Consider the following 1,153,433-nt stretch of genomic DNA (forward strand, 5'->3'; position numbering starts at 1 on the left):
GCATGGAACTACCTTTAAGACATACAGTTCCTTTTCAGTTCCTTCTCTGCATGGGCCAGGATATTGGAAAAAATCAGCAGATTTCCACAGGTTAATGTTCAACCAGGTACAGTAATGGGTATAAAGCACAGAGGGCAAGACAGATCCGTTTGACACGTCCACCACTCCTGCCTATTGAAGAAGGCATGTACTTGCTTTGTACAGTGCCTTGTCTAATTAGCTGCTGAGCTGTTCCCTGGCTCCCTGCTCCTGACTGAGACTTAGCGGGAAAACTGTCACCAGGCATGATGAAGTGGTGCTTGATTGTGCTACAAGATGTCCTATGGATGCAGTCCAGACTGTTTCGACTAATCATCAACTTTGCAGATTCCAACACCAGGGCTTGTCTGCCAGGGCAAGGGCTTTGCAAAAGTCAGAGTAAATGATCTGTGGCTGCAGAAAGAATATAAGGAATTGCTTTGTTTATATATTTTTTAAAGGACTGACTTCAATAGGCAGCACCATGAGCGTGCCTGAGAAAAGGGGACCATTTCAAGTCACATGTCCTCACAGCACCATCCTAGGAAGGAGAAGCACTGGCATTTACTATTTGCACATGAACAGACCTGTCACCATGTTAAGTATTGGTTAAATTTTCAGCCATAACTATGTAACTATTCAGTTAACTCCTCCCTTCTATCCCAGTCTTATCACTTACTCTGTGCCTTTGGACAAGTTACTGTCTTCTCTGAGTCTTGGTGTCCTCATTTGTAAATTATTTTATATTGTTGTTGCAATGACTTTTATTTTATTTTATTTTGTTTTTTCAATAGAGACAGGGTTTCACAAGGTTGCCCAGGTTGGTCTCAAACTCCTCAGCTCAAACAATCTGCCTGTCTCGGCCTCCCAAAGTGCTGGGATTACAGGCGTGAGCCACCGCGCCTGGCTGTGAGTGACTTTCAAAGGGCTTCGAACACAGTAAGTGCTTATTCGTGTTACCTACAGGTATCATTACTACTATGGTGCTTGAATTCATCATTCTAAAAGTGAATGTGATTAAAAAAAAAAAACACCAGTTGATAAGCATCATCTGCACAGTGTAGATTCAAAAGTTAACTACAGGTTACAAGTGATAGTTGAGAGTGTATCTAGAATCATCTTCAGAGGGTTGTAATAATAAGGAAGTCTTCGAATGCAGCTTTGTGAAGTGAAACAAGAAGAGCAGGCTCTTCCTCCCCCTCTTGGTTAGCACTACCATAACTTGGTGACAAAGGCCGTTCCAACCAGTATTTTTAAAGACAAACGCATATGCCTACCACTGGAAAAAAAAAATAGACCTGAGTCTATCTATACTTTAAATTTTGGCTGCCTTTCACTAGCATACGATTATTACTAATCCCAGAAGAATTACCCCGAGTCAAAACACAGCATTTAGTTCTGAAAACAGAAATAGAGAATGTAAGATCTCAACAGAAACAAAAGCAAATGTAGTCTGCCCCATCCCGGCTCCCATTTTCGAGTGGAGACTCTGAAGCCCAGAGAGGTGACCTGCTCTTCTGTGTCAGAACTGAATACAGAACCAAATCTCCCACCTGCACTGTCTCCCAATCAGGGGCTCACATCCTCTCTAACCACGGGATGAGTTTCATCTTTGCATTGGGTCAGTGATTGACCCAAGTCAACCACTTCACTAGCTGGAGCTCAAACTGAGATTTTCCTCTAGTTTACCTACAGGGGACTTCCTAAAATAAAGAATGAGGATGACATAAAAGAGCAAATCTTACTTCATAGAACCATTTAATGACTAAAAATAGACGTGATCAGTTTTCAAAAAGGAGAGCTATATATATGTACTTGAAAAGATATTCAAAACATATTTTTAAGTGAAAAGAAGTGCAGAAGAACAGTCTATAGAATATCCATAAAACAGGCCAGGGTGAGGTGGCTCATGCCTATAATCCCAGTACTTTTGGAGGCTGAGGCAGATGGATTATTTGAGGTCAGGAGTTTGAGACCAGCCTGCCAACATAGTGAAACCCCATCTCTACTAAAAACACAAAAATCAGCTGGCTGCGGTGGCTCACGCCTGTAGTCCCAGCTACTCGGGAGGCTGAGGCAGGATAATTGCTTGAACCCAGGAGGCAGAGGTCGCAGTGAGCCCAGACTGTGCCACTGCACTCCAGTCTGGGTGACAGGACAATACTCCATCTCAAAAAAAAAAAAAAAAAAAAAAATCCATAGACCGGCATGTGTTTGTGTGTGAGAGAGACAGAGAAAGAGAGAGAGAGAGAGAGAGTGAGTGTGTGTACATGTACATATGTACATGAAAAAAAGAAAGGGAAGATTTGCATCAAATTGTTAGCAACCCTCTTAGGAAAGGAATGGGATCAAGAAAACAAGGTAAGTAGAAAGCAAAAAGACACTTTCTTTTTTTTCTATTTACTTCAGTTGGTTTTAATTTTTTTACAGCAAGAACTTTTTTTCACAGTGGATGTTACTTGTGCAATTATAAGCTTATTTAATATATTTCAATATATTATCCATGATCAATTATTACCTAAAGCATCCCCAAAACTTTTGCAAAACCTATCATAATAAAGGGAAACATTCGGCATGTGAAGTTAACTTGCTTCTGTTCTCAGACTAAGACACAGTGAAGCTGTATCTCTACTGTAGCCCAGTAATAACACACAAATCTTGACTTGGTTATTAGTAGTGTCAGTAATACAAATATGATCTTAGAATATTAATTAAGCTTCTAAAACATTTTAGAAATGGTATATAAAAATCTAAATACATCAGTATTCTAAGGTTTTTAATGAAGTATGCATATAAATATACATAAAACTTTCCCATCTATGCAGATAAGTTGTACTTTTAAAATTAATCTACATGAAATATATTTTAACTCATGGTGACTTTATTTTCCAAACCTCCTGGTGATTTTATGCTGGTAATCCAGCAGCAAAATAAAAATCAAGCTATATTAACCCCAACTAACAAAATTATCTTCTAATTATACTTTTGCTTTAAGAAGTGGTAAATTATTTCACATTCAGAAATTTTTATTGGATAGCCCTTGTATCTGAATGTCAATTGAAATTTTAAACTTCTTGAATTTTAGTTCAGTTTTTCTGTGAAGCAGCAATAAAAAGTCCCAGCTGTAGTGTTGCTTATGTAGGGAAATCATCAGAGAACACGACTGAACCTCAGCTTGCACTAATAATGACTAGGTAGCCGTCATTTTTAAAAACAATGTCACAAAAGCTATTTCGATGCTGTCATGCTTAAGAATAATTAGTTTCCATCAAAGCAACAGATTATCTGTTCATGTTGTCCACTGGGTCATTACAATGAACAACCAATACAGATAAATGATATCTAATCTTTTCTGCTCTTCTATTGGGCTGATTGATGGTTATAACATCTCCAATATTATAAGGCAGAAAAATTATGCTGACATTTAGAAGCAAAATCACAGCAAGATAAAACTAAAGTACAAAGCATGCCCAACACTATTGGTGGCGGGGGGGGGGGGGGCGGGCGGGACAGAAATATCTAAAGACAAATAGAACTGAAAAACGAATGGCAATTAGACCAAAGGAGAGTTATGGGAGGCAACGATTATACCTTGTGGGTGGCAGGCAGCTCAATTAATTATATAACAAGAAGGGGGACCCGGGCATTTCCGTAAGACACATTATTAAAAGGAATATTGACTTAAGCATCTTTTAAATTTTATGCCCTAAAAGAAGACAAAAGGGTTTCCCTAGTATTGATCTGCTCCTGAATCAGGTTGACTTTAAAGGATCACATAATGAGAAATGGTTGAGCAGCAAATGAGACTAAGAAGAAACTGCAATTACTTACAACTCATCGCATTTAACAGGTTCAATAGATTCTATCTTTTCCATGTTGCTTTGTGTTCATGCTGTATTTGTCAGCCAGAAGTGGAAAAGAACCGTTCAGCTTGCCCTAAATATGAAACAGCAATTTAAGACTGTACCTTTGGTTCAGTCTATTAGCATTGATCATTTGTAGAAAAATTATGTAATGAGGATAGCTTAGGCTGAGAGTCAAGACAAAATCTGCCTTCAGTTTATTTTAACACATATAAAAAAGAAAAATATACCAGTATAGTTGTTTTTGCCCCAGAGAGTGTCGATTCCAGCTGAAGATTTTTACTTAAGCAGAAATAGGGGAAATTTTTAGCTCAGCAAATGCTAATGGGAATAGGCCCCTACCTAGAAAAGTCCACTCACTGTCATTCATCCTACCTACGTCAGTGTGGCTCACATTTTTTTTTTACACCAAATGTTTTTTAGATTTTCTCTGAGAATCAGCAGTTTTCCAGGAATACATTCTATATTCTTTCCATTAAAAAAACTATGCTCCTTCTAAATGCAATGAGGCATCCTAGGTCGAATCTTGGAACAGAAAAAGAACATTTTTTGAAAACCTGAGGAAATCCAAATAAAGACTATAGTTTAGCTAATAGTATTATATCAATCAATGCTAAGATCTTAGTTTTGATAAATGGGCCACAGTTATTATGCAAGATGCCAATATTAGAGGAAACTGGGAGAAAGGTATGCGGGAACGTTCTGTACCATCTTTGCAACTCTTCTGCAAATCTAAAATTATTCAAAATAAGAAGTTTTAAAAAATATGCTCCCTGGGCACAATCCCTCTACCCCCATCACACTTAAGAATTAATGGTAAGCTGGCAAATGAGCGGGTGCTTGTTAGACTTACACACAATGGCGTCATTGTGGTCCACTGGCAAGACTTCAATATCAAGATTGAAGAGTTGTAAAAAAAAAAAAAAAAAAAAAATCTAGATTTTTCTTCCTTAACACAGAGAGCAAGAATGAGAGCAAAAGAGAGAGGGGAAGAAAAAAGTGACAGGTGTGCTGTTTTCTTTAAGCCAGTGGTTCTCAACCGGGTACAATTTTGCAGCCCCACCCCCTGCCCCAGGGAACATTTGGCAATGTCTGGAGACTTTCTGTTGTCACAGCTGGGAGGTGCTACTAGCATCCAGTAAGTAGAGACCAGGGAGGGGGCTACGTATCCCACGATGCCAGCAAAGTCCACTACAACAAAGAACTATCCAACCCAAAAAGTCAAAAGTGCCTACATTTAACAAACAAAACAATAACAACAAAAAAACTTGCCTAAAGCAATTAAAATTCAAAAGCAAAATAGGCTGGGTGCAGTGGCTCATGCCTGTAATCCCAACACTTTGGGAAGCTCAGGTGGGTGGATCAGTTGAGGTCAGGATTTCAAGACCAGCCTGGCCAACATGGCAAAGCCCATCTCTACCAAAAAACACAAAAATTAGCCGGATGTGATGGTCTGTACCTGTAGTAGCCTGATTCTCCCAACTCACCTACTTGGGAGGCTGAGTTGGGAGAATCGATTGAGCCCAGGAAGTGAAGGTGAGCTGAGATCTGGCTACTGCACTGCAGAGTAAGACTCTGTCTCAAAAAAATAAATAAATAAAAAGCAAAATAGATGAGAGAAGAAATCAGACCAAAGAAAAGCTGTGCCAAGTCCTCCCTTTAAAAGGAATTCAATAAGGGTGGGAGAGATTCTACTAAGGAATGAATAACCCAAGCACAACTCACTGGCAGCAACTGTTCCTGGAATCCCTACCCTTCTTCTTTCAGCTTATCCAAATTGGCTCTCCTTACTGAGCAGCTTAGCTCAAGTCAGACCTTTGGACTCTTTTACAATCTCACTGCCTTAAAGTTCATTGATAATTTTTCCCATGGTTTTCCCATTTCCTAAATTCACAGAACTTCTTCTGAGGATTATTTTCGATAATGCTTATAACTCATTTCACCCTTTACCTGGTCCTTGATAAATGCTTTTTTAATGTTACATATGTACTAACTACCACATTTCACTGAATCTGAGACATCATCAGTTTAAAATGTACCATTATTTTATATACCAATAAAAATGAAAAGATGCTGCCATTTAGGCTACCAAATAGTTAATTATTATCAATTATTAGATGCATCCCAATAATATAGGCCTAAAGTGTGAAAAAATACTACCTTAGAAGCAATGACATATAATTTTATCACTCCTTTAGCATTTACTATGTTATTTTCACAATTATTGCATGGAAATATATCTTATTTCCTTAAGCAGTCAAAAGCCTAAATACCTTATATTTTTCTGCTCATTCCCAGCACCAAGATCAACACTACAGCCTTAAAATCAGTGGTGGGAAAGTAGTAATGATAATAGCACTTTACATGCCACGTAGCATGAGTAGCATTATTATCCCCTTTAGTAGATGAGGAAAGCAAAGTGATAGACTACGCCCAAGGTCACCAAACAGGTTGGTGTGCGGCAGAACCTCAGTTCAAGTAGCCAGTTCCTTTCATTGCAGAAGCCAGGTTCCCCATGTCTACGCTCCTCTGCCCTCAAAATGTGGACAAAAAAGCTACAGTGGGCAGGTTTAGGATAGGAGGCCCTGACTACATGGTGCTTTTTTGACATACACTGTGTGAGCTTTCATTTTACAGTAAGTTTTTATATTAGTTTGTTCTCGAATTGCTAGGAAGAAATACATAGGCCAGTCGCAGTGGCTCACACCTGTAATCCCAGCACTTTGGGAGGCCGAGGTTGGTAGATCACCTGAGGTCAGGAGTTCCAGACCAGCCTGGCCAAGATGCTGAAACCCCATCTCTACTGAAAATACAAAAATCAGCCTGATGTGGTGCAGCTGCCTGTAATCCCAGCTACTCAGGAGGCTGAGACAGGAAAATCACTTGAACTCAGGAGGCGGAGGTTGCAGTGAGCCGAGATCATGCCTCTGCACTCCAGCCTGAGTGACAGAGCTAGACTCAGTCTCAAAAAAAAAAAGAAAAAAAGAAAAGAAAAAGAAATACCTGAGACTATGTAGTTTATAAAGAAAAGGTGTTTCATTGGCTCACAGTTCTGCAGGTTGTACAGGAAGTATGATGTTGGCATCTGCTCAGCTTCTGGGGAAGCTTCAGGAAACTTACAATCATGGTGAAAGGCCAGAGGGGAGCAGACAGGGCTGGAGTAACAAGAGAAAGGAGGGGGAGGTGCCACACAGACTTTTAAATTACCAGATCTCCTGAGAACTCACTCACTACTGAAAACAGTACCAAAGGATGTTGCTAAGATATTCATAAGAATCATCATCCTAGTAGATCTGCTTAAAATACCCAATCCTGCCAAAAGTTGGAAGAATCTAAGATCCAATCACCTCCCACCAGGTCCTACCTCCAGCACTGGGGACTACAGTTCTAGATGAGATTTGGTGGGGACACAGATCCAAACCATATCAACTTTATCTTCACAAACAGCGCCATTAGCAACAGCAACCAAAACCTAAACTGAAATTATTTGTTTACAACTTTAAGCCACTAGAGGGCAAGTATTAATAATCCTCCCCAACAAACCAAGGATATCTAACAAATATGCTCTGAATGTGATGATCCCTTCGGTCACCCCATAGCAAATGCTTTCTTTTAAACGTTGCCACAGTATGAAATCATTTAAAACCATTAACAAGATATCACAACAATATTAAGAAACATTTCAGTAAAAGAACAGTAAAATAAACTCCATCTTCCAATTCCCTTCTCCCATATTCTAATGTCATAATTTTTTCCATAGGTTTATCCATTCTATATGATTGTGCAGTGGGCTCAATTCATATTCTGCTCTTTCATACAATCTATCATAAGCTTCTTTCCAACTTTCAAAGCCATCTTATTACAGGCTAGCATAATATTTTCTTCTACGTTTTGTTATTAAAGCATTTCTATCACGTTAAATGTTTGGATAGTTTCCACTTTGTTAGCTTACAAGTTGAGTTGAGTTTCCCCCTATTGTAAATAACACCATTATGACCAAGCAGTGAAGGACAGAGAGAATTTTTATTTCTATGGATTTATTTATTTAGTAACTATCCTTAGGTGTGGGATTATTGAGTCAAATCATATGAACATCTGTATGAGATAATTTCTTAATTGTTCAATAGTATAAAACAGAGATCCCCATATTGAATTATTTTATTGTCCTGAAAAAAAGTGGGGAGAAGGACCATAAAATTATAGAATAATAATAGTTGGCATTTATATCTCACCTTATACTTTTCTTTTTTTTTTTTTTCTTTTTAACTTAATTGGATTTGGACCTGAAGAAAGACACACCTTATACTTTTCAAAGTGCCTTTGCAAATGGAAAAACAATTTTACTTCGCCCAGCTGTAAACACCTGACTTTCTCAGGGACACAGTTACTGAAGGAGCTCATAAATAACTCAAGTATGTTTAAGAGAGAATATCACAAGATCAAGCAATGTTTGTTACATTAAGAGATGAAATAGGAGAAAAAAGGATAAAAAGGAATGAGCAAAGTCTCCAGGAAATATGGGACTATGTGAAAAGACCTAATCTACGTTTGATAGGTGTACCTGAATGTGATAAAGAGAATGAATCCAAGTTGGAAAATACTCTTCAGGATATCATTCAGGAAAACTTTCCCAACCTAGCAAGGCAAGGTAATATTCAACTCCAGGTAATACAGAGAACACCACAAAGATATTCTTCAAGAAGACCAACCCCAAGGCACATAATTGCCAGATTTATTAGGGTTGAAATGAAGGAGAAAATACTAAGGGCAGCCAGAGAGAGAGGTCAGGTTACCCATAAGGGGAAATCTATCAGACTTACAGCAGATCTCTCAGCAGAAACCCTACAAGCCAGAAAAGAGTGGGGACCAATATTTAACATCCTTAAAGAAAAGAACTTTCAACCCAGAATTTCCTATCCAGCCAAACTAAGCTTTATAATCGAAGGAAAAATTAAATCCTTTGCGAACAAACAAGTACTTAGAGAGTTCACCACCACCAGGCCTGCTTTACAAGAGCTTCTGAAAGAAGCACTATACATATAAAGGAACAACCAATATCAGCCTTTCCAAAAATATATCAAAAAGCAAAGAACATTAATACAGTGAAAAATTTACATCAACTAATGGGCAAAACAGCCAGCTAGCATCAAACGCCAGTATTAAAGTTATATATATTTTAATTGAATAAAAAGCCAAAACCCATCGGTATGCTGCATCCAGACCCATCTTACATGCAGCGATACACAAAGACTCAAAGAGAAGGAGGAAGATTTACCAACCAGAGAGTAAAAATAAACAAATAAACAAAAAGCAGGAGATGCAATTCTCGCCTCTGATAAAGTAGACTTTAAAGCAACAAGGATCAAAGGGGGCAAGGAAGGACATTGCATAATGGTAAAAGGATCAATGTAACAAGAATAGCTAAAGATTCTGTAGATCAACGAGATAGAAAATTAACAAGGATATTCAGGATTTGAACTCAGACCCGGAACAAGTAAACTTAATAAACATTTATAGAACTCTCCACTTCAAATACACAAAACATACATTACCACCTCACACCTATTCCAAAAGTGACTATATAATTGGAAGTAAATCACTCCTCAGTAATCGCATAGCATTTCATAGGTTTAAATGAAATATTGGTTGACTGTTTGTTTGTTATCTTCTTCCCTTATTCCTTCCTGACTACATCATTAAGTATAATTATCAGTATAAAGGAGGTTTTCAATACCCATTACTAAATTGCATTCTAGCCTGGGCAAGAAAGCAATACTCCCATTCTCTCTCCCTCTTTCTTTTCCTTTTTCCTCCTCCCCATTCTCTCTCTTTCTTTCTCTTCCTTTTTCCTCCTCCCCATTCTCTCTGTCTCTCAAAAAAGAGTTAGACAGGTAATGAGCAAGAAGGGCTTCCAGGCATATGGGAGGAACAAAGGCACCTAGGAAAAAAAAAAAAAAAAAAAAAAAAAATTTACTGAAAAGGAAATCCTTAGGAGAGGTATCAAACTAAGACTAAGTAAGACTGAGGGAAGCCTTCCTAGAGATGACATCTAGTTTGAGACCTGAAGGTTGAATACAAGTTAGCTGGAATGAGAGTTAGGGAAAGAGGACACTGGGCAAGGGAACATCATATGCAAAGGCTCAGAAAAAGAGGGGAAAGTATGCCCTGGTGTGAGAAAGATCAGCTGGGGCAAAGCTGGGGGATGGGAAGAGTGGAATGGAAAGAGAAAAAAAAAAAAAAAGAAAAAAAAAAGATGAAATAAAGTCTGTCAAGGAAAAATAAATAAGGTACCTTTAGATTCTTTAAGTGAAATATTGATCAGATTGATCACAAGCATGCTAAAGGCATAATTACATCTGTCATGCAAACTCCACTTAGTTCATAGAGTATTGAACAGGAACAGTAATTGTTTTCCTGTTAATGAGGCTGTAGACTATGTTCTCAGAGTGACTCACTTATTATTTAGTTTATTTTGAAATGGAGTGTGGCTCACCAGCACTCACCTAAATTGGATAGATTACTACCACCATCACCACCACCACCCCGCTCCAAAGTTGGCCTTCTGTCCAAAATATGCAATGAAGCTCTCACCAAAAACCAAAACCACACAATTTTTTGAGTTATAAGAAGGCCAAACTGTGCTCAAACCCACAAGTTACTGTTTCCCTTGACTTAATTTTTGTAACATAACCCATAACTTAAAATCATCCTAATGGAAGCTTTTTGTTTTTAAGTAAGGTTAAAAATTAACCAATAAACTTGTGAATTATATGAAATAAGATTTTCCTATATCTGTTTCTAGGCAAGCTCTACAAGATGACACATTATAATGGCAGAAGAGTGACAGGATCCACATCATAGTTTTGGATTGACACCCCCCAGATGATGGCTGAGGCTTCTCTGTTACTATGTATAAAACCTCCCCCTACTCTGTATACTCAGTGCAAGTTTCCAAAAGGACCTTATTCTCATCACCTTTATATGTCCTAGTATATCTATTTAAAATACCCAATCCTGCCAAAAGTTGGAAGAATCTAAGACGTCCTTCAGTAGGTGAATGGTTAACAAACTGTGGTACATCCAGACAGTGGGATGTGATTTAGTGCTGAAGAGAAATGAGCTATCAAGCCATGAGAAAACATGAAATAACCTCAGATGCATATCACTAAGTAAAAGAAGCCAATCTGAAAAGGCTATATGCTGTATGGTCCCAACTATACAACATTCTGGAAAAGACAAACCTACAGAGACAGTCAAAAGACCAGTGGCTTCTGGGGTTTACAAAGGAGGAAGGAATGAGTAGGCAGAACACAGAGGATTTTTAGCACAGTGAAACTACTCTGTATGATACTATAATGGGGGATACATGTCATTATACATTTGTCCAAACCCACAGAATGTACAACACCAGGAGTGAATCCTAATGTAAACTATGGACTCTTGATGATAAAGGTGTGTCATTGTAGATTCATCAGTTGTAACAATTGTACTTAATGGGGGAGTCTACACCTTGGTGGGGTCAGAGGGTATATGAAAACTCTGTACCTTATGCTCAATTTTTGCCATAAACCTAAAATTGCTCTAAAAAGTAAAGTCTATTTTTTAAAAAAGACTTATCCCCACCTTCTTCACCTAGCTAAAGCTACCTGACCTTCAAAATGCAGCTCATGGGTCACCTCCTAACTAATGTATTGTGTTTGTCCCCTTTCTCATGTCTCCCTCACCTTGACCTTCAGCCAGTTGAGGGCAAGGACCTTGTTTTATCTGTCTTTGGATCTCTGGATCTAAGCACAAGCACATAGCAGAGGCTCAGTAAATGTTAGCTGCATGAATATGTGAGAGGAGAAGTCTTTTCCAGCCAGCTCTAGTTTGGTGAAGAAAATATCTAGTTGGCCTTTGTAATTAGCCACATACAGAGATGCATCAGAAAAGGACAGAAAACTTCCCTAAACTAAAAAAAAAAAAAAAAAAGTCCAGCATTCTTCCATATTCCAGAAGTCTGTGGGATCCTTTTATCAATAATCTAAGTGTTAAAATCCAAGCATCCTATAGCCCAAAACAGAGTTTTCAAAACACAAAAACAAAAAAACTCTGTGAATCCTACTTTCACTTCAAGCCCCATAATGATTAAGAACAGGAAAAAAAAATCAAAGCTCTTGTTTAAACCAGGTGAAAAGTGCATTCAAGAGCTCCCTCTGCCTCGCTTTCTGCCCACGCAGTGCAGAAGTGTATAAAGTGCTGGATTGTGGAGAAAGTCTCACCGTGGTTCCAACCATGGAGAAAAAAGAAACTCCCTTGGCTCCGATTTACATAGTCTCAAAACAAAACCTGACGTGACAGACATAAAAGGCATAAACATGGAGGAGAATAAGAACCAGAGAACCCCGTCGGCAAAGCGGATTCCGCCTAATGCAGGGTTTGAAGTGAGTAATTTGTAGCTAGGAGGTAGCGCTGTCATGCGAGGCATGGGCTATAGCTTTCCTCCCACCCCACCAGAAAATAGTTTTGAAAATACCTCCAATTTGGGGCAGTCTAGCATACACAAAAGCGAACAATCAGTTCCTGAGAAAGTGCTTTTTGGGCGAGTCTCCATGAGACACAGGTGAGAAGGCAAGGTTAACTGTAGGTAGACGGGCAATAGGGGATTTATTTCATGTCACTCTCTGCCTTTGTTATGCATTATCCTTTCTGCCTGAAACTTCTGATAGCCCTAACCCCTTCAGGGACATCATTACTGAAAGGAGTTTGGGGAAGAATTAGCAGTCATCTTTTCACCCTCCAACAATGACATCTTTCTCACAGGTTGTTGCAAGGCTTCCAAGTAATTTAACTTGTACACAGAGACCCTGGCACATAAAAGGTACAAGCAGCAGATGTAAAAGATCAAAAGCAGGGCTTGTCACTACTGGGTGGGGTGGGGTGCGGGCATGTGGACCACTGGGCTCAGCCCTCAGTTTCAAAAATGGCCTCTAATTTAGACTTCTGAAATCATCTCTGAATAAGGTTATACATACAATTTACAGATATAAACCAAGAGATAGAAAGAAGTCTTTTTGCCAACTTTCAAATTATGTTCCACAACTGAACCATATCACCTGTATTGTTCCCTTTAAATTCTAAAATTGTCTTAAGGCTGGCACAATATACTACATTGCAATGTATTTTTATATTAAAAGTGGTGATTTGCTAGATATAAATGTTTGCAATACGAAAATATGGAGCAATTTATGTAATGCTGCTTTTGGCATTTTCCATTTTAAAAAATTTACTATGAAGCTTTTTTTTTTTTTTTTTTGGAGACGGAGTTTCACTCTTGTTACCCAGGCTGGAGTGCAATGGCATGATCTCGGTTTTTTTTTTAGAGACAGAGTTTCACTCTTGTTACCCAGGCTGGAGTGCAATGACATGATCTCGGCTCACCTCAACCTCCACCTCCTGGGTTCAGGCAATTCTCCTGCCTCAGCCTCCTGAGTAGCTGGGATTACAGGCACGCGCCACCATGCCCAGCTAATTTTTTGTATTTTTAGTAGAGACGGGGTTTCACCATGTTGACCAGGATGGTCTCGATCTCTTGACCTGGTTGATCCACCCGTCTCAGCCTCCCAAAGTGCTGGGATTACAGGCGTGAGCCACCGCGCCCGGCCCCACTGTGAAGCTTTAAAAAAAAAAAAACGTGAAAGTGGCCTGATTCTCTCATAATATGTGAGATCCATGTTATAGTGAACTCCAAGTTTCTCTTCAAAGGCTCAGTATGTCAGTATGTCCAGCTCTCTATTCTTTAATTCTCTATTTTAAAGTTTAACCTCCTTGTAATTCCAGTAAACAAACTTCTCCACCAGTTCTAATCAGTAGTTCACATCTGTTCCCCCTCCCGCCAGCTCCATCCTGACTCATCTCAGTCACCTAGGTCTCCCCTGGCTACCTGCTCTGACCCGCCCATAATTGTCCTTCCTGCCAAAACACCCACCCTGCCGCTCCAGCTCAGACCCCTGGTCTTTTTAAAATAGCCAGTTGGGATTAGTCTAGCTTGTGCGGTCTAACCTTAGCCAACAGGGGAACAACACAGCAGTAGGGATGACCCCGGTCAGGCATAAGTACCCCTTCCCTGCTTGTCCAAGCATACAGCGGTCATCATTGCTCCATCTGTGCACCACACCCTTCTATAGAAGTAAACTGCCTTGCTGGGAGGATTTCTCTTCGAGTGCTATTTCTTTTGTGGCATCGAAATTTTACTTATAACATCCAGATTGGAGAACTGTAGTTTCTGGGTCCTTTTTGGAAGAGATTAGCAAATGCACAACCAGCAATCTGTCTAGATCAGTACTATCTCCTAGAAATATAATGCAAGCCACAAATATTAGCTACATATGTGATTTTAAATTTCCTTGTAATCACATTTTAAGAAATAAAATGATAATACATTTTGTTAACAAAATATATTTAAAATATCATTTTAAGTGCTATCAGTAAAAACTTATTAATGTAATATTCTTACTTTTTTTTGTACAAAGTCTACAATCTGGTGTGTGCTTTATACCCACAGCATACCTCAATTTGAACTCGCCACGTTTCAAATGCTCAGTAGTCATGTGTAGCTAATGACTACCATCTTGGACAGCACAGGTCAAGAAACCATAATCTGCAGAATTTTCCCTTCAGGTTTATTTGCATGAGTGATATCTGGGCACTTGCCATTTTAATGGTTAACAGTGGCATTTAAAAGAAGGCAGTGAAAAAAAGATGTAAGAGATGGCAACTGACACCTAGTGGACCTGAAATGAACATTTTTAGCAAGAAAATCAACTAAGCATCCATAATTTAACAAAAATGTAAGAACAAGAAATCTTTTCTCATTTCTGATAGTTTTCCCAGGTCATGACTCCCTCCATGGAAAATGTTCTGTGAACATTTTTGCAACAAGAAATCAACTTTGAAAATGCTCAGAGATTCTGAACTGACTGATTCTGGAATACACAAAATAAATTAAATTCCATGAGCAAATGATAAGGTGCTTTATTAGAAGGACCTCTGGACTTGGGCTCCTCACCTTGGTTTCATGAAAGCAATCCATTTCTACCTGTCTCAAATATTAGGTTGCTGCATAAAAGTTTGAATATGGCCAAGCATGATGGTTCTTGCCTGTAATCCCAGCACTTTGGGAGGCTGAGGCGAGTGGATCATTTGAGCTCAGGGGTTCGAGACCAGCCTGGCCAACATGGTGAAACCCTGTCGCTACTAAAAATTTAAAAATTAGGTAGGCATGGTGGTGTGCTTGTAATCCTAGCACTCGGGAGGCTGAGGCAGAAGAATCACTTAAACCCAGGAGGTGGAGGTTGTAGTGAGCCGAGATCACACCACTGCATTCCAGCCTGGGCGACAGAGCAAGACTCCATCTCAAACAAAACAAAACAAGTTGTTTGAATAAAAACAATTCCTCGTGCAGTAGAAAAGAAATCAAAAACCACTGGACAAAATGATCTCCTAGCTATTTGAAATAAGTCAAACTTACGTTTTCACTTATATGACGTTCTGGAAAAGGAAAAACTGCAGGGATAGAAGTCAAATTGGTGGCTGGCAGGGACTGAAGGAGGAAATAGGGATGAGGGAAAGAACTGATTACAAAGAGAAACAGGGAGCTTTTTGGAGTAATGGAAATATTCCATATGTTTATGGTGGTGCTCTACACCTAAAAAGTGTATCTTTCTTATATATAAACGGTATCACAATATAGGTGATCCCGTAAAATGACCTATCTAAGTCCCCTTTGTCCCTAACTGCTAGAAATCTCGGGGACGTCAGCTCTCAGGCAGAATGCATGAAATGCAATTTGAACATTTAGACTATCATTGCTTATTTTTTAAACTTTGTTACTGGGCATTCATGGGCTTTTATCCTTAAGTTCATAACCCTTTTTTTGTCAGTAACATCCCATTTCTTTTTGAGGAGTTAATTCTCCATCAAATGCTATCTTGGTGAGACTGTCAGTCCAATCCTCTCCTACCCAAGAAATGGCATGTCACCCTAGCTTTGCCAACTACACTCTCTTTTCCAAGACTTCAAATCTTCATAATAAAGGGAAGAATGATGTCCTCTCAAGAAGTGTGAGTTGATTGCTGTTGCCTAGACCTCTAAAGCAGCCCTTGCTCTTATCTCTTTTTGATTTTGTTTTCTAGCCAACTCCAAGTCTTCCACTTCTGTATCAGAATAAGGCATAACAGCTCATCCAGTATCATCGCTAACCCCTCTGGCATCTCTTCTTGTACTGTAGAGGCTAGACATTAAAACTACATTTCCCAGAGTCCCTTGCAGCTAGAGTTCATATGTGACTTGTACCTGCAGGAGATTGGGAAGACAGTTGCGAGTTACATGAGATGGTCGCTTCACACAGGAGATAAGGTCATCTTGGGCAACTTGGGTAGAAGTTCTGTTGTTTGTAACCCGAGAATCCTACTAATACATCAAGTCATCTAGTCATTCAGTAAATTATTGCTGGACATCTGCTATGTGCCAAGTATTATATTAGAACCTGAGGATATAAAGATGATAGAAATGGTATCCATGCCTTACACTCAACCACATGGATGAGTTGTAAAGATACCATGTTGAGAGAAGAAAGACAGACACAAAAGGGTATATCCAATATGATTCTATCTATATGAAGTTCAAGAAGAAGCCAAATAAGTCACAAATCATGACAGAAGTCAGAAGAGTGGTCACCTCTGAGGATGTGATATTTGACTAAGAAGAGGCCCAGAGAAGCTTTCTGGAGTTTTGGAAATGCTCTGTAGCTTGATCTGGAAATGTAAAATATCGTCAGGCTGTACACTAAATATTAGTGCATTTTAGGAATATTATATGTAAATTAAAAGAATGTTAAGAAGCCCATAACCTAGCTGGAGAGCCAAGCATCATTTAGAAAACTCAAATGTAGGTGATGAGTGTTGAGAGACCGGGATTAGGTCCTATCGAGTTACAGAGAAGCAAAATATGAACTCTCCCTAAAGCAGGCATGTCGGTGGCAATCAAGGAAGGTAACGTGTGGGCAGACTTAAATGCCAAGATAATAAAAATATTTTTAACAAAATTATCATCCATTTTTCTTTTGGAACAGGAAGCTACATTTTTATTGAGATAGGGTCTTGCTCTGTCGTTCAGGCTAGAGTGCAGTGGTACAATCATAGCTCACCAAACCTTCGAACTCCTGGGCTCAAGTGATACTCTCCTGAGGCTCCTGGGCAGCTAGCTAGGACCACAGGCATGTACTACCACACCTGGCTCATTTTTTAAAATTTTTTTGTAAACAGGAGTCTCACTATGTTGCCGAAGCTGGTCTCAAACTCTTGGCTTCAAGAAATCATTCTGCCTTGGCCTCCCAAAGCATTGGGATTAAGGCATGAGCCACCATGTCTGGCCAAAATGCTAAATTTTTTAAAGAAAGAAAAATTAATTTTATTCTCATCATTGATCTTTCTCAGGCTTTTATGGAATATAATATCCTTCTATGAATTATTTGAAGTATCCTACATTCAAACTGCTAGTCAAAAAATAAAAATTTTAATTTTTAATTTAAAAAATACAAAATTAATTTAAAAAATACAAAAACAACTATATAAAACCTTTGTGCTCACCAGAGCATATAATTCTTCTACTCTATAATTTGTAACAGCCAGACACACTGGCTTACCCTTGCAATCCCAGCTACTCAGGGAGCTGAAGCAGGAGGATCACTTACTTGAGCCCAGGAGTTTGAGTCCAACCTGGGTAACAAAGCTAGAGCATGTCTCTTAAAAAAATAAAAAGTAATATGACGCTAAAACTAGTTTTGCTTTTGATTTTCCAGTTTAAGATTTCCTTAAGGCAATCCTGAAGGTTTAGAACCCAAAGAAAGTAAGAATTTTATTTACTATTATTGGAAGCCTCCCATCCTTTCAGCTTAGCTCTTAAATGATTACTATATAACCCCTAAACTCAGATGAATGTCAGGTGGCCCTAGATATTGACCTTTAAAGAGGTTTCAGTGTAATCATAAACAAAATTATAGTGCTGCTTGATGAATAAAAAGTAACTTTTAGGCATCTTTTCTTGTTTGTCCTATATTTTTAACGAACTACTCCTAATTTCAGGGCGTTTGTCCTTTTACTTCAGTAAGAGCAATACTGTATTTAAAGGCTATGAACTGTTTAAATCTGTTTTAAACATAACAAGATATAAGTACATACACAGATTTTAGTGGTACTTCCTTTCCACTTACAGAAACACCTGCAACATTTTGATTGTCCGTATATATCTAAAGTTGCCTCACATCCTAGGAGTGATGGAAGGATGCTTACCAACCAGATTTTGCAGAAATGAAAGAATTGTTGGAAAACCCTGTACAGAAGGCATCTCAACAACATATACAAAGAAACATGTATATGGTGTTTACAGAAGAGGCAGGGCTGGGAGGGAAAAGAAAATACAATATTGCAACAAAATTTCTTTAAAATGATTAAAATTGCAAGTAGAGTGTGTTTGTGCTACAGCTGTAGGTTTCTGGATTGCAGTCTAATTTTGGCTTTTTTTTTAACCATGGAATTGTGAAATACAAATCAAATGCCATTTCAACAAATATAATTACAATACATGACAAATTCCAGTTAATGCTTCACAGAAACAACAATAAGACACCCAGCAAAAGAAAATAATTTAAACAGCCCCTTGGAGCTTATTCAATCATTCAACTCTTCATTTAATAACTATTCATTACATAACTATTTTGTAGGAAGCATTGCACTAGGAACTAAGGAATCAATGAATAGAATACAGTACTTCCTCTTGAAGATCTTACAGCTCAATGACAGAGAAAGACATAAATGAATGATTACAGTAATTAGTAAATAATATCTTAGAGTCACATACAGGGTATGAATGTACAGTGGAGAGTGTGTGTCTTAGTCTGTTTTCTGCTGCTGTAACAGAATACCACAAATGGTAATTTATATAGAAAAGAGATTTGGTTCACCATTCTGGAGGCTGGGAAGTCCAATGGGCTGCATCTGGTGAGGGCCTTCTTGTTGTGTTATAACATGGCTGAAGACCAAGTGAACATGCAAGACAGACAAAATGGGCTGAACTCACTCTTTTTATCAGAAACCCACTCCCATGGTAACCAACCCACTCCTGCGATAACTGCATTAATCCCTTCATGAGAGTCAACCCTTTGAGGCCTAGTCATCTCTTAAAGGCCCACCTCTTGGTATTATTACAATGGCAATTAAGTTTCCAACACATAAACTTTGAGAGATACATTCAAACCATAGCACCATAGCTACCTCTGCTGGGTTATCATCAAAGGAGACATGATTGACTACTCTTTGAAGATAGAGGGGAGTTTCAGGTAGGAGGGGAGGCAAGGGAGTAGAGCCACAAGAGATGAGGTTGGAGAGCTAGGTTGAAATCAGGTCCTAAAGGGCTTGTTGTCTTGCTGAGGAGTGTGGACTTGCTACAGTAGGCCAGAGGAAGCCAATGAAGAATATTCAGGGACTTGGCCTGGCGCAGTGGCTCAAGCCTATAATCCCAGCACTTTGGGAGGCGGAGGCAGGTGGATTACCTGAGATCAGGAGTTTGAGACCAGCCTGGCCAATGTGGTGAAACCCCATCTCTACTGAAAACACAAAAATTAGCCAGGCGTGGTGGCAGTAATCCCTACTACCTGGGAGGCTGATGCAGGAAAATCTGCTTGAACCCAGGAGACAGATGTTGCAGTGAGCTGAGACTGCTTCACTGCACTCCAGCCTGGGCGATAGAGTGAGACTCTGTCAAAAAGGATAGGAGAAAGGGGAAAGGGGAAAGGCGAAAGGCGAAAGGGGAAAGGGGAAAGGCGAAAGGGGAAAGGCAAAAGGGGAAAGGGGAAAGGGGAAGAGGGAAAGGGGAAAAGAAAAGAAAGAGAATATTCAGGGACTGAGTCAGGTAAGTATTTCCATAAAAATCACTACTGCCCCAGCATGGATGATGAGCAGTATGGTTATCCAAACAAGAACCATGAAGACCTGCCAGGTGCAGTGGCTGACGCCTGTAATCCCAACACTTTGGGAGGCTGAGGCGGGTGGATCATGAGGTCAAGAGATCGAGACCAGCCTGGCTAGCACGGTGAAACCCCAATCTACAAAAAATTAGCCGGGCGTGGGGGCATGCGCTACTCGGGAGGCTGAGGCAGGAGAATCACTTGAACCTCGGAGGCAGAGGTTGCAGTGAGCCGAGAACGTGCCACTGCACTCCAGCCTGGGTGACAGAGCAAGACTCCATCTCAACAAAAAAGAAAAAAAAATCATGAGGACCAGAAAATATAGAGAAGTAGGCACAGTTTAGAGAACTATTCGGAAGTTTCAGGAGTCAAGACGTTTTAACAAATTGACTATTTTTAGGAGACAGAGATCTCCAAAATGTCTGAAGTTTTCTGCTTGACTGACTGAGTAGATGGTGATTTTATTAAAATTAAAATAAAAACGAAGAGGAGCCATTTTGGAGAAGAAAAGGCAAGTTTGGTTTTGTAACCAAATAATGAGCAGGAATTGACTATGAGACATCCAGACAGAGGTCAAGTAGGCAGCTGAAAATACAGAACTGGTATCAGGTTAGCCTGATTATTTTGGGCCTCATTTTTTGTAAAGAAAACAAGAGCCCCTGAAAGTATAATCCTTGATATCTCTTAGAATAAATTATTAATAAACTAATGTTCTCCTCTTCTTAGGACTCTGTTATCAAACTGTATAATTTGTTTAAAAGGGTGGAGATATTCACTGTTTCTCAAAGCTGTCAGCTTAAGGCCAAGTTTTCATAATTCCATAAGAAATTATTCTTTTTTTTTTTTTTTTCAAAAAGAAAGGCGATGAGAAATGAGATAATATATTAAAGGAAATCAAATAAATTTACAATAAAAGATCATTAGGAAATGAAATCTTGTCAGCCTGGATAAATGGGCCCGATTATTATATTTAAGTCAAACTAAATTACTGTCCATGTATCTATTAAAGCATTTGTAAGTGTCGAAAATCGAAATGTTAGGATTCTGACTGTAGGTGTAAAATCAAAGTGATTTTGATAAGTTTAAACCATCTTTTATTGTGAAGAAAAGGCAATTTAAAATCAGAAAATAATATAAATATCACAGGAAGGTATACAGATTCCTTTTCTGAAACATTACCAATGATTTGGGAGGTTAAAAAAAAAAGGTTAGAAACATTATTTCCACAATTAAGCATGGCAATCAGATGATCTTAGCTCCAAATAACCAATTACAAAATTTTTTTAAGTTGACAAAGTCTTATATTCTCTTCTTAAAAAACTAAGAGGAAGCTGCTGAGATAAATTCAACTTGTATAGAGAAAAGCAATCTGCTACGTGCGTGTGGCGGGGGGGTGTCCATCTCTTTCTCTCGCTCTGTCCGACAGAAAACTTAAGTCACTATTGCTCTTTTTTAATGAGATTCTGTCTAACCAGACCCTTAATTAAGCAATTAAGCAGATATTATTTACTCTTATTTGTAAGAGAAAGAGACCAAAGATAAGAAAAGCATGCACATGTGTATGTTGCTGCTGTTGTTGTTCTTGAATTGCATTGAATCCATTATTGAGTTTCCCAAGGATGACTCTCAGATCCCAGAGAAAATTTCAGCTCTGGAAGCTGGATGGTATGTTCACGTGTACCTGCTTACCAAACCTGGAAGGGTGGGAAAAGCACCTATGTCACTTAAGCCATTCATGTTTTGGGTTCTCTCATATGCAAAAAGATCACTGGACTAGATGATCTCCAGAGAAGTTATTGCCAAACCTTAAGATGTGTTTTCCAAACACAGATCCCCAGACCCTACCACAAATCTATAAATCAGAAATTTTGGTGGGGAAAAGAAGTTTGTTCTGTTTTTTTAAGCTCTTTGGGTGAATCCAACGAACATACAGTCACATTGCAAAACCATAGCACTAAGCTACCAGTTTTAAAGCCTATGAAATTATGAATCCAAATTTTTTTTCTTTTTTTTGAGTTTCGCTTTTGTTGCCCAGGCTGGAGTGCAATGGTGCAATCTTGGCTCACTGCAACCTCCACCTCCTGGGTTCAAGCCATTCTCCTGACTCAGCCTCCTGAGTAGCTGGGATCACAGGCACCCGCCACCATGCCCAGCTAATTTTTTTGGATTTTTAGTAGAGACGGGGTTTTTCACCACGTTGGCCAGGCTGGTCTCAAACTCCTTACCTCGGGTGATCCACCCGCCTTGGCCTCCCATAGTGCTAAGATTACAGGCATGAGCCACCGCACCCAGTCGGATATTTTAAGATTCTTAAAAACAAGAATTCAACAAAACAAGATACGTGACTGTCCACTAAATTCAATACAAAATGTGGAAGCCTCTGTAGTTGATACCCTGGCACCACTGTAATGATGATCATACTGTTCCTCCTACCCATGACCCAGTCCTAGCCACAGGGGCTTCAAAGAGAAGTTTCCTCACTAGAACTAGTCTGATGTTTCCATCTTTTCTCTTATTCTTCTGTCAATTTCATTGCCCACTGTAGAACCAATAGGATATTTTTATACATAGGAGGAGATTTACTATAAGGAATTGGCTCACGTGATTATGGAAGCTAGCAAGTCCAAAACCTGCACTGTGGTCGAGCAGGCTGGAGACCCAGAAGAGCCAGTGGTGGAGATGAGATGAAGTCCAAAGACAGTCTACTGAAAAACTCCCTCTTGCTAGGAGAGGCTGGTCTTTTTATTCTATTTAGGCCTTCAACTGATTGCGTAAGGCTCAGCTATGATATGGAGGGCAATCTGCTTTACCTAAAGTTCGCTGATTTAAATGTTAATTTCATTCAAAAGTACCCTCCAAGTTAACACATAAAATCAACCATCACACCCACCAAGCCTTGAGTTGATCAACAACTGCACTTAAATCAGACTGGGATCCTGCTGAGGAAGGCTCTCTCCCTCCAATCTCTGCTCATCCAAAGTAGATTCACTATAAAGGATGTTCATTTTCTCCAAATTATGTTATATGTTGAATGTAGTTCTGTTCAATATTCCCCAAGAGCTTTTTTTTTTTAACCCTATTTACCAGATGGGTGATGGGAATAAAAGAGATTAGATCCATGGCTGGTTGGTTCATATGAGGTTGAAGATTCACTGGAGCTGTGGTACTGGGGGAATAGAACTCAAAAGCTAGACGATGGTGTCCCAGGGTGGGATAATTTAAATTGAAATTATGCAGGCACTGATAATTATAAGGTCTTGGGTATTACCATGTATTTTTGTTGGAGATTCCTCAGATGCTGACCTTCAGAAAATGATTCAGGTGCAAAGAGTTTATTTGGAAAATTATCCCAAAAAATATTATCAGGATAGTGGGGAAGTAAGACAAGGAAGGAAAATAAATGAATAGAGGATGTGAAGTCAACTAGAGCTTAATAGCTTAATACCACTGGGAGCTGTAGGAAGGAGTGTAGAACATGTTCCCCAGTTATTCCACTCACAGTCCTGTCATCTTTGGTTGTGGGTTGTTCTGCAGTTTAGCTGTTAATTCTCCTGGAAACTGCTACCTGCTGTGTGAATGGGGAGGGTGAGTTCCCACAATTATGTGAGGTCAAATCCACATAATATATCCTGTATCATTACCAGTGAAGGGGAAAAAAAGGATTACTTACACATGGACTATTGTATGCCTATTTCAAATGATACAGAATTATATCTATTAGAAAAATATTCAGAGCTGACAGGCTAGTGAGGTAAGAAAAGAAATTTTTAAAAATAAATAAATAAAAGAAAAATATACTTAAATTTTCTGATTTCAGTAAAGAAGTCTATAAAATAGAATATCCCATTTTCTTTACATCCCTACCCACAAATAATCACAGGAAAACATTTAGAAAAACACACATAAAAGCATTAACAGTGGTTGTCTCTGACCAGGTAGTTTATGGCTTCGATACATTCTGTATAAAAGAGTGAAATCGATGAAGGAAGTGTCCAGTTTGATCCCCTGGGTCATAGACCTTCAATTCTTGAAGATTTCAGGCTCTGAAATGTGTTTTGCTCATCCATTTTTTTTGCTATACTGAGGATATGTTTATGGAAAAAAACTTAGATGCTTTCCATAAAGAGGGTTGGGGGTAGAAAGCAGGGATTTTAATAGATTTAACTCTTGTGCTGGTGAGACAGTCTTATTGCATTGTTAGTGGCAATGCTGTGACTTCTTTGCTAACTCTTCATCAAGTTGCCATTCAACAATGTCAACTGTACAGGCTTTGTTAGTCTCTTGGCTATTGTAGGTGTCTTTCCAGGCAATGTGATGTGATAACTTATCCTGCAAAATATTTCAATGGATTTTTCATTTCTAATTTGAATAGCTATTAGCAATATTTGGGGGGCTTTGAAAGAGCTCATGACTATGTCCTAATTTAAAATATTCCATTTCTTTTTCTTTACCTCTGAATGATTGATTTTAAAATGATGTCACAACTTAAATGGCACCATAATCTTATTTGAAACTATTCTGTTGCATAGACACAAAAATGTAAATCATTTTCACCTCTAATGCCAAAGGGAAGATAGATGTTATCGTATTTTTACTTCTTATTTAGAGTTTCCCTCAGGTTTTTTTTTTAAAGCAAATTCCTCCTTTGCATGAATCAGAAAATTCTCTAACATATCAGTTTTATCTTGTGCAGCATCTTCAGATATACATGGAGCATCTGTGGGTTGAGAAAGTGAGTCTTCTAATTCTCTTTTTAAAGCCAACAATCTGTCCTGAAATATGAGAAAAATATATTACAAAGAAAATGTATTTTCATTTAGGATGTACTATTGTTGAATTCTAAACAATATAGTTATAAATAAAATGTAATTATTTAGAAAATATTTTTGGAAAATTTTTTTGGAAAAAATTTTACAGACTATCAAAACAAGACAAGAGCATGTATGTACTACTTACTGTGTTTCTATTAAGCTCAAGGAGAACTTTGGGGTTTCAAATAATGATTTATTGGATAAGAACAATGCTACAGAGATTTTTGCAGGCATAATTAAAACAAGTTAGTAAAAACACAGTAGAAGTACTGAGAACAGATTGAGTTATTATTTAAATATGCACATATTTAACCTTAGAAAATTCTAAGACTAAAATTTTATGATATATTCTTATAGCCAAAAATAATAACAAATAGAAGAAAATCTAAACCAGTGAACTTTTTTGTTTGGTTGGTTTTGTTTTTGTTTTTTGAGACAGTGTCTCTCTCATTCTGTCACCCAGGTTGGAGTGCAGTGGTACAACCTCAGCTCGCTGCAACCTCTACCTCCTGGGCTCAAGACTTCCTTCCACCTCAGCCGCCCAAGTAGCTGGGATTACAGGCGTGCACCCCCACCCTTAGCTACAAAAAATATAGAGCTGGGGTTTGCCATGTCACCCAGGCTTTTCTTGAACTCCTGAGCTCAAATGATCCATCCACCTAGGGCTCCCAAAGTGCTGGGATTCCAGGAGTGAGCCACCACACCCGGCCACTAGTGGTTTTCGAAGTACTGTTTGGGGACACCTGGAGTCTCAAAAACTCTTTTAGAGTTCCTGGAGGTCAAAACTATTTTTGAGCCCATTGGCCCCTGAGTCATATTTTCATGCCTTATCTTCAAGGAAGCTGGAATTTTCCACCTGCCCTTTGGGCAGGGTAAAGTAGGAAATAGACCCACCAAGATTGCAAGCCATAAAAGAAAATGGAAGTTTTATTGGAATATAAGGAAATTACTTCAAGGCAAGGAAAAAAAATCTTTATTTCACAGGTAATTGAAAATTAAAAATAACAAGACTTTTAAAGATTGAGTTAGTTGTACAGGTGTCAGGCTGGAAGAGCACAGAGCCAGGACCAATCATCAGTCCTCTGACTCCCAGACCTGGGTTATTTGACCCACACTTAGACCTTTTCTGGTGCAAATATATGTGACAAAATAACCAAAACCACATATTTCTCAAATAAACTATTACTACCAGGAGAAAATGAGGGAATATTGAAATTATTTCTTCATGGAATAAGGTATATAATTTTGCCTTTTAGAGAAAATAGGTCTCCTTTTAGAAAAGTTATTGACATGTGAATGAACTGACTCCACCACCTTATAACCTAGAACCTAGAACTTTATAGGAAGCCTTCCAATCACCTATTTTGCAACTGTAACTCTGCTGCGCCTTATTGGGGACTTGCTGCTCTTGCATAGTAGTTTTAAGGGCACTATGTTGGCATTGCTTTGCAGACCACATGTGCCCAGCACTTTGTAGGATTGTATTAGCATGCAACAGAAATAAGTACCTTTATTTAATCATAAGTACTTCTTCTGATGCCAATGGTTGCCAACTAATTGTCATTCCCAACCTACATCTTCCTTAGGCAAAGCCTTTTTCCCAAGATAAATTTTTAAAAACCTGATACTTTTCTAACCTTCCTTGCAGACAAGGCACGAAAAGGTGACTCAAATTTGGCCAAGGGACTCTGGTAAGGAATTTGCTGAGGATGGCTATAAATGGTTTTCTTCTCCAAGAAGACACAAGAGAAAAAATTCTCCCTCTCTTTTCCTATGGATGCTGCAATACAGAACCTGGGTCTACACCAGTCATCATACGAATATGAGAGTCAAAGCTAAGGACAAGTCAAAACACTGACCATAGATAGCACAGTGGAAAGACAGAAAGAGCCTGGATCTTTGATGATATCATAGAACCAGTGAATTAACCTGAACCACTCCACCTTTGGACTTCTCGTATGCAAGATAACAAATGTATTTTTTATTTTAAACCAGTTTTGGGGTACTGAAAGTATCCTAACTGATGCAATGGCTTTCCAGGGATCCAGACACCTAGAGAAAATTTAGCAAATTTCTTAGACTACTGCGTACTTTATACAATAGGCCTTACCGAGTACACATACACTTATAACTCAAATATATGTGACAAAATAAACAAAAACACATCTCTCTCAAACTGGGGAGAAATGGCGGGGGGGGACATTGAAATGACTTCTTCATGGAAAAAGTTGTATAATTTTTGTCTTCTAGGGATAATAGTTCTCCTATCGGAAAAGTTATTGATATGTGAATTAACTAACTCCACCACCATTCCTAGAACTTTGTAAGAAGCTTCCCAATATCTGTTTTGTAATTGTAACCCAGATGAGCCCTCCCTATGTTTTTGCCCCAAGTCCTCTGGAAAAAAATACCTGTATGAAATCAAATGATGAGTAACCAAGTTCTCATTGTAGTCTACTGGTTATTTTTGAGTGTTTTCCAAAATTTCTATAATGACAAAAAACTTGTAAGTGTCCAACCATTCCATCACAGACCACGGGAAGATTAGTGCCTCCCAAGACTCAGCTCTTGGATTCAGTTCTCACTATAACTTCCTACACCCACTGGACTCTTAGGCTCACTAGGAAGGCTTACTTCCTTCATTTAATGTCATCCCAAACACTGCACATGGCTCTTTTTTGCTTTAACTTCCCAAAGCCACCACTAACACAAGGTTACTGTCTATACACCACTTTTAATGAAAGATTCAACCGTAAATGTTAGGCATCCTTGTTTTTAAATTTCCCTGACCATCCCTGTCATTAATCATCCTTTATCCTTGGGCCCTGACCTCCCAATAGGCTTCTGGGCCCTGCCTCTTTGCCAAATGGCTTTATAGCTCCCCCACTGTGTCCCCCTTCCAGTCCCCTTACACCCCTATTTCCTGGGAAACTCAAGAATTCCTCTCACCTATTTAGCGCAACAAATCAGCACTCTCTTTGTTTCACCCTCTCCTGGCAGAACTGCTAGAATCACCTTTTCAAATCAAAGATATCCACTAGGTTATTTTAGTAAATAAAAATCCATCTTCCCTGAAATGAACTATGACATTCCTCTTGTACGATACAAGAAGCAGCAGATGCAGTTAGTTTTTGGTTTTCAATAGCAATGTTTTTCTTCTCACTGTGCCAGAATGCAATTACTTTGCAGTCAATGCAACAGGATGTTAAAAATGAAACAACTTCTGCCTCCATTTTAGATGAGGCCTAATGGCCAACAAGTGCCAAGGCTCATGCCATTCTAATTTTTGTGCTAGGCCATATAGGCAGGACTTGCCAAAAGGATAGCTAAAAAATACTTGTTGGCACTTAACCCACCACCCCATCTAAGAATATAAATGGGGTAATAAAACAAGGATATAAAAGGTTTGAAGTTGTAAAAGAACATAGAGAAAATGTATTTGGAGTTGCTGATGTTTTGTGCATTCCTTCCTCCCCCAATGAGGGGGAAAGGATGGAGGAACTTGTGAGAGAGGGAATTGGAAGAGAATCATTCAAAAAGCCCAACATGTCTCCTGGAGTAGAAGTGTCAGAGGCGTTTGAACCAGAACAACTCCATCTTGAATAGTGGCTGGGCAAAATAAGGCTGAGACCTACTGGCTGCATTTTCAGATGGTTAAGGCATTCTAAATCACAGGATGAGATCAGAGGTCAGCACAAACTACAGGTCATAAATGCCTTCCTGATAAAACACCTTGCAGTAAAGAAGGCAGCTAAAACCCACCAAAACCAAGATGGCCATGAGAATGACTTCTGGTCGTCCTCATGGCTACACTCCCACCGGGGCCATGACAGTTTAGAAGTACCATGGCAACGACAAGAAGTTAACCTATATGGTCTAAGAAGGGAAGACATGAATAATCCACCTCTTGTTTAGCATATCGTCAAGAAATAACCGTAAAAATGGGCAAACAGCAGCCCTCAGGCCTGCTCTGTCTATGGAGTAACCATTCTTTTATTCCTTTACTTTCCTAATAAACTTGCTTTCATTTAACTTTATGGACTCGCCCTGAACTCTTTCTTGTGCGCTGAATTCTTTCTTGTGTGAGATCCAAGAACCTTCTCTTGGGGTCTAGATCGAGACCCCTTCCCTGTAAAAAAAGGAGTAGAAAGACTGTATGGATGCATTGGTAGAAAATTGCATCTTTGGCCAGGCACAGTGGCTCATGCCTGTAATTCCAGCACTTTGGGAGGGCAGGATCACCTGAGGTCGGGAGTTCAAGATCAGCCTGACCAACATGGAGAAACCCCGTCTCTACTAAAAATACAAAATTAGCTGGGCGTGGTAGCACATGTCTGTAATCCCAGCTACTCAGGAGGCTGAGGCAGGAGAATCACTTGAACCTGAAAGGCAGAGGTTGCAGTGGGCCGAGATGGCACCATTGCACTCCAGTCTCCAGCCTAGGCAACAAGAGTGAAACTCATCTCAAAAAAAATAAAATTAAAATAAAATAAAATAAAATTGCATCTTTACCAATGACAGTGCAAAAATGCATGTGTGTTTCTTGTTGATCAGTGGGGATCAAATAGGAAGGATTTGTCTTGAGACAGCTGAATCTTGCCCAAGAGAGTTTCTCAAGGAGCAAAATGACCCAAATGAGGGAGGGACCATTGGAAGTCCAGGGGCAAGAAGGAATTCTCAGTGACCGGCCAGAGACTGGACTTTCTTATGCCATGAAAACTACAGTTAAGGGTTCCCAGCATGGATATTTTTGTAAGGAACCCACTAAAACATCAACTGAGAGAGAGAAAAAAAAAAAATCCAAAATGAGAATACTACATACTCAGCAGGCACCGTCACCAAATGTGATTTGTGCCAGTCATCGAAAACCTTTCCTGAGACTTACCTCTCTTCCCTCTCTCCATTCAATCCTGAGGGAGCCAGAGACAATTAGGTAAAGAACAGAAGAACCAGGTGAAGAGCAAGAGAAGAACAACATAGACAAGTGAAAGAACCCAATCACATTTCACATCCCCAGCTGCAGGCTTGCTGACCTGAAGCAGGCTCATGCTGGAAGGAAGGAGAGCACACAACTCTGAAGGAGACTCTGGGTGTCAATTATTACACTGGCTGGATAAATCAGTCACTGAAATGAGCCTCTTTTTAGGACTTAATGTTACTGGAAACTTTTTTTCTTCAAGACTGATGATAAGCCGGGCGCAGTGGCTCACGCCTGTAATCCCAGCACTTTGGGAGGCCGAGGCGGGTGGATCACGAGGTCAAGAGATCGAGACCATCCTGGTCAACATGGTGAAACCCCGTCTCTACTAAAAATACAAAAAAATTAGCTGGGCATGGTGGTGCGTGCCTGTAATCCCAGCTACTCAGGAGGCTGAAACAGGAGAATTGCCTGAACCTAGGAGGCAGAGGTTGCAGTGAGCCGAGATCGCGCCATTGCACTCCAGCCTGGGTAACAAGAGTGAAACTCCATCTCAAAAAAAAAAAAAAAAAAAGACTGATGATAAAACTATTACCAGAAAGGGGTCCCAATCCAAACCCCAAGAGAAGGTTTTTGGATCTCACGCAAGAAAGAATTCAGGGCCAGTTTATAAAGTGAAAGCAAGTTTTTTAAGAAAGTAAAGGAATAAAGAATTGCTACTCCATAGACAGAGCAGCCCCGAGGGCTGCCGGTTACCCATTTTTATGGTTAGTTCTTGAGATATGTTAAACAAGGGGTGAATTATTCAGGCCTCCTCTTTTTAGACCACTTAGGGTAGTAACTTCCTGTTGTCGTGGCATTCGTAAACTGTCATGGCGCTGGTGGGAGTGTAGCAGTGAGGACGACCAGAGGTCACTCTCATCACCATCTTGGTTTTGGTGGGTTTTAGCCAGCTTCTTTACTGCAACCTGTTTTATCAGGAAGGTCTTTATAACCTGTATCCTGTGCTAACCTCCGATCTCATCCTGTGACTTAGAATGCCTTAACCATCTGGGAATGCAGCCCAGTGGATTTCAGCCTCATTCTACCCAGCCCCAATTCAAGATGGAGTTGCCCTGATTCACATGCCTCTGACAAAACTTATGGAACGTATTCAAAAGTTTATTCAGGGTAAGAGAAAAAAAAAGTAGTCCACACGGAGTATTTGATAGAGCTGTGCAAAGTAATCTGCGTATCTAAGATCAGGTAGGAGCTTGTAGGATATGACAAGCACACAAAGGAAAACAAAGTTCAGCAGTCAGGAAGAATGATAAGGATCACTGAATGTGGCCTAAAGGAAAAGTTCTATTTTGCACATATTCTTGGATTTGTCTTGGTTTTTGGTTGTTGATGCTGGTTTTTGTTGTGGTTGGTATTCTGTTTTATTCAGTGTTGTAGGTCCATTGTTCGGAACGCTGCCTGGCACATAGTAGGTGCTCATTAGTTTATTAAATGTATTGTTGGATTTGAAACCAGAAAACAATGAAGAGATACCATTGTCTTGAAAAGAAAATAAAATGCCAATATAAAATTCTAGAATTGCTAGGAGCTGTGGTTCACGCCTGTAATCCTAGCACTTTGGGAGGCTGAGGTGGGCGGATCACAAGGTCAGGAGTTCAAGACCAGCCTGGCCAATATGGTGAAACCCCATCTCTACTAAAAATACAAAAATTAGCTAGGTGTGGCAGCATGCACCTGTAGTCCCAGCTACTTGGGAGACTAAGGCAGGAAAATCGTTTGAACCTGAGAGGCAGAGGTTGCGGTGAGCCAAGATCGTGCCACTGCACTCCAGCCTGGGTGACAGAGCAAGACTCTGTCTCAAAAAATAATAAAATAAAATAAAATTTTAGAATTCTAAAATATTGAAAAATAGTTGCAAGAATAAAGACAAGCCAGGAGCAGTGGCTTAACACCTGTCATCCCAGAACTCTGGGAGGCTGAGGCAGGAGGATGCTTGAGGCCAAGAATTCAAGGCTGCAGTGAGCTATAATTGAGCCATTGTACATCAGCCTGAGCAACACAGTGAGACCTGTCTCTTAAAAATAAAAACAAAACAAAACCTGAGGAAATTCATTCCTTTTTTGGGGGGTGAGGAGACAGAGTCTTGTTCTGTCGCCCAGGCTGTAGTGCAATGGCACCCTCTCAGCTCACTGCAACCTCCACCTCCTGGGTTCAACTGATTCTCCTGCCTCAGCATCCCAAGTAGCTGGGATTACAGGCACAAGCCACCATGCCCGGCTAATTTTTGCATTTTTAGTAAAGACGGGATTTCACTGTGTTGGTCAGGCTGGTCTTGAACTCCTGACCTCAAAGTGATCATCCACCTCGGCCTCCCAAAGTGCTGGGATTACAGGCATGAGCCACTGTGCCAGCCTTTTAAAAATTTTTTATAGAGACAAGGTTTCTCTGTGTTGCCAAGGCTTGTCTAAAACTCCTGGACTCAAAGCAATCCACCCACCTCAGCTTTGCAAAGTGCTGGAATTATAGGAATGAGCCACGTTACTCAGCCGAATTCATTCCTAAAGGAAATAGTAAGAGTGGTTTATAATTCTGCATGAAAGTTTGGAGATGCAGAAAGAAATGAAGAGCAATTCAAGAACCAATATTTAAAGACACATAAACGAATGCTAGCCACAGAAAATACAACTACTATTAATAATGCCCCTTAGCAGAATAAAATATACAACACTTGCATGTAAGTCAAACGCGAATTGATGGAATTAAGTGTTATAAGATTCTTGTACATTCTGGGAAGAAAATAAGTGCCAATTAACATTTTTCTTTATAAATTAAGGAAGCCTATAGTCATCTTTAAGGTAACCACTTTAAGTCTAATTTTTACAATGTGATAATAAAAATTATTCATTCCAGGCCGGGCGCAGTGGCTCACGCCTGTAATCCCAGCACTTTGGGAGGCCGAGGCGGGTGGATCACGAGGTCAAGAGATCGAGACCATCCTGGTCAACACGGTGAAACCCCATCTCTACTAAAAATACAAAAAATTAGCTAGGCATGGTGGCGCGTGCCTGTAATCCCAGCTACTCAGGAGGCTGAGGCAGGAGAATTGCCTGAACCCAGGAGGCGGAGATTGCGGTGAGCCAAGATCGCGCCATTGCACTCCAGCCTGGGTAACAAGAGCGAAACTCCGTCTCAAAAAAAAAAAAAAAAATTATTCATTCCAAAACATAAAAGAAAAAAGAGGAAAAGAAAATGTAGTACAGAATAGCAGAGATAAGGGTCAGGGTATAAAAGTAATTACATTAAATGCAAATGTTAAATGCCAGTGTACCCGAAAGCCTAAGTTTAAAAATAAGGACAATCAACTCAAATTCTGAAAAGCTCTGCTCTTTATAAGAGACACATCTAAAACAAAAAGATTCACAAAGATTGAAAGTAATCATAGTGAAATAAGATATACCATGTAAAAATTAACATTACTATCAGAGCAATTGTCTTTGGAGAAATAAGCACTACCAAAGATAAATAGGAACACTTCAAATTAAAGAAGATATTAGGAATAAATAACAACCCTAAATTTGTGTGTACCTAATTATGTTACTTCAATATATATCAAACCAAAATTGGGAAAAGTAGATAATAGGAAAAATACACAATTATAATGAAAGAATGTAGCATATCTCCCTCAGTAACTTATAGAAAAAGCAGTTAAAAATCAGTATGTAGAGAGAGATCCAAGATGGCTGATCACTAGCAGCTCGGGATTGTAGCTCTCAGTGAAAGTGCAGAGAACGAGAGGATGCCACACTTTCAGACTAATTTTTGTTACTCATGGACCAGAAGATTCCCAGCGGAGGAGCCCCATGGGTCACCAGCGTGACTCTTGCAGCCGGCGTGGTGGTTCTTGGTGCAGAGTGAGCGGGACTGGGTCCCCTTTTGGCCAATGTTGTTTGGAGCTCTGGGAAGCTAGACTGGAGATTCCCAGGCAGAAAATCTTAACACTGCTGCTTTGACCAGCGCAGTGGATTGCTCAGATTTCGGCGCTGGGAATCAACAAGTTGGACGTCCACTCAGAGACCTAATTTGAAAGTCGGTAATCACAAAGACGACAGGTGGATAAATTTACAATGATGGGAAGAAACCAGCATAAAAAGGCTGAGAATACCCAAAATCAGAATGCCTCTCCCTCTATAGGGGATCACAGTTCCTCATCAGCAATGAAACAAGGCCTGATGGAGAACGAGTGCGTTCCATTAACAGAAGTAGGCTTCAGAAGGTGGATGATAAGAAACTTCTGTGAATTAAAAGAACTTGTTCTAACCCAATGCTAAGAAACTAAGAACTTTGAAAAAAGGTTTGAAGAAATCTTAACGAGAATAGACAATTTAGAGAGGAATATAAGTGAATTAATAGAGCTGAAAAACACAACACGAGAACTTCGTGAAGTATGCACAACTTTCAATAGTCCAATTGATCAAGCAGAAGAAAGGATATCAGAGGTCGAAGACCAACTTAATGAAATAAAATGAGAAGTCAAAGTTAGAGAAAAAAGGATAAAAAGGAATGAGCAAAGTCTCCAAGAAATATGGGACTATATGAAAAGACCTAATCTACGTTTGATAGGTGTACCTGAATGTGATGAAGAGAATGAATCCAAGTTGGAAAATACTCTTCAGGATGTTATTCAGGAAAACTTTCCCAACCTAGTAAGGCAGGACAATATTCAACTCCAGGTAATACAGAGAACACCACAAAGCTATTCCTCAAGAAGACCAACCCCAAGGCACATAATCGTCAGATTCATTAGGGTTGAAATTAAGGAGAAAATACTAAGAGCAGCCAGAGAGAAAGGTTAGGTTACCCACATAGGGAAGCCTATCAGACTTACAGCAGATTTCTCAGCAGAAACCCTACAAGCCAGAAAAGAGTGGGGGCCAATATTCAACATCCTTAAAGAAGAGAACTTTCAACCCAGAATTTCATATCCAGCCAAACTAAGCTTCACAAGCGAAGGAAAAATAAAATCTTTTGCGAACGAGCAAGTACTTAGAGATTTCACCATCACCAGGTCTGCTTTACAAGAGCTTCTGAAAGAAGCACTACACATATAAAGGAACAACTGGTATCAGCCTTTCCAAAAATATATCAAAAAGTAAACAGCATTAACATAATGAAGAACATACATCAACTAATGGGCAAAACAGCCAGCTAGCATCAAATGGCAGTATTAAACTCATATATGTTATTTACTGGATAAAAAGCCAAAACCCATCGGTATGCTGTATCCAGACCCATCTCACATGTAAAGATACACAAAGACTCAAAACAAAGGACAGAGGAAGATTTACCAACCAAACGGAGAGCTAAAATAAATAAATAAATAAAAAGCAGGAGTTGCAATTCTCACCTCTGATAAAATAGACTTTAAAGCAACAAAGATCACAAGAGGCAAAGAAGGACATTAAAAGGATCAATGCAACAAGAAGTGCTAACGATCCTAAATATACACACATTGTCAATATTAGACTGATCAACGAGATAGAAAATTAACAAGGACATCCAGGACTTGAACTCAGACCTGGAACAAGTAAACTTAATAAACATTTATAGAACTCTCCACTTCAAATACACAAAACACATTCTTATCAGTACCATATCACACGTATTCCAAAAGTGGCTACATAATTGGAAGTAAATCACTCCTCAGTAATTGCATAGCATTTCATAGGTTTAAATGAAATATTGGTTGGCTGCTTGTTTGTTATTTTCTTCCCTTATTCCTTCCTGTCTCCATTGTTAAGCACAATTATTGGCATAAAAGAGGTTTTCAATTCCCATTTTTAGACTGCATTCTAGCCTGGGCAATAAAGCAATACTCCCATTCTCTCTCCCTCTTTCTCTTCCTTTTTCTTTCTCTTCTTCATTCTTTTTTTTCTTTCTCTTTTTCTTTCTTCCTTTTTTTCTTCAAAATAAATAAATAAATAAAGTGTTATCTGTAAAAAAAAAAAAAAAAAAAAAAAAATCAGTATGTATTTGGAGGCCAAGGCAGTTGGATCACCTGAGGTCGGAAGTTCCAGACCAGTCTGACCAACATGGTGAAACCCCGTCTTAAAAAAAAAAATCAGTATATAGTTGTGTTCTCTGCTTGAAAAAAAAATTATGTTTTATTATGTATATACAAAATGTGCACAATACAATTAAAGGACTTAATCTATTGGACTAAGAAGAGTGCTACCTCACAATTTCAGACCTCATATTAATTAAATATAAGTTAGGCTGCAGAGCAAGTCTCAACAACTTCAAAAGCTTGAAATCATACAGAGTGTTTTCTATAACAATAATACAATTAAAATAAAAGTACAAAATAATTTTAATCACACATCCCCACATCTTTGAAAGTTAAGAAATATAACTTTTAAGATAAATTATTGAAGGGGAAAAAAAGAAATACAACTTTAGCATGTAAATTCATGAAGAAATAAAAATAGAAATCAGGAAACAGTGTGGACTGGCTGCACAGTGATAAAAACACTACAAATCAAAACTCATGAGACAAAATTTCTTCTCTTGAATGCATAGATTAGAAAAGAAAAAATGCTGAAAGTAACAAACTAACAATCCACTTCAAGAAATTAGAAAAGGCAGACAACACAGACTCCAAGAAAGTAGAAAATAGAAATAATAAAGAGCAGAAATTAGTAAAATATAAAACAAACATATACAAATTAATGAATCTGAAAGTTAGCTACATGAAAAACTAATAAAATTAATAAAGCCATGGGGAGAATTGTAAAGATAAAAATAGAGATGGAAAATTAAACAATGGAAAGAGTCAAGAGGGAAATATACTCTCATACTTTGTCCTACATAAAAAAATTAACTTTCTTCTGATACAATTGGAAATTTTAAAAATGATATAAACAAATCTCTAGAGAATTAAACTTTCCACAAGTTATGTGAGAAATACAAATATGAATAGTTCTGTAACAATTAAGAAATTGAATCTGTCATTAAAAATCTCCTCATAAGGCAGGGCTCAGTGGCTCACTCCTGTAATCCCAGCACTTTGGGAGGCCGAGGTGGGTGGATCACGAGGTCAGGAGATCGAGACCATCCTGGCCAACATGGTGAAACCCCGTCTCTAAAAATAAAATAAAATAAAATATAAATATATAAATAAATAAATAATAAAAAGAAATTTAAACTCTCCTCATAAGGAAACTCAGGTCTAGATTCATTTATCAGCTAATATTGCCAACTATTTAAGGAAAAAAAGGCCAATCTTACATAAAATTTTCTAAATAATAAAGAGGGATATCCTTCAACTCCTTTTATTAAAAAAAAGAGTAATCTGGATGCTAAAACTTGACAAGGTCTTTGTAAGAAAGAAAAAGATTGCAGACCAGCCTAATTATGAAAATCAATGCAAATTCCAAATAAACTATTAACCAGCTGAATTTATGCAGCAATATGTAGAAAGGATAATACAATATGACCAAGTAGCATCTATTTCACAAGACTATCAGCAGGAGGTCTCACTTCCTCATCCCGTAGACCTCCATGCAGGACCATTTGAGAGAACTCACGACATGGCAGCTAGCTTCCCCCAAAGAAAGTAAACCAAGAAAGAGCGCAAAAAGGAAACCACGAATGCCTTTTATAACCTAGTCTTGAAATCACACACCATTGCTTCCACTACATTCTGCTCCTTAGAAGCAAGCCACTAATTCCAATCTGTACTCAAGAGGAGAATAATTAAGCTCTATCTTGTAAAGAAAGAGTATCAGGGAATTGTGGATGTGTTTTTTTTTTAACGTCACAACAGATAACCAAACAGAAAAAGAGATACAAATGAGAAAAAAGAAAAAAGTTCAACTTCATGCAAATTAAAACAAAAATTACCATTTTGATCTACAAATTGGGAATTTTTTAATTATAATACTCAGTGCTGGAAATGATGGTGCAGTAGCCACCACAATAAAATGCTAGAGAAGGTGTAAACTTTTACAGCCATTCTAAAGAATAATCTAGCACTATGCATTATGTGATTTGACCCAAGGTGCAGACTTCTAGTTGTCCTCCCAAATTTATTCTTCCCTGTATAGTAACAGTATGTTCACTAACCGTATGGTGCCCAGTTAGAGACTATATTATCCAGACTCCTTTAAAGCTAGGCGTGACCATCTGACAAAGTTGTAAACAATAGAAGATGAGCTGAAGTGATTTTTGCAAACTTGATGTCACTTATTTTAAAGGAAATGCTCTTCTGCTTCTATTCTTTCCATTTTCCTATAGACTGGAATGTGATAAGCTAGTGGCCCAGAATTGATCAGATAAAGACAACCGCAGAAAATAGAACAAGATGGAAGGAATTGAGTCCTTGGCTTTCTAGTAAACCAGAGCCACCCAACTTTCTGGACCACTCAACTCTGGATTACGTTTTGGGGTCTCTTTCTTATAGCAGTTTAGCCCACTCCCTAACTATAGTTTTGCAGACTACAAGTTTAGAAAAACAACAGGAGAGATCCAAGATGGCTGATCACTAGCAGCTCGGGCTTGTAGTTCCCAGTGAAAGTACAGAGAACGAGAGGACGCCACACTTTCAGACAAATATTTGTTGCTCACGGACCAGGAGATTCCCAGCAGAGGAGCCCCACGTGTCGCCAGGGCGACTCTTGTGGCCGGCGCGGCGGTTTTGCTGGTGATTTAGCGTGCCAGCTTTTGGTGCAGAGTTCGGAGATTCCCAGGCAGAAAAGCACCATCAATCTTAACACCGCTGTTTTGGCTGGTGCAGTGGACTGCTCAGATTTCGGCGCTGGGAATCAACAAGTTGGACGTCTGCTCAGAGACCTAGTTAGAAAGTCGGTAATTACAAAGACAACAGATGGATAAATATATAATGAAGGGAAGAAATCAGCGTAAAAAGGCAGAGAATACTCAAAATCAGAATGCCTCTCCCTCTACAGGGGATCACAATTCCTCATCAGTAACGGAACAAGGCTTAATAGATTACGAGTGTGTTCCAATAACAGAAGCAGGTTTCAAAACGTGGGTGATAAGAAACTTCTGTGAATTAAAAGAACTTGTTCTAACCCAATGCAAAGAAACTAAGAACCTTGAAAAAAGGTTTGATGAAATGTTAACAAGAATGGACAATTTAGAGAGGAATATAAGTGAATTGATGGAGCTGAAAAACACAACACGAGAACTTCATGAAGCATGCACAAGTTTAAACAGTCAAATTGATCAAGTAGAAGAAAGGATATCAGAAGTCGAGAACCAGCTCAGTGAAATGAAACGAGAAGACAAGATTGGAGAAAAAAGGATGAAAAGGAATGAGCAAAGCCTCCAGGAAATATGGGACTATGTGAAAAGACCTAATTTACGTTTGATAGGTGTACCTGAATGTGATGAAGAGAATGAATCCAAGTTGGAAAATACTCTTCAGGATATCATTCAGGAAAACTTTCCCAACCTGGCAAGGCAGGGTAATATTCAACTCCAGGTAATACAGAGAACACCACAAAGACATTCTTCAAGAAGACCAACTCCAAGGCACATAATTGCCAGATTTATTAGGGTTGAAATGAAGGAGAAAATACTAAGGGCAGCCAGAGAGAAAGGTCAGGTTACCCATAAAGGGAAACCTGTCAGACTTACAGCAGATCTCTCAGCAGAAACCCTACAAGCCAGAAAAGAGTGGGGACCAATATTTAACATCCTTAAAGAAAAGAACTTTCAACCCAGAATTTCCTATCCAGCCAAACTAAGCTTTATAATCGAAGGAAAAATTAAATCTTTTGCGAACAAACAAGTTCTTAGAGAGTTCACCACCACCAGGCCTGCTTTACAAGAGCTTCTGAAAGAAGCACTATACATATAAAGGAACAACCAATATCAGCCTTTCCAAAAATATATCAAAAAGAAAAGAACATTAACACAACGAAAAATTTACACTAACTAATGGACAAAACAGCCAGCTAGCATCAAATGCCAGTATTAAACTTATATATATTCTAATCAGATAAAAAGCCAAAACCCATTGGTATGCTGCATCCAGACCCATCTCACATGCAACGATACACAAAGACTCAAAACAAAGAGAAGGAGGAAGATTTATCAACCAATCAGAGAGTAAAAATAAACAAATAAACAAAAAGCAGGAGATGCAATTCTCGCCTCTGATAAAGTAGACTTTAAAGCAACAAAGAGCAAAAGAGGCAAAGAAGGACATTACATAATGGCAAAAGGTTCAATGTAACAAGAGCTAACGATTTTATAGATCAACGAGACAGAAAATTAACAAGGACATCCAGGACTTGAACTCAGACCCGGAACAAGTAAATTTAATAAACACTTATAGAACTCTCCACTTCAAATACATAAAACACACATTACCACCTTACACCTATTCCATAAGTGACTACATAATTGGAAGTAAATCACTCCTCAGTAATCGCATAGCATTTCATAGGTTTAAATGAAATATTGGTTGGCTGCTCGTTTGTTATTTTCTTCCCTTATTCCTTCCTGTTTACATCAAGTATAATTATTGGTATAAAAGAGGTTTTCAATACCCATTACTAAACTGCATTCTAGCCTGGGCAAGAAAGCAATACTTCCATTCTCTCTCTTTCTCTTCCTTTTTCTTTCTTTCTTTCAAAAAAAAAAAAAAAAAAAAAAACAGAAAAACAACAAGTAAAAAAATGAAAACGACGGCCGGGTACGGTGGTTCATGCCTGTAATCCCAGCACTTTGGGAAGCACAGGCAGACAGATCACAAGGTCAGGAGTTTGAGACCAGCCTGGCCAATATGGTGAAACCCTGTCTCTACTAAAAAATACAAAAATTAGTCAGGCGTGGTCGTGCATGCCTGTAGTCCCAGCTACTTGGGAGGCTGAGGCAGGAGAATCGCTTAAGCCTGGGAGGTGGAGGTTGCAGTGAGCCAAGAACGAGCCACTGCACTCCATCCTGGGTGACAGAGCAAGACTCGTCTCAAAAAAAAAAAAATGAAAATGGCGTTAATTAATCAAATAGCTAATAAAGATGTCTAGAGGTGAGATAAATATGTAATACTCAAGCACATTCAAGTAAAATACTCAAAATTGTACTAAAACTATAGTCTGATAGTACAGTAAACGTACCAAAAATAGTAGGTTAAAATGTACAAAATGCACAAATTAGTATTTTATCAGTTTTATTCAGATCATTTTTCATAATTATAAAACCATATGCTTCTGTTAAAGAAAACATGATAAAAATTATAAATACATTTTTTAAATTTGTTCTTAAATTTAATCTTACTCAAATTTAGATTTTTTCAAGTTTTTATATGAATATAAATTTATTTGATTTGGTTTTACATAGTACAAGTAATTTTAAATATTTTATTTTGCATCTTCCTTTTTCTTTCACTAAACAGTATCATGAGCAGTTTTCCACGGCTACATAATCTCCTATCATTTGGTCATATCATAATCTAACAATTTAATAAACATTTGGTCTCTTCTAATTTTTTCTATAATATATACTGTTTCATTTTCCATAATTGTGGAGTGCCTCCTTAATTATTATAGCAGGTTAAATTCTTAAAAGTTAAATGACTGAGTTGAAGGGCATGAAAACTATAAATCTGCTAAGTTATGAAAATTTCCTGCAGAAGGATAACATTAATTTAAAATGCTAGCAGCATTTTCTGAGAGTGCCTCTTTTATTGTAGTTTTGCCAACACTGAGTGTTAACTTTGTTTCATCATCCCAATTAATTACAAAATTATAATGTTCATTAAATGATTAGACCAATATTTATCAAGTGTCTATCTAGGAATACAACGGCAAGCAAAAACAGACCTAATCTCTAATCTCTTGGTGTGTGTGATTTGGTATAAGTAGTAGATATTGAACAAATTATATAAACTAAAATATTACAAACTGAGATCAATGCACTGAAAGAAATGAGTAGACTATTATGAGAGTGGTTTAAGATAATGGTCAAGAGACAGCTAGAGAGTTTTGAATAGGGGTGACGTGATTGGATCTGAATTTTGAAACATGCCTTCTTAGCTGTAATATAAAGAAGGAGCCTGGACACTTTGGGAGACAAAGACAGGTGGATTACCTGAGGTCAGGAGTTCAAGACCAGCATGGCCAACGTGGTGAAACCCCATCTCTACAAAATATACAAAAAATTAGTCTGGCATCGTGGTGGATGCCTGCAATCCCAGCTACTTGGGAGGCTGAGGCAGGAGAATCGCCTGAACCCAGGAGGCAGAGGTTGCAGTGAGCCGAGATCATGCCATTTCACTCCAGCCTGAGCAACAAGAGCAAAGCTCTGTCTAGAAAAAAAAAAGAGTAAATATGAATTAGTGAACAATCAGAGTAGATTAGGAGAGACCACTTCATCAGTTATTGTAAAAAAAAAAAAAAAGAGAGAGAGAGAAAATGATAATTTCTTTCTTTTATTTTTTGAAAATGGTAGTTTCAACTCCAGTTGCAATATTCTAGTTGAAACTACCATTGCAGTAAGTTGAGAAGTTCAGAAATATATCAGTGGTATTTGAATCTGAATATGTTTGATAATTAGATTGAACACTGTTCTGAGTGTTTGTTGGCATTTTACATTTTGTGCCTACATATGTGTGAGAGTGAGACAGTGATTGACTGAGAGGGAAAAAGATGGAGACGGATATTAGGCTAGTCTTGCTTTTTGGAGTTTTGTTTGTTTGTTTGTTTTTCTTACTTTCAATTGAAGTTTTCAGCACTTCCTTGATTAATTGTGAAAGTCCTTTATCCGTGACTGTATTTCCATCACAATTCTCCAAACAACTGAAGAGATGCTAGTGGCTTACAATTGCAAGTGTCATTTCTTCTTTGTAGACCTGCAGAATGGCAGGAGACCTCTGCTTTGAGCTTACATGGAGACAGGTCTGCTCCACATCTCTCAATCTGGGACCAATGTCTTCTCAGGACATGCTCATCCCAAGACAGATGGCAGAAGCATAAGAGACCAAAGCAAACCATGCAAGCATATGTAATGCCTCTGTTTTTATCATATCTGCTAAATTTCCATTGGCTAAAGCAAGTCCTGAGGCCAATTATAACATCAAAAGAGTCTATATGTTTATTCCACATATTTTACTTGGAGGCTTTGCCAAGTCACATGATAAACTAGGCAATTTGTAATTTTCTTGCAGTGAGAATGTAAGGAGTTAGGAACAATGATATAATCTACCAAAGGACATTTATCTTTTTTTTTTTCTTTCTCTTTTTTGAGACAGGATCTTGCTCTGCTGCCCAGGCTGGAGTACAGTGACATGATCATGGCTCACTGTAGCCTCAACCTCCCAGGCTGAAGTGACCCTCCTACCTCAGCCTCCCAAGTAGCTGGGACTATAGGCACATGCCACCACACCTGGCTCCTTTTTTTTTTTTTTTTTTTTTTTTGATCTATTTTTTATACAGACAAGATTTTGCCATGTTATCCAGGCTGGTAACAAACCCCTGTGCTCAAGCAATCCTCTCACCTAGGATAAGAGGATTGGGTGCATGAGCCATGGCACCCAGACTATCATTTGTTCTTTATATATGTATCAATATTTTTTCCCAGGATTTTGCCACCAACTTTTTTATTCTATTCAAAAGTTTCATGCAATCAAAGTTATAGATGCTTCCTTTGCATTTTTTTGCACTACTTACAGGTTTAGGAAATCCTTGCCTATTTTAAGTTCTGATAAATATTTACTTAAATTTTTGAGTAGTTTTTATCATTTCTTTTTCTATACATAACTATTTAACTCACCTGAAATTTATTTGGAGTATGTGATATAAAGGTCTGATTCCTATTTTCCCAAATAATTAATTACCTAAATTTTTTTTTTTTAAGAGATGGGGTCTTTCTGTCACCCAGCCTGGAGTGCAGTGGTGCAATTATAGCTCACTTCAGCCTCAAACTACAGGGCTCAAGTGATCTCAGCCTCCCGAGTTGCTGGAATTGCAGGCATGAGCCACTGTGCCTTGCTAATTGCCCAAAAATATGTTAACATAACTTTCTGTGTACAATATGAAGAAAACTACTTTGTTAAAGGTGGTTAATGAAGCAAAATTTCAATAAATGAATAAATGTGGCATATATCTAGACAAGAAAATTAAATGTTATGGAGTTTTCCATTCATAAATAATTGTTATGTATTATAGACTGAGGACAACTTAAGAAAGATAAAAGAAGTCTACAGCCATACCACCCTGAACACGCCCGATCTCATCTGATCTCGGAAGCTAAGCAGCGTTGGGCCTGGTTAGTACTTGGGTGGGAGACTGCCTGGGAATACCGGGTGCTGTAGGCATTTTAAGATTAAAAAAAATTTTAAAAAAGAAAAAAGAAAAAAAAATGCTATGTAAAAGCAATGAAATATCAACAGAATATTTTTTTATCTGACAGCAAACAATAGAATATGTCTGGAAAAATAAACAATGAAGGATAAGTTATGAAAAGTGCTAAGCTAAATATTATTAATTACAATTATTAAACATTATGGTTTTGGTGCCAAGAATCGAAAGACCAGTAGAATAAAATAGTCTAAAATATATAAAAATTAAATATATGACAAAGAAAACAAACCAAATCAGTAGCAGAAAAGAAGATTAATTTTTGAAATGAGAGGCAAGTTTCTTTAGGGAAAAGATTTGCTTAATACATTTTGCTAATTATCCTTCTGGGATCAATAACAATAGTAAAATTACAGCCATATATCCTTTGTATACCAACATAAATTCCAGACAAACTGAAGTTTTAAATGCATACTCAGAAATTAAACAATGAAAATAGAAAATGTTAGGAGAATGTTTGCATAAGTTCAGACCTGGGAGTTATTCTTAAGGAAAAGTGAAATCTACATAACAAACCACTAAGAAATGTAATTACATAAAAATTTAAACTGTCTGTGTGGCAAGTGAGACTATACCCGGCTAATTTTTGTATTTTTTGTAGAGACAGGGTCTCTCCATGTTGCCCAGGCTTGTCTCAAACTCCTGAGCTCAAACCATCAACCTACCTCAGCCTCCCAAAGTGCCAGGATTACAGGCATGAGCCACCACACTCAGCCAAAATGGATTTTTTTTTTTTAACGCAAAACACTACAAGTCATTCAGTATGAAATAGATAATATGAATAGCCATATAACTATTAAGAAAGTTTAATTCATAATTTTAAAACTCCCAAAAAAGAAATATCCAGACACAGATGGTTTCACTGGAAATTGCAATCTTGTGCATCCTCAAGAGAAATGAAAATTTCTTCTCACACAAAAACCTGTACATGAATGTTTATAGCAGATTTATCCATAATAGCCAAAACTGGAAACAACTCAGCTGTCTTTAAATGAGTAAATGCTTAAACAAACTGCAGTATATTCATACCCTGGAAAACTTCTCAGCAATTTGAAGAAATCAACTATGGTTACACACAATATTTGAACAAATATCCAGAGAATTATATTTGATGAAAAAGAAGCCAAACGAAGAGGTTACATACTATATTATTTCATTTATGTAGTATTCCTGAAATGACATTATAGAAATAGAGAAAAAATAGTAATTGCCAGGGATTAATGATATGGAGGGGGTAGGAGGGAAGTGGGTGTGTCTATAAAATAACAAGATGAGGGATTCCTGTGGTAATAGAAATGTTCTGTATCTTGACTGTATTAATGTCAGTATCCTTGTTGCGATATTGTACTATGGTTTTGCAAGACATTACTATTGGGGAAAACTGGGTAAATTTTATACAGAATCTCTCTATTATTGTTTATAATTGCCTGTGAATCCATCTAAAATTGTCTCAAAATAAAAAGGTTAATTTGTTTAAACGTACATAATTTATGATTCCACTTATATGAAGTTTCAGAATATGTAAAATTAGCCTATGGCGATATAAATCACATCAATATTGCTTCTGGTTGGATGGGAGAGATGAATGGATTGGGAAGAGGCACAAGGGAACTTTCTGTTTTTCAAGAAAAACAAATGAATATTGGTAATAACAGTGAGTTTTGTGACATTTTATCTTTCCCTAGACCCATCTCTTACTCCCCAGTTAAGCAATATCCTTAAAAATAGTAGCCCACATTCTTGGTAACGTAAGAACAGACAGACCTCACTTGAAAAAAATTGTCTTTATATGATCTGTCTGATGGCTTCCCAAAAGCCCCACTCAAAAGGCTTATCTTTATTTTGCCTAACTGAGTAACTAAATGCTAAATCCACTACCCACGGGTCATTTGTCAAAAATATTTCCAGGCAAACGTTTAAGTTGCTGCCTGAGACAATGGATAACATTTGTAGCAAACAATACACGAACCAAAATCTTAAGAAGAAAGCCAGGAGAATGAGATTTACATACGGGCTTTGATTACTTCTGGAAATCTAGATGTCCACATGCATACCCAAGGCAATGTACAGACTCAGAAAAGACCAGAGAAAGCCCTAAGACCTTATCTCTGACTGACCTCATGGCTCTGCGCAAGCAGGAAGTGAAGGCAAATGCAGAGTCATCAATTGCCTGGCTAAGTGTTGGAAGGCATGCCCCCAAACATACACATGGTCCTTGAACAAAGTCTGGAAGGTTTTTAAATTCCATACATCTAAGGCAACTGTTCAATCATTAGCTGACCACTAAGCTAATAGAACAGAGACAGCATTGGCCACACATAACAAAAAATGCAGACTTGGTTCAGTAAAGTCACTAAACAAACAACTACAACTACAACAAGCAGCAGCAAAAATAAACCTTAAGAAGGAGGTAGAATCTGATTTCCAGAGTTGCCACATAAAATATTATTCAAAATATCCTGTTTTCAACAAAGAAAAACAATGATGAGGCATTCAAAGGAACAAGAAGGTATGGTCCACAAACAGGAAAAAAAAAAAAAAAAGAAATCAGTAAAAATTATGGAACAAGAAAGTATAGTCCATCTACAGAAAAAAAAAAAAGAAATCAGTAAAAGTTTTATCTGAGAAAACCCAAATGCTGAATTTACTAGCCAAGGAACTTAAACCACCTGTTTTAAATATGTTCAAAGAGCTCAAGGAAACCATGGATAAAAAACTAAAAGAAGGTTTAATGATGCCTGATCGAATAGAGAATATCACTAAAGAGATACAAACTTTTAAAAAATGGAAATGTGGGGTTGAAAATACAATAACTGAAGTGAAAATTTCATTAGAAAGACTCATCAGCATATTCAGTCAGGAAGAAGGAAGATTCCATGAACTTTAAGGTAGATCAGTTAATATTATCCAGTTTGAGGAACAAAAAGAGTGAAGAAAATTGAACAGAGCCTAAGAGATCTGTGGTACCCCATCAGGCATCCCAATACATGTAAAATACAAGTTCCAGGAAAGAGGAAAGAAAGATAGAGACCGAGAGAATGTTTAAATAAATAATAGTTGAAAACTTCCCAGATTTGATGTAAGACGAAAATCTACACATCCAAGCAACAAACTCCAAATAGGATAAACTCAAATTCACACCAAGACACATCATAAACTGTCAAAAGACAAAGAAAGGATCTTGAAAGCAGCAACAGAGAAAGTGATTCAACATATAACAAAGGGTCCTCGATAGGGTTAATGGCTGATTTGTCATCAGAAATCATTTAAGTCAGAAAGCAAGGGATAATATTGAAAGGGCTGAAAGAAAAAAAAACTGTCAACCAGGCATGGTGGCTCACACCTGTAATCCCAGCAATTTGGGAGGCTGAGGTGAGTGGATCACTTAAGGCCAGGAGTTGAGGAGTTAAAACCAGCCTGGCTAACATGGTAAAACCCCAAGTCTACTAAAAAAAAAAAAAAAAAAAAAAAAAAAAATCAAAATTTACCTGGGCGTGGTGGCTCACACCCGTATCCTAGCTACTAGGGAGGCTGAGGCATGAGAATTGCTTGAACCTGGGAGGTGGAGGTTGTAGTGAGCCAAGATCCTGTCACTGCACTTCAGCCTGGGGCGACAGAGCAAGACTCTTTTTTTTATTTTGAGACAGAGTCTTGCTCTGTTGCCCAGGCTGGAGTGCAGTGGCACTATCTCAGCTCACTGCAACCTCTGCCTCCCAGATTTAAGCAATTCTCCTGCCTCAGCCTCCAGAGTAGCTGGGACTACAGGCACACACTGCCACATCCAGCCAATTTTTTGTATTTTAGTAGAGACAGAGTTTCACCATGTTGCCCAGGCTGTTCTCTAACTCCTGAGCTCAGGCAATCTGCCCACCTCAGCCTCCCAAAGTGCTAGGATTACAGGCATGAGCCACTGCATCCAGCCAGACTCTGTCTTTAAAAAAAAAAAAAAAAAAAAAAAGTTTCCAGAATCTGTTACATCTGTTATATAACATTTCCACTTACATTCTATTGGCCAGAATGTAGCCACATAGCCACACCTAGAATAAGAAAGGGTGGAAAATGTAGAGTTATTTATAACATCAGCAACCACGTTACCAGATAAAAATTCTATTCGTTATACTATTGTGAAAGAGGGGGTGAATGGATAATTAAGGTCAATTAATGGTCTCCACTGCACCAGGTAACCTGTGTACAAAGGGATGAAGATGAGCCCTAAAATGACAGCTGTAGAGTAGGCCTGGGTAGCTCATTCCTGATTAGAGCAAATGACAGAAGGGGACCAGGGAGATATTTTTAACGGAAAAAGTAAAGTAGAACTAAGAGATTAGGTGATGCATGTGGTCCCACTGAGAGGCATTTTGTGGTTCTAGTGGAGAGTTTGGAGAAGAATTAGTGATCAATACTTAGAAAATAAAATATATTTTAAAGGCAATCATTAATTTCAGTAATAATAAAATAAAGTTGTATTTAAGGCCAGGCACAGTGGTTCTTGCCTGTAGTCTCAGCACTTTGGAAGGCCGAGGTGAGCAGATCACCTGGTCAGGAGTTCGAGACCATCCTGGCCAACATTGTAAAACCCCATCTCCACTAAAAATACAAAAATTAGCTAGGTGTGGTAGCGAGCACCTGTAACCCCAGCTACTAGGGAAGCTGAGACAGGAGAATCGGCTTGAAGCTAGGAGGTGGAGGTTGCAGTGAGCCGAGATCGTGCCATTGCACTCCAGCCTGGGCAACAGAGCAAGACTCCGTATCAAAAAAAAAGTTGTATTTAAAAAGAAAATGCAATGTTAGCATGTGTCATGTATTATTTACTTAGTCATAAAAATCAAACACTAAATATGAATTTAACAAAAAACACTGATGCATGTGTATTAGAAGGAGGCATGTGGGGGTGGCAGGAAATGTCAAAGAATGCTGCTTTCTAATCTTGCGTAGTTCAAAGTCAGTAGACAATTTCTAAAGCTGAAAATTAAAAAATAAGCTGACTGGGCATGGTGGCTCATACCTGTAATATCAGCACTTCGGGAGGCTGGGGCAGACGGATCACCTGAGGTCAGGAGTTCGAAATCAGCCTGGTCAACATGGTGAAACCCTGTCTCTACTAAAAATAAAAAAATTAGCCAGGCATGGTGATGTGCACCTGTAATCCAAGTTGCTAAGGAGGCTTAGGCAGGAGAATCACTTGAAACCGGGAGGCAGAGGTTGCAATGAGCTGAGATCATGCCATTACACTCCAGCCTGGGCAACAAGAGCGAAACTCCATCTCAAAATATATATATATTAAATTAATATTTAGAAATATGGAGGAAAATGGTGAACAAAACAGCTAACAAATTGAAAAGCATTATATTGGATGGGAAGGGATAGGCAACAGTTGTTTTATATTAACTGCCTTCAACTTGTAAAGCAATATGTATATGAACAGTATTCGATAAAAATAAAAAACCACATTTTTAAAAAGGACTAATAGTTTTTATTTATAAATCTGCTTCCCAGTCAAAACTTTGTCAGCTTCAATAGAGAATAATAGTAATCATATTACATGGCTTAGACACCAAACCTGGATTTACTTTTAAAATTTTTCTTCCTCCAATTGTTAAAACCTTTCAAGATCCCAAAAAATAACCTTAGATGCAGAAGAAACTTTATTGACTGTATTTCTTTGAATGTCTTCAAGTTACCAGTCTATCTTTTTTAGATGTCTTTCTTAATTATTATCTCAACATCAAACTTTCCATTGAATCAAACTCTATGAATAATTCATGGTGGCAAAATAAATGGGATTAGTGCTTCTAGCTTTCGGAGTCTATAGATCTCTTGATCAGGGAGAATGTCGTTTTCCAATGTCAATTCCCCCCAGGAATAACAATCCAGCTTGCAGACGGCAGATTTTCAGAGTCCATGATCTAGTAGTTCTAATTCATGTAGGTCAAGTCATCAAACAGAAAGTCACCTCTCTCATCGACGGCAGCTGGCTTATTTTTGCAGGTTCCAGAGCTTGCCCTATCATCTCCTAACCTATAGCTTTATTTTCAGCAGCCACAGCCCTAGTCTCAGATGCTTTGTAGAAACAGCCTCATTATCTGTAGTGTTGTAACAGCAGCTAAAAACCGAATGACATTCAATTAAAATGATATTAGCAGCTCAGGAGTGATTTTGTTTAATTTACTCCTACTCAGATGTAAAAACATTAGCGACTTTTAAAATTGGACCTCATAATGTCTAACTCCTACTCGAATGCAATGAAATTAAAGACTTTGGTGCCTAAATACCGCTTAATTTACTCCTACCCATCTATAATGACATTAAAGATGCTTTAGGGTAGATATTGTTTCCAATCAATTTTATTCAAAAGAAATCTGAGCTCACAGGTACTATTATTAAGCATATAATAAAATCACACAAGAAACATATCTTTACAATTGGGGATATGATGGTTTCCAGCAATATTAAAAAGTAATCATTTTTATTTAATGCAAGGATATTAAAAAGTAATATCTTAAATACAAGATTTTGTAAAGTTTCCAATTGTTTAAACAAATATGTGATTTCCAGCCTGTTAAAGAAATGTGCATTGTTCCATGTGAGTTTGAAGTGAATTGTATACAATTATGGCATGTGATTGGTTTATGCTTGATAAGAAATTTTAGCTTAAACATGACTTAGAGAAAAGCAATTTTTGTAAATCTAATGTTAATAATATTTTTAAATTCCTACATTAGTTTAAAGGATGAAAATTTGTTAACCTTTATTTTCCTGAAAAAGTTATTTTTAAACCCAGCAGGGTTTTGAGTCCATGTATGCTTGGAATAGAGTAGGTATTCAATAAATAGTTATTGAAAATTGGAATTAAAACTATCATTCATAATCGTAGCCAATATTTACAAAGTTCCGACTATGTGCCAGATATGATTCTGAGTATTTTAAATGTATTAACTCATTTAATCATTTGAATTCAGTAATATTCCTAGTATACAGATAAAAACAATACAAAGAGGGGTGGATGGATGCTGCTGTTACAATTATTTGGGTTGCCTTTAGTTTGGGAAGACTTTTAAGCACTTAAAATTTTATACTCTATAATAGGAATTTTCTGTCATAAAATTAATTTTAAAAATGTGATGGCAAAATTTGAAGTATTCAATGAGCACACAAACACTCATATGTATACATAATCATACATGAGATATTGCAGCCCAGAAATACAGCTTTCTTTACTTTGATATTTAGAAATATTTTATTTGAAAAAACTTGATAAACTTTTTATTTTTGAGATGGAGTCTCACTCTATCACCCAGCCTGGTGTGCAGTGGCGAAATCTCAGCTCACTGCAACCTCCACCTGCCAGATTCAAGCAATTCTCCTGCCTCCATCTCCCAGGTAGCTGGGATCACAGATGCCCACCATTACGCCCAGCTAATTTTTGTATTTTTAGTAGAGATGGGGTTTCACCGTGTTGGCCAGGTTGGTCTCAAACTCTTGACCTCAGGTGATCCACCCACCTCGGCCTCCCAAAGTGTTGGGATTATAACCGTGAGTCACTGTGCCCAGCTAAAAATTTGATGATGTTTTAAAAGACCTAACATTAATATTAATATACCTAGATGCTCTCAGCAGTTAAAACATCCTGGTCACAGCTCCTGGCTGTGCTCACAGATGCTTGCAGAAATAGAGGAGTAGACATTTTAGTCTCTCCAGTAGTATTGCTGTGGCTGAGATGTATGGCTCCTCTCAGGCAGGAGCTAAGGTTAAGTATATCTTCATAATAGATATCAAGGCAAGTTGCATAGCTGCCTGAATTTGAATTCTTGCTCTGCCACTTGTTGGTGATTTGATCTTAGGCAAGATAGTGAATCCTCTCAACCACAGTTTTCTTATCTGTCTATACAGCAATAAACCCCATTGTCTTCTCAAACATACTGCTCATTTTATATTTCCTATTTTGGCAACTATCATTCAATTCATTTATAATAGCTTGATCCAGACTCTTAGAAGTCATCTTTAATCTCTCCCCTTCTTTCTCTCTCTTTTTTGCCACATCCAATGAATCACCAAATCTCTTAAATATGACTCAGAGTGTCTAAGCTTGCAATTAGACAGTATAGAATATGTAAATGATAAAAGGCTGCTATTCACCACATTAATTCTCCTAACATTTATAAAGTGCTAGCTTTTTGCCAGGAGGTGCTAGAATACCGGGAATGCAGAGATGATAATTTCTGAACTCAAGGACCTTGTGTTCAATAGGAGAGACACACAGTAAAATTTCAGGTTTCAATATGATGTGATAACTTCCTTAACAGCAGTATGGGAATAAGACCATGCCTTACTGCAGAAAATGTCCATTTGGAGTGCATCTGCCTGCAAGTACAGTGATTGCACCAAATATGGGTTTATTTTTCTCAAATAAGAAAATGTTCAGAGGTGGGCAGTCCAAGACTGCTGCATTAACTCAAAGAATTCAAGTCCCTAAGATCATTCTAACTTCCTGCTTCACTAGCATAATGGTTAATATTAGATGTCAGCTTGACTGGATGGAGGGCTGCTAGATGACTGGTAGAGTATGGTTTCTGGGTGTGTCTGTGAGGATGTTTCCAGAAGAGATTAACATGTGAGTCAGTGGACTCTCCCTCATTGTGGGTGAGCACCATCCAAATGGCTGCCAGCACGGCTGAAACAATGCAAGCAGAAGAAGGCCAATATCCACCTTGCTGAGTTTCCTTACTCCTCCTTCCCGAGAGGGAGGCTTCTTCTCCTCCTGCCCTGGAACATCAGACTCCAAGGTCTTTGGCCTTGGAACTCGGAGACTGGCAGCAGCCTCCCAGGTGCTCTCAGGTCTCCACCCTCAGACTAAGGGCTGCACTATAGGCTTCTCTGGTTTTGAGGATTTTGGACTTGCACTGAGCTATGCTACCAGCTTTTCTCATTCCCCAGTTTGCATACAGCATATTGCGGGACTTTACCTTGTAACCATGTGAGCCAATTATCTCTAATATACTCACATATATGTGGGTAAATTTTTAAAATATATGTATTTATAAAATATATATAAATGCACTATGTATATTACATACTTCTATTGGTTCTGCCCCTCAGGAGAACCCTAACTAATACAACTAGGGCATGACTTTTGTCTTCACAGTCACAAAATGGTTACACCACCTCCAAGTATTGCATTGCTGACCCAGGTGGGAAAAAGTTGGAAAAAATCTCCAAACCTCTTTCTCCACATCTTGTAGAAATTCTACAAGTGACCAATATCCTTTCTAATAAACCAATGTGCTGCCTGTAGTAACAATAGTCAGTTTCAGAAGCTTGTGGCTAAAACATCACTGATTTATACCTTTACCAAATTTGATCTAATACTAAACTACCTGATGTGCCTTTGGTACATAAATCACTATTTAAAAGTGAAAACAGTCACAGTGTGGTAGCTCACACCTGTAATTCCAGCACTTTGGGAGGCCGAGGCAGGTGGATCACTTGAGGTCAAGAGTTCCAAGACCAGCCTGGCCAACATGGTGAAACCCCGTCTCTGCCAAAAATACAAAATCAGCCTGGCATGGTGGTGGATGCCTGTAGTCCCAGCTACTCGGGAGGCTGAGACATGAGAATCACTTGAACCCAAGAGTCAGAGGTTGCAGTGAGCCAAGATTGTGCCACTGGACTCCAGCCTGGGTGACACAGTGAGACTCTGTCTCAAAAAAAAATAAAGTGAATAGAAATAATTTTAAAATAACTCTAAAGTTGTAATAGTTTTAGGTAATTATCATATTTACTACAAAGCTATAACCATTTCTTTTTATTTTATACAAAATTTCTCTGCATACCAAGCTTGTCTTCAAACTATCTGGATCACTTTTGAATAAACAGCTGCTTAATTTTAACATGCAACACTCTACATAGAGTTGCTTAAGTAAGAAGGAACTGAATAGCAAATTAAAGTTTAAAAATGGAAGTGTCAGATACAATTGTGACGTATCTTCATGGCAAAGTAGGTGCTCATTAGGAACCACAAACATTTAAAATTGAAGAGGAGCAAAGCACAGTGACTAATGCCTGTAATCTCAGCATTTTGGGAGGCCAAGGCAGGAAGATCACTGGAGCCCAGAGGTTGAGAGCAGCCTGGGCAACATAGGGAGATGCTGTCTCTACAGATAATTTAAAAGTTAGCCAGGCATGGTGGTGCATACTTATAGACCCAGCTACTCGGGAGGCTGAGGTGGGAGGATCTTGTGAGCCCAAGAGGTCGAGGCTGCAGTGAGCTGTGATCATGCCACTGCACTGCAGTATGGGTGACAGAGTGAGGCCCTGCCACAAAAAAATAAAATAAAATTGAAGGGGCAGTTTTGGGGGAATGGGTGGAAGCTGGGTAATAAACACCGATTGCTTTTGTTTTGTTTCGTTGTTGTTGTTTTTGGTCTGAATTCTAGGCATCTGTCTGTTAAGAAAGACTTTCACACTTGGTATGGGTGGTCATGATCGGCTCCTACAGGACTTCACCTCTGAACCACATATCCCTTCCTCAGTCTACAGAGGCATGAGTTCTAATTACCCCTCAAATCCACTCCTCCAAGAGGATTTCACGGTCAGATCATATCAGTCATATACACAAATTTTATGGAAATCCAGTCATTTTCACACAAACCAAAAAATAAACTGAAACAATGTCTTTTGTAGAGATGAAATGTATGCTGTGGTCAAGATACAACAGAAAGATATCCACAAAAAGGAAGGATAATTAGAAAAGAAATCAAGAACTAGTTTTGGCTCTTTTAAGAGTAATGATTCATTAGTTCTAGAATAACCATGATTAAGAATGTCAACCAGGCTAGGCACAGTGGCTTACACCTGTAATCCCAGCCAGGATGGGTGGATCACTTGATTCCAGGAATTTGAGACCAGCCTGGCTAACATGGTGAAACCCCCATTTTGTGTTTTTATATCAAAAATACAAAAAATTAGTCAGGTATGGTGGCACTTGTCTGTGGTCCCAGCTACTTAGGAGGCTGAGCCTGGGAGGTGAAGTTTGCAGTGAGCTGTGATCATGCCATTGCACTCCAACCTGGGTGGCAGAGTGAGACCCTGTCTCAAAAAAAAAAAAGAAAAAAAAATGTCAGCCATGAAAGTATGAAAATACTAGCTGAGGCCAGGCGCGGTGGCTCACGCCTGTAATCCCAGCACTTTGGGAGGCCGAGGCAGGTGGATCACGAGGTCAAGAGATCGAGACCATCCTGGTCAACATGGTGAAACCCCGTCTCTACTAAAAATACAAAAAATTAGCTGGGCATGGTGGCGCGTGCCTGTAATCCCAGCTACTCAGGAGGCTGAGGCAGGAGAATTGCCTGAACCCAGAAGGCGGAGGTTGCGGTGAGCCGAGATCGCGCCATTGCACTCCAGTCTGGGTAACAAGAGCGAAACTCCGTCTCAAAAAAAAAAAAAAAGAAAAAAAAAAAGAAAATACTAGCTGAGCCTGAACCACAGCTGTGAAAAGAAGAAAGACAAAAAAGTCAAAGTAACGTGCAAGAAATTGACTTATAGGATTATATTAGCTATGTCACGGAAAATGACATAAGTAATCTGTGTTTCCCCATGCCCAAGGAGACAACATTTTAAAAATAATAGTAGTAGAGGTGGTGGTAGCAGTTGCAGCAGTGGTAGCAGTGAGAGTTTCAGCAGTTGTAGTACGATCAGCAGCAGTGGCAGTAGCGGTAGTAATCCATCATGACAATAAGAACCCTATTCCCCCAGCTCTTTGTTCAATCAGTATGTTGGTACCACCAGCCCTCCCTGGAAAGTTCACCCACAATGATTTCTGGGCATTCCCCAGAGGATCTTCCTAAGCTCTTAGCTCTGCAGGTTACCTGCCATTTCCTTCCTGTTATGAAGTGAATGTTTATGCCGTGCCTCCATCAAATTCATATATTGAAGCCCTAACCCCCATTGTGATGGTATTTGGATAAGAGACCTTTGGGAGGTAATTAAATTTAGATGAAGTCATAAGGGTACCATCCCCTTAATGGAATTAGTGTCTTTACAAAAAGGGAAAGAGAGACCAGAATGTGCTCCCTCTCTCGTGCTCACTCGTGCTCTCTTTCTCTCTCTCTGTCTTTCTATGTGAGGACACAGCGAGAAAGCAAGAAGACAGCCTTCTGCAAGCCATGAAGACATCCTTACCAGGAAATGAATTTGCCAGCACCTCAATCTTGAACTTTCCACCTCCAGACAGTGAGAATTAAGTGTCTGAGTATAAGCCACCCTGTCTGTGGTATTTGGTTACAGCAGCTGGAGCTAACTAGGATACCTCCTCTCTTGCTCCAGCTCCCCATGACCATAGTGAGACCCAGGCTCCCGAAAGCCACAAAAGCCCAGTTGAGAGCTGCTGTCCCTGCTGCAGGTGTGCGGACCAGAGCCCCTGGAGTCAGGGTCTTATTCTGTCACAGGAATCCTACCGCAGTGCTTCCAAGTGCTCCCTGAAGAGCATGGGGATATTTTTCAGACAATAGCAGTGACTTTCGAACCACATCCCCTCTCCCTAGGAAGCAGGCTCAAGTCCATAGAACCAGGCCAGAGGACAGTCTGCCCTTCCTCATCTTTGCTCAGCTATGATTTCATGCATCTTTTCACTGTTGTGTCCTGAAACTGTCCAAGCACCCGACATATAAAGGTCCTCAATACGAGAAGTGGGTGTTGAATGAATGGACATACAGGCATTCATTTTGGGAGGGCGCTCCTTTCTCTCCTAGGGGATTTCTTGCTCCCTCATATAAATAAGTTCCTAGTAGGGAGTTTCTTGGGAGGTAATGCTCTTTAAGGAGGTAGGGGAATGTGTGTTGTTATCCTCATCTCATCGACGGAGAAACTGAGATGCAGAAGGGTTTTAGTAACTTGTCTGGGAACTCCACTGCCTCATTATGTTGACTGAGTGCCTTGCAGTTTTTATGAGTAAAGCATCCCATGCTATTTGCCTTAAACAGCTTTTTTAACTTGGTATGTATTCAGGGTAATGGGGAAAAGTGACAGTCTAGAAGAGATTAACAAACAAGTTCATAGGAAAAAAAAGCTTAGTTTTTGGAAGTCCATGACCAGGCTTCCCCCAAAGAGTGCCCAAGGGCACTCCAGCCATTTACTTGTCCTTACAATGAGATGAGAGTATGAGCCTAGTAAAATTTCCCACACTGCCTGACTGGGTGAGCTTTTTCAAGGAGAAAGGAACTCTCTATTAGCCTCTAGTCTGATTTCTATGCTTGGACTCTGAATGCTCAATTGTCAGGCAGGATTCTGGGGTGTATAAATATATAATTATACTGCATAGCAAGAACCATTTAAATACGTCGGGTTTTGGGTGAGATCCTCAGTTATGATCTTCAATTTCTAGTCAAGTGGTCTAGATTTTGGATTTCTAATGCTTTGTGGAAATACAAATTTTACATCACAAGTCTGTTTTCTTTTAAAGGGCTTAAAAATTCGATAATTTAAGTATTTTATTTTATGGTTTTATAAATTTATTTTCATGTGACACACAAACAACTACATGTTAGGCTTCACCTCACCAAATAATGTAATGGGTCTATTTTCCTATGAATAATAAAAAAACACAACACTTGCATGATACTAGTCATTCAAGAATTCCCTCCTACAAGAAAAGCAGCCTTTTACAGGGTGAGGAGCTCTGTCTCCCTTGTATTCACAGAATGTTAAATCCAGCATCCCATATTGCGCTGGATTTAAGAAGAATGCTCTAGCCAGAGAACTCAGAAACCTTCTTCATACATTATCCTCAGGAGTTATCACCTGCATGTAAACATCATAAACGGCAGAGATGTGCAGGGAGGTTAATGTCAGTCTGGCAATGGCAGACATCAAGCTAAAGTTTTCTGACTCCTTGACCCATGTTATGGTGATCAACGTAGTTACTATTCTGCTAAGCAAAGACACTGTGTTGGTCTACATAATAAACGTAATATATATCATAAGTCTGCAGCAACTGGGAACGGCTATGAAAAGTCTTATTTTCATAGCTGCCCCATTTGAAGTCATTGTAGGTCGGTGGCCTTTGGCCTCCCGCTGTGGGTCTTCAGAGTCCTCCCACGCCCCAGCTTCCTTTCTTTTCATCTCTTTCCTTCTTGAAAGTCTAAACCCCCATCTTTGAAGACCAACCCTGGCACTATGCTACAGGGAACCCTTGGCTTCCAAATGCATCAGAGACACCAGGAGGGAGCAGCCAGATGACAGAAGACTGTGTCTGTGTGGTGCCCAAACTGCTCAGGCAATCACGCAGATCAGATGCTCGGAGGCTTTGGAGTCAGGAGATAAAGCAACCAGCAAGCAGTTGTTTTGTGCTTTCTTTGTTGTTTTTCTTTTTCCAGTGCTCATCTTGGAAATGGGAGCGGCATAAAGTAAGAGGCCAAAAAAGAAAAAATTGCAACTATCTAGGCAGGGATGGATTTTTTCTATTTTTTTTGACACGGAGTCTCTCTGTTGCCCAGGCTAGAGTACAGAGGCATGATCTCGGCTCACTGCTACCTTCGCCTCCCAGGTTCAAACAATTCTTGTGCCTCAGCCTCCCGAGTAGCTGGGATTACAGGTGCTCACCACCATGCTGGCTAATTTTTGTTTTTTTGTGTAGAGACGGGGTTTCACCATGTTGGCCAGGATGGTCTTGATCTCTTGACCTTGTGATCCACCCTCCCCAGCCTCCCAAAGTGCTGGGATTACAGGTGTGAGCCACCACACCCAACCAGGGTTGGATTTTTAAAAATCATAACTAAGAGTTTTGGTAGTAAAGTTCCTACTGAGCGGACACTTCCCGAATGTATCTGTCCCCAACCAGATGTTTTCTCTGCTTTCTCCAAAGTCCCCTGGTGCCATGTTTATGCTTTTATCGCAATTTTTACATTCTTTTTATAAAAGTCATTTCAGTATATGTTGTAGGTCCCTTGTTAGGCTGTCAGTTTCCTGGGGAAGGAACCAGAGCCCGCATGTCTGTGCTGCCCACCAAGCCCAGGACCATATCCATAAATCGTAATGAATAGTCGCTGAATTGAGGTTTGCTAGTTTTCTTCGGAATATTTTATTTTGTAAGCAAGGGTGGTTATTTGTGCCACTTGAGCACCACTGTGATTTAGCAAGAGTCGGTAGTAAGTACGGGGGAAAATCTATTGATTTGGGGCTTTAAAACTAACTCATTTGGGGAAAATATACTGATTATTTTATGATAAGCGTTAAGAATTGCTTTGTATCTCAGGGAAAGTGTCAATTTTCAATAATAAGTTATTATTTTAAATATTCCTTATGACTACTTCTGGGCAAACTGTAATTAAAAAGTAGGGCAAAGCCAGGCATGATGGTTCATGCCTGTAATCCCAGCACTTTGGGAGGCCAAAGAGAGTGGATCACTTGAGCTCAGAAGTTTGAGACTAGACTGACCAACATGGTGAAACACCATCTCTACTAAAAATACAAAAATTAGCTGGGCGTGGTGGCACGTGCTTATATTCCCAGCTGCTCAGGAGGCTGAAGAAGGAGAACTGCTTGAATCTGGGAGGCAAAGGTTGAAGTGAGCTGAAATTGCGCCATTGCACTCCAGCCTGGGCCACAGAGGGAGACTTCATCTCCCAAAAAGAAAAGGCGGGGTAGAGGGGCAAAAGGCCAGGTGTGGTGGCTCATGCCTATAATCCCAGCACTTTGGGAGGCCAAGGCTAGAGGATTGGGAGGTAACAATATATGCCTCTTTAAATCATTTTTAGGAACAGGGAGGACTTTCAATGTAAAATAAAAGTTTTGGCCGGGCACAGTGGCTCAAGCCTGTAATCCCAGCACTTTGGGAGGCCGAGGCAGGTGGATCACGAGGTCAAGAGATCGAGACCATCCTGGTCAACATGGTGAAACCCTGTCTCTACTAAAAATACAAAAAATTAGCTGGGCATGGTGGTGCGTGCCTGTAATCCCAGCTACTCAGGAGGCTGAGGCAGGAGAATTGCCTGAACGCAGGAAGCGCAGGTTGCGGTGAGCCGAGATCGCACCATTGCACTCCAGCCTGGGTAACAAGAGCGAAACTCCGTCTCAAAAAAATAATAATAATAAAAGTTTTGGAAGATTGGCTATTAAAAAGTAAAAACTAATTTTTGATCCTCATCAAATTCCACAATCTGTGTGATACCTTGAGAAGTAGAATTCTGCTCAAAAATGAGCACAAGAGTGGTTTCTGTTGAAAACAGGACTCTCAGAAGAAAAAAAGCATTACGTTGAAAGCCTTACTTGCCTGATGATTCTGAGATAAAGGGAATAAGACAGAATTTTGCATCAAAATAAATTGCTATCGAAATTTATTTTACTTTAAGCTGCTGAGTTCAAATGTTTATTACCTTCTCAGTGGAAATTAACTTCCACTGGGAGCAGCCTAGCATGCTGCTAGGCGTAGTAAGGACCCTGGCCCAGAGCAGGTCTTCCTGGATTTCAGTGCTCATGCACATCACCTGGGATTTTACTGAAATGCAGACTCTAGTTCAGAAGGCTTGGGGTGGGGCCTGAGACCTTGCACACCTCACCAGCACCCAGGTGAAGCCAACCCTAGTTCAGGGACCACAGCTTACGTCGTGACTGGTGGTCTTCAGGGACTAACTGTAGGGCAGGCAGCTCCCAGTGAGGGTCGCTTCCTAATTCAGCCCTTTGGGATTAGAGGCTCACAATTCTTCCAAAGCCTATGTTGTTAGGAAGTTGTTAATCCAGGCAGATCAGTGCCACAGGGAAGACAGAATCCAGAAATAAGCTGAAGTTTAGAAGGTGAAAAAAAAACTGTGAATTGTGGTCAGGTACAGTGGCTCACACCTGTAATCCTAGCACTTTGGATGGCCGAGGTAGGCGGATCACTTGAGGTCAGGAGTTCGAGACCAGCCTGGCCAACATGGTGAAACCCCATCTCTACTAAAAATACAAAAAAAAAAAAAAAATTAGCCAGTGTGGTGGTGTGCACCTGTAATCCCAGCTACTTGGGGTGGCTGAGGCAGGATAATTACTTGAACCCAGGAGGTGAAGGTTGTAGTGAGCTGAGATCATACCACTGCACTCCAGCCTGGGCAACAGAGTGAGGCTCCATCTCAAAATAAAAGAAGAAAAAAAAACCTGTGAATTAGAACACACAGGCAATAGAGAAACCAGAAGTCCAAGACTGTCTAATTAAAGACCAAAAGAAATACACAGATATGAGAAGGGAACATGGGGGCAATTCTGAAGCTAATGCTTTGTTCTTTGTTGTTGTTGTTGTTGAGATGGAGCCTTCCTTGGTAGCCCAGGCTGGAGTGCAGGGGTGTGATCTCTGCTCACTGCGACCTCTGCCTCCCAGGTTCAAGCAATTCTCCTGCCTCAGCCTCCTGAGTAGCTGGGGCTACAGGCATGTGCCACCACACCCAGCTAATTTTTGTAATTCTAATGGAGATAGGGTTTTGCCGTGTTGGCCAGGCTGATCTTGAATTCCTAACGTCGGGTAATCTGTCTGCCTTGGCCTCCCAAATTGCTGGGATTACAGGTGTGAGCCACCGTGCCTGGCCACAATTCAGTTTTAGATCTACAGAGTTCATTCATTTTATGTGCAGTCTGGCTTGTTTCTCTTGGTCATAGGCTAGCTTTTAAAGGGGCTCATCTGGGTGAGACAAAAATAATACGGAGGTAATCTGGGCAATGCAAAGCATCTATATGGGTTCAACAAAATCACTGGGGCCGGGTGTTTTTCTGAATGTAAAGATTTTCAGACTTAGCACTTTACACTACATAACATCCCCAGCACAGCCTGGGGAAAAAACAGCCTATAATCATAATCAAAGGCATTAATATTTTGCAGCAAAGCCTGTGAATATACAGTCACACTGAGTGGGGAAAATAAGGAATCTAAATAGCCTCGCATCCATTCAGGGCAGATTTTGTGGCCAAAGGAGTTCAAGTCAAGTCAGGTTTTGTCACCAAATGAGTTACAAAACTATCCTTTGACTTTCAGTGCTTTGGGAATTTCAGTATTATAGTTTAAGGTAATGTACACATCTTTTCCAACTCCTCAGTCTCCTATTAGGGGTGTTCAATCTTCTTCAACCAGGCAGTGCTCACACAATTCTTCCTCTCTTTTTAAAATAAACCTCTTAGGCGGGGCGCAGTGGCTCAAGCCTGTAATCCCAGCACTTTGGGAGGCCGAGGCCGGTGGATCACGAGGTCAAGAGATCGAGACCATCCTGGTCAACATGGTGAAAACCCATCTATACTAAAAATACAAAACATTAGCTGGGCATGGTGGCGCGTGCCTGTAAGGTTTATTTTAAAGGTTTATTTTAAAAAGAGAGGAAGAATTGTGTGAGCACTGCCTGGTTGAAGAAGATTGAACACCCCTAATAGGAGACTGAGGAGTTGGAAAAGATGTGTACATTACCTTAAACTATAATACTGAAATTCCCAAAGCACTGAAAGTCAACCCATCTATATGGGTTCAACAAAATCACTGGGGCCGGGTGTTTTTCTGAATGTAAAGAGGCTGAGGCAGGAGAATTGCCTGAACCCAGGAGGAGGAGGTTGCAGTGAGCCAAGATTGCGCCATTGCACTCCAGCCTGGGTAACAAGAGCAAAACTCCGTCTTAAAAAAATAAGATAAAATAAAAATAAACCTCATCTTTTTTCAGTTATACTAAAGTGTAAATGACTAACAGCCAGCTCAGGTATACTTGCATATTTAACAGAGATAACAACTCCATCCTGAGATGGAATTTGGGGCATTAACCAATAATTAATTTGATCTAGGAATTTACCATCCAGCTAGATGCTAATTAAGAAAGAAAAGATTAAGTGGTTCAATTCAATTAACTAAATTGTAGCTAATCAAAAGTTGTTCCTTGCCTTTGACTTAATTTACTTCGAAGTAGCCTACAGTTTTAAAAGTCCTTTTGCAATCATTATCTCATTCCATGTACTTGAGCCTCTAGTGTTTTTTTGGGGGGCGGGGGGAAGGGGATGTTGTTGTCTTTTCTTTGAGGAAAATCAGGTTCAAAGGAGTGACTCAACCAAGGTCATGGAGTTGAAAAGAGGCAGAACCACAAATTAGACCTAAAACTTTGCTCAAATTAAATCCTTTCTATAAACATTGGTTAGAAAATAAGGCGACAGTGTTTGTTTCCTCCCAGTTGGTGAAATGCAAATGTGAACTGAGATGATGATGATTCACTGTGGAAGCAGTAAAAGATGTAGGAGAAAAATGTATGTGTTCTTTTTCAGGGTGATCCCACTTTGATGATAGATAATAGATCAACTTTGAAGCAAACGTTCCTTGAGGTATTGTTACTGTCTCCACAACTTCTGGTGGTGACAATAAAGTCTTGGACTCTGAACCCCCAAACAAAATTTGCTTGGGTCATATTTATTTTAACCATCTGACATAGGAAGCTTAAAGTGTGGAGGTGGCCAGAGATCAGTTCCACAAACATGCGCTTATTGCAGACACTGCCAAGCTAACAGTAGGTGCTCAATAAACATTAACTGAATGAACACATCCCCTGTGATGACCACATTCCCTCCTGTCATTTTGACTAAGACAGTGGCTCCCCTCCCTCTATTGCTTGAGTAGATACAACATTCCCTAAAACAAATGCCTGATTCAAAGCTCGGGAGTAAGGTTAATTTGCTTCAAGGAATGAAGCTGGGAGTTGCTTCCAAAAATAATACCGTCTTTATAGGAAAAGCTTCAAGATAAATATAGAGTGTACACAAGCAAAATAGAAGCTAAAGCATATCATCTGTTTCTCTTCTTTAGGAAGTTCCTTATCACTCATATTTCACTTTCTCCAAGAGGAAGTCTCCCTTGATTATACCCGTTGTATTCTTGTTCTACGCCTAGTGGGGTGTACTGTAGTAAAATTTTGCTGGGACGCATACCTCCCTCTTGGCAATGATACTCCTTTTTATGTTTTACTTAACAAAAGGTGTTCATGAATCAGCTCGAAATCTCGGTTCATATTTAGATGACGCATTTTCTTCAACTGAACAACAGTCCACAGTTACAAATGCCAAACAGGAAGGGCACATCTGTGAAAAAAACAAGCCTCTTAAGCTGGAAGAATGAATAATGATGATGTGTGGGCTGTGCTTTCTATACAGCAAACTCTGAGAAGACCTTTCTGTGAACAGCTATCTGATAACAATTGAAGAGGCTTTGTGCTCCCACCCACCTCCCACTCTCTTTTGTCTAAGTAACTCTACAGGGGAAAGGAGATTGGTGGTAAAGATTCCTTGGTCATTAGAAACTCAGGTATCGATTCAGAATCTCAGAATCTCCAAGTAGTCTTTTTTTCATCACTTACAGTTTTGAGTATAGAGTAAATCCTTGAGTGTTTTCTTTGGGGATATGAAAGTTGTTTCTACTTTGAGTCTTAAATCCCCAATAGAAGCTTCTAGATAATGAACCAGATACTTAAATAAAATACTGGTTCAGTTAGGATTTAATTAAAGTTTATGGTTATAAAACAATTCCATTTTCATTATAGAAATTATATGTGTGGTTTCCCATTCTTCTTTTGCATAAATTTCTGTCATTTTAGAAAATGTATAAATTTGCTTCTAATTTAAATCATCTGTGTGTGTGCCTTTGTGTGTGCCTGTGCATGTGCATTTAACAAAATGAGCTTACTGTTCAGTAAAATAATAAAATTTGAGTGTGGCTAGGCAGTCAGCAAATCAGCATGCTTCGTTGCCGAATTTGATTCATGGTAACATTTATAACTAACTTTCTTTAGTTTATAGATCCTTCTCCGTTACTGTCATACAATTGCCATAATAATAAAACCCCTCCTTCCCGTATGGAATTCCATTAACAGTTTGGCTACTCTGATTATTGCTGCTGTTTCATCCATCATGAGAAGAGTTTGCTACTGAGGAAGATGCTAACAGTATTAACCCTGGAACCTCCCACCTCCTCCCCCCATCCCCAAACTCAATTAAACCAGCATCACACCAAGACACACACAAAAAAGATGCTGCCTATTTACATAACACAATGATCAAGTAATAAATCAACATTAATCATGAATGTTGCAACAAGTCACTGAAAATGATGTTTGACCTCACCATGGACTGGGCTCATCCATCCATGAACAGCATTTATTTCCAACTGGGAGCAACTTCACACACCCAAGAACAGGGTCAGGCATTTCGGATATATATGACAGGCAGGTTTGATCTTTCCTTCCGGGTTTCACTTTCCTTTTTTCCTAACTTCATTACCTCCTAATCCTGCAACAGTCTTATCACAGAAATTATTCCATTTCCAACGCCCTGAGTCCAATTGTCCATTTTCTTCCAATCCCTTCTTGATGTCTACTTTCTTATGATGCCACTAATATAAATATAGCTTCAAAGTACTGTATAGTCCTAGGCTTCCTGATTCACTCTACAATATTATGTTTGGACATTTCAGAGAAAAATTGAAGTTAATTATTTTTGGTTAGTTCTGGGGAGTGTTTGATGAGAGCTAATTCTCCAGGGCATGGTTCAAGTATTTGTTACAGTAGGAGCTGCCTGTGTGTCACCCCCACCCGTTCTCCCCATCCTTGTCTTCTCCTATAGGCCCCCAGTTGGAAAACCACTCCTGTCCACAGCAGGCCGAACAGCAACAGCCTCGCCTTTGGGCTTGGAATGAAGTCATAGTTCAGCTTGCAGCACCCTGAGGCAATCTTGACATCTCTATCACACCATACGTTTTAGTACGTATCCACCAGAGAGAGACAGGAGTTAATTTCTCTTCTTCTGGAACTTGCTCTGTGCCTTATCAAGCCTCTGAGCCTTTGCATATGCTGTTGGTTCTTTCTAGAATACCATCCTCCCCTGTCACCAATACTCCCACCTCCATCGTTGTCTGTCTGGGAAACTGTTATTCACACTTCCAGTCTCCACTCAAGTGAGCGTCAGCCTCTGCGAAGTCATTCCAGTCACCCTCAGGCTGACTTTGACACTCCTCTCTGTGCCCCACTGTGTTTTGCCCAGACTCCATTTCGGAGCTGATCTCTGCTTGCATTTGTGTAAGTGTCTACTCATCACTAGATTGTGAGCTAAGAGAAACCAGGGGCCATGTCATTTCATTTCTGTATCCCAGAACCTAGCACAATGCCTGTCATGGAAGTGTTCAATGAAAAATGTAATGAATGAAAGAGTGAATGAATCACAATTCAACTGAAGCTAAAAGAGCAAACAACTAGGAGGATAATTGGGCTTAAATAATCAATATTCCTCTATCAAGTCAAAATTAAACTGTCTTGCAGTTGACTTAACTTTTTATTCTGTTCAATTATTCCTCCAAATGTACCTCTCCTTAACCATTTTGATGAACAGAGCAGATAGGTGTTTAATACCAGTTGGTCCCTCATTAGTTAACTGATTAAAATGACAGTATTCAAAGAAACAAGGTATAACTAATTCAGTGTTTTAATAGGAAAAAAGTATATTTGCATACAAAAATCAGCCTATGTCAGACATAAATTATGCACCGTCATACTGATTATCTGCTATGGTCAATGACATGGAAGTTGAAATTGATAGAAATATGATGTGATATTTAAATTAGTAACTTACACAACCGTATGTTAAATATATGCTATTTCCCCCATGACAAACTGATTAAATAACTTAGATAATGTTTTAACACACATCATTATACAAAAAAATTAGAATAAACTGTGAATCATTCTGTCAACTTGCGATTCAACAGAATAATGTATATTTTTCATGGTTATTAATATTTAGTGTCTTTTAGTAAATTAAAAATCAAGCTTAACAAAGGTTAAAAATATCTGATGATACATAGAGGATTGTAAAAGTAATATATATTAATGAATCTTTGTATGGCTGACTTTTTTTTTGGTTAATCACTCACAGAATTATGTCAAACATATATCAAGACTGGCTGCTTTTTCAGCCAACCTTCCGGCATTTCATTACTATAGTTACCTGATTAATGGATGCAATAATATATATGGCATGATATGATATGTTCGCATTAAATTTTAATCAAATATTACTAAATTCAGAAAACATTAAGTAAATCATGACTGATGAGGCAATATTGCTGTACTGTCATATTGATGACTCTGAAACTTCACTACTGAGAGTAACAGATTAAGCACAAGAAGTGAATTTTATGAGGAAACATAAGTATCTCAACTTCCACAGTTGTGTTTTTTAATTGCTTTACGGCCACCAGAGGAGATGTGAGATCCATCAAGTCTATTGGTGTCACAGATCTCATAATTCCCTTTCTTGGTTTCAAAAATCTTATTTGCAGTGTTAGAGGGGCCCATTCATTATCTATGGGGGTTTGTTTTTCCTATCATAGTTTTAAAGTAAAAGCTATTGTTATTCCATTTATATGAGACATCTAAAATAGTCAAATTTCTAGAAACAGAAGAAAATAGAATGGTGGTTGCCAGGCACTGAGGGAGGAGAAAATGGGGAGGTGTTGTTCAACGGGCATAGAGTTTCCGTTTTGCATGATGAAAAAGTTCTGGAGGTCTGTTGCACAACAATGTGAATATACTTCCCACTGCTGAACTGCACAGTTTAAAAATGATTATGATAGTAAATGTTACGTTATGTGGTTTGTTTTTTGTTTTTGTTTTGAGACAGTCTTGCTCTGTCGCCCAGGCTGGAGCATGTGACGCAATCTCAGCTCACTGCAGCCTCTGTCTCCCAGGTTCAAGAGATTCTCCTCCCCCAGCCTCCTGAGTACCTGGAATTACAGGCACACGCCACCACACCTGGCTAATTTTTGTATTTTTAGTAGAGATGGGGTTTCACCATGTTGGCCAGCCTGGTCTCAAACTCCTGACCTCATATGATCCACCCACCTCAGCCTCCCAAAGTGCTGGGATTACAGCCATGAGCTACTGTGCCCAGTCATGTTATGTGTTTTTTAATCACAATTTATTTTAAGTTGTTGTTTTATATATATATAAAATATATAAAATGTAACACATATATTATATATATACATATATTTATATATATATATATATTTTTTTTTTTTGAGACAGGGTCTCATTCTGTCACACAGGCTCGAGTGCAGTGGCACTGTCTTGGCTCACTGCAGACTCCGCCTCCCAGGATCAAGCAGTTCTCTTGCCTCAGTCTCCTGAGTAGCTGGGACTACAGGCACTCACCACCACACCCAGCTAATTTTTGTATTTTTTGTAGAGATGTGAGTTTCACCATGTTGGCCAGGCTGGTCTCGAACTCCTGACCTCAGATAATCTGCCTGCCTCAGTCTCCCAAAGTGCTGGGATTACAGGCGTGAGCCGCTGTGCCTGTCCAAGATGTTGCTGTATTTTAAATAGAACTTAGAACCTAACACTGACTCCTTAGTCTTGCCAAGAGGGAAAGAAACAAGAACTATCACTTGCTAGTGACAGATACACTGCTTTTGTAGAAGGCAGGTCAAACAGCAGCAGCCTCACCCTAGGGCTTGAAATGAGGTTGTAGTTGACTGTACAGAACCCAATCTTGACATTTCCATCACACCACAGTCTTTTTGTCTTTTTGTTAATTAGATAGAGGCAGGAAAGCATGAGGCATTTATGTGCATTATCTTATCTAATCTCACGACAAAGTCACAAAGTAGGCATCTGTATGCCAGTGTCATAGATGAGAAAAAACGTAACTGGTGAGTGGAAATACAAACTGTTGGCTTCCAGAAGTTGTGTCGTTCTTACTGAGACTACCAATGCTCTTCCATACCCCTTTCTCCTCATTCATTTTCCTGAACTCCCTGAGGAAAACACAACCCAGCCACTCTTGCTGCCAGGCAGGGACATGTAACCCACGTGGGTCCTCTGGGTCTTGGGCACTGAGAAGCCCCCATGCAACTCTCTGGGTGCTGAGCAACATGGAGAAACCCCATCTCTACCAAAAATACAAAATTAGCCAGGTGTGGTGGCACATGCCTATAATCCCAGCAACTCTGGAGGCTGAGGCAGGAGAATAGCTTGAACCCGGGAGGCAGAGATTGTGGTGAGCCAAGATCATGCCATTGCAGTCCAGCCTAGGCAACAAGAATGAAATTCTGCCTCAAAAAAAAAATAAGAAGAAGGCCGGGCGCGGTGGCTCAAGCCTGTAATCCCAGCACTTTGGAAGGCCGAGGCGGGTGGATCACGAGGTCAAGAGATCGAGACCATCCTGGTCAACATGGTGAAACCCCGTCTCTACTAATACAAAAAATTAGCTGGGCACAGTGGCACGTGTCTGTAATCCCAGCTACTCAGGAGGCTGAGGCAGGAGAATTGCCTGAACCCAGGAGGCGGAGGTTGCGGTGAGCCGCGATCGCGCCATTGCACTCCAGCCTGGGTATCAAGAGCGAAACTACGTCTCAAAAAAATAAAAATAAAAAATAAAAAAAAATAAGAAGAAAAGAAAACTATTGTGTGTGAAGCCACAAGGACTTCAAGGATTTGTGTTACGTCAGGATTGCATATCCTGGTTTGCCTAATACACTGCTGTAGACTTGGAAAATGGTTGGTTAGAATTGGTGCCATGGCTGAAAGTATTTGTCCATGTAATAATCAAAAATGCTTTTTACCAGCTGGGCCCAGTGGCTCACGCCTGTAATTCTAGTACTTTGGGAGGCAGTGGCGGGTGGATCATTTGAGGTCCAGAGTTGGAGACCAGCCTGGCCGATATGATGAAACCCCTTCTTTACTGAAAACACAAAACATTAGCTGGGCATGGTGGCTGGTGCCTATAATCCCAGCCTTGGGAGACTGAGGTAGGAGAATCGCTTGAACCCAGGAGGCAGAGGTTGCAGTGAGCCAAGATTGCACCATTGCACTCCCTCCAAGAGTGAGACTGCACCTCAAAAAAAAAAGAATGCTTTTTACCTGAGCCTTATCACTCAAGTCCATGTCTATCTTTTAAAATCACCTTGCATCCTAATGATGAAACTTCTCCCCACCTCCTCCTTCTCCTTCTCCCTTTCCTTCTGCTTTTTCATTAAGATGAATGGAATCTTGAGTCTCATGTTAGTACAACCTAGAATCAACAGGTTGTACTTTACCCTCCTCACACTGACATGGGATGGTGTTCTTGACCAAGCATGTCATGTCCTCCAAAGGCCAACCTTATTGCAGTTTTCCTAAAATGGGGAACTCAAAAGAATTTTAGGTAACTCACAAATGATTTTTTAGTAGTTACATGTTTATTTGAAAGTGTATTAGAAAAATATGCATAAGTATATAACATATGCATGTGATTCCATGCTTACTGCTGCTTACGACAATGAGATATTTGTGTTTTTAAAGTAGATGTATGTTTTTAGAAAGTAAAAAACAGCAGGGCAGCCTGTGCACTGGTATGGCAAAAATCCTGGAGCCAAGAAAAAGCGGCTGAATGTGGTCCTGAGCCAGGGTGAGATCCCTCTAAGCAGAGTCAGTTCTGGTCATGCCAGGTGGTCAGGTCTCCCTCCTCCCCTCTAGCCTTTGGAGAGTGCAATAAAAGGAACGTGCCCTTGTCTGTGTTTCCTCCCACCACTGGGGCAGATAGGCAAATCCTCCCTTCCCAGGCTTTTCTTCCTAGCACCAAACAGCTGTCCATGAAAGCCCACAGGTCAGCAGACAGACCTATGAAAGCATCTAAGAGCTGAATTCAATATCCGTCTTTTCTTAGTAGAGCTTAAGATCTCTTTATCAGGCATGGAGCTGATTGTTCAGCTGATCCCATAAGGGACCCTGCTGCATTCTGCTGGCAGAGGGAGGAGGTGCAGGGGCGGAACCCTGGGCTGAGGCTGAGCCTCTGTTGCTCAAACATTGTTGTAATGTTTAGCCTGGGTCCCTGCCAGGTTCTCTGGAAGGGGCAAGTCGTCCAACTGGGTGCAGTCTGAGCACCTGGGTTCTCTGGCAAAAGATGGTATAAAAATGCAAAGATAGGCCAGGCACGGTGGCTGACGCCTGTAATCCCAGCAAGTGGGGAGGCCAAGGAAGGTGAATCACTTGAGATCAGGAGTTTGAGAACAGCCTGTTCAATGTGGTGAAACCCCCTCTCTACTAAAAATACAAATATATATATATATATTAGCCAGGGGTAGTGGTGCGTGCCTGTAATCCCAGATACTCGGGAGGCTGAGGAAAGAGAATCGCTTGAACCCAGGTGGCAGAGGTTGCAGTGAGCCGAGATCACACCACTGCATGCCAGCCTGGGCAACGGAGTGAAACTCAGTCACCCAGAAAAAAAAATGCAGAGATAGGTAAATTGATCCCACTTCCCATGTGTTTAGGCGTTTAGCACAAACTGAAATACTTGAATAGCTTGCTCTAGTCAGAATTCCAAAGGCTGCTTTAACTTTAGCACCACTACCTCTGCTCTATACTGTATTTACATAAAGTACCATCTTGCTTTTTGCACGATTCTCCCCTTCCTTCTGCCTTTAGTTTGACCCAGGGGAATCCACAGTACATTCTGGGTTCTTATCTTCAGTAGAACAAGTTGCAGTTTCCTCGCCACCACGGCCATGTTACCTCCTCCCTCAGCCCTCGGTAATTTGTCACATGACACTGGCTGGGTCTTGGCTCTGTCTCCCTTCCTCTGGTCTTCCAATAACAATCCATAACTATTCTCTTCCATGGACCTAAATCAAAAAGAATTCAGGCCCAAAATGAAAAAGGAGAAACAGGGTCATGGGAATAGAGCATTGATTTCCTCCCATCGGACAGCAGCCTCGTCCACAGCCAATCACGTGGGCCCCCAGGGTGGGATGAAGGGGAAGAGAGGAAGCTGTCCTCCCCAACCTAGCTAGTATGGCCCACTGAATTTCTGCCATCATTCATAAAAGTCATCTATAGGCCAGAGGAGTCCCTCTGGAATAAGAAGAGGAAAAAAAAAGGCAAGGGAAGCAGCAGGAACGAGAGATGTTTTGTTTGATTGTTTGTTTGGACAGGATCTCACTCTGGCCCAGCCTGGAGAGCAGTAATAGGATCATAGCTCACTGCAGCCTTGAATTTCTGGGCTAAAGACATCCTCCCACCTCAGCCTCCTGAGTAGCTGGGACTACAGGCACAAGACACTACATCCAGCTAATGTTTTTGTGTGTATTTATTTGTTGAGTTGAGTCTCACTGTGGTGTCCAGGCTGGTCTCAAACTCCTGGCCTCAGGCCATCCTCTTGCCTTGGCCTTCCAAAGTCCTGGAATTGTAGGTGTGAGCCACCCCACCCAACCTAGAGAAGCTTTCCCAAAGGAATTTTCCCGAAATGGAAAAGGGTAGACTGCTAATTTGTTACTCCACTTGGGAGCCTGGAGCGATTGTGAAAGGAGCTGTGTGAGCAAGGACAGTTTGAATTTGTAGGTGAGTTGGGTATCAAGGTGGAGAATATGTGGCCCGAAGTGGGAAAACAGGAGTAAGATAAAGAGCGAGAGAGAAACTGATGGAAAACCTCTGGAATTGGTGTGACTTCTGAGCTAGCTTAGGACCCGCTGGGGCAGCATGAATTTCTGCCCAGGCCCTCAGGGACTCTCATGGAGCACCTCGCGTGGTTAGTGGGAGCTGCCGTGGGCATGTGGGCTGGGCCTCCTGTTGTCTCAGCCTGTGCAGCAGAGCTTCCAACAGGAGAGGAAGCCAGCCGAGCGTGGGTGGGCAGACACACCAGGAACGCCCCAGAGCCACGGCTTCCCTTTGCATCACAACCTCCTGCGACAACCAATTTAGTTCCCACCTGAACTTGGGGTAACACGCCAATTGGTGGATTATGTGGGACCAGAGGTCTGGACTAGATGTGGGTTCTTCCACTCCACGAGGCCCTCGGAAAATGAGTTTATTTTGACACTGATCTGGTACTTCAGGTTCCTTTTTAGTTGGAAGACATCAGCAGTACCATTCCCTGTTGGTGTGGATCTGCTGAGCGTTACCTAAGATACTCAGTGTATGTGAAGCAGGCATCTGGGCATCCTACCAGCTGTTTCCTGCTCTGATATGCACGCAGTTCTATTATGTCTCAGATAACAGATTTTGATCTGTGGCATACCTGAATGAACTACTAATAATCCATGAAATAACCAGAGCTATCATATCAGGTGTGGGTCTATTTTATTTCTGACACATATTTAATCTGCTTATAAACTTGCAATTACATCCTTGTGCCTGAACTTTAAAATGAGTAGAAACCAGAGCCTAGACTTCCAAGAATTTATTTATTTATTTAGCAACATATGGTCTGAGAGGTACAAATAGACATTTGTCTGCAAGTCCTATATGAAGTGGTGGAAAAGAAAGAATTGCTAGGCACACCAGCATACAGGGGAATCCCTTTTGTTTAAAAAATGCATCTTCAAAAGAATTGGCATCCAAGACTCCCTTTGAGGCCGTGGTTGCGTGGGAAGCTCTGTGGGTCCCCCTACAATGACAAAACGGAGGAGCTTGCTTGGATTGGTGCTTCCCTCAAAATGCACAGACGGGGCAAAAACTGCAGACACAAAGCATGCACAGAAGAGAAGTCAGTGTTGGGCAGAGTGTGGGCTGAAGAATCCTGCCTCCTAAGGAGGTGACAGTCAAACGACGCTGGCTCATCAAGTGTGTCAAAGGCAGCCTTCGGCAGGTAAATAGCAATTAAGCATTTCCCACCCACTCACAAATTCCACGCTGGAAACGCTGGTATTGCAGGCGCCTCTTCCACTACTGGGTCCATTCATAGCCAAGCTCTTTTTAAGAATGAAACAAACTTCTAAGACATCAGACACTATTTCAGGGTGTTTTCAATCATAACTCCAGAAAAACTGTAACTTTCCCTCTTATGCCCTGGCATTTAATCACTGACACTGGCCTTACTTTGCTTTCAGTAAAATGAGATGAAAAGTCAAACTGCAACTATTGGATCAATGTGCAATGTAAGAAAACCTAATCAAGCAGGACCTCATTTGAGCAGGACGTGGGTTCCCCTAAGCTTTGCACTATTATCTAACACAGAACCAAAGTTTTCTCATTTGGACAAAGTAGGAAACTCTGAAAAGCAGATACAAGAAGATTTTCATATAGGTATTGCTTTCTAAATTATCTTTAAAATATAGTGCAAATCTTACTTCCATTGAAGTAACATTTGATTTGATAAGTAGTGTATCTACCCATGCCACTTAAAATGTTATCTTTCAAATAGTTGATGTCAGAGTCAGTCAATGACATCTATATTAACCAAAAGTTATACTCTATAAGAAAATATAACTTTGCCTGTGCAGGCTTCTACTTTAGTTAATGTTGCTTCTTACTGAAGTAAAACAAAAATAGGAAACAGTCTTCTCTTTTTCTCTTGAAACTTCCCAGGGAGATATAATTGCATAATATAACCCATTATGCACTAGAGATCTGGGATTTATTTATTTATTTATTTATTTATTTATTTAGAGATGGGGTCTCGCTCTGTCACCCAGGCTGGAGTGCAGTGGCGCGATCTCGGCTCACTGCAACCTCTGCCTCCCGGGTTCAAGCGATTCTTCTGCCTCAGCCTCCCGAATAGCTGGGATTACAGGCACGTACCACCACGACTGGCTAATTTTTTGTGTTTTTAGTAGAGATGGGGATTCACCGTGGTAGCCAGGATGGTCTCGATCTCCTGACCTCATGATCTGCCCTCCTTGGCCTCCCAAAGTGCTGGGATTACAGGTGTGAGCCACCGAACCCAGCCGAGATCTGGGTTATTTTTAATGGAAGGAGGAAAGGTGGAAAGGAGAAATTGTGAACACTAGTGATAAAATTAAATAAAACAAACTGTGCACTTTGGGAGGCCGAGGCGGGTGGATCACGAGGTCAAGAGATCGAGACCATCCTGGTCAACATGGTGAAACTCCGTCTCTACTAATACAAAAAATTAGCTGGGCATGGTGGCGCGTGCCTGTAATCCCAGCTACTCAGGAGGCTGAGGCAGGAGAATTGCCTGAACCCAGGAGGCGGAGGTTGCAGTGAGCCAAGATCGCGCCATTGCACTCCTGCCTGGGTAACAAGAGCGAAACTCAGCCTCAAAAAAAAAAAAAAAAAAAAAAAAAAAAAACTGTGGTTTTGGGGTTTTGGTCTACAACCAGCCAGACAGTGAGGGAAAGAGAAATCACTGGCAGGTGCTGCACTTTGGATGAAGGTTTTTGCTGCCTGGGTAAGTCAGCCCAGTGCCAGCCTTATGTATAGGAAGAAGGGCAACCTCCCATGTGGCATAATTTGAGGTGTACAACAAGGCCCTGCTGGCCATAAAATAGCTCTTGCATAAACCTGCAATGGCCCAGCATTCTCCTCAAGTGTAAATCAAACAGTTACTCTATGCCCAATGGTGGCTGAACACAAAAGCAAATATGAGATATTATCCCTGCCTTCAATACCTAACAATTTTATCAGAGAGAGACAAAAATAAAATCAATGAGGTAATATCAAATATATTAAGACAATGTATAGTTAAAATTGTATGATAAAACTTTCAGCTGCTATAGACTTCAGAAAAGGAAGGAAAAAGTGGAGTGATCATGGAAGGCTTTGTCCATGGATGAGTGAGTGGAGGAATAGATCTTGAAGGATTGCAAAGATCAGAAGAAAGGAAGAAAGATCAGAAAATGCAACAACCCAGAGACACAGGTAAAGGGGGCTTTCTTATGAAAATGAGACACATCTGCTTAAAAGAGTGCATTCCAGGCAGTGTCAAGGGATACCTGAATCGACAGAACAGGATCAGACAATGGGAGACCCTCATTTGTTGTCAAAAACCACTTTCACAGCTTGTCTTTGGTAAAGACTAAGAAATGAATCCTCCTCCCCAGTTACACTTTATATCACCACCCTATTTATTCTTTCATAAGGATTTGTTATTATATTTTATTATCTTATTTTTAATTCATTTATTTCTAATACTTCTGGACTTACTCGTTATTGTACATCTCCTGCCTGATACATGTGGACCAATGGAAACCATTCCAGAAAACACTTGGTGGAATTGGGTGGGGTGGTCTTTAGCTTTTTTTTTTTTTTTTTTTTTGGCGAGGGGCGGACAAAGTCTTGCTCTGTCACCCAGGCTGGAGAGCAGTGGTGCAATTTTGGCTCACTGCAACCTCTGCCTCCTGAGTTCAAGTGATTCTCCCATCTCAGTCTCCCAAGTAGCTAGGATTACAGGCATGCATCACCACACCTGGCTAATTTTTGTAATTTTTTTAGTAGAGACTGGGTTTCACCATGTTGGCCAGGCTGGTCTCAAACTCCTGAAGTCAAGTGATCTGCCCGCCTTTGCCTCCCAAAGTGCTGGATTACAGGCGTGAGCCACGGCACCTGGCCAGCTCTCTTTCATTATCTCAAACTCACTGAGTACTTTATGTTCCTCTTAACAACAGAAGGAACCCAGTCCTGAAGAATCCAGAAGAAAATATTCTTTCTGAGGAGTATGGGATGGGGATCTTTAGGATTAAGACAAGTCATGTGATATTTAAGATTGAAAGAGTGCCACAAGGGAGAATGCCATTCATTCGTCACAGATTGGCTGAAACAGGGATCCCTTGAGCTCAGAATTGCAAGTCCAGGCTGGGCAACATAATGAAATCCTCTCTCTAAAAATTAACTTAATGTTAAAAGTTAAAAAAAAAAAAAAAGGCAAGCAAGCATAGAATTAAGAAGCAATAAAGACCGCTTATAGTCCCAGCACTTTGGGAGGCTGAACCAGGAGAATCACTTGAGCTCAGGAGTTCGAGACCAGCTTCGGTAATATAGTGAGATACCGTCTTTTAAAAAAAATATTAATTAAAAAAAAAAGAAGATAGGATCTTAGAGAAGATCTATTAAAAATTAAAAAATTTTGGCCAGGCACGGGGGCTCACACCTATAATCCCACCACTTTGTAAAGCTGAGGCGGGCAGATCACCTGGACATCAGGAGCTTAAGTCCAACCTGACCAACATGATGAAACCCAGTCTCTATCAAAAATACAAAAATTAGCCCGGCATGGTGGCACATGCCTATAATCCCAGCTATTTGAGAGGCTGAGGCAGGAGAATTGCTTGAATCTAAGAGGCAGAGGTTGCAGTGAGCCAAGACTGTACCATTGCACTCCAGCCTGGATGACAAGAGCAAAACTCCTTCCAAATAAATAAATATTTTTAAAATTTAAAAAGTTGTTTGAAGAAGAAAGAGAAAAAATGGGTGAATGCATAGAAAGGCAATGAGCATGAAAAGATGGATAAATAGATTGGGGGTTTTCTCTTTGTTCAAATCTCCCCTCCCTCTGTCTCTGTACAGGAGAGCTGTTTTCTTTTTCTTTCCTTCTTTCTTGCCTATTTAACTTTTTGCTCCTTAAAACCACATACACACATACAAGATATATAGATACATAGATAGATAGATTGATTGATTGTTAGAGATAAATAGATGAAAAGAGAGATCTCTTCCTTGTAGTAGAATGCAGAGGGCTAAATAGTAAATATGAAAGAAATGCTAAAGTTAGAAAATTATCATTTTGCAGCTACCATGGTTAAAATCAAATGAGGGCCGGGCGCTGTGGCTCACGCCTGTAATCCCAGCTCTTAGGGAGGCAGAGGCGGGAGGATAGCTTGAGCCCAGGAGTTCGAGACCTGCCTGGGCAATATATCAAGACCCCATTCTCCATAAAAAGGAAAAAAACAAAAAGACCAAAAAAAAAAAAAAAAAATCAAATGAGGAAAAAAATATCAATGAAAGTTAAATATTGGAGGAAATTTTTTTTTCTTTTATTTTTTGTGATAGAGTCTCGCTCGTGTTGCCCAGACTGGAGTGCAATGGCACAATCTCAGCTCACGGCAACCTCTGCCTCCCAGGTTTAAGTGATTCTCCTGCCTCAGCCTCCTGAAAAGCTGGGATTACAGGCATGCACCACCATGCTCGGCTAATTTTGTATTTTTAATAGAGATGGGGTTTCTCCACGTTGGTCAGGCTGGTCTTGAACTCCCGACCTCAGGAGATCCACCAGCCTCGGCCTCCCAAAGTGCTGAGATTACAGGCGTGAGCCACTGCGCCTGGCCATGGAGGAAATTTTTTTTTTTTCTTTTTTTTTCTTTTTTAAAGATGGGGTTTCTCCATGATGGCCAGGCTGGTCTTGAACTCTTGACCTCAGGTGATCCACCAACCTTGGCCTCCCACAGTGCTAGGATTACAGGCGCGAGCCACCGCGCCCGGCTGGAGGAAAATTATATAAGATGTAAGATATTTGCATAGTCTATTACTTACAAAAGAGAGAGGAAAAAGTCATCAGATAGTGGGGAAATCGGGCAATGCCTTGACCAGAGTATCAAAGTTAGCATTGAGGATGAGAGAGAGAGACGGACATCGCAGGCCTCCCAATGAGAGGACACATCACTGATGCAGTAATCTGCTGAGGAATGTAGTACCTCTAGCTAGCACCAGGAAACACCGCACAAATAGAAAATTAGAAATGTTATTTTTATAAAAGGGGGACAAACTATGTTCTTTTTAAATTGTCATTAAAAAAAAAAAAGGGGGAAGTTATAGGATTTGTTCCAGACTGAAGGAGGCTAAAGAATTCTGACAACTAAAGCAATGCCTATCCAGACTGGATCCCCTAGAGAGAAAAATATACTATGAAGGACATTACTACATTACTAATAAAAAGGAATATGGATGATAAATAAGATAAAAGCATTTTATCAATGTAAATGTATATACATTTACATTGGTGGGAATGTAAATTAGTACAACCACTATGGAAAGCACTGTGGAGATTCCTTAAAGAAATAAAAGTAGAACTACACTTAATCCAGCAAGCTTACTACTGGGTATCTACCAAAAGGAAAAGAAGTAATTATACGAAAAAGATACTTGTATACGCATATTTATGGCAACACAATTCGCAATTGCAAAAATATGGAACCAGTCCAAATGCCCATCAATCAACATGTGGATAAAGAAAATATTGTATGTATGTATGGGCCGGGCGCGGTGGCTCACGCCTGTAATCCCAGCCCTTTGGGAGGCCGAGGCGGGTGGATCACAAGGTCAAGAGATCGAGACCATCCTGGTCAACATGGTGAAACCCCGTCTCTACTAAAAATACAAAAAATTAGCTGGGCATAGTGGCGCGTGCCTGTAATCCCAGCTACTCAGGAGGCTGAGGCAGGAGAATTGCCTGAACCCAGGAGGCAGAGGTTGCGGTGAGCCGAGATCGCGCCATTGCACGCCAGCCTGGGTAACGAGCGAAACTCTGTCTCAAAAAAAAAAAAAAAAAAATTGTATGTATATATACCATGGAATACTACTCATCCATAAAAAGGAATGAAATAATAGCAATTGCAGCAACCTGGATGGAATCGGAGACCATTATTCTAAGTGAAGTAACTCAGGAATAGAAAACCAAACATCATATGTTCTCACTCACAAATGGAAGCTAAGCTCTGAGGACACAAAGGAGTAAGAATGATACAATGGACTTTGGGGACTTGCGGGAAAGGGTGGGAGTGGGGTGAGGGATAAAAGACTACACATTGGTTCATCAGGATATTCCCAGAAAAAAAAAAGAAGAAAAAAAAAAGACTACACATTGGGTGTAGTGTACACTGTTCGGGTGATGGGTACACCAAAATCTCAGGAATCACCACTAAAGAACTTACTCATGTAATTAAACACCACCTATTCCCCAAAAACCTATTGAAATTTTTTTTTAATTAAAAAAAAAAATAGGCTGGGCATGGTGGCTCACACCTGTAATCCCAGCACTTTGGGAGGCCGAGGCCAGTGGATTACCTGAGGTCAGGAGTTCGAGACCACCCTGGCCAACATGGTGAAACCCTGTCTCTACTAAAAATACAAAAAGGTCGTCAGGCATGGTGGCTGGCACCTGTAATCCCAGCTACTCAGGAGACTGAGGCAGGAAAATTGCTTGAACCCAAGAAGCAGAGGTTGCAGTGAGCCAGGATATCATGCCATTGCAATCCAGCCTGGGCAGCAAGAGCAAAACTCCATCTCAAAATAATAATAATAATAATAGAACAATGGGGAAAAAATGTGCTTTCTTTAGGCCCAGAGGGATTTTAAAAAATAATTTAACCTAAACCATTTGCATTAGGAGAAAGTTTCCTAAGTAGTCAACATTGTAGAAATATAAAATCAGTATTTTACCTAAAATGAAGTGAAAAGTTTATTAAATACTTAGAAGTACTTGTTACCCACAATACTTCATTCTAGATTATCAAAACGCTCTAACTTGTTCTTACCAACTGAGCTCACACCGGTCAGCTGGCAGAAGTACTCAAAAATCTCCACGAATGCTGGTCACTGAAGACACCTAGAGGACATATTTAGAAATGACAAAAAACAGGACAGCAAATGTTCAACAGTTCCTGTCTTTGTGTTTTAAGGAGCATATTTGTTCAGGATGGCTGGTGGGAGAGGATAGCAGAGTGGGGAATCAGGCCTCTAGTGCCAAAAAACTGAGAAATCAGATTATTGGCATATGCCAGAGTAATTTTCAGAATGTGCTACATTAGTTCCATAAGAGCATGTTCTGTGATAGTCGTGTTGCGATAGATGAGAATGTGTATCTCATTGGCTAAAAAAGAACATCATTGAAAACCTATATTGTGATTGACAGTGGTCAAAGAAGCCAGGAAAATCTTTCCTTTGCCCTCATTTCTAATTTGCTTTCTTGTTGCTCAGTCCTATTTGCACCCATGAATTGTGGAAATTTTTTAAAGCTATGTTTAAGTCATTAAAAACTCTCCTTTGGGACGAGGGCAGTGGCTCATGCCTGTAATCCCAGCACTTTGGGAGGCCAAGGCGGGTGGATCACCCAAGGTCAGGAGTTTGAGACCAGCCTGGCCAACACTGTCTCTACTAAAAATACAAAAATTAGCCAGGTGTGGTGCACATGCCTGTTGACCCAGCTACTTGGGAGGCTGAGGCAGGAGAGTTGCTTGAGCCTGGGAGGCGGAAGTTGCAGTGAGCTGAGACCACACCACTGCACTCCAGCCTGGACAACAGAACAAGACTCCATCTCCAAAAAAAAAAACTCTCCTTTGACTGACCAAAAGCCTCCGCTCTGGTCTACCCTTTGGTAGAAAGGAGAGATGGCCCATCTTGTCCCCTTTGGCCCATCAACCTCCCAGTCCTCTTCCCAGTTAATAGCAGGCTGGTAAGAAGCAGTGTTTTGTTCCTGCTTTAGGAACTAAACTTTTACAATCTGGGTGAGCAGCAATGTGCCATCATAGCAAATATAACAATCATTTAAAATGCAGCTACAGCTATCACAAGAATGACTATTTTTAACACAAAATTCCATGACCCAGAAAGAAGTTTAAATATTTTAAGCAATATTTATTACAACAAGAATGCAGGCTGTGTCTAGCAGTCCTTGATAATGGAATTTAACCAGGGCCCTCCTGTGGAGTATCACACTACTTTATGAGAAAATTCTCTTTTCCTATGTTACAGAGGGATCAGACCATGTATGTATAAAGGGTATTAATTCAGGAACATCTGCTTTAGTGATCAATTATTGATTTAAAAGATATGAGCTTTCCTTATAAGAACTATTTGAAAACTTTAGCTTAAAAGTTTTCATCTCTTTTGTTGGGGTGAGGATCAGGGGACAGAAAGAAGTTTCTTTCCATGTCTGGAAGTACTTACCAATGACAGACTCGAATCTGAGGTTACATTTTTATGTCCAGACAGGGTGTGGTCGGACATAGACTTGGAACTGGGGAAAATGTGCATTTGGCAATTTTTAACTTCTTTTTCAAGGAGGAAAACAATGAATAAGACTGGTTAGTTTCTGGCTGGGTGTGGTGGCTCACGTCTGTAATTCCAGCACTTTAGGAGACCAAGGTGGGAAGATCACTTGAAGCCAGGAGTTCGGAACCAGCCTGGGCAACAGAGCGAGACCCCATCTCTCCAAAAGAATTAACTGGGTGTGGTGGTGTGTGCCTGTAGTTTTAGCTACTAGAGAGGCTGAGGTGGGAGGATTGCTTGGGTTTAGGAGGTTGAGTCTGCAGTGAACCATGATTATGCCACTGCCCTCCAGTCTAGGCAACAGAAAGAGACCTTCTCTCCAAAAAAAAAAAAAAAAAAGAATTGTTAGGTTTATCATGGTTAAAAGGAATATTTGCTAATACACATGGGGATGGCATTATTGCTCAAGCTTTACTGAACACCTACATGAAATAGGCAGAATTAAATGATATGAATAATTATGATTTCCATACATAATATGTTTCAGTCTGGGGCTTAAGTAGCACAATTCATTTAAATCCATGTAAAAATAAGCACAATGGAATCTTTTTAGATGGTTAAAGTTCATATGATGTTAAAAGATTTTGAATTAAACTTGAAGCAAGTAACTATGAATGTGATATTTAATAAGATAGCAGAAATCGCTGGGAGTGGTGGCTCACGCCTGTAATCTCAGCACTTTGAGAGGCTGAGGCCAGTGGATCATGAGGTCAGGCATTCAAGACCAGCCTGGCCAACATAGTGAAACCCAGTCTCTACTAAAAATATAAAAAATTAGCCAGGCATGGTGATGGGCATCTGTATCCCAGCTACTTGGAAGGCTGAGGCAGGAGAATCGCTTGAACCTGGGAGGCGGAGGTTACAGTGAGCCGAGATCACGCCACTGCACTCCAGCCCGGGTGACAGTGTGAGACTCCACCTCAAAAAAAAAAAAAAAAAAAAAAAAAACAAAAAAAAACAGAAAGCAGAAATACAGGAGACTCATAAAAAGTGGAAAAAACAAAGGCCTAGTTCAAAAGATATAAGCTGGTGTAATTTTTTTCCTCTCTTAAGAAGTAGGGTCGGGTGTGGTGGTTCATGCCTGTAAATCCAGATCTTTGGGAGGCCTAGCTAGGTGAATCACCAGAGGTCAGGAGTTCAAGACCAGCCTCACCAGCATGGTGAAGCCCCATCTCTACTAAGAATACAAAATTAGCCAGGTGTGGTGGCACATGCCTGTAATTCCAGCTACTCCAGAGGCTGAGGCAGGAGAATCACTTGAACCCGGGAGGGGGAGGTTGCAGTAAGTTGAGCTCATGCCACTGCGCTACAGCCTGGGCGACACAGCAAGACTCCATCTCCAAAAAAAAAAAAAAAAGTATTTTGTACATCTAAGGCATCCGAGATAACAAATGCTATTTTATTTTATTTTTAGTAGTCCAAGGGATTTTCTCTAATTGTTTTAATTTTTAAATACATAATAGACCCACATCAGTTCAAATTTTTGGAAGAAGAAGATATGCTATAAAAAATTTTCTTCCCACTTCTGTCCCTTAGCAACCAGTTTCCTGACTCAGAAACAACCAATCTTATCCACTTTTATGTATTCTTTATTTTATACATAAACAAACACACACACATACACACACACCATCTTTCTCTTGCTTTTTGTGCCCTTGTGAGCATTCTAAACATTGTATTCTATCTCTTGCTTTTTCCACTTAACATATGTGCAAACATGAAGTACATACACCTCTCTCACTCTTTCATTCTTTCCTTTTTCTTCTTTTAGAAACGACGTCTCACTCTTTTACCTTGACTGGATTCAGACTCCTAGGCTTAAGTGATCCTCCTGCTTCAGCCTCAAAAGTAGCTGGATTATAGATGCATGTCCCAGCTCTTATTATTTTTGTATAGCCACACAGTATTCCATTATATGGATGTGCCATACTTCATTTAATGAGCCCTCTATTAGTGGATATTCAAAAGTTGTTTTTAAATTTTATTTCCAATCTTTATTACAAGATTGGCATCGTAAATAATTTTGTACGCATTTATATCTATACGTTCCTTGCAGTAGAATTCTGAGTCAAAGGACATGTGCATTTGTCATTTTGCTAGATACTGCCAAATTTTCTCCAAAGAGGTTATGCCATTTAAACTGCACCAGTATTGTACAGAGGTACCTATTTCCTCATTCTCCCCTTTAAAAAAATATTCACCACTTTCTTCCCTGAACCTGAACGTTCTAGTTTTCTAGGCTTTCTCTATTCTAGGTCTTGGCTGCATAAATCCCACAACATTTTAACATCAACTCTCTGTTGCCATTTGTCACTGTTCCCACCCTCCCCTGAACCACAAAGACCTTGCATTCACCCCAGTTACCCTGGCTTGGGTCATGCCATTTTCTCCACTGGAATGTCTTTTCCTGACAATACCCTCCCTCCAACCGACCCAGCTATCAAATTTCTCCTTTTACCCGCATGAAACTTTTCTCAATTATCTGGCTCTTATTGAGCTCTTCTGAGAACTTAACAACAAATTTATTGTGCCATAAAAGGGTTACAGGCAGCCAGGCGCAATGGCTCACACCTGTAATCCCAGCACTTTGGGAGGCCAAGGCGAGCAGATCACCTGAGGTCAGGAATTCAAGACCAGCCTGATCAACATGGACAAACCCCATCTCTACTAAAAATACAAAATTAACTGGGTATGGTGGCACATGCCTGTAATCCCAGCTGCTCAGGAGGCTGAGGCAGGAGTATCGAGTGAACCCAGGAGGCAGGGGTTGCAGTGAGCCGAGATCATGCCATTGCCCTCTAGCCTGGGCAACAAGAGCGAAACTCAATCACAAAAAAAAAGGGTTACAGGCAGATGGAGCTACTGATTGTAAGGCCAGTTGCCTCGCCGGGAGCTCAGACGTACACCACCCCACTTTTTTCCGAAAGCTCGGACATGATCTGGTTGTTCCCTTTTCCCCTTCTCGCACAGCCTGGCTTTCCCTTAAAGAACCCAGTATGCAAGCAGGGGCTTGTGAATAGCAGTCAAGTCTTTCTAGCCAATAGCAGCTGAGTCTTTCTAGCCAATAGCAGCCGAGTAATTCTAACCAATAGCAGCCAAGTCCTGTATGCAAACAAAGGCTTGTAACCTTACCCAATAGTAGTCCTGCTCTCCCACAACCAATCAAGCTCCTTCACTCCCTATAAAACCCCATGTCTGAGAGGAGTCTGTGCGACTTCTCCGGCCCCTCCTGTCGGACCGCAGAACCTCACCCGGGAGCCTGAATAAATCCTTCATATTGGATCTTCTTGTGTTGGCCTCAGTTTCTTCTTTTTAAACTCGGCAAGAACCCAAGAACAAACCTTACATTGATCCCCCTCAGATCTCAGGATAGGCAGGCAGGGCCTGCGTGAGAGCCACTAGTTCGGCGTTTCTGGCCAGGTCTGCTTTATCAGTTTACCCAAGAGTTCATACATTATCATTTTCTATGCATGCCATGACATGAAAAATGAAGATGAGCTTACCAAGAACACCATGCTGGCACAAAGCCAATGCACAGTGAATACTGTCCAATTGATTGACATGGTTTGCTTTAGATTCGTTGTTGTCTTCCATAATCATTTCTGCTTTTAGCCATAACAGCCACTAGTAAATACTATTATTGTTTTTTTCCTCCTTTCCACTATGTAAAAATAAAACCTACACTCTACTTCACCTGGATCATTTCCTACTTCCTGAACATCCTGAAGCTTTGTAACCAACATCTCCACCTTCAGCTCTCCTCAAGGATGATCAGGAAGATTCACAAGCACCTCCATGGAGCACTGAGGGAGAGGTGAGGCTCTCACAGAATCGATACACACAGCTTTGAAAGAAATGGGAGCCTCCGATGAGTGCTGATGAAGCAACTAGAGGTAGAGCCCTTGTCACGGGCTTCACCTGTGTCTCCACCTTTGGCTGTGCTGGCATCAGCAGTGCTGGCATCAACAGTGCTGGCAGTCACACTGTGGTCAGCAGGGACACTGCGCATCATAGCCCGATACCTGCGCTCAGCTGTTGTGATGGTGACCATAGCAGGCAGGCAGCACCACTTTTTAGTAAATATCTCAAAAGTCAGGCTGTATGTGAAAAGGATACCCCAACAGCTAACCTTTATATGAAGTTTCTTTTTTTTTTTCTGAATGGCCCACTGCAGTTGCACCTATGGGCTTTCTATAAGTGAGCTATTATACTTTACATATGTTAATTCATTTCAAATCTCACAATCGTAATAAAGAAGTATTATTCTTATCATCCCTATTTTTTTTTTTTTTTTGAGACAGTCTCACTCTGTCACAGGCACCATCGTCAGCTCACTGCAACCTCTGCCTCCCAGGCTTAAGTGATTCTTCTACCCCAGCCTCCCAAGTAGCTGGGATTACAGGTGTGTGCCACCATTTTTGTATTTCCAGTAGAGACAGGGTTTTGCCATGTTGGCCAGGCTGGTCTTGAACTTCTGGCCTCAAGTGATCTGCCTGCCTCAGCCTCCCAAAGTACTGGCATTAAAGAAGTGGGCCACCACACCCAGCCTTGTCCCTATTTTCAAGTAGGGAAGCTAAGGCACAGAAAGATTAAATTCTTTGCCCAAAGTCACTTAGCTGGTAAATGGCAGAGCTAGAATTCATACCCAGATACTGCAGGCTCTGAAGTCCATGCAGGGAGCACTGTATTATGCTAGCTCTCTTTACCATGTGCTGGTGGCAGAGTTGCCACTTGAGCTTTAGCTATACAAAGAGATATCATCATCATCATCATAGAAGCTCAAAGGTATACAGGAGGCCGGGCATGGTGGCTCACACCTGTAATCCCAGCACTTTGGGAGGCTGAGGCAGGTGGATCACCTGAGGTCAGGAGTTCGAGACCAGTCTGACCAACATGGCGAAACCATGTCTCTACTAAAAATACAAAATTAGCCAAGCGTGGTGGTGCATGTCTGTAATCCCGGCTACTTTGGAGGCTGAGGCAGAAGAATCACTTGAATCCGGGAGGTGGAAGTTGCAGTGAGCCAAGATTGTGCCATTGCACTCCAGCCTGGACAACAAGAGTGAAACTCTGTCTCAAAAAAAAAAAAAAAAGAAAGAAAGGTGCACAGGAGAATTAAGGTGAGGATTAAGAAGAATTAAGATGAGGATCCCACTCACTCATGCAAATATTTCATGCCAATAAAAAAAATGTTTCTTCTAGGTAGTCACAGTCCCAAGGCTTGGTGAGCAAATGGTATTTGCATGTCAATTAAGAAAAAGTATTTTTCCAGGCAGTAGCAGCCCATGAGGTTTTGTGAGTGAAGCAAGGGCTGGATTTCAGCTCCCACAGGATCTCCCAACTGAGAGGTCTTGACATTCACAACTGTGATGGGTTCAAATTAAGTACAGATGAGAGAGACAACACAATTATCATGTAGCTCAATACTCTCTCTTATACAACGATATCTACAGATTATGTCAAAGATCTGGATGACTTTAAATGAGGTCATGTTTATGTAATCTGTACCTTGCTTGCCCCAACAGCCTAAGCAGTCAAAAAGATGTCAAAGTTAATGTCAGTGCCCAAATGTCCATGACTCAAGATGTACCGTTCAGTCCCTACCTGCTGCTCAAGCAGAACTCATCTGTGCCTGACACGAGTTTCTGGAAGGCCCCTTAGGGGAGCCTCACATGTGCCTACAGCCAAGACAGTACTTCTGGGCTCTGGCTTTCCCACATCATGAGCTTCTCCTAACCAGGGAAGAAGCTCTGCCAAGGTTTTCTGGAAGCCACTAAAGCTACCAGTCCTCAGAGTGCCAGGGGAACCCTGGGAGCAGTACAGAGGGAAGGACACTGGTCCCCTCCCCAATTTTGTGCCACATCTTTTCACCTGAGCCCCAAAACCAGATCTGTCTACATCTAGAATCTTTCAAAATCTCCAAAAAAAAGTTTTTACCTCATACAAAGAATTCTACCACACCTTCCTGTCAGTTTCTGATCTTTGCCTTTTCAACAAGAAGAGGTCAAATTCAATCCAAGGGGCAGAACAGGAAAACAGACATCACCATTGTCCCCATTCATTTATCAATTTACTGATGCACTCATCAATTTGATCAACATTGATTGAGGCCAACTTCTGTGCATGACAGTGTTATAGGCATTGAGGATAAAACATTAAATAAGAAGAGACAGAGAACATTAGGAAAAATAGCTAATGCATGCTGGGCTTAATACCTAGGTGATGGGTTGACAGGTGCAGCAAACCACCATGGCACACATTTACCTATGTAACAAACCTGAACATCCCGCACATTTACCCTGGAACTTAAAATAAAAATAGAAATTAAAAAAAAAAAAAAACACTAAATAAGACAGATAGGCCAGGTGCAGTGGCTCATGCCTGTAATCCCAGCACTTTGGGAGGCTAAGGCAGGTGGATCACCTGAGGTCAGGAGTTCCAGACCAGCCTGACCAATATGGTGAAACGCCATCTCTACTAAAATTACAAAAATTAGCCAGGCATGGTGGCATGTGCCTGTAGTCCCAGCTACTTGAGAGGCTGAGGCAGGATAATCGCTTGAACCCAGGAGGCGGAGGTTGCAGTGAGCTGAGATCGCTCCACTGCACTCCAGCCTGGGTGACAGAGCAAGACTCTTTCTCAAAAAGAAAGAAAGATCAGATCACAGAGCTTACATTATAGTGTGGGGAAGCAGAAAGCAATTAAACCAAAAAGTTAATCAACAAGAAGCTATTAGCTAGTTATCATTGCTATAACAAAATAAGATTTCAAACAAAGATTGAAAAAATCAAAATTTTTTAAAAAAATTAATAAAATAAGGTGAAGTGATAGGGACGGCATTTTTCAATACTACAAGACCCAACAGCCTCTATTCAGAACACATATTTTATTTTGTAATTAATTAATTATTGATTTTTAAAAGTATATACTTATCTTACATATTGTTTTGAAATATGTACACATTGGGGAGTGGCTAAGTTGAGCTAAATTAACATTCACATTACCTCACATAATTATTATTGTTTTGTGGTAAGAACACTTAAAATCTACTCTCCTAGCAATTTTTTAAAATACACCACATTGGGCCAGGCATGGTGGCTCATGCCTATGATCCCAGCACTTTCAGAGGCCAAGGCAGGAGGACACTTGAGCCCCAGGAGTTCAAGACCAACCTGAGGAACATAGGGAGACCCCCCCCAACCTCAGTAAAAAATTTAAAAATTAGCTAGGCATGGTGGTGTGTGCCTGTAGTCCTAACTACTCAGGAGGCTGAGGTGGGAGGATCACTTGAGCCCAGGCGGTTGAGGCTGTAGTGAGCCATAATTGTGCCACTGCACTCCAGCCTAGGCAACAGAGCAAGGCTTTGTCTCAAAAAAAAAAAAAGTAATAAGGCCGGGCACGGTGGCTCAAGCCTGTAATTCCAGCACTTTAGGAGGCCAAGGCAGGTGGATCACGAGGTCAAGAGATCGAGACCATCCTGGTCAACATGGTGAAACCCCGTCTCTACTAAAATACAAAAAATTAGCTGGGCATGGTGGCGCGTGCCTGTAATCCCAGCTACTCGGGAGGCTGAGGCAGGAGAATTCCTGAACCCAGGAGGCGGAGGTTGCGGTGAGCCGAGATCGCGCCATTGCACTCCAGCCTGGGTAACAAGAGCGAAACTCCATCTCAAAAAAAAAAAAAAAGGAATAAATACATTTCTAGTCACCATGCTGTATAACAGAGTTTTTTTTTTTCTCCTTTAATTTCAAAGAGCAATGGTACCCAATAATAGAGCTCTTGAACTTATTCTTCTACCTAGGTGAAATTTTGTATCCTTCAACATCTCCCCAGCCACTCCCACACACACCCACCCACATTCCTGGTAACCACCATTCTACTCTCAACTCAGCATTTCTCAACTCTATAAGACACAATAGCCTTTATTAATAACAAACAGGGTTTATGATTCTAACATGAAATTCATAGATGATACAATCTACATACGCACATTGTTTAAATATATATGTATACATATATTGGGAATACTGTATATATATTCCTATGATAAAGAGAAATAAGAGGACATATCTATAATAAAGGATGCATTTTAGTATGTAGATGATTGGGCACGACTGTACTTGAAGACATAATGAGGTTGTCAGATATTTGCTTCCAAACGGTGAGTTACTATGAATGTAATAGCCTCACATGTCCACTGATTATAGGAGTGTTATGAAGGACTCAAATATTATCAGCAGCATTGCCCTTGATGACATGATTTTTTTTTTTTTTTTTTTTTTTTTTTTTTGAGACGGAGTTTTGCTGTTGTTACCCAGACTGGAGTGCAATGGCGCGATCTCGGCTCACCGCAACCTCCGCCTCCTGGGTTCAGGCAATTCTCCTGCCTCAGCCTCCCGAGTAGCTGGGACTACAGATTCACACCAGCATGCCCGGCTAATTTTTGTATTTTAGTAGAGACGGGGTTTCACCATGTTGACCAGGATGGTCTCGATCTCTTGACCTCGTGATCCACCCACCTCGGCCTCCCAAAGTGTTGGGATTATAGGCGTGAGCCACCACGCCCTGCCTGATGACATGATTTACCTAAATAAGGAACAATTCTAGGTAATACTTCAAACAAAACAAAGGATAGGCCGGGCGCGGTGGCTCGTGCCTGTAATCCCAGCACTTTGGGAGGCAGAAGTGGGTAGATCACCTGAGGTCAGGAGTTCAAAACCAGCCTGAACAACATGGTGAAACCAACCCCGTCTCTTTAAAAAACAAAAACAGGCCTGGGCACGGCGGCTCACGCCTATAATCCCAGCACTTTGGGAGGCCGAGGTGGGTGGATCACGAGGTCAAGAGATCGAGACCATCCTGGTCAACATGGTGAAATCCCGTCTCTACTAAAAATACAAAAAATTAGCTGGGCATGGTGGTTCGTGCCTGTAATCCCAGCTACTCAGGTGGCTGAAGCAGGAGAATTGCCTGAACCCAGGAGGCAGAGGTTGCGATGAGCCGAGATCGCACCATTGCACTCCAGCCTGGGTAACAAGAGCGAAACTCCGTCTCAAAAAAAGAAAATAATAATAATAATAATAATTAAAAATAAAAAATAAAAACAAACAAAAAAAACCCACAAAGGATTATCTTCATCAATTTACACGATAATTGCATCTCCAAAAATTTCATTGGCTGTTACAGCGAAGCAAAAATACTTAGCTGTAGGATTTCTATGGCTCTATAGAGTGAGTTCTTGATACAGGTTTTTCCCTACACAGCTGTCCAGTGAAACAATCAAAGTCATGTAGTACTGTGGGTATGGTGGCATGTACCTGTAATCATAGCTAGTAGGGAGGCTGAGGGGCAAGGATCACTTGAGCTCAGAAGTTTGAGGCTACGGTGCACTATAATCATGCCTGTGAATATCCACTGCACTTCAGTCTGGGCAACATGGTGAGGCCCAGTCTGTTTTAAAAAGAGAGAGAGAGAGTAGGGTAGCTGCACTGTTACCAAAAAAAAAAAAGGTATGTAAAGCAGTCCTTCATTGGGAGGATTCTATTATATATTGTGTGACATCCAGCATCCCTTACCTCCCCTCCCACTCTGTCACTAAATGCCAGTAGCAACCCCAATTATTGTGACCAACAAAAATGTCCCCAAACATTTCCTAAATGCCTGCTAGGGAGTGGTGCCACCCCCATAGAGAACCACTCAAATAAGTGATTCAGGAAGGGCTCGCTAAGGAGTTACCCTTTGAGCCAAGAACTGAATGACCAAAAGGAATGAGCTATGGGGAAAGAGCATTCCAGGCAAAAGAAGCACCTGGTTCAGAGTCACTATAGTGACACTGCAAGCCTGGAGGGTTCTAGGAGCAGGAAGAGTGCTGGGACTAGAATGAGTTTAGTAAGGAGTGTGATGGAGGATTGCTTTAAAAAGGTGAGCTGAGGTCAAACCACATAGGGCCTTACAGGCCAAAGTAAAGATTTGGACTTTATTATTAGTGTGATGAGAAAGCAGGGTTGTTGAGGGGGGTTGTTAAGCAAGGAAAGGTCATTGTTTAACTTTGGTTTGTCACTGTGACTGTGGAGAATGGACTGCCCTGTGAGAGGAGAGGCAGGGAGACCAGCCGGGAGGCGGTTTGCAGGTGTTTGGGAAAAATTATGGTGGCTTGGCCTAGGTTTATTAGCAGCAAGATTGGAGAGAGATGGATTGCTACATGAATCAGTTTGGGAGAAGAGCCAATGGGACTTAGTAATGAATTGGAATTAGAGGGAGAGGAGAGCAATTAGTCAGGGGTGACCACTGGTGGTTCTGACATGAGCAACTGAGTAGTTTTGGCACCATTTACTATGTTGGTAAATCTGAGGAAAGAATAGTTGTTCATTTATTTGCTTTAGTGGGTGCCAAGAGTTCTATTTTGGACACATTCCATTTGAGATGTCCATTAGGGATCCAGTACTCAAACAGGTAAATAGCCTGTTTGGAGTTCAAATGTAAAGAAAAGGCTGGCTGAAAAGGCTGGCTGTAAAGCCTGATACTTAAAGCCAGCCTGTACATACAGTTGACCCTTGAACAAACACAGGTTTGAACTGCATGGGTCCACTTATAATGGATTTTATTCCAATTCTGCCACTTTGAGACAGCAAGACCAACCCCTCCTCTTTCTAGATGATGAGGAGGAAGATTTTATGATGATCTTCTTAATAAATAGTAAATAGAGCCAGGCACTGTGGCTCACGCCTGTAATCCCAACACTTAGGGAAGCTGAGGCAGGTAGATCACCTGAGGTCAGGAGTTCGAGACCAGCCTGACCAATATGGTGAAACCCCATCTTAAAAAAAAAAAAAGAGACCAGGCACACTGGCTCATGCCTGTAATCCCAGCATTTTGGGAGGCCGAGGCGGGTGGATCATGAGGTCAAGTGATCGAGACTATCCTGGTCAACATGGTGAAACCCTGTCTCTACTAAAAATACAAAAAATTAGCTGGGCATGGTGGCACATGCCTGTAATCCCAGCTACTCAGGAGGCTGAGGAAGGAGAATTGCCTGAACCCAGGAGGCGGAGGCCCGGTGAGCCGAGATCGTGCCATTGCATTCCAGCCTGGGTAACAAGAGCGAAACTCTATCTCAAAAAAAAAAGAAAAAGAAAAAGAAAAAAATAAAATAAATAGTAAATATATTTTCACTGTCTTCTGATTTTCTTAATAACATTTTGTTTTCTTTAGCTAACTTTATTGTAAAAATACAGTTGGCCAGGCCCGGTAGCTCACACCTGTAATCCCAGCATTTTGGGAGGCCCAGGCAGGTGGATTACCTGTCATCAGGAGTTCGAGACCAGGCTGACTGACATGGAAAAACCCTGTCTCTACTAAAAATATAAAATTAGCTGGGCATGGTGGTGCATGCCTGTAATCCCAGCTACTCGGGAGGCTGAAGTAAGAGAATCACTTGAACCAGGAGGTGGAGGTTGCGGTGAACTGAGATTGCACCGTTGTGCTCCAGCCTGGGCAACAAGAGCAAAACTCCAACTCAAAAAAACCAGTTATATAGCACACATAACATACAAAATATGTATTTATCAAGTTATTTTATTAGTAAGGCTTCTGATTAACAGTAGGCTATTAGTAGCTAAGTTTTGGAAGAGTCAAAAGTTACATGTGGTTGAGTACAGTGGGTTGGGCCTATAATCCTAGCCACTGCAAAGGCCGAGGTGGGAGGATTCCTTGGGCCCATGAGTTAGAGGCTGCAGTAAGCTATGATTTCACCACTGTACTCTATCCTGAGAGACAGAGCAAGACCCCATCAATAAAGAAAAAAAGTTCTTTGCAAGTCTTCAACTGAGTGAATTTGGCACCCCAAGTCCCTACCCCCTACTCCCGACCACCTGTTGTTCAAGAGTAAACTACAGCTGGGATTTCAAGCCACGGGCTGAGGAATGAGCATTTGGCTGGGTGCGGTGGCTTACGCCTGTAATCCCAGCACTGTGGGAGCCCGAGGCAGGAGAATCATTTGAGCTCAGGAGTTCAAGATCAGCCTGGGCAACATAGCGAAACCCCCATCTCTTTTAAAAAATAATAATGAATTAATTAAAGCCACGGAACACTACTTTTTTACTATGACCTCTGAAGCAAATTTTATTTAAAAATTTAATAACTACAGCTACACTTTTAGCCTTTCAACATACTTCAGAATTTTTTTCTTGTTTTATTTTTTTCAAGAAATTAGTCTAGTGCATTTTTATTTGATTTACATGTATTCCAAGTAAACATGGCCTCCTAATTGCTCTGTGGAATGTACTTGACTTTTGAAACTTCTTTTTTTTTTTTTTTTTTTTTTTTTTTTTTTTTTGAGATGGAGTTTCGCTCTTGTTACCCAGGCTGGAGTGCAATGGCGCAATCTCGGCTCACCGCAACCTCCGCCTCCCGGGTTCAGGCAATTCTCCTGCCTCAGCCTCCTGAGTAGCTGGGATTACAGGCACGCGCCACCGTGCCCAGCTAATTTTCTGTATTTTAGTAGAGACGGGGTTTCACAATGTTGACCAGGATGGTCTCGATCTCTTGACCTCGTGATCCACCCGCCTCGGCCTCCCAAAGTGCTGGGATTACAGGCTTGAGCCACCGCGCCCGGCCTTGAAACTTCTTAATATATTTATCCAGCCCCAAAACCCATCTGTTGTAATGTCTGCCCTGTTGAAAACAGTTTACAAAAAAAATGATAAATGCAAACTTCAGTCTTACAATAGGTTAAGCAGATTCTCATACCAGTTTGACCATCTTTTTTTCTTTTTTTTAAATATGTTATTATTTTTTTATGGAACGCTTCACGAATTTGCGTGTCATCCTTGCACAGGGGCCATAGCTAATCTTCTCTGTATCATTCCAATTTTAGTATATGTGCTGCCGAAACGAGCAAGTATTTTAAATATATCTCTTTGAGAAACATGTTTTTTCATGAGCTGTTCTGTTTGCTCCTCTGTAAATATTAATAGACCAAATATATCAAAAAGTAAACTTTTCTGTTATTCAGTGCTAAATGAAATGATTGCTCATCATAACGGACTACAATGAAAAATCACTGCAATTATCAAAATCAATGAATTCTCAGATAAGAACACATCAAAAGAAAATCAATGAATTCACCAAGCTGAAGCACTTGCTGACCTTCTTATATGTTCTGTTGACTATACAAAATTTGTTTTTTCTCATTATTACTTTCATCTTCCTTATTCTATTTTCTATTTCCTGTTTGGGTATCTTGATTATCATAGTCATTCTTATTTTCTATGTTGGCTATCAAAAATATTTTTCTAATCCCAGTAAGGCATGGTGGCACCCCTTCGTAGTCCTAGCTTCTCAAGAGGCCAGGCGGGAGGATCACTTGAGCCCAGGAGTTTGAGGCTGCAGTGAGCTATGACTTCACCACTGCACCCAAGCCTGGGTGATGGAGAGAGACGCTGCCATAAAAAATTTTTTTTTCTAATCTTGATTGCAACTAACAGAGCTTTTAGTTTCTGTTGTATATACTAAGATTTTTTAAAAAGTATTTTAAAGCTTCTGTCTTCTTTCTTGATTTCCACAAGGATGCCTTCTTGTCATAGTTGAATAGTGAAATGATCATCAGAACAAAAAAAACTAAAACTAAGACATATACAAGAGCAATTCAAATGTGTTTCAAATTGTTACTACATTGCATAGAGCAATATAATTGTACAGTCAAATTCCTTATATATTGCATGCAAAAGTGCAGGAGCTCTGTCTGGATTCTTCTTCAGACCATTTCACTCTCTGATGCCAGTTTTTGTGCCATTTCATCTAGAACCAGGAGATTTTGAAGAACAAGGTGACAAGTACATTAAAATGCAATCCAGCCAGGCATGGCAGCTCACACCTGCAATCCCAACACTGGGAGACCAAGGCTGGAGGATTGCTTGAGTCCAGGAGTTCAAGACCAGCCTAGGCATATTGTGAAAACCCATCTTTGTTAAGGAAAAAAGTAATATTGGATGAAGGCACAACACTAAAAAAAAAGAAAAGAAAAGAAAAAAGTAATAATAAATAAAAAATAAATTTTAAAAAATGCAATCCCATATGTTGGAATGTATAAAACCCATGACTTCAGGCCGGGTGCGGTGGCTCATGCCTGTAATCCCAGCACTATGGGAGGCCAAGGCAGGTGGATCACTTGAGCTCAGGAAATTGAGACCAGCCTGGCCAACATAACAAAACCCCATCTCTACAAAAAATACAACAAATTAGCCAGGTGTGGTGGTGCTCACCTATAATCCTAGCTACTCAGGAGGCTGAAGCAGAAGAATCACTTGAACCCAGAAGGCGGACATTTCAGTGAGCTGAGATTGTGCCTCTGCACTCCAGCCTGGATGACAGAGCGAAACTCTGTCTCAAATAAATAAATAAAACCCATGACTTCATACATGTGTGTACTCATTGTAGAACTGTTCAGGTTTATGCCCTAGAAACAGGAATTCTGACAAATTTTATTTTGCCTGATGCTCATTTTTTTAAAAACAGTGCATTTTTAGATATATATGCTGCATAATCAAGTATATTCCTAACAGAAGAGGATTTCTAATTTGATATGCTGTCAATGAGAATCTAATTCCTCTGCTTACAAGTTTGTATGCTTCAAATTGGAAGAATTTTTAACAGATTAGCTTCTGGTTCTACATGTTTCAAACACTGTTTTTCCCCAATTTTTTTTTTTTTATTTGAGACAGAGCCTTGCTCTGTCACCCAGGCTGGAGTTCAGTGGTGTGACTGAGCTCACTGCAACCTCTGCCTCCAGGGTTTAAGTGATTCTCTCTCATGCCTCAGCCTCCTGAGTAACTGGGACTTACAGATGTGCGCCACCATGACCAGCTCATTTTTTTGTATTTTTTGTAGAGACAGGGTTTCACCATGTTGGCCAGGCTGGTCTCAACTCCTGGGCTCAAGTGATCCGCCCATCTCAGCCTCCCAAAGTGCTAGGATTACAGTTGTGAGCCTCCATGCCAGGCCCCCAATTTTATATACTCACAGAGCAGAAAGCCATAGACATGTTAATGTTATGATACGACCCTGCGCCTTCATGTCACAACCCTGGGTGAGATGGTGCAGAGACAGAAGTAATATTCTTGAAACTCCTTCTATACTGGTATGACCATACTGGTACCACCAAATCCAAACTAAATGTTTGTAACTCAACTTTCATGAGCTGGATTCCAAAATGCAAAAAGATATGTGATGGGGCTGGGCATAGTAGCTCACACCTACAATCCCAGCTCTTTGGGAGGCGGATCACAAGATCAGGAGATTGAGACTATCCTGGCTAATACGGTGAAACTCCATTTCCACTAAAAATACAAAAAATTAGTCAGGCATAGTGGTGCATGCCTGTAGTCCCAGCTACTCAGGAGACTGAAGCAGGAGAATCTCTTGAACCCGGGAGGTGGAGGCTGCAGTGAGCCCAAATTGCGCCGCTGCACTCCAGCCTGGGTGCAGAGTGAGATTCTATCTGAAAGAAAGAGAGAGAGAAAAGAAAGAAAGAGAGAGAGAGAAAGAAAGAGAAAGAAAGAAAGAGAAAGAAAGGGAAATGTGATGAAAAGGAGGTTAGAGTGAAAAGACACAGTGGTCTCAAGTGACTGAAGTAAAAAATAGTTTGCATGCAGAGGTAGTATCAGAATGGAAAATTAAAAAAAAAATAGTTTGCAAATTATACAGAATTACATGACCCTGAGAACTCATGGCTAGAATTCCTTGTAGGTTGTTGGAAGGAGCAGGTGCCAGTGAAAAGCCTTGTGTCCTATGCTTCATTCTCTTCACAGGAAATTCTTCTCCACAAGGCAATAAAGTGTTTTAAGAGGAAGATAGGGTTTGCTGTATCAAATGCTGCCAAGAAGTATAATAGGATAAAGACTGGCACAAAACTATTGGATATGGCAATGGAAGGTCTTTAGTGACCTTGAAAATCGTGATTCCATTAGAAGATACAGAAGCCATCTTCAAATAGATTAAGAATGGGAGATTAGGAAGATAAAACAATGACAACATGCAAAAACTTCCATTTGGCTATGGTCTTTCTGTACTTATAGAGAAAGATCTCTAAGATTCATTGTTTCATGAAAGGTAGAGAATAGTGTGTACACTATACTACTCTTGCTGTACGGATTGATATGTGTATCTCTCAATGTCCACAGAAGATGCCTCCAGCGAGGGAAATTGACCTTTGGAATTTTGAAGCATGTGAATGTATTATCTATTCAAAACATAATTTTTAGCCAGGTGCAGTGGCTTGTAACTGCCCAATGTGTTCACCTTGCGTGCTGCCTAGACAGAGCCAATTTATCAGGGGAATTGCAATAGAGAAAGAGTAATTCCTGGTTTTATTATTATTCAAATCAGTCTCCCCCAGCAATGGCGACTGGAGTTTTTAAGTACAACTTGGTGAGTTGGGGGGGAAGCCAGTGGGCTGGGAGTGCTGATTGGTTGGGTTGGAGATGAAGTCATAGGGAGTTGAAGCTGTCTTCTTGTGCTGAGTCAGTTCCTGGGGGTGGGAGTGTCACAAGATCAGACGAGCCAGTTTATCAGTCTGGGTGGTACCAGCGGATCCATCAAGTACAGGGTCTGCAAAATATCTCAAGCACTGATTTTAGGCTTTACAATAGTGATGTTATCCCCAGGAACAACTTGGGAGGGTCAGAATTTGTAGCCTCCAGCTGCAGGACCCCTAAACCATAATTTTTAATCGTTTGGCTAATTTGTTAGTCCTACAAAAGCAGACTAGTCCCCAGGCAAGAAAGGAGTTTGTTTTCAGAAAGGGCCTTTATTTTAAATGGTATTGGCCGGGCAATGTAGCCCACACCTATAATCCCAGCACTTTGGGAGGTGGAGGTGAGGTTTGAGATCCACCTAGCCAACATGGTGAAACCCCATCTCTACTAAAAATACAAAATTAGCCAGGTGTGGTGGTGCATGCCTGTAATCCCAGCTACTTAGGAGGCTGAGGCAGGAGAATCGCTTGAACCTGTGAAGCGGATGTTGCAGTGAGCCGAGATTGTGCCATTGCACTCCAACCTGGGCAACAAGAGCAAAACTCCATCTCAAAAAATGATAATAATAAACTGTAAACTATAAACTAAGTTCCTCCCAAAGTTAGTTCAGCCTACACTCAGGAAGGAACAAAGACAGCTTGGAAGTTAGAAGCAAGGTGGAGTTGGGGGCCGGGCACGGTACTTCATCCCTGTAATCCCAGAACTTTGGGAGGATGAGGTGGGAGGATTACTTGAGGTCAGGAGTTCAAGAGAAGCCTGTCCAATATGGTGAAACCCCATCTCTACTGAAAATATAAAAATTAGCCAGGCATGGTACCGGGTCCCTATAATTCCAGCCACTCGGGAAGCTTAAGCAGGAGAATTACTTGAACCCAGGAGGTGGAGATTGCAGTGAGCTGAGATGGCGCCACTGCACCCAACCTGGGCAACACAGCAAGATCAAGCTGCAACTATATTTACTGGGTCAGAGAGGGAACTGTGAGAAAATTATTTTTTTTTGAGATGGAGTCTTGCTCTGTCGCCCAGGCTAGAGTACAGTGTCGTGATCTCAGCTCACTGCAACCTATCCTCTCAGGTTCAAGCGATTCTCCTGCTTCAGCCTCCCCTGTAGCTGGGATTACAGGTGTGTGCCACCATGCTCAGCTAATTTTTCTATTTCTAGTAGAGATGGGCTTTCACCATGTTTGCCAGGCTGGTCTCGAACTCTTGACCTTGTGATCCACCTGCCTCGGCCTCCCAAAGTGCTGGGATTACAGGCGTAAGCCACCTCATCTGGCATTAAATGTTTGTTCTTTAAGCCTCCTGAGTAGCTAGGACTACAGGCACCTGCCACTGCGCCTGGCTGATTTTTGTATTTTTAGTAGAGACAGGGTTTCACCATGTTGGCCAGACTGGTCTTGAACTCTGGGAGAAACTCAGTTTATTGTTTATAGTTTAAACAAAGACAATAACAGTACTTCCCCAGTATTTTGTTATGGTTACCCTCTCACACTGACGCACGACCCTGCCTCTGTCTTCTCATAGTGTGCCTTAGAACCTTGACCACGTGATATTGCAGTTTTCTGTTTTGGCCTTTATGTCTTCCTTTAGACTGGAAGCCGTCCAAGAGCAAGGATTTGTCTAGCCTCTTCACCACCATAACCCTAGCACCTGCATAGCAGTTAGCACATTGTAAAGAAAACAAAAAAAAAAGGCCGGCGTGGTGGCTCACGCCTGTAATCCAAGCACTTTGGAGGCCAAGGCGCATGGATCACCTGAGGTCAGGAGTTCAAGACCAGCCTGACCAACATGGTGAAACCCCGTCTTCATATAAAATTTTTAAGAACTAAATAATTTTAAAAGAAATTAAAAAAAAAAAAGTTTTCCTTTCTACTCACACCCAACACAAAACACTTCTATGAAGAGATGTGTGGGTTTTTTCACCACACACCAAGCAGTTCTCCAGCACATGCCAGCTGGGTGTCCTATAATTCAGTTCCATCCTGACACTGCCTACCTGGAGATTGGGTCAAATCCCACAGGTTAAGGATTCGGTCCCAAAAGACTGCCCTGCTTTAGACACCAGTCCCCAGTCCTAGGTTTTGACCTGTGTATCTGGCTGACTGATTACAAATTGCGGTTTCCACAATCCTCCTTCCCCAGGATTTGGCTTAATGGTTTATATAATAAAGCGTACAGGGCTGGGTGCAGTGACTCATGCTTGTATTCCCAGCACTTTGGGAGGCCGAGGCATTAGGAGCTCTTGAGGCCAGGAGTTCGAGACCAGCCCGGACAAGGTAGGGAAACCCTGTCTTTACTAAAAAAACAAAAATTAGCTAGACGTCATGACACACACCTGTAATCCCGGCTACTTAGCAGACTGAGGCAGGAGAATTATTTGAATCTGGGAGACAGAGGCTGCAGTGAACCGAGGTAACACCACTGCACTCCAGCCTAGGCAAACAGAGTGAAACTATGTCTCAAAAAAAAGAGAAAAAACACATGAAGGATGCAGATGAACAGCAAGATGAAAAGATGCGTAGGGTATGAGATGGGGAGGGATGCAGAGAAACCTTCCTAGTGTAACTGCACAAGGGGTTTGCTCACCTTACCCTCTGCTCAGGCAGATCAATTCATAAAGACAAGGGAATTGCAACAGACAGAGTAATTCATGCAGAGTTGGTTGTGCGGGAGACCAGAGTTTTATTATTACTTAAATCAGTCTCTCCGAGCATTTGGGGATCAGAGTTTTTAAGGACAACTTGGTGGGTGCAGGGATGCCACTGAGCCAGGCGTGTTAATGGTCAGGGATGAAATCATAGGGAGTCAAAGCTGTCTTCTTGCACGCAGTCAGTTCCTGGGTGGGAACCACAAGATCAGATGAGCCAGTTTATTCATCTGGGTGGTGCCAGCTGATCCATCAAGTGGAGGGGTCTGCAAAATATCTCAAGCACTGATCTTAGGAGAAGTTTAGGGAGGGTCAGAATCTTATAGCCTCCAGCTTCATGACTCTAAACCATAATTTCTAATCTTGTGGCTAATGTTAGTCCTACAAAGGCAAGAAGGAGGTCTGCTTTGAGAAAGTGCTGTTATTGTCTTTGTTTTAAACTGTAAACAATAAACTGAGTTTCTCCCAGAGTTCAGCCTATGCCCAGAAATGAACAAGGACAGCTTGGAGGGTAGAAGCAAGTTGAAGTCAATCAGTTAGATCTCTTTCACTCTCTCATAGTTTTGCAAAGGCAGTTTCACTATTACTCAGGAAATTCCAAGGGTTTTAGGAACCTGAGACAAAGACCAAATGTATTTCTTATACCACATACATTATAGGCACTCAAATATTTTTGAATAATAAATAAAGTAGCGCATGTGAATGTCCTATCATAGTTCTCAGTACATATCAACAGTAACTGTAGCCAGGCTCAGTGGCTCACACTTGTAATCCTAATCCCAGCACTTTGGGAGGCTGTGGTGGGCAGATCACTTGAGGTCAGGAGTTCAAGACCAGCCTGGCCAACATGGTAAAAACCTGTCTCTACTAAAAATACAAAAATTAGCCAGGCGTGATAGTGGGCACCTGTAATCCCAGCTACTTGAGAGGCTGAGGCAGAAGAATCGCTTTAACCTGGGAGGCAGAGGTTGCAGTGAGCTAAGATCATACCATTACACTCCAGCCTGGGAAACAATACCAAAACTCTGTCTCAAAAAAAAAAAAAAAAAAAAGAAAGAAAAGAAAAAAAGAAACGGGAAGTGTGAGATCACTTTTCTGGTTTTTGAGAGACACTGTCTCACTCTGTTGTCCAGGCTGTAGTGCAATGGCATGACCACCACACCCAGCCATTTTTTTAAGTTTTGTGTAGGGATGTGGTCTTTCTCCTGTTTCTGATTGATTTTTCCTGTCACCAGCTCTAAAGGCTGAAAGGCAGAGACCAGGTACCAGCAAGGCTGGTTTATCCTGAGGTCTTTCTTTTTGGCTTGCAGACAGCGGCTTTCTGGCTGTCTCCTCACATGGCCTTCTCTGTGAAACCACCTTTGCAAAATTACGACAATAAGAGAAATCTGACAAAGTTGCCTCCATCTTGCTTCTGACCTCCAAGCTATCCTCGGTCATTCCTGGGCACAGGCCAAGCTGTATTTCGGAGCAATTTAGTTTAACTTTGAAGTAAGGATGACCATAGTCTCTCCCTAAAATGAATCCAATCCCTCTTCAGGGTCTGAAACCAACTTTGTAAGACTAATTAAAGGCCACAAGATTAGGATTGAGGGAATGATGTGAATTTAGCTAAAATGTCAGTGTAGTTCCTATAATCCCTTATGGCTCAGGGGTACCACCATGTGGTACAAGGTCACAAGACTTATGACTTCCCCAGTTGCTCCTACAGATAACATCACTATTGTAGAACCTAAGATTGTTTTGATTTTTTTGAGACAGTGTTTTACTCTTGTTGTCCAGGCTGGAGGGCAATGGCGTGATCTCAGCTCACCGCAACCTCTGCCTACCAGGTTCAAGCTATTCTGCCTCAGCCTCCCAAATAGCTGGGATTACAGGTGTGCGCCACCATACCCAGCTAATTTTTTATATTTTTAGTAGAGACGGGGTTTCTCCATGTTGGTCAGGCTGGTCTTGAACTCCCGACTTCAGGTGATTCTCCCACTTCGGCCTCCCAGAGTGCTGAGATTACAGGCGTGAGCCACCACGCCCGGGGTAAGATTGATTTTTTGAGGTATTTTCCAGACTGACCTCACCCAGGCCCATGACTGACGACTCAACTGGTCCTGTGGCCTCACTGACAGATTCGGCATATAAAGACCATTTTCCACACCCCTGTGATTTCATCCCCAACCAGTTAGCAGTATCTATTCCCTAGGTCCCTCTCCCCCTCACCCCCGCCAACTTGTCCATAAAAATCCTAACCTCTGAGCCTTTGGGGAGACTGATTTGAGTAATACTGTTATGTCCTGCATGGCCAGCCTCATGTTGATTAAACTCTTTCTCTACTGCAATAGCATGGTCTCACAGAACTAGTTTTCTCTTTGCAATGGGCAAGAAGAACCCATAGGGTAACTACATCTGTGTGTCTGTACCCCTGGTGTCTCTACCTCTTCTTTTTTTTCTTTTTTGAGACAGGGTCTTACTCTGTCACCCAGGCTGGAGTGCAGTGGTGTGATCTTGGCTCACTACAACCTCCGCCTCCCAGGTTCAAGCAATTCTCCTGCCTCAGTCTCCTGAGTAGCTAGGACTACAGGCACCTGCCATTGCACCTGGCTAATTTTTGTATTTTCAGTAGAGACAGGATTTCCCCATGTTAGCCACATTGGTCTTGAACTCCTGACCTCAGGCGATCCACTGAGGCAGGAAATGCTGGGATTACAAGCTTGAGCCACCTCTCGGAGCCTCTCTACATCTTTTTTTTTTTTCTTTTTTTTGAGACGGAGTCTTGCTCTGTTGCCAGTCTGGAGTGCAGTGGCGCAATCTTGGCCCTCCGCCTCCTGGGTTCAAACAATTCTTCCGCTTCATCCTCCCGGGTAGCTGGGACCACAGGCGCGTGCCACCATGCCTGGCTAATTTTTTTGTATTTTTTTAGTAGAGATGGGGTTTCACCATGTTGGCCAGGATGGTCTTGATCTATTGACCTCGTGATCTGCCCCCCTCAGCCTCCCAAAGTGCTGGGATTACAGGCATAAACCACCACACCCAGCCCTCTCTACATCTTCTTACACCACCTTTATTGGATTAGGGCCCCACCCTTATGACCTCATTTAAACTTAATTATCTCCTTAAAAGCCCTATCTCCAAATATAGTCATATTAGTGGTTAAGACTAATATGAATTTATTATCTCCCAACCTATGAATTTTGGGAGAACATAATTCAATCCATTAACAGGTTAGGTTTCCAGAAAGAAATCTCATCCAAGGTAAGGCTTGAAATTTGCATGAAATTAGCCAGGTAAAGAGTGGGGAATGATGGGTATGGTGGCTCATGCCTGTAATCCCAGCACTTTGGGAGGCTGAGATGAGAGGATCGATTGAGGCCAGGAGTTCAAGACCAGCCTGATCAACATGGTGAGACCTACCCGCTATCTCTAAATTAAAATTAAAAAAGAGTGGGGGAGCTGGGCACGGTGGCTCACGCCTGTAATCCTAGCACTTTGGGAGGCTGAAGTGGGTGGATCACCTGAGGTCAGGAGTTCAAGACCAGCCTGGCCATCATGGTGAAACCCCATCTTTAAAAAAAAAAAAAAAAAAGAGTGGGGGAAAGGTGCTCACTTTGGCAGCATATATACTAAAAACTGGAACGATACAGAGCAGATTAGCATGGCCCCTGTGCAAGGATGACATGCAAATTTTTGTGAAGCAATTAAATTTAAAGACAAAAATAAAGCGTGGGGAAAAGAGTGCTTCAGACCACAGGTAAAGGCTGGTCAAAGGCCAGGGGACAAGAAAGTATGGCATATCAGAAAACCAAAAGTATTTTCTAGATGATTCCAGAGAGGTCCACAGAGAACCTTGGAAGGCCTTGGAAGTCTTGATAGAATTGGGGCTTTGTCTCAGGGCAATAGTAAGCCAGTGAAACTCTGTAAGCAGGAAACTGATAGAACCATATCTGCATTGATCACTTTAGCATTTTTTTTTTTTTTTTTTTTGAGACGGAGTTTCGCTCTTGTTACCCAGGCTGGAGTGCAGTGGCGTGATCTCGGCTCACCGCAACCTCCGTCTCCTGGGTTCAAGCAATTCTCCTGCCTCAGTCTCCCGAGTAGCTGGGACTACAGGCGTGCGCCACCATGCCCAGCTAATTTTTGTATTTTTAGTGGAGACGAGGTTTCACCATGTTGACCAGGATGGTCTCGATCTCTTGACCTCGTGATCCACCCGTCTCGGCCTCCCAAAGTGCTGGGATTATAGGCGTGAGCCACCGCCCTCGGCCTGATCACTTTAGCTTTAACATGGAGAGTGAAGTGAAAAATAGTAACACTGGAAACAGAATGATAAGTTGGGAGGTTTATATAATAAAATAGGGAGGATGGGAATAGAGAGAAGTATACAGAATTGAGAAATCTTCAGAACCTAGAATTGGCAGGACTTGCTAATGGGCTAGAAAGTAAGGAATAAACTGAGGATGATGCTTAGGTTTCTGAGTTTTAAGCCAGTGGTTGGGCAGTTAGTGACATGCCCTGAGATAGGAAACAAAAAAGCAGATGATCGGAGCGGTGAATGGTAAACTCAGTGTTCAATACAGTACATTGAGTTGTAGTTATGTGAGTCATACAATTAAAGATGTTCACAGTCTTATTAGCTATTTTCATGCCTGTTTTAGAAATAAAAAGCAACAGGCCAGGTGCAGTGGCTCGCACCTGTAATTCCAGAACTTTAGGAGGCCGAGGCAGGTGGATCATCTAAGGTCAGGAGTTTGAGACCAGCCTGACCAACTTCATCTCTATTAAAAGTATAAAAATTAGCTAGGCATAAGGCCCAGCGCAATGGCTCATGCCTATAATCCCAGCACTTTGGGATGCCAACGCGGGCAGATCACCTGAGGTCAGGAGTTCGAGACCAGCCTGGCCAACAGGGAGAAACCCTGTCTCTACTAAAACTATAAAAAATTAGCCAGGCTTCGTGGTGGGCATCTGTAATCCCAGCTACTTGGGAGGCTGAGGCAGGAGAATCACTTGAATCTGGGAGGCGGAGGTTACAGTGAGCGGAAATTGTGCTATTGCACTCCAGTCTGGGCAACGAGAGTGAAACTCCGTCTCAAAAATAAAATAAAACAAAATAAAAAGCAACAATAACTGACATTTCGAGACATTAGTGAAATGGGATCCATGCCCAGGTTCATCAAACTCTGAGGGCTATGCTTTTTCAACTACAGTCCACGAAATTTTTCCCAAAACTCCATCAGTCAGATATATTTCAGAATTCGGAATTTACTGATTTTAGAAACATAATATAGTGCCTATATTCTGTACTACAGAACAGGGACTGGGAAAGTATCTCACAATCAAACAAATTGATAAATCTCTAATGAATCATGTGAATATTCATAAGTGGGGTAAAAGAGGATCAAAAATAGTCTTGTGATAGTTCAGGATGAGTTTGCCATTAAATGAGTATATAAAAATTTCACCAGCCTGGGCAATATAGTGAGACCCCATTGCTACAAAAAATTTAAAAATTAGCTGGGAGTGGTGGTGCATGCCTGTAGTCCCCGCTACTCAGGAGGCTGAGGTGGGGGATCACTTGAGCCTGGGAGGTAAACGATGCAATGAGCTGTGATTGTGCCACTGCACACCAGCCTGGGAGACAGAGCAAGACCCTATCTCAAAAAAAAAATTTAGGCCAGGTGTGGTGGGAATCCCAACACTTTGGGAGTTCAAGGGAGTGATCAGGAGTTTGAGACGAACCTGGCCAACATGGTGAAACCCCATCTCTACTACAAATACAAAAGTTAGCCGGAAGTGGTGTTGCAACACCTCTAGTCCCAGCTACTGGGGTGGCTAAGCACGAGAATTGAACCTGGGAGGCAAAGACTGCAGTGAGCCGAGATCGTGCCACTGCACTCCAGCTTGGGTAACAGAGCAAGGTGCTGTCTCAAAAAAAAAAAAAAAAAATTTAGTTTTCAGAATATTTTGGATTTGGGAATTGTGGATAAATGATAAACGCACACTTTCTTGGATAATGCTGTATGATAGAGGTCAAAAAAATAGAGTTTCAAGAAGAAAGTGGTGGTTTTTGTTTTGTTTGGTTTTGTTTTTCAGGATAAGTACAAGATTATTATTATTTTTTGAAAGTGGTGTTAAATATTACTGAGAGAGGAAGGACAAGAATTGAAGAAAGGTCGGCTGGTCGTGGTTTCTCACACCTGTAATCCAAGCACTTTAGAGGCCAAGGTGGGCGGATCACCTGAGGTCGAGAGTTCAAGACCAGCCTGACCAACATAGTGAAATCCCGTCTTCATTTAAAAAAAAAAAAAAAAAGAATTGAAGAAAGGTTATCAAACTTGGTGATCAGGAGCTTAATAGAAATATTGTCAGAAGCACACTCCTTAACTACATAAAGTAATGAGAGCAGAAGTCAGCCTTTTTTTCTTTTTTTTTTTTTTTGAGGCAGTCTTGTTCTGTCGCCAGGCGCCAGGCTGGAATGCAGTGGTGCGAGCTCGGCTCACTGCAACCTCCAGCTCCTGGGTTCAAGCAATTCTCCTACCTCAGCCACCCGAGTAGCTGGGACTACAGATGCATGCCACCACGCCCAGCTAATTTTTGTATTTTTAAGTAGAGACAGGATTTCACCATGTTCGCCAAGATGGTCTCGATCTCTTGACCTTGTGATCCGCCTGCCTCAGCCTCCCAAATTGCTGGGATTACAAGTGTGAGCCACCATGCCCGGCAGAAGTCAGTTTTTAAGGGGTTAAAGAGTAAGACAATATTCATGTCCAGAAAATGGTTAAAATTAAAAAAACAAAGAATACAAAGTATTGCCAACCATTTAAAGCAAGTGGCATTTTTATTCACTGCTGGTGGTAGTGTGTTTTGGAAAATTGTTTGGCAGTTTCTGCTATATGCATAACCCCTGATGCACCAATTCTAGCCTATGTAAGTGCTCAGCAAAATGCATGCATATGAACTCAAGAAAACATCTACAGGAATGTTCACATCAGCTTTGTTTTGGAATAGTGGTGGGTATTCATTACATTGTTTTTTTTCTTTCTTTCTTTCTTTTTTTTTTAACTCAAACACAGCAGCTTAGTTCTCCTAGATCGTTACATTGTAAATCAAATTAACTGCAAATAAATAAAATGTACCATGCATGAACCACTGACGACCACTGGTCATGAACCAAGGATTTTAATTTATTCCAAACTGTGTAGTGAGGTTCATAAGAAAAGGTGAAGAATGTTAAGTCGTTAATGAGAATGCACCTATACAAAAAGGGATTAGGCCAGGTGCAGTGGCTCACAAACTGTAATCCCAGCACTTTGGGAGGTCAAGGCAGGCAGATCACTTGAGGCCAGGAGTTTGAGACTAGCCTGGCCAACATGGTGAAACCCTGCCTCTACTAAAAATACAAAAATTAGCCAGGCATGGTGGCACGCACCCGTAATCCCAGCTACTAGGGAGGCTGTGGCAAGAAAATCGCTTGAACCCGGGAGGCGGAGGTTGAAGTGAACTGAGATGGCGCCACTGCATTCCAGCCTGGGTGACAGAGTGAGATTCTGTCCCAAAAAAAGGGGGGAGGGAGTTAATAATGTATACATTTATAAAGTAAACATCCTGTTAAAGCCAGCCAAGAATATTTGCTCCATGATGCTGGAAAACGTCTAAAGAGTTTTGCAAATCATTTCAATATTGTGACCAAAACTTTTCCAATCGGTCCATTTCTCCAATTACTTTGCTGCCTTCCCCAAAACCCTGGACTGGGGGAAAAAAAAAAAAAAGAGTGTGATATATATGACAATCATGCTGGGAAAGTCAGAACCCTGCAGATTTTAGACCTGGCAAAGGAGAACTCAGTGTAGAATAACCTGTGTCTGGCCAAAGCTGAAGCCTGGCCAGCCTCCATGTATGCTGTGAAAATTCTTTGGCCACAGTTCTGATGTCCTAACATCTGAGGTTGCATCATTCTTCCCGTAGTTGCTTCTGGTCTGAATATCAACAGCATATGATGAAAACATGTCAGGGTAGAGGTAAAAGGTATTTGTCATATTTTCTTTTTCTTGCTTTCTCTTCCTTCCTTTTTTCCACAGAAGAGTGGAGAAAATATTTTTAAAAACCACCTCAGAAATAAAGAATACAGTGAAAATGAAAGGTAGAAAGTTCAATTCATGGTAAAATTCTTATTTTTCCTGTGCTGTTTGGCTTGATCCTTCCCTTTCCTGAAGCCCTCATATGGCTTCCCAGGATCATCAAACAGATATTTCCTGTGCTAGTATCGCTTAGAAGGGACAGCAGCAGGCAGCATGGAACACAGGAGAAACAGAATAGATTAACAGTGGATTGAAGAATCTTGGCAACTGTGGAAAATACTTTTAAAAGGAGGCTGAAGGCAAATTTCTCTTAGAAAAGTTAAGAACAGAGGCCGGGCACAGTGGCTCACATCTGTAATCCCAGCACTTTGGGAGGCTGAGGCAGGCAGATCACTTGAAGTCAGGAGTTTGAGACCAGCCTGGCCAACATGGTGAAACCCCATCTCTTCTAAAAATCCAAAAATTAGCCAGACGTGGTGGCAGGTGCCTGTAATTCCAGCAACTCAGGAGGCTGAAGCAGGAGAATTGCTTGAACCTGGGAGGCAGAGGTTGCAGTGAGCCCAGATCACACCACTGCACTCTGGCCTGGGGGACAGAGAGAGGCTCTGTTTCAAAAAAGAGAAAGAAAAGAAAACTTAAGAGCAGTTGTTGAATTTATGCCTTATGATTTCAATCATTTCTAAGTGTCCTCTCACTGACATTTACTTAAGGTCATCATGCTCTACCATCTTTTAATGTCTCATGATTCTCTTGATCCCTTCCCAGTATATGACCACTCTTTTTGAAATAAAGTCCAGATTGGCTAGCATTTTGCATTAAAGGATCAGAGGAAGAGATAGAGCTGGAAATTTGAGGTCTGTATAATTGGGGGCAGTGAATATAATGGGTGGAAAGCATTTGATCAGGATGTCTCAGCGTTCTGAAGTACCTAGAAAGAAAGTGTAGGTGAAACGGATTTCCTTTGTGCCCAACCGAGCATAGATCAACAGGTGAGTTATATTTTATAGATAGAAAAAAGGCAGGCCTACTGGTGCACCAGAAGCTGCACGGTCCAAGGACATTAGGATTCTGGACTGCTTGCTTCAGCTTCCTTATTTGAGAAACACTAACCTAGTACAAAGTTGATTGAACCATTGCCTTTCTGCATTTATTTGATTGCCTTTTCTCAAGTGTCAGCTTACTGAATAAAAAACCTACCCTGAAATACTGCTTTCCTTGGCCTCTCCTCTGTTGAACTTGGTTGAATAGAATGCCTGACTCCTGCCTAACTTGGCTTTGTTCACCTTGGCTTAGGCTGAAGCAACTGGACAAGTTGGCTCAGAGTCTGAGGAGTTAGAGGCTGCTGACCTCACAGCTACCCTCCCCCTTTTCACATGGGGGGAGGGTATTCACAAACCTGCCCAGACTGGTTTGTGAATAGTTCTTGGCAAATACCCTGGAGGAGAATAGCGCCACTAACAATAGCAACTCTCTTTTTAGCCTGAACCTCTTAGTACTCAGGACTGTGAACCTAGGAAAACCAAAAATAACATGTAATTGCAGTGGGTTACCCTAAACGTCTATTTCTATTCTTACCAACATCCAGTTATTCCAGTAGATATTTAGCTGCTTGTCGTGGAAAAATAACTGGGCTTATAGCCAGACAGAGACCTAGCTCAGCCATTTACTAATTTTGTGACATTGGCCAAGTCCCTAATTTGAGCCCGTTAGAATTGAAAGAGGGAATGTACATGTAAGTGCTTGGAAACGTTCAAAGTATTATACAGCACAAAGTTAAACCATTAGTACTGGGAAATAGGGATAATTTGAATGTTTCAGGAAACAGAGTAATTTAAATGTTCAAAAAGCACTTGAATCAGCCTAAAGCAAGATAGAGCTTACTAGTCAACACCAGTCTTAAAAATAAACAACTAAACTATACTGTAGTTAGTTTCCGTTTAAAGTTAAAGGCACTCTTCCCTTTTGTTCATGATGAAGTTGGAAATGAGGAAGGACTTATCAGATTCTTTCATATCAAGGAATGACACAGAAGGAAGATGGGCCCTCACACCTAGTAAGTAGAGGAAAGGTGGTCATTGCTTACATGCCACCTATGCTGGCAAACTGGTTTTCTCTGAAGTTAAGCCCTTGTTTTTGTCATTTAGAATTTTATTTTATATATAATAAAAGGGTTTGGTTCTTCAGACTTAGGCATATTTTTATCCTATATCACTCTTGTGCATATATAAAAAGGGAAACAGGCCAGTCACAGTGGCTCATACCTGTAATCCCAGCACATTAGGAGGCCCAGACAGGCGGATTGCTTGAGCTCAGGAGTTCAAGACCAGCCTAGGCAGCATAGCAAAAACCCATCTTTACCCAAAAAAATACAAAAATTGGCCTGGAGTGATAGCACAAGCCTGTAGTCCCAGCTACTCAGAGGCTGAGGTGGGAGGATCACTTGAGCCCAGATGGTCGCATCATCAGTGAGCCAAGATTGTGCAATAGCATTCCAGCCTGGGTGACAGAGCAAGACCTGTTTAAAAAAAAAAAAAAAGATACTCCCCAAGTCCAGATCCCTATGGCAGCTTCCTGCTTTAGTTCTTCTTTAACAGGCTCAGCTTCAAAGATTACCATGTACCTCATTGGTCTGTCTCATATCCCAATACAATGATCTCTGGTCCCTGGCTACCCTCTGCTGTCTCCAGAGAGCCCCCAGGTTGCTGCCCTCTGTAGTCTTAGACATGATGTCCACCTCTCTATGGGGTAGTGGGGCCACTGTTCTTGTAGTAGCACTGGCTATGCAGTAGCTTAAGAGCCTATCCTGCTGTGGTATCTTACTTGCAGAATCTGTACTAGTTTGTAGAGCAGCTTTCCAATCCCAATGGTGAAATGTCCTAGAATCTTTTACGGTGGGATTGTGCCTGAAGCTCTTGTGAGTGGAGAAGCTGTGGATGCTGCCTCCTGGGCTGCTTCTACCCTTGTTCTTTTTTAAATTTATTTATTCATTTTTTAAAGACCGTGTCTGGCTCTGTCACCCAGGCTGGAGTGCAGTGGCCCAATTATAGCTCACGGCAGCCTCAAACTCCTGGGTTCAAGCAATCTTCCCACCTTGGCCTCCCACAGTGCTGGAATTACAGGTGTAACCTACCATGCTTATCCCTTTTAATAATTTCTTTTTTTTTTTTTTGAGACGGAGTTTCACTCTTGTTACCCAGGCTGGAGTGCAATGGCGCGATCTGGGCTCATCGCAACCTCCACCTCCTGGGTTCAGACAGTTCTCCTGCCTCAGCCTCCTAGGTAGCTGGGATTACAGGCACGCGCCACCATGCCCAGCTAATTTTTTGTATTTTTAGTAGAGACGGGGTTTCACCGTGTTGACTAGGATGGTCTCGATCTCTTGACCTCGTGATCCACCCACCTCGGCCTCCCAAAGTGCTGGGATTAGAGGCATGAGCCACCGCGCCTGGCCCCCTTTTAATAATTTCTAATGGTCTTCTGGCTAAGGACTGGCAGGAAGATAATTTTTTTATATATATATAAAGACGGGGTTTCACCATGTTGGTCAGGCTGGTCTTGAACCCCCGACCTCAGGTGATCCACCCGCCTTGGCCTCCAAAGTGCTTGGATTACAGGCATGAACCACCGCGCCCGGCCAGGAAGATAATTTTCAGATTTACTTATCTTCATTTGTCCTGCCGCTACCTTCACACATCCTCCTGTAATGGAGGATTCTCCAGTTTAGAGTTCTGTGTTCTGTACCTTCCCATTCTTCCTATCTTTCCATCTGGGTGTCAGCACTGACCTGGGAAACTCTCTATCATTCCATTCATTTATGTAGCCTTTACTCTATTATTATTATTATTATTATTATTATTTTCAGATCCAGACCTACAGATGCAGCCTTTACTCTGTAAGGTTGAAAGGAGAGATCTTTTGCTGTTTTCACAACATGCCTGCAAGTGGTCTCTACTGTAGTCACCATACTCATTCTGCCTTCTGGGGAGCCCTTGGCAGCCCCTGCCCACATGCTAGACATACTCTCCAAGGATATGCATGAAGCACCTGCACAGCTACTTTAACACCCACTGAGGATGTGCTGGTGGTCCTGCTGTGACCATACTGGCTCCTTTTCCTCCTAGGCCCTTGCTGCTCCTGACATTGCTGTGCTATCTGTCCTGGGCCTGGGGACTTGGTTGCTGCCAAGCAACCTGCTGTTGTTCCTATTACTGTCCATGCAGCAGACCCTATAGGTTTTGTGATTACAGAAGAGTGTTCTTGGGTGACTTCACTGGGCAGTCTGCAGACATCATATGTGTGGCAGGTGCACTGGACTCCCTCTCCTACTGCATAATGGAGGTTCATTCTTTTTCTCCTGCTCAGCAGAGAAGCTCAGAAGGCAGAAAGTGGGACCAGGATGGTCTGCTCCAGTTTCTTCCCATAAATGAGCAAACCAAGGGCTTATAACAAGACAAACTTTTGAGGTCATCAACCCAAGCTTCCATTTGATGCTGGAATCCCCCTCCCTAGCAGGCCTGTCAAATGGTCTGGCTAGTTTTATTTGAACTATTCCAAAACTAGGGAGAGCACTACTATGGTACCCCAACGAACATCCTCACATACATTTATTTTCTATACCTGTGCTAGAATTTCTGTAGAGAAGGTTCCTGTAATGGGGATTGCTGAGTCAAGAATATGTACATTTTGCATTTTGATACAGGGAACAGATTGTGCCTGGTTGCGCACACATGTTATAGTAATTTATTTTTAAAAACTCAGAGCATAGCAGTCATGGGAAGACAGATTACAATTCATGCAAATGAAAGACTTTCTAATAGTAAAAAAAATCCAACATATATAAATGTTAGAATTTTAAAATATATCCTACCACAGATCAGTCTGCCTTGATTTGAGTAGTTAAAAGAGAGACTGGATTATCATGATGGTAAAGAGATAATTACAATATAATTACAATAATTACAATACTGAGTATGAGATTAGAGCAGCTAATAGCCAAGGAATGTCTGAAATTTAGCCTTATGGCACACTCTGGAGAAGCATTGAGAACCTGTCCAATGTGGCAGATCCCTCAGTACTGGCCCATTTAGGCTTAGGCTCTTCGACATGAAATGCATGTTCCTGGGGATCCTTGGAGAGCTCCAAAGTCTTTGCAGACTCAGCTTTTAGATGCTCTCTCAAAGTACCCTGGCCCCATCTTTCTGAGTTGCAGAAGTCTTACTGCTCAGCTATTCTTGTCTCTCGTTTATTTTATTTTATTTTATTTTATTTTTGAGACGGAGTTTCGCTCTTGTTACCCAGGCTGGAGTGCAATGACGTGATCTCAGCTCACCGCAACCTCCTCCTCCTGGGTTCAGGCAATTCTCCTGCCTCAGCCTTCTGAGTAGCTGGGATTATAGGCACACACCACCATGCCCAGCTAATTTTTTGTATTTTTAGTAGAGACAGGGTTTCACCATGTTGACCAGGATGGTCTCGATCTCTTGACCTCGTGATCCACCCGCCTCGGCCTCCCAAAATGCTGGGATTACAGGCGTGAGCCACCGCGCCCTGCTTGTCTCTCATTTAATAACAGGCATTTCCATTGTATCTCTAGTTGGGATTGCCTGGGGATTAGTGCAACCCTTCACTGGTGGTGTCAGAAAATAAATGGCTTTTTCTGATAAGTAAAGAAGTCTTCCTTGTATCTGAAAGGATACAAAAATGCAAAAAAAGGAACAGCCAGTGGCAAGTTCAGGCATAGCTACTGTTTCCCAAATTTCAAGGGAAGAAACCTGGATAGTGTTTGTTTGTTTTTTCTGAGAGTCTTGCTCCGTCACCCAGGCTGGAGTGCAGTGGTGTGATCTCAGTTCACTCAAACCTTCACCTCCTGAGCTCAAGCAATTCTCCTGCCTCAGCCTCCCGAGTAGTTGGAATTACAGGCACCTGCCACCACACCTGGCTAATGTTTGTATTTTTAGTAGAGACGGGGTTTCACCATGTTGGCCAGGATGGTCTCGAACTCCTGACCTTGTGATCTGCCCACCTCAGTCTCCCAAAGTGCTGGGATTACAAGCATGAGCTACTGTGCTTGGCAGAAACCTGGATAGTTTTAAAGTCTTTGTAGGTGCTATGGATTGAATGTGTCCCCCAAAAAGCATATATTAGAAACTTAATCCCCAATGCAACAGTGTTAATAGGTGGCACTTTTGAGAGGTAATTAGGTCATAAAGGCTCCACCCTTATGAACGGACTTATGCCAATTATAAAAGGACTTGAGGCGGCCAGGCATGGTGGCTCACGCCTGTAATCCAAGCACTTTGGTGGTCAAGGCAGGCAGATCACCTGAGGTCAGGAGTTCAAGACCAGCCTGACCAACATGGTGAAACCCCGTCTTAGAAAGAAAGAAAGAAAGAAAGAAAAAAAAAGGACTTGAGGCAAGTTTGATCTCTTGCTTTCTTGCACACATGCTCTCTTGCCCTTCTACCTTCCCCTATGGGATGATGTAGCAATGTTTTAGAACCAACAGGTTTGTATGCTGGATGCGCAGTTACAGAATGAGGCAGCAGAGTTTGCAGCAGAGAGACTTTAATGATCACAGTGCACCAAGCAAAGAGATGGAAGGAGACCCTCAAATCCATCTCCCCAAGGACTTCTGAGCTGGTGTTTTAAGGGAATCATGGGGAATGAGGGGCTTGAAAATGGAAGTTATTGGTTGTGGTAAAAGAAATGAAATAATCAAGACATGGAAACTGCATTATTTGGTGAGTCAGCTTCTTGTGGGGTTCTTCAGACCAGCTGGGGTCAGTGGTTTCACTGGTATGCAGGACTTAACAGAATATCTCAGAGAGGAAAACTTAATGTTTTATAATGTTCAAGTTGTTATCTATAGAGCAGGGGTCTCCAACCCCCCGGCTGCCAAGTGGTACTGGTCTGTTAGAAACCAGGATGCACAGCAGGAGGTGAGCAGAGGGCAAGCAAGCATTACCACCTGAGCCCTGTCAGAGTGGCAGCATTAGATTCTCATAGGAACACGAACCCTGTTGTGAACTGCACATGATCTATGTTGCTGAGGGGTCGAGGTTGCTGGCTCCTTATGAAAATCTAATGCCTGATGATCTGAAGTGGGGCAGTGTGATCCCAAAACCACCCCCCAACCCTGGTCTATGGAGAAATTGTCTTCCACAAAACTAGTCCCTGATGTCAGAAAGGTTGGGAACCACTGCTACAGAGCATTTAAGGGGAACTATAATCTTATAACAGGATCTATGTAATTCTGAGGCAATAGGCAGCAAATAACTATGAGGCAGCAGGTTAGGGAGAGCAAGCTGACCTAATAATTCATGCTGAATGTGCTACAAACCTGGTTTATTTTTGTTTTTTCCCCTTTCTTCTTCCCTGATTAATTTGTAAAGTTTATAGGCATAATTTCAGTAAGAAGGCCCTCACCAGATATGAGCCCCACAACCTTTGACTACCCAGCCTCTAGGACTGCAAGAAATAAATCCCTGTTCTTTATAAATTACCTAGTCTCGAGTATTCTGTTACAGCAGCACAAAATAGGCTAATACAGTAAGTTTATAATCTCTTCCCTTAATAACCTGGCCAGGTCCAGCATGCTCTTCACAGCCTGTTACTGATTGGCCAACAGCATGACATCAAATGGCCGAGGATGGCACTGATGGGTGCTATGCCCATCTTCACCATTTGGACATGGTTGTAAAATTCCATCCTTTCTCCTCTTTTGCTGATCCTGATGAAGTGGTTCTCAAATATCAGTGTGTTTGGTGTGTACCTGAATATATTGCACTTTCCTTCCTTGCTGAGTAGTTGCTGAAGTTGCCCTTAGAGGTATTAAACAAGCCCACTGTGCAGCAGCCACTGTGGACTGAGTAGTGCAATCACATGGATTCACTGCTCATGGTTATTGTTTCTCCCCTCCCTTTCCCTCCCCTCCCCTCTTCTTTTCTCTTTGAGATGGAGTTTTACTCTTGTTGCCCAGGCTGGAGTGCAATGGTGCGATCTCAGCTCACCAGAACCTCCGCCTCCAGGTTTAAGCGATTCTCCTGCCTCAGCCTCCTGAGTAGCTGGGATTACAGGCATGAACCACCACACTCGGCTAATTTTGTATTTTTAATAGAGACAGGTTTCTCTATGTTGGTCAGGTTGGTCTTGAACTCCCAACCTCAGAGGATCTGCCAGCCTTGGCTTCCCAAAGGTGCTGGGAGTATAGGCATAAGCCACCACACCTGCCCATGGTTATTGTTTTTCAAGAAAGTTCTGCCTCTGAATTCTATCCTCTTGAGGAGTCTGCAATGGTTTTTCATGCCACATAACAAAGCCACAAACTTAGCAACTTAAGACAACACACATGTATTACCTCATAATTGTCATGGGTCAGGAGTCTGGGCATGGTTTTGACAGGTCTTCTGCTCAAGATCTCACACTGCAGTCAAGGCATAGGCCAGGGCTGGATCTCACCTGAAGCCTGGGGTGAAGACTGGGGACCCCTGCTCTACAGATAACTTGAACATTGCAAAACATTAAATTTTCCTCTTTGAGATATTCTGTCAAGTACTGCAAATACCAGTGAAACTACTGATACCAGCTAGTCTGAAGGACCCCACAAGGTCACATGGCTTTTGAGAGAATTCATTTCTTTGAAGTTGTAGAATTTGCAGTGGCTTCCTTTCTCAAAGCTGGTAACAGAGCATCCTCTCTTCAGGAAGGTTCTAGCCCCTCTTTTTTTTTTTTAATTTTTATTTATTTATTTTTTTTAAGACGGGATTTCACCATGTTGGTCAGGCTGGTCTTGAACTCCTGACCTCAGGTGATCCGCCCACCTTGGCCTCCAAAGTGCTTGGGTTACAGGCGTGAGCCACCATGCCCGGCCTAATTTTTAATTTATTATTATTATTTTTTCTTGTGACACAGCCCTCAGGAGGTCCTGAGAACATATGCCCCCCCCCCCCCCGCTTTTTTTTTTTTTTTTTTTTTAATGAGACGGGGTTTCACCATGTTGGCCAGGCTGGTCTCAAACTCCTGACCTCAGGTGATCTGCCCATCTCGGCCTCCCAAAGTGCTGGGATTACAGGCGGAAGCTGCCATGCCAGCTCTAGCCCCTCTTTTAAGAGATTTTACCTGATTAAGTTAGGCCCACTCAAAAGAATCTCTCTTTTGATTAACTTAATCAAGAAGCCATTTGCTTATCTATTTGCAAATAGGACATTGTGTATTATCAAGCTAACTGCTGTCAGCTAAAGAATAATGAGGTTCATAAGACTGGAAAGGAGAGATTTCTTTCTTTTTTCTTTTGAGTTGGAGCTTGTTCTGTTGCTTAGGTTGGAGTGCAGTGGCGTGATCTCGTCTCACTGCAACCTCCGCCTCCTGGGTTCAAGCGATTCTCCTATATCAGCCTCCCTAGTAGCTGGAATTATAAGCATGTACCACCACGCCCAGCTAATTTTGTATTTTCAGTAGAGACAGAGTTTCTCCATGTTGGCCAGGCTGGTCTCAAACTCTTGACCTCAGGTGATCCAGCCACCTTGGCCTCCTAAAATGCGGGGATTACAGGGGTGAGCCTCTGCGCCTGGCTGGAAAGATTCATTTCTCATAAATGGTTGCAGCCTGCAGAGTGGCCATTCCGACAGGCTGGGAAATGTAGTCTCTGAATAGAAGTCAGAAAGAGGCACTTCAAAGGAAGGGCAAAAGGAGTAAGAATTTATGCTGAACCGAGTGGCCAAATATACATATTTAATAGCTACAGGAGGAGTCATAAATATTTATGAAAAGAGAAACATGTGCAAGGGCAACTGAGCTTCATGCCTCTTCATGGAGGGATGGAGGCATAGGTGGAGTTTTCAGCCCTCTGATGTCAAAAGGTGAAGCATCGGACGCTAAAGGTATTCAGTGTGCATCCTCTCTAGACTGGCCAGAACCATTCTGTGGTCAGTGGTCTATTATCAAGAAGGAATGCTGGTCAGTTGTTGTGTCTGATTGTTGTGTTGAAAACACAAGAAGGAGTGGAGTGAGTTTTTCTGTTTAACCCTTAGGGAAGAAAGCTTAATGGTGATTAGCAAGGGAGAGGGTATAATGAGGTGTGTCCAACCTCCCAACCCAACATGGCCAGGAACTCTGTTTTTAAGGTTTCTCTGGGGTCTCCTTGGCCAAGAGGGAGTCGAATCAGTTGGTTGAGGGCCTCGGGATTTTATTTTTCTCACCTTTTTTCTCATCACACCTCAGGTCTGCTGTCTCTGAGAGGTAGGTGGTAGTGTCAATGCTTACCGTGGGATGGGGCCAAACTGCAGGTCAAGGATAATGGTTGCCTCATACTACTGCTCAGGGTCTGGTTTTTAGGTCTCCACAGAAAGAATTAGGAGAAGATGTAGTCAGTGAATTCTGGACATATAAGTCTCCCACAAACTGTCATTCACTCTCCCCGAGTCTCCTCTGTACTAACCCTACCTCCACCAGACCTGAGGCCCAGCTCAAATGGCACAAACTCCATGGTCTTCTCTGGCTCAACATCTAAAAGAAACCTCTGCTCCCTTGGCACTACCTTTACTTCTCTTGGACATTCCTTTTTGCCCTTTTTATAATTCTATACCTCAAATGGGCACTCAACATTACCCACAAAATAAAGTTTCTCTGGCTGACTTTCTCACTCTGAGTGGAAAAATTTAGTGTAAAGTGTTAAGTTTAGGGTAAAGCTGCTTCTTACATATTTTAAGTGTAGCCTAAGGTTTCTCCATACCTAATGAACTGTAACCTCACTGGATGTGTAAACAAACCGTAACACACTCTTGTAACGAGTAGTTGAGTCTCAGCCAATCACAGTAGCCATACTTCAACCATTCACAGGTGGCCAACTGTTCAAATTTGAATTGTGTTCAAGCTTTAACCAATCCACCTGTTTCTGTACCTCCCTCCTATTTTCTGTATATCACTTTCCTTTTATTGTCCATAAATTTTCTCCCACCACACAGCAGTAGTAGAGTCTCTCTGTATTTATTCTGGATCATGGGGTCTACCTGATTCAAGAATCTTTCTTTGCTCAATTAAATTGTTTTAACTTTTCTTAAGTTTTCTGTTAATGTTTTTAGATAAACTCTATCCCTTCTGTTCTCCGTTAATAATTTTATTTTATGCTTTATTTTTTAAAAACCACTAATAGGGCCAGGAGCAGAATGACTTAAACCCAGGAGGCAGAGGAAGAGGAAATAAGGTGATTTCCCTGGGTCCTCCCTGCAAGCAAGGTCATCTCAGGATAAAGTGTCCTTGATTGACATCAGTGCTTCTTCAGAGTATACATTTTTTTCTTTTTTTTTTTTTTTGAGACGGAGTTTCGCTCTTGTTACCCAGGCTGGAGTGCAATGGCGGGATCTCGGCTCACTGCAACCTCCGCCTCCTGGATTCAGGCAATTCTCCTGCCTCAGCCTCCTGAGTAGCTGGGATTATAGGCACACGCCACCATGCCCAGCTAATTTTTCTTTTTTTTGTATTTTTAGTAGAGACGGGGTTTCACCATGTTGACCAGGATGGTCTCGATCTCTTGACCTCGTGATCCACCTGCCTCGGCCTCCCGAAGTGCTGGGATTAGAGGCGTGAGCCACCGCGCCCGGCCCCCAGAGTATACATTTTTCTCCTCATTTCAGGTTTCCCTCTTATTCATTTCTCTCTTTTTTTTTTTTTTTTTTTGAGACAGAGTGTTGCTCTATCTCCCAGGATGGAGTGCAGTGACGTGATTTGGCTCACTGCAACCTCCGCCTCCCAGATTCAAGTGATTCTCGTGTCTCAACCTCCAGAGTAGCTGGGAATATAGGCATGTGCCACCATGCCTGGCTAATTTTTGTATTTTTGGTAGAGATGAGGTTTCACCATGTTGGCCAGGCTGATCTTGAACTCCCAGCCTCATGTGATCTGCCCGCATCAGCCTCCCAAGGTGCTGGGATTAAAGGTGTGAGACACTGAGCACAGCCCTTCCTATTTCTTTATAGCCTAGGAGTTACTGCTTTTTCTCATGTAAATACCTAAACTCGGGCCACACCTTTGTAAGTAGTCCCTTTGTCAAACTCTTCTGGGATTATTTTGAGTATGTCGTTGATTTGCCTTAGATACAATGCCTCTGGTAGTCTGAATAATGGTCCCAAAAATATCCAGGTCCTAATCTGTGGAAGCTGAGAATGTTACCTTGTCTGGCAAAGGGACTTTGTAGATATGATCAAGTTAACCTTGAGATAGGAAGACTATCCTTAATTATTTGGTGGGCCCAATGTATTCACAGGGTCCTCACTAGAGGGAGGCAGAAGGATTTTAAGAGGAAATGACATGACAAAACCAGAAAGAGCTTTGAAGATGCTGTGCTGCTGGCTTCGAAAATGGAAGAAGGGACTGTGAGTCAAGGAATGCAAAGAATGTAGCTCCAGAGGGGGCGAGGCGCTATGAAATTATTTTGGACTTCTAGCCTTCACATTTCTGCTGTTTTAATCCACTAAATGTGTAGTAACTTCTTACAGCAGCCATAGGAAATTAATACAGTGCCCAAAATAGAACTTTCGATACCCTGTGCAAATTGGCTCCTACCTATCTTGTCCACTTGGTTAATTTTTTTTATTTTTGGAGACAGAGCTTCTCTCTGTCACCCAGGCTGGAGTGCAATGGTGTGATTGATCTCAGCTCACTGCAACCTCCGCCTCCCAGGTTCAAGCAATTCTGCTGCCTCAGCCTCCCCAGTAGCTGGGATTACAGGTGCGTACCACCACACTCGGCTAAGTTTTTGTGCTTTTAGTAGAGATGAGGTTTCACCATGTTGGCGAGGCTGGTCTTGAACTCCTGACCTCAAGTGATTTGCCCTCCTCAGCATCCCAAAGTGTTGGGATTACAGGTGTGAGCCACTGCGCCAGGCCACTTGGTTGTTTAAACAAGAGATTTTATTCTTCCATTTTCTGTATGCTTTACTTCCAATCCATCACCAAGTTCTTTCAATTCCATGCCCCAAAATATATCTTGAATACTTCTCTTCTAAATTTTCTGGCACATGGCAGAAACACAATAACCATGTAAACAGTGGATGCATGACTGAATCTTCCTTACTTCCATTCCAGTCTAAGCTTCAATAATTAGTCAAACGACTGGCTTGTCTTGGTTCTTTTCCCTTAGGCCTCCTACAATCTGTTCTTCGCATTACAGGGAAATTAATCTTTCCAAAACTGTAAATTAAATCAGATGATTCTGTAGCTTAAAATCCTTTTACTTCTTTCCCAATATACTTTGAGTCAAATTCAAATGCTTCATTGTGCACTACAAAGGCCACCTATGTTTTGGAAGTTGCCTATCTCTCTATCTTCTTTTGCCTCTCTCTGGCATCCTAACAATGCTGCAGCTTTCCCCCCGCCCCCTACCGCCTTTAGAGTTGAGACAAAAGACATTTCCTTTGTTGAGAAAGAGTTGTTTAACTGGCATTTTAAGGTTTCATCTTAAAGATCACGCCCTTAGCCAGGTGCGGTAGCTTACGCCCATAATCCTATTAGTTTGGGAGGTCCAGGAAGGCGAATCATTTGAACTCACTTGAGCTCAGGAGTTCAAGACCAGCATAGGCAACATGGTGAAACCCCATCTCTACAAAAACAAAAATTAGCCTGGCCTGGGCACCTGTAGTTCCTAGCTTCTTAGGAAGCTGAGGTGGGAGGATCCCCTGGGGGAGGGGTGGGCAGAGGGAGGATGCAGTGAGCGGATCTCATCAGCAAGACCCCTTCTCCAAAAAAAATCACGCCCCCCTGAAAGGCTTTCCTTTACCACCCAACTCCACCTTGATTACTCATTCTGTCACAGCTCTCTATGTATTCCCTTTCCAGCGTAAATCGCAACTGTTTGTCAGTGAATTCCATGACAGTAAGAACCTAGCTTTTGGTTTGGCACATAATTGTTAAATGAATCGAGTACTATATTTGGCTAGGCCGAAATTATTTTCCTTATCAGTTTGTGAGGAAGTTGAAGGCAGAGTCCTGAATTATTCGAGTTTGTTGACCTCTAGGGAGGTTATTCCAGTACATGGTCTAGAATTGCTCATATCTGCCTTTTCAAAAATGAATCAAGTACAAGGATAAAGATGTGAACAGGAGCGCAAGAAAAGGAGTAACGAAGATGAGTAGTTTCAAGGAAAAGTCAATCTAGAAGGAAACGTGAGAAACCAATTGCAGAAGACAGCCATTTCAAGTCATCAACAAGGATGTACCTCTTCACGAGACGTCAGAGTAGACATCAAAAAACTGAACTAACGCTTCTGGCGAGAGGAAAGATTGACCGCTCGCAAGCGTACGTCAGCTGATGCCCCGCCTTCCCTGGGCCCCACCCACTCCCTGTCTTCACTCCCACCTCAAACCAGCCATTTGGGCGTGTGACGTCATGGCGCTGTGCGTGGCCGTGGCGGCGGCGCAGGGGGCGGGCCCGCGGCGCAGCGCCGGAGGAGGAAGTGGTAAGGTTGTTGCTCCTTCTGCGCCCACCACTGGCTCTTGGGGCGCAGAGAGGGGCCGCGGTCTCCGTGGCTGCATCGCGCTCCCTTGCAGTCCCCTCCATGTTCCCCGGCGCTACCGCTTCCCTTCCTAAGGCCACCGCTTGCCTCGGGGTCTATGGAAGTAATGGAAGGACCCCTCAACCTGGTGAGTGTCCCACAGCGTCTGTCTTGGGTGCCTTCTCCTCAGGAGCCCGGCCCCGTCCCTGGCGCATCGGCTAACCTTTGAGGCCGCGGCGGGGGTTTGGTTTGGTAGGGGTGGGCGGTTTGGCAGGGGTGGTCGCAGAGGCTCTGAGTGGGTGCTAGGCAGGCCCTGGCCGAACTGCGGCTCCAGGCCAGCCACTTCAGACTTTGCCCTCCTGGGGGATCCCCGGGAAGCTCCTGGCGCCCCCTGCTGCGGGGCCCTGGGCGAGGGTATGCCACCAACTGGGGCTGCCACCTCCTCTCTGGCTGCGGGAAGTCCTCCTAACGCCACGTAGCCACCCTCCCTACAGCCTGGAGAGGCACTGAAGCCGGCCAAGGCAGAAATGGTGTGTGTTACTGATTTTAAATTGAAGCAGGATGGTCTAAGACGCCCCGCTTTGGAGAGAGAGGAATGAATAGCCTCTTCACCCCTCACTTCTCTCTCATTTCTCACATACATTCACATGCATAAACTGAGTCTTCTCCCAACTATATTAGAGACAGCTGGGGAAAAACACAGCCATTGTTGTTGATTGATGCCTAAATTGATAAATCTGAGCTTAAAAAAGTCCTGTTTTTAGTTCAGATTTATCAATTTAGGCATCATTAAAGTGTAATAGGTGTTTGCTGTTCTCAGGAAAGTGGCTGATAACCTGTTTACTTATGTTTTAAGGCGTTTCAGGTGTTGCAATTAGAAAAAAGCAGAACCCCATTAACACCAGGAAAGACGAATTCTTTCCAGACTGGCCACATCATCTTTTAGTTTCTCAGAGAGGTTACCCATTTTGGATTCAAAAGTTAGATTACTAAGGTTGCACACAGGTAGAACTTTTAAGTCGCAGGTTTGCAATTCGTTTGCGATAGTGGGATTGAAAAAAAGCACTATAGAGGATTCTTTTCTCTCAGAACTCTGAGCCCTAGTAAAGCAGTAGGGCCTATAAGACTATAGGTTCTGAAGCTATGCTGTTTGGATTTGAATTCTAACCTTGTCACTTGATAGCTTTGTTTCCTTGGGCGAACTACTTGACCTCACTCTGCTTCAGATTTGTTGTCCGGATTAAAGGAGTAAATAGGTGTAAAGCACTTAGAACTGTAATAAGTACATAGTACAGTGTAAGAGTTAGCGATTATAACCAGACCATAAGCCCTTAATTTAAAATCTATTTGTAGAATAAAGGTTTGGACTTGAGCTTTAAAAGTGTAAGATTATTGGACCAAATCACTGGTGCCAGGTTAGCTGCTGTGAGGAGCCCCTCCCAGTTTTAAGTTGGGCCCTGCCCCAGGTAGTAAGAGTTGTTTACACTTAATAACTTTTACCTGTAGAATTGGACTACATTTGTGAGGGTTTTTTTTTTTTAATTTTTATTTATTTATTTATTTTTGAGACGGAGTTTCGCTCTTGTTACCCAGGCGAGAGTGCAATGGCGCGATCTCGGCTCACCGCAACCTCCGCCTCCTGGGTTCAAGCCATTCTCCTGCCTCAGCCTCCTGAGCAGCTGGGATTACAGGCACGCGCCACCATGCCCAGCTAATTTTTTGTATTTTTAGTAGAGACGGGGTTTCACCATGTTGACCAGGATGGTCTCGATCTCTTGACCTCGTGATCCACCCGCCTCCGCCTCCCAAAGTGCTGGGATTACAGGCGTGAGCCACCGCGCCCGGCTATTTTTATTTTTAAGACTAGTCAAGTGCAGTAGTGAGAAGCGGGGAAAGAGTAGAACAAGGAGTTCGATCTGTAACTGACTGAACAATCAATTGAGATAACTCACTACCTTCAGACCAGCCATTTGTGAGTTTTTTTTAAACCAGGCCAGGCACTGCGGCACGGCTAATGCCTGTAATCCCAGCACTTTGGGACGCCCAGACGGGTGGATCAGGAGCTCAGGAGTTTTAGACCAGCCTGGGCAACATGGTGAAACCTGGTCTCTACAAAAAAGTACAAAAATAACCTGGCGTGGTGGCGCCTGCCTGCCGTCCCAGCTACTCGGGAAGCTGAGGTGGGAGGATCACTTGAGTCCGAAGGCGGAGGTTGCAGTAAGCCGAGATCGTGCCACCACACTCCAACCTGGGCGACAGAGCGACTCTGACTCTAAATAACCAGGGAACTGTCTTGCACTTCTCTTGTTTTTAAGGCGACATGTACTTTGCAATGAAATATGATGGATGGCTCAATACTGAAACTTCATAGGAGTGTTACTAGAAATAATCAGCTGTTTACAAAGTGCTTCAGAGTTCAGGTGTCCTTGCAAAATGACCGTTGGTTCAGTTCCAGTAGCTTCACTTTATTTGGCTGCAGCATAACCCCAGCCAACTGCCCCACGAGTGTGTGGTGTTTTATGAGAAGACTGGAACTGGGTGACAGTTGCAGATGGAACTGCAGAATCACTACCAGTTTAGGAAAAATTAGTTAAATGGTGGCAAGACTGTTTAAATTCTCCTTTTCTTTTTTTTTTTTTTTTTTTTTTTTTTGAGATGGAGTTTCGCTCGTTACCCAGGCTGGAGTGCAATGGCGCGATCTCGGCTCACCGCAACCTCCGCCTCCCGGGTTCAGGCAATTCTCCTGCCTCAGCCTCCTGAGTAGCTGGGATTACAGGCACGCGCCACCATGCCCAGCTAATTTTTTTTTGTATTAGTAGAGACGGGGTTTCACCATGTTGACCAGGATGGTCTCGATCTCTTGACCTCGTGATCCACCCGCCTCGGCCTCCCAAAGTGCTGGGATTACAGGCTTGAGCCACCGCGCCCGGCCTGTCTTTTTTTTTTTTTGAAACGGAGTTTCGCTCTCGTTACCCAGGCTGGAATACAATGGCGCGATCTCGGCTCACCGCAACCTCCGCCTCCTGGGTTCAGGCAATTCTCCTGCCTCAGCCTCCGGAGTAGCTGGGACTACAGGCACGCGGCACCACGCCCAGCTAATTTTTGTATTTTTAGTAGAGACAGGGTTTCACTTTGTTGACCAGGATGGTCTCGATCTCTTGACCTCGTGATCCACCCGCCTCGGCCTCCCAAAGTGCTGGGATTATAGGCGTGAGCCACCGCGCCCGGCTTTTTTTTTTTTTTTTTTTTTTTTCTTAAAAAAGATGGGGCTTCACCATGTTGGTCAGCCTGGTCTTGAACTCCAGACCTCAGGTGATCCGCCTGCGTTGGCCTCCAAAGTGCTTGGATTACAGGTGTGAGCCACCACACCCAGCCTAAATTCTTCTTTTTATAAAACTGAGTGAATGTCGACAGAGAGTCTTTTAAGCAGCCTAGTATAACTACGAATTCCAGCCATAAAATTTATGTGGGCAAGTATCAGAAATTTGGCACCTTGAATTCTTAAACCATTTGAGGCTTGAAAGATCTGATTTCCAGCATAATCGTTTATTGGAAGATAACAATAGAACAGACATTGACAGTTACTTGAATGAGGACCAGTTACAGGCCTCTGGCATTCAGAATTGTCACTCAGTTTTATAATATGGGGTTTTTTGGAAAATTCTGACATTCTTTTATGTCAGTGAACACCTAATATCTAGTTGACTCAAGATGAGAGTTCTCAATGCTATAATTTGAATGCCTTTGAAAATTCCATTAGTATTATACAAGCTTTTTTAATACTCAGAGTTGCTAATGCATTAAGCTTTGTCTAATGACATCATAGTGTATTTCAAATTCATTGTATATAAGGACTCATGGTATATGAATTTGTAATCATGTGTCCTCAGAGCATCCTCGGAACTTAGTAAGATGTGTTTTCCAGTTTTACAGATAAATAAGCCTAAACTGAGAGAATCAGGTAATTACTTAGGTCAGTGACTTAAATACATTATGAATCACAAACCTATTTTGATATCAGGAACTCTTGATAGTAATGCTGCCATATTGTACTCATGTTCATTTCAATGTGGTTCTCATCTATTATTGAATTGTAGATTCTGTGTTAGCATTTAGTACCTCTGCTCCAGTATTGATCCTCAGAAATTCCTCACAGTGAATTTTTAATATCTGGAAGAGACTAGTTTGAAATATTCATTTTAATATGTACCACAGATAATGCATTCTAATTCTCTGGTTGAAGTTTGTCAAAAGAAAAATTATACTTCTACTGAAGAAAAGAATAGCTAGTCTTTGCACTCTGAATAAGTTTGTTTCATTAAGGTTTTTTGGTCAATTTTTCTTTTTTTTTTTTTTTTTTTTAAGACTGTGTTTTACCATGTTGGCCAGGAGGGTCTTGATTTCTTGACTTCATGATCTGCCCTTCTCGGCCTCCCAAAGTGCTGGGATTACAGGCATGAGCCACCATGCCTGGTCTTGTCTATTTTTCTTTAAGAGGCAGAGTCTTACTCTGTTGCCCACACTCAGGGGATCCTCCTGCCTTAGCCCTCCCCAGTAGCTGGGACTACAGGTTTGCACCACCATGCCCAGCTAATTTTTTTAAAAAGCTTTTTGTAGAGATGGAGTCTTGCTGTGTTGCCCACACTGATCTTGAACTCCTGGCTTCAAGCAGTCTTCCTGCCTCAACCTCCCAAAGTGTTGGGATTACGGGGTGTGCCACTCTGCCCAGCCTGTCAATTTTAAATAGGAAAAAATTATGACTTATAATTACTTAGTGTATATTTAGGTATTTATTTCCACATACTTTGTCGGTGTCACTGTTGGTAACAAATGTCAAAACTCGTGTGAAATAATTTCTAGTTCTTTGGTTTGCTGCTGATTTGGAAAGTGACGTTAGACCTTAATTTGTACGTGACTATTGCTCGTGTTTTGCTTGCCTCTGCTGCAAAAGACAGGGTCCGTGTGGCTGCCTGGCCACAAACATTTTCTGTGTTTAGCCCTTAAGAGTGCTGAGAGTGTTTGAGTAACAGCTTCCCTCCAGAGTGGTCAGTTCTTAAATCACATGAGGGAGTTAATGAAGCAAGCCTCTTGCTGTCCAGCTTCTGTAAGAAAAGTAATCAGATATCATGGTCCAAGGAATGACCATGTACATGCCTGGAGCCCTTGTAACTATCCCTCGTTAATTATATTGGCTTTAAAATCTTAAAGGTAAAAAGAGGCAATTCGAACCCTTTCTTTGTTGCCCTGAAAAATCCAAGGAAAATTTATTCTTTGTCACAAGCTGGGCATAATGGAAGCACTCTGGAAAAAGGAGGTAGAGAGCACTAAGAAATATCCAGCAATTATTGCTAAGTGATGGGATTGGCATTGGACATGTATATTTTTTATTTTTTCCTCTTATAGCTAAATATGAGATATTCCCCCCATTTTACAGCTGAATACTTTGAAGTGCCGGGTAAGTGGTGATAGTGGGATTTGAAAGGAAGATTAGGCTGGGTATGGTGGCTCACACCTGTACTTTAAGTACTTTGGGAGGCCAAGGCAGGTGGATCACATGAGGTCAGGAGTTTGAGACCAACCTGGGCAACATGGTAAAACCTCGTCTTTACTAAAAATACAGTTAGCCAGGCATGATGTCGCGTGCCTGTAATCCCAGCTACTCGGGAGGCTGAGGCAGGAGAATCACTTGAACCCGGGAGGCAGAGGTTGCAGTGAGCACAGATGACACCATTGCACTCCAGCCTGGGCAAAAAGGGTGAAATGACGTCTCAAAAAAAAGAAAGATTCAAAGTAGAATATTGAGCTTTCTATAAATCAGTGTGTTTATGTGTTTTGATTGTGGTCCACAGAGAGAAATTTTTGCAGAATGACAACACATACAGAGAGTATTACTGTAGGGCTGCTCCATTGTAGAAAATGGCTCCTGGAATTGTGCAAAACTGCGGGGCTCTCATAAATTTCACCAAAAACAAATTAAAACTTTTTGCTGTATGAGATGAACTCTAATATTTACAATTAGATATATATTTTTTTTTGAGACAGAGTTTTGCTCTTGTTGCCCAGGCTGGAGTGCAACCTCCGCCTCCCAGGTTCAAGGGATTCTCCTGCCTCAGCCTCCTGAGTAGCTGGGATTACAAGCATGCACCACCACACCCAACTAATTTTTGTATTTTTAGTAGAGATGGGGTTTCTCCATCTTGATCTGGCTGGTCTCAAACTCCCGACCTCAGGTAATCCGCCTGCCTCAGTCTCCCAAAGTGCTGGGATTACAGGCTTGAGCCACTGCGCCTGGTTTACAGTTAGATACTTTTCTTTCTTTTTTTTTTTTTTTTTTTTTGGTAGAAAGTGATTTATTTAAAGGGAGAGAGAAACAGCTAACTCTCACACTGAGTGAGAGAATCCAGAAAGATGGAATCCAGGAGAGGAAAGCAGCTTCCACACTGAGTGGAAGGGAACACAGAGAGAGATGGAATTTAGGAGGGAAGACAGGCTTCCACGAGGGAGTTCGGAAGGGGACTCCAGAGGGGAAATCCAGGATAGAGAGAAATGGCTTCCACAGGAGTGTTTGTGGAAGGAGATCCAAACATGGAGTCCAGAGGGGTGTGGAAGAAAGGGACTTTTAACCTGGGAGGAACCCCCACCTTCTCTAAGACCCCGGGCCAATGAAAGGAGTTCCTTAGAACTTCCACTGGAGTGACTGACTTTTTGTTTCTTCTCATGCCCATGAAATTTAAACATTAACTTTTTTTTTTTTAAACTTTAATTTTTTAATTTTTTTTAAAGATGAGGTTTCACCATGATGGCTAGGCTGGTCTTGAACTCCTGACTTCAGGTGATCCACCCATCTCGGCCTCCCAAAGTGCTGGGATTACAGGTGTGAGCCACTATGCCCAGCAACATTAACTGTTAAATCTCCCAATGGAGAGAGATGGGAGGTGGTCATGTCACTGGGAAGTCCTTGCCCTTAAAACTGCACCCCCTTGTGGACCCAGAAAGAGAACACATTCCCTCATTCCCCGCATCGAACAGGAAAGCCCAATTTCTGTTGGAACACGGGCGTCAATCCTCTACTTCCTGCTGAGCTGGGGCCTAGAAGGGGCCCTGCAGTTGAGGTTTCCTCCAGAGGGGAGCTTTTCAAGGGTGCAGGTTGATCTAAAGGTCCACGATAGAGCCCACAAGCCAAGGACATCTGGGGTTCCAGTGGCAGGATTATTTGTGACCTTATGGTTATAGAAGAAATGAATGTGACAAAGTGGTTAAAGGTGAGAGGCCCAGAGGCCAACAAATATAGAATGGTTATAAATGAGCCTAGGAGAGAATAGAGCCAGGACAGCCAGTTGTTAAACCTCACAATACTGTTTCTGGAAGATTTTTAGCCCTGTGTTTGATTGATTCCTGAGTTCTGTGTTCAAAACAACACTTACCTGGTTTATAAAATAGCAGCATTTTTCCTAGAAAGAGGCAGGTTCCTTTCCCACTATGAAAAGGATGATCAGAGTTTGAGAGAGCAAAGTTGAGGGTTGTAGTCCTATTAATGCCAGGATATAAATTAGACTTTTGAGTGGTTGCTTCTCTGAAGATCTTGTTAGAAAAGCATGTAGATTTTCTAATGGCTCACAGGTGGATGAAGGGTAATCTCCGGGAACTTCAGGCTGCGTAGTGGAGGGTCTGTGACTTTTCCAGGAGGTATCCAAGGCTTCAGCTGAGTGTGATGAATCTATGAGTCTATTTCCACTACCTTAACAGGGTTTTGAAGTCGTCGTCTTCAGCTGTACCCCTTCCCTGGCTTTACCCCTTTTCTGGCTGTACCCCTCTTCTGGCTGGCTCTCCAAAATGTAATATTGGGGTTCAGGGTGCCCTCAGCTCCCCTGAGAGGATGTTTCTCCAGGTTCTTGGTCTCCTGCCCTCTCAAGAAAGAGGGGACCTTGATGCAGCATGCAGTAAATACCTGATTCAAAAGTGTAGAAAGTGATTTATTTAAAGAGAAACAGGAGAAGGAGAGAGAAAGAAACAGCTAACTCTCACACTGAGTGAGAGAATCCAGAAAGATGGAATCCAGGAGAGGAAAGCAGCTTCCACACTGAGTGGAAGGAAATAGAGAGAGAGATGGAGTTTAGGAGGGGAAGACAGGATTCCATGAGAGAGTGTTGAAGGGGATTCCAGAGGGGAAATCCAGGATAGAGAAAAAATGGCTTCCGTGAGAGTGTTCATGGAAGGGGATCCAAACATGGAGTCCCTACAGTTACATATTTTAAAAATACTAGTTGTGGCTGAGCACAGTCGCCCAGCCGTTGGGGGCTGAGGTGGGCGGATCACGAGGTCAAGAGATTGAGACAATCCTGGCCAACATGGCGAAATAAGGTCTCTACTAAAAATACAAAAATTAGCTGGGCATGGTTTCGCTCGCCTGTAGTCACCGCTACTCAGGAGGCTGAGGCAGGAGAATCCCTTGAACCTGGGAGCTGGAGGTTACGGTGAGCCGAGATCCTGCCACTGCACTCCAGGCTGGCGACAGAGTGAGACTCCATCTCATAAATAAATAAATATCCAGTTTCAGCTTTCTGCATTAAAAAAGAAAGAAAGAACAAAAAAATAAAAATAAAAATGCTAGTCGTGACCTGCTAAATGGACTTCACAACCAACTAGTGGGTTGCATCATGTAATTTGAAAGATACTGCACTAGATTCTCACTGTCTTCATAGCAAATGGTGACAGTTCTGGAAAAAAAAAAGCTAAACTAAAAGTTAAAGGAAGAAAAAAGATGCAAGCTGACCTGCATATGGGAGAAGTTGATCTTTAGACTTAAAAAGCAGTCTTCCTGGGGCGGGGTGCAGTGGCTCACGCCTGTAATCCCAGCACTTGGGAGGCCAAGGCAGGCGGATCACAAGATCAGGAGTTTGAGACCAGCCTGGCCAACATGGCAAAACCCCATATCTACTAAAAATATAAAAATTAGCCTGGGTGTGGTGGCTCATGCCTGTAATCCCAGCACTTTGGGAGGCTGACGCAGGTGAATCACCTGAGGTCAGGAGTTTGAGACCAGCCTGGCCAATGTGGTGAAACCCATCTTTACTAAAAACAAAAATTAACCAGGTGTGGTGGCAGGCGCTTGTAATCCCACCTACATGGGAGGATGAGGCAGGAGAATTGCTTGAACCTGCCAAGATCGCGCCATTGCACTCCAGCCAGGTTACAGAGTGAAACTTCCTATCAAAAAACAAAACAAGAATTAGCCAGGCATAGTGGCGCATGCCTGTAGTTACAGCTGCTTGGGAGGTTAAGGCAGGAGAATCACTTGAACCCCAGAGGCGGAGTTTGCAGTGAGTCAAGCACACACCATTGCACTGTAGCTCTGAGCGACAGAGCAAGACTTCATCTCAAAAAAAAAAAGGATTATTTCCTGGAATTCTCTAAGAGTTATCTTGGGCAGTTAATCTTAATTGCATTGTATTAGACAGTCAATTCAGTGCTATTGAGATACTGTTTGCTACTTGTTTGTAGGAGACTCACATTGATTGGGAAAGGGAGAGTGAGTGAGGTTTCTCTTTCAACTGAAGACTCTACAATAAAGTCAGATATATATTAGATTTTCCTTTGGGGCCTTTTCAGTACTGTGTTCATATGGTGTTCTTTGTCTTTTCCTCTTTACGAAACAGCTTTCCCCAAGGACACAGAAATAAATCGAGAGTTATAGAAAGTAATACGTTTTCCTTTGGGAAAGAAGGTAGTATTGAACATGTATTTTTTTTTCTGTTTTTTTTTTTTTTTTTTTAAATCAGTCTGTAGAGACTGTCAAATTGTCAATGCCGACTGTATTTCACGTCATCATGGGCGGGGTATTGGGAAAAGTTTTCAATTAGCAATAATCGTGCCTCAGATAAACCTCATTGGCTATGATACTGCCACTGCGCAAAGCTGAACGTGTATTTTTTTCTCTCCATTTATTTATTTTTTAGATGGGGTTTCACCATGTTGGCCAGGCTGGTCTCAAACTCCTGACCTCAGGTGATCCGCCCACCTTGGCCTCCCAAAGTGCTAGGATTACAGGCTTGAGCCACCACACCCAGCCTGAACATGTATCTTTAAAGCAGTTAGCATATGGAAGTTAAAGGTTACTTGTCAGTGAGAGCAGTAACTTAGTAACCTAGTTGTTGTAGTTAAGGTTTTTGTTGGCTGTAGTTGATGAAAACCCACTTAAAATTAGCTTAAGCCAAAAGAAAGAATTTATTGGACTCCAAAGAGAGGTGCAGGAAGAGCAGGGGTATAATGTAGTTTGGTTTATGAACATATGGAGCCTATCAGCCAGATTTAATCAAACTCTCCCTCTTTTTTCTCCCTTTTCAGACTTGTCTGGTTCACTCCTCTCCTGCCGACCTTTGTTTCCTCTGAGTGTCACATTAATTAGACTTTATTGATATTCTCTGATCCTCAGTTTGAAATCTGGAGAAGGGATTCTTTAGGTATCCAGAGGACAAGGTAATTCAAGAATGTGGGGCCGGGCATGGTGGCTCACACCTGTAATCCCAGTACTTTGGGAGGCCAAGGCAGGTGGATCACTTGAGTGCAGGAGTTTAAGACCAACCTGGGCAACATAGTAAAACCTGGTCTCTCCAAAAGAAAAAAAAAATTAGCTGAGTATAGTGGCACATGCCTGTGGTCCCAGCTACTTGAGAAGGCTGAGCTAGGAGGATTGCTTGAGCCCAGGAGGTTGAGGCTGCAGCGAACCATTATCGTGCCACTATACTCCAGCCTCTGTGTGACAGAATGAGACTCCATCTCAAAAAAAACCAGAAAGAAAGTCATAAGAAAAAATATAGTTCCATACTATATTTACCAATACCATAAGTTTATGTCAACTGTTTACAAAATGAATCATCTGTCAGAAATGATGGGCAACCACAGCTGTAGACCTCAATCTAAAATAACCTATCAAGCAATTAAAAAGAATATAACTCCCACAGAGAATCATATGGATTGCCTAGGAAGTACAGAGGTGAGACTGTTTTATTGTGAATATCATAACTTATTTTGAATTACTAAAGAAACATTTATGATTTATTACTCTTTTCTTTTTGAGACAGTATCTTGCTCTGTCCCACAGAGTAGAGTGCAGTGGTGTAATCACAGCTCACTGTGCCTCAACCTGAGCTCCTTATCCTCCCGGTCCTTCCTGTAGCTGGAACTACAGGTGTGCACCACCACATTCAGCTAATTTTTCTGTTTTTTGTAGAGGTGGGGCGTCTCACTATGTTGCCTATGCTGGTCTCAAGCAACCCTCCCACCTTGGCCTCTCAGAGTGCTAAGATTACTAGCATTAGCCACCATGCCCAGCCTATTACTTTTTTTTTTTTTTTTTGAGACGGAGTTTTCACTGTTGTTACCCAGACTGGAGTGCAATGGCACGATCTCGGCTCACGGCAACCTCCGCCTCCTGGGTTCAAGCAGTTCTCCTGCCTCAGCCTCCTAAGTAGCTGGGACTACAGGCACGCGCCACCATGCCCAGCTAATTTTTGTATTTTTAGTAGAGACAGGGTTTCACCTTGTTGACCAGGATGGTCTCGATCTCTTGACCTCGTGATCCACCTGCCTCAGCCTCCCAAAGTGCTGGGATTATAGGTGTGAGCCACCGCACCCAGCCTCAGCCTATTACTTTTAATGGCTGTGATTCTACCAAGAACTGTATTTAAAGAGAGATCAGTTTTAATATGTGTAATCTGTAAAGGTTGTTTTAAAAATAAGAACCACCACCAAGACAGGTTTTTGGTAAAATCTTCAGTTTTTAAAAAATGCAGTTTAACTGGTAGCGGTGGCTCACACCTGTAATCCCAACACTTTGGGAGGCTGAGGCGGGCGGATCACGAGGTCAAGAGATCCAGACCATCCTGACCAACATGGTGAAACCTTGTCTCTACTAAAAATACCAAAAAATTAGCTGGGTGTGGTGGCATGTGCCTGTGGTCCCAGCTACTTGGAAGGCTGAGGCGGAAGAATCGCTTGAATCCAGGTGGTGGAGGTTGCAGTGAGCTGAGATTGCACCACCGGACTCCAGAGCAAGACTCGGTCTCAAAAAAAAAAAAAAATGCAGTTTAGCTGAGCATGTTGGCTCATGCCTATAATTCCAGCACTTTGGGTGAGTGAGGGAGGAAGATTGCTTGAGCCCGGGAGTTTGAGACCAGCCTGGGCAATATATTGAGACCCCACCTCTACAAAAACTAAGTTAGCTGGGTGTGGTCCCATGTTGACTGTATTTCTAGCTACTTGGAGGCTGAGGTGGCAGGGTTGCTGGAGCCCAGGATATTGAGGCTGTGTTGAGCTGTGATTGCACCACTCCACTCCAGCCTGGGCAACAGAGCAAGACCCTGTCCCAAATAATTAAGATGAAAAATTTTTTTAATGCGTGTAGTCTAGACCCAACTATATTGTCAACTTCTTGATAGCATGTACTTCCATTACTTCTATTGTCTTTCATAGTACTTAATGAGGGATATATCAAGTATGTACCAGTACCAGGCACTATTCTAAGCGCTGTGATGTTTCAACTAGTTTAATTTTAACTCTTTTGTTTTTGGTGCCATTAAATTTACAGAAGCAGACAACAACTCTCATTTTAGAGATGAGACAACTGAGGCAGATAGTTGGGAAAGCCGGGTTCATGTGTCTCATATAGTCAAACTGAGATTTGAACATTGGCAGTTGAGCTCTATCAAGAAGCTGCATTTGCTGTGTGTCTAATAAGAATGTAGTAGGAACTGTCCTTTTAAAAAAATACGGAATTTGATTGCTGTGGTGCCAAATAACCTAGAGGAGATGTGTGGTTTTTTTTTTTCCTTTTTCTTTTTTCTTTTTTAGGAAAGATACTGTAAGCGATCTAAGAGGAGATGTTTTTATTGAGCTCAGTAATAATCTGAAACTAAGCTGGGCGCGGTGGCTCACGCCTGTAATCCCAGCACTGTGGGAGGCCGAGGCGGGTGGATCACGAGGTCAAGAGATCGAGACCATCCTGGTCAACATGGTGAAACCCCGTCTCTACTAAAAATACAAAAAATTAGCTGGGCATGGTGGCGCGTGCCTGTAGTCCCAGCTACTTGGGAGGCTGAGGCAGGAGAATTGCCTGAACCCAGGAGGCGGAGGTTGCGGTGAGCTGAGATCGCGCCATTGCACTCCAGCCTGGGTAACAAGAGTGAAACTCCGTCTCAAAAAAAAAAAATTAACAATAATCTGAAACTGTAGTGAGATCTAACTCCTAAATTGGCAGACTGATTAGAGATTGGACTCTACATTTTAAGGGAGTTGGGAGAGCCATGAGGACCTGCTCTCACTGTGTGAGAACTTTTTATTCTTTTGGTATTCAGTTAACAATTCTGTCATCACAGAGTTTGAAGTTTAATTATGGAGCTACATAAATATCCATAGCATAGGGTAGAAAGTGATTGAACTCATCAGGGGTACACACAGATAGAAAACAGTGTTAGAATGAAGTAACCTCATAGTATCTCATCCCTGCTTCTTAGAGGGTATCCATGAGCCAGCCAGCAATGTTGGCTTTACCTGGGTTGAATCTCAAGCTCTATTTTTCTTTTTCTTTCTTTCTTTCTTTTTTTTTTTTTTTTTTTTTTGAGAAGGAATTTCGCTCTCGTTGTCCAGGCTGGAGTGCATTGGTGCTGTCTCAGCTCACTGCAACCTCTGCCTCTTGGGTTCAAGCGATTCTCCTGCCTCGGCCTCTGAAAGTGCTGGGATTATAGGCGTGAGCCACCACATCCGGCCTTTTAGAGTCTGTATTTTAACCAGGTGATTTGTATTTTCATTAAAACCTAGAGTCTTACTGATTTAATACCACTTGTTTTAACAGTATCAAAACATGTTTATTAGAGAAATTAGATTAATCATAACTGCTTGTACATACTAGCTTTCTTCTTCATGTACATTCTCTTCCCAAAAGATCTGTGTAATTTGTGGGTACTAGAAAATGCTCATGTGTTCAGAATGTATTTTTTTGCTCAGTCCAAGGCTAAAATGTGTCCATTATTTTAAGCCCCCAGCCATTTCTTTATTATTCTTTGAGGCAGAGTCTCGCTCTGTTGCCCAGGTTGGAGTTCAGTGGCAGAATCTCAGCTCATTGCAACCTCCACCTCCCAGGCCCAAGCAATTCTTGTGCCTCAGCCACCTGAGTAGCTGGGATTACAGGCATGTGCCACCACGTCTGGCTAATTTTTGTACTTTTAGTTGAGATGGGGTTTCACCATGTTGACCAGGCTGGTCTTGAACTCCTGGCCTTGAGTGATCTGCCCCTTGGCCTCCCAAAATGCTGGGATTACAGGCATGAGCCACTGTGCTCAGCCTACCCAGTCATTTCTTGTAAGCTATTATTGTTCCCAGGAATATGTTAAGACTTAGAGAAAAATTTAATTACTATTTGAAGAATAAAAAGTCTCTGAAATCCTCTAACTGAAAGGGACGAATCTTATCTTGAAGATTGTTGCTTGTTTCTTACAGAAATAGAAGTGGCTCACAGCAGTGCATTGCTGGAAGTGCTGTTTTCTACTTTAGTCTTCACCTGTGTTTTATACTGATATGATTTGCAAACATACCCAGAATATTTATAATCTGAATTGCAAAAGTGATTCTGTGAAGTATTTTTATGCAGCATAAAAGGAACATGTGTTTAAAAAGCATCCAAGACAAATCATTTTTCAGCTGAGAGAACAGATAAGCTTTTCAATTTTTTTTTTTTTTTTGAAATGAAGCCTCACTCTGTTGCCCAGGCTGCTGGAGTATAATGCGATCTCGACTCACTGCAACCTCTTCCTGCCTCCTGGGTTCAAGCGATTCTCCCACTGCAGCCTCCTGAGTATCTGGGATTACAGGCACCCACCATCATTCCTGGCTAATTTTTGTATTTTTCTTTCTTTCTTTCTTTTTTTTTTTAAAAAGACAGGGTTTCACCATGTTGGTCAGGCTGGTCTTGAATTCCCCACCTCAGGTGACCCGCCTGCCTTGGCCTCCAAAGTGCTTGGATTACAGGCGTGAGCCACCACACCTGGCCAATATTTGTATTTTTATAGAGACAGGGTTTCACCATGTTAGCCAGGCTGGTTGCAAACTCCTGACCTCGGGTGATCCACCCCCACCTGCCTTGGCCTCCCCAGGTGCTGGGATTTACAGGCATAAGCTGCTGCACCCACCTTTTTTTTTTTTTTGAGATGACCTCTGTTACCCAGGCTGGAGTGCAGTGGTGCGATCACAGCTCAGTGCAGCCTCCATTTCCCAGGCTCAAGTGATCCTGACCTCAGTCTCCTGAGTAGCTGGAACTACAGGCACCAGCACCACACCCGGCTAATTTTTGTCTTTTTTGTAGAAATGGGTTTTCACTCTATTTACCAGGCTGGTCTCGAACTCCTGACCTCAGGTGATCCGCCTGCCTCAGCCTCCCAAAGTGCTGGGATTACAGGCATGAGCCACCATGCCCGGCCCACTTTTCACCTTTTTTAAGTAATATTAAAAATATATATATGTATGTAAAGTTTACCCTCTTAACTATTTTTAAGTGAACAGTTTAGTAGCGTTAAGTATATTGACATTGTTGTACAACAAATCTCCAGAATTTTTTCATCTTGAAAATCTGAAACTATACCATTTGAATACCTGCTCCCCATTTCTCCCACCCCCCATTCAATGATGAGTTGTTCCACCATTCAATCTTCCTGTTTTTATGAGTTTGACTACTTTAGATACCCCAGTAAATCGATTTGTACAGTATTTGTCCTTTTATCATTGTGTTAGTTTATTCAGTCTAATGTCCTCACAGTTCATCCATGTTGTAGTATCATAATTACCTTCCTTTTAAAGACAGTAATATTCCTGTGTGTATATACTGACTGCATTTATCCATCCATGTGTTGATGGACATGTGGATTGCTTCCACCTTTTGGCTGTTATGAATAATGCTGTTAAGAACATGGGTCTACAGTGCTTTTCAGTTTTTTGTGAAGCTGTGAAGCTTTGCTAAATCATATGTGAGTTTGTTATTGAAGAAAACATTACATGAGGTAGAAAACTTAAGCTAATCTCTGCTTTTTTCCTTCCTGGTTAAAAGTATAAGCTTAATGGAAGTTATGTGATCCCCACCAGTCTTGGGCCTCCTTATGTAAGAGAGGAAAAAGCATTCACAAAGTCATAGTTAAAGCAACTGAAATAATGTATATTAAAGCTCTCTTTTTTTTTTTGAGATGGAATTTTGCTCTTGTCACCCAAGCTGGAGAGCAATGGAGCAATCTCGCCTCACTGCAACCTCTGCCTCCCGGGTTCAAGCAGTTCTGCTGCCTCAGCCTCCTGAGTAGCTGGGATTACAGGCGCCCGCCATCATGCCTGGCTAATTTTTGTATTTTTAGTAGAGATGGGGTTTCACACCATGTTGGCTCATCTTGTCTTAAACTTCTGACCTCAGGTAATCTGCCCGCCTCAGCCTCCCAAAGTGCTGGGATTACAGGCTTGAGCCACTGGGCCTGGCTTTAAAGCTCTTTTGAAATTTTTTTTTTTTTTTTTTTTTGGAGACAGAGTCTCGCTCCATCACCAGACGCCAGACTGGAGTGCAGTGGCCCAATCTCGGCTCATTGCAACCTCCGCTTCCTGGGTTCAGACAATTCTCCTGCCTCAGCCTCCCGAGTAGCTGGGACTACAGGCGTGCACCACCATGCCCAGCTAATTTTTGTATGTTTAGTAGAGACAGGGTTTCACCTTGTTGACCAGGATGGTCTCGATCTCTTGACCTCGTGATCCACCTGCCTCAGCCTCCCAAAGTGCTGGGATTATAGGCGTGAGCCACCGTGCCCGGCCTTGAAATTCTTAAAGTGTAAGGAGGCCAATGACTGCTTATTTAATCAATTTTCCTTTGCAATTCAAGAGCAGTTACATTATTTACTGTTAGAACTTCTGATTTTTTTGCCTTTGTTCTTTTGATGAGTTATATCTTTAAAAAAATCTTTGTAATATTAGATGTTGGTATTGTGAATTCATTGACTATACAATGTCCAAATTTTTTATTTTAAAAACAATTAGTAACTTTAATGTTGGAAGAATGAGATGTTACAAGAGAAGCTTGGATTTACTGCGTGATGAGTGATTTCCTGATTATAGTTTTTTAAACTATACAGACTACTGAAAGTATCTACAAAATAGCTCTTCTTTTGAAAAGAGCTTGTTAAAAATCAAGAAAGTAGACATTTTGAATAACAATCTATGTAACTTTTGGTTAATCTCCAAAGAGTGGAAGAATGTGAGTCACTGAAGGAGTTAAGTGCCTGGTGTTAACCTTGAGAGGGCTTATTGGTAGAACTCAAAGAAGTTGCCAGTTCCTTTCAGATGCTGCAGTTCTAGGCTCTACCCATTATATTTATCCAACTACAGATAGAGCTATAATAATGGTTTGATACGTGGCAACAAACAGTATTTTTATCTTCTTAAAAAGTAGTTGCTTTTGACAAGAAATCATGTTTTATGATCCAGAGGAACTAAGGGATGTTTGTCTTCTAGGCTCATCAACAGAGCAGACGAGCAGACCGTTTATTAGCTGCAGGCAAATACGAAGAGGCTATTTCTTGTCACAAAAAGGCTGCTGGTGAGTATTCTTGTTAAGTGCTCAGTGTAAAACTGAAGAACAAAAACAAAAAAAACCACACAAAAAAAAACTGAAGAGCAGACAGTCACAATAGTAATGTGTGTGTTGCTCTTCAGACGCAAGACTGATATTGCTGACCCACCAGAATATTAGCCTTGGTTATTTTTCAAGTGAGTACATTGGATTTCCCAGCTCCTCCTAATCCAATCTTCTTTCTAAACCATGAAGATGGCATAAATGTGGTAAGTGGTAAACAATTCCTGGACACAGCTTTCTGATCCCAAAGATCCCTAAAACGGGAGCTGATTCTAACAGGTCTGCCATTTTATCTTAGTTGTTATAAAAAAGGAGTTTGGGTTTCAAATAGTTGGCCATTTTAGGTTCTAAAAATAAGAAGTAATTCAATACCAACCAATTCATTTTCACTGCGTTTCTGTTTTCTGACATGCTGATAATGCAAAACTTACTAAAGACTTTTGTTACCTAAAATGTGGGAAGATTTTTCCTGTGGTCTTTTTTTAGCTTCCCTTCTGAATATATCATCTCTTTTTTTTTTTTTTCCATGAGGACTCTCAGGAACTGAATATATCATCTCTACATGCGTGCTTATAGTAACATGCTGCTGATAGCTTTCATTTTGGTATGAATTTTAGAATTGTTGGCTTCTTATCAAAGACCTAATTTTACCCTAGTCAGTCAAGCAACCTAGCATATGTTGAACTCAGAAATAGATCTTGGGGGGCTGTTTTGCTTAGACCAGTTTCTGTTGGCTGAGTAACCAAAAAGCTTTGGGTCCTTGTTAGTGTAGTGGTAAGTATAAAAATAAAAATTTAAAAATCTTTGGGGAAAGGATGTTTTACTCATGCTGCATCTAAAATTAATGCAGGTCACCTTTCTTTTTTCTTTTTCTTTTTTTTTTTTGCATGCACTTAGGGCATATGTGCAGGTCACCTTTCTTAGGGCAAACACTGAAGTCTGCTGACAGGCAGAGCCATATTTTGTGACAGAGGCTGCCCCAGTGTATTTACTGCTGAAATACAGACTGCAAGGTGGGCAGTAGTTTGGATAAGTCTTCTTACTACAGTGACTTTTGCCTAGAAGTTGGTAATCTTCAAAGAACACTTTAAGTATGGGGGTTTTTGATTTTGTTTTTTTGAGATAGAATCTTGCTTTGTCGCCCAGGCTGGAGTGCAGTGGCACAGTCTGGCTTCACTGCAGCCTCCACCTCCCGGGTTTGAGTGGTTCTCCTGCCTCAACTCCCCGAGTAGCTGGGACTGCAGGTGCCCACCACCACACCTGGCTAATTTTTGTATTTTTAGTAGAAATGGGGTTTCACTATCTTGGCCAGGCTGATCTTGAATTCTTGACCTTGTGATCCACCCGCCTTGGCCTCCCAAAGTGCTGGGATTATAGGCTTGAGACACTGCACCAGGCCCCCACCCCCCTTTTTTTTTTTTTTAAATAGAAATAGTTTTGCCACTGAAGTGTACTGGAGGTATCTGCTCCAGGGCCAAGCACATAGCAGATATCCCATAAATCTTTGGGTGTTTTTTTGTTTTTTTGTTTTTTTTCTTTTCTTTTCTTTTTTTTCAGACAGAGTTTCACTCTTGTTACCCAGGCTGGAGTGCAATGGCGCGATCTCGGCTCACCGCAACCTCCACCTCCTGGGTTCAAGCAATTCTCCTGCCTCAGCCTCCCGAGTAGCTGGGACTACAGGCGCATGCCACCATGCCCAGCTAATTTTTGTATTTTTTTAGTAGAGACGGGGTTTCACCTTGTTGACCAGGATGGTCTCGATCTCTTGACCTCGTGATCCACCCACCTTGGCCTCCCAAAGTGCTGGGATTATAGGCGTGAGCCACCGCTCCTGGCCTTGGATGTTTTTATGGTGAGCTTTATGAGAGCTTTGAACAGCATTAAATATGTCAACTAGTGCTCTTTAAATCTTCCCTAAAACATATTTTGTTATGAGTCAGATGATTAAATCTGTAATCACTACAAAGACGATGTACCATGTTTATTTAAGAAAGTCATGTTGTATATGAATGCCCCAGTGAAACAATACCTTATGTAACCCAAAATGGTCATGGTTACATATATATAACTATGTTAAGTGGAGTAAATCAGCATATTTTATGGACTGAGCTATGGGATGTTATGAGTATATAAAGAGAAGAAAGTTTTAGTCCTAACCTAATCCTTGTCTTTGAAGACTTAAAACTAATGTTGGCCTTCAGGTACCTCTCCCACCCCTAGTCTAAATTATGTGACATTCTCAGGAATAGAAAAATAAGGCAATCTGTTAGATCGTATTAGCTTCAATTATGGAGGTAGAACTTAATGTGATTAGTAAATCCCACTGAGTTGATTGCGGGTTTCAACATGTGTTATGTTTTAGAATGTCTGAGTTGAAAATTGATGTGGTTGAAATGAGCTCACTTTTTGAAACTGACTGACATCTAGGGCTTATAACTGGTCTTAGAAGGTACGGATGTAGGTGTATTCTGAAAGGAAGCAACTTATTTGGGCATCATTTCAGAGATGTGACAAGGAAAGATCAACATCTGAGAAAGACTAGTAGGATGGAAAGGCTGAAGTGAGAGAATTTAAGGGCAAACAGAGGGGGCCTGTATGTCCAGCTGTCAAAGATCAGAGGAGATTCTGAGACTAAAAACTTACCCTAAGATTACATAGCTAAGGACTTTATGGCCTCCTTGTAGTGTTTGTATTATAAATGTGTTGAAATAAGTTGCTTGATGTCTCTTTCCTTTTGAGGAAAGGCAGGATTTACTCTTGAGGTGGACAGTGGCTGAATTAATTGAAACTGGGCATGTGAGCATTCATGCCACATAAGCACATCAGGAAGGGAAAAAACTGTCTAAATCTGGCAGGAGGTGGGGAAGGGAAGGTGTCTACATTTTCCTATTCCATGTTTAAAGAGGTAAGTTTAAGAAGCCACAGACTCCCAGAGATTCAACATTGCTGGAAAAATGTATTGCTTTAAATCCTTGATTAGTGGCTATAACTTGATTGGTGTAATTTTTCAGTCCAGTTCCATAAGTGAATTTCTCTTCGTTCATACACAATAAAAGAGCAAAAGCTTAAACAAGTAAGTTAATAGCCATTGACAGTGCTTAGAACTCAAAATGAACATTTCAGAAGATGAGCAGGCCCCAGAGTCACAGTATTTATATGGAATTGATCAATACTTTGGTTGAAAACAAATGTTAAGCCTTTTGAAACTGCGGTAACATGAAAATGATTCTAGATCTGATCAATCCTTATCATTCAGAGGCAGTGTATTGCTGCACCTTGTGTGCTTTGGTACTGGTTTAACAGATTCCTGATAGAAGAGCAATAGATGTTATTTTTGTTTGTTTGTTTTTTGGGTTTTTTTGAGATGGAGTCTTTTTTTTTCTTTTCTTTTTTTGCCCACCACTGATGAGATGGAGTCTTGCTTTGTTGCCCAGGCTGCAGTCCAGTAGCATGATCTCAGCTCACTGCAACCTCCGCCTCCAGGCCCAGGCGATTCTCCTGCCTCAGTCTGCCGAGTAGCTGGGAACTACAGGCATGCACCACCATACCCAGCTAATTTTTGTGTTTTTTAGTAGAGATGGTGTTTCACTATGTTGGCCAGGCTGGTCTCAAACTCTAACCTCAAGTGATCTGCCCACCTCGGCCTCCCAAAGTGTTGGGATTACAGGCGTGAGCCACTGTGCCTGGCCAGATGTTACTATTTTAAGACATTCTTGATATTTCCTTAGTTCCTTTATTCTATCACTTGCTTAATATCTACTTTAAATTTTAGCCTCATATCATAATAAAAGGAAGTAGTTTAACCAGAATTGTTAGCAGTTTTTGAGATAGATACTCTTTCTAAATTTCTGTGTTGCTATACTTTTGTTTCTATTGTAAATCTGTGGAGGAAATCCATGAACATGGAATCAGATTTAAAATAATTTTTTTCTTTAAAAATAACTTTAAAATGCGCCATTTGTAAGATTTAAATGTGGGGAGTACTTTAAATGACAGTTGGATTCTTGTTGAATTCTTTGTGCTTTGGAATATCCTTTGGTAACTTTGTCATATACAATTTTTTTTTTTTTTTTTTTTGAGACAAGAGTCTCGCACTGTCACCCAGGCTGGAGTGCAGTGGTGTGATCTCCCTGGCTCACTGCAGCCTCCATCTCCCAGGTTCAAGTGATTCTCCTGCCTCAGCCTCCTGATTAGCTGGGATTACAGGCACATGCCACCACACCCAAATAATTTGTTTCTATTTTTTTTAGTGGAGACGGGATTTCAGGCTGGTCTCAAATCCCTGACCTCATGATCCACTCGACTCGACCTCCCAGAGTGCTGGGATTACAGGCATGAGCCACCGTACCCAGCCTGTCATATATTCAAGGTTCTACAAAGGGAGGAACTTCAGTTGGCTTAAGCTTGGTTTCGTGAAATCTATTCCCTTTGTTAAGAAAGTGGATTTAAAGCAAACAGGGAGACAAATGCAGGCAAGTTGGAAGGGGTGTCTGAGAACATTTGTCAACAAGGTATTGGAACATGAGCAGAGCAGTTAGGATTCTCCACAGATTTAAACATGAACAAAAGGAAAAGAAATAAGTTTGCAGCTATACAGACTTACTATAGGAATGAAAGACAAGAAAGGGATGAGGAGCGAATGTAATTATTTATGGTAAGCATGACTGGAGCAAAGACTATATAACCAACTCTTTTTTTATCTTTTTAACTTGATACAGGGTCTCGCTATGTTACCTAGGCTAGTCTCGAACTCCTGGGCTCAAGCAGTCCTTCAGCCTCAGCCTCCCAAAGTGCTAGCCACCACGCCTGGCCCCACCTCTCTTTTTTCTTGGAGAGGGAGCATGTATTCTAGCAGTCCTAACCTTTTTGCCACCAGGGACCAATTTTGTGGAAGACAATTTTCCGCAGACCTGGGGTGAGGAACTCACCATAATGTATAATCAGTAGGAGCCCTGAGCTTGTTTTCCTGCAGCTAGACAGTCCCATCTGGGCATGATGGGAGACTAACAGATCATCAGGCATTACATTATCATAAAGAAAACGCAACCTAGATCCCTTGCATGTGCAGTTCATAGTAGGGTCTGCGCTGCTATGAGACTCTAATGCTGCCGCTGATCTGATGGGAGGTGGAGCTCAGGCGGTAATGCAAGCAATGGGAGCAACTGTAAATACAGATGAAGCTTCACTCGTTTGCCTGCTGCACACTTGCTGTGTGTGTGGCCCAGTTCCTAACAAGCCACAGACCAGTACCAGCCTGGGGGTTTGGTACCCCTGATCTAATTAATCTCTACCTCAAGGACTACGGTAGAACCTAGCGGGCAAGAACTCTTAAATTATTTATTTTTTATTTTTTATTTTTTGAGACGGAGTTTCGCTCTTGTTACCCAGGCTGGAGTGCAATGGCGCGATCTAGGCTCACCGCAACCTCCGCCTCCTTGGTTCAAGCAATTCTTCTGCCTCAGCCTCCCGAGTAGCTGGGACTACAGGTGCGTGCCACCATGCCCAGCTAATTTTTGTATTTTTAGTAGAGATGGGGTTTCACCATGTTGACCAGGATGGTCTCGATCTCTTGACCTCATGATCCACCCACCTCGGCCTCCCAAAGTGCTGGGATTATAGGCGTGAGCCACCGCGCCCGGCAAGAACTCTTAAATTATGACATTAAAATTACTAAATTATTTGGATCAAGACTGGACAGAAAGCAGTGCCTTGTAGTATCTGCAGAAAGGCAAAAGAGGAACTTAATGTAGGGATAAGAGATGCCAAAAATGTTTATAGCAAGCAAGATAAACATGGAGATTCATTTTGGACAATTCTTTATTAGTGATGCAGAACTTGTTATTTATACCTAACCTTGTTCCAGAAAGGTTACAAATGTCTTAAAGAGGAATGTATAACAAAATATCAAATGTAATGAGAGATACATAGATAAGGAAATCCATAGAGAAAATGAGAAAGGACTAGTAATATAGTTCACAAAATGTACCATTATTTCTGGCATTTTTCTTTTTAAGAACTTGCCTTATGTTTTCTAGCAGTCATCCTAAAGAGGGAAAATAAGAATTTTTACATTGGCTATTAAAATTCAAACAAATAGTCACCGAGGATCTGATTCTAAGATCAGAGAGAGAAGTTTATTGAAGGTCTTCATAAGTGACATTATACTGTCCTCAATAACTTCCTTACAGTAAATATGTCAACAAGTTCTTAGGGATTTTAACCCTAAGGCTGATGGCCTAGCTCAGAGACAGTATTTATTAAAAGTGATTCTATAGGAGTCCAAGATGATAGGTTCCAGGTATTCAGATGGATACGAAGTCATTGATAATCTCATGATATTTTTGTGAGTATAATGAGTAATAGGGTTTTGATAGGTTCTTGTTTGATTTTAATCTTCCGTAAACCTGTTTTTCTCATTAGGCCATCTTCAGTTTCTGAATTATAAAATCTACAGTTTTAAATAACAAAACCTTCAAGAATGGGTAGGGAATATTTTCATTTTATTGCCACTGACATCCTTTGGGGAAAGAATGCTTTTTAAAAAAAAAAATCCACGATTATAGCAGAATTATTTATCAGACTGGTTTTCTTTGTCATATGAGGACTATTAAAACTCTTCCTTTTACCCATTAATTACAAAATGATGACACATATTAACATGCCTATTTTTTTTAACAGCATATCTTTCTGAAGCCATGAAGCTGACACAATCTGAGCAGGTGAGATATCTTCCTAATATTTGCAACAAGGGTTAGAAAGGTTTTCTTGTAGAGACTTGAATTGTGTGTAAAGCAAAGCATTGTGTCCCTCTCAAAATGCGATAGTCACAAATATATAAAATGAACAAGGGAAGAGTACTTCAGAAAGGAAATTAAAACTAAATGAATTGCAATCGATGTCCCAGACACAGAATGCAGAAACTTCTTTTTTTCTAGTGGTTACTCACAGATTGCCTAGATGTATCTTTTAGAGAGCCCTCTTAGGACCCCTGATCATTAGCTCTTACATGATCATTAGCTCACAGTCAGTAAACAGGACTGGCCAAGAGGAAACCAGTTGGACTACCCTTTGCTTGTCAAAGATAATTTAAATCTGACCAGCCCCTCACTTGTCTTTGCTTGAATTCTTTATTTATTTATTTATTTTTTATTATTTTTAATATTTATTTTTTAATCTTTGCTTGAATTCTTAAGCAGTTCAGGTACTTTTAAATTTGTTTCATCAATTTTTTTTTTTTTTTTTTTTAAAAGACGGGGTTTCACCATGTTGGTCAGGCTAGTCTTGAACGCCCGACCTCAGGTGATCCGCCCACCTTGGCCTCCAAAGTGCTTGGATTACAGGTGTGAGCCACCACGCCCGGCCTATCAATTGTTTTAAGTTGTCTTCTGTGTTTGAGGAAGACCTGCCAAGTATTTCAAGATACATTTATTCATAAGACTGGGCATGGTGGCCCATGCCTGTAATCTCAGTACTTTTGGAGGCCAAGACAGGGGGATCACTTGAGCCCAGGAGTTCGAGACCAGCCTGGGCAACATAGTGAGGCCCTCATCTCTACAAAAATTTTAAAAATTAGCTGGGTATGGTGGCACATGCTTGTAGTTCTAGCTACTTGGGAGGATGAGGTGGGAGGATCACTTGAACACCTAAGTTCAAGGCTCGAGTGAGCTATGACTGTGCCATTGCACTTCAGCCTCAGCAGGGACTTTGTCTCTAAAATAAATACATACAAAATATCTTCTTAAAAACTTTATTATAAAAGTATCAGTTTAAAGAGACCATTTCTGTGAGGTGTATCAGTGGCAGGGAAAGCCATTAGTTTCTCAGACTGAACCAAGGGGACTTTAAAGTTGTGTTCTATCCCTTTTACTGCCTTTGAAAGTATAGAATCTGCTCATGATGTAGGTTTGTATTGAGCTATCCAAACAGCCTGTTGATAGGAAGACTTTCTTTCTAGCTGTTGGTAGAATTAATATGTCTACAGAGGAAAGATTTCTAATTTTAAGTTGAGTACAAATGACATTACACATGGGGTCAGGCACATTGAGGAAAATGTTAAGTTTTATTCAATTGCAAACATATGTAAGTTGTAAGTGTTGGTTTATTCAGAAAGGAGGAATTTGGAGTAGTATATGTTGGGCATTACTAAGACACTTAAAATGTTAAATTCTTCAAATTTTACCTTTCCTTCTGTGTAATAGGCTCATCTTTCACTGGAATTGCAAAGGGATAGCCACATGAAACAGCTCCTCCTCATTCAAGAGAGATGGAAAAGGGCCCAGCGTGAAGAAAGATTGAAAGCCCAGCAGAACACAGACAAGGATGTAGCTGCCCATCTTCAGGCATCTCACAAACCCTCTGCAGAGGATGCAGAGGGCCAGAGCCCCCTTTCTCAGAAGTACAGCCCTTCCACAGAGAAACGCCTGCCTGAGATTCAGGGGATCTTTGACAGGGATCCAGACACACTACTGTATTTACTTCAGCAAAAGAGTGAGCCAGTGGAGCCATGTATTGGAAGCAAAGCCCCAAAAGATGATAAAACAATTATAGAGGAGCAGGCAACCAAAATTGCAGATTTGAAGAGGCATGTGGAATTCCTTGTGGCTGAGAATGAAAGATTAAGGAAAGAAAATAAACAACTAAAGGCTGAAATGGCCAGACTTCTTAAAGGTCCAGTAGAAAAGGAGCTGGATGTAGATGCTGATTTTGTAGAAACGTCAGAGTTATGGAGCTTGCCACCACATTCAGAAACTGCTACAGCCTCCTCAACCTGGCAGAAGTTTGCAGCAAATACCGGGAAAGCCAAGGACATTCCAATCCCCAATCTTCCTCCCTTGGATTTTCCATCTCCAGAACTTCCCCTTATGGAGCTCTCTGAGGATATTCTGAAAGGATTTATGAATAATTGAAATGGAAGGCCACAGAAGAGGAGGGGAGAAGAGGAAATAATACAGTAATAGTTAATCCAGCAAAAAAAATGAAAAGGGAAAAACCACATAGAAGGGTCATCCCGGAAATGCTTCGTCATCTGGCGGACTGTGAGAGAAGAGGCATTGCCAGGACTTGGGAAACAGTCACTGTGAAATGTGTCTCGTATCTGATTCACTGACTTGTGCTAATGATTCTGACTTGGCAGACACTAAACTCATGGAGGGTTCACTTGCTCCTGATACAAACCAAATGGCTACCTGGAATAATTTTTTTCAAGCAACAATTATTTTTCTTATCTTCAGGGTTAAAATGTTTAAAAGTATATTATGCGTAATTAATCTATAATGCCATAAATGATAATGCAAAACCTAAATAATATGGTGTCCCGAGGGACTGCCTTCTATTTGAAACAAGCTCTCTATCATGCATTGACTGTGTGCATTTTGTTAATGCACATTTTGTTTGTTTAAATAAGGTGTGTAAGATACACACCCTTCTAGATGAAACTATATGTGCCACACTTTGCACTACTCATAATGACAACCTCAAGACTGTCAGGAGAAATATTTAAATCCATTTAATGAAGAAAGGAACCAAATTATGCTTTTTTAAACAAATTACCAGTTTACATAATTAATCAGGGTGCGTTTTAAGTTCTAACTTTGTTTATTGTATAATGCATCATTTGAAAATACCAAGGAGAAAATACCCTTTGTTTTTAATGATGCAAGAGTGGGAGTAATGCTAGTTGGCAGTATTTGATTGTAAGAAATCAATAAAGTAATTACGTTTTATACCTTTGTTGAATGTGGTTGATAGTTAAAAAGCAAGGCACTGATTGGCTTCTCTCTGCGTTGTAAACTTTGAACAGATGCGGTTAGATGATTACTTTTTTGTGTCATGGATTTTTTTTTTTTTCCAGTATGGTGGTGTCCATTTTCCCTTCTGTCACTAGGGTGATGGAGAGTCCAGAAGTTCCTGAGGTTTAAATGTGTTGTTTCCAACCTTCTTCCTGACCGCCACATGGAAGATGCTTAGGGCTGCTCTAGGCTGGAGGCAGCTGTCCCTTGGGCACCTGCCACCCTGGCAGAGCATAGTGTGGGGAAGCACTGCTTTGGATTCTCTCTACCAAGCTGGATGATGTTCCATGAGAAGGAAGGGGAAGAGGAGAATACAAGCAAAACATTTAGGTGCAAGCTACTGAGTGTGTTTAGAGCTTGGAATTGTTGTGTGGAATTACGGAAATGAGATAAATATATTGCCTCCTCTGAGGACAGTTGGGTTAGGCTCACACATCTAGTGATGAAACTAGTAGAAATAGGGCCAGGCGTGGTGGCTCCTACTTGTAATCCCAGCACTTTGGGAGGCTGAGGTGGGAGGGTCGTTTGAGCCCAGCCTGGACAACACAGTCAGACCCTGTTTCTACCCAAAAAAATTTGAGCTAGGTGAGTGGTGCGCACCTGTAGCTGTGGTTACTCCAGAGGCAGAGATGGGAGGATGACTCCATCCTGGGATGTTGAGGCTGCAGTGAGCTGTCATCACGCCACTGCATTCCAGCCCGGACAGCAGAGTGAGATTCTGTCTCAAAACAGTAGAAGTGACCATGCAGAAATCATATTTTTTTCTTGTCTGATCTTGCTGCAGATGAAACAAAAACTAGCCTGTTTTGTTATGCTTTTGTTTTTTTCTTTTTTTGAGATGGAGTTTCGCTCTTGTTACCCAGGCTGGAGTGCAATGGCGCGATCTCGGCTCACCGCAACCTCCGCCTCCTGGGTTCAAGCAATTCTCCTGCCTTAGCCTCCTCAGTAGCTGGGACTACAGGCATGCGCCACCATGCCCAGCTAATTTTTGTATTTTTAGTAGAGACGGGGTTTCCCCATGTTGACCAGGATGGTCTCGATCTCTTGACCTCATGATCCACCTGCCTCGGCCTCCCAAAGTGCTGGGATTAGAGGCGTGAGCCACCGCGCCCGGCCTGTTACACTTTCTTAAAAGTTACGTTAATTTGCTGGGCATGGTGGCTCACTCCTGTAATCCTAGCACTTCATGAGGCCAAGGCAGGTGGATCACCTGAAGTCTGGAGTTGCAGACCAGCCTGGCCAATATGGCAAAACCTCATCTCTACCCCATACAAAAATTAGCAGGGTATGGTGGCATATGCCTGTAATCCCAGCTACTCGGGAGGCTGAGGCAGGACAATCACTTGAACCCAGGAGGTGCAGGTTGCAGTGAGCAGACATTGAGCCGTTGCACTCCAGCCTGGGCAACAGACCTGGACTCTGTCTCAAAAAAAAAGTTAATTTGTTTATCCCAGTGGTTTCCCCCCTGCCCACCCCCTGTTTGGTTGACTAGAATTTCTGTTCTGCTGAAAATCTCAGTGTTTTAATATCCCAGACTCTGAGGACATTTTACTTGCCTACCCTTGCTCATAAAACTAGACATTTAAAAGCTTGTGCCAAAAATAGTCATGTGTTACTTAAGGATGTGTTCTGAGGAATGTGTCATTAGGTGATTTTCTCATGTGAACATCCTAGAGTGGATTTACACAAACCTGGAAGGCATAGCCTACTCCACACCTAGTCTGTGAGTCTTGCTCCTGGGACACAAACCTGTGCAGCATGGGACTGGACTGACTAGGCAGTTGTAACATAAAGGAATGGACTTATAATCTGTCATGTGGCCCGTCATTGACTGAAATGTTACGTGGCACATGACTGAATTTTTGTTAGCCTACCCATTTCTCTCTGAAAGATGAGCTCTGTTACATTTGACAAGAAATCACTTTGGTTTTTTTTTTGAGATGGAGTCTTACTCTGTCACCCAGGCTGGAGTGCGATGGTGCTGTCTCGGCTCACTGCAGCCTCTTCCTCCTGGGTTCACGCGATTCTCTTGCCTCAGCCTCCCGAGTAGCTGGGACTACAAGCATGTGCCACTATGCCTGGCTAATTTTTGTACTTTTACCCTTTTCTGTGCATTTCTTTAACATCATTTGCACTAATTTTACTGTTCTGTTGTCTTTGAAGCTCCTGTTCATGGTATTTAATAGGCTCATCTAATTTGGTTCTTAAGTTTTGTGTTAGAATCTGTTTTTAGGCTTTATGTGCCTTTTGACCAGGACTATATGGTACTTTTGCAGCATCCTAGCATCATGTCTTCTATAGAGTAGATACTAACTCAGATCCAAATAAACCCAAAACCCCACTTGTTTCATTCATTCTTAAGACCTAGCCTCTAGACTCACTGCCCCTCTCCTGGTTGGGGTTGTTAGGTGTTGTCATGTCTTTGTCTAGCATAAAGTACTGAAAGGGATGTGAGAATAGCTTGCTTCCTCTAAATAGTGCATTCTGCATGTGTAGGAAGTTCAGCAGGCTCTTGTCCTTTATTCTTGCTGTCGAATCCAGAGAACTAGCTGGGCACTAAAAAGTCCAGAAAGACCAGGTGTGGTGGTTTGTGCCTGTAATCCTAGCAATTTGGGAGGCTGAGATGGGAGTACAGGAGTTCAAGACCAGGCTGGGCAACATGGTGAGACCTTGTTTCCACATTAAAAAAAAAAAAAAAATGGTATATGGTGCATGCTAGTAGTCCTAGCTACTTGGGATGCTGTGGTGGGAGGATCATTTGAACCCATGAGTTCAAGGCGACAGTGAGCTCTTATGCCACTGCACTCCAGCCTGAGCAACAAGCAAGACCCTGTCTCAATCAGCCCAGAAAGCCTAGCTCTGAGTTCTCATTGTCAGCTCTTCACAGACTAACAACAAAAGAAATACATATTTTTTGAGACAAAGTCTTGCTCTGTCGCTAGGCTGGAGTGCAGTGGTGCCATCTCGGCTCACTGCAACCTCCACCTCCCAGGTTCAAGTGATTCTGCTGCATCAGCCTCCTGAGTAGCTGGGATTACAGGCACATACCATCTCGCCCGGCTAATTTTTGTATTTTTAGTAGAGATGGGGATTTTCCATGTTGGTCAGGCCCCTCTTGAATTCCTGACTTCGTGGTTTGCTCACCTCAGCCTCCCAAAGTGCTGGGGTTACAGGCATGAGCCACTGTGCCCGGCCCAAAAGAAACATTTCTTTCATAGTGTGTAGTAACAATTTTAGCTTTACCACAGGTAATCCATACTGCCCTGGAAACCATGTTTAAGAGAAAGGGGGATGGGTGGAATAATGTTTTCAAAATCATGTCTATTCCAGGTGTTTTATCAAGGTTATTGGAATAATGAAAATGTTTTGTCTATAGGCAAGTCAATTCAAAATGTTAAGTACATTATCTTTCTGCTTTTAGAACTCTGGGGACCTTTTTGTTTGAATATATTTTGGATGTTACCATCATTAGAGTCTTTAAGCAATGTTATATATAAACCACCTGAGGCCCAGAAGGTTATGAGTTCCATGAAGCGATGTACCAGACTGGGAGCAGAGCCAGGAGCAAGGTATGGCCTGACTACCGTTGAGACTGGACTGCATTTACTGGGCCACACTGGGGCTGGGTTGTCTGGCTTTCCTACTGTGCTGAGGGACCTGGTCTTCATGTACACGATATACCACCGTACCTCCGCTACTCTCTGCTTCCCAAGGAGGCACTGGAGACTGTGATATTGTGATCTATAAGAAGTAACTGTTGCTGTTTGTGTCTGGTTCCTGGCACAGAGCTTTAAGTCTCCTGTAATTTCCTGGCTGGTAGGAGCTTTTGTTTTAATGCAATGACTTAGTGGGCCCCTGGACAGGGACTGGTCACTAGAAAAATCAACCCAGGATTAGAAGCTTAGAACTTACAGCCCCGCACCCCATCCTTTGGAATTGGGGTAGAGGCTGCAGATTGAGTTACAATTGATGCCCATAGGATGAAGCCTCCATAAAAATCCATGAACTACAGGATTCTGAGCGTCCATGCTATTGATCATGTGGAGCTGGTGTGCCCTGAGAGGACACAGAAGCCCATGCCCCTGCCCCAAGTCTGTCTCCCATCTAGCTGTTCTGAGAAGTACTTTTATAATAAATGGTTAAACGTAAGTAAGGTGTTTCCCAAAGCCATTCTAACAAATGATTGAATCCAAAGGTGTAGGGCGGTGGGGAGTGTTGTGGGAACCTCCAGTTTACAACTGGTTGGTCAGAATAACAGGTCAAACCTGGGACTTGTGATTGGGTCTGAATGAAGGGCAGTCTTATGGGCTGAGCCTTTAACCTCCAGGTAGGTAAAGTCAAGAGCTGAGATTCACCTACCAGAGAGTTGATGTGTGGGGGAAAAAACGCACATCGAGTGTTGGATGTGAAGTACTGAGAGTGAGTTGAGAGAGAATAAAAGTGTTGGTTGTTCTTTCTTTTTTAAAAAAGACCATTTTATTTTTTGAGACAGTCTCACTGTCACCCAGGCTGAAGTGCAGTGGGTCAGTCATGGTTCACTGCAGCCTTGAACTCCTGGGCTCAAGGGATCCTCCCAATTCAGCCTCCTGAGTAGAGAGGACTACAGGTGTGCTATCACACCTAATTTTTAAATTTTTTGTAGAGATGAGATTTCACTATGTTGCCCAGGCTGGTCTTTTTTTTTTCTGGCCTATCGTATTCCAGTTTTTTTGTTTATTCTTTTGAGGTGGAGTTTTTAGCTCTTGTCGCCCAGGCTGGAGTGCAGTGGCATTATCTTGGCTCACCACAACCTCCACCTCCCAGGTTTAAGTGATTCTCCTGTCTCAGCCTCCCAAGTAGCTGAGATTACAGGCATGCACCACTATGCCCAGCTAATTTTGTATTTTTAGTAGAGACGGGGTTTCTCCATGTTGGTCAGGCTGGTCACGAACTCCCGACCTCAGGTGATCCACCTGCCTCGGCCTCCCAAAGTGCTGGGATTACAGGCGTGAGCCACCGCGCTTGCTGTGGTTTTTCTTTATTCACAGACCATCTCGTGAGAGTTGAGTTTGTCCTTTACACTCAATAGAAAAAAGCTTCATGCCCATTTTTAATGGTAACCCTTCATTTGTGAGCAGTTGTGGTTAGACTCTTGTTTGAAAATGACTAAGATGAATACATGTGTGAGGCAGTCTGCCACAGGGTGTTTATAACCTATTTGAAGAGTCAGGATGTAAACTAATAGTAGCTATTATTTATTGATTCATTCCAGATCATAGGTTACGTAAAGATCAAAGTGTTTAATTTTAACATCATTATATTGTGTCATAATCCCAGTGTAGCCTAATCAAAGATCTCTGGGAGTGTATGGTGTGGCTGTTTAAAAAAGTAAAAGGCGTCCTCAGATTGTTGTATCCCGGGTGCAATCTTGTCCTTTTAAGAGCTACTGCTAGCCAACACTGCCATCTGGTGGACTGTAAGAAACTGTTCTGGTTCTTGTTGGGTCCATTAGCCAGGAAGGGTATTATGGTGTCCAGACTCAAAGCTAGGCCATGCCAGTCACTGACATGGAAGAATGAATCTGTTGAGGCCTTACTTGACTTCCTGTCTAGAACAGATATGCAAAACAAATTCAAAAAGAAAGTGTCTTTAAGAAGCTCGGGCGAGGTTAGTGCAGGCAGGAACTGTAGTCTTGCACACTAGTTTCCTGTGTAATACGCCCTTTCAGGTTTTGCTGCTTGAAGAAGCGGAGAACCTGCTCAAGAATGTTGACCCTCAGTGGTCCTGGAAGTCCCTGGAGGCTAGGTTGAAAGCTATCATTAGCAAGGCCTTGCTCTAGCTGGGGAGAAGGGTTTGCTGATCTGGAGAATTTGGCAGCCAAAGCAGGCCTGACCAATCCCAACCAATTTCTTTTTTTTTTTTTTTTGACAAAGTCTCATTCCATTACCCAGGCTGGAGGGCAGTGGTGTGATCTCAGCTAACTGCAACCTCCGCCTCCTGGGTTCAAGTGATTCTCCTGCCTCAGCCTCCCAAGTTGCTGTGCTCACCACCACACTCTGCTAACTTTTGTATTTATTAGTAGAGATGAGGTTTCACCATGTTGGCCAGGCTGGTCTCGAACTCCTGACTCAAGTGATCCACCCACCTCAGCCTCCCAAAGTGCTGGGATTACAAGCATGAGCCACCACGCCTGACCTCCCAATTTCTTTAGAAAATAATTAACTTGATCCTGAAATACCACAGGGGGATAAATTAGTAAAAATAATAATAATAATAATTGATGTTTGCTCAGGACCTGGGAAGGAGGTGTGATGGGCCACAAAGAGTTAACCAAAAAACCTAAGGACACCAGTCCTTAGGCTGGGTGCAGTGGCTCATGCTTGTGATTTCAGCACTTTGGGAGGCTGACGCAGGTGGATCATTTAAGGTCAGGAGTTCAAGACCATCCTGGCCAACATGGTGAAACCCTATCTCTACTAGAAATACAAAAATTAGCTGGGTGGTAGTGGTGCCCACCTGTAGTCCCAGCTACTTGAGAGACTGAGGCAGGAGAATTGCTTGAACCCAGGAGGCAGAGGCTGCGGTGAGCCGAGATCATGCCACTGCACTCCAGCCTGGGTGACAGAGTGAGACACTAGCTCACAAAAAAAAAAAAAAAAAAGTTGGATGCTGGTAAATATCTCATAGTAAGAGTGGTTTATAAACATCTTGCCTTATGCCACTACAAATACAAAGTGGCTGGCATACTTCTCACTTTCATGGAAGTTATCAGGGATCAAAGGATGGGGAAATGGCTTTCTAGGTATTTCTAGAACAGCAGGAACAAAGGCATGGAATTATAAATAGGGAGATGAGTAAGCTTGGTCAGAATTGTATCATTGTAGGACAATATAGATGAAATTTGAGAGAGGCTTAAGTGGATTAGCTTTTTACTTCCTACAGGTGAAGGGGCCAGGATCAGGTTCTGGTCTTGAGGAATGGAAAATACTTGGAATAGGCCCTCAAAGTTAGAGCCAACAGAATCCAAGTGAAAGCAAGTTGAGTGTTGGCAGTCTTAGCCTGTTTCTCTGTTGTGGGCACATGACATTAGAAAAAAAGTGGGAGGGGCAATCCAGATATGACAAAAGGATAAAGGGTGAAGGAATCAAGAATACAAATGAGAATGTTTTTAAATTTGCCAAACACAGATTTCAGGATGTACAGGAAGACAAAGGAGACAGGTTAATTAGGGAGTGGAATAAGGTCGAGGGAACCAATGCCTCCTAAGGGATGCCCAAAGGTAGTTTCCAGAAAGAGGGAGGAAAGGGAGTTTGTCATCTGAGAAAGTTTGTCATTTTTCACTTGGTTGATTTGAAGAACCAAACAACAATTTTAGGCTTCCTCCAAGTAAATTCCCTAAAGAAAAGTCTTGCAATTCAGAGTGTTATTAAATCCCAGGTTCTCTGTGCCACTAATAGATCTTTTTGTAGGGCCTGAGATCAGATATTTCCCTATTCTTAGAAGGAAATGGCTGTTTAGGGAGGGCCAGATGTTAACAGATGAAACAGAAGGATATTAAACATGCCATTAAGCTGGTGACTGCAAAAGAAAAAAAGTTCAACATTGCCACGATTCTTTGGTTTCAATGTTTAAACTAAAACTCTATGGAGGCAGCAAGATGTTAAGTGGGGCAAGGGGGTCATAGACTAGTTTTGATCCTTAGGTAAGTTTCATTTATTTGGAATACCCACACTTTGGGCACTGTGGTAAATTCCAGAAGGGCACTTGTAGTTGGTTGAATACAGTACTTGAGGTATTGGTTGGATTTTTGAAATGTAGGCTCATTTATTGTAAGGCTGGCAACAAACAATAGGCTCACAATTCAAAATGGAGGGAGACAGACTTGCATTGCTTGTCCATGGTTCTGTGATGGAACACACAGAAAAGATTTGTGAGAAGTAAGCCAGTAACTGTGATCACCTCTGGGTGGGAAAATTAGAGGTGTCCCCACTCCAGGTACCCTCCCTTCCCCCCGTTCCTTACACTTGTTAGTCCTCACATGATCTTGGTACATCTGGGGAAAAAATAGATAAAACCCTTGAGGTTTTTAAGAATCAGAAACAATTTGAGCTCAAATCAATTAGTGGTGACGTCACCCCTGTATACCTTTGAAATAAATCCCTCTCCTATTTAGTTCCCAGTAGTGGCTTCTGGCTCACTGGGCATCACAGAAAACTTCAGCTTAACTTAGTTTAAACATTAGGAACACAAGATTAGGTGACTGAGAATTTTTCAGCTGACCAAAATTTCTTCAACTGACTTGAAAAATCCAACCACCTGCTAAAAAGGTTAGAAAGACATGACTGGAATACTTAGGTGGACTCCTAACTTGGGTGGCATACAGGAAGGCAGACGACAGTGGCCCAGGAACGAGCAGCAATTTTCCAGGACTATATCATTTCTGGAGCTTGTACATTTAGAACACATTTACAACAATTTGTCGTGGGATTCAATCTAAAGGGGCTAAATTGCTACTTTTACTTATCCTCTGGGAAGGAATATGAGAAATAATGGATCAAGTCACATTATACCAATTCAACAGATATGCCAAATTCTTAATGTTCTAGAATTGGTTTCTGAAATCCTATGATTTCATTGGTTTTAGAAAGCTTTAATTTGAAGAATCTTTGGTGTACAAGTCAGCTCAGCTGTTAGTTTTGAACATGCAAATTTGTTCCTACATGATATATTGTTTGCTTAGGGGGCAATTTATTCTGCAAGAAAATGAATGCAGAAAATGGCACCTCTTGAACCAAGCTGCAGGGAAACACATAAAGCACAGGCACACGCCTCCAACAGACACCAGCTAAACTTCTTTCACAGTGGTATTGAACTACACCCATCCACATTTCCTTTCCCTCTGAGTCCAGATAGCTCACCTTCCAGATAACCCACCTTTCCTTTCCCTCTATTCCAGATAGCCCTACTTGCACAGGAATTCCAAATCACAAACTGCAACCCTTCTGAGGCCCACTTCCACAAGCACATTTTGAGTCTTCTTCAAGGTAAAGTGCCATATTGATTTGTGGTGTTTATATATTTTTTAAACGTTTAACATGTGTAAACCCATTGTTTTTAAATGTGTCACTGGTGAAGTTTTAAAGGGCTATGCCTTAAAATAGTTTTTCATATAAGCCCCATGGTGTGTATTTGTGGGACTTTTCATAGTGCAGTGATTTTTAGAAAGTAAAATGGAATTCAGTTTCCTGAAAGGTTGTATAGGCTGCTCTTTTTCCTTTCTATATGTAATGTTTGCTTAACAAAATATTAATTTTCTTGTTCAACATAATTTGATTCTACAAAACAGGAGTAAATTCTAGTTATTCAAAAATTTTGGGAATGAGTCCCCACATATGGATTACCCAATCCCAAATAAATTAGGAGATAAATGTATTAGATTGGCTATAAATCCAGTTCACTGATTTTTTTTTTTTTTTTTTTGAGACAGTGTCTGGCTCTGTCACCCATGCTGGAGGGCAGTGGTGTGATTTTTGGCTCACTGCAACCTCTGTCTCTGGGGTTCAAGTGATTTTCCTGCCTCCCAAGTACCTGGGATTACAGGCGCATGCCACCACAACCAGCTAACTTTTGGATTTTTAGTAGAGATGTTTCACCATGTTGGCCAGGATGGTCTCGAACTCCTGGCCTCAAGTAATCTGCCTGCTCAGCCTCTCAAAGTGCTGGGATTACAGGCATGAGCTACCACGCCTGGCCTCAATTCACTGATTAAGAAAAATGCCTCAGGCTACCACAGTATCTTCTAGATGTTTAATGTGAAAATAGTGTGATTATATTTTATCTATAGAATGGGGGAGATGAGACTACACTGACTTGCCTATGACATCCTGGTAGTTGTTTACTGGACAACTTCGTTAGGAATTTGTCTATTTGATATTCACTTCTTATAAAGGCCATTCCAAGAAGCAGCTCCTTCCCTGCTACCCTTCTAGAACTAGAACTGAAGAGTGAATGACTTTGTAAATCACTCTTGAAAAGTGTATGGAAGTCTCTAATGGTGAATGTGTTTATGCAAAAAGGCTGAAAGGAGAACTAGGTATGTACACATTTGCTCTGGCCTTTTTGTTACTTGAAGCGTTGTGCAAATATTACCTTTCTGAAAACTTCCTTACCTCAGGCAAAATTTATTACACCTTTTCCAAATACTTTGTATATACCTGTGATATAATATTTAGCAGAGATGGGCCAATCCTCAGCATCTTTTTATACCATCATATCACCAATGCCTAACACTTTTGAATAAGTTGTAAATACGAGATAGTTGTGGGGTATTTTTTTTTTTTTTTTTTTTTTTTTTGGAGACAGTCTTGTTCTGTCTGCCAGGCTGGAGGGCAGTGGTACAATCTTGGCTCTCTGCAACGTCTGCCTCCTGGGTTCAAGTGAGTCTCCTGCCTCAGGCTCCCGAGTAGCTGGGATTATAGGCCGCACTTCCACGCCTGGCTAATTTTTGTATTTTTAGTAGAGATAGGGTTTCACCATGTTGGTAAGACTGGTTTCAAACTCCTGACCTCAGGTTATCCACCGCACTCAGCCCAAGATAGTTCTATCTTACATTTATGTAGGGCATGGCATGTGCAGCTGGGAATAGCGATCCCTAAGTCCGCTTTATCGTGAATGTCTTCCACTTACTAAAGCAAACCTGTATCACCTACCTTAAACTGTTGTTTCCATATTCCACAGGAGCCCCACCTGTCAGTGAACATCCTTAATATGCTGCCAGAGGACCACACTGGCTCTCCTTTGAGAAGCAGTCAGTGCACATCTGATCTTATACTTCCTTCCCATTTTTTTGTTTTTTTTTAAATATAATTCTTTTTTTTTAAAGACGGGGTTTCACCGTGTTAGTCAGGCTGGTCTTGAACTCCCGACCTCAGGTGATCCGCCCGCCTTGGCTTCTAAAGTGCTTGGATTACAGGCATGAGCCACCGTGCCTGGCCTTTTTTTCTGTTTTTTTTTTTTTGAGACAGAGTCTCGCTCTGTCACCCAGGCTGGAGTGCAGTGGCACAATCTCGGCTCACTGCAACCTCTGCCTCCAAGGTTCAAGCAGTTCTCATCCCTCAGTCTACAGAGTAGCCAGGACTACAGGCCTGTGCCACCAGGCCCAGCTAATTTCTATGTTTTTAGTAGAGAAGGGGTTTCACCATGTTGGCCAGGCTAGTCTCAAACTTCTGGTCTCAAGTAATCTGCCCACCTTGGTCTCCCAAAGTGCTGGGATTATAAGCATGAGCTACCATGCCCAGCCTCCCATTTGTGTTTGTTTACTCATCCAGCTCTCCACATCTTTCATCATCTGTAAAATTTGGGTCAAAGACTGTGAGGTAGTGTTGGCCTCTGTCCTCATAATGCCCTTCCTCTCAAAGTGGAGTCCCGTTGACCCACCCATACAACACATGTCCTTGATATACCCCCAGCTGGCCCCAGGGCTGAGGTCCTTCTCACAGACAAGATACAGAAAGGACAATCCTGTTTCACCTGCAGCCAGTTGTGAACACCTCCCCAGCCAAGAAAGGGAACTAACTTACAAGGCATGCAGCCAGTGACCTGGAACCTGCCAACAATTTATTTTTATTTAAAAGTCAATTTTCATTAAAAGAACCAGACTGATAACTGTGGAAGCCAAAGTACTTTGTATACTACTCACATTTGCTATATTTTTATATGGTTTCAAAGCATATCTATCTAGATTTACATAATAATTGCATAACCAGGCCATGTCATAACTTTTGCAGTTGGTAAGATCTGAGTCTGCATCCTGGTGACAGGCCGGACAGCATATATAACCTTGTGTCTTGGCCAACTTGCTATCCTAATTCATACTGAATACTATATTGAATACAGAGTAACTAGCTGGGCGCCGTGGCTCATGCTTGTAATCCCAGCACTTCGAGTGGCAAAGGTGGGCAGATCACCTGAAGTCAAGAGTTTGAGACCAGCCTGGCCAACATGGTGAAACCCTGTCCCTACTAAATATACAAAAATTAGCTGGGCGCGATGGCGTGGGCCTGTAACTGCAGCTACTTGGGAGGCTGAGGCAGGAGAATCACTTGAACCTGGGAGATGGAGGTTGCAGTGAGCTGAGATTGTGCCAATGCACTCCAGCCTGGGTGACAAGAGCAAACTACATCTCAAAAAAACACGTACAATAACAAAACAACAAAATGAATACAAAATAACTAAATCACTTTTTTCCTCTCCCAAGGCTGACTGCTGGTCTCATTTGTGAAAGCATCTTTGATAGGCTGGCATCTAGAAATAGAACATGTTGAATCCATCAATCGATCTACAGTATCTACGCACAGAGCAAAGTAAAGGTATGATAGCACTTTCCTGAAGCTTATTAATTTTACCAAGATGTTATTAAACCCATATCCCATCTACCAAAAAGGGAAGTGACAGGAAACCAGACAGATTTGTCTGAGTATTACAGTCCCCAGATGCATGGCAGAAGATAAATGGATTTGAATCCATGTAATTGATTATTCATGAAAAGAAATCCATATTCCAGTAAAAACTATCAGTTGTTAGGGCCAGGTGTGGTGACTTACACTTGTATTCTCAGCACTTTGGGAGGCTGAGGTAGGAGGATCGCTTGAGCTCAGGAGATAGAGACCAGCCTTGGCAACACAGACCTCATCTCTACTAAAAAATAAGTAAACATTTTAAAAATCATGCCTGTAATCCCAGCACTTTGGGAGGCCAAGACAGGCGGATCACAAGGTCAGGAGTTTGAGACCAGCCTGGCCAACATAGTGAAACCCCATCTCTACTAAAGATACAAAAAATTAGCCAGGTGAGGTGGCATGTGCCTGTAGTCCCAGCTACTCAGGAGGCTGAGGCAAGACAATCACTTGAACCCAGGAGGTGGAGGCTGCAGTGAGCCAAGATTGTGCCATTGCACTCCAACCTGGGTGACGGAGTAAGACTCCACCTAAAAAAAAAAAGTAGCTGAGCACAGTGATGCATGCCTGTAGTCCCAGCTACTTGGGAGGCTGAGGGAGGAGGATCACTTGAGCTCAGGAGTTCAAAGCTACAGTGAGTTATGATTACACCACTGCACTCCAGCCTGAGCAACAGAGTGAGACTGTCTCAAAAAACATTATAGACTAGAATGGGAACGAACTAAAGTATTTACCACAATTTTCCCTTTAAAGTTTCTTTGATGTTTCTCAAGTTATTGTACACATTTAAGATATCACCACCATACCACTGTCTGGAGAAAGCTGACATTCAGACATACTCATAAGTGAGGAGTATCAGAGCCAACCAAAATGATGGAGAGAAAGGTCAGAGGAATTGCTCCAGTAATTAGGGAGCAATCAGTAATCAACTCCCCAGCCTTCCAAAAAGCCTACAAATGTCTTTAAGGATATAAGCATTATGGTCGTCTCTCTTCACCCCAGACTTACAAAGAATTAGGTTAGTAGAGTGGAATTCAGACTATGGATAGAATACTCTCATTAGGTGTGTTTGTACTGAAAGAAGCACATTGCCTGGCTTTATCTTCGTTAGCTTCAGCTACTCTGAAAAGTTGTAAATATGGTTTAAAAAGGTGGCTCATGCAAAAGCAAGAGAAGCAAAAGCTTTTGAAGGAAAACCACCACCACAGACTTTGGGATCCTGGCAGGCTTTAGGGGACCAGCAGGTTGTACTCTACTAACATCTTGGCTTTAACTTAATTTTGAATTAAATTAAATTGGATGGAACACATGAAAGCATTAGGCAAAAGAAACCACTTCATCAGCTGAGGCACATTTGGTAAAATGGTATTAAAAAAAATCAAAACCTCACAAAAGAAGGTTCACAAAATCATTTGAAATATTCCTCAGGCTAATTTTTCTTTCCAGCCAAGTAGTCATTATCCATTCTATGATAAGTGTAGGTAATTAATGTGAAATGTAATTGTTCACATTCCTGGCTGAACCTTTCCTGAAATGGAAGGTGGAGTAACAGATTACATGGAGCTAAACGATGGTGACACATAAGGAGAAAAAACCAAGCAACTTGCAAGGTGTTAAAACTTCGGTTCCCACTTTTTTCTTTTAAACTAAATGCTTTCAGATGAGAAGGAAAGGCTATCTCAATATCCTGCAGGTGTCAGTGGAGGCCTACATCTTTCCAGTAACTTAAAGGGTTAGGAATATGTAAGCCTGAAGCAACCAACTGCCAATAGCAGCCAGCTATTAAAACCAAGACTTCAAACTAAAACGACTTGCTAGGGTCATACGTATACCCAGGATGACTGACTTCAGGCCCTTCTCTGCCCCCAGTGGTATGCTTGTCAAAAGAGGGAGAACTCTGGAAAAAGTCAATTTTTGATAAAGTCCTTTTAATGGAAAATGTAAAACCCCTTTCAACTTTAATGTACAAAGCCATATGTAACACTTGCACTTTAACAAAAGCAAGCCAATGTTTTAAAAAAATACATCATTAAATGTATATATGTATATATTTACATAGCATATTAAGTTTAATATTTAGCTTTAAAAGTTCACATAAATTTTACCAAAATGAGACAATTTTAAATAAATTACACCTTTTGAAAATGTTTAATTGTACAGTCAATAGCTTCAACAAAATATTGAAGTGTCTGTATTTAGTATCTACTTTATATACTTTATACTTTACAAATTTTACAATTATTTGGCAGTAATTTTCTGATTATGACATGACTGCTGTGCGATTCAGCAATTTCCCAGATGCAGGCAATAGCTGGTGTTTGTGTCCTATTCTCACAGTAACTGTCTCAATGTAGTGAAAAATATCAGTAATTTTAGTAAACTGTACAAGGTCACATTTACACTTGATCAACAATATAGCATATAATTTTTTTTATTATTTTTTACCAAAAATAAATACATCATTTTAAATCTGGCATTTTCACAAACATCATATACATTATAATACAAAACAGCTATATAGTGCTGCTTTTAAAATTCTGCTTGTTTTATAACATTGAATCACAGGAGCTGTGACATATGCTATACTGCTGCGGTGTCAGTAACAAGTAATTACTACAAAGAGAATTTCTTGGCACTGATGGTTTTATGAAGCTTAAGTCAGTGTGCATACATATCATCATTCAAGGTTAAGTAATCCCAGTTCAATGACCTAAAAATATCAAACTGGATCACACTTAATTTTCTTCCATATCCTCTACTTCATCCTCATGTATCTTCAAGGATCTCACCATTTCTTTGACTGCATGATACAAAATATTTTTAACCTGAAAAAGATGTTGATATTTCTAATCACTTCAGTTGGACCAAAATTAATAAATGACAACTTCCAGATTAAAAAAAAAAAAAATTTTAATCAGGACCTAGGATAGTCAAATATAAGAAAAATGTTTAAAAGCGTTAAGGCAAAAGTTAAAATAAGGGACAATATAATTCATACAATTAAATACGTGTTGGTGTTAATCTTTGGTTGTTACCCTAATGTGACCAACTAGGCAATGACTGCCTGTTATACATGTATCATATTTCTAAACAAAAGCCTGCAGAACAGGACCTAGTTAGAACACCCATCTCTTACCTGTAGTTTATCATCATAATTGATTTCTTCCTTCAAAAGTCTCAGTTCCTGTGTTAAATGAAATGACTCTACAAGATGTTCTGGAGACACAAAGTCTTCAGTTACCTGAATACAGCTGTGAAAATTCTGAACCTATCCCCAAAAGAAAAACAGTGAAATATAAATTTTAAAAGGTGTGGAGCAAAGAAAAGCCAAGTTATTTAAAATCAATTAACATGAGACAGTTCTGCTGGAGAATTTACTTTCTCCAAAACATCGAATGGATTTTAAAGCAGAAGACCACATTTTATGAGAAAGTTATGTCACTGAAAAGCTTCATGTAAAGTGACTTTGTAAATGGAATATTTTTAAATGATAAAAAGAAAATAACTTTTCCAGGAATCCTTTGGAGAGGCTGATAATCAGATATTAAATTATCAATTTTGTCAAGGTGGACTTTTAAAAAATGTGTTACTTTTAAAAACTAACTTGAAAGAATTTACGAGGCAGTCTATCTGAGTGTGTTTATTGTTGCTCCATTGGCTTTCAGGATTTTGGTCATTTCACTGTTAACTCTTACATCAGAGAACAAAGAGAAGGAAATGAAACTTAGGAACTGGGATGGAAAATGTAGTTCCAGATAGGTCTACTGACCTCAAATGAGTTTCAGACATATCCCAGGATTTTGGTTATCCGTGCCTTTCTTTTGTGACTTTCTTTCAAATTAGCCAATTAGAGATACTCTTTCAATCACTGGTGACATCAGTACAACAGTTTTTCCACAGTTTTCTCTCTCCTGACTAGACAGTTTTCCCAAAAGGCCAGTCAGTAGTCTTATCTGTTACTTGTTCAGCATTTACAAACTGACTTTGGACTTGACTATTTCTTAGAACTGCTTTCTATTAATGCTCAGTAAAACAACAGAGGAAGGCCCAAGCTGATCCAATCTGGAATTTTCGGTGTTTCTAGATTGTCTTCTAGTGATATTAAAAAATGTCACAAAAATTCCTGGGAAAGGAGAAATAATTGAAAAACTAAGCATTTAAAGTTACTCTAATTTTAAGTATGCAAAATAAATTTTTGGGAGGAGTGAGATGGAGATAGTAAGTGGGAAATGGAGACTGTGGGAAAAAAAATCTAATTGATGATAGGGTGATGGAATTCCAGAGGGGCTAGAATTCCTCCTCCGGGCATAATGACCACCTGAACAGCTGCTGAAGTCTGCAGAGTTCTTTAACTCAAGCACTGTGCCTCTATTGATAACTTGGTAGCATAGTAAAGTAAACATTCTCTTTCTTTAATCATTAGGCTGTTGGTTCCTCTGGAGGATGAACATAGTGGATGCCTCATATTTTCAGCATTTCTGTACAGTCTCACTGGCTCTTCATAATGTGTCTGTAGAACAGATGCTCTATTTCACAGAGCAGGAAACTATGGATGAGATGTTCAGCGCCTGTCCCAAGACAAATCAGCCAATAAATGGCAAGTCAACAGGAGCCCAACTCCTGTGATGTCTTGTCTAATAGATGCTTTACAGTCCTACTTATTAACTCTCATACAGCATACACAGTCTTCAAATGCCCTCTCTCCTTATGTCTTTCATTAATCTGAACTTAAGGAGAGTTAAGTCTTTCTAAAGTTTTAGCATGAAAAAATCTCTTGGTTATATCTACCTCTAGCATGTCCTAAAATTACTTGTAGCTCCAAAATTTATACTTGGTTTTTTTTTAAAAAAAAAAATTTCTCTTTACTGATATTCTCACTTTGTTCATCCATCATTTTCCTGGTTTCCATTAGCTTTGAGCATATTTAAGACAGTTGTCTAAGTTCAATGTCTGGGCTTCCTGGGGAAGGTTTTTTGCCAATTTATTTTCTCCCTTTGAATAGGCCGTACTTTCCTCTTTCTGTGTATGCCTTGTACTTTTTTGTTGGAAACCAGGCATCTGAACATAACAATGTGTTAATTCCGGTAATCATATTCTTTCCCTGCCTCGGGGGGTGTGCTGTTGTTGATTCCTGAGAGCTGCATTCATCCATTTGTTTAGTGACTTTTCCAAACTGTTTTTGCAAAGGCAGTATTTCTTGTTCGGTGTGGTCACTGAAGTCTCTGCTCCAATATCTCATTAGTCAGCCAGTGACCTAACAGAGATTTCCTTAAGTGTCAAATATCAGCTGCCCTTTTCTTCATTAAGCAGTCTCTTGGATGCTGTATAAGTTTTGGATTAGATTCTAGAGTTATGAAAAAATTCATTCTGTCATGTCTTTGCCAGCTTATGGTTGTTGTTTTTTTTTTTTTTTTTTTTTTTTTGAGACGGAGTTTCGCTCTTGTTACCCAGGCTGGAGTGCAATGGCGCGATCTCGGCTCACTGCAACCTCCGCCTCCTGGGTTCAGGTAATTCTCCTGCCTCAGCCTCCTGAGTAGCTGGGATTACAGGCACGTGCCACCATGCCCAGCTAATTTTTTGTATTTTTAGCAGAGACGGGGGTTTCACCATGTTGACCAGGATGGTCTCGATCTCTTGACCTCGTGATCCACCCGCCTCGGCCTCCCAAAGTGCTGGGATTACAGGCTTGAGCCACCGCGCCCGGCCCAGCTTATGGTTGTTTTAAAATGACTTTCACAACAGTGACCTTTATTAATTAGTTCTTTCAAGATGCTGTTAGGTTTCCTAATGACCCCTACCTGATATATTTTACATAAAGGCTTGAGGGTTAGTTTGAAGGGCCAAGGTTCAGTTTTAAAGCAGAATACAACTAAACTTCTCATTTTGATTATTCCTTTTCTTTGCCACATTTGAGTCATTTATATTTCACTTCCTTGACATTGTCTTATTCATACTTGCCTTAAAGCATCAGTTATAAATCATAAGTAATGTTAAGAAAATATAATTTGTATTCCTAGTAGGAAGGTTATTCTCGTGACACTGTGATTGCTATTTATTCAGTTCTTCATGAGAACTTAGTGTGGAAAGATTTTGTCAAGAAGTCCTTTTGGTCGTATGAATACAAAGAATTACAACTTTAAAATTTTATAAACTCATGGTAAATGACCAAACGCAATAAATTAAACTTCTTAGTATTTTGGGGCAAATTTTGCTAAATATTTTGTGTTAACTTAAAAAAAAAAATCTGTTGCTGTTTTTAAGTAAAGGCCACTCTAAACCTCAGAATACTACAGCTAAGACAAAATAAACCCTGGAGGTCAGGGTCATTGCTCTGTGGAGGGATATACAGGAGTTTCACTGACTGAGTCCCAGTTACCAAGAAAAGATTTCTAAGTCTCCAATTCTAGAATAGTTCGTAGCATATAAAGAGGGATGTGGCTATGCTGCTTTCTCTCAGCTTGCTAAGATTATACATCTGAGTTTCCTTGAACAGACAGCCCACTCTTCTCTCAGTTTGGCTCTGGCAATGGTCATTGTTGACAGGCCAAAGAACAGAATGTTGTTTCTTCTCTAGCACTGCTGGCCTTTGTCATGTGGTATCACTTGGTTGAAAATATTTTGATAGGTGCCTTGGGTTTGCAAGAGATTCCTATTTGTGTGGTTTCTAAAGTGTAGTTCCTGGACAGTAAAATCAACATTTCCTGGAAACTTGTTAGAAATCTATAGTTTCAGGTCCCTCCCCAGACCCACTGAAATCAGAAACTCTGGTGGTAGAATATAGCAATCTGTTTTATCAATCCCTCCATGAAATTCTAACATATGCTAAAGTGTTCTTTATATTCTCACTTTGTCAGAACACTTTAGCATATGTTAGAATTTAGAGTCTGGAATTATTTTGAGGGCCACCTGTAATCTACTGGAAGTGTTGAAGCCATGAACAGTTTTCAGAACTTTTAAGACCTGTATTACTACAGGTTGTAAGTAATAATGCATCTCAAACCCAAGTTGTTAATATTGTAAACACTTATTACTTCCCTTGAATTTTCTCTTAAAACTGCGTTACCACCAGTTATGAATTGTGGACAACATCCTCTCAACAGAGTATAGAGAGCTCTGCTGTTGTCATCACACCACACAGGGGAGGGAAAGTAGAAATTCCCTTTTGTATAGCTGGCAATTTCTGTGCCAAAATATGTAGCAAAGAAGTTAGATCTTGTTTTGGATCACTCAGCAATTTAGTGGCAGATCTCAGAATAATTTGTCAGTCTAGGTCGTATATGCTGCCTTAGTGTATTCAGATACATTTTTTTTCATAAATGAAATCTTTCTATAATCTATGTAAATTTTCTAACTATATCAAAGAAAATCTGTATAGTCATAAAGTGGGTTCCAACCTAAGTAAACTTTTAGAAGTAGCCAGAGAAAATACATATAGGAAAAAGTAAAAATTTACATGTTTTACAAAAAGCTCAATACCTATAAATTATAGAAAGCCATAAATTTGTTTTCATTTACCCTTGTGTAAAAACATGTTGTTATTGAGAATGTATTAATAATACAAACATTAAATGCATTATTCTAGGCATGGGAAGAGAGCAATGAAAATATGAATCTCTTACTTCATTATGCTTACATACTAGTTGGGGGTTAAGACAATGAGCAAAGTGAGTAAATTATAAAGCATATTTGAAAGTGATAACTGAAATGAAGAAAAATAAAACAGGAAAGAGGAAAGTTGGGGGACACAATTTGCAGCTTTAAACTAGGGTGTCAGGGAAGATCTCACCAAGAAGGTGAAATTTAAGCAAAGCCTAAAAAATTGTGAAGAAGCAAGTCTTACAGATATCTGAGAGCAAAAGGATTCCAAGCCAAAAAGATGAATAAGCACAAAAGCCCTGGGGAGGAAACATACTTGGTGTGTGTGAAAGCAGCAAAGAGGGCAGGATGGCTAGAGAGGAACTAGGAGAAGAGTACGAGATGAAGGCAATGAGACAGAGGGGGAAGTGTGGGTATGTGTAGAGAGATGTAAATAACCTAACTTTTTATCAAGGTCACTTTGAGCCTACTGAAAGACCACTCTTCCCAAAAAAGTAGCAGGGAGACAAGTATAAGCATGGAATCTCTTTGGGGTGACTGACAATGATTGCATCTGGGAGAAAAATGTGAGATACTGAATTTTAACTGTGAACTTTTTACACTTTTGAATTTTTCTGTTTATGTATTACATTTTAAAAATAAAAATATTAAAAAGTAGTCTTTCAACAAATCGTACTGAAACAGCCAAATGTCCATATGCAAAAGATTAAACCTCAATCCATACTTAGCACTACATACAAAGATGAACTAAATTACATACCCAAATGTAAGTCCTCAAACTATAATGGTTCCAGAAGAAAATCCTAGTGATCATGGGCTAGGCAACAATCTTGTAGCTACTATGAAAATATGATCCATAAAAGAGAAACTGATCAACTGGACCTCATCAAAATGAAAAAAACCAACCAGGTAGGTTGGCTCATGCCTACATAATCCCACAGTTTGGGAGGCCAAGGCAGGAGGATTGCCTGAGCCCAGGGGTTTGAGACCAGCCTGAGCAACATAGCAAGACCCCATCTCCACAAGAAATGTAAAAATCAGCTGGGCATGGTGGTGCACATCTACAGTACTAGCTACTCAGGAGGCTGTGGTGGGAGGATCACTTGAACCCAGGAGTTTGAGATTACAGTGAGCTATAACTGTGCCACTGCACTCTAATCTGGGCAATAGCAAGACCTTGTCTTTTAAAAAATGGAAAAATGAAAAAAAACTTCTACTCTTTGAAAAGAGAAGCTACAGGAAAGGAAAATATATTTGTAAAATACATAGCAGATAAAAGACTTGTATCTGAAATCTGCAAGAAACACTCAAAACTCAGTAAGAAAAAAAGCAGCTAAATAGACAAAATATTTGAACACATATTTAACCAAAGTAGATATACAGATGGCAAATTAAGATATAAAAAGATGCTCAATGTTTAGTCATTAAGAAAGTACAGAGTAAAACCACCATGAGACACCACTGTACACTTATTAGAATGGTCTAAAAACAAAACTGGCAGTAACAAGCAGTACTGAGGAAGCAGAGGAAATGAAACTCACAGAACCCTGCATTGGGAAATGAAAATGGAACAACCAATTTAGAGAACACTCTGGCAGCTTCTTAAATTTAATAATACAATATAATATCACCAGGCAATCCCACCATTCAGTATTTACTTAACAGAAATAAAAATCTGTGTTCACATAAAACCATATATATGAATGTTTATGACAGCTTTATCTATTATTGCCCCAAAGAGGAAACAACCCAAATGTACTTCAGCTGGCGAATGCATAGATTTAAAAAATGAAAAAAAATATTCATATGACAACTACCCAGCAATAAAAAAAGAATCAACTGATAAACACAACAATAGGGATGAATCTCAAACGCATTATGAAAAGCCAGACTTAAAGGGTACATACTGTGTGGTTCCAAATTTATGGCATACTCATAAAAGAGGAACTATAGGGACAAAAAAGCAGGTTAGTTGCAGGGAATTTGCATGGGAAGAGAGGCTGACTATAGAAGTGCAAGAGGGAATTTTTTTTTTAGGAGTGATGACATTGTTCTATATTTTGTTTGTGTTGTTACCTAACTATGCATTTGTTGAAACTCACAGAACTGTACATTAAATAAGGTAAATTTTACTATATGCAAATTATATCTCAATTTATAAAAAATGACTGCATTACGTAGCTTAACTTTATGCATTTACATTTGAATACAGATTAGCTGTTTTCTGATAAGACGCTAGAGGTCAAAGAAATGGTGTATAGGGTGAATCCCAGTTGAACATGAATCATAAATAATATGACATCTCGAATAATCATAAGTCCATGGGAAAATATAAGCATTTAATCTAAATATATTTTTTTCTCTATCACAGAGAAAAAGGTACATTTATTATGACATTTGTATTTTACTACTGTATCATAATGCCATTTGAGATCTAATAATGATAAATCTGACCCTGAATCTGACATATCCTAAAACCTAAGCAACTATTACCAACTAAGTAGTATTTGTATGGAATCGGTCATAAATGCTGAACAGTCAATGACTATACTTATATAAAATGTGAGAAACTTATCTTGATAAACTAATATACATCAGCTACATCTCAATTACTGAGCAGTGGAAAAGGTGGAGAACCAACTCTTGAGGCAAGTCAGCTTTTTGAGTTTTTTTCTGGTTTCTCTGGTCACCTTGTTAATACAAGGGCTAACCTGGGTTGTGATAGCCCCATTCCACTGATAGGAATCCACTTGTGTACTTTTAATAACCATAATAATCCCATAACCCACCCCACCTATTCTATGCCATTTTTCCAGGTGCTGGAAAAATTAGGTATTTTATGATTTTTTAAAAACATTTTTAAGATTCCACTTTTGTAGAATTAGGTATTTTAAATTAGGTATTTATTTTTGTTTTTCTGTTTTGTGGACAGTTATATAAATTACATACCGTCTTTCTTTAGACAGGTCCTTGCTGTACTAGCATGCTACAGAGATAGGAGATATGCTTAAAGCTTGATAAAAAGTCTGTATACTGTGCTCCCCCTGCTGAATGCTTTTAAACCTCCCTATTCAGAGGTATATGTCACTAAGAGGGCTTAAAAATCAGATTTCAATCTACGAAATCGGAGACAGTATACAAACAGAAATCTGGCTCATGTTATTAAAAGAACTTAAAATCTTAAGGTAATTATGTCAGATTGCTTCAAGCACTGGGATGTCATTTTAATAAGGCAGACTGGTGCAGGTAATTCTCTTGTGTCTTCTTTCATTTATATCTATACTAAGAGCAATTTCTTTTTCAAAACTAGTTCTTTCAGTCAGTAAAAGATATGTTAGAAATAAGTTTGTATATACCTGATGAAGGGCTCCTGCTGGCAAAACAATAGCATCACCAAGGAACTGAATAAGAGTACAGGTTCTGACTCCATATTCTTCAAGCAGCCTTTGGCGGAGCTTTTTGTTCACATACCAACTTTGGTCACGTATTGGATCATGTTCTGGTAGAACTTCAAGGCCTTGTTCTTTTGAAATCTGAAATATAAATTTAAACACCCCAATTTAAGTAAGGAAATGGTAAATCCTGTTCAGTTAAATTTCAATTTTATTTGCAATAACAACAGTCTTTCATTTTCAGAATCAATGGAACAACTGAATGAGCTTCTTCAGTTAAAAAATAACATTCTGCAATAATTTGGAAAGCCCAAGAATAACAATACAGCAGTACCGAAATGCTGTTAATAGAATGTCTACTACTTCCTTCTCACTACCTCCTTCCATCATGAAGTTTCCATCTATCTGGTTTCCTTCCTTACATTTGTTTCAAAAGTCTAGCACATGGACAAAGAACAAGGTGGTTGTTTCTTTACCAAAAGCCAAACCATTTATATGTATGGACTTCATAAACATTTACTGATCTTTTTTTAAGGTAAGTATAAACACAAATACTTTTACATGGCTACCCTTCTAACCCTTGAAAAATCAATTTCAAAGGACTCTTTAATCAGTGAAATAATTTCAAAGGACTCTTTAATCAGTGAAATAATCTGCTTTAGAAAGCACAAATTATCATATTTCAGATTAAAATACAGGTAGGTAGTCAGGGTAACATAAAAGGCTAAACTCCTTTACTTCATATTAATTACAGAGACAGAACTTATATCCTTTCAGAAAGATGATGTATCAGCACTGAAGATTTCTTAAAAGAAATCTCCGGCCAGGCGTAATGGCTCACGCCTGTAATCCAAGCACTTTGGAGGCCAAGGTGGGCGGATCACCTGAGGTCGGGAGTTCAAGACCAGCCTGACCAACATGGTGAAACCTGTCTTTATTTTAAAAAAAAAAAAAAAAAAAAAAAACCTCCATAATTACTAAGTTTAAAAAATATCTGAGCAAAGGGTCTGAACCAATTATTTCAGGTCGATATGTATATTTCTTTCAGAGTATATGACAACTACAGTTAAGGTATGATTACTCAAAATTTGAGTCTACTCAAATAAGTATCATAGTATCAGATGTGATACAGTAGCATCATTCCCTAGGTCAGCAGCCACAAATATCAATCAGATTCAAAGAAAATAAAGATCCTACCTTCTTTAGGTGTTTCTATGAAACATTAGTTTATATATCCTGCAACTCCAGATAGCTACTTTTTGTCACCTATCTGGCTCATCAACAGATTAGTCCTTTATTATCAGGGAATGGAGGAGCACTACTGACTGAGAACAAATCGCCATTCAAAACCCTCAACATGAAAGAGACTTTCAAAGAGGAGAGCAAGAGAAAGAGGCTTTTGACTTTCAGCAAAAACCCCCATCTACCTAGAAGTAAAAATTATGCAATGATCTTATATTGCTGAATGCCAGGCGAAGTTATGCTAATAAGTCCTTGTACGAGGTGAAGAGATGTTATTTACCAACAAAATTATACCTTTTGGAGAAATTCTCTTATCTTGTCAACATCTTTCCCAGCATAAATATGCCACAGAGCACCAGGTATTTCACTTGAGTCCTTCAGTCTTTTCCTTAAAATGTCATCCAAATCTTCTTCCTCAAATTTCTTGAGTATTCCTGAAACAAAAGAGCACATTTTCAAATTGTCAGTGAAGACTACCAGAAAGCTAAGTCTCTAAAGTTGATCTATCAGAGCAGCAGGGTGCCTGACTAGGATCAGTACTTTTGTTGTTGTTGTTGTTCCCCCAGGGTGAAGTGTAGTGGTGTGATCTTGGCTCACTGCAACCTCCGCCTTCCAGGTTCAAGCAACTCTCCTGCCTCAGCCTCTCCAGTAGCAGGGACTAAGGTACAGGCTGCTACACTTGACTGTTTTTTTGTATTTTAGTAGAGGTGGGGTTTCATCATGTTGCCCAGGCTGGTCTTGAACTCCTGAGCTCAGGCAGTCCACCCACCTCGGCCTCCCAAAGTCCTAGGATTACAGGCATGTGCCACCGCGCCAGGCCAGATCAGTACTCTTAAAAAGGAGTCAAACCCAGTTACATGTTCATAACTTTTAGGACTATAAGAATAGTTAAGTGGGTACAAAGCAATAGGGATTTTCCCAGTTTGTTTTCTGCAAACCAAGATGTAGGAAACAGAAAACTTGACAGCTACTATGTAAATTTAACTACCTTCTTCCCCTGTCCCAAGGGAGTGGTCCTAACAATGACTTGTACTCATAGCATTTCCCAACTTACAAAGGTCTTTTATGGTCACTGTTTATTAGTTGGCCCCTATACCTACGGAAGAGTAAGGGATAACCTCTATTTTATGCCTGAGTAAAAAGGTTCCATGGTGAAAGGTTTTACTCATTACCATGACTAATGAATGGCAGGGCAAAATGTATTCTGATTGATTTCTAGGGTATCTCATATTTGATAATGGTTAATCCGTAATCAAATGCAAATGTTTCTTGTCTCTAAGTGTAGGACCACAGGAAGGTCCTTTCTTAAAAACTGAGTTTATGACAGTGAACATTTTTTTTTTTTTTTTTTTTTGAGACTGAGTTTCGCTCTTGTTACCCAGGCTGGAGTGCAATGGCGCGATCTCGGCTCACCGCAACCTCCGCCTCCTGGGTTTAGGCAATTCTCCTGCCTCAGCCTCCCGAGTAGCTGGGATTACAGGCACGCGCCACCGTGCCCAGCTAATTTTTTGTATTTTTAGTAGAGACGGGGTTTCACCATGTTGACCAGGATGGTCTCAATCTCTTGACCTCGTGATCCACCCGCCTCGGCCTCCCAAAGTGCTGGGATTACAGGCGTGAGCCACCGCACCCAGCGACAGTGAACATTTAAATAAATGTTCTTTTAAAAAATTTTGTATACATTTAAGGGGTACGATGGCAATTTTGTTACATGGATATATTACCTACTAGTGGTGATGTCTTGGCTTGTAGTTATCATCACCTAAACAATGTACATTGTATCTACTAAGTAATTTCTCATCACCCACCCCTCTCTTAACCACCCTCCTCTGAGTCTCCAATATCTATCAGGGATAAGGAATCAACCTAAGTTTCCATCAATAAAGACTGTATAAAGAAAATGTGATGTATATACACAGTAGAATATTATTTAGCCATAAAAATGAAATCATTACTGGGTAAGGTGGCTCACACCTGTAACCCCAGCAGTTTGGGAGGCCGAGGCAGGGGGATCACTTGAGCCCAGGAGTTTGAGAACAGCCTCAGCAATATAATAAAACCCCATCTTTACAAAAAAATTTAAAAAAATTAGCCAGGCATGGTGGCATCTGCCTGTAGTCCCAGTTACTCCAGTGTCTGAAGTGGGAGGACTGTTTGAGCCCAGGAGGTCGAGGCTGTAGTGAGCCGAGATTGTGCCACTGCACTCCAGCCTGGACAACAGAGCAAGGAGACCTTGTCTTTAAAAAAAAAACAAAAAACAGGAAAACAAACAAAAAAAAACCAAAAAAACCATATCTTTTGCAGCAACATGGATGGAACTAGAAGCCATTATCTTGAGCAAAACAACTCAGAAACAGAAAGTCAAGTACCACATGTTCTCACTTGTAGGAAATAATTTTTTTAAAGAAAGCTGTTACCTGCTACGAAGTACACATTAAGCAGATGTTTCCTAACTTATGACAGTAATCTCATTTTTATATTTAACCTTAGCTGCAAGCATTTTTTTTTTTTTTTGAGACAGAGTCTGGTTCTGTCGCCCAGCTGCAAGCATTTCTTATTGAAACATTTAGTAAGTGTTTACTATGTGCCAGCTACTGTCCTAGGAAGTTGGGGATTAGGGTTAAGAAAGATCCATTCGGCCGGGCGTGGTGGCTCACGCCTATAATCCCAGCACTTCGGGAGGCCGAGGCAGGTGGATCACGAGGTCAAGAGATCGAGACCATCCTGGTCAACACGGTGAAACCCCGTCTCTACTAAAAATACAAAAATTAGCTGGGCATGGTGGTGCATGCCTGTACTCCCAGCTACTCAGGAGGCTGAGGCAGGAGAATTGCCTGAACCCAGGAAACGGAGGTTGCGGTGAGCCGAGATCGCGCCACTGCACTCCAGCCTGGGTAACAAGAGCGAAACTCCATCTCAAAAAAAAAAAAAATCATCCTTTACTCTGACTGATATCTTTCTCTTTTTAGTTTTTTGAGATGGAGTTTTGCTCTGACACCCAGGTTGGAGTAGAGTGGCATGATCTCGGCTCACTGCAACTTCTGCCTCTCAGGTTCAAGCAGTTCTTCTGCCTCAGCCTCCCAAGTAGCTGGGACTACAGGCACCTGCCACCACACCTGGCTAATTTTTGTATTTTTAGTAGAGACGGGGTTTTACCATGTTGGCCAGCTGGTCTTGAACTTCTGACCTCCAGTTATCCACCAGCTTTGACCTTCCAAAGTGCTGGGATTACAGGCATGAGCCACCGTGCCCAGTGTATCTTTCTTATAGAGTTTAAAATGTTCTCTTTAAAAATGACAGTTGATGTTTTTAAAATATGTTTTCTTAACAATTAAAAGCTGGAAACCTTGGATTCGTTTTCTGATTTTTTTCCTTTAAATTTTATTGCTCTGCAAATTAAAAGTACATGGGGTAGGGGAGGCATCCTAAGAGAATGACTGGCTAGAGCAGAGTAAGTTTACTTTCTTTAATGAAGACTTCTAAGGTGAATGATAATCTGAGTTACATTTGGAAGAATGAATACAGGAGTTTGCCAGGAAGACATGGAGGTAAGAGACGCATTGCAAGTGAAGAAAAAAAAGCCTGTTAAACTTTAAGTATTTCTCAGTGTGTTTTAAACATTGTAACTCTAAAATGTTGCTTTGTGACCACCTATAAAAAGTGACAAAAACTTTTTAGATAAAGAGAGCCAAAGGATTATTTAAAATACTGAAATTCGGCCGGGCACAGTGGCTCATGCCTGTAATCCCAACACTTTGGGAGGCCGAGTGGGCAGATCACAAGGTCAAGAGATTGAGACCATCCTGGCCAACATGGTGAAACCCTGTCTCTAATAAAAATACAAAAATTAGCTGAGCGTGGTAGCATGTGCCTGTGGTCCCAGCTACTCGGAAGGCTGAGGCAGAAGAATTGCTTGAACCCAGGAGGCGGAGGTTGCAGTGAGCCGAGATTGCGCCACTGCACTCCAGCCTGGCGACAGAGCAAGACTCTGTCTCAAAAATAAATAAATAAAATAAAATAAAATATTGAAATTCTCCTGAAATTTTTGCAAAAGAAATATGCTAGGAACAGAAGCTGGGGGATACGCATAAACAAAGGAAGAAAGTTCTAGCTTTTAAGGACATGAATGAATAGTAATGGAGCAAAGCAGGTTAACTTCTGTATTGTACTTCCATATTGTAATTTCTAAGTGGTACAGGGAAAGATCTGAGCAAAATATGATGAGACACAAAGGCTATAACTCCATGGCATCACAGGATTAGAAAGGATAAATAATCTAAACCACACAAGTCACACTTCTGTGGCAGCGCTCAGACTATAACTCAAGTGTGCTCACTGACTCTTAAATCTCTGGGGGATGGGGGTGGTTACCTATTATAGTCAATAGTGTTAGTTAAGAAAGCTGAGTAGCAAAATGTAAAAATGAGTTTCTATAGTTTTGAAGGATTTTAGGTTGTGTATTATAAAATTGTCAAATGTACACAAAAGTAGAGTGAATACTACAATGAATCCCATGTCTCCAGCACCTAACCATCAAGCTATAGATCCATTCTGGGATCCAGATATACAACTGATGATCTATTTCATGGCTGATGTCATGCACAAAATTTCACAGAAAGTTCATGTGAAGTAGAAAAGGTACAGAACATCTGAAACTCCAAAAAAAGTCTCTAACTCCATAATGTGCCAGAATCAGAAGTGGTATCACAGAAGCAAAGGACTATATTCAAAGAGGTAGTGATCAATGGTGCCATTTATTACAGACAGGGGTGAGTAATAAATGAACCAGAAAGATACGCTGAATTATCCAAATGTGTGTGAGTGACAGCAGTAGCAATAGTAATTTCAGACCGGTATAGAACAAGACTGCAATGAGTTGAAATATCAAAGGTAAGTGACAGAGATGGTAAAATATTTCTTAGAGGGTAGGAGCAAGGAGCAATAGCATGGAAAGGTTTAAAGGATGTTTACTTTCAAGAAAGCAAAGATACTCTTAGACTCTACTTCTACTGTAAACAGGAAAAGCCAATGGAGAAGAAAAGGTTAAAGACCTATGATTGTATCTATGTCTTTTATAAAGAACGGAGTAACTGACAGGGCATGGTTTCAGAAAGAAATTCAGGAGACAGAAATGAAAACCTATGTATTGGATAGAAAAAGGTTACTTCCACTTAAAAGACCCCCTTCTTCCTCTTTTTAGTAGAGGGGAAAAAAGAATGCTTGAGGCACAAACCATGTTTTAATCATCTTTAGAGCCCTAGGACTTAGTTTCTATTCTTCAATAAATGTTTAAAAGAAAACTTAACAGTGTATTTTCAGCAACACAATACTTAATGATAGAAAAGAAGTTAAAATATTCACTTTAAAATTAAAATTTCACTTACATAAAAAAATAGTAAAATTATTCAGTCTTAAAGTAATAATGGCTAAAATACCCCTATATCCATTGCAATTATTTTTGAAATCTTTGCTGTTAACTCAGAAGCTGATATTCTGGACAATATCAGTGAATGTGATTATTCAACTGTTATTCCAAAGACTATTATTCTTTAAGTTTCTTTACCTGCTTTTGAGAGAATGCCATTTCCTTTTGCTATGCCAACATAGACTAGAATATTTACAACATCAGAAACTTCAATATGGAGATTTGTCGTTCCTATATCATGATCTTTAGCAGCAACTACACCTGTGTATAAAACAAAATTTTACTTGACCAAATACTTTATATATAATAGTAATTAATCAGATATTCCCCCAAATGAACTCTATCCGCATAATTTGTTAATTATAATTTGAGTTTTAGTTTCCTTATTACACAACCTGTTCCAAAAGCCACAATCTATAAAACACCCTATCATTTCAATAATTATGTTTGTATTATAATAAAATGTCCTATGGTTAAAAATCAGATAATAAAAAAATTAGCAGGTACTTAACTATATATTGGCTGTTAATTCCTAACATGTTGCTTAATATAAAAAAGGGTTTCAATGGATTATTAAAAGAACAGATTTAGTAGAAACCAAAAATCATTAGACAATTTACAAGAACTGAATTTTTTTTTTTTTTTTTTTGGAGACGGAGTCTTGCTCTATCACCAGGCTGGAGTGCAGCAGCACGATCTCGGCTCACTGCAACCTCCAACTCCTGGGTTCAAGCAATTTTCCTGCCTAGAGCTGGGACTACAGGCAAGTACTACCAGGCCCGGCTAATTTTTTTTTTTTTTGGCAGCCCCAGCGGTTGCAGTTTTTGTATTTTTAGTAGAGACAGGATTTATGTTGGCCAGGATGGTCTCAATCTCTTGATCTTGTGATCTGCCCCGCCTCAGCCTCCCTAAGTGCTGGGATTACAGGCATGAGTCACCACTCCCAGCCTTGAACAGAAATGCTTAAAAATCCAATATAATTCCTACTTGGGAGAAATGTGAATATATATACCTACCATAGGCACTGCACAACCTGGGTCCTAGATCAGGACGTACAAAAAATCCTGGCAAATGAGAGGCCAAATTGAATTTTCCTTCTGGATTACAATATTCTGGCAATGGTAGACTTTTTAAAAGATCTTCGTATCTGAAGAATAACAACATTGCCTTCTTATAAATAAAAGATTTGCATTGGTAAGTATTTTCACATACATAATTTTCAAGTTGTTCAAAACACCAGACTGCCTTTCCATAAGACAGGTAACAATTTTCCTTGACTCAAGTGATATTATAATAGCAATTCTGCTTTTCTAATCATTAAAATTAAAAGCGCCAACAGAAGGGAGGTCCTAAACAGGGTCCTGTGTTCTTTAACATGAACATTCTTTCCTTCACTGTCCTAACACAAAGACATCCCCTATGCTGAGGCTACCGACTGAGTTTTGTTATCAATCGATCAGTCAGTCAGTCAGAGAGGGTCTCACTCTGTCCCCCACGCTGGAGTGCAGTGGCACGACCTCAGCTCCCTGCAGCCTCTACCACCCCGGCTCCAGCAATCTTTTCACCTCAGCCATGTGAGTAGCCGGGACTACAGGTGCCTGCCACCATGCTCAGCTAATTTTTGTATTTTTTGTAGAGATGAGGTTTTGTCATGTTGGCTAGACTGGTCTCCAACTCTTGGACTCAAGGGATCTGCTCACCTTGGCCTCCCAAAGTGCTGGGATTACAGGCGTGAGCCACTATGACTGCTCAGCCTCAAGTTTTTTATTTTTAACTGAGGAAGAAAAGGCCTACAGGTCACATTTACAGTTACTTATCCTATCTCTGGGATAATCTCAGCTCAATCTCACGAAGTCAAGAGTCAAAATGAAAAGTTTCAAACCTTGTTGGCATCATAGTCTTGAAGTCTTCTCCTGAAGGCCAATCTTTCAATTTTAAAACAACTGTTTCTCCACTTTTGTTTTTCTGCCGTTCTATAAGGAATGCAGTTAATTACTAAAAGGGTAATTTCTGTCTTTTTACTAACATTTGGAGAGAAAGAAATGTAAATGAATGAATGATTTGATTGTTGCACATTACATGCTTAATGAATGCTTGCTTACTGACTTATTACTTATGTAGTATTAAAACCTTTGTTCCTTTTATACATCAACAGAATTCATTCAATTACCCACTTGTAATATCTCAAAAATTGTTTTTAAAAATCTTGGTAACATCACAATCGTACATTTACACTTTTAATTTTCAAAGTATTTTACATAAATAATTCAATTTTCACAAGCTTATGGAACTGCCAAACATTTCTCCATAAATAAGATAAAACAGTATAAATGGCATCTTTAAGGTCAAAGGAAATTAGTGTTAGAGACAGGGATTAGGACCCAGTATTTTGTTTCCAATTACTTGCTTCTTTTTATTAGACAACAACGTAAAACAGATCTTTCAAAGACTAAAAATCTGTTAAGTTACATTTCGAATTTATCATTTTGAAGGAGTACAACAGAGAAAATAGTAAAATAAAAACCAACATACTTGAAACTTCTTCAAAACCATCCCAGAATTCCTTAACATTGGCATTTGAAATGATGCTATCTTTGCAGTTCAGGAGATCAGCTTGATGGTCTCCAAAATCAAGACTAATTGATTCCGCCTTCCATAGGCTAATGTTCATTTTCTTATGCACACCAGAAACCACTGCAGGCTTATAAATAAATAGATAAATAAATAACAGTTAAAAGATATATAGACTTTCTTTCTTTCTTTTTTTTTGAGATAGTTTCCCTCTCTTACCCAGGCTGGAGGGCAGTGGCCTGATCATACCTTAGTGTAACCCTTTGGGCTCAAGCAATCCTTTCGCCTCAGCCTCTTCAGTAGCTTCAACTATTAAATTTCAAGCCTAATGAGTGATTCTCTGAAAGTTAAATTACATGAATTCAAATTCCCTCAAAGCTTTCTTACACTTGGTGGTGGGGTAGGGGAGGAGGGGGATAGAGATGTCCTCTCCACCCAAATTCCCTAAAAGCTTTCTAATAACCCGGGAACCAGTAATGGAAGATTTATAACTTCTAAAACTACAGTAAATGGTATAAAAATATATCTAAGATCATCTGATGTATTATTCTCAGGTTTAAAAAAAAATTCTTTATTCTAATGAACCAGAATTCTGGAATAGAGAACACAGTAAGCTAAGCTATGACTTAAAAGGCTGAGTGTGGCAGTGCATTCCTATAGTCCCAGCTACTACAAGGCTGAGGTGGGAGGACTGCTTGAGCCCAAGAGTTTGTGTCCTGCCTAGATGACATAGGAAACGCCTGCCTCCAGGGGGAAAAAAAATTAAGTGATTATTAGTATTCTTTTTTTTTTTTTTTTTTCAGTTACTGTGCCATCTGGATAGCCTTGCTGTAGATTATTAGTATTCTTAAACTTGTAAGATAATCAAAATTTAGGAACCACAAAAGCAGAATTACATCTAGAGATTTTTTTATAAATCACAAAAGACATCTCAAAAAAGAAAAAAAACCCTAAATTCTGGTTTACTACATGGTTCAATGTTCCATTAAACATTTTTTCAATGAGCTAATAATATATACAATTTTAAAAATAGGTCCAGGTATTAGTTAACTCTTGCTGGCAATTCACATATTAATTCCTAGTGCCTAGTACCTATCCAATAATATTCCTGCTATTCAGTCTTATGCTACCATTTCTTATGGTAATCAACAACTTGCTAAAAGCAATTTTTTTTTTTCAGACAGAGTCTCGCTCTGTCACCAGGAGCCAGGCTGGAGTGCAGTGGCGTGATCTCAGCTCACTGCAACCTCTGCCTCCTGGGTTCAAGCAATTCTCCTGCCTCAGCCTCCCGAGTAGCTGGGAATACAGGCACATGCTACCACACCCAGCTAATTTTTAGATTTTAGTAGAGACAGGGTTTCATCATGTTGGCCAGGATGGTCTCGATCTCTTGACCTCATGATCCACCCACTTCGGCCTCCCAAAGTGCTGGGATTACAGGCGTGAGCCACTGCGCCCCGTCCAAAAGTTAAGTAATTTTCTTTTTAAAAAGATAAGGGTTAAGCTAATTAGTATATTAAAATAATTCAAAGCAGAATTCTCAGGCTATCACAATGATCTTCTTTTTTCTGGAGACGGGTTTTCACTTTGTTGCCTAGGCTGAAGCATAGTGGCACAATCACAGCTCACCACAGCCTGGACCTCCTGAGCTAAAGCAATCTTCCTGCCTCAGCCTCCCAAGTGGCTGGGACTACAGGCGTGAACCACCACGTCTGGCTAATTTTTGGTAGAAACGGAGGTCTCACTATGTTGCCCAGGCTGCAATCAATCTTCCTGCCTTGGCCCCCAAAATGTTGGGATTATAGGCGTGAGCCACAGCACCAGGCCTGTAAGGATTAGACTTCTTGGCACTGGTTTTATTCTCTTCTAACTCAACTTCTAATCCACCTTGCTGTCAGTTATTATAAAATGTCAATTTAATTATACAGATTCCATAATTAAAACTATCACCTACAGTGTAAGATTAAAACTCTTTAGTACGATATATAAGGGCATCTCATGATCACTCCTCTAGCCATCTCCTTATACCACTCTCTCCCATGAGCCCTCATCTATGTTGCAGATAATCACACCTACTCAGAGAGTTCCCTAAACACCTGATGTTTTTGTATGTCAAGCCTCTTGTCCATCTAGCAAAAACTTCACTTAACTTGTAAAGAATCAATTTAGACTAGCCTTTTTGAACTAGTAATTTCCTAGCTTTGAGATTTCCTTTTCTGGGTTCTCATAGGACCCTGAACAAAGTTCTTAGAACAACATAATTATGAAAACAATTATTTATTTGATTCTTTTGTACCTCAAAAGCCCACACAAATTAAATAAAATTTCAGCCCAGTAATGTCACCAGGGCTTCAAGAAGACCCAGGTAAAAAAGACATGCTACAACTTGTGTATGTGCAATGCACAGTATGTATGTCTTTTCTGGGGACACAGATTCAGCTTTCATCAGATTTTGAAAGGGGTTAGTTATCTAAAAAGATCAAGAAGCATTGCACTAAAACGGTTCTTACTCATTTATACATAGCTTACTCATTTTTATATTCTTAATGCCTATAACACAGACTGGATCTTATTAGATGCTCAATAACAGTTGAATGAACAAAGTAAACATTTTCCAGAAAACAAGAAATTTAACAAAATGATATGCTGTCATACAAATACTTAAATTTGTTGATAATTTTTGCATTAATGTAAATTGCCATCTGAAATGTGTATCAAACATTATCAAAACTTCTGTCCAACAGAAAATCATTTATATTAGAGGAGAATGAAATAATGTAGTTTGTCATTCAAGATATGATGAACTAATTTGTAAGTAAATGGTCTATATATAAATATTAAAGACAAAAACACCAAATAGGTTCATGAAAAAACGCTATTATTGATTAACATTTTAATAGTAGAAATGGATCTACTAACTGGACTAAGATACTAATCTAAAAAAGAGGAGAAAGGAACTACATTTTGTAAATAGAAGGTGTTACTACATGTCTGTTCTCTGATAGATCAAAAAATAACATAAAACAATCAATGCTCCCCTGTTAATTCATATTAAATCTGGCCAAAAACAGGAATTGAGAAACAATCATTCTAACAATCTTTTTGGTACTTCTGATATCTTATTGCCCCCTAAATGTGTTAAGTACTATTTCTTCTCCCTTCTATTTCTATCCCTAAGGAGGGAACCATTCTATTTAATAAGCTTCAGTTCCACCAAGAGTGTTCTTAATCAGCCTAAAATACACACCTGTCCTTGTTTCCAACATTCTTTGAAAAGTTTCCAATTATTGCTATTCTTATAATCCTTAAGCCATAAAATATGCTTCTCACAGATCCAAGAATGTGGTATATCACTGTACAATTTATTATTTTCATCCACTGCAGATATTCTGCTTTCTTCAGGCTCTTCTTTAAGCTCTGGTTTTACATTTATCTTGGACGTTTTACTTGGTGGAATTTTGTTTTCAACAACTGAAGCAATTATGTCATCAAGAATGTTAGGCATAGTCCGTCCACTTTTGCTACTCTATTAAGGAAAAACAAACAAAAATCTGTTTTTGACAGAAAACACATACATTTTCCTCCCACAGACTTATTTTTTTCAACAATACCCCTACACTCCAGAATACGCAGTTATCTTAGTAGATATTACTTCCTATATTCCTGACAAAATGCAAACCAGAAGTTTGATTGTGTGAAAACTGCCAGGTCTGCAGAACTTAGAAGTACAGCCTTCCTGCCTTTTACATTATTATAGGCCTGGGACAGAGAATACAGGTAGGTGGCACCCCCCCGATATAGATATATATATAGTGTGTGTGTGTGTGTGTGTGTGTGTGTGTAAGTATTTGGGGTGGGGGGGCAATCATGCCTGTAATCCTAGGGAGACAGAGTCTTACTCTGTCACCCTTGCTAGAGTACAGTGGCACAATCTCGGATCACTACAACCTCTGCCTCCCAGGTTCACGTGATTCTCCTGCCTCAGCCTCAGGAGTAGTTGGTATTATAAGCACACGCCACCACGCCTGGCTAACTTTTGTATTTTTAGTAGAAACAGTGTTTCACCATGTTGGCCAGGCTGGTCCCGAACCCCTGACTTCAGGTGACCTGCCCACCTCAGCCTTCCAAAGTGCTAGGATTACTGGCATAAGCCACCGCGCCCAGTTCCCATATACTTTTGAAAGCAATTATACTGCTCTTCTTTTTCCCTGGTAAATAATTAAAGCAAAATTTAACTTCTAATTATTTTAAGTAACATATAACATTCACTTTCATGTAGGTTTTTCCCTTCACTACACAAATAGTTTCCAAATTCTAAAGGGGTATCTTAGGATTCTTCTGGTATCAAAGAGCCCTCTCCTCCACCTTAATGCCAGCTATCAAGGTAAAGAGAATTATCATGCAAATAGAAACATGCCTAGCAATTTGGTACACTTGATTTCATCTGCATATTGGTAGTTCAGAGCCAAAAACCAAGTCTCCAAATCATATCTATTTAAAATTTTTGCCGATATTAAAAGCAAAAATTTGGCATCACACTCACTGGAGCTCCCATTGAATATACTGGGGCAAAGGCAATGCCAGCATCTGTAGAGCCCACACGTAGCTTTCCAGCTGTTGTAGTCAGCAAATCCCGTAAGGTTGAGCCTTGTTCATTATTCTGGGACACAAGGGGTGATGTTCTGCCATTTGGAGATTCAGAGTTGTCTTGTTCTCTCTCTTCTTTAATTTGTTTTTCAAGGGTAAGTTCTTTGTTTTCTGAAATAAAAAATTTCACAGATTTTTGTTTTTTGTTTGAGATGAAGTCTTGCTCTTTCACCGAGGCTGGAGTGCAGTGGCGTGACCTCGGCTCACTGAATCCTCTGCCTCCCAGGTTCAAACGATTCACCTGTTTCAGCTTCCCAAGTAGCTGGGACTACAGGCATGCGTCCCCACACTCGGCTAATTTTTCTGTATTTTTAGTAGAGATGAGGTTTCACCATGTTGGTCAGGCTGGTCTTGAACACCTGACCTCAAATGATCTGCCCACCTTGGCCTCCCAAAATGCTGGGATTACAGGTATGAACCACCGTGCCCCATCGTTACAAATTTTAATTCTATTAAGCATGGCGCTAAAGTAGAGACACAACCGGCCCCCTTCATTGTACAGTGGAAGATAAAAACTGAAGGCGGTATTGTGATTTATTCAGCTAAACACAAACTTGAGGATGAGTTAGACCCTTCAAAATGGATTGAAACAATTTGAATATAAAAGAGCCTTCCTCGACATTTAAGATAAGTTTACACCTGTTGCAAATGAAAAACACTATAGCAAAGACAGGTAGAAAATACAGGTAAGTTGGCTGGGCATGGTGGCTCACAGCTGTAATCCCACACTTTGGGAGGCCAAGGTGGGCAGATCACTTGAGGTCAGGAGTTCGAGACCAGGCTGGCCAACACGCTGAAACTCCATCTCTACTAAAAATTTAAAAATTAGCTGGGTATTGTGGCACATGCCTGTAATCCCAGCTACTCGGGAGGCCCAGGCACGAGAATTGCTGGAACCCAGGAGGTGGAGGCAGAGGCTGCAGTGAGCTGAGATCGTGCCACTGTACTCCAGCCTGGGCATAGAGTGAGACTCTGTCTCAAAAAAAAAAAAAAAAAAAAAAAAAATACAGGTAAGTTACACATCTAGTGCTCTGGTGGCTTTATCAATATGCTCATCCACAAACAATTTTGTAACTAACTTCCATATATGTAGTCACAGGAAGGCTAAGGCTGGGTGTGGTGGCTCACATCTGTAATCCCAGCACTCTGGGAAGACGAGGTAGGTAGATTGCTTGAGCCCAGCAGTTCAAGAACAGTCTGGGCAATATGGCAAAACTTCATGTCCACAAAAAAAAAAAAAAAAAAAATTTGGCCAGGCATGGTGGTTCACGCCTGTAATCCCAGCACTTTGGGAGGCCGAGGCAGATGGATTACCTGAGGTCAGGAGTTTGAGACCAGCCTGGGCAACATGGTGAAGCACTGTCTCTTCTAAAAACAAAAAATGGGGCTGGGAGCAGTGGCTCACGCCTGTAATCCCAGCACTTTGGGAGGCCGAGGCGGGTGGATCACGAGGTCAAGAGATCGAGACCATCCTGGTCAACATGGTGAAACCCCGTCTCTACTAAATATACAAAAAAAAATTAGCTGGGCATGGTGGCACGTGCCTGTAATCCCAGCTACTCAGGAGGCTGAGGCAGGAGAATTGCCTAAATCCAGGAGGCGGAGGTTGTGGTGAGCCGAGATCGCGCCATTGCACTCCAGCCTGGGTAACAAGAGCGAAACTCCGTCTCAAAAAAAAAAAAAAAAAAAAAAATTAGCTGGGTATGGTGGTGCATGCCTTTAGTCTAGGCCACTTGGGAGGCTGAGGCAGGAGAATCGCTTAAACCTGGGAAGCGGAAGTTGTAGTGAGCTGAGATCATGCCATTGCACTCCAGACTGGGCAACAAGAGCGAAACTCCTTCCCCCAACCCCCCAAAAAGAAAAAATTAGGCATGGTGGTACATGCCTGTAGTTCCTGCTATTTGGGAGGCCAAACTGGGAGGATCACCTGAGCCTGAGAGGTCAAGGCTGCAGTGAGCCATGATTGTGCCACTGCACTCCAGCCTGGGTAATAGTCTCAAAACAAAGAAAACAACAACAACGAAAAGGCTAGTTCCTAATAAGACAAAATGTTTACATTGAACCTAAGCCATAATTGAAGCAAAAGACCAAAGTAAATTATTTACCTTAATATTAATAGTACCTGAACAATAGTACATTGTTGGTTAGAAATACTATACTCCTTGGAAACCTGGATAGTATCAATAAAAAAAAAAAAAGAATTACTATACTCCTCTCACACATACCTAGATAATCAATTATGTTTACCTTTTTTTTCCTCTCTGGCTTTTTGCTCTGCAAGATCTGCTAACCAGTGCAGTGGTGACTGGGATTCTGGAGGAGTTAACTTGTTATCTGTGCCTACATCACTCTCTGGGCTGCTGCTGCCATTTTTCTCAGACTTCTGAGGAGTATTTTGCTGCTGAGACTCAGGCATGCACAGAGAAATTTTATTACCATGATTAAGAACATTCTGTAAAACCTACAAAGGTAGAACAATTACATTTTTAAACACTTTCTTCAATTATTCAATTAGTAGCATAGATATAAGAAATTTACACACAAACACAGAAAACATAAGTCATATAAGTCCTATATCAAATTTCAAATACGTATCTTTAGCCATAGATTTTATTTGAATAATCAGATTCTTTACTCACTTGAGATACACCATTCATTGCAGGAAAATTTCCAGCTTGTAAATTCTGTTTGTTAGTACAATGACAATGAGATTTAATACCATATTTTTCCCTAAGAGTGTGCATGGCATCTAGAAGATCTGTCAAAACTACAAAATAAAATGGTAGTTAATAAAAAGATTACCACTAGTTGTTAATGCTGTAAAATTTTTTTCTTACAATACTTTATATTATAATACAGAACAATGGAAGTTTTCTTGTGCCCTTTAAATTTCTTCCATTTTTCTCCATTCTCTTCCATCTATTACAGATTTGATTATTCAACCAAATTTATGTTCTCTATTCTTTTCTCTCTTACGTCTATTAAAAATTAGATATGCTCAAAATCTGTAAAAAGCTTTCATTGGAAATCTAATAGGCCTTTTCATTACACTCTAGCTTTCCCCTTCTAATGGTGAACTTTCTTCGTAACTGAGGCTTGGACTTATCTTCTGAGCTTTATTACACAGAGGATTTCCAATAACTGAGCAAGATAATTAATCAATACTAGTTAAACCCTCTCTCTCTCCATCCGGTTATACTTCTAGATACTCCCTTTAGTGTTCCTTTAATCTGGAGCAACCAAGAGCAGTTATATTACATGAAGAAGGTATATTTATACTTACTAGAACCAGGTATAATTTGGGTTGGCATTAAATGTTTGTGATCATGAGGCTGTCCCTTCACACACTTCATCCAAGCATATAGTTCTTTATCTGTAAGATAATACGCCTTGTTGTATATCACACTCATGGTTTCATAATTATAAATTGATGGTGTAAAGAACTTAACAATTATATAAAATGTCTCACTGGCTAGAGTTACAGCCAATGAGGAAAAAAAAAATTAAAAAAAGAAAATGTCAATGATATGCTTTAGAAGTTTGGTTCTGAAACAAGTCAGGAAAAACAGTTCCACCATTCCCTGAATTTTGTAAAATCAGTGATGCAAAATGGATATAATAGCCTTTTCTAAAATTACCAGTTATTATTATTAGTCACCTCTATCTTCTCTGTAGCTAATCTCCTTTTATCTCATAGCTGTTTTCTGTGCCAAACAGAATTTTTGCCTGATCCTAGTACATCAGACTGACATAGTTTGAGATGACTATTAATTCATTTTCCTCTTATGCTTCAAAGACATGTAGAGGAAAATGAGACATGTGAAAAAGCTGGTACCATATAGTTATTAATTGCTATTGCTGACTTCAAGTAAGGTTTCATCCCTAAAGTTGTAAACAATTAAGGCATAGCATAGGGCATAACGTAAAGATTAAACGTGTTTGATACCTTGATCTCAAGAACTTTCTCTATAAATTTAGTGACACAGACAGCTACTTTATGAGGTAGTTATAACAGCTTCAGTGTCACAACACCCAATAAATTCAGCATTAAAAAATCTAGAACTAGGCCAGGCACGCTGGTTCACACCCGTAATCCCAGCATTTTGGGAGGTCAAGGAAGGTGGATCACTTGAGGCCAACATGGTGAAACCCCATCTCAACTAATAATATAAAAATTAGCCGGCTGCTGGGCGTGGTGGCTCACGCCTGTAATCCCAGCGCTTTGGGAGGCTGAGGCGGGTGGATCACGAGGTCAAGAGATCGAGACCATCCTGGTCAACATGGTGAAACCCCATCTCTACTAAAAATACAAAAAATTAGCTGGGCGTGGTGGCGCGTGCCTGTAATCCCAGCTACTCAGGAGGCTGAGGCAGGAGAATTGCCTGAACCCAGGAGGCGGAGGTTGTGGTGAGCCGAGATCACGCCACTGCACTCTAGCCTGGGTAACAAGAGCGAAACTCCTTCTCAAAAAAAAAAAAAAAGAATAATAAAAAAAAATTAGCCGGGCATGGTAGCACATGCCTGTAATCCCAGTTACTTGGGAGGCTGAAGCAAGAGAATCCCTTAAACGGGGAGGGGCTGGAGGCCAAGGCTGCAGTGAGCCGAGATTGCACCATTGCACTCCAGCCTGGGTGACACAACAAGACTCCATCTCAAAAAAAAAAAAAAAAAAAAAACTAGAACTATTATTTCATAAAAATATACATTAAATAAAATTCATATCCAGTCTTAAACTAGTTACCTTTAAAAACTTTGACTTTCCTCTGCAAAACCTATGTAACTTGCAAACATTTTATCTATTGCTTATATTTTTGAAATTTATGTTGATTACCACTATATGAAGCTACATATTAAACCTACTCAGCTAAGTGCAGTGGCTAACGCCTGTAATCCCAGCACTTTAGGAGGCTGAGGCAGGTGGATCACGAGGTCAAGAGATCGAGAGCATCCTGGGCAACATGGTGAAACCCTGTCTCTACTAAAAATAGAAAAATCAGCTGGGCATGGTGGTCGGTGCCTGTAGGCCCAGCTACTTGGGAGGCTGAGGCAGGAGAATCGCTTGAACCCAGGAGGCAGAGGTTGCAGTGAGCTGAGATTGTGCCACTGCACTCCAGCCTGGTGACAGAGCAAGACTCAGTCTCAAAAAACAAAAATTCTACTAAATCTGAGTTTTACTACAATATTTAACAGTAAAATAGATATATAGATAGCACAGATAATAACCCAAGATATAAGTTACACTTGAAAGAATGATATGGTAACTAATAGACTATACTTTCAAAATTAATATTACTATGCAAATAGCATGCTGGGCATGGTGGCTCATGCTTGTAATCCCAGCACTTTGGGAAGCCAAGGTGGGCGGATCAACTGAGGTCAGGAGTTTGGGACCAGCATGGCCAACATGGTAAAACCCTTTTCTACTAAAAATACAAAATTAACCAGGCATGGTGGCCCATGCCTGTAATCCCAGTTACTGAGGAGGCTGAGGCAGGAGAGTTACTTGAACCCAGGAGGCTGAGATCACGCCCCTGCATTCTAACCTGGGCAACAAGAGTGAAACTCCGTTTCAACAACATAAAAAGAAAAAAAGAAAAAGAAAATCAGCAACAATATAACAATTTAGTATTAATATAAATACTCTTTATCTTACTCACAAAAACAATTTATAGTAGCTCATGTATATATACATACATACAACACAGCAAAAGAGTAAATTAAAATTAACTTTTTTAATTTGGCAAAGGAAAACCAAAAGTAATATGAAACCAGGAAAAAGGAATTTGAAATGCATGTCATGTTGTCAAGTTTTATAACAACTGAAAATGTCAAAATACATTTATTATTGTTTCATATTTTACTCATATTAACATATTTATTGCATATCCCAGAAACACTTAGCTATAGATGTTCAGCTATGTTTCCACATTTGCTCAGGTTTCTTTGGTAATAAAAGGTAAGAGACTTTGGTAATTCTATCAGTAGAACATAATGATTGTTAATCATGGTTCATCTACCTGATATACTACTCTGAAAAAAGAGCTGCCTGAAATGAAAATGACATTCACTACTTTGAGACAATCTATGCTAAGTACTTTAAATGCTTCCACAATTCTAATCTTATTTCATCAGAAGTCTACACCTAACAAAAAACTCAATACCAGTTTTAGGTAGTCACTTCCAAAATTGCCTTGGATAATCTTTCTAAAACACTTTTGACTCATGTAATTACTTCCTTTTTGAGACAGGGTCTCACTGTGTTGCCCAGGGTGGAGTGCAATGATGTAATCACATCTCACTGCAGCCTCCATCTCCTGGGCTCAGGTGATTCTCCCACCTCAGCCTCCCAGGAAGCTAGGACTATAGGCACACACCAGCATGCCTAGCTGATTTTTTTGTATTATTATTATTTTTTTTGGTAGAAATAGGTTTTTGCTATGTTGTCCAAGCTGGTCTTGAACACCTGGGCTTAAGCAATCTTTGGAGGCCTGCCCTGGCATCTCAAAGTGCTGGGATTACAGGTGTGAGCCACCATATCTGGCCCACTTCCCTTTTTAAAACTTTATATTACTTCTAGCTGTATTAACAAAGAGAACACTGTTTTTGTGACATTTATTTACCTAGAAATTAGAAGTAATTGAAAAGCTGTTTCCAAATTATAAAGATTTCTAAAAACTGGAGTTGGCCTGGGCGACATGATGAAACCCTCTCTCTATGAAAAATACAAAAAAATTAGCCAGGTATGCTGGTATGTGCCTGTAGTCCCAGCTACTCAGGAGGCTGAGGTGGGAGGATCACTTGAGCCCAGGAGTTCAAAGCTGCAGTGAGCTGAGACTGTACCACAGTAGTCCAGCCTGGATGACAAGGTGAGACCCTGTCTCCAAACAAACAGAAAAATGGGGATAAATGGGGAGGGTGGCAGCATATTCTTCCAACATTTTTATTTGTACACTACAGACTAATATTTACAAAACTCAATTTACATTTACAATAATAAGTATTCAATTGTGACTTAATACAGTGTGACACTGTAATTCACAGGTCCTAGAAGGACTTCAGGCTTCTACACACTGCAGTCTTTTAAAAAAAATTTAAAAGAGAGACAGGGTCTTGCTCTGCCCCCTACACTGGAATGCAGTGGTACAATCAAAGCTCAGTGTAACCTTGAATCCCTGGGCTCAAGTGATCCTCCTGCCCATGCCTCCCAAAGCACTGGGATTATAAGCATGAGCCACAGTGCCCGGCCCACACATTGAAATCAACGCAACAAGGCCTAACCTAAATTTGGGCTACATTAAGGAACTGACTGAAATGAGAAGATGGATACCCTCCAGAGGCTGATGGGTATTGATGCAATTTAATTCTAGAAAATATAACCATTAATAAACTGTGATTACTTCTCCTCTTAAAAACAAACTAAAAAAAATTCCTTACTACACTAATAATTAAGGAGGGCAGGAATAAAAAAATCATCTCATGTTCTAGATTAGTGATCCTAAAAATAATTATTAAAAAACTTCTATTTATATAAACTTATATACCAACCTCTAGAACTCTTTCTTTCCTTTGCCTTGTAACAATCTAAGCAGACCACAAATCCACATTTTTGGCAGACCCAGTGAATGTTAAACAATGTTGCTTCACATGCATCACACATCTCCCGGACTCCTCTCACTGCTCTTTTCCAGGCAATTTTGGCTGAAATACAGAAAAAACAAAAATTTAAAAGGCAAACATGCTCTTTTCCAAGACAATTTTGGCTGAAATACAGAAGAAATAAAAATGTAAAGGCAAACCAAGAACTTTCTAGGCTATATTAACTGAAGACCAATAGATTTCTTGAAGTAATTAGTAATTCTCTTCAGAAGACTCACAAATGATCATAAGTGAATAATAAAAATGGCTTATATCTAAGGCAGGGTTTCTCAACTCTGACACTTTTGACATTTTCGGTTGAATAATTCTTTGTTTTGAGGGATTATTCTGTGCACTGCAGGGTGTTCAGTGGCATGTGTACCCTCTACCTACTAGATGCTTGGCAGCATATCCTTAACTCCTTCAGTTATGCATCCAAAAATGTCTCCAGTCATTACTAAGTGTTCCCTGAGGGGCAAACCAGTAATTTTAAAGAAGGGAAGGAAAAGAAGCTAATATTTAGGGCATCTACTATGTTAGGTCCTATTAAATACTTTACATAAGTTAACATAATTAACATAACTATTTTCTAAATCAATTAATAAAATAGTTATCCTTCCAATTTTATAGACCTGCCTGATATCCAGAGAGGTTATTTGCCAAAGGTGTAACAGTTAAACAGGAAGTAAAGCTGAGATTCCAAAACAAATAATTGGGGTAGATTATGTCTTTAAAGGCCAAAGGTTGAAATTTTACAACATGCATCCAAAGTGGGTTTAACACATTAACTTATGTTGCAATGGCAGAAATAGCAAAATACTATTGTGATTTCATAAATGGTTAACTGACTCAATTCACCTTCTACAGGAAAATACATGTAACCTTAAATACATATTGGTGGCCGGGTGTGGTGGCTCAAGTCTGTTAATCCCAGCACTTTGGGAGGCCGAGGCAGGCGGATCATGAGGTCAAGAGATTGAGACCATCCTGGCCAACATGGTGAAACTCCACCTCTACTAAAAATACAAAAAATAATTAGCTGGGCATGGTGGCGCAAGCCTGTAGTCCCAGCTACCCGGGAGGCTGAGGCAGGAGAATTGCCTGAACCTGGGAGGCAGAGGTTGCAGTGAGCCGAGATCGCCACTGCACTCCAGCCTGGTGCCTGGTGACAGAGCAAGACACTGTCTCAAAAAAAAAAAAAAAAAAAAACATATTGGTACATTCATTTGTAAAAAGGTATCATTATCATAATTAAAAACACAATAAGATTAGGGATTTCTTTCATAGATCAAACATTATTCAAAGAGAAATTCTTAAAATAAAATTTGTACAGTTCATATATTTAACTTCCTTACCATCCTTTTTCACCCACGACAAAGCTGTTTTTTCAGATGTTACTAATTGACAGAACTTATCACCTATTATATCCAAGATATATTTAGAAGTTTCTATATCTAGTTCATCATCTTCATAATTTTCATGTGTCCACAAACTCATAGCTTCATCATCATATTGGTCAGGAGAAGAGAAACCATCTATTCTAACTACTCCGTTTTTACTAAATGACAACCTGAAATATTAAAACATAAAAGCATTAGGTACCAACATATTAAGAAAACGTAAGCCCAGTTTTTAAAGTTGTAAATTTATAATTGTTTATACTGCATTATAAAGTATGAATTACACTGAAAACAGGAATACAGGTTAATTCTTCACACATTAATTACTGAATTAATTTAAATAACTAATAGGTGTTATGCAGATGGCAGTAAGTAGTGCCAGTCTTTGGTTATTTCAAGAAATAAAATCATGTATACTTAATTACTTAACTCCAATGAAATAAAACTGTTTAAGTGTTTGATGAGTAACAAGAGTAAAAATGGGGGCCCAATGTTGCCCAGAGCAATGCTATTATTTTATACATAACCTAAATCAGGAATCACTAAAGCTGAAATGGCCTAAATCACCTTAAGACTTTGACCAGGAGGACTTTAAAAATGCCAACTACAGATACATTTTCATTCATTGACACATTATTAAAGTGACTTAGGAGAACAAGAACGAAATTCTTAATATCTTTTTATAGGAACTGCATTAATGTGCTTACTTGCTCTGAGCTTCTGATGTACAAATAACTACTCTATTCAGAGAAGTTTATGGTAAATGGAAGGCAAAACTACCATTTTCTTACTGGCTGGTGGTTATTCCTCAATTATCTTGTACTTAACTCTCTTTACTCTCAAATAGGTGATGTCTAAAATACAAGTCATACTGTATTTTTCATATGAACAGCAACACTTCTTTTATTCCTATTTTTTGTCTTTATTATCAAAGTTTCTTTCTTTTTAAATGAAATTTCTCCTTTTGTCATACCCCAGTATCTTATTTTGACTTTATATTACAATCTTTGCTAGAACATTTCTTTCCTTCAGACCTAGATTTTTTTATCACCTCAGACCGACTTTCCTTTTGATTCCTTTTTTCATCTTTTCTGCACTTCCATATGTACTACCTCCTATAATTATTCCCTGAAGTTGTCTGTCCTTTGGGGACTGCTGGCTACAAAGGAAGAAAGATAACTTGGTCCATTCTTATCAATACGTATTTTTGGATGTCTACACTTGGCTACCAGCATACTGTACTAAGCAGAATAAAGTATCTCAACTTCTTAGGAAGGTAATTACAGCTAACAATAGAGCATTTCATATGTGCATGGGGCTTCATTAAGAACCTGGGATACTTTATCTCATTTAACCTTCATTAACTCTCTCTTAGGTAGGTACTAACATTTACATTTTGCAGATGAGACAGGCTTAGTTGTAGTCCTACCATAGTTAATAAACTCATATAGGAACTAAGGGACAGAGATGGAATTTACAACTAGAAAAGACTGATTCTGGAGTGTGACATGTTAATTAGTCTTTACTGTCTGGGTTATCCAACTATTCTTCCCCCCCTCCAACTATTCTTTAGTTGAACTCTCACAAGTCCATCTTTAAGTTTTTAACTTTAAAATATTACTTGGTAATATCTACATTAAATTACTATATAGGTTAACAACTGTTAAGTGGTCTTCATATTTTACTACAATAGTGTTAAAATATGACAGGGTACTAACAAATCCTCCTTGTCATTTTGTAACTTTTTTTTTTGAGATGGAACTTCACTTTTGTTGCAGCAATGGCGCAATCTCGGCTCACTGCAATCACCGCCTCCTAGGTTGAAGCTATTCTCCTTCCTCAGCCTCCCGAGTAGCTGGGATTACACTCATGTGCCACCATGTCTGGCTAATTTTGTATTTTTAGTAGTGACAGAGTTTCTCCATGTTGGTCAGGCTGGTCTCAAACTTCCGACCCCAGGTGATTCATCTGCCTTGGCCTCCCAAAGTGCTGGGACTACAGGTGTGAGCCACTGCACCTGGCCATTTTATAACTTATCTTTACAGCCACAAATGTTTCATGTATGTTTGACAAAAGTATGGGTACCACAATGTAATGTAATGGCTTCAGTTTAACTGCCTAGATTGCTTACCTAGATTTAAAGTCTGTGATTATTAGCTAAAGTACAGAGAGAAATACTAAATTATTTTGGCCAAAGTATAAAACATTTTTTAAAATGCTTAAATAAAAAACTGTTATTTTCTATCATGTTCTTAAAAAAAATCATTTTCTCATTAAGAATAAATCTCAGAATAGAAAGGTCATATGAAACATGAGTAATAATGTATTTAGTGTAATAGTTAGAAATTGTTAAAATTTAGTACAAAAATGTTTAATGCTCTTTTATAGTGTTTCAGAAACATGGAGACTCAAAGACTCATCCTCCCATCCAAAAGGGACACTCAGAATAACACTATCATTTCCAATATAAAATCAATAAACTATTTTTTTCATAATTTCATATTTTCACTTACCGTCTAAAGTAGTAAAATCTACAAAATACCGGTGAGTGAGCTGGTTCTTCTCCTTTTTTACTGCGAATAAGTCTGCATTCTCGGCACTTTTGTAAATTAGGCCCTATCTCACAGCAGGAGTCATCCTGTAAAAAGGATTCCCCAGTTTGCTTCAGCTTCTTGACTTTACGCCAATCTTTTAATACTGAACGAGGAATGCCAGCTGCAAAATCAGTAGGAAAGTTTTAGCAAGATTATGCTTTGTAGAAAGTTAAACTCCTTGAGATGAAATTCAAGTCAGTTATACAACTGTGATAATACAGTAAGACTGTAGTGAAGAAGCAAAGACATTAAGAGCTCTAGGTACCAACTAATGACTAAAAAGTCTGCAGCAGCATTTCTATTTACGTACTATCCAGTTCTACTAACCAAATGAACCACTCTTATGTCAGTGTACTGAAAATGCAGAACTAAGTTTTCCAGCTGCCTGCACTCTTTAAATATTAAATATTCATATAATAGCAAACATGAAAATTATTTGTATACTGTGTATATCAATAATTGAAAATACAGTCCTTCTATACCAAAAGTTGGTTTATGTAGAAGAAAGCTCTTTCAAGATCCACACCAAGAACGTAAAGATCAAAGGTTTATATACTTAGAAACTACAGGCTGGTTTCAACATATTTCTATTGAAATATATAATCTGATTTTCCAGGGTAGTGTGGCTCATTAAGACAAGTGGTAATTGTATAAAACCTGTATTTGGGAGAAGAGGTGCTAAAATATTTCTCCTAACATCTTTCCTTTATTATAATACCCTGCATTTGATATCAGCATACTGATGGTGGCAGTATCTTTTAGAAAAAGAGTTTGAAGAAAGTAAAGGAAAAATAAATTAACTTGGCTACCTCTATTGATGAAGGAAAAAAAGGCATCAAAAATGTGAAAAGGACAAAACTCTAATGAACTATTCAGTCTCATATATGAAAAAAAAAAAACACTTATTTACATACTCTACATCATTGCTCCACCATGCTTACTGACTTATGCTTAATAAGTATAACACTAGCTGAAGTAATTGTCATCTAAAGAGTAGGAAGAATTTCTAGACTGAGAGGATCTTCAAAAATTAAATGTTTATTAAAATTTTTAAAAACCTATTCACTTCAAAGCAACCTATGTTGGGGTCCAGGCGCAGTGGCTCACGCCTGTAATCCCAAAACTTTGGGAGGCAGAGGCAGGCAGATCACTTGAGGCCAGGAGTTCAAGATCAGTCTGGCCAACATAGAGAAACCCTGTCTCTACTAAAAATACAAAAATTAACCAGGTGTGGTATCACACGACTGTAATTCCAGCTACTGGGAGACCAAGGCACAAGAATTGCTTGAACCCAGGGGAGGAAGGTGCAGTGGGGCAAGATTACGCCACTGCATTCCAGCCTGGGTGATGGAGTAATTTTTTTATTTAAAAAAATATGTAACAAAATAAACAAGCTATGTTGGGATCAGCAGTTATCTGTTGGCTCTAACTTGTAAGTGTACTTACTGCACCCATATAATGTATCTATATGTCAGACATTAGATTTACATAGTTTGCTATTTCTGTCATGCTGAAAGAATAAACTGTATTTCTGACCCTTGTGTTTTCTAATCATGCCCAATGTGTAGGTCAGAGGTACAGCAATTCTCCTGAGACTACATACTTCTTGCAGAAACTTAGAAAGTACTGTGTTTAAATAAACTATATGGAGTGGCCCATTTGAAATCAGGTCCAATTATCAAGCACCTCTAGAACTGCTGCCTCGTTCTTTACAATTACGTGCTTTCCCCTCTTCTGTCTCTAACTTAGGGCAAGGAACCATTTGGCTTAATCCACTAGAGAAACACCCATGTGTATAACCACATACCACATCTCCCATTTATGGTATAAACCCATTTCCAGAAGACTTATGTAAAAGGTCTCTTATTTCCTCCATTGTGCAAAAGAGAGATTTTTCCTATGAACTGTGTAAAATATTCAGAGCTTTTACAAGTCAGAATGAATGACAGAATTGTTATAATGCTGATAAATTTTTATTTGGTATACTTGCTTCTAGTCATCTATTTACTTTCAATTTATTACATAGAATAAACTAAATACAGTCGATTTCTATTTTTATTTTATGCCTTTAATTCCAGATAATGGAACAGTTCAGAGTATGGATCACCATACCACTGTGAACAACTTAGATAATACTATAGTAAAGAATCAGACATTTAAAAGCAAATCTCAATTATGTGACACAAAATAGGCACTTAGAGCTTTTTTGCAATAAAAGAATAAATAAGTACAAAGACATTAAGGCCACATTCATATGGAGAGTTTTCGATGTTATAATTTTTGCTTCTAGACGAGGCCACACATGACTGCAGCTATCTGTACAACAGCTGTAGTATTTGTACAATAAATTTTTATTGTACAAATACAATAATTTTATTATGCAAATACAATAACTGTATTGTTCAAATACTATGTAGTATTTTTCAAATACTACGTACAAACACTATGTAGTATTTGTACAACAGCTGTAGTATTTGTACAATAAATAAAACTTCATCCTTCAATTCCATATATGTAATTTACTGACAATATATAAAATGTAAGTTTGAGATCAAGACACTTAGTCAACAAAAAATACCTAACTCAATGGATAATTCTTCATTTATAATAAGAACCTTAGTTCTCTATTAGCAAATCCACAAATAGCTGCTCTAACAGAAAACTGGGGAGGAAGAAAATAAGAGCAAAAATACATGCCAAACATTAATCTCTGATATGCCAACCCCTTGAAAAAATATTTTTTTGGAGATACGGAAATTACTGTGATCATAAACCACTGGTTTTGTGTATCACAGAATTTATATATTTAAATATAGTGGCAATTTCAGATCATAAAATTAAACATAAAAATTAGATAAAACGTAAGATAAAAGTAAATAAAACAAACATTAGTGGAAGAAAAGCAGTAGACTTTTAATTCAGAAACAGGTAGCAGATAGGAAGACATTCTGAAATAGCAGGTACAACAAAATCTATATCTCACTTTATAATGTACTAAGAAACACACTATTATACATGTATATATGTATAAAATATATAATTATACATGTATAATGGTGTATGTAATCATATTACATAGTTGAGGTGTAAGCCTAACTCATTCTTTTTGATTGACCGTGACTGATGACAATTCTACTAAACATTAGAAGGAAAATGGACATATTTAATCCATGAAGTAGATGATTCACTCATACTTAGAAGTTCCGTGACTTATGAAAACTCCCAACTTAAAGAACTTTCCTATGCTCAGGAGGCTGAGGCAAGAGGACTGCCTGAGCCCAATAGGTTGCTGTGCACTATGGCTGCACCTGTGAATAGCCACTGCACTCCAGCCTGGGCAATATAGGGAGATTCTGTCTCTAAAAAATATTTAAGAAAAAAAACTTTTCTAGGTAACCTAGAACAAAAGCAAGTCAACTCTGCCCACAATTAAATATGGCATCTAATGTTGACTTAATATTACTTTGGAATTGGTGAACAAATGGGTCATAAAATAGTCTCTCTAAAGCTACATGCTAATTACCAAGCAGGCAGGATTTGACTAAACATTACAACCTGGCGGGGGGTGGGGGGAAGGCACTCATTCTGGCCCTTGTCTTAGAACTCTTACTTGTGAATATGTATATTCATCTCAAGATGAAAAGAGAATGTGTATTTCACTAAGACTTAATTTTATAAATATAACTTCACAAGAGTTTTCCTAGGTGTTAAAACCTGGAAAGTTTTAATAATAGACAGGAATCTGTTATTAATTTAAGTTTTCTCAAGTATTTGAACACCCAACACCAAAGGAAATGTCATATAAGACAGAAGAGAAATAATTAAACTGCTCACACTAAGCCTATTATGAATTCGTTGGGGCAGTGAGAGAATAAGGGGAACACAAAAGAAAAAGCAACACTGTATATAATCCAATATTCAAGTAAATGGCAGGTTTCCTTCGATGTTAATCCCCCTCTCTGTCTTCTGACTATGCTTGCATTTCAGTCTGTCAGTCTCTGGCTCTAGTTGAGTTTGTCCTTTGTTCTTTCACTTTCTGACTGTCCTTTTCTATGATTCCATCCTCCTGTTTTCCTCTCCTTCACTTTGCCTCTGGTTTCCACACAGGCATGTGGGAAAACCTCATTCAGTTAAAAGGCACAAATGAGAGCCTTCAAGCATCCAAGTGCTTGTGAAAGTACTTCTTGAGTGTCCACATTGTCACAGATATTTCATATATTGTATGTGGATGAACACACGGATATAGTGAAACTAAGTGCTTTCTGCATTGTGCAACGTACCTAAAAAGAAATAAGCAAACTGAGAAAAACTACTACTAGAGTAAAATTATATAGAAACACTTTATAGTGAATATTACTGTTAAGTATCCCTTATTTTTTCCAGCTGTAGCCACAAAGGAAATATAATCAGTTTTGAAGCTATTACTTAATATGGCAATTCTTTAACATCGAAATAAAAACACAAAACCACAAGCCACCCCTTATATTTAACTTTTACCCATTGTTAAGGACTATTTGAATGAGAAGCATTAAATAGATGGTAGTTTCCGTAAGCTTCCAATTTTTGTCACCAGATGATATAAAAGTGAAATATAGGCCACATTCATATTACTCTGAAGTACAACTGACCCTCTGTAACTGTGGTTTCTAAACCCATGGGTTCAACCTACCATGGATCAAAATACTCAGGGAAAAAAAACATCCTACAAAGTTCCAAAAAAACCAAACTTTAATTTGCCATGTGCAGAGTACTATGCTCAATCATGCATGAATGAAGTGATGTGTAGGCACTGTGTTAGGCATTACAAGTAATCTAGAGATGATTTAAAGTATATGGGAGGATGTGTGTAGGCTACATGCAAATATAGTCATACATTGTTAGGCAATTTCCACATTGTGGGAACTTCATAGAATGTACTTACACAAACCTAGCATACAAACCTGTACGGTATGTTACTGTATACTGTAGATAATTGTAACACAGAGTATTTATGTATCTAAACATAGAAAAAGTATAGTAAAAATACAGTCTTATAATCTTATATGAGACCACTGTCATATATACATTCCATCTTTTTTTTTCGGGGGTGGGGTGGGGGGGAGACAGGGTCTTGCTCTGTTGCCCAGGCTGGAGTGCACTGGTGCAATCATGGCTAATTGCAGCCTCAACCACCCCAGCTTAAGTGATCCTCCCACCTCAGCTTCCCAAAGTAATGGGATTACAGGAGTGAGCCACTGTGCCCAGCTGTGCATTTTGTCACTGATCGAGAAGTAGTTATGTAGCATATGACTGTACTATGCTATTTTATATAAGGGAGGTGCACATCTGTAAATTTTGGTATCCATGGAAGGGTCCTGGAACCAATCCCTGACAGGTATACCTAGGGACAATTGTTAATTCTCTTCTAGAAATTTGCAATTATGTATATGTGAGTAGAATTTCTTTCCCAACTACATCTTGTAGGTAAATATCTTAGCTGATTATTACGAATCCACTTTTGGTGTGACAGCCATAACTGCATTTTGACAATTCTTAGAAATGGCCAAAATTACAAGTAACTACTAAATTACATATTAGGTTACACAAATTATCTGCAATGACTGTCACATAAAACATATATTTCTGCAAGTCTTTTAAAAATGGAGGAATACGTGTTCTCTCATTTCCTCTTAAAGGGTACTCACTTGTGAAATGTACAAATGAGATCAATAAGCATATACATAAAGCTAAGGCATGCAGTGAGGACAAAGGATGCATTTAAGCTCACTAATCTTTTTTTTTTTTTTTTTTGAGACAGAGTCTCGCTCCATCGCCAGACGCCAGACTGGAGTGCAGTGGCCCAATCTCAGCTCACTGCAACCTCCGCCTCCTGGGTTCAAGCAAGTCTCCTGCCTCAGCCTCCCAAGTAGCTGGGACTACAGGCGCGCACCACCACGCCCACCTAATTTTTGTATTTTTAGTAGAGACGGGGTTTCACCATGTTGGCCAGGATGGTCTCGATCCCTTGACCTAGTGATCTGCCTGCCTCGGCCTCCCAAAGTGCTGGGATTACAGGCGTGAGCCACTGGGCCCAGCCTAAATTCACTAATCTTTAAAGAAGTACACTAATACAGCTAAAACATTCAGCCCATTTTACCTGAGACAAAAGAAAGTAAATGACTTACTATTACTGTTGCTTTGCAACTTCAATTTACTTTTTTCTTTGGCACTCCTGCTGAGAACTCCATTGGGTTTCAAATCTTCTTCTATTTCACCTTTTCTCTTCTGCAAATCATTTTGCTTCTTTTTGTAAGTTGGCTTAGGTTGCCTTTTAGTCCTTTGCTCTGACTTGCTTTCACTTTCATCTGAGTCTCCACTTTCAGAGCCAGATTCATAAGTTCTTTTGGCTTTTCTCCTATTGACTTTATCATCTTTTATATATTTATCAACTATGATCTTACTATCTACACTATTTTGTATATCACTAGATGTAGAGGCTATTAAGTTGACAGAACATGGCTTAATAATTTCTGATACAGAATTCCCTGAATTTTCCATTTTATTAGTATTTTTATCTTCTTCTGAATGTCTGGTGAGCCAGGCCTTTTTCAGTTTAGTATGGTAGTTTGGTTGACTTGTCTGGGAAGCTTGCCCATTTCCTACAGAGTTTGCTTTGTTAATTGTACTACAGATTACAGTGCTATCCAGAGGAAGGGAGGCTGAAGATGTCTGATTTTTTACAGCATGAGATTCAGTCTCACTAACATTACTACTTTTATACTGAGCTGCAGCCAATGCTGCCTTGTGCTTTTTCAAATGGATAAAATCAGTTGTGCCTGAGAACCCAGAACTGGGTTGAACAACACTTCCTGTCTTACTACTGGCTAATATAACTGGAGCTGTGGTGCTGACCTTGCATTCTTGTGTTTGAGCCACTGGCTGACTGACATTTTTTGAAGATGTACATTCTGATGATGTAGAGGCCAAAATGGTATTTGATAAAGATGAAGTTACTTCTGAACCACCCCAGCTGGAAACACTGGTAGTAGCGGCAACAGATGTGATTACATCCGTTTTGGTATTACACATTGTATTTACAGCAGACGTGACTGAACTGGGAACACTGCCCTGTGAGACAGCCTGAAAGTTTTTTTCAGATTTTGTGTGAACACTGTCTGAATTCACATTTGGCAAAATGATTCTTCCAGTTTCTCCAGCTTCTGCTGGTTTGAGGCAATCTGTTTTACGTGCCCCAGCTGAAGATCTTTCACTAACTCGATCTTTAGAAGCTAACTGCATTGCTGGCATGCTATCAGTTTTTGTACTAGAAGATGGACGCACAATGACAGATGCCATAGCAGCCTGTAACTTTCCACTACTTTTCTCCACATGCCATTCGGTTTTCTCTTTGCTGAGGTTATTATTAGGTCTCCACATCTCTGTCAAACTCTGTTCTGAAGAACTCTTAAAATTTGCCTGAGAGTCTTTTGGCTCGGGTATTAGAGTTGGAGGCTTCTGTGATTCTTGAATTTTCCCACCAGCATTTACTGGCATCACTGGAGTTAAAGTTGGAGGGGAAAGGCTACTATAGCTGCCTTCCTTTCTTTCCAGGCTGTGATGGATTGGTGGGTGAAATACTGGTGCTCTATGTAATGCAGGCATACTGCGGAGTGTATTTGTAGAAGAAACTGTCAAATGGGTAGGACTCCTACAATCATTTCTGAAGGCTGTTACTGAGTGAGATGCAATCTGATGCGGAAGATGCTCTGGTATCTTGCCTACTAAACCTTCACTTTCTGGTTGGTGTTTAATCAAAGGTGGAGGCTTTGAAAGAGATGTTATAAATGAAGTCAGAGTTTGAGGATTAGCTGATGCCACTGCAAGGGCATTACTCTGTTTATCACTGTAAATATTTGAAACTTCTTTGGATGGGTATGATCTTGGTGGTTCATTGACCACACTATTAGACAATGTAGTGAAATAGTTACTTTGGGGTAAACTCTGAGGCACTGAGTGCTTCATTTTATAAAGATCTGATACTGAGCGTTCTACATCTGTATCTTGTTTCATGACATGGCTTTTAGGACTGGAAGATGATGCCACTCTGGAATAATTCTCTCTTTCACCCTCGAGTCCCTTGATTTTAGTTGTAAAGGGAGCAACATCAATACTTTCTTGAAGAATTCGACGGTGTTCCTCTTTGTATTTGTTTAATCTCTCTCCAGTCTCCTGGGGTGGCCTCTGTAATTGATTTAATACTGGATCCACAAAATGCCTATGTAAGTGACAATCTTTTCCAGTCTGTGACCGATTTAGATCCAGGTCATTTTTTGTTGATGTGGATGCAACAGACCGTAGTGGTTCCATAAAAGCTTTCCTTTCTAATTCTCTGTAAAGAAAATACACAAAGATTTCTGTAACCACTTTTTCTTGAAAAATAAAAAGATAGCTTCTATGCAGTATCATTCTATTATGAAAGTAAAAGACAACTTTGCATGTACTCTAATATTATAATACATTCGAAGAAATATCAAAACAGAACAAAGCCTAATTTTAAGATATGTGTTAACTTAAAATTAACTGTTTAAAATGTGAATTAAGAAAAATTATGAAAAACAAGGTATTCATAATTTTTAAGCATTAGTGAACTTACTCCTTATGATGATCTGCTAAAGTTTTTGTCAATGGTGGACTGGAATGGGCTGTAATTTTAAGTGGCCGATGAGGCTCTGCACTGGAAGGTCTGACAGGAATGTGACTAAGTAATCCAATACCATCTGCTGAGGTCACAGGGGTGGGCTGATGTAGCCAAGGACTGGGAGAATTCTATTAAAAAAAACAACAACAACCTAAACTTCAGTTACTAGAAAAAGCTAAACATTGTGTCACAGTAGAACTGGGTATGATCTTGGTGGTTTATTAGTTCATTCAAATAGCAGTTTATCTGGGAAACTTGTAACTTTTTCTAAATACATCTTATGAGAAATATTCAGATAAATAACATAATTATATAGATTTTTCCATATCCTATAGAGAAGTAATCAGTATTAGAGAATAATTTATTGTCATCTTACTAAAAACAGATCTTAAAATCAGTGCCTTTAACTTACTATAAATGCCATATACAGAACCTAGCTTATATGATTTCCTAAGATTCTAACAGCAAAAGAATATGTTGCTAATAGCAAAAAACAATTATTACTAAAATACATTTCACCATAAATAGAAATTATAATCAAATTCATTTGTCAGTTTTTGTCATAAAAAATAATTAACTTTTCCAATGTAAAACGCATTGACAATTGGCAGATAATTACATTTAAAAACCCAAAAGCACTCCTCATTTCACTCTAAGCTATAAACATGGTTGGACCATTAAACTTGGAGGTACAGAGGTCTAACAAAGATAATTTTATACATCAATATGCTGCCTGTCTCATAACTGAATATAAGGTGACAGCAACCTCTACACTGAGACATACAGTTATCTGATTACATGCTTATGGATTGTTTTTATACTGTGACTCACTGACATTCTTCCAGAACATGTTTTATGAGTTTGTTAACAGGATGACAGTCAAATAGCAGGAAAATACAACCTCTTTTGTATTTTGTATTTTCTCTAATTTATTCCCTAACAAGGGAATACATTTTACTTCTCAAACTAATGCAAAAGTAATGTATCACACAAAAAATATACTGCTGTGAAATTAAAATTATACACTATAGCCATAAACCCCACACAAGAGAAAAATACATAAATATACACATACAGATCAAATATGTGTCTCAAACAGCCTCAGTTCTACAGGATCCAGAAATCTTAAACAGCAATTACAGCAGTGACAGCAAAGTTTTGCTCTATAAAATACCATTCAAAATTATTTCTTAATAATAGTGTCTTATGCTTGTATTGTTTCTTCACTTTTGGTCACAATAGTAGAGGGTAAGAGATTTTCATTTTTTACTCAAAATGTTAAATTTACTCCTTTATGTTATGATTTTATATAACAAATAGAAATCTATACACTTGTTTTTAGGTGAACACATTTATGACCAGTTAATAAAATATTTTATTTACTTATAAACACAGAGGTTAGACAGTCACGGTCTAAGTCCATATACATGTGACACATACTGAGTAATGCTCCCTTCCAAGCCATTTTTAAATTACTTACATCTGTTTTCCAGAGTTTGGATGTTAAGGAAAAAGACACAAATCTGTTAGCCAGCTCTTGGCTCCCCTGTGTTCCTCTAGCTAGCCTATCTTTGTGCAGTTGCAGCTACATTAATGTCATGAGAGTGAAGGGTCAGAATAAAAACGTGAGTGCAATAATAAAAATAGAAACCTTGAATGAAAAATGTGAGCACACTTGAGCCACCAGGCCTGCTTTCTATTCTGGTAAAGAGGATAATATAGTGATTAGTGATTCTTCACTGAGTTTGACTATGTAATGTACAGGTTCTAGTATGATTCCCATCTACCAAAAGAACAATGGAACCCTCTAAAAGGGTAATGGGAAGCTTGTGATCAATGCAAGCACAATTCTGGAACTGAGATCTTGTCAACCTCAAATGTGGTGATGCTGGTGCAGAATAAACTGTGGGGATCATTGGTAAGACCTCATTTAAGGCCAAAGGTCATATGAAAGTGGAGCCAAAAGGAGTCCATATTGCAAAGGAGTAAACCACAGGAAACATTTTTCAAAATTGTTAGACATGTGTCTTGCATCATCAATCACTTGGTGCCACTTATCATCAAAGTTCATCCATCACATACATGGTTGGGCATGGTGGCTCATGCCTGTAATTCCAGCATTTTGGGAGGCCAAAGCGGGTGGACCACTTGAGGTCAGGAGTTCGAGACAAGCCTGGCCAACATGGTCAAACCCTGTCTGTACTAAAAACACAAAAAAACCAGCTGGGTGTGGTGGTACACACCAGTAGTCCCAGCTACTCGGGAGGCTGAGGCAGGAGAATCACTTGAACCCGGGAGGTGGAGGTTGTAGTGAACTGATATCACACCACTGTACTCCAGCCTGGGCAACAGAGCAAGACTTCATCTCAAAAAAGAAACAAAAAAAAAAGTTCATCCATCACAACATGGTAATGATAGACTCACGGCCACAGTCTACCCAAAACATAATGGTTCCTCTGACAAACTTTTGGCATGATGAACACCATGCTTTTACCTATTGGCATTGCTAATGTTATATGTAAAAAATATCCCTGAGTAAAAGAGAAAGTCACTAGAATTGTCTTCTAAATCACTACCCCCAACTGTGATCTCACTTAACTTCAGAAAGCCTGAGAAGATTATATTAAAGTGCTAAAAAACACCCATGTGAGGCGGAGGTTGCAGAGAGCTGAGATCATGCCAATGCACTCCAGCCTGCGCAACAGAACAAGACACTTTCTCAAAAAAAAAACAACACCAATGTTCACTGTAGCATTATTCACCACAGCCAAGAAGTGAAAGCAAGTGTCCACTGAAAGATGAATGGATAAAGAAAATAGGGCACATACATACAGTGGAATATTATACAGCCTTAAATAAGAAGAAAATCCTGTCACATGTTGCAACATGGATGAACCTCAGGAATATTGTACTAAGTTACATAAGCCAGTAACAAAAGGATAGATATTCTATGATTCTACTCTGAGAAAGTATCAAAGTCATGAAAACCACAGAAACAGAAGAAAAGTGGTTGCCAAGGGCTAGTGGGGAAGGGGAATTAGTGTTTAATATCTATAGTTTCAGTTTTACCAAATGAAAAAGTTCTAGAGACCTGCTGCACAACGTGAACATACTTAACACTACTGAACTGTACACTTAAAAATGATTAAAATGGTACATTTAATGTTATGTATGTGTGTATGTTTTAACCACAAAAACAAACAAGATGTTAAAAAGAGATTCTGGGAGATACCTGAAGAGCATCCTAGGAAGTACAAAGGATAAGGTTGTCTCCTGGGAGTTCAAAAGTGATATCCATTTTTCCATTTTTTTTTCTTTTTCTGAGACAGAGTCTCGCCCCGTCACCCAGGCTGGAGTGCAATGGTGCAGTCTTGGCTCACTGCAACCTCCACTTCCCAGATTCATGCATTTCTCCTGCCTCAGCCTCCCAAGTAGCCGGGACTACAGGCACATGCCACCACGCCTGGTTAATTTCTTGTACCTTTAATAGAGATGGGGTTTCGCCATGGCTGGTCTCTAACTCCTGACCTCGTGATCTGCCTGCCTCGGCCTCCCAAAGTGCTGGGATTACAGGCGTGAGAGCCACTGCACCCGGCCCCATTTTTCCATTTTTTATATTGGGGCTGGTATTCCACTCAACGACCATTTTTTGTATAAAAATGAATTTGCTATAGAAACCACATAGCTCATGAAGGAGTAAGAGCCTTATACCACTACCTTTAGGAATACTGTGTTAGGCAGACAAAATCTCAGCTGCAGCTTTACCCCCAAATACTGGGAATCTGCAACCTTGAGCACCCTTAAGGGAACAAGGGAGTTAAAGAGTCAAACATTGTACTATGCCATTAATATACGAATATAGATCTGGAGATATAACAATTTGTTTTTAAGAATAATCTGGCTGGGTGCAGTGGCTCACGCCTGTAATCCCAGCATTTTGGAGGCCAAGGTGGAACATCTGAGGTCGGGAGTTTGGGACCAGCCTGACCAATGTGCAGAAACCCCATCTCTACTTAAAAACAACAACAACAACAACAACAAAACAGTATTACTAGCCAGATCATCTAGTCAAACTCCATTTGACTAGATGGTGCATGCCTGTAATTCCAGCTACTCTGGAGGCTGAGGCAAGGAGAATTGCTTGAACTTGGGAGGTGGAGGTTGCGGTGAGTTGAGATCACGCCACTGCCCTCCAGCCTGGGCAACAAGAGCAAAACTCCAACTCAACATAAAGAATAATTTGTAATATATACCAAAAACCTTACAATTTTATATAAATTTTAGAAATTTCACTTCTGGGAATTTGGCTGAGCAAATAACTATGAAAATATACCAAAAATTTAAATCTAAAATAAATACCACAATTCAAAAAATTTTACTTCTTTAAACTAACACTTTTTCTTCTTTTTTTGAGACAGAGTTTCGCTCTTATTGCCCAAGCTGGAGTGCAATAGCACAAGCTCAGCTCACTGCAACCTCTGCCTCCCAGGTTCAAGCAATTCTCCTGCCTCAGCCTCCCAAGTTGCTGGGATTACAGGTATGTGCTACCACACCCAGCTAGTTTTTTGTATTTTTAGTAGAAACGGTGTTTCACGATATTAGCCAAGCTGATCTTGAAATCTTGACCTCAGGTGCTGGGATTACAGGCGTGAGCCACCATTCCCAGCCTAAACTAACTATACAAATAAATAGGCTCTTCTGAGGTTTCGGCTACCCCTCTGAGGTTACAAAGCATATGGAAAAACAACTGTTTGAAAAATTCTAACATATTTTATAATAGGAAATGACCTAAAAAATAGATGGAATATTGAAAAAGCACTTGTACATGCTCATTAATAAATATATATTGATATGTGGCAAACCACAGTATAACTTACCCTCCTTAATGAAGCCTCAGCATTGACTGCATTTTCTGGATGAACCCACTTAGAAGAAGGCAAACCAAGTCCTGAGTATGTATGTGTTCCATTTGGATACTGCCAAATAATTGGATAAAGTCCAAGCTGATTATATGAAGCAGAAGGATGAGCTTGTCCAAGAAGATGAGGTGACTGGTGCTGTAACAACTGTTGTTGTTGCTGGTGTGCTAGTGCTAAGTGGCTCAAGCTGCTGGCATGAGCACTCTCTAGTCGTGGGTGGCCACCAAGTAAGGAGGCAGTAGGCACTCCAGGTAACACAGTGGGAAGTAAATGAGGGTGATGAACAGCATGGTGTGGACCACTAGTCAGAGGGTGAGTGTTAATGGTAGGTAATGGAGTTTGACTAGATGATCCGGCTAGTAAGTGGGGTGCAGGAGTTAAGGCAGGATGATGGGTACCTGGATTTAAACAGGTTCTATGAGATGAGGAGTGAAGAGGAAAAGGATGCTGGCTTAGGAAAGGTGAAATATGATTAGCTCCTGTTTCTGACCCAATAAGTGCAGGATCTCTGTAAACTGTAAAATGCTCATTTTTATCAATGATAAGAGGACTCTTTGTAGTTTCTAACGTACTGCTTCGAGTAGGAATTGGATGAAAACTGCATCTTGATAGTTCATGTTCTATCTTATTTGCCAGTCTTCTTTCACCAGTAGCTTGGTTGTTCATATAAGTGGCCTTAGACTTTACAGAATCAGGAGAATGAGTTATTTTGGGTTTAACAACTTCAGGTGAGGGACTGGATTTTATCTTGTGAGCATCTACTGAAGTATTAAGTTTAGATTTTATAGTCTCTGGAGGTGGACTTCGCTTATGCAGCTTATCTTCCATGACAGAAACTGCACTTAAAGGAGAAATATAAGAGACATACTTCTCTTTTTCCATGTTCAAGTTATCATTTCCTGAAGAAGCATTTATAACACTTGATTGGGTTAAATCCACTTTAACTACATCACTGACCCAGCTCTGATCAGAATCTTGTTTTGTTATTTCCAAGAATTTTGCATTTGCAATAGAGTGTTTTGAATCACTAACATTAGGATCCATTTTCTGAAGTGTCTGAAGGCCAAAGGTACTTGAGTTTTCCTGAGCCACCTTTTCTAAATTAGTGTCATTTGTAATATCAATAATACATTTTGGTGTGGGTGGTCTGGATACAAACTTCTCCTTTGGTAGTAATTCCACTGTACGTGTTTTTTCCATATTGCATTCCTGAGGAAGTAAATTATTAGGATTATGATCAGAAGGTGTGGACTGTTCTGATGAATGGATAATCATATCTTCTTGAAGCTGAGTGTCAACAGGCTTCTGCTTCTCTGCTTCTTCATGTTTTTTATCTTCCTGTATTTGATCCCAGGGAGGCTGGTTATCTTTTAGGACCTCTTCTCCTGACTTCTCATTATTATGGGGTTTTCCTTCTTCTCCATTTATTTTTGAAGTATTTTTATTTTTCAATTCATTCTCTGGCTTCTGTTCTGAGGAATTATCTATTACTTTCTTATTTGAATTTTCTGAGTCACTGCTCTCAGAAAAGTCTGAAACATTGTCAGTTCGAAGTCTTTTCATATTTAGTTTCTTTTCATCTTCCTCAGGTTTCCTTCTTTTATTCATCAAGTGTTTGTTTTTACCTTTAGGATTTTCTGTAGGATTAAAAAAAGAACAGTCTTATTTTTCATACTAAATAAGCATATTTTAAAATGTATTTTTGTTTTATTCATTCCCTTAAAAAAAAAACAAGTGGGTCCTACCTCCTCGTGATATGTAATCATATTTTTCCTCCTTCATCTTCTCTTCATCTGGTATACTGCTATCTGAGCCCTTCCTCTTATTTGGACGGATACTTCTTTGTTGCTGTTGCTGGTGCGTATTCTGTTTTGGTACAGCAGCTTGTGAGTTCATTGCTGGTCTGGGACTATTTGCTTGGGCACGTGTGTAATGACTCTAAAAGTAACCAATTAACAGTAATTGTTTACTACCTGGTTTCTACTAGCCTAAGGAAAAATATTTTACAGAAATTCATCCCTAATAACATACATACGTGAACAGCGTTGACGTTTTGATTGGCACGAGACCTGCGCCGTGATGTAATGCCAATATTTTCACCTTTTAACAAAGAGTGAACAACATCATCTAGAAAGGTCATTTGAACCATAGAAGGATCGACATTCTGTGGTTCTAGTACCTAATCCACAATACAAAACAAAAACAAAAATTAAATTGAATGAGCTTATCAAATATTTGGTATAATTTTTTTTACTCAGTAGAAATGTTTAGAAATCAGCTTGGTATCCCTAATTAATAAGATTGTTATAATAATTTACTGTAATCACTTAAGACAAAATTACCTTTTTAACCTTCTGAAACTCACTAACCAAGAATTAAAAAGCAAATATATACACTGCAAGATGCATCTTGAAAAACAAGGATAAGAATTAATCAAGAATACAGATGCCAACAGACAATATTACTACAAAACAAAGACATAGATGCCAAGATATGAAATGTATTTTAAAAACAGAAAGTAATTTTAAAAAAGCAGTTGTAAAATAAAAATCGGAGGTAGACTTTAAGGAGAAGAAAAAGACAAAAACTGTGCAAGTGAATAATTTTTCAAATGTGATTAAAGAAAACTATTTTAACAATCCAAGGCACTTTTGTACTTTTTTGAGAGGTAAAAGTTTGTCACTGTTTTTACTGAAAAAAATCAAACGCAATTAAATAATAATACTTATTTAGCATTTTAACTACATTTTAATCAAAGTATTTGAATTATTTATAAAGGAACTCTAGAGACATCCTCCATAATTCAATCAGACAGGAAGGTATAAATATCTATTTTTTTCTATATAAACAGCAGCTTTAAAAGTGAACATTTTTTGCATTAAGTAAAAAAGAAAAAAATATGAAATCTCAAGGCTTTCAGACTGGTAGTTAAAACTCCATAGGAAAGCCAGGCCCAGTGGCTCATGCCTGCATTCTGGAGGCTGAGGAGGGTGAGTCACGAGGTCAGGAGTTTAAGACCAGCCTCGCCAAGATGGTGAAACCCTATCTCTACTAAAAATACAAATATTCACAGGACGTGGTGGCGGGTGCCTGTAATCCCAGCTACTTGGGAAGTGGAGGTTGCAGTAAGCCGAGACAGTGCCACTGCACTCCAGCCTGTCGACAGAGCAAGACTACATAAAAAAAACTCCATATGAAACTTGTAATACTTAAGATTAACCATAAAACTTAATTGAGCATACCAACACTGACATCTGATGTGAGAAGAACTGTAATGTGTATTTAAGGTTTCACTGATGAAAATAAACCATTTGGGAAGTATTTTTAATACTGTAGGGACAGAAAAGTTAAAACCCTGAGAAAGAAAATTACAGCTCATCTAAGGATTTAAAAAAGACTAATTGGCTGGGCGCGGTGGCTCACGCCTGTAATCCCAGCACTTTGGGAGGCCGAGGCAGGTGGATCACGAGGTCAAGAGATCGAGACCATCCTGGTCAACATGGTGAAACCCCGTCTCTACTAAAAATACAAAAAATTAGCTGGGCATGGTGGCGCATGCCTGTAATCCCAGCTACTCAGGAGGCTGAGGCAGGAGAATTGCCTGAACCCAGGAGGCGGAGGTTGCGGTGAGCCGAGATCGCGCCATCGCACTCCAGCCTGGGTAACAAGAGCGAAACTCCGTCTCCAAAAAAAAAAAAGACTAATCAATTAAAAGAGTCTGACGCCTCTATTTTAGGAACTGATTTTATCAGTGTTGAAATAAATTTAGCATCATTGTCTCCCTATGACCTGAAATGACCTCTATGTAATATCAGATACATTTAAACTTACTAGAATTACATGACTAAAAACCCTAGAGATCAAACTTATTCAGTATCAAACTGTTGATTTATTTTGGGAGACATGGACTATCTGAACTTTTTAAATCTCTACAAAAATATTCGTTGAACTATTTACCTGATCATTCATAACGATCATGGTGCGGGTGAAGAGATCATGATGAGTAATTATGCCAGTAAACCACTGGGTGGCAGAGTCTTGTCTATATACTCTCACTCTGTATCCATTTAAGGAATAAGGACCTTTAAAGAAACACAAGAAATAGAAATATCTTAAATGGAGACATTTTCATTTAATAACTGCCTTTTAGAAGAAACATGAAGTGTATAATAATTAATATATCCAACTGTCAGTTTTCAAACAAAAGTTTTAGAAGTAAATAAATATCCTTTCAAATGAATCATTCTGAAGTTACTGTATATACTGCACTAGACTTACATACTTCCTCATTCAATAGAAATAAAATACTTCAAGAGGGAATGAAGGTTTTTAGGATCATGAGTTAATAAGAGAACAGTTCAAAATGCAAAGTTACAGTGGTGTAGAATGTAGTAAGGTTACAAAGCTACTTAGTTACCACTGCAGTAGATGACTACATGGTTGAAATAGAAAAGTTAACTTGCAACTTGATGTTTGAGTCTTCTAGTTGTCAAAACTTTACCATAAACAACTACAAACTACAAATTTTGATTTGTCTGTAACAGCTAGGGAAAGCTGCTAAAAGTCTTTAAAAAAGAGATTGGCTACGAAAACAGACTAACAGAAAAAATACATAAATAAAAAAGATACTGGCTAAGTGAATTTATACACATAGCACTAAAAATTTTTAAAGAAATATGGTACCCTTTTGTGTTAAACTCACTTTTTTCTTCTTTTTTTGAGACGGAGTTTCACTCTTATTGCCCAGGCTGGAGTGCAATGGTGTGATCTTGGCTCACCACAACCTCCACCTCCCAGGTCAAATGATTCTCCTGCCTCAGCGTCCTGAGTAGCTGGGATTACAGGCATGTGCCACCACGCCCAGCTAATTCTTTTTTTGTATTTTTAGTAGAGACAAGGTTTCACCATGTTGGCCAGGATGGTCGTGAACTCCTGATCTTGGGATCCATCCACCTGCCTCAGCCTTCCAAAGTGCTGGGATTACAGGCATGAGCCACCACGTCTGGCTAAACTCACTTTTTCAAAGAATATTCTTGTATAGAGATCCATTATAAAATAAGGTAAAAAGTATTAAAGATTTAATCTGCAGATATTTCTATATGCCTAAAACAAGTCACTTGGCTGGGCGCAGGGGCTCACACCTATAATCCCAGCACTTTGGGAGGCGAGGCGGGCGGATCATGAGGTTAGGAGATTGAGACCATCCTGGCCAACATGGCGAAACCCCATCTCTACTAAAATACAAAAAATTTGCTGGGCATGGTGGTGCGTGCCTGTAGTCCCAGCTACTCGGGAGGCTGAGGCAGGGGAATTGCTAGCACCGGAGAGGCGGAGACTGCAGTGAGCTGAGATCACACCACTGCACTCCCACCTAGCAACAGACCAAGACTCTGTCTCAAAAAAAAAAAGGCACTCTACAGAAGAGGATACTGTGATAAAAATAATCTTTAATTCACAGGTATTAAAATAGTATCAAATACTTTAAAGTTTAACAAAGAACTGTAAGGTAAAAAACTGCTGTACCTTAATAATTTACAAAGAAAGTGCTTTCAAAATTTTCAAGTGCTTATTTAATTCTCTCTCTTAAGTATTGTTAGCCCTTTTATAAAAATTGAAAAAGTGAGAGGTTGACTTCAAATTACGCAAAATTTTAAGTCAAAGATCTGGGACTGAATTTATTTTTCTGATGTTCTTTCTTCTAGAGTTATAACAGATTCAACAATTAATACTTTGCCATTTTAAATATATATGTATATATAAATCAATGAACTGTAGAAAGTATTCCATATGACCTGTAAATTAAATATATTCATCTAGAGAAAAGTCAAGATGTTGACTGGCTATAATTTAAGGGAGGTTGGGGGGTAAACATTATTTTGTAGCCATATCAATTGTGTAAACTCTAGTCTTTTTCAACTGTGGAAGAATAAGACTCCATATTATTTTTTCTAAATAATATAGAACATGCTTATAGAGTAACTCCAAATATGATCAATTTTCAATTCCCATTAACAAACAGTTTACACTGGTTTGTTCTCACTACTTAACATAGTTTATAGAGTCAGCCACACACAATTCTGCATAGGATGAATAGGGACTATACTGCCCCTTAATCTTTTCTCCTCTAAGGATACAATGCAGAAACAAAATATTTTTTAAAAACTCACCTGGTTTCTTCAACAAATAAATTGCAAGGAAAAGGAACAAAAAGAGCAACAATGGGGATGTACCAAATAATCACAATGTATGGACCTTTTCTGAATCCCTTAATTTTTAAAAATAAATAAAACCTGTTAAAATCTTTGACATTTATGAGACAAACGAAAACCTGAACTACCAAGTATTTTTAATTTAAAAACTTTTTTTTTTTTTTTTTCAGAATAATGTTCCAGCATTGTTTTGTTTTAAAAAATGGATAGAATAGGGTGATGTCTGAAATTTGATAGAAGGGGGTAATGGATGGCGCAGGATCAGCCACGACTAGATAGTTGTTGGGGCTGGGAGATAGGTGAATGCAAATTCACTGAAATATTCTATTTTTGTGTGTGTTTGAAATTCTCCATAGAAAAGTTTAAAGAATATTTAGCCTAGGAAGAATTAAATATGTAGATGATCCACTACCGTACATACTGATATAAAGCAAACAGCTTTGAGATTATCTGTTGATGCTTAATGGCATGGAAATTGAAGGTTGAGATAAATATGGGAATTTAACCAAAAAAATCCATTCACAAAAACATTTGACAACATATCAACAATTCATGCCATATTGCCTCACTTTGCATTCAATTTCACAAAAGGCTTGTATTTACAATATGTGATTTTACTGTCAGAAATGGAAATTGCTAAAAATTATCAAACCCCTGGTTTGAAGGTCACATGTTGTAACATACTAAACATAGAAAACAGGAAGTAAGAGTAGTAAATTTCTGAAACAGGTGCACTGAAATAGGTCACTTTTATCAGACACGAAGAACATTCTTCAAAGGAAATCAGTTGCGGCTATGGGCAACCCTCTACTGCAAACAATGCTTTCTTCTTCAGGAAAGACACACCTAAAGCATTCCATAGTATGCAGTTTTCTGTCAACAAAACACCCATGTGGCTATAATTACATGACAGGCATTTAGCTCAAATAAGTTATAAACCCATGAAATTATCGACCTTCTATCAAAATTATTATGACTCTGTTATTATTTTCCTGGATGTATATAACTCAAAATATTGGACTGAGCCTTCTATTTATATTGAGTACAATTGAACAACCAAAGACAAATATGGTAAGTTGCCTAGATCCAAAAAAATTTAATGCATAACTTCAAAATAATTACCTTGCATAAAAATCTCCTGAACCTTTTGTTCCTTTACCCAGACTTTCACTTCCTCGTGAAGTTGCGGGTTGTCCCTGAGAACTGGGTTTAGGCTGTCTATGTCGTCCTAGAATTATAGATTAAAAGAAAGGTCCATGTTACGCTCTCCTACTATTAATGTTACCAACTTTCCCTCCTGTATGTTCTAAGGACTGAAGAAAATTCCTCTGATCTAAATGTATGCAAAAACACAAATTCCTAAATTATAGTTCATTGGCAACTGTGTAACAAAAGAGGGTAAGAAATTAATCTGTGATAAGATTTGACCCCTGACAACAATGTCCTAAAGTCAAAGTCTGAAATTAATGTGTTTTCTAACTTTTAAAGTATAGCCTTCTTCAAGTCATCTTTTTAAGGAATCACTATTAGAAGCAATATACAAATCAAATAACATCAGGTCATTTAAGGGTGATGACAAAAGAACTGCAGTGAACATTTTAATGACAATGATATATACACAGATGACTTACTGGCCTTCCTGTAATAACTAACCACTAGAGTTTGAAACTACTTTTATTCTGTCCTGATTTAAATGTCATCAAATTCAGTTCTACTCAGAGTCATCTGACCAGTAACTTCACTGCTAAAAATTTTATTTTTTGAAACTAGTGCCAAAACATCCAGACAATTAAAATTACATTATTAATGGTATTACCCTCATTATCACGGTGGATCTAGACATAGAAACAACTGATTCTCTCTCATTGGAGATGTGAATCACACAGTTACAGGATTTCCCACAATTTGCTGGTCTCCCACTGGACTCTCACATTCTGTTCTCTCAGTCTCTCCCTCTCTCTCTCTCTCAAAGTACCTCTGCTGCTCCTGCACTTGAGATTAGCTGCAGGAACACTAGAGTAGCTGGAAAGAACAAAGCAGCACTGTCAAATGGCAGCTATTTTAAAAGTGGACAGGCAGATCATGGAAACCAGTAAATAGAAAGGAGCTAAATGAAGGGAACTGTATCTGACAAATAATAACATTTTGTCAAGTTTGAAAAGCAAAAAGGTGGCTGAAGTATTAAAAATAAAAATAAAAATAAAAATAAAAAACCATAATCAAGTATGTCACACTTCACTCTTCTCCAATGTCTATCTGGGTAAAGTGTTTCCTTCTCATACTGCTTTTAAGGCACTACTCTGAATTTTTAGAATATAAATTTTTAAAAGAATATTGTGGTAAATATTCTATCTCATATGCATTTACACATAGTGAAAACCAACAGACCAAAATAAGGGCCTTTAAATTTATTAACTATGTTCCTTGGAAAATATACAAATAAAAGTATTGCTTTATAGCAGAAGAAAATACTAGAATGAAAAAATGTCATACCAATAAGTAGGCAAAATCTGTCATTTGGGAGAAAAAAATGGGCATTAACATGTCTGTCTTTACTTCGCAAAGAAACTTTCTGGCAATCTTTCTCTGCCCCCTCCACCCCCCAGTAATATATCGCACACTTAATCTCATGTTTTTAAGAATTTTTTAAAAATCATAAGAAGTCCTATCAGATTCTAACCCTCTTACTGAACACCAGCTGACAGTCTAGTCTATAACAAATAGAACATAGGAAACTCTTTTTTTTAAACGGAGTTTTGGTCTTGTTGCCCAGGCTGGACTGCAATGGCATGATCTCAGCTCACTGCAACCTCCCTCTCTTAGGTTCAACCAATTCTCCTGTCTCAGCCTCCCGAGTAGCTGGGATTATAGGCGCATACCACCACGACCAGCTAATTTTTGTATTTTTATGGGTCAGGCTGGTCTCAAACTCCTCACCTCAGGTGATCTGCCTGGCTTGGCCTCCCAAAGTGCTAGGATTACAGACATGAGTCACCACGCTTGGCCCATAGAAAACTGTTTTATAAGGAACACCATTACTATTTTCAGATATCTCTGACAGCATGTTCCTTTAAAATTTCCATCCATACCCACCCATATACTTTTCCCATAATATAGGGAGTTATAAACTGTTTTTTTTTTTGAGACGCAGTCTCACACTCGCCCAGCCCAGAGTGTACTGGCATGATCTTGGCTCACTGCAACCTTCGCCTCCCAGGTTCAAGCGATTCTCTTGCCTCAGCCTCCCGAGTAGCTGGAATTACAGGTGCACACCACCACACCCAGCTAATTTTTGTATTTTTAGTAGAGACAGGGTTTCACCATGTTGACTAGGCTGGTCTCAAACTCCTCAACTCAAGCAATCTGCCCGCATGAGCCAGTGCACCCAGCTATAAACTGTTTTAAAGAAGCATTGCCAACACCTTGCAGACAAGTACAGTTTATAAAACCAGTTGCCTAAGCTGAAATTTTGTAACTTATAACAAATGAGATATAATATTTATTTATATTTTATTTATTTAATAGGTTTAAATAATAGGCTATAAAAACCAGTTGCCTATCTTGAAATTTTACAACTTATAACTACTAGGATATCTAATCTAGTTCTTCGACATTTATTTTTAAATATTTTTTCAACAGGTTAAAATAATGGGCTGTGTTTCCAAGATCATTAAACAATATACAAATATTTTCCCAACAATAAACCATTAATTTTCTAGTGGAAATAGTACACCATTAAAAACTGTTAATTTGAGTCCCTTTACTGACATGACGCTATATAAGTTCAAATTCTGGTCTCTCAATCTCCTCATCTATAAAGCAAAGTTACTAGTATTTGCCTTTTTTTCTATCTTAATAAATGTTTTAATAAGAATTTTTCTTATGTACAAAAATTAGCTTTGTTAAAACATCTAATTCTGAAATTAACCCAATGTACTGCCTGATTTATGACAGGCATTGTTGTTGCTGAAGTCCTTCCTCCCTGTCCTCTACATATAGTACTTTGTAAGTTACAGGCATTTCTGTTACATCATCATTCCCATTTTAAAGAGAACTGTTAGCTAGGTGTGGTGGCTCACGCCTGTAATCCCAGCACTTTGGGAGGCTAAGGTGGGCAATTCACCTGAGGTCAGGAGTTTGAGACCAGCCTGACCAACATGGAGAAACCCTGTCTCTATTAAAAATACAAAATTAGCCGGGTGTGGCTGTGGGCTCCAGGCGTTTGGTCTCTCGCTCTCTTAAGAATGGGAGAGGGGACCATGGCGGGTGCGCTCGTAAAGTAAATGCCGGACCCAAAAAGTTTTTGTAGAAAAGTGATTTATTTAGGTACAGAAAGAGAAAAAGGAGAAGAGAAAGCCTCCACGAAGAGTGTGTGGTAGGGGACTCCAGAGGGAAAATACGCCTGGATGAGGGAGACAGGGACTTTTAACCTGGGAGGAATTCCCACCTTCTCCAAGCCCCCTGACCAATGAAAAGAGTGCTTTTAAACTTCTACTGGAGTGATTGACTTTTGATCTTTTCCCGTGCCGGTGAAAATTAAAACAGACTGTTAAGCCTCCTGGACAGAGGAGAGGGGAGGGGGGCATTGGGAAGTTCTTGCCCTTGAATCTACGCCCCCTTGTGGACCCGGAAAGAAAACACATTCCGTCATGGTGGCACATGCCTGTAATCTCAGTTACTCAGGAGGCTGAGGCAGAAGAATCTCTTGAACCCAGGAGGCAGAGGTTGTGGTGAGCAGAGACTGCGCCACTGCACTCCAGACTGGGCATTTGAATAACCTCCAGCAAATGACAAATGAAAAAAATCGGTTCACTAAGATCTGCTTTATTAGTAACATAAAGAACACATATAAAGTTTAAAAACAACTTAAATGAGGTTTGAGACTATACTGTTCACTTGTGTGTTGTTCCTACTTTTGCAAAGACATTAGTGGGACACTTCAATGTACTGATAAACAAAAATAGCTAACATAAGGCTGGGCACAGTGGCTCACACCTGTAATCCAGCAGTTTGTTTGGGAGGCCAAGGCAGGTGGAACCTGAGGGCTCAAGACCAGCCTGGCCAACATGGGGAAACCTCATCTCTACTACTACTAGAAGTACAAAAATTAGCCGGGCGGAGTGGTACACGCTGAGGCAGGAGAATCGCTTGAACCCAGAAGGTGGAGGATGCAGTGAGTAGAGATAGCGCCACTGCACTCCAGCCTGGGCAACAAGAGTGAGACTCCATTTCAAAAATAAATAAATAAGCCGGGCGCGGTGGCTCAAGCCTGTAATCCCAGCACTTTGGGAGGCCGAGGCGGGTGGATCCCAAGGTCAAGAGATCGAGACCATCCTGGTCAACATGGTGAAACCCCGTCTCTACTAAAACACAAAAAATTAGCTGGGCACGGTGGCGCGTGCCTGTAATCCCAGCTACTCAGGAGGCTGAGACAGGAGAATTGCCTGAACCCAGGAGGCGGAGGTTGCGGTGAGCCGAGATCGCGCCATTGCACTCCAGCCTGGGTAACAAGAGCGAAACTCTGTCTCAAAAAAAAAAAATAAATAAATAAATAAATAATAATAATAATAATAATAATAATAATAATAAAAGCTAAGGTAATTGTCCATTTACTATGGCAGACACTGTGCTGGGTGCTTTCCAAACAGTATTAATTTTTCTAACAACTTTGTGAGCTGAAATACATTGTATGCTCAGAGAGGCCATAGTTACTAACAGGAAGTGATAGAGCTGGTATCTGAATCTAGTTCTGTGACTCCAGAGCTCATGTTCTTCTCCACCCCGCACACACACACATTCAGGCTCTCTCATTAGCACAATCAAAAAAAATGAAAGTTTATTATCTTTGCCTTTTAAAATTTGACACATTTCTTTATATGTAAGGGGTAAAAGGCAACATTACCTTGAGTGAGGCTGACTCAAGAGCAAAGAACTGAAAGACCATGGGTGGAAGATACCTTTCTATAAATTTCTAACACTGGTTATGTGACACTTGATATGTAGAAATAGTCAAATACTCACCAAAGAAAGGAGACTTAGGGTGGCAAACTTAATGCAATCTTATAATCAGAAATTGTAAGAGAAGAAACATCACTTTGGTAATATACCTTAGTCATGATCTACAAATATCCAAATGCTGTTTGTTTTAGGTTAACACTGTGCTGAATGACTATATGGATGATCAAAATACAGGTATTTTTTCATGTGTACAGAAGGGGATAATGAGGCTGGGTTTGGTGGCTCACATCTATAACCCCACCACTTCAGGAGGCCAAGGTGGGAGGATTCCTTGAGTCCAGGAGTTCAAGACCAGCCTGGGCAACATGGTGAGGCGCCATTGCTACAAAAAATTTAAATATCAGCCAGGCATGGTGGGGTGCACCTGTAGTCCCAACTACTTGGAAGGCTGAGATGGGATGATCACTTGAGACCAAGAATTTAAGGCAGCAGTGAGCTATAATCATGCCACTGTACGTCAGCACTTTGGGAGGCCAAGGTGGGTGGATCACCTCAGTTCAAGAGTTTGAGAGCAGCATAATCAACATAGTAAAACCCCATCTCTACTAAAAAATACAAAAAAATTAGTCGGGTGTGGTGGCACACGCCTGTAATCCTAGCTACTTGTGAGGCTGAGGCAGGAGAATCCCTTGTAATTTCTGGGAGCGGAAATTGCAGTGAGCCCAGATTGCACCACTGCACTCCAGCCTGGGTGACAGAGTGAGACTCAAAGAAAGGATTAAAATCAGGCTGGAATGTGTATTTTGACAGTATGACTACTGTACTAATGTAATTTTAAGTGATTATGTACTTAAAAAAATTAAAAAAAATTTTTTTTTTAGAGACAGGGTTTCTCCATGTTGGTTAGGCTGTTCTCAAACTCCAGACCTCAGGTGATCCACCTGCCTCGGCCTCCCAAAGTGCTGGGATTACAGGTGTGAGCCACCGCGCCCAGCCTGATTATGCCTGATTATGTACTTTCTACTTAATTTCAAAGAAAAAAAAAATAACCATCTAGGTAGTATAAAATATAAGCTCAGAACACTAAAATATTCAGATATGCCTGGCTAGGTTTAACAACACCAGTATTATGAAAGTGTTAAAAATAAATATAACTCATTTCCTAAGATAATAACGTAGAGTGCTCCTTGCCAGTTCAAGAAATATATTATTTATGTCACAGGTAGTCTCATTTGACTGACAAAAAGCTAACAAAGGGTGGTTACTTTCTAACTGACGGAGAGGATTGGCTTAATAATGTAACAGATTTGCTCTAAAGTCTCAACTGATGTCCAGAGTAGCACTTTCATTTTAAGATGTGAGAAATATCACAAAACGGGAGCAGTTTCTCCTCCTTTGGACCATTTCTGATAGATAATGACTGAATTCTCACTTTCAAATTGTTACCGATATGTAACTTATTAATTAAATGATTTTCCCCTCTGCTATAAAACCCTTGACCTTTGTGGTGACATCCAATGTGCTTTCTTAAATTCCATTACATAAATTCCCCCATAAAAACCATCTTTGATGGTTTTATAAGAGTTATCATGAAAGCAATTATTTTGTATGCTGAACATCACATGAAGTGATTGAACACATTTTGCCATACCAGTTTCACCAGACTCATAAATTCATGGTTTAGCAAAACTACAAATAATTGCTTGTTCTTTGATCTCTGAGATGGCTGGCCAACAGTTTTAAAACATGAATGTTAAGTCCACAAGAGTGACATTAATTTTTAACATACCACGTCTTGCATAACTTATAAAACAATCCATTTTGTTAATAAGGATTTGCTGGGACAGGAAATCTATAAAGTTTGAAAGTTGCTACAGGGGTGCTCAAAAAGCTGTCTATACCACTTGGAGTTTAACTAAATGAAGGTATCACTGAAGGCTTCCATGTATTTTCATGATGAATAGTAAGGGCTGGCAAACATGCTTTTGTAAATGGCCAGAAAGTAAATATATTAGTTAGGCTTTGTGGGCCATACCATTTGTCACAACTACTCAACTCTACTGTTATAGCAGAAAAGCAGCTACCAAATAACATAAAAATACATAAATGAACAAGCATGGCTATGTTCCAATAAATGTTTCTATATTAACATTCTATGAAATATGAATTTCACAGAATGTTTAGGTGTCATGACATATTCTTTTGAATTTTTTTCAACTGTTTAAAATGTAAAAGTAACTAGACACAGTGGTTTGTACCTCTAATCCTACCTACTCATGAGGCTGAGGTAGGAGGATCCCTTGAGCCCAGAAGTTTAAGGCCACAGTGACCTATGATCGGTAGTGACTGTATTCTACTCTGGGTGGCAGAGGGAGATCCTATCTCCAAAAAAGGAAAAGACAAAAACAAGACGCAGGCTAGATTTAGCCTGCAGGTATAGTTTGCCTTTGCCTGATTAAAAACAACAAAATAAAACAACCAGTATGAAGCAAGATTTAAAAACTTCTACATCAATGTATCAAATACACTTTTAAATATACTAGTGCAGCTGGGTGTAGTGGCTCATGCCTGAATTTCCAGCACTTTGGGAGGCCAACGCTGGTAGATCATCTGAGGTCAGGAGTTCAAGACCAGCCTGCCCAAGATGGAGAAATCACGTCTCTACTAAAAATACAAAATTAGCCGGGCATGGTGGTGCACGCCTGTAATCCCAACTACTTGGGAGGCTGAGGCAGGAGAATCGCTTGAACCCAGGAGGCGGAGGCTGTGAGCTGAGATTTCGCCATTGCACTCCAGCTTAGGCAACAAGAGTGAAACTCCGTCTTAAAAAAAAAAAAAAAAAAAATTATGCAATTTGATCTAATTGACTGCAAACTCTTATTTCCACAAATGCCTGAATTATATACAATCATGAGCACAGGAAATTAAATCAATGCAAAATCCTTTTCATAAGTAATTAAAGATAAAAATATCTTAAAGTAAACGTAGGTTTTTAACTTTCACAAGTAAATGAGTTTCCCTGATGTATTTCTGACAATGCTTACCCTTCCAAATGTAACAGTATACTTGATTTAAATGTACGTAATTTAGGAAAAATTATCTACTTTGTAAAATGAAAGATTTCCTCCTTTAGATCTCAATGACTATTATATTCAGAGGTTGGTACCATCTTCTCCTCTGGTCTCACAAGTACAATAAAAATGAATATATACATTGAAAAATAAGAGATATTATAAAGATAGTCTTTCAACATTTATTTGTCATATACCTGATTTATTAGGAACACGAGAGATTAATCTCTTAAACTGTCTGTCTGTATGTATGTGTGTGTATATATGTAAATAATTTTACAAAAACAAACATATTAAAAGACTTCACATAATTAAAAGCAAAGAATAATTAAGTATATGTATACAAAATTCCATCATTTGATTAGTTGTGGTTAATTCCGAAGTCTAGAATCCAGACTATAATTTCAACTAAAGCAATAAAATGTCTACGTTACCGAAACATAATTATATATGAAAATTCAGATGGGGCTACTCTGGGCACAGTGCCTATGGGAGCCCTGCTTCACATGAAGCAGTTAAAAAAATTAAAAACACTGAGATGGTAGGAGGAAATAGGACAACAATTTATATTATCCGTATAATTCTTTTATCATTCATACAATCAAGAATATATAATAAGCTTATTATTCCTTCTAAATTATTTATATTCTGAAACAACACGACGAGATAAATTTAGTTTCTGAATAGAACTGATGCAAATAGTAGTCAATACAATAAAATTCTACTTTCATTTATTTTAACTGGAAATAGTCTAGAAATGGAAGTGACACTCAGAAAATGTGAATGATGTTTAAATTAATTTATTTGCTAAAAAAGGATGGTTGTACCATGGGAAAACCGCAAACACCAACATTTTGATCTGTTATACTTATTAAATTTTTGCTTTCAAATAATATTCTTTGCATTAGAGTGTTATTTTTATTTAGAAACAAAGTTATGAATGACTTTGATCCTATACTGATCTAAAGAAAGCAATTTCAGTGAAAGGCTATTTTAAAAAATTAGAAATAGGTTTAGGTTTTTCCTTCCCTAAAAAGTAACACGCTGGTAAGCATATTCATCAGATATTGAGGCCTAAGTGGAACTGGTACCTTGAAGTGAAGCTTAAGACAACGTCCAGCATGGCCGGGCATGGTGGCTCATGCCTGTAATCCCAGCACTTTGGTAGGCAGAGGCCAGTGGATCACCTGAAGTCAGGAATTCGAGACCAACCTGGCCAACAGGGTGAAACCCTGTTTCTACTAAAAATACAAAAATTAGCCGAGTATATAATCCCAGCTACTTAGGAGGCTGAGGCAGGAAAATCACTTGAAAACAGGAGGTGGAGGTTGCAGTGAGCCAAGACTGTGCTACTGAACTCCAGCCTGGGCAACAGAGCAAGATTCCGTCTCAAAAAGAAAAGAAAAGAAAAGAAAAATAGCCATGGTGGCACACCCCTGTGGTCTCAGCTATTTGGGAGGCTGAGACTGAGGGATTATTTGAGCCTGGTAGGTCAAGGCTGTAAGACTCTCCATATATATATATATATATATATATATTTGTCCATGGGCAAATCATTGTTTGTCTACACATAAAATGAAAATAGGCCAGGCGTAGTCTCACGCCTATAATCCAGGCACTTTGGGAGGCCAAGGCAGGTGGATGACCTGAGGTCAGGAGTTCAAGACCCACCTGGCCAACATGGTGAAACCCCGTCTCTATAAAAAATACAAGAATTAGGCCGGGCACGGGAAGCCAAGGCAGGCAGATCATCTGAGGTCAGGAGTTTGAGACCAGCCTGACCAACATGGAGAAACCCTGTCTCTACTTAAAATACAAAATTAGCTGGGCATGGTGGCACATGCCTGTACTCTCAGCTACTAGGAAGGCTGAGGCAGGAGAATTGCTTGAACCTGGGAGGCAGAGGTTGCAGTAAGCCATGATCATGCCATTGCAATCCAGCTTGGGCAACAACAGCGAAATTCTGTCTCAAAAGCAACCACCACTACCACCACCACCACTACTCACCACCTCTTTACCCTGTGCTTTTTACCAGTTTTCAATACCATTCATTTTCACAGCATCAATGTTTAATCATAAGAATTTAATAAACATATTAACTTATATAATATGCAGAAGGCTCCACAAACATTACAGGATCCAAGAGCTAAATTTTTTGTCCGTTTCATAAAATGACAACTGTAAATACAATTGGAGCTTTCACTGCATTCACAATGGTAATTACTTAAGCTCTGTCTCTATTGAGATTATAAAAACTTAGCTGGGCATGATGGCACACATTTGTAATCCCAGCTACTTGAGAGCCTGAGGCATGAGAATCACTTGAACCCAGGAAGTGGAAATTATAGTGAGACAAGATCATGTTACTGCACTCCAGCCTAGGTGACAGAATGCGACTCTGTCAAAAATAAATAAATAAATAAAAATGTGACCACTACAGACTGCCACAAAATTGTCTCCAAATGCTAGTGGGAAAAAGGTTTTTTACCATATAAGGTTAATGGAATGTTGTTTCTAACTATTTCTAAAGTAATTCTGAATCTGTATTGTCAATTTTGGTGACATGATTCTGTATAACACATAATATAATAAAACCTAAAAGTTACCACATTTATCATCATTGTTAAATTTTGAAGTTTTAGGCAAAATTCTAAATTACTGTAACTTTTAAGGAACTACTTGATTCCCTGTATATACACACCAAACAAGAATAGTTTAGAGCCAAGCACTTTGGACACCATCTACACACCAAAATCCCCACACCCAAAATACCCTTAAACTATGCAAGCAAGACCTTAATGTACACATCAGAATTAAGTTGGTAGTACAGGATTCACTCAAGTGTGATCCTAAATTTCTGATTACTTTGATTTTCTAAATAAGATGGGTAAACAGTTCAGAGAACAAAACTGACTTCAATGGCAATTAAGCCTAGCTTTTTACAAAGCAAGCTTTAAAAGCAACGACATACTGCAATTAGCCTGGTGGCCTTAAGAATTTGTTGCCAAACACAATCCAAAGCACTGACTAGTTGTAGAAATCAATGAGCGAGCCTAAGGTCTGCGTGGAATCAAAAGGTGGCAGGGCCTATACAGAAACTGCAAGTATATAAAACAAGGAAGCAGGCTGGGCATGGTGGCTTATGCCTGTAATTCCAGCACTTTGGGTGGCCGCAGCAGGCGGATCACTTAAAGTCAGGAGTTCAAAACCAGCCTGGGCAACATGGTGAAACCCCGTCTCTACTAATACAAAAAATTAGCTGGGCATGGTGGCACGTGCCTGTAATCCCAGCTACTCAGGAGGCTGAGGCAGGAGAATTGCCTGAACCCAGGAGGCAGAGGTTGCGGTGAGCCGAGATCGTGCCATTGCACTCCAGCCTGGGTAACAAGAGCAAAATTCAGTCACAAAAAAACAAAACAAAAAAACACAAATTAGCCGGACATGGTGGCACACACACCTGTATTTTGAGTATTTTATACTCAAAAAGTATAAAAATAAGACAAAACAAGAAAACAGGCTATCTCCTTTACTCTGACAGAGTCTTGCTCTTGTCACCCAGGCTGGAGTGCAATGGCTCGATCTAGGTTCACTGCAACCTCCGCCTCCTGGGTTTAAACGATTTTCCCACCTCAGCCTCCTCAATAGCTGGGATTACAGACACCTGCCAACATACTCGGCTAATGTTTTGTATTTTTAGTAGAGACAAGGTTTCACCATGCTGGGCAAGCTGGTCTCAAACTCCTAGCCTCAGGTGATCCATCCACCTCGGCCTCCCAAAGTTCTGGAATTACAGGCATGAGCCACTGCGCCCGACCTCCTTTACTCTTAAGGGCTTATTTTTACACTGCTTCTTCTAAATTTTTTTTTATCATAGTCTTAACAATCATCTTCTCAATACATTACTATAATATGAAGTCATCCCCTTTCTAGAACAAGTTCATCTTTCCAAAGCTGTCCTGATTAAAATAACCATTGATCTTTTAAAATTGTTTTAAAAGTTTCAGAAAAGCAATTTTATTAGGCACATGAATGCTAAAAAATTTATATAACTGTATCTGGTCCTTTATAATGACAACATAATTTACCTTCATGAAAAGAAATGAAAAATGCAAAACTGGTATTGGTTAATAATTCATTTCAGAGAACGAGTATAAAACCTGCAGCTTGTTCCCAGATTATTAACTATTATGAATGAAAAAAATTTCATAGTCCTTTAAAAAAAAAATTTTTTTTTTCCTTGCAGATTCATCAGGAAAAAAATTTCATAGTCATAAGAAATCTACCTACAAGTTTGCTGTCACTTTAAGCAACTGACCATTATATATCCAGCTTTTCAGGGATCTCTCCTGGGACCATCCATTTGGCATTGCTTTCAACTATTTACATCATTAGTAAGGAGGAAATAATAAAGTTTAAAAGAAGTATATGTCATGAGAAATGATAAAAATGGTGAAAAAGTTCTGAATTTTAAAGTTTCAATATTTTAATATGTTATGTACAAAGTTATATGATGTTTCTATGGACTCATGATTTTTCAAATTGAAATGATTGCATGAAATAATATTCCCATATTTTCATTACTTGGTATATAAATTCACCATTGAATTAATTTCAAAGTTCACTTTCTGCTTACTTTTAAGTTTTTCCTCTGTTCAAATTTTTGGCAAACTACAATTCTTGGGAACTCATTGCAAATTTTATTTAAAGTGAAAAGGAAAACTACAATGCTGTCTACTTCCACTGAATGTTTTAATTTATTCTCTCTCTCAGCTAATTTTGACATTATGATCTAGAAAAGTGACTCTGACCTGAAGGCTTTCACAAAAATTATCAATACAAAAACAAGCAAGCACACATACTACAATTTAATGGAATCTCAATGCTGAAAAGGTTGCCACAGTTTTAGTTAAACCTTCATAGTTAAAAAAATGTGTCCAATTAACCTGTATAGACTAAAATATGCACCACTGTTTCCAAACTCTTCATAGCATGCTAATAACTTGATTTACTTATTAAGCATGTTTTCCTCAGGATAAGAGTATAGTCATTTTAACTCTTAGAAAAGCACTGTCTGTAACATTAGCACTGATAAAATTAAACTTAAAAAAAAAATTTAAACTTCACATGTACTACCACCGAAAAAAACAAATTTTTTGGGGGGGAGGAGATACACATATGTGTATATATACATATGCATATTAATAACATATTAATAACTTGATTACATACACACACCAAGATATATACCAGATATTAACAGTAATTTATTTAGCTGAGTTATGAATAATCTACTTCGCTATGCTTTCATGTATTTTTCTGGAAGTTTATTTTGCAATGACCATGTGTGGCTTTTATAACGAGAAACATAAATTACTTTTAAGATGAAAAAGACTGATGCCACCAATTTATTCATACTAATTTCCTTTGTTACCAACTTTCAACAAAAAATGCAACATAATCTGATTGTTAAATATGATAAGCATAATCCACAGAAACTTAGCTAATTTAGAAATTTTGTTGGTAATGATACAGAGTAAGTGAAATTATTCTTTGCATTCTCTTAAATACTCACATTATAGTATGGACTTAATCACTTGAGATCCAGAGTTATGAGAAATCTAACTCTGTGGGTAACATCATAGAGTCTTGTTTAGAGTCTCTTGAACACAAACGTACTACCATCACTTTGGGAGGCCCAGGCAGGCGAATCGCTGAGCCCAGGGCTTTGAGACCAGCCTGGGCAACATGGCGAGACCCGTCTCTACAAAATACAAAAATTAGCCATGTGTGATGATGCATGCCTGTAGTCCCAGCTACTTGAGAAGCTGAAGGTGGGAGGATCACTTGAGCCTGGGAGGTGGAGGCTACAGTAAGCCAAGATTATACTACTGCACTTCAGGCTAAACAACAGAGAGAAACCCTGTCTAAAAAAAAAAAACCCAAAACAAATAAACAAAAAAACCCTCCCTATCCTATAAAAAGAAAAAAATCTTTTAACATGTTAATACTTACATTTTTAGATTTGCTAAAAATAGAGGCCTATAAAAAGAAGGAGTTATTTAATGCAATTTTAAGCTGGGTGTGGCGGTTCATGCCTGTAATCCTAGCACTTTGGGAGGCTGAGGCGAGAGAATCACTTGAGGTCAGGAGTTCAAGACAACCTAGGAAACATAGTGAGACCCTGTCTCTACTTGAAATGATAAAAAAATAAAAAAAATAAAAAAAATGTTATTCTGTTAGTATGACATTGATTGTACCAGGTATTACTCAAATGAAATTCTTATAAAACCTTTGCTAGTCATAACAATAAAAATTTCAATTCTGTAATACATTTTGATAGTTTAAGTCATAAAATTAAAATTTAACTGCGTTAGAGGGCATATATTTTCTTTACTTATTAACAAATTTGGTATGAAGAAACATATCACATAGTATGTATTTGATGATGAACGTTCTAGGAAAAAAAAAAGTAATACAACAAACACATTTAAGAAACAGACTTTAACTCAGAAAGCACCAGATAAAATAAATCACATTTTATATTTATTTTAAAAACTTGATGCAGCATTTCAGATATTGTGCTAGAGGACTAAATGCCTTATTTTGTAAGTATTCTGCCAATCTAAATAAATTGTAGAAAATCATTTGGGCGCAGTGGCTCACATCTGCAATCCCAGAACTTTGGGAGGCTGAGGTGGGTGGCTTGCCTGAGGTCAGGAGTTTGAGACCAGCCTGGTCAACACAGTCTCTACTAAAAAATACAAAAAATTAGCTGGGTGTGGTGGCGGGTGCCTACAATCTCAGCTACTAGGGAGGCTGAGGCAGGAGAATTGCATGAACCCAGGAGGCAGAAGTTGCAATGAGCCAAGATCACGCATGACATTGTACTCCAGCCTGGGCAATAAGAGCAAAACTCCATCTCAAAGAAAAAAAAAAGAAGAAAGAAAGAAAAAGAAAATCAACATGATCAACATGAACACAAAACCAAAATTCAGTCAATTCTCTATTATTCACAGAAAGATTACTTCTCTATTTAAGAGTTAAGCATATTTACTTGCCACTGTAAATTAAAAGTCTTTTAAAAATTGTCACGAGAAGCACTTTCACAAAGAATAACCTCATTTAATCCTAACAATACTTCTGCTATTTTGATATTATTTTTCCATTTTATAGATGAAGAAGTTTAGATAATTTCGCCAAACTCACACAGGTAGAAGGCAAATCAGCAAGGGTCTGTCTAATGTCAAGGCACTTCCCAAATATCCTTTTCCCCATTCATGTATCTGCATAATCAAAATTTTGAATGCTCTCTGCTAGCTTTTCAATAACTTACCTACATTATTAGTAATATGGTCATATAAAGAGAAAGAAGACCCAATTTATCCAATTATTTTATTGTTATTTTTAAAAATAGAAAATGACGTAGCTAAATTAAAACCAGGTTAGAAGAGTATGGTATTCCAGGACTGGAAATAGAGAGCATAAACAGACTATATAATTTATCAAAATCCTTAAGAATAATTTCAAAATTGGATATACTACCTTAATATACAAGTCCTATTACATTAAATCACAACAAACAACTACATATCTTGCTTTATCTGTTCTGTTACAGTAACATTACATTGGCTATTAACTAGCTTTTTTATTAATTAAAAATAACCACTAATAGGGTTTCTTGGCTGATCATCCAACTGAAACCTATCTTTCCCAACAATATTCCCTTGAATAAACTTGATCCAGACCTGTGATATTCCTGCATTTTAACTACAATTTGCTAAGTGTCATTGGAGTAAGGTCCTCTCTCTCAGAATAACCAGAGTAAAAAAATCAGATAAATTAAGAAAACATTTTACCACTTGAAGAAAAATATGTTTCCTTCTAAATCCACATGTTAATATTCTTTGTGATACTTTTAATAATAGTTTTGAACTTTTTATGGCAGTTCAAAAGTCTGGAAGGCAATTTTTCTTTCAAGCTATTTATTGGCATGACTTTTACACAGCTGAGTCATCAGAGTTTAACCTACTGAGTCACCTGCTTACAGCATCTGCCAACCACAATTTACTAACTGCAGCTTCCTCAAACTTACAACTGAAACAAACTCAGGAAGGCCTGGGAACTGTTTAATATTTTCCAAAGTAGTAACTGAAAATATTCCTCCAGCACAACCCAAGCTTTAAGAAGTAAAAAATTCCTGGGAAGCAGGAGGGTGAATTCAACAACAAAAAAAGAAGTAAAATTATAAACTTGTATAAAGTATTCTACTAAAAATTCCTATGCACACACTAATACTGAGGCTAGGCATGGTGGCTCATGCCTGTTATATCAGCACTTTGAGAAGGTGAGGCAGGAGGACCACTTGAGGCCAGGAGTTCAAGAGCAGCCTGGGCAACACAGAGAGACCCTGTCTCTAAAATGTATATATATAACTAATGTTGAGATTATATATATATATATATATATAAAATCATGTCAATGATAATTCATATAGAATGAACACTTGTTTTTAAAAAAGTTATTTAAAATATAAAGTGCAATTAATCTAACTTCCAAATTAATACCACATCAAAGCTTTTGGGGCTGACTTTTCACTTTTAGCATATAGTGCTATGGAAATGATAAATCTATAAATGAACTACAGCACCATACTTCTCTTTTCTCAGAAAGAACTAAAATAATCCAGTACAAATTGGAATGATCAGCAGGACTTGCTAGATTTGCCAAGTGATTTAGTCTTTTATGACACCTATTTGAGTTCATCTGTTTCTTTCACTGTGGTCTACGTAGAGCAATTACAAATACAGGTTATATACAAAATGCTTGAAGCCAGAAGTGTTTCAGATTTCAGATTTTTGAAAATTTTTTAACATTTGCATTATGCTTACTAGTTGAGCATATCTAATTAGAAAATCTGAATTCTTCTGAGTGTTTCAGATTTGGGTTTTTTTCAGATTTCATATTTGTGGATTAGGGATACTTAACCTGTACATTAGAAATGTATTAAATTATACAAAAAGAAAAAAAGGTGGCTGGGTACAGTGGTTCATGCCTGAAATCCCAGCACTTTGGGAGATTGAGGCGCATAGATCACAAGGTCAGGAGCTAGAGACCACCCTGGCCAACAGAGGGAAACCCTGTCATTACTTAAAAAAAAAAAAAAATTAGCCGGGTGTGGTGGTAGGCACCTGTAATCCCAGCTACTTGGGAGGCTGAGGCCCAAGAATCACTTGGACCTGAAAGGTGGAGGTTGCAGTGATTTGAGATTGTGCCACTGCACCCTAGCCTGTACACAACGCAAGACTCTGTCTCAAAAAACAACAACAAAAAAGGCAGGTAGCTACAACTACAGTTCTAACGTATCATAATTAAAAAGCACATTAATCACCTAGAATTGTTAAGGAAGGTATTATCCATATGCTCTTTACAATGACTTCCAGCATTTTTTTTCATTGCTCCTAGAAGGGTAAGTTTAATGTAGTCAGAAAATTTAATTTGAAAAGGGGAAGAGAACATAAACTGAATGAAGCATATTAAATGCTTATTGTGTTTAAAAAAGGAGTTTATATTAATTTGCTGAAATTCTATTAATTCAGAATAAAAATATTTCGAGTTCATTAAATAACATACTAAACATACGGTTTTTAAATTAATACTCATGGTTATCTTTATATTATGATGCAGTTATAACTGATGTAAACTGTTACCACTCTAACAAATTGTTCCAGAAAGACAAAATTTTAGTTGTAACTGCTTTTTAGTTTCTTCTGTAACCTCATGCTGTCAAGCTGCCAATCTGCCATCATCACTTTTTAAAGTGTTGGCTTTTCATATGCTATGGCAAAAAAACTAGATTTGACAGCTTGTTGGAATTAAGTTTGAAATAGTCTAAGTGTGGGACTAAGAGGCTCTCATTACTAAAATTTATTAGGAATACATTTCATTCAACAATATTTTGAACACCTGGTATCAATTACTGTGCCAAGGGGCTGGCAATATATATAAGACAAAGTTTCTGACCTCAAGGCTCTTACAGTCCAGTGGAATAGAGACAGACACACAAATATGATACAGATTAAAGCATCTTTGTATCCCCTATATAGGATACAAAGGTGAGATAAAATGGGTAGGGGTGATCTAGTTAGGTGTATCAGGAAAATATTTTACAGAAAAGGAAGTATTTGAGACTTAAGAAAAGCAGTAGGTTTTTGAGTTGGAACTTTAAAAATGCAAGGGCATCTGCCAAATAATGAGAGATCAGGAAAGAAGGGCTTTCTAGACAGAAGAAAATTCATATGCAAGGATAGATGGGTGAATCAGTATGGAATACAAGGACGACTGTAAGTATACTGGTATGGATCAAATGAGGACAGCGAAGTAGATGAGGAAGAAAACTAAAAAGACTCTAGTTTGGAGTGTTCTGCAATAGTCTAGGCAGCTAAGGATGGGAGCCTTACTATAGAGAAGAAGGGACAGATTAAGCAAAGTTAAAGAGGCAGAATCAGTAATTCTGGGAGACTAAAAGGGCAAGAGAGGGACCGAAAATATCCCTACTTGGTTTTTTTATTTGTTTGTTTTGTTTTTTTTGAGACTGACTCTCGCTGTCATACAGGCTGGAGTGCTGTAGCACAATTTCAGCTCACTGCAATCTGTGCTTCCCAGGTTCAAGTGGTTCTCCTGCCTCAGCCTCCCAAGTAGCTAGGACTACAGGAATGCACCACCATGCACAGCTAATTTTTGTATTTTTATTAGAGACGGGGTTTCTCCATGTTGGCCAAGCTGGTCTTGTACTCTTGACCTCAGGTGATTCACCCTACTCGGCCTCCCAAAGTGCTGGAATTACAGGCGAGAGCTACTGTGCCCGGCCCTACATGTTGATTTGAGTGACAAACTGGGATAGATGTGATTATCTCTCTATGGGATACAAAATAATCAGGAAGAAAAACAAAAATAAGGTCTGATGGTTGAATGTGAATACAGTAAATAGATAATAGAATACATGGGTTTTGCCTTTTCAATGATATCTACTCTGAACATCCTATATACCTGCTTCTCCCTTCCCCAATCCCTAGTGATCTTGCACTGCTTTATGTTTTCATTCTGTCATAGCATTTTATTACTTGTAAATCACACTTCATAATTTACTTAATACTCCTGTTATCTACATGGCCTCCTCCAGACTTTTAACTCCTCGGGGGCAGGAATTTTTGTATGAATACTGCCTGGCACATAGAAGATGCTTAGTAAACAGTTATTAAAGCAGTACAGCAGAGAGGTCTAGAGTTTAGGATTCAGAAGATGGGGTTTTAAAAGACCGTGGAAATGTGACACAGCTTAGGGTGAGTAGTGAAACAGAAAAATACCAAAAAGGAGCCGGGCGCGGTGGCTCACGCCTGTAATCCCAGCACTTTGGGAGGCCGAGGCGGGCGGATCACGAGGTCAAGAGATCGAGACCATCCTGGTCAACATGGTGAAACCCGGTCTCTATTAAAAATACAAAAAATAAGGTGGGCACAGTGGTGCGTGCCTGTAATCCCAGCTACTCAGGAGGCTGAGGCAGGAGAATTGCCTGAACCCGGGAGGCGGAGGTTGAGGTGAGCGGAGATCGCACCACTGCACTCGTCTGGGTAATAAGAGTGAAACTCCATCTCAAAAAGAAAGAAAGAAAAATACCAAAAAGGAAAACTACAGAAAATAAGGAGCACTACAGAAAACTGCATAAACGGCCGGGCGCATGGTTCAGGCCGTAATCCCAACACTTTGGGAGGCTGAGGCGGGTGGATCACTTGAGGTCAAGAGTTCAAGACCAGCCAGGTCAACAAAGTGAAACCCCATCTCTACTAAAAATATAAAAAAATTAGATGGATGTGGTGGCAGGCGCTGTAATCCCTGCTACCCGGGAAGGTGAGGCAGGAGAATCGCTTGAACCTGAAAAGCAGAGGTTGCAGTGAGCCAAGATCGAGCCATTGCACTCCAGTCTAGGTGACAAGAGCAAAATTCTGTCGCAAAAACAAACAAATTCACATAAACATTAAGTGTTCTACAGAGAGAACAAACATACAGCAAAGAATGATAAAGAATAGGAAAACCTGAAGAGAAGTATCAGAGAAGCAACAGGAACAAAGAATTTCCAAAAGGAGAGTGATCCAGTGTTTTTTTTGGTTTCTTTTCTGACATGGAGTCTTGCTTTGTCACCCAGGCTGGAGTGCAGTGGTGCGATCTCGGCTTACTGGAATCTGTCTCCTGGGTTCAAGCAATTCTCCTCCCTCAGCCTCCGGAGTATCTGGGACTACAGGCACCCACCACCAGGCCTGGCTAATTTTTTTTTTTTTGTATTTTTAGTAGAAATGAAGTTTCACCGTGATAGCCAGGATGGTCTCAAACTCCTGACCACAGGTGATCCACCTGCCTTGGTCTCCCAAAGTGCTGGGATTACAGGTGTGAGCCACCTTGCCTGGCCTGATCCAGTATTAAACGCAAAGGTTCAGTAGGACCGTGATGCACACTTGAATATTCAATGCAGTAACTAAGAGATTATTAACCATCTTAGCAACATCAGTTTTGTGAAGTGGAGGCAGAAGCCGGGCTGCAATAATTGAAGGTATTATTGAGAAGTAAGAAAGTATAGATATAATGGTTCACATTATAAGAAGTCCAGCTATGAAGGAATGGAGTTAAGATAACAAGGCCATAACTAGAATGGGTGTGATAACTTTTATTTTTTATATTAGAGGGTTGAGTTTATATAATGAAGAAAAAAGCAATAAATAAAAATAGGCTTAAGATTTGATAAACTGAGTAAAATATCTGTGAAGACAGGTTCTAGAATACAAAGGTATTATTAACTTTTTAAAATATAACGCAAAGAGAGGAACAATTTCAAAGGACTACAAAACACAATGAATTGAGTATATCATCAGTGGGATATACTCAATTTATATCCTAAGGATAAAAACAACTGGACCAAAAAAAAACTGTTTTCAGCAATTATACCACGGGCTGTAACCTTAATGTTATTCTAAGTCTAGTGGTTACATAACATAAGACAAAGCAAATGAGTAAGCTTATGATATTCTAATTCTATCATTCCTGGTATTGCTGAGAAGTGGCAATATTATAAAACTAACTACTGTGAATAATGAGACTCAACTATGACTGTTTTAATTTATGCACAAACACACACACTTAGAAATTTAGGGACAAAATAATACAGTATGTGGGATCTGCTTTGAAATATGGATGCTTGACTTATGAAGGGATTACATCCTGATAAACCCATCCTAAACTGAAAATATTAAGTTAAAAGCTCAGGAACATACTGAATCCTCCTTCTTCACCCTTGTGAAGTCAAAAAGTCCTAGATTAAACCATCATATGCAAGGCAACACCTATAATAGAAGAGTAAAATGCATCTATAATAGACTCAGTACGATGAAACAATACTGGTCACAAACTGGTAACTGTTAAAGCTCCATGCTACATGGAAGCACATTTTACCATTCTATGGCTACATAGGTTTAAAATTACTTATATACGGGGAAAAGTTTTATCACATCACTTTTCTGCTCAAAATGCATCAAAGGCTTCCACACAAGCTTAATGAGAATAAAACATAAAGCCTACAAAGCCCAATTTAATCTACCCTTATACCCTTTCTGACATCATTTTCTACTAATCTTCACATACATTTTTTCAGTTTTCTTGCTTTAGGGCCTATCATTTTCTGTTCCAACTGACACTTCCTATCCCTTTACACGCTTAATAGGTGTAATAGCTAAAAAAGGTGTGTGAGACGTAGCAGGTATCTAATATATATTTGTAAACTTGAAGTAGTAAAAGTAAAAACAGACACATCTCTAAGACAAGAAGAGAGCAGGTAAGGAGAGGTATAAAAATAGGTATGAGAACAGGAAGTTAATGGGGTTCCTGCTTATAACCTCAATTTCCTTTGTTTAACAGGAGAAAGATCATCTATTAAGAGAAAAGGAGGAAGCTGAGTAGAGTAGTGATAATTTGGAATAATTAGGAAACAGAAGCTCACGGGGGCATGCAAAAGAATGCCAAATGATATACTAAGGGCTTGGGTGATATCGGAGACAATACAATTTGCAACAAAATACATAGATGTCATTTTCTGTGCAGTATTCAACACTTAGGGGCAAAGCTGTTGAAAAGAATTTTCTACAACGCAAATCGTATATATATTCACTGTCCCACCTATGATAATTTGGGCATTTGAAATGTTACCTGAGTGACTGAAGAACTTATTTTTTTAAATATAATTTTATTTTACATTTATTTTTATTTTTTGGAGATGGAGTTTTTTGCTCTTGTTGCCCAGTCTGAATAGCTCACCGCTACCTCCGTCTCCTGGATGCAAGTGATTCTTCTGCCTCAGCCTCCTGAGTAGCTGGGATTACAGGCATGTGCCACCACACCTGGCTAATTTTGTATTTTTAGTAGAGACAAGGCTTCTCCATGTTGGTCAGGCTGGTCTCAAACTCCTGACCTCAGGTGATCTGCCTGCCTCAGCCTCCCAAAGTGTTGGGATTACAGGCATGAGTCACCATGCCCAGCCTTTAATTTGCATTTAAATAGCCACATATGACTAGTGGCTACCAATAATGGACAGGGCAGGTTTAGGATACATGAAAAAAGCAGGATGAGCGCAGTGGCTCATGCCTGCAATCCCAGCACCTCCGAAGGCTAAGGTGGATGGATCATCTGAGGTCAGGAGTTTGAGAAAAAATTAGCTAGGCATGGTGGCACATGCCTGCAGTCCCAGCAACCTGAAAGGCTGTGGCAGGAAAATCACTTAAACTCGGGAGGCGGAGGTTGCAGTGAGCCGAGATCACACCACTGCACTGCAGCCTGGGCAACAGAGTGAGACTTTGCCTCAAAAACAAAAACAAAATTACTTCTAATGAGTCTCTTGAAAGCACACTATCAGAAACCGAGATTTACCCAAACAGACCTATTTATTTTCTTAACTCTGATGATATATGTTCTCCTTATTACAAAAAATTTAGAGTAAAAAGTACTTTCATATATATTACCACAGACAATGACAATGATATCATACCTAATTTACAGATAAAAAAGATTTAAGTGGTTAAATGGTTATATGCCTTGCATAGCATTTCAGATAGTAAGCAACAAAACTGGGAATAGAGTCCAAGATGGACTATTGTTCTACTATCAGTTTCTGAGACTTTAATAGATGTAAACTGTGACTTCCCTCAAAGAGCCAAAACACACAAAGATAAATTTTATATACGTATATATATATGGCTAGATATATATCTTACATACAATAAGAAAAGGACAGCCTCCTTAATAAATGGAGTTAGGGAAACTGGGTAACCATATTCAGAAGAACCAAACTAGATCCTTACCTCTCACCATATACAAAATCTGAATCAAAAGCAATTAAGGACAGACCTAAGACCTCAAACTATGAAACTACTAGATGACAACATTGGGAAAGTGCTCCAAGACATTGGTCTGGGAAAAGATTTTTTCCCTGTAGGACTTCAAAGGCACAGGCAACCAAAGCAAAAAAAAGACAAATGGGATTACATCAAGTTAACCCATACACTGTTGGTGGGAGTATAAATTAGTTATTATGAAAAACAGTATGGAAACTTCTCAAAAAAGTAAAAATATAACTAGTATATGATCCAGTGGTTCCACTACTGGGTATATATCCAAAAGAAAGAAAATCAATATATCAAAGAGACAACTGCACTTCTGTGTTTACTGCAGCACTATTTACAATAGCTAAAATATGGACTCCAGCTAAGTGCCCATCCATTGATGATTGGATGAATGATATAGAAAATGTGGTTACACACATAATGAATATTGCTCTGCCATAAAAAGAATGAAACCTTGTTATGTGCCACAACATGGATGAAAGTGGAGGTCATTATGTTAAATGAAATAAAGGATAGGAAGATAAATATCACATGTTGGCACTCATATGTGGGAGGTTAACTAGTGGATTCTTGGCTGGGCGTGGTGGCTCATGCCTGTAACACCAGCACTTTGGGAGGCTGAGGTGGGTGAATCAGCTGAGGTCAGAAGACCAGACTGACCAACATGGTGAAACCCCAACTCTACTAAAAAGACAAAAACTAGCTCAGTATGGTGGTGGCCACCTGTAATTCCACAAGGCTGAGGCAGGAGAATTGCTTCAACTTGGGAGACGGACGTTACAGTCAGCTGAGATAAAACCATTGCACTTCAGCTTGGGTGACACAGCAAAACTCTGTCTCATCTCAAGAAAAAACAACAACAAAAAAAGCAGATGCTTGAAGATAGAGAGTAGACTGGTAGTTACCAGAGACCTGTTAGGGTTGGGGGAGGGAAGATGAAGAGAGTTTGATTAACGGACACAAATATACAATTAGATAGAAGAAATAAAACCTATGGTTTATAGATCAGTAGGGTGACTATACACCACAAAAATCTATTGTATATTTCCAAATACGCAGAAGAGAATAACTTGTTTATGGCATAAAGACAAATATTTAAGGTGATGGACATCCCAATTACAATGATTTGATCTTTAGAAATTATATAAATGTATTACATTATCACATGTATCCCCCAATACATGTACATCTATTATGTGTTGCCAATTTTTATTTTTAAGAAACAGGGTTGGCCGAGCACAGTGGCTCATGTCTGTAACCCCAGCATTTTGGGAGGCCAAGTGGGGTGGGGATCACCTGAGGTCAAGAGTTGGAGACCAGACTGATCAACATGGAGAAACCCCATCTCTATTAAAATTACAAAATTAGCGGGTGTGGTGGTGTGTGCCTGTAATCCCAGCTACTCTGGAGGCTGAGGCAGGAGAATCGCTTGAACAAGGGAAGCAGAGGTTGCAGTGAGCCAAGATCGTGCCACTGCACTCCAGCCTGGGCAACAAGAGCAAAACTCTGTCTCAAAAAAAAGAAAAAAGAAAAGAAACAAGGTTTCCCTCTGTCACCCAGCCTGGCATGTAATGGCATGTTCACAGCTCACTATGGCCTCCAACTCCTGGAGCTCAAGTGATCCTCCCGCCTCAGTTTTCCAAGTAGCTGAGACTACAGGCACACACCAAAATTAGCCATGCCTGGCAGATTTTAATTTTTGTAGAAACGAGGTCTTGCTATGTTGCCCAGGCTGGTCTTGAATTCTTGGCCTCAAGCAATCTTTGTCCTTTGGCTCCTAAAGTGGTAAGATTATAGGCTTGAGCCACTGCACCAAGCCCCAAAATTTTTTAAATATAAATACAGATAAGTACACAGATAAGACAAAATGAGGAAAAGATACCTTAGAAGTGATCAAGACTAATAAAAACAAATCAACAGTTCAACACTCATTTATAGTGCTGGTAGTGGATATCACTAATAAACTGCACACTCTTTTTTTTTTTTTTCTCTTTTTTTGAGATGGAGTTTCTCTCTTGTTACCCAGGCTGGAGTGCAATGGTGCAATCTCGGCTCACCGCAACCTCCGCCTCCTGGGTTCAGGCAATTCTCCTGCCTCAGCCTCCTGAGTAGCTGGGATTACAGGCACGCGCCACCGTGCCCAGCTAATTTTTTGTATTTTTAGTAGAGACAGGGTTTCACCATGTTGACCGGGATGGTCTCGATCTCTTGACCTCGTGATCCACCCGCCTCGGCCTCCCAAAGTGCTGGGATTACAGGCGTGAGCCACTGCGCCCGGCCCCTGCACACTCTTTCTTAGCCAGGGTAGAGCCTCACAATGCTTCCCAACACTAACAATATGCCAAGCATACGCTACCAATAATGTAAATTTTCCTGACTGATATATATGCAATAAATATTAAGAAAAATTCTTAATAATGGGTTTTGTTAAGCACTGAGAGGAACTGTTAATATATGATGAAACTTAATGACCTTGAAAAATGATATGGATGTGAGAGAAACAGGTTAGAAATTCATCCTTCTGAGGTGGGTTAGGTATGGCGTTTTGGCTTTTATTTTTGTTTTTAAGAGACAGGATCTTACTCCGTTACTCTGGCTTAAGTGCAGTGGCACAATCATAGCTCACTGCAGCCTCAATCTCCTGGGCTCAAGCAATCCTCCCACCTGAGCCTCCTGAGTAGCTGGGACTACAGGTGTGTGCCACCACACCCGGCTAAATTTTTATTTTTATTTTTAGAGACAGGGTCTTGCTATGTTGCCCAGACTAATATCAAACTCCTAGCCTCAAGTAATCCTCCTACCTCAGCCTCCCAAAGTACTGGGATTACAAGTATACTGGGATTACAAGCATAAGTCAACACAACCAGCCTAGGTGTGACCCATGACAACAAGCCTAGGAATTGTGTGGGGTTTTTTTCTTATTTATTTTATTTTTTTAGAGACAAAGTTTCACTATGTTGGCCAGGCAGGTCTTAAACTCCTTACCTCGTGATCCACCCGCCTTGGCCTCCCAAAGTGCTGGGATTACAGGCATGAGCCACCACGCCTGGCCTGGAATTGTATTTTTGAAGTCCACACATTGGATAATGTTTTTGGGCCTTTAAGCTTGAAGACTTTATATATACAAAGAGATCTCATACATACATCTAGTTGTTGATTCATTCTTGTTATACAGAATTCAACATTTACAAAAATGGCTATTCCATAAATAGCAAAGGGGAAAAGAGCTGTCAATTGGGAATTAGTTCCATATATAGTACTGAACTCTCAAGCAAAGAGCATCTGAAAAAGCACCGGATATTTTGTTATTGTGGTTTTTGCTTTTTACTGTGCCATGCATTTATTTTAAAAATCCCTTATCACTTTACACAATTGACAGATACACTGGAATATATCAGTATTCCTATTTAAGTGCAAATGTGACAAAGATTCCTCATTTATAATTAACTGTTTATTAAATAACTAGGTCTAGACATATCTGAGAATGCTTGAGTGAAGCAATTTGAAGAAGCAATTAGAAGAATTTCATCTGGAATTAGACTGGATTGAAATGAGATTTTGAACAGCCAGGAGAAAACACCATAGTATCTAAAGACTCAGGAGGAAGCAGATTATAACGATTCAGAAACGAAAGTCAAATACTATACTTTCTCATATTTAGGATGCTGAAAGTACCTGGTATGCCACATACATACTTTGCTGTATATTGCCCACTTCTCAGTCAACTTGGCAAGACTGTTTTAAAGGCTTCCACTTGGGTGGCCAAGGCGGGTGGGATCACAAGGTCAGGAGTTAGAGACCAGCCTGGCCAACATGGTGAAACCCTGCCTCTACTAAAAATATAAAAATTAGCCAGGCGTGGTGGTGCACACCTGTAATCCCAGCTACTCAGGAGGCTGAAGCAGAAAAATTGTTTGAACAAAGGAGGTGGAAATTGCAGTGAGCCAAGATCATGCCACTGCAGTCCAGCCTGGGTGATAAAGCAAGTCTTTGTCTTGAATAAAATAAATAAATAAAGGCTTCCACTTTCCCAGTTGTCTTAATGTCTATATATTCCAATGGCTCTAAATAAAGGCTGAAAGGGGGTTGGAAATGGGGCAGGGATTCCATTAATGACTGGGAGAAAGTGCTAAGATAGAGGTACAGATTCTCACCACGCTGCAATGCATGACAAAACTAAGAATCAAATATGAATAGCAATATAAAAATATATTTAAAAAAACATGAATAGCAGTCATGACTGTTAATTTTAAGTGTCAACCTGGCTAGGATATGCTGCCCAGTGGTCTGGTCAAACATCATTCTAGATGTTGCTCTGGAAGTTTTTTTAGAGGTGATTACCATTTAATCAGTAGACTCTTGAGTAAAGTAGATTACCCCTAACACTATGGATAGGTTTAATCCAATCAGTTGAAGGCCTTAAAAAAAAAGACTGAGGTCTCCCAAGAAAAAACAGATTCTGCCTTCATACTACCACCTTAGGACAGAAGACTGCAGCATTAAGTCTTGTCTGAACTATTAGCCTGCTGGTCTACCATGTGGAATTTGGACTTGCTAGCCCCTACAATTCCAAGAGCCAATTCAATAAAAATCTCTCCTTTCTCAATTTCTATACACAAACATACATACAACCCCACTTGCCACACCCCATACTGGTTCTGTATGAAGAGAACCCTAATACAGCACTCTACTAAGAAACACTACTATAGAATCCTAGACTTCTGAGAAATAAAGAAACAGGCAACCATATGATATTCCTGTATCAGCTGATTCTGTATTGCAGAATACTATGCATCTAGCTCTATTTCAGAACTTCTGGCATGTTACTGTAATTATATTTATGACCCGAAAGAGATTCAAGTATTTTATCTGTCTTTGAATTCACAGTTAGAGCAAAGTGACTGGTACATAGCAATAAATGAATGAGTATATGCTATAGCTCAGCAATCACAGGGATCTTCTTTTTCCTTGAATCTTAAAAACATATGTTCCCAGCTGGGCATGGTGGCTCATACTTGCAATCCCAGCACTTTGGGAAGCTGAGGTGGGCAGATCACAAGGTAAGGAGTTCAAGACCAGCCAGTCCAATATGGTGAAACTCCATTTCCACTAAAAAATACAAAATAATTGCTGGGTATGGTGGTGCACGCCTGTAGTCCCAGCTACTCAGGATGCTGAGGCAGGAGAACGGCTTGAACCCAGGAGGTGGAGGCTGCAGTGAGCTGAAATCGCGCCTCTGCACTCCAGCCTGGGCGACGGAGACTCTGTCTCAAAAAACAAAACAAACAAAAAAAGCCCCACACGTTCCCTACAAGGCAGGTGTTGTGCCTAATAATTTACAAGGCAGGAGTTATACTCAAGACATTGATACCCAAGACTTCAAAAAATTTCAACAAAACAAAATAGTAAACTTTAATGATCTTAGGGTGAGCAATTATTTGAACAAATTATTCAGTAGAAACGTTAAAAAAAAAAAAGTACCCCAAGTAATCAAACCAGTGTGATACTTGCATAAGAACAGATATACAGACCAAGGGAACAGAATAGAGAGCACAGAAATAAAGTGTTACACAAATGGTCAACTGATTTCAAGGGTAGGAAGAGCACTCAATGTGGTAAAAACAACTTTTCAAGAAGTGGTGCTAGGGAAACTGGATATTCACATGCAGAACAAAGAAACTGAACCCTTAGATTACACCATATTTTAAAAAATGAGGTCGGGCGTGGTGGCTCACGCCTGTAATCCCAACACTTTGGGAGGCTGAGGTGGATGGATCACTTGAGGTCAGGAGTTTGAGACCAGCCTGGCCAACATGGTTGAAACCCCATCTGTATTAAAAATACAAAAAAGTTAGCCGAGCATGGTGGCAGGCACCTGTAATCCAGCTACTCAGGAGTCTGAGGCAGAATTGCTTGAACCCGGGAGGCACAGGCTGCAGTGAGCCGAGATCGCACCACTGCACTGCAGCCTGGGCGACAGAGCAACACTTTGTCAAAAAAACAAACAAACAAACAAAAAACCCTAAAAATGGATCAAAGACCTAAAAGAAAAAACAAAAACTATAAAACTCTTTGAGAAAAACACAAGGAAAAAAAATCTTTGTGACACTGGATTTGGCAATAATTTCTTGGATATAACCCAAAAGCACAGACAACCAAAGTAGATAAATTAGACTTCACATAAAAAAAAAAAATTTGTACGTTAAAGAACACTATGAAAAGAGAGACAAGGACAACCCACAGAATGGGAGAAAATACTTCCAAAGCATATTCCTGATAAAGGATTGAAATCCAGAATATATAAAGAACTCCAACTCACCAACAAAAAAACCCAATCAAATGATAAAATGGGAAAAGGACTTGAATGGACATTTCTTCAAAGATATACTTATAACCAAAAGGCACAGGAAAAGATGCTCAACATTACTAATCAGTAGGGAAAAGCAAATCAAAACCACAATGAGATACCACTTCACAACCATTAGCATGGCTATTATCAAGAAAATGAAAAACAACAATTACTGGTGCAGCCGTGGAAGAAACTGGAACCCGTGTGTCGTTAGTGAGAATAAAAAATGGTTTTCCACTGTGGAAAAGTTTGGCTGTTCCTCAAAAAACTAAACATGGAATTACCGTATGACCCAGCAATCTACTCCTTGGTATGTAACCAAAACGATGGAAAGGAAGAACTCAGATATTTGTACACCACTGTTTATAGCAGCATTATTCACACAATAGTCAAAGGTTGGAATACATCAATAGAGGAATGAATTTTAAAATGTGGCTTACACATACAAAGGAATATTATTCACTCATAAAAAAATAAATTCTAACACATGCTACAACATGGATGAAACCTGAAAACATTATGGTAAGACAAGCCAGTTGCAAAAGACTGAATATTACATGATTCCACTTATGTCTGGTACCTAAAATAGGTAAATTCATATACAAAGGAAAACAGAAGGTTTACCAGGGGTTAAGGGAGGGTAGGATTGGGAAATGAGAAGTTACTGTTTGATGAATACAGAGTTTCTATTTGGGATGATGACAAAGTTCTGGAAATGGACAGTGGTAGTTGTTGCACAATATTGTGAATGCACATAATGCCACTGAATTGTAAACTTAAACGGTTTTCTTTTTTTTTTTTGAGATGGAGTTTCACTCTTGTTGCCCAGGCTGAAGAGGAATGGCACCATCTTGGCTCACCCCAACCTCCACCTCCCGGGTTCAAGCTATTCTCCTGCCTCAGCCTCTCGAGTAGCTGGGATTACAGGCATGCACCACCATGCCCAGCTAATTCTGTATTTTTAATAGAGGCAGGGTTTCTCCATGTTGCTCAGACTGCTCTCGAACTCCCTCCTGGCCTCCCCTCCCCCCGCCTCAGCCTCCCGAAGTGTTGGGATTACAGGTGTGAGCCATCATGCCCGACAAATGGTTAAAATTTTAAGTTTCACTGTTGGCTTCTTTTTAACAAATGCTTACTATTCCTCTACTCAATGAGGGTGAGACCAGTCAATGGCTGACCCAATTAAATATGGTTAAAAAGGTTCTCCATCTAGTCACCAATCCAACTTTCCAGGAAGATGGTATGGTTAGAGTTTATGGAAATGACCCATTCAACAGGCATTCCGCTTATTCCCTGGACTTACTGTAAATTTTTTTTTTTTTTTTTTGAGACAGAATTTCACTCTTGTTGCCCAGGCTGGTGTGCAATGGCACGATCTCAGCTCACTGCAACCTCTGCCTCACAGGTTCAAGTGATTCTCTTGCCACAGCCTCCCAAGTAACTGGGATTACAGGCATGTGCCCAGCTAATTTTGTATTTTTAGTAGAGGAGGGGTTTCTCCATGTTGGTCAGGCTGGTCTTGAACTCCCAACCTCAGGTGATCCACCCGCCTCAGCTTCCCAAAATGTTGGGATTACAGGCGTGAGCCACAGCACCCAGTCTAGAAAACATCTTAATACGGATTCTCTGCTGAGTAAACAAATTAATCTGAAAATAATGCACAGATCTGGGGTGTAGCTTGATGCCAGTGTGTAAAGTCTAGGGCAATAAAATTCAGGAAAACTTAAGTCTTTTACTTAGAAAACATATTAACTATAAGAAAAATAAAGTCTCGCACAAAAGAGAATGACATGTAAGTAGGAGACACTTCCCACTGGATGGCTCACAAAGGCAGGCAGTGTGTTGGCTGGCACGACGGCTCACGCCTGTAATACCAGCACTTTGGGAGGCCAAGGCAAGCGGATCACCTGAGGTCGAGTTCGAGACTAGCCTGACCAACATGGAGAGACCCCATCTCTACTACAAATACAGAAAATAGCCGGACGTGGCGGCACATGCCTGTAATCCCAGCTACTTGGAAACTGAGGCAGGACAATCGCTTGAACCTGGGAGGTGGAGGGTGCAGTGAGCTGAGATCACGCCACTGTACTCTGGCCTGGGCAGTAAGAGTGAACTTCTGTCTCAAACAAACAAACAAACAAAAGGCAGGCAATATGAAAGAAGTAATATCTTAGAATCTAAAATTTGGGGTTCAGGTTCTCTGTGTGTGTGTGTTTTTTGAGACAGGGTCTCACTCTGTCACCCAGGCTAAACTGCAATGGCAGACCTCAGCTCATTGCAGCCTTAACCTCCCAGGCATAAGCAATCCTTCCATTCCCTGCCTCCCAAGAAGCTGGGACTACAGGTACCCAGCAAAAGTTTTCTGTTTGTTTGTTTGTTTGTTTGTTTTGGTACTGGTTGAGACAGTTTTGCCATGCTGCCCAGGCTGGTCTTGAGCTCCTGAGCTCATGTGATCCGCCCACCTGAGCCTCCCTAAGTGCTGGGATTACAAGTTTGTGTTACTATGCCTCACAAGCTCTTTTTTTTTTCACAAGATAGGGTTTCCCTCTGTCACCCAAGCCCAAATGCAGTGAGATGAGATCATGGCTCACTGCAGCTTCAACCTCCTGGGCTCAAGCAATCCTCCTGCCTTAGCCTCTCAAGTAGCAACACCATGCCCAGCTAATTTCATTTTTTTGTAGAGAGGGGTTCTCCCATGTTACACAGTCTCAAATTCCTGGGCTCAAGCAATCTTCCCTCCTTGTACTCCCAAAGTGCTAGGATTACAGGTGTGAGCCACCACACCCAACCCAGGTTCTTTTGTGACTATCACAAGCTGTGTAAACCTAGATGCCAAGTCACAACTGAGCTAAACCTCACTTTCTTTGCCTTCCATAGAAAATTACTACCATATATTCTCTTCCTTACTTGTATTTCTTTTTTTCCTTTCAACTTTTCATTCCCTTATGCCATCTATCTGTAAAATTATAGAAAGCTAAAAGGTCTTGTAAAGGACCAGGGACAGGTAGGTGAATTGATACTGATACACATAAGTCACATGGAAACTTGTTATGAGAAGCAATACCTATGAGTTAGCAGAATAAACCTGTTAAAGAAAGGAGATTCTGGGGAAGGGAGAAAAGGGAATATGTGACTTGAGTATCTGACTTTCTAGTTCCCAATTCCAGTCTGAGTAAAGTTTAGCTGTACTTTCTTGCTATGGATGTACCATGACATTGCCTGCTGTATCATCCAATACCCACGCCCTTTTAAAATTTAATCTAGTTTACATAGTTTCTATGTTTGCTTCCTTCTCATTTTTAATTTAGACTTCTCAAAGAGCTGTGTGGATTAATAAATGAATATGTATCCTGAAAGTACTACGCAAATTAAGAAAACAATACATTTTCCTCATAAAGCTACCATAAGAACTAAAATAATGCACATGAACATATATTAAGAATTATTAAATTCCCAAAATTAAATTCTAATTCCAATAAAATATTACTGTTATACTGAGGAACAAAATTCTAATTCTGGGGCCGGGCACGGTGGCTCAGTAATCCCAGCACTTTGGGAGGCCGAGGCGGGCGGACCACGAGGTCAAGAGATCAAGACCATCCTGGTCAACATGGTGAAACCCCGTCTCTACTAAAAATACAAAAAATTAGCTGGGCATGGTGGTGCGTGCCTGTAATCCCAGCTACTCAGGAGGCTGAGGCAAGAGAATTGCCTGAACCCGGGAGACGGAGGTTGCGGTGAGCCGAGATCGCGCCATTGCACTCCAGCCTGGGTAATAAGAGTGAAACTCCGTCTCAAAAAAAAAAAACAAAACTCTAATTCTGATATTTTAAATAATATGACCGTGCTTTAGTAAGATTATGCAATTAAGAAAAAGAATAAATCAATCCTATTATCTTACTTTGATTAGAAAAAGGAAACCAGAAAATCTTTCTCAATGGTAACTAGTGATAGCTTAGAGTCTACAAGCATAATTTCATATACTTTAAATTCATGGCAGCAGCCACAAGAAATTTAAAAGGAGACTGGCAGATTTTTCAGCATATGATCATAGCAGATTTGGGACCAGGAAAGAACTACTGCAGTGACTTATGAATGTTTTTAATCTGAATATTGCAGAATAGCTCATACTTGGGCCAAATTTCAGTCAAAATAACATGTTCCCAAACTCCAGGGATGTATTTTCAACACATCAAGTTTTGCAACCAATTTTTACAAATCAAGAGCGTTTTTTTTTTAATAGCAGATACGCACTGGGATAATTTATGGGACCTTAATAGGCATGCTTCATTACTATTTTTTGAAATTATAGCTACATAAAATCATAGAGGTAGGTAATGGAATATTTAAATAGAATACAGAGCAAAATTACTGAATATTAAAACATGATATACCAACTTTAAATTAAAAATAATTTTTAAAAAACAAGGAAGTATATTGACTCTGCTTTAGCTGCTGGTTCCCCTTTTCTTGTTGTCCATCCTACTATCGAGGCTTCAGCTTCGCTCTACTATTGCAAGCTGTCACTTTTGACTTGAAATGGAATAAAGCCAAATATTACAAAATAGCTATTTCCTGTTCTGGCCTCATCTCCTAGACCACCTCCAGGCTATGCCTGCCCATGGATGCTCATCCTACCAAGCCAATAATCTCCCAGCCCAGTAGTCAAGTTAATAATTATGTCTTTTTAACACTCTTGGCACAGTATATATGCTATAATTGTTCTCATTTTACTGATTTTATGTCAACAAGGCACCTCTAAATTTCAATCAAATGTTAAAATGAAGGCAAAGTGAAATGGAAAAGGGAGATGTACATGAAAACTCAGGGAGTAACTGGGAATGTGTTAGACGCCAGCCAAAACATAATCCAGAAGCAGATATAGAAAAAGAGAATAATAGCCAGATGCAGTGGCTCACACCTGTAATCCCAACACTTTGGGAGGCTGAAGTGGGAAGATTACTTGAGGTTAGGTATTCAACACCATCCTGGCCAACACTGGTGAAACCATGTCTCCACTCAAAATACAAAATTTAGCTGGGTGTGGTGGCTCAAGCCTGTACTCCCAACTACTGAGGAGACTGAGGTGGGAGAATTACTTGAACCAGGGAGGCAGAGGTTTGCAGTGAGCCAAGATTGTGCCACTGTACTCCAGCCTGGGTGACAGACCAAGACTTCACTTCAAAAAAGAAATTGGAAAGTGCTGAGTAAGTACTATTAATCCAAATGATCCTGGTTTTCCAATTCTGCAGAACATTTGATTTGCATCTGGCACTCTAAATGAAAAGTTCTTGTAAGACAAATCTAGCTTTAGGTTGAATGCCTCTTACCCTAAAGACTAAAATAATTTAGGGCTTGATTAATGTTGACGAGAAAAGGTTGTTTTTTTCCCCCTTTAATAAGTTCATAGAGCTAGTGTATTCACTGCTACAAAGGTCATTTAGTCTAACTCTTTTACTTAATGCTTAGAGGACTTCCAGACCTTAGTATTACAGCTACAGCGTCTTCCCAGAGACAAAGAAAAGTTTTGTACCTTACTGAATATCACTTCTACTTTCTGAGAGAAAAATAACTATCAGCAACAAGTAGAGTACATGACTTTCCCTGTGGAAAAAAGGTAAGGGTGTACTCTAAAGGATAACACCATAATACAGTTTTATAGTCATATTTTCTAATATCATTTTCTTAAAATAATAGTTTAAGAAGTCATAATGAAATCTTACCTACTTATTCTTCAAAAAAGGAAAAGAAAAAAACACTACTACAAAAACATGTTCTATTATACACTGACAATGGGTTATACTGAGAGCTGAAAAAGTTTGTTTAGCACCAGCTGGAGAAAAAATGCTAAGAGTTCTAGGGAAGACTAGTAAAAAAGACTGTTAAAAGTAAGCAGCAGATGGTGGCAGAGAAATAGCCAATGAGTATGTGAATGGTAGGAAGAGAAAGAAGTTTCAAATATCTACCAAAAAGGTTTAAGATACTGTCTATGAAAAGGGAAATTTGGCCGGACACGGTGGCTCAGGCCTATGATCCCAGCACTTTGGAAGGCCGAGGTGGGCAGATCACCTGAGGTCGGGAGTTCAAGACCAGCCTGACCAATATGGAGAAATCTCGTCTGTGATAAAAATACAAAATTAGCAGGGCGTGCTGGTGTGTGCCTGTAATCCCAGCTACTCGGGAGGCTGAGGCAGGAGAATCACTTGAACCCAGGAGGCGGAGGTTGCAGTGAGCTGAGAAGGCGCCACTGTACTCCAGCCTGGGCAACAAGAGCAAAACTCCGTCTGAAAAAAAAAAAGGGGGGACAGTGGGGAGACAGACTTACAACATGTCTTTTATTGAGCAGTTTCTGTATTATAAACTCTTTAAATGTATCATTTCATTTAATTTTCCTAACAACCTTGAGGTGGATAGTTTATATTTATAAATGAGGAAACCACTTATTCAAGAACAGTTGAGACTTTCCCAATGTCAAATTGCTAGCAAATAGTAAAGCTAAGGTTTGAAATTAAGTTTGCTTGAACTGATGTCAAAATTCATGCTCTCAACCATTATGCTACAATGAATCTGTAAGACAAAAGGCTCTAGTGAAGACCCAATCAATTAGCTGCTTCTGATATTTATAATAACCAAAATGCCATTGTTACACAGGTAATTTTGTTACTGTCCTGAGAACTGTGCTTAGTGACCTTTTTCTTCTTTTATCTGACTCCACACCATGTGTATCCAGCATTAATTCTATTCATAAACTCTCTTCTTTTGCTAGGCTGACATTCTACTGTCCCCCCATCTACCTTGTCATCACTTTTTAAACTAAGCTGTCCCTCCTGGCAAATGTCTGAATTACCATTACCACCACCAACACAACCCACTCCACCAACCCCACCTCATCTTTTCACTTCCAACTCCATTCAAGTGAAACTCATTAAGTTTTTAGTCTCTACTGACTTCTCCTATCTTTGTATTTCTGATGTTTTTACTTTAGGCTCCTTAAATCCAGCCTACTTCAAGGAAATTTTTTTTTTAAGGGCCAGCAGCCTATCGAGCTGAGAGCCTCAGGGGCTAACAGCTTTCCAGGCTGAAGGCCAGGAAATCATTTTTTATGTTAGGTCTTATCATAGATTATAAACTCCTTGAAAATAAAAAAAAGATCATTACTTACACAACTTTTATTAACTTTATTTTTAAGACGGAGTTTCACTCTTGTGGCCCAGGTTGGAGTGCAATGGTGCAATCTTTGCTTACTGCAACCTCCGCCTCCCGGGTTCAAGCAATTCTCCTGCCTCAGCCTCCTGAGAAGCTGGGATTATAGGCAATTGCCACCACACCCGGCTAATTTTTAAAAAAATTTTTATTGGTAGAGATGGGGTTTCTCCAGGTTGGTCAGGCTGGTCTTGAACTCCCGACCTCGGGTGATCTGCCCTCCTCAGTCTCCCAAAGTGCTGGGATTATAGGTGTGAGCCACCTCGCCCAGAGACTTTTATCAACTTCTAAAAATCATTAAGCAACCAGCAGGGAGCTGTGAAATTGGTAAGAAGTAATGCTAGAGCAGTGACATGATACCAGGAAAAGAACAAATCTGAAAGGAATTGTAGGACAAAAATAATTACATAAGTACACTAATAAGTACCGTACCAGGTCAAATTCCCATTCATATTATAGAAATGTTACAGTTTTAAAATAATCTAAAGTGATATGTCTGTACTATAAGCTGAAGTGAAGGTAAAGAAAAGTTTGAAAAAGCCAAGTCCCTTCCCCACCATACAAAGTAACTGTAACAGGACTTTATGTTTACTTATTTCTGCCAAATATTAGTGATATCATATTACCCTGAGAAATAAATCTGCTTATAAACAAACTTCTATCAACAAGATTTCAAACTTTGAGAATGAACTACTTATGTCAAATATTTAATTCAACAGAGTATAACATTTCTCCAGTAACAACCAAATAACTAGTTAAATTGTACACCTTGGCTGACTGAGGGCTAAAATTTCACCTTACTTCCATTATTCCCATCCTGGTTGTGATGCAATTCCAAAAGCCACAGGACAATAACACAAATTTAGGAGAAAAAAAAATACTTGTCTCTGGTACACTCTACTTCCTAAACTACTAACTTATCCCAGGCAACTGTTTGAACTATTTTTAGTAAACCAGATGTGTTGAGCAAACAATTACCTTAGGAATTTTCAGAAACCACAGCCAATAAATTTATATGATCAATTGGGAAAGAATTATGAGTTCCAGTGAACTCAAACTGGAAAAACAACTTTATCACTGAAACACTATAGAAATAGATAAACAATCTGGCACAGTCCAGACACATTCATTTACTAGATAATGTATGACTCTTCTCTGGTTAAGTCTTTAAGCAATCTTTAGTCCAAGTACTAAGAAAATACTCAGGTTTGTTCTACCCAATTCCCTTCAACTGGCAATTCACAGCACAATAGTATTGTATCTAGTAGTTAGTAAAGTACTGTAGTTCAATGTCTATACTCTACAATGAAAGAACTGTAGTATTAACAGTCTTATCTCTAAATTTTTATCAGCTCATTATGATACAGAACTTTTTTTTTTTTTTTGAGATGGAGTTTCGCTCTTGTTGCCTAGCCTGGAGTGCAATGGCGCAATCTCGGCTCCACAACCTACCCTCCTGGGTTCAAGTGATTCTTCTGCCTCAATCTCCCAAGTAGCTGGGATACAGAACTTCTTCTAATGGAATCATTCCTTTAGGTCTAGGATTTATGATTCTACCCTATTTTAGGGAAAACATCTCATTACTACAATAAATTTTAATATAGGAGAAATACGGGGTATAATTTTGAACAAGCACGTTCAGCATCAAATCTTTAACGGTTTTAAGTAGTGACCTTTGTTTCATTTATTACATTTAAAAGCAAAGAGGATTGTGATGCCCAAAAAATACTGGACTAACAAGCCATACCAAACCAGATTAATTGATATGAATCATGTACAACTTTCAGGTAAGAAATAATCTCTTCCACATCCTCTATGAAGCAATCCAAACCTGAAAACTTCAGGTGTGTGCATAGCCAGTAGCCAAAATTCAGGATAAAATGATTTCAAAATCATGCTAAAAGTTAAATATTCCATTTCATTATCAAAATTTGTATATGAATGTGATCAAAACTGTAATCAAAATTTTATGGGCAGTTTTTTTGAACATCTATAATCATACTCCAAAGTAAAGCAACAATACCACAGAATTACAGTAACAACAACAAAAAAACTATTAAAAGTATCTTTAAAAAGCAATAATTTATTTTCTCCTCCTTCTTCCCAGCCAACTAAAAGACACAGTACAATCTGCAGATTTCCTCACTACTTCCTCTCTCTTTTTCCTTCCCCCTCTACTTCAAAGAAAGTTAACTGTAGCCAGGCATGATCAGGAAACCTAAAAGGAGGAAGTAGAAACTTGTTTGTGTGCACAGGGAAGGAAAAAGACACGTAACAATACCACAGCATGCTGCTTCAGTAACCTAATTAATATATATCCATTATACTGTCTGAAAATGTTGGTTCAATTTGTCTTTTTAGTCATGTTTCTTTCCAAAATACTACAAACTATAATCTATAATGATTGCACCCTGGAATACTCAACTAAATGTCACCTACAAAGCTGACCAGGGCCGGTGTGGTGGCTCACACCTGTAATCCCAGCACTTTGGGAGGCCAAGGCGGGTGGATCACCTGAGGTCAGGAGTTCTAGACCAGCCTGGTCAATATGGTGAAACCCTGTCTCTTCTGAAAATACAAAAATAGGCCAGGCGTGGTGGCACACACCTGTAATCCCAGCTACTTGGGGGGCTGAAGCAGGGAGAATCGCTTGAACCTGGGAAGGGGAGGTTGCAGTGAGCTAAGATCTTGCCACAGCACTCCAGCCTGGGCGACAGAGCAAGACCCTGTCTCAAATTAAAAAAAAGAAAGCTGACCGGGTTAACTAACTTAATACTTGCTACCTCATATTCAATACATTGAAATCATTCAGAGAAAAGAGTAGGATTCAAACCAATGACTTAGAAGTCAAAGGACCTGTATTAATCCGGACTCATCTGTTTCTTAACCATTACTTTATCTTTCTGATTTAATGAAAACTAAGGCTGTGCAACTGTAAAGGAAACTAAAGAAAAACATACTGCTACTGAATAAAATGCTGAGAAATCAAGGAGAAAGGTGGTGGATTGAGAATTCCCAATGAAAACATTTAATTAGATTCAGCAAATCGTCATTTGTGGAAATTTTTAAAACTTGCACGTACCTACCACTCTAGACTAAAAAACAATATACAAAAAGGCCATTTCCAAAGAAGAGAATTTTCCCCCACCTACTTAAAAAGTTTATAAAGGATAATTAGCATCCATATTCAAAAGAAACTGCCTCATGAAATTTTAAAAAATGAAAAAGAAACAAGCTCAATTAAAAAGCTTATTCAAGTGTATCCAAACTCCCTTTGACTTACAGAGTAACGGTTACCTAAGGTTGACATGGGTCAAGGCACTATTTACAAAATCTATGGCAGTAACAGCTGCCATTTTAAGAAGCCAAGGAATTTAATGTACTGCTTGGACAACTGGTTAAAAATAATCAATCTGTTATAAAGCCACTCTAATTATATGAACTCTAATTGTTTTTCTTCTTTCTAAAACATTTCTGTATTTCACAAATTTATTTAGATAAATAAATTTAACCATCTTAGGTATCTGTAGTAAATTTTCATTCAAAATGATAAAATAAGCATTTATCAGTTGGGCATGGTGGCTCACGCCTGTAATCCTAGCACTTTGGGAGGCCGAGGCAGGCAGATCATGAGGTCAAGAGACGTAGACTATCCTAGTTAACACGGTGAAACCTTGTCTCTACTAAAAATACAAAAAATTAGGTGGGCGTGGTGGCACGCACCCGTAGTCCTAAACTACTCAGGAGGCTGAGGTAGAAGAATCACTTGAACCTGGGACGTAGAGATCGTAGTGAGCAGAGATCGCACCACTGCACTCCAGTCCAGCCTGGATGACAGAGCAAGACTCCATCTCAAAAAAAAAAATAAAATAAAATAAAAATAAATAAATAAATGTCTATCATTTACACATGGGAGAAAATATATTTATAACCTGATCTTATTAAAAAACTCTAACTATAAAAAATGCACAGCCAGGCGCAGTGGCTCACACCTGTAATCCCAGCACTTTGGGAGACCAAGGCAGGTGGATCACCTGAGGTCGGGAGTTCAAGACTAGCCTGGCCAACATGGTGAAACCCAGTCCCTATTAAAAAAAAAAAAAAAAAAAAAAAAAAGAAAGAAAAGAGAAAAAAGAAAAAAAATACGCATAGAAAACTACTATAAACCAGTAGTTAGTCTAACGTTTGTAGGAAATTCTAAAACTAAGGTATGCTAGATCCTAAATCAAATGCTCTCATGTTAATTCCTTCTGATTTCTTTGAACTCAGAATTCACATTTTTAGAAATACAATGGTTAAAATGTCAAGTCAATCACTTTACCGCTGGAAGATATGGTATCCTTTCAGGCAAGAAGGGTGACTTAGTATGTATACTAGCAGAATAGATTAAATAGCTTACTAACAGAGACAATTCACCAAACATCGTAAGACTTTGGCTCTTATGCCTCTGAAATTGTTTTACAAAGTTAGAGTACCTCCCCCATGCTCCCCCTAGCACATTCTTTCAATCATTGTAATTTTCAAAAACATGCTGAGTTTTAGGCCACCTGGCAAGAGTTTATTTTCAAAAGTAATTTCTACATAACGATTTTTACTTCTCTAAACCAAATCCAAGCTGAAACTTCCAAAAGTGCTAATAATACAATCACAGAATTAAAACATTAAGACTTGGGAGGTTCCTTTGATTTCACCTAGATTCACCTACTCTAAATCCCTCTGACTGGGAGAAATGAAAAGGTCTATAGTAAACTAAATGGTATTCACAATTAAAAACAAAATAAAACCCCAGGGGAAAGCTCTAACACCTTCACTATTAAACTGAGATTTGCTATGAAATAAATATTATAAACAAAGAACAAAAGATAACAATACGAAAAAACTAGGCCCTTTAAAGAAATAAGAAAAATCAAATGGAAAGACAAAAGCACTTCTATATAGACTTCAGAACAGGAAATAATGTTTACACTAAATGAACTATCATCTCATTTTGGTGGACCTAATAGAACTATTCTAATTCCCTAAGTATTAGAATTCCATGTACAACAAATCACTGCTCATTAACACAAGCTCTTCTTCTCTCCATGGAAATAATAGCTCTACATTTAATTTTTGAAAAAGAGTAACAAGTCTGAAATAGTATTAACTTTTTACTCCATTAGGAAAAATTAAAACTAGTTCACGTGTCCCTTCTTTCAATGCAATTACTGTATTATTTTAAAACATCTGAATAAAAAGAAACCTATAATACATACATTTAATTCAACCTAAGATCTAAACATACAAATGAAGGCTGGGCGTGGTGGCTCACGCCTGTAATCTCAACACTTTGGGAGGCCAAGGCGGGCAGATCACTTGAGGTCAGGAGTTGGAGACCAGTCTGGCCAACGTGGTGAAACCCTATCTCTATTAAAAATACAAAAATTAGCTGCGCGGTGGTACACGCCTGACATCCCAGCTGCTCAAGAGGCTGAGGCATGAGAATCACTTGAACCCAGGAGTGGAGGTTGCAGCAAGCCAAGATTGTGACACTGCACTCCAGCCTTGGTGAAAAAGTGAGACTCCATCTTGGGGAGAAAAAAAGAAAAAAAAAATACACACACACACACACACACACACACACACACACACAACAAACTTCTGTGAGTTTTACTTATACCTGAAAAAATTAACTGATACTTTCAATAGAAAATCCTAAAAAAATATTTAGCTTAATACTTTTGATGAGTTTCTTCACATAATTAAAATCTAGTAGTCAACTGGAAAATGTTTTCCTAATTAAATGTATTTGTTGGGGGTGGGCAGGTCTTTAAAAAAATAAATAAATGTATTTGTAGTTAAATTACAATAATGGAGAACTAAATTTATAAATAAAATATTTCTTTTTTTTTTTTTGAGACGGAGTTTCGCTCTTGTTACCCAGGCTGGAGTGCAATGGCGCGATCTCGGCTCACCGCAATCTCCGTCTCCTGGGTTCAGGCAATTCTCCTGCCTCAGCCTCCGGAGTAGCTGGGACTACAGGTGTGCGCCACCATGCCCAGCTAATTTTTGTATTTTTAGTAGAGACGGGGTTTCACCATGTTGACCAGGATGGTCTCGACCTCTTGACCTCGTGATCCACCCGTCTTGACCTCCCAAAGTGCTGGGATTATAAGCGTGAGCCACCACGCCCGGCAAATAAAGTATTTCAATTAATGACACCCTAAAAAAAATTCCCCTTTAAAAAAATGAACTGCTATTATGCTAAACTGATAGGTACACATAAACACTCATCTCATTTAATTATATTAATGACCCAATTCTTAACCTTTAGAGTTGAAGACAATTTATACTAATATTTAACCAATTATTTTCTAATAATGACTATTATTTAGAATGTCATACTTTATTTTGCTTATTTCTGTATTCCCAGCAACATAACACTGCCTGGCTCATAGTAGGTTCTCAGTATATATTGTTAATTGAATAAATAAATCGTTTATCCCATAAGCAAAATCGACTGCATTCATTGGGTTTTTCCCACTAGAAGTTACATGAAATGATACTTAAAGAATACTGTTTAAAGAATGTCTGAATATCAACAAAGTTTAATTAAGTTAAAAATTTTAAAAGTAATCTAAAATTTCTTACCTGGTAGGGCTGAAAGGCACTATCTTCAGTTAAAAAATCCAGTTGCTTATCTACAAGGAATTCTACTGCAGTGACTGAACTGGGTATACTTCTTTCAACCAGAGGTTTGAAAGTCTGCCAAGACAAAAAAATTTCTAATGATAATTTTCTGGGTGGTATCCTGAAAACATGAAGGAATACATATCAAGTATCAACGTCATTATCACTACAGACTTAGGATGCCAATTAATATTAATTCTCATATCATAAACTAAAGCTTTTATCTACACCATAGGATATTTGTGTTTATTTTAAAGGAACAAATTAGATCTACATGTGATATGAACATATTTGAGTATACTAAGTCCCAACTATTTACTTTTTAAAAGGGATGTAATAAAATATGCACGTGTGTAAAAATGTCTGCTTAAAAAGAGAAATTGCTTTTGAAACAGGAAACTAGGTTGGATAGCATATTTACCCCTGCCTATTTTTTAAACTGTATTATTTCTTATTAGAGAGTAGTTATTATTTCAATGTACAATTTTTGTCTAGCTCATTCACATTAAGTAGATTTTAAAGGATCAGGAAGCATCTGGTCTTTTAACTCCACCCCTTTTACTCCCACCCCCACCCCTGCACCAAGCACAAATAAAAATCCTGCAGCTTTGGTGAGAGCAGCATGGAGGAAGGGAGAAGAGAAAGAGGTCAGTAGGAAGTACTACACAAAACTCTTATTTGCAGTCAGGTACAAATCTCCATTACTTCTTTTAAAAAAAAGTCAATCCAAGGTCATTTGATTCCTTTAAGAAGACACCTTTAACATATGGGACTTTACTCATATCTTGGTTGGGGGTGACAGGGGAGAAAGAGGGAGGAAGGAAATAGGGATGCCTTGTATACATTTCTTTATGACTATCACACTCACTTTCAAAGTAGATCAATATTAAATAAAAAACAAGTGTCTTATATTCATGTACTATTGTAAAAACTTGAAAATGAAAACAAAATTCCGCCATTTTAAAAAGAGTGGCTTTACTATTAAAAAAATTTTTTTTAGACAATTGGGAAAAAAAGTTCAGAAAATGGTATCAATAGCCAACTCAGTTTCTAAGTCACTTCTATCTCATGAAGAAATCTTTCTAGCTACAGGGTAATTTTTGTTACCATTTCCACACAAAACAAAGCTTTTGATATAGACAGCACAAATTCCCAGGCGTTTCAAAATCACTGTGTTTCCCCTTTCTCTTATTCTGTCTTTAAAGATACATAACATCTTAATAACAATAAACATACTCCAGGGAGAAACTCAAGATCTTCGGTTTGGAGTGGCTTTTAGGGAATTAATTTCTATATTTAAGAAATTCCTAAGAAGAATTTCAGGTTGACTCACTGCAATCTGTAACAATGTTTCAAAGTTAAAAATTTAATAGAAAATTTAAGCAAGACTTATTTCCACACTGTCTACATCATAAAGTTACAAATAATATTTTCTTTTCTTAAAATAACATGAAAAAAGTTATCTTACATTCTCACTTATTTTCAATATTTAAGATTAGAAACACAGTAACATCCTCTCTCCTATATCCTAGGCTCACCTTTTAAGCACCATATTATCATCAAAAGTATCTGTATTTGGGTGAGAAATCACATTTTCAAAATAGAAAATCCTCAAATAATTTATCTATTTCCTTTTAGGGTTCTCATTTAACACTTCTATTTACATAAAATCCTATAGGATTTCATAAAATGGTATTTACTATTTTACTTAACAAGTGACAAAAAGTTTATAATAAATTCAAGAGCATTCATTGTATTTAGGCTTTAAAAGTGTCCACCACTATGTGATCGATTGACATGAAATATGCAACATGAACAGAAATATTATTCGGCTGATCTCTACTGTAAAAAAAGTTTTTTCATATTATATCTCTGTCAGTTTAGTTTTTAAGTAAACTAGAAAACACTGTCATCTTCTCAAGAGGACTTTTAATCGTTGAACATTATCAAATGATCTATTTCTTTTCAAACAATACCATGTCAGGTCAACCCATGAAGGTTAACAAAAAGGTCCACAAAAGGTATTATCTAAGTGGCTAAAGATACAATTCAATTAAGTAGGATTTGAAAAAGAAGTAAAGTTCTCCTTTTGGAGTGCCTCTTTCTTACGCAAATAATACAGGTGGCTTGCATTTCCTATGAGTCCTAGTCATTTTATAATATGAAAAACATTCTTCTGAAGAGAGCTCTGCTTTTCAAGGTAGAGTTCTAAGGGTAAATTTCAACAAGCCAACCTATAATTTAAATTATTCTAAGTTAATTAGAAAAAAAGATTTCTAAGTTAAAAAAAAGTTGCCACATTTTAAAATACCTCATTGAAAGCCAAGTAAAATTTGGCTACCAGAAATGTAAGAAAACTAGTTGACAATGATCAAAATTGAAAACTCTTAAAAGGACATGAGTACTTATAATCATTTACAAATGGAGGTCCAAAGTATATCACACTTCTTAAATAGCAAATAAAAAAAGTACTGATAAATACTTTCATAGTATTTGTTAAAGAAATGTTTCAATATTTATTAAATGAGCAACAGTGAATATGTGTGACTGCTCTACTTTAAGGAAAAATGAAAGGCAAACAACATATGAAGTGATATTAAAATACACCCTGGTTTTTTTAACTGACAAACCAATCATTCAAAGAAATATTGTAAGTTTTAAAATAATAAACATATTTAAATAAAAACAAACGGATCCTACGGCTGGCATGATGAATTTGTAGTAAATAGTTCATGGGTCTAGATACACTGGAATGTAAAGACACTAGAACTCATGCATAACTAATTCAACACTCTAAAGATGATCATTCTATGGGAAGCAATGAGCTAACATCTGATGAAAGTCACAGCAGAATATGGCCCTAATCACAAAAGACTATTATTTAAATACTGTAAAAACACTAAATGTTCAGTTGAAACAAAACACTTTTTCAATTTTATTAATGGATTGAGGGTGTTTTCTAAGGTCATTTATCAGTGTTAAACATACTTTAAAAATAGTCTACCGCGCAATATAGTTGAGAGTCTGCATTTCTAGTAGGGCCTACCAAACTATAGGAAGAATGCTTAGAACAACTGTATCCTGTTTGGGGCTCCATGCTGCACCACATTCCATTCACATGAGGAAGAGGCGAACAGATGAGCCCTCCCCGAAAAACATTTTTAAAATAAATCAGCTACAGCTCTTAAACAGAACTCAGCTGCTCAAACAAACGATGTTAAAGCTCACCGTTTCACATTTAACAGGAAATTCAAGGAGCTTATGTCTGCAGTCTTAGTTTCTAACAATCTCTGGTGAACAGTTAATGATTCCAAGTTTTTAAAAATCAGGCTTATTAACTGCAAAAATACTAATATAAATCTCACCAAAGGTAAATACTAAAGCAGAAAACAACCTGAGCAACACTTCAGAAGTTTTCGAAGATTTAGTCTACCCGCCCCCCAAAAAAAAAAAGAGAGACTGCAGTGACTTGAAAGAACAAAGTCCAAATTCCCACCCAAGCAGGTCTATTGAAAAACACGATACTGTTAGAAAACAAGTTGGGGGTGGGGAAGGGAATAACCAAAAGAAAAAAAAAAACCTCACAAAATAAATACCACACTTCTCTTGAAACACTAGTCTGAAAACCCTAATTTGAAGCACTTCTGCCATAATACTCTAAGTTTTTAAATTAACGTTTATAATTATTAAATTACTACAAACACAATAAACCTTTTTAAACAAATAAAAGTTTAAAATTCTTAAAACTAAAAACATTGAGGCCAGATCTATAAAAGGCAGTGACCTTAATTCCTCAGGCTGAGAAGAAAAACCAAATGTAAATTAAGACAAAAGAAAAAGGAAGCAGAAAAATACAAACCGTACTTTGTTCTTGAGAATTTTAAAGTATCTTTAAATCTCAGAAATCCACAACAAGGCTTTAAAGGTTAATAAGTATTGCTGAAATTTCCATTTTGTTCTTGAAGAGTATTTATCTAGTGTAAATACTTCTTTAGTCTTCAAAAATCACAGGCAAATGGCTCTCAAACCAAGCATTTCTGAGCTCACTTGCAGCGGCGTCATTGTATAGGAAGAAAAGCCAAGACCACAGAACGAAGCAGGAGCTGTAACCTAACAAGTCTCCGACGAGCAAATGACGATTTTCTGTCCGCTCTGGCTCAGCCCTGGCAGTGATGAGGATTACAACTCGCTCTTTGTCATCAGTGCGCTGTGGTGTTAACGACTAAGAAATCCTGCAGCTGAAGCACTACTGCATCCTCCGATCTGGGTCAGGATAATTTCTCCCGAGGTCGCTTACATAACCAGTAAGATACTCCAAATAAAGAGAACAGCCATCCATCAGCTGGAGAAAGCCTTTCCCACTGTACTCTGTCTGCGTGGAAACACAGTGCTGTAGCTTCCAACAGTGCAGACACCCAAATGAGAACGAGTACTTGGCTTAGGGCACACTGAGAGAAGGGAAGAGGCGGTGCTCTGTAAACTGTAACTAATCCCCCGTCACAGGTGCTGATGGAGTCACTTCCAGCACGAGTCACATTACTGGTGATTACTCATTTGGCTGCGGCCATAGAGACTGGCTCATAATTTTAACAACAGACAAAGACAGACTAGTGGCGAGACTGAAAGCTCAAGTTTACTGTCTCCTTCATAAAGCAAATGCAAATAGTAAGTTTTTGCTTTCCAGATTTACCAAGGTGAGAAAGTGCAAAAAAGAAATAACATGTGACTATCTCTCAAGTTGGCAAAAATAAAGCATCGAATGTACTTCGTATATTTTTAGGCACGGATTTATTTTTTTAATATAACCATTTTGCCTTGAAAATACTTAAAACTTCAAAATAAATCAATTTAAAATGTTTTTAGACAATAATCACAACGACCTCAGAGGCATTTTACTCAAAAGAAAAACTGGTAATATTTATTTTGGTAGATTTGAAAATACTCCTCAACCATTTTCACTCATTAGAAAAAACAATTTAACCTAGACAGTTCTAAGATGAACAATTTGAAAGCATAAAATATATTTATCAAGTGTGTTATACAATATAGCCTCTTTTTTTAATGAATTTTTTTTTTACGAGTAGTATAGTCTCTTAATCCGACGTTGTCCAATATGGTAGTGACTGACCATATGTGGCAAATGAGCACCTGAAACATGGTTAATCTGAATTGAGATGTGTGCTGTATGTATAAAATACACATTGAATATTAAAAAAAAAGTAAGCTGTATCTCATGAAAAAATTATTTTGATTTGTTAAAATAATATTTTGATATGCTAGGTTAAATATAATACTGTAAAATTAATCTATCTGTGTTAAAATTTTGATGGAAAGATTTAATTTAAAATCACACATGAGGCTGGCTTATGCCTATAATCCCAGCACTTTGGGAGGCCGAGGTGGGTGGATCTGAGGTCAGGAGATCAAGATCATCCTGGCCAACATGATGAAACCCCGTTCTCTACTAAAATACAAAAACTTTAGCTGGGCATGGTGTCACATGCTTGTAGTCCCAGCTACTTGGGAGGTTGAGGAAGGAGAATTGCTTGAACCTGGGAGGTGGAGGTTGCATGAGGTGAAATCACGTCATTGCACTCCAGCCTGGGCAACAAGAGAAAAACTCCATCTCAAAAAAAAAAAAAAAAAAAAAACCACACACACGTAAGCTCACAGTTTATTTCTACTGGACAAGAATGCTTTAATAGTAAGTTCTCTATTTTATTTTTTGGGGGGACGCAGTCTTGCCCTGTCACCCAGGTTGGAGTGCAGTGGTATGATCTCAACTCACTGTAACCTCCACCTCCTGGGTTCAAGTGATTTTCCTGCCTCAGCCTCCTGAGAAGCTGGTATTACAGGGGTGTGCCACCAAGCGCAGCTAATTTTTGTATTGTTAGTAGACACAGGGTTTCACCATGTTGACCAGGCGGGTCTCTGAACTCCTGACCTCAGGTGATCAACCACCTTGGCTTCCCAAAGTGCTGGGATTACAGGTATGAGCCACTGTGCCTGGCCTTTTTTTTTTTTTTTTTTAAAGATAGAATTTAGCTCTGTTGCCCAGGCTGTAGTAGAGTGGCATGATCTTGGCTCACTGCAATCTCTGGCTCCTGGGCTCAAGCGATCCTCCCACCTCAGCCTCCCGTGTAGATGGGACTACAGGTGGGCACCACCATGCCTAGCTGTTTGTATTTTTTGTAGACACAGGGTTTCACCAGGTTACCCAGGATAGTCTTGAACTCCTGAACTCAAGGGATCCATCTGCCTCAGTTTACCAAAGTGCTGGGATTTCAAGCATGAGTCATCTTACCAGGCCTTATAGTAATTCCTGATTTCATAGCAAAGACATATGTGATAATGTGAGACTAACTTTGGCAAACTACTCGACAAATCAAGGAGCAGAGATGGAATGGAATATAAATTCGTGGCTCTATGTAAAACATCAGGTAATATCTGTTAATTTGTCAGTATAATTAAATTTTAACCTTTAGCACATCCAGTGAAAATCTGCAAGTTTCTGACTTACAGAAGGAAAGGTGGTCATATACTCAGTCAACCATGCTTCTGTATTAAAATTTAATTGAAATGGTTTGTTTTAGTGCAGAAACTACATGATGAAATAGAGGAATTACATATGGTAACATGCACTGAAACTTTAAAAATATACTCTTAAGTGCAAGAAAATATTTAATCTATTTTTAAAGGATGTATGTAAATAGTCTCCTCTTTTTCTCTCTCTCGGGAGACAGAATCTCACAGTTGCCCAGGCTGGAGTGCAGTCTCGTCATCTCGGCTCACTGCAACCTCTGCCTCCAGGTAGATTCAAGCATTTCTCCTCCTCCAGAGTAGCTGGGACTACAGGCACGTACCACCACACCCAGCTAATTTTTGTATTTTTCATAGAGATAGGGTGTCATCATGTTGACCAGGCTGGTCTTGAACTCCTGGCCTTAAGTGACCCACTGGTCTCGGCCTCCCAAAGTGCTGGGATTACAGGCGTTAAGCCGCCATGCCCGATGTAATAGTCTTTTATTATAAATGTATCCCCATGGAGAAATCTCAATTTCAGTAAATTTAACAATTCATACTGATTTATTTTTTAATTATTTTTGAGACAGATTTTTACTCTTCTTCCTCAGGTGGGAGTGCAATGGTGCAATCTCAGCTCAATGCAATGTCTGCCTCCCGGATACAAGCAATTTTCCTGCCTCAGCCTCCTGAGTAGCTGGGATTACAAGCATGTGCCACCATGCTCTGCTAACTTTGTCTTCATACTGATTTTTTTATTCATACCACATACATAATCCCTTTATACCTACTCCAGAAGTATTACTTTCATTTCACAGAAATTATCAGGTTAACTACTGAAAAGAGGCTGGGAGCAGTGGTGGGTAGATCACTTGAGGTCAAGAATTTGAAAACAGCCTGGCCAACATGGCAAACCCTGTTTCTACTAAAAATACAAAAACTAGCCAGGGCATGATGTCGCATCTGTAGTCTTAGCTACTCTGGAGGCTGAGGCAGGAGAATTGTTCGAACTCAGGAGGTTCGAGGCTGCAGTAAGTGGGTGACAGAGGGAGACTCAGTCTCAAAAAGAAAAGGAAAAAAAGAAAGAAAAACTACTAAAAACAAGTTTATGATGGACTTGCACTTATAAAAAAGAATGAAAAGAGGCTGGTCCGAAGGTAGTGAGTTATCTTAACTGATTGTTCACAGTCAGTTACAAATCGAACTCCTTGTTCTACTCTTTCGCCCCCTCTCACTACTGCACTTGACTAGTCCAAAAAAGAAAAAAAAAGAATGAAAAGAGATGGGCAATGATTAGTCTAAGACTGTGATTAAAATATGGCTTGATTTTACAGAATATGGGTGGTGTTAAAATTACTGTATTTTCTGTGTAGAAAATGGATGACACGAAAAGGTAACTTTATTTTATTTTATTTTTTGAGATGGAGTTTCCCTCTTTCTTGCTCAGGCTGGAGCTCAATGGCGCAACCTGAGCTCACTGCACCTTTCACCTCCCAGGTTCAAGCAATTCTCCTGCTCCAGCCTCCTAAGTAGCTGGGATTACAGGTGCACACCACCACGCCCAGCTAATTTTGGATTTTTAGTAGAAAGGAGGTTTCACCATGTTGGCCAAGCTGGTCTCAAACTCCTGACCTCAGGTGATCTGCACACCTTGGTCTCTCAAAGTGCTGGGATTATAGGCGTGAGCCACCGCACCTGGCCAAGGTAACTTTACAAACAAGTGTTTTTAATGTTGTCAAGTGGGTATTAAATCACATATAACATCCTAATAATTCATTCATAATTAATCACTGAGACATAAAATAAAAATATATGGAAATAAAATAACTCACAATGTCATGTTACCAAACACTGCTTCTCAAGTACTGTCAGTCCCTTACACAATCATGTAGCACATAGAAGTAAGCTTAGCTAAACCATACAATTGCCTCAATAATTATACATTCTTAGTAACACATATGTACTAATCTTTAGTAAAATAAAATTAACACAGGGCACGGTGGCTCACGCCTGTAATCCCAACACTTTGGAAGGCTGAGGTGGATGGATCAACTGAGGTCGGGAGTTCAAGACCAGCCTGACCAACATGGAGAAAACCTGTCTCTACTAAAAATACAAAATTAGCCAGGTGTGGTGGTGTATGCCTGTAATCCCAGCTACTTGGGAGGCTGAGACAGGCGACTCGCTTGAACTTGGGAGGTGGAGGCTGCAGTGAGCCAAGATCATGCCATTGTACTCCAGCCTGGGCAACAAGAGCGAAACTCCGTCTCAAAAAAAAAGTAATTAACAATACTGAAGTCAGGCGCAGTGGCTCATGCCTATAATCTCAGCACTTTAGGAGGCCGAGGCAGGTGGATCACCTGAGGTCAGGAGTTCGAGACCAGCCTGACAAACATGGAGAAAACCCATCTCTACTAAAAATAAAAAATTAGCTGGGCATGGTGGCGCATGCCTGTTATCCCAGCTACTGGGGAGGCTGAAGAAGGAGAATCACTTGAACCTGGGAGGCGAAGGTTGTGGCAAGCCGAGATTGTGCCTTTGCACTCTAGCCTGGGCAATAAGAGCGAAACTCTGTCTCAACAAAAAACAACTGAAAAACCAAACATTCATTTTTAAAAAGCATTTCATACTACATCATGGTTGAATTAAAATAAGACTAAGTTCTCCACTATTATAAATAGTACAGAGAGAGAGAGAGAGACAGAGAGAGAGAGAGAGAGAGAGAGAGAGAGAGAGAGAGAGAGAGAGAGAGACTGTCTCACTCTGTTATCCAAGCCAGAATGCAGTGGAGCTATCAGCTCATTGCAGCCTCAAACTCCTGGACTCAAGCCATCCGCCTGCCTCAGTCTCCTGAGCAGCTGGGACTACAAGTACATGCCACTACATCTGGCTAGTATAAATATATTAATGTGACTGTTGTGGCATTAATTGGTCTGGTACTCTGGCAAATTTTTAACAAAAACAAAAATAATGAAGTAATGACATAGAGAACCCACTTGGTATCAAGCATAAATTGCTAGTTTTACATCAAGTCTCCTTAATGCACTCCTGTTCTTACAACGCATTAAGAATGGTAAATCCCACCTTTCACACATTTTAGTCCTTTAAATTGGTTGTTCTTACGGCTTATACCTTCCTTACTGGTCTGAGGTAAAAAGGTTAAAGTGACTGTTAATTTTTCTTTTTGTTGGGAGGTGAGGAGGAGAGTAAAAGCCCTTTTCTGGCTGCTAAACCAGGCTAGGGGAAGAGGAAACTACTCCAGTTACTGCCCAGAAATACACATCTCTAACTTCCTTCCTTTTTAGCTGGTTTCTAGGTTACAAACTGAATTAATCAACAGAGGTCAGAAAGTAAACAGAGGCTAAAAGGAAGGCAACACTGTCTGCCTATCCAAAGAAAATCTATTCTTTTCAATAATGTGAAAATCTTCTATGTACAATTTTGAGCTAAAATAAACAAACATTTTGGTTCCATTTATCTTGGGCCATGAAAAGAAAAATCTCTCATCTTTATACATGTAGAAGCCTAAACAAACCACTGGATTTTAAAAAAATTATACAGACTTAAAAAAGCAAAAACTCCTGCAAGTTCAATGATCTAGCAATATAAGTATTTTTTAAGACATATGGATAGGAAAAGAAGACAAACAACAGTAGAAGAGAAATTCAACTTGATATGGACTTACAAGAAAGGTGACTAAATTCATGAAAGTATTTTTCAATATGCCATGTTGTAAAATCTATGAAAATACACAAAAATATAACTCCTACATAACCATAATGTCCAAAGGATCAAATTTTTAACATTAGGTCTCACGCATTGGCTCACACCTATAATCCCAGCACTTTGGGAGGTGGTAGCAGGTGGATCACTTAACACCACGAGTTCGAGATCAGCCTGGGCAACATGGTGAAACCCTGTCTCTACAAAAAATAAATAAAAATAGCCAGGTGTGGCCAGATGCAGTGACTCACACCTGTAATCCCAGCACTTTGGGAGGCCAAAGCGGGTGGATCATGAGGTCAAGAGATCAAGACGATCCTGGCCAACATGGTGAAACCCTGTCTCTACTAAAAAAAATACAAAAATTAGCCGGGTGTGGTGGCACGCGCCTGTAGTCCCAGCTACTCAGGAGGCTGAGGCGGAAGAATCTCTTGAACCCAGGAGGTGGAGATTGCAGTGAGCCGAGATCACGCCATTGCACTCCTGCCTGGCGACAGAGCAAGACTCCATCTCAAAAAAAAAAAAAAAAATACAAAAATTAGCTGAGCACGGTGGCACACCTGCTGTAGTCCCAGCTATTTGGGAGGCTGAGGCAGGAGAATTGCTTGAACCCGGGAGGCAGAGGTTGCAGTGAGCCAAGATTGCGCCACTGCACTCCAGTCCGGCAACAGAGTGAGACGCCATCTCGAAAAAAAAAAAAAAAAAAAAAAAGCCAGGTGTGGTGGCACACACCTGTAGTCCCAGATATTCAGGAGGCTAAGGTAGGAGGATGGCTTGAGCCTGGGAGCCTGAGGTTGCAGGGAGCTGAGACTGTACCACTGCACTCCAGTCTGGGTGACACAGCGAGACTCTGTCTCAAAAAAAAAAAGAAAAATAAAGTTTTTAGCATTAATAATGCCATGCAGATCTTCCATGTAATGCAAAACTTGTGTATCACAGTTTCAAACCTTCAATAGTCTATAAGTTCTACAAGGATTTCTAGGAGATATGGAACTTTATGACTTTTTAAACTCTCTTTCCTCCAGCAAACATTGTAGCACATTCATTCAATCAGTATAGAATGGCTTCTATGTGCAAGGCACCATGCTCTGGCCCAGGGTATGCAATAGTGAGGAAAAGACAACCAAATTCTTACCCTAGCAGTTTACAGTCTTTCAGAAGGAAACAGCAATTAATACAGTAATTAAAAAAAATCAAGCAGCAATCATACAAGCAGACATGGTGGTATGCCCCTGGAATCCCAGCTACTTAGGAGGTGAGCTGAGAGGATGCTCTGAGTCCAGGGAGTGGGAGACCACACTGGGCTACACAGCAAGACCCTGTCTCTAAAAATATATATATATTTAAAAAGGAAATACAAAATTTATTCCTACTTCAATGTTAGAAATTAATACTCTCATTTCTACAGATTAAAAAAATGGACATTCAGAGTTTAAGTGACTTTGCTTGTCAAAAATCTTGTTTATAGAAGTGCTGAGACCAGAACTTGGATTTCCTAATTCACAGCTGAATGATTTTTACATTGTAAGATGGTGTGAAAGCACTGTATTTGTTTTCATGCTTGTTGGCATGGGTGGCAGAGAGCAAAGTGTTTTGCTATCTGCTAAATTAAACTTTAAACTTTGAACTTCGAATGGAGAAAAATGAAGCCTGTCTAGAAGAAACTGCAAAGTCATAAAGTACAAGGGAAAAGAAGTATGACATAATAAATTATATATTTTTAATTTGCTTTACTGACACTTATGTCACCTTTCACAAAGGAGAAATAAGCAGGATTAGGAGGAAAAAAAATCAATTCAACATAAGGGTTTTTTTTTTTTTTAATCAGAGTCCTGCTCACATAAACGTTTTTTAAAGCTATGGTCAGAAAAAGAAGACTGGGAAAGATGATAAAACACTAATATTTAGAAGAAAACAAAAGCTTATTTAATTACTTTTCTTTCTGTCAAGAAAAAGTGATTTTTACTACGGAAAATATAAACTAGAGATTTAAAAAAATAACCTAAAGATTAAATGATATGTAGAAGATCCTTTTTGTTTCCAAAAATATAGTTTTCTTTACAAGTAACATAATTATATTTGAGAAAATTTGTAAAAGAAATGCATGAAAAAGATCCCATATTCTTTAGTGAACTCAGGTAATTAACTATTTAAATGCATTTTCGGTCCTTTTTTTTCCCTACAAGCATATCAACATTCAGGATACATGCAAAATTTAAGTTGCTCATGTTCTTACACTGCCATCATTTTAAGTAACTAATTAATGAGTTTATTAAAGCATTAGTATTATTATTCATTCTCTTAATGTTGAATGCTTAAGATGCTTTTAATTTTGTATTATAAACAATACTATGAATATCTTCACGTTTTTATGCTCGGATTACAGGCGTGAGCCACCTTGCCTAGCCGATCGTTTACCTCTTAAGGAGAAAAATATAAATATAATTTTGCGGGAATGAGAAATAACATACTATTAAATCAACCCAACTGTAAATGCAATGCATGTACTAAAATGGTAATAATAAAAATCACAGGATAAAATGAAGTTAAGTGAAAATAAATGTCTTCAGTCTCGAATGCTGTCAAGCTCACCATCCTCAAGGAGTAGGACATATGACATTACGTTTGTATATGACTGATTTCCTGGCCTTTTTTGGTCAAAAGCTAATAAAATGTATCTTCCAATTTTTCCTTCATTTCCTTGTTTTTACTCTTAGAAACTTGAATAAGACATCATTTTTTTACTGTTTTTTTTTTTTCATTTCCATATGGCAATCATCTGTTTCTTGTGCAGTATAAGTCAACAAGGCTCCACAGTTATTTTCCCATTACCTCCTTGTTTGTTAAAAACTGATGATGTCAGCAACAATCTGGAAGCTAAATTTTTCAATGGGCAAATGAGAGTCACCATTACCATTAAGTACATAATATAATACAGTAGCTATGTTTGCATATTTAAAAGATTAACACATTTAGGTGACAATGATCACCTATATGAAGTAATATTGAGACTCAAAATCTAGTAAGGTAATAAAGTAATCCAAGTTTCTACCGTATTTCTTTAAGTATTGGTAATTTACGCCAATATTTTGACAGGAGTAAAATATCAAAATACTGATATACAACACAGAAAGACTACATTGAAAGAGATAACTTTATTTTCTTTTAATTACAAATTATGATTCATTTAAAATTAATTTCTTTCCCTTCTAGAATGCTGTGGGATAACAAAGTTATATCCTAAAAAAGTACAGGGAAAACAAATGGACTAATCTCCTCTCAGGTCAGTAACTACTACTAAAATTTTGATACACTTCTTCCTTATGAAGACCCTCCCCACTAAAGTTCTAGGTTTTCTTAATCCAGGTCAGTTTCATTAAAGACCTGTCCCTCTAAAGGGATGAGACAAGAGTCCCAGATCTAACTGGGAAAGAAAAAAAGTTAAGGCCCACTAATGATGCCAAATAGCCTTACAAGGTCATCCCCGTAGAGACAGGAAAATGTCATAGACTCTTCATGGATAATAAAGATTTATTCCAGAGTTGTAGTTTCCTACAAAGTTTCAAATAGTCTGTAAGTACTGAGCAAATAAACTTCTTTGTAGGACTCATGTGAATTTAGTAGTGTTTTATAGCTTTGGTAACAGTTGCTTTTTCTTTGGGGATCTGAAAGCTTCCTGTATTAGCAACTTGACCACCTGCTTTCTGAGGCTGGTTTTTTTTTTTGAGACAGTCTCGTCCTGTCATCCAGGCTGGAGTGCAACAGTGCAATCTCAGCTCACTGCAACCTCCACCTCCTGGGTTCAAAGGATTCTCCTGCCTTAGCCTCCTGAGTAGTTGGGATTACAGGCACCCGCCACCATGCCTAGGTAATTTTTGTATTTTTAGTAGAGACAGAGGTTTCACCATGTTAGCGAGGCTGGTCTTAAACTCCTGACCTCATGATCTGCCCGCCTCAGCCTCCTAAAGTGCTGGGATTACAGGCGTAAGCCACTGCACCAGGTCTTTCTGAGCTTCTTAACAGAACTAGTCTTCTTCATTTGAGGAATTGTCAGAATCATTCTTCCTGCTTCCTGTCACATTTAGGTTAAACAATATTTTAACTATGTGCTGTATTCTACTTGGCATTGGAGAATGTACTTAAAAAGTTACATAATTCAGTGTAAAAAACAAAATTACACTGAATTTGGTCATCGAAATATGCATGTTTCTACTCTGACAAGAAGAAAAGCAAAATGCTACATAGAGAAGTAATTGTTCATGAACTAGGTTTGTCAACAGAGCCAACTTAAAATGTCTGTATACTTTTCTTTGCCAGGAAAAAGCTAATGTTTTTTTCCTTTTTTTTTTTTGAGACAGAGTCTTGCTCTGTCACCCAGGCTGGAGTGCAGTGGTGCAATCCTGGCTCACTGCAACTTCTACCTCTGGGTTCAAGCTATTCTCATGCCTCAAGCTCCTGGGATTACAGGTACATGTCACCACGCCCAGCTAATTTTTTGTATTTTTAGTAGAGACAGGGTTTCACCATGTTGGGCAGGCTGGTCTTTAACTTCTGACCTCAAGTGAACTATATGCCTTGGCCTACCAAAGTGCTGGGATTATAGGCGTGAGCCACCCACACCTGGCCTGGAATTTTCTTTATCCTTCTCTTACAGTGGTGAATTAGACTGAGTATTGTTATAGTTCATTATGTTTATTACTGTCATTCATTCATAAAGAATCCTAATATAATTCTTCCAGAGCTTGATGCTGAAGACTTAGAGTGGCGTTAGCCAAGGCCTAGAAACAATGGTTCTCAAAGGGTAACCCTTGACAAGCAGCATCTGCAGAAACACCAATGAACTACAGTAATTCTTAACTTTGTCCACAGATTATTGTGAATAACGTATAATGAAGCCAATTTTACTACAGGCTGATATGAACAAGCATTAAGTCCTATGGCATATTTCTTTCTGGTGACAAAAACATCACTAAACTTCCAAATGAAGACTCAAAGTATTCAATATTTAACACAAATAAATGTGAGCTATACATACATTTAAGAAAGATAAATAAAAACAAAGTAATTATTTACCCAATTATTACAGTTCAGAAGTTGCAAGTGGCCAGAACTTATCCTAGAAGCTCACTGTTCACAAGGCCAGAACCAATCTCTCTCTCTCTCTCTCTCTCTCTCTCTCACACACACACACACACACACACACACACACACACACACACAATGGGACAAATTAGACAAGTCAACTGAATTAGCTTGCATATCTTTGGGATTCTGGATGAAACCAGAGTATCCTGAGCAAACCCACGCAGACATGGAAATAAAGTGCAAATTCCTCTCGGACACTGGAGTGCCACTGACATAACCAGTTTGTAACCAAACTGGGCCTACACTGTTAACAAAATGTCGAGTTATCTTGTAGGTATAATGGAGCCCCAAACTGCAAGCCACGTAGCATGCACGATAGAAAAGGCTTTAATGCCTTAACAACACCTGGAACTAATAATTCCTCTCCTCAGAACCAAGAAGACTGGGATAGGAGCAGAACTTGAATGTCAGAACTCTTCTAGAAGTGAGGGGTCAATTGGCCTAAAAGATCCAGGGCTAGAACTGGCCTCAACATAACTTACAAATGGCAAAATTTGAAGCCCTCCAATCAGATCCTGCTAATTCAACATTTCTTTCCTTTTTTTTTTTTTTTTTTTGAGATGGAGTCTTGCTCTGTAGCCCAGGCTGGAGTGTAGTGGGGCAGTCTCGGCTCACTGCAACCTCCACATCCCGGGTCCCTATTCAAGCAATTCTCCTACCCCAGCCTCCTAAGTAGCTGGGATTACAGGGATGAGCCACCATGCCCAGCTAATTTTTGTATTTTTTAGTAGAGACGGGGTTTCACCATGTTGGCCAGTCTGGTCTTCAACTCCTGACCTAGTGATTCGCCTGCCTCAGCCTCCCAAAGTGCTGGGATTACAGGCGTGAGCCACCGTGCCCGGCCTAATCCAACATTTCTAAATCCTTTTCCTTTCCCTCTGAATCCATAAACTTGCCCCAGATCCCAAATCAGGAAGAAGATTTGAGTCTGACTCTTGTCTCCTTCCTAGCCAGTTTTGCAATAAGCCTTTCTCTACTGGCAGGGCAGAGTGGCTCAAGTCTCTAATCCCAGCACTTCGGGAAGCAGCAGAGGCAGGTGAACTGCTTGAGTCCAGGAGTTGAACGCCAGCCTGGGCAACATGGGGAGATCCCCATTTCTACAAAAAAATATGAAAACTAGCTGAGTGTGGTGGTGTGTACCTCTAGTCCAAGCTACTCAGATCACCTGCCCAGAAGTTTGAGGCTGCAGTGAGCTATGATCATATCACTGCACTCCAAACTGGGCAACACCATGGGACCCTGTCTCAGAAACAAAAAAAAAAACCAAAAACACCCTTTCTTTTCTCCAAAGCCAGTGCCATAGTTATTGGCTTCTGTGCACACTGGACAGCAAGCCCATTTGCTTGAGAGCAGCCCCAGCTAGGAATTTGTATTTTTTATAATCAATGAAATAATAAAATGACATCATTCAAGGACCTGTTGTAATTAACAACAGGTTAACAATTTCCTACCACACTAATTGTACCCTCCAACAACCTAATCAACAACCAACTCTCTTCTCTTCAACAATGACTAATTCAACTCACACTAAAACAAATAATAATACTTCATACCTATTCCTTGCTCTAAACCAGATTTATTGAATCAGAAATTCTAGAAGTGGGGTCCAGCCATCTGTGCTTTAACAAATTCTTAGGTCATTCTGATACACTATCGAGTTTGAGAATCAGTGGCTTATAGCAACTGTTAAACATTCTGGAATCAAAGACCCTTTTGAGAATCTGATGAAAGCCGTAGCTACATGAGACACGCACTATTTTGCTCCACAATTTCAGAAGTTTCAAGATCATCTGGAGAACATTCTAAGAATATACATTTCTGAGCCTTACTCTGTAACTTACACTGAGGGTGGAGCCCAGGAATCTTTAGTTTTAAAAAGCTCTCTGGGTTAGTTCTGAGGTTCAATCACCTTTAGGAACCAGTGCTTCAACTATTGCAACCACGAATATGGTTAAGAACATGGGACTAGAATGAATATATCTCAGAGCAGAGCACCTTGGTCCAGAACTTACACATTCTCTTAACAGATCAGTTTCCTGGTCACTTTCCTCACTCAATATCCTACTTTCTCAGGAACACAGGACCTTTAAATAATTTACCAAGAGCTTACACTGGAAAGCTGCCCATTCTCAGCATGCAGCTCTTTGAACCACAGAGAGGTCCTTTAAACTTTACCCAATTACACACACCAGGTTTTCAAATACAAAAAAACCTAGGGCCAGTAAGAGAATAAGCTCTTTGGTATTCTGCAGAAAGATATTTATTTAAAGGTATCCTGGATTTCTAAAAAAATCAAGCAGCTAAATCAGCACCCTGGGAAAGTGGCAACGCTGCCTCCCCAGACTACATGGAAAGAGAATGTACGTAAAAATAGTAAACAGTATAACCTCCAAGGTAGTTCATTCTTGATGCTTAAAAAAGATGAAGACTCAATCATTGTTGATCCCAACTTTCTATGCATACTAAGGGGAACAAAGAGAAAGTGCCTCAAAAGACGACATGAGGAACCAGAAGTATAGTTTATCATTCAACAAAAAAATTTCTCAGCCTTGGCAACACACGGAGACCCCTTCTTTACCAAAAAAAATAAATAAATAAATAAAATAAATTAGCTGGGCATGCTGGTGCACGCCTGTGGTCACATCTACTTAGGAGGCTAAGGTGGGAGGATTGCTTGGGCACAGAAGTTAGAGGCTGTAGTGAATTGTGATCATGCCACTGCATTACAGCCTCAGTGACAGAGTGAGACCCTGTCTCAAAAACAAAACAAAAAATTTCAAAACTGATTTAAACTGCCTGTGAAGCAGCAACATAAATTTAATGAGTCACAGGAATTAAGAAACCCTGAATGAGTTGTCATAAGATTGTGGCCCACGGAGGTGAAGCCCTAAAATTATGCCATAGGCTTTTCTTTCTTTTCTTTTTTTTTTTTTTTTGAGATGGGAGTCTCTCTATTGCCAGGTTGGAGTGCAGTGGTGTGATATCAGCTCACTGCAACCTCCACCTCCTGGGTTCAAGAGATTCTCCTGTCTCAGCCTCCTGAGTAACTGGGATTACAGGGCAGGCCACCATACCCAGCTAATTTTTGTATTTTTAGTAGAGACGGGGTTTCACCATGTTGGCCAGGCTCGTCTTGAACTCCTGATCTCAGGTGATCTGCCCGCCTCGGCCTCCCAAAGTGCTGGGATTACAGGCGTGAGCCACTGCGTGCCACAGGCTTTTCTATCACATATTATCAACTACAACAAATAGTTTTCATTTAATTGTTTCAGCTTTATTGAGGTATAATTGACAAAACTGTCTCAATTTAAAATGTACAATATGATGATCTGATATATCTATATACCGTCAAATGATTAACCCACTCAAGTTAGTTAATACCTCTGTCATATATCACTTAGTTTTTTGGGGGCAGGCTGAGCATACAAGTGTAAAATATAGTATTGTGAACTACTGTTACCATGCTGTACATTACATCCCAAGAACTTATTCCTCTTTTTTTTTTTTTTTGAGAGAATCTCGCTCTGTTGCCCGGGCTGGAGTACAGTGTTGTGCCATCTCAGCTCACCACAACTTCTACCTCCCGAGTACAAGCGATTCTCCTGCCTCATCCTCCCGAGTAGAGGACTACAGGGGCGCGCCACCATGCCCAGCTAATTTTTGCATGTTTAGTAGAGACGGGGTTTCACTATGTTGGCCAGGATGGTCTCAAAATCCTGACCTTGTGATCCACCCACCTCGGCCTCCCAAAGTGCTGGGATTACAGGCATGAGCCACCATACCGGGCCAAACTTATTCATCTTAACTGAAAGTTTGTACCCTTTGACCAACATCTACCCATTTCCATCACCCCCCTGCAATGACCACCCCACTTTGTTTCTATCCTAAGTTTGACCTTTTTAGATTTCACATATAAGTGAGATTATACAGTATTTGCCTTTCTCTGTCAGGCTTATTTCTCTTAACACAATGCCTTAAGTATTTTTTTTTTTTTTTGAGAGTAAGGTTAGGTGTCCTATTTTGAGATCTAAAAAGTATATATAAGGGCAGCCATAGTGGCCTGTTATCTCACACCTATTACTACATCACTTTGGGAGGCCAAGGTGGGTGGGTCACATGAGCCCAGGAGTCCCAGACCAGCCTGGGCAATACAGGGAGGCCTTGTCTCTAAAAAAATTAAAATGTTAGTCTAAGTGAGGTGGCACACACCTGTGGTCCCAGCTACTCTGGAGGCTGAGGTGGGAGAACTGCTTGAGCCCAGGAGATCGAGGCTGCAGTGAGCCATGATCATAACACTGTACTCCAACCATACATACAGAAAGAAGGATGGAAAGATGGAGGGAAGGAGGGAAGGAGGGAGGGAGGGAGGGAGGGAGGGAAGGAAGGAAGGAAGTCAGTTTTTCAGTTGTAGTGAACCAAGCTCTCAAAGTACACAGAAAAAAACAACAAAGAAAGTATACAAAGAGTTATAACTTAAGGTGCTCATCTTTGGAAGAATATATTCAATTTACTAGTTTTAAAAGATAATGTATAAAATTCAGGCTGGGCACAGTGGCTCATGCCTATAACCCCAGCACTTTGGAAGGCCAAAGCAGGAGGATCACTTGATACCAGGAATTTGAGACCAGTCTGGGCAACAAAGTGAGACCTCGTCTCTACAAAAAAATTAAAAAAAAATTAGCAGGGTGTGGTGGCACTTGCCTGTGATCCCAGCTAATCAGGAGGCTGAGGCAGGATAATTGCTTGTGCTCATGAGGTTGAGGCTGCAGTGAGCCATGATCATGCTACTGCACTCCTGAATGACAGAGTAATAACCTGTCTCCATAAATTAATGAAAGAATGAATAAATAAATTAATTAATTAAAAAATGCTTTCAGTAGTAGCAAACCAAGCTCTCAAAGTACATACAAGTTCATGGCCATTAATTAGTCATTTAGTTAACAAACATTTATAAAGCTTGTGCTAGCCAATGTTTTGGATGTTACATACCAGAAAGTAAAAATCATCAACATTTTGTTTTGCCCAACAACTATCTTGAACAACAAAAAAATTAACTTCTCTTGTACAATGAAATTTATCAAGAGTGAAAGTTATATCTCCTAGTTAGGGTCTAAAATGCTACCATTTAAGTATGTTGTAATACATACTCCCAACCCTACCTCCACAGGCACATATTAGTATAATATGTGGTAAAACCAGCTTGTCAGCTTTTGATGCAAAAAAGGATTAGGAAGTTTTATTCATTAAACAAATATTCACTTAAATATTTAAACATTGTCTCAGAGATTTTAGGTGATGCAAAGATGAAGCTAAACAGGAACTCAGTAAGAAACAACACTGTTCTGTGGTATAAAAGTTAAAGCTGTTGTTCCAAGTATGTGAAGTACCAGTCTCAATATATTAAGATAATTTCAAATGAAAATTAAAGACATACCATTCAGAAAGACATAAACATTAGAAAATAAAGCAAAGTGATCTGGATAGTGAAGGTCCATTTATAATTGTTATGCTATGAATGGCTAAAACACATAGAAATGTTTGGTTTAAAACCTTCATTATACTTTAATATACTGGAAAAATTTCATACATCTTATTCTAGAGCAGAAGATCTTATCCTGAGTTTTCTTAAAAAGCATTCAAGGGAAAAAAAGAAAAAGCATTCAAGGAGTCTAAGAATACTCTGTAATTATTTGCAAAAATTTATAAATATGTGTTCTTTTACCCCTCAAAAAAAAGGTTAGATTTTCATAGGAGTTCCTCAACCAAAAGATTTAGTTAATAGTCTCTGAAAAATAAACTATGGCCAATATCCGTAAGTTACGAATTTTGGCTCAACGTTAGGAAATGTCTTGTAACAATTTTAGCTGCCGAGTAACGGGATGTCTTATAAAGCAGCAGTTTCTCAGAAAAAGCATTCATGCAGAGGGTATTTACTTACATAGGACATTGTGGTTTGAGAGATTAGGGGAGCACTTTCAAAACTGTCAGGGCTTTGATTTAGAAAGGTATTTGTTTAGAAATTTTAACTCATATTTGAAAACAAGTGTTCTGGCTGTTCTTGGTAGCTCAAGCCTGTAATCCTACCATTTTGGGAGGCAGAGGCAGGCAGATGACTTGAGGCCAGGAGTTTGAGACCAGCCTGGCCAACATAGTGAAACCCTGTCTCTATTAAAAATACAAAATAGCCAGGCATGGTGGCACATGCCTGTAATCCCAGCTACCTAGGAGGCAGAGACACGAGAATCATTTGAACCCAGGAGGCAGAGGTTTCAGTGAGCCAAGATCATGCCACTGCACTCCAGCATAGGTGACAGAGCAACACTGTCTCAAACCCCCATACCCCCCTAAAAAAAGAAATAAAATGTTCTAATGAAAAGTATCAGTGGCTAAAATAATTGTTAAAGAAGAATTATTGGATAATACCCAATTCTATTCTACAGTACGAGGAAAACAAATGGGATATCGTAAGATATGGTTAGAACAGACAGCAAGCAACCTGTCGATGATACCCATTATGGCTTCATATGTCCACTGCCAAAGAAACAAAGATAAAAGGCATGGCTGCTCAGCAACCCTCTGATGAGTTAAATTTGTTACCACACTTTTTTACTCCTGCAAAAGTAAGCACTGATTGATTTTAGGGCCCTTCTTTGAGCCCCTTCCTATATCCAACTCTGGTTCTTACAGTCATAGTATCAGCAGGGAAGACTATCACATATCGGCATCCCTTGGTATACATGGGGGATTGGCTCAGGATCACCTGCATATATTACCAAAATCCACACACACTGAAGTCTGGTAGTCAGCGCTGTGGAACCTGCATACAAAAAGACGGTCAAACATAAACACGAGTGTTGCATCCTATAAATTCTGTGTTTTCTTTCTTTTTTTTTTTTTCTTTGAGGCAGGGTCTTGCTTTGTCACCCACGCTGGAATGTAGTGGCATAATCATAGCTCATTGCAAACTCAGATCCTGGACTCAAGGGATCCTCCCACCTCAGCTTCCTAAGCAGCTGGGACCACAGCCATGTACCACCATGCCTGACTTACTTACTTACTTCCTTAATTAATTAATTTATTTATTTATGGAGACAGTCTCACTCTGTCACCCAGGCTGGAGTGCAGTGGCGCGATCTCAGCTCACTGCAACCTCCGCCCCCTATGTTCAAGTGATTCTCCTGTCTCAGTCTCCTAAGTAGCTGAGACCACAGGCATGCGTCACTACACCTGGCTAATTTTTGGTAGAGATGGGGTTTCACCATTTTGGCCAGGGTGGTCTCAAACTCCTGACCTCAAGTGATCCACCCACCTCGGCCTCCCAAAGTGCTGGGATTACAGGCTTAAGCCACCATACCCAGCCTAATTATTAAATTTTTTGTAGAGACAGGTTCTCACTTTGTTGCCCAGGCTAATACTGGATTTTCTATCCATGTTTTGTTGCAGATGTGGAACCCACAGACACAGAGGGCCAACTGTATGTACTTAAAAAACACCCCTGTATGAGTAGATCTATGCAGTTCAAACCTGTATTGTTCAAGAGTCAACTGCAGTTGGAATTATATACTACGTAGCCTTTTCAGATTGGCTTCTCTCACCTAGTAAAATGCATTTAAGTTTTCTCCTTGTCTTTTCATAGCTTGATAGTACATTTATTTTTAGGAATGAGTAATATTTCAATGTCTGAATGTACCACAGCTTCTTTATTCACATACTGAAGGACATCTTGGATGCTTCCAAGTCTTAGCAATTATGAATAAAGCTGCTATAAAAAATCCATGTTCAGGTTTTGGGGTGGACGTGTTTTCAACTCATTTGGGTAAATATCAAATAACTGCTGTATCTTGTGGTAGGAACATGTTTAGTTTGGGATGAAACTTACCACTCTCTTCCAAAGTGGTTGTATCATTTTGCATTCTCACCAGCAAAGAATGAGAGTTCCTGTTGCTCCACATCTTTGTCAATATTTACACATCTTAGTCAACATTTAATGTTGTTGGTGTTTTCCATTTTGGCCATTCTAGTAGATATCTAGTGGCATCTCATTGTTTTAATTTGCAATTTGTTAATGACATATAATGCACAGTTTCTTTTCATATATTTGTGATCTGTATACCTTCCTCGGTAAAGTGTTGTCTGTTCAGGTCTATTGCCCATTTTTATGTCAAGTTGTTCATGTTTTTAATGTTGAGTTTTAAGAATCTGTTTATTTCAAGGCTAAGTACAGTGGCTCACACCTGTAATCCCAGCACTTTGGGAAGCCAAGCGGGGTGGATCACTCGAGGCCAGGAGTTTGAGACCAGCCTGGCCAACATGGCAAAACCCCATCTCTACCAAAAATACAAAAATTAGCCAGGTGTAACGGCGCATGCCTGTGGTCTCAGCTACTTAGGAGACTGAGGCAAGAGAATCACTTGAACATAGGAGGCGGAGGTTGCAGTGAGCCAAGATCTCACACTAGGGCACTCCAGCCTGGGTGACAAAGTGAGACTCTTGTCTTTAAAAAACAAGAACAAAAACAAAAAAACCTGCATATTTTAATAGTCGTTTTTAAAATCTGACATGTCTTTTGCAAAGATTTTCTTCAAGCTTGCTTTCTCATTCTTTCAATATCCTTAGTTCTTGCTATATATTTTAAATTGATTTAATAATTCTATAATCCAGGTATTCTTTCTTTTTTTGAAATGGGGTTTCGCTCTTGTTGCCCAGGCTGGAGTGTAATGGCATGATCTTGGCTCACTGCAACCTCTGCCTTCTGGTTTCAAGTGATACTCCTGCTTTAGCCTCCCGAGTAGCTGGGATTACAGGCATGCACCACCACATCCAGCTAATTTATTTTTATTTTTATTTTTAGTAGAGACGGGGTTTCACCATGTTGGTCAGGCTGGTCTCCAACTCCTGACCTCAGGTGATCCAACTGCTTAGCCTCCCAAAGTGTTGGGATTACAGGCGTGAGCCACGGTACGCAGCTAGAATCCCAGTATTTTAATATGGGTTATGGGCGAATCATCTGAGTTCAGGAGTTCTAGACCAGCCTGGTCAACATGATGAAACCCCATCTCTACAAAAAATATAAAGATTAGCCAGGTGTGGTGGCGCTTGCTTGTAATCCCAGCTACTTGGGGGGCTGAGGCAGGAGAATCACTTTAACTCAGGAGGCTGAGGTTGCAGTGAGACGAGATCACGCCACTGCACTCTAGCCTGGGTGACAGAGTGAGACTTTTTCTCCAAAAACAAAAAAAAAATTGCCTACAACCAACCTAGCCAAGTATTTTCCCCAGGATGATCACACATTCCAATTCCCATTACCAGAGATAATCACTTCTATTATCGTTATTCTAGAATCAGTCTCAAAGAATAAATGACTTCCTCAACTTTTTCTTGGTTTGGTGGTCTCAATGCCACCAATACCTTGACTGAAATAAACCATGGCCACTCCATTTTATATTCATCCTTTCAGCCGTCAAATGAACCAACAAATACCTAGAGATAAGTAGTGTGCAGAACCAAACAAACCCCTCTGCTCTCATAGAGCTTTTATTCCAGTGGGGTGGATAAAGAATGTATCACTACCTTCCTGGCCATATTCTGATGATGAGACCTCTCCTATTTCTTCTACTTACCACTTATATTCATTGCTACCACTCTCTCAGGTACATCAAGTAAGATAGAAATATGTAATATTTGTTTTTCCTTCATCAAAAATACACAATCAACACACTCATTGTCATAAAATAGGGCCTCAAGATAAAATCTTCAGGTCATCCTACTTTTATAATCACCCATGATCTAGCTTTCTAATTCTGCATTCCTTTGAAACTCCTCTCTCAAAGTAATGGCCCACTTATTGCTAAAATTCAGTCCTCCACCCTCCTTAAGACAGAGGCATTCACATTAATGATAGCCTATGTTATAAAACACTTATTCGTCCCTCGACTTTGAAAATACCATATTCTGTTGCTTTCCTTTCTATTTCTCTAATATTTTTTTAATCTTCCCAGCTGGCTCCACTTCTTCACAATCCTTAAATGTGCCTGTGGCTCAAGATTAAGCCAATCACTTTGAAGTCTAACTGATCATCTCATGGCTTTAAATAATACCTGTCACATCTAGGTCCTTTTTCTGACCTTTCTCATGTACTAATTCAGTTATTTTGATTTCTTAATTGGCCTTCTGGCATTTAATCTGACTCTTCCAACTGATCCTAAAAGACAAATTTAACTGAATCATTCCCTTATTCAAAGTGCTTTACTACTACATTTTGAAAGATATCCTAATCATCTAAACCTTGCAGATGAACTCTTCAGCAACTCAACCCTTTCCTTTTTCCAGATTCATATTTCACTATGGCCATTTTTGTAATTATGCATATCTCACATCCTTAAATGTCTTCGGTTCTTTCATATTTATTCTCCTCTGATTTAGCTTAAGATGTTTCCCTTTTTCTGTTACAATTCAATCAATTTTTTTTTTTTTTTGAGATGCAGTCTCGCTCTGTTGCCAGGCTGGAGTGCAGTGGCACGATCTCGGCTCAATGCAACCTCTGCCTCCTGGGTTCAAGCACTTCTCCAGCCTCAGACTCTCAAGTAGCTGGGATTACAGGCATGTGTCACAACACCCAGCTAATTTTTATATTTTTAGTAGAGACGGGGTTTCACCATGTTGGCCAGAATGGTCTCAATCTCCTGACTTTGATCCGCCTGCCTTGGCCTCCCAAAGTGCTGGGATTAAAGGCACGAGTCACTATGCTCGGCTCAATCTTTCCAAGGCCTAGTTGAAACACAGCTTTGTATATGAATTTCTGTATCTCACCACTCAAAATTAATCCTTTTCTGCTTTATATACCCGCTGCTGTTTGTTTGGACTTGTAGTACAACACAGTAAAAATAGTTTTAACTTATTATTTATGCATTTATCTGTCTCCACAAAACTTTGAGCTCTAGGAAGACATAGATTTCTTCAATTTTGTCTTTGTATTTTCTATAGTATCTAAAATCAAAGCCTATCATTAAATATTTCTAAAGAAGTTCTAAAATTGAGGGTCATTAGGGAAAACACCTTCCATCAGCTCCTAGGAAATTAATTTTAAAAGGCAGTATTGAAAATGTAGAACTAAATTGTTGCAGCCACTCTACAGTTTTTTATGAGGAAATTATGTAAGAAGTGCCACAACCATCTTAGGTCATCAAATTTAAAAACAGGAATTAGCCATTAAAGATTCTTTCTGAAGTAGTTTGAAAAAAAAAAGGTTAGCATTTAGGTTTCTTTTTTTGTTTGGTTTTTTTTTTTTTGAGTATCTCTCTGTGTCATTTGGGCTAAAGTACAGTGGCTCAATCATGGCTCACTGCCTCACTGCAGCCTTGAACTCCTGAGCTCAAGTGATCCTCCCACCTTAGCCTCCCTGAATATACTGGAATACAGACATGTGCCATTGTGCCCAGCTAATTTTTTATTTTTTGTAGAGACAAGGTCTTACCCAGGTTGGTCCTGAACTACTGGCCTGAGGTGATACTCCTGCCTCAGCCTCCCGAAGTCACAGGTGGGAGCCACCACACCTGGCCTGCATTTAGAATTCTGACAGCAACCACAAATATTAGCTGCAAATGTTAAGAAATTACAATTACTGTTTTAAGCCTATGAGTTCTGCCTTCATGGGCTGCTTTGTTGCTATGATTCTACATAGGCTCACCAGAGAACCTGTTGATCAAGTAAGAGGTCTCTCTCAAGAAGTATTAACTAGATTTTGAATTGTTTTATAAGCAAGTTTCCTTTCAAAAAGAAAAAGGTAAAATTTACTTCCAGATTGTCAGAGACAATGTTCTTTTAACATTTTAGTCAAGAAAAATTTGGTAGGTACAATTGATTCTTGTTATTTATCCTAGTTCTGTTGTGTAAAGTCAATTCAAACTTTGAATTAGTAAATACTGAGCTACTGCTCTTAAGGGAAATGTAAGATAGGCTCCGATGAGCCTCTGGTCACGTTTTTTGTTAGTATTTATCCGTAAACATGTTTTATGTGTAATTTCTCTTTAAACACACCAAATATGTATTTTTTTTTTTTTTTTTGGAGACGGAGTTTCACTTTTGTTGCCCAGACTGGTGTGCAATGGTGAAATCTTGGCTCACTGCAACCTCCACCTGTCAGGTTCAAGCAATTCTCCTGCCTCAGCCTCCCGATTAGCTGGAATTACATGCGCTTGCCACCACACCTAGTTAATTTTTTGTATTTTTAGTAGAGAGAGGGTTTCACCATGTTGGCCAGGCTGGTCTGGAACTCCTGACCCGAGTTAATTCACCCACCTTAGCCTCCCAACGTACTGGGATTAAAGGCATGAGCCACCATGCCCAGGCATTGATTCAGTAACACTGACATCACGGACAACAGCACTATTAACTGATGCCTAAATAAAACTTATCTAACACACGTATTTTCCACAAAAGGCTTATCATCACAGCCTTCTTGCAGTTAAAAAACATTAGGCAGTACTCGGCACTACATTTAGGGAGCATTTTAAACAGCAAAATCACTAACCCAAACCAGAAAAACACAAAAATACAAAAAAACGTGACATTAAATAGACCATTAGAAGGACATTTGTTTGCAGTATGAGATCTGAAACAAGAAGGCAGAACATCACCTGTTCCATTTCAGTTGGAGATGTGTGTATGTGTGACTCAAATTTTTCTCCACTCTGCATAAGTCTATGAATGGCCAAGAAAGTGCTATTTTGGGTTACAAATAATTTTTAGTGAGTACGCAAATTTGCAATTACAGAATCTGCACCATAATGAGGATCAGCTATATTTTCTACATTCTAGTAAGACTAGTTATCTAGTGGTAAAAGATAAAATAGTCTCTTCTGTTTGACAGTATGAAGTTTTTAAAAGAAAAGCAGGTGGAAGAGGACAATTTTTTAATTTAAAGCCAAAATCTCTATTTTACTAGTAAGTTCTCATTTTAAGATTTTCATAAATCAGATTATACATTTCTTCGAAGTACCTGTTACTATATAATTATTCCCTTCCTGAACCATATGTGTTTATTTCACCACTTAGAGAGTTTCTCAAAATTAGGAACCAGTCATCTCCTTTGTCATCTTTTCTCATCATCATCCCTAGGATCCTGAAAAGCATATGCAGTTACTAGTGTTGACAGTGAAGTGTTTATTTAAAAACATTACCAGGGTTCATAAACCAGAAAAAGTATAGAAAAAAAGAGAAAGAGTTATGTTGTTGGAAAACTAAGTGAAAGTAAGAAAGGCTATGCATTTTTCTCTCCACTTTTTCTTTTTTCTTTAACACCCCACTGTCAATATTAGATCATCCACTTTTCTCTTTATTCTTTTCACTGAGACTTAGAATTGTCACAAAATGCACAAGGCTGGAGGCCCACAATGAAATGGACTATCTTGCTACTTGGTGAGGAATTTACCAGGAATCCTTGTGATCTGATAAAACCCTGCTGATCCCAGAAGTAAGCAATGTGTGATCATAAAGAGAGGTAGGAAAGGCCAGGCACGGTGGCTCACACCTGTAATCCTAGCACTTTGGGAGGCTGAGGCAGGCAAATGACCTGAGGTTGACAGTCCGAGACCAGCATGACCAACATGGAGAAACCCTATCTCTACTAAAAATACAAAATTAGCCGGGAGTGGTGGCGCATGCCTATAATCCCAGCTATTCGGGAGGCTGAGGCAGGATAATCACTTTCCCGGGAGGCGGAAGTTGCAGTGAGCCAGGATCACCCCACTGCACTCCAGCGTGGGCAACAAGAGCAAAACTCCGTCTCAAAAAAAAAAAATTAGCCGGGCATGGTGGTACATGGCTGTAGTCCTTGTAGGTATCCTACTCCCTACTCAGGAGGCTGAGGTACGAGAATTGCTTGAACCCAGGAGGTGGAGGTTGCAGTGAGCAGAGATGGCTACACAGGTGACAGGGTGAGACTCTATCTCAAAAATAAATAAATAAAAATAGAATCGGTTAATACATATTAATCATTTACATGAAAATAAGTTTAAAAATTGTACTAAAGTGTAAATTAAAGTGGTATCAATTAAATTGTCAATTTTTAAAATAAAACATATTGAAGGACTGTAACAACAGAAAATTCAGACAGAAGACAGCAAACATAATTTAGATGTAAATATATGTATTTTATAGATTTAGTATATAAGATGAATAAAAATTATTACATATAAAAACCACATTGTATGCTCTGGTTTCTCTCATAACAAATAAATCTTTCACCTTTTACTAAGGATTTCCATGGAGAGGAACAATTATGAGTTTATAATTGAATTTTTTGATGTCCTGCTTAGGCAGGGCTCATAAAAAAAAGAAAAAGAAAAAAAACCACATTGTGCATAAACATAGAGCAAGCATCAGTCACTCAATTATTCATTTGTTACTCATTCAATTAAGGTCTTATTTTAATCAACAATTTAATCTGGAAACTTCTTTGGCCTTCAACTTTCTCATCTATAAAATTATCTGCCTCTGATATAAACATTTAACTCTGATTGGCTTAAGTACTACCTGAATTTAGTGGGAAACATAGTTTACTCTGGAAAGTATTTCAGCTATGAATATGGTACAATATCCTATCATAAAAGTGAAAACCATATTAATTTAGAAAAAAACTAAACAGGCATAGATGATTTTCATGTATGCCTGTTTATTCTATTTTCATATTTAAGAGCCCAGCAGAATGATGTCGGCAAGTCCATTTCAGAAAATGAGAGCATTCTTTTTTCTCTTTTTTGAGACAGAGTCTGGCTCTGTCGCTCAGGCTGAATTACGGTAGCCTGATCTCAGCTCACTGCAACCTCTGCCTCCTGGGTTCAAGCAATTTTCCTGCCTCAATCTCCTGAGCAGCTGAGATTACAGTCATGTGCCACCACACACAGCTCATTTTTTTTTTTTTTTTTTTTTTGAAACAGATTTTCACTCTTGTTGCCCAGGCTGGAGTGCAATGGTACGATCTCAGCTCACTGCAACCTCCACCTCCTGGGTTCAAGCAATTCTCGTGCCTCAGCGTCCCAAGTAGCTGAGATTACAGGTGCCTGCCACCAGGCCCGGCTATCGTCTTTTGTTATTTTTAGTAGAAATGGGGTTTCTCCATGTTTGGGTCAGGCTGGTCTCAAACTCCCAACCTCAGGTGATCCGCCCACCTTGGCCTCCCACCACTGCACTCAGCCAATTTTTTTTTTTTTTAAACAGAGACTGGCTCTCCAGGCTGGTCTGGAACCCCTAAGCTCAAGTGATCTTCCTGCCTGGGCATCTCAAATGCTAGGATTACAGGCATGAACGATAATACCTGGCCAAAAGAACTTAAACTATAACATCTGCTAGAGAGGAGATTGAGACTGTAGGGAAAACAAAATAAATAAGGAAAAAGGAAAAGGTGAGAAAACAAGGGAAAAAGTAAAACGCTGAAAAGAAGACATTAAATTGGAATATTATAAAAATGTGAAATATTTTCATTTATGTCCTAGGGTTGCTGTAATGAAGTACTTACTACAAACAACATTCGTGGGTGGCTTAAACAACAAATTGATTGCCTCATAATTCTGGAGGCTAGAAGTCCAAAATCAAGATGTCAATGATAGTGGAGGTGGCCCATCTGTAATGGACACTGAGAGGACACCAGTTGCAGCGGGGGGCTGTGTGCTCCGCAGAGGCAGGGAGTGGGGTGCCAGGAACAGGTGATTCCAGTGGGAGCCCCATTCCCTACTGAGTTGGTGCGGCAGAAACTCATGCTCCCAGGTGCAGCTGCAGCTGTCCAGCTGTGGCTCCAGACCCAGGCATCCCTGTGCTGTCGGGGGCCTGAGAAGCCCACTGCCCACAGGCTTGGAAGTGCATGCTCCTACTCTCTGGCCTCTCTCCACTCCCAGCACCCGTTCTGTGGCATAGCAAAGTTGTGAACATGCCCTGACAGCTGAGCCCAGGTGCTGTTGCAACCAGGGTGGGTGTGCATGCGCTTAGAGCATCACTGACATGCCAGCCCCTGCTGCTTTGGCCCCCTCCAGACTTTAGGTGCCAAGGAGCATAGGAGGGAGGCCAATGGTATAAGGGTGGCTTGGCATGGGCCTGTGGGCGTCTCTCAGCACGGAAAACCTGGACATCTTGGACGGCATGTATGAACCACGGACGGTGGCGGGACCAGACAAGTTCTTAGAAGGGAAGGGCAGGTCCCTGGTGAAACCCCACCTACAAGCCAGGGACAACCTGAAGCCTGGGGGTCAGGCTGCCAGTTCCAGGTAGAGTCTCCAGCCCAGAGTGAGAACTTCCTTAATGCCTTTTAGCCAGTCAGATAGTGCTTTTCCAGGCCCAACCATGCTCCCTTCTGAGCCCATAAAAACCCTGGACTCAGGCCGGGCGCGGTGGCTCAAGCCTGTAATCCCAGCACTTTGGGAGGCCGAGGCGGGTGGATCACGAGGTCAAGAGATCGAGACCATCCTGGTCAACATGGTGAAACCCCGTCTCTACTAATACAAAAAATTAGCTGGGCACGGTGGCGCGTGCCTGTAATCCCAGCTACTCAGGAGGCTGAGGCAGGAGAATTGCCTGAACCCAGGAGGCGGAGATTGCGGTGAGCCGAGATCGCGCCATTGCACTCCAGCCTGGGTATCAAGAGCGAAACTCCGTCTCAAAAAAAAAAAAAAAAAAAAAAAACCCTGGACTCAGCCAGACTTAGATACTCATCAGGACTACTTGTCTGCAGATAGGAGCTACCCACTTTGGGTCTCCTCTCTGCTGAGAGCTGTTCTGTCACTCCTCTCCACCTTGCTTCACCACCTTCCAGGTGTCCACATAACCTCATTCTTCCTGGATGCAGGACAAGAATTCCAGACTCACCAAATGGCAGGAGCAAAATAAGCTGTAATAGATTCCTGGCTGGCTTACCAAGGTGTGAGTGGTGACATGCTCTCGGACTGTGGGAGTGAAGAGTGGCAAACTTTCTGGAGGCCCAGACCTCAGGATTCCTCAAGCCAGAGCTGCTGTAACACTATATTCCTCCTGCTGTCCACCAGGTAGCCACCCCATGGGATGAGAAGCAGCAGCAGGGCCAGGCCAGCCCAGGAGTTGTGCCAGCTGGAGTGGGATGGCAAGACTGAAAGAGCTGTAATACAAATGGTCTGAAACAGCCACCCCACCCCCATCTCAAGAAGCTAATCCTCCCCCTCCATTCACTGCACTGCAGGCAACAAGAAAGAGAGAAGAGCTGTAGCCCTACTGAGAGCCCAGACTTCAGGACCCCCCAAGTCAGGGCTATGACACTGGTGCCCCCTTTGGGGCTCTGCAATTCCTGGCATCTCTGAGCTTTCAGGTGAAACCACATTCCCTCCATCCAGACATGCGTGCTTGCAGTGACAGCCACTTGTGGTACATTTGATCCAACTATAGCCTCACAGTAGGGCTGGCACCTGTACCAGTGTCTGGAGCTGCCTGACCCACCACAGCAGCCAGTATGCCTGGCTGCGCACAGTGGCCAGACCTTGAGCTTGCTCATTCACACTCCCCTCACTGCTCTGCTCCTGGCTTGTCAAGTGTGAGATCCAGGCCAGTGGTGTGAGCCAAGTTCAGCCTGCCAGGCTAAGGGGGCAGAAAGGGCCCAGCAGGAATGAGCAAAATTCAAGCATTGGTGTCACTGGCCACAGAGTTTCCAGCTGACAAAGTGACACCAATAGGACCATGTCTCCTCTGAAACCTGTACCAGAGCCCTTCCTTGCCTCTCCTAGTTTCCGGTGGTCTGCTGGCAACCTTTTGTAATCCTTAGCTTGCAGGAGCATCATGTTGATCTCTGCCACTGTTGTCACATGGTTTCTACACTGTGTATCTCCGTATCTATATTCTGTCTTATAAGAAACCCTGGGCTGGGCACTGTGGCTCATGCCTGTAATCCCAGCACTTTGGGAGGCTGAGGTGGGTGGATCACAAGGTCAGGAGATTGAGACCATTCTGGCCAACATGGTGAAACCCCATCTAAAAAAAAAAAAGAAAAAAAACAAAACAAAACAAAACCCTGGATTAAGGGCAACTCTGATGACCTCATCTTAATTTGATTTTTATCTTCAAAAACACTACTTCTTATTGAGGTTACATTCACAAGTACTATATACCACAAGTATTAGATTTTTAACGTTATCTTTTTAGGGAGAACATTTCAACCCGTAACATATCTTTTCTAAATATCTGCATATTTAAGATGTCCTCCCTACATGAGTAAAAGACAGAATGCCACATATATCCTAATCTTTTTTTAAAAATTTAGTCATTAATTTACATATTTAATAAACATTATTACTAAGTCTACATTAAGCATCATGCTAGAAACTATATGATATGAGCCAGGAGTGGTGGCTGATGCCTGTAATCCCAGCACTTTGGGAGGCTGAGGTGGCAGATGACCTGATATCAGGAGTTCCAGACCAGCTTAGCCAATGTGGCGAAACCCCATCTCTACTTAAAATACAAAAAATTAGCTGGGTGTGGTGGTGGGTGCATATAATCTCAGCTACGCAGGAGGTTGAGGCAGGAGGATGGCTTGAACCCAGGAGGCGAAGGTTGCAGTGAGCCAAGGTCATGCCACTGCACTCCAGCTTGGGCAACAAGAGCAAGACTCTATCTCAAAAAAAAAAAAAAGAAAGAAACTATACGATATGAAAAGAGTTTAGAAATAAAGATGATATATGAGTTATTATATCCTTAAACATTATAACTGAATTTTTTTTTTTTTTTTTTTTTGAGATGGAGTCTTGCTCTATTGCCTAAGCTGAAGTATAGTGGCATGATCTTGGCTCACTGCAACCTCTACCTCCTGGGTTCAAGCAATTCTCATCCCTCAGACTCTGAAGCATCTGGGATTACAGGCCTGTGCCACCACACCCAGATAATTTTTGTATTTTTTGTGGAGATGGGGTTTCACCACGTTGGCAAGGCTGGTCTCAAATACCTGGCCTCCAGTGATCTGCCCACCTCGGCCTTCCAAAGTGCTCAGATTACAGGCGTGATCCACCACACCTGGCCTAGATTTTTTATTACAGTTTATCAGCAAGACCATTTTAAAATGGTTAATTCACAACAAAACAGAGTTTACCTAGGTCACAAACAATAGAGCAAAACAAATACTGCAAATGCCCCACAAATAATGTCAACCTTGTTACTCCTGCCCATAATTTTTGTATAAAAACTATTACTCTTAATTTATAATCTCTTGGCAAAAACATAAAAATAATTTGAAGATAAACAAACTGGGTTAATTCCTATGAATTCCAAGAAAATCTAGAAGAATGCCCTTATCCTTGTGTTCAAATTTCAACACTCTGAGGCAAAATCATCTCTGCAAGAAACAGTAAAAGCCTTTCAAGGAATCCAGTCTTCATGAATTTTTGGTTTTTTAATGGATGATCAGGTCTTTAAAGTATGCCCCTTATAATGAAGATGATCATCCTATGCTTATTTCCAACAAATAAGACTGTAGGATAAATTCCTTAGAAGTAGAATGCATGAGTTGATGAGTATGTACAATTAGAATTGTTGATGATCTGTATTTTCTAGAAAAACAGTAAACAACCACACTACTTGAATACTGACTCCACTAGGCAGTTATCACACTAAAGTGAATATAACGTTCAACCAAATATTTAAGGGAATACACTCAGGCGGTCTGGTAAGGAAGCTTGGTCACAGTACTAGTAAGGCGAAGGTCAAGGGCACTATCTCACATAGAGCTTTGTATATTGGGTTCAGAGCCACAAACTATCCTCTCATAGGAAGTTAGCCTGGTTATGAAAAGCACAATAAAATTAGAGATGAAATATTTGTACCAAAGGAAAGGGAGGCTATCCTTGTTTGTGCAGATACAAATAAAAAATATTTACACATTTTCTAAGTTTGCTACTTTAGTTTGAAAAAAAATGTTCCATCGCAGAAAGATTTTTTTAATCGAACCATCCCTACTATATGAACAAAATCTTTGCTATTTTTTTTTTCTTTGAATCTTCATATCATGTAAACAGCAGAAAATTACTTTTAGGGTTAAAGTTGAAACCTAACAGAAATTCATTGAGAGGCCGGGCATGATGGCTGACACCTGTAATCCCAGCACTTTAGGAGGCCGAGGCAGGTGGATCTCATGAGGCCAAGAGTTCTAGACCAGCCTAGCCAAATTCGTGAAACCCCGTCTCTACTAAAAGTACAAAAATTATCCGGGCATGGTGGCATGCACCTGTAGTCCCAGCTACTTGGGAAGCTGAGGCACAAGAATCACTTGAACCTGAGAGGTGGAGGTTGCAGTGAGCTGAGATCCCACCACTGCACTCCAGCTTGGGTGACAGAGTGAGACTCTGTCTCAAAAAAAAGAAAAATAAATAAATTCATTAAGAGAGAACCATCTATAGATGTTGCATATTCCATGTAAAGGCTTTGGCATATTTTCTCAGGATTCTGAATCACATATCCCAGGAAGAGCAATAAAGGAAAACGTACGAGAATCTTTTTTTGAGACAGTGTCTACTCTGTCACCCAGGCTGCAGTGCAATGGCATGACCTTGGCTCACTGCAACCTCTGCCTCCTGGGCTCAAGTGATCCTCCTGCTTCAGCTTCCCAAATAGCCGGAACTATAGGCATGCATCACCATGGCTGGCTAATTTCTGTATTTCTTTGTAGAGATGGGGTTTTGCCATACTGCCCAGGCTGGTCTTGAACTCCTGGCCTCAAGCAATCCTTCCACCTCGGCCTGCCAAAGTGCTGGGATTACAGGCATGAGCCGCACCCAGCCTCTAAGAATCTCTCTCACATGAACAGGGTACAAAATTCAAAAATATGAAGAAAAATCCCAGTTACCCTTTTACTCTACGACATACACCTAGTTTATCACACAGGCAACAAGTTTTAACAAGTTTTCCTCCACAGATATGGTATGCATATTCAAGCACACATACATGCACACTTAAGCTATAGATCACAAATAAAATAAATGGCTAATCATTCTAAGCAAACTCACACAGGAACAGAAAACCAAACACCGTATGTTCTAACTCATAAATGGGAGTTGAACAATGAGAACACATGGACTGGGGCCTGTCAGGGAGTGGGGGACAAGGGGAAGGATGACATTAAGATAAATACCTAATGCATGCAGGGAATAATACCTAGATGATGGACTGACAGGTTCAGCAAACCATCATGACACATGTATACCTATGTAACAAACCTGCACGTTCTGCACATGTATCCCAGAAAGTAAAATTTAAAATAAAACATTTTCACAATTAAAAAAAAAAGAAACCAAATGGCTAAAGCAATTCTGTTTATTCCTACACTTAAAAAAACTTACTATAAGGCCAGGCACACTGGCTCATGCCTGTAATCCCAGCACTTTGGGAGGCCGAGGCGGGTGAATCATGAGGTCAGGAGTTCAAGACCAGCCTGACCAACAGGACGAAACTCTGTCTCTACTAAAAACACAAAAATTAGCCGAGCATGGTGGCACACACCTGTAATCCCAGCTATTCAGGAGGCTGAGGCAGGAGAATCACTTGAACCAGGGAGGCAAAGGTTGCAGTGAGCCGAGACTGCACCACTGCACTCCAGCCTGGGTGACAGAGCAAGGCTCAGTTTAAAAAAAAAAAAAATTAAATAATTAATAAATAAAATAAAAATAAACAAACAAAAAAGAACTTACTATAACTTGGAAACCAAACCATTCCCTGTGAGTACATATAGAGCTACTTCATTCTTTTAAATGGCTGGCTGCATTCTAGTTCACTGGATGCATGTAACATAATTTATTAAACTTTTTATTTCCTTGAGACAGGTTCTTGCACTGTTGCCCAGGCTGGAGTGCAGTGGTGGGATCATGGCTCACTGCAGCCTCGACCTCCTGGGTTCAAGCAATTCCTCCCACCTAAGCCTCCCGAGTAGCTGGGACTACTGGTATGAGCCACTGCACTCAGTTTATTTAACAGATACTTAGGTTGTTTCCCATTTTCTAATACATACAAGAAGAAGCCCTGTACTCAAGTCATTTCCCACAAAAAAACATAAAAGCACGTAGACTGGACAATAAGTTACTAGAAGAAAAATGTGCCTGAGTAATGAATATATATAATTAGAAATGCATTCCACAAGCTTTCTATTATCTGTATATACTCACAACCAGCAATGAATGAGAGTGGTAGTCTTTCCACACTCTTCAAAAACATGTGTTCAAAACATATGATCTTTGCTAATCTGATATTTGAAAAATAGAAAAAAAGTACCCCATTATAGCTTTATCATGCACGAGAGCCGTTTATAAAAGGCAAGTTGTATGTTTATCTTCACAGACAGCTAAGATTAAAGAAAAAGTGAAAGAAACCTTTACAACATCTTGGAACTACATTTTTACTTCAACTATGAATCATATATGAATATCAAAATCTTAAGTCAATATTCAAAATGTTTACCAAGTTGTGACTGCTGCAGTCTGACCACTAGTCCTAGACCCAGAAAGTAATTAGTGAAAGCTCTAGCAAGAGCTGGACTTAGTAATGAGGCCATTGCTAGATCAGGTCTTACTTGGAATTAGCCAAAATTCTGGAACCTTAAAAAGTAGATTCAAGTCATAATCAAATAATAATTACACTTTAGAAACAAACCAAGAGCGATAAATATCCACATCTTCCTAGAGTTTACATACACATATAGAAACTATTTTTCTGAGACAGAGTCTTACTCTGTGGCCTATCACAGCTCACTGTAACCTCGAACTCTTGGGCTCAAGCAATCTTCCCACTACAGCCTCTCGAGTAGCTGAGACTACAGGCATGCACCACTACACTCAGTTAGAAACTTTCTTGAAACTCAAAGAAAGTAATAGGGAAAAAAAATGTGTTATAATAGTCACTAGCATGTTTTAATACATTTTATTCAATCTCTCATTGACTAGTTCTTGAACTAATGATTTAAAAATCTTTGGCTCTAAGATCCTTCAATAATTAATCTGACTTTAAAATGCTTGTATGCATTGTAAGTCATTCAGGGAAGAGAGGTATTCTTCTAACTGACTGAAAAAGACTTAGCTTGTGTTTTTTTTTTCTTTTTTTTTTTTTGAGACGCATCTCATTCTGTCATTCAGGCTGGAGTACAGTGGTACGAACGTGGCTCACTGCAGCCTTTGCCTCCCCGGTTCCAGTGTTCCTCCTGCCTCGGCCTCCTGGGTAGCTGGAATTACAGATACACGCCACCATGCCCAGTTAAGTTTTGTATTTTCAGTAGAGACAGGGTTTCACCATGTTGGCCAGGCTGGTCTCAAACTCCTGACCTCAGGTGATCTACCCGCCTCAAGTCTCCCAAAGTGCTAGGATTACAGGCGTGAGCCACCACACCCTGCCTCGTTGTGCTTTTAATCAATACCAATGCTAAATGACAATCTCATGTATAATGTGCATATTTGATTCACATCATGTTATTTCTCGTACTGCTATGCCGCTCTGTAAGCACACAGACATTTCATGCATCTCAGATCAATAACATACAAACTATCTGGATGTAGGTTTTAAAAATTATTTCTTCTTTCTGTCTTGTCACAGTAATAAAACGGCTCATTACCCCAGAAAGCTATCAATAACAGCTTGTTATCTTTGCCAAGCAAAAAATTACCAAGATTCATGTTTATCATTAATATATCCAGATACTCTAAATTCTTACTAAGAGTTTTTCTGGTAACAATGTAATAGTTTCAGAGGGAACAGTAAGAAGATCCCTGAGAAGCCAGAGTCTGTTACATACTTGATGTCAGACACAAATACTCTTATGACACTTATCTTACTCTACCTTGAATTACAGTAATTAATGGACAAAGTCTGAGCAAGGACTCTGCCTTACTCATCTTTGTATTCGTGGCAGTATCTTCCTATCAGAGTATTCTTCTTATAGTTGGTACTATATATACTATCTTGTTATGACCCCAAAATGGGACAAAAGACACAAATTTTGAACTTTTGAAAATCATTAAATATGAATAATAGTTGGTTACTGCCTTTGCCATTATCAGAAATGCAATCAAGATAACTCATTGGATATCAGAAGGCATTGGTAACAGAAGTTTGGGCATAAGGCTATCTCTACTTTTCAGACACAGGCATGCCCAGATTGCTGGCTACATCTGAGAGAATGAGGACTTAGGATTCACAGCCAGGAATTTTAAAAAACAAAGCAAAATAAAAAAACACCAAAAAATCCCAGCTGCCTGTTAAAATTCAAAATGGAAAAGGACTCGAGAAGAAACAAAAGTCACAATATTTAAATATTCATTTTTTTTTTTTTTTAAGACGGGGTTTCACCATGTTGGTCAGGCTGGTCTTGAACTCCCAATCTCAGGTGATCCGCCCGCCTTGGCCTCCAAAGTGCTTGGATTACAGGCATGAGCCACCACACCTGGCCTAAACATTCATATTAATAAACTCTTGTTTTTTGGGTTGTCAGGAACAATTCAAAATATAAGATTACTTTGCCTAAAATGCAAATCAACTTTTAATGTTGGTAGAATTTGCCACAGCAAGAATAGTAATTATGACGATAGTCTGTATAGTAAAAACACTGGGAACTACGTTGAGGTGGAAAAACTCAAATAAAGCCACAGAAAAGATCAGATGGCAACTGCTTTTACTCTTTTAATCTGTATGCAAAGTCTAGGATTTGAAAGTATAGTCCATTGTGAAACTTATATATATATATGTATATGTACATGTGTGTGTTTACACACACAGCAAACTAGTATATAGTAAAAAAGGAAAGTGCTTCTATTCCTTTTTTTTGGGACGGAGTCTTGCTCTGTCTCCCAGGCTGAGGTGCAGTAGTACAATCTTGCCTCACTGCAACCTCTGCCTCCCAGGTTCAAACAATTCTCCTGCCTCAGCCTCCTGAGTAGCTGGGATTACAGGTGTGCACTAGCACGCTTGGCTAATTTTTGTATTTTTAGTAGAGACGGGGTTTCACCACGTTGGCCAGGCTGGTCTAGAACTCCTGACTTTGTGACCCTCCCACCTCGGCCTCCCACAGTGCAGGGTTATAGGGGCAAGCCACTACGCTTGGCCTTCCATTCCATTTTTAAATAAATGTCTTTTAATTAAGACATCTTTTGTAGTGACCAAGCTGTTAAGCCAAATAGGCTTAAATATTTTTTTTTTTTTGAGACAAAGTCTCACTCTGTTTCCCACGATGGATGGAGTGCAGTGGCACCATCTCGGCTCACTGCAACCTGTGCCTCCCAGGTTCAAGCAATTCTCCTGCCTCTCAGCCTCCTGAGTAGCTGGGATTACAGGTGAATACCACCATGCCTGGCTAAGGTTTGTATTTTTAGGGCTTCACTATGTTGGTTAGGCTGGTCTCAAACTCGTGATCTCATAATCTGCCCACCGCTGGGATTACAGGCATGAGTCATCACACCCAGCCAAAATGTTTTTATGTATAATAAATCAGCCGGGTGTGGTGGCTCATGCCTGTAATCCCAGCACTTTGGGAAGCTGCAGTGGGTGGATCACCTGAAGTCAGGAGTTTGAGATCAGCCTGGCCAACATGGCAAAACCCCATCTCTACTAAAAATACAAAATTAGCCAGGCATTGTGGCAGATGCCTATAATTCCAGCTATTCGGGAGGCTGAGGCAGGAGAATTGCCTGAAGCCGGGAGGTGGAGGTTGCAGTGAGCTGAGATGGCACCACTGCACTCCAGTCTGGGCGACAGAGCAAGACTCCGTCTCAAAATAAAATAAAATAAATCAAACCACAGCCAAAGTTAAGATTCAAATCATGACAAGAAATCTCTATCCAAATTCACAAATGAAAGTGTATAGTGGCTCATACCTATAATCCCACCACTTTGGGAGGCCAGAAGGTATAGACTGCTTGAGCCCAGAAGCTCGAGACCAGCCTAAGCAATACAGCAAAACACAAAAATTAGCCAGGTGTGGCTGTGTGCACCTGCAGCCTCAGCTTGGGAGGCTGAGGTGGGAGAATCATCTGAGCCTGGGAAGGTCAAGGCTGGAGTGAGCTGTGATCACACCATTGTACTTTAGGCTGGGTGATCTTTTCTTAAAAAAACAAAAAACAAAAAACCAATACACACACGTGACAGTTTTTCTACTTCAATTATCAAATTAACAAGAAAATAGCTATTAGCTGCTTGACACATCCAATTAAAGAATGACTAGGAGGTCAGGTGCAGTGACTCACAACTGTAATCCCAGCACTTGGGGAGGCTGACGCAGGAGGATCACTTGAAGCCAGGAATTCAAGAACAGCCTGGACAAAGGTGCAAGACCCCATCTCTACCAAAAAAGTATTTTAAAATATTAGCCAGGCATGGTGGCATGGGCCTGTAGTCCCAGCTACTTGGGAGGCTGAAGTGGGAGGCCATCTTGAGCCCAGGAGTTAAAAGTTGCAGTGAGCAGTCGGGCGTGGTGGCTCATGCCTGTAATTCCAGCACTTTGGGAGGCCACGGCGGTACGATCACCAGGTTAGGAGATTAAGACCATTCTGGCCAACACGGTGAAACCCTGTCTCTACTAAAAATACAAAAAAAAATAGCTGGGTGTGGTGGTGTGCACCTATAGTCTCTGCTACTTGGGAGGGTGAGGCAGGAGAACTGCTTGAGCCCAGGAGGCAGAGGTTGCAGTGATCCAAGATCACACCACTGCACAACAGCCTAGGAATAGAGCAAGACTCTATCTCAAAAAAAAAAAAAGTTGCAGTGAGCTCTAATTGGACCACTGCACTACAGCCTGGAGGACATGGTAAGACTCTCTGACTCTCTCTTTGGAGGCAGGGTCTTGCAGTCTCAACTTCCCAGGCTCCAGAGATCCTCCTACATCAATCCTCAAGTAGCTGAGACTACAGGCAAGCGCCACCATGCCGGCTAATTTGTGAGTGTGTATGTATGTATACATGAGACAGAGTCTTACTCTGTTGCCCAGGCTGGAGTGCAGTGGCACAATCTCGCTCACTGCAGCCTTTAACTCTGGGCTCAAGTGATCCTCCCTCCTCAGCCTTCTGAGTAGCTGGGACTATAGGCATGCACCAACTAATTTTTGTATTTTTTATAGAGTTGGAGTTTTACATTGTTGCCCAGGCTAAACTCAAAGTCCTGGGCACAAGCAATCTGCCCACTTTGGCCTCCTAAAATACTGGGATTAGAGGTGTGAGCTACCATGCTGGCAGAGACTACATCTCTTAAAAAAAGAAAAGAAAAACACTTTGATATTAATTTATCATGTTTCCTTCCTTCCTTTCCTTCCTTCCTTCCTCCCTCCCTCCCTCCCTTCTATCTTTCTTTTTTGAGATGTAGTCTTGCTCTGTCACCTAAGCTGGAGTGCAGTGGTGTGATAACAGCTCACTGCAACCTCTGCCTCCCGGGCTCAAGCAGTTCTGCCTCAGCCTCCAGAGTAGCTGGAATTATAGGTGTGTGCTACTAAGCCGGGCTAAATTTTGTATTTTTTGTAGAGATGGAGTTTCACCATGTTGGCCAGACTGGTCTCAAACTATTGGCCTCAAATGATCTGCCCACCTTGGCCTCCCAAAGTACTAGGATTACAGGTGTGAACCACCATGCCCAACCAACAAAGTCTTGACATGTCAAGACTTTGTTATTAGTTTTGACAAAGTCTTGACATGTCAAGACTTTTAGATTAATTTTTGGATCCTATGGTCTCATCAATATAGATCCTCAAACTCCAGAAACTCACAATTCTGAAGGCTAGAAGTCTAAGATTAAGGTGGTTATCAGATGAAACTAGATTTATCAAAGAAGAAATATATGACTGTGACATCACTTAAAAAATTTTAATAAATATATATACCTGGGCTTATCCCACATTTTAGCTTGAGAGTCGAAATATTTTGAAAATAAAAATATACAAGTACAATGACCTTATTTTTAAGAGTTCCCACTAGTAAGTCTGTAAGAAAAGTATAAAAATGTTAAATATCAATAACCTATTAGTAACACCAGATGTATTACTGAGATAATAGAAAGACGTTTTCAAAATTTTCCAAATATTCAAGTAAATACAATGATATATAAACTTTACAGGTAGTTTTACTGCCATATAAAACAAAAGTATCTATAACATATTTATTAGGATTAATATTAAGTCTGGTCAATCATATTCCTCTTCATTTTACTAAGGTTAGACATCCTGGAGTTAACTTCATTTACTTTACTGAAAGATCTTTCTCAAAGGGATATTGCTATGCTCGTATATGTGAACTGTGCTGTAACATACATAATTTAATTAAAAATAATGTTCCTGATATTTCTTCTTAAGCATCTATCTGAAAAGAGGGTATTTAAATACAAAATTTCTTCATTTAGATACTTTTATAGTGGTTGGTGTTTCAACAAATAATTCTGCAGATTCATCCAAAATTTCCTAATAGATCTCTTAAAAAAAAAAAAAAACAACTTTGCTCCTATTCTAAAAAGAAAGCATGAATGCTGAGATTTACAAAAATAGTTAATAGAATCACTGAATAATTTATTTTAAAAACATATATGGAACACCTAGATACTATGCATTTCAGGATATTTCAATGCTTCATCATAAATATCACACATATTAAAAATAAGTAGGACAATTTAAAAGTAGGTTTAGGTTTCCGGGTTAAGATGGCGAATGACACGTGCCTATCCAATTTCAGTCCCTCCTGAAACCCTACTAAAAACTACATCAGGAGAAATCTTTAAGAAAGAAAAGTACCTCACAAGGATAGGGGCAAAGTGGGTAGAAACAGAAAAAGCAATGGCAATTTGATAGAAAGCTGAATTCCAGCCTGACAGAGAAGCTGAGAACCAACCCACTGTATACCACAGAATCTTACAAAGCCATAATAAATGGTAGCACCAGGTAAGATTGGAACTGGGGGCTAAGGAAGCAGGACTAAAAAGCAAGGAGGATTTCAGTGACAGCCATTCAAGAAAAAAATTAGATCCTTCAATCTCTTCCATAACTATGTGTACCAGAGAGATTCACTGTTTCAGAAGTTTATTCTCTGCAGAATTTAAAACAAAAGGTCTCAATACAGAGAAAACCCAAACTCATTTCTATGCTTCTTCATCATATCCAAAACAAAATTGGGAAATTAAGCTGGATGTGGTGGCTCACACTTGTAATCCTAGCACTTTGGGAACCTGAGGCAGGCAGATCACTTGAGGTCAGGAGTTTGAGACCAACCTGGCCAACATGGTGTAACTCTGTCTCTACTAAAAATACAAAAAAATCAGCTGGATGTGGTGGCAGATGCCTGTAATACCAGCTACTCAGGAGGCTGAGGCAGAATCACTTTAACCCAATAGGCAGAGGTTACAGTGAGCCAAGATCCTGCCATTGCACTCCAGCCTGGGCGATAGAACAAGACTCTGTCTTAAAAGAAAAAAAAAAAAAAAAGAAATTAAATGACTGTATGCATACTAATATCTAAAGAACTTCAGCTATCTTTCCCCACTCTGTACCCAGAATTCTTGCAGACAGATCCTTACCATCTATGTAGGAGATGGATTCTTCCCCGCGGAAAGTAACCAGTCTGAGACATGATATCTTAAGTCTAGTATACTGGAGTTTGACACACAAAATAAGCTTCCCAGATCACCATCCACTAAAGTTCAAAACAGACAAACCCTATCCATCCTAGCCAGTGATTATTTGGTATCTGTGTAAAGCCTCTAAATTTAAAGGGTCCATGAACACAGAGAGAGACAAAAGAATAAGAGGAAAATGTAGGAAACAGAGACTCGCATAGACTCTAAGACATTAACAAAACCAAGATTTATATTATCAGAAAAAAGTTATTTCATCTAAGAAACAAAAATAAGCTGCTATAGAAAAAAAAGTTGGGAGCTTAAAAGGAAATTTAAGGAAATATTCCAGAAAGAAGAACAAAAAGAGAGAAACAGAAATAGGAGAGAAAATTAGAAAGCAAAAAAAAAAACTGAACAGAGATACCATTTAAAGAGAAAATAGAAAAAAAAAAGGAGGGAAAACTGTCATCAAAAAGAAACAGAAACAACTAAAGAAAATTTTCCTGGACTGAAGAAGTTGCCAGATTAAAAGGGCCTAAGACAACAGATAAAAATAGACATACATAAAGAAATATCACAGCAACATTTCAGAATCTTGGGGAAAAAAGAGAAGATTCTACACGCTTCTAGAAAGAAAAAGTGATAAAGGATCAGAAAACAGAATGGCCTCAGGCTTCTCAAAAGCAGGCTTGTAAGCTTTTACAATGGTCCATCTTCAAAATAGTAACTTCCAAACTAAACTAAAATTCCACAGCCAGGCAAACTATTCAAGATAGACCAAAAAAAAAAAAAAAACGAAAAAAACTCAAGCACCGTGTATCAAAAAGCTACTCAGGATGTGCTCCACCAAAATGACAGAGTAAACTAAGAGATGTAAATATCAACACAGTATAAAGAATAAAGCAGCTGGGCACAGTGGCTCACACCTGTAATCCCAGCAGTTTGGGAGGCTGAGGGAGGTGGATTACCCAAGGTCTGGAGTTCAAGATGAGCCTGGCCAACATGGTGAAACTCCAACTCTACTAAAAATGCAAAAATATAGCCAGCCGTGGTGGCAAGTGCCTGTAATTGCAGCTACTCAGGAGGCTGAGGCAGGAGAATCACTTTAAACGGCGGTGGCAGGGGGCAAACGGAAGTTGCAGTGAGCCAAGACTGCACCATTGTACTCCAGCCTGGGCAACAAGAGTGAAATTCCGTCTCAAAAAAAAAAAAAAAAGAAAGAAAGAAAAGAAAGAAAGGTAGACACTGAGGCCTATTATCGGTAAGATCTCTGCCTCTGTATCTTCTTTGTAACTGGATGGTATTACTAGTTTTAATTTCTTATACATACTTGGCTTGTCCTGATCATGTGGTAATGAAGCTTATGTCCTCTCCTCTATGCTGTGCTACCTGTATCAAATGAGGGAATACAGTTGACTCCACAGAACTGTTCTGCTTTGACTTACTTCGGAGAGGCAGAGAGAGAGAATTAGGAAATAAAGAGTACTACATTCTATTTTTTTTTTTTTTTTTTGAGATGGAGTCTTGCTGTCACCAGGCTAGAGTGCAGTGGCGCGATCTCAGCTCACTGCAACCTCCACCTCCTGAGTTCAAGTGATTCTCCTGCCTCAGCCTCAAGAGTAGCTGGGACTACAGGCACATGCCATCACTCCCAGCTAATTTTTTGTACTTTTAGTAGAGACGAGGTTTCACCATGTTGCCAGGATGGTCTCGATCTTCTGATCTCGTGACTCACCCGCCTCGGCCTCCCAAAGTGCTGGGATTACAAACATGAGCCACCATGCCTGGCCAACTCTGTCTCAAAAATAAAAATAAAACATAAAATACAATGATGCCTGCTATGACTGATTATAGCTAACAGAGACTTGTAGGCTAAAGTCAACACCTTACACACACAAAAAGAAATTTTTAAGTACTGGAAAAGAAGAAAAAAACAGTCATTAGGCAAAAGGTCAAAGATAATTTCTGATCAAATCATAACAACATTTACAAGAATTCAGCAAGCCGACTGGACAAAAGATCACTTCACAAAAATTAACTGCATTTCTATCAATATTTATCACAAAATGCACATTTTACTTATAATAGCAATAATCACTATCAGATCAAAGGCATTAATCAATAAAAGATTTGCAAATTTTGTGGAAAAAAGTGTAAACTCTAACTAATAGCATAATACAAGACTCCAAACAAATGGAGACATAAATACTATATTCATGGATGAAAAGAATACAGTAAGCAGACATTTTCCCTGAAATAATATATACATTCAATATCATTACATTGAAAAATTCTCAAAGGGGTTCCTTCTTTTATATATTAAGCTTATCTTGAAAACTGCCAAGAATAGCTAAGATAGAACTTCAAGACAACAAAATGGGAACAACCGCCTTGTCGGACAGCAAGACTTATAAAGTTACAATATTTAAGATATTGTTCGGCCCTGGATCCAACATGGCAGATTAGAAGCAGCTCAAGATTGCAGCTCCAAGTAAAAGCGCGAAGGGTGACTGGACGCTGCATTTCCAGACAGATTTTTATTGCCCACAGACCAAGAGATTCCCAGGCGGAGGAGCCCCATGGGTCACCAGCATGGCTGCTTTCACCGGTGCGGCTATTTTGCTGGCGCTACGGCACGTTAGGTCTCCATACAAAATACATGGGTCTGGGCACCATTTTAGCTGGCAATTGGAGCTCCAGGAAGGCAGAGTCGCCCATTCATCTGATTAAAAAGGGGACTGAAACAGGGAGCCAGGCCAGGAGATTCCTGGGCAAAAAAGCACCACGAAACTCAGCGCTGCTGTTTCAGCCAGCGCAGTGGAGTGCCACATGGGAAATCACACAGATCCTGGCGTCTTTTCAACAGGCGACTGGAACGCCTGGGAGACAGTCAACTGTTCAACTTAAAAAAAAAAAAAAAGGCTCTGAGGCAGGGAGCCAGGTGATCAGGTTCGGCTGGTCCCACCCCCACAAAAAAACAGCAATCGGAAATGCTCTGGATTGAGAAATTCACAGCAAACACAGCTGAACCCGGGACAGTCCAACTCTGTGGGGGAGGGGTGTCTGCGATTACTGAGGCAGTCCACCACTACGGAGGTAGTTTGCCATTGCCGAGTCACCCCGCCATTACAGAGAGAGTCCGCCATTATAGAGGTGAGACGCCATTGCCGAGGCAGATCTAACTACACCCGAACAAACAGGACTGCAGGGAAGTTCACGCGGCAGCTGGGCAGAGCCCAAAGCAGCTCAGCAAAGCCTCTGCAGGCAGACAGTGACAAGGCTGCCTACTCGCTGAGCATGGCAGCCCTGAAAAAAGGCAGCAGTACAACAGAAACTCATAAATAAAGCCCTAACTCCCTGCGACAGAGCACCTGGGAAAAAAAAAAAGCGGGGCGGGGGGGTTACGAGTTCTGCTGCAGCAGACTTAAATGTACCTGCCCAGCAGCTCTGAATGAACAACGGAGCTCACAGCTCAGCACTTGACCTCCGATAAAGGACAGACTGTCTCCTCAAGCAGCTCCCTGACCCCCGTATATCCAAACACTCACCTCATAAAGGAGAGCTCAGACTGACATCTGGTGGGTAATCTTCTGGGACAAAGATAGCAGAAGAAGAAACTGGCAGAAACCTTTACTATTCTGCAGCCGCTGCAGGTGATCCCCAGGCAAGCAGGGCCTGGAGTGGACCTCAGCAGTCCTACAGCAGAGGGGCCAGACTGTTAGAAGGAAAACTAAGAAAAAGAAAGAAATAACTTCATCATCAACAAACTGGACGTCCACTCAAGAGATCCAACCTGAATGTCAACAACTACAAAGACGACAAGTGGATAAATACACAAAGATGGGAAGAAACCAGTGCAAAAAGGATGAAAACACCTGAAATCAGAACACCTCTCCTCCTACAAGGGATCACAACTCCTCACCATCAAGGGAACAAGGCTGCATGGAGAATGAGTGTGATGAATTGACAGAATCAGGCTTCAGAAGGTGGGTAAGAAGAAACTTCTGTGAGCTAAAAGAACATGTTCTAACCCAATGCAAAGAAACTAAGAACCTTGAAAAAAGATTTGACGAAATGCTAATGAGAATAAACTTAGAGAGGAATATAAGTGAATTGATGGAGCTGAAAAACACAACACGAGAACTTCACGAAGCATACACAAGTTTCAACAGCCAAACTGACCAAGCAGAAGAAATGATATCAGAGGTCGAAGATCAACTCAATGAAATAAAACGAGAAGGCAAGATTAGAGAAAACAGGGTAAAAAGGAATGAAGAAAGTCTCCAAGGAATATGGGACTATGTGAAAAGACATAATCTACGTTTGATAGGTGTACCTGAATGTGACGGAGAGAATCAATCCAAGCTGAAAAATATTTTTCAGGATACTATCCAGGAAAACTTCCCCAACCTAGCAAGGCAAGCCATTATTCAAGTCCAGGAAATACAGAGACCACCACAAAGATATTCCTCAAGAAGAGCAACCCCAAGGCACATAATCGTCAGATTCACCAGGGTTGAAATAAAGGAGAAAATGCTAAGGGCAGCCAGAGAGAAAGGTCGGGTTACCCACAAAGGGAAGCCCATCAGACTCACAGCAGATCTCTCAGCAGAAACCCTACAAGCCAGAAGAGAGTGGGGGCCGATATTCAACATACTTAAAGAAAAGAACTTTCAACCCAGAATTTCATATCCAGCCAAACTAAGCTTCATAAGTGAAGGAAAAATAAAATCCTTTGTGAACAAGCAAGTACTCAGAGATTTCATCACCACCAGGCCTGCTTTACAAGAGCTCCTGAAAGAGGCACTACACATAGAAAGGAACAACCAGTACCAACCACTCCAAAAACATACCAAATGGTAAAGAGAATCGACACAATGAAGAAACTGCATCACCTAATGGGCAAAACAGCCAGCTAGAATCAAAATGACAGGATCAAATTCACACATAACAGTATTAACCCTAAATGTAAATGGGCTAAATGCCCCAATCAAAAGACACAGACTGGCAAATTGGATAAAAAGCCAAAACCCATTGGTGTGCTGTATCCAGGAAACCCACCTCACATGCAAGGATACACAAAGGCTCAAAATAAAGGAATGGAGGAAGATTTACCAAGCAAATGGAGAGAAAAAAAAGCAGGAGTTGCAATTTTCATCTCTGATAAAATAGACTTTAAAGCAACAAAGATCAAAAGAGACAAAGAAGGACATTACATAATGGTAAAAGGATCAATGCAACAAGAAGAGCTAATGATCCTAAATATATACACACCCGATACAGGAGCACCCAGATACATAAGGCAAGTTCTTAATGACTTACAAAGAGACTTAGACTCTCACACAGTAATAGTGTGGGAGACTTTAACACCCCATTGCCAATATTAGACAGATCAACAAGACAGAAAATTAACAAGGATATCCAGGACTTGAACTCAGACCTTGACCAAGCAAACCTAATAGACCCTTACAGAACTTTCCACCCCAAATCTACAGAATATACATTCTTCTCAGCAACACATCGTACCTACTCTAAAATTGACCACATAATTGGAAGTAAATCACTCCTCAGCAAATGCAAAACAACAGAAATCATAACAAACTGTCTATCAGACCACAGTGCAATCAAGTTAGAACTCAAAATTCAGAAACTAACTCAGAACCGCACAGCTTCATGGAAACTGAACAACTGGCTATTGAATGTTGACTGGATAAACAATGAAATGAAGGCAGAAATAAAGATGTTATTCGAAACCAACGAGAACGAAGACACAACATACCAGACAGAATCTCTGGGACACATTTAAAGCAGTCTGTAGAGGAAAATACACAGCAATAAATGCCCACATGAGAAGCAAGGAGAGATCTAAAATCGACACCCTATTGTCAAAATTGAAAGAGCTAGAGGAGCAAGATCAAAAAAACTCAAAACCTAGCAGAAGACAAGAAATAACTAAGATCACAGCAGAACTAAAGTAGATAGAGACACAAAAAAACCCTTCAAAAAAACCAATAAATCCAGGAGCTGGCTTTTCAAAAAGATCAACAAAATAGACCACTACCCAGATTAATGAAAAAGAAAAGAGAGAATAATCAAATAGATGCAATAAAAAATGATAAAAGGATATCACCACAGATTCCACAAAAATACAAACCATCATCAGAGATTATTACAAACAACTCTATGAACATAAACTAGTAAACCTGGAAGAAATGGATACATTCCTGGACACTTGCATCCTCCCAAGCCTAAACCAGGAAGAAGTCGAAACCCTGAACAGACCAATAACAAGGTCTGAAGTTGAGGCAGCAATTAAGAGCCTACCACGTAACAAAAGCCCAGGTCCAGATGGGTTCACAGCCGAATTCTACCAGACATACATAGAGGAGCTGGTACCATTCCTTCTGAAACTATTCCAAATAATCCAAAAAGAGGGAATCCTTCCCAAATCATTTTACGAGACCAACATCATCCTGATACCAAAACCCGGCAGAGACTCAACAAGAAAAGAAAACTACAGGCCAATATCCATGATGAACATAGATGCAAAAATCTTCAGTAAAATACTGGCAAGCTGACTGCAACAGCACATCAAAAAGCTTATCCACCATGATCAAGTAGGCTTCATCCTGGGGATGCAAGGCTGGTTCAACATACGCAAGTCTATAAATGTAATTCACCACATAAACAGAACCAAAGACAAAAAAATACATGATTATCTCAACTGATGCAGAGAAAGCCTTTGACAAAATTCAACAGCCCTTTATGCTAAACACCCTCCATAAACTAGGTATTGACAGAATGTATCTCAAAATAATAAAAGCTATTTACGACAAACCAACAGCCAATATCATGCTGAATGGGCAAAAACTGGAAGCATTCCCTTTGAAATCTGGCACTAGACAAGGATGCCCTCTCTCACCACTCCTATTCAATATAGTACTGGAAGTTCTAGCCAGAGCAATCAGGCAAGAAAAAGAAATAAAAGGTATTCAAATAGGAAAGGAGGAAGTCAAACTGTCTCTATTTGCAGACGACATGATTGTATATCTAGAAGACCCCATTGTCTCAGCCCAAAATCTCCTGAAACTGATAAGCAACTTCAGCAAAGTCTCAAGATACAAAATCAATGTGCAAAAATCACAAGCATTCCTATACACCAATAACAGACTTAAAGAGAGCCAAATCAAGAACAAACTACCATTCACAATTGCTACAAAGAGAATAAAATACCTAGGAATACAACTAACAAGGAACGTAAAGGACCTCTTCAAGGAGAACTACAAACCACTATTCAATGAAATAAGAGAGGACACAAACAGATGGAGAAACATTCCACGTTCATGATTAGGAAGAATCAATATCGTCAAAATGGCCATACTGCCCAAAGTAATTTAAAGATTCAAAACTATCCCGATCAAGCTACCAATGACCTTCTTCACAGAACTGGAAAAAACCACCTTAAACTTCATATGGAACCTAAAGAGAGCCCGCATAGCCAAGTCAATTCTAAGCAAAAAGAACAAAGTGGGAGGCATCACACTACTGGACTTCAAACTATACTACAAGGCTACAGTAATCAAAACAGCATGGTACTGGTACCAAAACAGAGATATAGACCAATGGAACAGAACAGAGGCCTCGGAGGCAACACAACATATCTACAACCATCCGATCTTTGACAAACCTGACAAAAACAAGCAATGGGGAAAGGATTCCCTGTTTAATAAATGGTGTTGGGAAAACTGGCTAGCTATGTGCAGAAAGCAGAAACTGGACCCCTTCCTGATACCTTACACTAAAATTAACTCCAGATGGATTAGACTTAAACGTAAGACCTAACACCATAAAAACCCTAGAAGAAAATCTAGGCAAAACCATTCAGGACATAGGCATAGGCATAGGCAAGAACTTCATGACCAAAACACCAAAAGCATTGGCAACAAAAGCCAAAATAGACAAATGGGACCTAATCAAATTCCACAGCTTCTGCATGGCAAAAGAAACAGTCATTAGAGTGAATCGGCAGCCAGCAGAATGGGAAAAAATTTTTGCAGTCTACTCATGTGACAAAGGGCTGATATCCAGAATCTACAAAGAACTAAAACAGATTTACAAGAAAAAAACAAACAAGCCCATTCAAAAGTGGGTGGAGGATATCAACAGACACTTTTCAAAACAAGACATATATGAGGCCAACAAACATAGGAAAAAATGCTTATCATCACTGGTCATTAGAGAAATGCAAATCAAAACTACATTGAGATACCATCTCATGTCAGTTAGAATGGCGATCATTAAAAAATCTAGAGACAACAGATGCTGAAGAGGATGGGGAGAAACAGGAACACTTTTACACTGTTGGTGGGAGTATAAATTAGTTCAACTATTGTGGAAGACAGTGTGGCGATTCCTCAAGGACCTAGAAATAGAAATTCCATTTGACCCAGCAATGTCATTACTGGGCATGTATCCAAAGGATTATAAATCGTTCTACTATAAAGACACATGCACATGAATGTTCACTGCAGCCCTGCGTACAATAGCAAAGACCTGGAACCAACCCAAATGCCCATCGATGATAGAATTGACAGGGAAAATGTGGCACATATACACCATGGAATATTATGCAGCCATCAAAAACGATGAGTTCGTGTCCTTTGTAGGGACACAGATGAACCTGGAAACCATCAATCTCAGCAAACTGACACAAAAACAGAAAATCAGATGTCGCATGTTCTCACTCATAGGCGGGTATTGAACAATGAGAACACATGGACACAGGGAGGGGAGCATCACACACTGGGGTCTGTCGAGGGGAAATAGGGGAGGGACAGTGGGGGGTAGGGAGTTGGGGAGAGATAGCATGGGGAGAAAAAATGCCAGATATAGGTGATGAGGAGGAAGGCAGCAAATTACACTGCCATGTGTGTACCTATGCAACAATCTTGCATGTTCTTCACATGTACCCCAAAACCTAAAATGCAATAAAAAAATAAAATAAAATATAAATAAATAAATAAATAAATAAATAAAAGTTTACCATTAAAAAAAAAGATATTGTACTACTGGTTCAAGAAACGCAATTGGAACAGTAGTATAGATTAAATGAATCCAACAGTCCCATTCTTTAAGAGAAGATACTACTTAAAGAGGCTGCATTAGATTACTGTTAAGAATGGGCAGATTACTTAGAAACTTACACTACATGGGAAAAAATTTGATTCTTCAAAAGATACAAAAAATTCACTTGATAAATTGACTATTCTAAATTTTAAAACTTTTATTCACTAAAACTTGCTAACATGGAGAAATGGGCTGCTGGGAAATGATAAATGCAATATAGAACCAATGAAGAATTACTATTTAACTATAAAAACAAATCCTACATATCATTTTTTTAAATGCAACGTTCTATTTAACAGTGGGAGAAAATAATGAACAGTCGCTGAAAATAGAATAAGCCTAAATGGTCAACAAATGTAGAAAAAGATGTTCAACTTTACTGGTCATTAAAGAAGGACAAATAAACATGACATTAAGATACTACTTTATATTTATGCGACTAACAGCAATTACAAAGATTGAAAATACTAAATGTTGATAAAGATGTTAAAAAATACAAACTTTCAAAAAGAGGTGATGGGAAAATATGCGAAGAAAAATACACAGGAGAGATGTATGGGAATGTCTAGTAAATGCGTAAGTATGATCTAAACTCAGTAATTTCAGCTGGGCGCAGTGGCTCAGCACCTTGGAAGACTCAGGCGGGTGAATAACCTGAGGTCAGTAGCTCGAGACCAGCCTGGCCAACATGGTGAAATCCTGTCTCTACCAAAAATACAAAAATTAGCTAAGTGTGGTGGTGGACACCTATAATCCCAGCTACTCAGGAAGCTGAAGCAGGAGAATCGCTTGAATCCAAGAGGTGGCGGTTGCAGTGAGCCCAGATGGCACCACTGCACTCCAACCCGGGCAACAGAGTGAGACTCTGTCTCAATCCATCAATCAATCAATCAACAGAATATAAACTCAGTAACTCCACTTTCAAAAATATACTCTCCATCTTCTCTTAATAGTGAGTTCTAATGAGATAAAGGAAAAAGAGAATATATATATTTACACACACACACAGACACACACACTCTCTCTCTCTCTCTCTCTCTCCCTCCCTCCCTCCCCCCCCCGCCTCCCTCCCTCCAATAATCTTCACATGTCCATGATGAAGAAAAGTAAAAAAACAATTACTCCAGGCCGGGTCCGGTGGCTCAAGCCTGTAATCCCAGCACTTTGGGAGGCCGAGGTGGGCAGATCACGAGGTCAAGAGATGGAGACCATCCTGGCCAACATGGTGAAACCCCGTCTCCACTAAAAACACAAAAAAATTAGCTGGGCGTGGTGGTGCGTGCCTGTAGTCCCAGCTACTCAGGAGGCTGAAGCAGGAGAATTGCCTGAACCAGGGAGGCAGAGGTTGCGCCACTGCACTCCAGCCTGGCGCCTGGTGACGGAGTGAGACTCTGTTCTCTGTTTCCAAAAAAAACAAAAACAAAAACAAAAACAAAAACAATTACTCCAACAATGTGTCTAAAAAGAAAAACCAAGAAACCTACAAGTTATTACAAAGAAGTATGGATAAATGTATTCTGACAGAATCATATAATTGAAAACTATACATAAGTTAAAATACAGGAACCCGGGAGGCGGAGGATGCAGTGGGCAGAGATCGCACCACTGCACTCCAGCCTTGGTGACAGAGCGAGACACCGTCTCAAAAAAACAAACAAAAAAACACAAAAATCAAATTTCTGGTTAATTCTTCTTATTTCTGGCTTTTAAAATAACTATAAGAAAATATTAAATGTTACTTTATTTTTAATACAATAAACACAATAACCAAATTCAAAAATGAAAGATATGTGAATGGCCACTTTCAGAAGATATAAATTTTATAAAAGTGTTAATACCACCTTACACTCTCACCAGAAAGGTATAAGAGATCTCATGGATTTGCACTGTCTTTAACACACAGTATTATCACATTTTTTTCAAAAATGTTTTTGTGTAATATTTTTTTATGACTAAAAATTTTACTTAGTACAAATATATATATATATTTAAATATTATATATACATGTACAAAAAACAGATGGGGTCTTATTACATTGCCTAGATTGGAGTACAATGACTACTGAAAAGGTGTGATTCTACAGCCTCGAATTCCTGGCCTCAGGCAATCCTCCTGCCTCACTCTGCAGAAGCTGGGATTACAGGCATGTGTCACTGCTCTCAGCAATATAACAGTATTTCATAATGTGCATTTTCCTGACCACTAATGATTTTGAATACCTTTTAATATGTTTATTAGCCACACAGTATTTCCCTTTTTGTGAAATGTCTTTTCACACATCCCCTCCTTTATTCTCTTTATCCTGTTGTGCTGTTTGTGCATTACTCACTATAGAAATCATTTAATATCCTCTTAAAGCATATTTAGATTAAGAAAAAATAATCAGGAGTCTGAGGTAGGAGAACTGCTTGAACCTGGGAGGTGGAGGTTGCAGTGAGCTGAGAGCGGGCTCCTAGGTGACAGAGTAAGACGGCCTCAAAAAAAAAAAAAAAAAAAAAGGAAAAAGAAAGAAGAGAAAAAAAAATAACCATAGAAGTTAGCCTTACCAATTTCTTTTAAACTAATATTTATTAAGACATTTTGAGGCTGGGCACAGTGACTCATGTCTTTAGTCTTAGCACTTTGGGAGGCTGAGGCAGGCAGACAGCTTAAGCCTAGGAGTTCGAGATCAGTCTGGACTACATGGTGAAACCTTATCTCTACAAATAATACAAAAATTATCCAAGACGGATGGTACATGTGTAGTCCCAGCTCCTCAGGAGTCTCAGGAGGATTGCTTGAGCATGGGAGGCAGAGGTTTGCAGTGAACCATGATCATACCACTGCACTCTAGCCTGGGTGACAGAGCCAGTCTCGAAACAAAAAGACATTTTGAGTCTTGTTTTAAAAAGAAATTACCTACTTCATAGCCTAAATGTTCACATCTATTTTTGAAAAGTCTTAAAGTTCTCTTTTTGAAATTGAGATGTGTATCCATCAGTTTGTTACAAATTTATCTAATTATTGAATATGTTTGGGAGGATCTAATTTCATCTTCCATAAGCATACTGTTTTCTTCCCACCTAAATTTATTCAACAGTCCCTCCTTTACGAATTGATTCCTTGTTTCACCTCTTACATAAATCAAAATTCTACAGCAGGCTGGGCACAGTGGCTCACGCTTGCAATCCAGCACTTCAGGAGGCTGAGGCAGACAGATTACCTGAGGTCAGGAGTTTGGGACCAGCCTGGCCAACATTGTGAAACCCCGTCTCTACGAAAAACACAAAAAAATTAGCTGGGTATGGTGGTGTGTGCCTGCAATCCAAGCTACAAAGGAGGCTGTGGCAAGAAAATCGCTTGAACCTGGGAGGCAGAGTTTGCAGTAAGCTGAGATCGTGCCACTGCACTTTGGCCTGGGCAACAGAGCAGGACTCTTTCTCAAAATAATAATAATAATAATCTACAGCATATGATGTTCTATTAAGTGGAATATTCTATGAACAACTTATCTATTCCTGTGACAATGCCACAGGGTTTTAATTATTCAAGCTTCACAGTAGTCCTGATATTTGGTAAATGAACATCAACACCTGGATTTTCTCCCCAAGAGTACCTTTGTCCTTCTGAGTAAAATTGAGTAAACTTTCAAAAAAATCTCCATTAGGATTTTGACTGAAATTATATTATATATACAAATGAATCTGAGAAAGAACTGCTGTTATAGTAAATGTTCCTGTAACATAGTATGAATGTTTTATAATTGCTTCTATACCAGTCTTGAAAATTTTTTTGCTAAATACGTTGCAAAGTATTTGTCTCTGATTACCTAATAAAATTATAAATTGTATTTGTTATTTATAAAATTATAAATTGTATTTGTTATTTAATTATACTTAGAATTGATTTGTCCTGTGCCTTTGGATGAGCCACCGTGCCCAGCCTAATTTCAGATGTTATTAAATTAGCAGCACACTTTTACCTTAAACAATTACTTTGTCAAAATTTTTTTGTTATTTCCACAGGTTTACGGGGAACAGGTGGCATGCGGTTACATGAGTAAGTTATTTAGTGGTGATCTGAGGGGGTTGAGTGATAAAAGACAACAAATTGGGTTCAATGTATACTGCTTCTGTAGTGAGTGCAACAAAATCTACTAATGGCATCTGTAATCCAGTATATTATTGGTCATGAAATCTTTGCCTAAGCCAATTGTTAGTATTATATATATTACACACAATATAATAATATATACCACTCACACACACACACAAAACTATATTTTCCAATCAATCATTTATGGTAGGCTTCATTATTTTGTAAGGATTCAAAGTTTTGTTCTTTTCAAGTGATTCTCCTGCCTCAGTCTACCAAGTAGCTGGGACTATGGGTATGCCCCACCATGCCCGGCTAATTTTCAACTTTTATTTTAGATTCATGGAGGTACATGTGCAAGTTTGCTACTTGGGTATAATTATGTGTTGCTGAAGTTTGGGGTACAAATGATCTCGTCACCCAGGTACTGAGCATAGTACCCAACAGTTTTCAACAGTTGTCCCTCTCCCTACCTCCCCCATCTAGCAGTCCCCAGTGTGTACTGCTGCCATCTTCATGTCCATGAGTACCAGATATTTAGCTCTTACTTATGAGTGAGAACACGCAGTATTCAGTTCTGTGTTCTAGTGTTAATTTGCTTAGTGTAAGTCTTCATCTTAAATTATAACATTCCTTGTGCCAAAAGAACCTTAACATTTCTTTCCTTTTTTGAGATGGAGTTTCGCTCCTGTTATCCAGGCTGGAGTGCAATGGTGCGATCTTGGCTCACCGCAACCTCCGCCTCCTGGGTTCAGGCAATTCTCCTGCCTCAGCCTCCTGAGTAGCTGGGATTACAGGCGTGCGCCACCATGCCCAGCTAATGTTTTATATTTTTAGTAGAGACGGGGTTTCACCATGTTGACCAGGATGGTCTCGATCTCTTGACCTCGTGATCCACCCGCCTCGGCCTCCCAAAGTGCTGGGATTACAGGCGTGAGCCACCGCGCCCGGCCACCTTAACATTTCTTATAGTTCATGTCTGCTAACGATGAATCCACTCAGCTTTTATTTGCCTAGAAAAGTTTATTTCTCTTCACTTCTGAAGGTTATACTTGCTGTGTAAGAAATTCTAATGGCGCCGGGCACAGTGGCTCAAGCCTGTAATCCCAGTACTTTGGGAGGCCAAGGCAGGGGGATCACGAGGTCAGGAGAGCGAGACCATCCTGGTCAACATGGTGAAACCCCATCTCTACTAAAAATACAAAAAAATTAGCTGGGCATGGTGGTGTGCGCCTATAGTCTCAGCTACCCGGGAGGCTGAGGCAGGAGAATTACTTGAACAAGGGAGGCAGAGATTGTAGTGAGCCGAGATTGCGCCACTGCACTCCAGCCTGATGCCTAGCAACAGAATGAGACTCTCTCAAAAAAAAAAAAAAAGAAAAGAAAAGAAATTCTAATGGCTAGGTATGATGGCTCATGCCTGTAATACGAGCACTTTGGGAGGTTGAGATGGGCAGAGTGCATGAGCCCAGAAGTACAAGACCAGCCCTGGCAAAATAGTGAGATCCTGTCTCCTTAAAAAATAAACAAATTAGCCAGGCATGATGGTGCACACCTGTAGTTCCATCTGCTTAGGAGGCTAATGTGGGAGGATCGCTTGAGCCTGAGTGTGTGAAGCTGCGATGAGACATGGTTGCACCACTACACTCCAGCCTGGGCTACAGAACAAGATCCTATCTCAAAAGCAAACACACAAACAAAAATTTGTTGAGTTGTTTTCATGTAACACTTCAAACTTGTCATTCCACTGCATTTGGCCTGAATTCTTTTTTTTTTTTAAGACGAAGTCTAGCTCTGTCGCCCAGGCTGGAGTGCAGAGGGGTGATCTTGGCTCACTGCAACCTCTGCCTCCCGGGTTCAAGTGATTCTCTTGCCTCAGCCTCCTGAGTAGCTGAGACTACAGGCACCCACCACCATGCCTGGCTAATTTTTTTTATTTTAGTAAAGACAGGGTTTCATCATGTTGGCCAGGATGGTCTCAATATCCTGACCTAGTGATCCACCCACCTTGGTCTCCCAAAATGCTGGGATTACAGGTGTGAACCACTGTGCCCAGACGAAAATTTTTTGATTAGTTAGAAGTACACAGTAATTCTCATATTTGTTTCTCTGAAAGTAATGTGTCTTAAGTCATTTGCTCCTTTTTGCATTTTATACTTGTCACTCACTGCTTTTCAGGTTTTTGGTTATGATGTGACTTGATGTGTTTTTTGGTTTGTTTTGTTTGTATTTCTCTTGCTTGTGATTCTTTTTTCTTATTCTGTATACAATATACTTTTTTTTTGTTTTTTTGAAATGGAGTTTTGCTTTTGTCTCCAAGGCTGGAGTGCAATGGCATACTCCCTGCTCACAGCAACCTCTGCCTCCCAGATTCAAGCAATTCTCTTGACTCAGCCTCCCAAGTAGCTGGGATTACAAATGCTCATCACCACACCTGGCTAATTTTTGTATTTTTAGTGGAGATGGGGTTTCAACATATTGGCTGGTCTTGAACTCTGGACCTCAGGTGATCTGCCCCCCTCAGCCTCCCGAAGTGCTGGGATTACAGGTGTGAGCCACCATGCCCAGCTAATATTCATATATTTTTATGCAGTAATGTGGTATTCTGCTACATGCATAGAATTGTATCGAGCAAGTGAAGGTATATAGAGTATCCACCACCACCTTGAGTACTTATCATTTCTTTTTCTTTTTTTTTTTTTTTTTTTTTTTGAGATGGAGTCTCACTTTGTTGCCCAGGCTGGAGCCCAGTGGCGGGATCTCAGCTCACTGCAAAATCTGCCCTCTGGGTTCAAGCAATTCTTTTGTCTCAGCCTCTCAAACAGGTGGGATTACAGGTGCATGCCATCAGTCTGGCTGATTTTTCTATTTTTAGTAGAGATGGGATTTTGTCATGTTGGCCAGGCTGGTTTTGAACTCCTGACCTCAAGTGATCCACCTGCCTTGGCCTCTCAAAGTGCTGAGATTACAGGCATAAACCACCGTGCCCAGCCAGTATTTATCATTTCTATGTGCTGGGAACATTTAAGTCCTCTCTTATAGCTATTTTGAAATATAAAATGCATTGTTATTAACTATAGCCATCCTGCTCTGCTATACAACACTTTAACTTATTTCTTCTATTTGAATGTATGTCTCCACTGATTAATCAACATATCTCATCCTCCCAACCTAACCCCCCACACACACAGATCATTCCCCCTATTTGCGATTCTTTAAGCTTCTTGAATCTGCGTGTTTATAATGTCCTTCCAAATCTGAAAACATTTTATACATTACTTAATCAAATATTTTCACTGGCTGCCTCCTTGTCCTTGTACCCTCTCCCTACACCAGAACACCAATGGTGCATACATACATATTTGATATCATTCCACAGGCCACTGAAATTCTATTCAGTGTTCCCCTTGCCACCCCCATCCTATCTATTATATCTGTGTTTCATTTTGCATTGTTTCTATTGCTACATTAAAGGTCACTGATCTTTTTTCTTTTGAGACAGGGTCTTGCTCTGTCACCCAGATTAGAGAGTAGAGATGAGATCACGGCTCATTGCAGCCCCAACCTCCAAGGTTAAAGTGATCCTCCCGCCTCAGTCTCCCAAATAGCTGAGAGTGTAGGCATGCACCACCACGCTCAGCTAATTTTTAAATTTTTGGTAGAGATGGTATTTCCTTATGTTGCCCAGGCTGGTCTTGAACTACTAGTTACAAGGAATCCTCCCACCATGGTCTCCGAAAAATGTTGGGATTACATGCGCCAGCCACCATGCCCAGCCTGATGTTTTCCTTTTCTCTCTCTTCTTTTTTTTAAATATATATATATATATATATATATATATATATTTTTTTATTTTTATTTTTTTTTTTTTTGAGACGGAGTTTCGCTCGTTACCCAGGCTGGAGTGCAATGGCGTGATCTCGGTTCACCACAACCTCCGCCTCCTGGGTTCAGGCAATTCTCCTGCCTCAGCCTCCTGAGTAGCTGGGATTACAGGCACACGCCACCACGCCCAGCTAATTTTTTGTGTTAGTAGAGACGGGGTTTCACCATGTTGACAGGGATGGTCTCAATCTCTTGACCTCGTGATCCACCCGCCTCAGCCTCCCAAAGTGCTGGGATTACAGGCTTGAGCCACCGCGCCCGGCCTAAATACATATTTTATTGCACTTTAGGTTCTGGGGTACATGTGCAGAACATGCAGGACTGTTGCATAGGTACATACATGGCAATGTGGTTTGCTGCCTCCATTCCCCCGTCACCTATATCTGGCATTTCTTCCCATGTTATCCTTCTCCCAGCTTTATCTTTCCTTTTGCCATGTTCAATATCTTAAAATCACCATCCAGGGGGTGGTGGCTCATGCCTGTAATCCTCCCACTTTAGGAGGTCAAGGTGGGTGGATCATGAGGTCAGGAGTTCAAGACCAAACTGGACAACATGGTGAAACCCCGGCTCTACTAAAAATACAAAAATTAGCCAGTTATGGTGGTGGGCACCTGTAATCCCAGCTACTTGGAAGGCTGAGGCAGTAGAATTGCTTCAACCCAGGAGATGGAGGCTGCTGTGAGTTGAGATCATACCATTGCACTCCAGCCTGGGTGACAGAGCAAGACTCCATCTCGGGGGCGGGGGAAAGAGGGGAAGAAATCACCATCCAGTGATTTCATTTCAGTTGTGCTGTTCATCTGTATATGTTCAAGTCTTTTTTATATTTTATATTTCTGTTATGTTAATGTTTTCCTTTAAATTCTTGAGCATACTGAGTATAATTATGCCCTTTTCTGCCATTTCCTTCATTCTGTCATTATTGCATTTGTTTCTGTTTGCTTCTTTGAAGATTCTGTTACTGGTTCAGAAGTATAGGAACTGATAATACATGTCCAGAACTCAACATGGCTGGGACATCAATGCTTGTGATTTGTCTCAACAAACTGGAATTTTAAAAAAATGTTTCATCAGCACAGATAATTTAAAAAGTACTTACCTAGACTTTTAGGTTTAGGGTTAATATGGACATATTTTCTCCATTCTTTGGTTAGAATTCTTCACCTTGTTTTTTAAAGAAACCAAAATTTCACCAAGGCATTTCACCACCTTTACTTATCTCTTTCAACGTTTCCTTAAATTGTCTGCTCGTCTCAGTACTTCATCAAAACTTATTTTTAATATTAAGGTTTGAAAAACCTTCTGATAGCAGTATTTTTGATAACAATTTTTGTTATGGCTTTAATTATAAATGACAGTTCAGTGATATTTAAAATCTAAGTTCTCTTCAAACCTTAAAAAATGCTAATACAATTTCTGCTTAAAGATTTACTGCTGAAAAAGTGTAACGCCAATCTAATTCTTCTTTATTTGTGACTTTTTTTTTGTCATCTCTGCAAGTCTTCAGCATTTTATCTCTGGCAGGCTTATATTTAACTTTCATGTATGTTGTGTTTTTTTCTTCTCTCTTGACTCTTTGTGAGCCTCTTTTAATCTGAGATTTCTCACCTCTCTCTTTTCTCTCTCAATTAAATTCTACAAACCCATCCCTTTTATCTCTTTTAGTATTTTATTCTCCATTAAAAAAAAAAAAATCCTTCCCTTCTTAGATTCCTGTCTTCTAGGTGTCAATAACTTTGTTTCTGTATTCAATAGCTGTCAATTTTTCTTTTATATTTTCTGTTTCCTTGTCCTTTTATCCCCGTGAGATATTCTCTTCGATCTTCCAATTAATTTTGTTCTTCAAATAGATCAATTCTGTTACTCATCCTTTTTTTCTTTCTTTGTTTTTTTGTGACAGTCTCGCTTTGTTGCCCAGGGTGGAGTGCAGTGGTGCTATCTTGGCTCACTGCAACCTCTGCCTCCTGGGTTCAATAATTCTCATGCCTCAGCCTCTTGAGTAGCTGGGACTACAGGCGTGCACTACCACACCCAACTAATTTTTTCTTCTTTTCTTGAGATGGAGTCTTGCTCTGTCCCCCAGGCTAGAGTAGAGCGATCTCAGCTCACTACAACCTCTGTGTCCCAGGTTCAAACAATTCTCCTGCCTCAGCCTCCTGGGTAGCTAGGATTACAGGCACGCACCACCACATCCAGCTAATTTTTTTGTATTTTTAGTAGAGATGGGGTTTTACCATGTTGGCCAGGCTGGTTTCGAACTTCTGACCTCAGGTGATTCACCTGCCTCAGCCTCCCAAAGTGCTGGGATTGCAGGCCGTGAGACACCATGCCTGGCTCAACTAATTTTTATATTTTTAGCAGAGATGGTGTTTCACCATGTTGGCCAGGATGGTCTCGAACTCCTGGCCTCAAGTGATCTGCCCACCTCAGCTTCCCAAAGTGCTGGGATTACAGGAGTAAACCACTATGCCCAGCCTCTCTTACGTTTTTTATTATGTTTTTGATATTAATTTTTTTCTTTTATATTTTGTTTCATATTGTATCTTCCTCTAATATTTTTAATACACTTATGAGGATTTTATATTAATCATTTGTCTAATCTACTAATGGCATCTGTAATCCAGTATATTATTTTTCTTTCCTTTTGAATGTTTTATTTGGTCTGTGTACTCATTTTCTTCTAGGAAAATACATTCAAGCAACGTATATAGAGCATGCCAGCCCACAATCACTGTCAGCCCCACTGAGCTCAAGATATACAGGTGGGAAATACCTAAGGTGGAATATTCCAGGTAGTGGAAAACTACAATCTCTCATCTTTTCTCAAAAAAATTTCTTGGGAAAATAGCTTTACTATTTTTTTTTACATGTTAAAGCATCTAAATGGAGACTCTCCTTAGGCTATTGTGATAATATGAAATATGTATTTAGTTTTTCTCTCCATTTCCTGACATACACCTTCTAAAATCATTGTAGACAGAGGCACCAGAAGAATCTTTTGTTCTAATACTTGTCCTTTGACTCCTGGTTCCTGATACAGAGCTCCTAAATCCCTTGGAATTTCCTGAGCGACAGAAGACTCTTCTGTTCTAATGATGCAACCTTGGTGGGCTCCTAGATAGCCCCAGGATGGTGCTTATTACCAATGGAACTAACGAAGTGTTTAGAAAGCTGGAAAGTTCATAGACCTCCAGGGAGAGGAGAGGGGCTGAATTGAGTTGATCAACAATGGCCAATGATGTAATCAATGATGCCTATGTAATGAAGTCTCCACAAAACCCCCACAAAACAGGGTTTGAATGACCTTCCAGAATAGTGTACAAGAAGACATCTACATGCCAGGAGGGTGGCACAGACAAACTCCACAGAGATGAAAGTCCCTGTTCTCTGGACCCTTCCAGATCCCATCCCATGTTATCTTCTTCATCTGACTATTCATTTGTATCCTTTAAAATATTCTTTTTAATAAATTGGTAAACGTTAAGTGGTAACTGACCTCTGTGAATTGCTCTAGCAAATTAATTGAACCTGAGAAGGAGCTGGTTTATAGCTGATCAGCGAATTTTACAGCTGGTCAGTCAGAATTATAGGTGACAACCTACTACTTGTGATTGTCATCTCAAGTGGGAGACAGTCTTATGAGACTGAGCCCTCCATCAGTGGGATCTGATGCTAGCTGTAGGTAGATAGTATGAAAAAATAATTCAATTAGAGGACATCTAGCTCATGTTTGCTGGAGAACTTCTAGATGTGTAAAGAAATACCCCCACACGTCTGGCGTCAGAAGTGCTGTGTTGAGTAGGTGTCAGAAGTGCTTTGTTGAGCAGACAGTGGGAAAAACAATTTGGTTTGGTTTTTCCTGTATCTCTTACCAACTAAAGTATATTAGCACTGAGAATCTGCTGGGTAAGAAGTAGGGAAGCAAAAGTTGATTTTTTTTTAATCCACTCAGAAGCAAAGGGCTTCTGCACTATCCTGAATTGACTCCTAAGAATACCAAAGGTCTGAAACTTTCCAAGTCTACGGGGGTTAGGCACCTTTGCTTCAAAGGAGTGAAGAACTTCAATAGTTCCTTTCCTATTTTTTCTTCTGAGAGCCAAGAGAATGCCTTCTGACCTGGGACAAAGTTTCTATTCAAACGCATCAGTTCAAAACAGCCTTTCTTCCACCAACCTAGGGGATTTCTCACCATTTGCTCAGAACATTTAGTTTTCCCTTATAACTCTGCTGAAGCTGATCTTGGATGAGGAAGCCTAGTCATACTTCTTGAAAGTCTTTTAAGGAATCTGAACCAGTTCATTCATTGTAATGATGAAATATTTTCTTATTTGAGTATATTAAGTGGATTCTCCCCCAAAGCTTTCAAAACAGTTCCTTGTATTTTCCTGGCTATTCTTTTTTTATTACATGTTTATTCTCTCTCATATTAAGAAAGCTCTTTTCAAATGTTGAGCACGCCTTGGTTATCAATTTACATAAAAGAGAAAAGAACAATATGATTAAAATGAGTGAGTGTTGCCGGGCACAGTGGCTGACACTTGTAATCCCAGCATTTTGGGAGGCCGAGGTGGGTGGATCAAGAGGTCCCGAGTTCGAGACCAGTCTGGCAAGCATGGCAAAACCCCATCTCTACTAAAAATACAAAAAATTAGTCAGGCATGGTGGTGTATGCCTGTAATCCGTGCTACTTGGGAGGCTGGGTCAGGAGAATCACTTGAACCCAGGAGGTGGAGGCTGCAGTGAGCCAAGTTCAAAACACTGCATTCCAGCCTGGGCAATAAAGCAAGACTCTGTCTCAAAATAAAGAAATAAAAATAAAATGAGTGGGTGTCAGTTCACTGAGGATTTTGTTAGTGTCTCACATAAGGACTCTAAATTTTCAGAATTTTTTTTCTCTGAAAAATTCAAATTTCTACAAAGAAGAACTCCCCCTCCAAACTCTTACTTAGAAGGTACATGTCAACCTGCAATACATTATGAGCATGAGAAAGAAAGTGACTTAGGTGGAGGCGACTCAGTATGATGATTTTTAAAGCTGCTAAGTTTGAAAATACAAAACGTAAGAAATTAAAACAGAGTAGGATTTCTTAACTTTTTACATTTACTTGAAGTGTTTAAAATTTTCTAAGCCTTTTTTTTTTTGAGACGGAGTTTCGCTCCTGTTGCCCAGACTGGAGTGCAATGGCTTGATCTCAGCTCACCGCAACCTCTGCCTCCTGGGTTCAAGCAATTCTCCTGTCTCAGCCTCCCAAGTAGTTGGGATTACAGGCATGTGCCACCATGTCCACCTAATTTTTTTGTACTTTATAGTAGAGACGGGGTTTCTCCATGTTGGTCAAGCTGGTCTCAAACTCCTGACCGCAGGTGATCTGCCTGCCTCGGTCTCCCAAAGTGCTGGGATTACAGGCGTGAGCCACCATGCCAGCCTTTATTTATTTATCTATTTTTTGAGACAAGAGTTTCACTCTGTTGCCCAGGCTGGAGTGCAATGGCCCAATCTCTGCTCACTGCAACCTCTGCCTCCCAGGTAGTTGGGATTACTGGCACCCACCACCATGCCCAGGTAATTTTTGTATTTTTAGTAGACACTGGGTTTCACCATATTGGCTAGGCTGGTTTTGAACTGCTGACCTTGTGATCTGCCCGCCTTGGCATCCCAAAGTGTTGAGATTACAGGTGTGAGCCACCAAAAATTTTCTAAGTTTGTTAAGGCACAGTTGAGAGAAGAATAGAATCTATATCAAATGTTAATATTAATGTAATTAATATATTTTGATGTATGTTAAATATAATTGTTTACATATCTAGTCATAAACACAGAGGCAGAGTTTTGAAAAATATTTAATAGATATAAAAATTAAACATACATACATAGATATATATGAAAATTAGATAATGTTGAACAAAAACAGAGAAGAGAGAATAGGACAGAATTGCCTCCTTGGGCAAGACCCAAGAAGCACTGGGCAAGAGTGTGTGGGAGAGTAAAGTCAACAAAGCTATACTGATAGCTATGAAGGACAGGTGGTGCCAAACCTGAAACACAAGAAAAAGTTTGTTGGCTATAACAAACTAATTAAGCCTAGAAAGAGCACTGGTGCCAGGTGCAGTGGTCAAAGCTTGTAATCCCAGCACTTCTGGGAGGCCAAGGTGCATAAATCACTTGTGACATCAGGAGTTCAAGTCCAACCTGGCCAACATGGTGAAATCGTCTCTACAAAAAATACAAAATTAGCCGGGTATGGTAGCGCACACCTGTAATCCCAGGTACTTGGGAGGCTGAGGCAGAAGAATCACTTAGACCCAGGAGGCAGAGGTTGCAGTGAATCGAGGCACAGTGACGTGCCTGTAATCCCACCTATTTGGGAAGCTGAGACAGGAGAATTGCTTGAACCCAGGAGGAGGAGGCTGCAGTGAGCTGAGATCGCATCACTGCACTCTAGCCTGGGTGACAGAGCAAGACTCTGTCTCAAAAAAAATAAATAAATAGGCTAATTATCTCATATGATTATGAAGGCCAAAATCACATGGTCTGCAAGCTGGAGAAATAGGAAAGCCAGTGGTGTAAGTCTTGGTCCAAGTCTGAAGAATGAAGAACCAGGGGCACCCACCACATCTGAGGGCAGAAGAAGGTTGTTCCAGCTCAGAAAGAGCCAATTCATCCCTCGTCTGCCTTTTGTGTTGTTATTGTTCTATTTGGGCCATCAAAGGATAGACAATATCTGCCCACATTGATAAGGGTGGTCTTCTCTACTCAGTCTACTAGCTCAAATGCTAATCTTTTATGGAAACACCCTCGCAGACACAATCAGAAATAGTATCTTACCAGTATCTGGGCATCCAGTGGCCCAGTCATTCTTATGCATAAAATTAACCATTACAGTCCTCAAACAACACTATCTCATATATCCTCAAAACAGAGAAACCAAGGTTCAGAAAAGTTACCTACTGTCACAAAAGTAAGTAAATGGCTGAACCCAAAACCAAACTCGTGTCTGTCTAAATCAAGAGCTCAAACCCAACTACCAACTAAGATTCTGTGGAGAAGATAATAGTACAAAATTGGGCCCCTGCTCCAAGAAAGTTCTTGCAGACAGAGATCAGATTGACAGACATCAAACAATACAACACTGTATTATTCTATATTGACCACAACTAATAAAGAACCCTAGAGGAAAGAAGGATTTAGAATTAAACAGATTCCCTCATTCAGTGAATGCTTCCTAAGAACCTGACATGTGACAAACACTGGTAACCACAAAGACAAAGCAGTGTGTTAACAAAATTCCTACTTATAGAGATCACAATCCTATGTGAGTGTAGAAATGATAATAAACAAGTAAACACATATGCCAGATGGTGACAGGTGAGTTAGAGAAAAATAGGCATTTTCGGAAGAAAAGAGGTTTCCAGGGTGGTGTTTTACATTGAGTAGTCACTGTATGCAAGTCTAATCAGAGAATGTTTAATAGAAAAGATAAGACTTAAACTGGGCTTTGAGCTAGACTCTGAGTTAAATTGTAAACTGGAGTCATGAAATCCTTGGCTTGCTTCATACAAACCACAGATTTTGACTGTCAGCTGGCTATCTACCTAAAGCCATCATAGGTGACCTTTATCCTCATAAAATGACAAAGATATATAGTCTAATTCTTAATATTACAAACTCAAGACACCTAATTTTGTAAGCTTACTGACAGTAGATCTCCTCTTAGGGACAAACTTAGTAATCAAGCTCATAAATACTGATATATAAACCAGAATATAAATTTATTACTTTAAAGTGATAATTATTAGCCATTAATTAGTATAGAAAGTATGGGGATTAACAAATAATACAAACTTTTCCTTAGGAAAGCTAAATCAAAGTATTACTTGATAAAACACAAATGATGTAAAATAGGGGAATAATATGCCCAAGAATAGAATAGGGTTTCCTCTACCTCAGTGTTTGTTTTTGTTTTGCTTTGTTTTGAGACAGATTTTTGTATTCCATCCTGTCACCCAGGATGGAATACAGTGGGGAGATCACAGCTCACTGCAGCCTCAACCTCCATGCTGAAGCAATATATTCATTTCAGTTTCCTGAGTAGCTGAGACGACAGGCACATACCACCCCACCCTGCTAATTCCTATGACAGTGTTTAAAAGAGCAATATCAACTTCTGGCTCTTTGGACCTCATTTTTCCATATCTATAGCCTAAAATGAACTTCTTTTTTCTTTCCTTCTAAACCCCCAAAAGGAGTAAATACAACTGATTAGATATCTACTTACTAAATTCAATTATATTTTAGTGCCATCTCTCAAATCCCTTATGTACTTGATATCCAGTTAATTTATACTATAACTGATAACACTTAATTTACCCAAAAATGTTTCATTTACTCTGGAGACAGTTAAACAGAATGCTTGTAAGAATAAACTATTCATTTAAGTCTCAGTGAACTATCTTATTTCCCACTTTTTAGGGGTCATATAGTTGTTTCTATATCTCTCCAATATCTTAACGCATATATTCTGTGTAGATCAACATACTTATATTTAATCCATGTATATATTAACTGCTAAATCGATCATAGCACAGTTTATTGAATTATAAAAAATTATCTTAAATGACAACAGCAATATAATGAAGACAAAGATGCACATACGAGCATAATATGTTTTAGAACAACTAAGAACACATTTCATGTAGTCAAGTATCCATATAGAGGAACAATGGGCAACGTGAACAGGTGACAAATAAGAAATGACATTTGTAATTGACAGGAAAGTATAATAATTTTTGAGAAATTTAACAACACAGTGAAAGCCATGTTTAAAGATGATAAAATGGCCAGGCGCTGTGGCTCATGCCTGTAATCCCAGCACTCTGGGAGGCTGAGGTGGATCATTTGAGGTCATGAGTTCAAGATCAGCCTGGCCAACATGGTGAAACTCAATCTCTACTAAAAATACAAAAAAATTAGCCGGGCATGGTGGCACATGCCTGTAGTCCCAGCTACTCAGGACAGGAGAATTGCTTGAACCCAGGAGACAGAGGCTACAGTGAGCTGAGATCGCGCCACTACACTCCAGTTGCAAAACAGAGTAAGACTCCGTCTCAAAACAATAAAGATGATAAAATATGGTAGCAATTTATTACAATGGCTAGGAATCAGTAATGTTATGAGATAATGACCATGAAGCCTGTAATCGCACTTTGGAAGACTGAGGCAGGAAGATTGCTTGAGCCCACGAGTTCGAGATTAGCCTAGGCAACATAGTAAGACACTAGCTGTACAAAAAAATACAAAAATCAGCCCGGTGTGGTAGCACACATCTGTAGTCCCAGCCATTGAGGAGGCTGATGCAGGAGAATCACTTGAGCCCAGGAGGTTGAGGCTACAGTGAGCTGTGATCACATCACTGCACTCCAGCATGAGCCACAGATTGAGACCCTGCCTCAAAAAAGGCAAAACAAACAACAAAAAAAAGAAACTATGATCTGAAAAGGGATCACTGTTATGAGAACATAGTAATAATATTTGAAGATAAAGATATGTTTCTATGTAAATATGCTTCACCTTCATTCTAATGCTTTACTTCATTAATTTAAATAAGCCTACACAACTGGTTTTATGTGCTGAAATTCAGTTTCTTTTTTTTTTTTTTTTTGAGACTGAATTTCACTCTTACCACCCAGGCTGGAGTGCAGTGGTGCGATCTCAGCTCACTGCAACCTCTGCCTCCTGGGTTCAAGCAATTCTCCTGCCTCAGCCTCTCGAGTACCTGGGATTACAGGCGCCCACCACCACAGCTAATTTTTTTTTGTATTTTTTAGCAGAGACAGAGTTTCTTCATGTTGGCCAGTGTGGTCTCGAACTCCTGACCTCAGGCAATCCACCCACCTCAGCCTCCCAAAGTGCTGGGATTACAGGCATGAGCCACCACGCCTGGCCAACTCTAGCCCTCTTAACTTCCAAGTTAAGAAATGCTTCGTAAAATCATAGAAAATCCACCATTGAGCCAGACATGGTAGCTTACACCTTTAATCCCAGAACTTTGGGAGGCCAAGGCAGGTGGATTGCTTGAGGTCACTAGTTTGAGACCAGCAGGGTCAATATAGTGAAACCCCATCTCTACTAAAAATACAAACATTAGCCAGGCATGGTGGTATATGCCTGTAATCCTAGCTACTCAAGGGGCTGAGGGAGGACAACTGCTTGAACCTGGGAGGCAGATGCTGCAGTGAGGTGAGATCGTCCCATTGCACTCCAACCTGGATGACAGAGTAAGACGGATGGATGGATGGACAGACGGAAGGAAGGAAGGAAGAAAGGAAGGAAGGGAGGGAGGGAGGGAGAGAGGGAGGGAGGGAAGGAAAATCCACCATTGTTCCTCACAATAATCTACTAACAGTGGCAATCTTGTTCCTTGAGGAATCCTCATATAGATTACAGATTCCCTCATTCTTCCTACCCACATAAGAGAGCAAGTTGATGAGCCAAAAAATGTGTGAACATGCTCATACCTTTTTCTCCCAGAGAGAAGGTATATTTAGTCACATTCTGTTGTTATTACTCATAAGAAAGTAAGAAAACTCTTCACATTCACAAAGTATTTGATAATCTAAAATTGTAAACTAAAACCACTTCATATTCATTATCTTAATAATCATAAAAACCTCAAGATGAAGATGTGGAAAGTAAAACCATAGGAGGTTAAATAACATATAAGCTCATAAACTTCATAAAGAAAGCTGGGACTAAAATCCATGTCAGCCGACGACAAACCCAAGTGTTCCTTTTACAGAGGTAAAAATTAAAGACCAACATAAATAAACAGAAATACTATTTCTAAAGAGTTTATCTGAAGCTCTTTAGAGCAGATCTGAATATCATCAGTTTTAACAGACAGAGTCTCACTTTCTCACTCAGGCTGGAGTGCACTGGTGCGATCAGACCCGTGCTTATGGTAAACAAACAAAAACTGTATTTCCATTACCATTCTATGAGCTAATACATATATCACTTTACTACCTGCCTCGCAGATCTAGCCAGCACAATAGGGAGAGGATGGTACTGTATACACCAAAGTAAAGGAGCAAAACGAGAGATTCACTAAGGAGACTTGTTGTACTAAGGCAAATACAGACATTTTACAAAACAGTGCTGTGAGCAATTATATACTAGCTATATGCTGTATTTTTCTTTAAACTATTTCTCATTCTTAGATATAAGATCAAGGAAAGTGAGAGAGATAAAAAAAAATAGACCCAAACCTAAACCTTGAAAAAAGTAACACTTGCATATTCACAGTATGAGAAGATGGTGGAGGAATAAACAAAACACACTGTAGGCTGAGATAATGACCAGAGTAGATGTAAAAACAAGAAATATATTAAATAGATAGGTTTAGGCCAGGTGGGCTGGCTCACACCTATAATCCCAGCACTTTCAGAGGCAGAGATGGAAGGATCGCTTGAGTCTAGGAGTTCAAGACCAGCCTGGGCAACATAGTGACACCACCATCTCTGATATTTTAAAAAATATTCCATATAGGCCAAGTGTGGTGGCTCACACCTGTAATCCCAGAACTTTGAGAGGTCAAGGCAGGCGGATCACTTGAGGTCAGGAGTTGGGGATCAGCCTGGCCAACATAGTGAAACCCCATCTTTACTAAAAATACAAAAATTAGCTGGATGTGGTGGCACACACCTGTAGTCCCAGCTACTTGAGAGGCTGAGGCAGGAGAATCATTTGAACCTAGGAGGCAGAAGCTGCAGTGAGCTGAGATCATGCCAGTGCACTCCAGCCTGGGTGACAGAGCAAGACTTCATCTCAAAAAATAAATAGGCTGAGTGTGGTGGCTCACACCTGAGGCTAGGAGTTCAAGACCAGCCTGGCCAACACGGTGAAACCCTGTCTCTACTAAACATATAAAAATTAGCTGGATGTGGTGGCGCATGCCTGTAATCCCAGCTACTTGGGAGGCTGAGGCAGGAGAATCACTTGAATCTGGCAGGTGGAGATTACAGTGAGCCAAGATTGCGCCACTGCACTCCAGCTTGAGCAGTAAGAGCGAAACTCGGTCTCCAAAAAAATAATTAAAATAAGTAAATTATATATATAGATTGAGCATCCCTGATCTGAAAATCTGATGTCTGAGCACTAATATGACACTCTAAGTAGAAATTTCCACAACTGACCTCATGTGACAGGTCACAGATAAAATGCAGGCATACAACACACAGTTTATTCAGCAACCCTGAGGGAAAAAAGACCCTCTTAGCCCCACTGAGAGCTGCAATATATTATTTCTGAATATGCCCAGATTATCCCACACACATAGGCACATAAGGCTGCCCAAAATGGCACATATGAAGGCAGGACATGACAATGACAGGCCCCACATGGAGCCAAGAGGTATGTGCACTGCTCACTGTGTTTTTTTACTTCTTATTTTCTGCTCTGTGGTGTGAAGACATTATTGAAAATTTTCAAAAAGTCCTGCAGATCTTCCTATGGGTAACTGTTATTAAAAAAAAAAAACAACGCATTTATATCACAGAAAGTCAAGCTGTTAGAGAAACTGGACAGCAATGTGACTGTGATATGTCTTACAAAACAGTATGCTGTTGGCATTACCACCATATATTAATATAACGTGAAGAAACAAAAGGATAGGCCAGGCACAGTGGCTCACACCTGTAATCCCAGCACTTTGAGAGGCTGAAGCAGGTGGATCACCTGAGGCTGGGAGTTCGAGACCAGCCTGGCCAACATGGTGAAACCCCAACTCTACTAAAAATACAAAAACTAGCTGGGCATGGTGGCGCACACCTGTAATCCCAGCTACTTGGGAGGCTGAGGCAGGAGAATCGCTTGAACCCAGGAGGTGGAAGCTGCAGTGAGCCAAAATCAAGCGATTGCCCTCCAGCCTGGGCAACAAGAGCAAGACTTGGTCTTAAAAAAAAAAAAAAGAAAAGAAACAAACGGATAGTTACATACTGAAACTGATAAAGAGAGTAAGTGAGAAACACTGTGTAAAGCTAACAACGAAGATCTCAATTGTGTATTAAAAGAATGAATCCAACAGTGTCACAGTGAACAAATGCCATTTAATGGTATTCAGATCATGACACAAGCAAATATCCATCAGGATGAACTGAAAATTGAAGGGAGCTATGAATATTCTATAGGTGGGTTGCACAAATTTATGAAAAAACACAACAGTGCATTTTTAAAGGTTTGTGGTGATAAAGCATCTGCTGATCATGAAGCAGTGGAGAAATTCATTGACAAATTAGCCAAGGTCATTGCTTATGAAAATCTGATGCCAGAACAAATCTATAATACTGATGAAACATCAATATTGTGGTGTTATTGCCTTAGAAAGACACTGACTACAGCTGATGAGACAGCCTCTACAGGAATTAAGGATGCCAGGGACAGAGTAACAGTGCTGGGATATGTTAACACACTAGGCACACATAAATGTACACTTCCCATGATAGGCAAAAGCTTGTGTCCTCCCTGTTTTCAAGGAGTGAATTTCTTACCAGCCCATATTAAGCTAACAAAAAGGTATGTGTCACCAGGGACATCTCTTTTGATTGGTTTCACAAACATTTTGTACCAGCAGCTCACATTCACTTCAGAGATGCTGGACTGAATGATGACTGCAAGATTTTCTTATTCCTTGACAACTGTTCTGCTTATCCTTCAGCTGAAATTCTCATTAAAAATCATGTTCATGTCATGTACTTTCCCCCAAATGTGACTTCATTAATTCAGCCATGTGACCAGGGTATCCTTATATCAGCAACAAGTAAATATAAACACACTTTCTTGAACAGCATGCTAACAGTAGTAAAACGGAATTCTAGGTGTGGAAGGCTTTCCAAAGGTTTAGCATGAAGGATGCCATATATGCTGTTGCCACCACTTTGAACACAGTTACTAAAGATGCAGTTTTATGTGCCTGTTAACTATATTCAGTGATGATGGTGAACAAGATGATGACTTTGAAGAATTCTATATGTCAAGTAAGAAAAAAGTGTCCAACCTTCTTACATATGCAAAAAACTAAATACCACCAGAGTCCATCAGTAAGCTAAAGGAAACAGATAACGAAGAAGACTTCAACATTGATAATGATATTCTAATTGTTCATCCATTAACCAATGGTGAAACAGCCAAAATGGTTCTGAATCAAAGTGATTATAATAAGTGACAATGAAGATGACATTGTTAAACACTGCAGAAAAAGTGCCTATAGATGACATGGTAAAAATGTGTGATGGGCTTACTGAAGGACTAAAGCTTTGTACATTCATAACAGAACAAGAAATCATGTCAGTTTATAAAATCAAAGAGAGACCTCTAAGACAAAAGCTAGTATTAATGAGGCAGATGACACTGGAGAAAACATTTTAAAAAGCCATCGAACAGAATACCTCCTCATCACTAGAGGTCTCTCAAATGCTTCTAAGTTTTCTTCTCACCTAAAAAAAAAAAATACAGCGTACAGTAACCTTTTAATCAAAACACAGCATCAGAGGAGAAGACTGAAAGCCTGTTGTCTGTTGCTGCTGTTAATATCTGATACAGGTATTCTGGTAATGCTACTGTGCTTATTAGTTACAGTGAACACATTATTTCTTCATTGTACTAATATTTCATACTTTTACTGCTCAGTAATCTGTGAATAAGAAAATGATTACTTATCAATACCATGTAATTTCAGATTCAAAAATGGTGACAAACAACCATGACTGTCCACATGAGTGGCTGCAATAGTGTTAATTTGCTTTCTACTGTATACAAACTTCATTTTGTGCACAGAATTATTTAAAATTTCATTTAAAATTACCATCAGGCTATGTATATAACGTGTATATAAAACATAAATAAATTTTGTGTTTAGACTTAGGTCACCTCCCCAACATATCTCAAGTACATAAAAACATTCCAAAACCTGAAAAAATCCAAAACACTTCCAGCCTCAAGCATTGTGGATAAGGGCTACTCAACCTGCATTTAAAAATAACAGATTTTGGCCGGGCACAGGGGCTCACATCTGCAATCCCAGCACTTTGGGAGGCCAAGATAGGCAGATGACTTGAGCTCAGGAATTAAAGACCAGCCTGGACAACATGGTGAAACTCTGTCACTATAAAATGTTTTTTTTAAAAATTGGCTGGGCGTGATGGCCCGCATGTGTAGTCCCAGCTCCTCGGGAGGCTGAGGCAGGAGAATCATTTTAGCCCCAAAAGTGGAGAACAAAGTGAACCGAGATGGTACCATTACACCTCAGCCTGGGTGACGAGTGTGAAATTCCATCTCAAAAAAAAAAAAAAAAAAAAAAAAAACATTTTAGTTTATGCTAAGACATGGACTAATGAAGTACAGCCTAGGTTGGCTGGTGACTTCATTTGTTTTTCTGGTATCATTAATAAAGCATATACACATACAGACAATATATACATAAAAAGATTTTGTCAATATATATTCCTTACATCTCTGCTTCTACTCTGATCATCAGCTCAGCTTGAGTGTAAAATCTGAAGTAAAGTACAGTCATGTACTGAATAATGAGACTTCAGTCAACAACAGACTGCATAATTTTAAGCCATAAAATTACAATGGAGCTAAAAAAAATTCCTATCATCTGGTGACACTGCACAGCCATTATAACATTGTAGTGCAATTATTTTTAAAAAAATAAATTTAGTGGGCCAGGCATAACAGCTCACAACTGTAATCCCAGAACTTTGGGAGGCTGAGGTGTGTGGATCACTTGAGCTCAGCAGTTCAAGACCAGCCTGGGTAACATGGGAAAACCCTATATCTACATAAATTACAAAAATTAGTCGGTGTGGTAGTGAGTGTCTGTAGTCCCAGTTACTTGAGAGGCTAAAGTGGGAGGATCACTTGGGCCCAGGAGGTCAAGGCTGCAGTAAGCCGGGATAGCACCACTATGCTCCAACCCTGGGCAGCAGAGTGAGACCCTGGCTCAAGAAACAAAACCAAACAGGAGGCTGAGGCAGGAGAATTGCCTGAACCCAGGAGGCGGAGGTTGCGGTGAGCCGAGATCGCGCCATTGCACTCCAGCCTGGGTATCAAGAGCGAAACTCCGTCTCAAAAAAAAAAAAAAAAAAAAGAAACAAAACCAAACAAAACAAATTTAGTGTAGCCTAGGCATAGAGCATTTATAAAGTCTACAGTAGTGTACAGTAATGTTCTAGGCCTTCCCATTCATTCACTGACATGCCTACAGCAACTTCCAGTCCTGCAAGCTCCATTCATGGTAAGTAATCTGTATAGTATTCCTTTTACCTTTTATACCATATTTTTTCTGTACCTTTTCTATGTTTAGACACACAAATAGTTTCCACTGTGTTACAACTGCCTAAAATATTCAGTAAAGTAACATGCTATACAGGTTTGTAGCCTCAGAACAACAGGTCATACCATATAGCCTAAGTATATAGTAGGTTACACCATCTTGGTTTGTGTAAGAACACTCCGTGATGTTGACACAAGAAAGAAATCAGCTAAGGACACATTTCTCAGAATGTATCCCCTCCATTAAGAGATGCATGGCTACTTGTAAAAGAGAACTGAAAAAAATCTTTGTGATCACAGGTTAAGCAAAGAGTTCTTAGGTATGAAACCCAAATCTGATCCATGAAAGAAAGAAAAACATAAACTTCATCATAAGATCCTTATTCCTTTCAAGATCCTTTGCTACAGACTGGTAGAAGGTCATGTATCTGAAAGAGGACTTATATTCAAAGTTGAAAAGAAACCATTAAAACTCAAAAATAAGAAAAATAACAACAAAAAAATGATTTGAACAATCATGTCTCCAAAATAGAAAATGTAAAAAAGTTCACCAATAGTACTCAACACCTATTACCACAAGGCAAAAAAAATTTTAAATCAATGATGTACTATTACATATCTAATGGTATGTCTTTAAAAAAAAAAAGTCAAACCTAACAAGTAACAAGTTCTGGTGAGGATGCAGATAAACTGGAACTCTCAAACATTTCAGGTGGGAATTAAATATAGTACAGCTACTATGGAAAACAGGTACAGCTACTAGGAAAGCAGTTTGACAGCTGCTATTTATAAAATTAAATGTACTCTTACCACATGATCCAGCAATGCCCCTCCTAGGTATCTGCTCAAGTAAAATTAAAATGCATGTTCACACAAAAATCTGTTATGAATGTTTTTAGGAGCATGATTCAAAATCACCCAAAAGTAGAATGGGTATCTGTCAATGGGTGAATGGATAATCTAACGATGGTATAGCCATACAACACTCATTATTAAAAGCAACAAACTACCAATATATGGAACAGCATGAATGAAACCTCAAAATGATTATGCTGAGTGAAAGAAGCTAGCTTCGAAAGGTTACATACTTTATCATTACATTTATACAATGATCTGAAAAGTGCAAAAACTAGCCAGAGGTTAGGAGTAGGGAGACAACTTAATTACAAGGGGACAGCACGAGAAAAATTTTAAGTTGAGAGAACTAGTTTGTATCCTGATTTGTCAGTGGTTACCTGAGTCTATGAATTTGCCCAAACTCACAAAATTGTACATGGGAAAATAAATGAATTTTAGTGTACACGTTTTTATAAGTTTTTTCAGAAATAATACTCAAGTACAACTCTTAACAGAGGTTAACTAAAAAAAACATTAAAGACGATTTATTTAACTCCTTATGATTTTCTGTGTTTTTCACAAATCATACAGCAGATTTTTAAAAATTTTATAATAAGTAAATGGGGTCTCACTATCTTGCCCAGGCTGGAGTGCAGCAGTGTAATTATAGAACACTACAGCCTTGAACTCGTGGCCTCAAGAGATTCTCCTGCCTTAGTCGCCCAAGCTGGGACTACAGCTGTGTGCTACTCTCTCTGCCCAGTGGGAAATAAATTATTTTTTAAAGTGGGATTAGATACTACAAGTTACAGAGATTTCTCTGAGTAGCTGAGAAGCAACTAAAATAATGTCATAAAAAGAGAAAAAATAAGACAAATTAAATGAAAAGGAGACACTAAAGCCTATGAGTGAAAATAGTTTTGTTAAATCAAACTAAAATCTGGCCTGAAAAAGGCCCTTATTAGCATACTTAGGTTCTTATATATGACCTGCAACCTAGCTTACTCTCACTTGGCAATATGCTTCACCTAGCAAACTTACTCTCACCTAGTAAACTCTCACTTAGCAATATGCTTCTGTAACAATAGCTAAGTCTCAGCCAACCATAGCAGCCATACTTCGACCACTCATAAGCAACCAAGTGTTCAAACCAAGTTCACTTTGCCAAATACGGCAAATAAACTAACCAATCCACTTCTCTACCTCGTACTTCTATTTTCTATACATCATTTTTCTTTTTCTGTCCATAAATTCTCTAAGACTATGCAGCAGTACCACACAGCCTCTCTGAATCTGTTCTGAGAGCTACCCAATTTGTGAATCGTTTTTCCTTGCTCAGTTAAACTGTAAACTTTGAAGTTTTTCTTTTAACAGCCTATTGGTCTTTCTGTCTACTTTGCTACTATTTTTTTTTTTTTTTTTTTTTTTTTTTAGACGTAGTCTTGCTCTGTTGCCCAGGCTAGAGTGCAGTGGCAAGATCTTGGCTCACTGCAACCTCCACCTCCTGGGTTCAAACGATTCTCCTGCCTCAGCCCCTAGTAGCTGGAATTATAGGCACCCGCTACCATGCTGGGCTAATTTTTGTATTTTTAGTAGAAACAGGGTTTCACTATCTTGGCCAGGCTGGTCTCAAACTCCTGATCTCATGATCTACCCGCCTTGGTCTCTCAAAGTGCTGGGATTACAGGCATGAGCCACCATACCCAATCGCTACTATTTTTAAAAGCCTTATTGCATCATTCAGCGTCACACCATAATTTAGCTCAACTAAAATGTCATTTTAAAAGTTTGTCTTAAAATTTATCTGTTAGTGAGTAATACAGTTTTGGGAAAAAGTGAAAGTCCTAAAATTTGAGGACTTGGGTCCCCACCCCACCCCCGCCCACCCATGACACATATTTTCACACCAAAAGTAAAGCTGGCCCCTCAGGGATGACTTTTTTTTTTTTTTTTTTTTTTTTAAATACTCAGTGTAGCTCTTGTCCACCATGCTGGAGTGCAATGGCGCAATCTCGGCTCATTGCAACCTCCGCCTCCCAGGTTCGAGCAATTCTCCTGTCTCAGCCTCCCCAGCAGCTGGGACTACATGCGCATGCCAACATGACCGGCTAATTTTTGTATTTTTAGTAGAGATGGGGTTCTACCATGTTGGCCAGGCTGCCCTCGAACTTCTGACCTCAGGTGATCTGCCCGCCTAGGCCACCCAAAGTGCTATAATTACAGGTGTGAGCCACTGCGCCTGGCAAGAGATGACATTTTTAATGAACTTCTACTATTCTGCAGTACAGAACAAATGAAAAGAATATTCTTTTTTCTTTTTCTTTTTCTTTTTCTTTTTGAGATGGAGTCTCGCTCTGTCACCCAGGCTAGAGTCCAGTGTCGTGATCTCAGCTCACTGCAACCTCCACCTCCGAACTTCAAGTGATTCTCCTGTCTCAGCTAGATCATAGGCACCTGTCACCATGCCCAGCTAATGTTTATATTTTTAGCAGAGACAGGGTTTCACATGTCGGCGAGACTGGTCTCTAACTCCCGACCTCAAGTGATCAGCCTATCTTAAACTCCCAAAGTGATGGGATTATAAGCATGAGCTATCACACCCAGCCCAAAAAGAATATTCTTATACAAGCATATAATTATTTTTATCTAATTTATGATATGTTTTTCCCCATACATGAATATTCAATTGGAAACAAAAGAAATATCTTTTCTTTTTTGAGATGGAGTCGTGCTCTGCTGTCCAAAATGGAATGCAGTGGCATGATCTCAGATCACTGCAATCCCCACCTTCCAGGTTCTAGTGATTCTCCTGCCTCAGCCTCCCAAGTAGCTGGGACTACAGGTGTGTAACACCACACCAGGCTAATTTTTGTATTCTTTAGTAGAGATGGGGCTTCACCATGTTGGCCAAGCTGGTCTTGAACTCCTGACCTCCTGATCCACCCGCCTTGGCCTCCCAAAGTGCTTAGATTACAGCCATGAGCCATATCCGGCTATAAATGTGTTTTCTATCCCTTTCCCCCACTACCCTGTCTCTATCTCCCTACTCAAAGACATCTCATCAGAAAACACACTCATAAATGTAATCATAATTACTGGTTTCCTAAGTTCCCTTTTTGACTGACTTTACATTTAATAGTTATATTACCTGTAAAGTACCAAAAACACAGAAGAAATGCTAAATATAAGGTTAAAAAAGTCCTACAATAAAATGTTACATATACATACACTTTCTCTCTCACAGATTTAGGTTTTAAGGCTTTCAGCCTTAAGAGCTTCTGAAGCTATATTAAGAAAATGTTAATAATTTATACAACTGTAAATGAAAAATGAGACTTAGTGGGAGTTAGCTGAGGTTGCTCACTTATCTCTAGTAAAACATTAACCTCTGTGAGGCCCCAGAAGTTCTCTTTAAAGTACAGCAACTACAAGGCTAAAACTGCCTGTGATTAATATGCACATTACAAGGAATATAATTTAAATCAGAGACTTCCATTTTCATCATAGCAGCTTTTCGGATGCACTAGCTAAAAACACACAATTGAATACAGAAAATATGTATCAAAGATAGAAAACACCGTATAAAATCTCAGCTCTTCCTAGCATAAAGCAACAAAAGAAAACACTAGAAAGTTAAAACCCAGCAACTATTCCATGCAGTTTTCTTCTGTTTGCAAATTTAATCGTGGGATAGATTAAATGTATCCCTTAAATATAAAAAAGTGAATTCCTGTCACCTCCAACTTTATGCCTCTTATAAAATTTTTCAAAGAAATTACAGGTAGGCATTGTGACTCACACACACCTATAATGCCAACACTTTGGGAGGCCAAGGCAGGGGGATCACCTGAGGTCAGGAGTTCGAGACCAGCTTGGCCAACATGGTGAAACTCACTCTCTACTAAAAATTTGCCAGGTGTGGTGGTGGGTGCCTGTAATCCCAGCTACTTGGGAGGCTGAGGCAGAAGAATCGCTTGAACCCAGGAGGCGGAGGTTGCTGTAAGCTGAGATCTTGCCACAGCACTCCAGCCTGGGTGACAGAGCAAGGCTCTGTCTCCAAAAATAAACAAATAAATAAATAAATTACTGCTGAGTGCAGTAGATCATGTCTTCAATCCCAGCATTTTGGAAGGGCCAGGCGGGCAAATCACTTGAGGTCAGGAGTTGGAGACCAGCCTGGACAACATGGTAAAACTCCAGCTCTACTAAAAATAGAAAAATTAGCTAGGTGTGGTGGCACATGCTTGTAATCCCTGCTACCTGGGAATCTGAGGTGGGAGGATCAGTTGAAACCAGGAGGCAGAGGTTGCAGTGAACTGAGATCGCACCACTATCCTCCAGCCTGTGCAACAGAATAAGACTCTGTCTCAAAAAAAAAAAGAAGAGAAAAAAAATCACATTTGCCCCTATGAGTTCAAGGCATTTATCCTGAACTTAGTATATTAAAATATTTAAAGGTTTATCAAAAGAAAATTGAAAGCATTCAGGGCTGGGTGCAGCGGGCTCACGCCTGTAATCCCAGCACTTTAGGAGGCCAAGGCGGGCGGATCATCTGAGGTCAGGAGTTTGAGACCAGGCTGCCTGTCCCACATGGTGAAATCCAGCCTCTACTTAAAAAAATACAAAAATTAGCCAGCATGGTTGCACACGCCAGTAATCCCAGCTACTCAGGAGGCTGAGGCAGGAGAATCACTTGAATCCGGGAGGCAGAGGCTGCAGTGATCCAAGATCCAGCCATTGAACTCCAGCCTGGGTGACAAAGTGAGACTCTGTCTCCAAAAAAAAAATACAAAAGAAAGCATTTAAATGTCATCAAGACATCAAAAAGTCCTGCCATTTGACCAGGGCAGATATCTTAAGCAGGTATCGCTGAGTCAACTATGAGAACGGATAATGTCATCTCTCCAGTCCATGAGGCTATGAAGATGTACTAGCTATCTGAACTAAAACTGGCTCTAAGTTACAACATAACTAACAAGAAAGCTTTACCTAATCCATATATTTATATTTAGAAACAGTATACTTGGCCACTCAAAAACAGTAAATCTATATGCCAGTTGCTTATCTCATAAATCAAGTCATCCTGTCTGTAAAATGGAGATAACAAGGATGTAGTGAAGATTCAGGTAGATAAAGTCATATGAAGGTGATAGATAAAGTTTGGATGTCTATCCCCTCCAAATCTCATATTGAAACTTGATCCCCAATGTTAGACATGGGGTCTAATGGGAGGTGTCTGGGTCATGGGGACATATCCTTGAATAGCTTCGTGCCCTTTTCAAGATAATGAGTAAGTTCTCACTCTATTAGTTTCCAGGAAAACTGTTAAAAAGATCCTGGAAGAGGTAACGTGGCTCATGCCTGAAATCCCAGCGCTTTGGGAAGCCTAGGTGCATAGATCACCTGAGGTCAGGAGTTTGAGATCAGCCTGGTCAACATGGTAAAAACCCCGTCTATACTAAAAATACAAAAATTAGCTGGGCGTGGTGGCAGGTGCCTGTAATCCCAGCTACTGAGGAGGCTGAGGCAGAAGAATCAGTGGAACCCGGGAGGCAGAGGCTGCAGTGAGCTGAGATCATGCCACTACACCCCAGCCTGGGCAACAGAGCGAGACTCCATTTCAAAAAAAAAAATCCTTGAAAAACCACAAACCAGTTCCAATATAAATTCATGCACATCATCTTAGTGATACAAAAAACTTCAAGCTTTCAATTTAATGTAGTCCAAGGCCACCAGTGTCATTTCCGCAGATATATAGCAGACAGAACATAAATTCTCTCTAGAGAGACCTACCTCCATTCTAGACCTAAATCATTCTCAAAAATCTCCCCTAACCACCTTGTCCTAGAGCAAGGAGGGGTGAGAATAAAAAAAATAAACACAAGGAAACAAGGTCACACAACTGAGAACCAACGATGAGAGAAAACAAAAAAAAATTTTAGACATAGGAATCAGCAGATGCAGATTAACAAACTAGAAGTACTATATGTTTAAAGAAATAAAAGGTAAGTTTAGAAATATGTGCAGATACATGAGGTCAAGAGATCAACACCATCCTGGCCAACATGGTGAAACCCCGTCTCTACTAAAAATAAAAAATTAGCTGGGCATGATGGCACATGCCTGTAGTCCCAGCTGTTCGGGAAACTGAGGCAGGAGAATCGCTTGATTCTGGGAGGCGGAGGCTGCAGTAAGCTGAGATCTCACCACCGCACTCTAGTAGCCTGGCGACAGAGTGAGACTCTGTCTGAAAAAAAAAAAAGGAAGAAATATGTGTAGAAACAAAAAATTATTTTTTAAATGAGCAAGTAAAATTGGAAAAGAACTACACAGAGCTTCTAAAAATGAAAACAACTAATAGAAACATATTAAAAAAGCAATGAATGAATTTAAGTTTACTAGATACCAATAAAAAAATAAGTAAACTGAAAGTCGAGCCAGCCCTTTGGGAGGCGAGGCAGGTGGATCACTCGAGGCCAGGAGTTGGAAACCAGCCTCGCCAAAATGGTGAAACCCCATCTCTACTAAAAATACAAAAATTAGCTGGGCATGATGGCATGCACCTATAATTATAGCTAGTCAGGAGGCTGAGGCATGAGAACTACCTGAACCCAGGAGATGGAGGTTGCAGTGGGCCAAGATAGAGCCACTACACTCCAGACTGGGTGATGGAGTGAGACTCTGTCTCACACAAAAAAAAATTTAAACTGGAAGTCAGGTCAGAGGAAACACAGCACAGAGATAAAGCAATAAAATAGTAAAAAATATATATATACAGTTGACCCCTGAACAAGAGAGGTTTCAGATGCATAGGTATACTTACACACAAATTGTTTTTAAACATGGATCAAAAATACAGTGTTTATGGGATATGAAATCCCACGAACAGAGGGCTGACTTTTCATATGAGTGCGTTCTACGGCAACTACTTTGGGACTTAAATATGGTGGAATTTGGTAAAAGTAGGTTGGTGGTCCTGGAACCAACCCCCTACACGTATTAAGGGACAACTATATAAATGTTCAAGTGATTGTGATGAAACCTAACTTAAAGCTATTCAGAGTTCCACTAAGAGAGAAGAGGTACTGTTCACAATACTCAACAAAACCAATCCTGACTGTATTCATGGGACATACAGTCTAGGAGGAGAGACTGACAGTCCTCAAACAACATAAAATATATTAAATTTCACCTGTGGTAAAGTTAGAAAAATTTATTAAGTACTTTCCTCAATCAAGACCATGGGTGTAGAGAGCCCTTCCATGAAGACATAAAGAAGTATCTGAACTATGAGTCAAATTAACTAGGAAAGCATTCTCAGCAGAAAGAACAGTATGTACAATAGAACTAGGCAGAAGAAAATACAGCATATATATAGACATATATAGACATATGTGTGTGTATGTATATATACATATATATATATATATTTTTTTTTAGACGGAGTTTCACACTTGTTGCCCAGGCTGGAGTTCAATGGTGCAATCTTGGCTCACTGAAACCTCTACCTCCTGGGTTCAAGTGATCCTCCTGCCCCAGCCTCCCGAGTAGCTGGGATTACAGGCACGCACCACCACACCCAGCTAATTTTTTGTATTTTTAGTAGAGATGGGGTTTCACCATGTTGGCCAGGCTGGTCTCAAACACTTAACCTCAAATGATCCACCCACCTCGGCCTCACAAAGTGCTGGGATTACAGGCATGAATCACCATGCTCAGCCAAGGAAATCCTTTTCTAAATCTATTACTGGTTTGTTTTGTTTTGTTTTGTTTTGTTTTGTTTTGAGATGGAGTCTCATTCTGTAGCCCAGGCTGGAGTGCAGTGGTGCAATCTTGGCTCACTGCAACCTCCACCTCCCAGGTACTGGTTCAAGCAATTCTCCTGGAGCCTCCCAAGTAGCTGGTATTACAGGCACATGCCACCATGCTCAGCTAATTTTTGTATTTTTAGTAGAGACAGGTTTCACCATGTTGGCCAGGCGAGTCTTGAAATCCTGATCTCGTGACCCGCCCACCTCAGCCTTCCAGAGTGCTGGAATTACAGGCATGAGCCACCGCAGCCAGCCCACTGTTTTGTTTTTTGTTTTTTTTTTTTTTGAGACAGAGTTTCGCTCTCATTGTCCCAGCTGGAGAACAATGGCGCCATCTTGGCTCACCGCAACCTCCACTTCCCAGGTCAAGCAATTCTCCTGCCTCAGCCTCCCAAGTAGCTGGGGTTACAAGCATGAGCCATCACGCCTGGCTAATTTTGTATTTTTAGTAGAGATGGGGTTTCTCCATATTGGTCAGGCTGGTCTCGAAGTCCTGACCCCAGCTGATCCGACCTCCCAGCCTCCCAAAGTGCTGGGATTACAGGCGTGAACCACTGTGCCAGCTGAGTTGATATTTTTATGGTAATCCAACATTTAACTCCAAAGGTTAAGTAAAATATAAATAATTATCCACAACTATAACAAATTAAGAAGGTCATTATGAATCAACTGTCCCCACAATTAACAACTCTCTTATCACTAAGACAAGGGTAGCCACTAGTTTTTAATCTAATTGTGTATTTTCCTTAACCTAAAATTATTCATTTTTTAATTGTCTGAACATATTGTCTATTTAATTTTTTTAAGTTTATGTATGTAGTGTATTATTTACTGTCTAGCTGAATTTATCTTATTAATCATTTCTTCAGTTTAACCAATTTTTCATATTTTTTATTTCTGAAGCTCTCTGGATTTAACAAGCTTATCCTTTTTTATTACAACTTAAATAAGCATGCTAAACTGACTTTTACATAAATTTGTATATTTCACTTTAGTTTTAAAAATATCTTTTTTATTTTAATCATCTTTCACATTTATTTTCTTATATCTTTCTTGTTCAGAGTATTTTCTACTTAAATTTTCTACTGCTTTAGTTTATTCTATTTAAAAAAATTTTAATATATCAGAATTAAAAATAGCAGCTAGGTTGGTGGCTCATGCCTGTAATCCCAGCACTTTGGGAAGTCAAGCCAGGTAGGTTGCTTGAGCTCAGAATTCAAGACCAGCCTGAGCAACACGGTGAGACCCCACCTCTACGTTAAAAAAAAAAAAAAATCTAGGCATGGTGCACCCGTGGTCCCAGAGGCAGGAGGACTGCTGGAGCCTGGGGAGTAGAGGTTGCAGTGAGCCAAGACTGCACCACTGCACTCCAGCCTGGGTGACACAGTGACACCCTGTCTCAGGGGAAAAAAATAAATAAAAATAGATGCCTTTCAGCACAATGTTGAGTAAGATAGAGATTTTGTTTACACAAAAAAAGCAAGTGATTCTCTAACCTCTCTCACTTGTGCTGCCATGTTCCAACTTGTCTACTTTTTTTTTTTTTTTTGACATTTTGAAATAATCATAGATTTACAAGAAATTACATTAAAGAAAAAAAAAAAAAAGGTTCAGGGAGGCCCTTGAGGACCCATCACTTTATTTCAAGATGTTATGCAAAGGCCACATCTTGCATAGTTATAGTATAATTTCAAAACCAAGAAATTAACATTAGTACAAACCACAAAGCTTATTTCCACTTCACCAGTTTACATATACTCATTTGTGTGCATATGTGTGTGCATGGCTGTACAGTTCCATGCAATTTTGTAATATGTGCCGATTCATTTAACCACCATCATGACCAAAACCATAATAGAGAATTGTTCCATCACCACAAGGATCCCTATTGCCTTTACTTATAAAAATCTTGAAACAGAACCTAAATTTATTTACATTGAGACAGACCAGAAAGTTACTCTTGGAAGAGAAAAATCTGAGCAGTCTGTGAAAGAGGAAACAACAGCAAAAAGTTGGAAAGTTGGAAAAGAGAACTTTTCCAGTAACATTTGTGTGAGAGAGTTGCTCTTGGTTACAAAGAAAGATATGCAAAGAAGATTTTGTACAAGTTTTATTCTATGATGTTTCCCCTAGTTATGTATTGAAAAAAAAAAAAAAGGCATGCTCATGCACATTTATCTTAGATCATATGTAACAATGAGATGGGCGCCCAGTGAGAAAGCAAGCAGGTCCAACTTTATTTGGACTACACAAGCTGTATTCAAAAGCCCAAAGAAACCATAATCAAGCTGCAATAGCAGGCTACTGCATCACTATTTCTCTAAAATAAATTCACCTGGTGTTCCAAAATTACTCATATGTTCTTCAAATAAATTATATTTAAATGAAGACTTCTTGTATTCCAACAAGAGGAAAAATTGAGCTAACATACCAATTATATTAGATGAAAAATCATAAAATAGTGTTAGGGTTACACAATCTACATAGCAGTAAATGGCAGTGCCGAATTACAGTAACAAAAGGGACTGCAAAAGATTTAATACAGACCCATATGTAACACAACTACCTATACATTACTGACCATGAACTACTTCATCTACTACAAAGTAGAAGACAAACTTTACCTGCAAACACAACATATGTCAGGATACTAGATATTTCCTGGCATTACTCACTAAAAAGTGGGACACAGAGACATCCGAAATATTTCTTAATCTGTAATGATTCCTTCACCATAAAAAAAAAAAAAAAGGACCTCCTCTCTTCACTCTGAAAGTGAATTACTTTGATATAGTTTACCTCCAGAACCTCAATGAAGAACAAAAAAGATCTGAGAAAGCATTCGTTCATTCCTTGAAATCCCTAGTGGACTGGACCCTCAAGGTTAGTACAGGCATCTTTGGGCTTACCAGGTTTAAAAGATATTACAATGGTTTGGACTGTTATTTTTCATTGTTCATCTATCTGCATTTCAACTTTACAACCATAAGATATCAAACTTTCAATTCATTCACAAAGCTGTATATGTATACAATTTCTGTAGTTTAAAACAAGATTTTTGGTAAATATTTATGTTTATCCAGAAAGAAGAAAAGTAAGGAGGGGAGAGAAAGGGAGGGCAAGTCTGAAAAAAACATATAACAAAAGTGGGCAAAGGACATGAATAGACACTTTTCAAAAGAAGACATATATGAGGCCAACGAACATATGAAAAAATGTTCATCATCACTTGTCATTAGAGAAATGCAAATCAAAACCACACTGAGATATCATCTCATGCCAGTTAGAATGGTGATCATTAAAAAATCTGGAGACAACGGATGCTAGAGAGGATGTGGAGAAACAGGAACACTCTTACACAGTTGGTGGGAGTGTAAATTATTTCAACCATTGTGGAAGACAGTGTGGTGATTTCTCAAGGATCTAGAAATAGAAATTCCATTTGACCCAGCAATACCACTACTGGGTAGATACCCAAAGAACTATAAATCGTTCTACTATAAAGACACATGCACACGTATGTTCATTGTGGCACTGTTCACAATAGCAAAGACCTGGAACCAACCCAAATGCCCATGAATGATAGACTGGACAAGAAAAATGTGGCACATTTACACCATGGAATACTATGCAGTCACAAAAAACGATGACTTTATGTCCTTTGTAGGGACATGGATAAATCTGGAAACCATCATTCTCTGCAAACTGACACAAGAACAGAAAATCAACACCACATGTTCTCACTCATAGGCATGAGTTGAACAATGAGAACACATGGAAAAAGGGAGGGGAGCATCACACACCGGGTCTGTTGGGGGAACTAGGGGAGGGACAGCAGTGGGTAGGGAGGTTGGGAAGGGATAACATGGGAAGAAATGCCAGATACAAGTGACAGGGGGATGGAGGCAGCAAACCACATTGCCATGTATGTACCTATGGAATAATTCTGCATGATCTGCACACATAACCCAGAATCGAAAGTACAATAAAAAATACATATGTATATGTATATATGTGTGACATATAACAAATGTGTTAGCTAAGGATACCCCAGGAAATACAGTAAGAGAATGAGAGAAGATTTTCACTTTTAACTTTATAGTATTCACAATTATTCAATATGCAGTAGATTCTGACTTTAGCAAGTTAATTAACTACCCTATGTCTGTTTATTCATCTATAAACAATAATAATAGTATCTACCTCAAAAGAATAATGTAAAGCACTGAGAAAAACACCTGGAACTTGGTATACCTTCAAAAATTAGCATTAATATATTATTGATACTATGATATATATTTTTAAAAACACAAATATATTTTTAAATGGTAAATATAAATGTGCTTTAAAAGAGTATCAAAAGAGATTTGTACTTACTTTTCATAAAACTCTTCACAATTGCAGTTACCTATTTTGTGTTAGACAGCAAAGATTCATAGTACCGACATAATGCTTAGCTCATAGTAAGCATTCAAATATACTTAATGAATGAAAAAAAATTATCTTCCAACACAGATATGATGTTTTGTTTAAAACAGAGACAGACAGACAGACATACACACACACACACACACACGACAAACTCCTTAGCGTTTTTAGACCTGGTTAGACTCATCGCCAAAACAGACTCCCCCAACCAGCCCCCAAGAACTTAAAAAAAAAAAAAAAAGTCTTAAATTAGAACACATGTAGACATGGCAACTGTATTATAATTTCTGGACAGAATCAACACCCTTCATATTTATTTTAAATAGCTTGCTGTTCTTGACTGTTGTGAATTACAGTAATGAAAAAGTGAAAATCCCTAGCAATTCCAAGTATAACAAAAGAGATGAACAGATATAGGAAATATTTATAATGAAAAGGTCAATAAATCAAAGAAATGACTCCAAACTATCATCTATTTTAGGATATGAACATTTTTCACAGATTATAACCACAGAAAACTCACTATGGCTTAAGAAACAGACAAAACGAGAAAAGCTCTACAAGATCATGGAAATCCTGAGAAAAACTAAACATTTTCTTAAATTCTAGTAAATGGCAACTAATTGTCATGTTTGGATAAAATAATGAAATGTGACATAACAATTTAAGAAACTGGGTAAAAAAAAAATCTGCATCTAGATGTGGTACTGTGTGCCTGTAGTCCCAGCTACTCACAAGGCTGAGGCCAGGAGTTCTGGTCCAGCCTGGGCAATATAGCAAGATCCTGTCTCTTTAATATAATTAAGATATAATATAGATTAGGGTTAGAATAGGGGAAAAAAGGAAAAACGAAAAAATTAACCATGAAAATTCAGTAATATGGTTTTTATTAGGATTTAGATCCTAATAAAATCACAACAAAAACAAGATTTTAAAACAGAAAAAAACTGCATAAAGGTTTGAACATATGGCAGTAGAAAAGTGGGGTGGGGTTCCCCCAGGTAAGTTTCAACCTAATAGAAGAGACTGTAATACCTCCATACACCAGAGGCTATTAAAGGCAGTCTGGAAAGGAGGCCAGTTAAAACTATCTAGTTCAAAATACTATCTTAAGTTCCACAACATACACTCACACTTAAAACAGTTTTGATTAGTAACCACCAGGTTGGATCTCAGGACCCTCAGAAAATGAAGATTAAAACAGTTTTGATTAGTGACCATCAGGTTGGATCTGAGGATCCTCAGAAAATGAGGATGACAGAAAATCTAACCATGTTGGACCTTCAAAATAATGAACTCTTACAACTTCCACCAGAGCCTGGTAATTGTGTGAATTTAAAAACATTACTACTAGATAGAAATCCATTTCATATTCTTTGAGCAGCCATACTAATAAAAGGAACATCTGCTATACTAGAATATTTGAGAGCCCAAATTCCCATTTAAATTGTAGTTGTTTTATAATCCTAGTATTGTCAATTCTTAGAAAGAAATATTTTGTTTTAGTATCCCATCTTAAAGATAACTGGTATTATAATTTCCCACTGTTACCTAGTCATCGGTATAATTGGCCTGGGCCATAGTCACTGTCACCACTATTTTTACATTCACAGCTATTTAACATTTGTAAGGTGTTGTGCACATTTACCATGGTAATAAATAAACCACATATTATGTTCATACATTTGTTCTGGATGTTTTGCAGAGAATTTATCCTACTTACTTTCATTTTCTTAAAATACAGCAGTTTTCTTCAAAAGTAAATTTTTTAAAATGTGATTTAATATTTTCATAATGACAAAACATTTTTGCAGAACTGGTTTTATTTCCCTCTTTTCTTTTTGTATTCCATATAATGTGACCAATTTACTTGAATATGACTATCAGATTTCTAACTTTTTATTAGATATAAAATTGAATTCAATTTTACTGAATACTGTTCTTTGACATTTAAATAAAAATAACACTTTTCATTACCCATAACAGAAACTTTGTGGTCTTAGTACAAGTTTTAACTTTGTTTTAATCTAGTTGAAATGTTTCTTTTCTAGCTATTGAGTTGGTCCTTTCCGTCTGTTTCATGAAGTCATTTTATCACTTACTAATATCACAGAAATGCTAATCAAGATATTGTTATTAAAGAAAATACTGAAAGTTGTTCTAATTGCTCTCACAATTTAGAATTTAAAACTCTTGTAAGAATGGCTTGATACTGTTTCCATATGGTAATCCAATACTTTCAGACTCAAGAGAATTAAGATTGGATCTGCATATTTTCCTAACAGTCAGTGTAACATTTAAAAATATTCTTTGTTCCTTGGAAACATAGCAAGACACTTCGTCTCTTAAAGAAAAAAAAAAAAAGATTTGCCAGGTGTGCTGGTGCATTCTTAGAAGAATGATCCTCCCACCTCAGCCTCCCAAGTAGCTGGCTAAGTCACAGCTACTTGGGAGGCTGAGGTGAGAGGATCACTTGAGCCCAGGAGTCTGATGTTATGGGGAGCTATAATCACGCTACTTCATTTCAGCCTGGGTGACAGAGTGAGACTCTGTCTCCAAATAAATGAAATCTTAAAATGTACTTTGTTTAAACACGTAGTAAGCAGGTATTGTATACCTAATCTACTCTGTGGGTATGTTTCAAACCAACCTTATATGTCTTTTTATTTCCAGCACCTTAATTTTAAAATTTGGTTTACAATCTTAGTAAGATTAAACTTGCAGTCATGCAGTAATTTCCTAAAAAGAAACTTGACATAGGTATGTTTAACTTAATGAAAATCCAACGTAAACATTTTTGTTCATACCAAAATGATCAGAAATCATTAATTAGAATAGTTATCAGATAGGCAGGTGGATAAATAGCTTTTGGATAATGAAAGCACGCTTATGTTATTTAAAAAATTATTGCTAATCAAGATATATATTACATATTCAACATAAAACTTCCATGTTTCAAATATATTTAAACCTGATTTTAAAAGCACAGTTTCTTATTTTTGAGACAGAGTCCCACTCTGTCACTTAGGCTGGAGTGTAGTAGGTGCCATCTTGGCTCACAGCAACCTCCGCCTCCTGGAATTAAGTGATTCTCCTGCCTCAGCCCCCCATGTAGGTGGGATTACAGGCATGAGCCACCGTACCAGGCTTAAAAATTATAGTTTCTATTAAATACTTTTAATTGTTTTTCATGATCTTCATCATTAAAAATGAACTGTTTCAAATGTTAACTTTGGCTGGTTTTAAATTTATTTTTTAATAACTAAACTTTGATTTTAAACTTGAGTTATTTTAATGTTTTAAAAAATAAATAACTAGGCCAGGTGCGGTGTTTTATACCTGTAATCCCAGCACTTTGGGAGGCCAAGGCAGGCAGATCACCTGAGGTCAGGAGTTGGAAACCAGCCTGGCCAACATAGTGAAAACCCATCTCTACTAAAAATACAAAAATCAGCTGGACGTGGTGGTGCGTGCCTTTAATCCCAGCTACTTGGGAGGCTGAGGCAGGAGAATCATTTGAATCCAGGAGGCAAAGGCTGCAGTGAGCTGAGACTGCGCCATTGCACTCCAGTCTAGGCAACAGGCAACAAGAGTGAGACTCCATCTCAAAATAAATAACTTGCCACTTGTATACCTAGAACTTGATATACATCAAATACTAAATAGAAACAAAAGTCAGACAAAAAGCAGAAATGTCTCTGGAGTTTGACACATAATTCAATTGAAAGCAATTAAAATTAAAAATTGGCTTCCTCTCAACTTTAAGGCATATCTTAAGTTGATGACTCCGTAAGAATATCCTAATCCAGAGGTTGCAGTAAGCTGAGATTGCACCACTGCACTATAGCCTGGGCAACAGAGCAAGACCGTCTCAACAAAGGAAAAAGAAAAGAAAAAAAAAGAATATCCAACTCCTCAAAATTTGATTCACTCAAGAAATATGGAAAGCGAAGTACAATAGAGCAGAGAAAATTTAAATCTACTTTTTAAATATACTTAATTCTGGAAAACAATTTAAGAGGATATTCAGAATTATGGTTCACTTCCTTTTTTCATGCAACTTTAGAAACACTGGCTTTATTAAAATCACTAGCCTGGGCTGGGCACAGTGGCTCACACCTATAATCCCAGCACTTTGGGAGGCTGAAGTGGGTGGATCACCTGAAATCAGTAGTTGGAGACCAGCCTGGCCAGCATAATGAAACCTCATCTCTACTAAAAATACAAAAATTAGCTGGGCATGGAGGCACGTGCCTGTAATCCCAGCTACTAGGGGGACTGAGGCAGGAGGATCACTTGAACCTGGGAGGCAGAGGTTGCAATGAGCTGAGATTGTACCACTGCACTCCAGCCTGGGCAACAGAGCGAGACTCCATTTCAAAAAAAAAAAAATCACTAGTTTGAAAGAAGGGGTTTAACACTAAAATCAAGAAATCCCTTTTAATTCATAATAAAAGTATCTTTTATTCATTATCTGTTCAACAGCTAATAGTATCAGGTATTCAGCCTCTACTGAATACATTTAAGTGCATAATTCTTGCCATCATATAGGCAAAAAGTTAGTTGTAAATTACAATAATTTAAAGAGTTTCTCGTGTGTGTGTTTGTGTGTGTGTGTGTGTGTGTATGTGTATGTGTGTGTGTATTTAGACAGGGTCTCACTCTGCTGGAGTGCAGTGGCACAATGACACCTCACTGCAGCCTCAGCCTCCAAAGCTGAAGTGATCCTCCCGCCTCAGCCTTCCAAGCAGCTGGGACTACAGGTGGTCACCGCCACACCTGGCTAATTTTTGTATTTTTTAGTAGAGATGTAGTTTCACCATATTGCTTGGGCTAGTCTCAAAGTCCTGAGATCCAGCAATCTGCCTGCCTTGGCCTCTCAAAGTTTTGGGACTATAGGCAAGAGTCACCATGCCTGGCCTAGCGTATTGTATTTATATACAGTTCCTAAAATATGATCAGTGCTCAGAAGACTGAGAATCCCTGACTAAGCATTCACAACTAAGCATGAGGCACTAAAAAGCTATTTGTGAATGACAGTGGCTTGGTGAGTATTACTGTAGGGCACTTAGTACCAGTATTTATTATTGTTCTTTTCTCTGGGACCTTCACTTGCCCTGAGGTAACAATTCTCTAATCATTTCAGAGGGTATGTACCTGGCTGACACGAAATAAATGGGGCTGAAACAATCACTTAGAAAAAGGATTTTTATTTAATGCACTTGTCCCACCAGAAATTCTGATGTGTCAAATCTTAAAGCCAGAACCTCTACTGTTCAGATACTTGAGAAAATATACTGTAATTAGTGGAGAGGTTAGCTTGCTAACTGTGAGAAGTGTGAAGAATGCACAGGAAGTCTACTTCTCTTCTCTTCATAAAATTTTTCAATCAATTCCTGCATTGTCAGTTCCCACCATCACTTCTACCATGCAAAGCATCTGGAGCTTCAATTTTTGAAGCTTTCTGAAATCCGCTAGCATTCTCCTCTGATGATATTTAGATTTCAGGTTTTTCTTTTATGAGACAGAATCTCACTCTGTCACCCAGGCTGGAGTGCACTGGCATAAACATGGCTGACCATAATCTCTACTTCCCAGACTCAAGTGATCCTCCCTCTCTGGCCCCCAGCCTCCAAGGTAGTTAGGACTACAGGTACACACCACTGTACCAGGCTAATTTTTTTTTTTTTTTTTTTGAGACAGAGTCTCACTCTGTCACTCACGCTGGAGTGCAAGTGGCTCACTACAACCTCCACCTCCCAATTCAAATGATTCTCCTGCCTCAGCCTCCCAAGTAGCTGGGATTACAGCCATGTGCCACAATGCTTGGCTAATTTTTTTTCTTTTTTTTTTTTTTCTAAGTAGAGACAGTTTCACCATGTTGGCCAGTCTGGTCCTGAACTCCTGACCTCAAGTGATCCGCCCACTTTGGCCTCCCAAAGTGCTGGGATTACAGATTTGAGCCACTGCACCCAGCCTGCCTGGTTAATTTTTAACTTTTATATAGAGACAAGGACTTACTATGTTGCCTGGTCTTCAACTTCTGGGTTCAAGCGATTCTCCCACCTTGGCTTCCAAAGTGCTGGGATTGGAGTGGGCAAAGGGTAAAAACAAAACAAAACAAAAACAAAGTGCTGAGATTATAGGCATGAACCACAGTGCCTGGCCCAGTTTTCTTTGTTAAATTGGTCACTAATTCTACCCACTCCCTACATTCTAAAAATATATTACTATCTTCTCACCATTATCTCTTACTCTGTTCATCCTTTTTTTCTTGTTTCTATCTTGGTGCAATTTTAGAGGAACCAAAGATAAGCATATGTTTTCTGTTTGTTTTTGAGACAGGCTCTTACTCTGTTGTCCAGGCTGGATCACACCTCACTGCAGCCTCAAACTCCAGACCTCAAGAAATCCTCCCACCTCAGTCTCAGTAGCTGGGACTGCAGGTAGGCACCAATACATCTGGCTAATTTTTTGGAGATGGGGTTTCACCATGTTGCTCAGCCTGCTCTTGAACTCCTGGACTCAAGTGATTTGCCTGCCTCAGCCTCCCAAAGTGCTGGGAGTACAGGTGTGAGCAACCACACCTGGCCAAGCACATGTTTCACCAGACACATTTATCCAAGTCTCACCTAGACCAAACAAAGGGATAAATTATAAGATAATGTACTACTAGCTTCTCTCTAATCCCATCATACTGCAGCTACAGTAATCTGCTAAAAATACAAAATTGATGATTTAACCCACATAATTTTTGTTCAATGGCTTTCGATATCCTACAGGGATGAAATTTCCAAAATGTTATTGTAACATAAGACCCTTTGTGACTTCATCTCTGCTTACTTTTTTTTTTTTTTTTTTTTTTTTTTGAGACGGAGTTTTGCTCTTGTTGCCCAGGCTGGAGTGCAATGGCACTATCTCGGCTCACCGCAATCTCCACTTCCCTGGTTCAAGTGATTTTCCTGCCTCAGCCTCCCCAGTAGCTGGAATTACAGGCATGTGCCACCACGCTCAGCTAATTTTCTATTTTTAGTAGAGACGGGGTTTCTCCATGTTGGTCAGGCTGGTCTCCAACTCCCAAACACAGGTGATCTGCCCATCTCAGCCTCCCAAAGTGCTGGGATTACAGGCATGAGCCACCTTGCCCAGCCCCTACTTACTCTTTTCTACTCTATCTTTTGCCACTCCATCACAATTATGCTACCTATGTTCTAGCTTGGCACAAGACCTTGGAATTTCTCAGTCAGGACCTGTTTTCTCATAAAATGTCTTCCAAACTTATTTGATCAGAAAATGCTAATTCAGCATTGAAAACAATAGCAAGCCTCATCCTCCTCTGTGTAGCTTTTCCTTAGCCAAGCCAGACACTTCCTCTTCATCTGTCCTATTTTTATAAACTTTTATTTTATAAATGAATGTTTCATTTTCTACTCATGCATCTCTCTCTCTTCTTACTCCCTATACCTCCTGGACACAAAAATTTTAGTTTATTCTCATTTATATCTCCAAATCTTAAATTGTCTGATCAGGAATAAACTAAAATAAAAATTAGGTTGTTTTCCTTTCTAAGACTTTTCCTGAAACTAGGTTGACTAAAAAATATAAATGCTTTTCCATGATTATTCTCAGTAAGGCCAGGTATAAGCTCCACTAGAGGAGAAAAGCAAAAGTATTATGCTCAAGATAGACTATTTTGGTTCCGTTTCCACTCTCAGTTGTGCTACTAATTAAAATGAATATAAATGTAAACAAATCAACTAACATAATTATCTCAGGCCTTTCTTTTCTTACTGGAAAAAAGAGGGCATTAAACTGGATGATGACAATAATGCAATAACTACAAGCTTTTATAAAAGTGCTTTGTATATGGCGTTAATACAGTGAAAGATCAACCTTATTGAAAGAAGTCTGGCTTCTGCCCTCAGCCACTGGGAAACAATCAGTAGGCCTCTAGTATGTCTTGTCTGATACAAGTGTTTTTGTTTGTCTGGGGGCTTTGGCCATTAGACTATCTAACAATATTATTTATAATGGAAAGTACCCAGAATTCCATAATGAAATAGGAACAGTCTATGCAAGAAAATGCTACCAAAGAAAAATATCATTATAATGAGCACATAGACCCTACTACATAATAGCACATAGTATGGTTCTGGGCCACAGAGTAATAGCTGTGACCGCCAGAGAAAGGAAAACTTAAGGTAACAGTTTGACACTCTGGAAGCAGCAAAAGACTAAAGGTCAGCCATGTGGATAGTATGTGTTCAAGCCCCAATACAAACAATGAACACCAAAGGCTTTGCTGAGATTCCCTGTTTGCCAATATTCTGTGAGTACTGTCAAACACTGTGATTGTAATGAGCTAATGTTGTCTCTGATACCACAGAGAGAGGGCAACCAGAAACTACATTTAGACTCCTCCTGGATACTGCACCCTATGTCTCTCTTCCCTTGGTTGATTTTAATGTATATAATTTCTATGTAACAAACTACAGCCATGAGTATAACATTTTCAATGAGTTCTGCGAGTTCTTCTAGCAAATTATCAAATCTGAAGTTGGTTTTTGGAATCCCTCAAGCTTGCAATAGTATCAGAAGTGGGAATGAGAATGACATTAACTTGCTGAAGCTGACTCACTGAATGAAGAGAAAGAAGGAGGCAGGACAAACCTTTGATTCCTGGGTGGCTACAAGGTCACACATGGTATAAAACTGATTACAGCTGTGCTATAATCAGTTACTGGAGGTAAACATTACCAATGGAATTTACAAATAATAGATCCAACTACAGTTGTATTACAATCAATTAGTAGAAATGAAAGTTACCAGTGGAACTTAGAAACGATGGATCCAACTCCTAGGGACCTGATTCACTGGATACATAAAAAGAGTTACGGAAACAATAAATAAGATTACTACACAATCTCTTGATTATTGTTATCTGGAACAGCAAAATAAAAAGAAAGGCAAATCCTGCCAGGCACGATGGTTCACCCCTGTAATCCCAACACTTTGGGAGGCCAAGGTGGGCAGATCACCTTAGGTCAGGAGTTTGAGATCAGCCTGACCAGCATGGTGAAACCTGTTTCTACTAAAAATACAACAAATTAGCTGGGCACGCACCCACAAATTAGGTGGCAGGCACCTGTAATTCCAGGTATTTGGGAAGCTGAGGCAGGGAATCGCTAAAACCTGGGAGGTGGAGGTTGCAATGAGCCCAGTTTGCGCCACTGCACTCCAGCCCGGGTGACAGAGCGAGACTCTATCTCAAAAAAATAAAAAAGAAAAGAAATGCAAATCCTAATGCTTGGGCAAGTCTGCTTTTTGGCCAGATCCAATTAGAGCCAGTAGTCACAGACCCAATGTCATAGGTAAAAGTCTTGCCAAAAGAACAGACAATAAAGATTTTTAAGACAGTGGAAAAAAGAGGAGAGACAAGAGACAAGTCCCAACTGGGTGTAAATCTTGTTTGTTTGTTTGTGGGTGTAAATCTTTAAACAGTTATTAAGAAATGGGATGAATAAAATATTGAAGTCAAAACAAAGGTCACACTGCAGCACTCTCAGAGGTTGAGTGAACCAAGAGGAGTCCATGTTGGTCTCCCTGCATTAAAGAGCCCTAAACAAATCTGTTTTATTCATCCTGGTTTTTGTGGTTTTGGATTTTTTTTTTTTTTTGAGATGGAGTTTCGATCTTGTTGTCCAGACTGGAGTGCAACGGCATGATCTCAGCTCACCGCAACCTCCGCCTCTCAGGTTCAAGCAATTTTCCTGCCTCAGCCTCCTGAGTAGCTGGGATTACAGGCATGTGCCACCATTCCCGGCCAATTTTGTACTTTTAGTAGAAGTGGGGTTTCTCCATGTTGGTAAGGCTGCTCTTGAACTCCTGACCTCAGGTGATTCACCCGCCTCAGCCTCACAAAGTGTTGGGATTACAGGTGTGAGCTACCGTGCCTGGCAATTCACCATAGCTGGAGGAAACTTTAAAAACTGAAAGGCAAAAATGACTAAGAAAAACCTAACTTCAACGTGTCTAAGCCAATGCTTCTGCAATGTAATTAAAAGAAGGCCTGAAAAGAAGGCCTGGATCCCTTGCCAGTCTCTAGCTGAGGACCCAGAGTCAAATGCTTTTAAATGGATAAAATGGTTAAGGATAGATATGTATCCATGGGAGACCCATCGACAGAACTTATAAATCTGTTGGTGAAGTCCTAACAGGAGCTACAGTTATACTGGAAAGACATAAGAACACAAGAGTTTATGAGATTAAAGTAAAAGTTTGGATTATTTCATGATGTCTGAACACACTTTATATACAGTAGTATGTCTCCTTTACCTGAATGTATTACGGAGTTATTTATTATGTCTGACTGGGGAATGTTTCCCATACTAAGTATTGTAAAACAGAATACACATAAATGTTCCTATCAAGCAATATTTATAGGACATGCTAAATGAAAACCAGTGAAAATGCCTGAGCCCATCCAAATTAATTTCAAATATGAAATAGAAGCTGGGCAAATTCTTTGTACAACAGTCCTGTGTGGAGCACAGACTGGACCCAAAACTTTCAATTTGAGGGACGACCGGTTTACTATAGGGCACTAACTGACCCTGCAAACCTGAAACATATACACTGTCCTGGGAAATATTCAAGAAACATTCTAATGGGAAAGCAGTACCCAGAAGAGTTCTATAATTAAATTGGAATGGTCTGTGCAGGAAAATGCTATCAAACATCATAGTTCCAAGCATGGAGACCCTACTATATACATAGTGGAAACTATATACTAGATACACAGTGGAAACCAGTCTTAGTATAAGCCTGTGAACTGAGACAAGGTAAGTAGCTTTGTTCCTAACTGACTTGGTACTCAGAAACAACCAAGTAAGGGCCCACTGTAACTACATCTGTCCAAGAAAATATACAGTATCTAGGTAAAGGTCAATTCTGTTGAAGAGGCATAGCAAATTCCTCTGCAATTCTTAAAAATTTGTTCTGTAATAAAACAGCGTTACACTGTGACATAACACACTACGGCATAACAGTGACATTGTTGGTAAGATTCATTTACCTTATGTAAATAAATCTTTTTTTTTTTTTTTTTTTTTTTTTGGCTTTGAGACAGAGTTGCTCGGCTGCCCAGGGTGAAGTGCAGTGTTGCGATCTTGGCTCACTGCAACATCCGTCCCCCACGTTCAAGTGATTTTTCTGCCTCAGTCTCCCGAGTAGCTGGGACTACAGTAGAGACAGGGTCTTGCCATGTTGGCCAGGCTGATCTTGAGCTCCTGACCTCAGGTGATCTGCCTATCTTGTCCTCCCAAAGTGCTGGGAGTACAGGCATGAGCCATTGCACCCAGTCCCTTATATAACTAAATCTCATAATATTGCTATTGATCATCTAATGTATCAGGAAATTTAGTTAAACCCTCCTCAAGGATGTAATAATGATGGAAAATGGATAGCCCTAATGAAGAATTAGCTAACCATTGTGTATCTCTCTCTCTCTCTCTCTCTCTCCCCCTGCCCCCCTCCCCACCCCTCCCCCTCCTTCTCTCTCTCTCCCTCTCTCCTCTGCCCCTCTTCCTTTCTCTTTCTCTTTCTCTTTCTGTGAGACAGAATCTTACTCTGTTGCCCAGGCTGGAGTACAATGGTACAATCTCAGCTCACTGCAACCTCAGCCAACCAGGTTCAACATATTCTCCTGCCTCAGCCTCCCAAGTAGCTGGGATTACAGACGTGCACCACTACACCTGGCTAATTTCTGTATTTTTAGTAGAGATGGGGTTTCACCGTGTTGGCCAGACTGGTCTCAAACTTCTGACCTCAAGTGATCCACCTGCCTCAGCCTCCCAAAGTGCTGGGATTATAGGCATGAGCCATCGTGTACAGCCCATAAACTAACTTCTATGGTAACAGTCCTGCACAGATTTTTCATAAGATACAAAAATAGTGGTAAATCAAGGGGAAAATCAGTAATTAAATTAGTACAAGAAAATGATATGTATATTAAATGTATATCTATTCAACACTGGCTCCTCTCAATATTAGGCATATTCAGAGGGTTACTGTTGCAACATCTGTCATATAAATACTAAATGTAGATGTTCAAATATATTCATTTTGCTGTAAGACTGGAGGCCAAAGGCCAGGGCATAGCCGATACACCAAAGAATAAAAAGATGTGTGGCCTTCCATCTTGGCAACTGAGAGATGATCTCCAGGGCTCTAGAATGTCTTGCTTCATAGGAGTATTTTTGGGCTTGATAGGAGTATTTTTGTTTGTCTGGAGGCTTTGGCCACTGGACAGTTTAACAATGTAATTTACGATGGGGGCTTCAGGCATTTCAGTATCAGCTCTGATCTCCAGAGGAAGTGAGAACTAAAGTTATTAGTCTGATCTCCCAGAGACCAAAGCCATGCCATGCAGACAGTATGTGATTCTGAGCCCCAATAAAACTGGAAAAGCAAAGACTCAGATTACTGTCTCCACTGACAAAACTCACACACTGTGGACATAACGAGGTAATGCTGGACATGACTGCACAGGGAGAAGATGGCAGAAGTTTCACACTTAGATTTCTCCTGAATTCTGTAACCTAAGCATCTCTTCCCGTGGCTGGTTTGAATTTGTATACCTACTCTGCAATAAACTATAGGCATGGGACGGGCACGGAGGCTCAATCCTATAATCACAGCATTTTGGGAGGCTAAGGCGGGCTGATCGCGAGGTCAGGAGATCGAGAACATCCTGGTCAACATGGTGAAACTTCGTCTCTACGAAAAATACAAAAATTAGCTGGGCATGGTGGTACGCGCCTGTAGTCCTAGCTACTCAGGAGGCTGAGGCCGGATACTCACTTGAACCCGGGAGGTGGAGGCTGCAGTGAGCCAAGATCGCACCACTGCACTCCAGCCTGGTAACACAGCGAGACACTATCTCAAAAATAAATAAGTTAATTAAATAAATGGCAGGCATGAATGTAACAGGTCTCAGTGAATTATATCAATCTTCCAGTGATTTATCAACTCTGAGGATGGCTTCCGGTATACCTCAAACTTGCAACTAGTGCCAGAAGTGAGGGTGTTCTCTTATGGAGGTTTCTCTCAAAGTGTACACCTATCTAAACTCACTGCAGTGCTATACTGAGGTTTTATTTATATATTGTCTTGCTTAATCTTCACTACTCTTTTGTGGCAGATATTTCTATTATGAACACAGTGAAACCTACAGAGTATAAATAACTTAATTTCACCCAGACGTTAACAGTAAATGGAAGAATCAGGATTTGAACAAAAAAATATGCCACAAAGTCTATGTCCTTAAGGCATACTACACTGCCTTCCTTGTAACTGCTATACTGGTTTTTTTTTTCCCCTCAATTCTAACATTCTTTAAGTCTATAATATCTAAGGTCACATTAAACCATGCAAATCTACAAGTAAACAAATAATTGAGGTAGACTTAAAACAAGCCTAAATAATCTTCATTATATTTTACTTTGTTATGATTTAAGTTGTCATTTTTATTAAGTGTTAATTCTTTATGTATTAAGGAAATTTTTTTTAAATGTTGCATTAGCAAAACACAAACAGTACCTAACAAAGTATATTAACAGAAATGTAAAACAAGTTTGCTAAAATAACTCATTTGAAGAAAACTACCTCCAAAATATAAAACACAGAATAACAAATTATATGAAATTTCCAATTTGCTAGAAAATAACAGTGGCTTTTAGGGAAAAGACAATTTTGCAAAATTCTACCACTGTAAAGAAATCATTTTCATTACTTTATAACATACATATTTTCCCTTGAGACAGGGTCTTGCTCTGTTGCCCAGGCTGGAGTGCAGTGGCATAATCATAGCTCACCACAGCCCTGTACTCCTGGATTCAAGCAATCCTCCCACCTCAGCTTCCTGAGTAGCTGGGACTACAAGGCTTGGGCCATTACACTAGGCTAATTTTTTTTTTTTTTTTTTTTGGTAGGGATGGGGGTATCACTATGTTGCCCTGGTTGCTCCTGAACTCCTAGACTCAAGCAATTCTCCCTCCTCAACCTCCCAAAATGCTGAGATTACAGGCATGAGCCACTGTCCCCAGTCTATGATACTTCTTAAATACATAATTCTAGTGCTGATATAATTAAGATTTATGTTTTTTATTTAAATTTTATTTCTCTACTTTTTCCTAAAGTATGTATAATTATCACTTTTAAAGCTGCATAATATGCCAAAATATTAACAAAATTCACAAATTGTTGAACATCAAGGTTGTTCCATTTTTTTCTTCTTTACTAAGACTGCAATAAACATCTTTCTTCACATAACATTAAGTCTTTCATTTTTTGTAATCTGCAGCCCCCACCACAGTGTCTGGTTCGTATGAGGCATGTGACAAACATTAGCTGAACTGAATACACTTTTTAAAAACTTTTTTGAAGCACAGTTTCCTAAGACTAGAATTAATGAATCAAAGAGTATGAACTTCTTATGGTTCTTATAACATAATACTTTACGAAAGAATAATGTCATTTTATAATCCATAAGATATGAGTGTGTGTACTCGTCCACTGCAATATATGCCAGTATTAGATTTTAACATTTAAAAAGCTTAATATTTTATTATGTATAATTTGATCTCTTAAAGTGCTTTACCTTGTAGAGAAATAATAATCTTGAAGTTATCATATTTTGTCATTACTTCCATTTCATTATTTAACAAAGCACAAAAAGACTATACAACTGTTAATTCTAATTGTGGAAACTCAATTACAAATACGTAAAAACTCTAAATGAAAATACTCAAAAGTTCATTTCTGATTTGGAACATGGCATATTTTCACATTTTAGTAAAATTTGCCTGAGGCCATAATCTAGACCAATTTTGGCAATATAACTATTGGATATAAAAGTAATCTTGTCCCGAAGAGCAGAGAACTCTATTTTCCTTTGAGAGGGTTTCTTTTGGAACAGATAGTAACAAAAAAAGCATTCTCACTAAAAGAATAATTTAAAATAAATAAATTGCTAAGAGTGCACATGTTTATGATGTAATCGCAATTCCTGGTTGAACCAGAATTACCTATATATGAAGGAAAAGCTACACAGAGAAAAAGTAGTCTGAGTTTCCTAAAACTCAATTCAGAAATTCAGGTAAATTATCAAAGATTTGAATATTTAAGTCAATTGTGAGGACGTCTGTTTCTTCCTTTAACATCTTTAAAATAACACATTTCAGGTAATTTTACATTTTTCCACTTGGCAATTTCAGGAATCAAATTTGTATCTGATTCGAGTGGGCATTATAAGCTTTTTAGTATTTGTTTTTTATTATATATTGACATGTTTAAAATTGGTAACTCACAGTTTTACCACAATTGGGTGATTCTGCCTTCTTGTCCTATGATATTATCATGTTAATAGCCAGAAAACTTGTGATAACTCCTAGAAGGGTTCTTTTTCACTACCTGGGTTGCAGCACATTCATCACTTTAAAGTAAGAATTTACTTACTTTCTAAGATGGGTAAAGCACTGTGCTAGACTCCAAGGAACCATACATAGATGACTAAGACATGACTCCTGTCCTCAAAGAACTTACAATCTATTAAGGGAAGACAGACATGCAAACAAATAGGTATAATACACAGCAGAATGTGCTGATTGTTAAAACAGAGGTACAAAACAAAGTTCTATAAGGGCACAAGATGGTTATATAGGAGCACTGGTTGGGGTGATCTGGAAGGCTGGGCCAGCAGAAAAGTAGTAGAAAACTCTGCCCCTTAGAAAATACAGCAGTGTTACAGCCCACCTGGGTTAGGGTCGAAGCCCCACTCCCCACAGAAGGTTTTCCTAAAGGAGATGGAGCCAGGGCCCTAACCCAGTTAGGTAGGTGATTCGTTGATTTCAATTATGAATGCCAACACTTTCCTTCCCTGGTGCAGATAAATGTGCTTTCGCAAGTATTTTACTTTATTGAAAAATAAATAAAATTTAACAATCTATTAAGTAACTTACATGAAGATGCAAGTTACCTCAGCCTACAGCATTAGAATGCCCTCAAGTGGTACTCTGATTATACAGGACCAAGCAAAAAAATAGACACCACTTCAGCATTGTGCATGTGGTGCTCCCATAAATGTTTTGCTACTGATATCCTAGAAAGAAAGATGAACCAGACAATTCCAGAGAAGTAGCCTGGGTATTATACTATCCATATTTTGTTGACGATGCAATTATGTTAAACTTTAAAAAAATACACTTTAAAATATGTTAATGAGACAACAGGATTTGTTTTTGTCTTGTCATGATCTCAAGAACCAGCAGGTACACTGCTGGTTTCCACTAATTTCTAGGTATAAGAGGTAGACAAGATAACATAACCAATATGTAATATTTAACAGGTACCACACGAGGAGTGAAACAACTAGAAAGAGGATAATAAATACAAACATGTTTAAATACAAAAGAACATAAAGCAAGTATCGTGCACAAAATAGAAACATTAAATTTGTAAAAAATTAAAGACAAAGTATTAGTTTCTACTGTATTTCATTCTATTGCCATCTCGTATACAGATCCCTCAAATTTCTCAAATCTGTAGATACAGTATTTCATTATGCTGTAGGAATTTTTAAATGCTGAACTTCATAATTGCTGTTTATAGAAATCCTTAGAAAAGCCTAATTTTAATGAACAGAAAAGGAAACAACAGAATCTCAGTAATATCTATTATATATTAAAATGAATGTTTGCAAAATGCTTATGAAACTTAAATGGATTTTCTTAAGTATTACAAACAAGCATTTCCACTTCACTTGCTTATTAATTTTTACAATCTTCTAAAACAAAAGAAAGGAAAAAAGGAAGCAAGGAGGGCAGGCAAGCACGTATTACCTGACTACTGGAATTAATGATGATATCCCACTGTATAGACTTTAAAAATAAACATACAGTTCAAAAAGACTTGCTATCAAACAATTAGCTGAACAAACTATGAAACAAATATGACAAAAAAGTTATAATATTTGTAATAATATAAAGAAAGCTCGTAACAAATATAAAACATAAAACCCTAATAAGTACTAAAGAATAACATTTCACTAAAAATACAATTTGCTCATAAATATGAAAAAAATTAACCCTATTAAAGGAATGCAAACTGAAAACAACGAATATTACTTCAAAATATCCAATTAGCAGAGAAAGATTAACATTTAATGCTGCATCCCCTTAGGATGTAAAATTCCTCCTGTTTTGGCCAAACATTTGTGTTTTAAAACAAAATAAACAAAATAAATAATGCTTATAAGGGTGTGATGAGATAAAAACACCCCAACACTGACTGGGGACAATGGCAGTCAGTACAATCTTTAGACAATTTGTGAAGAGTAACAGGAGATAGATTTTTGTGGCTTTCAAGTTCATACCCTGTGATCATTAATTCTACTACTATGAATATAAATTTTTAAAAATCAGAGAGGCAGATAGAGGCTTACAATGATATTTATCCCAGTTATTTATAATGCCCCGTAAAACTGGAAACAACTGCAATGCCAAGCATTAAGGAAATGGTTCATTATAACAGTAAATATTATGCAGCCATTAAAAATGATCTTAAATTACTACTCAGGAGGAGAAATGTAGAGGATAGATGTTAAGAAAAAAAGCAGGATCTATAATTTTAATTCAGTCTTAGCTAAAACTGTTTAAAAGAAGGCAGAGATTCTGTACTCTGCTAATGTGTCAAATTCATTTATTAGTTCTAATAGGCTTTGTTGTTGTCAAGTCTTTACGGTTTTCTACATACAAGATCGTATCATAGACATAATTTTACTTCTTTGCAATTTAAATGTTTTTAATGTCTTTTTCTGGTCTAATTTCTAGACTATGACTTCAAATACTATGCTGAATGGACATGACAAAAGCAGGGATTCCTTGTCTTATTCCTGATCTTAGAGAAAAAACTTTCAGTCCTTCATCATTGACTAGGATATTACCTAAGTAACATGATATGAAATCAACACATAAAAATCAGTTTGCTTCCTTTACTTTTTTTTTTTTTTGAGGCAAGGTCTTGGTTCGTCACCCAGGCTGGAGTGTACTGGTGTAAAGAGCTCACTGCAGCCTTGAACTCCTGGGCTCAAGGGATCCTCCCACCTCAGCCTCCCAAGCAGCTAGGACTACAGGCTCAAGCCCGGCTAGTTTCTATATGACTATAATGAATAATTTGAAAATGAAATAACAAAAAATTCCATTTGCAAGAGCATCAAAAAATAAATTACCTAGGAGGTAAAATACATACTGAAACTACAAAACACAACTGAACAAAATTAAAGAAAACATAAACAAGTAAAAAGGCACCCCTATTCAAGGACTAGAAGACTTAATATTTACACTTGTTTGTGTGTAGTTTTAGAGACAAGATCTCACTGTTACCCAGGCTTGAGAGCAATGACACTAATGGCTCACTGCAGCCATCAACTCCTGGGCTTATGCGATCCTTCTGCCTTAGCCTCTCAAGTAGCTGAGCCTACAGGCATGAGCCACCACACTCGGCTTATTTTATTTTATTTTTTTGCAGAGAAGGGTCTTGCTGCGTCATTCAGTCTGGTCTTGAGCTCCTGGTCTCAAGTAGTCCTCTTGCCTTTGCTTCCCAAAGAGCTGGGATTATAGGTGTAAGCCACAGCACCCAGCCCTTAATATTAAGATGTCTACAACCCAAATCCATCTATAGATTCAATGCAATCCCTATCAAAATCCAAGTGACTTTTTTTCTGGAGAAAAAGAAAACTCCCTCCTAAAGTTCATAGGCAATCTCAAGGAACCCTCAACAGCCAAAATTATCCTGAAAAAGAACAAAGTTGACGGAAAAACATTTTTTGATTTCACAATGTACTACAAAGCAACAATAATCAAAACAGTATTGGTATCACAATAAGAACAGACATATAGACCAATGGAATGGAACAGAAAGCCTAGAAACAAACCCCTGCATATAGAGTCAAAATATTTTCTACAAGGTTGGCAAAGACCATTCATTGGGGCAAAGGCAGTCTTTCAACAAATGAAAACAGACAAGTTGGGCTTCATCAAAATTTAAAAGTTTTGTGCAGCAAAGGCCATTACTAACAGAGTAACAAGGCAACCTATAAAATGAGAGAAAATGTTACTGAATCACGTATCTAATAAGGGATTAATATCAAGAATACATAGAGAAATCCTAAAACTCAACAACAACAATAACAACAACAAAAGGATCAAATTCAAAAGCAGGCAAATAATTTGAATATTTCTCAAAAGACATATAAATGGCCGATAAACATGTGGAAGATGCTCAACATCACATTAAGCATTAGAGAAATACAAAACAAAACCACAACACAATGAGATGCCATTTCACACCTACTGAGAAGATAAATACCAAAAAAAAGAAAGTAAGCTGGCACGGTGGTGGCTAATGCCTGTAATCCCAGCACGCTGGGAGGCCAAGGTGGGCAGATCACGAGGTCAAAATATGGAGACTATCCTGGCCAACATGGTGAAAAAAAAATGCATTAAAATATTTAATAACAGGTAATTCTTTTTGGTTTGTTAATCAGTAAGTTATTGTGGGTTGCAGTAAGCCAAGATCATGCCACTGCACTCCAGCCTGGGAGACAAAGCAAGACTCCATCTCAAAAAAAATATTTTTTTTTAGCTAGGCATGGTGGTACACATCTGTAGTCCTAGGTACTGGGGAGGCCAAGGTGGGAGGATTTTTTTGAGCCCAGAAGTTCAGGGCTGCAGTGAGCTGTGATCACACCACTGCATTCCAACCTGGGTGAAAAAGTGAGACCCTGTCCAAATAAATAAATAAACAGTATGGCCCCCCCGCCAAAAAAAAAAGGAACCAGAGCAATATGCTTCATTAAAAAAAATCAAAAACTATATATATATTACTATATATACAATATATACAGTTTATCTCTTAGTGATAGGACTAAAGATAATTTTTTTATTACTTTTTTACACCACAGTGTTTTTCAAATTTTTCACCACATATATTTTTTGGTCTAAGATAAATTTTTTTTTAAAAGTTGGTGATTATTTAAGTAGGCCTAATTTCAAGGCTAAGAGGTTTTCAACAGAAACGACTTCGTAAAATTATGACAAAATTATCATTAAACAGTATTTCTCAGTATAAATCTTAAAATTCTCTCTAAAATCAGTATTTTATGAATACAAAGTGGAAATTCACCTCAATCTTAACTGCCTTCAAGAAAGGGCAAAGCTTTTCTAAAGTTTTACTAATTTTTTAACCATGATACTGACATATAGTTTTTCATACTATTGATGCTACTGTTTCCTGCTTTGAGAATTCTCATATAAAATTTACCGTTATAATTATTCATAATTATTCACAGAATTTTATCCAGTTTTTGGGTTAAGGTCTATAAAATTAAAATAATGCTAGTAATGGTTTAAAGTTTTTACATGAAGAATTCAACATACTCATTAAATACTTTTTTTTTTTTTGAGACAAAGTTTCGCTCTTGTCACCCAGGCTGAAGTGCAATGGCGCAATCTCAGCTCACTGCAACCTCCGCCTCCTGGGTTCAGGCAATTCTCCTGCCTCAGCCTCCTGAGTAGCTGGGATTACAGGCATGCGCCACCATGCCCAGCTAATTTTTGTATTTTTAATAGAGACGGGGTTTCACCATGTTGACCAGGATGGTCTCAATCTCTTGACCTCATGATCCACCCGCCTCGGCCTCCCAAAGTGCTGGGATTACAGGCGTGAGCCACTGTGCCCGGCATTAAATACTTTTTAAACTCTACTATGGATAAAATTATCTTCTTTAGTTTGCTATGCAAAGTTTCCGATCAAAACTACAGGTCAGACAGATATTTTAATCTTTCAATACTGTTTAAAAATTTAAAAGGAACTACCCTAACTCATTAGTTATACTAAATACCTGCAATAATGTTTCAGTGGCTTTTTAAGTATTTCTTTGATAGTATCCTAAGAAGAAAACTTTATAAATATTGAAAATTTGTTACATGCTAGATGTTCTGCCAGAAAATAGTGATAACAATGTTTAAATGAATATGGCTCTTTTCTTAATACAATTTAATGACCTTGTTTAATTCCTGGTTTTTTTTTTTCTTAAATAAAACTCTTCAAACTACCAGGGAATTTGCTGAAAATTATATTTTCTTAAATGAAACATATCCTGATAAGAAGTAATTTAATCCATTAATTGAATATATAATTACACATTAAACATCTATCACCCACAATGACTTACTGATTAACAAATCAAGAAGAATTATTCATTATTAAATGTTTTAATACAGTGTGTTCCATCTTCTATTTAACAAAGTTTCATTCAGCAAAGTTGTTCCACACGACATACAGTCAACTATCTCTCAGGTGACTTTCATCCAATTTATAAACTTATTTATGAACTACATAAGCTGACAAAATACTAATAAAGAGACACATAAAGCTATTTTAACAAAATGAAGGCAGTATTTTGAAATCTCTGCCAGATACGTCAGAAACTCTTCAGAAATATTAACTTATAAATCACTAAGATGAATCTAAACTTTTATTCAATTCTTGGTCTTAAATTTTTATTTATTTATTTATTTATTTACTTTTAGAGATGGGGTCTCACTGTCACCCCAGCTGGAGTGCAGTGGCGTGACAGTAACTCACATAGTCTTGGTGTTGGGCTCAAGTGATCCTCCCACCTCAGCCTCCCAAGTAGCTGGGACCACAGGTATGCGCCAACACATCCAGCTAATTTTTTTGGGTGGGGGTAAAGACAGGGTCTCGCTTTTTTGCCTAAGCTGATCTCCAACTCCTGGCTTGAAGCAATCACCCTGCCTCAGCCTCCGAAAGTGCTAGTTTTATAGGCATCAGTCACCACACCTGGCCGTCGTTTTGTTGTTGTTTTTTGTTTTTAACAAACAAATAAAAATGCTTCATGAAACAGGAATAGATCTTACCAATGCAGGCCACTGAATCTGTTTGCTCTTTGATCCCTGAGTCTGGCTAGGGTCATTCCTTTTGGCCCAGATTAAGTGGTATTCCACCAAGAAAGCTGAAAAATCTTGATAAACTTTAACCCACTCTCGTTTATCCCATTCAAGATCATCAAATTCCACATACACCTATGAAAACAAAAACATAAAATTCAATAAGCAAAATAGAAGAGTGGTATATCTTTTTTTACTGACACATAATAATTGTACATATTTATGGGGTACATATGGTATCTTGATACATGCACACAATGTGTAATGATCAAATCAGGGTAATTAGAATATTCACCATCTCAAATATTTATTAATTTGTGATAGAAACATTTCAAATCCTCTCTTCTAGCTATTCTGAAAAATACAATAAATAACTATAGTTACCATACTGTGCTATCAAACACTAACACTCCTTCTAACTGTAGAAAGTAGAAAAGGGAACTCTAGTACACTGTTGGTGGGAATGTAACTTAGTACATCCAGTATGGAAAAAGGTATGGAAGTTCCTCAAAAAACTAAATGTAGATCTACCATAAGATCTGGTAATTCCACCGCTGGGTAAATATCCACAAGAAAGGAACATATATTGAAAAGATAGCTGCACATCATTGTTTATTGCAACACTATTCCCAATAGCCAGGATATGGAATCAACCTAAGTATCTATCAACATATGAATGAACAAAGAAAATGTGGTATATATATATACACAATAGAATACAATTAGGCCATAAAAAAGAATGAAATATTGTCATCTGCAGCAGTATGAATGATACTGGAGGTAATTATGTTATATGAAATAAGCAAGGTACAGAAAGACAGACATCACATGTTCACACTCATATGTAAGAGGCAAAAATTTGGATCCTGGCCCAGAATGGTGGCTCATGCCTGTAATCCCAGCACTTTGAGAGGCAAGAGATGGGAGGATCACCTGAGCCCAGGACTTCAAGACCAGCCTTGACAACATAGTGAGATCCTGACTCTAACAAAAGAGAAAAGTAAAAAACTTAGCTGGACATGATGGCACAAGCCTGTAGTCCCAGCTACTCAGGAAGCTGAAACGGGAAGATCACTTGAGCCCAGGAATTTGAGGCTTCAGTGAGCTATGATTGCTAAAGCGTGCGATGATCGTGCCACTGCACTGCAGCCCAGGTGACAGAGTGAGGCTCTGTCTACTTAAAAAACAAACAAAAAGTGGATCTCATGGAGATAGAGGGTAGAACGACGATTATCAGAGGCTAGGATGGGTGAAGGGGGGAGATGAAGAGGTTGGTTAATGAGTATAACAACATTTCAAAATATAAGCCATAAACTTGAATTAGAAAGGACATTACTTCCTGTTTATTTTTCTCAAATAAAACTCTTCAAATGACCAGAGAATTAATTAACAAATTAATTCTTTAACATTTTTCATAAAACCGTCATTTAACTTTCCTTAATCAGATTATGTCCCTTACTTATGACAGGGAGATAAACCATAACTATATTGAGAAAGGCAATTTACAGAGTGTTGACTAGTAAAGACTGGTTCATTATCTTCTAAATGTACACTAATAATGATGTTTATATTGATGATTCTAGAAGCAGAGGTTAGAAAATGTCTTTATAGAGTAAATAGTATTTCAGATTTTGCAAACCAGATAGTTTCTGTCATAATTACTTCTGTCTCTGTCACAGACAACCACAGACAAAATGTAAACAATTGAGCTTGACTTTATTCTAATAAAACATTACTTTCAAAGGTAGCCAATGGTATAAACATGGCTCATCATATGAAATTCAATTAATATAATATACTGCCCATTAACAGAATAAAGAAAAAAAATCATCTTTAATGATGCAGAAAAAGCATCTGGCCAAATTCCACAGTTTTTCATGATTAAAAACACCCAACAAACTAGGAACAGAAGGAAAATATCTAAATATAAAAAGGTCAATATGAAAAACCCACTGATAACATCATACACAACAGTAAAAAATCAAACGCATTTCCTCTAAGATGGGAACAAAACAAGGATGTCATAATTTGGAAAATCGAAACTGACTCTTACAGGTCATTCAATCATTCAACCCTTTCCTCCACCCCTACTTTCATTCTTTTGCATTCATTCCCAAGATTAGCTCTTCATAGAATTGTCTTTCCAACTTATTAGTTACATTGGAAGCAGTCTTCTCATTGCTTATATTTTTATCCTAATTCTGCCACCCATCTTCTGCTCCCTTACAGGTGAAGACTTTCCATTTCCACTTACTTAAATCATGGTTGCTCTTTTGGCCCAGCTCAGGTTCTTCAATTATGTTTATGTCCCCCTACTTCAACTCCAACTTAGCTTTGAACTTCTACTCCAATTATTTTTCACAGCTTCCACTGTATTAGTATATAAGCAAATAGCATCATCTCTCTCTATATATGTACATATATACACACATACATATACATATATATATACATATATATATATTTTTTTTTAAAGATGGAGTCTAGCTCTGTCACCCAGGCTGAAGTACAGTGGTGCGATCCTGGCTCACTGCAACCTCCACCTCCCAGGGTCAAGCAATTCTCCTGACTCAGCCTCCCAAGTAGCTGGGATTACAGGCGCCTGACATCACATCCAGCTACTTTTTGTATTTTTAGTAGAGATGGGGTTTCACCATGTTGTCCAGACTGGTCTCCAACTCCTGATCTTGTGATCCACCCACCTTGGCCTGACATCCTATATTTTTAAGTGTAATGAAAATATCTTTAAATTAGGCATGTAAACTCACTTAAGGTAGAGCTGTGCTTTCATTTATTTTTAGTGACCAGTATAGTACTGCATACATATAAAGTTTTCAATTAACATTAAAAATCCCCCGACTCTTGGACTCAATCATGGTCTTTTAAAAATGGAAGCAGGCCGGGCACAGTGGCTCATGCCTGTAATCCCAGAGCTTTGGGAAGCTGAGGTGGGTGGATCGCCTTAGGTCAGGAGTTCGAGAACAGCCTGGCCAACATAGTGAAACCCCGTCTGTATTAAAAATACAAAAAATTGGCTGGGTATGGTGGCAGGTGCCTGTAGTCCCAGCTACTCAGGAGGCTGAGGCAGCAGAATTGCTTGAACCCGGGAGGGCAGAGATCATGCCATTGCACTCCAGCCTGGGTAACAGGAGCGAAACTCCGACTAAAAAAAAAAAAAAAGGAGCAACCTGGTAAAAGTAAGTCTGACTGGTGGTGTTTATTCTGATGCACACTAGGAAGCTTGTTTCCAAAAAAAAAAAAAAAAAAAAAAAGGCTTATCTATTAGAATATCCACTAAAGACATCCATTAAAGCTGATGTATTAGAATGGGGAAAGAGAAACATGCCCCGGTCAAGGAGTTGACATCTGTCTCTAGTTAGCTATCCATACCAAGTCAGTGAAGAAATCCAAGTCAAGGAAGAAGCCAACAAAACAGTTGGCTTTTTCTAATAAAACTCATCCTTAAGGGGTTGAGCTGAGGTCCGGCTGATATTATGCAAAGGTTTCAAACTATACCAATTTCTCCAGTACTTGAAATCTGGTCTTATTTACATACTAAATTTTGGTACAAGAGCTCCGGTAAACCCTAGAAAACTGGAACAGAGAGAGTTCTCAGGAAAACCTGCACATTAATTTTGCTTTTCCTTCACAGACAATGATAGGGTAATGCTGAGAAAATATTTTTGTTAAAAACCTAAAGAGCCAGGCTGCATCTGGCTCCCAATCTCACAGCCATTGCAGTACATTGAGCTCCACAGAGACAGCACTGGGGCAAGTGAGAGCAGGACGGGCACTGGGTGACTCTGTGCCTCGCTGAGGAAAAATAACTAAACATGGGCAAAGGAGATCCTAAGAAACCGAGAGGCAAAATGTCATCATATGCATTTTTTCTGCAAACTTGTCGGGAGGAGCATAAGAAGCACTACCCAGATGCTTCAGTCAACTTCTCAGAGTTTTCTAAGAAGTGCCCAGAGAGGTGGAAGACCATGTCTGCTAAAGAGAAAGGAAAACCTATATCCCTCCTAAAGGTGAGACAAAAAAGAAGTTCAAGGATCCCAATGCAACCAAGAGGCCTCCTTTGGCCTTTTTTCCGTTCTGCTCTGAGTATCGTCCAAAAATCAAAGGAGAAAATCCTAGCCTGTCCATTAGTAATGTTGCGAAGAAACTGGGAGAGATGTGGAATAACACTGCTGCAGATGACAAGCAGCCTTATGAAAAGAAGGCTGCGAAGCTGAAGGAAAAATATGAAAAGGATATTGCTGCATATCGAGCTAAAGGAAAGCCTAATGCAGCAAAAAAGGGAGTTGTCAAGGCTGAAAAAAGCAAGAAAAAGAAGGAAGATGAGGAAGATGAAGAGGATGAGGAGGAAGAGGAAGAAGAGGATGCTGATGAATAAGTTGGTTCTAGCGCAGTTTTTCTTGTCTATAAAGCATTTAACGTCCCTGTACACAACTTACTCCTTTTAAAGAAAAAAACTGAAATGTAAGGCTGTTTAAGATTTGTTTTTAAACTGTGTCTTTTTTTTGTATAGTTAACAGACTACCAAATGTGTCTTTAGATAGCCCTGTCCTGGTGGTATTTTCAATAGCCACTAAACTTCCCTGGTACAGTATGGGGGTTGTAAATTGGCATGGAAATTTAAAGCAGGTTCTTGTTGGTGAACAAATTAGTTATATATGGGGATAGTAATTTTTTCATCTTCAGTTGTCTCTGATGCAGCTTATACGAAATAATTGTTGTTCTGTTAACTGAATACCACTCTGTAATTGCAAAAAAAAAAAAAAAAAAAAAGTTGCAGCTGTTTTGTTGACATTCTGAATGCTTCTAATACAATTTATTTAAAAAAAAAAAAAAACCTAAAGAGCCAAGAGGTTTGTTGACATTTTCCCAAACTGAAGATATAAATCAACGTATATTTTTGCAAACGCAAAGCCCTAAAGTTTTCAGCATGAAGTGAGCTTTCCAAATCCACTTTATATTGCATAAACAGTGCTACTAGCAGTTCTCAGAACTTGTTAGAAACACTGGGGACAAAAAAGACACTTTTTGTCCCCAATGTTTCTAACAAGTTCTGCTTCTTCCCCTTTGCTGTATAGCCAATTCATCTTCAGATATGAGATTATCAAGAACAGTGAAGGGTTTGGAATTTAATTATATACAGACAACTAAACACACACACCCACCACATACACATTACTGTTTCACAGATTCTGGCAGAAAACGTAAGACACCTGGGACTTCATAAGTTAGAGCAAAACCAGCAATCAGGGTATGCTTGTGCCAGCTTCTCATGACTGTTAAGTCCCATGGGAAGGATGCAAAGGGCCAGAATGGAAACCTGAGCACATAGTAAGTTATCTTACAGAAGAGAAGGGAGTGGAACTCACCACTTAGATAGTAAATACAAGAGAGCCTGCTCTTTGTTTAGGGGAGGTTATTACTTAATCCCTCACAGCTGGCTGCTCACTACACACACAACTCTGAGAAATGGTCCAGGCTAAAAGCAGCTGGAGTCTTGTATTCTAACACATCCAGCAAGAAAGTGCAGAGACACGCAGTGCCCATAGTGTATTGCCTATACCAACACAGATAAAATTTTTTATCAGGCTGGAATGAATAAGAAACTAACTTACCCTTACTGTGTATGAGTGTTTATGTGGGGTGAGGAATGGTGTGGGAGTAGTTTCTTTCCATTAGTTTACAAACTGCCAGTTCATGCATTTTTAGTTAATTATACAATAACTTAATATTAACTCCTTCCTCATCCCCCTACGTTGGGTCCTTCTGTCTGCTTAATTCCATCTTACTAACTAGACCAAAGGGTCCTTGAGGGCAAGAATTGGTACGCTTTCTGTGGTGGCTCACACCTGTAATCCCAGCACTTTGAGAGGCCAAGGTGGGCAGATCACTTGAGGTCAGGAGTTCAAGACCAGACTGGGCAACATGGTGAAACCCTGTCGCTATTAAAAAGACAAAAAAGCATTAGCTGGGTGTGGTGGCACACGCCTGTAAACCCAGCTACTCAGGAGGCTTATCCAGAGAGGTCAGAACCTTCAAGGCTGAACCTGGTAGGTGGAGGTTGCAGTGAGCTGTGATCACAGCACTGCACTCCAGCCTGGGTGACAGAGTGAGGCTCTGTCTCAAAAAAAAAAGGAATTAGTACGCCTTTATCTTTTTTGCATCTCTAGAATGGCAGTTGTTGCAGCAAACTAAAGCTCTCAATACAGTTTCAGATAATTAGCACTGAGCAAAACACATCTCAAATACAATGAAATGACTAACTTGCAAAAACCAAAAATTTTATTTATTTATTTATTTTTTAGAGACAGGGTCTCGCTATGTTGCGCAGGCTGGAGTGCAGTGGCTATTCACAGGCGCGATCCCACTAATGATCAGCACAGGAGTTTTGACCTGCTCCATTTCCAACCTGGGTTGGTTCACCCCTCCTTAGGCAACCTGGGGGTCCCCCGCTCCCAGGAGGTCACCATATTGATGCCAAACTTAGTGCGGACACCCAATCGGCAAAGCGCACTACAGCCCAGAACTCCTGGGCTCAAGTGATCCTCCCACCTCCGCCTCCCAAGTAGCTGGGATTACGGGCACATGCCACCACGCCCGGCAAAAACCAAAAATTTTGAATACAGCAGATGTATCTAGTAATAAATCACTGTGCTCATAATTATCTAGAAAAAAAGTAACATTTCATTCAGTAAATATTTCTAACTGCACATCAGAGCCAATCACTATGAACACTGGGAGTTCAGGGAACAATGATCATTCACATATACACATGCATGTATGTGTGTGCCTGTGTGTGTATTAAGTTAACAGCCATGGGTACTGATTATTATAAGAATTAAAATGATGTGAGAAAAACGTCAAGCAAAATAATCCACTAAAAATAATTACTTCAAAAGAAAACAAAAATAATTATTTTAATAGTGGACAAGTGGGTAAATACTTAGGCAAATATGTAAGAATCATTTTTTTCCCCCGAGACAGAGTCTTGCTCTGTCACCCAGGCTGGAGTGCAGTAGCACGATCCTGGCTCACTGCAATCTCCGCTACCTGGGTTCAAGTCATTCCCCTGCCTCGGCCTCCCATCTCTAGGTAGTATACATGCTTTCTACAACAGATGTCAACATGCTGGCAGTTTTGTCTAAGTATAATACTAAGCATTAAAAGAAGAGCTATCAGCTGGGCATAGTGGCTCATGCCTATAATTCCAGCACTTTGGGAGGCCGAAGAAGGAGAACTGCTTGAGTCCAGAAGTCCAAAACCAGTCTGGGTGGTAGAGTGAGACCCTCCCTCAAAAAACAAACAAACAAAAAAAGAGCTATCAGACTGTCAGAGGAACCATTTACAAGAAGAAAAATCAACAGTCATGCAATTCCATTTCTACTATTTTACAAATTTAAATTAATCTAACCCTTGAACTCTTTTTTTTTTTTTTTTTGAGACACAGTCTCGTTCTGTCACCAGGCGCCAGGCTGGAGTGCAGTGGCACAATGTCGGCTCACTGCAACCTCTGCCTCCCAGGGTTAAGCAATTCTCCTGTCTCAGCCTCCCGAGTCACTGGGACTACAGGCGCGCACCACCATGCACAACTAATTTTTGTATTTTTCTTTTTAGTAAAGATGGGGTTTCACCATGTTGGCCAGGATGGTCTCGATCTCTTGACCTCGTGATCTGCCCACCTCAGCCTCCCAAAGTGCTGGGATTACAGGCATGAGCCACCATGCCTGGCCACCCTTGAACTCTTTAAGCATTATTAGTTACTAGAAGAATGTTTCCTTTTCTTCCACATAGCTGATTGCTTCAAAGTGGAAAATGTATTCTGGTTACTTGGTTTGGAGACCTATATTATTAAAATTATATATATCAATGTAAGAATATTAGAACTAAGAATTATTTTAGTCTAAATTATAATTCCAGCTCTGCCACTTTTTAATTTTAGAACTTCTAAGTAATCCACAATCTTTATCTGCAATGTTACATTTGTAGGAAAAATAAGTTTTTTCACGTTTACTTGGATATATACAGTAAAAATATCAGCTATATAAAAGTTCGAAGAAGATGTTTCAGATTAGCATTATGCAACACTCTACAAGCAAACCTCAGAGGTATTGTAAGTTTAGTTTCAGACTACCGTAATATAGCAAATGAATATCAAAATAAAGTGAATCACATTAGTTTTTTGGTTTTCCAGTGAGGGTTTGGTTCTTGACCAATGTGAAAGAAACCAAATATTATAATAAAGCAAGTCACATAAATTTGCTGATTTCTCACTGCATACAAAATTATATTTTTAATGTATTAAATGTATAATAGCATTATGACTAAAAAACAATTTAGATGATTCTGGTACCTCCTGCCTGTAATCCCCACTTTGGAAGGCTGAGGAGGGAGGATCACTTAAACTCAGGAGTTCAAGACCAGCTCAGGCAACATAGTAAGACCTTGTCTTTACAAAAATGAAAAGATTACCCAGCCATGGTGGCATGTGCCTATGGTCCCAGATACTCAGGAGGCTGAAATGGGAGGGTGGGCTTCAGCCAGGGAGGTTGAGGCTGCAGTGAGCCATGATCATGCCACTGCACTCCAACCTAGGTGACAGAGCGAAACCCAGTGTCAAAATATAAAAATAAAAAACAATTTACACACCTTAACTTTTATGTTTTTGTGCTAAAAAATGGTAACAATCATCTGGACCTTCAGTGAGTCCTCGCATCTTTTTGCCAATAAAGAGTCTTGACTCAGTGTTTTTGGCTGCTGACTGCTCAGGGTGGTGGTAGCTGAAGGAGGGGTATTTGTGACAATTTCTTAAAATAAGACAACAATAAAGTTCCCCACATCTACTAATTCTTCCCTTCATGAAAGATTTCCCTAGGGCATGCAATATTGTTGGCCATTTTACTCACAGCTGAACCTCGTTTGAAACTGGAGTCGATCCTCTCACAAGCTGAGGCTCCATTATCACCAAAGGTTATGTAGTATTCAGTTCTATCTCAAAAAACTATGTTCTTTGAGCATCCGTAAGAAACAATGCTTCATCCATTCAAGTTCAATCATGAGATTACAGCAATTCAGTCACATCTTCAGGCTCTAGTTTTAATTTGAAATCTCTTAATATATCTACCACATCTGCAGTGACTTCCCCCATGAAAGTCTTACACCTGGATGTTGATACTTTGACCTCCTCCCATAAATCATGAATATTCTTAATGGCAAATGAGTATCAAATGGCATCTAGAATAATGAATCCTTTCCAAAAGGTTTTCAATTTACTTTGCCCATATCCATCAGAGGAATCACCATCTCTGGCAGATATAGCTTTACAAAATGTATTTCTTAAATAATAAGACTTGAAAATCAAAATTATTCCTTAATCCATGGGCTGCAGAATATAACTTGTACTTGCAGGCATGAAAACATTAATCTCCAACAGAGCTTTTGGATGAACAGATGTACTGTCAATGAGCAGTAATACTTTGAAAAGAATATTTTTCTTTGAGTAGTATATTTTAACAGTGGGCTTAAAATATTTAGAAAAACCTGCTATAAACAGATGTGTTGTCATCCAGGCTTTGTTGTTCCATTTACAGAGCACCTGAAGAGCAGATTTAAAATAATTCTTAAGGGCCCTAGGATTTTTGGAATGGTCAATAAGCACTGACTTTAACAAAAAGTCACATGTTATTTTAGCCCCTAACAAGAGAGTCAGCCAGCCTGTGCATTAAGATTTCTCCATGTCAACAATAACAATGTTTCATTTTCTTATCATCCCTGTGTTTACTGGAGTAACACTTTTAATTTCCTTCAAAAGTTGTTCTTTGGCAATAACAACTTGACTGTGTGGTGCTATAGGCCTAGCTTTTTGCTGTCTTGGCTTTGACATGCCTTCCTCACTAACCTTAATCATTTTTAGCTTTTTGATTTCAAGTTAGAGATGTGTGACTATTCCTTTCACTTTAAAACATAAAGGCCACTATAGGATTCTTAATTACACGAATTTCAATACTCTTGCATCTCAAGGAATAGGGAGGTCCAAGAAGAGGGGAAGAGACAGGGGAATGGATGGTTAGTGGAGCAGTCAGAACACACACAGCATTAACGGATTAAGTTTGCCTTCTTATATGGGTGTGGCTTCTGGTGCCCCAAAAGAATTACAATACTAACATCAAAGATCACTGATATTACATCAACATAAGAGATGTAATAATAATAATAGTTAGAAATATTGCTATAATTATTAAAATGAAGACATTTTTCCACATGTGGATGGAAAAATGAAACCGACAGACTTAATAGATACAAAGTTATCACAAATCCCACACCTTCCCTGCCCCTACCCCTGGCTTTTTGTTTGTTTGTTTTTTTTAAGAGATAGGGTCTTGCTCTGCCACCCAGGCTGGAGTATAGTGTAAGATAGCTCTCTGCAGCCTCCAACTCCTGGGCTCAAGCAATCCTCCCACCATGGCCTCCCAAGCATCTGGGACTACAGGCACGTGTTACCATGTCCCGGCTACTACTTTCTTTTTAAATTTATTTCAGACAGGCGGTCTTGCTATATTGCTTAGGCTAGTCTCAAACTCCTCGCCTCAAGCAATCCTCTCACCTCAACCTCCTAAGTAACTGGGATTACAGGTGCATGCCATTGCACCTATCATAAAACCTTAAATTTGTTTAAAACAATTCTGCATCTGCTAAGTGCAATAAAGCAAACGATAAAAAAAAATGTATATATACTTAGCTGGGCGTGCTGGCTCATGCCTGTAATCTCAGCACTTTGAGAGGCCAAGGCAGACAGATCATAAGGTCAGGAGTTCGAGACCAGCCTGATCAACATGGTGAAACCCCATCTCCACTAAAAATACAAAAATTAGCTGGGAATGGTGGCGCACATCTGTAATCCCACCTACTTGGGAGGCTGAGGCAGGAGAATCGCTTGAACCCTGGAGGTTGCAGTGAGCCAGTATCGTGCCACCACACTCCTGTCTGGGTGACAGAGACTCCATCTCAAAAAAAAAAAAAAAAAGTATATATACTTATATATAGATTTGTATAACCCAGCATAATCTAGATCCTGATGTGAACGGTAATATTTTAAGATAATAAAAAGTAAAAACAAATGAAGAAATATTAAAAAATATTTTCAGTGTATATACGGTGAAAACTACAATACACTGATCAAGGAAACTTAAGTCTTAAATAGATACACTGTGTTCACAAATGAAAAGCCCTGAAGGAGGGGAAAAAAAGTCAGCCAAAATAATATACCAAGCAATTTTATCCTTCATAAACGAAAGGGAAATAAACTACTTCCCAAACAAGTAAAAGCAAGAAAATTCATCATTACTAGACCAGATCTACAAGAAATGCTTAACGGAGTCTGATACTGGGGAAATAATGATATCTATCATCATGAAAACACGCAGAATATAAACCCCACTGGTAGAGCAAATACAAACAAAAAGCCTCAAATGATAGCACTATAGAAAACCACCAAACACAATGTTAAGAAGAGAGAAAGGAACAATGACAATACAAAACAACCAGAAAATAATCAATAAAATCAAAGGAATAAACCCTCACATGTTAATAATAATCCTGATTGTAAACAGGTTAAAATGTCCATATAAAAGATACAGACTAGTTGAAATGATTTAAAATAATGGCACAACTATATGCTGCCCACAAGAAACTCATCTCTCCTATAAAGGTGCATATAGACCGAAAGAAAAGGAATACAAAAGACATTCCATGAAACAGAAACCAAAAGTGGGGAGAAGTAGCTATAATTAAACAGACTTTAAGTCAAAGCAGTAAAAAGAGACAAAGAAGGTAATTATATAAAGAGACTGATTCAGCAAGAAAACATAACAATTCTAAACATATGTGTACGAAACAGCAGAGGATCCAGACGTATAAAGCAAGTATTATTAGACCTCAATGGAGTCCAGTTGTGGTGGCTCACGCCTCTAATCCTGGCACTTCAGATCACCTGAGGTCAGGAGTTTGAGACCAGCCTTGCCAACATGGTGAAACCCTGTCTCTACTAAAAATACAAAAATTTGCCAAGTGGGGTGGCACACCTGTAATCCCAGCTACTCAGAAGGCTGAGGCAGGAGAATGGCTTGAATCCAAAAGACAGAGGTTGCAGTGAGCCAAGATCACACCAGTACACTCCAGTGTGGGTGACAGGGTAAGACTGTCTCAATTAAAAAAAAAAAATCAAAATGGAAAGAAAGAGTATAATAATAATTGGGGTTTCCAACAACCCACTCTCAGCATTACACAGATCATCTAGTCATCTGGACAGAATTTTTTCTTTTTTTTTTCGAAAACTCACTGCATGCTAACAGACAGAAAATCAGTTTAAACTGCACATTAGACCAAATGGACCTAATAAACATTTATAGAACATTTCACCCCACAGCTAAAGAATACACATTCTTCTCACTAGCCAATGGAAGATTCTCCAGGAGAGATCATATATTTGGACACAAATCAAGTCTCAACAAATTTTTCAAATTCAAAATTATATCAAATCTCTCAGACCACAATGAAATAAAATTAGAAACCAGTAATAAGAGGAATTTTGGAAAGTATAATAAATACGTGGAAAGTAAACCATATGCTCCTAAATGACGACTGAGTCAAGAAAGAAATTAAGGATGAAATCAAATGTAGCTTTACAATAAATAAAAATCAAATCAATACATACCAACACCTAGAGAATACAGAAAAAGTAGTGCTAAAAGGGAAGTTTGTAACTAATAAATACTTATATCCAAAAAGTAACAAAATTTCAAATAAACTGTCCAACCATGCATCTCATGGAACCAGAAAAGCAAGAACAAAGCAAAACTGAAATTAATAGAAGGAAAGAAACAATAAAGATCATGAAGAAACAAATGCAACAGATACAAAATAATACAAAGGATCAATGAAATATTGTTTTTTTGAAAAGATAAAATCAATTAAATGCTTGTGAGACTAAACAACAACAACAACAAGAAGACAGGATACCCAAATAAACAAAATCAGAAATGAAAAAGGAGAAATTACAACCACAGAAATACAAACAATCATCAGAGACTATTATGAACAACTATACACAAAGTGAAAAACCTTGAAAAAATGGATAAATTCCAGGACATATAAAACCACCAAGACTGAATCAGAGAGAAACAGAAAATCTTAACAAACTAAAAACAAGTAATGAATAAAATTAGTAGTAAAAAATCTCCTAAAAAAGAAGAGTCCGGGACCAGATGGCTCCACTGCAGAACTCTATCAAACATTGAAAGAAGAACTAATATCAATTCTCCTCAAACTCAACCAAAAAACTGGAGGAGGGAATTCTTCCTAATTTATTCTATGAGGCCAGCATTATATTACCCTAATACCAAAACCAGACAAGAATGTTACAACAACAACAAAAAAACAAACCAAAAAAAAAAAACACTACAGGCCAGTATCTCTGATAAAGATACATACAAAAATTCTTATCAAAATAGAAAACCAAATTCAACAGCACATCAAAAACATCATGATCAAGTAAAATTTTTCCCAGGGATGCAAGGATGGTTCAATATATGTATATCAAGAGTCACAATAGATCACATCAATAAAATGACAGACAAGAATCATATGATCATCTCAATAGGCAGAAAAAAGTACTTGATAAAATTCAACATCCCTTCATAATAAAAACTCTCAACATACTAAGCTCAGAAGAAAAATACCTCAACATAATAAAGGCCATTTATGACAAACAACAGCTAGCGTAATACTGAATGGGGAAAAGCTGACAGCCTTTCCTCTAAGAACTGGAACAAAACAACAAAGCCCCAACTCTCTTCACTCCTATCCAACATAATACTGGAAGTCCTAGCTAGAGCAATCAGGCAAAATAAAGAAATAAAGGCATCCAAATTAAAAAAGAAGAAGTCAATGTGTCCCTCTTTGAGAATAATGTGACTGTACATCTAGGAAAACCTAAAGATTCCACCAAAAACTCATATAACTCATCAATTCAGTAAAGTTGCAAGATACGAAAATCAGTAGCATTTCTATATACCAATAATGCAATAGCTTAGAAACATATGAAGAAGGCAATTCCATTTACAATACCTACAAAAACAATGACAACAACAACAACAAAAACGCAGGAATAAATGCACCCAAAAAGGGGAAAGATCAACAATGAAACCGAAAAAACAGATGAAAGAAACTGAAGACACAAACAAATGGAAAGAAATCCATGCTCATGAAGAAAAAGAATTAACAACTTAAAATAATCATATTGCCCAAAGCAATATAAAGATTCAATGTAATCCTTATCAAAATATCAACATCACTTTTCAAAGAAATAGAAAAAACAATCCTAAATTTCATATGGAACTAAACAAAAACCTAAGGAGCCAAAGCAATCCTGATAAAAAATAACAAAGCTGAAGGAATCACACTAAACTACCTGACTTTAAGATATATTACAAGCCTATACAGAAGCCAAAACAGGATGGTATTAGTTAAATTAAAATCATGTACTAACCAGGCTTTTCACCAAAAGTAAAAGTTGCTAATGGTGTAACATGTATTTAAAACTACTGATTTATTTAACTGTCATAATTTCCTCATTAAAATTTTGCAAACACAGTCTCACTTACACCCAAAAGATTTTTCACTAAGGTTCCAAGAACATACAACACATTATGAAAAGAACAACCATTTCGATAATTGGTACATGAAAAATTGGATATCCACATGCAATGAAACTGGACCTCTATCTTTCACCATATACAAAAATCAACTCAGGATGGATTAAGAACTTAAACATAAGACCTGAAACTATATGACTACTAGAAGAAAACATAGGGAAAACACTTCAGGACACAGATTTATGCAAAGATTTGATGGTTAAGACCTGAAAATGCACAGGTAATACAAATAATAATAGATAAATTGAACTATTAAACAGCATAGTTCCACAGAGCAAAGGAAACAACAGAATGAAGAGACAACCTGATGAATGGAAGGAAGTATTTGCAAGCTATCCATCCCACAAGGGACTAATATTCGGAATATATGAGAAACTCAAACAACTCAACATTTTTAAATCCTATTAAAAAGTGGGCAAAAATTTTGTACATAAAACACACACACACACACACACACACACACACACACACACGAATGTGGGCAAAGTACATAGACATTTCTCAAAAGACAACATACAAATAACCAACACGATATGTGAAAAAAATGAATCCAGGTGCAGTGGCTCAGCCATTGGAATCCCAGCACTTCCAGAGGCCAAGTCAGGGAGATCGCTTAGACCCAGGAGTTTGAGGCCAGCCTGGGCAACATGGCGAAACCTCATCTCTACAAAAAATACAAAAAATTAGCCGGATGTGGTGGTGGATACCTGTAGTTCCAGCTACTCAGGAGGCTGAGGTGGGAGAATCACTTGAGCCTGAGAAGATGAGACTGAAGTGAGCTGTGATCACACCATTGCACTCCAGCCTGAGAAACACAGTGAGATCCTGTCTCAAAAGTGAAACGGAAAAAATGCCCAAAACAACATGAATCATCAGGGAAATGCATATATCTAAACCACAATGAGATCTTACTCCAGTTAGAATGGCTATTACTAAAAAGACAAAAATAAATAAATAAATAACAGATGCTGGTGAGGATGCGGAGAAAAGGGAACTCTCATATACTGAGGGTGGGAATATAAATTAGTATAGTCATTAGAAAAACAGTATGGGAACTTCTGAGAAAACTAAAAATATAACTACCATATGATTCATCAATCGCACTACTGGTTATTTATCCAAAGGAAAAGAAATCAGCACATTAAAGGGACACCTACACACCCATTTTATTGCAGCACTATTAATAATACCCAAGATATGGAATCAACCTAAGTGTTTGTCAACAAATAGGTGAAGAAAATATGGAATATATACACAAATTTTGTGTACCTTCTAAAATTTACATGGGTGGAGGAAATAGAATAGCCAAATAATTTTGAAAAAGAACAACGAGTTGCACAGTTCATACTACCTGGTTTAAAGACTGCATATAAAGCTATAGTAAAAGTGCTGCACACAGTGGATCACGCTCGTAATCCCAGCACTATGGGAGGCTGAGGCAGGTGGATCACCTGAGGAAAGGAACTGAAGAACAGTCCGGCCAACATGGCAAAACCCCATCTGTAGTAAAAATACAAAAATCAGCAAGGAGTAGAAGTGTGCGCCTGTATTCGCAGCTACTCAGGAGGCTTCCGAGGAAGGTGAATTGCTTGAATCCAGATAGTGGAGACTGCAGTGAGCCGAGATTGCACCACTGCACTCCAGCCAGGGTGACAACATGAGACTCCCATCTCAAAAAAAAAAAAAAAAACAAAGCTAGAGTAAAGGTATATGGCATTGCAAAAAAGCTAGAGACATAGATCAGTAAGAGAATAAAGTCCAGAAACAGATCCAAACAGAACTGAACTGACAATTAAATTTTTTAAATCAATGTGCAAAGGTAATTCAAATGGGAATGGATAGTCTCTCTTCAATAAATGATGCTGCGATAAAAAAAACACCTGCAGGGAAAAAACATTCAATCCATACTCACACCATATACAAAAATTAGAGTCAAGTAAATCAGACTTAAATGTATAAGGTAAAACTTTGTCTAAGAAAATATAATATTCATGACCCTGGATTAGGCAAAGAATTCTTAGAAATGAGATCAAAAGTACAATCCATAAAATAAAAAATGTTATGTTAGATGTCATCAAAATTAGAAATATTTTACTCTGTGAAAATCAATGTTAATAAAATGAAGACAAGCCACAAACTGGAAGGAAATATTTACAAATCATGTCCTTCACAAAAGACTTGTATAGAGAATATATAAAATACTTTCAAAACTCAATGAAAGGAAAAAAACGAATCCAAAAATATGGGCAAAAGATTTGAACATGCACTTCACCAAAGAAGACAAATAAGCACATCAAAAGATATTTTAAATCATTAATTAGAGAAATACAAACAAAGACCACCACAATAAGATACTACTACATATCTATTAGAATAATAAAATTTTTTAAACTTCTCAAAAGAATGAGAAGGATACAAAGCAACTAATCCGGGATACTGGTGGGAATGAAAAATGATAAACTATTTAAGAAAAGTAATTCTAGACTTAGATATTCACCTATGTGAAATAACCTATATTTACACAAAAACCTGTATGTGAATGTTTAAAGCAGGTTTACTTTTAACAGACAGAAGCTGGAAAAAAACCAAATGTCCCCAAAATGAAGTTGGACAAATAAACCATAGCAGATAATGAACTACTTCTCAGCAATAAACAAAAACAAACTATTGATATATGCAACAATAAAGATGAATTTCTAATGTGTTAGTATAATTAAAAGAAGCCTGACTCAAATCTACATCTGTATGATTCTATTCATAAGGCACCCAGAAAACGACAAGAAAATCTAATAAACTACATAGTTGTTCAGGGTTAAGACAAAGACACCTGAAGGTTTGACTACAAAGAAATAGTAGCAAAAGTAATTTTGTAGGGGAGTGACTGCACTGTTCTATAGCTTAACTGTGGCAATAGTTACATGACTGCATTTGTCCTAATTTATTTTTATTTATTTATTTTTTAATTTTTTTGAGACAAAGTCTCACTCTTAGCCAGGATGGAGTGGAATGGCACCATCTTGGCTCACTGCAACCTCTGCCTTCCAGGTTCAAGCAATTCTCCTGACTCAGCCTCCAAAGTAGCTGGGATTACAGCTGTCTGCCACCATGCCCAGCTAATTTTTGTATTTTTAGTAGAAGCGGGGTTTCACCATGTTGGCCAGGCTGATCTCGAACTCCTGACCTCAGGTGATCCGCCTACCTGAGCCTCCCAAAGTGCTGGGATTACAGGCATGAGCCACTACACCCAGCCTGTCCTAATTTATAAACTATTAAAAATTAAGTAAATTTTACGCTAATTAAAAACAAACTAAATGTGTAAGTAGAGAATTTAACTATATTAAAGTATAGGACGGAGAATCAGCATGATTTTTTAAAAAACCATGCCACTCCCTTCCCCCAAAGGCAATGATGATACACACACACACACACACACACACACACACACACAGAGGGAGAGAGAGAGAGAGAGAGAGAGAGAGAGAGAGAGAGAGAGAGATTATACCAAGATTACACCATACAGCCTAATTCTTGAGTGCCTTTGGGAATAAAGAGTAGAAGAATGAGACAATAACCTAAAACATGGACTCTATATCCTAACACGCTGTGGGCCAGAGGTTACTACACTTATACCCAATTATCATGGCACAAATTGGTTCCCAGATCCTATTTCCTTAAGAGATACAGAAGAATAGCCTTGTTAGTTCTCTGACATATTCACCTCCAACTTTTTCTTTTCTTTTTTTTTTTCTCTTTAAAAAGGCAAATGTAGGAGTAAAGATAGGGGTGAGAAAGAAGCTACAGAAATGCAGGAGATCACCACCTTGGCCTCCCAAAGCGCTGGGATTACAGGTGTGAGCCACTGCGCCCGGCCTCTTTTCCTCTCTTGAAGTAGATCTTTGGGGCAATGATTTTTTTTTAAACCTCCCTTCTATTCTATTCTAAGTATTTGAAGGCATACATTTCTCTCTAATTCCAGTTTACAATGAACTGGCATATTCTAATTTGCTTTATTTTCATTATGATTCAGTTCAAAATGACTTTTAATATTCCTTGTGATTACACTTTGGCCCACAGTTGCTGAGAAATGTCATGTTTAATGTAAAAATATTTGGGTTTCTTTCTAGACACTGTACTTTATGTTTTTGTTTATAGAGTGGGATCTCACTACATTACCCAGGCTGATCTTGAACTCTTGGCTTCAATCAAGCCCCCCAGGCCTCCTGTACTGTTACTGATCTCTCATTTAATTCCACTTTCGTCCAAGAATATACTTTTGCATTAATTCTGTTTGTTTCAATGTATTTAGGCTTGTTTCATGGCCCAGCATAGAGTCTGTCTTGATGAACATACCATGTGCACTTGAAAAGAGTGTGCATTATGAAGCTTTAGGGGATTGTTTTATAAATATTTCCTATATTCTGAATGTTTATGTCCTCCACTAAAATTTGTATGTAGAAACCTAGTCACCATCGGGATGGTATTAAGAGGTGGGACGTTCAGGAGGTGACTAAGACACAAGAGCAGAGTCTTAATGTATGGAATTAATATCCTAATAAAAGACGACCCAGCAGTCGCGAGTTCTAGACTAGCCTGACCAACATGGAGAAAACCTGTCTCTACCAAAAATACAAAATTAGCCAGGTGTGGTGGTGGGCGCCTGTAAACCCAGCTACTTGGGAGGCTGAGGCAGGAGAATCTCTTGAACCCAGGAGGCGGAGGTTGCAGTGAGCTGAAACTGCGCCATCACACTCCAGCCTGGGTGATAAGAGTGAGACTCTGTCTCAAAAACATAATGAGTAGAAGTAAATCTAAACCTAAAGGTTTTAATTAAAATAATTTGTACTGATACCTCTATATCACACAGATGAAGCAGCAATCTTCTTTTTAAACTTTTTCTACCTAGAGATTATGGAATCTTGGGTATTATGCTATCATTTGAGAATATAAATGAAAACATGTAAATGTAGAATTTACATGTAAAAAATAATTGATTAAGAAAATATAATGGTTCCTGCAATTGTAAATTTCATTCTTAATACTATCAAGTTCCCAAAAGATACATGAAACTGAATTACATTCAAAGTTATATATTATCCTACAGTTATGTGACCATATCTGTAAATATTCTAAGCTATACGTGTTCTCACAATAAATTCAGAGGTATAATTTTTTATATTAATGTATGCCAAAGAGCATTCATAGTTGTCAGAAAGGCTAATCTTTCTTTCCTTTTTTTCTTTTTTTTTTTTTGTGACGGAGTGTCGCTCTTGTCCAGGCTGGAATGCAATGGCGCAATTTCGGCATGATCTTGGCTCACTGCAACCTCCGCCTCCCGAGTTAAAGCAATTCTCCTGCCTCAGCCTCCCAAGTAGCTGGGATTGCAGGCATGCACCACCACACCTGACTAATTTTGTATTTTTAGTACAGACGAGGTGTCTTTATGTTGGTCTGGTCTCAAACTCTTGACCTCAGGTGATCTGCTCGCTTCAGCCTCCCAAAGTGCTGAGATTACAGGCAATAAGCCACCACACCTGGCAGAAGGGCTAAGCTTTCTAAAGACCAAAGCACCAAAGCAAAAAATAATGAATTGAATGGTCAGTGTTCACTGTGTGATATAAAAGTAAGCCTTTATTTGCACTGCCACAATTAATACAGCAAATATAGAAATTTAAATTGCAGTTGTACAATGTGGCCGATGTACAATTTAAAACAAGTTTTGACAGCCTGAAACAATGGAATACAAATACTTAGTCTAAATTCATCTGAAAGTTTGTTAACAGTGCTGGTTCAAGAGAAAAAGAACATGAGCTACAAATACAGCCCAATATGTAATTTTATTTTATTTTTACTTTTAATTTTTTGAGAAAGAGTCTCACTCTGTAGTCCAAGATGGAATGTAATGGCACGATCTTGGCTCAATGCAATCTCTGCCTCCCAGACTCAAGCAATTCTTGTGCCTCAGCCTCCCAAGTAGTTGGGACTACAGCATGCCCAGCTAAGATTTTGTATTTTAGTAGAAATGGGGTTTCACCATGTTGACCAGGGTGGTCTCGAACTCCTGAGCTCAGGAAATCCGCCCACTTCAGTTTCCCGAAGTGCTGGGATTACAGGCGTTAACCACTGCGCCCAGCCCTAATATGTAATTTTAAATGCTCTATTTGCCACGTTTAAAAAGTGAAAAGAAGTGTGGAACTTACTATATTTATTGTAAATAACATTTCAACATATAATCGGAACAAAAATTGTTAATGCAATACTTTACATTCTTCTATTCATATTAAGTCTTCAAAAATCAGTGTACATTTTACTCTTACCTCACAATTCAGACTAGCTATATTTCAAGTGCTCAACAGCCACATATGGCTAGAGGTGAGTCTATTGGACAGTGAAGATTCAGACTATCTAAAAGAATGTATAAAGTCTATCTTAAAAAATCTGTCATACGTTTTTCTTACAATTGAGTTTTGTTTTGTTTTGTTTGAGACAGAATCTCACTCAGTCACCCAGGCTGGAGTGCAGTGGTGCAATCTCGGCTCATTACAACAACCTCCGCCTCCCGAGTTCAAGCGATTCTCCTGACTCAGTCTCCTGAGTAGCTGGGATAATAGGCATGCACCACCACGCCCAGCTAATTTTTGTATTTTTAGTAGAAACGGGGTTTCACCATGTTGGTCAGGCTGGTCTCAAACTCCTGACCTTGTGATCCGTCCGCCCCAGCCTCCCAAAGTGCTGGGATTACAGGCATGAGCCTCCACACCCGGCCCCACAATTGGGCTTTTAATAAACATTGGGAGTTTTATCAAAACCTGGAGAAGAAATTTTATATTACAGCATATATGTATATGTAAGCATATGTATATGTAAACATATATAAATATGTAAGCAATATGTGCTTACATATTACATATATTACAGCATATATGTATGTGCTTACATATATATATGTATATGTATTAGAAGGTAAAGTTAACTTCTTCTTTATAGCATGTGTTTTAATGAATAACCAACTCATTTCTACAAAGAAGTAGATTGATGGGCAGTATCTTCCATAAAAGATTTTGTCTGCCCCAACACAAAGTAAGTAATCTATATCACCGAATGCTATTCTCAAAATTGTAGCTATTAAAATTTAGCCTGTATACTTGCCATATAACCCAGCAATTCTACTCCTAGATACGTACCAAAGAGGTATTTCCACATAAAATTTTGTACTTGCGTGTCCAAAAAAGCATTATTCATAATTGGCAAAAAGTAGGAGAAAACTGATGAATGGATAGTGAAATATGGTATCGTCATACCATGGAATGTCTAAAATGAACTTGTGATTTACAAAACAACATAATGAATCTCTAAAAAAATCGTAGTACGCTAAGAAAAAGAAGTCAGGCACAAAATACTACATTTTGTAATTCTATACATTTTAAATACTAGAAAAGGCTTACAACTATCTTGACAGAAAACAGATCCAGAGCCAGGAATGGAGACTTATGGCAAAGAGATATGAGAGAGCATGTCTCACTGCAGCCTCAGACTCCTAGGCTCAAGTGAGTCTCCCGCCTCGGCATCCCAAGTATCTGGGACTACAGGTGCACACCACCATGCCTGGCTAATTTTTTTACTTTTTAAATGTAGAGACAGTGTCTTGCAACATTGCCCAGGTTGGTCTGGAATTCCTGGCCTCAAGCAATTCTCCTGAAAGTGCTAGGATTACAGATACAAGTCACTATGCGCAGCTATTGCTGACCTTTTGATTAGAGATGACTAATACATTATTTACTGATCCATTTCCCATTGTTTTACACTCTTAGTGGAAATTTCATGAATGTATTTTACATTTAACCTGCAATATAACAAGAGTTTGCAAACATATTATCTCATTCTTTTTTTCACCATAAGCTTATGGGGGAAAAATGGATGCTATTTTAACATGAGAAAACTAACACCATAAAGGCTAAATTCTGAAGGCTCTTTGTGTAGTATTTTGGACTAAAACTGAAAACAGGAACACCAGTGAAGACAGCATGCCTTGTATTACACACCTCATTTATTATTATTATTTTTTAATTTGTTTTCTACTGATACTATTTTTTAAAGGGAGATTTATATAAGCTAATATTAACAGTTTAATTTTTTTAATTGCCCAATGAGCTACTTTAGTTGTTAATAGTCTCTCACCCTCCTTATCCTCCAACTTTTTCTTGCTTATTCCCTCTTTTGGCAAAACAAAAACATCCTTTGTTGTTATCATGTTTTATTGCTGAGACTAAAATGTGGCACCACTAATTACAAACATCTTTGAAAACAACACCAATATTAAAGGAGTTCCAATTACAGCTAAAGATTACACATGTAGCATATTTTCTTGACTATGCTAGAATATCAAAATTCTGTCCTATAACATTTTAAAACTTAAGCCCTGAAACCCTACCAAAATGATCTATGGGATAATATCAGCAAAAATGCACCATTCCCTCAATCTCTGAATTTTGTAGCCTTTGCCATCTTGCCTGGCTCTTCCCCAAGGATACTGTTTATGGCTGGAACTCTCTAAACTTATGACTCTTTTCCCTTCTAAATTCCTTATCCTACGAGGCTTGGAGTCTATTTACTCCTCATTGCACAGATCATTCTCCCTCTGATCATCCATCTTATCTCAACCACTAGCCTCCCAAGTTTACACTTTCTCCAGAGCTTCAATTTCAAACACTTCACTCACAACATCCATCTCCCAGGTTTCCAGGTCAACTCTCTCATATTCTGGCTTAACCAATTTCTCAACCCCTGGCTTAACCAATTTCTCAAACCAAACTAAGACCTACAACTTTTCACTGTCCTATGATACAACAAACTTCTATGATAAAATATATACATTTAGAAAAGCAATTTACAAAAATGCTGTTGAAAATTGTCTATGAGTGGTACACGAATTTTTCTTTGTTTTCCTAAATCTTCCAAGAGTAAAGATACATACTACTTTCTTTCTTTTGAGAGGAAAATAGGGAGGAGGAAAAAGGAAGAGAAAGAGAGAGACAGAATGGGGAGGACGGAGAAGGAAAAGAAAGAGGGAGAGAGAATGGGAGTATTGATTTCTTGCCCAGGCTAGAATGCAATTTAATAATGGGTATTGAAAACCTCTTTTATACTGATAATTATACTTAATGATGTAGTCAGGAAGGAATAAGGGAAGAAGATAACAAACAAACAGCCAACCAATATTTAATTTAAACCTAAGAAATGCTATGCGATTACTGAGGAGTGATTTACTTCCAATTATATAGTCACCTTTGGAATAGGTGTGAGGTGGTAATGTATGTTTTGTGTATTTGAAGTGGAGAGATCTATAAATGTTTATTAAGTTTACTTGTTCCGGGTCTGAGTTCAAGTTCTGAATATCCTTGCTAATTTTCTATCTCGTTAATCTATGGAATCGTTAGCTCTTCTTGTTGCATTGATCCTTTTGCCATTATGTAATGTCATTCCTCGCCTCTTTTGATCTTTGTTGCTTTAAAGTCTACTTTATCAGAGGCGAGAATTGCATCTCCTGCTTTTTGTTTATTGGTTTATTTTTACTCTCTGTTTGATTGGTAAATCTTCCTCCTTCTCTCTGAGTCTTTGTGTATTGTTGCATGTAAAATGGGCCCGGATGCAGCATACCGATGGGTTTTGGCTTTTTATCCAATTAAAATATATATAAGTTTAATACCGGCGTTTGATGCTAGCTGGCTGTTTTGCCCATTAGTTGATGTAAATTTTTTATTGTGTTAAAGTTCTTTGCTTTTTGATATATTTTTGGAAAGGCTGATATTGGTTGTTCCTTTATATGTATAGTGCTTCTTTCAGAAGCTCTTGTAAAGTAGGCCTGGTGGTGGTGAACTCTCTAAGTACTTGTTTGTTCGCAAAAGATTTAATTTTTCCTTCACTCATAAAGCTTAGTTTGGCTGGATAGGAAATTCTGGGTTGAAAGTTCTTTTCTTTAAGGATGTTAAATATTGGTCCCCACTCTTTTCTGGCTTGTAGGGTTTCTGCTGAGAGATCTGCTGTAAGTCTGATAGGTTTCCCTTTATGGGTAACCTGACCTTTCTCTCTGGCTGCCCTTAGTATTTTCTCCTTCATTTCAACCCTAATAAATCTGGCAATTATGTGCCTTGGGGTTGGTCTTCTTGAAGAATATCTTTGTGGTGTTCTCTGTATTACCTGGAGTTGAATATTACCCTGCCTTGCCAGGTTGGGAAAATTTTCCTGAATGATATCCTGAAGAGTATTTTCCAACTTGGATTCATTCTCTTCATCACATTCAGGTACACCTATCAAACGTAAATTAGGTCTTTTCACATAGTCCCATATTTCCTGGAGACTTTGCTCATTCCTTTTCATCCTTTTTTCTGCATTCTTGTCTTCTCGTTTCATTTCACTGAGCTGGTTCTCGACTTCTGATATCCTTCCTTCTGCTTGATCAATTCGACTGTTTAAACTTGTGCATGCTTCGCGAAGTTCTCGTGTTGTGTTTTTCAGCTCCATCAATTCACTTATATTCTTCTCTAAATTGTCCATTCTCGTTAACATTTCGTCAAACCTTTTTTCAAGGTTCTTAGTTTCTTTGCATTGGGTTAGAACAAGTTCTTTTAATTCACAGAAGTTTCTTATCACCCACGTTTTGAAACCTGCTGCTGTTATTGGAACACACGTGTAATCTATTAAGCCTTGTTCCGTTACTGATGAGGAATTGCCATCCCCTGTAGAGGGAGAGGCATTCTGATTTTGAGTATTCTCTACCTTTTTAAGCTGGTTTCTTCCCTTCATTATATATTTGTCTGTCTGTCGTCTTTATAATTACCGACTTTCTAACTGGGTCTCTGACGTCCAACTTGTTGATTCCCTGCGCCGAAATCTGAGCAATCCACTGAGCCGGCCAAAACAGCGGTGTTAAGATTGATGGTGCTTTTCTGCCCGGGAATCTCCGGACTCTGCATCAAGAATTGGCGTGCTAAGGCACCAGCAAAACCGCCACGCCGGCCACAAGAGTCGCCCTGGCGACCCGTGGAGCTCTTCCACTGGGAATCTCCTGGTCCGTGAGCAACTAATATTCGTCTGAAAGTGTGGCGTCCTCTCGTTCTTTGCGCTTTCACTGGGAGGTACGTGCCCGAGGTGCTAATCATCAGCCATCTTGGATCTCTCTCCAAGATACATACTACTTTCTATATAAAACTAAAGATTTTTAAAAAGTGAAAGTCATGACCAAAAAAATAAGACAAAATTAAAGTGAAGAACAAAATTAGCTCCAAACAATTATTCTTATCCTTCCCTTCATCTCAATTTTCGTCCTGGTAAACCATTTCCTAGTTGCATGGGCTGAACTTATATTGAGAAAACTAAGAACAGCTTAACTTACTATATTACATAAAGGTAGGAGAAGGGGTAAAAGGAAGACGTTATTAGAGTATGCAAAACTAAAACATAAAAAAAAATCAGTCATGGCCGGGAGTGGTGGCTCACGCCTGTAATCCCAGCACTTTGGGAGACCAAGGCAGGTGGATCACTTAAGGTCATTAGTTTGAGACCAGCCTGGCCAACAAAACCCTGTCTCTACTAAAAATACAAAAATTAGCCAGGTGTGGTGGTATGCACCTGTCCCAGCTAGTTGGGAGGCTGAGGCACAATAATCACCTGAACTTGGGAGGCAGAGACTGCAGTGATCCGAAATCATGCCACTGCACTCCAGCTGGGGTGACAGAGTGACACAGTCTCAAAAAAAAAAAAAAAAAAAAAAATCAGCCAAGTCAACATTTTCCAGAATGTAGATATTAAAACGAATGTCGTACGGTCTTTAAAAAATAGTGCCGAGGGCCTAGGATATCCCTAAAATAATACTGACTGCTTCATTAATATTGTCATTTATTTTAGACATCCCTATAAATTATACACAGTTGACATTATTTTAGAAATAAAGGAGGAGGCTTACAGGATTAAATACTTGTCCAATGTCACATAAATAAAAACTAGCAAACTAGAAGTTGTACACCATCTGTCTCTTGTAGGTAACAATATGGTATATGTACAGCAGAAAATTTTGTAAAGCAATGATAAAAACTGCATTGATGATGTAACTTTTATAAAATTTAAATGTATATTATTTTCAGGTTTAAAAGGTGCTAGTAATAATAAAAATGATTTTATATATTAAAGATTATACAAATATGTTTACCTTGGAAAACTATATGCATTTTACAAAACAAATTTTCCTACTGTAACTTATCTTCAAGATTTTAACAAATGAAACCTTTTTTTTTTTCTTAATCAGATGGTCATTCCCCTCAAACTCTTTATTAGTTTATTTTCTTTTTCTTTTTTTTTTGAGACAGAATCCCATTCTGTTGCCAAGGCTGGAGGGCAATGGCATGATTTTGGCTTACTGCAACTGCAGCCTCCACCTCCCAGCTTCAAGCAATTCTCCTGCCTCAGTCTCATCTCCCAAGTAGCTGAGATTGCAGGCACTTGCCACCATTCCTGGCTAATTTTTGCATTTTTAGTAGAGAAGGGATTTCATCATGTTGGCCAGGCTGGTCTTGAACTTCTTATCTCAAGTGATCCGCCCACCTTAGCCTCCCAAAGTGCTGGGATTACAGGCATGAGCAACTGTACCCAGCCTTCAAATGAAACATATGAAAAAGCTTATCTGAAAGTGAATTCGGAAGTTTCCCATAGAGATCAACCTTCTTTATATTTATAGAATATTTAAACTCAATGAAAAAACATCAGAAGTATGCTTCATTCTTTGTCAAGACAGAATGTTGCTATATAAGTTCTATAGAGCATACATTTTCCATAAAATTTATGGAAATCATAAATCAAAATTACAGTGGGGTATAGGAGTAAAAACTCTGACCAAGATGTTGAACCTTTCTACCAAAATGCTTTTCACAGTAGATATATTATTTATGTATACAATTCCTCATTTCAGTTATAGATCAATCTTCTAAATTCAATGTACCTTTTATAAAATTGAAAACAAACACACTAGTCCCAACATGTAAGTTTCATTTCAACAAATGTTGTGATGTTTAAAATAATGCTTTTGGCCAGGCACAGTGGCTCACACCAGTAATACCAGCACTTTGGGAGGCTGAGGCAGGCGGATCTTGAGGTCAAAAGATCAAGACCACCCTGGCCAACATGATAAAACCCTGTCTCTACCAAAAATACAAAAATTAGCTGGGTGTGGTGGTGCGTGCCTATAGTCCCAGCTAATCGGGAGGCTGAAGCAGGAGAATCGCTTGAATCCACTAGGTGGAGGTTGCAGTGAGCCAAGATCACGCCACTGCACGCCAGCATAGTGACAGAGCAAGACTCCGTCCCTACCCCAACCCCCAAAAATGCTTTTATAGTATACAGATACAATGTTATGAGATTACAAACCTTTTTTCCAATCAAATATGCATTTTTAATTGGCCATTTAATGGAAATAGGGGCTTTTAAATGTAATTCCTGAAATAATTTCAAACGTAGAGAACATATGCAAGTATAAAAAGCTCCCTTATCTCTACCACCCAGATTCCCACTGCTAGCCTCACACATTTGCTCCACATTTTCTCTATCATCTATCTACAGAGACACTCATTATCATCAGTCTTTTTCTCAACAACTTGAAAATAGCTTCAGGTCCATTTTGTGTTGCTATAACAAAGATGGGGTAATTTACAAAGAACAGAAATTTATGTTTCACAGTTCTGGAGGATAGGAAACCAAGATCAAGGTACCAACAGGTTGGATGTCTGGTAAGGACTACTCTCTGCTTCCAAGATGGTATCTTACTGGTAAGGGGAGGAATGCTGAGTGCTCACCTGGCCAGAAGCCTCTTCTGCAAGGTCACTACCTCCAACCACAGGGAAGAGTCCTCAAAGTCTATTCAACTCATGGCCCCACCTCCTTATACCATCACATTGACCATTAAGTTTTTTGTTAGTGGTCTCACTCTGTGGCCCAGGCCGGTGTGCAGTGGCACAACCACAGCTCATTGCAGCCTTGATCTCTCAGGCTCAAGGGATCCTCCCACCTCAGTCTCCAAGTAGCTAGCTGGGGCTACAGGCACACATCACCATGCATGGATATATATGTATATATACACTATATATAAGCAATCCTCTTGCCTTGACCTCCCAAAGTACTGCAATTATGGGCATGACCCACTGTACCTGGTCTTGGCCATTATGCTTCAACATCTGAATTTTGGAGGGCAAACATTCAAACCATAGCAAATACTCTAGTTTCTATTTCTCCAAAACAAGGACTGCCTCCACTACACAACCTTTCCAATGGAGAAATCAATGTCAATACAGTATGTTGCCCAACCCACAGACCCCACCCAAGCTTCTACAACTGTGCCCACCAACATTTCTTTTCCTGTGTCTAGGACCTCCTAAGAACATACATTGCATTATGTCGCTTCAGTCTCCCATCAGCTGGAACAATTCTCAGTCTTTTCCTATTTTTTTCTGACAGACTTATTTATTTGAAAACAATTCTCAGTATTTTCCTATTTTTTTCTGACAGATTTATTTATTTGAGATTTATTTATTATCACTCTATCACTCAGGCTACAGTGCAGTGGTGTAATCACAGCTGACTACAGCCTCAAATTCTCGGGCCCAAGCAATCCTCCTGCCTCAGTCACCTTAGTAGCTGGGACTACAGGCAATGTGCCACCACATACACCAGGGCAATTTTTATATTTTGGTAAATATGGAGTCTTGCTACATTGCCTAGGCTGGCAATTGAACTGCTGGTCTCAAGTGATCCTCCTACCTCAGCCTCCCAAAGTGTGAGCCACTGTTCCTTGCTCATAATAGTGTTAAAACAGGTGCCTTCGTTCTGGGTCTATCTGATGCTCACTCAGACTAGACTGAGACCACGGTTTCTGGCAGGGAAGTCCCAGAAGTGCTGCTGTGTTCTTCTCAGCACACTGCATGGGACTCAGTTTCAACTTTTCTCCACTGGTGACAGGTAACTCATTACCTGGCCACACTGGTATCTGCTGGCTTTTCCCACCAGAAAATCTCCATTTTCTCCTTTGTAATTGATAAATGTCCTGAAGAAAGGTAGTCACTCTCCTTCCTCATCAAATCTCCACCTACCACCCTGAGCCTCCATTTATAACTCACTCCTGAATCAACCCCACTATGGTGATTTATAAATGGTGATTTCCATTTTCATCATTCCTAATCTATTAGTACACATTCTACTGTAAAGAGCTTCCCCTTCTCCACTAGTATTTTCTCTGCATTCATCACTGATTTCTTCATCTACATCAGTATGGAATCAACTCATGGGTTCCTATTTTACTCACTTGGTGGTAATCTGCCAATAACATTCTTTGTATTGCTGCTCAAATTGTTCTAGATTTGGCCAGCAAGAACTCCTTCCACTTGTTTTCCATGTCTTTGACTGCCTGTGAATCTATGACCACTTTTTCACTTCCTAGAACAACAAAATGATGATTCCAGGATCATCTTATACATTCACTGGTCCAGCTGCGAAATAAGCCATTTCTCCAAAGAGCCCTGGTTTATTTTGTTGGGAACCTTATTTAGAAGACAAGATCTGGGAGATAGTTGTGCTCATTGATACTGGGATACCATTGCATCTAGATACTCAACAGACATAACTAGAAAATGTATCTGTGTTTATATGCACAAATACCTACCTACTATATGCACATACATACAACTATCTTTGTATCTAACCATATACACATTTTTAAAAATGAGTTCACACTAATACTTCAATTAAAATCCAATACCTGAGAGTTCTTTCTAGCTTTCCCTCTTCCATATTTGTATCTTCTCCAACAGCAAGAAACCTGGCTTTCCCTACCAGGCACAGTGGCTCATGCCTGTAATCTCAGCACTTTGGGAGGCTGAGGTGGGTGGATCACCTGAGCTCAGAAGTTCAAGTCCAGCCTAGCCAACATGGCAAAAATACAAAATTTTGCTGGGCGTGGTGGTGCAAGTCTGTAATCCCAGCTACTCAGGAGGCTCGCTTTAAAAAAAAAAAAAAAAGAATCCCCACTCCACCTGCCCCAGGCCCACTCCACCCCAAAAAAGAGGGCTAACTTTAATTTCCTTGTCTTCAATATATGTAATTTGCTGGTATCACTTCCAAAAGGAAGAGATGCAGATCATATGCTCCCAGTCTCAACAATGAAACATATTTACACATGTTGGAGAGGATCTAAAAGCAGGAAGAGTTGGACTTAAGCAGAAGATAGCACTTTCCTCTGAAACCAGAAAAACTGGAACTTTGCAGCTGGGCACTGGAGCACTCAGAATGACAATCTTCACTCAGAAAGCAACACCTTTCCTTGCAGAATGTCCACTGCCATGCCCACTCTCACACCTTATCAGCTGCTTTCAGAGGGGGTTGCTGTCTTCGGGTTTGACGAAGACAACTTTCCCAGCCTTGGTGAGCACAGCCGCACACCCAGGAGCAACCTCCAGAATCCCAGACCAGGGAGTGACCAGGCCAGCACTGCCTGGGGGGTCTTGACTCACACCCTGAGCCAGCACCACCCTCAGGCTCCAAGGCCACAGGAGAGTAGGGTGGGTGCTCCAGGCCATGCCTTGTGGGGCTTGGCTGGGATGTGTACTCACTGGCCCACAGGCAAGCCCTTTGGCCACCAGCAGAGACAGCCAAGATAAGAGCCCTTTTATTCTTTCCCCCTTTTAAAGATTTATTTCATACCTATTATATGACACAGCATGTTTTAAACACTGATACAGAAATCTTTAGTAAGAAAGAGCAAAGACAAAAGAGTTTATCTTATTAGAAACAAGATACACTATCACTTAGTCTTCAATAATTAAACACTTTAAATTTCATAATTTCAAATAAAATTCATGAAATAATCTGAATAATTTTAACAGACAACTTTTTCAAGTAGACATGACTGATGTAAATTGTTTATTAGCTATAAATTTTGCAAACATTACTTAAGTTAGCATTTACAGTAGAGATGGAGAGTACTGCACATTTTCCAAACTACACAGTGAGAACCATCTATAGAGTGGTGGAACTTGCCGCCCTTTCCAAGACCATGATGCTTGTAGCTTGCAGATGTCAGGCCTCAAATATTTCCTGGTGTTTCTGGACTGGTTTAGTGATCCACTGGGTATAAAGGATTTCTTCTGACAGCTTTATAAAATCGATCAATGAGTATGACCTCAAAGAAATTATATGCACAATCTATCTTCACCAGCTCAGTAATAATTTAGAACTGTCAGAATCCGACAGTGGTTTCCAAGATGCTCCTTGGCAGCAGACTTCTTTTATTTATTTATTTATTTTATTTTATTTTATTTTTTGGCAGCAGACTTAAGACTTTGGGCAAACTTTAACTGGTTAACACCATGATGGACAGTCTTGCCAAAGGCTGCACCGCACAGGAACGGTGTATTTACATGCACCATGGTGCACACAAATCCTATGACATAACCTTCCTTGGCATGTATATCAAGTTTGTGCACATTAATGGGCCCAGTAGAACCCAGGGCTTTGTAGAGTAAGAAGAACTGGCAGAAGTGCCAGCAGGAAACACTCAGAAGAAGCACATTATATCAGATTGCTTCTTCCTCCAGATATCTCATGGATACATTTGTGTGAACCCATTTTGGATTACCTGATAGTTAATGACACATGAAAAGGAAAGCAAAAAATATTTTACTGTTAAATACTGTGTTTTTTATTGCATTTTGTTTTTCTTTTTTAAACGAGCCAGGATCTTGCTATGTTGCTCAGGCTGGTCTCAAACTCCTCACCTCCAACAATCCTCTCAACTCAGCTTCCTGAGTAGCTATAATACAGGCAAAAGCCACCACGCCCAGTTTAGGAGGCAAACAATTTTAATTCTGAAACAGATTTTGAGTTGCTGAGGGAGACTGCAAATATAAAAAGGCTAAACCTTGGGCCAGGCGCTGTGGCTCATGCCTGTAATCCCAGCACTTTGGTAGGCCAAGGCAGGCAGATTATGAGGTCAGGAGATCGAGACCATCCTGGCCAACATGGTGAAACCCCGTCTGTACTAAATACAAAAATTAGCTGGGCATGATGGCACATGCCTGTAATCCCAACTACTTGAGAGGCGGAGGCAAGAGAATTACTTGAACCCTGGAGGCAGAGGTTGAAGTGGGCCGAGGCTGAGCCACTGTGCTGCAGCCTGGCAACAGAGCATGACTCCGTCTCCCAAAAAAAACAAAACACACTAAACCTTTCTCAGAATGACGTTCTAAAATATAAGCTACACGAACTAGACCAGTATTTCTTCCAAATCCCTTCTTACTGAGAAGAAGGGTGGAAGTGGCAGGGCAGATTCATTCAACTTCTTATATAAGGGCACTAACACCATTCATGAGGGCAGAACATTGGGTACTGGAATTCCAACATACATATTTGCAAGGGAGGGGAGGAAAAAAAACAGACTACAGCAACAGAAGGGGAAAAAAGTGTACTAAATCTCAAAGGTTCACAGCTTGCTTACTACCTGCATATTTTTGGAATAAGAAATAATATTCCAAGTTGTCAATAAGGAAATCTATGATAAATTCCATATATTCCTAAATTTATATAGTTATATAATTCCCTTTTTATTTTCATAGTCTTTTCAAGTTAACTTACAGTTCTACCACCACAGCAAAAGAGAAGATACTATAAAAGAACTATCACCTAAAATTAAAATTCCCCTTCTCCTCTAGCAAAGGAGAAAGGGCTAGCTCCCTTCTAATAGTAACAGCTGCAGACAGATGGACAGTCTACCAAAAAGCAAAAGAGAATAAAACTAGCTGATTTTAAAATACTAGAATCCCTAATTTAAAAACTCATAATAATTCTTGTGTCCTTGTGTGGCTGTGGTATACATCTAAGGAGAGAGCCTTCTCTTATGGCCTGTATAGGTGCTCTTGGCAGGCATAAACCTTTACTCTTTAGTACAGCCTGTGATTCAAGAAGGTCAATAACATGTTAGTGCACAAAACAAGCCTCACCAAATATAAGAAATTTGAAATTATATCAAGTATCTTTTGCAACTACAACAGTATAAAACTAGAAATCAATAAAGAAAAGTTTCAATAAATTTATAAATACATGAAAACATGGACATTAATTTCTTTAAAACTAAAAAGAAAATTTTAAACTAACTTGAGGGGGGAAAAAACATGAAAACAAGACATATCAAAATATACAGAATATAGCAACAGTGTTCTAAGAGGAAAGTTCACAGCAATGATACATCATAAAAGAAAGATCTCAAATAACCTAATGTTACACTTACAAACAGGGTCCAAAGTTAGAAGAAAAGAATAAAGATCACAACAGAAATAAGTGAAAGAGGAACTAGAAAAATACAAATAAAAGAGTTGATTTGTTGAAAAGATTAACAAACCGCTATCTAGACAAAAAAAAGAGAGAATACTCCAAATAAATAAAAGTCAGAAATGAAAGAGACTGATTTAAAACCGATACCACAGAAATACAAAGGATCAAAAGAGAAAATTATGAACAACTATATACCAACCAACTGCGTAACTTAGAAGAAACAGATAAATTCTTAGACATACAAAATTTACCAAGACTGAGACTCTGAAAAGACCGCTAATGACTAAGGAGACTCTCGTCATTACCATTTAACATAGTGCTAGAAATTAACACAAATTTAATCAGGAAATTACCATTAATTTAATACAAATTAATTACAAATTTAACCATTAATTACCATTTAACATAGTGCTAGAAATCCTTGCCATGGCAAATAAGGCAAGGAAAAAATAAATAAAAAGCATCCAAATAGGAAAGAAAGGAATGAAATCCAAAATCTATAGAAACTCAAGCAACTAGACAAGAAAAACAACCCCACTAAAAGGTAGGTAAATGGCCAACTTGGGCAACATGGCAAGACCATGTCTCTAAAAAAAAAATAAAAATTAGCCACGCATGGTGGCACATGCCTGTGGTACCAGCTACTTGGAAGGCTGAGGTGGGAGAACTGCTTGAGTTTAGGAGGTTGAGGCTATAGTGAACCATGTTCACACCACTGCACTCCAGCCTAGTGACAGAACAACACTCTGTCTCCGAAATAAAAAAGTGGGCAGAGGCAGCCTGGCAGTTAGGTGGGCTGTGCCGTATGGCCTTGGGTGCTGCCAATAGTGGGTGATCTATTGGCATGCAGGTGACCTGGCAAGGCACTCCGAATCCTCTTTGCCAAGAATAAGCATTCATCTTCCTTCTCCCTCACACCCACTGTGACTTCTTGTTTTCATGCAGATGTAAGAACAGTTAATATCAAACTGTATCGGCATATTATGATGCAGTCCTGTACCAGCCTGGCTACTGGAATCCCCAGCAATGAAGTGAAATACTCAAGGCTCTTTAGCACAGACTATGGCTAACCCTGACCTTCAGTTTAAGAAAAGCCCTCCTAAGATCCCTTATAAGGCCACTACACTTGCCACTGTGCTGATTTTGATTGGTACCTTTCTCATTATCATATTCTCCCTCCTGCTGTCATATTACATCAGCAATGATGTTTGTAGAGCTTAACTAATCACAGGTCTAAATTAGGCATGTATGCAATTCTAATGTGTGCAAAACAATACTGGAAGAGAACAATTTCTAATAAGCAATTCTGGACATGAAGAAAAATGTTTCCTAGAAAATTTATCAAAGAATCACAGAAGATTCAAGTGTAAAAGTTTAACAATCAATCCAAAAATATGTGTCCATATCAAAGTCCAGAAGTTATTATTTATAAGGCGGTTTAATGGCACGAGAAAAGAAAAAAGGCTACACCAAGAGGCAATTTTATTTTCCTACAAGTGATGTTAAACTTTTTCATTATCAATAAATTTCTTTTTTAGGTAGGCTGGTGTAACTAATCCAACACTAGATTTTTTTTTTTTTTAAGCAAAATAGTATGGGAAAATATTCTTAGGAATAAAATGATAAAAACTCAATAATACAGCACAACCAGGTACTCATGGCTGGCATAAACAACCATAACTTATAATATTAACGAAGAACTAAAGTAAAACTGATAAAATGTCTTCAAATATATTCCATAGGCTCTATCATTATACTTCAGTCAAGACACTTGTTTACAAAAGTCAAATTGTGAAATCAATGTAGGACTCAAAGAAGAATAACTAATATGTTGGATGATAAGGAGTATAAGGTTTCAACAGATTGAAACGATGGGTAAAATAATATTAAAATAACAGTAAAACCAGTGGTAGCTGACTTAGTAAAAAAAAAAAAAAAAAGGAAGTTTAATCTAAAGCCAAATATTAGGAAAGGCTGATTAATATGCTAAATAAACAAAGATAAGCTATGCCCAAAAGGTTCAAAAATTGAGTAGGGGTAAAGGAGGGCTAACAGGAAGATTGACCGTAGTCTACTTAAGCAGCAGCTAGACTCACAGATTTCTGCCTGACTCTAGCCTAGCAACTGTATCCTTTCCCATTATGGTAGGAAAAAAAGGTTTATTCCTTAGAAAAGGTTATCAGCGGGTCCCTGGACCAAGAAGCATATTAAAGCAGGTTGAGGCACAGATTAGTACCATTGAAACAGAGGAAGGACTAAGTGAAAGGTGACATAATAAAATATGTCTAGGACTAGACCCTCCTGTCATCCTCAGTCTTCTTCCCTCATAGGGCATAACTCTGAAAGCTAGACAAAACACTGATAGATTTCTTTGGGAAACCTAACCACTTTAAAAGATCTAAATACACAGACATTAGGTTCTCCCATGGAAATGACCAGATATCAGACACATAAGATGACATTCAACAAAGTCCACCCACATACTCAGAACTTCCACTGTACTTTTTTAGTGTTACTCTACTATATGTGAGTAGTCAAAAAGAACTGTCAGAAATTTCATGTAAGGAAAACATTAAGATGTAAAATACAGACTAAAACATATACAGATAAAAACATGACAGGAAGAAAACAGAACAAAGAGAATAAAAGATTTAAAAAATATTTTCAATGAGATAAGAGGAAAATATCATAATCAAAAGGAAAAGGATGCTATCAAAATATAACGATTTGGAGGGAAAAAAACAAAAAAAAATCTTTAGCAAATTGAATTATGATAGCACAAATAAAAAATATAATAGGTTCAGAAAAGGAAGGTGAAATTTTTTCCCAGTAATTAGCACATAAAGGATATAGGAGACAAAGGGGAAAATTGGATTGGTATGGTTCAATATCCCAACACAAGTTTCAGTAAAGAGAAAAATAATGGAGAAAAGAGAGAATCTTAGAAACAATTTAGAAAAACTTTTCAGAACTAAAACTCATAAATTTCAAAACTTAAAAGCAACTCCTCAAAAGCTAAGTACAACAGATAAAAATCAATGTACATCTAGGAATGTGACTAGAAAATTTCTAAGCAGAGACACAAGACAAGATCCCACAAGTTTTGTTTACATTAAAGATCAAAAATCAGAATGGCATGTGACTGACTTTTCAAAAGCAAATTCAGAAACTGTAAGTCACGATTAATGCTTTCCAAATTCTGAGGAAAAATTATTTCTTTTTTTTTTTTTTGAGACGGAGTTTTGCTCTTGATACCCAGGCTGGAGTGCAATGGCGCGATCTCGGCTCACCGCAACCTCCGCCTCCTGGGTTCAGGCAATTCTCCTGCCTCAGCCTCCTGAGTAGCTGGGATTACAGGCACGCGCCACCGTGCCCAGCTAATTTTTTGTATTAGTAGAGACGGGGTTTCACCATGTTGACCAGGATGGTCTCGATCTCTTGACCTCGTGATCCACCCGCCTCGGCCTCCCAAAGTGCTGGGATTACAGGCTTGAGCCACCGCGCCCGGCCGGAAAAATTATTTCTAATCTTTCATCTAGAATGCTATATCTAGTCAGGTCTGAGTCAAGTCTGAGGGTAAAATTAAGATATTTTCAGATGAATAGGCCATCAAGTATATCCTAAAGGTAGTTCTTAAAAAAAAAAAAAAAGTAAGATATACTCCATCAATACAAGAGAATAAACTAAGACAAGAAATCCAGGAAAAGAATCCAGCAAAACAGAGAGGCAAAGAAATCACCAGGATGATAGTGACTGACATAAAATCAAGAGGTCTGGAGGGCCAGTACAGATATAAAGGCCTGAGGGAAGATTTCATAAAGAAGATAAAATTGATAGGATACCTAATATACAAACCTGAATGTACTGAAATGATTTTACGTAATTTGGGGAGTATCTGATTAATCAGTGGCAAGTACATATCATTATTTTCCAAAAAAATTAGAAGTCAACATATACTAAGTAGCTAACCAAAACCTGTGCTGATATTTTAGAAATAAAACTTTTAAATGTTTGCTTTAATGTTCTCTCTTAAGTCTCATACAGGTTAATTTCACAAATTACTAATGTTTAATAAGTACTAACATTTCAAAAGCACAGTCATTACAAACCACTTGTAACTGAAATCTTACTATATACATAAACAATTTCCATATACAAAAACCTCTAGGAGGGATGGAATTGGCAACCAAAATGAGTGACTGAGGCCAAAGTCTCAACCAGTCAAGGTTTATTAAGCCAGCTTTAGGGCCTATTCACGAAAAACCAACACATATGTAACTGTTTTTCCAAAGAGATTTTCAGGAGGTTTCCTATTTATGCATTTCTTTAAAGCGAGGAAGGCATGTAGGAAGAGGAGCAAGTAGGCAGTCAGGAGAATCGTTAAATTCCTGTGAGACTTTAATTAGTATCCAGTAAAAACTATATTTTACATAAGATTAGGTGAATGGAGGAAAAAAGTGAGTAAAAGAAGAATCAATTATTCAGACATCTCTGGGTCAGTGGAAGAATGACTCTTCTTTTCTCTGTTCTGCACCTAAGAAGACAAGCTTGTAAATGACATCATCAGTGTGGCACAGTACAGACCTTAGTTTTAGGAATTTGTCTTAGATTGCAGACCTGAAGTTATAACTGGCATGTTTCTGTTTGTGGGAGACCAGCAAAGCATTTGCTTTTCAATGATCTGTGGGGGTAGTCTTTCACAGATGCCTTTTACATTTACAGGGGGATCTGGTTAATGCATAATGTTGGCAACAACTACTCCTTTCTTTTTTTTTGGATCAAATCCACATATATCATTACTAACCTTAAATGTAAATGGGCTAAATGCTCCAATTGAAAGACACAGAAGGGCAAGCTGGATAAAGAACCATGACCCATTCGAGTATGCTGTCTTTAAGAGACCCATCACACACGCAGTGCCACACAGGCTCAATATAAAAGAATGGAGAAAAATCATTTAAGCAAATGGAAAACAGAATAAAGCAGGTGTTGCAATCCTAGTTTCTGACAAAACAGATTTTATACCAATAAAGATTTAAAAAGGAAGAGAAAAACATTACAAAGGTGGCCCTGACCTTTGATAAATCTCAATATTGCTTAATATTAACCTGGGCTATCTTCATTGCTCAAACCAATAGGATAATTTGTGGAGCTTGGGGAGCTTCTCCCCTCTAGAGAGTCCCTGATCTCCCAAAATCTGGTTGAGATCTAAGGTTGATTTTGCTGTACAACTCCTTTTCTGAAGGGTTACTCACTTCCAACACAAAAGGCAAGTTTTCCTGCTTCCATGATGATGGAGAGCAGGCACCTCCTTTCTTGAGTTTCAGCTCACTTCTGACAAGGAAGGTGAGTGTGAGTTTTTTCCTACTTCTCTAAGATGGTAGAGAGTGATCATCAGCCTGAGCATTATTTCCAGTAAGTAGCTGAATTAGAGTTTTGTCTTAAAAATATTCCTTAATGACTAAAAGTTAAGATTACCAACCAGCTGGTTTTAATTTCTCCTTACCATTAGAACACTCGGTAATCATGTGAATCGTGCAGTTGTTTCTTTTGCCTATCTGTTTTTTTTTTATGTTTGGGGTTTTGTTATTGTCATTTCACTTTTCTCCCATGAAGTATGACCATCTCTTCCTGACTTGGTCAAATCCAAAAGAATGTTCCAAATTGTGGGGAATAAGGCATCTGAATTGGCTAAAACTCCCGTAGCTCATTCATTTCCAGAATCAATTTGACTGATCTGGCTGGCTAGGCAGGTGTCCTCTTCCTCCCTCACCACTCCATGTGCATCCCTCCTGAAGCAGCATGCTTAGTCGACCATCTTAAGATCCCCAGTTGCTGTGAGAAAGCAACGGTACAGTGGGCCCATCAGCTACCTCACTTGGTCACTTAGCACTCCTGACAGTTGCTAGAAGCTCTACTTCAGATACCACTTCTGATGCCATCTCTCTGCCACCGGATCCAGGTTGCCACCGGTGAAGGTGTTGCAGGCTCAGTTCGTGGATCACAACTACTCCTTTCTATTGCATGACTCAGACTCCAGGATTAACTTTCTTTTTGCATTAAGGATTCTAGGGGTCCTGGGATTTTTAATTTTCCTTTACAGAATCAAGTCTAGGCTGCTCAGCCACACAGTACCTGGCACACAGGAAGTAATCAATAAATATATATTTGAATAAATAAAAAGATCAGATAAGGAAGTGTCTTCACTGGATATTGAAAGATCTCACTGCCACTTTCTAAATGCCCGGAAGAATTGTCAATTATCTATTACAGAAACCAATAACAAGTAGACCCTAGGTATTCCTACTTTAAAATATTGTAACCATTTATGGAGAAAGACAAGTAAATCCTGTTACTAATCAGTCTATGTCCCATTTAATGAACAAGTTTTGGACTTTTGGTCCACAGAGAAATGAAAGAATACATTTCTGTTGTTTCCATCCACCAAATTTGTCGTGATTTGTTACGGCAGCCCTAGGAATCTAATACAATAAATTTCACAGACATTATACTGAGTGTAAAAAGCCACTGAATGATTCCATTTCTATTAAGTTACAAAACAGGCAAATCTCATCTTTGGTGACAGAACTGAGATTAACAGAACAGAGGGGCGGCATAAACTAGGTAGAGGTACCAGGTTAGCTACAGTGAGTGAGAAACAGTCTTAATTTTGATCTAAGTGGTAGTTACATGAGTAGATACAAATGTGTTACTGATTTTATTTTTTTGAGATGGAGTCTTGCTCTTGTCGTCCAGGCTGGAGTGCAGTGACATGATCTCGGCTCACTGCAACCTCCATCTCCTGAGTTCAAGCCATTCTCCTGCCTCAGCCTCCTGAGCAGCTGGGATTACAGGTGCCCGCCACCGCGCCCAGCTAATTTTTGTACTTTTAGTAGAGACGGGGTTTCGCCATGTTGGCCAGGATTGTGTCTAACTCCTGACCTAGTGATCTGCCCCCTTCGGCCTCCCAAAGTGCTGGGATTACAGGAGTGAGCCACTGTGCCTGGCCTGACTTTTTTTTTTTTTTTTTTTTTTTTTTTAAATAAAGACAGAATCTTGCCATGTTGCCCAGACAGGTCTCAAACTCCTGAGAACTCCAGGGCTCAAGCTATCTGCCCACCTTGGCCTCCCACAGTGCTGGGATTACAGGTGTGAGTCACTCTGCTCAGCCTTCCCCTACTCCCCTCAGCCCCCAGTGACAAGGGTCTCCCTATGTTGCTCAGGCTAGCCTCAAACTCCTGGTCTCAAGTGATCCTCCTCAGCCTCCCAATCTTGGGATTATAGACTTGAACCACCATGCCCAGTCAAAAATGTGTTTTGAAAAAACACAAAGAGCTATGTACAATTGACCCTGGAACAATTCAGGGGTTGGGACTGAGGACACCCTGCCCAGTCAAAAAGCTGAGTGTAATTTTTAAATCCCCATAAAATTAACTAGAAATAACCTACTGTTAACTGGAAGTCTTACCAATGACATAGTCCATTAACAAATATTTTGTATGCCTATTATATATTGTATTCTTACAATAAAGAAAGCTAGAGGAAAAAAGTTATTAAGAGAATCATAAGGAAGAGAAAACACACCTACAGTACTATACTTATCAATCCCTAAATTTCTGTCCCATGGTATTATTCAAGGTTTGTGAGATTGCACTAAACACCTTTTAAAATCATGCAAGGACTGTGAGAGATCACTTTTTTCTTTTCTGAGATGGAGTTTCACTCTTTTTGCCCTGGCTGGAATGCAATGGCATATCCTCAGCTCACCACAACCTCTGCCTCTTGGGTTCGAGATTCTCCTGCCTCAACCTCCCGAGTAGCTGGGATTACAGGCATGTACATTTGTATTTTTAATAGAGACGGTCATGTTGGTCAGGCTGGTCTTGAACTCCCGACCTCAGGTGATCCACCCACCTTGGCCTCCCAAAGTGCGGGAATTATGGTTGTGAGCCACCAGGCCCAGCCAAGAGATCATTTCTTACTGTAATGTGTTATTTAGTGGAGAGGTGAACTGCTCACACAGAGATACCAGTATCACACTGAGTTTTAAGCAGACATTCATGACATTTGAACACACCACAGTAAAAACAGGAGGTGGCTAAAAAATTATCACTGCATTTACTAAAGTTAATTTTATGCAGTTATGAGTTAATACTGTATTTTTGTTGGTTTATATTTCTCTCTACTGTAAATAGCGCCAAGTCACGTCTGTGTGTGGATTAAAGGTCTGATAATTTTTTTTAATTTTTATTTTTAAAACTCTTTGCCTTAAGGTCTAGCATGTGAAATACTGATAAATTTTAACATTTTAAATAGATTTGTATACATTTTATGGTACCAAATGATAAAACTAGATGTACATATATTTTATGCATTTATGACATACCTAACATTTTCTTAATTTTTTTGATATTTCTAGGCTACCTGGTTCACCTGACTTTTTTCAAATTGTCGCATATCTCTATTTTGCAATGTATTTATTTAAAAGTATCTGCATATAAATTGACTCTTCAAGTTCAAACACATGTGTTCAAGTGTTAACTGCACTTAAGAACAGTGTACGAGGCTCCAAGTTCAAACCCACATGTTCAAGTGTCAACTGCACTTAAGAACAGTGTATGAGGCCGAGTGTGGTGGCTCATGCCTATAATCCCAGCACTTAGGAAGGTCGAGGCAGGTGTATCATGAGGTCAGGAGATAGAGACCATCCTGGCCAACATGGCGAAACCCCATCTCTACTAAAAATACAAAAGTTAGCTAGGTGTGGTGACCTGTGCCTGTAAACCCAGCTACTCAGGAGGCTGAGGCAGGAGAACCACTTGAATTAGGGACTCGGAGTTTGCAGTGAGCTGTGATCACGCCACAGCACTCTGGCCTGGGTGACAGAGCAAGAGTCCATCTTTTAAAAAAAAAAAAAAAAAAAAAAAAAAAAAAAAAAAAAAAAAGCATAGTGTATGAGGGATTCCCATCGAAAAACTAAGTAGTTTAGTGTTACATTAAGACTTAAGCCAGCCGAGCGTTGGTGGCGCACACCTGTAATCCCAGTACTTTGGAAGACCAAGGCAGGCAGATCACAAGGTCAGGAGTTCAAGACCAGCCTTGCCAATATGGTGAAACCACGTCTCTACCAAAAATACAACAATTAGCTGAGCGTGGTGGCACGCACCTGTAGTCTCAGCTACTCGGAGGCTGAGGCAGGAGAATGGCTTGAACCCAGGAGGCAGAGGTTGCAGTGAGCTGAGATCGCACCACTGTACTCCAGACTGGGTGATAGAGCAAGACTCTGTCTCAAAAAAAAAAAAAAAAAAAAAAAGACTTAAGCCATTTTAATCCAGCAGATAGAAAGATATACAACACAATTTATAAATTTTAGGATGGTCTCATCTACCAAAGCATATGTGTATGTGTGTATCTCTTAAAGAGGAAATAGGAAAAGAAGTCAAAGAGAAGCAACCTTCGCTATATTGAGGAGACAGAAATGTTTGGACTTTAACTGCTGTGCTGTTGAATACTAAAAGAGGTTATTATTCTCTTTATGTTTTGCTATCTTAAATATATGGTATTCATGGTAAATTTACCTCTGTTAAATAACATTCTTAAAATGTATGACATTATAATTTATTATGTATAGATTTTAAGATAGGTTTCCTGAGTAGAATTACAAAACAGAGACACAATTTTACATTGTAGGAAAATTGTAGGCAACTACTGGGAAGGAGGAAGTCTTAAATACTTTGCTAAACTACTTTCTGGTGCGGGAAAGACACTTCACAGCTATCTCATGCTGCCAGGTAACTTTTCTTCAATTTAACTAGGAGACAAAAAACGGTTATCAAGTGATAAATAAGGTAATGGAAAAGGGTTCCCGCCTCCCTGCCTCTTGGTAAGAAGTCTAAATAAAGCAAATATTTTAACTTTAGGAAGTATTTAAACTTTTCTCCCTGGATTTCTCCCTCAATTCAAATTAAAAGCTGAATGAAAGAGTCACAAATGTTTGTGGTAAAAATTAGAGAATTTGAAAATTGCAAACGCTGAAAAATATCAGATGAACCGAAGAAGATAAAAGGTTACTTGATTCTATTTAAATATGAAAAAGAACCATAGTGAAGAATAACTGATAAATACTGAAAGAATGAAAAATACCTAGTTTTACAAAGACATCTGAATTTCTGAAAAGTATGCTATCAATACTGTGTATTTCTAAAAGTATTAAGAACTAAGAAAACTGAATCTACTAAACATTCTTAGTAAAGTTTCTCATTTTTTTAACTTTAAAATGTGTATTTGAGTCTGTGTGCTATATATTCTGATTTTAAAATCTCAATTTAGAGATCTCAAGGCTAACCAGATCACCATAAGGCTAGAGTTTGTTTCCTCATAATTTTCTCGACTCTCATAATGTGAGCACTGTACTCAAAAGGTAACTGTGATTGCAGTTATTTAGACATACAAGAAAAATCTAAATGCAAGAAAATCCTCCTACTAAAATGTATATTAAAAATTTATTCTGGGCCAGGCACGGTGGCTCATGCTTGTAATCCCAGCACTTTGGGAGGCCGAGGAGTGTGGATCACTTGAGGTCAGGAGTTCAAGACCAGCCTGGCCAACATGGTGAAACCTTGTCTTTGCTAAAAATACCAAAAAAAAAAAAAAAAAATTAGCCAGGCGTGGTGGCAGGCACCTGTAGTCTCAGCTACTCAGGTGGCTGAGACAGTAGAATTGCTTGAGCCTGGAGGCAGAGGCTGCAGTGAGTCGAGATCGGGCCACTGCACTCCAGCCTGGGCAACGGAGTGAGACTCTGTCTTAAAAAAAAAAAAAAAAAAAAAAAAAGTATTCCAACACTAGAGAAAAAAAAAAGACAGCTGTCCTGGATGAACTGACAAACAATAGATTCATATTCCCAACAAGACCTTAAAGTGAATTGAATTTAAGTGCATTTTTGCCTTATGTGCTGTGACAACTCTGCAACTCGTCACAGCACATAAGGCAAAATCCTCTTCAGGACACAACTCCACTGACTTTGGATGTTACTAATAAAATTTTTCCTTATATACAATGACTTTACTATTAATATATAATATCACAGGCATTATAGATCAGATATACCTCATTAGGATTACATCTATAAATTTTAATGTCATTATTCATTTTTTAAAAGCTACCTGTTTACTAAATTATGTAATCTTTCCCATCTAATAAAACCTTGTCAGAAACTACCAATATGAAAGATTATTATGTAACAATAATAGAGAAACAATTATCAATTATGCTTCCTTTAAAGCTTTTATGTATCAACATATGAAACTAGTTTTCACTTGTAATACAACTGGTACTACAAACCATCAGGTCAGTTCATGTGGATTCAGCAAAACTTTATTATAGATCTTTGATTTTTAAATTTTAATTTAACATATTCTTGGAACTCCTGATACTGAACATGAGCTTTCAAAAAATCTTTTTTTTTTTTAAGGTGATATACACAGCCAAAACTTTCCATAATTATCTGGCAGAAGTAATTCAGTATATAAATCTAAGACATACAAATCAGTTACAAAACTGAAAAATGAAACTATGTAAGATCATATTCCTTAAACTTTCCTTAAAATCTTTCTTCCCATAACCTAACACAATGAAATTAGCAACTGTAATGCCCTACAGAAAATAAGCACCTGCAGGAAAAGATACAGTCTGGCAATTGCTGATACTATCAATTCATCACTTCATTCGTAAACATTAAGGCAACTTCTTCCCCTTCCTGTACACTCAATCCATGAAGTTGAAGAAAACAGAGCTTACAGTGTTTTTGCTGAACTCCCACAACTACACAGCTGAACCTATTTCATTCTCTAAAAAAATACAGTCCTTCAGAGAAGAGGCTTTAAAGTGGATTCACGCAGTATCCTGCTCTTAGCTAGAAGTTCCAGATAGGATGATGCTCTGTGATGCATTTAATCCCTATCAAAAAGTCAAGTCTATATCAAAAAATTTAAAAGCCAACCAAAGAGGATACTTGCGATTAAATAAGAACACTAAAATAAGAGAAACTTATGACAATGTTTAAACTGTACAAGGAAAACGTGATCATGGAAAAAACAACACACATCAAACCCTAATAACAATTAACTGCAGAGCCAAAAATATTTTAAGTCTCAAAGTAAAATGTAATTCACACAACAATCAGCATTTACCTTAGAAAACTAATAGTGAACATTTAAAAGTCAGCTGAATTGCAATCCATAATTGCAGGAAAAATCTATCTCATTTTATCAATGTTTTTCAATGTGTTCTTAATATTTTAGAAAGTATGTGATATTATAAAAAAGAATTTAAACATTTCTTTGGCATGTTACTAAAGCATGAAAGGCCTGTCAAATAACAAGGGGAAAACTGTCTTGTTGGCTGATCATGCTGTGCTGGCAATTTCTCAAACATCTGCTAAAGGTCAGATTTCCATTGCATGGAACCAATCAATGAAACTACACAATTCTCCTACCACTTTAAGAAGCTAAACAAAGAACACTATTTTACATAAGTAATGAAACATAAATTATCTTTGTAATAAATTGTAGCAAAGTCTACCTCCCATCACAGAATTCACACATTTCAAAAATGCTTATAAAATTCTATTTGCATTTTAACCTAACACGTTTACTGTATTCACCAAATACGTATGTAAAACTCTACTTTTCCTTTGGTAAAAACTAAATAATAGATTTTTCAATTTCACACTGCAAAAAGTGCTGCATGTTCAAATAAAATTTTAAGGATGATTTTAACTATAAGTATTTATGATTTTTTACAAGTCTGAAAACATCTAACAGTGAGTCTCTAAGAAGACAGAGAGAATCACTTTGCAACTAATTCACATTACCAGATGAATAAGTTTACACAAGAAGCTACATTGTTAAAATTAAACTTGTCACAGGATCATGCTGAATTTTCTGTGATCAAAGTGATGTTACCTACTTTGAAAAAAGTTTTTATCCAAATCAACTTGAAAACATTTCACAGTCTACAACTCAGGGAAACTTGGCCAATTATTTAAACAAGTAATTGAATGCAACAGGTATCACAGAATTGAAGATAAATACTGTAAGAAGTATGCTTAATGTACATACATAGATGGCATATTACTATATTGGGTTTTTAAGAGCAGAAATATTAAAGCTAAATTTAAAAGTTAAAATGTTTTTTCCTTCAAAGTACCAACCTATGTAGTTAAATACTCAGATAGCTACCAAACTTTTAGTTAAGTATAGTATGGCTATACAGTGATGATAAAGATTTAAAATATGCACCTTTTTATAAGCCTGCCCAATTACAAATGAACAATTTTAAATTCTGGATTAAAACACTTTGCCAAATGGGCCTCATAAAATTAGTGAGCAAAAGTGAATAATCAGGTGACTACACAAAGCCTTGTTAAAAGGCTTACTGTTAACATTTTCATAACATTAGTAATCTTGTGCCTCATTAAAAAATATGTTAAAGCTGACTAGGAAATGGATGGATAATAAAACTGTCTCTGTGATTATGCTATATTCTACAGAAGTTCCATTATATTGGATATGTTAAATATTTCCTTCCAAACAATGAAAAAATAGAGAATTTACTTCTAATGAAATTTGTATTAAGAAAGTTAGGTCATAAACAACTCACTCCCTTAAGGAATACTGCAAGGCAACTGAAATAAGCCAGTAATTGTCAACAATTAGACCGATATCATTTCCCTGTGCAACACAGACAAGTTTTTATTTTTCAATGAACTATTTGAGGTAATAATTTTGCTCTAATAACCCTAACAACTTTATAGAGGCTTAAAATTTAATTCTGAAGAAAGATCAACATTGGGACTACGTTAAATATTTTCCAAGAATATTCTCATCCTAGAAAGATAAATAACCTTTAGCTTTTAAGGGACTTAAATCAAAATCTTATTCTGTTTTATTCGGTTACAGCAGTAGCTCATTAATTTAGGCATCAGAATCTAATTGAGGGCTTTTAGAGCAGACTGCTTAGCCATACCACTATAGTTTGATTGATTCAGAAGATCTGAGGCAGGATCAGATAATCTGCATTTTAAACAGGTTCAAAAGTAATGCTGATGCTAATTGGTCTGGGACCACACTTTAAAAATTACTATACTAGAGGATACTAATAAAATGCATCCTGACAAAATATGTAATCTATCCTGCATATAGTTTTGAAATTAATCTTCCTTTAACAACATTTAAGAGGCAGTAAGTAGTTATTCCCCATGAAATTATCCCATGATTTTCCACTGCCAATAACATCCAAATTTATTATGTCTGGTACTGAAGGAACAACAAATAAAACAATTAGACTTGTAGTCTCAATTTTCCTTTATGACTCAAAGGAAAGTATACCTTCATAATTTTTTCTTAAAGCCATGCCAAAACCAGTCAGTATTTTCTATGCACTTGTTGTGTATCAGATGTTATCATGAACTGAGTTACAAACAGTAAGTCTTACAGAAGCAAAATACTAAAAATAAATAAAAATAATAAGGCCACTCACTAAATGGACAGACACATAAACATATAATTAAAATACCATGTGGGAGTTTCTGCTTCCTATGTATTTCAGAACAGCACCACAATTCCCATGATAATTAAAAGTTTATATAAGGGGCCAGGCATGGTGGCTCATGCCTGTAACACCCCAGCACTTTGGGAGGCTGAGGCAGATGGATCACGAGGTCAGGAGATCAAGACCATCCTGGCTAACACGGTGAAACCCTGCATCTACTAAAAATATAAAAAATTAGGCCGGCATGGTGGCATGCACCCGTACTCAGGAGTCTGAGGCAGGAGAACTGCTTGAACCAGAGAGGCAGAGGTTGCAGTAAGCCGAGATTGTGCCACTGCACTCCAGCCTGAGCGACAGAGTGAGACTCTGTGTCAAAGAAACGACAAAAAAACAAAACCTGCCAGCTCTTTACAAAAAATCTAGATAAAATATAATTTAAATTTGGGGGTTATAAGTCATGTACTAACAAGACAGACAAGAATTACTGAGCCAAGACCTGAAAAGGTGAGAAACCCAGGGAGATAAATAAGCAAAGCACTATCAACTACTTTTATTGGGTTGAAAGGCAATGCAATACACTTGGTGGCTTCCACAAAATAGAGCCACAGAATAGATCTAACGAAGTCCAAACCTAGGATCTGCACTCCAGCTTTGAGTAATCTGTGGCTTAGAAAACCTCAAATCGGCCGGGCGCGGTGGCTCAAGCCTGTAATCCCAGCACTTTGGGAGGCCGAGGCGGGTGGATCACGAGGTCGAGAGATCGAGACCATCCTGGTCAACATTGTGAAACCCCGTCTCTATTAATACAAAAAAAAATTAGCTGGGCACGGTGGCGCGTGCCTGTAATCCCAGCTACTCAGGAGGCTGAGGCAGGAGAATTGCCTGAACCCAGGAGGCGGAGGTTGCGGTGAGCCGAGATCGCGCCATTGCACTCCAGCCTGGGTAACAAGAGCGAGACTCCGTCTCAAAAAAAAAAAAAAAAAAAAACCTCAAATCACACTAAGAAATGAATAATCAGACTATCCCTATCACCAGGCACCTGGATGAAAGAAATAAAAATCCTCTATGGCAAATAAATACATAATCACTCCAGACATCAAGTTATTTAAACTAATTTTTCAAATGAAGGGCCCAGCACATTAAAGATAAACAAGTATATGAGAAAAATACGGTGACATGAAGAAAAACCAGCAGAATCAATAAACAACAAAATTTATAAGTATTTCTGTAAAATCAAATGCCAACAAAAGTACCACATATCAAAATTTGTGAACACAGTGTAAGAATAAAGCAGAAAATTTAAAGGCTCAAATGGACAAGGGCTGGACATGAGGGCTAACACCCTGTAATCCCAGCTCTTTGGGAGGCAGAGGCAAGTGCTGCATGGATCACTTGAATTTTGTAGTTCAAAACTAGCCGGGACAACATGGCAAAACCTCATCTCCACATAAAATACAAAAATTAGCCCAGCATGATGGCGAAGGCCATTAGTCCCAGCTATGTCGGGGGCTGAGGCAGGAGGATCACCTGAGCCGGGGAATTCAAGGTGGTAATAAGCCACGTTTGCACCATCCTGAGTGACAAAGCTAGACCCAGTCTCAAAAAGAAAAAAAGGAGGCTGGGAAAGAATGAGTTAAGAATCTGACAAAATTAGAATGAGAACTGCAAAACAGACAAACTTCATGAAAGTAGAAGGAAAGAAAGAGCAGAACAGAAATCCACAAAGTACAAAACAAACATTGTATAATGAAGACTGAAAAACCAAAACATGAACTTTTGAAAATATTAATGAAACTGATAACTTTCTGGTGAGACTAATTAAAAAAAAAAAACAGCAAGGCAAAAAAAAAAAAGACACTGCAGCAGATCATACAGACATTGCTTATAAGATGCAAACTTAGAAATGGCAAAACTATACAACAAAGCAAGAAAATTATTGCCATAAAATAAGGTTGGCAATTATCTCTAGGTAGAAGAAGAGTTGTGATGACTGGGAAGTTGAACTGGTGGAGATTCTGGAGTGCTGGCAATGTTCTAGTTCTTGATCTGGGGAATGGTTACACTGGTGTTCTTCAGAATAATTAATTGAGCTACACATTTCTACTTTGTGTACTTTTTCTGTTATTACTATGAACTGCTGTGTTCCTTCCCCCTAATTCATATATTAAAGTTCTAATACCTGATGTGACTATAGTTGGAGATAGGACCTTTAAAGGGATAATTAAGAGTAAATGAGGTCATATGGGTAAAAGTGAAATCTGATTAAGACCAGCGTCCTTATAAGAGGAAGAAATATCAGAGCTTCACCTCCTCTTTCCTTCTCTCACCCTGTCACACACACAGAAGATGATGTGAGGACATGGCAAAAAAAACAGCCTTCTGCAACCCAGGAAGAGAGACCACACTAGAAACCAACCCTGAGGGCACTGTGATCTTGAACTTTTGGCCTCTAGAATGCTGAGAAAATAATTTCTGTTTTTAAGGTACCTGTCTATGGTATTTTGCTATGGAAACCCTAGCAGACTAATTCAGTCTCATTTCACTTTTTAAAAGATTAAAAATGCAAGGTGATAAATGTAAAAATAAAAATACAATGAAACATTTTTTGAGATCATAGAGGACACAGAGGCCATTTATTATAAAAACAATGTATATTTAAAAAGAAGGGGCCAGGCATGGTGGCTCCCACCTGTAATCCCTGCATTTTGGGAGGCCGAGGGGAGCAAATCACCTGAGGTTGGGAGTTCAAGACCAGCCTGGCCAACATGGTGAAACCCCGTCTCTAGTAAAAATGCAAAAATTAGCCAGGCGTGGTAGTGTGCACCTGTAATCCCAGCTACTTGGGAGGCTAAAGCAGGACAATCACCTGAATGCAGGAGGCGGAGGTTACAGTGAGCCGAGATCAAGCCACTGAACTCTAGCCTGGGCAACAGAGCAGGGCTCCAACTCACTCAAAAAAAATAAGAAGAAGGAACACTTGCCATTTGCTCATGTTAATATAGCAACTAATGTATCTATTTTACCTTTTTCACACTTATTCCCTCTATCATATTTTCTACTCAGCCTAAGCACTTTTCTTCAGGACATTAATTCTAATCATAGATTTTCAAAGCAGAGTCTCTCCCATAGACCCACTCAATGAACGTTAAATGTACTGGAGTTCCAAACTATATGATACTTTTTTCATAGAGAGCAGGAGGATAGTAATATGCTTCCTGAATTTGATTATCATAAAAATAAATAGTGGAATTTGGGAACATTTAAGTAATGGACACAGAAAATAGTCAATGGATGATACAGACTTTGCCATTCTATACTAACTAGAGGGCAGTTTAGTGAAAAAGTATTCACGTGTACTTTTTTTTAAATTGTGGTAAGATGTATAATAAACAATGTCATTTTAACCATTTTTAAGTATATAATTTAATGGCACTAATTACTTTCACACCCTTATGCAACCATCACCACAGTTTCTAAAACTTTTTTTTGAGGTGAAGTTTCACTCCTGTCTTCTAGGCTGGGGTGCAATGGCATGGTATCGGCTCACTGCAACCTTTGTCTCCCGGGTTCAAGCAACTCTCCAGCCTCAGCCTCCCAAGTAGCTGGGATTACAAACGTGCGCCACCGTGCCCGGCTGATTTTTGTATTTTTAGTAGAAACAGGGTTTCACCATATTGGCCAGGCTGTTCTTGAACTCCTGATCCACACACCTCAGCCTCCTAAAGTGCTGGGATTACAGGCATCACCTGGCCCCAAATTTTTTCATCATCCCAAATAGGAACTCTGCACCCATTAAGCATTAACTCCTCATTCTCATCTTCCCTCATCCCCTGGTAATCACTAATTTACTGTCTCTATGAATTTGCCTATTCTAGATATAAGTGAAATCATATCTATCCTTTTGTGTCTGGCTTACTTCACATAGTACAGTGTTTTTAAGGATTATCCATGTTGTATCATGCCTCAGAACTTCACTCCTTTTTAGGCACCAATAATATTCCACTGTATTATATATCCATTTCATTTTATCAATTAATCTGTTGCTGGACATTTGGGTTATTTCTGCTTTTTGTCTATTTTGAATAAAGCTACTGACATACAAGTTATCTGTTTGAGTCCATGCTTTCAGTTCTTTTGGATAAATATGTGGAAGTGGAATTGCTGAGTCATATGGTAATTCCATGTTTAGCTTTTCGAGGAATTGCCAAGCTGTTTTCAACAGTGGCTAAACCATTTCACATTCTCACCATCGATATATGAAGGTTCCAATGTCTTTAATTCTCTCCAACACTTGATAATTTTCCAGGTTTTACATTTTTTTAAATTATAGTCATACTAGTAAGTTTGAAGCTCACAGTGGTTTTGATTTACATTTGCATAAAGATACTGAGGATCTTGCCCTATGTTTAATTGCCATTTTTATATCTTTGTAGAAATTTCTATTAAAGTTCTCTTCCCATTTTAAAATTGGGTTGTTTTTCTGTTGTTGAGTTTTAGAAGTTCTTCATATATTCTGGATATTAAACCATTATCAGACATATGATTATACGTATTTTTTAAGTTTAAAAAAATGGATTTTTAGAGACAAGGTCTTACTGTCAACATTATCACAGTTCACTGTAACCTCCTGGACTGAAGCGACTGAAGGTGTAATCTCCTGCACCTCAGCCTCCTGAGTAGCAGTTGGAACTACACGCACAAGCCACCAGGCCCAGCTTTCTTTTTTTTTTTTTTTTTAGGGACAGTGTCTCATGTTGCCCAGGCTGGTCTTGTACTCCTGATCTCAATACTCCTGCCATGGCCTCCTAAAGTGCTGGGATTACAGGTGTGAGCTACTGCACACGGCCCGTATTTTTGAAATGAAGGATAAAATGACACCTCTTCATATAAAACTATTGTATATACGAAAAGATCAGTGTTATTTTAAAGTGGTTTGCTCAATGTCATCTTCAAGTTACGTAAAAACTATTCTTTCTTTTCTCTCTCTCTTTTTTTTTTTTTTTTTGTGAGACAGGATCTCATTCTGTTGCCTGTGCTAAAGTGCAATGGTGCGACTGTGGCTCACTGCAGCCTCAACCTCCTGGGCTCAAGCAATCCTCCTACCTTAGCCTTCCAAGTAGCTGGGAGTACAGGTGTGAGCCACCATTCCTGGCCCAAAACCCATTATTTTGAATAATCTAGATCTATCATTCAGATCTGAACATCATGATAAAAGGAACTACAATTTCTAAAGAAAAAAGTACAAACTGCTCACTGCTCAATCAGCAAAAGTAAACTCTCCAAAAAATTTTCTTTACTCCAAAAAATCAAAGTGATGATATATTTGGGGCATTATAAAACCACATTCAAATCTGCAATGGAACATCAAGAAAACTTTTTCAGAATTGAACACAATCAAAGAGTAAGTTAGAAATCCTTCTGCCACCATTTGTTACGCTGAAACACTCAATCCTTCAGCTTTTAACTGTGGCTGCTCACTGACTAATCAGCTCGAAAATATCTTTCCATAATTTCTACTCTACTATACATAAACACCCAGAACTATAGGACACAGGCACTAAATACTTAACTGCCATTTCTAATTTTAGAAATTCATCTTATTTTCTGGGAAAAAAATCAAAAGTGGAAAAGATGGGAGCCCTGAAGTAGAATATAGGTATAAATATAGATAAAATTTTGAACAACTGCAAATAATGTATTTTTTTAAACTGACATGAAACTATTAATACTGTATCCTTAAATTATAAAAAAAAATTTAAAACTAAATTTTGATATAATCAGGCATTCAGGGGAGGGCAGAAAGCCAAAATTTTTAAAACACAGTATAAAATTCAGTGGTAGTTTAGATCTTATGAGATTAAAAGTCTCTATACAATCTACTAAGAAATAAGGAAGGATGAAATTGCTCCCCTGAATTCTCTAAACCATATCCAAACTGCACATCATATGACAAATAAAATCTTAGTCAAAACTGAAAAGGTTGGGCGCAGTGGCTCATGTCTGTAATCCCAGGACTTTGGGAGGCCAAGACGGGCAAATCGCTGGACCCCTAGGAGTTCAAGACCAGCCTGGGTAATGTGGTGAGACCCCCATCCCTACAAAAAATACAAAAATTAGCCAGGTATGGTGGTGCACAACTGTAGTACCAGCTACTTGGGAGGTTGAGGTGGGAGGATTGCTTAGGCCTAGGAAGAGAAGGTGGCAATTAACCGAGATTGTACTACTGCACTCCAGCCTGGGCAAAAGAGCAACACCCTGTTTCAAAAAATAACCAAGATGAAACAATAAGTAAACATTTCATAGGACTGAATACTCTGCAAATACATCCTCCTCAACTGAAATATATTATATGAGAGTGTTCTTGAATTTAGAGATTTCCAAAGGCCAAGGACACAGCCCTACTGAATGTCAATGTTTACTATATAAGTTAGGGAAAACACATATACGGACGTTAAGTTTAAAAACAAATTTTAAGACATTTTTGTAGGCATTATTTTTCTACATTGTTCTTCTGTATTTTTTTATTTTTCAGTAAGATGTAAAAGGACGTGACACAATGCATTTAAGAATTTCTTAGGTCAGGCACGGTAGCTCACGGCTGTAAAAAATCCCAGCACTTTGGAGGCTGAGGCGGGCAGATCACCTGAGGTCGAGAGTTTCAGACCAGCCTGACCAACATGGAGAAACCTCATCTCTACTAAAAATACAAAAAATTAGCCAGGCATGGTGGCATATGCCTGTAATCCCAGCTACTTGGGAGGCTGAGGCAGAGGTTGTGGTGAGCCAAGATCGTGCGCCACTGCACTCCAGCCTGGGCAACAAGAGCAAAACTCTGTCTCAATCATGATTATAATTCTAGAACTTTGGGAGGCCAATGCAGAAGAACTGCTTGAGGACAGAGGTTTGAGACCAACCTGGGCAACACAGCAACACCCTCTCTCTACAAAAAATTTAAAAATTAGCCAGGTGTGGTGGTGCACACCTGTAGTCCTCGCTACTTAGGAGGCTGACAGCAGGATCCCTGGAACCCAGGAGCTCAAGGCTCTAGTGAGCCATGAATGCCACTGCACTCAAGCCTGGGCTACAGAGCAAAACTCTATTAAAAAAAAAAAAAAAACTCTTAAACTTAAGAGGATATATTATTATTACGTACTAGATATAAAAAGACAATGAAGTCATTCCCAACACATAATCTTAGCCTCACTTACTATCCTTACAAAAATCTCATTTCACTAGAAAAAAAATGAAAAGGGTGTCTAAAGTTTTCCCTTTCACCACTAGTTTTAGAAAAGTCTTATTGTATCTAACATAAGATAGTATTTTCTCCAAAAGAGACAAAGACAGAAAATTTGTAATGGACTTGGCTTCACCTCCATTACTGATTTAGCATAGTTAAAAATATACTATAGTTAAAACTGCCCATCAGATGTTTTAATATTCCCTTTGCTTCTACTATTTCTTAAAAAGTACACAGATTTAAAAATAACTTTAAGACATCATCATTATGTAAGTAATACCAGCTAGACTTACAACAGCATTTCCTATACACAAGTCTTTAAAATATATTAAGACAGTGATCAATTACTTAGCCAAGCATCATAGATTTTATGAAGAAACTCAAGAGAGAAGGAGAAAACAACTCACCTTAAAAACAGGAAAACGTTTTTCTTTTCACAGTGAAGACACTACCTCAATTACTTTTTTTTAAAAATGAAATTCTCCTTTGCAAATGTATACTTACCTACTAAGAATATTCATTGTAACTCTGATTTCAATAATTACACAGTGCCAGTAGTGTAAAGAACATTTTTCTCTAAAGTTAACTTGTATTGCTATTGACAAAAGATCAATTAACTGAATTTTACAAATTATTACACAAAGATTACAAAAGACTCATTCATTGTACAACATTCACTACTCCTTGAAATGTAGGAACAGTATTCAACAGGTCAAAGAAACCAACTGAATGTTTCTATAGTTCTGATGCTTAAAATTCCTTTCTTGATGTAGAAGGAACTAAATATGCACAGAGGCAGGGCTTTGGAACAGATGAGAAACTTTTCAAGGGCTATAAGCAGAAACATGTACTGGAACAAAACCATTCTTCAGTTGAAGTTATCAGTGATTATGATTATCTCACCAATTAGACGATGGAAACAAAACATACAAGAAAATTAAGAACAATTTTAAAAAGTGGGGGAAACAAGAAAGGCAAGAAACTAAAACTCAAAATGCTAACTGTTGAATACCACATATCTTATCTTTCCCTTATCCTTGACTTCTATCTAAGTACTTCTAAAATACTTCTAATATTCTTATTTAAACCTCAATCTAATAAGAAAAAAATACTTGGTCAAGGTAAGTCAGGTTATGTAGCTATACAAAGAACCAGAAAATCTTTGTGACTTAAAATAAAATTTACTTCTTCAGGCGGTCCATTGCTTACTGACAGGTCTTTCTTAACTCAGGGGGAATAATCACCTCAAAATACTGCCTCAGGATCCAAGGACTGAAAAAAAGAAAAAGACAGCTTTGAAGATCTCATATTGGAACTTAAAAACTGCAGCAATATTAGGATGCACAATTTTCTTTCATGCATCAGTTTTTCTCACACCTCATTTATTGGCCAGAATTAGTCACAGCCCCTAACAGGAAGGATGGGAACAAAAACTATTTGGCAAACATCATTAATGACCAATACAGAGGCATAAAAAGAGTTGCTTTGATACAATGTTACATAGGCTTTCAAATTCAAGGCAAAATTTAAAGCAGCCTTCAAGAGAAACATTGTGAGCCAAGGTCTTTCTTATTCTAAAAAACATTTGCCAGTTGAGAAAGCAGCACACTGGCATCTGAGACAAGTATGAATACTCAGCACAATCAAAGTAAAAAACCCAAAGCAAAAAGAAGAATCTTTCGTCACTATGCCTCTTTAATTATTATAGCACTCTATTTCTAAAATTAAGAATATTTATGATTTCAGTATCCCTAACTGAATGTTTCAACAGCATTTAAATTCACCCACTCAATTTCCTCTCAAGAGACCATCCATTTATATTCAACAAACCTATTCAGAGTTCCTACTGCAAACTACTTGCTATCCTAGTCACTGTAAACAGGAAAATAAGCTCTATCTAAGGACTAAAAATTCTAACCCATTTCTGAATATCCAGATTCAATATTAGGAATAAAAATCATGTTTATTCATGTACCTTTTTTTTTTTTTTTTTTTTTTTTTGAGACACAGTTTTGCTCTTGTTGCCCAGGCTGGAGTGCAATGGCACAATCTCAGCTCACCACAACCTCCACTTCCTGGGTTCAAAAGATTCTCCTGCCTCAGCCTTCTGAGTAGCTGGGATTACAGGCATGTGCCACCATGTCTGGCTAATTTTGTATTTTTAGTAGAGACTGGGTTTCTCCATGTTGGTCAAGCTGATCTCGAACTCCCAACCTCGGGTGATCTGCCCACCTCGGCCTCCTAAAGTTCTGGGAACAAAGGTCTGAGTCGCCATGCCCAGCCTCATGCACTATTTCTAAAGACTTTGTTTTCTTTTTTAGGTTAGTATGGTTCCAAGACAACTCAATGGGGAAAAGATGAGTCTCTTCAATAGTACCAGGACAACTGGATTTTCATATACAAAAAAATAAAAGTTAGGACCTTACTTCACACCATATACAAAACTAACTCAAAACAAATCAGAGACCAATATGTAAGACCTAAAACTATGAAACTCTTCGAAGAAAACATATAAGAATATCTTTGTTACATCGAGTTGGGCAATGGTTTCTTAGACGTGACACCAAAAGCACAAGCAACAAAAGAGAAAATAAATTGCTCTTCATCAAAATCAAGAGAGTGAAAAGACATTATCTGATAAGGAATTTGTCTTAACAACATGCTACAACACGAATAAATCTTGAGAACATTATATTAAGTGAAAGAAAGCTAGATGCAAAAGGGCACAGATTATATGATTTCATGTATATGGAATGTCTACAACAGACATACTCATAGAGACAGAGAGTAGATGAGTGGTTTCAAGAAGCTGGAAGTGGCAGGAAGAGGAACAGAAATGACTGCTAATGGATAGCGGGTTTCTTTTAGGCATGTTCTAAAATTTTATAGTGGTCATGGTTGCACAACTCTGTGGTATACTACAAATCAATGAATTTTATAAGGTTGAATTTTATGTTATGTAAATTATATCTCAATAAAACTATCTAATTTATTTATTTATCTTAAAGACAAGAGCTCACTCACTGGAGGGCAGTGGCACGATCACAAGTCACTGCATCCTGGAATTCCTAGGCTCATGAGATCCTCCCACCTCAGCCTCCCGAGGAGCTGGGATTACAAGGTGTGCAATGCCATGCTGGCTAATTTTTGTTTTGTTTTGTTTTATTTGGTGAAGTAAACTCCTGGGTTCATGTGATCCTCCCAACTCGCCCCCAAAGTGTTATGAGTATAGATGTGATCCACTGACCCTGGCAAAACTAATTGGGAAAAAAAAAAGTTATGCCTTGATTTTAAAAAAGAATAGTTATGCCTTGATTTAGAAAACATGACAATGGCTTAACACCTGTATTAGTCAGATAACAATAAAACCAGTGCAGATGGTGATGAAAAGCAAACAAATTCAGGAATTAGAGACTTTATAACCAAGCATATCTACTGACCTGTGAAAGGAGGGAATGACAGAGTATGAACAATAAAATATTTTAACATATATTGACTTACAAACATTAATCACTTCTCCTGCCTTCAAAACATTTGAAGGGGACAAGAATCATCTCATTCAAAAAGACCAACTTAATTATTGAGAAACTTAAGAGAATAAAAGCTAAGGGAAAAAATAAGATTAATGTACTGAAATATATAAGAATGACATATTGTAGTTTATGCTTTCAGAAGGAGCAGTTATGGAAAATGAGGAGGCCAACGTAAGGGACTAACAGAAGGCTCCAAAAGTATGGCGGTTTCTGAGGTAGGGAATTCAAGTTGTAAATACAGTATTCATCCACTTCTGCTTTCTTACTAAAAGAACACTGATTTTGCTAGAGGCAATAATGGACTATCCTAAATTTTTTTTTTTTTTTTTTTGGACTCTCGCTCTGTCACCCAGGCTGGAGTGCAGTGGCGTGATCTTGGCTCACTGCAACCTCCGTCTCCCGGGTTGAAGCGATTCTCCTGCCTCCACCTCGAGTAGTTGGGATTACAGGCGCATACCATCACGCAGATACAGGGTTTCATCATGATGGCCAGGCTGGTCTCGAACTCCTGACCTCAAGTCATCCACTTGCCTCAGCCTCCCAAAGTGCTGGGATTACATGTATGAGCCACTGCTCCTGGCCAGACTATCCTAAAATTTTTAAGGTTCTGGAAGAGAGAGACGATAATACAACATAATTCTGTTAAATAAGATGTAATATTTGAGATGACCTGGGATGAGTTTTAGAAAGTTCCCTGACTAGGGGCAAACTAAGGTGGTAAACACTGTGAAAATGTACACACTTGTGGCTGGGCGTGGTGGCACATGCCTGTAATTCCAGCACTTTGGGAGGCAGAGGTGAGAGGATCAGGAGGACAAGAGATGGAGCATCCTGGCCAAAATGGTGAAACCCCGTCTCAACTAAAAATATAAAAATTAGCTGGGCATGGTGGTGCATGCCTGTAGTCCCTGCTACTCAGGAGGCTGAGGCCAGAGAATTGCTTGAACCCAGGAGGCAGAGATTGCAGTGAGCCGATATCGCACCACTGCACTCCGGCCTGGTGAAAGAGTGAGACTCCGTCTCAAAAAAACAAAAAAAAAGAAAAGGAAAAAGTACTCAGTTGTAACTGTTGCACCTTGAGTTCTTGTTGTTTCAAGAAGTTCCAGAAAGAAGCTCAGCCCAGTGGTTGGGTCCAGAGATGGCTAAACTGGAGATGAACTTTTGGCAAACTATCCTCCCTACCATAGTAAGATCCCTGCCCAGGAAGGAGCTTATGTGCCATTTCCTACACATCTGATGTATGTAAAAGCTTGATAAATGACTGTGCCTGCACTGCCTTTATTCCACCTCTAATACAATGACTCAGCTAACTAGCCCAATAAAAGCCAGGTGTTCACTTTTGTTTGGGGAGGCACTGCCTTTGGAAGCATCCCCTGATGTCCTCCTTACTTGATGCCAGTAATAAAATCCCCGTTAAATCCTGCTTGGTTGTGGTCACTGGACTGTCATCGACCAAGTGACTGAACCCACTCATTGTGTACATAACAATATGAGTCTTTTTGCCCTTTTCTGCTTCCTCCTCCTTCCTGTCTGAAGCTGAACTACGGAAGACAACAACAGCATCAGCTATATTGTAACTATGAGGAAAAGACCAAGAGAACAACCCTGTCTTCAACATTCCTGGCATCCTTAAATGATCACATTAACTCTGGAATGTCTACTTCTGGACGTAGAAGGAAAACCTTATCTATTTTGTTAAACCACTGTTATTTGGCATTGAGGAAAAAATAGCATGAGACAAAAACTTGAAAAGATCAGATACAAATTCATAATAACAAAAACACAGGGACCTAGAACAGCCATGAAAAGCATCCATTATTATGTTTATTTTACAGAACTCTGGGATTACACCTAAAAACAGAAATTCATAGACTGATTACCTAAGATGACAACCACAATGCTATAAACATAACTTAAGCTAACTTTCAAGACAATTCTAAGACTAATTGAATGTTTTCCTCCCACAGGAGAGCTCAGTAAAGATGATGCTTTCATTTACTGTCCTGAGCTCTTCTTTACTGTCAACCTACCGTAGGTTATAAACACAATAAAAATAATCTGTTTTCCTATATACATGGATCTCAAACAAGGGTTTTATTTATTTAGGTACCAGGAATTTGAGATATAGCAGCAATGGCTTAACTGCAACATCAGGAATAACTAATAATTCAATTATGTCATTTACAAACCATGATGGTAATATTCATATCTTATCAATAATGACAAATCTCAAACTCTACTGGGCAAGAAACAATATACTCTTTCTTTTCTTTACTTTTCTGTATTTTGAGACAGGGTCTCACTTTGATGCTGAGGCTGGAGTGCAAGGGTGTGATCATGGCTCACTGCAATCTCAATCTCTGGCACTCAAGTGATCCTCCCACCTCGGTCTCTCAAGTAGCTGACACTACACGTATGTACCACCACACTCAGCTAATTAACTATTTTTTTGTACAGATGGGGACCCAATATGTTGCCCAGGCTGGTCTTGAATTCCTAGCCTCAAGCAATCCTCCCACCTCATTCTCCCAAAGTGCTAGGATTATGGGTGTGAGCCGTTGCACCTAGCCAATGTAAATTAAGTGAGTTCCGAAAAAGGGAAAATTGAGGTAACAATCTAGAGAGGGTATGCTCTGACTAAAGTAGGAATCTTTTCAGCTCCAGCTAAATGCTGATATGCAAACGAAATGTTATTACGGTATAAACTTAAGAGAAATCCAAAATCCATTTTTTATGTTTCATGTCACAAAATTTAAATTGTCATATAAACCAACAAAATGCTTCCATAAACCAGTATTTTGTAGCTTTGGGGCTAATATCTATTGGGTACCCAATATGTACATTTTATTTAAATTTTAGTAACAAAAATCTAAAGTTTAATATGCAGATTTCTGTTTTCAGTGAGATGAATTAGCAGAGTTGGCATTTATTTTTCTGCCTGAAACAACAAAAAACTTGGAAAAACAGATGAAACAAAAATTTTGTAAATGCAACACATGTTAACAAAGGGCAATGGACTAGGAAATGGGAAACACATTACATAAGCTTTGTGATCGTACCAGTTTACTAACTGAAGAGTTTCCAAACTATCATGCAAAGAAGGGGGAAATCACATGGGACTCAGGAACATTTTTAAGTCAAGAAGATAAGGCTAGAAAGAAGCCCAGGGAGGCTAAGACTCTGGAGTTCTCAAGACACAATACAGAGAGGAATAAACTACTGACAGAAAAATATTTCCAGAGGAGGTTCTCTCTAAGCAATGAGATAAAGATTGACCAACCTGGGCCAGGCACAGTGGTTTGTACCAGTAACCTTAGCACTCTGGGAGGCCAAGGTGGAAGGATCACTTAAGCCCAGGACTTCAAGATCAGCCTGGGCAACAAAGTCAGAGCCCGTCTATCAAAAAAAAAAAAAAAAAGACTGACCAAGCCTATGTGCTTTTAAGAGACTACACAAAGGTGGATGAAACAAATTGAAAGGATCAGAGGGTGAAATTCCCTAAGTTCACCTGAGCTTGGAATACTGTTCCCGACAGTTGGAGTGACTAACTTCATAATTTACAGGGCACTGAAAATGCTAACAATTTGTAAGGGATAAAAAATTGCCCTAGACTAAAATCTGCTCTAAAATGCCCTCCTCACAACACTTCCTCATACCAATAGCATAGCTTTAGAACACCAATTAAAATCTCACATTGTCTATGAAATATGTTTTGTCTCTATTGAACAATGCATTCAAGTATTTGCATTTGGAATAAATCATTTCCTGACCTGTAATCCTCTCATATGAATTACCTTTTATCATTCAGCTGAGGTTGTAACTTGCATTCCTTTACTACAACAGTGCCTTACAGATCAACTTGCTGTTTTCTGTATACATGCCATTATGTAACACACTGCTATTTTAGTGAGGTTCACTGACATTCCACAAACTCAACAAAATCTCCTGCTTAAACAATTGCTAGTTTTGGCTTATTTTTTTCTGGAAAAGAAACAGTTTTACTTTTCATAGACTGAATAATTGAAAATTAAGAGGGAATGACTGGATAAATCAATTAAGTAGAACAGAGACAAAATTAGTATTTAATTTGGAAAGATTATAGTAAACACAGATTGTAACAACAAATAGTTCAAGAAATGGAAAACGAAAAACTGGGGGAAGAAATTTCTAACTTCTGAGGATTCCTATGTTTCTAAGTTTTAGAATAGTCTATTGGCTCACAATGTCCTATGTGGTGACTCTCGAATACAAGTTGAAAATGACTTAAGAGTGTGCCAATGCCAGGCATGGGCTCACACCTGTAATCCCAACACTTTTGGAGGCCGAGGCGCATGGACCGCTTGAGGTCAGGAGTTTGAGACCAGTCTGGCCAACACAGTAAAACACTGTCTCTACTAAACGTAAAAAATTAGCTGGTGTGGTGGCATGCGCCTGTAATCCCAGCTACTCTGGAGGCTGAGATATGAGAACTGCTTGAACTCAGGAGACAGAGGTTGCAATAAGCCAAGATCACGCCACTGCACTCCAGCCTGCACAATGGAGCAAGACTCTGTCTCAAACAAACAAACAAAAAAAGAATGTGGCAAAATACTTGAGTACTCTAAGTAAATACCCAATATGGTGGAAAGGTTAGATGCTATATTCAAAGGCAAAACCCTGAGATATTTTTACCTTATAGTTTTATATCAACAACAGTGCTTTGGAAGGCATTAATATCTATAAAAAAGTAAAAAGAAGCAATCTCAATATGCAATATGTAATCACAGGCCTTGAGAGAGTATTATATATGGGGGGGAGGTGTTAAAAAGTATTAAAAATGCCTATTTAAGTAGTAGCCAAATTCAACACAAGTTTCTGTTCTTTTTCACAAACTGCAAATTTCTGTAAGCTAACCATAAACATTCAGCTGAGTACAACCAGAATAACAATTCTTTAATTACCTTACGTTAATGGAACAGCTTCATGGGTGCCACAATGAGATAAACAATGACTCCAGCTCTTAACTTCTCCAAGGTAAAATCATTGTTAAAAATCACAAATCTAATTTTTCTGAAGCTACTTACTAGCTCTTTTGTGTAGTGGTGTGGCCTTTTCCTCTACCATGATTTCAGACTTATATCCTTTCATCCCTAAAAATCAGTACTTTGAAATTTGAACAGCAGATTATACTAATCTACTATCCTCAACCAGTAATCCACCACACTCACTCATACCCTAACATGTTGTTCATCATTCCACTGAATATTATTTCTGTCCTAGTTTCTGTCCAATTATCATTTCTGGTAATTTCAGTATCCACAGTGACGACTGTTTTAATTGTTCAATATTTCATTTCTTTGATTTCCCCTTGTTCAATAATTTTGTTCAGACCATATCTCAACCACTGGTTTACCAGGGCATACTCTAGACCAGAGGATCTTTAACTTTACTCAGGCAATATGAACCTATGAACCATTTTTTCAGAAATAAGAAACCCTATCTTAGACCCCTATCTTGGCCCCAAACAATTCCTCAAAAATCTCGATTTCAAGCATCTTTCTCTCTCTCACACCCCCATCTTCTATTTTTCCATTTAATATTCAAGTTCCCCTGGATCTAAGATTCATTGATCTCAACACAATTTCATTGTTATTAATTTCTTATTTTCTTACTTTTTTCTCACCGAAGTAAAATCCTAGGTCTATCATTAGAATAACTCATTTGCCCTTCTCTGAATGCATCTTAGTTTTCCAGCCAAATCCCAATCATCAATAAATCCAACTCTCTGCCTACTTCGTTTCTGTATCTAATCAATCAGCTGAACATAGCTGGAGATGAGTGGCTGTAGGGAAATGAATGATGAATTCCTCAAAGATTAATGATGTCAGTTAAAAAATCATGACCAGGCCGGGCGCGGTGGCTCACGCCTGTAATCCCAGCACTTTGGGAGGCTGAGGCGGGTGGATCACAAGGTAAAGAGATCGAGACCATCCTGGTCAACAAGGTGAAATGCCGTCTCTACTGAAAATACAAAAAATTAGCTGGGCATGGTGGCGCGTGCCTGTAATCCCAGCTACTCAGGAGGCTGAGGCAGGAGAATTGCCTGAACCCAGGAGGCGGAGGTTGCGGTGAGCCGAGATCGCGCCATCGCACTCCAGCCTGGGTAACAAGAGTGAAACTCCTTTTCAAAAAAAAAAAAAAACAATCATGACCATGTTGAGTCAGTTTTTGCCGTACATTAACTTATTTCATCCAATCTCTACTCTCCTAGATGACTATTTCACAACTTCTCAAATCCTAATACTATCAGCTGCTATTTCACTAAAAAGCAGAACCAAGTCACTCAAACCAGGAGGCGGAGGTTGCAGTGAACCGAGACCGCGCCACTATACTCCAGCCTAGCGACAGAGCAAGACATAATCTCAAAAAAAAAAAAAAGAAAAGAAAAGAAAAGCAGAAACAATCAGATTTCCACAAGCTCTCACTTCTTTGTCACTACCTATCTACCTACAGTATCTCTTCCTTCTTTCCTGTTACTAGGGAGTAAGTGTATGATACTATCTAAGGCCAACTCTGCTACTACCTAAGGACAGTTCTAACAATTCTTCCTTAGTTGCATCATCAACTTAATTCTATCTCTGAATTGTTTCCATCAACATACAAATCTGGTATATTGTCTTCCATTCCATTCTAAAATCCCATCTTCCTCCTAATGCTCTGCTCTATTTCTTTTTCCAAATGCCAAGTCTATAAACTGTCTCTAATCTACTACCTCCAGTTCTCTATTAAACTTACTTCATCAGGCTTTTGTTCCCACTATTACACTGAAACTGCTGATCAAGATTATCAATGATTCATTATCGAAAAGTGAATTGTAGATTCTCAGCCTTTATCTTACTTCACTCAGCAGCATTCGACGAAACTGGTAATCCCTCCTCTTTGAAATACTTATTCCACTGAACTTTCTGAATATTGCTTCTGAATTTCATACCTCCCTACCCCTTCTTTCTCATCTACCTAATCTTTAAAAACTGCCCCAGGGTTTAATACTTAGATCTGTTTATCATGACTCCTCCCAGATTCTCCAGCCTAGACCTCTCCTTTGAACTAATAAACATGATATTTTGAGTAACTGCCTGTCTAAATAAGCACCTCAAACTTAACATATCTAAAAACCAGATTCCTAATCCCCAGTATTATCACCACTATCATCACCACTCTCCAAATGTATGCTCCTCCAGTCAATCCTCATCTGAAAAAAAATGTTAACTCTATCTTTTGCAGGAGCCAAAATCCTTAGAACCCATCTTTAACCCTGTCTCTCAAATCAGATGCAATTCAGCAACCCACTCTTAACAGTTGTGTTGGAAATAAATAAGAATCTGAGAATTTTTCACCACCTCTACCACTGCTATCACCGTGATCTAATGCTACCACAGAATCATTACAATTGCCTCCTAACTGCTCTCCCTGCTTCTGCCTCACCCCATACCCCAACAGTCTACTATCAACAAAGAAAGTAGAGGGATCCTTTTAAAACCACCTCGCTCATGGCTTCCCATCTCATCCAGAATAAAATCTTAATCCTTAATTGTCTATAAGGTCCTTCACAAACTATCCCGTTTCCCTTCTGATCTCTTCTTCTTCTCTCCCACTTTTCACTCCTCTCTCACCATACCACATTCACTGTTCCTCAAATATGTAGGCTTATTCCTAATCTCAGGGGTTCTGTACTTACTCTTCCTTATTCCTGCAACACTTACTCCAGACATCTACGTGACTACCTAGCTTCCCTGTTTCCCTCAGGTTTTCACTCAAGTCACCTTCTTGGAGATGCATTCTCTGGCTATCTTATCTAAAATGTCACCTCTATCCCCTCAACATTCATGCTATTATTTTCCTTTCTGGCACTTATCTCTATCTTACATACCATTCATCATTCTCATTTATCTTTTTATCTTTTGTTTCTCCTTCCATAAACTGATTTCCATAGGGCAGCAATTTGGTCCACTTTGTTCACTACTGTATTCCCAGTACCTGGTATGTACATGGCATGCAATAAGTATTTGCTGAATGGATTTTAAATCTAGGATTGCCCCCTCACACTTCAATCTTTTAACTGCTATCCAACATCCATCAAAGACTAAATAATACTGATATTTGAAGAAGCATGTGTGAAAACGGTCTTCAAATACCACAGAATAAAGTATTAATGCCTATTAGTACTACTCAAAATTCTATCATGTTTAAAGCCGTTATTTTTAGATCTCACTAGCTTTCTTCTCTGTAGAAACAACAGGAAGTTATTGTGTAATGCTCTGTCCCTAGCTTTCACTGAAAATTATTTTTAAAAAGCCATATAAAGAACACCTCCACATAAACCACAAAACCATTATAAATATCACTATTAATTACGACATTTAATACTAAAGAAAAAATACATTCTTTTTTAACTCAGAGCCAGGAAAAAAAAACTCTTAAAACATTTTTTTATTTTATTATTTACCAAATATATCCCTGACTCTCACCAACTCCACACAAGTAACATATTTCAGAATTAAACACTTACCTATTCACGCATCTAAGCTGTGGAGGATATTTCTACTGAACCAACTCCGTTTACATGGATGTTTTTTAAGGCCTTATTTCCATTTTATCTTATTCATAGTTATCCTTAATAAAAGCCACCTCAAATTATTTTATTTGGGTAAATAATTGACAAATAGACCGTATAATTCTCTAATACTATCATATATAGACAACATGTATATCACACAAAAAATCACTTGTTATGTAATGAAATCACTTCACTGACATATATACTGCAGTCTTTCTAGTTTATTGTCTATTTTTTTAAAAGTAATTTGACATAACAAAGTTAACTAGGAACTTATTTCTCTATCAGTTGCAAGAACGATGAAACCTACCAGTAAGAGAAGAGTGAGTATGCAGCAAAGGAATGAGATACATTGATGCCTAAGGCGACAGTGAGCTATGAAAGCAATCTTAATCTATAGACAGTGTAAAGAGACTGAGAAATGTAGATACATTACAGAAAACAAATCAGAATTAATGATGGAGACTTTTTCAGTATCTACTGCCCACTTTGGGAGGCCAAGGTGGGTAGATCACCTGAGGTCAAGAGTTTGAGACCAACCTGACCAACATGGTGAAACCCCATCTCTACTAAAAATACAAAAATTAGCTGAGCATGGTGGCGGGCACCTGTAATCCCAGCTACTCAGGAGGCTGAGGCAGGAGAATCGCTTGAACCTGGGACGCGGAGGTGCAATGAGCCTGAGATCACACCACTGCACTCCAGCCTGGGTGAGGTGACAAGAGCAAGACTGTCTCAAGAAAAAAAAAATTAAGGGAATTACTCAAATCGGTAAGAAAATTCTGCAGACAATTTCAATAAACATTCAAGCATTCACATCTGCCTTTATAATACCTCAAATGATTCTAATTACATTGTTTTCCCTTCAGAAGTTTCTAATCAACAAAATTCAAACACATTCTCTGAGCTTCCACCAAATAATGGTAGATATACAGCCTTTACAAAAAGTTTCTATGATCCACCTTTTAGAAAGCCAGGAGACAACTGACTCTTAGAAGAGAGAGAACTACCAGATTGTTTCTGGATATTTTAATTGAAGGTATCTTCCTTGAAAACTGAGCCTCAAGGTTACTGACCTTTATTACTGTACTGTCTACTGAAGTCTCCCTAACACCAACTGTGCACAATCAAGTTTAGAAAGGAAAACTTAAAAAGGCACCGTGGTAACGGCTTCATACAATTTCACTGAATTCATATAACAACCCTTTTAGGTAAAACAGTACCTATTTATAGATCAAAAAAACCATGGTTCAGAGAGATTGAATCATACAAGTAATAGTTATGAAGACAACCTACTATGAAGTCACTAACACAAACAAGTAAAAGGAAAAGTGCTCGAGGTCAGGGAAAACTTCCTGGAAGAATTATACCTTAAAAGGACAGTAGGAATTAACCAGGCACAGAGTAGGTGAAATGTCAAAGGGATTGTAGGAAAAAGGGACAAAGAGAACAACAGTTCATTTAATGGAGCAATTTAATTCTAATGCAGAAAAAGTACAATGTTTAGTATGACAGAAGTAAAAGACAAGGGCCAGGTTTAATGGCTCCCACTTGTAATCCCAGAACTTTGGGAAGCTGAGGAGGGAGGATCATCTAAGGCCAGGAGTTCAAGATCAGCATGGACAACATAGTGTCACCCAGTCTCCACAATTTTTGTTTTTAATTAGCTGAGTGTAGTGGTACACATCTGTAGTCTCAGCTACTTGGGAGGATCACCTAAGCCCAGGAATTTCAGATTGCAGTAAGCTATGATCACACCATGGTACTCCAACTTGGGTAACAGAACAAGAACCAGTCTTTTTTTTTTCTTTTTTTTTGAGACGGAGTTTCACTTTTGTTACCCAGGCTGGAGTGCAATGGCGCAATCTAGGCTCACCGCAACCTCCGCCTCCTGGGTTCAGGCAATTCTCCTGCCTCAGCCTCCTGAGTAGCTGGGATTACAGGCACGCGCCACCATGCCCAACTAATTTTTTGTATTTTCAGTAGAGACGGGGTTTCACCATGTTGACCAGGATGGTCTCGATCTCTTGACCTCGTGATCCACCCGCCTCGGCCTCCCAAAGTGCTGGGATTACAGGTGTGAGCCACCGCACCGAGCCCAGAACCAGTCTTTAAAATAAATAATTTTTATTTTAAAAAAGAAATAAGAGACAACGCAAATAGAGTGATATTTGGTGATAGATGATAGAAAATGTTGAGGGAAGAGTAAAGAGGTCAAGTTTAGATAAGGTAGTCTTCAAAGAAGGCCACAATGAGCAAGCATGCTAACATTTGAACATACTTACCTGAAAGAAGTTGAGTCATGTGGATATCTTTGGAAAAAATATTCTAGACAGAGAAACAAGTGCAAAGGCCATACAGGGAGACCAGACCTGGCATGTTCAAGAAACAGCAAGAAGGCCAATGTGGCTGGAAAAAAAATACCCAAGTCAGAGAGTAATAGAAGCCAATGTCAATGTGGAATGATTACAAAGCAGGATATCGTGCAGAGTCTCTCAGATCTTAATAAGGCCTTCAGCTTTTATTCTTAAGCAATTTAGAAGCCTTTGGAGGCATTTGACCATAGAAGTAACATAATCTAACTGCTTGCTATAGGTACTACAGACTTTTGTGGTTACTAGTTAGGAGGCAGATAGATATCTAGTTACAAGTAACTAGTTAAGTGGCTACTAGAAACAGACTCAAGAGACCCTGAAGAGGAAAATCTAGGCAAAAGATAATAGTAGTTTGAACTAGTGTAACGGTAATAGAAAAGATGACGTGTTAGAATTTGAATTTCATTTTATTTATTTATTTATGAATGACAGAGTCTGACTCTTGTTACCCAGGCTGGAGTGCAGTGGCATGATCTAGGCTTACTGTAGCCTCAACCTCCCAGGTTCAGTTGATTCTTCCACCTCAGCCTCCCAAGTAGCTAGGTCTACAAGTGCGTACCACCGCACCTGGCTAATTCTTTGTATTTTTAGTAGAGACAGGTTTTCACCATGTTGCCCACGCTGGTCTTGAATTCCTGGACTCAAGCAATCTATCCACCTTGGCCTCCCAAAGTGTTGATATTACAGGTGTGAGCTACCACACTCTGCCTGGGATCTGAATATATTTTATAGATAGAACCAACAAGACTTTGCTGACAGTTTGGATATGGGATGTAAGAGAAAGGAGTCCAAGACAAATGCAAGGGACCTAAACTAGAAGGATGGAGTTACTGGATGATGATAACTCAGAGCAGAGCAGGTTAGTATTAGGAGCTCAGCTGTGGACATATTAAGTCTGAGATGCCTATTAGACATCCAAATAGAGACAACGAATAGGCTGTTCCAGTAAGAGTCTGAGATTTAGGGGAAAGATCCAAACAGGGACATAAATATAGAAGTCTACGGCATATAGATAGTTTTAAAGGTTATAGGAATAGGTATGACCAAGAACAAGAGCATAGATAAAAAAGACGTCCAAGAAATTGGCCCTTAAAGGACTGTAGATATGAGGAATACCTTCCAAGGAGAGGCAAGAAAGACAGACAGGAGAAAAACCAAGTGACCATAAAGTCTTAGGATGCAAAATAAACAAAGTACTTGGAGGAAAAGAAGGCAATTAACCATATTAAATGCTGCTAATAGGCCCAGTAAAATGAAGACTGGGAAATAATACTTGATTTTAAAAAGAGGAGGTCACCTGCAACCTAGATCACAGCAGTTTCCTTGGAGTAATGAGGACAAAAGCCTTTCTAGAACAGGTGTTCAAGCCATAATAAGAGTCGAGAAACTGGGGACAGTCTATATAATACCAATCACGTTACAAGGCTAAAGAAGGCAAAGATAGGCTGGGCGCGGTGGCTCACACCTGTAATCCCAGCACTTTGGGAGGCTGAGGTGGGCAGATCACAAGGTCAGAAGATCGAGACCATCCTGGCCAACATGTTGAAACCCTGTCTTTACTAAAAATACAAAAAATTAACCGAGCATGGTGGTGCGTGCCTGTAGTCCCAGCTACTTGGGAAGCTGAGGCAGGAGAATTGCCTGAAACCAGAAAACGGAAGTTGCAGTGAGCTGGGATTGTGCCACTGCACTCCAGCCTATCAATAAGAGTGAGACTCCATCTCAAAAAAAATAAAAAGAAAGAAAGAAAGAAAGAAAGAAAGAAAGAAAGAAAGAAAGAAAGAAGCCAAAGATAGAGACTATTTTTCTTACAAACTAGAGATTCCAATTTAACAGGAATCACCAGTAAATTCCTATCTTTGCAACATATTCTGTTATTATTATATTTATGTTTCAGGTTATCTGTGAGGGATAGGTATAATTCTAAGGACAAAGTATCTGTAAGCATTTTATAATCAGAAAAAAAAGTGACAAAACAACATTTAAATAAAAATTCTTCTCGAGAGACTCTTAAGAGGAAGGAACAGTGTTAATAGTCACATTTTTATCAAGCAAGTTTCTCAAGCTTGAACTCATACACAGCCTCCCACAGAGCACAGCACATCACAAAAGCACTCAAAGGTTTACAGCTTCCCTGACCTCACTTCAGTTCGTCTCTATGTTCCCACATTATTTCTACCAAGCTTCTCAGAAACCTCTTTATCATCAGAGTAAAAAGCAGGCTACAGTATCTGGAAAACTTTGGAACAGAGGAAGACAAAAACTATTAAAGGTACAAAATGGCAATGCATCTATATTCCGCTTCATTTTTATTTTTGTCTGTAATAAACTTCAACATATGCCAGACCTCTTTCATTTCCCAATGAACAATTAAAGTGAGCAGTCAAATTTCACTAAGCTTATATATTTTCATTCACATCTGTTGGGTACTCTAATGTGAATGATAATATTACAAATTATTTAGAAGGACAAAAATAATAAAGGTAACAGTTTATAGCCTGAAGAGATCAAATCTTATTTTCTACGGTTCTGTAGCATCGATATCGCAACTAAAAAGAATCAGCAGTATAAGTGCATTGTCCATCTAATTGGGATATGTCAATCATGGGGGAAGGTGAAAGGCAAAAAAAAATAAAGATAAAAAAAGAACACTTTAAAGACAAGATATAAGGATTTTAAGTGCTTCCATTCACTATTTATTTGTGAAAATCAGAACTCTTTTAAAAAATAAGAAAAAAACTTCCTAGGCCAGGCATGGTAGCTAACACCTGTAATCCCAGCATTTTAAAGGGAGGCCAAGGCAGGGGGATCACTTGAGGTCAAGAGTTCAAGACCAGCCTGGCCAAAATGGTAAACCCTGTCTCTACTAAAAATACAAAAATTAGCTGGGTATGGTGGCACACACCTGTAATCTCAGTACTTGGGAGGCTGAGGCAGGAAAATCGCTTGAACCCAGGAGTCAAAGGTTGCAGTGAGCTGAGACCGCAACCACTCCACTCCAGCCTGGGTGACAGAACGAGACTCTGTCTCAAAAAAATAGAAAGAAAAAACATCCTTGAAACAAAGTCTAACAAAGTATTGTCAAAACCTGGATTACTGCTTTTCTGTCCTATGTAAAAAATAATAAAAAGGACATAATAGACAATAAATTAATACCTAAAGCACTTACCCTCTTCCCATCTTTTGTGTACTATTGAATTTAGTAAAACTAAACTACTTTATTTTAATCTTATTTTATTATAGACGGAGTCTTACTCTGTCAGCCAGGCTGGAATGTAGTGGTGTAATCTCTCACTGCAACCTCTGCCTCCTGGGTTCATGGGATTCTCCTACCTCAGACTCTCAAGTAGCTGGGATTACAGGTGCATGCCACCACACCCAGCTAAGTTTGTATTTTTAGTAGAGACGGGGTTTCATACATGTTGGCCAGGCCAGTCTCGAACTGCTGACCGCAAGTGATTCACCTGTCTTGGCATCCCAAAGTGCTGGAAATACGAGAGTAAGCCACTGCACCCGGCCTCAATACATTTTAAAATATCACAAGTACCTTAGCCAAGAATTAAGAAAGTATAACCATTTGTTGTCTGAAGTGGATACATTCTAACCTGTTATTTCCTCAACACTACCAACATTACCTGAAGGAAATACATAAGAAAAAGTCAGTTTGCTATTCTCCAAATTTTAATCGTTGCTAAAGTAGAGTTCTAGAGAAATAAAATCGTTCTCTGAAATTTGACATAGGAGAAAAAGCATTTGAGAATGAAGTCTATTGCAGAGAATTAAAAGAACTATAGAAGGTCTACACACATATCATGCTGTAACACATTGTGATTTTATTGAATAGATACAGCATTTTGAAAAAGCAGTGTTTAAAAGGAATTGATACTTCAGCAGGCTGGGTGCGGTGGCTCACACCTGTAATCCTTGCACTTTGGCAGGCTGAGGTGGACAGATCACGAGCTAAGAGTTCAAGACCAGCCTGGCCAACATGGTGAAACCCTGTCTCCACTAAAAATACAAAAATTAGCCAGGTGTGGTGGTGTGCACCTGTAATCCTAGCTACTCAGGAGGCTGAGACAGGACAATCACTTGAACCCAGGAGACAGAGGTTGCAGTGAGCCGAGATCTTACCACGGCACTCTAGCCTGGGAATGATAGGGCAAAACTCCATCTCAAAAAAAAAAAAAGTATGTGTGTGTATGTATATATATATATATATATATATATATATATATATATATAAATTTAAAGAATTCTAATATACACTTGCTTTATATAGTAAATAACCATCACTAAAATGTTTCTTTAATCTGTATTTTGAATGAGAAATTTTTGTTATAGTTTCACTTGAAGATGAACTGGTACACACTTAATCTTAAAGGGAAATTCTGTAAAATAAATATATTTCCACTGATTACAATGATAAAACAAAAGACATGATGAAATAACATCTTGAACAGTTTACTAACACTTTAGGCAAGATTTAAGAAGCTGGTAACATTCTTATTTCACTTTTTCTTTACAACACTCTTCATACATGTAAGGTCTTCTGTAACTTTGTTAAGCCTATGAATGAAAAAAGCTACCAAGCTATTACATGAGCTAAAAATATATAAAGGAAAAAGATTACATTATTTTTATTCCAAAAGTTGTGTCTGGAGAAACCAATGAGTAAAAGATATGTATTAATGATTCAGACATATATCAATATACACCTAAGTGTCAAAATATATGTCTAAGAAAAAACCTAACAAACACAGGACCGGTATGAAGAAAATCTTATCCACTGCAAAACATTAAAAAAATCAGGCTGGGCATGGTAGCTCATGCTTGTAATCCAAGCACTTTGGAGGCCAAGGCGGGTAGCTCACCTGAGGTCGGGAGTTAAAGACCAGCCTGACCAACATGGTGAAACCCTGTCTTAAAAAAAAAAAAAAAAAAAGAACATTAAAAAAAATCAAACATGAATAGCTGGAGGAATATTACATGTTATTTGAAGTGCAGACTCAGTAACAAAAAGATATTCACACTTCCTAAATAAAACTGCACATAATTCCAAGCAAAGTTAGGCCAGGTGTGGTGGCTCTTGCCTGTATTCCCAGCATTTTGGGAGGCCAAGGTGGGAAGGTCACTTGAGGCCAGGAGTTTGAGACTAGCCTGGACAACACAGGGACGCTCCAACTTCAAAAAAATTTAAAAATTAGTCAGGCATGGTGATACATGATGGGAGGATCACTTGGGCCCAGGAGGTCCAGGTTGCAGTGAGCTGTGATTGTGCCACTGCACTCCAGCATGGGTGACAGAGTGAGACTCTGTCTCAAAAAAAAAAAAAAAAAAAAAGAAAGGCAAAATTAGACCAGGGTATTTGTGTGAGAAAGGGAAATAATAATGAAAGGCATCAAGAAATATTGTTTAATGAAATGTAGTTAAAGTCAAGTGCAGAGGTAAACATCTGTAGTCCCTGCTAGTTGGGAGACTGTAGCAGGGGGATCATTTGAGGCCAAGAATGTATAAAATGGATATTCATACACTGATGTTCACAACAGCATTATTACCATTATTACCATGACTATGTCTGTGAATAGCCAAGGGACTACTGCCTGGGCAAAATAGTGAGATTCTGCCTCTTAAAAAGAGAAAGTCAAAAAAAAAATTATATATCATAACTGAGATTTATTGCTGGAATGCAAGGATGGTTCAACACACAAAAGTCATTAAATATAATACGTTCATAGACTAAAGGGGAAAAAATCTTATGTTCATCTCAATTGATGCAGATGAAGCACGTGACAAAATTCAACATTTTTTCATAAAACACTCTACAAATTAGGTAAAAAGGAAAATACAACATAATGAAGCCCATGTATGAACATCCACAGCTAACATCATACTCAATAGTGAAACATTTAAAAGTTTTTTCTATAAGATCAAGAGCAAGACAAGGATACCTGCTGTTGCCGCTTCTATGAAACATAGTATTGGAAGTCCTAGTCAGAAACTTAGATAAGACATTCAAATTGGAAAGGAAGAAGTAAAATTATTTCTGTTCAAAGATGACAAAATTTGTTATCTACAAAACCCTAACAATTTCTTTTTTTTTAAGACGGGGTTTCATCATGTTGGTCTGGTTGGTCTTGAACTCCTGACCTCAGGTGATCCGCCTGCCTTGGCCTCCAAAGTGCTTGGATTACAGGCGTGAGCCACTGTGCCCGGCAAAACCCTAACAATTTCACACACATAGGAAACAAACTCTTAGAACTGATAAATTTAGCAAAGTTACAGGATACAAAATCAACAAACATAAATTGGCTGTGCTTCTATAAACCAACAATGGACAATCTGAAAAGGAAATTATGAAAGCAATTCCACTTACAATAACATAAAAAAAATACTAAGAAATCAAGGAGACAAATGACTGGTACATTACAAAATACTGAAGGAAATTAAAGACACAAATAAATGTAAAGACATCTGCATCTGTGGATTAGAAAATTTGATACTGTTAAGACATCAGCACCACCCAAAGCCATCTACATATTCAATACATATAAATCCTTATTTATATCCGCATATTTTCTGCAGAAATAGAAAAATCAATTCTGAACTGAATCAATTCAATTCTGCAGAAATACAAAAATCAACTCTGAATTCTGAATTGAATCCACATGGAATTGCAGCAGACCCCTAACAGCCAAAACAATATTGGAAAAGAACAAAGTTGAATAACTCACACTTCCCGATTTCAAACTTACTACAAACCCAGAGTAATAAAAAATGCTGCAGGACTGGGATAAAGACAGCTATACTGTTGGTCCACTGCATTTACAGATTGTATTCATGAATTCAACCAACAGACCAAAAATATTCGGAAAAAAATAAAAAAATACTTAAATTTGAAAAATATAGCATAACAACTATTTACAGTATGTTTACACCGCATTAGGTATTATAAATACTACATAACATTTACACTGTATTAGGTATTATAAGTATTCTAGAGATTACTAAAAGTATACACAAAGATATAGGTAGGTTACATGCAAATACTATGCCACCTTAATGTTGACAAGGCACTTGACCATCCATGGATTTGGGGATTCTAATCAATTCCCCACAGATACTGAGAGACAATTGTATAGATGAATAGAATAGAGATACCAGAGATAACCCCCTGCATATATGGCCAAATAACTTTTGAAAAAGGTGCCAAAACTATTCAATGGAGAAAGGACAGTCTTTTCAATAAACGGTGCTGAGAAAACAATATAATAGATGTAAGAAAATAAAGCTGGACCCTTATCTTATACCATATGCAAAAGTCAATTAAAACTGGATCAAAGAACTAAACCAAGAGCTGAAACTATAGAAGACTTAGAAGCAAATGTAGACAGGAAAGCTTCAATGACATTAGATTTGGCAGCAACTTCCGGGAAATGACACCAAAAGCACCGACAACAAAAGAAAATAAGAGATGAATACATTGAACTACATCAAAATTTAAAATTTTTCTGTGCATCAAAAGACATTATCAAGAATGTGAAAAGGTAACCCACAGACTAGAGAATGTATCTCTAATCATTCATCTCATAAGGTACTAATATCCAGAATATGTAAAGAAATGTAACAAAGCAAAACAAAACACTGAATCAAAATTGGAGAAATGTCGACATTTCTCCAAAGGAGACATACAAATTGTCAATACACACATGAAAAGATGTTCAAAATCACTTATCATTGGGAAAATTACCATAATGAAATACCATTTCATACCGATTAGGATGGCTATTTTCAAACAAACAACTCCTAGGAAATAGTAAGTGATGATTAGTGTGGAGAGAAACTGGAATCCGTGTTCATTACTGTTAAGAACATATAATGGTGCATCCACTGTGGAAAACTGTACAGTGGGTCCTCACAAAACTAAACATAAAATTACCACATGATCCAGCAATTCCAATTCTGGGTACATACCCAAAGGAAGTAAAAAGCAAGGACTTAAATAGATATGTATACACTGATGTTCATAGGAGCACTATTCACAATAGCCAAAAGGTAGAAGCAACCCGAGTATCCATCATCAGATGAATGGATAAACAAAATGTGGTATATATATGTAATGGAGTATTAGCCATAAAAAGAAATAAAGTTATGATACTTGCTACAACATAAACCTTGAAGACATTATGCTAAGTTAAAATAAACCAGCCACAAAAGTACAAATATTGTATGACTCCACTTTTATGAAACACAGGCAAATTCACAGAGACATTATATAGCAAGTTTCTGTTTGCGATGATAAACTTCTGACAATGGACGGTACTAAGAATTTCAAAATAATGTGAATGTACTTAAACTTTACACTTAAAATAGTTAAAATGGGCGGGCATGGTGGCTCTCGCCTGTAATCCCAGAACTTTGGGAGGCTGAGGCAGGCGGATCACAAGGTCAGGAGATCAAGACCATCCAGGCCAACATGATGAAAACCCATCTCTTCTGTACTAAAAATACAAAAATTAGCTGGGTGTGGTGGCACCAACCTGTAATCCTAGCTACTTGGGAGGCTAAGCCAGGAGAATTGCTTGAACCAGAGAGTCGGAGGTTGCAGTGAGTAGAGATTGCACTGCTGCACTACAGCCTGGCAACAGAGAATGAGCTGGGCACGGTGGCTCATGTCTGTAATCCCAGGACTTTGGGAGGCCAAGGCGGGCAGATCACTTGAGGTCAAAAGTTTGAGACTAGCCTGGTCAACATAGCAAAACTCAGCCTCTACTAAAAATTCAGAAATTAGCTGGGTGTGGTGGCAGGTGCATGTAATCCCAGCTACTTGTGAGTCTGAGACATGAAAATCACTTGAACCCAGGAGGTGAAGGTTGCAGTGAGCCAAGATGGCGCCACTGCACTCCAGCGTGGGTGACAAAGCATCTGTACTCCAGCCTGGGTGACCTGTCTCAACAAAACAAAACAAAACAAAACAAAAATGGTTAAAATGTTAAGTTTTCTGTTATGTATATTTTACCAAAATAAGAAAAAAATTTTAAAGAATGTCCATTATTGAAAATGAAGAGTAATGAACAGATTTGCCTTACCTATTAAGATTCTATTAAAACTGCATTAAAATGCTGATTTTGTGGTAAAAGAAAGATAAATGGAATATAATTGAAAGTCCACAAATATTCCTAAAATATATCAAAAGACAAAGACATTTTATATTATTGGAGAAAAAGTGAATGTTTTAAAATATTATTTCAAATTAGAAAATTTCTTAAGCTGAAACAATGTCTGATATCAAAGGAAAAATTTTACTGATCCTCTGTGTCTGTCAAGCAAAGCCATAGAGAAGAATGTACCATAAGTAGTTAAAAAGGGCAAGAGACTAGGAAAAAACTTGTATGTGAAAAAGAAACAATTTTTTTTTTAGGCAGAGCCTCGCGCTCCGTTGCCCAGGCTAGAGTGTGTGTAGTGGCGCTATCTCGGCTCCCTGCAACCTTCGCCTCTTGGGTTCAAGTGATTTTCCTGCTGCAGCCTCCCAAACAGCTGGGACTACAGGTATGTGCCAACATGCCCAGCTAATTTTTGTATTTTTAGTAGAGACAGGGTTCACCATTTTGGCCAGGCTGGGTCTTGAACTCCTATCTCAACCACCCACCTCAGTCTCTCAAAGTGCTAAGATTACAGGCTTGAGCCACCACACTCAGCCTCCAATTCTTTTTATTTATATTACGTCCATTTTTTTCTCTTATACTAGTCAGAAAATCACACACGTTTTTAATTTTTAATTCTTTTAATGGTTACTGTTAGAATAGCCGTATTGGCCAGGCATGGTGGCTCACGCCTGTAATCTCAACACTTTGGGAGGTCAAGATGGGTGGATCTCCTGTGGTCAGAAGTTCGAGACCAGCCTGGCTAACGTGCTGAAACCCCGTCTCTACTAAAAATATACAAATTAGCCAGGTATGGTGGTGTGAACCTGTAGTCCCAGCTACTCTAGAGGCTGAGGCAGTAGAATCGCTTGAACCCAGGAGGCAGAGGTTGCAATGAGCCAAAATCACACCACTGCACTCCAACCTGGACAACAAGAGCAAAACTCCGCCTAAAAAAAAAAAGAGAGAGAACAGCTGTATCCAATGGAACTTTCTGCAATGATGTAAATTTTCAATATTTGTACTAAGACTGTGGACATTAACCGTGTGTGTCAACCAAGCATATAAAATGTGATAGAGCTCTAAAAGGAGAAATTGATTTTTTCTTCTTTTTGAGACTGAGTCTTGCTCTGTCATCTAGGCTGGAGTGCAGTGGCATGATCTCGGCTCACTGCAACCTCCACTCTGGTTCAAGATTCTCATGCCTCAGCCTCCAGAATAACTGGGATTACAGGCTAACACCATTATACCCAGCTAATTTGTTTTTTGTAACGGAGTCTCACTCTGTTGCCCAAGCTCGAGTGCAGTGATGCGATCTCAGCTCACTGCAACCTCCACCTCCCAGGTTCAAGCAATTCTCATATCTTATGCCTCAGTCTTCCTAGTACCTGGGACTACAGGTGTGTGCCAACACACTGGGTTAATTTTTGCATTTTTAGTAGAAACAGGGTTTTACCATGTTAACCAGGCTAGTCTTGAACTCCTGACCTCAAGTGATCCACTCACCTTAGCCTCCCAAAGTGCAGGGATTACAGGCATGAGCTACTGCACCTAGCCTGATTTTTAATTTTATTAATTTAAAGTGCCACACACAAGTAGTGGCTACCATACTGAAATGTACAGCTCTATAATTCCCCACATAATTAATATGGCTGATTGTATCCTCATGGTATAGTTTAACATGTTCCTCTACCTCCACATGCCCTATAAACTGTTGTCAGAATCTAGAAGCTTGATTATATTCAGCTTCGATTCCTTTTGGCAAAAATACTTCGTAAGTTGGACTGTGTACTTCCTATTGTATCATTATCAGAACACCTGTAACATGTGGTTATTTTCCTTTTGATGATGCTCAGCTTGATTACACATGCATGGGAAGAATAAGACTAAGTGTATCTGTTCATATCTTTTATTTTTAACAATAAACTCTGACGAAACATAAAAAATTAACAAAAATTTTTTATTTAAAAGAGATGCAGAATAAACTAGACTGACAGGGCAGGGACAGGAGTGAGATTATTCTAAATATACTTTCTTACGTTGTTGTGGTACTCAATCAAAAAAGTTAATGAATTTTAGTGCAGATTCTTGTCCTATACTCCATATCTAAGATTATGGTATCTGGGTATGAGGTCTAGAAAAAAACCATTCAAACATGTTTCCTCCACAATTCTGCATGTTAAAGCTTAACCCTATCCACTGGGACATTGCAATGAATACAAGAAATAAAAAGTTGACAATCATGAACTTTAGTCATATTTATTATTAGTTTCTTCTCCATTAGGTTCCACTGATCACTAAACAGATACATACTTGAACATTATTTTAATCTCTTGTAGAATTACCCTCATCAAATGATACTTCATAATGACACACTGGATTCTTATTTACCAGGAAAGAGCTCTTTATTTGCTATTTCCCTTGTATTAAGCTACCAGATTCAGATTTGTTGTCGTTGTTGCTGAGACAGAGTCTCCCTCTGTCACCAGGCTGGAGTGCAGTGGCGTAATCTCGGTTCACTGCAACCTGACTCCCTGGTTCAAGCAATTCTCCTGCCTCAGCCTCCCGAGTAGCTAGGACTACAGGCACATGGCACCACAATCAGCTAATTTTTTTTTTTTTGTATTTTAGTAGAGACAGGGTTTCACCATATTGGCCAGGATGGTCTCGATCTCCTGACCTCGTGATCCACCTGCCTAGGCCTCCCAAAGTGCTGGGATTACAGGTGTGAGCCACCACACCCAGCCCGATATATTTTTTTTAAATCAAGAAAAGTTTCTCTCTTTAAAAATGGCTTATTTCCTTCTCTCTAAAAAAAGAACTGTGTAACCTAATTTTCTGACCTATGAAATCATTATTAAATAAAAGAGATAAAATCTATGGTGTTCTAATTAAAGGGGATGAAAATGAGAATTCAGTACTCTCAGGTTTCTTCCTTGTCTCCTATATCCTCTGGTCACTTAGTTTTCCAAGATATCAAAGAAAGCAATCCAAAAAGGTAGTAGAATTTAGTGAAAAATACTCTGAAAATAAAGGGTATTTTAATTTATCACAATTCTTAATTTGCTCTTAACACTGAGAAATTCAGAGGCAAATTTAATGCAATATTATATTAACTGTTATAAGCATATTTGCTTATTTCCTTGTGATATTTAATGGTTGAAGGGGCCTTAAGAATTATTTCTATTATATAACTGTGTATATGTTTGTATATTTTAAAACCATTATGGAAAAATGAAATACAAATAGTCTATAGTCATATTCGTAACTTACTCTCTTTATTAAGATGTACAATGTAAAGTAAAATGGTTTCCCTCAAAATGGTTCACTTTGGTATTAAGATATGATCAGAGATTTTGAAAGTTAAGGCAATAAAACATTTTAAAGCATAGTGGAAACACTCTAAAATAAGCTCTACATAGTTTTATCAGTGTGATTTTAAAGAAGACAAAGAATATACACCAAATAATCATATGATGTTATTCAACACATTGGACTAGTTCATCAACTTTAAATTCTTATACAAATATTTTACATAGTCCTGTATTGCATCGACGTTAAGATTCCATCTATGGAATCACAATATAGGGAGGAAATAATTTCTATGTTAAATATACATAAAGCCATTTTTATATTAAATAACAACACATTAACATACTGCTTCCTCCTTTGATATTCCTCTGAGCCTAAAGAGTTCTGAATCTTAAACTCATAACTTTAACAGATGGATCAGATGTTTCAGATCCTAAGTGTCAGTCTTCCACAAGAAATGAATTAGTCACATAGACCTCTTCTAGCTTTGAAAACTTCTAAAATCTATTCTAGGAATGCTGACTATTTCTACCGCCATGTTAACATTTTCTGGCATGTTACATGCAACCTTCTACATTCAAAACACATAATTTTCAGATGCAATCAAAAGAATTTCCAGAGAGAGATCCAAGATGGCTGATCACTAGCAGCTCAGGATTGTAGCTCCCAGAGAAAGCACACAGAACAAAAGGATGCCACACTTTCAGACTTTTGTTACCCATGGACGGGAAGATTCCCAGGGGAGGAGCCCCATGCATCGCGGTTTTGCTGGCGCCCCAGGGCGGCGGTTCTTGGTGCAGAGTAAACGGGACTGGGTCCCCTTTTGATCGACGTTTGGACCTCCAGGAAGGCAGAGTCACCCATTTACCTGATTGAAGAAGGGACTGAAGAGGGAAGCCAGACCGGAGATTCCAGGGCAGAAAAGCACCACGAATCTTAATGCCACTGTTTTGGCTGGCGCAGTGGGTTGCTCAGATTTCGGTGCTGGGAATCAACAAGTTGGACGTCCACTCAGAGACCTAATTTGAAAGTAGGCAATTACAAAGACGATAGGTGGATGAACTTACAATGATGGGAAGAAACCAGCGTAAAAAGGCTGAGAATACCCAAGATCAGAATGCCTCTCCTTCTACAGGTGATCACAGTTCCTCATCAACAAGAGAACAAGGCCTGATGGAGAACGAGTGCATTCCAATAACAGATTTAGGCTTCAGAAAGTGGATAATAAGGAACTTTAGTGAGCTAAAAGAACATGTTCTAGCCCAATGTAAAGAAACTAAGAACTTTGAAAAAAGGTTTGACGAAATGCTAACGAGAATTGACAACTTACAGAGGAATATAAGTGAATTAATGGAACTGAAGAACACAATACGAGAACTTCTCCAAGTAGGCACAGGTTTTAACAGTCGAATTGATCAAGCAAAAGAAAGGATATCAGAGGTCGAAGACCAACTTAATGAAATGAAACGAGAAGACAAGATTTGAGAAAAAAGAGTCATAAAGGAATGAGCAAAGTCTCCAAGAAATATGGGACTATGTGAAAAGACCTAATTTACGATTGATAGGTATACCCGAATATCATGAAGCGAATGAATCCAAGTTGGAAAATATTCTTCAGGATATTATTCAGGAAAACTTTCCTAATCTAGTAAGGCAGGACAATACTCAACTCCAGCTAATCCAGAGAACACCACAAAGATACTCCTCAAGTAGAGTAACTCTAAGACACATAATCGCTAGATTCACTAGGGTTGAAATAAAGGAGAAAATTCTAAGGGCAGCTAAAGAGAAAGGTCACGTTACCCATAAAGGGAAGCCTATCAGACTCACAGCAGACTTCTCACCAGGACCCTACGAACTAGAAGAGAGTGGGGGGTCAATATTCAATATCCTCAAAGAAAAGAATTTTCAACCCAGAATCTCATATCCCACCAAACTAAGCTTCATAAGCGAAGGAAAAAGAAAATTTTTCATAGCTGGGCGCGGTGGCTCACGCCTGTAATCCCAGTACTTTGGGAGGCCGAGGCGGGTGGATCACGAGGTCAAGAGATCAAGACCATCCTGGTCAACATGGTGAAACCCCGTCTCTTTACTAAAAATACAAAAAATTAGCTGGGCACAGTGGTGCGTGCCTGAAATCCTAGCTACTCAGGAGGCTGAGGCAGGAGAATTGCCTGAACCCAGGAGGCGGAGGTTGCGGTGAGCCGAGATGGCGCCATTGCACTCCAGCCTGGGTAACAAGAGCGAAACTCCGTCTCAAAATAAAAAAAAAAAAGAAAATTTTTCGCGAACAAGCAAGCACTCAGAGATTTCATCACCTCCAGGACTGCTTTACAAGAGCTTCTGAAAGCAGCACTACAAATAGAAAGGAACAATCAGTATCAGTCATCCCAAAAACTTACCAAAACGTAAAGAGTATCTCTACAATGAAGAATCTACATCAACTAATGGGCAAAATAGCCTGCTAGCATTAAATGACAATATTGAACTCACAAATATTAATTTTAATTCTAAATTTAAATGGATTAAATGCCCCAATCAAAGACACAGACAGGTAAATTGAATAAAAAGTCAAAACCCATCGGTACGCTGTATCCAGATCTATTTGACAAGCAACGACATGCAAAGACTCAAAACAAAGGGATGGAGGAAGATTCACCAATTAAATGGAGAGCAAAAAAAAAAAAAAAAACACAGGAGTTGTAACTTTTGTTTCTCACAAAATAGACTTTAATAGTAACAAAGACTAAAAGAAACAAAGAAGGACATTACATAATGGTACAAGGGTCAATGAAACAACAGGAGTTAATGATTATAAATATATATGCACCCAATACAGGAGCACCCAGATACATAAGACAAGTTCTTAATGACTTACAGAGAGACCTGGACTCCCGCACAATAATAGCGGGAGATTTTGACACCACACTGCTAATATTCAACGGATCAACGACATAGAAAATTAATAGGGACATCTATGATTTGAACTTAGACCTGGAATAAGTAAACTTAGTACATATTTATAGAATTCTCCACCCCAGGTCCACAAAACATACATTTTTCTCAGTATCATATTACACCTATTTTGAAAGTGACTACATAATTGGAAGTAAATCACTCTTCAGCATTTGCATAGCATTTCACAGACTTAAATGAAATATTGGTTGGCTGTTTGTTATTTTCTTCCCTTATTCCTTCCTGTCTCCGTTGTTAAGCACAATTATCGGCATAAAAGAGGTTTTTAATACCTATCTTTAGATTGCATTCCAGCCCCGGCAATAGAGCAAGAATCCTGTTCTCTCTCCCCCTTTTTCTTCCTCTTTCTTTCTTTCTCTCACTAAAAAAAAAAAAAAAAAAAAAAAAAGGTTTTCCACAAATTCCCACTACCACATCTGTCTACCTAACAGCACGGGCCTAATCATGACACACTCTGCCTTCTCTCCTGCTACTACAGACGGATTAACCACGAACCATCCCGATGCAAACCTGCACACTGGGTCCCATCCCCTTGTGCCTACTCAATGACATCACTCTAAGGAATCTCCCTCTTTCCCACATCAACAAATCTTCCTTCTGCATTGGACCATTACATTATCATTCAAACATGCTGTTATTTCTCCCATCTCTGAAAATCCTTCTCCCAAAACCCCTTCTCATTCCAGTTAATGAAGCTAAAGCTTCATTTCTCTACCACCTTTATGACCAAAAAACCCCCATAATTTTCATAAGCAAAATAGCCACAAAGAAAATAATGGAAGAAATCTGAAATGAAGAAGCAGCCAAATTCAACTTAAAATTTAACTGTTTACTACTAAAGAGAATCAGATGAGCAGACACCTTCACCAACGTTTTCAGGGCAATAAAATCCATTCAAGGGGTTAAGATAAAAATAAAAACTTCTCAAAATACTACTATTATTTGCCTTTTCCATTCATTCTTTCATCAATGTACAGATCAGTAGGCTACCTGTAGTATATGTAGTATCAGTGCTAACGGATAACCAGAATGTGTGCCTGTACGTTCTTGTGTTTTAAAAACTTCTGTTTAGATTTTAATACAGTAAGTATCAATAGAAATAACCCAAATACATCAAGCAAGGAAGGTTTTGAGCTAGTGGTAGTACAAATGGCAAAGAATGGAGATAGGAAGGCAGGTTCCAATTTAAAGGAAGAAATCTACACAACTGAGTAAATGCCTACATTCAAGATGGAAAAAACATTAAAGATGAAGGTGTTTTTAAGCCCAGATGAGACTTCAAATTAAATCTCAAAATGGCAGCCGGTTTCACATAAAGATAATAAATTACACTTTAAACACATTATATCAAACCCAAATATGGGACATTCATGTAAATCTTCCAAACAGTAGAGATGGCTGATCAAATTGAAGAAAAGCCAATCTTTAATTGTAGATTTGAGAGTAATTACGCAGCACAGTACAAGTAAATTCTCCAAAGGAAATAACAAGATTACAACAACAACAAGAAACAGTAGGCAAAGGACTGAATTTGAAATACCAAATTAAGAAGATGACAGGAATTGCAGGCTGGAAGGAATGAGAAATAAAAGCCCAAGAAGACTTCAACCATAGGGCTATAGAAATGAAGAAAGAGAAAGGGCTCCGAAAGAATACATAACATTACAATTAAAGGGAATTTCTAGTTTTTACTTTGAGAGTCTGTGAATCACAAACCATTGGGAAAAGCAATTTGGCAGAGTACAGAGACAATAGATTTGAAATCAGAAATCTGCATTCAAATTCCTGCTCTGACACTTATCTTGAGTTTTTCATAGGTTAGCACTGTGTCTGGCAAACAGTAGATTGTGAGCTGCTGTTTTTCTACTTAACTATGTATTCTATAATTAGATCAATAGTTCTACAATGTAAGATAAAGATAAATCAACATTTTCATTCATGGGTTTAAGAGAATAAATAATTTTATAAACTAGCTAGAATATTAAATAAAATATAAATTCTACATAAAAGGATTTTGTCCAATTCGATAATTTCAGACAATGTTTCAACATTAACAATTTAGTAGGCTGGGCGTGGTGGCTCACGACTGTAATCCTAGCACTTTGGGAGGCTGAAGTGGGCAGATCACCTGAGGATGGGAGTTCAAGACCAGCCTGACCAACATGGAAAAAATCCCGTCTCTACTAAAAATATAAAATTAGCTGGACATAGTGATGCATGCCTGTAATCTCAGCTACTCAAGAGGCTGAGGCAGGAAAATTGCTTGAACCCGGGTGGCGGAGGTTGGGGTGAGCCTAGATCGTGCCATTGCACTCCAGTCTGGGCAAAAAGAGCAAAACTCCATCTCAAAAAAAAAATTTAGTAAACACCAGTTGTAAAACTAAAAGTATATAATCCTTACAAATTTCTTTGTCAGATTAAGAATTCTGTATCTAATAAAAGTCTAAAGCCAGATGCCATAGCTCATACCTCTAATCCCAACATCGGGAGTCCAATACAGGAGGACTGCTTGAGTCCAGATGTTTGAGACCAGCCTGGGCAACACAGTGAGACTCTATCTCTACAAAAAGTAAAATAAATTAGCCAGGCATGGTGGTTCACACCTGTAGTCCCCCACTACTTGTGGGGCTAAGGTGGGAGGATCTCTTCAGCCTAGGAGGTCAAGGCAGCTATGAGCCATAATCATGTCACAGTACTCCAGCCTGAGCAACAGAGTGAGACCCTATCATTTAAAAAAAAAAAAAAAGCCTGCTAAAAACCACACTGGAAAAACTATCTGAAATTAGGCAGACATATGATCACTATCAAATCTCCAAACAAATAAAATCAGCACTGTAATCCCAGCACTTTGGGAGGCCGAGGCGGGTGGATCACGAGGTCAAGAGATCGAGACCATCTTGGCCAACATGGTGAAACCCAGTATCTACTAAAAATACAAAAAATTAGCTGGGCATGGTGGCACATGCCTGTAATCCCAGCTACTCAGGAGGCTGAGGCAGGAGAATTGCCTGAACCCAGGAGGCGGAGGTTGCGGTGAGCCGAGATTGCGCCATTGCACTCCAGCCTGCGTAACAAGAGTGAAACTCCGTCTCCAAAAAATAAAAAATAAAAAATAAAATAAAATAAAATAAAATAAAATCAGCAATATTTGTTGAGATTAAATCTACGCCACTAAAAATCATATTCAAATTCAAATAACAATCCCTCATCCAAATTCTTCCAACTAAACATATTTTAGTATTAAAAATTTATCGGATTTTTATAAAGTTAAATATAGCATATTTTTTCCTTTTTTTTGGGACAGAGTCTCATTCTCTCACTCTGTTGCCCAGGCAAGAGGGCAGTAGCATGATCATGGCTCAATGCACCCGTGACCTCTCAGGTTCAAGCCATCCTCCCACCTCAATACCCAAAGGATCTAGGACCATAGGTGCACACCACCACACCTGGCTACTTTTTTGTATTTTTAGTAGAGATGGGATTTCACCATGTTTCCCAGGCTGGTCTTAAACTGCTCAGCTTAAGTGATCTGCCTGCCTTGGCCTCCCAAAGTGCTGGGATTACAAATGTGAGCCACCGTGCCTGGCCTATAGCATGTATTACGGTAGTCAATTATTGTAATATAGTACAAGTCCTAGGCAATATATAACATCTCTGAAGGATTTAGAACAGAACCCTAAAAGTTAAGCACATTAATATCACTATAACCCCTGGCTGAAAAAATAAAATTCTAATCTTACTTTATTTGTATCAAATTATATATGTTCATATTATACAAGAAATATGTTTGCTAACACGGTGTGGTAAAAATAATTTAACTTCAAAGATATCGATGTCCTAATCCCAGGAACCTGTAACTGTTACATTACAAGGAGAATTAAGGTTTACATGGAATTACGGTTGTTAACAGACAGCAAGATTATCCTGGATTATGTCAACTGGCCCAGTGTAATCACCAAGGCACTTAAAAGTGTAAGAGGGAAGCAGGAGAGTCAGAAGGAGATACTAGGGAAAAATGGTGAGATACAATTTGGTTGGCTTTTAAGAGGGAGAAAGGGGGCCATGAGTCAAGGAATGTGGATAGCTTCTAAAAACTAGAAAAGGAAAGAAAATGGACCTCTCCTAGAATAAACAGTGTTGCCACAACCTTGATTTTAGCCCAGCAAGATCCATGTCTTCTCGGTGATCTCTAGAACTGCAAAATAATAAGCATATATCATTTAAACCACCAAGGTTATGTTAATTAGTTAAAACAATGATAGAAATTTAATGCACATGGCAATTCCTCATACATAAGACCCATAATAAGAATAACTATCTTTAAGACATGGTATTCTCTCAACTACTTTCAAGTTCTTATTGTTATCCTTCCAAATCATGTGCCACAGGTATATCAAGCCAGGACTTCTAATATACTTATAGGTTTTTAATTATATGTATTTGTAGTTTAAAAAAAAAATCACAAACTAGCCTATTCAACATTTTCCATATAATTTCATTATATACATATACACACACACACAGACACACACACACACACACATATATATTTAAATTTAGAGACAGGGTCTCACTCTGTTGCCCAGAATGGAATGCAGTGGCATAATCTTGGCTCACTGCAGTCTCAACCTCACTGCATTCAGGTGATCCTCCCACCTCAGCCTCCCCAAAAGCTGGGACCACAGGCATGCACCACTATATCCGGCTAATTTCTGTATTTTTTGTAGAGACAGGGTTTCACCATGTTACCCAGGCTGGTCTCAAACTCCTGCACTCAAGTATCTTCTCACGCCAGTCTCCCAAAGTGTTGGGATTACAAGCACGACCCACTGCACCCAGCCTAATTTCATATAACTTAAAATCCACTCTGCAGTAATAAAAGTCCAACAGGAATATTACGTTATGTTAATGCCAAACTGTTCCAAGTTTCATATAAGAAATGTGAATATAAGAAAGTTTGGAAATAAATCTAAAATAGGAGATTCTAAGCTAAAAAAAAAACTAAATTAGTAATATTCAAATTTTCAAATAAAGACTTAAAGGAAAATTTATCAAGGATTCACACATAGTTATGGTTCAACATTTTTCTTTTTTTGATAAAATTTACGTAGAGTGAAACACAAAGATAGTGTCAATTCAGTAAGTTTTGACAAATACATATACCTGTGTAACCAACAATCAGGATAGGAAACATTTCCATCACCTGAAGAAACTCTTTCCTATTCCTTCCAGTCAATCTCTACCATCCACAGATAATTTATTCTTTAATACCCAACTTAATACCTTACCATTTACTAACATGTAAACTCGCTCTTTACATCATTTAAATTCCCAACTAAGAAAGCAATTAAGTCATTTATATATACATATATATTTTTTTTTCTTTCCTTTTCTTTCTTAGAGATAGGGGTCTCACCTATGTTGCCCAAGCTAAATTCCAAGTCCTGGGCTCTAGCAATCCTTTCATCTCAGCCTTTTACACAAACAAAATACAAGTAGTTACTGAATTGAACTGCCATAATTTCTAGAACCATTAACATTAACCATTAAGGAAGATTATACATTTTTGTACAAAAATAACCAGTCAAAACCTTCAAAACTACCTCTCTTCTGCTTATTTCCTGCTAGAAACACCTATTAGCAAAACACACCTATTCTGCAATATCGAATCAGCATTAATACATACCACATTAACCATATCCTTGACTACAGTGATGAAAACCCATACAAAAACACCCTCGGAAACTATTAAAATAGGTAGGTAAAAAAATATTAGGTAGGTACCCATACAGACATTACAGCGAATTTGGAATTGTAAGTTTGCATGCAAACAAAGGGAAAAAATATTCCTAAATTTGAAATTTTCAGTGAAAAAGTAAGTGGCTCAGGACACTGTAACTAAATTTCATAGATAATGTATTCATAAATCAACCTTGGGAAGTCTAGTCTACGTCTTGTCTCTACTCCGCCCCTTACGTTCAAGCTGTCCCTCAGTAAGAATGCACTTGGAACACAATAGAGCATATTCCAGTTCAAAATCATGCACATATCTACACTACTCAAAGAAAACACTGGCAAGGTCACATGTAAGGAAAAGAAAGCAAAGAAAAAGATACTATATTCTGCATGGTATTTAACATTTTAATTGACAACATTTTTCTTATTTAAAATAGTCTAAAACCCAGAAACATCTTGACTCCAAAGCACTATACGTTTCTAACAAAAAAAGCACATTGGGAACAGAGAGAGAGATTACCCTCCATATCAAATACTTTCACTTTTATCCTTTCCGGTTAGAAAGTCAAGTTATCTATTAAGTGAAGGATGAATCTCGGCACAGCCAAAGCCACGACCTCTGTCTGCCTCTAAAACACATAGGAATCCCCGGGCTGTATGGGAATGTCTTTTTCCTTTTCTCCCTCCCCTTCAGCAACCTTACAGGGTAAGTTTTAAGTCTTGAGCTACAGCACTATGAAGACTTTTCCAAGAAAAGAGATGCCAGGGAAGCTAGCCACCTATCGCCACCAGTGGTCCGCCCCCTACCCCACCTGCCCGCGGGGCAACCGGCTCGCAGCTCCGCCTTACGGGGAGGTCTCCGCGGTCGCCCAGGCGCCACAGCGGGGAGCCGCGGTCGACTCCTCCGGGATGGGGGCCAGAACCGCCTCCGTGGTTGTCCTGTGAGTCGAGCTCCCACACCGCCTCCGCATGGGAAGCCACTCGTAGAGAGGCAGGACCTGGGCAAGGGCTGTGGCTAAACGCGCGGAAGGCTCGGCAGAGGGGCGTGACGGCCAGTTGGCTGGAGGGAAGCCCTCAAGGTACGGGTGGTGGGGGGGGCTCGCTCTCTTACCGCTAGGTCTGGATTGCGGCTGTCCCTGTGTGACACGGCTCGGATGACCCCCGCTCGCCAGCTTCGCCAGCCGCGTCCGCTCTCCCAGCGCTCCTGACGCGCCTCGTCGCCGACCGCTACACACAGGAACCGCTTCCCCACCAGCTCCGGCCGCGTCTCCACCGCCATAACTGTCGCTGCCGAAGCGGTTGCTGCCGAAGCGGCCGCTGCCTCCTCCAGTGCGAGGGAACCGGTGAGACCTCGCTCCTACCGGCCGCTCGTGCTGAGGAGAGCGGACCGGGACACGGCAGCGCTTCCGCGAACGAGCGCAGACTCCGGGCGCACCGGCCCCTCTGCCCAGGACACAGCGACCTCGGTCCCTCCCCCAAACACTTTTCTGGACTCCCAGATTGGCAGCCTTGGACGACGGCGCCACACAAAAAAACTGACAGAAATCCCTAAGCGGCCGTCTAAGACCCGAGGCAGCCGAGCCGCCACCGCCGCCGCCGCAACCACCGTGCCGCGGCCAGTACTGCTCCGTCTCCCTCCTCCGGCAGCGGCGGCGCGCTGCGCGTCTTCTTCCGCCGGCGCGGGCGGGGCAGCAGCCGCAGGAGGGTCGGCGGAACCACCGCAGACTGAAAGTAGTGCCCGGCCCGGCGGCGGCTGCGGCTTAGGGACCAAGGAATGAAGAGGGCCGCGTGGAAGTCAGCGACAGCTATTCAAAGCTTTTGGGGGTCTATCTTTCTATTCGTTGCTCCCTCAGAGGTGGAGGTGAGGGGAAAGTGAAGTGTAGTGGTTCCACTTGGATCACAAAATAAACTCCAGGGTTGACGCCTCACCGCCGGCGCGATGCTGTTCAGAGCACACGGCGCCCACCGCTTGAGTTAGCCTGAATTAGCAGTACCAGCAGCAGAGCAAGACAACACTTATGCTGAAATCTAAGTCCCAAAGTCACAGCAGAACTAACTGTTCATAACTTCAAGGGAAAACGAAGGGGAAATGTCATCCTTTCATTCTTCTCATCTGCGGCGATACTAATTACATGTTTAAGCTATTCAGAGATTTAAATTCGTCACTGCTTTATTATAAGAACAGCAAATGCTCCGTTACGGGTCCTTGTCGACGTCCTGAAATTTCACAAACCGTGTCTGCGCCAATCTTGGTACTTTTAGTACTAGTACATAGCTCAAACACACTGATCAGATAATAAAAGCAGAGAAAATCCCCAGATTCAGTTATTAGAAAATACCATGAAAAGAAAACAATTTTAGCCAATCACAGTTCAAGAAAATAAATTATATTTATTTCTCATCCAATTACAATAGGACTCCCTAACCCACACATACAACACAGATCTCTAACTCTAAACAATCACTCTTCTTTAAACAACTTCTTTGTTACAAATCAAACTTCTCTACGAATGTCAATGAGAAGTTCGATTTCAAGCAAGTTTATACTGCTTTTTTATACGTAGTTTAAAAAAATCTCAGTTGTGGTTTTTCAGTGGCATTAGTGATTACAGTCAACTTTAAAATTCTTCTAGTCCAATAAAATATTCTAAATTTCAGGTTCTTAGAGATTTTCCTGAACCTCTACTAAAAAAAAAAGTTAAGAGTTTACACTAGTAATCCGAATATTTAAAATAAACATAAGGCTTTTATCTGTTTTCTCTAGAACACTCAAGCTGGGCAGTTTGAAGTGGAGAAACATGACCACCACTAATAGGTTAGAAACCAAACTTACAAGGAAGATGGATTTTAATAATCACGGTCAAATTTTGCTAATCTGAAGGCAAAACGTAGAACTGTAATAAATAAAAAAGGCAAAACATATCCAAAAATGCATATTGGCAAGTTGAGAGAAAAACTTAATTTTCCTTGGGCAATTTTATTTCCAAGTCCACTTTTTCAGTGTACACTGTATAATACTTAGCAAATCATCTTAAGAATTACAGGCGAAGATGTCTAAGCCCCAAAATCAATGTAGATTAAGGAGTCATTAAAGTGACTTGGTGACAATAACCCAACATACGTAAGGACAAAACAGCAGGGAGATCAACATCCAGATACCAAGTCATTAATGATCTGCTTTATGATCATGGGCATGATGCAACTGTAAAAATGCAAAAATGCCTGAATCCTAATTTTCAGTGACATCCTAGGGGCAACTAAAAAATACAAATGAAGTCATTTTAGAAAAACATGCAAATTCAACAGTTATTACATAAATCTCACTCACCAAATTACATTAGAGTATAGGTTGCTGGCTGCCTTACATAAAACTGCCAGCTGTTTTGAATTTTGTAGGCAACAGCTCTAAATGGGCCCCTAGGAACTCCCACTACATGTTGAATTCCAATATTTTCAGTCATCTGAAAAGCACATAATCCAACAAATCAATCAAAACATTTCATGTATGGAAACAAAGTTTTTCAGGAGGGCATATATCCCCATATTTTTAATCACATATGTTAATATTCTTAGAACAAAAGTCCAAATTTTGCTCTACTAATACTCTGACTACAGCCAATGCCTAGAGTTTACACTAATTTGTGGATATTTTGTTGTTAAAAAAACTTAAAGTACATTTTTTAAAATGTAGAATAAAAAGTCCTTAAAGATGTTTTGTCGGTGTTTTTTACTTTGTATCAAGGACTATTTGTATTATTTTATTTTTGCCAGGAAATCATAACTTTGTAAATAACAAGGAATTTAAAACTTTTTTCAAGTCGGTTTTGAAACTTTAGAATATTTGTTTCTTAAGTTAATGTTTTCCTACCTTCTTTACTTCCATAAAGATACTCGGAAACAGAAGAGTAATGGTATTTGTTCTCATTATACAGACAAAAAGAATAACAATGAAGTACATAAAATAACTAAGTTTACTTACGGAAGCTGAAAATTAGAAATATAAATAAGATTTTCTGGTCTTTCCATCCTCACATGTAAATATGTGCATTAAATATGCCTATACAGACGTCAATTCAGGCAAACCTCATACATCAAATACCTTAATCTACACCAAAGATCGGGAGATTTGATTTTTTTCCTTTTCAGAAATTCACAAAAAATTTTCATAAAAACAGTTTGGGCTGGGTGGTGGCATATGCCTGCTGTCCCAGCTTCTGAAACTGGAGGATGTCTTGAGCCCAGGACTTCTAGTTCAGGCTGGGCAACATGATGAGACCCTGTCTCTACAAAACATTTTTAAAATTACAAAATAAGAAACAATTTTGTTTGTTTAAACAAAAACTGACTTATAAAGGAAGAAAATGTATTCACTGCAATGATAAGAACCTTAATTATCAGTGATTAACAGTTCATGAAGTTTAGTTTGAATAAGCAAAAGCCTAGTAGTTATAGGTTTTTTACTTTCTGACTTGGCATAATTGTGGAAAGGGTCAATCATCTGCTCTCATACATACTAATATTTTATGCCACCATACATGTCTACTTTAAATATCACAGATATAACTCAGACAGATAAAAAGTTTAACACGTCTTTTGTAATAATATTAGCCACCATTTATGGAACACTTACTACGTGTCAGATGGTACACTAAGTACACACGTAATCTCACTTTGAGGATGAGGAAAATGAGGTTTAGAGAAGTTTAGTAACTTTAGTAACTTGCTTAAGAATATACATTAAGAAACTGGTTTTCAAAACCGGCTCTTGTGATAACAAAGGCTCCATGCTATTAACTATTATACTAAAAAGTCACTTAAAAGAAGATCAGTTATCAAGTTGTTTCATCCTTATTTACATTTTACTTATATTGATGTGTTCTGTATTTATTTAGCACTATGTGGGTCACACCCTGCAAGGTTCTGGAGATACGACCTTTATCCTTGAGAAGCTCACAGTCTATCTGGAAAGAGAGACAATAGAAATGCTTTGGTTTACTTATTTAAGGAACTATCAATAGAATTGCATCCAAATTTAATGCATTTTAACAAGTATTTTTCAAATCTATTATTGAAGGCTTTTATTGTCAAATGTAAATAATGGACTGAGTTTATGCAGTCTTAGATTATATATATAGATACAGCTAAGAATCATGCAAGCCACTATTAAAATTAAGGAAACCAAGAGTTTCAACTGAATTATGCACATGGAAGACCAAGAATAAATGGAATATAAATTTATGTTACCATGTTTTTTTAATTAAACTTTAATTTGTATTTAGGGTTGTATACCCTAAGCATTTATTTAAAATGAATTCCTCAATCACATTTATGATAATGATAAATTAACTCAAAAATCAAAATATCACTTCTTCAAGGAAACCATCCCTGATTCTCAGACTAAGTAGGATTCCCCAATAACAGATGTTTGAAACATGCCTTGTCTTAGTACTACCACAACTGTACTTATACCATTTATTGTATAATTGATCATTTATATTTTTTGCCTTTATAGGCTATATAAGCTCCATAAGCCATCTTTGTCTTGTTCATAACTATACTCCCAGCAGGTACCAGCCCTTGCTGAAAGGCGATAATACATGTCACAGCATTAATTAATAAATAAATATAGCAAAATGTACCTTTTTCTAAATCTAACCCAACTAAGAGGAACTTAGAATCTCAAACATAAATAAGAGTTCTTGTTCTTGCTACAGGGTTATTCATCATCTTCAAAATAATGTCTTACATACATTATCTCATTTCACCATCGAGGCACAATGTTAAGCCTTCGAAAACATGCTTCAACAGAAAAGCAGTTTTCCCTGGGAAAATTTCTGAAGAACAGATACAGAGGAAGAGTTACAACTCACAAGAAAAACATTCATTTTGTTACAAAACTATCAATTTAATACAAACCCAAAAATGATCCTATGAGTATATATTCAAAACACTAGTCTATTCTTAGTCTTCTAAAAAGAACAGTCTCAAATAACATCCTTGATGAAGCCAATATACAAACATAACTTTCTGACTATCTTCTTGATGCCATGGAAGGAGGGAAAGAGCAGAAAGAAAGGAAGACAGAAAAGAAGAAATGAAGGAAGAAGTGAAGCAATCTCTCTATTGTGCCTTCTAATTGTACATTATCCACATCTATTATCCAGTTTCCAGTTTAAATTCTGGCTGCACAGAAACCTACCACTTCGACATTTCTCTTCTCTATTAAAAATAAGATAAGGTTGATTCTGAATGATTAAACATAAAAATTTAGAAAGAATACACAAAGCATTAGAAAATTCCTAATCTGCTCAGTGAGGAACTACAAGAAATAAAGAAATGGAAAGTTGCCACTGTGTGCACAGTATGAGTCTTCCTGGGATGTCCCATAGCACTTTTTCTCTGTTCATCATCCCTCTCATAAATGCTCCAACTATTAACTACCATTAAAATATGTAAGTTTGCACTTTGCAAACAGGTTAAGTTCCAAAAGGGTCATGTTCCTACTAATCTTACAAGCTTTCACTATTGTTACAAGTTAACAGAAGCAGAGTAAAAGTCAGTCTTCTGTTTATGTATGTGAAAGTTCATTAAGTAAAAGAGGTTTGGAGAGATCCAAGATGGCCGGTTAGGAGCAGCTCAGGATTGCAGCTTCAGTGAAAGTGCAGAGGGTGAGTGGACGCCGCATTTCCAGATGGATTTTTAATGCCCACAGACCAGGAGATTCCCAGGCGGAGGAGCCTCACGGGTCGCCGGCACGGCTGTTTTGGCCGTCGCAGCTGTTTTGCCGGCGCCCCGGGGCGGCGGGCCAGCAGTTCCCAGTGTAGAGTAAACGGGACTGAGTCGCCACTTAGCCAGCAAGGGGAGCTGAAACAGGGAGCCAGGCCAGGAGATTCCTGGGCAAAAAAGCACCACGAATCTCAGAGCCGCGGTTTCAGCCAGCGCAGTGGGTCGCCGCACGGGAAATCACACAGATCGCAGCACCATTTTCAACAGGCGACCAGGACACCTGGGAGAGAGCCAACCATTCAACTAAAAAACAAAAGGCTCTGAGGCAGGGAGCCAGGTGATCGGGCCCGGCTGCTCCCACCCCAACAAAAACAAAAAAACAGCAATTGGAAACACTCTGGGTTGAGAGTTTCACAGCAAGCACAGCTGAACCCGGGACGGTCCAGCTCTGTGGCGGAGGGGCGTCCGCCATTACCGAGGCACTCCATCACTACAGAGGCAGCTTCCCCTTGCCGAGGCAGCCCGCCGTTGCCGAGGCAACCCGCCATTACAGAGAGAGTCGTCATTACAAAGGCGGGACACCATTGCTGAGGCAGTTCTAACTACACCCATATAAACAGGACTGCAGGGAAGTTCACATGGCAGCTGGTCGGAGCCCACAGCAGCTCAGCGAAGCCTCTGCAGGCAGAGAGTGACTAGGCTGCCTCCTTGTGGGCAGGGCAGCCCTGAAGGAAAAAGAAAAAAAAAAAAGGCAGCAGCACAGCGGAAACTCATAAAGCCCTAACTCCCTGGGACAGAACACCTGGGAAAAAAAGGGGTTTATGAGTTCTGCTGCTGCCGACTAAAACTTACCAGCCCAGCAGCTCTGAATGAACAACGGAGCTCACAGCTCAGCACTTGCGCTATTATAAAGGGCAGACTGTTTCCTCAAGCAGCTCGCTGACCCCCGTATATCCAGTCACCTCATAAAGGAGAGCTCAGACTGACATCTGGTGGGTAATCTTCTGGGACAAAGATAGCAGAAGAAGAAACTGGCAGAAACCTTTACTATTCTGCAGCCGCTGCAGGTGATCCCCAGGCAAGCAGGGCCTGGAGTGGACCTCAGCAGTCCTACAGCAGAGGGGCCAGACTGTTAGAAGGAAAACTAAGAAACAGAAATAACTTGATCATAGACAAACAGGATGTCCACTCAGAGACCCAATCAGAAAGTCAGCAACTACAAAGTCGACAGGTGGATAAATCCACAAAGATGGGAAGAAACCAGTGCAAAAAGGATGAAAACACCCAAAACCAGAACACCTCTCCTCCTACAAGGGATCACAACTCCTCACCAGCAAGGGAACAAGACTGGATGGAGAATGAGTGTGATGAAATGACAGAATCAGGCTTCAGAAGGTGGGTAATAAGAAACTTCCGTGAGCTAAAAGAACATGTTCTAACCCAATGCAAAGAAACTAGGAACCTTGAAAAAAGATTTGATGAAATGCTAACGAGAATGGACAACTTAGAGAGGAATATGAGTGAATTGATGGAGCTGAAAAACACAACACGAGAACTTGGCAAAGTATGCACAAGTTTCAACAGCTGAATTAACCAAGCAGAAGAAAGGATATCAGAAGTCAAAGATCAACTCAATGAAATAAAACGAGAAGGCAAGATTAGAGAAAAAGGAGTAAAAAGGAATAAACAAAGTCAACAAAAAATATGGGACTACGTGAAAAGACCTAATCTGTGTTTGATAGGTGTACCTGAATATGACGAAGAGAACGAATCCAAGCTGGAAAATACTCTTTAGGATATTATCCAGGAAAACTTCCCCAACCTAGCAAGGCAGGCCAATATTCAAGTCCAGGAAATACAGAGAACACCACAAAGATATTCCTCAAGAAGAGCAACCCCAAGGCACATAATCGTCAGATTCACCAGGGTTGAAATGAAGGAGAAAGTGCTAAGGGCAGCCAGGGTCGGGTCACCCACAAAGGGAAGCCCATCAGACTCACAGCAGATCTCTCAGCAGAAACCTTACAAGCCAGAAGAGTGTGGGGGCCAACATTCAACATCCTTAAAGAAAAGAACTTTCAACCCAGAATTTCATATCCAGCCAAACTAAGCTTCAGAAGTGAAGGAAAAATAAAATCCTTGGTGAACAGGCAAGTACTCAGAGACTTCATCACCACCAGACTCTCTTTACAAGAGCTCCTGAAAGAGACACTACACATAGAAAAGAACAACCAGTACCAGCCACTCCAAAAACATACCAAATGGTAAAGAGCATCAACACAATGAAGAATCTACATCAACTAACGGGCAAAACAGCCGGCTAGCATCAAAATGGCAGGATCAAATTCACACATAACAATATTAACACGAAACGTAAATGGATTAAATGCCCCAATCAAAAGACACAGACTGGCAAATTGGATAAAAAGCCAAAACCCATTAGTGTGCTGTATCCAGGAAACCCATCTTACATGCAAGGATACACAAAGACTCAAAATAAAGGGATGGAGGAAGATTTACCAAGCAAATGGAGAGCAAAAAAAAGCAGGAGTTGCAATTCTCATCTCTGATAAAACAGACTTTAAAGCAACAAAGATCAAAAGAGACAAAGAAGGACACTACATAATGGTAAAAGGATCAATGCAACAAGAAGAGCTAACGATCCTAAATATATATGCACCTAATACATGAGCACACAGATACATAAGAAAAGTTCTTAATGACTTACAAAGAGACTTAGACTCCCGCACAATAATAGTGGGAGACTTTAACACACCATTGTCAATATTAGACAGATCAACCAGACAGAAAATTAACAAGGATATCCAGGACTTGAACTCAGACCTGGACCAAGCAAACCTAATAGACATTTACAGAACTCTCCACCCCAAATCCACAGAATATACATTCTTCTCAGCACCACATCACACCTACTCTAAAATTGACCACATAATTGGAAGTAAATCACTCTTCAGCAAATGCAAAAGAACGGAAACCATAACAAACAGTCTCTCAGACCGCAGTGCAATCAAGTTAGAACTCAGAATTCAGAAACCCACCCAGAACCGCACAGCTTCGTGGAAACTGAACAACTTTCTCTTGAATGTTGACTGGATAAACAAAGACATGAAGGCAGAAATAAAGATGTTCTTCGAAACCAACGAGAATGAAGACACCACATACCGGAATCTCTGGGACACATTTAAAGTAGTCTCTAGAGGAAAATATATAGCAATAAGTGCCCACATGAGAAGCAAAGAGAGATCTACAATTGACACACTATCATCAAAACTGAAAGAGCTAGAGGAGCAAGATAAAAAAAAAACTCAAAAGCTAGCAGAAGACAAGAAATAACTAACATTAGAGCAGAACTGAAGGAGATAGAGACACAAAAAACCCTTCAAAAAAAAAATCAATAAATCCAGGAGCTGTTTTTTGAAAAGATCAACAAAATAGACAGACCACTAGCCAGATTAATAAAAAAGAAAAGAGAGAATAACCAAATAGATGCAATAAAAAATGATAAAGGGGATATCACCACAGATTCCACAGAAATTCAAACCATCATCAGAGATTATTACAAACAACTCTATGCACATAAACTAGAAAACCTGGAAGAAATGGATAAATTCCTGGACACTTGCCTCCTCCCAAGCCTAAACCAGGAAGAAGGCGAAACTCTGAATAGACCAATAACAAGGTCTGAAGTTGAGGCAGCAATTAAGAGCCTACCACCCAAAAAAAGCCCAGGTCCAGATGGGTTCACAGCCGAATTCTACCAGACATACAAAGAGGAGCTGGTACCATTCCTTCTGAAACTATTCCAAATAATCCAAAAAGAGGGAATCCTTCCCAAATCATTTTATGAGACCAACATCATCCTGATACCAAAACCTGGAAGAGACTCAACAAGAAAAGAAAACTACAGGCCAATATCCATGATGAACATAGATACAAAAATCTTCAGTAAAATACTGGCAAGCCGACTGCAACAGCACATCAAAAAGCTTATCCACCATGATCAAGTAGGATTCATCCCGGGGATGCAAGGCTGGTTCAACATACGCAAGTCTATAAACGTAATTCACCACATAAACAGAATCAAAGACAAAAACCACATGATTATCTCAATTGATGCAGAGAAGGCCTTGGACAAAATTCAACAGCCCTTTATGCTAAAAACCCTCAATAAACTAGGTATGGACGGAACGTATCTCAAAATAATAAAAGTTATTTACAACAAACCAACAGCCAATATCATACTTAACGGGCAAAAACTAGAAGCATTCCCTTTGAAATCTGGCACTAGACAAGGATGCCCTCTCTCACCACTCCTATTCAACATAGTACTGGAAGTTCTAGCCAGAGCAATCAGGCAAGAAAAAGAAATAAAGGGTATTCAATTAGGAAAGGAGGAAGTCAAATTGTCTCTATTTGCAGATGACATGATTGTATATGTAGAAGACCCCATCGTCTCAGCCCAAAATCTCCTGAAACTGGTAAGCAACTTCAGCAAAGTCTCAGGATACAAAATCAATGTGCAAAAATCACAAGCATTCCTATACACCAATAACAGACTTAAAGAGAGCCAAATCAAGAACGAACTGCCAGTCACAATCGCTACAAAGAGAATAAAATACCTAGGAATACAACTAACAAGGAACGTAAAGGACCTCTTCAAGGAGAACTACAAACCACTGCTCAACGAAATAAGAGAGGACACAAACAGATGGAGAAACATTCCATGTTCATGGTTAGGAAGAATCAATATCGTTAAAATGGCCATACTGCCCAAAGTAATATACAGATTCAACACTATCCCGATCAAGCTGCCAATGACCTTCTTCACAGAACTGGAAAAAACCACCTTAAACTTCATATGGAACCTAAAGAGAGCCTGCATAGCCAAGTCAATTTTAAGCAAAAAGAACAAAGCGGGAGGCATCACACTACCGGACATCAAACTATACTACAAGGCAACAGTAATCAAAACAGCATGGTACTGGTACCAAAACAGAGATATAGACCAATGGAACACAACAGAGGCCTCAGAGGCAACACAACATATCTACAACCATCCGATCTTTGACAAACCTGACAAAAACAAGCAATGGGGAAAGGATTCCCTGTTTAATAAGTGGTGTTGGGAAAACTGGCTAGCCATATGCAGAAAGCAGAAACTGGACCCCTTCCTGACACCTTACACTAAAATTAACTCCCGATGGATTAAAGACTTAAACATAAGATCTAACACCATAAAAACCCTAGAAGAAAACCTAGGCAAAACCATTCAGGACATAGGCGTAGGCAAGGACTTCATGACCAAAACACCAAAAGCATTGGCAACAAAAGCCAAAATAGACAAATGGGACCTAATCAAACTCCACAGCTTCCGCACGGCAAAAGAAACAGTCATTAGAGTGAATTGGCAACCAACAGAATGGGAAAAATTTTTGCAGCCTACCCATCTGACAAAGGGCTGATATCCAGAATTTACAACGAACTAAAACAGATTTACAAGGAAAAAACAAACAAGCCCATTCAAAAGTGGGCAAAGGATATGAACAGATACTTTACAAAACAAGACATACATGAGGCCAACAAACGTATGAAAAAATGCTCATCATCACTGGTCATTAGAGAAATGCAAATCAAAACTACATTGAGATACCATCTCACGCCAGTTAGAATGGTGATCATTAAAAAATCTGGAGACCACAGATGCTGGAGAGGATGTGGAGAAATAGGAACACTTTTAAGTGGGAGTGTAAATTAGTTCAACCATTGTGGAAGACAGTGTGGCGATTCCTCAAGGACCTAGAAATAGAAATTCCATTTGACCCAGCAATCCCATTACTGGGTATATATCCAAAGGATTATAAATCGTTCTACTACAAGGACACATGCACGCAAATGTTCATTGCAGCACAGTTTACAATAGCAAAGACCTGGAACCAACCCAAATGCCCATCAATGATAGACTGGACAGGGAAAATGTGGCACATATACACCATGGAATATTATGCAGCCATCAAAAACGATGAGTTGGCGTCCTTTGTAGGGACATGGATGAACCTGGAAACCAACATTCTCAGCAAACTGACAGAAGAACACAAAATCAAACACCGCATGTTCTCACTCATAGACGGTTGTTGAACAATGAGGACACATGGACACAGGGAGGGGAGCACTATACACTGGGGTCTGTTGGGGGGAAATAGGGGAGAGACAGCAGGGGGTGGGAAGTTGGGGAGAGATAGCATGGGGAGAAATGCCACATATAGGTGAAGGGGAGGAAGGCAGCAAATCACACTGCCACGTATGCACCTATGCAACAATCTTGCATGTTCTTCACATGTACCCCAAAACCTAAAATGTAATAATAATAAAAAAAAGACAGTGCTTCTTTTTCTTAGGTAAAATATAAAACATACATTAGAGAAAAAGAAAATCAACAAGACTTTCTTAACATTTCTTGAAAAACCATTAAGTTCAGGTTCTTTTCAAAATGAGTTGAAAATGAATCTTAAAAAAAAAACTACTATATTTAAAGATAACATTACTGACACTACAGCAGGGACATGTTCTCAGCATTGATTGTATCCATTTAATTGAAAAGATAGCAATAAAGAGAAAATAAAAATAGTTTTATATGACATATCATATACAAGTAAGCTGAGATTAATTAACTCTATCTTTCCCATTATTTGGCAACTTAAAATAAGTTATAGTATGGCATAAAATAGCCTAACTTAATGATGCTACGGGAAGTCGAAAGTTCAGGGCGTGTTTGAGGGGAGTTTGAGGGTGCTGGTAATGTGCTGTTTCTTATTCTGGGTGCTGCATATATAAGTGCATTCAGATTTTAAAAATTCATTGAGATATATCTTTAACACTATCATGTTACATGATGACATATTTTGGTCAATGACAGATGGCCTATGGGACAATGGTCCCATAAGATTATACTGGAGCTGAATAATTCCAATCACCTGGTGATGTCAAAGCTGCCATTACATCCTAGCACAGCACATTACTCATATATTTGTGGTGATGCTGGGGTAAACAAATCTACTGTGTTGCTAGTTATTTAAAAAGTAAAAAATGAGGCCAGGTGCAGTAGCTTACACCTGTAATCCCAGCACTTTTGGGAGGCCAAGGCGGGCGGATCACCTGAGGTCAGAAGTTCGAGACCAGCCTGGCCAACACGGAAAAACCCTGTCTCTACTAAAGCTACAAAAATTAGCTGAGGGTGGTGGTGGGCGCCTGTAATCCCAGCTACTCAGGAGGGTAAGACAGGACAAACGCTTGAATCCAGGAGGTGGAGGTTGCAGTGAGCTGAGATCTCGCCACTGCATTTTAGCCTGGGTGACAACAGTGAGACTCCATCTCAAAAAAAAAAAAGGAAAAAATGAAAGTATAAGCTACAGCAGCAGGAGTCATGGCAAGACAAGCATTTAGAAAGCTTCTTCCACTCTTTCACTGAGTATTGGCTGAAAGAAGTGGAGCTGAAACTGTAACTAAAGGACGCATTATGCTTCTGGAAAAATCTCAAGGAAAAGTACTGCAAGCAAAAGGCGTAGCTGTTGGATGGGGGTCTAAAAGGAATGAGTGGAGACATTCAACACTGGGATTACAAGCGTGCATCACCAAGCCCGGTTGATTTTTGTATTTTTAATAGAAGCAGGGTTTCATCATATTGGCCAGGCTGGTCATGAACTTCTAACCTCAAGTGATCTGCCCACCTCGGCCTCCCAAAGTGCTGGGATTACAGGTGTGAGCTACCAGGCCAGGCCTACTTTTCCATGTTCTATACCAGGGGTCCCCAACCCCCAGACTATGGACCAGTACTGGTCCATGGCTTGTTAGAAATCAGACTGCACAGCAGGAGGTGAGCTGCCTGTGAGACAGCATTACTGCCTGAGCTCTGCCTCCTGTCAAATCAGCATCCGCATTAGATTCTCACAGGAGCACAAACCCTATTGTGAACTAAGCATGCGAAGGATCTAGGTTGCGTGCTCCTTATGAGAATCTAATGCCTAATGGTGGAACAGCTTCATCCCAAAACTATTCACCCCACTCCAGTCCTTGGAAAAACTGTCTTCCAAGAAACTGGACCCTGGTGCCAAAAACGCTGGGGTCCACTGTTCTATACCTCAAATGTACAAGCTGTCTGCAACCTGAGCCTTGCACATTCTACTTCCTTTATGAGAATGCACTTTCCCAGGCTCTTGACCTACTGCACTCATTCTCAATCTTTAGGCCTCAGCTAAACTGCCGCCTCTTCATAAGCCCTTCATGGACAGCCTCACAGAAAGTGACTCCTCGCTTATTCTTTCTTTCTTGTCCCTCTGTTTATTTCCTTCACAGGACTTAGCACAATCTATAATTATTTATTTACTTGCTTATTATCTGTCTTTTTCACAAGAGTGAATGAAAGCTTCTGGAGGGAAGGGACTTTGTCTTGTTTAATGACTAACTTCCAATATAAGCGTTCAATAAACATCTGCTGAATGCATGAATAAATAAAGGAGGCATTAATAACAACAATAGTGATGACAAAAGTAACAGTTAACCTTTACTGAGCACTTATCATGCACCAGGTACTTTAATGAGCAAACTATAGATAGTTCATTTAATCCATGCAACAACTCTATGTGCTAAGTATTAGTTTACCAACCTTAGAAATAGGAAAACTGAGATGATGAGCTGTTATCTTGCCCAGTAGTCACACAACTTAGTGTGTGGGCAAGATAATCAAGGTAATCTCTTCAAGGTGGCCTAAAAGTTGGCAAAGAATGAAGATGGCAGAGATAGGGCAAACAGAAATAGTTATTTTACTTAACTTCTCTGCTTCCAGCTTTTCTAGTACCTTCCTCATCTCAGATTTTACCATTATAGCTTTTCTTTTTCATCACCCGCCCCCAATTATTTTTAAATACTGACTCTTTTCTCCTTGCTATTTAATCTGATTCAAAATAATTCATGGGTCCATTTTAACATTTACATGTAATATTTTAACATAAAACAATTAGTATTCACTATGATATTACATAAAGACCTACAATTTTATAAGATGTAATCTGCAACAATAACTCTTGACCCCCTTTTTGTCTTGCATAGTGACTCTCATAAAGCAGTCAGCTCAGTTGTAGACTGTTTTGAATAAAAAGAAAATGAAGAAAAGGAAAAGCTTCCTCCTCCTTCCTTTCTATCACCTAAGAAGGTGGGTAAGAATATAAAATACTACCCAAGCCTATCTTTAAGAGCCCTTCTTTATTGTGACTGAAAATTTGCTTTGAAGCAAGAAATTTTAATTATGCCTTGGTATTGCTCAATTTCATACTGTTACCACATAATCCCTCCTAGTTGTTCCCGTAACAATCTTATAGCTACAACCCTCCTCTGGGGGAAAAGCAGGTTTGGGCTTCTCGCTCTTTCCAGACAAACACGGCAACTTTCAGAGAGCTTTCTAAGCAGTTGAATCAGATAGCTGCTGCTACACTTCTAGTGGAATCCCAAGAGGAAATTTTCTTGACAACTTCAGAAACAGCTATTAGTCAGCACAAAAGAGAATTCATCGTAAACTAAGGCGGGGGACAGAGGCGGGACAATGCAACCTAGCAGAAATTCCTTTTCCTTACAGAGAAATGTTTCCTTTAAACAACATATAGAGTAAATTATAACTTTTTCTTTCTTCTATCTCTTGAGACAATATCTTACTTTGTCACCTACGCTGGAGTAAAGCGTGATCACAGCTCACTGCACCCTCGACCTCCTGGGCTCAAGAGATCCTCCTGCCTAAGCCCCACAAGTAGCCACCTTGCCTGGCTAATTTTTTGTATTTTTTGTAGAGACAGGGTTTCACCATGTTGCCCAGGCTGGCACTTTTTCTTTCAAAGTCAAGCTGAAACTCCAAATAAAAAGATTCCTTCTGATATGAAAAAAGTTTGATGAAATTAATCATGGGAAGGAAAATTTTAATCTACAATAAAAATTAAAAAGATTATAAAGAAATGGTCAGGTTAGGTGACTCATGCCTGTAATCCTAGCACTTTGGGAGGCCGAGGCTGGTGGATTACTTGGGGTCTGGAGTTCGAGACCAGCCTGGCCAATATGGCAAAACCCGTCTCTACTAAAAATACAAAAATTAGTCAGGCGTGGTGACACAGGCCTGTAGTCCCAGCAACTCAGGGGGCTGAGGCACAAGAATCACCTGAACCCAGGAGATGGAAGTAGCAGTAAGCAGAGATCACACCCACTGGACTCCAGCCTGGGTGACAGAGTGAGACTCTGTTTCAAAAATATATAAAATAAAATAAATCAAAATAAAAGATTATAATGGAAAAAAGCACATTAATAAATACAAATAATCACTAAAAATACAAGAAAAGGAAAAAGAAAACAAATTATACTTTTTAATATGCCAACCTCTAAGTGGCAAGTTCAAAGTGTGGATGCAGGTCAAAGCAACTTAAAATAATTCAGACAAATAACCCACCACAGTTTTGTCTGAATAACCCCAACATGAACTTAAAATCTTCACTGTTAGTTGTGAGGTACTGACTAAAATGAGTCTAGATAACTGTCACATATATCTTCAAGGTAAGTGTCAGGTGAAATTGTTAGCTTAAGTGGGGGAAATAGAAGGATGACTGATTTTCAATTGCCTGGATTTCTTTATTTCTTTCCATTTCTCTCCTTTATGTTACCCTTTCCCTTATCATCTTTTTTCAACACCATTCGTAATTCAGGCAAAATCTTTGAGTATGGAGACTTGACAAAATAATGTATTTATAGCATAAAGATACTATTAAAATCTAAATCAACATGTATGTAAGAATCACAGGCTATTTTTAAGTAGATGGGAACGTAACTCCTAATTTTTTATTTTATTTTATTTTATTTTATTTTTTGAGACAGAGTTTCACTCTTGTTGCCCGGGCTGGTGTGCAATGGTGCAATCTCAGCTCACTGCAACCTCTGCCTCCTTAGTTCAAGTGATTCTCCTGCCTCAGAATCATGAGTAGCTGTGATTACAGGCATCAGCCACCATGCCCTGCTAATTTTTGTATTTTTAATAGAGAGAGGGTTTCACCGTGTTGGCCAGGCTGGTCTCAAACTCCTGACCTTGGGTGATCCACCCGCCTTGGCCTTCCAAAGTGCTGGGATTACAGGTGTGAGCCACTGCATCTGGACAACTCCTAATTTTTGAAGGCACATTTTACTAGATAATAAATTCAACAGCACCTAAAACAGAAGCCTAAACTTGTTCTGTTCATTTTTTTTTTTTTTTTGAGACGGAGTCTTGCTCTATCACCAGGCTGGAGTGCCGAGGCGCAATCTCGGCTCACTGCAACCTCCGCCTCCTGGATTCAAGCGATTCTTCCACCTCAGCCTCCCGAGTAGCTGGGACCACAGGCACGTGCCACCATGCCCGGCTATTTTTTGTATTTTTAGTAGAGACGGGGTTTCACCATGTTGGCTAGTATGGTCTCGATCTCTTGACCCCGTGGATCCGCCCACCTTGGCCTCCCAAAGTGCTGGGATTACAGGCGTGAGCCACCCCGCCCGGCCTACTTGTTCTGTTCTTGCGCATAAAATAACTTAGGGATCAGCCATTTTCACAGACCGATGAGTGGCCACTTTACAAACAGAGGTAATAAATTCATATAAAGTTAGAAAGAAACTGGGAAAATAACAAATCTCTCAAATAACTCTAAGAATGTTTTCTTTCCAATCCAGATTGCTGATCACATTTTGAAAAAAGAAAGAAAAAAAAAAGCGAGAAATCATGGAATCTTTTCTTCCTGTAGCTGGCAGGAAGTAGGGTATATGATGACTATGTAGCCTGACTCAGAATTACTTTTCAAAGTTTGGAAAGTCATAATCTATAGCAAAGTTATAAAGCTTTATTATTCAATAAGTTTCTAGGTTCAAAAAGTGCTACAAATCATTTAAGTTAAAAAGTCATTATATTCTGTATATTAAGAAGCAAAGATATCGGCCGGGCGTGGTGGCTCAAGCCTGTAATCCCAGCACTTTGGGAGGCCGAGGCAGGTGGATCGCGAGGTCAAGAGGTCGAGATCATCCTGACCAACATGGTGAAACCCCATCTATACTAAAAATACAAAAATTAGCCTAGCGTTTGGCACGCGTCTGTAGTCCCAGATACTTGGAAGGCTGAGGCGGAAGAATCGCTTGAACCCAGGAGGTGGAGGTTGCAGTGAGCCGAGATTGTGCCACTGTGCTCCAGCCTGGTGACAGAACAAGACTCCGTCTCAAAAAAAAAAAAAAAAAAAAAAGTAGCAAAGATATTTAAATTACTTCTTTTTATATAATGGAAATAAATTAGAACAATGTGGTAGTAAATAAGTAAAAATTATTTTTAAGATTTCAGTAGCCTATCATAAATAAAAGTTGTAAATTGTCATAACTTCTTTGATTGTTATTTGGCAGTATCATAAGAAAAATCTAAAGGCATAAATACTCTTTAAGCAATTTGCCTTTTAGAAATCTTGTCCTATCAAAATACATGGACAAATGCACAATGTGTGTAATATTCTTTGCGGCACTGTTATTGTGTTATTACTGACAGAGAAAACCTAAACAGAAGCAAAATGTATGCTGACAACTATCATAAATTTATTGATGAGGAAACTGAGGCTCACACTGGTCAAGTCAATAGTACAGAGACAAAGGCATAACACGATATGATCTGAACAGGCTCCTCTCAAAAGTATCTTCATTTTATTTCTCAAAGCTGAGGTCAGGTATCTTGGCCTCCTCAATGCCCCACTTCCCTCTGTATGTGAGAAGGACCTTCCTATAAGCTTCCATACCAAAAGTCAAACAATTAAGTATTTATGACGCTGTACTTTTATTAACAAAGACAGAGACTATGTTTTATATCTATTCCTGCAAGTGCTAAGCACAGTGTTAGCACATTTTTTTTTAACTTCTTTCTTCACTGAAAAGCCGAGCAGCAATGAGTGCCTCAAGCACATAGAATGTGGTCTCTATATACCATTTCTCACTCAAATCATTTTTGAGATAATCCTGGGATTATCTCAAAAAACAAGGAAGCTAGTTAAGAGTACTAAAGTAATGCCAAGAAGATATAGGAGCCAACCTGGAGACTTTCACTGGCCAGTGTGAGTATCAATAAGGAGACTAATGAACTGAAATGTCAAATATTTTGTAAACCCATGAATTCATAAAAAAAAAAAAAAACTAAAAATAATTCATTGATCACCTTTGGAGGACTCTAAGGAAATAGTTCATTAGTCTGAAAATTGATAGGCCATGCACAATGGCTCACACCTGTAATCACAACACTTTGGGAGGCCGAGGTGGGCAGATCACCTGAGGTCAGGAGTTTGAGACCAGCCTGGCCAACATGGTGAAACTCCGTCTCTACTAAAAATACAAAAATTAGCAGGGCATGGTGGTGGGCGCCTGTAATCCCAGCTACTTGGGATAGTGAGGCAGTACCATCGCTTGAACCAAAGAGGTGGAGGTTGCAGTGAGCTGGGATTGCGCCACTGCACTCCAGCTGGGCCAACCAGAGTGAAACTCTCATCTCAAAACAAAAAATATTTTTTAATTGATAAAGGGAAAGAATGAAACATGTATCCTTCCTTTACTATTTAAAGTATACCTCAGGGTAACAAAGAGTGAACAGAGGAAAAGTCCTCTATTTTTAGCTATTAAACAAAGAAGAAATTATAATTTTAAAAAAGGACATCAACATTTTCAACCCATGGATCTAAGCAATGACCATCAGTTGCTACTAACAGACATATGTCCCTCTGATGGATATATACAGTATCACTTATGAGGCAATTGTGCTAAAAAAAATAACTCAAACCTGAATCTGATCGAGCCTCTAAAACCAACTACTGATTTGTAAGAAACATAGGAGAAGAGGAACATGTTAAATGACACCACAGGTATGTAATCAGCAAAATCAAGACTGAGGAAAACAGCAGGATAAATAACTTATTTTCTTCAACCAAAAAAGTACAAGAAAATAAGAGAAAGAGAAGAGAGGACAGAGAAGGGGGAGAAGAGAGAAGAAGCTTTAGAAATTTAAAAAATTTGAGAGACCAGCATACTTCGATCTCAACTCAAACAAACTATTTTTAAAAAGAGAAAAATAAAATAAAATAATCAGGGAAATATAAAAATGACCTAGGGGTAGCTCTCCTCTTCCAAGTCATCTCCCGCAATAACGCACATAATATGATCTCTGCCTTTTCCCCACTCTCTTCTTCCAAAGGTCTCTGGCTAACTTCTAAATACTTGCATATTGTGGGACAGTCCCTTGAATTCAAAGACATGGAACTCCACTAACCTCACTCCATGCCACTTGAGTCTTCTTCAACTTTCCTCCATAAGTTTCATTATTTCTTCTGAGCCATGATAGCCTCAATTTCTGTCTCAAATCATTTGTGTCTCCTTCTACAAATGAAGACTGTATGACCCCACCTAATACCATGTGATTTTCAGTACCTACCTATAGTCAGTTTATATTTTCCTGCTCAATTCTTAGGTTTGGCCATATGACTTGCCTAGAACAGTGAAATGTGACCAGAAAAATGACATGCCAGTTCTGAGCAGAGGCTTTAAATGCATGTTTCCACTAGTTCTGTTGCTTTTTCCTTTGGTTATAATAAAAACAACATGTCCCAAATAAGGGTTGTTTCTTTAGTCTGAATACTGGAATGAAAATAGAGGTAAGGCAGAGCCCCAGCCAATTATAACATGTAACATATGAAAGAAACAAAACTTTGTTATTGCACATGTTATCTGAACATGTTAATGAAGCATAACCTGGCAAAAATACCTAAGGACAAAAAGGGAATGAGAGAAATGTTACATTATTCACAGAAGATTTTTTCCAAAAGTAGCACCCAACTTCTTTTCCTTTAGAACTTGATTAATCTTAGTTTACTGAAAAAAAAAAAAATCTCCCAAAAGAAATGAAAACATATGGTCACAAAAATTTGTATGTATATGTTCACAGCAGCATTATTCATAACAGCCAAAAAATGCCAACAACCCAAATATCCATCAACTGATGATATAAAATGTATATGTATACAATGGAATATTATTCAGTAATAAAATGAAGTACCAATAAATGCTACAACTTCTTGCAACGTGAAAGAAGCCAGTCACAAAAAGCCCGCATATTATATGATTCCATTTATATGAAATGTTCAGAACAAATATATAGAGACAGAAAGATATTAGTGTTTGCCTCAGCTGGATGAGTTGAAGGAAATGGGCAGCGACTGCCAAAAAATATGGAGTTTCTTTTAGGGGTGATGAAGAATTTCAAATTGACTGCAGTAATGGCTGCAGAACTTTGTGAACATGCTAAAAACCATAGAACTTTGTGCTTTAATTGGGTGAATTACATGGTATGTGAACTATGCCTCAATAAAGCTATTACTTTAAAAGTCTATGAATGAATGGTTTTAGAAAGTTAAGAAAATTATAAAGGAAGTAACAAGTCAATCTTCTGTTCTAAAGTTGTTCAAGCTTTCTTTGCAAACTGGGAGTAAAAACCTGCCTAAAAAGCCCTAAGTCCCTGGAAAACTGTAGGCAAGTAGCTAATTCAGAAAAAACATCATGATAAAAGCTCAGCTAAATTTTGTTTGAAGACGGATCCCAAACATAACCTTCAGATGATGTGGTCTAAGAAAACCAAATCCTTCAGAAAACAAAGAAAAGACAATGCAGAAACCTTTGCTAAATTTCAAAGCAACCAATCATATGAGTTGTTCTGTATAAAGGTGCGGTAAAGTTATACTTCATCGTGGACAGATGAAGGACATACGTATCAAAGAGTCATACAGTGTCTGTAATAAAAATATCATGAGCATATACTACAGCAATGAAATCAGGAGTCAGATACTGACAGTTTCTCCTCAATAAGTATATAACATGACTAAAAATATAGCAAGTCACTAATCTAATGAAAACAGAGAATGAAGACCAAGAGCAGTAGGTTTGAGGATGGAATCGTAGTCTGCCTAAGAAGATGAATTATCAACATGCTGTACAGTCATAAAAGTGACCATTCTTCTGCCTTTAATATTCTCATCACCCAAGAAACAAAGGGCTTCAGATAAGTTTTACATATCTGAAAAAAATCCATTATCTAATTACTATTAAAACTTGTTTTATTTTTGGCACTAGTGAAAAAAGCTACTTTCACATTTTCCACTTCCAAAACATGTAACATTTTTAACCTTCCTAAACAATGTAAATTATATTTAATATTGTCTTTCCTTAATTAAACAATATCATCACTTTAAATATCATTACTATATAGCAATGCCCTCAGGAGTCAATGAGGTAAAAGTGTGGGACTCTGATCCTACAGCCCCTACCAAAAAACCTGGAAAATGTGGTTCCAAATTATGAAACCTGAATAAAAACAGATTAAAAAGAGATATATCACTCAAATTTTCTAGGACTCTTAAGTTATTTTTTTTAATTGTGTTAAGCCCACTTAAAACAAGATCTACCTTCTTAACAAATGTTTAAGTATACAATACTTAATATGGTTAACTATAGCACAGTGTCACTCTGATCTCTAGAACTTGTTTATCTTGCATAATTGAATCTTTATGTCCACTGAACAACAATTCTTCAAAATTCTACCTCGACTGAGCCCCTGGGAACCACCATTCTACCCTCTGCTACTATGACTTTGACTATTGTAGATTCTTCTTATCAGTAAAATCATACAGTATTTGCCCTTCTAATTGGCTTATTTCACTGACACAATATCCTCAAAGTTCATCTGCATTGTCAAACATGGCAGGAATTCCTTCTTTTTCTAAGCCTGAATAATATTCCATTGTATGTATATACCACATTTCCTTTATTCATCAATGGACATCTAGGTTGTTTCCACATCAGAATAGAGATAAAATAAACACAGGAGCGCTAATATCTCTTCAAGATCCTGATTTCAATTCTTTTGGATAAATACTCAGAAGCAGGATTGCTGGATCATATGGTAGTTCTCTTTTTAATTTTCTGAGGAACCGTCATACTATTTTCCATAGCAGCTGCACCATTTTGCATTCCCAAACCCAGTAAGTAGACAAGGGTTCCAGTTTCTCCACATCTTCACACTTGTTATATTTTCTTTTTTGATAATAGCTGTTTTTAGTGGATGCACTAAACAGTAGACAACACAACTTCTCAACTTGTGTAAAATGTATAGGCAAGACTGATTAGAGACAAATACACTAATGTAGATCATGGCCTACATGTCAACCGAAAAAAATTTACATTCTAGTCTCCATATCAAAGATATAATGGAAAAATAACAGTTCAGAGAATACTGAAGAGTATCCTTTCAGCCATGTCTGAAAGGCTATACACCCAAATACTAAGAAAAAAAAGAAAAGTCAAACAATTAAAAACAAATTCAGAATTGAATCTCATTACCTCAAGCCCTGTTCATTAAGGTTTTATATATTCAAATGTCTGAACTTTATTTTATGTAAGTATTTAAAAAGCAAACTTATAAACATACACAATATCAAAGAAAACATGTTAAAATATTTCAGAAGAAAATCATTATTGAATAAATCCTCATTTTAGGTATAGGTACATACTTTAAAATCGTTTGCATTAGGCAGGACTCGGTGGCTCACGCCTGTAATCCCAGTACTTTGGGAGGCCGAGGCGGGTGGATCATGAGGTCAAGAGATCAAGACCATCCTGGTCAACATGGTGAAACTCCGTCTCTTTACTAAAAATACAACAAATTAGCTGGGCACGGTGGCATGTGCCTGTAATTCCAGCTACTCAGGAGGCTGAGGCAGGAGAATTGCCTGAACCCAGGAGGCGGAGGTTGCGGTGAGCCAAGATCGCGCCATTGCACTCCAGCCTGGGTAACAAGAGCGAAACTCCATCTCAAAAAAAAAAAAAAAAATGGTTTGCATGATACTTACAAATCATTTTTACCTATTATAATGCTATTGCCTCAAAAAACTCTACTAACACTTAGGAGTCTACTTTGTACCTACACTAAACATACTCATATTCAGCCTTGAATTGGTCACATTTTAAGGTCTTACTAGGCGTAAATGTAAATAACCCACTGAGAGGCCTGGCATATAATTCATGTGTTATTTAGAACTGTCCATAATAAATACATGTTTAACTGTAGGGCCAGGCACGATGGCTCATGTCTTTAATCTCAGCACTGTGGGAGGCCGAAGTGGGAGGGCTGCTTGAGCCCAGGTGTTCGAGATCAGTTTGGTAACATGGTGAAACCCCATCTCTACAAAAAAATACAAAAATTAGCCAGGCGTGGTTGTGCACACTTGTAGTCCCAGCCACTTGGGAGGCTGAGGTGGGAGGATCACTTGAGCCTGGAAAGGGGAGGTTGCAATGAGCCAAGACCATGCCACCTTATTTCAGCCTGGGCGACAGAGGGAGACACTGTCTCAAAAAAAAGAATGGTGACAGGGTATGGGAGCTCACATTTGTAATCCCAGCACTTTGGGAGGCTAAGGTGGGTGGATCGCTTGAGGTCAGGAGTTCGAGACCAGTCTGGCCAACATGGCAAAACCTTATCTCAACTAAAAATACAAAATGTAGCCAAGTGTCATGGTGCATGCCTGTAATCCCAGCTACTCAAGAGGCTGAGGTGGGAGAATCGCTTCAACCCGAGAGGCACAGGTTGCAGTGACCTGAGATCGCGCCACTGCACTCCAGCCTGGGCAACAGAGCAAGACTCTGTCTTGATCTATAAATAAATAAATGTTTAACTATAGAAGGTAGCTTGGTTAAAAAACAACATAAAACAGTCATGATAATGCACTTTTCAAATGTTTCTCCTCTGTATATCACTTTAGAATTATAACACATATGAACTATTACATTCATATAAGATAGACTTCATAATTCCCATTTTATGAATGAGGACAGAAAGACATAAAAACTGAGTAAAGTGCCCAAGATTCCCAGTCCTTAAGAGGTAGGATCACATCTTGAACCCAGGTCTCTGGCTCTTGAACCTGCAAGACACTGTAGCTGATTCAGGACACATGAATGTCCATATTATCAGCTAATTTTGGTGCCATTTTATTGAATGCTATGAACAGAGTTTATAATATTTTAGTTATATGAATTGGAAAGGCATGGAATTTCACAGTCATGTAAATTTTACAGTAGCTACAAAGGTGTTTAAGAAGACAAAGAATGATTCACTAAAAAAGATTGTGAAAAAGATACTGATGTTAATTGCGCTTTTATTTCAGCTAAAAACTTTGTAGCTAATTGTGTCACATTTTTCAGCCCTTTCCCCCATACTTTTCAAAGGTACTAAATCTATGATCCTGTTCAAATTTTGTAAATTTTGTTTCATTAATAATAATACTACTGTTTCTGCCACATGATTGCTTTATTAATTCTCCAGCAAAATCATCACCTACGAACAAACAGATAATAGTCCTGATAGAGAAAAGGAGGAAGAGAAGAAGGGAGACAGGGACAGGGTAAAGACTTCATTTTGGTATTTAAAATACAGTCAATTTTATCATTTTTCTAACGGTAGTAAATAAGACTACACTATAATTTCTAAGGAAAATATTTTGCTTCCTGTGTTGAAATAACATGCCAAATGGCTACCAAGGAAATATACTTATTTATGTACATTTCTATATTGATTCCAATTGTGAAACATGTTGCAATAAAATTGAATAAAAATAAAATAATGACAGAGCAAGACTCTGTCTCAAAAAAAAAACCAGCCAGCTCTTAAATTCGCCTTTCACTCATAACTGCCAATATAGTATAGTCTTTGTTCAACTCTATATTTCTTGGAATTAAAGGAAAGGGAATCAATTTTTTTCTTTCGAGACAGAGTATCACTCTATCACCCAGGCTGAAGTGAAGTGGTGTAATCTCGGCTCACTGTAACCTCCGCCTCCCGGGTTCAAGCAACTCTCCTGCCTCAGTCTCACGAGTAGCTAGAACTACAGATGCGTGCCACCACACCCAGCTAAGTTTTTTATTTTTAGTAGAGACAAGGTTTCACCATGTTGGCCAGGCTGGCCTCAAACTCCCGACCTTGTGATCCACCTGCCTCGGCCTCCCAAAGTGCTGGGATTATAAGCGTGAGCCACCATGCCCAGACAATTATTTTTATTTTATTTTACTTTATTTTATATATAAATTATATATTATTTTACTTTATTTTATTTTATTTTTTGGATACAGAGTTTCACTCTAACTTGGAATAAATTCTTACAGATAAAAAGATCAAACTTTGAATCCAAAATCTAGACTATTCCGAGAAACATAAGCTGCATAGCTCTGGATAACAGCAATAAAAACAGAATAATGAATAACAATTACTGAGCACATACTATATAACACCCAATATGCCAAGTGCTTCAAATGATCTTCAAAATAACTCCGGGAAGTAGATACTATTATTATACCCATTTTGCAGATGGGGGGACTGAGTCTTAGAGAGCTAAGTGATCCATGCAGAAAACTTAGCTCTTAAGTAACACACAAAGGAAGATGTGAAGACAAAAGGCCTGAGAAATGTGCTTAGGCCTTTAATGTTCCAAAAGCTCTCAACCTAAAGGCCACAGGCCATTTTTAATACTTCCAAAATCTAAATGAAACAATCATTTAAATACAAAATTCCCAAACTAAAATTGTAGGGTTTTTTAAGGGGGTTGTGGGGGCTTTTAGTTCAACTTAGGTCAATTCAGTATAGACACTATATGCTGTGCTAATTAAAATCTTTTGTTAAAAACAGGGAGGCAAATTTTTTTTTAACTTTTTTTTTTTAATAGAGACGGGGTTTAACTATGTTGGTCAGGTTGGTCTTGAACTCCTGACCTCATGATCCACCCGCCTTGGCCTCCCAAAGTGCTGGGATTACAGGCATTGAGTCACTGTGCCCAGCCAATGGAGGCAAGTTAATAATTAAAGGTTTTGAGCAAAAATATTTTTATAATGTGGAATTCATAGTGGAAAAAACAATTTAAGAGATCCTTTCTGTGAAAAGTTTGGGAGATAATGGACTAAATGACCTGCATGATCTATGACAGATCTAACATGTGAGTTTCTGCTAAAGGCCTCTATACCAGAAATGTGCCTGCCCTACCCTTATTCCTGTCCCTTACTCCCTCTGAATACCACATTCACAACCCACCAGCAGCTTTTTATTCTTACAGGGAAGCCTAAGAAACTGAAATTGGCTCTCACTGGCATATGCTGAAAACACTAAAGCTGACTCAACATTATTCTCTGCTGTGAATCCTGAGCATTTTTTTCTCTCATTTATCTGGTTTCTTCCCTTTACTTTCAGATTCTCCTGGCTACTTGTCCATTAATTTTGACAACTTTCAGAGTTCTACTCCTTCAACTCCTAACATCTCCTGGTGACTGCTTGGCGTTTGATCATTGAGTCTCTGTCCTAGCCTCCTCTGGGATGTGGGTCATTTTGATGGGTTAAGTGTCTAATCAACAGAGTTCACAAGCTTGTGTTTCATGAGCACTGTTTTCTCTATTCTGCTTCCTTGCTCATTCCACTTGAGCTGCTACAAGCCACATTCTGCCATGACACCCTTTAATTGATCATTCTGTCATGGCTGATTTGGGTTGAGGTATATTCCATAAAATGCTATGGGTGGCCTATAGACAAAAAGTGTAATATCATATCTAATAAATAAAGTCATTGCTTGTTTCTGTACTTTTCTGGCCATGCAAATTCCTAAAGGATGTGATTTAGGAAATATATAGGTACACAGACTACAACAATAAAACAGGGCAGACAACATTCCTGCTCTAATAGAGCTTATATTCTAAGTGGAGGAGGAAACAGAAAACAAGAACAACAACCAGTAGTGAGTACAATGCAGAGAACTGCAATAGGATGACCCAGGAGTGATTAGGTGGTTAGGTAAGACTGGGTAATAAATGAAGGAGTCACCATGGAATCTGAATAGCATTAAGAAGCCAATGTAGGTAAGACAGCTGCTCATTCTGGAGCAGGGAACAGCAGAATCAACGATCCTAAAGCAAACAGTAGGATGACAGGTTTATAGAAACAGAAAAAAGGCCAATGAGACTGAAACTTACGGGGCCAGAAGGATAGGGATATTAAGATGAATTTGTAAAGGCAAGCAGGGACCAGCTCACACAGGGCTTTGTGAGCAAACATGAAATTTAATCTAAGTGCAAGGAAAGCCATCGGAGGGAGTTTTAAGTAGTTCTCTCATTTGTGTACTAAAAAGGCCACTCTGGTTGCTATGCAGATTTTAACAAGTCAAGAATAGAAAAAAGGGGACCAGGCACCAGGGTGGCTCACACCTGTAACTCCAGCACTTTGGGAGGCCTCGGCAGGCAGATCACTTGAGGCCAGGAGTTCAACACCAGCCTGTCTCTACAAAAAATGAAAAATTGTTAGCTGAGCATGGTGGTACAAGCCTGCAGTCCCAGCTGAGACTGGGAGGATCACTTAAGCCCAGGAGTTTGAGGGGAGCTATGATCATACCACTTATCTCCATTTACAAAAGCTTCCTGGAGTGATTTTTAGCAAGGCATACATGTTCGTCCTTAGAACCAGGCATAAAAAGAAGGGAGGATGCTAAATAACATAAAGGAATTTCATGGTAAGATGACTAAAAATGCAAGGTTTTAGACAGAGATGGATAAGTATTTTCAAGGGTTTGAACTGAATGGGACTGGAAGCTTCATAGCAGAGCAGAAGTTCACAACTTGAGATTCTGTAATAATGGCTCTGATTATTCAACCATGTAGCTAATTATAAATCTAATTGTAGTGGGCTTTTTAAAAAATTACTGCATCCTGCCCAGAGATTCTGATTTAGTTTGTCTGGGGTAGAAACTGAGAATATTTGTTCAAGAAGCACCACAGATGATATGAGTATAGGTTGTACAAACAATTTCAAGATATGTAGTATAGAGACACTTTTGAGAATGCAAAACAGCAAGATGCAAATAGAGCTTTTAAACACATAATAGATAGCTCCCCTCTCCCTGCAGTACTACCGCTCTCAACACACACATAATCTGAAACAACAGGCCTGAAATAAAGTCTTGGAGGTGGGATTCAGAATCAAAGGCCTGGCATCCATGAAAAGGCAAACGTGTACAATTTCTCCCCCTGCCAAAATTTTACTTAGTCTTTCTTCTCTCCAATAAGAACTTACTGGTCTCCAAACATTCTCAAAAATAGCAGTACCTTCTATTTAATAGTTGCTAATTTGGCAGGTAAGAAAATTTTTATCTGGATTTCTTTAATAATCAGAGAGACCAAAAACACTTTCTTAGTGTGACATGCCAAAATTTATTAACATGCGAGTGTACTCAGTCTTCCTCCTCTACTCATTCTGCCCTTCCTAAAGAGGAAAGATTTGCTGGGACTAAGTGGATCAACATAACAAAGAAGAAAATGTTGATGAGAAGAGACCTTGTTGGCTGGGATTTAGGGAGAAAGCTTTAGAGTTTGACCAGTGAGAAGTTCCTGGGCGGCAAGAATAAAAGAAAAGAGAAAAGGAACTTTTAAAAAAATATTAATGTGGTTATGAATTCAGTTCCCTTTAATACACTCTTTGACGACAAATAGAATTCCTTTTTAATTCTTGAATTGCTTCTTGAACAAGCCCCCAGTTCGGATCCTGCACCATGTACTTTTCTGGATTAGCTGAGATTATGCCCAGGCCATTTTCCTGGCCACCTGGAATAACCTAGCTACTTTTGTAAATTTTCTGTTGATATCCTTTAGACATGTTTTTCTTCTGAGACTTACTTATTTTTTAATAAAACTTATTTCTTAAGGCTGTTTTAGGTTCGAAGCCAAACTGAGTGAAAAGTGAAGCCAAACTGAGTGAAAACTACAGCCAAACTGAGTGAAAAGTACAGTGAATTTAAGGTTTCTCCATGTCTCTTCATGGCCTGATAGCTCATTTTTCTCTAGTGCTAGTATTTCTTTTTTTTTTTCTTTTTTTTTTTTGAGACGGAGTTTAGCTCTTGTTACCCAGGCTGGAGTGCAATGGCGCGATCTCGGCTCACTGCAATCTCCGCCTCCTGGGTTCAGGCAATTCTCCTGCCTTAGCCTCCTGAGTAGCTGGGACTACAGGCATGTGCCACCATGCCCAGCTAATTTTTGTATTTTTAGTAGAGACAAAGTTTCACCATGTTGATCAGGATGGTCTCGATCTCTTGACCTCATGATCCACCCGCCTCAGCCTCCCAAAGTGCTGGGATTATAGGCGTGAGCCACCGTGCCCAGCCCATCTAGTGCTAGTATTTCATTGTCTAAACATACCTTAATTCATTTACCTACTAAAAGGCATCTTGGTTACTTCCAAGTTGTGACAATTATGAATACAACTGTTATAAACATTTCTGTGCAGGTTTTTGTGTGGACATGTTTCAATTCATTTGGGAAAATACTGAGAAGTATGACTGCTGGGTTAAATGGTTAAGAGTATGTTTAAAAAGTTTTGTTAAAAACTGCCAAACAGTCTTTAAAAGTGGCTGTGCCAGCCGGGTACAATGGCTTACACCTGTAATCCCAGCACTCTGGGAGGCTGAGGCGAGTGGATTACCTGAGGTCAGGAGTTCGAGACCAGCCTGGCCAACATGGTGAAACCCTGTCTCCACTGAAAATACAAAAAATTAGCCAGACATGGTGGTGGGCATCTGTAATCCCAGCTACTCCGGAGGCTGAGGCAGGAGAATCACTTAAACCTGGAAAATGGAGTTTGTAGTGAGCTAAGATTGCACCACTCCTGCCTGGGCAACAGAGCAAGACTCCGTCTCAAAAAAAAAGGCCGGGTTCGGTGGCTCATGGCTGTAATCTCAGCACTTTGGGAGGCCGAGGTGGGCGGATCATGAGGTCAAGAGACCGAGACCATCCTGGTCAACATGGTGAAACCCCGTCTCTATTAAAAATACAAAAATTAGCTGGGCATGGTGGCACATGCCTGTAGTCCCAGCTACTTGGAAGGCTGAGGCAGGAGAATTGCTTGAACCCAGGAGTTGGATGTTGCAGTGAGCCGAGATCGCACCACTGCACTCCAGCCTGGCGCCTGGCGACAGAGCAAGACTCTAAATTTAAAACAAAAAAAAAGAAAGAAAAAAAAGTGGCTGTGCCACTTTGCATTTCCACCAGCAATGGATGAGTTCCTATTGTTTCATGTACTGGCCAGCATTTTGTGTCATCAGGGTTCTGGATTTTGGGCATCCTAATAGCTATATAGTAGTATCTCACATTGTTTTAATTTGCATTTTCCTGACAACATATGATGTGGAACATACATCTTTTCACATGTTCACTTGCCATCTACAAATCTTTGGTAAGGTGTCTGTTAAGGTCTTTAGCTCATTTTTTAAACAGATTGTTTATATTCTTACTGTTGACGTTGATTATTTGTATATTTTAAGTAGTAGTCATTTATCAAATATATTTTTCGCAAATATTTTCCTCCCAGCCTGTGGTTTGTCCTTTAATTTTCTTCACAGTGTCTTCTGCAGAGAGAAAAAAAATTTAATGAAAGTACAGCTTATCAAGTCTTATCAATGACTTTCTGGATACTACACCAAAGACACAATCGTGGATTTTACCCAGCCTGATGTAAGGTCTGTGTCTAGACTGATGTCTTTTTTATGTGAATGTCAGGTTATTTCAACATTATTTTTTGAAAATATTGTATCTTTTTTCCATTGTACTGCCTTTATTCCTTTGTCAAAGGTCATTTGACTATATTTACACAGGTCTATGTCTGGGCTTTATCGTGTTCCACTGATCTATTTGTCTCTTCTTTCACTAGTGCCATACTGCCTTGATAATTACAGTCTTGAACTTGGGCAGTGTCAATTCGCCAACTTTGTTCTTTTCCTTTAATATTGTGTTGACTGTTCTGGATCTTCTGCTTCTCCACGTAAACTTTAGGGTCAGTTTGTTAATAGCCACAAAGTAAATTAGTGGGATTTTGACTGGGATTGCATTGAATCTAAAGATCAAGTTGGGAAGAACTGACATTCTGATGATGATGTGTCTTCCTCTCCATGAACACAGAATATTTCTACATTTATTTAGCTGTTCTGTTTTCTTCCATCAGTTTTGTAGGTTTCTTTACATAGATCTTATATATATATTTTTTAGATTTATACCTACAAATTTCATTCTGGGGGTTGCTAATGTAAATGGTATTGTGTTTTTAATTTCAAATTCCACTTGTTCACTGCTGGCAATATAAGAAAGTGATAGTGGTTTATAAGTTCCAGAAGCAATTTTCTTGATTCTTTTGAATTTTCTAGATAACGACGTCACCTGTGAACAAAGACAATTTACTTCTTCTCTCTCAATCTATATACCTTTCATTTCCATTTTCTATCTTATTGCATCAGCTAGAACACAATGATGCTGAAAAGCAACGGTGAGAGGAGACATTCTTGCCTTGTGCTTAATCTTAGCAGGAAAGCTTCCAGTTTCTCAACATTAACTATGACATTAGCTGTAGGGTTTTTGTAGATGTCCTTTATCAAGGTAAGAAAGTTCCTCTCTATTCCTAATTTACTGAAAGTCTTAATAATGAATCAGTGTTGGATTTTTTTCAACTGCTTTTTCTGCATCTATTGATACAATCTTGTGATTTTCCTTCTTTAGACTGTTAGTATGCTAAATTACATTAATTGATTATCCAATATTAAGCCAGCTTGGCATACCAGGGATAAAACCCACTTGGTTGTGGCATATAATTTTTCATACATTTTTGGATCAAATTTGCTAACATTTTCTGGAGGATTTTTGCATCTGTGTTTGTAAGAGATGTTAGCATATACTTTGCTTTTCTTGCAATATGTTTACTTGTTTTCTGAATTAGGATAATGCTGGTCTCATAGAATGAATTAAGATGTATCTGCCCTACTTCTGTCTTCTGGAAAAGATTGTGAATAATTGGCATAACTTTTTCCTTTGGGTTTCCGGTGAACCCATCTGGACCTGGTACTTTCTGTTTAGAAAGATTAATTGTAGATTCAGCTTCTTTCCTAGATACAGGCCTATTCAGATTGTCTATTTCTTCTTCAGTGACTTTTGGCAGATTGTACCTTTCAAATAGCCGGTCCATTTTACCTAAGTTATAAAATTTATAAGCACAGGGTCGGTCATAATATGTCTTTATTATCTTTTTAATGTCCATGAGACCTGTAAAGATGCTCCTTTTTCATTTCTGATATTAGTAATTTCTATCCTTTCTTTTTAGCTGGTCTAGCTAAAGGATTATCTATTTTATTGATCGTATTATAGAATCAGTTTTTTATTTTATTGGTTTTCTCTAAGGGTTCCCTGATTTTCATTTCATTAATTTCTTCTCTAACTTTTATTATATTTCTTTTCTTCTACTTACTTTGGATTTGATGTGCTCTTCTTTTTCTGTTTCCTAAAGTGGAACTTTAGATTACTGATTTTGGATCTTTCATCTTTTTTAATAAATGCATTCAATCCCATAAATTTCCCTCTAAGCTCTGGTTTCACTAAATCTCACAAATTTTGATAAACTGTATTTTCATTTTGATTTATTTCAAAATGTTTTTAAATTTTCTTGAGATTTCTTCTTTGACCTATGTATTATTTAGAAGTGTGCTGCTTAATCTTCCACATATTTTGGGATTTTCCAGATATCTTTTAGTTACTGGTTTCTATTTAATTTTATTTTTCCCTGAGAGCAAATATGACATGATTTCTAGTTTGTTAAGGTTTGCTTTATGGCCTAGAATGAAGTTCATCTTGGTGAATGTTCCATGTGAGCTTGAGAAGAATGTGTAATCTGCTGTTGTTTGGTGAAGTAATCTATAGATGTCAATTATAGCCAGTTTATTGATAGTGCTATTAAGTTCAACTATGTCCTTATTGATTTTTTTGTCTACTGGAGTTGTCAATTTCTGATAGAGGAGTGTTGAAGTGTCCAATTATAATAGTACATTCATATATTTCTCATTGCAGTTCTATCAGTTTTTGCCTCATACATTCTGATGCTCTGTTGTTAGGCAAACAGATATTAAGGATCATTGTATCTTCTTGGATTACTTATCCCTTTGTCATTATGTAATGTCCTATTTATCACTGATAACATACAGTGCTCTAAAGTCTACTATTAATATAGCTACCCTCCGTTTCTTTTGGTTCATGTTAGCATGATATATCTTTCTCCATTCCTTTACTTTAATCTTTGTGCCTTTACGGTGGGTTTCCAGTCAATAACATATAGTTGGGTATTGCTTTTTAATCTACTCTACTAATCTCTGTCTTTTAATTGGTATCTTTAGACCATAGATGTTTAAGGTGATTATTGATATAGTCTGGACTAATTTCTACCATATTTGTTACTGGTTTCTGTGTGTGGCCCCTGTTTTTTTGTTCCTATTTCTGTCTTTCACACTTTTTCTGCCTTTTGTGGTTTTAACTGAGCACGTTACATGATTTTATTTTCTCCCTTTTCTTGACATATCGACTATACAGTTGACTCTTCAACATGGGTTTGAACTGCATGGGTCCTCTTATTTGCATATTTCTTTTACCAAAATGCAGATAGAAAATACAGTATTCAGCCAGGTGCAGTGGCTCACACCTATAATCCCAGCGCTTTGGGAGGCTGAGGCTGGCGGATCACAAGGTCAGGAGTTCAAGACCAGCCTAGCCAATATGGTGAAACCCCATCTCTACTAAAAATATAAAAATTAGCTGGGTGAGTTGGCAGGCTCCTGTAATCCCTGCTACTCTGGAGGCTGAGGCAGGAGAATTGCTTGAACCCAGGAGGCAGAGGTTGCAGTGAGCTGAGATCACACCACTGTACTCCAGCCTGGGTGACAGAGCCAGACTCCACCTTGAAAAAAAAAAAAAGAAAATACAGTATGCATGGGATGTGAAAACTGCATATATACAGTATGACCAACATGTGTACACACAAGTTCAACAGGGCCATCTGCATGACTTTTGAATATGTGCGGATTTTGGTATACTCAGGGAGTCCTGGAACCAATTGCCCATGTATACCGAAGAATGACTGTTCTCCCCTCCTCTTTCTTTCCCTTTCCCCTTTCTTTTTAATTTTTACTTCTCTCAGTGGTTTCCCTGGAGTTTGTAATAAATATTTACAACTAATCTAAGTCTACTTTCAAATAATGCTATACCACTTCATAAGCAGTCCAAGTACCTTATAATAACGAAATATTCCTAAATCCACTCTTCCATCTGTTAGATCACTGCTGTCATTCATTTCATTTATACCTAAGTTCATACATATATACATACACATACACAAACCCACGGAAGCATAATCGAATACATGGTCACTATTATCATTTTAACAAACTGTTATCTGTTAGACTAATTATGAATAACGAAAATATAAGTTTTTAAGATTCAAGCTTCTGACCTATATTATTTTCCTTCTCTCTGAAGAACTTTTTTTTTTTACATATTTCTTGCAAATCAGATTTGCAATAAATTCCCTCAATTTTCGCATTCTGAATAAGTCTTTATTCTTTCTTCACTTTGGAAAAATAACATGTCAGGATACAAAATTCTAGGTGGGGGTCTCTTTCTCTCAACACTAAATATTTAACTCAATTCTCGTTTTGCTTACATGACTTCTGAGGAGAAGCTGGATGTAATTCTTATCTTTGTTTCTCTATAGGTAAGGTATTTTTCCTCCCCTGATTTCTTTCAAGATGGTTCCTTTATCTTTGATTTTGTGAAGTTTGAATATGGTGTGGCTAAGTGTAGGTTTTTGGCATTTATCATCTTTGGTGTTCTCTGAGCTTCCTAGATCTGTAGTTTGATATCTGACACTCATTTGGGGGAATTCTCAGTTATTACTTAAAATATTGCTTCTGTCCCTTTCTTTTTTCCTGCTCCTTTGGTATTTCTATTATGCATATTTTGCACCTTTGGCAGTTGTGTCACAGTTCTTGGACATTCTGTTCTGAGGGAGTTTTTCTCCATCATTTTCTTCTTGCTTTTCGGTTTTGGAAGCTTCTTGTAATATCCTCAAGCTCAGAGATTTTTAAAAGTCCAGTATACTAATGAGCCTATCATCAATGAAATTCTTCATTTGTTATAATATTTTTTACTACAGTGTTTTCTTTTTTTTATTTTCTTAAAATTTCCATCTCTCTGCTTACATTATTCACCTGTTCTTGCACATTGTCTACATTGTCTACTTTTTCCATTAAAGCCCTTTGCATGTTAATCATGTATTTTTAATTCCTGGCCTAGAAATAAAGCTACATGCTTACAGCCAACTAATCCTTGGCAAAGTCAACAAAAATAAGCAAGAGGAAAGGACTTGCTATTCAATAAATGGTGCAGGGATAGCTGCCAAGCCATATGCAGGAGAATGAAACTGGATCCCTACCTTTACCATATACAAAAATTAACTCAAGATGGATTTAAGACTTCAGTGTAAGACCTCAAACTACAAGAATCCTAGAAGAGAACGTAGGAAACATCATTTAGGGCACTGGTGCTTTAGGAAAGATTCTATGATTAAGTTCTCAAAAGCAATGGCAACAAAAACAAAAATTGACAATTCGGATCTAGCTAAACTAAAGAGCTTCTGCACAGTGGAAGATACTATCAAGTTAGAAAACAGACAACCTACAGAATGGGGAAAAGTATTCATAAACTATATATCTGACAAAGGTCTCATATCCAGAATTGATAATGAACTTAAACAACTGAAGCAAAAAATAACCCCATTTAAAAACGGACAAAAACACATGACCAGATACTTCTCAAAAGAGAACATACAAGCAGCCCACAAATATATGAAAAAAGAGGCTCAACATCACTAATTATCAGAGAAATGCAAATCAAAATCCCAATGAGTTGTCATCTCACATCAGTCAAAGTGGCTACTACTAAAAAGTCAAAAAACAACAGATGTTGGCAAGGATATAGAGAAAAGGGATCCTTTATACATTGTTGGTGGGAAAATAAATTAGGTCAGCCACTGTGGAAAGCAATCTGGAGACTTCTGAAAGAACTTTAAAAGAACTACCATTTGTCCCAGCAATCCCATTACCAGGTATACAACCAAAAGAAAACAAATTGTTGTACCAAAAAGATACATGCATTTACACATTCATCACAGCACTATTTCCAATAGCAAAGACATGGAATTAACCTAGGTGCTCATCAACAGGGGATTAGATGAAGAAAATGTGGTATACACACACACACACACACACACACCATGGAATACTATGCAGACTAACAAAGAATGAAATCATGTCCTTTTGCAGCAACATGGATGGAGCTGGAGGTCATTATCCTAAGCAAATTAAGATAGGAACAGAAAAGCAAATACTGCATGCCCTCACTTATAAGTGGGAGCTAAACACTGGGTACTCATGGACATAAAGATGGCAACAATAGACAATGGAAACTACTAGAGGAGGAAAGAAGGGAGGGGGTGGAAGGGAGGAAAAACTGTGGGGTAAAGTCAGTACCTCAGTGATGGGGCCATTCATACTCAAACCTCAGCATCATGCAACATATCTAGGTAACAAACACACATACATATCCCAGAATCTAAAATAAAAGTTTTTTAAAAACTAAAAATAAATAAAAAATAAATTTCTGGTCTGATATTTCCAACATTCCTGCCATATTTGGCAATGGTTCTGATGTTTGGTTTGGTTTCTTCAAACTGTAGTTTTTGCCTTTTAGTATGCCTGTAACTTTTTGTTAAAGGTGGACAGAATACACTAAGTATTTAAATTTTTAAAAAGCTACAGTAAACAGGTATTTAGTAAAGTAGTAGCAGGGTGATGGGGGAGGAGAAGCATTCTATAGTCCTAGGATTAGGTCTCAGTCCTCAAGTGACCCTGTGCCTCTAGACTGTGAACTTCCACCAGTGCTTCAGTTTTTTTCCTCCCTTCAAATGGAACAGGATGGCTGGAGAGGGCTGAAGTTATTTCCTTTCCCCCAAGTGGAAGACTAGAGGCAGTTGGAGTTAGGAATTTCCTTTTCTCCACGTGGAGGGATAGAGTGATTGGAGCTGCATTTTTCCCATCCCCCAGTTAGGTTAGGTTCTAAGCGAAATAATTTCTCCTGAGGGCAGGCCTGGTTAAGAACAAAATACCCTAGGCGTATTTCAAAATGTTTTACTTCTCCCTTCTTCTGCTCAAAGTATAAGAGAATTTTTCTCAAATACTTACTGTAAGGACCTGGTAGAGCTCCAGGAAGTAAATCTCACAGACCTATGGGGGCTTCCTTATGACTGGCTCTCCCTGGAGTTTTTACGTCTCAGAGTTGTCCACACTGAGCCGCCAGTAACTCCTCAATTACAGCTCAGGTTTTCCTACCCAGGTACTGGTTCCCTCAGAGGTTTCTGATCCCAGTTTCTGCTTTAGTAGTTGTGATTCTCTGTATCCACCAGTTCTCTGTATCTCTCCAGTTTTGGAGGATTGTGGTTTGCCCTATGACTTTACTTCTCTGAGTAATCTAACAAGTATTGTCTATTCTTCAGTTTGTTCAGCTATTTATTTGTTGTCAGGTCCGAGTGGCAATTACTGAGCTCCTTACATGCTTCACTAGAAATCAGAAGTCTTCAGAGACTATTTCTTAATGGTTTTTAAGAGTGCTTTGCATATAAAGATGTACAAAGATATATAGCCAAAAATCAGACAAAAAAACCTTTGTCAGGCTTTACAAATATTTTTCCTACTTTGTCATCTTTCAACCTTGTTTATATTGATTTTGTAGGCACACGAGTTTGAATTCTTATATACTCAAATCAATGATTATGGTTTCTGATTTTATGACAGAAAGGTCTTTCTGCTATCAAGAATATAATACCTTCATCTATTTTTTTTTGTATTTTTATGGTACTTTCATTTTTTCCATTTCCATTTCTTACCCATCAGAATTTTTTTTCTTCAGGTTTTATTAAATGGCTGGCTGGTTGTCACAACATCATTTACTGAATAATTCCATCATGTTCCAAAAACCATAAAATGCTGTCTTTATCCTAGACTAAATATCTATTAATAATTGGGTATGTTTCTGGACTTCACTTTGAGGAGGAAAAAAACCTGGGAACAAAGACCACCTGTGAAGGGAATTGAGTAGCTGGAAGGAAATAGGGAAGAAAAAAAGACTAATTTTTCACTGTTCCCTTTTCAATTTATTCCATGTGCTTTGAATTTTTACTCAAAACATCAATAAAAATTTATTGAAGTTCTGCTTACTAGACATGATGGAATTATCGAATATTTCAGATTTGGCAAATTAAACCACAACCTCATATGCACCTGAATACCTGAAATCATAAACCTATCTTGAGCTTAAAACCCTGATTTAATCTATTCTATTTTAAATAAATAGTAAAAGTACCTCAAATGTCTTAAACTAGATGTTTCTCTGCCACTTAACATGGTCAAACACAAAACCATATTTCACTCTGAAGGAAATACAAAAGCTTTTGTCTAAATCCTTAACTGTTATAGTTAAGGCCACTATTGAAAATGTGTAAGAATCTCAGATAATGTCAATTTCTTATTATGTATATCCCAGATCCAGCCATCATAGATGTATTCTTCCTTTTGGGTTGTCAGCTAGTCACTATCTTTTTCTGTCAATTCCTATAGTGAATACTTAATCAGAACCAAACCTTTTATTCTAATGCTAACTGATCATTGTATTTTCAATATCATTTCCTTGTCATTCAATTTCAATATTAGAAGCCAAACTTAACCTCTGTTGTAACCATAATTCCATAAGCAGACTGCCTGAGAGAAAAGACATATTCACCTAGCAACAGATGGAAAAAGAACAGCTTTCTTCTGTTACGTCAGTCTTCTTAAGATACTCTCCCTCCCACTATTTTCTAAACAACTATGAAAGATAGACTGATTTAGTACGTTTAGCCTTTCTCCAAGTAAATATATTTTTAGCCACTGAAAATACTCTCCCAATAGAAATGGGAAGGTGGCCTACTATTCAGTCTCATTAGCATTCTCATTAATAATTACAGGGATCAGATATTATCTTTGTACCCTCTAATTCTGACTACCTGCTCTCCTAGGTACTTTCCTACTCTCTGTTGCTTTGTTAATAAATGAACTACTTTAACATGCAGAAGATGCATATTTCACATGTCTCCTAGGAAAACTAATTTCATTTTTTAATTTTAATTTTTTTTTTTTTTTTTTGGAAACAGAGCACTCTGTGACCCAGGCTGGAGTGCAGTGGCGCAATCTCGGCTCACTGCAACCTCCACCTACCAGGTTCAAGCAATTCTCCTGCCTCAGCCTCTCAAGTAGCTGGGACTACAGGTGCGCGCCACCATGCCTGGCTAATTTTTTGTATTTTAATAGACACAGGGTTTTATAGTGTTGCCCAGGCTGGTCGCGAACTTCTGAGCTCAGGCAACCCACCTGCCTCAGCCTCCCAAAGTGCTGAGATTACAGGCGTTGAGTCACCACACCAAGCCAGAAAACTAATATTTAAAAGAGAAGCAATGCTTTTAACAGTCTAATTACCCATTGGTTTTTAAACGCCTTACGTTTGATCACCATAACAGTATCATCCCCATATTCAACAGGAAACAGACAGTGTGATTTACCAAACATCACATTACTGGTAGTAGAATTAAGTCTCCTGAGAGAATGTCCTTTGCCCTAAATACACTGCCTTCCTCAGAGAAGAAAAGTGTCTTTGCAGAGCATAATGAAGGATGTGCTTTATATAGCACAATGTATGAATATTAGTGATATATGTATAAAATCAAAATTAAGTTCAGTACTTAAAGAAATAATCTGATTTCAAGCATGCCAAGAGATCACACAATAAATCTTCTAGGCAAAAGGTACTATATTTCCTTTTCTCCCAGTGCCCCTAGTGCCTTACCTTATACAGTGAAGTACTTATCTAATGGCCACTTGTTTTTTTTTTTTTTTGAGACAGAGTCTCGGTCTGCCACCCAAGCTGGAGTGCACTGGCGCAATCTAGGCCCAATGCAACCTCCATCCACCTCCCAGGTTCAGGCGATTCTCCTGCCTCAGCCTGCCAAGTAGCTGGGCTTACAGGCGTGCACCACCATGCCCAGCTATTTTTTGTATTTTTAGTAGAGATACGGCCTTGCCACGTTGGCCAGACTGGCCTCAAACTCTTGGCCTCAAGTCGGCCTCCCAAAGTGCTGAGATTACTGGCATGAGCCACCACATCAGCAAAATGGCCATATCTGCTAATAAATTTAGCAGATTTCTTTGTATCTGAGTCACAGTCCAATACACAGAAATTACAAACACCCTCCACAAAAATCTAGGCACTTTTCATGAGACTCTCCTCAAATGATGTTACTCTTACTTTAGATCAACAGTTCTCAACCGTATCAGACTCAATGTGCCCCTTGCATAAAATATTTTCCAACTTCTGCTTTACCATCCTGAAACAAAATAACAATATTCCTACAGTTTCAAACAAATCCATATACCCTAAATAAGAGTGGAAAAGAGAAATGAAAAAGATTTCTAAAAATAAATATTTTGATGTGGGGCAAAACTACACTAGAAAACTTAAAGAGGTAACTAGTAGCTGAACATGACATCTATGAATGCAGAGCTGTTTGTGATACAATTTTCCAAAACTGTAAAGAACTCTTGGTCAAGTTGTGAACAAAACAATCTTCCTTCAATTCACATAATGGTTGCATGTGGAAACAGACACTGGAAAATTCAGTCTCAGTTAAAATCATCAGTTTACATGTAAAATGGAGGTTCCAGGCTTCAATAATTACAAATATTACATAAATATCAGGCAAGACATTCCTAAATCATACAGGACATGAGGACACTTTGTTCAGGACTGTCCCCTATCTCTCTGGCCTCCACTCATCAAATGCAAATGGTTAGCCCCAATCATTACAACCTAAAAATATGCCTTCCAATATCCCCCCGGAGGGCAACACCAGGCTAGATCCACTGCCTTAAACACAATTCTGCAATCTAACCCAGTACAATGTAAAGAAGCTTGGGAAGCATGAATTGGACCTCCAGTTCTGTTACCAATGACCTATTTGATCATTGGCCAGTGAGTTAACTTCTCTAAACCTCACTTTCCATGGTACCAAAAGGGAATAAACACTATCTGGCTTTTTAAGTTGTCAGAAGGACACGTGTATAGCACATGGTAGATGGTTTCCAACCCATGGCCTATTGAGATGTGGAAAAAGGCACTGTTCCAGGTAAATAGAAAGCAGCAAAAAAGTAACCTAAATGTGGAAGAGGCAGAAGACATAATAAGCATACAAAATGAAACTTAACACACAGTAGTCTAGAGACATTTCAGAGAGCAGCCAGCAGTCCTACCTATCTCAGCAACCCCTGAAGGCATTAATGTACTAGGATTAGCTGAAATAATTAATATTCACAATGATGACCTCCAAAGTAAAAACACAAGAAAGACATATATTTTAAGAGACTTCAAATGTACGTAGCTGAAATTTTTTTAAGTCTGATGCTTAAAGAAAGTGAATGTATTTCACAAACATTATTCAAATTTTTATTGGGCATTTACTCTTAGGCTAGATAGTTGGAAAACACAAAGAAATCTAATACACCACACCTGTTCTCAAACATTTTACCATTCAGTACATTAGACATGGTAAAGGCAGAATGACACAGATAAGAAATAGAAATTCAAGTAATAAATTATGGGGACACAGAGAAAATTATGAATAATTGTCCCTAAGGAAAACCAGGGACATCTTCATGGCATAGGCCACTGAAAAATGAGGGTTCTGATAGGTACAAAATGGGAAGCAAAGTGTTAAGGGAAAAATAAAATATGGGCAAAAGCGCTGAGCAAGAAAACACAGGTTGGTTCAGAGAAGAGAGGTAGGGAAAGGGTACATTAGGAGTTGGGGGTGAAGGTAGTAAAAGCAAAGGCTGTAAAGCTATTAAGCTATTTTAGGACCTCTGTTCATGAAGGGATTTGAATGATATTCAAATTCATTTGAGTTTTATTGAACAAGAGAGTTCGCCAAAAAACTGTTGCTTATGCGATACACCTGATCCTCAAATATTGTTGAATAATGGCCAAAAATAAAAGATTCAGAGTAAATGCAAATTATTACTGAGATTCCTGAAATAAAAATATTCTTGACATGAATTAATAAGCAAAAAGAACCTAACCCAAGAGTAGAAAGTAGCTTCTGAGCTTGTTTCTTAAATAATCAAAATATTACCCAATTTATTGACTGAGAACTGAAAATAATTTAGGATAATCTGTTGTGTCCTTTGATATTCTTCCATGCAAGTACAAGTATTTCCTAGACATTATTTAGCAATACCTCACATCACCCCTGAAAGGCAAGAGATAGGCTACAGTATTATTATCCCCTTTTTATCACAGGGAAACTGAGGAACAAGAAGACGAAATTACAGATGGTCACAAAAGCCAGCCTATTTTCTAGGACTTTAATTAAAGGCTCCAAGCCTACAATTCATCTTTTATTCTTTGCACCATCTGAATACTAGAATTACCTTTTACTATCGTCTTAACTGGAAAAAAGAAAAATATCTAAACTTTAAGATCATTTTCTCAATTTGGTACTGTCACAAAAAAAAAAAGTTTTAGAAGGCTACCCCTTGAAATGATTTTTTTTTTTAAGTTTTAAAATTCTATCCTTGAAATGATATTTGCAAGAACAGCAAGGTATAAGCAGTAACCCAACCTCCAAAAAATGACAGCTGTAAGTATTACAGCAGGACAGGTCAGGAATCCTAGGCCCAGCTTCTACTTTAAACATCTGGCAGGCCTCAGGGAAATAATGGAGATTTGTGTCTGTAAAACAGCCTTTGCAGATGCTCTGATGAAAAGGTGCCGTAAGAGGCCCAGAACAGTGGTTATCACTACACCCACTTCCGCAAACATGAAATCGAATGCTCTCCTCCTCTGTCCCTCCCTGCATTGCACCATGAGACTAGTGGCACACACAGAGGACTGTGCAAGAACCTCTCGAAGTTCCCCTTAAAATGTGGTACTGTAAGGATGCCCTTGGTGCTGGGCTTCCGTCAACAGTGAGGGTACCGGATGCGGCCAAGCACACCTCAAAGACTTGACTCTCCAAAACCAAGGCCTGGTCGAGGGTTTTATTGGACACCGAATTCCTACTAATATCTCACTTTTCACACAGGCACTGCCAATCCCTACCCTCCAGTACCCTTCCTCAGCCTCCCGCCCCCGTCTCGCCGCGAGGTGGGCGTCCCAAAGAGCTAAGGAGGAGGGTAAGGTTGGTTAGAGCGCAGGGGCCAGGGTTAAGGCCGCGGCCGTTAGGCCGCCCAGGGCGGACTAGGGTCCCGCCGATCCAGGCCCGGAGCCCGGCCGCCTGGCCCCGGCCCGGGCCCGGGCCAACGCGCCGCCGCCACCGCCTATCAGCGGAGCGCAGGGGCGGGGCTGGCCGGCTCGGCGGCTGGGCCAGCAGGCGGGGGCGGGCGGGGGACCGACCGCCGCGCAGCCCAGGCCGCCGCGCGCACACACCGGGCCCGGCTCCCGAGGGCGTCAGCGCGGCCCCGGAAAGCTCGAGGAGCCGGCGAAGCGCGCGGCCTGCCGTTGGCGGCCTGGTCGGCAGCGCTCTGCGCCCACCCGCCCGGAAGTGAGGCCCAAGCCTTCATGAAGATGGTGTCCTGGATTATCTCCAGAGCCGTGGTGTAAGTGCCGCTCACGGCGCCCTGCAGCCGGCGCGAGGCCCAGGCGAGCTGTGGGGAGGGGAAGGAGCCAGGAGGAAAAGGAAGGCCTGGGCCTGGGCGGGGACGCGGTGGCCCGGCGTCGGGCCTGCCGTGGGGCTGGGGGAAGCTCTTGGCCTCCTTACCCTGGTTCACGTCGCTGTGGAGCTCCCTGCGGCGGCCGAGGGCCTGACTGCGGCAGCTGCGGCTGCTGCTGCGGCTGTGGCTGTGGCGCTGCCCGGCTGCGTGCGACGCGGCGCCCCTGCTCCGGCGGTGCTGGGTGGGCAGGCGCTCAGGGCTGGCGACGCGCGCTCCCTACTCCTGCTCCCCGCGCAGCGCGGCACCGCCCTGCGGACCCTGGAGCGGCGCGCCTCGCAGCGGCTCCTTGCGCAGGCTCCGCAGACGCCGAGCGCGGGAGGCTCCGCGATCCCCCAGAGGATGCGGCGGCAATGCCGAGGCTTTGTATCCCGCGGCTGATGCGTTGCGGTGTCTCTCTTGGCGGCTGATTGCCATTCGGTCACGTGTGGTAGGAGGAGAGATTTGTCTAAAAACCCGAGACCGCTCCCAGCCCAGGATCCCTGGAAGGGTCCTAGTTGTCCCAAGATTTGCAGCTTACCGAGAAAGGAGCCTAGTATTGAAAGGTGGCATCCGGCTGCTCGCCCAGATCCCCGAATTTGGCCCTGTCTTGGCGGAAATATTTGCTAAGTGACTGAAAGGCTGCAGGTGCCTGTTGCCTTTGTTCAAATTATCGGTTCATTTCATTGTTCTTCTACCAACAAGTGCTACAGGCCTGTAAGAAAAAAATTCCTTGCGTTGTGGTGTTAACCGTGTAAACGTATTTGAATACAATTTAAACTGATATTCTCTCATCCTCCCCATTTTACCCCTCTCCCCGATTTAAAAAAAAAAAGTCACCAAGTAAACAATGACGTAGTTACGCTAGGGCCTGTGGATTCATTATTCATCTCTGTAGTAGTTATCTCAGAAGGTTTCATAAAGGTACATGAAAAAATGTTTATGTGAGGGGGCAGGCTTCTCTGATTAGCTTTAGAATTTAGGAAAAATTGACATTACCAGATTTTTTTGTTAAAGGAGGTAAGTTTTCTGAGTTTGGGGTTTATTTTATTTGGAAGTGAATTACTAGCCCTATTTAATCAGATTTACAGGACAGCATTCAAAATTTTTCATTTGATTACATTACAAAGTTTCTAGTTTTAAAGCCTCAAAGCTTCCTTTGTTCCCCTTTACAAAACTAAAAATCAAGATATAAACAAAAGGATACCACAGATGCCTTCAGTTTGTTTTTCAGCCTTTTCCTGGCCTCTCTTTGAGTCTGTCATTTACCTAATTCAGGCATACCTTTCTTGACCTAGTAGATGTCTATCAACTGTTGTGTCCACACCTAGAAAATCAAGTGCCCTATTAAGAAGCTGTACTTTACAAAAAAAAAAGCGTCTGAATTTCTTTGACCAGTTCTTCAACTGATAGAAAATTATGAAGCACTTATAGTTTGCATTACTTGTCAGACTTTTGTTTTTTATAATTGACAATGAATACAAATATCTGTTCTAGGTGCTACCTATAACACAAAGGTCAGTAACACGTAGTTAAACTGACAGTTCACGTATACAGATATCTGCAGTACAGGTCCAAATGTTAACTCTTGTAAGAGTTACACCCAGTCTAATACCCAGTGTTGGATAAGGAAGGGATATCTGGTTAGAGAATCAGAAGAGGCAAGGGAAATTACCTTTGAGATGGACTTTAAAGAATAGACAGGCCAGGTAGAGTGGCTCACACCTGTAATCCCAGCACTTTGGGAGGCCAAGGTGGGAAGATTCTTTGAGCCCAGGAGTTAGAGACCAGCCCGGGCAACCTTGTCTCCCCCCCAAAAAAAAAAAAAAAAAATTTAATTAGGAAGTCACAGTAGCTTACACCTGTAATCCCACCTACTCAGGGACTGAGGTGGGAGAATCACTCAAATTCAGGAAGTCAAGGCTGCAGTGAGCCATGATCATGCCACTGCACTCCAGCCTGAGCCACAGAGCAAAACAAAAAAGAATGGACAGAATCTAGGCAGCCAAAGATGAAAAAAGGAAAGGATTCCAGATATAGGGACCAGTGTGAGCCAAAGCCCAGAGGAGGAAAAGCCCAGATTAGTTACAGTGGGCGTGAGGGACTTGGGTGGGGGAAAAAGCAAGCTGGAAAAGTAGCCTGGGGCCTGTTTTCAAGAAAGAAGGGGTGAATGTTGTAAGGCAGCAACAGCTTTGCTTTAGAAGATTCTCTGCCCTTGTGTGAAATGATTGGCAATGGAGACCTGGAAGACAAGGAGACTCCTTAGGAGGCTCCCTAACTGGAGAGAGGGGATTAAAGCCTGCAGTGCTTGAGCTACAGAATGTAAGCTTTGGGGCTAAAGACAAGGAACAATAATGTGGGGAAGAAGAGGTCATGAAAAGAAATGTATTTATCAAGTGTCAGGAACCGTATTTTGTAAACCAGGAACACATTAGCACATTAGAAAGCACACTTATCAGAGAATAGAAACATCATTCTATTTTTCCTCTTTACTCAGTTTCTCTAAACCTGAAAGAGCAATCACAGGATCTACAGAAACTTGGAAACCTTTTTCACATCAGGAGATAGAATTTACTTGTATTCTTTTTACTGAGACAACCACCTCTTCCTGAGCAAGATCAGACCCTTCTCTTAACATGAACCTGTGGTAGCATGGGCAGGGAACCTCCATAACCAGAGCATCCTGTATGCTCAGTCTAATACCCAGTGTTAGATAAGGAAGGAATATCTGGTTAGAGAATCAGAAATCTTTGTCCCCAGATCCTGCATTTAACACTGGGGGCAAAAGCCCTGGTTTTGGAATTAGCCCTGGACTTTTTTTTTTTTTTTTTTTTTTTTTTTTGAGACAGAGCCTTTCCCTGTCACCCAGGCTGGAGTGCAGTGGTACGATCTTGGCTCACTGCAACCTCCACCTCCCAGGTTCAAGTGATTCTCATGTCTCATGCCTCAGCCTCCCAAGTAGCTGGGACTACAGGCGTGCCCCACTACAGGTGCGCACCACCACGCCTGGCTAATTTTTTTGTATTTTTAGTAGCGATAGGGTTTCCTTATATTGGCCAGGCTGGCCTCAAACTCCTGGCTTCATGTGATCCGCCCACCTTTGCCTCCCAGAGTGCTAGAATTACAGGTGTGAGCCACCACACCTGGCCCTGGACACCATTCCTAACAGCTGTGTGGTCTTGGGGAGCATGCTGAACTCTTCTAAGCTTCAGTCTTCTTGTCTTTAAGTGATTATAATATTTACCACACGAGACTGTTGTGAAGAAAATTAGCCGGGCATGGTGGTATACACCTGTAATCCCAGCTATCTGGGAAGCTGAGGCACGAGAATCACTTCAACCCTAGAGGCAAAGGTTGCAGTGAGCTGAAATCGTTCCACCGCACTCCAGCCTGGGCAATAGAGCAAGACTCTGTCTCCAAAAAAAAAAAAAAAAAAAAAAAACTGCTGTGAAGATTAAATTAGTTTAACTAAAACATGTAAGTGTGGTCCTTGGCATTGAGTGTACACTTAAAACGTAATAGTTATATAGATAGCTTTTTTATGAGGGAAGTGAGTAAAATGGTGTAGGAAGAAATATCACTGGATTATTATCAAGAAACTTGGAATTTAGAACTGGCTTTGGTTACATTAACCAGCTGAATGACCCTGAGGCAGTCTCTTGCTGATTGTAGACCTCGATTCTATTTCTCAGAAGAGGCAAAGAGACCTGATAACCCCCAAACTCTTTTGTCCAGCCTTTGCATTCTGTGATGATACGAAATTATTTTTCCATTACTTACAGTCTGTTCAAACTCAACTTACTTTAACTTCACAGGCAAGATTGACAGATTAGTTACCAATTTTTAAGGATTTAGTAATCTGAGATTACCAAATGATGTTCCATTCATATGTGATATCCACACCTCATCTTTTGAAACATGACTCTCACAAGTTGAGGGAAATCCCATTTTTTTCTCTAACTTTTCTTAATTTGTTTTTATGATGTGGCATTGTGATTAAGATCAAGATTAAAGCTAGATTGCCAAATTCAACTATTAACTCTGCCATTTATGCATTATAACCTACCCCATGGGATTAAATGCATTCATATATGTAATGTCCATAGTCCAGTATCTGGCACATAGTAAGTATTCAGTAAATGCCAATAGTAGTTATCAGAACAAGGAAAAACATACTCTCCTAAAGTCCCAGCATGCTGAATGTTTACACTATCTTCAATATACATTTTTTAATTTGAATTATTTTGTGTGTAATATAATTTTAATTAGAGTGTAGTAAAAATGTTTTTCTTTATTATTATATTGTAAGAATCTTCCATGTTGCTCTGAAATCTTATTTAATATCTTCTGTTTGATCAGGCCAATATTATTTTCTTAGCCATTCATCTATTTGTATTTAATTTTGCATTTACATAATTTCTAATATTTCATTATTATAAGTAATGCTGCAATGCAATTATAATGCTATAATGGACATTATATATACTTATTTTGAAGTACATATTTCTTTGGGATAAATATACAAGAGGAATATTTCTGAGTCAAACACTGAATACTTTTATGATCACTGATATGAATTGCCAAATTGCTCCCCAAAGGATATCAATATTTTATATTGCTAGCAGCAATGTAGGAATACTGTCTTTATCACAATGTAGCCAGAATTAGAAGTTTTAATTTTTTAATATTTTACCAATAAATATAACAGATCTCATTGTTTTCCTTTGTATTTTATTTATCAGCAAGGTTGAATGCTTGTCCCAATTTTTATTAATTATATATCCTATTGTGCATACAGTATGTATATACTTTGCTCATTTATCTCTTGGTTGCTTGATAATTTACTTGTTTTGTCTGAGCTTTTTACATGATAAAGGAATTAACCTTATGTGATATTTGATGCAAATGTGTTTTTCAATCTAATTTCACTTTTGTTTTAGATATTTTATTCTTGGTTGCATAGATAGTTTATAGTTTTTTGAGTTTTTTTGTGTGTGTGTGTGACAGAGTCTTGCTCTGTTGCCAGGCGCCAGGCTGGAGTGCAGTGGCGCCATCTTGGCTCACTGCAACCTCTGCCTCCCAGGTTCAATCAATTCTCCTGCCTCAGCCTCCTGAGTAGCTGGGACTACAGGTGCGTGCCACCACGCCCAGCTTATTTTTGTATTTTAGTAGAGATGGGGTTTCACCATGTTGGTCAGGATGGTCTCGATCTCTTGACCTCTTGATCCACCCACCTTGGCCTCTCAAAGTGCTGGGATTACAGGCATGAGCCAATGCGCCCGGCCAAGAGTTTATAGTTTTAATATAGTTTACCTTGTTTCTATTTTACTTTACGATTTCTTGATCATTTCTAAATGTAAAATTAGATACTACAGATATTTGATAAGTGCTACTTTTTTATGTAGAATTGGATGATTTGGAGACTTCCTTTTTAATTCCACATATCTGTATTTCCCTTTTTACAATGATAATACATTTTTGTTTTGCCATAATTTAATTGTCTGGCAGTACTTATAAAAACCGCAACTCTTTTTCTCTGATTCTCTTCATTTATATTGAATGCTATAATGGATATCTTCAGAGGCTAAATTACACACCTTAAAAACCATACTTCAGCAGTTCCCCCCTTCTTTTCAGCTTCACCTCTTTTTCCTTCCCTGCTAGATCTTTCTGAACAGCATACCAACATGCTATTATTTCTCCCATCTTAAAAAAAAAAATCTTTTAACCTACCGTACTTTTCATCTTATCACCCCATTTCTCTCTGACTCTTTAAAGCAAAAGTTCCTCAAAAGAATAGTCTAGGCTGGGCACAGTGGCTCACACTGTAATCCCAGCACTTTGGGAAGCTGAAGTGTGCAGATCGCCTGAGCCCAGGAGTTCAAGACCAATCCAGACAACCTGGTGAAACCCCATCTCCACAAAAAATACAACAACAAAAATAAATTAGCTGGACATGGTGGTACATGCCTGTAATCTCACCTACTATGGATGCTGAGGTGGGAGAATCACTTGAGCCTGGGATGTTGAGGCTCTAGTGAGCCATATGCAACTGCACTCCAGCCTGGGCAACAGAGTGAGACCCTGTCTCAAAAAAAAAAAAAGAAAAATAATTTTTTAGAAAAGGATAGTCTATACATCATCTTCACTTTCTTTCCTTCAGGGTACTCTGGAACCCAAACAATTTAGGCTTTTCCCTTCTTTCACTCCATTGAAATTGCCCTTCTCAGATCAACAGTGACTGCCACTTGGCCAAATTGTTTGATTCTCTTCTGACTTATCAGCAGCTTTTGATACAATTGCTCACTTTCTCCTTGAAGTATTTTCTTCACTTGATTTCCAAGAAACCTTGGGTTTTTTTTTTCTGTTTTCTTTGTAACTCACTGGCCACTCCCTTCTCAGCCTCCCTGGCACATTTCTCCACGTTCCCTGACTTCTTAAAGTTGTTAAAGTTGGCATGTCAAGGGGATCAGTCCTTAGACCATTTTGTCTTTTCTATTTGTACTCCTTTAAGGATTCCCATTAATTTATATTTCCAACCCAGATCTCTCTACTGAACTCCGTGATCATATTTTCAGCTGCCTTCTTTGTTCCACTTGGAAACATCTGAAAGTCAGGCTGAACTTAAGACATCAGAAACTAGGCTCTTGAGCTTCCTTCCCCATCTGGCTCCTCTGGCAGCCTTCCCCTACTCTGTTAATGCCAGCTCTACTTTTTAGCAGCTCAGGCCAAAGACCTTGGGATCATACCATCCTTGATTCCTCGCTTTCTCTTGTTCCCTACATTGAATCCACAAATCTTACTGACTCTGCTCTCAAAATAGATCCTGTCCTCACCACCTTTACATATACCACTCTAGTCCAAGCCAACATCATCTCTTAAATGCATTGTAGTAGCATAGTGTCCTGTGTCTGCCCTTGTCCCTCCTCCACAGCAGCCAAAATAGTCCTGTTGCAGCCCAAGTCATGTGACTTGTCTGCTAATGACCCTCAGGTGACTTCCTGCCTCACTCCGGAAAGCCAGGTCTTTATCATGGTCTACAAACAGGACATAATCTGGACATTTTTCCATCTCCAACCTTTGTCTCCACCTGCCCACTGCCGTTGTAACTCCAGCCACAGTGTCTCTGGACTGCTCCAGCTTGCATCTTACCTGAGAGCCTGGGCACTTGATGGCCTCTGCCTCAGTGCACTTCCCACAGATACCCTCCTGCCTCTTTCCCTCACTTACTTCAGGTGTTCACTTTCTCAGTGACCTCTGCACTCCTACTTTCCTTCCCTGTTCTCTTGTCTGTAGTATTTGGTACTTTTATACATACTTTACTTCTTTAATCTATCATTTGTCTTCTCCAACTAGAAAATAGTCTCCATGAGAGAGGTCTTTTCTCTAATATGTTCACTGCACACAAAAGAAGCTCAATAAATATTTATTTTCTGCAGTAAGAGAATGAAAATAATGAATGTGAACTATAAATTACAGAACTGTTGATAGTAAATATTATGCTCCATGAATTTGGGAACTGTCTTTTTGCCCTCCTCCATAGCTTATTTCACAATTAATTTTTCTCATGAAAGCTGCAGTGAATGCATTATTTGGAAAGAGAGACTGAAAGAATCTGAGCATTGAATAAAAGGTTTTTTCTCTAATGAGTCTCTTTCCTGACATAGTTATTGCAGATCAGGAAAAGAGAAAAGGCTCTGCATTTGCACTGTTACTAAAAATAATCCCTTTAAACCTTGGTAACCTAGTTAAAATGGTTTTGGAGATACATAGGGAAGTAGCATTGGATACCTTAACAAATATAGGAAAGAAAATGGAATAACATGACTGGAAGTGAATGTCATACTTTTATTTTTTTAATTTATTTTATTTGTTTATTTTAAAGACACGGTTTCACTTTGTCACCCAGGCTGGAGTGCAGTGCAGTGACATGGACCTAGTTCACTGAAGCCTCAAACTGCTGGGCTCAAGCATTCCTCCCACCTCAGCTTCCCAGGTAGCCAGGACTACCACACCCAGCTAATTTTCTTATTTTACTTTTGTAGAGACGGGGGTCTCGCCATATTGCCCAGGCTAGTCTCCAACTCCTGGCCTCAAGCGTTCCTACCGCCATGGCCTCCCAAAGCGCTGGGATTACAGGTGTGAACCACGGTGCCTGGCCATGACTGTCATTCTTATATTCATCTTTGCTACCATATAGCAAGAGAATGTACCATTTGTTAGGGTATATGTTCGTTAAGTTTATGATAGGATTAATGAAAAACATCCTAATTTTTAAATCTTTATGGAAGTTTGATGGCAATCACAATTACCTAGTGATATTTTTCCTTATATGTGCTTTAAATTTTTTAATTGGTTATAAAATCTCAATAATAGCTAAAATATTTTATTTTGATTAGGTTAAGGTAGATTTTGTCTTTATTTACCATTTTTTATGAGATCCATATGTGAATAGCTTACATGTTCATGAGTTGTATCTAAGAATAAGATACATTGCTGTTAGACAATGAGAAATAAGATAAATGGGAACAATGATGTTTTCAAGAAAATTGAAAAATTGACATCTTAAAAATATATGTAGGAAATGCCCTGTAAGAGGTCATCTTTTCTGTTTTTTTTCATTAAGAAAGAAAACACGGGGCCAGGCGCGGTGGCTCACGCCTGTTATCCCAGCACTTTCGGAGGCCGAGGCGGGTGGATCACGAGGTCAAGAGATCGAGACCATCCTGGTCAACATGGTGAAACCCCGTCTCTACTAAAAATACAAAAAACTAGCTGGGCATGGTGGCGCGTGCCTGTAATCCCAGCTACTCAGGAGGCTGAGGCAGAAGAATTGCCTGAACCCAGGAGGCGGAGGTTGCGGTGAGCTGAGATCACGCCATTGCACTCCAGCCTGGGTAACAAGAGCGAAACTCCGTCTCAAAAAAAAAAAAGAAAGAAAGAAAACACATTCTGAACTATTGGGTCTTGTTTTCACTGCATGGGCTAGAACTTCCAACAAGATTCCTTTATTAGCCTGCATTTCAGAAACAATTTGCTTTTGTCTATTTTTTGTTACTGCTGCTCTGTTAGCTATTTCTTTTTCCACTAGATTTAAAACTCCTTTAGGGTGGAGATTTTTATATTCTATACTTTCGGTATAGACGAAACTGTTCAAATAAATGGTATATTACAATAACAATGGCATAAATGGGTATTTTAAATATCTTAAAAGAAGTATATAATTGTTTTGATTATCTCGTGTAAAACAATTACTGTTGATTCTCTGATAACAGAACTTGAGCTTATTTTTATGTCATTGATTACACATTTGTACTAAACTAATCCTTTCATACAACTTTTTGAGGTAAATGAGAGGTTAAAGATAAAAATTTTTGTTATAAAATTTTTCTGTTTACAAAACTAACTGAATGTTAAGGGTTTATGCATACTTATCCCTATTACTGAAGTAAATGTACCAGCTTCAGTCACGTTGTTATATTCACAGAAGCCACTATGACTGAAAATCAGGCAAGATGGCATACTCACTAAGATACTGTAGACAGGGAAAGCAGTAGCAATCGGGATGGAATTATCCAACAGTGGTTAGAGATTATTTTATGTAATGAGCAGACCAGCTAATGTTAGAATATTATATAGCCATTCATAATTATTTTCAAAGTACTTTTCATTTTATTTGAAGATCCTTTTGATATATCACAGTTTCTTTTTTTCTTTTCTTTTGAGACAGGGTCTTGCTCAGCTACCAGGCTGGAGTGCAGTGGCACAATCTCGGCTCACTGCATCCTCCCCATCCCAGGTTCAAGCGAGTCTCCTGCCTCAGCCTCCTGAGTAGCTGGGACTACAGGCACATGCCACCATGCCCAGCTATTTTTTGTATTTTTATTAGAGATGGGGTTTCACCACGTTGGCCAGGATGAGCTCGATCTCTTGACCTTGTGATCCGCACCCCTCAGCTTCCCAAAGTGCTGGGATTACAAGTGTGAGCCACCTCGCCCGGCCTATCACTGTTTCTTAACCTCCGAATTATTTATATTTTTGAGTGGATAATTCTCTGTCGTGGGAGACTGTCTTGTGCGTTGTGGGATGTTTAGCAGCATCCACCAGTTATGACAGCCAAAAAGGGCTCCAGTTATGGAATTGACATATGTCAGTTAGTGGGCAAAACTGCCACTGGTTGGGAACCACTGTATTAAGTAAAAAGAGAAGAAAAATATATATGGAGAGGGCATGAGGCTAAAAACTGTGCTGTCGCATATGGTTATGTGTGGCTATTTAAATGTAAATTAATTATAATTTAATTTAATTTAAAATTAAATTTATCAATACACTAGCTACATTTCAAGTGCTCAGTAGCTACATGAATGCTTATCTTATCCTATATCACCTTACTGGGCAGCATAAAAATAGAACTTTTTCATCATCACAGAGAGTTCTATTGAAGTGATCCCTTAAGAGATAAAGTTCATTCAGCATTCCCACCTGAAAATGGCTGTATTATTTTCTATTTGCTGCTTCTGTGTATTTTATGAGAGAAATTCTATAATGATATTTGGAAATTCACAAGTACCTTAGGATAGCTCTGGCTTAAGAATTTTCTATATAAAAATACTGTTGCTACTTGTAGAAAATAAATTACTGTTGCTGATCGATCTGTCAGAATCTTTTTTACTATTTCAAAATTTCTGTTTTCGTGTTTATAGAGAATTTCTAAAAATTGATGAAAATTACTGATAGACTACACTTTGAAAATATTTTTGATACTCACATATTCTGCATATCAGCTGTTATATTTCATATTCTTTAAAACCTATAAACAAAGTATGACATACAAGTTATAGTTTTCCTGGTCTTAAAATTTATTAAGACATTAGGATTAGAATACAGAGCTGAAGGTTATCACTCTGTTGCTTTTCTTAACAATTAACAGTGTCATTGACTCTGCAGAATCAAAACTACCAAGGAAATCATGAAAGTAAAAGTTGTAGGACAAATCTAAACAAAATAGGTTTGTGCTAACCAATAATTCTAAACATGATCTTAGGAAATATTCAGGTATATTAATTCTGAGAGCATTAACACTTTCAAGTAGTGATATATTCATTTTAGGAAAGAATTATTCTTACCTATAAATAAAGCATTCTGCTGTGGAAATTTCATTAATCTTTTATAATGTCACATTTCTAGGAAATGTATGAGTCGGTGGGACTGATACAGCAAAGTACCCACAAACTGGGTTGCTTAAACAGTTGACGTTTATTGTCTAGTTCTGGAGCCTAAAATCCGAGATCAAGGCGTGGACAGGATTGGTTCTTTCTGAGGTCTATGGGGGAGGATCTGCTCTGTGTGTCTGCCTGAGCCTCAGGTGGTTTGCTGCCCATCTTTAGCTTGTAGATGCATCACCCTGATCTCTCCCTTCATCTTCATGTGGCGTCCTCCCTTTGTGCATGTGTCTGTGTCCAAATTTTCTCTTGTTATGAGAGCACAAGTCATATTTGATTAGTCATATTGGACACCCTAATTAGCTCATTTTAACTTGATTGCTATCCCTGTAAAGACCCTATCTCCAAATACCAGGTCACATTCTGACCTTGTAATGGGTAAGGTCCCCAGCATATATGATGAGAGGAGCACAATTCAATCTGTAACAATCTCTTTTGCATATCCTTAGAAAATTAACATGCCAAGGAACAGTTTCAGGGATTGGATTTGAAAAGAAAAAAAAAATCAGGGGTTTCAGACCAGCCTGGGCAACATAGTGTAACCCTGTCACTACAAAAAAATGCAAAAATTAGCCCGACATGATAGTGTGTGCCTGTAGTCCCAGCTACTCAGAAGGCTGAGGTGGGAGGATCGCTTGAGGAAGGCTGCAGTGAGCTGGGATTGTGCCACTGTACTCCAGCCTGAGCAACAGAGCGAGACCCTGTCTCATAAAAAAGAAGAGGAGAAAAAGAGTCTAACAAACTAACTGTCTTAATATAATTTTAGAGTCATCACATGGCAAAAGAGGACAGATTTTTCTGTTATTGTGAATCCAAGGCTAAAGGTAGATCTTATAAGGAAGCCGCTTTTATACCATACACACACACACACACACACACACACACACACACACATTTTTTGAGATGGAGTTTCACTTTTATTGCCCAGGCTGGAGTGCAATGGCGTGATCTTGGCTCACTGCAACCTCTGCCTCCTCAAGCAATTCTCTTGCCTCAGCCTCCTGAGTAGCTGGGATTACAGGCATGTGCCACCATACCCAGCTAATTTTTTTTGTATTTTTTGTAGAGACGAAGTTTCACCATATTGGCCAGACTGGTCTCAAACTCCTGACCTTGTGACCCATCCGCCTTGGCCTCACAAAGTGCTGGGATTACAGGCGTGAGCCACCGTGCCCAGCAGTATTATTATTTATTTAATTATTTATTTTTTAGAGACAGAGTCTCCCTCTGTTGCTCAGGCTGGAGTGCAGTGGCACAATCATAGTTCACTGTAACTTCAAACACCTAGGCTCCAGTGATCCTCCTGCTTCCACCTCCTAAGTAGCTAGAACTATAGGCACACACCATCATGCCCAGCTAATTTTTAGTTTTTTGCAGAGACAGGGTCTTGCAATGTTGCCCAGTCTGTTCTTGAACTCCTGGCCTCAAGTGATCCTCCTTTCTTGGTCTCCCAAAGTGCTGGAATTACAGGTGTGAGCCACCACAACCAATCTTGAATATTTTATGTGGTAAATGTGATGCAAATACTGCTTTGTTTCAACTGGCTTCCTATAAGTTTAAGATACAAAAGGTATCTCTCTGTAAATCTATACTCAATTGCCTCAGATTTTTGCTGGTGACAAATTCTTACAATGCTTTAACTAAAATAGCTCACCTAAAACTAGGATCAGAAAAATATAAACTAGTAAGCCATTTTAAGAGTAATGGTTACAATACAGACCTTGAGTTCCTGAATGACTGAAAAATATAAAGGAAATACTGAAAATGATATGACCTATATAACCCTGCAAGTGACACTGCCTAGACACACTTTTTAAATGTGTGATAAGGGCAGGAACTGTATGAGAAAGGAAAGCAGTCAGTTTTTTTCCTTTGAGGACTTCAATTATGATCTCCTACTTCAAAGTATGCCATTACTGTCACTTGGCCTCTCTTTTATCCTTTCCTCACCTTTATCTCTGGGTTCTTCTTTTTCCCTTTATTCTCAATAAAGGTAAAAAGAGAATGATATGGTCTCTGTCATGTGAAGAAAAATAGTAATTTTTAAAGATTAGAAATATAATTTATTGTTTCCAAACTAACAGAAGAGAAGAAAAGAGGCTAAAGAGATAACAGAAGGCCAAAATAAAGGGGTCAACAGGGTGAGAGAGACATAAGGGGGAAAAAAAGATGGTAGAAATGGGTTTTAATATATCATTAATTACAATAAATGTCAACAGATTATATTTTCCTTTTAAAAAACTAAAATATTGGAGGGAAAAGAACTATAAATTTACAAAATATGATTGAAATATAAAAGAATATCTGAATAAATGTGTAGTTTATGTTAGCGGGTCAGTATTAATTGATGATTATCAGTTCTTCTCCTAAAAAAATTATAAATTTGATGGAATTCCAACAGGATTTTTATTGTTGTTTTCACGGAATTGAAATTAGCCTGATAGGCTAATTACCTATAAAGTTCATATGAAAGAGCAAAAGCCCAGGAATCTATAAGATATCTGTGAAGAACAAGGAATAAAGACTTCCATTATTACATATCATGATTTATTATAATGTAGGAATTCCAACAGTGTAGTGCTGTTGCTGTGATTGACAGTAGACTTAATAGAACATATAACAAATCCAGAAATTAACCCAAGCTTGCAAGGAATCTGGTATGACAGTGGTAGAATTCAAATTCAGTAGGAAAGTATAGCAAACTTAATAAATAATGTTGTCATAATTGGTTATCTCTCAGATAAAAAAAATTAGAAAGAAAGATCTTTACTACACAGCAGACTCAAAAATAAATCATAAGTGTGTTATCTACCCAAATGTAAAAACTACAGCACTTAACCTTTTGAAAGAAAAGGGAAGAGAATACCACAATTTGGTACAGAAGAATTTTTCAGACCCTACAACAAACCATAGAGGAAGCAACAGATACATTTTCTACATTTTTTATAGCCTACCATGTATCTGATGCTCATTCCGCATCAGGCATTCTTCTAAGCAGTTTCAGACTAATTCGTTTCTGTCTCACAACCATCTTCATGATACAGGTACTGCTGTTATGTTCATTTCACCAATGAGAAACCTCAGGCTTAGAAATATGAAATAACGTGCCCAAAGTGGTCACACAGCTACCAAGTAGCGAAGCTACGTGGCACTCTAGCTCCAGACATAGACCCTATTGTGCTGTAATTTATACACCTTATTTTAAATCCTCCTTGTTGGGATAGAATTTATATACAAGAATTTATGTGTGTTTCGTCAAATGTCTGTACTCATCTATAATCACCCTATCAAGATACAGTTTGCATTATCCACAATGGTGGTTGAATGTCCATTTCCATTACATTCACCATTCATGACAATAATTTTATCTCTGTCTTTGTGAAAAGTAACTAAATTATTTAAAATATCCTCAGGATATAGAATTTTAAAAGCTAATTAGAAACTCATATTGCTGTTTTCTCAATTCCTGTCTAACTTGAGGCAAGAGAGGAGGGTGCAATGGGAGAAGCCAGCACTAGAATTGTTGCCCAATGAGAGTAAAAAATGTCAACAGTTTCATTGCTTAGATAACTAACAAAGTATAATAATCAGAAGATAAAAAGAATTCCTTAAAATCAGTAAGAAAAAAGATAACCTAAAAAGAAAAGTGGACAAATGAACTGGCATATCATAGAAGAGGAAACCAATGGCAACTAGACATATAAAAAGACATACAAAACTCGTTAGTTTTCAAGAAAATGTAAATTACGACCACATTGAAATTCCATTTCACACTTACTAGGTTGCAAAAATTAAGAAGTCTGAAAATACCAAGTGTTGGCAAAGATGTGTAGAGCAACAGGATCCTTTTCATGATGCCAGTAGGAGACTAAGATGCTGGAACTGCTTTGGAAAACAATTTGGCCCTAACTTATAGTGTTAATCATTCACATACCCTATAACCCAGCAATTCCACAACTAGCTATGTACCATCAAAGAAATTTGGCATACCAATCAAGAGACATTTGCAAGGATATTTATAGGAAAGTTCTTAAAGCAAAAGTCTATGAAAAATAATAGTTTACATGGACGAAAGAATTGGTAAGTAAACATTGATTTAGGTACATAATGGAATATTATACAACAGAAACTACCACTTAGAAGCCTCGACTTGGACGACTGTTAGGAAAGTTATAGTGTGTGTTTTTTTAAAAAAACAAGCCAGATATGATTACCTATGGTATGATACCATTTTAAAGACCCTATCATAGGCATAACTGAACAATGTATAGTTTAGTGATGTATATATACACACATATATGTATTTAACAAGTCTATTTTTCAGGAATGAAAGAATGATAAATTTTAGGATGGGGTTAACTCTAAGAGTCTGGGAGAGGAAAGGGATCTGTAACAATGATATTTGATATTCTACTTCTTAAGTTGGATGACAGATTCACTGGGCTCATTTTACTGTGCTTCATAACTTAGAAGTATGTGTCATAAATTCTTTTCCTTTAATCAATGATTACATTAAAAACATGTTTAACACTTGCAGTGAGTCAGGACCAAGATATCTACAGTGACTAAAGGGGCGAGCTTAGACAAGCAGGGAGCAGATAGCAACGGAAAGGAGAGACTGATCCTGTCCCAGCCCATATGCTTCTTGCTGGTGTAGAGGCCAGTTTCAGTGCTGAGCCAGGCCACAGATGGAGACAGGGAAGGGGCTGCACCTGTCATGATGAGTATGTGAACAGAAGGCCAGAACCTCTATGAAATCGCCAGGCAGGCTGTCTCTTGTCCTTTCTTTTTCTCAAAGCTGGTATGAATCCAAAGAAGAATGTCCAATTTCTTATTTACCCAAGAGATTTTTGAGGTTCTGGAAGTAATTGCATCGATAGCCACTTAAAAGTTTTCTTTCCCCACTCCACCCACTGATTTCTTGTCTATTCAGATAGCAGTTGTTTTCTTGTCTATTCATTTGATATATGGGATATTGCTATAAAAAGAAACTCAATGTCTCAAAAATGTGTAAATTAATGTGCCTGCACTATAGCTCCTTCCAGTTTAAGACAGGCCGAAGAGATAGTGTTGATATTGAAATGCAGAATAATATTCTTCACTCAACAGCTTCTGCTTCATATTTTTAATGATATTTCTTGCCTATTTTGTTAGTTTAGCTGATCAAAAATGTCGTGTTGCTTGAAACTCCCTAATTCCTACATAAGAGTAATTTAACTTTTTGAGTTTTATTTCAGAATAATTCCCCACAGTTAGAAAGAAAGTAACATTAGCCCTAGAATCTAGGATGGGTTTAAACCTATCAGTGGGAGATAGCATCTAATATTAACATTTTATATTTGATGTGTAGCTCTGATTCCTTATGCACACAGAGTGTCATTTATATAAAATGGGGAAAATGGGCCGGACACGGTGGCTCACACCTGTAATCCTAGCACTTTGGGAGACCAACGTGGACAGATCACCTGAGGTCAGGAGTTCGAGATCAGCCTGGCCAACATGGCGAAACCCTGTGTCTACTAAAAATATAAAAATTAGTTGGGCATGGTGGTACATGCCTGTAATCCCAGCTACGTGGGAGGCTGAGGCAGAAGAATTGCTTCAACCCAGGAGGCAGAGGTTGCAGTGAGCCAAGATTGAGCCACTGCACTCTAGCCTAGGCAACAGAGCGAGACTCCATCTCAAAAAAAAAGATGAAGAAAATGAACATTATTAAATGGTGAGTTTTCCCTGTTTTCCATGTGGTCAGCATTGCTGGGGGAGTGATCTGGCTAAGACATCTGTCACCCACTGATGGCCAGGATTTAGTTAGCCTGTGAGGCCTATCCCCTTGCTTCCTTGTCATTCCATGTGCTGTGCTCACTTGATGAGTAGAGGACTTTCACAGCCTCACTGCCCCTCAGGGACATATCGTGAGACATTAGCTAGTAGATTTGCAGGTCTGTTCATAAAGATTTCTAGATCAAGAATGCAAAGTATCTAAATTTACTAGACTTCACTTTAAAAGTTAACTATACCTATACTGCATCCTACAGTTGCCCAGAAATACCAACAGATTGCCAACTTTAGGTTAAATAACACTTTTTTTTTTTTGCATGAAGAATGCTAGTGTACAAATGGACCCTGAAACCAGTGACCATGTACATCTTTAACTCATAACCAGATTCTTGTTTTACTATAGGTTCATTAGAGTCTTGTGTTTTGCTAATGTTTAATCTCTCAAACCAATCCTAAAACTTTCTAATAAATAGACAAAATTTTCTAACCATATTGTCACTTTGAATTTTGTAAGATAGGGTAGTTTAAAATTACAGCTTTGAACCAGAAAAGCAGTTTTATAGCTTTACCAATGTTGAAAATTGATGCTGTCATTGAATTTGAGAAATATGGTTGATAGACCATAATTTTTTTTTTATGTAACTTGAAGCTCTTAGAAAATCTTAAGAATCCAGGTACAGTGGTGTGTGCCTATGGTCCCAGCTACTCAGGATGCCGAGGCAGAAAGATTTCTTGAGCCTAGCAGTTTGAGATCAGCCTAAGCAACATAGTGAGACCCCATCTCTTTTAAAAAATGTCAAAATTAGGCCGGGCGCGGTGGCTCAAGCCTGTAATCCCAGCACTTTGGGAGGCCGAGGCGGGTGGATCACGAGGTCAAGAGATCGAGACCATCCTGGTCAACATTGTGAAACCCCGTCTCTACTAATACAAAAAAATTAGCTGGGCACGGTGGCGCGTGCCTGTAATCCCAGCTACTCAGGAGGCTGAGGCAGGAGAATTGCCTGAACCCAGGAGGCGGAGGTTGCGGTGAGCCGAGATCGCGCCATTGCACTCCAGCCTGGGTAACAAGAGCGAGACTCCGTCTCAAAAAAAAAAAAAAAAAAAAAAAAAAAAAAGTCAAAATTATATTCACTGTTACAGAACACACAATAAATTAAGAGTATCCATTTTCATAGAGATGCTTTGGGTTCTTCATTTAGAGTTAGAGCTTACAGAGTAATATTCCATATTTAAAAGCTTTAAAAAACCCTTTTTCAGACTTCATTGCCAAAGATTCTGATTTAATTGATCTGGGATGATGCCTGGACATGCTTTTTTTCAAAAAACTTCCCCAGGTGATTGGGTTTGAAAACCATTACACTGGAGGATATGAGAGAAAACCTGGTGATGATTTTTTTGAGAAATAATAGTGTAGTATCAGGAAACTATATCTGAGCTGCCAAATATTGTTAGCATTTTAAAATAAGGCAACACAAATTGTAAAATATTCTCAGTTTGGTTTTCAGTGGCTTGATGATATTAAAACAAGAAAATTTGAGTACCTAAAAATTATCTGAAGCTTAACAGTAAGCAACATTAGTGGCCTATAAGGAAGTAATCTCTCCAGACAAACTTAATTGGTCTTTTAAGATTGAATTACAGAAGTGTTAGGAGAAAAAAATGTAATAGATGGACTGTCTGGATTTTATTACAACATTCTCTACAGTACCTCATGAAATTCAACTTGGAAATGCATTTTATATCTCCAGTTAGCATGAGAACAAAGTCTAGCAAACAGCAAAATGACATATTTGTGAGATGGCTGTACAGCACATTTGTAGCAGTACACATTTAAGCTGCCTTGAAAAGATCATTTGTAAAATTTGTCAGTGTGGAGTTTATGTTTGTTTTTAATTAAAAGCATTTCATGCCTGTTAATATAACCACAGTATTAAGACTGTAAACTAGAATGTGTTCTACATCTTGGTTAAAAAATAATATGTAATAAAAATCTGTAGAGGAGGGGGAAGGGAGAAGAGAGGAAGAAGGAAGCTTGAGGGCAAATTTTATCTTCCGTAGCAGAAAGACAGATGCTGGAGAGTTGGAACACCAGCGTTTCATAATCCTTTTTTTAAAGGATTATGTTAGACCCTGACATTTCTACTGATTAAGTACAATTTATTTATTCCTTCAGTTTTACTTATCATCTGTTAAATTTAAACAAATGTAATTTAAAGATTTTTTTGTTTTGTTTTGTTTTGTTTTAAAAGAGACAAGGTCTCACTCTGTCTCCCAGGCTGATAGCAAACTCCTGGTCTCAAGCCATCCTCCCACCTCAGCCTCCCAAAGTACTGAGACAACAGGCGCACACTACCATCCCCAGTTAAGGATTGTTATTTTCAGTGACATATATTTTTAAGATCCCATTTCTACGTAGTCTGTCAGTCTTTCTCTACTAATAATATGAAATTGGATAATCAAATGTTATCACTGATTATTTTTGAGTAGTGGATCTAGGGGAGAGTTTTAGATTTCTTTATTCTTTCTGGCGATGTTTCTTTTCTTTTTTAAAATAGAATCAGTCTCCCTTTGCCACCCAGGCTGGAGTGCATGCGGTGGTGCAATCTCGGCTCACTACAACCTCCACCTCCCAGGGTCCAGTGATTCTCCTGCCGCAGCCTCCCGAGTAGCTGGGATTTCAGTGGCCCGCCACCACACCCTACTAGCTTTTGTATTTTTTAGTAGAGACGAGATTTCGCCATGTTGGCCACTTGACCTCACCGCCCGCCCAGCCTCCCAGTGCCGGGATTACAGGCATGAGCCACCGTGCCCAGCCCTGGCAGTGTTTCTATAATATAAATCATCTCCACTAAAAGCATTTATTTTAATCCATTAAACATGTTGCTTTTGAATAAAATAAATCGAACACTAGTTTTAATTCATCTTCCCTCAGAATTATCAATACCTTTATTTTATAGCTTGTGTGTATAAAACAAGCTGAAATATTAGCATGTATATAACCATATACCTTAACCTTTAAAAGTTATTTTAAGATAGAGAGTGTGATTAACTCTTTTCAGATAGTTCACATAATTCTAGATTTTCCATGGAACCCTAGAATTTGCTTACCAGGTACAATTCATTCTTCTTAAACAATTAGATGAAAGTGAGACGGTACAAAAGAATAAAGTTTCCATCTATTCTATATTAGGACAAAAACAAAATGGTAGCATTTAAACCCAAATAAGCAGTGTTTATTAGCTACAGAAGTTTAACCACCTACCAGTATATAATTCACTGAACAGAAATTGATGATCTTTGTTTGACATACTTATTCTATCCAGAGAACTTTTTTCTAAAAAGTTAATAAACTCTCCAATTATATTAAGGAGAGAACTGAGTACTTAGTTTGTTATTTAAAGGTCAGCCAGTAGCATTTTACGTGCAGCTTAAATTCTTCAACATCTCATAATAAAGATATCTCAGCAAAGGATAGTCAATATTTCTTTTTTTCCAGTTAAAGTGGCATTGCCCATGGCAATGGGATAAAAGCAATATTCAATTCCTTCTTCCAGCCAACTTTGAGATTGTTTTCATGAAATTATAACAACTTTTAGAATTCACATTATTTCCATTTTTATGCATAAGGTAAAACTTACCAATATTTCTATGTCATATTACTTCATGGCTTAAAATAATAATCATTTTATTATCTTTCACAGTTCTGTTCTACATGTTAATTTGTTCTACATTGGCTTTTTTAAATCTTTCTAATGTTTTAATAACATGAAAAACTTGTATTGTTTTGAATTATTTATTTATTTTTATTCCGTTTTTTGAGACAGAGTTTCACTCTTCTTGCCCAGGCTGGAGTGCAGTGGTGCAATCTCAGCTCACTGCCACCTCCACCTCCCAGGTTCAAGCAATTCTTCTGCCTCAGTCTCCCAAGTAGCTGGGATTACAGGCACGAGCCACCACACATGGCTAATTTTGTATTTTTAGTAGAGATGGAGTTTGCTCTGTGTTAGTCAGGCTGGTCTTGAACTCCTGACCTCAGGTGATCCACCCGCCTTGGCTTCCCAAAGTGCTGGGATTACAGGCGTGAGCCACCGTGCCCAGCCTTATTTATTTTCTGATATGAAATCTCACTGTGTTGCCAAGGCTAAAAAGCAGTGGTATGATCACGACTCACTGTAGCCTTCATCTCCTGGGCACAAGCCATCCTCTGACTTGAACTGCTGAGTAGCTGGGATTACAGATATGCACCACCATGCCCCACATACATATATATATATATATATATGTATATATATATTTTTTTTTTTTAGGCAGGGTCTCATTCTGTTGCCTGGGCTGAAGTGCAGTGGCACAGTCTCGGCTCACTGCAACCTCTGCCTCCCAAGTTTTAGCTGTTCTCCTGCCTCAGCCTCCCGAGTACTGGGATTATAGGCACCTGCCACCATGCCAGGCTAATTTTCGTATTTTTAGTAGAGATAGGGTTTTACCATGTTGTCCAGGCTGGTCTTGAACTCCTGACCTCATGATCTGCCCACTTAGCCTCTCAAAGTGCTGGAAGTACAGGCATAAGCCACCGCGCCCAGCTTAATTTGTTTTTTCTTTTTAAACTGTGAAAGAAAAGTCAGAACTGTCAGATAGAATATTTGTCAGTTTCTTTTGTCACATTTTCATTTTCCAGTCTCAACTTAGGCAAATTATGTGTACAAAAGATTCAGTTCTGCTTTCCTAACCACAGTAAAGAAAGGGATGTTTTTTTTCTTTTATTCTTTCTGCAAGTATGTATTGAACACCTGTTACATATCAGGCCTGGGGATGCACAGCTAAACGTGGCACAGTTTCCTTTTTAAAGGAATACTCAACACAGAGACCACAAGTAGAAAAGTCAGTAAACATAATATTGTCTGATGTCAATAATACTACTAATACTTATGAAATGTGTACCATGAGCCTGGTGTTATTATATGGTTTAACTCATTTAATGTTCACAGCAAGATATGTACTATTATTATTACATTTTTATAGAAAAGCAGACAGAGAAGGGTTAACAACTTGCCCAAAGTCACACTGCTACTTCAAGTATGTACAAAATGTTATGAGAACATGGAGAAAGAGTTCTCATCTAGAGGAGACAAATATATTTTCCCAGAGAAAATGACCTTTCAATTTCATCTTTGAAGTTATCTTCCTTGTGAAAAGGCCTCAGTCAGAGGAAACAAAATATACCAAGGCATAGAAAAATAATATGACTCTCTTCAGAAATCAAGCATTTCAATATCGGTGGAGCACAGAGATGCAAAATATGAAACTGTAAAAGTCAGAGGAGTTTGATCAATTTCATCTAACCTGCATAGCCTGATGAGGGAATTTTTCTTTACTGAGTAAGCAAGGAAAAGCTGTTCAAAGATTTTAAGTGATGATTGATATTAACAGGGGAGGTAAGGAAAGCGAATAAGGGCAGACAGTCCCCATGAAATATAAGAAAAGTCAGAATTAAGGCTGAAATAAGTATTTGGGACATGGGAACAGATATGAGAGAGATTTAGGGGAGGTGGGAAAATTTGACAAAATATGATTGAGTGTGAGGAGGAGGAAGGAGTTTCAGAATTCTGGCTTAGATCTTTGAGTGGGAGGTGTCAAACATGAGAGGAAGAAAAGGTTTAGAGAAGGAATGATGAGCTTAAACAACATCAAGTGTGTTGTTGGGGAAAAGGTGAACAGAGCACTTTAGACAGGGAAGGCACACAGAAGTAGATGGGATGTTATGGCAGTACTTTCATTTTAATTTCGTTACTGGATTGCATGTGTTCATTTTGTTGTTAGACTTCATAACTTGCATATATATTACATTTATTTTCTATTATGGATAATATGTAGTAAATTTTTAAAGTAACATTTGGTAAAACTGCTATTGGGAAAAAAAATCCTATGTTAAGATTTTGAGAACACAACCAAATTCTCCCCGTATGTATATGCATCAGGGATTAGTTAAATGTCACCAAAGCAAAAACTATTTGATTTACATAGCTCTTCTCCATACATTAAAAATGAAAAAAAGAAAACAAAGGAACAGTGATTTCTATAACCAGCAGAAAAAGTCATCTGCAACTCTGTGGTATTTATTGTGGTTAGATTAATTTCTGTGGCTATCTTATTTTTTAATAAATGCAAAGAAGACAGAATTAGCTATTTGAAGCAAATGAAAAACTTTGCTTTTTAAAATTGTTTGTGGTTAGTATGGGTACTTGTTTCTTTGTTTTAAATTTAATTTTTAAAATTTACATAATGTCCATATTTATATGTTTCAATACATATACAGTGAACAGATCAATATAATCAGCCTACCCGTCGCTCAAATGTTTACCATTTCTTTGTGCTGGGAATATTCAATATTCTAGTTCTACCTATTTGAAACTATATATTACTGTAACTATAGTCATTCTACAGCATTATAGAACACTTCAACTTTTTTTTTTTTTTTTAATTTGAGACAGTCTCACTCTACCAGGCTGGAGTGCAGTGGCACAGTCTCAGCTCACTGCAACCTCTGCCTCCCAGGTTCAAGCGATTCTTCTGCCTCAGCCTCCCAAGTAGCTGGAACTACAGGCATGTGCCACCACACCTGGCTAATTTTTGTATTTTCAGTAGCGATGGGGTTTCACCATGTTGGTCAGGCTGGTCTGGAACTCCTGGCCTCGTGATCCACCCACCTCAGCTTTCCAAAGTGCTGGGATTACAGGCATGAGCCACCATGTCTGGCCTCAACTTCTTTATGGTGTTAGATTTCTGTTGAAAGGTAAAACATTTTGTTTAGAATCAAATTTTCATTTAGTCTTGGGGGTACCTAGCAATTTTAAATAGGGTACTTGGGGAAAGCCTCTGAGAAGTGGATATTTGAACAAATAATTAAAGATGAAGGCATTAGCCACACGGATTCTGGGGAAGAGCATTCCAGGAAGGAAGCCAACCAAGTATAAACCCTAGGACAGGGCTGTACTCAGCACATGAAGGTCATTGTGGCTGGAGCAAAGTAGTGTGAACAGAGGTGTAGGCCATTGTTAAAGACACTGGAACTGACTCTGAATGAGGTGGGAAGCCATAGGAGGGTTCTGAGCAGAGAAGTGACATTATCAGATTTTGTGTTTTAAAAGCTCTACTAAGGAGAACAGCCTGTGTCAAAGCAAAGATGGAAGCTTGGAAACCAGTTAAGAGGCTGTATTAATAAACCAATGAGTAGCAGTGAGTAGTGGGTGGTGACTTGGACCAGGCTGGTAGCAGTGGTCAGATAATAAATTCATTTTAAAGATAGAACCCATAGGATTGTTTGACAGATTGGCTGTGAATATTCAAAGTGAAGAAACCTCATGAGTTCATGAAGTACGGAATAAGTATACCTGGAGAAGAGAAGAAAATGGACAAGTTACTTATAAAATGTGCATGGAAATGTGGAGGGCCAAGAATAGTCAAGACAGTCTTGAAGTAGGAGAGCAAAGAACAAAATACTGGGGATGCTTTACAGATACTAGTAGTGGGATAAGTTACTTATATCAAGATTTGTGATTATGCTACAGTAATTATGACAACATGATATTGGGTCAAGGATGGACACATAGATCAATAAAAAGCATAGCATCTAGAAAGTAACCCATATATACAGTCATTTGTCTTATCACAAAGGTAGCACTACACAGCAGTGGGGAAAGATTGCTATTCTCAATTATGGTTGTGTGTCAAATTGGATATCCATCACTTGCAGAATCATAGTCACCTGTCTCAGACCAAACACAAAAAATAAATTCCAGTTGGATTACAGAAAAATATAAAACAATGAAGCTTCTTAAAGATAATGTAGAAAAATTCTTCATGACTTTAAGATAAGCAAAAACAATCTTAAACATGACACAGAAAAGCATTAGTCATAAAGGAAAAGACTGATAATGACAAATTGGAAAACACTAAAATTAAGCACTTCTCTTCATCAAAGACAACATTTAGAGTGAAAAAAGAAGCCAGAATGGGAGAAAATAACATGTAAAGGCAAGAAATAGCTCATATTAAGAATATAGAAAGAAAAATGGTCAAGGTACTTTACACCAAAAAAGGGGTGGGGTGCATGCAAATAGCCAAGAAACAGGAAAATGTGTTTCCTGGAGTGGTGGCAACATTATATAATGCTGGACCCCATTTCTATCCTTTTATATCTTTGGGGAAAGAACTAGAGTTTCCTGGGCCTTTATTTATACCGCCACACCTTTAGGATCGCATAGGAATCAAGATTGTTGAAATTTAGCCTAAAATATGAATGGTTGTACGTTTAAAGAGAATAAAAATTTATTCTTGAACATGAGATTACTATTTTAAGAAAAGCTCTTCTACCATATGCATCAAATAATATTGGGCACACTCATGCTCATGCATAACCTCTTTATTAAGAGTTGGATGTTTCAGCCTTGCAGCTAAAACCTGTGGAATGGAGAATGAGGTAAGAAAAATACCAGTACAAAAACTAGCAATTCATATTTTAAAAGAAATATCACCAGGGAAGAAGAATGCTGAGACAATTCTATGCAAAGAATGCCTATTTTGTTCTAATGTTTCGAAATCTATTTTGACTTTTTTCCCCAAGGATGTAACCTAAAGGTAGGGACTGCCCTGAGTGTCACTTATTGATTGTCATAAGAAAAAGATTTTCATGAGATGGCACTGGGATCCAAGGTAACCAGCATGTGTTCAGTGGGGACTGGAAGTGATAAGGATAGAAAAGCATCTGTGTTTAGAATGCTCCAATGAGCAATCAGCACTCTCCTGAGATGACCCTTTACTGTTGCTAGGCACTCATTTCTGTTTCTGGAGTGGGTGGCAACATTATTTAATGCTGAACCACATTTCTATTCTCTTTATATATCTTTGGGAAAAGAATTGGAGCTTCCTGAGTTTTTATTTTATACTATTAAATCTTTAGGATTGAATAGAAATTGAGATTGTTCAAATTTGGCCTAAAAATTGAATGACGGTACATTTAAAGAAAAAAAAAATCTATTCTTAAACATGCAATTACCATTTAAAGAAAAGCTTTTTTTACCATAAGCATCAAAGAATATTAGAAACTCTCCTGCATAAGCGGTAGTTTAGGTGATTAACTTACATAATTCACATCAAGTATAGAGAACTCCTGTATCTCTGTTTTATTTCCTCTATTCCCAGAAGTGCTTAATGAGAAACTGATTTTCTTTTACCTTATGGATATTTCTGATTGTCCTTTTTTAGAACAAAGCTACTGAAAATTTAAAGACCAGGTTTTAGAGTTTTATTTTCAGCAAAATGAACAAAATAGAACTGTGATGGCCTTCCCATTGGAAAAAAGAAGCTAAAATATTTATTTAATTACACTTTGTCAATGTACCAGTCAGGGAGGCAATTCAGACCACAACTTTTTGTATAAAGAAAATGAGAAGCAATACTACTTGACAACATGGTCGACCAAAAACTTTAGAACCAATGAATATTGTATAAAGAATATACTACTGTTACATGTAAGTTCTCACAGCTGGAAATGTTTGATGGTGATCTCTTTTAACAGCCAAAATAAGTGCCTTTTGAGGTATTTTTGTTTCTGTTTTTGTTTTTTTAATGTACTATTGTGTTTATTAAAAAGTACAGCTAGCTCAGAGGCCAAAAGCCCAGAAAGGTAAACAGAGCACTAGAGCCAGCTTTCACTTAAGGACATTTCCTAAAACCTGATGACCTTGACATTTTGGTTTTTATGTTCTCATAGAGTATGTTGGGCAAAAAGGACTGACCCAATGTAGGTAGTCTAATAGCATAAAGCTAAAAACCATAGAAATAAAGAACTGTGTATATATGAAAGGAATTTTAAGGAGAAAAAAAAGAACCATGTCTCATTTATTCCATAGAAGGCAGGTGTGTGGAGTGGGGAGAGAGAGAAAGAAAGATGGAACACCCAGGTGTAGTGGCTCACACCGTAATCCCAACACTTTCGGAAGCCAAGTCTTGTGGATGACATGAGCGCAGGAGTTGGAGACCAGCCTGGACAACAGAATGAGACCCCATCTTTATAAAAAATTGAAAAGTTAACTAGGCATGGTGGTGCTTGCCTGTTGTCCTAACTGCTCAGGAAGCTGAGGCAGGAAGATCCCTTGAGCCCAGAGTATAAGGCTGCAGTAAGCTATGATGACAGCACTGCACTCCAGTTTGGGTGACATTGTCGAAGGGAATAGAGAGAAAAGCTGCTGATCTAACTAACTTTAGATGGGAGTGTGTAAGACTGAACTCAAAAAGATCCGTACATGATACTATTGTAGTTGACAAAGTTTTATGCTGTGAATATGTATGGTTAACAATTCTGAAACCACTATATATGTTTACAGCAATTTAACATTTAAGTAAATGTTTCTCATTGTTGGAATGTTAGGTTATAGATAAGAAGGGGGAGGAAGCTAGAATGATCCATGTGAGGAAGAGGAAAGGTGAGGAGGGAGAAGGCATTCCAGCTAAGAATTATAATCTAGGATTGAAGTAGAAATACAAGAGGCATATTAAGGAAACCATGTTGGAACAGATGGTTTATATAAAGCAATGCTTTTCAAATTATGTTCTGATGTGCTCCCACAGGGGCTGGCCAGCAAGGGGTGAGGAAGCCAGCTAGTGAAGTCTTTAAGTGAGTCAGTGCTTCAGGTATATTAGAAAGATTGCTCTGACAGTGGACACAGAGGAATGTGCTGGGAAACCCTTCAGTAAATCTGAAGAGATGGCATGAGCCCAAATGTATTATTGGCCATGAGTCTGAAAATAAAACAAGAGGATGGATGCAGGTACTCTCTCTCATCAAGGGAGAACCACTAGGACTGGGTTACAGACAGAAAGAATGTTGTACCAGGGGAAGGAGGGATCAAAGCTCCATCCATGATAGAAGTAAAGAATCCCATGTTGGATGTAAATCTGATGGTACTAGACTGTTTGGGAATATGGAAGCTAATACTTTTATTGTATCCAAGTTCTAAAGGGAATTACATAGTGAATTAAAATAATTAACTTGCATTGTGTCAAATATAACTATGATGGCTAACTATGGGATTGTATCTAGTGTCAGCATTGTGGATGAACACACAGCAGACCTGGGAATTCTTATTTACAACTCAGTTCTTAAGGTTAGTTGTCTTCTTAGAAATCTCTAAATTTCTAAGTTTAGGTGGGGGTGGGGATCAGTTAAATTAAAAAGCCCTAAGCACTCTGGCACAGCTAAATATCCCATATCCAGAGACTAGAGTTGGTGCTTCTGGTGAGGTAGCATTCACAGGATAGTATTGTTAAGGATGGCAGAGATTTGGTAAGGATAGAATCCCCAACAGAGGAAGAGTTTGTACACTTTCTTGGCCCCGATAAACCACAAACCCAGAACTCAGGGTTAAGGAAGGATAAGGATGTGAGGGGTAAGGAAGTCAGTTAGTGTCTACTGTCCTCCCCATCAAAAGAAAATAAATAAGCTATAAATGATCTAAAAATATATAGAGATTCAGGTATTTGCTTGCTCTCGATGTAGGAAAATTTTAATATAAATGCAAGCAGTTTAATATAAAGTTTGTTCACAGATATACAATATATACATTTCAGCAAAATTCATAAACAAAACCAAAAGGTAACAATAATCTATAAAAATAACAATTAACATATAAAACAGACAAAAAAGGACCTAGAATCAACAGCACTCTGGTAGCACAAGAACAACTTGTGTCCACATCCTGGTTTCAAATATCATTTTCCAATAAAAGGAACAAAGGCTCCTTGGCGACATAGTTGATTCTAGGAATAGGCAAGAAATATACTTGATGAGCCTGCAATGTTTTGTAGTGCCAGAAAGTAAAGAAGTGCTCAAACAAAATAAGAACAATATAGGTACGTCGTAGGGACCCAGGAGCCAATTGAGAAAGATCCCAAGGAGATCTGGAACAATTTGAGCAGCAAAATAAAGTAATATTGGATTATATCAGCCAAAGCATAAAATAAATATCATGAGTCGAGTCCATACTGATATAAATAAATGAATACAGGAGAATAGATAAATCTCTCTTGCAGAAGAATCCAAATAATTTATGTAGATACTCTGCCCTCAAGGAAATGGAGCATCACTCTCCACTCCTTAAGTATAAGCTGTACATAGTGACTTCCTACCAAAAAACATGGAATGTAAATCTGGGAAGGGGTGTCAGTAACTTTGCCTGACATATACTACCTCAGCCAGGTGATCCAAGTTAACATCATCAGTGATATTATGTTGATAGGATGTACATCTTGATATATAATGAAATATAATATTTCTTCTGTTTTTCACAGAAGAAAAAGAGGATATCACAAAAATGACACATAATCTTTGTGATAATCCTCTCAAAAACCGATGACCTGAGTCTAATCTTCAGAAAAACTTCAGACAAGTGTCCCTAATTGAGGGACATTCTAAAAAATACTTAAGGAGAACTCCTCAAAACTGTCAAGGTAATCAGAAGTTAGGCTTGAGAAACTTTCTGAGGAGTCTGGGGAAACATGATGAGTAAACATACTGTAGCAAATGGATGGGATCCCAGATAGGATCCTGGAAAAGAAATTAGGAAAAACCAGATAAATCTGAATAAAGTATGGACTTTAATTAATAATGATATAGTTTTTTAATTGTGACAAATGTATCATACCAATGTAAAATTTTAAGAATAAGAGAAATTGGGTGCAAAGTTTATGGGAACTATCAGTACTATGTTCACAATTTTTCTGCAAAACTGTTCTAAAATTAAAATTTTATTTTAAAGAAGTTGCCAATATCATGGCATTTCAGTCTTAATTATTACATCTCCTAAATAAGTCATTATCTTATATAGTCACAAGACAAATGTCATTTAAGAAATGTAACATTGATAAACTCTTAATACCTAAAGTAGTTCATATCCAAAATACTCAAGTTGCCCAGGTAGTCCCTTGTATAGCTACATGATTATTGTTTTTACTGCAGAATCCAATCAAATAGCATTGCATTTTATTGATATCTCTTTATTCTCCCTAAACAGAACCATCCCCTCATGATAAGGAATTTTAACACCCCTTCTTTTCAGTTGATAGATGGACTGCCCTTCATTTAGTCACTTGTATATGTTTCTTGAGGGAGGAAAAAAGTAGCAAAGTTAGGATTGGTGGAGACTATACCATTTCTCAAGTAAGGTCATCCCAGATTGTCTTTGACTGATGTTAAGACACAGGAGCCTTGCTAGTGCCCAGCACCTAGCCTACTGGTTTTGTGCTGTAATTACTGATACCAGAATTAAATTAGATAGTGGTGTAGTTCTTGTGGCATATATTTGTTTCTTTTTCTATCAGGTTGTCCCAGATAGAAATAAAGTTCCCATCTCTCTGATTTCCTTGTAGTAGGAAAGTACCTAGACATTCTCTGTCAGTTGGTCATCTCAAGAGAACATGAAAAATATTCATAAATGCTTTTACAGTGGCTTAATTTTTATATTCTGGTTGTCACTTCTGGAATATAATTTCTGTTATTGTTTGCTTGCTTTACAAAATAAGAAGACCAAGGCTTTTTTTTTTTTAACCCTCATTAATGAAAGACAGTAAACAGGCAGGGTGGCTCTGAGAGGAAGAGAGCTCAAAACATGAAGAGTGAGATTATTCTAGCTATAGGGAGTGGCATGGGAAAAATATTACTGAGTTGGAGATGCTGGAGGTGTTAGAGTGATTTGAATAAATGGAATGAAGGAAGTGGTTTAAGAAATATGAAAATAGAATGTTTTGGTTTCTAAATCATGTCAAATTTAATTTTAATTAAAAAGCAATAGTGTGTTCACTAATGTATCCCTAAAGATAGAAAAACACAGCACCTTGACATGTAGTATGCCATCAGTGATACCTGTTATTGTTTAATGGAGACTTAAAAGATTGTTTGAAAGCAAAATATTAAATTCACCTGGTGAAGCGTTTTCCGTGCTCATTGGTGAAATGCCTGTAGGTGACTGTATCTTAGATTGCACATTAGGTATAAATGTTCTATGGGAGGGCTTGGCCAGAATTTTATATCTGAGTTCTCTTAGAGAAGTTCACTTTGTGGTCATATGATACTGAATGAACTGCATAGAATAGGGTAGAATTTGTGTTTATGGCTTTCCTTACTCATCTTCTTTTAATTTGTAAAGAGGGATATATTTTAAGAGAGGAAAATTTTTTTTTTTTTTTTTTTAATTGCATTTTAGGTTTTGGGGTACATGTGAAAAACATGCAAGGTTGTTGCTTAGGTGCATACGTGGCAGTGTGATTTGCTGCCTTCCTCCCCTTCACCCATATCTGGCATTTCTCCCCATGCTATCCCTCCCCAATTCCCCACCCCCCCCGCTGTCCCCCCCCACTCCCCCACAACAGACCCCCATGTATAGTGCTCCCCTCCCTGTGTCCATGTGTTCTCCTTGTTCAACACCCGCCTATGAGTGAGAACATGTGGTGTTTGATTTTGTGTTCTTGTGTCAGTTTGCTGAGAATGATGGTTTCCAGGTTCATCCATGTCCCTACAAAGGACGCGAACTCCTCGTTTTTAATGGCTGCATAATATTCCATGGTGTATATGTGCCACATTTTTCCTGTCCAGTCTATCATCGATGGGCATTTGGGTTGGTTCCAGGTCTTTGCTATTGTAAACTGTGCTGCAATGAACATTCGTGTGCATGTGTCCTTATAGTAGAACGATTTATAATCCTTTGGATATATGCCCAGTAATGGGATTGCTGGGTCAAATGGAATTTCTATTTCTAGGTCCTTGAGGAATCGCCACACTGTTTTCCACAATGGTTGAACTAATTTACACTCCCACCAACAGTGTAAAAGTGTTCCTATTTCTCCACATCCAGAGAGGAAAATTTTTGCAACGTTTTCACAATTGTTTGTATGTGATTTTTCTTCACCAGAAGCTTTTTTAAAAAACCTTAGATTGCAATTGAACTTTGACGTTACCTTCAAGTCAGTGGGGCTAATGGTAAGTTCGGGTTTTACACATCCTGTGCTTAAGGGCCTGAAGTAAACAACACCTCTGAATCAAGAGTTACTCAAGGAATCAGGAGTTGGTCAGATGTTGAGTAATCGATTGATAGGGCTTGGGGAGTGTGATGAGTGTTGATTAAAAACATGGATATTCCTTTATGTAGACTTAGTATACAATCAGAAAATGGGTCTCAGGTATCTTTTTTATATATGACAGTAGTATATCTGTGGAATTACAATTATTTAGAGCACCTCGGAATGTTAACATCACTGAACTGTTAATATAGGGGGTCTGCTATGAGCTATAATTGTATGAAATACAAGTTTTGTTTGGGGGAGAGTTTTTTGGTACAGAGGAAAGAGCACAGGTCTTCAAATTAGAAGTTGTATGTTTTGGCTTTAAAACCTAAGTGCCTAATTCATAAGATCCTTAATCTCTCTGAGCCTTACTTTTATCATCTGTAGAATTAGAACAATTGCACCTACCTCGCCTATGAATTTTTTATGTATAGTGACAATCAGGATGGAAAACTTGCAGCTTGAAAATATGGAGTGCTATAGATTGTAGGAACCATTGCTTTCAGCCACGTGAGCCTTTCTGTGGTACTCTACCCATAGGATGCTGAGTTACTGGAGTGCTTCAAGGGTTTGTAGCCCTTGGTTCTACAGTGTACTCTGTTCTAAGTTCAGCATTCTTCTAAACATTTTTTTTGTTGGGGTCTACCACATAGTAGGCCCTTGTGTTTGTAGTGGGACATGGCTAGTGGGGAGAGAGTGAAGAGATGAGGAAGTGAGTCTGAATTGCTGTGGGTTTTTTTTCCCCCTCTAGTTTTATCTTTACCTTTACTTTTAGAGTAGAAATTGTAGGCTCTGGAGTAAAATTAGAAGTGTAGCTCCAGTTTAGCTAAGTTTAACTCTAACGAAAATTCCAAGTTTCATAGCTTTTGATGATTATTATGAAAAACATATATAAAGTCTTTCAAAGTAATTTCCACTGTCTTTTTCTCTCCTTCGTGGTTTTAAACGTGGACCTTTGGTTATAGAATTCAGGATTTGGGGTTGTTTTTCCCATGGTTTTGACCCTTTCTTCTTGTATGTGATTTTTATATTTTTCTTTAAGCTTTAGCCACTTAGCCATTGTTTTACTAAATGGGAATTCTCTACCAGCAGGGATTTTTAGCAACAAATTTCTTTATCTTAAAATTTGTATAAGATGAAAGTTACATATTATTTTGGCAGTGATCATGCATGAACTTTTGCTACCTGATGGCTGCAGTGGCAGAAAAACTCATGTAGACAGTTTATCACAGGGACAATGTACACAAGTACCTTGGTTATCACTAGACTTTGCACTACTTATAATCATTTGGCCTTTAAGGAGGAACAAATTTATTATTTTGAAAGATATATTGGCCAGGTGTGGTGGCTCACGCCTATAATCCCAGCACTTCGGAAGGCCGAGGCGGTGGATCACGAGGTCAAGAGATCGAGACCATCCTGGCCAACATGTTGAAACCCTGTCTCTACTAAAAATACAAAAAATTAGCCAGACATGGTGGTGCGTGCCTGTAGCTGAGGCAGGAAAATTGCTTGAAACCGGAAAATGGAAATTGCAATGAGTCGGGATCACGCCACTGCACTCCAGCCTGGCGATAGAGTGAGACTCAGTCTCAAAAAAAAAAAAAAAAAAAAGGAGAAAAATATATTAAATTGTTGTCATTTTAATTTACTCTTTGTAACGCTGTCTTTTCTTTTACCATGATGTCTTACACTTATTTTTGCATCTAAGTGAAGGATAGAGTATGGCGAAAGTCAAGATAACCTATAATCACTTTCACATTACTTTTAAAAATCCAGTTAGACTGAAACCGGTTTACTGTACTGACAACATATTGCTTAATCATAATCAGTTTTAACCCAACAGCAAAGTAAGCATAATATTGTCACACACTGGTTTGTTGAAGATGCAGAATTTAGGAATTCAGATCCTTAGGCCCTACTGCCAAAAATCCTCCTTCCCAGTTCATTCTTACACATAGGCAAGTTTGGGAACTACTGAACCATTTGTAAGGAGTGCTTTTCAAATAATTCTCAAGGGTTGAGAATTCATCAGAGGATTCTACAATCAATGAAATTAAGTTGTCTTAGGAACCTGTTAATTGCATTTATCTATTTATTTATGAAGTTCCTAAGAAGCATTCCTTCTCGGGGGAAAAATACTACCTTGAAAAAAACCAGAAAACCATTGTTACAAAATAGACTATTTCTGGGATTCTTCATTGAGATTAAGATTCTGATTCTATTTTTTAAATTTACTACAGTCTGTATTAATATTAGAGAACTAATATTCAAACAGAATTAGGTGAACTATTATAAATGACAGAAAAATTTGCCCTCTTTCTTAATTTTGCATGAAACCATTTTTTAAATTGGTGGGGTTTTTGTTTTGTTTTGTTTTCTGTTTACTTCTTTTTTTTGATTCCAGGATCAAGCCAGAAAACTTGGTTGTTATAATGGGCTGCCTTTTTGATTTCAGTAAATTCTGTGAATTCTCCCTATGTATAGTGTTCCATTGTCCTCCCAATAAAAACATACTATAGTTTCCCTTGGCTAAAACCCATGTAGGCAGTGGTGTGCCGGTAATGCTTGACAACTGAGGGAAAGAGGACTGATTCATACCATTTGCTGATTTCTATGATGTAAAATACTCCCTACAATAGCCTAGTTCAAGCTCCCAAGGTGACCTCACTAAATGTGGAGCTGGAAAGAAATGCACACAGCACACTTAGTATTTCTACCACACAGATAGAAAGATGTACATAACTTGAAGAGCATAGTAAAATTTAAAATAATTAGGAATAATTAGAAACTAATGAGTTTTTGACTATTTACCTTTGTCTTTAATAAATTTTATATGTATAATGTATTTTACTGTTAGGATACCAAAGAAACTGTTTCCATGCTTATCTTTGGGAAATGTTACTGTTTCAAAATGGGAGGTTTTTGCTTAGTGTTTTCTTCCTAATTCTATTGTTTAAATTAATTACCTACTTTAAATTTATGAACAACAAAGAAGCAGCTCTCCAGGTGATTTTGATGTGTTGCTGGGTTAGGGACCAATCTTTTCTTGGTTTGCCTGGCACCTTAGAGCTGCATTTTGTGCTTGATTGCACTGACTACTATATTTTAACTGTTTTTGCTCCGTTGTATTCTTTCAAATGATTTGAGATCTTTTTTTTACCAAATGGATATGTTAAATTATAAAGAAAAATAAGAGAATTGAGACTACAAAAAAAATAGCAATCAAAGAAAATAAAAATCTGTTGAGTACAAATATAAATATGCCAATTCTGAGGACCACAATTGTTGATATAGTAGAAGAACAAATTTGATTCTGAGCTTCCTGGCAACCCGTGGAGGGAAACAAGGAATAATATAATTCTTTTCAGATGAAGGAAAGGCATCAATTTCTCAAAGAAAGCTAAGCATTGCATTGTACTGAATTTCAGAGTAAATCTCTCACATGAAATTTCATATATAGGGATACTGACTAATAAAATAGTTCCATATTTCTCTGCTACTTTGGATTTTATAGAGCAGATTATTATAATATACTTCAAAAAAATCAGGAATGTAGTATGACTTTTCCCCCAAAGGAGATAGATGTAATAGATTAGGAATATAACCTAGTGATCAAATTAGAATGACATTACCTAGGGGACTAAAGGTTTAGAACAATGTTGGCAAAAGATGACAGATAGGTTTACCTAACTCCTGTCCTTGGTTAGCATGAGGTTATGGAGCTATTTTTTTGTTGTTGTTATTTTTGGGTTTTTTTTTTTTTTTTTTTGAGGCAGAGTCTTGCTCTGTCACCAGTCACCAGGCTAGAGTGCAGTGGCGCGATCTCAGCTCACTGCAACCTCTGCCTCCTGGGTTCAAGCAATTCTCCTGCCTCAGCCTCCTGAGTAGCTGGTACTACAGGCACGCACCACCACACCCAGCTAATTTTTGTACTTTTTAGTAGAGAGGGGGTTTCACCATGTTGGCCAGGATGGTTTTGATCTCCTGATCTCGTGGTCCGCCCACCTCGGCCTCCCAAAGTACTGGGATTACAGGTGTGAGCCACCGCGCCCAGCCTATGGTGCTGTTTTGACAAGGATTCTGAGACCAGGGTCAGCAGAAACAAATGTAGGGAATACCTAGCAATTTCTGACTTGATCACAGGAATTGGGAGTAGCACAGTTAACCTCTGCATCTTTGCCATCCCTACTTGACATCTTATGTAAATTTCGTTGGTCTTAGATGGCATCTCTAGTATAAACTGGATTACTAATGGAGTTTATACTCTTTGATAAGAGACTGGAGGCCAGGCACAGTGGTTCACGCCTCAGATTCCAGCACTTTGGGAGGCCGAGACAGGTGGCTCACTTGAGGCCAAGAGTTCGAGACCAGCTTGGCCAACATGGCAAGACCCCCCGCTCTCTACAAAAAAAACACAAAAATTAGGCCAGGCGTGGTGGCTCAAGCCTATAATCCAAGAACTTTGGGAGGCCAAGGCAGGTGGATCAGGAGTTCAAGACCATTCTGGCCAACATAGTGAAACCCTGTCTCTACTAAAAATACAAAAAATTAGCTGGGCATGGTGGTGTGCACCTGTGATCCCAGCTACTCATGAGGCTGAGGAAGGAGAATCACGTGAACCCGGGAGGTGGAGGTTGCAGTGGGTCGAGATCGTGCCATCGCACTCCTGCCCAGGCGACAGTGCGAGACTCCATCTCAAAAAAAAAAAAAAAAAAAAAAATACAGGCCGGGCACGGTGGCTCACACCTGTAATTCCAACACTTTGGGAGGCCGAGGTGGGTGGATCACGAGGTCAAGAGATCGAGACCATCCTGGTCAACATGGTGAAACCCCGTCTCTACTAAAAATACAAAAATTAGCTGGGCGTGGTGGCACGTACCTGTAGTCCCAGCTACTCGGGAGGCTGAGGCAGGAGAATTGCTTGAACCCAGGAGGCAGAGGTTGCGGTGAGCCGAGATTGCGCCCCTGCACTCCAGCCTGGGCAACAAGGGCAAAATTCCATCTCAAAAAAATGTATATATAAATTAGCCAGACATTGTGGTGCTTGAACCCAGGTTGCAGTGAGCCAAGGTCACACCACTACACTCCAGCCTGGGTGACAGAGCAAGATTCTGTCTCAAAAATAATGATAATAATACTTTTTGAAAAAGAGGCTGGAGTGCTGTGTTTTGTATTGATTTTTGAGAGTATATTGTTTGCACGTGTGTGTGTGTGTGCATGTGTGTTAATTGTGACTAATTCATTCTAATGAGCTTGGGACATGTCTTCCATCATTCCAATTTTAATCCTCTAGCTTATTTTGTTTGTTTAATATTACCTATCCAATTTTAGTTCATGTCTAGTCTCATTGAGTTGTGTTTTGTCCCTTAGTCTAATAGAACACTGTAATTACATTTTTTGTTATTGTTGTTTGGAAGCATGATTGTGAAAGCAGTGAAATAAGGAGAATTTGGTAAATAAGGAGAATAAGTAATTCCTGTGGTAAGTGTGGTCATATTACATATAAGTAATATGTAGATTAATTATCAACCATAAATTATTTGTTATATTTATTTTCAACAAACTACAATTTAAATTCTTTTATCGTATTAAAGAGGGAATTTGTAATCTAAAGAAAATTTCAGGGGAAATTTTAGCTAGTTCAGAAATTAATTATTAATACTACTATGATGTTTATGGGTTTTTTTTCTGTTTTAGTAGTGATTTATACACTGCATAATTGGCCTAATCTGTACCTTAGTACCTTAGAAATACAATTCATCTTTTGAAAAGAATGCCTGTTAGCTAGACTCTTTTACTTTACTTAATTCATTTGTTGACTTTTGTCATTTTTTAAAATTAATCCTTAAATGGGTATTTTCATACATTCTTGGTAAGAATATGTGTAGGCGTTCCCCTTCTAAAGAGCAGTTTGGCAGAAGACCTTCAAAATTTCAGATCTTTGACCCAGTTATCCCATTTCTAGGGAAATATCATTAGGAAGTAGAGATTATAAGTGTGGATTCTGGAATGAGAGTGCCTGGCTTTGAATGCAGCTGACAGACCTAGAAATAGTGTGACCTAGGGCTAGTTGCTTACCTTTTTAAGCCTCAGTCTTTGCATATGTAAAATCGGTTTTAAAATAACACCTATCTCTCGTTGTTATTGTGAAAATGATGTGATATAAGTAAAGTGCTTTAACATTGTGCCTCTTATGAAATGTCAAAAAATAAATAATTGCTGTTGTTAATAATCATAGAAAGACCGTTCATAGCATTAGTTAAAATAGAAAACATGTAGGAAAGGCTCTGAATGATTTTCATTCATATAAGAGAATGCTATGCCATGTAATTGTTAAAGAATATTTTTAAAGAATATTTAAAGACATATGAAAATGCTGATAATGTGGCATTGAGTGAAACAGCAGGATAAAACATCTCTATGTGCTCTAAGGTGTTATGTTTTAAATTATATTCTAATGATGTTATAAAGTATTAATTGTTTTTAAAATACATTAATTATGTTTACAAGTAATGATTCTTAAAGATATAGAAAAAATTTGGAAAAGAGTGGCTCATTGTTAATAATTCTTAAAATTAGGTCATAGGTACATAGAGATTTATTGTATTAATACTATTCTGTTTCTATGTATTTTCATTTTCCATAATACTTTTTGGAAAGAGTGACAAGAAGAATATATTAAAAACAGTTTAAATCTTTGATATTAGTGCTTTGTAACCTGTTTAGAGGTAAATTAACTCTTGACCAGTTTTGTTATTACACTGTTATTTATACTTTTTAATGGTTTCTTAAAGTATTTGAGAGCGATATGTATCAGACTTGTGAAAAATTTGACAAAAGTCATGTTTGAAAAAACCTTTAATAAAAAAAGACAGTTCATTCAGTAGTGAAATTACAAATGATTTTTGTATTGCTTAATTCTTTTCTACATCTAAAAATTCTACAGTAAGCTGTTTTTATGGTCGGAATCAGAAAAAGAAGTTTTGATCAGTTTTTATAAAATGATTCTGATAACTTCTGTACTTTGATGACATTACTTCTAGTATTTAGAGTGTTCTTACTAGTTGTATTTAGAGCATTCTTACTAGTTGCTTTTGAGACTTGCCTTCAAACATGCTATAATTCTCTAAAACAATTTTGGTTAAGGATGAATTGTGTCTGAATATCTGTCTAGAAAATAGGTATTTTAAGTATTTTCCATATCTGAAAATGATGCGAAGTCCATCTCCCACTACTGCATCCCCATAAGTGGTTTTATTTTTCATTTCTTAAAATAGTGCAGATTTTCAGCGTAGCCAGTGTTCATACATTTCAAAAATCAACTTTACATTAGTGGGGGTGAAGGATGTCTTATTTTAACAAAATTCTCCCTCTTTAGATGGAAATGAGGCAAAGAGGAAAGGAGTAATTATTTCTTCCTGTCTCTATAACTGAAACAATATTCAATATAAGTGAATTTTACTTATAGCAAATATTCCCTTTATAAGCCCCCCATTTATCTTGTAGGTGGCCTTGTAAAATATACTTTATTTGATTTTACACACTGCGCTCATGCTTTGGCTTTATGCCCAACCTCCCAGGCTGCAGACATCTACAGTAGACCCCAGTGTTAAAGAAAACAAGCCCCCCAAAACCCTAGAAAATATTACAGTTATTAATAAATTCTCAGTAATATTCACATTGGAGCAGTAATAAATTATATTAATAGTAGCAATCCTTAAAAAATGTCCCACTATTCACTAAGACATTCAATCTTTCCCATGTTCTGAATGAAATGCCTAATTGTTTTCTATTTCTACTCTTACAAGAAAGACGTGTTAAGGGTATTCTATTTATTTGTTTGACTTAATCTCTTTAATACAGATTAAGTTAAAAAATAAAGGCAAAGCACATATATGTATAGCATCAGCTAGCACCAAATCCTTCCTTTGGGAGAGCAAATGATCTACTTTGGAAGCCAGTTACATATATTTACGAAATATGTCAAGCAATCTAAAATTGAATATATTAAATGGAAAATGACTAGTTATGACAAATTCTTCTAAAAATGCAAAATAGAGGTAATTTAGAAGTTTATGGAGGAAGGGTGGATCTTGAAGAAAAATATATGTTTTAAGGAAGAGAATAAAGAATGGGAAGAAAGAAGAGGAAGAAAGAGAGGGAGGCAATCCAGGCATAAAGCAGACGCTCCAGGATTGAAGTAGAAATGCAAGAAGCATATTGAGGAAACCATGTTGGAACAGATGGTTTATATAAAGCAGTGCTTTTCAAATTATGTTCTGATGCCGCCCTCAGAGGGGCTGGCCAGCAAGGGGTGAGGAGGCCTGCTAGTGAAGTCTTTAAGTGAGGCAGTACTGCAGGTACATTGGAAACATTGATCTGACAGTGGACACAGAAGAATGTGTTGGGAAACTCTTCAGTAAGTCTAATGAGATGGCTTGAGCCCAAATGTATTATTGGCCACAAGTCTGAAAATAAAACAAGAGGATGGATGCATGTACTCTCACCAAGGGAGAACCACTGGGACTGGGTTACAGTAGGAAAGAATGTTGTACCAGGGGAAGGAGGTATCAAAGCCCCATCCATGATAGAAGTGAAGAATCCCATGTTGGATGTAAATCTGATTGTACTAGATTGTATGGGAATACAGAAGATAATACTTTGATTGAATCCAAGTTCTAAAGCGAAATACAAAGTGAATTAAAAGAATTAGCTTGAATATGTAAAACATAACTTTGGGATTTTTTTCTAGTGTTAGCAATGTGGATGAACACACAGCAGACCTGGGAATTGTGTTCTTGTTTACACCCTAGTTAGTTGTTTTCTTAGATGTCTCTAAACTGAAAAGTCCCTGTGCATGGAGGGGTGGTGGGGGTGCTAAGTTAAACTGAAAAGCCCAAGCTCTGTGGCACAGCTAAAAATCCTGTATCCAGAGTCTGGGCTGGCACTTTAATGAAGTCACATTCACAGGTAGTATAGTTAAATAAGGCAGAAATTTTTTTTTGCAGGGGGGGTGGGGGTGGAGGGGTGGGACAGAGTCTTGCTTTGTTGCCCAGACTGGAGTGCCAGTGGTGCCATCTCAGCTCACTGCAACCTCCGCCTCCTGGGTTCCAGTGATTCCCTGCCTCAGCCTCCCAGGTAGCTGGGATTGCAGGCACACGCCACCATGCCTGGCTAATTTTTGTATTTTAGTAGAGACAGGGTTGCACCATGTTTGCCAGGCTGGTCTTGAACTCCTAACCACAAGCAATCCACCTGCCTTGGCTTCCCAAAGTGCTAAGATCAGAGGCATGAGCCACCACGCTTAGCCTTAAGGCAGAGATTGTTAATGATGTGGCTTCTAGTTGGTAAGTATAAAATCCCCAACAAGAGAAGATGATTTGCTATTCTTCCTGTGACTTGTTGACATAAGCCTCAAACCAATGGATAAGGAAGCCACCAGGCATGTACTGCCCTCTGCACCAATCAATCAATCAGTAAACAAACTATAAATGAACTAAAAATATGAAGAGATGCAAATATTTGTTCCAGTGTAAGAAAGGCCCATGTAAATGCAAACACTTATTTACTCTAAAAATTCACAAATATATATGTGTTATGGGCTGAATTCTGTCTCCCCAAAATTCATATATTGAAGTACTAACCCCCTGCACATCAGAATGTGACTGCATTTGGTGATAAGTTCTTTAAAGGTATGATTAAGTTAAAGTAAGGTCTTTAGGGAGGGCCTTAATCCAATATGGTTGGCTTCCTTCTAGGAAGAGATTAGGCCACACACACAGACTGAGGGGCAATCATGTGAGGGAGGACACAGCTAGAAAACTACAAGCCAAGGAAAGAGGCCTCAGAAGAAACCAAGTCTGCCAAGATTTTGATCTTGGGCTTCTAGCCTCCAGGACTGTGATAAAGCAAATTTCTGTTGTAGAAGCCACCTAGTCTGTGGTATTTTGTCAGGGTAGCCCTAGCAAACGAATATAATATGCATGCATTTCTGCAAAATTCATAAATTAAATCAAAAGATAACAATAACCTATAAAAATATTAACATATAAAATAGACAAAGAAGAACCTAGAATCAACAACATTCCAGTAGCAATGAGCACACTTAGCTCCCAGATCTTAGTTTCAAATACTGTTCTCCAATAAAAAGGAACTGGAACTCCTTGGAGAAATGGCTGATTCTAGGAATGGGGCAGGAGGTACAGTAGTCCCCCTTTATCAGAGGGGAATATGTTCCAAGATTCCTGGTGGATTTCTGAAATCACAGGTAGCACCACAGCCTATATAAAACTATGTTTTTTTAAGCTGATTATCAAAACAGCTACTAAGACTAAGCGACTACACGGCAGGTAATGTATATAGCAGGGATACACTGGACAAAGGGATGATTTCCATTCTGGTCAGGATGGAGCAGGATCACACATGAATTCATTATGGTACTCTGAATAGCATGCAATTTAAAACCTATGAATTATTTCTGGAATTTTCCAGTTAATAGTTTCAAACTAAAGTTGGTGGCAGGTAACTGAAACTGCAGAAACCAAAATTGCAGATAACAGGGGACTACTGTATACAAGATGAGCCTGGAGCATCACTTAGTACCAAAAAGTAGCAAAGTACTTCAAAACCCTCACAACGATAGAGATATGTCAAAGGGACATAGGAGCTAACTGAAATATCTCCCAATGGCCAAAACTTTGAGCAACAGAATAAAGTAGTACTAGATTATAACCCAAAGTATAAAATAAATATCCATGAATCCATACCGATACTGGGGAAGAATAGAGAGGTCTCCCATGCAGAATTACAACTAAATTATTTGGAATTTATGTAGACACTCCACTCTCAAGCTGTAGAGAATAACTCCCCACTCAATCTTGGGCTGTACATAGTGACTTATTTCCAAATAATATAGTCGTTAAACATGGACAAAAAGGAGTAACAGCAAAATCTGACAAAGCACTACTTCAGCATGGTGGTCAAGGTTTAACAGCAGTGATAGGTCATGTTGATAGACTGTGTCCTTGATACAATGTGATAAGAATTGCATTTGACCTGTATAATTTTTCTCTTGAAAACCAGTATCTCACTCTAATCATGAGAACAGCAAACAAATTCCAATAGAGAAGCATCCTACAACATACTTGACCAGCACTCCTGAAAGCTGTCAAGGTGATAAAAAACAAAGTCTGAGAAGTTTACAGCCAAAAAAGCTAAGAGGGCAGCTGAGTGTAATGTGCTATCCTAGGAACAGAGAGAGGACACTAGGCAAAAACTAAGGAAACCTGAATAAAGTATAAAGTTTAATTGATAAACAAAAATCAATACTGGCACATTAATTGTGATGAGTGTACCATGCCAATATAAGATGTTAATAATAGGGGAAACTGGCCAGGCGCGGTGGCTCACACCTGTAATCCCAGCACTTTGGGAGGCTGAGAAGGGTGGATCACCTGAGGTCAGGAGTTCAAGACTAGCCTGACCAACATAGTAAAACCTCATCTCTACTAAAAATACAAAAAATTAGATGGGCATAGTGGTGGGCACCTGTAATCCCAGCTACTCAGGAGGCTGAGGCAGGAGAATCACTTGAACCAGGGAGGCAGAGGTTGCAGTGAGCCGAGATCGTGCCATTGCACTCCAGCCTGGACAACAAGAGCAAGACTCCGTCTAAAAAAAATAATAATAATGATAATAATAGTAGAGGAAACTGGGTATCAAGTATATGGGAACTATCTGTACTATCTTTCCAACTTTTCTATAAAATATTCTTTTAAAAATGGCCATTTAAAACAACAAAAAAATAGAAAGTTATCATATACTCATCAAAAGACCAGTAAGCACTTGAAAAAAAAAAAATTCAAACTTACTGGTATTCAGAAACACACATTAGGCCAGTCACTGTGGCTTGCACTTGTAATCCCAGCACTTTGGGAGGCTGAGGCAGATGACAGATTGCTTGAGCTCAAGAGTTCAAGACCAACCTGGGCAACATGGCAAAAACCCGTCTCTACTAAAAATACAAAAATTATACAGACATGGTAGCACATGCCTACCCAGCTACTCAGGAGGCTGAGGCATGAGAATAGATTAATAGATAAAAAATGTGTGTACCCTTCAAAGTAGCAACATCACAACCAATAAGTGAATATCAGTGATGACAAAGTTTTTCACAGTGCTATGTGGAATAATAAAACCTCTGAAATTAATCAAAAGGTTGTAATTATAGGATTGTTTATATAAAGTAAGGGAACCTCAATGTGTGATGCAATGCAGACATTAAGAATAATACTGGCCGGGTGTGATGGCTCATGCCTGTAATCCCAGCACTTTGGGAGGCCAAGGCAGGTGGATCATTTGAGGTCGGGAGTTTGAGACCAGCCTAAACTCTGTCTCTATAAAAAATTAGCCGGGTGTGGTAACACACACCTGTAATCCCAGCTACTCCGGAGGCTGAGTCAGGAGAATCCTTGAACCTGGGAGGCAGAGGTTGCAGCGAGCTGAGATCACACCACTGCACTCCAGCTTGGGCAACAGAGCAACACACCATCTTAATCAATCAATCAGTAAAAATACTGTAGGGTAACATTTCAGAACAAAAAACTTATTTGCCATATGTGAAAATACCCATTGTGAACTGTGTATACTATGTCATAAAATTTCTGTGTCATGATTTTATTATTCATTTGTACGTATCTCCTGGATCCAGGATTTGCTGATCTTTACAAATGGCATTAAATTAAGTCCTATTAGTGATTTAAAGTCAATTTATAAGTACTTAAAGAAAGTTATTTTAATGCATAGTATAGTTAATGTATCAAGAATTGCCTTACCCCTCTGTCATGATTAGAACCCAGTGCTTCTAACTAGTCTAGTGAAGGACCAAGTTTTTATTACCACAAATTGTGTATGTGTATGTTTACATCTTAGGTATACTATACATAGATAAATAGTGGGATTTGTGTGCAATAAGATGTTGCCTGTGATAATCTCTGGTAGGGTTGGAACAATTTTTATTTTACTCTTAGTGATTTCCTGAATTTTCTAAATGTTGTTCAAGGAACCACAGGATATTTTTTGCAATGAGAAAAAAGCTTCAGAAGTCAATTTTTTCAAAAAATAAAGTTTTTATTTTTATGAAACTGCATCTGAAATATTATCTTTTTATTAAAAATATATTTTTACTTTTTCTGAGTTGATTTAATTTACACAAATTTATAGTTATTTTTTAATCTATTAGGTTAAATTTTTATGAGCTGTTAAAAGCATTGTGTTTTAACAGTATTCTCATTCTTTTTACTTTTAGCCTGGTGTTTGGAATGCTTTATCCTGCATATTATTCATACAAAGCTGTGAAAACAAAAAACGTGAAGGAATATGTAAGTAAAGTTTTATGAGTGATTAATCTGAGTTTAATATTTTAATGATATACACTGAAAAGCTGCTATTCTCTTAAAAATAACTGGAGTAATGTTTTGGGTTAAAAGGTGTTATGAATATGAGGTAACAAAACTATAATCTTTTTAAAAATCTTTGAAAACAAACCCAAAGTGGAGTTTCAATGAAAATAAGTGTATGGTTCCCAAGATGAGTAATTGAATAGCTCTTGATTTAGTCTATAAATTCCAGTGTAATAAGGGGTTTGAGAACTTTTGTTTGTTTCACTTGGGGAGGGGGCTTCTGCGGTTTTTTGCCTTATAAATTTATAGGCACATTGAGAATATATCTCTCTGGCCCCAAAGCCTTTTTCCTCTTCTGTAGGTGTTTCATAACTTTCTAATCAATATGAATATTGCAGATACTTCATCACCACTGACAACTGCAATCTTTTTCCTTCTTGAATCAGACTCTATTTGTAATGATTTTGTTTTGATATGTGATGAGTCCTCAATATTTCTTTGTTTTTAGTTTCTTCTTTTCTATTCTCTAATTTTCTTTTGTCAATAACATTTATTTTTTAACATTTTTGAAGTTGTCCTCATTTCCCATTTTATCTACATGATGTAATAGTAAATAGCCTTCCCCACCTACAAATTCTGATCTAGTTTAGTATGTGTGATGGAATGAATTTTTAGAGACTAGCAAAAGCATATTGTGTTGGTGGTTAATCAACAGGATAAGCAGACAATACCGAGATAACAGCACATCAATAACTATGGCTCTTTTTTCAAAATTGAGGTGACATTCACATAATATAAAATTACCCATTTTAGAGACATTTTATGCATTCACAATATTATACAAACACTAGCTCTTTCTAGTTCCAAAATATTTTCATCACTCCAAATAAATCCCTGTGTCCATTAAGCAGTTACTCCCGATCATCTCCTCCCAAGTCACTGACAACCACCAATCTTCTAGTCTGGATATTTCATATAAATAGAATCATATAATATGTGATCTTTTGAGTCTGGCTTCCGTCACTCAGCATAATGTTTTTAAGGTTCATATATGTCTTGGTATATAGAATGTATTACATTCGTTTTTATGGCTGAATAACATTCTACTGTGTAGATGTACGACATTTTGCTTATCCATTCATCTGTTGACGGACATATAAATTGTTCTGCCTTTTGGCTATTATGAATAGTATTGCTACAAACATTCACATATAAGGATTTGTTTGAGCACCTGTGTTTGATTCTTTGGGGTATGTAGCTGTGGTTCTTTGTAAGGGATCTTAGATGATAGTTTTGTCATCAGTTGGTCAAGTGATCAGAGATTAGATCATGATTATTTATATGTTCAGGGTTTTTGTGGGGTGGGAGGAAGGGACAGACTCTGAAACTTTTATAACTAACTCATTTCTTTAAACTTTTATAGTCGTTTTTTTCTCTTGTATATAAAACTAGCTTCTGAAGTAAAGGATATATTAATACAAGTCAAAATAGTGGAATACATCTGGCAGAGGTAAATAAGTTACATAGTTGGGCTCTGAAATTTTTCCATCCTTTTATATATGTATCTTTTGGACCTACGATTGGTGAAATCAATCTTAAGAGATGGAACCATATTAAGTCCTGGTAATTTAAATTCATTTTATACAAGGTTTGAAGGTTCATATTTTAATATATGTTGGAGTAAATACTTTGTATATTATTTTATAGTGCTGGCATACATTGGTTTCTAGATGCCAGCGTGTCTGTTAATAGTGCTTCTCAAGCTGCCTGTGATATAAGATGACTTTTGTTTTTCCGGTAAGTCATAGACTAATACTTTTATAAAATGATATACAGGTCACTGGAAATAATGAAATGAAAAAGCCCCTAAACATGAAATACAACCCAGAATTTTTATTTTATTTATTTATTTATTTTTTATTTTTTTGATACAGGATCTTGCTGTTATTACCCAGGCTGGAGTACAATGGCACCATCATAGTTCACTGTAGCCTGGACCTCATGAGCTTAAGCGATCCTCCTACCTCAGCCTCCTGAGTAGCTGGGACTACAGCCATGTACCACCATGCCCAGCTAATTTTTTATTATTATTATTTTTTATAGAGATGGAGTCTTACTATGTTGCCCAGGTTGGTCTTAGACTCCTGGCCTCAGGTTATGCACCTACTTCAGCCTCCCAAAGTGCTGGGATTATAGGCATGAGCCACAGTGCCCAACCCCCCAAATTTTTTATTACTAGATTCAGTAACATGAAATTACTGTCAAATAATATACTTTCGCTTATTGTTTTAATTATTGTATTATTAATATACTTAGAGCAACACAGTAATGCTTTTACAGCCTTGTACAATTCCATAGACAACACTCTGCCCTACTGTGTAATATTTTAATTGGAATTCTCTTTTGGAAGATAAAGGTAAGAGTTGCCCATCATTTCCAAACACCATGAAAATATGAGTTGAAGAATCTACTTCTGGCCAGTTCTTAATAAATGGGAACCATTTCACTATTTGGAATATTTTTTATAATGTTATTAAATTAGATCTTTTTCTGAGTCTAATTCAATGTACAGTTGAAGTACAGGGTATTAGGCCTCTCAACATTGGACCCATTTCACCTAGAAAGCTTTCCAGAAGCCCAGGATATGTAATAATTTGGTGTGCTGCGGGGTGTGTGTGCATTGTATATATATTTGTGCTTATGGTATTCTCCCATCTTCCCTCCCAAATCTGCTCTTTTATTAGGAAAAAAAGTTAAGTACAAATTGTTTAGATGAGAAGCTCTAATAACTTGAGGATATTATCAGTAAGCACAGAAATATCATCCCTAAAATAAAAGTCAAAGGTAAAGGGATAGCAATAAGAAATATAAAAATATTAAATGAACTGTAATAAAAAATAGGCTTGGTCATGTGCAGTGGCTAACACCTGTAATCCCAACACTTTGGGAGGCCAGGGTGGGTAGAAGAAGGCCAGGAGTTTGAGACCAGCCTAGCCAAAATGGTGAAACCCCGTCTATACAAAAAATATAAAAATTAGCCGGGTATGGTAGCGCATGCCTGTAGTCCCAGCTACTGGAGAAGCTGAAGTGGGAGAATCACCTGAACCCAGGAATTTGAGGCTGCAATGAGCCGTAATTCCAGCACTGCACTCCAGCCTGGACAACAGAATGAAACACTGTCTCAAAAAAACAGTAACAATAATAATAAAATAAAAATCAGAAAGATTAATCCATTTATAAATGCTGTGTATCAATTCAACTTTGTTAATATTAATTTTTAAAGACTTAAAAACAAGAATTTATGTGTTTTATTAGCCTTGATACAACACTCAGATTTTCATTACTAGATTATTTTATAAATTGGGGATTAATAAGGATGATCTAACCCTGAAATTTTCTATTTCATAAAGATAATTTAATTGCTTCTTGGCCTTTTGGCTAAGATCAAGTGTGAAGATAATTTTAACTATGGACAAGAATCCATTAGCATTCAAACTAATGAGAAAACTATAAATATGATATGTAATGAGATATATGTGTATGTGTGTATTTAGTTTTATAATAAGCATACTGCTTTGCACAGTTGTTTTTAGAGAATACTCATTAATAAAGCTGGAATTATCTGTATGTAAGTTTATGGTAATACTATGACTCTGAAAAGCATTTCTTTTTAACTTTTATTGTAAGTTTAGGGTTTGTGCATGTTTGTTATATAGGTGAATTTTTGTCATGGGGTGTGTGGTACAGACTTTCATCACTCAGGTATTAAGCCCAGTACCCTGAAAAAAAGTTTTCTTAACCATCCATTTGAGACCAGAATAATGAGTAATTGAGGAGAACCTAGGGAAGGTGAAAGGCAGGTGACTGGAGCTGGTTTGATGGTGCATCAAACACATGGTAATCAACTCTACTTCACAAATAAAATAAGAACTAAAAGCAAAATAAATGGTCAGGCACTGAAACAAGGACAGGGCTTCTGCCTTTGACAGGGAAATGTATCAACTCTGAAGACCTCCCAGCAACCAAATTGCCTGCCATCAACGCTGCTAGAGAGGCCTGGTGCAGTGGCTCACACCTAATCCCAGCACTTTGGGTGGCTGAAGCAGGCAGATCTCTTGAGCCCAGGAGTTTGAGACCAACCTGGGCAACATAGCGAAACCCCATCTCTACAAAAATTAGCAGGGCACGGTGGTATATGCCTGTAGTTCCAGCCACTTAGGAGGCTCAGGTGGGAGGATCACCTGAACCTGGGAGGTCAAGGCTATAGTGAGCCCTGATTGTGCCACTGCACTCCAGCCTGGACGACAGAGTGAGACCCTCAGGTAGGGTGATGGGGTCAGGGGGAGGCTGCTAGAGAGACTAAGTTGAGATGTCACCTTGGAATAATAATATTTTCTGTTTAAATGATTTCCTACCAGTTTCAAAGTACTTTTATTATTTTCATTTGCTACTCTGGATAATTTTTTGAAACAAATTATCACACTCTTACTGGCTTAGAACAACATAAACACAAATTTACTCACTTACAGTCCTAGAGGTCAGAAACGTAGAATGAGTCCACAGGCCTCGCCCCTTCTGGAGGGTTTAGGGGAAAGTCTGTTTCCTTGTCTTCCCCAGCTTCTACAGGCTGCCCACATTCCTTGGCTTATGGCTTTATTCCTCCATCCCCAAGCAACATAGTGATGTTAGGCTGATACCTTTTCATGCTGTCATCTTTCTGGTTCTCTCTTCTGCTTCCTCTTCCACTTTTAAGAACTCTTCCAATGACATTAGGCCTACCTAATTAATCCAGGATACACTTCCCATTTCAAGGTCAGCTGATTAGCAACCCTAATTTCATCTGCAACCATATTTCTCCTTTACTGTGTAACCTAACATCTTCACAGTTTCCAGAGATTAAGACATAGACATCTTCAGGGAAGAGAGGGCATTTTTCTGCCTACTCCAATAATATCTCACTGATCCTTACTGCAGTCCCATAAAGTAGGCATAGAAAATATTCCAGTAGTACAGGCATAGAGAAGCAAATTTACCTGGAGTCACATGGATTGTAAAGGCAGAATTGGTACCAGATCAGAGATCTTCTGTTTCTAGTATTTTATTCTGTCTATTCTACCGTGCTACCTTTAGAAACACAGGTGAAGATCTAGCCCCATGTAAAAGTTGAAACAGCTTTCACAACCAGCCAGTGAATGTGCATCTGATTAATTCAAAGCTAGACGTTCAGGGGCCACAGCCATAGAGATATTTTCCAAGAAGGACACTCAGGCAGCTTACCAGGGCAGGACCCATCAGCATTGAAATCACCTGTAACAAAGAGGTTCAAAAATGAAATAGAAGTTTTTGAAAATTCTGTAAAGTTCCTCCTTTGAAAAAAAAAAAAGAAAATTATTTAAAGCTTGACAATCTTCTAAGTATTTCCAGTCTAATTTTACTCTGACAAAAATTTTGAACATTATTTGCTTGCACTCAGTGCAAGGCTAAGTCCTAAACTTAGCCATCTGATTTAAATGGATTCTTCTTTTTTCTTTTAATTATACTTTAAGTTCTGAGATACATGTGCAGAACGTGCAGGTTTGTTACATAGGTATACATGTGCCATGGTGGTTTGCTGCACCCATCAACCTATCATCTAGGTTTTAAGCCCCTAATGCATTAGGTATATGTCCTAATGCTCTCCCTCCCCTTGCCCCTGATCCCCCAAAAGGCCCAGGTATGTGATGTTCCCCTCCCTGTGTCCATGTGTTCTCATTGTTAAACAGACTCTTAACAGTTTTATCAGAACTCTGTCCTCGTAAAGTTTTCCTATACAGTAATCTTATCCAAATTTGCTTTGTTTTATATGTGATATTTTCTTAGTAAAAATTAACCTTCTTAAAATTGCCCTGTTATGTTTTTAATAGCACTTTATAGTATCTGATGTTATATTCTTCATTTGCATATGTTTGTCTTCTTCACCAGAATAAGCTCCATGGGGAAGTGTTTTGTTGTTTTATTAATTGCTATATTCCTGTACCTAGAACAATACCTGCTGCGTAATAGGTACTCATTGTTTCTTGAATAAATAAATGAGAAAAGTTTATTTTTAAGGATACATCAAATATTGTGCTTAAGATCACGTACATTTCTTAAGTGGACTGATCTAGTTTACCAGCTTTGATTCTGCTGGGTTAAGGAGTATGTAGTCCAGTCTTAACATTTATCCCAAAACCCAGTTTCTTTGTGGTATTTGGTTATGACCTAAATTCTGCTGTTATCTACTTCAAAATTATTTTCAGAAAGCAAACATTTTCTGTTAATTTACTTCTTCCCACCCTAACTACTACCATTCCCCTTAAGCCTGCAAATGGTAGATTGCACCTGATAAAACAGATACTGTGTTCAAATCAAAACAAATGGAAAGTACTGTTTATTTTGGCAACCTTCCTTTCTTCCTATGCCTATTTTTAAAACAGAGCTTTCCTAGGATATAATTTCCTGCATAGTGTGGCCGATATGGCCTACTTAAAGACTTTCAGTCTTGCAGTAATTGAAATGTAAACTTACTGAAGAATTAGTATGGTTTTGCAGATTTTTTCAGGCTCATTCCATCTCATGACTTGAAAATAGAGTGTTTACTTCCAAGTCGTGTGTAATTGCTGTAGCTTTTCTAGGAAACCAGTGTTCTTATTCTAAGAATGTTGGAGAAAGCAGCAATGAAAAGATTGGCTAACGGCACTTACAAATCAAAATCAGACATTTGGTTCTGAGATTTACTGTGAGCAAGAACAAAGAACAGGAAAAACTGGGAGATTATTCTTTAAACGGCCTAGAAATGGCCCTCTAAAAGTCTGCTGACTTGGTTTTTGAAAGTGACCTAATTTTTGACTATTTGGGTGATATGAAAATGAACAAATAAACCACATGCCAGTTCTACAGACCTTATTGATAATAAAATCTGAAGTTGCCTACTAACTTTAGAGTGGAAATAGAAGGGAAAAACATACTAAAGAACTTTTCTTTGTTTTCAAGAAGTGTTTCCTAGGTATCTTTTGATATTTTTGATAAAAGGTATTCATTTCATTTAAGGGCTTTAATAATTTAAAAAGTTTAAAAATTAGCCTACTAATTATGATGGGATTTTTACTGAAAATTAATTTTGTCAGGCCGCTTGCTTGTCTGTGTATTTTCCATTCTGATCTACTTTTAATTTAGTTTTTATTTTTATCAAAGCTGTATTTGCTTATAACTCAAAAAAAACAATTAGTTTTCCAAGGCTTATGATGGAAAACAATAGCTCCCATCCCATAAGCTCCCATCCCTAGGTCTAACTCTCTAGAGGCAACTGCTTCAAACTCTTTTATCTGAATCTTTTAGCATTTATTTCCATATTCCAAATAACATGTTTATTCTGCTACAGATGGATATCATGAATTAACTTCCTTCTATGAAAGATGATTTAGTAATTACCCAGTGCCACTATACACATGTGTATTTCCCTGTCCTTATAGCTTCCTGGAATCATTGCAATGTAATTGGGGTTAGCTCAATATTCAATATTTATATTATTTAGATGAAATTAGAAGCAATAGAATATAGAGCTAAAGTACACAATGTCTGGAAACAGGCTTCCTAGGTTATCATTCTAGCTGAACCCATTACTAGCTATATCTTTGGACAAGTTATTTGACCTTTCTATGCCTCAATTTTCTAATCAGTAAGTAGTGGTATATAACGACATAAAGCATTTAAGTGTTGTGTTCATTATAAGAGTTAATTAACAGAAAGCATTTAAATCTGTACCTTACACGTAACAGTACCTGTCATATAATCATTTTCATTATGTAAACACTATTCACAGCTGATCTCTACAGTATCCTGCCATTACCATTCTTTGCTCTGGTGTTATTCACGATCATGTTTCATTTGTCTGGTATTCTCTGTTCTTACTGTGTATCCAGACCCAAACTTTGCTAGAGTTGTGTGCATTTTCTTTCAGAATTTTGAGAGCATTTCTTCATTGTCTTTAACTTCTGGTGTCGCTGTTGAGAAGGCTGAAGCCATTATAATGCTTACCTGGTTTTCTCTCCATTCAGGAAGCTTATGGGATATTTTCTATTTTCCTGTTGTTTTAAAATTTCATGATGATGTGCTTTGGTGTGTAAGTCTGTTATAATCAATTTTACCAAACCCTCAGTAGTCTCTTTTAATCTGGGAATCCTTTTTCATTCAGCTCTGAGAAATTTGGTTAAATTTTTTTCTTTAATACTGTTCTGTACCCGATTTCCACTGTTGTTCTGTCTGGAATTCCTTTTATTCAGTTATAAGGCACTTGGACTGGTTCTCTAATTTTTTTTGTAATCTTTTCCCTTCTCTTTCCCATCTCTTTTTGTTCCACTTTCTGATTGAGTTTCTCTGTTTTACCTTCTAACCCTTCAATTGATGTTTTAATTTCTGCATCTTTGTGCTTAATTCCTAGGAGCTGTTTTTATTGTGTGAATGTTCCTTTGTCTTTAGCATTGTATTCTTACTTTATGTATAAGATCTCTTTTTTTTTTTTGAGAATATGACTGACAGTTTTTTGGACATGTTCTTTTTCCTACATAGTCTTTCCTTTGAATTCTATTTTACGTTTGTTTCAGCCTCTGTTTTCCATGTATGATTTTTTCAAATGTTGGATGATCTCTGGTTCTCTGCTCATTTTTTAGGATAATAATGAAAGCTGCCATGAAAGGGCTTGTTGAATGTGATTTTCACTGTAGAGTGATCTGACTCGATTATCGTATGTGTTCCTATGGCTGCCATAAGGACGTACGACAAGCAGTGTGGATTAAAACAGCAGAAATGTATTGTCCCACAATTTCTGGAGGCTAGAAGTCCTTAATTCCATAATCAAGATGTTGACAGGGCCACACTCCCTCAGAAACCTGTTGAGGAGAATGGTTCCTTCTGAATTCCTAGCTGCCGATTGTTGCCAGCACTTCAGTCTACCTCCACAGTCTTCCTCCATTGTCACATGGGACTCGCCCCTCATGTCTCTATGTGTCTGTTTTGTCTCTTCTCTTCATCTTATAAGGACACCAGTCACATAACTTCATTTAACAACATCTTCAATGACCCTATTCCAAATAAGGTCACATTCTGAGGTATTGGGTTTTAGGAGTGTGTATTAGTCTGCTTGTGTTGCCATAACAAAATACCATGGACTGGGTAACTTGAACAACAGAAATTATTTTCTCACAGTTCTGGAGACTAGACGTCCAACATCAAGGTGCTGCCAGGGTTGGTTTCCTGTATGGGCTCTTTTCCTGGGTTGTAAGGAAAAGACCATTGTGTCATCACATGGTCTTTCTGATGTGTGCACATAGAGAAAAGCATTCTTCTTTTTCCTTTTCATGTAAGGACACCAACCCTATCAGTAGGGCTTTACCCTATGACCTAATTAAGGTAATTAACCTTAATTACCACCATAAAAGCCATAACTCCAAATATAGACACATTGGAAGTTAGGACTTCAACCTATTAATTTTGGGAAGATCTAATTCAGTCTAAAGTGGACCTTAGCACATCTGTTTTGGGAACACCATTCAACCCATAACAACCATTTGTTGGAAAGTTACCAATGTCTGTATCTTTAGGTATTTTCTTTTGGGCCAGTCAGATTCTTCAGAGAAGACTCCTCCATTCTGAAAGGTACTTGGTTGCCAGCATCCTAGTGGGAGAATAAAGCTTGGAGGCATCAACATTCAGTTTATAAACTTTTACTAGATCCCTATCAGCCCCATGCCCACGCTCAGTTGTGCTGGAGATTTGCAAATCCAGAAACTCTCTGATTCGCCCTTTCCAGAGAATAAACGTAAGGGTTTCCCTGGGGAAAAAGGGACATTGCCAGTCTTCGGGAGTGAGAAGGTATTTTGGGGTTTCCCTACTCCTTAAGCAGATGTACAGCTATCCTTCCTACCTTTAGCAACCCTGCCCTTTTTGTTTTGTTAGATAGGGTCTTGCTCTATTGCCCAGGATGGAGTACAGTGGTGCCATCATAGCTCACTGCAAACTCCAACTCCTGGGCTCATGTGATCCTTCCTCCTTGGCCTCCCCAGTAGCTGGGACTACAGGCATGTGGCACCACATCTGGCTATTTTTATTTTCTTTATTTTTTTCTTTTAAGTAAAGATGAGATCTTGCTATGTTGCCCAAGCTGTTCTTGAGCTCCTGGGACCAAGCTATCCATCCCCCTGGGCCTCAGAAATTGTCAGGATTGTTAGGCATGAACCACTGCACCCAGCCTCTGTAACCCTTTGACCAGAAATTTTGCCACCATTTTTTTTGGTGAGCTCTGCAGTGTAGAGTTAGGTTGCTTCTCAGTTTTTCCCCGTGCCAGCTTGCTGTTCTGTTTTCTCAGGTCTCCTGAGTTACTATTCATCCATTTCCTTCCTGGCTCCAAAATTCTTAGGTTCTCTTCTATATTCTTCTGAGCTTATGCTTTCTTTAAAAATCACTTTACTGTTTTAATATTTGTAGAGGGATTGGAATTGAATATGTATATTTGGTTCACCATCTTTACCCAAATTTCTAAATTGACTTTATGAGTGGGATACTTGAGTTACTCTATATATTAAGTAAGACTTACTATACCATTAACATTGGTTTTTAAATGTTTTCACTTAGGAGAGAGATTTAAAACAATATATGGCCAGGCATGGTGGCTCACACCTGTATCTCAGCACTTTGAGATGCCAAGGCAGGTGGATGGGTCACTTGAGTCCAGGAGTTCAAGACCAGCCAGGGCCACATGGTGAAACCCTGTCTCTACCAAAAAAATACAAAAATTTGCTAGGTGTGGTGGTACGTGCCTGTAGTCCCAGCCACTTGAAAGGCTGATGTGGGAGGATGGCTCAAGCCCAGCAGGTCAAGGCTGCAGTGAGCCAAGATCATGCCACTGCACTCCACCGTGGGCTAGAGAACAAGACCCTGTCTCAAAACATAAAAATAAAAATAAAAGTAATACATATTATCATATTTTCAGTCCTTGAAAATAACTTTAACATATAATTTTAGCTGATATACACTGAATTCATGTGTGCCTTGAGTTATAGTTGTTTATAAATCAAGTTTTGATAAATAAAATGATAATTTAAGTGTACATGGGACAATTAGCTATACTTTAACGAATTAAACTACTTGGCTTTACTTAAAGTAAATTAGGTTATTATTCTTTATAAATCTAATTTTTCATGTGTCATTTTTACTATTTTATATATATATACAGCATAATATATATGTTGTATATATTTATATATGCTGTATATATTATAACAGGTAAAGCAACTGGTACTGTTATAATCATCAAGTGTTTTATATTCTTCATTATGTTTTCTTTTTTTTTTTTTTTTTGAGATGGAGTCATGCTCTGTTGTCCAGGCTGGAGTGCAATGGTGCATCTCGGTTTACTGTAACGTCTGCCTCCCTGGTTCAAGCTATTCTCCTGCCTCAGCCTGCTGACTAGCTGGGTTTACAGGCATGTGCCACTACGCCCAGATAGTTTTGTATTCTTAGTAGAGATGGAGTCTCACCATGTTGGCCAGGCTGATCTCGAACTCCCAACTTCAAGTGATCTGCCCACCTCAGCCTCTCAAAGTGCTGGGATTACAGGCATGAGCCACCATGCCTGACCCTTCATTATGTTATAAAAACAATTTCTTTATGATCACCTCAGGATTATTACCAAAGATCCAAATTTAGGAAAGTAAGTATTAAATTTGAATAAGATTATATACTAGGGGGATTTTGCCTAACAGAGTTTCATCCAAAACTTTAGAATGTGAATTAAAGGAACCCTTGACCTTTCTGAAGTAAATTGAAAGCATTTCCACAGTGTTCACACTAGGATGTAGCCAGCCAACTCACAGCTGCCTGTCCTCTTTTAGCTTTCAATGAAAATGCTTTGGAAAACATACACATAGAAAAAAAAAATTCTCACAGTAACACTTAAACCTAAGAGGCTAAGCAATCAGGCTTTTGCTAAAATCTAAGAAGAAAGAATGTTACCAACTGTAGTGCCAATGGAAATGGATTTTTTAAACTGGGACAGAAACAGTTGTTTCCATTAAAGGAAATGTTGCTAAGAAGTAAGTTGGAGGGAGGCCTAGCCACCCCCACCCTAATCCCTGGTGATAGAATAGTTTAAAACCATAAAAGCTACAATAACCAGAAAACTCAACTGCTACCACCTTCACTGCAGGGAGACCTGAATTCAGAGGCGACCGGTGTTTGCCTTCTCTTTATTCAGAAAACATAACCTCACTACTTTGAAGAAAATACCAGTAATTTCCACGCAGGAGAAATAATCATTGACTATAAGAGAAATCAACAATGTAGTAATAAACTAATTATAAAAAAATGAAATTTATAGTAATACATATTATAATTTATATTCTTGACTATAATAGCTGTTTTTTGTTTTTGGGTTTTTTTTTTTTTTTTTTTTGAGAGAGGCAGGGGTGGTATTGCTCTGTCACCTAGGCTGGAGTGCAGCGGTATGATCAAAGCTCACCACAGCCTCCACACCCTAGGCTCCAGCTATCCTTCAGCAGCTTCAGCCTCCTCAGTAGCTGGGACTCCAGATGTGTGCCACCACACCCAGCTAATTTTTGAATTTTTTGTAGAGATGGGATCTCAATATGTTGCCTAGGCTGGTCTCAAACTCCTCGTCTCAGGTGACCCTCCCACTTCAGCTTCTCAAAGTGCTGGGAATGCAGGTGTGAGCCACTGCATCCAGCTATAATAGCTTTAAAAGACTATTTTGAAAAGGAAGAAAGAAAAATAAAAATTAAAAGAATTTGTAAGAAATGTAGGATGAGGGCCTGGTGCAGTGGCTCATGCCTGTAATCCCAGCACTTTGGGAGGCTGAGGCAGATGGATCATGAGGTCAGAAGATCAAGACCATCCTGGCCAACATGGTGAAACCCCTTCTTACTAAAAATACAAAAATTAGCTGGTTGTGGTGGCACATTTCTATAATCCCAGCTACTAAGGAGGCTGAGGCAGGAGAATCACTTGAACCAGGGAGTCAGAGGTTGTAGTGAGCCGAGATCGTGCCACAGTACTCTAGCCTGGTGACAGAGCAAGTCTCTGTCTCAAAAAAAAAAAAAGAAAGAAAGAAATGTAGGATTAATAAAGCAATATAAAAGCAAAACATTTAAAAATCAGGTGAATTAGTATATCTAGGAGTTTCTTTGAGTAAGTTTAATAAAATAAACACCTAAATAACTAAGATAGAGGGTAAGGTAGAAAAGGACTGAAAAAATGAAAAACAAGAAAAGACTTTAAGCAAGCCATACTAAATTTAAGTGACAAAATATTAAATTACCTATAATTCTTATTTTTAAAATGTGCCAGGCATGATGGCTCATGCCTATAATCCCAGCACTTTGGGATGCCAAGGCAAGAAGATCACTTGAGCCCAGCAGACCAGCCTGGACAATATAGCAAGACCCTATCTCAACAAAAAAATAAAAATAGCCAGGCATAGTAACACGTGCCTATTCCCAGCTGCTTGGAAGACTAAGGCAAGAGAATCACCTGAGCCCAGGAGGCTAAGGCTGCAGTGAGCTAGGATTATGCCACTGCACTCCAGCCTGGGGTATCAGAGTGAGACCCTCCCTGCCTCTAAACAAATTTAAAAAGGAGTATTTTCTAATAATATCAGATAGACTTATTTTTTCCTTTTCAGCTAAAGGTTATATTATTTATGCAATGACGTTTCCCCTTTCACACAATACCAGGATCTGTCTTTGGAATACCCAGACATGTAGATCATCTTTCCATTATGTAATTTTAAAAATATAGTGCTTTACCAACTACAGCTGTAATAATCAGATTGTCAACCAGATTGCCATCACACCGTGAAAGGTCCTCCTAAAAATATAAAAGCTAGAGCTATTCCTGAAGATTGTAGCTAAGTACATGAAATAAAGTCACTCTCCAAAACATCATAACTTTTAAAAGCACCAGAAATGTAATGGAAATGTAAAACAAAAAGTTTTTTTGAAAAACCATAAAAAAATTAAAATGCATTGAAATGTATTATACAAATATTTACTTTAAATTTTGTCCTTTGGCCGTGCATGGTGACTCATTCCTGTAATCCCAGCACTTTGGGAGGGTGAGATAGGAGGATTGCTTGAGCCCAGGAGTTTGAGACTAGCCTGGGCAACATAGCAAGACTCTGTCTGTACAAAAAATAAAAGATAAGAAAAAATTAGCTGGGCGTGGTGGCATATGCCTGTAGTCCCAGCTATTCAGGAGGCTGAGGGAGGAGGATGGGTTGAGCCCAAGAGTTCCATGATGCAGTGAGCTATGATTGTGCCACTGCACTCTAGCCTGGGTGACAGAGCAAGACCCTGTATTAAAAAAAAAAAAATCTCTCTCTTGCTATCAGAATAATTAGAGTTTTAAATGCTTTTATCTACTCGATTGATAGCTATGAACAGTGCCTCTGAGAAGTATGATGATAAAGGCCCAGCTCCTATTTTTTTTTTAGCTTATTGGTGTTTTCCTTTAAATGATGATGTGTCTAAACAACATTATGAAAATAAGGGTACATTTTAAATGTTTACACTGAACAAATGATCTCAGTACCAAATTCATCTTTTCTCTAACCCCAAGGCTACATTCTCTTCGAAAATAGCACCACTTTCCTCTAGTTGATATTGTCAGAACATACACAGCGCAGCCTCTCACTGCAGTGCTTCTCAAAATTTAATGATCATGAGAATCCCCTGGGATTCTGCTAAAATGCAGATTCTGATTTAATTGTTCCAGCCTGGGCTTAAGATTCTGCATTTCAAACAGGCTTCCAGGTGATGCCAGTGCTAGTAATCTGCAGACCACAGTTCACGTCGCGAGGATTCTGTGCATGTTCTCGACTCTGGTTCTGTGGCGCTTGCCTTTTAAACATCTGTCTGCCCTCTCTCTGCACCTTGTGATGATTAGGCCTTGGAATCTGTATAACTGTAATCCCCGTGTGATTCTTATCCATGGCCAAGTTAAAAACAACTGACTAAGCAGTATCTTATTTTATTGTGGCACTCAGGCAGCTCTTCACCATACCTTTACTACACTGTGTGCTTTTAAAAACGTATGTTTATGTAAACAAATAGTTTATTTTAGAAACATTTTATGTAACTTGATAAACAACTTGGAATATATTGTAGAAAGATAGGCTCACACCTGTAATCCTAGCACTGTGGGAGGCCAAGGCAGGCAGATCACCTGAGGTCGGGTTCAAGACCAGCCTGACCAACATGGAGAAACCCTGTCTCTACTAAAAATACAAAAATTAGCTGGGCATGGTGGCACATGCCTGTAATCCCAACTACTTGGAAGACTGAGGCAGAAGAATCGCTTGAACCTGGGAAGTGGAGGTTGCAGTGAGCTGAGATTGCACCATTGCACTCCAGCCTGGGCGACAAGAGTGAAATTCCATCTCCAAAAAACAAGAAAGAAAAAGAAGGCTATTTATTGAGTAGGACTTCCTCCTAGTTTCCACGTTTGTGGCTGGCTCTAGACCAGATGTCTCTTTCAGTGAAGTTTCCCTTTATAATCATCCACCCTTCTTTCATAGCTCTCTGCAGCCTCTATCCGCCTCTGTTTCCTTAGGGCTTCCACTGTGACATTCAGGCAGCTCCCCCTTACCCGTGTATCCTGTATTCTGTGCTCCATTACTTGCTGCCCTCCCCCATCCCCCACTCATCTAAATGTGAACTTTCTGTGTGGTTGATTGTACATGCCTTTGAAGAGAAGTGACTTAATAACACAAGTTTGTTTTTAGTCGTGATGGAGATTTTGTCTTCCCGGAGGTTTTTTTCTATCAGTCTTTGCTTTCTCAGGAAGACCATGTGGTCCTACTATTATAAGGGCCAATTGTTGACATTTAAGTACTTACTGTATGTTTAATGTGTGCTGTCGAACCTATTATAAAGCAACAGTAGTATATAGGGGGTGTTATCTTACCTAAAGAGTGGAATTTTTCATTTACTAAGTCAGCTATAGCCTTGCCAGACACGTAGAGAATGAAGCATCTCTTTTGGTGGCTAGGTTAGGTCCCTTGTTGAAGGAGTCAGATGGAGTCGACTGTGAAGTTAGATACAGCAGTGGGGGCCTACGTGTCTAAGTGGGACCAGGACCAGGAGATAGAAGAAAGTAGGATAGCAGTTTGGGATGGAAACTGAGATAACCAGTAGGATGGCTGTGTAGCCCAGTCTGTATCTGAATAGTCTTTTTTTCCCATACTAAAATCCTGAGAAATTCTGTGTGGTCCTGTTAAAAGGGAATTGTGTCTCTTAAAAATGTTTATTATCCCAAATAAATCAATAGAACTTTAAATAATATAAAAAGTGAAGTGTGAATTCTCAGCCAGTGTGGATGGAGAGAGTTATTTTGGGACTGAAAAGTCATTCCTTCCTAAATTCTGCTCCTGGGAACAGTTCCCTTAAGCAATTCCTGATTTTTGCATCTTCACACTTCTTTTAAATTAATTATCATCTAATTTTTAAACATGTCTGTACTTTCCCATCCCTCAAGTTTCTCAGACTCTGCTGAGGTCAGGGTTGAAATACGTGGGGCTTCTGTGATTCAAGAGCACTGGGGAAGACCAATGCAATTTTGTGACAGAGGTATCCATTTCTATTTACAGTCTGCCCCATTTTAACTCACTGTAACACCAGAAACATTTATATAATGTGAGGCTTTCTCCTTCAGAGCAACAGGATATGCTGTGAGGTCTTTGGCAGTGATAATTAGAAACTGCAGGTAAACAATGTTGCTGCCAGTTCGGCATCTGAAAGTAGAACCCCCAGTCGTTGGAGTACTGAGGAGCTGCTGAAAGTTAAAACCTACTTAGATGGCCATGGGAGAAGAAGTACCCCAAAACTGAGGGAGCTTAATCCTAAGCTAACATTCACCCCCAACACATGCCCCATCTTTTTTTTAAAAAAAACTATTTTCAGCCACAGCCTCTAGTCGCTTTGGATTTAACTTCAAATAGCTTATTTTCAACCATGCCTCTAACTTGGCACAGCTCTGAGAAAAATCCCATAACCAAGCCATCTGGGTTGGATAAAACAGGGAGTTTTTCTATTTGATTTCTCACATTTTATTCCTCTTTGTTTTTAATGGGGGGGAAATCATTATGAAGTAACCAAATTATTGCATAAGTTAGTGAAACAGGAATAGATCTTTTTAACTCTATACTGTCTCTAAAGAAATCTGTATCAGAGGATCTCTGTTGTCTCTGAAATGTAGTATAGAATGAATGTTTTGGGTGAACTGACTTGAGTGGGTAACAAGTAATGGTCAGAAAATAAAGTTCTCATTGGGTGGGCTGAAATTCAGCAGTGTTTATTTCTTTTTAGACTCAGCAGAGATTTTTTTTTCCCAGTGAACCATATTTTAACATGTTATGCTCTGGATTTACTTAGTATGGTTTGAATAATTGAATAATTAGGCATGTGTGATTTTTCATTTTTTCTTAAAGACCAGCATGAATAGGTTTATGATTCAAAGAATCCATAATTAAGAGAGTTTGAAAAGCTGTTTAATCTCTGTTAACTTTGAAAACAACTTTGAAAAAATTGACTATTTCGTATGTGATAAACTGCTGCTTGCAGTTCAGAGTTACTTGTTGAGATCTTGTATCAATTCAGACCTTAAAATGTAAGAAATAGTTGAGTGGAAGCCATCCTCTGTGCTTGCTTTCCAGGCACAGGTTGCTAGGTACTGAGAATATGAGGATGAACAAGGCACTTTTGATCCCTATTTGTTGTTACAGTCAAATGGCAGAGGTAGTTGTTATATAAACCAACCATACGGATATGTTACAAAGGAAAAGTACAGTACACAGAGATTATATATCATCTTTGGAGGGAGTCAGGGTAATTAAGGAAGGATTTCTTTTGGAAGTAAAGAAATTTTATTCATACAGGCAGTGAATAATATGTAATATAATATGTAATAAAATACTAGTAGTTATATGTTGAATCAGACATTGTGCTTGTAATCACCTATTCTTATTTTTCTATATTATACTAATCCCCCCATGAAAGCTTTGTAGGTGTAGGAAAACCTTGACTTCAAAGTTCATAGTAGGCCCTAAGTAATATTCATCAAATTAATACATCACATTAATTTTTCTTTTTATCATACAACTGTAAATTATTACAATTATAGCATTTAACATATTATCATTGTTATAGTATTTCACTGGTCATAGCATAACGAGTAAGTTATATAAAGGTGTCATTTAAGAAAAATACTTTGAAGTTAATAAGCCATTACTACTATTATCTATGGCTTTTATAAATCTACAACAGTTCACCTCCAACCATAACATATTTCCCTGTATACTTGGGGCCTGTGTATTGCTTTCAATTTCTGTGATGGAAATCATGAGGATCATTTTACAATGGCAGCTTACTTTTTCTTTGCTTTATTTGTTTATCCTGGGATCTAAATCATTTTATAAGTTTTCTCTAAGAATGTAAATCATAGAATCTTGTTATGTTGAAAAATGTTAAGAGATCATGAAAAGAAGCTAACTTCTCATTTGGCATTAGGGTAGGTAAATGCATACCTATTAAATGAAGCATGATTTTCTTGATAGTAAATTTAGCCTAGGAGTACATTCATTTTACAGTATTCACTCTAGCTTTAAATATCCTCTAATTCCTTTGAGAGGGTGAAGCTAAGAACTCCATCACATGACCGTCTGGATTTCTGAAATGCTAAGGCTTTATAAAAGCCTTATGGATTTGAGTAATAATAAAGCAAGTGCTGGCTTGTTAAGTAGGATAATCTGATCCATGCACTATATAAATCAGAATGTAATTTTAGATACTATGACTTTATATCGCAGATGACTCCATATTCTTCTAAAGAAATTGCCTAATTATAAGAGTGTATTTCCTTGGAAAATAAATTCCTTTTGATATTTAAATGATTTTAAGATTCCATTTGAGGATTATTTTATTTATGTATTTTTATTTTAAATGAAAATATTTATCACATTTTCTTAGTCAGAAAATATATAGTAGATAAAGTGCTCCAGAAGTGAAAATGATTGCCATTTCATTGTGACCACTTTCAAGAGAAGTTTATTACCAAGTAATTAGAAAAAAATAGAAATTATAATCTCACTTGTTAAGTTAGCCTGGTTCATTCGTTTTTTGTTTTGTTTTGTTTTAATCATTTTTATGTGGTGGGGTAGAGATGGGGTCTTGCTGTGTTCCCTGGGCTGGTCTGGACCTCCTGGGCTCAAGCAGTCCTCCCACCTAAACATCCCAAAGTGCTAGGATTAAAGGTGTGAGCCACAGCACCTGGCTTATTAATTCTTTCAATAAGTATTTTTGAGCATCTGTTTTGTGCCAGGTATCATATGAGGCATTAGATACTCTCTTGGCAAAGAAAACAAAATAAACAAAATAAAACATCAAACATCTTTGTTTATAGAGTCTTGCTACTGACGTTTATGCATGTTATTTTTTGCATTTTATTCATTGGCCTCCCACTCAGAATATATTTACTTGAAATATTATGTCTATTTCTAGCAAGCTCATTTATCTGATTTCTTGGCCTATTGGAAGCAGAAGAGGATTACTACTGAAGCCACATAGACTAAATGCAGATGATAGCTAACAAATTGACAGAGTCCACACTTGCCAAGGTATCACAATAATAATTTAAAATAGTATTCCTCTGGCTCTGCCTCTGTCTGCTGCATCAGAACATCAATCCTTCCTACCCTTCTGTTTCTTCCAAAATACTTCCCTGGGTATATCTCAACCACAGTTGCTTAAAATGTGGTCCTCTTCTCCATTTCTCAATCATTGTAGTACTGTCACAACCAGTCCTGGTATTAGCCCTGCCACAGATGGCAGCTAATAGTACTATATATTAGAATAGTGCCTACTAATTCTGGAACCACCGCTGCTGTGGCCTTGCTCTCTCATTATCACAGAGATTAGTGTAACCGCTTATATTGGGGTAGGCTAAGCCGCTGTGATCATAGTATGTAACAATAATGCAATGACTGAAGAACTATAGAAATGCATTTCTTTTTCACATAACAGTCCTGGTTAGGTGCTCATTTCATCAAGAAATTCTCCCTATGCAACTATTAATATTTGAAAACTCAGATTCCACCCATCTTCAACACATAGTTTCCAAAGGTGCTGTGCTCCCTGCCATCCCAGCCAGCAAGAAGGGAGGAACAGCAAGTGGAAGAGATACCCACTTTTCAAAAGCCTCACCTCATATCCTTTTGGTGATAAGTCGACACCTTCCTCATCTACCTGCAAAGAAGAGCGGAGGAACCAGGCCCTGGCTCAGCCATTTCTAACCACATTATGCCTTTTATGGACAACAGTATGTCACATTCATACTTCTCTTCTTTCATTGTCCTAGACCTTTCGTTATAGCCCTTGCACCAGCACCCAGAACTGGTGAAGGCACCATTGGTCACATAGTCTGTCCCAGCTCTTCCCTGACAGCTCCCTTTCCCATCCTTAAAAACAACTTTTTTTTTTTTTTTTTTTTGAGACAGAGTTTCGCTCTTGTTACCCAGGCTGGAGTGCAATGGCGCGATCTCGGCTCACCGCAACCTCCGCCTCCTGGGTTCAGGCAATTCTCCTGCCTCAGCCTCCTGAGTAGCTGGGATTACAGGCACGCACCACCATGCGCAGCTAATTTTTTGTATTTTTAGTAGAGACGGCGTTTCACCATGTTGACCAGGATGGCCTCGATCTCTTGACCTTGTGATCCACCCGCCTCGGCCTCCGAAAGTGCTGGGATTACAGGCGTGAGCCACCGTGCCCGGCCCTAAAAACAACTTTTCTTTTTTTTTTTTTTTTTTTTTTTTTTGAGACGGAATTTCGCTCATTACCCAGGCTGGAGTGCAATGGCGCGATCCCGGCTCACCGCAACCTCCGCCTCCTGGGTTCAGGCAATTCTCCTGCCTCAGCCTCCTGAGTAGCTGGGATTACAGGCACGCGCCACCATGCCCAGCTAATTTTTTTTTATATTGGTAGAGACGGGGTTTCACCATGTTGACCAGGATGGTCTCGATCTCTTGACCTCGTGATCCACCCGCCTCAGCCTCCCAAAGTGCTGGGATTACAGGCTTGAGCCACCGCGCCCGGCTCTAAAAACAACTTTTCTAAAGGTTTACTGCTGTTCTGAAATCCACTCACCTTCCTACTCATGCCCAAACTTAACTTGCCCCCTACTGAAGAGTGAAGGTAGAAGGCCTCACCCGTGAACCCTTCAACTCTCTTCTGGACACAGCCACTCTCTTCTTTGCTTGCTTTCTGTCCCAGAGGAAGATGTATCTCTGCTTCTTTCTTGAGCCCACTCTTTTTCCTTCTAAGTTCCTAATCTTATTCTTGTCTATATCATCCAGGATCTTGTTCCATTAAATATTCCTGCTTTCTCATAATTTGAATCTCATTATCTCTCCAGTATAATGTTAAATCCTTGAGAACATAAACATTCTTTCATGTTGCCTCATGCTATTTTTTATTCTTTCTCCTTTAAAAAAAATCTTTTTCTTTTTTTTGAGACAGAGTCTAGCTCTGTCGCTAGGCTGGAGTTCAGTAGCATGATCTCAGCTCACTGCAACCTCCACCTTCTGGGTTCAAGTGATTCTCCTGCCTCAGCCTCCTGAGTAGCTGGGATTACAGGCACATGCCACCATGCCAAGCTAATTTTTGTATTTTTAGTAGAGATGGTGTTTTACCATGTTGCCCAGGATGGTCTCAATCTCCTGACCTCATGATCCACCCACCTCAGCCTTCCAAAGTGCTGGGATTACAGGCATGAGCCACTGAGCTCGGCCAAAAACAGATTTCTTAAAAGATTAGTTTATATGTACTCATCATGTCTTTACCTCCTATCTACTTTCTAGCCTTTTGCAGTTCTTACAAAAAGGAGCACACTAAGCTATGTACATTCCCATATTCATTCAACAATTCATCAACATATATTTATTTACACCTTTATGTCAGGCACGGAGGATTCATCAGTGATCAAAATAAAAGTCTTTGTCCTCTTAGGGTTTATATTCTGCTAGGGAAAAAGCAGAGGAAGGTGGGGAAAAAGCAGAGGAAGGTGGGGAAAAAGCAGAGGAAGGTGGGCAAAAGCAAATACTTGTTAGATATGCCTATGATATGTGATGCATGCTAAAGAGAAAAATAAAGCAGAATAAGGGAGTTAGAATTTTGATATTTTAAATAGGGTAGTCAGGAAAGGCTTCTCTCATAGAAAATATTCGAACAGAGACCTGAAGCAAGTGAGCAAGCTATTCACATGGATAACTGGGGGAAATGTATTTCAGACAAGGAAATAGCATCCAAAAGGCCTCAAGGCAGGAGCATATCAGCACATAACTAGGGCCAGTAAAAGAACAGGTGTGGCTGGAGCAGAACAGGACAGGAGGTGCAGCAGAGAGATCGCTGGAGCCAGATAGATACACAGGGCCTTCCAGGCTGTAGTAAGCAATGATAGGGAACCATGAGAAAGGTTTGAGCAGAGGAATGACATGATTTGACTTCTGTTTTAAGGAGGCACCCTGACTGTTGTATGCAGAATAGAATGTTAAAAAATGGAATGACCAGTTAGGATGCTACTGAAATAATCCAGACAGGAGATAATGGTCATCTGGGCTGAGGTGGTATCTATGGAGGTAGTAAACAACAACTTCAATTCTGGGTGTTTCAAGGGACAACAGGTTGAGTAGTGCTGGAACCTTCTATTTGCTCCTCCATTGGAGCTTCCCTTCCACTCTCCACACTTCTCTGCCCTGCTGCTTATAGCCAGGAGACTGATCTCTACAGGCCGGATCATCTCTGGCCTCCTTTGGGTTTGACCCATGAGAGGCCCCTGCGCAAGATCAGAAGACAGGAATAGCATGAGGTCACAATATTTGTTCTCCCAGCTCCCTCCCTGCCACCACCAGTTGGCTGTGACTATAGCTTTCATCTACAGTTACCATCTCTGGATTCCAGGAAGCCTTTTCCTTCTCTCCCTCCTTCTCACTTAAGTATAATACCAGTTCCCGCAGCTGCTTGCTCAGGGGTGTGCCCTATCCTTTGTTGGTGTTCTTGAACCTTGTACACAGCTTTATAAATAATCCCTTTAGTAAGCTTTCCTGAAAATATTGGGAATTTGATTCATACTGGGAGCTAGGATGTCTAATGTAGTAAGAACAGCAAGGGGAAATCTTTTTTTTTTTTTTTTTATGAAATCTTGCTCTGTCACCCAGGTTGGAGTATAGTGTCACAATCTCAGCTCACTGCAACTTCCATCTCCTGGGTTCAAGCGATTCTCCTGCCTCAGCCTCCCAAGTAGCTGGGATTACAGGCACATGCCACCATGCCCGGCTAAACTTTTTTTGTATTTTTAGTAGGGATGGGTTTCATCATGTTGGCCGGGCTGGTCTTGAACTCCTGACCTCAAGTGATCCACCTGCCTTGGCCTCCCAAAGTGCCAGGATTACAGGCATGAGCCACCGCGTCTGGCCCAGAACATCTTTGGAAATTAGGGACGGGATCTCATTATATTGCCCAGGCTGGCCTCGAATTCCTGTGCCAAAGCAATTCTCCCACCTCAGCTTCCCATGTAGCTAGAACTACAGGTGCAATCACACAGCATTTTAAAAATCACAGTTATTTGTTTGTCTGCCCAGTGAAATGTTGAATCCTTGAGGATGGAGATATCATGTTTATATTTCTATTCCCATGCCATAAGGCAGGTAGGATTTGCTTACAGTTGAATCAATGAATGTTGTTTTTAATGTTGCCACCTGAGTCCTCAAGAATTGACTAAATTATGTTTTACATGAAGGATTAATGAAAAGGAGGGTGTATCTGTGTGTGTCCCCATCTTAGTGTTTCTAAGTGTAAACTTGACCTTGTTGAATAATTAAGTTCTCTGGGATCAAGAAAATTTTTTTTCTTTCCTTGAGTTTTGTATAGTTATTGACTAGGCTACACAGAAGGGCATTGCAGAGTATTCAGGCAATTCCTATGTTACGTGAGCCTCCTATAATACAAGCCCCCTTTCTGAAAATGAACTGCCATCTGGGTTGAAATTGTGCACCACTGGGATTGGGGGATTTGTAGACTGACAAGGGCCAAAGGGACTTTTAAGGAAATATTGGGTTCAGCTTTGTCATTATTCATTGTTCTTGTGAAGATATCTAAATAACAGTTTGTTGGTTTTACCACTTGTTTCTGAACTGGAAAGAAATACTGTTTGTTCTCACTTCCCTGAGACTATATTACTAACAACAAAGTTAGTAACCTTTTTTCTCAGTAGCTTAAAAGGTGGATTGTGATTTATTAAAGTCACCTGTTAAATTACTGACTTTTATTTACATATTTTAACAGCAATTATTTCTATTATATTTGGTTACATATGTTCATAAGATAATTCGTATACTGGTTTCCTTTCAATTTTTTGGTATTAATGCTGCATTTTGTTATCAATGTTCTTTATTGATCTAAAGAATATTTCCTTTATCCTCACATACATTTAGCCTTTTTTTTTTTTTTTTTTTTTTTTTTTTTTTGACCTTGACTTCTTTCTGCTATTTCCTTTGGGAAAAACCTTAAACAGTAGGCTAAGTGGTCTTGAGGTATAGTTTTAATAGAAGCATCACTGAGTAATCATTTGGTATAAACCTTCAACCAAATCCATTAATGGAAAAAAAGAAAGCAATATATTTTCAAGGTTAACTTTCTTTTTGGTTGCTTCCATGAATAACACATGGCCATTGAATTCATTTAATTTTTGCCTGTATTCAGCTGTATTTAAGGTTCATATTTCTGATGAGAACAAAAAATTCATAGGTTCAAGAGATCAAATTGTCAAAGAATTTATTCGTTAAAGACAAATTAAAACCATGGGGTTTTTATATGTAGAACTGTAGTCAATTCACCAGGAAAATGCCTAGAAATACCCTATTGATTAGATAGTTTGCTGTTGGATGTTTAACTAAAAAACTGAAGCCTTTTCTCCCTCTTTTATTTTTGACATTATTAAATATTCTCACAACCTAAACAGATATAATTTTTGCTTTCTTAGAAAAAATATATATACTTTAAAGCACTTACTTATTTTGTGAGTTTTAAAATAAATTTGATGACTTCATCTGAAAATTGAATAAGCACTTAACTGAAGCACAGCTACTTTTGAAATCTGCGGAATATGCAGCAGCTCTAATTCATTCCACAACTCGTCATTCAGGGAATATCAGCAGATGGCTACTATCTGTACAGTCCTTCTGCCTCTACTCAACCCTATTAACAAGCAAATCAAAACAATTGGTGGAGCATTACTTACAGTTGTTATCCCCTTGGAAGATCACAACCATCAAGACAGTTATGAAATAATGAAAATGTAAAATAATGAAAAATAACAAGCAGTTACTTAAATGCTTTTATTTTTCTGAGAATTTCTTAAATTTTCTGTAAAGAGAGCCTTATTTCACTTAAGCCTCCACTTTACTGGGAAAGGAGGTGATAATGTTTACACTGAGGTCTCTGTGCTGAGTACTGGAGAGGGAAAGAACCAGGGAATCCTAAAGAACGGGAGAGACTGGTCTGGTGGCAGCTGTTTATTTAAAAAGCTGTATCCGGCCTGGCACAGTGGCTCACGCCTGTAATCCCAACGCTTTGGGAGGCCGAGGTGGGTGGATCACAAGGTCAGGAGATCGAGACCATTCTGACTAACATGGTGAAACCCTGGCTCTACTAAAAATACAAAAAAATTAGCTGGGCATGGTGGCGCGCATCTGTAATCCCAGCTACTCAGGAGGGTGAGGCAGGCGAATCACTTGAACCCAGGAGGCAGAGGTTGCAGTGAGCCAAGATTGCGTCACTTCACTCCAGCCTGGATGACAAGAGCGAGACTCTGTCTCAAAAAAAAATAAATAAATAAAAGCTGCATCCCTGCAAAGGATATTAACTCAGCCTTTTTTGTGGCTGCATAGTATTCGGATAAAAATGGAAACCATCATTCTCAGCAAACTGACACAAGAACAAAAAAACAAGCACCGCATGTTCTCACTCATAAATAGGTGTCGAACAATGAGAACACATGGACACAGGGAGGGGAGCATCACACACTGGGACCATCGGTGGGGTGGGGAGCTAGGGGAGGGATAGCAGGGCATGGGGAAACAGGGGAGGAATAACATTAGGCGAAATACCTAATGTAGATGACTGGGTGACAGATGCAGCAAACCACCGCGGCACATATATACATATGCAGCAAACCTGCACATTCTGCACATGTACCCCAGAACTTAAAGTATTAAAAAAAAAAAAAAAAGCAGCATCCTTTGGGCTTCAAGATGGACTGTGCCTCCTTCAGCCATTTCCTAGTGCAGTGATCTTGAGCAAACTTACTGATTTTGGCCCTCTGTAAAATGAGAGGAGTTAACTCTATTACTTGTTTTTCCAGCCATACTTATAGAGCACAAGGGTTTCTCAGAGTCTCCCCAAGAATCCTAAGGTAGGTTGAATGGGAGACTCAGCCAGAACGGTTCTCTTATAATGTATTTACAGTTTTTTTTTTTTCAATAAAAGATTGTTTAGTTTTAAAAAGCTTGATGACTCCCAAAATTCCTGCTAGCTTAACAAAAGCACATTGTTTAGTTTGTAGTCATTTCTTTCTTCATTTCTTTTTGGGAGGGAGGCCTATAGTCGTGATTGACTCTAAAAGATAACTTTATGGGCTAGGCATGGGGGCTCACGCCTATAATCCCAGCACTTTAGGAGGTCGAGGTGGGCGGATTGCCTGATGTTAGGAGTTTGAGACCAGTCTGGCCAACATGGTGAAACCCTGTCTCTACTAAAAATACAAAAAAATTAGCCAGGCGTGGTGGCATGCGCCTGTAATCCCAGCTAGTTGGGAGGCTGAGGCAGGGGAATTGCTTGAACTAGGGAGATGGAGGTTGCAGTGAGCTGAGATCGCACCACTGCACTCTAGCCTGGACGACAGAGCTAGACTCCATCTCAAAAAAAAAAAAAGATAACCTTATGAATACAGCTGAGAAGTGAAAGTACTAAATTAGTGCTTGGATTTGGAAAGGCTGAGGGAATTAACTCATGCAAAAGCATCATTTCCTCTTTTAGAAATGGGTAAGGTGGAGGAAGGGAAGAAAAGATAACACGTGCAGAGACCCACGTAGGATTTTAGACCTGGAGGAAAATCCCCATACTTGGACAAAAGCTTGGGATTGGGAACAGTGAGAGATTGAAAAGAACTCATGAAAAGTAGAAAACTAAAGAGAACATTAGTTTAACTTTTTTAACATTTAAGATAATGATTTTATAAATCAATTTCCTCATATTTCAAATACAGATAATGTACCCTATTATTTGCTTTGGGAAATTTTTTAAGCTTTCAGGATTCTCTATAAATTAGAACAAATTGGTAGTATTCTTATTTCACAATACAGTTGCTTTAGAAGTTATTCATGGCTATTTTCTATTCATTTGTTCATGTAAATAGAAAATTGAAAAAGCTACTTGAGCTATTGTTTTATATTGCCTATGAAATACCCAAACAAACATCTGTATTAAAACTAATAGGTCCATTTTCCAGTTATATATAAGGACCCAAATTTTTTTGTCACTGATGAGGTAAGAACATGAAAAGTGGTAGTCATTCTTGGACCCCACATTGGGCAGTTTCTCACATCTTCTCTCTCTGCCTCGTATAATGGGTTAACTAATTCCAGAGTCAGGCAGCCTGGACCCAAATCCTAGCCAAATGACTTCTCTTTTACCTCTCTGTGCTACTGTTTTCTTATCTATGATGGAAGTAATTGTATTTTCTACTTTGTAAAGTTTGTTAAGAGTTTGTTAACATTAAAGTTTGTTTAATCTCTTTGTAAAGAGATTAAATGAATTAATTTATGTGATATATTTATCAATGTAATTCCTAGCCCCCTGATTGGCATGGCATTGTGTATTTGCTATTATTATTGCACAGAAGAGCAAAGATTTTAATTGTTAGTAAAACTCCAGTGCACTTGAGAGACAAGAAACAATGTACTGAGGTAGATGAAAAAGTAAAATTTGGGAGAATCAACTCAGGAAACATTAATCTGGCAGCATTCAATGAGGAGGACAGATACCAAGAGAAGGCAGCGTGCCAGGGACCATTCAGCATGCCCTGATTTGGACAAGAGATTAAAACATTCTAAACTGTAATTGTGGAATTAGAGTGGAAGAAGGAGAAAGATGTGTGGGAGATTACAGGCTTACATCAGGGGAAGAGGAAGGAGACTAACCTTGCTTACACTTTCCACTTGGGTAACTAGCATTATGGATGCATCTTTTTTTTTTTTTTTTTTTTTGAGACAGAGTCTTGCTCTGTCGCCAGGCTGGAGTGCAGTGGCGAAATCTTGGCTCACTGCAACTTCCACCTCCTGGATTCAAGTGATTCTCCTGCCTCAGCCTCCCAGGTAGCTGGGACTACAGGCGTCCGTCACCACACCTAGCTAATTTTTGTATTTTTAGTAGAGATGGGGTTTCACCATGTTGGCCAGGGTGGTCTGGACCTCTTGACCTTGTGATCTGCCCACCTTGGCCTCTCAAAGTCCTGGGATTACAGGCGTGAGCCACCAAGCCCGGCTAGGGATGTATCATTAATAGAAGTAAGAAGCCCAGGATTGTTCTTGGCTTTCTGAACAATTTCTATATATTGGGAAATAAGGAAGAAATATAAAATTTTCGAGACTAAGATTAAATGTAGTCTTATCATATTATACTATATTACTTATGTAACAATTAAATAGTTAAGGTCATGCCCGTAATCTCAGCACATTGGGAAGCCAAGTCAGGCAGATAGCTTGAACCCAAGGAGTCCGATACCAGCCTCGGCAACATGGCAAAACCTCGTCTCTACAGAAAACAAAAATTTAGCCAAGCGTGGTGGTGCACAACTGTAGTCTCAGCTACTCGGGCAGCTGAGGCAGGAGGATCACTTGAGCCTGGAAGGTCGCAGCTGCAGTGACCTGTTATCATAATTGTACCACTACACTTCAGCGTGGGCAACAGAGCAAGACCCTGTCTCTACAAAAAATAAAAATAAATAAATAACATATAGTCTTCATAAGCAAGTAGATAACGTCTTTTAAAGAACATTCTTCCAATTAAGAAAAATATTTCCTGTTTTTCCAATTCCCTGATTTAGATTCCTAGATTATATTGTATCAATTCCCAGAGATTTATTAATCTTTGCTCTTTCTATCCCAAGACTGTTGATGTAATGTGAAGAACTCAAACATAGCCAGGCACAGTGGCTCACGCCTGTAATCCCAGTACTTTGGGAGGCCAAAGCTGGCAGATCACCAGGTCGAGAGATCCAGACCATACTGGCCAACATGGTGAAAACCCATCTCTACTAAAAATACAAAAATTAGCTGGGTGTGGTGGTGCGCACCTGTAGTCCCAGCTACTCAGGAGGCTGTGGCAGGAAAATCACTTGAACCAGGGAGGCAGAGATTGCAGTAAGCCAAGATCACGCCACTGCACTCGAGCCTGGTGACAGAGTGAGACCTTGTCTCAAAAAAAAAAAAAGAGAATTCAAACATAAAACCTGCTGAAAATTAAACCATCGCTTTCTGCATTTGACCCAAAATACTGTGTATCCAGAAACACGTACATACATATAATTTCAGAGTTGCAAATAATTTTCGTCTGTTGTTTCATGAGCATTTTTATTATTTCCAGGTTCGATGGATGATGTACTGGATTGTTTTTGCTCTCTATACTGTGATTGAAACAGTAGCAGATCAAACAGTTGCTTGGTAAGTTTTACTATTGAGAAGAGGCCAAACTACATACTCATTATCAGGTGTCCTGAGTTCTTACCCTGCTCTTGCTACTAAGTGATTTTGATCAAGTTACCTAATTATCCAGCAACTTGTTTTTGTCATCTGCTTTCCCATAGAACACTACTTTCCTTTTAGCCTCCATCAAATAAAGGCAGCTCATTTTCCTCCCCATACGCCACTCCCTGCTCACCTCCCACACACCTTCCCCCAGTATCTTGGAATAGGGAAAGTTGATTGTCATCATCCTTTTCTGCACTGATGACTTCAGACAATTTTCCTGTATCACTTCCTAAATGACTCCTCTTTTGAAGCCCACAGCATCTGGTTTTAGCACCCCCCTCCCTATCCTTAAAACTCTCATCTACAAACATTTGAACTGGAAAACGTCAGCACCCACATGGACACCCACTCAACACCAGCTTCCTGGCTGATCTGTTCCAAATAGATAAGGCAAAATTAAAGCATGTTTGTATCCTTAAGGATTTAACATTTTACCAAGGAGCAGTACTTAACTGGACAACTATCTCTCTGTGGTGTATTTCGTAGTGTATTTCCATCGAAACCCTGCCATCACTTTGAGAACTTCTCCTTTTAAGATATTTTGGTTTACTACCTTCCTGATATCTTCATCTGCCCTTGACACACAAACCTTCAGTCTAAATTAGCCTTACAATTACTCTTCTTCTTTTTTTTTTTTTTTTTTGAGGCAGGGTCTTGCTTTGTTGCCTAAGCTGGAGTGCAATGGCATGATCCCAGCTCACTGCAACCTCCACCTCCCAAGTTCAAGCGATTCTCCTGCCTCAGCCTCCTGAGTAGCTGGGATTACAGGCACATGGCACCATAGCCTGACTAATTTTGTATTTTTAGTAGAGACAGGGTTTCACCATATTGGCCAGGCTGGTCTCGAACTCCCAGCCTCGGGTGGTCCGCCCACAACGGCCTCCCGAAGTGCTGAGATTGTAGGCATTAGCCAGGGCACCCAGCCAAAATGATTCCTTTTTATTTTTTTAACTGGGCTGCTAAATTCAGCTGAAAAAATTAATCAACTGCTCACATAGATATCAGTTTGAACCTCATTCCTTTTACTTGCTCCTGGTCAGTGTCTACTTACATTCTGCCTGGTCTGTTTCAAACCTTTACAATTCTCTCCTTACGCTGCCTTTCCCATTTTGCTTTCTCCTATTCTTGTAGTACATTAGGTCCTATTGGATTTGCTAGAAAAAAAAAATAGAAGTCATCATACTAAAATATTCTTAACAACCTTCCTTTATTTGCAAACATCGCTGTATCGCTCTTCTGATTTGAAATACTGTAAAAATTTCCGTTCCTGTGCCCCAAAGCTCATTAATTTATCTGTTATATTTTTGGTATAGGAGTTTGGTTGGGGAGGTCTCTTTGTTTTTAAGTGACAGAACATAGATCCCAAACCATGCTACATCTGAGTTTCCAAGTTCTTTTTTTTAAGACTTCATTTTTTTCTGATTGCAAATGTAACCTATATATGTTATTTAAAAGTGAACGGTATAGAAAATGTTTAACATGAACAACTGAATCCAGAAACTCCTGTAATTGCAGTGTGGCAGAGACCTCTTTGTTGACTACACAGTAAGTCATCCTCACTGCCCTCTATCTGCCTGCCTTGACAGAAGAACCCAAATTTGCTCAGTTATCATTTATCCTAGTGATAAATGGACTACATTTATGTGTTCCTTGTCATGGACAAGATACTGAGCCTCTCATTATACACTAGAGAACTTTTGTTGCAGCAAGAAACAACCATAAAAGTACAGTGGGTTAGAAAAGCAAACTTTTATTTTTTGCTCAAGCTACATGATGGAAAATGTTTGGCTGCATCTTTGCTGGGGTCAGGTCACCTTTGTTGTTGTTTTAGAGACAGAGTCTTGCTCTGTTGCCCAAACTGGAGTGCAATGGCATGATGATAGCTCACTGCACCCTTGAATTCCTGCACTAAAGCAATCCTCCCAGCTTGGCTTCCCAAAGTGCTGGGGTCACAGGTGTGTAATCCTCACCTGGCCCCTTAAACCAAGGCTGAAGAAGCAGCTGTTCTCATGTTAGAAGGCAAGAGCTTAAAGCACGAGGTTGAGGGTGATAAAGTGGGGAAGTCAAAGGGTGTTTAAAGCTTCTGCTTGCATGTGACATGTATCACATTCATTTTCTGCTAGCCAAAGCAAGTCACATGGTTAAAGCCACAGTCATTGGTTGAGGAAGTATACTGGGCCAACAGGGAAGACCCATTGTAATACTTTCCATTTTCCTTGCAATTTTCCTTGCAAGTGAACAATTTAGGTCTGCAGAGTGCTGCAATTCTGGCCAAATGAAATTCGAAGGGATATTTTTGGGAAGTTCTGAAAAAGATGAAGACGTGTGTATGGGGTAAACGTTGTGCACTTGAAGTGTATGAATTCGTGCTCTGATAGGCACAGCTATCATATGAGGTAGGTTATGTACTTCCATGGCAGTTTGGCTCTGCAGATAGCGTGGGCATACCTTATGTACTGGATAAATGATATTAGTGCCCTCTCTTAACTGCTGCATTCAGTTTGGCAGCTTTCCTATGCTTACTACAAAGGAAGATTCTTGTATTAGAGCAGGGGAATCTCTCAGGTCACACTGTCATGAACTGATCTATAGTTGAAACGATATTATTCAAACACAGTTATCTCCTGATCACTAACTTTTACATTCTAAAACTTAGCATAGCCCAGGCACTGTGGCTCATGCCTGTAATCCCAGTACTTTGGGAGACCAAGGCAGGTGGATCACCTGAGGTGAGGAGTTCGAGACCAGCCTAGCCAACATGGTGAAACCTCATCTCTACTGAAAATACAAATATTAGCTGGGCATAGTGACGCATGCCTGTAATCCTAGCTACTGGGGAGGCTAAGGCAGAAGAATCACTGGAACCCAGGAGGCAGAGGTTACAGTGAACCAAGATGGTGCCATTGTACTCCTGCCTGACAACAAGAGCAAAACTCTATCTCAAAAAAAAAAAAAAAAAAGCTTAGCATAGTGACTGAACTTTATAAAAAGTGTTTTTGTGATTTCCACAGTGGTTTATTTTTTCACTGGCAGTTTTTTTTCCAAATGTTTTTCTTATTAGGTTTCCCCTGTACTATGAGCTGAAGATTGCTTTTGTCATATGGCTGCTTTCTCCCTATACCAAAGGAGCAAGTTTAATATATAGAAAATTCCTTCATCCACTTCTTTCTTCAAAGGAAAGGGTAAGATATATAACTTATTTCCATAAGTTATTTTTAGAAATGCCTAGGCTGAGGCCAGGTGTGATGGCTCACACCTGTAATCCCAGCACTTTGGGAAGCTGAGGTGGGTGGATCACTTGAGGCCAGGAGTTTGAGACAAGCCTGGCCAACATGGTGAAACCCTGGCTCTACTAAAAATACCAGAAAAAGTAGCCAGGTATGGTGGTGCTTGCCTGTAATCCCAGTTAGTCAGGAGGCTGAGGCAGGAGAATCGCTTGAACTCTGGAAGCATAGATTGTAGTGAGCCGAGATCACACCACTGCACTCCAGCCTGACTGACAGAGCAATACTCCATCTCAAAAACAGAAAGAAAAATGCCTAGGCTAGGTGCAGTGGCTCACGTTTGTAATCCCAACACTTTGAAAATCCAAGATGGGAGGATTTCTTGAGCCTGGGATTTGAGACCAGCCAAGGCAACTTAATGAGACTCTGTCTCTACAAAAAAATTAAAAATTATTCAGTCATGGTAGTATGTACTTATTGTCCCATGCCACTGCATTCCAGCCTAGGCAAAAAAATGAGACCCTTTCTCAAAAAAAAAAAAGAAGAAGAAAGAAAGAAAGAAAGAGAGAGAGAAAGAAAGAAAGAGAAAGAAAGAAATGCCTATTAACATATGCTAATGCTATACAATTCTTGAAACTATTATAGGGAGAATGTTCTAGTTTGGGGCTTCTTAACACTGTTTTTAAATAAAACTGACATCTCTGGCTTTTTCCCCCAGGAGATTGATGATTATATTGTACAAGCAAAGGAACGAGGCTATGAAACCATGGTAAACTTTGGACGGCAAGGTTTAAACTTGGCAGCTACCGCTGCAGTTACTGCAGCAGTGAAGGTAATTCTTCATTTACCTTTTTAATCCAGTCATATTAAGTCAGCAAATAAAGTAAGGTGGCTTTTTGTTTCAAACCATTATAAAATTGTGGCAGAATCTTGCTGTATGCTTATTTTTCTAATACTGGAAAACAAATAAATAATTTTAAAGATATTTTAATTTTATATTTACTTATTATGAATCTCTTAATTGATCACAAAATGAGAGGTAGTTAATAAATAATAAATACCTAAAAATGTCATTTAGTCATAATTGTCCCACTTAATGACCTTAAAGTAGTTTGAGTAAATCACCTGAAGTAAAGATGACCACTGTTTCTTTCTCTGTCTTTGGTGTTCTCTCTCTCTCTTTTTCTGTCTCTTTCTCAATGGCAATATCTTGGTAGGATTTCTGGCTTACTTCTGCACCTCTACTTCAATCAATCTGAGGTAACTGATTATTCAAAATAAGGCATGAAAAAGTCTGTTCTTAAAACGTGAGCTTATACTTAGCCAATTACTAATGTCATTTGTTGTGTTTGCAAGCCAAGTTATCAAATGAATGTGTTCTGTAAAAATTTGCATCATGGTTTTGGATTTCTTTGCATGTTGTAATTTGTGTGGTTTATTTTAAATACTGTAGCATAATTGGTTTTGGTGTGTTTGGTATGGAAAGAAAATACCCTTCTGTGTTCCTTAGTTGCTTCATGTATAAAATGGGGGTAATATATCTGTGAGAATATATAAAAGCACAGTGCTTGCTTGCATATAGTAGGAGTCCAATAAACATAAATATCATGTGTCTATCTCCATTCAAGATTCAAGTGAAAACTTAAGTTTTTGGCTATTATGTTAAATTGAGACTGAATAGTATTCTGCTTTGAAGTTAGGCTCTTTTAGTTGTCTTGAACTAAAACAACGCTATGGAAATAAATATTCTAGTTAAGTAGTGATTTTATATAACTGTAATGGCGAAAGGATATGAAATGAGGGCACTTCCACTTTTCAGAGAGGTCTTTGGCTCAAGTATCAAAATGAATATAATGAACAAGAAGGAACATTCAAATTATATACCTAATAGCATTCCATTGAGGGTTAAATGGAAATGTATTAACTATGCAGCACTATACATGTAAAACAACTCTATTATTAATGATTATTAATGATCAGCACTTCAATATAGTATAGTTTTTCTCTTATTTGGCTTTTAAAGGCTTTTTCTTTTATTAAGATAGGTTTATAAATGAATACAGAAATAGCAAAATTTTCAGCTTAAAGGACTATGTTTTCTTATAGAAGTTCATTTTGCTTTTTATTTCTTGCTTAGTGAAAATGCATTCCTGATTTCCATATCTGCTAAAAAAGATTATCCAAGAGATAATCCAGCCACTGGGAATTCTAAAAAGAGGGAATAGTTGTAATTATCAAAGAAATAATACAGTAATATTTCCCAGAACTGAATGATACGAATCTTCAGATTGAAAGGATCCACAAAGTACTTAACACAATGAATGAAAAGGATGACTGACTCTAAGTGAAGTCATTGGGTATCCTAAAACACCAGTGATAAGGAGAGAATTCATAAAGATTCCAAATGTAAAAAGCATATCACATTCAAATGATGTTGAATCAGAATGGCGTTAAATATCTAAACAGTGACAATTAATGCTTGAAGACAGAGTAATACCATTCATGATACCATCATGATTTTCACCCTCAAGTACTATGAGCCCTCAATTGTGTGAACTTAGAATTAAGAAATTTCTTAATTCTAGGCATGCAGAGTCACAGGATTTACCTACTGGTCAACTTTTGTCAGGACAGATATGCTCACAGAGCTAGGGAATGGTCCATAAAAAAGGAAACCCATGAGATCTGGGAAACAAGTTATTCATCACAGAAAAGAGATGACAAAAACTACCAGAGAGAATACCACACAGCAAGTCCAAAGTGCAGCCAGCCAAAACTGGATGTGGTGGATGAAAGGTGCCAGGAGAGATATCTCTGGACATACAAAGCCAAGAGGATTGTTCATGCTGCACAGGGATAATACTAAAACCAGTGAGAGGCCAGGCACAGTGGCTCACACATGTAATCGCAGCACTTTGGGAGGCCGAGGTAGGTAGATCACCTGAGGTCAGGAGTTCAAGAAGCCCGGCCAACATGGTGAAAATCCGGCTCTACTAAAAATACAAAAAAATTAGCTGGGTGTGGTAGTGGGCGCCTGTAGTTCCAGGTACTCAGGAGGCCAAGACAGGAGGATTGCTTCAACCTGGGAGGTAGAGGTTGCAGTGAGCCAAGATCAAGCCATCGCACTCCAGCCTAGGTGACAAGAGTGAAACTCCATCTCAAAAAATACTAAAAATAAAATAAATAGGCCAGACGCAGTGGCTCACGCCTGTAATCCCAGCACTTTGGGAGGCCAAGCTGGGTGGATCACGAGGTCAAGAGATCGAGACCATCCTGGCCAACATGGTGAAATCCCGTCTCTACTAAAAATAGAAAAATTAGCCGGGCATGGTGACACACACCTGTGGTCCCAACTACTCGGGAGGCTGAGGCAGAAGAATCACTTGAACCCAGGAGGCGGAAGTTGCAGTGAGCCGAGATTGCACCACTGCACTCCAGCCTGGCGACAGAACAAGACTCTGTCTCAAAAAAAAAAAAAAAAAAAAAAAAATATATATATATATATATATATATAAAATAAAAAATACAACCAGTGAGAGGGCATGTTTCAACCAGATGACACATTGGCTATAGGCAGCTGGTGCCCATGTAGATGCACATCTTCCCTGAGCACCATGAAAAAAACGTTGGAGGCAATGTAAAGAGGAAGAAGGGAAGACAAGGAAAAAGAAGAAAAGGTGTGATCATTAACTCTGGGGAAAAAAAGTTACATAAGAAAGGAAATATAATAATGGAGTATGACTGCATTTACATTATAATAATGAACACAGACTAAGGATTTAACAACTGTAGTTTTTCCATATTGAGGGTATGAGTGAAGGAGAAGGAAAATGGAAGAAAACTAAAATCCTCATCTGTTATAATAGGAAAGTAGAGGGCTTAAAGGGGTTGCATCGGCAGGGGATGACAAGGAAAAGGGGACTAAGGGCTTGTTGCCTTTTGTTATAAAATTTAATATTTTTGACTTTGCAAACTAAGTACATGTATTTATTTACACCCAATGAAGATGCTGTCTGAATTTTTCGTATTTAAAAGCATCCTTCAGCATAGTTCTGTGGAGGAAAACTGAAAATTAAATTTCTTTTTTTTTCCTTTTTTTTTTTTTTGAGACGGAGTTTTCGCTCTTGTTACCCAGGCTGGAGTGCAATGGCACGATCTCGGCTCACCGCAACCTCCGCTTCCTGGGTTCAGGCAATTCTCCTGCCTCAGCCTCCTGAGTAGCTGGGATTACAGGCACGCGCCACCATGCCCAGCTAATTTTTTGTATTTTTAGTAGAGACAGGGTTTCACCATGTTGACCAGGATGGTCTCGATCTCTTGACCTCGTGATCCACCCGCCTCAGCCTCCCAAAGTGCTGGGATTACAGGCGTGAGCCACCGTGCCCGGCCTGAAAATTAAATTTCAAGTTGAAAAATCATTTAGAAAACATGTTTTAGAATATTGTCTTAAAGAAGCATACAAATCCCATTTTTCCGCCTCATTTTAACATTTGCATATAGTCTGTTCTATTCTGTAAGACACCTTTGTACCTATTGTGACTATTTTGTGCAGTACTTGTTTTATTTTGACTTGTGTTTACTACTCCCACGTGGGGAATCAACAGTACCCACTGTATTATCTTATCCTCATTCCCTTCTCATTTATTTTTATCTTACACTTTGCCTCCACTGGTATTTAGCATCTTACATATTGTTTATTCAGCATCTGTTTATTTAAGGCCTGCTACATGGTAGGTACTGGGATGTAGTAATGAACAAGATAGATACAACCTTCACCCACACGAGCCACTGTCTGTCTGGAGCTAATGTCTGTATTAGCTAGGGAATAGCCCACAAAAATTTTATTTCTAACTGAAAATTTTATTTCACCTCTGGGTGATAAGACCCCACACATAACCCTCCATTATTAAAATAAGCATTATCTCACAGGGGTACTTTTCTGTAAAAATGCCATGAAAACAAAAACAATCCTGTATGTATTTCTCTGGCTCTCTTCTTTGTGATTTATTGTTTCTTTTAATTTATATGTTTAACACCTTAAAATCACCTGTCCACCCCAAAGGTAGGAATATTGATAAAAATCATCTAAATCACTCTTGCAAAACAAATAGAAATCCATATCCCCTAAATGAAATCGGTTACTGGATTTGGAACTGTCCCCACTTGTTTGCAATGTTGTGATTCTTTTTTTTTTTTTTTTTTTTTTTTTTTTGAGGCGGAGTTTCGCTGTTGTTACCCAGGCTGCAGTGCAATGGTGCTATCTCGGCTCACCACAACCTCCGCCTCCTGGGTTCAAGCAATTCTCCTGCCTCAGCCTCCTGAGTAGCTGGGATTACAGGCACGTACCACCATGCCCAGCTAATTTTTGCATTTTTAGTAGAGACAGGGTTTCACCTTGTTGACCAGGATGGTCTCGATCTCTTGACCTCGTGATCCACCCGCCTCGGCCTCCCAAAGTGCTGGGATTACAGGCGCCTACCACCATGCCCAGCTAATTTTTGTATTTTCAGTAGAGACAGGGTTTCACCTTGTTGACCAGGATGGTCTCGATCTCTTGACCTCGTGATCCACCCGCCTCAGCCTCCCAAAGTGCTGGGATTATAGGCGTGAGCCACTGCGCCCGGCTATGTTGTGATTCTTTTATCCATAACATCCCTGTATATGAACTAACTGTCACCATTCTCATCATGAGTACAGGAATGTTGGAGACCCCATCCTGGAGCCTGTATTCACTAGAAATGGTCATTAAATATGCTGAACATAGCATAATGTTAACCCAATTTGCCTCAAGTTACACTGTGCTTATTTTAAAGTACACAAAATTAGTTGCACCTCTGCAGATGTCAAAGAAGGGTATTGTCATAGAAGAATCACTGAACCAGACACTTCATACTGAGAGTAAATTGAAACTGAAATAGGAAATAGGTCAGGTTTAAGGAGAAGCTGCAAGAAAGCCAACAGTAAGATTTCAGAATTATTTAAGATTTTTACAATATATAGTTTGTTTAAAGTATCTTTCAGGCTAAAAATTCTTGGACTGTTGGTGTGACCTTTGAAGAACCGGTAATAATCCTGACTAGGTTTCCCAGGTTGAACCACCTGAGCATGTTAAAGGTGAAAATAGGAATCTAATCAGAACATTTATTACACCGTAAAGCAATTTTCTGAAAATGTTACTCAGTTCTATGACCTCATTACCAGGCATCTGTTTGCAAGGTCACTGTACAAGTCTATTTGGCTGAGCAAAGCATAAACATATGAAGGACTTACAAGGATTTTGCTGAGGATGTACAGCATTCCATAGCTTTTCACATGAGAAATGTAGGTGGTTTCGTGTACCTGAGCAACACTACTGACAGATGAAGGACAGATGAAGCAAAGTACTGTTAGTTGGATTAACCATGTCTGAATTTTTCTGGTAGCCTTTTCTTGGTGAATTTCTTTAGCAGACATCAGGAATCAATTACCACAGACTTTTGAGCTTTACAGGTAAAATTGTTGAAATCTAATTGACTTTAAATAATCCAAAAATCCTAACATCTTATTGTCTTTTTTATGGCTTTCTGTTTGTGAATGGCTTTGAGGACATACAGCTGCTTAGCATTATACACGTTAAAAAAAAAAAAAAAAAAAAGGAAAGAACCTTTATCCAGACAATGGAAAAAAGAAGGTTGTGCTATTTTTCCTACAATCTAGGGAAGCAGAATGGTATGACAAACATTGAATGCTACAGCAATTGAGTTAATCTGGATTTTTTTTTAGTGCTGATTCTGCCTCAAATTAGCCATGAAATTTTGGGCAAATCATCCACATTGATCTAAGTATTAATTTTTCTCACCTGTAAAAACAAAGAGGTGAAACCTGATTTCTAACACCTCTTATATCTCTAAAACAGTGGTACTCAACTGGAGGCAATTTTGTGCTCCTACCCTTTTACCAAGGGACATTTTAGGTTGTCACCACTGAGAGGGGGCTGCTAGTGATATCTAGTGGGTAAGGAAAGGCCAGGGATGCTGCTTAATAGTCTACAAAGCACAGAACAGCTCCCCACAACAAAAAATTACCTAATGCAAAATAGCAAGAGTGTTAAGGTTGAGAAACTGCTCTAAAAGTATGATGAGTCAGAAAAAACTAAAAGGATATATAAATAGGTAGTTTTGGTGATAGGTTACAAATAATGTTTACTTCCTTTTTAAAATGTTTCTGCATGTTATTAATATTCTTCGGTAATCTTAAAAACACTAAAATATATTATTCACCTAATGCAAATGCAGTCAATTCCATCCTGGGCTTTATCAGATTAATTGTTGAATGTGCATAGGGAAATGGGTTTTCCCTAAAAACTGGGAACTAACCTTATCTGCAATTATAATGTAACATCCAGGATCAACAAGAAATAGAGCTTAGTGGCTATTCATTACTGAATAGTATAAGAATTATTCTGTAAAAGGATATTTTGTGCTTGCTGGTTATATGTTTTTTAATCGATGATTAAAAATGTGAAGAAAATAAATTGAAGGCTTTATACAAAGGTACTGATAAACAAAATAAATTCCCCTTATTTAACACAAAATATAGTAATTTTAATGTAGTGTTTAACCAGGAAATGAAGTATTTAAACAAAGGCAGCATTATTTGAGTGTAAAGAAATTAGAATTAATCATACATGCAGGGTCCCTTTTTATGGATGCCAACCATGTGCTTAGATACTTGAATAGATATTCAGATGTCCTAGTGCCCTTGGATATAAACGTGCTCTTGTGGAGCCAGTGTGGGGAGCTGCTTCGTGGCTAAAGAATCCCTTCCAGAGCCTGAGTGTGCTAGCTCTGGACCCAGCCCTCTGCCAAGTCAGCCCCTGCAGTGTTCTCAGTTTCTTAAAGAGACATTTGGGCCCATCTAAATCCAAAACCTGAGAATTCAGTGCCACCTGAAATTCAGATGGTTCAGGAACAATTCTGCTCACAATGATCAGTTTAAATGTGTAAACTATTCTACAGGATACTTAATTACTTTGACTTTTGCATTCTCATCATAATCTCTGTCACTTTGATTGTTAGGATCGATTTTAACATACACAGAGTACAGACAATTCTGCAGAGAATAGGATCTAAAGTGCTGAGATACGGAATTATCTTGTAGATGGTAATCTCGCCTTTCCTCTTTATTGACTAAGACTGCTGTTTCCATACTGCAGACTAGACTAGAACCTTTCCTCATTTCTCTCTCACTCTCCCTCTTTCTTTCTCTCTCTCTCTATCTCTCTCCCTCTCATTCTTTCTTCTTTCCTTTTTTAGAGACAGGGTCTCGCTCTATCATCCAGGCTAGAGTGCAGAGTTGTAATCACAGCTCACTGAGGCCTCAAACTCCTGGCCTCACGTGATCCTCCCACCTTGGCCTCCTAAAGTGTTGGGATTGCAGACGTGAACCACTGCACCGGGTCCTTTACTCATTTTTCTTATACTTTTGGCTTAATATTATATAAATTAAATAGAAGAAAATAGATACACAAAGCATTATTAACTTAAACAAAACCAATACCTTTTAGCATTGTTATTTACAAGTGACTATAATGTTCTCTTTGTGGCCTCAAAAATAGATCATTTTCTTTTATTGGTGGGAGTAAAGCATTAGATACAGGAAACATGGGTGAGAAATGGATCAGAATTTCTTATAGTGTACTACATACTGACTAAATTTGTAATATTAAAGACAATATTTTTAAAAAGAAAAAAGGTCACCCATTCCATCTGCCTAAACATTGTAGTGTTGTTAGTTTTGCATTTTTCCCTGCCTACTTTCAGAAGTGATTACTTTATAATTATACCTGTCCATTAAACTGGTTACATTGAATACTTGTAATTTATATAATGTTTTCAAAGTCCACAATACTGCACCAATTTCTCCCTTATATTAGTTTTATTCTGAGCCCATAAAAATATGTACAGTGGAAAGTCCAATTTTCCAAGGAGATAATAGGTGTTAAACTGTTGAAGGTTCTCAAAGAGGGCTCATATTCCCTTTTTGCTTTTCCCTACACTACGTGGCTTTCCTGAAAGCCTTGAAGGTATTCATAATACTTGAATATTCATAATAGTAGCATTGGTTACACAAGAGCTAAATTTAAATCCAGGCTGTAGGTAGATCACCCAGATACCTCAAGGTTGGGCCTTGCCTTGCTCATGTTTTATCTAAACCTGAAGCGAACCCTTGGTGGGTGGTATCGTCTGTCCACCTGTGTACTAGGAGAAACCTGTGGCCATACCTGTAGTTTCCTGCTGAACCTCTGCATAAAACCTACAGTGTTTACATTAAAACATGCTGGTACCTATGGTACCTGTGGCCATACCTGTAGTTTCCTGCTGAACCTCTGCATAAAACCTACAGTGTTTACATTAAAACATGCTGGTACCTACAGTGTTTACATTAAAACATGCTGGTACCCATTAAAACCTAGCCCTTTTTAATGAAAAAGAAGGGACGTAAAGAGTATTTCGTTTAATTATTACATGCTCAATATCAGTAGCATACTAGGTGTACCAGGAGAATAGAAGAAGCCTAAGAATGTCCCTCTCCTCTAGTGTCTTACAGTCTCTTGCTCTGGAGGCAAAATATACCTATCACAACAACAGAAGTAACAGTAGTATGTGATTTCATTGTGACGTATGTTCCAAGAAATTTGTTGATTGTGCTTGTTAAACATACCAAAGTTTGTGGATGATATAATTATAAAACTAGACTGATTCTGTTAACACTTCAAGACATTTGTATCCTGAAATGTACTTTCTTGAGTGTGAGGGTTTGGGAATTATAACCAGTCTTGGAAATTGCATGTGAATTTGGTGAAGGGTATCATGGACGTGCATGTCATTTGTCATCTGTGTGGCAGTAGATAAAGAAATCAGGAATTGCCGAGAGAGGGCACAAAACTACAAAGATGAAATAAAGAGAATGACATTTCTGGGAAAACAAGGCATCTGTTTCAGATGAACACTGGTCGCTTCCTTGTAGTATGTCTCCAAAGTCTTCTGTCAACTATCTGTTTGATAAGTAAATGATACCCAATAAGGAAGAACCAAGTATAATGAATTAAACCATGCCACAAATGTTTTTTAAATGTGTGAAATCCAGTTATTTTTATTGAGAATATAGACCTTTAATGATTTTTTATCACAATTCAAAGATATGGTAGAAATACACAGCACAAGTGGGATACGGAAATGGCATTTGGTTTTGACATAATATTTTATTAACCCAGAGTAACTGAATCAAGACTCATAAATTAAAACCTTTTCCTTAAGTATAAAATACAAGTTAACAGTAATACCCAAATGTTTGTAGCACCTTTGACTTTGAAATTTAGAGATGAACCATTATGGATTAGTTTCTATGGTAACACTGTAACTAGAGGAAATCATAAATTCATATGTGTGAAAAGAAGAAATAATAAGTATAAAAAACCCTTAGAAGAATATTTTTAATCTAGCTATAAATAAGAAGTGACTCATCTATATGCTATGCAAATTTCAAGTAGGTAAATTTAGATTTCTTTTTTTTTTTTTTTGGTTTTACAAAGCTTTATACTTTAGGAGGGGAAATGTAGTTATATATAAACAGTTCAGAAAATGTCTCTTTCAGAGCTGCCGTGTTGGAAATGTTCTGTTATCTGCACCATCCAATACAGTAGCCACTAGCCACATGCAGCTATTGAACATTTGAAAAGTGGCTAGTGCAATTAAAGAACCGAATGTTGTATTTTATTTAACTTAATTTCCATTTAAATTCCCACCTGTGCCTAGTGTCTGCCATATTGTTAAGGGAAAGGACTTAAAGTCATATATAGAGTAGTAGATATGTCTTGCCAGATAGCTAATTCATTAATTGACTGTCATTTTGTATTCCAGATTCTTTGGCTCTTACATTTTTTTAACCTGTTCTAGGAAGAGCCATTACCAGTCCTGACTTAGCTTAGCTTTAAAACAATGTCATGTCTCTTTTACTTTAAAAAGTTGCCCTTGGCCAGGTGTGGGAGCTCCCACCTGTAATCTCAGCACTTTGGGAGGCTGAGACAGGTGGATCCCCTAAGGTCAGGAGTTCGAGACCAGCCTGGCCAACAAAGTGAAACCCCATCTCTGTTAAAAATACAAAAATTAGCTGGCATGGTGCACACGCCTGTAATCCGAGCTACTCAGGAGGCTGAGGCAGGAGAATCACTTGAACCTGGGAGGCAGAGGTTTCAGTAGCCAAGATTGCACCACTGCACTCCAGTCTGGGTGACAGAGGAGACTCTGTCTCTAAATAAATACATAAAACAAGAAATTGAAAGTTGCCCTAAATCTTAAAGTTTAAGCCCTAGAGCGCTAGTTTCAGGAGACAGCAACATTATGGATGCCATTTACTCTGAGGGTAAGGTCATCATACGTCTTTTACACTTTAAAATTAAATATGATGCTGAAATGTTTGGGGTGAAATGTACTGATGTCTCCAACTTACTTTGAAATGCATGAAAAAGAAAATGAATTCATGGATGAATAGATGCTAGATATATGAGAAAGCAGATACTGTAAATTGTAAACAATATTGGGTGTTCTGTACAATTCTTTCAGCTTTTCTGAAATTATCTTAATAAAATGTTCAGGGATAGTTAAATGTAAGCATACTAAGTATTTTTAAAGTATTCTTTTCTTGGATCTATCAATTCTCTGTTAAATAGAGCCAAGGAGCAATAACTGAACGTTTAAGAAGCTTCAGTATGCATGATTTAACAGCTATCCAAGGTGATGAGCCTGTGGGACAAAGACCATACCAACCTCTACCAGAAGCAAAAAAGAAAAGCAAACCAGCCCCCAGTGAATCAGCAGGTGTGCTTGTTTTAATATATGGTTCTTTTACACAGACACAGGGAGGGGAACAACGCACACTGGGGCCTGTCAGTGGGTGGGGGACAAGGAGAGGAAGAGCATTAGGACAAATACCTAATGCATACGGGGCTTAAAACCTAGATGATGGGTTGATAGGTGTAGCAAACCACCATGGCATATGTGTACCTATGTAAAAAACATGCATGTTCTGCACATGTATCCGGGAACTTACAGTAAAATTAAAATATAAATATATACACACATATATGGTTCTTTCATAATTGGGCTTGTGGATACTAAAATAATATATGATACATGATAACTATCTGAATTTAGGTAGACAAAATTTACTTCTAAGCTTATATTTTCTACTTTTTTACATTTAATCATAGTTCTTTTTCTTTGAAATTTTCTCTAAATAAGATCAGTACTTGCCAGGCCGGGTGCAGTGGCTCAGGCTGGGCACGGTGGCTCACGCCTGTAATCCCAGCCTTTGGGAGGCCAAGGCAGGTGGATCACGAGGTCAGGAGTCCGAGACCAGCCTGGCTAACGTGGTAAAACTGCATCTATACTAACAATACAAAAAAAAAAAAAATTGGCCAGGCGTGGTGGCTCACAACTGTAATCCCAGCACTTTGGGAGGCCAAGGCAGGTGGATTACCTGAGGTCAGGAGTTCGAGACCAGCCTGGCCAAAATGGTGAAACCCCATCTCTACTAAAAATACAAAATTAGCCAGGTTTGGTGGCATATGCCTGTAATCCCAGCTATTTGGGAGGCTGAGGCAGGAAAATCAGTTGAACCTTGGAGTCAGAGGTTGCAGTGAGTCGAGGTCGTGCCACTGCACTCCAGCCTGGGTGAGACAGTGAGTCTCCATCTCAAAAAAAAGCAAAAAAAATAGCCAGGCATGGTGGCACATGTCTGTAATCCCAGCTACTTGGGAGACTGAGGCAGGAGAATTGCTTGAACCCTGAAGGCAGAGATTGCAGTGAGCTGAGATGACGCCACTGCACTCCAGCCTGGGCAACAGAGTAAGACTCCGTCTTGGGGGAAAAAAGAAAAAGATTAGTACTTGCCTTTTGCTGATTCTGGAGATTATCTAGCTAACAAAGTAGCCTCTTTTGCTGCCATGAATTTTTCGAAGCTGTAGGTGTGGTTACCAACACCTCACCACCGGCACTAGTTCTAACCTGTAATCAGTACTCTTTCTACTCAAACTGTGCACTGACATCTAAGGAATTTTCTAGTTGAACAGTCTTTACTGTAAGTGCCGTGGACAAATAAGGATATTGACTCACAGATTAAAAGTTTTAAGCACGTGATAAAGGATGACTTAATTTGAAAATAAGATTATTCCCATGGAAAATGTGTTGAAATTACATATTCTAATTCAAGAGCTAACTTGTAGGCATATTCTAGTATAAATTATGAACATGTCATAGTTAATATATTCTAAAACTTTAAAAACATCATGATCTTAGAAACATACATGTAAATTAGACATGGTTCGTTAGTCATTTTATCACATATAATAAGAAAGTTTCAATTCAAAGGCAAGGCTGAGAACTAAGATCTTCAATACATTCTTTATTAATGTGTTAAGTCCATAAGATACGGGGCTATTTGACATTTTATTAAAAACAAATTTTGAGAGAAATTGAAAATCATCTTTATAATTAAAACCAATTTTAAAAATGAAAAACTGTTTCTCCTTAAAAAGGAAAAATATCTCTACAAAAAAAATTTTTTTTGACCAGCCAGTCATGGTGGTACTCACCCAGCTACCTGGGAGGCAGATGGGAAAAATCACTTGAGCCCAGGAAGTCAAGGTTGCAGTGAGCCATGATCACACCACTGCACTCCAGCCTAGGTGACAGAGCAAGACTCTTTCTCAGGAAAAAGAAAAAATGAACTTTCTTCCAAGGTCTCCCAAGAACGAATACCTTTACAAAGTTGTTGACTATTTTCTAAGAGGTAGTGCTCAAGCATTGGCCATTGATTTAGGTAGAGATGCCTTTGAGAGAGAGGAACCATCAGTCTTATTTGTACATTAAAAATAATGTAGTTCCTAATGTAGACATTTCCCTTTTTTTAAATTGTTGTTGTTGTTGTTAATTTATATATTTTGAGACACAGTCTCACTTTGTCACCAGGCTAGAGTGTGTGCAGTGGTACAGTTTCAGCTCACTGTAGCTTTGACCTCCCAGGTCCAAGTGATCTTCCTGTCTCAGCCTCCTGAGAAGCTAGGACTACAGGCATGCACCACCATGCCCTGCTGATTTTTCCATTTTTTGTAGAGATGAGGCTTCACCATGTTACCCAGACTGGCCTCGAACTCCTAGTCTCAAGCAATCTGCCTCTGCCTCCCAAAGTGCTGGGTGGGATTACAGGCACGTCCCACACTGCCCGGCCTTCGCATTTCTTAATATGCATTTAAAATTAGGTGGCCAGGTGCAGTGGCTCACGCCTGTAATCCCAGCACTTTGGGAGGCCTAGGTGGGCTGATCCCCTAAGGTCAGGAGTTTGAGACCAGCCTGGACAACATGGTGAAACCCCCATCTCCACCAAAAATACAAAAATTAGCTGGGCATGGTAGTGCATGCCTGTAGTCCCAGCTTCCCAGAAGGCCAAGGGAGGAGAATCGCTTGAACCCAGGAGGCAGAGGTTGCAGTGAGCGAAGATCGCCCCACTGCACTCCAGCCTGGGCAACAGAGAAAGATGCCATCTCAAAAAAAAAAAATTAGGTATATTTATTTTGATTATGGGGTCTGCTGTATATATTATATTTTGCTGATTTAGACCAGATATCATAGACCAGAGTCTTTTATTAACAGTTTATTCATGAGCATACCTAAGAATTGGCTAAGAATTATATTTCTAATTAGGTAAATAAAAACAGATTTATAAATATGAAAATCTATAATACTGTTTTTATGGTACTCACCTATCAAATTTTAAATCTATGACTAAAATATTTTAAAATATTGACCTGCTATTTAGTTCTTAAATTTCAAATCATGAAATTAAATAAGTTTTATAAAAATATGAAGCACATGGTAGCAGTATGAGAAAGATACTTGTTCAGTTATGAAAGGTACTTGTTCAGAGTTGTAAACTCTGCCCAGTTTCCAAATTTTCTACAGAATGGTATATATTCTGAGCCTCTCTTCCCTAAGGAAAAACTTTCATCAAAACTTTCCCTATTGACCATATTTTTAACAAAGGACTATGGTTCTAGGACTGGAATAGGTGAAGAGAAGTTAGTAACAGATCATCTAGATAGACACAAACTCAGGTGTACCTGGAAATTTATCAGATGAGAAAGATGATCTTTCAAATTGATGGAGAAATGACAGATTATTTAATAAGTGATGCTAGGATAACTGCTAGACTACTAGAAGGTGGAATAGAGAATCACGTTATATCTCTGCCTCAAATCTTAGATCAAAATAAAATCTTAAAAGATTCAGATTTAAATATAAAAAAATTAAACTATATAGTTGGAAGTCTCTGTGAATATTTTTATTATCTTAAGATAAATAAAATTTCTTAAGCATGATATCAAAACCAGAAAACATAATGGAATGGTTTTTGAGATTTTTCTACATAAAAAAAATACATAAAACTATAATATGGGGAAAAAAACGTAAAAAAGACAAACTACAGACTATCAGAAATATTCTCATTGTATGTTATAGGCAAAGGGTTCAGATTCAACAATCCAGGAATCCTTACAAGCCAATTATTGTCAATTCTACCAAAGAATACAACTGGTCAGAAATATATGAAAAAGATTCTCAGCCTCAGATAATCAAAAAATAGTAATAATAATAATTTTTATTTGCCAGATTGGCCAAAAGAAAGTTTTTAATGAACAGTGCTCTGTGTTGTGAACTGTTTCAGTTATCTAGTTATCTATTGCGGCATACTAAACCATCCCAAAACAGCGGCTTAAAACAATCACAGTCATTTATTTTGCTCACAGATTTGGGGGTGACTGGACTTGGCAAAGCAGTTCTTGCTCAGGGTCTCCTGCAGCTGTGGTCTGACAGCAGCTGGGCTAGAGTCATGATCTCAAAGAGAGCTCACACATCTGCTGTCTGAGCTGAAAAGAGTCAAGCAGCTGCTGGCTAGAATGGTTGGAGCCTCTCAGCCATCTCCCTCTGTTCTCTCCATGTGGTCTCTAAGAGTGGTTGGACTTCTCACCTGGCAGCTGAAGGCTCCCAGGCCACTGTGCCAAGAGAAACTTCCCGAAGTCCTAGAAGCAGCATCACTTCCATCACTTGTTTTGTGGCGATTTGTTAAGGCAGGTACAAAGGCCTCTGAGATGTTAAGGGAAGGGAAGAGAGGAGTGTCAGAGAATCTGTAGACATGTTTTAAATCCACCACAGCAAGCTTGTTGAGAAGCACTGTTAGACACTGTATGACTTTAAAATAGAATAATCCTTTTGGATGACAATCTGGCAGTAATCATAATTTATTCCCTTTAGCTCAGCAAGAAACTTCTAAGAATATGTCATAAGGAAATAATCAGACAAGTGTTCAAAGATATATGTACAAGAATGTTCATCTCATTGTTTATAGTAACAAATATTGGAATGAACCAAATGCCTAGGAGAAATGATTAAGCAAAAGGTGGTTTATTAGCTGTGAAACATCACAATGTCAGTCTATACTTAATGATATGAAAACATATCCAGATTGTAGGGAAAAACAATAATAAGTAGATGAGGAAATGGATTAATATACCTAATTTTTTTTTGTAACAGAATTTCGCTCTTGTTGCCCAGGCTGGAGTGCAATGGCACGATCTCAGTTCACCACAGCCTCCACCTGCCAGGTTCAAGCGATTCTCTTGCTTCAGCTTCCCAAGTAGCTGGGATTACAGACATGTGCCACCACGGCAGGCTAATTTTTTGTCTTTTTAGTAGAGATAGGGTTTCTCCATGTTTGTCAGGCTGGTCTCAAACTCCTGACTTCAGGTGATTTGCCCACCTCGGCCTCCCAAAGTGCTAGGATTACAGGCATGACTCACCGAGCCCAGCCAGAAAAATGTATATTTTAATGAAAATATTTGACTTGATTCTAGTGTCTCTTTTCTCTTTGATTCAAGGATTGGTTTAATAAATTGCTAAATTAAACTTTTTTTTTTTGAGGTGGAGTCTCACTCTGTCGCCCAGGCTGGAGTGCAGTGGTGTGATCCCAGCTTACTGCAGTCTCCACCTCCCAGGTTCAAGCCACTCTCTGCCTCAGCCTCTTGAGTAGCTGGGATTATAGGCGTGTGCCACCATACCCTGCTAATTTTTTGTATTTTTAGTAGAGATGGGTTTTCGCCCTGTTGGCCAAAGTGGTCTTAAACTCCTGGCCTCAAGTCATCCACCCGCCTCAGCCTCTCAAAGTGCTGGGATTATAGGTGTGAGCCACCACGCCTAGCCTAAACTTGTTGATTTCATTTCCCGATAAATTCTAAATTTGGCTCCATGCTCTGTCCTCACTGTGAGGACTCTGTCATTTCTGAATTTCTGACCTGCTGTACTACAGTAACCTCCCCACTTAGGCTCCCTGCCCTCAGCCTTATCCATTTCTGATTCATTCTCCAAAGTGCCAGAAGAATATTTTATAGAACTTGTATCTAATCATGTTACTCTTCTGCTTAAAACATTTCAATACCCTCCCTGAGCCTCCACAGGCCTCATTGCTCTCTGTTGAAGTCCAAACTAGATAACATGGTATATTAACTCCCAGCCTAGTTCTCCCACTCTATCAAATGCTAGCCATACCGAATCATGACTCTTTAAGGATTTAGCTTAGCCACCACCTCCTACAAGGCCTTTTCTCATAACTCACCCCTTCCAACCCACCCCATGCTTATTACATTCTCTTACTGTATATTCCCCTGGCACCTTGTCTTTAACTTTAACTTATAGTATTTATTACAGTATCATAATGCCTATTACAGTCTGCTTCCCCTATTGGACTATAAATTTTTTGAGGGTAGAAAAAGACAGCTGTGTCTTTTTCATCTTTGTATCTTCATAATTCAGCACACTGCCTCATTCATAACAGAATTTTAAAAACACTTGTGGAATAATGAATCAATCCATCACTTTTCCTGAAGCTGTAATTAGAAAGCTAATAAGATTTTTTTTAGCTGGAATTAGGAAAAAAGAAAAGAATATGATGTATAATCAGCTTTTGAATGAAATTCCATTTCCTAATCATACAAAATTAGAGGCAATTAAAATAGCAAGGACTGTGTTTGTTGAACTGTAGTCTTATGCTACATTTGTGGCCTTAGAGAAATTTTTGATCACAGTTACTTCCTTTCTGACTTTTTCCTTGATTCCTCATTGTGTTTTACCACATTGGGATCACAAATACTACATAAGCAACATCAATGGAAAAAAAAAAATCTAGCAATGACAACCTGAAACCTGGCTTATTTTTCTCAATTATAAAAGAAACAATTTTTAAAAAGAGTTTGGCAAGTGAAAAAAGAAAAAATGAAAAAATTTAAAATTACCTAAAAGCTTACTTCCATGAGATAGAATCATTTCATTTATATTTCTATATGTACATTTTTTTCACACTTAATATTGCTTCAGGAGCTTTTTCCCAGGACCACTGACCCTTCCCCTTCCTGGCCACACTGGCCTCTGTATTTCTTCCAAGCAATCCCCAATTCCCTAGCTACCCTCCTCAGTGCTTCTGTGCATGCTGTCTCTTCTACCCAGAACACACACACTTCCTTGGACCACTGTAAGAAAACAAAGGATCTTGGCCTAAATAATGACTGATTCCACTTCCAAATCTCTTCTGACTTGTAGCCTAGAAGTCTAAGAGCATAAAATTATACTTGCCTAATACACAATTAAAGATGTTTATGTTATTATGAGAGTAACAAGCTTATTAACAACTCTTTGTAGTTTGCTTAGTGATTCTCAAATTATTCATGTCTTAGAAGAGCAGACCAATAAACATGTATTCAGTTTTTTTTTTTAATATATATATATTTTTTGAAACAGGCTATAATGCAGTGGCATGATCACAGCTCACTGCAGCCTTGACTTCACAGGCTCAGGTGATCCTACCACCTCAGCCTTTGGAGCAGCTGGGACTACAGGTGCACAACACCATGCCTGGATAATTCTTCTATTTTTTTTAGAGAAAAGGTTTCACCATGTTGCCCAGGCTGATCTAGAACACCTAAGCTCAAGTGATCTTTCTGCCTTGATCTCCCAAATTGCTAGCATTACAAGCATGAGCCACCTAGCCCAGCCCAGTTTATTTTTTATCACATGCAGGGAATCCATCCTTTGCCTCCTCCTGACCCTGAAAATCCTTCTACTTTTTTTTTTTTTGAAATGGAATCTTGCTCTGTCACCCAAGCTGGAGTGCAGTGGTGCAATCTCAGCTCACTACAACTTCCACTTCCCAGGTTCAAGTGATTCTCTTGCCTCAGCCTCTCAAGTACCTGGGATTACAAATTCCTGCCACCGTGCCCAGCAAATTTTTGTATTTTTAGTAGAGTCCGGGATTTCACCATATTGGCCAGTCTGGTCTCAGACTCCTGACCTCAGGTGATCTGCCCACCTTGGCCTCCCAAAGTGCTGGGATTACAGGTGTGAGCCACTGCGCCTGGCCGAAAATCTTCCCACTTTTGCTCCTTGTCTCTATTAAAGGAGAAGAGACAAGGAGAAGACTATTTATAACTTCATGAGGATTTCTAATCTCACCCCTTTCTTTATAACCTGTCTTGCTGTCTCCAGCATCCTCAGGCAGTAAAGTGTAGACCCCAGACCATGAGTGTAAGCATTATCTGGGAACTTGTCAGAAATATTGATTCTCAGCCCCTCCTCAAGTCTGCTGAATCAGAAATTCTGGGGGTGTCAGAACTTGTGTTAAAAGTTCTCTAAGTAACTCTAACATATACTCAAGTTTGAGAACCTCAGCTTCAGGGTTGGAAAAGTTGTTGTCCTTGAGACCAAGCCACGAGATGCTCTCAGACTTCCTGACAATAACCAGTCTGACTGCCTGGATGTTTGCATACTGGCCCGTAGTAAGTCTTTATAGCTACACATAACAGCCTTCTAGCATACTTGCATGATCTCTCACTGATCTGCCTGATTCTGTTTTTCTTTGACTAGTATTTGTCACATAGTCTGTGGTACTTCTAATTACTGTAGCCTACCTGGCTGGGTTTTATCTCAGCAACTGCAACAGCAGCTAACATCCCCATCCTCATCACCTGCCACCAGTGACCTTATTTTGCCCTAAGTTCTAGCTCCCTGGGGTCTTCCTCAACACCTTAAGTTAACCCTACCATTCCCAATCTTGACAAAAGATATGACACACAGAAGAGGAGAGCCTTAATTCCTAAGTCAAGGCAAAAGTACAAATGACAGACTACAACACAAATGCTTGGGTTGTTTAGAATTCATGAAGAGGAGGAAGGAGGTGGGAAGAGACTTTTTGCTCTATATCTATTTATATTCTCTAACTTTTTAACAAGATGATGTGTTACTTACTCAAAAATAAAGTACTTTATAATTATTTTGAAAAATGCATAGTAAAAATAAGAATGATCAGGGAATGAGTTTTGAGTCTCACCTGCAAGAGGCAAAGTTTAATGATAAAGGGCATGGAGCACATTCCAGATGCAAAAAGAGTAACTGGGGGAAATGCAAACCATACAAAGAACTGTACACAGTTGGGACAAAGAGCCAGCACTGACTGCTGTCCTTTTACCAAAACATGCTGCTTTTGATAACTTGTTTAGGTTATGGAATTCCACTGAAAGATGGCGATGAGAAAACAGATGAAGAAGCGGATGGGCCATATTCAGATGATGAGATGTTGACACACAAAGGGCTTCGAAGATCCCAAAGCATGAAATCTGTGAAAACCACCAAAGGCCGCAAAGAGGTTAAGTGTTGAGTTGTTTTCCTAATGATTAGTATTAAAGGATTTCCCTGCTGGGTTATCATTTAGGGTATTAATGATTGATAAATGAAGGATTGGAATGGTAGAACAGCAGTTTGATTTTTTTTTTTCTGTTTTGGGGGATAGAGCCTCCTCGTTCTGTTGCCCAAATTGGAGTCTGGTGTGGCACGATCACAGTTCACTGCAGCCTCAAAGTCCTGGGCTCAGCCAGTCCTCCCACTCCCCCAAATAGTTGGGACTACAGGCACATGCCACTGCACCTAGCTAATTTTTTCTTTTCTTTTTTTTTTTGAGACAGAGTCTCGCTCTGTTACCCAGGCTGGAGTGCAGTGACACAATCTCGGCTCACTGCAACCTCCATCTCCCAGGTTCAAGTGATTCTCCTTCCTCAGCCTCCCGAGTAGCTGGGATTACAGGCATGTGCCACCATGCCTGGCTAATTTTTGTTGGTTTTTTTTTTTTTTTTTTTTTTTGAGACGGAGTTTCACTCTTGTTACCCAGGCTGGAGTGCAATGGCATGATCTTGGCTCACTGCAACCTCTGCCTCCTGGGTTCAAGCAATTCTCCTGCCTCAGCCTCCCAAATAGCTGGGATTACAGGCATGCACCACCATGCCCGGCTAATTTTTTATTTTTATTTTTAGTAGAGATGGGGTTTCTCCATGTTGGGCAGGCTGGTCTCAAACTCTTGACCTCAGGTGATCTGCCTGCCTCGGCTTCCCAATGTGCTGGGATTATAGGCATGAGCCACCATGCCCGGCCTGAAAATGGCATTCTTATGTAGCAAATCACATACTTCAAATACCTAGTCCCAGCCCTATGCATAAACAAAGAAAGCCACAAACAAAATTATCCACACAGTTTTGCTTTCAACTAATGCTACATGAAGATTAAATAGTAAACAGTTAGCCATAATAATATATTGTCTTTGTACCCAGGAGGCAGTGGAAGACTGTGAATGGCCTCTGATCATTATAATCAATGTTTATTGACATTGTACTAAACAAAACAAATAATGAGATTAATGTTTTTGTTACATTAATATTTTTATGTCATCAGTAATAATAATCTGTAACATATATCTAATATAGTACTAACTACATTTTTATGAGTTTATAAATAGTGCTGTCTTATGTGCACTTATTAGGAGAATTGATTCTTTATATCAAAAAGGTTAAAAAATTACTATGAGTATGAACTATTAAATCTGATGTAATTTTTAAAGGTAATCATCTAATTCTTAATAATAAAACATTTCTCTCTTCAGGTACGGTATGGGTCACTAAAATATAAAGTGAAGAAGAGACCACAAGTGTATTTTTAGTCATCTACACTTCAAATATCCCAAGACAGATTATGCTAAATACATCAACTTCATCTTCTAACATGATGTATTCAGGATTTATACATTTAAATAATTATTTAAATTGTGGCAGTGATGGGATTTACTTTCATGAATTTAGATCGTTTTTATTTCTTTAACAATTGCTTCCAAATATTGACTACTAAAGGCTGTTATGCAAGATGTACTAATATGTATATTAGAAATTGTGGAAAATCATGTTGTCCGTTTTCAAATTCATCAGCAGCATAGAGTGCCTGAGATATAAGATGAAATACAAACCCACAGTATACTTGAAAGGAGCCTTTTTATGGTTCAGGATAAATCAGCCTTTGTGATGTTGTACTGTGTTTACCTCCTTTTGTGTTTTATCTAGTAATTAAATAGGCCTCAGATCCAGCCATGACATAATAAGGACATAATGTAAGATAATAAAGTATGTTTTATATATTCTTTAAATTTTTACTTGTATAATACTTTCTAGTTTTTCCACCATCAGCTGAAAGTTTTTGAAACAAATATTTGAAAACCAGGTATCCACACATAGCACTTTTATTCCTGACTAGTTTTGCACACTTGAAAATTGTTTACTTATTTTACAACTGTACATTTACTTTAAGTTTTACTGACGATATCTTTATTGTTTGCCGTATTCTGACATGTCAAATCTATGCCTTGAATTATATCATCTCTTTTCCTGTGGGTTTCATTTGTTAAATTCATTGGATTTTAATAATATAAAAGCATAGCTAATTGTTCAGTTTTAACTATTTTTAATTATCTTCCTAACAAATAAGAAGTTGCTTTAAACATTAACCAGTTTTCTATATTTAGCTGTACAGAGTAGTTGAATTTAACATTTTGTCAACACCAATTACATTTTCAGCTTTTAAAAATGGTAGCTTTTGTGAAATAGAATCAGTGACCAGTATAGCACTTAGATCCCTTCTAACTCATACAATTTTTCTCAGCCAATCCATTCACAAGCTTGGCATTGACATGTACTGCTAGTTTATAAACTAGTGTTGACTAAAATCATTTGAATCTCTTCTGGCTGAGATAATTTACAAACACAAAATACAGTCATCATTAAACACATTACTTTTTAACTTTAAATCTCAAACAGATTTTGAGTTACTGAACTCTTAAGGCTTTTTTAGCTTGAACTGATAACTATGCATTATGAACCCTAAGTCAGTATATTTTTGGTGATGGTTTTAGTGATTAGTAATCAAATTTGTACTTGTTAATGCTTGTTAAGGTAATTTACTTGACTGTTCTACTTGTCTGTCCAAAAAATAAAATAATGAGAGAGATTTGGGAGATCTTTGACCTGTCTCCCTTTTAAGAAATGAAGCCAGCTGGTAATATATATTCAGGACCTCCTCAGAGTATTGGCCAAGAACATAATGTTTACACAGGAGTACTTTGGTATAATGCATACATACAGTGTCTCATGATAATAGTCATAAAATATCTTATGGATTATTTCACATTCTTCATATATGACACTAAGTAAATATTCAGTTTTTTTCTCCCACAGTTTAATTCCAAATAACTCTATCTACTTTACCCTAACTAATTTTTAGCCTCTTATTTTCTGGAAGGACTCTAATTTCTATTCCAAATTCCTATCAATTCTAATTGTAAATTCTCAGAAGAGAATTTTATTTATATGACCTGGTACTAGACTTCTCAATATAACTGTTACACTCTCCTTGTCTTTCCTACTTCAAGACAATGTCATCTGAAGTTGCCTAATAAGGTCATTTGAGTCAAGAACATTATCTGTGGGGGCTGATTTTTACTATTTTATTTCTGTAAAGTCTAGTCTCAGTATTAAACCTATTCTTTAGTAAACTGATATTACTATTCTAAATTGAAGAAATTATTTCTTCCTGTGTACTTCTAGACTCAAAATGCTTCATCAAAGATAGTCTCAAAGAGGTACTACAAGTCCTGTTTAACTGACTGTTTCACATCCACAGTGCTGCCTCCGATATATTTCTTTCCTTATATCCTTAAGCACTGTTAATATCATTTTACTCTTCTTTCTCTTTTACATTTCTTAAATTTTGGTTCTTTTCCCTTACATGTGTTTTAGCATGCCCTTTTCTTTGAACTTTGTCTAATTAGCTTCTACGTTTTTGTTTCTTTTAAGGTAGAATGGATCTTTTTTTGTTTCTCCTTTTCAGTCTTCTGGTTTTAAAAGAGATAAATGGAACCATAGACCACAATGCCTTGCTTTTTCCTCTGCCAGCACATGGGGCATGGCATTAGATGCACAAGCCTTTTTAGGGAACTATTTTGGTAGCTGTTTGAATTTATCCAGAAATTACAGTTGGTATTTTATTTTGCTGTACATTTATTCAACTCGTCCATTAGTATTTAACTATTTCCAGAGTTTGTTTAGGAGTAAGAATTGATCCATTCTTTAGTTTACCATATTTTTCCTGGTATAAAAAGGAGCCAGAAATAGGCCTTATTGCTAAATAATTAATTATGTAAGCCCATCTAGGTCCTGCATAAGATCCCCCTCACATACTTCACAATATATAGATGTGTGTGTGTGTATTTGGCTAAAAAAAATACTGCCAATATTACTGATTATAAATACTTGACTACACTGATTGATGGGACAAAATGATTAAAGTATTTTCAGGGATCTTATTCCATATGTCACCACCAAAGATTTCTACAGTGTTATAAAGTATGTAAATATTCCAAATTACTGTGGTTAGATAAATATTTTTTCTTTTTTCCTATTTCGAAATAACAGTCTGTGCTCTCTGAAAATGCTTGAACTTTTATGTTGTTGAGAAATATACAATGCTGTCTTACGTTAAGCATGAGTAATTTGTATTTTTAATTGGAATGGACTAAATTTTCATTTGATTATCTTTATCAGGAAAATTAAGGAGTTACATATTTAAAAGCAATGCTCTGTGTTTTCTTCTCTGTAAGTTGACTCATTTGTGAAGCAATTAGGTAAATTTTGAGAAGATCATTGTTATTGTGGTATGCAGTATATATTTCTTAATAAACATCATTTAAGATTAAATTTTTCAGAAAGAAGAGTATAACTTTTTTCCTGAAATGTTTTTCAGATTTAATCTTTTAGTAGTATGCTACAGATTTAATGTATATTAACTTTTTTTAAGACATTGACCGTGACTTAACATTTTGTCTTCTAACACCTTTTAAATCTATGTAGTTTAATAATTAAGAGAAAATAAATTTGCAGATTTCTAATAATCTCTTTGTAAAGTCTATCTCTAAGCCTAGTATGTGGGTAATTTTACAGGTGTGTTTTTTGAAAACCTTAATATAAAATAAACTCATTTTACTTGTGGCAATTCGCGTTTCTTTTTTTATACCAGTGTACATATGTTGGAGTCCATGAATTGGTATTATTTATTATTATGTGTTGATTAAATATATGCACACACTTAGGGATTACAAAAATATGCACACTTTTAGGATTACAAATCACAGAGCAAATTATAAAAATTATAAACATTCTGGTATGGTTATCCATAGGATTATGAAAAAAAATATTGAGTTGTTAAATTTGGATGTTAGAAAGGGAAGATAGGAGAAACAATGAGTACAGAAACCCTCACCATCAATTTGGATTGGTTAGCTGTCTCAGGCATAAAATGTAACACATAATTCAGATTTATGTATCCTGGAAGTGTTCTGGGGTTCCATCTGTTTTAAAGTTAGACGTCTGTCTGCCTCGCATTTAAGCTTTAGAGAGAAATCCTAGGTTTTAAGAAGTTTCTTTGTGTTACTTCATTATGACATGTAATACATGTTAAGGTCTTTCTAGATAGCATTTAAAATGGAATTAATTTCATTTTTATTATGAGGTATATACTTGTAATGATCTAAAGAGGTTAGAAGTTTAAATAAAAATTCAAAAGAACACAGTGAATATATGAACAGCATTTTTTTCAGTGTTTGACTTCCTTTAAATTGAGGCCAGGCGAGGTAGCTCACGCCTGTAATCCCAGCACTTTGGGAGGCTGAGGCGGGCGAATCACCTGAGGTTAGGAGTTCGAGACCAGCCTGGCCAACATAGTGAAACCCCGTCTTTAGTAAAAATACAAAAATTAGCCGGGTGTGGTGGTGCATGCCTGTAATCCCAGCTACTCAGGAGGCTGAGGCAGGAGAATTGCTTGAACCCAGGAAGTGGAGGTTGCAGTGAGCTGAGATTGTACCACTGCACTCCAGCCTGGGCCACAGAGTGAGACTCCATCTCAAAAAAAAAAAAAGTTCACTGTTCTTAAAAAAGAGATTCGCAAAACAAATATCGTGTATGTCAGGCAGAGGCTGATAAATTGTTCCCTGGGAAAACATTCTGCTCTTTTACCTACCCATCAGCATTTTATTCTTAAAACACTCTCCTTATGGTCTGTCTTTGGTAATGTTTTTTAAACTGCTTTTTATAAGACAATGAATTAAAATTTTAAAGCACAGGATTGATAATTGTCTGTAAGTATAAATTAGTAAAGCCCCAGGGGTGGGAAGGTAGGGAGAGATAGCATGGGGAGAAATGCCAGATATAGATGAAGGGGAGGAAGGCAGCAAATCACACTGCCACGTGTGTACCTATGCAACAATTTTGCATGTTCTTCACATGTACCCCAAAACCTAAAATGCAATTAAAAAAAAAAAAGACCCATGCTCAACAAAAGCAGGAAAGGCACCATGCATACTCTGTTTACCTGACAATCCCAGATTAAGAGAAAGAAAAAGGCAAGTATATGATTTTGGCATTATGTGCAAATCAAGTCAACATCTATTTTTTTTTAATTCAAAAATACCCATTGATTACTTACTTCATACAATACCACTGTTAGGTTTCTGCACAATGCTTATATCCAAGTAAAGGAGCATAGAATTAATTTAAGGGAAATAATTCTTGCTGTTAATAAAAGGAATTCACCATTACCAACCAAATTAATGTTTGGATTATTTGAGTATTATTTATTCTAGTATTTCTTCTTGGTTACTGAATAATTCATGTGGTTTTCTCAGAGCAGTTTTTGTTTTTGCTTTTTTAATTGGTTCCCTTCCCTTACCTCTTACATCCAATACATTGGTAAGTTGTTTTGGCTGTCTCCAGAATACATCCTGTATCTGACCATCACACTCTTGAAACCTTACTACATTTTTATTAGCCTTGCAAATTTTTCAAGGTGACATTTAACCTCGAGTCCCTTAGGACTGCCACAGTTTCTTATATTTTCAAGGTACCTTGGGGAATACTCATAAAAAGAAAGTTGTGTAGGGAAAAGAGAGAACAGGATCAGATGCTTTTGCACATCAGTCTTTTGTTTTTCTCTTCCAATCACTGTTTAATTCTGAGATTTGGAAAAGATGTGTGAGGAGAGGAGTTAATGAAGCCAGGTTAGAATATCTGACGGAATTCTAATGTGTTTTGACAGGATGCTATCTCAAACTACTGGGAAACAGGTTGGGATATATGTGGGCATTTCCCCCATGGCAATGCTAAGCATAATTTAAGTCACTCTTAATTTGAGTACTACAATAGATATCGTAGTGCCGAGTCAATAGTAGATATCTGAGTTAGGGTTCTCCAAAGAAAAAGAGCAAATAAGATATGTAGAGAAAGAGAGATTTATTTCAAGGAATTGACTGGTGATTATGGAGACTGACAAGTTCAAAATCTGCAGGGTGGGCCAATTCACCAGAGATCCAGGGAAGAGCTGATGTTTCAAGTACAAAGACAATTCTGCAGGTAGAATTCTCCCTTCACCTGTTAGGCAAGGCTCGTCCACATTATGGGGAGTAATCTGTTTTACTGAAAGTCTACTGACAATGCTAATTGCATCTAGAAAATACCTTTAAAACAACATAGACGACTAGTGTTTGATCAAATCCCTGGGTACCATGGCCTAGCCAAATTTGACACATAAAATTAACTATCACAGTTTCCTTAAAATTAAATTTTAAAAGCTGGGCATGGTGGCTCACACCTGTAATCCCAGCATTTTGGGAGGCCAAAGTGGGTGGGTCACTTGAGGCCAGGAGTTTAATCCCAGCCTGGGCAACACGGCAAAACCCCATCTCTGAAAAATACAAAAATTAGCTGAGTGTGGTGGTGTGTGCCCATATTCCCAGCTAATTGTGGGGCTGAGGAAGGAGGATTGCTTAAACCTCAGGAGTTCAAGGCTGCAGAGAGCTGAGATGTGCACTCCAGCCTGGTTGACAAAGTGAGACCTTGTCTCAATAAATAAATAAATAAATTCCAAAAAAAACTCCACTTCAAAATATAAATGCATAAATTCAGTATGTAGAAATTATAAATATTAATTTGTCTTATGAAGGAGATGTTGCAGCACGTGATGTATTTGGAAGAAGAATTAACACCTTATAAGGCTTGTGATGCCCCTTGTATTCAGTTGTGATAAGCAACAGTAGTATATGTTTGTTTTCACATTTTGCAAAGAGGCATCATCCTGATTTTACAAATACACAATCAGAGACTCATCAGTTACCAACCTGTGGCCAGGTGCAGTGGCTCATGCCTGTAATTCCAACACTTTGGGATGCTGAGGTGGGTGGATCACCTGAGCTCAGTTTGAGACCAGTCTGGGCAACATGGCAAAACTCCATCTCTACAAAAAATACAAAAATTAGCTGGATATGGTGGCTGGCGCACGCCTGTAGTCCCAGCTACTTGCTGGGGTGAGGCAAGAGGATTGCTTAAGCCTGGGAAATTGAGGCTACAATGAGCTGTGATCGCACCACTGCACTCCAGCCTGGGTGACACAAAGACACAGTCTCAAAACAAAAACAAAGAAGCCAGTGACCAACCTACGACCCAAGTCTGACTTCAGACTCTGTTGTTAATTCTGTCACAGTTGGTTATCTTAGAGATCACAGAATACTTGGAAAGTTAACATGGAAATGATTCCTTCCATACCTATATTATATAATACAAAAGTTTCCAATTATCAGAATGATAAATGAAGTAAAGTTATTAAGTCACTGGAAGTTAATGGATTTGGTTTTAAGAGTAGCTTTAGTGCTGAGAGAAAGGATGCTTTTAAAGTGAATAGAAAAAAATAAAGACAAATAATGTACTATCAATTATGGACTAAGACAAACAGGAAGAGTTTGAAGAGTGGATGCAGCTGAAACAGGAGGAGTATCCTCTCAGGAAGTGCTTTCCTTCCTTCCGCTCCTTTCCACCAACATTTTTTCCAAGGCTTCCTCCCTTCAAACCACACCTTGTAAACCCTTTTATGTGCTCTGTTCACAACAAGAAGAATTTCATGTGCTGTTCCATACTGGGTTTTAACTAATAAAACGCACACACACACAAAAGGCCAAATGCCTTTTTACACAGGAGATTAACTTTATTCAGTCTTTAAGCTGAAAGCAAGTACAGCGAGGATATATAGCAGGCGACAGTTTCCATATGTTCTAGGAAAGCGGAGCTGTATTATTTATAGTTTACAACATGTTGTATAAAATTAAAGCTAGCAAGGGGGCTCCCAGGGAGGTAAATTAAACAAAGAAGGGAAGACTTAGAGACCTCTATTTTGCAATAATCAGAAAAGATGCCTATAAGAAAGCACTGAAAAAAATAATATTTAACCATTAAGCAATATGCAAAAGTAGTCGGGATCTTTAGCTTAAATTCTAAAATTAAAAAGGACATTGAAGACTGAGAAGGGGAAAAACCCATTGATTTTGTAATCTCAATAAAAAAAAAATGTTTCATAAAGCAGGAGTAAATAAATGTCATCAAAAAGGTATATCTTCCAAAGTGCAAAGACACGTTACAAGAAATCAGGTTGCTCTTTGACCCAACAGTCTCAAAGCACATTAGACTGCAGCAAGTAATAATTGCTTCCTCATTTAGATTAGACAATGAGTGCTCTCTGCAAGCTGCTGTCCTCTAAATAGACTGTAGAGAGTAATTGAAGCAAGTTATACGGGGAAGTGGAGTGACCGATTCCTCAAAGTGTGGGAGCAGAGCTATGGTAACCTCTTGAGCCTGGCCTTCATCCTGTTCCTATTTAGGGAATCTGCGGGGCAGCCAGTGTTGAGTGTAGTCTGCAGTTCGCCAGCTTTATTGTTTAGACTTGAAGGGAAGGTCACATGCCCTCTTTGACAGAGAGGTTTATGGGCTCTCTCTAATTAGCAGCACCCTCCACCAGACAGACTGTTGGCCACTTTCCAAGAGCGGGGCTTGGTAGCGGCCACTGATGAAGGAGAAAACAAGGTTATTTACCCTGCGACTGTAATTCTTGGCACAAGTTCTCCCATTACACTCAGACACGTTTTTCTTTTGTTCCAACTTGCCTTTGGAATTCTGATTAGGGCGTTAAAGGAGGGAAATGCGGCTATATATTTAGTGGTGTAAGCAACCCATATGTTGGCCTCAGATACTTTTTACTATTCTAAGACCTCATACCAAAAAAGAGAGAAAGAAAAAGGAAAACGAAAAGGGCAGCGTAGTCGAGCGTTGCTTGCAAATGTAACTGCTTAAGCACATGCCCACACACAACCCCAGAAAGGGAAGTTTAATTTGCAACATCTATAAAATAACGACAGTTGTATGGTGGGACACAGAAATCCCAGCGGTAAAGTGTGATTGGGTTTAGCTATTACTGGAGTGTTAAAAGAGTACCGGGAATATATTTGGCTTGTCCTGTTCTGTCGGTTCTGCAGGCCGGTGGATTAAGATGATAGAAATGCTTTTTGGTTGATTTAAACCAGATGCTCCGACTATTTTTGTCCTATTTGCAGGCGCAGAAGCTCTGCATAAGGCAATGCTGCCCCCCTCGGCCGTCCGCCAACTGCAAGGCGTAGGAAACTCGTCTCCACTAGCCACCTCGGCCATAAAACCCTTTCAAGTCCCCTATTATTATTCCAGGCACATTCCAAGGGGATTGAGTCACAGAGTTCACTTGGCTTTTCTCCTGCCCTGAACTGCCTGTACCAGGTGGAATACGACTCTCAACTTCAAATACGGAATCCAAAAGCGGTCAAAGAGCGCTTTAGAGCAAGTCCCAGATGCGAACTCTACTGCCACTTCTCCTCCTGCCCCATCTGGGGTTTGCTGGCTACGCAGCTGTAGTCCCACGCCAGCACTGAGGTCGCCTGGTCGACATATGAGGGTTTTCTTTGGGGCATCCTGTAGAGCTGCCCTATTTTCTCTACCGCTTTGAGAAGCCCCAAGGGCGGCTCAGCGGCGAGGCACAGACTGGGCTGGACACTTTCCGTTGGGCAGTGCGTCCCGGGGAGCCAGGGGGATTGAGGTTCTGCTGGCTTTTAAGTCTGCTCGGAGGGAAAACTCCCAGCCCCTCCCATGCGTCCGCCCAGACTCGCCAGCCGTCTGCCCCAGGAGGGGAACGCGCACATCTGGTGGCCCAGGAGCCACATCTGATGTACTAACCCCCGCACCCAGATGTCCAAGGGGCCCGGGAAGTCAAAGAACGCCAGGGGCGGGGCGGCCGCGGCTCCGCCCTCGCGCAGCGGGAATCCAGACGCTGGGCGCGCCCTCCTAGGCCGAGCTAGGCTGGCCGGGGGAAGGGGGCCTGGGGAACTGGGGGCTTGGGAGGTTGCGGTGCTGGGCGGGTGGGTGCAGTCAGGCTGGAGCCGCTCTGGGAGGCTGGGCTGGCGGGAGGCTGGAGCCGCGCCGGGGAGAGAGAGGCGGCGGTTGGGTGCTGGAGGGCGCTGGTGCCGTGCCAGTGGGCGGTGGCGCCTCGCTCCCCCCTCGCCCCTGTCACTGTGCCCGCCCCACTGCGTGGGATTTTACAACCTAGGTCCCGGGGAGGTGGTGGTGGAGGGAGGGGCGGCGGGGACGTTTCCGGGGCGGGGGAGGGGCGCACTGCTCTAGGGCGGGGCTCCTCTCTGCTTCTCTCCTGTGTTCCTACGCTCTGACGCAGGCGTTTCCTGGCGCGGAGCTACTCGCCCTGGAGCTCCCCTGCACCGTCCTGGGAGGCGGGAGGCGTCAACCAGGTGACCCACCCGGCTGTCCTCGATCCTCTGCCCCCTTCCCCCTACCCCAGTCCTTAACCCGAGAGGGAGGAGCTACCAGTGTCCTCCAGACGTTCTCCCAAGCCCGAGCTGCCGGCGAAGTCTGCGCAGGGCGGGTGCGCCCCTCAGACGTTTGTTTGCACGCCGGGGTTTTGACGATTCGCTGAGGAACAGCGTTTGCCAGGGAGTCAGGGCTGTTTCGAAGAGCTTGCGTTTATTGGATGCTCCCATCTGAACAAATCGTTTCCATTCGATTTGTTTAACCAAGGCGAGGGCGGACTGTGTTCTTACTTAAAAGTTGTCCTTCATCCAAGCTGTCCTCAGATTTTCATCTGAGGGTGTCATAACACCCCAGGTCGTTGCGCAAATGTTTTGTGGCAATTTAGAAAACCAGAGGGGGAAAACATCCTTAGAGAAAAAAATCATAACCATCAAGAAAATTATGTTAAATGATGTTGGTCCTTTTTCATCGGATGGTTCCCGTTGTCGCATAGTCTCCTCCAAAACCAGTGACTATTCAGTCTTCACTTTATGGTAAATCTCCCATTAGGGGCTAAGTGCATGAATGGGTACCACCTTATTCACCAGCTGAAACTCTGAACAAGCCTTGGGGTTTCCCCTCCCAAAGACGGCTAGGCTTCACTGAGAATCAGAAGAAAACAGGGTATTAAATGCCTGCGGTAGGTTTTCAAATGCCAGCTCTTCCAATGCTTACTTGTATGACTTGTGGCAAATTGCTCAATCTCTTATGCCTGGTGCTTCAGTTTCACCATTTATTTCTTCTTAGAGACAGGGTCTCACTGTGTTGCCCAGGTTAAAGTACAGATCCTAGCTCGTTGCAGCCTCAAACTCCTGGGTTCAGACTGTCCTCTGGCCTCAGCCTCCCAACCAGCTAGGGCTACAGTTACAAGCCACCACACCTGGTTAATTTTTAATTTTTATTTTTTAGAGATTGGGGGGGTCTCACTGTGTGGCCTCAAACTCCTAGCCTCAAGCATTCCTCCCAGCTCGGGCCTCCCAAAGTGTTGGGATTACAGGCGTGAGCCACCGTGCCTGGCAAGCTTCATCATTTCTAAAATGTAACTGGTACATTTTAGAGTAGCATAGCCGTGGTGTAAGTGTTAAGGATTAATTATAGTGCAAATCAAGTACTTAACACAAAGTTTGATGCATAGGAAGGTAATTGTTATTATAATCAATGTGAGTAGACTCTTATCACCAAAATGAAAGGTGTGGACAATGGTAACTGGGAAAGGTAGCCTCCAGAGATCCTTCTTTAAAGGAATATGAGTTTTAATACATTTGTTGAATGAATAAAACCCACCACAGTCTAGGCACATCTCCAGTCCTTGCCCTGGCAGATCTTTCAGTGTAACTAGAGGAAACTGGATGAAATGATAATGATGCATACATAGCCTTTTGTCATACTGTGACAGCTTTTTAAAACGTGGATTTGACTTCTGGGTTTCCCATTATAACCACTTCCTGAAGAAGATTGTTTGTTCTTTCAGAAAATTTCACTGGGGTAATGATAAAGTATTAACAAATGTATGTTGAAAACATCCTCTTCCTTTTTCTGCGTAGCCCTTTTTTCCTTTGGAATTACAGAAGAATCTGACCAGGGCAACCTCTGTATTAAATGAAAACTTGGGAACTCAGAAATATACTAGATGCACAGAAAGTGCAATTCCGAAAAGATCAGGACTATTGTGTATAGAGGGCAGCTGCTGAAACTATAGGAGTCTTTTAAATTCTCCAGGCTCAGCTTCCGCTGCTTTAAAGTTAAAGAAGGGTTGGACTAGTTCTTCCTTCCTGCACTAAAATTCTTTGGTTTCAAAGGTAGCTGTGTCCACGTGGTATTTTCTTTGTATTCCAGAGCCCCAACCAGGAAGGGAAGGACTTTGAGAGGCTTTGGGCTTGACAAAATATCATAGCTAAGTGTGGTGGCTCACACCTGTAATCCCAGACTTTGGGAGGCTGAGGCAAGAGGATCACTTGAACCCAGGAGTTTGAGACTAGCCTGGGCCACATAGTGAGACCCTGTCTCTTAAGGAAAAAAAAGAGAGAAAGAGAGAATGAAAAATAATCATGGAGTGATGAGAGAGGCTAAGGAACTCAGACCAGTACTGAACTATAAAGCAAGGTAAAGTGTCTATAACCAGCTATATACTAACATATTTCTTTCTTTTTCTTTTTCTTTTTTTTTTTTTTTTTTTGAGGTAGAGTCTTGCTGTGTTGCCAGGCTGGAGTGCAGTGGCACAATCTGAGCTCACTGCAACCTCCGCCTCCCAGGTTCAAGCGATTTTCCTGCCTCAGCCTGCCAAGTAGCTGGGACTACAGGCTCATGCCCCCATGCCCAGCTAATTTTTGTATTTTTAGTAAGATGAGGGTTCACCATATTGGCCAGGCTGGTCTCAAACTCCTGGACCTCACAATCCACCCGCCTCGGCCTCCCAAAGTACTGGGATTACAGATGTGAGTCAACGTGCCTGGCTAACATATTCCAATATATACAGTGGATATATTAATGTACACATTGCTATATATATTTTAAAAATAAGTATATCTGTATTTATTTCTAGCACATATATAGCATAGATTCTGTACACACGCAGATCACCCTGTAAGTTTTCCTAATACCTTACCTACAAAAAAGGTAGAATTTTCTTCCTCTGTCTATGATCATGGTCTGAAGGATGATTTTTCAGCAGCAGGAGGGACTGGAATGGAAGGTGTCCATGATTTTGGCTGGAAGAGCGAAGTGTGCCCTCTTGTGGGTCTCCTGTCACGTTCTCAGAAAGTTCCCGAATTCTAGTCCCATTTTACCTTCAGATATCTCCCATGCAATTTTTTTCTCATCTTCCCTGAGAAATATTTCCCAGATAATAACACAGCTGCCTCATCTCCCTAAATGATCTCCCTCACACTCCACACCCAATGGATCAGCCCCTGCTGTCAGCTCTAATTGATGGATATGGATGTATCCCAAACTCCGTCCCTTCTGACTACCTCCTGCTCTAGCAACTGGTCCAAACCACCATCATTTCTTGGCCAACCTGCTGCAATCACCTCCTAATTATTTTCCCTGCTTCCACTCCTTCACCATATATTTCATTCTCCACGCAGCAGCCAAAACGGTCCTTTTAAAATATAAATGAAATGTGCTCACTCTCCTATTCAAAGTCCCTTAGTAGTCTTTTTTTCACACTTGGATAAAATCCACGCTCCCTCACCACAGCCCATATGACTGGACTCTTGCCTAATCTTCTCATCCTCTATCAGTTTCTTCCCTGCTCATTCCTCTTCAGGAACTGGGCTTCTCACTGTTCCTCAAAAATATCGAGCAGACTCTTGCTTTAGGGTCTTGAATTTGCTGTTTCCTCTGTTTTCAACCCAAAGACCATTACGTGGCTTTCTCTCTTACGCCCAAATGTTGCCTTAGAGAGAGCATCCCTCATCATCACACCTAATATAAATGAAGCACCATAGCCATAGCCATTCCCTAAACAATTGCCCTACTTAGTCGCCGTCATATCTCTCTTTTTTTTCTTTTTTGAGACAGAGTTTCGCTCTTATTGCCTAGGCTGGAGTGCAATGGCTCGATCTCGACTCACTGCAACGTCTGTCTCCCAGATTCAAGCGATTCTCCTGCCTCAGCCACCCGAGTAGCTGGGATTACAGGCATGCGCCACCAAGCCCGGCTAATTTTGTATTTTTAGGAGAGTCGGGGTTTCACCATGTTGATCAGGCTGGTCTTGAACTCCCGACCTCAGGTGATCTACCCTCCTTGGTCTCCCAAAGTGCTGGGATTATAGGCGTGAGCCACGGTGCCTCACTCTTTGTATCGCTTATCAAATATCCTGTTTACTTGTTTACTTGATTATTGCTTGCTTTATCTCTAAAATGCATGTTCTATAAATGCAAGGACTTGGTCAATCTTGTTCCACAAGGAATTTCCAGTTCAAAACTGTGTCTGTCATGGAAAAGGCACTCAATAAATCAAACTACTTTCACTCAGTGACAGAGAATGAGAACAATGTAAATAGAGAATGAGAACAATATAAATAGTGTGAGGAAGTGTGTTTACTATTTTGCTCAGTAAGTAAATGCATTAGAACAAGTATGAGACAAGAGATGTGAATCTACTTTATCTCGTAGTTCCCCTATACTATTCACAATATGATCAATGTGCCGTGCTGGGTATTTAAAGATGCTGATAGTTTGAACAGCATGCCCCTTACATGCAGACCAGTTCTGTAATGGGTTTGAATCCTGGGTTCACCACGTTAGTGTGTGACCTTGGGGAAGTTACTTACCCTTTTAATGCCTCAGTCTCTTTATCTGTGAAATGGAGCTAATAATAGTACTGCCTCTATAGGATTGTTATAAGGATTAAATTAACAATATAAACTTCTTAGGACAGTGCCTGAAACATAGTAAGCCACGTCTAAGTATTTTTAAAGCAAACCTATTTGGCTGTACTTGATCCTCCTCTTTCTTGGGGACTTTATAACTTGAGTACTTATAGTACTCTGATATGACTCGCACTGGAATTTTCATTATGCTTTTAGACCAGTAATTTTAGTTTTAGCACCAAGTACAATAATTATTTTATAACCACTTCTAGTCTAGCATTTTTGCTTAGCCATAAATTCCATTTAGGCCAAAATATCCCTAACTTTGCAGAAAACTGTACCTTCAGGGGTCACCACCCAATTATAGTTGAACAAAAGATGTTTCTTCCTTTTCAATTCTGTAGGCTTTTCTTGGCTTGCATTTCCATAACATAATATTGTTATTTGGTAGTTGAATGTCAGTCAGCTCTACAGAAAAATAAATACCAGTCATCTTGCTAAACCTGTGTGCCAAATCATTCCTGAACTGGGGGATTGGACCAGATAATCTTTGGAAGCTCTGTTTTTCTGTGGTTTTCATAAAATGAAAATAGCTCAGAAATGAGAGGTTCTAGATTTAGCACTATGTGAACTGGGCCTGGTTGCTTTGTGAATCATGGGCAATTGAAACAGTTTAAACTTAGCTATATTATTTGGAACAGTTTAGATCCATATTCAGATTTAACAAGAATGAAACCTGTTTGAACTGTGGACAGGCTGTCAGCACCCTTCTAGGCTCAGCTTTTCACCTCTCTTTCTGAGACCTTGACTCATTCGTATATAACTGTATTTCGCTCTTGTTACCCAGGCTGGAGTACAATGGTGAGATCTCGGCTCACCGCAACCTCCACCTCCAGGGTTCAGGCAATTCTCCTGCCTCAGCCTCCTGAGTAGCTGGGATTACAGGCACGCGCCACCATGCTCAGCTAATTTTTTGTATTTTCAGTAGAGGTGGGGTATCACCATGTTGACCAGGATGGTCTCGATCTCTTGACCTCGTGATCCACCCGCCTTGGCCTCCCAAAGTGCTGGGATTACAGGCGTGAGCCACCGCGCCTGGCCTGAAAGCCTCTTTAGAAAGGACTGCAAACACCCCCAATTAGTGTTTGTTAAAATCTCCTTGAGTTTATTCTACATATGATTCATTAATAAACATCTTCTGCAGTCTTTACCTTAGTTATGGTCCCATAATTCATGCATTTATTCATCCAGTAAATATTCACTGAGGGTTTAACATGTGCTAGGAATTGTGCTAGTGCTGACCACTTAGTTGTCCAAGTTAGAAACCTAGGAGTTGGGCCAGGCGCACTGGCTCATGCCTGTAATCCCAGCATTTTGGGAGGCCAAGGCTGGAGGATCACCTAAGGTCAGGAGTTTGAGACCAGCCTGGCCAACATGGCAAAACCGTGTCTCTAGTGAAAATGCTAAAGTGAGCTGGTTGTGGTGGTGCATACCTGTAATCCCAGCTACTCTGGAGGCTGAGGCAGGAGAATCACTTAAACCTGAGAGGCAGAGGCTGCAGTGAGCCAAGATTGTGCTATTGCACTCCAGCCTGGGCAATGGAGTGACTCTGTCTCAAAAAAAAGAAAAAAGAAAACACACCGCCCTCATTGACTCCCCACGTTAGGTCAGCCACCAAACTGGTGCCAATACTGCCTTCTAATTATCTCTTGCAGTTTTGTTCTCTCTTCACTTGCTCCTGGTGCCACTATGTCGGTGAAGGTGGTCTAAGCCCAGCTACTGTAGAAAACCGGGCACGAAGCAGTCTGTTAAGGATGGGGAGGGGCAATGGAAGATAGGACGCAGTGAGATGCACTGTTATACTGTTTACTGTTGTGCAGTCATACAACACATCACTCAGCAGGCATGGGACATCTCTGGAAAGGTTAACAAGGAAGAATTCCATCTTAGACTATTCCACATGACAAAAAAGAGTGTGTCTTCCTGTCTCTCTCCTAGATCCATTTGTCATCGGTGAAGCTTTACCCTATGGAGGGCTAAACACCTCTAACTTCTGGATTGTGTCATCTGGCCGTTTGGTGGCTCTCAGGAAGGCAGATCCCAAGCCCAAGGTGGGGTACTTGTTCCAACTTCAAAAGTAAAGCAACAGGCACTCTGGAGATCTGAGAAAGTACACAAGGTTTGTTTCTCAATCTAAACAAAGACTCAGAGTTTTTTCTTCAGATTCTTGCAAAAGCCTACTAAGAGGACTTTGTACCTCTCACTTACTCCCTTCTAATCCATTCTTTACCCTGCACCTAGAGTGATCTTTGCCAGACTCAAATCTTTCACTAGCTCTCCTTAAACTCCCGGATACACTCTATGATCTCTCCTTGCCTGCTTTCCAGTCTTCTTATTAAAGAGAATTTTTACCAGTTGAATCAGATGCTCATTCCTCTCAAGCTCTTTGTTAGCGTTTATTGTCTTACTTTTATTTTTATTTTTGATACAGAGTCTTTCTCTGTCACCTAAGCTCAAGTGCAGTGGCACAATTTAGGCTCATTGCAACCTCTGCCTTCCAGGTTCAAGTGATTCTAGTGCCTCAGCCTCACAAGTAGCTGGGATTACAGGCATACACCAACACACCTGGCTAATTTTTGTATTTTTAGTAGAGATAGCATACCACCAGGTAGGCCAGGCTGGTCTTGAACTCCTGACCTCGGGTGATCTTCCCAGCTCAGCCTCCCAAAGTGCTGGGATTATAGGCATGAGCCACACACCCAGCCTACTGGTTTATTTTATGACCCAAAAGTAATATACTTACTATAGGAAATTTGGAAAATACAGAAAATATGAAAAAGGAAATAAAAATCACTTTCCTTGAGGAAAAAACTCCTATTAACATTTTGGAGTATATCCTGGCCATATTTTTTCTATGAACATATGTACATTTTTTTGAAATCTCAGAGGCATATATTAAATAAAAATTGTACTTTAAGAGTTACTACACTGAAGTTAATACTAAACCAAAGGTATGTTAAGACCACCTGAATTTTTTAGTTTGATAAATGCACTTTACTACAATTTTGGTGGACTTTTTTTGGTTTTATTTCTTTCTTAGTTAAGTATAAAAAAAGTATGCTTACATTTCAGACATATAACACATTAAGATGCCCTCTATAAACAACCCTTTCCCAATATATTTTGCTTCTTTGTTTTAAATACAATTAATAATAAATAAACATAGATAACAGTCTAAAGATCGTAAATCCAACTGTTAACATTTGCTTTGTTATACTGGAAGGGAAAATTTAAAGCAGTTATAATAAACTGTTTGCTACATCATAGCCTAAAACTAGACAAAATTTGCTCTGTATTAATTGAGCTTGACAAAAATTGTTTATTTTGTGATTCTGTAAATACCAATATAATATTTTTACTCTATTATAAATAAATTGACATATTAGCATCACAAATTACTATTTTCTCCCAGCCAGCCTATGAAATATGAACTTCCCATGGTAGTTGATAAAAAATACTGTGTGTTAAAAAATCACATGATCAAGACTAGAATTTGAAGACAATAGCAGAGGAAGTTGATATTTAAAATCACTAAGCTGGCCGGGCGCAGTGGCTCACGCTTGTAATCCCAGCACTTTGGGAGGCCGTAGGCAGGCAGATCACCTGAGGTCAGGAGTTCAAGACCAGCCTGACCAACATGGAGAAACCCCATCTCTATTAAAAATACAAAAAATATTCATATTTTGTTTTCATAATATTAATATAGATTTACTCTAATTTCATTATGATTATACAAGCATTCACTATTTAGTAGCTTTTTTTTTTTTTTTGAGACTGAGTGTCGGTCATCCAGACTGGAGTGCAGTGGCATGGTCTTAGCTCACTGCAACCTGTGCCTCCCGGGTTCAAGGGATTCTTGTGCCTCAGACTCGCGAGTAGCTGGGATTACAGGTGTGGGCCACCACATCCAGCTAATTTTTGTATTTTTGGTAGAGACGGAGTTTCACCGTGTTGGCTAGGCTGGTCTTGAACTCCTGATCTCAAGTGATTTGCTTGCCTCAGCCTCCCAAAGTGCTGGGATTACAGGCATGAGCCACCATGCCTGGCCAGTAGCTTTTTTTTGTTTGTTTAAATATGCTGTTGCAGTTTTAATAGGGCTTGGTGATTTTATTTTTATTTTTATTTATTATTATTTTTTGAGACAGAGTCTCACTCTTGTTGCCCAGGCTGGAGTGCAATGGCATGATCTCGGCTCACTGCCACTTCCACCTCCTGGGTTCAAGCGATTCTTCTGCCTCAGCCTTCCGCCAAAGTTTATTTTTTAAAGCAAAATAATCTGATTTACATTAATTACCAGCTAAACTTCATACTTAAAAGACTAACTTCTTTTCATTATAAAAGCAAATTACAAATTTTCTCATGTTCTTATAAAATGTGGTTCTGTTGTATGTAATGAATCTAAGTCAGTATTCACAAAGGCTATCTGAAATTCTTTTAAACTTTCAGCCCAATGTAAAGTAAAACCTCAGTTATACACAAATAATTCAAAATTAGAACTTATAATGGAAATGTCAACAAGTCATAACTACTAGATTACTAATGAATGGTTTCACTAAACTTCCCATGAAATACAAAGATGGCAAAATTTGATAGTTTCCAGAAAATTAAAGCTATCAGAGCTATAAATGAGGAATATATTATATACTAAAATTTATCAAGGCCAAAGCATTAAAGCTTTTAAAAAGTGATTAAGATATGAAGTAAACATCTCTGGAACATATAACATGAACAGACCACAAACCAAAACATATAAATCACTTTATATTTGTTTATAACTCTATGTTTTTAATAATGCTTTTTAAAATGAAAACATTTCTACACTGTGGGATACAGTGATTTTTTTTTCTACCTCCTTGATTATCATGCAATCTTCAAACCCTCTTCCAGGCTGGAGTTCTTTCATCAAGATTTCTCTCTGAAGTCAACTTGTCATATTTTCAGCAGGCTTTAGTGCTTTGGGGCCTTGCAAACTTCTTTCCTCTTCTTCCTAACCCAGGCTTCTGCCCCTATCCTCAGTATCCTGGCCTCCCAACCCCCAGTTGGAAGAAAGGGAAGGCATGTTTGAGTTTCTGCATTGCCTGTACACCAGTCACACACAAGGCATGGAGAACGGGGCTCGTGCATCTGGATGCTTTCTGCCAATGCTTGGCTACTGCTTCTAACCATACTATGCTAGTGGAGTGTCTCTTCTCTTACAACCTCTTCACTCTGCCTTTTCTCAGAGAATCCAGCCACTAGCTCTAAGGTTCTTGGTCTTGCCTAAACCTATCTAAATATTTCTATCACTTCCCCACACAGATTTCCACCCCCAAGAGGGGTAAGGTGTGGACATTAGCATCTGAACTCCTGTCTCTGATCTATCCTCTTATCTCTCCTCTCCCTAAACTGAAAATTTCCCTACACTTTCCTTTTTTAACTAGAAGAGACCATTCCTACATTGTCTCCTACTTCTGTGCAAGGTGGCATTTGCCCTCTCTCTTCCCTGGGGCCATATGGTAGAAGAGTGGCAGAGAAGCACAATTTATGAGAGGAATAAAAAACGCATCATTAAAAAAGAAAAAAAAAGAAAAAAAAAACGCATCGTTCTGGATTTTCTAGATAATCCTTATTATGCCATGATAAATAGTACCTAATGTTGCTGATAACATTGCAGTTCAAAGCACTTTCTTGTCTGTTATCTCCTTATCATCATGTTACAACAGGATGGTTGAGTTTCCAGAAAACAGACACTGAGATGACGGAAATTTGCACACAAGAAGTTTCTGGGAGGGAGTGCTCTCAGGAACAGCATCTACAAGGGAGGGAAAGAAACAAGTTGGGACTGTTATACAAAGGGCTCAGCCCATCTCAGAGGGAGCTCTAGACTGAGATAGTTTTCAAATGTTCCCCAGACTGAGTCAAGAGGGTCTGCCCTTCATAGCCCTGCATTAACAGTCATTGGATGTGGGCCACTTACTGGGAAGGGACTGTGACCATGGATAAGTTGCCTTCAGCGGCAAGTAATTCTCTAGAGGGACTAAACTGAGAACCCTTAGCTGAAAACCCCGGGTGGCTGGAGAATGAGTGTCGCAGTTCTGAAGGGGGACATGGGGGATGCACCACAGCATCCACTGTACATTACCAAAAGTGAAGTTGCTTCCTGCCTGTCATTGCAGTTTATGCACGGGGACCCAGGGCTCAGCTAGATTAACTAATTAGATCAAACTCCCAGATCAAATACGTGAGGTACGTATTTTATGTCATTTGGGCTTCCAAATAATTCGATCAGGTGTAGCTTAGTAACTTTCTTTTAAAGAAGGCTACTGAGATTCAAAAAGCTAAAATGATTTCTGTAAGTATTCTAGGCCAGTGGTGGTGAAGATAAGATCCAGATCTGCCAATTGCATGTCTGTGCTTTTTGTATCTCACATACTGAGTTGATCTTGCCTAACTCGCTTGGATTAAATATATTTTAGGACTGGAAGAGACCTCAGAAAACAGTTCAACCCACTTACCATTCAAAGAGATAAAGTAACTTGGTAAATTGTTCAAGGAAATGAGGCTGCTAATAACTTCTGTGCCTCAGTTTTGATATCAGTTAAAATGGGATGAGCCGCCCACCTACAGAGGGGTATTAAGACTCAAATGAGATAATAGATGCAAGATAAACTTGAAACCTATTAAAATGGTACAGGATGGTCAGTATTTTGCCACATAGATATTATGTTTAAAGTAAGAAAGGACTTCCAATTGTTAACAGCAGCAGGATCAGGGCTGTACACTATAGTATCACATTTTAAGTTCTGGGGTGCTTGCATGGAAAATGTTTATGACTTAATAAGTGATTTTATTAAATTCAGATTCCTATGAAAGGTAAACAAGTTTCCATGCAGTTTGAGGGAGAACACAAAACTTTCTTTCTGAAAAGTTTGGATTAGCAGTTAAAGCCTAAGAGGCTTTTGCTGTGAATAATTCTGATACTCAGAATTCATAATCACATAACTTCCTATTCTCAGATAAATAAAATAACACAGCTCAGTCTGCTTTGGTATAAAGGAAACACTGAAGTTCCTTCCTCTGAACTTTGGAACTGTTTGTGACATAAAAACAAAAGGTCCAAAATACTTTTGTGCTTTCCTTTGTCATGCAGGCTGAGTTCCTAAAAACATCATAATTTAACAAAGTTCAAGTATTTGCTTTCTTTTTCTACCAACATCACAACTTCCGCTGTATTGAGTCCTTAGCACAGAGTTTGAGTTTTAAGAGAGTCTACAGATTGGTTGTTTGAATGTTTCTCTTCTGGAAAACTCATGAGTAAATTTATATTGCATACTTATAACATCACAAAATAGAAAGTTCTAGTCAATTTTTTGTTCATAACACCACCACCACCATCTTTTCAGAGGATGCATTAGTCATCTTCGTTGCATGACAGATCACCCCAAACTTAAAACAATAATAATTATCTTTCACAGTTTCTCTGGGTCAGGAGTATGGAGCAATTTGGATGAGTGCTTGTAATTGGGGGTCTCTTGCAAGGTTGTAGTCAGATGTCAGCTGAAGCCTTTTGAAAGGTTGACCGAGGCTGGAGGAACCACTTCCCCGATGGCTCATTCACATGGCTGTTAGGATGGTGCTGGCTGTTGGTGGGAGATCTCTGTTCCTTTCCACATAAACTCTCCAGGGCTGCTTGAGTATCCTGAGTATGGCGACTGGCTTCAGCCAGGGTGAGCAATCCAAGACAAGATAGAAGCTGCAATGCTCTTACGGCCTGGCCTTAGAAGCTATCCATTGGTAACTCTATTGGTAGCTCAGAGCAGTTCTCAGCTCTGATTCATTGTGGGAGGAGACTGCACAAAGAGATAAATACAAGGAGGTGAGGATCATTAGGGACCAACTTGAAGGAGGAGGAGTAGGCTGATGTGTGAATTTTAGTCATTTCAGTGTTCATGAGTCAAGTGTGTACAGTGAGAGAGGTCTGACAGCACTCTCTGCCTTCACCCGAAGGAGGAGAAATGTCATGAAGCAAAGAGAGATTCAACACAGAAAATTCAGACCCTCCAAGGACACTTAAATAGCACTCAGAGAGGGTCTGGTGGTCCATCTGGGTGCCTCCTTCATCCTCCGAAGCAGGCAGATTAACCCTCAGAATTCTGAGCCATGTTCCCAAAGGATTCCGTGATTTAAAAGCAAGTAGGCGCAGCCAGAAATGGGAAATATGGTGTCCTATGCACTCGTGGGAGAAACTTTTCCCTCTTACTTCATATCTCAACTCTGCCAGAGTTATCATGCTATTGGTGTATATTTTTTGTTTGTTTGTTTTTAGACAAAGTCTCACTCTGTCACCTGGGCCAGAGTGCAGTGGCGCAATCAGCTCACTGCAGCCTCAAACTCCTGGGCTCAAGTGATCCTCACACCTCAGCCTCCTGAGTAGCTGGGAATACAGATGCGTGCCACTGAGCCCAGGTAATTTTTTTATTTTTTTGTAGAGACAGGGTCTCACTTTGTTGCCCAGGCCGATGTCAAACTCCTGGGCTCAAGCTACCCTCCTGCCTCAGCCTCCCGAAGTGCTAGGATTACAGACATCAGACCATATCTAGCCCTAAAGGATTATTTAAAAACTACAGTAAAAAAAAGTTTTTTAAACAGAATTTCACTCTTATTGCCCAGGCTGGAGTGCAGTGGCATAATCTCAGCTCACCACAACCTCCTCCTCCCGGGTTCAAGCAATTCTTCTGCCTCGGCCTCCCAAGTAGCTGGGATTACCAGTATGCACCACCATGCCCGGCTAATTGTTTACTTTTAGTAGAGACGGGGTTTCTCCATATTGGTCAGGATGATCTCAAACTCCTGACCTCAGGTGATATGCCTGCCTCAGCCTCCCAAAATGCTGAGATTACAGGCATGAGCCACTGCTCGGCCTAGTAAAATTTTTTTATCCAGGTCAGTAGATAAATATAGAACCATACAAACAGCGGGTGGAGAGGGTAGGGGGGAAGTATATTCAGCAACTGTGAAGCATTTTCTGATTTAGACCATCTTTAGTAGCAACTTTAATGGCCTTTCTTGACACTCAAGATGGAAAATTCAAAATTCAGAAGGAAAAATATAAGAGCAAGCCTATAAATCATTTAGTGTGAATTTGTTTTAAATTTATACCATGTCAGAGAACTTTCATTATTAAGATAGTCAAAAGAGCATGTTGTAGATTCAGATCTTTTGTTTATAAAGAATATTCCTTATATTCCTATTTATATGAAAAATGTAATCTCTAATTATATGCATAATCTTTCCAGATTCAACCATCAGTAACTATTTTGGACGCCAAATAAAGACTGCATTCGGGCCAGGGCAACAGTGCGAGACTCTGTCTCAAAATAAATTAAAAAAAAAAGTTCTGATGATTTAGGAGCTAAGGAAAATAAGGAATCAAGGACCTTCTTTGGGCTATTTGTCTAAGCTGCTAGGTGAATAGTGAGTGGTAACATTGATTAAAAGTGAGAGGAACAAACTGAGTATTAGAGGGATGGATATTAGAGTTATGTTTTAGACACAACATATTTAGGATACGTATTAGCCATCCAATTGAAGATGGACATTAGAGTTGGAATTTGAGACTAAAGGGTCACAAATATTGAGCATGTAGACCTCTCAGCATGCAGTCAGAACCTTTGACATAAGATACACACCCATAAATGTATATTCACATTCACCAATACTCCTGCCCCACCCTCCCAAAGTGCTGGGATTACAGCCATGAGCCCCTGCACCCAGGTGTCCTAGTTTCAAAACACTGTGATGTTGTCTAGAACTACTTCCAGATATATGAAATCCTAAAAGAAACTAACAAAATTTTAAAAAGAAACCTAGGCAGGACACGGTGGCTCATGCCTGTAATCCTGGCACTTTGGGAGGCTGAGGTGGGAGGATTGCTTGAGGCCAGGAGTTCAATACCAACTTGGCCAACATATCGAGGCCCTGTCTAAGATAATTAGTTAATTAATTGATAAATAAGTAAGTATGAAAAAAGAAACCTTCCAATTAATTTGATTTCACTTTAATCTTGGAGCTTTTAACACACTCTTGGAAGGAGGAAGGGCACCTTTAACTCAAATAATAATATTGTTTAAAAAGGTTTGGGCATCGTAGAACTATGGGGTAAAATGGTAGAAACCCCATTTACTGCTCTTGACCTTAAATGAAACTATTGTGAGATTTAAAGGAAGGACCAAAGAATCAAAGGGCTAGGTTTCTTCTAGCCCTAGTTCTGCCACTTTCCCACTGGGTGACCTATATATACTACAAGTCACTGACTACCTCTGAGTTTCCTTTTGTCTTCTTCAAAGGAAAAGATACCATCGACCTCCCATAGTTGCTTTGAGACTTAAGCAAGATAATTAATGTGAGTGCATCCTGTGAATGCACAAACGTAAAACATTTTTAAAACCTTTGTGAAAGGATTCGTATTTTGGGATAGGTGCTACCTGTTAAGTAAAATATTTTACTACATTTTAAGAATAAATACATATTTGAAAATATCCTTTTTGTTTTCAAATTTATTTTTTATTTTTTCGGGCCAGAGTTTCACTCTTGTTGCCCAGGCTGGAGTGCAATGGCGTGATCTCAGCTCACCACAACCTGTTTCCTGGGTTCAAGTGATTCTCTTGCCTCAGCCTCCTGAGTTAGCTGGGATTACAGGTATGCACCACCACACCTGGCTAATTTTGTATTTTTAGTTACAGATGGGGTTTCTCCATGTTGGCCAGGTTGATCTCCAACTCCCAATCTCAGATGATCCACCCACCTCAGCCTCCCAAAGTGCTGGGATTACAGGCATAAGTCACCGTGCCTGGCCTGTCTTCATATTTTAAGTTGAGCATTAATAGATAGAGGAACTCTTCTGGAATAGAATTATAGAGGGAAAACGTGATCCAACAATCATGGATCATGGAAAAGTGACTTTTTAGGACAGATTAATTTATTAAAGAATATATGAATACACTATAATTTATTGGACAAAGATGAAAAGTATTCTCAAAATGAAAATCAAAGAAGAGTCTAGCATTCTGTGAACTGATAAATCTTGGAGTGTCTTACTAAATGGCAGGAGAACCAACCATATACTTTATATCGGCCTGATCTTCAGCAACTTTGGGATTATTTTTATTTATTTTTTATTAGTTCTTATGATATGGGTAACACTGTCTGAAAACAGCATGAGTACTTTCTTCACCTAATGCAGGTAATGAACTTGACTTAATGTAAATAAAGAGAAATTTCAACTACACGGCTCTATGGCCACACGTCCAGGTTTTCTTGTTCTAACTTTTGCTCCACCTTACACAACACAGTGCCTTTGCTTGGAACGAGCCTTATCATCACAGACTGGCCCAAGCCAGTTTTTATTTCTTCCTACTGATGTACCTTTTTCCCATTCCAGTATTAGTTCACGTGTGTGTGACGTGTTATTAGAGGCATGGCTTATGCTGACAGACAATATAAACTGATAAAATTTATCAAAGAACTCATGTTCCCAACCTTACATCTACACAGATTGGTGAATCAATGTGCACTGATTTAAGTTAAGATAAAATATTGGGACATATATGCCATTTTAAAACATGACCCTTTACTTTAAGTGTTTTTTTTTTTTTTTTTTTTTTTGGTAATTGAGCAGTTCCCAGTCCTGATTGTGTCAGTATAAGAAGGATGCTCCAGCCTAGGCAACACAGTGAGATCCTATCTCTCAAAAAATGTTTACAAATGAGCCGGGCATGGTGGGCATATCTGTGGTCTCAGCTACTTTGGAGACTGAGGCAGGAGGGTTGCTTGAGCCCAAGAGGTTGAGGCTGCAGTGAGCCTTGTTCATGCCATTGCACTCCAGCCTGGGTGGTAGAGCAAGACCCTGTAAAAATAAATAAATACATAAACAAATAAAGGGAGAAAGAGAGGGAGGAAGGAAGGAAGGAATGAAAAGAAAAAAAAGGAAGGAAGGAAGGGAGGGAAGGAGGGAAGGAAGGAAGGAGGGAGGGCGGGAGGGAGGAAGGAAGGAAGGAAGGAAAGAAGGAAAGAAAGAAAGTGCCATGTGTTTCCCCAGAGGGCAGACCTAGGACTGATGATTTGAATCATAGACAGATGCTGGCTGAGTATAAATAAACTTCCAATGGTGAGAGCTTTCCAAAAAAATACTTCCTTGGTTGATAATCCTGAGGTCAGGAGGTTTTTGTCAGAGGCAGATAGGTATTTGTTAGGGATGTTCATTCATCCACTCACCTGTTCATTGACCTATTCCTCAGAAGTATATTGAGAACCGACTATATGCTCAATATATAGTTGATATAATGGGGCATTCCATGGTGTGATTTACAAGGGGATACAAGTTCATGAAGCTTAGTCTAGAAGACAGGTTTGGATGACGGTAGGAAGAGGCAAAGAAGGGCCTGAACACAATGTCCTGTTTTATTCCTTAAAGTATTATAAGGCTTTACCTGGGAGCTTGTTAGAAGTACAGAATGTCAGGTTCTACTTGAATAAAAATGTATATTTCTAACAAAATCTCAGAGTGGTTTTGTGTTTTAAAAACATTGTTCTAGGTTTCTTTCTAAACCCAAGATTACATTTTTCTGTGACTCTGTATCCTTCCATGCCAATAATGAAAGATCCTGGAAGAAGTAAGTGTCTGTATGAGGTTTACAGCCATGGAGTGTCTTCTCAAAAAGGGGCCAGATTCTCAAGAAGTCACCTCAGTGTAGACCTAAGTTTCCAGGCCAGTCTGGAAAAAGTCTTAAGACATCTAATGTCTTTTTCCTAGATTATTCTATTGGCAGCCTCAGTGCTACATCGCTAGTTTCCCTTCACTAGCCAAGCATCTGCCAGACTTTTAGATTCCACAAATAGTTAACGATTAAATCAAGCAAGAAGGAAAATCTTATTCACACCTGAGTCAATTTCAATACCTTTCTGATATTTTTCATGTATTGTAGGAAACCTGGGTTTTCCTTAAAGATAAAATCAACTACACCCACGCCCCCCCCCCACCCCGCCCCACACACACATGCACGCACGCACCAGAATGTGGCCTCTTCTGCTGGAACATCTCTGATGTCTGCTGTTAGGATAAATAATTTTAGGAAGGACTTCTGTGATCCACCCCTGCCCCAATCCCTGGAGCCCCCTCCTCCCATCTAAAGCAGGTGGCCCATTATTCTCTCTCACAGTTGCATGTTTACATCCTTCATGGTACTTCATTAATCATCTCAGTGATTTTATTGTTTTTTTTACTTGTTTACTGTCTCTTTCTTCCTACTGGGTTGTAATGTCTGTGAGGGCAGAGAACCTGTCTTATTTTCCATAGCACAGTGCCGAGCACTGAGTAGCTTTACAATAAATATCTGTTGAATGAGTTAATGAATATAGTAAAGTCATTGTTTTTACTTGGAAGTTTTATTTGCCTCAAGTGAAGTTATGGACAATTACAATTTGCAGGAGTTTTTCACAGAAATGAAATAGAATGGCTTCAAACTTTGGTTGAGAAAGTAGGGTAATTGAGGGAAAGAATGAAGATGATACCTTTTCTATTTTAGGGCTGGAGTATCTCTTTTGTCAACTATAATTACTACAGGTATGCTGCAGTGTAGCTTTTTCCTGTTAAGTAGATGACATCATCTTAGTACAATCTTTTTTCTTTTTCAATCTCTAACAGTGCTATAAATCAAACACAAGGTCCATAAAGTGAATTTGGGGTCATCTTGTCTTTTGCTGGTTTCCTGATTGGGAGGCTTACCCTTGGCTTATGATCACATCCATTTGGCAGAAAGTCAGCTTATTTGATAGGTAAGGACATCAACATGTCTGTTTTCTTGGTAGAATTGATCCCCCTTCACCAGAAATACAATATAAATGGATCTGATGTGTCAAACCTGCAGATGCTGTTTTTCCTAATTCCCTCAGTGCTCCCCTAGCTCATGTCTGAGGAATTGAATGAATAACACAGGAGAGGTTAGTATCCAGTATGACATCAGCTCAATAAGCTGATCAGCCTGGAACTGCACTTGGCTGGCAGAGCTCGTTTTTCTTCCCCTGCTCCACTAAGTTACAGGTTTTAGGGGAATAAGGATGTTGTCTTCTTCCTTTGCAGTTTTGCAACATATATGCCAACTGCCTGACAGATTGATAATAATACTAACTATATATATATTTGTGAAGTCCTTTGGACTTTATGGAAGACTATTTTAGGTAATATAAATTCTTTAGGATGCAAACACAATTTTCTTTTTTTTTTTAATTGCATTTTAGGTTATGGGGTACATGTGAAGAACATGCAAAATTGTTGCATAGGTACACACGTGGCAGTGTGATTTGCTGCCTTCCTCCCCTTCACCTATATCTGGCATTTCTCCCCATGCTATCTCTCCCCAACTCCCCACCCCCCGCTATCCCTCCCCTATTTCCCCCCAACGGACCCCAGTGTGTAGTGCTCCTCTCCCTGTGTCCATGGCAAACACAGTTTTCTTAACCCAAAAGACAAAAACTCCCATCTTGTTCATTGAGAAACACTAAGTAATGCATGGTAATTACAACCAATATGATATTGCTGAGTGCATAGTCTATGCTAGGCATTGCTCTAAATGATTCGGTATATTCTTTCATTATCCTACCATGGCATGCCAGACACTGAAATGTATATAGAAGGACTAATTTAGAGAATGGGGCATGTTAATGGATTTTATTGTTTGTTTATTAACGCATTTAACAGAGAAGTCTGGGTTCACCTTCCTTTTCTTTAGTTCTTAGGGTTGGAAACAATGCCATGTAAGCAGGAGAGAAATTGCTTTCATTGTTTTTTCTACCTCATGCTCTTATATTACACTATGGTTTGGCTGCGCCCCAACCTAAGTCTCATCTTGAATTGTAGTTCCTGTAATCCCTATGTGTCATAGGTGGGACCTTGTGGGAGGTAATTAAATTATGAAAGTGGTTCCCGAATGCTGTTCTTGTGATAGTGTGAGTTCTCATGAGATCTGATGGCTTTATAAGTGGTTTGCCAACCCCTTTGCTCTGCACTTCTCTCTCCTGCCACCATGTGAAGGGCGCGTTTGCTTCCTCTTCTGCCCTGACTGTAAATTTCCTGAGGCCTCCCAAGACAGGCAGAACTGTGAGTCAATTAAACCTCTTTCCTTTATAAATTACTCAGTCTCTGATATTTCTTCCTAGCAGTTTGAGAAGGGACTAACACACATTACAATATCCTTATTTTCCTGATGAAGAAGTTGAGATTCAGAGAAGTTAAGGTCTCATGGGTAGTAAATGTTTAAGTCAGGTTTATACTGTAATTTATCTAATTCCAGAGTCCATGGTCTTGACAAATATACTATAAAGTGCCTCAAATGTTTATTGAAGTTTCTAATAATTGGTTATGGCTTTTAAAATTATTTTTGAAGAGTAACCTTTACTTTTTTAAAAAATAAAATCAAGGTAATATTTAAAAGAATGTTAAGACAGGCCGGGCGCGGTGGCTCAAGCCTGTAATCCCAGCACTTTGGGAGGCTGAGGCGGGTGGATCACGAGGTCAAGAGATCGAGACCATCCTGGTCAACATGGTGAAACCCCGTCTCTACGAATACAAAAAAATTAGCTGGGCACGGTGGCGCGTGCCTGTAATCCCAGCTACTCAGGAGGCTGAGGCAGGAGAATTGCCTGAACCCAGGAGACGGAGATTGCGGTGAACCGAGATCGCGCCATTGCACTCCAGCCTGGGTAACAAGAGCGAAACTCCGTCTCAAAAAAAAAGAATGTTAAGACAAGAATCTGGGAACATGGGTTCTAACCAGCACTATCATAAATGAGGTTAACTTCTATTCTATTACTTAACTTCTATTTTCAATTAGGTATCTACATAAAAATTTTATTATTTCATTCCAAGGGTCTTACAAACAACTTTACAGAAAAATTAAAAAGTCATCTAGTGGCTCATCTGTACCTTGTCTCTACACATATCTTTTTTTAATTTGTTGTAATCAATGTATCAGTGCTATATTATGTTGGCTTTGTAATTTTCATTTTCTAAATTATTAAAGTCAGAATAGTGATTTAGAATAAATTATCATAAAAAACTAATCTAGATAAATAGTGCTATGGCCTGAATTTTTATGTCCATCCAAAATTTAACCCCCATGGTGATGGCATTAGGAGGTGGGACCTTGAGAGGAAATTGGGACTATGAGGGCAGAGCCTCCATGAATGGGATTTGTACCTTTATAAGACACCCCCTGGCCTGGCACAGTGGTTCACACCTGTAATCCCAGCACTTTGGGAGGCCAAGGTGGGTGGATCACGAGGTCAGGAGTTCAAGACCAGCCTGGCCAAGATGGTGAAACCCCCTCTCTACTAAAAATTTTTTAAAAATTAGCTGAGCATGGTGGTGGGCATCTGTAATCCAAGCTACTCAGGAAGCTGAGGCAGAGAATTGTTTGAACCTGGGAGGTGGAGGTTGCCATGACCCAAGATCACACCACTGTACTCTAGCCTGGGCGACAGAGTGAGACTCTGTATCAAAATTAAAAAAGACACCCCAGAGAGCTCCTTGCTTCTTCCACCATATGAGGACTCAGCAAAAGATGGCCATCTATAAATCAAGCAGGCCCTCTCCAGGCACAGAATCTACTGCTCCTTGATCTAAGGCTTCCCAGCCTCCAGACTATGAGAAGTAAATTTCTGTTGTTTATAAGCCACCCAGTTTACGATACTTTGTTATAGCAACCAAAACAGACTAAGACAGGAGTTTTTAATTTGACTGCACATTAGAAACACCTAATGTAGATGGGGATGGTGGGGGTGGGTGGGGGTCATTTTGAAAAAATATCGTCTTTGGCCAGGCATGGACGCTCATTCCTACAATCCTAGCACTTTGGGAGGTCGAGGCTGGTGGATCACTTGAGGCCAGGAGTTTGAGACCAGACTGGCCAACATGGTGAAACCCTGTCTCTACTAAAAATACAAAAATTAGCTGGGCGTGGTGGTGTATGCCTGTAATCCCAGCTACTTGGGAGGCTGAGGCAGAGGAATTGCTTGAACCCAGAAGGCGGAGGCTGCAGTGAGCCTAGATTGTTCCACTGTACCCCAGCCTGGGTGACAGAGGAAGCCTCTTGTCTCAAAAAAAAAAAAAGAAGGTCTTAGAGCAATAGACCAATTTATTAGAATATCAGGAGTGGGGACTGGACATCAATATTTTTTAAATTCCCCCTCTCCCATTATTTTAATATGTAGCTGAAGTTTATATTTATATACTGCAAATACTTTTGCACCAGCCTAATAACTGTTGATCTAAAATAGATCATTGTTTATTGCACTATGATCTCTGATAATTGCTCAACTACCTTCTCAAGAGCCAACTGATTCAGTAATATAGGAGTCTAATGTACCATAAATTATTAATCCAAAACAATTATCAGATTCAGTAGTTCCTTATTCTAATAGTACAAGTTGGGTTTAAATTATTTCTTGTTCAATAACAATTTCAAGTCAGCCATTATAGTTTGTTTAATGGCTATATTCATCTCTGAGTCCTTAATAATTGTGGAAGTAGAATGGATCCCTGCATACTAGATATTTGAAATGTGAAAGGAAGATAAGGAGCATCTGGCAGTCTGAAAAAAACTTGTGGGTTGAGGGTTTGAGTTTTGAAGTTCCTTTTGAATTCCATATTGGTTTATTTTGAAATCTTTATTTTAAAAGTAAAACAATGACATAATTTTACATTTTTCTCTCAAATTCTTCAATTCCTAAATGTCAGAAGTTACCTCCACAGTGAAATGGGACTTTCACTGATTTTCATTAATTCATCTCCAGGAAATGCAGCAGTAAAACTTAAATTTATATTCAATGATACTTAAAGTCTCTTATCACCAGAGGACTCTGAAAGGCATAGTGGATGATATCTACTTCTAGGTCAGGACACAGAGGAGACTCAACTGTTTGGATAGCTGAGTAAAGAAATTATCTGAAATTCCACAGTCATAACACTGGAAAACAGACATGGTTGTAACTTATTTATTTACTTAACCATCTGATCTCAGGCACTGGAGGAAAGAACGTTATTATATGATTCACAAATGGGCCTGCAGTTCATTGTACCTGATATGTTCAAAAGGCTTATTTGGGTCCATCCTGCTGCCCAAGAAGGCCCACTCTCTTGTCACCATTGATAGTGGTCAATCTGAGAACCATCTAGGGAATGAGGAGCAGGGGAAAGGCTCCCCTAACCCTCCGTCTGGTGTGAACCTCCTGTCAGAACACATGGAGAACCCTCTCTGTGGGAGCTGCAGCAGCAGCAAGGAAGGAAAAAGCCAGGTGTAGCCAGTGTTGCCTAAGGTCTTTCTGCTTGTTTATCACCTTTGGCTTCTTATTTGTAACTCTACTGTGGATAATAGAATTAAATGTAAATAGACACATGCCCTCTTTAAAGAAGAGGTGGTGTCCTCTAGCCATTCCTCCTCTTATGTAGATATACTGTGTATCTTTTTTGGCTCTGTGCTCCCATCATTTCATTTTTATTTGCCTGTATTGAGACCTGGTTCCTGGATTTCAAAGTGCTGCCATGAGAGACAGCAAAAGAAAAGACTCCTCATAGGTCAGGATCCTGCCGAAAGAGAGCACTTATGTAACCTGATGGTCTTTTTGGTGGTCACTTTCATTCTCCACTTCAATCTGAAGTAGCCTCTGATGAGAAAGCTGCTGAAAAGCAGGAGAGTGAAAAACCATTTCTAAAACTATGAGGATTCTTTTGTTCTATGTGAAAAGTCTTCTTTGAAGGTTAAGGGAGGGCAGAAAAGGCTGAGGAGGAGACTTCCACATTGGAAGTTATGATGGCAGTGGCCATTGCTGATTTTGTTTAATTCACGTATTGTAATACACTGTACTGAATCCATACTCATCTACCTATGGCTGGTAGCATAATATGATTATCCTTCCTGTATTCAGAGGGACTGAACTTAATCTTTTATAATGAATAGGTACAAGAGTCTTGTGCTGTATTCCTAATCTAAAGACTTCTTAATTCATTCACAGAACTGTTTTTGTTTCATGCATCAAATTTGCTTCATATTTACATATATATTTTTTTGAGACAAGAGTCTCGCTCTTTCACCCAGACTGGAGTGCAGAGGTGCGATCTTGGCTCAGTACAACCTCTGCCTCCCGGGTTCAAGCAATTCTCCTGCCTCAGCCTCCTGAGTAGCTAGGACTACAGGTGTGTGCCACCAGGGCCAGCTAATTTTTGTATTTTTAGTAGAGATGGGGTTTTACCATGCTGGTAAGGCTGGTCTCGAACTCCTGACCGTGATCCGCCCTCCTTGGCCTCCCAAAATGCTGGAATTACAGGTGTGAGCCACCACACCTGGCTTATATTTTTTAATAGCATACATTTTCCTGCTTTTCTAAAATTATGCTAAAATATTTCTAAAATATATTTATTGCACACTTTTTAAAAGATAATAAAGGCCAATTTCCTCTGCTTGGTGACCTTCATCGTTCAGCATTCATCTCAAGCACTGGCTCCTTTCCAAGCCTTTGTCATACTCCATCAAGCAGAATTTGATACTTTCACCTTTAGATGCCCATGGATATGTTTCATTACTCTTACTACCACACAAAATTATGTTGTGTTATAATTGTCTGTGTACATCTGTTTCCTTCACTGGACTGTGAACTCCTTGAGAACAAGGCATATGAATTATTCATCATTATATTAATAAAAACCTAAACCTAGCACTGGCACACAATAGAAGCTCAATAAATGCTAGTTTCTGGAATGAACAGATTGGTTACTGGCAAGAGTGAAAATTAGAATCATAATGTTTTAGAGCCAGGAGAGATTATTGACAGTTTAATTCATTCCCTGCATAGTTTTCATCCAGCTAGTTAGTACTTCATCTAGGTTTACAATACAAATCTTAGGAATTCTGGCAAGATGGTAGTAGTAGTGAAATAGTTCTTTAGTTCTTAAATGCCCCATAACCACACCCCTCGCCCATTAAAATGTACAAAACTAGGGTAGCTAAAGCCAAAGCCTACTGACAAACTCAAAACAAGCTAAGTGAAAAAGTACTGCCATCAACCCCAAAGTATAAGCAGATAGAGACAAAATACCAGCAACAAAACCTGTGTGGTATCAGCATTTACATGGGAAGCATGGAGCATCTGACAGATCCAGCAAAGTGCAATCTCAAAATCACCAATAGATAGATACTCACTGGAAAGCAGAGTTGGCCAACTTGAGAAAAGCAGTTTACCTGAGAGGAATTTGTATAAACTCCAACTTATGAGTAAGTAATAGAACAATACAGTGATAAGTTCTGAAAGGGATGGAGTGGTCTTGGCCTTGTCAACTCTTGAAATTAACCAGCAGGAACAGGCGTGGTGGCTCAGGACTGTAATCCCAGCACTTTGGGAGGCCAAGGTGGGCAGATCACTTGAGGTTAGGAGTTTGAGACCAGCCTGGACAACATGGTGAAACCCTGCCTCTACTAAAAATACAAAACTACCTGGGTGTGGTGGTGGGCACCTGTAATCTCAGCTACTTGGGAGGCAGAAACAAGAGAATCGCTTGAACCCAGGAAGCAGAGGTTGCAGTGAGCTGGGATCATGCCACTGCATTCCAGCCTGGGTGACAAAGCAAGACTCCGTCTCAAAAAATAAACAAATGAACAACAATGAAAAAAAGAGAAAAAATAAATTAACCAACAGAAGCTTCCTTTCAAGACAAAGTTCCATGTTGAGGAAAAACTGCTGGGAGTAGTTCTAATTGAGCAGGACAGACAGACCAAGGATGGGCAAAGGAAAAAGATTCAGATAGAAGTGAGGGAGAAGAACAGAGTCAGGGGATATTAGAAATAAGAAGCCAAAATTTTGAGCAAAGAAGAGAGAGCAGAGATCAGAGAGTAAGTATTTTAAGCTTTGAGACCTACAAGATCTCTGTCACAATGACTCAACTCTCCCATTTTAGCATAAAAGTGGCCATAGATAATACGTAAACAAATAATCATTACCTATATTTCTTTTATTATTTTTTCTTTGAGATGTTGTCTCACTCTGTTGTCTAGGCTGGAGTGCAGTGGCACAATCTCAGCTCACTGCAACCTCCATTTCCCGGGTTCAAACAATTCTCCTGCCTCAGCCTCCTGAGTAGCTGGGTTTACAGGCTCCTACCACCATACCCGGTTAATTTTTGTTTTTTTGTAGAGATGGAGTTTCACCACTTTGGCCAGGCTGGTCTTGAACTCCTGACCTCAGTTGAAGGCCTAAACAAAAAGGCAGACCCTTCTCTAAATTATAGAGAATTCTTCCTGCCTGACATATTTTGACCTAGGACATCAGCTTTTTTCCTGCCCTCTGACTGGAATTACATCATTGGCTTTCCTAGGTCTGTAGCTTGCAGATTCACCCTGCGGATCTTGGGACTTGCCAGCCTCCTTAATCACATATTCCAATTCCTTACAGTAAATCTTGTTTTTTTTCCTTTTTCTTTTTTTTTGAGACAGAATCTTATTCTGTTGCCCAGGCTGGATTGCAGTAACACAATGTCTGTTGGCTCACTGGAACCTCTGCCTCTGGGGTTCAAGAGATTCTCTTGCCTCAGCCTCCCAAGTAGCTGGGATTATAGGTATATGCCACCATACCTGGCTAATTTTTGTATTTTAGTAGAGATGGGGTTTCACCATGTTGGCCAGGCTCATCTCAGGTTTTGAACTCCTGGCCTCAAGTGATCACCTGTCTTGGCCTCCCAAAGTGTTAGGATTACAGGTGTGAGCCACCACGCCTGGCCTAAATCTAAATTTATAAAAATCTAAATTTATAGGTTTGATATTAAGAATCATGCAAAATGTTATGTAATTATAAAACAAAATTACTTTTTAAGAAATATTTCCCTAAAATAAAAGTAAAATAAAATGTGTATCTAATTGGTCTCATGATCACACAGAGAAGAACTATTCCAAGTGACTTTATAATCTAGTAATTTTATATATTATAATGGAATGTACCCTGAGGACAAATATATACACACTACACACACTCCTATAAGCATACATTCTATTGATTCAATTTCTCTGGAGTCATAAATTTGAATTTAAAGTAACAATATGAATTAGTAACATATTTTACTACATCCTACTGGGATGATTTGAGTATCAGTAAAGATAATAACTACAATGGATTGAAATCTACAAAATATGTTTAACTCTGTTAGTTCAAAATGTTCCTAAAACACAACAACAACTAGTTGGTCATAATAGTAGGGTTCAAGTAAACCAACTTATTATTTTGAAAGCTTAATAAAAAGGAAGATGTAAGCATTTATCATGCCTTTGCTTTTGAACTGTACTCCTGGAAGCTATATAGTAGGCAAGGGGGACTTTCTTTTTATTCTAGCTGATAAAAGAAGGAATTACAATGTCACCATTTCACAATCCTTAACAAATTAATGCATTTAGAAATAAAGCACGAACATCTGCTAACATAATACAACAAGAGATAAACAGACATTCGGGCTTCCTGATGAAATCACACCACATCCATCAAGTACCCTAGCCAAAGATAACCAAATCTGAATCTTGTCAAACCACTTAGATTCAGTTACCAATTTAAGAACAGAGACTTGAAGAATGTGTTAAAGAATACCACAAGGTTGCCATCAGCAAAAGCCAGTATGTGTCTAGAGGACAAATGACCTGCTCCTTCAACAAATAAATTACAAGAAAAAAAGAGGGCCAGGAGAGGTGGTGTGCCCCTGTGGTCTCAGTTACTCAGGAGGCTGAGGTGGGAGGATTGCTTGAGCCCAGGAGTTCAAGACTGCAGTGACTCATAATAGCACCACTTCACTTCAGCCTGGGTGACAGAGTGTGAGATCCTGTCTCAAAAAAAAAAAAAAAAAAGGAGAAGAGGTGGAGGGAAAGCCCAGAAACTTAGAACTAAGAAACATGATGAATCATGTTATAGTGAACCCCAAGTTTCTCTTCAAAGAATCAGTATGTCAGTATGTTTAGCTCTCTTATTCTTTAAATCTCTATTTTAAAGTTTAACTTCCTTGTAATTCTGGTAAACAACCTTCTCTACTGGTTCATCAGTAATTCACATCTGCTCCCCCTGCCCCCTCCATCCTGACTCATCCCACTCACCTGATCATCCCTGGCTACCTGCTCTGACAGGCCCATAACCATCTTTCCCGCCAAAACACTCACCCTGCCACTCTAGCTCAGACCCCTGCTCTTTCTAAAATAGCCAATTGGGATTAGTTAGCTTGTGCAGTCTAACCCTAGCCAATAGGGGATGACACAGCAGTAGGGACAACACACCCTCACTTCCCGTCAGGCATAAATACCCCTTCCAGCTTTATCCAAGCATGCAGTGGCCATCACTGCTTGATCTCAGCTGCCCGCCCCCGACCACCGCCCGCACTTTTCTAAAGAAGTAAACTGCCTTGCTGAGAGGACATATCTTCGAGTGCTGTTTCTTTTGCAGCATCAAAATTTTACTTATAACAATCACAAGGAGACATTACTTGGATCTTGATTCAAACAAATTTAAAAATTATTATATTTGCTGGGCACCATGGCTCATGCCTGTAATCCCAGTACTTTGGGAGGCTGAGGCAGGAGGATCTCTTGAGAGTTCCAGGAGTTCAAGACCAGTCTGAGCAACATAGTAAGTAAGCCTTTGTCTCAAAAAAAAAAAAAAAAATTAAAAATTAGCCAGGCATGGTAGCATGTGCATGCAGTTCCAGCTACTTGGGAGGCTGAGATGGGAAGATGGTTTGGACCTGGGAGGTTGAGGCCGTAGTAAGACATGATCACACCACTGTACTCCAGCCTGGGTAGCAGAGTGAAATCTTGTCTCAAAAAAAGAAAATTATATTTATGAGGCAGTTGGAATTTTAAACAGTGTATATTTGATGGCATTAAGTAATTATTATCAAATGTTTCAGATATAATAATGGTAATTTGTTTTTTTTGAGATTCATCTTTTAGATGTATATCCTGAAATACTTATGAATGAAATGATAAGGTATGACAGGTGGTCTTCGCTTCAACATTATGTGGCAGAAAGAAATTAGGTGGAATATAGATAAAATGAGATAGGCTGTAAGTCAGATTCTTGAAGCTGAGAGATAGGTCAAAAGAGTTCATTGAAAGTTTCCATTACATAAAGTTGGTTATTTTTGAAAAACAGTCTCTGACTCTTAGTGCAGAACTCTTTCCACTACTCCATTAAATTGGTCATGGAAAACAGCAACCAAAATTCCAGAATTTTCTACTTATTTTAATGGGGTTCCCAAAACAAGGGACAAAGACAGTGGTTAAAATGCTGGTACTGGGAGTTCATGAACTCTGTTTTCTCATCTGACTTTGCCAAGAACTTCCTATGTGGTCTTTAGCAAAATCAGATTTTTCTGTCTTGATTTGGTCACACTCCAAAAGTGGTTAGAGGTCGAAGTCCACATTATGACAGAATGCAGCAGTTCTAGCCAAGGAAGGCTCTACCATCTGTGTGAACATGACTCACTACTTTATTTTAGGAAAAAAATAAATCAGCTTTCAAATAACTATCAATACAATGCATTAGATGAGAAATGTAAAAAGAAAATCTTCACAGAGAAAAAATAAAGATGCTTTATATGAAAGGCTGTTACAGACCAAAGTTTTGTAAGTAACCATTTAATTGACTCAAAATAGACTGTTTCTCTTTAATGTAAAATCTCATAGTTGGGGTTCTCTATAACTATTTTTTCATGGTTTTCTTGTTTTTTATTTGAAATATAATAATATTAATACTTTCTACACTGGTTCTAATCTATGGTTTACATTAATTTCTTGTATAAAGGGCTGCTCGCACTTAGATTTTGAGATGTTTTCAATACCAATATCCATAGACAGCCTTGCAAACAAATAAAAAGCAGTAATCATTTGATGTTAAGACATATATGCTGTTTTTACTTGTCCATCTTGCCCCAGAAATAAATGAGGTGGTAAAGTAAGTGGAATCAGCTTTCTCTTTTACACACCTGGCATCAATTGTTTCCAACTCCAGGCATCTAGCTGAGGATGATTTGTCAGCCAAAGAGGTTGAGGGTTATCCCAGAATTCTCAGTTGCTTATATCACAACTAGACAATACCCTTCTCTGCAGAGGTCCAGTCTCCATACTAATCCTTTCCCATGCATTTGGACAGATATGTTTTCTCAACCACAAACATATGCCTACGCTAACTTTCTCTCTCATATCTGCAAGTTATTTTGCCCAATATCTATATTTTCATCTGTTTCATATTTAGGTAGCCTCCCTCAGTGCAAGCTTTAAAATGCTGTCATGGCTTTTGGAAAATTATTAAAAGTAAAAGAAAAGTACATGCCAGATAATTATAAATCAGAGCTTTTACATACCAGATAGGAGGAATAAGAGGAAGGGAAGGAGAGGGGTGAAAGCAAAATACACACATCCGAAAGTTTTGAAACATCTGCAACTCACAAAAATTAATGGTGAGTAACATTGGTTGGAATTCCTTGTCCTAGAATATCGAGAGAAAATGCTGGTATCTGAAGAGAATGCACACAAGATTCTGAGCACATTCCACTAAGCCACTCTTAGACCTCTGATGTTGACCTTAGCCCCATATTATGTAGGACATGATGTTATACTTCCAAAGATAGATAGCTCACTTCCTGATCATATGTTTGAAGAGCTCATAGGGGCTTGTGCACTTTGCAAGTAATGAATGTTTCCATTTACACTAAATGATTTATTCTGCAACTGTGAAATAACTTTTTAGGGTTAGATGCTTGACATTTTGGAGATACCCCTCCATATACATATATACATATACACTCTGCTTTCCTTTTCTTCTTCTTTTTTTTTTTTTTGAGATGGAATCTCGCTCGGTTTCCCAGGCTGGAGTGCAGTGGCATGATCTTGGCTCACCGCAACCTCTGCCTCTCGGGTTCAAGCGATTCTCCTGCCTCAGCCTCCTGAGTAGCTGGGATCACAGGCATGTGCCACCATGCCCAGCTAATTTTTTTGTATTTTTAGTAGAGATGAGGTTTCACCTTGTTGGCCAGACTGGTCTCTGACACCTGACCTCGTGATCGGCCTGCCTCAGCCTCCCAAAGTGCTGGGATTACAGCCGTGAGCCACTGTGCCTGGCCTACATTCTGCTTTGTTTTCATATTCTTAGTTTTCAACCCAAGATTCATAGTTTTAATTTTGTTTGGATATCCGAATTTCTTCTTGGTATTTAACCAACAAATCCCCATTAATGTTTGTGAGTTGTGACGTCTCAAAACGTTGTGATGCATCCATTTTGCTTTCACTCCTCCTTCCTGTAATGTGTGTAATAGCTCTGTTTTATAATCATCTGGTAGGTACTTTTCTCTCTATTCTAAAAAAGTTTCTAATAGCCATGACAGTGTTTCTTACAGTTTGTCTCCCCGCCTTCCACACCCCACCTCCCATAATCTCAGCAAAAAGGGTTCAGGATTCACCAGCTGTTCCCTCTCTGCCCAGCCCAGCCTGTTTAAGGAGCAGCACTTGTAGCGTGTTGCTGAGAAGGCCCAAGGCCCTCATCTGCTCCACCTGACCATTTCCAAAACTCAACCACAGAAACTGGGCCCTTCTTCATGCCCACCATTGCCAATTCGTTGGCTACCTACCTACAAATTCCGTTGTTTTTGAAGCTACTCTGTGTTTAACCAGTCCTTCCCAAAGCCAGTTTTTCATGATCTCAGAATCAACCTAGTTTACATGCTCTTAAATCTTTCTCCAGAAGAGTCCCTCATTTAACCTAAATGCACAGTCTTGACTTTACCAAACGCCTTCTGTTTGGTAAAGCAGGCTCTACTTGGCAACCAGGACTATGCAGCGTATTCTTCCAGGGCCTAAACCCAACCCAAATTTCAGACTTGCCCTAGATCCTGGCACAGATCAAAAACAGAGAATCCCAAAGTTTAGAATACATAGAATTACCTAGGGGATACTTGTTAAAAAGCAGGTTCCTAGCTGGGTGCGGTGGCTCAAGTCTGTAATCCCAGCACTTTGGGAAGCCAAGGTGGGTGGATCACGAGGTCAGGAGTTCAAAACCAGTCTGGCCAAGATGGAGAAACCCCGTCTCTACTAAAAATACAAAAAATTAGCCAGGCATTGTGGCACATGCCTGTAATCCCAGCTACTCAGGAGACTGAGGCAGGAGAATCGCTTGGACCTGGGAGGCGGAGATCACGCTATTGCTCTCAGCCTGGGTAGCAAAAGTGAAACTCCATCTCAAAAATAAATAAATAAAAAAGAAATCTGTTTTTCTGTGATGCCCCTCAGATATATCTCTATCTGTTCCCAATGATGCAAGGACCATACTTTGAAAAATGCCCATACGGTGATGTCAGATATCAAGTGACATATTTAAGATGCCTGAAGGAAAAGCCACTTTGCACAAAAACAAAGTCAATTAAAATAGCTCTATGACAGGTTATGTTTGCTGTAAGACATTATCAGGATTTTGATGCTCCTTCCTTTGTTCATGGCGGTCCAAACCTCCCTCCTACTTTGGCTTCTGGCCTTGGTTTGGGACCTCTGAGCCGGGGCTCATGCCTTTTGTTAATATATCTTTAGCTTTGCCTCTGAACCTCCATTGTGCTAGGAAATCACATCATGCTAGGAAAACCTCCAGAATTCCAGATCACTAAGATGCGTATGTGGAAATTACTCTCATATCCAGCTCCTTCCCCTTCCTCTTTCAGTCACAAATGACACAGCACTTGTCAACTGCCTTTGCTTGGAAGGAGCTGTGATTAATCCTGGCTAATGAAATATGAGCAGAAGTGACATGTGTGGGATTCCCTTAAGTTTCTCTTTTTCCACCTGTGCTTCCTGGCCATGTGTTCCAGATGGTGCAGCCATGAGCTGATGGAGACTTCATCAGCCCAAGTCCTTCAGAGACTGTGCAGAGCAATTTTTGCTGATTTACCTGGAACACGTAGTGTGAGCAAGAAAGAAACTGTGCTGGATGAATCCACTGAGATTTGGGGGTAGTTTGCTATCACAGAAAACCAAAGTCTATTCTGACTAATATGCAGTGGTAATGTACTTTAATGGAGTTTCCCCGAAGTCACCTCTATTCTTGCTTATTTAGTTGATGGCTGCTGATTGCCTTAAATAATTCAGTATATGGTGAGGCAGGCAATATAATAAATTGTCTTTATTTAGTGGTGATGGTTGGAGGAGTACCTAATAAATGTATTTAAGTAGATAAATCTTTAGTTTGAGACAGATATGTTCAGTGGAATCTCTTCCTGACCAATTAGACTATGAGCTCTTTGAATCTAACCAGAGCTGATGGATTATTGAGCATTTATCTTTTAATCTCAACCAGATTTGGTATCCAACAGTCATCATTTGCACTAACTCCAACCTGTGCTGAATTTTCCACATTTCTTCTGGATAGTCTCTGTTGTGTAGACACATAAACCTTAGTATAGCTTGTGAGTTCAGAAAAACATGAGACTCTGTCCTGATAAAACACATTAAAATGACTGAGTCACGTTTTTTTCATTTAACTCTGCTAGAGGTAGCATAGAAGCTGGGGCAGTCACAGCCCTGCAGAGGCTTTTAAGTTTCACTCCTGTGGATTTGTATTCTGTGTGTCCTCCTTAAAAGCTTTCATTGCCCATACAAGGCAAGTTAGGTTGTCTGACTGTCCTTGTTTTACCTTTGCAAATGCTTCAATTGTGCAGCTGGAAAAATGGCCTCTGAACAGATTCTTCTGGAGCGATTGTCTGATTCCTGGCCCAGAGCAAGATGGGAACTGGCAATTTTCTTTTGTTCTCTCTACCCGCTCCTCTGTCCCCACCCCCTAACTCCAAATCGTTAGTTTGATTTGAAAGTTGTCTTTTCTTTCTTTTTCTTTTTTTTTTTCTTTCCTGCCTAGTTGTATGCACTCTTAGTCTGGCTGACTTTCTGGGCTCTGATCCAGCTTAGTTTAACATTGTTTATGCCTTTCAGAGCCTTCTTGGGAGACTGGTGCTTTAATTAAGAACATATTGATTTTAGATACTAGAAAATGTCATCTGACCCAAAATATCTCTCCATTTTAAACCTCTTCAGCAGTTTTCTCATTGAACCTTAATCACTCCATAAAAATAATCACAGTCTATTTTGAGCATATTTACACTTTTAAATGTAGCTTTTCTTTTTCTTTTTTTTTTTGCAGTTTCATGATAGTAGTTCACACTGTATAAATGTAGCTTTTCTTACAGCACTCAATCAAGTACACCTTGGTTAAAATATTTTCCTCACCATAGTTTTCTACTTTTCTTTTCCTACATTTTAGTTCATTTTTATCTCCAAGAACTCTTTAGTTCAATAGGCACTGAAGGCACATCTAAGATTAAAAGAGAACTAACTTGGAATATAATAGTTGTTAATAACTTATAATACTTTAAATCTTAACCTATCTCATAAGACAATTTGAATTTGATGCTAACTAATTATCTGGCAAGCTCCTGATTTGTGACCTGTCAATGTTGCCCTTCACAAATATCTTTTCCTTCTTAATATATTCTTCCTTGGTATTTTAAAATAGATAATTTTAATTCCAATATCAAAATGGGAAAAATATATGATCAGGTAAATGCCCAAATAAGGGAAACAAAGAAAAAAATGTATTGTCTTGGTTTGGGTTCCCTAACCCAGAAAGAGACCTTGAAATAAGGATTCAAGTTCAAGTTGTTTACTTGGGAGATGATCCTAGAAAACACTGATAGGAAATGGGGAAGTGAAATAGGGAAAGGAAGGAATCCAGGAAAGGGTACTTCGAGTTATTTCCACTATGGGCAACTGGGATTCAGTCCTGCGGGGGAGCTCTGGGAGACAGTGTAAAACATTCCCCAGAGTTACTGCACCTAACAAGCAGGATATTTACCCCTCAACAGGGTGCCGCTGGGCACCTGTACCTTAACCTGGTTGCTCCTTGGAGTGTTAATTCTCTGGCACTTCCTGCTAGTCTTGCACGGCTTCTTCCTGCTACTAAACCAAAGAAACACTCTCAGCAGTCACAGTGATATGAACAGGAGACAGGGAAATACTGGATAGAAAAAGGGCAGTTCCCTGGAAAACACCCCACACTCAAGTCTTGAAACATGCAACCCTAAATGGGAACAGGCATTCCTGTTTTCCGCACCCAAAAGTTGACTTTTGGCCCACCAACCCCCCTATCATGTACCCATATAAACCCCAGCCCCCCAGCTCCACAAGGAGACCAACAGAAGTGCAGAAGAATGGCAGCATGGCATGGCATGGCATGGCATGGCAGAGAGAAGAGAAGCAGCATCTGAACGCCAAGAGGAATTTGGCTGGGGACAGTCAAAGAGGAGATCGGCCACTGGACAGCCAAACTCCAGAAGAAGATCGTCTTTCCACTCCATTCCGTTTCCAGCTCCCCATCCACCCTGCTGAGAGCCACCTCCACCACTCAATAAAATCTCCATATTCATCCTTCAGGTCCATGTGCCACCTGATTTTTCCTGGACTCCAGACAATGACCTGGGTACCAGGAGGGCACTGAGCTGGTTAACGTTCAAGTCTTCCACAAACAGCAGGGCTAAAGGAGCACACTGTAACACATGCCCACTTGGGCTTCGGGAGTCACAGGCTCCCACCCCTGGACATTGCTATGGGGCTGGAACCCAGGGATGCTTACCCTGACTCCTGCATCTGCCTATCTGCATGCTCCCCCTCCCATAAGGGGTTTGAGTGCACACAGTGGAGTCACACCCCTGTTGCACATCCTGTGTTGAGGGGGTCAAGGAACTTTCCCGTTTCAGCAGGTCCTCTGAGTAAGCAGCCAGCAGCTACAGAGGTGGAAGCTGGAGGATATGGAAGGCCTGACAGTGCCTGCTGTTCCTATTAAAAGATGATCACTCTCGCTAGTAATTAAATACATGCATATTAAAATAACAATGAAATATTATTTTTGACATATTTTGACATACTTTTGACATATTAGAATGGAAAAGATTTTCTTTCCAAAGGGGAGAATGTTGGAAAACTGGCACTTATGTACTACTGGCAAGAGTAAAATTACAATCTTTCTGTTAAAGCAATTTGGAATATGAGTCAAAAGCCTTAAAACTGTGCTTCTCTGTGATCCAGAAAGTCTGCTTCTAAGAATGTATTTTGAGAGGATAATTAGGCAAGTGTGCAGTGTTCATTGAATCATGTTAAAGAAGAGAAATAATTAGAAAAATCTAAATGTCTAATAATAAGTGATTGGTTCATTCCTCATTTATCCGTCTAATCCATCCATTCAATGGAATATAATGCAGGTGTCTAAGCTGATTCAGCAGAGGTGATTACCTGGAAATGTTTTCACAATATACGGATAAGTGGAAACATCAAATGCTCTATTTTGTTAAAATATATATGAGTGTGCTATGCATATGTGAATTCTGGAAAGAAAAACCCAAATGTTAAAAGCAGCTATTGCTGATTAGTAGAAATACAGGAATTAAAAAAAAAAGACAGCCTATTGCCAGACTGGAGTGCAGTGGCACAATCTCGGCTTACTGCAACCTCCGCCTCCTGGGTTCATGTGATTTTCCTGCCTTAGCTTCTCGAGTAGCTGGGACTACAGGCACGCACCACCACACCTGGCTAGTTTTTGTTTTGTTTTGTTTTTTGTTTTTTGTATTGTTAGTAGACATGGGGTTTCACCATATTGGCCAGACTGGTCTTGAACTCCTGACCTTGTGATCCACCTGCCTTGGCATCCTAAAGTGCTAGAATTACAGGTGTAAGCCACCACGCCCAGCCGGTATTTAAAACATTTTTTGATGTCTTTTTGTAATTTCAGAGCTATTTATAATGGTATTAAAGAAAGTAAATATAGTTTATGAGGTTTCTATATAAAGGCAACAATAAATGTTACATTAAAAATGCCAGGCTGTGTGTGGTGGCTCATACCTGTAATTCCAACACTTTAGGAGGTCGTGGTGGGTAGATTGCTTGAGCCCAGGTGTTTGAGACAGGCCTGGGCAACATGAGGAGACCCTGCCTCTACAAAAATAATAACAATTAGGCATGCTGGTGCATACCTGTGGTCCCAGCTACTCTGGTGGCTGAGGTAGAAGGATTACCTGAGCCTGAGAGGTCGAGGCTGCAGTGAGCCATGATTATGCCACTGCATTCTAGCCTGGGTGACAGAGTGAGACCCAGTTTCAAAAAAAAACATTTATTTGTATAAAATAAATGTAGAATAATAATTTACTTGTAAAAGTCACTCCTATAAACTGAAAGCATAAGATACACATCATCTCATCTTAAAGAAATGTTTTTGTTAAATGAAAATCACTTGATTGTTTTCTAGAAAAATGCCATGTAGCATTATCCCTTTTCCCTATACAAAAATATGGGTCATCATAACTTTGTCTTGAGTAAAGTTATAGCTCATGTAATTTTGCAGTTTAGAGGAAAAACTTATCATAGCAGAAAACAAAATAGAAGTAAATTGTGTTTAAAAAGTTCATTGCATATCCTGTAGCTAGAAACATGATATAGCAACCGAGAACATGTTTTCTTAGAAGATTAAAAAGACACAGAAGTCAGATCAAAATTTTATGACTCTTTAAGGTCTAAATCATGGTTTTATACCTTATCCAATTTGTTTCTCACCAAAAACTCTTTTACATTATTACTATCCCTGTATCACAGATGAAATCTCCGAGGGCTAAGAAGTTTTAAATACTTTTTTTCTACCTTAGCTAAAAAAGCTTCTATCTTAGGAATCAGAGATTTTCTGATTCTTAAGCTCATTTTTTTTCCTTTCAATACTGTGCATGAGATTTGGAGTCACACAGCCTGGCTGTTGTCCCAGGCTGTCTTAGCTGGGTTATGCATGATCCCATGTTCCCTTATCGGTAAAATAAAGATGATAATATGTACAGATTAGGGCAGTTGTTCCTAAACTGTAGGATTCCCTTGGAGGGTCTGTTAAAGCACAAATTCCTGGGACCTATCTCCAAGATTTCTGAACCAGTAGGTCTGGAATAGGATCTGAGAATGTGTGTTTCTTGTTAGTTCTCTGGTCATGCTAATATTGCTAGTCTAGGGACAATACTTTGAGAACCAGTGGCCTAGGGTATAGTAACTTTCACTTCTACTGAGTGGTTTTTTTTTTTTAATCTGTCCGTGGCATTAAAATTACAATTTAGATTGTAAATTGTTTATCTGTTGTCCGGGCTGGAACGCAGTGGCATGAACACAGCTCACTGCTGCCTCAACCCCCTAGGCTCAAGTGATCCCCCTGCCTCAGCCTCCTGAGTAGCTGGGACTACAGGTGCATGCCACCATGCCTAGCTAATTTTCTCTTTTTAAAAAATCTTTTGTAGAGACGGGATCTCACCATGTTGCCCAGGCTGGTCTCAAACTCCTGGGCTCAAGCAATCCTTCTACCTCAGCCTCCCAAAGTGCTGGGATTATAGGCGTGAGCCACTGCACCTGGCCTTTTAATGTCATTTTTAACTGTCTCAGACTTTCCCAAAATTAAGTCTTTGCTATGTTGTGATTTTTTTGTTGGAATTATGAACAATATCATTAATAGGAAAATTATTTTGGGTACGAATAGTGTTTATAGTTAGCATTGTTGATAATAAAATAAATGTAAGCTAAAGACTGATTTATCTTCAGGCATGAAGAAAATAATGTATGAGGTACCCACCACAAATTGCACACTATATCACTCAGGACTGCTGTTCATCAGCCTCCCTCCATCATAAAGCCTCAGGGTGAAGTCTCATCATCATGGAAACAGAACAAATAAAGCAGAAGTGGCCAGAATATGCACTGCTTATTTGTTCCTTTGTTTTTTCCAGCTACCCCTGAAATTTGAAAGTAATTGGACAATCTTCTCATGCTGGAAGAAATCTTCATATCTGGATTGTAGATCACACTCTCTCCAACAGAGAAGTGTGCTTAAGAAGGGTGATTTAAGAGAATTCATCAAGAACCTTCCAACTGCTAGGGACACATCAGTGACTAAGGCCCAGCCCTCAAGATACTGATAATTTAGACAAGCAATCAGAAAATTGTACTATGTGTGGGCTGGGCACAGTGGCTCACAACTGTAATCCCAGCACTTTGAGAGGCCAAGGTGGGAGGATTGCTTGAATCCAGCAGTTCAAGACCATCATGGGCAACATGGTGAAAGCTCATCTCTACAAAGAAATACAAAAATTAGCTGGGTGTGATGACACGTGCTTGTAGTCTCAGCTACACAGGAGGCTGAGATGGGAGGATCACTTGAGCCCAGGAGGTGGTGGTTGCAGTGATCCAAGATGGCACCACTGCACTCCAGCCTGGGTGACAAATTGAGAGACCCTGTCTCAAAAAAAAAATAGAAAAGAAAATTGTACTACTTGTATGATGGTGATATGATACCCTCTGCCTATGAATCCCATGGTTCAACATAGACTTGCTTTTGTCTGTCCTAAGTTCAGGTTGCTCAAGTTTCTAAAGAGAATATCCTAGGATGTTAAGGACAAAGTGATTTTTTAATTTGTCCTTACAATTCATTAACTGTGTGTCTTGTTAGCCTTTACCTTTTTCAGATGAAAGGTGCTAGATCTTTTCATATTTTTAACATGAAAATAAACAATCGACTGCTATTCACAGTCCTAAAATGTGTGAAATGAATTTTCAACCAACTAGATATAAAAATCTTAAGATTGATATCATTTGCCTATGGAGACAGTTGTTCTTAGCGATAGAAGATGAAACTGAGTGTTGAGGTTCAATGGTTAGCCCCAGGCCCCAGAAGTTTCAAAATTAGATCAAGGACCAGAAACTTCTGATGCTTAGTCTTTTACTTTGAAAGAGAATCAGGAGAGAACATCCAGAACCTTAGGAAGATTGAGATATTCTTTCTTGACAATTGGGTCCACTTATAGCTAATATGCTTTCTCTATTTCTAATCATGGAGACCATTTAGCTATTTGAACTTTCCAATACTTCATTTTTACAATGCCATATGTTCTCTGTTTAGCTGTATTCTTTCTCATAGGGCTTTGGTTTGAAATAGCTTAGGAAGGAGATTTCATGTCTTGTAGCTATCTAATTTAGAACTACCCCTTCATTTTTACCAGTAATTTTTAGCATAATACATTAATCAAAGTTGTCTCATTTATTTCCTCTTCTTATTTCTCTCTTTTCACGACTTTTTTCTTTGTCTACCTCTTGCACAAAGAGCCACGTAAAAGCCCACAAAAAACATACAATGTTCACTAATTAAAATAATAAAAATCTTAGGACAATATGGTATTTATTTCTAGGCTTTCTATACTAAAAATAATAATACCTTGAATTTATGGTGTAAGTCAAAGCACTGTTGCAGATATTTATCTTTCTGTTATTTGTAGGAGGGAGAAATATTTATTACAATCCCAGTTTTGTAGGTAAAGAATGAATGATTTGTCCAGAGTTTCAAAGTTGATGAGTGGCAGAGGTGAGACATAGGCTCTGGATTTCTTGATGCTCATCTTAGTATTCTTTGTAGTAGATTTTGTTGCAAGATGTTTTTTTATAACACAATAATAGAAATTTCAAAGAAACATTGGTCCTAGTACTGGTTGTAGGTTATGTTTTATTCTTTGCAAAAGCTTTATGTAGGTTTTTTTCCAACAATTTCAGATGAATTTTGGTTGTATATTTAGATTTACTTAGAAAATTGCAGATGGCATGGAATTCTGTGCAGTGGTAGATTATAGCATCATGACCAGCCTACGCTGGCAGATGTGTCAAATAACCTCTGGAGTGTTTTCCTTCCTACTTCTTTTTCGGTTATTGAAATATTCATATGGAATAAACTGAAGCTCACACATATGAGTTTTTCCTAGGGGTAACTGTTGTCTTTCAAAAACAAGGAGTTATGGGGAAGGATCGAACATGGCTTGTTGAGGGATGGTCAATCACAGTTAGATTCAAGGCATAGAAAAATGTGGCCCAAGTCAATAACTTTTCTACTCATGATCCTGTCTTCCCACAGGACCTATGAATTTTAATCATAACTTCTTTGGAACAAAACATCTATTGCTACCATTGAAAAAGCAAACTTTGTCTACTAAGGATGATGGATAAAAATAATAGTTAAAATTTTTGTATTAATTTATGATATTAAATTTTACCTCATGGGTGAGCTCTGCGGTTGAGAAGGTTGAATAAAATGAGATCTACAGTCAAGAGGCTTATGTAGCTGGAAGCTGTGTGAACCTCACAGGGCACCTGGTAGTTTAGAAGGTGGGTAAGAAAACAAAAAGGCACAAGTCACAAACACTCCCACAGTAGCCCACCCTGCATGAGTCCCAGAAGTCAAACAATCTGTGAAATGAGAAATGAATACAAGCTAGCATGAAAAGTTAAAATAGAATATTTTTTCAACCTAACAGAAGCTGGTAGGTTGTAACTGACTTTATTTTGAAGCAAGTATAGTCTATTAGACATTGTCATCGTGATATAAAAGAATATTAAATAGTAATGAGGCTGGGCATGGTGGCACATTCCTGTAATCCTAGCACTTTGGGAGGCTGAGGCGGGGAATCATTTGAGGCCAGGAGTTCCAGACCAGCCTAGGCAACATCAAAAGACCTCGTCTCTTAAAAAAAAAAAAAGCCAGTGCTGAAATGCAAAACAATATAAGGCATAGAAAATGTTTTGATTAGAATGGATAATTGTAAGTAAACCTTGGTAAAACAGATTCTCCTCACCCTCACCCATTCTCCTCATCCCCACCTCAGTGAAGTGTCTTTTGCTCTACCTGAAGAGCATACATTTAGCTGCTTTAATTTGGTTCAATTCAATTCATTTTGAACATTTTGGGGATGTTCACTTTGTGCTTGCTTCAGAGATAGGAAGCAAGAGCTATTGGCCAAACATGGAAGAGAAGCCCAGTGTCTCCTCAAGCGTTGGTAACTTGAAAGACTATGAGCAATCTCTTCCAGAGAGAGATACAACATATAAGGATAACATTCCTTTGGTTTTCTCTAGTTTGTAAAGAAAATCTTTCCAGTGTTTGCTACCTTGGTAGTGTACATGAAAATAGTTTAAAAAAGAACAAGATTGGCCGGGCGCAATGGCTCACGCCTATAATCCCAGCACTTTGGGAGGCCGAGGCGGGTGGATCACTAGGTCAAGAGATCGAGACCATCCTGGTCAACATAGTGAAACCCCGTCTCTACTAAAAATACAAAAATTAGCTGGGCATGGTGGCGTGTGCCTGTAGTTCCAGCTACTTGGGAGGCTGAGGCAGGAGAATTGCCTGAACCCAGGAGGCGGAGGTTGCGGTGAGCCGAGATTGCGCCATTGCACTGCAGCCTGGGTAACAAGAGCGAAACTCCGTCTCAAAAAAACAAAACAAAACAAAACAAAAAAGAACAAGATTGGTGGCTCACACCTGTAATCCCAGCACTTTGGGAGGCTGAGGTGGGTGGATCATGAAGTCAGGAGATCAAGACCATCCTGGCTAATATGATGAAACCCCGTCTCTACTAAAAATACAAAAAATTAGCCGGGCGTGGTGGCAGTCGCCTGTAATCCCAGCTACTCAGGAGGCCGAGGCAGGAGAATCACCTGGACCGGGGAGGCAGAGGTTGCCGTGAGCTTAGATCGTGCCCACTGCACTCCAGCCTGGTGACAGAGGGAGACTCTGTCTCAAAAAAAAAAAAAAAAAAAAAGAACAAGATATATGTATAGTCAATAAACATGAGAAAAGATGCTCAACATTATTATCAGGAAAACACAAATGTAAGTAACAAAAAGATCACTACTCATCCACTAGAATGGTGAAAATTAAAAACACTGATAATTCTGTGTTGATGAGGATGTGGGGCAACTGCAATGCTCATGTATTTATCACATAACTAAGCCAATTCTACTGTAAGACTTCTACATGAATGATCCTAGCAGCTTTATTCATGATAGCCCAAACTGTAAACAACCCAAATGTTTATCATTGGGTGAATGATATGTATGAAAAATTTTGGAATATCTTTATTTAATGGAAAACTAATCAGTAATAAAAAAATTAATTATTGGCCGGGCGCAGTGGCTCATGCCTGTAATCCCAGCACTTTGGGAGGCGGATCACCTGAGGTAGGGAGTTCGAGACCAGCCTGACCAATATGGAGAAACCCTGTCTCTACTAAAAATACAAAAATTAGCTGGGCATGGTGATGCATGCCTGTAATCCCAGCTACTCAGGAGGTAAGGCAGGAGAATCTCTTGAACCCGGGAGGCGGAGGTCGCAGTGGGCCAAGATCACACCATTGTACTCCAGCCTGGGCAACAAGAATGAAAGTGTCTCGAAAAAAATATATATATTGATACATGGAAAAAAATGGATGAATATTCAAAAAGATGCTTGACTATTAAAGTTAGACCAAACAAATATATACTGTGTGATTCTCTCTGTCTGAAGTAACAAGTACTGTCAGAACTAATTTATAATGTCAAGAAGCAGATGAATGATTTCCTTGGTCTGGCAAGTGGGGTTTGATGGGAGATTGACTGCAAAAGACAGTGAGGGAATTTCTTGAGGTGATGGAAATATTGTATATTTCAAGTGGGATGGAGGGCATATGAGTAGGTACATTTGTCTCATCAACCTATACACAGAAAATGGTGCATATTGTATAAAAAGTATGCCTCAATCAAGTTGATATGAAAATAAAAATATTCATGTGTTTATTATGATTTGTGCACTAAAATAATTTCACAAGATAATTCTTTCATAGAGGTTCCAAATTGGCTTCAACTTAGTGCCAGACAGAAACCTAGGTAACATTTTATAGTTTAAGGAAGAGTAGGCCACTAACGCTGGGAGGAGCTGCTCTAACAATCGCTATGAGGTGATTCCCATTCAAGCACTGGTTAAGGGTGATGGCTGGATTTAGGATGTCAGGATTTGCATCTAGCTCACCATCTGCCAGCTGAGTGACCTTGGGAAAGTTACTTAATTTCTCTAAGCATCCATTTTCTCATGTAGAAAATAGGGATAACAATGGTCTCAATGTTACAGTGTGTACAAGGATTAAACTAGACAGCCTATATAAAGAGCTCAGGATATATAAAATGCTTCATATATATGAGCTATTATTTCTGATTTTACTTCTCATAAGAACAAGGAGATACAGAGAAGAAAACACAGGCAGGAGGAGTGTATACAGATAGGCATCTGTTTAGTCCTTGGTTTCCATTTTTCCTTCATGCCGAATGGAAGGCTCTCATGAAAGGGATATTGTCCTCAGTTCCCAGAAGGATGGAAACTGGGGATGTTGGACTGAACCCAAGACACTGGACTAAGGGAAAGCACAGGGCTGAGGTGTACTGCATTTCCAATTTGTCCTAGTGATGATTTTAAGAAGCAGATGAATTTAATGGCAGGCAGCTGCTCTCCAGCCATTTACCTTCCTGTCTTCACTGTGGCAGGTGATTCTAGGTCATTCAGGCACAGGTAAACATAAAGCCCCATGGAAATAACATCTCATGCTCACATTTAAAATCACAAATCAAGGATCTGTGAATCATCTTGCAATCTGGTTATTTCCGATTCTAGCATTATATTTAATGTCAAACTATCCAATATTTAAGATCCTTTAACACAACCAGTAGAGAATGGTGTATGTTTGAAGGTGGTATCGCTGGTGCTAAGTTAAAGAATGTGTCTGAGGAATGGAACTTTCCCTCCATTTGTTCTATCTGCTTCTTACACAAGCATTTACAAATTTGGTTTAGATTTCTGAAGTGAAAGTAAATAAATGAATTTTAAAGTTTTTCTATGAAAAAAAGAATAACAAGTGAAAACATTCTGGAAGACTCACTTATTCAGAAATACTTTCTCAATAGCTCAGGTGTGTGTGTGTGTCTGTGTGTGTGTCTGTTTGTGTCTGTGTGTGTGCTTTGGTCATTTTAATGGAGTTATTTGGCAGAGTTAAAAACTGGGATGTAAAAACTATCTGATTATTTTCTTTGCTTTGAAAAATTCTGCCCTAGTTCCCTATTCTTGAAGTCTTCAAATGAATGTGTAATTACCTCTGAACTATTGTGTACATTAGTTTGCAAAAGAGAAAAGGCAGGGAGTCAGCTTTGCTTAAATGGGATGAATGTTCATGATTGAATCGTTTTTGCTGTGTGTGTTTCCTGAATCCCTTAGAAGGCTGTGTTCTTAAGACAACATGGAAAATCAGAGGGGATGTTGCAACACATCACCCAAGGGAGTGGAATTGTAAGTCTGAATATAAAATTGAAGACATCCATCTGTAGGAACAATGAGTAACTCAACGAGTGCCCTAAACCAAATGAAACAACCATGTCTTTCTTGACATACAGTCGTCTGATCTCTATCTCCCCGGTTAAGTGATGATGTGAAAAAAAGACCCAAGCTAGTCCAGATTAACCAAACATGAGAAATTGATTAATATTTTCCCACTTGTCACTTACATAAGAATAGATTTTTCACATAAAACTATCTGGTTGGATAACCATTTCAAGTAATATGTGTAAATTTAGTTTTTCTTGCTTGTGGTGTGATTGCTGAGACCTCCAAGAAATGCTAATGTTGGCTGGATGCTGTGGTTCATGCCTGTTATCCCAGCACTGTGGGAGACCGAGGCAGGTGGATCATTTGAGGTGAGGAGTTCGAGACTAGCCTGGCCAACGTGGTAAAACCCTGTCTCTACTAAAAATACAAAAAAAATGAGTCGGATGTGGTGGTGTGTGCCTGTAATCCCAGCTATTAGGGAGGCTGAGGTATGAGAATCACTTGAACCCAGGAAGTGGAGGTTTCAGTGAGCTGAGATTGTGCCACTGCACTCCAGCCTGGGTGACAGAGTGAGACTTTGTCTCAAAAAAAAAAAAGAAAAAGATAAAGAAAAAGAAATGTGAATGTTATCTATCAGTAGAGAAAAACCTAAAGTAAATAATAATTGAATATATAAGGAAACCGTTTATTCAACTATGAAAAAAACGCTAGCTCCAGGCTTTGGACCCTTAACAAAAACATTTTAACCCACAATCAGGAGATTTTGCATATAATTTTAGTTCTGCTTCTCATGTTTATGAATAAATTGTGTCAACACTCTGAACAGTTTCCTTCTCTTAAAAATAAGGAGAGGGTTGGACTTTGTCATCTCTATGATTCTGCCCTGTCTAAACATAGATGACGTTTTCAAGGTCTCTATGTATAGGGAGACAGGATGATGACTTCATAACTATACTGTGGTTTCTCAACCTTTTCATTATCTAATTATGTCATATTTAAGATCTATAAAAGTGTAAGGAATTAAACTGTAGTTGTATTGTTATATAAACTGTCAGGGAAAGATGGTGCTTTGAATATATGCATATAATTTCAATTCCTCCTGCACTCCCACTTCAGTTACACATAGAGGAATCTTTAATTAAAGGCATAAACCTACAGCAACAAGACTGTGATTGCCTCCCCAACTGAACAGTAGGAACCTACCTAGAAATCACACAAGACATTTACTTCCTAGTTGATTTTTCTTTTAACACCTAGGCTTAGTTTGTGTTTTGCTGCACATGCCAATGGGAACCCACAGCAGCAGCATTTTAGAAGCTGGAAAGCTGATGCAGTAGTGAGAACTCACTTAGTCAACCTGAGAAAGCCAAATCCAAAATGGATGCTGTGAAGATGAAAACCAACTGGATTTAAGCCACATAACCCTAAAAAGCCTCAAAATTGGTGGCGTCAGGGCTGCAGGAGTAGAAGGAAAGTGAGGTTAAAATAAAGAGGACTAAGGCTGAGCGCAGTGGCTCACACCTGTAATCCTAACACTTTGGGAGCTGAGGTGGGGCAGATTGCCTGAACTCAGGAGTTCGAGACCAGTTTGGGCAACATGGTGAAACCCCATCTCTACTAAAATACAAAAAATTATCCGGGCGTGGTGGTGAGCACCTATAGTTCTAGCTACTGGGGAAGCTGAGACAGGAGAATTGCTTGAGCCCAGAAGGCAGAGGTTGCAGTGAGCCAAGATCATGCCACTGCACTCCACTGCCTGGGTGAGACTCCGTCTTCAAAAAAAAAAAAAAAAAAAAGACTAGCAGTGGAAGATCATGCCTGTAACCCCAGCACTTTGGGAGGCTGAGGCAAGCAGAACACTTGAACCTAGGAATTTGAGATCAGCCCGAGCAACAAAGTGAGACCCTGTCTCTACAAAATAAATGAATGAATAAATAAAGCCAGGCATGGTGGCATGCACCCATAGTCCCAGCTATTTGTGAAGCTGATATGGGAAGATCACTTAAGCCCAGGAGGTCCAGGCTGCAGTGACCTATGTTTGTGTTGCTGCACTCTATAGCCCAGGTGACAGAGTGAGATGCTATCTCAAGTAAGTAATTAAGTAAAATAAATAAACAGGACTGACTGAGAGCAAAAGTAGATTGATAAGAAGCGTGCAGATCTCTAGGTTCCCCTGGCACTTCATACCCTAGGAGGGAGCCTCATCACCACAACTGAGCTGTGCATGTGTAGATGTTAAACAAGAGCCTCTGAACTGGAGGAAACCAGACACAATCAATTGAGAGCATGGATACCATACATAAAATAAGGTGATTAGCTGGGTGCAGTGGCTTATGCCTGTAATCTCAACACTTTGGGAAGTTGAGGCAGGTGGATCACCCGAGGTCAGGAGTTTGAGACCAGCCTGGCCAACATGGTGAAACCCTGTCTCTACTAAAAATACAAAAGTTAGCCAGGCGTGGTGGCAGGTGCCTGTAATCCCGACTATTCGGGAGGCTGAATCAGGAGAATCGCTTAAATCTGGGAGACAGAGGTTGCAGTAAGTCAAGATCACACCACTGCACTCCAGCCTAGGTGACAGAGCAAGACACTGTCTCAAACAACAACAACAAAAAAGGCAATTAAATAAGTGTATGTATTGATTGTTGAATCTCCTTGGCTCTCTCCTCTCACTTAGCTTCCCAAATACTGGCAGCTGAAAAAATGAGTGAATGAAGAAGGAGGAAGCAGGAGAGACAAAGAAACAGGATATACAACACAGGTGAAGGATTAAAAGGACACCCCAGGATGATGGTGAAGAGAGTTGCTAGAATGACAACTGTGCATCAAGCTTAAAATCCAGATTGGGGCGTGTGACCCAAGATATATATATAGCATCATCTTTTTGAACTAAAAATGGCTGAGTGAACCTGGCCCAGTGCTTATCTGTACTTGGCTTTCCTGGGTCACAGGAAGATGAAGCACCGATCTCCTCCTTCTTGGGTCAGCTGAGGACACTCCTTCCCTCCATAAGGATGTTCTGCCTGGACCTGTTCCTGAGAGCTGGAGGTTGGTCAAGGTAAGAATAGAAGTAGGAAATACGAGGAAGATTCCTGCCTGATGTCCAGCACCTGGCCTACCCTATGCCCTGCCAAATGTCCCAATTGTGGTGAGCCCAGTGTTTCTCAGAACTCGCTCATTCTCTGGTCCACTGACTTCCCCCAAAAGGTTTTGGTAAACTCTCAGTCAAGATAAGGTCAGATGATGAGCCAGAATCATAGTCTTTTTCTGTAAATTCCTCTTTTCCACTTAGCATTATTTTAATGAAATTTATCCGTGTTTATACATTTAGCTCCAGTTCATTTATTTTCTCAGCCATATAGTATTCTATTACATGACTACACTACAACTTAGGAATCTGCTCTTTTGTTGGTTGTACTTTTAGGTTGCCTGCTTTTTTATGTTATTAGAAGGCAATGCTTTTAGGAATATCTTTCCACCTATCTCCCTGTGGACATGTAACATTCTCTCTGGTATTTACTTAGAGGGCTATTGCTGGAATATTACATTTGTTTGTAACAATGAATATTTCCAAATTTTCCTAAGTACTTTTTACCAATTTTTACTCCCACCAGCAATGTATGAAAGCTTCTGGTCCTCTGCGTCCTCACCAATACCTGGTCTTGCCAGACTTTAATTGAAGTTTGCTAGTTAAATGTGTGTGAAATGTTTCCTCATTGTTATTTTCATTTACATCTGAACAATGAGATTGAACTTTAAAAAAAAAATGTCTATTGGCCGTTCAGGTGTCCTATTATATGACTTACCTATTCATATTTTTGGTGCACTTTTCTATTTTAATTTTCAATCTTTTCTCTAGATTTGAGAAAGTAATTTATATATTTTGATTATAACCCTTTGTTGGTTATAGTGTTGCAGATACCTTGTAGTGGTCTCTTTGATTTTTATTATAGTGTCTTAGTTTGGATAAACTTAAAAAAATTAAAATATAATAGACATAGATTGTATAATTATCTTTATTATTTTTTTGAGATGGAGCTTCACTCTTGTTGCCCAGGCTGGAGTGCAATGGTGTGATCTCAGTTCACTGCAACCTCCACCTCCCAGGTTCAAGTGATTCTCCTGCCTCAGCCTCCAAAGCAGCTGGGATTGTAGGCATACACCACCATGCCTGGCTAATTTTGTGTTTTTAGTGGAAATGGAGTTTCTCCATGTTGGTCAGGCTGGTCTCAAACTCCTGACCTCAGGTGATCCACCTGCCTTGGCCTCCCAAAGTGCTGGGATTACAGGCATGAGCCACCGTGCCTGGCCGATTATACAAATCTTAAGGGGATAGTCCTATAAATGTTTACAAATGCATCTACCTGTGTAAAAATATTATGTGTCCTTTGATTTTTTTTTTTTTTGAGATTGAGTCTTGCTATGTTGCCCAGTCTGGCCTTGAACTCCTGGGCTCAAGTGATCCTCTTGCTTCAGTCCTGAGTAGTTGGGACGACAGGTGTGCACCACCACGCCCAGCTCTTCTGATGCATTTTTAACAATGTAGTTAAATTAAAGAATCTTTCCATTTGCGGTTTGTGAGTTTGTGTTTTGTGTAAGAATGTCTTTATCCTAATGTTCTGGTTTGTGAGTTTGTGATTCGTGTAAGAAAGTCTTTATCCATAGACATGTTGTCTTACTTTTCTTCTAAACACTTTAAATAGTTTTGGTTTTATTTTATTTCATGGATGTGGAATTGGTATGTGTATGTGTGCATGTGCACATATGTGTACAGTTTGAAGTAGTGATCCAGTTTTTTTTTTAATAATACAATACCTTTTGGGCTAAGATCTGGTTTTTTTATATGGATTGTATTTAAGCGCTATTTATTGGCCATCATTACCCTCTGATCTACAAATCACCACTTACTTTTTTTTTTCTGGTCTAAAACATCCTGTTATAGCACAAATCACCACTTTTGTGCATCAAGATTCCATATGTGTGTGGGTCTAATTTCTGGGCACTCCATTGTGTTCCATGGATCTCTTTGTCTAGCTTTGTGCTGTGGGGGAATATCTTTTTCTCACCTATCAAAAAATTAACTGCTATGACACCTATAATAGAAAACAGATCAACAAGGGAAAAGCATACTTATTTATTTAATATAAGTTTTACAGAATTGTCTTTGGAAATGAAGTCCCCCCGACCAATCAAAGAAACCAGAGAAACCTGTGTATTTTTATGCTTAGGTTTGATGAAGAGTGGTCAGTCTTGCAAAAGTCTGACTGGACAAAAGGGGTATGATCTAATGGAAATAAACTGGGAGGAACTTGGCAAGGCTTGTCCAGATTCTTCTTGGCATCTTTGTGTCTTAAAGGGTAAAGATAGTTCTTTTCTCTGGGTATATGGGAGGATACTTCTGGAATGAAGGTTTTATGCACTGCTTCAAGGGAGAAGGGTGAGAGAAAGGTGAGAATGACCTTCCTGCTTCTGCTGTTTCCTCAAATGCCAAGGTGCCACATTTTAAGGTAGAATGTTCTGAACCCATCAGCACTAATACATTAGTCGCTGTAACTTCATCATAAAATTTGATATTGGGTAGAGCAAAAATTGCTCCCTGTTTTGTGCCATAAATTCCCAGTTGTGCACAGAAGCATGAAATCATTCAAATGGTTCTATGAACTCAGGTCGATGAAGGAGAAAATGTACCATATTTGTAGTCACAGTGTCCAGCCCAGTTCTGTGCTATCTGGTTATGTGACTTTGAACAGTCATTCTTCTGTCTGGGCCTCAGCTTTTTCATCTTAAAACATGTAAATCTGAATGGCTCCATACAGTCCCTTCCAACTCAGAAAATCCTAACTCTATCATACCAATTTTGTCTTATTTCTGACAATCTGTCCCTGTTGCCCAATAAGCCAATGTTTTTTGCTCTTGAGGACTGAATTCGATTATTTTTTTTTTCTTTTAAAGTCTTCTCAGATCTTGTCAAATATCTAAGTTCAGAAGAGAAACTACTTCATCGATTTCTCATAAATGTCTCATCTATTTTGTTCATACTTTATATAACAATTCGGTTTACACAGAGATTTTAATTGATCTTATTTGGACTATAAAAATACTTCTTCCTCTTTCAGAATAGATTATTTCGAGTAGCAATTTAAATGAAAATCGTCATGTAGTTTTATCATGGTCAGTTTGAGCTATGCTCAGTAGAAGAAATGTTCCCGTCCTTCTAAAGCAAATGAGTTCTATAGTGATATGCTATAACTAGCATGCTTTAAGTTAATAACCCTTTTCAGCTGGGCATGGTGGCTCATGCCTGTAATCCCAGCACTTTCGGAGGCCGAGGCAGGCAAATCACAAGGTCAGTAGTTCAAGACAAACCTGGCCAACATGGTGGAACCCCGTCTCTACTGAAAAAATATAAAAATTAGCCGGGTGTGGTGGTGTGCACCTGTAATCCCATCTACTAGGGAGGCTGAGGCAGGAGAATTGCTTGAACCTGGGAGGTGGAGGTTGCAGTGAGCCAAGATTGCACCACTGCACTCCAGCCTGGGTGACAGAGCAAGACTCCATCTCAAAAAAAAAAAAAGAAAAGAAAAGAAAAACATCCATTTTCATTCATTTACATTTACAAAATGAATACTTAATTGGAGGGTCAGTATAATTATTTATACTACTGAAGGCTTAAATTTTTTAAAAACAAGGATTCACTATGGAGTTCATTTAAAATATTATTTATTATATTGTTGAAAGTATGGCAAGACAAGTATGATGAAGTTAAGATTTTCTCAGTTGGAAAGGATCTTATGGGGCCAGCCAAATCTACATGTTTTAAGATGAGAAAGCTAAGGCCCAGACAGAAGAGTTACTTATCCAAAGATATAATTTAGGAGACTATTCTACCCAGAAATCTTTTCTGTGTGAAAAGTTGAGATTTATCTATATGTTTTTGTTCATAATGTTAAATTACAATGTTATGTACATTGAAGGGCAAAACTAGGTTTTGTAAAGTCTGAAGTAATTCAAGGGGTCCCTTTTGAGGAAAAAAAGGACCCCAAATTACAAATATAGAATTAAGTATTAAAAAATGTATGTATTTAGAATAGAAAAAATAGTCCAGGTGTGGTGGCTCACGCCTGTAATCCCAGCACTTTGGGAGGCCAAGGCAGGAGGATTACCTGATGTCAGGAGTTCAAGACCAGCCTGGCCAACAGGGTGAAAACCCATCTCTATAAAAATATAAAAATTAGCTGAGCACAGTGGCAAGTGCCTGTAATCCCAGCTACCCAGGAGGCTGAGGCAGAGAAGTGCTTAAATCCGGGAGGTGGAGGTTGCAGTGAGCTGAGATTGTGCCACTGCACTCCAGCCTAGATGACAGAGCAGACTCCATCTCAAAACAAAAGAATTCCAGTCCTTTTATTCTGAGTTCTTTTTAGGCCACTTATCTGAAACACATATAGTAACATTTCCAAGCAGTCTGCCTTCTTCTCGCCACCTAGAATACTCTATGACTCCAAGCAACTTCCAGAACTCATGGCTCCATCAGCTTTAAGATAAATCTGCCTCTGCACACATCATGCACATTATTTCTCTAATTTTAAGAGTGATCAACAAAGCAAGAAGTGGTGTAATGCAGAAAATAAAGAAATCTGTATTTCATTTTTATGTCATAACTAAAGACTAAACTCACATTTGTTCTAATGTATAATGGAACACATAGACGTTAGCTAAAAATAAGTATGAAGAAAAATGATACCTTTTATTCATTGTCAGTTGTGTACCAAATTTCAGATTTTAGGTGAGGAAACAAAGAAGACTCATAAGAGTTAAGCAGCCTGTCCAAGGGGACCCAGGTATTTGCATTCTATCACCCCCACCTCCCACCAATGATTCCAAAAATGACTCTTTTCTGGGCCTAGTGCAGAAGGTTCAGAATGACAAATGAGGCCCCAGGGGTGAGCTCAGAAGCACAGAGCAGCTCCCCAAAGACACCAGACTCATATCCCTTAGAGATTTCCTAACAAAAATAACAGACGCCACAGGTGGTTGGAGGTAGAGTTTGGGTTATTACCCAACATTTTGGTTATAAATACATTGTGTAACTGCAGCCTGCTCTGTACCTGTGTGCATGGATGCCAGTATATTTCCTCTTAGCTTGTGATTTTATTCCTTTTTATCAGCTAGTAGAATATAGTAACATATTTGGAACTTTGATTTCTAAGACTTAGCACATTAGATCATCTGAAGCCACGTAAATGCCCATTTTCAATACTTGTCTGATAAAAATTATTTAATTTAAAAAGATTGCATCTTATAAGCCCAGTGAGTATGTTGAGTAATCCAGAGCATGCTGAGAGTGGAGAGAACCAGTCTTGATCCTGTCTCTATTACTAATTTTCCGAAATTTGATTATTTTTCTCCTTTGGCTGCAGGCTACAAAATTCTTAACTTCTTGCAATGTAGGATCTTTGACTATGCAATGAAAGTGTTACACCTAGGATGCTGAAACAGTCCATGACTTTTATTTTTACAGAGGACTAATATATGTGAATGTTTATCCCAGTGTATGAGATAAACTAATATATGGGAACGTTTATCCCCATGACGGTGGCAGGGGTGCTGGTGGTGGAAATAGCCTGGGGAACCATACCAGGAGAATGGTTAAGTAATTTGTGTTGGATGATTACCATGAGATGTCATTTAACTATTATAAGTGCCAAACTATATGCACATATTGCAAAGTAGATCAATCTTAAAAACGTACGATATGGTGAAAGAAATAGGAACAATTGGTTCTATAGTACGATGTCATTAACATAAATTTAGAACATGCATTTTAACACAGAATAACAGTATGCACTTCACAAAGATAAGTGGTTAAGTACATATATCAAAGACATCAAGTGCCACAGTTGGGGCTGGAGATCAAGGAAGAAAGGGGATGGTGGTGAAAAGAAGGACCTTGCACGCACCAATAAATCCAGGGTGCCATAAAATAAAAGGTATGATTAATTCCATCCTGTGCACTTGAGGTTAAAATTCCAAAGTTGCTTGCTCACTCAAGAATGACCATGGGCCAAGCGTGGTGGTGCATGCCTGTAATCAAAGCACTTTAGGAGGTTGAGGTGGGTGAATCACTTGAGTCCAGGAATTCAAGACCAGTCTGGGCAACGTGGCAAAACTGTTTCTACAAAAAATACAAAAATTAGCCGGGTGTGGTGGCACAAGTGCCTGTAGTTAGTCCCAGCTATTTGTGAGGCTGAGGTAGGAGGATCTCTTGAGCCTGGGAGGTTGAGGCTGTAGTGAGCTGTGATTGTGCCAGTGTACTTCAGCCTGGGTGACAGAGGGAGACCCTGTCTCAAAAAAAAAAAAAAAAGAGACTGTGAGCTTTCATATCACTTCAAAATTACTGATAAAATGGCTGGGCGCAGTGGCTCACTCCTGTAATCCCAGCACTTTGGGAGGTCGAGGTGGGCAGACTACTTGAGGCCAAAAGTTCAAGACCAGCCTGGTCAACATGGTGAAACCCTGTGTCTACTAAAAATACGAAAATTAGCCAGGGTGTGGTGGCATATGACTGTAATCCCAGCTACTTGGGAGGCTGAGGCATAAGAATCACTTGAACCCAGGAGGTTGCAGCGAGTGGAGACTGCGCCACTGCACTCCAGCCTGGGTGACAGAATGAGACTCCTCTCTCTTTTTTTTTTTTTTACAGACAGGGTTTCACCATGTTGGCCGGGCTGGTCTCGAACTCCTGACCTCAGGTGATCCGCCTGCCTTGGCCTCCCAAAGTACTGGGATTACAGGCGTGAGCCACCACACCTGGCCTGACTCCTTCTCAAAAAAAAAAAAAAAAAAATTACTGATAAAATAAGGAGAGGTGAATTTAAGGATGCAATTAGAACATATGTGTTAGAACCAGTTTCTCAATTCACATGTGCGAATGTGGATCATATTTGAGGCTTGAAGAGTTTAAAGGAAATCCACATGTGATAATAATGAAAGGTTAAATGTTCTCAGCATTGAACACTCACTAGCTTCGTCATTTCTGTAGTCTCTCCTTCCTCCAGCCAGATTATCTTTGGCTCTACTTTCTCTGGACAGGACTGGGCTTCCTCTTCCTTTGGCTGCTGTCTTGGCTGCACATGATTGATATTTCTTTTAAAAAAGTAAATAATTTCTTCTTTGGCCACATGCAATGTAAACTCAGTCTTTCTCTCTCCCCCCCTTTCTATCTCTCTTTCCCTGTCTCCTACACACACACACACACACACACACACACACACACACACACAGAGCTACTCCTAAAACTTCAAATAAAGCCAACCCTACAATTAGTGGTTTAGGTATGAAATTTCATACAGGGGTAAAAAGAGTGGTGTAAATCTGATGACATGAACAAAACATTCCAGAGAATTCCAAGTAGTTATTTGTTCCATAAATGAAGAGATGACAAGGGCCAAACTTTTTCTTATTCTTTATCAATTCTCTACTCCCCTATCCCAAATCTAAGCATTTAAATTATATTACTATATAGGATGGACTTAATATTTTATCTGGTAATCATAAATCTCATTATAAGGAGGGAATTGAGTTTCAAGCCCCTTGCAACTTTTCCTGTGACTACAACTTAATGATTTTTCTTCTTTGTTGTGGGATTTTTCCTTGTTGTTTAGAGACTGAAAAGATACCTGAAAACATTGAAGTGACTTTAGAACTGGGTAACAGGCAGAGTTTGGAACAGTTTGGAGGGCTCAGAAGAAGACAGGAAAATGTGGGAAAGTTTGGAACTTCTTAGAGACTTGTTGAATGGCTTTGCCCAAAATGCTGATAGTGATATGGATAATAAAGTCCAGGTGGTCTCAGATGGAGATGAGGAACTTGTTGGGAACTGGAGCAAAGGTGACTCCTGTTAATGTTTTAGCAAAGAAACTGGTGGCATTTTGCCTCTCCCCTAGAGATCTGTGGAACTTTGAACTTGAGGGAGATGATTTAGGGTATCTAAAGGAAGAGATTTCTAAGCAGCAAAGCATTCAAAAGGTAACTTGGGTGCTGTTAAAGGCATTCGGTTTTATAAGGGAAGCAGAACATAAAAGTTCAGAAAATTTGCAGCCAGACAATGTGATATAAAAGAAAATCCCGTTTTCTGAGGCGAAATTTAAGCCAGCTGCAGAAATTTGCCTAAGTATTGAGGAGCCGAATGCTAATCCCCAAGACAAAGGGGAAAATGTATCCAGGGCATGTCAGAGTACTTCATGGCAGCCTCTTCCATCACAGACCCAGAGGCTTAGGAGGAAAATGTGGTTTCGTGGGCCAGGCCCTGGGTCCCCATGCCATGGGAACCCACCTCTTGCATCAGCATGAGCTGGATGTCAGACATGGAGTCAAGGGACATCATTTTGGAGCTTTAAAATCTGACTGCCCTGCTGGATTTCAGACTTGCATAGAGCCTGTAATCTCTTTGTTTTGGCCAATTTCTCCCATTTGGAATGGCTGTATTTACCCAATTCCAGTACCTGCATTGTATCTCAGAAGTGACTAACTTGCTTTTGATTTTATAAGCTCATAAGTGGAAGGGACTTGCCTTGTCTCAGATGAGATGTCGGACTGTGGACTTTTGAGTTAATGTGAAATGAGTTAAGACTTTGGGGGACTGTAGGGAAGGCATGATTTGTTTTGAAATGTGAGGACATAAGATTTGGGAGGGGCCAGGGGCAGAATGATATGGTTTGGCTGTGTCCCCACCAAATCTCATCTTGAACTGTAACTCACACAATTTTCACATGTCATGGGAGGAACCCAGTGGAAGGTGATTGAATTATGGGGGTGGGTCTTTCTTGTGCTGTTATCATGATAGTGAATAAGTCTTACAAGATCTGATGGTTTTAAAAATGGGAATTTTTCTGCACAAGCTCTTTTTTTGCCTGCTGCCATCCACTTAAGATGTGACTTGCTCTTTCTTGCCTTCTGCCATGATTGTGATGCTTCCCTAGCCACATGGAACTATGAGTTCTCCACTAAACCTCTTTCTTTTGTAAATTGCCCAGTCTTGGGTATGTCTTTATCAGCAGCATGAGAACAAACTGATACAGTAAGCAAATTTCAATAGAGAAGTCCAAGATCATGTTTGTTGCTTAGAATGGAAAAAAAATTTGAACTATAAAATTGCTATTTTTATTTATCTTTTGTTAATACGGAATGAGAAGTCAATTAGATCAATGGACTTTCCAGATATCCCAAAGGCCAAATAGTATTAATGTTATTAAACTACTATGACATTAGTAGTATTGATATCATTACCTTGGAAGAAGATATTTTACACTGATTTTTTTATTTCCTGGCTTTATTGAACAAAACATGTTGGTATCTCTTCTTCATGTGTTGATGGCAGTCATCATGAATAGGGAATGGTAACTGGCCTTCGTGCTGTTAGGCCTGTTGGGTGAGGCAGCCTGGCCTGGTGGTGGAGCAAATAAATTCTGGAACTAGACCACTTGGGCTGAATCTTGGCTCTGCTGGTAATGCACGGTATGGTCTTGGGTAAGTTATTTAGCCTCTTTGTACTTTATACAGTTTTTTATTTTTTTATTTTTTGAGACAGGGCTTTGCTCTGTCACCCAGGCTGGAGTGCAGTGGCCTGATCTTAGCTTATTGATGCCTCTACCTCCTGGGTTCAAGCAATTATCCTGCCTCAGCCTCCCAAGTAGCTGGGATTACAGGTGCACACCACCACACCAGGCTAATTTTTGTATTTTTAGTAGAGACGGGATTTCACCATGTTGGCCAGACTGGTCTCGAACTCCTGACCTCAAGTGATCTGCCTGCCTTGGCCTCCCAAAGTGCTGGGATTAGAGGTGTGAGCCACCACACCCGGCCTGTTCTTTATACAGTTATTTACAAAAATTAAAAGAGGGTAGCTTTTGTAAAAAAAAAAAAAAAAAATTTACCTGACATATAGTATACATTTTGTGTCAATTAAATAAAAGTAAAAGTAATGCATTCAGCAAGTGTTATTGAAGTATACATATAAATGACCATAGGGTGACTATGGCTCTTATTTTAACTTATGTTGATTTCTTTTTTTTTTTTTTGAGACGGAGTCTCACTCTATCACCAGGCTGGAGTGCAGTGGTGCATTCTCGGCTCCCTGAACCTCTGCCTCCTGGGTTTAAGCAATTCTCCTGCCTCAGCCTGCTGAGTAGCTGGGACTACAGGTGAACGCCACCACGCCCAGCTAATTTTTGTATTTTTAGTAGAGTTAGGGTTTCACCATGTTGTTCAGGATGGTCTCAATATCTTGACCTCGTGATCCACCCACCTCGGCCTCCCAAAGTGCTGGGATTACAGGCTTGAGCCACCGAGCCTGGCCTGTTGATTTCTTTTAATGCTTTTTCTGCCTTCTCTCTTCTGTTGGCTGCCAGTTGAGTTCATTTCTAGTACTCATCCTCACGGTTTTGTTGTTGCTGTTTTTGAGACGGAGTCTTACTCTGTGACCCAGGTTGGAGTGCAGTCGCCCGATACCGTCACACTGCAACTTCCGCCTCCCAGGCTTCAGCCTTCTGAGTAGCTGGGACTACAAGTGTGTGCCACCATGCTGGGCTAATTTTTGTATTCTTTGTAGAGACAGACAGGGGTTTGGCTATGTTGCTCAGGCAGCTCTTGAATTCCTGACCTCAAGTGATTCACCCACTTTGGTCTCCCAAAGTGCCAGGATTACAGGCATGAGCTACTGCACCCGGCTGTAGTCTCACATTTTAATTAAGCTACTGTTTCTATTTTGTGATGGCCTGGGTAATGAGGAAATCAATTATTTGAGTCATGTCTAAATTTGAATTGAATAGTTTGAAGATCTTTCTTATGAATCATGCATATGTTCTTTAGTCCTTGCGTGAGGAGGCTTCTATCTGGCTTGATCAGAAATAGTTGTTTTTCCTCTTCTTCCAATCTTCAGTTATGTGCTAAATAACTAAGGTCAATTGCTAACTGCTCTCTAGGTAATAGGGTTTATCAGATCTTTTATTCGTAAATACATTCTGCATTGAGTATCGCAGTTCTCTGTCCTTTCCTCCCCATTTATACAAATACTTCCATGCAACAGAAATCATTCTGGGATAGCATGGAATATGTTGGGCTAAGGGGAAGAGAAACAGCTATTATGGTGGATAATGGTTAGATGATCCTCTCTGTATTCAGCTCTCCAAGTTGACTGCCACAAAGTTCTGCTCACTTCTGGACTGGCAAGGCTTTCTAAGTATTTTTTAACCTAATCTGAGTCTTTTCTATAGGAAATGAGGTGCAGGACTCCAATTGTGATGTGTGAAATGAGACAAGTTGTTAAAAACTCATAGAAATCGGCTGAGTGCAGTGGCTCACACCTATATTCATAGCACTCGGGAGGCCGAGGCGAGCAGATCACCTGAGGTCAGGAGTTTGAGAACAGCCTGACCGACATGGTGAAACCCTGTCTCTACTAAAAATACAAAAATTAGCCAGCTGTGGTTGAGCATGCCTGTAGTCCCAGCTCCTTGGGAGGCTGCGACAGGAGAATCGCACCCAGGAGGCGGAGGTTGCAGTGAGCTGAGATCGTGCCACAGTACTCCAGCCTGGGTGACAGAGTGAGACTCCATCTCAAAACAAATAAACAAACACTCATAGAAATCACCACTCACGCCTGTAATCCCAGCACTTTGGGAGACTGAGGTGGGTGGATCACCTGAGGTTGGGAGTTCAAGACCAGCCTGACAACATGGAGAAACCCCGTCTCTACTAAAAATACAAAATTAGCTGGCCACATGCCAGTAATCCCAGCTACTCGAGAGTCTGAGGCAGGGGAATCGCTTGAAACTGGGAGACCGAGGTTGCAATGAGCTGAGATTATGCCACTGCACTCCAGCCTGGGTGACAGAGCGAGACTCTGTCTTAAAAAAAAACAAAAACAACAACAAAACCAATATCTCCTTCCCAGAAATCGCAGAAGTAGAATCACATCATTCTGTTGGCTTTGATTGAGACTGTGGTGCCATCCACAAAGCAACCACTGCGGCCAAGAGAATCTTGATACATTGATTGTCTTCAGCCTTAGTCATATATGGTGAGAATGAGTACACAAATGATCTGAAAAAAGTTAATACGTATATGTTATTTATGATTTTCTAACAAATACTTTTATACCACTTATTCTGTCAGCTTGTTCCAAGAACTTTATAAATATTAACCCATTTAATCATCTTAACAACTCATTGAGATAGGTACTATTGTTATCCCCATTTTAGAAATGAGAAAACCAAGTCAAAGAGGTTACGCAATGTGCCCAAGATCACACAGCCTGTAAGCAGCAGAGCAGCCACAGTTGTAATGCAGTCAGTCTTGCTGCTGAGTACCTGCTTCTTTACTGCCTGAACCAAGTCATTTAATCCTCTCTGTTTATCTACTACTGCCATCTTCTTAACTACAACAGTTTACTAAAGCACAAACTATGATTTTGCTTCTTTCTTGTTGTGAGGAGGCTGATTAACAGGAAGGGGAAGTGCTTTACAAAGGTGTGCGGGCAGGGCCTGAGGTAAGGGGCCGATCGTGCTCTGCATGAGAAACAATTCACTCACTGTGTCCTGGGCTTCTCCTTTGTAAAGAGGCTGTTGGGCGCCTCTTGTAGGTGTGTTCATATGCACACCATATTTGCTAATTCCTGAAATGGAGAATATTTGCCAATAAGCTTCTTGGAGATGGATGACTTCTTAAATGTCAAATGAAACATCCAGCCATTAAATTGTGCTCTTTAAAATGTCAGGAAAACCCATTATTTTTGCAGATGGGGCTTCAGTGTGGTCTGGCTTCAAGTCTGTGAAATGACTCCTGTCTTGGAGAAGAGTCCTCTTTTCTTATTTTGAAATGTTGTTATTGTTTTGTCCAGAGAATGGTTTAAGAGGCAGTGCTGGTCTCTGAGCCCAATGTAACAATGGGGAAATAGTTTAATTTCCCCAGTCTCCTCCAAGGCGCTTCCACTCTACACTACCCTGCTCTTCCCGAAGTCTCCGTGGACAGTTGGCAACTGTCCTGCTCTCTTCGCGCCTTCCTTCTCCCTCTCACCCCAGTTGCAGACCTCTGAGTCCTTCAGAATCCATTTCCAGTTGTGTTATTTTAAGCTGTTTTCCTGCACAGCACAGCAGGGGCTGGTAAAGTAGAATTTATACCTCAAGAAAATATTAGAGTTGAGTCATTTTGAGGGGAGCAGCCCTCAGGCAAGTACCAAAGAATGACCAGTGCCAGTAGAGTTAGAGCCTTGAGGCCTTGGGTCTGTTTCTCCACACCTGTCACTTTCATCCAGGTATTTTCAGGTGATTAGGAGCCTGAATCAAATCACCAAAAAGTAACCTGAAGTTTGAGTGCTGTGTATGGAAGTGGGGAGGAGAGGATCTACCAACTTTTCTTTTAGAAGGAGAAATTGGAGAGGAAGAGTTAGCGCAGCCTCTATGTGTCGGCGAAGCTCTAATTTTATAAAGCACAATTTTAGTGCAGTCAGCTTCTTCCCTTCCTCACTTCCTTGTTCATCATGACCCAGCTTGATCATCTCAGAATTGTTGGGTTGTGGGAGATGACCCCCAATCTGTCTCTATATCTGAAATTATATAACATGGCTTACCACATAATTTACAAAAAAAACCCACAACATTAATTTGAGGGGAGATGGATAACTGTTTTCGTAGCATGAGACCGCCATCTTGTATCTCATCAAGACTCAATATGAGTATATTATTTTGCATATTCTAGATTGTCACATTTGTAAAGGATTCTGAATAGGGTGAGCAATGTGCATAGAGCCAAAAACAGTGAAACTGCCTGTCAAAAGGCTCAGTTTTTTTCAACTCTAAAACCATCTAGCTGGGTAATGTTGAACAAACCAAAATCTTTCTTATCTTTTTTTTTCCCCCTCTGTGGTGAAAAGAGGAAATAAACTAGATAATTTTAAAGATCTGCTTCCTGCTTGAAGAATCAAATTCGTGTTTATGAAATCAGATTAAAACCATTAACAATTATTTTTGATTTCTGCAGTCTTAGGAAATTTAAATAAATATTTGTCCCTAGGTAACAGACAAGAAAACTGAGATACTGAGAGATTTATATACCACCTAACATCAAAACCCAGAGTCCTTCTGAGAGATCATATTCCCTTGTGTGACACTTGGTTAGTGAGTCACTAACCTCCATCACACAGGCCGGGCTGGCTCTTCCAGTCCTGGGAGTAACACAGTAATATCAGTGAGTATGAATAGTTTGAGTCTCAGATCACTCAGCTGGGAAATGATATTTAGAACGATGGCTCAAAAACAGTTCTGACCAAGCAAAGCATTAGTCAGCTTGGGAAAAACTTTATGGGTTGGGAAGAACTTCTCAGGGAGAGAGAAGTAACAGTATATTCTATTCATCCCAGGAGGACCATTGCCATAAATCAGTGAGGAAAGGATTTGTTTTGGACTCACACAGAGAAGAGGGAGGCAGTGAGGGAAAGCAGACTGGATTGGAAGTTAGAAGACTATATTTCTAGTCTAACTCTGCCAAATACTTAGCACAGGGCAAACTAGATACCCTTTCTGGCCTTCATTTCTTTAGCTCTAAAATGGGAAGATAGGATTAGATGGTCTCCAAACTCCTTTAAGCTCTGACATCTACTGGATTTCTTCCAAAAGCACAAACTGTCTCCTATGCCACAGAGGTCATTCAGAGGCTTCTCCTTAATTTTCAAAACAAATCCTAAACAATTAGAATGATTTCTCTTCCCATGGGTCCCCTCACCCCTGTCTGTGTTCTCTTGAGCTTATGAATACTTCCCTATAAGTAACCTCATCGAAGCCTGGTTTGTATTATAAAGTATGTTATGTTTCCCTGTTGTGGGCTCTTGGCAAACAGTATCCAAGTAATTAATTTGAGGCTCTCCCAAAGCATGTAGTGAATGCTGCCTTCCCCTTTGTTTATTAGAATTGCATATTCAGGAAATTGCAAGTCTATGATTGCTCAATATTTCAAGTATTACTGTTTCTCAAATTTTCAATGCAAATGATTGAATAATTCCCTGTGTAATTTTCACAATACTATGGAAATACAGAACTCCTTTGCTTATGCGTACAATTATTGGTTCATAATTTTTTTTTTATTAAGAGAGCAGCAACTTCATATGTATATAATTATGTATGTATATTATATATATATATATATATGTGCATATCTTTTTTCTCCTGCACCAATATATATTTCCTTGGCTTAAAGAATTGGCAATTTTTTTTTTTTTTTTTTTGAGATGGAGTCTCTGTTACCCAGAGACTGGAGTGTAGTAGAACAATCTCAGCTCACTGCTACCTCTGCCTCCTGGGTTCAAGCGATTCTCCTGCCTCAGCCTCCCAAGGCTTCTGGGATTACAGGCGCCTGGCTAATTTTTTTGTATTCTTGGTAGAGACGGGGTTTCACCATGTTGGCCAGGCTGGTCTCAAACTCCTGACCTCAAGTGATGCACTTGCCTTCGCCTCCCAAAGTGCTGGAATTACAGGCGTTAGCCACCGCACCTGGCCAGCAATTTTTATATAATGTTTTTCATTTTTATACTGGAGCCCTCCTCATTTTTTCTGAGTCCTTCTTACATGTTGCTCATTATAAGACCCTTATGAAGAATTTTAAAGTGGAAAGAGTTCTTCAAGGTCATCTCTGATCTAACTTTATTTTATATTGAGAAAACTAAGGCCCAGAGAGTTTAAAATGTCACTGCCGGTCATAGCCAAGGGCAGGCTGGAACTGATGGGTCTCAATTTCCAGCTCAATGATTGTTTCTCTGCTACAGCACAGTAATATTTATGGACATATCACATAAAACATATATAAAGTATAAGTATAGGAATATTTATGTTTGGTTTACATTCTGTTACAGAAAGGTAGAGAAATTCAGGTATATATTTTTTCTCTTCAATGTCTTAGAAATGTGCATCTTTTTGAGTATTATTCATCGGTTGAAGAAAACGTTGCTAAGTAAGTAGAAGATATGTATCCTGTTTCTTTAGAAGCCTATTTCATGCTGTGCCAAGGGGATGGAGTACAAGTGCTGGTTAATAATTTATAGTATATATTCATCTCCATTCCTCTTTGACTAAAATATTAATTCCCCATTGATCATCATTATTTGCTTTTTGCCCAGGCAATATGCAATGTGCAGAGAGTTTGATGAAAGGGTTATTTCCTAGACTCATCATGCCTCCTGTGCTCTGCCAATAATTTACTGACTTTATTTACTTGTGGTAATGAGCACACCACGTAGAGTGTGCCAGCTGCTGGGATTGTCCTGGGTGCCTTCTTTCTAGGGCAGGATGATGTAAAAAGCACAGATGTTTTTCTAATTTAGCATTTGCAGCATGTGTTTGCATTTTTATTACATTTTTCTTAGAACAATACAGGTTCCATAGAATATAGAATACAAAAAACCAAACTGAAAGAAATGGCGTGCACTTGTAGTCTCAGCTACGCAGGAGGTTGAAGCCCAAGGATCCCTTGAGCCCAGGTGTTTGAAACCAATGTCGATAACATAGCAAGACCCCATCTCTAAAAAAAGTAAAATAAAAAGTCTCAGCTTGATTTAATAAAATGAGTTTATTTAAAATATCTTAAGAAGTGTTTGGAGGGTATATGCATGTGTATATGTATTTAGGCTTGCTTTAAAAAAAAACAGGCCCTGGAAGATGGGGCATAGAACATTTGGTTTAATGGCTTAGAAATTGTATAATTGTATAATTCTAGAATTTGTATTATTTTGTACATGTAGATACATTTTGTATATATCTTATGTGTACTATATATTATATATATATATAACTTATGTAATTTTTCATAAGTTATAATCCAGGCAATAGAAGAAATCTAGTATGTAAGCCATCCTTTACTGTATATGCTAAAGGAGAGAACCTTTTTATATTTGAATTGGTAACAAGGAAGTCAATCTGCAAATCATTCTTTGTTTATATGAAATGCAGTTTTCAGTTTTTATTTGTCTAAGAATATCTGCTTTTCTAAAATGTGAGCATTTCCACTTGACTGTGAAGCCACAAGGGTGACTGATGAAGGAGGAACTAGTGCTTGTCCCACTTCCTCTTTGGGCTACTTGTTCATTCCCTTTCTGTGCCTTGCTCTGGTTTGGGAATTGATGGCATCGTCCTCACACCCGTAGATCCATGGGCTGGCTCCTCTTGCCCCTTCTCTTTCTGACTTTCATCTCTGCCTTCCTCTTTTTTAAAAATAGATACATTTCTGCTTTCATCTTCTCCCACTACCTCTTTAAAACCTTCTGTTAATATAAATGAACTCGAGAACTGCAAGAGCTCTTGGCACACTGAGTTTGTGGGCTGCACCGCATGTCCATCACAGACTTGTATTTTTTCATAGACGAGCCAATGGCATGACAACCACAGGGTGTTTGGTTGCCTATAACACTCTTCAAGGACAGCAGATTCATATTACGATTGCTCTTGCTTGGATGGTGGCCCAGTTTTTCCTCAAGCTCAGTGAGGTAAATCTGTTTGAATAGTCATCTAAGCAATTCCTGCATATTGGGGGCAAGGAGGAGACAGTGTTTGTGGTCTAGTCTTGAATATCGTAACTGCCCTATTTGGCAAGTCACCATTTAATATATCAGTTCTTCATGTATATATGTATCAATTAGGATCTAGCAAGGAAATCAGAAACCACTTTAAGTATTTACAAGAGAAGAAATTCAATCCGGGCACAGGAATTGTTTACACAGGTGCTGGAGAAGCTGGGAGCCAAACAGGGGTTTAACAACAGAAAAAGAAGTGAAAGAGGTGAGGCCCCAGGAGCTGGGGTCAGCTGGCAGTGGCTAGAACCATGGCAGGCCTGCCCAGCAGGAGCTGAAGCCAGAGAAGAGAACTGTCTGTCACCTGAGAAGCCATCCAAGGTGGAGGAGCTGTGGCGTCAGGTTTCTCTCCACTCCTCATCTCCTCTACACTTCCAAGCCAGCACCTCCCATTGCCCAATCACAGAGGGTAGCCAGTGACACTGGAGCTCAGGGAAGGCAACCTGTTGAGGTCAGCTCCTCCTTGAAGAACATACAGATTGGAGTTGAATGGGCAGTTGGGTGGGAGGGGAGGCATAGGAAAGGGAAAGGAGAAGAATGGGTCATAATGGTGAAGAGGCTCAAGACACACATAGAGGTCACCATCTGACCTGAGCTCTCTTGACCCTCATTATTGGTGAAATCCGAGTGCAGATTTAGGAATCCAAGTGGGCAGGGACCATGAATCTGAAGGTTATCCAGAGGCTCCCTGTGATTCTTGGAGTACCTGCTTAAACTCCCTTCTCTTTAGGACTTTCTGGTTTTTCTCTTCTTGCCAACTGCCTACACCACTACTTCCTTGTTTAAACTTTCCCTGTCGTCACTAGTCAGAATTATATGGGTTTACCAGGGAAAACCTCAGCCCTTCTTCAGCTGGCTCACAACCTTGGTTAAGGGTTAGAATAATTAAGTCAAGGATGTTGACGTTTGCACAAGAGTTGCTTAAGCCTTAGAGATGGGATCAGGTCTTCTCCAAACACCTGCACAGGAAATGATCCCTGAGTGCTACGCTGGGCTTTTTGCTCCACTGTCAAGCGCTCATCACATACCATCAAATATTTGAATTATGTATTTAATGTCTTTGCAATTCTACTAAAATATAGATTTCTTGAGGATAAAGCCTGTACCCTTTAGAGCTTTACCGCACAGGACACTGTGTTACTCAACTATTAGGTATTGAAGTTTTTGATCGATTGAGAGGTAGAGATCCATCAAATGGAAAAGATAAACTCTAATTTCTGTGGTTTTGGGTAAATTCGTCTAAAGTCTCTGAGCCTTATTTTAATAACTTTTAAGACAGGATTTTAAAGCATTCTTCTATGACCTGTTGTTTCAAGTGCATCACAAGTAACTCGAGGGCCAGGACAGTATCTTATGTTTTTATGTAGGGCATCTAGCACATTGTCCTGCACAAATAAGATGCCTAGTACCTGTTCAGTGAAGAAAGAACTCACTGAAAAATTGAAAACAAGATTGGCCAACCTACAATGTGGGTAAGATTTTTTTTTTTTTTTTGAGACAGAGTCTCACTCTGTTGCCCAGGCTGGAGTGCAGTGGTGCAATCTTGGCTCACTGCAACCTCTACCTCCAGGGTTCAAGCAATTCTCCTCCCTCAGCCTCCCAAGTAGCTGGGATTACAGGTGCCTGCCACCATGCCCGGCTAATTTTTATATTTTTAGTAGAGACGAGGTTTCATCATGTTGGCCAGGCTGGTCTCGAACTCCTGATCTCAAGTGATCCACCCACCTTGGCCTCCCAAAGTGCTGGGATTACAGGCAGAACCACCATGCCCAAATGGATAAGCTTTTAAACTTTTTACATTCTTTAAAATTTTTCTATTTCTGGCTGGGCACGGTGGCTCATGCCTGTAATCCCAGCACTTTGGGAGGCTGAGGCGGAGGTCGGGAGTTCAAGACCAGCCTGACCAACATGGAGAAACCCCATCTCTACTAAAAATACAAAATTAGCCGGGCATGGTGGCACATGCCTGTAATCCCAGCACTCCAGAGGCCGAGGCAGGAGAATCACTTGAACCCAGGAGGCAGAGGTTACAGTGAGCTTAGATTGTGCCATTGCACTCCAGCCTGGGCAATAAGAGCGAAACTCCGTCTCAAAAAAAAAAATGTTTTTTTTCTATTTCTGTTTATTGTATTTAAACAGTAAGAATAACTCAGGAATCTACTTCTCAGGGATGTCAAACTCAAATGCCTACCAGAATCAAGTAAGTAATGTGAAACAGATGTGATTAAGACAAAAGGGAATACAGTTGACTCTCCAGATCCCCGGGTTCTGCATCCACAGATTCAAGCAACCATGGATTGAAAACAATTCAGGAGAAAAACCTCCATAAAAATAATGATACAACAATAAAATCAATACACATTAAAAAATATAACAAATATTTACATTGCATTTGTATTAAGTACTACAAATAATCTAGGAATGATTTAAAGTATATGAAGGATGTGTGTAAGTTATATGAAAATACTATACTATTTAAATAAGGGACTTGAGCAGCTATAGACTTTGGTAATCCCCTATGGACGCCAAGGAAAGACTTTGGTGGGGGCAGTGGAGAACTGGAGATTGTTGGAGAGAACGTTAAACATCCTCACTAACGGGAACAGAGGATATTCTGTCCTAACCAATTTTTGTCATATATGGGAGAATGGCTCCAATGTCAGAACTTCAGGATACGTATTTTTTATTTTTATTTTTATTTTTTTTGAAATGTAGTCTTGCTCTGTCACCCAGGCTGGAGTGCAGTGGTGCCGTCTCGGCTCACTGCAACCTCCTCCTCCTGGGTTCAAGTGATTCTCCTGCCTCAGCCTCCCGAGTAGCTGGGATTACAGGCATTTGCCACCATGCCTGGCTAATTTTTGTATTTTTAATAAAGACAAGATTTCGCCATGTTGGCCAGGCTGGGCTCAAACTCCTAACCTCAAGTGACCCACCTGTCTCAGCCTCCTAAAGTGCTGGGATTACAGGCATGAGCTACTGTGCCTGGCCTGAACTTCAGGACATGTATGTAAAATTTCTATCTGTTTGTGGCTAGATTAGCCAGTTAGGAGATTCTGCTAATATCAATGCATACATTAAAAAATAATCTCTTGAATACTCCCAGGTGTTAATGTTAATATTTCTTATAAAGGCACTCATTTAAGATGCTTTGTAAATTATGACATGATTTTGGAGTTTTAATTTTCCCTATCTTCCTTTCCAATTTTAACTAGAATACTTTATCAGCGCAGCTTTCTGTTGCATTCAGTTTACTTGCAGTGGTAGCCATAAGGCAAAAAAGAGAGCTGTTAGCTATTGCTGTGCTTTGACTTTCTGTTGATGAAAGCACTAACTGGGTAGTTATTTTTTTCAGATTATTTTCTACAATAATTATTATATGATTAATGATAGACTTGCAATCAACCAATTGATTATCTAAAAATGTGCTTACATGTAGAGACTACAAAGATTATGGATATGCTAATGTTTAGACGTGGTTAGCTCAGATAAGTGGAACACACTGTTGGCAAGGCTGGACTTGAGTTCTTGTGGCAAAAGAACCAGTTAAGTTCAGACACAGAAATCCTCTGTGTATCAGCGGAGAGTAATGGCTGAAGCAGAGCCACTTGAGTTTCATAAGACCTACTCCAATTTGCAGTTGATTTGATCTTGAGGGGAGCTAATAAAGGTAGTAAATGAGTCATTTTCCAGCATGATATAACTAGAATTGGTTCTTGGCCCAGAAAGATGTGAGTCAGTTTAGTCCTGACTCAGTTCCCAGTATGATGCACAGTGACTCACTTCCCTATGTGATGTCATGTTTGTTCCTTATAAGATTTGACCTCCTCATTGTTTTGTTGTATTTTTTAAAAGAAGAAAAGGAGAATTGTAGAATAAGATGAAATACTCCAAGGAATACAGAATCAGACTAACAAATAAAGCCTTGATTTTCTCACAATGAGCCTGAAGGAATAAATAAGCTTTCAACTCCTATGTGGTTGTTCCCATCTATTCAGATTATTAGTTTCCAAACATCCTATTAGCCAACATTCGATTGAAAATATTTTGCATGTAAAAGGAAAAAGAAGTGCTATCACAACAATTCAATTATTTGGTAGATATATTTATAAAAGGCAGCTGCATTTGAAAAAAAGTTGACAATAGATGGTCAGATTAAAGAGGACACATAAATTGATCTTTCTAGAATGATACATTCATTTATACACAGAAGATAACCAACAGTAAAATTTTTCTTATGAAAACCACAAGCATTTTCAGAATATGTAGTATTTTTAAAAATATGATATAAAAATGGCTTTGTTATATAAAAAGGGCTTCATCAACTGTGAATGCAGTTCAGTGTTCATGGCTTGTGTTGGGGATCAAGTTTGGAGGCTGAGGAGAAAAGCAACTAAAGCATCTCAGACCATTGTTCAGTGAGTGAAATGGATTAACTTTGGTGACCCCTCAAGGTAGACCAATATCATCCTCAGTAGATAACCATACAGAGAAAGTCAAAGCTATGTAAGTTAAGGTTTGTTTTCATGGCAAGCAATAGAAACCCCTTTTAGCTAACATAAGCTAAAAAGGGAATATTGGAGGGATGAATGAAAGGAGGTGTGGAATAACTAAGACTCAGAGCACTTTGGGGGCCCCTCATTAGGTACTTCTAGACCTTCTAGGGCTCTGTTGACTGCTAACCCTGCTCCAACAACCTTCTGTATCTATTTCTCATAATGTATGTTTCAAACTCCCAGAGGATGATCCGCTAATTGGCCTTACTCAGCAGGAGCATCTCCCTTTAGGACAATCATCCCTGACTGAGGGGCTAGCTGCACACTTCCCTCTGGGGAACCGATATGAGCAGCACGTGTCAACTTGTGTCTGTACAGGGACTGTTTTGTTCTCCAACTTCCTCCTCTTCCAGCCCCAGTCATAACACTGTTTTCATCTATCCTGTAGATGACTGCACTCAAAGTTCTACATTTATAGGGATCATCTGGGGATCTTGTTAAAGTGCACATTCTCATCCAGTAGAATTGGGGCACTCCCTGAGATTCTGCATTGAGAGTAAATTCCCAGGTGATGGCAACGATGCTGGTTCTGGAACTGCATTTTCAGGAGCAAGCCTGGATTAGGTGTTTTTTTTTTTTTTATTTGTTTTTTAAAGACTGGGTTTCACCATGTTGGTCAGGCTGGTCTTGAACTCCCGACCTCAGGTGATCTGTCCACCTTGGCCTCCAAAGTGCTTGGATTACAGGCGTGAGCCACCACGCCCGGCCAATTAGGTGTTCTTGATGCGTAACTCATATTTATTCTCTCCTTCCCCTTTCCTAGTAGCAAAGAAGTTTTTATCTAAGGGTCCACTTCTATCCCTTTACAGTCCATGTGCTTTGGGGGAAATTAAATACTCCTAGTGCTCGTGGTAGGTACCAATTGCTTTAAGCCAATCAGTCATTCAAGGTTATTTCAATGTCCCAGAACCTGAAACAATGGCTAGTATGTAGTAGGTATTCCATAAATATTTGTTTAATGAATACATGAGTTGATGTGAGCATAAATATGTAAATTAAGGGCCAGGTGTGGTAGCTCATGCCTGTAATCCCAGCACTTTTGGAGGCTGAGGTGGGCATCTCACTTGAGCTCAGGAATTCAAGAGCAGCCTGGGCAAATGGTGAAACCTTGTCTCTACAAAAAGTACAAAGATTAGCCACGCATCGTGGTGGGTGATTGTGGTCCAAGTTACTTGGGAGGGCCAGGTGGGAGGGTTGCTTGAGTCTGGGAGGTGGAGGTTACAGTTAGCCGAGATTGTGCCACTGCACTCCAGCCTGGGTGACAGAGTGAGACCCTGTCTCAAAACAACAACAACGACAAATATGTGAATTAAACTTATTTGGTTTAGGTGAATTTCAGGACAGTGGATGGAATGCTGGTCTAGAAGCTCTCTCTGCCATCGGATGTAAATGTTAGAGACTGAATTGTGATTGGCAGCCTTTCTATAACCATTAAGAGAATCAGCAAATCACACTGCCACGTGTGTACCTATGCAACTATCTTGCATGTTCTTCACATGTACCCCAAAACCTAAAATACAATTAAAAAAAAATTTTTCACCAAATGGTGAAACAACAACAAGAAAAGAGAATCAGCCTTAGAAAAAAGCTGACACAGCCAGGCGTGGTGGCTCACATCTGTAATCCAGCACTTTGGGAGGCTGAGGTGGGTGGATCATGAGGTCAGGAGTTCAAGACCAGCCTGGCCAAGATGGTGAAACCCCTTGAACCCAGGATGCAGAGGTTGCAGTGAGCAAGGATTGCGCCACTGTACTTCAGCCTGGGCAACAGGAATGAAACAAAAAAATTAAAAAAAAAAGAAAGAAAGAAAAAAGCTGACACTAGTGAAGGTAGAGGATGATAGCATCATTAAAACATTGGATTGGCCAGGCACAGTGGCTCAGCACTTTGGGAGGCCAAGGCAGGCAGATTAGGAGGTCAGGAGATCGAGACCATCCTGGCTAACACTGTGAAACCCTATTTCTACTAAAAATACATAAAATTAGCCAGCTGTGAGGGCATGCACCTGTAGTCCCAGCTACTCCGGAGGCTGAGGCAGGAAAATTGCTTGAACCTGAGAGGTGAAGGTTGCAGTGAGCCAAGATCGTGCCATTGCACGCCAGCCTGGCGACAAAGCAGGGCTCCATCTCAAACAAACAAACAAAAAACAACAACAAAAAGAATTGGATTAACCATTCTATGCCCACTCTAACAATTATGTGAAACAATAAATTCCCTTCAATTTTAAAGCCAGTTTTAGTTGGATTTTCTGTTAAAACACAGAGTCTTAATCAACAATGGGGAAATGCCTTATTCTATTCCTAGGCCGTTGCACTTTGGTACAGTGTGGGTGCCTTCATAGGTCACCCTGGTCAAAAACACCAGGATCAGAGGGCATTTCACAGCACCCCTTGGTAGAAATTTAGAAACAGGCTTTATTGTAGAAACATACAAAGCAAGTGTCAGCAGGAAGAAAAGTCATCTACAGTCTCCAAGCCTTTCATGAATCCAAGAAAATGAATCTTTTGGAATATGGCAAGTTATGTTTCAGAGGAAGGACTCTACCTCCTTGTTACTTTTCATGTGGAAAGAGTGTCAGAACAACTTACCAGTGGGGGTGCAAATAGATACTGGCACTAGGCAGTCTGAGTTAGGTGTTACATGTTCCGAGAGGTTGTCTGGGAAAGCCAGCTTTCCAGTTCTGGAGATTTGAGGCCTGGGGAGAGTGGTAGCTCATATGGGTAGGGTGGGAAAGAAACTGCCAGCTCTGTGGGAAGCTGAATTTAGGGCAGCCCATCCCATTGGGAGAAGGGGGGAAGCCCCTGTTCCAGTTGGCTTATCCAAGCTACCCCAAGTGACCTCCCAGAGTCACTTTTAGACAAGTTTGCTTGTCATGCACCAAACTAAACCCTTAACACAGCCAATTGCTTAAAATCTTTCATTTGCTTTACCACTGCCTTCAGGATAAAGTCCAAGGAGTTGGTTCTGAGAGTCACCATCTGGCCCAACCCCACTATTTCTCTTTTTGTGTCACCTTCCACATTATACTGTAAACTACAACTATCCTGGATGACCTGCTATGCTCCAAGCATTTCATGTAACAAAACCTCTCAGTGTCTGGAAAACTTTTGCACCATGCATCTTCCTGGAATGTATCTTGCTGAGCACTCTGGCCCCCAAATTTTGTCATGATCAAAACCTGCTCATCCTCTATGTTTCAGCTCAACTGTTACTCTCTCTGGGAAACATTCCCAGATCTTTAATTCCAATACCCTGCATAATTAATCCTTGCTTCCTTGGAGTTCCCATGGCACTTGGTTCACACTGCTAGCATGCACTTATCACCTTGTTAAGCAACACATCCATGGTCTCCCCTAGATTACCAGTTTCCCGAGCACAGAGACCTTGTCTTACTTGTCTTTCCAGCTTAAGCCCTACTGGGCTGCTCTCCATGGGACTGAGCCTGCTGGCCGCACTGTGGCATCCTGCCCTTTATTCTGTATTAGGGAGCATGCCTTAAGGCCAAGGCTTACTGAGCAGTTGTACAGGCCTTGCCCTGGTGATAAGAGAATCTAAAGGGGACTAGGTACAGCTTGTCAAAGTGCTGGAATTTGTATCCAGGTTGGAGAGGGCCTAACAAATTTGGGAAGAAACAAAATTGGGGTAAGAAGCAACCCGATTTTTTAGAATAAGTTCTCAAAGGGTCATTGGGACCCACTGCCTTGAGGAACAGCTACTGATACAGAAGATGACCTAGTTTGTAAAAACAACAGCATAATATTTTAAAGAAAGGTTTTCCTCCTGTTGACCTTTCTCCAGTATGATTGTATTGCTGTTAACTTTATTACTGAAGCTTAATGCCCACGATACCAGGAAGTACTTCTAGAAACAGCTGTGAATGTGGCCATTCATGGGTTTTGCCCCTGCCATCAGGGCATGTGGGGAGGGAGTTTTGTTTCCACCACTGTGGTGCCTGTGTTTTTCTTGTGAGTACTAATGAAAGGCACTTAAATTGGACCACACAGAGTTAAGGGAAATTGTTTATTCCTTCATTTTCATCAGACCAAGGAACTTCAGAGATTTGGATCTATATACTTTGACCTCTACAGAGTTTTAGAACAAAGTTGTGATGTCCAGAAAGATAAGAACCAGCAGGTCACATGGCTTTTCTGAAGGTTTATTCAGTCATCCCAGGACACCTACAGGCAGGCAGATGCCAAAGTACACACGGGGCATTGGGTGTGAGCCTGGTGAGAGCAGAGACTGGGAGGCCTAATGGAGGGGTTGGCACAGTGACAGTCTGCAGGACTAGTCTGGCCTGTGCAGCAGCTGCACATGTTCCTGGGATCATAGCCAGCTGGTGGCTCATGGCAATGGTTTCTGAGTCCTGGCTCCACCCCAAGACAGGCTCGAGCTCCTTAGCCCTGACCTGGCAATAGCTTTGTTCTGGCTCCACACTGAAGTTTGGCTGCTGAGCCAGAAGGCAAAGGCAGAACTTTGCACTGTCACCCATGCCCTCCTTCCAGCCTGTTACACAGGTTGCCCCAGGCAAGGCCAGGGACCAGCAGGAAGGACTACTCCTCCAGGGTTAAACTTCCATCATCCTTAGAACTTTTGTAGTGGTTTTGCCCTTTTTGGGTATCCTGGGGGCACCTCAGTGTTTCTGTCCGTGCATAGGGCCTCAGGCTGACGTACAAGTCATAGAAAACGGAGGAGAAATCTGGCAGGCAATCCCCCGGCCCTAACCAATCCAGAAACATTCAGAGATGACTCTCTCAGACTGGATTTGAAAACTGGCTTTGGTTTTGCAAGAAATGCCACCACAAATCTGGTTGTCCAAAACAGGGTATCAGGAAACCCACAAAATAAGATGGATTTTAATCTTTATTTGAACATTTCCTAAACATTCCAAATAAAACATCACTAGTGACACTGTTGGATATTGATGCTTGCAGTCTTTCCTCAAGTGTGGATAAAGCATCTTCAGAACACTTTAGTAGCTTTATTGATTGGAACAGGCAATCTAAGTAAAAGCAAAGTGCTTGCTATGCAAATAAAGCTTCTAGACAAGGCTCCAGTCTCCTTCGGGCAGCAGCTTGCCATCCCAAACCCCTCCCATCTGGGACTCTGAAATCTGTTTTTAAAATATAGTCTTTATTTGCATGTCCCAACACCCCCCTCCTTGTTTTAGTCTAATTCTCCCAGGTTGAGAGAAACACAATAAAGGAAAAAAATTTTTTTTTTGTTTTCAGCGCTTCCCTTTTCAGACTCTTTTTTTGGAAACCACAACCTCGGATCCCAGCAGAGGTTCCTGGGGACTTGAAGAACATCAATCAGTTTCGCAGCTGGAGGCTGAGGCTTTCCTCAGGGAAGACTTTTTACATAAAACAGATTGTACTTTGTCCTTGCCAGGGCAGACAAAGGTTTAAATTAAATATGCAGAAAGCTCCAGTTGGCTGCCTGCCACAGCTTGGGAGAGGGGGAAGGGAGAATGTGTCCCCACTCTCCTTCCTTTCTCTGTGGTTGTTTCTTTTTCCCATTTCTGTTATTACAGTGATAGGAGCCAGCCGTTAAGAGACCTCGGCTTTCAGCTGGGATTTTCTGTAAATTCACTGTGTGATGTGATACAAGTCACTCAACATCTGGGACCTCAGCTTCCTCTTCTATACAATGAAGAGTTTGAATGAGATGATCTTTGAAAGTCTTTTCCATATTCAGTCTTTCAAGTTATCTCTAAACTCAGCTGCATGTTTTTCCAGCAAATATCCTAAACCTCATCTGTCAGTAATGCATCCTCACCATTCCTAGCGTGACTGGAAGGGCCTGGCTCCTTTTCCCATATACCTTATAGGCCAAGCAGTCAGTCACATTATAAGAGACGGAGGCCCAGTAGAACATGGTCGGTGGCAACTGACCTTGTATCTCAGTTTTAGGAAGTATAAGAGAATGGTGGAGATTGTGGCAAACTGGAAAGAGTCTTCTCTAAAAGGGGGCATCTTCTACCCAAGTGACTCAGGTCAATTGTTGCCACTGGGAATGTAGGTTACTAGGACAGTTCTTCATGTTTTTTTTTTGTTTTTGGAAATGAGTCTCACTCTTTCTCCCAGGCTGAAGTGCACTGGTGTGATCTCGACTCACTGCAACCTCTGCCTCCCGGGTTCAAGCTATTCTCCTGCCTCAGCCTCCTGAGTAACTGAGATGACAGGCATGTGCCACCATGCCTGGCTACATTTTTGTATTTTTAGTAGAGATGGGGTTTCACCATGTTAGGCAGGCTGGTCTCGAAATCTCGACCTCAAGTAATCCACCTACCTCAGCCTCCCTGAGTGCTGGGATTATAGGCATGCACCACCAAGCCTGGCCCAGTTCCTTTTTATGGTGTGAAAGTGCTAAGCTTTTAAATATTGGCAATGAATTAATAAAAACTGTGTGTGTGTCTCACAAAATAGATAAATAGATCTGTGGGCTAAATTCAGCTTGAAGATCAGTTTGCCAGGTCTTCACGGACCTTGAGAAGATAAGATCTTCTCTGTTCCGAAAGCATATGTATTTAAAAGTGTGTTGTAAGCTGCAGCTAAGTACTAGAGACATAAAAAGTGGAATCTTAATAGGTTGTTCAATCATATTTTTCAATATAGAAATTTGACACTGGAGGGTAGGTTTCAGGAGGATAACTTGATCCCTAATCAACTTCCAAATCAAGTCATGGCCTGGGAGTTAATGATTCCATTCTTTTGTTGATTAAAAATAATTTATAATTTGTACCTCCATATTAAAAATTGATTTCATGCTATTAGCCTTGTGGAGGAAAGCAGGATATAATATGATGTGTATTTAAACTTCATATTTCTATATTCTGCAGGAAGTGCAGCCTTTTATGTTATGATTAACATGTTAAATGAAAGTATCATTTTAGTATAAAATTGAATATGGAAAATTGATGAGTAATATGCACTTTAGTCAGTATTTCTGCCATTTGAATTCCCATGGATATAATGTATATCTTCTATAATCCTATAATAATTATGAAACTAAGTATGCAAAGTACAAAAGCAACATGAAAGAAGTTCTATTTTCTTTAAAGCATTAAACCTTATCTTCAGAAAGACAGGAACAGAGACAATCAAATGAAAGATGAATTTAGTCTTTTAAAACACACATGGTAGTAGCTAGATTTCTTTTTTTAAAACATGTAAGAAATACAAATTTTAATTTTAGGAATGTATGTGATCTACACTGCAGTTGTTTTCAATTTATTTAAGTGATGTGCAAGTAATAGGCACAGGCAGTAATTTAGGAAACAAGATGAAGTGATTCCCATATTGAAATGCCACAATTTCAGGTACAATAATGGAAATGGTACCTAAATATAAAGCTTTTGTTTTTACATGAATAGATAACAATTCTGTTTTCAATTTTTTCTTGATCTTAGCAACTTAAGACATAAATATTTCATTTCTTTATCCTTTTCTCTAGAGTTTATCTCATTTTCTTCCCTTGTATTTAAGCTTTTTATCTTTTTGCCTCATGAATATAGTCTCATAGATTTGATCCATGAATGTATAATTTCTGATGATGAAGTTTAGAACAAGCTACCCCAACATAGAGCATCTTGGCATTTGAGAAAACAGAAACAGGAAGGACTCTGCCCTTCTCCCTCCCTTCTCCTTTGAAGCAGGTCAGAATTCTCTGACCTTCCTCTGAGGCAGGTCATAGTATTGTCATGTGAGAGATGTCCACCCTATACCCAGAGGAAAGGAGTATCCTCACCTCTGAAGAGACAGAAACACAAAGAATCTAAACAAACAGGTCTTGGTAAGTTATCCCAGTTCATCCTCAATAGATCATACCCCCTTTGCCCAATCGTACTTCATGACTACCCACTTCCTCATCAAGCTTAGCATAAAAATACACAGGTTTCCCTTTTCTTTGGGTCTTTCTTTCTGAAGCCTCCTGTGGCATATAAAACTTAAATGCTTTTCTCTTGTTAATCTGTCTTCTGTAGGTACCTCAGCCATGAAACTAGCAATAGGTGAGGGAAAGAAATCTTTCCTTTCTTATACTAACTTATAATTTTACAACATATTTTAAGCTTTCACCTTAGTACACATTGAAGGGCACATGTATATAGTTTTCCTTTGAGCGAGGCAAAGTGTGAAGAAATCTTTACCAAGTCGGATGGCATAGGCACCATCAGAATGGACACTGCCATAGTCAAGACAGACACCAGCTGTAAACAACTGTTTCAGATTTATGGTTCTCAACAACAAGTTGCAACTGTGCAATTATGATCACTAGAATAATTACAGTATGGGAAGTACTAAAACATTTTGGTTACTGTATCAGTCTGGATAATTAACTATTAGCTACCACAATAGAGCAACTCTGAAATCTCAGGGGCTTTCTACAACAAAAATTGATTTCTTGCTCACATAGAATTATGTAGTCAGCAGGGATTCCCCTCTACCCAGAGACCCCACGCCTCTCCATTTGTTTGTAATGCTGCCATATTAACACATGGTTTCCAAAGTCACTGCACTAGAGACGGGAGAGCTGGAGGAGGTCCCTGGCTCTCCATGACCTTGACTTGGAAGCAACACTTGGTGCTTCTGCTTACCGTGCACTGGCCAGAACGAGATATATGGCTCTAACCTAACTGCCAGGGAGGGTAGGAAATGTAGGGGAGCATCAGTTATTTTGTGAGTTCACAGGCACAGCCCTGGTGATGATTTCAATCTCACATCATGCATTTAACTCATGGAAACTTGCAACCTTTGCTGCTGACTCATGGCCTGATTCCATGACTTCCTTGCATCTCCTTCTCTTATGGCTCTATCATACCACATTCTTCAATCTATTTCTGGTTCAGAGGCTCAAGAGAGACAATCTGATTGGGTTGTTTATTTATTAACATTATCTCATTTGGACAGAGCTTTTTTTTCAGACAGGGTCTCATTTTGTCACCCAGGCTGGAGTACAGTTGTGCAATCACAGCTTACTGCAGCTTTGACAACCTGGATTCGTGCTCTCCTCTTGCCTCAGGCCCCGCAAGTAGCTGGGACTACAGGCATATGCCATCATGCCCAGCTAATTTTTTTCTATCTTTAGTAGGAATAGAGTTTCACCATATTATTCAGGCTGGTCTCAAACTCCTGAGTTCAAGCAATCCGCCTGCCTCAGCCTCACAAAGTGCTGGGGTCACAAGCATGAGCCACCACATCTGGCCAGAGCTTTTGTTTTAAGTCATATGATAAACGCTGGCCAGCTAAATTTCAGGCACCCTCCCCACCTGCCCAGAGTTGTATCTAAGATTCAAGTGGTTTACATAGTATTAAGCCATTGGAAAAAATACCATCTTACCCTATATATACCCTGTATATATCCACCTTGGTCTTCATGTGACACTGACAAGAGCAGAGATTACCACTTATCTGCAGATATCCATGTACTCTTTCTTTGGTCAAAGAACCACCTTATTTTTACCTAGGCATGGGCTGTCTACTTCTCAGCCTCTCTGAAGCGAGGCGTGGACATGTGTCTAAGGCTGGAGAGTCGGCTGCGAGTGGGAATGGCATGCCAACTTCTGGGTCAGGCCCTTAAATGGCATCTGATAACCCTCAGCTTTGCACATCCCTTTTTCTCTTTCTCCCAGGCTGGAATGAGGTTGTAGTGATGATGAGCTGTCTTTGTTTCTGTGAGGGCACAAGGACAGCATTCTGGGGGGTGGCAAAGCAACAAGATGAAAGGAACCTGGGCTCCTGGGTGATCTGGTGGAGCAGAGAAGCTCTAGCCCCCTGACCAATATTACCTTGAACTTGTATGTGATAGAAATAAGCGTTCTATCTTATTTAAGGCTCAGTTGTGTTGGTCTCTCTGAAAGCAGCTGAACTGATATCCTAAAGGATACCCCCATTTTCCAGGGGGGTCCCTGCTGTACCCTCCCTTGTTTCTGATGGCCAAGCCTCTTCTGGTCTGTGGCTTCTTGGAGCTTTGCGTGTGCTACGCTTTGCGTGTTGGTGATATTCGAATGCTTCTTCACCAGCTGCACTGTGGGAAACTCTGGTCTGTGCTCATCTTGCATTTCTGGCACCATTCTCTGCCACCACACCACTTTGTGGCTTTGGGAGTTGGCTCTTAGAGGACCATCTGCCTGGACATGTCATACAGACTTTCCTTCCACTCCTGCACAAGCTGGATGTGGGAAACTAGAGAGTCCTACAGCTCCCAGATTCCACCCGAAGAGGAGCAGGATACTCAGCTCTAGAATCCCCAGACATGTTTGGGCATTTTATTATTCCTCCCTGTGACCCCAAACATAGGGCTTGGCTTAAGATAAAAATAGGTGAGACCCAGGGTCCCTTTTCAGGAGCCCAATGATGTCTTCACTTTTCTTTCAAATCTCCCCGTTCCGCTCTGTCAGATAAATCTTTCTGAGTCTTGGGGGCAGAGGAGGCTCTGTCCTAACATGGCATTTTTCCTTCTATACCAGATATCTTACTGCCTGGGCCTAAGCTTTAGAAATATTCTGTTTTCTGGATTCTGTTGTATCCTTCCTTCCTTCTTTGAGGCAATTAAGGCAGAACCTCATAAAGTGATAAATAGAATGAAGTAGACGGACAGAAGTGTCTGTTAATACTTTAGAATTTCACCTGCCATTTAACTAGCAGCCAGTATGGCCAAATACTTGTCTTGTAGGAGCTTCTTCAGTCAATAAGTCAGCCTGGTTTGTCAGTGGGCAGGTCACCGGCTTGTGATTTGGAAGGTTTGTGTTCTACTCCTAGTATACTCGTCATTTTTGGAAGCATACCCTCTATGTCAATAGCAAAGGGCAATTCCAGATGATAGTGTTTGTCCCTTTTTATCTGTGGACTTTGATTCTGTTGACTGTGTGACATTGGGAAATTGACCTAGATTTCATGCTTCAGGTTTTACTGTATATTTCCATAGCATGCTCTATCTCAGATCCAGGGAACTTATGTGAAGTGATAATAATGGTTAATATTTAAATAGAATCTCTAAAGGCAAAGTGTTGTTTCTAGTACTTTATGTATACGAATTCATTTGTGACTCATTTATAGGGTAGATAATGAGGTATAATCTAAAGTAGAACTGGGATTTAAACTTACACAGACTGGTTTCTATGTCTGTGCGATTAATTATTAAGCTAGACAACCTCTTATAATAGGGAATAATTTGAAGGAAAGAAATGAAAAATGTCCTGCAATTATTGGAGTACTTTTCTAGTTTTATTTATAAATACCAATCCTTCAAAGTAAACTGTGACTCGATTCTGCTGAAATCATCTCAAATTTCAGATGAGGAATAATAGTGCAGTGATTAAAATTATTAAACTATTAAACTATTCATTTTTATAAAATGAATAATAAATATACTTACTTTAAGCCAGTTCCCTTCAAAAATTGATTCAGGTCACAAATCATTATAAGTAACTCAATTTTAATTCCAGCTTAGAAATAATAATTCAAAAATGGTATTAACTAATTAAATACCTGTTCATTTAGTTTTTTCGCGTTATGCTCATTAAATTATTTTAACCCTGGCCAAACTAATTGAAATTTAACTGCATGATAAAACTTTACTGCCATCTAGTGTCCATCAGAAGCATTGCAGGAGTGTTGCTTTTTGAATCTGTTTTGGTGACTACCTGCTAATATGTATGGCAATATTAAGCGGCACTCCCAGGCGGCACTGTTTGGTCCCTATACCAGCGACCTTTGATTCTATAGATAATTCCAATAATTTGAGTTCAGAGTAAGTAATTTCATGGCATTTCTCATTTCCAAATTCTGGTTTATTTTATGAATGTGCTCTCAGGGAAATATAAGAATTTTTATCCAAGTCAGGGATAGTTTCTAAATTCTCTGAATATGCTCACCCCTAAGAGCTCTTGTTACCTTAGCTTCAAGACAGTCAACGTGGCGGAAATCTCCATGCTATATATTTAAATTATTACGAAATATTTTTATCTATCAAGTATTTGTGATCCTCCTGCCTTGGCCTCCCAAAGTGCTGAGATTACAGGCATGAGCCACTGTGCCTAGCCTCTATTTTCAGATATTAAAAATCTTAGTCCAGGCTGGGCATGGTGGCTCATGCCTGTAATCCCACTACTTAGGGAGGCTGAGTGGGAGGATCACTTGAGGCCAGGGGTTCAGGACCATCCTGAGCAACCTAGCAAGACCCTGTCTATAAAAAAAAAGCTGGCTGTGGTGGTGCATGCCTATAGTCCCAGCTACCCAGGAGGCTGAGGTGGGAGGGTCATGTGAGCTCAGGAGACTGAGGTTACAGTGAGCTATGCCTGCACCACTGTCCTCCAGCCTGGGTGACAGAGTGAGACTCTGTATTAAAAACAAAAAACAAAAAACAAAAAAACTTAGTCCAATCTCATATGTAGCTCGAATCTTCTCTCCTTAACTCTTCTTACTTCTGACTCTGAGGAAGGAGAGCATGATTGCTCTTTCAGTATTTTTCTGACTATTTCTCATCTCTTTTCTGCTTTTGAATTCCTCTAGTATAGAATTCAGCATGCAGATCAGAGAAAGAGGAGCAAAATGTCACTGTACTTAGCTGGCATTGTATGTGGTTCTCTCTTGGATAATACTGGCTGGGACTCATTCCCTCTGTTAATCTGAGAATTCACATACAGCTTTGCCAGGGCACCCTGTGGGGATGTAGGGGCTTCCTCCTATTCTAGTCATTCTCCAGTTGCTTCTGAAAATTCTCTCAGCTTTTGTCCCACATGTTCTGGACTTCACTCTACACAGCTTCTTCCTGCTGGGGACCCCTGGCTTTAGGTGGTAGTTCTTTTGGTCAGGGTCTGTTCCAGATGATCCATGTCTTCCTACTGTCTCCAGGTTCCCTTGATCAATGGGAAAAATACAACCCATCCTTTTCCTGCCAAAAGCTTACCCATCTAATCAGCTCTGTCTTCCACCCTGTAATTGCATGCTGCCCCAGTCAGTCTCTGGCCTTTGGCATTCTTGAGGTGGATGGAAACCAGGCGGAGATTCCAGCAAATGCCTGTGGATGCTCTTTGGCTCTTCTAAGAATACTTGTTGTTCTCTATGGTCTGGAAGCAGCACCAGGGCCTGTGATATCAGGGCTCTGTAAATATCCAGCCGGCAAGTGAGATGCAAATCTCCTTTCTTATAGGCACTCCTGGTCCCTATGACTGATTTGCTTGGAGCCCTTCACTTGGCTTAGTAGTGGAGAGGGAGGGAAAAAGCCAAAGCTTTTCTAGTCCTAAAAATGGCTTTCAAAGCACCCCATGGGTTGGGCACAGTGGCTCACGCCTGGAATCCCAACACTTTGGGAGGCTGAGGCAGGTGGATCACCTGAGGTAAGGAGTTTGAGACCAGCCTGGCCAACATGGTGAAACCCCATCTCTACTAAAAATACAAAAATTGCCAGGTGTGGAGGTAGGCACCTGAACTTCCTGTAATCCCAGTTACTCAGGAGGCTGAGGCAGGAGAATCACGGAGGTGGAGGTTGCAGTGAGCTGAGATTGTGCCACTGCGCTCCAGCCTGGGCAACAGAGCAAGACTCCTTAAAAAAAAAATAAACAAAATACAGAAACAAAGCACCCCATAAATGAAAGGAAATCCTTCTGTTAAATTGGCTGAAGCTAATTAATGAAGTTTTGTTTATTTACTTATTTGTTATTGCCTGTTTTTTGGCATTTTCTCCTCATCCTTCCCAACACTCGTTATTTTCTGGGTTTTGTTTTGAAGTTTGATAGTTGAAGAACAATCTTGGGCATTTTAAAATAAAATTCTGTGGAAATGTGCCTAGTAGATCTCTGGCTTCAGGGCCTTAGCTGAATTTCAAAGATAATAAAAGAATCCCATTCTCTCGGTTCTTAATCATGTTAGGATACAAGAAGATAGTCCTCTGCAAACCAGGATGCAGGCTGTCACCAGACACCTGATCTGCCAGCACCTTAGTCTTAGACTTCTCAGACTCCAGATAATTATCTACAAGGGAACACTTGAATTCACCAGAGGAGAGATGATAAGTGCCAGAAGTAATTGAGGAGAGGGTTTGAGGCAGCTTGCTCAGCTGAGAACTGACTGAGGGCTGAGAGGTTTCTGGCCTTGGGGAAACAGTGAAAAAGAAATCCCCAGAGCTCCAAAATGGGTTTTTATGATCTTAGCTATGGGAGAAATCCCCGACCCACTAGGATCTCATGGCTGACATATGGAGCTAACTAAAGATTGCACAGGAATCTTGCTCCAGAAAGGGAACCCACACAGAATCCCATGGGCATCTGAGCTTGGAGCAGCCTCAGCTGGGAGCCACTTTGAGAGCCCAGATACCAGGGATCTACAGACAAGCTGCAGCTGCTTCAAGAAGGAAGATGCCAGACTGGGTGCTCCCATGCACACTTGGGACGGTACTTGCCACTCTGCTATAAGCTGCTGTTGAGACTGAGACGCAAGTGAACTGCCCTCCCCACTGCTTCTTGCCTATGCTGCTAGCCTGGGCAATGCCCTGCCCTCCGTAGTCCCAGGCCCAAGGCACCATTTAGAGAATTTAATGCTGGCCTGCACCCCACCCTCAGCCTGAGTTAGGGCTGATATGGCTGTAGCTGCCACGTGGACAAGGATCGACAGGGAAACCAGGTCATCCTACGCCTATCGAGGCCAATACCCACTGCCCTGTCATGAGCTGCTGTGAGACTGAGATGTGATCACACTGCACTCCTACGCCTATTGAGGCCAATACCCACTGCCCTGTCATGAGCTGCTGTGAGACTGAGATGTGATCACACTGCACTCCCCACAGCTTCTTGCCCATACCGCGTGCCTGGGTGGTGCCCCACCCACTCTGGTTCCAGGTCCAAGGTAACATTTTAAGAGTTTAACACTGGGCTGCACCTCACCCTCGGCCTGAGCTTGGGCAGTTGTAGCTGCAGCCACTGCTCACCAAAGAGGCCCCACCCTCTCCTGTCACAAGCCCACAGCTGGCACCATTTTGAGAGTGTAGAGACAGTGTTTGGCAACCTGGTAGCAGTGGCCACAGCAGGCATTGTAGTCTCAGGCAGGAGACAGGAGCGCTTGCTCTGGAATGGGAGAAGGGACTCCATAGCCAGGCGCTGGAGTTAGGCTCTCTCCTATCACAGGAATGCAGTTGCCGAAGAAGGAGAGTTGTGGAAGCCAGGGTTTCTCCCAGGTGGTGAGACTTGCAGTCAGGGACAGCTTTGTGGCCTGGAACTGGCCTGTGCATGTCATTGTTTGGTGCCCCAGTTTGCTCCCTTGGTCACTTGGGAGACAGTGCCCCACCAGCACTGAGGAGCAGGAGGGTGGTGAATCCCACTCGCCTAGAGATCTAACCCCCAGCACGGACTGCTTCTATGGTAGGGGGAAGCACAGCCTGCCAAAGCCCCCCTTGGACAAAGGAAATGTGAGTGCAGTGCCAGCCACTGAATGTGGCACCACTGAAGCCTGGAAATAGATGTGGAGAAGGGGTTCTCTCTCTCACCCCCGGGCCCTCTCAGTGCATTTGCACTGAGGCCTGGGGAGTGTGGGCTGAAAGAGTTCACTTCTTGGCTTTCTCCAATGGCTTCACCCCCACTGAAGGCAAACATGCACTGGGGGAGGATGCTTTTCACTCTTCTCTATTGCTTTCACTGCCACCCCTACCTGCTGGCTCTTACTCTTATGTGTCACCTACTGGCCTGCAGCCTGAACTACACCACCAAACAAAATTAGATTGCTACAACAAGCAACATCTGGGAAAACCACTGCATGAACCTATCTGCAACCTTTGTACAGAGCCTTGGTACCCTGAAAGCACTCAGAAATGAAGCCAATCAGGCATACAAAGTATACACTACAGTTATACCCCTTCAAGGGAAAAAAGAATAAAAATATCAAGAAGCCCTATCTAAATGATAGGAAATTAAAAAAAAGAGGTGTCAGCTCTCTCATATGAGAAGAAACCAGCATGAGAACTCCAGAAATACAAAAAGCCAGGGTGTTTTATCACCTCCAAAGGATACCACTAGTTCTTAAGCAATGGATCCCAACCAGAATGAAATGTTTGAAATGACAAATATAGAATTTAGAATATAGATGGCAAAGAAACTCAATGAGATCCAAGAAAAAGTTGAAATGCAACACAAAGAAGCCAGAAAAACAATCCAAGATTTGAAAGATGACACAGCTATATTAAGAAAGAACCAAACAGAACTTCTGGAATTGAAAAATTCACTACAAGAATTTCAAAATACAATCAGAAGTCTTAACAATAGACCAAACTGAGTAGAAGAAAGAATTTCAGAGCTCAAAGACTGGTCCTTTGAATCCATCCAGTCAGACAAAAATAAAGAAAAAAGAATAAAAGAAGAACAAAGACTTTGAGAAATATGGAATTATGTAAAGTGACCAAATCTATGACTTATTGGCATTCCTGAGAAAAGAAGAGAAAGTAAGCAACTTGGCAAACATCTTCGAAGATGTAATTTAGGAAAGTTTCCCCAATCTTGCTAGAGAAATTGACATGCTGAGAAATCCAGAGGACTCCTTTGAGACACTATATAAGATGATCATTTGTAAGGCACGTAGTCATCAGACTATCCAAGGTCAATGTAAAAGAAAAAATCTTAAAGGCATCTAGAGAAAAAGATCATCTTACCTATAAAGAGAAACCCGTCAGACTAGCAGGAGACTTCTCAGTAGAATCCTTACAAGCAGAAGAAATTGAGAGCCCATATTTGGCATTCTTAAAGAAATCCCAATCAATTTCATATCTTGGCAAACTAAGGTCATAAACAAAGGAAAAATAAAGTCTTTCCCAAACAAGAAGTTGCCAAGGGAATTCATCACTACCAGACTGGACCTACAAGAGATGCTTGAGGGAGTTCTAAACATAGACACCAAAGAATGATACTTACTACCATAAAAGCACATGCAAACACATAGCCCATGGACCCTATAGAGCAACTACACAATGAAAACTACAAAGCAACTAGCTAACAACACTATGACAGGAACAAGACCTCACATAATAGTAACCTTTATTGTAAACAGCCAAAGTGTTCCATGTAAAAGACATAGTCGCAAATTGGATTAGAAAAGACTCAAACTTCTGCTGCCTTCAAGAGACCTCTCTCACATGCAATGACACTCAGTGGCTCAAAGTAAAGGGATGAGCCTATAATGAAAACGGAAGACAAAAAAGAGAAGTGGTTGCTAGTTACATATGAGATAAAATAGACTTTAATCCAACAGCAGTAAAAAAGGACAAGGAAAAGTATTACATAATGATAAAGGATTCAATTCAACAAGCAGACTTAATTAGCCTAAATATATACATACCCAACATTGGAGGACCCAGATTGATAAAACAATTACTTCAAACCTAAGAAAAGACTTTGATAGCCACATGCTAATAGTGGGGGACTTCAACACCCCACTGACATCAATAGACAGATCATCAAAGTAGACAATTAACAAAGAAATGTTTGGCTTATATTTGACATTTGACCAATTGGACCTAATAAGCATCTGTAGGATACTTCACCCAACAACCACAGAATATACATTCTCATCTCCACATAGAACAGACTCTAAGACTGACCACATGTTTGGTCATAAAGTAAGTCTAGAAAAATTTTAAAAAAATGAAGTCTTAACAAGCATATTTTTGAACTACAGTAGAATAAAAATAGAAATCAATGCCAGGAGTAACTCTCAAAACCACACAAACACATGGAAACTAAACAACTTGCTCCTGAATGACTTTTGAGCAAACAACTAAATCAAGGAAGAAATAAAAAATTATTAGAAACAAATGAGAACAGAGACACAGCATATCAAAATATCTGGGATATGGCAAAAGCAGTGTTAAGTGGAAAGTTTATAGAGCAAAATGCCTACGTCAAGAAGATAGAAAAATTCCAAATTAACAACCTAAGTTTGCACCTGAAAGAACTAGACAAACAAGAATAAGCTAAACTGAAAGGCAGCAGAAGAAAAGAAATAACAAATTAGAGCAGAGCTAACTGAAATTGAGACCCCTCCCCACAAAAAACATACAAAGGTTCAATGAAACAAAATGTTGGTTCTTTGAAGGGATAAACAAGAGTGATAGACTGCTACCTAGAATAACAAAGAAAAACAGAGAAGATCCAAATAAGCACAATCAGAAATGACAAAGGTCCCACTATAACAGATCCCACAAAAGATAAAAGATAATCTTAAGACCATTGAGAACATTTCTAGGCACACAAATTAGAAAATCCAGAGGGAATAGATAAATTCCTATAAACACATGACTTCCCCAGATTGAACCAGGAAGAAACAGAAATCCTGAACAGACCAATACTGAGTCCTGAAATAGAATCAGTAATAAAAAAACTTACCAGTCAAAAAAAAGCCTTGAACCAGATGGATTCACAGCCAAACTCTATCAGCTATACAAAGAAGAGCTGATCTCAGTCCTACTGAAACTATTCCAAAACATCAAGGAGAGACTTCTCCCTAATTCATTCCACAAAACCAGCTTCATCATCAGATTTTTGTGTCACAAAATCATTTTGTATCATTTTGTGACACAAAAATCTGACACACACACACACACACACACACACACACACACAAGTATGGGCTAATGTCCCTGATGAACATAAATGCAAAAATCCTCAACAAAATACTAAGAAACCAAATCCAGCAGCACAGCAAAATGTGAATTCATAATGATCAACTGGGTTTTATTTCTATGATGTAAGGATGGTTTAATACATGCAAATTAGTCACAAACAGAATTAAAAACAAAAAATATAATAATATTAATAGATTCAGGAAAAGCATTTGATAAAATCCAACATCTCTTCGTGATTAAAAATTCTCAACAAACTAGGCATTGAAGAAACGTACCTCAAAATAAGAGCCATCTATAGCAACTCACAGCCAACATCATATTGAACAGGAAAAAGTTGGAAGTATTCCAAGAACTGGAATCAGACAAGGATATCTACTCCCACCACTCTTTTTCAACATAATACTGCATGTCCTTGCCAGATCAATCAGGCAAAAGAAAGAAATAGAAAACATCCAAATAAGAAGCAAAGAAGTCAAATTATCTCTCTTTGCTGATGGTAAGATTCTATACCTAGAAAACCCTAAAGATTTGACAAAGGACTCCTAGATCTGATGAGCAACTTCAGTAAAGTCTCAGGATACAAAATCAGTGTACAAAAATCAGTAGCATTTCTATATACCAATAATGGTCAAGCTGAGAACAACAACAACAAAAAGTCCCATTTACAATAGACACACACAAAAATAATATACCTAGGAATACATCTAACCAAGGAGGTGAAAGATCTCTACAAAGAAAAACCACAACATACTGCTGAAATTAACCATAGATGACACAAACAAATGGAATAGCATTCCATACTCATGGACTGGAAAATTCAATGTTGTTAACATTGCCATACTGCCCAAAGCAATCTACAGACTCAACACTATTCCTACAAACTACTAATGTCATTTTTCACAGGATTAGAAAAAACTATTCTAAAATTCATATGGAACCAAAAGAAGAGCTTGAATAGTCAGGGCAATCCTAGGCAAAAAGAATAAAGCTGGAAGAATCTCCTTACCTAACTTCAAACTATACTGCAAGGCTATACTAATCCAAACAACAGGATACTGGTATTAAAAACAGACACAGGCCAGGTCTGGTGACTCATGGCTGTAATCCCAGTAGTTTGGGAGGCCAAGGTGGGTGGATCACCTGAGGTCAGAAGTTCAGGACTAGCCTGGTCAACATGGCGAAACCCTGTCTACTAAAAATACAAAAATTAGCTGGGCATGGTGGCCGGCACCTGTTTCCCTAGCTACTCAGGGAGGCTGAGGAATGAGAATCACTTGAACCCGGGAGGTGGAGGTTGCAGTGAGCCGAGATCGCGCCACTGCACTCTAGTCTGGGTGATACAGCGAGACTCTGTCTCAAAAAACAAAAACAAACAAATAACAAACAAACAAAAAAACCCCACAGAACAACAATAGACACATAGACCAATGGAACAGAATAGAGAACTCAGAAATAAAGTCACACACCTACAACCATCTGATGTTTAACAAAGTTGATGAAAATATGAAAACCACTCCTTATTCAATAAGTGGTTCTGGGATAACTGGCTATCCATATGCCGAAGAATGAACCTGGACCCTTTCCTATCACCATATACAAATATTAACTCAAGAAGGATCAAAGATTTAAATGTAAGACCTCAAGCTGTAACAATACTAGAAGAAAACCTAGGAAATACTGTTCTAGACATTGGTCTAGGCAAATAATTTATGATTAAGTCCTTAAAAGCAAATTTAACGAAAACAAAAATTGACAGTTGGTACCTAATTAAACTAAAGAGCTTCTGCACAGCAAAAGAAACTACCAACAGAGTAAACAGTCTACACAATGGAGAAAAGATTTGCAAACTAACTATCTAACTAAGGTCTAATATCCAGAATCTATAAGGAACTTAAATGAATCAACAAACAAAAACCAAATAGCCCCATTAAAAAGTAGGCAAACGACATGAACAAATACTTCCCAAAAGAAGATATACAAGCAGCCAACAAATATATGAAAAGATACCCATTGGGCCGGGCGTGGTGGCTCACGCCTGTAATCCCAGCACTTTGGGAGGCCGAGGTGGGTGGATCACGAGGTCAAGAGATCGAGACCATCCTGGTCAACATGGTGAAACCCCGTCTCTACTAAAAATACAAAAAATTAGCTGGGCACGGTGGTGCATGCCTGTAATCCCAGCTACTCCGGAGGCTGAGACAGAAGAATTGCCTGAACCCAGGAGGCGGAGGTTGCGGTGAGCCAAGATTGCGCCATCGCACTCCAGCCTGGGTAACAAGAGTGAAACTCCGTCTCAAAAAAAAAAAAAGAAAAGAAAAAATACCCATTATCACTAACCATCAGAGAAATGCAAATCAAAACCACAATGAGACATCATCTCACACTAGTCAGAATGGCTATCATTAAAAAGTCAAAAAACAACATGGTAAAGTTGCTGAGAAAAGGAAATGCTAAGACACTGTTGGTGGGGATGCAAATTAGTTGAGGCTCTGTGAAAAGCAGTTTGGAGATTTCTCAAAGAACTAAAAATATAATCACCATTCAACCCAGCAATCCCATTACTGGGTATATGTCCAAAGGAACACAGACCATTATACTAAAAAGACTCATATTCATCACAGTGTTATTCACAATAGCAAAGACATGGAGTCAACCTAGGTATCCACCAGGTGAACTGGATAAAGAAAATGTGGTACATATACACCATAGAATACTACACAACTATAAAAAGGAATAAAATAATGTCCTTTGCAGCAACCATAGATGCAGCTGATGGTCATTATCCTAAGCAGATTAAAATAGAAACAGAAAACCAAGTATCACATGGTCTCACATACAAGTGGGAGCTAAACACTGGGCACACGTGGACACAAAGGTGGGAACAATAGACCCTGGGAACTGCAGAAGGCAAGAGGCGAGGGCAAGGGTTGAAAAACTACCTATTAGGAACTGTATTTGATAGTTGGGCAATCAGTTCATTAGAAGCCCAAACCTCAGCATCACCTAATATACCCATGTATTGAACCTGCACTCATGTCTAAAGTAAAAGAGAAAATACCTTTTAACATTCTATTAAATTTCACTCAATTAAAAATTAAAAAATTTAGAAGTAGCCGGGTGCAGTGGCTCATGTCTGTAATCCCAGCACTTTGGGAGGCCAAGGTGCGTGGATCCCTTGAGGTCAGGAGTTCGAGACCAGCCTGGCCAACATGGTGAAACCCTGTCTCTACTAAAAATACAAAAATTAGATGGGCGTGGTGGTGGGCTTCTGTAATCCCAGCTACTTGGGAGGCTGAGGCACAAGAATTGCTTGAACCCAGGAGGCAGAGGTTGAGGTGAGCCAAGATCACACCATTGCACTCCAGCCTGGGTGACAGAGCAAGACTCCAACTCAAAAAAAAAAAAAAATTTTTTTTAGAAGTTTACAGATTTATTTGAAGTTCCCTGTATATTATATCTCAATTCCTTTCTTCTTCTTATTTATTCAGAGGTAATCATCATATTGAATTTTGTGTTTTTCAATGTCAGGATATTTAAATACTATTACATATATGTATCTCTCTACAAAGGATATACTGTATGAATTCTTTTAAGCTATGTGGAAATGGCATTTTACCACACACATCATTCTGCGACTTGCTTACTTGGCTCAATATTATTATTATTATTTTTGACATTTATTCATATTGAATTTCCAATTATTCATTTTAACCAATGTATAGGATTTCATTTCATAATTAAAAAAAAATTATTAAAAAATTTTCCCTGTTGGACATCCAATTTCCAGTATTTTTACTTGGCTCAATATTATTATTATTATTTTTGACATTTATCGACATTGAATTTCCAATTATTCATTTGAACCAATGTATAGGATTTCATTTCATAATTTAAAAAATTTTATTAAAAAATTTTCCCTCTTGGACATTTAAACAATTTTCTTTTCTTCTTCTTTTTATTTCAACTGCAAATGATACAATGAACACCCTTGTAGTTGTCTTCTTATAGGTTACAGCATATATATTTAAAAGGAGGTAGAGAAATATTGCTGGCTTGAATGATATGCTCATTTTCATCTTTGCTAGATGTTGTCAGATTTCTCACTCATGTTATTTTACGCTAGCATCAGTAAATCCAAATCTTCAACAACACTTAGTATAGTAGAATTCAATCTATTTTTTTTCCCAATTATCTTGTCATAGTTTTAAGTTGTTTTTGCACTTTCATGGCTGTAAGTGTGAGTGAGCTTCTTTTCATATATTCTTTGGCCGTTTGAGTTTCCTGTTCTGTGAATTACCTTTTCATAAATCTTGCCAAATTTTCTGTTATGTTGCTTTTAACCCTCATTGATTTAAAAGACTTTTTTTTAATGTGCACACATTGCAAACACATTACCACAGTGTGTAATTTGTCTTTTAGCTTTGTTTATTGTGTTTTGTATAACAAGGTTTTATATAAATATAGTCATATTTATTCATCTTTTCCTTTTGATTTGTGCCTTTGAAAAAAATCTTCCTCACCCAAAGATAATAGCCATATTATTTTGCATTGCTTCCTAAAGGTTAAAGGATTTTCTTTTTAGACTTAGGTCTTTTTTATTTTTATTTTTGAGACAGAGTTTCACTCTGCTGCCCAGGCTGGACCGCAATGATGTGATCTCGCTCACCGCAACTTCCCCTCCTGGGTTCAAGCGATTCTCCTGCCTCAGCCTCCTGAGTAGCTGAGATTACAGGTGCCTGACACTATGGCCGGCTAACTTTTCTTTATTTAGTAGAGATGAGGTTTCACCATGTTGACCAGACTGGTCTTGGACTCCTGACCTCAGGTGATCCACCCGCCTCAGCCTCCCAAAGTGCTGGGATTACAGGCATGAGCCACTGCACCCAGCAGACTTAGGTCTTTAAACTATCTTTAATTTATTTTCATGTTTGGTAAGAGGAAGGAATCTTCACTCCTTTTTGTATGTATGGATAAAGCAATTGTTCCAGCACTGTCTACAAAATATATTTTCTTCACTGATTTATAATGAAACCTTTGTCATGTATCAAATTTTCATGTATGAATGAGTCTCTCTCTGGATTTTCTATTCTGTTTATTGCTCTATTTTTCTATTCCTTAGTCAGTACTAGTATTAATTGCTATAGACTTTTAATAAGTCACAATATGTAGTAGAATACATCTCTCCTCCTTTTCTACATCATCTTCTTTTCCCTCCAAAATTGACTTGGCTGTTCTTCATTCATTGCATGTCCATAAACATTTTAAAATCAGCTTATAAGATCTTAAAACAGCTGTCAAAATTTTTATTGAGATTGTATTGTATTTATAGATTAATTGGGGAAAATTACATCTTTTTAAAATTGAGTTTTTCTGTTTATGAATACAACTCTCCACTTAATTTCATCTTCTGTATCTTGTGGGGTAGGCTGTGTCTGGGCCATTCAGGAACTCTTTTAGCTTGAAAACTCCTACACTATGTGGAGAAGTCCTTTCGTTAAGTTGAAATCCCCAGTCTCTATGGAATAGTTAGAAATTCTAAACATAAAATTCAGACATTAGGGCTGAACATGGTGATTCCACACTCATTATTTTGTAATAAAGGTTGAACTAGATATTAATGATGCAGCCTTCAGGTGATAAAAGTCCAGATACTATGAGCTTCAGTATTCTTGTTCTGGAGGGAACTTGTGAGTCTCTGCTGGACACATAATTCCATCAACACAGGGCAGGCTATTGTGAAAAATAAAGAAGGCATCAGAGATCCATGCCTTCTTTCTCTTTATGTATATACCTTGTCTTGTTAGATAACTTTTATTCTTTCCCCAAGTAAATTATTTCTTCCCCTGTAGTTACTCTGAGTGTTTGATTTTTGCTGACCTACTCACCTACAGTTGGTCTACAGCGATCTATAGAAATCTTGGAAGTGACACGTGTCTGTATTTGGGCCTGAGTGTTAAAGGGGTGGCTAAGAACTGTAGAAGTAGTAGCTGCAGTAATTCGTGTGAGATCTCAAAGGGGAAGGTGAGTCTTGGGAAACAAGTGTTGTCTTTCTCAACCTTTAAAGTTAAGTTCCTGATGTCAGCTAAGATTTGGTCAATTTTTATTTTCTGTAGTTTCTAATATGAAAACAAATGGTATGCCCTTCCCATCCCCATACAATATTACACTATAATATGAAAAAACCTTAACTCTATGCTCACCCATCTAGAGATAATGACACATTTTTGCTCCCTGTCATTTGTGAATGACTGAGTGGAAATGAGGTCTAGCTGCCTCTTCCCATATGGGGTCTCAATATTATTGTTCCACCAATAATATTACTAATATTGGTGGATCAGAGATTTATTTTATTAAGAAAGGTGATTTTCCTTTCAGATGACAGAAAGAACAGAAGATTCCCTTCTTATCTTTTCCTCACACTTGTATTTTTAAAAATATGACATGTATTATGCACACATGTGTGCTTATTACATAATCACTGAGGATATTTTAGAAAGTCTGGGAAAGCAGAAATAAGAAAAAGAAGTTATCCAGAAACCTATAACTTAGAAGTAACCCTTAATATTTTGGTACATTTTAATATGTAGAAATTGTTTAAAAGTTGTACGTTTACTACCTACTGTTTTGGCCTACATTTTCCACTAGTAATATAATTTGAATATTTCATATACCAAAAAGTTTTTTTTTTTTTTTTGAGATGGAGTTTCACTGTTATTGTCCAGGCAGGAGTGCAATGGCCCAATCTTGCCTTACTGCAACCTCCGCCTCCCTGGTTCAAGCAATTGTCCTGTCTCAGCCTTCCAAGTAGCGGGGATTACAGACATGCACCACTATGCCCAGCGAATTTTTGTAATTTCAGTAGAGATTAGCCAGGCTGGTCTCAAACTCCTGACCTCAGGTGATCCACCCACCTCGGCCTCCCAAAGGGTTGGGATTACGGGTGTGAATCACTGCACCTGGCCAAACAAGTATTTTTAATATAACGTGTTTTTATGTGTCAATTCTAAAATCTGTGAATTTAAGAATATCTTAGCCCTCTTCCCTCAGTTGCACTGAAGATTGTTGGAGAGGACTGAGCCATATGTGTCTTTATTCATTCACTTATTCATTTCTTTCTTCCTTTTTTTTTTGAAACAAGGTCTTGTTCTGTTTCCTGGTCTGCAGTGCAGTGACATGATTAGCTCACTGCAGCCGTGAACTCCTGGGCTCACGCCATCCTTCCCCGTCAGTCTCCCAAGGAGCTGGGACTACAGGCATGTACCACCATGCCCAGAAATTTTTTTATAAATTTTATTTTATTTTATTTTGTTTTGAGACAGAGTTTCACTCTTGTTGCCCAGGCTGGAGTGCAATGGTGCGATCTTGGCTCACCACACCCTCTGCCTCCTGTGTTCAAGCCATTCTCCTCCCTCAGCCTCCTGAGTAGCTGGGATTATAGGCATGAGACACCTCACCCGGCTAATTTTGTATTATTAGTAGAGACGGGGTTTCTCCACGTTGGTTAGGCTGGTCTCAAACTCCTGATCTCAGGTGATCTGCCCACCTTGGCCTCCCAAAGTGCTGGGATTACAGGCGTGAGCCCCAGCTCCTAATTCTAATTTTTATAGAGACCTCGTCTTGCTATATTGCCCAGACTGGTCTCAAACTCCTGGCCTCAGGCAATCATCCTGGCTCAGCCTCTCAAAGTGGTGGAATTATAAGTGGGAGCTAACACACCTGGCTGTACTTATTTAAATTGTCGATTATGTTTCAGGAACATTGCTAAGATCTAGGGTTACAAAGCTGAGTCAGAGTTTTCTCTATCTTCATTCTCATCCCCATAGTCTCAGAGGTTATTGATAGAGACAGGTATGTTAGCAGATAAGTAATAAAGTACTAGGGAAACACAGAGGAGGGAGAAACTACCCTGTTATATTGCTATTGAATTCCTTCTACATGAAAGGCCTCACATTTTATGCACTCTCAAGAAAGGGAAAACATTTAGGATGGAGAGTCTCCAGGTGTCATTGCCCTCAACAGCAAAAATTGGAAATGCCAAAAAGTAATATTCTCAGTGTAAATGTAAGTGAGAAAAAAATCCTCTGTGGACAGAAGTTCAGGAAGAAACTTTGGATTGTTCAATCTGGCCCTGGGTGGAAGGCAAAGTAAATCTCCCCTGAAAATTGGAATCACACATAGGTTCTCATGCTGTTTGTGATCTGAATTTACCAAAGTGGCTCAACAAACTTCAAGTAGTTAATTTAATTTAAACTGGTCGCAGTTTGGTATGGACCCATGTGACAGGCAGAAGCAAATCCAAATCCTCTTTAGGAAAACTTGACTTCGATCCAAGCTGACAGCAACTAATAAGACTTCATGGGCTCTAACCACTTCTCAATTTCAGTGACAATAAAATATGAAAACAAATGCAACATAGAAATCAAGAAATGCAATTACTGCCTGGGAAAGAACAGATCAAAATGCCTCAAAATTACGCCTCTAGGCTTAAAAATCTATATCTAGATAGAAAATAAAAGGAGACAGCATTGATAGAAGCAAATGCAAATTATAGATGAGGAGTCCTTCATCCACTCTCTGTCCACACTAGAAGTGCAGGAGCAGTGCCCTTTGCAAAAGCTCACACTCTCACATGTCCCAGTGACCTCATGGCTAGCTCAAGCTTCTTGAAATTCAGGGCTGAATGTTGCTTACCACAGTATCCCAGTTCCTGGCATAGTGCTTGGTATAGAAAATGCCTATTTGTCTGCTCAAGCTGCCACACCAGGATATCATAGATTGGGTGGCTTAAACAACAGAAATCTATTTTCTTCCAGTTCTGGAGGCTAGAAGCCCAAGATCAAGGTACCATCGAGGTTGGTTTCTGGTGAGGCTTCTTTTCCTGACTTGCAGACAGCCATCCACCTTCTCATTGGGTCCTCATGTGGCAGAGAGTGGGAGAGCTTTGTGACTCTTCTTTTTCTTATAAGGACACCATTCTAATCCAATTAGGCCCTCACCCTCACGACCTCATTTAACCTTAACTGCCTCCTTAAAGACCCTGTTTCTTTTTTTTTGAGACAGAGTCTTGCTGTGTCGCCAGGCTGGAGTGCAGTAGCGCAATCTCTGCCCTATTTTCAAATAATGTCACCCTAAGGGTTAGGGATTCAACATATAAATTGTTTTTGTTGGAAAGGACACAATTCACTCATACAGCATGTCTTCAACAGATATATGTTACATTAATATCACTTTTATTTCATGAGTGCCCCTATTTCTGATGATCATATTCCCTTCACATAATCTAGAGCTGATCTTTTAGGTTTACTTGTGCCTGTGCCTGTATGAATTTGACTTTTTTTTTCCTTTGTGGATCCCTTCTGAAGAAATTGATATCCCTGGTCTTCTAGGTATTCTGAAGACCAGGGATCTTTTATAATTATGGACATTACTATAGCTTAAATATGGTTTGTTTGTCCCTACCAAATCTTATATTGAAATTTGATCCCCAGTGTTGGAGGTGGGGTCTAATGGGAAGTGTTCTGGTTATGAGGTCAGATCCCTCACGAATAGATAATGCCCTCCCTGGGGAGTGTGTTAGTGAGTTCTCAGGTTATTAGTTCCTGCGTGAAAGCTGGTTGTTAAAAACAGCCTGACACCTCTCATATCCCTGCTTCCTTTCCTGCTATGTAATCTCTCCTTTGCCTTCTGCCATGAGTGGAAGCAGTGTGAAACCCTAACCAGATGCAGATGCTGGCGTCATGCTTCTTGTACAGTCTGCAGAACTACGAGCCAATTAAATCTGTCTTAGTAAATTACCCAGCCTCAGGTGTTCCTTTAAAACAACACAAAATAGACTAGGACAGATATATATATTATACCTGCCTGAAGAGCCAAAATGAATAGACAGAAAACACCAAGTGGTGGCGAGGATGTGGAGCAGCTGGAGTGCTCATACACTGTTGGTGGGAGTATAAGCTGGTAAAACCATCTGGCAAACTCTTTGACAGCATGTCAAAGCTAAATATATGCATACCCCATGCTATATATACATATGACCCAGATAGTCTACTCTAGGTATTTATCCAACAGAAATTCATCCATATGTTCACCAAAAGACACAGATAAAAAATATTCGGAGCAGCACTATTCATAATAGCACTAAATGAGAAACTGCCTAAATGTCCATCAAAAATAGATAACATCCTATCATTTGTGACAACATGGATGAACCTGGAGGATATTATATTAAATGAAATAAGCCAGGCATAGAAAGACAAATACTGCATGATCTCATTCATACGTGCAATCTAAAAAAGTTGCTCTCATAGACATAGAGTGTAGAATAGGTAGAAGCTGGGGTGGTTAGAAGAAAGGGGGGTTTGGGAGATGTGATCCCAATCATAATCCCAAAAGACACAATCCTAAATGCCATAATCCTGAAAGTTGAAATCTCAAAAGGTCAAAATCCCTAAAATGTAAAATTTGTAACATCCAAAAATTCCAAAATGTGCAATCTCAAAATACTAAAATCCTGAATGTTGAAATCCTGAAAGCTGAATTCTGGGGAAGAAATTAGTGCATTTTTGGTTGCAATAAAGATAGATGCATTATGTTAGCTGCATCATGTTAGAGGGACTATTACCTTGTAATTGTCTTCATTGAAATTAAGTAGAATTTAAGGAGATGCTTATAGGTGCCAAGCTGACAAGGGGTGGGCCTGTGGACTTAATTTTAAGGATCACCTTGACTGGATTGAAGAATACCTAGAAAGCTGGTAATGCATTATTTTGGGTATGTCTGTGAGGATGTTTTCAGAGTAGATGTGTGTGTGTGAGTCAGAGTGGACGAGGTGAGGAAGATCTGCCCTGAATGTTGGCAGGCACCATCCAATTGGCCAGGGGCACTGAGAGAACAAGTGCAGAAGGAAAATTGGTTTCTCTCTGAGGACTGGAATAGACTTTTCTTCTGGGGCCTTGGACAGCTGAACTCTAGGCCCTTTGGCCTTTGGACTCCAGGACTTAAACCAGACACCAGTGGCCCCCCACAGTCTGAGGCCTTGGACTTTCCTGGTGTTGAGGCCTTTGGAGCTGGACTGAGTCATGATATCAGCATCTCATAGTCTGCAGCTTGCCCATGGCCTGTCATGGACTTCAGCCACCATAATCATGTAAGCTAGTTCCCAATGCCCCTAATAAATACCCTCATGTATCATACACACACATATATATATCACATGTATATCATATATCACATATATATGTATATATGATATACCAGTATATCCTATTAGTTTTGCTGGAATAATAATCCTGTTATTATTCTGGAGAAACTTGAATAATGCATATTTGTTATTGGGGAAGCTGAATACCATTCCTTCTTACTGTATTCTTTACAATGCAATGAAAGAGATCTGTTGAAATTGTTCCCTCATAAATAGGCTGTGATAAGTGTGTAAAGCTAATCGATGGTTAAAGATAAAAGTTTAAAAGCTAATTATTATTGGTGCTGAGAAAGCAGAAAAATCACTCAATTGCAAGGGTTGAGCAATAATGAGACTTTCAAATGGACAATATATACTTTCAAAATTTGTAGAATGCAGCCACTCTCCAAACGCAAGTACTGTGAGTATTTTGAAGATCATAGAATAAATGAAAATACATGTGAAAAACATGAGGAATCTCCCCTACCAAGTTATTCAATCACGTGCAACTTCTGCCCCTTCACAGCACCAATTTGCTCTACTGTGTATTTCATCTTCACATTATTTCCAATACTGAAAATAAAAATTGTGCAGACACTTTTACAGTATTCTAGTTTGCTTCATGCATTTTTTTTGCAAATTTGACTCCACAGAAGTGCATTATCATGATGTTAACTTTGTGTGTAAGAATTGTGCATATGATGAGACTGTCTCAGTAAATAAAAAGATGTCTTTTTTGCACATCTGCATTTGTGAAAGATAAATTTCTCAAGATCTCAGCTGTGCAGTGACAGCATATGAGGTGGTGACCCATTTAAGTTTTAGATTGATATTGTCAAAAAACATAGGTTGTCTGTCACGGTATTTCAGATGACTGCAGTGATAAAGTTGAGTACACACAATTACTGACTATAGTGATATGCATTGATACATTTCACTTTTTGACTCATTTCTTTAGGAATATGATTTGTCTGCTCATGGCTGTTACAGTCATGTGACTGTCATTGGTATGCCTGTGTTTATACTTGCAAAGATATATATGTTATTATTGTATTATTAATACAGTGTGTAAAGTGGCCTATGAAGTGTTCTTTTTTTTTTTGAGATGGAGTTTCACTCTTATTGCCCAGGCTGGAATGCAGCGGCACAATCTTGGCTTACTGTAACCTCCACCTCCTGGGTTCAAGTGATTCTCATGCCTCAGCCTGCCAAGTAGCTGGGATTACAGGCGCACACCACCATGCCTGGCTAATTTTTTTTTTTTTTGTATTTTTAGTAGAGATGGGGTTTCACCATGTTGGTCAGGCTGGTCCCAAACTCCTGACCTCGAGTAATCTACTTGCCTCAGCCTCCCAAAGTGCTTGGATTACAGGCATTCACCACCACCCCTGGCCCTGTCATGTTTTTATGTTTCTTAAATAAATCTCCTCTTAAAAATATAAGTAAATATTCAAAAAGGAGTTTTAAAAAACTTTTTCCAGAATTATATTTTCTGGATTTTCATCTTTTGGTATTTCAACATTTGGGATTATGGTGTTTAGGATCGTGTCTCTCAGAATTATGGTCCCAACCCAGAAAGATGTTCATCAAAAAAATATAGATGAATAAATCAGTTTATGGTATTTCATTCAGTGACATCTGCATTTGTCCCTTTTTATACTGCTGTAAAGAAGTACTTGGCTAGGTGCAGTGGTTCATGCCTATAATCTTACCATTTTGGGAGGCCAAGGTAGGTGGTTCTCTTGAGCCCAGGAGTTCAAGACAAGTCTGGGCAACATGGCAAAAACCTGTCTATACTAGACATGGTGGTGAATGCCTGTAGTCCCAGCTACTCAGGAGGCTAAGGTGGGAAGATCACCTGAGCCTGTGGAGATTGAGGCTGCAGCAAGCTGTGATTGTGCCACTGTACTACAGCCTGGGTGACAGAGGAGACCTTGTTTCAAAAAAAACAAATAAATAAAAATAAAAATACCTGAGACTAAGTAATTTATAAAGAAAAGAGGTTTAATTGGCTCACAGTTCTGCAGGCTGTACAGGAAGCATAGTGGCTTCTGTTCTGGGGAAGCCTCAGGAAACTTACAATTATGGCAGAAGGCAAAGGGGAAGCAGGCACATCTTATATGGCTGGAGCAGGAGGAAGAGAGAGAGGGTCAAGGTACCACATACTTTTAAACAGCCAGATTTAAAACAAAACAAAACAAAACAAAAAACCAGATCACACCAGAACTCACTATTGCCATGACAGCATCAAGGGGGATGGTGTTAAACCATGAGAAACTGTCCCCATGACCCAGTGACCTCCCATCAGGCCCCACCTCCAACAATGGAGATTACCATTTGACACAAGGTTTGGGTGGGAACAGATCCAAACCATATCAACATCCTATATAGCAATGAAAAGGAATGATCTACATCTATCTGCAACCATATGGATATGGATAAATCTATGTTAAATGAAAGAGGGGTGTCTTGACACCAGTGGGTGTTGAGAACTGTCCACCCCAGGTGTAGGCAATGAGTGTGCTTTGGCTGTAGAAAATTTGAAAATAGGCCAGGCATGGTGGTTCACGCCTGTAATCCCAGCACTTTGGGAGGCCAAGTGCTGGGATCAAGACCATCCTGGCTAACACGGTGAAAACCCGTCTCTACTAAAAATACAAAAAAAAAAAAAATTAGCTAGGTGTGGTGGCACTTGCCTGTAGTGCCAGCTACTCGGGAGGCTGAGGCAGGAGAATCTCTTGAACCTGAGAGACGGAGGTTGTGGTGAACCTAGATCATGCCACTGCACTCTAGCCGGGGCAACAGAATGAGACTCCGTCTTAAAAGACTAAAATTAGTTTCTCTCTTTTTTTTTCTTTTCTTTTTTTTGAGACAGGATCTTGCTCAGCCCGGCTGGAGTGCAGTGGCATTATTTTGGTTTATTGCAAACTCTGCCTCCTGGGCTCAAGTGATCCTCCCACCTTCAGCTCCTGAATAGCCGGTACTATAGGCACAAGCCACCACACTTGGCTAATTTTTTGATTTTTAGTAGAGACAGGGTTTCACCATGTTGCACAGGCTGGTCTCAAACTCTTGAGATAAAGCAAAGCCATCTGCCTGCCTTGGCCTCCTAAAGTGCTTGGACTACAGGTGTGAGCCACTGTGCCAGGCCATTTTTCTTCTTTTTGAATACCATGTGGTGTTGATTCTATAAGTGATAAAATATTTCTTCCTGCTGGGGCAGAGGACCCCTTCCCATTTCTGACTCCTATCGCATCACTGGAGTGAAAGAAGCCTGTCATAATAGTGTACGTACTACAGGATTCCATTTTAAAGTACAACAAGCAAAACTAATCTATGCTGTTAACATTCAGGATAGTTTTTAAAGTCTTTGAGGTGGTGAATGGAATGATGCATGAAGATTCTAGATGCTGGAAATGCCCTGGATATAAGGGTATGTTAAATGTGTGAAAATTCACTGAACTGTACCCTTATGATTTGTGCATTCTTTTTTTTTTTTTTTTTTTTTTTTTTGAGATGGAGTCCCGGCTGGAGTGCAGTGGCGTGATCTCGGTTCACTTCTGCCTCGCAGGTTCAAGCAATTCTCCTGCCTCAGTCTCCCCAGTAGCTGGGATTATAGGTGCACACCACCACGCCCAGCTAATTTTTTTTTTTTTTTGTATTTTTAGTAGAAATGTAATTTCACCATGTTGGTCAGGCTGGTTGTGAACTCCTGACCTCGTGATTCGCCCCCCTCAGCCTCCCAAAGTGCTGGGATTATAGGTGTGAGCCACTGTGCCCGGTTTACCTGTGCATTCTTGTATGTTACATTCCAACATAAAGTTTTGTGTGTGTGTGTGTGTGTGTGTGTTTTGTTTTTTGAGACAGAGTCTTCCTCTGTCACCCAGGCTGGAGTGCAGTGGTGCAATCTGCAACCTCTGCCTCCCAGGTTCAACTGATTCTCCTGCCTCAGCTTCCTGAGTAGAGTAGTTGAGATTACAGGTGTGCGCCACCATGCCTGGCTAATTTTTGTATTTTTAGTAGAGATGGAATTTCACTATGTTTGCCAGGCTGGTCTTGAACTCCTGACTTCAAGTGATCCACCCACCCCAGCCTCCCAAAGTGCTGGGATTACAGGTATGAGCCACCGCACTTGACCACAACATAAAGTTTTTTAAAAAGTTACAACATATTTTTAAAAAATTAGATATACTTAAGAATTATAATTTTGCCCAGGAATGTATTTCTGGCTTGATTTTAGAAAACAAAAAACAAAAAACTTCTGTCTGCCTCAATGGAAATTTCCATCATAATCACTTATAACAAATACTTTGACGATCAACCCCTAAAAACAACACAGGCAGTTACTGAGTGCCCGCCACATGGGAGAAATACTGAGCAATCATGGTTTGATGGTAAGAAAGAGGAGCTGTCTCTTGCTATGAAGGAAAGCTGACTTAAAGCAGTTAAACTGCTGGGACTTAATTACATGAAACTAGGCATTTACCTTTAAACACAGATGGCAGTTGACCTGCAGTATTTCTCTTTTGCTATTTCTGTGGAGTCTGAATTCCTTTTGAGATCACTAACTTTGCAGAAGAGGGACTGAGCTTGAGCCCGGAAGAATGAAGGTGGGTGGGTGGAGCAGATGGAAACCAAAGGAAGGAGCTAAGAAAAAGGCCAGAGAGAGGAAAGAGGTCATTGCTCCTTCTATACCCATCAACCAGAGTGGTTAAAGGGATAAAACATCCAAACCATCACTCGCCATCACTGAATAAGAGAAAGGATATCTCTTCACTTCAACAAAAAAAGTAGGAAGAGTGTCAACTGAGGATAAAGGGCTCTTATTTAAATTGAGTAAGTTTAACTTTATAAAAAAATCTACTTCAACTTTATTGATGAGAAATCCACTTTTTAAATACTTTAAAAAAAATTTCCTGTGAATTGGTAAAAAAAAAATCATCACTGTTTGGTGTTTGAGAGGGACCACGGTTCTAGTCCAGAGGTTGTCTTTTCCTATAAAGGGTAAGAAAATAAATCTCTTAAACTTTGGGGGCAATGCTCTCTGTTGCGACTACTCAGTTCTGCCATTGTAGCATGAAAGCAGGCTATGGAAAATATGTAAATGAAAGGGAATGGCTGTGTTCTACTAAAATCTTATTTGTGGACACTAAAATTGCCAAGTGGAATTGAACAAAATTGAGACCCAAAAATTTATACAAAAGATCAATGAAAGGAAAAGTTTGTTCTTTGAAAGGATAAATAAGCTTGATAGACCACTACCTAGATTAACAAAGAAAAAAATAGAGATGTTCCAAATAAGCACAATTAGAAATGAGAAAGGGGACATTACTACTGATCCCACAAAGATACAAAAGATTATCAAGACTATTATGAACATTTGTAAACACAAACTAAAAAATCTAGAGGAAATAAAGTCCTGGAAAGACACAACTTCCCAAGATTGATTCAGAATTAATTAAACCCTGGACACACCAATAATGAACTCTGAAATTGAATCAGTAATAAAAAACGTACCAACCAAAAAAAGCCTTGAACCAGACAGATTCACAGCCAAATTTTGTCAGATATACAAAGAAGAGCTGGTACCAAACCAACTATTCCGAAATATCAAGGAGAAGAGACTCCTCCCTAACACATTCTACAAAAACAGGATCTCACAATGACACAATAAAAAAAGAAAACTACAGGCAAATATTTCTGTTGAACATAGACACAAAAATCCTCAACAAAATCCTCAACAAAATTCAACAAAGAGAATTTAGCAGCACATCAAAAAGTTAATTCACCATGATCAAATAGGCTTCATTCCTGGGATGCGAGGTTGATTCAACATATACAAATTAATAAATGTGATTCACCATATAAACAGAATTAAAAACAAAAACCATATGATCAGATGCAGGAAAAGCATTTGATAAAGTCCAACATCCCTTCATGATAAAAACCGTCAACAAATGAGGCATTACAGGAAATTACCTCGAAATAATAAGAGTTATCCATGACAACCCAGAGCCAACTTCATATTGAACAGGAAAAAGTTGGAAGCGTTTCTCCAAGAACTGAAACAAACAAGGATATCTGCTCTCACCACTTCTATTCAATGTAATACTGGAAGTCCTAGCAAGAGCAATCAGGCAAGAGAAAGAAATAAGTCATCCAAAAAGGAAAAGAGGAAGTCAAATTATCTCTCTTCACTGAAGAAATGATTCTACACCTGGAAAACCCTGCAGACTCTGTGAAAAGTCTCCTAGAACTGATAGATGCCATTAGGAAAGTTTCAGGATACAAAAATCCATGTATGAAAATCAGTAGCATTCCTATACACCAATAACATTCAAGTTGAGAGCCAAATTAACAATACAATCTCATTTACAATAGTTACACACAAAAATACCTAGGAATACATCTAAACAAGGAGATGAAAGACTTCTACAAGGAGAACTACAAAACACTGCTGAAAGAAATCAGATGACACCAACAAATGAAAAAACATTATGTGCTCATGGGTTGGAAAAATCAATATTGTTAACATACTTCCCAAAGCAATCTACAGATTCAATACTATTCATATTAAACTACCAGTCATTTTTGTTCTTTCTTTTCTTTCTTTCTTTCTTTTTTTTTTTTTTGAGGCGTAGTCTTGCTTTGTTGCCCAGGCTGGAGTGCAGTGATGTGATCTTGGCCCACTTCAACCTCTTTGTCCCAGGTTCAAGGGATTTCCCTGCCTCAGCCCCGCCTAGTATCTGGGCTTACAGGCGCATGCCACCATGCCCAGCTGATTTTTGTATTTTTTTTTAGCAGAGTTCGGGTTTCGCTAAGTTAGCCAGGCTAGTCCTGAACTCCTGACCTCAAGCAATCCGCCTGCCTCAGCCTCCCAAAGGTCTGGGATTACACTATACCCAGCCTCATTTTTTCACGGGAGTAGAAAAACTATTCTAAAATGTATATGCAACCCAAAATGAGCCTGAATAGCCAGGGCAATCCTAAACAAAAAGAATAAAGTTGGAGGCATCACTTTACCCAACTTCAAACTATACTACAAGGCTTTAATGAACAAAATAGCATAATAAAAGCAGACATAGACCAATGGAACAGAATAAAGAATCAGGAATAAAGTTGCACACCTATAACCATCTGATATTCAACAAAGTTGACAAAAGTAAGCAATGAAGAAAGGACTCCTTATTCAATAAATGGTGCTGGGATAACTGGCTATCCAAATGCCAAAATAAAACTGGACCCCTTGTTATCACCACATACAAAAATTAACTCAAGATGGATCAAAGATTTAAATGGAAGATCTCAAACTATAAATATCCTAGAATAAAACCTAGGAAATACCTTTTGGACATCAGCTTTGGCAAAGAATTTATAACTAAGTCCTTAAAAGCAATTGCAACAAAAACAAAAATTGACAGTTGGGACCCAATTAAGGAAAAGAGTTTCGCATAGCAAAAGAAGCTACTAACAAATTAAACAGACAACCTACAGAATAGGAGAAAATATGCACAAACTATGCATCCTGCAGAGGTTTAATATCAAGAATCTATAAGGAAATTAAACAAATAACAAGGAAAAGAGCAAATATCCCCATTAAAACATGAGCAAAGGACGTGAACAGACATTTCTCAAAAGACATACAAGCAGCCAAAAACATATGAAAAAATGTTCATATTACTAATCATCAGAGAAATGCAAACCAAACCCATGAGATACCATCTCACACTTGTCAGAATGGCTATTATTAAAAAGTCAAAAAATACCAGGCACAGGGGTCATGCCAGCACTTTGGGAGGCCGAGGTGGGTGGATCATGAGGTCAGGAGTTCAAGACCAGCCTGGCCAGGAGGGTGAACCCCGTCTCTACTAAAAATACAAAAATTAGGCAGGTGTGGTGGCAGGGGCCTGTAATCCCAGCTACTCAGGAGGCTGAGGCAGAGAATTGCTTGAACCCAGGAGGTGGAGGTTGCGGTGGGCTGAGATCGCACCACTGCTCTCCAGCCTGGGCGACAGAGTGAGACTCTGTCTCAAAAAAAAAAGTCAAAAAATAATAGATGGTGGCAAGGCTGCAGAGAAAAGAAGATGCTTATATACTCTTAGAATGTAAATTAGTTCAGCCACTGTGGAAAGTACTTTGGAGATTTCTCAAAGCACTAAAAACAGGCTGAGAATAGTGGCTTATGCCTGTCATTCCAGCATTTCGAGAGGCTGAGGCAGGAGGATTGCTCAAGCCCCAGAGTTCAAGATTAGCCTGTGCAAGATGGTAGGAACTCATCTCTACAAAAAATTTTAAAAATAGCTGGGTGCTGGTAGCGTGTGTCTGGGGTTCGACTACTTGGGAAGCTGAGGCGGGAGAATCCCTTGAACTCAGGAATTCAAGGTGGCAGTGAGCTATGAGTATATCACTGCATTCCAGCCTGGGTGACAGAGTGAAGCCCTGTCTTTAAACAAGAGATAAAAAAAGAACTAAAAACAGAACTACCATTTGACCCACTTGATCTCAATAATGGGTATACACTCAGAGGAAAATAAACTGTCCTGCCAAAAAGACACATACATTCATTGCAGCACTATTCACAATAATAAAGACAGGGAATCAACCTAGGTGCCCATCGATAATGGATTGCGTAAGGAAAATGTGGTACATATACATCATGGAATATGCATCATGATCCAATTAACTGCCGCCCTTGACACGTGGGGATTACAATTGAAGATGAGATTTGGGTGGGGACAAAAGCCAAACCGTATCAATCTCCAAGTGACTTACTAATATATTCCTTCCAACCACAAGACATACTCTTCATGCAAGGAATTTCAGTAAACACAGCCGTATTCTCTTCTCTGGTTACATTTCCTGTGCTTTCTTAGTGCTCACCTGCCTCTTAACCCCACTCAGTTTGTAGAAATCAGTTTGCTACTAGGTTTTGACAAAAGAAGAATAAAAGCCTTATCCCCTTGGGGAGGGCAAGGCAGAGAGTCTGTCTCAGATTTGGTCCTCTGGTCCGGCCTATGGAGAGAGGGATGGCAAGCAGAAATGAAGGTGTTTCAGAAGGCTCTCTGTGAGATATGGGATAAACTGCCATTTGGATGTTAATGAGGGACACTGGGTCAGGTGAGAGAGGATTTTCCCCAGCTATGTCATTCTCCCTGTGGCTTCAGTGTTGGACAACTTGGAGGGTGGGCAGCAAATGTGCCACTTTGAGGGGAGGGGACTGACAATGGGGTTCAGAGGTGTGGCAAGGTGTCTTTGTGCAATTTTGCAGGTGAATAAGACTCGGCCAATAAACCTCACCCAGGAGTTTGTCCAGTGGGAATGCAACAAGGTAGCACAGCCCAAAAACTATTGGGGTAGAGAGTGTGTGGATATTAGGAACGGGGCTTTGGTGTCAGGTGCCCTACTGCTTACGAAAAACCTTGGACTGTTTCTTCATCTAGAAAATAGAGATAATGGGCCAGGCACAGTGGCTCATGCCTGTAATCCCAGCACTTTTGGAGGCCTAGGCGGGTGGATCACAGGACGTCAGGAGTTAGTGATCAGTCTGACCAACATTGTGAAATCCTGTCTGTACTACAAAAAATTAGGCAGATATGGTTGCGGGCACCTGTAATCCCAGTTACTTGGGATGGTGAGGTAGGATAATTACTTGAACCTGGGAGATGGAGGGTGCAGTGGGCTGAGATTGTGCCATTGCACTCCAGCTGGGCAACAAGAGTGAAACTCTGTCTCAAAAAAAAAAAAAAAATAGAGATAATGATAATACCTACTATGGAGAATGGTTGAAAAGATTAAGTAAGATAATACGTGTAAAGCGTGTGGCCAGTGAGATTAAAATATCAGAAAGCAACATGGGTCAGTAACACATGATGTATTCCTGGCTATGTGACCCCATTGGAATCTATAAAGAGTGGCCTGGCATTTAGACACATGAGTCACATATGTTTCCATGTGCTTTGAGTGTGGCCATGAAATTAAGTGATTTTTTTTTTGTCCCTTAAAAACCACATCCTTTTAATAGAAAACTACAGCAAATACCATGCAATATGTGAAAAGGACCACTTATTTATTATCACTACATGTCAGAAACCATCTGGACCATTTTCTTACAGCAGATGTTTGCCAAATTAACTTTAGAAACAGAATTCATGTAGGGTATTTCTGTTAGCACAATGAATGTAAGTAGGACAAATGCAGATACATTTTTCAAAACAATATTAAGCCTTATTACAGTCAGGTAAAAAAACCATGGTGACTGCACATATTCTTATAATTTTCTCAGAGAGCTCAGGAAGTGTCAATCAACTCTCTCTTAATTCAAGAGATTAATTTAGAAATGATCTGAAATGCAAAAGAGTTTTAAAACCTTGATCATGAAAGCTTAAAAACATTTAATTCATATTGTTCATGGTAATGAGGCAGGAGAATGGGTAATTAGGGTAGCCAAGGGTTGGGGCAGAAGCAAGAGAACAGCAGGTGCAGTCAGTTCTAGACAAGATTGGGCAGCACGCAGGCCACATCTTCACTCCTGTGATAGACGGAAGTCTCCATCTCAGCCTCTGATTGGTCGCAGGCCAATCCTTCATAGGATATCACCAATTGGAGGCCCCTTAAGGGCACCTAGGGGTGTTACCAAATTCTTTTGGCTTTATAAAAATCCTGGGGAGCACTGCAACAGAAGAGGCTCTTCAGCTGCTTGCTTGAGCTCGCTCCCGTTTTGTGAATTGCACTTCCACTTCATAAATCTCTGCCTTCGTTACTCTTTTCTTATAGTTGCTTTGTTTGTCTTTTGTTGCTTTGTTCTCCTGTTGCTTTGTTTGTGTGTTTTGTTCAACTCTGTTCAACACGCCAAGAACCTGGACAACTCAGTTAAGACCTTCCATCCGGTAACAGTCATGGTAATTGTTAAGACATTTTATTGATTGATTGATTGATTGATTGAGACAGGGTCTTGCTCTGTTCCCTGGGCTAGTGTAGTGGCACAATCATAGCTCATTGCAGCCTGGATCTCCCTGGCTCAATCACTCCTCCTGCCTCAGCCTCCCAAGTAGCTGAGACTGCAGGTGTGTACCTCCATGCTTGGCTAATTTTTAAATTTTTTGTAAAGATGGGGTCTCACTATGTTGCCTAGGCTGGTCTCCAACTTCTGCGCTCAAGCAGTCCTCCTGCTTCAGCCTCCCAAAGTGCTGAGATTACAGGCCTGAGTCACTGTGTCTAACCTGCTGATTGTTAAAGAGTATTTAATTCTCTTTTAGTCATAGATGTACTGTGTTAGGGCCTGGGAAATAAAAAGTCTATTGAGAATTAGCCTCTGCCCTCAGGGATCGTTCAATCTCATAGAGAAACAGGTAAACAAATATAGACAGTGTTATCCAGGGCTAAGATTCAGATATGCCTTGGATCCTAGGGAAGCCCCCCAAAAAACAACCATAACAACCAGACCAATGGATATAAACATATGATTTTGTAGAAGAAGACCAGTGTTTGATAGATCAGTAGGGTGACTACAGTTTACAACAACATATTGTACATTTCAAATAGCTAGGAGAGGCCAGGCGTGGTGGCTCATGCCTGTAATCCCAGCACTTTGGGAGGCCGAGGCAGGTGGATAACTTGAGGTCAGGAGTTCAAGACGAGCCTGGTCAACATGGCAAAACACTGCCTCTACTAAAAATATAAAAATCAGCTGAGTGTGGTAGTGAGTGTCTGTAATTCCAGCTACTTGGGAGGCTGAAGCAGGAGAATTGCTTGAACCCAGGAGGCAGAGATTGTAGTGAGCCGAGATCAATCTACTGCACTCCAACCTGGGCGACAGAGAGAGACTCCATCTCAAAAACAAAACAAAACAAAAAGCCAACAACCTCCCCCCGCAAAAAAACCCTAAATAGCTAGGAAAGAATAATTCATGTCTCTAGCTTAAAGACAAATATTAAGGTGATGAATATCCCAACTACACTGATGAGATCTTCACCATACATCTGTTATACATCAATAAAAAATTGTTTAAAAAATGGAAATTCCCCAGGTCTCCACCAAAAAACCAGACCAAGGGCCAGGGAATACTTCTTGAAGGATGTGAAATTTGAGAGATAGGGAAAGTTTGCAGAGCAAAAGTGTGCAGGAAGTGGGGGTAGGGGAGTAAGATCATCAGCAACTTGTCAATTTTTGTAATCAACACAATACAATAAGATAATTATGACTGTAGTATTTAATTAAAAATTTTCAGTCACTAATGTTTTCAACAGGCTGGTTTTAAAATACAGTATTTACCTTCTGTAGAGTCAGAATTCTGGAACATAAAAGGATATTTAGTATCTTTTTAGTCTATTTCCAATATGAAAAAACTTTTTAAAATACCAATGTAATACATATTTAATATAGGACATTTATATAAGCAAAAGAAGAGAAAAAAAATTCACCTTTAATCCTATTCTAAACTGTCATGAATATTTTGTAGCTAAATTCTTGCAAATGCTCATGATTATTTCCTTGAAGTAGATTAGGATAAACTCCAAGATAAGAATTGCAAATTTAAAGAAAATGATTATTTTAAGGGCTTTGACTAATGTTAACAAAGATGGAAAGACTGTGTTCATATGTGAAAGCCTAAGCTCTGGAGTAGATTGCCAGGTTTTTGCTACTGTCCACCATTACTAATTCTCGCCCTTCGGCAGATCCTGTATCTTTCAAAGCTTTTGCTTCTTTATTGGCCGATGGAAAATCTCAGCTTTGGCTCATTATTTATCATGCCTGTGCCTTGGAGTGGCCATTAGGATTATTACACTGGATAATCTCTGTAAAGAATTTATTACAGTGATAACACACATTAAGCATTCAGTAAAGTTCAACTATTATTACTATTACTGTTGTTATTATCACATTCTTCATGGCAATAAAGTGCCCATTTTCCTCTGTCTTTGATAATAGTGGCAAAAAAGCATTTCTAGCTTGATAGATGAAAATGGTGCTTGCTCTAATTTGCAATTCTTTATTAACCTGCTAACCCCATTTTTAAAAAGAAAAGATGAAGGGCTTAAGGACACCCAACAAATTACTAGAATAATTACAATTAGCACCCCAATTGCCTGATTTTCAGACCATTGCTCTTGCTAGTTCATTGCTCAACCTTGAAAGGCAGTATAGCTGATTCGTCTAACGTGGCCCCTGAATTCAGCCAGCCTGGGTTCAAATCTCACTCCTTATTCCTTCCTAGCTCTGTGACCTTGGATGCTTCCTTCCTACAATGAGAGAGTTAATAACTTCTCTGGGCCCTAGTTTCTTGTTTTAAATTCAGAGATACTGAAATTAAAGATCATTGTAAGGAGAGTTAATTCATATTAAGTGCTTAGAACATGACTAGCAAGTATGAAGTGCTCATGGGGCTCTAGCCTTTAGATGTGCCGCTCTGTTGGATCAAACTGACTTTCTTATAAGGCACGTGTCTGCTCATATAGCTCAGCTGTCTTTAACACTAGAGTTGGGAGAGTAGTTTGGGAACTGGTGTGGACTTCTCCCAAAGTTAGGCAGCTGTAGTGAACTAGGATGCAGAGCTGATCACAAGGTCTTTGCCTGGAAGGCAGGTTCAGAGTGATATGATTAATTTCTTGCACAGAAGCTTCCACATTTATGAACATTCAGAGACAGGAACAACACACAGTACCAGAGCAAATGCATGCTCACTCCACCCATTCCCAGCCATCTGCTGTTTATTAGGTTTACCCACAGATTGACTTAAAAGTCTTTCAGGTGCCAGGTGCAGTGGCTCACACCTGTAATCCCAGAACTTTGGGAGGCTGAGGTGGGAGATAGTATTTGAGGTCAGGAGTTCGAGACCAGCCTGGCCAACATGATGAAAAGCCATCTCTACTAAAAATAAAAATATTAGTTGGGCGTGGTGGCATGTGCTGGTAATCCAGCTACTTGGGAGGCTGAGGCAGGAGAATTGCTTAAACCCTGGAAGCGGGGATTGCAGTGAGCTGATTGTGCTACTGCACTCAAGCCTGGGTGACAGAATGAGACTCCATCTCAAAAAAAAAGACAAAAAACGTTTTTCAGTACCTAACCTGTCTACAAGTAGAGAAAACTTGTTAAATCCCAGAGTAGAAACAGTTACAGAATCTAGCTGGGATTTTTCTTTGTCCTAACCATAGTTTTTTAGAAAGTGTCCATTTGCAGAGACAAATACTGGAACCTGGTTCTTACTGTGACTGCTTGTGTTTTAAATCAAAGACATTTTAGAATCATATGGAAAAAGTTGCAAAGATAAATTTTTAAATAACCATGGCTATCCAATTTCAATAAAAATAAAATCTCTATTTTAAAACTAAAGAAGATAACATAGCCTTCCTTAAAGAAGATAACATAGCCATTAGTCTGACAAATGCCTAAATGCTGAATATTGTACAATTTAATTTTTGCCATTTCACAAATTTCTGAATCACATAGTTATGAGTTATTTGTTTTTAAGATTAAAATATTAATTATATTCTTTAAAAAAGTCTTTTATAATCGGTTATAAGGAAACAATTGAAATTATCTAAAACACCAGTTATTCTAACCAATATGCAGGTATTTCGCAGAAAAGTATTTATAGCACAAATGTTCATTTAAAAAACTGTTTGAGTAGAAAAAGTCCAGGAGCAAAAAATAAATTTCCATTCTCACAATATGGAAGTAGTGAAAGTGAAAATCCATCAGAAAAATAGGGTGATGGCTTGGTCTGCCCATACCCATACTGACAGTAAATAAGTGAATTTAAAATGAAGATGAGAAATCTTTGTCAGATATAGGAGGTTAATAATCAGTGAAACATTGTAAAGCAATCTTTCAAGAATCACTGGGGCCAGACACAGCGGCTTATGCCTGTAATTTCCACACTTTGGGAAGCTGAGGCAGGAGGATCTCTTGAACCCAGGAGTTCAAGACTACCCTGGGCAACAAAGCAAGAACCAGTCTCTACAAAAAATTAAAAAATTAGCCAGTTGTGGTGGCCTATGGCTGTAGTTCCAGCTACTCAGGAGGTTGAGGTGGGAGGATTGCTTGAGCCCAGGAGTTCAAGGTTTCAATGAGCTATGATCGGGTCACTGCACTTCAGGCTGGGTGGCAGAGTGAGACCCTGTCTCAAAAAAAAAAAAAATACTTGGACACTTTACTAAGCTCTGATATCACTATTAGTCCTCAAGATAAAGTGTGTGCTATAGAGTGGCACGATGGCATTGTTTTATAGGCAGAATGCTTAGAAAACACCCAATGTAGAGGTCTTTAAGGGAGGGTACTGTCTAATTGATTGCTCAGCTATGTTGCCACATTTGGAAATACATTAGCCAGTATAACTCGTTTTCAGTTATTTCCAATTTTCCTTTGGTTGAGATTAAATTCAAATCAGAAATTACTGAAAATAAGTTATTAAATTTCATATAAGAGAGCACTGGTATTTTACATAAACAATATGACAAACTAATCTGATTACAAGGATCATCAGAGAAATTTTTGAAAGTATGGATTGTTTTCATAGTTATGTTGTCTCTTCTTAAGCTCTTCACCTTGCTTTATATATATATGATATTAATATTCCCACCTTAAATCATTTTTGATTAGCATTTGTTTTATACTGTATATTTTTTCCTACTTTTAATTTTCAAGCTTTGAGATAAATATTATATAGCTGGGTTTTATTTTTTCATCTAATTCAAGGGTTTGGAAACCCTCCCTTCCCCTTGCCTCCCTTCCCCTCCCCTCCCCTTCCTTCCTTTCCTTTCCTTTTCTTTTTCTCTTCTTCTCTTCTTTTCCCCTCCCCTCCCCTCCCCTCCTCTTTCTTTTTTTTTTTTGAGACGGAGTTTCGCTCTTGTTACCCAGGCTGGAGTGCAATGGCACGATCTCGGCTCACCGCAACCTCCGCCTCCTGGGTTCAGGCAATTCTCCTGCCTCAGCCTCCTGAGTAGCTGGGATTACAGGCACGCACCACCATGCCCAGCTAATTTTTTGTGTTTTTAGTAGAGACGGGGTTTCACCATGTTGACCAGGATGGTCTCGATCTCTTGACCTCATGATCCACCCGCCTCGGCCTCCCAAAGTGCTGGGATTACAGGCGTGAGCCACCGCGCCCGGCCTCCTCTTTTCTTTCTTTTCTTTTCTTCTTTTTAAGAGAGAGGGTCTCTATTTAAGAGAGAGGGTCTCTATCACCCAAGCTGGAGTGCAGTGGCCTGATCATAGTTCACTGCAGCTTTGATTTCCTGGTCTCAAGTGATCCTCCCACCTCAGCCTCCTGGAGTAGCTAGGACTACAGAGGCATGCCACCACACTAGCTATTTTTTGTATCTTTTGTAAAGAGAGGTCTCCCTATGTTGCCATCCTCCCACTTTGGCCTCCCAAAAGTGCTGGGATTACAAGAGTGAGCCACTGTGCCAGGCTTGGAAACTGTTTCTTATCCACCAAAATCTGTTTTTCCATTCTTCTACAGTAATGAAGCTGTAACTGGGCTGTTGCTATCCAACGAGGAGCTACATTTCCCAGCCTCCCCTTGCAGCTTGGATTCTAAGTCGTTGCCAATGAAATGTGAGTAGAGGTGATATCTGCATTTGCTGGCTTTGCTTGTGTGTTCTTCGTACCTTCTTCCTTTTGAGTCAGAACTTAGACATCCTTTTCCTATCTTCAAGTATGCAGATAAGGAGAACACTGTGAAGGATGGTAGAAAAGTAATACAGAAAGAAGTTGGATCTCTGGATGGAGTATGGAACAGAGTTGCACTTTGATTTACAGCATTGACTTCTGCTATATTATATTCTCTAAGCCATTAGATTATTGTTAGATCTTTTTATTTTTTATTTGAGACAAGATTATCATTGGATCTTTTTATTTTTTAGTTGAGACAAGGTCTTACTTTATCACCCGGGCTGGAGTGCAGTGGTGCAATCATGGCTCACTGCATCCTTAATCCTTCGGGTTCAGGTGATCCTCCCACTTCAGCCTTCCAAATAGCAAACCACCATGTCAAGCTAATATTTTTTATTACTTTTTGTAAAGACAGGGTCTCCCTACATTGCCTGGGCTGGGTCTTTTCATTATAGTAATCTTGTCTTGCCCCATAGCACTTTCCATATAACATGTTCTACGTAGAATTTTCTTCTATTTTATTCTGTTTCTTACTGATTTGTATCTATTAGATTGAAGAAAGAGGACATAACTTCTACTTTTGCACACCATGTTAATGATGAGCATATTTTCTCTTTGAACAATTATTTTCTGAGCCCCTAGTGGGTGCCAGGAACTGTACTAGGAGGTAGGTGTATAGTGGGGAACAAGCAGAAAAGTTTCCCACTCTTTAGTATTGTGGGGAGCTGGACATCAAACAGACATAGAATAAATACGTAATTATGATAAAGAAAAGCATAAGGCACTCTGAGACCAATTTATATCGGGAGATCAGGAAAACTGCTCTGAAGAAGTGATTTTTAAGTTGAGACTTGATGGTTGAATAGAGTTAGGTGAAGAGTGGAAGGGAAGAGCACTGCAGACATGGAACAGCATAGGCTAAAAGCAGTAAAGAGCGTGGTGCGTTCACAGAATGAAGTGAAGGTCAGTTAGGTCGAGTGTGGTCAAGTGGAAACTGGTATGAAATGAGCCTGGAGGAGTTGTCAGAGGCCCAAAGATACAGCATCTTGAAAGATTTGATATCTCATTCCAGTCTTGGCATCCATTGAGCGGTTTTGATCTAGTTTGCACTTCAAAACATTTCTCTGGATTCTGGGCGAAGGACTGATTATAAGGGAGAGAGACTGGGAATAAACCGATAACCGGAAGCAGTCCTGGCAAGAAATGACTGTCCTGGAACGGGGTGGTAGCCATGGGGAGAGAGGGAGGAGGAGGGACTCAAGATGCAGTCTGGAGGAGGAAGTAGCAGGACTTGGAAACGCCCTGTCTGGAGGAGGGGTGGTGGTGAGGGAGAGGAGGGTGGCAACAAATCCTCCTTAAACTGATTTATTCACTTCCTTTGCCCACTTACATAGGGGTCTTTCTAAAAGGGTCTCATGGGTCTTTCTTTTGTGATTTTGTTTGAACAAACACTTACCCTACAGCCATGTAAACCTGGTTTGTCCCACCTGAAGTATTCCATTCTGCATTCTTTCTTGAGCTAGTGGAATTTTCCTTTCCAATTGGATCGTTAGGTTGTGCGAGGGAGAGAACCGTGTTGCTTTCATCTCCTGTCCTACATAGCACCTAGCACGGTGCTTTGCTCAAAGCAGATGCTGAGAATCATTTCTGAAATACGTTTCTTTTGAGTGTTTTGTAAGAAATGTATTTTTCTTCAGCTGCACCAGAAAAGATTTATTTTCCTTCAGTCTTTCAGTTTTTAGCTCACTGGTAAAGTACAGTGCATTTGGCATATTGGTGATATATTCAAGTTAATTTTTCCTTTGCTTTTTGATTTTAGTCTATAGTAGAATCAATCTTTTGGACCAGTAAAAATCCCAGTGCTTCATCCAAATCTGGTATTCATATCTGGTAGGCGAGAACTACTGACGAGCACACTGAAACATTTTGCACATGTGTTTTTCTCTTTTGCCTCTGTGGTAAGGCATTTTCCTAGCTGTGCTCTGGATTCTTCCCATTCCAGTTTTGAAATTTCCACATGGGGTTTAGCCACTTGGTGAACTGCTCCCAGATCCCCTTTATACTATCGAAGTCAGCTTCAGCCATAAGATTGTTGGTATTTTTCCGGTTCGTTGAGCCTGCCTTTACTGTCCCATATCACTGGCTTCTTGGCCTTTATTCTTTCCCAATATTTCATGGTTGTAACCTATGAACTTTTCCTTTCAACAGTTCTCTGTCCTCAGGGAAGCACTCCATCTTGTCTGTTCCATGGTTTTTGATTTTGACTCTGTTGCTAGCCAGCTGTGACAGTGGCCACTTGAATCACAGGGTGGGCTATTTTTCTTTAGTCATATCTGTTTCTCATCTTTCTCTGCCTTGACATTGTTTCAAAGATAGTTTTAAATTCAACAGAATTTTTCTCATAATTCTTAGATGCTGATTCCAGTTTGTCTCTTTAAAATAAAGCCAATTTTGCCAATTTCTTGCTTTTTCCTATTTGGCAATGTTGAGATTGCCACTGCTCTTGACAGCTGCTATTCAGTATGTCATTACTCAGCCTTGGAAGTAATTTTAGAATGTCTTGTGCCCCTGACTCTGGAACGCTGTGTCCCAAGGGCGGTGTATCTGAAGGATGTGGGGATGACCTGAAGAGGAATCTGTGACATTTGTACAGTGCCTTACAATTTACAAGGGACCTTTAAGTATGTGATCTTGCTTAGTGCTCACAATAAGCATATGAGGGTGGCATGGCATTATAATGCCTGTTTTAAAGTCAAGAAACTTGAGGCCGAGTGTGGTGACTCATGCCTGTAATCCCAGCACTTTGGGAGGCTGAGGCAGGCAGATCACCTGAGATCAGGAGTTCGAGACCAGCCTGGCCAACATGGTGAAACCTCATCTCTACTAAAAATGAAAAAATTAGCCAGGCGTGGTGGCAGGCACCTGCAATCCCAGCTCCTTGGGAGGCTGAGGCAGGACAATGGCTTGAACCCAGGAGGCAGAGGTTGCAGTGAGCTGGGATCATGCCATTGCACTCCAGCCTGGGAGACAAGAGTAAGACTTCATTTCCTAAATAAATAAATAAATAAATAAAGTCAAGGAATTTGAGATCATAAAGTTTAGTGTTTTCCCAACATTGCCCAGCTAGAAGGTGATGGAGAAAGGGTTTGAACTTATGTCCCACCAGTGCTCTTCATCCTACAGAATTCTGTCATTTTAATATCATTTCAATTTCAGGCTGGGAAGGACACTGTAGGTTGCAGGAGCAATTGGATCCAGGAACTCAGACAATGTTGTCAGGGCCTAGTCTTTCTTCTCTTTTGGCTCCACCTTCCTCTGAGTTGATTTTCCCTTTATCTAGGCTCTTCCCTTGCAGGACGGTATGGCTTCTAACAGCTCTAGGTCCATAACCTTTAATTCAGAGGAAAAAAACACATGCCCCTTCTGGCAGAAGTACAGAACTTGCTTCTCATTGTCTCCAATTGGGTTATATGTTTGCCTCTGAACCAATTACTGTGGTCAGAGACTTGGGATGCTCTGATTGGGCAGACCTGAGGCATATGACCGCTAGAGAGTCACAGGTGTAATCAGTCAGGCTTAAATTCCATGGCAGGAGCATTGGGGAAAAGTGGTTTCTCAGAAGAAAACTGAGAACAAAAGTTATGCCTGTTGGGAAGACAAAGACCTGAGATGCCCTCTGTGCTGGATATTTCCCATTTGCCCCTCACCACCCGTCTCTGTGCCTCGGGAGTCTAACTATGCCTCGGGAGTGTATATTACATTGATAAGCTTTCTTTCCCTCAAGCTTCCAATTGCATTTGGCCAGTTGAGAGCTCTGGCAGATTAGAGTCAAGGAGAAGAGTTAGGGAGGGGTATTTATTCCACCATCTCCTTTCCAGAAAGGGCCTACCTGTAAATAAAGTTGATAGTGCCCACCAGGCAACCCTCTTTACACAGTTCACACTGTCTCCAGGTGCTGCTGCTTTCCTTGCTTTTTCAAGACAGAGTGGTAACACTCCTGGGGATTGGCACAATCCCTTTTAGTTTTTCTACACTCTGCTCACACTTTTGTAAATGATCCCTTTGTTAAACTCAAGTTCCCAAATATGAGTGCATCATCTAATTCCTGCCATGACCCGAATGATATACCCTTTATAAGCAGAGAAGTAAAAGTCACATTCATATCAGGTGAAAAATGATTCGGATCATCTGGGGATGTTAGCTCAGGAGTTGAGAAGATTTAGGTGAGGCATGTTGACTGTATTCAAAATCGATGCAAAAACGGTGGCCACAGGGAAGAGGGAACAGCATGGTTTTGTGTGGCTTCTTTCGAATCAGCGTTGTTAGGTTTCCAACAAATAGTACTGTCTAAAAATGGAGCAAGCTGCCCAAAAGGTAATGAGTTCACCATCACTGAAGGTATTCAGCTGGACATCTTTAGTGAGATCCACTTTTCAGGGGTTTTTGTGAAGGAGATTCCTTCATCAGATAGTAGTTGAATTACATTACCTTGAGAGTCTCTTCCTAGAGTTTTATTCATGCAGGAATATTTTTTATTTCCTCTGGCCCATTGCTTTCTCACTGCCTGGCAGACGTTCCATGATGGAACCAGAGGCTATGGATGCATCTGCCAAGCTCTAGAGCCTTTGTGTTGTTTGCATTGATTTCCTAGGTCATTCTGGTTCCTCTCCTCCCCCAACACCCTCTGGTGTGAGGGTCATAGATCAGAAGTGGTGAGCTGTTCTTCAGTATCTTGTCAGTAGCATGTTGGATGCATTAAGAGACTCATGTGCCTCTTTGGCTACATAGACTGGCAAATGTCCCCAGGTAAAAGACATAGGGAGCAATCTAATGGTGCTTATTATTAAAGGTCGCAAAGAAGTAAACTGCTACTCCCTGAGAAGTAAAATTACATTAGCAACCAGGAATTGCTGTACTTTAACCATTGAGACTAGCAAAAAAAAAAAAAAAAAAAAAAAAAATCTGTGAAATGACATTGCTATTCTTTTTATTATACATGTTTTTCCATTTAAGAAATTGAATTTAAAAGCATTCTAGAGTTTTATAGGTTCAATTACGAACTTCCTTTCCTAATCCTAATTTATTCAGAAGGAGTCAACTCCTTAGGGGCAAATTCTCCTACCCTGCCCTGCAGGGTGTTCTGGACCTACTGTATCAGCTAGGCCTGGGTATAAACGACAGACAGTGATTTGGCAACTTACTTTAAAAAAGAATTGACAGGACTGAAGAAAAAGGTGAAGAACCGGGCTTGGAATGGGCAATTTGCAGAGCAGTAAAAACCAAGCATCTTGGAAGGGCATGGCTGGAGGTATAAAGCAGCTCTGATGAAATTTCTGTCCATGAGTTACTCTACTCAAAATGTGAAACTGTGAGGAAGGAGTCCTAATGGGCATTTGAGTCTCAAGCCTATCTTTGGCTGGGGAAGGGTGGGGCAACTTGACTGAGAGTCTGAACAAATCTACACACAGTGGGAGAGGTAATATCCCTGAATGCTGGAAAAATGGAAACCACTGTCCATACACCAACTCTTAAAGGCAGCCAAGAAACTACCACATGAAAATAAAGATTGAAGCAGGGAATACGGTAGTTCTGAGGCAGGGTGGGCTAGCCTAGAAAAGTTGATTCTGGTTAATATGGGAAAAGTACTGACACATAGAAATGTATTGGAGAAATACTCATTGAGAGAAACATTATTTGAAAGGATTAAGATTCTACTGTTTCTCTCAGAGTGGTATTAGGATTGTCTATGGTGTAATGAGATATTTGCCAGCCCAATGTGGGTCTTGGGCAGGAGTTGATAAACTTTTTCTGTAAGGACCACATAATAAATATTTTAGGTTTTGTAAACCATATAGTCCCTGTTGCTACTCAACTCTGCCATTCTAGTGTGAAAACAGTCAGACAATATGTAAACAAATGGGGGTGGCTGTGGCCCAATAAAATTTTATTTACAAACTTGATTGTGCAGGTGGTGATGGGTCTGGCCCATGGCCATACCTTGCTGAGCCTTGGGGGTGGCTGTGTCCCGATAAATGGGGGCTGTGGCCCAATAAAACTTTATTTACAACTTGATTCTATAGGTGATGGTGAGGTCTGGTCCATGGCTGTACCTTGCTGAGCCTTTGTCTAGGGAGATACTTTATTGCTATGGAAGTTTGGTGGAGCCCAGTCAAGGCCAGCAATTGTAGGTGCAATGTGAGTCATCAGTTTGCTCAGTAGCTGAGTCTTTGAGCACATTGGTGATGGGCCCTGGAACATGTGTAGTACAGAAGAAAGCACATGGGATTTGATCTGGCGTTGCCAACGTTGATCTCCTGGTCCAACTGCTCTGTGATTGAGAGCTGCTAGAGCTCTCAGAGCCTCAGTTTCCTCATCTTTAAGGTGGATAATATAATTAGAATGCCCTTTATTTTGTTGTTTATGAAAAATAGCATGGAGCTTAATACATAGTATGTAGAGCACACACTTTGTTTCTTCTCTTTCCTCCCTTCATAAAGTCACATGGAAAGCATAAATTTCTTCAATAGGTCTTCACTGAAAGATCACATTTTATTCAACTTGGGGAATGTTTTAAAAAAGCCAATGCCATGTTTTTGAAGATTTTCAGGAACACAGAATGATGACAACGAGGGTGAAGGGGTGGCCTAAGAAGGATGAGGAAAAGACCTTGTCTCCCTGTCTTCTTTACGTTTCTCTCCAAGCCTGGCCTCTTCTCTGGACAGACTCCCTCTGAGGTATGGGCAGTTCTGAGGCATATTCACAAGCAGGAGTTCCTGTGGAGGGAACTTTAAATCAGGCCCTTGGGGTAACTGTAAATTATGTAAAATGTAATGTAAAAATGTAAAATTATTCTGCTCAGAATGCGATAGTGTCTTTGATGCAGGGCAGGCAGGCCCCAAAGTGGAGTTTAGCCCTCTGGGTTCTTGGCTTTGTCCAAGAAAGAACTCAAGGGCAAGCCAGAGGTAGAAGGAAGCAGCTTTATCAAGAGACAGTGTTACAGCTCGGGGCTCCTCCTGCAGAGCAGGGATACTGTGTAGGCAGAAAGTAGCAGCTCAGGGCAGTTTTGTAGTCATATTTATACCCACTTTTAATTGCATGCAGATTAAGGGGCAGTTTATGCAGAAATTTCTAGGGAAAGGATAGTGATCTCATTGGATCCTTGCCATGGAAAGGGGTGGTAACTCCTAGGTGTTGCCATGATGACATGACACACTGGTGGGCATGAGTGAAAGCTGCCTCACCATCCCCCAACCCGGCCCTGTTTTAACTAGTCCTCAGTCTGGTCCAGTGTCTGGGCCCCACCCCTGGTGAGGAAGGAGATCCCTTCCTCTTAAGCGTCTAAGGCCACTTCCCCTTTAGCTTTCTACATTGCATTTCAAAAGGAGAGGTTAAAAGTCAGCCAGAGGAGGTCAGTGGAAGGACCTGCTGGCACCACCGGCCAGGTCAAGGATTAAACCCCCTACTGCTAACCACAATCCTATCTATAAATCATGGACATGGTATGGAGGAATTTTCCTTGGAAGGCATTGTTCTTGCTCAACTGCTCAGACCCCCAACTAGTCACGTCCCCCACATTCTCGAACCTCTCACGTGTGCACCTCTTAGACTGTAAGCCTTTAAAAGGGCCAAGGTTTTCTTTGTTGTGGAACTTGGTTGTTGAGGCATCTATGCCTGCTAGAGCTTCCGGCTGAATAAAATTACCACTTCCTTCCCTGGTCGGTGTTCAAGAGGTTTGTTTGTGGCCATTCCTGCTTCACTGGAGTCAAGTCCCACCTCCTACCTCATCTTCACATGTCTAAGGGCTAAGCATGTGGCACTGGGGGTACTTTTGCTGAATGGCCCTATAGGATGGAGGTAGAACCAGTGGGCATGGAAACCATGAGCCCATCCAAAAATGACATGGACAGCATGGCGAAGGGATGAGTTTCCTGTTGCTAGGGATAGTCAAGCAGAGGATTTCTAGGATGTTGGAGAGGGAATAAAGTCTTAATAGGGCTCTAGTCAGGCTCTTCTGACTCATGAATCCCTTTTGAGTTTGTAGAAGTTTAGAAGAGACAGGTTAGGGCATGAGGTGTTTCTGAAGATCAGTTACCCAACTATATCAGCAGTAGTCTACTCCTGACTGAACAGATTCTTCTCTATAATTGGAGGATGCCTTTTTTGGGGAAAGGTAATGATAGGTAACATTTATTGAGCTCTTCCAATGTGCCAGGAACTCATTTGGTACTTTAAATGTTTTCATTTTTTTTTTCCTCACAATGACTTTAAGAGGTTGGTGCTCATTGATATGTACATTTTACAGACGAGTAAACTGAGGTCCAAGGTGGTTAAATACAGTGCCTAAGACTGCGCAGATCATAAGCGATGCCAAGATCTGAATATTAAATATTCAAATTCCAGAGCCCACACTGTTAATCCAAATTTTATTCAAAATTAAATAATTAGGAGAGAGAGGCCTTTCTGGCATAACATTGTGGTATATTTGTTCTCCTAATGTCTGAAACATTGATGTAAATACACGTTTAATAAGAAAATTGTATTTCAGGAACTAAAAGTTCGAAAATTTAATGAAGACAAATGACCCTTTTTAGCACACTTAAATAATGATGTGTTGGGTTCTGGCATTCAGTTTGTGGTAATCCTCTCAGAGCAGGAAGCTTTTGCTTTAGTTGTGGCTGTGACTGCCACTTACCTGCATTAGGATCTTAAATTCAGACACCTTTAGGGTCTATACTGCAGGCCCTACTTTTTGAGGAGGCCTACGAGGAAGTGACCCATTCTGGTATGAACTAAGTTTTGATTTTTTTTTATCTTGCCCAAATTCCTTTCTAAGGGGTCTGGGAAGTCATGCTCTGCAAACCATAAATTCTCATCAGATGGGTTTTATTTTACCTTGTATATCGTGACTTACTTTCCAGCCTGACTCTGGCATAACAAGGGAAAAAATCAAAATGTTTTACCCCAAAATATATTTCCTTGCCATACCTTGAAATTGCCCTGAAAAGTCTCTTGTGCGGAAAAATCCACATTCTATAGATAATCCCCTTTCCCCTTTGTTTTCCTTCCTTCCTTTTCAAATCCAGGAGATAATCAGCTAAGAGGCAGGCACTCTTTTAAGTCTGATAAGAAACATTTTACAACCTATTCTCTGTAAAGTCTGCTGAGAGCTTCCTCTGCACAATAAAACTTGGTCTCCACAATCCTTTATCTTAACCTGAACATTTCCTTTGATCCCAGGTCTTCAGATAACCAATTATCAACCAGAAAGTATTTCAATTTACCTATAGCCTGGAAGCCCCCTTGACTTGTCCTGCCTTTCTGAATGAAACCAATGTATTTCTTAAGTATATTTGATTGATGTCTCATGCCTCCCTAAAATATATAAAAGCAAACTATACCCCGTCTACCTTGGGCACTTGTTCTCAGGACCTCCTGAGGGCTGTGTCACGAGGCATGGTCACTCATATTTGGCTCAGAATAAGTCTCTTAAAATGTTTTACAGTTTGACTCTTTTTGTCAACACTGGTTACTGGTGTAGGGAGGAGGGAAAGAAAGGAATGCGCCTCCAAGTTCAAAAGGACTCACTCCCAGAACATACATGCAGTTGGGAAAGAGAAAATGTTATTTTGACAGCTGGCCTTAGGGGAAGTGGTCTTTGTTTAGATCCTTGAGTACAGAAAGCAGGGGCTGGAAGAAATGATCTGGAAGACAAGCCTCTGGGTTAGGAGATCAGACCCTTTGGTTTGACTCTTAAAGTATGTGGTGGCCCCTGTTGACATTCAGGTTGCACGCACATACAGTCTCTTCGGTCACACATTCCCTCACCCAGGACCAAAGCAGAGACTCTTTACTTTGCTGACTTATTAGACGCACTGGGCTGTATATTTGGGACTTTTCCATTTATGGTTGCTCTAGAGATGTTAATTTTAACCTGATTTTCCTTGGCTGTGAATGCTGTAAAGCTGAGGAGGGGGTGGCAGACACTGACTTGACAGGCCTGGAAACATTTTAGTTATGTGATTCAAGAGAAAAAAAAATACCGTAAAACCACAGGGAACACAGTTGGAGCTTCCATCATGGAAAGCACAGTCCCCAACCAACCCCTGTTGCTAGTCCAGCTCTGCCATGTGATGTTGGGAAAGATATTTCATCTCTCCAAGTCTTGGTTTTCCATCTGCAAAATAAGGGTGTTTGGACTGAATGATCTTTCTGGTCAACCCTGCCTGCTGTAAATTCTATCCTTCTTCAATATGTCTTTTTCTGTATTGAGGGCTTTGGTTTTTTATTCTTTTCTATTTTTACAGAAGATAACTCATACAAGGAGAAGTGCGATGGTGACATGATCCTGGAAAAAAAAATTATGTATTTTCTGAATCTTTTTTTCCCCCATATAAATGCTGTATTTCTGTGAGTTTCTTGCTCCCTCTTCTGTCCAAACTTTGGTTTACTCTGGATATTTTCACATTTTGAAGGTCATTGTGCAAACTTGGGGCTTTACTGTTTGAAATCTTTGCCATTATTGTCATTGCTGATATTTCCTGTTTTACTTTTAAAAATTGAGTTGGAATTCACATAACCAGAAAATTAGCCATTTTCAAGTGTACAATTCAGTGGCATTTAGCACATTCAGACTATTGTGCAACTAACAGCTCTGTCTAGTTCCAAAATATTTTCATCATCCCAAAGTGAAACCCTGTACCCATTAATCAGCTACTCCCTAGTCTCTTTCCTTTCAGCTCTGGCAACTGCCATTCTGATATCTGTATTTACGGATTTACCTTTTCTGATATTTCATGTGAATGAAATCATGCAAAATGTGTCTGGTGTCTTTCACTTAGCATAGTGTTCTTGAGGTTCATCATGTTGTAGCATGTGTCAGTACTTCATTCCTTTTAATTGCTGAATAATATTCCATTTCATTGTATGTGCATATCACGTTGTCTATTTCTTTATCTGTTGATGAATATTTGGTTTCCAACTTTGGCTATCATGAATAGTGCTGAGGTGAGCCTTCATATACTTGTACTTGTTTTCAATTCTTTTGGGTATATACCCCGGAGTGCCATTGCTTAGTCATATGGTAACTCTATGTTTAACTTCTTGAGAAACTGCCAAACTATTTTCCACAGTGGCTGCACCATTTTGAATTCCCACCAATGTGTGAGAGTTCCAATTTCTCCCTATCTTTGCCAACTCTTGTGATTTTCCATTTTCTCCTTTTGCTTATAGCCGTCCTAGTGGGTATGAAAGGGCATCTCATTGTGGTTTTGATTCTTACTTTTAGGAGGTCAAAGGGTATCTTTCATACTCCCACCACCTCAGCCCAGCACAAGAGCAGATAGATACCAGGCAAATTCTTTGGTAAAATTCATTTGAACCACCAATCCGATCTTATTCCCCTGTTTTATATACCTGGCCCTTACTTTCATGCTTGTCCCAACCCTGTTCCCAGAATACAGTTCAGTGCCTTTGTGTGAAAATGTCTTGCTGACCTTTTGCTCATTATTTTATTATTTATTTATTTATTTTTTGAGATGGAGTCTCGCTCTGTCACCCAGGCTGGAGTGCAATGGTGCGATCTTGGCTCACCGCAACCTCTGCCTCCCAGGTTCAAGTGATTCTCCTGCCTCAACCTTCTGAATAGCTGGGATTACAGGCACACACCACCACGCCCGGCTAATTTTTGTATTTTTTAGTAGAGATGGGGTTTCACCATGTTGGTCATGCTGGTCTCGAACTCCTGACCTTGTCATCCACCTGCCTCGGCCTCTCAAAGTGCTGAGATTATAGGCATGAGCCACTGCACCTGGCCTAATTCTTTTATTTTTTTTGAGACAGAATCTTGATTTATTGACCAGGCTTGGGTGATGTGGCACACTCAGGGCTCACTGAAGCCTTGACCTTCCAGACTCAAGCGATCTCTTTGCCTCAGCCCCCTAGGTAGCTGGGACTACAGGCATGCGCCACCATGCCCAGCTAATATTTGTATTTTTTATAGAGATGAGGTTTCACTATGTTGCCTAGGCTGGTCTTTAACTCCTGAGATCAAGCAGTCCACCTGCCTTGGCCTCCCAAAGTGTTAGGATTGAAGGCATAAGCCATTGTGCCCAGCCCTTTTGCTCATTCTTGACAACAGAAATTTTTGTTTGTTTGTTTTTTTCCTCATATGCAAAAAGAGGGTATGAAATCCAAGAATAAAGGGGGGATGTATTTTGGTTTCAGTGAATATGCACTGTAAGATACTGATTCTTCCTTCTAGGGTAGGTTCTAGGTGAGGTTGTTAACTATTCTTGGTCTTGTGTGGAGTCGGTTTTGTCAACTGTGTTTTCTTGGACAGGCCACACCTGAAGGGCCATGCCACCTGCTTCAGCCAGTGCTCCCTTCAAGGGGACCTTGAAGCTAGTTTTTGTGTCGCAGTTAAAGGGTAGTCTTTGTCCTCACCTTAGGAGCTCCTATTTCTGCGGAGGATGCATTTGAATTTCTAACTGCAGTTGTTTCATCTCCAGGAAACCACACTTAGGTGGTTCATCTGTCTCAGAGAGAGGTGAACTCCAGACTTCAGTGTGACACAGTCAGCAAAGTCTGGCAGGCTGGCATATGGCTGAGGCTGGCAGGGGTTAGTTGTTCTTGCCATCTGAGTGACCCCTCTTATCAAGAATTTCTTCTCTTCTCACACACCATTCCTCTTGCTAATAGATCAAGCCAAAGTCACAGTTTTATAAGGACAGTCCAGTTTTCAAAAATTTAGGGGTGATGTTCCTCTAGTTTCTGTAAATAATATTTACCCACCTTCTATTACAAAATTCAACATCAAGGAGTTAAGAAAAAGTATCTAAAACTCAGAAACGAGACAGAAAGATTGGTAATATGTTCTTTTATGATCATATGGGGGCATGTTTTAGCAGACCTGTCCAAAGAATTTTTAATTATCCAGGCAGGAGAATTAACTTTGTTCAACCCACTCATTACTATTAATTAGTTTCCAGATTTAATCAAGTCACACGTTAACATGTAGATTTTTCAAATCATTTATATTTAGTGGAAAAGAACCCCAAAAGTTATGGTTTATTGCTTTGTATGTCATTAGCCAGTTTTGTATCTAACCTAGTAATCTTGCTCTAACTTTGTTCTAAATGCTTATGAAAACCTACATCCTCAAAATGCTCTTTGGAGAAGCTTTATCATCGGGTTGTTTCCCTCATTAATTAATGAATTAAATAGCATCCTTGACTCATTTTCATTTTATATTTGTATGAGAGTCATGTTTTTAACTTTTTGAGAACTTTACTTTGACAAGGGTTTCAGATGATTCTGGTAGACACCAGGGAAGATGGGATTGAATCAAAGCTAGCATCAGTGCAGGGATTATGTCCTATGAGGACCACTGTCGTCTGCTTTGCTAGACAGATAGTCATGGATCCATTTGCTGGTTTCAGCTGAACACTGCAGATTCCCTGTGACATTGACCCTTACCTGTAGGTCTATGATTTTATGGTATTTCAAAGCCTTGTCTTCATTTTCAGTGTCAATTCTGCCCAACGTTCAGTATCTCCGGGCCTCCTCTTCTGGTTTCTCTGTGCTCTTCCAGCTCTTCAGCATTTGATGTTCACAAACCAAATGGCCAGCTGGTAAGATTCACTCCCGACTTCTTTTAGTCTTCCTTTCTTGAGTGTGAGACTTCTGTACTTACGGGTTCTAGAGGATGGATTTTTGGGCCACCCCTTATTACCTGTTGAAACTCCTTGCTCTTGCTGTCTGGCTGTGAGGCACACATCTGATCTGCCTGGAGAAGAAACTGGGGCAGAATTTTTCACAAGAGCAGCTAGTGGGTTCTTAGGTAGACCTGGCTTCAGACTAAATTGACTCCTTTGCAGTGTTTGAGGGCAAGTGAGCCTGTGTGCTCAATTATATCATCTTTACTTGAAAATCCACTTCCTGTCATCAGTTCCTCAGGCTGTTTAACCTCTCCTCCAGATCAGCCTTTCCTGTTTTGGGTTGAGGAAAGATTGTTTTAATTGGTCGGTCTTCATTCTTGTCTTTCTACTCCCCTCTAGTGTATAATGGCTTCTCTGAGGTATCAGTTTTTCCTGGTGTTGGATTCCATGGTAGGTCAAGGCTGAACAGCTGAGAGGCTGGCCCCACCTCTAGAGGTCCTGTTTCCTGAGGCAGGCTCAGCTTTCCTCTCTAGCCACATACCTATGTTGGCTTCCCTCTGGGAGGATATCAGTTCCTCCTAATATGTATGTTTTGGGGTCAAAGTTTTCATAAGTCCTGCTCTGTCCCAACCTTAATAGGGGCTGAATGAAGTTAGGACTTACTGCTATTTCTCAGGTTATCAGGTCCTTTTTAATAGACTTGTCAGAGGGAATAGAGTACTGTCTTTATGCCTCTCTGCTAGTAATCAGAGATGTATAAAGTGGGGTGTAATCATTGTTTGTTTGTTTTTTTTTCAATAGGGGCGCTCTCTCTTGCCCCCGCTGGAGTGCAGTGGCATGATCCTGGCTCACTGCTGACTGCAGTCTTCAACTCCTGGGCTCAAGCAATCCTCCCACCTCAGCCTTCTGAGTAGCCAGGACTACAGGAGTATGCTAGCACACCTGGCTAATTAAAAATTTTTTTAGAGACAGGGTCTTGCCATGTTGCCCAGGCTGATCTCAAACTCTCAGTCTCTAGTGATCCTCCCACCTCAGCCTCCTAAGGCTCTGGGATTATTGGCTCACGCTTGGCCAGGGATGTGACCATTGTAAGATTTATAGATCCCCTACAGTGCCTAGAATAGTTGCAAGAGATGTTGCTTGATATATGTTTGTTGAATAAATGAATGAATCAGATCAGTGGGATTAATTTTGACACTTGGGTTCTACTTTGATTCAGGCCTTGATTGGTCCAAATTTGTTTTCCAAATATCTAGCTTTGCAGTGTTCATTATTTAAAATGTTGAAAGAATATATATTTAAGAAATATCATGTAAAATATTGATGCCGGTATAATGGAGACCCATTAAAACCTGGGGTCTTTCTGGTTCTAAAATTCTGCAAAGCACAAGTCTCATTTGTATTGAGAGAATTCCAGCTAAAACATGGCAGATCTATGGGGCATGTGTCAGTCTAGGACTGTGCTAACAATCCAGTCAGGATTTGTGGTTGTATCAATAGAAAGATGTCAACTGTGGAGTCTGATGTTTCACCCCATACTAACGACAAATTAATATTATTAAACTGTTTGGTTACTAAATACAAAAAAGGATAGAATCTTCCTCGCATGTATTGAGTGTACACTGAGAGCCAGAGTTTGCTTTCTTGACTTAGACCTTCGAAAGATTATTTTAATTTGTAGGACTTTTTTCTTGCCTTTCTACTCCTCTCAATTCTTTTTTCAAGCTGTTGTTGATGAAATCTAGATTTTCCCAAATGGGACAACTTGAAACAGAAGTGAATTCATTCTTAAATGAATGTATGAGGAGAGAGAACAGCTCAGGAATGTATTTTGGTGATTAGCCATCAAGCCAGGAGAAAGGGCGGCAGTTGGCTGGAACTCACCCATATCCAGTCTGCATTCGTTTTGCATCCTTCTTCATACATATGTCACGCTCCTCTTTTAATGGAGAAAAAACCCAAGTAAACATTGTTAAGCACGATTTTTTTTTTTTTGGAAAAGGGTTTAGTCTTAAAATAATATTGTGCACAGTATGCATGCAAGAAAATTTGAAATTTTTTGAAATTGAAATTAGACTCAAATCCTTTATGGACTGAAGTGATGTGTAGAAATAAATGTAACAGAGATCAGAGTATCGCTAACCATCCTAGGGTGTGGGACATAAGAGAATAACTTTGGAGGGATTGAATGACTGTCATTTATGAGGAGTTTACGAAACTTTGCACCTTTTAATTTGGGCACCGACGTTTTAGAAAAGAGAAGCAAAAAGATGTCATCAAAAGAAAAGACAGAACAAAATGTGACATATAGTATGTTAAAGAGCCCACAGTGGTTATTTTGCCCAATCTCTTTATTTCACACAAAGGAAACTGGTGTTCAGGGAGGTTGAGTGACTTGTCCAAGGTCACCCGGAGATTTAATGGCACATCCTGGAATTGAATCTAATTTTCTCTTCAATGAACCAGTATTCCTGTATTCAGTATTATGACTCCTGTGGCCCCTCTTTACCTAATGTGGAGCACGTTAAGCTTTTGGGAAAATGCAAAATGCTCCAATTGAACACACAGATACCTACAGAGCAATTTACAATCCCATGATTCTGCTTTGTAATTGTGGAGTCTGCAGCTCATTTTATTTCAAATATGCTAGTCTTTAGCGGATAGTTTTCTGGCAGACCTTTATATTTAATTTTTTTTGTATCATTCCTTTGGAAAGGATTGCAAACTTCCAAGGACATAGCAGGTATCCCTGATAGGCCTTTGCTGTAATTAATGTTTTGGGGCGCTATTCTTCAGTCATACCCACACAAAAGGAAGACACTTTAACTTCACTATTCCACTGTTTTAGTAGCTGAGAGTTTGGACATTTTATTATCCTGGCACATGTCTTTGTGAATGTGTTTCTAACTGGTAAACATGGTTATTTTTACTTCTTTTTGAAAGTTTTTTAAAAAAGTGTTTTGCTTCTTTTAAAAAAAACTTTGTTCATGCCTCCTGCAGATTTACCAATCTTTGATGGGCATTTGTTGCTTAATTTTTTTCTACCTTTTTGTCTACATAGATAGTTTCTCGTCTTCCCAATGCCCTGACCTTTTCTTCACTTTATTATTTGGTTTTGAATGGACAAGGATCTAGTTTTCTATATAACTTTATTACCTATTACAGGCAATTAAAAAATTGTAGCAAAATATACTTAACATATGATTTATGTGTACAATTCAGTAGCATTGACTTATTCACCATGCTATACAACCATCATTTCATTAATCATTTCCAGAATTTTTTTGTCATCTCAAACAAAAACTCTGCTCCTATTAAATTATAACTCCCTATTCCCTCCCCCTACGTAATCTTCATTTAACTTTCTGTCTCTTTGATTTTGACTATTCTAGGTACCTCATATAGGCGGAGTCATGCAATATTTGTCCTTTTATGTCCAGTTTATTCCACTTAACACAGTGTTTTCAATGTTTGGCCACATTAGAGTGTATTTCAGAATTTTATTCCTTTTTAAGGCTGAATAATACTTGATTGTATGTATACATCGTATTTTGTTTTTCCATGCATCTGTTGGTAGACATTTAAGTTTTTTCTACCTTTTAAACAATTCTTTTAGGTGTATACCTAGAAGTGGAATTGCTATGTCATGTGATCATTCCATCTTAACATTTTACATTCCCACCAGCAATGCACAAGGGTTCTAATTTCTCCACATCCTTACTTGTACTCATTATTTTCCACTTTTTTGATAATTGCCATACTAATATGTGTGGAGTGGTATGTCCTCGTAAAGTTTTGATTGGCATTTCTCTAATGACTTGTGATGTTGAGCATAATTTCACATGCTTTTGGCCATTTGTATATCTCCTTTGGGGAAATGTCTATTCAAGTCCTTTGCTCATTTTGAATTGGGTTGTGTTTTTTTTGTTGTTGTCATTGAGTTGTAGGAGTTCTTCACACATTCTTGATATTCCTTATCAGATACAGGATTTGCAAATCTTTTTTTTTATTTCTCTGAGTTGTTTTTTTGCCTTTTTTCTTTCAGAGGTGGGATCTGGCTATGTTGTCCAGGCTGGAATGCAGTGGCTATTTACAGGTGTGGCTGGAATGCAGTGGCTATTTACAGGTGTGGCTGGAATGCAGTGGCTAGTCACAGGCATGGTCATAGTGTACTGCGGCCTTAAGCTTCTAGGTTCAAGTGATCCTCCTATCTCAACCTCCCAAATACCTGAAATGACAGGTGCATGCCACCACGCCCAGCTAATTTTTTAAACTCTTTTTGATAGTATCCTTGTGATTCATGAAAGTTTTAAATTTTGACAAAATCTGATTTATTTTTCCTTTTGTGGCTTGTGCAAAGCTTAATGCATTTTGAGTTTCAGGTAGGATGGTGACTCTTTTAGAACTGTGAGGTGTCATACAGTCAGTGACAATGATGCCTCTGCCTCTACTGCTGTAATCACTAGCCATGGATATTCTGAATTCTTTTCCCTGTGCGTGGGGCCTCTTACCTGCCCACTCTAAGGAGGTTGCTTAAAATCTGGTTGAAGGCAGCTGTGCTATTCTCATAACCCAGTTATGCCACTGTGCAGATCAGGGGTCACATGCTTCAATACTGACAAGCCAAGTGGGAAATATCAAAGTGTGAATTTTGCAGAGTGTAAAATTGGACTAGGGAGGCAACTGCAGTGTGTAGCTAGCTGCCCAAACTCTGCGGCCAGATTGCCCACATTAAATCCTGGCTGTTCTATTTACCACCTGTAGGACTTCAGGCAAATTATTCAATGATCTCTGCCTCAGTTTTCTCTTAGGTAATATGGGGATAGGGTTGTGTAAAGCAACTCATGAGTTAATGCACATAAAGCGCCTGAAATAGTGCTCAGCATATCGCAAGTCCTCAACAAATGTTCTTTAAAGGATTAAATGGATTCAAATATGCAAAGTACTTAGAACAGTACCTGCTGCAGCCAGTATTATTCCCAGCTCATGACATTCAAATGCAAAGTTCTAAAAAAGTTCTAAAGAAACAGAGTACAGACCAAACAACATATTTCTATGGGCCAAATTCAGTTCCGGGAATGCCAGTTTGCAATGCCTGAACTAAAACCAGAGAACTTTGTCAAGCCTCCCACTCAGAATTTCCTTTTCCTCTGGCTTTAGTGGAACCTTGGACCTTGATCCCAAATCCTCCTCCTCCTCCTCCTCCTCCTCCTCTTTCTCCTCCTCCTCCTCATATTTCCATCTGAAGATTCTAAAAACCGAGAGTCTGGGAAGCCATTTGGCTGTTTCCATGTATTAGTTTCACAAAAGCTTTCTTTCTTTTTTTTTTTCTTTACCTATGCTGTGTCTTAAAGAAATTATCATTTGTACTTTTATAAGTTTAATTGCTGAGGTCAAAAGTTCGAGACCAGTCTGGCCAACATGGTGAAACCCTGTCTCTACTAAAACTACAAAAATTAGTTGGGCATGGTGGCACCTGTAATCCCAGCTACTAGTGAGGCTGAGGCAGGAGAATTGCTTGAACTTGGGAGGAGGTTGCAGTGAGCAGAGATTGAGCCAATGCACTCCAGCCTAGATAGCAGAGGGATACTCTGTCTCAAACAACAACAGCAGCAACAACAACCACATTGTCGTAATTGATCAAATTGACCTGACTTTTAAAAAGTATGTTTGTATCACTTGTGCATTCACTCAAAACATATACTGTGACAGGCACCAAAAATATAGAGATGAAGAGATATGATTCCAACCTTCCAGGAGCGAAGAATCTTGTGTTATATAGACACACTTTCAGTCTGAATTCAAGAGAACATTTGAAGATGGCTAAATTAATAGCCAATATTTATTAACCACTGTCTGTTTCAAATGAAAGAAGCACAACTCAGTCTGGTAGCACTAGAATTAGAGGTTAAAACATCCTTGGAATCGCTGGGACTCTGTCTCCTGTATTTCTCAAGCTTGCTTGGTTTCCTTTGCTTCATTCCCAGTGGTGAATACTTGCTCTCTAAGTGGTGGTAAGATGGGCCCCAGCAGCTACTGGTGTCCATGTTCCTTCAAGCTTGCAATCCCAGAGTCCCTCAGTCACCCCCATTCTAGTCTCTTGGTGGGACCCGGGTTGGACCTGTTTTTGATATGTGTCTGCTTCGTGCAGCAGTTTCTGTATTAGGTGCCATGGCTATTTTCATGCTAGGTCTGGGTCACATGTCTATTTTCATGACTCCACCTAAAGAATGAATTTATGTATACAAATTCACAGATGCCTGCCTCAAGCACTTTCCATTAATGACTAGAAAGATACATTTAAGGGAGACTGAGGTAGGTGGATGGCTTGAGCCCAGGAGTTCAAGATTAGCCTGGGCAACGTGGTAAAATACCGCCTCTACCAAACAAACAAACAAACAAACAAAAAAATCCCTGCAAAAGTTAGCCAGGTTTGGTGGCACATGCCTGCAGTCCCAGCTACTAGGGATGCTGAGGTGGGAGGATTGCTTGAGCCCTGGGAGGTCAAGGGTACAGTGAGTTGAGATGGTGCCACCGCACTGTAGCCTGGGCCACAAAGTGAGACCCTGTCTCAAAAAAAAAAAAAAAAAAAAAAAAAGATATATTTAAAAACTTGAGATGCAGAGTTTTTCTCAAATCTGCTTGTTAATTTAAAAGTGGTTTAGACTTCCTCAAGTTCATCCACTGGTCTTCAATTCTATAGAACTTGTTCTAGATAAAGTTAATGGTAATCATGAGGCTTTTCTTTTTTTTTTTTTTCTTTTTTGAGACAGAGTCTTGCTCTGTTGCTCAAGCTGGAGTGTGATGGAGTGATCTTGGCTTACTGCAACCTCTGCCTCACAAGGCATTTTTTTTAAGGTGCTAGCATGGTGACATGAAAGCCAGGGTCCACCATGAGTTCTAGTACTGGAGTCCCCAACCCTCGGGCCATGGACTAGTATCAGTACATTGCTTGTTAGGAACTGGGCTGCACAGAAGGAAGTGAGCAGCAGGCGAGCAAGTGAAGCTTCATCTGTATTTATAGCTGCTCCCCATCACTTGCCTAAGCTCCACCTCCTGTCAGATTAGTAGCGCATTAGATTCTCATAGGAGCGAGAACCCCATTGTGAGCAGCGAGTACTCCTTATGAGAATCTAATGCCTGATGATCTGTCACTGTTTCCCATCACCCCCGGATGGGACCATCTAGTTGCAGAGAAACAAGCTCAGGGTTCCCAGTGGTTCTATATTATGATGAGTTGTATAATTATTTCATTATATATTATAATGTAATAATAATAGAAATCGAGTGTACAAAAAATGTAATGCACTTAAATCATCCCAAAGACATCTCACCCCCACCCCATTATGGAAAAATAGTCTTCCACAAAACTGATCTGTGGTACCCAAAATGTTGGGGACTGTTGCTGTGGTAGCTTAGCCTTTGAGGTGAGGTCAACTCATGGACTGGATCTCCGGATTGGTTTACCCCTACCTCTGGACTCACTCACTCATTGAGATGGGCCCACTGTGGGATAACAATGACCAAATGTTGGGTATAATCTGATAGGAGAGTAGTAGGTAATTTCATGAGATTTGTGTTTTCAGTAACCATTGTGATACCAAGTATGTGATATTTATATTGTCATAAAGCAAATATGACTATCATTTGTTTCATATTTTATGTAGTTTTTTTCATATATTATCATATTTCACATTCAAACATATTTGAGACTGTTAGAAAAATGAAAATGGTTTTAGAGTTTTTATTCTAACTATAAAAATGATAAGTGCTCATTGCAAATGAGTCAAGAAATATAGAGAAGTATAAAAAAGAAAAAAAACTGTTCCAAATTCTGTCATCCAGGGATAAATACTGTTAACATTTTGATGAATATCTTGGATATTTTTCTATGTATTTATATTATTATCTGTCTAAAAGAGCAAGAGTGAATGCTGCCTTTTCTCTAGTGCCTTTGGAATCTTTTAAAATTCTCACATGAGGCTGGGTACAGTGGCTGATGCCTGTAACCCCAGCACCTTGGGAGGCCAAGGCAGGCAGATCACTTGAGGTGAGGAGTTCGAGATCAGCCTGGCCAACATGGCAAAACCTCCATCTCTACTAAAAATACAAAAATTAACCAAACGTGGTGGCGTACACCCATGGTCCCAGCTACTCAGGAGGCTGAAGCAGGAGAATCACTTGAACCTGGGAGGCAGAGGTTACAGTGAGCCAAGATCGTGCCACTGCACTCTAGCTTGGGTGACATAGTGAGACTCTGCCTAAAAAAACAAAAAAAAAAAAAGAAAAAGAAAAGAAAAATTCTCACATGACCTATTGAGCCTTTTCCATATTGATCTAATGAAATAATGAAAAAGTGTTTGTCTGTTACTTACCTTTCTGCATATTTTTCCATTTATAAACTGCCTTTGGATTTACCAGTATGTTTTTTGAATTTCTTAATTTTTGTTTTTTTCTATATTAAGTTCCTTTTTTTTCCTTAGGGTTTCGTTGTTCTTTTTCTAACATCTTGGTTAAATTCTTAGTTATACATCATGGAAATGTAAATTGAATCCTGCTTTCTGACCATCCTTTTACCACCAGAAGAAACTCCAGAGTTTATACTAAATAGCTTTCTGTTTTGTTAACTCTTAGCTTGGAGTAAAGAGACAATGGGAGAAGCTGGCGACCTTTTCACACAGCAGCTGTCACAGATGGTATTGCCATTTACTTTTGTTTTGGAAGCTAGAGGCAAATAACCATAGCATCTGGGATGAGATCAGTTAAACTTCAGGAGGGAAGAAGAGAATTAGAGGTTTTCTTTTTGCTAGATGAAGATGTAACAGTCCATTCTAAATGAGTCACAACTGAAGGAAGTGTTACCCTCTGCATAAATCTGGGGGTGTGGGCTCACCCAGCAGGCTTAGCATTTAGTATGAATTGAGGACCAAAAGGCCTGAGTTGGTTATTTCTCTGACTTATTAAAACAGGAAGTTTCTGGGAATCATATTTCCCCTGTTGGTTTACTTAGTGTGGTCAGTCTACTTAAACGTAGGTCCCACAATCCCCAGTGATATGGTTTGGCTGTGTCCCCACCCAAATCTCATCTTGAATTGTGGTTCCCATAATCCTCATCTGTCAAACGAAAAACCTGGTGGGAGGTAATCGAATCATGGGGGTGGTTACCCTCATGCTGTTCTCATGATAATGAGTGAGTTCTCACAAGATCTGATGGTTTCATAGGGGGCTTTTCCCCCTTTGAGGGCACTTCTCTTTCCTGCTGCCTTGTAAAGAAGACATGTGTACTTCCCCTTCTGCCATGATTGTGTTTCCTGAGGCCTCCCCAACCATGTAGAACTATGAGTCAATTAAACCTCTTTCCTTTATTAATTACCCTGATTCAGGCACTTCTTTATAGCAGTGTGAGAATGAACTAATACACCCAGCACAAAATCTGCCCTTCTAGGATGAACAAAAACTCAGGCTCTAGAGTAAAGTAGAATTCATGCTCAGCCGTTTATGCTGTGGCCTTGGCCAAAACTTCTACCTCTTTGAGCCTTAGTTTCTTTTCCCAGAATGTAAGAATAACGTAAGAATTAAGTTGCTTAATGCGTGTAATATGAGAGTGAGTTAAAAAATATTTAGTGGGGTCATTGACTAGTCAGAAGAGGCACAGATCACAGTGTGGGAGGTGGGCTCAGAGGCTGCTTTTTGTGTTTTCAGTTCCTCAGGGAAGAGGATACAGGAGGTTCTAGTAAAGGAGCTCAGATGACCAGGGCACTAGGGGCTCCCTAAGGATGCTCAGGGCTTCAGATATTTGCTAATGTGTATGACAGCATTTTGATATTTTAATAGTCAGCATTTCAGTTTGGAGGAAAGTGCATATCACAGTGTCTGGCATATAGTAAGCACTTTTAAATGTAAGCTATTGTTCCTGTTATTATTTTAAAAGCTGAATATTATTGTTATTGTTCTGATGATGACTATGCGTGTTCCCACCCATAAGCTTTTGCTTTCACTATGCCTGAAGAGTGGTTGTGGGTATAAATAAGGTATGCAGTTCAGCACAGCTGCTTTTTGTTGGTGGCATGTTCTATGCAGTTTTCGGTTTCTATCATGATCCTCTTCAGCTGTGTTTTAGCTCTTGCCCTATGGATCACTTTCCTCCTTGACAAGTATCATGTTAATTAGTTTGTGAGCATGATTCAGTATCTCTGATGTGCTCAGCACTGTTAGCATGCTCAGTCTGGGCCCTAAAACACCTCTGATGGCCTTCCTCATTTGTTTCAAAGCCTTCAGTGAATTCCCGATTCCAATTTCCAACCCCATCTTCTGGCCTTCTTTTCTACACTCCACGTTCTAGATTAATGTGACTATTTGTTACTCTTCCCCAAGCACACTAGGTAAGTTCCTTCCTGCCTGCCTGTTCTATTTTGTCCATATGGCATATCCTCCCCTCCATCTTCACCAGCCTGGCTGCCCCATGTTTCCTGAAAATGCCTTTAGAATTTCTGATCTTTGCTCATGTGGGACCCTCTGTAGAATTTTCTCCCTTGCCTCTGGGCTTATTTCTTCCCTTCCTGTAACTACCCCTAGCCTGTGATTACATCCTTATAGAATTTTTCTGGCTTTTGTGATTTGCACTGTTCATTTGATACTTTATGTTGCCTTGTGTATAGTTTTGCATCTTCAAAAATTTATATTCTATTTAATTGCAGCAATTGGATCAGAAGCTCCTGGAGGAAGTTTTGTATCTATACATTCAAGCATCCAGAATAAGTAGTCAGTAAATATTTGTGGATGGTAGTGATGACGAGGCCACTGCTAGTTCTGATTAGGGGAATTACATATCCAGTGCAAGAAGGCAGGGGAGATTTTGCAGTGGTAGACAGAATGGATAAAATGAAAACAATGTGGAAAGCAAGGAGGCCAGTGAAGGGTCTGTGGAAGTAATTTATGCCAGGATAAAGGTAATAGCAGTGGGAATGGGGAGGATAGAACAAATCTGAGAGATAGTTGAAGAAACAGCAGGATTACAGGGCAATTTAGGCCAAGGATGACAGAGTAGAGCCAGCAATAAGTTCTCAGGTCTCTTCTCTGTAGGTAATGAAAAGAATCGTGGATGACTGAGAATGTGGCTGCAGAGACAATTTTGCTTTGTACGTGCTGAATTTGAGAGGACTGATAAACACATAAGAGCTGAAGATACAGAGGTAAGGGTTGTAAAGATAAGGTGATTAAGGGGAATAATCAATAAAAAGACTATTAAAACAGGAAGGTAAAACTGGGCACAGTGGCTCATGCCTGTAATCCCAGCACTTTGGGAGGCTGAGGTGGGAGGATCGCTTGTACTCAGGAGTTTGAGACCAGCCTAGGCAACATAGTGAAACCCCAACCTTACTAAAAACACAAAAATTAGCTGTGTGTGGTGGCATGCTCCTGTAGTCCCAGCTACTCTGAAGGCTGAGGCAGGATGATTGCTTGAGCCCCGGAAGCAGAAATTGCAGTGAGCTGTGATTGCACCACTGTACTCCAGCCTGGGCAACAGAGTGAGACCCTGTCTTTCTGTCTCAAAAAAAAAAAAAAAAAAAAAAAAAGTAGAAGTCTATGGACTGAACTAGTGATCAACCCATAGACTGGTCACTGAGGAGAGATAAAGCTGGGAAAAGACAAAAAAAGATACCAAATCTAGAAAGCACAATGTCATGGAACCAACAGGTAGAGTTTGAAGGACACTGAGTAGTCAGGCTCTGTTAGTTCTTGTGGAGAGTGAATGGTATCAGGCTGAGAAAACAGAACAGAGCCTGTTCTGAGACCCATCTCAAGACTCAAATTAATCAAGTCTGAATTAAAGTGCACATCTGATAAATGATGATCTTCCTTTGGAAGGCATGTTTACTAATAGGAAATTAGTTCCTGTAATATAAATGGTTTCAGAGTTTTGAAGCTGTACATCATCTATAGGATGCACTTTCAGAAGACCTAGACTGAGACTCAGTTTAGTAAATTCGGCTACATGGAAATTAAATGAGCACTATTGAAAGGATTTTCCAGACCTTTTTTGGATGCTGTTTTTCATTCTCTTCACCAAGGTCCTCACAGAAAAGGTCATTTGGACCTTGAAAGTCAAGAGCTTGGCAGTCATTGACCAAAAATAAAACCCAGACACCCTGGTGCATTATGTATGCTGAGAAAGGCAACTCTGTCATATTTTACAATATGTATTGCGCTCCTACTGCATTTTGAGAACATTGCTAGACCCTGTAGGGAGTACAGAGAATGAATATGATTTTCTTGGTTTCAAGAAATTCTTTTAGTAGAAGCTTCTGGTTTAGGATCAAAGAGGACTAAGATTAAACATTTCGCTATCTTTTGAAACTCTGAAAGACAGATCTTTGGACATACCATGATTCCAACAACGTAGCATAGAGCAGACAAGTTTGTATTAATGAGGGGGCAGAGAGTAGTCATTATGGCCTGGGCTCTGCATACCCCAGTTTGAATCAAGATCTACTGCTCACTAGTTTCATGAAACTAGGCATGTAGTAGTTCAATTTATTTTGAGCCTCCTTTTCTGTTGAATGGGCCTAATAGTGGTATAATTCTTGTGAGGACTGAATGAGATCAACTTTGTTAAGTGCCAACTACAGAGCTCAGTGAATTTAGTGTCATATTATAGTCAAGAAGGAATCAATGCCACAAACCTACTGGTAGTTCTTGGGGTCAGAAACTCGTTGATGCAACATGATTTAATTGTTCTTAGAGTTCCTCCATTACTAGCTATCAGGAATGCCAGATTTAGCATATAAAAATACAGGATACCCAGTTAAATTTGAATTTCGGGCAAGCAATCAATACTTTTTAGTGTAAATGTGTCCTAAATATTGCATGGGACCTACTTATACTAAAACATTTGTTGTTTTTCTGAAATTCAAATTTAGCTGGGAATTCTGTATTTTGTCTGGCAACCCTAATAGCCTAGTAGCTGTATGACCTTAGGCAAGTTACTTAATTTTTCTGTGCCTCACTTTCTTCATCTGTTAAATGGGTTGTTAAAAACACTTAGAACCATGACTGGATCATAGTAATGCTCTATGTATTATAATAATTGTTGGCATTCAGTTGGGGTTGTGTCTGGTTAATGTAAGTTGCTGGTGGTAATTCACATCTATTATGATTCAAGAGAAATTTTTAAAATTATGTTTTCACTGTTATTGCATTTAGCATTCCATTTGGAATTGTCTTTAAAAACGCAACCTCAAACTAAAATAAAAAGAGACTCCATTCTTATGATAGCTCCTTTTGGCTTTAATGGTTTTTACTTTCCCTTAAATTCTTATGACAGGATTGATAACCATCAATGAAAATTCCATCCTCACTCTCTATTTCTGCAATTTTCCTTACTGGAGCAGTGCTGAGCTGGAGTTGAAACTGAAATGAAATTGCCATTTCCTCCTTTGTCTGAAGAGTTTTTTATGAGTTTCAAACCAGGTCAAAACCGTTTCTCAAATATGGGTGTTTGGCACTGAAAATGTTATAGATGAGGGACTATGAATCTGAGGTGTAATTGCAGCTCTGATAGGGGAGATGTTTATTTATTAATTTAACCCAGATACTGTATTTCAAATTGGTCAGAGGTTAGAATTGCCATGATTATTTTTCCCATTGGATTCTTTACTAAAGTTATTGACTTTACAAGTCCTTGGTCTGAAAAAGTAGCTCAACTAAAATTATTTCTCCTTCACTTGAAGTATCTAACTATGTTTTATGTGGCTATAACAGAATACCATACACTAGGTAATTTATAATAAACATAATTTTTTTGGCTCACAATTCTGGAGGCTGTGAAGTGCCATAGTAGGGCCCTTCTGTGGGCCCTTCTGTTCAGATGAGGGCCTTCTTGCTGTGTTGTCACATGGTGGAAGGTGGCGGGGGGAGAGAGAGACAGAGAGGAAAAGGGGGTGGAACTCACTTGTTGATAACAAACTTAATTCCTTAATAAGAGGAAGGGGGAGAGAGAGAGAGGAAAAGTGGGTGGAATTCATTTGTTAATAACAAACTTTTTTCCTTACTTTGTTAATGAACCCACTCCCACGATAAGGGAATTAATCCATTTCTCATGGCCCAATCACCTCTCAAACGTCCCATCTCCTAAATGTTACAATGGCAATCACATTTCAACATGAGTTTTGGAAGGGACAGACATTCAAACCATAGCATGAAGTATCTCTCCAACTCCTCGTTCCTGTAAAATGACATCTAAGTTTTATGTATCTTTTCAAATTCTAGTGGTTCCACTTCCTGATGCCCTCTTGGAGTACTGCCAGAATTAATCTTTATAAGAACATTTATCATCCTCTGTCTCTTCAGATACTGGTGTGAGGGAGGCAAATACCATCTGTAATTCATTTTTGAATTCCTCATGATGCCTTCCTTGCAGAATAGTAGATGGCTCAATAGATATTTGTGGCATTGAGCTGAAAACATCGGGCACTTGATAGGACTTTAGTGTCGCTACACTTGATGCATACTTTAACAATATTTAAAAATATTTACCTTTGCAAACCAACCTGAATTGCTTCCCTAAAATAGATGAAATTCAAATATGAAAAAATAGACATAAAAAATGTTCATCAGCATTATAATGTTTAGGTTTTCAATTTCCATTGATAAAGTGGGTTGGATGAGGCGTGAAAAATTCACAGTGGACATAGGAAATAAGTAGGTTGATGGAAATTTTCTGCATTAGACAGAGAATTCCATTTTCCCCTCCAAGAAGGGAAGGATGTTGTCTACAGTGTGGACAAGGGCTGGTCTTCAGACTTCTAACCAGTATTAAAAGGTTGGCTTTCTCACCTGCATTGGTTGTTCTCTATTTCCCCACTTGCTTTGCCTCTCCCATCCATTCTCTGCTCTGCCTGCTCTGTACCCAAGAGGCTGATCTTTTCTTACCATGCCTTCATTGTTCACCCGCTGGCTGTCTTCCAGGTGGGTTTGGCCAACAGAAGGCACCAGCAGGATAGGAGAAAGATGTTGGGTTATTGTTTCCCTGTTTTTACACTGCATCACTGGCAGCAGCTGGGTCCCTCAACTATGACAGCATCTGCTGGGTGCCTTCTCCATAGCTGGTTCAGCTCTCCCAAGTCTTATGGTTGGTGACACTTTCTCACTATTGCTAGCCTATGGGTGGCTTACTATCCCTTGTCTCCTGAATACTGCTCTCACCTCTATGACAAGTCCTTTTATTAATCTTTTTTTTAATTTAAAACATCTGGAGTAAATTTTTGTTGTTGTCAACATGTTGAATCACAGCATCGAAAGCAAAGACTTAAAAAGTTAAAGTCTTAAGTAAAGGCTTAAAATGTTTGTTTAATAAGCCTTCCTAAGATACCTACAATGCCCTGAATGCTGCCTTAGGAGCTGGTGACAGAGGCAGTACAAAGAAGAAAAACGCCTGGTCTCTGCTCTTAAGTTAATCACAGACTAGTGCTGCAGTCTCTAAAGAGATTTTTATATACTGGGAGGAAAATGTCTATATACAATATAGTAAATAAGTTTGTTATATCCATTAATAACAACCTGTAGAACAGAGAACAATTCTGACAGCTTGGGGGTAATTCCCAAGCACAGAGGTGTTGAGAGCATGGTGTCCTCATTTTCATTTGCTTTTGGAGTATGGTACTGAATTGCATTTTTTTGTTGGCCACAAATCATCAATAGGGTTAGCATTATAAAAACAATACCTTTAAATGTAATGAAGTGAGGAGTGACTTTGAACATTTTTTGTAACATAGTTTTTTTTTTTGTTATCTTGTAACAAAAACTTAAGATTAAAAACTAATCTTAAAGTTATTGGGCATTTTTCTTTTATAAAGCAGACAAATGCTCCAAATTTGCTTCTTTTTTGGGAAGAAATAGTGGCTATCAAGTACACTCTATTCAGGAGATTAAAAAAAAATTCAACATGCTTAATCAGTAACTTCAAGTTAAAAGTTGTTCTAAATAATTAGAAAATAACTGCTTTGTAAAACAAAACAAAAACAAAAGACAACCTCCCCAGAAACTCATGTTACAAAAAGAGCATTTTGAAAAAGGATATTTAAAAATGTTTTCAGGCAGATCAAGGAGGCAGAATAGAGGCCTATACCATTTATTCCTGCTGCAGGAACACCAAATTTTAACAACAAACTGCACACAGAAAGGCACTATCACAAGAATCCAAAATCAGGTAAGCAATCACATTAACTGCTTTTAACTTCATATAGCTGAAAGAGGCATTGAAGAGGTCAGGAGAGACAGTCTTGAATTGCCAATGCCACCTCTCCCCAGCAGAGGCCATGTAGTGCAGAGATTCTGTGCACTTGGAGGGAGACCACAGCAACTGGGGGCTTTACATTGAACGCAGTGCTAAGTAAGAGCAGAGAATAGAGTCGTGCTTGATTCGGCCAGCACCTGCACATGAAGGGAACATTTGGAACAGACCTAGCCAGAGGGAAATTGCCCGTCCCAGCAGTCAGAACCTGAGTTTCTTGGCTAAGCCTGTCATTGCAAGCTAAAGGCCTCTGGGGTCCTAGATAAACTTGAAAGGCAGTGTAGGACACAAGGACTGCAATTGCTAGCCAACTTCTAGTGTTAGGCTGGGCTCAGAGCCAGAGGACTATGCTGGTATGTGACCTAGGGAGACACCAGCCAGGGCAGCTAAGGAAGTGCTTGCATCATCTCTTCCCCAACCCTAAGCAGTGCAGCTTGCAGCAACAAAAGTGATTCCTTCCCTCTGTTAAAGGAGAGGAGAGTGGAGAGTAAAGAGAACTTTGTCTTGCATCTTGGATATAAGCTCAGTCCCAGTAGAATAGAGCACCAGGCAGAGTCATGAGGCCTCCATTCCAGGCCCTAGCTCATGGATGACATTTTTAGACAACCCTGGGCCTAAAAAAAAAACCCACTACTTTGATGGGAAAGATGCAGTCCTGGCAGGATTCATCACCTACTGACTAAAGAGCCATTGGTCTCCAAATAACTGGCAGTGGTGCCCAGCCAGTATGCTGTGGGCCTTGGCCTCTGAAGACATGCTGACCCAGGTGTGACGGAGCACATTCCCAGCTGTGGTGGCCATGGTGAAAGACTCCTTCTGTTTGAGAAAGGCAGAGAGAAAAGTAAAGGGGACTTTGTCTTGCACATTAGGTACTAGCTCGGCCACAGTGGAGTAGAACAACAGGCAGGCTCTTGGGATCCTCAAGTCCAGGCCTAGGCTCTTGGACAGCATTTCTGGACCTTCCCTGGGCCAGAGAGGAGCCTGCTGCCCTAGAATATGAGTCCCTGGCCTGGGAGCATTTATTACAAGCTGACTGAAATGCCCTTGGGCTTTAAATGAACATCAGCAGTGGCCTGGCAGAACCCACTGTTGGCTGGTGGTGGTGGTGGCCACAGAGAGAGGCTCTTCCACCTGTAGAAAGGGAAGGGAAGCATGGGGAAGGCGTTGTATTGTGGTTTGAGTGTCAGCTTAGACACAGTAGAGTAGAACATCACATACATTTCTAAGGTTTTCGAATCCAATCCCTGGCTCCCAGACAGCCATCAGAAAACTGGGGAACTCACCACGCTGTAGGGAAGGACACAAACCTGGGTGACTGATTATAGAGCAGTAGGGACTTGAGTGAATACAGGTGGTAGCCAGGTAGTGGTAATAGTGGGCTTTTTTTTTTTGAGACAGAGTCTTGCTCTCTTGCCAGGCGCCAGGCTGGAGTGCCATGGCGCAATCTGGGCTCACTGCAACCTCCGTCTCCTGGGTTCAAGCAATTCTCCTGCCTCAGCCTCCTGAGTAGCTGGGACTACAGGCACGCACAACCATGAATAGTGGGCTTTAAATAAGACCTTATGCTGTGCTGGCTTCAGGTCTGACCAAGTACTGTCCAGGGGTGGTGCCCACAGGGATGCTTGCATAACCACACCCTTAGTTTCAGGCAGCAGAGAGAGACTCCATTTGTTTGGAGAGAGTAAGGAAAAAGAACAGGAGTCTCTGTTTGGTAATCCAGATTATTATTTCATATCTTATCCAAGACTACCAAGGTGGTACCTCTATGAGTATGCAAAACCCAGTATTATTGGGTTTGGAGCCCAAGTCCCTTTGAATACCTAGAAAGCCTTCTCAAGAAGGATGGGCACAAGCAAGTCCAGATTGCGAAGACTAAAATCAATATTTAAACTCTTCGATGCCCAGACACTGATGACTATCTGCAAGCATCAGTATCATCCAGGAAAACATGATCTAATCAAACAAACGAATAAGGCACCAGGGACAAATCCTGGAGAAACTGAAATATGTGACCTTTCAGGTAGATAATTCAAAAGAGATATTTTGAGAAAATTCAGAATTTCAAGGTAACACAGAGAAACAATTCAGAATTCTATCAGATAAATTTAACAAAGAGGTTGAAATAATTAAAAAGAATCAAGCAGAAACTCTAGAATTGAAAAATGCAATTGAGATACTGAGGAATATATCAGAGTCTCTTAATTGATCAAGCAGAAGAAAGAATTAGTAAGCTGAAAGACAGGCTTTTTGAAAATACACAGTCAGGGGAGACAAAAGAGAAAAGAATAAGAAAGAATGAAGCATGTCTGTGAGGTGTAGAAAATAGCCTCAGAGGGACAAATCTAGAAGTTATTGGCCTTAAGAAAAAGGTAGAGAAAGAGAAAGGGGTAGAAAATTTATTCAAAGGGATGATATTAGAGAACTGATATTCTCAAACCTTGAGAAAGATATTAACATTCAAGTACAGGAAGGTTATAGAACACAAAGCAGATTTAATCCAAAAGAACAGTAACTCAAGGCATTTAATCTCAAACTACAGGTCAAGGATAAAGAAAGAATCCTAAAAGCAGCAAGGAAAAGAAGTAACATACAATGGCGCTCCAATATGTCTAGCAGAGACTTTTCAGTGGAAACCTTACAGGTCAGGAGAGAGTGGTATGACATATTTAAAGTGTTGAAGGAAAAAAATATAACTTTACCTTAGAATAATATACCTGGTGAAATTATCCCTCAAATATGAAGGAGAAATAGACTTTCCCAGACAAACAAAAGCTGAGGAATTTCATCAATAGATTTGTCCTACAAAAAAATGCTAAAGAGACTACTCCAAGCATAAAGAAAAAGATGTTAATGATCAATAAATCATTGAAAAATACAAAACTCACTGGTAATAGTAAGTATATAGAAAAATACAGAATATTACAACACTGTAACTATGCTACATAAACTACTCTTAAATAGAAAGACTAAATGATGAACCAATAAAAAATAATTACAATAATTTTTTAAGACATAGATTGTAATACGAGATATAAAGAAAAACAATACAAGATTAAAAAGCAGGGGGGTGAAGTTAAACTATAGAGTTTGTATTAGTGTTTTTTTTTTCCGCTTGTTTATTTGTTTATGCAAGCAGTGTTAAGTTTTTATCAGCTTAAAACAATGGATTATAAAATAATATTTGCAAGCCTCACGGTAACTTCAAATTTAAAAAAACCATACAACAGATACACAAAAAATGAAAAGCAAGAAATTAAATCATACCACCAGAGGAAATCACTTTTACCAAAAGGAAGACAAGAAGAAAGGAAAGGAGAAGAGAAGACCAAAACAACCAGAAAACAAATAACAAAATGGCAGGAGTAAGTCTCTATTATCAATAGTAACACTGAAGATAAGTGAACTAAACTCTCCAATGAAAAGACATAGAGGGACTGAATAAATAAAAAAAATGGCCCAATGACCTGTTGTGCACAAAAACATGCTTCACCTACAAAGGTATACATAGATGGAAAATAAAAGGATGGAAAAACATATTACATGCCAATGGAAACCAAAAAAGAGCAGAAGTAGCTATACTTACATCAGAAAAAATAGATTTCAAGACAAAAACTGTAAGAAGAAACAAAGATGGTCACTCTGTAATGATAAAGGGGTCAATTACCTAAGAGGATATGATTATAAATATATATGCAGCCACTACTGGAGCACCCAGATATATAAAGCAAATATTATTAGAGCTAAAGAGAGATAGACCTCAATATAATAATAGCTGGAGACTTCAAAACTCCACTTTCAGCATTGGACAGATGTTCCAGACAGAAAATCAACAATGAAACTTGGACTTCATCAGCACCATGGGCCAAATGGACCTAATAGGTATTTACAGAACATTTCCTCCAACAGCTGAAGAATGCACATTCTTCTCCTCAGCACATGGATCATTTTCAAGAATAGACCATATGTTAGGTCACAAAATAAGTGTTAAGAGATTCAAAAAATTGAAATAATATTTAAGAATCATCTCTGACCACATGAATAAAGCTGGAAATCAACAACAAGAGGAATTTTGGAAATTATACAAATACTTGGAAATTAAACAAGAAGTGCGTGAATGACCACTGGGTCAATGAAGATATTAAGAAGAAAATTGAAAAATTTATTGAAACAAATGATAATGGAAATACAGCATATCAAAACATATAGGATAAAATGGAAACAGTACTGGAAGAGAAATTCATTAGCTATATGTGTCTACCTCAAAAAAGAAGAAAAACTTCAAATAAATAACCTAATGGTGCATCTTAAAAAATTAGAAAGGCAAGAGCAAACTAAACCCAAAATTAGTTGGAGAAAAGAATAAAGATCAGAGCAGAAATAAATGAAATTGAAATAAATCAGAACACAAGATAAATGAAATAAAAAGTTGCTTTTTGAAAAGATAAACAAAATTGATAAACCTTTAGCCAGACTAAGAGAAAAGAAAGACCTGAATGAAATGAGAGATGAAAACAAAGACATCACAAGTGATACTGCAGAAATTCAGAGATCATTAGTGGATACTATGAGCAGCTATATGCCAATACGTTAGAAAATCTAGAAGAAATTGATAAATTGCTAGACATATAAAACCCAGTAAGATTGAACCATGAAGAAATCCAGAACCTGAATAGACCAACAACAGGTAATAAAAGCCATAATAAAAAGTCTCCCAGTAAAGAAAAGCCTGATCACCTAACTGATGAATTCTAAAAACATTAAAGAACTAATACCAATATTACTCAAACTATTCCAAAAAAGAGGAGGAAGGAACACTTCCAAATTCATTCCTAGGCCAGTATCACCCTGATACCAAAATCCAGACAAAGACACATTAAAAAAAGAAAACTACAGGACAATATTACTGATGAATATGGATGTAAAAATCCCCAACCAAATACCAGCAAATTGAACTCAACAGAACAGTAACACGATTATTCATCATGACCAAGTAGAATTTATCCCCAGGATGCAAGGCTAGTTCAACATGCACAAATCAATCAATGTAATCAATGTGATACATAATATCAACAGAACGAAAGACAAAAACCATATGAGTATTTCAATTGATGCTGAAAAGCATTTGATAATATACAACATCCCTTTGTGATAAAAAATATTCAAAAAAACTGGGTATTGAAGGAACACACCTCCACATAATAAAAACCGTATGGAACAGACCTACAGCTAGTATCATACTGAATAGAGAAAAACTGAAAGCTTTTCCCCTAAGATCTGAAATGTGACAAGGATGGCCACTTTTGCCACTGTTATTCAACATAGTACTCAAAGTCTTAGCTAGAGAAATCAGACAAGAGAAAGAAATAAATTACACTCAAACAGGATGAAAGGAAGACAAATTATCCTTGTTTGCAGATGATATGATCTTATATTTGGAAAAACCTAAAGACTCTACCAAAAAACTATTAGAACTGGTAAATAAATTCAGTAAAGTTGCAGGATACAAAATCGGCATACAAAAATCAGAAGTGTTTCCATGTGCCAGCAGTGAACAATATGAAAAATCAAGAAAGTAATTCCATTACAATAGCCACAAATAAAATTAAATACCAAGCAATTAACTTAACCAAAGAAGTGAAAGACCTCTATGATAAAAATTATAAAACACTGTTGAAAGTAATTGAAGAGAATATAAAAAATGGAAAGATATTCCATGTTCCTGGATTGGAAGAATCTATATTAAAGTGTTCATGCTACTCAAAGCAATCTAAGCTTCAATGCAATCCCTGTCAAAATACCAATGACATTCTTCATAGAAATAGAAAAAAAAATCATAGAACTTATATGGAACCACAAAAGACCAAGTATGTCATAACTAGATCTACTAAGTAAATCTAGTATGTGATAGCTAAGCCATATTAAACAAAAATAATAAAAGTGGAGGAAGCACATTACCTGACTTTAAATTGCACTACAAAGCTATGGTAACCAAAACAGCATGGTTCTGGCATAAAAACAGATGCATTGATCAATGGAATAGACTAGAGAATTAAAAAACAAATCTACACACCTACAGTGAACTCATTTTGACAAAACTGCCAAGAATGTACACTGGGGAAAATATAATCTTTTCAGTAAATTGTGCTGGGAAAACTGAATACCCATATGCAAAAGAATGAAACTTGATTCCTCTCTCTTACCATATACCAAAATGAAATAAAAATAGATTGAAGATTTAAATCTAAGACCTCAAACTATGAAACAACCACAAGAAAATATTGGGGAAACTCTTCAGGACACGACACTGGTCTGGGAAAAGATTTCTTAAGTAATACTCTACAAGCACAGGCAACCAAAGCAAAACTGGACAAATGAGATCACATCAAGTTAAAAAGCTTCTGCACAGCAAAAGAAACAATCAGCAAAGTGAAGAGACAACCCAGAGAAAGAATGGGAGAAAATATTTGCAAACTACCCATCTGACAAGGGATTAATAACTAGAATATATAAGAAGCTTGAACAATGATATAGGAAAAAACCTAATAAACTGATTTTAAAAATGGGCAAAAGATTTGAATAGACATTACTCAAAAGAAGACATGCAAAAGGTAAAAAGGCATGTGAAAAGGTGTTCAACATCATTGATCATCTGAGAAATGGAAATCAAAAGTGAAATGAGGTATCATCTCGCCCCTGTTAAAATGGGTTTTATCTAAAAGACAGTAACAAATGCTGGTGAGGATGTGGAGAAAAGAGAACTATTGTACACTGTTGCTGGGAATGTAAATTAGTACTATCGCTATGGAGAACAGTTTGGATGTTCCTCAAAAATGAAAAATAGAGCTTTCACACAATCCAGCAATCCCACTGCTGGCTCTATACCCATAAGAAAGGAAATCAGTATATTGAAAATATACCTGCACTCCCATGTCTGTTGCAGCTCTGTTCACAATAGCGAAGATTTAGAAGCAACCTGTGTTCATTAACAGATGACTGGACAAAGAAAATGTGATACTTATACATAATAGAGTACTATTCAGTTATAAGAAAGAATGAGATCTTGTTATTTGCAACAACATAGATGGAACTGGAGGTCATTATGCTAAGTGAAATTAGCCAGGCACAGAAAGACAAATATCACAAGTTCTCCTTATTTGTGGGACCTAAAATTTAAAACAATTGAACTCATGGAGACAGAGTAGAAGGATGGTTACCAGAGGCTGGGAAGGGTAGTTGTTGATGGTGGGGGTTTGATGTGAGGATGGTTGGTGGGTTAAAAAAAACCATAAAGAATGAGGTCTAGTATGTGATAGCACAACAGGTGACTATAGTCATAATAGCTTAGTTACACATTCTAAAATAAAGTATCACTGGATTGTTTGTAATACAAAGGATAAATGCTTAAGGGGATTGATACCCTATTTTCTATCCCCTGTATCAAAAGATCTCATGTATTCCATAAATATATACATGTACTATATATGCACAAAATTAAAAACTAAGAAAAAATGCATTAATCATAATGCGATTTCGTGGCCAAAATTAATGTAGTGATTTTTACCTATTAAGCAATTCTCATATTTTCACACTTAAACTTGGAAACAAAATTTTCTAACCTGTGAACTAATCTTTCAAATGAATAATTTCAGAAAGTGTTAAACCCACTTGTTAAAAATGCATATTGTGCCTTTTTCTAATTAGTTTGGAGATGACAGAGAAACATCAGGAAGATGAAAATTTCCTAGAAAAATGTTAAAGTATTGTTTTTCATGTTTGATATGTGGAGTTAAATATTGAGTATGCCAATTCAGTAAGTATAGCCAATTATGCATTCCTTCCATTTGGCTTTGAGTTTTTGTGATGTATTTTTTTCCAGCTACGTAAGCTATTACACCAACTTCTGTTGAAATGAACTGTATCTGGAACCAGAGCATCCACTTGCTCCATTACTAAATATTTCATCAAGAGTTTCAACAATGAAGCATACAAAATCTCATTATTCTCACTAAATAATAAACAATAAGAAACATTTTGTTGTTTGGTTTAATGATGTAATTACAGTCATGCATCATATTCAATGATGGTCCTATAAGATTATAATGGAGCTGAAAAATTCTTATCACCTAATGCTGTCCTAGCTGTCCTGACATGGCAGCACAATGCATTATTCACGTTTGTGGTGATGCTGGTGTAAACAAACCTACTATGCTGCCAGTCTTTATACTTTTTATATAATTTTTATACTTTTAAGTAAAGTATAGCATACACATTTATGTACAGCACCTAATACTTGATAATGATAATAATAAACTATGTTACTGGTTCATGTATGCACTACAGTACAGTTTTTATCATTTTATTTTATTATTTATTATATGTTATTTATTTATTTATTTTGGGATGGAGTCCTGCTCTGTCGCCCAGGCTGGAGCGCAGTGGTGTGATCTCGGCTCACTGCAACCTCTGCCTCCTGGGTTCAAGCAATTCTCTTGCCTCAGCCTCCTGAGTAGCTGGGATAACAGGCACACACCACCATGCCTGGCTAATTTTATTGTAGTTGTAGTAGAGATGGGGTTTCACCATGTTGGCCAGGCTGGTCTTGAACTCCTGGCCTCAGGTGATCCACCCATCTCGGCCTCTCAAAGTGCTGGGATTACAGACATGAGCCACTGTGCCCAGTTGTTGTTATTTTAAAGTATATGCCTTTTATTCACTAAAGAAAGTCAAATTGTAAAATGGTTGTAGGCAGGTCCTTGGGGGGAGGTACCCCAGAAGAAGGCATTGTTATCATAGGAGATGACAGTTCCGTGTGTTATTGTCCCTGGAGACCTTCCAGTGGGACAAGATGTGGAGATGATATTGATGATCCTGACCCTGTGTAGGCCTAGGCTAATGTGTGTCTTTTTGTGTTATTTCTTAACAAAAAAGTTTAAAAAGTAAAATAAATAAATAAATAAATAAATAAAGTTATAAAAAGCTTATAGAATAAAGATAGAAAATATTTTTACAGCTGTACAGTGTGTTCGTGTTTAAGCTATATGTTATTACAAAATAGTCAAAAAATAAAAGTTTATAAAGTAAAAAAGTTACAGTAAGCTAAGGTTAACTTATGCTGAAGAAACATATTTTAAAAATAACTTCAGCAAGGCCTTAATTATACAGTGTTTCTGAAGTCTACAGTAAGTAGTGTACAGTAATATCCTAGGCCCTCACATTCATTCACTTACCAGTCACTTACCATCATTACACTCACGCCTGTAATCCTAGCACTTTGAGAGGCTGAGGTGGGTGGATCATGAGGTCAGGAGTTCAAGACCAGCCTGGTCAAGATGGTGAAACCCCACCTCTAATAAAAAATACAAAAAATTAGCTGGTGTGGTGGTGGGCACCTGTAATCCCAGCTACTCAGAAGGCTGAGATGGAGAATTGTTTGAACCCAGGAGGCGGAGGTTGCGGTGAGCCAAGATTGCACCACTGTTCTCCAGCCTGGGCAACAGAGTGAGACTCCGTTAAAAAAAACCAAAATTATACTGTATTTTTACTGTACTTTTTCTATGTTTATTAGGTATGTTTAGTAGATATGTTTAGATACACAAATACAATTGCCTACAGTATTCAGTACACTAGCATGCTATCCAGGTTTATAGTCTAGGAGCCATAGAATATTATACCATGTAGCCTAGGTGTGTAGTAGGTTCTCTCATCGAGATTTGTGTAAGTACACTCTAGGATGTTTGTACAATATATAAATTGCCTAATGACACATTTCTCAGAGCATTGCTCAGTAATACATTACTGTATTTTTAAATAATCACTAATAGTAAAACAATTTTGCCACTACTAAATAAAAGAAAGTTTATTTGAAACATATTGCTTATGATATCTTTTTAATATTTCCTTTTTCTGTATATATATATTTTTCTTCCTATAATAGAACAGTACAGTCAATACTTGAAAATTGATGTTTATTTTGGTTTGTATTAAAAGATTTCCTTAGTGACCTGGATAAATGGTTTGGTGAAGAGTAAGAGTTTGGAACACAAAGATATAAGAGAGATCTAGACGTGATGTGGGATCACAAATGACAAAATGATTAATTTCCTACAGGGGTGAAGGATGCCGCACAGACAGAGTGACATCCCAACCTTGTTTTCAAAGAGCTAGAACAGAGACAGGGTGGAAAGACCATTTCAGACTGAGCCAAAGAGATCAGGGTGGAGGAGATGAAGGTTTACATATTCTCTGAGACTCAGTTTCCTTTTTTGTGAAATGATGTCTGTAAAACTTTTTTTTTTTTGATAGAGTCTTGCTCTGTTACCCAGGCTGAAGTGCAGTGGTGCGATCTCGGCTCACTGCAACCTCTGCCTCCCAGGTTTAAGGGAGTCTCCTGCCTCAGCCTCAATGTCTGTAAAATCTATCTTGAAGAAAGGTGGAAATGTTGGGGAGATTAGAAATAGCATATAAAAATAGTACTGTCACCCCACAGGTGCTCAAGAAATGATAGTGCTGCATAATTTTTTGTGATAGGATGGCTCTTTGTCCTGTGAGGCACAAGACAGGCATGACAGGCGTGAGACACTCTTAGCAGTCAAAAAGTATTTTAGGGAGGGCTGAGTTGACTGGATCAGTTTACCATTGTGAAATGAGTCCCTGGACTCCCTGGACTCCAACAGGGGTTGGAGTTCCTCTCTCTCAGTGTTTTTTAGGGCGTGGATTATTCTGTCTTGACCACATTTCTAATCTAGCAACCATAGCCTCATCTCCACTTCTTCCTGCTTTGAATTTTGTCCTCCAAGGGCCACTTAAATGAGAAGCCTGTCCCACCCATCTTGTCTAGCATTCAATGTGTCTCTCATATCAGCTGTCTATACTGACCTCATCCATGTTGACCATTTTCTGTGTTTCAGAAGATGGACTCAGCTTGATACCTGGCACATAACAATAATCCCAAAGACCCTGATGCTCAGAGATGCCTGGGATAACTTATTTATCTTTAGGCCGCTGTCTTTACAATTATATAACCATAGGGGAGAAAACCAAGAGCACTGTTATGTAATATGATAGGCATCCTTTCAACATGGCTCCTGTGGAGGCACAGAAGTTGTGCTGGAAGGAGCTTGGTAGTTCATTGAGTCCAGCCCTGCTGTTTCAGTAATAAAGAAAATGGAGGCAGAAGTGGGGAGAAGGGATATCTAGAAGTAGAGGCCAGGTCTCCTGGTTTTCAGGACAGGGTCCTTTATATCACCTCCCCTCTAGGCTGTACTATTGTAGCAATGGTAAAATACAGACTCATCTTTCTCTGTCTTACAAGCGACAGGCTGTTGCTGGCCTCAAGTGGTGAATCCGTTGATAGGGAAAAATAAGAATTTTGTAAATACTCTCAAAGAAAGTTTGTCTTTGTAATAACAGTTCCCTAAACTCTGTTGTCCCTGGAAGCACAACAAAGTCCAGGCTGAGACCATGGAACTGGACTCAACTCAGGATTTATGTCACACAGTCTACGTATTTCCCACTCAGGGCCAATTATTCATTCCTCCCATTCAAACAAAAATAAATAATAAAACCACAGACATGTAGCAGTGTGAAAAAAGCCTTGACTGAGAGTGAGAAAGCTATGACCATCCTGTGAAAACATTTACTTCCTGAAGAGAGACCCAGCAGTACTGAGTGTTCCTTCCGGGGGTGGGGCTGGAGGCTGCCTGGGGTGATGGGAACCTAAGTGTGAAAAAGGTAGCTGTGCCGTGGCTTCTTTGTTGAGAAGATAAAAGTTCATTCGCTGGGAAAAACAGTCACAGCTCCTTTATTTTATTTTTGTTTCTTCTTCACGCCTATAATCCCAGCACTTTGGGAGGCCGAGGCGAGTGGATCGCGAGGTCAAGAGATTGAGACCATCCTGGTCAATATGGTGAAACCCCGTCTCTACTAAAAAAAAAAATACAAAAATTAGCTGGGCATGGTGGCGCGCGCCTGTAATCCCAGCTACTCGGGAGGCTGAGGCAGGAGAATTGCTTTAACCCAGGAGACAGAGGTTGCGGTGAGCCGAGATCGCGCCATTGCACTCCAGCCTGGGTAACAAGAGCGAAACTCCATCTCAAAAAAAAAAAAAAAAAAAAGAAAAGAAAATCAAACCTCTGTGGTATATTACCTATATCGTAATATATCATACAATGACATTTTTAGAGCATTTTCCAGTTTATAAAATGCCTTTCCGTTCATTATAGTCTACTACAGATGGAGACCAGATTCAACTGAGGTTTTCTGGGTCCCAAACCAAGAATCATTACAGTACCTTATGCTGTGTCAGCTCTTCATAAACTCTGAAGATTTTCACCAATATAAAATGGTGTCATCATTGCTAAAAATTAACTTTCACAATAGCTTAAAGCCCACTTATTCTGTCTGCTTTCTTTTGAATAGGGTTTCAGGTTCCACAGCTGAAGTTTCCCAAACCAAAATCTTGCAAAACAAATTCAATTTTCAGTTTTCCTCTCTGAGGTAAAAAACAGCCCCTTGCAATAAGCTTGCCGTTTGCTGCCTGGTCAATGTGGCTTTTTAGTGAGTTTCGCTAGAATCAAGGTTTCCATGGATTTTTTTAAAGTTGAGCTTTTCCAACTATAAAATTAATACAAGATTGTTATTAAAGATTTGGAAACTGTAAATGCAGCCAGAAGAAAAGCTTATTCAGAAACAAGCACTGTTACCACTTTGGTGCATTTCTTTCCAGTTTTTTTCAACCTACTGTTTATATAGTTGGGATTGTGCTGTTGATCCAGTTTTGTGCCTCACATTTTCCACTTAACTTTAGAAGTAAGCTTTCCCTCTGTGGACTTTTAGTGGCCAAAATTCACCCAGAAAGGAAGTCTGTGTCTCCAAGGAATCCCATTCTCAGAAAGGAAAAAAAATTCTGTTCCTCTGAAGTTATGGGAAAAATGCTTCCTTGATGGTTTGGTCTTTCCCTGGGTAACTCTTTATTAAACATGTCAGTAAACTTCTGTTTTCTGTCCTAGTTTGGTTTCCATAAAGATAGTGGCAAAAGTAAAAAAAAAAGTGTGTACAATGTGTGTTTACATATATGTACATATGTGTGTGTGCATACAAATGGCATAGTTAGATGTTTGTGTTTAAACACATAGATGCTCACACAGAGACTCACAGCCCTTTAGAGGGAGTTTCAATAAGAGATGAAAAGTTCCACATTACTATTATTTTATTCTTTCAAAGCATTAGCTTGACTTTATGCTGACTCTATGCTATTATCTTAATCTTGGGTTTCTCTCAGGAAGGGAGTGAAATAATTATTAGTGACAGTTTGTAGTTCAAGTTAATTTGTTGGAGGAACTAATTATCCATTCAGGTGTTCTCCATCAGTGTAACAAGACAACCTGTAACGATCAACTGTTTCATTTATGATGAAGCTAATTAAAACTAATTAATACAATGAATTACAAGTAATTAAGGTACATTAGGTTTGTAGTATGCACAGAAGAACAACCTTTGAAACTAGAATCTAGTTTCGTCAGATCTGCTGAACATGTTTGTAAGATAAGCAGAGATTAAGCCAGGAAACCTGCAAGAAAAGAAAAAAAAAATGATTCATCATCAACTTTTAAAAAACATGACTGTTGTTTAATATTTTAATTCATAAAGTATGTAAGGGGATGGATTTCCCTAGGCAAGCTACAACCTACAGAGGAGCCAATTAGCTGTGAAGTTATAGAGATTATTTTTTTGTAAATGTTGAAATATATTTTTGAGAGCCATAGTGAATAATGTGGAAAGATAATCTCAGATTTATCTGGATTTACCAGGGCCTCTTTTTCTTTCTCTAGAATATGTAACAATTTCACCACATTGCCACAGTGGGGATGAAAAACGTCTCTTGGTTCCAGTCTGGGATTCCATGCAGTCCTCTGACAGACTGGTCCAGCATAGAATCGTTCTCTTTGCCAAGGCCCCTGGGTGACTAGCCCAGCCCATCTCTGGGTTGTTTTACAGGAAGGAATTGGGAGGCACAACCATTGTTACTTTTTGACCCAGAGTGACTAGGCTTGTTTGAGTAAAGAGAAGTAACATTGGTAGTTATTCTTTTTGTTAGAATGGGTTGCTCTTGAAAGAGGCAGTGAGAGCCTGGATTAAGTAAGTGGCTGTGAAAATGGAGAAGAGGTGAGATGCGTGAGATATATGCTTGAAAAATAGGAAGGATTTGGCGGCATTTAAATGTGAGTTGTATTGCACACATCCTGTACAGCACTTCAAATCCTGTTGGCCTCATCTATTACTCCAACCAGAGCCACAGCAACTAGATCCTCTTGGGTTTCCAGCAGCTTTGTGCAGTTTCACCCAGACAACCTTCTCAGGCTGGAATCAAGAGCTACTTACTTCCTTCCCTGGGGCTTCTGTGCCCTTGAGGACCTTCTTGGCTCAGTATACATAGCAGGGGGAGTATTGGGGAGTTAAGGCCCCATGGAGGCAACTTTTTAATTTAATTAAATTTTTAAAGACAGAGTCTCACTCTGTCACCCAGACTAGAGTGCCTTGGCGCGATCTTGGCTCACTGCTACCTGTGCCTCCTGGGTTCAAGCGATTCTTCTGCCTTAGCCTCCCAAGTATCTGGGACAGGAATGCGCCACCATGCCCAGCTAATTTTTGTATTTTTAGTAGAGATGGCATTTCACCACGTTGGTCAGGATGGTCTCGATCTCCTGACTTCGTGATCCACCCGTCTTGGCCTCCCAAAGTGCTGGGATTATAGGCATGAGCCACCGCGCCTGGCCCCGTGGAGGCAACTTTTGACCCATGGTGCTGGAAGCTGATGGACACATGCTGCTTCTTCCTCTTCCCATTGGAGAGTCCTGAGACACATTTTAGAAGGTGATTGGGCAGCCAGTAGTCTGTGGTGGTAGCCAACTTGATGTGACATCCTTTTTTTTTTTTTTCCGAGACGGAGTTTCGTTCTTGTTACCCAGGCTGGAGTGCAATGGCGCGATCTCGGCTCACCGCAACCTCCGCCTCCTGGGTTCAGGTAATTCTCCTGCCTCAGCCTCCTGAGTAGCTGGGACTACAGGCACGCGCCACCATGCCCAGCTAATTTTTTGTATTTTTAGTAGAGACGGGGTTTCACCATGTTGACCAGGATGGTCTCGATCTCTTGACCTCGTGATCCACCCGCCTCGGCCTCCCAAAGTGCTGGGATTACAGGCGTGAGCCAGATGCGACATCCTTGTAGTGGTTTTCACTCCTTTCCTGTTTCACTTTCCCATTTCTCACTTCTGGCCACTGGGATTCCACTACCAAACTACCTGAATGTAAGCCATCATCTTCGGCTCTGCTTTTGGGATAACACAGGCTAAGGTATGTTAGGCTTGGGTGTAAGGGAGGATAGTGGGCCTGTGAAGAAGGAATGGAAGACCACGGATGAGAGGCTTGCTCGTGAGTTCAGTTTGGGTTACAGTGAGTTTGGGGCAGCCAATGGGTCTTCCAGTCACAGCACAGTTACCCTATCAATGACATTGCTAGCCAGAACTTTCTTGAGATTAGAAAATTCCGGTTTTTTAGCTCCTAGTTTTGGCTCCTGACCCATGCAAACATGGGTCATCCGTTGCTTTATTTCTCCAGGGGCAGCAATCTGTATTAGTTATCTATCGCTGCATAACACATTACCCCAAAACACAGAAGCTTAAAACAACAAAAACTTCTGGTCTCCCAAAGTTTCTGAGGATTGGAAATTCAGGAGGTTTAGCTAGGTGGTTCTGGCTCAGGGCCACTCATGAAGTTGCTGTCAAGCTGTTGGCTGGGGCTGCTGTATACGGAAAACTGATTTGGGCTGGGAGGCCTTCTTTCAGCCTCTCTCATGTTGCTATTCCCAGGAAGCTTTGGTTCCTCACCACATGGACCTCTCCATAGTGATTTTCACAACATAGCTTTCCACAGGGCTGGGAGCTGGGAGACAGATCTATTGAGAAAGAGAGTACCCAAGACAGAAAACATCATCTTCTACAAGCTGATCTTAACTGTGACATATGGCTGGGTATGGTGGCTCATGCCCGTAATCCCAGCACTTTGGGAGACCAAGGCGGGTGGATTGCTTGAGCTCAGGAGTTCCAGACTAGCCTGGGCAACATGGTAAAACCTTGTCTCTACAAAAATACAAGAAATTAGCCAGGTGTGGTGGTGGGCACCTGTGTCCCCACCTACACGGGAGACTGAGCCAGGAGGAGCCCTGGAGCCCGGGAGGCCAAGGTTGCAATAAGCTGAGATCATATCACTGCACTCCAGCCTGGGTGGCAGAGCAAGACTCTGTCTCAAACAAACAAACAACAAAAAAGTGATATACTATTACTTACACCACTTATTATCGACCACACAGACAATCTTTGTACAGTCTGGGGGGTACTATGCAAGGGTGTGGATAGCAGGGCTCACTGGGGTCCATCTTGGGGCCTGGCAACCACACAGTCTTCATTTTTTTCTTTTAAATATTTATTTTATTATACAAATAAAATATGCACATAGTAAAAAAAAAATCAACACTACAGAAGAATTTATATGATGAGTAAAACCCTTCCTAATGTCCTACTCCAAGTCCAATCCTCATAAATAAGCACTATTAATCGTGTATCTGTTTTATGTTTTCACAGTGTTTAGCAACTGTGTTTAATAGACGTAAATAGTGTACTTTAACTTGTCAGATATTTTGTTCACTCATATAACTCACACTTATATTACCCTTCTACCTCCCAAATGTGTTAGTTTCATAATTATTTTTAATTGCTCTGATAGTTGCCTTGATAGTTTGTTTACTGAAACATTTATTTTTGATCCATCATATATAAACTTTGACTCATTATATAAGATGAAAAACTTAGCAATATTCATTCTGCCTCTTCTCCTTACTTTTGACTTCTGTCAGCTACATTATTCTTTTCATCTTTTTTTTTTTTAAATTGAGATTGGGTCTTCCTCTGTCACTCAGGCTGGAGTGTAGTGGCGCAATCATAGGGCATTGTAACCTCTAACTTTGGGCTCAAGAGATCCTCCTGAGTAGCTGAGACTACAGGCACGTGCCACCACACCCAGCTCTCCCCTAATCTTATTGAGGTTAATACTATTTACATGTCTATAGGTATACTTGATTTTTATTTTTTGACTGCAGATTGACTCTAAAATTTCAAAGCCGTGAAACATTTAACACATTTGTATTTGCAGTAAATGCCTACTGTAAAACCAAGCAGTTGAACCAATAATAAAGGCACACAAAAAGAAAATGTTGTAGTTAAGGGATTTGGATATCTTTTTTTCCCCAAAGCCAATAGATTGCTCAAAATGTGTCACATTTTAGTTTGCATCATGTTTGCAGAATGGTTTTCTTTTATACTATTTTATTTTTCCTGGCATTTCTAAATGCCTTTCTTTTTCTGCTTTATGTAAAAGATGTAATGTCTTCATTTTATCTCCAGGAACTTTGTAGTTCTTAATTATGCATTTGTGTAATGAAATTCTTCTTCAGCCTAATTACGTCCTTTACAGGATTTTGACTTCCTGTTCCAATCTGGAGTAATTTATTTTCCACCCTGATGCACAATATTTCTTCAGTAGTTCTTTCGAGTTAGCTAATTCTACTTATTTTTACATTTATTAAGTGTTGTTTTAAAATTAATTTTTAATTTTTGTGGGCCCATAGTAGATGTGTAATTAATGGGGTGCATGAGTTGTTTTGATACAGGCATGCAATGCATAATAATCACATCATGAAAACTAGGGTAACCATCCCCGCAAGTATTTATCCTTTGTATTACAAACAATTATTATTTTTTAGTTATTTTAGAATGTACAATTAAATTATTATTGACTATAGTCACCTTGTTGTGCTATCAAATACTAGGTTTTATTTGTTCATTCTATTTTTGTACCCATCAAGCAGCCTCACCTCCCCAACATCCCCTCACTACCCTTCCCAGCCTCTGGTAACCACCCTTCTCCCTCTATCACCACAGGTTCAGTTGTTTCGATTTTTAGACCCCACAAATAAGTGAGAACCCTGCCATATTTGTCTTTCTGTGCCTGAGTTATTTTGCTTAACACAGTAATCTCCAGCTCTATCCATGTTGTTGCAAATGACTGAATCTCATTCTTTTTTATGGCTGAATAGTACTCCATTGTGTATATGTTACCACATTTTCTTAATCTGTTCATCTGTTGATGAACACTTTGGTTGCTTCCAAATCTTGGTTATTGTGAACAGAGTTGCAACAAACATGGGAATGTAGATACCTCTTCGATATACTAATTCTCTTTCTTTTGGGTATATTCCTAGCAGTGGGATTGCTGGATCATATGGAAGCTCTATTTTTAGTTTTCTGGGGAATCCTTCACGATTTTCTATAGTAGTTTTAGTAATTTACATTCCCAGCAACAGTGTATGAGGGTTTCCCTTTCCCCACATCCAGCATTTGTTATTGAGACTGTCTTTTGGATATAAGCAATTTTAACTTGGGTGAGATGTTGTCTCATAGTAGTTTGAATTTACATTCTCTGATGATCAATAATATTGTGTGACTTTTTGTAAGTCTGTTTGCCATTTGTATGTCTTAAGAAATGTCTATTCAAATCCTTTGCCCATTTTAAAAATTGGTTTTTTTTCATAGAGTTGTTGAGCTCTTTATATATTCCAGTTATTATTCCCTTGTCAGATGGATAGTTTATAAATATTTTCTCCCATTCTGTGGGTTCTCTCCTTGCTTTGTTTGATAGAGTCCTTTGCTGTGCAGAAGCTTTTTAACTTGATATGATCTAATTTGTCCCATTTTGCTTTGGTTGCCTGTGCTTGTGGGATATTACTCTAGAATCTTTGCTCAAACCAATGTCCTGGAGAATTTCCTCAATGTTTTCTTATAGTAGTTTCATAGTTTGAGGCCTTAGATTTAAGTCTTTAATCCATTTTGATTTGATTTTTGTATATGGTGAGAGACAGGGGTCAAGTTTCCTTCTTTTGAATACGGATATCCAGTTTTCCCAGCACCATTTATTGAAGAGACTATCTTTTTTCCAATGTATGTTCTTGGCACCTTTGTCAAAAATGAGTTCACTGTAGGTGTGTGGATTTATTTCTGGGTTCTCTATTATGTTACATTGGACTATGTGTCTACTTTTATGCCCATACCATGCTGTTTTGTTTACTATTACTCTGTAGAATAATTTGAAATCAGGTAATGTGATTCCTCTAGTTTCGTTCTTTTTGTTTAGAATAAGTTTGGCTATCCTGGTTTGTTTTGTGGTTGTATATAAATTTTAGGATTGTTTGTATGCTACTGTGAAGAATGTCATTGGTATTTTGATAGGGATTGCATTGAATCTGTAGATTGCTTTGAGTAGTATGGACATTTTAACAATACAGATTCTTCCAGTCCATGAACATGAAATATCTTCCATTTTTTGGTGTCCTCTTCAAATTCTTTCATCCGTGTTTTATAATTTTCATCATAGAGACCTTTCACTTCTTTGGTTTTATTAATTTTTAGGTATTTAATTTTATTTATGGCTACTATAAATGGGATTACTTTCTTGATTCTTTTTCAGATTGTTCACTGTTGGCATATAGAAATGCTACTGATTTTTGTTTGTTGATTTTGTATCCTGCAACTTTACTGAATTTATTAGTTCTAATAGTTTTTTGGTGGAGTCTTTAGGTTTTTCCAAATATAAGATCATATAATCTGCAGACATGGATAATTTGCCTTCTTTTTTTCCAATTTGGTTGCCCTTTATTTCTTTCTCTTTTCTGATTGCTCTAGCTAGGACTTACAGTACTATGCTGAATAACGGTGGTGAAAGTGGTCATGCTTGTCATGTTCCAGATCTTAGAGGAAAGGCTTTCAGTTTTTCTCTATTCAATATGATACTAGCTGTGGGTTTGTTGTACATGGTTTTTATTATGTGGAGGTGTGTTCCTTTGAAACCCAGCTCTTTTAGGTTTTTTTTTGGTTTGTTTTTTTTGAGATGGAGTTTCACTCTTGTTGTCAAGGGTGTAGTGCAATGGCATGGTCTCGGCTCACTGCAACCTCCACCTCCCAGGTTCAAGGGATTCTCCTGCCTCAGCTTCCCAAGTAGCTGGGGTTACAGGTATGCACCACCATGCCTGGCTTATTTCATATTTTTAGTAGAGACGAAGTTTCTCCATGTTGGTCAGGTGGTCTCGAACTTCTGTGATCTGCTCGCCTCAGTCTTCCAAAGTGCTGGGATTATGGGGGTGAGCCACCACACCCAACCTCTTTTTTTTTTTTTTTTGAGACGGAGTTTCGCTCTTGTTACCCAGGCTGGAGTGCAATGGCGCAATCTCGGCTGACTGCAACCTCTGCCTCGTGGGTTCAGGCAATTCTCCTGCCTCAGCCTCCTGAGTAGCTGGGATTACAGGCATGCGCCACCGTGTCCAGCTGATTTTTTGTATTTTTAGTAGAGACGAGGTTTCACCATGTTGACCAGGATAGTCTTGATCTCTTGACCTTGTGATCCACCCGCCTCGGCCTCCCAAAGTGCTGGGATTACAGGCGTGAGCCAATGCACCTGGCCCCCAGCCTCTTTTAAAGTTTTTATCATCAAGGGGTGTTGAATATTATCAAATGCTTTTTCAGCATCAATTGAAATGATCATGTTTTTTGCCTTTCATTCTATTGATATGCTGTATCACATTGACTGATTTGCATATGTTGAGTTATCCTTGTATCCCAGGGATAAATCCCACCTGGTCATGATGACTGATCTTTTTAATGTATTGTTGAATTTGGTTTGCTAATATTTTGTTGAGAATTTTTGCATCAATATTCATCAGTGATATTGTTCTATTTTTTCCTGTTTTTGATGTCTTTTGTTTTTAAATTTATTTTATTTTTATTTTATTATATTTATTTTATTTTATTTTAATTTTTATTTTATTGGCTTTGTTTTAGTGGGAGACATTCTATTATGGCTTTAATGTTATGAGTCTGTTCAGGTTTTGAATTTCTTCATGGTTCAATCTTTTTTTTTTTTTGATACGTAGTCTTGCTCTGTTGCCCAGGCTGGAGTGCAGTGGTGCGATCTTGGTATACTACAACCTCCATCTCCCAGGTTCAAGCACTTCTCTACCTCAGCCTCCCAAGTAGCTGGGATTATACTTGTGTGCCACCATGCCCAGCTAATTTTTGTATTTTTTAGTAGAGATGGGCTTTCACCATCTTGGTCAGGCTGGTCTTGAACTCCTGACCTCATGATCAGCCTGCCTTGGCCTCCCAAAGTGCTGGGATTACAGCTGTAAGCCACCATGCCCATGGTTTAATCTTGATAGGTTGCATGTGTCTATTTCTCTCTCTCTCTTTTTTTTTTTTTTTTGAGACGGAGTTTCGCTCTTGTTGCCCAGGCTGGAGTGCAATGGCATGGTCTTGGCTCACTGCAACCTCCACTTCCTGGGTTCAAGCAATTCTCCTGTCTCAGCCACCTGACTAGCTGGGATTACAGGTGCCCACCACCATGCCCAGCTAATATTTTTGTATTTTTAGCAGAGACGGGGTTTCATTATGTTGGCCAGGCTGGTCTTGAACTCCTGACATCAGGTGATCCTCCTACCTCAGCCTCCCAAAGTATTGGGATTACAGGCGTGAGCCACCACACTGGCTTCTAAGTTTTCCAATTTATGGGCATGTAGTTACTCGTAATAGCCACTTATGATGCTTTGAATTTTTGTGGTATCAGTTGTAATGTCTCCTTTTTCATTTCTGATTTTATTTATTTGGATCTTCTATCTCTTTTTCTTAGTCTGGCTAATAGTTTATCATTTTGTTTAACTTTTCAAAAAACTAATATTTTATTGCATTGATCTTTTGTATTGTTTTCTTCATTTCAATTTCATGTATTTCTGCTCTGATCTTTATTATTTTTTATGTCCTTTTTTAAAATTAAACTTCTATTTTATGTTCATGGGTACATGTGCAGGTTTGTTACATAAATAAACCTGTGTCATAGGGGTTTGTTGTACAGATTATTTCATCACCCAGCTACTAGAGCTATTGTCAAATAGTTTTTTTTCTGATCCTCTCCCTCCTCCCACCCTCCATCCTCAAGTACTCTCCAGTGTCTTGTTCCCTTCTTTTTGTCCTTATGTTCTCATAATTTAGGTCCCATTTATAAGTAGAACATGTATTTGGTTTTCTGTTTCTGCGTAAGTTTGCTGAGTATAATGACCTCCAGCTCTATTCATCTTCCTGCAAAGGATATAATCTCATTTTTTTTTTTTTTGAGATGGAGTCTTTCTCTGTTGCCCAGGCTGGAGTGTATTGGGGCGATTTCGGCTCACTGCAACCTCCGTCTCCTGGGTTCAAGCCATTCTTCTGCCTCAGCCTCCTGAGTAGCTGGAATGAGGAGGCACATGCCACCACACCTGGCTAATTTTTGTATTTTTAGTAGAGATAGGGTTTCGCCATGTTGGTCAGGCTGATATCAAACTCCTGACCTTGTGATCTGTCTGCCTCCACCTCCCAAAGTGCTGGGATTACAGGGATGAGCCACCATGCCTGGCCAATCTCATTCCTTTTTTATGGCTGTGTATAGTATTTCATGGTGTTTATGTACCACATTTTCTTTATCCAGTCTGCCGTTGATGGGGATTTAGGTTGATTCCATGCATTCCTATTGTGAATAGTGTTGCAAAGAACACATGCGTGGCATGTGTCTCTATGGTAGAAAAATTTATATTCTTTTGGGTATATATCCAGTAATGAGATTGCTGGGTCAAATGGTAGTTCTGTTTTTAGCCCTTTGAGGAATCTTCACACTGCTTTCCAAAATTGTTGAACTAATTTACACTCCCACCAACAATGTATAAGCATTACCTTTTCTCTATAACCTTGCCAACATCTATTTTATTTTACTTTTTAGTAATAGCCCTTCTGACTGGTATAAAATGGCATCTCATTGTGGTTTTGATGTGCATTTCTCTAATAATCAGTGATATTGAACTTTTTTTCCATGTGCTTGTTGGCTATATGTATATCTTATTTTGAAAAGTATTTGTTAATGTCCTTTGCCCACTTTTTAATGGAGTTGTTTTTTTATTCGTAAATTTGTTTCAGTTCCTTGCAGATGATGTATAATAGACCTTTGTCAAATGCATAGTTTGCAAATATTTTCTCCCATTCTGTAGATTGTCTATTTAATCTATTGATAGTTTATTTTGCTGTACAGAAGGTCTGTAGTTTAATTAGCTCCCATTTGTCAGTGTTTGCTTTTGTGCAATTGCTTTTTGTGTCTTTGTCATGAAATCTTTACTTGTTTCTATGGTCCTGAATAGTATTGCCTAGGTTGTTCTCCAGAGTTTTAATAGTTTTGGGTTTTGCATTTAAGTTTTTAATCCATCTTGGGATGATGATGGATAAGGATTTGTTAACCAATTTCAATCTTCTGCATATGGCTAATCCATTATCCCACCACTATTTATTGAATAGTGAGTCCTTTCCTCATAGTTTTTGTCAGCTTTGTTGAAGATCAGATGGTTGTAGGTGTGTGGTCTTATTTCTGAGCTCTCTATTCTATTTCATTGGTCTATGTGTCTGTTACCAATATTATACTGGTTTTGTTACTGTAGCCCTGTAGTATAGTTTGAAATTGTGTACCAAGATGCCTCCAGCTTTGTTGTTTTTGGTTAAGATTGTGTTGGCTATTCAGCTATTTTTTGGTTCCATATGATTTTTTCTTTTCTTTTTGAGATGGAGTCTTGCTCTTGTTGCCCTGGCTGGAGGGCCATGGCATGATCTCGGTTCACTGCAACCTCCACCTCCCGGGTTCAAGCGATTCTCCTGTGTCAGCCTCCCAAGTAGCTGGGGTTACAAGGGCCTGCCACCACGCCTGGCTAATTTTTGTATTTTTAGTAGAGACAGGGTTTCTCTATTTTGGCCAGGCTGCTCTCGAACTCCTGACCTTGTGATCTGCTCGCCTTGGCCTCCCAAAGTGCTGGGATTACAGGCGTGAGCCACCGTGCCTGGCCCCATATGAACTTTAAAAGTTTTTTTCTACTTCTGTGAATAATGTAGTTGGTAGTTTGATAGAAGTAGCATTGAATCTGTAAATTGCTTTGGGCAGTATGGCCATTTTAATGATACTGATTTTTCCTGTCCATGAGCATGGAATGTTTTCCATTTGTTTGTGTCATTTCTGACTTCTTTGAGCAGTGTTTTGTAATTTTCATTGTAGAGATCTTTCATTTCCCTGATAAGCTGTATTTCCCTGGTCAGCTTTATTCTTTTTGTGGCAATTGTGAATGGGATCGCATTCATGATTTGGCTTTCGGCTTGGCTGTTGTTGGTGTATAGGAATGCCAGTACTTTTCGTACATTAATTTTGTATCCTGTTTGCTGCAGTTGCTTATCAGCTGAAAGGAGCTTTTGGGCCAAGACTATGGGGCTTTTTAGGTATTGAATCATATCATTTGTGAAGAGAGAGAGTTTGACTTCCTCTCTTTTTATTTGGATGCCCTTTATTTCTTTCTCTTGCCTGATTACTCTGGTTAGGACATCCAATACTAAGTTGAATAGGGTGGTGACAGAGGATATTCTTGTCTTGTGCTGGTTTTCAAGGGGAATACTTCCAGCTTTTGCCCATTTAGTATGATGTTGGCTGTGGGTTTGTCATAGATGGCTCTTATTATTTTGAGGTATGTTCCTTCAATACCTAGTTTACTGAGAGTTTTTAACACAAAGGGGTATTGAATTTTAGCAAAAGCCTTTTCTCCATCTATTGAGATAATCATGTGGTTTTCGTCTTTAGTTCTGTTTATGTGATGAAGCACATTTATAGATTTGTTTATGTTGAACCAACCTTGCATATAGGCATAAAACCTACTTGATTATAGTGGATTAGTTTTTGATGTGCTGCTGAATTTGGTTTGCCATTATTTTGTTGAGGATTTTTGCATCAATGTTCATCAAGGATATTGCCCTGAAGTTTTTTTTTTGTTGTTGTGTCTTCACCGGGTTTTGGTATCAGGATGATGCTGGCCTTATAGAATGAGCTAGGGAAGAGTCATTTCTTCTCAATTTTTTGGAATAGTTTCAGTGGGAATAGTACCAGCTTGTCCTTGTATACCTGGTAGACTTTGTCTGTGAATCCATCTGATCCTGGGCTTTTTTCTTTGGTTGGTAGGCTATTTATTACTGATTCAATTTGGGACTCATTATTGGTTTGTTCAGGGAATAAATTTTTTCCTGACTCAGTCTTAGAAGAGTGTATATGTTCAGGAATTTATTCATCTCTTTTCAGTTTTCTAGTTTGTGTGCATAGAAGTATTCATAGTAGTCTCTGATGATTGTATTTCTATGGTATCAGTGATAACATTGCCTTTGTCATTTCTGATTGGGTTTATTTGGATCTTCTCTCTTTTCTTCTGTCTTAGTCTAGCTAGTGGCCTATTTATCATATTAATTTGTTTGGGAAAAAAACAACTTCTTGATTTGTTGAATTTATTTTTGTGTCTCAATCTCCTTTAGTTCAGCTCTGATTTTGGTTGTTTCTTGACTTTCTGCTATCTTTGGGGTTGGTTTGTTCTTGGTTTTCTAGTTATTTTAGTTGATGTTAGGTTGTTAATTTGAGATCTTTGTAAGTTTTCGATATGGGCATTTAGTGCTATAGATTTACTTTTTAACAGTGCTTTAACTGTGTCCCAGAGATTCTGGTATGTTGTATCTTTGTTCTCATTAGTTTCAAAGACCTTCTTGATTTCTGCATTAATCTCATTATTTACCTCAAAGTCATTTTGGTGCAGGTGGTTTAATTTCCATGTAATTGCATGATTTTGAGCCGTTTTTTAAGTCCAATTTTTTATTTTTATTGTGCTGTGGTCTGAAAGTGTGTTTGGCATAATTTCAGTTCTTTTGTATTTGCTGAGAATTTTTTTTACATTTGATTGTGTGGTCAATTTTTGACTATGTGCCATGTCCTAAAATTTTCTTTTTTTTGTTTTGTTTCTGCCAGGTTTTGGTGTCAGGTATAAGAGAATGTATATTCTGTTGTTTTTAGGTGGAGAGTTCTGTATTGGTCTATCAGATCCATTTGGTTTAATGTTGAGTTTAGGCCCTGATTATCTTTGTTAATTTTCTGCTTCATTGATCTGTCTAATACTGTCAGGGGTGTGTTGAGGTCCCCCATTATTATTGTGTGGAGACTAAGTCTCTTGTAGGTCTCTAAGAACTTGCTTTATGAATCTGTGTGCTCTTTTGTTTGGCACATATATATTTAGGATAGTTAGGTTTTCTTACTGAATTAACTCTATACTATTATGTAATGCCCTTCTTTGTCTATTTTGATTTTTGTTGGTTTAAAGTCTATTTTGTCTGAAATTAGGATTGCAACCCCTGCTTCTTTTTCTGATTTCCATTTGCTTGGTAGATTTTTCTCCATCTTTTTATATTGAGCCTATGGGTAGCACTGACTATGAGATGGATTCTTTTGAAGACAGTATATCATGGGTCTTGCTTTTTTATATAGCTTGTCATTCTGTGCTTTTGAAATGGTGTGTTTAGCCAATTAACCTTCAAGATTAGTATTGATATAAGTGGATTTGGTCCTGTAATTGTGTTGTTAGCTAGTTATTACGCTGGCTTGTATGTATGGTTGCTTTATAGTGTCTAGGTATTTAAGTGTGTTCTTTTTAGTGTAACGTCCTCACTTTCCATATTGAATGCTCCTTTCAAAATCTCTTGTAAGGCAGGTCTGGTGGTAACAAACTCCCTCAGTATTTGCTTATTTGAAAACAAATATTATTTCTCTTTTGCTGAGGAAGCTTAGTTTGGCTTGATATAAAATCCTTGGTTGAAATGTTTTTCTTTAAGAATATTGAATATAGGCTCCTAGTCTCTTCTGGCTTGCAGGGTTTATACTGGTAAGTCTGTTTTTAGCTCAATAGAGTTCCCATTGTAGGTGACCTGTGTTTTCTAACTGCCTTTAACATTCTTTTATTTTGACCTTGGAAAATATGATGATTGTGTGTCTTGGGGATGATCTTCTTGTGTTGAATCTTGCAGAAACTATGTATTTCCTGAAGTTGGCTGTTTGTCTGTCTTGAAAGGTTGGAAAAATTTTTATGGATAATATCTTGAAATATGTTTTCCAAGTTGTTTGCTTTATTTCCATCCCTCTCAGGGATGCCAATGGCTAAGGCTATGAAACAGCAAAGGTGGAGGGCTGTCCTTCCCCCTGGGAGCTCTATATCAAGGAAGCTCAGAACACTGGCAAGGGTGGCTGGTGACCACAGTCTGAAGGTCCTGTTTATTAGGGAGAAGTGGGGTCAGGGACCCTAACAGCAAAGATGGTAGCCCACATCTCCCTCTGGGAGTTCCAGCTCAGGGAGGCGTAATGCTGCTAACAGCAGAGATGGTAGCCCACCTTTCCCTCTTGGAGTTCCATCTCAAGGAGGTGTAATGCTGCTATCAGTGACTGGCTGGAGTTCCAAGTCAGTGGTTCTTATTCTGCAAGGTGTGATGGAAGTAGGACCTGCAGACTATTGCTCAACCCCCTGGATTCAGCCCCTTTCTTATAGGTATATACAGGAGTCTAACTCCCTGCTTTTCTGGAATTGCAGCTACTTTTTCTGGGAAGTCCAGGTATCCAAAGTTTCCAGTGGCTGCTCTGCTGAAACTCCACATAGCTCTGCGTGTCAGACTACAGGACCAGGTGGAGTGGGTTCACAAGGGGATCTCTTGACTAGAGGGTTGCAAATATCCTTGGGAGAAGCATGGGTCCCCAGGGTTGCTCACTCATTCACTACTTTTCTGGGCAGGGGAGGCTCCCCTGGCTCTGTGTCACTCCTGGGTGGGTGCTGTCCTGCCTTGCTTTTCTCTGTTCTCCATGGGTTGAGTTGTTTTCTTGGTGAATCCCAATGTGTGTTCCTGATGTTTCAGTTGAAGGTGCTATATTTACTCACCCTTTATATTTTTCTCTGTGAAAGTGGTGCACACTACCTGCTTCTAGTTGGCTATCTTGGTCAGGCTCCTGTTGTTTTTTCTTCTACAATTTTTGGTTTGATTTGCTCTTGCTTTTCTTATCCTTTAAGATGCATTGTCAGGTTGTTTGTTTGTTTTTTTTTTTTCTTTTTTGATGTAGGTACTAATAGCTATAAACTTTCTTCCTAGTACTACTTTCATGATATTTCATAGAGTTTGGTATGTTGTGTTTAATTAAGTTTCAAAATGTTTTTTCAATTTCCTTCTTAATTTCTTCCTTGGGCCAGTGGTTATTCAGGTGCATGTTGTATAATTTCTTTTTTTTTTAATTGTTTAAGCAGAAATAAAGTTTTATTTTTTGCTTGAAGATGGTTCTTAATTGTTTTAAACCTAATTCCTAATCCTCACAAAGATCTTTCCAACAGCAAGTTCAGTAAGTTCAGGTTACAGTAAGTTCCCATTGGCTTCTGGCTCATTGAGTGATGGTGGGATTGCAGTTTCGTCTTCCCTACAAACTTGCCCCTCACTGGGGAGATTCCATCTCCTTAAAAATACTCTTCATTTTCCTAAGGAGTAAACTGCTGCTGCGTGGATTCTTATTTGTGGAGGGAGTAGCTGCCACCTGACTTCACCTTCATGCACCAGTGCAGCATGAACAGGGGCTTTATTGATGGGGCTTGGGAAGCTGTAATAAAGTCCAACATGCAGATTGTGAACGTTTGGTACAGCCGCCAGGAGACAAGGGACAAAGGAACCAGCCCCATGGGCTCTGCTGCTTAGAGTACTTTGTCCTTTCTCAGTTCAAGTGTGCAGGAAGAGGGATCAGCACTTCACAAACTGGTGGGTGACCTCATAGATTCCCACAGACTCCTGGACCTTTTCATCATAGTCAGTCCAGTCCTTCTCCTGCAAATTAATGTCACTGAAGACTGTCCCTGACTCCACACTTTCAGCAGCAAACCCAGCCTGAGGCTGGAAATCAACTGGTTCAAGACCTTGGCACTCAAACTCCACTATTGTCTTGAAGTTCTCATTGTCTTCAGCATTGTAAGGCTTGATGGTACTGCTTAAAATCTTGATGGAATTTTCTCTTGCACACAACTTGCACTTCTGGACCATGGAAGCACTGCCACGGCCCCCCTTCAGTGCCACACTGTCCATCAGCCGGATGTACTGCCACTTGTCTGAAATCTCACCAGAGTTGCCACATTTCATCTTCAAATACCACCGGAAGTCCTCGCCCACAGGCCAGAGATTGCTGATGTTCTCTAGCGTGGCTTTGAGCTGCAGCGTGATTTTCCCCATGGTGGCCCGCTTGGTCCGGCGCTGGCTGCGGCTGTTGCTTTCCCCGTGTTGTATAATTTCTATGTATTTGTATTGTTTCCAAAATTCCTCTTGTTATTAATTTCAAGTTTTATTCCATTGTGGTCAGAGAAGATGCTTGATAGTATTTCAGTTTTTTAGAATGTTTTAAGACTTGTTTTGTGACCTAATATATTGTCTATTCTTGACAATAATCTGTGTGCTAAGGAAAACAATTCATATTCTACAGCTGTTGGATGAAATGTTCTATATGTATCTATTAGATCCATTTGCTCCATAGTGCAGATTAAGTGTGATGTTTCTTTGTTGATTTTGCCTGAAAATCTGCTGAATGCTGAAATTGGGGTGTTGAAGTCTCCAGCAATTCTTGTATTGGAGTCTATCTCTCTTTTTGCTTTATGTATCTGGATACTCCAGTGTTGGCTGCATATGTTTTTAAAATTGTTGTATCCTCTTGCTGAATTGATCTCTTTATCATTATATAGTAACCTTCTTTGTCTCTTCTTATAGTTTGTGTCTTAAAATCTATTTTGTCTGATATAAGTATAACTACTCCTGCTCTTTCTTGGTTTCTGTTGGCATGGAATATCTTTTTCCATCCCTTTATTTTCAATTCTTCAATTTTATATTTAAATTTTTTAAAATTTAAATTTAAAGTGTATCTTTATAGGTGAAGCATTTCTTGTAGGCAACAGATCAATGGGTTGGTTTTTTTTTTTTTTTTTTTTTAATTCATTTGTCTTTATTTATTTATTTATTTATTTAGAAACAGAATCTCACTTCATCACCCAGGCTGGAGTGCAGTTTCATGATCTCAGCTTACTGCAACCTCCACTTTCCGGGTTCAAGCGATTCTCCTGCCTCAGCCTCTTGAGTAGCTAGGATTATAGGCATGTGCTAACATGCCTGGCTAATTTTTGTATTTTTAGTAGACATGGGGTTTCACCACGTTGGCCAGGTGGGTCTTGAACTTCTGGTCTCAAGTGATCCACCTGCCTAGGCCTCCCAAAGTGCTGGGATTACAGGCATGAGCCATGGTGCCTGGCTGGTATTTGCTAAATTGGTGTTCTTCTTTGGGCAGAGGATGATTAATGGAGCCATCTTGCTCTGCCCCTTTTCTAGTCTTACTTTTATATCTTTTTGTGTGTGTTTTGTTGTAGCGTCCTCACGTGAATATATTTTGAATGGGTCCATAGAAGGGAGGCTTTGAGTATGAGTTCTTGCATGTCTGGAAGTGTCTATTTTGTACTCAAATTTGATGGATAGTTTAGTATAGAATTATAGGTTCAAAATAATTTTTCTTAGAACTTCAGCAACCTTTCTTATTGTTTTCTAGCATCTAGTGTTGCTCATAGGCAGTCTGATACCAATGGATTCTCATTCTTTGGAGGTAACCCTTTAATGGACACCTGTGCAATTCTTTTTATGTCTTTATCATTTTAATCTTTGGCATGTCTGAGTGTGGGTCTTTCATTTATTAACCTGTGGCTTCTGGTGGGCCTTTTTAATCTGAAGACTAGACATTTCTTTCAGTGCAGCCTCCATGGTATCTCTTCTCTCATCCTGTAACTCTTGTTATCCAGATATGGACCTTATGGATTGATCCTTCATATCTTTACTTCAGTAGTTTTGCTTTGAATTCTGGAAAATAACCCTGACTATATCTTTCAGATTAGGTACATTTTTTTGGTATAAATTTGTAAGGTACAAGTGCTATTTTGTTACATGCACGGATTACACAGTGGTCAAATCAGGGCTTTTAGGATAGCCATTACCTAAATAATATAAATTGTACCCAGGTGCATTTTTAACAGAATTGAATAACCTCAATTCCTCTATAGAATTTGTTGTTGTTCTCTGATTGATTTTTTTCAGAAGCCTCTGTGTGTGTGTGTGTGTGTGTGTGTCCTAATTTCTCTGTGGATACCCATTAGGATTAAAACAGTGTTTTTTTTCTTTGTGTTACTTCTGTAATACAAGGATTACAGAAATAATTCTTTCAGGATTGATTGTTCTGTTGGTTCATTGTGGTCTTTCTCATTTATCTTCTTAGCCTTTATTCTATGTCTAGACCTAGTACATACATATTGTGCTCTCCCCAGCCTAGTGTTTTAGTGCATTTAGACAGAAGTTGTTCAGATATCCAGCAGGGAGGCATAGCTGAAGCCATCTTTTGGTATACTCAGAGTAAGGAAGTGACTGGATGGCATAGCATTTAATTCTGGCAGTCTAACCCTTTGTAGAAAAGACCTATGATCTGTTTTACAATGGGAATTTGTTTGTCTAGACTCCTTTTCATAGAAGGAGTTGGGAAACTACATTTATGAAGATCATTGGCTTCAGCTACCATTTTATTAAGAATAGCAGTCATTTATTGAGCACTGCCAGAGACATATGTTGTCTCTTTCTTTCAAACAATTCTGAAAAGTTGTTACTATTTATCCATTTTAAAAAGACATGGACTTAGAGAGTTAAGGTAACTCTTCCAGAGTCACTCTATGGTTAGTACATACAAAACTAGAATTTGAACCTTGGATTTTTGGAGGCTTCAAGCCATTACTTCTAAAGGGCTTCTGTCTGTGGCTTGACTAAAGATGAATAAATATCACATCACTTCAAAAAGTCTCAATTTTTAAAAACTGTTTTCTCAATTATGCAAAAAAAGTGTTTTCAACAGTAGCATTTGGTATAATTCTCATCTTCCCTCATGTACAATACTATTTTAAGAGACCAAGACCTGTTGTTTATTGGAGAAAAGCTGGTATAGAATTTTGAAGGCCTCTCTTGCAAATACAAGGATCTGATATCTGGTGGAGGAAAGGAGAAAGGTGTTTTTTTCTTTTTTGAAACTAGGACTGAAATTCGAGTGTATCTAAGGGAAAGGGAACTATAGTTAATGAATTAGGGAAAAATGCTGCATGAGTATTACTTAAAGTGAAACTTAGACAATTTGGATAACAAAAGATCCTTATGAAGATCTGCGAGGGTTAATCAGATACTATAATATGTGGGGTCATAGGCCAAGGGGTTCTAGGGTTTATAAAATATAGGTCTTTGGGAGAAATGAGTAACCTACTTATCAACTGAAATTCTTATTTTGGACAGCCATCCCAGCATGATGTGTGCTAGCAAAACAAAACAAAAACAAAAATCAAACTAACAAAAAGAGGATGTGTATGGAAATAAAGGGTTAAATAAATTATGATACACACATTAAATGGAATCTCTTGTGCCCACACTCTGCTGCCATTTCTACTGGCTACTGATGTTTCTCTGTGGACGATCGGGTCCGTGCAATTGCACCAACAGAAGCCCTGCCATCAATACTTTGGCTTTACTCTTCATTTTGTTACACTATTTGCAAGCCCGTTTCTCCTAGAATCCTCCCATAAATTCCCATTTCTGCAGCTCTCTATTGCTAAACTTGGCTCGAACTCCCCCTACTGGCAGACCCAACTGTAATTCTCAAGGATTGTGAATTTCATCGTTGCCAAAACTACATGATGTTTGTTAAGTACCAGAAAAAAAAATTGTCTTTAATTTGATATTCTGTTGGGATAGCCAGAGGACAGTCAAGGATAAAAAGGAAGATTTTTTATTAATAGTCATTCAACCTGTAGAAAACATCCCTAGACGATGACTTCCTGTATATATGAGTTTGTTTTGTAATTGCTCAGGATAACAATGCCCTGACAGCCAGCCAAATTAAAATGCATACCCAGAGCTGTAATTTTTTAGCTCTAATTAACCGATTCGGTTTCCTTAGATGTAAATGACCTCTCTTTCTATTCTGAGATTTGCTATTTAAGGTTTATTCAATACACATTTTAAAGTAGATTAAAAAACAAATCTATCTAAATATGTTTCAAAGATAAATCCCGGCTACCAGTCTTGTCTTCAGATACTACTCAACATATTCATATGTGTTTGAGGCATTATCAGTGGTGTTGGGGAGTAGGCCGAGTTTTAATTTCTGCTTTATATCCTCTTCTCTCTCTCAGCCGTTTGAATCAGTGGTGATGAGTGTGTTCTCAGACAGCAACTCTCCCTTTCTCCAGGACTGAACACAGAGAAGGCGAATGTTCCTTTCACGGATCCCCTTTCCTTAAAGAGCACAAAGCCCCTTGTTTTCAGAAAAAGAAACAGCTGAAAACCGAAATAACAGAACATAGGTAGCATCCTTTTGTCACTATTTGGGTGTGTGACTGTTCTATTCTTGATGTTTTCTGTAGAGTTTGACTATTAAGTAAAAGATTTTCTTTGGAACATGTGTTGCATATCATTGGCTCCAACGTTTTGTCCTTTCTCAAGCGATATGATTTCTTACTTGAATTTTGGTTTTCTATGTAATAAATTGTGTAAGTAAATAAAAAAATGTAAAACTTCTTTTACTTACTTTTGCCCCAGAATGCAGATTACTAAAAAGCAATATTTCATAAAAATAAATGCAGTAGTAAAACTTGGTTAGAAATCATACTTTTCTTTATCTTTTCTTGTAAAATTGATTGAAACTTTTGCTATAACAAAGAGACAAATAATTAAGCCTAAATGAGCATTTGCTAATAAAATTTTTTAAACAGGCTCAAAAATATTAATTTTAATTTTATTAATATTTAATCAAAGTAAAACTTGGCCAACAATATGACTTCCATGTAGCATTTCTGCTTAGCAAGGTAAGGTGTGCTGATGATAAATACTTAGAAATACTCTAGCCCCAAAAAAGTTTTTTCAGGTAGAAGGAATTCCACCAGAGGCAAGGATGCAATCTTTGTCTGCGATCAAAAAGCATTATTATAGGCTGGGCATGGTGGCTCATGTCTGTAATCCCAGCATTTTGGGAGGCTGAGGTGGGTGGATCACCTGAGGTCAAGAGTTCAAGACTAGCCTGGCCAACATGGTGAAACCCCATCTCTACTGATAGCCAGGTGTGGTGGCACACACCTGATTCCAGTTACTCAGGAGGCTAAGGCAGGAGAATTGCTTGAACCTGGGAGGCAGAGGTTGAGTGAGCCGAGTGCCACTGCACTCCAGTCTGGGCAACAGAGCAAGATTCCCTCTCAAAAAAAAAAAAAAAAAAAAAAAAAAAGGGATTACAGAACAGACTCCCCTCTGTTTACACAGAAATTGATAAGTATCAAAAGAATTTTGAATTACTAAGAAAAACTTATGGTCAATAGACTCAGGGATGGGAAAAGGTAGCTGCTTAACTAAATTCCTTTACTTGGGTCATCTGGAGGTCAGAATGAATTGATTTGTTACATTTGTCTTTAAACCCTGCCTTTTCCTCCTTCTCACATTGCCTTGCATTTTCTGCCCTTGTGCTTTGGGTGGCTGCCCAAAATGAATGTATTTAGTTGATAATTAGACTAAATGATTCTTTCTTGAAAGTCATTAATCAACAACGCCAGGTTTCTTAGTACAAGGACTTAACCTCCCAAGATCCTCTTTGCACTGTTTTAAAGGCAGGCTGTTACAGGTGTTGAAGGTGATTGAAGAAGAAAACCTGGCTATCAGAAATGCTCCAGTGTGGCGTGCAAGAAATGTAAAGAACTAACTTGTAGGGGTAGAAACAGCGGAATGAACCAAGGCACAAGTCTACTTGTTACGCTGAGTAAGTGTGAAGTACATTGTTTTTTTCTTTCTTTCTAGCATTTGTGTTTTGGAGGTATTGTTCCTCCTCTACTCTGTCATTCTGGTGGGATTGCCAATCGTGGGACTTTACCCACGACCTTTAGGGAGTGGGGTGGGTGGTAGGCATCTGACCCAGACTAAGCCAATCAACATTGTCTTTTTGAAGTTCAAAACTTTAGGGTTTATGCTCAGTCAGAAGATGTATAGAGTGGGCCACCTGGTGGTTGGAGCCAAAAGCAACCGTCCCTGGATTTCTGCTCTACAGGTGCCTGCAGTGACCCTGCCTCTTGTCCTTCCTATGACCGTCGTGTTTGGTTATTCCTTTACAACTCTGAACTGCCCAGAATATTTCCAATAAACCTCTCTTTCTTGTTTAAATTAGCAAGACCAGGACTGCCGTTTATCATTAAAAAACCCAATGGATACTTTCAGACATAACAGCAGTTTCTGGTAGAATGTAAACTTATTGCCTACAGGAGAAAAAGAAACTATGCAGTACTGTGCTTCTAAATCGTCAGCAGTTGATCTGCAGGCCTGCGCTTGGCATTGAGCCATCTTAGGTTTCATATCATGTAGTCTTTGCAGATCCAGAGCTCAGTCAGTGTGATTGGAGGCTAGTAAGGCAGTGAGGGGTAGCACAGTGTTTCACAAAATGTATTGTGAGAAACATTAAATGCTTGAAAAACTCTGCAAACAAACAAACATCAGCAAGTCACCTTGTATGTGCTTCTCAGAGATTTACACTGCTCATAAATGTAGTAAAGTCTCTGATGAGTTGTGTGAAAAAGAAAATTGTTTAACTCACCATTTTCAAAACCTCTTGACAGTAGAACCCTTATCTCACAGAATGTTTCTTAGTATCTCTTGGGATGAGGACTTTATGAAACACATTTGGGGAAACACAGGAGTAGAGGAATTAGAAAACCCAGGTTTTGGATATTTAAATGTAATACCTATTTAGCAGCGTGTCAACAAATAAATGTTACTTTATTGTCTTATTTACCAAAATAATATTTTATTTTTGGTTATATGATTAAAAATAATTTGTAGTATTTTACTGGGACCTTAATTGGGTCCCTGAAATAGGTATTTAATAAAATGGCTCATATGATTTAGATACTCAACCATGAAAACTCCTTTTTTCCTGAAGGGAGGACAGATAAATTCCTTCCAGGATAACTAGCCAAAAGAATACATGCTTCAATTTTATTAATCTGTGCATGTATTTTAAAATCTGGCACTTTGAGTGAGTTCATCACTTCTTAATGAAAAAAAGTACCTTTTAATTAGTTATAGCAATAGTTCTCAATCTGGGGCAATTTTGCCCTCAGAGGGACATGTGGTAATGTCTGTTAATTGTTTTTGCTGTCACGACTGGGTTGGTGGTAATTCTACTTGCATGTAGAGGGTAGAGGGGATGCTGTGAACATTCTACAATAGGATGACAGCCCCTTCATAAAAAAAAAAGGTGCTCGGCTCAAAACATCAATAATAGCGCTGAAATTGAGAAACTGAATAATACATATTCTCCTTGAGAAGCAATAGTCTCACACCAAACCTAAATCAAGATGGAAATAGAAAATCCTTTAATGCATTACCATATTCCTAAACCATAAGACATACTCCCTATAAGCAGTGCTATATTTGAGAGCTTAAGTCTATTAAGTCATTAACTGAAATCTTAGCTGTGTATGTTGGGACCTCACTTTACCTGAAAAAATATCCTAAATAGATTAGATGAGACAATTGAAAAATTTCCTGTGACATTATGATTCATGAAGAATAGTCCTGAGCCTTGAAATTTTAAATGTAAAATAAGCAATCTTTGGGCTTTGGCATTGGGGGGCATGTAACTGTGAAGCGAAGGTGTGCATCCAAAGATGTTGACTCCCTGTGCCTGGAAATGTCTGGTAAGTCGTGCAGTGATCATGAGCCAGGGGATGAATGACTTGTTGTGCCTCCTAGAGAGTCTTCATTAATGCCTGTTGTTCTATTCATCCCTTAAATGAAAGCTGTGACCTCAGCCCTCTCCCCAGACTACCCGTATTCTTTGGCCATTTTCCCTCTCTTATCACACTCAACTATTATCTTTATGTGAATGAGAATATCTATCTCAAATCCTCGTCTTTCTCCTGGGCACTGGTTTCCAACTGTCTTTTAGACATCTCCACGATAACGATGCTGCTGCTAATGATAACAATAATAGTAATAATAAACATCGCTAACATGACTGACCTCTTGCTGTGATGGAGGCATTATGCTAAACTCTTTGTTTTCACTAGCTTTATTTAACCCTCAGATGCACATGGAGGCTGAGTAACTTGTTCAAGATCAAACAAGTAGTATATGGCAGACCTGGGATTCGAATTCCACGTTTCCCTTCTTGGATCAGCATCTCTTACATAGTACCCTTACTGTGTTTCCTAAAGTCATAGATGCCATCGACTGACCAGATTTCTTAAATATTTCTATCACAACCTTATATTTACAACCAGCTTCCAAAAATCTGACATCAAATCCATCTTTTCTTTCCCCAACTACTCCTCTGGTCATTGCTCCTACTGCAGATCTTCATTGCTCCCTGTTGGACACATTGCAATAATGAAGTGACCTGCTTCTAAACTTCTCTCCATTATTCTTCTGTCACCATACTTTCCCTTACAAAACCGAGATATAGTCACTTTATTCCAGTCTCAAAAACTTCTAACGGCCCCTCCCTGCTTACAGAATAAATAATAAAATCTTCACTCTGGCATTTAACACTCTCTATGAATGAGGCCCAACTGTGGTATCAGCTACAATGCCCATCCCAGTAGTTTTCATTATTCCTTTGATCAGATCATGTATCTTTACATGTTAAATTTCTTGAGGGTAGGGTCTGTATTTCTTCACTTGTAACTATAAGGCCAGAACATGGTTCTCTTGGTTGAGAAAAGCTAGCTTACCTTTTCCTTGCACCCGTTAAAGCAACACACTGATTCCTTGTTTAGAGAACATAGACGGGGTTTGTGTGGTTTTCATATTGGTTTTGCTTTCCTTTATGTCTCTTTACCCTGGAGTGTCCATCTTCTTCCCCCACCATTTCTCTAACTACCAAAATTTTTCAAAGCCTAGAATTTGGGCTTCTTCTTTCTTTGAATTCAGAAAAGTTGCAGAATACAAAAATCAGCATACAGAAATCAGCAGCATTTTTATATACTAACAACAACATGTCTGAAAAGAAATTAAGAAAACAATCCCATTTACAATAACATCAAGAAAAAAATGATGGTCAACGGATACAAAGTTTCAGTTATGCAGAATGAATACGTTCCAGAGATGTAATGTACAGCATGATAACTATAGTTAATACTGAATTGTACACTTGACATTTGTTGAGAGTAGATCTTAAGTTTTTTTTTTCTAACCACACACAGTCACAAAAGGTAGTTATGTGAGATGATGGATATGTTAATTAGCTTGATTGTGGTAATCATTTCACAATGTATGTGTATATCAAGACATCACATTGTACATCTTCAGTATATGTAATCTCTATTTTTATTTGCTAATTATACCTCAATCTGAAAAAAAGAATAATGAGATCTTTTCTCATGAAAACAATATATTCTTGTGGAGCATTTATTTTTCAAGGATTTGAGAATTGTAATTGGAAATTGTCAACTTTTGCACCATTGCAATTAAAAAGTTTTTATTTTGACTTTAATTTCTGTAGGAAATGATTCTATACAAGATAATGATTAAACATCAGGTCAAAAGGACTCAAGATGTTCCATGTATTTATTTTAGTTTGGTTATATTGGTAACATCAAAGCTGAAAGAGAGAGGGTAGGAGGGAGGGGATGAGAAAGAGAGAGGGAGAAAGAGAGAGGGAGAAAGGGGGAGAGAAAGGGAGAGAGAGAGGGAAGGAGAGAGAGGGAAGGAGAGAGTGGGAGGGAGAGAGAGAGGGAGAAAAAGAGGGAGAGAGAGAGGGAAAAAGGGAGAGAGAAGGAGAGAGAGGGAGAGAGGGAGGGGGGAGAGAGAGAGAGAGCGAGAGAGAGAGAAAAAAAAAATAGTAGTTACAAGTACAGTTGTTGACTCACTGCATGTGAAAACCTGCATTGGAGAGTTACCAGAACCCACAGTTGCCTTTGTTTGAGTGAGAAATCACTTTTATGTGTTTAAGCCTGTGAGATTTTGGATTAATTTGTCACTGAAGCGTCATTTTGCCTAATCTAACTAATGCAGGTGCCACTGATAATTGTAGTCATTACAGCTAATACAGAAAAGCCAGTAATGAAATAGCTAACCCTTATTGAGCATTTATTCTCCAGACTTCACTATATGTACTTTAATGAGTTATCTTGCTCAACTTCCACAGCAACCATCTTAATAAATGAGGATGCTGAGGCACAGAGAAATTTAATAATTCACCCAGGGTCACAGACTTCATAAGGTTTAGAGCTGGCATTCAAACCTACATTTAAACAAAGCTCAATGACTTCCTGACTATACTCTAGAGTAATTTAGTTTATTCACATAATTAATACTTTCTAAGAATGTAAAAGTGAACTTGGTTCTAAGGTATCAAGTGTAATGTTTTTTAGAGGAGCATGGTGGATTTTGGCTTCTTGGAAATTTCTTGGCATTTATGAAAGTGTTCTATATTTTTTTTGTGCAAAAGGGGAAATTTCTGGTTCATGTGACCTGCTTTGTTTTTATATTACTCATATGTTGGGCACAGAGTATAGTTAGAGCAAAGTCCTCTTAGGAATTAGGAATGTTGATGTGATTAATATGTCATGATTTAACAGTAGTGACAGCAAAGAACACTAACAGGCTAATAAATTTTGTTTGTATGTCTTCTGGGAAAGACTGTCAGATTAAGTAAGATTCAGCCAGCTGCAGTGGCTAATACCTGTTATCCCAGCACTTTGGGAGGCCAACGTGGGTGGATCACCTGAGATCAGGAGTTCAAGACCAGTCTGGCCAATATGGCGAAACCCCATCTCTACTAAAAATACAAAAATTAGCTGGGTATGGTGGTGGATGCCTGTAGTTCCAGCTACTTGGGAGGCTGAGGCAGGAGAATTGCTTGAAGGTTCCAGCTACTTGGGAGGCAGAGGTTGCAGTGAGACAAGATCGTGCCACTGCACTCCAGCCTGGGTGACGAGGCTGGTGAGTGAGGCTCTGTCTCAAAAAAAAAAAAAAGGAAATAAAAAGATTAAGTAAAGATTCAGTGTTTTGGTTGCTCATGAAGTTAGGAACTGAGCCTGGCTCTTCATTACAAGGATCAAATTTCTTAAGTTCTGGCCTCAGTCATCCATCATTTCTTTGACTCCTTAGGGAGCCATAATTTTAATGAAGATGAAATCTATTACTTTAAACATTTATTCTTGATAGTGAAAATCCAACCAGGATCTTAATTAATGAACTGGCAAACATTTTACTATACCTCATTAAAGATGTTAGTTGTTATGGGATGTTTTGGGATATTTCATTATATTTTTGTTTTAGAAATATAAGAAATACTGATTCTTCAGGGCTCCCCAAAGATGTGGCTGATTCTAGTCTGGAGGCAGTAAAAATACTAAGTGAACTGGGACAACTTGTTGGTCAAGAAAGTCAGGGAAATGCTCAAAGACTAATGGGGATGTGTCAAAAGAATATTCAAGCCAATATGTCAATGCTCTTATTGACCACATTGAGGGACTATTTAAACATAAGAAAGAAAAATGACTGTGACTGATTATAGAAAGAGAAGAGGAGAGAGGGAGGACTTACTTGCTACTATTGCAGATGCTATTACAGTAATGTTTTACTCTAAAATTGACCATCAGAAGGGTATTAGTCCATTCTCATGCTGCTATAAAGAAATACCTGAGACTGGACAGTTTATAAAGAAGAGGTTTAATTGACTCACAGTTTCTCATGGCTAAGGAAGCCTCAGGAAACTTAGAATTCTGTTGGAAGGCAAAGCAGAAGCAGGTACCTTGTTCACAGGGTGGCAGCAAGGAGAGATGAGTGCAAGCAGGGGAAATGACAGACATTTATAAAACCATCAGATCTGTGAGAACTCACTATCAGGAGAACAGCATGGGGGAAACTGCCTCCATGATCCAGTCACTTCCCACAGGGTCCCTCCCGAGACATAAGGGGATTACGAGGATTACAATTCAAGATGAGATTTGGGTGGAGACACAGCCAAACCAAATCAAGAAGGGAAGCATTAAGTGTTTTCCCTGCCTTTTTAGGAGGACCAATGATTCTTTTAGCTACATAGGGAAAGCTCTCCTTTAAGGGAGAATGACAGCTCATACATTTGATATGTGTAGAAATAGAAAGTCACTATTTTGCAGCCCTTAAAAAAATACTGTATTAGTGTCAAGAATCATCAATGGCTGCTAAAACCTTTAAGTGAAAAAGTTTGTCAAACAGGATGTTTGCATGATATAAAGGTATCAACCCACATTCATACTCATTGCTAAGGGAAAAATGTGCTTTTAAAATGGAAGCATCTTTTGGTCTCTATCTTTACTGAGTGATCAAAATTCTCATCACTAAGAATAGGACAATCTGATATATTTCTCTTAATGTGACAAAATACAAAGTATATGACATCATGGATACAGTTAAAAAAAAAAGTTTAACCAGAATCTAACCATGCTTCTAGTCCTGATCTAACTTCTAATTTACAGAAAAAAAAGAGGATATAAAATAAGTTCACTGATATTGCTAGAAAGTGTTCAAATTCAGAATATAGAACATTCTATAAGGCAATGGGGTCTGGGTTTTTTCCCCCCTAAAAAGTCAATGTCTTAGAAATTAAAAAAAGATTAGAGACATAACGGAATAGCACTGCATAAACCTTGATTAGATCTTCATTTTAACAAAATGTTTTGTTTCAACAAAATCTCTAAAATGACTGTTGAGTAATTATGAATGCTATTCAGGAATTATTGTTAATTTTCTTGGACATAATATGGTATTGTGGTTATGTAGGAGAATGCTTTTTTCTTTTAAGAGATGTAGACTGAAATACTTAGGCATGATGGGAAGAGTTGTGATGTCTCTAAATGGTTCAGTAAAAGCAACATTTATGTATATGTGTAACAAAAAGAGAAACCTGGCAAATTACTAATGATTCTGGAATCTAGGTTTTCTAGTACAATATTATTATTATTATTATTTTTTGAGACAAAGTCTTGCTCTGTCACCCAGGCTGGAGTACAGTGGCATGATCTCAGCTCACTGCCACCTTTGTCTCCCAGATTCAAGCAATTCCCCTCTCTCAGCCTTCTGAGTAGCTGGGACTACAGGTGCCTGCCATCACACCCAGCTAATTTTTGTATTTTTAGTAGAGATGGGGTTTCACCATATTGGTTAGAGTGGTCTTGAATTTCTGACCTCAGGTAATCCGCCTCAGCCTTCCAAAGTGCTGGAAGCCACTGTGCCCGGTCAATATTTTTAAGTATTTTGTTTTGATTGTATTTAAGGACTCATGACCTTTATAAAGATCTTAACTTATCGGGCAATTCATTGTAGAAGCAGAATGTCGGTTAAGACCTTGGTCTCGGTTCAAATTCTGACTTCCCTATTTTTTTTGCCGTCAAGTTCCTTAAACATTCAGAGCCTCAGTTTCTATATCTGTAAAATAGGGACAGTAATAATACCTACCTCGGAGGGAGATTGAGAGGGTTAACTAAGAAAAAATATGTAAATAAAGTGCTAAGAACAGTGCCTGGCACGTAGCATATGCTAAATAAATATTTGCTATTGTTATTTTTTTAATTATAGTCTAGGTTGGCTCCACTAACCACCAGGGAGCTAGGGAGCTGTCATACCAGTCCCAGGCTTTTTCACTCTGCACTGTTTCCCTCTTTGTTAGAGCTGAGTTGCTATCCGATACAGTAAGTCATCTCAGAGGCTGTTGTGATACCAACAATGATTGGGAAATCACAAGTTGGGAGATTGAAATCTGTGGATGAGAAGAGAAGTAGGAATCCCACCTCTGTGCCAAGGGAAGTTGCACAGTCCTCTGCCCTGTGCGGTTTCAGGCCCAGATGACGGGACTAGATGAGAGCTGAGGGAGCATCCCCAGTGCAAAGGTCACAGGTGGCTCTGGCAATCTTCTCTGAGAAACAGCCCTGAAAAACGGAGAGTGCACCTAATGGAGAGCTGACTGAGGGATGGGGGTAGAACTGCCTTAGTCTGCTTGCATTGCCATCGAGGAATATCTGCGACTGGGCAATTTGTAAAGAAAAGAAGTTAATTTGGCTCATAGTACTACAGGCTGTAGAAGCAGCATGGTGCCAGCATCCCCATCTGGGAAAGAACTCAGGCTGCTTCCACTCATGGCAAAAGGCAAAGGGGAGCAGACATCACATGGTGAGAGACAGACAGAGAGAGAGAGAGAGAGAGAGAGAGATGCCAGGCTCTTTTAAACAATCAGCTCTTGTGGATCTAATGGAATGAAAACTCATTAATTACTGTGGGAGTGGCACAAACTGTTCATGAGGGATCTGTCTGCATGACACAAACACCTTCCACCCGGCCCCACTTCCAACATTGTGGATCAAATTTCAATATGAGATTTGGAGGGAACAAATATCCAAACTATAGCAGAACCCCAGGGGCCTGGAGGATCAGAGGGCAGTCAGGACAGGGCACTCAGGGAGAAAGAACCATTTGCGCGGTAAACTCCCAGTGTCGGGATGGCTTGGGCCCCTTGTGGTTTGTTTGCCTGTCGACCTCCCTGTGTGAAGTTCAGAAAGCACCTTACCACACAGTCTCTGAGGAAGTCTACCTCTCCTGGTCTCTTTCTGAAGCATTTTAAGACCCTCATTCTATTCCTGTCCCAATGAACGTTCATTGGAAGTGTATTTGAGGTAGTGCTAGTTAATCATGGAACTTTTTAGCCTTTCTTAAGTAACTTGAGAAATCTGCATAGAGGAAAGGAGAAGTGTATAGGAGTTTCTGTCTCAAGGACAATTTTATGTTTCAAAAAAGCGGTTTTTAAAAATCATGGTTTAGTATTGAAGGCAGCTTCAATTTTCTATTGTAAGATAATGCCAAGGTAGGCTTTATAATTCAAATTTTCACTTAATGCAAATTTTTCTGAGACAGAGAAAATACCTAAATCAAGAGAGAGCCGTATTATTCCTTATTTTAAGCTTTTCACCAGTATAGTGGTGATATGATAAAGCCTGAAGGCCAAATAGATTGTGTGTGGACTTGGGTAAATTAATGTTTCGAGTCTTTGAGGCTCAGTTTCTCCACACATCAAAGCTTGTGGCTGGGCTTGGCGGCTCATACCTGTAATTCCAGCTCTTTGAAAGGCCAAGGTGGGTGGATCACTTGAGGTCAGGAGTTTGAGACCGGCCTGGCCAACATGGTGAAATCTCATCTCTACTAAAAATATAAAAATTAGCTGGGCGTAGATGGTGGGCATCTGTAATCACAGCTACTCAGGAGGCTGAGGCAAGAGAATCGTTTGTACCTGGGAGGCAGAGGTTGCAGTGAGCTGAGATCACACCATTGCATTCCAGCCTGGGCAACAGAACAAGATTCTGTATCAAAAAAACCAAAAAACAAACAAACAAAGAAACGGTGCATGTGGTGATGGTGAACATTCACAGAGCTGCTACAGTATCTGTTCAGGTCTTTTTTTTTCCTCCTAAAAATTCCTCTCTTCTATACTGTAGCTTGCCCAGTGGAAAGGGTTAGCTTTCCCACTGGGTATGCTGGTTACCATGCTCTGGAGCTTGGGGCTCCCATGTTAGTATTTCAACATGTATCATTTATATCAGGAAGGATCATCGCTTAGAATGTACCAAATTTCCACTAGAATTCTAGGTGCTTGCTGGAATACACAAGTGGCTGGCTCTTGTTAAGAAACTAACAATCTAGCAAGGAAAAGAAAACCTCTGAGAGCATTGTGCTTCTACTTTTTCCCCATAAGTCTATCTACACTGTATGTGGAGGATAAGAATCTTTCAGAAAGGCTGAGAAAGAGGAACAGACTCTGTTTCTTTTTTTCTCTGCCTCTCTATTCCTTCCTGTATCATGTCTCTATCTGTGTTTGAATCCCTGTCTTGCATTTACAGTAATATTCCTCTTATGAGACATTTGTTCATTTCCATAAAGTTGTTCTGAAATTGTGAGACTTTCAGTTCCCATTTTATATAAGCTGCAGCCAGTATTCATATAAATTTCCAGTCACTCCTGAAGGAGATAATTTTAAAAAGATGTACCTGGAAAGTGGGAAAAGAAAAGGGAGATAAACCAGATGGCAAAGCAGGAGCAGGAGTTTTTGCAGTGCAGCCTTGGGGAAGAGCCAGGAGGGTAAGTTAAGGAATACTTGAGTCAGAGAGGTGCTTCTGCCTGTGAGTGGGGAGAGGAGAACTGCTGGAGAAAGGACCTGGGGTCCTGTGACCTTCTGGTATGCTTCCAGCTTGAAAGAATTACCAAGAGTGTGAAGGTTGTATGATCTAGAGCATGGGTGGGAAATCTGAGAAACACCAATTCAGTTATAGGAAAAGCTAAATAATTTATATATATATGGTTTACTCAAAGGTCCCTTATTATTAGGAAGTGAAAGCTGGTCTTCTACTCAATACCAGCCTCCTCGTTGTCCTTACTGGCAAAATCTCTTTGATGGGGAAGGCAATGTGCCAACTAAAAACTGCATTACCCAGCCTCCTTTGCAGATGTGGTGGACATGTGACTAATTCTGGCCAATGGGTACAGGTCGAAGTCATCGAATGGAAGCTTCATGGAAAGTATCTTCAAAAGGGGGCTAACTCAGCCTGCAAGCCCCTCTTGCCTTTCCTCTTTTCCATCTGGAATGAGTTACAATGCAACCATTGTAATGGCCATTTTGTAGCGGTGGTGCAAACCATGGTGGGACTGTGAGGTTGGAAGACATGTACTAAGGGTGGTGGAGAAGAAAGATATGAGGCTGGGACACTGATAGTTACTAATAGTGCCACAAAGCTGTATCAGTGTTAAAGAAAAATATATTCTGACACATGTTAATAAGGTGAGGAAGACTTTGTTGAAGACTACTGTAATAGGAGTTGACTCTATTGCAATAGGGGAGAGAAATCAGGCTCAACTCTATATGGATAAAATACAATAAAGCCATGTGGGGCCTGGGTGTGGTGGCTCATGCCTGTAATCCTACCACTTTGGGGAGGTCAAGGTGGGCAGATCACTTGAACCCAGGAGTTTGAGCTTAGCTTGGGCAATGTGGTGAAATCCCATCTCTACAAATAAAACAAAACAACAAAAAACAAGGGATTTATAGCCAATGAGTAGAATGATGTAGTCAGCGGCTGAAAAATTACTAGGAGTAATTTTTAAGGGTAGGGGGATAGATATTTGCTTAACTGACTTAATAGAATTCTTGCTGAAGGCAGGCCGGAGTGATCAGATATCAAGGATGGGGGATTCTCTCTAAACAAACTTGGCAGAATTCTTGCTAAGACTGGGCAATGCAGGCCTGACAAGCACAGGATCAGGTTCAAAGTGAAGGCCTAGTTGAGAAGAGGGCCCAGAGGAGCCTGACTGAAGTTTGGTAAAGGAGACAGTCTTTGACTTCAGCCAGTGGATGCTTTCCTCTTTACATTTTTTTCCCCTTAATGTCTGAGGCTATCTTGAGACCTGGGAAAGTTAGGAATCCCCAACTCTGAGTCATAAAATCGTGCAGGCATTTAACTTTAAATCGAGGAACCAAACACTAAAACAGTTAATTTTTTTCCTTCAAATTAGAATGGTGTCTGTTTTTTCAGGTTAGAAAAAATAATGATACTTGTTATAAAAAGAAATTTAAATGAAACGAAAATGCACGAAAGTACAAGGGAGAATATCTTCTAATTCCACCCTCCGTAGTAGCCCCTGCTAACTTGGTTTTTGTATTTTTCAGAATTTCCCCTTTTTGTATATAGACATATAAAATATAAAATAATTTTTAAAATTATTTATGACAAGCATGTTTTCTACAAAAAAAGTTAATTTTTTGCATCTTGCATCTTGGGGAAGACAGTGATATTGAAAAAAGATTGTGACAATAAATAAGATAAACTGTATAGTAACTATTATTACTATTAAAATATGTATAAAATATTGATAATCTTATTTCCCTGAGTATTTTAAACCTAAGTTCCTCACTGTTAAGAGATAACCTGGCCTGTTCTTCCACTGGGAAATAGAGGTCACCCAGTGGAAATCCTTTCAAGTTGTTCCTGCCCTCCCACCTGCCCACAGCCATACCATATTGTACCCCCTTCCATTTGGAATCAAAGATATGTGCCCTCCACCTGCACAGTGATCTCTTCCTCCTATCTCCTCTAGAAGTTGCATTATTCATTATTCCCTCATCCCTGGATCTTCACTCTCTCCTTCTCTATTAGCTCTTTTTCCACTCAATGTTTAAAAATATTCAACTCTCCTTTGTCTGAAGATATCTACACAGACTTTTTCCTGATTTTTGTGTCCATGGTAACTACTGCTATTTCTCCTTTATATCACAGCATCGTGCTTGACAGGGTGGTCTACATTTGCAGTCTTCTTTTCTTCACATTCCATAGAAATCTAGCTTTTGTCTCCACTATGCAGATGGTTTCCCAAGTGATTCATTCAGTAGATATTTTCTGGTTTTTATTTCTGCAGCATCTGGTTTTGTTGGCTGCTCCCTCCTTCTTAAGGCATTCTCCCTTTGTATTCACACCACCACATACTTTTATCTTCTATTTCTCTACCTAGCTCTTTAGGGTATTCTCAGGTTCTATGTTTTTCATCCTCATTTCATGTCAGCCCCAGAATTTTTATATAGGAATGGTTTCCTGACTTGAAAAAAGGAAGATGGCCTTGCGCGGTGGCTCACGCCTGTAATCCCAGCACTTTGGGAGGCCAAGGCGGGTGGAACAAAAGGTCAAGAGATCGAGACCATCCTGGTCAACATGGTGAAACCCCGTCTCTACTAAAAATACAAAAAATTAGCTGGGCATGGTGGCACGTGCCTGTAATCCCAGCTACTCAGGAGGCTGAGGCAGGAGAATTGCCTGAACCCAGGAGGCGGAGGTTGCGGTGAGCCGAGATTGCGCCATTGCACTCCAGCATGGGTAACAAGAGCGAAACTCCATCTCAAAAAAAAAAAAAAAAGAAAGAATGAAAAAAATGGAAGATGGTGGATGAGTGGGTTGAAGCCGTGTTTGCAAGCACTTTGGCAAGTGATTGCCCTATGGAAGACTAGGGTTGTGGATCATTGAGAGCAAGGTAGGTCAAAGAATCTTACCCTTAGCTGCACAGCTAACCTTCTACAGTTGGCCAACCATAAGCTGATGACAGCTAAAGATCTAGAAAAGCAAATATATACCCAAGACTGAGAGAGTTAATATGTGATAATAGGCACATATATTGAGTTAACGGCAGAAAACACTAGTTCTCTCAAGGTCTCATTGCAGCTGTCAAATGCTTTAACAGCTCCTTTTTTTAAAGTGATTATTGCTTTTTTACTAATGACTCCTAAACTCTTCTCCATTCCTTCTGCCTTCTGAACAGACTACTGATACATCCAGTTACTATTGCTTTCACTTCATGACAGCTTTCAGTTCCAGTGAAGATCCCCATTTCTCCTAATCCCTTTAAAAATCACCAAGAAGAAGCCCCAACCCTACAGAGTTTCTTCCTATACCCCTGATCTAGATGCCCCAAGATTTCTTGTGGTGTGTTCTCTCTTGTTAGAGCAAGTTGAATACACCTGACATTGTTGAACTACATTTGCATTCTTGATAATCTTTACTGGATTGGCTTTATTGCTATTGCTCTTATTCATAATTCATTTTAGAACTACCTAGTAAAGCAGTAGGCTTGAATAAAACATGTCGAAAATTGAACTCATCATTTTCTCCTCCAAGTTTCCTTGCTTTTTCTTTCTCTTCTCTTGGCTTATAGGCCTATTATCTATCCAGTTTTTTTTTTTTGAGATGGAGTCTTGCTCTGTCACTCAGGCTGGAGTGCAGTGGTATGATTTTGGCTCACTGCAACCTCTGCTTCCCGGGTTCAAGCAATTCTCCTGCCTCAGCCTCCTGAGTAGCTGGGATTACAGGCACCCACCACTATGCCTGGCTAATTTTTGTATTTTTAGTAGAGACGAGGTTTCACCATGTTGGCCAGGTGACTCACACCTGTAATCTCAGTACTTTGGGAGGCTGAGGTGGGCGGATCACCTGAGGTCAGGAGTTTGAGATCATCTAGTTCTTTAAAGCCAAACATTTGGGAGTCATTCTGACCACTTTCTCTTCTTTATTTCATTCATCACCAAGTTCTGCTAATTATATCCCTTAGATATGTCTCAAATGTATTTTTTATTCATCCTCATCATTCATGAGATTTGCTTCTCATCATCATGAGATTAGATCTTTATCAGTTTACACCTAAAGTTTCCTCCCCTGATAAGAACTAGGATTCTAATATTCTATATGAATAGTTTTTGTTAAATAACATACAATAGTCATTACACTCTCTGTATATGTAGATTAAAATACTCCCACTTGATGTTTAAGGTCTTATTGATATCAGTTACACAAGGAAGAAATGTAACTCTTAAATTAGAATCAAACAAAGATGGATTGCCTTAGTGGATGGCACAGTGGAAATGTGGCTCACTTGTTCTTGCCCATGAAAATGTTGAAGTTTGGCAGCAGCAGTGGGTTGAATTTTTTTTTTTTTTTTTTTTGCTAACCCAAGAAGTGGAGCTGCATGACACTTCTTTTTTCTCCAAGGCAGGTATCTCAGATGGTGTGTGTGGTAGAACAGCACCTGTGAGACCCAGGATCAAATCTTCTAGGGAAGTATTTGAAATCTGAAAGTGACATGCCCAACTGACCATGATTCCAGTCTTTCAACATTCTTCATGTTGAATTCCCTTTTATTATACCTTAGAATAAAGTTACTTATCTTCAAAGGCTCACTTAGGATATAAGGAAAAGAGTTAGTATCTATCCCTGAGCCAGGCTATAAAAGGGATCTCAGTACCAGGGGTGGGTGTGGCAGGGAGAAAGAAACGGACCACCAAGCACCACTTGTTTAGCCATAGACAATTTTATTCTAGAGCTAAATCTTGGAGAGTTTGGAATGAAGAGATGTAGGACTCTGTGACTGAAATCTTTTAAGGAATCCCTTCACTTTTCATTAGGATGAAGCAAGTCCTAGCCTACCTTATAAGGACTTTCATGTACTACCCCAAGCCTATTTTTACTATTCCATTCTTCCAGACTCTCTTCATACATACACGTGTGCGTGCATACACACACACTCTCTCTCTCTCCAGACATCTAAAAAATACTGAGGTTTCATAAGAGCATGTTTCTTTGCATAATTTTTCCCAGTTTTACTGTGGTTACTTTTGTTTTCTCTGAGGAACTTTCCTGAGTGTGGTGGGAAACACGGCTACTGACAGCTCAAGCGCGTTGCACTTGATAATGTCTGTTCTCAGAAAGGGACTGACTTTCCACTTTCAGTTAGAAAAGTCAGGGCAGTGTCTTGGGTTGGTTTGAGTTGGGTGGGGTGCCTACCCTGGATCAGTCAACTCTGCCAAGAGGGCGTGGGATAAAGTAGAACATGGTAGTACCCAGCACTGTCCAGATGTTGGTGAAAAGTTACTATTCCCAAAAAAGGGCAGAATTCTGGATAGGCAATAATTTGGGTTCTCCATTCTCATCTGCTCTATGAAATAAGACTCTGTTTTATTTGACTTGTACCCTCAAAACCTAGCATGGGGCCTGGTATGATGTGAGGAGCCAATACTTGTTGAATGGAATGATGTATCTATTAGGTGCTTTTGACAATGAGCATTCTCATTCATAAAAAGAGGAACTCTCTCCACTGAGGACCAGAGACAGATAAGAAGTGCAGAAAAGAGTTTCAATTATTGTTCTGAAATAGAAGTGGCCACCACCACCTCTTTTGGGGAACAGGGAGAAGATAGGTTCATGTAGGGCAATTCCTTTCTTTAGCCAGCCAGACACATGGATTATAAATTAGAGGGCTCTTCACACTTTAGATTTAGCTTCAGTTTTCCAATTATATCAGGTCATCTGATAGTTGATTACCGATCTATTTTTTGTATCCTATGAAACAGCTATACTTTGGTTTGCTATCATCTGCCTCCAGGGCTCATTCTTAATTGCTTTCTTAGACTTTACACAGGCATTGTTTAGTAAGTGCTACAGTATAGCAAGACACCATCCATCTTTCTATGGTATACTTTTCATACTTTGATTTTAAAAATATATTGTGGTAAATACTGGATTTGGAAAGCAGACCATATAGGTGTGTTTCTATCTTACAAGACCTGAAAGGTTAATTTCAAGTTAGTTAGACTTTTCCTTTTCTCATTAATGAGTTCAGTCCTTTTTAAAACCGATGAACTTTTCATATTTCTTCGTTTGTGTGGGTTCATGCTGAGTTAAAAGAGATTTCATGCCACCATCCATTCAACCATTTTGCTTTTTCATTTTTATTTAATGTAGCAGAAAAAGCACAGAATTTTTCAATCATGAAAACCTAAAACATCAAAGGATATTTGATATTCATGGTTTGAATTTCATGATTTTAGGGGCAACTCTTCCCTAATGAAATGGTCCAGAATGGGCTCCCTGAAAGTGCTGCAATGGAACCATTTCTGCGAAGATTCAAACAGCTGCTCTGTTCCATTTGTGAATTTTTATTCAATATTTTAATTTAATATTTAAAAGATGGTTTGGGGGTATTATCATGTATGAATGTTTGTTGTTGCTGGAAAGAATGCTGAGAACTTTCTGATCAGTAGTACCAAATATGTAATGAAATCAGTTCCCTCCGGGAAATGACTCCCAGAGGCCATCATTGAAATGAAGAAAAGCAAAAAGCAAAAACTGTTGGTGAAAGTGTTTTCCATCAGAAATGCTTTTTTTTTTTTTTTTTTTTTTTTTTTGAGACAGAGTCTAGCTCTGTCTCCCAGGCTGGAGTTCAGTGGCGTGATCATGGATCACTGCACCCTTCACCTCCTAGACTCAAGTGATTCTCCTGCCTCAGCCTCCCAAATAGCTGGGATCACAGGTGCATGCCACCAGGCCTGGCTAATTTTATTTATTTATTTATTTTCGTAGAGATGGGGTCTCACTATGTTGCCCATGCTGCTCTTGAATTCCTCAGCTCAAGTGATCCTCCTGCCTTGGCATCCCAAAGTGTTGCGATTACAGGTGTGAGCTACCACATCTGGCCCAGAAATGCTTTTTACCTAGGAGAATAAACAGAGAAAGACCATGTCTCTACCCTTTGTGCTGGACTGCCTATTGTCAGGTTGCAATTAGGTCTATCCCTATGGGTCGTCTCTTTAGCAGAGCAGAGAAGTTCCTAGAATTTTCTTCCCTCTTCTCACCTGAAGCTAAGTTAAGAGTCTGCCAGTGAGAGGAAACTAAAAGGTGGAGTAGGAGAGGCCATTATTCCCCCAGGAATCTCTGAGGGCAGAGAAAAATGTGAAGTTTGAGGCAACTTCTTAGTGAGCTTCTTATAATGCATTCAAGTCCATGCTATAGACTGAAGATTTTAGCAATAAGCTTCCTGAGTTTCATTCTCCGAGCTTTTCCAGCTGCCTCGAATTCCTTGTATTAAATCCTCCACGCTTGGAATGCATCTAATGGCTTCTTTTTTCCAGACTTGATCTTGACTGATACACCCATCATGTTAGTTATCTCAGTTTGTTGAATATCAGGCTTGTCCATCTCTTTGACATTTGTCCACATGGGCGTTAGAATGTGACAGAACTTAGAGGAGATTCAAGAGGATGATGGTAGAACTTAGAGGAGATTGAAGAGCTAATATCTAAAGTTGCTGATGAAAGTGGGAAGATGAACAGAAAACTGGAAGATAGCAGCTTAAGGAGGACCAGGGTAGTGTGGGGCTGTACAGAAATATTTTATTTCTATATGGTTAGGGCTTTCTGAGCACCAAAACCTGGCATATGAGTCAAAGGACAAGTGTTGGTATTTAAAGGGTGATTAGATAGTGAGAGACCATCCTGAGAGGTTTACCTTCCTGAAGGTAAGTGATATGGTTTGACTATATCCTCACCCAAATCTCATCTTGAATTGTAGCTCCCACAAGTCTCATGTGTCATGGGAGGGACCCGATGGGAGGTAATTGAATCATGGGGGCAGGTCTTTCCCATGCTATTCTCATGGTAGTGAATGAATCTCATGAGGTCTGATGGTTTTATAAAGGGAAGTTTCCCTGCACAAATTCTCTCTTCCCTGCCGCCATGTAAGATGTGCCTTTCACCTTCCACCATGATTGTGAGGTCTCCCCAGCCATGTGGAACTGTAAGCCATTAAACCTCTTTTCCTTTTTAAATCATCTAGTTGGGGTATGTCTTTACCAGCAGCATGAAACTGGGCTAATACAGTGTTTTCATTTTAGAAGAGGGGTGAAACTCAGGACCACAGAGACATTCCAGGGGTTGTGAATTGAAGATGTTTGTCTTCCTTCTGGAGATGTTTATTGACATTATGAAGGATAAGAACTTGGGATCCTTCCATTCTTTTCCCAAGGAGAATTTGTTTATATTAGAGAGAAAAAGTTTCTCTCCCTTTCTTAGGCAGGGAGAAGAGACAGCTCTCTTTCTAGATAAGCTCCAGAAAATTCATGCCACCTTTCAGGATAAATAAATAAACACAGATACTAAAAACTTATCAGTAGCTGGAATCAGATGGTTTGAACCTCAAGGGTGGTGGTGGTGGGAGGCTATGAAGTACAAATGAGAATGGCCTAGAGAATGCCCTTAGGAGGTTGCTGAGCTGATTGCCAACTCCAGGGACTCTGGAGCTTGATGGGGAGGAAGCAAGAGAAGCAGAAATTTTGCACAAGCACATTTATTGCCATTGGAGGAAATCTTTAAATTGTTAAGGAAAGTTTTACATTGGCTAATAGGCTCCAGGCTTCAAGTGGAATTTAGGTACATATTTACAGGAAGGCAATTTGCAAAGTGGTAATGATCATGCAATTTGGATTAGAAATGCAACTCTGCCAGTCATTTATTTGGGCAATGTTTATTGAACATCTATTATCCACAGGGCTATTCTACTAGGTACTGAGCAGAGGGATGATCTCTGCTCTCATGGAGTTTAACAGTCTAGTGTACAGACAGAATATAAGCAAACAAAAGAGAACATATACTTACAAACTCTGCTAAGTGCCATGAAGGGAAAGGATAAGGAATTATAAGAGAAAATAGACCAACTTTAGTTTGGGTCGCCAGGGAAGGCCTGCTTGAGAAGATGACAGATGAACTAACATCTGAAGGATATGAAGGAGCTGGCCACATGAAAAGTGGGAGCATGAGCTTCCCAGACAGATCAGCTAGTACTTACCAGCTGGATATGAAACACTTAACAACTGTGGGCATTTCTGCATTGATTTCTTACTGGCTCTCTTTCTTCACCTGTGTGAAGGGGACAAATGGCACCTTCCTCCCGGGTAGGAAGCCCTATTCTTTAGGAAAGGCTGGTGGAGAACAGCTGCAAGCTGATAGAAATGACTGCCTTCTTCCAACTTCATGTTCCAGACAAACTGTTTCTTATCTGAAGGCAAGTAAACATCACATCTGAGAAGAGGGTATACTGTCAGGAAAGCTCGTTTGCAGATAAGGAAAAGTGACCACAGATGAGTCCTATTGCCATCCAAGACTATGACTTCCCTTGACAACTTTGTCTGTTAGAATGAAATTATGAGAATAGAATTTTCAGTCTTAATGCAAATACAAATGTGTGTGAGAGAGAGAATTTCTGGAGGCGAGAAGTTTTTCTCTGGGTCTCACATTATGCAGATGACCATCAATTTTGCTCGTGCCTAAGGCTGCTTTGACTTGGACTTCTAGGGCTATCTCCTTTGACATGTCTGATGTTCAGGCGAGCACAGCCCGGAAAGACTTGGGATGGGAGAGAAGGAACTAGGTACGATAGCAGAGGGATGAAGTTATAAAACCTTCTTCCTCTCTGTATTTATTTCTAGAACTCTTCCACACAAGAGAGTGCTGTGAATTCATTTCTTTTCTTCACAACGAAGCATATGTGAAGTGGGATTGGAGACTATAGCAATTCATTTTAAGAGAGCAGGCAAAGTTGGAATCAGGTAATTCCTGCTATCATGTGTATGTAAATGAATTGGGAAGCCATTTGGGATTCTTAATGGCTCCTCTACTGTGGTACTAGAGGCTGTACCTTATCAGAGATATGTGCCCTGGGCGGTCTTATTTGTTTCCTGTTTTGCTTTGATAAGTAATGTTCCTAATGGTCATGATAGGATCCATAAATCTAACTTTAAAAAGATGAGACTCTGGCTATTATGATTTCATTGCTGATGGGCTATTTTGATGGAGAAGGAACTCTCAGAAGAGAGAATGGGAGTAATATTGCTCCTTTGGCTAAAATCATTCATTTACTGAATGCTTATGTGAAGGAAAGACAAAGGGACTCACCAGACAAAACCTCACATTCTTTTTGGCAGTTTTGTCCTTTGCTTCCTCCCCTTATCTTGTCCTGAGTTCTTGGAAGTTAAAATAAAAAATCACCTCTGAAATCATAATTCGCTTCCCAGAATATAGGCCTTTAAACATTTTCCCTTCTTCTATGTTCATTCTGTCTTGCTTATCTGCCATTATCAACAGAAAGCAGAGAAGACTAGATTGGAAGTCACGTTTCCTGTGAATCGGAGCCTATCACCAGCCTCAATTCAGTCTTAATATTTTATGGGTCTTGGTGAATACTTACTCCCATTTCCCTTCCAGATGCAATCAATATATCCTTCCTCTGTGCTTCCATTGAACCTAGTCTATAATTAATTCGGTGAATATTTACTAAATCTTAACCATATGCCACTAGTGTGATAGTCATTGGATATATCATGATGAAGAAGACAGATTTTCTTCTCTCTCTCTCATAGTCTAGTGGTGGATACTATAGAACATTTCTTCCTTTTTCTCTTTCAGCTAGTATTCTAGTGAAGGAGACAGATAAAACAAGATGAACAATTATTATAAATGATGATATATAGAGGAAGTACAGTGGAGTTTTTGTAGCACACAACAGAGACAAATAACCTAGTCTGGGGAGTCATAAAAGGAAGTGATGTTTAAATTGAAGCTCAAAAAATAAAACGGTGGTGTTAGAATAAGCAAGAGGATGTGCATATCGGGCACAGAGAATAGCTTGAGGGAAAGGATCAGCAGCAGATGTCTAAGTGAAGTGATTGTGTATACAAGTTAGAGATCTCATATGTTAATCTGTGCCAGAGTGGACACTAATGCTGCAAGAAAGGGCATGATGAGCTGTGTTGGAGGTCTGCATCTTTTTCTGCTTTGCCTGTGCCTTGTGCCCTTGAAGTTAATGATTCTTGATATTGAATAAGAGCTCTGATTCTTGTGAGTATGATTTGACAATCAAATTATGGAAGCCATGAAAATGCGCCACTTGGATCTCCGGCTGCAGGGAGCAGAATTGACTGACAGCCTCAGCTGTACCTCTTCTGAATCCACTACTGAGTTCACACCAAGGCCATACATTTCCAGTTGGCTCCCAGCCAATGACTGAGCATGGTAGGGCTACTAAAGCAGGCCAGTTCAACAGGACTCATGGCTCCTCTTGTGGGCAACTTTGGTTCAGGTAACATCCGTCAGCCTAGCTGAGACTTCCATAGAACTGCTCTGCAGTCTGAGAATTTTCTACCTAATCTCCTCCTGCCCCTTTCACAGATATCAGACCTGCATCATGGTCTGAAGGCTCTTCTTTCTACTAGATAAGACATCTAAGGGTGAAGGGAACATAAAATGAATAGAGGAGAGCAAGGATGAGTGTCTCTTGTGACATTGAGATCAACTACAAGGGTGGCAACTGTAATTCATCTTTCTAACCTGCCTCTTGAGTTTTCCTTCCTTGGAACCATAGATGAGCTACTCCTCAAACCTGCTTAGAGAAGTAGATCTATGAGTTATAATCTGTGGAATTTAGTGGTCATGAAAATGCACCAACTATGTCTCTTGCTTTGGGAAGCACAGTTGACTGACAGCCCCATTGTTCTACCTCTGATCCACAACTGAGTTTCCACCATCGCCACATATGCCCTGGATTGCTCCCAGACAGTCACTGGGCCCTGAGAAGCAACTGGTACAGATTCATCTCTGTGAGAAATGGGACTCCTCTAATGTCAGACTTTGGCTCAAGGACTTCCCACCAGCCTGGTGGTCACTTTAAATTTTCTTGCAGCCTGAAACTCTTCCTACCCAATTTTATATCCTTCTCCCTATCCTTTCATAGGTATCAGACATACATTGCAGTCTGAAATCTCTCCCTGCCTACTTTTGCTTCCTCTCATTTTTCCTTGACAGTCAATAAATCTCTCGCATATTGTAATGGTTAATTTTATGTATCAACTTGATTGAGCTAAGGGCTATCCAGACAGCTGGTAAAACATGATTTTTGGAAGTGTCTGTTAGGGTATTTCTTGAAGAGGTTAGCATTTGAGTTGGTAGACTGAGCAAAGAAGATTGTCATCATTGTGTGTGGGCATCATCCAATCCATTGGTAGAGGAAGGGTGAATTTATTTTCTCTTCTTCCCCATCTTGGACATCCATTTCCTCTTGTCCTTAGACATGGGTGATCCTGATTCCTGAGCCTTCGAACCTGGACTGGGAGTTATACCATTGGCTCCTCTGGTTCTCAGGCCTTTGGACTGAGACTGAATTACACCATCAGCTTTCCTGGTACTCTAGCTTGCAGATGGCAGATCATGGGATTTCTCTGCCTCCATAATCATGTGAGCCAGTTCTTATAATAGATATCCTCTTATCCATGTCTATATGAAAATCTATATATTCTATTGCTTCTGTTTCTCTGAAGAATCCTGACTAGTACAGACATCCACTCTCACCTTAGATCTGTTTCTCTGAGAGCCTGAATTAGCAGAGATCAACATGTCTTTGGAACTGAGAGGACAAGGGATGATATACTGATAAGTGCAAATAGGAGTGGAGAAGGTCAAGAGGCCAAATGGTGAAGGGCTTTATCTGACATATAAAGTCATTTGAATGTCATTCTCAGGTCAGTGGGCAGCCACAGAAAGATTTTAACCAGATGAGTGACAGGTTTTTTAGTCTTAATTTTAATTAATTAATTAATTAATTAATTTTTGAGATGAAGTTTTGCTCTTGTTGCCCAGGCTGGAGTACGATGGTGTGATCTTGGCTCACTGCAATCTCAGCCTCCCTTTCAGGTGATTCTCTGCCTTAGCCTCCTTCATAGCTGGGATTATAGGTGCCCGCCACCATGCCTGGCTAATTTTTGGTATTTTTAATAGAGACAGGGTTTCACCATGTTGGCCAGGCTGGTCTCAAATTCCAGTCCTCAGGGGATCCACCTGCCTTGGCCTCCCAAAGTGCAGGGGTTACAGGCATGAACCACCATGCTCAGCCTGAGTGACAGGTTTTAGACAATTACTCTGGTCACGGGGTGGAGAATGAATCGGAAGGGAGCAGAATTGGATGTGTGTGTTGGAGTCACCCTAACTAGCAATGATGGTAGCCTGGATGGTGGTTAATTATGTTAACTCTGCCTGTTTGGGAAGGTTGTAAACAGTCTGAAGGCCACAACTCAGTTTCACTGGTCTTTCTGGCCTAGCACCATGGCAGCTACTGAATAAATGTGTGCTGAGAATGGTTAATGTATTTTTGCTTTAGAAATTAAAAAACATATTTAAATATATTTAATCTTTTTATGGGTGTATGTTAGCCTAAAATCAATTGCTTTTCTTATACTGAGCTGTCAGCCTAAGCTGGGAGGCATTTTAGTAAATTTGTGATCTCTGTTCTTTGCAATTCTGATTAACTTTCCCACAGGGTCTACACTATTTTGGTGCTAGTTCTGAGTGAAAAATATTAACTATTACTTTCCATCTTAAAAGTTAATTTCAGTTTTTATTCTGTCAGATATTTCCAGAAGCCATTTATTTGTATATTCAGCCATTCTTTATTTTAATGACAAAAGAGATCTTAAAATGGAAAGAAGGATCCTAATAATAGATACCTTTGTATACTTACACAAACGCAGTGATGGTTTTTATATTATATTGTCTTTACTCTTTGCAAGTCTGAAAGCGAGGCTAGCTTCATAGGTGTGCAAACTGTGCATGTGCACAAGGCCTCTGGCTTGCAAAGGCTGCCTGCTTGGTTTAGTGTTCAGCTGCTGACATCATGAGTAATTTTTGAACAAGGGGCCCCATGTTTTTCATTTTGTACTGGGTCCCACAAATTATGTAGTCAGTCCATCTGCAAGATAGGTATTACTATTTTGAATTTATAGATGATAAATTCAAGCTCAGAGAATTTAAATAAGTTGCCTGAGGACACACAGCTGATAAATAACAGAGGAAGCATTTGTCTTCAGAGCCTATGCTTTTTCCAATGTACTTGTATCCATCCTTGTGTGACCTGCCTATAATGGATGTGAGATTAGGCTACCAAAATTTTAGTAATAAGCCTTATCATGTTGGGTCATTTCCTCCTAGTGGTAACACAATGAGGTAGAAACTCAGAGTCTTTTGAGTCCAGATACTGTGTTTTTTATTACCCATGCTACTTATAGATTCTGTATCACAAAATTCAGGACTTACTTTTTACAGGACATGGAATAGTGGAATTTGAAGGTACCTGAGAGGCTTCTGTATCTTCTGGTAGGTGGTCATCTAAGCTATGCTAGTAACACAGTTGTTCTTACCTCTGGCTAAACTTGGAATCACCTAGAAGATAACTGCCACTTGTATAGATCTCACCTGGCCTAACAGCCTGGGCTGAGAACCACTGTAGTCACACATCACACACACACTACAGTCACACTGTAGTCACACAACCACTGTAGTCACACATGACAGTTTGTAGACTTCATATCATTTTTCTCTTTTTGAAAGTTGGGGGTTTTGGTCAGCTTGATTCCTCAGATACTTTTTATTTTCTCTATGATATTTCAAAGATTTTCATTTGAGCTTCCATTATAACCTCTAAGATTTCTTTCCATATCTAGGATGTAGGAGGGACAGAGCAAGATGACCAAATAGGGGGCGATACTGCGCATTCCCTCAGAAAGGACACTGATTGAACCACAATCTAAACATAAAAAAGCACCTTCATAAGAACCAAAAACCAAGTGAGCACTCACAATACCTGGTTTTAACTTCATATTGCTGAAAGAGACATTGAAGAAGGTAGGAAAGAATCTTGAATTGCCAACACCACCTTTCCCCACCCCTCAGTAGCAGCTGCGTGATATGAGAGAGAATCCATGCATTTGGGAGAGGGTGAGTACAGCAAATGCACTGGACTCAGTGCTGTCCTGTCATAACAGCAAGCAAAGCTGGGTTGAACTCTGCCTGTTCACAGAGGGAGTATTAAAATCAGCCTCACCCATGAAAGAAAATTGTGCATCCCAGTGGTTGGAACTTGAGTTCTGGCAAGTCTCACCACCATAGGCTTAAGCACTCTGGGGCCCTAAATAAATTTGAAATGCAGTCTAGACCACAAGGACTATAACTCCTAGGTGGGTCTGATGACTGAACTGGGCTCAGAGCCAGTGGACTTGGGAGGCACATGATCTACTGAGACAACAGCCAGGGGTGGCTAAGGGAGTGCTGGCATCACTCTTTCCCCATCCCCAGGCTTTACAGATTGTGGTTCAAAAAGAGGCTCCTTCCTTCCACTTGAGGAGAGGAGAGGGAAGGGTAAAGAAGCCTCTTTCATCTTGGACACTAGCTCAGCCACAGTAGGATGGGGCACCAGTCAGAGTCATGAGGGCCCCTTTCCAGGCCCTGGCTCCCAGATGACATTTCTAGATACACCCTGGGCCAGAAGGGAACCTGCTGTCTTGAAGGGAAGAACCCAGTTCAGGCAGGATTTGCCACCTGCTGACTAAAGAGCCCTTGGTCCCTGAATAACCAGCAGCAATACCCAGGTACTATGCTATAGGCCTTGGGTGAGACTGTGAGACTTGGTGGCCTCACATGAAACTCAACACATTCCCAGCTGTGATTGGCTATAGAGAGAGACTCTTTCTGCTTGAGGAAAGGGGAAACAAAAGTAAAGAGATATTTATCTTGTACCTTAGGTATCAGCTTGGCCACAGTGGGTAGAGCACCTAGTTCTAGTTCTTGGATCTTGGATGTCATTTTCTGAACCTGCCCTGGGACAGAGGGGAGTGAGCCCACTTCCCTGAATGGTGAATCCCAGGATAGGCAGCATTCACCACACGCTGACCAAAGACATTTTGGACCTTAAGAGAAAAGCAGTGGTAGCCTGGCTATACTCCCCTTTTTCCTGTGGGAGTGGTGGCCATGGGATGAGGCTCCTCTCCTTGTTATAAGGGAAGAGAAGAGTGAGAAGGACTGTGTCTTGTGGTTTGAGTGCCAGCACAACCATAGTATAATAGACTTCTAAGGTTTTGACTCTAGTCCCTGGCTCCTGGATGGCACCTCTGGACCTGCCCAGGACCTGGGGGATCTCATCACCCTGAAGGAAGGACACAAGCCTGGCTGACTTTACCACCTGCTGATTATAGAGGCCAGAGCCATGAGTAAACATAGGTGGTTGCTAGGTAGTGGTTACATTAGGCCTTGGGTGAAATCCACAGCTATGCTGGCTTCAGGTCGGACCCAGCACAGTCTCAGTGGTGGTGGCCACAGGGGTGCTTGTGTCACCCTACTGCCAGCTCCAGGTGGTTTAGAACAGAGACAGAGACTCTGTTTGTTTGAGAGAAAGTAAGGGAACAGAACAAGAGTCTCTGCCTGGTAACCCAGAGAATTCTTCTAGATGGTAGCCAAGACTACCAATGTGGTACCCCATACGAGTCTGCAAGAACCATACTGTTATTGGGCTTGGGGTTCCCCCTAATGCAGATAAAGCTTATTTCTAATACATAGGTCCTATTAAATACCTGGAAAGCCTTCCCAAGAAGGATGGGTACAGACAAACCCAGACTATGAAGACTACAATAAACACCTATCTCTTCAGTGGCCAAACACCAACGAACATCTACAAGAATCAAGATCACCCAGGAAAACATGACCTCACAATATAAATTAAACAAGCCATCAGGGACCAATTCTGGAGAAACAGAGATATGTGACCTTTCAGACAGAGAATTAAAAAAGCTGTTTTGAGGAAACACAAAGAAATTCAAGATAACACAGAAACAATTTGGTATTTTATCAGATAAATTTAACAAAGAGATTGAAATAATTAAAAATAAAAAGAATTGAGCAGAAATTCTGGAGTTCAAAAATGTCATTTAATGCATCCTAAAGAATGCCCTAAAGTATTTTAATAAAGCAGAATTGATCAAGCAGAAAAAATAATTAGTGAGCTGAAAGACAGGCTATTTGAAAACACACGGTCAGAGGAGACAAAAGAGAAAAGAATAAGAAAGAATGAAGCGCACCTACAAGATGTAGAAAATAAGTGCAGCAGTGCAAATCTAAAAGTTATTGGCCTTGAAGAGAAGGTAGAGAAAGAGATAGGAGTAGAAAGTTCATTCAAAGGCATAATAACAGAATTTCTTAAACTTAGAGAAAAATACCAATATGCAAGTACAAGAAGGTTATAGAACACCAAGCAAATTTAAACCAAGGAAGACTACCCCAAGGCATTTAATAATCAAACTCCCCAAAGTTAAAGATAAAGAAGAGATTCTAAAAGCAGCAAGAGAAAAGAAACAAATAACATATAATGGAGCTCCAATATGCCTGGCAGCAGACTTTTCAGTGGAAATTTTACAGGCCAGGAGAGAGTGATTCCAGGGATGAAATGATGATTCAATGTATGCAGATCAATTGTACAATTGTATGATATATCATATCTATTGATCATCAGATCAATTATATGATACATATATCAACAGAATAAAGGGCAAAAACCATATGATCATTTCAATTGATGCTGAAAAAGCATTTGATAAAATTCACCATCTCTTTATGATAAAAACTCTCAAAAAACTAGGTGTAGAAGGAACATACCTCAACATAATGAAAGCCATGTAAAACAGACCATAACTAGTTTCATGCTGAATGGAGAAAAACTGAAAGCCTTTTCTGTAAGATCTGGAATATGGCAAGGATTTCTACTTTTATTTACACTAGCTACAACTAAAATAAAATTCCTAGGAATTAACTTAACTGAAGAAGTGAAATATCTCTACATTAAAAACCATAAAACATTGATGAAAGAAATGGAAGAAGAAACACAAAAAGACGGAAAGATATTCCAGGTTCATGGATTGGAAGAATCAGCATTATAAAAATATCCATACTACCCAAAGCAATCTACAGATTTAATGCAATTCCTGTCAAAATACCAATGACATTCTTCACAGAAATAGAAAAAACAATCCTGAAATTTATATGGAATCACAAAAGGCCAGGCATATTCAAAGCTATTTTAAACGGAAAGGGCAAAACTGGAGAAATACATTAGCTGACTTCAAATTATACTACAGAACTACAGTAACCAAACAGCATGGTACTTGCATAAAAACAAACACATAGATCAATAGAACAGAATAGAGAACCCAGAGATAAATCCGCACATCTACACTAAAAACACTTTTGATGAAGGTGCCAAGAACATACATTGGGAAAGGACAGTTGCTTTAATAAATGATTCCAGGAAAACTGGGTATCTATATGCAAAAGAATGAAACTAGACCCCTACCTCTCACCATATACAAAAATCAAATCAGAATGAATTAAAATCTTAAATCTAAGACCTCAAACTATGAAACTACTACAAGAAAACATTGAGGAAACTCTTCAGTACATTGGTCTAGGCAAATATTTCTGGAGTAATACCCCACAGGCACAGACAACCAAAGAAACACTGGACAAATGGGATCACAAAGCTTCTGCATATCCTAAGACTGACAGTGTATGGCAAAAAAGAAAAAAAAAAAGCTTCTGCAAAGGAAAAGAAACAATCAACAAACTGAAGAGACAACCCACAGAATGGAAGAAAATATTTGCAAACTATGCATGTGACAAAGAATTAATAATCAGAATATATAAGGAGCTCAAACAACTCTATAAGAAAACATATAACAATTCAATAAAAATAATGGGCAAAAGATCTGAATAGACATGTCTCAAAAGAAGACACACAAATAGCAAACAGGTATATGGAAAGGTGCTCAATATCATTGATCACCAGAGAAATGCAAATAAAAACTATGATGAGATATATCTCATCCCAGTTAAAAGAGCTTATATCTGAAAGTCAGGCAATAACAAATGCTGGTGAAGATGTGGAGAAAAGGGAACACTTGTACCTTGTTGCTGAGAATATAAATAAGTACAACCACCATGGAGAGCAGTTTAGAAGATACTCAAACTAAAAATAGAGCTACCTGATGATCCAGCAATTCCACTTCTAGGTAGATACTCAAAAGAGAAAATCAGTATATTGAAGAAATATCTGCATTTTCATTTTTATTGTAGCACTATTCACAGGAACTCACATTTGGAAACAACCTAAGTGTCCATCAACAGATGAATGGATAAAGAAAATGCAGTTCATATGTAGGCTAGGTACAGTGGCTCACGCCTGTAATCCTAGCACTTTGGGAGGCTGAAGCGGGTGGATCACAAGGTCTGGAGTTCAAGACCAGCCTGGCCAACATGGTGAAACCCCCTGTCTACTAAAAATACAAAAATTGCCAGGCATGGTGATGGGTGCTTGTAGTCCCAGCTACTCAGGAGGCTGAGGCAGGAGAATTGCTTGAACCCAGGAGGCAGAAGTTGTAGTGAGCCAAGATCATGCCCCCACACTCCAGCCTGGTGACAGAGTGAGACTCCGCATAAAACAAACAACAAAGAAAAAGTAGTAAGATCTTGTCATTTGCAATTATGTGGATGGAACTGGAGGTCATTATATTAAGTGAAATAAGCTGGGCACAGAAAGACATGCTTCACATTTTCTCAATTATTTGTGGGAGCTAAAAATTAAAACAGTTGAACTCATGGAGATAGATAGAGAGTAGAAAGATGGTTACCAGAGGCTGGGAAAGGTAGAAAGGGATTGGGGGAGAAGTTGTGGGGAGGCTAATAAGTACAAGAAATAGAGAATAAATAAGATGTAGATATAGGATCATGTCATTTGCAAACAGAGACAGTTTGACTTTCTCTTTTCCTATTTGAATACCCTTTATTTCTTTCTCTTGCCTGACCAGAACTTCCAATACTATATTGAATAGGAGTGGTAAGAGAAGGCATCCTTATCCTGTACCGGTTTTCAAAGGGAATGTGCCCAACTTTTGCCCATTGAATATGATATTGGCTGTGGGGTTTGTCATAAACAGCTCTTATTATTTTGCGATGGTTCCATCAATACGTAGTTTATTGAGAGTTTCTTTAACATGAAGGGATGTTGAATGATGATTTTTCTGTGTCTATTGAGATAATCATGTGAATGATATTTGGTTTTGTTTATGTGATGAATTATGTTTATTGCTTTGCATATGTTGAACTAGGCTTGTATCTCAGAGCTGAGGCTGAGACCGATTCAGTTTGCCAGTATTTTATTGAGGATTTTCACATCAGTGTTCATCAGGGATATTGGCCTGAAGTTTTCTTTTTTTGTTGTGTCTCTTCCTCATTTTGTTATCAGGATGATGCTGGTTTCATAAAATGAGTTAGGAAGAAGTCGTTTTTTTTCAAATTGTTTGGAATACTTTCAGAAGTAATGGTACCAGCTCCTCTTTATATTTCTGGTAGAATTCAGCTGTGTAAATTTGTCTGGTCCTGGGCTTTTTTTGTTTGTTAGGCTATTGATTACTGCCTCAATTTCAGAAATCATTATTGGTCTATTCAGGGATTCAACTTCTTCTCGGTTTAGTCTTAGTCTTGGTAGGGTGTATGCATCCAGGAATGTATCCATTTCATCTAGATTTTCTGGTTTATTTGAGTAGAGGTGTTTATAGTATTCTCTGATGGTTGTTTGTATTTCTGTGGAGTCAGTGGTGATATCCCCTTTATCATTTTTTTATTGTGTCTATTTGATTCTTCTCTCTCTTCTTCTTAGTGTGGCTAGAAGTCTATTTTGTTAATTTTTTCAAAAAACCAGCTCCTGGATTCATTGATTTTTTTGGAAGGTTTTTGTGTTTCTATCTCTTTCAATGCTGCTCTGATCTTAGTTTATTTCCTGTCTTGTTCTAGCTTTTGGATTAGTTTGGTCTTGCCTCTCTAGCTCTTTTAATTGTGATGTTAGGTTGTTGATTGGAGATCTTTCTAGTTTTCTGATATTAGCATTTAGTGCTATAAATTTACCTCTTAATACTGCTTTAGCTATGTCCCAGAGATTCTGGAAAGTTTTCTCTTTGTTCTCACTGGTTTCAGAGAACTTATTCATTTCTGCCTTAATTTTATCATTTAATCATGAGTGATTCAGGAGCAGGTTGTTCAATTTCCACTAAATTGTGTGGTTTTGAGTGAGTTCCTTAATCCCAAGTTCTAATTTGATTGCACTGTGCTCTGAGAGATTGTTTGTTATGATTTCCATTCTTTTGCATTTGCTGAGGAGTATTTTACTTCCAATTGTGGTAGATTTCGGAATAAGTGCCATGTGGCAATGAGAAGGATGTATATTATGTTGATTTGGGGTAGAGAGTTCTGTAGATGTCTACTAGGTCTGCTTCATCCAGAGCTGTGTTCAAGTCCTGAATATCCTTATTAATTTTCTGATTTGCTCATCTTTCTAATACTGACAGTGGGGTGTTAAAATCTCCCAGTATTATTTGTGTGGGAATTGGGTGCATATATATTTAAAATAGTGAGCTCTTCTTGTTGAATTGATCCCTTTACCATTATTTAATGGTCTCCTGTCTTTTTTGATCTTTGTTGGTTTAAAGTCTTTTTTGTCAGAAACTAGGATTGCAACCCTCCTCCCCTTTTTTCTTTTTGCTTGCTTGGTACATTTTCCTCCATCCCTTTTTTGAGCCTATGTGTATCTTTGCACATAAGATGGATCTCCTGAATACAGCACACTGATGGGTCTTGATTCCTTGTCCATTTTGTTGGTCTATGTCTCTTATTTGGGGCATTTAGCCCATTTACATTTAAGATTAGTATATTTGTGTGTGTGAATTTGACCCTGTCATCATACTGCTGTTTGGTTATTTTGCACACTAGTTGATACTGTTTGCACACTAGTTGATATACTAGTAGTGTCATTGGTCTTCATATTTTGATGTATTTTTACAGTGGCTGGTACTGGTTTTTCCTTTCCACATTTAGTGCTTCTTTCAGGAGCTCTTGCAGAGCAGGCCTGGTGGTAACAAAATCCCTTGGCATTTGCTCATCTGGAAAGGATTTTATTTCTCCTTCACTTATAAAGCTTAGTTTGGCTAGATATGAAATTCTGGGTTGAAAATTATTTTTCTTTAAGAATGTTGAATATTGGCCCCCAGTCTCCTCTGGTTTACAGAGTTTCTGCTGAGAGATCCACTGTTAATCTGATGGGTTTCCCTTTGTAGGCAACCTGGCATTTCTCTCTGGCTGGCCTTAATAATTTTTCCTTCATTTTGACCTTGGAGAATCTGATGATTACAGTCCAGGTGTGGTGGCTCACACCTAGAATCCCAGCACTTTGGGAGGCCAAGGCAGATGGATCATCTGAGGTCAGGAGTTCAAGAGCAGCCTGGCCAACATGGTGAAACCCCATCTGTACTAAAAAACAAAACGAAACAAAACAAAAAACCAGAAAAATAAAAAAATAACTAGCCAGACATGGCAGTACACACCTGTAGTCCCAACTACTAGGGAGGCTGAGGCTAGAGAATTGTTTGAACCTGGGAGGCAGAGGTTGCAGTGAGCTGAGATCATGCCACTTCATTCCAGCCTGGGCAATAGAGCAAGACTCCATCTCAAAAAAAAAAAAAAGAATCTGATAATTAAATCTTGGAATTGATCTTCTCGTGGAGTATCTTAATGGTGTTCTCTGTATTTCCTGAATTTGCCTGTTGGCCTGTCTTGCTAGGCTGGGGAATTTCTCCTGGATAATATCCTGAAGTGTGTTTTCCAGCTTGTTTCCATTCTCCTTGTCTCCTTCTGGTACTCCAATCTATTATAGGTTTGGTCTTTTCATGAAATCCCATATTTCTTGGAGTCTTTGTTCATTCCTTTTCATTCTTTCTTCTCTATTCTTGTCTGCATGTCTTATTTCAGTAAGGTGGTCTTAAAACTCTGATCTCCTTTCTTCTCCTTGGTCAATTCAGCTGTTGATACTTGCATATGCTTCCCAAAGTTCTTGTGCTGTGTTTTCTAGATCCATCAGGTTGTTTATATTCCTTTCTAAACTGGTTATTCTAGTTAGCAATTCCTCTAACCTTTTATCAAGGTTCTTAGCTTCTTTGCATTGGGTTAGAACATGCTCCTTTAGCTCATTGTAGTTTTTTATTACCCATCTTCTGAAGCCTACTTCTGTCAATTTGTCCATCCGATTCTCTGCCCAATTCTGTGCCCTTGATGGAGGGACATTGTGATCATTTGGAGTAGAAGAGGTGCTCTGGCCTTTTGAGTTTTCAGCATTTTTTTTGTTGATTCCTTCTCATCTTCGTGAGTTAGTCTAGTTTTGGTTTTTGAGGCTGCTGATCCTTGGATGCGGTTTTGTGGAGGCCTTTTTGTTGTTGTTGATGCTGTTGTTGTTGCTTTCTGCTTGTTTGTTTTTCTTTCAATAGGTTCTTCTTCTGTAGGGCTGCTACAGTTTGCTGGGGGTTCATTTTAGGCCCTGTTCATCTGATTTGCTCCCATGCCTGGAGATGTCACTCAAGGAGGCTGGAGAGCAGCAAAGATGGGTGCCTGCTCCTCCTCCTGGGAGCTTTGACCTTGAGAGGCACCAGCCTGATGCCAATAGGATCGCTTCTGTATAGGGTGTCTGACAACACCAGTGTCTCACCTAGTTGGGTGGCATGGGGGGGCAGGACCCATTTAACAAAGCACTTTGTCCCTTGGTGGAGTGGGCGTGTTTTGCTTTGGGGAAACCCACTTGTTTGGGCTGTCTGGATTCCTCAGAACCACCAGGAGGAGAGGCTAAGTGTGCTGGTCTGCAGAGACTGCAGTCATCCCTCCCTCTAAAATTTTGTCCCTAAGCCTCTGGCTGGAGTTATTGGAGATCCTGCAGGGAAGCCCTACCTACTGAGGAAGAATGGGTCAGGGTTGGGCCTGAAGAGGCTCTCTGGCTGCAGACTGCCACAGCTGGTATGTTGGACCATGGGGACAAGTCTTGGGACCAAGCTTTCTGGCCTCCCTGGCTCCAGCAGGGGAAAAGCACAGTCTGGAGTTATATGAATGGGTGCCACCCTTCCCCCACCCAGAGAGCCTAGCTGCCCCGCCCCCACAGAGCGCAGAGGGCTGAGACAGCAGGCAGCTACAGCCAGTACTGGTTGCCCCTTGCCCCGGGAGTTTGGTAGGCTTCAGCAGATTCCAGCTGAGAGGCTGTAAGATTCTGCACATTCTGGGGTTGGGACACTAGGCCCCAGTGGCGTGGGTTCGTGAGCAGGATCTTCCGATCCCTGGGTTGCACAGTTCCAAGGAAAAAGCAGTTTCCCTGGCTGGGTAGTACGCTCACTCACCACCTTCCTTGGCTGATGGGAGGGGGTTTACCTTCCTCATGTGGCTCTCAGGTGGGCCATCGCACCACACTGCTCTTCCTTCTCTCTTAGTCAATTTTGATGAGACAATCTGGATACCTTGGTTGCTGAAGAAGGATTCACATGCTTATTATGTTTTTTTCCGAAGGGAGCCTCTGATTGCCGCTGCTTCTAGTTGGGTATCTTGGACGCCCCCCACCCCCAATTTCACCTTTAAACCTTCCCATTACTATTGACTATTGGTGAATCTGTGACTATTTGATCACAATTAATTGTTTTGAAATTTGCCTTCCTAAAGTCTAGGGAAACAGCCCTAACTTGGGTTGTAGATTCATGAGACCTTGATGTAATTTCCAGGAGACTAACAAGCCTAAAGTGCATCTGTCAGCCTGTAGAAGGAATAAATATGATTTGCCCATCTAGATAACTATCTCTTTCTCTCTCTCTTACTCTAGCTTTTCTTTCTTTTTTTTTTTTAAATGTCTCGCTCTCTCTCACCACCTGTTAAAAAATATATGGAGGATTCTGTGATTAGTAACTGATATGGTTTGGCTGAGGCCCTAACCAAACCTCATCTTGAGTTGTAATCGCCATGATCCCCAGATGTCTAGGGCAAGACCTGGTGGGAGGAGATTGGATCATGGGGGCGGCTTCCCCCATGCTGCTCTTGTGACAGTGAGTTCTCATGAGATCTGATGGTTTTATAAGGCACTCTTCCCACTTCATCCTCATACCGCTCTCACCTGCTGCCATGTAAGATACGTCTCTTCCCCTTCTGCCATAATTGTAAGATTGTAAGTTCTGAGGCTTCCCTAGCCAAGTGGAAAGGTGATTCAATTAAACGTCTTTCCTTTATAAATTACCCGGTCTCGGGTAGTATTTTTATAGCAGTGTGAAAATGGACTAATATAGTAACATATGCATTCATTTAAAAGCTTTGCATACCTTATTGTGAAGGGGGCCAATGGAAATTTTACACATAAAAAATGAGGAGCATGCTTAATTTTCCTCCTTTATTTTGCACTTGATCACCTTCTCCTAAAAGTACACTCACCTTCATATCAGGAATGATTTCTTGTTCAGAAATAAGCTGATTTAGCATTTTTACTCTTACCAGATTTCAACCTCAAACAGAAATTAGACTAATAGTCTTTTTTTTTTTTTGCCTTCTATGGCATCATGTGCTTTGTGTTTTCCTAGCTCAGTGTTTAAGGAAAAGGACTATGATTTTCTGTATCCCAGCTGTGCTTATTTCTCTTTATACTTAGAATTATTGCCACTTAAAAATTATTCATATTTTGTTAGAATTATACAATGTTGGAAATGAGAAAATCTTAGAACTCATTTGAGTCAACTTCCCATTTACACATAAGGAAATTGAGGTTCGGAGATGTCATGTGACTTGCTTATAAGTCACTATTATATTAGTGTAGTATTTTCGTCTGGACAGCACTGACTGCTGAAAACAATAATGCTCAAGTCTCAGTGGCTTCTAAGAAACACTAAAGGTTTATTATTTACTCATATCATAGTCTGTGTGGGTCTTTGGGAGTGGGGTTGGGTGTGATCCATGCAGTCATTTAGGAACTCAATAATTCCACAATTTTAGAGGTTCTCAAAGACTGGATCCTGTGCATCTATCCAGCAGACAAGGACAGAGACAGTATGAAAAAAGCACACCTGTTCCAATTACCTCAGATGCAAAGTGACAAGTCACTTCTGCTCATATGAAATTGGTGAGAATTTGCCAGGTGGCTTTCATCTAGATGCAAGGGACACTGGGAAGTACAGTTTAGCTGCATATCCAGTAAAAGAGAACAGGTTTGGTGAACATCTAGGCAGAATCTACCATACTTAATCTTTTCATACAGCAGTCATTCTCAAAGTGTCATCCAGCATTGTCACTTGTTAGAAATGCAGATTTTCAGGTCCCACCCACACCTATGGAACCAGAAACTTGGGGTGATCCTGGTGATTTGGCATGCTAACGTTTGAAAACCACTGGCATACCTATTAAACCCAGTTCAGTGTTTCTCAGCCCTGGCTGTACACCAGAATCACCTAGGGAAACCCAAAGCAAAACAAAAGAAAACAAAATAGTCTGCACCTTAACTCAGATAAATTAAATCTTAGTTTCTAGAGGAGGATCCAGCCATTGGTATTTTACAGTAAAAGTTTCTGGGATTTTCTAACTGTGATTGGGGTCAGGGACTACCATCCTGGATGATAAAAACTGCAATTTATATTCCTTTTGTTGTACAATATGCAGCTTATTACCTGTATAACTTTGGATAAGTCAGTTAACCTCTCTGAAATTCTGTTTTATTCATCAATAAAATAGAGCATAATGCTAGAATCTTCTTTAAAGAGTTGTGAGAATTACAAGAAGTTGTGTTTATAATGTAATTATATAACAGCCACACATAGTGCTCATGTACAAACATTTTTAAAAAACTCTCTCTTTCTCGACTCAAAATGGTCACACTCCAATTGTTTCCAATTAGAACTGTTTTAACCACATGTTAAGTGGAAACAAGGGAGTGAGTTCCCTCACCTTGATATCTGCTTGGTAACAACATTGTGCCTGATGGGCAGCTGGGCACCAAGGCAGCCTGGCTGTCATCTGTGAGTGACACATCTGTAGTATCTGAAAAATGTAGAAGCACTTGCTTCTCTATTTGGTTTGATGCTGGAAAAGAAAAAAAAAATACATGTCTTGTAGTTCATAGATTTTCTTTTACTCTTGTAGTTTGCTGATAATGGTGAAATTTTAGTAGAGTCTGGATCACCTAAAAAAAGCATTCAATCCATTCACTGTGGACTTCTAGCGGGAGAGTTTAATTCTGTAGAAATTTCAAGCAAAATGGCTCATTGACAAAGCAAAATTGCTAGATCATTTGCTCTTATTTGAATAGAATTAAGATTAGATTTGGACTCTACTTAAAGTTAAGTAGTTTTGCTGGTGTATATCTTCAAGTTTAACAAAAATATTAGAAAACATCTTATGTTGTCGAGTGAAACTCTCTTCAACTTGTGTTTGAAATAACTGCACTTAAAAAAAATGTGTTGGATGACAGTTGTGATGGATTAGACCTAGAAACAGGGCAGAAATTGGTACCACATTTGATAGAGAGTAGATGAATCATATTAGGGTTAATATCCTGACAGCAAAACATTCTCATTTAAACTTCTGAATGGGTGTAGATGGTTCAGTCTATTCAGACATCTTGGCAAGAGTGAATTTAGGATCTTGGTAGAATGTTGGTTTGTGAGAAGCATAATTTTTCAGCAAGTAATCACAAAGCTGGGTGTTGACAGCTTTGAGTTCAAATTTCAGACTCTCTGTAATATCATATAAATCACTCAATTCCTCTGTGGATCTGTTTTACTACAGGTAAAATTTGATTCACCATGTTTCTTTCATATATATCTCATTGTAGTTCTCACTCAAATACTCTACTTCATATTTTAAGGATTAGGAAATAATTAAAAATATTTCTTGCCAAATCATAGTTATTTGATGGGCACATAATTTATTCCCTTGAAATTTCTTTACTCTCTGTGCCTGTTAGAAAATTGAGACAGTCTTAGACCAATTAGCTACTGGAAACAATGTGAAGCATGAGTTCAGTGTAGATGTGAACCAAATTCCATTACAGGAATCAGACATTAGTGCTGTTATTCACTTGGCTGTGATCATTTTGTGAGCAAGAGGAAAATCTGACTTTTGCACAAAGTCATTTTACTCTGTGGGTTTATAATTTTGGCTGACAAATGGAGAGGTAAATTGATGATGACTTGCCGGCTAAGAATACTGTGTACCGTCTACCACCATAGGGAGCCAGAGTTTTGTCATTTAGCATGATGTCTCTTTAGCTTTCCTTACCCAGATTTCCAGCAAAAAACCTAAATTCTGTTTTTGTCAATGAAAAAGCCTTTTAAAAGGTAAGTAGAGTTTATTGTTAGCCCTGGCTGTTCCTGGGGTGGATGTTGATAAGACTGCATTAAACTCTCCTCAAGGCTGGCTTCAGGCATAATGGGAAGACTCTCCCATCATCAGCAAGCATTGAGTCCTCATGGACTAAGTGTATCAATCCATTCTCATGCTGCTAACAAAGACATACCCGAGACTGAGTAATTTATGAAGGAAAGAGGTTTAATTTTCTCACTGTTCTGCAGGGCGGGGGAGGCCTCAGGAAACTTACTATCATGATGGAAGGGGAAGCAAGCATGTCCTTCTTCACACAGCTGCAGGAAAAAGAAGAATGAGTGAAGGGGAAGGGGGGAGAAGCCCCTTATAAAACCATCAGATCTTGTGAGAACTCACTCACTATTACAAGAACAGCATACGAGAACTGATTCCATGATCCAATTACATCCCACTGGGTCCCTCCCAACACATGTAGGGATTACGGAAATTACGATTCAAAATGAGATTTGTGTAGGGACACAGTCAAACGATATCACTAGGTGAGGGTTGTGAAGCCAGGGAGTGGGGCTGTGAAGTGTTTAAGGCCTTCTGGGGAAATAGCACAGCATAGCACTGTGGTTAAGGGACAATGCTTTGGGAGTCAGATAGGCCTGGGAGGAAATCCTGGCTCAGCATTCAGTATATATGCAACTTTGGACAAATGACTTAACTTTTTTAGTTTAAACGAGCTCATCTGTAAAATACGAGCATTATTGCCTACCTTGTAGGTTTGTTGTAAAGATTACATGAGATAATGTGTGCCGAATATTTGGCAACATCAAGACCTGGGTTGTAGCTGATCCTTCTCAGGCAGCCATGGGTCTTTCCCTTTCTGGTCTCATTTGTAAATGAATATTAAAAATTCTTGGTGTCTGTTGCTCTAAAAAAAGCATTTTGAGTTGCCATTTACATTTTTAATATACTTAAATTTACTTTCCCTCTACCTCTGTATGTAGCTGGAGTTCTAACTTGGATTTAGATGCAATATATGCTACAACGTAGTCATTTCTGGAAGATAGGGTAGGGGCCCCTTGAGAGTTAATTGCATGAGATCTTGAGTTGGACTTCACCCAAAAAGAAGTTAGAAATGAGATGGTCAGGTTTAGTTCAAGGGCAGTGCTGGAAGCATAGGAGAGGGCTGATCACTATGTTAGTCCCTCAGGCTTGATGCTGTGTTACTTAATACCCTTTAGGCAACATGGGCATGTATTAGTAGGATATATGGTGTCCCATGTGTGTATTTCAGGTGGTACTGTGAAGCCAGGCACTCTGTTGTCAAGCAGGGTTGTCTATTTGATTGTCCTTACCTGAATCAGCTGTACATCTTTTGTGAACTCCGGGATACCTGTCTCTAGAAATAAGCACAGCTTTGTTCAGTCAAGATTAGACATCAAAACAGACCCATAGTTACTGGCAGAACAGCCTCATCAGGTTTTGGGGAGCTGAATCTTTATAAGCAGCCATGAAATTACTTTATGTAATTGGCCCTTTCAAATGCTGCTCTCTATCCATTGGCTGTTACCATTGGTGCTATACATGTAAGCGGTCACTAGAATCTCCTCAGCGATTCAGCGGAATGGGTTCCAGGGATCATTCTGCTGTCAGTCATCTGGGAGAGTATATAGTCTTGGTCTCTTATGGCAACAGCAGGGGTGTGTGTGTATGTGTGTGTGTGAGTGTGTATATGTGTGTATGTGTGTGTGTGTGTAGGCATGTGTAGATGGCAAGTATTAAGTACAACATGGTTCTCTGATTAATATAGTGCATTTTTTTTAAGGATCTGGCCACTTATATTTATTCATAGGAAATTAAATTCCACATATGTTGGGCAGCTGGAATTTTATTACTTTCAGGAGGAACAATAGATGTTTTTAAACATCAGTTTACACAAAGCATCTAAAGTTTCCTCTAACATATTCTGTTTATCACTGGAGGTCCTGGCTCTATGAAGAATGAACAGACTTGACAAACAGTTTCTCTAAATAGAATGTGTGAAATGATTATCTGTGGTTCTTGACATATACAGAATAAAATGGAGTAAATTACATATAGAATTTGGAGCTAGAAATCCTCTGGTGAAATTCAGATTAATGATTGGTTTTATACTTAGTGTCCCTCTTCCAGGAGATTAAAGCAGGGCTAATTATATACATTTAATAACTATTTACCTGGTGTGATTTGGGAGGCATAAAAGTTATCTGCCTCAATATAGTTTTTTTTTTTACCCAAATGATAATATCTCTCTAAGAGTCATTCTTTCAGGTCAAATATTGCCTCCTTATCTAGTTCTCTTTGTTGGAAGTAGATAATTCATAATGCTAATTATATTTTGGTGTTTATTTATTCAATATTCCTCTCCCTCTCATAAGAAGGCATGTGTGTGTTTATGTGTTTAACTGTACGTCACAGGGTTATGGCTATGGACCACTGTATACCTAGAAGGAGCGCTGGACGTTGGCTGGGTAGGAAGCATTTTATAAGAAGACATACTTCAAAATTTTGCACAAGGCCTTGTCTTAGGACTTATTTTGGGGTTATAGACTTAGAATTCTTGATATAGAGAATTTCTTTTTCCCCGTGATCATATTTTAAATCGCAGGCAATGATTCCCATCAAACTAGCTGTTATCATATGCCTGCCCCCAGGGCCAATCACGGTGATCATGAGTTTAAAGACATGGGATTGGTCAATTTAGGCCACACGCCTCAGACACCCTGAAAGCAGTGGTGGGTAGTGCATTGTACTTGGCAGCCTCATCAGAACCATGTGGAGTAAGGGAAGAGAGTTTTCCAAAAGGCAGATGAGGTTGCTTTCTGTGCTAAAAAAGGAAAAGGCGTGGCAAGACACAAATGACACTAACCACTGGACTCTTCTGACTCAAAATCATCTCCACTCAGAGTTTTGTGGCATAAAATAATTCATTCTAACCTGAAGGGTGTAGTGAGTGAGTGAAGGCTAAGATGTTTGGAAAATGTGCACCCCTGAGGAGGGGTTGATTCTGAAACTCTGCCTCTCTGTGCTTGAGATGAAATAAATCAATACAAAATAGAAGCATTTGGCCACACTGACACTAACGCATAAATATGAATCATTTGTAAATGTGCTAATGATGAGATCAAGATGTTTTACACTTCTGCATCAAGCGGGTGTCTTCTAGACTTGCTTTTCAATAGAGAACTATCACCTCCAAGGGGGTGACGATTGTGATTGGCAGCCTCACAGGGGTGTGGGAGCAAAAAACTTAGATATTACAATGGTTTATATTTTCCCAAAGCTACAGTGCATAAACATATATGCAATATCATGGAGAGGACAATTTAAAAAATATATAAAAGGGATCTTTAGGAGACAATAATGAAAAAAAAAAAGGTTGAGACACATTGTTCTATATCCAAGCAAGTTGACTTACCTTAGAAAGATGTGAACTAGAATGAAATGATGTTATGAAACTTGTGATCACAGACACAGCGAGACTGGTGAAAACACAATTGGGATTGGAACCCAGCCCACCTCCTACCTCTGTGGAAATGGACAAGTAACTTAATCTCTCTGGATCTCAGTTTCCTAATAGTGACCTTTTGCAGTCAATCCTTCCCCCAACTGCTAGTCTCAGGCAGCTATTGATCTGCCTTCTGTCACTGGTTTCCTAGGATTTCATATAAATAGAATCATGCATGTGTTCCTTGTCTTGTGTCTGACTTCTTTTGCTCATCACAATGTTTTTGAGATTCATTGATGTTGTTGTAATGTATCCGTATTTCATTCCTTTTTATTACTAATTTGTATTCTGCTAATCAACTGATGGGTATTTCAATTATTTACAGTTTATTATTCTATTAAGAATAATGCTACTGTGAACATTTATGTGCAAGTCTTTGTGTGAACATAACTTTCCAAATGTTTTTTCTTTTTTTGAGATGGAGTCTTGCTCTGATGCCCAGGTTGGAGTGCAGTGGCGCAATCTCGGCTCACTGCAACCTCCACTTCCCAGGTTCAAGCAATTCTCCTGTCTCAGCCTCCCAAGTAGCTGGGATGATAGGCGCTTGCTGCCATGCCTGGCTAATTTTGGTATTTTTAGTAGAGACGGGGTTTCACTGTGTTGGCCAGGCTGGCCTCAAACTCCTGACCTCAAGTGATCCGCCCGCCTTGGCCTCCCAGAGTGCTGGGATTATAGGCGTGAGCCACCGTGCCCAGCCCCAAACTTTTTTTATACTTGGTTATTGCTGCCAGATGCCATTGGATACCAGATATTCTATTTAGTTAATACGTACATAAACTGTACATTGTACAAAACAAACAAAAGACAAAAAAAAAGCAGGCAAGAAAAAATACAAAAGAGTAAACTGGATAGAATTCTTTTTGAAATGCTGCAGATTTTATAAATATTTATTGCTAGAAATAGCATATTTCAAAAAATACTTGGAGTGTGAAAAAGTGTGTGAAATAGAGACACCCCCAAATGTACAAACTTATCATACTAGTGGTATAATTTTGCAAAACGAATGCATAACTATGTAAAATAAAAAATTAGGTTCAAAGTATTTTGGGACACATTGACTATAGAAAAAACTTAATTCCTAATTCCTAATTCAGAATTTTTGGCCAAAAAATATCCTAAAGCAAATAGGTTTCAGGTAAACAAATTTTAGGCAAATTCACTTTAGGCAAATTTCACTGTCAATGGAATAGCATTTGTGATTAATTAAACATGGATGGCAAAAGGAGAGGTCAAACCTGGGGTGCTTCTTAGATTTCTCTTAAGGACTGCCAGGTAGATAGAGGTATCATTCATGGAGATGAGAAATTTAGGAAGGGAAGGAGGATCTGTGGTGACATTGGGAGGGGAGAAAATGAGTTCAGGTTTATTTATGTTGAGTTTGAGCTTCTTGGGAGGCACCTGGGTCAAGGTGTCCAGTAGGTAGTAAGATTTATGGAACATAGGGCAAAAATCTGGCTTGGAGATACCTATACTTAGGGCTTCATATGGGGATAAAGCCACAGCACACAGGTGTTTAGACACATGTAGACACATCAGGAGAATTCTGGAGTTGGAAGAGCTCTGTAGGAGACACTCATTCCAGTGCAAGAGAGAATCAGCCTTTCCTGTCGATTTTACCTGAGTGTGTCCAAGTAAGGCTCCTCTGGATGTTCCAGGGCACCAGACATACCCACAGTCTTTACACCTCAGGGACACACGGCTTTGGCTTACAGGGGGTGGGTGATTCTATGAGCAGCATGGACTTGTTCCAGGGGTTAATATGTGTTGGAAGCTACAAAGAAAAACTGAAAATATGGACTCTCTGAAAATGACATTAGGGAATAAGTGTCACTGCTTTGGAGCTCCTTGCATGGCGTGCAACATAAAAAGGGAGGGGGAGAGTCTGGGAGATGCCTTTGGTGCCCATGCCACCTCCCCACTGCCCACTTCTAGTTTCATTTGGAGCTGTGGCAGATGGTTCTGGTGAACGGAGGCTGACTTTGTGTGTCTTTCTGATGTCTCTCTTAGGGTATTCTCTGACTTAGTAGAAGCCCTCTTGGCTTATATGCAATTGCAGCCCAGAAAACAGGGGAGCCAATACTCTTGGGAACACCTTCAATCAGTAGACATTGGGACCCAGTGGCTAAATACTACAGATACCAGTCCAGCAGGTGGGAAGCATTGGAGCCATCCTCTATGTTTTGTGGGGTCCCTGATTGAACCATGCCCTGTTTCTTCCAATGGTACCTGAATAACACAGCTTTTAAAGAAAAGATATTTTCTTTTCCTCTTTTCTTGTCTCACTTTCTCATTCATTTACTCCAGATCCCTGAATCACTTCCAATATAAGCCATCTGCATCCAAGTGTGTACCTCAGGCTCTGCTTTTTGGGGAACCTACCCTAAGACAGCTGGCTTTGGTCACTCTTCAACAGAACATTGTCAGCTTAAGTGTGTCCCGTTGGTCTTGGCTGCAGGAAGACACTGTGGTGCCCAGCAGAAACAGCAGGGTGCCCAGTGGATGCAGCAATACCCAGCCAACGGGAGCCAGAAGGTGGGAACTGAGGTTGGTACATGGTAACTATGGGGCAGTGGGCTGGATGTCCGTGAGACACCCCCAGGGGACTCTAGAAGTACATGGTAACGACTTGGCTGCACACTAGGATTCTGCATTGTCAGGAATGGGTAAGAGCCAGTGAAACACTGGCTATGCACAAGATTTGGAACTGTCAGAATATGTGTGGTTGTTTAAGCAATGACTAATGATAGTGAGTAAAAATCTCTTAGGAATAGCCCATGGGTTCTCAACCTTTGGTGCACATCAGAATCACCTAAGGAACGTTTTCAAAATACAGAGGTCCCTAAAATGCCATCTCTAGGAGTTAAGCCATCTCTATTGTATATTTTGAAAAATTCCTCAGCTGATAATGATGCCCAATAAAACTTGAGGACCTCTGTGCAAAGTGAAACAAAAATAATGCCAGAGGAAGAAGTCTGAGGAGGCATTAACATGTAAGACGTAGGCAGAGAAAGATGTCTGCGAATGAAGGTACCAGGGACTAGTCAGGAAGGTAGGCAGGGAGCGTCTCAAAGAGGCGAAGGAGGGCTCATGACAGGGAGACTGGAAAAGACGTCGGTAGAGGGAGTTTCAGGAAAACAGTGGGAGCCGATGTCAAATCACAGCAGACTAAGGAATGAATTGAAGAGGAGGACAGGAGTGTTCTATACCATGCTCACACGGCTCACAGATCAAATTCTGTCTTCCACCAAATTGCAGCCACTCCGTAGAAAATAGCACACACATGGTGGTGCACATATAACCTGGGGTTAGTACAGATTCCCTACCCCCACACTCCAGCACCAGGGAGACTGTGGCTGTGCCGTCTCTAGAAAAGTACCTGTGAGAATTTCTAACAGAGAATTTCTAACAGATAACAATCTCCAAGAAATTAAGAAGGAAAAGACCCTTAAAATAATTAAGCATTTCGGAACAGTGGACTCAAAGAAAGGGATTGTATTCTGATGTTTTAAAATGCAAGTTGTCTAAATAGCACGCTTTCCCCTATTGGACGGCGTGCTGGCTGTCAATCCCTGGCGTCATGCCCTGTGGAAGGCTGCAGCGCCCGAAAGGGAGAAGCCCCTTTGGGGTAAATCTCCTCGGGCACATTTATCTTGCACTGTGGCGCTGCATCCTCTAGATGGCGATAAATCTCCAAAGAACGCCAAGTCTTTCCTCCTGGCTACAAGTGCCTTGGCAAATTGCTTTCTCAGTAGAGAAAAATGAGAGGCATTTCTTCAGAATTGACTGGAAGCTGCTGAGAAAGCTCTTCCTTGCCTCTTAGTTCTTGAAAGACCTTTGAAACAGTGGCAAGGGTCCAGCGATTGGAATATTGAAATCTAATCAAGGAAGGAGCTGCTGCATTTCTTAGTATCCTGGAGCTGAGACCTGACAGTAATGATGGTGGGTGGTAAAGAACTCCCTACACAGGCTTCTCTGCTCTGCAGAAACCGCCTCTCCCCCAGGCACTAACACCTGTGGGTTCTTACCCTTCTTAACAGGGGCATGTCTGTTCATTTTCCATAGGATAGCTAACGCTGATATGAAACAATTTATTTTGGTGGTGGTGGTTTTGCATATATCCACCATGTGCCACTCTGTGCCAAGTGCTTTAGAAATCTCATTCAGCCCTCTCAAGTAGGTTGTAGTATTTTTCTGTTATTTAAATAAAGGAAATACTTGGCCAAAGTCACTACAGCTGGGTTTTGATTCTAGAGCTTGAGTTTTGTTTTTTGTGTGTGTGTGTTTTGAGATGGAATCTTGCTCTGTTGCCCAGGCTGGAGTGCAATGGCATGATCTTGGCTCACTGCAGCTGCCACCTCCTGGATTCTAGCGATTCTCCTGCCACAGCCTCCTGGGTAGCTGGGTTTACAAGCATATGCCACCACGCTTGGCTAATTTTGGTATTTTTATTAGAGACGGGGTTTCACCATGTTGGCCAGGCTGGCCTTGAACTCCTGACATCAGGTGATCTGCCCACCGTGGCCTCCCTTAGTGTTGGGATTACAGGCATGAGTCACTGCACCCAGCCTAACTTGAGTTCTTAATCCCACTGCTATAGTACCTCAAGTACAATGCCTCAAAACACTCAAGCCCCTGGAAAAGGATCTCTGATGGGTCAGGGATCAGTGTCTCTCGGGAGAGTGGCCCAGAACATGAGACGATGAGGTGTCTAGGGGCTCAGGTTTTCTGAAAGCAGCATGAAGGTACCCTGGAAAGGGTAAAAGAGTTCAGAAGAGAACTGAGGTGTGTAGGAGCCAAGGAGAAGATGACTGTCCTTCTCAGGGCTGCCAGCAGCCAGCTCCACCTGTGATTTGGGACTGATTTTTCACCAATAAATAGCCTTAGACTTTTTAGTTTGATAGTCAGTGACTTCCTTGGAAAGCAGTTGGCCAAATGACCTGTTCAAAGCAGTAAGCAAATGTGGATTTGATCTGGAATGGATTGGCAGTCACTGGCCTGTTGTGTCTCTGGGTGGTGGTAGCTCTGGTTTCTGACTGTTAGAGAAAGATTCCACTTGAACATGAACCAGCAGGGCTTGAGGTAGGCTTGGTGCAGATGTCTCTACTGTGGACATCTTAGAGGGAGTCACTAGGAGGAATGTTCAGGTTCCCTTTTAGAAATGCAGTTAGCGGCACTGAAGTCATTTTTCTTGCCCTTTCCCCAGTTTGCCTTTAGCATGACTAAAAACGTTTAAAAATGACCATTTGTTGATTATGTGCTTGCTGTGTGTCTGGCCCTATAACGAACCATTTATGTGCACTGTCTGATCCACCTCTCACATAACCCCATGAGGTAAATATTATTATCTCCATTTTACAGACAGAAAACTGAGACTTAGCGTGGCAAGTAACTTACTCAAGGACACACAGGAAGTAAGTGGCAGAACCCTGGTCTCTTTGTTCTGAGACCTTTCTCTTACCTACTCTGTTAGGCAGAATTTTCTTTCTCTGCCTAAAATTAGGCTCATTAGTAAAGGCAGAACCAGAGATGTGCAATGATTACTGGAACTCACAAGTCACAGACTCCTCTGCGCCTCCCCAGAGCAGACAAGATTCAGTCTGCAAGGAAGTCAGTGAGATGTAAAGGGAGATCTTGGAAGCCAAGAACTGTCAGACCTGAGGAATGACATTTCTGCTCCCTGGCTGTGACTGTGGGAGACAGATCTGCGAGTCGGGAGGCAGGCCCTGCATTTCTTGAATGAAATTCTGAGGTTGAGGTTGGTTGCCTGCTTCTAGTCCTTTGTCTGGCTATGTGTCTATTATTAATTCTATTAGTACCTTAGTCAACTGGCCGTATTTAATAGTAACATTAATACTGATGGCACCTTGATGGCAGCCAGGGATTACAGTTGACGGGGCAGTTCCATCCTGGTGATCAATGGAATGCTTGATGCTGCAGCCACATTTGCCTCCCCTACCTCGAATACTTGAGTGTTTTCACTATATTATCAACATCCATCCTAAAAATGCTGTCAATAGCTAGCTATTTTCCCTTTCCCTCAAGGATCCTGAAATGCTTTGCACGTGTTCCTCCTACTGAAAGATAGAAGCCTGGTGTTACAGTTTATCCCCATTTACAAGATGGATATCCTTAAGAGCAAATTAGAAGCTGAGCTGTGTCTTTGCACAATGGCTTCCTTTCATATACCGTGTTTTTCTCCAGAGATATAAGAAAATACAGAAACACAAAAGCCTTATTTATGGAAACATAGAGGAAAACATTTGCTTGTATCAGCACTGCATTTTCCTACTTAGCATTAATCCTTTGGCTCATTTTTATTCTTTAATAGAAACACATATCCATGTTAACAAAGAAAGAAAATTAAAACCTTGTCAATCAAAAATTGTTTGATAATGTAGATGGTTTTATTTAATGTCTTTTTCTGCCCCTTAGCCTGAGTTTTCTTCTCCATATACTTTTAAGAAAAAAGTTATGTTTCTTCAGTCTATCAACTAACACTTATGAAGCCCTTCCTAGGCATATGGCACTATTCAAGGCTCTTTATGGGACATAGGTTTGTGTACCTTTTCCCTCCATAAAAGAGCTTACAATTTAGTTGTGAAGAAACCTGCTTATCCACATGTATGTCAATGTAGAGTTACTACCTCTGTTGTTAGTTATGACAAGTAAGAGACACAGACAGATATGTCTTCTAGGACTTCACGGGAAGGAGACGTCGCTGTGAGTGGGCTGTTCAGAGATGAGTTTTGGGAGGTAGTGATCATTTATTCATCCATTCCACAAATACTTGTTGTGCTGGCAACTTGGCAGCTTGCTGGGGCTATGGTGATGAATCAGAAAAGCTCCTTGAGAAACTCATGATAGCAGGGAAACAGATGAATAAATTGTTGATTATAATCTAGGCCAGGATGACTGGAAAAGGATGAGCCATTTGTGCACAAAGTTTGGCCTAAGGGTAGAAAATGGAGGCAAGTGGGGCTGAAACCCAGTCTCCATCCCCTCTTCCAGGACAGACATGAGAACTACGGGGACTTTTGTCACAGAGGGGGAGCCTCTTTGCAAGTCCTGCCAAGGCATCATATGTACCAGTAGCTGCCCTGAGTGTGATCAACTTTTTTCTATTTTAAAATTTACGTATGATAAAATTCATTCTTTTAGGTGTATAGTGCTATGAGTTTTGGTAAACGCATAGAGTCATGTAACTATCATACATCATGATATAGAATAGTTCCATTGTTCCTCTAAAAAAGTTCCCTCTACCTCTTTGTGGTTAAGCCTGCCCTCTTCCCCAGTGCCTGGAAACTGCCAGTCTGCTCTCCAATTAAATAGTTGTCTTTTCCAGAATGTCATATAAATGGAGCCATACAGAGTATAGCCTTTGGAGTCTGCCCTCTTACATAGCACAGTGCATTTGAGACTCATCCATGTTGCTGCATGGACTGATTATTTGCTCCTTTTTGTTGATGAGTAGTTTTCCATTGAATGGATGTACCACAGTTTGTTTATCCATTCCCAAGTTGAGGGATATGCTAATTGTTTCCAGTTTTTGGCGATTAAACATGTAGCTGCTATAAGTATTTGCATCTTATTTTCTGTGTGAACACAGGTTTTCATTTCATTTGAGTAATTATCCAGGAGCGAGGTTGCTGGGTTGTATGACAAGTATATATTTAGCTTCATGAGAAACTACTTAAAGACAAAATAAATCTAAGATGAAACAATTTCCACTCTTTTAAAGCGGCTATACCAGTTTGCATTCCTACCAGCAATGTATGAGAATTCCAGTTGCTTTGTATCATTGCCAGCACTTGATATTCTTTGTTTTTTAAAATTTAGCCATTCTAATAGGGATGTAGTAGTATCATTGTGGTTTCAATTTGTTTTTCACTAATGACTAGTTATACTGAATAACTACTAATGACTAGTTATACTGAACATATTTCACAGGCTTATTTGCCATCTATATATCTTCTGGGTAAAGTACCTGCTGAAATCTTTCCCTATTAAAAAACTGGATTTGCTTGATGTGGTTGAGTTTCGAGAATTCTTCTTTTTCTTTTCTTTTCTTTTTTTTTTTTGAGACAGGGTCTCACTCTGTCTCCCAGGCTGGAGTGCAGTGGCACCATAATAGCTCACTGCAGCCTCAAACTCCTGGACTCAAATGAGCCTCCTTTTTCATGAGAATTTTTTTATATATTCTCAATACAAATCCTTTGTCAGATGTGCAATTTACAATTATTTTCTCCCAATTTGTCCTTTCTAACTATGTCTTTCTCAGAGCAAAAACTTAAAAATTTGATAAATCCAACTTACCAATTTTTAAAATTTTCTTTTCTTTTCTTTTCTTTTTTTTTTGAGATGGAGTCTCGTTCTTTTGCCCAGGCTAGAGTGGAGTGACATGATCTCGGCTCACTGTAACCTCTGCCTCCAGGGTTCAAGCAATTCTCCTGCTTCAGCCTCCAGAGTAGCTGAGATTATAGGAATATGCCACCACGCCTGGCTAATTTTTGTATTTTTAGTAGAGATGGGGTTTTGCCATGTTGGCCACACTGGTCTCGGACTCCTGGCCTCAAGTGATCTGCCCGCCTTGGTCTCCCAAAGTGCTGGAATTAGAAACATGAGCTAGCAATTAAAAAATTTTATTGATTGCACTTTTGTTGTTATATCTAAGAACTGTGTCTAACTCAAGGTTACAAAGATTTTTCTTCTAGAAATTTTACAATTTTAGGTTTTATATTTAGGTCTATTATCCATTTTGAGTTAATTTTTGTATATGGTACAAGGTGTGGATTGAAGCATTTTTTTGTGTGTGCATATGGATATCCAACTGTTCCAGCATTATTTGTTGAAAAGACTATCTTCTCTTCATTAAACTGCTTTTACTTTTTTTGTTAAAAATCAGTTGGCCATGTTTATGTGGGTCTCTTTCTGGGTTTTCTATTTTGTTCCATTGACCCAGGTGTCTCCCCTTTCTCCAGTGTGAGTGTGGTAGGTCTTAAGTCAGGAAGAGACACCGAGTGAGAGGGGAGCATTTGGGAGAGGATGTGGGAAGGTGAGGAAAGGCTGGAGATTTTCCAGACAAGATAACCTTTAAGTCGAGATCTGTGATGGATTAAAGCAAGAGGGAAGAGGATGGACAGATATCAAAGATCACTTCACGCCTTAGGAATGCTCTGGGCAAAGGCTGGAGGGCAAGAGGGAAATGGGTGGGGGCAATGGTATAGTTCACAGTGTGGTTGAGTGTAAGAGTCAGGTTGGAGATGACCTAAGCCAGGGTCAGGTCAAGAGAGGTGTCGATTTGATCCCAAGTGTAGAGTGGATGTGTTCATTTCAGAGGAGGGCATTTAAGCCGGTCAACAGAATGAGTGAAAACACATTCAGAAGTTCTCTGCTGTCGTTTGATCAGTGCATCTTCCCTAGCTCTAAAAGAGGGAGTCTGGCTTCTCAAAAACAGCAGCCCCCAGGCCCGGCTGCCCAATCATCTCCCAGAGGGAGCAGCCCACTCAGCCCAAGAGTTGGAACCTGCTCATCACTTTTTCCCTCTTGCCTTGGCTGTGAAGCAAGGCCTTGGTGAGTCGCAGTGCACTGCCTGGCATGAATCAGCAGATGGCAGCAAAACCAAGGCTCCTGGAGCAGAAGCAGCACAGTTCACTGCCTTCAATTCAGAGCAGCTTTAATATTGCAGCAATTTGGATGTCTGCATAAAAGCAGGCTTGTTTTTTTTCCTCTCCACTTCCTCTCCCTGGAAATAATATTCTCTAAATCTTTTGGAATTAAACCAGCCAAATAGAGTATAACATGTTTCTTAATCATTTGGGCCACATTCTACTTTCTGAATGGGTGTTGGTTTCAGTGGGAATGTTTTCTGTGGGTGGGAATGTTTTCTGTGGCTGTGGATCATTGAGAAGATGGTGCTGATTTGCTCTGGTAAGCTGAAGGAATAACCAAGCATGTGGCATGAAGTGAAATAAGGACAAATGCAAGAGACACCCTGGAAACAGGCAACTGGGGACAAAGAAAATCTGTGGGGAAAGGGTGATGAACCAGGTGCCCACCTGCCAGCATTATTGCTGAGGCACGTCTCAGCCAGGTAAGCTTCTTCCTCAGAAAATTCCCCTCCCCCACTGCTCCCACTTCCAGAATTCCTTCTTGGACCAGGATGAAAGTTTTCAGACTTCAAGTGTTTCTTCCTTGGGAAGCTGGCACACTCCCTACTTCCCCTAGTGCCCTGCTGGACCAGGTGACACACTCACTCAGCTCAGTGCAACTTGCCTCCATGGCACTTTTCAGGTGTGGAATTATATGACTGTGGGACAATACAATTGGTGTCTCTATCCTCTACTAGACAGTAAACCTCATGAAAGCAGGAATTGTTTTTGCTTTGCTTAGTTCTGTAACCCCATAGATCTGGCATAGTTGCTGGCATAACTATGACACAATTATCTGTTGAATAATTCCATGATCATATAAGCAGAAAAGGATATATAATATAGAGGCAGAGAGCCAGAATGATCCAGGTGGAAATCCGGTGTTTATTTGTATTAGTCTGTTTTCACACTGCTAATAAAGACATACCCCAAACTGGGAACAAAAGGAGGTTTAATTGGACTTACGGTTCTACATGGCTGGGAGGCCTCAGAATCATAGTTGGAGGCAAAAGGCACTTCTTATATAGTGGTGGCAAGGAAATGAGGAAGAAGCAAAAGCAGAAACCCCTGAAAAACCAGTCAGATTACGTGAGATGTATTCACTATCATGGGAAAGACCAGTCTCCATGATTCAATTACCTCCCCCGGTCCCTCCCACAACAATTGGGAATTCTGGGAGATACAATTCAACTTGAGATTTGGGTCGGGACACAGCCAAATCATATCACTTACTCGTCCACTGCATGTACTGGGTATGTTGCTTAAGTGCTCCAAATTTCAGTTTTTTCACCTGTAAAATAGAAACAATGATACCTATCTTACAGGCTGATCATGAGTACACAATGGAGTTATCTATGTTAAGTATTTAGCCCAGTACTGGAAAGTGAATAAGTGCCTGCACATGATAGTTACTTTAATTTTTATGATAGAATCTTCATATGCAGTTTGCCCAAGGAAACAGCATTGATCTGATTTCAAAAGGAGATAAGCTGACTAGCATGAGAGCTTGTTTCATACAGTTTTGATTGGAGAGAGGGAGAGAGGGTTGTTGGAGGAGCGGTGTTGCTGCTGTTGCTGCTGAAATGAGAGATTTGCAAGTCCTAAAACTTAAGATGTTCTGCGCTAAGGTGTGTGGGAAAAGACTGCTCCAAGTCACAATAAATAATAAGCTGACTAGGTGAGGCCATATCGTCGTTTAAAAAAAGAAATTCGTGGGATTGCTGACATGGGTGTCAAGAATGTAAGGCTAGGCAAAGCAATTAGACATTTAAATTCCACCAAGACAGTGCTAAAAGAAATTGTGTTCAGTTTTGCTCTCCACACTGGGAGAGTAGTGAGATTAAAGGAAGCCTCCACAGAGAAGGGTGAGTGCTGATGTGCTCTTCCCAAGAAATGCTTTTAAGCTCTTATATACATGCTTTATATTACTTAAAAAAGCAGAGCTTTTGAAAGTACTTTTAAATATTTGGGATATTTGTTCATAATAGCCAAAAAGTAGAAACAAGCCAAATGTCCATCAGTTAACTAATGGATAAACAAAGTTTGTTATATCTATATAATGGTATACTGTTTAGGCATTTAAAAATGAAGTTCTAATACATGCTATAACATGGATGGACCTTGAAAGCATTATGCTAAGTGAAATAAGCCAGACGTAAGTATTGTGTGATTCCACTTATATGAGATACCTACAGTAGCCACATTAGTAGGGACAGAACGTAGAACAGTGGTTGATTAAGGCTGAGGGAAGGTTAGAGTGGGGAGTAGCGTTTAACTGCTAATGGGTATGAGTTTCACTTTGGGGTGATGGAAATATTGTAAAATGAGATTGTGGTAATTTTACAAGTCTCTGAACATATAAGAAACCATTGAAGTATAATTAAAATGAATAAATTTTATATGTGAATTATATCTCAATAAAGATGTTAAAAAATATTAGGGATAGATCAGAGGTTCATAACCCAGGCTGTACATTACAGTCAATTTGGAGAGGCTAAAAAAAGACACCAGGTTCCAGATTCCCACTGCAACCAATGAGATCTGAATATCTGAGGAGTGAGGCATGGCCCTGGGCATTTGTGAAGCCACAATTGAGAGACTCTGCACTGGTTGATTGAGGGAGTAGATTTTAACTTTTCTACCTCTTCAGAACTCACTGAATAGGCACTCACTTTTGCTGTTGTTTTTAATGATCTAAGGTTGTATGTCCAAGATAATTTCCCTTAATTTTTCTTGGAGGCAGAACAGTGGTAAAACTATATGGCCTTACTAGAAACTTTCCCATTTTAGGATTTTATAATTAAATTAATCTTTTGCAAATGTCATTAAAAGGTACAAACGTTTGTTCTAGTAATGCCTGATGCTTTAGTACAACCAGAAACATTCTGTTCATTTAGTTTTCTAATTTTTTCCTATTGGCTTTCTTAAAGTATAATTGACAAATAAAATTATGTGTATTTAAGATATACAATATGATTATTTGATATATATTTATATAATGAAGTGATTACCATGTTCAAATTAACTACCACATTCATCACCTCACAGTTACCATTTTTTCTGGTGGTGATAACACTTAAGGTCCACTTTCAGCAAATTTCAAGTATGCAATACAGTCATTGACTATAGTCACTGTGTTGTACATTAGATTCCCAGAATTTCATCTTATAAATGAAAGTTTGTGCACTTTGACCAACGTCTCTTCAATCTGCCCTCTGAACCATGCTTCCCTGTACTACTGGCAGTCACCATTCTATTCTTTTTAAAAAAACTTTTATTTTAGGTTTGGGGGTACATGCGAAGGTTTGTTACATAGGAAAACACATGTCATGGGGGCTTGTTGTACATATTATCTCATCACCTGGGTAATAAGCCTGGTACCCAATAGTTACCTTTCTACTCCTCTCCCTTCTCCCATTCGCCCCTCACAAGTAAACCCCAGTGTCTGTTGTTTCCTTCTTTGTGTTCATAAATTCTTATCATTAAGCTCCCACTTATAGGTGAGAACATGTGGCATTTGGTTTTCTGTTCCTACATCGCTTTGCTAAGGGTAATAGCCTTCAGCTCCATTCATGTTCCCACAACATACATGATCTCATTCCTTTTTATGGCTGCATCGCATTCCATGGTGTATATGTACCACATTTTCTTCATCCAATCTGTCATTGTTTGGGCATTCAGGTTGATTCCACGTCTTTGTTATTGTTAACAGTGCTGCAGTGAACATTCATGTGCATGTATCTTTATGGTAGAGTGATTTATATTCATCTGGGTATACACAAACTAATGGGATTGCTGGGTTGAATATTTCTGCTTTTAGCTCTTTGAGGAATCTTCATACTGCTTTCCATGATGGTTGAACTAATTTACACTCCCACCAACAGTGTATAAGTGTCCGCTTTTCTCCACAACCTCACCAGCATGTGTCATTTTTTGACGTTTTAGTAATAGCCATTCTGACTGGTGTGAGATGTTATATCACTGTGGTTTTGATTTGCATTTCTGTAATGATCAATCACCATTATATTCGTTGCTTGTGTGACTTTAGCTTTTTCAGATTCCACATATAAGTGAGAGAATGTCTTCCTGTGTCTGGTGTATTTCATGTAGCATAATATCATCGAGGTTCATCCATGTTGTCACAAATGACAGGGTTTCCTACTTTTTCATTGTGCATGTATTACATTTTATATATCTATTCATCTGTTGACAGATATTTAAGTTGATTCCATGTCTTGATAATTGTGAATAAAGCTGCAGTGATCATGGAAGTGCAGATATCGCTCTGACATATTGATTTCATTTCCTTTGACTATACAGTTATGCACCACTTAATGATGTTTCAGTCAACTATAGACTATAAATATGGTGGTCCCTTAAGATGATATGATATTTTTACTGTACCTTTTCTATGTTTAGATATGTTCAGATAGGCAAATACCATTGTGTTCCAATTGGTTACACTATTTGGTACAGTAACATGCTGTAGAGGTTTGCAGCCTAGAAGCAACAGGCTATACCGTATCACCTAGGTGTGTAGTATGTTATACCGTTTAGATTTGTGTGAGTGTACTCTATGATGTTTGCACAATGACAAAATTGCCTAATGATGCATTTCTCAGAATGTGTCTCTGTTGTTAAGCGATACAGGACTGTGTACCCAGAATTGGGATTACTGGGTCATATGGTTGTTATATTTTTAATTGTTTGAGGAACCTCTATACTATTTCCTATAATGGTTGTGTAATGTACATTCCCATTAACAATGTACAAGGGTTTCCTTTTCTCCACACTCTTGCCAACATTTATCTTCTTGTTGCATTGATCCCTTTACCATAATATAATGCCCTTCTTTGTTTTTTTTGATCTTTGTTTGTTTAAAGTCTGTTTTATCAGAGACTAGGATTGCAAACCTTGCTTTTTTTTGCTTTCCATTTGCTTGGTAAATATTTCTTGATCCCTTTATTTTGAGGCTACATTTGTCTTTGCGTGTGAGATGGGTTTCCTTAATATAGCACACTGATGGGTCTTGACTCTTTATGCAATTTGCTAGTCTGTGTCTTTTAATTGGAGCATTTAGCTCATTTACATTTAAGGTTAATATTGTTATGTGTGATTTGATCCTGTCATTATGATGCTAGCTGGTTATTTTGCCCATTAGTTGATGCAGTTTCTTTATAGTGTCAATAGTCTTTCCAATTTGGTATATTTTTGCAGTGGCAAGTACTAGTTTTTCCTTTCCATATTTAGTGCTTCCTTCAGGAGCTCTTGTAAGGCAGGCCTGGTGGTGACAACATCTCTCAGCATTTGCTTGTCTATAAAGGATTTTATTTCTCCTTTGCTTATGAAGTTTAGTTTTGCTGCATATTAAATTCTAGGTTGAAAAGTCTTTCCTTTAAGAATGTTGAATATTGGCCCCCGCTCTTTTCTAGCTTGCAGGTTTTCTGCAGAGAGATCTGCTGTTAGTCTGATGGGCTTCACATTGTGGGTAACCCAACCTTTCTCTCTGGCTGTGCTTAATATTTTTTCCTTCATTTCAACCTTGGTGAATTTGACAATTATGTTTCCTGGGTTTGCTCTTCTCAAAGAGTATCTTTGTGATGTTCTTTGTATTTCTTGAATTTGAGTGTTGGCTTGTGTTGCTAGGCTGGGGAAATTCTGGATAATATCCTGGAGAGTGTTTTCCAACTCGGTTCCATTCTACCTGTCACTTTCAGGTACACCAATCAAACATAGGTTTGGTCTTTTCACATTGTCCCATATTTCTTGGAGGCTTTGTTCATTCCTTTTTATTCTTTTTTCTCCAATCTTGTCTTCATGCTTTATTTCATTATGTTGATCTTCAATCTCTGATATCCTTTGTTCCACTTGATTGATTTGGCTATTGATACTTGTGTATGCTTTATGAAGTTCTCGTGCTGCATTTTTCAGCTCCATCAGGTCATTTATGTTCTTCTCTAAACTGGTTATTCTAGTTAGCAATTTCTATAACCATTTTTCAAGGTTCTTAGCTTCTTTGCATTGGGTTAGAACATGCTCCTTTAGCTCAGAGGAGTTTGTTATTACCCACCTTCTGAAGCCTACTTCTGTCAATTTGTCAACCTCATTCTCTGTCCAGTTTTGTTCCCTTGCTAGTGAGGAGTTGTGATCCTTTGAAGTAGAAGAGGCATTCTGGTTTTTGAAATTTTCAGTCTTTTTGCCCCGGTTTTTCCTCATCTTCGTGGATTTATCTACCTTTGGTATTTGATATTGGTGACCTTTGGATGGGGCTTTTGTGTGGTGGACGTCCTTTTTGTTGATGTTGATGCTATTCCTTTCTATTTATTAGTTTGCCTTCTAACAGTCAGGCTGCAGGTCTGCTGGAGTTTGCTGAAAGTCCACTCCAGACCCTGTTTGCTTGGATATCACCAGCAGAGGCTGTAAAACAGCAAAGATTGCTGCTTATTCCTTTCTCTGGAAGCTTCATCCCAGAGGGGCATGTGTCAGATGCCAGGCGGAGCTCTTCTGTATGAGTTGTCTGTTGACCCCTGCTGGGAGGGGTCAGGAGACACAGAGGTCAGAGATCCACTTAAGGAAGCAGTCTGTCCCTTACCAGAGCTCAGGCACTGTGCTGTGAGATCTGCTGCTCTCTTCAAAGCCAGCTAGGCAGGAAATTTTAAGTCTGTTGAAGTTGCACCCATAGCCACCCCTTCTCCCAGGTGCTCTGTCCCAGAAAGATGGAAGTTTTATTTATAAGCCCCTGACTGGGCCTGATGCCTTTCTTTCAGAGATGCCCTGCTTAGAGAGGAGGAATCTAGAGAGGCAGTCTGGCTACAGCGACTTTGCCCAGCTGTGGTGGGCTCCATGTAGTCTGAACTTCCGTGGCTTTGTTTACACTGTGAGGGGAAAACCGCCTACTCTAGCCTCAGTAATGGTGGACACCCCTCCCCCTACCAAGCTCCAGCATCCCAGGTTGACTTCAGACTGCTGTGCTGGCAGCGAGTATTTCAAGCCAGTAGATCTTAGCTTTCTGGGCTATGTGGGGGTGGGATCTGCTGAGCTAGACCCCTTGGCTCCTTGGCTTCAGCCCTCTTCCCAGGGGAGTGAATGGTTCTGTCTCACTGGCATTCCAGGCACCACTGGGGTTGAAAAAAAACTCCTGCAGCTAGCTTGGTGTATGCCCAGATGGCCATCCAGTTTTGTGCTTGAAACCCAGGGCCCTTGTGGTATAGGCAATGGAGGAAATCTCCTGGTCTGCAGGTTGTGAAGACCATGGGAAAAGTGTAGTATCTGGGATGGAATGCACCACTCCTCTCATGGCACAGTTCCTTATGACTTCCCTTGCCTAGGGGAGGGAGTTCCCCGAGCCCTTGCACTTCCTGAGTGAGGCAATGCCCCACTCTGCTTCTGCTTGCCCTTGTGGGCTGCACCCACACTCTCTAACCAGTCCCAGAGAGATGAGCTGGGTACCTCAGTTGGAAATGCAGAACTCACCTGTTTTCCACTTTGATCTCTCTGGGAGCTGCAGACTGGAGCTGTTCCTATTTGGCCATCTTGCCAGCCACTTCTGGTAAATTTTTTCTACATTTAATTGAGAGATTTTATCAGGAAAGGATGTTGAATTTTGTTAAGTGCTTTTTCTGAAATAATTGTGATTTTTTTATCCTTCATTCTGAATCTGTTAGTATGGTGTATCATTTTTATTGATCTGCATACATTCAACCATCCTTGCATCTCAATTAATGTCTGTTTTTATGACAGTACCATACTGTTTTGATTACTATAGCTTTGTAGTGAAGTTTGAAATCAAGATATGTGATACCTCTACCTTTTTCTTTTTACTCAGGATTACTTTGGCTATTTGGGATCTTTTGTGGTTCCATACAATTTTTTCTATAAAAAATTGCTCTTGGAATTTAAATAGGGATTGAATTGAATTAGTAAATTGTTTTGGGTAGTGTGGCTATTTAAAAAACATAATTCTTCAAATCTATGAATACTAGATATCTTTCCATTTGTTTGTATCTTTTTGACTTTCTTTTACTGATGTTTTAGACTGCTTAGTGTACAGATCTTTTACCTTCTCAGTTAAATTTATTCCTAAGTATATATTTTTTGGTATCTATTATAAATGGGATTGTTTTCCTAGTTTAGTTTTTTGGAGAGTGTGTAGAAACACACTGATTTTTGTATATTATGTTTGTATTCTGCAACTTTATTGAAGTTATTATTTATAAGAGTTTTTTTCAGTGGAGTCTTTCAGATTTTCTATATATAAAATTATGCCATCTGCAAACAGAGATGATTTAATTTTTTCCTTTCTTATTTGAATGACTTTTATTTCTTTTTATTGCCTAATTGTGTGGGCTAGTAATTCCAGTATTATGTTGAATAGAAGTGGTGAGAATGGGCATCCTTGTCTTTTTCCTAATATTAGAGGAAAACTTTCAGCTTTTTACCATTGAGTATAATATTATTGTGAACTTGTGCTATGGCCTTTATTATGTTGATGTACATTGCTTCTCTATTTAATGGAGAGTTTTATCAGGCAAGAATGCTAAATTTTGTCAAATGCTTTTTCTACATCTATTGAGATAGTAGTGATTTTTATCCTTCATTCTGCTAATATGGTGTGTTATATTTATTGATCAGCATACGTTAAGCCATACTTGCATCCAGGGATAAATCCAGCTTGATCATGCTGTATAATTCTTTTAATATTCTGTTGAATTGGTTCGCTAGTGTTCTGTTGAGAATTTTTGCATCTATGTTCATCAGGAATATTGATCTGCCATTTTCTTTTTTTGTAGTGTCCCTGTCTGGCTTTGGTATGAGGGTAATGCTGGCCTTGTAATATAAATATGGAAGTATTCTCTCCTTTCAGTTTTTAAGAAGCATTTGAGAAAGATTGGAATTCATTCTTTAAATTTTTGGTAGAATTCACCCAGGAAGTCATCTAGTCCTGGGCTTTTCTCTGTTGGGAGGTTTTTGATCAGTGCCTCAATCTTCTTACTCACTATTAGTCTATTCAGATATTCTTTTTCTTCATTATTGAGTCTTGGTAGGTTGTCTGTTTCTAAGGATTTATTCATTTCTTCTAGGTTATCCAATTTGTTGGATAGTAGTCTCTTATGATCCTTTGTATTTCTTTCTTTTTTTTTTTTTTTTTAAGAAAGAAAGAAAGAAAAAGAATAAAGAAGAGGAGGAAAAAGGAGGAGAGAGAGAGAGAGAGAATGGGAGTATTGCTTTCTTGCCCAGGCTAGAATGCAGTTTAGTAATGGGTATTGAAAACCTCTTTTATACCAATAATTATACTTGATGTAAACAGGAAGGAATAAGGGAAGAAAATAACAAACGAGCAGCCAACCAATATTTCATTTAAACCTATGAAATGCTATGTGATTACTGAGGAGTGATTTACTTCCAATTATGTAGTCACTTATGGAATAGGTGTGAGGTGGTAATGTATGTTTTATGTATTTGAAGTGGAGAGTTCTATAAATGTTTATTAAGTTTACTTGTTCCAGGTCTGAGTTCAAGTCCTGGATGTCCTTGTTAATTTTCTGTCTCGTTGATCTATAAAATCGTTAGCTCTTCTTGTTACATTGATCCTTTTGCCATTATGTAATGTCCTTCTTTGCCTCTTTTGCTCTTTGTTGCTTTAAAGTCTACTTTATCAGAGGCGAGAATTGCATCTGCTGCTTTTTATTTGTTTGTTTATTTTTACTCTCTGATTGGTTGATAAATCTTCCTCCTTCTCTTTGTTTTGAGTTTTTGTGTATCGTTGCATGTGAGATGGGTCTGGATGCAGCATACCAATGGGTTTTGGCTTTTTATCCGATTAGAATATATATAACTTTAATATTGGCATTTGATGCTAGCTGGCTGTTTTGCCCATTAGTTAGTGTAAATTTTTCGTTGTGTTAATGTTCTTTTCTTTTTGATATATTTTTGGAAAGGCTGATATTGGTTGTTCCTTTATATATATAGTGCTTCTTTCAGAGGCTCTTGTAAAGCAGGCCTGGTGGTGGTGAACTCTCTAAGTACTTGTTTGTTCGCAAAGGATTTAATTTTTCCTTCGATTATAAAGCTTAGTTTGGCTGGATAGGAAATTCTGGATTGAAAGTTCTTTTCTTTGAGGATGTTAAATATTGGTCCCCACTCTTTTCTGGCTTGTAGGGTTTCTGCTGAGAGATCTTCTGTAAGTCTGATAGGTTTCCCTTTATGGGTAACCTGACCTTTCTCTCTGGCTGCCCTTAGTATTTTCTCCTTCATTTCAACCCTAATAAATCTGGCAATTATGTGCCTTGGGGTTGGTCTTCTTGAAGAATATCTTTGTGGTGTTCTCTGTATTACCTGGAGTTGAATATTACCCTGCCTTGCCAGGTTGGGGAAGTTTTCCTGAATGATATCCTGAAGAGTATTTTCCAACTTGGATTCATTCTCTTCATCACATTCAGGTACACCTATCAAACGTAAATTAGGTCTTTTCACATAGTCCCATATTTCCTGGAGACTTTGCTCATTCCTTTTCATCCTTTTTTCTCCAATCTTGTCTTCTCGTTTCATGTCACTGAGCTGGTTCTCGACTTCTGATATCCTTTCTTCTACTTGATCAATTTGACTGTTTAAACTTGTGCATGCTTTGCGAAGTTCTCGTGTTGTGTTTTTCAGCTCCATCAATTCACTTATATTCCTCTCAAAATTGTCCATTCTCATTAGCATTTCGTCAAACCTTTCTTCAAGGTTCTTAGTTTCTTTGCATTGGGTTAGAACAAGTTCTTTTAATTCACAGAAGTTTCATATCACCTACGTTTTGAAACCTGCTTCTGTTATTGGAACACACTCATAATCTATTAAGCCTTGTTCCGTTACTGATGAGGAGTTGCGATCCCCTGTAGAGGGAGAGGCATTCTGATTTTGAGTATTCTCTGCCTTTTTATGCTGATTTCTTCCCTTCATTATATATTTATCCGTCTGTTGTCTTTGTAATTACCGACTTTCTAACTAGGTCTCTGAGCAGACGTCCAACTTGTTGATTCCCAGCACCGAAACCTGAGCAATCCACTGCGCTGGCCAAAACAGCGGTGTTAAGATTGATGGTGCTTTTCTGCCCGGGAATCTCCGAACTCTGCACCAAAAACTGGCGTGCTAAGGCACCAGCAAAACCGCTGCGCCGGCCACAAGAGTTGCCCTGGCGACCCGTGGGGCTCCTCTGCTGGGAATCTCCTGGTCCGTGAGCAACAAATATTTGTCTGAAAGTGTGGCGTCCTCTCGTTCTCTGCACTTTCACTGGGAACTACGAGCCCGAGCTGCTAGTGATCAGCCATCTTGGATCTCTCTCGATCCTTTGTATTTCTATGGTGTCAGTTGTAATGTATCCTTTTTCATTTATTATTTTATTTGTTTGAGTCCTTTCTCTTTGTTTCTGGGTTAGTTTAGCTAAAGGTTTGCCAGTTTTGTTCCTTTTCAAAAAACCGACTTTTACAAAACTAACTCTTAGTTTTGTTGATATTTTCAATCATCTTTCTAGTCTCTATTTCATGTATTCTTCCTTTAATCTTTATTGTTTCTTTTCTTATGCTAACTTTGGGCTTAGCTTGTTCTAGATTTTTCTAGTTCCTTAAGGTGCAGTGCTAGGTTGTTTGAGATTATTTTTTTTCTTAACGTAGATGTTTATCAATGCAAACTTCCCTCTTAGAACTGCTTTTTCTGCTTCCATAAGTTTTGGAATGTTGTTTCCATTTTTGCCTCAAAATACTTTTTGATTTTCCTTTTGATTTATTTATTGACACATTGGTTGTTAATGAATGTGTTATGAATTTCAGAGTTTCTTCCTGATATTGATTTTTAATTTTATACCATGTGGTTAGAAAAAATGCTTAATGTAATTTCAATCTTCTTAAATTTGTTAAGACTTGTTTTGTGGCCTAGCATATATCTATCCTGAAGAAAGTTCTATATGTGCTTGAGAAGAATGTATATTCTGCTGCTGTGGGTGGAATGTTCTCTATATGTCTGTTAGATCCATTTGGCCTATAGTGATATTCATGTCTTCTCTTTCCTTATTGATTTTCTGTCTGGATGATCTACTCATTGTTGAAAGTGGGGTTCAGAAGCCCCCTAGTATTATTTTATTCCCTTCTATTTATCCCTTCAGTTCTGTTAATATTTGCTTTATATATTTAGGTGTTCCAATATTTGGTGCATATATATTTACAATTATTGTATTCTCTTGATGAAGTTAATGTCTTTATCATTATACAGTGACCTTATTTGTCTCTTGTGACAGATTTTGACCAGAAGTCTACTTTGTCTGAGATAAGTAGAGTTAATCTTGCTCTGCCTTGGTTATTATTTGCATGGAATATCTTTTTCCATTTCTTCACTTGCAGCCTATGTGTGTCCATAAAGTCTCCTCTAGGCAACATATTATTGTATCTTATTTCGTTGTTGTATTCAGCCACTCTGTGTTTTTTGGCTAGAGAATTTAATTCATTTACACTTAAAGTAATTATTTTTAGGTAAGGATTTACTATTACCATTTTATTAATTGTTGTCTGTTTTGTAGATACTTTTATCGTTTTTCTGTCTTCCTTTGTAGTTTGTTGAATTTTTAGTGACAGGCTTTCATTCCTTTCTCTTTCTCTTTTATATCTAATAGAGGTTTTTCTTTGTGGTTGCCATGAGGCTTACATAAAACATATTATAATTATAAAAGTCTTTTTAGGCTGATAACAACCTCAATTGCATGTAAAACTCTATACTTTTACTTTCCCCTTTCCTACCTTTTAGGCTATTACAGTAAAACTTTGCATTTTTTTAATATAGTATAACCATAAATAATACTTTTGTCTGTCAACCTTTACAGTAGAGTTAAAAGTGATTTATGCATCACTATTACTGTATTAGAGTATTCTGAATTTGACTATATATTTACCTTTACCAGTGAGTTTTTATACATTCGTATGTTTTTATGTTGTTACTTAGCATCTTTTTGTTTCAACTTGAAGAGTTCCCTTTACTTTTTTTTTGTAAGACAAGTCTGGTGGTGATCAACTGCCTCAGCTTCTGTTTGTCTGGGAAAGTCTTTATTTCTCTTTCATTTCTTAAGGACAGTTTTTCTAGGTGTAGTATTATTGGTTGGAAGTTTTTTCCTTTTAGCACTTTGAATATATTATCTACTCCCTCTTGGCTCCTTCCAGGTCCCACAGTGGATGGTGCTGGTAGGAGGACCAAGGCAAAATTGGGCTGTAACCAAGTCCACAGGGGGAAGGGGCTGTTTCTGGGTCTGTAGCTGTGGCCATGGTCAATAAACGTACCACCTGGGCATAGACCATTCTCAAAATGGCCCTCCTCAGTATTACAGCTTCCTACCAGGATCCCAAAGCTCCCATAAAGATACTTTTGTCTGTTGATAGCTGCCAAATTAATGTTCTGTGAGGAGATATGAGCAGGGACCTCATATTCTGCCATCTTGCTGACATTACTCCTTCTGTTCATTTAAATTTACTTAACAGAGGTAATGACAATGGTACTAACGTGAAAATTTTCATGCTCAAATCATACTTTCTATTTAGACAAATTAAAATGGTTAATACTTTAATGAAACAAACTTTTGTTTCATTATTGTTGTCATCATTATCAGCATGACTCAAAGCAATTAATTGTCTGTTTATTTTCCTCACCGGCAGGTGCAAGTCACACCTGTCTTTTTAGGTGAACCACTGCATTTCCTGAAGAATAGTAATAAAAGTCTTTGTTAAAGTCTTCATAAAAGGCAACCAGAACTTTATTTATTTATTTTTTGGAGACACAGTCTTGCTGTGTTGCCCAGGTTGGTGTGCAGTGGCGTGATCTTGGCTCACTGCAACCACTGCCTCCCGGGTTCAAGTGATTCTTGTGCCTCAGCTTCCCGAGTAGCTGGATTACAGGCACATACCACCATTCCTGGCTAGTTTTTGTATTTTTAGTAGACAGAGGGTTTGCCTTGTTGGCCAGGCTTGTCTCTAACTCCTGGCCTCAAGTAATCCATATGCCTCAGCCTCCCAAAGTGCTGGGATTACAGGTGTGAGCCACCACACCTGGCCCAGAACTTTTTTGAATTACAATAACTTTTTAAAGAATGGAGGGGTCACCAATATCTTGAATTTTGTAGTGTAAGAAAAATGTTGGAAAATTTTAATATGAACACATTAGAATAGAGAAGTCATATTAAACTGGATTTTTGAGGGGCAACTCTGGTAGCATGAAAGGAGGAAGAAAAAATAAATGTACATTTATTAAGTTTCTACTGTGAGTCAGAGTAAAAGCTTAATGCTTTATATATAGAGCATATCATTTTATTCTAGCCCCAATCATCTTGGTAGGTAAGCACTGTCTTTTTGTTTGTTTTTTTTCAGATGAAGAAATGAGACCAGGGCCACTTAATTTGCCCTAGGTTTCAAGCTTGTAGGTGAAGGTCCTGAGATGTGGTCCAGCAGATGTAACTCTGCTGTTCTGTTATTCTAAAGACAGGCCAGATTGTGTTTTATAGCTTTGTATAGGAAAAAGCACTAAATATTAGATGACCCCTACTTCCATGTGCTCTTGGATAAGTCACAACCTCTGCATCCCGTCCTCCTAAGATATGAGAGTGAGTGTATTTGTCTCATGGGATTGTTAAGAAGCAGATGAGGTGATGCAGGTAAAAGTCCTTAGCATCTAGCTTGGCACTGTATCGGTGGGATATTACAAATGTCAGTCCAGTGGCTTGGAGTGAATGTGGAGTAACTGAAGTGGAAAAAGTGGCCCATCTTGATAAAATCCCCAGCCTCATTCTAATCTTCTTCTTTGAATTCCCTCTGAATGAGAGACAGGCATGAAAACCCAGGTTGAAAAAGGCTCCCAGTTGGTACTGTCTGTCTGGGTAGGTATTGTCATTTTCAAAGGAATTATTTTCCTGGCTTGAGTTCTTTCAGAAATCCATTAATTTATAAACCAATAGAAATATATCCAGCACCTGCTTTGTGCTAAGTGCCCTGGGGAATATCTCTGCCTTCAAGGAACTTAATGTGTAGTTGCGGGGGGCAAAGCAAACAAATGCAAAACAACAGCAGTACCAAAAGAGACGCTATTCATATTTAAAAAAGAACTTACATAGTAAAAATTCAGAAGTACTGAAGGTAGAAAGTAAGTTCCTCTCCTACCCCTACCCTTCTTGTCCTGGTTCTTTTCCCCTCTTATCAGTTTCTTAGTGCTCTCTGAGAGATTCTTTCTATATAAAGACATATAGGTACATATAGCACCTTTCCTTTTACCGAAATACCACGAGACATAATATAATACTCTTCTGTACTTTGCTTTTTAAAATTCATAAAATATCTCAGATATTGTGCTGTATCAGTACATATTGATCTCCCTGATTCTCTCTAATGGAATTCTTTTGTATGAATGTAGCATACGTTATTTAATAGTCCCTTATCAATGGTCTTTTAGGTTGTTCCTAGGCTTTTGCTACCTGAACAATGCTGCAGTAAATTCTCCTGACAAAGAGCTATAATTAAAGGCTAAATTGTGTGGCTCAGACTGTAAGTGATTCTGATTTCACAGTGTGGGTGCTAATGGCATTTTGGGTGAGACAGTTTTGGTTGTGCAGAACTGTCTTGCCCGCTGCATGATTTTTAGGTCCCCTGCCAAAATTCCAGCATGCTCTCATTGTGATAACCAAAATAGCCAGTCCCTGTCCCCCCAGCTCCCATCTCCAAGTGTTCTCCAGGAGGATGATATCACCAAGATTGGGAATTGCTGCAGGAATAGGGAGTTAGAGTTGGAAGCCTTCTGGGGAAAAGGACCCGTCTGAGCCTGCTATGGTTTCAGTGTTTGTGTCCCCTTCAAAATTCATGTTTAAATATGTTAAGAGGTGAGGCCTTTAGGTGGTGATTAGGTCATGAGGGCTTCACCTTCTGGGATAGGATTAGCACCTCTAAAAGGACATGAGGAAGTGAATTCGCTTCCTTTTGCACTTCTGTCCCTTCCGTCATGTAAGAACACAGCAACAACATATTGGAAGCAAAGGGAAGCCCTCACCAAACACTGAGCCTGCCAGTGCATTGATCTTGGACCTTCTAGTATTCAGAACTATGAGAAATAAACTATTGTTTATAAATTACCAGGCTTATGGTATTTCGTTATAGCAGCACAAAAGGCCTAAGATAGAACAGGACTTTGAGTATTTGTACAGGCTTTGGGGCACAGCCTGCAAAGGATGAGAGTCAGTCATCTTATTGGGGGATTTCTCTTGTCTTGATGTGCCTACTCATTTACTCCCAGAGAGATGACTCAGTGTTTGTGAAGCCAATTAGCCTGGCAAGTAGTCCTTAGCATTTAACATGGGTCCTGGAAAGAGCTGGGACCTTGCTTAAGCTTCTTTGCCTTGGCTGCCATGTTGGCCCTGGGTTTGCCTTTGGTCACAGGTGTGGAGGTGCAGGCCTGGTGACTGTCTTCACTAGTAGAAGGAAGAGGGCCATTAACACAGGTGGATGGACCACTGACGGGCTTAGGACAAATGATGCAATGCTTGAATTTTCGCTCTACCATTTCTGTGCCAATGAATAATAAAGTCTTAGAAAGTTAAAGCTGAAAGGAAATTTTTAGATCATCTATCCCCTCTCAATTAGGAGAGAGGGAGTCAGGCTAATGTGCTTTACCGGGGAAAATGTCATAAAAGAGCCTGCAAGTAAGGGGTATTAGGGACTAGGGCTAAAAGTAGAGATGACTGAGTATGATGGACTTCATGCCAAGGGAAAAATGATCTAAATCACTGGTTTACTAACTGGGTTTTATATCAGTATTGGAAAAGTAATATAAGGAAGAAATGCAGATTTCTAGGCTCCACCCCAGCCTGAGGAAATTAGAATTTCTAGGAGTAGGATCTGGGAATCTGTATTTTTGCTATGATCCTCAGGTGATTTTTGTGCCCAGTAGTGGCCTTACAATCAAACTTGGGAAATTCTGATTTAAATGATTCAATCAAATAATTTCCACATAACAAGTATGAGTGTCAGAGGAGCCTGGGATGCTGCTTTGCTGGATATCTGTACTCTGGGCAAAGGGAGAGAACAGATAATATGCTGGGTGGTTAATTATATTGGCATTTATTCATTCTGAAATGTTTACAAAAGTAATTAGAAGCCAGATTAGGTGCGACGCTCATTGACCTTTAAGGAGAACTTGGCATCAAACAACTGAAAAAAAAAAAAAAAGAGGAAATGCCTATATCAAAGGTTAATCAGAGCAAAACACAGCATGATTAGCTGGGGATCTCTAGCTTGCAAAAAGAAGGATTTTACTTGGTATTAAGAATGAGAATTAGGAAATGGAAGATCATCTCTTTCGAGTCATTGTTTTTCTGGATTTGGAATGACTCTTTTCCCAGACCTGAGCCTTTCCTGGCTGGCCTAACAATTTTCTGCCTGACATTGTTGGGAAGATCTTTTCAATGGTAAATTTAGAGCTCTTGCTCCATGTGGTTACATAATCAAACTGGATCACTAACTATTCTTACCTCATCTTCTAGAGACTGTATGGAACCCTGCCTTCCTTTAGATGATGGCAAATCCTCCAGGGCCCCGTGGAACTCTTCTCTCTCTTGCCTTTAAGTTCTTCTCCCCAGCTAGGGTTCACAGGGCTACCTTCTTGACAATCCCTTGAAGCTGACTATGTGACCTGAGGTAAGTCTCCCAACTCTACCTCACCTTTGCCCTTCCAGATCCATTTTCTGCCTGCTCTTCACCCTGGGAGGCTGCCTCCTGTAGACTATGTCACTGGGGCTTCTTTGCTAGCTGACTTCCTGCTGGCATAGAAAGCAGGATTAACCAGCAGGAAGTCCCTGACAGGGGGTGCTAAGGTCTTGCCTAGTAGTTCCTTGCCAGGGTCCTAGGACGTTCCCATGACTACAGCTCCCACTGCGCAGCTGCACTGCTGTGGCTGGGGGCCCTCGCTGGGCTCCCGTGGCGCTATTTCCTCCTTTTGCCCCTTCCCACCTGCCTGCTGTGATGACTCCCTCTGTTGGCGGTTGCTGGATGCTTCATCCATATGTGGTAGCTTTCTTTCCCCTGCACACATCTCAGTACATACTCCAGCTAGGAAAATCTTTTCAGTCTAACACCCTGTTCTTTCCCAGCCTGATAAATTTTTCTTGTACAGTGGTCAAACAGGAAAGCAAACCATCTTCTGCCTGTCTCAGTGCAACAGTGAAGATCACGTGAGATAGTCCCTGTGGTGGTGTGTGTGTGCTTCAGCAGTGCAGAGCGTTCAACTATAAGGTGGCAACATAGTTACTGCTCTGGTGATTATTATTAAGGTCCGAGACATCTTTATAACCTTAAAGCATTTTGGACAGCTTTCAATATTTGATATTTGCACAGTAAATACTACTTGATTAATTCAGGGAGCTGGAAGTAGGGAGTACTGACAAGTACATCTACCTGCTTTCAAGTGTACAGACTCATTATGTTTCTGGAAGTTACAAGAGAGTCTAGTTTCATTCTCTTTGTTATTAGTGAAAGTTCCTCCCAGATTCTGGGAACAGGTTGATGTACAGCCCTAGTTTTCAGTTACATCAGTTTTCATTTATGTCTGGGTTCCAGAAGTATTTTGTGGAGTTGTCAGAAATTATGTTAGGATTTACTGGCAAGATTTCAGTTTAACCTGGGAAACTTTGAATATGTAAGTTTCTAAATGACTGCACATATAAGTCATAATTTATCTAACCATTACCTCATTGTTAGAAAATTCTATTGTTTCCAGTTTTGCTCTATGATAAAGCAATAGAGTGATCATCTTTGCGCTCACAGCAGCCTGCACATCATTCAACAATACCATCACTGCTCAGGTCAGAGGCTGGTGGATACAGCCGTAAACAGGGCAAAGCCATGCTCTTGTGAGTTTATATACTAGACGGGGAGGCAGACAATAAACAAACACAATGAGTAAATGTGGTAAAGCAGGGTAAGGGTGGTAGGGAAGAGAGGCAATGGGGGTTGCCGTCTAAAATAGGGTAACCACAGAAGCCCTTCTGATATGGAAACATTTGGGTAGAGATCTGAATGACATGAAGGACCAAGCCAAATATTTAGGGAAAGGCATTCTTGGCAGAGGGAACAGCCTTTGCAAAGGCCTGGAGGCAGGAAAGTGCTTAACATATTTGAGGAACAGCAAGGAGGTCAATGGAACTGGAGTGGAATGAGTGAGGGGGATAGTAGTAAGAAATGAATTAGAGGGAGAAATGGGAGCAAAATCTTCAAGGGTCTTATAGGCCAATAGAAAGACTCTGACTGGTCCTTATAGTGATGGAAGACCTTGATGGGTTTGAAGTAGGAGAGTGACATGAGGAGACTTTCATTTTAAAAGGCTCTCTTTAGCTGCTGTATGAAAATGTTCTGAAGAGGGTGGGGTAGAGTGAGGGTGGCCAGGTGGGAGGCTTTGGGGATAATTCAGGGAGAGAAGAGGGTGGCTTGGATCAGAGTTGTCTAAATGAATGTCATGAGAAATGATTGGATTCTGGGTATATTTCAAAGGCAGAGGTGGCCAATTTTAATCATAGATTGGATGCAGGATATGAAAGATGGAAGTTGAGGATGGCTTAGGTTTTGCCCTGCATAATGCCTGTTGAGGGATAAATAAACAAATGTTTAGTTAGGGCAGTGGTTCTTAAGTGGAGGTGATTTTGCTCTCCAGGGGACATTTGGCAATGTATGGAGATAGTTTTGTTTGTTACCCTGGTGGGGGAGATGTGTGCTACAGACGTCTAGTGGGCAGAGGCCATGGATGCTGCTCAACCTACAGTGCACAGGACAGTTGCCATAACAAAGAATGATCCAGCCCCAAGTGTTGATAATGCTGAGGATGAGAAACCCAGAGTTAGGGAGATCACTAGGGTTTTTTTCTCAGCCTCTTTCTTCTCTTGGCTTTGTTCTCTTCTCCACTCCGGATGGGTTTCTTTGTTGATTCTTGTACATGTTAAGAAATGGCTGACCCAGCTCTTCCCTTTACCCTCCCCCGAACGCGACCTTTAAGCTCTCACATCCAAATTCAACTCACTATATATAGTCTCTTTGTTCCAATTCCACATTTTCGGGAGAGAGACATTGATTAGCCCAGGTGTTCCTTCTGCTTCCATCCAGTGTGTCAGAGGGCGGGCTTACACGGGCTGTTGTCTGCTTAAAAAAGACTGCAGGAAAGAGAGTCTGGGAAGGAATGAATGGGGGTCACAAGAGAAAATTAACTGGAGTGTCTGTTGTATGAACTTGGAGAATTCAACCTACAGATCTGATTGCTGGGGGTCCTGCTTAGCCCACAGAATTGTTAGGGCATCTGTTCATTCATCCCAGTTCTTTTAAATTATAAGAAAAGGAAACTGTATGTGAGGAAAGATGGCTAAAGATCTCCTGGGCCATATTCAGAATCTGAATTCCTACTGAGCTGGACATAAGGAGAAAGCTGCTTGCTGTGTTTTTCCTTTCCACTTCTAATTGAATTTGAATCCAGCATATCTTTGGAGGAAGTCACTTAAAGCAACAAACACTTGTAACTAGTGACTGGCATGAAAAGTAATAATGAGACGAGAGAGCGAGCATGGAATGCAATGTGCACTTATTGCGACATATGGCTCTCCTTTTGCATTTCCACTGACTACATTATCCAGGCAGGAACTTGCTTTCAGAGAGAAAGGGGTATTCTGCAGATGGTGGCATATTGGAGTCATTGTCAGAAAGAGAAGAGATTATATCCGACTAATATTGAATCAAATGTTCATTTTTCCATGCAGTAATGAGCATTTTAGAATTTCCAGCCTGCTGTTCCACATGACTAGCGCACAAAGGGTTGTCTCCGAGGACCTCCAAATAGGGTGAATACAAATTGTCTTAGGAACAGGCTGACGATGGTGAGGAGACAGTAGCCTGCTCAGGTGCAGGGAAGTGCCGGTGTGTTCCTGGCATGGGCAAAGCGAGACCTGGTGACCAGAAGGTCCCCTTTACTCTTTCTGTCTGTTGGAAGTACCGGCATTTCTCAGATCATTGAGGTGAACTTTTCAAAGTCCCTACAGATGAGCAGTTATCAACTAATAATTAAGACTTAAAAGGCCACTTGCACTTTTAAAAAACAGGTTTATTGAGATGTAATTCTCACACAATTCATCAATTTAAAGTGTATAGTTCAATTGTTTTTAGAATATTCATAGTGTTGTGCATCTATCATTATAATCGATTTTAGAACATTTTCATTATTCTCAAAAGAAAACCCATACCCATTTCCCCCAAAACGCCAGCCCTGGGCAACTTCTAATTTACTTTCTGTCTCTATACATTTGCCCATTCTAGAAATTTCATATAAATGGAATCATGCAATCTATTGTCTTTTGTTTCTGGCTTCTTTTACTTAGCGTAATGTTTTCAAGGTTTACTCATGTCATGGCATGTATCAGTACTTCATTTTTTAAATGGCTGAATAATATTCATTATAGGACTATATCACATTTTGTTTATCCATTCATTAGCTGATGGACATTGGGATTGTTTTGAATATGTGGCTATTATGAATAATGCTGCTATAAACATTTGTGTGCCGGCCATTTATATTTTAGCATTAATTAGTCAACTCAAAAGTCAACTGCTGTAGGAAGTCTGCCATGATCTGCCCTCCTCCTTTGTCCCTGTCCCATTTAATTACTCTCCCTTCTCTCGGTATCTTGTATGTCTATTATTAAGACTTACTCTCTGGGGTGATGGTTTATTTATTATCTCACCTGTCACCTCTTTGAAAGCAAGAATTATGTCTTATTCTATCCCTAGCTCCTATTAAGTTTGCCACTAGTTCTATTTCTCAACAAATTGCTGAATTTACATATATGGCCTTTGACAATGAGTATTTATATTTCACTCTTTAAGGAATTTCAGACTCTCAGTTCAGCCTGAAAATTCCACCTCTTTTTCTTTAGTCTCCTACTTACCTGTCACTCTGTGAGTCCTTTTTGGTTATGGCCAGGATCCCAAGGTGACTGGGAACTGTCTGTCCTGGTCATTTATGGTGAACCAGAAGAGACACCAAGGGGCTTCAGAAAAATGAGATTTTAAAAAAACGTACTTTGAAAGGTTAATCTTTTTGCATCTCCCCTTTTATTTTTCCTTTTTGAGCTTTAAAGGGAGGGAAACACCCATTGGGCTGCTCTATGGGAGTGTTGATTCAGGGGAGTATTGGGGTAGGTGGAGAAGAACCCTCACAAACAGGTGGGGCTACAAGCAGAGGAGAGGCTTCTTGGACTTGGCAAAAGATGACATTGCTGTTGATGACACAGTTGAGGCTTCTCTTGGGCATCTGCTCAGCTGGAGCTGCTATCTTTTGCATATTTCACAGGAAATTCTCAGAGCTTCCTTTAGGTCTCTAGGCCTCTGTGTGTTCGACATGGCTTTTGAAGCTGCTGCAACCCCTCACAACCAAGAGAGAAATGTCACATCATCAGGCTGGCCCCTGGGCTGCCATAGCTCAGGCTGGCATTCCTTGCTCTTAGGTTGGCTACGCCCCTTAATACTCTTGTTGTCACCGTTGCTTACAATCTCAGAGCAATCACCTTCTGTTTTGAGATTGCTAATTTGCTGGCCTGTAGCCTCACTAGAATCTCTGGTTTTGGAAAATCAAGACCTTGTTTCAGTTCTGTATTCACAGGGCCAAGCACAGTGCTTGGCATTTTGTTGGTTCCCAGTGACTGTTTTTGAGTGGGTCACTTCCTGGCATTCTTTAGGGCCTGGCAGGGAGGTAGCTACAGGAGGGAGGGGTTCTCCAGGTGTGGGAAATAGGCATCTATGAGCATAGAATGAGACTGGAGACATTGGCACATTTTTGTTTGGAGAAGGGCAATCTTGGAATTTAAACTTTTGTTCTGGCAAGCTTGTCTAAATGACCTTTTTTGTCCTCTAGATGGATGGTATCTTTCTATCTACTCATGGGGTGCTAGACCATTGCATAGGGCTTCTGGAATGGTTCTAGCTCTGAACTTTTAGAAAAGGCATGCGGCTCCAGAATTATCATCCTTTCTTGATCTGGAATACTTCAGCTTGCTGAAGGCATCGTAAAGGACCTGTTTGTTTCCACCCTAATAATAAATTCCTGGGCATGTGTGTGTAGCATTTGGTACATTTTCCAAGAGCTTTTAGAAAATTTTTTGATGAGACCCACACAGTCCCATGGGACTGGGGCCATGACTTATCTTTCTATCATCAGGAATGCTGACATGAGGCTGCCTACCTGGAAGACACTCAGTACATCTGGTTTCAGGGAGATTGTGGCAAGGATTTGCTTTTTCTGTTTTTACAAAAAAGGCACTGAGAATGAAGGAGGTAATGACTATTTAGAGGCAAATATAGGTTTTCTTTGTCTCTTTCACTGTGCCATACATTTCTAATCACCTTTTGATAATTAATTTGTGTCGATGGCACATGATTGCTTTAGATAGTTGGTATATTTTGTTAATAATTCCTATCTCTTCTCTGGGCTTGCTCTTTGGGGGTTCCTTTGCCTTTCCATTCTGTTGCCTATGCTTTGAGAATGGGCAGCCAGGTCATCAAATCAGTGGGGTATCTCCATAAAACAAAACAAAGCACCCAAAGTAACAAGGGTGATGTATACCTGCAGGTTTGGAGAGAATCAACCACAGTAGTGCTCGCATGCCAAATAAAATGAAATACCAAGGCTCAGAAGCCCCATCCTTGTATAGTGTGGCAGCATCGAGGGACATTTTCAGCACGTGGGACACAAGGAATGACTAATGTGGATTTCATCCTTTCCTTCAAGTACTCACGAGTGATATTCACTCTGCAGTTAATCAAGTCCTACTTGACAGATTGTGCCATCTTTTCTGATGTGTGCTTGTTTTCATTGTCTCTAAAGACTGCGAGCTCTGTGAGGTCATGTCTTCCATGTCTATGCAGTTCTCACAGTGCCTTCCACACACTGAAACCCAGTGAAGAACTGATTTTGGACATTTGGATCAACTGGATATTTTCATTGGAATATCCCATCTTTAGTTCAAATTCAGTATGAGTTGCCTTAGTCCCTTCTTTGTTCTAAAAACAGTTTAAGTGAGCTCACATGTCATATGATGAGATAACACCAATTAGCGATGGTGGGGGGGAAATAAGAAAAACAAGAGTAGGGCCGTAGAGTGGGTTCCCCAGAGGTACACATGCTGCAGGAGAACCACAGATTTGGCTTTACAAGACTAAGATCAGTTACACAGTTCATTGTCTGTATAATAAAAGCCATCCAGCTTCTCACAAGTAGAACAATCACTGGATCTCAAGAGCCTAAAGGAGTTTCTTGATGTCCACAAGATTCACAGCTCTCTGCTGGTCTGGGCTATCCAAGAGGTAGATTTTTGACTATGGAGAGGAATGAATGGTCTGCACAGCCTCCAACCGATCCTTTATGAATTTTATTTCTCTCATCTGAGCTTTTGCTCAAATGCAGTTTATTTTTAAGAGAACATACCCATCTTTATCCCACACGAACTCTTCCTTCTGCTTCCCCTTTTCTGAAAGAAAACAATAACCACACAGCCACGTAAGTCTGTATGACCATAGTTGTACAGGACTTCTTTGCCCATTTGTTCCCATATCCAACCAGTCATCAAAATCTCTTCCTTTCTCTTCTCCCACCCTCCCATCTTCCTTTTCTCTTTTCTTTTTTTTTTCCTTCTCTCTTTCCCTTCCTTCCTCCTTCCCTTCTCCCATCACTTCCTCCTTTCCTTCATCACTTACTATATTCCAGGAGCTGAGCTAAACAAAAAGGCATGATTTTATGTAACAGTCAGCAAGGAGACTGTCCAATCAGAAATTATATCAGCTTTAGCACAGGAGCAAGGTACTCAAAGCCCTCCCTTGTGCCAGGTGTAAACTCTTCAGTTCCTGGATTTGGAAGAGGCATTGTTTCAGGGAGTTCCAGGAGGGCTGAGGTGGTGGGGCAGGCACAGGTTTGGGGGGGTCATGGTTTCAGGAAAGGGGTGCTTTCAATATTCACAAATATAGAATTGTTTCAGTATTTTAACAGCTGGTAGAGCTGCTTTGGCAGATATTGGCTGCATATCAGTCCTGAGTAAATAGAGTCACAAAGATAACTCAGCTGTGGTTCCTACCCTAGAGGATACTGTAGTTCACCATCTTCAGAATGTGTTTTAAAAACATATTTTCCTCTCCCAGTTTGTTGCTACAATTGTAGTTTAGACACTCACTATCTCAGACTTCACTGATTATAATTACTTCTTAACTGGTCTTCTGGATTTTAATTGTTTTCTTCTCTTATTTTCCCGCTTTCCAATGTTTCAGGTATGTACTGTCAGAGAAAATTCCCCCAAATATTGCTTTTACCATGCTATATTACCTCTACTCCAAAACCGTCAATGGCCTTTCTCTATTCTTCAGAATAATATTTAAACTGTTTACCTGGGCATTGGAGGCCCTCAATTTTGTACTTGCACTATTTCATCCAGTAATATGGTGCCACGAAGGAAGGACAAGCCATGGTCCCCCCTGTTCTTAAGTACTTACAATGAGTAATGGTGGTATGGAAGAGATGTTTGTAGTGATTGTTATACAGTAAAAGCAAATGGGGGAAACAGGCAGGTGATGATGTGTGGGGTGATGCGGGCTGCTTGTGCTGGCAGGGACAGTGAGGAAATACTCTCTTGGAGTCTGATTTCTCGACAAGCTGAGAACAATCAACTTTCAGTCAAAAGGCTCTGATTTCTAGGTGGTTGAGCCTGGGATGGATGAAGGATGTTTGTCAACCTCAAAATGAAATGTATTATCCTTTCTGAGGTACAAACCAAGGATGGGAAAGCTTTTCAAAGTGTATGAACTGCGAGTAAATTCTAAACTGGTTAGTGCAAGTGACTTTGAAACTCACTTTCACATATTCTACCAGCTTTCTCAGAAGGTGAACCATCAGCTTTGAATGGATGTATGGCATCTTGAGCTGGACTGGATTCGCAGGGCAAGTCTGTAGGAGAAGTGTTTGGAGTCCTTTCTCTCAGCGGCTCTTTAGGAGAAAGCTTGGCTCAGTAGAACCTAAGCTTAGATTGTTCCTACCTCGCATATACTGAGAACTACTTCACATGGCTACTACAAGTTAGGCATTTTGCTCATATTTTCATACATGCTCTTATTTAATCTTCACTGTTATCTTGTAAAATAGATGTTATAAGTACATTGAAACCCAAAGACTAATTTATCTGAGCTCACCCCATGGCTAAATCCTAGAGTCAGGATTGTAGGATTACCAGAATCTATGCTCTTTTCACTCTCATTGTTTTTCTAGAGCTAATACTTTTTGGAAGTGTTGGAAAAGCAAGGATTTTACCTTCACATGGCATGTTGGAAATGAGACTTTTAAGTCTCTAAATCCCTCTGCTATTCCCCCCTATTGATAAGGGCAGTTGAACGTCCGTCTACCTTGGGAAATAAGGATACCCTCCTTCTTAGGCAGAAGTTCCTTTATTTCATGGTTGAGTGACCTCAGCAAGAATGTCTCAATCCTTCAGTCATATGACTCTACATTCACTTCAGTGCCTTTTTTGATTTTTGGCAGTGAAGTTCCTTTCAGACAGAGCATTATGCTCTCACTTGCCAATATCCCCACTGTTATCTCTGGCTTGCTTTAATCATTTCTGCTGCTGCTGTTTAGAATTTGATTTGAGTGTTGTGAGGTTTAAATAGGATCATCCATGTAAAGTGCTTAGTACAGTGACTGGCACATTTTAAGAGCTCAATAAATGGCAGCTACCACAATGGTTTTCACTGAGTGGAGAGTACCCTGTAATCGAAAGGTAAGCCCCCTCGCTCTGGACTACTTCTTCAGATGAGCGTGGTTAGTTGGCAGGACTTGGAGGAGATGAGGCATAGGTCAGATAAATTTTTAAACAGGCACGATAGTCAGGAAGGGCCTTAGATGTGTGATGATGTGCCCCAGAGGATTTCCTGAGCATTCAGATGGACTCGTCAAGACAGAGTTTAGCAAATTTTGGCCCATGTGCCAAATGTGGCCTACTGCCTGTTTCTCTATAACCTGTGAGTTAATAATTTTTTTTTACAGTTTTAAATGTTTGAAAAAATTCTAAAGAAGAAGAATACTTGTGACACATGAAAATTGTATAAAACTCAAATTTCACGTTCCATAAGTAAAGTTTTATTGGTACACAGCTGTGCCTATTTGTTTACGGATTGTCAATGGCTGCCTTCATTCTGTGGGGGTAGAGTGGAGTAATAGTGACAAGAGACTGTATGGTCCACAAAGTTGAACATGTTTACTCTCTGGCCTGTTATAGAAAGGTTTGCTCTGGTGTAAGGTAGAGTGATTTAAGAAAGGGAGATAAGCGAACACTTAAACATATATAACTCAGTTTACAAAGTTTCCAAGAAGAGGCCCTGCTCACTTGGGCCATGAAATTAGATTCTGTCTAGTTTCATTTCAGTTTGGTAAATAATTACTGAATGCTTCCTATATGACAGAAATGTTCTCTGCCTATAGAAACCTCACAGTATTATAAATTCATAGACTTGTAGGAAGGAATGCAGAACCACTGAGGTTTAAGTTCAAATCCTGGCTCCATCATTGATGAGTTGTATGTGCTGCTGGATCTCTTCCGTTTGCCTCTCTAGGTCTACCCTTCTCTCTTCCATGCCCTGTTCTGGGACTGGGGAGGCTGACTCATGGATTTCGCTGATGAGAGCTGTCTTGTTATTCAGGTTTCAGGTGGATTCGGCTGATGGAAGGAAGGGAGTGAACCAAGATAGTTATTCTTCCAGTTCTCTCCTTATCTGTTTGTTGTGGTTGGCTGCATGCCTCTACTAAAGGCCACAGCTCCTCATGGAAGGCCTTTTCCATATAGCTACTCTCTCTGCTGGGTACTGGTACCTACTCCCTCCTCTTTCCCTTGGGCGTAGAGTTGTAATCGGCTCTGCTAGCAATAGTTTCAGGCTGTTGCAATAGCTCTCATTGGTTTTCAATGTCATTCCAGCATTTATAAGCAGTTTGAATGAGCTTCAGTTTCCTCATCTGTAAAATTAGGATACCATGTGAGTTATGATCACAGCACATATAAGCTCCTAGCACAGTGTCTGGGCATGCAATAAGGGCTCAGTAAATGCTATTTACTTTCGTCTTTTCTTGAGAGCTTATAATTTCTCAAGGGGAACAAGTCCAATGGCTGCAGAAAAGTTTAAACCAAATTAGGGCAATGGTTTAGGGATTATTAGGAAAGGACACATTTGGGATATAATTTGGAAGCATTGTAAGCAACACTTGCAGATTCTGGGTGTGTGGGATAAGAGAGAGGGAGGAATTGGGGATAAATGTGAATTTCCTGCATGTGTTATTGTGCGGACAGTAGGGAGAGAAAGTGCAGGGGGAGTTTCCATATTAGAGAAGAAGATGAGTTTGTCAGAACAAGCAGAATTTGAAATGTCTGTCAGATGACCAGGGGACAATGTTAGGTAGGTGGTTGGCTGGGTGGCACTGGAAAAGGGTCTGGGTAGAAGAGGAACATTTGAGAATCATCATTATACTACAAAATGGATAAGAAAGTAGGAGAGACTGCTGTGTGTCATGGGTTTGGTGGAAAGACAAATGCTCTAATGGCAAAAGGGCTAGACTGGAAGTCAAGTGATTTTACTTTTTTTTAATTTTAATTTTTTATAGAGACAAGGTCACATTCTGTCACCCAGCCTGGAGTGCAGTGGCACCATCAGAGCTCACTGCAGCCTCCAACTTTTTGGCTCAAGTGATTCTCCCACCACAGCCTCCCAAGTAGCTGGGACTACAGGTACATGCCACTGCACCCAGCTAACTTTGGTATATTTTGTAGGGAGGGAACCTCATTATGTTGTCCAGGCTGGTCTTGAACTCCTGGCTTCAAGCCATTCTCCCATGTCAACTTCCCAATTTGCTTAAGATTACAGGCATGAACCATTGTGCCCAGCTGGCTTTATTTCTTGACCTGGTTTGCCAGTCACTGGCTGTTTAACCTTGGAGATGTTACTTAGCTGTACTGACCATCTGTTTTCTCCAGCAAATGTAAAATGAGAAGGTTGGACTAGGTGATATCTATGATGCTATAGATCTTGCAAGCTAATTGGGAGGCAAATCATGGAATAACTAGAGATTACTGGTTATATTATCAAGTGCTATCTGGAGGAAAGTCCCCAGAGACCCATGATCTTCCTAATCAACGGCTATTGTTTAGTGAGAAGGCAGCACACAAAAACTATCTAAGACTCAGTCCTGTGGAATAGTGATAACACCAACAACAATGGCCATATTTATTGAGTGCTTACTGTGTACCAGGTACTGTTCATGGGCTTTGCATCTGTTAATATTTAATCTTTGCAATAACCTTATGAAGTAGAGACTATTAGGAACCTCCAGGTTACAAAAAATGAGAGCATAAAAAGGTCAGATATCCCACTCAAAGTCATAAAGGAAGTAAGGATTGAAAACCAAGCCACTTGGTTCCTGAGCCCAAGTATCTAATCACAGACTATTTGCTCATAGGGAAAACTGAGAGCTCTGGGGAAATAAGAGCCAGAGGCATACACATTGGAATTAGTAATATTTTTAGACCAACAATGATTTTAAGAGCGGCATGTTCAGGAAGCAGACTCAGTTATGATTATACTTACCAGTTGTAGGAATCTTAGTTGCTGGCTAGTGTTTTCACTATATTTGCAGGTAGTATAATAGATACTCTTTTAATTGGTACATTTTGGTAACAACTAAAAAAAGTACATATTAACCCATATGTAATATGTACTAACATATATTAACATACGCAGATTCAACCTTTTGTGCACCTTCATGCTTCCTCCTCCTACCCTAAGAGTTACTTTTTCTGAATTGTGCTTGGCTATGTTACCATCATCTACAATGAAGACAGGTGAAAGACTGATGACTCTTATCCTTGTGAGTGTTGTAAGGGTATTACTGACGTCTTGCTTATTTACATTCTGTAATGTCTCTCATATAAGGACTACCCAGATGAAATTCCCTTGTGTTTTTGTTAATATTAATTGTACTTCTTCCACCAACCACTTTAGATTTTTTTTATTAGAGACCCTTTAGTGAAACAAATGACCAAGTTGTTCCTTTCGAAGTGAGCTCTTGAAAACATAAGAGGCAAATCTGTGGCCAGTGGCAGCATCTGTGCAGTTTTTTAAAGCTTTATTCCTGGTCCCATTTTGTGATCCTCTGTTTGCTTTTCTTTCTTTTTCCACCTGCTTTTCTTTTATAGCATCTTGTTGTAGTTTATGGAACCATAACTGAGGCAGAATTTAAATCAATATCTGTGTGTTTGTAACCCCACCTGCATATTCACGAAATGCATATCTGCAGTGCAGTTTGGACTCTCTCTCCAGGCAGCTGGCTTGCCAACACAGGGACTATTAAGGTTCTATAACTACTCGATATACTTGCTGATAACAAGGAGGTCATCAAAAAGAAAGTGATAATTAGGATTATCACAACCATCAATTTACAGTCTCTTTGATGAGTGTTGGTTGCACTTAATGACTCACTGAAGATCACGTCACACTTCCTTTCAGCAGTAATGTGAGCTTAATAAGCATTAGTGTGATGAGGGCAATGAATAAACAATCATCTTTGTAATGATAACAATTTGGTTCAGGCAGGAGGGAAAATATTCCTGACTAGGCTTGCTTGACTGTGACAGGAGGTGGCGAGGCAGAAGCTGGTAGAGGAAAGGAGAGGGCTGGTGGGGTCAAAAAATGTCAAGGAAATGAGCTTAAGAGACTTGGAGTTGGGTGGGGCAGAGTGTGTGTGCAAGATTAAATGAAGTCATAGGGAGCTTGATTTAGAGCAGGAGTGAGAGAAGTAGCACACTGGTATGTGTAAGAGAGCATGGCTCAGATTGCTGGCTCCATTGCTTACTACGTGACCTAGGGTAAGTCATTTGACCTCAGTGTCTCAATTGCCTCCACTGGAAAAGCAGAATCAAAAAGTACCTACCCCATAGAGTTAGTGAGGAATTAAATGGGGATAATTCATGTAAAGTGCTCTGGTCAGTGCTTGGTGCATTTATGGGTGTCCATTAATTGGTAGTGCTTATGCCGTTGCTGCTGGACTGTAGAATAGAGAATGCAAAGGTTCTTATCTCAGGCTTCTAAGAGGATTGTGCAGCATTTTCAAAGTGGAAACGTAATTCTGGGAGCCATCTTATGTCATTTAAGCAACATATAGAGTTATTACTTGTATTATGTATTATATACCACATATTTTGTCTGTCACTTCATTTACACTGTTTTCTTATAATCTCATCTCCCTGTATATTTCTGCACATTGACATATAAGCCTGGACACATAGTATATGCTAAGTGAGGACTCATTGAGTTGAATTGAGGGGTGTACGTATTTTGGAATGATGTAGACATTTGTGAGCTGGAAATTGCAAATGAAACCATTATCATGAAAATATCACTAATAATACTAAGCATAAGATTATATAGGGCTTTAGACTTTTCTCAGCTTTTCCATAAACAGTCCTCATAAACCCAGTGAGGCAGACAACATGCTACCATCGGCCCCATTTTACAGATGAGGAAATGTGTGTGTCAGTGAGGTTCAATCTTGAGCTTACATGCCACAGCCAATAGGCAATGGAGCTGGAGTCAGAATTCAGTCTTTGGACACCTCCAGCAAAGAAATGGTTGTTCATACTGTTTGGAGTCAGGAAACCTGGTATCTGTCATTAACTTCTTAGGAACCTGTGTGGAGTTTCTCTTCACCTATAACGTGAAGGAGTTTACAGACTCAAATTTTCACAGGGTCAGATATATGCGAAATACAGGTAGATGCAGAGATAGGGGAACTGTGAGTAACTGCAGATCCCCACCCTACCTGAAGGGGGCAGCTGCCGGTTAGCTCCAGAGATGCCTGGTGTGCAGGAAATGAAGGCCCCACACCGACAATACTAACAAGTTTTTCAAGAAAATCCCTACATTTGGCATTTTATATAAATTTCCCAATTTTAAGTATTAATAACTAATTCAAATAAAAAGCAAACACGCACATTACAAGGGCCAAATTAAAAAATATGTGGGCCAAATCAGGCCCAAGTTACCAGATTGCAACCTCTATATGAGATGATTTTTAAGGGCTCTTCCAGCTCTAAGAGGTAATGAAAAAGGCCAATAGCTTCCTGCTGAAAGGCAGGAAATTATTTATTTCTACTCCTGGTCAAAACTCATCATCTCTGTTTCCATCAGAGAATATTCCTTGGTACCAGGGGGTGACGCCACCCCAAGCCTCCAAGTTCTCACTTGCACAGAGGAGATGGAATTACCATGCCACACTGCAGTGAGTGACAGATGTAGATGCAGGGGAGAGAAAAGCAGACCTGGGTTTAATTATGTAAATCTATGGCTACACTTTAATAAAGCACTGCAATAAAACTGTCATAACTGCCAAATTTGGGAAATAGGATAAGCGAGGTTTTCATTTCTGGCAGTGTATTTGGGAAGAAAAAAATAAAAAGAAAAATGCAGAAGCGCTGATTCATCTCTGAAACCCTTCAGAAGCATGTCAGAGATTCCTGGGCTTCTTGCCCCTGCCAAATGACATTTGCAGTGGCAACTGGTGCCGAAACCCCAGCAGCCCACACAGAACTCCTTGGGAAAGGAGAAAGCTGAAGTTTCAAGGTTGATGTTTTCTAATGAGATCTCAGAGAGACAAGCTTTCTAGTATTACCTGCCAACTCTTTCTCAAACTAGTCAGCCCTCTTTTTTTCCTTACAACCCTGCTTCTGCTGCTTGTTGCTGGAATGTGACAAAAGGTGACCCAGTCTTGCAGTTTTTGAAAGCTGGCAGTAGTGCTTGAGAATGTGGTGGTGGGTATTTCCTTCCCCATCAGATGGGGTGGGGCTGGAGTGCTGTTCCTCATGTTTTAACTATCCAAATACATGCTTGTTTGTTATGATTTCAGTATTTTTTTAATCCCCATTTTCATATTATAGACCTAGAATTTTCATGGCCAGGGCTCTGTTGGTCATGAGCAGCAGATGCCCACCCTAAAGAGCTAAGCCACAAGGGCCCATAGGAGTGGACTTCCAGAGCAGATGCTTTGTATTTTATGGCTATCCAGTTCTATTACCAGGTTAGAGCTTTTGCCGATAAAGAAAACTGAAAAGGCAACCACTTTCTCATTTCTTCAACAAATAAACAAATGACTTGCATGGAAAAAGAAAGAGAGAGAGAGAGGGAAAGAGAGAGAGAAACTATAGATTAAAACAGTCTTCTGGACCATATGAATCAATGAAATGTTTAGGAACCTTATTTGCATCCTAAATTAAACTATTAAAAATTTATATGCCAATTTGGGAATAATTAGGAAATATTAAAGAATTATTATTGTTATTATTATTTTGAGATAGAGTCTCGCTCTGTTGCCCAGGCTGGAGTGCAGTGGTGTGATCATGGCTCACTGCAGCCTTGACTTCCTGGGCCCAAGCAATCCTCTTCCTTCAGTATCCCAAATGGTTGGGACTACAGGCATGCACCACCACCCCTGGCTAATTTTTGATTTTTTATAGAGACATGGTCTCCCTATGTTGCCCAGGGTGGTCTTGAGTTACTGGGCTCATGGGATCCCCCTGCCTCAGCATCCCAAAGTGCTGGAATTACAGGCGTGAGCTACCGTGCCCAGCCTAGATTTTTTACAGGTGATAATAATATTGTGGCTCTGTTTCAAAAAAGTCTTTGTCTTTTAGAGATACGTGCTAAAATATTTATGCATACAATAACGTTATGTCTGAAATTTAAAAAAAGTAAACCACAGATGGACGAGTACAGCGGTGAGTTAGAGCCAGATTGTACTTGTTGGAAAGAACTGACTGTTAGAATTTCAGGAATTTTATGAGCTGGTGGCAAAGAGTCATTATTAAAAATTAAATTCTATGAACTTACACTTAAAAAATGTTAAGAAGGTAATAAATATTCAAAACTTACCACTTTATAGTTATTTTGCTACAATTACTATGATCTGTGCTCTTGAAATTGGTGCATTGATTATATCTATATGGTGAAAATACTATATAACTGTGCTTCTGCACATCTCTTTCCAATCCTCAGTTGGCAACATCATATTGGTAACTTGAAATCAGCCACAGAAATCCATGCACAATACAAATCAGGGACTTCTCCAGGGAGAGCAGATGGGTATGCATTTACTACCACACTACTGGAGGAGTAGCAGGGGTTCAGATAAAACAAGATGGCTCATGAGTTAATAATTGTCTTGAAGCAGAGTGAAAGGAACGGGGGGGCTCATTACATTATTCCTTCTACTCTTATGTATGTTAAACTTGTCTATACTGAAAAGTTTAAAGAAATGTGCTGCTTCAGGCATACGGCTTGGATAGATAAATGTTGCAGTATTGAGGATTCAGACAGGTAATAAAGACCCTGCGGTGCAAACAAAAAAGCAATGATCCTGAGGGCAGGGGATGTGGATTCCTTGACCAGCTCTGCTCCTGACCAGCTGTGGGAGTTGAGGAGGTCAGTTAGGGTCTCCGTGTCCCATAATTCCCAATACACAGGTTGGCTTTAGTAATAAAGCTTTGTCACATTCACGACAATCAGGTAAGTGCAAGGATGAGTTAAAAGTACAGGTGAGATTGTGGAGACGTAATAAAGAGGGTTGCAAAACAAGAGACTTATTCGTCACAACTTATTTCCCATTTATTCTAGATAAAAAGTCTGAGTCATTAAATATCTCCCTGAAACTTTTTCTCTAGAGTAATTTTATCTTCTTGGCTCATGGTGATGGATTTTTCTGGGGAGAGAATTACTTGAGATTAGGGAAACAAATACCTGGAGCATGGAAGTTAAAAGTACAGGCTGCCAAAAAGTGGAAATAATGCAAATGTCCATCTCCTAATGAATGGATACATGCAATGTGGTATTGTCCATATAATGGAATATTATTTGACCATGAAAGTGAATGAAGTACTGATGCATGCTGCAACATGAATGAACCTTGAAAACCTCATGCTGAGTGAAATAAGTCAAGTCACAAAAGGCTGCATTATATGATTTTGTTTATAAGAAATGTTCAGAATAGGCAAATCTATAAAGACAGAAAGTAGATTAGCAGTTCCCAGTCCCTAAGGAATGGGGAATTGGGAGATGACAGCTAAGGGATAAGGTATTTATTTTTGGGGTGATGAAAATATCCTAAAATTGATTGTGGTGATGGTTGCAAAACTCTATGAATATACTAAGACCAAGGCTGGGCACAGTGGCTCACGCCTGTAATCCCAGCACTTTGGGAGGCTGAGGCGGGTGGATCACTTGAGGTCAGGAGTTCGAGACCAGCCTGGCCAACATGGTGAAACCCCGTCTCTGTTAAAAATAACAAAAAGTTAGCTGTGCATGTATGCCAGGAACTGAGAGGAGGAAATATTTTGCTGATGTTTCATTTTTTACTATTTAATTATGGCCTGGGAAAGCAAAAATGTCACAAAAGAGCTTCAGGTAATACCAATGTAGTGAATTGTAAAGTGACCTCCAAAAGATACGTCCATGTCCTAACCCCTGAAACCTGTGAATGTGACCTTATTTGTAAAAATGGTCTTTGCATTTGTAATTAAGAATCTTGAGGTGAGATTATGTTGAACGATACCAATGGGACTTTAAGTTGAATGACAGATGTCCTTAGAAAAGTAGAAGGAGATTGGGTACATAGAAAAGAAAGCCATGTAAAGATGGTGGCACAGATTGGAGTTACACAGCCCAAGCCAAGAAATGCCTGCAGCCACCAGCAGTGGAGGAGGGAAGGAAGGGTTCTCCTCTAGGGCCTTCAGAGAGAGTGCAGCCTGCTGATACCTTGATTTAGGACCTCTGGCCTCCACACTGTGAGGTTTGAATTTGTATTTTTTTTTAAAGCAATCAATTTTATTGAATATATTCAAGGTTTACAACAATGTGATGTGATGGGACACATAAAGATAGTAAAATAGTTACTCAATAGCACAAAAACAAATAGCAGCCCTGAATTCCACCTTAACCCCACAGAAGTAGGGCTCTTTGGAGACACTCTTTCCACTGCCTTGAGGATCAATTCAGAGAGAACTCACACACCGTTTTCTGTTTTCTATTGATTGCCAGTCTAATCAATAGGCAGTCACCTGTCATAACAAAGAAGATTGATGGAGATTGGGATGGATAACTGGTGTAAACGTTGAGGGGAGGGTTTGGTTGAACCAAGTAATTTAGACTCTCTTCCTCCCTTACTCACATTAGGTTTCCGTGTCTTAGGGAAAGCATTGCTTTTATTGGCCATTAAGAGGGAGAGGTTGTATGATCAAATTGCAGATGTAATTGTTAAGCTAACTTAAACTGTCAGAAGCTCAAAGAAGGCTCTCCTGTTGACTGGAGCTCAGTTCACTCAATAAGCAGAGTGTGCTTCTGTGATCTTGTCCAGATAACTAACATGGCCTGTATGGAGGAGGTTAGCCCTCACTTAGGTTTTTTAAAACCTTTTGGAGGAGAGGCTGAGCATAAGCCTATGTCTTTTTCTTTTGATTCATGGTTCATAGGGAAACTATTATTGCAGAGTTTTCTGGTCTTGTACAACCATTGTTCATTAAGTGGCTTCTGAGATCTGGACACCAAGGGGTTAGATGAGCTGTCAGGAATTTCATGCTAGCAGAAAATAAAAAGCTCTTATTGTTTTCTTTATTTTTTTATGGCTAAATTCCATTACACGTTGGTAACAACTCTCAGGGCAGAGCATCTCAAGCTTTTATTGTGCTCCCTTAGTTGTTAGCCAACTGATCATTGGTGCTAAGCCTTCTTGTTGCTAGCAAGTTAGTGTTTGTCATTCCTGGGAGAGGTTCTATTATTTTCAAATTGAGCTTTCTGAGTGCTGCTTTTTTACTTTTCTTTTTCAATTTTTTTTAACCCACAACAATACTTATCACCTTTTTCTTCTACAGATCACATTCAATTTATAGTATTGTGACAGAGGAAATATTGCTTCATCTCTTTGCCTATTAAGTAGAACATCTCAGCTTATAGCACTTCACATCTGTATTTTCATCATACTTGATTCCATTATAATGTGTGACATTCCTAGAGGGACTTACGGTGGGCTCTGGCCCCACTTTGAAACCAGTGCTGCCTGTCTGGTTGGCCCTCCCTGGACTCATTCATATGACTGTGTGCAAGTGGGATCTCTGTGGTTAAGTACTTCTTTTTAAAAATACAGGAGGGTTCTTTGAGCTTAGGCCTTGTACAAAAGCTGAAATAGTTGAGAATGACTGTATAAAATGAACTTACATTAAAATTTATAATTAGGAGAGCTAGAATCTAAATGGGAGCTAAGATTCCTTGTCCCTTATGATCTACATAAAGTGTGGTTCAAAGCCACATTCCAAGTGGTCTGGAAAAGTCTATCCCCTCCTCGAGAGTTCTCTAATTCCTAGATGCTTTTATTATTTCAGGCACTTTTGTCTCTGGTGTTCTGTCCCTACAGGATTCCTATTCTCTTTTTTGGGTTTGATGCTTGTCTTTTTTTCTCCAACCCAGATGTCTCTCTCTCTCTCTCTCTCTCTCTCAGTCTCTCTCTCTCATACACACACACACACACACACACACACACACCCATCACCTGCACAATCTATTCACTCACATCTTTGCATGTGGCAGCTTTTACTGAAGGGTTGGGGAGACAGGAAAGGGTTTTGTTGAGATCTATGACAACAGGCTCAGATTGTGTATTAGACCTTATCAGCCCTTAAAAGCCCTCTAGCATTTTGTCATGTTATTTATTTAGCCATTTTTCTTTTCTTTTCCTCCCATTCTTTCTGCAGGACATAGCCAATGTCTTGAGACATGTTTTGGTTGTTGAGATTGGGGGTGGGAGTCCTGGTGTCTAGCAGGGTGAGGCCAGGGATGCTGCTAAACATCCTAGAATGCGCAGGACGGTCTCTGCAACGAAACACCATCAGGACAATATGTCAACGGTGGTGACGTTTTTCTTCTATCTTGCTTCCTTACCTTCCTTTTCCTCTCTCTTTATGAATTCCTGTTTTTTTCTAACGCAGAACAGTTTATTGATCATACTTGTTGCTTTATCTCTTTGGGTCACCTCACCACTATTGTTGCAGAGGCCGTCCTGAGCATTCTAGGATGTTTAGCAGCATCCCTGGCCTCACCCCGCTAGACACCAGTCCTCCAACCCCCAGTCTCAACCACCAAAAAATGTCTTAAGTCAATGGCATTCATCCTGGGGAGGGAGTGGGGAGGAAAAGCCATTCCAAGCAACAGTTCCTGCTCTCAGGATCGCAGCGTTCACCTTTGTGCATTGTTCTACATAAAAGCACTGCCTGTTCCTGAAAGGAAATCTAGGACCAGATGTTAGGGTCCTTTTTTTTTTTAACCTTCCTGCTTAAGTAATACTTACTGAAGAACACTGTATGCCAGGAACTGAGCTAAGCATTTTATATACATTATATCACCTAACCACATGCAGTTATCAAAAGTTATTTTAAACATCTACATATACATGCATATATTCTAAACTATATGCATTATACATGCATGCATGTACATTTACATGTACACACACATACACACATATGTAAATCAAATGTTCTCAAATCCTCTGGTCTTGTGATAGAATGGTTTAAGTGACTTATAAATAAACCCCATCCCAAGTACCATGCAGGTTGTACCATTTCCTTGTCAGTCCCCAAGGCTGCCTGCCTGTCCATGGTTATCTGCTCCAATCTGTGCTCCTACATCCTGTACTCATCGACCTGTCTGCTTTGCTGCAGCCTGGACTCTGCCCCTTCCCACTTTTGCCTTTAATTTCTGAAAGCACAATCAACACAAATTTATTGTGACTCTTAGGCCTTTTTTTGAGCATTTGTGGACAACGGAAAAGAAACACAGCCCAGGACAGGGAACAACTTAAAGTCCTTTTCCTTGTTTGTCACTTCTCTAAAAATTCACTCTTCTTTGTTGAAGATGTTAAATTAACTTAAAGTTGAATATGAAACATCACTGATTTTAAAATGTCTCTTGTGCATTCCGTTGGGAATTTCTCACTGGTAGCTATGGGGAAAAATAACCCCTGTAGTTTCTCAGTTGGAACAGACTCCTGTGACAAAAGGAAGATTAATAAGAGAAAGATAAAGTTTATTAACATGTAATTTCATATGTACATGGGAGACACCCAGAGAATGAGTAGTTCTCAGAGAAATGGCTTTGATTCCAGTTAATTTCACATCTTCAACAAAGAAGAGTAAATTTTTAGAGAAGTGAAAAGACAAAGGAATAGGACTTTGAATCTCTAGGGACAGCATCTTGGGGGAAGTCAGGTTAAGGTTAGTTAGTAAAGCTCATTAATACGGATTCCTCTGGTGTCATCTCCAGATGATGTGTCCAAAGTAGCCTTCAATGGTTAACCTTTGTTCTCCCTGGTAGAGGAGGGGTGCAGAGGATACCTTTTGGGATTGTAAATCTTTGTCCTGCTTTTACGCAACTGGAAGGCAGAGAACTTTTCTGTTTCTGCTTCTTCTAAATTGCTGTCAGCTCAACAATCCTTCATATTTTTGGGTGGCATATTATGGTCTCCCACACTGCAGGGGGTTCTGCCATGTTATTGGCCCCCTTTTTTCATCTTCCTCCTTTTTCCCACCTGCCAGCTTCAATCTGTAAGTCACGCAACATCCCGAGCATTTTTTGTGGTCCGTGACTCCTGCTGGTACACACTGAGCACACTGAATGGGTTTCTTAATCCTATCAGAGCCTGTATTCTAATTGTAGACCATAATGGCTGTTCTGCCTTTGACAGCCTGATAGCAGACTTTAGAATACAGTGTTTTCATTCCCCATGCTTCTGTTGCTTTAGCGGTTTCTTCTTAGTGGCTTTTTCTTCTACTGCAGGAATCCAGCATGCAAACACTGGAACTGGAGGAGGTGGAGCTGGGAAGTGCATGCCTGCAAGGTGTTTCTTGATGATATAGTTTAGCCACCACTGCAGGACCACATGCCAGAGCTTAAAGGAATCTTTAAACCCTTTTGGTTTTGGTGAAAAGAGAGCCACATTAAAAAGATCTTGCTTCAACAAACAATTATTCTGTTATTTTTTTTCTATCACGGTATCAGGCACTCTGGGAGATACGGTGGAATATTTGCTCTTTAAACATTCATGCTCATTTTCAACAATCTTGGAAGATAGATCAAATCATAATACCATAACTTTACAGAATGAAGAAGAAACAGCAGAAAATAAAATGTCCTGCAGTCTTCACCATTTCAATACCTTCTTCCTCCACACTCTCAAATCGCTTTGCTTGTTCCTCCATGAGCCGCATATTTAATTTTACTTATGGTTAATTATTTACAGCTTACAGATGAGGAGACATTCCTAGCACAATTAAGCAATTTGACTAAAAGGCGGTAATAGAATAAGGAAAAACATTTTACAGAGTATGTGAAAGCTTTTCAGTTGTAATTCCTAATATCCTCCTGTAATATTTGAGGAAGACCCTTGACGATAAGATTAGATTTAGATGTGGATTTAACAAGCATTTAATTCAGCACTGATGATGAGCCAGGTACTTGAAAATGCCTCTTAAAGGGATGAATGAATTGGGCCATATTTCTCAGTTCCTTAGGAGCTAGCAGTTTTCTAGATATGAAGGCAAAGTTCGAGAAGGGGAGCGACTTGACCGAGGTCCCACAGCTAGTAATCAGCAGAAGCAGGATTCAAATGCGGATGATTGACTTCAAACCCTTAACTCCTTGGTATACTGCCACATCATTTGCTTCCTACATCAATTAATTAAGGAAGAACTTGCCTCACAGACATTTGTTAAAATGATTTTACTGAGAATGCTGTTGCAAAGACAGAGCCCATTTAGCTGTATTCCTGGTAACCCACACCTGTCTGATGGAATCCAGTTGGGATTTTAGAAAGAAACATAATCTACAGGAGAACTTGCATGCGTGTGGCCTGAAAGCTGAATAACTTCTGTGGTAGCCAGCATCCAGGATGACCCCCAATAATCCCCTGCTCCTGTAATTCACACCCTTGTGCAATCATCTCATATTACCATATGGTAAAAGAGGTGGTGTGTCCTTTCCAAAATGAGCTTGTAAAAAACACTGTGGCGTTGTCTTGAACACTCTCTCTCAAGAATTGAGCCAGAGGAGGTCTTATAAGGGCCACTTTACATTTTCTCCTAGGCACCTCACCCTCATCTGTCCCTGCCTCAAGTCTGGGGGAGGTTGGTTGCATGTTGTGAACAGCCTCATGGACAGGACTATGTGGCTGGGAACTCAGACCTCTGGCCAGTGAGAACCAGAGGCATGGCAGAAACTAGTGAGTGAACTTGGAAGTAGATTCTTTAGCCCCAGTTGGGCCTTCAGATGACTGCAGCCTCAGGAGACTCCCTGAGCCAGAACTACCCAGCTAAGTTGATTTCAGATTCCTGACACAATAACTGGGCTCTTGCTAGCCTTCTTCTCAACTCACCATTAGGTCCACCTTTGTACATCAAGGGGTGTTGAGTAGTCACTCCTCATTTTTTTCTTTTCTCTCCTTAAGGGGAAGTTATAATTTTAACTAGTAAAAGCTTTTTTCTCTTATCCTGATTTGGTAGGAATCTGTGAATACCCCAAATGTACATAGTGAATGAAAGCACCTGCTATCTAAGCATTATTTCTTTCCTGAATAAAACTCATGGACATCCTGCACAATCCCTTCAGGTGCAATAAACAGGTTTGTGAGTGTTGATGGTGATGTATGCCCCATGGCGTCTGACAGGGCATGGTGCCAGCCCAGCAGTAGCAGCACCAGGAGAGCCCAGGACTACATACAGGGCCCCAGTTCTGATCCCACCTCTGTGCTCAACCAGCTGTGTGACTTTGATTAAATGCTGCTACCTTTCTGCCTCATTTTTTTATCTGTAATAGGGAAATGAGATCATTATGAGGATGGACTGAGATAATAAATGGGACAATGCATTGAAAAGTACAAAGGGTAATACAAATGCTTTGTAGTATTAATCAGGATTCTAGTTGTTACGACTGTGTTAAATAACCCATTACGTGATAGACAGGTTTAAGTGGAAATAAGGGCCTTCCCCCAATACAGGTGAATTTACTTTACAAAGTGAGAATGATTCCTCATCCTCAGTCAGGTTGTGATGGATGTGCCAGTCATGCATTCATTCACTCAACAAATATTTACCATGTGCCCACAATGTGTTAGGCACTGTTCTAGGCTCTTGAGACACCTAAGTGAACACAACAGATGAAGTGCCCTGCCCACACAGAGCCTTCTCTGATGGGTGTGTGAGGCAGGGCTGACATGGCTGTTCTTAGAGGGAGAATGGCTGAAAGCTGGAGTTAGCAGTCTGAGGTTGGACCTCCAAATGCATATAGGCATTGTACTGGAAGAGGGAGCTCCGTGCAAAGGAGAGACAATGAGTGCAGGTGTTCAAGGGGACCTAAAGGAGTCAAAGTCTGGAGGAATTCTGAGCCAAAGAAAAAAGTAACTGTTACAGTCACATCTTTGGGAAATTCAAAGTCTCTTCAGGGAAGATCTTGGCAAAAGAAAGAAGTGTGGTGAAGGGAGAAGGAAATGGGAGATGTTGATCAAAGGGTACAAAGTTTCAGTTGCACAAGATCATGAATGAGTTCTGGAGCCCTAAGATACAGCACTGTGACTATAGTTAACAATATTATATTGTATTTAAATTTGCTAGGAGGATAGCTATTAAGCCTTCCTTAACATAGTCAATCAATCAATCTGCAGTGATGAGTATTCCAGTTAGCTCATAATGATGATTATTTTACCATGTAAACGTATATCAAAACAACTAGTTGTTTACCTTAAATAAATGCAATTTTAACTTGCCAATTATACCTGAATAAAGTCAAAAGAGAAGGAAAGAAAATGAGTAGTCAACCCTCCCCCGCCCCCTGCACCCCCAACCACCACCACCTGATGAGTTGAGGAGTAGGGTTAGCCAAAACTGGATTGTTTTGCATCCCAGAATAAGAAGAAACAGGAGTTTCCTGAGGAGGACCAGTTAAGCAGGAGGGGTAGGTCACCTAGCAGGGAAAATGAATATGAAGCTGAATGGTAAACTTGGGCTACAGAGTTAAGAGCCTGTTTGATCAGGTGATGGATTTAGAACATTATTTTTCATGCAGCGGGAATTATGGATAATTTAGGGTAGAGGAATAATATAATCTGAGCAGATTCATCTGGCAGCAGGGTGTTGAATCGACTGGATTTAACGTGGGAGAAGAGGTGAAGAGAAATTATTAGAAGGAAAAAGAGTTTATGATTTTTTTTTTATGGACTGAATTTGTCCCCCTCCTTCCAAATTAACATGCCCAAGTCTCAATACCCTGCACCTCTGAACGTAATTGCATTTGGAGATAGGGTCTTAAAAGGGAGGTGATTAAGTTAAAATGAGGCTGCTCAGGTGGGGCACTAATCCAATACAACTGGTATCTTTATAGTAGGAGGGAGGTGCATGCACGGAAGAGTGACTGAGAGAAGAAGCAAGACTGTAATCTTGGACTTCTAACTTCCACAACTGTGAGAAAACAAATTTCTGTTACTTAAGCAACGTGGCTGTGGTGTTTTGTTATGCCAGCCTTAGCAAGGGAATATAGATTCCTCCCTGCTCAGAGGAGCATGGGTTTTCTATCTTGCAATGTAAAGCAGTTCCTAATCCTAACTGAGCATTAAGACTCCCTGGAAAATGTTTTTTTTTTTTTTTTTTTTTTTTGAGACGGAGTTTCGCTCTTGTTACCCAGGCTGGAGTGCAATGGCGCGATCTCGGCTCACCGCAACCTCCGCCTCCTGGGTTCAAGCATTTCTCCTGCCTCAGCCTCCTGAGTAGCTGGGATTACAGGCACGCACCACTATGCCCAGCTAATTTTTTGTATATTTAGTAGAGACGGGGTTTCACCATGTTGACCGGGATGGTCTCGATCTCTTGACCTCGTGATCCAACCGCCTCGGCCTCCCAAAGTGCTGGGATTACAGGCTTGAGCCACCGCGCCCAGCTGGAAAATGTTTTTAAAGATATTGATTCTTAGGCTCCACCCATGAGTCATTTTAATCAGAATCTCTGAGTTAATTTTCTGGACATCATTCATCTTTAAAAAGACACTCCCAAATGGTTCTGCTGTGTAGACATAGTTAAAAGCCATGGCTTTATGACAATGGAAGAAGTAAGTCAGATTCTTGTGTGTTATTGCCATATTTTCACAAAATTTTAAAAGGGAAAAATATCCTGACTGGAGGCTTGATAAAAAAGATTTTAATCCTTAACTAGATGGTAGTGGACTCTCTTACAGTAAAAGAAAATGCTGGATAAGAACATAAGGTGGCATTCTAAGCAGGCCATTTGTTTTGTGAAGGGTGTAGACTAGAGCACATGGTTAGCATGAAAGTTCTGTAGCCAGGTCTTCCTGTTTGGCCTGCTTTCCAGCCAGTTTTAAAACCTGTTCAGGCTTACTAGCTGTGTGACTGATTGTAATTTACTTAATTTCACTTTGCCACAATTTGCTTCTGACACATGGTAAATATTCAATTAACATTTGATACGGTTTGGCTTTGTGTCCCCACCCAAATCTTGACTTGTGATCCCCAGGTGTTGAGGGAGGAACCTGGTGGGGGGTGATTGGATCACGGGGAAATTTGCCCCATGCTATTCTCATAATAGTGAGTCTGTTCTCATGAGATCTGATAGTTTTATAAGTGTTTGGCTAGTTTTTCCTTCACTTGCTTTTCTTTCCTGCTGCCATGTGAAAAGGTCCTTGCTTCCTTTTTGACTGCTGCCATGATTGTAAGTTTCCTGAGGCTTCCCCAGCCATGCAGAACTGTGAGTCAATTAAACCTCTTTCCTTTATGAATTACCCATAAAGGAAGGTAGTCTCTTTATGGCAGTGTGAGAACAGTTAGCTCTCATTAGTGACCCTGAAGAATTTCAGTGTAAACTCAAAGATCATGATGTGCTTGTTTGGTTACTACCAATTAGTTTTCTAGTTAGTTAAGCTAATGATGATGATTGATCAACAGACATCCAACTGGTTTAGAATACACTTCCAGGCCCCTTCTGTGGATTTACCTGGAAGTCTCGGGTTTTATTAGAATTCTGGGGATTATCTTAGTACATTGGAAAGATGCCCAAAGTGATATAATAAAACTCAGTTTCAAATGGTTTCAGAATTTACAGGTATATTACATATAAATATTTCTTGGGGAGTTATGGGTTACTATCAGGGTGAATTACTGGGCAAATTTTCAGAAGTGACTCTTTCATGTCCTCTAATCTTAAGAGCCTTCTGAACTAAAGGAATTAAAATTTTCTGTCTGTTCTTCTCTTATTTAACCCATGGGGGGATTCGGGGATCTTTCTGAAGTGTAGTAATGGGAGTTCCACAGTTTAGTGCATCTTTCTTCTCTGTGCCCTACTTGGATCCCAGATGGAGTTCTGGTAAACTCTTCTTTCTTCTAAGCACAAGATACTTTGATGAAAGAACACTACCATTGGCAATTATTTCCTCTCAGCAAATGGTTTTTGCTGTGTTGAGCTATTGACCTTGGGATTCTGTATCTTGCTACTTGAGTCACCTCTTCTAAAGTCTTTTATTTAAATGGTTGGTTTATCTGTAAGATATGGCTAGGCTTATTCCCTTTATCCTAGTGTCTAATGAAACTGGAAAAGTCCTTTCTAGTTCCTAAGAAGGAGATATAAATCAGTGTGGGCTAGAATGGGCTGTGCCTAGTGTAAAATCCTGAGGTGACCCTGGTAGCATGGAGTGGAGAATTTTTCTCCCCTTAAGTGGCTGGACTGTGAGCATTTGAAAGGCAGACACTGGACTTCATAGGCCTTGTATTTCCACAGTGCCTACCATGGGTGTCTGCACTTAGCAGATGACCAATAGATATGTGTTGCCTCAAAAGACTGCTTGGTTTGGATATTTGACCTGCCACAGTTACTTCAGATATAGTAGAGAAGACTGAAGGCTATTTTTTTAGGGCCCTTGTTTCTGCACCAGAGGTAGGAATCTCTAGAGGACGAGCCAATCATCAAAGAGGAAGCTGAGTCCAACTCCTTATTCAAAGACTTCTCTATTAGAATAAGAATAGTAGAATAATTCCCCAAAAGAATAGTGGAAAAGGACCAAATAGGAGACATGCTCTTCTAATTAGAGCTTTCAGGTCAGGAAGACCCCAAAAGTTGTCACACTGCCTGCTTCTTGAAACCAGACCAGACTAGATTTATGGCAGCTGAGATACATAATATCTGATTGCATCTGTTTACATTGGGGCCTTCTTTGCCTTAATCTATGAGTTTGCCTGTGTACTAAATCATTAAAGCTTTCTGTGTGCTTTTCAATGAAAGCATTTGACTTCCTTCCAAAGGGAAGCACATAATGAGTAGACACATTCCTCTTTCCCCCAAACCCAGCTGAGCCACTTACATTTACCTCCCTTTTCTCTCTTTCCCTCTCTATGACTCCTCTCCTTTCCTTTTTCTGTTTCTAAAATAGGCTATCAAAGTTTAATTGCTCAGTACATTGCTAAATGTTTGAATTCTCTTGGGGGCACTTATGTGTTTCCAAAAACACGACTGAATCTGGATGAGTTTCAAGCAAGTAGATGTTGTGGTTTGGCAGGAAATAAGGGAAGCCTTTTATTTGAAGGTGCCAGGATGGCATCACTGTTAGATCAGCAAATCTGAATAACTCTGAAGCACTGGGGAATGCACAATGTCTTGGTGATAATGTGGGTGATATTTCAGAATAGGTGATAATTACTAAAGTGTTTTGAATTTCTAAAGAACTTAAAAATCACTCTGTTGGGCATTCAGTAGGAAAAAAGCTAAAGAACTATGGGAGCTATAATAGAAATATAAGGGTAATGGGAAATAAGACAATTTCAGATAATATTGCTAGGATTACCATCATGACCATCACCACCATCACTAGTACCACCATAACCACCACCACACTGCCACTACTGGCTAAGTTATGGGGTACTTCTTATGTTCCAGGCACTAGCCTAACTGCTTTACATTAATTATCTCACTTTATGTGAATTATTCCACATTAATCTTACCAGGTAGGTACTACTATTATTCTTATTCTACACTTGAAGAAGCATATGTTAGCAAATTAAATATTGCTTTTGGATCTCCAGCTACAACATTCTGGAGTTGAAACTTAAAGCTGTGTTGATTTGCACAAAGCTCATATCCTTAACTGATACACTATGTGAAAATATAGCCCCTATATATATATATATATATAGATTCAATGTTGGAAATTGTATCGATTAGATAGGATTACTTTCCTTAGTATTGTGAGCATATGTGGTGTGCCCACGTATGTGTGTTTGAGTGTACTGTGCTGGTGACGAGGTAAGTTATAGAAATGGACAAAGCTATTAACTTGACCTTGGGGAAGCTAGCTCCAGCAGTGGGGATTAGGATGTCTCTCCCTCTTCTCCTGAGAATGAATCATACATGTGGTGTCCTTAAATCAGAATAATTGAGACTGAAAGGGAGAATGTTACAGGGCTGAAGACATTTGATTTAAGGAAAATGATTCTGGCACTGGTCCTTGATTGGAGAAAGATGTTTAGTTAGACTGTGGTCATGTAGTAAGTGACAAGATGCCTCTTACCATATGGAGGCCAGAAACAAGAAGGGAAGAAGTTCAAGCAAGGTGCCTGCAGACGGTGCCAGCCAAACTGGAGCCAAAGGCAAGTTATCATGGTGACCCTCTGAGCAGTTTTGGTTTTAACTGCATGAATTATTTTGTTGTATTTTCTATTAACATATTTATATTCTATTTATTTTCACCTTTTCTGTCTTCCTTAAGAAAAGTTATTTTTGATAAATGCCAATTTGTTTCAGTTCTGCTGAGAAAAAGAAGAAAATGTAGGTGGAATAAGAATCCAGTTGGGGAGGCACTATATTTGTGGAGACTGGAGTAGTGGTATTAGGAGATAAATACCCCTTCAGGGGAAGGGGGAAGTTTCCAGGGAAAGGTCACAGGAATTGCTGATGTAGCCACTCCTCTGCCATTGAATTTCCTCTACAGAGGTCTACTTTGTTAGGCTTTTGGAGGATTTCTGTTTGATTTCCTTCAGGCATGAGTCTTTAACAGAAAAGGACTTTCAAGGTTAAATGAATCACTTTAATAAAGAATAAAGAAAATAAAGATAAATTAACTTGCTAAATAAATGAAATTTATAGAAAAACTTTTAACATGAATCTTATAAATATTATTGTTTCTGTAAATCTGATTTTTAACTTTTTGAGATTTGATATGAGGTACATTATAAGTTATTTGCCACCAATAATAAAGGACAGAAGTTAGCAAATATCTTATTGATATTTTTAGTATAAATTAGAGTAGAATTAAAGTTATATCAGTCAGGATGGGATAGGCTTTGTGTGGGAACAAACAACCCCAAGGTCTCGGTTGCTTAAAACAGCAAAGTTTTCTTTTGTTTATACTGTGTGTTTATTATGGGTAATCTGGGGGCTCTTCTCAGGTTATTCACTCGCAGGGATAAAAACTGATGAAACCTTATATAGAACATCTCCAGTCACTGCAGTAGGTAGAAGGAAGCAGGCAAATCCCTCACTGGCTCTTGAAGGTTGAAGGAGACACGTATCACTGCTGTTCATATTTTATTGGCCAAAATAAGACATACGAACTTGCCTAACAAGGAACAAGAAAAGGAAGCGCGATCCTCTGTGTACTTAGAAGGGGAAGAATTAGAATATTGAGGAATAGCCTGATGAATATCATAGAGGTTAATTCCTTTACTATTGTGAATCTCACCCCTTTCCTGCTGCGAGGGCCAACATAAGGCGGAGGTGAGGCGCCCATGCAGGAATTGTGCCTAATCCATAGGCCATCTACAGTTGCCACAGCCTCTGGTGGGATCTGTGTATAAATACCACCTTCATGTCTGCCCTGGGGACTAAGGTTATGAACTCCTGACTCAGATAAGTAGACGGGGCTCGGCTGTACTCTCCAACTGCTGTGGTTTGGAAGATCCCTGAGTTGTTCAAAAGGATAGAAGGGAAGACAGAAGGACCTCCCATCACAGAGCTTCTGGGAGCCCCTGACAGCTGGGAGAACTGACACAGCCTTCCAGTAGCAATATGCCAAACTTTTCCCTTAAGGGATTTTCCAAGCCTCATCCCAACCTAGAGCTAAAATCTGGTGCTTGAATATCTAACCTTGTGATAAACTTTCCGTCTTTCTTAACAGTTAACATTTACTGAATGCTTCTTGTGTGCCAGCAGCTACTGTGTTAAGTACTTGATATCTATTACTAATTATTATTTAATCCTCATAATAACTTGGGGAGGTAGGTACTGTTATTATCCCCATTTTACAAGGGACAGAGAGATTGAGGAATGTCCTAGTAAGCAGGGGAGCTGGGATCAATCCCAGGCAGTCTGGCTTCAGAGCCTACTGCATGGCCTCTTGGCTACTAGCAGATATTATATTTGGAGGAAATGAGCTTTATTTGAATGTAGATACGAACAATGAAATGCTCAATGATGCCAATAGCAACTCACAGAGATTCTTAAAGACTTAAATCTTCACAATCTTATACTCTCACTAAAATCAATAGGATAAAACTGATGCAGGTATATGCATGGTCCAGCAGACACCTTCATCTTCTAAAGAGCCGAGGCAGAGCAAATTTACATGACTGAGTGTTAATAGAGTCTTTGTCATGACCAGCGGGTGACGGATTTCTAAAGGCCTAAATTCATTATCTTGTACACACAGGGCAAAGCTTATAGGCTTCTGTAGGATATCATTATTGTAAAAGTAAACTTAAACATTTCTTAAAGCAAAACAGGACTGCTTAGAGATCAGTGTTATAGTCATGAAATGACTGCCTCTCTCTCGTTTTCCTTCCCTCCTGGCCCTCTGTGTATGTATATAAACAAACAAAAAAATGTGTGGAAAACTTATGCAATGGTGTGCTGGCAAGTGTTCAACTGCTGGTTCCTGGTTATCTGGGGGATAAAGCCTATTTATAGTGGTTGCCAATTTCTGTGATGTAAATATTCCCACCACTGCCAATTTCAGGTTACCAATGTGATATCACTGACTGCAGAATTGGAAAGACATGCTAACAATTCGCTCTCATGAGCCAGTATGTACTGACTTCAGTCCACCAATGATATTAAGTGGGAGAAAAAAGATACTCCATAGCTCAGAGTTGCAAAAAAAAAAAAAAAAAAATTTGAGACAGCTTAACTGAAATGAATACGCCATCATATCAAACTTTTAAATGAGAGCTGTATTATTTTTATTTCTAGAATTAGCGAGACAAACGGTGTACTTTGGGTTTTCCTCTGGGAAATGTACTGAAACTGTGAGAGCTACCACCTTCAAGAATTAAAACTCTGAAAGAGAGAGAGAGACTAGACTGTGAGACCCTGGGAGTCAGGAGGACTGAGTGCTCTGTGACTCTGCTGCTGAGTAGCTGTGGTCCAGGGCATGCTATTTATCTTAAAGTGCAGACACTCTTAGATTCTTCTGGTGCTGACAGTCTGTGGTTTTAAGTCCAGTTAAAGAGGATGGTGAGAAAAAGAGCCTAAGATATATCAATAGCAAAGGGGCAGAAAATGGAGAAACAGGAAGGAAAAAGACTGAGTGGAGGTGCTGTGAAAGAGAGATGAGATTGAGAAAAAGACAAAAAAAGAAACTAACAGTTATTGAGAATCTACTATGGGCTACTGGTGATGAGATTACGAGTGATTCTGAAACACAATTATGTGATTACGAATCACGTTCTCTTTTCTATTTTTATTATTTTATTTTAAATGAGTTCCTGCGTTGGCTGGGAAACGAACCTGAGAAGCACTTTATTTTATCTAACTCAATTTCCATACGAACCTCATGAGACAGTGACTATTTTCTCTATTTTACAGATGAAGAAAATTAGTCTATAGTACAATTATTCACCCTAAGTCCCACTGCTAGTGAGTGGCTGACCTGGAGTTCCAAATGAGGTCTGCACTTCTGTAAATCCTGTGTTCTTTGCACCATGCAGTGCTGCCTAAATGAGCAGGAGGATTGAGAGGAATGTTAGATTAAAATCACTCCCAGGGAGGCATTTGGACTATGACTCTTATGAATCATCCTTTGACAAGTTTGTTGATCTTCGCTGCTCTTTATCTGCACAAATCTTTAAGTCTTGAGAGGTTTCCATCTGAGTACAATGACTTAAGCAGCCTATGAAGGCAGAAATTATTTCTTGGGATGATGCATCCATTACAGGAATAATAGAACCATGGGGCCTGGTAGCTTTGGCTCCGGGTTGAAGGCTACCCTTTGGATTGCTCTTAGGCAAAAGTAGCAGAAGGTAGGTATTTGCTGGGCCTGTGTCAAACATCAAGTATGGAAAATACAGAAGAGTAAAGAGAGGAAGAGACAAAAGGAGAGAGAGAGAGAGAGAGAGAGAGAAAGAGAGACAGGGATGTTGATGCAGTGGGCAGATTTTGTTGCCCAAAAGACTACATCAGAACACTGATTCTCTGAGTCTGGCTTAAAATCAAAAGTTAAATCAGACATCTGCTTTAATGAGTAAGAAAATATTGATTAAAAGGGCCAGACTCCCTCAGCTCCCAGCTCTGGAATCTTCCTGCATTGACAGCACAAATCGATATCCTCTTGTGAAGGTTTAAGCTCTGATTTGTGAAATAAAAACTGTACTAGGTCCAATGAGAACTGCCATCAAGCAGGGAAACTGCAGTGGGCACTGGCTCAAGGCAAGCACATTTACCACTCAGGCTGCTTTTATCCAGGGAGTGAAGCCCTGGGTCAGGACTCTGGGCAGCTTCACAAATGACCTTCTGCTGCAGACTGAGCAGGAAGGCATCAGATTTCATGCGTGCACTATCTTTATTGCATTGTATTTGCACGTTTACAAATGTCCCTCTCTTATATTGAGTGAGAGCCATGAAGTGGAATTCCAGGCAGCACCCTGAATGTATTTGCTGCTGAGCCGCTTGTATCATACAGTACTGTCCTGCATTTTCCATTCTCTAGGGAGGTCCTAAAGCTGAATGAATCTATCCTGGTAATAGACATGTACACACTTCCTTTGTTCTTACCCACTAAATGGAAGGTTAAATATTTTTCTGAGGCTGAAGAATGAACACACATTTAAAGTCAAACAGACCTGGGTCCAGATCTTGTCTCCACCCCCACCCCCCCGACTAACTGTGTGATGGTGAAGAAATCATTTAACCTTGCTGAGGCTGTTTTTTTGACTGTGATACGTAGACAATTTCTGCTTCCTAGGATTGTTGCAGGATTCGATGAGATCTTGCAGAGAGGATATTTAGGGGAGTGACTGGTATACAGTAAGCACTCCATAAGTTGAGCACTATAATAATCCCAATAATTATCTTAGGTCACTGATGACCTTATTTACAAAAATGTCACAGCAGTAGTAGAGGTCTAAATAAAAAGATAGTAAGCCTTGCTCTATCCAAATGACTCTTATTTCTCATCCACCTTACATTTCTGGCTTCTTGACCCAAGCCAGCCATTAACTAGCTTGGGGAGGGCCACACGTCTGTTCGTTTCCTATCATCAGAAGTGGAAAACAGAGTCACAGATGTCACCTCTACATTGGCCGTGTGACTTTGGGATCAGATGCTTGTGCTCTCTCGGCATTAGTTCCCTTATCTTTGAAGAAAGGGGCGGTCGTAAGAAATTTGACATCCCTAAGGCCCCTCTCATGGGAACATTTCTGGATGGTTCTCTGTTCTGTTTCTTGGCACTGTATCTTTTCCTCTTAATGTCTGTCTGTGACTCGAAAAACTTCTCTGCTTTTCCAACAGTCTTTTGTTCCTCCAGGCTGAAGCCTTCCCTGACAGTTGCTGCCTGTTTCTTTCCATATTCTTGGATTCTACCATCTGGCACTCACTGATGATTTCTTTGGTCTTGAATCACTGAGTGATTATTCTTCTGTCTGATGTCCTTTGATCACCACTCTTTGGGTCTTCTTTCCCAAATTTTGCTCTTTACTTATTTTGGGGGTTAAATGACCCTAAAAAGTATCTCTGTCAATGGGGGCAAATAGGGCGTTTTGCAGATGTTCAAACCAGATTGTCCCTCTAAGCTGCTTCACTGACCATTCACATTTTGAATGCAAATGATCAGTGAAGACCAGAGAAATAAACTTCTCAGATGGCAGCATCAGAAATAGGTGTTCTTAAAAACAAAAAGCAAATGTAAGGCCACTATGGATTACTTTTATGTGATTGAGTCTCTCTCTTAGTTTTGGTAGCTAGAAAGCTGAGAGCCAGATACTGTGGCTCATTTCTAGCGAGATTCTGTGTCAGGTATGTTGCATGTTACTCTTTACCCTCAGTTTATTCTAAATTTCCTCAATTTATTTTTCCCTCATTTAAATTCCTTGTATTTTTTTTTTTTTTAAAAACCTTGTTATATTTTTGAAATTTATGCCATGTCTTTTTAAAATAGTGAGAGCTAAATCAATGGAAACAGTTTAAACTTGGAAATTCATCTGGTGCCCTGGGGTCTAGTGAGAGACAAAGACCTTCTGGAGTAAGAATGGCCACACAGGCTAGAAGCTAGCCTCCTCCTCATCTAGGAGCCTCAAAGTCTGTCTCCCCTTCGAGTCAGACTTGATCAGAAGGGTCTGGACCAACCTTGTTCAAAGTAATCACTTGCAGGTTTTTTTTTTTTTTTTTTTGCTGGTTTTCTTTTTGAAAGTTTATTTAAAAAAAAAAAACCCTATACCTTTTATATTTTACATTCACCTCTCAGAATATTTAATGGTACCCATTGATGATATTATAAAAAAAAGACCACCAGCTGCTTGAAATGGCTGCAAATTTACTGTGTTCTGGCATTAAAGTGATTTCAACTCTTTGGAAAAATTGGTGTCATAGTAAGCACCGAGATTTCAAATTCCCAGATGAGGAAAAAAAGTTTTAATCAGGAGGAAATTATTTAGTAAAAATTCAAGGCTAAAAGGAAATGTTAGAAGGAAGCCAAAACCAAAAAACTGTAAAAAATGCACATTCTGTGCATTTTGCTCAGTTGAGTGCTTGGCCCAATTTCAGGGAAAAGCGGTCAGAGAAGGCTTCCTGGAGGAGGTTGCTTAGGATGCACATATATCAGCTATTGTGCAGTTCAGTCAAACATGAAATCCCCAAAGTGGCATGGAACTTACGATCAGAAGGTGTAGGGATGAAAATGAAATATAGAAATTCTCATGAGATACTTATATTCGGGTGGGAAATATTTGCCATATAATATAAACTAATCACGGGAATAATATTACATTATATGTCCACATTCAATGGGAGGAGGTGACACATTTTTTTCTACCACAGATAATTAATGTAAGTTAATATTGAACTTTGCCTCAATCAGCAGTAAGAACTTCCTGAATGCTTTGACCCTTCCTTTGGCAAACATTGCTGTGTTGTGATCCCAGGGTACCCTCTTCGAGTGAGAAGCACAGCTGGATTTCTATTCACCAGTTTTGTGATCTTAAACTCTATGATCTTCTTAACTGTGACTTTGACCTTAGGATCTAGTCAATCCACTGATAATTTGTCTTACTGTCTAGAATCAGCTCAGTGCCTTTTCTGATCTGGGGGACCTATCTGATCTCCAGCTGCCACTAACACCCCTTCTACCTGTTGCCCCTAAACGGTCCTTGAATCCTATCCTGGCCCATACCATTTTCTGCTGCTCATTCTGCAACACAAATGCAATGGATGCATTTTAGTAATGGATCTTTGAGGATATTTTTAAAAATTAGGACTTAAAGAAATAATGTTATGATAGAGGTTGATGGGCAGTGTGGTTAATCATTTTGTCAGGGCCTTATTGGTGTCCTTTAAAGATTTCAAGGTGGGTTTTGAGCTGCAAAATCCACATAGAAAGCTTCCTTTCTTACTAAGATCAGCAGAAGGATCTTTATGTGCCAGAGGTTTCTTTGCTTCCAGTGACTGCCTTTAGAAACTATGAGTGCCCTTTCACCACCTAGACCTGTTAGGGCACCAGGGTACTGCACAGTCATTGCAAGCCTTTCCTAATCCTAACCTCACAAAACCCAGCTTTAGAGGAAGAGGGGTTGTGAGCATCACTTACTAGTGGTGAATCAAGTCATCAAACTGGAAGCATTTTTTAATAAACAAAACCTTGCCTTCAAAATAATGCAAATCCTTTAATAGTGGGACTTTTCATCCTGGCCCTCTTTTGCCTCAAATTCACAGAAACTCCTAGATCCCACCATAACATCCCCAGAAATTTATAAACTGCTGGTTATCAGGTGGCACTATCTTCCAGACCTGAGAGTACATGAGGAATTTAGCCAACAATCCCACGATATCTGAGGACAGAAAATTGGTTAGAGGTCATATATTCCAGCAGACCTATCACAACATTGTATTAGTTTATTAGCTGAAGTTCTTCAGAGAAATAGAACAAATTGTGTGTGTGTGTGTGTGTGTGTGTGTGTGTGTGTGTGTATTACAAGGACTGGCTCATGTAATTATGGAGGTTAAGTCCCACCATCTGTTGCCTGCAAGCTGGAGACCCAGGGAAGTTGACTTGTCATTCAGTCTGAGACTCAAAAGCTAAAAGCCAGGTATAAATCCCAGTCCAGGGGCAAGCGAAGACCAACGTCCCAGCTCAAGCAGACAGGCAGAAAGTAGAAAGGAGTGAATTCCTTCTTCTTCAACCTTTTGTTCTCTTCAGGCCCTCAATAGATGGGATGTCTACCTCCAGTGCCCACTCACTAACACTGATGCTTAGAGGCTATCAGTCTTGGTTCTTACAATCATTCTTTCTTTGGTTATATTTTCTATTTTTTTAAGTTGACACATAATAATTATATTTGTGGGGTATAGTGTGATACTTGGATACATGTACACACTATGTACATGTACAAATCAGGATAATTAGCATATTCTTTCCCTCAAACATTTTTTTATGTTTTTGTGCTGAGAGCATTCAAAATTCTCTTTTAGCTATTTGAAAAACATACAATAAATTGTTGTTAATGATAGTCATCCACAGTGCTATGGAGCACTAGGGCTTATTCCTCCTATCTAGCTGTAATTGTGTATCTGATAGCCAACCTCTCCCTACTCCCCAACCTCTCTTCCCTTCCCAACATCTAGTAAAGATGATTCTACTTTATACTTCTATGTAGTAAACTTTTTCAGCTTCTACATATGAGTGAGAATATTTGGTATTTGTCTTTCTGTATGTGGTTTATTTCACCTAATATAATGCCCCCTGCCCCGCACTTCCAGCTCATCCATATTGCTGTGAGCTACAGGATTTTATTCTTTTTTATGGCTGAATAGTATTTCACTGTGTATATATGCCACATTTTCTTTATCCATTCGTTTGTTTATGAATACTTAGGTTGGTTGCATGTCTTGGCTATTGAGTACAGTACTGAAATAAACGTGGTAGTGCAGATATATCTTCATCATACTGATCTATTTTTTGATATATAGACCCAGTCGTGGGATTGCTGGGCTATGTGATACTTCTACTTTGAGTTTTTTGAGGAGCTTCCATATCGTTTTCCTCAATGACTGTACTAACTCACATTTCCATCTATAGTGTATAAGAGTTTTCCTTTCTCTGCATTCTCATCAGCATTTTTTTTTTTTTGATAATAGCCATTCTAACAGGGATGAGATGATATCTCACTGTGGTTTTGATGTGTGTTTCTCTGATTAGTGGTAATGAGCATTTTTTTTCATATCTCTTGGCCATTTGTATGTCTTCTTTTGAAAAATGGCTATTCCGATCATGTGCCCATAAAACTATTTAAAGAGATTTATTCTGAGCCAATAAGTGTGCCCATGGCCCAGGATATATATTTGTGGGTCTGTTACTGGAGAATTATTGTGTTCTTTTGAAGGTGTCTTTTTTCTTTCTTTTTAAATGTTTCTTGTGTCCCGACATTGATATCTGTGCATCTGTTGGGACAGTTGCCTCTTCCAATTTTATGGAGAAGCTTTCATAAGGAAAGACTTTCCTGTAGTTGTGACCTATAGTATCGGTTGGGTAGAGTGATTTGGCTCTGGTTCTGGATGGTGCAGTAGTATAGTCTCTGTGTGATCTTCCCTCCCCTTCCCTCCCCTCCCCTCCCCTCCCCTCCCCTCCCCTCCCCTTCCCTTTTTGGAGTCTCGCTCTGTTGCCCATGCTGGAGTGCAGTGGTGTGATCTCGTCTCACCACAACCTCCGCCTCCCGGGTTCAAGCGATTCTTCTGCCTCAGCCTCCTGAGTAGCTGGGACTACAGGGATGTGCCACCATGTCCAGCTAGTTTTGTATTTTTTGTAGAGATGGGGTTTCACTATGTTGGCTAGGCTGGTCTCGAACTCCTGACCTCATGATCCACCTGCCTCGGCCACCCAAGGTGCTGGGATTACAGGCATGAGCCACCGTGCCTGACTGTCTCTGTGTGATTTCTTTGGATATAATCAATGTTAGCAATGTCTGCAAGTGCCTCAGTGGCCTAGAATGAGAGTGTTTGTGGAGGCAGTGGTATGGCTTTGCCAGGAACAAGGGCTACCAGACGAGTCCATCCTTAGATCCTCAGGGTATGAGCATATTGGTTCCCACAGTCTTGGGGGTGACTTCCCTACTGTGCTGGAGTGTCTGTTTCTTGGGCCTTGCACACTTTGAGGGCTCAAGTGCTAGTATTATGGTTGTACCACTGGGTCTAGCTGGGGTCATGGTATTGTAGCCTTTGTGGGGGCATGGTAGGGTGATGACAGGACCTTAGGAATGTGAAGTTGCCAGGGTGTTGGACCTCAGGGCAGGATGTACTTTAGCATTGGTTCTGTTCTCAAAATGGCATTATGCCATAGCAACTGGGGTCCCAAGGACTCGGAGGTGGGGGCCCAGCATGGGTTCCTTCTCTGGATCAATGCGGCCATGTTGATTCTAGGCATGGGGACTGCTGGGGATCTCCCACTTACCTTTTCACTGCAATGGGGAGTTCTTGGTTCTGACCAAGTTTTGGCTGGGTGCTTTGTTTTTCTCTCTATGCTGCCATCCAAAGTTTCTGTGTTTCAGAAGGTTTGCATCACTTCCTTGCTAAATTTCAGTATTCTTCCTAAGACATTCTACTTGAAGTGAGTTTATTTGTTGTTTTAGTCCTTTTTGGAGAAAGTTGGTGTTGGCCACCTATACAGCTATGGATTTTATAAGAATTCTTATTAAGATGTAATGAAATAATAAAATATTTGAAATTTGCTTTATGTTAATCCAAAGTGGTGGGAAAAATTGGGTGGGTAAACAGATAAAATAAACTTGATCACATGTTGATTCTTAGTAAACTGGGAGATGGGTAAATGGAGGTCATGATATTCTCTTTATTTTTGTATAGGTTTGAAATTTTACGTAATATTAGAAAGTGTGGTGAATAGACGTATACTTACATGTTTTAAGTTAAAATAAACTTTTAAGGTTTGACAAATAAAAAGGAATTTCAGATATTTATGTATGACCTTTGTGACACTCCATGCCTTTAGTCTAAGGGCTGCAGCTACAGTCTTGCCCTCAGCAGAGAACAATGAGACACAATAGTGGTTTCCAGTCACCTTTCTTGTATTTTCTCTTAAAGATGATGACCACACTTGCCTCTTTCAAATATCGTGACATTTCTTCTGTTTCCATATATGTAGATAGTCACACAGCCTCTGCCCTTTCTACTTGAAAACCTCAGCAGGTTTTTCTGTTCCTCACAGTTTGGCAATGGTGCTTGGAAGGAACGCACAAAACACCCTAAAAGATTCGGAGCAGATAGCAGTGGGGCATTGAAAGAGATGGATTTAAAGAGCCAAGACAGTCAGTGGCGGTTATTTAGAGACCAGAAACAAATGTGAAAGTGGGAATTGATAAAGGAGGAAGCAGAGACATTAGTAAAGCTGTTTAACGGGGAAAAAAGCCCAAAGTACATCGTAAAGGATAAAAATGTAGGCATTTATATCTTCATTAAGGAATTTATTAATTAGAGTTGAGTTGTTAACTAGTTTATAGTTCCCGGGGACTAGGATAAGCCTCTGAGAGGAGCCCAGGCAGAGAGCAGTCAGCCTGGATAATTACCACGGCTTGCTATGGGGCTTTCCTCTAGCCTGGTAAACAATTTAATATCTGGCAGGTAGATGAACAGGCCTGGGATGCCTTACCCATCAGGCAAGACTAATTCCCAGACAGGAATCCTGGCCAGTTGCCAAGGTAGGCTCCTCCCTTCTTTTGTTGGAAGTGAGAGAAGAGCTGAATAGTCTTACTTGGCAATGGCCCAGGACCTCCAGCTTCTCCTTTCCTGCTGTGTGCAATGATCGTTCCCGGATCCAAGGTGCTCATATTGATTCTGTGCCTCTAGGCCAAGATGATACAGCACCATGCTGCCTGGTCTACAACAGCAAAGAGTGTTGTATGGTGTTTGTGACAGTCAGAGGCGAGCCTCCTGCTCTGATCCACTCCTTTCTGTTTCTTACTTTTAGCTCTGTCTCTCACTGATGATCCCTTACTTACCCATTGGGCTTGATAATTTTATTTATTTTCATTGACTCTTGAGTCTTCAGTCTTCCCTTAAGGAGGAGAAAGAACAGACCAGGAGTGGCCACGATGGTCATGTCGATGTGGGATGCTGCTGGGTAAAAAGATAAGAGAAAGGTGAGAGCATGTTTGGAAATGGAAAGTGTGTGTCCTACCTAAAGACAGTCAAATTATAGTTTCTAAATAGTCCCTGGCCTGGGCAAAGAAAATATATCAGAGAATGGATTTATTCTGTGGGTCTACAGTTTGGAACTGCTGGCACTGACTGCCATTCTTGGGACCCATTCCAGGTTTTTGTGGGAATGTCATTTGGGCCTCCTCAGTCCTCAAGAGAGGGTATGAGTGGGGCATCTGTGTTCATGTCTAGGTAGGGAGTGTCCTGTGATGAAGGTACACAGATTGTCTTCTCTCATCCTCATCCTGATAAATGCCAAGTGCCTATGTGAGACAGTGCCATTTGGGCCATATCAGCCTAATCTTTAATTGCAAAGGAGAACCATAATTTTTGTGCCTAATCCCTGTCCCCTCCCTACACCCATACTTACTCTCCCCTGGTTCTGGGTCTCTCCTCTTTGTCTGTGTGAGGTCTGCTGCTTTGGTACTTCCTGGTCTCTGGTAAATGGTTAAATCCACTAATCCACACAAAGGTGCTAATGGCTTAAAGTTGTACTCATTTCAGGAATTATTTCTATGGCTTATGGAAAGGTTAAGGCTTAATCCAAAGGAATCTTGTCTAATAGATTTCCATATATTTTAGCACAAGGGAAGTGAATATATTTTGGGAACACTGGAGAAGTCATGTGGTGAATTCTTCTGATTGCCTTACTCAACTTATATTTTACTATCCTTTATGAAGAGGTTAAAAAGCTAAAAATGATATTTCCAACACCTTTTTATAAACAGGACTCTGGATATAAAATAGATTCTTCCAACAGATGTTTTTGTTCTAAGATATACAAGGTGGGAGGGAGGTAGAAGCCCTTTTCCTACGTCCTTTTTCTGCTTTTACTCATAAGCAAGGGTGGGGAAATGTGAGTTGTTTGATGTCAGTATTCCAGGGTCTAACCCCCACCTTCCCGAGTATTGAGAAGCCATCATGGCAGCAATGTCATCTTAATTCTGCTCTCTAGTTCTCGGACTCCAGCTACACATGGGTACAATTCTGCATTTATATCTCCAGTGGCCACCCCAGAGGTGGGCCAGTTTTCTGTTGTTCTGGCAGTCATTCCTGGAGGCTCATCTTAGAACATGCTCCTTTAACCTTTCCATTAATTTTGGAAACTCTGAAATTCCCTGCATGAAATCTTTTCCTGCCCAAAAATACTTAGAGCTGTTTCTGTTTTCTGTATTGAACTTTAACAAATATAGATCCTTCAAATGGTTTATATCATACTTAACTCCTGAAGTTCATTCTACTTCTTAAGTTTGAAGATGAAAAATAAGGGCACCTTTCACAGAGAAGACCATGCAAGTGTGGAAATGAAGTGCCACAGACTGTGGCATTGACTTGAGTCTGGCCCAGTAATCTAGTGATTTACTAGACCAGATGTTCCCTGCTACAAATGTCACTAATGTCTCATAGAAGGTTTAGGTCATTGCAGCTTGTACTGGCAACTAGAGCTCTTTTTTTTTTTTTTTTTTTTTTTTTTAACAGCTCTCTTAGTGTTATAGATAAGGCTTTTTGGCAAGCAGATGCAAATAGCCTAAATAGGTGATTGGTACGTATGTTTCTCATTGCCCTGGCCTTCCTTAAGTGTTAAGATAGATCAGTGAGAAATGTAGTCTTTTCTTCTAATGGGGAATGCACTTTTGTACGGGAATGAATGAATTGATAATGCAAGGTGAAAGTGTTTTGTGTCAAAATATTCATTTGTCCCATAACTGTTGAGTAAACGTAGCCATTAGTGTGTGCATACAATTTCCCTTAATCCTCTGAGCATTCAAGCAGCAGGTAGACACTTCCTGCTGAGAAACATATTTGAGTGAGATGAGCATTTTTAAAAGGAGCATGAATCTATTCACCATCTGGGGAGGCCAGAACCATTCTCCCGTGTTCAGCATGAATTCAGGTGACTTCGGGAGGTGGGGAGCAGTGATATTGCTCTGTATTTTCACTGCCTACTGAGTTCAGCTTTCCTTGTAGCAGCTGGAACTGAAGAATCTCCTGAGCAAACAGTAGCTTAAAGGCAGAACATCTTGGAAAGTGGGAGATGACTCTGAAGGCTTTCAGACTAGGGATATTCATAGGTGGCATCAGCTTTTATACTAGAGGCATCATTCTTTCTAAGATGGCCCTGTAACCTTTTTCAGTTTTCTGTAGAAATTGCTTTTTACATGCTTGGTTGCTCTACCGCAAAGTGGTCTTGCCCAATACAGAGAAAATATTCCACTCACTCTATAGTTTTTTATTTATTTCATTTAATTAACACCTAAGTAAATGATGATTACTATGCACCAAATATGAACTCAATTCTTATAACATCCTTTTGAGGTAGGTACTATTATTTTTCCCATTTTATAGATGGAAAAACCAAGGGACAGAGTGATCAAGTAACTTATCCATGGGTACACAGCTAGTAAAGCAGGATTCAAAACTGTGTTGTGGCTGCGGAGTCCCTGCTCTGAACCACTGTGGTTCAGAGTAGTCTATGAGTGGCATGTTCAGTAGTCTATTCAGTAGTCTATGAGTGGCATAGACTACTCATTTTGCCTTCATCTCAGAGAGATTGCCATTTTGTCTTCTCTTTAAGGCCAGGGCTGCTGCATATTGTACAGATTGTTCACTAGCTAAGGAGGCCCAGTCAAGGGGTATGGGAGCTGAAATCCAGCTTGTCTTCTGTTTACCAAAACTCTGTTCTGGCACGCTGCTACTACCCACAGACAGAGGAATCTTTATCCAGTTTGGACATAGGCGCTGTATGGAATAGCAGTGGCTCATGCATTCCAAGGCTCCCTCCTCTACCTTCGTACTGGATCCCATCTCTTCCTGTCTCTTCCAATGCTTTGGGTCTCCATTGACTTCCCAAGCCTGGACAAGAATTTGACCTGATGAATAACATGAAACTATAGCTCTTGATGTCAGTTCATTATCTGCATAAAAGCCTTTAGGATACTTTGAAGCAGCTTTAGCTTCTCTTGCCTATACCATAGAACTAATATTTAAACTCTTTCGGTATCTTATAGCCTTTTTCTGGGAATCTTTTGAAGTATGGTAGGTCTCTCTTAATTATAAAACTGCTCAAAAATGAAAAGCAAAGTCACCATAAAGTTAAACTGAAGTATTCATTAAATTATGGAACCCAACTGCCTTTTATAGCGTTGTTTGGGAATTGGGAAAGTATGATCTGAGTTTGATTTTAGGGTATCTGGAGCGCTCTTCCTTCTAACCTAAGGGGTTGACAACATCAGAAGGAGCTGGGAAAGGACTGTGGTACTGACAGTGAGGTGGTTGCTGTTGGTATGACCTGGCCATTCGCTGCTAGGTATTTACAGGCTAAAGTTGCTTTTGCCAACCTCCAATTTATTCGTAACACAGGCAGCCAGACTAATCTTCATAGAATGCAAATGTGATCATGATACTCCTTAAAACACTTGAATGCCTTCTAATTGCTATTACTATAAGATCCTTAACAGGGCTGGCGCCTGTCTAGTTCTTCATTTGCGTATTGACCTGTTCTCCCTTTCACAGTGGTTTTGACCCTCTTGTCTCCTTTTAATTAGTTCTAATGTTCTAAGCTCTCTCCCATTATAGTTTCTTAATATGTGTTTTTTTATTTACCTAAAATGTTATATTTCTCCTCACCTGGTTAACTGGCGCACATCCTTTGATCATCAACTTACATGTGACTTTCTTAGGAAAAAATATTAATGTACTGAAAGCATCACATAGGTGTCCTGGATAACATTAATTATAGATGAAAATTAAATGCTTAACAACTCTCTTCCTGGGTAGATTGTAGCCTCTGTTAGGTAGGGGCCATGTTTGCCTTATTTTTTTCTTCTAGCACCTAAGTATTGAATAAGTATTTGATGAATGAATCAATGAGTGAATGAACCAATTAATGAACTAAGATTTAACTTCCGTATGTGACTGTTTTCTTTCCCCACCTAGATTTCACATTTCGTGAAGGCAGGAGCCATATCTTTACTCATTTTCATGGGCCCTGAACTGATTAGCCCAGAGTTTTGCAAATGGTGTGCCTCAATAAAGATTTGCTGGTTAATTAATTAATCTGCCAAGCTCAGATGAATTAGTTAAAGTATGGAAAAATAAGGAAAAGGTAAGGATGAAATACACTGGATCATTCCGATGAAAGAGTGCAGTCTGGTGTTTCAAAGTACAGTGAATACTGTCTCTGCTTATGTGTGATGATCAATAAATTAGTAGATTGTGCCCCACTTTGAACCCTCTATTTTCAACCTGATTAACTGATGACTTTTGTCTCCACTAACAGTGTTGGGTTAGCATGGGTAAAAGTCTTTGACCTGGGTTAGTAATAGCTGCTAATCATATTTATTCTTTTGTTTCTGAGAGTAATTGGAATTTTTTCCCTCTATTTGTTGATATGCTGAGGACTATGTATAATAGGTAGCTGATTAAACAGGTTGTGATGAGGAAAACAAGATGTCTCAGGTTTTATCTTTTAATTTATTGATTTTGGATAGGGATGAATTTTCATGGCTGCAGATCATACATGTTATCTGCACAATTATCCATATTCAGTTCTTCCTGTTGGAAGAGGGTAGGACAGAATCCTGAGCCTCTGGTTCAGAGGGCACAATCAATCCTCCTATGCCTATTGATTCGGACCTAAATTTGCATTTTATTTTCTGTCTTTTTTTCTTTCTTTCTACATTAAAATCTGCTCCCACTGCATGCTTGGAAGAAAGAAATGCTGTGAAATAATTAGAATAGATTTCGCCTTTTTTCTTGCTGTATCTGAGTTATCATCATCATCCTCATTTTCATCATCATCCTGTAGTCCCTCCCATCTTGTAGCGTGTTACAATTCCAAAGCCCTTTCACATATGTTTATCTCACATGCTTTCCCTGCCGCCCCAGTTGTTGCTCAATTTATAGCTCAGGAATCTTGGGCTCCCAGAGGTAAAGTGACTTAGCTAAGTTTATATGGCTGGAAAGTGAGTAAAACTGGGTATATTTGCCAGAACTCTTCTGATTGAAAGGAATAAAAATCCAATTTCAGCTTAAGAGAAAAATAATATATTGCAAAGAGTTTGGAGTTGTTTACAGAATGGAAGAAAAAGACACAGAAACCAAGTCAACTTTTGGAACTGGAGCCAAAAATCTTGAAGCCTGTGCGAATTTCTCTTACCTTTTCATGTTTGCTTATTTTGGGGGTTTTGGCCTCATTGAGTCAAACTTCCCCAGGTAGCAAGGGACATGATTATCAGTGGGGCTGCCATGTTTGGTCTGCAGTGTACAAGTGTGTTCCACACAAGTGTCACATATGATACCACACTCAAAGATTTGTGTGTCTGTTATGACAAATTTCCAGCAGATGGCACTCAAGTGTTTTTTATAAAAAAAACACTTTGAGGAAGAGGCACATTTTTCTGTTTTGCACAGACTCCTTAGGGGGCACTGGGGATGCTGCCTTCCAATAGTTCTGAGATTACATTCTTCCTGGTTATAACAAAGGAGAAAGATAAACCTTCCTCAGAAGCTCCAGCTGAAAGAACCTAGACAATAACTCTGGTGGACCTGGCCTGGGTCCTACCTTGGACCAATTTCTGTGTCTGAAGTGAGGCCCCAGGCATCATAATCCACACACACTTTTATTTCCATATGTAAAATTCTGACTGCTGCCTACAAAATGCAGTAAATCCATGTGTATAATCCCCTTTCAAAAGAGCTGTCCCAAACTATCACCCAACTACTGCATTCATTACCAAGTGCAGGGTCCTGGTGATATGCATGCTATGGTTTGACTGTGTACTTTTCAAAGTTCAGGTGTTGTCAATGTGATAGTATTAGGAGATGAGACCTTTAAGAGGTGATTAGGTCAGGAGAGGGCTCCTCCCCTCATAAATGGGATTAAGTGTCTGTTCAAATCCTTCACCTACTTTTTGATGGGGTTGCTTTTTCCTTGTAAATTTGTTTCAGTTCTTCATAGATTCTGGAGATTAGCCCTTTGTCAAATGGATAGATTGCAAACATTTTCTCCCATAGACATTTATGCAATAAACATAAGAAAAAAGCTCATCATCACTGATCATTACAGAAGTGCAAATCAAAATCACATTGAGAAACCATTGTGGAAGACAGTATGGTGATTCCTCAAGGATCTAGAACCAGAAATATCATTTGACCCAGCAATCCCATTACTGGGTATATACCCAAAAGATTGTAAATCAATCTATAAAGACACATGCACACGTATGTTTATTGTGGCATCTTTCACAATAGCAAAGACTTGGAACCAACCTAAATGCCCGTCAGTGATAAATAGAATAAAGAAAATGTGGCACATATACACTGTGGAATACTATGCAGCCATGAAAAAGGATGAGTTCATGTCCTTTGCAGGGACGTGGATGAAGCTGGAAACCATCATTCTCAGCAAACTCACACAGGAACAGAAAACCAAACACTGCATCTTCTCATAAGTGGGAGTTGAACAATGAGAATACATGGACACAGAGAAGGGAACATCACACACTGAGGCCTGTTGGGGGCTGGTTGCCCCAGTCTGTGATGTTTCCTTCCCTGTGTCCATGTGTTCTCATTGGCACATTAGTGGGGGACTAGGTGAGGGATAGCATTAGGAGAAATACCTAATGTAGATGACGGGTTGATGGGTGCAGCTAACCACCATGGCACATATGTAACTATGTAACAAACCTGCATGTTCTGCACATATATCTCAGAACTTAAAGTATAATAATGATAACATTTTAAAAGTGGGATTAAGTTCCTCATAAAAGAGGTTTTACACAGTGTTCTGAGCAGCTTGCCCTCTGTCTTCCACCATGTGAAGACACAGTATTTCTTCCCTTTTGAGGATGCAGCAATGAGACACCATCTTGGAAGCAGAGACCAGACCGTCACCAGATGATAACCAGCTGTTGCCATGACCTTGGACTTCTCAGTCTCCAGAACTGTGAGAAATAAATTTCTGTTGTTTATAAATTACCTAGTCTGTGGTATTTCATTATTTGTAGCACAAATTTACTAAGACAGTGCCTCTCAGTCAGGTCAGATATAGCTGCTGGAGAATCTAAAATCTGTGGGCACTGGGGCTAATTTAACCATTTCTAACCCATCCAAGATACAACAATACAGGAAAAACGGAATAGCTACACTCCAGAGAATATGCCATAGTCTACTCAATAGGACTGTATGCCATATTCATTTTTTACTCTCTATCTGGCTTTTTTTTTTTTTTTTTTTTTTTCTGAGACAGCGTCTGGGTCTGTTGCCCAGGCTGGAGTGCAGTAGCATGATCTCATCTCACTGCAACCTCTGCCTCCTGGGCTCACACCATCCTCTTATCTCAGCCTCCCAAGAAGCTTGGACTACAGGCATGCACCACCATGCCTGGATAATTTTTGTATTTTGTGTAGGGACAGGGGTTCTCCATATTGGCCAGGCTGGTCTCCAACCCCTGAGCTCAAGCGATCCACCAACCTTGGCCTCCCAGAATGCCTGACCACTTGGCCAATGGCCATTCAGCCTTTTGGCATTCTTTTTCTTGATTATTTCCCTCCATGGCCACAATAGATAGAGGGGCTGACCATGGAGGTAATCTCCTTGCTATCTTTGTGGTTACAGCAACCCAGGGGATTACATTAGAGACTGAATGATTAAAGCCTTCTAATTCAGGAATTTCTCTAGTAAAACATCTCTTTTAAAGAACTGGTTGGATTTCAGTGTTTAGTTCATTTTGATGGGCTCTATTGACTTACACCCAACCAGAAATCTTATTGAGTCATAATATTTGACTCTGGACCTTGACTTTGAAGGTTTTGTGTTTTAGAAACAAACCTATAGGACTTTGCCTATGTTTCCATGGCTTCTTTAATAACTTCTCCCTTGGCTTCTGCCTCAAGGCAACTGAAGCAATAGGCTGAAATAAAACAGAGCTCATCTGCTCTCTGGCCTTCGTCTACATCCCAATCATTTGTGCCTAATGATGAAAAAACTTACTACTTTTTCTCAGGGAGAGGTTCACAGCAGGAATTCTTTGGGAGAAGCCTGTGTGACCAGCCCTCCCCGCTTTCTGAGTTATTCCTTAGTATTCCCTCTCCTTGTCAGACTTTACTGTGGGGCAGAGGGTTCATCTTTGATGGTTTTGCAGGCAGCATGGTTGTCTGACCCTCAGCAGCTTTGGATCACTAGCCAAAGGAAGAAAGTGCCTCTGTTTTAACACCACCACATATCTATTTATTTTCTTCTATCTGCTTTAAGAAATGCCAGTTTGGATTGAGACTTATTTTCTTCTTGAAGATTCTTACTGAAGGCCATAAGTATCCATCATATTCTTATTTTTAAAATATTTTTATACCAAACCACCAAAATGCTTTCATGGTCTGGCTGCAAAGATACAATATGTAATGGTTAACACCTGCTTTGTTTTCATGTAAGGAGGACACTGCTTTCCCAGATGGGAATGGAGGGACCTTGCATTCACCTCTACCTTATGTCAACTAAGCCTTTCCTACTTTTAAGGGTCTGCCATTTGTATTGCCCCACTTCTGGGTACTAATTTCTCTATTAGCCAGTCATTCTTGTGTTGCTAGTGACAGTGTCTCAATTGTAACTAGCTTAAAAGGGAGTTACAGGGAGAGGTGCCTCTGGAAACATCTATGACTGGAACTGGGGATTTGGGAATTGACTCTATATCTATTTCCTATTCCAGATCCTCTCTGGATGCTGGCTTCATATGCTCTGACTCCTCCATATGGCTACAGGAAACTCTGGGTTATATTATTATACCTCACAAGCAAGCAAAAAGAGGGATTCTTCTCTTCCTGCTCCATGAGGAAAATGCTGGAGAAGGGCTCTGATAAGCCTGGCTTAGATCAGTCATTGGGCCTGAGGGGTGGGATCCTGTAATTGGCTTAGCCTGGGCCACCTGCCTTCCCTTTAAGCCCCAGGTGGGGAGAGCCGTTGGACAGGCAGAAGGAAGCTACCACACTAGATACCTACTCACTAGGCTCTCAGCACAGAGGTCTGCCACCTCACCTTGCTGTCTTTGATATCACTTAACTGATTCACTGGCTTATTTTTCAGGTACTGGGAACTCTGATATCCTCTGTGTACTGTGATGATAGTTACTGAATTCCTGGCTAGCATCATGTTTGTTCTTAGGAGTGGTCAAAAATAAAGACTCTAGTAGTTTTGAAACCATACCAGAGGAACCAAGGATGTCCTTTTAATAGTAAAAATAAAAGCTATTATCTATTATCCTCAAAGACAACCAACTTTTCTTTAAAATTACTCCTTTTTTTTTTTTTTTGGCTGATGCCATCCTTTTGGCTTTGGAAAAACAGTCACGTTCTGCCCAGATTATGCTTTTGATGAATGTGGTCCCTGGATATTCAGCTGGGACGGTGATCTACAGAGATAGCAATTGAAATGGCCAATCACAGGAGCCGCCAAATCATGCCTGAGTGCAGGTGTGTGATTAACAGCAGGTGCTGGAGATGTCAGAGCTGGCAAATTGGAGTCTTCCTTTCTCCTCACCTTAGCAATGCTTTAGATTTCCTTGGAACTGAAATTTCTGCAGGAAGATAAACTTTGTCACAAACAGCTGCTCACTGGATACTTAAAATAGGCTGGTTTGCCGTGGGAGTTACTTTTGAGAGGCATATCTCCTGTCTTTCTAGCTTGACTGTGAACCCCTTGGGTCCTTGGGAGCAAGGACCCGAGTTTATATTTCTTTATATACCCACTCTTCCTAGAGCAGTTTTGTGTGTGCAGAAGGTGTTTAGCTAGGATTGGAGGGTTATTATAAAGGCAGGTCAAGAGGTGGGATGTTGGCACCATTGGCTTTAAAAAGTGGATAGAAAAGGCTCCCACATCTCAGGTGAATTTAGAATTACGGCTATGGAATAAGCATTGATCTAGGAGCTAGTAGGTATCTGGGTTCTGGTTCTATTTTGAATTCTGACTACATTTTTGAGCAAGAATAGTTGTTAAGAAACATTTGATTGAGTGACTATTATGTGCTAGGAGCTGAGAGTAACAGCACACCTGATAGACATTTCCATGAAGCTTTTATTTTAGTGGGAGAACACAGAATGCAAGATGCTAGAAAGATAATTATAGATAATCAGACATCCCATGAAGGAAGAGGGATATGATAGACATATCATATGTAACTGAGGACACCTTTTAGGATAGGGAAGAAAGGGATAAGATTGAATGAGAGTTAGGAATGTAGCCTCAGGATAACACAGAGCTGAGTTTGAACTTCAATCTCTTCCACTTAGCATGTGTGTCCTAAGCAACGTTATTATGAGTCTCAATCTTCTCATCTAAAAAATGCGGCTATGCACTTACTTATAAAGTTGATGTAAAGGTTCAATTTTAAAATACATAGAAAATGAACAATAAGGACTTAGTATGATGTATTTTGGCCAGTGTCCTCTGAGTTGTGACAAAATAGTTTTTCTTTAAAAATAAGAAAAGGAAAAAAGAAAGAAACCCTTCTGATTACAGGTTCCAAAGGCTCTCAGTGAAATAGAAGATGTGTAATTGTCATTTCTACCTAACTTTGCAATCTTCCAAGCTGAGTGTCTTTAAATAGGAAGTAGTAGCCATAAATCTTGCAAAGTTCAAAATCCATTACCTAGGGATATGGTTAATGTCTCCCAACTTGAAGTGTAATTATCTTTTTAAGAACAGAGCTGGCTAAGGAAAGCCTTGGTAGGTTTTAAAAAAATGCCAAAGCAATCATTAAATCAACAGTTATTCTAATTTAATTCATTGCATATGGTCCCAGGTGTGGGTGTGACAAACCAAAGGATTTGTGGGATGAATAGTCAGATTTTCCATCTCTCTATATTTACATGTGAGCAGACAAGAATGAATGACTTCGGAAAGGAGTTCCAAGATGGCCAGTTAGATGCAGCTCAGGATTACAGCTCTGAGTGAAAGTGCAGAGGGTGAGTGGACGCCGCATTTCCAGACAGATTTTTATTGCCCACAGACCAGGAGATTCCCAGGCGGAGGAGCCCCATGGGTCACCAGGGTGGCTGTTTTGGCCGGCATGCCTGTTTTGCCTGCGCCCCGGCGCAGTGGCTCCCAGTGCAGAGTAAACGAGACTGTGTTCCCACTTAGCCAGCAAGGGGAGCTGAAACAGGGAGCCAGGCCAGGAGATTCCCAGGCAAAAAAAGTGCCACGAATCTCAGAGCCGCGGTTTCAGCCGGTGCAGTGGGTTGCCACATGGGAAATCACACAGATCCCGGCGCCTATTCAACAGGCGACCAGGACACCTGGGAGAGAGCCGACCATTCAACTAAAAAACAAAAGGCTCTGAGACAGGGAGCCAGGTGATCAGGGTCGGCTGATCCCACCCCCACAAAAACAAAAACAAAAACCAAAAAACAGCAATTGGAAACACTCAGAGTTGAGAGTTTCACAGCAAGCACAGCTGAACCCGGGATGGTTCAGCTCTGTGGGGGAGGGGCGTCCACCATTACTGAGGCAGCCTGCCATTGCTGAGGCAACCCGCCATTACAGAGAGAGTCCGTCATTACAGAGGCGGGCCAACATAGCGGAAGCAGTTCTAACTACACCTATATAAACAGGACTGCAGGGAAGTTCACACGGCAGCTGGGCGGAGCCCACAGCAGCTCAGCGAAGCCTCTGCAGGCTGAGAGTGACTAGGCTGCCTCCTTGTGGGCAAGGCAGCCCTGAAGAAAAAAAAAAGGCAGCAGCATAGCGGAAACTCATAAAGCCCTAACTCCCTGGGACAGAACACCTGGGAAAAAAAAAAGGGGGGTTATGAGTCCTGCTGCTGCAGACTTAAATTTACCAGCCCAGCAGCTCTGAATGAACAATGGGGCTTTCAGCTCAGCACCTGAGATAATATAAAGGACAGACTGTTTCCTCAAGCAGCTCCCTGACCCCTGTATATCCAAAGAGTCACCTCATAAAGGAGAGCTCAGACTGACATTTGGCAGGTATCCTTCTGGGATAAAACAGAAGAAGAAACTGGCAGCAACCTTTACTGTTCGGCAGCTGCTGCAAGTGATCCCCAGGCAAGCAGGGCCTGGAGTGGACCTCAGCAGTCCTACAGCAGAGAGGCCAGACAGTTAAAAGGAAAACTAAGAAATAACTTCATCAACAACAAACAGGACATCCACTCAGAGACCCAATCAGAAAGTCAAGAACTACAAAGCCGACAGGTGGATAAATCCACAAAGATGGGAAGAAACCAGCGCAAAAAGGATGAAAACACCTGAAACCAGAACACCTCTCCTCCTACAAGGGATCACAACTCGTCACCAGCAAGGGAACAAGACTGGACAGAGAATGAGTGTGATGAAATGACAGAATCAGCCTTCAGAAAGTGGGTAATAAGAAACTTCCGTGAGCTAAAAGAACATGTTCTAACCCAATGCAAAGAAACTAAGAACCTTGAGAAAAGATTTGATGAAATGCTAACGAGAATGGACAACTTAGAGAGGAATATAAGTGAATTGACGGAGCTAAAAAACACAACTTGAGAACTTCGCGAAGCATGCACAAGTTTCAACAGTTGAATTAACCAAGCAGAAGAAAGGATATCAGAGGTCGAAGATCAACTCAATGAAATAAAACGAGAAGGCAAGATTAGAGAAAACAGGGTAAAAAGGAATGAACAGAGTCAACAAGAAATATGGGACTATGTGAAAAGACCTAATGTACGTTTGATAGGTGTACCTGAATGTGACGAAGAGAATGAATCCAAGCTGGAAAATACTCTTCAGGATATTATCCAGGAAAACTTCCCCAACCTAGCAAGGCAGGCCAATATTCAAGTCCAGGAAATACAGAGAACACCACAAAGATATTCCTCAAGAAGGGCAACCCCAAGGCACATAATCATCAGATTCACCAGGGTTGAAATGAGGGAGAAAATACTAAGGGCAGCCAGAGAGAAAGGTCGGGTTACCCAAAAAGGGAAGCCCATCAGACTCACAGCAGATCTCTCAGCAGAAACCCTACAAGCCAGAAGAGAGTTGGGGCTGATATTCAACATCCTTAAAGAAAAGAACTTTCAACCCAGAATTTCATATCCAGCCAAACTAAGCTTCATAAGTGAAGGAAAAATAAAATCCTTTGTGAACAAGCAAGTACTCAGACATTTCATCACCACCAGACCAGCTTTACAAGAGCTCCTGCAAGAGGCACTACACATAGAAAACAACAACCAGTACCAGCCACTCCAAAAACACACCAAATGGTAAAGAGCATCAACACAATGAAGAATCCGCATCAACCAACGGGCAAAACAGCCGGCTAGCATCAAAATGGCAGGATCAAATTCACACATAACAATATTAACCCTAAACGTAAATGGACTAAATGCCCGAATCAAAAGACACAGACTGGCAAATTGGATAAAAAGCCAAAACCCATCAGTGTGCTGTATCCAGGAAACCCATCTCACATGCAAGGATACACATAGGCTCAAAATAAAGGAATGGAGGAAGATTTACTAAGCAAATGGAGAGCAAAAAAAAGCAGGAGTTGCAATTTTCATCTCTGATAAAATAGACTTTAAAGCAACAAAGATCAAAAGAGACAAAGAAGGACATTACATAATGGTAAAAGGATCAATGCAACAAGAAGAGCTAATGATCCTAAATATATATGCACCTAATACAGGAGCACCCAGATACATAAGGCAAGTTCTTAATGACTTACAAAGAGACTTAGACTCCCACACAATAATAGTGGGAGATTTCAACACACCATTGTCAATATTAGATCAACGAGACAGAAAATTAACAAGGATATCCAGGACTTGAACTCAGACCTGGACCAAGCAAACCTAATGGACATTTACAGAACTCCCCACCCCAAATCCACAGAATATACATTCTTCTCAGCACCACATCACACCTACTCTAAAATTGACCACATAATTGGAAGTAAATCACTCCTCAGCAAATGCAAAAGAATGGAAACCATAACAAATAGTCTCTCAGACCACAGTGCAATCAAGTTAGAACTCAGAATTCAGAAACCAACCCAGAACCGCACAGCCTCATGGAAAATGAACAACTTTCTCTTGAATGTTGACTGGATAAATAATGAAATGAAGGCAGAAATAAAGATGTTATTCGAAACCAACGAGAATGAAGACACCACATATCAGAATCTCCGGGACACATTTAAAGTAGTCTCTAGAGGAAAATATATAGCAGTAAGTGCCCACATGAGAAGCAAGGAGAGATCTAAAATTGACACTCTATCGTCAAAATTGAAAGAGCTAGAGGAGCAAGATCAAAAAAACTCAAAACCTAGCAGAAGACAAGAAATAACTAAGATCAGAGCAGAATTGAAGGAGATCGAGACATGAAAAACCCTTCAAAAAATCAATAAATCTAGGAGCTGGTTTTTTGAAAAGATCGACAAAATAGATCACTAGCCAGATTAATAAAAAATAAAAGAGAGAATAACCAAATAGATGCAATAAAAAATGATAAAGGGGATATCACCACAGATGCCACAGAAATTCAAACCATCATCAGAGATTATTACAAACAACTCTATACACATAAACTAGAAAACCTGGAAGAAATGGATAAATTCCTGGACAGTTGCCTCCTCCCAAGCCTAAACCAGGAAGAAGTTGAAACTCTGAATAGACCAATAACAAGGTCTGAAGTCAAGGCAGCAATTAAGAGCCTACCACCCAAAAAAAGCCCAGGTCCAGATGGGTTCACAGCCGACTTCTACCAGATATACAAAGAGGAACTTGTACCATTCCTTCTGAAACTATTCCAAATAATCCAAAAAGAGGGAATCCTTCCCATATCATTTTATGAGACCAACATCATCCTGATACCAAAACCCGGCAGAGACTCAACAAGAAAAGAAAACTACAGGCCAATATCCATGATGAACATAGATGCAAAAATCTTCAATAAAATACTGGCAAGCCGACTGCAACAGCACATCAAAAAGCTTATCCACCATGATCAAGTAGGATTCATCCCGGGGATGCAAGACTGGTTCAACATACTCAAGTCTATAAATATAATTCACCACATAAACAGAACCAAAGACAAAAACCACATGATTATCTCAATTGATGCAGAGAAGGTCTTCGACAAAATTCAACAGCCCTTTATGCTAAAAACCCTCAATAAACTAGGTATCGATGGAATGTATCTTAAGATAATAAAAGCTATTTACGACAAACCCACAGCCAATATCATACTGAATGGGCAAAAACTGGAAGCATTCCCTTTGAAATCTGGCACTAGACAAGGATGCCCTGTCTTACCACTCCTATTCAATATAGTACTGGAAATTCTAACCAGAGCAATCAGGCAAGAAAAAGAAATAAAGGGTATTCAATTAGGAAAGGAGGAAGTCAAATTGTCTCTATTTGCAGATGACATGATTGTATATCTAGAAGACCCCATCATCTCAGCCCAAAATCTCCTGAAACTGATAAGCAACTTCAGCAAAGTCTCAGGATACAAAATCAATGTGCAAAAATCACATGCATTCCTATACACCAATAACAGACTTAAAGAGAGCCAAATCAAGAACGAACTGCCATTCACAATTGCTACAAAGAGAATAAAATACCTAGGAATACAACTAACAAGGAACGTAAAGGACCTCTTCAAGGAGAACTACAAACCACTGCTCAACGAAATAAGAGAGGACACAGACAGATGGAGAAACATTCCATGTTCATGGTTAGGAAGAATCAATATCATGAAAATGGCCATACTGCCCAAAGTAATTTACAGATTCAACGCTATCCCCATCAAGCTACCAATGACCTTCTTCATAGAACTGGAAAAAACCAGCTTAAACTTCATATGGAACCAAAAGAAAGCCCGCATAGCCAAGTCAATTCTAAGCAAAAAGAACAAAGCGGGAGGCATCACACTACCAGACATCAAACTCTACTACAAGGCTACAGTAATCAAAACAGCATGGTACTGGTACCAAAACAGAGATATAGACCAATGGAACAGAACAGAGGCCTCGGAGGCAACACAACATATCTACAACCATCCGATCTTTGACAAACCTGATAAAAACAAGCAATGGGGAAAGGATTCCTTGTTTAATAAGTGGTGTTGGGAAAACTGGCTAGCCATATGCAGAAAGCAGAAACTGGACCCCTTCCTGACACCTTACAGTAAAATTAACTCCAGATGGATTAAATACTTAAACATAAGACCTAACACCATAAAAACCCTAGAAGGAAACCTAGGCAAAACCATTCAGGACATAGGCGTAGGCAAGGACTTTATGACCAAAACACCAAAAGCATTGGCAACAAAAGCCAAAATAGACAAATGGGACCTAATCAAACTCTACAGCTTCTGCATGGCAAAAGAAACAGTCATTAGAGTGAATCGGCAACCAACAGAATGGGAAAAAAATTTTGCAGCCTACCCATCTGACAAAGGGCTGATATCCAGAATTTACAATGACCTAAAACAGATTTACAAGAAAAATACAAGCCCATTCAAAAGTGGGCGAAGGATATGAACGGATACTTTACAGAAGAAGACATACATGAGGCCAACGAGCATATGAAAAAAATGCTCATCATCACTGGTCATTAGAGAAATGCAAATCGAAACTACATTGAGATACCATCTCACGCCAGTTAGAATGGCGATCATTAAAAAATCTGGAGACAACAGATGCTGGAGAGGATGTGGAGAAATAGGAACACTTTTACACTGTTGGTGGGAGTGTAAATTAGTTCAACCATTGTGGAAGACAGTGTGGCGATTCCTCAAGGACCTAGAAATAGAAATTCCATTTGACCCAGCAATCCCATTACTGGGTATATATCCAAAGGATTATAAATCATTCTGCTATAAGGACACATGCACATGAATGGTCATTGCAGCACAGTTTACAATAGCAAAGACCTGGAACCAACCCAAATGCCCATCAATGATAGACTGGACAGGAAAAATGTGGCACATATACACCATGGAATATTATGCAGCCATCAAAAAAGATGAGTTTGCATCCTTTGTAGGGACATGGATGAACCTGGAAACCATCATTCTCAGCAAACTGACACAAGAACACAAAATCAAACACTGCATGTTCTCACTCATAGACGAGTGTTTAACAATGGGAACACATGGACACAGTGAGGGGAGCACTATACACTGGGGTCTGTTGGCGGGGAGTCGGGGGGACAGCAGGGGATGTGGAGTTGGGGAGAGATAGCATGGGGAGAAATGCCACATATAGGTGAAGGGGAGGAAGGCAGCAAATCACACTGCCATGTGTGTACCTATGCAACAATCTTGCATGTTTTTCACATATACCCCAAAACCTAAAATGCAATAGAAAAAAAAAAAGAATGAATGACTTCATACACCAAAAAATTAAAGGACCCTGAGGCACACATCACCCTCATCAGTGGCAGGGCTAAAATACCTAGTCCCAGTGGGCTGCAAGGCAGACCATTGTAGAAGAACTCTAGACCAAGGGGCAGACACCATGTGTTCTACTCCTGAACTTGCTACTTTTCTACTGCATGAAACTGTACATCCCATATCTCTAGCCTCTTGTAAATATGTTAGGCATCTTCTGTCTACAGATGTTATTCATGAAAAAGATTCCATATAAGCTGAAAACTCTGCCTTATAAAGCGTCTTTTTTCATTTCAAAGCGTTATCCCAGAAGACCTTTGCTTACATGTTTATAGAAGGGAGAGCTTGTAAAAGAACTAATCTCACTTATCAGCATACTTCAGTTGGAAGTTAAGGGTGCCAGACACTCTTTGCTACGCCTGTATTTGAATGGTTGACAGTTAAGAACAGACAATCTGAGCCATATGGGTTTGAAATGAAGCTTTATTAGCTTCCCAATAACTGCCCTTCCTCCATATAGTCTTGATGTACTTGACTTAACCCTGTTGAAGGATATAACTTAGACCAGAAGCCCAAATGAAGCTACCTACCCCTCCTACCCTCAAGAAATTCAGGGCAGCTGGATGCAGATTGTGGCTGGTGTGATTTATCCACTTACCCAGTTACTGGCATGGAAGCTGGGGAATGACAGATCTCACTGGTAAGGACAGTCCCTGGTGGGCTACCTGCATAGTGACAAAAAGGAAAGAAGAAGGATGTGTTCCTGGACCAAACCGGGGGCCGGGCTGTTTATTCTCATGGCCCAATAACAAGATGCAGATGAACTGGGGACGACAGTTTTTATTTTGGTAACTGGTTACAGGGTGAAGGCCTGGAAATTATCATTAGACCATTTCAAAATTACAAAGTTTTACAGAGCTTATATACCTTCTAAGCTATATCTTTATGTGTAAGTGTGCATTCATCTAAAGACATAAGTGATTAACTTCTAACCTGTAACTAAAGTCTGAGTCATGAAGACCTTCCTCTGGAGCCAGGTGCTGGGGTGATTACCCTTATCTTGCCTCCTATTAAATCATGGAAGTTTGGGGAATTCCTTCAGACCCCCAACAAACTTGTTTGTGGAGGCCTGGGGAGTTTCTTCAGAACCCTGATAAAACTTGTTTAATCCTAAATGGGTCCTGTTAATAATTCCTTCATTATCTTGTCATGCTTCAAGACCTGGGAAAGGCCCAGGCAAAACTCTTGGTGGGCTTTTGTTACATTCCAGCCTTATATGAGGGTGCTGGCTCTATCAGCTTTTAATATTTTACCTAACCACTCAGTCAGTGCTGAAACAGTTGTCATGGAGGCCTGCTTGATCAGCTGTGAGACCTGGCCTGCCACAGAAGTGCTGTCTGTAACAGACATGGCAGGGGGCGGGGGGAGAGAGAGAGAGAGAGAGCTCCTGCTCCTGCTTTGGAGCCACCCACTAGTCCAAGGAGTTTCTGATTGGAGGAAGATGCTATGTATCTGCCTGCAGGAAGAGCTAGCTCTTTAAAAACTGTCCATTTTCCTTCCCTGTTTCAATGGACTTTTCTTTCCAGTGTTTATACCTTCATTTAGTCCCAGTTCCTAGGTGACCCACACTAGTATTCTACCTGGATTTGTCCTCTTGGCTTGTCTCATCCTTCATGTACTTTCTCACTCTCCACTAATGCAGCCGCCCCATGATCTATTGCCTCAGCCTTCTATTGAATTTTCAAACTAGTTTGTTCTCTAATGTTATGTCATGATCAAATATGAACATTTGTCATTTCATAGTAATCTTTGAAGCCTTAACACAGAGTTGTGATTTATATGAGAATTTCAGGTTTTGAGGTAGGCAAGTGGGGAAATGTTATATTCACAGAAAATTTCTCTGCTCCTCTGCTGGGCATGGTGGCTCATGCCTGTAATCCCAGCACTTTGGGAGGCTGCTGTGGGAGGAAATGGTTGAGCACCAGGAGTTCCAGACCAGCCTAGGCAACATGGTGAAACCCCATCTCTACAAAAAAATACAATTGGCTGGTGTGCTGGGGCATGCCTGTACCACTTACTTGGGAGACTGAGGCAGGAGGATCATCTGAGCCCAGCAGTGAGCTTATGGTGCCACTGCACTCCATCCTGGGTGACAGAGTGAGAGATCCTGTCTCAAAATAAATAAATAAATAAATAAATAAATAAATAAAAAAAATGACAATTTCTTTGTCCCTCAAATCATGAGAAAAGGCAACAGACTGCCCTGCTTATACACAAAATTGGCCTGGCCATTCTCATCTCCCATAGCTAGATTTTATCATTTCCTGGGCCTCTGATAAGGTAAATTAAATTGATTTCAAAGTCCTTCAAGGAAGAAAAGGAAAGCTTTTCTCAATATGACAAGAGTCCATTTAGTGTGAGAAGGAGTGAAGGATATTTGATGTAAAGAAGAGAAACTATGGGGGCATGATATCTGTTTCTCATATGTGAAAAGCTGCTATTTGGAGAGGGCTTATTCTTTTATATCCAAAGAGTATGAGTTAAAGAGGGGCAGATTTGGGAGCTTTACGTAGGCTGGCTTGCAGACATGGAAAGCTCTTCATCCAGGGAATAGGCTGCCTTGGCTTCTGACCTTGAAGATGCTGAAGCAGAGGCTAAGTGACTACCTGCCGTAATGCTGCAGGATGCCTCCTGTGTGTGGAATAAGGTTCACCTGAATAAGGTTCACCTAACAACTTCTAGGGCTTCCTTCCCATGCTGAGATTTAATGGCCCTCCGTGTCCTCTCTTCTCTGCTAGTTGTCTCTACTGCTCAAGGTCTGGAGGAGCATTTGAAGCAAATAACTAAAGCTTCAGATTTCCACAGTTTCCGGATTTCTTAGCTTAAAGGCAAAACAACTCCAGGAGGCCGTGGCTGTGAGATGTTACAAAAAGCTTATTAAAAAAAACTGGCGAACCAAGGGATATTGCCTTAATTTTGGAATAATGCCTTAAGATTTGCAGGATTTTCAGAAAATTTGTCAGCCTGCATCAAAGTCTGACTGTTTTTGATAACTACAGTCTTCTAGTTCTTAATACCTATGGTTCAATTTTTATGTAAACTTTTATCAATTGCTGTATATATGGGGAGATAGACAAGTGTAAAGTGTACAGCTTGATGGAGTGCCACAAATTGAACACAGTTGTGTAATCTCCATGCAGATGAAAATATACCCGCAAAGCCCCTCCTTCCTATGTGTATTCTTTCCCAGTCTTTATCCCACCATGTTCTCCCCAAAGGTGACAATGTTCTGATTTCTAGCATTAAAGGTAAATTTTGTCTGTTTTTGAACTTTATATATTCACGCCAGCAGCATATGTGCCTTTCATTTGCTTTACATTATTATTATTTATTATTATTATTTTTTAGATGGGGGTCTTGTTATGTTGCCCAGGCTGGTCTCGAACTCCTAGCTTCAAGTAATCCTCCTGGCTCAGCTTCTGGGAGTGCTGGCATTACAGGTGTGAGCCACTGTGCTGTGCCAGCTCCGCATTCATTACAGCACTTTGTATTCTAGGTCCTTTTAACTTAAGCCATTTTTGTGGTGCGTAGCAATCCTAGCATTAAAATTTACATTTCCCTGATAACTACTGAAGCTGAATGCCTTTATCAATGTTTGTTGGCCATTCAGATATCTTCATTTAAAAAGTACCTGTTCATGTCTTGCTCAACTATCTACTGGATTGTCTACCATGTAAACATTCTTAATGTATGTTGAATATGAATTATTTGTTGGTTATATATTTTGTAAATTTTTTTCTGCTATTTGTTTTTCATCTCACTTTTTTGATGGTACGTTTTAACAAAACTGTTTTTGTATTTTAGTTATTTTTCTTAATGTAGTCTAATTGTTGATCATTTTCTTTAAATGCTTTTTGTATTCTGTTTCTAAAACCTATTCATTAACCTCCAGGTTATGAAGTTATTTCAACTAGAATCTCTGTTTTTTTAAATGTAGATCTAAAATTAACCTGGCATTAATTTTTTGTCTATGGTATGAGGTAGGGGTGAGGATTTCTTTATCCTCTCATAAGAATATCCAATTTACTTAGCACCATTACTGAAAATAAACTCCTCTACCCACAGCTGTGCAGTGCCACCCTTGACGTGAATCAATTCTCCATAAAACTGTGGACCTGTTTCTAGACTTTCTTTTCTTCTCCAGTGGTCTATTTGTCTATTCTGTCTTAATTACTGAAGATTTATAAATCTTGATATCTGGTAGTATAAATCCTCCCATTTTGATCTTCCTCTTCAAATTTGTCTTGGCTATCCTTGTCCTTTTGCATTTCCACATAAAATTTTGAATCATAGGAAAAAAAAAGAAAAATTTTGTATCAGTTCTCAATTTCTAAAATAAAAAATAAAAAACACCCTTGGGATTCGGAGACAACTGACTTCTTACACCAGTATCTCTTTCAGTCAATGTTTTGTAGGCTTCTATGTAGAAGTCTTGTGCAACTTTTATTAGATTTATTCCTAGGTATTTAAGTTTTTAAAATGCAGGTATAATGACATTTAAAACATTGTTTTCTGTTTATCTGCTAGTACACAGAATTATTACCATTTTTTGGCCTTTTATTTGGGAAACTTGCCAAATTCACTTATGAATTTCAATACGCTATCTGTATATATATATATTTTTTATTTTCTACTCACACATTAGAGTATCTGCAATCAGTGACAGCAGTTTTCTTTACCTCTTATCTTTCAATCCTTTGGCCTCTTTTTCCTTTATTGTACTGGATAGAATCCCTAGTACAGTGCTTTGCCTACTCGGTTTTCAAAAGCAAGTTCCAACTTGCCAAACCTTCTTTGCCTGAATTGGATGGCTACATATTTGTGTTAAACCTTTTTGTGCTTTTCTAATATATGAGGTGTAATAGGTCATTTTATGTATCATCATTTCATTGGTAGAGAAGCACAGGCCTAGTGAAATGGAGAGAGCCCTCTGAGGTCAAAGAATAGATGGGTGCAGAGCTGAGCATGCACAACAACGGTCTTAACTCTCTATGCAGTGCTATGCTAAGGCCTAGACACTGTTCCTGGTAAGCCTGATAGTTTTTCTTACATTTTAGTTGTTAAATAACAGTCTTAACTATAAGTCCCAGGATAGGCCATCTTTAAGCCGGAGAACCAGGGAAGCTGGTAGCATGGCTCAGTCCAAGTCTAAAGGCCTCAGAACCAGTGAAGCCAAAGCTGTTGACCAAGAGCTGGGGATGAAGTGTGGGGGGACTATAACAATCTTATAAAACATTAAGTGTATATTAAAAAAAAAAAAGAGAAAAAATATATAATTTTATCATCAAGGAGTTGACTCTCTTTTCATTTTACTATGTTTCCCTCTTTTTACTATATGATATGCTTGTTAAATTGATGTGCTTTAGAAGTAATAACCCTTTTAGACAAGCTAAGAGCAACAGAAATGTAACAAATATGGGATTTATTAGAAAAATCTTAAATTGTGCTTTTCTTCGGAAAATCATAGTGGTGGTAGCTATTGGACTATTCAGACTTCTATTTTGATGCAGTGGTTGTAGTGTAAATTATTTTATCTTGATTTTACTCTGGGGCTTTTAGAATTAGATTTTGCTGGAGTCGGCTTTGATTTAATGCTTGTATGCATTACAGGTATTAGAAAAAAATCCCATTTGTTCAAAAGTCTTTGGAGCACCAGCAAACCAATTAAAGCTACCCAGCTAAGTAAATCCATTTTCGATTATAAGTAACATGGTGAGTTTTTTTTTTTTTTTAAACATAAAGTTTGCTAGTTACTTGAGTTGAAAAAACCCAATCTATCATACAAAATGTTTGGTGTTCACTCAAAGTATGCCCTTAGATTTATAAAAGTTTCAGCATTTTTTAAATTGCAAAAACCATGGATTACTTCAGATAGCTAGAATAAGTGGTTAAAGGGTTCAAGGACATGAATTTGAATGGTAGGTAGACAATTAATTGGCTTTCTGTGTTTCATGACCTCACAGTCACATGAATGGATCTGTCCGTAGTAACTGAATGCCTAGCATTGTCCCATAGAAATGTTTAACTTATTTTATGTTCCTTAGTGATTAATCAAGCAAAAGTGTGGATGGATCATTGCATCTTCAAGTTTAGGGAAAACACGTTAATGCACATCACACTGGATGGTTCAGTAGTAACACTCATATGTAAAGGGCCAGGAGACAGTTGTTCCAGTTCCTGCTTTGTCGCCAATTAAAAAGTAGGGCAAAAGCTTTCTGATCCTAGGTTTTCTAATAATATACTAGTTATATTTGTTCTATACTATAATAAAATAAAAGTTATATTTGTTCTATACTATAATCCACTAAGTGTGCAATAGCATTATTTATAAAAATGCAAATACCTTAATTAGTAATACTTTACTGCTAAAAAATGCTAATGATCGATTGAGCCTTCAGCAAATCATAATCTTCTTATTGGTGAAAAAGTGTTGTCTTCATATTAATGGCTGCTGACTGATCAGGGCAGTGGTTGCTGAATATTGGGGTGGTTTTGGCAATTTCTAGAATAAAACAACAGTAAAGTTTGCCACATCGATGACTCTTTTCATGAAAGATTTCTCTGTAATATGTGATACTGTTGGATAACATTTTATCCATGGTAAAAGTTCCTTCAAATTGGAATAAATTCTCTCGAACTCTGCTGCTTATTTATCAACTGAGTTGGTTTAATATTCTAAATTCTTTTTTACTATTCTAAATCCTTTGTTTTCATTTCAACAACATTCAAAGCATCTTTATCAGGAGTAAATTCCATCTTAAGGAACCACTTTCTTTGCTCATTCATAAGAAGCAAGTCCTCATCCATTCAAGTTTTATCATGAGATGGTAACAATTCAGTCACATTTTCAGGCTTTACTTCTAATTCTAGTTCTCCTACTATCTCTACTACATCTACAGTTACTTTCTCTACTAAAGTCTTAGACCACTCAGTCATCCATGAGAACTGGAATCAACTTCTTCTAAGCTTTTATCAGTATGGATATTTTGACCTCCTCCCATGAATTATGAATGTTCTTAATGGCGCCTAAAAAGTGAATTTTTTCATAATGATTTTCAATTTACTTTGCCCAGATTCATGAGAAGAATCACTAGCCAAGGCAGCTATACCCTTACAAGATACGTTTACAGGATGGGCACGTGGCTCATGCCTGTAATCCCACCACTTTAGGAAGCTGAGGAGGGTGGATTGCTTGAGGTCAGGAGTTCATGACCAGCCTGGCCAACATGGTGAAATCTTGTGTCTACTAAAAATTTAAAAATTGGCTGGGTGTGGTGGTGGGCACCTGTAATCCCAGCTACTTGGGAGGCTGAGGCAGGAGAATTGAACCCAGGAGGTGGAGGTGGCAGTGAGCCGAGATTGTGGCACTGTAATCTGGCCTGGGAGACAGAGGGAGACTCTGTGAAAAAAACAAAACAAAAAAACAAAAGAACCCCCGAAAACCCCTGTATTTCCTAAATAGTAAGACTTGATAGTTAGAATTACTCTTTGATCCATGGGCTTCAGAATTAATGTTGTGTTAGGTATCAAAACATTAATATCCTTGTATATATTGATCAGAGCTCTTGAGTGACCAGATGCATTGTCAATATTTTGAAGGGATATATATATTTTTTTCCTGAGCAGTAGAACTCAACAGTGGGCTTAAGATATTCAGTATACAATGCTGTGAATAGATGTGCTATTATTATCCAGGCTTTGTTGTCCCATTTATAGAGCATAGGCAGGATAGATATAACATAATTGTTAAGGACCCTGGAAATTTCAGAATGGTCAATGAGCCAACTGGCTCCCATTTAATGTTACCAGCTGCACTGGCCCCTAATTAGAGAGTCAGCCTTGTCCTCTGAAACTTTGAAGTTAGGCATTCACTTCTGTTATCCAGTTATAAAAGTTCTAGATATCTTCTTCCAAAATAAGGCTGTTTGATCTACATTGAAAATGTGTTGTTTAGTGTAGACATATTCATGAGTTATCTTAGCCAGATCTTCTGGATAATTTGCTACAGACTCTGTGTCAGCACTTCATGTTTCACCTTGAACTTTTAAGTTCTGGAGATGGCTTCATGAACCCACCTCTAGTAGCTTCAGACTTTTCTCCTGCAGCTTCCTCACCTCTGTCAGCCTTCATACAACTGAAGAGGGTTAGGGTCTTACTCTGGGTTAGTCTTTGACTTAAGGAAGTATTGTGTCTGTTTTTATTTTCTATCCAGACAACAAACTTCCTCCACATCAGAAACAATGCTGTTTTACTTTCTTATCATTCATGCATTCACTGGAGTAGCCCTTTTAACTTTCTTCAAGAACTTTTCCTTTGCATTTACAACTTGGCTAACTGTTTAGCGTGAGGCCTATCTTAGCTTTTGACATGCCTTCCTCGCTAAACTTAAACATAAAAAGCTTTTGATTTAAAGTGAGAGAAGGTGACCCTTCTTTTCACTTGACGACTTAACTGACCTAAATTTAGTATTGTGTCTTGTGATGGTTTGGATCATAATCCCAAAAGACACAATCTTGAAAGCCATAATCCCAGATGTTGAAATTCCTAAAGATTAAAATCCCTAATGACTAAAATCCTCAAAATTATAATCTCAAAAGCTTAACATCCCAAATGTTAAAATCCTGAAAGCAGAATTCTGTGAAAGGGATTAATGTGTTTTCAGTTGTATGCAGGATAGTTACATCATGTTAGTTGTGCCATGTTAAGTAGAACAATTACCTTGTTTTTATTTTTATTTGCATTTGGCAGAAAATTCAGATGAGTGGATTGGCCGTGATATGGCGATGATAAAAACCTCAGTTTCAAAATGCCTCATTCCTCCTGGCTAATGACGTTCCAGGAGATTTTAATGCATTGAAGCCACATTTGCCTAAAGAAGTCAGAGATGTTACTGATTGGTTCAAAAATAATTATATGCATGGTAGGATAAAAAGACACACTTTTTTAAAAAAGAATTAAATATAGAAGAATTAGAAATAGAATAATTTCAAAGACAGCAGTACCACATAGAAAATGAATGTGAAAATATTCTGAGGACAGCCATGTCCTAAAGGATAAAAAGCAGCAATTCTTCATGATATAAGACTTCAAAATATAATGATTCTGAAAGTCAGTCAGCTCTTATGAACTATTTCCATGCAATTGCCCATAATCTAAAGCACATTTTTTTCATATGTTGAATTTTCTTTTAAGTTTTTTGTTTTTCTTTTAAAAGTTTTTTGCACTATTTTAAATTGCCAGCTTTTTTTTAAAAAAAACAATTTATGCATTATTTCAATACAGGAGGTATAAACTATATGGAGACCTTTAGAGAGTTCCAGTTTTATGCATTTTTTAATAGTAGGAGATAGTATTATTATTAATTTTTATTATACTTTAAGTTCTGCGATACATGGGCAGAACATGCAGGTTTGTTACACAGGTATACATGTGTTATGGTGGTTTCCTGTGTCCGTCAACCCATCATCCATATTAGGTATTTCTCCTATTGCTATCCCTCCCCTATCCCCCACCCCTCGACAGGCCCCAGTGTGTGATGTTCCCTTCTCTGTGTCCATGTGGTCTCCTTGTTCAACTCCCACTTATGAGTGAGAATATGCAGTATTTGGCTTTCTGTTCCTGTGTTAATTTGCTGAGAATGATGGTTTCCAGCATCATCTATGTTCCTGCAAAGGACATAAACTCGTCCTTTTTTATCTGCATCATATTCCATGGTGTGTATGTGCCACATATTCTTTATCCAGTCTATCATTGATGGGCATTTGGGTTGGTTCCAAGTCTTTGCTATTGTGAACAGTGCTGCAGTAAACATATGTGTGCATGTGTCTTTATGGTAGAATAATTTATAATCCTTTGGGTATATACCCAGTAATGTGATTGCCGGGCCAAATGGTATTTCTGGTTCTATATCCTTGAGGAATTGCCACAATGTTTTCCCCAATGGTTGAACTAATTTTCACTCCCACCAACAGTGTAAAAGCATTCCTATTTCTTCACATTCTCTCCAGCTTCTGTTGTTTCCTGACTTTATAACGATCGCCATTCTAACTGGCGTGAGATGGTATCTCATTGTGGTTTTAATTTGCATTTCTCTAATGACCAGTGATGATGAGCTTTTTTTCATGTTTGTTGGCTGCACAAATGACTTCTTTTGCGAAGTGTCTGTTCATATCCTACACCCACTTCGTGATAGGTTTGTTGGTTGTTTTCTTGTTAATTTGTTTAAGTTCTTTGTAGATTCTAGATACTAGTCCTTTGTCAGATGGAGAGATTGCAAAAATTTCCTCCCATTCTGTAGGTTGCCTGTTCACTCTGATGATAGTTTCTTTTGCTGTGCAGAAGCTCTTTAGTTTAATTAAATCCCATTTGTCAATTTTGACTTTTGTTGCCATTGCTTTTGGTGTTTTAGTCATGCAGTCTTTGCCCATGCCTATGTCCTGAATGGTATTACCTAGGTTTTCTTCCAGGGATTTTACGGTTTTAGGTCTTATGTTTAAGTCTTTAATCTATCTTGAGTTAATTTTATATAAGGTGTAAGGAAGGGATCCAGTTTCAGTTTTCTGTATATGGCTAGCCAGTTTTCCCAACACCATTTGTTAAACAGAGAATCCTTTCCCCACTACTTGTTTTTTTCTGGTTTGTCAAAAATCAGATGGTTGTAGATGTGTGGTATTATTTCTGAGGCCTCTGTTCTGTTCCACTGGTCTATATATCTGTTTTGGTACCAGCACCATGCTGTTGTAGTTACTGCAGGCTTGTAGTGTAGTTTGAAGTCAGGTAGCTTGGTGCCTCCAGCTTTGTTCTTTTTCCTTAGGATTGTCTTGGCTATATGGGCTCTTTTTTGGTTCCATATGAAATTTAAAGTGTTTTTTTTTTTTTTTTTTTTCTGGTTCTGTGAAGATAGTCAATGGTAGCTTGATGGGGATAACATTGAATCTATAAATTACTTTGAGCAGTATGGACATTTTCACAATATTGATTCTTCCTATCCATGAACATGGAATGTTTTTCCATTTGTTTGTATCTTCTCTTATTTCCTTGAACAGTGGTTTGTAGTTCTCCTTGAAGAGGTCCTTCACATCCCTTAGAAGTTGTATTCCTAGGTATTTTATTCTCTTTGTGACAATGGTGAATGGGAGTTCACTCATGATTTGGCTCTCTGCTTGTCTATTATTGGTATATAGGAATGCTTCTGATTTTTGAACATTGATTTTGTATCCTGAGACTTTGCTGAAGTTGCTTATCAGTTTCAGGAGATTTTGGGCTGAGACAATGGGGTTTTCTAAATATACAATCATGTCATCTGCAAACAGAGACAATTTGACTTCCTCTCTTCCTATTTGAATACTCTTTATTTCTTTCTCTTGCCTAGTTGCCCTGGCCAGAACTTCCAATACTATGTTGAATAGGAGTGGTGAGAGAGGGCATCCTGGTCTTGTGCCAGTTTCAAAGGGAATGATTCCAGCTTTTCCCCATTCATATGATATTGGCTGTGGGTTTATCATAAATAGCTCTTATTATTTTGAGATACATTCCATCAACACCTAGTTTATTGAGTTTTTTTTTTTTTTAGCATGAAAAGGTGTTGAATGTTATAGAAGGCCTTTTCTCCATCTATTAAGATAATCATGTGGTTTTTGCCATTAGTTCTGTGTGGATTACGTTGATTGATTTGTGTATGTTGAACCAGCCTCACATCCCAGGGATGAAGCTGACTTGGTCATGGTGGATAAGTTTTTTGATGTGCTGCTGGATTCTGTTTTCCAGTATTTTATTGAGGATTTTTGCATCGAGGTTTATCAGGGATATTGGCCTGAAATTTTCTTTTTTTGTTGTGTCTCTTCCAGGTTTTGGTATCAGGTTGATGCTGACCTCATAAAATGAGTTAGGGAGGAGTCTCTCTTTTTCTGTTGTTTGGATTGGTTTCAGAAGAAATGGCACCAGCTCCTCTTTTTACCTCTGGTAGAATTCAGCTGTGAATCCATCTGGTCCTGGGCTTTTTTTGGTTGGTGGGCTATTCGTTTCTTCTTAAATTTCAGAACTTGTTATTGTTCTGCTCAGGGATTTGACTCTTCCTGGTTTAGTCTTGGGAGAGTGTATGTGTCCAGGAATTTATTCATTTCCTGTAGATTTTCTGGTTTATTTGCATAGAGGTGTTTATAGTATTCTCTGATGGTACTTTGTATTTCTGTGGCATTGGTGGTGATATCTCCTTTATCATTTCTTAGTGTGTCTATTTGATTATTCTCTCTTTTCTTATTAGTCTGGCTAGTGGTCTATTTTGTTGATTTTTTCAAAAAACCAGCTCCTGGATACATTGATTTTTTTGAAGGGTTTTTTGTGTCTGTCTCCTTCAGTTCTGCTCTGATCTCAATCATTTCTAGTCTTCTGATAGCTTTTGAATTTGTTTTCCCTTGCTCCTCTAGTTCTTTTAATTGTGATGTTAGGGTATTGATTTTAGATCTTTCCTGCTTTCTCCTGTGGGCATTTAGTGCTATACATTTCCCTCTAAACAGTGCTTTAGCTGTGTCCCAGAGATTCTTGTACATTGTATCTTTGTTCTCATTGGTTTCAAATAACTTATTTATTTCTGCCTTAATTTATTCATTTATCCAGTAGTCATTCAGGAGCAGGTTGTTCAGTTTCTATGTAGTTGTGGGTTTTGAGTGAGTTTTTAAACCCTGAGTTCTAATTTGATTGCACTGTGGTCTGAGAGACTGTTTGTTATGATTTCTATTCTTTTGCATTTGCTGAGGAGTGCTTTACTTCCAATTATGTGGTCAATTATAGAATAAGTGAGATGTGGTGCTGAGAAGAATGTATATTCTGTTGATTTGAGGTGGAGAGTTCTGTAGATGTCTATTAGGACCACTTGGTCCAGAGCTGAGTCTAAGTCCTGAATATCCTTGTTAATTTTCTGTCTCATTGATCTGTCTAATATTGACAGTGGGGTGTTAAAGTATCCCACTGTTATTGTGTGGGAGTCTACGTCTCTCTGTAGGTCTCTAAGAACTTGCTTTATGAATCTGGGTACTGCCGTATTTGGTGCATATATATTTAGGATAGTTAGCTCTTGTTGCATTCAGCCCTGCTTTTTTTTTTTTTTTTTTTGCTTTCCATTTGCTTGGTAAATATTTCTCCATCCCTTTATTTTGAGCCTACATATGTCTTTGTACATGAGTGGGTCTTCTGAATACAGCACACTGATCAGCCTTGACTCTATCCAATTTGTCAGTCTGTGTCTTTCAATTGGGGCATTTAGCCCATTTACATTTAAGGTTAATATTGTTATGTGTGAATCTGATCTTGTCATTATGATACTGGCTGGTTATTTTGTCAGTTAGTTGATGCAGTTTCTTCATGTCGACGGTCTTTACAATTTGGTATGTTTTTGCAGTGGCTGGTACTGATTTTTCCTTTCCATATTTAGTGCTTCCTTCAGAAGCTCTTGTAAGGCAGACCTGTTGACAAAATAGCTCAGCAACAAAATAGCTCAGCATTTTCTTGTCTGTAAAGAATTTTATTTTTCTTTTACTTATGTAGCTTAGTTTGGCCGAATATGAAATTCTGGGTTGAAATTTCTTTTAAGAATGTTGAATATTGACCTCCACTCTCTTCTGGCTTGTTAGGTTTCTGCAGAGAGATCTGCAGTTAGTCTAATGGGCTTCCCTTTGTGGGTAACTCAACCTTTCTCTCTGGCTTCCCTTAATATTTTTTTCTTCATTTCAACCTTGGTGAATTTGATGATTATGTGTCTTGGGATTGCTCTTCTTGAGGAGTATCTTTGTGGTTTTCTCTGTATTTCCTGAATTTGAATGTTTTCCTGTCTGGCTAAGTTGGTGAAGTTCTCCTGGATAATATCCTGGAGAGTGTTTTCTAATTTGGTTCCATTCTCCCTGTCACTTTCAGGTACACCAATCTTTTCACATAGTCCCGTATTTCTTGGATGTTTTATTTGTTCCTTTTCACTCTTTTTTCTCTGATCTTGCCTTCATGCTTTATTTCATTAAGTTGATCTTCAATCTCTGATATCCTTTCTTACACTTGATTGATTTGGCTGTTAATATTTGTATATGCTTCATGAAGATTTGTGCTGTGTTTTTCAGTTTTATCAGCTCATTTATGTTCTTCTCTAAATTGGTTGTTCTAGTTAGCAATTCCTCTAACCTTTTTTCAAGGTTCTTACCTTCCTTGCATTTGGTTAGAACATGCTCCTTTAGCTCAGAGAAATTTGTTATTACCCACCTTCTGAAGCCTACTTCTGTCAATTCATCAAACTCATTTCTTGTCAAGTTTTATTCCCTCACTAGCGAGGAGTTGTGATCCCTTGGAGAAGAGACGTTTTGGTTTTTGGAATTTTCAGCCTTTTTGCACTGGTTTTTCCTCATCTTCGTGGAGTTAATCTACCTTTAGTCTTTGATGTTGGTGACCTTAGGATGGGATTTCTGTGTGGATGTCATTTTTGTTGATATTGATGCTATTCCTTTCTGTTTGTTAGCTTTCCTTCTAATGGTCAGGACCCTCTGCTGCAGGTCTGCTGGAATTTGCTGGAGGTCCACTCCAGACCCTGTTTGCCTGCTTATCACCAGTGGAGGCTGCAGAATGGCAAAGGTTGCTGGCTCTTCCTTTCTAAGCTTTGTCCCAGAAGGGCACCAGCCAGATGCCAGCTGGCTCTCTCCTGTATGTGGTATCTGTTGATCCCTATTGGGAGGTGTCTCTCAGTCAAAATGCACAGGGGTCGGGGACCCACTTGAGGAGGTAGTCTGTCAAGGGCAGAGCTTGAGTGCTGTGCTGGGAGATCTGCTGCTCTCTTCTGAGCTGGCAGGCAGGAATGTTTTAGTCTGCTGAAGTTGTGCCCGCAGCTGCCCCTTCCCTCAGGTGCTCTGTCCCAGGGAAATCGGAGTTTTATTTATAAGTCCCTGATTGGGGCTGCCCCTTTTCTTTCAGAGATGCCCTGCCCAGTGAGGAGGAATCTAGGGAGGCAGTCTGGCTATAGTGCTTTGCAGAGCTGAGGCGGGCTTCACCCAGTTTGAACTTCCATTTGGCTTTGTTTACACTGTGAGGGGAAAACCGTCTACTCAAGCCTCTGTAATGGTGGATGCACCTCCTCCATCCAAGCTTGAGCATCCCAGCTTGACTTCAGACTGCTGTGCTGGCATTGAGAATTGCAAGCCAGTGGATCTTAGTTTGCTGGGCTCTGTGGGGATGGGATCCACTGAGCTAGACCACTTGGCTGCCTGGCTTCAGCCCTCTTTCCAGGGGAGTGAATGGTTCTGTCTCACTGGCATTCCACGTGCCACTGGGGTATGAAAAAAATCTCCAGCAGCTAGCTCAGTGTCTGACCGTATGGCCACCTAGTTTTGTGCTTGAAATCCAGGGCCCTGATGGTGTAGACACCTGAGGAAATCTCCTGATTTGCGGGTTGCAAAGACAGTGGGAAAAGCGTAGTATCTGGGCTGGAGTGCACTGTTCCTCACAGCACAGTCCCTCATGGCTTCCCTTGGCTGGAGAGGAAGTTCTCCAACCCTTTGCACTTTCTGGGTGAGGTGACACCCCCACCCTGCTTTGGCCAACCCTCCCTGGGCTGCATCCACTGTCTAACCAGTCCTAATGAGATGGGCTGGGTACCTCAGTTGGAAATGCAGATATTACCCATCTTCTGCGTTGATCTCGCTGGGAGCTGCAGACCAGAGCTGTTCCTATTTGGCCATCTTGCCAGCCACCATTTTATGCAGTTTTTTCTTTTCTGTTTTTTTTTTGGCAAATGTGACTCCATGAAAGTGATTTATCACAATGTTGGCTTTGTGTGTATGCACTGTATTTGTGTGTGCAAAAACGTTGAAACTTCCTCAGCAAATGAAGAGATATCCTTTTTGTATGTCTGCATTTGTGAAAGATACAATTTTTTAAGATCTTGGCTCTCTGGATGACTGCATATATGGGAGTGACCCACAGTATTTTTTGATTAATTTCATCAAAAGACAGGTTATTCATCATGGTATGATCGTATTTACAAAGCTGGGTGCACACAATTGCCAACCAGAGTAATAGGCATTTATATATTTCCCTTTTGACCTATATTTCTTTATGAATACAATTCATCTTTTTATAACTGTTATACCCATGTGATATTCATTGGTATACCTGAGTGTTTAAACTTACAAAAATGTGCTTACTATTGCCTACTTTATTGTATAAAGTGGCCCTTGAAATATTTTGTTGCATTTTTATTTTTCTCAAATAAATCCTCCTTTAAAAATGTAAGTAAATATATTTTAAAGTATTTTAAATTATTTTTTTCCAGAATTATATTTTTGGGAGTTTGATCTTTTGGGATTTCGACAGAGTTGCACAACCTTCACCACAATCAACTTTAGAATATTTTCATCACTGCAAATGGAAGCACATTCTCATTGGTGGTTATTCCCCATTCCTCTTCAACCTCCCCTTCCTGATCTCTCCCCACTACCAGCTATAGGCCATGACAATTGCTAATCTACTGTTTGTCTCTTAAGATTTGCCTGTTTTGGACATTCCATGTAAATATATATATGTGGTCTTTTGTGACTGGCTTCTTTTATGCATTACAAGTTCAAGGTTCATCCATGTTGTAGCATATATCGTCAGTACTTCATTCCTATTTTATTGCCAAACCACATTTGGCTTGTTTCCATTTTTGGCTATTGTGAATAATGACACTTGAACTTTACTATGTAAACTTTCTTATGGATATATGTTATCTTTTGAGTATGTACCTAGGAATGGAACCACTGGGTCATATGATTAATCTGTTGAACACTTTGAGGTACTGCCACAGTTTTCCTATGTAGGTTTGCCAATTTATATTCTCACCAGCAGTGTATGAGAGTGTTCCAGTTTCTTCACAACTTAGCCAAGTTTTGCTGTTATCTTTCTCATTTAAGCCATCCTAATGGGTGTGAGGTGGTATCTCATTGTGATTTTGATTTGCATTTCCCTAATGACCAATGATGTTGAACATTTTTTAATGTGTTTGTTGATCATTTGTACATCTTTGGCTTTCATACTAGTTTCAAAGTCAGTATGAGTTAGATTCTTTTGTCACTTTCATCATGGATTCCTATCTGATTCAGGCATCATGTTTCAGCTCTGGGAAGAGTTTTAGTGCTATCTCTCCTAGTTATCCTTTAATAAATTTTAAATATAACATTTATACAGGGAAGTATACAAGCTATAAGTCAATTGCTTATTATATTTTCACAGGAACAAACCTTGTAAACATTGCTTATATCAAGAAACAGAACATACAAGCATTTTTTGGAAGCCCCGTCATATTTCTTGTCACTCTCCTGCTAAATTATTAACATCATAGATTAGTTTTGCCGTTTTTAAACTTTATGTAAATGGAGGCATACGGTGTGTACTCTTGCATTGGCTTCTTTCATTCTGCACTATGTTTATGACATTCATCCAGGCTGCTGTGTTCAGCAATGATTTGTGCTGTTACATTATTGTGGTGTAGTAATCCAATGAATGAATATTCCACAGTTAATCCATTCTATTGTTTCCAGTTTTTAAATATTACAAATAATACTGCTATGGACACTTGCATACATGTGTTTTGAAGTAATTCCAATATCATGTAGATTTTCAGTGGCATCTACTAGAAGCTTTATTGTTAACCTTTCACATTTAGATCTACAATTCTCCTGTAGCTTTGTACATCTTTAGTAGATTTACTGTTAGTTATTGTTGGTTATTGGTTCTATTATAAGCTCTCAAGAGGATTTACTTTTGTGACTAGCAGGCAGTTAGGATGAGAAGGTTTACCTTACTTCAGTCTGAAATTGATCTAAATCTGAGCCAAGCTTTATTATTTTTGAGGGTTTGGTGTCTCCTGTTACCTTTATTCCTGAGGTATTGCCCTTCAAAAGTCCCAAATGAAAGCCTGAGTGTTTATTAGGAGCCCTCCTCTTTGATAGTTCCTGAAAAAATTCAGATTTTGCTCTGCAGCCCCTGAGACTGCTGAAAGCTCTGCTCAGCTCCTCTGCCTGCTAGCCATGAATTTCTGCTTAGTGGCTCACATGCTGCCTAGGCATCAGCAAATATGTCAGGGGAGTATAACATCAGGCTCACTTCTCAGCATTTCTTTCTCTCTAGGATCTTAGACCCTTAAGTCTTGGCTGCCTTGGTAGTGTTCCTTCAAACAATTAAAAAAACTTTTACACAGCTTTTCTAGGTGTTATGAGAAGGAAGGTTAGTCTGATACTACTTTATCTGCCATAGCCTGACATGGAGGTAGATAGTGGAATGCTGTTAAATGTGTAACAACTGTCTCTGGGCAGGGATGGGGGCACTGAGGGGCTTTAATTTGTAGCATTTGCTGATTAATGGTGGAAATCCTCTCACCATGAACAATTTTGAGCAGCCAGTGTGACATCATTGAACATGGAATTGAGAAAAGAAATGCATAATTGGTTCTTGTGAGCTGAGACATGCTCCAACACATCATTGAGTTGAAGCCCATTCCATCTGGCTTGGTTCTATCCTTCCAGTGAAAGTGAAGGGAGCTGTTTATTCTGTACCATCAATATCTCCATATCTAGGTATTGAGGGCCATACCCTCTGTCTGGGTGTTTGCATAGTGGGGCAGTTTATCAGTAGATGGGGTCATGGGAGAGGTAGAGCTCTGTGTCTGGGATTTAAATTGGAAGTGAAAGAAGGGTCATACAGATTTAGAAGTGGAAGGGAACAAGAAGCATGAGGAATTCTGGAGTGGACATCAAAATAAGTCAGAAACCCTAGCAATAGTTACAATAAACATTAAACAACGGATATAGCTTTTATCTGTCAAATTGGAAAAGAATTTCAAAAAGATTGAATATAAAATTTCATAAAGAAGACTGTAGATATCTTTAAACTGTCAAACACTGTTGTGGGGAGGAAAATTGTACTTTCATAAGTAAATCCTACAAAAGGGATGAAAGACAAAGAAAAAAGGAAGTGTAAAGATATGATCCCACTTAAAAATGAAAAAAGGGGAATGGTGGAATAAATTTGTGGTGATTAAAAATGATGTTTTTGAAGAATTTTAAAGATGTTAATGTTGATGTAAAATTTAAAAAAAAGATAGCTTTTACATTTAATTAAATTTTCTAAAAATAGAAATGCATATTTATAGAGAAAGGAAAGAAAACAGATTTTTTAAAAGTATCATTATTCTTGGTAGTAAGATTATGAGTAATTTTTGTTGTCTTTTTACTTTTTTGTATGTTGTTAGTTTTCTAAATGAGCTTGTGTTACTTTTATGTTCTCAAAATAAAGCCAGTAAATATGACAGTGGGAAAAACTTAATAATACATTCTTAGTAGGAAAAGGATATTTTGGGCTTAAAATTAATAATTTAACTAGGAGAATATCATGCATATCAAATGCTAATCTGTTTGCAAATATGCTGGTTATATTTTTTTCTGTCTCCAAGTCTGAATTGTCTTCTGGTGCTGATATGATTTGACTGTGTCCCCACCCAAATCTTATCTTGAATTACACTCTCGTAATTCCCATGTGTTGTGGAAGGGACCCGGTGAGAGATAATTTGAATCATGGGGGTGGTTTCTCCCATACTTTTCTCATGGTAGTGAATAAGTTTCATGAGGTTGGATGGTTTTATCAGGGGCTTCCACTTTTGCATCTTCCTCATTTTCTCTTGCCACCACTGTGTAAGAAGTGCCTTTCATCTCCCACCATGATTCTGAGGCCTCCCCAGCCATGTGGAACTGTAAGTCCAATTAAACCTCTTTTTCTTCACAGTCTTGGGTATGTCTTTATCAGAAGTGTGAACATGAACTAATGCAGGTGTTGTATCAAATTTAACAAATACATGTTAGATACTGAACAGAAGGGAAAGAAAGGCAGTTCATGGGTTTAGAGAACAAGCAAAAAGGCATTTAACAACTAAGTTATTATAAACTTTATCACTTTAATAGATGTTTGAACTTCCTCAAGTTTCCATAGAACTGTGACATCTGGTCCTGCAGAAAGCTACCTTCTGGTCTTGCACTAACTCTCATGGGCCCTGAGCAATCAAGATTTTTGAAAAGACAGACAACCTGGTGTGTATTCTGGAGGGAGTAGTCTGTGTTTCTCCAGGCTCTATGCAGACTTGCCAGACTTCATTTTTCCCCATTTTCTAGTTACGTTTCCTCCCAAGTGGTTGTAGGGTAGAAATCACTTAAATTTCCAGAGACTTCTTTAACTGATCAGTAAGTTTCTTGTTTGCTAAGTAACATTCCGATCTTCTCTTCAGGATTCTCATGAATTAAAAGCAAATATGTCAAGGCAAAAATCAGTGAAACTTACTAATTTTGTTTTCCCTTAGCACCAAGAAAAGGGCTGTGGATTTACAGATGTAACATAAATGTGTGTGTGTGTGTTTTTTTTCCTGGTATTAAATGGTTGCTATTAAAACAAAAATAAATGTTTTTGGTACATATGCACACACACATATATACCTGTATGTATATATATTTCATTATTTTTCTAAATGAGCTTGTGTTACCTTTATATTCTCAACAAAAGCCAGTAAACATGAGAGTGGGAAAAAATTAATCCTTATGTAGATAAGAGGTACTTTGTGCTTGAAATTAATAATCAGGTTAATTTAACTAGAATCTCATTCGAATTATCTCATTCAAATATATATATAAAACTCTTTTCTTGGTGCTAAGGGAAAACAAAATCAGTAAGTTTCATTGATTTTTGCCTTGACATGAATTAAATTTGCTTTTAGTTCATGAGAATCCTAAAGAGAAGATCAGAATGTTACTTAGCAAACAAGAAACTTGCTGATCAGTTAAAGAAGTCTCTGGAAATTTAAGTGATTTCTACCCTACAACCACTTGGGAGGAAACATAACTAGAAAACGGGGAAAATGAAGTCTGGCAAGTCTGCACAGAGCCTGGAGAAACACAGACATACTCCCTACAGAATACACACCAGGTTCTCTGCCTTTTCAAAAATCTTGATTGCTCAGGGCCCATGAGAGCGCAAGACCAGAAGGTAGCTTTCTGCAGGACCAGGTCACAGTTCCATGGTATATGTACATGTATATATTTATGTACATTTGTATGTATATAAATCTCTTTCAAATAGATGAAACCTTAGTAATAATTATAATAAAGATTAAACAAGGGATATAACTTTCACTTGTCAAATTGGAAAAAATTTCAAAATATTCAGTGCAAAATTTCACAAAGAAGACTGGAGATATCGCTAAGCTGTCAAACACTGTTATGAGGAGGAAAATTGTGCTTTTATAAGTAAATCCTAAAAAGGGAATCAAACACAAAGAAAAAAGAACACACAAAGACATGATCCCACTTAAAAATGAAAAATGTATACCTATACATGTAGGTATACATATTTTTGAGTATGTTTCAAAATAAGAATTCATATTCATTTTTTGTTTCATATGAAACCAATCAATTGTTTTGGCATACCTTAATGAATAGTTCATCTTTTTTAAAAACTGATTTGCATAATCTCTCTGCCATATATCAGATTTTCATATATGCATATTAATATCATCCCCTCTTCTCTCAATTAGCTCCTTCTGGAATGCTGGTTGGGCTTACTCTGTCCTTTATGTCTCTTTACTTCCCAACTATAGCCATATTAAAACAGTTACTTTGTATTATAGCCAATAATTCTAGTATCTTAAATCTTAGCTAGTCAGATTGCAACTTTGTGTTTTCTGTTATGTCTCAATCATGATAGACTATTTCCTCATGTGCTTAGTGATTTTTAAAAGTTATAATATGATCTTTAGAACTTTACCTGTGGGAATAACTTGAAGTTTGAGTGTAACGTGGATTTTTCCAGAAAGGAGTTGGTTTTGCATTTTCCAGGGACCTGGCCAGGCTTGTTTCTAACATTTGTAATGAGTACAGCATTTGCAAGAGTACAGATGGAATTTGCATACCATATGTCTAAGTTTTAAAAAGTAATAAATTAAGCCAAGAAACTATTAAATGCAATGTTTTATCCTCCTACCTTAATAAGTAATACCTTCATAATGATAACACCTAAAAGTATTTGAAAACATATAATTTTTTCGTTGACTGGAAGTTGTCAAACTATCAGACATTAGTGAATTTCATTATTATTATGCACATCTAGATGTTTTCTTGATAGGCCAAAGTTTATATGAGTAAAGAAATGCTTGTTTTATTGTTTATATTTACTCTATAAAATCTATTTTTAATCTTTCATTTCAAAACAATTACTTATTACAAAGTTTTCTTTTAGAATATTCAAAATTATCTATTAGAAGGCAACATACAATTTATATTATGAATGTAAACTTAAAAAAATGTAAATAGCATTTATTTTTTAAAATTTTAAATATTAAATGTTTTGTGAAAATACAACTCACAATTCTAGAATTCTGTGTCCTAGTTGCAAATGTAAACTATTGTTACCATGATTTTACGAGGTTGTATACAGACCTAGATATACACAAATATCATAAATAGGAATTGTTAAGTATTGCAAATGTTCCTCCTCTGCCACATGCAATTATCACAAATACTGCACTAATTTATGAAGCAATGTAGAAAAACCTTGAATTGGAAACTGAAGAGAAATAGAAATGTAGATGCTGGGCACTGTGGGGATGGGATAATTTTTTAATGCAAAAAAATCCATTGCATGTGTGTTTTCTGGGAAGAGGAATTTGACAAAATTGGCTTTTTAAAAATGTAATAGCATCTGTAGCTAAATTCCCCTACACTCTAAAATGGTATTAGTCTTAGACACCACTGGCAGTGGCAAAATCCATAGACCTTCCTGGAACTGAAACACAGTTGCCTTTTGTTTCCAGGACATAGAGCAAGAGATATGGAAAAACGTTTCCCTGGGACCTGAATGTTGTTAGACAGGATGACAGATGCGTAGGGTTATGAGTTGAACCATGCCAACGCTGAGCATTACATCCCAAGTGACAGAGGCATCCATGTGTGGTTTAGTAATTCTTTTATGTGTGTGTAGGTGACACGTGGGGGCATTATCAATTCAGGACCATTTTAACCAAAATTATTGGGCTTGGATGTTTTAGACAGAATGATGTCCAACTGCAGCCTATGGGGAGAAGAGGTTTTTGAGAATTCTCAAGGATTAGATTTCTGTTTATTGTCCTTCCAACTCAGAGCCAAGGCCTACATAGGCATGTATCTTCATCATGATCCTTGCCAGACTTGTTTTTTCTTTCTGATTTACTCTGTGAACGTGCCATGTTTTAGAAATCTCATGTTTGTATGGGGTTTTCCAAGCTGAGTCTTGTTTTCTGCCTCAGTACACATAATCTATTAAAATTGAGGCTCTGAACAATAGGGATAGGCAGATATTCCAGAGAAAACTGCAGATTCAGTTCTCCCTTAGCCAAGTAAATTTATGCCTTCTTACCATTCCTGTTCTCTGAGAAATTCCCTTGCCACATCACCAGCTCAGTCATTCAGTAAAAGGTTTCTTTTAAAAAATGCTTTATCCAGTATTTTTAGATTTAAATGGTGGAGTTCCTGATCTACCACACTGGTAAAATCCAGTGTTTTACTGCTTATAGAACATTTTAATATATTAGTTTAATGAATTCTTCTAGAAATCAAAAGGTAGCTACTATTCCCATTTTACAGATAAATTGCTGAGGCTCAGATGTTTCGTGTTTTCCTAGTGATATCATTTCATGTGTCAAACAGTAGTGAGGGTTAGGACCCAGGAAAAAATTGAATAAGAAATTAAACTTGGGGAGATTGAGAGGGAGGGAATGTGCAGGAGTGCTGGAGTTACATGTGGGAAGAATGTGGTTTAGTGGATGGAGAACCAATTTCTAGACTCAGATACATTTGAGTTTGAATTCAAGCTTGATGTTTGTGCAACTTGGAACATTACTTCATCAATGAGCCTCAGCTATTTTAGCTGTAACATGGGATGAATAGTCCCTTGTTAATTAATTAATACCTTCAGATATAACATATATACCTATAGATATAACAGAAACATTCATAATTAAATAGTGACTAACTGCAACCATTTTAGCATTCCAAGGGAGTGGTGGTGTTTCAAACTCAAGAAAAGACACTTTGTTTTTGATAAATGTCTTGATGAGCATCTTTCAGTACGGAAAGGAAAAGCTTTAGTCTTCACTTGTAGGGAATTTTCTGAAAAGAAAGAATAAAAATATAAAAAACAGTTGAAGTGTGCAAGACAATGGAGAGAGAAATTTATCTGTGAGTAACTCTGGAGTGAAGAGTTAAGGGACCTAAGGCCTGGTAAGGAGAAACTGAGGAGAACAAGGAGTTCCAGGAATAAGCAAGATGATGAAAGGAAATATCCAAGAGTTTTAGGATAGTGATGTCTCACATTTAACTTTTAGTGCCTTTTTTGTATGATGCTGTCATTTCCTACCATGACCCTAAACCTTTAATAAAAGTCTGCTTTCCATAAAAGACTAGCAGTAATGTTTTCTGTGAGAATTGAGGGAATTGACAGCAAAGCCTAGCATGGAGTGAAGTGGTTCAGAAAGAGGTCGTAACATCCACCACATTGGAGAGCAATCCCTAGTAATAATGACAATTGTGTGCTGACACTATACATTATGAAGATTAAAAAATATTCTTAAAGCAACCCTGGGAATGAACAGGTACTGATCCCTTCACAAAAGGAGATTGAAAATGTTTCAAGTAAGTATGTAAAAAATGCTGAATATTATTAGTTATCAGGGAGATAAATATTGAAACCACAGTGAGATACCACTACACATTCACCAGAATAAAGTTTAAAATATGTCTGTCATTTTAAATGTAAGTAGGGATATGGAACACCTAGAACTCTTCTATCTTAGGCAGATTTGAACTCAATCATATAAACAATTACATTAACTATAATTGGACTAAACAACCCTTTTAATGGATAAATTCTGGAAACACACAACCTCCCAAGATTGAATAAAAAAGAAATGGAAACCCTGAAAAGACCAATATGGAGTTCTGAAATTGAATTGGTAATAAAAAGTCTATCAACCAAAAAAAGGCCCATAATAGATGGACTCATAGTTGAACTCTACTAGAGATGAAAAAGAAGAGTTGGTACTAATCCTATTGAAACTATATCAAAAATATCAAGGAGGAGGGACTCCTCCCTAACTCATTCTATAAAGCCATCATTACCATGATACCGAAATCTGGCAAACACATAATGAAAAAAGAAAACTATAGGCCAATATCCCGGATTAACATAGACACAAAAATCATCAACAGGATACTAGCAAATCAAATACAGCAGTACATCAAAAAGTTAATTCACCTACAATCAAGTAGGCTTCATTCCTGGGATACAAGGTTGGTTCAACATACACAAATCAACAAATGCTATTCACCACATAAAAAGAATTAAAAATGTATTATCATCTCAATAGATGCAGGAAAAGCATTTGATAGGATCCAGCATTTCTTCCTGATACAAACCCTCAGAAAACTAGGTATCAAAAGACTATACCTCAAAATAATAAGAGCCATGTATGACAAACCCACAGCCAAGATCACAATGAACAGACAAAAGCTAGAAGCATTCTCCTTGAGAACTAGAACAAGAGAAGAATGCCCACTCTTATCACTCCTATTCAATATAGTACTGGAAGTCCTTACCAGAGCAATCAGGCAAGAGACAGAAATAAAAGGCATCCAAATAGAAAGAGGGAAGTCAAACTCTTTTCATGGATGATATGATTTAATACCTATAAAACCCTAAAGCCTCCTGGAACCAATAAATGACTTTAGTAAAGTTTTAAGGATAAAAAATGAACATACAAAAAACAGTAGCATTTGTATACACCAATAATGTTCAAGCTGAACATAATCACTTGTACAATAGCCACACACACAAAATACCTAGGGATACATCTAACCAAGGAGGTGAAAAATGTCTACAAGGAGAGCTATAAAATACTGCAGAAAGAAATAGGTGACACAAACAAATGGAAAAACGGCTCATGCTCATGGACTGGAAGAGTCAATATTGTTAAGATGGCCATACTACCCAAAGCAATCTACAGATTTAATGCTATTCCTATCAAGCTACTAATATAGTTTTCCCTCCCTCCCCCAGAGTTAGTAAAAACTATTCTAAAATTTGCCTGGAACCAAAAACTATCCCAAATAGCCAAAGTAATCCAAAGCAATAAGAATAAAGTGGAAGCATCACATTACCCAACTGCAAACTATACTACAAGGGGATAGTAACCAAACCCCATGGTACTAGTACAAAAACAGACACATAGACCAATGGTACAGAATGGAGAACCCAGATATAAAGCTGCACACCTACAGCTATCTGGTCTTTGACAAAGTTGACAAAAATAAGCAACGGGTAAAGTACTGCCTAGTCAATAAATGATGCTGAGATAGCTGGCCAGCTATATGCAGAAGAAGGAAACTGGACCCCTACCTTTCAGCATATAAAAGTTAACTCAATATGGATTAAAGATTTAAATGTAAGACCTCAAACTTTAAGAATCCTAGAAAAAAAGCTAGGAGACACCATATCAACAGTGGCCTTGGGAAAGAATTTATGACTAAGTCTTCAAAAGCAATTGCAACAAAACATAAACTTGATAATTGGGACCAAATTAAACTAAAAGACTTCTGCACAGTAAAAGAAACTGTCAACAGAGTAAACAGACAACCTATGCAATGGGAGAACATATTTGCTAACTATGTAGTCAACAAAGGCCTAATATGCAGAATCTATATGGAACTTAAACATTTCAACAAGCAAAAACCAAATAATGCCACTAAAAGTGGGCAAACGAAATGAACAGACATTTCTGAAAAGAAGACACGCAAGTGGCCAGCAAACATATGAAAAAAACCTCATCTCACACCATTCAGAATGGCTATTATTAAGAAGTCAAAAAATAACAGATGCTGGCGAGGTAGTGGAGAAAAAGGAACTCTTATACACTGTTAGTGGGAGTGTAAATTAGTTTAACCAGTGTGGAAAACAGTGTGGCAATTCCTCAAAGACCTGTAGACAGAAATACCATTTGACCCAGAAATCTCATTAGTGGGTACATATTCAAAGGAAAATAAAAAAGACACATCCATTTGTATGTTCATCAGAGCACTATTCACAATTCCAAAGACATGAAATCAACTTAGCTGCCCATCAATGGTTGATTGGATAAAGAACATGTAGTATGTTTACCCCAAGAACTATTATGCAGCCATAAGAAAGAATAAAATCAAAGGTACAGCTGGAAGCCATTATCCTAAGCAAATTAATGCAGGGACAGAAAACCAAATAACACGTGTTCTAATTTATCAGTAGGAACTAAACACTCGGTACATGTGGACATGCAATGGCAGTAATAGAAACTGGGGAATACAAGAAAGAGAAAGGAAGGAGGAACAAGGTGTAGTAGTCTGTTTTCATGCTACTGATAAAAACATACCTGAGACTGGGTAATTTTTATATATATATATATAAAGAAGTTTAATGGACTCACTTTCCGTGTGTCTAGGGAGGCCTCAGAATCATGGCAGAAGATGAAATCTTACCTGGCAGCAGACAGGACAGAATGAAAACCAAGCGAAAAAAGTTTCCCCTTATAAAACCATCAGATCTCATGAGACTTATTCACTACCAGAAGAACAGTATGGAGGAAACCACCCCGATAACTCAATTATCTCCTACCAGGTCCCTCCCACAAGTGGGAATTATGGGAGCTAGGTTTTCTGGGGTTTTTATGGTGTTAGGTCTTACGTTTATGTCTTTAATCCATCTGGAGTTAATTTTAGTTTAAGATATCAGGAAGGGGTCCAGTTTCTGCTTTCTGCACATGGCTAGTCAGTTTTCCCAACACCATTTATTAAACAGGGAATCCTTTCCCCATTGCTTGTTTTTGTCAGGTTTGTCAAAGATCAGATGGTTGTAGATGTGTGGCGTTGCCTCCGAGGCCTCTGTTCTGTTCCCTTGGTATATATATCTGTTTTGGTACATCTTTATTTCTGCCTTCATTTCATTGTTTATCCAGTCAACATTCAAGAGTCAGTCAGTTGTTTAGTTTCCATGAAGTTGTGCAGTTCTGAGTTAGTTTCTTAACCCTGAGTTCTAATTTGATTGCACTGTGGTCTGAGAGACTGTTTGTTATGATTTCTGTTCTTTTGCATTTGCTGAGTGATTTACTTCCAATTATGTGGTCAATTTTAGAGTAGGTGTGATGTGGTGCTGAGAAGAATGTATACCCTCTGGATTTGGGGTGGAGAGTTCTGTAGATGTCTATTAGGTTTGCTTGGTCCAGATCTGAGTTCAGGTCCTGGATATCCTTGTTAATTTTCCGTCTTGTTGATCTGTCTAATATTGAAAGTGGAGTGTTGAAGTCTCCCACTATTATTGTGTGGGAGTCTAAGTCTCTTTGTAGGTCATTAAGAACTTGCTTTATGTATCTGGGTGCTCCTATATTGGGTGCACATATATTTAGGATCATTAGCTTTTCTTGTTGCATTGATCCTTTTACCATTATGTAATGCCCTTCTTGTCTCTTTTGATCTTTGTTGGTTTAAAGTCTATTTTATTAGAGACTAGGATTGCAACTCCTGCTTTTTTGCTCTCCATTTGTTTGATATATCATCCTGCATCCTTTTATTTTGAGCCTATGTGTGTCCTTGCATGTGAGATGGGTTTCCTGAATATAGCACATCAATGGGTTTTGACTTTTTTTCCAATTTGCCAATCTGTTTCTTTTGATTGGGGCATTTAGCCCATTTACATTTAAGGTTAATATTGTTATATGTGAATTTGATCCTGCCATTTTGATGCTAGTTGGCTATTTTGCCCATTAGTTGATGCAGTTTATTCATTGTGTCGATGCTCTTTACCATTTGGTATGTTTTTGGAGTGGCTGGTACTGGTTGGTCCTTTCTATGTTTAGTGCTTCTTTCAGGAGCTCTTGTAAGGCAGGCCTGGTGGTGACAAAATCTCTCAGCAATTGCTTGTTCATAAAGGATTTTATTTCTCCTTCACTTATGAAGCTTAGTTTGGCTGGATATGAAATTCTAGGTTGAAAGTTCTTTTCTTTAATGATATTGAATATTGGCCCCCACTCTCTTCTGGCTTGTAGGATTTCTGCTGAGAGATCCACTGTGAGTCTGATGGGCTTCCCTTTGTGAGTAACCCGACCTTTCTCTCTGGCTATCCTTAGCATTTTTTCCTTCATTTTAACCCTGGTGAATCTGAAGATTATGTGCCTTGAGGTTACTCTTCTTGAGGAATATCTTTGTGGTGTTCTCTGTATTTCCTGGACTTGAATATTGGCCTGTGTTGCTAGGTTGGGAAAGTTCTCCTGGATAATATCCTGGAGAGTGTTTTCCAGCTTCGATTCATTCTCTCTGTCACATTCAGGTACACCTATCAAACGTAGATTAGGTCTTTTCACATAATCCCATATTTCTTGGAGGCTTTGTTAATTTCTTTTCCCTCTTTTTTCTCTGTTATTGCCTTCTCATTTTATTTCGTTGAATTGATCTTCAATCTCTGATATCCTTTCTTCTGCTTGGTTAATTTGGCTACTGAAACTTGTGTATGCTTTGCGGAGTTCTTGTGTTGTGTTTTTCAGTTCCCTCAGGTCATTTATATTCTTCTCTACGTTGGTTATTCTCGTTACCATTTTGTCAAACCTTGTTTCAAGGTTCTTAGGTTCTTTGCATTGGGTTAGAACATGTTCTTTTAGCTCAGAGAAGTTTGTTATTACCCACCTTCTGAAGCCTATTTCTGTCAATTCATCAGACTCATTCTTGATCCAACTTTGTTTTCTTGCTGGTGAGGAGTTGTGATCCCTTGAAGGAGGAGAGGTGTTCTGGTTTGGGTGTTTTCATCCTTTTTGCATTGGTTTCTTCCCATCTTTGTGGATTTATCTACCTGTGGTCTTTATAGTTGGTGACTTTCAGATGGGGTCTCTGAGTAGATGTCCTTTTTGTTGATACTGAAGTTATTTCTTTCTGTTTTTTTAGTTTTCCTTCAAACAGTCAGGCCTCTCTGCTGTAGGACTACTGGAGGTCCACTCCAGACCCTGCTTGCCTGGGGATCACCTGCAGCAGCTGCAGAACAGTAAGGGTTTCTGCCAGTTTCTTCTACTATCTGTGTCCCAGAAGGATACCCGCCAGATGTCAGCCTGAGCTCTTTTATGAGGTGTCTCTTTGGATATAAGGGGGTCAGGGAGCTGCTTGAGGAGACAGTCTGACTCTTATAGGAGCTCAAATGCTGAGCTGTGAGCTCCATTGTTTCGTTCAGAGCTGCTGGGCAGGTACATTTAAGTCTGCTGCAGCGGAGTTCATAACTGCCTTTTTTCCCAGGTGCTCTGTCCTGGGAAGGTGGGGCTTTATTTATAAGTTCCTGACATGCTCCTGCCTTTTTTCAGAGATGCCCTGCCCAGCTAGGAGGTAGCCTAGTCACAGTCTTTCAGCAGAGGCATTGCTGATCTGCAGTGGGCTCTGCCCAGCTGCTGTTTGAACTTCCTTGTGGTTTTGTTTTTAGAGGTATAGTTAGAATTGCCTTGGAAATCACAGTCTGCCTCAGTAATGGCGGACCGTCTGTAATGGTGGACTGCCTCAGTAATGGCAGACTGCCTCGGTAATGGCTGACTGCCTCAGTAGTGGTGGACTGCCTTGGTAATGGCGGATGCTCTTCCCCCAACAGAGCTGGACTGTCCCGGGTCCAGCTGCACTTGCTGTGAAACTCTCAATCCAGAGCATTTCAGTTTGCTGGTCTTTGTGGGGGTGGGACCCACCAAGCCAGACCACCTGGCTCCCTGTTTCAGTCCCCTTTTTTTCAGTTGAATGAGTGGTTCCGTCTCCCAGATGTTCCAGGTGCCAGTTCAAACGGCTGCCCAGATTTGTGTGAGTTTTTGTGTGGAGACCTGCTGCACTGGCTGAAACAGCCATGCTGGAAACTCGTGGTGCTTTTCAGCCCAGGGATCTCCTGGTCTGTGGGCAGTAATAACTCTTTTGGAAATGCAGTGATCACTCATCTTCTGTGTTGTTCTTGCTGCGAACTGCACTCCAGAGCTGTTCCTATTTGGCCATCTTGGATCCAGAAGTAAAATTTCTTAAATTTTATGCACTTAGCTGACCTTCAAAATACATGAGGCAAAAACTGACCAAACTAAAGCAATAAGTAGACATATTACAATCACAGTAGGGGATTTTAATATCTCTTTCTCAGCAACTATTAAAGCAACTAACAAACATGGTTTATAGAAGGCTTAAGTTGATCTAATTGACATTTGGAAACACTATACTAAGAATAGCTGAATATAATTTAAGTACATAAGGAATGTTGATGAAGATAGGAGTATGCTGATCAAAAAAGTGTCTTAAAAATTTCAAAGGATTGGGAGGCTGAGGCGGGCGGATCACAAGGTCAAGAGATTGAGACCATCCTGGCCAACATGGTGAAATCCCATCTCTACTGAAAATACAAAAATCAGCTGGGCGTGGTGGCGTGCGCCACCAAAGTGGCATGTATGACCATAAACAATTGGTCAAAGAGAAAATGACAAGAAAAATGAGAAAATGGCTGGGTGTGGTGGCTCACACATGTAATCCCAGCACTTTGGGAGGCCTAGGTGAGCAGATCATGAGGTCAGGAGTTCAAGACCAGCCTGGCCAACATGGTGAAACCCTGTCTCTACTGAAAATACAAAAATTAGCTGGGCATGGTGGCGTGCGCCTGTAGTCCCAGCTACTCGGGAGGCTGAGGCAGGAGAATTGCTTGAACTCGGGAGGCGAAAGTTGCAGTGAGCTGACATTGTGCCACTGCACTCCAGCCTGGCGACAGAGCGAGACTCCGTCTTAAAAACAAAAGAAAAAAAATTTCAAAGGATCAGAAACTTACAATTGGCCCTAGTGGAATTAAATTAGAAACCAATAGCAATTAAGGTATCTTGAAAATCTTTATATTTGGAAATTAAGCAAAACACACTTTTACATAAACAATTGGTCAAAGAGAAAATGACAAGAAAAATGAGAAAATGGCCAGGTGTGGTGGCTCATGCCTGTAATCCCAGCACTTTGGGAGGCCGAGGTGAGCAGATCATAAGGTCAGGAGTTCAAGACCAGCCTGGCCAACATGGTGAAACCCTGTCTCTACTAAAAATACAAAAATTAGTCAGGTGTGGTAGCACACACCTGTAGTCCCAGCTGCTCAGGAGGCTGAGGCAGGAGAATCACCTGAACCCAGAAGTCAGAGGTTGCAGTGAGCGGAGACCACACCATTGCACTTCAGCCTGGGTGACAGAGTGAGACTCCGTCTCAAAAAAATAAAAAAGTGAAAGAAAAATGAGAAAACATCTTGACTCAAGTAAAACACAGGAAATAAAAATTTATGGGATACAGCTGAAGTAGTGCATAAGGGAATGTAGCCTTATTTTATTAAAAAGGAAGAGAAATATAAAAATCATAATTTAAGTTTCTATACAGTAGAAAAAATGGGTGAGCATGTTAAATCCAAAGTAAGTAGCAAAAGGAAAGAAGAGAAGAAAATGCACAATAGAGAAAATAACAAAGCTATAGGTTGTTTTTTTTTTTCAAACAAAATAAACCTGGAAATCTCTGGCAAGACTGATCTTCATATTTGGAATGACAGGAAGGATCTCAAATTACCAATATCAGGCACAAAAATGGGGAGCATCATGATATAGCTTCCCAAAATTAAAGGATAGTAAAGGACTACAGAAACCTTCCTAGGAAGAAAAACCACAGGTCCACATAGGTTTCGTGGTGAATTCTGTCAAACACATAAGGATGCTATCATATCTTACCAGTGTTACTTGAACTTTCTGAAAATAGCAGAGACAACTTTTCCTAACTCAGTCTAGAGTCCAGCATGTGCTAATACCAAAACCTAATAATAAAAGAAAACTACAGATTAATTTTCTGTAATTTTTCCTCATGGGCATAGCCACAAAAACCTTTAACAACATTTTAGCAAATAAAATCCATCAAAATGTATGATGTAATATAATCAAGTCGAGTTTGTTTCTGGAATTCAAAGTTGATTTCACATTTAAAAATTAATATAATTCACCATATTAAGAGAATAAAGGAGAAAAGCCAAATAATTATCTCCACAGCTATGAAATAAACAGACAAAATCTAATACCCCTTTCAAAAAAATCTCTCAGAAAAGTAGAAACTGGTGAGAATTTCCTTAATGTAATAAAGGGCTTCTACAAAAACCCTAACTATGCTGTTAGCCTAGTGAATGCTTTCCCCTTAAGATAGGGAACGGGAAAAGGATATTCATTTTCTCCACTGTGTTCAGCATTTTTTTTTTGGAGGTCCTTGTAAATGTACAAGTCAGGGGAAAGGGAATAAAAGGCATACAGATTAAAAAGGAGGAAGTAAAACTGTCATTACTTATAGGAAACATGGTGTGTATGTAAAAAAAAACATAAGGAATAAATACACAAAGAAACTATCAGAAGTGGGAAGTGAACTTAGCAAGTTCCCAGTATATAAGGTCAGTACGTAAGAAGCCATTGTATTTTCTATGTCCTTTGCATGTCAGCTGACGAAGCTCTGGGATCTCGCCTTTGCGAGGTGACCAAGAGAAGCATGCCTGACTCCTGGAGAAGGTGGCATCCCTAGCTCTGACCTGAAGCATGGGGTGAAGGTGTGGGAATTAACTGGTATTGTCTGCGGTGGCAGCTCCAAAGGAACAGTCGGTCTGGGGCTAGTCGCACCTGTGCTGCTCTGGGTCCCCGCCCCACTGTAGCACGTGCTCTGCTGCAGTCCTGGGCCCCTAGGCGTTCCAGGTGCCCCACGAGATCCAAAGTCCCTTGCCTCCTGCTCTTCCCCCCTTACTGAACCCTCCTTGCATGCTAGCCACCTCTATCCAGTCAGGAGATGGGGTGCTCCTGCGCTCTGGCTTTGGGCATGCTCTGTCTCCCAGTGACCCCAGGAAAAGAACCAGAGGACACCCGGGAACTGATTTCCCAAGCTGCCGCCCCGTCCCAAGCGTTGAGGGATTCGCAGGCCCTGTGGGTCCGGGCCTCCGCAGTGGCAGTTCTTAACAATCCCCAAAGCGCGGGACCCACCTGAGCCCAAACTCCTGCCCCAGAGGCGGGAGGTCCCGAAGAGCTGGAGAGTCCTCTGGGTGGGCAGCTAAGATTGCCCAATGGTGCCTTTTACTGGTTCGCCCTTTCTTTACCACGCGCTCCAGTGACCGTCACCAGCACCGCGCAGGACAGCGCCCCCTGAGAGCATACTCCATAGCTAGGCGACTTCTCCCAGCGCACGCTCGGCCTAGCAACCACAACAGCGCTCAGACTGCTCCTCAGGGGCAACTCACTGGCTCCCTCACCCACTGGTCCCTGCGCAGTAGTCCCCCCGCCCCCCACTCCAACCCTGGTCTGGCCAGATCTCCCAGCTCCCAGCACTTCTCCTAGGCACTGCTCGCAGGTTGTTCTGTGAGCATTGCGGGCTTTTGCCTTTGTGCCGCAGGCTCAGTGCTCTGTTCTGAGCAGAGTGTCTCGGGGGACACTGTGTTCCAATAGGCAACTTCGAAGAATCAGGCCACCCGGGAACAGTAAACATCCCTCTTCCTGGGAGCAAAGAGATCATCCTCCATTTGCCACCTTAAGCTCTCAGGGCTGGTTAGATTGGGAAGGAACCTGGAAATGGTTCTCCTGGATTCTTCCATTTTAGGTCTACTTGTTAGTCTCCTACTTTTGCTCCTTTTCAGTTCATGTCTTCTAAATCTAATACGCAACTTGTCTTCTCTCACTTTCAGGCCATCAAATTCTAGATGATCTTCAGTGAGGGATACTGTCCTCTCAATATTCAAGCATCACCCTTCTACAGAGAATCCCTAGACTGCCCATCAGTGGAACATGAGAGAGGTAAAATCCTGCCTCGTCTCCCTTTGACCTGACTGCATACCACTTTCACCAACTCACAGATCCATCCTGCCCTGACAGCTAGCAAGAGGCCAAGACCCACAGAACAACCACTACCACCCCTCTGACAGCAGGAAGCAGTTACAGAAGACTGACCTTTGTCCATTATCCCAAAGAATTGGGTCTTGGACTCTTGGTGGGTGGGAATGTTAGAGTAGGTAGTTAGGCAGGCATGAGGAGGGCAGTGGAGGATCCCCTGCCCCAAGAATGTCAGGCAACCATCAGGTGATGTCGGGTGGTTGTTAAACTGTCTCTCCGAAATGATAATTGGTTGCAGCTGGCTCCATGGTAAGACTTGTCTCCCAGTAGATAGAAAACACCTGGAGCTGGTGATCAGCAGCTTCCCGACAAGATCTTAGAAGTTGGATGAGCGGGCTCAAGCATGTGAACTGAGAATCAAAATGACTGATGTATGATGTTCCTCTGGAGGCATTCCACCTGTAAAGGAAAATCGCCTTCCTGTAAAGGAGAGCATGTGCACCATCTTAGTAAATATACTACACATGTGGTCACCCTCCCAACTGCTGACCGACATTGCACATGCGGTAGTTGAGCAACAGCCTGCTCCAAAGGAAGATTCAAGGGAAAAGAAAATCCCAGAGCCATGTCAATGTGTAAAACCCCAAGCCAAAGGCTGAATGAGACACTTGGACCTCTCAAGTTGCCTGCTTGGCCCTCTTCCAAGTGTACTTTGCTTCCTTTTGCTTCTGTTCTAAAACATGTTAATAAAGTCTCACTCCTGCTCTAAAACTTGCCTCGGTCTCTCCCTCTGATTTAAACCTACTTCTGCCCCTCAGCCAAATTCTTTCCTCCAAGGAGGCAAGGATCAAGTTTGCTGCAGACCCATACAGATTCACCACTAGTAACAATACCATCTTGGGGGAATTGTTCATCATCCTGAAAGTAAGGGGAGTCATGAAAGAATTGTAAGCAAACAAGGGACAAGATTATATGTAGGTTTTAGCAATATGCCTGTGGCTGCATGAGGAGCAAGAATTAAATGGGAGCCAGAACAGAGGCAAGGAGGCTTGTGGGAAACTGCAGTTACCCAAGCAAAGAAGAGGCAAAGAGCTCTTGGTCTGCAGGAGCTGACAGTGAGATGGCAAGGAGGTCCCAATAGAGGAAGGTGACGTATGTAACTGTAATGAGACCAGGCCTATTCTAGCTATCTAGTGTGGGTAAGATGGACATGGGTAGTTTTGGCAAAAATACAGTAAGTTCAATGTAATAGTGTGAGGGGCCTGTGAAAGATGTAGGTAATATTCCGAAGGAAGTTCATTTACTCATTATTTAGCATATTATTGAGCATCTGGGATGTGCTAGGGACCACTCTGTGCAGTAGAATCAATCACAGAAAGGCAAAAATCCCTGTCTTTATAGAGCTTACTTTCCAGTTGGAGGGGAGGAAATAATTTTTAAAAAATAGAATAAATAAATGATGTCGTAGATTAGCCGGTAACAACTGCTATGGAGAACAGAGCAGTTCATGGACATTGGGATGGGGGTAGGGAGAAGCACAGGTTTCAATTTAAACGGAAGGCAAAGCAAGGCTTCCTGAAATGATGAGATTTGAGCCAAGCTCAGAATGAGGTAATTGAGTGAGCCACACGGGTGTTGGAGGGAAAAGCATTTTAGGTATCAAAAGTAGCCACTGCAAAGCCCATAGGAAGAACATCTGGTGTTCTGAGGCACAGGTAGTGAGTTAATGGATCTGGATTGGGGTCAGTGAGTAGGAGGAAAGGTGACAGAATGGGCAGGGGGCACCCAAGCCAGGTAGGGTCCTGGAGGCTGCTTTAAGACAGTTGCTTTTTAATTGGAGATGGGAATGTTTGGAGAGTTGATGGCAAAGGATGACATGATCTGACTTAAGTTTTAACAGGATCATTCTAGTTTGCTGAGGTGATAGATTAAGCAGGGAAACCAGTCAGGAGGCTAAGGCAGGAGTCCAAATTATGGGTCATGATGACTTGGACAGAGTGATAGTGGTGTAGCTAGTAAGAAGTAGTCAGATTTTGTACATATTTAAAATATTTGCCATTAGATTGAGTGACAGCAGCGTGTGTAGGTGAGAGCGAGGAGTCTGTGAAGTTGCCATCCTTGGCTACAGAAAGACTGACCGTTTCAATGTTTACTTGGTTATTGGAACCATGGAAGCAGATGGTTGAGGGAGAGTTCATAGAAGGGAAAAAAGAATGCAAAGTGGAGGGATAACAGACTCCTTAATACATGTGGTTGAGGTCTTGGCTACATGTCTGCAGGAAATGCTAAGATCCTCATCTCAAGCCACCTCAAAAATGAATTTCAGATACTAGATATTAAAAACAAAGTTGTGATGGATTAGAAAAAAGCGTAAGAGATGCTGTTTATAATCTTGGGATACAAAGGATTTCTTAAAATTAAAAAATCATGAAACAACTGAGAAATATGACTCTATTGAAATTAAAACCCTTTTATTTAAAAATCATAAGTAAGATTAAAAGACAGAAAACAGACTTCAAACTTCTTTTCATCAAAATAATACAATTTAGAAAATGAAGTGACAAAACGCCGACTGGGAAAAACATTTGCAAAATGTATATCCAACAAGGGATTGGTGAGCAGACTATATGAAGTAGTCCTGCAACTCAGTGATAAAATGCTGAGCTACCCGATGAAACACTGGCACCACATTTGAAGAATTTCTTTACAAGGGAGATTCACAAATGTCCAGCAAGGACATACAAAACTGCTCAACATCATGTCATTTCAGGGAAATGAAAAAAATAAAATCATCGTGAGATTGAGATACCATCACACACCCATCAGATGGATAAAATCTGAAAAGCCTGACAGCTCCAGTGTCAGCAGGAATGCGGAGCACTTGAAATTCTCCTGAACTTCAGATGAAAATACAAAATGGTGCAACCATTTTGAGAAAAGGTCATGTAGTTTATCATAAAGCTAAACATATATACATCCTTACTCAACATTTTTATTCCTATTTACCCAGAGAATGAAAACTTATGTAAACAAAAAGTCCTATACTGGAATGTTCACAGCAGCTTTATTCATGATAGGCACAACCTGGAAATATATCAGGTGTCCATCCAAACAGGAAAACAAACTGTAGTTTAATCACACTACTCAGGTAATAAAGGGAATGAATCTTGAGAACAGGCAACAACAGAGAGGAGTCACAAAACTTCATGCCAAGTGGAAGAATCTTTACACAGCTGGGTGTATCCTTTATGTTCTCATGTACAGGAAATGCTAGAGCTTTCAGCACTAACCTAAAGTGGAGATAATCTCTGCAGGGTTGGGGAGGGGAGGTGGGAGGATGGCCTGAACCCAGATGTGCAGCCAAGCGGGACCAGGTCAGCCCATCCCAAAGCGATCTTCCCCCAGGGCTTCACTGTTCTCTCTCTCCCTGTGCTCTAGATTTAGCACATCATTTAATGGGTGAAATGACCAGTTTAAGTTAACAATCCCCAGTGAATAATAGACAGAAGTGCTGGGTGACATTTTGGTTAGTGGGATCTCAGGCATGTGTATTTCTCTACTGCAAACAACTAAGTTTGGCTGATATGGGAAGGAGGGAGCAAATGGCAGACTGGAGTTCTGGACCTCTGTCTCTTTCCTTCTCCTTTAAGTGCTATTTATAGTTTTTACTTAACTTTTTTTTTTTTTTTACTTAACTTGCTAACATGGGCCAATATATGAGAAAGTGTTTAAGGAAGATAAAACACAAAGTACATTTTAGATACACTGTACTCACTGTGGCAGGTAGAATTCTAAAACGGTCCCAAAGATTCCTGCTCCTTGGTGTAGACACCCTGTATCATCTTCTCCCCTTGAGGATAGGCATGGCCTATGAATATGATGATTATCACTCCTGGTGATTATGCTGGTCTTTACAGGGAAAGAAAGATTATCTTATTATCTAGGGTGGGCTTGGCCTGATTAGGTGAGTCGTTAAAAGAGACAGGAAACAGAGCAGGTACTCTCCTGCTAGCCTGGAAGAAACAAACAGCCACACCGAGAACTGCCAGTGGAGGGGGCCACATGGATAGGACCTTAGGGTGGCCTTTGGAAGCTGAAAGCCGCCCCCAGCTGACATCCAGCCAGAAGATGTGGCCTCAGTTCTACAACTGCAAGGATTGGAATTCTGTCATCAATCTGAATGAATCTGAGAACACTCTGAGTTCCACATGAGACTGACGCCCCAGCTGACACCACGATGTTAGTTTTGTGAGGCTGTAAGCAGCTCAGCTCCACTTGCCTGGACTTCCAACTCATGAAACCATGAGATAATACATAAATGTTTTAAGGTAACTTGTTAGGTAGCAATTGAAAACTAATATATTCACATATCTGGTGCCTTAGGTAGACACTGGAAAGTTTTTCTATTTAGGAACTGTTGCTAGAAGTGTGGCAGGAGGGTAGCAGGAAGGGCAGTGCTTAAGCCAGATTCCTCACGAACTGAACCACAGAAAGACTTGGAAGGGGCCTGGGAAGGACACTCCCTGAGGTGAGCCACATGGGCAATTTATACTTTCACCATCATGTATACTTTTCTTGTGGCTTGGTCTCCTGTTGGTCTTTATTCCATGGAGGGGATGGTGTAGGGGCATGTTGGGCTTGACACCTTGAATCAAGACACCTAAATTTAGACATGGCTGTAGAGGACTCAAAGCTCCTCCCACTCAAAGCTCCTCCTCAGAGGACCCTGAAAGAGGGTCCTTCAGACTCAGCTTTCATCTGCCCAGCAAGGACAGCTGTAGCTTTGTGAGATCTGCTGCTCCGTTCTTGGGTGGCGTGAGTGGTTTAGGAAAGGGCTTTTAAAGACAGGGTATTATCCTGACAATCTCCCTTTTCCCTATTTAAACATATTTTCCTCCTTCAAGTATTCTGCCTCCAAAAGGAGTTTCCAGAGATCCCCAACTTCCTTCTTGGAGACCCCCATAGAAACTCTGTGCCACACAGTGATGGTCTGTGTAGACTAGCTGTCAAAATGGCTCAATGCCACCTTCCCTCATTTAGTGTGATTAATATGAGTTTGTAGTTAATTATGAAGTTGGTTATGTTAGTTAATTCAAATATGACAAACTTTAGTAAGCTCCTTTATGGGCCTGGGATTTTGCAAGGATGTGTGCCATAAAAATAAAATTACAGAACCCTGCCCCTTTACCACCAGAGCTTAACATTTAGTTGGAGAAATGGCCTGAAAACAATTAATGAGAGGTCATATGGTGATTATGTAAAGAGCATGAATTAACAGCTTCCAGGAAATTTCAAGTACTGTGTGATCTATATTCTTCCTTTCTCTTCATTTACATTTACACTAAATGGCATGAGGCATTGCTTTCGAGAATGCTCACATTTTTGGAGGAGATTGTAGAGTATATCCCTTTCACTGGTGGCCACAGTACCATTTGCTGCAGCAGAGACTTCAGCAGATAGTAAGCAGTCCCAATGTTATTTCCTTGTTCACATGGTGGAGAGGCCTTGGATGTAAGGAAGAGACTAGATCTCATCTGAACGTAACTAGATCTCATGGAGTAGGATCCTCCTGAAGTCCACTTGGTCTGTTCATTAAGAAGAAAGAGTGTAGGCCAACTATCAAAAAGAAGGAGGGGGAAGTGTATGCTTAAAGAAAATCATACTTGCACCTTCGGTTTGGAAACGTTGATTAATACTTATATCATGAGTTTGAGCTCTAACCATCTCTTCTAAATAAGGAGAGGGAAGTTTTCATCAGATGACCTAAAGCAAGAAATGTGCACAGAGAGCAAGCTCCCCAGGGAGAACTTGAAAGCCTCACACTGCATAAGTGAGCAGGCAAGAGTGTGGTCATTGGGAACACCACTGGCGCCTCTCTGAGTGGCAGCCATCCTCACTATCCACTGTCCACTGCCCAAGGCTCTGCAGTCTTTCACTAGGACACTGAGCAGCACCATCAGAGATCCTAGTTGGGGGAATTGCTGTTGAGAAATTGAGAGGAGGAAGGCCAAGTGGATCCTGCATTTGTTCTGGAATATTCAAGGAGTCCAATTGCACAGCACAGCTATTGGTGCAGCAGGAGGTCAGAACATTCCTTTTTCCTTCCCATCCTGGGAGTTGGAACCATTTGGGATTTTGTGAGTAAAGGTATTATTTGGATTCTAAAAGAGGCTCCCCTTCAAATTCTAAAAGCTTTGGATGGGCCTCATAAAACCTAGATTCACCTCTGGGTTCTAGCTGCTGGTGATATCTATAAGGTCATGCTTTCAAGGTGAGGTAATTAACACTACTATGGGGAGCCCTGCATTTCTTTAGGGCTGCCTGGAAGAGTAGAGAAACAAGTAGGAAGCTGCCCTTTAGAGATTCCTGCATTCATGTGGCAAGAGAGCCCAGGTTTCTTTTTATCCATTTTTAGGGTGGATGGAGGACCAGAGAGGAAGATTGAGTCTCCAGGCACCAGACAGAAGGTGGTAGAAGACAGGTGAGCAAAGCTTTGACCATCACTTTTACCTAGTGATGGAGAGCCTTTGGGTAGGAAGGTATCTCAGGCAGGTGGAATGCAGGAATGTTCCTTTCTCTTCTGTCACTTGAGAAATTGCGTATTAGCCTATTTATTTTTTTCATTGTAAAATACGTTCCATGTATAGAAAATTTAGAAAATAATGAATGAAAGAAAGAAAAATTACTGTTTCTACCACTTGGACATAATATATGTTAATATTTTGGTGCATTTCCTTCAATTGTCTTTTCCTCTATGTGTTTTCAATAGTTATCATCAATTCACATATATATTTTAATATTTAATATTATTGATAATAATTTTCTCTATAATTACTTTTTATAAGGATTATTTCATTGGTTGTCTAATATTCTAACTGGTTTATATCATAATATATTTAACCAAGTACCCATTATTAATCTAGGCAGTGTATCAAACCCATTACAAACTTAGTGGTATAAAAGAACAACTGTTTTGCCATCCTTATAAAATTCTGTGGGTCAGGAATTTGGGCTGTATGATTCTTATGTTCTTGCTCTCATCTGAATCATTCAACTGACCAAAGGGCTGTTCTGGAGAATCTAAATAGGCTTTACTCACAAACCCAGTGACTTGCTGAGGATGAGGCGGACATGACATGTCCACTAAAATGCCTTCACATCACCTCTCCAGCATGGCAGCTCAGTGTATCTGGGCTTCCAGCTTGGCAATTAGCTCCCCAAAGAGTTAGCATTCTCAGAGGGACATAGGAAGAGTGAAGGTTTCAAAACAGCCAGTCAGAAGCCAAAAGGATTTTTATGACCTTTGGAAATTACATACCATTCCTTTTACCTTTCTGTGATTGCAGAAGCAGTCACAGGCCCACCTAGATCAATGGAAGAAGGGAAGAATAGACCCTAGTGCTTCATGGGAAAGTATCAGAGAAATTTGGTGGCACTTTGGAAAACCAACCCCAAGGTGTAGATGTGAACTGTCCAGTAAGGTATCCACAAGTCACACATGGCTATTTATATTTAAAATAATTAAACATAAATGTGGTAAAAAGAAAAATTGAGATCAGTCTCACTAACCATATTTCAAGAGCTCAAGTACCACACATGGCTAGTGGCTATTATCTTGGACAGTACAGCTATAGTATATTTTCACCATTGTAGAACATTCTGTTGGACAGCTCCAGGAGACATCGTTCAATCCACTTAGAATGAGTGTGCCTTTCACTCAGATGGTAGGTTCTAAGAACACTGCCTCGCTAAAAGTAGCCAGGAATTTTTTGACAATGGCTGGGTTTAGGTCTTGGGCAGGAATTAAGGAAGGTGAGACAGAAAAACCTTGTTATAATTTAAAACAAGCTATCATGACATTTGTGTCATGTAAAAAGGGCAAAAGAGCCAACTTAAAGATGCTCTCATTTCCCCACATGGGAGACAATAGGAGCACTGAAATATTAATAATTGCAAAATATTAACAGCATCACATGTTATTAAAAAACAGACATGAAGGCTGACTAGACAAACCCAGGTGAAACTGCTCCTATGGAGAGACAGAGATGACTGGCATGCTCTAACAGATCTGCAGAGAAAAGGCACTGAGAGTAGAAAGAGGGAAACACAGAAACAGGTCTGAAGTGGGAGGCAGCTAGGAACCCTGTATGGAGCTACCATGCACCAGGACTCATTCCTAGCTCCTAAGGACTCCGGGGGAATGAGTGAGTTGAACTGGCAAGGACAACCTGCTCTTACCATGGGCCTCTGGAACCCTGGCAGGAGGAGACCCCTTGACCACCGCAGACACTAGAGTTGGCAAGGAGAGCTGCTTAGAGAAGTGATGGGGCAGCAAGCCAGCTGATGTAGAGCCCTGAAAGTTTGGTCTAAGAGCATCTAAAGCAGAGCATGGCTGGGGCAGGCATCTCCCTAGGCTCAACTTGCTTCCATAGAAGACTAGCCCTAGGGGAACTGTTAGACTTGAACTCTGCAGGGTGGTCTTTTCTATCAGATGGGACCAGTTCAACCTGTGCACTACCTTGTCTTCTGGCCTCTCCCAAGGCCCCTGCCTGGCTAGCCTTGGGTGCTCTGGGAGCCTGCACCATAGCTTCTATGCTGCCAGGCCATGCAGCACATTATAACTAAAAGAAGTAGGGAGCCAAGATCAAACATATCACAAAGCTAGCAGAAGACAAGCCATAGGGGCCGCCCTGACTGGCAGAGAGCTCCAGCAGGGTGGCCCCTATGGCAATGCACCAGTCATACTACAGCAGCTTCCTGTGGGACCCACAACAATTCCCCACATTGCTTTGCTGGTACATCTGTGCAGGCAGGTTTGGCTTTCCTTGCCCCACCAGTGCATGGGAATGCTGTCGACCTCCCTTTCCCCAACTAATTGCTATTGCAGATGGAGCCTTGGGAGGCACAGGGCCAGCCAGCCTCACCCCTGCCAGCACCTGCCCTTGCACTAACACTACACAGAGAACAGTGGATCCTCCCCATCCTAAGTGACCACTCTTGGCTTGCAAGGCAAAAAGAAGGCACTCAGACTTGCTCCTGCTAGTTCCCTGCCACCAAACCAACACGACCATGGGTACAGTCGCCAGTAGGCACCCCCACTGCTCCCACCCCCTGCCCAGCTGTATTGCCTCTGCCACTGTAGTAAATACCTTCAGGGAGGTAGGCAATCTGACACTCCCTAGCACTCTTCTGCTAGGAGGATGGATCTCACTACAGAACACTTTGGCCGATACCATGCATCAGAATGTAGTGACCAGTGGTCCAGGAGTACCTCATTCCCCACAGCACAGTAAATTTCTAAACTTGAGCAGCCAGAGAACAAAGTTGGGGCCCAATTATAAATCCTCCAGAGTTAGAACATGCAGTGCAGGGGTTGGGAGCTGAGCATTGACTCCCTAAAACCTTCCAGAAATGAAGCCAGTTAGCTGAATCCACCTTATACCATAATCAAACACTCAAGGTCATTAAATACAATAAAAGGAAAAAAAAACATTCAAAAGGTCAGCAATCTCAAAGATTAAAGGTAGATAAGCACACAGAGATGAGAAAGAAGCAGTGCAAGAACCCTAATAACTCAAAAAGCCAGAGTGCCTTTGTTTCCTCCAAACGACCACATCATCTCTCCAGAAAGAGTTCTGAACTGGGTCTGAGATGGCAGAAATAACAGAAATAGAATTCAGAATATGGATAGGAACAAAGATAATTGAGCTACAGGAGTACATCAAAACCCAATCCAAGGAAGCGAAAAATCATGATAAAACAATACAGGAACTGACAGACAAAATAGCCAGTATAGATAAGAACATAACCAACCTGGTAGAGCTAAAAAACACACTATAAGAATTTCATAATCCAATCGCAAGTATTAATAGCAGAATAGACTAAGCAGAGGAAAGAATCTCACAACTTGAAGGATGGTTTTCTTAGAGACAGTCAGATAAGAATAGAGAAAAAAGAATGAAAAGGAATGAACAAAGCCTCTGAGAAATATGGGATTATGGAAAGAGACCAAATCTACTACTCATTGGTTTTCCTGAAAGAGATGGGGAGAATGGAACCAACTTGGAAAACGTATTTCAGGATATCATGCAAGAGAACGTCCCCAAACTAGCTATAGAGGACAATATTCAAATTTAGGAAATGCATAAAACCCCAGTAAGATAATTCACAAGAAGTTCATTCCCAACACAGATAATAATCAGATTCTCCAAGGTCAAAAAGAAATAAAAAAATATTAAAGGTAGCCAGAGACAAAGGTCAGGGAACCCCAAAGTGAAATCCATCATATTAATAGTAGACCTCTCAGCAGAAACCCTACAAACCATAAAGGATTAGGGGCCAATATACAACATTCTTAAAGAAAAGAATTTCCAACCCAGAATTTTTTATCCAGCAAAACCAAGCTTCATAAGCCAAGGAGAAATAAGATCCTTTTCAGACAAGCAAATGCTGAGGGAATTTGTTACCATCAGACCTGTCTTAAAAGAGCTACTAAAGAAAGCACTAAATATTGAAAGGAAAGATTGTTACCAGCCACTACAAAAACACATTGAAGTACATAGACCAGTGAAACTATAAAGCAACCACATAAACAAGTCTTCAAAATAACTAGCTAATATCGTGATGACAGGATCAAATCCATACATATCAATACTAATCTTGAATGTAAATGGGCTAAATGCCTGAATTGAATGACACAGTGTGGCAATATGGAAAAAGAACCAGGACTCATTGGTATGGTGTCTTCAAGAAACCCATCACGCATTCAATGACACACATAGGTCAAAATAGAGAGATGGAGAAAAATCTGCCAAGCAAATGGAAAACAGAAAAAAGAAGGGGTTGTAATCCTAATTTCAGACAAAACATACTTTAAACCAACAAAGATTAAAAAAAAAAGAAGAAGAAGAAGAGCATTACATAATGGTAAAGGATTTAATTCAATAAGAAGATCTAACTATCCTAAATATATATTCACCCAACACACAGCACCCAGATTCATAAAGCAAGCTCTTAGAGACCTTTAAAAAGACTTAGACTCCCACACAATTGTCAGTGGGAGATGTTAACACCCCACTGACAACATTAGACAGATCATTGAGGCAGAAAATTAAAAAAGATATTCAGGACCTGACCTCAACGTTCAACCAAATGGATCTGACAGACTTCTACAGAACTCTCCACCCCAAAACAACAGAATATACATTATTCTCATCACCACATGGCACATACTCTAAAACTGATCACATAATCAGAAATTAAGCACTCTTCAGCAAATGCAAAAAAAAACTGAAATCATAACAAACACCCTCTCAGATCACAGCCCAATCAAATTAGAAATCAAGACTAAGGAAGTCACTCAAAACCATGCAAACTACATGGAAATTGAATAACCTGCTCCGGAATGACATTCGGGTAAATAGTGAAATTAAGGCATAAATCAAGAAGAGCTTTGAAACTAATGCAAAGATACAACATACCAGAATCTCTGGAACACAGCTAAGGCAGCATTAAGAGAGAAATTTATAGCACAAAATACCCACATCAAAAAGTTAGAAAGATCTCAAGTCAAAAACCTAACATTATAACTAAAAGAAATAGGGAGCCAAGATCAAACATATCACAAAGCTAGCAGAAGACAAGGAATAACCAAATTGGAGCTGAACCGAAGGAGATTGAGATATGAAAAACCATTCAAAAGATCAACAAATTCAGTTACCTGGGAGACTGGGACAGGAGAATCACTTGAACCCGGGAGGTGGAGGTTGCAGTGAATCAAGATTGCGCCGTTGCACTCCAGCCTGGGTGACAAGAGCAAAACTCCATCTCAAAAATAAATAAATAAATAAAATAAAATAAAAATGAGTATATTGTTTAAATCCAAATTCAAATGCACCAATTGTAAAAGCCAACCTTTTCTTACACAATTGTAAACATTTGAACACTGACTCTATACTTAATATTTAATAATTGATATTTTTATGTGTGTTAAAGATAAAGATATTTTGATTAACTTAGAAAGGTGTTCATAATCTTTAATGATTTACACTTAAGTATTTGTGGATGAAATAATATATTTCTGGAATTTGTAAAAAATGTTAAAAAATTAGTAGTTATATAGAGGGTGAAGAAATGGAGAAAACTAGGATGTCCTCCATATTTTTTATAACTATATGTTGAAAATGATGAAGTCTTGGTTCTTCATTGTGTTTTTCTCTTTGGTTTTGTATGTCTCAAAATTTCAATAATAAAGTGTTAAAATACAATTTTAGGTCAATTACTTAAATGTTCAGATTTTCTCTTTACCACAGTTTTACGTATTTTCAGGGCAATATACTTTGTACATTTTTTGGCAAACTTTTATTTTCTGATACCTTTTTAAAAACTGTTTTATTTGTATTGCAATTCTCACTTCTTATTTCAAAGGCAAAGCATATAATTTGAAATGACTCTCCTATCTGAAGAGAATTACAGGATAAAGTAAGTTCTGTATGCAGTCTGCCCTGACCTAAACAAACAGGATGTTGCTTCTAAGCCTACTACCAATTACTGACATGTATTTTCAAATAATTATTTTTTAAAGTGAAGAGTCTGATTGTACATGAAATCTTCAATTTAAACAGGAATGCATGGCTGGGGGCGGTGGCTCATGCCGGTAATCCCAGCACTTCAGGAAGCTGAGGTGAGAGGATAACTTGAGCTCAGGAGTTCAAGGCTGCAGTGAGCCATGGTTGGGCCACTGAACTCCAGCCTGGGTGACAGAGTGAGACCCTGTCTCAAATAAATAAATGAATAAATGAATAAATAAATAAAGGCACATAATATAAAGTGATAAAACTCTTTGCAGAATGACCAAAGAAGTCTGCATTTGGTATTTCGTATACACTGACGGTTGTGCTAAGCACTTTGCATGCATGAACGTTGCGGTACTGGGTAAAAATTCTCTATATAGGTAGGGGGCCTGAAATACAGAAAAAGTGGGCTGGGGAGGTCCCATGGCTCAGATGGGTCAGTTGGGACCCCCATGGCAGGTGATGTCCTGAGTATTGCGCTCTCCTCTGCACTGACCTCATTCAGAGACTTCTGCACACTTGGCTGACAGATGTCAGCAGACACTTTCCTCCCTCAAGTACTTTTTAATCTACCTGCTTTCTCTTTCCTCTTTCTTCTCTTCTCCTTCCCTCTCTTTTCTAGGTTTTAGTAGTGGGAAGTGGAAGAAAGACCAATAAAATCCTTCAGTAAAATGTTAAGTTACAAGCATTTGTTCCTAACTAGCCTTGGGCAAAACTCTTTGTTATAACAGAGTAACTTAATTAGTAAATTGGACTTCCATTCAAAACCTATACAGGGATCTACAAACACTGTAAATTCAGTTCTCTCCTGACCGATTGTGTCCCTGGGGCTGTTACTAAGAAATTGTCGCTGCCCAAGTGAGAGACTTGTTTTAGGTTCCTACTTCAGGCAGAGAGAGATCCATGGGCCAAAGGAGCAGGACTCTTTCTGATTGCCTATGCTGACCTTGCAGGGATAATGCAGCTGCCAGAGAGGTCCTAGACCTCTAAAGACATAGTAAAAATGACAATGACACTGAGTGGCAGTGCATCCTGCAGAGACATTAGGTAGAGCCTCCAACAGAGCCCAGGCCACAAGGTCTTAAAGACTGTGCTTGGTCAAGCACTACAACTGATCAGTAATAAACTGTAAGTAAGAAGAAGGCATGTTCTCCACAAGACTCATAGAAGAGGGTCCAGACTAGACCAGAAAATCTCATAATTTAAAAAAAAATTATTTTAAGTTCCAGGATATATGTGCAGGACATACAGGTTTGTTATATAGGTAAACATGTGACATGGTGGTTTTCTGCATCTATCAACCCATCATGTAAGTATTAAGCCCCACATGATTAATGTTCCTGCATCAGTTTGCTGAGGATAGTGGCTTCCAGCTCCATTCATGTCTGGGTAAAAGACATGATCTCATTCCTTTTTATGGCAGCATAGTATTCCATGGTGTATATGTACCATACTTTCTTTATCTAGTCTATCATTGATAGGCATTTGGGTTGATTCCATGTCTTTGTTATTGTGAATAGTGCTGCAATGAACATATGCATGCATGTATCTTTATAACAGAACAATTTATATTCCTTTGGGTATATACCCAGTAATGAGATTGCTGGGTCAAATGGTATTTCTGGTTCTAGGTCTTTGAGGAATCGCCACACTGTTTTCCACAATAGTTGAACTAGTTTATATTCCCACCAACAGTGTAAAAGCATTCCTATTTCTCCACAGCCTTGCCAGCATCTGTTGTTTCTTGACTTTTTAATAATCGCCATTCTGACTGGCATGAGATGGTATCTCATTGTGGTTTTGATTTGCATTTCTCTAATGATCAGTGATGTTGAGGGTTTTTTTTATATATTTGTTGGACACATAAATGTATTCTTTTGAGAACTGACTGTTCATGTCTTTTGCTCACTTTTTAATGGGGTTGTTTGTTTTTATTTCTTGTAAATTTGTTTAAGTTCCTTGTAGATTCTGGATATTAGACCTTTGTTAGATGGAAAGATTGCAAGAATTTTTTCCCATTCTGTAGGTTGTCTGTTGTCTCTGATGATAGTTTCTTTTTGCTGTGCAAAAGCTCTTTGGTTTAATTATATCCCATTTGTCAATGTTTGCTTTTGTTGCAACTGCTTTTGATGTTCTCATCATGAAATCTTTGTCTGTGCCTATGTCGTGAATGGTATTGCCTAGATTTTCTTCTAAGGTTTTTATAGTTTTAGGGAAAATCTCATCTTTATATTCCCCAAGAAGAACCAGGGACTGATACAATCCACTCTCTGTGGCTTGGATATACAGGGTGTCAAAAAAATGTTAGTTTAGTTTTGAGCTTTAAGAACTTTGAAAGTGTAAATGCAAAGAAAAATTACAAAAACATAATTTGAAAGTTAAATTATTTACATTTCTTATATACTTATGGAGATTTATAAGTTTAAAATAATAACTTGTTAAGTTTTTTCAGGTTCTATTCAAGGTGACAAATATTAACTAAAAACATTGAAATAAAAAATTTATTTTTCAAAATTCACAAAACTACACATGTAAGAAAGTTAAATAATTTAACTTTCAAATGATGTTTTTTGTAGGCTTGTAGCATTTATACTTTGAAAGTTATTAAATTTAAAACTTGACTGACACTTTGGGACCATCCTGTTATTACAGATCACTGGATAGATGCTTGTATAGGATTTATATAGTATATGTATAACACTATAATGCATACATACATTTATTCAATGTACATATTTTAAATATTTATTGGCCATTTACAAACTATGTGCTAGACATTGTTCTAGGCACTGGGAATACAACAATGAACAAAATAAATAAAAATCCCTTTTCCCATAAAATTTACACATTTTTCTAATATATTAATAGTTGTGTTGCTTGATGAATGAGATACATTCTGAGAAATACGTCCTTAGGTAACTTGGTTGTGCAAACATCATAGAGTGTACTTACACAAACCTAGGTAGTATAGATATTTTCATTTGTATATATTTTTTCATATGGATAATGAATTGTCCCAACAGCATTACTGGATATCAGTCATTTCCCCTGCATGATCTGCAGAGCCAGTATTAAGTGACACATATCAGGTTTCTATACATGCTTCGTTATAATCTCACGGACCACCATTGTATATGTAGTCTGTCAGTGACCGAAACATGGTTATGCAGTGCATAACATACATTCCTTATTTTGAAGTTTGGGTTTAATCATTATCAATAAATGCTTTATAAATCTTCACAAAGTTCAAGAGGAAGAGACTAGATTTTTTTTCTGGGTAGAATTTCTTTAAAAGTATTATTATTTCACCTTAGAAAGAGGAGACATGAAGATCATAGGATAATAGGATTTGGGTTTATTCTGTTTGGGTACATTTATAACCACAAACTCCTACAGACTGCACAGCAGTCCTGCTATATCTTCTAGTCAACTCACTCTATTTCAAACATCTCTTTCCTCAAATGACTAGGATTCCTCAACTAGCCCATTTTGTTTTACAGAGAAAAAAAGAAGCAATCTAATGAGAACTTCCGTATCGTCCCATATGGAACCTTCTAATCAGTCTGTATTTGCATCTTAGTTTGGGATAGTAAGGATATTGTTTCTAAAATTTCTCTCCTTTCTTCTGTACCATCAAATTTTTCCTCCCTATTAGGTCTTTCCCATTAGCATACACACACTGTAATATTTTCCATTAAAAAGAAAAAAGCTTCCTTGACTTCACTTTCCCCTCTAGCTCTTGCCCAATTTCTTGGTTCCCATTTGCAGTAAATCTCAGGAGACTTGTCTCTACCAATTGTCTACACTTTCCTCCCTTCTCTCTTGAACCCTCTCAAACCAGGCTTTTGTGCATCATCACTCCACTTAAAACCTAATTCAGGGCCCAAGTCCATGAGTACCACGTATCTAAATACGGTGGTCAGTTCCCAGCTCCGCCTTTGGTTCCTTAGCAGCATTTGATCCACAGAGTCACACCCTCCTTGAGGAAATCTCTTCTTCACTTGGCTTCCAGAACACCACATTGACTGACTGCTTCCTCTCAGTTTACTTTCTTGGCTTTTTCTCTCCTTGCTCAAAATGGTGGAGCACTAGGTCGGATCCTTAGACCTTTGCTCTTCTCACTCACTTACATCCTATGCCCATGCATCTAAGTCCTGTTCTTATTAGATGGCTCAAATTCGCATTTTCAGCTCCAGTCTCTCTCTTCAACTCTAGACTGGCTAACAGCCACCTACACATGTACTCTTGAATGTTCAGTCAACATTTCAAACCCAATGTATTTATGTCCTCCACCATCCCGATACCTGGTCTCTTCACCATCTCTATAGGAGTAAATGGGATGACCATTGCCAGGCCAAATCCTTGTAGGCTTTTTATTTTAAGATTTGACCACTTTTTAGCCTCTCCAATGTGACTACACTGTCCACTCTAGTCCTTGTTTACCTTTGTCCACTCCTGGACTACTACATTAGCCTCCTAAGTAGCTTCCCTACTTCTAACTTGCCACTCCATGGAGCCTCTCCATTCAGCAGTCAGAATGATCCTTCTAAAAATTAAGTTTAATCTTGCCACTCCTCTGCTCAAACTACTCAGATGGCTTCTTACTATAGCTGAAATATATATGTGTATATATAATCCTATACTACAAGGCCCTTCCTGATCTAGTCCCTGCTTACGTCTGCAGCCTCATTTCTCACCACTGTTTCCATGACTGCCTTCTAGACTGCTGAGCTAGCCTCCATCATTGCATGAGCCAATTCTCCTAATAAATTCTGCCCCCTTCCTTCTATCCTGTTGGTTCTGTTTCTCTGGAGAACCATGACTAATATGCTAAGTAAGACAAAGTAGTTCAAACAATAGGGAATAATTCCCTCCTTCTTATGTAGCAACCTGAGTGTGTGTGTGTGTGTGTGTGTGTGTGTGTGTATGTGTGTATGAGAGAGAGAGAGAGAGGGAGAGAGAGAGAGAGACTGTGTGTTATAAAGGAAGAAAGGGAAAGTGATATCACACAGTAGATGGGTAAATAAAGAGTAGAACTCAGTTTTTAATGACAAGAGTTTGAGAAAAGGCCGGCAGTCTGAAGGATATGCTGTAATTATGCATCATGCTTTATTGGATACTTCACTGAAGCTGAGCTCAACTCATGGCTTCCTTTTTGTAGATGCTACTGGGCAGCATGGCTGGGGTCAAGACGGGTCAAGAGGATTCACTCATACTGCATCAATTATTAGTTACATCTGTCTTGCCACAATCCATCAGATGACATTGTCTGGGGACAAAGGTTTATCCATGGAGTTGATACCAGAACTTCTTTCCTTTCCTCAGAATCTTTAATAAATAATCCTTAGCTTTAGGGTCTGAGTGTTTCCTGCCTTTTGGGCATATTAGGAAGGGTAGAGATTAACTGTCTCATCCTATCCTTATGTGTTGAATTAATCCAGTGCATACTGAGAGTTGTTTCTGAAATAAATAGATTCTACTTAACGATTAGAGGTCTTAGGATTCTGTTTCAATAAGGCAGATTTCAAAGGAGTCCCTCACTTCTGTTCTTACTTTTTCCTCTTAGCACAAGGTCAGTCTCTCTTTGTTACTCCTGTAAAGTTGAATTCAACCATTGAAATGATAAGGAATCCACAAACTGGCCAAATCTATTCAGCCCACTAAAGGACAGTTTTCATAGGCTCTGGAAAGCATTTGGCTTTCTCTGTAGGCAACTATGGAGAGAAAATTGGGATTAATAAGGAATCTTCCTTGTCTGTGAATGAAGTTCTATACTTTTTAAAATTTATAAAAATAATCTATTTGGCTGACAGAATTAATCATAAGGGGATTTAGTGAAGAGCGCTCAAGTTTTAGTTCAATTAAAAAGTACCTACTGTCCAATGGAGAGTTGAACAAATCTGCTCCCTGCATTCTTTCATCAATTGATGTGTTAACTTTTTAATGGGTTTATTTTTGTCAAGCAGAGAAGCATAGAAATCTACTCTATTTTACTTGTCTCCAGCAGAGTGCATTTAGTAGAGCCCAGTGGTATGGTTTTGAAATTTGGAGAGGGGTGGGGAAGTGCTGAACATTAATAAACATGAAGGTCAAGAAACCCAGAGTACAGAGGGTTTTGTTATTCTTTCAACATTTGTCACCAGATGCTTGTCTCAAATAAGTCTGGCTTTGAGAAATGGTTTTAAAGACTTGCTTAGATGTGACAGCTGTAAGAGTCCCTCGTGAACTCTGAAACAGCAATCTCAGCCCAGCTGCTCCTGTTTAGGGCTATGGCTATACAGAATGAAAATGCTGTTAGCGACAGATTCATTTCTCCCCCTCTAATGGCTTTGATAAACATTCAGTGCCAAAGAAGAGAGTGCGTTTCTTGTATTTTTCCTCCTGTCTGGGCTTAACAATAGTCCTGCATTGTTGACTACCAAGGGTATGCAAAGTACACTAAACATGGTAATGAGAGGTACTGCGGTGAACAAGCAGTAAGTACATGAAGGCTCTCAGTTTGTGGAGGGCTGAATTTTTGTGACTGCCTTGCAAGACAGACTCTGTGGAGGATGGAAAGAGAGGGCAATATACCAAATTATCTCATTCCACTAAAATTCACACAGGAATTTGACTTCACATTTCATACATGTTGAGGCATGTTGGGAGAATTTCCTTGAGGTAACTGACTGGTGTGAGGAGTAGTGCAGTTACTTTCAGTAAAATTAAGTTTGATGCACTTATTTGTGGATAGAATGTCTCATCACTTAGATTGTCAACACATTGAAGACATGAGTCATGGTTTATTGTGCTTTGTATCCTTCATAAATTCTAACATCATGTCATGCACCTGTTTCTAAATTAATTTTCTTTTTGTTGAGTGACACATCGGGAAGTTACAGAGCTTGGTACCAACTAAAAGGAAAACCATGCGAGGACATGGGACTGAGAACAGGGGTGGGGGTAGTGGCGGCTTACTATCTGCCAACTCCGTATTTTGTCTATGTGTACTTTAGTATAGCGTCCAAACAGGGATCCCAGCAGTAGTTTCTTGCTCCCTGCACCCCTATCTTTCAAAATCCTACTTATCCTTCATGGTCCAGCTCAAATATCACCACCTCCAAGGAGCTGGGCCAAACTCCTCAGTTGAAATTAATTTTTGTCTCCCCATTCCTAGGGCAGGGTTTCCAAACCTTGGCACTATTGTCATCTTGTACCAGATAATTTTTTTTTCTTTGAGGGGAGTGTCCTGTGCATTGTATGATGTTCAGCAGCAATTCCTAATCTCTACCTTCTGGAAGCTAGCAGCACCTCTGCTGTCTCCAAATATTGCCAAATGTCCCCTGGGGATCAAAATTGCCCTGGTTGAGAATCACTGTTCTACAGCAGTGCTGCAGTTTGCATGGTTATGTCCCTTCCAAATTCATATGTTGAAATCTTTACCTCCAAGGTCATTCTATTAAGGTGGTGAATTTTTGGGAAATGATAAGGTCATGGGGAAAGAGCTCTCATGATTAGGATTAGTGCATTCATAAAAGAGGCCCATGAGAGAACCCTCCTTCCCTCCGCCATGTGAGGTTAGAGGAAGAAGACCACTGTGTATGAACCAAGAAGCAGGCCCTCAGCAACACCAATGCTGCTGGTGACTTGATCTTGGAGTTTACAGTCTCCAGAACTGTGGGAAAAGAGTTCTATTGTTTATAAGCCACTCAGTCTAACATTTTGTTATAGCAGCCAAACAGTCCTAAGTCAAGCAGTTTCTTTGGACTGTCCTTATAGCACTTATCACATTTTCCTTTTTGTTAGTATATACACTTGCCTGTTAGATTTTATTTTTCCAATTTTGGTGAGGTCTCAGGATCACACTCTTAGCACATTTTAAAAAATTGCTTGCATAACAATTCGTCACAAATTTAGTGGTTTAACAACACCCATTTATTAGCCCATGGTTCTGTAGGTTAGAAGTCTGGATCAATTTGGCTAGGTTTTCTGCTCAGAGTCTCTCAACCTGTTGGCCAAAATGGGCTCTTACCAGGAGGCTCAGAAGAAGAATACCCTTCCATGCTCTTTCATGTTGACAGAATCCAGTTCCTTGCAGGTGTATGTCTAAGCACCTTCATGGCTGTCAGCGGGGGCACTCACTGATCCCAGAAGCCATCTGTATTTCATTTTCATGTGTCTCCCTTCACCTTCAAGCCACCAGCTGCATGTCAAATTCCCCTAGTGCTTAAAATCTCTGACTTCCCCTTGTGGCTGCTCTTTTGCTACCACCAGAGAAAGTTCTCTGCTTTTAAAGGCTCCCATGATTAGATTACCTCACTCAGATAATCTCCCCTCTTCAGGTCAGCTGTGCCATATAACATGACAGATTCACAGGAGAGATATACTATCATACTCACAAAGTTCCAAAGATTAGGTTTATTCCTTCCATAATTGAGGTTTTTGGAGAGCAGGGCAGGTCTCCCAAGCAGATCCAAAATCACTTGAAAGAGCAAGAAAAGGAAACTGGCTCAGAGTTCTCATTGTGGTTAGGAGGTAGGGTCCATGTGGGGTTCCTGCATGGTTTCAGTCTCTTTCAGGTGCTTGCATGGTTTCGGTCTCTTTTGGCATATCTGGGCATTCTTATTGCTTACTCAGATGTTCTGGTTCGTTTGGGCTGCTATAACAAAGTGCCATAGGCTGGATGGCTTATAAGCAACAGAAATATATTTCTTGCAGCTCTGGTGGCTGGAAGTCCAAGCTCAGTGTGCCAGCATGATCTGTTCTGATGAGGGCGCTCTTCCTGGTTCATGACTGCCAACTTCTAACAGTATCCTAACATGCAGAATAGGAGCTAGTAAGCTCTCTGTCCTCTTTTTATAAGTACACTAATTCCATTCATGAGGCTTCCACCCTCATAACCTAATTATGTTCAAAATACCCCACCTCAAATATCATCACACTGAGATTAGGGTTTCCAGAGATGAGTTTTGTGGGGAATCAACACTGGGTCCATTGTACCAGATGTGGAGCAGAAGGGAATGAGGGAGGAGTGAAACTTAAAAGCTGCCATTAGTCAAACATCTGAAAAATGGAGTCAGACTCCTTGGAACATAACTGGTTATTTTATAAGGCATTGAACAAAGATTATTTTTTAGACTTCTAAATGACAAAATTAACTAAGTGTCTTTTTCAATCAAGTCCCTTTCATTTTTTTCATAGTATATTCTTAAGTAATAATGAGATGTTACTCCAATTATCAGGTGCTTTCCTTTTGTTTTTAGTTTGTACAGTGGTGAACTCAGGATTCCCCCTCCCTCTACCTTAAGCTGGTGGGACAACAGAGGTCTATCAATAGTTGGTATCCATAGTCACAGGATGGTCACTGCCTCCAACAAGTGAGATGGCTGGAGCTTCTGTTTTATAAGTGATTGATGATGATGAGACCTAATTTCTGCTTTTATTAGGGACATTGAAAGATGGGCTTCCTGTAATCACTAATAGAAATATTACAGGTAGCAACTATGCATAATTTATCTGAAAGAAAAGAAATATATTTTGTTTGGCTTTTTTTTTTGTTTCACTTTTATTATTGATGTGTTAAATCAGTCTTAGGGATGAAATGGTCAAGGTCTTGTGGTACCATGCTCTAAAAACACAAGTGACAATTGAACCCATTTCTCCTCAGATAAAGAAGAGAGTGTCACATGGGAAATAGACAAGAACTGCCCCCAGTTTGCAGCTCCAGATTTCCAAGAGTCCTCCTGGCACAAAGTATGAATAGCAGACTCAAAATTAAAAATAGTCTTGATAATTGGATTGATGGACAGAAGCCAACAAGAATGTAGTGAGATATTAGGAAAAACTTTCTCAAGGGACCTACGGAATGGTCTGCCTTCTGATGAGAGTAGAGAATACTAATCTTATAGTAACTTTTCCTTCACAAAGAGCGTTGCCTTTTCACTTAAACACATATTTATGTCTACAATGAGGGAAGACAGGCTACTTACAACAGTGCCATGCTTGAAGCTCCTTTTGTTTTAGTGTTGGAATTCTGTGTGCTGGCCCAGTTGAATTGCATGTAGGCAATGAGGATTCCATTCTAAGAGATTATGTGTGCACGTGTGTGTTTGTGTGTGTATATGAGTGTGTGGTACTTGGTTGGTTGATATACATCTGGATCCAAAGGTGGTCTACCCTAAATTAAGTTGACATGCTAGAACTTCTTGGATATACTCGAGATCATTGGTCCTTAAAATGTGGCCTACAAATCCCTGAGAGTCCCTAAATCTATTTCAGAGGCTCTGTAGTTCAAAATGATTTTTATAATAATACTAAGTTGTTGTTTTCCTTTATACTCTGTTGTTATTTGCACTGATAGCTCAACAGAAGTGGTGGGTAAATGTCTACCTGCTTAAAAAAAAGCAGTGACTCCAAACTGTACTTGGGATCACTGTATTTTTCATTCCCATGCTCTTGTAGTTTTTTTTTTTTAAGAAAGCCAGTATTACTTAAGAATGCTCTTAATAAAACAGTAAAAAAAATTTTTTTATCAAATCTCAAGCCTTGAGTTTATGACTTTTGGCATCAGACAGAAGTACAAGAGAATTAGAGACTGTTCAGCGCTCACAGTTGTGAAAGTAAAATCCTAGTAATAGATCTCTATGTATCATTTCTAGTGGTTCATTTTCTCTGATGGAACCCTGCATGATACAAATCTTAGAGAGGGAGCTCGATAGTTATCTTCAAATATTTTCATGGTTACTATGTGATTAAAGAAGCAATTTTATTTTGTGTTGATTCAAAGCTTAGAATGCGGTTCCCATAGTAGGGTGAGAGGCAGGGTGGTCTTTGGACTTGGGGATAGACTAATTTAGTTTAGATTCCAGCTTTGCTACTCACTTGCAGTTTGGTTTTCTTATGTGTAAAATGGGGATAATAATAGTACCCATTTTATAGTATTGTTAAGAGAATTAAATGGGTTAATATCCGGAAATTGTTTTAAATAGTGACTGTCATAAACTAAGCACTATTAAAGATTCTGTTAAAATTCTTGAAAGTTACAGATTTTGCCTCTTTAGGAAATTTTAAATCATTATAGCTGTTCAACAAAGTACAGTTGATCCTTGAATAACATGAGGCTTAGGGGTGCTGACCCCCTGCACACTCAAAATCTATGTATAACTTTTTTCTCCCTAAAAATTTAACTACTAATTGTCAGGTGTGTCACTCGCATAAAGAGACCATCAGGCAGGTTTTGTGTGAGCAACATGGCCTTTTATTCCCCCTGGGTGTGGGTGGGCTGAGTCTGAAAAGAGAGTCAGCAGCGGGCAGTGGGATAGGAGTTGGTTTTATAGGTTGGAGCAAGTGGTCAGTTAAAGGTGGTAATCTATTTTAGGGAGGGAGGGCATCACGGAATGCATGGTCACAAGGATAGGGGTCATCTATTACAAACAGGCATGCTTATAAGGGTGGGGGTTATCGATTGCAAACAGAGGGGAGGGTGTGGTAAATTACATAGTTACAGGGGTGGAGGTCTTGAGAAACCCAGTGTCCAGGGGGAAATTCTGCAATGCTGAGCAGGAACAATGATTGCAGGTTGCAGGTTGTAGGGGGAGAGCAATGAGTTGAGGCAGGAACAAGTTGTTTCACTTCTTTAAGGGGTAACCTGTTTACTTGTGGTTACTTCAGACTTTCTGGCTCCTGGAGACCATCCAGAGGTAAACATATGGCTCACCAAGGCTCTTATGGCCAGGCTTAGACTTGGAGGCCTGACACTATTATCCTACTGTTGACAGAATCTATAAAATAAGCAGTCATATTTTGTATGTTATATGTATTATGCACTGTATTCTTACAATAAAGTAAGCTAGAGAAAAGAAAATATTACTAAAAATCATAAGGAAAGAAAATATATTTACTATTTGTTAAGTGGAAGTGGATTATTGTAAAGATCTTCATCTTCATGATCTTCATATTGAGTAGGCTGAGGAGGAGGAGGAAGAGGAGGGCTTGGTTTTGCTGTCTTGGGTGGCAGAGGCAGAGGTGGTGGAGGTGGAAGGGAATGCAGGAGAGGCACGCAAGCTTGGTGTAACTTTTATTGAAAAAAAATCAGAGTATATGTGGACCCTGCAGTTCAAACCCATGTTTTTCAAGGGTCAGCTGTACTGGAATGCCTTGCAAAGAACAAAGCCTCCCTTGACTCTCACCAGAGAGGAAAGAGGGAAAAGAGATACGACTTTTTAGTCCAAAGACTTAATTCAGCCGTTTGTTAGTTGTGTCATCACAGCAAATCATTTAATCTCTCAAAATCTCCATGACATCATCTACAATATAATTTAAGGGAAACAATATGATTAAAGGTGCTTTGTTATCTACAAAGTGACCTATAAATGTCAGTCCTTGTTATTTCCTTAAAGGCTTTGAAGCAGAATCTGGTTGAGCTTCTTTTTGTCAATGACACCAGAGAAAGGATTCTTGTATGGAAGAGACGTTTGGAATAGATAAACCCTGTGGCTTTCTCCAGCTCTGAGAGTCTATGAACTGTTTCTCAAGTAGCCTGCTTGTTGAGGTTTGTGATCATACTAAAGGAATTAATAAGGGAATTTTTTTTTTTAATTATGATTTTTTTGGCCAGAGGAAATGAGATGAAGCTGAACTAAATAAGGAAATTAAATCAAGCAATCAGTTTGGAAGGTTGGCCCTTTCCACGTATTATTGTCTCAATTTCAGTTGTGGTTGTTATTTGTTATTTGCAGAGGTCCTTCTTCATTTGAATTACAGCCAGTTCTACTTGAAGATGTGCAATTCCATCTTCCATACTAAGGTTTAGGATAATTTGACTTTCTCGTTTTCTTTCTCAGAGCCTCAGATTGTTATGGTTAAAAATAAAGTATTTATCTTCAGTTTAGAAATCTAATAAAACTTTGACAGGAATGTGAAATGGTATAAAGCGTTTCTTCAACAGATCCATCTCAATAATACTTCCTGACAATCAAAAACCTTCAGGGCTGCCCCTTAATGACTCCTAAAGTTTTAACGGATATGTACTAAGGATGTGAGAATGACTGAAAATGGGTTTTAAAGTAGTGCTAACTTGTTTGTTTTAAAATCCCTCTCTGATTTGGATTTTGAAAAGTGTTTGGGAATATGTCTCCATTAAAATGTAGACTGATGAAGTGATTATGATAATGAGAGCACTACTTGCCTCTGGTTTTGAATCACTAGAGAACTGCTCCAAGGTAAAAGTTTTGTAAAGAAAAAAGTGTTTCTGAGATACTGAGAGTCAAGCTGCAGAGGAAAGAGCTTAGCTAGAAATCTACTTCTGAGAGCTGGCTGATCGTCTATGAGGATGTGAGGCCCTGGGTATCCCAAAGTAGATCTAAGGTAGATCTAGACGAAAGCAGGAAAGTTTAAAAGATGCAATGTTTCTTAAAGCCTGGGCACATGGTAAGAATTAACTAGGGGAGATTTTCGAGATCATGGATTGCTAGACCTCAGTCTTCAAGATTCTGGTTTAAAAGATCTGGAGTATGGACTAGAAAATTATAACATTTATATGAGTATAAATTTCCAGGTGATTCTGATGATTGGCAATGTTTATTGTTAGGGACGAGCTGTGCTGTCTCAGAAGCTGTGCTGTCCCCTTGGCGCAGGCTGACCCCTTCTCCCTCTGATTGCTCTGCAACTGCACTCCTGAACCCCTACCTAGATGCCACACCAAGGCTGCTGCCAGATGTGTGGCAATTAAGCAAAGCCTGATATAGCCATCCGGGCAGCTCAAGGGAGGACAGGGAAAACACTGTTGGTTATCCATACTTGTAAATTCCTGTTTGACACATATATGTAAAAAACTCCTGGTTTCTCTCTTTTTTTAAAAAAAAAAAAAGACTGCCGCCACAAAAGTCACAGGATAATAATGTATTGTATGTCTGTTACAAGTTAACAAACTCTCTCTGTGCCTGTTACCAGCAGATAGATTACCTCAGTCCAACACCCCCCGCATTAAGCCCCTCTCACCCTATATAATCCCCTCGTTTTGTAAGCTCAGGGCTGCCTCCTCTGACTGTTACGGAGCAGATTGGCAGGGTAATAAAACTTTCTTGCCTGACTTTGGGTCTATTCTCCTTTCTCTCGGCTACCCTTACATTTATAAACCACTGGAATGATATACTCCTCAAGAGCTTAGGTTTACATAGAAAAGAATGGAAATTTTCAGAGTGAATTTAAGAACTGAGTTGTGGGTGATCTTGATGCATTTGAATCTTGATTGCTAGTCTTGAGGGTCTTTTTTTAAAAAAATTATACTTTAGATTCTAGGGTACATGTGCAGATCATACAAGATTGTTGCATAGGTACATTCATGTCAAGGTGGTTTGCTGCCTCCATCCCCCCATCACCTATACCTGACATTTCTCCCCACGTTATCCCTCCCCACCCTCCCTCCCACTGTCCCTCCCCTGTTCCCCCACTAGAGACCCCAGTGTGTGATGCTCCCCTCCCTGTGTCCTTGTGTTCTCATTGTTCAACACCCACCTATGAGTGAGAACATGTGATATTTGATTTTCTGTTCTTGTGTCAGTTTGCTGAGAATGATAGTTTCCAGGTTCATCCATGTCCCTACAAAAGGACACGAACTCATCGTTTTTTATGGCTGCATAGTATTCCATGGTGTATATGTGCCACATTTTCTTTGTCCAGTCTATCATTGATGGGCATTTGGGTTAGTTCCAAGTCTTTGCTATTGTACACAGGGCAGCAATGAACATACGTGTGCATGTGTCTTTATAAAAGAACGATTTATAGTCCTTTGGATATATACCCAGTAATGGTATTGCTGGGTCAAATGGAATTTCTATTTCTAGGTCCTTGACGGATTGCCACACTGGTTGAACTAATTTACACTCCCATCAACAGTGTAAAAGTGTTCCTATTTCTCCAGCATCTGTTGTCTCCAGATTTTTAAATAATCGCCATTCTAACTGGCATGAGGTAGTATCTCAATGTGGTTTTTATTTGCATTTCTCTAATGATCAGTGATGATGAGCATTTTTTCATGTTTGTTGGCTTCATATATGTCTTCTTTTGAAAAGTGTCTGTTCATATCCTTTGCCCACTTTTGGGTGGGTTTGTTTTTTCTTGTAAATCTGTTTTAGTTCGTTGTAGATTCTGGATATTAGCCCTTTGTCAGATGGGTAGACTGCAAAAATTTTTTCCCATTCTGTTGGTTGCCGGTTCGCTCTATTGATTGTTTCTTTTGTTGTACAGAAGCTGTGGAGTTTAATTAGATCCCATTTGTCTATTTTGGCATTTGTTGCCATTGCTTTTGGTGTTTTAGTCATGAAGTCCTTGCCTATGCCTATGTCCCGAATGGTTTTGCCTAGGTTTTCTTCTAGGGTTTTTATGGTGTTAGGTCTTGTGTTTAAGTCCTTAATCCATCTGGAGTTAATTTTAGTGTAAGGTGTCAGGAAGGGGTCCAGTTTCTGCTTTCTGCACATGGTTAGCCAGTTTTCCCAACACCATTTATTAAACAGGGAATCCTTTCCCCATTGCTTGTTTTTGTCAGGTTTGTCAAATATTAGATGGTTGTAGATGTGTGGTGTTGCTCCTGAGGCCTCTGTTCTGTTTCATTGGTCTATATCTCTGTTTTGGTACCAGTACCATGCTGTTTTGATTACTGTAGCCTCTTAGTATAGTTTGAAGCCCAGCAGCATGATGTCTCCAGCTTTGTTCTTTTTGCTTAGGATTGTCTTGGCTATGTGGGCTCTTTTTGGTTCCATATGAAGTTTAAAGTGTTTTTTTCCAGTTCTGTGATGGTCACTGGTAGTTTGATGGGGATAGCGTTGAATCTATAAATTACTTTGGGCAGTATGGCCATTTTCATGACATTGATTCTTCCTAACCATGAGCATGGAATGTTTTTCCATCTGTTTGTGTCCTCTCTTATTTCCTTGAGCAGTGGTTTGTAGTTCTTCTTGAAGAAGTCCTTTACCTCCTTTGTTAGCTGTATTCCTAGGTATTTTTATTCTCCTTGTAGCAATTGTGAATGGGAGTTCACTCTTGATTTGGCTCTCTGTTTGTCTGTTATTGGTGTATAGGAATGTTTGTGATTTCTGCACACTGATTTTGTATCCTGAGACTTTGCTGAAGTTGCTTATCAGCTTAAGGAGATTTTGGGCTAAGACATGGGGTCTTCTAAATATACAATCATGTTGTCTGCAAATAGAGACAATTTGACTTCCTCTTTTCCTAATTAAATGCCCTTTATTTCTTTTTCTTGCCTGATTGCTCTGGCTAAACTTCCAATACTATATTGAATAACAGTGGTAAGAGAGGGCATCCTTGTCTAGTGCCAGATTTCAAAGGGAATGCTTCCAGTTTTTGCCCATTCACTATGATATTGGCAATGGGTTTGTTGTAATAGCTTTTATTATTTTGTGATATGTTCCATCGATACCTAGTTTATTGAGAGTGTTTAGCATAAAGGGGTGTTAAAATTTGTTGAAGGCCTTCTCTGCATCTATTGAGATAATCATGTGGTTTTTGTCTTTGGTTCTCTTTATGTGATGGATTATGTTTATAGACTTGCTTATGTTGAACCAGCCTTGCATTCCTGGGATGAAGCCTACTTGATTGTGGTGGATAAGCTTTTTGATGTGCTGTTGTAATTGGTTTGCCAGTATTTTATTGAAGATTTTTGCATCTATGTTCATCATGGATATTGGCCTGAAGTTTTCTTTTTTTGTTGAGTCTCTGCCAGGTTTTGGTATCAGGATGATGTTTGTCTCATAAAATGATTTGAGGAGGATTCCCTCTTTTTGTATTGTTTGGAATAGTTTCAGAAGGAGTGGTACTAGCTCCTCTTTGTACATCTAGTAGAATTCAACTGTGAACCCATCTGGACCTGGACTTTTTTTGGTGGGAAGGTTATTAATGCTGCCTCAACTTCAGTCCTTGTTATTGGCCTATTCAGGGATTCAACTTCTTCCTGGTTTTGTCTTGGGAGGGTGCAAGTGTCTAGGAATTTATCCATTTCTTCCAGGTTTACTGGTTTGTGTACATAGAGTTGTTTGTAGCAATCTCTGATGGTAGTTTGTATTTCTGTGGGATCAGTGGTGATATCCCCTTTATCATTTTTTTATTGCATCTATTTGATTCTTCTCTCTTTTCTCTTTTATTAATCTGGCTAACAGTATGTCTATTTTGTTGATCTTTTCAAAAATCCAGCTCCTGGATTTATTGATTTTTTGAAGGGTTTTTTTTTTGTCTCTATCTCTTTCATTTCTGCTCTGATCTTATTCATTTCTTGTCTTCTGCTAGCTTTTGAGATTTTTTTGATCTTTCTCCTCTAGCTCTTTCAATTTTGATGTTAGGGTATCAATTTTAGATCTTTCCTCACTTCTCATGTGGGCATTTATTGCTATAAATTTCCCTCTTGAGGGTCTTAGTGAAGTAAGAACTAGTTGTCAACTCTGATGGACAATTGTAAATTGAAGGGAATTCAGAGAATGGGTAAGTTTCTGTGAGCTAGTTACGTTATTCTGGGGCTCTCTGATTATGGAGAACTGTCATCTGTCCACATTTGATAGACAGAACTAAATGTAACTTAAGCATGCACTTTCTGATTTTCTGAGGTCTGGGAATTCTGTCAGGAAGGAAAATAGGCTCAGATTTTTGATCCAAGGTTGTCTTATGAAATCTTATTCGATCTTTTCATCACACAAAACTGTATTGTATTTATTGATATTTGGCCTTTGGGTGTTGGGTTTGGTATGCAGCAAAACTTAACAGGTGTTTAGTACATATTTGTTGAATGAATAAATGAATGAAATATAACTTGTGTTTGCACTTACAATGTACCATAGGTTAACTCTGCTTTATCAAATCTATGATCCTTATTTATTGTAAATAGTTTTTGCAAATACAATATTTACAAGTGATTTAAAAATCTTAAATGTGTTCAGAGAATTTATTTTTAAAGGTTAACTGGCAATAAATTCTTCCTGAAGGGAAGCAGTTTCATGTAATGGAAATGACATTTTCTAATACACCTCTAGGGCAAGAAATACATTTTGACTAATTTTTTTTTTTCTTAAAAGATAAAGGATATACCTTAGAGATTTGACTCTAACTCTGCAGGTAATATTGGCATAGCTTAGCAGGAGAAGCTGCAGTTGCTAATGGGTCACAGTAATTTAGAGTCAAGAATGAAAAATAGGAAGCTTGCAAGATAATGGAAGAGAACAGTATCTCACCACTCTGCTTCTAAAGTTCTCTTTGCTGGGCTTGAATCTTGAGTCCCTTGGTTTTCTGGGGTAGAAGCTGTAAGTGCTTACCCATATCTGCTTTCTCCTTGTCTACCTGGCCTCACAGCTGGAGCCCATTTTCCACTCTGCCCTGCAATTAGATGTGGTGATGTGATTGAGTTCTGGCCAGTAGGATGTGAGTGGAAGTTGTGTGCATCAGTCTTTGGCTTAATGGCTTCTCAGCCTTTTGGCTAAGATCAGGTGTCCTCTTTGTTCTGGCCCAGCATAACTTCTCATGCATGGCCCCATTCCCTTCTCCTCCATCCGCAGGCTACATGCAGGGCACCAGGCAGAGGACTCCAAGGTTCCTTTCATCTTGTGGTCCTGCCATTCCCTAGAGCCTCAGACATTAAATGTGAGATAAACCTCTACTGTGAAATCCACTGGATTATTGGGATTGTTCATTACAATGGTAAGCTTAGCCTGGCTTACGTAGTTTCTAAGCACAAGGACAAACATGAAATTGGGTCCCTTTAGAATTTACAGAGGTAGTATATGAGAGTGGCTCAACATATGCATTAGCTTTGGAAACAATAAGGTATTTACTGAATTAAAGTCTACTACCATCTCTGTTGTGTAGCTATGTAGCTTAGGGTCAGTTACTTACCTTCTTTAGGTCTCAGTTTCTTCATCTCTAAAATGGAGAGAATTAAAAAAAAAAAAGACATCCAAGTGGCCAATAAACATGGAAAAATGCTCAACATCACTAATCATCAGAGAAATGCAAATCAAAACTACAATGAGATGCCATCTCACACCAGTCAGAATGACTATTATTAAAAACTAAAAAAGTAAAAATAAAAACAGATGCTAGCAAGGCTGTGGAGAAAAGGGAATGCTTACATACTGCTGGTGGGAAGGTAAATTAGTTTAGCCACTGTGGAAAGCAGTTTGTGGATTTCATAAAGAACTTAGAATAGAGCTACTATTTAACCCACTAATCCCATTACTGAGTATATTTGCAAAGGAAAATAAATCTGTCTATTAAAAAAACAAAACGTGTTCATATGTTCCTTGCAGCACTATTTACAATAGCAAAGACATGAAATGAAGCTAGGTGCCCATCAACAGTGGATTTGATAAAGACAATGTGATATATACATTTATATGCCATGGAATACTATGCAGCCATAAAAAAGAGCAAAATCATGTTCTTTGCAGCAACATGGATGCAGCTGGAGGCCATTGTCCTAAGCAAATTAAATGCAGAAACAGAAAACCAAACACCATGTGTTCTCACTTGTAAGTGGAAGCTAAACATTGAGTATGCATGGACATAAACATGGGAACTACCAAAGTGGGGATGAAGGAAGGGGAGCAGGGTTTGAAAAACTACCTATTGGGTACTATTTGTACTACCTGAGTGACAAGATCAATCACTTCACACCTCAGCATCATGCAATAGACCCATGTCACAAATCTATTCATGTTCCCCCTGAATCTAAAAGTTGAATGAAAAAGAAACAAAATGGGGATATTTATAGTACCCTTTCAAAGGATCATTGTAAAAATTGAATGAAACTGTTAATAAAGTTAGTTATTATTATTAGAATTGACAATGAATACATTTTAATTTATTCAAGAGCACTTTCTAAGTGCTTCCTATATCGAGGCAAGGAATGAAGAAAGGATAGAAAGAGTAGCAGGATCCATTTTTGCCTTCAGAGAGCCCACAGCCTAGGAAGATAATTGAAGGACAAACCAATAATTACAGTATATGAATGGTGTTGTGAGTCTGTCAGCTTTTAAATCTGATGGCTATAATACACTCATGTGCTACAGATATGCATCAATAGAAATAAAATATTCTTTTCAATATATATATATAAATAATTTAAAAAATATTTTTAAATTTAAGATTTTTTTTTCTTTCAAACTGGCCAATGAATTTACAAGCCAGGCTGCTTTTCTGGAAGACAATTAGTTCTTCAACTAATGCGAAAAGTGGAGGCTTGGTTACTTCAGGGGAATATTCAGAGCCTTGTAGACAACTTCAGGTGATTAATTTACTCTAACAGTGAATAAGAGAGGTGTGCTGCAGTGTGTCCTCAAGGCTGGCTTTTTAGTGACAATTTTACTCAGTCAATTACCTCTTTTTCTCTCTGTCAATTTCAACTTCACCAAGCCATCACAGTACACAGAGTATAATGCAGTTAGGTGATAAAACATAGGGTTTGGGAATCTATCCATGCCTATTCAGGCCCTGGGAATTTTACCACGAAAAGGGCTTGGCACAATGAAACACACACAAATTCAACTTCCCCGTAAGCATATTTGAGCTTGTGTGAGTTTTAGTATTGAAGAGAAGTCCCTGAGGATGCTTACTCAAGCACCTAGTAAACATTTTTTTCTTGACATTTAAACAAATATTTTTTCTAGCTATTCATTTCCAGGCACTGTGCTAGGAGCTTTAGGCTTAAAGATAAGTAAACAGGAGCCAAAGTTTTATGGAAAAATTCTTTATTCAAATATTTCAAATTTTGTAAGTGCTGCAATCAATAAATATTCTAATTGTCATGGTGTCACTGAAGCCTTGTCTACGTGAGGCTGTGATCGGGAGAGAGGCTCAAGGTTGTGGTGGCTCAGCTGTTGCTTCAAAGGAGTATAGGAGTTTGTGGGTGGAGAAGAGAGTGGTAAGCTTGGCAGGCAGTGGAGACAGGATATGCTGGTATAGGGCTCTTTAGTTGTCATGACTTCTTGGTTTTCTGGGGTATCTTAAAAGAGACTTTGGCTCAAAGATCTGGGAAATTTTATTAAACTTGCGACATCTACCAGACCAAGGAGGTTAGACAAAGCTGCTAAACCTAAATTTCACAAATATTCCCAGAACCCTCATATGATTATTTTCTCAATCCAGCCTCCTCCCATTACTATCACAACTCTCCTAATGAAAGGAGCAGGAGGAGAAGTTTCTGACATTTCCTTCTCCAGAGGCTTTGTCTTCTTTGCTAGTTTATGATTTATAATCGTTCATCAAAGTGCTCTGAATATCCCAAGTTACCTAAAATTAACATATCAGTTAATTGGATTTGATACTATTAAAGAGATGGGGAAATATTCTCAAGCAATTGGTTGAAATCAAGGACATAAAAAGAAAGGCATTATGCAAATATTTGGTTATTAAGATTTTCTGCCTAGAGGGGATAAAGTCAGATAATGGGAAATAAATGAGAATCAAAAGTTTCCTCTATGTTTTAATATTAACTTTCTTTAAGAGTAATATTTGGCCTCTTTAACATCATATCGTTATCAAGACAAAGGAACAGAAGCATAAGAAAGCACTGAGTGCTTTGGGGCAATATGTGGATATGGAGTATTGGGAGTGGGCGTGAGGTAGGGGTGCGAGGGTGGAATGGAAGAGTGAGGCCAGTGAAGTGGACGAGTTCGACTATAGAGCACTTTGCTTATCACATGGGGCTTTTCTAATATGAATAATAATCTGTTCCCAAACATCTAATGAGAGTAATAACTTTTAAAATATACCTTTCAGGTTACAAGACAATTTCCCATTCATTATCTCACATGATCATTACAGCAGTTTGGAGGTGGACTGGTGCCTTCCCTGGGTCACACAACAGAGACTGAGATGCATCTTTCTGAAGGCATTTTTCTCTCAGTTACTTGCTGAGAACAATTGGGATGATAGACCATGGATAATTTGTCATCTTTGGGCATTCAGATTATAATGGATAATCTGATCGGTAATGAGATTTTTTAACTTCATGAAATTTAATTCTGGGATTACTGCATCTGACTTGAGGAATTCAGGCCACTAACTTCAGTGGGACTATGTTTCTGCTTGACTGGGGCTTTGATGGCTTCCTGCCTTGGCATTGCAGTTTCTGGGCACCTCAGATATTAATTGAGGAAGAATCCAATGACTCTGGCTCTATAGGACTTTTTAAAGAACCTCTATCCCTAAGCTGTGTATAAATGGTCAGTCTGGGGAATTCCATGGACTTCAATTATTCTTTACTAAATCCTCCCAAGAGGAGGCCTATTCATTTTTTTCTTTAGTCCTTTTCTTTGTGGTTTTATAAATTTCCAGTCTATGACCTTTAAGTTGGAGAATTGAGCTGGAAAAGAATTCTTAGATACGATTCTCATTTTTTAGCACTGCAATAAACTATTTGTTCTAAAATAGCTTTTTTTTTTTAAGTCTTATTTTTCCAACAGGATTGTAAGTTACTGGAGGGCAAGGGCCTTTCTTCTAGATCATTTGTTTTTCACATATTACTTTTGACCCTTCTAGGTTTTATATCTTGATTTTAGAAAGGCTCAAATAAACCCTTGCATCATGTGGAAATAGCAGAATGGGGTAGTTAAGAGCCTGGCTCTGGAGGAAGATGGCCTGGCTTTTAAAATTTCAGCTTCATCACTTACTAGCTGCACCACCTTAGGGAAATTACAGAACTCCTTGAGTGATCTATGTATGTGTGTATATATGTATAGTTGTGGGATTAAACTAGATATTGCACTTGGCACAGTGCTTGACACATAATGATCAGTAAATGTTGGCGGATCATCATAAACAATCATTGTCTTTGTTTTGTGCTTCTATCATAGAATACCACAGATTGGGAAATTTATGAAGAACGTAAGTTTATTTTCTCACAATTCTAAAGGCTGGGAATCCAAGCTCAAGGTGTTGTAGGACTGTCTCCTTAGTTCAGCTAAATAAGTGGTGTCCTTGTCACATGACCAAGAAAAATTAGGCTCGTAGACACTTTGAAGGGTGAGAAGGGCAGGGTTTATTGGGTGAAAAGGGAAAAAAGGGAGACAGAGACTTTCCACAAAGCCAGAACCCTGCTAGGTGCCCTTCCTACCTCGCAGATTAAATTCTAGGTTCCACCCAGGAAGAGGAGGGACACGAAATTCCCAAGTTCCACACCAGTGTGCAGTCTTCCCAGTGCACAGGCCAGCTGGAGTTTCTCTGGGGACCCCTTATCACCTGGCTGTCTCAAAGGTATTGGCATCTGATGTCTGGTGAGGGCCTTCTGGCTGCATTCTTATATGGCAAAAGTTGGAAGGGCAAGAGAGAGTTAATTCATTCCTGCAAGCCCTTTTTATATCAACGTCAGCCCATTTATGGGGGTGAAGACCTCAAGACTTAAACACCTTCCAAAAGGTCCCACCTCCAAACATCGTAGCATTGGGATTAAGTTTCCAACACATGAATTTTGAGGGATGCATTTAGACCATAGAGATCATTATCTTTTTATTATCATCATTTCTTATTCCTGGGGATGGTTGATGACAATGTAGGTAGGTACCTGTATAATTTCTTAATTAATTTGGATTATTTTCAGCCTGGAAAGAAGGTTTTGGTAACGTGTCACAGGGGTCCATTGGCTTTACACTGTTTAGATAAATTTAGAAGGCATCATTGTCCAGTTAAGGATGACCACAAATGTAGGAAGATCAGAAAATATAGAGCAGACAGAATTAAAGGTTGAAATGATAAGCTAAAACTGCAAGGCTACATTTACAGAGACAAGTATGTAGAATTGTATTCAAATTAAAGGTCAAATAGACAAAAATAAAATGGAAAATGTACCACACTGGAGAGGCCTGGCTGAAGCTGAGTCTGAACTGCGGGTGTGGGGCTTTACTGAGAGACCAAGACCAACTTAGGCTACATTCATCAGGGTGTAGTGTTCAGGTCAGGGGAGGTAACTGTCCTGTGGTCTATTGTGCCAGGATGAGCACACCTTGAAGTATTCTGTTTAGGTCAGGTGCTTTTGCAATCATCTTTTTGTCATTTTTATTAAAGGTTTGGGCTTTTAAAATTTAGCTTTGAATAAAAGTAATCAGAAGGGGGGAAGATTTGTTAAATCAGCCAACATGACTCACCACTTTGTAGTTGATGACTCTGGTGATAAATTATAATTTAGAGAGAACATTTTTTAATGCCTCTCTCAAGAGAGATCCCTACTTGGGGTTTGACCTGAAAAGCCAGTTATGTCACTTTATTTTCTTCTTAAGCATTAGGCCAAGTTTCTTTTTGACCTTTTCATTCTCATTGTGTATTACTTCTCCTTTATTTTTTCTCTTGCCTCCTCTGCCACTCAATACCACGTCTCTCTTCTGTGCTTCCTCTCTTCATGTGTCCTCACTGTGCCTGCTACTTTAGCTCTTAATTTGAAGCCTTTTTATGATCCCCATCCTCTCTACTTTCTCTATTTAGGGGTTCCCTTTTTACTGCAGCTGGTTAGATAATTTTACCTAGGATTTTCATAGCTTAATTATGACTCATATAATTGTATACTTTTCAGATTATACATTAAAAAAATACAGTGACAGTCAGTGATCTAGTCAAAAGGAAACCAGTGGCAAAAACTTTGGAATTTAGAGCAGGCTGGTGAAGGGGGATGCCTTTCATTAGGGCCCCATCATCAAGGACAGTGTCTTGTGACTGTGGGAGATGAAACAGACAGAGTGGTATTTCAGCACCCATGAAATTCCTTTTTGGGTAGGGCAGAGGGCTTGACAAGGGGTACTAGAAGTTCATTGAGCAATAGGGGCCAGAACAGAAAACCAGGGTTGTTGAGGTTATTTGGCTCTGGTTTTATTCTTTTTTTTTTTCTTCTGAGACAGACTTTCGCTCTTGTTGCCCAAGCTGGAGTACAATGGTGCAATCTTGGCTCACTGCAACCTCCACCTCCCAGGTTCAAGTGATTCTCCTGCCCCAGCCTCTGGAGTAGCTGGGATTACAGGCATACACCACCACACCTGGCTAGTTTTGTATTTTTAGTAGAGATGGAGTTTCTCCATGTTGGTCAGGCTGGTCTTGAACCCCCAACCTCAGGTGATCCACCTGCCTCGGCCTCTCAAAGTGCTGGGGTTACAGGCATGAGCCACTGTGCCTGGCCCTCTGCTTTCATTGTTTGACCAGAAAGATCTGCTGACATCTAGAATTGATCTCACTTAGCTGGGCGTCTTCTGGAGGTAATGACTGGATGTTATTTCCCAGTTCACTGATGGTGACTATTTCAGGCCATGCCAGGGACAAAGAGGAAGAGTGTTGGGCAAGTGAAATTTTTAGAGACAATTAAGTCAGACAGTTTAAGCTGCAACTTAAATGAGTTGGAGAGTACTTATTATTCCGTGCATTTTCACACCTTAACTGATGCGTGGCAATCTCACTTCACAGCCATATGAGTCTCATTCTCTTCTCTAGTGAGGAAACCTGGGATACCCATTTTCCTTTTTTTTTTTTCTGCAGAGTTTATACATTTCTCTTGGATATCTTCCATGACCTTTTTTTCTTTTTCTTTTTGGCTAGAAATTATATCAGTTATATTATGGGGGGCGATTTATGTAAAATATGTTAATGACTTAAAAATGAATAAATTTTAATAGTGATACTAATCCAGATGTAATTACTTTAGTCATTGCAAAGCAAAATATAGCATGACAAAGACTTGAAGTATTAACCAGCACATTTTCACAGTTGAATGTCTTTCTTACACTTTAGGGAAGGGAGGTCACAGAAAGAATGATTGTAAGAAAAAGGAGTCATTTTTTGCTCTTGAATTTCAAAATATAGTTGTGGAACCCAGGGCAGAGATCATAGTGAGAGAAAAGGCATGAGAGACCAGTCAAATATTCACCCTGCCCTAGAGAGGGGCCTAGGAGAGCTGAGGGGAAGTCAGGGGACTGTAGGAGTCCTCAAGGCTGGGAGATGGGAAGGAAGACTGAAATTTGGCATGAGCAGTATAGCCAGGGACCAGGTGGGACCACAAATGTCAGCCTCAGCAGAGGCACAGTAGAAGGATAATGATGTCCTGGGACTCAGCTCATGAGTTACAGCTCAGGGGTGGCAGTGTGGATGGATGACACTCAAAGCCCAGACACCTCAAATGTCCTGACACTGTGTAATCTCCTCCGTTCCCAGCCTGCCTCAGATGCAACTCCTAGAGAAGAGGGAAATCCTGAACGGATAGAGCAAACTCTCAGAATTGACCACGATTCCGATGTTTATCCTTGAAGGAAAAAGGGTTCAAGGTACACATTACATTTCTGTTTTAGAAAAATAAAGTTGTACTTTTGCATACTGGAGTTTGTTCTCCTCACTGCAAATGCTTTAGGAAAAGGCACTGGAGGTGAGTTATTGACTGAATGGGCTGTTTCCAGGTTGAAAAAAGAGCACTGAAATGCAAGTCAGGAGATTTAGAATTTAGTGTTGGCTTTGCTACTCTTTGACCTTGGGCACACATTTTTCTCCTCTGGGCTTCTCTGTCTCCGTTTATGTGGCTGGCCTGGACTGGGACTTCCGAACCTAGTGGCTGAAGTCTCTTGGAGGGCCTGAGGAGTTTTTCTAAGACATTTGAATCTACATATGAATCAATCATTGCTGTAGATGAAATAATATGCCTTTGTCCACAAGTACCACAAATTTTAAAAATGCTTGTAGATCTATTATGGTCAATAAATGTGACTGATTCATTTAAAAGCACCACTACATTTTAATTCTATATTTATAATTAATTATCTTCTCGATTGAGCAATAAAAAAAATTATAACTACTATTTAGACACTGTAGAGGAATCCTAAATTTTAGTCGAAAATGTGGTTTCTATGGGATTAGAGGATCCCTAAAGAGCCATTCCAAGCCTCACTGGCCACAATCCTAAAATAGAATTTATGTTAATTATAGATCAATAATTACTTATACATAATTATTCTAGAAATGGTTGATTCTCACACTGTATCTCACAGTGGTACTAATTAATTTATCTCGGAAATATAAAGAACCAATAATAGAGGAGGTGTTTTAATCACTGCATCCAAATAATCTCTTCTCTGATACTAAAAGTCACTTTATCTCTCTCTAGAGGGATATAATGGTAAAAGCTTGGTTTTTACCATTATATCATTTTATCATTTACCATAAAATATTGCTCCTTCTATTTGCTGTGAGTCCTAGATGAGTTAACTAACCTTTCTGAGCTGGATTACTACTATTCCTTAAAATGAAGATAAAAGTACTCATAACAAAGGGATGTTGTGAAGATAAAATGAGATAAGCTGTGAGCCCATTATGTGGTCTGGCATAAGAAAAATAGTCAAAAATGTTCATTTCCCTTAAACTTTTTTGGCAAGCTTATTTAATGTAAAGGTATAAAAAGGCAAAATAAATTAACACTGGCTTAAATATAACAACGTGTAATTTAAACATTGAATAAGCAGCAATTAAAGCACATGTTCACTTGCCACCTTGTCCAGGGCTGGTTTGGAATCATCCCATTCACTCCAAGTAATGAGCAATGCAGCTTGACCGCCTGGAAAGCAATTCGGCACTGGGTCCTGTCTCTCTGAATCCGGAAGAGCTTTCACCTGTTTTCGTCCCAAGTCTGTCTTTCTTTCTGAGCAAGAACTGAGAATGTATTGTTCAGCAGCCCCCATTCAAGTGCTGCCAGGAATGAGATCCTGGAGGTGCCCTCTATTGTGAGGTCTTGAAGTAGATCTTGAATGGAGAGAATGTGCTTTCAAAATAATTTATTTTGAATGCATTTTCACTTTGGTGGGGAGAGGAGGCACAGATGGCTGAATCAGGACATGTGCCAGTTCTCTCCTCACACCAGGCATCCAGTGAATGCAGGCTGTGGGAAAATGAGCTTTAGGGGAAGGACAAAGGCTAAAAGAACCCAGAAAGTGCTTGCATGATGTGGTCCCTCGTCCACCATTAAAAACAGCTGTTTTCGGGGGAGTCAGGAGGCTTTGCTAAGAGATTAGGCTGGCTTCTGAAATATTTGCTGCTTTGCAGACCCTGAACAATAGAGATAATTGATCTCTATTAGTGCCTTCAGGAACTGTTCTATTGGAGAGAGTGGCTTGGATGGGAACAACAAGTGGCTGGGAGACCGGATCCTTCCCCCAGCAGGAAGCTTGCCAGGATGTAGGTTTCCCAGCCTCACCTGCTATCCTCCTCCAGCTCTGCCAAGCTGTTGAGTTCCTGGCTGGATGCCACACCCTGAAGCTGTCAGGAAAGTTGTTACACATTTCCTGATCCTCTGATTTGCGGATCCCAAAGCAGCAGCTTCTTTGCTTCCAACTGCTTCATTTACTCATTCCCAAACACTGCTGCACTCCAGCCAGTTACTGAAGTTCTTTCAGGTTTCAGGGAGCAGACAAGCTCGGGTTGTCTAAGGTTATGGGAGTTATTGTGGGGATACATGAGCAGGAGAGAAGACAGAAAGCCTTTCAGTAGCCAAATAGCCTCAAGGAACAGAGCAGATGTTTCTCACTCAACAGGAGCTCTCCGTGCCTGGGTGAGTTTGCTAGGGCTGTTTTATCCATGTATCATAAACTGGGGATGTAACAGACATTTATTGTCTCTCAGTTCTGCAGGCTGGAAGTGTGAGATCAAAGTGTCAATGGGGTTGCTGCCTTCTGAGGATTGTGAAAGAGAGAATTTGTTCTATGGCCCTCCCCTAGCTTCTGGTAGATTGCTGGCAATTTGGGGGGTTCCTTGGCTCATAGATACATCACCCCAGTCTTTGCCTTTATCTTAATGGGACATTCTTCCTGTGAGCACTCTGCCTCCAATTTTCCCCTTTTTATAAGGATACCCGTCACACTGACTGTTGGACACTGTTACCGGTTGCATTTTGCCACTTCAAAATCCATATGTTGAAGTTCTAAACCCCACTACTTTGCAATGTGGCCTTATTTGGCTATAGGATCTTTGCAAAGGCAACCAAGTTGAAATCCACTTTTATTCTTGTCCCCGGAGACTCAGTCATAGCCCTGAATAAGCGTATCCTTCCTCAGTCTCTCCAGGGATTGTAGCTTTCCCACTACTGAGTGTCATCTATTTCCACTCTTCTCTGTAACTTCTGGTTTCTGCTGTTTTATGGCCTCCGCGTATTGACTTTTCTCTGTGTGCCTTTGGCTTCCGTGTCACTCTCTTGATTTCTGGCTCTTGGAAGTATTGAAGCTCCTTGCGAATGTCATGGGTTTAGTCGCTTCCTGTCCAGCATAGAGGATCCCTCCCGGCAAGGCTGTCCTGTCGGGCCATTCCTGAGGCCTGCTGGGTTTTCGCAGGTGGCTTGGCTCAGGCGCCAACCTCTTGACCAATCAGCCTTGGCCATGATAGTGAGACTCACAGGACACGGCATGGTGACCTTGGCAGAAATCATTTCCCATGGCTGCTTTTCTCAGAAGGAGGCTACGGACATGTGGACGTGCTCAGCTTTCAAAGTGGCTGTGTGACTGGCACTGTGCAAAGGCCTGGAGTTCAGGGGAAAAGCCGTAGTTCCTTCCTTGTACAATTTTTGCTGAGGTGTGTTTGATGTTTGGCCCATGTAATGCAGGACTCCCTGGCCTGATCTCATTTCATGATTCTCCTGACTTTGAGAAGCTCCTCACAGAGCCGTCATGATTTTTTGAGTCTACTGGTATATTTAAAAATTAAAAAAATGACTAAAGTGGGTTACAGTTATGGCAATATAAATGTTTACATATAATTGCTTTTAACTCCTTTGGCTATTCATAAGAGAATTACAGTATTTATGAAACCATTACTCATGCGCAGTTCAGTAAGGAGACACAAGCTTACAGGGCTGTAGGAGGACAGTCTTTATTCTGCTTGCCAGCGTATATTGTGGCCATATGTATAAGTTTATTTGGGGATACAACCAAATGGCTTAAGTTCAGGGCCTTTGTGAATGAGACTCCAAACCAAATGATGGACCTATCTACTTCAAATTGGCTCCCCTTTCATTCCTTGAAAGGATTGGAGGCCAGAGGTACAGGCTCTTAAAGGATTTCATTAAACTTACATGATTCTGTATAGGTTCTCATTTCAAAACCCAGTTAAATTACATGAGTCAGGTGGCCTACATTCCTCTAAAAATTACCTTTGACTTGATAGAAACGATTAAGCAACATTCTGTGCCTAACACTGTGCTAGGGCTCCCCAGAGAACACGGAACTCATCAAGGTGTAGGGCGTTACTTCTACCAAGTTCCCAGTTGGTACTACTTGGTCACAATCACCTTGTGTTGAGTATTTTTTCTCAGCTGTGGGTTGTAGGCGTTTCAGTAGTACTGCCCACAGCCCTGCTCCTCATTAGCCCTCCTCCATGCGTACTGATTCTAGAATTCCTCCTTGGCTTGTGGCTTTTATAGTTTCCACGTGCCTTTCAATAATGCCAGCTGTTTTTCCTCCTGCCGCTCTGCCGGCCTTGCCTGAGGTGCATGTGGCTTCCACTACGCGTGAAGGCTTTTTAAGAAACCTTTACTTCCATCAGGTACTTTTCAGTGTTTTCAATTTCACAGCCCCATCGCTGTTTGGGAAACAAATGATTTATGAGGAGTTTCCAGAGAACTGATTTCTTGAGATCTGGGTGATCCTTGGCAATGGGATAGGGTTTTGCTGCCTAGTAACTACAGGGTAGAAACAGAAGGAACCAAATGGAAAGGCCTGACTTGAGAGAAGTTTTATTAATCTGGCTTTGACTGATCAAATAAAATCTGTGAAATTTAGTTATTTTGTTTTTGTAAACCTTGGAATTCACCCAGATACTCCTGGTTGAAGAAAAGGATTTTTTGTTTGTCTGTTTTTGGAACAGTCATCTTTCTATAATAGGGAAAGGTTGAAGCTGAAAAGCTTTATCTTTCCTTTGTCATCTTTGTACTATTTAAAGGATTGGATTTTCTTCTATTTTTTAATAAATTAGTTATTTCTGCAAATTCTAGAAATTTAAGATGGACAATTTAAAAAAAATTTGATTGACATAATTGTACATATTTACGAGGTACAGCATGTTTCAATAGATGTATACATTGTGAACTGATTACATTGGGGTAATTAGCATATCTGTCACCTCACACATTGATCATGTCTTTGAGATAAGAACACTCATAAACCCCTCTTCCAGCTATTTTAAAATATATAATATGTCATTGTTTAGTCATCCTGCTTTGCAATAGACCACCAGAACGCATTCCTCCTATCTCACTGCAGTCTTGTATCCACCGGCCAGTCTCCCACCATCTCCTCACTCGCCACTCTCCATCCTCTGGAAACCACGATTCTACTCTCTATTTCTATAAGAACAACATTTTAGATTCCACATATGAGCGAGATCATGAGATATTTGTCTTCCTGTGTCTAGTTATTTCACTTAACATGAAGTCCTCCAGGTTCATCCATGTTGCCACAAACGACAGGATTTTATTCTTTTTTATAGCTGAATGTATTTCATTGTGTATATACACACTATTATTTTCTTTATCAGTTCATGTGTTGATACTTAGGTTGATTCCATATCTTAGCTCCTGTGAATAGTGCTGCAATGAACATGAGAGTGCACATATGTCTTCTACATACTGATTTCATTTCCTTTGGATATATACCCAGAAGTGGGATTGCTGGATCATATGGTAGTTCTATTTTTAACTTTTTGAGGAAACTCCATATTGGTTTCCGTAATGGCTGTGCTAATTTGCATTCTCACCAGCAGTGTGCAAAGGTTCCCATTTCTCCACATCTTTGTCAACACTTATCTTTTGATTTTTTTTTTTTTATAGTAGCCACTCTGACTGGAGTGAGGTTATGTCTCATTGCAGTTTTGATTTGCATTTCCCTGACGAGTGATGTTGAGCACCTGTTCATATAGCATCTGGTGCCTTATTTTGTCCGTTTGGTGAAGTCGTGTTTCCATGAATATTATTATTGATGCTTGTGGACATGTGATGAGTCTGTGTATGGAAAGACTAGGTATTTATTTACTCCAGTCTGCACAGATTGGCTTTGTCCCCATCCTTTCCGGATCCTCTAAGCTGTTACCATCTCTCAGCCTTGGGTCACTGCCGGTGTTTCAGCACTAGATGGCACCCTAAGCCCAGGTTTGCCGCAAGTCCATGGTTTGTGTATTGCCACATTTTCAACAATAGAGGGCGCCCTGAGCTCAGACGTGCCTATGACCTAGTTTCTGAAGGACCCAGAAAGCTTCGGGAAGTTTCCGCCTCGGGCTTGAGCGGGTCCAGAAGCTCCATTTCGACGCTGCAGGGTTCTTCAAAGCTCTGGGCTTTACTGTGGTGGGCCCAGCACTGGGATCCAAGGCAAAGTCCTCTGTCTATTTCCCTCTCCTTTCCCCAGGCAGACGCTGCCTCTCTCTGTGCCGGCGGCCTGGGGCTGGGGGAGGGATGGGGCGGCAGCGCCGTGGCCACCACCGCTGCCCGACGCTGGGTCACACCCGGAGTCCGCGGCCTCCGAGACCAGCCCGGCACAGGGCTACTCCCAGGCCCACGCGGCTGTGGCCTGCCTGCCACCGACGCAGCTGGCCCGAGGCGGCCCAGAGCACCAGGCCGCCCCACCGGGCCAAGGGCCCCGCGAGAGACTTAGTCCGCAGGCTGCGGCCTGTGGTCTTCCGGTTCTGCCACACGGAGGAAACCAGCCAGTGTCGCGTTTCACGGTGGTTCGTGCAGGCCAGTGCTGAGTCCCAAGGCAAAGTCCTGCACTGAGCTCCCCTTCCCCAGAGGACTCCGCTGGAAGGTACCTCCACAAGCGCTAAGGAAACCAGGTAAGAGATCTTGGTGCCTAGTTTTAGCACATTAATAGGAAAAGACACGGACCGAGTCTCTCTCTGCACTGTGCTGCCCAGTTTGTATTTGTATTTGGATTTTAACTTGATATTGACATCCTCCCCGCCACAGAAGAGTACAGGAAACGATGCAGGTGCAAGGCGCTTACAGTCCGCAGGAAAGGGTGTGAAGCAAGAACGAGAACGCCTGAAGGAACCACGCAGACATCCTATGAGTCCTTCTCTGGACCTGTGTGGCCTAATGTCTCTGTGTTGCTTGGGCTTCTGCTTCATCCCCTTCTTCCTGCAGACCATCTCCCCTTGCTCTCTCAGTGCAGAGGGAAAAAGGTGGCTGTCCTTCAGCTTAGGTGTTCTACAGGGAATGATCAGAGCTTTGGTATCAACTCCTAAGAGAGAAAATCTGATTTGCCTTCTTGGGTCAGGTGGCTGGGGGTGTTCCTGGGAAAATCTCAGAGAAGGGGAATTGTGGATCCATGTCTCCCTTCCAAGGCATCTGTGTCGTGGGTTTAGTGCTCTACAGTTCACAGAGTGCTTTCCCAAACATGAATAATGCTCATTTCACTACACGCTTGAGAGTGGATGTTACTAGTGCCTTCGTTGTACATAGGAGGAAACTGAGGGTTACGGGGATTAGAGCGTGTACTAGATTTTTAGGGCTGCAGTAACAAAGTGCCATAAACAGAGTGGCAGAAAACAAAAAACCATTGTCAGTTCCAGAAGTCCTAAATCGAAGTATCAATAGAGTAGCCTCCTTTTAGGTTCTCTGAGGGCAAATCTGTTCCAGGCCCCTCTCCTGGCTTCTGGTGGTGGCTGGTCGTCTTTGGCATTTCCTGGCTTGTAGCTGTGTCATCCCAATCTTGCCTCTGTCTTTATGTGGTGTTCTTCCTTTAAGTGTCTGCGTCCAGATTTTCCTCATCTTATAAGGATACTAGTCATATTGGATTAAGGGCCCACCCTAGCCTAGTAAGACTTCATAACTTACCTAACTACATCTACAAAGATCCCATTTCCAGATAATGTTTTCACATTCTGAGGAACTATGAGTGAGGACTTTAACCTGTCTTTCTGGGGAAAGACAATTCAATACATAACAGATAGTTTGCTTGAACTTTGGACTCAAACTTAGAACTTCTGAGTTTTTAAAGGGAATCATTCTTTTCCTGGTTGATTGGGCAATATTAAAGCAGAAAAGTACCATGGCTAATTAGCTATCTTCTATTTGTCATTGAATCAAGCAGTTATTCAAAATAAACAAAGCCACTGGCTACTTTATCATTTACATACTTAATCATATAAGGTGTGAGGGCAGGAGTTCGGAAAGAAAAAGTTTTTGGTCAAAGAGATAGCTGTTCTATCTTTCATAAGGAAAATAAAATGATAAAAGAGTAAAAGTAAACCTTTATATGAGGATTAATACAACAAATATATTGGTTAGTGTTGCTGAATGGTTTCTATGAAGTGCCTGGATAATTTAAGCTTATTACAGTTTTTCTTGGCCTACCCATAGGCTAAACACTGGATGCTTAAAAAAAAAAATAAATCCTCTAATTACTAGCACAGGTCAAAGGGGAAAAAAATGGAAGTGACACTAGTTTCTGAGTTCTTTCTTCTCCTGCAGTTGGTCCTAGAATAGAAATCATTATTTTTCTACAGTGGGCCATGGCTAGAGTGACCATACAATTTATCATCCAAACTGGGAGGCTTTAGAAAATGAAAGAGGTGATAAAAATCATTAAAATTATATTCTTCAAAAATATTTGCTGACATCAGTGTTTTATTTTGTTGGTGAATTTATATAACTGAGCCATTCAAAAGCTATGTAAAAAATAAATAACATATCTGTGAATTGTAAAGCAAAATAAAAAAATTAATATTCAAATATCTGAATATTTAAACACAATACAAGCAGTATATTTCTTCCTGGTACATATTCATATATGTTTGTTTTTCTCTAATACTGTGTTACTGGAATTTTTCTGAAGAATTTTTTAAAATATAGTCTGATTTTTAATATTGTTGTAAACAAATAATCTTTCATCTTCTTTAAAGTTGTGTCTTAGGGTGATAAGTTGGCAATTGTTGCTTTTCTCAATTGATCTTCTTGGTAGAGTATAACATTTTCCATCAATAAAATAATTTCTCTACAGATGCTAAAGTACTTGGTGAAACAGTAGCAAATTCAACTAAATAGTATACACTTTCGCTGCTTTTTTGGTATTTAAATGTGTAGAAGGTTTAGCTTAAACATTTTTAATTTTATAGACACTTTTGCTGGTATTTTGCTGTGAATTTTTACATCTATGTTCATCAACGATACTGGCCTGTAGTTTTCTGTTACGTCTTTCTCTGGTTTCACTATTAGGTTAGTACTGGCCCTACTCTCAAAATTGCGTAGTTTGAATAGAATTGGTATTAGTTCTCCTTTAATGTTTTGTAGAATTTAATAGTAAAGCCATTAGGTCTTGAACTTTTCTTTAATTGGAGACATTTTATTATGGCTTTGATTCCATTAGTTGTTATTGGTTTGTTGAGATTTTCTATTTCTTCCTGGTTCAATCTTGGTAGGTTGTTGTGTCCAGGAGTTTATCCATTTCCTCTAGTAGGGGATACTTCCAGATTCATTTTATGAGGCCAGTACTAACTAAATAATGAAACCAGACAAAGACGTAACAAAAAGAAAACTACAGGGCAGTATCATTGATGAACATAGATGTAAAAATTCTCAGCAAAATACCAGCAAACCGTATTCAATAGCACATTAAGAAGACCATTCACCATGATCAAGTGGGATTCATCCCAGAGATGCAAGAATGGTTCAATGTATGCAAATCTATAAACATGATAAATCACATTAACAGAATCAAGAACATAAACTGCATTCAATAAAATTCAACATCCTTTATGATAAAACCCTTATCAAAATGGATATAGAAGGCACATACCTCAAAACATGAAATACATATGACAAAGCTATAGCTAACATTGAACCTTACAGGAAAAAATTGAAGGGCTTTTCTCTAAGGACTGGAACAAGACAAAGATGCCCACGTTCACAACTGTTATTTAACATAATACTGGAAGATCTGGCCAGAGCAATAATCGAGAGAAAGAAATAAAGGCCATCCAAGTTGGAAATGAAGAAATCAAATTAGCCTTGTTTACAGACAACATGATCTCATAGTTGGAAAAATACAGACTCACCAAAAAACTATTAGAACTGATAAATTTAGTAAAATTGTAGAATACAAAATCAACATACAAAAATTAGTAGCATTTATATATGCCAATAACAAACAATCTGAAAAAAATAGAAAATGCAATCCCATTTATAATAGCTACAAAGAATATGAAATACCTGAAAATCAATAAAACTAAATAAGTGAAAGATCTATACAAGGAAAACTATAAAATTCTAATAAAAGGAATTGAAAGAAAGGAATTGAAGGGGACACAAAAACTAGAAAGATAGTCAATGTTCAGGAATTGGAAAAACTAATAGTGTTAAAAGGCCAGAATTACCCAAGGCAATTTAAAGATTCAGTGCAATCCCTATCAAAATACCAATGGCATTCTTTACACAAATAGAAAAAAAATCCTAAAATTTATGTAAAACCACAAAAAATCCCAAATTGCTAAAGCAATCCTGAGCAAAAAGAACAAAGCTGAAAGTATCACACTACTGACTTAAGAATTTACTGCAAAGCTGTAATAAGCAAAACAGCATGACATTGGCATAAAAACAGATGCATATTCCAGTGGAACATGATAGAGAACCCAGAAATAAATCCTTGCACTTGTAGCCAATTTATCCTCAACAGTGGTGCTGAGAACATACAATGGGAGAAGTCAGTCATTTCAATAAATGGGAAAACTGAATAACTATATGCAGAGGAATGAAACTAGACCTTTATCTCTCACAACAATCAAATCAAAATTAATTAAAGACTTAAATTTAGTACCTGAATATGTGAAACTAGTAGAAGGAGACTTTGGGAAGCACTTTAGGACACTAGTCTAGGCAAAGACTTCTATTTTCTCTAAGAACTCAAAGGCACAGGCAACCAAAGCAAAAATAGACAAATGGGGTTATGACAAGCTAAAAAGCTTCTGCACAGCAAAGGAAACAATCAACAAAGTGAAAAGACAACCCATAGAATGAGAGAAAATATTTGCAAACTGTCCCTCTGACAAGGAATTAATAACCAGAATAAATAAGGAGCTCAAACAACTTAGTGGCAAAAAAGCAAATAATCTGATTAAAAAATGGGCAAAAGATCTGAACAGACATTTCTCAGAAGAAGCCATACAAATGGCCAACAGGTTAACAACAACAACAAATACTCAATATAACTGCACATCAGATAAATGCAGATCAATACCATAATGAGATATCATCTCACCCCAGTTAAGACAGGGAATAACAGGTGCTGGTGAGGATATGCAGAAAGGGAACACTCACATACTGTTGGTGGGAATGTAGATTAGTACAGCCATTATAGAGAACAGCATGGAGATTCCTCAAAAAACTGAATATAGAACTACCATGTGACCCAGCAATCTCACTACTAGGTATATACTAAAAGAAGAAAAATTAATGTATCAAAGAGACATCTGCACTCCCATGTTCGTTGTGGTACTATTTATAATAGTCATCATATGGAATCAACCTAAGTGCCCAACAATGAGTAAATGGATAAAGAAAATGTGGTATATACACACAACAGAATGTTACTGAGTCATGAATGAAATCCTGTTATTTTCAGCAACATGGATGAAACTGGAAGACATTATATTAAATGCAATAAGCCAAGCACAGAAAAACAAATATCACATGATCTGTTTGGGAGGTAAAAAAGTGGACCTCATGAAGATAGAGAGTAGAATGGTAGTTATCACAGGTGCTGGGCAAGATGGGTGGGAGAGGAAGAGAAATGGAAAGAACATAAATTTAAAAATAATTTCAAAAAAAGAAATAAAAACCCATCCGATTTACAATAGCATAAAATTTACTTAGGAATAAGTTTAATGAAGGAGGTGAAAGACCAACACACTGAAAACTGTAAAACATTGATGAAAGCAATTGAAGACACAAAAAATAAAAAGGTATTCTATGTTCATGAAATTAATGTTGTTCAACTGGCCATACTACTCAAAGTGATCTACAGATTCAATGAAATTCCTATTAAATAGCAAAGACCTGGAACCAACCCAAATGCCCATCAATGATAGACTGGACAGGGAAAATGTGGCACATATATACCATGGAATATTATGCAGCCATCAAAAATGATGAGTTCATGTCCTTTGTAGGGACATGGATGAACCTGGAAACCATCATTATCAGCAAACTGACACAACAGAAAATCAAACACCGCATGTTCTCACTCATAGGTGGGTGTTGAACAGTGAGAACACATGAACACAGGGAGGGGAGCATCATACACTGAGGTCTGTCCGGGGGGAAATAGGAGAGGGACAGCAGCGGGTGGGGAGTTGGGGAGAGACAGCATGGGGAGAAATGGCACATATAGGTGATGGGGAGGAAGGCAGCAAATCACACAGCCATGTGTGTACCTATGCAACAATCTTCCATGTTCTTCACATGTACCCAAAAGCTAAAATGCAATAAAAAAAATCCTATTAAAATTTCAATGGCATTTTTTACAGAAATAGAAAAAAAATTCCTAAGATTTGCATGGAACTACAAAAGACCCCAAATAGCCAAAGAAATATTGTGCAAAAAGAACAAAGCTAGAGGCATCAACTATCATATACCATAAAGCTAGGGTAAGCAAAACAGCATGGCACCGGCATAAAAACAGACAAAGAGAAAAATGGAGAAAGACAGGAAGCCCAGAAACAAATCCATGCATTTACAGCCAACTGATCTTCAACAAAGTTGCTCTGAACAGACAATTGGGAAAGGACAGTCCTTTCAATAAATGGTGTTATGACAACTGGATGTCCACATGCAGAAGAAAGAAATTGGACCCTTATTTCACAACGTATACAAAAATTAGCTGAACATCAATTAAAGACTTAAATTTAAGGCCTGATACTCTAAAACTGCTAGAAAAAAACATAGGATAAAAGCTCTCTGACATTGATCTGGGGAATAATTTTTTGGATGTGACTCCAAATGCACAGGCAACACAACAAAAATAGACAAATTGGAATATGTCAAACTAAAAAGCTTCTGCACAGTAAAGGAGACAATAAAGAGAGTGAAGAGACAACCTCCAATCTGGGAGAAAACACTTGCAAATCATATTTCTTATAAGGGGTTAATATAAAAAATATATAAGGGGCTCAGACAACTCAATAGCAAGAAAACAACCTAATTTTAAAAATGGGCAAAGGATCTGAATAGACATTTCTCAAAAGAAGACATACAAATGACCAACAGGTATACGAAAAAGTGCTCAACCTCACCAATTACCAGGGAAATGCAAATTAAAACCACAATGAGATATCACCTCACATGAGTTAGAATGGCTGTTATCAAAAAGACAAAAGATAAATGTGGTAAGGATGTGGAGGAAAAGAAATCTTTATGCACTGTTGGTGAGAATTTAAATTAGTATGGCAATTACAGAAAAGAGTGTGGAAGTTCCTCAAAATTTAAAAATAGAATTACCATATAATCTAGCACTTTTACCACTGGGTGTGTATCCTCTACAACAGAGCTGCTTAGTCTCAGTTTTATGTGTATTTTTTATATAACTGTAATTTCTCACATTTACCATTAAGCCCTTCCTCTCCACACCTTGCACCTATGTGTAACTTGCAGATTTTAGCACAGGTCATGGGGCTTGTCCACCCACTGGCTGAGAGGTGCCAATAGTAGCGTTAGATGTGTCTCCCCCTACACCTGTGGCTGCAACAAGGTACCAGTCTCTGGGTGCTAGTGGCAGAGCACACTTTGTGTTATCAGTAGGCACTCTGCCTGTGTTCCACAAAGGGCCTGTCTGCAAAGGGTCAGAAAATCTAATGAGTTATCACTGTTATCTTTCAGATCTAACCAAATATTAAAGTGACTGAGTTTTAAAAATCTATGTTTTAAATCATTATTGAGATTTTCTCATGCATTTGAATGAGAATTTTGCTCCACTGCACATCTGTCTTACACAGTATATCAGACCATGGCAGAAACAGGAAGTACAAAGTGGAAATCTATCAAATGTATTTCACCTTTTCCAAAAAATAAAACTATTAAGAATGATACTTTTGTTATTACAAGATGAAAACTAATACAAATGTCAAACTAGACAGGAAATAGATATAAACTGTAAAGTGTCCCAGGGAAATGGGCATATGGTCTGTATTAGTTCATCCTCATGCTGCTATGAAGAAATACCCGAGACTGGGTGATTTATAAAAGAAAGAGGTTTAATTGACTCACAGTTCCTCAGGACTAGGGAGGCCTCAGGAAACTTATAATGGTGGAAGGGGAAGGAAACACATCCTTCAAATGGTGACAGCAGGGAGAAGTGCTGAGCGGTTTTATAAAGGGCTTTTATAAAGGGCGTATCTCAGAGAACTCACTCATATCATAAGAATAATATGAAGGTAACCACCCCCATGATTCAGTTACCTCCTACCAGGTCTTTCCCATGACGTGGGGATTTTAGGAACTGCAATTCAGGATGAGATTTGGGTGGGGACACAGCCAAACCATATCATTCTGCCCCTAGCCCTTCCCAAATCTCATGTCCTCTCATTTCAGAACACAAACATGCCTTTCCAACAGTCCCCCAAAGTCTCAGTTCATTCCAGCATTAACCCAAAAGTCCAAGTCCAAGGTCTCATCTGAGAGAAGGCAAGTCCTTCCACCTGTGAGCCTGCAAAATCAAAACCAAGCTAGTTACTTCCTGGATACAATGAGGGTACAGGCATTGGACAAATAGACCCACTACAGTCAGGAGAAATGGGCCAAAACAAAGGGGCCATAGGCCCCATTCAAGTCTGAAATCCAGTAAGGCAGTCATTAACCTTAAAATCTCTTTTGATGTCATGTCTCACATCTAGGTCACGCTGATGCCAGAGGTGGGCTCCCACAGCCTTGAGCAGCTCTACCTCTGTGGCTTTGCAGGTACGGCCCCCCTTTCTGCTGCTTTCATGGGCTGGCATTGAGTGCCTGTGGCTTTTCCAGGTGCATGGTGCAAGCTCTGGGTAGATTTACCATTCCGGGATCTGGAAGATAGTGGCCTTCTTCTCACAGCTCCACTAGGCAGTGCCCCATGGGGGCTCTGTTTGGGGGCTCTGATCCCACATTTCCTTTCTGTATTACTCTAGCAGAGGTTCTCCGTGAGGGCTCCAACCCGGCATCAGACTTCTGTCTGTATATCCAGGTGTTCAGGGATCCTCTGAAATCTAGGCAGAGGTTCTTGAATCTCAATTCTTACCTTCTGTGCACCCACAGGATCAGCATAGCATAGAAGCTGCCAAGGCTTGGGGCTTGCACCCTCTGAAGCAAAGGCCTGAGCTTTACCTTGCCCCCTTTTAGCTGTGGCTGAAGCTGAAGCAGCTGGGATACAGGGCTCTGTATCCCAAGGCTGCACAGAGCAGAGGGGCCCTCAGCCAGGTCCATGAAAGTATTTTTCCTTTCAAGGCCTCTATGTCTGTGATGGGAGGGACTGCTGTGAAGGTCTCTGACATGGCCTGGAAACATTTTTTTTCATCGTCTTGGTGATTAACATTCAGCTCAATTTTTCCCCAGAAAATGAGTTTTTATTTACTATTGCATTGTGAGGCTGCAAATTTCCCGAACTTTTATGGTTTGCTTTCTCTTGAACACTTTGCCACTTAGAAATTTCTTCTATCGGGTACCCTAAATCATCTCTCTCAAGTTCACGGATCTCTAGGGCAGGGGCAAACTGCTGCTAGCCTCTTTGCTAAAGCATAGCAAGAATGACATTTACTCCCATTCCCAACAAGTTCTTCATCTCCATCTGAGACTGCCTCAGCCTGAACTTCATTGTCCATATCACTATCAGCACTTTGGTTAAAGCCATTCAACAAGTCTCTAGGAAGTTCCAAAGTTCCCCACATCTTCCTGTCTTATGAGCCCTCCAAGTCTCTATGAAGTTCCAACTATTACCCAGTTCCAAAGTTGTTTCCGCATCTTTGGGTATTTTTGTAGCAGCACTCCACTCTCTGCTACCAATTTACCATCACATGGTCACACTAGATAGAGCAGACATGATGTTAATGGCTCCTAGCATGGCTGTGCAAGTTCCTATCTTGATTTGGACCTGAGTCTTGGTGGTAGATTTGTACTCAGGTCACCACCACACTAATAGGATAAATGAAAACCCTACACAGAAGCCCCATTCTGTGACTTGACATGACACTATTTATAGTCACTCTCAATTAGTATGTGCTCGTAAATGTTTACCAACTGACGTGGGTGGTGGTAGTTAGTGATGCATGGGACAAGGGGGAAGAAAGGTAGCCCTGTTTAGTGTTTCCTGATTTCTGTGGGGTAAATACTCCTGCTATGATTGATATCAGGCTCCCAACTTGACAGTCATCAAACTTGGAGTTGGAAAGGGATGTGCACAATCGGCCAGTGCACCGCTACCAAGCCTATCCCCAATATCTGTCTAACAGAGCTCAATATGCTTCTCACTGGCCAATCTCTCTCCCCCAAAACAGTTAACACCAGAAAGAAGAATTTTTTCTCACAGCGATTTACTTCCCCTAAGACTGAGTCAGTCATAGTGTAGTGTGGGTTAAGCTGTCTTTAGCTCAACTACTTTATCTTAGGAAGAAATTTAATAAAGTATTCTCTTGTACTTTTTGACCATTACATACCATTTATGTTCACAATATATACAGAGGCAAAGTATACTACCTAAAGCGTAACTCTGGTATCTGTGATCCTCCGCCCCAGATCAACACCAAGGGAGGAAAAACCACCTGCAGATGCAGATTCCTGTAGCATCCCTTTTTCACATCTGGTCTTCCAAAATTATATAATGACAAAAACCTTTATAGAATATTCTATACAAGTTTAAAGACAAAGTATTTAAACCACAGAACACTTAATTAAGTTGTTATGTTCCAGCTACCATAGGGAAAATTTCATTGACTTGAAGCATCTCAAGTAATAAACCCTTGATATATGTGGGGTTTGCTTTTGCATGTGAAAATAGAAAACTTATATTTTATGTATCAATTATAGATATTGTTCTGCAACATTTCCTCTTAAAACAGGATGTGCCTTATGCTAATTTTCCATGAATATTTCAATGTCATTTGGCAAAAGGAGCAGAGATATGACCCATGTCAGAAATACACCTCAACTTTGGGGTTGCCACATTCTCCAGTGGTTTCTTTAATTACAGATTTATGAAGTGAGACCATTCTTAGCAGAACAGAAATTGAATACACCAATCAGAAGGGAGATGCTCATAGCAACCATGTAACACTGAAAAAAAATAAATAGATGAAAAGCTTCCAGTACCAAAACAAAAAGGGCTTCATGGTTTTATCCTATGGAGCTGTGACAAGTTCCTATTCTATCTGAAAAACTGATGGAAACTGAAATCAGCAAAAGTGAGCTGCTTATAAAACACCAGCAGACATTTACTGATGGGTGTTACTGGGACGCACTCAGTCATGAAGAGAATAGAAATGCATCAAAGTCCTACTCTAGGAATTTTTCCTGACCTTTGCTATTTAGGAATTGCCCAACCTCTGTTGTAGGTGTTCATTTATCTTTCCCATTCTTGAGTTAGTTTTATAGCACTCTTTTTTTTGGTATATAATGTAGTACCCTTTATGTGTATAAGGGAGACTTCTGACAGCTTCATATATACAAGAGATTCTTCCATGGAGAAATGATTTATTGTAATGGTCTTTATGTTGTTAGAGCTAGAATTGAGACTATGCTTTTGATCTACTTTGTAGCTCCATTCTGTGAAGAGAATTCTTTCTTAAAATGTCAGAAATCTTTGCTGTCAGCAAGACCTGCCCCTCCCCAGATTTATTTTTGCTTCAGTATATTCTATGAGAAGAAGAGAAATAGGCTCATTTTTAATGCCCCTTCCAGCCCCACCCCCCAATGGAATAGTTGTCATTTTTCACTCTGGGATGGGCAGGAAGGGGGTCAAGTCTTTGTAATTCCTCTTTCCTGGGAGCCGAACCACTTTCAAGTGAATAGTAATGATTTTAATGGGGTAGGGGAATGCATCTTTTCTTAATGCATAGAGCCTCATGGCCATTTTGGAGGCAATGTAACAGGTGATTACTAATGCAGAGATACTATTTTCCTGTACCTGGAAGGTCACTTTTGCAATACAACAGCATCAAAATGCTTAAAGGAAAGTTAAGAGAAGTGTTGAATATGTAACAGATGGGATGCAGAAACTTAAGTGAGCTTCATCTGAAGTACAAAGATTTGTAAACTCTGTTTAATTTTTTGACTCTTCCAGATGATACTGCAGAGGAACAGAGTGGGGGCTACAGGGAGAGAGGGACCAAGATTTCAGGGAATATATGTAGAAATAGAGCCTGATTTCTGAATGTGTTTAGTTTCTTGCAGCTGGTTTTGCTAAATCAGCTTCCTTAAGTTGACTGATAGAGCTCATTGCATGAAGCTTCAAAGATGTCTTTTTTTTTCTGCAGCAGAATGTCCTAAAGGAAGTTCAACTCAATTGCCTTCCTTTGAAAAGACACTGAACCAAATGATTGTTCGATGGTCCTGGAAGGAAATATTTTTTTTCATTTGAAGTTTCTATGTTAGCCTTAAAACCTAGGTTGACTGTATAAGGAATTGCCTACCCTCCTTACTTTCTCCCTGGCTGAGTTATGCGGAGTCATTAGGTACTCGTTAGACTAACACAGAGGCAGATAACACTAGTTATGGAATCCATGACTCATTTAAAAATTTCATCAGTTCTCTAGCTTTCTGCCTAAGTTGCAATCTTTCTTGTGGCATGTAGCCTGAAACTCTAAAATATTAGGCATTAAAACTCAAGACTTAAAAAATTAAAGTTTTTTTTTTTTTATTTTTTAAAAAACTAGATATTCTCTGATGTGAGCAGGTAACCAGCTTCTCATCTTTGGCATTCCCTATCGCCCTCCTTAGGATATGATTGATTCCAGTGATTTTAGTGAGTCTTTTGAACCATATTGCCTCACTTCTTGCAAGTGAGGAAGCTGAGGCTTAGAGAGCCAGTAAGCAATGGAGCCAAGATTTAGAAGCCTATACTTGACACCAGCCTACTTCCCAGTGACTAATATGAGAAGTTAAAGCCATGGACCCTGTGAATGTGAGAAGAGGACAGGATTGCTAGCCCATGTGCCCACAGGGGAACTTGGTCAGAGGATCCCATGTCTAGTGGAGGAATAAAATGGCCATATATTCCCATCTTGGCTATTTAACTTACTCTGCAATTCTGGGGCCACAACTATCCCTAGGGGCAGGTAAGAAGTATTAAAGTGTGAGCTCGTAACTGAACCCCGTATACTTTTGTCCTAAAGATAACTTTTCTTTTATGCTATTGTATATTGGCTCTACCTCTCTTCCTCCCAAAGCTATGGGAAAAGGAAGGCCTCTGTGGTTTCACATACTCTCTTCAGAAAAGAGCATATACCTCAATATACAAATCCTGGATGTTATTTTATGATTTCTTATTTAAACAAATATCTTTTACTGGAAAAGACTACTGGAAGTAAGAAAAACAAAAACCTTCTAAGAAAAATTTCAAATAATTTAGCACAAAATTGAAAACAAAGGAAATGGGATATTCAATATGCTAAAAATAAAGGTCTTTGGCTATATCATGTGATGAAAACGTTAATTGACCTGCCTTGGGGGTTAGGGGCCTATTTAACACATCATTCCACCACTTAAAGGGTATAGAATAGTCTAGTCTTTTTTCCCCATAAACTCCTTTTAGTCCATCCTATTGCCTTTTATTTTTTTTCTGATTTGGGAATTTACAGCTAATGCATATCAATTGCCATTTGTAGAAGTGGCAGATGTGATTATAATGTACGCCGTGAATTAGTTCCAGTTGTTTTGTTTAAAAAGCCAATTATGATTCTAGAAACTGATTGGAGAAGAGAAAAATAAAAGATTCACAATAAATTATGACATACTCCCATTTGGGAAAAGGTGTCTGGTAGCCACAGGGGAGAGATTTAGTTAACATTTTCATTAATAATCAGGGAGAGGTAGTAAACAGCACATAAATAAAGCAGGCAATGCATCCAAGTTGGCTGGTGCCAATGAAAGAGGAAGCAATGGAAATGGACGTAATGCAGCTTTTACATCAAGGCAGATAGGAAGCGTGTCCAAGAGTAACGCTCAAATGAAATGGGCAGAGGTGCTGGAGGAAATGGTTGGAAATAGTTACAATGCAGGAGGTAATATGAAATGCCTCCCTAGTATTTTGTATTGAAATTTATGCCCATAGCACTTGGGAATATGCTAACTGTATCCTGATATAATATCTGGTTGGTGCAATTTTTTTTTTTTAATTTTTGAGACAGAGTCTCTCTCTGTCACCCAAGCTGGAGTTCAGTGGTGCAATGTCTTCAGCTCACTGCAACCTCCACTTCTACGTTTCAAGTTATTCTGTTGCCTCAGCCTCCTGAGAAGCTGAGATTACAGGCGTTCACCACCATGCCAGGTTAATTGTTTTGCATTTTTAGTAGAGGCAGGGTTTTGCCATGTTGGCCAGGCTGGTCTCAAACTCCTGACCTCAGGTGATCCACCCACCTAGGCCTCCCAAAGTGCTGGGATTACAGGTGTGAGCCACCATGCCCTGCTGATTGGTGCAAAATGAATTGCAGTTTTACCATTACTTTAAATGCCATTAAAAAGCTAACCTAGCCTAATACTAATTTTCTTTTTCCCACAACTACTATCCAGTGTTGTCACTTAGATCACCATTTTCTCGGTTACTCAGCTCAAATCCTAGAAGTTATCTTTAATTATTTTCCTTTATCTATATTCTAAAACTAAGTAACTTATTTCTACATGAAAAGGCACTATGCTAAACCATTTACAAGTATTATCTCATTTAATCCTCAAAGATTCTTTGAAGTATTTGTTATTTACATTTTGCAGATGAGAAAACAAGAGGTTTTGAGGGATTCAATAACTTGGCCAAGACCTGATAGTTAATATAAACTAGTTCTCTGTATACCTATTGTGCTGTCACCATGCATAGCAGATTCTTCCTTGGTGTAAGCTCTTTCATTCTTTTATTATTCTCCATTGGCTCATCATCCGCTGCAGTCATTTCATAACTTCAATTCCTATCATCAGTCTATCTCAGCTGTGGGTATTGGCCATATGGCAAAAACGACTTCAACTATGTAAGTCCTATAAATCCCAAGATAAAAAAGATTTACTGACTCCCCAGTGTTTACATACCACAACTAATTGTAGTCCTGTAACTTTTAAATAATGTTTCCCTATTTATTATCAACTTGTTCTAGAAAACAAGTTATATTTATGTTCTTTTTAACATAAATAATACATCAAGATAAGACTAAGTACAAAATATATAAATGAAAAAATGGACACAGAGGAAACTGATCATATGAAAAAAAACCTATAAAGGAAGAAATGAAATTAGGGTACAAAAATTTGTAAGACCCTGAATGTTTGCAACCAGATGCAGAGTGGCTTTCATACATTTGTGTGAAGAATTGACACTCAGGTTGTAGCATAATTCTTAAGGATGATAATGGAGAGAGAGCTCTGACTCTGATACAGTCTGTGATGCTTGCTTCAAGAGTAGGGAAGCCCTATGCAGCACCACAAGGTTCTGATCATAAATTTATTTGCTGAGGAATTTTGCATGTAGGTTAATATACTTATCTTTAAAATAAAATCCAGAGGAAATCTATTTGTCTGTTTTGGATGTCTCTGGTAGGGTTACAGTGGATGTACTAAAAGCATTTGAATTCCTTATCCTCCAAAATGGAGGTCAAGTAAATATCCGATAATTAATCAAAGATGCAGCACATCTGAGAGTAAGGCTTAACGTGGGAAAGCAAATCTAGAATGGAGGGAAGAATTCAAAGCCCACTAATTAGTGGAGTCAACAAGTCACACTAAATTTAATACTTTGTCAAATATATCCTACAGTATTTGGGAGTTCTTCCTAGGGAGGTGCTTCTCTGTCATCACCTACTTGCTTGTGAAATATTTTTGATATGTTTTTCCCTAAATTCAGGAATGTTTTGCCCATTTATCTCCCATTTTCTGATCTCATTCGTTCTTTCTGCCTATCATCTTTTCTCTATATTTCTATTTTGTAGCTTTCTTATATCTCCATGAATTAACAAAAAAAAGTCCCCTTCCCTCATGACAACACAACATTAATTGTAGAGCCTCATGTATTACCCAGATAGATCAAGGTAACAGGTCTCTATGGAGTTGGGAGGGTTAAGTGAGCCTACTATTTGGAAAACGGGAGTCCTAGAAAGCATTACTTCTTAGGTTTTTCTGTCTTCCCAGGTGACAGTGTTCTGAGATTTCCAAATAGGACTGGGAGGTCCTTGGGGGTAGTGGGGAGTGGGGAATTCTGGAACCTGGAGGGGTGCCTCCAAGTAAAGTGAGGAATGAGCAGAAAGTCTCCAGCCTCCCCTGTATATGGAGTCAACACCCCTTTGGGGTTACTTCTTACCAGTTGTTGTAAAAAGAAACATTTTATGTACAAAAAATTATAAGGGAAGAAGAGGAAGAAGAGAGAACAGATCTTCATTTTACAAAGAAAGGTATATATTTAGAAGAAAGTATAATTTAAAAGATTGAGTCAGATAGAAAAAAGAAAATGAATAAAGAGGAATAGAAAAAAAATGAGACTTTAACCCCAAATAAAGGTTAATGCCTTTACATTAAAAACATAATAAAAGGAAGAAGTGGATGAGACTTAGAATAAATGAGAGAAGGCCAGAGGGCAATGAGGTAAAAGGTTAAAACCATGACTGTAAAAGAGAGAAAAGATTAAGATATATTGGAAGAGGATGAGAAGTGAAAAGTATAAAAGTCACTGGGATTAAAAATTAAGTGCAGGAAATAACTAACATGCTAAAAGTGAAGGAGCATAAAGATGAAATGGATTGGGGTACAATAATTCAAAAGAAAATGGAAACAAATAGCATGAATATCAGACAACTAGATGAGCTAAGAGAGGTACGTTGTGTGAGGGCAGCTGCTTTCTGCAGTCACAAGTCCACAGCAAAAGGGGCAGCCCTGTTATGGGACTGAGAGCCATGTGACTCCTTCAGTTCTCTAGTCCATCACAGTATCTCACACCTTTGTCTCTAGCGCCAGAGCCTTCAGACCAAGGCAGTCGCGTGTCCCTGAATATTTAAGACAACCAGCCTTTCCTCTGGAGAGCTTCCCAGGTAAGCCTGCAGAGCGTATCTGAAATACTTCCCGGCCTGTTTATCTAAAATTTTTGAAATATGTAAAATTCATCAGAAGTTCGTTCTTTTCTAAGATGCCTTTTTCCTCTCGTTTGGCATAGAAACATCCATGAGCTGTGAAATTTGCTGCTTGTCATGTGTTTTCATATCTGCTGATAGTTTTGTGTATTTCCAAGTTTTCCTAAAAGGTGAAAGGGTGAAGATGAAGGAGACAGCAGATTTTTATACCATTGTCTTAGTTGAAATGTCAAATTCATGGTGTTATAAGATTTCCTGCTACCACAGGAAGAGAATTTATAATTGTCAACCGTTCCCCTGCCTACTCATTCTCTGCCTGTGAAAGGCATATTCTTTCTTTCTGTAGGAGAGTTCTCCTTTGTCAAATAGACTTCTCCCATGACAGGTGGAATTTGCTTATATTCAAAAGATCTGCTAAAATTGAACCAAAATATCTTAGTCATACTCCTAATTTTTCAAGACAGGGAATTTGATTAACCCATCTTGACTTGAAGGTAAGGGAAGCAAAGCAGGGTTAAACTGAGCAGTGGAAGAGCTTGAGAGGGTGTGAAGGTTATAGAGAGACATTTTGTGGAGTAGTTGTGAGGTTTGATGGAGATAGATTGAAGAGAGGAGGGATTTTTATACATGGTGCTGTGGACCATGTATTTGAATTCCCTTTCTGCTTTTTGAGAAATGCAATCAAAGATTTCAGATTGAATTTATATTTGGTTGCTGGGTTGTGTTCCTATGGATAAGAAACTATTCTAAAAGTGAAACACCTGGATCTTGGTTTTATTAAGGCTACAATAATGATATTTTACAAATATGTAAAAATGAATTTAGTGAAGTGCAGCATACAATAAAATTATTTTGGAAATGCAATGTGATAGAAATAGTAATGGAATATTAAAAAGGAAGGAGTAAAGTCCAAGTAAAGACTTAATTTTCTTCTTCCACCTTTATTTAATTCTTTTTGAGAAAGTACTGTGTACCATGTAAAGTGCTAGAGGGGATGCAAAAGGTGAATGACATTCTCTGTCATTTGCTTATAATTTAATGAGAGAGATAATATATTTAGTAGCAATGAAAACAAGGAATGAGGAAATAATTGTCAAAAGAAAGATTTGTTCAAAGTTATGTGGGTTTTTCTGAAATAAGATATAACAGTGACCTGAATGGGTAAGAAGGCTTCAAGAGGACCTCTGAATCTTTAGAGTTTTAATGATTGCTGGGGTTGTAGTTGGTGTAAGCAGTAAGGCAGAGGAAAGAGAAAGGAAAGTTACAGTAGAAAAGGCTTACATGTGACGACTCTTTGGAGAAGAGGAGCAATTGGTCATTTTAGAGTAAAGAATTAGATTTAAGAAGGCAAATGGTCAGGGTTTTCCAGAAAGAGTTATTTGGATTAGATCACAAATGATCTTAAATGTCAGGATAAGCAATTTGTACCTGCTGCCATGGGAAGGCTTTTGGGAGTCTTTGAAGTCTTTGATCTGGGGAGTGACATAATTTAAGTTATGCTTTGATATAGCACTAGACAAAAGGAAGGACTACAAAGAACGGTAACAAGAAGTAGCTCGAAGAATGAAGACAATTGTGTTAAGATGGTAGGCAGGTTACCCACATCCACTTCCTCCTAAGAGAATTCCTTTGAGATAATACAGAGGGAGTGCTTTCGTAAGAATAATGGAAAACAAGAAAGAGTGATATGGATGGAGCAGAAACTTTTCAGGTATTTCTAAAAGATATAAAGCAGAGTGGTTGGCTGGATAGAAAAAAGGAGACCAGAGGAACCAACAGCCCAAAATATAAGCAGAAGTTAGGAATGCTATCAAGGAAAAACTGAGGGACAGTCACATGGGACTGAATCAGAGCTGGGTCAAGGTGGGTTGATGAGGTTCTCTTGCCTAGAAATTTGAAAGTGAAACTAGGAAATTTCAGTTTAGGCTGGGTGCAGTGGCTCACACCTATAATCCCAGCACTTTGGGGGGCCAAGATGGGTGGATCACCGGAGGTCGGGAGTTTGAAAATAGCCTGGCCAACATGGCGAAACCCCATCTCTACCAAAAATACAAAAATTAGCTGGGTGTGGTAGCGCATTCTTGTAATCCTAGCTACTCGGGAGACTGAGGCAGGAAACTCGCTTGAACCTGGGAGGCAGAGGCTGCAGTGAGCCGAGATTGTGCCACTGCACTCCAGCCTGGGTGACAGCGTGAGCTGTCTCAAAAAAAAAAAAAAAAAAAGACATTTTAGGGGGGCTTTTTTGGATGTAAACAGAAGAGCTATGGAGTGGCCATCTTCTACCTCATGTGGAGGAAGCCTCTCTGCAGAAGAGAACACAGGATATGGCAAAATAAACTGATTTCTTACAGCTTTTTAGCTTATGGTGGCCAATGGAGGCAGCTGCCATTGGCTTCCTTGAAACAGCCCAGTGGCCTATTATTATATTCCTGTTTCAATTTTATATAAGTTGAAATTGTTTTTTGTTACTTACATTTGAACCTCAACCTATATATGCGTTCTAAGCAAAGGGCGAGAGTTTTTCAAGGAAGTGGATGAGAAATAACAGTTACTCTTTTTTGAAGGAGGTTGTTGAGAGTTGAAGGGCATTATCCCTTATTTGATTTTGCATTGGGATATGTCAGAAACTAAGGCAATTTCAAAAGCAATTCATCGAACCAATCATAAGTCAAATTAATATTGTCTGACTGCAGTGAAAGGAACAAAGTCTGTTGGAAAGCAGTCTGTGACATATTAATTAATAACAGCTCCTTGACTGAGAGTCCGAGGTGAATTCTAGTTTGATAGAACCATAACTTTATTCAGTCCTTGGAAAATTTTCTCTGGAAAAATTTCTCTGACTTTATATATTGTTGTTTGTTACACTGTTCCTTAAAATTGAAAACGGGTTCAATATTCCCTTTCCATCACTTGAATTCACTCTACCTCCTACATAGCTCTAGTTTCTTTCTTTGTATACCACTGTGGTATCAAGTAACTTCCAATATTTAAATATCCAAAGTACATTCTTCAGATTGCCTTATTCGTCCTGAAATAGCACAAAAATTCTTTGTCAAACTATGTCCTCTGGTTTTTCATTTCAGAATTATAGTCTTGTAATAAATTCTCCTTCATGTCGAGCAGAACAGTTTTGCCCTCTGCCAAGCTCTGATTTTTCACTTCAGCCCATTTTCTGCAGAGAACTGGGGTCACTGGTTAATATTGGTTTTTAAAACAGCTTTTCATGCCACAGCCCTTTAATATCCCTGGCTGTGGAAAAAATTTTGAGGGTGGTTTACGTGTTCATTTTCAGAGTCCCTTTCTCATTTCATTGCCACCTTCTTTCCCCTTGTTTTCATTTTCTACCTCCCACCTTTCCTGCATGTATCCAGATAGCTTCCCATCTTCCCAGGAGACTTCTGTATGGGAGAACTGTTCCCTTTACATTGCTTTTTACTCCATGAGTGTTCAGGCCCCCTACTCTGTCAAAGACATTTCTATTTCATGTCTACACACATTCATTTTTAGCCATCAATGACTGAAAATAGAATATTGTGCTGCTAGAAAACCAGTGTACTTCTAACAAGAGTCTTTAGAGTGATTTGTGGGAATTTCAGGCCTGATGATAGAATGATCAATGTGTGGACGGTTATGGATTCAGTCTTTGGTTCAATCTGTGACCTTTATGAACTGAGCTTTCTCCCAAATGTCTGCACTGTATCCTAAGAGTGGACCCTGGCTGCTTGTCATGGGCTCACCTGCTGCCATGCTTTTGCTGATTACAGAGTGGGCAGCTGAGTCAACCTGGTCCGATCAGATTCTCTCTCTAGATACTTGGATTTGGAATTAACACATTTGCAACTTTATCATGTGAAGCTGAAAGTGGAAGGGTGGCCATATTTGCTAAGTGACTGAAAGGCCGAGAACAGCAGTCTGAAGGGAGATGATGCAATGGCTGGGTGGAGGCATGGTGGGTTTACCTCCTTCTCAGGCCTTCCTGGGTTTAGCCTCACCCTCCAGCCGGTGTGATATACTTGAAAATGGTAAGCAGGGATTTGGGTGATGACAAATCTCAACTTCAGAATTACTCTTCACCTGCCTGTTTCTAACCATAAGACTTGTGGATGACCCTGCTTCTGGTAATATTGTGTGGGGTAAATACTTTAAAGAAGAATTCTGGTTATATTGGTTAAAAACATAATGGTGTAAGTCCAACAGAGCTTAAAGGTAAAAAAAAAAATGGCTTATAATTGATTATGAGACAGAGAGAGAACAGTGTTGGCTAAAAATTTACAGTGTTTGTATTGGGGGCTTAGATAGCATCCTGAGAGAAATGTTGCCTGTAAACTGAAGTAAAAATCCAGTATGGAGAAGAGAAATTTTCACCTGGGAATAATGTGTGGTTTCAGCTGTAGTAAACAGATCTCTTCAGCACCTGGGAGGTTCCTTGTTTTGTCTATGAGCAGTCTAGTTTGCCCTGGTTCCCCATGCAAATATTAACTTTTTTTCCCAAACTGTACATTATAATACGAAGAAGGTTGGGGAGCTGGGACGCAGAATAATGGCTTACTATGTGCTTTGCATTCATTATCTTATTTAAAGTTCACCAAAGCCCTATAAGATGGATGCCCTTATTATCCCCATTTCACAGATAAAAGTAAGGAGTCCATAGGTTAAATAATTTGCACAAGTCACATACCTTGTAGTTGTGGAGCTGGGTCACAAACTCAGGTCGTGTGGCTCTAGATACCAGATGCCACACTTTCAGCTGCTACTCTATATGCTTCCCCTACTGAGAAGATCTTGATGCTAGGGGGCACTGCAGCCTAGGAGGAGAAAAGGTGCCACATTAGAATATTATATTGCTAGAAAACCAATATACATTTTTTTTTTTTTTTTTTTTTGAGACAGAGTCTTGTTCTGTTGCTCAGGCTGGAGTGCAATGGCACTATCTCGGCTCACTGCAACTTCCACCTCCTGGACTCAAGTGATTCTTCTGCTTTAGCCTTCTGAGTAGCTAGGATTACAGGCACCTGCCATCATGCCCAGCTAATTTTTGTATTTTCGTAGAGATGAGGTTTCACCATGTTGGCCAGGCTGGTCTTAAACTCCTGACCTCAGGCGATCTGCCTGCTTCAGCCTCCCCAAGTGCTGGGATTACAGGTGTAAGCCACCGTGTCCAGCCCCAGTGTACTTTTAATAAGAGTATTTAGAGTACTTTTAAGAAGAGACTTGTGGGAATTTCAGGCCTGATAATAGGATAGTCAATGTAATGGATTCATTAAATTAGGGATATTACTAGTCTCCTGCCTCCACTGCTTCGCTCACATAGTTTATCTCTCCAGGCGACTGGGTTACTACCCAGAGGCTAGGCTATGTCGAAATTTATACAAAAGATACTGTACAAGCATTAAACAATGAAAAAACCAACTGATCTTTCCTCATCCTTGGCAAGGTGGTTCCCTTCTACCCCTGTCAACTAGACCATTGATAATCGAAGTTGGGTTATTTGATGTCAGGAAGTACAACTAAAGCAGTATTTTTTTTTTCTCTCTCTCTGGGTTTTATCCTGGGGGGAAAAATGCTTTTTATTATTGAGTCTTTTATTGATGATCCTTAGTCCTTAAGGACAGAACTGTCTCAGAGATAATATATGGTTACCTTATTTAGGGTTTTTGAAATATAAACCCACATGTTATCTCCTTGTTTGCTTAATCTTGCTGCCTATTTCTGTTTGTTGCTACCAAGAATTCCAAAATAATAGGGCTCGAGAGAGAGAATTTGGAGCTGAATGTTGGACAGGGGGAACTGTTTCTGTCTCTCAGATTAGGTGGTTTATCGGGGAGAGGGCTGCTGGAGGCAGCTGCAGTTTTGAAAATGGGTAGCAAAACATTTCTCAGTCCTGAATCAAAGTAAAGCCACAAAAGATCTTCCTATAGAGGGTAAAGGGATTACATCTTTGATATGGGGTTTGACATTGTATTTTCTACTTTATTTTCCCCCTGTGCATGTTGGGAGTGTGATTGATCCATGAAAGCTTTTCCACTCCTGGCTTTCATGAAATTTTTTCCCTTCTTTCAGAAAAAAATAGTTATTATAAAAGAAGCATAACTCCTCTAGCCTCTTCAAAATAGAATAATGACATTTTCATAGCAAGTGATTGTGGGAGGAAGTGCGGGGATGTTGAGCTGGCTGAAATCCAGTGGTTTTTAAAGAACCAGAGAAAGGTCGTTCACCTCTTAAAAAGTGACAGTTGTGAAAACAAGCCAATTTTGGAATTTGTCATCGTGCGTTAACAGCATACCCTTTTGTAGTTACTGATATCTGTCAGGGTAAATGCCAGCAATAAAGAGCTTGCTTGCAAGCTTTGCTGAGGAGGTAAAAGTCTTTCATTTTAGGCCTGAGCACATTTCTTTGGCTTGTTGGAAGCAGATGTGGTTGAAAGAGCTTTGGCCTGGGACTCCTGATGCTTTATTTATTCTGGCTATGACACTGAGAAGCTCCTTGACACTGTGGTTCACGAATCTCTCTGGTTCTCAAGTCCCTTCATCTGTAATGTGAATGAGAGCTAAAAAAGATTAGCTCTAAGATCCTTTCTTGCTAAAAAAATTCAGTAATTCTAAGACCTGGATAAATGCCAGAAGTCACAATGGTCTCTGTACTGATACTTTATTTTTTCTCCATGAAATCATTGGTTCCTTAAAAATGCTTGCCTAGGTCTTATCAGGGTAGATGGGCAGTTTGCCAGTGGCATTTTAGAAGAACAGCTTCTATTTAGCAGCAGTTTCTCTAAATCTTCCTTGATTGGTGTTAAGAGAGACCCTGGCTGTGGCCAGATCCATATCTTTGCATCTCGCCTCCTAAGCCAGAGTCCTCTTGACCTAACTTAATAATCTTTGAGCTAACTGCTCAGAGTTGCTCCTTTTGGTGTATCTGTGCCTGGATCTCAGTCCTAAAAATGACATGTTGTTGTTCAGGATGATTAATACTAAAATCGAAGCTCTCGAAAGTACAAAACAAACTAAGACACCATGGACTCTGTGATGGTCAGTTTTAATGTCAGTTATGCAATCAAACACTAACTGAGGGCTTGCTGTGAAGGTATTTTGTAGATGTGATTAATGTTCATTATCAGTTGACTTTAAGTACAGGGAATTATCCTGGATATTGTGAGTGGACCCAATTCAATCAGTTGAAAGATCTTTTTTTCTTTCTTTCTTTTTTTTTTTATTGCATTTTAAGTTTTAGGGTACATGTGAAGAACATGCAAGATTGTTGCATAGGTACACACATGGCAGTGTGATTTGCTGCCTTCCTCCCCATCACCTATATCTGCCATTTCTCCCCATGCTCTCTCTCCAACTCCCCACCCCCTGCTGTCCCTCTCCTATTTCCCCCCGACAGACCCAAGTGTGTGATACTCCCCTCCCGGTGTCCATGTGTTCTCATTGTTCAACACCCACCTATGAGTGAGAATATGCTGTGTTTGATTTTCTGTTCTTGTGTCAGTTTGCTGAGAATGATGGTTTCCAGGTTCATCCATGTCCCTACAAAGGACACAAACTCATCGTTTTTTATGGCTGCATAATATTCCATGGTGTATATGTGCCACATTTTCCTTGTCCAGTCTATCATCGTTGGGCATTTGGGTTGGTTCTAGGCCTTTGCTGTTGTAAACAGTGCTGCAGTGAACATTCGTGTGCATGTGTCCTTATAGTAGAACGATTTATAATCTTTTGGATATATACCCAGTAATGGGATTGCTGGGTCAAATGGAATTTCTATTTCTAGGTCCCTGAGGAACTGCCACACAGTCTTCCACAATGGTTGAACTGATTTACACTCCCACCAACAGTATAAAAGTGTTCCTATTTCTCCACATCCTCTCCAGCATCTGTTGTCTCCAGATTTTTTAATGATTGCCATTCTAACTGGCGTGAGATGGTATCTCAATGTAGTTTTGATTTGCATTTTTCTAATGACCAGTGATGATGAGCATTTTGTTGAAAGATCTTAATGGCAGAACCAAAGTTTCCTGGAAGACGAAGAATTTTCTTGTGTGGCTGTAGCTTCAGCCTGTGTTGAAGAGTTCCAGCCTTTCTTGGTGGCCTCTTTTAAGGATTTTGGAATTGTCTAGCCTAGCTCCACAATTGTATAAGCCAATGACTTGCAGTAATCCCTTAATATCTATCTCATAATGGTTCTGTGTATCTGGTAGAACTTTGGCAGATGCAGACCCCAAGGCCTGCATTTTATGGAGAAACTGGGATTTAGTCCCTGGAATTCATTGATCGGAGAGCCAGGTGCCCTGACTTCCAGGTCTATAAACTTCTCACAGAACCATGTTCCTACTGCCTAGGATCCAGTTCTCCATGCGAACACAAGGGGATAGATGTAGTACATGAGAGACTCGTGCCTCCTCACCCTGTGCTTCCAAATGTGTTCACGATGGCTTGGTAGATGGGCTCACCATTTTTCAGTGGCTTCTGTGTTGAATGTCCTGGTGGAAATGTAAACATAGTACCCAGGAACATTACAATCCATGGGACTTAAGCAATAAAATCTAGTGCTCAGGAGAAAGTTACTTAGCAAGATGCTGATGGATACTAGAATCTTAGAAGGGAAATCCAGCAGCATGTATGAGCCATGACATTCTGGAAAGTGTTATAAGACTGCAAAAATACTTCTTGTCCGTGCTTTTCCTTGGATAAATAAAGCTCTGGAATTGTTGCCTTAAATTCTTTAGAATTGACCAACAGGACTTGGAGAATCTAATGCAGATGTAGTGGGCGGCGCTCCATGCATTATCAAATGTTCAGCAGCATTCCTGGCCTCTACTCGCTACTAGAAGCCAGTAGCATTCTCTCAGTTGAGACAACCAAAAGTGTATCTAGGCATTGTCAAATGGCTCTGGATGGCAAAATCATATCTGATTAAGAAACATGGACCTAAGAGAAGCCAGAAGAGTGCACATATGAAGAAAATTTTGCATACGATATAAAGGTGTTCCTAGATCTCCCTGAAACTATCCAGTGGGACCCCAGGTTAAGAAACTTTGTTCTTCTAGGTTCAACTGTCTTTTCTATATTGCTATTTGGAATATTTTTATTGAATTGTCAGGTGTATACATTTTGTCTACTAGCAGGAATGAAAGTTCTTTGAACAGAAGAGAGCATGTCAAATACTGTTTTAGCATATTGTGTGCATCATAATAGCTCTCAGTAAACACTGATTAAAGGAACAGTGGAGGCTCCCAGGACATACTTCCTTCCCTGGGAAGCAGTGTAGGTACATAGCATCTACTGCCCTGACCCTCCCAGCCCATCAGAGAGACTGTAGCTTTGCTCCTAATAAGGAGCTATGTTAACTTCGGATAAAGTTGAATAAACTCTCTAAGTCTCAGGTCCTCATCTCTAAAATGAGGAAATCAGAGAGTTGTCATGGGCATAAAAATAGGTAGTTATGTAAAGCATTTGGCACACAAAGTGTGCTATAAATATTGGCCATTACTATTGTTCCTTTCACTCCCCTAGTGCAGGCCCTGGTTGATGTGGTGGCCAGGCAGGTTTGGGAGGACCTGGGATGTCTCAAGGCAGTGAGGAAGGTGGCAGAGGGTTTTGTTGCTATGTATGTATGTTGGGAGTAGGCGGGGTAGGAGTTGCCCAGCTGAGGTTGACTTTAGAACTCGGACACCGAGGATGATGGTTTCATTTGGCTCCACAATCTTCAGTACCCCTGTCTGCAAAGGTGGTCTTGGGGGCAGAGGATGCAGCTGGCCTCAGAACCTCCCTCACATGGTCCAGAGGGGCTACAATTGCCAGTATGTATTGGTTTCTTAGGGTGTCTTAGCAGCAGGAAACAAACCTTGCATATTTTCAGGAGCAGGAAGTAAACAGGGTACCTTCCCCTGCAGGATAATTAGAAAAGCAAAGAGTCTGTGCTGGGAAATAAGGTAGGGAGGCAGTTGTTCAGAAAACACTCAAAAACAGCCACTTGACAGGGGTCCCCTGGAGGGCCCTGGAGGTGTGTGGAACTGAGGCAGTTCAGGTGGAAAAATTCCTCTTCCCCCATGGAAGAAGGGGTAACCTTAAGACAAAATGTTCTAACCAGCTCTTGGTTCTTTCTGCCAGAGCTGCTCAGAGATGAGCTCCCTGCCCAATTAGGCAGGCTCTGTGGAGATTGCTTTTATCAAGCCTTGTTAAGAGGGAAAATAACAGAATGTGCTCACTGCTTTCAAATTTACTTTGAAGCTTGCATTTATCTGCCAGAGGGAAATGTTCATCTTTCCTGTGAGCTGGTGGGTGAGCCCTGGAATTAACAGGTGATGTTTCCATAAATACGGCTCAGTTCAGCACTACCATTATTCCTTTTTATTGCTAGGGATTAATGAACAAGAAAAGGAAGACTCTTTATAGGGCATGAACACATAGATGTTTGATAAGAAGACTCTCAGATCTCATCCAAAGTTTGAAGACTCAAGGCTTTGCATACTGTTTCCCAACCGCCATTCAATCATTGGGAACAGGTGACAGAGTTTTAGCCAACTGCTGCATTAACCACGCTTGAGCATCGCCTTTCTAATGTAGATCTGTCCCTCAAATTCTTTATTGTCTCTCCAATAGCAATACATTATTGGTATTATATACTAACCAGTACTTTATATGTTATTAAATTGCTTAGCCTGTATTTCTTTTTTAAATTTCCATTATTTTAGATTCAGGGGGCACATGTGCAGGTTTGTTACAAGGGTAGATTGTGTGGTGCTAAGGTTTGGACTTCTACTGATCCTGTTACCCAGGTGGTGAGCATAGTACTTAATAGGAAGTTTTTCAGCCCTCGACCCCCTCCTTCTCTCCCTCCTTTTGGAGTCTGAAGTGTCTGTTCTTCCCATCTTTATGTCTATATGAACCCAAGATTTAGCCCCCACTTATAAGTGAGAACAAGTGATATTTGGTTTTCTGTTTCTGTGTTAGTTCACTTAGGATAACAGCCTCCAGTTGCATTCATGTTGCTATAAAGGACAGAATTTCATTTTTTCAATGGCTGCATAGTATTCCATGGTATAAAGGTATCACATTTTCTTCATTCAGACCACCACTGGTGGGTACCTAGGTTGATTCCATGTCTTTGCTATTTCAAAAATGCTTGAATGAGCATACTAGTACATATGTCCTTTTGGTAAGATGATTTATGTTCTCAGGAATGAGATTGCTGAGTCGAATAGTAGTTCTATTTTTATTTCTTCAAGAAATCTCCAAACTGCATTCCACAGGGGCTGGACTAATTTGCATTCCCACCAACAGTGTATAAGTATTCTCTTTCCTCCACAACCTCACCAACGTCTGTTTTTTTTTTTTTTTTGGCTTTTTCATAATAGCCATTCCGACTGGTGTGAGATGGCATCTCATTGTGGTTTTGATTTGCATTTCTTTGATAATTAGTGGTGTGGAGCATTTTTTCATACATTTGTTAGCTGCTTGTATGTCTTCTTTTGAAAAGTGTCTGATCATTTCCTCTGCCCACTTTTTAATGGGGTTGTTTGTTTTATTCTTGTTGATTCATTTAAGTTCCTTGTAGATTCTGGATATTTGTCCTTTGTTGGATGCATAGTTGGTAAATATTTTCTTCCATTATGTAGGGTGTCTATTTACTCTGTTGAGAGTCTTCTTTGCTATGCAAAAGCTCTTCTGTTTAATTAAGTCCTATTTTTGGTCTACTTTTGATTTTTTTGCATTTGCTTTTGGGGTCTTCATCATAAATTATTTTCCTAGGCCAATGTCTAGAGGAGTATTTTCTGGGCTTTCTTCTGTAATTTTTATAGTGTGAAGTCTTACATTTAAGTTTTTAATTCATCTTGAGTTAATTTTTGTGTATAGTGAGAAGTAGGGGTCCACTTTCATTCTTCCATGTATGGTTAGCCAGTTTTCTGAGCACAATTTATTAAATAGAGTGTCCTTTTCCCATTGCTTATTTTTGTCAACTTTGTTGACGATGAGTTGGTTGTAGGTGTGCAGCTTATTCCTGGGTTCTCTATTGTGTTCCATTTGTCTATGTGACCATTTTTGTATTAGTGCCATGCTGCTTTGGTTACTACAGCCTTGTAGTATAATTTGAAATCAGGTAATGTTACGCCTCTGGCTTTGTTCTTTTTGCTCGCAATCGCTTTGCTTAGCCTAGATTTCAAGATTGCTCACAATCCAGCCTTATGCTACCTTATCAACAACAATCATAGAATGACTGATAAATGAGATAATCTATGTAACACACTTAAGCATAATATCTAGCACATGGTGGAAAATCATTAGACTTTATCAATATTATTTTCGTTTCCAAAAGCCATTGGTTTTGTCTGCTCAGTATTCATTCACTATTCTTCTTCTTCTTGTCATAGTATGCCTACCTTAAGAAATGATCTCCCTTTTCCAATCATGTTCATGTATTATGGGGAAATTGGCCAGTCAGAGTTCCTCATCTCCCTGGCCACAGAGCTTGAATTAAAAATGGATATGTGACTTAAACTGGGCAAAGAAGAAATCCTTCACTGCCATTTTTCAAACAGGAGCTGGAAGCAAAGCTTCCCAGCTCCCTCATTTTTCTCTAGATATATTGTTAAGATACAAGCCCACAGCATCTGTGGCCATATTTTTATCTGATGGGGGCAGATGACCAAAAGAGAAAAGCCAAATAATAGGAAAATACCTGAAGATGGGTATATAAATATAGATAAGAATATGAAGAAAGGGAAAATATTAAAATCCCTGGTTTTAGTAGTTTTTAAGTCTATCTATTTCTGTGTTTCATCATACTGGACATGTGAGCCTATGTATTCCCTTTTGTGTTTAACTAATTTTAGGTGGCTTTTAATATCTTGGTGGCTACTTGGAATATAAGGGAACCACAGCCACACCCTTAAGGAATTCTGTTTCTTGGGGGAAATAGAAACATGAATATCACAAGTAGTCATAGTTTCATTAGCAAAAGTGTGTCCTGGACAGTGGCATGGATCATGAAAGCCATTCTCCTAACATGTCCCTCTTCCCTGGACTCCGAGTTTCTAGTTTGTGATGGCCCAAGAGTTGTCTGGGGTCTGAGCATGTGATTACAAGGAGTATCAGCTACAGTTTCTTTTGCCTTTTGCTCTGTTCTCATACTGCCTGGAATTCCCTGTGGCTTATGACGTTTCAGTAAGTGATGATGGATTTGCAGATAGTGCAGGACATTCTTCCTGAGAGTGAGAATGTCTGAGTCTCTCTCAAAAGGGACTCTGTAAAGAAGATTCTTTACTTAAAGTCCATAGACTTCATGTGGGGATGTCCATGAATGGGCTTAAGGATAGTTAATGTCATACATCATTTCTAGGGCACATGATTTTTTGCGGAGTGGTTGAAGAGAGAGAATCTACAGCCTTTGTCAGATTCTTAAAAAGGTCCTTGAGCCAAAAAAAAGAAAAAAAAAATGCTCCACAGGGAGGTCTTGTAGAAGAATTCCCAAAATATGCAGTGAATGCAAAGAGGAATGTAAAAGGAATCTTCATGTATCTTGGATCTCTGGAGCAAATGGGGATTTTTTTTCTGGCGAGTCTGGAAAATAGTGACAACCCAGGTGACTAAGAGTCGCAAAGACATATACGGTGTCTCTTCAAAAGGAACCTTCCAGAGCATTCAACCAAGGACCTCTTCCAATTTCAAGAGGTGGAGTTAAATTAACTTAAATTTCCAGTTAGGTGATAATGGAGTTAAAATACCAATAGTTGATAATCCTTCTGCCTGGAATTACCTCCTGATAGTCACAGGACTTTCTCACTTCCTTTAGGGCTCTATAAAGTTGTTCCCCTTTTTTATTGAGAGACTTTGTGTCACTATACTATTTAAAATGACACAATCAACATCTCTACTCTGATATTTGTCATTTACTTATCTAGCTTCATTATCTTCTAGTACATATCATGCATTGAGATGTCATTTATTCATTTATGTAGTTTAGTCACATATTTATTTACGTTTAGCAGAATGTAAGGTCCATGAGAAAAGGAACTATGCCTTGTTTATATGCTGTATCTCCAGCATTAAAGAACAGTTCCAGGCACAAAGTATCTGTTGAACGAATGAATAAATAAAAGAATGTCTTAGTGTTCTTCTACCTAAGTATTAATTGTTCTCTTTCCTTCCTGTAAAGACAGCCTAGTAAGAAAATTAAAAGCACAGACTCTAGTGCCAGATAGCTTGGATTAAATCCCAGCTTTGCCCTGAAAATATCTTTATTGATAACGTTACAATGTTAAATGAGATGAAGATTTACTTGTCTTGAGAGAGGCATGAAAACCCCTGAATCTCTTCTACCTAATTCTACAGAAACAGAGGGTCTCTAATGGGTCACAAATAGACCTTGGGTTCTACTCTCAGCTCTGCCACATGCTAGCTGGCAAAACTTGGCCAAATTACTTGACTTCTCATGCCTTAGTTTTTGCTTTCCATCTTTCAAACAGTGCTGCCCTCATACTATCTGTAGGAGAATATGTTAAAACACTTAGCATAATGCCTAAAACATGAATTAGTGCTTGGTGAATGTTAGCAGTTATTGGTATACATAGTAAGTGCTCAGCAAAATTTAAATGTTATCATGCAGTCTCTTCTGACACTCTAGTACTTTTCCATGCTCTTGTTACAATTTATATCTCATCCACAGTTTAGCTGTATTGCGCTCTCTCTCTCTCTCTCTCTCTGTGTGTGTTTGTGTGTGTGTGGTGTGTAGTATTTTCTCAACTAGATTAAATTCCTTAAAGGCTCATACTTTTGACCTTCAGAGGGCACAGCCTAACACTGAGCACATAATCCTCTTAGCTCATGGTGACTGTTTGGAATAGGGCGTCATATTCTCCCTGGTCTGTTATTTCCTCTGTTCTTTTCATTTTAAGAAGGAATCTCTCTTAAAATATATTGCTTCTCTTCCCTTATCTCTCAGAGACAAGTTCTGTGCATATGTAGGGCTCCAGATATGCTAGATGTCTGCCTCTTGCTTGCTAATTCCTTACATGAAGAAGTACCTAATCCACCTATTGATTTATTCTTGACTCAGGACCCATCTAAGTGGCTCTGGAGTAAATAAATAGCTTATTTCTTTTTGGAAGGAGAACTGTCACTACAACCTTGAGTGAAACCTGACCTCTTTCTTCCTTGATTTTTCCATCTATAAAATTAAGATTATAAAAGATCCCAGGTAAATATAAGAAGTCTGGGAAATTTCTACCAGTCATTCTGCCTGTGGCATCATGTGAAGGAGAGTCTAATTCTCAACATTAAAAACTTGGAGCATTGCTGCTAGTCTGCTTCAGTGGTTGCTTTCACTTCTGGTTTAGTTTGCTTGAAATATATCAATAACTGGAGATTTCCAGGTGGAAATCCCACAGAATTTCTGGCTGAAGACGATTTTTTGGGAGGTCAGGTGCTTGAGAAAATTCTATTTCTTGATATCTCTGCTCAAATGTCACAGCTTTAGGCAGCCCTCTGTGACCTTACAATTAAGGTCACTTTCCCCATTACACACACTCACAGAGTTCTGTAGCTTTCCTTCAAAGTCCTTATCAGAGTTTGGAAATAGTTATTGATCTGTGTGGTTATTTGGTTAATGTCTGTTTTCCCCACTACAATACAACTTCCCCAAGGCCAGGGATGACTTTGCTCAACAGTGTCTGGTACACAGTGGTAACTCAGAAAGTTTTATTCAATAGCAAATCAATGAACAAAAGTGCTCTGTTGGTGAGGAAATAGAAAAGAACCCAATTCTTTTTAAACCAGGAAAGGCCTGGTGGTTTTACTATGTGCTTCCTTGGAAGGCCTTTCTTCTTATTTTTAATCAGGAAGACAGGCTGGCAAATGACTGTCGAATACAGCTGATCTGAAACTCAGGGAAACAATGTCTTGCTGACACACGTCTGTAGGCTCTTGGTTATGCTTTAGTCCATGCATTAAACTTCATAAATAGTGTCTGACGAGAAAAGTAGTGATTTGGATTAAAATGGGAGAGGAGTCAGAGGGCAGTTTCAGAATGTGATAAAAATCATGTAACTTCCTTTAGGACTGCTGAGTCTAGATGGGCTACAATGTGTGTCATTACCAAAAAAAACAATTTCACTATTGGACAATCGTAAACACCCATGGCGTCCAAAGAAATAGGCATCTCTTTTTCTCAGAGTCCCCTTTTAGTCTTTGTAAATTCTAGGAGTCTCATCTCACACATATCCTACCCCTTTTCTTTTCTTTTCTTACATATTTTCGATTCTTCAGCTGCTTCCAGGGGCTCAGCACTTCCCTGGATAGCTCCAAGCCCCCCTGAGGTTCTGAGTGTTTCCTCACTTGATTTTCAAGGACTCCTAGAGGTCGCGAATGAGAGTGGCTCTGGTAACTTCAGTTTCCTTAGAGTGGAGAAGCTTTAAGATCAAAAAACCTCCCTTTTGCTGATTTAGACTCTGTTTATAACATAATTTTGGTGAAATATTCTGCAAGCAAATCTTTCTCTTTGTTCTTCCTACCAGCTGGAGGATATGTACATGGAGTACCATTTCCCAAGTCATGTGTTACGGAACATCAATTTCAGGAGGTATTTACTTACTCACTCACCAATATGCATTTAGTTAATGTCTACAGTGTGCCAGATACTGTGCTATTTGGAGATAAAAGGCTAGGAAAAAAACAGATCTGGGTCCTGCCCTCAGGGAACTCACTGTCTAGTGAGGAGGCAGCTATTTTTATGGTAATCAATTAAGTGTGAAATTTAAATGTGAGATAAGTTTCATAAGAGAAAAGTTTACAGTGCTGTGAAAGCATGTAGTCAATAATAGGAATTGGGAAGTTTTTTCTGCAAAGGGCCAGACAGTCAATATTTTTGGCTTTGCAAGCCAAATTGTCTTTGGTCCAACTACAAAACTCTGCTGTTGTAGTGTGAAAACAGTTCCCGGACAATATGTAAACAAATGATCATGGTTATGTTCCAATACAACTTTATGGATACTGAAATTTGAATCTTGTGTAATTTTTACATGCCACAAAATTTTTCTTCATTTGGTTTTTTTTTAACTAAAGATGTAGAAACCATTCTTCCTTTGTGGGTTATGCAAAATAGGCAGCTGGATGGATGAGGCCCCTGGGCCATAGTTTGTTGATCTTTGCTCTAGGGGGTTAAGGAAGGACTTTCCTGAGGAAAAGGTGTATCATAAGAAATCTGAACCTGAGTGTGAGAACTGAGTAGTGTGGGGACAGTGGCGGTGGAGGAAGAACTGGGTAGGGTGGGACAGTGGTGCTGGTGATACCATGTACCCCACACATATATAGACTAATACCCAGAAAAATTAAATAAAACAAAAAACAAAAGGAACCACTCTAGTATGCTAATCTCATGTTGCAAATAACAGGGAATCTCTGGTGATATAAGGAAAACATCAACACTTTAAAGATTCTGAGAAGTTCCTGTAGTAAAAGAAATAGATTTTACAGGGGCCAGATGCAGGGGCTCACGCCTGTAATCCCAGCACTTTGGAAGGCTGAGGCTGGCAGATCACGAGGTCAGGAGTTTAAGACGAGCACAACCTGGTCAATATGGTGACACCCTATCTCTACTAAAAATACAAAAATTAGCCGGGCATGGTGGCATGAGCCTGTAATCTCAGCTACTCAGGAGGCTGAGGCAGAAGAATCGCTTGAACCAGGGAAGGTGGAAGTTTCAGTGAGCCGAGATCGTGCCACCACACTCCAGCCTGGGCGACAGAGCGAGACTTCATCTCAAAAAAGAAAAAAAAAAGAAATAAATAAATAGGTTTTGCTTAAACCAATGTTTCCTAAACCTGTTTGTCCATAAAATCATTCTTAGGCTGAAGACCTACTAACATGGAGGGAACACATTTTTGGAAATGCAAGTCTAGGGAGTCCTTGGCTATAAAAGAATTCCAGAATATACTTCACACTTCGATTCCAGAAATTTAGCCATGTAAATGACCCTAGTTCATGTAGTATTTTCATGTGGGTATTTCTGAGAATTTGTGTCTGTTTATCAAGAGATCTTTTAGGCTAGAATTTGACACCGCCTTTTTGCAGTAGCTTAAGTGTGGACTTGCCCGGGGCAAGGGGACAAACTCAGTGGCTCCCAGAGGACCCTATCTGGCATTTAATGATGCCATTATAGTTGCAAGAGAATGGAATGTATTTTACCAAATGCTCAGTGGGGAAAATAATAACAGCAGATATTTAGCTTATGATGACATACAGCTCCTCTGGAGAGCTGTGAGAACCTATTGATTCTCATTTCATAAAATGCTTATTTGAAAACTCTAATATCTGTGAGAGTTTGCCAAGTGCTGTTCCATTAATGTGATTTTTTTCCCAGAGCATCCAAGTAAAAAGTGGAAAATATTTTGTCCTATGTCTGTGTATCCCCAAATGCCTAGAAGTTTTGAGTCAGTTAGACGAGATGTTTAGATACTAGGTTGAATTTTCCACCGTTTGTCCAGTTACTTTTGCTCTAAGTGTTCCAGCATAAATGTGTCCATGAATTATTTGTTGTCATGTTTTGAATGCAGGGCAGTGTCCTCCATATAATTCTGTTAAAACCTCTCCTTTACTATGATCAGAGAAAAATGTGATAAGCACTTTTTGATTAGTACTTTTCAAACTGTGTTTACCTCTGGGTCTGGGATTACTTTTTTGTGGCAGACACATATTGAGATGCAGGGCATGTTAGGATAAGTCTTAGGAGGATGCTTGTCTAGGAAGTCAGTTGACATACCATGAAATGAAAAATTTAAGAGAAACGTTCATGGCTAGAGCCAAGTAACTGAGTTTCCTCTGTTTTCTGTCTCAGTCTCTTTCTCTTTTGTCTGTCTCTTTTTAGTTGTCATGCCTCAGCCTTGAATCAAAAGAAGAGAGAAATAAATACACGATTAAAGTTTCTGCTCCTTTGTACAGTGTTGTTGCTGAGGTAAAGAAATGATTTGGGTGCTTCTTATTTTTCCATTGCACTTGTAGAGAAAGCAGTGTTCCTTATACATCAGAGCTCTTTGCTGTAAATGGTGTATTTATCTCATTTCCTTTAGTTGAGCTTAAATTCTCAGTTAGCCTCCATGTAAATCTTGCTTCAAACCATACAACATTAAAGCCGAAGGCGTCTTACCAGTGGTCAGGCTGGGATTTCTCATTTCAGAAGGAAACTGAGATACTGAGATAATGGCAGAGTCCAGGCTGATTCCCATTCTGACTTCTACTTGATATCTCTTTCTGATCCAGCTTCTGTTGGACACCCAGTAGCAGCAATTCTGTGACATATAATTGATTTCCTCTTTGAATTTAATGTAGGCAGTGACCCTATCAGACTTAATCTTGAGAAATAAGAGGGTCTATCTTTTAACAGAATAAAACAAGGATGTCTTCCTTCCATTATTGAAGGAGAAATGCATTCATTTTTATGGGAAGCAGAAACAGGACATACCATTTAACTAAGTGGAGAGAAGAGGGTGCAGGTTGGGGTGGGGAGTATTTTATAACAGCCAGATTATATATAGAGTCTCATAAACAAACTGAGCACAAGTAATAAAGGAACTGCTCTTGTTCCCCATGTATACACGGCTGGAGAGAAGGGTAACCAGTAAGGGATTTATGTGGACTGGTTACTGAGCTTCTTTATGGGGCACCTGTGTAAGGCAAAGTAGCAGCAGGTGGGGTTAAGACGGTTGGAAGGAAATAGCTGAGTTTGAGCTCTTTATTTTTTAAAATTTTAATCTGAGAAGAGAGTAAAGCACTTGTTTTTATGAGCTTTTGCTCACGGAATCAGCATTAGTTTGAAATCAGCATTAGTTTGAGGGAATTGGTGCTCATTGATCACAAAGCACTTGGAACCATAGTCTTTATATGGCTCAGCAGCAGAAATGTTAGGTGTGGGATGGGTAAAACAATCTCTGTCTCCAGATTGCTTAAATTGATTGGTGATTATAGAACATGGACCTATGTGTAGGGTTGCCAGATAAAATACAGGTAAATTCAAATTTCAGATAAACAGCAAATCATTTTTGGTATGTGCATGTTCCAAATATTGCACGGGGCATGCTAGGTGTTCTGTATTTTTATATATATGGGTGGGTAACTGGAAGCTTATCATAAGACCCAAAGATTTATTGAGATTAGAACTAAAATGGATCTTTGAGATCATTCCAATCCCACTATCTCAGGTAAGAGAGAACTTGGGTTTAAGGAAGGTAAGTGAGTTGCCCTAGCTCACGCAGCTGGCAAATGGCAGAGCTTGGCCTTCAGCTCATTTTTTTTCTAACTCTTGGTATAATGCAGCACACTGATTTCATTGGTAGATGAGCACCATGGACTGGTATGTTTGAGAAAGCTCCAGAAGGGAAATGGGACTTCAGCAGAATTTTGAATGAAAGTGGAATGGTTGGGGAAGGCATTCCAGTGGAACACAAGCATAAGCAAAGGGGCAAGGACAAAATTTTTTGTTCAAGGAAGGAAATAATGAAAAGACGTTACTGTGAAACATGTATCAGTCATTGGACCAATGGATTCATGCCAAGAGAAATGAAAGAAGGGAATATTGAAGAGATAATTTGGATAGGAGTTAGATTTTGTAGCACCTTTACTACAAGTTTTAAAGATTTGGACTTCATTTAGAATGGCATAGAAAGGAGATGTGAAAGATTTTTTTTTGCATGGACAAGTGAGTTCTATGGTCTATGGACTATGGTCTTTGGTCTATGTCAGTGACCAAAGCAGTTTTGAAAGACAGAGAGAGAGAGATGTTTCAAGAATTTGAGTACATTTTTTTGAAAGTCTCTAGGGTTAACTTACCACTCAATTAGCTAAGATAATCACTGGCACATTCTTCACTTCTTCTAGGGAGAAAAGATAGCAATATCCGAATTTCCTTTAGAAAATAAAGTAATGGTGGGGCCAGTAGGAGCTTCCCTACTCTGATTATAATCACAATTCTAGTGGGGGTGGCTGTAAGCGGAGACTTCTGCCTATGTGGTATGTGTGTGTGTCTGTGTGTGCACTGACTAAAGAAACCACCTGAAGCATGATCCAAGGAACATGTATAAACCCTTTAAACGAAAGAATTATTTGACTTTAGTGTCAAAAGAGCAACTTGATGATTAGTCTGATGAATAAGTGTGATCACACCTGAAATTCTTGGAGTAAAGATATGAATGAGGAGAAATTAGAGTTAATGGATAGGGTTCGAAAGGTCCATTGGTAGGACACATACAAAAAAGCCAGTAACTTTTTGGGCAAGTCAGATCAACTTAGTAGCTCAGAAAGAGACCCTCTGCACTTGTAGCTGGAAGTTCATTAAACTTGGGAGAGTAAGAGAATCCCTAGAAAAAAGGCAAACTAATATCCTTTCTGACCCAGTCCCTAAAAAATCCAAGGCTAATCAACCTTTAGGACCAGCATGAGGAGTAGACTGACCTAAGGAATAGGAAAAAGCTCCCTTTTAACTTACTGTCAAATGTCTCCCTACAGACTGGCTGAATGGATACAAATTATTTGTATAAGATAAGCATTGATTATTTTATCAAAGTTAAAAGACTTGGTAATGACAGATGTGTCTAGGAGATATGTCTAAGAAGTATGGGTTGTCATGGAAGTTTAAGCAGAGATGGCAGATCCTTGTCTGGGAAGAGAACATTGGACTGGGTATCTGTCAATGGAGCAGGGGGTGCCAGTGAAGATCAGTGAGACTTGGGTATGAAGTCTGAAACTGCCAACTCTGATAACATCACAATTTTCCTGTTGTGGACTCTATTTGCATCATCATCATGTGGTAATCAAGCAGGACATGTTCTTTGTTTCAAATTCCATTCAACTCTACAGAACTATGCTCAGAAGTTAAATTTTGCATGACCAAATAAAACTGCATTCTCTGTGGAAGAGTCCTGTATGTATGGGGTGGTGAAGGCAGTGACCCTATTGGGAACTAAGGATGTGAAGGGGTTCACACATTGAACAAATTACAGTTCATGCTGTACTCTAGAAAATAGATGCCTTTTCTTAATGTTGGTGCTGATTCTAAAGGATAAACATAAGACACCCTGTTGCTGAGAAATGTCCCAAACTGAACTCCTGAGATTTGGCATCTGCATGTAATTTCTTAGGGCACATAATTCTTCTATGGGTGCTCACTTAGTAAAGCATTTACATTTACATTCACAGCTCATTAGGTTGCTTGTGAATTTGATTTGAACATTTTAAGTGGGATTGTTTTTAATCTTTGGAGGCACCATAAACCCACAGTCACGCTCAACTGCTGCAGACTGTTAGAAGGAAAAACATAACTAGTTTGTTTTGCTTCCTGGGAGGAGTTTTATAAGGTGAGGGTGGAACCGACCATAGATAATATAAAGGGAATGTTTTTTTCTTTTTTCTTTGTGAGCCCAAGGCTTATGGAGCTATTGCGATCAAAAGTAAAGTTGCTTGAAACTCTGATGGAGAAAGAATGAAATTAAGCATGACTTTTGAATTGTTATAAAAAATCATAAAATAACAGATCTTTCAACCAGATGTTTAATTTTAAAATAGTAAACACTGCAGACTTTCTAGAGACTGTCAATGGTTTGAAAAACCAATTCAGTCTCTTCCCTTGGGCTCTCACACCGCTTGGTAATGAGCACTGTTGGTCTTTAGCAAGGCAGTTACTACCAGCAGTACATTCGGAAGTGTACCATCTGATGATTTTTTTTTGTAGGAAAACAGATACATTTACAATTTATTCATGGTGTCAGGTGTTCCTTGTTAAGTGCCTGCAGTTTTCCTTTTTCATGGGAAAACTATAAAGTGAAAGATTTGCTGTTGCTCCATGCTTGATGAAGGCAGCTCTTTCCTGAGTGTCTGCAGGCACGTTTGATTTCAAATTCAAATGTAATCTTAAGGAGACTTTTCCTGCCTTAATACTTTAGTGTGGGTCTTGGTACTATGGCCTGTACATGGAGCAGATGCAAATTGTGCTCTGATTTTCAACATATGGTGGAAAAGACCAGTTAATCCCATGCAACCTTGGAAATTATTTGTTAGATTTGATCAGTGCCTGTGTGGGTAATCGGATGGTGGGGGAAGTATGGAGCCAAATGCTCTCCAGAGCTTCTTATCTCAAAATAGTACTTTTCTAACAGTTTTAACTAAGGTAACTTACTGATATCACGGTCATTAAGAAAATGAGAAAAAGGCATTGGAAAAAGCAGTGTTAATACAAAGGTCCATCTGCTTTATACTAGACTGAAACATCAGAGGCCAGACCATGCAACTTGGAGAGAACTAGTAAAACATGAAGTGCTTTTCACTGTCCTCTTTCCCCACCAGCCCTAGTGCAGGCCCCAGTCTCCATCCAGGCCTGCCCTGTGGAGAGTGCTCAGCTGCATGGCTCTCATGCTCTCCCTCTGGTTTTTCCTGGCATTCCTTTGGCTCCTATGTCTCCACATAATCCTCTAATAATTATACTTTCCAGCCTTTCCACCTTGGGAGCTCTCTCGGCAGCCCTTATGATTTCCTCACTGTGGGAGTAGCTACTGTCCAGGTATCCTGTGGAAGACAAGAAATGTCCACAGGCTTTGGAACTTCCAAGAACGCTATCAAGAGATCACAACTGAGATGTGTCCCCATTTATCGAAGGTCATTTTCCCCTAGAAATGCAGCTACTTCAATAAAAGAATAAGAGATTTTTAATGTTAGAGACCTCCCAGTTTCTGTAAATATTAAAGTTACAATTCCTATTTCAGTTAGACTCTAAATTGTAGAAATTAACCATCTATTAAGGGGGATGTGGAAGGAACATGTGAGTTTAGCTGCAGGTAATGGTGACTTCACACCGTACACTGTGCTACTCTCGTGGGTGCGTTCCCAGGACTCATTATTTTTATTTTTTGTAGAAATGTGAGACTCACCGTGTTGCCCAGGCTGGTCTCAAACTTACGGCCTCAAGTGATCCTCTTGCTTTGGCCTCCCAAAGTGCTGGGCTTACAGGTGTGAGCTCCTGTGCCTGGACAAAACTCAGTTGTTAATGGTGCCCCTGGAATAGCAGTCCTAGGAGTCCTGGCAGGTGAATTTGCTAAATGTCTCATCTAATAAATGCTGAGCATTGGGAGGCAGGCCCCATATTCCTCATAAGGTTCAGCATAATACCTTGCATAAAGCATATTTATTAACTATCGATTAAAAGAATGAATTTGGATCTGTTCCAGACAGGAAAAGTACAATAAAGAAAATAATACATAAAGGCAAAAGAGGATGGAAATTGTGCTTTGTTTTCTTCCTACACAGCATTTGGAACCAGAAGACCTAGATTCAAACCACAGCTCTAATATTTACTAGTTGTGTGCCCTCTTTGAGCCTGAATTCCCTTAATTATCAAATAAGTATAATAACAACTGAGCTTCTTCCCTCAGAGGTCAGTTGTGAGACTCAAATGACATAGTAATTGTGTAATAATTACTTTAGGAGGGCACTTTTCCAGCTCAAAATGACCCCCTTTACTGTTGGCCTTAGCTCCTCATCCTCAGGAACGAGTCTTTCTCAGTCAGTTTGTATAATGTGACCCAATACCTATCTGAAAATAAGGGATTCAATCAGTGGTGAGTGCTTGATCCGAGCTGGCCACTCAGTATCCCTGACCTGGAAATTTGGAAATTCACCTGACAGAGTCAGTCTCCCTTGTCTGAAATTGTAACCAGGGAACTTACGACTTGAAGACAGCCGTCTTCTCCCAGCCACCTTAACAACTGACTAGCAGAAAATATTGGCCTTCTAAAAAATAAAAAAAAAAAAACACATGTAAAAAGAACCAGAAAGTAAAAATGATGAACAACTCTTCTCTGGGTTACAGAGACCCTGCTGCATCTTTGCTTTGGAGGCTCTGAGACACTTTTGTATCCTTACAATAAATTTCCATTTTATGCCTAAGCCAACTCAAGTTGGTTTTTGCTTTTTTGTTCAATCAAAGCCTTAAAGGATTTTTGTGATGCATTTTCTAATATAATAATTTTTCCCCCATAGGTATAAGTACAGCCCTAGAGCACTTCTACCTTACAGGAGATCTCTATCTTTTAAAATTAATAACAAACAGGGGTCCTTTTCTGACAGTTTTGATCCAAAGCCTACAATTTCTAGCTATGCCACTGTCTTTTTAAATTATCTCTCAAGGTAACCAGCATCCCAAACGCTAGCTGCTGTCTCCATGGTGATCAGGATCCCCCTATAGTAACTACCTGGTGAGGGCCACACAATATCCATGGCTGCAGATGTATGTGGTATGCAGACTTATTGCCATGGGGTAGTGTCAGGAAGCAAGGCCACCAAGGCATCTTTTTATGCAATTAATGACGTTTGTTTCTGCTTATCTTTTGCCCATGCAGCAGAGCAAGGTGCAGAAAGCCACTACAGAAAATTAGCTATAATTTAGGTACTGTCTCAAATGCCCTGTCAGTCACTTGATTATGTGTTTGAAAGGAACATTTCACTTGGAGATTTGCAATTTTCTGGTGCTACTGGCATTACACAATTACGTTTCCTGTCATTTATCACATTGTGGAATTCCAAGACAAATTTCTCTCTCTTTACATTTATCATATTATCAGGGCATATAGAGACAGATTTAGCCAATTGCTTTACACCAATTGATGCCCCTCGTTAGCTGGGGACATTCAGTAGCTTTTCTGTTTGAAGATCTCTCTTGAACATATTCTGTACCGACAGGATTGTTCACCCAATTATTTCGAAATTGAGATTCTTCCCTTAACCACAGCATTGCCTTCCAAAAGGAGGAGTTGAGGCCTAGCTGCCTTTTGCAGCAGGTGTACTATGTGAACAGAGAATGACAAAGTTGAAGACGGATTTCCTTCTCTTTGGGAGTCTGGGAGCAACAGTACTAAAATGGGGCATTTGGGCATAAGGCTAGATGAGAGCTTTCAAAATGTTTGAGTCCTGACTTGCCATGGTCAGATTTAAAGCTACTAAAAAACTTAGGTGTCAAACAAAAGTAACTAAATATTTAACTTGGAAAGCAGATAAAGAGCTTGTGGGGCCTTATACATGTGAAATTCTCTGTAGGCAGTTAGGTCCTCATTCACTCATGGACTAACCTAGATTTTCCTTTCCTCTATAAAAATGGTATTAGAGATAATTCCATCTCTTCCCCTTGATTTAATTGAAGTTTTCAAGTAGTTTGTAAGTAGCTGGTTCCTGCATCAGAAGCTTGTGCTTGTCAAGAATATGCACATTCCTGAGCACCAGCCAGCCTAAGCTTCAGAACCAAGGTACCTGGGGCCTGAGGAATCTACATTTTAAACAAGTGCTAGGGGTACTTTTGATAGGCACACTAAACCAGTTGTTTGCATCCCTGGATGCTCATTAGAATAACTCAGAGGGATTTTGAAGCTTCTCATACTCTGGCTGCACCTCAGACCCATTAAATCAGGGCCCTTGGGACTCAGGTGTCAGATTGGTTTTACAGCTCAAGCTTCCCAGGTGACTGCAGCGTGCAGCCAAGATTGAGCACCCCGTCACTGAACTGTGGGAAAATCACTTAAGAAGGTAGAATTCCTGGATGTCAGTACGCCCTTAGAGGATTCCAGGATGTGTGCCCTAACGCCAGTCGGCTCTCATCTCAGAACCTTCAGTGAAACAGGGGCCAGGGGAACCCTTCACTCTCCGAGGACTTGGAGTTGCCTGCTGCTTTAAGGTCTCTTTAATATTAAGATCTCTGTTTTTAATCAAGCCAGGTTCAAACTTTAACCCCTGTGGGACCTAGTTTTCCCTGACCCTGACCAGGTCTCAGGATGGAGACTCAGAGGATGCAGGAATCAGCTAACCATCCCCTTTCTTCCCACAGTCGTCTTATCACATTCTCCATTTTGGGGTTTAGATATTTATTGGAGTCTGAATTGATCTTATTTGCTTATTTATCTGAGTATGATCTCTCTCCCTTCTATAGCATAAGCATCATGAGGGTAGGACTTGTGTCTGCCTTCTGCCTAGAATAGTGGCTGGCACATAGTTGATGCTCAACTGATGTTTGTTGAATGGAATACAAATACTGAAAAAATAATTTAGAGTATGGACCTTACAAGTGGGGAGTAAGCAGCTAAAGAGCACAAGAGTTCTGCCTGGAATTTGATCTGAGCGAGGAAATTAGCTTGGCTTTTATGTAAGTTGATCAATACCATCCTCTTCCTTAGCTGCCACTATCCTCTTCTGCTGTTTCCCATGTAGTCAATAAGATGACTTGAAGATTTACCTTCAGAAGAGCCTTGCTTGTTAATTAAGGCTTTCTACTTGATTCTCTTGGGCCCATCCTGAATCCGTTGAGATCTAGGTCATAGGAGTCAGTGCTTGTACTCAGAGTCAACTTCACTTCCTCCTGGAACTCAAGATCATGTGTTTGCCCTGGGGTTTTAAGAGTCATGGGGCAATTTTATGCATGCAGCAGTAAGGGCAGAGATAGAATTCTACTTTTCTTTCCACAAAACAGTTGGGCTCACAAAAGATCAACAGTCATCCAAAAAGTCTCTATGGCTTAATGACGAAGGGGCTCAAATATGAGTCATGTAAGAACATCTGATATTTAATGTATAGGACTTGATTGCTTTTAAAATGGGTATTAGTGTATTGTGCAGCTAGGTAAACTGTCACTTGAGACTTCAGTGAACAAGCTCCATTTAAAGCATAGTGGTCATTTTTACAACTTAAAGTTGTAGTAAATTGCTTTAGGGAAGAGCTGTAAAATATCCTGTCTTTCTAAGGACCTGTCATAGTCACAGAGGATGTTGGGAATCTGTGACAGGTGGGGACCAGGAGGAGGCCAGGACATAGTGTACAGAGTCTAGGGCCCACTTGGCTGTGGAAGTGGCCCCCAAGAAGGAGGATGCTGGTCCAAACGATAATGTCTAAAGTGGTAGCACACCGAGACTGATATGGGCCCCTGTTGTAATCAGAGATCTGATTTGAGGTTGAGGGGAACTGTGGCATCACTGGCAATATTTGTGATCTGATGAGCACTACTCCAGTTTCTTGAGCAGATGGGGCTAGTCAGGACTAAGTTTTTGGGAGTTGGAGAAGAAGCCAAAACGAGTATCAGGGCAGGGGTGAGGAGGGTAAGGAGAGACTGTAGCTCTGTAACTGTGCAACTCTCCTGTATCTAGGGTTGTTTGGGCTTTGGAGCGTAGATGAATCCTATAGCCTCTACTGGTGGGTCTAGAACACCTCTGTTATTTGCAGCCTCTCTTCTCAGTAGCCTGAGAGAGGGCATTTGACCCTTCTAGCAGCAGGATATCTGTATCTCTAGCAGAAATAAGTCAGGATGGATGACTGCTGCTGTGTGTCATTCTAAATCTGAGAGTCATTTCATAATCACCTTGGTGTACCCCTAACGCCCATGGCACTGGTGCAGAGTCTGAAGATCTAAGATTTTATAGAGACATCTGGGGGGGATGACATTGGACAAGCAGATTACCTCCCTGAGCCTCAGAATTTCTTTCAATGAAGTTGATCTTGGGTTAGAAGGAAAGTAAGTTCCTATAATATTTAAAATATATGTTAAATAAAGACAAATTATCTTTTTTATTGTTCCCATTGCCTTTATCTACTTTACTATATTAAAATATGATTTAAATGTGAATGCTTTGCTTAGTGTTGTACATTTCTGCACCTCCTCTTTTTTTTTTTTTTTTTTGAGACGGAGTTTCTCTCTTGTTACCCAGGCTGGAGTGCAATGGCGCGATCTTGGCTCACCGCAACCTCCGCCTCCTGGGTTCAGGCAATTCTCCTGCCTCAGCCTCCTGAGTAGCTGGGATTACAGGCACGCACCACCGTGCCCAGCTAATTTTTTGTATTTTTAGTAGAGACGGGGTTTCACCATGTTGACCAGGATGGTCTCGATCTCTTGACCTCGTGATCCATCGCCTTGGCCTCCCAAAGTGCTGGGATTACAGGCGTGAGCCACCGCGCCCAGCCGTACCTCCTCTTTTTATCTCCATGTAGCCACATTCAATGTTTTCAGACCTGGATCAAGCCAGAATGCCAAATGAAGATCTCAGGACAAGCACATAATTGTTGATTTCTGCTCTTGTGACTTGTTCAGTCTCTGTTCAATCATTTGCCTTTTTATTCATTCAGTAAACTTGTATTAAACTCTTACTATGTCTCAATTACTGGGCTAGACATTGGACATATAGAGATGGAAGACACTGCTTACTATCAAATAGCTTTGCAAAATTGTATGCAGTATGTTGGGGGGAGTTGGGAGAGTTTAAAAAATTATTCTTTTAGATATTTGTTTGGAATTGATCCTACAGAATAACAGCAAGTCTTATACATTTCCAAGTCTTCTCACATAAATGATCTCATTTCATGTTCTCATCATTGAACACATCCAGGAGGAAGATACTAGGAGCTGTATTTACACATGGTAGAAATGAAGGTTCACAAATGCAAAGTGAATCGCTCCAGGTTACATAATTAGTGCATAGTAGAGTGAGGAATCACACTCTGGACTCCTAATTCCAGGTACGATGTACTTGCAGTACATGGTGGCAGCTCCAGGGCTCAGCTGTCAAATGCAACCATCTACGCGCATGCACACACACAATCTTAAAGTTACTGATAATATTTAATGGGTGACCATTCCTAAGGGTTAAATGGAGAAGTTGTTAGCAGAACATTCTGTACATTTTGCCAGCCAGCATTCCAAGAGGTCCTTTCTGGAGCTGAAGATAACAGATCTGAGTTTCTATTTCCTGCTGAGAGGGCATTTAGTGGCCGCAGCTGGGGCTGGTCCAGGGCTCAGTCTGGCTTTCTGGCCAGGGGATACAGGAGTCAAGGTCTGCAGCAATAGATCTTGGGACTGTTGCCAGAAGTGAAGTATGAACTTCCTCTCTCTGAAGAATATTGCCTGCCAGGGAGGTAAAAGTAATTACTTGTCCTTGCTAATTGAATTCTGAACTTTAAAGTAGAGGTTCTGACTTAGGTTAACATGACATGGGCCAATTTAAAATTTTAACTTAAAGGAAAAAAATGGCAATGAACTTTGGTACTTAGAATGTGGCAGATTGAGTTCCTCAGGGCTGGAGCCAATTTGCACAACTTCTGCAGGTGCTGGCCTCCTGCAGAAGTCTTCAGCATGCCCTGCTTGTAACCTTGGCTAATGCAGAAGGGTTACCTGACTGAAAGGCAGGAAATTATTTCAGTCAATTTCATTCTGTAGGCTTTTTCTCCCTGAACTTGTTGTGTTAGTTTAAAGTGGTTTTTTTTTTTTTATTTACTATCTTTAGGTAACAGTTTTAAAAGCTAAAATTCATGGAGTGCTTACTATTTGTTAAGCGCAGTTCTAAAAAAAAGAAGTATATGTGTGTGTGTGTGTATGTGTGTGTGTATATATATATATATATATTTATATGAAGAAGTATATAGGCACTATTTTCACCATTCTGCAGCTGAGTTATCTGAGGCACAGAGAGGTTAAGTAATTTGCCCAAAGCCACAGGTAGGAAAGTGGCAAGGCCAGGATTTGGACTCACACAGTCTGGCTCTGGAGTGTTCATGTTGAACCTCTCAGAGTATTGCCCAGTTTGGAGATACCATGAGACCTCTCCTGCCAAGGATGTGGTTTAACCAGATGTCCTGGGCCAGTCTGGACTCCAGTTTTTTGAAAGCTTGATGATGAGAGGCTGGAAAGTGCCTGGCCTGACTTTGGCAGGTCACCTCCTAGTCCGGGAATCACACGTCCCATACAAGATGTCTTTTACGATATGACCCCGAAATAACCATCTTTGGGAAGGAATTGATATCAAACTTATGTGTGATTGTCTCACAGGTATTTTAACCAACTTTCTGTTGCTTTTCTTCTCATATGCCTTGGTGAAGGTAGGAAGGCCCAGGGGCAGATTGGACTTCCTGCTAGTTTAGAAACTGGAATTCTAGAATGTTTTCTATTGATGTAAGGATGATGCTATTTATTTCCCAAGCTAACAATAAGTGGACATACTGGGCACATAAGTCTTTCTCTTATTGGAGTAATTTGGGCATGGCAGAGGTAGACTGAATATAGGTGGCATGGTCACCAAGTTGGAATTCACTGGCAATTGTAGGAATTGCTGACTTAGTTTGCATGAAACCTGCTGGCAGAGAGTTAAGAATCTTGGAGTGAAGAATGTTTCTTGCAACAAAAGAGTTTCTCTGTGAAAATACTCTCTCTCTTTTTTTTTTTTTTTTTTGAGACGAAGTCTCTCTCTTGATGCCCAGGCTGGAGTGCAATGGCATGATCTCAGCTCACTGCAACCTCTGCCACCTGCGTTTAAGCGATTCTCCTGCCTCAGCCTCCAGAATAGCTGGGACTACAGGTGAAAATTCTTTAGGAGAAATCATTTTTTGATACTGCCTTACCTTTTGATAACATTTAAAACATTATCATCATTATTTTGAAACATGAATCTTGGTTGTAAAGCTCTGAGTGAGTGCTCACTGTTGCCAGTTGAAGGAAGCCTTTGGGAAAGCAAATAATTAATATCTTGGGGGTTCTATTTCCCACCAGTAAAATGTGGTAATAATATCGACCTCATGAATTATTGGAGTGTTCAATTGCAGTCTGATCTTCAACTGAAAAAAAATCTTCCTCCACAATTAGAATGTCGCAGCATTTTCATCCTAGACAGAAGCCTTTGTAATTTGGTTTCATTTGCAACATCTCCATCCTCTTAGGTACTGTCTCTTTACCCTGACAATCCAAACTGGTTTAGTTAGACATCAAGATGTCTCTGAAGGCCATGGGACCATTAATGCCAAGGCTTAATTAAATGACAAGTTCAATTCCAACAATAGTGATTTACTTGCTGTGGAAAAAGTGCCAAACCTAGAATCAGTTTATTTGAACTTAAGTGATACCCTGTTTATTCACCACCTACCAAATAGCACTCTGTGTGTGTGTGTGTGTGTGTGTGTGCACGTGTCCACATGTGCACATGCATAAGTATGCATACTTTAAAAACGATACAAATATAGCATATCAATACATATATAGGTCAACTGAAAGCATACTTTTCATGCATGCAGCTAGAATTTTATACCACTGTTGCCACCTCAAACTGTGGGTGGCAGCAGAGACTTGGGAAATATCTTCTGTGCAACTCAGATGACTTTCTCAGGCTACTAATGGTGAGTAAGCACTAAGTAATAAGAAAGTTGGATCTTTATTTTTGAACTACAATGAACTTTCCTTTATCATTTCCTTTCATTCTGGTGGTCAAAGATGGTGAAAGAGGCCTGTGGTCTGGGACCCTCACTGACATATTGTCTTTTAAACAGGCTTTTCATTATTTTGGGCCAATTACTTTCTCTCTTATTGGAGATTATGAGCACCCCCTAAGGAATCGCTTTCTTTGGCTGATGTTATTTGTATACATCTGTCCAGTTTGGCTTTTGTTTTCCTTTGGACCCTAAAGTGCTTCCTAAAGCTAATGGTGGACTATTATATTGAACTTGGTCTAACTCTTCAGTCTTTTGTGCACCGGTCTATCATTTTGACATGGGCAGTGACCAAGGTTGTCCCAGTTCACAGTATCAGTGAATTCATGTGACTTTGTTTCCACCTGAGAAGGACAGGTGTAATTTGACCTTTGCCCTGGCCTCTAGTTCCTGGCTGAACATGAAAGAGGCACACCGGATGTGAAATCCCACTTTCTCTCCTCTAAGTATTCCTCCTTGAGGCACAGGAGAGCAGGGCATGCCTTTGTGGCTTCAGAAAAGATTGGCAAAAGTGAAGAATGGTGACAATTACTGCTGGTGGGGATGGGGGGAAGTATACTCTCATACACTATGGGAAACATCTAATGAAGTAAAAGAATATACAGACCCTTAACCTACTCCCTAACCACTGCATATATGTTCTGATCCCATTTATGTGAAATCGTGTCTCACTGTGTATGTTTATAAAGGAATTAGAATAAAAGAAAAAGAATTTAATCTGTATTGTGATTGCTTCTATTGTTCTATTGTTTGGTGAAAAAAAGCAAGTCATATATTTAAAGTATGAGACTAAGGAAAATCCAATCACTAAATTTTTCTCTCTATATAAATGTTTGAGTACATTTAGATGAATGAGTCTAAAGGTATGAAGTGATACATATCAGCCAATTAATTCTATGCCGTTTGGGACAAGGGGTAAAAGTTAAATGGAGTGGAGGTGGTTGTGGTAGAGCTGGGAGATGATTAGCTCTTTATAGAACTCTGTATTGTTTCACCTTATAAACACATATAGATGACTTTTATAATTTAAAAAGCCTCACAATGAATAAAAAATCCAAGTTACTCAAATGACATAATTTGATGCATCCTTCCCTTCCCAGTCCAAGAGGTTTAAAAAGACTGCTTAAAAACAGGCTGACAATAGCTCCCGGATGGAGAGAGAATTTTAAAAAAAAAAACCGAGTGAGTCATTATGGGCTGATTCAAAGATTCACAATTTCCGTGGTATTTATTATGCCTAAATTTTCCACATCAGGTTGGGTTATACATAGTTATATCTTTAATAACTACACATAGTTAAGAATGTCTTTATTGATTGTTTTGCTCTTTATTTCTCCAGATGCAATTCTTTCTTTTGGTTCTATATATGTTTCCAAGCAAGTATCATAGGCATTTCTAGGTCTGAGACAGCAAAGGGAAGGACAAATAAAGGCTTATGGGTAACCATAAAGATGATTCAAATCATTTTATTTGAGCTCCCACCAGCCAACCCCCTTCTCTCCTTTTCTATCTGTCTCTCTCCTTCCCTTCCTCAAATATTTATTAAGCACTTATTATGACACATACTGTACTAGATCCCGAAGGTACAAAACCAAGGCTGGAGTTCCTGTGGACGTGTGTAAAGGGGAGGGTAGAGGACTCAGCTCTCTCCTCTGGGGCCTCATTAACATTTCCTTCTGTAGCCAAGGCACTGTAGTCTTTCCTACTTGGCCAAACCAAAGCTGCTACTTCTCCCGCTTCTGCAGCTGGGGTCCCATTGGTGAGGACCACTGACTGCCTCTGATTGCTGTTTTCATCTGTTTCAGTCTTCCATCAATCATGCTACCTATAGGGTGGGTGGCTGGGGCTGCTTTGTGCTGTAGAGCTAGACCCTCACAGCATCCCTATCTCTGCCTGGTCCCACTCAATTTGTACCTCACCCTCTAGGGGAGCAGGGTATTTCCTATTGACATGCTGGAGAGTCTCTTCCCAGCTCCACAAAACTGTGCTGGTCTCATCACCTGCATTGCCTTGCATGTAAATCCATTGATCTTTCCCCCCTTAAGCTGTCATTTTAAATATCTGTATTTAAAATTAAAAATTTATGTCCATGTCTTTTTTGCTCTAGGATATTATTGGTGTGCCTTATTAGCAGGACAGCTGATAGGGGCTCCATTTGTTTCTTTACTAATTGACTTCCTAGGTCAGGATTAAAGCTTGAGGATTAGTGAAATTTGCTATCAGAGGACATTCTCTTGCCTTCAGAAACTTCTGGCTTGTCTTAAGTTGGCACTGTTTTTTAAAATTTTTTTATTTTGTTAGAGAACAATACTTCTATGTGATTCCAATTTTCTTTGGTTTCTTAGTTTCTATAATTCATTCATTCATTCAACTACTATATTTTGAATATACTGTGAAAAGTACAATAGCAGAAAGAAGATGAAGGTAAAAGAATGGCAATGTATGTCCTTGGCCCTGGCTTCTCTGAGCTTAAAATTTATGCACCTCAACAGGACAAGTAATCACAGAAGGTTATATGTGATTAAGTAAAAAAGTGAATGACATGGCCATTACTGATGGAGCTCAGAGAATAGGGAAAAATCCTTTGGGTTAGAAGATTTAGGAAAGGCCTCAGGAAAGAGATGAGACTTGAATTTGGCCTTGCAGGATAGAAGAATAGATTTGGATTCTAGGCTATTTTAAATGCTAAATATTTCTAATAATATCTGTGACTTTTATGTAAAAATTCTGAGAAGATATCAATTCTGGGAATTTATCTGAGAAGAGAAATTCCAGAGTAGCTATTATTTCTGGAAACTTACCATTACTAGTCCCCTAGAACTCATGTGCTATTTTCAGGTGGGTTGCAAGAGCCCTGGGGTTAGCTTGAGTTAATGCTTTGTGTTCTATGAAAAGTTTCATTATGTGGGGGCAGAAGCAATGATTTTGTAAGGATACCAGGTAGCTAGACAGAAAGCTTGGGTTGATGTTCAAGTTGAGGCTGTATTTCCCTCTGTCCATGCTTCCCTTCCAGCATGTTAGCTGTGGTTTGTAAATTAAACCCAAGTCTAGAAAAAAAAAGAAACACTACATATTTTCCAGCCAGGAGTGGTATCAATGATGCCTTCTATGGAATTCCAAAGATAGTATTTCTAATGAGGTGGTAGAAGAGAAGAGTATTGGCATGGTAATGTGAAGGGACAAGAAAATAAAAGATGCTAGGGAGGAGGAAGGAGGAATACACTCTTCTGGGAGAAAGTGTGTATTATTTTCTCTTTCTAGGTCTGTGGCAGAATTTATCATGGTCTCAAAGAGAATATCCTTCTTGAATAATGTTCTTTAATCTACTTGTATTTCTTAGAAAAAATATTATTATCTCATTGAGCATTTATTCCTAGTTGGAGACTGCAGATTTATGTCTGCATCTCAGGCTCACTCTGGGTGTACGTACTCATGGTACAAAAATGGATGGATATTTGTATTATTTAAATTGTGATTTCTCCTTCTTTATGATGTCTTTCTTTCTGCTGTGTGCATACAGTTGAATTCATGTAAGTAAATCTGTGTCTGATGCATTTGCACTGTAATCAATTACAAGGTGATTGTTTCAATTTTGGTGGGGGGAGTCACTGACTCCTTTGAGAATCTGTGAAAAACTGTGTATCTTTCCCTGAAAAAAATGTACCTATGCATCTACTTAAACAAAATATGGCATATTACTTCAGGGCATCCGTAGTCTATTTGTAGATGCCTGGGCACAGATTGCCCTCATGTCAAAAGAGGGAAAGCTTTCTCCCACTTGGCTCAAAGACAGCTGAGGGAGCAGACAGAGTTCATCAGCAATGAGAGATACTAAAGCGGTGGAGAAATAGGGGTTAAAATGCATTGACAGCTCCAAAGACCTGAGGAGAGGCATGGTACCAGGGACCACAAATTGCTGAAGAACCTGAACTCCAGGAAACCTGGACAGGAATGTTGTGGTACTGACCCGATTTCTGCAACCCAAAGTAAACCCAAACAAAGGCTATTCTAGTCTGTTGTCCACCAAGTTCCTGTCTTACAGCCACAAATTTGTTGCTTCTGACTTTTGGGAAATGGGAGGTTATGTAGGAATTTCTCCAAGACTTGGGCCAGATCAAAATGAACAGAAGGAGTGAGTTGGTACCTGAGCACCAATAATGCTGGGTGAAGCCTGAGCTAAAGACTTCTCAGGCTGTGATCTGGGTCCTTGGTATGAGTGGTTTCACCTTGGGCCAAGGTATCATTCCATCACAATCATTAAGAGAGTCACAGGCATTTCTTATCTATCCCTTGTTTTTTATTTTGTTTACAAGATTAAAAATATGTGTGTTCCTTATTTAATTAAACTACAAGATAAGAAGTGTCAGTGTTGCTCAAGAAAGAACAGCTCATTCCAAAAGAAAATTGCCAGCTATGCATATCTCCAAGAGGAGGGAAAGAGAAGAAATTAGCCCTGGGCCAATTTGAACATTTTAAGAGAGTAAGTATCCAGTGGTAATATACTTATAGAAAGCTATTCAAGCCTAGTGCCATTTAGCATTAAATAATATAGTCAACTTCCATTTTTCTAGATGAGAGTCTTCAAACTGTGGCCCACAGGCCAAATCTGGCTTGCAGTTGAGTAGCTGTCACACAGACCATACGGACTATGAAGACTAAGATGTTAATTCTCTGGCCTTTTACAGAAAAAGTTCTTCAACTCTTGTTTCAACTGATGAAGCAAAATTCTAACGTTTTGGTTTTTCATATAAGGGGAGAATATACTGGTTAGGCCAATGCAAATGTTATCTGCTTGATAGTTTTATTCTCATCACAAAATTATAAGCTGCCATTCTCATTGTGTATACGTTTCTTGGATGCTCTGTTAGTCTGAGTAGGTAATGTTAAGTCTGATCATTGTTGGAACACTGTTTCTGAGCATGAAGTTGAGGATAAGATTAGGGTCTGAAATGAATTCATCAATTCCATGCCTCTCCTTGGTGACTATAATGGTTTGAATATGGGTTGACACTCATGTTGAAATTTTATTCCTAATGTAAGGGTGTTGAGAGGTGGTGGGCCCTTTAAAAGGTGTTTGGGTTGTGAAGATGAGCAAGTGTTAATGCCTCTCAGGGCTGGATTAATTTTCATGGGACTGGATTGATTACTGAATGCAAGAGTGTCTTGTTGTACAGCAGAGGCTTCCCTGTATGTTTTATCTGTTTTGCACATTTCCTTGCCCTCTGCTTTTCTGCCACGTTATGATGCAATATGAAATCCCTCACCAGAAGCTGCCACCATGCTCTTGGACTTCCAACTCTCCAAAACTGAGCCAAATAAACTTCTGTTCTCTATGGAATACCCAGCCTTAGGTATTCTGTTATAGCAACAGAAAACAGACTGAGACAGTGACCCATGGGAGGGAGGGCCACCTGGCATTCTCTGGATGGTTGCTCCTGCATCTGTGGGAACTGATGGCCTTTTTCCTATAAAAGTCTACAGCTCCATTTCAACTTTTCAACTACTTGCTTTAGCAATTTAGAGCAGGTTGAAGTATCTGAATTTTGATATATTTAGCTCTCTCCTTTTTAAATAATCTCTTTCCTTTCTTTTGAAAATAAGTGTAGCCAGTGTCTTTTGCAGTCATACAAATCCGTGCTAGATTAGAAAAGTACAGTAGATCTGGGATTCTCCCAGTAGAGCTTGCAATTACTCTTCAATTCATTCAGCCCTGTTTCCCCAAACTACCTCCATTGGCTTAGAGTAGATTTAAGGACATATGTTCCTTTGATCACAAGTAAATGAAGTGACTATGGGATATTTACATGGAGCTTTAAAAAATTTATGTACATAACACCAATGGCATCTAGTAGTTTACTTATTGCATTTTAAAATTTGAGCACTGTATTATTCATAGCTGGTCAGAAATCCATAATGCATGAACCTCCTCCAGTACATGCTTGCTTATATGCATATTTGACTCTCCAATTTCCCGAGGTTGTCCCTGGGAAATGCTGACACCCATTGCATACATAAACACTTCTTAATCACGTGGCCTTTCTGCAGGTGGTATGACTTTTTTTTCTAAGGATCTCAGAACAATTTGTAGGCATGATCCCATCAGTTCTTGTAAAATTATGAAGAGTATGTTAGAGATGGATGCTGTCACCTGGACTTTACAGCTTAGCGGGTGGAGACACAGATCATTTAAATGGGAAACATCAAGTGCATGGCCTTTCAGCACAGTGGGACAGAGAATGAAAGACAGATTCCCAGCATTAGATCAATCAATCAGCCAATCAGAATTTATTGAGTGCATATCCTTGGCTCAACATGGGGCTAGTTGCTGTGCTAGGCCATTTTATGTCTTGCTTATATGATTTGGGTCTTCTGCCTTCTTGAAAAAAAATATTATCTGTCAGTGAATTTTCTTGAATATAAGCTGTAAATTGGGAGGGAATAAGCAGGAAGGAATTATGAGATGAGAAAGGTGTGTGGGCGGGAATATAGAGTCACCTTTGGAAGGCAAGTATCCTCCGAATGTGATGATATTGAAGATATTTTATTCTATTTATAAGACCATTTTCAAGGCCATGAATAAAGCACAACAGTGTTCCGGCATTAACATTAGTTAGTTAAGTACACTTCTGTTACCTCTCATCCAGTTGATTTTCTGGCTAAGCCCAACTATCAATACCCAAACCATGACCACTGTTCATCACAGTATTTGTGGGGCATGTGTGTATGTGTATGTGTGTGTATGTGTGTGTGTCACAGAGTCTCGATGTGTCACCCAGGCTGAAGTGCAGTGGCACAGTCTTGGCTTACTGCAACCTCTACCTCCTGGGTCAAATGATTCTTCTGCCTCAGTCTCCTGAGTAGCTGGGACTACAGGCACATGTCACCACCCCTGGCTAATTTTAGTAGAGATGGGGTATCACCATGCTGGCCAGGCTGGTCTTGAACTCCTGACCTGAGGTGATCTGCCCATTTTGTTCTCCCAAATGCTGGGATTACGGGTGTGAGCCACTGTGTTCAGCCACAGTATTGATTGGATAATGTTTTTGTGCATTTTAAATGCAGCTGGAAATTAAACAATTTAAAGTTGATGCTTTTGAAAAGAAGATAAATCTTGAACCAAACGTATCTTGCCATAATGTCATTTGACCCTTACTACCATCTTAATAAGGATAATTTATTTTTTACATTTTCGTAGAGACAAGATTTCACCCTGTCACCCAGGGTGGAGTATAGTGACATGATCATAGCTCACTGAAGCCTCAAACTCCTGGGCCTGAGTGAGACTCCTGCCTCTTAGCCTCCTGAGTAGCTAGGATTACAGGCACATGCCATCGCACATGACTAATTAAAAAACAAAATAAACTGTTTTGTAGAGATGGGGTCTTGCTGTGTTGCTCAGGCTGGGCTATAACTCTGGCCTCAAGTGATCCTTTTCCCTTGGCCTCTCAATCCCATCTGGGATTATAGGCATGAGCCACTATGCCCAGTCTTAACAAGGATACTTTAAAGAACAGCATAAAAATGAAGCCCAGGAGAAGGACTTAAATCATATAATTGTGTGACTGCTAACGAATTATCTAAGATGCTCATCTATTTTTATAAACTAGAAACTGAAGAACAGAGACGTGAAGTATCTTGGCCCAGACACACAGTGAGGTAGAGGCAGACTATGATTAGAAATTCAAGTATATGGACTTTCAATCTGGGTCCCTTTCCACGTCTCTCAAACTTTGATCCTTGGTAGAGGATACAGAGCAGTCAAATTGATGTCCCCAGCCTCAATCCTACCCCTGTTAATTGGTTAATTAGTGCAAGTTTTGGGAAATCATCTTCTTGGAGAGAATCATGAATTTCTCTCCAAGAGAAATTCTCTCCCAGTTACATTGATGTTCTTTATTCGGTAGCATAAATGTTCTCAGAGACTGTGTATTGAGCTTGAGAGAGAGCCAGAATTCCCTGCTGCCAAATTCTCCAAAAATCCCTTACAGGCATTAACTGGAACCTGGGATGCTGCATTAGTAGATGATAGCAACTGCTTAATGAGGTGATCCCGTACAGTGTGATCAATAGAGAGTTCCGTTGGGAACCTTATCTCCTCAGGAACTCACCCACTCTCAAGAGAAATGCAAAGGGCACAGTGGGCAGTCAAAGAGGCAAGGTGAATTAGTGTCAAGGAACATCTTTAATTCATGGGAGTTGTACATCAGAGGGAGCTCAGCATGGCTTAGTTTTGTCACAGGAATAAAATGAGAAGCCCTGGAAAGTTGGCACTTTGTCAAAATGCCATTTGTGAGTTCTGCAGTGCATACTCTGCACTTGATGCAAAACTGGCTGGTTCACTTGGAAGTTGTTTATGAACTTCAGTGGGTACCTATCTATGGAAACTCCTCCCAATGAGGCACATGGTTAGGCAGCTCAGCATTTCTTCTTTTCCAGGGGAGAGAACTGGAGATTTATTTTCAAATTTCCCAAACTGTAGGAGCAACTATAGGGAGAATGGCTATTTTTGGACTACAGGTCTCCCAACATTTAGTGCAAAGGACTTGTACTAATCAATAGTGGTGAAAGTCCTTGCAGCTGGTCTACTGGCAGTTCCTAAACCATCCCCACCCTTGTCAGGTGGTGGCCTGGATGTTAGTATATGGATACACTGAAGTATGTTTCAAAGAGGCCCCCCAACTCAGTAACTCACAGCCAAGGCTTGGAGTGGGGCCTCAGAGAGACATGGACTTCACTCCTGGTTCTACCATTCATGTATCTGCACCCATTTTCCTCCTTTCTGAAATTGTAGTAATAGTACCTTTATTACAGAGCTGCTATGAGGAGGAAATTAAACACAAATCTATGTCAATGTGCCTGGTGCAGAGGAGTGCTCTCCCATGCTAAGTCCACTCCCTTTCAGATCATTAATGGTGTGGTCCTAGTATTAGTTGTCACCTCTCGTGTCTGCAGTAGTAAGAGGTCAGCTGCTAGTCAAAACCTCATAAAGTTTCTTTGGCATTAATAGCCTCATTTCCTCACATGTAAATTGGAGTCACAGTGGAATTTGCACCACGTAAATGTTATAATGATATGGACTTTGCAGAAAGAGAAGAAGGAAGAAAGGAGGATAGAGAGAATCTAAATAGTATGGATGCCTCCATTCACATTCCCACTCAGTGAGCATAAACCATGAAGTCAGCATGACAGGGCAGGTGTGAATCTGATGTTACTCCAGTGGATCTCAATTGCTTCAATTGTTGCATCCTATATAGGGTGTAAGTGGTCCATGTGAGCTGTATGATTCTGGTACAGAATTTTATATGTGTGTGCATAAAATGTGCATACATATATTTTCTTAATAACATGGCTCCTTAACATAACCAACTCTCTGATTGGATGTTTCATCAAAGAAACAGCCCCCTTTTCTAATGCTGTGCCATGCTTATTGAAAGATAGTACTGTGCTGGTCTTTAACAAACTGTCTTTTTGGAGGGTGTTTTCCAAGATAATTGTAATGATGGGCAATGTCTCTCTTTTTTTCTGACATTAGCACATATTCCCCAATGAGAAAACTCTGCTGTAAATCTCTCCAAGCCTACCAGGTTATTGTGGGGATCAGGTGAGATAATAGTCATGAAAGAGCTGTGAAAAGGGTAAGGCTGCATACAGACACAAGATGCTGTTGTTAGTAATGACTTCTTGATTATAACTTTTCTTTCAGGCTTTGGGTGTAGGGATCAAAGTGGAATATTTTGCTTTTATTTTCATGGACTTGATTTTTCAGCCAAAGCTACCAGAATGCTCAGTGAAAAGGATTATGAAAGATCTTCAGGGAAAATGGCTACCTTGCCTTCAGGTGGTCATGTCACTGTCATTAAACAATTGTGATTAGAGACACCTGTGAAGCATTCTGATTAAGGGCCTTGGATAAAGATTGAAAATTTACCATTTTCAATTAGCTCCGCAGGTGCCTCTGACATCAGAAAGAAAGGAAATAAAATGTGTGTGTGTGTGTTTCAATGAGAATCAAAAGGAGAAAATACAATTCTTGCATGAAACTCCTGAGCAGTCTCATTTATTGTTAATGTCTCACTCTAATTCTAGTGCAGAAATGTTTGAGGCAGACAGTGTCTTTTCATATGATTTATCTCATGGCCTAGGATTTATTACTCATTACAAATTTCTAGGTCTTAGTGATTGTAGATACTAGTAAGGAGCTTACCCCTACCCTGAAAAGGGAGGGAGTAGAGAGGTTATCTCTATCTCGAGACAGTAAGAGCCCCCCTAGGGAAGCTGTGGTTTCTGTTTGAAGGATTAAGGCCATATGAGGTGTAAGGAAAATGGCTGCACTGCATGCAAGCAGGCATAGGGCAACAGGCATAAGCCGAGGTAAACAGCCTAGATGACACAATGGGATTGGGGCACAAGTGCACAGTCCCATGTCTTATACAATCATAGCCATGTAAACATAACAGAGAGAGGCTCACCACCTGGCTCTCAGCCACTATTGTTTGTGTGGCGTATAAATGTAACACTGACACTGTGGAGGAGCTGCTGAATAAGGCCATGTCTCATTTACCTACTGTCTCTTGTGTGTTCTTCCAGCTCCCTGCCTCACGTCCACCCACTTGCCTTGGACCTTAGCTGGGGCTGGACCTCAACCCTGAGCATAACCTGGGGCAATCTGCAGAAAAGGACCCAAAGGAATACATAACCTGGCCTTGCATCATTGCTCCCCTATTTGAAAAATATCAGAAAATTGCTATTTGCTAATTTTGGAATTTTTAGTGGTAATTTGAAAGTTCTCTATAGATGAACGCTAAACAAAACAGCAACAGCCCTTTTTCAGAGATAAACAAGCTAGTGAGAAAAGTGATGATTTAGATTTGGATGGTTTTGGAATTTCCTTATTTTTTACATGAGCCTTGTCCTAAATTTTCAGAACTCTGTAAGTGCTAATATTTAACCATTGCAGGTCAGTTTTAGGGGTTGGTAGTTTTTAAGGAGTTCCAATAAATTCTGGTCACTAAGTTGAGTTTCTAAATGTTTAGATCTATTGCTATTCAAAGCTGTTTGTTATCTATGACTCCTCCTTGGTGTAATTCTGTCATGGATAATTTCTTTCTTGGAAAGAAAATGGATTTTCGAAGAATAAGGTTGAGCCTCATAGAGATTTTTGTTGGTTTTCAACAATGTTGGCTTAGGAAAAGCCAAACCAAAATAAAAACACAACTTCTAGGAAGCAGGTACTGTATTTCAAGGTCACTGTGGAACTGAGATGAATGAAAGGAGGGTATCCATCATGGAAATGGTGATCATAGAGAACTGAAGCCACATTGTGAGGTAAGGGGAATACAAGTAGCAAATATGAGCCAGAAACTCAACCAGGGTGGGACCCAGTGTCAGAAACAAAGGTCAAACAGAATCAGTGAAACCAGAGTTCTGGGATGCTTTAGGGCTCAGAAGTCCTCTCTAATGAGCTTCGTAAGACAGAACTAGGTTTACATCCTGGCTCTTCTACTTGCTGTGTGAGTATGATTGAGTTACTTAACATCTCTGATCCTCAAAAGCCTTATCTATCAATTATGTTAATTAATAATTAGCATGCATGAGAGATCTGCTGGTATAATTAATATTTATGTTAATATTATAACCATGCGGTCCTCTGCCTCTCTTAATAGGAGACATTGGCCAGTTGTCTTGGGCATGTGGACGAGGCCAGCCTGAGAGACAGATATGAATCGACCAGTCACTCTGCTCTTGTTAGAACTGTTTCTCTCACAGGTGACTACTCTACCTTGTCAGTTAAACCCTGGCAGGATACTTCACGTTAGTGAATCTCCATGACTGCTCCATTTGACTTCATCTCCTCTGCATCAACACCAGCTTGATTTTCTCATTAATGGAGCATTTGCTCAGGAATTATTTTCCAGAGGAATTTAGTTACTAATCCCCATTGTGATAGCAAAGTCAACAAGGAGCCCCTTGAGTCAGTCATGGTCTCAGCAGGAAACAGATGGCACACTGAAATTGGATAATTTGTAGAGTTTAATAAAGAAATTGTTTAGGAAAGTGGGGCCAAAATGTAGAGAAGCAACTATGGGTAGTGTGGAAGCTGAGGGCTAGATACTGCCAGGTACTCTTCTCATTCCTACCCAGAGAAGAGAGGAAGTGGAGAGGTCATCAGTATCTAGAGACAGAGACAGCAAGCACTCCCCTGGAGGAGCTAAGTGTTCTCTGCCTGAAGGATGCAGACCATCTGGGGCAACCTGCCAAAAAGAAACTGAAGGAACACAGAACTCAGCCTTGCCCTCTTGCTTCCCTGTGTTCTCCTGATTGTACGGCCCTTTGGCCAAATCCAATGGAAAGGCAGAGAGCAAAGGAAATTTTGCTGATGATTTGGTCTGTTCAGGTCAGCCTCCTGGGGCACAGAGCAGAGTGGGGAAGGGTGTTGAGTGCAGCAGGGGAGGCAAAGAGAAGTTCCTCTGCTTACCTTCTTAGAGGCCCTTTGCTGCCAAGTATCATCACAGTAATTGTGTTGGGGGTCTATTAGATCCTATGTACATGATATATTTCTTTTTTTTTCTTTTTCTTTTTCTGAGATAGAGTCTCGCTCTATCGCCCAGGCTGGAGTGCAATGGCACGATCTCTGCTCACTGCAACCTCTGCCTCCTGGGTTCAAGCAATTTTCTTGCCTTAACCTCCCAAGTAGCTGGGGTTACAGGCGCCCACCACCATGCCTGGCTAAGTTTTGCATTTTTAGTAGAGACAGGGTTTCACCAATTTGGCTAGGCTAGTCTTGAACTCCTGACTTCAAGTGATCTGCCAGTATAGGCCTCCCAAAGTGCTGGGATTACAGGCATGAGCCACTGTGTCTGGCCGTGTGTGTGACATTTATTACAAAAATAAATACTGAATCCTGAATCACCTTACAGAACTTGATGGCACTAATTTAGTCAGACAGTCCTGTGTTCCACTCTGGTTCTACCACTTATTATCTCTTTTACACTCTTACCAAGTCACTTAAATTCTCTCAGCCTCAGTTTCTTCACATGTAAAATGAGAGTAATGAGATCTCCATGACAGAGTTATCACTGAATTCAGTGAAATAACAGAAATAAAAATATATCCAAATATCCATTCTGTATACACACATTATAGAAGATTATACAGAGAGACTGGGTTTTTTTCATCCCTCTGTTGTCAAAGAATTGTGTTGTATTCTAGGTGAAAAAATTGCAATTCCAGTGAGCATAAACTAAGACACTTGGAAATCTATGTGGAATTCTACTAAAATATGACTTTGGTTCTCACTTGGGGGGAGCCTAAAACTTTCATTTGATGTTAAGATTGAGTATTAATTTATATCTATGGAAGCCTTGTATGACATTTCCAAATCTGTCTGTAAGATAATGGCTCTAAATGGTTTATGACTTTTAAAAAAATCTAATAAATATAGTAACTTTGTAACTCAGTGTAATGAAAAAAGAGATGTTTTGGGATATATCATTCCTCATTAAAATGCGTTACTGTTTCTCACCAGCATAAATCTTAGAACTGGAGATCTTATGTCAGCTCATTTCTTAAAGGAGAGTCCCTAAATGAACAGACTACATGAAGCTGTTCTCCACTGGCCCTTCCAGCCCTGGAAGGTCAGAGCACAGCAGAGACTAGAGTCAAACGGCCCAGGCGTAGGGCCTTTTGAGGAGACATCACACAGAGGCATTTTCCCTACTGTACTTAACCTCCTACACTCTCCTCCCACACAGCAATCCATTCAACTCTGCCTCCCTCCCCCTCAGTGTGTTCCTAACAGCCTGTGATGTTATTAAATAAAACATGTGAAGCTGGATTTTCCAAAAAGGAGTTTCTTTCATACAGAAGTCTAAAAATGAAGCCACAGATGAATCCTAAATTGGGGATTACACATACTCGGAGAATGGTAAGGGGGGCGTGCCACGGGAGAACAGGACACCAAGTAGGAGACAAGAAGAGGAGCAGTTAAAATGTAGGAACTACTAAGACCCTGATCCAAGGGAAAAAGTGCTTCAGGGAACTTAGCTTATTTGGCTGCTAGAGCAGAAGCTGGGCTCGGCTCAAATGACTATGTTCAACAGCGAAGTTCTCAATCTTTAGAAATTTTTTTTCTTGTTCCTTGACCTGCATCTTAGCTAACATTTACATACTCAGTACTTTCCACAAACATAACCAAGATTTTATGCCAATTCCCACTGCACTGTATCCCTTTCTCTTCCCAAGCTGGAATGTAAAGGAAAGGCATGCCATTATAGGGATAACCATACTTCTGTTCCATAATAAATATATAATGATAACCATAATAAATATATAAATATTAATAAGTGGGCATGAGCATCCAAAAAAATGTTAGTTTTATCTCAAAACTAAATTCAGACTCTAACCACTTGTCTCCACCTCTACAGCAATCACCTTGGCCAGCGCCACGACTCTATCTCACTTGGGTTATTACAAGTGCCTCCTAATTAGTCTCCCTGCTGCTGCTCCTTCTTGTCTCTCTAGTTTATTCTAAACACAACAGCCACAGTGGTCCTTTGAAAAGCAAGCCAGACCATACTACTCCTCTGTGCAAAACCCTTGCCAGTTCTCCATTTCATTCAGAGTAAAAGCCATAAACTTACATAGATCTATGAGGTCTTCTGTGATCCAGCCTGATAGTCTCATCTCCTGCCACTCTCCCACTCACTGTGCTCCAGCCGTACTAGTGTCCCTCCTGTTCTTCAGTTAAGAACACTCTCATCTTAGGGCCTTTGCACCAGTTCTTCCTCCTGTCTGGAAAACTCTTCTCCCATGTGTTTGGATAAATAACTTCCTCACATCCAACAGGTCTTTGTCACTTTTCCCTCTAGGCCTACCCTGGCCATTTTATTTAAAACAGCAACACAGTCCATCCCTGCACCTCAGTTCCTGATCCTTATCATCCTGTTTGCTTCCCTTTCCGTAGCATAGCACGTATCATTTACCATACTACACATTTGAAAAGTTTATTATGCTTATTATTTTATAGTATAAGCTCCATGGGGGCAAGAGTTTTTGCTTGTTTGGTTCATGATTTAGTTCAAGCACAAAAAACATGGCAAACAATGAATACATACTATTGCTTGAAAGGCATTTTCTAATTTATTCAGCAGGCATCAACTGAGTATCTACTCTGTGCTTGGTATTGTTCTAGATGCTTAGGCAAATAATGAACAAAGTCAGATACAGTGTCTGTTCTCAGATAGATTAGAGCCTGTTGATGAATCAGAAACATTAACCCAAGAATTGTGGTGAGTACTCCACTTAGCTTTTATGCTCATAGTTAATTAAGTAACCTGTCATTCTGAGATTCTGAATAAGAGGAGACATCAAGTATTACTGTCATCAAATAAAAAATAATACAAGTTTGGATATAAGTAAATGTCTCAGTCTGTTCCTGCTGTTATAACACAAAACCTTAGATTGAGTAATTCCAAATAATAGAAGTTTGTTTTTTAGTTCTAGAGGCTGGGAAGTTCAAGATCAAGGCACTGGTAGATTTGGTGCCTGGTGAGGCTCTCTGTTTCAAAGATGGCACCTTATAGCAAGTCTTGAGTATTTCAAAGAGGATGAAGAGCTAAGCAGGTGACCCTGGAAAGAAGCAGGCAGGGTCTTAAAATGTAACAAACTGTTCAGATATCACAGTAAGGGAAGAGATAAGGCAGGAAATGTTTGTGGTCAGACACGTGGGTCAGGCTGTGGGCCTAAGATGGATCTAAGGAGTTACAGAGAGGGAGTCCTGGGCCCAGTTGACCTATCTTAAAGTCATGTCAAGCACAAAGTCTGATGAGCCTTGTCCATGTTCACAAGCAAAAATTAAGCTTTAAACGTAAGGTGGTTGATGGCTTTTGCTTCCTTTCTTAATATAATTGCTTCCTTTGGGGTCATATTTGCTGCTGTCTTAAGAGTGATATGTTAAGGTAATCAGAAACAATGAAAATACTAGTTTGCATTTATAACTGTTGACCACTAGGCTGCTAAACATAGCAGAGTTCCTTTAAACCTGTCCGTGGATCTCAGATGTACACCGTATACTAGGTTGTGTACATAGTGATAGACATATACATCTTCACTGGACCAGAGAAATAAAAAGCACTCCATAGAATTCAGCAGTGGAATTGGATTTTGGCAACCATTATGGAAATCCTTTAGCTTTTTAAAATGGCCTCTGTGTTTGCCAACCAATAATGCTTTATGCTTGTAACAAACTTTATTATTTTAACTAAACCTTGTTACCAATGCTGTGGTACCAGATCCCTGCTGTTAAGCTTGTTTAATTGAGAGGTATACTGTGCATATAAACACTATAGGTGAAAGATGAGAAAACACCAGTTAATATCAAAATGAATCTGCTCAATGAACTATAAAACTGACAGTTCTTTTGGAGCCCATTAAGACTACTGTAACCTGCTACCAAAGAACTGTATTTTTATAGTGAAAAATACTTCTCACAGGAGGCTTTCAACTAAACCACAGTATCTTAGATTTTATTTAAGAAAGTCAGTAGCTGTTCCCAACTCTAAGCACACATGCTTTGGCCTCCTATAAGTACATCTGGCATTTAGGCTGTGAAATACCTTATGGGGCTTTGAATTCTCTGAGTTACTGATAAATTCACTGAAATGTGTACCAGCCTTTAAAATAAGATCGTAAAAAATGTGTCTGCATTCTGAGTCATGTAGTTGTTCTGGTTGGAAGAGTATTGGGTAGGCAGGGAGAAAAGCTGGAACAAGGTCAGGAGCAGCAATGAGAGGTGACATTGAGTGTTCCTATTATGGCCTTGTCACTTCCTGGACTTTCTGTGACATGATGACCTTTACACCCCACAAATGGGACAGAGTCCCCATGTGGTAGGTAAAGAAACAGAGACTCAGAGAAGTTAATTAACCTCCTCTAGTCACACAGCTAGAAGAGGTAAGATACAGATGGGATCCGAGTTTTGTCTGACTTGGGTCCAGGCCTGTCTTATTTCACCAGTTCCAGCTTCAGGGCTATTGTTTAATGTATGATCTTGAGCAAATCATACAGCTGCTTTGATTTTCTGTTTTCTCTATTGTAAAATGGAGATAATACCACGGATACAATCTGCTTCACAAGGGTGATGTTAAATTAAATCTACGTGAAAGCACACTGAAACAGCGTTAAGAGCTTTACAAATAGAAGTCATTGTTGTTATGGAATTGAATGTAATTAGTGTGTTTTTTTACCTGCCTGGAATATATTTGCTGTTGTCTTTTTGGTTCAGGAACATCACTACAGATGGACTCCTGAAGGAACACTGCTAGTCACAAAACATTTAATACAAGCTCAGGAACTCACCCTAAACAGAGGAACAGGACAGGGAGACTCTACATGCTTGTTAGATGCATGAAAATTATAATATCTCTATGGCCAACTAATTGAACCTATTTCCAAATTAATAGAATTAATGTTTAAGGTAATTTTTTCTTTTTTCTTTCATTTATTGGAGGGAGGTTATGTTTATGACCTTTTGGAAATTACTTGAGCTCTTGAACTTGTATTTCCTTATTGGTGGAATGATAATAATGATACCTACCTCAGAGTGCTTATCCATTTATTCCACAAATATGCTAAATGCCTACTATACATTGGGCATTGTTTTAGATGCTGGGGAATACAGCAATGAACAAGACAGACAAAAATCCGTACTCACTTATATTCTAGTGATTGATAAAGATAATACATAAATAAGAAAAATAAGTAAGATATACAGTATGGTAGATAGTGGTAAATGTGAGGAAGAAAATAAAGCAGGAAGGGGAAAGGAATTATTTGGGTGTTTGCACTCTTAGACCTGCTGGCTGAGAAGCTGCTATTGTTTGAATGCATGTATCCCTCCAAAATTCCCATGTTGAAACCTAAGGACATTAATCCTATTCACAAAGGCTGAGCTCTTTTGACCTAATCACCTCCCAGAGATCCCATCTTCTAATACCAGCAGTGGTATTTACGGACTGTTTGTAAATTACCCAGTCTAAGGTATTTTGTTAGCGGGAACAGACTAAGATAGAAGGCCTCACGGGAAAGTGGAAAGTGGTAATTAGTAATGACTAAAGTAACTGAGACAGGGAGTCATGTGGCTATCTGGAGATAAAAGCATGCCTCATGTGTTGTGTGTGAGTATAGTGTGTATGGGGGAATCACAAATGAAATAATAAATATCACTCATAGCAGCTACTCAATACTTATTTGCTAACTATGAAGAAATGAAAAATATGTTATGTCCACAGATTCTGTCAAGGGAAATATGAATCCAGAAAGAAGGGCTTTACAAATAAAAATGCAAAGCAAAAAATGAAAGCATGATTCACCTTAAACTGGCAAAACTGAGAGTATGAAGAAATGTTGGTGAAATTTTTAATCAATCAGTTGCCAGCGGCTAGCCCAGCCTTTTTGCATGCCTGAAGATTTCTACTGACTTAGTTATTGTTCTATTGCAAATTAGAATTCAACATGGACTTGGGTAAATTTTATGAACTGCAGCTCCATTAGAAGTAGCAAGGGGAGATAGCTTTTAAGGTTGATGTCAAAGAGGACAAGAATCTTTCCCTCAGCCCTTCCTTTGTAGTTGCCTCTGTAATAGGATATTAAGCTTAATGAACCATCAATCTGACCAGCTCTAGCATTCTATGATTCCTTTCAGTGACAACTATGACTTTTTACTGGACTCTGAGGTAGCAAATAGGTTTAGTTCTTGTTTCAACTCTGGTTGGTTGGTAGTGACTGATGGGACTACAGTTGTGATAAATGCTGAGCCTTATTTGGGCTCATCAGGAAAAGGGGTTGTGATTAATTAGCAATGTCTGCCATGGTGGTAGAAATGGTTGCTCACATTTTCAGACCCTGTACATCTCCATGTACACTCATATGAGAAACTGAGTGAAAACATGGGAAACAAAGCCTTTGCTACAGGCTAATGGTTAAAGACCAAACTCGCCTAGATGTGAAATAACAGAGGCTTATGTATTATAACTTGATAGGAAGACTCTTCAAGGAGAAACTGAAAGTCCGTCTGACATTTGCAAAGCATTAGAGATTTGTGAATGAACTTTGGTTATGTTAGAAATAGACAATAAAGTAATGGGAAATGAGGATAGATCAAGCTTTGATTTATTTGGCCATTTGATACCACCTCTGACAACGTTGTCTACCTTGACATGTCAATAAAGTTATTAAAATGAATTGTGAAAAAAGTGTAGAGCACTAGAGCATAACAAAGTCTCATTTCTAAGTCATAGTGCCCAGCCGACCAAGGGAAGCTGAGCCCTAGGCATAGAGAGACTGCTTTAATTCCAGGCTGCCACTCTCCTCTGCTTGACATTTGACAGTGTACTTAAAAGTTCTCCTAAGCACATTAAGGGAAATGAATAAGTAAATAAAAGTTTGCCCCTTTAAAAATAGAAAATATCAGGCAAGGGTTTAATTAACTGCCATAAATTATTCTCAAGCTAACTGTTCAGAGAAGAGCCACTTTCACCCTTTGCCTCCGATGAAGGAATATGGTTTAGGTTACTTACAGTTTCACCTTCTAAAAAGGAAGTATGAGGTAGTGAGTTTCCCATCACTGAGAATACTAAGGGATAATTTTCTGTACTACTCTGTTGGAGGTTAGACTAGAAAACTGTTGCTAATCTATCTCCAAAGATGCTTTTCTTGAAGCCATTTATGAAAATGTGTTTTTGGCAAGACTTAGCAAAATGAATAGAGTACTCATTCTTTTCTGTTTTTGAAAAATGTTACCCATTTCTGTATAAACCCATTATTCATGTGAGAGTAAATAAGGCTCATCATGTGGAAATAACGAGCATCTGGGAAAGAATAGTCTAGCGCAGTAAATGTGTATTAACATGGACTATGTGTAAGGCATGGATGGAGCTAGACTCCAAGGGAACTGTGATATTAACATCAACATCATCAAACCTAATGAAGGATGACATGGCAGATTTGCAAATAATTATAATGGAGGCAGCAGGTGATATGAGATTTAGAATACAAATAAAATATTGTGGGTAGGCAAAAGAGAGAGATATTAATTCTGGAAAAGCTAAACATGATAGATGACAAGGAGGACAGTCAAGGAAGGTTTCCTAAAAGAAAAGGCATTTGAATTGAGATTTCTTGAATAGGAGGAGGCTTTTACAAGTAGAGGTGAAAAAGGACAGTTTATGCCCAGGGGACTGTGATGACCATGGATCAGAGTTTGGAAAGCAGCGGACATTGTGTGGGAGATGAGACTGGTTTGGGAACATCACATAGACTTAAATGCCAGGCAGAGGTGACTGAGATTCTTTCACAAGACTGACAGTTTTTGAGACAGGAAGCAGCCAATTGGAACTATGCTAGTAATGTGGAAAATGTATATGGTAGTGATTTGGGAGAATGTGGCAGACCTGTATCTGGCTCCAAGCTACTCCAGTAGCTCATGAAAATTGTAATCTGACCTGGACTATATTTGCTGAGAAGAGGTAGTTTTTGTTGATATAGGAATAGAAAGAATCATTTTGGCTATGTGGCTGGGTACCCAGAATGTAAGCAGAGTTGGCCTAGAGAAAGGCAAGGTTTTATTCTCAGGTTGTAAATGAGGCCTGAGGCTTTAGTATCAATTTAAGTCCTAGGCTGGGAAATGTTTAAAAAATACCGGAGGTTCTGGAGGTGAGCTGCCTGCTCTTGCCAACAGGAAATTAAATCCTGACATCTCAGCAATTCCTAGTCTTCTTGCTAAACCCCTAGCAAGATGTGACTGAATATGGCTGGGTCTGCACAAGGCACATGACAGTGATTTGTATTATGAGGCTAATTAAAAGCTATCATTGTGGAATATGTGCATGTGTGTGTGTTTGTGTGTATATGTGTGTATAAGTAAATGGGGGAATCCAAGAGTAGACCTATTTGTTGGTAAATTTGGGACTTCCGTGAAGGACTAAAATGATATCAAAGAATCTTCCAATAATGGAATACTTCCTAGTATTTGCCCTGTTTCTGTAAACATCAGAAAGTTCCTGGGGTGGGAGTCAGAGGGGCCGAAGTTCCAGGCAACAGGGACGTCACTGTAACAGAGAAAGAGAATAATGCCTGATTACTTCGTTTTGTTTTGTTTTTTTTCCTTTTGTGATGGAGTCTCCCTCTGTTGCCCAGGCTGGAGTGCAGTGGCACGATCTCGGTTCACTGCAACCTCTGCCTCCCAGTTTCCAGCAATTCTCCTGCCTCAGCCTCCTGAGTAGCTGAGACTATAGGCATGCGCTACCACACCCGGCGAATTTTTTTATTTTTAAGTAGAGATGGTGGTTTCACCATACTGGCCAGGCTGGTCTCAAAACTCCTGACCTCGTGATCTGCCCATCTTGGCCTCCCAAAATGCTGGGATTACAGGTGTGTGCCACTGTACCTGGCCACTTTTTTTCTTTTTAAATCTTTCCTCTTTTGTTTACCCTTGAATAATTCACTAATGTCAACTCCACCATTTGTTACCTGGTTTCCACTAGCCAGCTTGCATCTGGACTTGCTGGATAGGTTTCACATCTGCCACCTTCACAGCAATATTGACCTCTACCACTGCCAAACTCACAGGCTAATAAAGAAAGGAAGAAGCTGGTACCTGGATGGTGCAGAAGTGCCAGAGAAGAAGAAACGCTGGATTTGAAAGGTAGCCTGGAGAGCAAGATGGGAGGGGTGGGCACAAATAAAATATGGCACAGGCACTTGGAAAGGGTTGGAGGGAGCTGGGTAACTGGGAGAAGCCTTTCCTAGAAAGTCCAAATTGATACCAGGAGATTACAGTGACAAGGATAAGTCATACACTCAATGGGAGGTCAATCTCTGGGAGATTGTAGTAGCTGTTATTTTGGTGAGAACAAAGAATGGTCCCTAGATTTGTAGAAATTACGGGGTTATGTCCCAGGCAGCTTAGCAAGACAAGGATCAGATCAGAGGTTGGCTTATTGCTGAATAATAACTTGCTTTGCATTTCACATATTCATACAGTGGTAATCCTGGGAGGGATGCTAGCATTTCTAGTCCAGCATCCTTATTAGGCAGGTGAGGACACTCTGGCTGAGTCAGTAAGTGGTGAGGTGGAGAGTACTAGAATTCTTGCCTTTTCACAGAACTATCCATAACCTGTTCTGCTGTCCACATTTTTTGGGTCATTGTGGAAAATGCAAGAAAACCTAGATTATAACTCTGCCAAATCATAATAATTCATTATTGACCTTTGTGATTTTCTCTTTTCTCACCTTTTCTCTCTGCTTCCTAGAATAGTTGTAATGGTCAAATGTGAAGGATGGTGTGTGTGAAAGTCAAATTCCAAACTACTGAGCACATACGAACAATGATTGTTAATAGAGACTTAAAATTGTAAGTGCCTTAGAGCATGTCATCTGATCTCACAGATTGAAAGGGAACCTGAGGCCCAGATAACTGAGAAAAATTTCTCAAGACACATTTAGTGACTTATTGGCTGCTGCCTTAACGTCCTTTTCAAAGTTGGCTTGGTAGAAATTAGCTTACAGTGAAGAGTGACAGAGCTGCTCCAGAGCCCAGGGCTGACTCCCAGCCCTGTGCAATTTTTCTCAGCAGGTAAGGGACTCCTCTTAGTGTGGAGTCTGCAAATTTTTCTAGGAATGAGGACTCAGCTCCATCTGAAAAATGCCACTTTACTCTTTATTTGTTCCCGTGGGGGTGCTTAGGGAGCACGTCTCCATTTTCTGACTGGAGCTCCTGTGTTACAGGGACTAGGAGGGACACGGTGGGCTTTCCTGTGGGGGGGAAGAGACTGGCTCTAGAGGGCAGACTTGAGTTATTTTGATTTGGATACAAAAGCATTTTCAAAATCTAATTATAAGCAGCAGGGGGAAAACCTATCTAATCATTTGCCTCTATGTCTTTTTACTCATAAATCAGTTGGATCAATAACTATTTAAAATGTGAAAGCCTTTATTTAGCATGCTACTCAAGGAGAAACAGGAATATCATAACCTTTTTTGAGGAACAGTAGAATGATTTTTAGATTCAAAAAAAGGGCAAATGTGAAAAATCTGGCTTCTTGCCCTATTCTGGGGATCTGGCAATACCATCATGGAGTGTGGAGTTGTGCACTAATTAAAGTGTCTTACTGATGACTTGTTTGGATTCCAGGACAGGCACCAGATGTCACTAGGCCCACAGCGTGGAGAGTTACTCTTAATTACAATTTCAAGTTGCCCTAGTTGGCGGTAATTTTTCCCCCTTCAGTTGAGTAAGTTAATTCACACTGAAAAGTCTATTTTAAAAAATCTTGTTATTTTCCTCCTTCTGCCAAAGTAAGGTATTTCGTTACAGTGCTGGCTGCTTCTTAAGGGTTACCCCAAAAAGTTAACCCAGGCTAAAAATAGTATTTCAGTCAAGCAGGAGCTTTCTTACACATGCCTTTTGTGCTGTCTCTGTGCTCTTTCCTACAGTCCCTTCACTTGTGTCATGACTGACTGCCAAGGCATTTTCTTCAGAACGATGCCTCATCCAATTGCAAGAGGCATTTGAGCCAGAGCGACTCCCTCTTGAATAGGGACTAAGTAGAATGAAGGCATTCTTAGTCACAGGATGTTTACAGCTAATGGAACAAGTTAATAACATTTACTGAACAGACCCAGGACTTAACAGATCCAGGAAATGTCCTGATGTCCCAATATCTTAAGAACGAAAGCATTCTTTAAGTTTCACTTTAAAGATAATAATACAGATTCTTGTGGAAGACAGTAGTTGCACAAAGATTAACAATCCTTTGTTACAAGCCCTTGTAGTAGAACACATCTCCCACATGATTTTTTGTTTTGTTATCTTGTATATAAGCAAGCATTGCACCTAGGGCAGATTCATTCTTCCTGTTGCTTTTGGGAATGTCCAGCTCTGCCTATGGAGTAGCCACTCTTTTATTCCTTTACTTTCTTAATAAAGTTGCTTTCACTTCACTCTGTAGACTTGCTTCGAATTATTTCTTGTGTGAAATCCAAGAACTCCCCTCTTGGGGTCTTGATCAGGATCCCTTTTGGGTAACACAATCTTGTGCTGATCCTATGCCTGTCTCTACTGATTAGTACTGGAGAAAGACAGCTGTTTTTAGCCAACCATAATCTGGCTTGAATTCACTACTCTGATTGCTCTTGCCCATGAGCGTAAATGAGAGGAAAGAAAAAGCTTTAAGCTTTGGTCAAAGCTGACCTCACTCTATTTCCCAAACCTATAGATGCTGCTTCCAGTAGAGACAACAGAGCTTTTCTAAGTGACTCAGACAGGACTAGGCACTGCAGTACTCAGATTCTACACAGACCTAATTACCTGGTCTACTTTAATGAGGCTAATCCTTCATGGGACCTCAGTAATGAGCTTATGATATTGTTTGGGCCTTTAGTATTACCTGGATGAATTTTTTTTTTTTTTTCTTTTTGGGAGGCACAGGTTGCAGTGAGAAGAGATCATACCACTGAACTCCAGTCTGGGCAACAGAGTGAGACTCCATCCCCCCAAAAAAAGGTGGGGGTGTGTGTGTTACATTAATTGCCTATATTGTGGATACACTTGTCAAAATTTTTTTTTTTGAAGAAAGAAAGAAAAAAAGAATGAACAAGAGGAAGAAAAAGGAAGAGAAAGAGAGAGAGAGAATGGGAGTATTGCTTTCTTGCCCAGGCTAGAATGCAGTTTAGTAATGGGTATTGAAAACCTCTTTTATACCAATAATTATACTTAATGATGTAGACAGGAAGGAATAAGGGAAGAAAATTACAAACAAGCAGCCATCCAATATTTCATTTAAACCTATGAAATGCTATGCGATTACTGAGGAGTGATTTACTTCCAATTATGTAGTCACTTTTTGAATAGGTGTGAGGTGGTAATGTATGTTTTGTGTATTTGAAGTGGAGAGTTCTATAAATGTTTATTAAGTTTACTTGTTCCGGGTCTGAGTTCAAGTCCTGGATGTCCTTGTTAATTTTCTGTCTCGTTGATCTATAGAATCGTTAGCTCTTCTTGTTACATTGATCCTTTTGCCATTATGTAATGTCCTTCTTTGCCTCTTTTGATCTTTGTTGCTTTAAAGTCTACTTTATCAGAGGCGAGAATTGCATCTCTTGACTTTTGTTTATTTGTTTATTTTTACTCTCTGTTTGGTTGGTAAATCTTCCTCCTTCTCTGTTTTGAGTCTTTGTGTATTGTTGCATGTGAGATGGGTCTGGATGCAGCATACCGATGGGTTTTGGCTTTTTATCCAATTAAAATATATATAAGTTTAATACTGGCATTTGATGCTAGCTAGCTGTTTTGCCCATTAGTTGGTGTAAATTTTTCATTGTGTTAATGCTCTTTGCTTTTTGATGTATTTTTGGAAAGGCTGATATTGGTTGTTCCTTTATATGTATAGTGCTTCTTTCATAAGCGCTTGTAAAGCAGGCCTGGTGGTGGTGAAGTCTCTAAGTACTTGTTTGTTCGCAAAAGATTTAATTTTTCCTTCGCTTATAAAGCTTAGTTTGGCTGGATAGGGAATTCTGGGTTGAAAGTTCTTTTCTTTAAGGATGTTGAATATTGGTCCCCACTCTTTTCTGGCTTGTAGGGTTTCTGCTGAGAGATCTGCTGTAAGTCTGATAGGTTTCCCTTTATGGGTAACCTGACCTTTCTCTCTGGCTGCCCTTAGTATTTTCTCCTTCATTTCAACCCTAATAAATCTGGCGATTGTGTGTCTTGGGGTTGGACTTCTTGAAGAATATCTTTGTGGTGTTCTCTGTATTACCTGGAGTTGAATATTACCCTACCTTGCTAGGTTGGGAAAGTTTTCCTGAATGATATCCTGAAGAGTATTTTCCAACTTGGATTCATTCTCTTCGTCACATTCAGGTACACCTATCAAATGTAAATTAGGTCTTTTCACATAGTCCTATATTTCCTGGAGACTTTGCTCATTCCTTTTTATCCTTTTTTCTCCAATCTTGTCTTCTCATTTCATTTCACTGAGCTGGTCCTCGACTTCTGATAGCCTTTCTTCTACTTGATCAATTCGACTGTTTAAACTTGTGCATACTTCGCGATATTCTCGTGTTGTGTTTTTCAGCTCCATCAATTCACTTATATTCCTCTCTAAATTGTCCATTCTCGTTAGCATTTTGTCAAACCTTTTTTCAAGGTTCTTAGTTTCTTTGCATTGGGTTAGAACAAGTTCTTTTAATTCACAGAAGTTTCTTATTGCCCACCTTTTGAAACCTGCTTCTGTTATTGGAACACACTCGTTCTCCATTAAACCTTGTTCTGTTACTGATGAGGAATTGCGATTCCCTGTAGAGGGAGGCATTCTGATTTTGAGTATTCTCTGCCTTTTTAGGCTGGTTTCTTCCCTTCATTATATATTTATCCCTCTGTCATCTTTGTAATTACCAACTTTCTAACTAGGTCTCTGAACGGACGTCCAACTTGTTGATTCCCAGCGCCGAAATCTGAGCAATCCACGGCGCCGGCCAAAACAGCGGTGTTAAGATTGATGGTGCTTTTCTGCCCGGGAATCTCCGGACTCTGCACCAAGAACTGCTGCGCTAAGGTGCCAGCAAAACCGCCGCACCGGCCACAAGAGTCGCTCTGGCGACCCGTGGGGCTCCTCCTCTGGGAATCTCTTGGTCCGTGAGCAACAAATATTCATCTGAAAGTGTGGCGTCCTCTAGTTCTCTGCGCTTTCACTGGGAGCTACAATCCCGAGCTGCTAGTGATCAGCCATCTTGGATCTCTCTCCTACCTGGATGAATTTTATAACTTGTGGTTTTAGAGGTATGATAATAGAGTTAGAAGAGAAAAAATACAACATGGAGGTAACTTTATTTGGATGTACCAAACTGTTGTTTTAGCCCATCCACAGTCAATATTAAGTGTAATATACTGACATCACTTTTTGTGTTAGTCTAGCATAAACCAGTAATATCTGTAGGAAACGGACTTTTAAACTCTTTAAAAGCCAGGCACTGGTTTTAATCTTGTTATTTCTTCCCAGTTGTGTGAAGTAGAAAATATATAGATTTTGTGCTTAGATTTATGCTTCAGTTTTTTAATCTGAAAAATGGGATAAATAATCTATGCCTTAAAAGGTTGCTGTGAGGATTAAAGAAGAAAGCCTAGCTCACAGTGACAATGTCAGCTGTCATCTCTGCCATTATTATTGTCTTTAACACCCTATATTTATTCTTCAGTATTCTAGTGCTTGAACACTACTGAGGTCTTCATTCCAATGGTAGTTTTATTTGTGAATAAAAAAAGACATGTTTGTTCTAAAGACTTGCTGACAACTGGTCAAAAGTCCCTTGACTTAACCGAGTGTTTCTCAATGTGTGATCCTCAGATCAGACAGCATTGGTGGTATCACCTGGGAACTTATTCAAAATGCAAGTTATCACCCTGTCCCAGCCTACTGAATTAGAAACTCTGGGGACTTGATAGAAATGCCACTTATTAGCCCCTGCCCCACACAGACTGAATCAGAAGCTCTGGGATGGGCCTAGTGTTTTAACAGGCCCTGTAGTGGTTCTGATGAATGCTAAAGTTTGAGAAGCACAGCTCTAAACTGAATTCATCAATGGTAGTTGATCTTTCTTTCTTTGATGATTCTAAATACATTGCACAAATATGTACAAGACAGGCATCTCTCTAAAATAAAATGGGTACTGTCTTGCAGAAGTCCTCTCATGATTCCCAGGTCCCCTCATTCTGGGAAAGGAATACCTCGCAGTCAGAATGCCTCTCATGAATCAAATACTCTTCAGTCGGTGTCACTTTCCCTGCCTTCTGTCTAGTACACTGCCATACTAACTATGAAGATTTCAGCAAAACAAAAAGGAGAAAGACATTAGCAATCACAGCAATAAACCCCAAGACACTCATGGCCCTGGGCTGTGATTCAGAGATCAAAGTCCTTGTTTAAGATCTCAGCTTACAATTATTTCATTACCCATGATTTCAGGGTTATATTTTCTTATTGTGACACCTTTGAAGCTGAGATCTCTACTTGGAGCCCCAGGAGACATGGGCATAATAGTTTAAAAACTGAAAAATGCCTGTGATTATCTGTAACTCATAGGGTAGTTTTTGTACACTAGTGGATACATTATTCTTTGAACATCTCTTCCAAACTTTTGCAGTTTACCTTTAAAACATCTCAAATCCTTGGGTTTTGGGCAAAATGAGTAATAGTTTCTATTGATTTTCAAAAGTAAGGAAACACGGTGGCATAAAGCTGTGAATAGGAAACTTAAAATTTCCATTACGCATTCACTTTTGAAAGGGTATTAGGAAATGACTTTCTAGGGGGAATGTCAGTGAGTTTCTAAATATTAAAAATCATTTCATTTGATGCTTAAAGGTGACAAATGCTTGCATTTATATTTCTATTCTTGCTTTCTGCGACACAGAACAACCTCTTCTGAATGTATCCAAGCCAGCTAAGTTATTCAGAAGAATCTTTCAACTTTCATACTTGTACAATAGTTGGACTAAAGGGAGCATGTGCATGCATATTTGTTCATTACATGCATTATATGTCTTTGTAAGCATGTCTATAAATGGTATCTTTCTACACATAGCTCTAATTTTTTGCAGTACTCCTGGGGGAATGGTAGAACCTCTATTTTCAAAGGAAAGCAATGCCACAGATCTGGTACACATTTGCAACTAGAACCTACGTGTCCTTGATGTAATGTAATTTCTGTAGGAATCCTCTGTTCTTCGAATCATGGATTTGTCCTTATAGAGTGATTTTGACACTTGCTTCTGCATGATCCTAGGGTTTTCATGGGTCTTGGAAAAATGTTGCTAACTTCCAGGCTTGTAATGTGTACCACTCTGTTAAGTATGCATTTGGATCTCACACTCATGTAGTGTAACCTTGGAATTTGTTTTTTATATTTTCCTTAGAGGTCTTTTAATTCTTTCTCAACTAGAGACTGGAGCAGACTGCAAACATTCTGTCACCTTTTGGTCTTTTGGGTGGAATTTTTCAAGTCCCTGTTTTACAGATTGAGTCATATTCTGAGGGTTCTTACTTTATGCAGAAATGTCTTCCAGCTCCCTGCCTCAAGCAGTTTAAAGTCATAGTGTAATGAGCTGAATGATGGCCTCAAAGATGTATCTGTGTCCTAATCCCTGGAACTTGTAAATGTTACCTTATTTGGAAAAAAAGGGCCTTTGCAGAGGTGGTTAAAAGTCTTGAGATGATGTGGTTATCTTAAATCATTTCGTAGGCCCTAAATCAATGGACAGGTATCCTTTTAAGATAGAAGCAGAGGGAGATTTGAGACAGACTGTAAAGCTGAAGTCTTAGATACTCAGAGGAGAAGACAATGTGAAGAGAAGACAAAGATTAGAGTAGTCTACAAGCCAAGGAACACCTGCAGGCACCAAGGGTTACAAGAGGCTAAGAATAGATTCTTTCCTAGAGCCTCCAGAGTGAGGCTTGGCGGACACCTTAACTTTTGGACTTCTAGCTTGTAGAACTGTGAGATAATAAATATCTATTGTTTTAAGCCACCAAGTTCATGGTAATGTGTCACAGCAGCCACAAGAGACTAATACATATGGTTGCAGCCTCCTCTGTATCTTTAAGACCCCATCCCTCAGCCCTTAGAGCTCCCATTCAGGCATAATGTCACTTTTCCCACCTTTCAGTTTAATTCCAGGAGTGTCATTTGCCCAGAATAAAATCTCCCCGGAATTGAGCAGCCTGCTGCCCTTCCACTCTGGATTTATGTTTCCTCTTGTTTTAACAAACAAAAAGTTTTTTTTTTGTTTGTTTTGTTTTGTTTTGCATTCAGCTATGTGCTTAGGATAATTTTTGTTGTATTTTATCCAGAATTTCTATGGCCATTTGTGATGAGTAATTGATTTGCATTAAATCAGTCTGCTACTTTTTTGAAATGAGATGTCCCCTTAAATATTTTTTTTTAAGGAAATTATTTAGAAGCCCATATGATTATTGTGTGAACATATACTTTGTTAACTATTCCTGTATATGTCTTTGACTATTTGATATTTCTTAACTAACTTAAAAGTGACAGCGAAATTTGTTAGTAGTCTTGATTTCCAAAGGAAATGTGACTTGACATTTCCTCTGTGATGTGAAGAAGAAATAATGTTAGCAAGGTAGTTCATTAATTATGCTGGTATCTTAATTCCACAGCATTCAAGGGCAGTGAAGTGGAAATAATAATGGGTTTTGATAAAAGCTTAAATTAGAGTTGTGTCACGAAGGTGGAGATGGACTAGCTGAAAAGTCAGCGGGAGAGAAGAGAGGAGTTGCAAAACAAATGAGATGATTTAAAGTGTGTAAACTACAGCCAGATCCTTTGACTATTTTCTGCAGAGTTAATTCAAAGGTGCCAGGAAAGTTTCTTTTTATCCAAAATTTTTATTCTGGCTTGTTCAGTCAATGTTTTAATTCTTCCATTTGCGGTAAGACCTAAATTACAATTATACCAGAGAAAAGTTGACTCCATGACAGTATAATTCACACTAAAATGATGATAACTGTTATCATAGAGCTTCAGGTGCCTGAAATAGAGGTGGGGAAGTGAGTCCTTATAAATGCTGCTTTGTACTGTCCTGATTTCTGAACTTGTATTTTCCTTAATGTATTCATTTTTTATTGCTGAGTATCAAATTGGCCAAAATGTCATTGCTTAAAACAGCAACATTATAAAAATCTCATTGTTTCTGTGAGTCATGAAGCTGGTCACAGTTTTTAATTGAGTCTTTGGCTTCATAGTCTCTCTCATAAGGCTGCAATCAAGGTGTTTACCCAGGTTCTGTGGTCTCATATGAAGGCTCAATTGGGGAACAATCTGTTTTTAAGCTCACTCACATAGTTGTTGGCAGAATTCAGTTTACTCGAGGGCTGTTGGACTGAAGACCTTAGTTCCTCACTGGCTGGTTGGCTGGAAGTCACTGTTGGTCCCTTGCTAAGTGGCTCTTTTCATCAGGGAAAGTATGTAAGAACAGCTGGAGAGAGAATGTCAGCATGGTGGAAGTCTCAGTCTTTTATAACTTAATCTCATAAGTGACATTTGATCACTTTTGCCATATTCTTTTCATTTTTAGAAGCAAGTCACTAGACCCAGACCACATTCAATGAGAGGGATTACACAGGGTGTGCATATTAGGAAGTAAGAATCATTGGGCATTGTTTTAGAACACTGACTACTATGAATATTGAGTAGTGCTCAGAGAGCAGCAACATTGTCTAATTAATCTTTCTGTTGTCACAGAACCCAGGTATATTAAAATATCCATAATGGGAAAAAATGGTTAATTATTGCCTTAATGCTGTCTCTTTTTTATACTGATACTAGCTCATTCATACTTCACTGGACACGATTTCTCAGTGTCCTCTGCTAATTTCTCCTCCTATTTTGGATCTCTATAAATTAGAATGTCTTTGGGCATAGGATTCTAATATCTACTTCTCACTGCTTTGATTATCTCATCTGCTTTTAGGCACTAAATACCATTAATGACTCCCAAAAAGATATATCCCGGCCTGACTTTGCCTCTGAACCACAAAACTTATTCATTTACATTTTTCAGTTCTTTGCTTAGTGTTTCTTATCAGAAAGGTTTTCCATGAACACAATGTCCAAAGCAAAGTAACACTTCCACACTGACCTTTATTTTTCTTCAAGGCACTTTTCAATGGTCTCTCTCTCTCTCTCTCTGTCTCTATCTACCTATCTACCTACCTACCCACCTACCTACCTGTCCGTCTGTCCGTCCGTCTGTCCGTCTATCCATCCATCTATCCATCCATCTATCCAGCTACCTACCTACCTTCTACCTACCTACCTACCTACCTACCTACCTACCTACCTACCTATTCACTAGAAAGTAATTTCCATGAGACTTAGGACATTGCTCACCATTATATCCTTACTGCTTAAAATATTGCCTAGCACAGAGTAGGCTCTTAATAAATATTTATTGAATAAACAAATGGTAAAATATTGTAGCTATTGTCAATTGTCTTTTCAGATGATAATATAAACTTCTTCTGATTGTAGACAGAGTGAGTAAAAGGGCCTACAGGCATCTATTGGAGGTAGAGGATAGCTGGGTTAAAGAGAAAGGAGCAAGGTTGAGAATTCTATGGACACAGGTAAAGCTGTTGGCTTATGTAGTTAGGATTCTTGGTTCTTATCTACCACAGAAAATGAGTTTGCACACAAGAGCTACTTTCTCCTGAGCTGAATTTGAAGGACAGCTCTAGGGAATGGAGACCCTGACTGGAGGTGTAAGCAGTTTGGAATAAAGTAAAATTGCTCACAACCAGGTATCCAGAAATGGATCTGGGCCAGGACACATTCAGATTTAGGAATGTAGGAAATGAATATCTGGAACTCAGAACTTTTCAAATAAGACTTATTTTCTTCAAAGCTGGACAGATATGATCTCCATATGTCTGTTTACCTATGATACTGTGTTTGCAGAGTTTACAATATGTATATAATTACTACTGCTTTCTGAATCCTGAATCTCCATTTCTCATACAGCACTTACTACACTTTATATTATACTGATATAATATAGATGTCATATATATATATGCAACAACCAAATTATTTCCTAAATACTTCTGATTTAAATTCCCTTATTGATAAATCAGTTTCTCTCTTTTTACCCCATCCATTATTAAGTTCCCAGGAAGGGAAAGGAAAATGACAACCTGAGAAAAAGGGGAATATGATGTTAAAAACGTCCTACCAGATAGGATGATAGAAGAAAAGCTAGCTTATTTCATCCTGGTTTTGGAAGAAGTGCAAAGACATTAGGGATGAGGCAGTGAGGTCAGATATGTCTTGATTTATCTTTCTCACATTGGAACCCTTAGGTATAAGGGGCCTGGTGGGGAGGCTAGAAACATCCAAAAGGGATTTATGCAATGGGACTGAGCTATTGGCACACTTCCCAGCTTCAAGGAGAAGCCTGTTACTGGCCATGTTCAACATACCTTGGAAGTAGCAGAATATCGCTGGCAGGGGTATGGGCTAGATAAATGAGCCTGAGCTGAGGCTCCTGGATCCCTGCAGCTTGTGAAGAGCATGCAAGGGAACAAAAAGCCCACACACCCCACTTAGAGAGCAAGAAATGCTTGCTGAAACAGCAGAGACCTAGATTTGGAACAAAGAGGCTATAGGTGGGAACATTTCATGGCTAGGGGAAAAGGGTAGGAACAAGTACTCTAAAGGTGAGTAGGTGCCACTACAATGCCCAGATGGTCAGAAGGGTCTAAGTATGTCTCAGTGGTCCAGGAGGCAGAGTAGACCAGTGCTGTGAAACAGAGACTAGCAATGAACTGAAGGACATGGGACAAATCTAAGGATATCACCTCTCATCTGCCTTCCTGAAGTGACATGAGCCTCATGCCCTATACCACCTAAAGGAGGAGAATGGCACCTAATATTGGAGCATTTGCTTGACAGAGAACAAGTCATCTAAAGAGACAAATTAAATCTGAACAGATCAGTACACTCTAAATTATCAGGTTTATTGTTTTTTTTTTTGATGTTATCCAGATGGGTGGAAAACTTGTGGCTGTCATCAATTCAGTCAGAGAAAGTAAAGAATCCTTCAGATACCTAATTTGAGTGACATGTGCAGTCATGCTTACTTACGAATATGTCTTATCTCCTAGTTCCTTCTTGTAGCATCCCACCTCTCAGATCAGAAGCTCGTTAGGGCAACAAAGGTAGAGTATAGCTAGCACACCTTTCTGTATGTACCTGAAGCATTTTACATTAACCATTTCATTCAGTCATCCCATTGTATGATATGGTTGTTTTATGATTTCACAGACCAGGACATGAGGCTAGGAGGGTAAAGTAACTTTTTGAGTCACACAGATAATCACGTTCAGAGCCAGAATTAAAAGCAAGATCTGTCAAATTCGAGATATTCTTGCTCATTTTTGAGTCTCCTCTCATGCCTGTACCATTTTGCATCTTGCACTGTGCTTGTAGGTAGAGGACATTATGTTCAATTGGAAATAAGTTGGTAGCAATGAAGTACTATAAGCACAGGAATAGGAGAATGTAGAAGAATTCCAAGGGGTCTCATATTCTTCTGTGATATCAGTGAGGCAGAAGTGAAGAGGTACAAGTCCTCAGATAACATTCTGTAAATTGTGTCTGAACAAACTCTGTCTCCTGTCATCTGACCATTTCTCACTTCCCGTCAGCCAGTGCGGATGTATGGTCTTGAGTCTGTTTAAATGCCCAGTGGTTAAGAAGTCATATTAACACGATCACTTTTTTTATTCCTTTCAAGTAAAGCATTAGCATATATCCTAATGGCTCTAGAGTTCCGTACAAAGATATTTAATCTGTGCAAGCTGTAATGTCGTCCTGGCAAATCGCAGAGCAAGGGAGAACCTATGATATTTTGTCGGTTATTACCAAATGCCAAAATGGAAAGAGAGGATCACTTCTACTAAAAGAATTGACTGTGCAATTTATATCAAAGCACATGCAATTAATATCTAATCCTTAAATGTATGTAATTGGATTTACATATTCTCATTTTTGCAATTAGGAGTTGGTATTTAAAGGGCATGCCTCCCATTTCCCATTTTCTTTATCACAAAACCCTAGGGGGGCTTTTTGTTGTAGAATTACAGAATCAAGGCAAATACCTTAGCCTGATAACCTCTAATCATGTGAAAAGAAAGGTTTTAGTTCACACAGACCCGTTAGAGATGTAGAAATATTCATGGTTACTTAAATGATATTCAGCCCTGACATTCACAATTTATGTTTCACAATGCTCATTTATAATTGCAGTCGGTTTCCTTTTAATTTATAATGTCGGAAATACTTAGGCATAAAGGTTAAGTTCTTCTCTTCAGAATCTTAGGAGTGAATAAAATTCTTCCTTTAAAGCACTTTCAAATGGAGAGTGCTGCACTGTCTGACCACCAAGATGCCATTATGTAAATTACAGATACAGATATCGTTTAAATAGTATATACAATGTATACATTATTAAATAGTGTATTCTACAAACATATCATGTTTGTAGAATACATATATTTACATATAGATGAATAGATAGATAGTCCAGGATGGTAAACTAAAGCTGACATTCAGTTCAGTGAAGCAGAAATTTACCCTAGGGGTCTGAAAGAACTGATGTCTGACTACTAGTTTATTCAAACTGCAGATGATTTGCTCTGTAGTAAGATATTCCAGAAATAGGTCAAATAACTTTGTAGTAATGTCATGTTAATAAACTCATAATGAAAGATTTAGATTGGAACTGTACACTTTCACCCTTGAAAAAACATGCAGAATTCAGATTATACAACAAGCCACTGAGTCTGAGAGCATCCTTGGGTGAATCTTCCTCTAAGGATCACCTGAATGCTTAGAGATTGAGGAAGACTTACCCAGAAATTCAAATATACATATTGTAAGAGGTAGGAATCTAAAAGGAGTGTCAATATCCAGTACCAGAAAGCATGAGGGAATGTGAATAATCTCTTACAATTGAGAACTATCTATCAAAAGCTTTAAGGAGATGCTTTCTTTTTGACACACAACATTTCACTTAGAGAAAATTATCAGATAGAAGCAATTATCTAGGGTTTTTATGGTGTTAGGTCTTATGTTTAAGTCTTTAATCCATCTGGAGTTAATTTTAGTGTAAGGTGTCAGGAAGGGGTCCAGCTTCTGCCTTTGGCACATGGCTAGCCAGTTTTCCCAACACCATTTATTAAACAGGGAATCCTTTCCCCATTGCTTGTTTTTGTCAGGGTTGTCAAAGATCAGATGGTTGTAGATGTGTGGTGTTGCCTGCAAAGCCTCTGTTCTGTTCCATTGGTCTATATCTCTGTTTTGGTACCAGTACCATGCTGTTTTGATTACTGTAGCCTTGTAGTTTAGTTTGAAGTCAGATAGTGTGATACCTCCAGCTTTATTCTTTTTGCTTAGAATTGGCTTGGCTATGCAGGCTCTCTTTTGGTTTCTATATGAAGTTTAAGGTGGTTTTTTCCAGTTCTGTGAAGCGGGTCATAGATAGTTTGATGGGGCTGGCATTGAATCTATAAATTACTTTGGGCAGTATGGCCATTTTCACAATATTGATTCTTCCTAACCATGAGCATGGAATGTTTTTCCATCTGTTTGTATCCTCTGTTATTTCATTGAGCAGTGGTTTGTAGTTCTTGAAGAGGTCCTTTACATCCTTTGTTAGTTGTATTCCTAGGTGTTTTATTCTCTTTGTAGCAATTGTGAATGGGTGTTCGCTCTTGATTTGGCTCTCTGTTTGTCTGTTATTGGTGTATAGGAATGCATATGATTTCTGCACATTGATTTTGTATCCTGAGGATTTGCTGAAGTTGCTTATCAGTTTAAGGGGATTTTGGGCTGAGACGATGGAGTCTTCTAAATATACAATCATGTTATCTGCAAATAGAGACAATTTGACTTCCTCTTTTCCTAATTGAATACCCTTTATTTCTTTTTCTTGCCTGATTGCTCTGGCTAGAACTTCCAATACTATATTGAATAGAAGTGGTGAGAGAGGGCATATAGCACTGTTTACAATAGCAAAGACCTGGAACCAACCCAAATGCCTATCAATGATAGACTAGACAAGGAAAATGGCATATATACACTGTGGCATATTATGCAGCCATAAAAAATGATGAGTTTATGTCCTTTGTAGGGACATGGATGAGTCTGAAAACCCTCATTCTCAGCAAACTGATACAAGAACAGAAAATCAAACACCACATGTTCTCACTCATAGGTGGGTGTTGAACAATGAGAACACATGGACACAGGGAAGGGAACATCACACACTGGGGTCTGTTGGGGGGAATAGGGGAAGGACAGTGGGGGGTAGGGAAGGTAGGGAGGGATAACATGGGGAGAAATGCCAGATATAGGTGACAGGGGGATGGAGGAAGCAAACCACATTGCCATGCATGTACCTATGCGACAATACTGCATGTTCTGGATATATATATATATGTATAAAAGAAGGAAGCAATTATCTATGTAAAGATAATTTTACTAGACTATTTATATCAGTGAGCAAACTGTCCAAAATCCCCAATAATAGGGGATTTATTAAATATGCTAAATTTAAAAAATGAAATTTATGTAGTAATGGAAAAAATGTATCCGCATAAAACAGATTCATATTTTAATTGAAAATCATTTAAATAGTGTATACAATGCCACATATCACATTTTTTGAATACATATATTTACATATAGATGGATAGTCTAGGATGGTAAACTAAAGATTGACAGTGGTTATCATTTTGGGGAGATGGGATATTTGTGATTTTCCTCTTGATTTTCTAATTTGTCTATATAAACAACTCTTGCAACGGTAAACTATGAAATGGACATGGTCTTATATCACAGCAAATCTTAAGTTATATGAGAAAAATGTGTTATTTTCCACAATAATTTCTGAGAAGTGCAGCTACATGTCATGAGTGAACTGCTACTTAATCTCTTTTTTCTTTTCGCAGATAACAATTTCTTGTTATGAAGTAAGCAAGTTGTGTTTAACAACATGTTTTTATGTTGTTAAATGTTTTCATGATTTTTCTCTTGCTTTTCTATAGAAAAGAGAGCTGGAGTTTTATTTAAAAAGTTTTTTTGTCGTTGAAATGAATAGAATCCATTCTCTGCAAATTCTATACTATTTATTCTGAATGACAGTTTAATTTTGACAACGATGTTTTATTTTGCCACCCTGGTAACAATTATTGATGGATATGATTAGCAGGCTGGTTGTTTTAGTTTTAAAATGCCTCTCAGGCATTTTCTTTTGGTTTTATGAAAGGGCATTACATCAATGACTACAACAAAATTAATAATTCAGAGCTTCAAATGGCCAATTCATACAAATAAGTCTCTTGGTTTCTTGTTTTGCTGATAATATAAGTTTTCACGAGTTGCTTTTCTATGAACTGACAGAAGTGCTAACGGTTTTAGTATCTATATGGTACAGCCTTACTTATTTTACTTGGATGGTGTAAAATCAATTTTCTTATGCCCCTCAGAAGAATTCTCAAAATGGCATTTGTTCAGGATATGTTAATGTAAAATATTTGAATTTGAATTCTTACTTTAACACAGTATTCTATTATGGAAGACCTTGATTTTTCTCTTACTTTTTCTGTAGAAAAGAGAGCTGGAGTTTTATCTTATTAAAAGAGTTGTTTTGTGGTTGAAATACATGAGATAATTCCATTGGTTTGAATTGAAAAAATTTTGCTTTTCTTTTAGAGAACAAAGATAGTCTTACTGGTATCTTCCCCTACCTAAAAACATATCATTCACTTTAAAGCTGCTGTTCAGGTGAGTAACAAAGACCTTGCCTTTAGGTTTTTCTTTCTTGCTAAAGTGAGAAATGCTGCTAATTGAATCTAACTTGAAAACCAGCACTTAGAATCTGTACTTTAATTACTGACACTGCAGTGTAGGGTACCAACCTGGCTTGACCAGTTTTATTACTCATTTTGTCAAGTTCTGTAGAAGCCACAGAAGAATGAATAATCTATTTTTCTATCTTTGAATGAGGTGCCAAAATAATAGACTCAAGAAATACTAGAAGGAAGATACAAATATCTTTTATTTATTTACAGCATATACTTTACCAATAAATAAGAATGGACTTGAGGTAGCTTATGATACAAATACAGATATAAAGTTTACACAGGGCAGTAAAGAATAATCACAAGAAAATGAGAATACATAAGGAAGAATGGTAGAACAAAGACTGAGATAATTTCCTAAATTAAACTTTATATTTGTTTGGATCTTTCTAACATTCAATATGAAAAAAAAAAAAGAAGAAAAAGCATGACAAATTGACTATCAAAGAGAATGAGTGTGAATTTTCAGAAGAGAGAAATTTTTTCTTGAAGCTATATCTAGGAAACATTTATAGATTGTGGATCCATATTTAAAGTAGTTAGAATAGTATAAGTGGCCTAATTCAAATGCTACCTTCTTCATGAAGTCTTTTCATTCCTTTCTTCTCTTTTCCAATTATACTTGTTTTTCTCCTCTGTTTTCCTATAGCACTTTATTGGTAGCACTCTTAAAAGCATTTATAACCTATTACCTTGTTGTTATTTATGATTGTATTTTATCATCCTATTAGACTATGATTTATCTTTTTATCCCCTGCAGTACCTTTGTTTATGAAAGTAACATTTTTGTGTGCTTTTATCACATGGCAGGCATAGCACAAAGCTTTATGTGCTTTGCTTCATTTTATCCCCACAATCCCCACTGAGGCCATAATCTCCATAATGTTGTTATTATCCTTGTTTTACCAATAAGCAAACTATAGTTTGAAGAAACAGGAACTAATATGCCCCAAATGTCACATCTGGTAACTGGCAGGTTAGAATCCATGTCTGACTGATTACAAAGGGATTGTTTTTAACCACTATGTCCAATTCTGGGCAGGGTTTTCCCAGTGTTTTTTTAAACTTTAAATTTTGTTTTTATATATAGTGTATATATACGTATATATATGTATATGTATATATATGTATAGATGTATATGTTTATGTGTGTGCGTGTGTATATATATGTATATATACAGAACCTGTGGAAATAGTCTGAATGTAGATTAAAAAATTTTCATTCCTCACTCTCAAATTATGGGATTGAGGAAGGCATTTGTATCAAGTAATTTGGATGAAGATATTTGGATGAGGAAGTCAAGATGGCAGCCCATCCTATATTAACCCCATACATCCTGGTTTTTGGACACTCCTTAGGAAGCCTTGAAATGCAGAAATCAGGGCTGTTCTTTCTTATTAGTCATTGTTTGCTTCAGTAACAACCCTGAAATCTCACTGATTACAACAAACGTTTATTTCATGCTCATTTTGAATGTCTAGGTTGGCTGTGATTCTACTCATTGTTGTCATCATTCTTGTACTCTTGATGACAGGGAAGCCCTATTTGGGTTATTGATAGCCTATTGCCAAGGGAAATAAGACATGGCAAACATGAGCTGGCTCTAAAATCTCTTACTTGGAATCGACATGCATCACTTCTGCCTACATTTCACTGGCCCATGAAAGTCATATTGACGTTCTTGGGTTCAACAGAGTAGAGATGTACAAACTTCCTGCAAGAGGGGGGCAGCATAAATCACTTAATGTCAAATTTAATGTCAATTTGACATTAAGAGCAAGGACATATACTCTTTCAAAAGGGAGGTAGATTTCAGGGAGGGGTGGCAAATATTTTTCACAGTCATGCAATCCATATTTTTCATTGCCTGGCTGCAACACACCTAGATATTCTAGCTTAAGGTTTTGTTACAAATAGTGACAAAGCCATGACCATTCTGCCTGGGGGAAGGTAGGGCCTAAAATATAGTCATAATGTTAGTTTCAATAATGAGGGTGAAAGAATAAGGTGAGGTCATCTTTTGCTATTTCTCCATAGAGAAACAATGTACAAGATCTGTATATTAGAGTCAGCCAGATGTGGGTTCAGATCCTGACTTTATCATATACTTACCTGTAAGACCTTGGGCAAGTCTCTGAGCCTATTTTCTCAGATAATTCCAACTGCACTTAATAACTAGCAACAGTTAATATTACAGTATTTTCCCCAATATCTAATTGTCACATCTCTTGTTATAATTTAGCTTATTCCCTTGTGCTCAGTATTCAGGATATATCACATGGTAGCTTTTTACATATTTAGAAAGTGTTATTAAGTCCTTACCTCCTGCCCCTGCCTTCCCGGGGTTTTTCAAACCATGAGACATTAGCCTGTTTTCCTTCACAGACCATGAACCCTAATTGTTATACTCACTTACCTGTACATTTATTATTCTTTCAACAAGTAGACCAAAGGCAAGCCTAACATACCTAGGAAGATATGAGGAATATTAAATACAGTAGGGAGATTGCCTCCTTGCTCTGAGGCTGATATGTATGAATATCAGATTTCATTAACCATATTGTGTTGCTGAATTATTATTCTTTTGATGTGCCATTTAACTTCAGGTGGGAGGGAGCACAAGTGAACAGAGCAGCGAAGAGCTAGAAATTACCTCCTTATTGGCAATCTCCTTCTCCCCAGGGCAGGAGTCCTCTGTGCCATTTATTCTGTGTTGAAACCAATTTGCTTTTTGTTCCCCCTTCAAGAAGCAACAAAGGCCTAAAACAGCGCTATTTCCCTGATAACCTGGAGATTTGCCTGTCTTGCTTGGTAAAATCTCCTCTTTGTAGATTATTTATGCATTTCATAGCAAGAGAGAGTCACACATTGACTTTTCAGTGTGATAGATGACAGAGACAGTTCTGCTTTGATTGAAACAACTTAATTCCAATGGACAAGAAATGGTATGTCTTAATGCCAGTGGATTATACATTGTAATAAGGAACATTTGTTTATTCTGATATACGTCACTGTGTTTATTGAGCACATAGAAAAAATAATGCACCTAGAAACAGACCACTTCTTTTGCTGGCTGAATAAATGAATAAGATTTTGTTTCTGAGCTTGCTTTGCTATCCAGGATCACTAGGCCTACAATTTAAGATTGGGTGGGGGGAGGTGGGAGGGACAAATAATCTTAGAGATTTTGAAGACTACTGAGCTGGGGAAATTGGGCAAAACATAAAAATCTAAGTGGAAAAGAACAATGAGGAACCTTCCCATGTCTGACTGAGCATCAAATATAGGGAAGGCGATGTTTTAGTGTCCATCTTTTATGTGGATTTTCTGTCTATAGAGAGTGAGAATAGGAAATTCTCTCTGGGGAAGCAGAAGCAGCTGATAACTTTGGTTTATGAATTGTCTTTGGACTGGTTGCTGGAAGCCACAGAATTGGCAGATTCTACTGTCTACATGGCAGGCACTAAAATTGCCTTTTCAAGAAGACCCCATTGGTAAGACGGTCTTTATCTTTTAGAAAGGTTTCAACTGTTTGAGGCTTCTTAGTAGTTATCAAAGTGATCATTGGGTAGTGGGGAAATCTTTGACAAGTTTTCTAAAAGACTGCAAAGTGTGAATGAAAGATATTTTTAGTGTTTGTGAGCTAACTGGGTTTGGTTGATTTAACTAGTAGTTCCAAACTCAGCTGAAATTTGGAGCTTTAAAAAAAATTCAGTTACCGAGACCCCATCTGGGACCCAAAGAATCAGATTTCTGGGATTGAAATGAGTTGGAATTTGTATGTAAAAGGTTCCAGAGTGATTTTGACATAGCATTTTCATAGAAAGTTTGGGAACCACTGGATTAGAGCATGTGGCTAATGAAGTTTTCTCTGCCTACAGATCACTTTATTATGAGTAGAGAAATAATTAGAAAATCAGCATATAGTACTCCAATAAAATGGTTTTCTATGTATAGATGAACACCAGTTACTACTAAAAAGCAAAAGCATTAGAAAAATAAATAGTTTTTGATCATTGATTTATATTGCAGAAAATTATTTATGAGCAGGTCATTTTGGTTTAGTTCAAAATATCGAATGTCAGCAATCTGCCAGGCACTGTGCTAGTTTCTGTGTCATGTAAATATAACATTTGATTTCTCTTTTTTATAGAGTTGACCATTCAATTACTGTTTTGAGAAGTTCTAATTATACTTTTGGAATATTATGAAGGTCCTGAGTTGATGAGGTCAAGACCAATTCTCCTTAAATAGAATAGGAAAAACTGCCTTATTTGGATGAATGAAAGGAAAAGGGATCAAAGACACATTTGCTAACATACTTATGGTAGACAATGTTGACACCCAAAACTATGACCGACTCATCCCTTCCCCTTTGTCGACCTCCCACTACAGTGCCTGGAGAGGTGGATCCCAGTATTCCTTGCTGCTAAATGTAGCCATGTGACCCAGTTTCAGCCAATGAGAGGTAAATAGACCTTTTCTGAAAGTTTCTGGGAAAGAGCTTTCTTTTCTAGGTCAGAAATAAGTACATTTCCCTCCACTCCCACTGCCTCATGCTTCTTACCTTTGGGGATGTGCTACTGAAGTTGATGTGGCCATCTTGCTGCCATGAGAACATATGAAGAGAACACCAGAATCACCAGCTCAGAGATCTGACACTTAGGCCACTGAATGGGGGCCCCAAATTCCTTAACTTCTCTTTAAGAAAAATGAATTTTCTATTTCTTAAGGCAGCATTTGTTGGATATTTTTACTTGTGGTCAAAAGAATTCCTAACAGATATAGTACAATGCAGGGCATGTTTCAACTGTTGGCTTTATTTTAACCTTCAAGGTTTTAGAAAATGAGTTTTTAACTTCCTTTTCTGGCTTGGAATATGAAAAAAGATAGCATCGTAGCAGAATATGTTGTTTTTGCCTGTTCAGTTTTCATTTTCCCTTCTTCTTGGTGATGTTATTCTGATTGTTCTGGGAGGTGCCCCTTGCCCATCCTCAGTCCTTAGGGTTTAGTGGCGCTGACCCTACTCGTGACAACAGAATTGGCTATGAGTCTTGGGCTTGAGACATCAGAGTATTGCACCCCTGCAATATTGTGACTGGTTCAGGGATGGGACAGAGAAACAGACAGAGTGGGGATAGGATATGGACGGCAGTGGTCAAGCCCTTTAACTGAGAAATGCCTGAAGCCTGGTTTAAATCAAGAAGTCAGTAAATGAGCAGTTATTTTAATAGCAAGAGTAGTTTGAGTTAAATTTCTGACACTAGCAACTAAAATAAAGCTAGTCACTAAAGCCACAACATGTTCATTATCAATTGTGTCTGTATTAAAATAGCCTAAGAGAAGCTGGCCACAAATCAGGGATGCTGTAAAGGGAATTCCAGTTTTCAGTAGAAAGTTAAATGACCACTAAGATCTCTTTCAAATCTCAAACTATATGATCCTATAACATCTTGGGCCTGTAGGGACATTATGGCAACTAAATGAATATGGTTCCTTAAGGGAAGATCCTTTTGCATGGAATATGCTTAATAAATGCCAGATGAATTAAAGGGAATGTGGGGATTTTGGCATAATGGAAATAGCACCAAGATGATTAGGCTTGAAATATGGATTCTGATCCCCTTTCAGAACTGGATCTTATTTTAGAATCTGGCTAACTAGATTGATCTGAGCAAGTCCTTACCATTGGTGACTCAGTAAACTCATTTGTAAAATAGGAATATAATTTCATGGTACAGGAAACCTTGGGAGAAAAAAAATGGAGTGGCAGAGGAACAGTGTTCATCATGGATGTACTATGGATCAAGCATTGTGCTAGATGCTTTACTTTTAATTATTTTATTTAGTTGTTAAAACAATGAAATGAAGACCATGTTGTCACCCCAGTTTTTTAGATGAAACGATGGAAATTTAGGAGAGCTCATAACATTTTTCAGAATTTATACAGCCAATGAATGGATTAAATATTTAAATATTTGATGCTATTTAAAGGTCAAAGGTTGAGTTAATATTTACTATGCCAGATAGTTCAAACCCTTTATTTTGCAGACATGCTTAAGCCTGAATAATGAATGGGTGTCAAAGTTGGTACTAGCCCTCATGTTTCCAGCCTCTGATATACTCTGCCAATGATATCTGCACTGCCTGTCTTGTTAGAATTATTGGTTGAAATCAGACAATAACTAGGAAAGTGATTTGGAGGGTGGAATGTGCTATACAACCTCATTTAGAACCCTGAGCTTGAAAGCTCTCAGGTCTCTTTTCTCTCTCTTCTTTTTCTCTCTGTCATTAGTCTTTGCTTCTCTCTGTGGGCTTTTTTTTTTTTCCTTTCAGACTGGTTATCTCAACAGACTGGCACTATTACAGTAAATCCTGGACTTAAATCATCTCAACTTTCCCCACAAAACTGGCTTAAATGAATTTAGGGGTTGGTTTGCCTTGCATGTCAAGAACTACAGATACAGGCAACTGCTAGTGTTGACTTGGTAGCTCTAATATGCCAAGAAAGCATTTCAGTGGTTCATTCCTAAATTTGCTTAAGCTGGTGGTGGTTTTTCTGATACTTGAAGGTGAATTGAAAGTACAGCTGATTCAAGTTGAACAGCTGAAGAACCACAGTCATTTTTCCAGGACTGGGCAGTTGACTGAGTTGGGTTAGATAGAGACCTTCCCTAGGAATACTTGAAAGTGAACTGGCGAGGAAAAATTTTCCTTCGTATCACATGGCTACCCCTAATTGCAAGAGAGGTTAACAAATTAGCATTTAGCTTTCCAGGCTTGAGGGCAGAAGATGTAGCTATTACTAATGTCTACTATTTTGCAGTTCTCTACTTCCAGGAACACTTCCTTACTCCATGAAGTTAAGTGTGGTCATGTGGGTAGTTTTTTCCCAATATCGCATATGTAACATGTGTGATTTTCAAGTCAAAGAATTCAGGATCCGTTGTGTGAATCTCTATGCTCCCTTCCATACCACAGCAAGCACAGAACTGAAGCTTACTATGAGGGTGCTGTCAAACTGAAGCAGCCCCTATCACTGAGCCCTAGTGTGGGAGACAGCTGTGCTAGAGAGTTGCCTGGCCTTCTAGTGGACTTGCATAGGTGGGAAATAAAGCTCTTTTAAAAAAAATAAAATTCGGGGTCATTACCACAGCATAACTTTCCCTATCCTGACTAATAGAGAAAGCAAGGGAAAGGAAAATGGGGTTGGAAATAGGAATTATGTGAGCCAACTTTCAGCATCTGCCAAAGGTGGGTCATGAAATTCTTAATTGAACCACATGTTAGAGTGAAGTGGAGGTGGAGGAATGGGTAACAGAGACAGGACTACAAAGATATTGCTGTGAGCCTAGCTACTACTATATACTTGAGTCTACTGCAATTGTCAAATGAATTCTCCTTTACATCCATTAAGAAAATAATAAGCATCATTCCATGTGCTTTTTATGTACTTCAGACATCATAGTCAATAAGGTAGATATGGCCCTTGTTCTCATAGATTTTCCAGCAGGGAATCCTGCTAATGTCTCAAAGATGGAAAGTGCTGTTGGAACCTGTAAACAGATGGATTTATATAGGCTATGAGATTGGGGGATGCTTTCTAGAGAAAAAGATATTTAGACTGAAGCCCAATAAGTGAGAATGTATTAGCTAGTTTCATAGATAGTAATGGGAGATTTCTCTAGGTAGAGAAAATAATAAGGGCTCAGCCCCAACTGAGAAACTTCATGGCATATGCAGGAACCATGGACAGACTAGTAGGGATAGAACACAGAAAATTCAGGGAAAAGGATACTTCTAGGTCAGTTGTAGTACTTGATTCATTTGGATATTTTCATCACCTTCTTACTCATGTATCAGGTTTCCTACTCCTGAATTCAATGTTTAGTTTTCCCTTTCCCTGGTAAATCCATAAGAACCTAGTGCACGCACTTTCCTTTGTCCTGCTGCTCAGAATGTATTTAACCCTAGGCTGCTTGCCAGCTTCCTCGCTATAACACTTCTACCTCCTCTTTTTTCTTTCTTTATTTTCCTCTTGAACTAGCACAATAGTCTGTTCAGGTCTTTGAGTGGCATCCCCTCTGGTGAATCCAACTAAAAATTCATGCTCCTTTCTGAGAAATTCCAGTCCATTAAGGTTTTATTCAGGGGATCCTCTGGAGCCTGCTAGGAATGACTCTCACTGCCTGTGTTGCTGAATGATTATTGGCTGTCCCTGAGTGTTTTTTTGTTGTTGTTGTTTTGTTTTGTTTTGTTTTTTTGGCTAGATCCCTTAATCCTTCCAACTTCACTGTGTTGAATCCAATAGTCCTGGATGGCTGTATTCTTTCAACCGTTTTCTCACAATGCCAAATTCGGTAACATCACCTGGCAGAGTCAAACAGTCTCTGAGGTTGTTTGGGTTTCTTTCATTTCATAGCACATTATTGCTTCTGTTTGTCTGATTTCTTGTGGAGAATTTAATACCAGCTCTAATCTGAATTTTGCAAAGAAAATTGACTGAATTCAAATTGCTTGTGTGTATCACCCTGCTAAATTGCTATTTACACCAGTCAATATAAACTCAGATGCCTTTGGTTAGACTGAGTGCAATAATTTTGGAACCCTCATCTGATATATAAACTACAAAACTCAATTTGAAAAGCAAAACTGTGAGCTGAGTGAGACAAACACTAAAAAGCAATTCTTCAGACTCCCTCTACTTCACCTCACAGATCTAAGTAAGAAAACAGTCAATAATATATTACCAACATCTTCTACATAGCATTTCATGGATTGACTCGGCTAATTGATTGACACATAATAGGCTGGTTTGAAGAGAAGCCATGGCATGCAATTGGATCATAGTCTCCGTTTCACAAGGGGGTAGAGAGAATTAGATACCAGTGCAGAAAGAAAAAGAGCTAGATCCCAAAGGTTATACTTACAGAATAAAAGTATCATTTGGAAAATGACGTATAACAAAGTCCCAAGCCTTGTGTCTAGTTGTAAAGAGATCTTAAGATGGAAGACGTATTTTCAGAGGTACTCCCGCCATTCGATCATACTAATATTATCAGAGAAGGACATTCTGAAATCTTCATTCTTTGGTCTAACTATTGAAGAAAGCTTTTACTCTGCTTACCAAAAAAAGTATTACTTTTTGGGGGGTTCTCCTTATTTTGAAATGATGATTTTCAAACCCATTTCCATGAACTCCCACCACCTTTCATTGCCCCCAGTGCCACAAAGCCTTGTATATATATGTTCAGCTAGTAAAGTATGCTCTGCTGGAGTGGGGTGATAGGTCCAGGAACCCCACATACACAGTCCCCTTGCCGTTCTGTTCCTTCAGTGGCTCCTAAAGTGTTCCCTGGCACCCCCTACATATTGGGAAGCACAGTTTGAAAACCACATTTTTAAAAAAGAATATGAATAATTATCTTTTATAATTAATGGGAGCTTCCTTTCTTGTAGTTTGGGTAGATTTTCTGTGTTTTGGATCCCCACCTCTGGCTAGAATACTAAAAATGTATTTCAGACTTCCTGGACAATGTGTTGTAGTGATGTGGGAACATAAGTTGGATTTCAGTGTTATGTCTTACTCTTCAAGGGCTGGTCCAGTTCTCCTGAGACATATTTACCAGAAAGAGCCAAAGGCGGAGTAGCAGTTAAAACATGACATATCAAAAACCAAAGAAAACTCACGGCAGCAAATGTCAAGGTATTGATTGAGTCTTGAAATGCGTGTGTATGTCTTTTATCTAAATTTTGAAAATAAAGTGAAGGAAAAGAAGAAGAAAATTTCCCAAAACCTCATTTTTTTTTTCTGTATATCAATCAAGGCCATTTTTACCCAAGCATTAAATAATTTAAAATACTAGCAAATTTCCAAGTGTCCAAGATGTAAAGTGGGTTCTTATTTTGTATAATAACCTGAATCCACCCCCACTTAAAAATATGAATAAAATTCTTCAATGTGTATTATTGGTAGAGATCTTGTCCTATGTTGGGTTGCAGGTAGGTTGTATTAGAAGTCTGGAGAAATAATGCAGGACTATACTTTTTGTTTCTCTCTTGCTTTTTTACTCCTCTCAAATCATAAGCAGAGCTGTTTGGAGGATGATATTAGGTGAATAGACCTTTTTTGTTTCTTTTGAAACCTAAAATTCCCCTGGGTATTTATTATCTTACTGTACCAGAATCTTGACATCATGGTAAGAAAGGTCTCTTGACTTTATGACTTCATTAACTTAATGCCTAATGAAGTGGATTAATATGTGTGGCAACTGTTATGTTTTGTTAAGCACTAAACACAGAAGCATCAAAATCCTATTTAGCTTTATAAGTAATGGCATAGCTGTTCTTTTTCCCAGCTGCAAACTTATGATTATCTTTTAAACATTCCATCTCAGAAAATATTCCAGTATGGTAACTTTCTTTCTTTCTCTTTTGGTGCTGGAGAGATTTTCAGCAGTCTCAGAAGGCTAATCAACTTTCTCTGCATGAATGAACTTAATCTTCTTACATTTTAAGCTTATTTCATTCTAGGAAAAATCTATGTTTTCTATCTACCTCCCATTTGAACCTGTAAGAAAGTTATGACCTTGCTAACACAAAAAGTCTTTCTCAAGGTGAGTAGTTTTTAGTGAATTAAGTAAAAGTATTTGAGGCAATAAAAATAAACTTGTATTTTGGTTCATTCATTCAACAGTATTTATTAAACACCTTTGATACACATGATCATATGTTAAGTACACAAAACATTAAGATGTAAGACCTATTTTCAAGGGCATTTTATACCAACATATAAGTTACCAAAACTTTTCCTTTCCCACTGTCTTGGTCTGTTCGTGCTGCTATAACAAAATACTGGAGTCTGGATAATTTATAAAGAACAGAAATTTATTTTCTAACAGTTCTAGAGGCTGGGAAGTCCAAGATCAAGGCGCAGGCAGGTGCTGTTACTGGGGAAGTCTTGTTTCTCATAGATGGTGCTGTCTAGGTGTCCTCACATGGTGAAAAGGATAAAAGGACAAAAGGTGACAAAAGCTGTGTTCTCACATGGTGGAAGAGCAGAAGTGCAAAATAGTCTAAATTGATTCCTTTCAGCCTTTTCATAAGGTGTGAATACACTCCAAAGGGCTCTCCTTAATCACTTCCCAAAAGGCCCTGCCTCTTATTACCACCACGATGGGGGATTAAGTCTCAAGACATGGATTCTGGGGCACAGTCAGATGATAGCACCAATTATGTACATTTGTTTTTTGTTTAGCATAGGAGATGTTCAATGAATTCTAAATTAAACGGCTTAGCTATCATGATTAATCTTAAGTTATTGCAAGATATTACCTTCTTGTTTCAAATGTTTTCCTTCTGTTTAAATAAGAATCAGTTTACGGACCTAATGACTTCTAATGCTAGAGAATGAAGTAAACTGGATACAAGGCAGATATTTGACAGGCTTGTACTTTCATGGTCTTGTGGATAGTTACAGTTGTGTTTGTTTTGATTGGTAAATGCCCCTGCCATCTGAATGTCACATATTTTGAATATTACCCTTGACTGTGTATCATATTACTTGGATCAGGAGAGTCATAGGATTTATTTGAAAGGCTGTTGGGCCACTATTAATATAAAGCAGTACTGTTTTATTTTAAGTAATTTTCTTATAGAAGAATTTAGGGCAGCCATCATTTTTGAATATCCAGAAGATATATAAAATCTCACATTGAGAAAAAAGTAAACTGGGAAATTTTCCTTTGTTCTATTTTCTTTGTCATATCATTCTAAGAATTGATTTACCCTTTGTTATGGTAAAACTTCTCTCTTTATTCTTTCAGTCTCCATCTCTTCCTTTTTCATCAGCTTTTTTCATTCTGTTCTAGTGAGAAGGGACTTGAACTTGAAAACAAGAATATTTGCCTCTCTGAGCCTCAGTTTCTTCATCTATAGGATGATTATGAATGTTTTAGGTATGAATATTATAGACTGAATGCTCAGTCTTTGCAAGATTATAATTTCATCTTCCTTTTACAATAAGACTACTTTTTATTCAGTGTCTAATACCAGTTGGCTGAGTAAATTTAATCCTGACACTTGAGTACTTCCATCTTTTGACTATCACTTTATGCTTATAAACAATCAATTTAGAGTTTTAGCACTCCTCCCCTTCTCAGAATTGGTGGCAAGAAAGGTGTACTTATGTGCATTTAAGCATGATGAGGAGTGACAGGAGAGTAGAACTGCTTCTGGCTTTTGGTGTTAGCTTACCGTGTCTATCCCTGGTCACCAGCCTTTGGGCACTTCTCTACCAGATTTCCACAGCCTTGGGCTGCCTACACTTTGATTCTCAGTCCACTCTGGTATCTGTGTCCCTTTGTTTCTTATCTTGACCATGAGTCCTCTTTGGTTTCACTCACACTCTTGACCCCTTCTGTGGACACAGAAAGGTTTTGCCATGCTACTGTTCGTGGCTAGAATTTAAGCTTAAACTTTTTCATCCAATATTTTATTATGGAACATTTCCAACGCACCAAAAAGTTAAAAGGATTTTACACTGAACACCTGTATACTTACCACTTTGATTCTGTAGTTAATGTTTTACTCTATTTTCTTTGTCAAATACCCATTCATATCTTTGTCCCTCTGTGGTAGGCAGAATATTGGCCCACCCAATGATGTCCATGTCCTAATTCCTGGAAGCTGTAAATATGCTACCTAACATGACAAAAGAGACTTTATAGATGTGATCACCTTAAGGACTTTGATATGGGAAGATTACTCTGTATTATTCCTTTGGATTCACTGTAATCATATGCATCCTTAAAAGGGTCAGAGTAAGCGGGACGACAGTGGCAGGAGAGTCAGAGGTTTGAAAGTGCTGTGCTGCTGACTTTGCAGATGGAGGAAGGAGTCATAAACCAAAGAATGTGGGCAGCCTCTAGAAGCTGGAAGAGGTAAAGAAATGGATTACCCCTGAACCTCCAGAAGGTACACAGCTCTGCCCACACCTGACTACTCTCTAAGTGAAATTTATTTCAGACTTCTGATCTCCACAACAGTTAAATAATAACTTGATGTTGTTTAAAACCACTCAATTTGTGGTAATTTCTTATAGCTGCAATAGGAAACTAACACACCTTCTACCCATCCATTTATCAGTTCATCTTTTAAAATTTTATATATAATACATTTGAAAGTAAGTTTCAGGCATCAGTATACTTTTCTTCCCAGGACTTTGGTACATCTGTCATCAATGAGTTCTGTATTTGTTGATGTATCTTTTTTCTATTGGGCTAAATTAATATACAATTAAATGAATAAATGTTTAGTGTATTTTTCATAAATTCCAAGAAAATGCTTAAATCTCTGCAGCCCAAAACTCCAATAGAGATAGGGAATCTAACCATTAGCCCAGGAAGTTCCCTCTGTCCCCTCCCAGTAAACTCAAACTCCCCATCCCAGGTAACCACTGTTCTTACTTTTTGCCTCTTTTATATAAATGGAACTGTGTAGTATGTATTCCTTTTTGTGAGGCTTCTTTCTTGCAGCACGTTTTTGAGGTTCATTCATGTTCTTGCATTTATCAATAGCTTGTTCCTTTTCATTGCTAAGTAGTATTATATTACATGAATATATCACATTTGCTTATTTGTTTTCCAGTTGATGGACACCTAGGTTGTTTCCAGGTTGCAGTTATAAATATAGATGATATGCACATTCTTGTACAGTTTTTTTGTGGACAAATGTTCTCATTTTCTTGGCTAAATATTTAGGAGAGAATCTTACAAACAACAGTTTTTGTTGTTGTTGTTGTTGTTGTTGTTGTTGTTTTTGAGATGTAGTCTTGCCCTGTCACCCAGGCTGGAGTGCAGTGGCTCAATTTTGGCTTACTGCAACCTCACCTCCTTGGTTCAAGCAATTCTCCTGTCTCAGCTTCCCAAGTAGCTATTACTATAGACACCCACCACCACGCCTGGCTAATTTTTGTATTTTAGTAAAGACAGGCTTTTACTATATTGGTCAGGCTGCTCTCAAACTCCTGACCCCAAGTGATCCACCCGCCACGGCCTCCCAAAGTGCTGGGATTACAGGCGTGAGCCACCACGCCTGGCCAATAGTTAAATTTTATAAGCAACTACTAGAACTTTTTCTAACATGGTTGTGCAATTTTATTTGGTTGCTGTACATTTTCATCAACATTTGATGTTGGCAGTCCTTTTAATTTTAGCTATTGTGTATTGCATTTCATTGATGGTTAATGATGTTTGCTAGGCTTTGGCTGTTTATAGCCCAACTTCTTGTAAATGTAACATTCTATCTATTTTGAAATTCAAGTGGTTATTTTATCCTTATACAAGGGTGGAGTTATATGGTACTATACAAAATGACATGGAAATCAGTCTTCAGTTAATAGCTCAGTGTTCTTTACTAAAAATGTCTATTCTCCCCAACTCAGGCTCATTGTGGGGAGGAAATAAGATGATGATTGAAATAAGGGCTACTATTATTTCAATCTTACTAAAATAAGGGGTAAGATTTTTTTTTTTTGGAAAATATTTCAAACATATACTGTATTTCACTTCTTGATCTTGATTTGGTAAGCATTTTAGTTACTCTAAATGGAGAAACAAAGAAAAACAAATAATACAGCATTAGATGGTTAAAACTGTCAACTTTTTAAAAGTAAAATTGAGAAGCATGTCAGAACAGCTTAACTGAAGGAGCGAATGTTAGCATGTTCTACAGAGATCAATGCATTGTTCAGATATGGGGTGCCAATATGTTTATCAAAATCCTCTAAGACTTCAAGTTTTCACGGAATACACTAGTTTTAGATTTCGATTATTTAACTGAGACCCCGTTCAAACGAGGGAACATTTTTGTTATATCAACAGTACTGAACACATGGTTTCTTCTTTTTCTTTTTTTATTCTCTTTGTATCTAGGTTTGTCATGACCCTTCTGTACTACAGAAACTCAGCTCCAGGCAAAGTTTTACAGCACAAAGTGTTCACAAACCAATTCTATCTCCTGCCAAAGTGAAGAAAAATCTGATTTTTAGAGAGAAACATATCTATATCTATCTCCCTGGAGGGAGAATAATGCATTAGAAAGAATAGAAAGATGTTATGTTTCCTCTCCTTCTCAGACACCCTCCTGTTTTTGTCTCAGCTTCTCTTTGGACTCAACAGGGCTTTTTCCTTAAACAACAAACTCTCCGTATCCAAAAGGCCAGCCTCCGGCTTCTCGGTTTAAAGAAATATTTCACATGTGGAGGCAAGAGGGGAGCCAGAATTGTAATCTTTTCCAAAATGCTTAAAGGAAAATGAACTGTGCATACCAGGAGAGTTTTTACCATGATTTCAAATCGTTAGATCCCACTGCTCTGCTTTGAGGCCTATGGTCTCACTTCTTCAGTAGCAATTTGAAAGTTTTTGGTTAACTTTATGAATGTACTCTGAGAACTCTGTATAATGTGGGCCAGTGCTACAGGTTAGCTCATGAAATACATATCCTATTTTTAGTGTCTTCTGTCACTTTCTGAAAATCTCTTCTCAGCTAAAAAATCCTGACTTTTGATCAATAGTGCATTTCTTAACCTTTCAATCTTGACTTATTCCTGCATTGTGCATACTTAATTGGGTTGGATTTGTATATGTGTGTGTGGGGTTGAGGGTGGGGTAGCAGCTGAAAAGATATAAGCTTTTCTCTTTCAGTTGTTTTCAGGCTTTTAAAGATGACTGACTGAACCATTTAAAAATTTCAAGAGGAAAGACCTATTAAAAATAAGTGACCTTGTGCTTAAGCCAATTGATTAAAATTTTAAAATTGGGTACTGAGTATCAATGCTAAATATTCTCCCTATAGTTTGAGAGCCTTCTGCCAGACAAATGCATTGTATAATAGTCTGGTTTTTCTGGAATGAAATTCCCAATTGAAGCCAAATTAGAAATATCAAAATGTAAAACTTCTGAGAATTCAGTATTTCTGTTGTTAATGTGAAATCACAAACTAAAATTGTAAAGATGCTCTACAGATGCATGTAGGTAAATCAATATATAAAATACCATGAGTGATTTCTGAATTAAAAAATCTCTGCATTGAAGTAGTAGTAGTTCTATCATGTTTTTTATTTGACTCCTTACAAGAAATATCAAAAATAATGTATTATCTTAAAAGTACAGACCATATATTCTGTATTTTCTGACATTGTTCTAATTTTAACTATTCTGTTTAGTCTTTTCAATAGGTAAACTAGGATTTATTGGATTATGACATAGATGGTATGTTGTGTTCAACTGAAAATAAAAAAAATGAAAATAGGAGAAATAAATTGCTTTCAGAGCTTTCAACTGTAAATCAAAACGCAATGGATCAGAGCAGAGAGATGCAGTCCCCTTACGATGACTTTTTGGCCAGAGGGACACTGAATTATTATTTGATTGACCGTATTAATGTGTAGTGAGAAACTTTTCATAAACTCATGTTTATGACTAATACAAAGCATTGTTTTCCTGTAAGTCTGTTTGCCTTCTGGTTTTTGAGCTCCTGTTCTCCCAAAGGATCAAAATTTAATTTCGAAGATGGCCGCTTAGGAGGAACTCGGGAATGCAGCTCCGAGAGAAAGCACAGAGGGTGAGTGGACGCCGTATTTCCAGACTGATTTTTACTGCCCACAGACCAGGAGATTCACACGCAGAGAAGCCACACGGGTCGCCAGCGCCGCTGGTGCCGCTGGCTTGAACGGCGCAGCCGCTGGGCCGGCACCCTGAGGCAACGGCTCACTGTACAAAGTGAGAGAGTCTGAGTCCCCTATAAGCCAGCAAGGGGAGCTGAAACGGGGAGCCAGGCCAGCGCCACGAATCTCAGAGCCGCGGCTTTAGCCAACGCAGCGGCTCCGGAGGCAGATCAGATGAGACGGTATCCCCTCTTACCCAGCAAGAAGACCTGAAACACAACTGAAACCGGGACGGTCCAGCTCTGTGGAGGAGGGGCATTCTCCATAGGCACCCTGCTGTTCCCAGGGCAATCTAACAAGGCAATCCGCCACTACAGAGACTCCGTCACTACAGGGGCGGGCCAACATCGCGGAAGCAGTTCTAACTACACCCAGAAGTTCACACGGAAGCTGGGTGGAGCCCACAGCAGCTTAGCGAAGCCTCTGCAAACTGAGTGTGACTAGGCTGCCACCTTGTGGGCAGGGAAAACAGCAACCGCACAGGGGAACACCATAAAACCGTAACTCCCTGGGACAGAGCACCTGGGGGGAAGAGCAGGGGGTTTATGAGTTCTGCCACAGCAGACTTAAAATTACCAAAATCAGAAAGACAACAACTACAAAGTCAACAGGTGGATAAATCCACAAAGATGGGAAGAAACCAGCGCAAAAAGGAAGAAAACACCCAAAACCAGAACACTTCTCCTCCTACAAGGGATCACAACTCCTCACCAGCAAGGGAACAAGACTGGATGGAGAATGAGTGTGATGAAATGACAGAATCAGCTTTCAGAAAGTGGATAATAAGAAACTTCCGTGAGCTAAAAGAACATGTTCTAACCCAATGCAAAGAAACTAAGAACCTTGAAAAAAGACTTGACGAAATGCTAACAAGAATGGACAACTTAGAGAGGAATATGAGCGAATTGATGGAGCTGAAAAACACAACACGAGAACTTCGTGAAGCATGCACAAGTTTCAACAGCCGAATTGACCAAGCAGAAGAAAGGATATCAGAGGTCGAAGATCAACTCAATGAAATAAAACGAGAAGGCAAGATTAGAGAAAACAGGGTAAAAAGGAATGAACAAAGTCAACAAGAAATATGGGACTATGTGAAAAGACCTAATCTACGTTTGATAGGTGTACCTGAATGTGACGAAGAGAATGAATCCAAGCTGGAAAATACTCTTCAGGATATTATCCAGGAAAACTTCCCCAACCTAACAAGGCAGGCCAAGATTCAAGTCCAGGAAATACAGAGAACACCACAAAGATACTCCTCTAGAAGAGCAACCCCAAGACACATAATCATCAGATTCACCAGGGTTGAAATGAAGGAGAAAATACTAAGGGCAGCCAGAGAGAAAGGTCGGGTTACCCACAAAGGGAAGCCCATCAGACTCACTGCAGATCTCTCAGCAGAAACCCTACAGGCCAGAAGAGAGTGGGGGCTGATATTCAACATCCTTAAGGAAAAGAACTTTCAACCCAGAATTTCGTATCCAGCCAAACTAAGCTTCATAAGTGAAGGAAAAATAAAATCCTTTGTGAACAAGCAAGAACTCAGAGAGTTCATCACCACCAGACCAGCTCTACAAGAGCTCCTGAAGGAGGCACTACACATAGAAAAGAACAACCAGTACCAGCCACTCCAAAAACACATGAAAAGGTAAAGAGCATCAACACAATGAAGAATCTGCATCAACCAAAGGGCAAAACAGCCACCTAGCACCAAAATGACAGGATCGAATTCACACATAACAATATTAACCCTAAATGTAAACGGACTAAATGCCCCAATCAAAAGACACAGACTGGCAAATTGGATAAAAAGCCAAAACCCATCAGTGTGCTGTATCCAGGAAACCCATCTCATATGCAAGGATACACAAAGGCTCAAAATAAAGGGATGGAGGAAGATTTACCAAGCAAATGGAGAGCAAAAAAAAGCAGGAGTTGCAATTCTCATCTCTGATAAAATAGACTTTAAAGCAACAAAGATCAAAAGAGACAAAGAAGGACATTACATAATGGTAAAAGGATCAATGCAGCAAGAAGAGCTAACGATCCTAAATATATATGCACCTAATACAGGAGCACCCAGATACATAAGGCAAGTTCTTAAAGACTTACAAAGAGACTTAGACTCCCACACAATAATAGTGGGAGACTTCAACACACCATTGTCAATATTAGACAGATCAACGAGACAGAAAATTAACAAGGATATCCAGGACTTGAACTCAGACCTGGAACAAGCAAACCTAATAGACATTTACAGAACTCTCCACCCCAAATCCACAGAATATACATTCTTCTCAGCACCACATCACACCTACTCTAAAATTGACCACATAATTGGAAGTAAATCACTCCTCAGCAAATGCAAAAGAACGGAAACCATAACAAACAGTCTCTCAGACCACAGTGCAATCAAGTTAGAACTCAGAATTCAGAAACCAACCCAGAACCGCACAGCCTCATGGAAAATGAACAACTTTCTCCTGAATGTTGACTGGATAAACAATGAAATGAAGGCAGAAATAAAGACGTTCTTCGAAACCAACGAGAATGAAGACACCACATACCAGAATCTCTGGGACACATTTAAAGCAGTCTCTAGAGGAAAATATATAGCAATAAGTGCCCACATGAGAAGAAGGGAGAGATCTAAAATTGACACCCTATCGTCAAAATTGAAAGAGCTAGAGGAGCAAGATCAAAAAAACTCAAAACCTAGCAGAAGACAAGAAATAACTAAGATCAAAGCAGAATTGAAGGAGATAGAGACACGAAAAACCCTTCAAAAAATCAATAAATCCAGGAGCTGGTTTTTTGAAAAGATCAACAAAATAGACAGACCACTAGCCAGATTAATAAAAAAGAAAAGAGAGAATAATCAAATAGATGCAATAAAAAATGACAAAGGGGATATCACCACAGATTCCACAGAAATTCAAACCATCATCAGAGATTATTACAAACAACTCTATGCACATAAATTAGAAAACCTGGAGGAAATGGATAAGTTCCTGGACAGCTGCCTCCTCCCAAGCCTAAACCAGGAAGAAGCCGAAACCCTGAATAGACCAATAACAAGGTCTGAAGTCGAGGCAGCAATTAAGAGCCTACCACCCAAAAAAAGCCCAGGCCCAGATGGGTTCACAGCCGAATTCTACCAGACATACAAAGAGGAACTGATACCATTCATACTGAAACTATTCCAAATAATCCAAAAAGAGGGAATCCTTCCCAAATCATTTTATGAGACCAACATCATCCTAATACCAAAACCTGGCAGAGACTCAACAAGAAAAGAAAACTACAGGCCAATATCCATGATGAACATAGATGCAAAAATCTTCAATAAAATACTGGCAAGCCGATTACAACAGCACATCAAAAAGCTTATCCACCATGATCAAGTAGGATTCATCCCGGGGATGCAAGGCTGGTTCAATATACGCAAGTCTATAAATGTAATTCACCACATAAACAGAACCAAAGACAAAAACCACATGATTATCTCAATCGATGCAGAGAAGGCCTTCGACAAAATTCAACAGCCCTTTATGCTAAAAACCCTCAATAAACTAGGTATCGATGGAACGTATCTCAAAATAATAAAAGCTATTTACGACAAACCGACAGCCAATATCATACTGAACGGGCAAAAACTGGAAGCATTCCCTTTGAAATCTGGCACTAGACAAGGATGCCCTCTCTCACCACTCCTATTCAATACAGTACTGGAAGTTCTAGCCAGAGCAATCAGGCAAGAAAAAGAAATAAAGGGTATTCAATTAGGAAAGGAGGAAGTCAAATTGTCTCTATTTGCAGACGACATGATTGTATATCTAGAAGACCCCCTCATCTCAGCCCAAAAGCTCCTGAAACTGATAAGCAACTTCAGCAAAGTCTCAGGATACAAAATCAATGTGCAAAAATCACAGGCATTCCTATACACCAATAACAGACTTAAAGAGAGCCAAATCAAGAACGAACTGCCATTCACAATTGCTACAAAGAGAATAAAATACCTAGGAATACAACTAACAAGGAATGTAAAGGACCTCTTCAAGGAGAACTACAAATCACTGCTCAACGAAATAAGAGAGGACACAAACAGATGGAGAAACATTCCATGTTCATGGTTAGGAAGAATTAATATCGTGAAAATGGCCATACTGCCCAAAGTAATATACAGATTCAATGCTATCCCCATCAAGCTACCAATGACCTTCTTCACAGAACTGGAAAAAACCACCTTAAACTTCATATGGAACCAAAAGAGAGCCCGCATAGCCAAGTCAATTCTAAGCAAAAAGAACAAAGCAGGAGGCATCACACTACCAGACATCAAACTCTACTACAAGGCTACAGTAATCAAAACAGCATGGTACTGGTACCAAAACAGAGATATAGACCAATGGAACAGAACAGAGGTGTCGGAGGCAACACAACATATCTACAACCACCCGATCTTTGACAAACCTGATAAAAACAAGCAATGGGGAAAGGATTCCCTGTTCAATAAGTGGTGTTGGGAAAACTGGCTAGCCATATGCAGAAAGCAGAAACTGGACCCCTTCCTGACACCTTACACTAAAATTGACTCCAGATGGATTAAAGACTTAAACATAAGACCTAACACCATAAAATCACTAGAAGGAAACCTAGGCAAAACCATTCAGGACATAGGCGTAGGCAAGGACTTCATGACCAAAACACCAAAAGCATTGGCAACAAAAGCCAAAATAGACAAATGGGACCTAATCAAACTCCACAGCTTCTGCACAGCAAAACAAACAGTCAATAGAGTGAATCGGCAACCAGCAGAATGGGAAAAAATTTTTGCAGCCTACCCATCTGACAAAGGGCTGATATCCAGAATTTACAACGAGCTAAAAAAGATTTACAAGAAAAAAACAAACAAGCCCATTCAAAAGTGGGCGAAGGATATGAACAGATACTTTACAAAAGAAGACATACATGAGGCCAACAAGCATATGAAAAAATGCTCATCATCACTGGCCATTAGAGAAATGCAAATCAAAACTACATTGAGATACCATCTCACACCAGTTAGAATGGCAATCATTAAAAAATCTGGAGACAACAGATGCTGGAGAGGATGTGGAGAAATAGGAACACTTTTACACTGTTGGTGGGAGTGTAAATTAGTTCAACCATTGTGGAAAACAGTGTGGCGATTCCTCAAGGACCTAGAAATAGAAATCCCATTTGACCCAGCAATCCCATTACTGGGCATATATCCAAAGGATTATAAATCGTTCTACTATAAGGACACATGCACACGAATGTTCATAGCAGCACAGTTTACAATAGCAAAGACCTGGAACCAACCCAAATGCCCATCGATGATAGACTGGACAGGAAAAATGTGGCACATATACACCATGGAATATTATGCAGCCATTAAAAACGAGGAGTTCGCGTCCTTTGTAGGGACATGGATGAACCTGGAAACCATCATTCTCAGCAAACTGACACAAGAACACAAAATCAAACACCACATGTTCTCACTCATAGGCGGGTGTTGAACAAGGAGAACACATGGACACAGGGAGGGGAGCACTATACATGGGGGTCTGTTGTGGGGGAGTGGGGGGGACAGCGGGGGGGTGGGGAATTGGGGAGGGATAGCATGGGGAGAAATGCCAGATATGGGTGAAGGGGAGGAAGGCAGCAAATCACACTGCCACGTATGCACCTATGCAACAACCTTGCATGTTTTTCACATGTACCCCAAAACCTAAAATGCAATAAATAAATAAAAAAAAAAAAAAAAAAAAAAAAAAAAAAAATTTAATTTCAATCAGTTCGGGTTTTCTACCTCCATTTCTTTCCCTAGGGAGACAGGGACAAGGTCCAGGACCCCTTTGAGGGCAGACTAGCATCTAATATCTCATGGATGAACATTCTGACTTCCCTCTCTAGACCTGAAAATGTCTCTAGTGTCTGGGACAGAAAACCTTGTTCTTACAGAATTATTTTCTGCCCAATCTACTACTATTTTGGTAGGATTCATCCCTCCCCTCACAGAGCCTAGTTAATCAAAACTCAGCCAAAAAGATTCCTTTTCTCTTGCCTTCTGCTCTGTCATCCTTGTTCCAGGGGCAGTGACTATAGCATGCCAAACTTTCTGAATAGGGGGCGCCTTAGGGATGCCAGAAAATATTGGGGGAAACATTCACTTGTTAAATACCTTGCCATTTATATAGAGAATGTGTCAGCAGCTTGGTATGGGAGTGGTGTGGAGATGGCAAAGGTGGGGAGGACAGATGCCTGGTCTTCTTATGGACAGACTGCCTAGGACAAAGACAAACAACGCCCATGGGACCTCTTCTGCTACCTCAGCAGTTATAGCTTTAAAAAACATTTTTTATCTTAAATTTTTAAATTTTTATTTTCTTCTTAATTGGTAAATAACAATGGTATATATTTATGGGTACAAAGCGATGGTTTGATACATGTATATATTGTGGAATGATCAAATCAGAGTAATTCGCTTATCCATCACCTCAAATATTTGTCATTTCTTTGTGGTGAGAACATTTAAAATCTTCTGTTTTAGCTATTTTGAAATACACATCATTATTAACTTTCACATTGCTGTGCAATAGAACACCAGCAATTGCTCCTCCCGTCTAACTGGGACTTTGCACACATTGTCCAATGTCTCCTTTTTCCCCATATACTCTCCACTCACCAGCCTCTGGTAACCACCACGGTACTCTCGATTTCTGTGAGTCAGACTTTATCATAGGGATGAGGCAACATCCTGTCTGAACCTGCTGGTATTAACCATTTAAACCACAGAACTAACTCCTTCTCTTCTGGTTTTACTGTCACAAGCTACCTTCAGACAACTTCACTTTCCACACACCTTGCATTCAGGGAGAATAAGTTGGTCAGAACTATGTAAGTATTTACTCCACAAGATGAATACTGTTTTTATTTTAAATGAATAGATTGTTTTTCTACTTTATATTAACATCCTTCCTTAGCACTCATATATTTCATGTTTTTGATTTCCTCTGCCTGTCCTTGATATTTTGGACTAAAAAGTGATTCAGGAGCCTATGCATACAATCCTATAGAGCACCAAGTGGAGAAAACACTAGTGTGACTACTGTATTGATTCCTTGTGCAAATAAAGGGCAGTTCAGGGATTTTCTTTATTATAGTTTTTCTTTTTATTTATGTCCCTGGAATCTCCTTGAACCAATCTTCACTGGCTTTAGATCACACCTCTTCACTCAGGACTTCATCCCCTTACTATCTTTCCTTCAAACTTTCTGGAAATTTTCAATTATCTCATATGAATTTATAAGTCATCCAATCAGTTACCACATGGCATATTCCAAACTGCTTCTCTTGCCAGGTACATTCATTCAATACAGGCAAACCTCAGAAATGTTGCAGGGTTAGTTGCAGACCACCATAGTAAAGTGAATATTGCAATAAAGTCAGTCATGCAAATTTTTTGGTTTCCTAGTGACTATAAAAGTTATATTTACACTGTATTACAGTCTCTTAAATGTGCAATAGCATTATGTTTAAAAATGTATGTGCCCTAATTAAAAACCACTTTCCTCCTAACAAATGCTAACAACCATCTGAATCTTCAGAGAGACATCTTTTTGCTGGTGGGGGATCTTGCCTTGATGTTGGTGGCTGCTGACTAATCAGGGCTGTGGCAGCTGAAGGTTGGGGTGACTGTGGCAATTTCTTAAAATAAGACAGTAATGAAGTCAATTACATGAATTGACTCTTCCTTTCATGAAAGATTTCTCTGTACTGTTGGATAGCATTTTATACACAGTAGAACTTCTTTCAAAATTGGAGTCAATCCTCTCAAACCATGCTGCTGCTTTATCAAATAAGTTTATGTAATATTCTAAATCTTTTGTTGTCATATCAACAACGTTCACAGCATCTTCACCAAGAATAGATTCCATCTTAGGAAACTTTGTTGTCCACGAGAAGCAACTCCTTATCTGTTCATGTTTTATCATGAGATTGCAATGCAGCAGTCACATCTTCAGGCTCCACTTCTATTTCCAGTTCTCTTGCTATTTCTGCTACATCAGCAGTTACTTTCTGCACTGAAGTCTTGAAACAGTCATCATGAGGATTGGAATCAACTTCGTCTAAACTCTTGTTAATATTGATATTTTGACCTCCTCCCATGAATCATGAATGTTTTTAATAGCAGCTAGAATGGTGCATCCTTTCCAGAAGGTTTTCAGTTTACATTGCCCACATCTATCAGAGGAATCATTATCCAAGGCAGCTTCATCTTAGGAAATCCATTTCTTAAATAGTAAAACTTGAAAGTAAAAATTACTCCTTGATCCATTGGCTGCAGAATGAATGCTGCATTAGCAAGCATGAAAACAATGTTAATCTCCTTTTACATCTCCTTCAGAGCTCTTGGGTAACCAGGTACGTTGTCAAGGAACAGTAATATTTTGAAGGGAATCTTTTTTTTTCTGAGCAGTAGGTCTCAACATTGGGCTTAAAATAGTAAACCATGCTATAATACTTGTGCTTCTACCTAGGCTTTGTTGTTCCATTTATAGAAGGAAACAGAGTAGATTTGGTGTAATTCTCAAGAGCCCTAGGGTTTTCAGGATAGTAAATAAGAATTGGCTTCAAATAAAGTTACTAGCTACATTAGCCCCTAATAAAAGCTTATCCTTTGAAGCACTGAAGCCAGGCATTGACCTTTCCTCTCTAACTATGGAAGTCCTAGGTGGCATCTTCCTCCAATATAAGGCTTTTTAATCTACATTAAAAAGCTATTGCTCAGTGAGCCTCCTTCATCAATGATCTTAGCTAATCTCCTGGATAACTTCCTGTGGCATCTTCACTAGCACTTGCTGTTTCACCTTGCACCGTACATTATGGAGATAGCTTGTTTTCTTAAACCTCGTGAACCCACCTTGCTAGCTTCAAACTTTTCTTCTTCAGCATTCTCAATTCTCAGCCTTGGTAGAATTGAAAAGACTTAGGACCTTGCTCTGGATTAGGTTTTTGCTTATAATAATTTTGTGGCTGGTTTGATCTACTATTCAGACCACTGAAGCCTTCTTCTTATTAGGAATAAGGCTGTTTTACTTATCATTCCTGTGTTTACTGAAGTAGTATTTTTAATTTCCTTCACAAACTTTTCCTTTGCATTGGCAACTTGGCTCCCTGGTGCAGGAGGCCTAATTTTCAGCCTATCTTGGCTTTCAACATACCTTCTTCACTAAGCTTAGTCATTTCTAGCTTCTGATTTAAAGTAAGAGACATTCCTTTCATTTGAACGCTTAGAAACCATTGCAGGGTTATTAATTGACCAGATTAAATATTGTTGTATCTCAAATAATAGAAGGACTGAGGAGAGGGAGAGAGAAAAATGGCCAGCTGGTGAAGCAGTTAAAACATACAACATGGATTGATTAAATTTGCAGTCTTATTTGGGAAAAGTTCATGGTGTCCAAAAACAATTACAATAGTAACATTAAAGACCACTGATCACAAATCACCATAATAAAGGAAAAGTTTGAAATATTGCAATAATTACCAAAATGTGAAACAGAGACATGAAGTGAGGACATGCTGTTGCAAAAATGGTGCTGATAGATTTGCTTGATGTGATTGCCATAGATCTTCAATTTGTAAAAGAAAAAAAAAGCAAGATCTGTGAAGTGCAACAAAGTGAAGTTCCATAAAATGAGGTGTGTCTGTACATTATTTCACTCTTAATTTATACAAAACTGATCTCTATTATTAATGTGAGCTAATGGTTTTGTAGTGCTCATTATAATCCAGGCAATGTGTTGAGCACTCATGAACACCAATTAATTTGCTTCTCATAAAAGCCCTACGTTATAGGTTGAATAGTGTTTCCCCCAAAAAGATATGGCGAAATCCCAATCCTTCGTACCTCATAATGTGACCTTATTTGGAAATTGGGTCTTTACAGAGGTAATCAAGTTAAAATGAAGTCATTAGGATGGTCCCTAATCCAATATGACTGATATCCTTATAAAAAAGACAAATTGGACATAGGGGCAGATATGCAGAGAAAAGATGGTATGTAGAGATAGAAACACAGGAGAACACCAATTGAAGATGAAAGCAGAGATTGGATCAATACATCCACAAGGTGAAAATTGCCAGCAAACCACCAGGAGCTAGGAGAGAGGTATGAAACAGTTCTTACTTAAAGTTCTCAGACAGAACCAGTGCTGCCAACACCTTGATCTTGGACTTCCAGCCTCTAGAATTATTGGCATTTTGTATAACATCCTTAGGAAACTAAAACACTCTACGAGAGAGGTACTATTATTGTTCTCATTTTGCAGCTGATGAAACAGACACACTGAGGAATTAAGGGAATTACTTACCTTGGTAAGTGACTCAAACCCAAACACTCTGGCTGTAGTGTTTGTGCTCTTCTACATTTTACTAAATTCACTCTTGCCTTTTCTAGTTAAGAACCATTTTTTTCTTAGCCCTTTTTGCCATCTTTTCACTGCCTTTGCTAGGTCTTGTTGCACATGTTGCTTCCTCTGTAGTCTTCCCTTGGATACTCTGGCCTTGACTTGCCCAGAGCTCCACTGTGTTCTGTGGGGCAGGCAGGAGATAGCCTTTTGTCTGTGCTGTATCACACTCTCCCAGAGGCCTCTGGAAGTCTTTAGGAAAGCACCTCTTTAGGATTTTAATTATAGTTTTTGTTCCCAAGAATCTGGACATGAATCAGTAGGGAGGGGGCATAGAATAAGGACAAATATGAGTACTGACTGATTAATTAAAGCCTTTATTTCTCCTCACTCTGTTGAATGAAAGTATAACTGGGTCATGTATGTACATGTATGTCATATATGCATATGTGTACACAGAGAAGGACACACACAGAAAAATACATAGCAGGTTGTTGAATAAGAGATGTTCATGTCAGAGAAAGACAAGAAGAGCACGTTATTCATGATACAGACCCTTTATTGGGATTTCTGCCCATTTATTTAAATTAAGAGTGTGTAGTCACAGAAGTATATGAAAAGACAGTCACCAAAATGCTAACTGAAGGGTCATAGGATTTCAGGTAAATTTCTTCTTTCTGAATTTCTGTGGGATATTATTGTTTCTTCTTACAATAACATTGGTGGATCCCATAAAGAGGACAAAAATTATAAAGACAGTTCATTTCCTTTTTATTGGATTCATAAATTGAATGGACCACAAGATTTTAAATCTCCGCATTCTTTCTATAAAAAATATGATGTTTCTTTTTCTTTAAGAACATCTTGGTGATCAGAAATGTGATGCACAGGGTAAGGGCTTAGAGAAGACTTGAAGAGTTGATATTAAATGAATGAGCACATGAAGAGAATGAAAATCCTAATAAAAAGTCATATGGTTAGGCTCTCTCCTGTTTCTGTCATTTGGACAAGCTGAGCAACTCTGAAATAGAGCAAGAACCTTTCTTTCTCCCCAGTCCATTCATTTCCGCTTGGCCATATGGATCATAATGACTGAGGCAGTCTGTTCAGGAACCTCTGCCCATGTGGGCAACACATGCTAGTCTCACAGAAAATGACTATTGGCAGGTTGTCATCAAAATAATAGGCCCATAGTCCAAAGGGAATAAAGTTGGTACTCTTAATAAACAGTTATAGTATTGTTTTATACACTGCAGCCTCCAGTATCTAAAAACGTATCATGTAAATATTCTCCCATTTGGTGTGAAAAGGTAGAGCATTCCCCATATCTATCTGTCTTTCAAGGTCAGTGAATTTTGTAGAATTCTTTGCCAAGTAGCTGCTGTGATATGAATAAATTTATGTGAAAATGAACTCAGCTAGCTAGTTATTGAACAAGATTTTTTTTAATGGAATGTACTGACAGGAAAGAAGAAAAGGCAAACATAAAGGGTGAATAATAACCTAATGAAAAGAACTATTTTTTTCTTCAGTTCAGAGGAAACAGTAATCTATTTTTTAAAGACAAACTTTCAAAAGTCAAAAGGGAAGGAAGATGGAACTTCAACTCTATTGAGACAAAGGAAATAAGTAAGGCATTTCCAAGAAGAAAGAATTATCTGCATGGACATAAAACAGAAGTAAATATTTGCATGGTTTAATTTTTTTTTATATATAGAAGGACATGAACAGTGGTGCAATCCAAATAATGTACAAGACAGGTTTAACTGAAATCTTCCTGAGTTGTCTTCAGTACCTCTGTTAGTTGTAATAAAAAAGTTTTTAAAAAATGCCGAATTTTTAAGGAAAATAAGTAGTTGTGCTTCAGGTGGGTCATAAGCAGAATACAAGCCACATAGTTATAGAGTCAGCCCCTGTTCCATCTAGTTTCTTCTGCAAATGCTAATATGCCAAACTAGAAATTGCAGGTTTTGTAAGCCTGGTGCAAATCTCTCTGATTCTTGATTCAAAGTTAAAAATATATGCTACAACCTGTGAACTGATTAGCTGCTTACATTCCTGTGGGCTCCTCTGCCTCAGGGCTTTGTACTTTGTCTTTGTCTTCCCTATCTGCCTTGTATATTCCCAGATGGAGAACTTAGTGCCTCCTTCCCCGCTGCCTGCGCTCGCGCGCGCGCGCTCTCTCTCTCTCTCTCTCTCTCTCTGTCTCTCAAACATACACACACACACACACCACTCATGAAAAGTGTGGTGGTGCTTACGAAGATGGTGTTTGTGAGGCAGAAAAAAGTAACTTCAGCATGAGCCTCAGGCACTCATGTTTCAAAATTCCTTTGACCATCCCCAAAAAGGGCATTTCTCCTGGTTCCTTGCTCCACTTAGTTGAGATCTATTTGTTCACATTCTTCTCATTTGTCCTCAGCCCTAGGAGCTCCCGTGCTTGGATCACCCCTTCAGATTCTTTTCCTTCTTTTAGATAGAGGCATTTGGTACTCCTCAACTTCTGTTCCTGACTGCTCCTCCCAGAAACTTTCACCTGAACTCGACCTCATGAACTATAGAAGAAATGGGCCTTAATGTAGTGCCTTCCAATTTAGAAAGTAAGACTGGTCGTACATCCAAAGATAAGATTTCTTTACCACGCATTATTTTAGTTTGCTGTGTTTTATGTCAAGATAAGCTATCCAATGGCAATAGGAAGGCCATTCCTTAGCAGAACTGTGGTTCCTCCTAGTTCTACAGCTTTGAGGAGACTGAACGGCCATCTTCTCCACCTTTCATTTTCTTGGAAAAACACACGGCTTGAAGCAGATATGTTGGGTTCATGGAAAAGGTTAAGTATGGAGAGATAGGAGGAGATGAAAAGTGAAGACACTAACCCATTCTCTATTACTTTCTAATTGAAACCTGTACTTACTCCATATTTTAATTGCTGTTATTTATCACTGCCTTTAAATTTCTAGGGATAAATTACATTAAATTTACTTTTATTTTTCTATTATAACATTTATTCTTTGGAGCTATGTAAGCCCTCCATAAGAAACATAACGCCTCCTTAACAATGAAAAAATTGGAAAAGCTAAAGAAAGCAAGGCAAGAGAAACAGATTTCTCTTTCTAGTTAGCAATGGGTCAAGTGAAAAGGGAATTGCTCAAAATACTTCACTGGAGAGGTGGGTACAATGTAGTTTATAGACCATTGTCTATGACCATTCTGTATTAAAATTGCATCAATAGGCCAAGCCCCATCATGGGGATTTAACAGATGTTTGCTCATTTTTTCCCTATTCTAAATCAGAAACAATTTCCCCAGCCTAGAATGCTGGGATAGATGTGTGCATCATGAAAGTGCTTTCCCAGTAGGTGTTATTTATCAGTTTTGGGGATTCATATCCCAAATCTTGACAGGCGCTGAACTTCCAGGAATTAATTCGCAGACCACTCTTTTGGCACATTAATACTGGATGTATTACTGTTTTCTGAATGTTTTCTTCAAGTATCAGTTTCCACTTATTTTTTGAGTAGGATATGAGTTCACTTTTTGGAATAAAATGTTGGACATTAGAAATAAATTCCAGTTCCAAATCCTGTTCATCTGAATGTTAATCTCTAGACAAGCATTCAGTTTTCCAAAGTGGCTGTCCTTTGCTCTTTCAAGGGAAGTAGGGCAGAAATTACTCCACTTATGTCACTAGAGGCCCATCTGTAGGGTAAATGACACTAAATAAATAAAACCATCTTCATAAAACCCTCTCCTAAAGTCTGTCAATTGGTACCATCATCTTGATGTCATAACTTATTTCAAGATGTCCTAAACTTTTTAAAAATCAGAAGTCCTTAGGGTTAAAGAACTGACTATATTTTATAAAGGGCTTCCCTTTTGGATTATTGAACTTTAAACCCTCATTTTTATTGTAGAGACTTTTCTCAAATTTCTGAAGGTCTTTGGCTTTCTGTTAATATTTAAGGCTGTGGTACTGAGATAGCGATTAGGAGTGCTATGGGTATGACAGTGGCTTCTCAACTGAAAAACATAATAATATAATCAGGATTGGGCAGGAGTTTTATTTTTTTAATGAAGCTACTCCCAAATGCCATTACCTATAGTTCTTTTCCTTGGAACAGAGGAATCTCTGGAGCAATATCTTCCAATTTCTTGACTGAGGAGTATATATTTGCCTTCCAGAGCTCTAGGACCTAAGCTGGGAGAATTTAGCTGGAGTTGGGTAGAATTGGGGTTTCATTTGTAGATAGGCAATCCTCTTTATTTCCAACATAGTTCTTTACCACCATCTTATCTGTGGCTAGTGTCCATTAGTTTATAGCTCCAGAATCTCTCTAATTCAGCTTATTCAACTTACTCCATCTTCTGCTGGAGTTTGTAGAGGGTTCCTATTCCTTAAACATAAAACAGTTATTTCTGTTTTGTGTTTTTATTCATCCTTTGTCTTTTTGTTGCTTTAATTCCTAGTTTAGATGTAACAAGATTTGGGACACACACACACACACACTCACACACACACAGCCCCCCCTTTATATAATAATTTGTAACCTGGAGTCATTTTTCATCTTACTCGTCTTTTCCAGTGAAATTTAGAGAATCTTTGTTTTTAATTCACTGTTCATGTCTCAGTTTCCTAATCAATAAAATTGAATCTGATTGCTAAGGTTCTTTCCAAATTGAAAGTTCTGTGAAAGGTAATAGGAAGCAGGATAAAAGGTCAGATAGACACTGGAGTTAGACTCCCTGATTCCTTATCACTGTTTCACCATTGCATAGTCAGAATTCTCTGGTTGCAAGCCACAGAGACCAACTGGACTTTAAACAGAAAAGCAAATTATATGGAGGATAATGAATAACAGAATTAATGTTAAAGCTGAAAAAATAGTCTCAGGAAATGGGTAGAAAACTAAGGGAGGCTGGGCAGTGGGGAACACAGCCAAGGTCATATCCCAGGAATCACCTGATGAGGAAACTGCTGCCTCTGGTGCTGTTGCCACTGGACATTTGCCACCAGCACACTCTTAATGTTGTTGCTACTGCCAGTGTGAAGAATTTCCTAACTCTCCCTCCATCTTTGTGATTGGTTGCACCCATGCCCTTAAGCCTCAAGGAGTGGGGAGAAGACATTTGTGTCCCCATTTGTGTGGTCAAGGTTCTCCAGAAAAATAGAACCAATAGGTTATTTTACTTTCCCATTTTATTTTATGTTATACAGTTGGCTTATGTAATTGTAGGGGCTGGCAAGTCTGAAGTCTGTAGGGTAGGTCAGCAGGCTGATAATTCAGGTTGGAGTTGATGTTGCAGTTTTTTCTAAATTCCACAGGGCAGGCCAGGCAGGCTGGAAACTCGGGCAGGGTTTCTTAGTTGCAGTCCTGAGGCCAAGTTCCTTCTTCTTTGAAAAATCTCACTTGTTGCTTTTAAGACTTCTGATTGGATGACATTCCACCACAATATGGAGAGTAATCTGTTTTATTCAAAGCCTACTGATTAAAATGTTAATTACATCTAAAGAACACCTTCACAGTGGCATTGAGATGAGTTTTTGACTGAATAGCTGGGCATCATAGCTTATCCAAGTTGACATATAAAATTAGCCATTACAACATTCCGTGTCCATAACAAGGTTCCTCTTCAAACATTTTCTAATTTTAAGATGCTAGGTAGGAAGATAAAAAATTACAACTGCCCACTGTGGCCACTCTACTGTGTGACCTTGGGCAAGGCACTTCTCTTTATGCTTTAGATTCTAATTCTATTAAATAGGGATAATAACAGCAACTACACATTTAGTTGTTGTGAAGATAGATTAAAAGATTAAAAAAATACATAGGACACCTTGAAAAGTGCCTAGAACAAGGTAAATACTCAATCAAGTAAGATGCTGTAACTTCTTATCTAAATACTGCCATGAGTTATTTGTCACAGTACATGTATTATACCTCCCACAGTGTAGGGTATGTGAGGATGAAATACCTGAATCTGATGGAGGGAGGTGTGAGCTGCATTCCTAATAGAAGGCCTTCAGTTTGAACACACAAACAATGATACTAATAGCTGTAATTTACTAAGCTCTCAGTACCTGCAGGCACTATGTTGGATGCTGTACATACATTCACTCACTATAATTTGACTCACATAATAATCCAGCGAGGTTTGTGATGCCTCATTTTATAAAAGAGGACACAGAGATTTAGAAAAAACTTTATCATGCCGAGAATCATGCAACTAACCCCTTGCAGGGCCTGCGTAGGAAGTATGATTTTTAAATTTAATTTTATTTTAAATGTTGACCTCTCAACTACTCCTCTGTGCTGTCTTTAGTCCAGATGGAAGGGTCTACTTACCTGAGCTTGCTCGCCTTTTCCTGTTTCAATGGCTTGAATTTTTAATTTTTTTGAGACAAAATCTTGCTCTGTTGCTGGGCTGGAGTGCAGTGGTGCCATCTCGGTTCACTGCAACCTCTGCCTCCTGGGTTCAAACGACTCTCCTTCCTCAGCCTTCTGAGTAGCTGGGACTACAGGCACGCACCAGCATGCCCAGCTAATTTTTGTATTTTTAGTAGCGACGGGGTTTCAACATGTTGGCCAGGATGGTCTCGATAGCTTGACCTTGTCATCGCCCTCCTTGGCCTTGCGAAGTGCAGGGATTACAGGCGTGAGCTACCACGCCTGGCCTTGAATGTTACCTCCGCTTCATTGGTCTGGAAAATGAGATTTCTGAGGTCTTCCTTAAACATCAGATTCAGGACATTAATCCCTAGCAAGGGAGATGCTTGTCCTTTATTAGATGTTTCCTATGCTTTTTTTTGAGGGAGCTCTGCCTCAACTTCCTTTTTAAAAAATGATTAATGCAAATATCTTGGGTTTTTGGATTCCACTCATGAGTGTAGAAAAGAGAGAAAATAAAATTTTAAAAATCTTCTTTTATATTAAGATTAAATGAAAGTCCTTTCAGATAAATGAAATTAAACTATTTTAAGCTACTTGAATGAATTTAAGGTGCCATGGAAATTAGTCTATATTCATAAATGAAACTGTTAATTTTTGAACATTACTTAAAAAAGTTATGTTTGCTAGACTGAACACTTCTATCTATTATAGAAAGATACAGATTAAATATCATATGCAGTCCAGGTGTGGTGGCTCACGCCTGTAATCCCAGCATGTTGGGAGGTTGAGGCAGGCAGATCATGAGGTCAGGAGATCGAGACCATCCTGGCCATAGTGAAACCTTGTCTCTACTAAAATACAAAAATTAGCCAGGCATGGTGGCACGCACCTGTAGTCCCAGCTGCTCAGGAGGTTGAGGCAGGGGAATCTCTTGAACCAGGGAGATGGAGGTTGCAGTGAGCCGAGATTGTGCCACTGCACTCCAGCCTGGGGAAAGAGCAAGACTCCATCTCAAAATTAATAAATGAATATAAAAAATAAATAAAACAATAAAATCGTATGCAATATGCAAGCCTTTAATTGTGGACAAAAACATCTAAGGGCTAAGTGTATCTGAAAACATTAAATATAGGAATTAAGCCCATTTTCCTGATGTAGTTTGAATTTTAAACATTTTACTCTAGAAGTTGGGTCTACAGCTAGTTGAAATGGAGAACAAAGTGATTTTGGGGGCTGGTATAGGGTCAGACCTGTATGTTTTAACTTTTAATGTTCATTCAAATTACCTGGGGATGTTTTCCAAGTGCAGATCCTGATTCAGTAGCTTTGAGGTAAGATTTGAAAGCATATATTTCTGATAAACTCTCAGGTGAGGCTGATACTGCTGTCCACATATCAAGCTTTTAGAATAAAGGGCTGACCACCAATTTCGGTGGATGTCACAGCTGAGAAGCCAAACACCACCCATTAATCAGAGTACTTGGTCATTTATTGTTGATAGTCATGTACAGCCATTATGATATTGTACCTTGGCAGCCAATAGCTAAAGAAGGTTTCTACGTTAACCAGAGACCATTCTATGTAGATCTCTGGTAAGAAATTGGTATCTATTGTTAATCAGAACTATTCTTCCTAGAACTTGACAGCAGATGTCTCATTTCATTTTTGGAGCATATGAAGCATACACTAGAACCCCTCTTATACATTTGGGGAAGCAAATCCTCAAAATAAGTAACTTGTCATGGCTAGTAAGTGGTAGAGTCAGGGTTTGAACCTTGGTCTGTCTGACATGAAAGCCCATGTTTTTTCCAATATACCATGTGCCAGTCATGTGGGACAGCTTTCATGCTGTTGCGTTTTCTTTTGCCATTATTGGCTATTTTTTACTTTTAAAGTGTTTGTTTTAAAAAAGCCAAATCCAGTTTAAAAAATCTACACAAAATTATTCATTAAACTTACCTTTACATCCTGTTTTCCCATTTTATTCTGTATGTCAAAATTGTTCTCTATTCTTCAAAGACCTTGATGCTTTGTGCTGAGCTGACTGACAAAGCCTTATGATTAAAAAACTGATTTTAAAACTATCCTGTTCCTCTTTCTACAAAGCCCCAACCTTTGATCTTCTCTCAGGAGCAATTTCCAATCAGCCCTTTTTTCAAAGATTGTAAATGTTTGGTATTCATTCCTGCTTGGGCCCTCTCCCTTTCCCCAGAAGAAGAGGTTGGGACCTTCAATTCCCCATTGTCATTATTGTTCTATTGGAAATCTTAGTGTAGGATGCAGTTTTCTACAGTAAAGGTGAAATTAAATATAGCAAACCTCATGCTCTGCTGTGTTTGCACACTTTACAACTAAGTGAGGTTTTGGGTAATTAACTAGTTGACTTGATCTATACAAATGATACCAGATTAATTTAGCATATAAAAAATTATTGTTTTTATTTGCCCCTCTTTGCCCAGACATTGGTAGCATGATTCAAAATAGCCAGCTAATTGTAAAATTCTTATTTTACCTTGTGATACAAACTTGAAAAAAATCTGGTAGTCTATCATAAAAAGAAGAACGAGCAAATTAGTTTATTTTAGATTCTGTTTTACTATTTAACTTTTCCTTAAGGGTAAGCCAAAATGTAAAATCGGTATAATTAAGGCTACTTTGGTTGAATAGGGTTGAAACTTTGAAGCCCATCTTCTCATCCTTCTAACTGTGGGCATATTCTATAGAGGTCCCTATAAAATCTCACAGGTCTGATTGATGACGATTGACTTAGTCATTTTTCTCTCAAGAATATTTATTTTAACTGAAATATCTGATCTTTGAAAAAATGATTAGTATCCATTAATAACTGAGTGAATTTTTGTGAATATTTGAAATTCCTCATCTAGTATTTTATTCAGGAACTAAGATTAAGCCAATTCTGCTTCCTAAAATGAAGTTATACGGTCTTGAGTTAATGGAAATTTTAAAAGGGAAAGATAGAAAGATATATGAATTTTGAAATTGCTTGTTGTTCTTCCTTGCTGAGGCCTTTATTCAGTACTAGGTGTCTAGCTGTGGGTTACCCAATCTAGGAGACATATGTCAAATGACTAAATATACGCTTCTCAGGACTGTACACGACAGTCACCTGCAAAGTTGAGGAGGTATTGAAGAGGAACACCTGTTGAGGAATTGAGGAGGAAGGAGTATGTTGAGGACCTGTTGAGGGGGAAGGAGTATGGTCTTCATGGTTGTCATTTTAGAAGGATCCAGAGTTGATTTTAGTAATAGTCAGAGCTGAGAATTACTGAACAAAACTATTGAAAATTGCTCATTTTATTCTGGTCATCTTTGTAATGGATTTAGGTTCTCAACAAATTATTAACCTGGATTATTTTTTTAGCGTTTGGTTCTAAATCAGAATTGAGAGTTTTATTGTTCTAAATATATATGGCATAGGACTTACCCGATCTTCTTTAAATTCAGTGATATTGAAAACAATAGCTATAATTTACTGAATAACTACTTTGGGTAGGTATAATCATCATCAACATCATCATCATCATCAATGCCAACACTGACAAAGCACTTGCTAAGATGTGTACATTTAGTTCTCACTAGACACTATGATGTAAGCTTATAATCTCCCCTTTTCGCAGATAAGAAAACTGAGTCATAAAAAGGACAAGGTTACTCCTCCAAGGCTACACAGAAAATATGTGTAGAGTCTGGCCACACATATGTGTTAAATATATACCCTTATTTTACAAATGAAGAGTCTTAAGTTTGTAAATGGTTAAGTAGACAATATTAGATACTGGAAAGCAACCTAAAGTCAAGCCAAAATAATACTTATTCAGTGTGCGTAAAATAACATTTTTCTCTTATCGCCTGTGAGGGCTTGAAGCACAGCACCCAAATAGAATTCTTCCTAAACAAATGCTATTTTGAACAGAAACAAGCTAGTAAACACTGTGAGTTTAAAAGATTATATATACCAAAGCAATTGAAATGCATGGATATGGGTTTGGGGATTATGGAGAAGACTAGCATGGATAACAGTTCCTATCCCCTGCTTTAAATTTTACATCCAGCTGTATTTTAAATGTATAAGTATGTTAAGCCATATAATTCCCTGGATTATTTACATTCTAGTCAGGGTGACTGTTGAAGGATATTGTAATTACAAAGTACAGTTTCCAAGCTGAATGAAATTGCTTGTTGTGTAATAGGTCTAACCTCTGAAAATGTCAAAAACAAATACTAGGAGGTCACGGTTGGAGGTAAAAGATACACAACCCTCCTAGTTAGCATATGAAATGAAGATTGGTCTCTGAATTGATTGAACCATTTTCTTCTGCTATTTGTCAAATTCAAGAGAAAGCACTGAAATTTGAAATACGTTTTCCTTTCCAATATTCTTTTTTATTTCTCAGCATAGTATTAGAAATTGGCTACTTGTCTATCACATTCATGATTACACAATGAGCAACTCTTTGGGTGGTAGAATGAAACATAGCTAACTACTAAAGTTCAGTGTTTGTGAGATTTTATTGGCTTGTCTCAGCAGACAGCAGTGTCTTCCCAGTTCTGTGTCAGCAACTCTAATGTACCAGGCTCTTCTTCTCTGCCCCATTCCGACATCTACTTCTCTTTTGTTTTGTTTTTCCTTTTTTTTTTTTTTCTGAGATAGAGTCTCATTCTGTCACCAAGGCTGGAATGCAGTGGCACAATCGCAGCTCACTGCAGCTTTGACATCTGGGCATAAGTGATCCTCCCACCTCAGCCTTTCTGGTAGCTGGGACCACAGGCATATACCACAACACCGGCTAATTTATTATTATTATTAATATTATTATTGTAGAAACAGGGTCTCCCTATGTTGCCCAGGCTGCTCTTGAACTCCTCAGCTCAAGCGATTCTCCTGCTTTGGCCTCCCAAAGTGCTGGGATGACAGGAGTGAGCCACCTTGCCTGATCTTTAACTCCCATTACTTAGTTCAACTTCATGAGATGATTCAGTAAATGTTGCACAGGTGGCAGAGATACATAGGATAGTGTTAGGTATTATAGGCAAAATAGGAGCACAGAGTATGCAATTACAAATAAAAGACAGCAACAGTTCCATTTCCTTGCTAATATTTTCTCATATGAAATGAATTGTTGTGTACAATCAGCACTTAGCTGGTCCATTCCTATGTGATCATCACTTTCTGGAATATAAGTATCTAAATTTATGCTGAAATGAGAAGAGCTTAATTTCTTCCAAATTCATTTTTTATTTTGCCATCAATCTACATTTACATTTCTCTTCACTCCTCTATCATCTAATTCCAGTATTTCTACTGGAGGAAAAGAAGGAAGATTTCACAACCTAAATTCTTAAATAATTTGTTCTGGTTATCTACTGCTTCATAACAAACTATACACGTGATATTTATTACATCTCATGATTTCATGAGTCAGTAATTTTGGCTGGACTCAGTTAAGCTCTCCATTTCATTTGTTCTCAATTAATAGAGGAATTAACTTTTCTTTAGTTTATGGGATACATTCTTGACTATAATGGAGACTAGAATGCAAGATGAATACCCTGCATATGCAGTTTACCTTAGGAACCATACGGGAAGTTCTCACATTTTTTTCTTTTTTTAAGTTTTGGTAAAATATACATAACATATAATTTATCACTTTAACCATTTTTAACTGTACAGTTTAGTAGTGTTAAGTACATCCACATTTTTGTGCAACCAATCTTCAGAACTCTTTACATCTTGCAAAACTAAGCTCTATGTTCGTTAAACAATAAATCTGCATTCTTCCCTCACCTTCTAGCTCTTGGTAACCACTATTCTGTTTTCTATCTCTACAAGTTTGATTACTGTAGATACCTTATATAGGTGAAGTCACATAGTATTTGACTTGTTTGACTGGCTAATTTCTCTTAGCATACTATCCTCAAGTATCATTTATGTCATAGCATGTGTAAAAAATTTCCTTTTTAAGGCCGACTAATATTCCATTGTATGTGCATACCACATTTTGTTTATCCATTCATCTGTTGGTGGACACGTAGTTGCTTTCACCTTTTGGCTGTTGTGAATAATGGATGTGCAAGTATGTCTTTGAAGCTCTGCTTTCAATTCTTTTGGATATATGCCAGAAGTAGAGTGGCTGGATCATATGGTAACTCTATTTTTATTTTTTTTTAAAGTTGCCATACTGATTTCCATAGCAGCTGTACCATTTTATATTTACATTTCTATCAATAGTGTACAAGTGTTCCAGTTTTTCCACATCCTTGTCAAGACTTGTTCTTTTCTTTTCTTTTTAAATATTAGCCACTATGGGGGATGTGAGGTGGTATTTTATTGCAGTTTTTTAATTTTGTGATTTCCCTAATGATTGGTGGTGCTGAGCGTTCCTTCATGTACTTTTTGATCATTTGTATATCTTATTTGAAGAAATGTCTATTCAAGTGATTTGCCCATTTTCTAATTAGATTGTTTTCATTTTTGTTGTTGAGTTATAGGAGTTCTTTATGTATGTGGAGATGAACCCCTTGTCAGGTATATGATTTGAAAGTATTTTCTCCCATTTTGTAGATTGCCTTTTCTCTGTTAATTTTATCCCTTGATGCACATCAATGTTAAATTTGAGCATAGTCCAACTTGCCTATTTTTACTTTTGTTGTCTGTACTTTTGGCGTCATATTTAAGAAATCATTGTCAAATCCAATGTCATGAAATTTTACCCATATATTTTCTTCTAAGAGTTTTATAGCTTTACATTTAGATTTGTAATCCATTTTGAGGCTTTTCTGTACATAGCATAAGGTAAGGGTTCAACTTCATTCTTTTGCATGTGGACATTCACTTTTCCCAGTACCATTTGTTAAAGAGAATATCCACTAAATGGTCTTGGTACGCTCGTCAAAAATCATTTGACTGTACATGTGAGGGTTTATTTTTGGGTTCTCAGTTCTGTTTTCCTTGGTCTATATATCTGTCTCTATACCAGTACCACATTGTTTTGACTACTGAAGCATTGTAAGTTTTGAAATCAGGAATTATGACATTCAGTTTTGTTATGCTTTTTCAAGATTGGCTAGTTAAGGTCCCTTGAGGTTTTATATGAATTTTAGGATAAATTTTTCTGTTTCTAACAAAAGCCTACTGGGGTCTTCATAGGGATTGCATTAAATTTATAGATTGTTTTGGGTAGCATTGACATCTTAACTGTATTTAGTCTTCCAGTTCATGAACACAGGATGTATTTCCATTTATTTGTGTCAAATTCTTAACATAGACGATAAACAAAGGAAAAAAAAAACCTTTGCTACTGTATATAAGAAAGAAACTCAATGGTTTCGATTTTCTGCCTTAGCGTAAAGCAATATTTGCAGTATTAAAATTAAATAGATATTCCAATCTTACTCCAGGGTTAAAACAAAAACATCGCACATCAAACTTTATTTAAATAATATCTCCCATTGGCAACTTTTGAAATGTATCAATGTCTCTTCCTGGCAATTGAGCGTTATCTATAGCCTTGTTATTTTCCATGTCTCCAGAAATATCTGTGAATGAACATCCTGAGATTTATCTTGATATAATCATAAAGATAATATATATTCATATAAGACTCCAAACTCTTTGAGAAAAAGCACAATATCCCTTTTATCTTAATACTTTCCCTCCTCATACTCAAATATTTTTTGGTTACTGGAACCAAGGGGACAAACAAAATTAATTGCCAAGTACCTAATCATATCAACAGTTTAACTCTTAGCAAATATTATGTAATTGTTTTATTGGATCTTTAAGAATCTACACCCAGATACAACAGAGGAGTTTAACCTTGTCTCAAGTTGTGTTTCAGGGAAAAATTCTAAGTAAGCACTTCAGCATTACGTCTTATGTTGGGGAGCACTAACACCTTATTATCATTCACCATCTCTGGCTCATACTCTGAAGGCAAAGAGGTTTTTTCCTCAGTAGCATTTGCTCATCTCTACTCAACAATGACTAATTCAAGTTGCCCATTGGCCTTGATAGAGTTATTTTTAAGTGCTCAAACTATTTATTTTACTTTGAAATAATGTAAGCACAATTATAAGAATAAAAATCATTTAAATACTTTTAAAATATATTTTTTCTTGGCAGATTCGTGAGCTTTTTTGTGCTATTATCGGCACAGTTAATACCAGTATGTTAAAAGGTGAAGTAAATGAGAAGTTTCAGATGAAAAAGTAAGCTCTCTAACAAATGTGCTGTGCTTTATCATAAATTAATAACAGGAAAAAAGAAGAAAACAACCTCAACTTCTTCCAGATTAGTTATAGCCTAGAAATTCATTAGAGACTAAATCTTTGCCAGTATTACATTTCTTTTTTCTCACTGTGTCATGCAGTACAATCAGGAAATACATAGAATTTTTGAATCCCTTATAGAAAAATCAACCCTCTTTTCTTCTTATACAACTTGACATACCAAAATAACACTAATGGTTTTTATGATAAAGACATTTTTGTGGTTTTACTGGATAATTAATAAAATAAATAAATGGCACCAGGGAAATGCTAATCTGTTTTCCATTGCCATGAGGTGCCCCATCTTAGAAACGTGATTTTTCAGACACCTTCTACTCAATTAGAATAGGTTTGCCATCTTATATGTAACTAGTCCTTAAATCATATTACAAGATTATCGAAGTTCAATGTCTATACAAAAGTGGCTCCAGCTAAGCTTTCATGCTAAGTATATGTAAAATGCCATCATTTAAAATTTTATCCAGTAGATTATCATAAAATACAGACTCCAGAAAAGTAGTGTGTTTTACTGATTTCTCTAATTTGTTCAGTTTTCCTCTAGGGGCACTAATATACTTACTTCTAAGGAATAGCAGACCTTGAAATCCTAGGTCTTTCTGTAAATAATGAAAGGAAAGGAATGTGGGATGAAAAAGAACCAAGGAAAGGATACAGAAGTAGCTACTTAAATGAGAGGCTTGTCCTGGGTAGAATGGAATTGAAGAACATAGGCATGCTCACTGAGTCTATGGAAAACCAGCCACAGCCAATTTAAAGGTCTGTTTTTTACCACTACGATGAATACTTTAAACCCTTTTTTTAGTTCCCATAACTATGGTGTATACATTTACTTGCAATAGTATGTCAGAGAGTTGTGGAAATGGGCCAAGTTCATGAAGGGTCTAACACAGAAAAGCAGATTTTTTTAAATTTCAAGTTCTAGCCCAGATGGTTGATAGAGACATGTGCAACATTGTGTTGAGAAAATTTCTGAAGTTATATTCCAGGCTCACCACAAATGAGTACTGTGACATCTGCATAGGTGAAGGAGAATGAATAGATGCTGTGCATGAGATATTTGTTATCTTTGGTTACAGGTACCATGTTAGAAGTTTCTCAAGATCAATAATACAGTAGCAAGGGAGAATATGCCCTAAAACAACAAAGTTCATTGAGGATGTACATTTGATTCTGTCCTTTCCTGTGGAATTTTAATATATCTCTCCCCAGTATGCTTCAACATTTGCCAGGAATCTTAGGGGTGTTGAAATAAAATTTACATATTTAATTTTCAATCCTTGAGGTTAAAAATGCATTTATTTATTCCTAAAAAGCAACTTGGTTTCATTTTCTCTCACAGTAATAGTTAAAAAGCAGCCTTAAAAGATTTAGCACACCCTGCTTTACACATATTCACAAGTCCATCCAGGACAGAGTGCACAGTATGAATGATTTTACTTAGTTTGTTGTTTTTAATTTCCACATAATTGTATCTAATGACTTTTAATCACAATCCTCTTAAGTATCAAAGAATTGCCTGCACCTTGAAGGTTCTTGAACTTTTTTGAAATTGCCCTTTTAAAAAGGATCATGGGGCGGCTGCTGGAAGGTTTTCGTCTCGATTTACAACTCAGGCATAGATTTAAGGACAGTGTAATTACCAGATACAATCCCTAAACAGAATTGAATTGCTTCCTGGGTGCCAACCTTGTTGCAGACTGACCTTCAGAGGGAACAAAACAACACTGCAGCTCTGCGTCCTTGTTAGATTTTAGCAGGATACAAAACTTTTTTTTTTCGTAGGCACAAATGAGACAAGGAAAGCTGTTGTTGCTTATCCTTTGAGAATTTTTATCTACTTGGTCAGAGGACAAGAAATCCCAGTTATCATTGTCTTTCCTTAAAAACAAAACAAAACTTATTAAAAGAGCTATTCTGAAAGATCTACAATAAATCATTTGCTCTGAAAATTGAACCAATCTAACAGTCTCTAAATCAACCACCTACTTGTTCTTCCCTGAAGAAAACAAAAATCATTTATTGTCCATAAGGCCGCAGTGGGAGATGGACCATGGAAAACCCTAACTCAGGAAATAGGATCTCATCTCCCAGGTTAGTTCATATTCTGGAAATAATCAAGTTGAATTTCTCTACTTTACTGTGCGAAGGAAGATTTCTTCACTGACAGGTTTTCTTTTTCTCCTTACCAATCATGTATAATAAGTGTTAGGTTGTTATACCCTTTCTTTTTCTCTGGAAATAAAGCATTTTGCTATATTTAACATTCTCATTAGTGTTTGGATAATTAGCTGGTGGGCTGGGAAAAAATTCTACAAAAGTTAGTTGGCTGGTAGAATTTGCAGGCCAGAGCTTTTTACTGCCTACACGTATACATATACATATACATACATATTGCACATGTGTACCTGCATGGACACAAATACACACACTTCCATATGCTGGAATGTATGTGTGCACACATACTCTTTCTCTCCATTCCTTCATATTATACAAAACAGCCGAATGCAATACAATAACTATTAATAGCCAGGCTTCTAATTGCTTTTGTAAGGCGGAAAATGAGGGCAGGTGAGGTATTTGTAGCAATCAGAATACAAAACGCTAGTTCATCTTTCCTTTCTTAATTGTAACCATCCCTACCTGTCTCTCTCACTTGCACACTCACTCCACTGCTACTACGCCTCCATATCATTCCACACATATTTAATAAAAGTATTCGACCATGTTCTCTGGCAGTAATTATTTCCACTCCCTTATACAAACACACTAAAAAGATACACTCTTAAAAGCTTTTTCTTTTTAAATCTTGCAGTGTACGTGACAAAACGTGAGGCATCTGACAGGCAGCCAGCCACCTGTGAAGATCGTTTTTAAACAGATGGTGCAGCAGGGAATTATCCAAATGTAGACATCACAATATAAACCTGGAAAATATTCAGGGATGTGGATTATGATAATCTCCATGACTCAGACCCACTGGTCAGTTGATTCTGGCTAGAATGAAATAATTTGGTGAGAGTTTAAAAAACATAAACTAGCAACTTTATTTTGGGAATCAAAAGTTGCTTTTAATATTATGAAGGAGTCTGTCCTACATATTTCACACACCTCATCCTTTCTGGCACTTGCATTTTTTCCCCTTGGCAACTAGCTATCCCTGACGACCTCTGTAATAGATTAATGAAGACTCTTCACATCCTGGCTTCTGCCTGCCTTCCCTATTCTTTCCTTCCCCCTCCTGGTCCTTAGCAGGTCACGCTCTACTAGTACTGATCCATTCTCCAGATGCTCTGCACTTGTTTTTATCTTCTCCTGGGCCTTCATAGATGCAGCTTGCTTTCTAGGATACCTTTTCTGCCTTCCTTAAGTGTAACATTCCTATTTAGCCACCTAAATGCTCCTTGTATGTCACCCTTTCTGTGAAGATTCTCTGAATATACGATCACCCTACCTCACCAAAGCAGAGTAAAGAACTTCTCCCTCCCCATAATCCCTGTTCCATGTTATCAACATTATTCTTAACACCTACCTCCTTCCCTACACTGTGAACTCAGAGAGGGGAAGCATCTGCTTCTTATCATCTCTCATTCCCAGCACCTGGCCTGGTGTCTGGCATATATTCAGTTGTCAGTAAACATTTGTTGAACAAAATGAGAGATGGTTACATATCTGTCCTGAGACCATAAGTTTCTGCAGGTCAGGACCATGTTTAATATGAACCAGCAAAGTCACTTTCAAAAGTACCTAATTAATGTCACTGGACTTAACTTGTAAGGGAGTGGGAAAAAATAGCACCAGCAGTCAAGAGAATAGAGTTCTAGTCCCTTCCCTGCCAACAATTCATTGGCAAGTTAGGGTAAGTAATATAGTTTTTCTGAACATCAGAGTCCTTTTATGAAAAGTGGAGAATAATCACACATTTCCTATTTCCATTACAGGCCACTAATGAGGATCAAACACATTTTCTAGATTGGGAAGTGCTTTGTGAAACAAGAGGCAGGATAGTATAGTGAGGATGAGCTCATGCTCTTGAGTCAAATGGGCTGTTACCTCTTGGTTGCGTGGCCTTGGGTACAACACGTTACCAAAATACCATGGGTTGGTTTAGGTCCTGCTCCCATCAGAGAATGCCAGTCACTGAAACAATGAGTATTTCCAGGGTTGATGGCTTTATTTGGGTGCTGCAAACAAGGAGATAGGAGATCAGTCTCAAATCCGTCTCCCTTACCAACTAAAATTAGCGGTTTATATAACAGAAATGTAAGTGCATGCAGAAAAATGGGAACTAGAGAGGGATAAGGAAGATGAGTTGGTCAACAAGAAGCAGGTGGTTGGTTTGGCAATCATGATGGGTAAGGGGTCTGGCTCCTCATTGTCCAGATGCAGTGAACTGGTAAGTTTCAGTTCCTTGATATGTCTGGGAGGCCTGATGTTTGGTTTCCAGAGAAAGGAATTCAGATAAGGCAATGGTAACTTTCTCAAGTTTTAAGATTGGGAAGATGAATTACTATGCTTATTCAAAAGAAACCATAAACATCAGTTCTATGGGACAGTTAGGCTGGTTTCAATTAGTTTACATCTCTGAGTCTCAGTTTCTCATCTGTAAAATAGAGATAATGATAGGGTCTACCTCATGAAGTTGCTATGGAGTTTAAATAATGTGTGTGAAGCATGTAGTGTCATAATAATAAGTAGTAAGTCCTAACAGATGATAGTTTTTAAAAAATGACAGTTTAACAATTTATATAAATACAAGATGTTATTATTACCATTGATGAATTATTCTTCAACTTTAAGACCAGTAAAAACAGAGTCATTCAAATCTGGAAAAGAGAATATCATACTCTCTCCTCCCCTTGCATGACCTATCCTCCAGCCAGTTCTTGAGACTGTGTTGTCACAAGCAAGAGAGTCCACAGCTGATGATAATAAATTCCCTTTCCACAGGTGTGCAAATGATATGGACAGCATATAGACTTCAGCCTTGTCAAGTGTTTCATCTGAACCCTCAGACATTTCCCACTTAGAAGTAGGACTACTGTGATAGACAAGAAAAGTGCATGTATCTAGGCATTCCTAGGGATGGACAGGTCGATTCCCTTTTCAACTTGCTGTTGCTTGCTATCACTGGTCCTAGACAGCTGCCTCAGGCAGCTCTGACTTACGACTTTTCTAGGACTCTTTCTACCTTCCCCAAGCTTGGGCACAGCTTTTCTTTATTAATCAAAGCAAAGTTAACATTTTTAAATCTCAAGACTTGAGCATCACATAAGCCAGTTGCAACAAGAAAATGTGAAATTGAATGTGAAATTCTCTAAACAGCTATAACTGTGACCCTTTATGAGTCCTTTCTTAACCACCTTTATCCTTAGCCCTGGATTAGGAACCAACCCTCATTCTCTCCTACGGACAGGAGACCTTGTGATCATGTCTCCACAATTTTTTTTTTAGATTTTAGACTCCTGTTTCCCTGGGATGCATTAGAACACCAACTTCTGTACCATTTCAGAAAGCACACTCATCACCAGCTGTAGGGTAGGACCTCATGATGTTTAGCAATGCATTCTCCAAAATTGGACTCACTCAGTCTTAAAGATTCCCATATACAAAACACTATACTAAATGTGGGGGAAAAAGGCTCATTGAAAGCACAGTTCTACCAAAGATACCCCGACTATGTCTCTAGGCTAAATACACATCTGCAGCCTAAAAAGGGTCATTCAAAGTTTTCCCTTCCAAAATTAAGGAAGAGACTTAAACTAAGGCTAAATTCTCACTCACTTCAAAGTAGACACTGCCTGTACCCACTGCACCCTCCTTGCCACTTTATAATCTTCCACTTTGAAATAAAGATTTAGTCTCCATCTAAATGGAGCTACTAGAGGAACAGGAAAAGCTACTAGAGCATTCAGTGAGGAGTTTATCCTTCCTTCATTTTATTAGGAGAATAAAATTTTACTACCAAGAACTAGGAATAGTGTTAAGAAGCAACTAAACCTGTCACCTAATTACGAGCAGAAAGACCAACACAGTTAAATTATTTTCTCATTTTTTGGTTCTTATTTGGAAATTATTTTAAATTGTCCTTAGAGATTTAAAAAATTCCCAAGAAGTGTTTTCAAACACTCTTGCCGTTGTAATACACCCGTTGTGACAAAGTGAATAAACACATACTTTTCCCTGATTTTCTGGAGAATGTTCCAAACAGGACATATTGGGAAAGCAAATGATGGTGTCTACCAATTAAAACTGTTGCTTACCAAATAGTCTTCACATATTAGGAGATAACCCTGATGCTAACATTTTTATCAGGGAAAGATTAAAAAATAGTATAAGATGTTAATTGCCAGTGGAAGAAAATGAACTCTGGATTCAGTTGCAGGTGAGGCTTGGGTTCTAATCCCAGCTCTGCTGCTTGTTAGCTGCATGAACTTGAGAAAATTATTTAACCTCTTCTTGACTAAAATAACTTCTGTATAAAGTGAAGATAATAGAGTTGCGATGAGATTTAAGATTGTGCGTGTAACTAAAGATGGTGCACATGCAGTCATGGTGCCCGGTGTGAAGCTCAGTGTTCAATATGCCTTAACTATTATTGACATCATTATTGCTGCTGCTGTTGTTATTAGGATAAGAAAAAAATAGCCCAAAGAAAAAGAAACTTATTCCTGTGACTAGTAAAATACTCCTTCTTTCCAAGATCCTTGCGAGTCTAGTTGCACTTAAATATGTGGGTGCAATGTCCTAGAATGGGATAACAACAGTCTTTCCTTCAGAGGAACTTGCCTCTGAAAAAAATAAAACAACCATCTCTTCTAAATCTTTTGGATTTGGTTCATACCACCTTGCAGGTCTCTTCTTTAAAATTCCACCTTGTGTTTTTTATACCTTTGAAGTTCATATAAAATCAATATGTAGAAATCAGCTTTATGAGTATTAAATTTCTACAAAATACTTCTGTTTGGAATTCAAGTCTCACGAAGCACTGATCCATGCTTTTTATTACTATTAGAATAAATGGATGCTGTGCTTTATTATACTTGTTGAGTAGTGGGTAAAAGACCATGAAATACCCAAATAATTCAGGAATGGCTCCCTTAAAGTCACCTGGGAAGAAGAGGGATGGCTTGCTAAGAGTCTTTAAAGAACAACAGGTGTTAAGAAATTCGTTTTGACCCATTAAATTTATATTGTCTTCATAGCTTTCAGGCTTCTCCTGCTGTCTGCCTTTGCTGCTATCTAAAAGCTGCCAAGATGGAAATGATCAAGTTTTTGTTCCTCTGTTAACTGGGTTAGATGGTTAAAATAAGATCAAACTAGATACCAGGTCGTTCCATCCTGGCTCTTGCATTGCTACTTGTTCAACTCAGCTTATGACCAGCATTCTTTCATTGATAAGAACAAACTCCAGAGAAATAGGAGTTAAGTTTTCCACCCTTGTGAAGAAGTCTTGGAGACTCAAGAGAGACCCCTACTTAAGCCTGCCTTAACTAGCCATAAGTAAGTGAGAAGTCAAAAAAGTATCCCCACCGTTAGTATTATCATGCCTGTACAGCACAACAATTACATCTTAGTGAAGAAGGCTGCTGGAAGAATGCAGTTGCAGATGCAAAGAAGTAAATAATGCCCAGGCTTCCTGGGGTAAGCTGTGAATCATAGCAGGGCTGTGCTAGGGAGGAGGTGGGGTGAAGACGGTGGACGTTAAGTCTAATATGGGTATAAATGGTTGAGGTTTTTAAATGGACTATATAACTGGGCCACATGCTCCCATTGTTAGCCAATGGCATACTGCGTTGAACCTTTGCATTTACTGCTGCATAACATTGCAAGAGGTAGCTGTTGGGGCCCTGGTTGCCGATGGTGGGTGGATGTTAGAATGTTTTCCAGGCAGCAGCACCAGGTTTGGAAGAATCAAAAGGAAGGTTTCATCAACTATTGAGATTCTTTAAATTTACAAACACCAACTCTCACAGAAACAAAATAAAATTAACTAGAGAAACTAGATAAGTGCATTTCTTTTCACTGTCTGGGGCCTAATTTCCTTTAGGTATGCACACAGGCCCATAACT

The 1,153,433-nt window shown here is 39.4% G+C and overlaps 4 protein-coding genes, 2 long non-coding RNA genes, 5 other non-coding genes and 1 pseudogene across 19 annotated transcripts; 8 read left to right on the top strand and 4 right to left on the bottom strand.

Annotated features, from left to right (window-relative positions):
- Positions 1-43,832: 43,832 nt before the first annotated feature.
- On the top strand, positions 43,833-43,951 carry LOC135274025 (5S ribosomal RNA). The gene has a single exon (XR_010341843.1). It is a non-coding gene; the product is annotated as a 5S ribosomal RNA (ribosomal RNA).
- A 50,557-nt stretch (positions 43,952-94,508) lies between these two features.
- LOC135274049 (U6 spliceosomal RNA) lies at positions 94,509-94,614 on the bottom strand. Its single transcript, XR_010341865.1, has one exon. It is a non-coding gene; the product is annotated as a U6 spliceosomal RNA (small nuclear RNA).
- A 9,873-nt stretch (positions 94,615-104,487) lies between these two features.
- On the top strand, positions 104,488-104,595 carry LOC135274048 (U6 spliceosomal RNA). The gene has a single exon (XR_010341864.1). It is a non-coding gene; the product is annotated as a U6 spliceosomal RNA (small nuclear RNA).
- An 18,813-nt stretch (positions 104,596-123,408) lies between these two features.
- On the top strand, positions 123,409-150,823 carry NRBF2 (nuclear receptor binding factor 2). 2 transcript variants are annotated; one of them, XM_012445779.2, is made up of 4 exons: positions 123,409-123,599; positions 140,981-141,065; positions 147,780-147,820; positions 149,300-150,823. In XM_012445779.2, exons 1-4 carry the CDS (start codon positions 123,570-123,572, stop codon positions 150,005-150,007), a joined length of 864 nt encoding a protein of 287 aa, XP_012301202.1. In that variant the 5' UTR covers positions 123,409-123,569; the 3' UTR covers positions 150,008-150,823. The 2 variants fall into 2 exon arrangements, with proteins under 2 accessions (XP_012301202.1, XP_012301203.1); XM_012445780.3 differs by lacking the exon at positions 140,981-141,065.
- Positions 133,230-133,368, bottom strand: LOC135274132 (U4 spliceosomal RNA). Its single transcript, XR_010341926.1, has one exon. It is a non-coding gene; the product is annotated as a U4 spliceosomal RNA (small nuclear RNA).
- Positions 150,824-154,190: 3,367 nt separating the features above from the next.
- On the top strand, positions 154,191-175,961 carry LOC105712597 (uncharacterized). Its single transcript, XR_001106365.3, has 4 exons — positions 154,191-154,458; positions 159,825-159,912; positions 163,125-163,236; positions 174,556-175,961. It is a non-coding gene; the product is annotated as an uncharacterized LOC105712597 (long non-coding RNA).
- JMJD1C (jumonji domain containing 1C) lies at positions 165,231-514,982 on the bottom strand. Of its 7 annotated transcripts, none has more exons than XM_021675775.2 (26): positions 514,964-514,982; positions 377,757-377,921; positions 264,276-264,389; positions 220,753-220,858; positions 217,379-217,503; positions 215,457-215,600; positions 215,167-215,359; positions 213,380-215,058; positions 208,458-208,630; positions 205,990-208,193; positions 199,745-199,946; positions 197,187-197,401; positions 195,742-195,894; positions 191,480-191,569; positions 190,836-190,963; positions 190,444-190,657; positions 188,093-188,307; positions 186,797-187,075; positions 183,511-183,679; positions 182,861-182,951; positions 181,995-182,125; positions 181,117-181,239; positions 175,848-175,987; positions 174,276-174,452; positions 166,460-166,591; positions 165,231-166,148 (listed from the first exon to the last, which is right to left on the bottom strand). In XM_021675775.2, the coding sequence occupies exons 4-26, from the start codon at positions 220,757-220,759 to the stop codon at positions 166,059-166,061; spliced, it is 7,074 nt and encodes a 2,357-aa protein (XP_021531450.2). In that variant the 5' UTR covers positions 220,760-220,858; positions 264,276-264,389; positions 377,757-377,921; positions 514,964-514,982; the 3' UTR covers positions 165,231-166,058. The 7 variants fall into 7 exon arrangements, with proteins under 7 accessions (XP_021531450.2, XP_064230239.1, XP_021531452.2 ...); XM_064374169.1 differs by lacking the exon at positions 514,964-514,982 and adding an exon at positions 470,438-470,950; XM_021675777.2 differs by lacking the exon at positions 220,753-220,858 and having other exon boundaries at positions 514,964-514,981.
- Positions 293,912-294,027, top strand: LOC135274134 (U5 spliceosomal RNA). Its single transcript, XR_010341927.1, has one exon. It is a non-coding gene; the product is annotated as a U5 spliceosomal RNA (small nuclear RNA).
- Positions 381,620-382,182, top strand: LOC105712596 (high mobility group protein B1-like; annotated as a pseudogene).
- Positions 514,740-618,322, top strand: REEP3 (receptor accessory protein 3). The gene is made up of 8 exons (XM_012445726.3): positions 514,740-514,802; positions 560,313-560,385; positions 590,184-590,260; positions 593,409-593,529; positions 594,290-594,403; positions 605,282-605,429; positions 614,207-614,352; positions 615,637-618,322. Exons 1-8 carry the CDS (start codon positions 514,765-514,767, stop codon positions 615,691-615,693), a joined length of 774 nt encoding a protein of 257 aa, XP_012301149.1. The 5' UTR covers positions 514,740-514,764; the 3' UTR covers positions 615,694-618,322.
- A 182,342-nt stretch (positions 618,323-800,664) lies between these two features.
- On the bottom strand, positions 800,665-801,230 carry LOC105712635 (CXXC motif containing zinc binding protein). Its single transcript, XM_012445788.3, has one exon. It carries the CDS (start codon positions 801,228-801,230, stop codon positions 800,748-800,750), a length of 483 nt encoding a protein of 160 aa, XP_012301211.2. The 3' UTR covers positions 800,665-800,747.
- An 84,208-nt stretch (positions 801,231-885,438) lies between these two features.
- On the top strand, positions 885,439-971,699 carry LOC105712637 (uncharacterized). Of its 2 annotated transcripts, none has more exons than XR_001106382.2 (3): positions 885,439-885,520; positions 970,798-970,906; positions 971,241-971,699. It is a non-coding gene; the product is annotated as an uncharacterized LOC105712637 (long non-coding RNA). The 2 variants fall into 2 exon arrangements; XR_010341704.1 differs by lacking the exon at positions 885,439-885,520 and adding an exon at positions 902,255-902,325.
- The last annotated feature ends 181,734 nt before the right edge of the window (positions 971,700-1,153,433 follow it).

This window comes from Aotus nancymaae, unplaced genomic scaffold (genome assembly GCF_030222135.1).
Source record: "Aotus nancymaae isolate 86718 unplaced genomic scaffold, 86718_ANA_hifiasm-v0.15.2.pri h1tg000010l, whole genome shotgun sequence".
NCBI classification, from domain to species: domain Eukaryota; kingdom Metazoa; phylum Chordata; class Mammalia; order Primates; family Aotidae; genus Aotus; species Aotus nancymaae.

Coding starts and splice junctions, on each gene's coding strand:
- NRBF2 (XM_012445779.2), top strand. CDS start 123,570: ATGGAAGTAATGGAAGGACCCCTCAACCTG. Junction 141,066..147,779: donor TTGTCACAAAAAGGCTGCTG/GTGAGTATTCTT, acceptor TTTTTTTAACAG/CATATCTTTCTGAAGCCATG. Junction 147,821..149,299: donor AGCTGACACAATCTGAGCAG/GTGAGATATCTT, acceptor TCTGTGTAATAG/GCTCATCTTTCACTGGAATT.
- REEP3 (XM_012445726.3), top strand. CDS start 514,765: ATGAAGATGGTGTCCTGGATTATCTCCAGAGCCGTGGT. Junction 560,386..590,183: donor CAAAAAACGTGAAGGAATAT/GTAAGTAAAGTT, acceptor TATTATTTCCAG/GTTCGATGGATGATGTACTG. Junction 593,530..594,289: donor TTCTTTCTTCAAAGGAAAGG/GTAAGATATATA, acceptor TTTTTCCCCCAG/GAGATTGATGATTATATTGT.
- JMJD1C (XM_064374169.1), bottom strand. CDS start 470,605: ATGGCGGTGGAGACGCGGCCGGAGCTGGTGGGGAAGCGGTTCCTGTGT. Junction 220,859..264,275: donor GTGCCTTTCAGCCCTACCAG/GTAAGAAATTTT, acceptor CTATAATTCTAG/GACGACATAGACAGCCTAAA. Junction 208,194..208,457: donor TTAGCAGATCATCATAAGGA/GTAAGTTCACTA, acceptor TTTTCTTTACAG/AGAATTAGAAAGGAAAGCTT.
- LOC105712635 (XM_012445788.3), bottom strand. CDS start 801,230: ATGGGGAAAATCACGCTGCAGCTCAAAGCCACGCTAGAGAACATCAGC.